The sequence below is a fragment of the Xenopus laevis genome, chromosome 1L (assembly GCF_017654675.1).
Source record: "Xenopus laevis strain J_2021 chromosome 1L, Xenopus_laevis_v10.1, whole genome shotgun sequence".
In the NCBI taxonomy this organism is placed as follows: domain Eukaryota; kingdom Metazoa; phylum Chordata; class Amphibia; order Anura; family Pipidae; genus Xenopus; species Xenopus laevis.
In genome coordinates, this window is record NC_054371.1 from 227,650,815 (window position 1) to 228,756,977 (window position 1,106,163).

A 1,106,163-nucleotide genomic window follows, 5' to 3' on the forward strand; every position below is an offset into this window, starting at 1 on the left:
TTGGGCCCTCTACATATGTTCTTTTTATTTGCCAATAACCAATTAGATTTGCCTTTGAGTGTCCTCAAACAGTTTAATCATAGATGACATTGTAATGAAATTATTGATGACTAATTCAAAATCAGCAGAAATGACAATTGCAAAATCTTCTCAAACGGGTCTTTGGTGAAACCACCAAAATCCTTGTCTAAGAACCTTAAAGGGATCCTGTCATTGGAAAACATGTTTTTTTCAAAACACATCAGTTAATAGTGCTACTCCAGCAGAATTCTGAACTGAAATCCATTTCTCAAAAGAGCAAACAGATTTTTTTATATTCAATTTTATAATCTGACATGGGGCTAGACATTTTGACAATTTCCCAGCTGCCCCCAGTCATGTGACTTGTGCCTGCACCTTAGGAGCGAAATGCTTTCTGGCAGGCTGCTGTTTTTCCTTCTCAATGTAACTGAATGTGTCTCAGTGGGACATGGATTTTTACTATTGAGTGCTGTTCTTAGATCTACCAGGCAGCTGTTATCTTGGGTTAGGGAGCTGCTATCTGGTTACCTTCCCATTGTTCTTTTGTTTGGCTGCTGGGGGGGGGAGGGAGGGGGGTGATATCACTCCAACTTGCAGTACAGCAGTAAAGAGTGATTGAAGTTTATCAGAGCACAAGTCACATGACTTGGGATAGCTGGGAAATTGACAATATGTCCAGCCCCATGTCAGATTTCAAAATTGAATATAAAAAAATCTGTTTGCTCTTTTGAGAAATGGATTTCAGTGCAGAATTCTACTGGAGCAGCAGTATTAACTCATACATTTTGAAAAAAAAAATTTTTCCCATGACAGTATACCTTTAAATTCCGCAACCAACACTCTACAATAAAATAAGAGAATATACACTCTAAGAAACCGCAGAAGGAATTATTGGTTATCTAATTTCTTTATCCCGTCTATAGGAAGAATGAACATATGGATACAATGTCCTTGGATTACCCCGTCTTGACAGTCCTGCCTCAAGTCACCGCCGCCTATTCTGCCACTTCCAATTGCCGCACATTAGCGAAGGTGCAGGAACATGACAAGTGCAGTGTAGTCTAATCGTAGTGAGACACCTTACAAAGTACCTTGTCACAATACACTGCTCTACTGGACAGGGGCCAGGAATTCTCTATAACACAAGGCTGTCATTGTGGTTTTAGTGGGTTTGTCTGTTTTGCATTTTGTATATTTAGATGCTGGAAGTATAATTACAAGATTGCAAAGAGTCAGGGATAGGGACTATATTGAATTATAGGGAAACACAAGATGAGTGTAGCTGGTGAAGATGATGTGACATAAATGGTATTAGTCTTTAAATGAAAATGAACGTCCAGCACAAAACGCTTCCAAAAGACTTCGGGTTGTATTTATGTTTTTATGAGGTTCATGATACTTTCTGCTTCATTGCTGTTGACCACCTAAACTGATATTTGCAAGCGACTAATTCAGCGTTAATTATTTGCCTTACCTGCATGTTGCACCACTAGATAGACATCATGGTTGAGGATTATGCACTCCCCTCAGTTGCTGATAGTTGATAATGTATTCCAAGTCAACATCCCCTTATTTATTTAATCCTCATGGGCACAGGCCCAGATTTGTGGAAAGGCCACCATGGCTCGAGCCTAGGGCGGCAGTATTTCGGATGCCCATAGACTTTAAGGCCAGCGTCAAAACTGATCAACTTTTGTGGACGTCAATTTTCGAGTATCCGAATATTTTGCAAATTGTTTGCAAATTTTTTGGCGAGTCGAAACGGGAAAATTCGCCGATCACAGTCCTGCAAACAAACTACTCACAGTCATACAACAGCTGGAGAATCGCAGCTCATCTTGGCTCTACACCCTAGACGTGAACAAGGTAAGTAATTATCTACTTCACACTAAGTCACTTTTACTTTTCTCCTACAATACCTTTAAACCAAGTGTTATAAAACAAAAACCTCTCTCTATGGGGCAAATTCACTAAGCGCCGAAGCGCCTAACGCTAGCGTCAATTCGCTAGCGTTGGTCATTTTCGTTACTTCGCAAATTCACTAACGAACGCTGGCGTACATTCGCTAGTGTTACTTCGCACCCTTACGAATTGGCGAATTTGCGCAACGGACGTAACTACGCAAATTCACTAACGCTCGCATTTTTCTGAACGCTACCTTTTACGCCAGACTTCCTTCACCACCTCAGACCAAGCGAAGCGCAATAGAGTAGATAGGGATTGCTTCAAAAAAAGTTCACATTTTTTCTAAGTCCCAAAAAACGCTGGCGATTTTTCTATATTATGGGTGATAGGCTGAAAAAGATTGAAATTTTTTTTGGGGCTCCCCTTCTTCCCCCCTACATTTCCTAACTCATGGCAACTTAACTATACAGTGGGCACATGTGTAGGGCAAAATAAAAATTGTATTTGATGTTTTGAAGGTTTCCCAGGCATTTGTAGTGATTCTACGTATTCCTCCATTGAAATTTGAATTTGGCGCCGTATGCAAATTAACCATCGCTAGCGTAACTTCGCTTCGCGAATCAACGCTAGCGCAACTTCACAACCTTACGCTACCCCTGAGCGCAACTTCGGATTTTAGTGAATTTGCGGAGCGCTAGCGAAACTACGCCTGGCGAAGTGCGGCGAAGTTACGCCTGGCACAACTACGAATCTTAGTGAATTTGCCCCTATAGATTTCAACCGACTGCTCTATTATCATTCTCTATGTTCATCAACGCCTGAGGAATTCGAGGTTCATCTAAGGGGTTAGGAATATTACAGTCAACTACTTGTATCTAATTGTATCTAATTTACTTCCTTCACAGCGCTACCTGAGGTTGTAGGTTTTTGCAGGTACTCTTCCAGGTAATGAGGCTTGAGAATAAGGCACTATGTTAATAATCCTTCCCCAATAATGAATCGTCTACCTGAGGGAGCACTAAGCTTAATTAAAGGATCAAGAAGAAGTGACAGCTGGTGCCCAGTGAGAGCTCTGGATGCCGGAGATTTCAGTTCAGATGCTTGATTTTTCTCAAATAAGGCATATTAGGAAGAATTGACAAAAGTTAGCTTCAAACAGGAATGGAGGACAAAGTGATCAGCGCAAGAAGGAATCTAGGACACACTTCAGCATAATGAGTTACACGGACATTTCCAACCTTTCATCTCTTTCTATTCAAGAGAAAATGGGATTTTTTTTTTTGGCTGTGACATACGGAGAGAAGGGGGACCTACATTTTCTTGTGTTCATTCACAGTATTGGGACTTGAAATATAGGGGACGTTTATTTATAAATAAATGTTTATAAGCAGGTTATTTATTAAAGTCCAAGTGCCAAAAACATGAACTAGTTCTTTTAGTATAAAAATCTGAATTTTTAGTCGAAAAAAACAGTTTTTTTCGAGATTTATTATACCTTGAGGATGGAAAAAGTTCAAATCTAAAATCCAGACACACATCAAACGCTATAGGAGGCGTCTAGAGGCTGTTATTTATTAAAGTCCAAGTGCCAAAAACAAGAACTAGTTCTTTTAGTATAAAAATCTGAATTTTTAGTCGAAAAAAAAATGTTTTTTCGAGATTTATTATACCTTGAGGATGGAAAAAGTTCAAATCTAAAATCCAGACACTCATCGAAGGCTATAGGAGGCGTCTAGAGGCTGTTGTATTTACAAAAGGAGGCTCAACTAAGTATTGATGTAATATCTCTGTTGGGGTGCCCAAATTTATGCACCGGTCTAATTTTGTTATGATGCATATTGCAAATTTTTGTTAATCTAATAAACTTGGTCACAGCTGAAATACTACTGTTTCCATGAGCGATGTTATATATTAAAAGGAAGTTGCTACTTTAATAGCTCAGTCATGTATAAAAAAAATACAATATATCTAATATTTGAAAGCTCAGTGAATGATAAAAAAAAAACTTCAAAGCATTCAGAGGGGTTCCCAAACTTTTTCTTATGACTGTATAATATAATTCCGTTTTGCCTTGAATAAGATTCAGTTCTGATCCTGGGACTGGTCTCTGTACAAAGATGCCAAGAAGACATGTTTATTATAAGGTGAAAGAAAGAAATAACTGCACGTACTGTTATTCATACTTACCCGCTAATACTCCTTTATTACAAATGAAAGGCAAGTAATTCGTAAAATAAGTAGATTTTTATGAAAATGCGCATTGTAAAAATAAAATCCATATTCATGCAAAACATCCCCTGCCTTTTATATTGCTCTCCATTTCTAGTCTGAGTTTTCCTGGCAAAATATCAAAATCTTCCTCGGTTTTACCAAAATCTGGCCAGTAACAAGTCTGACCAGAAAGCTTTCTGATTGGCCGACACAAAGGCCTGACCCCTACGTGCTTCCTCTCTCTCTCTTTCTCTCTGCAGAGCTGATTTATGAGCAGACACAGACAGATTAAACATGAGAAGGGGAACTGCAAATACGAAAATGAAGAACTCTGTGAATATGAATGAGCATTAAGGATAATTTTTAACTGAAGCAGCAACATCCTAGATCAATGGTTCTCAAATTGTAAGGCCGGTGCCCCTAAGGGAACCCAGAAAAAACACTAGGGGCCCAAGCCAAAAGATAAGTGATAGGGATGGGTGAATCTGTATCACTTTGTGAATTAACCCGAAATTTATGAAACTGAGAAAAATTTGCAAAACACATTGAAGTCAATGGGCGGCAAAATAATTTGATGTGCGTCAATTTTGACGCAATTGTCAATTTTTATACACGCGACTATTTTATCCAAATGCATTAAAATCAGTGGGCATCCAAAAATTTTTGATGTGCAACAATTTTTTTGTGCGTGAATTTTTTTTTTGAAGCTGGATTTTTTGCCAGTGAATAGTTGCTGCTGTTTCACAAATTAATTACCTTGCAGTGAAACGTGCAAATTTGTGTCTGGTGAATTTATTAGCCCATAACTAATCAGTGATTTACTAACATTTGGATTTTTTTTCACAAATCATGTTTTTTCCTCTAAATTTTTTTTTTTATTTCTCCAAAACTCTACCTCCACTTCAAGTTAACTTTTAGTATGTTATAGAATGCCCCATTCTAAGCAGTTTTTCAATTGGTCTTCATTATTTATTTCTTATAGTTTTTTTACTATTATTTGCCTTTTTCTTCCGAATCTTTCTGCCTTTTACATGGGGTCACTGACCTTATTTACAACAAATGCACTGTAAGGCTACAAATGTATTGTTATTGCTACTTTTTATTACTGGTCTTTCTATTCAGTCCTTTCCTGTTCATATTCCAGTCTCTTATTCAAATTAGTGCACAGTTGCTAGGGTAATTTGGACCATAGCAACAAAATTGAAAACCACAAATAATAAAAAATGAAAACCAATAGCTAATTGTATCATAATATCACTCTCTACATCATACCAAACATTACTATAAAGGTGAACATGGTAAAAACCATGAAAAAATCTAATACAAAACTCTGCCAAGAAAAAGCAGTTGAGGTCCTATAGAAGTCGATGATGGACTTTCTTTTAGCCTTTCAGACTTTAAGAGGGGTTTTGATTTTTTTTGCTAGTACTTGTCCAAAAAACTTGAATGTTTAGAGTGTTTTTGTATTTTTTTGCACATTGTTCAGCATTTTTCTTCATTTGTACTATTTCTGTCTTTTAATAACTCCAATGGCCCATGAAAATGGGTTTAATTGTGGTTCCAAAAAGCTCTAGTTAAACTAAAATGCAACCTTTAATAAATGGGACTCTTTGGGGCCCATTTAATAACGACTCTGTAAAAATTTGTGGTTTTCCTATTTTTTTAAAGCTCTAAAAATTGAGATGTATTAAGGGGGTTATTTATTAAAGTCTGAATGCCAAAAACACGTAAAATTTGTGTTTTGTTTTCTGTAAAAAACGAATTTTAATGGGAAAAAAACCCCTATTTTTTGGGATTTATTATACCCCGAGGATGGAAAAGGTCAGAATCTGAAAATCTGACATTTAAGACCTTGCAAGGTTGCATATAAGTCAATGGGAGAAGTCCTGAAGATATCTTGATCTGTGCTGGGTTTCGTGCAATAATCCAGAGATTTCGTGGAAAACCCGAAAAATTTAATTTTTTCGGGTTTTTTCCTGCACGGAAATTTTCCAGAAAATGTATTGATATATAAGGGGAAAACCGAGTGTGGATTTGGTCAGAGCATTTTTCAGAAAATAATGAGATAAATGGGCCTCCCCGAGTAAAACCCACAAAAACATCTAATTGCAAATATTCACCAGGTGAAAGCTGTTGAGGTCCTATAGAAGTTAATGGAAGCTGCACTGATCTTATTGGACCATTATTAATCGGAAAGCTGTGAATTGTGGGATGACATTCTCCATTTTATCCAAATAATCCACATTTTTTTTCAAATGATTTTACTTTTTCTGTGTAATAATAAAACAGAAGCTTGTACTTGATCCCAACTAATCCTTGTTGGAGGCAAAACAAGTCTATTGGTTTTATTAAATGTTTAAATGATTTCCTTGTAGATGTAAAGTATGAAGATCAAAATTATAGAAAGATCAGTTATCCAAAAAAAACCCGGAGCATTCTGGATAACAGGTCCCATACCTGTACTGTGTGAAAGTAACATCAAGTTCTTTGAAGTCTCTTCCAACTAGAATAATTTCAATGATGGGGAGTAGAGAAACACTTTGTTTTCCCAGCAGTGTGGCTCTTGACATGGTTAAACCAAGAGATCCCAATGACTTGGGCTTGGGACATGTTTGGTAGACGATACAATTGGGGCTGTGTCCAGCTTGCTGAGTTACAGTATCATCTGAAACAGCAGTTCAGGGGATGCTGACATGGAAATCTAAGGGAAAGATATCCAAGACTAGGTTAAACACTCAACCTCCTTGATGCTCATGCACCAGAGCAATGTAGACACAAACCAAACAGTAATTGTGACGAGAAATAACATTTTAAAGGGTAATCGTCCATTATGATCCATTAAAATAATCTAGAGAGAATCATTTATGCAAGTCTACATTATCTCAGCAGTTACCTGTAAGTGTATATTTTCATGTACCCTCCTAGGCATTATCTGAATATACGTTCAGTATATTCCCCTTCCAGGCATGAACATTTCCTTTTTGCCTAAACAACCCCCCATCTACTTTGTCTCAAGCTTTAAATAACACATAGGCACAATAATAACAGATTCCAATGTTTTTTTACAATCAGCAGAGCAGGTTTATTGTACATTCATTTTATACCTACTGACCAGACATTTACAAAATGAAGACATGAAATAAATAAATCAATTCAAATAAAACCTTTTTGTTTTAATTTGTTTATGGTCCCCACCCACGTCTGTTGTGTTTTGCTGTCTGGCTATCAAAGAATCAATAACTGAAGATACTTGGGCTTTACACCTTGAAGAAAACAATCAATAAAAACGTTGACTCTATGGAAGCCTCTTGAGTCAATTTGCCCATTCCAAAAGAACATCAAGAAAAAAACCTTTAAAAAGTCCTTGTGGAGTAATTCAGCTACTACTAAAATACATAAAAACATCTACAGTTTATGAGTACTTTGTACCACACTACTCTATAACACGTGATAACGTATAACACGTGTTTTTTTCTAAAATGTAATTTATAAAACTATGGCCTGCCTCAGTAGAAGACAACTGTACAAAGTATGATCCTAGTATTTACTGTATCTTGACCTCTCCACCCTTGATTATGTTGATAATAAGACTGAATAAACTCAAATCAGATGTATATTTCGTGGGGAACATTGACATGTCTTTTATGAAAGAACTGTGTTACTGGACTTATTTGAGAAAGCCGTACAGTAGAAGTCTACGGAAATATCACCCAACTTGAGGAAAATGCTCTTGGGCTCAAGAAAACGGATGCAAGAAATAAGAATGAGAAATTGCCAATCTAATCAAAACATTTGCCACCTCTTACCTATGTGTTTTGATAAATCTGACCTTTAGCATTTTCCTTCAGCTTTGCAGCCTCCAGATTTTATTCATCTACAGCATCTTGACATTTGAAGACTGCTGTTTTTTTTTAAATGCTAAATATTGTAATTTAAGGTTGGTTTTGGATCACCCTTTACACAATATTCAGCAGTGACTTTTTCCAGAGTCTTCCAGTCTGCTACTGTACCAAATTACTGTTTTGCTCCTAAAATAGCTATCCCATAAGAAATGCAAGTGCTTCATGCAGCCACCTCATGGGACATCCCTTCTGGTGATGTCCTATCTCCACCCACTATTCCTCAAATAAAATCCAAAGATCTTTAATTTTTTTAACTGCTCTGAATTGACCCAGTTCAGCCACATTTGATTTTGTACATATATAGAATAATATATAATAAATTATGACTTGTATTGTGAAGACAGTAACAAAAACTAGTAGTGGAATGCCCCCAAACTGTCAGTTTAATTCCCGTATACCCTATTTATATGCAGTATTGCTCACAACAATGAGCTGCTCATGGGAGCATTTCTGCTCTTTGACAGACTTCTGGTTTACATCATTAGTTATTTAATAAACTAAATTTTTTTTCTGGTTGAGGTTTTTTGGGCACAAATTTTTCATGGGAAAAAAACCTTGAATTTTTTCGAGATTTATTATACCCTGATGCTGCAAAAGCACTAATCCAAAAATCCTCTATCTCAGACCTGTCGAGGTCATGTATATGTCAATGGGAGATGCCCCTATTAGGGATGGGGCGAATTTGACCCATTTAGTTTCGCCAAAAATTTGCCGCAAGCAAAAATTCTTTTTTTTTGTCGCACGCCTCAATCCAATCCTATGGGCGTGATTTTTTTGGCGAAACGAGGCAAAAAAATTCGCCCATCCCTAGCCCCTATCCCAATTTGAAGATTTTGTGGTTTGCACTGGGTTTAGCCCAATAATCTGAAAAATTTGCGATTTTAAATCAAGCAATTCGGGAGAAAAGCCTGAAAAAATTGTACTATTTGGGTTTTTACTAGATTTTATCAAGTTTAAATAAGGAAAAATCAGGGATGTGAGTTTGGTTGAGCTTTTTTTTATTAAAATAATGAGATACAATTGGAGTAGTATAAAATAACCCCCTATGTAACGTCAGTGATCACTGTAAGTACTTTGGAATAACCTAATGTATGTGTGTTAAAGGAGACATAGACCATAACTAAAAACCCCTTTTATCTTGTAGGTAATAATGAATAATATATGGTGCAGGTTTTACTGTGAGCTAATAATTTAATATTATCTTCATAGACCCATTTATTATAGCTCTTCTATGGTCCATGTCTGTAATTCAAATGAGCGGTGGGTGTGTTCTAAAGGGAACCTTCCAGAAGTACAGTAGGAGAGGGACAGCCAATCACAGCCCTGCAGTCACACAGATGCAAAAACAGGCCTCAGTTCCCTATCAGGTTAGCCTAGCCCCTGATTGGTTCCTTTTCTAAAGTGCAGTGCGCTGGCTCCACTGCACAGCCTGGTACAAGGAGGAGACAGGAAGTGGAACAGATGGGAGGGGCTAGTAAGAGTTTTGCTGAATTTTTCAATAAATTAGTCCGAAACACAATTTTTCTAGGCACAATCTCTCTATATTTTAGAGCGTATAATGCACAGGTACATTCTTGTTTTTCACACATTATGCCTCCTTTAATAAATGTACAGTAATATAAAATCCAAGTCACCCTAATCCAAAAGAAAAAAGTTTTTTTGCAAAAATGTCCAAAGTTTCTGGAACTTCCCCTTTAATCTGACACTAATCCAAATTCATTGTTGATTTATATTATAATGCAAGAGTCCGGGGTAGATACAGCAGTTATTGCGGTTGAGTCAAATAACTAACCTAGCTAGTGATGGCTGAATGACCTGTTATGCCAAATGCACTGGTCCAAAAAATGTTTTTTTGGACATTTTTTTTATTTACTATAAAAAATTTTTTTTACTATATATCTATCCCTACCTACATTCACTCATGCCTACCACAATTTGAACACTTTCCTCAAAACATTCACAATTTATTTTCCAGCAGATATAAAGGAAAAGAAAAAAAACCTTTGTTCAAACACTGCAAAAACAACTTCCCGGCATGATCCTTTATAATCCTGAGGAATAAAATTCCTTTCTTCTACTCACATGTGATGCTATTGTGTCCTCCCAGAAAATGTTTTGGAGAATAAAATGGTATAACAGTATATTTTATATCACCCTTATATGTTAATAGAACGTTATTGCATCACTGCCTGGGCCACCTCTTCTATGTAATGAATATTATTTTATCCAGGGTGTCTCCATCACTGATAACTTCCACTCCCCTAATCTATGTAGTGCATTACAGGTATGTGATCCATTATCCAGAAAGCCATTATCCATTATCTCCAATTTACAGGAAGGTCATCTTCCACAGACTTCGTTTTATTAAAATAACTGAAAAATTTGAATTTTCCTTTGTCTCTCTAAAAATAAAAAAATAGCTTGTCCTTGTCCCCAACTAAGATATAATTAATCCTTATTGGAAGCAAAACCAGCCTATTGGGTTTATTTAGGAGCAAAATCTGAATTTTTAATTTAAAAAAGTCCAACCCAACTAGAATCCATGATTGAACCTTATTTATTATTTAAAAATCCCAATTTAATCGGATTGGGTACAAACACGAACATTTTAGCCCAATTTATCTGATTTTCAACCCGAAAAGTCTGAAATTTTTCGGGCTTTTTGGGATTTTGAGGCTAATTCCAGGGCAGCCCACAGAAACTTCCAAATAGCATTGGGACCTCTCCCATTGACTCATATAAAACCTCGGTAGGTCTGAGATGCCAGATTTTCGGATTCAGACTTTTTCCATCCTTGGGGTATAATAAATCTCGAAAAATTCTACTTTTTATTTCCACTAAAAAATCTGATCTTATAGTAATTTCTTTAATTTTTGCCATTTGAATTTTAATAAATAACCCCCTTCATATTTAAATGATTTTTTAGCAGACAAGTTATGATAATCCAAATTACAGTTCTATGGAAAAACCCAGGTCTTAGGCATTCTGGATAACAGATCCCATACCTGTACTACATTCCCTGGCACCAATAGTTTTAGTAGTATCTGTTATGCCTTCCCTGGTTACCCAAGGAGAACGATCCACCAACATAGGAATGCAAATAAATCAAATACAATCCCAGTCAAGACAAATATTTATATTTCTAACTCATATTATCTCACGTTTATAAAAAGATCAGTTTTGCATGAATCCCTTTGTTATTCTCATTCACAGCTGTTTTACTTAGACAGAACTATATATATATGGGATGTGTCAGGTGGGCCTCCTCAGAACTTACAATCTAATGACGGATGCCTGAGGCTCTGTGAGATTATGTTGCTTGGTCAGGGCAAAAAAGCAGCTGATGCAGGAATTGAACCTAATCCTCCTTTAATCAGTCTGCCGTGTTACTGCTCAGTAGGGTTGACACCTTTTCTGTTATCTTTCTTTCCTATTAAAAACATTGGCATCAAGCATTTGGCCAGGTGGCAGCCCTAGAGCTTAGTGACATATCCAAAGCTCTACATCTCACAGAAAATGCTTAGTAAATATAACAGCAGCAATAGCAGTTGAATCGTGTCCTCGCTTAGTGGCAATGTAAATTGTTGGTTTTGCATGTGGCAAAGTCTGCTATGGTATTAGCTTCTTGTTGCTTAGATCTCAGTTTCAGGAGGAGCTGAAGATGACATAGTTAGTGAGGTTAGAATAGAGTAAAGAACCAAAGGAATGCGTTGCCTCCCAAGACTCTTTTTATCTTGCATCTATCACTAAGGGGGAGAACATTTAGCCAAGATGCCCAACACAATTCATACGTCCCTGTATTAACATTTAAAGTTGGTAGAGGCCTCAGTGGCGCTGATTAATTATGCTTGCTTTATTATGTATTCAGTGCTCTTGAAAGCACCGCATTAAATAACCTTAAATATATGTGGTGAGTATGGAGAATACAAATTATTATTGCAATAACATCTGCTTGCATATTTTGGAGAAAATGACTGTAAATCTTTGACCAGTGGTTGGTCCATACAGAGAATGAATCTATCTATCTATCTATCTATCTATCTATCTATCATCTATCTATTATCTATCTATCTATCTATCTATCTATTATCTCTCATCCATCTATCCATTCATCTATCCATTCATCCTCTATCTATTATATATATATATATATATATATATATATATATATATATATATATATATATATATATATATATATATTATATCATTCTACCATTATCTAATCTCTATCTATCCATTTATCATCCATCCATCCTCTATCTATTTATTTTATTTATATATAATACACAAAAGCCATGAATATCTTTTTAATTATATCCTTATAAATGGTCAGTTCTGATGTCATCAGTTATAAATGGTGAGTTCTGATGTCATCAGTTATAAACGGTGAGTTCTGATGTCATTTCTGTCACATGACTCACTGAAATTTGTGTATTATAATAAATAAAGTACCCCCAGTTGTAAAACATGAGGATATTAGAAGTTACCTCGGAGTTCCATGACCTGTATAAAAACACTCGGCCTTCGGCTTCGTACTTTTATATGGTCATGGTTATATTTTACAAGAGGGGGTACTTTATTCACTATATTATTTATCTATCTATTATCAATCATCTCTCTCTCTCTCTCTCTCTCTCTCTCTCTCTCTCTCTCTCTCTCTCTCTCTCTCTCTCTCTCCCTCTCTATGTCTCTTTCTCTCTATCATCTATCTATCTATCTATTTACCTATATATATCTCTCTATAAATCATCTATCTATTTATCTATCTATATCTATATATCTATCTATCTATATATATATCATCATCTTCCTAATCAATTAGACCATGAGATAAGAAAACAGATCTTGGCAGAACTTTTTTTTTCTTTCCTGAACTCAGTTTGTGCAAATTATTGTCAAGACAATAACATAAATGATACAAGAAATGTTACACAAACACAGGACTGTTGTTTTGATGTATCTTGCAATTAACAGGACATTTATTACATCATTACTAGAGAAAGTCTCAGGCAATCCCTATGCCAACGGTGGAAATACAAGAAAATATATAATGAAGTGAGGCCCTTTTGGTGGATATTAGTATTCATTCTGATGCTTTGTATTGAATACTATCTGAAGCTAATAAATCTGCCCGAATGCAACTCACTTTAAGGCAGATATGCAACAAGGAAGGATTATGAATGATAAATATTCCCTGTTGACTCAGGCATGGAATGTTCAAGGTCCTCAGCTTGTCAGGCTACCAGGAGTTCTGACATGGAGGGGGAGCATTAAAACCATATTTATCTATTATTTAATATTCTAATGAACCAGTAGATCTCATTATTGCAGGACCCCCTGACTGGAGGAATATGGATTCCAGAGTTTTTTTTTACAGTCCTGTAAATTGTTTGTTGGAAGTATATGAATCTTATTAATAACCATGAAAAACAAAGAACACCGTGGACAAATCAACAGTGACTTTATTAGGAGTCAACTTCTCCTTTAGTTTATATAATCAGTAACCATGATCAGCAAGAACTCACATGCAGATAAGTAACCCATTGCTTGCCATAACAGATAACAATTTTGTCACGTCATATTCAGTTGCCTTACTCCCCTCATCATAAATTCCTCCTCCCTTAATTTCTTCTTCCATTCTTTCCCTCCATTCTTTCCTTCCATGCATTCACTCCATTCTTTGCCTCCATTCTTTCCCTCCATTCTTTCCTTGCATTCTTTCCTTCCATTCTTTCCCTCCATTCTTTCCTTCCATTCTTTCCCTCCATTCTTTCCCTCCATTCTTTCCTTCCATTCTTTCCCTCCATTCTTTCCCTCCATTCTTTCCTTCCATTCTTACCCTCTATTATTTGCTTCCATTCTTTCCCCCCATTCTTTCCTTCCATTCTTTCCCTCCATTCTTTCCCTCCATTCTTTCCTTCCATTCTTTCCCTCCATTCTTTCCTTCCATTCTTTCCCTCCATTCTTTCCCTCCATTCTTTCCTTCCATTCTTTCCCTCCATTCTTTCCCTCCATTCTTTCCTTCCATTCTTTCCCTCCATTCTTTCCCTCCATTCTTTCCTTCCATTCTTACCCTCTATTCTTTCCTTCCATTCTTTCCCCCCATTCTTTCCTTCCATTCTTTCCCTCCATTCTTTCCCTCCATTCTTTCCTTCCATTCTTTCCCCCCATTCTTTCCCTCCATTCTTTCCTTCCATTCTTACCCTCCATTCCTTCCTTCCATTCTTATCCTCCATTCTTTCCCTCAATTCTTTCCCTCCATTCTTTCCTTCCATTCTTTCCTTCCATTCTTTCCCTCCATTCTTTCCCTCCATTCTTTCCTTCCATTCTTTCCCTCCATTCTTTCCTTCCATTCTTTCCTTCCATTCTTTCCCTCCATTCTTTCCTTCCATTATTTCCCTCCATTCTTTCCCTCCATTCTTTCCTTCCATTCTTTCCCTCCATTTTCTCCCTCCATTCTTTCCTTCCATTCTTTCCTTCCATTCTTCCTTAATATTTGCTACCTTCTTTCTCTCTCTTTCAACTTTAGTTTCTGATTATATTTATCTGAACTCTTTTCTCATTCCTTCTGCCCTTTCCCCTTCCTTCCAATTTTTTTTTCAGTTTGCTTTCATTTTCACCTTTTCTTGGCCTTTCTAGCACCCCCTCTTTAATCCTACTAGGCTTATTTGTTTGGACCAATCCTTTGTTCTGCCCTCCTTTCTTTCCATAATTCTCTGCCCTTTCTTTCTTATTTGTTACTGTATCATGATTACTTCCTTTAGTCATTTCCTTTATCTTTTTTCTTCCCTTTTTCACCCCTTCATTCCTTCCTCTTCCTTTGTATTTACTTTCTTGACCTCTTTTTACTATCCTTTCCCTCTTATTATTCTCTAATGCCCCCCCCTTCTCTCTCTCTACCAAATTAAGTAAACAATCCTATTGGGTTTACATAATGTTTAAAATATTTTGTAGTAGACTTACACTATGTAGATCCAAATTACAGAAAGACCCTTGATCTGGAAAACCCAAAGTCCGGAGCATTTTGGATATTAGATCCCATACCTGTAAATGATTTTCTATTTGTACATTTTGCAAGGAACAGATCCCAAACATAACAAAGACTCATAAAGAATCATTTAACAACAGCAGCACAAATCTATAACAAAGAATACTATAAGTATTTATTATATTTTAGGTGAAATTAACAATATTAAAAATCTTTACAACAAATTCAAGATGTTCCCATCCAGGAAACACGTCAGCAACTCTATTAATTAAAAACGTAATGGTAATTAGGGACAGGATTTATGTCTTTTTAACTAAAAAGTTTAATTCACAAGTTCTATTCAATGGGAGGTGGTCTCAACGCCTGTAATATATGTGAACTTTCACAGCAGACATTCAAATCCATCATAAGGGAGAATAATACAGTTTTCATTGATCCACCCATGTTTCTGAATCACCTTCTATCCTTCCTTGCTTATATCTTATAGTCTCTCCTTCCTTTATTTTCTTCTTCCCCCACCTTATTTTATTTCCTTTTCTTTTTTTCTCCTTCTTTTCTTTTTCTTTTTCACCTTCCCTTTAACCTTCTTTTTTTTCCTTTTCTCTTCTCCTTCCCTTGACCTTTTTTTTCTTTCCTTTTCCTTTTCTTTTCTCCTTCCCTTCTCCCTTATTTTATTTCCTTTTCGTCTTCCCTTCTTCCTTATTTTATTTCCTTTTCTCCTTCCCTTCTCCCTTATTTAATTTCCTTTTCCATTTCTTTTCTCCTTCCCTTCTCCTTTCTTTTCTTTCCTTTTCTCCTTCCCTTCTCCATTCTTTTCTTTCCTTTTTTTTCTACTTCATTCTCCCTTCTTTTCTTTTCTCCTTCCCTTCTCTTTTCTTTTCTTTTTTCCTTCCATTCTCTTTTCTTTTCTTTTCTTTCCATTACAGTTTTTTCTCCTTCCTTCTCCCTTCTTTTCTTTTCTTTCCTTTTCCATTTCTTTTCTCCTTACCTTTTCTCTTTTCTTATTTTCCTTTCCATTTCTTTTCTCCTTTTGTTCTCCCTTCTTTTATTTTCTTTTCTCTTTCCTTTTCACCCTTCTTTTATTTCTTTTTCCATTTCTTTTCTCCTTCCCTTCTCCCTTCTTTTCTTCCCCTTTCCTCTTTTATTTTCCAAATTCTCTAAATCTAACTATTTCAACTTTTCGATATTCACCATGTGCATTGAGTATCTTAAATACCCGAGTGGAACTGGAACGCTTAATTACAGGGGGCAAGTTGGAATTGATAGGAAACAATGTTACCCTATTTAAAAGGCCAGCACTGCAGCTTTTATGCAAAACATCATAACGCGGGTCTGCACTTTTTAGCACATTGTCCTAATACACAAAAAAAATAATAACTGCAGTTCATTTGCTATAAAAAAAACTATAAATTACAACGATACAGGTGTACAGATTTGTTCATCATATGAACAGTTAGAGATTCCAAGAAACAGCACATACAGGATATATGAAAGACCCATATTTTAAACAGCATTAAAATATACTGATAATAGTAATAATAATAATAATAATAATTATACCACTAATAATGAAGATTATTAATATCAGTAATAGTAGTGGCAGCAAAATAAAAAGCAGCTCCATCCCCTGTGGAAATGAACAGTTCCTGTTCATTTTGTTTTAATTCTATTGTCATGTTGCCCCATGAGACATTTCTAAACCTTATGTAAGAACAAGTCTTTTGTCATATATCATCTTTATATTCTTCAAGCAAAATGTCTCTCAGGGGTTACGGGGTTAAGCACATGTGATTCTTAACATTAAGTAGGTTGGAAAGAAAGAGAAAGACAACGGCCTGCTATATATCACTTCCAAATTCACTTTTCTCTGAGACAACATCTAAACCCACTGCCATTGCTTCCCATTCTGGGAGAGAAATATATAAATGAGACAAAAAAAGACAACATGAAAATTTTTTATTTTGGGCAAAATCTTCAGTGAGTTGGCCAGACAAAATATTATTACTTCCGAAATTCCTTAATATACAGTCACCACTTCCTTAAAACAAATACACTGTGTGTAAATATCAGGGGCGGCTTTGAGGGAGAAAAAGAACAAAAACAAATCCGAGGAATTCGGAATCACAAGAATTTGGATTTTATTAATATTTTGGGGCAGTTTAAATACTTTGCATTTGAAATGTTGCTAAAGCTTTATTTGATTTTACAGCAGGGGAAAGGTGGAAACCAAAAGACATGGTGGGGTTGGTACATAATAGATTTCAATGGATAAAGAAAACAAAACAAAAAAAGCCAAAATATTAACCCGTTAGGCACCAATAAGGGCGACATCGTCCCGCACTGAAATAAACTGGCGACTAGTCAAGGTAAACTCGCCCTATAATCCGAAACATAATAATAGCTCTCCCTTTCTTTTCCCAAGCTGACCAGCCTAAATTCCAGCACCAAGTCATGAATCACAAAGATATTTGGGGAAGGTGGGGAAGGAGGGGTGCGGGGAGCGGTCTATTGTTCTGCAGTAATTTGGATACTAAAAAAAGCTTTTGAAGTTCCCGAGCACATTCATCATTAAACTTACATTTGCCCGATGACATTACCCCCCTCCACCCGGTCGACGAGACCCTCTTGATACTTTGGCCCAAATTAGATTCGAATATTTCAGATGAATAATTAACATGAAACTGGGGTGTGGTTGGTGCGACAGAGTGATAATGACCCCCACCTCCTTCTCTTATTGGTTTCCATTGAATGTTTTAACCCATTTGTTGACACAGTATAAAGCAATGCCATGAGGAAAGTTGGGAGGGGGGGGCTGGGCAGCCTATAAATCCACTATATGGATCGTATACACGTGTGTTCTTTGAACATGGCAGCAGTGATACATTGTATTCCACTTGTTCTGCTCAGTTACCCAAGCTCAATTAGGAACACAAAATACATTTTTTCCCCCAATAACCCATTTCCCTACCACACCCAGAGATTTTTTTTTTCTAAAACTGTATTGTGCTATGAATCATTGTTTCGCCCTTTAATTTTTTTTTTTTAAAATCCCCCTTTTTTAAATTATGATGTGAAATCTCAAGTGCAGTTTGTTTAAACACAATTACACCTACACCTAGAGGGCATTCTAGGCATTTAATCTCGACTTCCACCCAACAATCCACAACAGACATCTGTGATGTTGACCTACCTTCCTATCTCTCATCATTAAACTGAATCATGGCACAGGCAGCATGTACAATTAGCATCATGATAAACACAGCTCCAGTCTCAACGTCTATTGTACGGCAATAAAAAGGCAGAGACAGAGCCCGGTGCATGAAACTGGCAGTTGCATATTGTGCCCACAGCCCCCGGTTCAAGCTCAGAGCTCTTTCAGATTGTTACATGAAACTGGCAGTTGCATGTTGTGCCCACAGCCCACCGGTTCAAGCTCAGATCTCATTCAGATTGTTACATGAAACTGGCAGTTGCATGTTGTGCCCACAGTCCCCCGGTTCAAGCTCAGAGCTCATTCAGATTGTTACATGAAACTGGCAGTTGCATGTTGTGCCCACAGTCCCCCGGTTCAAGCTCAGAGCTCATTCAGATTGTTGCATGAAACTGGCAGTTGCATGTTGTGCCCACAGCCCCCCGGTTCAAGCTCAGAGCTCATTCAGATTGTTGCATGAAACTGGCAGTTGCATGTTGTGCCTACAGCCCCCCGGTTCAGGCTCAGACCTCATTCAGATTGTTACATGAAACTGGCAGTTGCATGTTGTGCCCACAGCCCCCAGGTTCAAGCTCAGAGCTCATTCAGATTGTTGCATGAAACTGTCAGCTTTGCATTTTATAGGGTAGGGGCATCCAACAAGCCGCTCTCCACCTGCCGTAAATCTCCAAGTCCGACAGGGGATGGTGGGAGATGTAGTTTAACTTCAGCCATGGGGGTATAGAGAAATCTTTTTTTTATAGAAGACAAAACATTGATAAAGTCTATATTTTTCATTTTTCGTTTTAGTTTATTTACTCCCCCTCCCCCAAATCTCCAATAGAATACAATTAATAAACTGCACCCGTGTGTCATTTAAATCGATATATCTGCTTTTCCACACAAAAGGGACGGCTGGATGTAGTCAGACAGACAGACAGACAGACAGCCTCCGGCTGGGGAATATATTTTATATAAATGTCATAAGCCTCTATACAAATCTAGATAATAACAATAGTCTTTGTGTCTGATATGGGAGATTTTTTTTGTGTATTTATAATTATATATATATGTGTGTGTGTATAAATATATATATATATAAATGGGTAAATAAAGGGAAGCAGCAGTGTCTGTAATACACACAGACACACATAGAGACAGACAGACAGAAAACACAGGTTTTTGTGCACATGGGAAGGAAACAATGGACAGAGTGAGAGCACAAGACAAACACAGAGATACCCCAGTCTAGTCTAGAGAGAGAGGCCAGAGTCTCAGCGATACCGTCCCCAGCCCTTCATTCCTGGTGTTCGGGAGAAGCAGGGGGGAGCCGACCGATTGTGACTCCTCTTTATTATGTGACATCATAAAGGGATGGAATAAAACAAAATCAACCAAAATATCCTGTTTTGAAAAAAAAAATAAAAAAAATAAAAATAAAGGTGGAAATAAATGTCAAGAGAGAAAAAGAAGAAGAAGAAGCTGAGGGCAAGGGCTGAGTCCCCGGCTGTGAGTGAGGGCACAATGGAGGAGCAGCAGCCTGAGCTTGGGCTTGTGAGTAAAGGGCTGGCTGGAAGGAACCACTGATCTCAGCCTGGTACATTCACTACTGAGCTGTGTGGCTGGAGCTCAGATAAACCAACCCCCCCCCCCCAACCCACCCATCAGCTCCCCCCTCAGTCTGCTCGGGATATGAGCCGGCCCAGCCTGTTAAACGGAAAGGACCCAGCTCGTGTGTAATGTATAAAGAGAGGGAGAGAGAGGGGAGAGAGTGTGAGGGGGAGAGAGTGGTGAATCGAGAGAGAGCGGCCGAGGGGACACACACAGCGCTACAGAGAGACCAGGCAGCTTCCTCTATGTATATAAAGATGGCCACGTTAGCGAATGGGCAGCCAGACAATAGCAGCCTCACTGTCAGCAACCCGAGCAGCAACGGCCACATGAACGGATTAAACCACCACAGTCCCGGGGGCGCCGCCAGCACCATCCCCATGAAGGACCACGATGCCATCAAGCTGTTCATTGGGCAGATCCCCCGCAATCTGGACGAGAAGGACCTGAAACCTCTCTTCGAGGAGTTCGGAAAGATCTACGAGCTGACGGTGCTGAAGGACAGGTTCACCGGGATGCACAAAGGTCAGAGCCCGACTCCTTTCACTCTGCGCGGGTGACAGTTAGGGGAGCGCCGGGTGACAGTCAGCGGGGACAGGAGCTCAAGTGGCAGTCGCTCGGCTCTTTAACTTTAGCACAAAGATGGGGGAGAGTCAGGGAGAGAGGGGCAGGGGGAGCTGGAATTAGGGACGGAGCTGGGCTCTTGTTCAACTGGAACACTCACTGCTCTGGGACTTTATCTGGGGACACACAGGGCTCTGGGCAGGGGGTTCACTGGGAAAAGCCAGTCTGGGACAATAACATGGATTTGCTGTGGAATCAGGGAGAATGGACTGAAGTTGGGGAACTGCTCAGATTGTGGCTTGGAATGTGGGCACAAAGAACAGGGTCAATGTCTTGGAATTTCAGCAAGTGAGGAGAATGAATGGCCAAGTGTTGGGGTTACACACGGCTTGGCTGATGGAACTGCTGATCTCGGGGACTTCAGCTGCCGCATCCAGCCAGGGTGGCAGTTGTAGCCATAAAAGGGTGGCAGTTGTAGTCAAATACGGTGGCAGTTGTAGCCGGGCAGGTGGCAGTTGTAGCCAAATACGGTGGCAGTTGTATCTGGGCAGGTGGCAGTTGTAGCCAAATACGGTGGCAGTTGTAGCCGGGCAGGTGGCAGTTGTAGCCAAATACGGTGGCAGTTGTAGCCGGGCAGGTGGCAGTTGTAGCCGCGCAGGTGGCAGTTGTAGCCGGGCAGGTGGCAGTTGTAGCCGCGCAGGTGGCAGTTGTAGCCGGCACAGAGCCTCGGAAGAGGAATAAGGGAGGGAAGGAGCTGTCCCACAGTCGGTGCTGAACTGCACACGGTCACATGTCAGTGAGTTTATTGAGCAGAGAGACAGGGATGAGATTGACTCCACTCACTGACTCCATCTCGGTAACTTTATCAGGTGGAGGCAGAGATAATGTGTGCGGAGCTGGGGAGGCAGAGACAGGGGGTCACAGCGGGGAGAGTCGCCTCTCTGGCTGGGGCTGCTGAATTGACTCTATCGCGGAGTTTATGAGAGATAAGAAGTGGGGAAGTGGGTGAGTGGGACCCCGGGGAGAGGAGCTCAGTCTCTGCCTCAATCTCAGTCACTGGATCAGACACATCTGCCTGTGAGGCGGGAATAAAGGGGAGACGTCGGCTCAGATTCAGGAGCTGTCCCTGGAACTGGTGCTGAACTGACTCTTTTATATCGGAACAACTTTACATTAGGCACAGCTGGGGAGTAGGAGAGCAGGGCATGGAGCTAGGGCTTATCTTACACTGCATGGAGCTAGGGGTTACATTGCACTGCGTGGAGCTAGGGGTTAAATTGCACTGCATGGAGCTAGGCTTTATGTTGCACTGCATGGAGCTAGGGGTTAAATTGCACTGCATGGAGCTAGGGGTTAAATTGCACTGCATGGAGCTAGGGTTTATGTTGCACTGCATGGAGTTAGGGGTTAAATTGCACTGCATGGAGCTAGGGGGTATCTTACACTGCATGGAGATAGGGTTTATTTTGCACTGCATGGAGCTAAGGTACATGTGATAGGGGTTGGAGCTAGGGTTTATCTTGCACTACATGGAGCTAGGGGTTAAATTGCATTGCATGGAGATAGGGCTTATATTCCACTGCATGGAGCTAGGGGTTATCTTGCACTGCATGGAGCTAGGGTTTTTTCTAGCACTGCATGGAGCTAGGGTTTTTCTTGCACTGCATGGAGCTAGGGGTTAAATTGCATTGCATGGGGATAGGGCTTATATTCCACTGCACGGAGCTAGGGTTTTTCTTGCACTGCATGGAGCTCGGGTTTTTCTTACACTGCATGGAGCTAGGGTTTTTCTTACATTGCATGGAGCTAGGGTTTATGTTGCACTGCATGGAGCTAAGGTACATGTGATAGGGGTTGGAGCTAGGGTTTATCTAGTAGGGAAGGGAGCTTGGGTACATCCAGCAGTGGGAAAGGCTGAGGCTACTAGAGGAGCTGCTCCATATAGATTCTTATCACATTGCTTTAAACTGACTTATGAGTACATTACTGGAGGAAGACTTGTACATGAGGCTGAGAAGGCTTGGGATGTGCAGGGACATTGGCTTATGGTGGGCAGAGAAGCTGCTCCGGTGCTGAACGAGCTACTACACTGTATGTCCATTAAGCAGAGCACAGTTTTGGAAATAATATTGGATGGAGGCAGAAAAGGCTCATTTCTAATTGAAAGACACAATAAGTGATCAGACACATTGTGGGGGTGTTTTGTGGGAATGGGGGCAGGGTGGCAGAAATGGGACAAAAATGACAAAAGCTTAAAACTGGGGTTCAGAGGACACTGGGGAACACGTGTAACTGAGAAGACTGTGAGAGGTAATGAGGTACTGGCCATAGTGTAAAAGGATTGGGTGTTGGTTACAGAGAATTGTGGCAAAGCCTTTAAATGGGGGGTGCAGATAGAGACATGATCAGAGGTACAGGGTTTAATGGCTTTTTCACTTTTATTTGACTCAACATGTGCCCCAAAAAATAAACTAGGGATTGCCCCATTGTGATTCTCTCCATGAAACCCCGACCACCTTATAGATGCCGGGGTCATTCTCAACTGACTTCGAAAATGCGTCACTTTCTACATTTGATACAGTTCAACCCCAGCTGTAGGGCCACGTATCCATTATCCCTGTAACAATATGGAGAAAAAGATGTGTGAATTGATCATTTGTGCCGGCGACTATTCGCTAAAACTGCTTTCTTTAACTTTGTGCTGGAATATGTGGGGGTGAAGAGAATGGCAAGGAAACGAGTAGTGATACCAGAACATGGGGTGATAGTGGGGAATAAGCTGCTTTGTGTTGCGAAGGAATAGATTTGCAGAAAAATAAATGCACCATAAATGCCAATAACAAATATCTAGGTAGGATGAGTGTGGGGAAAAATATCAATTGTTCCTGCTGTTGCATTTGGTGATTTGGGTTAAAAAAAATGTATTCAATAATAAGAGGCTTTGGCAGCATTTGTGAGTGTTTCCTAATTCCAGGGAGACAAACTTCGGGGAGTGTTGCATTGGCTCCAGCTATATGTGAATTGAAGAAAAACGTCACCTTCAGTACATAGAACAGACGGAAAAGCTGCCAGATGAGTTGTCGGTTAACTTTGTATGACACACGCGTGTACCATGTAGAATGTCATTGGCCCTGGTAGGATTGTATCATTAGACTAAAACAATTTACTGTTTGTGTCAAGCAGGGAACGTCCACCCGATGCCCATTTCATAGACATTTCCGACGGACGCAACAAGGGGCGAAATCTATAGACAAATAAGTGTGAAATGGGCAAATTAAGAGGATTACACTGAATCCTGTTGTATTGAGGCACCTCACATGTTACTGGGGGGGGGGGAGAAGTGGGACAAATCGACACAACGTTGAAACATTTTTGTTCCATGGAAACGGTTCAAACTTATACCAAGGCCGATGATTTTTTTAAATATTTAAAAAAAAATCTGCCTGTGGCCAAGAAAATCTTAAAAAATAAAGTGATTTTTATGCTCCTATTGATTCATTAGGGTAAAGTCTATGAAGCAGTTGCCCAGATCCCAATTCTTCTACCTGCAGCTGGAGAAAAAAAATATAGATCAACTCCTCTTTGTCATGACGGGGTTAAATGAATCCTCTCCCCCCTTCATTCCTAGTCAATGCCGTATTAACCCCTTCACTGCCGGAGCAATTTTGGGATTCTTTTTTTGAAGACCCTGCAACAATTTCCCCTGTATTTCAGCGCAAGATTAACAGCCCGCACTAATTAGCAGCTAATAAATATTTAAGGAGCCGCCTCGGACGCAGCACCCGTTCCGAAAACCTGCCGATTTTACACCTTTGCAGAGGGCATTAAAAAAAAAAAAGTTGAAGAGCTGGAGAATTCATTTATTGCCCACGACGGCAGAGGGACCTTTAACTGGGAATTCGCTCGCAATAAAATATAAAAGAGCTGACAGGGTTGGGAGTGGAGGTTTATTCTTTCTGTAATTCTCCTCTTTTATGCTTGATCTGATTATATACAATGGGAAAGGCTAAACTATGTAAAATCCGGTGCAGGTATGGGATCTGTTATCTGGAAACCCGTTATCCAGAAAGCTCCGGATTACGGGAAGGCCGTCTCCCTTAGACTCCATTATAAGTAAATAAATCAGATTTTTTTTTTTTTAAATGATTTCCTCTGTAATAATAAAACAATACCTTGTAGTTGATCCCAGCTGAGAAATAATTAATCCTCATTGGAGCCAGTACAATCCCATTGGTTTTATTTAATGTTTCATTGAATTTATATTTTTTAAAGTATGAGGATCCAAATTACAGAAAGACCCCGTATCCGGAAAACCCCAGGTCCCGAGCATTCTGGATAACAGATCCCATATCTGTACTTCCAAGCTGTTTTTGCCTTAAATCACCCCAAAATTTGTAAGCAAAACAAACCCCCATAAATATTCAATATCACAGCCTCCTATTTATATATATTTTCAAAATATAATGTCAACCAGCTGCTCAATCCATGATCAATAAACCATAGTAATTATTATAGGCGTCCTTCGTCTCGTCAGTAATTAATAATAATTCGGGGGAAGTACCGGCCAATTCATTCATAAACTTTTGTGATTTTGCTGCTTCGCCTCGTGCCGTTGGAAAGTGACTATGGAGAGATATAAGTGTTAGTGCTCTCTGGGCAGCCATCTCCCAATGCATTATCTTTAAATGTATTCAAAAGGCAATTTAAAAGTGGTATTTAGTATAATAATTTTCAATTATAGTAATCTATATGTAGGACCTTTCCAATAGGCTGAGACAGATTTTATGGCTGAGGCATGCGTCTAAGCAAAGGCCTGCGATTCTATTCCAATCAAAATAATCCACCAGGCATCTGCCACGATATTACCCGAATCACTGGGGATAGGAATTGGCAAAGAGCAGCACAATAAGTTGGAGAAATCCAGATCTCCGAATCTGGAGTGACAATGATCTGTATACCCAACAAGAGGATAGCAAGTAGCACAGCCCTGGAATAAAGTAGGAACATATTCCTTATGGATGGATACTTTAATCCATACGGAAATGAAACAGCAGTAGGTCAAGCAATAGAATATCCAGCAAACACTATGTTCTGGGATGAGCAAGAGACGCAGAAAGACGTAGGGCAGTCAATTCCCTCCATTAAATATCTTTGATGTGGCCGAGAATGGTTAAACCGAAACCACTTTTCGTGTGGGTGTTCTATGGTGATCTGGAACTTTGGTGCTTAATGTGCAATAAACAACTGATTGTATTTCGAGAGGAAAAAAGTGTAGGGAATAAGTACAGTGTGACCTGTTTTATTATTATTATGTTATTTTATCCAAACACAGAGCAATTTAGAGAAACACCGATAAAAAAACAACAGTGACTTCAATTTTTCCTTTGTTAAATCGGCACCCAAAAAGCTGTGATTTTAGGGTGTCACAGTCGTTGTTCCAAATCACAAGCAAAAAAAAAAAAATAATAATAACCCCCAAGATTCCCCCCCCCCATCTCTTTATGGAAAGGCACAGAAAGCAGATACTGAAGAGCATTAACAGGGAACTTGCTCTATTGGCAAAGACTGCAAATAATTGATAATGGACTGAAATTCTACAAGGGATTAATTGACAGTGACTTTGGGCCATTGACTGGTGGAGAGTAAAAAGTGTCCACGGTGTTATTTTATTGCTGTTCACTCGCTTTTAATTAATCCTTGAACGTTGGATTCATGGTGTGGGCTCAGTAGTTTTCAGTTAAACAGGAGGGAGTTGGTACACAGGGTACAGGTGGGCCCTTATATATGTGATGCCAGGACCCACTGGTGAAAACGTGTGGAGCTTTAGGGCAGTGTATTCCTCTCTTTAATCACATTCCACTGCACAGATACAATTATTTGGATTGACATTTTGTGCCGGCATTTTTGGTTATACACAATGGGAGTAATATTTTTTAACCTACATCCTACTCTATGCAGGTATGAGATCCAGAATGCTCGGGGCATGGGCTTTTCTGGATAATGAGCTCTTTGCGTAATTTGGATATGTGTCTATTTGTTAAAGGTCGAGTTTTGTTTTCTCTAAAAACTAGAATTTTTAAAGGAAACAACTCGAATTCTTAAAGAAGAAAGCTTGAATTTGTAAAGAAAAAAACTTGAATTTTTAAAGAAAAAAGCTTGAATTTTCTTAAAAAAAAACCTAGAATTTTTAAAGAAAAGAAAAACTTGAATTTTTGGAGATTTATTATGCCCCAAAGCAGCAAAACAATCATAATCCAAAAAGCTAAAACTTGATGTAAAGCTTAAAATTCATGTAAAAATCAATGGCTGAGGTCTCTTTAACCATTTGAATGTGTTTTTTGCCTTAACAATTTCCGGATGTTTTGGGTGTGTCTGACACTGGTTTTTGTTTGAAAACTCAATTTTTAAGCCTATAACCTCAAAGAATTTTGAGGTACGAGTATGGGTTCCGTTATTTGGAAACCTGTTATCCAGAAAACTCCTAATTAAGGAAAGACTGTCTCCCATAGATCCCATTTTATCCAAATAATCCAAATTTTCCTTTTTCTGTGTAATAATAAAACAGTAACTTGTATTTGACCCCAACTAAGATATAATTAATCCTTATTGGAAGCAAAACCAGCCTATTGGGTTTATTTAATGTTTATATGATTTTCTAGTAGACTTAAGGCATGAAGATTCAAATTAGGGTAAGATTCATTATACAGAAAACCTCAGATCCTGAGAATCCTGGATAACAAGTCCCATACTTGTATTCATAAAAATTAAATTTTTGGAGTTTTTTCAATGTGATTTTTTCGAGTTTAATTATATGTAAATTTGCCAAATTCGTGGATGGGAATTAAGTTGAGTTTGTTTCTAGTAAAATATGAGAAAGAAAACGAGCTTTAAAAAAATCATTAAAACATAAAATAAACCCAACTGGATTGTTTTTGCTTTCAATTTAAGGATTAATTATATCAAGCTCCTGTTTTATTATTACAGAGAAAAAAAATTAAATCAGTTTTGAAATTTAAAATGTTTTGATTTAAACTGAGTCTATGGGAGATGGCCTTCCTGTAATTCGGAGCTTTCTGGATAACAGGTTTCCGAATAATAGACCTGCACAGCATGGCGAGTGCTCTTTTTTTTACTGTCACTTAGTTTAGTGACTCTCCAGGCAATTGGCTGTAAATAAATTCAGTCGTTGTTCGAACTATTGATATCTACCGGCTTCCCACCAATAGCCACTGAGGAGAATGGCCCAACTCTGCTTTTATTGTTCCCATAGATTTGAGTCAACCCTTCAGCCACTGCTTGAGTCCTAATGTTCAAGACAGGGTCGGACTGGGCCAGGGGTCACCGGTTAAAAGCTCAGTGGGCTCCGGCCCAGACCCGCACCCACCAAAAACCTGCTCTGCCCCTGATTGTGTCCCCCCTAGCCTCGATGATGGCCGCAACTCCCGCACAGGTAAGAGTGGGGTCTGGAGGGGGGTTGTGGCTGGAACGGGGGGCATCTAGGGGGGTGGAGACAGAGGTAGGGGAGCACGGAGGGGGGCTGGGACCCCTGTGTCGTAAGCCCCAGTGGGCCTCCAAGCCTCCAGTCCAGGGCTGGTTCAAGACATCTATGTTTAGAAGTCTACATGTGTTTCATGCTAGGATATGATGGGTTTATACTTAGCTTCTCCCTGTTGAATTAAAGTAAATAAGTAAAGTCCCTAAATGTAAATCTACATTCTCCCTGGTGAGACTTTAGATTGATTACTAGTTCATTTTTTTAATAAATACTTTCTGGCCCTCAATTGATACCACTCCAGTTAGCACTTGGCTTAGTAAATTGGTGTAGAAAATCTTTAGCAAACCGAGCAGTGGCATTTTTGTTTGTAACAACTTGTCTTTCCATTGAACTTCTTGTGACAGGAAAATACAAGATGGGAAGACCATTATTGACATCTTATGACGGATGAAATTGCCTTAACGCTTTACCGCGGCGGACGCTAATTGGTTCTTTTCAGTAGCAAACATTGCATTTGTAGATCAAATCGCCATAAATTGTTGATGACTGTAATGAAATAATTTATTTGGGTAGGAGCAGCTATAATTGACGTGGCGATAAAAAAAGAATACAGCTTTGAAAAGCAATCTGGCGTGAATACATTATAACTGTTAATAATATATTTTTTTTTTATGGAGGACCAAGAATCTACTCACAGGAGAAGATCAGATAAGACCATTGCTTGTAATGAAGGTCATAGGGTCTGGTCAACTGGAGCTCACTCATAAGTCTGTCTGAATGTGAGGGTACCAGCTAAAGGGACAGCATAGCCAGTCCTATATACAGGTATGGGACCTGTTATCCAGAATGTTCAGGACCTGGGGTTTTCCAGATAAGGGGTCTTTCCATAATTTGGGTTTTCACACCTTAAGTCTACTAGAAAACCATTTAAGCATTAATGAAACCCAATAGAAATCATTTTGATTCCAATAAGGATTAATTATATCTTAGTTGGGATCAATTACAAGCTCCTGTTTTATTATTACACAGAAAAAGGAAATTATTTTTAAAAATGTGGATAATTTGAGTAAAAGGGAGTCTATAGGAGATGACTGTGCTGTAATTTTGAGCTGTCTGGATAACGGGTTTCCCTTAAACACCTGGGCTTTCCACCAATAAAAAAATAACCATTTGCTGTGATTTTAGTCAAGAAGTGCAATGGAATCTAATTTAACAATTTAAATCAAAAGCTCACTTAATATAGACCTTTCCTGCAGCTGATGGTCATTCTTTAAGTACAGACACTTATAAAATTCAATCTATGACATGTTATAAAAAGAGGGATAGATATATATTTGTATATTTATATTTTCATTGTTTGTTTTCACTTTTATATTGTTTTTATTTGTTTATCTTTTATATATCATATATATTTATTTTATATACATATTTCTTATACAGGCAGGGGATCTGTTATCCAGAATGCTCTGGACCTGGAGGTTTCCAGATAAGGGATCTTTCCATAATTTTGATCTACTAGAAAATCATGTAAACATTAAGTAAATAGGCTGGTGTTGCTTCCAATAAGGATTAATTATATCTTAGTTGGGATCAAGTACAAGCGACTGTTTTATTATTACACAGAAAAAGGAAATCATTTTCATAAATTTGGATTATTTGGATAAAATTGAGTCTATGGGAGACGGCCTTTTCATAATTTGGAGCTTTCTGGATAATGGGTTTCCCGAAAATGGATCAAATTTATATATACAAATATTTTTCACTTTTATATATATGTTTATCTTTTTTATATGTTATATATATATTTATTTTATATCCATATATATTATACAGGCAGGGGATCTGTTATCCAGCATGCTCTGGACCTGGGTTTTTTCCAGATAAGGGATCTTTCCGTAATTTGGATCTTCATACCTTAAATCTACTAGATAATCATATAAATATTAAATAAACCCAATAGGCTGGTTTTGCTTCCAATAAGGATTAATTCTATCTAAGTTGGGATCAAGTACAAGCTACTGTTTTATTATTACACAGAAAAAGGAAATCATTTTCAAAAATTTTGATTATTTGGATAACATTGAGTCTAGGGGAGACAGCCTTTCCGTAAGTCGGAGCTTTCTGGATAATGGGTTTCCGGATAATGGATCCAATTTATACAAATATTTTTCACTTTTATATATCTTTTATCGTTTAAATATCATATATATTTATTTTATCTACCCATTTGTTATTATATAATTTATATATCCACACTTTTATATATTTTTATATTTATAGATTTTTCCACTCTTTTAAATATGTTTTATTTTGTATATATCATGTACTATATATTTTTTTGTAAATAAACATGTTTTTATTTATATATGTATTTATACACTTATATCTATTTATATAATATTTTTTCACTTTTACATTTTATTTTTTTGTTTATCATATATATATATATATTTTTTTTTTAAATATATATATATATTCAATAAATATATATATCTATATTTATGGTCACTTTTATATATTTTTACATATGTATTTTACATATCGTTTTCATTTTTATTATAGTGAGTGTAAAGGAAAGATAGAAAGCTTTTCCGAAAGACCCGTTCTTTGCTTTTTTGGGACAATAAATCTATAAAAAATATATATATATTTTCTGTGACATGCAGTAAATATCATTAGTTTTTGCTGTTCATATTCAGAAACCAAGAGTTGCCATGATTGACCCAACACTGTAACTCAGCATAAAGTCCCCCCCCAAAAAAAAACTCTTATAGGCGCATGAATCATAAAGATGCAGAGCGCAACATCTGTGTGTGTTGTAGCAGCCCATACACTTCTGTTTTACCTTTCACCTGCTAAATGGAGCCTGTCACAAGATATATTGCCGTGTATTTCTTTGAGTCCCCATTGCGTTTTTCCATTCAGGAGGCTTCACTGGCAACGTGACGGGTTCTTAAAGGGTCACGGCTTTATGTTAACAATAACGAAGACGAAGGTTACGAAACGAGGAAGCTTCAAGGTTAAGGAATATCAGACACCTAAAATCATTTGAAGAACTGCAGTAATGAGCATATCAATACCTCTATGAGAATCCTGACAGCCATAGAGACTAAAGATTCAGTCCGGTGCGCTAAGGTCAAACTATACATATCCATTATTAATCTCATCAATATTGTGGTTGACCAGTACAAGCAGGAACAACCTTACAAAGTGGCTGAATTTCCAGCCGCCTGGAATCGGGAAAACTTCAAACCTTCTGCACCTAAATGAGTCAATAGATAATAGTGGTGCCATCCTATCAAACGGCAGCTCTACAATTATCTCAGTACAATATATATATTTTTTGTAAATATTAAATTCATAGACAGATATGTATGGGTCCAACTTGGCTGAATCAATGAAATATTAATAACACGTCTTGCCATTCAGACAGGAAGGGTCCAGAGATGTTTCATAGCAGCAAAGGAGAGAGATAACCCATCACTCAGCCGAAACATTTTTGCTGCATCATACCGCATGTTATTACACACTTGAAGATTGTCTCATCAAAAAAAAAAAAAAAAAGACCATTTGTTTGCAAAGCGTTTGCTGTATTAAGCATGCCTCCCTTTATGCCTGCTCTCATCCATGCGCATCGTACAGTCGCTATCTATGTACAGTATTTAAATAATTCCACTAACAAGGTAATGGGGAGAGAATACACAAGGGCCGAGCCATGTCCAACAAGCTGAGCTCTGTTTACTCAAGTACAAAAGACTTACGTTATAGAGCAAGAGAAATTAGAGCTCTCCATCAAAAGGGACAGTAATTGTTAAAAAGTACAAGGGAAAACCGATTTATATCTTATTAAATCCTTATGTTTCACAATTTTTTTTTTCTTCCTTCTTTATGGAAAAATAGTGTATACAGGTATGGGACCCGTTATCCAGAAAGCTCAGAATTACGAAAAAAGCCGTCTCCCATAGACTCCATTTTATCCAAATAATCTAAATTGTTAAAAATGATTTCCTTTTTCTGTGTAATAATAAAACAGTCGCTTGTACTTGATCCCAACTAAGATATAATTAATCCTTATTGGAGGCAAAACCAGCCTATTGGGTTTATTTAATGTTTATATGGTTTTCTAGTAGACTTAAGGTATAGAGATCCATAGTACAGAAAGATCCCTTATCAGTCCTGAGCATTCTGGATAACAGGTCCCATACCTGCATTTTAGCTGTTTGATCTCTATCTCTTGATGGATAAAGACCATGTTGGGTGCAACCAAGGCTTTAGTTGACATATTACCAGGAGTTTTAATTGCTGTTTTTGACTGGGCTCCAACTAATTTATGTGTACAAAAAGCATTTTTAGCATTTGAATGCATTCATTCTGTGCTTAGAGGTATTTAAAGCATCTACATACTGCTTGTGCATTGCATTTAAGAATAACACACATTCCAGTGGCCATAACACATGGTCAACACACAAAGACACAATTATATATTTTCTATGCATTTTTAAACATTTCATGAGGATATTCTGCAGTCGCTGGCTTCTTCTATTTAATATGGGCATGCCAAGTTCCATGGTTGGAAGCAAGTCTGAAAGCAGACCCCTTGGTTTAGCTGGCACTAAACTGACAGTTTGGATACCTACCTTCATAAAATATTAGGGATGCACAGAATTTAGTAATTTGGATTCGGCAGAACCCCCGAATCCTTCGCAAAAGATTTGGCCGAATACCGAACCGAATCCGAATCCTAATTTTCATATGCAAATTAGGGGTGGGAATGGGAAAACATTTTTTACTTCCTTGCTTTGTGACATAGAGTCACTCGATTTCCCTCACCGTCCCTAATTTTCATATGCAAATTAGGATTACGATTCGGTTCGGCCAGGGAAAAGGAATCGGAATCCTGCTGAAAAAGGCAGAATCCTGGTCGAAACCCAAACCGAAACCTGGATTCAGTGCATCCCTATAAAATATTTGTCTACCTGATGCTACTACCCTATGCTCTACCATGTTTTGACTCACTGTAATAGATATTTATGTTTAGTGTGTCAACCCCAAAATTTTGCATTCTGTCCAAGGGATCTGTCCCTGGCCAAATGAGGCCTGAAACGTTGCGGTAATGCCCGTCACTTGAGCAATAAAGGCATTTTAACTTCAATAAGAATTGTGGTGCTGTTCATATCGTACTTTGACTAGTTTGCTTCTGGGCAACGTGCATTTATAAGGCTATAATGTAACACTCAACTGCCCAAAATTTCTGTGAATTCAAGTTGCAACAGCAAATATGTATATATATATATAGAGAGAGAGAGAGAGAGAGAGAGAGAGAGAGAGAGAGAGAGAGAGAGAGAGAGAGAGAGATGATAGATAGATAGATAGATGATAGATAGATAGATAGATAGATAGATAGATAGATAGATATCCAGAGTTGTAAATCAGGTAGAGTATCAATTGAAAATGATTCAGCATTTTGCTTTTATGACCACTGGTTATTGGAGACTATATAGAACATATTATATGACTGTCTATATACTGTATATAGTTAGAAATAGAGATGCAAAGACCTTTGCTGATGTATGGTTAATATTTATCACCAACTATGTTGTCTTTATTATCTTTATTCTGTTAGTTCATACATTGGCAGTCATCAAATGCTTCAGATAAAATGTTTTTTTTTCAATGCATTAAACCCCATTTCAATAGACATTTAAATAAACATTATGAGCACAATCCAGTGGCACACAATGTGTCTCCCAAACTGTTCGAGGACATTGGCTATAAATGGCTACATAAATGAAAAGGAATTATTGAGGACTAGTGATTAAGTCCCTGGGCTGAGCTTACTGGGAAGGAGAGATAAAACACATTGGTTGGGCTAAACTACTAAATGTGACAACGGACAGACAATGGCGCCTGATGATGGACAGGAAGGGAATGGGCCAATGCAGTGAATTACAGGTGTCGGAGAGGTTAAACGGCTCAGCAATAGAAAGTAGTGCGTCTGAGGAGCTGGAAGAGGGGAAGTCACGAGATATTCGCTCTTTGCTTCAAGCTATAGAACAAACTTATGTCAAGTGAACTGTTTCACCGAGCCTTCGCCTATAACTAATGCATGATGTGTAAGTTGGACAGCAAAAGATAGACCTATAGCTTAGCAAATGCCTTTCCTTCTACTAAACATTAGCAATGCCAAGTGGTATAGGGCCTTTCTGAGCAGTTCACATGAAAAAAAAATATTAAAGGGGAAGTTAAAAAGACCACTTTACCCTCAACTCTTGATGCTTATGGCTTTATGGTACAGGCTGTGAGTCTAAGGGTGTTCCTGGAGAACAGTGCTAAGTACAAGGGGAAAATGATGGTTTTATGGTATTTCTGTGTATGGACTATTAGAAAACTGCTAAAGCTGTTCCTGCTGAATTGTACTTAGGACAAGGGAGTACCTATGATGCCCTAGTTTTGTATTACTGTATGTCTGTGTAATGTCTATGATCTAACCTTAGAGTTATGTCCTTATTTAATTATGTTTAGTACAGGCATGGGACCTGTTATCCAGAATTCGTGGGGGTCTGGGGTTTTCCGGATAACAGATCTTTCTATAATTTTGATCTTAAGTCTACTAAGTCATGTAACATAGTAACATAGTAAGTTAGGTTGAAAAAAGACACACGTCCATCAAGTTCAACCTTTTAGAGTTTTTTTTTGCCAGTTGTACAAATTAAATAAAGCCAATAGGCTGGTTTTGCTTCCAATAAGGATTAATTATATCTTAGTTGGGATCAAGCACAAGACACTACTTTATTATAGCAGAGAAAATAATATAATTTGGATTATTTGGATAAAATGGAGTCCATGGGAAATAGCCTTACCGTAATTCTGAGTTTTTTGCATAACATCCCATACCTGTACTAGAGAATCTGAGGTTGGGGCACTGAAGTTGACAGCTTAGGGACATGGACCAGTTAAGGTGTCTTCTGAAAGCATTATAGTATTTTGGCTAATATTCTCATAGGGATCCAGTCCCAGAAGAAAATGTACTGAGTTCAATGACTGTGAAAGAAACAATAAGGGAATAAACTACTGGAAGACCCTACTGGAATTGTACAAAGCAACCAAATTCCCCCATAGTGGAGTCTATGCAAGTCTTTATTAATATTGGTAATTCTTTGTGGTGTGTGTGGGGGGGGGATGAATGTAGCGATGGGCGGATTAATTTGGCAGGCGTGAATTTGCGGCACATTTCTACATTTTGGCATCAGCAAATACATCCGTGAAACTCCCGCAAAAATTCACTGCCATCAAAAAAGTAGCTTGTGTCAAAACCATTGTGTGTCAACACTATTCGGACATTCATTGACTTTAACACTGGCCTAAAAATTGCCGCAAAATGACGCTGGTGTCAAAATTCTCGTTTCGTGAAATTCAAGGGGAAATCCAACCCATCACTAACTGAATGACAACAATTCAGAAGGACATTTTTTGTTTTTTTGTGTTTTTTATGGTTTGCTTTGATCAGTTTATTCTGCCTTTCTTTTCTGTATCCTCCAGACAGTGAGTCTTCCCCAGTAGTAAAGAGATACTGTAATTAAAACACAATATCAAATCTAAAGGATAGTATTGTGCAGTTTCTCGCTGACCTGTAGCTCCACGCATTCCCCCAGCAGCAGTTGACTTTGGGAATATTCTGGGAGTTCCATTTCCTTCTACGACCGAGGATTCGATTGCTTTGTTCTCAGATGTGCATCACCTTTCGTTTTAGCCTCACTGTTTCTGGGCAAAGTAGAGGGTGACGTTTTGAAGGAGAAACACAAATAAGTAGGAGAGAATGTTCATTCTTGGCTGCACGGTGTAGAGCATGGTTTATAGTTATGCACAGCAGGGACGTGCAATTTTTGATTCTGATGTGTTCAAGGCAGAATGCATTTTTACAAGCAGCGAAGGCAATCTCTCAGCGTTCTCATGGAAATGACTTGACTGAATATGACATATATGTGGGAGTGTAATCATCCCGATCTTTACAAACAACAAGAGCACAAAGAGAATGCAAGAACAAACCCCCGGCTTCCTCAATTTAAAGTGCTGGTTATGTTTCTCTGACCCCGTCTTTCCCTTTGAGCAAAACATCAATCTGGAATTAGAGGAGCTAGATCCATCCACGGGCTGGAGATTGAACCTCGAGTGCTGGGGCCCCTCTAGAAGATTTATTATTGTGTGGTTGTTTTTATAAAACAAGAGTTCCATCTATATCAGCCCCTCTATTTTACATGGTACGTCCTGGTCAGGAGGTCACAAAATTATGCAGCAGTCCAAAATATTCTGAATGGCATTTTTTCTTTTACTGTTCAAGAGTTATTCTTTTCTACTGGAATTTATGTTTTATTATACATTATTAGGGGAGGATCCTTTAGCAAATTCTCTCTCATTGTTTTTAACTCTTTATATATATATTTATATATATATATATATATATATATATATATATATATATATATATATATATATATATATATATATATATATATATATATATATATATATATATATATATATATATATATATATATATAAGGATTAGATTTGGATACAAGAATATATATATATATATATATATATATATATATATATATATATATATATAATATATATATATATATATATATATATATATATATATATATATATATATATATATATATATATATTCTTGTATCCAAATCTAATCCTTAGGGATCCATATATCAGGATTGGTTGTTGGTTGTTTCATCTACATGGGTTCTAAATAGGGATAACAATTGAATATATTGTAACATAAAAGCAGATTACATCTGTTTTCGTTCAGCATATAAAACTCCATGGGGATCGGCGGAGATAATCTTGTGTTATTACTAAAACCTGGCAGTTGAGGATTCCAATATCCCAAATCTCTATATTTTGCAATAGCTTGAGATCAAGACCAACACTCATGACCTCCATGTACAAAAAAAAAAGTATGGGACCTGTTATCCAGAATACTGGGGACCAGGGGGGTGTTCCGGATAAAGGATCTTTCTGTAATTTGAATCATCATAATTGGAAACTAGTCTACTAGAAAATCAATTAACTATTCAATAAACCCAATAGACTGGTTTTGCTTCCAATAAGAATTAATTATATCTTACAAGGTGCTGTTTTATTATTACAGAGAAAAGGGAATCATTTCGTAAACATTTGGATTGAGATGGCAGAGTCTTGGGGAGATGGTCTTACTGTAATTTGGAGCTTTCCGGATAATGGGTTTCCGGATAACCTGTACCTAGAATCAGTTAGTAGGGATAGATCAGTATATCCAAGATAATTTGTTGGTTGTCTTAGCTGATTAAACAATGTAAATATGGATAACAGTTTAATACAGTATATTATAGGTATGGGACCTGTTATCCAGATTAATCGGGACCTGGGGTTTTCTGGCTAAGGGGGCTTTCCATAATCTGGATCTTCATGCCTTAAGTCTACTAGAGAACAATGTAAACATTAAATAAATGTTTTGCTTCCAATAAGGATTAATTCTATCTAAGTTGGGATCAAGTACAAGCTACTGTTTTATTATTACACAGAAAAAGGAAATATTTTTTTTTTTAATTTGAATTATTGGGATAAAATGGAGTCTATGGGAGACGGCCTTCCTGTAATTCAGAGCTTTCTGGATAATGGGTTTCCAAAGAACTAATTCCATACCTGTATTAGGCTGCAACTGTAGCACATTGAACTGCATGGAGATTGGCAAAGATGACTGTCGGTTATTACTAGGAACTGGCAGTTAAGTGTTCTCATATGAAAGCTGTTTTTTTAAAAAAATGTTTTATTTAATCCCCCAAGAACCAGTAGTTCTCAATAATTAAAAAAAAAATCTTTATTTATATAAATGCACATGGCAGTGTTATTGGTGCAAAGCAGCAGAATGGAAAAACCTCTAATTTTGGTCTTCCGTTTAAGAAGAATGCAGGAATAGTTGGACTGTACCACCCCATCTGCTGCGGAATTCCAGTTCTGTGAAATGTCAGGCTGCTTCTCCTTCAGAGTTCTTTCGTTTTCTCCTTTCCCTTTCATGCATTTCTGCTCCAACGCGCTACAGATGTATAATTTAATGCAGGCCACAACTGTGCATCTGTATCTCGATCACTGAGCTTCAGTGTTCCCGCTTCACCAAACTTTTCATTTGTTGGCAACTTTGGAGTCATTTTATTTTTCTTGTAATATTGCTGGTGTGGTCTCCTGCGATGAAACACATAATGGTGCACCTGCCGTTTCATCTCCAATATAATCATTACCGTTTTATAGGAAGTTACAAATAAAATCTAAAAAATAAATTAATATTGGATGTTTGTAAATGTGCATTAAATATTTTTAAATAATTAACACATCTGTAAAAATGAATCAATGGCGGAAGGACTGGAATTGCAGCCTTGTGACATTGGGGGTCTTGGGTTCGATCCTAACCAGGGCACAATCGGCATGGCCTTTTACCTCCGAAAGGCTTCAGTTTCACCTCAACATACGTGCGGATTTATTAATAATAAAGGGTCTTTTGGGCAAAAGAGGAATGACTTATTTATCTTTTTTATTTCCCTTGGTTGTTTTTTTTTTCCTGCTTGTATTTTTTTTTTGTAATTCTTGTTTTTTCTAAAAAAAAAAACCCAAAATGCTGGGCAGGTTTTAGTTGAACAGCTTTTTATTTTTTATTTAAATAAAAATAAAAGGATTGCCACCTAAAACCCAGCAAAAATTTATTTATTAAACAAAAACAAATGCAATCAGAAAAAAATAATGGGTAAAATAAAATCTGCTTAGGAAAAAAATAATTGTAAAGAATTTACTCCAATTTATTTTTTTTACCTAATTTTCTTTATCTCATTTTACCCAATCCCGACCCTTGATTAACAATAAATCAGCCCCAGTGCATTGGGCTAATCAGTTTGTGTGTCCCAGAAGTAGGGCAATAAGATTCTTAGCTCCTGATGATATGAGTGACTCAGTTTTTTTATATAGTTGAAGCATAAATAAATTACAAGGTCTGTTATCAAGAAATCCAGAAAGCTCCATAGATTTCATTATTAGCCAAATAATCCAACTTTTTAAAAACGATTTCCTTTTTCTGTGTAATAATAAAACAGTAGCTTGTACATGATCCCAACTAAGATATAATTAATCCTTATTTTCTAGTAGATTTAGGGGATTATTTATTAAAGTCCAATGCCAAAAACTCGAGAAATTAGAATTTTTTCGGAATTTATTATACCAAGAGGATGGAAAATGTCAGAATCCAAAAATTTGGCATCTAAGGTTTTACAGTATATAAGTCAATGGGAGAAGTCCCGAAGATATCCAGATCAGCGCTGGGTTTTGTGCAATAATCCAAAGATTTTGTGGTTTTTGGGCAAAAATAAAAAATGCATTGATAAATAAAGGGAAATAACCCGTGCAGATTTGGTCGGAGTATATTTCATAAAATAATGAGATAATTCGGGTTTTGAGAGACAACCCCCTAAAGGTATGAAGATTTGATTTATGGAAAGATCTGTTATCTAGAAAACCCCAGGTTCCAAGCATACTGGATAACAGGTCCCATACCTGTATAATAAATATCATGTACAATAATCTATAATAATAATACTCCCATCATTCCCTGTTGGATGCTGCCATTGGTACAAGCTATTAGACAACTTAGTCCGCCTCTCATTACCTACAGTATGTGTAGTACTTGGAATTCAAAGCAATGCCATTGATGCTTTGCCAAAAAAAGTAACTTTTTTAGTCTTGATCTCTCCGCTGTTTGGCATTAACATCTCTGTCGAGCTCAGGAGACGCATATCTGAACGTGTTACATTTCACAAATATTAATATAGATTTACATATAAAGCGGTTCATTGGAGTAGACACTTTCAGGGGCCAGTCAATACAGTCATTAACTTCATCACTAAAAATGTCTTAAAATGTTCCCTTCAAAAATAATGCGATTCAGCTGATTAGATGTGGGAGACAGTCTACATATATATTTATCCTTTTATTCCTCCTTTAGACTACTTATACAAATGTGTATTTTATTTCATTTTAAAGTAGAAGTTCACCTTTGCATTCACATTTTGGGGGTTATTTAATAAACCTCGATTTTTTTTGGCAAAAACTAGAAATTTTTCAAGGAAAGAAAACATCAAATTTGTCACAATTTATTATACCCCGAAACTGCTAAAAGTCCAAATCCGAAAATCTGCCATCTCAAACCTACCGAGGTCATGTAGAAGTCATTGGTAGATTTCAAGATATCATGATCTGCACTGGGCTCCATTAGTGATGGGTGAATAAATTGGCCAGGTGTGAATTCACGGCTAATTCATGTTTTGCCACCGGCAAATAAATTTGCGGCAGCAAAATTGCTAAATTTTTCAGCGAAACGAAGTTGGACAAATTCACCCATCACTAGGCTCCATTCAATAATCTGAAAAATTTGGGGTTTTTGCGCTAAACCCCCAAAAAATCTTGCAATTCATCCATCTTGCATCAAATCCAAAAAATTTATACGATTCCAGTTTTTGCTTGATTTTATCGACTCTTTTCCAGACCCAAATTTTTCTAGTTATTTTATTGATAAATAAGATAAAATCGTGGATGGGAATTAGGTCGAGCTTGGTTTAATAAAAAGATGAGATAAATTTGAGTTTTAATAAATAAGCCCCTTAGTATGTTATAGATGGACCAGTTAAATTATTTTTATTCTACATTAGGGCCGCAGCTTAGCATTGCTGACTTTCAGAGCGGTATCAGCCAAGGTACTATCTGCAAGGAGTTTGAATATTCTGTAATATTTTTGTATGGGGGTTTTCCCCAGTACCCCTGTTTCCTCCCACTATCCATAGTGAGTGTGAATGTGATAGGGACCTTAGATTGAAAGCTCCACGGGGCAGCAAGTTATGTAATGAAATAATGTATATTAATAATTCAAAAATAGTCCCTTTCCAATCTGTAACTAAAAAGCTGAGTCCAGTGACAAAATTGTGTGTATGGCTTGTAGGATCATTTTAGGTGTAAGCCCTCTACTGTTCATCTTCTATTTTGATTTCAAAACTGCTCCGCGATTGCTCAGGTAATTAACCCCTAGCACAGATTGATGAAATTATCAGTATCTAAATCATACAAAAAACAAAAAAGAAAACAAAATAAAAAATACCATTTAAATTAGTCTTAGAAATGTTTTAAGATGAATTACCCATTTTATAGAATGTGCTGCTAATTCTATTGCAAAAACTACTAGCTGAGTAACATAAGAAAATATTGATAAATATAAAATTTTTGTAACAGTGGCCTCATGTTTAAAGTTAAGTACCTAATCTAGAATTTCCATTTCATTCATAATAGATTTTTAGGGGCTTATTAATTAACATTTGGATTTCTATTTTTTTCACGAATCATATTATTTCTCTAAAAATGTGTTTTTTTAAAAAAATTCTATAAAACACAAAAAATTTGAGTGCAAAAAACACCAAAAAATCTAATATAAAAATTTGGCAAGAAAAAGCATTTTCTTGTAATTGTCTGAAGGTTTTAGAGATATTCATATTTTTTAGTGCATTGTGCAGTATTTTTTCTGTTCATACTTTTATATTTGTTTTTTTTTAATAAATTTCATGGTATGCATGGTTTTAGAGAAAATTTGTTTAATCATGTTTTCAAAAAGCTCTAATTCCACCTTTAATTTATGAGCCTCTTAGGGGCCCATTATGCTTAAAAATTCAGGTTTTTTTAAAATTTCACAAAAAGGTGAGACTTATTAAATTTAAAATCCATGAATCGAGGTCCTTTACAAGCTAATGGGAGTTTCGCTGATGCTATTGGACATTTTTTTTAGCCATTCAGTAGTGAAGGGAGATTTTATTCGCCAGGCGCAAATTCGCTGTGAATTCCTGCATGAATTCGCAAAAATGCCATTTTTGGACGCCGGCGCATTTTTGACAGCGAATTTGCGCCAGCGTCGGAAAAATGGAAATTCACAGGAAATTCTCAATTTTTTTGGCGAAACGCCCCAAATTCGCCCATCAGTACCATTCAGACCTATATGGGTTTTTGGATTTTTTTTAGATAGTACTTCTCCGAAAAACTCAGATTTTTAGAGATATTGATATTTTTTAATGTTTTTTCTGTTCACTCTTTTTGTATTCAGATCTTTTAATAAACTTCATGGCATTCGTGATTTTAGAGAAAGTTAGTTTAACAGTGGTTTCAAAAAGCTTTAATACACTAAGGGGGTTATTTATTAAACTCCATAATTATCTCAGGCATTTTGGTGCAAAACTCAAATTTTTCTGTTTTTTTTTTTTTTTAAAAACTCAAATTTTTTGAGATTTATTAAAGCCTGTTGATGCAAAATGCCTGAATCTGAAAATCCGCCTTCTCTGACCTGCTGAGGTTGTGTAGAAGTCAATGGCAGAAGTCCCTTTCCTAATTAGAAGTTATTGTGGTCTGTACTGGGTTTAGCCTAAAAATCCTATCATTTCAGGCTTTTCATGCAAAAACCTGAAAAAAACAAACGATTTGGGGAAAAACCCAGAAAAAAAATGTACTATACAATTTTTCATAAGATTTTTTTTCCCCGAATTGAGCTTTTTACAAAATTGACATTTCAAAATCTGTCCAAAATGCAAATTATGTTGCCAAAAAAAAAAGATATTTCTTCAAGGAGAGGCCAACATTTGAATAAATTCGAGATGTAATGTTACCATTTTCTGTATTAAATATCCCAATGATTTTATTTTCTCTGAGAGGTATTAGAATTATTTCGTAAAAGTCATTTTTTATTTACAGTAGCAGGAGAGTTACTACTAAAATCTGGCAACTGTATATATATATTTGTCAGGGACGTGGCCAGATCCAATAAATTTATTTGTAAATGTTATTTCATCAAAGCGATGGGGTTTAACCTCCGCTCTCAGATAATAATATCCCATAATAACATTTGCTTATTACACTGTCGTTTTTCAGAGGCCACAGAAAACAACAGAGGAAAGATTTTTTACTGTCATCCAGAAATAAAAAAAATAGAAAAGCTGGGAGCAACTCTTTTATTTCTGTATGAATAATATTTTTCAGGTTGTGACGGGCGTATCTCACACACGAGAGCGAGAGAGAAATAGTTTTTCTATAATCAGATTATGGCACTTTTTATGCTGAAACGGGATATTAAAACGTCTAAACGTTCTCGCTCCCCGTTTCTTATTGAATCCAAATCTTTGTCATTTTGCCTGCTGAAAAAAATTCTAAACTATGAGCGACGACTGTTTTTAACTAGATTTAAAAATGAACAGGCTTTGAAGGAATTGTTCACCTTTAAATTTACTTTTAGGGGCAGATTTATCAAAGGTCGAGGTGAATTTTCGAATGAAAAAAATCTGAATTTCGAGCTATTTTTTGTGTACTTCGACTAGGGAATAGTCGATTCAAGTTTGAAAAAAATTTGAAAATTCGAATATCAAAATTTCTCCTGTTAGTATGATGTAATATTCAGAGACAATTTGCAACTGGTCGTCATTTTTTGTGGTTTTTATTATTTCATTTTCCAGACTCTCCAGTTTGGTGTGTCAGCAGCTGTCTGGTTGCTGGAGTTCAGTTTACCCTAGCAACCAGGCAGTGGTTTAAATGAGAGACTGGAAGGTGAATAGGAGTAGGACTGAACAGGAAGTTAAAGGGGTGGTTCACTTTTAGCATGTTACAGTGGCGTAACTAGATATTACTGGGCCCCACAGCAAAATATTTTTCAGGCCCCCAAAATGTTTAGAGGTTGACTTGTTTCTCCAATATTTATTGAAATTGTATATGAATTAGGGCCTCATGGGGCCCCTATACCTCATGGGGCCCCTATACCTCCTGGCCCCCCCTGCAGCCGCAGGGTCTGCTTCCTCTATAGTTACGCCCCTGGTATGTTATTATAGAATGGCCAATTCTAAGCAACGTTTCAATTGGTCTTAATTTTCTGTTATAGTTTTTTAATTATTTGCCTTCTTCTTTTGACTCTTTATAGATTTCAAATGGGGGGGGGGGTAAGGCTACAAATTTATTGTTATTGCTACTTATTAATAATCATCATGAATCTCCTATTCATATTCCAGTCTCTTGTTTAAATCAATATCAATGCATGGTTGCTCGGTTAGTTTGGACCGTAGCAACCAGAGGGCTGAAATTGCAAATAATTGCTTTATTCTCTGTACTATACAAATAGTTATAGATGCCAAGCCATTAATATGTGTTCGGAAACTGCAATGTGATGCTGTAACTCTGTGGAAGGTGGCCCTGATATCAGCAGAGGAGAATAATAAAAATATTTACATTATGTATAATGCAGGCAAACATAGAATGCCAAAGTAGAATGACTTCTGTACTGCTTATGCAAGTCATCAGTAGTGATGGGTGGATTTGTCCGGTTTTCGGAAAATTTGTATACTTCCAGCAAAATCCGTGAAATGGCAAAAAAATAGCAAAACGCGAATTTTGACGCACACGTCAATTTTTTCTCTGGCGTTAAAGTCAGTGGGCGTCTGAATAATGTTGAAGCACAACGGTTTTGACGCAAGCGACTTTTCAGATGCTAATCCAAAGTTTTTTAATGCTGGCGAATTTTCGCGGCAGCTTGAATGCAAAAATCTTTTTGCATTCTTTTTTTTATAAAATCAGACTTTTAAAAAATCACGTAATATTTTAAACCCAGAGGATGGAAAAGTCTGAATCTGAAAATCCGGCATCTCAGACCTGTCGAGGTTGCATAGAAGTCAAAGGGAGAAGTCCCAATGATTTTTTGATGTGTGCTGGGTTTCGTGCAATACCCCAACGTTTTCTGAGCTTTTGGGTGAAAATTACAAAAAAAATGAAAATCGTATTTTTTACTGCAAAGCAAATTTTTGGGAAAATGTAATAAATAAGCGTAAAAAAAACCTAGAGCGGATTTAATCAGAGTTTGTAGCAGGAAATATTGACATAAATCCGGACTTTGATAAATAACCCCTTAAAGTATGGAGATCCAAATTATGGAAAGACCTATTATCTGGAAAACCCCAGGTCCTGAGCATTCTGGATAACAGGTCTCATAACTGTACTAACTCCAAGGGGGTTATTTATTAAGCTCTGAATATACGAAATCCAAAAAATTCTGATTTTCTGATACGAATTTTTCTGGATTTATTAAAGTACGATGGTATGAAAAATCCGAATTCAAAAATGTGTCATCTCAAAGCTCTTGTGGGCCTGTATTAGTCAATGGGGAAGGTCCTAGTGTCTGCGCTGCGGTCAGTACCGATATGCGATGATTTTGGGGATTTTGTGTAAAAAAAAGTCTGAAAACTCCGAACAATTCTTAGTTTTGCAGACTTTTCAGGCAAAGGTCCGAAGTTTATTTTTTTGAATGATAAATAAGGTCCATTTGAGAATTCAGAGTTGCCTGGATTTTTACCGTAGAAATACTGAGATAAATTCAGAGCTTGATAAAGAACCCCCCAAATGTCCATAAAGATCAGCATTAGTGATGGGTGAATTTATTCTCAGGTGCTAATTCGCTGCGAATTTTCCCATTTCGCCGCGGGTGTCAAAGTTTTTCAGACGCCGGCGATGGTTCGAATTGTCGCAGGCGGGATAAATTCACCCATCACTAATCAGCATGATTGCAACTACAAAAAAAAGCCTTGAAAGGTGATGCACCACTGGGCAGGTACAATAAAAACCTGACATTGAGAAGACAACCCTTCCACAATTACATCTCCTCATTGTTTGTTCTCACACGGACCCTTGTCCCATGCAAGGACATCCCTGGGTTTCCTAAGGATAAGAGAATTATTCTGGACAGATCTTGTTCGTCTGTTGACACTCAGATCGGCTTATTGAGGCTAAAGTAATGACCAAAGGCTGATCTCTAGTTTTCCCACAGCTTTTAGTATTCATTCCTCAAGACTTTTCTTTAATCTCTCCCTGGTTTCTCCCACTGCAGCTAAACAGAGTAAGTAAATTTTTATTGCATCATCAATATAATCTTTAGGTAATCAGCATCCGTGCCTGCCGCCCAACACTCACACAGACTGCAGCTACCAGATCCATCTCAAGTCACAATCAGAACTAAGAATGATGCAAAACATTTCAATGTTTTGAAAGTTAAACTCTAACAGGCAGATTTATCAAGGGTCGAATTGAACATTTTTGAGTTTATTTTGTGTAATTCCACTAGGGAATTGTCCAAATTAGATTAGAGTTTTTTAAAAAAAAAAAATCCAAATTTCAATTTAAAAATTTATCATGTACTGTCCCTTTAAGAATTCAAATGTGACTATTCGCCATCTAAAACCTGCCGAATAGGTGTTTTGGCCTATGGGGAACATCCTACAATCAATTTGGGGTCGTTTAGTGGACTTTTGAAAATCAAATTTGTTTTGGAGAAAAAACTTGGATTGAATTTGATCAAATTTGATTCTAATTCGATTCGAGTGATGAATTGAATTTTGACGAAACTGGTCAAATTCACCCAAGCTTAATCTCTAATTTACTTGTCTAGCTTCCGCGTTTCGCCGCAAACTAATAAATTCATGAAACTGCAGTGAGAATTCACGGCAATAAATCAACTGTGTCAAAATTGCCATGAGCATAAAAATTGGCGTGTGTCAAAATTATTTGGATGTCCACTGATTTTAATGCATTTGGACCATGTATAAAAACTGACGCTTGCGTCAAAAATTATTTTGACTCCCATTGACTTCAATGCGTTTCGCACATTTTTCGCTGTTTCAAGGATTTCATGGTAAACTCACAAATTTTTCCTCTAACTGAAACTGCACATATTCGCCCATTACAAGTGGGTCATACATGGGTACATAGCTACATGCAATGCATCAGGCTGGGTTAGTATTGGGAAAGTTTAGGGTCAGTGTAGTTCAATAATTTGCACTAGGCTAGCTCAAGGCCAGTGTTGAATTGTGTTACCCATGGTCCACCGGGTATCCAAGAGAAGAACCCACTCTACCCCTTCCTAACCCCAACCCATCCCACTGCTCCACTGCACCACTACTTACTCCCCCACGTCAATCAGGCTGCACCCCCTGCAAAAAAATATTTTTTATGACATTAAATGAGTCATTTTCAGCATCACAACCAGAGTACGAAGCAGCCGTGCTGTACAAATTGTGTTGCAGGTCTAAATAGCGAGGAGACATATATGGCTTTAGGGTGGCATTGTAATATTTCAGAGACACGGACTGTTTTCTATATTACCCAAAGGTTGAATTAATTTTCTTAGTTAGCATTATTCCGCACCCCTCTCGCCTTTTCTTCGTCTCCCTCCATCGCTCATCCAAATGTACATTACTTAAACATGTGACGTACGTTTCTCCTAAACCCCACATAAGATGTAAATACTGAGAATAATTATAAATGTACCTTTTATTTTATGTGTAATAGTTTATGTATTGTCTGCTACGGGGACCTGCTTTGAATTGATGTATTATATATAGATGTTAAATATGCATCAGCTTCATGCCAGTTAGTAACTTTTTAAGGCAGCTCAGGCAAAGAGCAAACATTTCAGCTTCTTCCTCGGGACCATAGGGAATAGCCATAAAACTGTATGCAAATATGCATTTAAATTTCCCAAGCAGATTGCTCTATGTATGAGTGAATCCAGCGAGAGGGCTAGATGTGGCACAGTTTGCAAATGAGCTGCTTGCCAAAGCTAAAAGAATTTTTTTTTTACAATGAACGACTTACCTACGAATCCCTGACTTGATGAGCTGCAACCACAAAGTTGACTCTCTTGTGATGCAGTGAGGGATTGTTCCTCAAAAGCCAGAGGTCTACAAGGTGGGCAGTTGCTTTAGTTGCAAAGAACTAAGTTGCAAACAGAATCCGATATACTGCATGAAGATATCACTCATCATTCCGCAACTTTGCCACATCTATTGCATCTCAAGCAGAAGCCATCCTGGCATAATGAATTGGTTAATCAATTTTCCGTGAAACAAGTCAGATTCACTAGCTTAACTGCAGATGGAGTATCATCATGCCCATATGTGAATTTAGGTATGGCAGTGAAGTAAGAAAACAATCCCTCACGCATATCATTGGTGCTCAATGCACAGGAACAGTTTCAAGCAGAAGAAAAAATTGCAAGTGTTTTTAAAGGAATTATGAATCCCCTATTCTTAAATATAAGGAGTTTAGAAGTCAGAATTCCTTGACCATATGAAGGCATGAGGCCACACTAGCTACAGTTCACAAGCTCAACTGCAGATTTTGTTTTGTGGTTTAGAAGGTAATCACTATGACTTCACTATGACATCATGATGCCACAAAAGTGTCCAGAAAGGTCCACACCCCTCTTTTGATGTGGTTGAGTATGACTGGGTCCTTATCTAAACTTGGATCTAGAAGTAGAATTAGACAACAGTTCTTCATGCACATCACTTTATGCCCAATGTCCAGGTAGAATTTAAAGTTGAAGAAATAATGAGGACTCGTGTATCCCCTATTGTTAATTATAAGCAGATTTTCTTGACCACATGAAGGTGCCATTGATGTTATGAATGATGTTTATTGAAAAATATGTAGTTGCACAGCAGAACGTCCACAAGCAAGTCTAATATTGATAGAAGGGTGAGGAAGGAGGGGGGTCTATGTAGGGTATGGGGTAGGGTTTTTTTTAACTTTAGGGCTTAGTTCTCCTTTAAAGCAGAATAATCTTTTCTCATACTCACCTATGGATGTTACAACAGTCCTGCCTTCTTTTATAAATGTAATTCATCTGTTACCTTTAATTTGGATTAGTAATGGAGGTCACTTTAACATCAATACGTTTGAATGGGTTTTTAGCCAAAAACTACACATATAGGGGCTGATTCACTAAATTCGAGTGAAGGATTTCGAAGGTTTTTTTGGGCTACTTCGACCTTCGACTACGACTACGACTTCGAATCGAAGGATTCAAACTAAAAATCGTTCGACTATTCGACCATTCGATAGTCGAAGTACTGTCTCTTTAAAAAAAACTTGGACCCCCTAGTTCGGCAGATAAAAGCTACCGAAGTCAATGTTAGCCTATGGGGAAGGTCCCCATAGGCTTGCCTAAGTTTTTTTGATCGAAGGATATTCCTTCGATCGTTGGATTAAAATCCTTCGAATCGTTCGATTCGAAGGATTTAATCGTTCGATCGAATTTTCTGCGCTAAATCCTTCGACTTCGATATTCAAAGTCGAAGGATTTCAATTCCTAGTCGAATAGCGAAGGTTAATTAACCCTCGATATTCGACCCATAGTGAATCAGCCCCATAATGTTATACATTTATGGTGTTACTGTGAAGGCTTTGAGCAACAGGGGCTGTTCCTGAAGTATTGGATTTAGGACAGTAAATCAACTTCACATTAATTTACACAGGCTATAAGTAGGGATGTAGCGAACGTCGGAAAAAATGTTCGCGAACATGTTCGCGAACGTCCGGACAAAAATGCGAACGGTTCGCGAACGTTGCGAACCCCATAGACTTCAATGGGAAGGCGAATTTTAAAAGCTAGAAAAGACATTTCTGGCCAGAAAAATGATTTTAAAGTTGTTTAAAGGGTGCAACGACCTGGACAGTGGCATGCCAGAGGGGGATCAAGGGCAAATATGTTTCTAAAAAATCCATTGTTGACACAGCGCTGCGTTTTGTGCTGTAAAGGGCAGAAATCACACTACGTCACTCAGGTGGTGTTTCTGGAGATGGTATTATTATTGATATTTAGACAGAATGTGAAAAAGCTCACACAGCTAGGTGGCAGTGGTTTGAAGAACAGATGCAGATGAGAGATCAGCAGCAGGACAGACAGCTGCCCACAGCAGCTACATACAGAGCACTGCAGTAGAAGGTAGATTACTAGCCAGCAAAGCTACCCTAAAATGTCCCTCAAATCCCTGCAGAGTTCTGTCCCTACAATACAGAGCAGTATCAAGTAGATTACTAGCCAGCAAAGTTACTATCAACTGTCCCTCAAATCACTAACAGCTCTCTCCCTACACTAGCTCTTCCAAGCACACACAGGCAGAATGAAAAAACGCTGCAGGGCTTCAGTTTATATATGGAAGGGGAGTGGTCCAGGGGGTGTGGGGGTGGTCCAGGAGGGACAGCTTCCTGATTGGCTGCCATGTATCTGCTGGTCTGGGGGAGAAATGGCAAAAAAAAGCGCCAGCTAAGGCGAACTCAAATTGGCGAACGTTGCGTTACGTTCGCGAACATTCGGCGGACACGAACGGTCGATGTTCGCACGAACAAGTTCGCCGGCGAACAGTCCGCGACATCCCTAGCTATAAGGGTACCTAAAGGGTTGTATAGACTTTTTCATGGTTTTTCATGGGTGCTTTTGGCTGGGAACACCCATAGTTATTTCAAGCCCTTGACTTGGACCCTCTTATCTTCTTGTTTGTCATGCTGCAGCAGATGGATGGCTTTGGCAATATCAAGAAAACAATACAGCCAGAAAGAATTGCACTACAACAGTGATATGATTGCACATAATGGAATTATTCAATGTATTATCAAAGGGTGACACAAATAATGATATTAATATTGAGCTGAACATTACAAGTACGCAAACCTGTGGAACATACAATGGGAAATGTAGGCGGATGCCTCCTCATGATATCCCATTCAGCCCAAATCAGTGTGTGGGTGAGCTGCAACCTGCCCATACACTGACAGATTAATAGACAGTCAAACGTCTGAAGCAGATGTAGTGCAACCGGGAAACTCTGCACATCACACTGGTAATGGGGTTTGTGTGACCTGCTTTAAGCCTATCTGATAAATGAGTGGTAAACAAACCCTGTACATATATAGATACGTGATATACTGATATTTTCTTGCCAACTGAAGTCATATTCCTCATCCTGGCTCCTGTTCCTAAATGTCACATGCTCAATATCGGGCGAGCAACCTGGCAGTAAAGGTCCAAAGTTTCTTTAAATTGCATTTTTTTTTAAATGATGCAAAAATAAAAAGTGAGAAGTTTTCCTTTAAAAGAATTTCTCTTTGATGTTAGTAATGGGGTTTTCCCATGGGGCATTGTATTGTTGGCTGCTCATTGCTTGGCGCACATGAACTTTTTCATTATTTATTTGCTCAACTAAACCAGAGCCAGGAAATGTGATGTTCATCATTTAGGGTAGAAACAATAATGCATCCTACAAGAGGTTTTATAATAGGAATTTTCTCAGTGATTGCAGCTTGGTAGCATGTTTCCTTATTTTTTATCAATATATTGCATTTCTTCTCTGCTTCTGGTCTTAAATTGTCCAACGAATTGGCATCTTATTGATAGCAGTCCCCTACCCCAGGCTTCCTCCATGCACCTTCCTCTGGGATCCAACTCGCCCCATTTTTGGTGACGTGGACAATTGGGGATGAGATTAATGTTGTAAATGGTGGGGCGGTTATTGCTTACACCCATCTCCTTCTCTAATATTCTATAAAGTATTGAAGATTATGCATCTGATCATGTTCTGGGATGGAAATAAGAGAATTCTATTGAGGCCCACAGGGAGTTTCCCAGGCCAGTCTTACCTTAGATGTGCCATCTTGTTTCAATGTCTCAAACAATACGTTTGCAGCTTTAAATATAAAAAATTAACTATGTGAGAGTCTTCCACACTTTCCCTATAGTTAATCACCCGCTGGGCAGGTAAGACACAACGTTAACCCTTGCGTTGGTTGAAACGCTTGTGATTTTTATTTAAATGAACGTATTTAACTAAAATCCATGAAGATAATTAAATACCTTTTTTTTTTATTTTTTGTAGAAAGCCAGGGATTTAACCGGTAATAGAAAAATCAATGTTAGTTTACCCAAGTGACAAAAACACACCTTTTATTGAAAGTTTCTCTCCGATGTAAGCAAATCCTGTGCAGAGTAATTCTGAGAAACAAAAAGAGGTAAACGTATTTAAGTGCAGGAATATTGCAGGTCTTATAGAGGCCATGAATGTAGAGTGATCCTTAAAGGAGGGACAGAAACCCAAGTGCAACTAAATGGAGAGGTCAGTTGTGTAGGGGGCCCTAAAAGTATTCAACACATGTCCTTCAATTCCCTGTTCCTGAAACCTATCTCACAATTGTGGGCTGGTGGCCTATGAGTGAAAGTAGCCTCCACAGAGGGACCAGTGATACAATGTTACAGTGTTTTAAATCATCTGGGTGCCACCTGCCTCCCCCATCACTATAGAGGCCTCTTTGCTTTGCAACATTTGCTCAGGAACCCCAATAGATATTGACAGGGTGAGGATAATATTGTATAAGTAATAGTTCCAGTAAAATTCAGTAATATGAAGAATCCCCAAAATATTATGCTAATTGGCATTTACCCTGAGCTTCCATGGGTAATTAGAAATGGAGACTGACACTTTACCTCAAATGTCATCTAAGGCACGTGCTCTACCTTCCACTGCTTTGGGTTGACTGGTGATGGGTTGGACATGTGCACCGTTTGGTAATCACTGGGGCAAAACCCCAAAAACTCAGAACACATACTTACATGTATTACAGGTATGGGAATGGTTATGCTGAAAGCTCAGAATTATCTCCCATAGACTCCATTTTAATTTTTGAAAAATTCCTTTCTTTCTGTAATAAAACAGTATCTTGTACTTGATCCCAACTAAGATATAATTAATCCTTATTGGAGGCAAAACCAGCCTATTGGCTTTATTTAATGTTTGCATCATTTTCTGGTAGACTTAAGATAGGAAGATCCAAATTATAGAAAGATCCATTATCCGGAAACCCCCAGGTCCCGAGCTTTCTGAATAACAGGTTCCTTACCTGTATTGCCAAGGAGCATTTAGGGACAGATTTATCAAGTGAATTAGAGGGAATTTTCAAAGTAAAAAAATTCAAAATTCAAAGTAATTTTTTGGATACTTTGACCATCGAATAGGATACTACGACTTCGAATTTACTTTGAATTAGATTCAAAGTAAAATCGTTTGAATATTCAAATATTCAAATATTCGATAATACTGTCTCTTTAAAAAAACTTTGACTTCAATAGTTCGCCAAATTAAACCTAAAGTTTTTTGTAGTCAAAGTAAAATCGTTCAATCGATCGCTGAAATCGTTCGAATCGTTCGATATTACTTCGACCGCAAACCAGTCAAATTCTGTAAAAATAATTCGAATTCGAATTCAAAGTAATTAAATTCGATGGTCGAATTTCAAAGTATTTTCTACTTTGAAATTCGACCCTTGATAAATCTGCCCCTTAATATATTCAAATTTTACAATCACATTGAGTTATGTCAACACTTCAAGCCCTAATAATCGCATCATAAATCTAATACTGAATTATTCCGGATCCACGCTTCTCTTTTTAAATGGAAAGTGACTCTTCTTTTGTAACGCGTATAATGTTTCGAGATGCTTCCATTAATGACTTGAATGTGGGTGGAACAAAATAACTGGGTGATTATAGATTCCTGAAAAGTGAAAGGCGTTTATTAGCAATGCTAGCGTTGTCGTGACTGACTGATGCTCAGCAAATTCTCTAACATTTCCATGCCTCATTCTGGGTGAAATACGATTTTGCTTTGGAAGAGAAAGAAGCATGGCCATTTTAATTAAAAAAACTATCAAAATATGCACATATATATATATATATTTTTAAATAAATACTTATACATGAATGTACGCATGCAAATATACATAGGGGCACATTTATCAAGGGTCGAAGGGAATTCGAGGGAATTTTCAAGGTAAAAAAATTTGAAATTCTAAGTAATTTTTTGGATACTTCAACCATTGAATAGGATACTACAACTTCGAATTCGATTCGAAGTAAAATAGTTCAAATATTCCATATTCGATAATCAAAGTACTCGACCGCAGGATACCCAAATTCGATAAAAAAAACTTCGACTTCGATATTCAAAGTCGAAGTATTGCAATTTGATGATCGAATTTCAAAGTATTTTTAACTTCGAAATTCGACCCTTGATAAATATGCCCCATACTGTATTTCAGGGACTCAAGAATGCACAGTGTTTGCCTTGGTGTATTTAAAAAGGCCAATTTACTAACTTTCAGATATCTATTTTTTTTCCACAAATTATATATATATTTTTTTTTTTTTAAATTTCTCTAGAACTTTGAGATTTACCTAGGGGCAGATTCACTAAGGGTCGAATTTCGAAGTAAAAAATACTTCGAAATTCGACCCTCGAATTGAAATCCTTCGACTTCGAATATCGAAGTCGAAGGATTTAGCGCTAAACGTTCGTTCGATCGATCGAAGGATTTTTCATTCGATCGAACGATTAAATCCTTCGAATCGAACGATTCAAAGGATTTTAATCCAACGATCGAAGGAAAATCCTTCGATCAAAAAAAGTTTAGCAAGCCTATGGGGACCTTCCCCATAGGCTAACATTGACTTCGGTAGGTTTTATCTGCCGAAGTAGGGGGTCGAAGTTTTTTTTAAAGGGAAAGTACTTCGACTATCGAATGGTCGAATAGTCGAACGATTTTTACTTCGAATCGTTCGAATCGTTCGAATTCGATCGAATTCGAACGAATTTAACCAATTCGATGGTCGAAGTACCCATTCGAATCCTTCACTCGAGCTTAGTGAATCGGCCCCCAAGTGTCAAAAAACACATAAACCCCTAATACAAAACTGTGTCAAGTAAAAGCTGTCGAAGTCCTATAGCAGTCAATGGGGCTCATTTATCAACATTGGGCAAATTTGCCCATGGGCAGTTACCCGTGTAGTTTTTAGAGCATTGTTCAAGGTTTTTTTCCATTTATATTTTTTATATTTAGATCTTTTAACAACTTTCATGGCATTCGTGATTTTAGAGAAATTAAGTTTGATCATGGTTTCTAAAAAGCTCTGATACCACTAAAATTCGACCTTTAATAAATGGGCCTTGACATAATCAATGAATAACTGAAAATTTGAATATGTTTTTATCTTCTATCTTAAAGGGGATTTGTGTAAAAACAAAGATTTATTTTAAGTTTAAATTTTTAGGAATATTTCGAATTTATCAAAGATTGATCAAACTCGACCTGCCAAAATAGTTGATTGGATAGGCCAGTTCACTTTTTTAGATCAAAATTCATGTTTATCATTGTCTGGAGCTTCCGGGGATTCATTATCTCAAAATGACTGGGCCTGAGATGTCGAATTCTATAGAAAGCAACAGAGATTTTTTTTCCCAGTGCATTCGATCAATGGCGATATTGATCGAACGCACTTTCCTACCTGATCAATCAGAATGAGATCGATTTGGTACAAGTCATTCTTACTCCTCTTGACTCAAATTCAACTCAATCAGGTTCAAACTAAGGTTCCATAACTCCCAGAATCCTTATGGATCAAGTGGAAAGCCGCGTGCACAGAAGAGCGTAATGGTGGGATTTATCAAACAATAAAGTACAAAAGAAAGATCATTTTTTCTACATCTTGTATTTGCTTTTCTTCTCTCTTAATTACAATATCAGGCCTCATAACCAGGGTCAAACTGGGGGGATCTCCTAGGCTGCCGCTTCAGGGGCCCTCTCCCCTCACCGCTAGTGATGGGAGATTTTGTCCCGTTTCGATTTCCCACCAAATTTGCTAAACGGGAAAAAATTTGCGAAACAAATTTTGACGCCCGCATCACTTCTGCCAATCACGTAGATTTTGACGGTAGCATTAAAGTAAATTGGCGTCCAAATAATGTTGATGCACACTGGTTTGGACGCAAGCAACCTTTCCTACACGCATCCAAAAATTTTTTGCTGCAGTTTCGCAAATTAATTAGCCGGCGGGAAAATGTGGCAAAACACGGAAAAACACCCCGAATTCATGCCTTTATCCTTCTCTCGACTAGAGAGGGAGGTTGGGGGCAGCGGCAATAGCAGGTCTGGGCCAGTGGGGCCCACCAGGTTTTTTCTCAGTGTCCCGTCGGCCGAGTCCGAACCTGCTCCTAACCCTGGAATCACCTACTAGACAACAAGTCCCCATTATTGACCTTATCAATGAGTCCCAAGGAAGGAATATATAAGTAGAGAACTGGAATTCCTTCTGCTTCTCAAAGTTACAATAAATTGGATTTTTTTTGTACAGCCTGACAAAATAATCAATTTATTCTTTCATTTAATTTTATTTTGTTCTAGGTGTGTCTGCTAATATTCTTTTAAACCGCATGATTTATTTAGTTTTATTTAAATGCCAATTATGTCAGATTTAAATCTCTTGCACAGCAGGAAGGAGATGGGAGTGGAGTTATGGAGCCAATACAGGGAGCGCCGTTGCTTATAGTCTACTGTGGATAAATTTAAAATGGTATTTTTTGTGCACAGAGCTGTTTAAGATGACTTTATTATAAAGATGATTTTCGAGGGGAATCTGGATAAAAGCGATATAGTCAATTCATTCAAGGAACTTCAATTAGTTGATTTATCACTTAGGTGCTGAGGAGGATTATTTGTGTCTTGATTCAATTAAAATCCAAAATGCAAAATCTATTAAAAATAAATAAATGATCAAATTCTAACTAATTATATTCTGGAAAACACAATATAGAAAGTTTTTTACTGTATTTAAAGGTAGGCTGTAAAGGTATGAGGGTCTTTCTGTAATTTGGATCTCCATACTTTGGGGCAGATTTATCAAGGGTTGCATTTTGAGGGTTAAAAAACCATCAAAGTAAAATCCTTCAAATTCGAAGGATTTGAGTGCAAAAAAATCTGATCAAATAAAAAACGTTCGAATCGAATGATTCGAAGATTTTAAGCGATCGATTGAACGATTTTTATTTGATAATAAAAAGTGCCCAAAACCTATCTACAATGTCCCCATATGCTAACATTCAATTCGGTAGCTTTTATTTGGTGAAGTATTGAGTCGAAGGATTTTTTTAAAGAGACAGTACTTCAATTATCGAATGGTCAAATGGTCAAACGACTTTTACTTCAAATCGTTTGAATCATTCGATTCAATCGAAGCCGATCGAATTTGACCAATTTGATGGTCGAAGTACCTTAAAAAATTACTTTGAAATTCGAATATTTTTGGATTCAAACTATTCACTCGAGCTTAGTAAATCTGCCCCTTTAAGTTTGTTAAAAAAATGGAGTCTGTGGGGGATGGTCTTTTCATACTGTAATTCAGAGTTTTCAGGATAACGGATCCTATACTGGAATAAAAAATAACATTTTTTTTTACTGGCAAATGCCCTTCTTCAGGTTTGGGAATCCAGAGCTGAAGTCTACTATCCTTATATTTTAAAAAGGGGTTCATTTTCACTCATATCAAGTCATGTCATGCATCACTGATTACTGATTATCAGTGATGAGCGAATCTGTGAAAAATTCTCGAAAAATCTGTGAAAAGCATTGAAGTCGATGGGCGTCAAAATAATTTTTATGCGAGCGACAATTTTAACCAAATACATTAAAGTCAATGAGCATCCAAAAAATGTAGATTTTTTTTTGTTGCGGCTGATTTTTCGCCACAAATTTTGCCACTGTTTAGTCACTGGTGGCGAAACGCAGACATGAATCCATGCCTGGCAAATTTATTTGCCCATCACTACTGATTATAACATATGACATCACTAGTGTCTACCATGGAGGTTTTCATGGCTTTTTTGAAGTATTTACACCAGTGTTATAACTAATAAGGGCTGGGCCCCACGTATATAAATCTTTGAAGGGGCCCGGAACACAGTTACACCTACCCTGCCTGTCCACTGCCCGCCTCCTGGCTGCCCACTCCCCGCCTCCTGCCTGCCCACTCCCCACCTCCTGCCTGACCACTACCCACCTCCTGCCTGCCCACTACCCACCTCCTGCTTGCCCACTCCCCACCTCCTGCCTGCCCACTGCCCACCTCCTGCCTGCCCATTCCCCCCCCTCCTGCCTGTCCACTACCCACCTCCTGCCTGCCCACTCCCCACCTCCTGCCTGCCCACTGCCCACCTCCTGCCTGCCCACTCCCCACTTCCTACCTGCCCACTCCCCGCCTCATGCCTGCCCACTCCCCCCCTCCTGCCTGCCCACTCCCCACCTCCTGCCTGCCCACTCCCACCTCCTGCCTGCCCACTACCCACCTCCTGCCTGCCCACTCCCCACCTCCTGTCTGCCCACTCCCCCCTCCTGCCTGCCCACTCCCCCCCTCCTGCCTGCCCACTCCCCCCCTCCTGCCTGCCCACTCCCCACCTCCTGCCTGCCCACTCCCCACCTCCTGCCAACATGTACAGGCCACAAACATCCTCCCTCCCAGCTTGCAGGTAGAGTGGCTGGGGAGGGGGGAATAATTTCCAGCAATAGAGGAAGCAGCTGTCCAGGCTCCCTTGTTCCTCTGGGGTCTACTTCCTTTATAGCTACACCCCTGATTTACACCACAGGGGGTTCCAGGTCATGGTATCTGAAACCAATTGCACCAGTACAGAGACTTATTAATTAGGTTTAACACTTTTAATTAGCATGTTGATTAAAATAAGAAAGAGCAAAGACAGTTTTAAAAAATGCACGGTTAGTATATGAGAAGTCAATATATATTAACAGAAAAAGAAAAAGTGCATTAAATCAATACTTTTTTAAAATAGATATTTTATTTTAAGGATATTTTCATTGGATTTATTTAAATTCTATTTTAGCAGTGGAGATCCAAATTACAGAAAGACCCCTTATCCGGAAATCCCCAGGTCCTGAGCATTGTGGAAAACAGGTCACATATCTGTATTCAAATATATTTCTGTTATCTGTTATTATCTCCCATATCCTGGTCATTCTTGTTCAGACTATATATATATATATATATATATATATATATATAATGTTAAGTGAAGGATAATTGATTCCTATCTGGAGTTGAATCCTGAGCACAGGGTGATGAGGAGCCTTTAGTCACAAGGATATTTCTTCATCACGACGAGCTTTGTACACGAGACATGAATAACGCTGTCCTATCTACAAGGAGATTTTATAATAAATTATTTTTTTTCCCATTCCCCGCACTGACGCTATAAATCTTTGCCGGATTCCGCATATCGTATTATTTTAAAAAAAAGCGAAGATAAAATCAGTATTGGGAGTCGCAATGAATCGCATTAAATAAATGAAGGCTCATTTGCAAGAAGGTTAGCGATGTGATTGGGCAGAGGGAAAGAAGAAATGAGCCAGTGGAAAGAAGCAAATACTGAGCATCACATGGGAAATATTACAATTCCTTCATAATAGGAAAATATCATTTGAAAATGCTGAATCTTGGAAAATACTGTATCCCTTGCTGTACACACTGAAAACAGTAGCAGAGCCCAGACTAAATAAAGGAACCGGAGATGTGATTCACAGCACAGAACATTTCTTTTATTATAGAAACTGCCATGTTTAAAGGGAAAGTCCACCTGACTAATCATGCTTCATGCAATGTTAGTATTTCGATTACATTCCTGTCCATTCACTCTCAAACCTATTTGTTATTGACAGTGGTTTGGAGTGGAAGATGCTCCCTATCTTGTACAACTAAAGCTCCCAGAACAAAGATTAAAGCTCAGTAAATCTGTACAAACTTCAACCTGCCCCATCATGGGGCTCAGGCCCAACATTCCCATCCTCAGGATTCATAATAAAGATGGGGGCTGCTAATTATGGGTTAAAGAGGCAGGAAGACAGATAGATGAGAGAGAGAGAGAGAGAGAGAGAGAGAAAGAGAGAGAGAGAGAGGGGCAAATTCACTAAGCGCCGAAGCGCCGAACGCTAGCGTTACTTCGCTAGCATTTGGCATTTTCGTTACTGCGCACATTCACTAAAGAACGCTGGCGTAGATTTGCTAGTGTTACTTCGCACCCTTACGCCTGGCGAATTATCGCTACGGACGTAACTACGCAAATTCACTAACGCGCGCAGTGTACTGAACGCTACCTTTTACTCTAGACTTCCTTCGCCACCTCAGACCTGGCGAAGCGCAATAGAGTAGAGAGGGATTGCTTCAAAAAAAGTCAAAATTTTTTCTAAGTCCCAAAAAACGCTGGCGTGTTTTCTACATTATGGGTGATAGGCTGAAAAAGATCGCAAATTTTTTTGGGGCTCCCCTCCTTCCCCCCCACATTTCCTGACTCATGGCAACTTACCTAGACAGTGGTCACATGTGTAGGGCAAAATAAATGTTTTGAAGGTTTTCTAGGCATTTGTAGTGCAGATACGTGTTCCTCCATTGAAATTTGAATCTTAGTGAATTTGCCCCAGAGAGAGAGAGAGAGAGAGAGAGAGAGAGAGAGAGAGAGAGAGAGAGAGAGAGAGAGAGAGAGAGAGAGAGAGACAGACAGACAGACAGACAGACAGACAGACAGATAATAGATAGATAGATAGATAGATAGATAGATAGATAGATAGAGAAATATATAGATAAATAGAAGAAAGAGAGAGAGAGAGAGAGAGAGAGAGAGAGAGAGAGAGAGAGAGAGAGAGAGAGAGAGATGATGATGATGATGATGATGATAGATAGATAGATAGATAGACACCAAGCGCAGCAAAGTCAATGAATAAAACTAAGACTATTATTTCCCTATTGGAAATGTAGATGTTCATTACTTTGGTTGCTCTGTCCTATGTCTGTTTAGGCTTCTCACTCATTTCCTACCTACAACATGTGGTCCCTGAGGTCCCAGCTCTGTGCGCCCCCCGCCCCCCAATTAACCCTGGGAATAATATTATATACACAGAGATCAGTGCCGTCCGCATTTCTTAATCTTTTTATTACACTGTAAGGTAAGGTATTATAAGTCACACTCTATAATGTATCACATTGATTATTCTGGGTGAGATACTTTTGGCAGCAGGACAGTAACTGGACCTTCTTTATATGGAACTGCAGCCAAGTCGTCTCACTGGGGAGCACATGTCTGAAACACTTCCCAAATCCCTTCCTTATTTATAGGCTTCTTCCTTTAGAGACATTCATACACTGTCACATTGCTGGAGCCTTCCAGTTGCTTTCTCATTTTGGCACAAGGTGAACCCGTCACACAACAGAGACACTGCATCTCTCTCTCTCGCTCATCTCTCGCTCATCTCTCTCTCTCTCTCTCTCTCTCTCTCTCTCTCTCTCTCTCTCTCTCTCTCTCTCTCTCTCTCTCTATCTCTCTATCGGTCTATCATCTCTCTCACTCTCTCTCTCTCTCTCTCTATCGGTCTATCATCTCTCTCTCTCTCTCTCTCTCTCTCTCTCTCTCTCTCTCTCTCTCTCTCTCTCTCTCTCTCTCTATCGGTCTATCATCTCTCTGTAGGTCTGTCTGTGCCGTCCCAGTTCTATCTCCAAGTTGTGGGCACTCAGTCTGTACATACTCAGGATCTGTCTGTCTTTGGGGTTCTGTAGCCTTTCCAGATATGGGGCCAGTCTGTACTCTCTCCCCAGTGATTGGTAGATAGAAAGTTTCTGGGAATTTGATATTTCGTTCCTCCAGTCACAGACGTATTGCTCTTTGACTTTGTTTATTTTTTGTGTTATTTTGCCTTTTGTCAGTTGGTGGGAGTGTTGGGTGGGCAGGGTGCTGATGAGTTTTTATTTCAGGGTGCTGATCAGTTGTTTCAGGGCGCATGGTTGTTTATGTCATGTCATTTCAATCCTGGTGCTGAGGAGGAATCAAATGCTGCTTCCAGTTCATTAATGTAGATGTTAAATAGAGTTGGACTCAGGCTGCAGCCCTGTCTGACTCCACGGTCTTGCCGGAATCACTCGCTTCTCTTCCCGTTAATCTTCACGCTGCATTGGTTCTCAGTATATGAGCTCTTTATGACATCATATGTCTTCCCTCCTATCCCACTCTCCAGAAGTCTCAGGAATAGTCTTGGGATCTCTCTCTCATCTCTCTCGTATCTCTCTCTCTCTCTCTCGTCTCTCTCTCTCTCCTTCTCTCTCTCGTCTTTCTCTTATCTCTCTCACATCTCTCTCATCTCACATCTTTCTCTCTCGTCTCTCACTCTCTCTCATCTCTCTCTCTCTCTCTCTCTCTCTCTCTCTCTCTCTCTCTCAACTCTCTCTCATCACTCTCTCTCATCTCTCTCTCTTTCTCGTCTATCTCTTGTCTCTCTCTTGTCTTTCTCTTATCTCTCTCTCATCTATCTCTCTCTCATCTCTCTCTCATCTCTCTCTCATCTCTCTTTCGTCTCTCTATCTCGTCCCTTTCTCTATAATCAGCCCCCTTGGGAAATAGAGAACATGGAATGGATGTTAATAATCAATATCCTGGCAGACCTCATCTTCCCTCTTCTTTTACAAAAAAAATCATGTAAGTGGACAGTAATGAAATGTAATTAATGTCCAAGTAATTATATATAGTATTTGGGTTAAGAAGTGACTGTCTAACATTTCTGCTGCTTGAGCAATGCCAGACCCTGTGGCAGCTGGAGGGGAACATAACTGTTCTGCAGAAAAGGGATCTTGGTATCTCTGCTCCCAGATATTTCCATTTGTAATGTACGGAATAATACCCTGTTGTATGATATAAAGATATTAGAATCCATTGAGGAGGCAAAAAACTCAGTTGTGTATTATAAGGGATAATGTACCCCCTACTGTAAATGATAAGGATATTAGAAGTCACTGAGGGGTTGTTCTGTGACCATATAAAGGCACAAGGCTACAGGCTGAGTTATACAGGGAACTCTGAGTATCACTCATGTATTATAAGGGATAATGTACCCCCTACTGTAAATGATAAGGATATTAGAAGTCACTGAGGGGTTGTTCTGTGACCATATAAAGGCACAAGGCTGCAGGCTGAGTTATACAGGGAACTCTGAGTATCACTCATGTATTATAAGGGATAATGTACCCCCTACTGTAAATGATAAGGATATTAGAAGTCACTGAGGGGTTGTTCTGTGACCATATAAAGGTACAAGGCTGCAGGCTGAGTTATACAGGGAACTCTGAGTATCACTCATGTATTATAAGGGATAATGTACCCCCTACTGTAATTGATAAGGATATTAGAAGTCACGGAGGGGTTGTTCTGTGACCATATAAAGGCACAAGGCTGCAGGCTGAGTTATACAGGGAACTCTGAGTATCACTCATGTATTATAAGGGATAATGTACCCCCTACTGTAAATGATAAGGATATTAGAAGTCACTGAGGGGTTGTTCTGTGACCATATAAAGGCTGTAAAAGTATAACTTTTAGTTGATAACATTGAGTATCAGACAGTTTTGCTTGATCGCTTTTTCACCAGGCCCATAAACCACTAGCTTGCCCTTTGTTTCCCAATAAAACAGCGCCTTTTAGGTGACAGTGGGGAAGGGTGACATTTTTGTTGGGGTGTCATACAATGTGCTGCACAAACCTTTCACAATGACTTATATTTAGTTGTCAGATTGACACAATTTGCCCCTTGTGTGTTATGATCACATCTCTAGAACGCAGCCTTCATGTATGTGATTCCAACAACGACAAAAGTTTCTTTAATACCAACAGAATTGCAATACCCGGCTGACTGTCCGTATAAGGGAAAATAAATGCAGGTTAACCCCCCTGTTTTTTTTAACACCAACACAATGTATTTCTGTATGAGTGATCACAATAATTAGAAATGGCAACACTGTTTGTGGGAATAGCAGAAATATGACAATGCTTCACTGTACATTCTTATTACATTTACACAATCAACAAATTTTGCAGTTCTGTGATTCTGGAGATGGATCATATAAGGCATTTATGGGGGAACGTGCCTCCGTCTTTTCCTTATTAAGCTAAAATAAAAAAAATAAATAAACAAGTCCACAGGAGAGATGCAATTATTTAAATGGCATGCATGTCCCTATTGTTTACTAATGCAACTCCCCCTCCTAGCACAATTAATTACATATTATACATATTTACAGCACTGCCATGGGGATCTACATACTGTGTAACAGTGTCTCCTGAGTGATGCGTGAGATGAATTGTATTTGTCTAAACAGATGTATAGGACATGTGGGCCCTGGCAGAACAGCAAAGACATCATTTTTGGGCAAGGATCAAATTCAGGTTCCTCGGGGGCGGGACTATGGATTTAAACTGGCTCGTTGATGAAGCTGAGGGTGGAGGTCAGGGCTTTGGCCAGTTAAAAGGGTGGTTCATCTTTAAGTTAACTTTTATATGGACAATTCTAAGCAACTTTTACACAGGATTTTATTTGCTTAACTCTTCTGACCCCCCGCAATGGGGGTCGCTGACCCCATCTAAAAAGCAAATGCTCTGCAAGGCTGTATTGCTATTTTTTAGTACTCATCTTTTTATTCAAGCCTCTCCTATTCATATTCCAGTCTTTTATTCAAATCAGTGCATGGTTGCTAGGGGAATTTGGTTACTAGGGTAAATTAGAGTGCTGAAACTGCAATATGGAGAGCTACTGAATAAAAAGCTAAATAACTCTAAAAGCACAAATAATAAAACATGAAAACCAATTGCAAATTGTCTCAGAATATCACCCTCTACATCATACTAAAGTTTAATGCAAAAGTGAACCACCCCTTTAAATCAGAGAAGCAACATGTGACCTTTTTGTCAGCACATGCTTAAACATGTAGGCACCTTAGTAGAGCTACCCTGCTTCCATGCACAACCAAAAATAATGTTTTTATTTCTCGATTGAGTCACATGATCGATGAGTTACTTTGTAGCAAAATTCTGACTAGTGACAAGGATACTACATTCAGGAACAGGAAGTCAAGTGACCAGACATGGCAACTGCCATCCCTGCTGTGCAGCTCTGCATTTTCAGGACAGATTCAGGGGAGGAGGGCTGTTTTGGGGAGTCTCCTTGGCATGGTTGGGTTGATTAGATGACCTGTTTAAAGGCCCTATGAATAATGAATGGATTCCATTATCCTTTAAGAGAAATAGAAAATCAGTGAAAAGTGAAGAATGGTTACACTATAGGAAATGGCATGGTCGTATTTCAAAGCTTTCTGTATAGAGGGTTTATGGAAAATGGATCCCCATACTTTTCATATACAGAGAACAATAAAACAATTTGGCACTGAATGGTTTAAAAGAAAACCAAGGAACAACAATTCACCTTGCCATTTTCAGATGGTGCTTGAAAGCCTGTTCCATTCTCTGGGCAAATATAAGAAATGTCATCAATCTTCATATGTTTGACCTGACATTCTCTATCCATCTACGGTGTGTTTGCTCCGGCTAAGCCGCTCCACTTATTGGCTCGCTATACAAATCAGACATTCCCAACATTTAGTAGAACTTCAGACTGAGCTTGTATGCGAGCTCCACTGCAAAAAGGCCTTGTCCCCACTTAATCGCTACAGGACTCGGGACAAAGGCATTTTGGACTTTGGAGACAGATCTGAAGCCAATCATTTGTAGCACTTGGCAGGAGGAACTGGCTGGTTAAATAAAAAGTGAGAGTTTTGCAGAAGGAGCAGATGTTGCACAAGGGTCCTTAGAACCCTAGGTGCCTATCCAATTTAGGTCAGATGTGAAAAAACACCTACATTCATAGGTGGAGGGTTATGCAGCAGAAGTTTCACTTCGATTGTTATTTTGAATTTTGAGAAATGTTTCCAAGTGATGACTGCCTGACCCTGGTCTAAATGCTTAGGATTAAAGTCACTGGAGGAGCCACTGCTGCCCACTGACCTGGAAATGGTCTTCAGGAATCTGCCTTCGTCCTGAACCATTTGATCCAATAAGCACCTTAGGGTCAACTAAAGTCTAAGGTTTTTAGATACTGCATTGTCTGCCCCTAGAAATATTCCCTAATAACTAGTTAGAACAGAGGTTACCCATAAGCCACATTCAATGAAAAACCTAAGAATGAAAAAGGTTCCCGGGAGTGTCAAATAAGGGCTGCGATTGGCTATTTGGTAGCCCCTATGTGGACTAGCAGCCTACAGGAGGCTCTGTTTGGCAGGACATATGGTTATGGGTTAATGTGACCAAAACTAGTCTCCAAGACAGGAATTCAAAAATAAAGCACCGAGTTTGAGACCACAACATTTAAGGGGTTGGTGGAAAATGTTGCTCGGGAGACACTGGTTGGGGATATCTAATTTATAACTAAGATATAAGATATAAGTTATAAGATGGCATAACCGTGGCCACATTTGAGGAGTAATTTACAACATAAAAGTGCAGAGTGCAGTACTGGTGGGTACAAGAAAGGACTCCTTTAGATCAACAAAAGCAGCAGCACTCTGGTGTTATTTGTAAAAAGTGAAAATATTTACTCAAAGTGCCTTCAGGCAAAGTTTCGGGCACTATGGCCCTTTGTCAAACCTTTAATTAACAATACCAACAAGGTAGGACTCCTTAGCACCATGTACCCACCAACACTCCTTAGGGGGTGACAGATTGATACACCTTTGCACCTCCCCTGTCTGCCCCAGTACTGTATTGATGAGGGGTGGTTGAATTTTGGAATCCAAAGACCTGCAAAGGGCAGTGTTGCACCCTGTCCTACATACATGACTCCTTTGATACAATATATAGATAAAAGCTTGAAATATATAGTGTAAAATATTAGAATATTGTAAGTTACAGAGGCCTTTGGCCTCATGTTTTTTTTACAGGTCATGGAACTCCGAGGTGACTTCTAATATCCTCATATTTTGTCATGTGACTCACTAAGCTCCGATTGTAACTGATGACATAGTAACATAGTAACATAGTAAGTAAGGCTGAAAAAAGACACGTCAATCAAGTTCAACCTTTTATTTATTTTTTTAATCTGCCTAACTGCCAGTTGATCCAGAGGAAGGCAAAAAAAAAACCATCTGAAGCCTCTCCAATTTGTGTCAGAGGGGGAAAAAATTCCTTCCTGACTCCAAAATGGCAATGGGACCAGTCCCTGGATCAACTTGTACTATGAGCTATCTCCCATATCCCTGTATTCCCTCACTTGCTAAACACCATCCAACCCCTTCTTATACCTATCTAATGTATCAGCCTGTACCCCTGATTCACTTCCCAGCTCTCCCTGTAACACCCCTTTCCCTCCTCTAATCTCATTAGCTCCCTCCTGTCTGCTGGGAGGAGCTACTGGTGAATAAAGCATCCGACCCTTCCTTGTACCTATCTAATGTATCAGCCTGTACCCCTGATTCACTTCCCAGCTCTCCCTGTAACACCCCTTTCCCTCCTCTAATCTCATTGGCTCCCTCCTGTCTGCTGGGAGGAGCTACTGGTGAATAAAGCATCCAACCCTTCCTTATACCTATCTAATGTATCAGTCTGTACCCCTGATTCACTTCCCAGCTCTCCCTGTAACACCCCTTTCCCTCCTCTAATCTCATTGGCTCCCTCCTGTCTGCTGGGAGGAGCTACTGGTGAATAAAGCATCCGACCCTTCCTTGTACCTATCTAATGTATCAGTCTGTACCACTGATTCACTTCCCAGCTCTCCCTGTAACACCCCTTTCCCTCCTCTAATCTCATTGGCTCCCTCCTTTCTGCTGGGAGGAGCTACTGGTGAATAAAGCATCCAACCCTTCCTTATACCTATCTAATGTATCAGCCTGTACCACTGATTCACTTCCCAGCTCTCCCTGTAACACCCCTTTCCCTCCTCTAATCTCATTGGCTCCCTCCTGTCTGCTGGGAGGAGCTACTGGTGAATAAAGCATCCGACCCTTCCTTGTACCTATCTAATGTATCAGCCTGTACCACTGATTCACTTCCCAGCTCTCCCTGTAACACCCCTTTCCCTCCTCTAATCTCATTGGCTCCCTCCTGTCTGCTGGGAGGAGCTACTGGTGAATAAAGCATCCGACCCTTCCTTGTACCTATCTAATGTATCAGCCTGTACCACTGATTCAGGGAGACAATTCCACAGCTTCACAGCTCTCACTGTAACAAACCCCTTCCCAATATTTAGGCAGAACCTCTTTTCTTCTTATCGGAATGGGTGACCTTGTGTCAGCTGGAAAGACCTACTGGTAAATAAATCATTAGAGAGATTATTATATGATCCCCTTATATATTTATACATAGTTATCATATCACCCCTTAAGCGCCTCTTCTCCAGCGTGAACATCCCCAATGTGGCCAGTCTTTCCTCATAGCTAAGATTTTCCATCACTAAGCACTGTTTATATAGTTAATAAAGTACCTCCTATTGTAAAATATAAGGATATTATAAGTCACCAAGGAGTTCCATGACCATATAAAAGCACAAGGCCGTAGGGTACTTTATTTATTATAATACACACGTTTTAGGAGTCATGTGACAAAAATTACATCACTACTGACCGTTTATAGCTGATGACATCACTAGACTAACTAGTGACGTCACTAGTCACCGTTTATAAGGATATCATTTACAAGATATTCATGTCTTTTGTGTAGTATAAGGATATAATTTCCAGGATATTCATGGCTCTTGAGTATTATATAGGAGATATAAAAGTAGATGCCAGAATTCATTTCTATTCACTGGATATTGTTTTCTGAATCCATTGGCCCATTGGTGGATCTCTAATAGAGAATCTTATGACCCGGTTCTGCTGGATGACGAATCCTATTTTTGAGTTAGTAGCAAAGTTTTTTTAGAGAAGCAAAACTTTCTGGATTCCCAATTCTTTCCCCGTTGACTCTTAATGGCCTGTGCTAACAATTTCCAGCCAACGCTCACGTCTTTTTGTCAAGCAGATTTTTCCTCTTTAGTATCTTGAGCACAGCACAGAATTTCTTTTGAATATAACCAATTTTCCCAGAAATAATACCCTGGTACTTTCTTTTTTTTATGTATCTAAGTACTTCGCTTCCTTCTGCAAATTCATTTCATTTTTTTTGGAAGTGCCGTTAAATCTTTTTTTCAGACATAAAAGGAAGCGCAGTTTTAGGCGCATTAATCTGCAGCTGCCTCTCGTTTCCCCTTGATCCTCTGTTCCTTCTTTTTCTCTTTCTCTCTCTCTTGTGTTTGCACAGCAGGACGTAGGGGAAAAAAAAAAACAGGTTTTGCACAAAGCCAATTCATCCTTTGTCCGTGTAATGCGCCGGCTCGCTCGCCTGTTTTTGTTGTTACTTGGGGCGATGTAAGATGAAAAGGTCAGCGGCACAAAACCTTTTGTCTGCGGCAAGGGCTTTCATTCAAATGTGATGTACTAAAACCAATAACGCACATGTATTTGCCTTTGAGATGAGGATGTTTTACACGATGAAATGTATTCCATTGCTGCATCTATAAGGAGAAGGGCCCTTTTATGTGTGGCTAGAACATTGTTGCACATTCGCTTAAAAGCAAGATGGCCTCTTCTGTAAGAATTTAAACAGTACACCATCCAGATAATAATAAAAAATAGAACATTGCTGAAAGGGAATATAATACTAAGCTACTGTCCAATGCGTTAGTTAAGAAGCCTCATTGACCCTAACAACCAGGCATTTTTTTGGACGGCAGAAAATAACAAAGTTGATCCAGGGAGAGGTCCAATTGCCCACTTGAGAGTCAGGAAGGTATAGAGGGTGCCAGCGCTCCTGTAAAAAAACGCCCTCCTGCAGGCTCACTCCCAGCCTTGTGTCCGCCCACTTCCCACCAAGCATCCGCCTACTCCCTTCACCCAAATCCCTGGCCGCAGCTAAGAGAGTGGCTGAGGAGGGGGACTCTGCTGTTCCACGCCCCCTGTACCCCAGGTACCTGAGGAGCCGTGCTCTGCTTCCTCTATAGTTACTCCACTGCCTCTGAGGCAAATTGCGAGGCCTCAAATATGTTTTTTTTTTTTTTTGCCTTCCTCTGGATCGTCTAGCACTTAGGGAGGTTTCAATTGTGAACTCAATCTATGTTACCATGTTATTTATCAATAAGGAGAAATAGAGCTCATTTACTGATGCTACAGTAGTTCAGTCTGCAAACTGCAATTTCAAATTTTAAAACTCAAAATGCTTTTTTTTCCCATAATTGGACCATGAGCAGGAGTTGCACTAAAACGGGTGCACCTGCACTTATTCCCAGTACACAGTATCATGTATGCCCAATTCTAAAGGGCAATTTTACTGCACATTGTCACCCTGGCCACTGTAGGAACCCTAAAACTACTGCTATTTTTTAGGTGGAGGTAGCTCCAGGGTTTATATTAAAATTAAAAAAAATATTGAATAGGACATAGATAGCCTTATGCGTTTTGTGTCTGATGCTACTCGTAATGCTATTTATGTCCTAAATCAGGCATAAAACGCATAAGGCTATCTCTGTCCTAATAAATATTTCTTTAATTTTATAATTATTAATTCTACTGTTTTCACTTTTTTGGTCTTCACATCCTAGCAGTTTTCTGATTACCATTGGTAACCCATAGACTGGGGTATATGTAGCGGGACCACATGCTATTGACTTTTTTTCCACATTTTAATTTACCTTTGCAAGTGATGATTTTGTAGTGAATCACAGCAAAATTGCTACTATTAAATTAATACATCTAACCCTTTCTGTATGTAAATCTATGACTTGCTAAAATTTTACGGTCAACCATGAGATCAGATATCAGCAGTGGATGGACCATTGGGTATTCAAAATAACTTAACACCAAAGTACTAAAGATTGGCAGCGATAAATATGATTGATGCTGACGTTAACATGATGCTCAGCCTGATCTCCTAATCTTTTAATGACCTCCTAATCCCTGGATGATACCGATGATACACAGGATGGAGGGGAATAGTAGTTAAAATGCATCTAGAAGGTTGGGTTTCCCTCCACCTTGTAGTAGAAGAAAATCAAAGTAAATACATTGATTAGTTCATTGTATCCAGCACTTCAACAACCAACACTCTACTCCACTTCTAGAATGTCAGGATGGATGGTCAATAGCTTTCCCTTAATGGATTGTCTACTTAATAGTATCATGTTCTCTTGCTTTGAAGATAGAGGACCCATATTTCTAAGATGTTACTGAAATGTTTTCCTTTTTTTTGTTATATGACCAGCCAATCCTGGACCCACACGTATCTGTCTTCACAGAATACATCCTCAACACTCTACTCCTCTTCTAGAATGTTATGATTAATGGTAAATAACTTTCCTCTTGCTTTGAAGATAGAGGGACCCACATTTCTAAGATGTTACTGAAATATTTTTCCTATTTTTTTACATGACCAGTCATGGACCCACATTTACCTGTCTTCATAGAATGCATCACAACAATCTACTCCTCTTGTAGAATGTCATGATTGATGGTCAATAACTTTCCTCAATGGATTGTCTTTTTAGTAGCATAAAGGTATCTTGCTTTGAAGATCGAGGGACCCATATTTCTAAGATGTTACTGAAATGTTTTCCTTTTTTTTTTGTTATATGACCAGCCAATCCTGGACCCACACTTATCTGTCTTCACAGAATACATCCCCAACACTCTACTCCTCTTGTAGAATTTCATGATTGATGGTCAATAACTTTCCTTAATGCATTTCTTTTTAGTACCATCAAGTCTCTTGCTTTGAAGATAGAGGGACCCATATTTCTAAGATGTTACTGAAATATTTTTCCATTTTTTTACATGACCAGCCAGTCATGGACCCACACTTATCTGTCTTCACAGAATACATCCCCAACACTCTACTCCTCTTGTAGAACGTCATGATTGATGGTCAATAACTTTGCTCAAGGGATTGTTTTTTTAGTACCATCAAGTTCTCTTACTTTGAAGATAGAGGGACCCATAATTCTAAGATGTTACTGAAATATTTTATTATTTTTTTCTATATGACCAGCCAGTCATCTGTCTTCATAAAATGCATCCCAACACTCTACTCCTCTTCTGTAATGTTAGAATGAATGGTCAACAGCTTTCCACCAATGGATTGTCTTCTTAATAGCATCAAGTTTTCTTGCTTTGAAGACAAAGGGACCCATATTTCTAAGATGTTCTAATTTTTTTTTTTTTTCTATGATCAGCCAGTCATGGGACCACATTTCTCTGTCTTCATTCGTATCCAACTCTTCAACAGAATGCATCCTTGACACTCTATTCCTTTTCTAGAATGTCATGATTGATGGTCAATAGCTTTCCCCAATGATTGCCCTTCTTAATATCATTAAGTTCTTGCTTTAAAGGTGGAGGATTCCATATTTCCAATATACTATTACAACTTTATATAACCAACTAGTCATGGACCTGCAATGAACTATAAAGCTGGTGGGTTCCAGATTTCTAGGATAATATTGGAATAGTTTTCTTGTATCTTTATTTTAATCACCAATCTCCCATAGACCAGAAGCAAAAAAAATAAAAATAAATAAATATGACACATTTCCAACTTCCAAAGGCGAATACACATTGTAAATATGAAGGCTTCAAGTGAGCTGTCACAGGACAGTAGTAATTTATTGTGTAGTCCTGGGAAAAAGATAATTACAAGATGAAGGATTGAGAGTACTACCTTTCATTACAAATTATATGCCATAACAGTGGCTAGGGTCATAGAAATAAATTGAGGATATCATTTATGATGTAATGATAAAGCAAAATTGAACTGAGTTATGGGCCTTAATTACGATACGAAGGAGCTGTTAATTATAATTTGTGACTTCCACATTCTAAACTCTCCCGCTTTTCCCTGGGAATAGATCACATTTTTTTGTCTCTTTCACAACAGGCAAAATGAAGGCTGAGCCCAGCAAGTCACACACAGTCTTAACTGTTCATTTTAAAATGTTGAAGTCTAAGCCTAAGAGTCATAAAGTCTAATGACATAGTACAAAGTATTGATTGCCGAAGTCCTACAGCAAAGCAAGTTGGCTGGAGAAATAGAGCCAGACTAATCGTTCTTCAAATGAAAAAAGGCCGTTTCCTTCTATCGGTTTAAAGTGGAGCGGGTCTCTTTATCCAGAGTATTTTGAAAAATAATAATGTTATTATTATTAACTCCATCAAAGAATATGTTTCTCTAAAATTAAATTAATGAAATTTATTTAGAAAAATACAATGTCAGTTGTAATACATGAGTGATAACTCAGCCTGCAGCCTCGTGCCTTTATATGGTAACAGAACCCCTCAGTGACTTCTAATATCCTTATCATTTACAGTAGGGGGTACATTATCCCTTATAATACATGAGTGATACTCAGAGTTCCCTGTATAACTCAGCCTGCAGCCTTGTGCCTTTATATGGTCACAGAACAACCCCTCAGTGACTTCTAATATCCTTATCATTTACAGTAGGGGGTACATTATCCCTTATAATACATGAGTGATACTCAGAGTTCCCTGTATAACTCAGCCTGCAGCCTTGTGCCTTTATATGGTCACAGAACAACTCCTTAGTGACTTCTAATATCCTTATCATTTACAGTAGGAGGTACATTATCCCTTATAATACATGAGTGATACTCAGAGTTCCCTGTATAACTCAGCCTGCAGCCTTGTGCCTTTATATGGTCACAGAACAACCCCTCAGTGACTTCTAATATCCTTATCATTTACAGTAGGGGGTACATTATCCCTTATAATACATGAGTGATACTCAGAGTTCCCTGTATAACTCAGCCTGCAGCCTTGTGTCTTTATATGGTCACAGAACAACTCCTTAGTGACTTCTAATATCCTTATCATTTACAGTAGGAGGTACATTATCCCTTATAATACATGAGTGATACTCAGAGTTCCCTGTATAACTCAGCCTGCAGCCTTGTGCCTTTATATGGTCACAGAACAACCCCTCAGTGACTTCTAATATCCTTATCATTTACAGTAGGGGGTACATTATCCCTTATAATACATGAGTGATACTCAGAGTTCCCTGTATAACTCAGCCTGCAGCCTTGTGCCTTTATATGGTCACAGAACAACTCCTTAGTGACTTCTAATATCCTTATCATTTACAGTAGGAGGTACATTATCCCTTATAATACATGAGTGATACTCAGAGTTCCCTGTATAACTCAGCCTGCAGACTTGTGTCTTTATATGGTCACAGAACAACCTCTCAGTGACTTTTAATATCCTTATCATTTACAGTAGGGGGTACATTATCCCTTAGAATACATGAGTGATACTCAGAGTTCCCTGTATAACTCAGCCTGCAGTCCTGTGCCTTTATATGGTCACCAAAACTCTCAGAAACTTTTAATATCCTTATAATTTACAGTAGGGGGTACATTATCCCTTATAATACATGAGTGATACTCAGAGTTCCCTGTATAACTCAGCCTGCAGCCTTGTGTCTTTATATGGTCACAGAACAACCCCTCAGTGACTTCTAATATCCTTATCATTTACAGTAGGGGGTACATTATCCCTTATAATACATGAGTGATACTCAGAGTTCCCTGTATAACTCAGCCTGCAGCCTTGTGTCTTTATATGGTCACAGAACAACCCCTCAGTGACTTCTAATATCCTTATCATTTACAGTAGGGGGTACATTATCCCTTATAATACATGAGTGATACTCAGAGTTCCCTGTATAACTCAGCCTGTAGCCGTGTGCCTTTATATGGTCACAGAACAACCCCTCAGTGACTTCTAATATCCTTATCATTTACAGTAGGGGGTACATCATCCTTTATAATACATGAGTGATACTAATAGACGGTACTGTTGAACTGATTTATTCGTTTCCTGAATCTGAATATCCAGATGTGGGATGGAGACTTTTACATTTTACTATGAAGTATCCCTCAAAGATGATTTAATTTTGCCATTTCAATAAAAAAGAAAATCCCAAATTAAACATCCGGCTATTACTGATCACGATCAAATTCTCATTTAAATTAATATCGTTAGAAGCAGCAGGCTCTCTTGAGTAATGACCATTGTGTTCACTGACCAGTAAACCTAATTACACTTTAGCATGAAAAATATGAAAATCTGAAAAATATACCTATTAAACAGATGATTGAATTTTAAACATACAGAGCAAGTTATTCATCTGCAGAATCACTATAAAAATAGAAAGGCAGAGGAACTCACCAGCAGAATATTCTCAGCAACTTTTCAATTGGTTTTCATTTTTTTCTTTTTTTATGGTTTTTGAACTATTTGCCTTTTTCTCTTTCCAGTTTTTAAACGGGGGTCACTGACCCCATCTAAAAACAAATGCTCTGTAAGGCTACAAATGTATTGTTATTGCTACTTTTTTATTACTCATCTTCCTATTCCTATTCAAATCAGCTGATATTGCAAACTGGAGAGCTGCTGAATAAAAAGCGAAATAACTCAAAAGCCGCAAATAATAGAAAATGAAAACCAATTGCAAATTGACTGTAGAGAATATCACTCCCTACAACATACTAACAGTTAATTTAAAGGGGAACAACCCCTTTATGAACTTACAGACGTCAGAATCAGAACTCTAACAACCCAATACAATTAATATTAATTAATAAACAAAAGAATACCTGTATATGATTTGAAAACAATCTGAATGTTCAGACTCCAGTATATCTACCCCATTCACCACACAACCCTCTTTAATTCATATTTTCACTCATCTTAGTAAAAAAGAACCTTTTTTTGTGCCAAAGGCAAATTCACTTTCTTATCTTTCCACATGTCATAAGGCCCAGGCATAAAACTTTCCCCAGAGATCTCTCCGTACTGACAGTAGATAGATTGTGCCATATTATATCTCTTTACCTTTTCTTCTTCTTCTGCTTTTTTTTTAATCAACATGAACAGAAAGTCTTTCCTGACAACTTAAACCTTCCGTCTCTTTAACACTTTCAGTATTGGCACGAAGCTTGTCTGCATATTCACATCACAGGGTTTTAGATTCTAGCTATCTGTATAACAGAGCATTCTGTCCCAGTGGCTGCACAGATCCTATCTGATCCCCATTGTAAGCAGCAGTCCTGTCCTGCTTTATGGCAGCTGAGATTCTAGCTATCTGTATAACAGAGCATTCTGTCCCAGTGGCTGCACAGATCTTATCTGATCCCCATTGTAAGCAGCAGTCCTGTCCTGCTTTATGGCAGCTGAGATTCTAGCTATCTGTATAACAGAGATGTGTTCTAACCAAGGCACTGCTCTCAGGTTGAAGGCCTCAAGCTGCTCAGCCCCATGCTACTAATGGAAGTTGGCTGATGCTGGGGTTTCTTTTGCATTAGGAAAGTGACCTTCCAGCCCACGCATTTAGAAGAGCAGTGAGTGTTTTACATATTTAATGCAAAATGTAAATGAATGGGACTGCTCATAAAAATTGCATATTTTAGTGCATCATTGGAATTAATACACCCATTAACTCATGTCGTGCATATAAAATAGGACTTTTAAACAACAATATATATGTCCTGTATAAAATTATTTAGCATAGCTTACTGTGAACAGGACTTTTGCTTCTCTGTTTATAATTATTTCTACATGTAGGAGCTGCCATATTACTTCCCTTTCAGAATGAAGGTTTTACTGTGATGACTGGAAATCCATTCACTGTATACAGCATTTGTTTTCATTCTTTTGGGTGGGGAGTTCTACAATACTTTTCTTTTTACTTCTCCTTTAATTTAAAGAAGAACAACCCAAATGTCTGAGACTAAGAAATCAGGACCCAAATGATAAAAGCAGGCAATTTGTCCTCCACTGAATATTCCATCAAAGGGTCTTCTTTACGCCCATGAATATTCATACATAATTGATGACCTTACGGGACCTGCATCATTTCCCATCACATTAACCTTCTCGCTACCCACAAACTGAATGTTAGGGGGTATGAATATTGCAAAACATTGTTTTCATCAAGGAGCAGGAAAGAGAGGGAAGATCCATTATTGTTGGGCAGTGGGGGTTGGAGAAACCAAATGGTGTTTGGTACCTTTCTTACTATGTTCTACATATTTACATCAATTACATGAAAATTATAGTCAAAACACAGGACATTGTCCTAGGACATGGCCACCAATGGAGCCCTAGGTCCCCAGAGAGCTAATGGGCAAAACTAACTAAATATTTATTACCCAAGGTAAATGTGCCTCTCTATGTCAAATAGGCACAGTTATTACAGCCTCACTAGGGCTCTTCAAGTAAGAACCATTTACTTCTATTAATATAGTGTGTGTGGGGGGGGCATATTACCAACATAACAATTTATAGGCATGATCTGTAGAGCTAGACCTTGTTTTTTAGAGACTGACACAACTTGGCTTGTGGTGGCCGGTGCCTTCACTCCTGATGGAGTCCAATGGCAGCTCTAGGATTTTCACTCCCAGCGCCCCATAATAAACCAAGAATTGGGAGCTGTAGAACCCAGTCCAGGGTTGAGGATTTCTCTTACAGAACCTTTGCAAGGAGCTTGAAGTCTGGCCACAACAGAAGCAGAAAGTGATTGATACCTAGGCATATGTGATATTTGGAAGCTGCTTCCCTGAATACAGTATGGCCGTTATGGGACAGCCTAGACCAGAGATATACTGTACTGAATAAAAAGAAGAATAAAAAAGAGTAAGAAAGATCACTCACAATAAAGCACATGCCATAATCCCATTCTGTAATGCAGTTTAAAGAATTGCTCATTTCCCATACACGGCTAGATAGGAATAGAGAGATCATTATCTGTGTAATCATCTTTCTGGGGTCCCTGGTGTTTTCTAGAGCTGGTAGAACCTCTCTTTCTGTAATTCACACAATAGGGTGTAATGTAATAACAGGTCTAGTATCCCAGAGCAACCAATAGACAGGTAGCATTTTCTGGTCAACTGTTTGAAACAAAACATATAATTAAGTTGCTGTGGGTTACTAGTTACTGACAAATGTTGTGATTGGTTTACTATACTATCCCAATACTCTAAGAATCAAATAAGGAACTCTCGTTATATCTATGGCCTCCTCTTTTTTGTCCCCTTCCAGTTCCTCCTTCTTCCAATTTTCCCTTGTCTCACCCTCTCTCTTCCTCTCTTCAACGTACATGTTTATCTCTTTCTCTGTCTCGCTATTTCCCTGTTTCTTTCTCTCCCACCCAAGCTCTCTGCCTTCCACAGATCCCATTCTGTCACTGTTACTCTGGATATCAGCTGTCCCCATTTTTATCTCCTGAAAAATGTAGTGTTGACATCTGCTTTCCCCCCTACCACATACATTGCCACTCCCACACACAATAACCCAGAAATTACACCATATTTAGGGATAAAAACAGGTTTTTTATTAACGAAAATCCTTAACGTATTGAAAGAACCATTTGTACAATTAACTTTAACAGCAAGTAATGCCAACATGCCCTCGAAAAGGACCAGCCCTAAGTCATATGCTAAAGGTTGTAGCCTGGGTCCTACCTCCTTTGCCAAGTCCCCATTTGAGGCAAATCAGACCCATGCCTACTCAGTTACTTACTCACCTTGCCAACCACCCATTTATGTTACCGCTGATGCTCATAGTATACACCATCCTCACCCCCTAAAGAGGGATGGGCAATGGTTCTGTTGCTGTCTCTCCCACCCATTTTATACCTAAAATGTATATTTATACATGTGCCTATATGTTTCTCCATCTGTGTGCATCTGAGGGGTGTATCTGTGGCTATAGATGTTTGTATTTTTTTGTTTCCATCCCCTTTAAGCCATGAAAGAATCCTTCATGAGCAAAAAAATAAAGCCTTGACTACTTGAGTTGTTGTTGTGGGTAATTTGGGATGAATCTTATTGGCTGGAGGGTGACAATCTGACCTGGTCCAATCTCATTTCATAATAATAAACTGCACATTGCTCTTCTGACTTTCTGACTCTTCTTTTCACCAATCAGTAGTCCCAACATAAGCAAACTGGCACCCAATTCTGCTTAAGTAAATTTACAACTTTATATAAATCACTGGGGTTAAGTGCACTTAAAACATATTCCATGTCATCCATAAATGTGCTCTAATCCCGTTCCCATGCAACAAGTTTACATTAAGGCATGGAAAGCAATTGAGTCCTTCCTAGTCTTTTCCAAGACCTGACTTCAGAGACTCTTAACTATCACCTATGGTAATGACACTCTTTTCCCCTCACCTTCACCCAACTCATTTTCAATTATTTCAGGGGCTAAATAACTGGGGATGGTATGTATCATGCATACACCTCGGCATAATGACAATGTTGTATGCAATAAAAAAAAGCCCCTTGATGATTGCCTTAAGGACAGCTTGGAGCATCTTGCTGTGCCTCGTATTGCTGTCATCATAATTATCATTTCCTTGAGAAGAGAGCAGGAAAGCCGACTCTGCTTTCTTAATTACTTTGTTGTACTTCCTGAAGGGGTTGCACGCTCCCTTATGCCTTAGTCAGACAGCAGAGTAGATATACCCCGTGGAGTCAATTGCTGACAATAAATTGTGAACATGCTCATCCGTCCCAGGATGGCGAAGTCATAATTGGTCAGCTTTATTTCTAATGGGTTGGGTAAAAGTCTAAACAAAGAGCAAGCCAGACCATAGAAGGTCCCTATGGAACCTCTAGGATACCTTTGTAAATATTTAAACACATTTTAATGACTTGTATGCACTTAAACAATTTAATTGTGTAATAAACAACCACGCACAATGGATAGCGGTACATCTACTTGTTGCTTCAAACTTACATTTAGATATCTTTAATGGTGAGATTCCCTGTTAAAAAAAAGAATGACAGATTCCAGCCTCCACTGAGAGCCAACCGTGGTCAAAGGTGAAAGTAGTTGCATGTATGTAGCCAGATTGATATATCAGCTAACCTACAGTTCCAATAGCCTAAATTAATTTCTTTTAAGTTTTCAAATGTTTTTTTTTATGTTTATATTATTATCATTACTCAACTGACTGGTGGTCTGAGGGATATTCGAAAGAGCTCCAGGCCAGGAACCTGTAGAGCTAAAGCTCCAATCACATCCAATACTCCCACCCCAGATGACAAATCTATAATTTTATCATAAACTCATATTTGGTTTCTGTTATAGATGTCTTTTAGTCCAAAAAGGGTTTATACAAAGTCATATGATGACCAGGAAATATCTTTCTCAATTCCAAGTAGAGAAAAATAGTGGTGCAAAGGTAACAGAGCTAAATCTTCCCCCTATTGTTAGATGATGAAGCATGATGAGGAAAACAGGCGATTTATTATCCCTACACAAGAAACATATGAAACATATTCTACATTTTTTTTTAAAAAAGGGGTGCTACCTATATAATAAAATACAATACATATATATAAACTTTATACAGGTATAAGATCCGATCTCCAGATACCCGTTATTCAGAAAGCACTGAATTACAGGAAGGCTTTGTCCTATAGACTCCATTTTAATCAAATAATTAAATTTTTTTTTTTTTTAAATGTAAAAATAATTCCCTAAGTAATGAGCAAAATTTTTCAACACGTTTCACTGCAAAAATTATGCCCATAGACTCTAATTTGTTCAGTGTCAAAACTTTGTCACACAATTGGTCAGCGTTTAAAAAAAAATTATGGCCCATAGACTTCAATGCATTTTAGTTGAATTTTTGCAGGTGAAATGGGTCAGATTAGCCCATCACTATTTCCTATACATGGTACTTGGTCTCAACTAAGATATAATTAATGCTTATTGGAGGTAAAACAATTCTAAAGTTTAAATTATTGTTAGTAGGGTTAAGATATGGAGATCCAACTTATGGAAAGACCCCTTATGACGAAAACCCAAACATTCTGGATAACAGTCCTATACCTTTATTTCTAAAGAATTCTAATTCATGATGTATTTTAATTTTTGTATTGCAATGTCTATTTAAGGCCTTCTCCTTGGCTTAGTGGATTTATATATATATATATATATTGAACTTTCAGATTATCAGATATTAATTCTTCTGTTGATGAAGAAGGGAGCGTGAGGAGTTCTCTACTTTGATTTAAATGACACATTCTCTTTGCCAGAACTTTCCGCTGAGCTATATTCCTGCAAATTTATTCATTATTCAAAGTAATGTAGAGCGATAGAGAGAGAGAGAGAGAGAGAGGACATGAAGCCATGTTTGAATATTTGCATTTTATTCCTCTAGTTTTTAGCACACATAATTTTATACAAGGGGATATGTGGATGACTTTTCAACATTTGTTTATTAATCATATTAAATAGATTTTTTTCCCTTACTTGTGCAAAATACTATTGGCTGCTACTTATAAAACATCGTATTTTACTACTGTTGTCAATCTCAGTCAGGTTTAAGTTTTCCTATGGGCAGTTCATTAAACCTTAAGCTCTTTTTATTCTGGAGTAAGGAAATCTTGTTTCTAAAATCTTTTGAATTAAAAACAAGAATTAAGATAAAGAATTTTCCCACTGTTTTATTCCCCTCTCTCACTGAATAATTATGAATATTCTCAGAATATCTGTATTAATACTTTTTATAAAGAATCTCAAACATTCCTTGTAAAGAGAAGAAAACCATGAACTCAGGAATCAGAGCATAAACATCAAAAGAGATTATTTACATTAATCCATTTCTAATTATTTGCCCTGGAGGCCTTAATCTCATGTGACTTTATAATAAAAAAAATAAAAAAATAAAAATGTGTTATGTATTATATTTAAAAACAATATTTAAATAAAGAATGTTTATCAAAGAATATTTAAATGAAAATATGGCTTGAAGAATAGTTGTTAAATATTTCAGTGGAGAATATTTATTAAAGAATATTCAAATAAAAATATATTTTTCAAAGGATATTTAAATGAAAACATGTACTGAACCATATTTAAATAAAGAATATTTATTAAATTGTATTTAAATGAAGAATATTTAATCAAGAAAATGTATTGAAGAACATTTAAATAAAGAATACTTGCTAAATATTTCAACGGAGAACATTTATTAAAGAATATTAAAATAAATAAATATTTTTAAAGCATATGTAAATGAAAACATGAATATTTAAAATAAAATAAATAAATAATATTTATTCAATTATATTTTTTAAGAAATATTAAAATACAAATATATTTATAAAATATTATTTTAAGAACATATGTATTAAATATTACAATTGTGACTAGTTATCAAATATTACATTTCTTAAATAGTATTAAATTCCAATATATGTTCAGTAAAAATTTGCAGTGGTTTTCAAGATATTTGCAAATTTAATTGCTACTGTATATGTATATTCTTGGCACTGGTTCTGTCTCTTAAAACATTAAAGCAGAAGACAGCCTTGCATTCTACCTTAAAGAACTTTTAGACAATTATGTCTAATATTGTTATAAAGGAATAGAATCCGTTATCCGGAAACCCGTTGTCCAGAAAACTACGAATTATGGAAAGGTCATCTCCCATAGACTCCATTTTATCCAAATATTCAAAAATATTAAAAATGATTTCCTTTTTCTCTGTAATAATAAAACAGTAACTTGTACTTGATCCCAACTAAGATATAATTAATCCTTATTGGAAGCAAAACCAGCCTATTGGCTTTATTTAATGTTTATATGATTTTCTAGTAGACTTAAGGTGTGCAGATTCAAATTACGGAAAAATTCATTATCCAGAAAATCCCAGGTCCTGAGCATTCTGCAAAACAGGTCCCATACTTATATATTAAATACGATATTTTAAATATTAATAAGAGGGAATACCTAAAGCCTAATCTTGTTTCCCCAATGAGAATAATTTCTTTGGGTCAGATTTAGTGATGGGCGAATTTATTGGCAGGCGCGAATTTGCAGCGAATTCCTATGATTCGCCACCGGCGAATACATGTATGAAGCTGTTGCGAAAATTCGCCGGCATCAAAAATAAATGGACGCCGGCATCAAAAACGAGATGCTAGCGACATTTTGTGAATTTTTCGCCGTTTCGCGAATTTCATGGGAAATTCGCAAATTTTTCGGTGAAGCAAAACGCCCCAAATTCGCCCATCACTAGTCAGATTCCCAAAATGAACTGACAAAGAAAGCCACTGTGCAAATCATAACTCCTTCTTTGTAGGAACAGCATATGGAATTCATGGGGGAGTATGTTACATGTCTATGCATGTTAACGTTTCTGCCAAAATGATTTGACACTTTCTCAAATAAAGTAAACATACTTTACTATACATGGTTGGGACTTGTTATCCAGAATGCTCGGGACCTGGGGTTTTTAGGATAATGGATCTTTCTATAATTTGGATTTTCATACCTTAATTCTACTAGAAAATCATATAAACATTAAATAAAGCCAATAGGCTGGTTTTGCTTCCAATAAGGATTAATTATATCTTAGTTGGGATCAAGTACAAGCTACTGTTTTATAATTACACAGAAAAAGGAAATTCTTTTTAAATATTTGGATAATTTGGATAAAATGGAGACTATGGGAGACTTCTGAGCTTTCTGTATAACTGGTTTCCGGATAGTGGATGCCATATCTGTATTAATATTGTTTCAGTCATCTATTTAACAAACACTAGCAAAATATATAATCTTTATATCAGTCCTGTAATCTTATTATCCCCCCATAAACACCTGAATAAAATTCAAGTTGAAAAAAAAGTCAATAAGAAAGTGACGTCTATGTATCAACACAGAAAAAAAAATTCTTGAAAAACAAAAACGCTCGTTATTGAAGTTCCTTTGATTTATGTCGTTAATCCTGGAGATTTATGGCCCCTCGCTGTGTTTTTTGAGCGGCAGAATAGGATATGGTGCATTTTCTATTATGCGCTCCTTTGCCTCATTCTCTGAATTCCCTTATTTTATTCCGTTGTTCGGCTGCCAATGCCGGTGATGTATAAATCAATGTATATATAAAAACAAAGATATGCCATAGTTTGTCATAGTAATGTAACGGAGCAAGGGGCCCCTCTTTGGCATCAATATCTGTTAGCACAAGTAATTGTCTGCTGTGTTTCTGGCACCTCCAGAATTTGTCTACGTAACGGTTTCTTGGGAAATTGTCTCCAGAACCGGCGCCTATATTTAGTCCTTTTTTTATGTGGATTTGCAGGTAAACAGAGATAAGGGAAAATTCCGCAAGCGTGCACAGTTCGGGGTTCCTTGAAAATGAGTCACAGTTAATTAAAATCAATATAGACATGATATAAAGGCAAGGTTGGAGTGGCTATATCTGTTTGCTTCATCAGAATAGCTCCAATATGACAGCTGAGATGAGGCTGTTTCTGGAAAGAAATTTATTAAATCTTTCTTTCCCCAGACCTCAGTATGGCCCAAGCTCAGTAATGATGTACCTCATAACGCTTATCTGGCCAACGCAGTTCACCATGGGAATACTCTGAATTATTTACTAATGAGGCTTTTCTTGAAAGGGCAAGATCTAAAGATCTTTGTTCAAAGTTATTGCTCGGGAAAGCAAAGCAAGGATTTTTCCATTTTCATCATAATTTTGTCACTGGTGGGACTTTTTCATTTTGGTCTAGAACAGTGATCTCCAACTGGTGTTTCAGGAGCAACATGTTACTCACCAACCCCTTGGATGGTGCTTCCAGTGGCCTCAAAGCTGGTGCTTATTTTTAAATTCCAGGCATGGAGGCAAGTTTTTGTTGTATAGAAGCCATATGTACTGCCAACCAGAGTCTCCTGTAGGCTGCCAGACAAAATAAAGGCTACCAAATAGCCAATCACAGGACGTATTTGGCATTGTCATGCTTGGGTTGCTCCCCATCTCTGTTACTATTTGAATTTTGCATATGGGTAAAATGAAGGTCGGGGACCCCTGGTCTAGAAGTATATATCTTATACTTCCATTGGGATGAAGTAGAAGCATCCTAGATTCCTCTAATATTAAACTAAATAAATATTTGGATATATGTAAGTGACAGTGAAAGGTGGCCTTAAACTGGCCTCCATGGTGATAGGGGCCAGTCTTTTTCAGTTCAAGCCCCCCAGTGATTGGTGGAACATTTGTTCAGGGTTCCCTTAGCCAGGGTTCTCCAACCTTTTTTTTACCTGTGAGCAACATTCAGGTGTACAAGGAGTTGGGGAGCAACACTAGCATGAAAAACATCCTGGGGTGCCAAATAAGGGCTGTGATTGGCCGTTAGGTAGTGCCTATGTAGCATGGCAGCCTACAGTGTTTGGCAGAACACCTGATTATTATGCCAGCACAGCTTGCCATCAAGTCTGGAATTCAAAAATAAGCACCTGCTTTGGGGCCACTGGAAGCAACATCCAATTGGCTAGTGAGTAACATGTTGCTCACGAGATACTGGTTGGGGATCACTGCCCTTAGCTCATAACAAAAGTTACATATTAACCAGTCATAATTCCAACAATTCATACCCTCATTTAACCCTCTATTTAACCTTCATGCTTAATTTTCAGGAGTATCTAAAAGAACACATAGACATTTTACCTTAATCTCACCATAGTTGGATCCCTGCCACTGCTCCAGGCTCCCCTGGTGGGGGGCAGCTCCGTAGGTTGGAAAACACTAGGCTGTGGGCCAATGTAGACAATTCTGCTGTACCTAATCAAAACAATAAATTCATTCTAACCTCCATAGAATTAATTTGGGTATTACAGACATTCCAACAATACAGAATTTTTCATAACTCCATGGCATAGTGCAAAATTAGACGACGGCCACCTACAGAACAACATGGTAACAAATATTATTGATTGAGTAGAACATCCATTAGTCTTTGTTGCTCTTATATTTGTTTGCCAGAACCCTTGGCAGACCAATTTAATGCTATTGACTGCTAAGATGGCTCATGAGCTGAGCACTGGGCAATAGGGATGTCGCGGACTGTTCGCCGGCGAACTTGTTCGCGCGAACATCGGCTGTTCGCGTCCGCCGCAAGTTCGCGAACGTCGCGCGACGTTCGCCAATAGGCGTTCGCGTCAAAATCGTTCGACCATTCGACCATTCGAGCGCTAAAATCGAAGGATTTTCGTTCGAATCGAACGATCGAAGCATTGGATCGAATGAAATCATTCGATCCAATGGCTTCGATCGTTCGACTCGAACGAAAATCGTTCGATCGAACGATTACAATCCTTCGATTGTTCGAATCGAACGATTTTCAGATGATCGAAGTTCGCGAACAGTTCGCGAACTGTTCGCAAATTTTGCCGGTGTTCGCGAACGGCGTTCGCGAACACATCGGCGGCGGTTCGCTACATCCCTACTGGGCAACACATGAAGGATATGGCAGTCTGGGAGTCTAGAGTAACATTGGTTCTTCCCTAATGGACTATACATCCACCAGCTCCAATATCCTTGGGGATACAAGCTAAATATTTTCTTTACTACATGTTGGGCTCTATGATTAATGAGTTGATGGGTGATATCTCCATTCTCAGTGCATCTCCTCTTGTTTGCTCCTATGAAATCATGTTCTACCTTAATTGTATTTGTACTGTATATGTTGATAACATAGACTGTAATAGGTGTGTCTGTATACATGTGTTTATCTGCTTGTGTCAGTTCATATCCAAACTCCCCTCTTGTTATATAAGGAAACCATCACAGACATTCCACATAATGGATTTCCATGAGCAATAAAATCCATAGCTATTTTGATCACCCCCCCCCCCAACCATTTGCGCCCTCTATCAACTAATGAAAACAATATTTCTCTGCCATACATAAACCATACGACAAGTATTCAACCGGATTTTCACTTTCTATTTAAGAAATGAGCTTTTGGTTTTGTTCATTCAGTCTTACACACTGGGGTGGGGGAAGAATCTCATTAAACAAACAGAAAAACATCGTGGAATTTTGATCAGTTTGGGATATGTTAAAAAATGTAATTCTTTTTCATATTATTTTAACAACTATAAAAAAAATCTATTTCCCACCTTTCATGACCCAGTCTATTTATGCACATAACAAGTTTGGGAAACGCAGTCAGAGATGTTGATTAAGGTAAATTTGTGTGGCTCGGTGGGAGGGAGAGAAATCTATTTTCAGAGGAAATATGCAAAACTACCTGATTTAAATTCAGAAACAGCCAGTCGGATACATGGGGTACAGGAATATGCTCATACAATACATAACTAGCAGGGAGATATTGGCCATGCGGCTATGTAATAATTTCAGCAGTGAACTTTTTGGGAAAAGACACAGCGTAGAGAAAAACATTTAATGTGGAGGAAAATATTCAGACTTTTCAGATGTTAGAGTCACATGCAGTCGTGCTCTGTTTTGCATCACTTCTGCATGAGTTTCTCCTGGTTTGATCACATTGATGTTCCATGCAAAACATAAAGGGGGGATTTTTACTAAATAATAGTCAGTATTGGTCAACAACCCAAAGGTGTATCTTATTGCAGTGGCCTCTGGACAAAGTGTCAGGCTGAGCACTGAAGCTGCAGATGTAATTCAATGTAGATAAATGTTAGCATGGACATTTGAAGTTGTAAAAGACAAAGTTACTAATACTCTTAATGGAGCTACAGTTGGTGAATCATTGATGGAAAAGGACCAAGGAGTTCTTGTGGACAAAACAGGTAGCACCCACTATCTAGGGTTACCACCTATCCGGTTTTGAAATGGGCAGCTGGGTTTCATAAGGTCTGTCCTGGTCAAAACCAGATTAGGAAAATTAATCCAAGATTGATTTAATGGTTGTCCAATCTCCAAATGCAAAGTCATAATCCCACCTCTGTGACCCAACCTCCCCCCATGACATCACTGTCCCACCCAGTGACATTAGCACCCATTCCTCTGCCTGGATTTAGAAATAGGGAAAGGTGGTAACCTTAACACTTCCCCCTGACTGAGTGCTCCAACACCTACCTCCTCTCTCCTTCTAGCTCATGGCTCTCAGACAACAGGGGGGTCAGCCCATAGACCTGGCTACAGATTTTAGCCAGCAGAGGTGCCAACAGCAGGGGTTTGGGGGCCCACAGACCCTGCCCATCAGGGAGAGAGGAAGACATCAGTCCTGGGTTTTTGGAACCCAGAGGGTGAGCACCCACCGTATTTTCTCCTGGTGCCCCACCGGCCCAGTCTGACCCTAAAAAAACAGGGAGGACCAGCATGGCATTGGGCTGTATTAAAATAGATATAGTTACTACTAAGGAAAGGGTATTTCTCCCCATTTACAAAGCACAAGTAAGACTCCATCAGAGCATGCGGTAGAGGCAACTATGAAGCTTAACTCATCTATCTATATATCATCTCTCTCTCTCTCTCTCTCTCTCTCTCTCTCTCTCTATCTCTCTACGATATCTCTATCTATCAATCATCTAGCTATCTATTTATCTTCTATCTATCATCTATCTATCTATCTATTATCTATCTATCTATCTATCTATCTATCTATCTATCATGAAATTATGGAACTTTCTCCTGGAAAAAGCTGCACTGGCAGATATAAGTTAGGGGTCACATAAAACAGGTTACAAATGTTAAAATATTGTAAAGATTTGATCCAGGAAGAAGTCCAGTTGTTATTTAGAGTCAGGAAGGAATATCAGAGGCTTCAGTGCTTTTAATCTTCATCAGAAGTTCTCAACCTTGGTTAATATGTAACAGTATAACTTCATAGGCGAAATAGAACCTGGGAAATGAGTACATTATTTCATATGAATCTCAATCCCTACATTTCACCTTGATTTATATTCCACTATGATTTTTTGATGCTGATTCACGACTGGTCTGCATTCATTCATTGCTTAGCTAATAATCTAACAAAACTTACCATAAACAGACTGAGTTTAAATTTAATTCAAGAAATGACCACTGTGGCATCTATTCCATAACACCCTCCTTCATAAATTCATTCACAATGCTTGGGGGTGTTATTGTGTGTTATGGAAGTTTGTTGAGAGAGGCTTCCAGAGTTTTGTTCCTCCACTGCCACATCCTCAAGCAGAACATCCATCAATACCATCTATTACCAGCAGGAGATGGGGCAGCTGCAATTTAGCAAATGTTTGAATAGAAAACTGTATAAGGCAACAGAAGCTATGACTTTGGGATAACACTAGCTACATAATATAGAAAAGTTATATGTCAATCTGGGGTTGATGAGTGTGATGGGTTAGCAACAGTTAGAAGAAACCAGCTCTTTACCCACCAGAAACCACCAGGAAAGTTTCTCCCACACATCCATACTCTTGTATTTGTGTTGAAATGTGTCCTATTCTTTATTCTAGTGGTATCTGTCAGCTCATATTAGAATACTGTGCTTAGTAGTGTGCAGTGTCCCATGCCTTCCCAAAGAGCAGTGTTCTTGCCTTGTACATCAAGGTCACACAAAGCCAGATGCCTAGGGCTAGCACTGAGAATTTCATCCAAAGTAAGCAGGCTGGGGAAAACAAGGATGCACTTAAATGTGAAATGTTTGCGCTCAATGCTTTTTTTAGGTCTACTTGGGATTAACCTCCCCTGTGCTATAAGGACCGCAACTCTAAAACATGGAGACTCATCATGTGTAAAGAATCCGTGTAGATGTACTGTATTTCATCAGGTGTAACTCATTTAGTTCCCTTTCTCGATCCCCAAGCTAACAATAAGAAATATAATAGTAAAATCAACAAAAATCTTATCTATAAGCAACGAGGGGCCCAGTTGTGCATTTCTACGACCTTCAACTTAGAGGGGATGACCAGTGTCCAGGAGAATGGAGAATAAATCATAGGGACCCACCACCAAGCATTAGAAAAGAAAAGTAAACTTTATTTTAGGCATTCTGTAATTCATATGTTCCTCTATTTTACAAGACTTGGTCTTGATAACAATGATTAGAATATTTGATAATGCCCCCTAGAACTGTTCTCATTATTCTGTAATATTGGCCCTTCTTTGCCCACCATAGAAGGAAAGGTACCTCCATCGAAGAAGGTAAAAGTTACAGTGGCTAAAAGTTTAAGACAGATGCAATGAAAAGGCAAAGAATCCCAAATAATCAGATCACAGTTGCAGTCTTTCCGCTATATCAAGTATGGTGACCCTGACTGTGTGAAATAACGCAAGGCAAATACAAACATATTTATTCATGATCAATGCGGTGGATTGAACATGGGCGCTGGAGCCATCTGGTTGCTCTTAAAACAATTCTCTGGCACTCAAGGCTCACTGAATGGAAGAATCTGGAGTCCCATGCAAGTCTTTCTCAGTGGGTTCTCCCCATCGCCACTGGCAGAATAGAGTGTCATCCTCTTCAGAAGAAAGGTTACGTATGCAACAGGAAATTAAAGAGAGACAAAAGCAGATGGCAGATATAACAAACACAATTACGTGCACAGTCTCCAAGGCGCTGAAAAGTAGCCTACCACTGGGTCTACGCATACGCTTATGTGCTGAATGGAACATTTCTTAACTGTGGCCAACTCATTCTTTAAAGAGAAAATAGACTTTTAATTTAAGGGAAAGTTATCATTACAAAAATATTTTGGAACACAATAAGATTCAGAGACAGTCTGACATCCTCAATGCCTAATATCCATTTTTATCAAAGATCAGCACCTTCTGGGCTACAACATCTCCAAAACCATAGGCCACCATCAGACCATAATTCCTAAGGCAGTCGAAAAGTAACCAGGGAAGAATAAAAGACTGCTTTTCTCCTCTGTATAATTATTTTTATTTATCTTGTGGCCCATAGGATAACATATTTTTGACTACTCAAAGCCAGAGAATAATTTCTGGAGAAAAAAAATCAATGACAAAAGTGGAGACATGTTTTGGCCAAAGCCACATAGGATGGTAGAATTCCAACTGAACCAATAACAAGTTAAGCAATTTATGTTTGCCTTTATTCTCATCATGCTTTCATCATCACCCAATAAATAAGCCCAATGGCAACCACTAGAATTTTTTCTTGACATTCAAGCCTCACGCGTCATAAGCCCACAGTTGAAAGCCATCTTTTTGCGGTCCAATTCTTCTCCATTATTTCCATTTTGACCTTGTGCTTGTGTATTCTTCCTCTATCCCTACCATGAAGCATAAAAAGCAATTTCATCTTTGCATACATGAATCATTAACCTTAACTCAGAGGACAATTGGGGAGTGGAGCCACCACTGATCTTTGGGAAGGATATGTAGGTAGCCTTATGGTGGCTAATGCTGTATGGCTATGTTTAAGGAAGGCAATTAGTTCCATTTAAGGAAAATGGGTTGTAATTCCTACTGGTTGCTAAGTACATGCCCTATGCGAATGCTGTCTAGTAAAGAGCTTGATCAAAATGTTGTAGGTTGAGGGCTGACTGTAAATTTTTCCCACAAGCCTTAGAGCAATGATCACCAACTAGTGGCTCATAAGCAACAGGTTGCTCACCAACCCCTTGAATGTTGCTCTAAGTAGCCTCAAAGCAGGTGCTTATTTTTAAAATTCCTGGATTGGAGGCTTGTTTTGGTTGCATAAAATCTAGATGTACTGCCAAATAGAGCCTCCTGTAGGCTGGCAGTTTCCAAATAGAGGCTACCAAATAGCCAATCACAGCCCTTATTTGGTATCCCCAGGGACTGTAACAGTACCTGGTGGTCTAGTGGCACTGTGGGGGCACGCCGCTCCTCTTCTGCTGCCATTCCGGCTTCCTAAGGCGCGCGCGCCTGCGCCTTGCTCTAGTTATAGGCGCTGGCGCGCTGGCGTGATGACGCCAGCGTGCAACTTGACGCGCAGTTGCGCGAAAATTTAGGTTTAAAAGGCCAGTTCAGTCTATGCAATTGGCCCGTGATAGAACTTAGTTTCTAGTGGTTTCTGAGCCTAGTGCTTCTGTTCCTGTTACACTGTTACCTTGATTATCCGTGTTTGACCCTGCCTGTATCCTGACTACTCTGAACTCTGTATCCCGACCCTTGCCTGCTTAACCCCTTGATTGACAACCCGGTTTGACCCTTGCCTGCCTGACGATTCTGATATCCGCCTGCCTTGACCCAGCCTGTCTGACCATCCTTCTGCCTAATCCTTTTGTACCGTGACCTTCGGCCCAAAAAGACTTTGCTAACAGCCGTGCCCATTTGCCAGCCAGAACATCTCGCCTTGCACCCGTCGTTAAGTCCAGTGGCACCCAAGTAAGCTGAGGGCTCCTCCCGAAGCCCAACGGTGGTCACACTACTGGTGAAGCCGAGTCGAGACCAGGGTGCTTGGCATTTGTTCTGGTATCGGGTTGCCGGCCGTGACAGGGACTTTTTAATGCTTTTGTTGCTCCCCAACTCTTTTAACATATGAATGTGGCTCACAGGTAAAAAAAAGTTGGGGACCCCTGCCATAGGGTTTGTAGTTGAGCAAGCTGAGAGTTAAGCAGCATCTTAAGTTAAAAAAATGTGTCCCTAGTCACAAGCATTTAACCTACCCTACCATCGACACTGACAGCATAGTGTATCTGAGAATTAAAGGACCATAAATTTTATTATTGGGACATCTGGGCAGATTGCTACAATTGGCAACAAATGCACTGCCGAGCTATGATGTGCTACAGGCTTTGCTGGCTGGGCATGGATCATATAGTTGTTGAATCTTTTGCTCAGAACTGCCATTTTGAATTTATGCTGATTTAACTTGGCATCAGTGCTTTTTAATAGGCCGTGAGGCTGCGTATTAAGGGTTAGAGAGAGAGAAAGAAAAGAACTACAGTACGCTGCCATATAAACTAAGATAATGCCGGTTATTTTGATATTGAAAGGGTCTGTGTTTGATGCAGAATTTATTGGAAACAGGGACATCCCAAGCCATTAACTGTTCTTTTGATAGACACAGTCAAGGGCCAATTGGAAGGAATTTGACTGGCAAATGATGCTTACGATGTATCTTTGGTTAGTACAGTCCCTTTATGCCCAGGGGCAAGGTTGTAAATTCTACAAGTCGGTTCTTAGCTGCCGTTGTGCCTTTTATTCCCTCACTATTGACTTTTCTTCAAATCAAGGTTTACAGAATACAGAGCTTAGGTGGGCAGAGAGAGAGAGAGAGAGAGAGAGAGAGAGAGCAAACTTTAGGGGAAAATGAATTGTCCAGGAGAGCCCCAACCAATATCCAAGAACTGAGTGTGATTCAGTTATATATTCTCATATGACCATTTCTTCCATTCTCTTATTTTTGATTGGATGATTATATGGTCATGTCTGAAGAACAGCCAAGTCCTTGACACACCTACAAAATCATATTGTCACCCTTAATGCAAATCCCTTTAACAACAATAAAAGAAAATCTCAAATTTTCTTTTTCTATACTCTATTTGCAAAACGAATGGAGATGTCGGCCATGAATCCTCCCTACATTGAGCAGTTTTCCAGCCATAATTAAAATATAGAATATGATTAAAACTTGCAAGAAACCCACCTTTCCACCCCCAAATGTATTTCATTATGTGTCATCCTTGGAATATTGTATTCTGTGCATTAGGTTTAGGGATTTGTCGTATTGGCAAAAGGCTGATCTGGCAATTTTATCCTGTTAACTCCAGTTATTTTCAATGTCACCGGGGGGGGGGTAAAATCCGCCCAATCGGCTTTTCTTCTTGCTCCTGAAGTTGAATAAGATTCCAATGCCATAAGTGGCATGAAATTGTTTACTTCTGTTGTAGGTTGGGAAACTAGTCGTTAGCTGGTAGTTTTACAGAAAACCTATTTTCTTAATTAGAAAATTTGTTAATTGTACTTTGTTGTTTTAATTGTAACCCATTGTGACATCATAATTTTTCATTTGCTTGGATCCTTGTTCAAACACAGACCATAAAACTAAAACAACAAGCACAATGAAAGAGGAACAACCCCTACATTTGCTCATAGCCTCTACCGGGAGATACCATATGACTATGCCGGCATAGCTATTCCCTAAGCACAGTTCAGCAGGAAAACTTTAAGGCATCACATCATTTTAATGGCTCATATGTGGTCCATTTTTCACAAGAGCACATCAATAAAACACCATGACGTTTTCAGCCTGTCTACTCCAACAGTCTCTTTGTTTTGTTTTTAATTAACCAAGACAACAATGTAAGCAATTCCCCAGACACCACCCCCTGGAAATGACTTTCCTTATGTCACACTTGTTTTCATGACTGTGCCAGACAATTAGAGCTCACATGAATGGTCCCATGACCTTGGCTTTTATCATTATGTAAATGTATTATTTACAATTAGTTCACTTTGAGTTTGTAATGATCACACTCAAGTCTTATTAATAAATAAGAATAATATGAGTTTGGTGTGGTTGGGGATTCGTGAAGTTAAACTGATAAATGAGGTCTAGGCATCAGGAGAAAAGGCTTTTGCATAGCCCTTTATTCCATCATATGGGAAAGTCGATATCAAGTTGTAGCACATTGCTTCCATTTCAGGAAATTATTGTTTATAATATTTTATACTGTGGCACATCAGGCCCTCCCCAGTGGAGATTACAATCGTATGTGTCTACCACTGCCAATTAGAAGCCAATTAACAGATCAAGCCAAAAATGTAAAGTCCATGGTGATAGAACTCTTACAGCTACAAACCAAACCCCTTGCTACATGGCAGTTTCACTACCCATTGTACCACTCAGTAACAAGTAACAAATGGTAGGTTGTTTCTATATAAAGACTTTGCCAGGTGAACAAACGGTAACTGGTAAGTTTGTCATGGTACCTGCTGTGTTGCCCTTTTTTCCACTGCCAAACTCCAAGGCAAAAGAGTAAATATGGGTTTTCATGGGTGTGCTTTGTGATTGGCTGCAGAATCAAAAAGTAACATGTATGGTGGTCCACCAAGATTTTGAGGTCTCTAGAAAATAGGGATGCACCGAATCCAGGATTCGGTTGGTAATTCGGCCAATATTTGGCCTTTTTCATCCGGATTTTGATTTTGATTCTGGAAAATCCAAGTAAATCCAAACTGAATCGAAATCGAAAATATTGCATCAAGTAGGTTTATAGCTGCACACTGCGCACATGGTTCTCTTTTCCCATCTTTTACTTAATTTGCATATGCAAATTAGGCCCCCGATTTTGGTTCGGTATTCCATCAAATCCTTTACAATGGATTCGGAATCCCAAAAATAGTGGATTTGGTGCATCCCTACTAAAAAAGTAGAAATGCAAACAAATAACTTTACAGACAAATTGATATGAGAACAGTGAATACCAATCCAGTAACTAACAATAACTAATAAGATGCATGTTTTCTCAATTCTAACCACACCAGTGAGAGATAGGTGCTAATTGGTTGATACAATGACTGGAACAGGTTAAGCTTTATGCAAGTATAGTCTAATGCTTTTCAAAATGGGAGTTGTGAGGAGCTTATATACCTAACCTTATCATTGGTATGAGCTAAAGAGAAACCTGACACATGGTTGGACCTTTAAAGAGGTCTACAGGCAGAGAAGTACAGCAACTATAGACCTCTTTAAAGGTCCAACAAAAGGATTAGGCAGAAGGATGGTCAGACAGGCTGGGTCAAGGCAGGCGGATATCAGAATCGTCAGGCAGGCAAGGGTCAAACCGGGTTGTCAATCAAGGGGTTAAGCAGGCAAGGGTCGGGATACAGAGTTCAGAGTAGTCAGGATACAGGCAGGGTCAAACACGGATAATCAAGGTAACAGTGTAACAGGAACAGAAGCAGTAGGCTCAGAAACCACTAGAAACTAAGTTCTATCACGGGCCAATTGCATAGACTGAACTGACCTTTTAAACCTAAATTTTCGCGCCACTGCGCATCAAGTTGCGCGCTGGCGTCATCACGCCAGCGCGCCAGCGCCTATAACTAGAGCGAGGCGTAGGCGCGCACCTTAGGAAGCTGGAATGGCAGCAGAAGAGGAGCGGCGTGGCGGGCGTCCCCGCCGATAGCGCGGAGGTCGCCCCCGCCGTGCCACTAGACCACCAGGTACTGTTACAGTCCCTGGGGATACCAAATAAGGGCTGTGATTGGCTATTTGGTAGCCTCTATTTGGAAACTGCCAGCCTACAGGAGGCTCTATTTGGCAGTACATCTAGATTTTATGCAACCAAAACAAGCCTCCAATCCAGGAATTTTAAAAATAAGCACCTGCTTTGAGGCTACTTAGAGCAACATTCAAGGGGTTGGTGAGCAACATGTTGCTTATGAGCCAGTAGTTGGTGATCATTGCTCTAAGGCTTGTGGGAAAAATTTACAGTCAGCCCTCAACCTACAACATTTTGATCAAGCTCTTTACTAGACAGCATTCGCATAGGGCATGTACTTAGCAACCAGTAGGAATTACAACCCATTTTCCTTAAATGGAACTAATTGCCTTCCTTAAACATAGCCATACAGCATTAGCCACCATAAGGCTACCTACATATCCTTCCCAAAGATCATTGGTGGCTCCACTCCCCAATTGTCCTCTGAGATAAGGTTAATGATTCACGTATGCAAAGATGAAATTGCTTTTTATGCATCATGGTAGGGATAGAGGAAGAATACACAAGCACAAGGTCAAAATGGAAATAGTGGAGAAGAATTGGACCGCAAAAAGATGGCTTTCAACCGTGGGCTTTTGACGAGTGAGGCTTGAATGTCAAGAAAAAATTCTAGTGGTTGCCATTGGGCTCAATACTATAATATAAGGAGGACAACACTGAATCTTAGGAGGGATAAACCAGTTTGCTCAAAGAACCCAACATGTTAACTCTGCTATAGTATTAACTTTTATGGGTTTTGGGGGCAATGGTAGAAGACTTATAGAGGGCGTTCCAGTCATTTTCAGGAAGCAAGAGACATTAAGCAGCAACACGTTCACCTTAGATAATATGAAAAGTTTTTTCCACCAAAAATGCCTTATCAGCCAGATGTGCATGCATTAAGTTCAGCATTATGGCTTCCACCTTTAGAATGTGGCTTTAAATGATGATTATTTGTGCAGCCTGTGGGATTGTTACTTCTGCATAACATAATTCCATCTGTTCCTCGTGGTAGGCATTTCTCTAGCAGCGAAAAAAAAAACTGACAGCTTGTGAATCTTTTCATAATCTTTCTGTGCCCAGTGGATTTTCCTTTTCAATTACTATGTGAAAGGGAGGATTATTTCGGCACCAAAACATCCCAGGAAAAGGCTGTTTGTTGTTTTTTTGTTATGATTTTTTTTTTCTGAACGCAGAAACGCACACAAAAATGTCAAATTCCTTGGATAGATCAGAGCCAACGAGGAGAAAACAGTTGTAGGACAGGGAACTCAGTGAACAATCTAATCATTCAGAACCTTCTCTGCATTCAGGAGCAGGTTTAATTTTCCTCGGCAGCAACAACATCACCCAACTACAGCCAGAACAGATATATTCTACATGAATTATTGCAGGGAGGAGAAAGCCTCAGTGATACCAGATTACATATGGAGTCGTAACATGGTTTGTTTCCTGTATACACTTCTCATTCTGGAAATGTTCAGTAGGAATTTGTTAATTTATATAGGGACTTATGTTAAACAGGAGATTAGATCTGGTGATTTATGAATGAAGGACAGCAGGTGTCACAGGTTCTTCAACCTACAGTGGCCGTTGAAGATTCAGTTAAAGGAATATGCATCTGCCCTGCTGGAAGACTAGATCTGTGGCTGTCTCTTCCCATGAGTGACGCAACAATGTCACCCAACATCACCCAACAATCAGCCAACAATAGTTAGAAAGACATGGTGCCCATCATACTACTGCTTTCCAGATAGTGATCATTATTCTGCTCTGCTTGGCTGCAGGTTGGAATATCCCAGAAAATGCTGTCATTGGCTACATATTTGTTTAGCTCTATGAATATTATAAGTCTCTACCTGGCTACAGGATGGTCGAACCCTGTACATGTTTTCATGCTTTCATTGGCTTCAGGTTGTCGACCACTCTGATTTCTCTGTTTGTCTAAACAAGGGATCTCTAACCAGTGGCTCTCAAACAATATGTTGCTCACCAACCCACTGGATGTTGCACTCAGTGGCCTCAAAGCAGGTGCTTATTTTTAAATTTCTGGCTTGGAGGCAAGTTTAGTTGCATAAGAATCATGTGTGCTGCCAAACAGAGCCTCATGTAGGCTGCCAGTCCACATAGAGGCTACCAATAATGAACCACAGCTCATATTTGGTACCCCCAGGAACTTTTTGCATTCTTATGTTGCTCTCCAATATTTTTTATATTTGATTGAGGCTTGTGGGTAAAAAAGGTTGGGGACCCCTCGTCTAAAAGATGAGTTGAGCCCACCTGTCCTGACTGTAAGCAAGCAAAAAGTGCTTGGCAGGCAGCATTCTGTTGTGCCACAGGTCACTCAAAACCTCTTTGTGGTCCCCTGTATAGAGGCTGTGGGGTCTGTGTCCTCTATAGTGAAGTAAAAAAAAAAAAACTGGAAATGTATCTTTTTTTTCTTTAAGGATGTTTCACTAGTCATTCCACTGGCTTTCTTAATTCTGAATGTCAGATGGCTAGCGAAACGTCTTCGAGAGCAAAAAATAATAAAGTAAGTCCAGTTGATTTGACTTATTACTATAGATACACCATGACCTGGATTAATGAGATAGAGAGAGAGAATGAGAGAGAGAAAGATAGATAGATGATAGATAGATAGATGATAGATAGATAGATAGATAGATAGATGATAGATAGATAGAGGGGAGCAAAGTGCATACAAAATGGCATTTAGATCAGGGTTGGACTGAGCACCAGGAAAAAACCCAGTTGGCCCTGGCCCTTGTTGGCTCCGCCAATCTAGACCCACTCCCACTGAAGCTCCGGGTGCTGCTTTTGCATGACCTTCCCCAGCCCTGGTCACAGCCGCAAAAACAGGTACGTGCTTGGGGAGGGTGATTGGATGGGGGTCACAGTGCCAGGTGGACCTCCCGGTTGGGGCCCAGGGGTGTATGTGTGGGGCACCTAAGGCAGCAGCCCCGGTGGGCCCAGAACCACCCATTTCTATGCTGATTTAGATTGTTCTCTGCCAAGGACAGTCAAAATGCCCAGCATGCCTTAGGGTTATAGATAGATAGATGGCTGGATGGATATATGGATAGATTTTGCGACAAAACATAATCAATGGCACCACTGTTGCACATACAACTTATATAAGCTTTGTCAGGTGTTCTAACATTTCATAAAGTACGTATGTGAGTTGAGCGCAAGCTTCTGAACACACGCTGGCCTTGCAGAACATTGATCCGTTGGCAGCCGAAGCCCAAACTGTGAGGGGTGATGTTCTACTGATGTATGATGCATCATGTTGTGATCGGAGGTTGATATATCATGTATTGATTGTGACTGTCAAGTTTTGCTAATCCCTATCTGTCTCATCCATCTTCATCCATGTATCTGAGCAGCAGAATTAACCCCTTTCTGGCCAGGGTGTCCGCATCCCATTGTTTGGAGATGCGACACGGTAGTTCTGCAAGCTGACAATGATATTGCTAAATTACAGTGGTTATTGATTTTTTCAGATGCGCAGGGCTGATCGCTGTGTGTTTCACTAATCTTTGGGTGAGGCGTAAACTGCAATATTAACATCCCCAAAAGTGATCTGAATTCTGAGGCTAGAAGCCGACGTGATATTGATCTTCCAGTATAAATTGTCAATCTACTGGTTAGGGGGCTTTATCTATTTCTCGTTTTATTTTATATGAATGACAACATTTTCATAAAGTGTTTTGGGTTGAAAAGCAAAATCAGGATGTATATGTCGGAAAAAATTGAACTCTAGGAGTAGATAATTATATTCTGGATGTGCCTCATTCCCTCGGCTATGACATTTTACTTTGTAATTTAATTTATAGGGGTGGCCAGTTTGTATTTAAGGTGTGCCCAACCCTAAGTGTCTGCAAATATGTAGAATTTCCACAGCTCCAAAGAAAAATGGATCTGGAATTAAATTTGCTTAGCTTTCTTTTCTTAGACTTCTGTTGAGATAAACTTAGTGGGCCTTGACTCAGACCCACTTGCCATGGCCTCACCCCACTTAAATCACGAAGAGCAGAAAAAAGAAGGTACACACTGGTGGGGACGGAGGGGTGTTGCAGCAGGGGTGGAGCCCCAATGCCGTAGCCCATTGAGCCCAAAACTCCCCCAGTCAAGCACTGCTTATACATATGATCCCCTATGAGTGCCAGTGTTATCATGTACTACTGAAAATTGGCAGTGTCAGATGGGGCCATTAGGGGGCCCAATTGAGAAGCTCGACATCAGGGCCCCCCACCAAATACATAAAGTAAAAAATCCAGATGCTCAAGTTTGAGGCACCTAGTGGTAGTTTGGCTGATCCATTATGTGCTTCTCTCACCATGTAAAGGTGTCAAGATGCAGCACTGTCAGTGAAGTGATAGTTAGTGATGTGGCACAGCTGAACTGCCTGGAACACGCGTTGAGCCATGCACTCCCCTGCCTTGTACATCTCGATTTTGTGATTTTAATCAAGTTTGATCAATAAAGGAATACATTTTATACAGTTCTTTTCATATAGTGACTCCATCCAAAGAAGAATCTGACGTATGCGCCTTCATTAAAGTGTTTGCCTGGAACATGCACCCTGGCATACAAGTGCACCAGAATTCTCTGATGGTGATAGGAGATCCCTGTCTCTGCCTGAATGAAATCAAATGGGGAGAAGGCATACTGAAGGCCATTTATTCCAGGGACATTAACTAGTTGTTCATTTTGGGAAAAATAGGGGCCATCAGACCAACTTGAGACTCACTAGGACTGGGCCCACCAAGATTATAGCTGGTAACCTTTCATGCCAGTCCATTGTGATCATTGCCAGAAATCAATAGCCATATCTATGGGAAAAATTAATGCAAGCATTTCCCTATAAAGTTTTCATTTGCCATGGTAGGCTTGAAGATAAATGGCTAACATGGAAGAGCATAGTTGAATCATTGAGCATATATTAATATGAGAAAATGGTGTCTGGGCATATCAACTGGCAGCAAGTTACATAATCAAATGCTCCAGTAACTGGGGGAATCTGGGAGATTTCTTAACCCTGTGCTTGACAAGACCATGCTTCAGAGATGTGCCAGAGATGAACATGACAGGGAGTAGAGAAACACCTGATTCAAGGAGACAAGATTAGAGGAATGCTGACCCCCTAGATAATGAGCTTGGGTTATTGATACAAGTGTCATGCCATTGACACGGAAGGACAGTTGCTACATCAGGAGAACAGCTGAGGAGCCAAGATAAAATGAGGTTGATTCCAGATACATTGATGACATATTGCTGAGGGGCAAGTAGGAAATAATAGAAGGGTAGGACTACAAAACTACAGCTTTAATAGTTATAAGGTATGACATAATTCGATTGCATTTTATATATTAAATAATTAATAACAATAAAAAAGATCAGCACTTGCTTCTCTATAACATTTAAGACCTGGGAATCAGCAATGAGAAGCCATTAGTCATTTTTAAGATGATTGTTACTCATTGACTGACGTGACTTTGCATTTCTTGGATGTTCAGGGACAATAGTTCCTTCATTCTCATATAATAGCTTCCCACAGTCCTTTGCAGCCAGACAATAAACTGAATGTGGGACGCATGAGCAGAAGAAATTGGGGTTCTAAGAGGAGGCTTTACATTATATGTTATTTTATTCTGATAATTTCCACTAAGTTCTGGGAATCTTCGGCCCATCCAGCTCGCTCAATTACTGACTTCAGTTAACGCATTTATGGCTTGTTCTAATTGATTCTTAGAAAGGTTTATCATGTCTGAAGAAGCCTCTCTTGGATCCTTAGTGCACGGTAATGAATATACCCTTGTAGCCCTTTGCAGCTTTCAATCCAATCATTGCTAATAATGTAATAGATCATATTGCTCAGCAAATCCCAGCAGCATAGAGGTTTCATCTGCAGCCTTCTGAGCAATCCAGAAACGTCTTTTACGAATGTAGCCGCAAGTGCAGTTGCACTAAAAGGAATGAAGATGTTGCACGTGTTGACACCCTTTACGTTACTTATGTTCAAACACCCTCTGTGCACTTGTGCATAGCAGTGATCAGCTTTATTGTGTCCATCCTGCTAATTCAACTCAACAGTGCTCAAGTCCACCTATTGACAATGGAGAAGCCTGGAGCTACTACCACCATGAATGGGGAAGTATTTCCAGGGTTTCTGGTGTATGTCATGGACTGGGGTGAGCAAGCGGTGACATCAGGGGGCAGCTGGAGCAAGAGAGCAAGCAAGCTAGCCTTGGATGCAATTACTACTTGACCCAGCTCTTGTGGGTTCATCTTCACACTTGGGTGCAATGAAGCTAAAATTAGGGGGGGGGTTGAAAACATAATAATATAATAATTTTTTTAAATATAATTAACCCCTAATCCTTTAAAAGAATTTAAAAAAAAGATTACCATGGCGCGAAGACAAGCAATATGCCAATAGTCTGTATTTTATACCAGAGCATTTGCCATCAATTCATAACCCATATATAAATCAGAGTTCTGTAGTAAAGCTGTTTTCATCGGCTGGTTTATGTTCCTCACAGGTCCTTTTTGCTAAACCCGAGATTAATTTTATTGATTGCTTGTGTATTTTTTTTTTTGGTCATTTTGCAAAATATAGCAGTGTGCATTGATAACAACTGCAAGGCAAAGTCTTTCCAAATACAGTTCTGAATGATAAGGCTCAATAAAGATACATAACCTTTTTAGCATGAATATGTTCATTTCAGTATTTCATGTGATGTAATATATTTCATTTGAGATTCAACAAAAGTGCAATTTGGACACAGTTGGTTGTTTGAATACATACTGTAGCTACAGTATGTGCTGGTGAAAGCACTTTCAGACTGGGAACACTCTAAAGCAGCGATCCCCAACCTTTTTTACCCATGAGACACATTCAAATGTTAAGAAAAAGCTAGTGTGTAACACAAGGATGAAAAAAGTTCCTGGGGTGCCACATAAGAGCTGTGATTGGATATTGGTAGCCCATATATGGACTACCAGAGGCTTTATTTGGCAGTACACCTGGCTTTTATGCAACTAAAACTTGCCCCCAAATCAGAAATTCAAAAATAATCACCTACTTTGAAGCCACTGGGAGAAACATCTAAGGTTTTGGTGAGCAACATTTTGCTTATAAGCCATTGGTTCTGGACCACTGCTCTACAAACTATAAGACATCTGAGATATTCCATGGTCCAAATATTCTCAAAATGCATAGCCTCAATTTTTCATTGTCCCAACCGCAAGTGCTACAGAAAATTGTGCTCCATAAAGCCCATGCATGGGGCAAGGGTCCGTGCTCGATGTCTGGAGCAAGGTAGCCGAATGCTTACTGCCTGCCTATGCCAATGGGGGTTACTTCACCTGAAGAAGGCAGGGGAGTCTTCTTCTGTGCAGCTTGCAAGAGGGGATTCAAGAACCCTTTACTGCATGGAATGAGGTATGGTGCAAGGTGTCTGGAGCAAAGGTGCCGAATACTTACTGTCTGCCTATGGGGTCTACACACCTTCAGAAGGCAGTTGAGTTTTCTTCTGGGGGACTCAGGCACCCTTTACTGCCTGTTGCAGTGTTGTTGCTCATCAACCCCTTGGATATTGCTCCCAGTGGTCTCAAAAGCAGGTGCTTATTTTTTTTTTATTTCTGGCTTGGAGACAATTTTTGGTTGCATAAAAACCTGGTGTACTGCCAAACAGAGTCTCCTGTATGCAACCAGTCTACATAGTGGCCTACAGAAATCCAATCAAGGCCTTTACTTGGCACCCAAGAACTTTTTTCATGTTTGTGTTGTTCTCCAACTCTTTCTATACTTGAATGTGGCTCACGGGTAAATAAAGGTTGGAGAACCCTGCTCTACTGCAAGGAATGATTCATAAAACTCAGAACCTGGGTAATTGGTAGAACTTTTTAGTTTTTGTTTAACTCTTTATTTCCATACCCATCTCCCACAGTTAAATACATCATCAACAGTGCGGCTCAATGATTCCCAGTTCTTTTCAGGTAAAACAGTAGAGCTCATTTAATGAACTATAATGACTCCTTTTGTTGACAAGCTACAGCTAGGTTTTGGTCAAATCTATAGAAAAACAAAAAAAAATCCCCTGCTGTGGAATTTAATAACTAATTAAAGGTCTGCATGATGAATGCTCTTTAATTACTATTCATTAAATGCATCACACGATCGCATTATATTTTATTGTAATGCCCTACTTTATTTGACTAACTGCGCCATTTAAATATATGCATTCATTAGGTATGTCAGTCTTAAAGCCCTCTTTTGTTTTTAAACAAAACAGTGGTAGATGTGCCTAGTAATTAACAGCAATTCATTAAATGCTGCATGAAAAATAGGTTTGTGAATTTGTTAGTGCCTACAGAAATATTCAAGGTATAAAAGATGATCACACCATATAGACATATATCAGTTCCCCCGATAGACTTCATTAGCATCTGCCGCTTAAAAAGTCAGAATTAATGTCTTCTACGTGGAATATTGGTTTTCCCCATAGGCTTCATTAAGTATCATGCACTTTATATCCTGAAATCTTCCTCATAACTAAATGAATAGATTTGGAGATGAGATATTTAGAGTTGTTTTAGACCAGGTCAGCATTAGAACAGTGGTGGGGGCCAGCTTTAGAAGTGTAAGGATAAATATCTACTCTGCAGCTCTCTGTTGTTGAACCTCAAGAACCCCCCCCCCACACCCCATTGGCTGCATGTTGGATACCCTCTTTGTAAATACTAAAAGTTGGAAAAATTAAGGGCCACATCTAAAGTCCAGAGTATATACCTATCTTTCTAGTGACTAGTGATGGGCAAATTTATTCGCCAGGTGCGAATTCGCGGCGAATTTGCACGTTTCGCCACCAGCGAATAAATTCACGAAATGCCCACGAAAATTCGCAGCAAAAATTCGCAAAAACGGGCGCCGGCGTCAAAAACGGGCACCGGCGTCGCAAATTCGCCCATCACTACTAGTGACCCAACATTCTCACTTCTCAATTAAGATCCCACAAAGGAGGTGAGGCCACAAATCTCCAACTACTTTTTCATCTACTGTATGGGTAAAGGAAAGCTTTATTTTTCCTTTATCAGTTTAACCCAGGAGAACAAGGATGATACATCATCTACATGCAAATAAAAATCACATTTGTTAAAGATGACCCTCTAAGAAGATGGGTTGGTGATTAGTATCAACTGGGGTTTTTGAGGGTTTCAACAATATACAACAATAGGTGGAGGGAGTAAATCATGTTCCACATAGGTTCCTTCATAGTATCCCAGGGCCAGTTCCATGTATAATAAACCAGAACAAATACCAGGGTAAATGAAGTGGCAGTTTCATTTAAAATACTACGCAGAACATCTTGAAGGGTAAATGTAGTGCCACCTTCATATATAATACTTTAACACATGTCGAGATAAATACAGTTCCAATTTCATACACCACAACAGAATAAATACATCACCAGTTCCAATTTTAATTCACCCAGAACAAATGCTCAGCATGAAACGCGTTAGGTGATTTGTAAAAATGTAGAGTTTGTTTTGTTGCACAATTCAGCAGTGGTTGCTGTTTGGTGCTGGAAAAAACTTTTACCCTAACTTAAAAATATTTTATCTACAATGTAGGACTTGTACTTGAATGGAAGAACCAAAATACATGGGGAACTAAAGTTATTATAGGCAATGAAGCCAAATTTGTGCTATATTCTGGGACTTAATGGAGGTCTTAAACCAGCAAAGCCAACATAGACTGTAACATTCATATGTATATGAAATGATCAGGCTTTTCTAAATGCTTCTCTACGTTCTTCCTGGGTAAATTAGATGTTACTTGTTCCTGAAGGCTAATGGAGCTTTTGGGGCCATCACAGACAATTAGGGTCAGCTATCTCTGGGATTCATTCATTTTCCTTTTCAAGCATTGTATCTAGTTGTAAATGTCACACGCTGTAAGGTGGAAATCAATGGTATTTCAGGAATCAGCCGGCAAGTGGATGACACACCAGCGCCAGATTTGCATATTTATTATACTGTAGATAAGCTGTCAGATTGCGTGTTGGCAATTTCACCCAATATTCATACTTTAATGATAGACATAAAGGAAGGGAAATCATTAATATTAATATTTATATGATTTTTGATGATAAGACCTCAATATGAATATCAATCAACGCTAAAGATACTTCATCTGAGTTATCCTTTCAGAAAATGTGTGTAGCCCAGTCTGCTTAATCTTTCAAAACGGGATCAGAAATGTTGCTTTTAGTATTCTCAGTAATTGGAACCAAGAGGAAAAAAAATAAAATAAAGTTTAAATTAAATTAGTATTGTTTTTTCCTGCAACTGAGACTGATTATTCAAGTAAAGTCACAGAGAGATTTAACTCTTAGGTGGTGCAGAAATTATGCAGATGTTTTAGAGGCACATTGGGGCTTATTTACAATTACAAGCACATTTATAGCATGATATGTGTCCTTTTAAATTTGGAATGATTGGGGTCAACATTGAAAAGCCTTATTTTTTGGGGGTATGACTGCTCCTGTATGCTTTTAAGGGCTTATAACAAAACAGGTGAGCTAAGGCTGATGGACAGTCATCATGAAAGACAATGGCATCTTAGGCAAGTCGGAAACGGCTAATTCAGCTTACAGTATGCTGAAAAAAAAGAAGAAAAACCAAAAAAATCAAACAGTGACAAATTCAGCATTTAATATAACATTTAAAAATTCCTTTAACGAAAAAGCAGAGAAATCAAAGCTTAAAGTTATAGCATCCTTCTAAATTATAGATTTAGGAGAAAGTTTAATGTCTACCATGAAATTTGTTTCTTTAAAAATAAAACACACATAGTAGATAAGGTTTGAAAACATGTCCATCAAATTAAACCTTTTGTTCAAGAAGCAATGGAAAGGTCATACCCTTCAATAATAAGACCTTTCCCTTCCAACATGTCTGTAACCATTTGTTTTCATGATATATCAGTTGGGCATCCCTAATGGATCTCCTGCCGGGCATCCCTAATGTACTGTATCTCCTGCCAAACCAGCCCAACAATTTCCCGTTAATACACTCATTGAGGTCTCTTCCACTAGTTATGGCAGTCATAATATTGAGTTACTGAACATATTTTAAAAAATGTCATAATTATTTTAGTACCCACAACTCGATGAACATCGGTCTAGAAGATTTTGGAACAGTTATAACCCCCATCAGATTGACAGACAGAGATAACAGAACGACCACATACTTATTCTTGTTGTAATTATTGGAAAACCAAATAATTATGTAAAAATAAACAATACAAAATATGTGCCTGTTCCATGATAGCGCCTCCTTGTTCTCCAGCAGGAAGCTCACCTAAGCCAAACATTACCAACTGCTCACATTTTATATTCCTATAAAAACGAAACAAATTGTATAAAAGGAAATGTTTCCAGAATAATGTATTATTTATCCAGAATAATAAATGAATACATTGAATTATTAATCACCTCTATTTAGTATGGCATCGGGATTTCAGATGCCAGGAGGGACAATTATATGGTACAAAACATATCTGTTCCTTTCTTCCGCCCATAAATCAGCTCTGACTTATTTTAATTGACAAAGGTGTTGGAAAATGCTAAGGAAACAAAATACTTTGTTTGTGTCTCAGTAGAACGGTGATAGAAAATGAGAGCTGTTACTAGAGTGGTGGGAAAATAAGACATTTCTTTCATATAGTTAAGGGATAAGTGGGTATATTTATTATTATTATGGTTTTGTTAGCCTTCTCCAAGGCATTGCACAATTATAGTGATACATATGGATGTCCTTGTGATATCTCATTTTTATGATGACCATATTGTGTCACAATCTGTAATCTTACTTTGAACTGTTAGTGAAATCATGGGTTGTGAGATCTTTCCTGGATAAAAACATGGGATCCTAATGTTAAAAGCTCCTCTTGCTTTCTAATTCCAAGATAAATAGATTGAGCTCTTCAAATTGGTCATTTTTCTTTTTAAGAGCAGGTACCATTTTAGTACCTTTTCCGTAAAAACCTTTTAAGGAGTATTCCCTTTTTCAGCCGATGAAGAAGTACTTAATCTTGGCTTCACAGCCTTTTTATTTACTTCAATGGCATTCTACAGAAACTAATGGAAGGTGGGTTCCATTGACAGGCTGATTGGACGCAATCTGGTGCCCCCTACCGTTCACCATAAACTGCAGATTAATAAAGTGCTCAGCTAATGTCAGGAATGTTCTTTGAATTATTAATTACTTATTAATTAAATTACTGTGTTCAAGCCTGTATTTGAAACCTTTGGCATATTCATGATTGAGATGTGGCCCTAAAAGCTATTTTGTACAACTTAAGAGCCACCTTACTATATAGGCCAGTCTTTATTAATTCAATGGTGTTGGTCTTGCTTCAGACTTCTGCACAGTCTTGCCTCATTATTCAAATTAAGACTTTGGACTTAAATTTTATCTTGGGTCAGACCTTAATCTCTACATCACAACATTGCCTCAGACTAGATGATTTGATTTCCAGTTTTGTCTGAAACACCATGTAACATGTAGGAAAGTTTAGGACAAAGATTTTTTTATAAAGATTTTCTCATTTGAGGTGGTAGTAGGCTGAAATATTGTACCCGTTGACCATGTTATATGATTAAAAACTTGTTTGGCAATGTATTTAAGTATGTTCAAATGAGCACAGGGGTTGTCCAATTACCTATAGATCACATGGTTCAGGTGGAAGGTCAAACAACTACATCTCAATACATTAAAGGGATACTGTCATGGGAAAAAAACATGTTTTCAAAATGAATCAGTTAATAGTGCTGCTCCAGCAGAATTCTGCACTGAAATCCATTTCTCAAAAGAGCAAACAGATTTTTTTATATTCAATTTTGAAATCTGACATGGGGCTAGACATTTTTTCAATTTCCCAGCTGCCCCTGGTCATGTGACTTGTGCTCTGATAAACTTCAATCACTCTTTACTGCTGTACTGCAAGTTGGAGTGATATCACCCCCTCCCTTTTCCCACTCAGCAGCCAAACAAAAGAACAATGGGAAGGTTCTTATCACAGCCTTTGCAGATAGGTAATGGTACACGACAGGGCTGTCCCTTATCCCCACTTCTGTTTGCTTTATGTATTGAGCCACTGGCAGCAGCCATACGGCAATCCCCTGATATATTTGGAGTTGTAGTGGGTACACAGACATTTAAGATAGGATTGTATGCAGACGATATTTTGCTAACACTTACCTCTCCGCAAACTTCTTTACCAAACCTTCACCAGTTATTGGAGAACTATGGACACTTATCAGGGTATAAAGTTAACCATGATAAGTCTGAGGCACTCCCTCTTCACATCACGGGCTCAAACCTAAAACTTTTGCAGATTAATTTCCCATACCGCTGGCCTTTAGATTCTGTCAAGTACTTGGGTATCAAGCTTACAGCTGACTATACTTCCTTATATAAACAGAATTATGTGCCCCTCCTGACAGCTTTGAAACGTGATCTCCAAACGTGGCATACTTATAATTTATCCTGGGTGGGTAGAATAGCCGCAACTAAGATGAATCTACTTCCGAGACTCTTGTATTTTTTTGACACCCTGCCTTTGATGGTACCGAAATCAGCGATAGACAATTTACAAAGGGCGATCATGAACTTTGTATGGGCGGGTAAAAGACATCGTGTAGCACGTCACACACTGTTTGCCCATCACACGCAAGGTGGATTGGCAATCCCTAACTTGTCAAATTATTATAAGGCTGCGCAACTTAAACAGGCAATGGACTGGGTTGATTATGTTCCACGCACTAAATGGGCATCTTTGGAACTTTCTTACTGTCATATCCCACATTTGGCTTATTACTTATGGACTACACATAAACCTCCTTGCTACCCTACTCTGTTGAGGCCGACTTTTCATACACTAACCTTATGGCAACGAACAATAGCTAAACATAAACTTTTACCCACCCCACCTCCGCTGTTACCTCTTTGGGGTAATCCAGATTTGTCTGCATGCTTACAACACACTCATATTTCTCCTAACTTAACCATTCCTTTGTTCCAACTTTCTAAGGTGTTTCACCTACTCACCAGGAAGTTAAAAAGCTACCAGGATTGTAATTCAGATACGGGGGAAGTTTACCTTTCGAGATTTCGGTATCTTCAATTGAGGCATTTTGTTTTAGCTATTGTTCCTAAGGGCATACTACCTCCTATTGACCCGCTGTCAGCACTGTGCCGCCTAGGTTATATTCAAAGGGGGCTAACATCACGGTGGTATTACTTATTGAACTCTATCAATTTGGAAACACATCCTCATGCTTACATGCAAAAGTGGGAGGCTGATCTGCAATGTACTATAGATTTGCCTAGATGGCAGAGAATGTGGGAGAATGCTTCAAAAAGTTCTATATGCACTATTATCAAGGAAAATATATACAAATTGCAAATGAGGTGGTATCATACTCCAGCACTACTGCATCAATTGTTCCCTCAAACTTCTTGGAGATGCAATACTGGGGTGGGTACTATTTTACACATTTTCTGGTCATGCCCGGTGATTTTAGGCTTCTGGGACTCTGTGTGTAAATGGTTAGGAAAAGTGCTTCCCTCACCTGTTCCTAAAGATCCGATTATATTTGTCTTAGGGGATACTATTCCTCACGTTGCAACCCCACTGCAGAGACTGGCAAATTCTATTCTGTCAGCGGCTAGGTGCTGCATAGCCAGTAAATGGAAGGGGACGTCCCCACCTTCTGAACAAGAGTTGTTAAATCGGATTCGCTATGTCAGAAGGATGGACTTTTTAACAGCTTTACGTAGTGACACAGTTGACCGCTTTAATAGCATTTGGGGCAATTGGGATATAGCCCAGGAAGTACTTCCTGGTTAACATAGTTTGCCACCCATGCTACCTTCCTTATTTGCCCAACCCTGTCGTGCTGGGATGTTCATACCACTTTGTTCTGTCTGCTCGGGGTGCCCTATATATGAGATGTTGCTGCTGCTATGCTGAAACTCATTTGTGTGTGTAGCTATGTTGAGTTTTCTGTTTTTCTTTATTTTTCATCATTCCCGGCTTATTATGTACACTGTGCCATTTGATTTCCAGATGTGGGATTACACTTTCTGAGTGATTGTTAATAGGAGATGACTTTCATATGTGTCCTATACAATACTGTTTTCCTCTGTATATTGTGATATTTTATGCTAAATGTTAAAATACTGTCCACTTTTAAGGTGATGTTTTCCTTTTTGTTTAATAAAAATATTTTGAAAAAAAAAAAAGAACAATGGGAAGGTAACCAGATAACAGCTCCATAACACAAGATAACAGCTGCCTGGTAGATCTAAGAACAGCACTCAATAGTAAAAACCCATGTCTCACTGAGACACATTCAGTTACATTGAGAAGGAAAAACAGCAGCCTGCCAGAAAGCATTTCTCTCCTAAAGTGCAGGCACAAGTCACATTACCAGGGGCAGCTGGGAAATTGACAATATGTCTAGCCCCATGTCAGATTTCAAAACTGAATATAAAAAAATCTGTTTGCTCTTTTGAGAAATGGATTTCAGTACAGAATTCTGCTGGAGCAGCACTATAAACTGACTCATTTTGAAAAAAAAAGTTTTTTCCTATGACAGTATCCCTTTAAGCTTGCTATGCATGTCCCCAATATCTGCCCTTGATTTTCAGTCCAAACAAACCTATTTCTGCTTATATGTTGATAAATAGTGATGAGGAAATCTGAAAACATTTGCGAAACGCATTGAAGTCAACGGACGTTTTTACACGCAACTATTCTTACATGAGCGAACATTTTTCTCACTCTAAATCCATTAATCCAAATCCAAGTCAATGGGCATTTTTTCTTATGGTGGCTTTTTTGCCCATATGCATTTAAGTCAATTGGCATTTTTTCTTATGGGCACTTTTTCTCTGTCAATTTTTCCGCTGTGAATTTTCGCCACAGTTTCGTGAAAAAATTTGAACATGGCAAAATGCAGAATTTTTCCATGAATCCATGGCTGTCGAATAAAGTTACTCATCACTATTGATAAATCCATCTCTAATGCATCAGATATTTGTATCCTTTATCATTGAGTATGATGAAGGGGTTTTAAGACTGTATGGGCTCACCACACAATCCAATGATTTGGGAACCTTCCAGGTGAATGTACCAGTGCCCAATATTTCCTTTGACATTGAATGGAACTACCTTACTGTAAAGATTTAACTTAAGCACACAATAAACTTACAAGATGCCACAGAAATGGAAAAAAAAAAGCAAACAGTGTATATTGTAATGGAATAAGTTCTATGATACACCAACACAATAAATCTTGATCTCAGTTGCTGTAGTAGCATTTATCTATTAGATTGAATCATTTAAAAACCATATTAGATGAATTTGATGGATTACAGCACCGATAGTTCCTGACATTGTTTTTTTTTTCTTTGGCCAGGAGCATCTTTTCTCCTCGATCCGCTAATACCATTTGTACGACTGCTTCCTAATTCAGTAATAATTACGGCATATAGCAAGAAGAACTCTATGTACCCCTTATTGCTCCAGGGAATGTTAATTGGTATTTATAAAGTTCAATAAACTCTAATCCAATAAGATGTAATCTCTTATTTATCTTACTAGTAATATCCGGCTCGCCGTTGACATTAAAAGAATCTGAAAGGTACTTGGCCAGAACACAAGGATTTATACATGAATTAAAAGCACTTTTTTTTGTACTTGGCAGCAGCGGACCTAACTAGAGCAGCGGATTGAACGGCTAATCATGTAAGTCTTAATACATCTGACCTGTTAGTATCATGTTACCAGCATTGAAGGAAACTGTATGGAGTTGTGTTAACAAATAGGCACAGAAGACAAATTGCTATACTGTGTGTATTTATAGGCGACAGCTTTGTCTGGGTTGCAATGAAAGCCTGTCAGAATGTATGTTTGCATAGTTCTCGGAATGATACAAAGCAATTAACCACGGCACCTTTTGTTATTCAATACAGTGCTCTCTTTGCTTACTAATGTATCATATTCACATACAGAGGTGCCGCTCTTGAGAAAACATTCATGGCTATAGTAACCTTTCCATATCAAATTAATGTTACATAGTCCCTGGAGGTTTGGAGCAGGGAAAATCTGCTGAATTCATCACCATAAGGCAACATTTACACCAAAACTCTCTGCTTAATGTACAGATTTGTCTGGGTGCGTTTTGCACTACAGATTAGTTATCTGGTAATGAACATGTCAAGATATTACAGAGGAACGTACTGAGGTGCACTACATTATATCTGTCATTGGATCTTATGGGGGTGTTGTATCTTCTTGCATGATTGTGCTATTTTGTGCTTCATATATGAATAAAGTGGCCTGCTATGTCACAAATACAAACAGAGTTCGTTTTACACACGATAGATCAGTGGTTGTCACACTTTTTTCATTTATGTCCACCTTTGGTCAGGGCTCTCTTTAAATCATAACAAGGTCTAATCTGTGGTCAGGGCTCTTTTTTTTCAATACGAGGTCCAACCTTTGGTCAGGGCTCTCTTAAGTTCATAACCAGGTCTAACCTTTGGTCAGGGCTCTCTTAAGTTCATAACCAGGTCTAACCTTTGGTCAGGGCTCTCTTACATAACCAGGTCTAACCTTTGGTCAGGACTCTCTTTAGTTCATAACCAGGTCTAACCTTTGGTCAGGGCTCTCTTAAGTTCATAACCAGGTCTAACCTTTGGTCAGGGCTCTCTTTAGCTCATAACCAGGTCTAACCTTTGGTCAGGGCTCTCTTTAGTTCATAACCAGGTCTAACCTTTGGTCAGGGCTCTCTTAAGTTTATAACCAGGTCTAACCTTTGGTCAGGGCTCTCTTTAGCTCATAACCAGGTCTAACCTTTGGTCAGGGCTCTCTTTAGTTCATAACCAGGTCTAACCTTTGGTCAGGACTCTCTTAAGTTCATAACCAGGTCTAACCTTTGGTCAGGGCTCTCTTTAGCTCATAACCAGGTCTAACCTTTGGTCAGGGCTCTCTTTAGTTCATAACCAGGTCTAACCTTTGGCCAGGGCTCTCTTTAGTTCACAACAAGGTCCAACCTTTTCAGGATAGTCCAAAACAAGGTCTAACTTTTGGTCAGGGCCAGGGTTGGACTGTAAGGTCTGGGGCCCACCAGGACTGCTGTCCAGGGCCCCCCTCTGGACCCCCCTACTGCATTGTCACACGCTGCCCACCAGGTTACAAACCCCGGGCCCTTCGCACATGCAAATTGTTTTATTTTGTAGTGCCAGAAGAGAGGGGGGTCTGGGCTGGTGTCCCAGTCATACACTGGCCAGGGCTCTTTTTAGTCCAAAAGACGGTCCAGCCTTTAGTCAGGGCTCTCTTTAGTTCATAACAAGGTTACAGATATAGGAGAACATTTAAGCCATTAGCTATTTGTTCAAATATCTAGAGCAGTAAATAAATCTTCACCCTAAATATCATCCTAACTGACCTTCAGCCTTTATCTAGGGTACAAAGTAGATTTTCTCCCTAAATTTCATCTTTGGGCTGAGGCCCTCCTGCCACTGATCTAGCTACATAATCTGGGAATCACTAGAACAGATCCAATAAATACAAATACAGAGATAGTTGAAATAGATTGATGGACAGTTAGATAGGTAGACTAGACATGATTAGAATGGCTGCTGGTTTTAGTGTTCCCACAGTGGCACATACTAGTGTCAATAAACTGGATGAGTATTTGCTTGCATTAGCAACACTTTCCTCTAAAGGGTGATCTTTCTATTGAGGTGAGCCTGGGAGGATCCAGGGGTGGCTGCTGCACTGAAGATCAGGAGAAAGTGTGATGCTTTAGGAATAACTAGCCAACAAAAACAATGGAGGTCTATCAGATACTCATTTCATTCCCCCAGTAAAGGGATGTTCAACTTAGCTAGAATGGCTCACAAACAATAGTTATATTTGCATTACATCTGCAATGATGTAAGATCTGAGATCTTCTGCAGTCGTTCCTTCTGAATTGGGACAGTGCCTCTCTGCAATTGATCTGATTGGTAGGGATGTCGCGGACTGTTCTGCGGCGAACTTGTTCGCGCGAACATCGGCTGTTCGCGTCCGCCGCAAGTTCGCGAACGTCGCGCGACGTTCGCCAATAGGCGTTCGCGTCAAAATCGTTCGACCATTCTACCATTCGGTCGCTAAAATCGAACGATTTTCGTTCGATTCGAACGAAAATCGTTCGATCGAACGATTAAAATCCTTCGATCGTTCGAATCGAACGATTTTCGGATGTTCGAAGTTCGCGAACTGTTCGCGAACTGTTCGCATTTTTTGCCGGTGTTCGCGAACGGCGTTCGCGAACACATTATCGGCGGTTCGCTACATCCCTACTGATTGGCTGTTAACAATGCAGTCAATCAGATCAATCACATTCATATGTAAAGGTAAGAAACAGGCAAATACCATAGAGCTTCATGGCTGCAACGTACAGATGAAGCCACTTGGATTTGTGTGTTAAATGCGTCGTGACTCAGGATTAATTGAAGAAACGGTGTTATCTAAAGTGATCTTAACTCATTTAATGCATTTAACCTTTTCATTAGCATACCAAAGCACCATTGCTCACAATGGTGAACACTTTAATTAGATGGGATGCTGTGACGCAATTTTCTGTGTTAAATGGGATAAATGGAATATCTGGGTTTAGTTATTCTGTGTCAGACACAAATTGGCTTCATCTGAATGTCACGTAATGCCACACACAGAAGGAAGAGCTGCAGATCTGAGAACTTGGAAAAGCTCTTGTTCCTCCACATCACGCATAGTATGTGAATGATTGTGGTTAAAATCCACTTATGTCAAGGTGAACATCCCCTTTAATAAATTGCTTTGATTTCTATGGATCCATCACAATGACAGGGTTAAACAGAAAAGAGATCTTTTTCCATGAAATGAAATTCTTTTGGAGATTTCTAGCATTATTTCCTAGCATTCCCCTGACCAGTAACTTATGTAAAATGTAATTTATGGGATTTTTATTGTCTTATTTCTCTACCGTGGAAGGAAAAAAAAAAATGTGTTTTTTATCCTAGCAACAAGAAGGCTGCATGCTCCGTAGAATTATCTGGTTGCTGAGATACAGTGAGACAGGGTAAAGGAACAGGCACCATTGTAAGTGATGCTTTTTTTGGCCTCCTCGTGCTCCTACTCACTCTCTCAAAGAAAGTGCAATTCATCTGCACCGCAGCTCCCATCTTTTCTCTGTAATTGTGGCAACATATTTAGTCCAGCAGAGCATAGTACATCAGTAATTAGGGAAGGTTTAAATGTGCAATAATCCTTAGCAACATATATTGGAGATGCCATAAATCAGAAGCATTAATCTACCGCCATTCTTGCAAATCCAAACTTGGATCGTGATTTCATATTTAGATTTTCCAGCTAAAGGGTTAGGCACTGAGGATAAATGAGAAAATTGGGAGAGAAAAGTCTGTTCCGTCTTTGTAAATGATGTTAGTTTCAAGGTCCACCGTACCTTCATTTTTTTCTCTGTGAATTTGTCTGATGGAGATATTAAGGGGCACATTTACTATTGGTCGAATATCGAGGGTTAAAGTCGAGTTTTTGGAGCATCAATTGGATTTGACGCAAAAACTGTTTGCAATGTTTTTCCACTCCAAATTTTTTGAGAAGAATTATTGATAAATGTGTTAAATTCATGGATGGGAGTAAGGTCGACATTTTAATTAAAAATCTAGATAAACTTAAGTTTTAGTAAATAAACCCCATAGAGTTTGTGAGTTTAGTTGTAGTTTAAACGACCTCTTAAACCAATAAAGTCCATCCTTTCATAAATAGGCCTCCATGTGTACATTTGACTATATGAGATGATAAAGGGAAGATTGTTCCATACTTACTGTGATCTTCCTTTCCCTGGCCCTCTCCATGTCTATACTCTCCAGATAGCCCCTCCCCTCTCTCCAATAAAGAACCCAACCCCCTAACTTAATAAATTAGGAGGTAGCCCCCCCCTCAGTGTCTGGTACCAAGTTCTATACCATCTTATTAACATGGGAGGGAAAACCTGACATGAAGAGAGCCGGGGAAAGGAAGATCACGGTAAGTATGGAACAATCTTCCCTTTGCCCTGGCCCTCTCCATGTCTATACTCTCCAGGAATTAGCAATGCTGAAAATTTTATTTGGCTGAATAGGCCGATTTCAGAATGCTAGAACCAAATTGTGCATATTCTGAGTATCTGACGTCCAACTTGTTGTGCGAAATGAAAGTGCTCGGAGAAGACCAAGATGCTGCTTTGCATATGACTTCCAGGTAAACCCCCGCTTCTGCTGCCAATGAAGCTACAGATGAAGCCACTTGGATTTGTGAGATAAATGCGTCATGACTCATGGTTAATTGAAGAAACTGCGTTATCTAAAGTCATCTTAACTCATTTAATGCATTTAACCTTCCCATTAGCATACCAAAGCACCATTGTGAACAATGGTGAATGCCTTAATTAGATGGGATGTTGTGACGCAGTTTTCTGTGTTAAATGAGATAAATGGGATATCTGTGTTTAGTTATTCTGTGTCAAACAGACAAACCAAAGTGGCTGCATCTGTACCTGGCCCCTGGTTGAATGTGCTTTGATTCTATTCGGTTCTGTAAGGTTTGCCTGAGAATGTAGGGACTACAATCTCATCCTTTAAGTGAAAGGGAGAAACCACTTTTGGCTTGAATGTAGGACAAAATCTCAAGATTAGTCTGTCCTGGAAAATAGCCGGACTGTCTTCCTCGTACCTTAAGGCTTGTAACTCACCCACTCTCTTGGCTGAGGTTATAGCCACTAAGAACACCACTTATAGAGTTAAGAAACAGAGGGACATAGGATTCCTGATTGAAAATGGGCCTGAAGAAAGCATGCGTAAAACCAGTGGTAAGTCCCAGCTTGGGCATGTTGAAAGTTTTACTGGTAAATATACTGCTAAATTTTGCCTCTCAGTCTCCATGCTATGAGGGCTAGAGATTCCGGATCCTGGTGTATGAATGGTCCCTGGATCAATAAGTCTCCTGCTGTCGGAAGCCTCCATGGATGGTCTATTGACAGCTGGATCACAATAAGTTTTTGCTGTCCGGGGGGAACAAAAAGAAGAAGTTTTAAAACTGATGCAGCAGTGAAATACCATGAAAATGGAAATTTCACAGAAAAAGAAAATCTACACTCATTTTCATAGCAAGCAAAATACTATATTCTATTTCACAGTTATATTTAATGGGCATATTCTTTTTCACAATACAGTTTTTGAATACCCAAACACAAAATGCAATACCTTTTACAATTTGAATAGAATTTACTGTTGGTCAATATCAGGTCCAATTTCACTTTAACTCCTGAAACCATTCACAGTAATAATCCCAGTGGGAATTGGCGGCTTTGTTTTTTTTTTTTTTTACTCCCAGCAAAAAATATGTATATCTTGTTTCGTGTTTACTGCCCTGTGCCATTTATCTATCCATTCTAATGAAGGAAGTAATTGTCCATATATTTATATATATATTAACAGATATTTAAGAAAAAAAACGAAATTAATACAATAAATGAGTATTGTAAATAATAATATCTAATTAAATAATTCATAAAATAATAATGATATGTACATGATTATATAATTAATATTTATGATTTAATTTATAATTTAATTTAAGGTTTATATATTGTATAACTTTGGTAACAGTAACACTGCATTCTCCTGTTTTCTGAATCTCCAAAAACTCAAACTTTCAGGTACCAGAATTTTGCCTTTCTCTCTCTCTCTCTTGTTGCTAACTTTTTTAAAAAACAAAATTAAACTTTGTAATATGTTTGATTGGTCTTCATAGAAAATAAATATTTCAGGGGGATTCCACCATTTTATTTGAATCTGATGTACATTGTGTCATTGGTGCGATTCCATTCTGCCGTCGTTTCTGCAATGGTTATCTGGATATCATGATGCCAGTAAGAACATTCTTCCAGATTCACAGTGTAACTGATCAGCTTTTAAGGACTTTCTTAAAACCCCTGCTTGCTTATAAATTCATCATACGTCAATATAATGGTATCTAGTGGGAAAAAAGAAAACTATTTCAAGATGTATTTTTATGAATAGATAATGATTCCTGAAAATTAAATCAGTATTAATATTTCTGGGAGATGCTTCCTCATTATTATCATCATCATAACCATCATTTACAGTATTTATGTATTTAACCATGTCTCTCCAAACATCTCCTATCTCTCCAAATCCATTGAATTTAAACATCTACCTTATCGTATCTTGAAGTTAGAAAGTAACTACATTAGTTAAAAAAACAAAAAAAAAAACTTACATAAAGATGAGAAGAGGATTGTTCAGATGTAAATCAGAATGTTTTGGGCCAAATTCAGTTACTCCCAACCATATTCTTGAACGCTCCTAAACCCTGTCCATAATAAGCCCCAAGCTTTAAGGCTATGTGATTCTGGGCTCCACAAAGAAAAAAAGGGCAGATAGTAGGGATGGGCAATTTTTTTTGCCTTGTTTCGCCGTGGACATGATGCCCATAGACTTGTATCAAAAAAAAGACGCACGTCATAGACTTTAATTGGTGTTGGTGAATTTTTGGCAAAACAAAACAGGTCAAATTCGCCCATCCCTAGCAGCTAGCAGTTATATTGCTTCAAAGACAGTTTACAGTGGGCAACTATTGGATATCTCTTTGACTTTGGCATTCTATGAATGCAGGTGCAGTACAAACCTCCATTATACATATATAGTAAAAGTGTTAGTGCCATGGTTTTTCTAATGTTTTAACTACTACTACCCTATCCCAACCTACATCTGAATCCTTGGGCTATGAGTCAGGCCTGGAAATTTTTGCTTTGAATTATTGTTTGATTACCACCACCATTCTTCCCAACTGTCATCTTGCTGTGCTATTGTCATATTACCCTTCTATACCAATTATCTCCTTGAGTCTTCTTATCTACAGCAGCTGTTGTGCTGTAACTCATTGGGGCAGTTGCCCGTATATAGGTCCACTGAAAACAGAGGTGACCGGTGCTCTTTATTCTGAAGCAAAAGAATCACAGTTATACTTTAGCGGAAACAAAAGTAAAGTATAAACAGGGGAGGAAAAGAAAAATCTTTCATGTCTTTAAAATCGACATTGTGGAAGTTTGACTTTAACACAAATGTGGCCTGAGCACCATGAAGTATCTGTCTTGCTGTAGGGATACATTGGAAGTAGCTAACATTGCAAAAAGGCATGTCTCATGCAAATGCTTTCTCTCCTAAATGGCTTATATCTCCTGCATTGGGAGAAATCAGCCTGATGAAGGGTTCCTGGGCTGGTTTCCTTTCTCTTCCTATATAGCAGCCTGGTGATCACACAGGGGTTGATTTTGGTGGTGTTTAAGGAACAATACAATCTCAGAAGGTCACAAGACCTACAGACATAGGCTGCTACCTTATAAGAACAAAGACAATGGGGGAAATGTTGGAAGGGTCCTCATTTCTAAGTAGAAGTAGGAGGTGGTAGCAATAGACAAGTTGGATTCATCTCATCATTTGATTTTTATTTTAGGGCTTTTTTTGCAAACTTTAGAAGGTTCATGTGTTTTATGGGACCTGGGCAGCTATCGTTCACATTTCCTCCTATAAAGATCAGGAAAGTACAAGTGTGACTACCCTAAATTCCCAGTCATTTATGCCTTGGTCTCGTTAATTCCCCCTTTTATCTGTGACGTGCAAAGTATTTCATACTCTCCAATCCTTCTGCCTCTTTTTTCCGCATGGTTTAACAGCACAGATAACAATACAGTCTATTTGCGATTTCTTTTTTTTATCCCAGAGACCTGAAATGAACTATTCCACTTCACGGTTTTCACAGTCAGGGGCAGGTCATAGAATCGAGAGTAATTTACTATGTCTTGGCATTTCGGCTAACTGTAAATTGTAAAAATGTAATGCGGTTCAATGTGGCTCCAGGGGTGAAATTGAACAAAAGATACTCTTATTTTTTGTTGCATGCACCGTAAATATGTCATTGTCTGTGGGTACTTTGTCTGTGTGTTGGGCAGTGTATTCAAATTGTTGCTCCTGAAGTACTTAAATGTCCAGCTAAGTATACCTAGTGCTACGCAATATGTTGGCGCTATATAAATACATGTTAATAATAATAATAATAATAATGCACCTCTATGTCTTGGAATCTTACTTCTTATTACGTTTACTCCACCTACAGTTGCTGTAAAGAAGGAAGTTATGTTGGTCCCTCATTGTGGCCATTTCAATAGGAAAAGCAAAGGCTCAGTAATTTCTGCTGGACTCTGTATAGTTTGGGAAGGTCATGAGTATCTCTACCCCTTAAAATTAGGGATGAGCGAATTTTTTCGCCTTGTTTTGCTGAAAAAATGACGCCCATAGACTTGTATGGCTTTGTGCGTCAAAATAAAAAGACGCTTGTCAAAAAAAAATTTTTGACAACCATAGACTTTAATGGTCGTCGGCGACATTTCGCCGGGGGCGAATTTTTGGCGAAGCAAAATGGGTAAAATTCGCACATCCCTACTTAAAATTCCTTTGTATTTAAAAATCCAAATTGTCATGTGCAAGAAATTGGAATTGTTAAAGCAGTGGCACAGAGGGAGCCAGTTTTATGTCTGGAATACGGGAGATGGTTGAGTGAAGGGTTGGCAAGGACCCTGAAAGTAAATTTATTACAATATCCATCTTTTTGCTGGTGCCATGAGGTAGTAAATGCAAATGGCATAAGTGAGAGGAAGATGCATATAATAAGTCATCAGTATTCCGGTTGAATCCTTTGGTCTGGACATTTTTCTTTATTTTTTCTCTCTTGCCTTTCCCTTGTAGTAATGTATGGGTTGGACCTCAGTCCCCCTGTGTTTGCTTTCTTGTTATGGGATTATACAGAATATTTTGCTATATACTCAGCACAAATATTGTCACTTCAGCTGTTTCCCAGCATCCCACAAAGCATCCCAAGCCTAAGAGGATCTTTTCTTGATGGCGATTGTTCTTGTCTCCTTTTTTAATCCATTGTTATTCTTTATATTTTCAAATTAGGGGATCATTTCCAGAAAAGGAATGAGGGATATTTTTTGGTGTCCAAACGGCTAAAGATTTAATCACATTTCTTGTTTGCTAGGGGATAGTCAAGTTCCCTATTGATTTTATTGGGGGCAGTTTTCCATCTTAATGTATCCATTATACAATCTCCACTATCATTTTAAACTTTTAGTGTGTATTTAGAACCCTAGCAGTTGAGTTGAGGTGCTTAGTGGGGATCAGTGTTGGACTAAGCCAGCAGACACTGGGAAAAAAGCCTGGTGCTACCCCGGACTGAGCTGGTGGGACACTGGAAAAAAACTTGGTGGGACTCAGCCCCTGCTGTCCCCACTGACCCAGACCTGCTCCCCTCTGACACCTTTACCTGCAGCTTTTGGTATTCTTTGGAGGAACTCAAATTGACCTCCTAGCTGGGGCAGGGGGGTCCAAGGGAGTGTGGGGGCCCTTGGGGTGGCAGCCCCAGTGGGCCCCAGTGGGCCCGAGTGGGCCCCAGACCCCCCCTGGTCCAACACTTGTGGAGATCCCCCTTACACAATTATTGGCTTAAATTGCAGGTCTATCTGCTCTATGCATGAAAGGAAAACTGTCAAAGACATGCAACGTTGTGTCTCCAGCATAGTGCCACTGAGGCTAATTACAATGATAAATGTTCCATTTATCGAAAAAGTGAGAAGTTCATAGGGATCATTTACAAATGCAAATGCAATTTTAAGAGGGGATGCATCTGATGCATTGCCAACTATCAACACCAAAATGACATCTGAGCTTGATTCTTTAGACAACTGTGAATATTGGCACAGACAGCAGTGGGAACCCTGGAATTACCGCCATCTTAAATGTGGCAGAAACTCTGGGGTTCCCCTATGTCAGTAGGTACACATACTCATATGGATATGGACTATTTTGTGCCCAACTGCAGCAGTGGTTGTAGTTGCAAATGAGCCGTCCTGTTTGTATCACCTAATTTTGTACATAGGCAAAAAACTTCTTTCCTGATTGTCCGCAAGAGGCTTCATGAAATATCTATCCTTCATCTTTTGCTAAACTGTGTCAAGTCCTTTAGTACCACCTGTCACATGAAGAGTTGAAAAAATATCATTTCTGTCATTTATTGCCCAACGCCGAAGCCAGAGCACTGTAATTCATAGAGAGATTGCCGAGCCTTACTCTGGCACGGCACCAGATAGAATCATGCATCAGAGGCATCGCAAAGCACTTGCACACAGGTGGCAACGTTCACTTCGACTTTCAGGGAGATAAATCAGAGCAACGGTGGCGTCTGTGCAGCCGCGGGAGCGAAGGGAAGTTCTGAAAAGTGTCAGAGATTGTATCCGTTCCAACAGCAGCCCTTGTTATTACTGTTGTGTCAAATGGGCAATGAAGAATTTGTCGGGCTGAGGGTAAAAAGATGGGGTGAGGGTTGTGATATTGAGAACATTATATTCTTTTTCATATTAATATATGAGTGGACTCATGAAACTAGGGGAGAAAGAGCTGGAAGGATGTGCCCAGAGCATTCCAAGCTCCATGGGAATGAGGCTCATCACTGACAAAAATGCTAAATGTCAGTTAAGATCCCATTAGCAGTTACCTTAAATACGTCTTATGCAAGTTAGAAAATCTCAATGGTTGCTCTGAGTAACTGTGCTGGTCTAATCAGACTCCTGTTCTTAACCCAAGAATTCAAATTGATATCAGGAAAAAAGCAGGAGACATATTTCTGAACCTCCCTGCAGCTGGTTAAGTGTGTCATTGTGACGTCACAATCTAAGGTTTGCCAATCCCTACTGTCTAACTAGGGCTCACTAGTACTACCCAAACATTTCTCACATTGCTGTGCCACAGTTAAATGAATTGACAGGCCCCCCATGGCCCTTTGTGAAGGGGGTGCATATGGGGGTAGGGGCATCCCCTGCCATACCCAGGAATATATATATATATATATATATATATATATATATATATATATATATATATATATATATATATATATATATATATATATATATATATATATAGATATAGATATAATCATGTATGTAGCTGGAACACTCAAATCAATTAGGTAATTGCCCAGGTGCAGGTTATCATGAAAAATTCATAAAGCAACAAAAACCGCACACAAAGGACTTGTGAAGTGCAAAAAAATTTTTTTGCACTTCACAAGTCCTTTGTGTGCGGTTTTTGTTGCTTTATATATATATATATATATATATATATATATATAGATATAGATATATATATATATAGATATGTGTAAGAGGTCAGGTAGCTGATTTAATGTGATTTACATTAAAAAATATAGAAAAATATTATAGTTGGATTCTGTATTTAGGTATACTGTGCCTTCACTAGAGATGCACCGAATCTAAGAACCAGAAAATGAGTTAACAATCGACTTGTAACATGTCGTTTATATGGGTTTTACCTTTATTGATGCAGTTAGATCATGTGACACATACAGATAGAATGGTCAAGTTGGTTGGGTCTTTAAGAGATGTTCCTAATAATATATATATTATTAATAAGGGCCACACCTGAATAAGGCTTTTCTCTTCCAAGGCAAACCCAGCCTGTTGGAACATGAAGTCCACATCTATGGTGGCAACCGGAATGCATGGAGTGATGTATTTTTAGGGCAGTCATCTCAGGAGGTTTTAGATTTTTATTTTTTCCAATTTTCTATGGCAAAAAAAAGCAACTCCAGAAAACAATCAATATTGATTCCTTTTAATGAAAAATTCTAGATTTTAGATTCTAGAATTCTAATTTTTTCAGGAACTTTTTTTTTTTATATGTTTTAATATTGAAAATACACCCTGCAACTTTGGGGCAGGTCCATTAAAAAAAAACAACCAAAATTTTTTTTGCGAAACTGCTGCAAACATTTGTTGCAGAAAAAATTTGCTGTGATAAAAAAAAGTTGCGCGTGAAAAAAAACATTTTGACGCCCATTGATATTTCACAAATTTTTCGTAAATTTTTTGTCAAAACGGGACAGATTCGCTCATCACTATTCCTAAGACAATGGCAAGCTGTTGAGCCATTTATTAAACGGTTTCTTTGTTTGGTATTTTTTATTATAAAACTACAAAAAAAAAAGATAATTCCTTTTTTTTGTTGTTTTTTTTTAAATAATGCAGATAAATATGTTGTATTCCTTTAACTGTCCTTTCCAAGTGAAAATAATTTGCTTATGCACCGTTCAGTACATGGCACCCTTGTGTATTTACCAAGTTCCCAAAACAATAGGTGCTTGGAAGTTAGGTGCAGAATAACCTTGAAAATCATTAACAATGACTTATTAAGTAGAATTCCTGAGTACTATTTGCTCTGAAAATCCGAAGCCCCGGGTATCATTGTACTCACTGGGATACTCCGCTTCTCGGCTTCTTGCAGACACTAAGCTCCTGAATTTCTTTTTAAGAACTGCATTACTTGAGCCCATTTATAATGCCAGCCAATTAACTGTGCATTAATTATAGCAATATCATATGAGTTGAATTCTAATAGACAGCTTATGTTCATGTCAAAATATCCCAAGGGAGGAGGCTGCAGCGAGAGGTAAAGGGAGAGAGGGGGCTGAAAAAAAAAAAAAAAAGCTAAAACAGCGATCAGTTTCCTAGTGCAAATTGTTTCCGCGCCTATACTGCAACTTAATGGCGTGATAATAATAAATATACCCCACGGACCAGCGGAATAGTGTAACTTTGCATCCACGCAGTCCCCTATTTGCATTATACTGTTTAACCTTCTGCTTTATTGTTCAAGGGTAATATAATGATGTTTTTTATGTAGTGCTGACATATTACAATTTACAAGCATGATAAATCTGCAGCCGAGCAAACACGCGGACGCACACAGGCGCACACAGGCGAGCACATACATTTGTTTAATTGGCCCACGGCTGTCTGCTTTACGACTGCATTCCACATGGTTAAAAGGGGAAAAAAATGGGTCTGGAAGAGTTTTATAAAGAGCAGATGTATTTTCAGTGGAGCTATTTACTAAGGGACCATTTACAGGTGGAGTATTGATAGTGAAACCTCATTGAATTTTTATTTAAAGGGGCAATGCTATGTGTTTTTCTTTTTTGTAAAAAAGTCTGTGGGTTGTTTGGTGACTCTCCAGTTTGGAACTGATAGATAAACAGTAGAGGACCTGAATAGGAAGTTAAATAATAAAAACCTGAATAGGAAGTTAAATAATAAAAAAAATAGCAATAAAATTGTAGACTCATGGAGCAACTGTCAGAGACCCCATTTGAAAGCTGGTTAAAAAAGGTAAAGAATTCAAAAATACAAAAAATGAAGAAGTGATGGACGAATCTGACCCGTTTTGCTTTGGCAAAAAATGTGCAAAATGGCATAAAAGTCAATGGGCAGTTTTTTTGCACAACTTTTTTTCACACCGCACAACTCTCCATTATTGTCTAGGGGTGAAATATCCCTAATGAAGACCTCTTGGCAAGTTACCATGAATAAGACAGTCTTTAACATACTTTAGGGGAGACCGTGTGTGGATTGATCTGGGTCAACAGAAGCAGTAACAGGACCTTCGCAGAACACCTCAATGCCAGAGTTATGGGGTTTACTCTAGAGATGAGCAAAATATTTCGCAGAGAAACTATGCCCATAGACTATAATGTCTAATAAAAAAAAAGTTGTGCTGTTTGAAAGTGAAGTGTTGCAGCAAAAAAACTGTACTTCAATGTGTTTGGGGACTTTTTGGACATTTTTGAGAATTTTAGTCTGGTGTGATTTGCCCATCACAAGTTATAGTTATTCCACTGAATGTAAATCCGACTGTTGTCATGAGCATCAGTGCAAAATGTTATGAGGGGCACTGACCTTATCACCCACCCACAACTACCTTAGTTTCCAATGAGCACACGTTTCCTAATCCCCCATGCCCTACCACATATACCAGTGACTGTGATTGGGAGTGTGAAATGATCCCTTTACATTACAACTCTTTTATCACTTTGGGGGATAAGCCCTATTTATTTCTGCTTGTGGGCCATCTTTGGGTCCCAGGGACTGGTTGCTGTTGAAAAGATCACCCTAGAGACCTCCCGTCCAGGTATTACTGGAATACTGTGAATAAGATTTTATTAAACAGCCCCACCGGCACATGCCATGCTCCATACAGCTATGGGGAGAAAAACCGAGGGCCAAGTAGTACAATGGACCCCAACCAGTGGCTCTTGTACAACATGTTGCTCATCAATCTTTTGAAAGTTGCTCCCAGTGGCCTCAAAGCAGGTGCTTATTTTTGAATTCCAGGATTGGAGGCCATATTCCAAACAGTGTCTCCTGTAGGCTGATAGTCCACATAAACGGCTACCAAATGTCCAATCACAGTCCTTATTTGACATCCCAGGAACTTTATTCATGCTTGCGTTGCTGCCCAACTCTTTTTACATTTGAACGCGGTTCATTGGTAGAAAAAAGTCGGCGACCCCTGCTGTAACATATGAATTTAAAACCTTGAGGATAGATGATAACTTTGTGTCTTTTGTGACATAACTCCCATCTACTCTACTGTTTACTGACCTGGGATTCCACCAATCTGACAATTCCCCTCAGTCTATTAAACCTAACTCTGAGAACTACAACAAACTTTTCAAGGAAAGGCATGCTGCGGGGTTGATATTGAACCTTATCTTAGATATTATTAGAGTTGCAAAGACGGATTGAAGTCTTTGGAAGGAAAAGACATACAACAAACTTGATTAATGGACAACATACCCAATGTGAGTTCCATTCTCACCGGTGACTTTTATAATGTAGCCTTTAACTGGAACTGTTTTCTGATGGAACCAGTAACTTGCAATGCCGCAGTGCTACAAATCCATCTTATCTGCTCTTGACAAACGAGGTTCAGAGGTGCCTCGCAGCATTAAACTGATGCTGATTGGGAACAGCAGGGGAAAAAAAAGTTTCAGCTAAATAAACCGCAATTCATGCAGTGGATGAGTTTTCAAATTTTTTTGGAAATCGATTCTAGAAGTGCCAATGTCTGTTGGGACTGTGCGCCGCCAGAAAAGGCATTTTCTATTCATGTCATTCAACATGAGATAGGACTGAAATAATGGCAGGGAAAAAAATCTCTGGCTGCTCATGCTTAGGCAAGAAAGATTTTGACAGTCGGTGGGGGGAAAAAAGAGAGTTCTTCAAAGCAAAATAACTCTCTATAGGATTAGGGAATCAGAAGCTGTCAATTGCATTTGGAATGACTTTAGTGTTTATTTGGAAAGATGAAATGCTTGGCGAATGTTGCTCATCAGAATAACAATGTAGCAATTGTCTAAGTGAGGTCTAAGGGTCTTGTAACCCATAGCAACCAATCAGCAGGTACCATGTGAAAAACAACAAACAAACATTTTTGAGAGGTTTAATTATCAAAGTTTGGCCAAAACACCCATTTTGAACACTTTCCATAAACATTTCAGCACACTGAATCATTCGGGGAAATCAAACCTCAAGTCGTCTCCTCGTCTCTTCTCCGTAACCGCAGTAGAACATTGCATTTAATAAGCGAGAGCTTTATGAAACTGTCACAGCTCCACTGTTTTATTTTACGCGCACCTGACGGCAATCAGAATACGGGGGATTTTCTCTTAGGGCCGATGCTATATTAAACACAAAAGGGAAAATTTTAAACATGCTGCTTCACATTCGGAAGTCAGAGAGAAACAAAACAGACTGTGCGGGGCTGGTGACCCCTCTGGGAATTATCTTTAATGCTGAAATATTACTAACAACTTCCAGGAACTTCATATGTGAGCAGTGATTGCCTTTGGGTGCCCTTTTCAATCTGTTGGTAAGACATGTGTGACCAGCCTTTGCAAAGGTAATGGGGTGAAGACATTACAGCTGTTCCTTTGCAGACGTGTCGAGAGCAAAAAACAAGAAAATGCTGGGCTTGGCTAATGTCGCTGCAGTCGGCTCCATGGATAAGCCGCTGGGTTCGATACCCGTGTCACCTACTTGGACAAGTTGCCTGAGAAACCTGTTCCGGGTGCTACACATTTAAATTCCAAGATATGTTGACCAAAGAAAGATCATGATGCAACATACATGCAGTATTTCCTGTAATTATTAAAGCTAGAACATGGGATTAAAAAAAAATGTCATTAGCAGCAAGTAAATAATAATTTCCATTCAAGGATCCCATTGAAGTAGACCAAAAAGAGCAGTTTGAATACTATATTAGAATATAAGATAAACACCAACTCCACTCTGAGTATTAAGCTTGCTATATATGGTTTCATTTTGGCTACTGACTTGACCCAATTGCCAATTGCTCAGTTAGACATTAGTTTGGCTTGCTTAAAAAACCCATTCGGTGGGACCACAGATACAGCCTTCTGCCAACAGATCTTCACAAGCTGCTTGTGTTGGTCAAAGGCCAAACAATCAAATCAACTTATTTGACCTAAAACCCAGGTGGTTAAATCAGGTGAAGACGCACTTATTTGGCAACCTTAACACATGAGTTGATCTTACCATCTCTGTGCAGCTTTAGAATGTAAAAAGGCTTGATTATTACATTTTGCCTGTGAAAAATGTTATAGTAATTCTGGGATATAATATATATATATATAAAGTCCAAAAGCTGGTGCACACAAAACAAGCACTACTGCCTCGGTGCTGGTTATAGTAAATCATACATAGAGCAAAAAAAACGCACTCACAGGACTTTTCAAAGGTGCAAACTCAAAAAAGATGTTTATTTCAATGTTTCGGCTATTCACTTCCTGATGACGGCTTAAGTGAATAGCCAAAACGTTGAAATAAACATCTTTTTTGGGTTTGCACCTTTGAAAAGTCCTGTGAGTGCGTTTTTTTTGCTCTCTCTCTCTCTCTCTCTCTCTCTCTCTCTCTCTCTCTCTCTCTCTCTCTCTCTCTCTCTCTCTCTCTATATCTGTATATATATACAGTATATGAGTCCCCTGAACTTTCCTCAGAGTGTCAGAGAACTTTCTTCTCTCATTCTAGGGTTAAGTCTAGGGTTATGGTTAGGGTTATGGTTAAGGTTATGATTAGGGTTAGGGTTATGGTTAGGGTTAGGGTTAGAGTTATGGTTAAGGTTATGGTTAGGGTTAAGATTAGGGTTAGGGTTATGGTTAGGGTTATTGTTAGGGTTAGGTTGAGTCTGGTTGTAAAGCAAATTGAGAATTCATAAATAATGTGCCCATTGCTTTGAATGACATACCCATGTTTGAGTCACAGTTATTTTTAACAGAAAAAAGCCAATTAGAAGATGTAAGAAACATAAGCAGTAGAAATTACAACAGTCATCTCAACCGTAAATGAATTGTCCCCAATGGGAAGCACATGATTATCAAAAACCTTTGCAGCATCCCAGCTTTTCAGCTACGTAGCCAGGGTTAATCACCTTCAGTTTAGTGTGGTTACAAGTTGAACAGAGTTGTCGTTTTGGTCTATATATTGAGCACAAGGAAGGACAGATTTACCCAGTGATAGACCTTCAGTTAGAATCCCATTGCATTTCAGGTGATGATGGGGGGCATCAATTTGGGAACAGATGAAGGGCTGAGAGATGGACAATCTTTTCCATGACTGTTATACAGAACCTCAGACTCTCAAGTTGATGTTAACATGACTGATTGCTCCAACAATACACTTCTTCTCCAAAGATTTATCAAACTAATTTGTCTTTAACGTCTGTTCTGAAGGTAGAAATATCCCCCATAAATCTTCTTGGGGGGGGGAACAGATGTAGAGTCGCAGTGCCGAAAGGAAGCTGTCCAGGCAGTAGAGGTGAAAGGAACTGAAAGGTCATTAATTTTTGCCTCTGGTAGTGCCGTAACTCATTGCCTCTCAGTTCCATTCCATCATTAACTGGATATGGCGATATTTTATTTCCCATTTATCATTTTAACCGTCAACATTTTCATTACACTTACCCTTTTATTCAGAGGATCACCCCTCAACCAAACACCTCCTTACTTCGTCATTTGAAATTGGTTGAGTCTCGTATTGACCTATTGTATGTGCTTATGGTTCTTCCGAATTTGGTAAAACTGTTATATTCTTACTTTTGTGAATAACTTTCATTGTTTTGTAGGTATAAATATCAACCTATAAAAGACATTTAAATTACCATTGTTTTCCCTGGCTCCTTTGACCTACCTTAGGCCTAATATTGTGATGCTTGTTTCCTGCCAGTTGCTTTGTCTAGAGGCCCAATGGGTCTGATGTCAGAGAGGTTCAACAGTTGCATAAAAACCTCTGTAGCAGGAACAATCCACACTCAGTCAGTTTACATTCTGTACAGAACAATGTCATAAAAATATGTCAGCATAGGTATTCCCTGTACTAAGCACAATTCAGCAGGGACAGTCCCCTAAGTTTGCTCATAGTCTGTACAGAGAGATCCCATAAAACTATGGCAGCATAGGTATTCCTCTGTACTAAGCACAATTCAGCAGGGACAGTCCCCTAAGTTTGCTCATAGTCTGTACAGAGAGATCCCATAAAACTATGGCAGCATAGGTATTCCCCTGTACTAAGCACAATTCAGCAGGAACAGTCCCCTAAGTTTGCTCATAGTCTGTACAGAGAGATCCCATAAAACTATGGCAGCATAGTTATTCCTCTGTACTAAGCACAATTCAGCAGGAACAGTCCCTAAGTTTGCTCATAGTCTGTACAGAGAGATCCCATAAAACTATGGCAGCATAGGTATTCCCTGTACTAAGCACAATTCAGTAGGAACAGCCCCTAAGTTTGTTCATAGTCTGTACAGAGAGATCCCATAAAACTATGGCAGCATAGGTATTCCCTGTACTAAGCACAATTCAGCAGGAACAGTCCCCTAAGTTTGTTCATAGTCTGTACAGAGATATCCCATAAAACTATGGCAGCATAGTTATTCCTCTGTACTAAGCACAATTCAGCAGGAACAGTCCCTAAGTTTGCTCATAGTCTGTACAGAGAGATCCCATAAAACTATGGCAGCATAGGTATTCCCTGTACTAAGCACAATTCAGTAGGAACAGCCCCTAAGTTTGTTCATAGTCTGTACAGAGAGATCCCATAAAACTATGGCAGCATAGGTATTCCCTGTACTAAGCACAATTCAGCAGGAACAGTCCCCTAAGTTTGTTCATAGTCTGTACAGAGATATCCCATAAAACTATGGCAGCATAGTTATTCCTCTGTACTAAGCACAATTCAGCAGGAACAGTCCCCTAAGTTTGTTCATAGTCTGTACAGAGAGATCCCATAAAACTATGGCAGCATAGTTATTCCTCTGTACTAAGCACAATTCAGCAGGAACAGTCCCTAAGTTTGCTCATAGTCTGTACAGAGAGATCCCATAAAACTATGGCAGCATAGGAATTCCCTGTACTAAGCACAATTCAGCAGGAACAGTCCCCTAAGTTTGCTCATAGTCTGTATAGAGAGATCCCATAAAACTATGGCAGCATAGGTATTCCCTGTACTAAGCACAATTCAGCAGGAACAGTCCCTATGTTTGCTCATAGTCTGTACAGAGAGATCCCATAAAACTAATGGCAGCATAGGTATTCCCTGCACTAAGCACAATTCAGCAGGAACAGTCCCCTAAGTTTGCTCATAGTCTGTACAGAGATATCCCATAAAACTATGGCAGCATAGTTATTCCTCTGTACTAAGCACAATTCAGCAGGAACAGTCCCCTAAGTTTGTTCATAGTCTGTACAGAGAGATCCCATAAAACTATGGCAGCATAGTTATTCCTCTGTACTAAGCACAATTCAGCAGGAACAGTCCCTAAGTTTGCTCATAGTCTGTACAGAGAGATCCCATAAAACTATGGCAGCATAGGAATTCCCTGTACTAAGCACAATTCAGCAGGAACAGTCCCCTAAGTTTGCTCATAGTCTGTATAGAGAGATCCCATAAAACTATGGCAGCATAGGTATTCCCTGTACTAAGCACAATTCAGCAGGAACAGTCCCTATGTTTGCTCATAGTCTGTACAGAGAGATCCCATAAAACTAATGGCAGCATAGGTATTCCCTGCACTAAGCACAATTCAGCAGGAACAGTCCCATAAGTTTGCTCATAGTCTGTACAGAGAGATCCCATAAAACTATGGCAGCATAGGTATTCCCTGTACTAAGCACAATTCAGCAGGAACAGTCCCTAAGTTTGCTCATAGTCTGTACAGAGAGATCCCATAAAACTATGGCAGCATAGGTATTCCCCTGTACTAAGCACAATTCAGCAGGAACAGTCCCCTAAGTTTGCTCATAGTCTGTACAGAGAGTTCCCATAAAACTATGGCAGCATAGGTATTCCCTGTACTAAGCACAATTCAGCAGGAACAGTCCCCTAAGTTTGCTCATAGTCTGTACAGAGAGATCCCATAAAACTATGGCAGCATAGGTATTCCCCTGTACTAAGCACAATTCAGCAGGAACAGTCCCCTAAGTTTGCTCATAGTCTGTACAGAGAGATCCCATAAAACTATGGCAGCATAGTTATTCCTCTGTACTAAGCACAATTCAGCAGGAACAGTCCCTAAGTTTGCTCATAGTCTGTACAGAGAGATCCCATAAAACTATGGCAGCATAGGTATTCCCTGTACTAAGCACAATTCAGCAGGAACAGTCCCTATGTTTGCTCATAGTCTGTACAGAGAGATCCCATAAAACTAATGGCAGCATAGGTATTCCCTGCACTAAGCACAATTCAGCAGGAACAGTCCCATAAGTTTGCTCATAGTCTGTACAGAGAGATCCCATAAAACTATGGCAGCATAGGTATTCCCTGTACTAAGCACAATTCAGCAGGAACAGTCCCTAAGTTTGCTCATAGTCTGTACAGAGAGATCCCATAAAACTATGGCAGCATAGGTATTCCCCTGTACTAAGCACAATTCAGCAGGAACAGTCCCCTAAGTTTGCTCATAGTCTGTACAGAGAGTTCCCATAAAACTATGGCAGCATAGGTATTCCCTGTACTAAGCACAATTCAGCAGGAACAGTCCCCTAAGTTTGCTCATAGTCTGTACAGAGAGATCCCATAAAACTATGGCAGCATAGGTATTCCCCTGTACTAAGCACAATTCAGCAGGAACAGTCCCCTAAGTTTGCTCATAGTCTGTACAGAGAGATCCCATAAAACTATGGCAGCATAGTTATTCCTCTGTACTAAGCACAATTCAGCAGGAACAGTCCCTAAGTTTGCTCATAGTCTGTACAGAGAGATCCCATAAAACTATGGCAGCATAGGTATTCCCTGTACTAAGCACAATTCAGTAGGAACAGCCCCTAAGTTTGTTCATAGTCTGTACAGAGAGATCCCATAAAACTATGGCAGCATAGGTATTCCCTGTACTAAGCACAATTCAGCAGGAACAGTCCCCTAAGTTTGTTCATAGTCTGTACAGAGATATCCCATAAAACTATGGCAGCATAGTTATTCCTCTGTACTAAGCACAATTCAGCAGGAACAGTCCCTAAGTTTGCTCATAGTCTGTACAGAGAGATCCCATAAAACTATGGCAGCATAGGTATTCCCTGTACTAAGCACAATTCAGTAGGAACAGCCCCTAAGTTTGTTCATAGTCTGTACAGAGAGATCCCATAAAACTATGGCAGCATAGGTATTCCCTGTACTAAGCACAATTCAGCAGGAACAGTCCCCTAAGTTTGTTCATAGTCTGTACAGAGATATCCCATAAAACTATGGCAGCATAGTTATTCCTCTGTACTAAGCACAATTCAGCAGGAACAGTCCCCTAAGTTTGTTCATAGTCTGTACAGAGAGATCCCATAAAACTATGGCAGCATAGTTATTCCTCTGTACTAAGCACAATTCAGCAGGAACAGTCCCCTAAGTTTGCTCATAGTCTGTATAGAGAGATCCCATAAAACTATGGCAGCATAGGTATTCCCTGTACTAAGCACAATTCAGCAGGAACAGTCCCTATGTTTGCTCATAGTCTGTACAGAGAGATCCCATAAAACTAATGGCAGCATAGGTATTCCCTGCACTAAGCACAATTCAGCAGGAACAGTCCCCTAAGTTTGCTCATAGTCTGTACAGAGAGATCCCATAAAACAATGGCAGCATAGGTATTCCCCTGTACTAAGCACAATTCAGCAGGAACAGTCCCTAAGTTTGCTCATAGTCTGTACAGAGAGAGATCCCATAAAACTATGGCAGCATAGGTATTCCCTGTACTAAGCACAATTCAGCAGGAACAGTCCCTAAGTTTGCTCATAGTCTGTACAGAGAGATCCCATAAAACTATGGCAGCATAGGTATTCCCTGTACTAAGCACAATTCAGCAGGAACAGTCCCTAAGTTTGCTCATAGTCTGTACAGAGAGATCCCATAAAACTATGACAGCATAGGTATTCCCTGTACTAAGCACAATTCAGCAGGAACAGTCCCTAAGTTTGCTCATAGTCTGTACAGGGAGATATCAAATAACAAGACTGAAGGCTTAAGGCTGTTGGTGGGAGTTGTATCCAGTAACTGAAAGACCAAATCTTGCCATGGTTGGAGTAAAAGTATTAAAAAAACAATAAAAGGGGAAATTAACCATGTCCTGTGCAACATCTCCTGAATATCCTGAGCAGAGTTGCTAATGGTTAATGGCTCAGCAGTTATTGGCATTATCTGCATGTTCTGCACATATCCAGCTCCCAGACAGAACTGACGGACAGAACTGACAGACAACACTCTCGCCGTGAGCTTTAGAGTAGGAGGTGACTGAATGGCAGCAGAGCAAAGGTCGAGCGGGGAAATTAATCCGCTGTAAATGAAAGTAAATGGATGGCAGGGAGATATCAGTGACAGGAGTTTGTGGAGGGAACTTTCATCATGCAAAATACTCCACCTTATCTCATCCCACTCGCACAAGGTCAGCGGAAATATCTGCCTTCACTGAGACCCCAATCCTCCTGGTGAAATGAGAGGGATAAGGGGGAGAGGGAGTTGCTAACAAGTAAATCTGAGGCCATTGCTCATGAATAAATTAGTCCCGATGATAAAATCTCTCCTCGCCCTTTGACTTCTCCGTGCAGATTATTCCAAGCCGAAAATTCTGCCGATTTCCTCTTTTTTTTTCAATTTTTTTTTGGTTCGTTATCCACCTTAGCGTCTCCTCATCTGCTATTGGGATAAAAAGCCACAGCCTCCGGGGTTTCGGTCCCTTCTGTTTCTGGAAATGATTGTGCTAAAGCCCTAGCTTCGATTTAATAGTATGCTTGAAATATTAAAGGCCAACTTTACCTAACCATTAACTTTTGTACCTTGATTATTGCAGTCATTACAAACAACTTTGCCGTCTTAGACAAAGGCATATGCTCATTTGAGTAGTGATGGGCGAATCTGTACTGTTTCACTTCAGCTGAAAAATTCACTTATTTACCACGGAATTCGCGCAATGGCGAAAAATTCGCAAAACGCATCGAAGTCAATGGGCATAACAATAAATTTGATGCACGTCAATTTTGATGCAATTTTTATACGCATGACCATTTTGTCCAAGTGCATTAAAGTCAATGGGCATCCGAATAATTTTGACTCACAACAATTTTTGTGACGCGGCAAATTTTACCTACGGTACATACCCCTTAATTCTAAAATCGGAGGTGTGTTATAAACCACAGAAACGCTGTTGGAAATAAGGAGTTCTGTGTAAACAGACCCTTCCCTATTGAGGGCTGCTTTTATATTTGTTGAGATAAGATGCAGCTCATTATAGAGACCTAGTAATTTGTTTTACTACATTCATCTCCTCAAACAGTGACTTGGCAGATCCAGGAAAAGAGTCCACCCCATGAATTTATTCAGCAGTGCTGTTATGTGGGGGGAGGCACTTAAAGGACAACTTAACCCTACATTTTTGGAGATACAGATCTTTACTACTAAAGGGCTGTGGTTGACTTGGGCGGATACTATTGTTGCCACCTTTTCTTTAAAAAAAAAATACTGGCCTTCCTATATATTTATCTTTATTCCCTATTAATAACATTGGGATCACTGACCTTCCTATATATTTATCTTTATTCCCTATTAATAACATTGGGATCACTGACCTTCCTATATATTTATCTTTATTCCCTATTAATAACATTGGGATCACTGACCTTCCTATATATTTATCTTTATTCCCTATTAATAACATTGGGATCACTGACCTTCCTATATATTTATCTTTATCCTCTATTAATAACATTGGGATCACTGACCTTCCTATATATTTATCTTTATCCCTATTAATAACATTGGGATCACTGACCTTCCTATCCTATATATTTATCTTTATTCCCTATTAATAACATTGGGATCACTGACCTTCCTATATATTTATCTTTATTCCCTATTAATAACATTGGGATCACTGACCTTCCTATATATTTATCTTTATCCTCTATTAATAACATTGGGATCACTGACCTTCCTATATATTTATCTTTATTCCCTATTAATAACATTGGGATCACTGACCTTCCTATATATTTATCTTTATTCCCTATTAATAACATTGGGATCACTGACCTTCCTATATATTTATCTTTATTCCCTATTAATAACATTGGGATCACTGACCTTCCTATATATTTATCTTTATTCCCTATTAATAACATTGGGATCACTGACCTTCCTATATATTTATCTTTATTCCCTATTAATAACATTGGGATCAACCATCATTTTTACCGGCCAGGCGGGTAAAATACCAACCAGGTGGCAAACCTTTTGGATACTGAAGTTACCTGAAGTTTCCTCGTGAGGCAATTTTAGGCGACTTCGGAAAACAAAGTGCTTCGAGTGCCATCCCGCCGGCGATTTACATTCTAGCTGGAACGAAGGCAGTTTGGGGATGTTATTTAACCATTAAATAACATACTAAAAGTTAATTTAAAGGGGAATCACCCCTTAAATAGCTGCACTGGGCACATTGGCACAAGGATACATCGATTTTAATGTATAACATGTTTTCGCATGCATTTCTGTGAATAATTAGTAACAGAGCCCCCTTTTACATTCGTGCCATTATAGCAAAGCGTAGCCATAACGGAATCGAGTAACGGATCGCTAGAAAGTATAATTAATGGGCTCAGGTTCGACTGAGAAAATATCCTGTAATTGTGGCAATTGCTTCTCCCATTTACTGTCCCTTGCTGGGCAAGCAGGAAAAGTGCAAGGAAGAACTAAAATGGTAACAAATACACTAATGCATCGTCAGGTTTTCTCTTCAGACTTGTATTGACTGTGAGAGAGAAAGGGAATGGGAGAGGGTGAGGCAAAGATTTCATCTGCTGATATCCCAGCTCAGGACACACAAAGACATTTGTTATGCAAAGGAGACACAGTTACTTGTCTATGCAGCTTTGTGTATCTGCAGCATCAGCACAGTGTATGTACAGTATTAGCACCGGCTATCTAGTGTATCGGCTGCATCCGTTCATCATATTTAGTGTATCAGCAATATCAGTACAGTATAAACAAGCATCAGTACAACATGTCTAATGTATCAGCAGCAGGAGTACAGTATATCAGGCATGCCATCAATATCAATACAGTATGGGAAGCCTGTCTGCAATACCAGCACAGTAGGTTTTCTGCATCTACACAGTCAGTTGAGTATCAGTAGTATTAGTACTGCACGCACTGTGCTACTGTAACATCAGTGCTGTATACCTACATCATTACAGTATATCTAGTGTGTTGTATCTACACTATCATGAGAACATTGTTGTGTTGGAGTCAGGAAGGAATTTTTCCCCCTCTGAGGCAAATTGGAGATTAGATGGGGTTTCTTGCCTTCCTCTGGATCAACTGGCAGTTAGCAGGTTAAAATAGAGTTTAAAGGTTGAACTTGATGGACGTGTGTATTTTCAAACTTGCCTACTATATAACATACACATGCCCATGAGAGAGCATAGAGATATCTCTTTACTGCACAGAAAACAAAAAACTGCTCTTAGAGCCAAGAAGGTGGGTCTGCCTCAAGGCCAGGGTACTAGTGACCAAGGCTAGCTTGAGAACAAAATCCACCCAAGAGTATCTAAATTATCATTACAGGTATGGGACTTGTTATCAGGTCCGGACTGAGAATTAAAATAGGCCCTGGCATTTCAGGTACACAGAGGAACAAACAGCCCCCACCAGCCCACTAAATACTGACTTTCTATGGGACCTTATAGCGGCCCCTCTGGCATTTGCCAGAACCCACAGATTGCCAGTCCGGGCCTGCTTGTTATCCAGAATGCTCAGGACTGGGGGTTTTCCAGATAATGGATTGTTCTGTAATTTGGATCTTCATACCTTAAGTCTGCTAGAAAATCATGTAAACATCAAATAAAGCCAATAGGCTGGTTTTGCCTCTATTAAGGATTAATTATATCTTAGTTGGGATCAAGTACAAGCTACTGTTTTATTATTACACAGAAAAAGGATTTGCATTATTTGAATAAAATGGAGTCTATGGGAGCTGGTCTTTATGTAATATAGAGCTTTCTGAATGAAGGGTTTCTGGATTTCAGATCTAATACCTGTACAATGGATGGCTAGTGTGTTTGCAGAATGAGTGCAGTATGCAGAGTAAAAAAGTATATCTAAGGTAGTCTATATATAAGTGCAGTATTAGCTTAGTAAATCTGGAGTATCTGCAGAAGGAGTATAATACAGTATATTAGAGGAATCTGTAGTATCCGTGCAGAATGCTAATTTATCTATAGTAGCCAGTGATGGGCGAATTTCTCCTGTATCGCTTCGCCGAAAAATTCGCTAAACGGCAAAAAATTCGCAAACAAATTGTAAAAACCGGAAATTGATGCCCCAAAAAGTTGCTTGCGTCTATTTTGACGCTGGTGTTAAAGTCCATTGGAGTCCGAATAGTTTTGACGTGAGCAACTTTTCGGACGCACGTCCAAATTTTGTTTGACACCGACGAATTTTCGCCGGCAAAACTTTGCTGGAAATTCGCTGAGAATGAGTGACAGGCGAATTTTTTCACCCATCACTAGCAGTAGCAGTACAGTATCTGTGGTATTAGTTACTATGACTATGCATCAGGGCTCACATTCAGCTTCATTAAAGATACTTTATTTTAGCATATATAGTATGGTGTTAGTTAGTTAGCCCCAGAGTCAAGAGTATCACTAAAATATACAGAATGAGTACTGTGTGTGAATAGTAGAAGAATATATTTAGGGTGGTCATTTCAAACTGCCCAATGCCTGAGCTCCCCAAGTGCACCCCAAGTCTACTATGTCAATGGTATATGTTGTACAGGTACTTGGATTTGTATTCCTGGCATTTCTGCTCAACTTTACAGTGTTTAGAGTCTCAGCAGTGTATAGAAGGTATCTCTGCAGGTTGTCACTCTCTGCCTCATTATTAGACCTTCTGTGCAACCAGAAAAACAAAGTATTATCTTAATGGCAAACCGCGACGAGGTACAGACCTTCTCTCCAATTACTGACTAAACATGGGGGAATGTTCTTGATGTCTAATGACACCCCACAGGCCCGGTATTGGGTTTTCTTGTTTACGATCATATTCCGTGGCATTAATGGCGTCTAAATTTCTTTTGTTTTCCTTTGCTTGTGGTTTTTTTCTGTTCGAAACATATATTAAATTACCTAATTACAGCGCTCTGTCTTGAGACTCATATAGAGTCATTTGAAAAGCCAAGGCAGTTTAAAACGTTTTCTGATATTTAAATGTACAGACAGATGGATTTTTAGATGTTATCTCTCGTTAAATACAGAGTCATTTTCATTTTTAGGCTGGTGGGAGGGAGGCTTAATAAGTATTTTATTACTAGCATTTTCAGCAGGGGTAAAATTGGCTGTAAATCAAGGATCTGCAAGAGGCACATCTGAAATACACAAACACGTTGATGTTCGTAACGAAAAAACGCAGCACGGGGCTGGAGTTTATAAAGTTGGGGCTTGTGTCAGTATAAGAGGCCTGAGACATTGGGGTTTCTTATAAACACTGTCAATATTGACCAATTGTTACACAAGTATTACATTTGAATCTCACAATGCTCCCAGTTGAAAAAGTTGAACCATTTAAGCTGCACCCCATGGCCCCAGTTACACCCTGCTTCCCTCAAAACCCTTCCTACTCTTGGTAAGCAACACACAGTTTCCAAAAAGGTTATTTTGGAGGAATGTAAATTAGAGACTTCAGACTTTTTGTTCTTAATCTTCAAGAAGAAGTCAATCAGATTTCAGTTGTAGAGAAATCACACGCTACTTCCCGTGGACCATATGGGATAATGTCCTGCCCCCTTATATTCCATAGAAGCTCTTGCAGTTCATAGTAGTAGGTGTAGTTCCTTGACATGGTGTTGTCTACAAAGGTGGACACCAGAGGTTCCTGGAACAATCTGCTTAATTATCACAAAATAACTTTCTCAGCCCAGTACTGTTCCCTCAACACTACTGTAAGATGCAATTTATTATCTGCATAGATAGAAGGGGTTGACCACTCTTCCATTGAGGAGTTCTAACTTGAGTTGATCAAGAACTTCATCCATCTACCACATGACAGGGGCAGTGTCAATCTGACTGGCCCCTCCCAACAACATCAAGCTTCTCCCTCGTTTCCTTAAATAACCACATGTGATATCATTAGGTGAAAAGGACGCAGCTTATTTATAAAATTCCATAAATAATGACCAACATAAACCAAAACTGTTGAGTGTAGGGAAATGTACAATAAAAGTAAAATATTTAACTATTAACTTTCTTAACATCTGAAGGCTGCAAATAATTGTACCCAAGAGCGAGGGGACCATATGCTGTCTTTCCTATGTGCGGCTTTCCTCTGTAACTCACTCCCCTTCAATCACTTTGGCCCCAGGCTTAACCCCAGTTATGCCCTACACTTGTTACCACTATTACCTGTACCCCCCAGGGGAGTCCCTCCCACTGCGACATTATAGAAACACTTCCACCTTACCCATCTACCTGCTTTTTTGGGGGAGGGTGAGCAGGAGCTGTTAAAAGTAAAAGAGAATTCTCCCTTCACTTCCTTCTTTTTTTAACCACTCATGACTCCACCCATCCCAATAGTAACCCAAGAACTACATCCCCAATAATCCCTAACCTCCTCTTCCAGTTCCCTCATTCCTAGACCTTTCATGGTCCTTTTGTTCCCAGTTCCTGGCTTACTCCCACGGGCATTCTAGAGTGAGGTATTCCCACCACCATAGTTGGGCAAATATGGTTCGTATATTTCTCCCAGGTTATATGTTGATTATCATACTTTCAAATTGCTTCCAATGCAAAGAATGATATGGTTTGATCAATGTCTAATTGTGGTGTGATCCCACTAACTGAGCCATTAGTCTATCAGGAAACTACTCTGGCCAAACCTCACCTCGTTCTGATAAGTTCATCAATAACACCAGAGACACACAACAAATTATGCTCCTATCTAAATCATAGCATAGTGACAAGCCTTCTCTGTGATCTTCTATTTAAAGAACAGGCTTCCAAACTGCCTCCATGGGAATAAAATGCACCTGGTGGACCTAGTATGATCCAGCTTTGATGACTTTGCTTTGAAAGTTACATAGTTACATAGTTACATAGTTACATAGTTAAATTGGGTTGAAAAAAGACAAAGTCCATCAAGTTCAACCCCTCCAAATGAAAACCCATCATCCATACACACACCCCTCCCTACTTTTAATTAAAATTCTATATACCCATACCTATACTAACTATAGAGTTTAGTATCACAATAGCCTTGGATATTATGTCTGTCCAAAAAATCATCCAAGCCATTCTTAAAGGCATTAACTGAATCAGCCATCACAACATCACCCGGCAGTGCATTCCACAACCTCACTGTCCTGACTGTGAAGAACCCTCTACGTTGCTTCAAATGAAAGTTCTTTTCTTCTAGTCTAAAGGGGTGGCCTCTGGTACGGTGATCCACTTTATGGGTAAAAAGGTCCCCTGCCATTTGTCTATAATGTCCTCTAATGTACTTGTAAAGTGTAATCATGTCCCCTCGCAAGCGCCTTTTTTCCAGAGAAAACAACCCCAACCTTGACAGTCTACCCTCATAATTTAAGTCTTCCGTCCCTCTAACCAATTTAGTTGCACGTCTCTGCACTCTCTCCAGCTCATTTATATCCCTCTTAAGGACTGGAGTCCAAAACTGAACTGCATACTCCAGATGAGGCCTCACCAAGGACCTATAAAGAGGCATAATTATGTTTTCATCCCTTGAGTTAATGCCCTTTTTTATGCAAGACAGAACTTTATTTGCTTTAGTAGTCACAGAATGACACTGCCCAGAATTAGACAACGTGTTATCTACAAAGACCCCTAGATCCTTTTCATTTAAGGAAACTCCCAACACACTGCCATTTAGTGTATAACTTGCATTTATATTATTTTTGCCAAAGTGCATAACCTGCATTTATCAACGTTGAACCTCATTTTCCAGTTTGCTGCCCAGTTTTCCAGTTTAGACAGATCACTTTGCAAAGTGGCAGCATCCTGCATGGAACCTATAGTTCTGCACAATTTAGTATCATCTGCAAAAATAGAAACAGTACTTTCAATGCCCACCTCCAGGTCATTAATAAACAAGTTGAAAAGCAAGGGACCTAGTACAGAGCCCTGCGGTACTCCACTAACAACACTGGTCCAATTAGAAAATGTTCCATTTACCACCACTCTTTGTAGTCTATCTTTTAGCCAGTTCTCTATCCAGGTACAAATACTATGTTCCAGGCCAACATTCCTTAATTTAACCAGTAACCTTTTGTGTGGCACTGTATCAAATGCTTTAGCAAAGTCTAAGTAAATCACATCCACTGTCATCCCAGAATCGAGGTCTCTACTTACATTCTCGTAAAAAGAAATTAAGTTAGTCTGGCAAGATCTATTACGCATAAAACCATGCTGGCACAAACTCATAGTATTATGATTTGCTATGAAGTCCAGTATCTTATCCTTTATTAACCCTTCGAAAAGCTTTCCTAATACTGACGTCAGACTAACTGGCCTATAGTTTTGAGGCTGAGAACGGGATCCTTTTTTGAATAGAGGCACCACATTAGCAATTCGCCAGTCTCTCGGCACAATGCCAGATCTCAATGAATCCTGAAAAATTAAGTAAAGAGGTTTGGCAATCACAGAGCTAAGCTCGCTAATTACCCTGGGATGAATACCATCTGGCCCTGGACCTTTGTTAATCTTAACATGTTCAAGTCTCTTTTGAATTTCTTCATGTGTGAACCATGCATCATTAGTTGTATTACTAGAATTGGGAGTGTTAAGAAGGAAACCTTCACTTACTGGTTCTTCATTTGTGTACACAGATGAAAAATACGAGTTCAGAATCTGCGCTTTTATTTTGTTTTCATCAACCAGCTGACCCCCCTCTGATAGTAAGGGTCCCACCCCTTCCTGCTTCATTTTTTTACTATTGACATATTTAAAAAATAATTTTGGATTTTTTTTACTGCTTGCTGCAATATCCTTTTCTATAGCAATTTTAGCTTGCCTTATAGCTTCTTTGCATGATTTATTGGCCTCCTTGTACCTTATAAATGTTTCGGCTGTACCAGCTAACTTGAAAGCCTTAAAAGCACGTCTTTTCTTACCCACCTCAACACCAACGCTTCTATTGAACCAAAAAGGTTTTGCTTTGCAACGACGTTCCTTGCTTACAAGTGGAATATACTGACAAGTATATTTATTAAGCAGCATTTTAAAGACTTCCCATTTTTGTTCTGTGTTTAACCCTGTGAAAAGCATTTCCCACTTAATATGTTGCAGAGATGCCCTTATACTGTCAAAGTTTGCACGTCTGAAATTTAGTGTTTTAGTTACTCCCTTATAGAATTGCTTCTGCAACAGAATCTCAAAGGAGACCATGTTATGATCACTATTCCCTAAATGCTCACCCACACAAATGTTAGAGATGAGTTCAGTATTGTTAGTTATTACAAGGTCCAAAAGAGAGTTATTCCTAGTAGGTTCTTGAACGAGCTGGAATAAAAAGTTGTCATTCAGCATATTTACAAACCTACTAGCTTTTTCTGTCTTAGCAACCCCATAACCCCAGTCAATGTCTGGATAATTGAAGTCACCCATAGCAACAACTTGACCCAGCTGTGAAGCCGCTTGTATCTGCAAGAGTAGCTGGGCTTCATACTCGACACTTATACCAGGTGGTTTATAGCATACACCAATGATAATTCTTTTTGATACCTTTTGCCCAGTCGAAATCTCTACCCAGAGTGATTCTACACCCTCACCAGTGCCAGCTATTTTTATTTCTTTAGCGCATGGCTTTAATTCAGGCTTTACATACAAACACATGGCTCTCTCTACTTAATGAGGTTTTTATATAATATCCAGCTTCCTAATAAAGTGATTTACTATCGTTTAAACTCCAGGACCTATTACAGGTGGAGTGTTGAGATTGTATTTTGATATATCTTTTAAATATAAATTTGAAGAGGGGTCCAAGGAAGGGGAACTTGACCCCAAGAAAGTTATGTAAGAGATGCTAACCTTAATCTATAAAGGTTTCCTAAAATGTAGAAACTAAGCTAATGAGGTGGGTGTATTTAATGAGACATTGGGGTTTCCAACAAATACTAAGACCAAGAAAACGCATCCCATGGTTTGAAAAAGAAGATCACTGTGGAAGCTTATTAAGGGTTAAAGCCGTTGTGTGAAAAATGTATACAATGTATGCTTACAGTGTATCTATTGCCAGATCTCGTTGGAATAAATGATTCAGCAGCAGTGAGCTTCCCCGTGTCGCTCTGTTTTTAGAAGGCTTTGTGGTTACCTGGAGGATCATCTGATGAATCCTTTAAGTAACAGTGTCATTATTTGAGGCCTGTCCACTTTTCACACAAATGGGAAATCGATAGTGATTACTGTACACTTTAATTCATGTTCTCATTGTTTGACAGTGAATTTATCATTTCTTTCTTTTGACTCTGACAGAGGCCTTTCTAGATCGGGCCACAACGTATTTAGAAATGATTGCGACCCCCCCAACACAATGGCCCTTTAATGATGCCCTGCAACCCTTTGTAGAGACTGATAAGGACTATTTGACAAAGAGACTAATTCTAATTGACTGTCTTATCTTTTGGTTAAGCCAAGCCTGTGGTAGCCAGAATTTTATTTGGATCATTGTCAAGTAAATCTCAATTTGTGGTGATAACAATGTAAAGGTTTTGGCTCATGTGACAATTGCATTAGGAAATTTCATGTGATTGTGATACTTTTTGATATCATGACACATGTTGGGAAAAAACATGGCTGATAAAATGCCTGAAATCACCATATGTCACATGGGCCAATGGCAAGTCTATGAGGAATGGGATGAAGACTAAAGTGCATTACATTTTTCTTTTGCTGTTGAATCAAATCCACCATCAAAAAGACACTTTTTCCTTCGGGACCCAACTATACTAAACTATACAAAATATTTGTTTCTTCACTCAACACTATAGGGTTCCGCCATATTGATGTCCCCCAGTACCCTCTCCTAGTAACTTACCTACTAGTGAAGCTTAGCCATTACAGGGCAATTAATACTCACCAGATACTATATTTTTAAAACTGTATTTAAGGGGAACCATGAGGGTTGAATGACCTAATATGGATATTGAAAAGGTTGTTTATTTTGTTCAGCTTTTCTTCCCAAATGACAAAAGTATAAATCAATGTCCAAAAGATAATTCATGCTTGAATATAACTGGGATTATGGTGTAATTAGCAATTATAGGAACATAGTAACATAGTAACATAGTAAGTAAGGTTAAAAAAAGACACACGTCCATCAAGTTCAACCTTTTTTTTTATTATTAAATCTGCCTAACTGCCAGTTGATCCAGAGGAAGGCAAAAAAAACCATTATGCTTTACTTCTTTGGGATGCTTTATGGCAGCTTCCAAGAAATATGAATGGATGCAATATAAAATAATTTATAGATTAACTGGAAATGGTGGCCCATTCACGAAATGATGTCACAATTAGTTTTCCAAACATGAATTTGCACCGAATTTATGCGTTTTGCCGCAAGCGAATTAATTCACGAAACTGCAGCAACAATTCATCCGTGAAAAATCTGATGCGTCAAAAATAATTGGGGCACGCATAAAAATTACCGGGCATCCAAATTATTCGGACGCCCATTGACTTTAATACATTTGAACCATATAGTGTCGAGTAAAAAAATTGACGCTTGCATCAGAATTGACATGCACCAACATTATTTTGACGCCCATTGACTTCAATGTGTTTCGCGAACAACACAGATTAGACCATCACTAATCACTGTGGGGCTCATTTATAAACACTGGGCACATTTGCACCTGGGCAGCAACCAATCAGATTATTGCTTTCAGTGTTCACCCTGCAGCTGACTGAAAAAAGCTAATCACTGATTGGTTGCTATGGGTTACTGCCCATGCGCAAATTTGTCCAGTGTTTATAAATGAGCTCCAATGTCTTCACTGCCATTGTTGTAGATTGTAAATTGGTGTAACATTATAGTTGATAAACAAAAAGATGGTTATTGAGATGGAGAGAAGAGATGTAATGGAGTTGGGTATATATCTTTAAGAAGGGGCTGGCTGTAATTCAGGGGCAATTGATAAGATAAGGTAGGCTACAGACAGAGAGTTTTTGCGGGGGGCAGTAAGTTCTAAAGTAATAAAAAGGTCAGTGTATAGTTTAACATGTAGGCTTTGAGGGATGCGGGTGGACAGAGATGTAGGATTAGGAGAGTTGTGATGTTATCTGCTCTGGGATATTCATTTTTGATACTCTTAAGAGCAGCGATTGTTGGTAGGACAAATGGGGCAAGTGTAACTGGGATAGAGATTGAAGGACACTACAATAGGAAAAGATGAAGTAGGACAATAAAGAAACAGTAGGACACAACAGTAGGATGTGATGTTTGGACAGTTTGTCAACTGAGCAAGATAACAACAGGATGGCAACATTGTATTGACCAATCTGAAGACTTTTACTGGTTGTTGAAGAACAACTTGCAGCAGAGTTCTTGGAACTGGATTTAGGTTGGAGAGCCCTAATTTAAATAATGTATGTGAACAAGCCCTACTATAAGATTTGTCTGTTGGTTGAGTGTATAATGGCTCTCTCTACTTAATGAGGTTTTTATATAATATCCAGCTTCCTAATAATAACATTTATGGAAGTTAATATGGAATTCCAAGAAATAGAATATAGGATTTGGGTGGGTAGGGGGTTCCTTTCCATGTGTGTATACTAAAGATGAGAAAACCATTTCAAAGCATTTAAATCTTTATTACATTTGACTCCTGAATGCCCTTTTCAGTAATTATTGGAAGCAATAACACAACAGGGATGGGAATAAAAAATGACTCACCAGAGCAGGTTGTGAGTTTTGTTTAGCTGACATAGCCCCAACCACATTAATGTCGCTGATTTCCATCTACTTCTCAGTTACAGCCATTGGATGTGTGAAGAATTATAGCAAAGCCACTAAATTGGCCAAACAAAATGCCTACGACAGATAAAATGTGTGGCTTAACTTCAGTATATCATTTTTCAACCTATCTGCATCCTATGAACAGGTTTAGGGCAAGAATTAATGTTCTTTGTGGACTTAAGCTTTCAAGACACCGTCGTAGTGATGGGCGAATTTATTCGCCAGGCGGGAATTTGCAGTGAATTTAAAAAAAAATGGATTTTCATCAGCGAATGTGCGCCGGCATCCAAAAAAACGGACGCCGGCATCAGAAACGAGATGCCGGCGACATTTAACAAATTTTTCGGCAAAGCGAAACGGCCCAAATTCACCCATAATACATGTCCGGATGTGATCATTTTATTGGTCAATACACTTGGGGAACTCACCATCAAAGTCAAGGCCAACCCAAGGCAAAATGAAATGATAATTTACTGTAATCACTTGTCTTGCTCTCCATTCACCCTGAGAGTTTTCTCAGGAATATTGCGTGGGAGCACATGAAGGATGAGCAGCTGTTGCTATCATTTCTGAATCCACATACATGCATCCGTCTGATTACTTAAAGTACAAGAAACAACCGAATTGTGATGGGCTACACAATCAGCTTCTGAAAGCATCTAATGGATCTTTCATTCTTCTCTTACACTATTTATGTGTTTGAGCAAAACACTCACCATCACTGAAGGACCTATATGTAGCTAGCTTCAGTCCACAATATGTATCATGCACCCTAAAAAACTGCACCTCTTCATGGCACCCCTATTTTTTTATATAATTTAAAACAAAGGTGTCCTCTCTCGCTCCACTAAGAAGCACGTTTTACACTGAAATACATCAAGTATCACTTACAGGGGCTAAAACAAGTTCAGCAGAAATTAAGTGTCCTCAAGTAGACCACAAACACATGTATCACCAAGGTCCTTGGGTAGAACAGCTGTTATTTATATAAGTAAATAGAAGCCCGAGGATCATTTTTATGTTCTGACCTGATGTTAACCTCCCATCCCTCTCTTTTTTCCTATTCTAGATCCATGCAAATGGTCCTCCAGGGCCATCCTGGACTGACAAGGGAATGATTAAACTGTGTTGAGATGGAAGAGGAAGAGATTAATATAAAGTGATAGTTATTAAAAGGGAAATAATGGGTCAGTCAACCGAGAAGTGCAATATCTACTTGGGGGCTGATTCTTTATTAAAGCTATGCAATAATCTTGACTTAAACACACACATGATCATTTTTTAGGTTTGCTCTAGTTCTGATCAATTAGGATAAATTTAAGGTGCAAATGAATTAGGTATAAGCAAAACGACTATTTTTTATTTTGTGTAATATAGGAGAAGCCTTACTATCCTCTACAAGGAAGCCATTACTAGTAGCAATCATTTTCACAAAATTACCCAATAAATGACCCAATAAGAATAAATAGGTGGCAATAATTAGATATAAGCAGAACTATTATTAGAGGGAATATGTGGGTCTGTAGCTTTGCTGTACACGTTTCTACGCATAATCCATAAACCAAATGCCTCTAGTCTACTATGACTCTCAAATAGTGATGGGCGATTTTGGGGCGTTTTCGCTTTGCCGAAAAATTCGCATAATGGTAAAAGATTTGCGAAACAGCAATGGCGTCCAAAAAAAACGGCACCGGCATCAAAAACAAGACGCCGGCGCCATTTCACTAATTTTTCGCTAGCGAAAATGCACCGGCGTCCAAAAAAAACGGACACCGGCGTCTATTTTTCTTGACACGGGCAAATTTTCAATGGTGAATTTTCACGGCGGTTTCGTGAATTTATTCACCAGCGGCGAATCACGGGAATGCGGCATGAATTTGCGCCTGGCAAATAAATTGCCCATCACTACTCTCAAACCAAATATCGGGGGTCATTGTTGAACTTGAATGTTGTATCAACCCATCTTTGTTTTCCTTATTCATCATCATCACTTGAGTAGGGAAATCTCAGTTCTCTAATGATTGGTGGGTAGAAGCTACTGGACTTGGGTAAATATTGTCCATGCTTCTGAAAGGCAGCCATTACTGGTGGTACCGTATCCAGGATTTGGTTCTATATTCTGTCTTTTTCAGCAGGATTCGGATTTGGCTTAATCCTTGTGCCTGTCCAAACCAAATCCAAATCTGCATATGCAAATTAGGGGCGGGAAGGAAAATCATGTAAATTTTTAAGTCGCAAAACAAGGAAGTGAAAACATTTCTTCCACTTTTTTCATTCCCATCGCTAAATTGCATATGCAAATTAGGATTTGGTTTGGTAATCAGCTGAATATTTCATGAAGGATTCGGCTGAATCCCAAATAGTGGATTTGGTGCATCCCTAATTTCTGGTAGCACGAATTTTCGACAAAATGGCCGAATAAATGACCCAATAAGAATAAATAAAGGGTTTGAATATGATTAAACCCAATAGCATCTGGTCCAGGACAAATTTTATACCCATAAAAGGCAATATTATCATTAAGAAGAACAGTGTACGTATTGCTGCTGCTTCATAATGTGTTTGAGCTACAATATTTGCTGTTACATTTCTGCCCACACTCTGTGAACACTGTAATTAGAAAATATCACTGATAATATCTATTGACATAACGGCAGCCATTTTTTTTTTCTTTTTTCGTTTCCTTACGACCTCAATAGTTTGGAAATGAACATCCAATTCCGCAACGGGAGCACTAAAAGAAAGCCGAGCGCTGTGGCTAAAAGGATTAGCATAATGGCAGGCTTTATTATGCTCAGTAGTATAATTATTTGTCCACTGATATATTTATTTTTTTTCTAACTGCTATTATAAGTTGCTACGTCTGCTAAGAGAATTGCGAATTCATGCTCGGCTGTATTCTTAATGACATCAGCTTGATCCCATTTGTTATGTATTAAAAGGTATGGTGTTGTGTATATATATGGAGGGACCATGTTTAACCCCATAGATTTTCTTCAAAATTATAGAGGCAATTTTACCGGTAATTTATTCAGTGCCTTTAAACCTTTAAGTGTTTTCCTGATTTTTATTTTTATCATCATGTGTAACTGCTAGAGAAGGTACAAAGGACATTTCTCACTTGTGTGGGAGCCCTCAGCAGCCAGACAGATTATTGCTTTCATTAGTCTCTTTGCAGCAGACGGATCAGAGCTCATTTCGTATGTGACGTTATTGGTTTCTAACTTGGGCCTCTTATTTTTATTTCTCACCTAAAATCACCAACCTCACTTATAATTTTCTAACTGCTTATAATAAACTGATTATATACAAGGACAAAGTAACATAGTAGTTAGGTTGAAAAAAGACACACGTCCATCAAGTTCAATCTTAAATCTATATATAACCTGCCTAACTGCCAGTTGATCCAGAGGAAGGCAAAAAAAAACATTTGAAGCCTTTTCAATTGGCCTCAGAGGGGAAAAAAATTCCTGACTCCAAAATGGACCAGTCCCTGGATCAACTTGTACTATGAGCTATCTCCCATATCCCTGTATTCCCTCACTTGCTAAACACCATCCAACCCCTTCTTATACCTATCTAATGTATCAGCCTGTACCACTGATTCACTTCCCAGCTCTCCCTGTAACACCCCTTTCCCTCCTCTAATCTCATTGGCTCCCTCCTGTCTGCTGGGAGGAGCTACTGGTGGATAAAGCATCCGACCCTTCCTTATACCTATCTAATGTATCAGCCTGTACCACTGATTCACTTCCCAGCTCTCCCTGTAACACCCCTTTCCCTCCTCTAATCTCATTGGCTCCCTCCTGTCTGCTGGGAGGAGCTACTGGTGAATAAAGCATCCAACCCTTCCTTGTACCTATCTAATGTATCAGCCTGTACCACTGATTCAGGGAGACAATTCCACATCTTCACAGCTCTCACTGTAACAACCCCCTTCCCAATATTTAGCTGGAACCTCTTTTCTTCTAATCGGAATGGGTGACCTTGTGTCAGCTGGAAAGACCTACTGGTAAATAAATCATTAGAGAGATTATTATATGATCCCCTTATATATTTATACATAGTAGTGATGAATTTGTCCCGTCCCATTCACGAAACTCGAATTTTGACGCCTGCGTTAAAGTCAATGGGCGCCTGAATAATGTTGACACATGGTAGTTTTGATGTGAACGACTTTCCCAAATTTTTTTGACACTGGTAAATTTTTGTGACAGTTTCGCAAATTTATTCACCCGTCGCAAAACTTGGAGATTCTCCCTGAATTTGCGCCAGGCGAATTTATTTTCCCATCACTAATACAAAGTTATCAAATCCCCCCATAAGCACCTCTTCTCCAGCTTGAACAACCCCAACTTGACTTGACCATACAAATAATTCCCTAGAATTTGTCTAAAAGTTAATAAGTTTATTGACCCAGCTCTACTTGGTGGTACCACCAATCATTTCATAGAGATTCAGAGCTGTGTTTGTTTTGTTTCCATCTGGCACCAATTTGTAGATATAAAAACTAAGGGGTATGAACCTTGTCCAATAGATACCCCAAGTTTGTGATGTTTCTTCCTGGAACTCCCTTGCCAACATCAGTGTATACTTGTCATACCAGTATTTGTTGGAGGCCGATTTACACATTTTCATATTTTATAGTTAAAATTTGAATATGGGGGGAAAAAAATCACAAACTCACTAGAATTGTGATTTTATATATTTTCAACCCCTACCATATTTATGAAAAAACTGAAAATGGAAAAACTTAATTGCAAAAATGTATGAAAAAAAACATGATCACCATTGTTCCATTGATTTTTAAGAACTTGACTTTTTCAAGAAAGCTTTAACTATAAAATAGCTTGAATATTGAAAGTACACTTCACTTTGAATTATATAGAAGTTTGTCTAATTTTTGATTTTGATTTTTTTTTATGTCAAAAATGTAAGTTTTGAAACCTTGAATTTGAAAATATTTTAACTCGCTTTTTTCTGGGGGGGTTTCCTGCCAATAACAAAAATTTGAATTTTAAAAAAATGTGCCCCTTAGACAATACAAGGCACATTAGGCAAGAGGGAGCCGAAGGTTGGACTCTATGCCAGGCTATAGATTATGGCAACTAACTAGGAATCTTTAAAACCCTTTTCAAGAAGTTTCATCCAACTAATTCAAATGATCCTGAACAAATCTACCTGGGAGAATGTACCTGGGAAAACAGAAGTTGAGAGCCTCTAAATAATCTACTCATACACCCTACTTATTTCTGCACATTATTCTGTCTCATTTTGAAAAACTTTTTTTTAGCATACTCATCATTTTTTCCAGTTTCCTGTTAGGTTTAAAATATTAATTTATCCACCTCAAATCTTAAATATCCACATAAATTCACTATTTCCTTTTTATAGAATTTATATATAGCGCAAGCCAGTTCCCACTATATTATATTACTATATGCAGGGTCATGGAATTGTAAATTAGCTCCAGATCTGTCATAGGACTTCTTCTTGCATATCGGTACAAAGGGCTGGTGTCATGGGAGAAATTCATGGGTCAGGTAGTGGGTAAACACACCAGCGAGACTGGCAGAGATGATGCGATCGAGAAACTGACAAGGAGAGATATGATTGACGGGTTGATATGATAGGTGGGTGCATAAATCTCAAGTAATTATGTGGGCTTGTAGAGTAAGATGGACAGTCTGACAAAAACCATCAGCCGGATGGATCCCGAAATTATCTCTATCTCGCTAATGTTTCTGACTGGTGGGAGGGAATGAGTTAAAAGAGAGAACATAGACTGGAAACCACTGCCATACTGACATCTTGTCAATGTATATGTACGTATGTATGATTTGTAAATTATTTAAAATATATATAAAATATATATATTATGTAATGAATATCATCTTGAACTACTGTAAGTCTATAAATCTGAGTCCCCACTCATGGAGTGACATGTCTCATATAATTCACTGTGGTGTGGAGATAACACAAAGTGCTTAGTGGACTGAGCATTGTACAACAAGGGGCCACCGGAGGGTGCCAGCACTTATGTTCCAGGTTGCACTGTATTTTCTGTTATTTTTGGACAATAAAGAAGACCAGAAATTTGAGGAAGTATGTCATGCCCTACACCAATGACAATGATTTGAGGCATGAAGATGTTGCTACTTGGTTGTCAGTTGGACTAGTATGTCGAAGGTGCCTACTGGGATGCACTACCCTGGTCTTATAGTAGAAATGGCACTCAGGTTTCCTTTGGAGCAATGGATGTGCAAGCCAGATGGTCTCATGGAAAGTCAGTTCTCTGACAGTCTCCTCTAAAGTCAACTGTCTTGGGACATGCCAATTGGCCAAACTGTTCTGTGTGAATTGAGTACATTGATTAGGCTAAAACTTTCAGTACGAAAAAACATTAAGGGCCAAGATAAGATAATAAGAGTAAAATCCATGTTACATGTAACTCATCGGGCATCCTGTATTACTGTGCCTTACATGTATGTGTGACAAGTCAACAGAAAGGTTTTAAAAACATCCTGAATATTTATCTGGTAGAGACAAAACATGTTAAACCGAGGTTAAGCCTTCCAGTCTGTAGCCAAAGAGAGCAATGTGTCCCCAGAAGTCGTCTGTGAGAGAACAGGCTGCATTTTTATACTTCTCGGTAATCAATTTCAAACTATCCTGCGGGTGCAGAGCATGGTCTGTAGCATTAACTTTCATTCAGGTCAATGGTCTGTTAAGCCACGTAAAGCTGGAGACAGGCAAGCCAGGGTTTCATTTATGTGCATATATGTAATATTGTAAATATATATGTTCATGTAAATAGGTACAAGACATCTAAGTGCAATCAGGGGATCTACACCCCAAATAAGCTTGTTTACTAATTAATGAGCTAACCATAGTGTCCAAGTCTTCTGAATGTGCTACTTTCTGTTTAGAGTCAATTAGTACTTAGCAACAATTCAGTCACATATGTTGAATTACATTCATACAGTATGTACTGCAACTCTCTCCCACCCTCTTTCTTCTCTCTCTCTTATTTCTTCTCTACATCTGTCAACTTCTCTCCCACTTTTCCCTCTTTCTTTTTCCATTCTTCCTTTTCTTTCTCTCCACATCTCTACTTTATTTCCCCCTATCTCTCTCTATTTCCTTCCTTCCTTCCTTCCTTCCTTCCTTCCTTCCTTCCTTCCTTCCTTCCTTCCTTCCTTCCTTCCTTCCTTCCTTCCTTCCTTCCTTCCTTCCTTCCTTCCTCCTCCCTCCCTCCCTCCCTTCCTTCCTTCCTTCCTTCCTTCCTCCCTCCCTCCCTCCCTCCCTTCCTTCCTTCCTTCCTTCCTCTCCAATGTCTCTACCCCTGTCCTTCCTTCCTTCCAACTAGTAAATAACCTTCCTTCCTTACTTCCCACTCTCTTTGTATATCTCCACTGTCCCTACCTTTGTCCTTCCTTCCAACCAGTACATAGCCTTCCTTCCTTCCATCCTTCCTTTCTTCTTTCCACTCTCTCGTCCCTTGTTCCTTGCTTCCCCCTTGTGCTGCTCTTCCCCCCCCTCTACTTTATAAAGAGTAACATGTATCACACTGCTTTAGAAATGATGTCATATCCCAAAAACCTGGATCACAGTGCAAGCCTAAGGAGAACGTGATATATTGCATAATCTTGTCACTAGAGTAGTCACACTAGGTGATAATATATAGCTGCCATTTTGGGAGTATTACCCTGATCAGTTAATCATTGTAACAGCACTGCATTATGTGGCTAATTATGATTGCAGGACATAGGCCCATTTCTGCTTCCAAGCACTTTCTCTTGTTCCTGGGAAAGTTCTCATTGCCCTGATTTAGCACTGAAATTAAATGCAACTCTACCTCTCTGTTTGATTTGTCAGCTGGAAGCTTGGCTAAAAGTGACTCCAACAGTCGGCTCATCACCTTGCCCCACAAAGAAAAGTATATTCCTTGCCTTTGCAGTAGTAGGATTTTTTTTTTTGCTGGCAAAAGATTGTTTGGATTGCTGTAAAAATATTTTAAAAATGTGGCATAATTATTTTTTTTGCCCTATGACTGGCTAACAAGGTACAACAACAACAACAAGAACCAAAAAATACAAAATTTTTAGAGGAAATAAATGTTTATACTTTATTTTGACCTTTTAGCTCAGTCTTGTTGATTTTCTGTATTTCACCCTCTTTATTTTCTAAAATGTACCTATCTTCTCATTTTTACTTGCGTCCCTCGTTGCTCAACGGGTTAAGAAAGCCCCAGTGGTGGGGTAATACCATCTAAAACCTGAATGTTAAATGCAGCTTATAAAGCCTTCTGTGCTTATGGGAAAAGGAAATGTACAGTAACTGCAAAACAATCATGCTTAAAAAAAAAAATAATAATAATAAAATAAAATATCTCTTCTAGTTGTTCACTGTTGGCCTTTTGCTTTAATTACTGCTCTGATGTATTTTCTTGTAAACATCATTAAACAACAAATATTTATACCTCTGAAATATAATTAAAAAATCTCCATGAGGGTTCCACACGCAACTGTGTGTGAAGTCGCTAAGTATTCTGGATATACGGCCAGAGCTCGGTATTTACAGGGAAATCGCTTAACGGAATATTTTACTGCGCAGGAAGAGGAGACAGTAATTTTGCTCCATTTGGAGTTATTTTTTTCCGTATTAACTCCCGTTGCGTTATTAATGCGGTTGCATTCTCCAGGCTTCACAAATGAGAGAGATGGAAAATGAACAGTGAGAAGCAAAATAAATGGCAATGGGGTTTGGATGACCCATTAAGGCTTGTTCCACTGTTCTAAATGAGGACCGGTGGTGGAAGACCCAATGGTTCATTAGAGGTGTCTAGAGTCATTATTGGATAGCCACTTTTCTCTCTTTCTTTTTCTAAACCCTCTCCCCCATTAATTATAATTATTTTCATCCAAAGCCCTCCTGTCAGTCTGATATCATTATAAAATGACACATGCAACCTCTATATTGAAGGTAGAGTATACAGAGAACATACGAGGCTAGGGTACCTTCACCTTCAAATCGAAAGTGGAAAACAATTTTCAAAGTCCTATTTCAGAAACAAAGGTGTCAGCACTATCACCAAGACCCCTTCCGTACACACACAACAAGCTGGGAACTCCATCTAATGTAATTGAACAGATGTATTTAAATAAACCCATACTGTGCTGTTTTAATGAGTCCAGCTACCTGTATCTGCAGAACACACTGGGTAAACGATCCTTCTCCCCTTTATTTTACAGGCTGCGCCTTCCTTACATACTGTGAAAGAGAATCTGCACTAAAGGCCCAGAGTGCTCTGCATGAGCAGAAGACACTGCCAGGGGTAAGTCCACCTTGACTTTGGTATTGTGTCTCAGTGATCTTCATGGCAAAGTTTTTCTCTGACATATGACAATGCTGGATAGTTATCAGTTTGTTGGTCTAAGAATGGAGTCTATCACCATTTAGGGTTTTTTGTAAGTAATATGTACTGTAAGTAATATATAGGTAATATGGGTTTCCACAATGTACACCTTATTGTAACATCCAAGTGCCTATGATGTTGGGCAGATATTGCCATTTATCAAGGGGGTATACTTATTATTCAGGGGTGTGAATGATGGCAGAATTACCGAAAAGTTGGAATCATCTGCTTGATTACATTGGAGAGTTGGAGAGTGGACAATATTGGGAATTAGACTAGATCAGTTCTTGCTTGTGTATTGTGTAACAATCCTGGGCTAATCATAATTTGTGCACACGTTGACGTCCTTCATGAAATACAACTTATGTATTATCATCCTTATCCCTGAAGAACATCATATTGTCCAAATGTGAAAAGACTGTTATGCTGTGGACCATGGCCCCAAAGACTGGACAATGGCCTGGAGACAAGGAATTGCGTTTGTGTGATATATATTCTATATGTCAGGGATGTCCAACCTGAAGATCTCAAACTGTTATTGAGCTTTAACACCTGAAGGTGTTGGGGTTTGAAGATCAGCAGCAAATAGTAATGAAGGGATGGGTAAATATTATAGAAAAAAATGGAGGAAACCTCTTGACCAAAAAATGAACATCTTCTGACTGAGTTCCAACCCCGAGTTCTTAAGAGAGTCTATGGTTATAGCATCTGAATTTAGATACATCTAGTATGTTGTCTCTAGTTTTGACAGTTACATTCACATAGGCTCTTCTTTTATACTATACAATCCCCAGGTCTATGTTGCAGGCTCTTGGCATATGAGTTTATTTCTGAAAAGACAAACCATGGTTGAATTCTTTGAACACATACAAAAACCTTGGATACAGAGCTATGTATAGTAAATGTCAATTTGTGGCATTCTTTGAAGACAGGTTCTTTTCAACCTTCATTATTTTAATCAACAACATTTTAGTGCATAATTGTATTTTTCATAATGATTTCATGTTGAGCATGTGTGTAAGATGCCCAGGCTCTTGCGCACTCCTGTGTGTAAATGGAATTGGCTGTGTTATGGCTGGTGAACATGGAACATTCTGCTCATTCTTTAAATTCTTATCATTTGGTGGATGTTTGGTGGGATGGAGTGAGGAAAGCAGTTTTTCTGTAAGATGACGATTTTATAAATTTTGGAATATGGATGAGGAGGTGTAAATTTTTGTGTGATTTAAAAATAACTTCTAGTATCCAGATTTGCTAAGGGGCACCAAATGGCACCCCTGCTTGGTTACAGGTTACACCAAATGCATGTGCTGACCAATTTCATAGATGATAGATCAATTCCATTCATTAGGGTTAATATAAAATGAACTACAGAAGATAATTAAATACATTATTATTAACCTCCAACCACTCCTGTATTGTTTTTTTTTAATATAGCCGTATTTAATAACAATATTTTACCCACAATCCCATGACCTGCAGCCATGCTTACATTTTTTATGGGGCTAATTAATCATTTCATGTATAAATGTGAAACCTTTTAAATTAATTCAATATGGCCTTTACATGATCGCCAAATTTCTCTTAACATTAAATTAATTCAATATGGCCTTTACGTGATCGCCACATTTCTCTTAACATTTTGGCCACAGGAACCGACAGTATGGGTTCAAGGTAATGATTTAGCTTTTTTATCAAATGTCATTATTCTATTATTCTTTGGAGAACTAAGTCATTATTCTATTATTCTTTGTGTACTAAGTAGGGCTGCATATTGGGCCTTCTGTTTATGATCTATGCACAGTGCAGGGTCCGAGGTCCATCGTAAATAATACCTCCATATGACATATGGAACAGTACTGCCTATTGCCTATACATGGCTTAAATTTGATTTTAATATATGCATACCATCTTCTTGACCAATAATTTAAATGATATCTAAAAACAAGCACTGTTTCTTTAAATAAAGATATGAACCATTGTTGACCTGGTTGTGTAAATTCAATTCCTTGAAGTAGAGAGAAGCATGTTAGCGGCTGCTTTATATGTAGAGATCAATAATGCTGCTGACTGCCACATAACTGCATCACAGTGGTGGCCAATTCTGAATGATCAGACACTTACATTCACCTATGGTTAGAGGGTATTCCTATAAATTTAGGCAGAGATAGTTTAAGACAAAATGGGGACCTAGGACATGACAGTGATTTGTGAAAACCATATTGTTCCTCTGCGACTGGGGAATTTTTCCCAGAGACACAACCAAAGCTATATTAGGTGTCTGCAGAAAGTCAAATGTATTGGACCCTGGTGACATTCAAGCTAAGATTGAGACTTAAGTGGGAGACTCTAGGGCAGCATGACTAGAGTTGGACAGGATGGGGCAGTAGGACAATATATTGACAGCTGGGTAAGATAGAAACAGTTGGGAAAGATAAAAAAAGAAGGAAATTATGCTGGCAATAGGGTAAGATTGTGACAGTGGGACAAGATGTAGACAGGTTGGCATGATGAAGTAGGGTAAGAAAGTAATATTAGAGCAAAATAGAGATGGTAGGGCAAGATGTTGACAGGAGGACAAGTTGGGGACAGTAGGTAAGGATGCAGACAGTAGGACAAGATGTAGAAAGTAGGGCAAGATGGAGACAATAGAGCAAGAAGGAGACAGTAGGGCAAGATGGAGACAGTAGGGCAAGATGGAGACAGTAGGGCAAGATGGAGACAGTTGGACAGGATGTTGACAGGAGGGCAAGATGCAGACAGTAGGACAAGATGGAGAAAGTAGGGCAAGATGGAGACAGTAGGGCAAGATGGAAACAGTAGGCCAAGATGGAGACAGTAGGACAAGATGTTGACAGGAGGGCAAGATGGAGACAGTAGGACAAGATGGAGACAGTAGAGCAAGATGGACACAGTTGGACAAGATGGAGACAGTAGGACAAGATGGAGACAGTAGGGCAAGATGGACACAGTTGGACAAGATGTTGACAGGAGAGCAAGATGCAGACAGTAGGACAAGATGGAAACAGTAGGAAAAGATAGAGACAGTAGGACAAGATACAGAAAGTAGGACAAGATGTTGATAGAAGGACAAGTTGAGGACAGTAGGTAAGGATGCAGACACCAGGACAAAATGCAGACAGTAGGACAAGATGGAGACAGTAGGACAATATAGAGACAGTAGGAGAAGATGTTGACAGGAAGGCAAGATGGAGACAGTAAGCACAGATGCAGACAGTAGGACAATATGGAGATAGTTGAGCAAGATGGTAACATGAAAATTAGATGGATATTGTAGGACAAGGTGTCGACAGGAGGGCAAGATTAAGTTAATAGGTTAAGATGGAGATAGTAGGGCACGATGTTGACAGTTGGGAAATATGATGAATAGGACAAGATAGCTGAAGTCCCAATATGAAGAGCATAGCCTGTCACTCGATGCAACTTTTCTTACTGGACACTATTGTAAATGACCACAATATACTAATAACACCCTCTTTTAGGAGAATGCCAGAAATTCTAAAAACTAGAATAGACTATACAGACTACATAGACCACATCTGGCTCTATGCAATGAGCTACACTGTCTCTGTTAATAATATAATGATAATAATCCTAATGCAGAATGAATATTAATGAGATCAATATTTTCCTGTTCTTACATGTAGTTACATAAATAAACAGAAATTAATTGAGCTTGAAAGAGACAGGACTCTGTTGTGTGATATTCAAACTTTGGCTGCTAATCTTACAGTGGAGGGTTTGTGGTTTTAAATGGAAAATATACATTATCTTGCATTTAATCCACATTGAATCATCACTATAGTATATAACATTCCTTCTCTGTATATTTGTACTTATACATATGGGAGGAGGAGGTGCCATATTGATTCCCTTAGACAGTACAGTATGAGGGTATAGCTTATTGTGTGCCCAGAACATTCCTTCTTTGTATACAGTATATGTGTACAAGAGAAATGGCTCATGGAAGCCCTGTTCCGCCACCCAATTTCTTTTTATCTTGCAGTGTAGAATAAAGAGCACAAAGGGAAAATTAGGATAGGACAGTGATCACACCCAATGTGACTTTAGGAAGGGCCTCACGTCACAAGCACTTTCTATAAATAAATCCATTAGTGAGAAAAGGAAAAGTTTTACCCAAGCTGCCTTGCAAGGAACGGATACTGGATGTGAAGATATTATTCCTTCTGAATCTTCTGATAGGATTAACAAAAGCACATGGTTAAATATTTAAATACCAGTGTGGGTTAAAGCTGTTTTCATATTGCATGACCCCAGCTATTTGCCTTCTTACAATGATGAGCGTTCAATAGCTCGCAAACGCGCCAGCCACTTAGTAAAATGCGTACGGGGCCAGATGGGGCCCCTCCAGTGGGAGATCTTATCGGTTTGAATTAATAAAAAGCAGTTAGCCTGCATTTACTCTTTTTTATGTATCATATATATTTAAGGTTTGGGAAGAGCATTAGTTTAATGTATAGCGTGGAGGGCACCAACACGATAGTCCTGTGCCTTTAAAGGAATTTTATTGGAGACGTTACTAAAATCAGACTGGTTTTTTTTTAATCTTGTGTAAGCAGATTTAGGGGCTGTTCCTGCTGAATTGTGCTTAGTACAGGGGAATACCTATGCTGCCATAGTTTTATGGGATCTCTCTGTACAGACTATGAGCAAACTTAGGGACTGTTCCTGCTGAATTGTGCTTAGTACAGGGAATACCTATGCTGCCATAGGTTTATGGGATCTCTCTGTACAGACTATGAGCAAACTTAGGGACTGTTCCTGCTGAATTGTGCTTAGTACAGGGAATACCTATGCTGCCATAGTTTTATGGAATCTCTCTGTACAGACTATGATAAAACTTAGGGGCTGTTCCTGCTTAATTGGACTTAGTACTATGGGAGTAAGGAGCATATTCCTGCTGTAGCTATACTTGTATAATGCTATTAGTCTCCATGGGCCAACTCATCATTTTCCAAAGGGATTCTGTATGAAATAAGGCAACATTGTATGTGACCAACTCATAACAAATACCCCACATTTCTTCACTGATGGGGAAAAACATTGACTATATTGAATATCATAATGCTGCTGTTGCTCCATTCATTCAGCTTTTGGACAGCGTCCAACCAATCACATTACTGAGAAGACATTCATCCCATCAGTTAATAAATACCGTATACAATGGAGCTGGTTCTGCCTAATGGAACATTAAATAAACCAAATGGAGGGATGGGGACCATTCAATAATTCACTCTTTTTTATTGCACTTGGCCCCATTGAATGCAGATTGCTGTATGGTATAACACAGGCAAAGCTGAATGATTCAGCACATTCATGGCTGTCGTCGCAGGCACCTGGGGCACAGATACCTTATTTGGAACCCCAGATCTTTAATAATACTCTTAAAGTATAAAGAAAACAACATCTATACAGACTTGAACATAACTAGAATATAAATGAATGAATTAGGCACAATGGTCAATAGAGAAAAGGCTGATCCAATGAAGCACGTAGAACCATGTGAGATGGTGTACTTTTCTAATGCACACTGGGTTGTCTACAGATTGAAGGGATCCTGGGCAGGCTTTATGGGACCCCACCCAACCAAGGGCAATTTTGTTGTTTTTTGAAATTCAACTTGTAGGATCCCCAACAGATTTAAAGAAGAAATCTTGCCCTACTATCTCCATCTTGCCCTACTACTGCCAGTGTCATCATGCCCTACAACTCTACATTTTGCCATGCTGTCACCATCTTATCTACTGTTGCATTTCTTATCTATAGTTGGCATCTTGCCTGACTGTGATCTTGTGGCCCTACTGTTGCCATCTACTGCTGCCATTTGTCCCAATGTCTCAATCTTGCTCTTCTGTCCCATCTTGTCCTACTGTTTCCATTGTAACCTGCTGTCTCCACCTTGCCCCACCATGTCCCACTAAACATTGTTCACCAATCTACAGTGGCTGCTCTAAAAAATCCAACATATTTGAAGAACATTCCTATTTAAATCCCAATAAAAAAATGTTAATTACTCAAGATTTTCAGAAAGAAAGAAACTAATATAGTAGTTACAGCCATTTTATTTAACTCCCATTTGAAGGTCCAAATAAGAAAGTTGTATCAGCCATTAAGCTATAGTTTCAAGAATATCTAGGATATCAAACATATATTCACCCCAAATCACATCCTAATTGACCTTCAAAATGGGCCTCCGGGTATATCCAGGAGAGGAAATGGCCATTCTCCCCAGCTCTCACCCTAACTGGCTTTCAAGCTGAGCCCCCTACAATAGATGTCCCATCCCAAGGGAAGAAACCACACCTTTTGGATACTGCTGCTCCAAATTATGGAAAGACCCCTTGTCAAAGAATCCCCAGGTCCCAAGCATACCAGATAATAGATCATATACCCATAATGACATCAGTAATGAGAGACAACATGGCCTTTTTGTTCATCCTTTTTTGGCCCAGTTCCCTGTTGCTGATGGATTTTGATGGATTCTGCAGACAGTCTGGGTGACATCACCATATTTTCGAGTTGATTCTTATCACTTGTATTGAATTATAATATGTCCCAAGTGTCTTGAGGCAGAAAGGAACGGAATAGGATAAGACAGATTTGTCATTTATTGGTTAAAGGGCAACTTATTCCATTAAACGAGAATGTGCTGCATTTACATGTAATGACCCCTCAGCCTGCATGTTCCCAAATTCTTCCTCATTTCTACAAAACACAATTATCATACTTTTATGACACTTATACTCAGAGCCAGAATTAGAGGAAAGCAAATCTATCTTTAACAGGATTGGATAGAGTGGGGTCATGAGAATGGTCTAGGTGTAACAGGGTGTGGCCGGTATATGATAGGTACATGGGGTTTTGGCACAATTGGCTTGGTTGGAAGGATGGGGGTATGATATTGTATAAGCAATCCCATTTCTTTTTCAATGGGGCCCCATTCTACTTGCTGGGAGGGCCCAGCTAACTCATTGTTACAAAAACATGTTACCTCCGACCCCCCCCCCCCTTAAACTGAAAGGGTTACCCTCCAGCTCTAAAGCTAAAATGTCTGATGACGGATGAAGTCTAAAGCCCGACTTCACATAACACTAATGGTAAAAATTTGCAACTGTCTCTCTGAACTCATAATAATGTCATGGTGGCTTATTTAAGGAAACCAGTGCTTGTCTTCATATAAATGATGGCACCGGGATACTGTTTTATGGCTCCTGTGTGAGTAGAGACGTTTTATTTATGACAGCCCTATCTCTGCCTGGTAACACTCTCCTGCATTATCAGATGCACTTCATCACCATAAAACAGAAAAAGATGGAAGTAAAAGTGAAAGGAGGGAGGGAGATGAAAGGTTCTTCGGGTCAAAGGTCTACGTCCTCCTTTACATGAGTTTACAAAGGAACCATATAAAACCTTTTCTCCGCCTGTCACTACTTAGAACAATGCTCGAGGCAGCCTGGAGTATATATAATTACCTGGAGAACTAGGGGAACACAAATGTCACCGGCTTGTAGAAAGTTCTTAGCTCTTACTTGGCATTTAATGCCAAGGTTTCTAGTTTATCCAAATGAAGGTCAGATGGTTCTTGGTAGGACCATAGTGAGAGAAGATAATGCATGAAATCTCAACACTCAAGACCTTTAGCCAAATAGTTGTACAAAAGTGGCTGGTGCTTGATACAATTCAGTTGGCCGAGAGGCCGTTGAACCTCGGAATTAAACTTAGGGCCCCAAGGTAGAGCATAGCCACTTGAACCATCGTGCTAATCAGAGGAAATGTAATCCTTGGAAACTTTCCATTACACATGAATTAAACATTTTCTGTGGTTTTAAAGTTATTTGTAAATGTAGCTGATACTGGAAGTAGCGTCACTGTTCCCCACACTGACTACATGTGCCGTTGAAACATGGTAGAAATAGTTGGCTCCTCCTTCTTCCTCTCTTGCCAAGTCCCACAATGCATTGTGCCCATCAGACAAAAGAGAAAAGGGTTTTACCTTCTTGTAAGTGTGCCAATGAGATATGGTTAACGTTAGCATAAATCCAACAATAAGTGGGTTATTTACTAAACTCTGGTCGGGGTTTTGGGGGCAAAGCTCAAATGTTTTGGGTCTTTTTAAAAATTCGATTTTTTGGAGATTAATTAAAGCCCAATTCAGCAAAAAGCCAAAACATCCGCCATCTCAGACCTGCTGAGTAGGGATGGGCGAATTTTTTCGCCTTGTTTCGCCATGGAAATGACGCCCATAGACTTGTATGGCGGTGTGCATCAAAAAAAAGACGCGCATCAACATAAATTTTGCCGCGCGACAACATTTTTTTGACGCCCATAGACTTTAATGGGCGTTGGCCTGTGGCGAATTTTTGGCGAAACGAAATGGCTCAGATTCGCCCATCCCTACTGCTGAGTTTGTGTATAAGTTAATGGCAGAGGTCCCTATCTTATTTTATATAGTTTCTGTGGTCTGAGCTGGAATTAGCCTTAAAATCTGACCATTTCTGGGTTTTCGGGTAAAAAATATGAAAAATGAATGCTTTGCAGGGCAAAGTCTAGCAATTCAGGAAAAAAACAAAAAAAATTTATTATTCGGTTTTTCACTTGATTTGATCGAGTTTTTACCCAAACCCATTAAATTGAGCTTTTTTAATAATAAATAAGGAAAAATTGGGTATGGAAGTTTGGTCGTGGTTTTTTAATTTAAAAAAAATGTGAATGTAACAACAGTTGGAGCTTTTGCTGGGCTTCACAGTAAAATAATGGGAATTGGAGAGCCACATCAGTGGATTCTGGGAGTTGTAGTTCAACAGCAACCTAGCCAGAGAAGATTGGGATTCCAACAGCTCCCAGAATTCTCAGCCGGCCATGCCTGGATTTTGATGGCTGGTAGGGAGTTGTAGCACAGACACAGCGGGTTGTATTGAGGCGTTATCATTATCTCACAGATAAGTGCAATTTTCAGAAGTTGCCGTGCACCACTTTATAGGCTCAGATTGCCTGCCGTTAAGTACAGAGCAAATTGCTTGCGTTTACTCGGCTACAGGGGGGTGGGGGCCCCATGTGATGGCGGCTATTTGTGTCTGATTGCTGAATTTGGTGTTTTAGAGCGCAGTATCCCCTGCTTATCACTGTGTCGTATTGATCCTTCCCTGTTTATAGATTCCTCCTGCCGCATCCTTCCATATACAAAACTCTCTTCCCATATGCGATTTGCAGGGGGGGTGGTCCTGCCATTAACTTGCCCGTTGTTTATTTTCATACTCCCAAACAGCTAAACGATGAACTATATTAGTCCTTTAATAATTTATAGAAAATCTTTGATGTTGTAGTAATTATATTAAAGGTCACATATCAAAGGTAATTTAGGTGAGCGGCTGTGATGGTTTCTCAGAAGCAATCAATATCCCTGTCCGTGGCGCCGATCTCACAAACGGGGCTCCCAGATTAAAAAAAAAAGGCTTATTACCAGGCAGACGGGCACTGGGGAAATCAAGAACAGATTGGAGAAGAACTATTCTTTGCCTACATATAATTAACACTATTCACCATAATCTGCGCTAATCCTTCGGATGGGAGGGGTTACGGCCGGAGTGGAGGGGAATAGGGACATGTTTCCATCAGTATTTCTGATGTCTCTGGTCTGTTCTGCTTTGATGTGTCTGGGGAGGGCATGAATAATCCATTTACTACAGAAGAAATTGATTAAATTCCTATATATGGGAGGATCATTCATAATGGGCAGCAGGGTGGCTCAGTGGTTAGTTTTGCAGAACTGGGGTCCTAGGTTCGATTCCAGCCAGGGGATTATCTGCAAAGAGATTGTATATTCTTCCCAGGGGTGTAACTATAGAGAAAGCAGACCCAGTGGCTGCAGGGGGGACAGGGAACAAGGGACCAGCAAGGAAAACTGTCACTCAACAGGCAATTCAAACAGGGGACTTCCCCAATAAAGAATCTCTAAGGAATCCTCTGAACCACTTGCCTACCTTTGAGTGAGGACACAGGGGGCCGGCAGGGGGGGGAGTGGGTCAGTGAGGGACAGGGAGTAGGTGTGGTAGTAGATTTTTTTCGGCGAAAAATTCTCGAAAAAAATTTTTCGGGTGTTTTGCGAATCGCGCAAATTCACCGTGAATTCGCGCCTTGCAAATAAATTCGCCCATCACTAACCACTGGTCATTCCCATGTCTACCTGAGTTTCCTCCAAAATGTACAGGCTGGTGATAAAACTAACCCAAGTCTGTGTGAATGTGAAAGAGAACTTTTCACTTAGATTGCAAGCTCTGCTGGAGCAGGGAATGATATATAACCTCTGTAAAGTGCTGGGCAATATGTCGGCACTATATAAATAAAGGTTCTCAAATGGTATGACTAGCAAATGCAAAGTAGTACATTAGGGAGTGGTTGGGGAAACCTGGATGTTTTATTGTCTGTCTTGGATATTCTTGAGACACTATAGCTTGGTGATGGTATAACATTCTGTATAATAATCCTATAGTCTTCATTTTTTTTTTTTATAATTTTTCAGTTACTTAGCTTTTTGTTCAGCAGCTTTCCTTGGCTTGGAATTTCAGCAGCTATCTGGTTGCTAGGGGAGGAGGTGGTTTATACAGAGCTCATTAACTCTAGTTAAACTAGCTCAGCTCAAGACCCTAACACTTTTCTATATATATATATATATATATATATATATATATATATATATATATATATATATATATATATATATATATATACTGTATATATCAAAATAGGATTTTTTTATTAAAAGCACAGGTAGAATGGATAATAATAATAAAAACTTAGCAGTATTAGTAGTAGTTTTTTGATCACTAGAGATGCCTCACTATGGAAAGGATTTGTATTACTTATGTTTTTTTGTAGAGATAAAAACAAGAAAGAAAAAGAAGGAATGAGGGAGTTAAGGACAAAAGTCTCTTCTTGTTCTCTAGACTCATATTCGACATTGTCTCCATGTAATTCAGAATAAATGTAATTTATAAAATACAATTACAAAATGTTTCAGCAAAGGCAGTGGAATTAAAAAAATATATATTCCAGCAATAAAGCAGAAAAGCTTAGTGGCTGCTCGTTTGTCTCAGGGAAAGTTCAGGCTGAAGGCTAATGCTAAAAAATACGACTCGTCTGTCAAGATCAATGTTTTTATTTCATTATTGTGCAAATAAGGACTGCGTGTTTAGGATGGAGGCAATAACATCATTCATCTTTTTTGACTTATTGGCTGTGTTATGGGGTATATTGGGCAAAATAATTTCAAGATCAAATCACATTTACAGTAGCAATGCCCTATCTGTAAACCTGTATTTACCACTGAACTGTCCCAACATCCTTGGTCGTAGCTCAGTGGTTTTCATGTATTTAGAGTAGTATTTCCGTTGATGGAGGTCAGCTGTGTTATACAGTTTCCAACATCCTTAAATGTGAACTGGTTAACCTCAGTCTCATCATATGTTTCATGATATGAATATGTTTTTGGCTACTAGGGTACATCTCACTTTTATTCCATAAGGTTAACGTGGTTGTATTCTGCTCAAGCCCAGTTGGAGGTTCAACCATTGGTCAGGATCACCTGTAGGTCATAACAAGGTTACAGACATGGGAAAACATTGAAGCAACAGTTGTTAAGACATAGTTCCAAAAGAATGTGGATCATCAGATAAGTTGTTGCCCCATATATCACCATAATCGCCCTTCAGACTGAGGTTCCAGGAGTATCTATTAGACCAAATAGTCATTCCACCCTAACACTTTTATTCCCTAAGGTATTCTGTTTAAGCCCCATTAGAGGTCCAACATCAATTGCAATTCAGACATAGTTCAACATCTAAAACATCAGATACACCTTCACTCCAGATGTCGCCCTAATTTACTTTCAGACTACAATTCCAGGAGTATCTAGTGAACCAAAGACAAGTAGCCATTCCACCCTAATACTTTTATTCCCTAAGGCAGTGGCTGTATTCTGTTCAAGCCCCATTAGAGATCCAACCATTGGTCAGGGTCATCTGTTGATCATAACAAGGTTAAAGATATGAGACAACATTAATGTAACAGCCATTTAAACTATAACAAACAAGGGAAAGTTGTGCTCACCACTATTTTTTAAAACCATTAGGCGGGGGTGCAATGAGGCTGTGACCACAAAATACATATAGTCAAATACAAGAGTCCTCTGCACTCAACCCATTATCAATATATTTAAGACAGCGACATTTTGTGCATACTGCTACTAAAAAATGCCTTACCCTTTAAACAAAACAGGGATTGTTTGTCCATATATTGCAATATATTTAAGCTGGCCAACTACGTCAAAGTCATCCCATATCTGGCCAGTCCTATGCTCAATTTTATCTGATTCATTAAGAATTCTATTGCTTCATTATACATTTTACAAAGGGACTTGGTTTTACCTGCAACTTAACTTGCTGCTTTCAAAGTAAACCTCCATACTTGGCTGCCCTTTTATTAGACACCAGTGGGATCACCTGACTATAGCTGGGAAGGGTGGGAGCTACAACATGGAGCTGGTCACTGCTCCTGTATAAACTATAACAAACAAGGCCAAACAGCCATTTAAACAACATCTAGAACATCAGAAATCAGGTTTTCACCCCAGATATCTCCCTAATCAACTTTCAGTAGTATCCAGTGGACCAAAGGCCCTAAAGCTGTCTCCACTGCTCTAAAGCCACCATGCCCAGGGAAGCCAGCCCATCATTTTCAGGAGCTAGTGCCCTAAAGGATAACGTTTAGCAAATAGCTATAGTGATAACTTCCTATGATAGCCTGAAATATCAATTTTGGTTTACCTTGGGCTATATTCAAACCTATGCCAACACTAGGATTACAGGCAACCTTCCATGTTTCCATACAATTATTGATACTCTATTTTGGTGAACTAACTGCCCAGAAACACTCTTCTTATTTGTGAGCAACATAAATTAAAATCCATACCAATCTATGTGTTGCAGAGATTTGGTTGTAAATCAAAGTTCATTAAACCCTGATAGACAAGAACGGTTCCACTGATTAAAAGAGTCTTTTGAGCACACAGGCTGCTCTTGTGCCCTTTAAGTTTTGAAAGGGAACACATGTTTAATTGTCCCCTAGGGAAGCGCTGCCTTTATATCTTGTTATAAATAAAGTGCACGTAGCTGTACAACACACCTGGGGTGGGGAAAATGTATTGATGTTGCATATTCACAAATTCTGAAGGGCACATCTTCTGGGAGGCTTTTCACATCATACAAAGGATGACTTGCTGCAGCTGACCATAAGGTCAAAGGTTTGACTTTTCTATTCCTCTTGAAGATAACAGCTCTCCATTTCCCCCCTCGCCCCATGTAGTTTGAAATTACAGTTCTGCTCAGCAAATGAGATAAAACACCTGGTTACCATCTGCTTTGTAAACATTAGAGTTGCATTTCTGTAAAGACTGTCTATGGCAACCCACTGTGCCAACCTCTGGAATCCAAGGTCCACGTGTCTTGTGCCAGGTTAAAAAAACGGTAGCACTGCAGGTCTATCCAAGCCACCCGCTACAAAGGTGAATTATAATACACGAATAACATGTGAAGTTCTTTTTTCTTTAAACTTCTAGACGAGGATTTATTGTGCGTGTTCCATGTGATATACTTGGAACACACTTGATACTTGATAACAAGGAAATCATATCATGCATTAATGTCATAAAGTAGGGTTGTCCGGCCAACATGCCTCCAACAGTCAGTGAGGCTCATTTATTAACACTGGGCAAATTTGCCCATGGGCAGTTACCTATAGCAACCAATCAGTGATTAGGTTTTTAAAGCCAGCTGTAAGTAGAACAATGAATGCAGCAATCTGATTGGTTGCCATGAGTAACTGCCCGGGGGCAAATTTGCCCAGTGTTGATAAATGACCCCCAGTGATGTGTTGATAATTTTGTTGCAGAAGATGTTGTATATTAAGAGCAGGTTTGAAGACTCTTTGGAAGGTTTTATCATGACACACAACAGACTAGAGATATTAAACACAACACAGGGCATTTCAATTGGATGAGACAAAACATATCTACTAAATTATTTCAGACTATTGACTGACTATTCCTTTTATGTTTTTAAGAGGCAAATAACTAATATTGGAGAGATTAAAAGAGTTTGCATCAATATTTTTATTGATATTGCGCTCAGTAAGAGTCTGGTGTGGGTGCAGGTCCCGGTAGTTACACCCCTTGATAGTGCTACTTGTGTAGGCAGTAGAACATTATTAATTACTTAGTAGATTAGTCAGTAGTAGATAGTAGTTTTTAATTCCTAATAATTACGGCCATAATAATAGGCACTTTTAGCTCTTTATTTATTTTATGGGGGGTGACAAAAATAATTAAATGTTTTGATATAGCTAGAATGCTGGTACTTGATGTTTGTCCTCCTCCAGTTGACTTGACAATCTCCAAGATCTCAGAAGAAAGTCCATATCTGTCTACTCTCCTTAGATATCTACAGTATGAGTTATGTCCGCAAGAAATGGCAGCAAGAAGCATTTATTACAGGAAACTTCTTTACGTTTTTTGCCACTGAAGTTATAGGTCAATGTTGGTCTTACTGTTCATTAAATATCTCCTTGAAATCTCTGATTTACTGTGCGTTTGACACCTCCTACTGTGTGGGTCCCACTGGACTCAATTTCAATGTTCAACAAAAAGCTCTCGTTGTAAATTCAATTTAAGGGTTTTTTTCCCCCTTTCTTTCTTCCTTCAATGACAATTCTCCCCTCTCTGACGTGACAGCTGCAGGAAGATCAATTTAATTTAAAGAACAACTGTAAAGATGAGTAAGTGGAAAACACCCAGGCAGGAACAAGACAAATAAATTATAAAGGGCAAACGATGACAAGCCTAGGGGTCCCCCGAGACAATGATGTGATAACAGAGACTAAAAATGGATGTGTGATGGATGTGCTTATTTCAAGGTGTTGTGGAATGTGAGTCTTCAACATACTTGCACATCTCTATCACAGTTGTAATGGAAATGAAAGCTGTCATTAAGATATGGATAGCGTTAGACTTTCAAATTTTGTCTTTGATTTTACTATGGAATAATATAAGGAATATTGTACTAGAGATTGTCTGGGAAATGTATTGATAATAGAATTCTGACAGCATTTTTATCTTTGTAAAATCACAAGCTATATGTCATGTAATACAAGTTGAATCATGATGTGTAATGTACCCCCTACTGTAAATGATAAGGATAGAAGTCACTGAGGGGTTGTTCTGTGACCATATAAAGACACAAGGCTGCAGGCTGAGTTATACAGGGAACTCTGAGTATCACTCATGTATTATAAGGGATAATGTGCCCCCTACTGTAAATGATAAGGATATTAGAAGTCACTGAGGGGTTGTTCTGTGACCATATAAAGGCACAAGGCTGCAGGCTGAGTTATACAGGGAACTCTGAGTATCACTCATGTATTATAAGGGATAATGAACCCCCTACTGTAAATGATAAGGATATTAGAAGTCACTGAGGGGTTGTTCTGTGACCATATAAAGACACAAGGCTGCAGGCTGAGTTATACTGGGAACTCCGAGTATCACTTATGTATTATAAGGGGTAATGTACCCCCTACTGTAAATGATAAGGATATTAGAAGTCACTGAGGGGTTGTTCTGTGACCATATAAAGGCACAAGGCTGCAGGCTGAGTTATACAGGGAACTCTGAGTATCACTCATGTATTATAAGGGATAATGTACCCCCTACTGTAAATGATAAGGATATTAGAAGTCACTGAGGGGTTGTTCTGTGACCATATAAAGGCACAAGGCTGCAGGCTGAGTTATACAGGGAACTCTGAGTATCACTCATGTATTATAAGGGATAATGTACCCCCTACTGTAAATGATAAGGATATTAGAAGTCACTGAGGGGTTGTTCTGTGACCATATAAAGACACAAGGCTGCAGGCTGAGTTATACTGGGAACTCCGAGTATCACTTATGTATTATAAGGGGTAATGTACCCCCTACTGTAAATGATAAGGATATTAGAAGTCACTGAGGGGTTGTTCTGTAACCATATAAAGACACAAGGCTGCAGGCTGAGTTATACAGGGAACTCCGAGTATCACTTATGTATTATAAGGGGTAATGAGCATTGATGGTACATTGCATTTCACTCACTCTGACATCAGCAGTTCTTTTTAGTTTAACTGCAACGTAACTATTTAACCAGTTAGAATGCGGTTGTGTTTTGAGCATATATATCATATATATCAGTCATTCTATGACATTACCACCAAGAATTTCTGTGACCTGTAAATTGGTAAAAGACAAAGGGCAACCTTCATATTGATTAGACGAGAAATTGTTCTTCTCTTCTGTGTTGGCTTCGATATTTCTTGGTCAAACTGAATTAAAGAAAACACAGTAAGAATCTAATTTTATAAATATTATAGAAATGAAATAGGACTATGTTTGGCGATGCCTGATACATATGATGGATAAAAGTATTTTTTCCCTGTTGTTTATATAGAGCTGGTACATTTCCATAGCTCTTTACAGTTTACAATTTAAAGGGGAACTATCACAAAAATGATCATTTAATATAAGCTTCATGCAGGAGTTGGGTGTCAGATATTCACTTTTGACAGTTAGATCCAATATATCTTATAGAGGGCTCCTTTTTTCTAGAAGATGTATTAGAGCTCACTCTATTAAACTCACCAGACATCATGTCTCTCTACATGCAGAATTTGTGCAAAAGGCAGTTATTTTGTTAGATTTTGTTTGTGCTAGAATCAGTTATTTGAGTGAGCTCTAATACATCTGCTAGGAAAGGAGCCCCCCTATAAGATATATTGGATCTAACTGTCAGTGAATATCTGACACCCAACTGCTGCATGAAGCGAGAATGAAGAGAAACAGATGCTCAGAGAGGAATAGTGAACATAAACTTGATCATTTCCGAAACTTGATCATTTCAGTATATTTTATTGATTGTGTTTAGAAAGTTTCTTATTTCAGTATGATGAAGCTTGTATTACATTTTCATTTTTGCGACAGTTCCCCTTTAAGGTCCCTATCTCATACACTTGGGTCAGTTTAGTCTAATTACCTTGCCTGTAGGTTTTGAAGTATGGAAGCGAACTTGAGTATCCAGAAGAAACCAGAGAACATATAGGGGCAGATTTACTAAGCTCGAGTGACTAATTTGAACAAAAAAAATATTCTAATTTTTGAAGTATTTTTTTGGGTACTTCGACCATCGTATTTGATCGAATTCGATCGAATCTAAGGATTCGAACGATTTGAAGTAAAAATCGTTCAACCATTCGATAATCGAAGTACTGTCTCTTTAAAAAAAACTTCGACTTCATACTTCCCACTTTAAACCTACCGAAGTCCAATGTTAGCCTTTGGGGACCTCCCCCAGCACTTTTCTAAAAAATTTTGGGTTGAATAAAAATCCTTCGATCGATCGTTTAAAATTGTTTAATCGTTCGATTCAAAGGATTTTATTGTTCGATCGGACGATTTTTATTCGAATTTTATTCAATTAGGAAAGATTTTGCTTTGAGGGTTTTTTAACCCTCAAAATTCGACCCTTGATAAATCTGCCCCATAAACTTCTTAAAGATGGTGCCCTGACTGGGATTGAACTCAGGACCCCAGCACTTCAAGGCTAGTGGATAGTGCAAGTAATTCACAAAATCTAAATCTAATATAATAATTTCCAAAGATAACTGGTTTACTTATGTCTACAACATACTAAAAGTCTACTTTCAGAAGAACTCTTTCACTCTGTTGGGTAGGGTGGAGGCAACAATGTATCTGATGATCTTTGACATAAGGAACATGACTTTCTCTCTGTTAACCGTCTTGTCTTTATTCTTGGTATTAAAAATGTTAAGAGAAAAGTCATAAATTCACAGCAGGCAACAAAGGATTATAGTCAAAGATATGTCAGAGGTCAATGCAAAGAGCAAACAACAAAGATAGGGAAGAGGTGGGTGGCCAGGAGATCAGGCCAGAAGATACTGAACAAGACTGTGTGAAGAGGATTAGTAGGGAGCAAGGTAACCAGATGCAGAATAGACTTTTAAGATCCATTTTCAATATCACAATTGTCCAGTGAAGAGTGAAGCAATAGGCTGGGTTGAATCAGGTTGTTCATTCAGCAGAATGAAGGGAAACTATACAGGCATTTTGGAATTTTGAATACTGACTGGAGGAGAGCTGATTTCAAAAATATTATTTCTGTAGTCAGGCAAACTGAGAAGACTACAGCAAATACTTTTCATGATGCAAACATTATTTGGGCAGGCATCCCCTTTAATCTAGAAATTAAATTTCAAATGAAAATATTCCGCAGCTAAAATCTGGCGTGCTTCAAGAATTTTATCGTTTCCGATTTTTTTAAAAAGTCAAATTTTAAAAAATGAACGGAATCAGATTTTCCTGCAACTCAAGTTTTTCATGACTATGCTAGCAATCGAGTAAAGAAACCCTTATTGTGAAAAGAGTCAATTTAATCATAATTTTACTTCACAATCCAATCCAGTTTGATTTAGAAAATTAATAATTCTGCCTCCCCGATTTTAAAGAGGGAGCCAACTCTCTGCTATAACTGATAAACCTGACTCCTAATGTATTACTAAATGCATTAGAATTAACTAGAACCAGTATCCTATGCCTCACCTGTTTCTTTCCTTGATCCATTCCAGTTCCACCACCTTCTGCATATGAAATACAGAGATAATGCTCTTAGATGCTGACAACTTCGTCTTGGCACATATATTTCCTAATTTCAAGCCCAGAAACCAGGCAGCAGAAAATCCTAGTCATTGTCCCTTACCATGAAATCATTCCTGATCCTGCCCTTTTTTTATCCTAAAATATAAGACTTTTCCTGGTCATTTGTTCTCATGGATTCTTTAGCTAGTGGGCCGGATCCATTGGCTCTTCTCAGTTCAGTGAACCCGTACTGTTTCTTGGCATGCATGGATGTGCTTCTTCTTTGGAGTGGAAGGATGGGGCTATAAATCCTACATTTTTTTACACTTGAGTGCAGAAGTCTTTGGATACACCTAAAAGTATCTTTTAGCAGAGCATACATGCCTTTGGCACAGACAGGTAGAATTTTAATTTATTATTAGATCCAACTCAAAATTGCAGAATCTGAACAATGTACAGGTGAAGCACTGGATGTATTACTACCATGATCCTCAATATTTCTTGACTTTCCAGCTAGTTTTACCTGTGTAGATACTACTCACACTAGTGAAGTGTGTCTGGTACTACAAATAACAATGCAGCCTCCACACTAAACATAATTGACTGCACTTCAAATGGGAACTTCTTGACCTCTCTGTCCTACCAAAATCCAGTCTCCTATCTACTATATGAATAGCAGTAATAAATAGTAGTAGAATAGTAGTAGTATGAAATGCCACATCTCTGAGCCCATCTCAGGGTATCTATTAATCTATAATTTTGGAGACAATTTTCATTGAACCATGGCCTCCAAAATTCTTTCCATCATTCCTTATTATTTCTTTTATCTTGTTTCCCAAAAATGCTCCCTTTTGAGCTTGACAGTGATGCAAACTTCGAATTTTGGAGGACCTGTTGTGTTTTGCTGTATTGGGGCTGGCACTGATTTGGGACTTAAAGCAGTTTTTTAAGGAGATTTACAGTATCAGTTTGGTAGCATAGAAATTACAGTTATGTTTCTAATTAATGGAATCACATACAAGCCTTTAAGTTGCATGGACAACTAGGTGATCTTATGTGATATAGTTCCCTTTGGTGAGTTCTGCAGTGTATGAGCAGGGGCAATCCGATGTCCTATTAATAACCTGCATTGAACTGTTGCAATGCATCCCTTAACCTGTCCAAATGTAAATGCCGGATTATAGACGGCAATTAAGATTGGCAACTTTGCATTCCCCCAGAAGCAAGTGTCACCGGGTGCCTTCCTCCTGTAGCCTTTACACATGATTGACTCAAGCGACATTCATCCATCTGCTTACAGATTGGCAACACTCATATGGGTCACTGTCTGACCTTTGAAGGTAAACTGAAGCCTTAAATAAACTCATATGTCCTTCCAGGCTTGCTTTATGGAATATGACAGCTGTATGAGTCTAGAGGTAGTGTAGCTCACATCAGAAATTATGTCCTTGACCAAACCCTCCTGTGCCTCTATTTTCCAACATCTACCTTTTGTAGTGGATTGGTGGCACTTTATAATGTCCCTCATACTATAGCTCCGAATGCAAATGAGACCACCATGTAATATGTGGGAATATTCACACACCATCAGAGGGGAAACAACATTGGAGTTCATAGATGCTCAAGAGGACTCCGGAGGCAATATCCTCTGGTCATGTTACTGCTCTACAGCAACATTATATTTTGATAACTTTGATAAGCATCATGGTTCTCTTTTTGTTTTTTTAAACCTTAAAAGGTATTTAAGGTCCTTTGGTTCGATACGGATTTTATTTAACATGGCAAATGAGCTTCTGACAGACAAAGTGTTCAGCAACTATGGGAAATTGCCGGGCTGATCCATTAAAAGATATTGCAAGTAATTAAGAATCGTGCATCCTCTGACATGAGCCTCACTACAATACATCACCTTTGTCTTGCCAACTACTTACACAAAAATCCATCCATATGTAGCGTCAATCTGCAATGCAGACCCCGTGTTATCTACCTGGAGGAAAAAAAAATATATAAATATATATATGTGTGTGTGTGCTTATTTAAACTTATAGGATAATTATAGGATAATCTTCTCCAGATCATGATAATGTAATTGCTAAATAAAAGGTTGATTCAAGTTGAACATGGAAAGACCAAATGTCTAGGAAAGGCCCAACAAACGGTGGTTACAAGGGGCAGGAGTTTTTTTTTTTTAAGTTCTACATTTTATATTTTATATTCTCCTCTGGATATAGAGAATGCAATCTGACCTGCACAAAATCATTTTTTCCATTTAAAAACATCATTACCCCAATTTCCTGACATTCCAAATGTGTTTCCTGAGCTTCTGTGGTCCTCTGGACAATTGTAACCCAATTTGTGTGGCTTTGCTTGTATCAGGCTCTGACAGAAATAACGAAGTTTAACTCAATTATTCAGAGCTATTTATCGTATAACAGCCTTTCCCTGTTCTAAATTCTAAATCTAGCCCTTCCCAGTCAATGAATAACCGAAGAGCTGCCCACCTTTCCGATTAATATTTATTCCTTCTCTTTGGCGTGGAGTAGACAGACCGTGACTCCTTCGCTAAGCTAACTGCTCATGCTTGACATTGTCACAGAGACCCTTGTCCATTTGCATGGAATGTTGTTGGACAATGATTCTTGATTTAGGAATGAAGAGACAGTTATTGGAGAATGATAGAAAGCAGCCTGGGCAAGTCTGAGAATGGAGAAGAACTTGATGCATCAGTGATATCGATGACTATGGTAGAGGTCACACACTACTGAAAACTGTCATATACACAACATATTGTAATTTAAATAGGATAGAGACCTGCTAGTATCAGTAATACATTGTAGCACTCACTGTTTAGGAAGCAATAGGGTTCATTATGAGCACGGTGGGGGTTCAAAGTGAACAAAACAGGGGCAATAAAGTATTTGCCACATCATAGAGCAGAGACACGTGTGTCCTCCTGATGAATACCATGCTGACTGGGAAGAAAAATATACATTTTAAAAAGCACTAGAGAGTTTAATAAAAATATGAAAATTCTTCATGATATTTCGTGGCACATCTTGGGTATAGACTAGGTAAGTTATCATTTATAGTTGAAATTTTTCCTACTAGACTAGAATCTCATAGACTTGTATGTTTTACCCAATCAAGTTTTTTTTTTTTCTTCTTAAATAAATATCTCATAGGGTTGCCAACATGTGACTTTCAGGAGTCTGGGCAGGGGGAGGGGCTGATGACGTCGGGGGAGGTGGAGGACATTAGAGAGCAGATCGGGTGACATTCCGGGGTGAGTTCATTGTATCAGAGGGAGGGGTTATGTCTTGGCAATACCCTGTCCAGACTTCTGAATTTGGAAATCTGGACAGGCAGTTTTCTCCCGAACGGCCTTTTCGAATACTGGGCTGTCCATGTGGCAAACCTAATATCTCGCCACCTTAAACCTGCAAAGACTTTTATATTTAAAAAATATCTAAAAATATTTATAAAGGGAATAACAAACACAATCTCAGAAAATATTGCAATTAAAAAAACATGATCACAAAAAAAAACATGATCAAGTTTTTCCTGTGATTGACATGGGGCATATTCATTGGTTTTCGAGGTTTTGCCAGAATTCTAGAGATTTAGATTTTTCTTACCACAATCATCTTGCCACCTAAAAAAAACTTTTTTTTCCTAGTTTTTTTATTAAAAACACAATTGAAAAAAAAGACCATCAATAAAATAAAATACATGAGCGTTAATAAAAAAAAGCTGAGTAGAGATTTTGCCATGAATTACACAATCACTTTTTTTTCTACAAAAATATTAAAACTAGAAATATTCTAATGTTTTTTCATTAAAAAAAGCCTGCAGGGGTGATATATATATATATATATATATATATATATATATATATATATATATATATATATATATATATATATATATATATATATATATATATATATATATATATATATATATATATATAGTCCCACAGTACCAGCACTCCGATCTTTAAACAGGTTCGTGGTGCACGATCAAATACAGGATATATAGAACAAGAAGGATCAGCACTCACTGTATTGATGTGAAGAAAAGTTTTGCGTTTATTGATTTACAACATAATCCGACGTTTCGGTCCCACCTGGGGACCTTTCTCAAGGATATATATATATATATATATATATATATATATATATATACCAATGTTTCATAGACCAGCACTCCCTTTGATATGAGATAAATAATTTTTTATTGTATCTTTCTCCAATGTTTCGGTCCCTGTTGGGACCTTTTTCAAGGAGCATTCCGTTATGCAGAATGCTCCGAATTGCAGGAAGACCATCTCCCATAGACTCAATGTTTTTTTCTGTTATAATGAATATCATCCATATAAAATATAATTCATCCTTATTGGCAAAACAAGCCTATTGGGTTTAAATAATATTTAAATGACTTTTAAGTAAACTAAAGGTATAGAGATCCAAATTCTGGAAAGATCCCTTATCCAGAAAACCCCAGTATTCTGGATATTTCCTATACCTGGGCACCTAAACATAATTTCAATATAAATATATATTTTTTTTATTATTATATCTATAATATTAGCTATAGAGTCTGTGCTGCCCCCAGTATGATTTAACCGAGGCCCCGTTAATAGCAGCCGCATGCCTTGTATATTCTGAGATGCTGTCAAGGAAGACATTAGTAAGGCTATTAAACAAGACCCACAAAGGAGATAGTGTAACATGATGGATTTTCCTCCGGCTCATTATGAATCGGGTACACGTTGCTACGATGGCCACTGTTTAAATTCTTTTTACTATGGGCCTTCAAATATATACATGTATATCTACTCACATATATATGCACACGCATTCACTAATTGGCAGGTAACACATTGCATCGTCTGTCCTCTGGAGTATCTACTGTTCCTCAGCTGTGATCACAATGGAAAGTGAAGAAAAAAAAAACATAGTGTCTTACGGTGGAAGCGGCTAAAAAAAGATTACCAGGGTAACGCACTTCAATATAGTGCAATTGACATGTGTAATAAAACTCAAGGTAGGCATACCTTTCAATAAGAAAGTCATCCTGCAAACATGCCTTCATTAGTTTCTAGGTCATAGCAGAAAGAATTGTAGGCTCCGTGTCAACTTATCCATCCTCGTATGTCATAGTCTGCTGCCTGGAGTTGTCTAGGTAGAAGTACAGTAAGAAGTTATTTACAGACCAGGAACAAAGAAGGAAGAGAGAACATCAGCCACCATGTGTCATGCTTAGTCAGCCGCCCTCGGATCACATGACCAATTAACCATATACAAAGCTTCTTATATATATTTATATATTTAATATTTATTTAAACATTTTTTGGGAATTAATTATGAGACAAAAATCATAGTTCTGGATTTTAAAAAAAAAAATCTTTAGAATTTAGATTAAATTTAGATTAAAAAAAAATAGCTCTTTTTTAATATGTAATATTCTTCATTAGACAGTAATGGCATTGTGCATATGGCAGATCTTTAAGACCTGCTTAAAGTTGGTGTGGTTTTTGTTTGGGGGCGGTTGAAAATATTACAACTTTTGGAAGCCTTTAAATGCTTTTTGACAAAGGGAAATATGGAAAACATGTTCACATAACACATTATTTATATATAAATAATTGTTCATTGACAGCTTTGACTATGTCCTCCTATAATAATCTCAGATATGTAGCCATACTCTATATTGATTCATCTGCTTGTAGTGCACACACTGTAGGCATGAAACCATAGATCAGTGATCCCCAACTAGTGACTCATGAGCATGTGCTCTCCACCCCCATTCATGTTCCCAGTGAGTAAGTGCCCATTTTTAAATTTCAATCTTAAATTCAAGTTTTGGAGGCATTAAGGAACAGGGACACTCCAACGTTGCCATAACAAACCCAACAAAGAACACACAATGCACATATATTAATCCTGTGCAGGTTTCTTCATTATCAAATGTAGCACCTGTAAGAGCTGGGACGATATTACCTGTAATCTATAACTATAAAGAATAATTCACCAATCAACTGAAGTATGGGCCTTAAGCCACTAAAGAGTTAGATGTTTCTCCAAAGTTGGAACATCTTCTTTTGATCGTCTTTAAAAGATGCATATACTGAATAATTCATTTTCAATGAGCTATGGCTAGACTCACAATTAAATGAAACAACCTTATACACCCTAAAGTTTAGAAGATAACACCTCTACAGGAATATCCTGAAAGCTAAGTGTCTCCTGGTGAAACTCACTTTGGTTGAACTCATAAAGGCCACATCTTTACAGTACTAAAATTGGGAGATCGATAGTTGCAGCCAGACTGTGGTTTGGCGACACGCCTAGGTGACAGTAATATTTACCTGTTTTACAGTAAAACTAAATTTAGAGCAATGGCAGGTTGTGGTAGTGAAGCTGAGGAGATGGTGGTTTCTCTTATTGATCATGTAAAGCGCCTGTTGGTTGCATGGGACAAATATACCAGCTCCGGATATCATCCCATCTCTGCCTAATTTCTTAAAATAAATCTATATTAGGGGAAGCCAGTATCTATAATTACAGTCTCAGCATCCTTGGGAAGCTAAGGGCTTTCTCTACCCAACACTGATCCATCAACTTCTTATGATTACATGATGTGTCTGGTTGACTGTTTGTAGGGGTAGCTTAATTTTTCTACACACACCCGATAATGATCATCTGGGATAAGATAGAAACGTAAAAGTGGAATGGAAATTGATGATATTGACTTAAGAACAGCCTAAAATGATCCCTGCATACAATATTATGTAGATTTGTCAAATGGTGTTGAAGAACTAGCAAGAACTGTGGAGGTTCCTGCACTGCAAATCCCTGAATTCTCTCTCAAGGTAGCTGGAAGCTTTAGTTTAATCTCAACAGCAGAAGACTTAGGGGCACATTTACAAAGCTCGAGTGAAGGATTCGAATTAAAAAAACTTCGAATTTCGTAGTGTTTTTTTTGGCTACTTCGACCATCGAATGGGCTACTTCGACCTTCGACTACGACTTCGACTACGAATCGAACGATTCGAACTAAAAATCGTTCGACTATTCGACCATTCGATAGTCGAAGTACTGTCTCTTTAAGAAAAACTTCGACCCCCTACTTCGGCAGCTAAAAGCTACCGAAGTCAATGTTAGCCTATGGGGAAGGTCCCCATAGGCTTGCCTGTGATTTTTTGATCGAAGGATATTCCTTCGATCGTTGTATTAAAATCCTTCGAATCGTTCGATTCGAAGGATTTAATCGTTCGATCGAACGAATAATCCTTCGATTGTTCGATCGCAGGATTTGCGCTAAATCGTTCGAACGATTTTAGTTCCTAGTCGAATATCGAGGGTTAATTAACCCTCGATATTCGACCCATAGTAAATGTGCCCCTTAATGTCCACACTAAATATATATTTATTTACGCATGGAAGTCATGTTGACTTCTTCTTGTTAGGATTCGCATCTAGGAAGAGTTAAATAGCCTCATTGAAAAAATGCAGAGCAGCATACTTGTAGCTCAAACATTCCTCTTTCTTCTTTCATTATGTATTCCTCTCTTAATTTAGGTTGGCATTTTGGCCTTTGATTCTGATGGCAGATATAAAATGAGCCAGCAGAAATGTTTCTTCAATCCAGTACAGGTTGAAGGTGACTGCTGTAAGTAGGGAGGCAGTAGGGGCCACAGACTTATCTTTAATTGCGTTACTGGAGGAACACAGTTCCATAAACCACTATATCATTGTGTGTAGTTAATGCAAGCCTCGGATGAAATTCATTTTTTTGAGGGTACAAGTAAGATGTCTTTGCAGGAAGAAAAACCCGGACGGTTCCTGCAGAAATATTCTGTTTTTATTGAACAGAACACGGTGGCTGAGACATTTCCGCAGCCGAGCCATGCTTGTAATGTTTAGAAGTGAAAGCTATTCTAAATGACACAGAGCCTCGTAGCAAGCGTAGATATATAATGAGTAAATGGGGCAGTGCCAGTGTTCCTCTGCCTTTTCTTTCCAGACCTGCAGAACACATAGAGAGTGAGAGAAATAACAAGAAAAAAAAGCAGCCCTAATAACAGTTCTATTCATTTATAACAAAGGATACAGGAGGAGGGGAACGTGGAAAATGCACGAGGGCTCTTATATCCAGAGAAACAAAATGGGCCACTATTCACCGTACCACGACTGGATATATGATGCAGAAGGAGGCAATTCAGAGTACGACTTTTGGGCTTTGCTGGTTATTATGAGTCGCAAATAAATCTCATAAATGATACAAAGTCCAACCAACATGCATCAAGGGCTCGATGCTCGAGAACAAGGTCTGAAAGTTTTTTAGCCACATGAGCTGTGAGCACCCATTGTAGCTGGTTTGTTTTAACTCTGTATCTGTCTAACCAGCTTTCAACCAATGTTGGTTTAGAAACAAAGGGTTCCTGTTGCTAATCATCAGCAATGGAATATTCAAAGATCTAAACCTCAGCCAAGCTATATGCACTAATAGGGCTAGATCCACAAGGAGAACAATAGAATGACACCAAGGCTATATAAGTATGTCAATGAGTCTCTTAAAGGGTTGCTTCACCTTAAAGAATTAAATTTTAGTATGTTATAGAATATTAATTCTATGCAGCTTTTTAATTGGTTGTCCTTATTTATTTTTTCCAGTTTTTCAAATGGGGGTCACTGACCCTATCTGAAGAATAAATGCTCTGTAAGGCTACACTTTTTTTTACTCCTCTTTCCATTCAGGCCCTCTCCTATTCATATTCCAATCTCTCTGGTTGCTAGGGTAATTTGGACCCTAGTAGCCAGATTGCTGAACTTGCAAACTGGAGAGCTGCTGAATAAAACGCAAAATAATTCAAAAACCACAAATAATAAAAAATGAAAACCAATTGCAAATTGTCTCGGAATATCACTCTCTACATCATACTAAAAGGTAACTCAAAGGTGCACAACCCCTTTAAATAAAAAAGTAAACCATTTTTGTTGGGGATATTGTGTCTGGGCTTTCATCTGACAAAGGGTGGGCGCCATTGAAATGGGTGGTGTGCGTGTGGTTTTCCAATTATGAGTGACTATAATAATAGACTATTTCACTCTATAACTTATATTAAAGCTGCTATTGGGTTCATCAAGTACCCAGTAATTATTTCCCCCCTCACTCCTATAGATGGTCATAAAAGTTCAACAGCCGCTAAAAAACCAGAGGGCCAGATAGTCCTACTTTATATAAATAACTGGGCCTGTTTTGCCCTGTCCCCAATCCATGCAACCAGTCGGTAACTCCCCAATAAAATAACATCAAATGAAAGTACTTACAGCGCTGACCTTACCCAGCATTTCATCTACTCATAAAGCCTTTAAGATATTAATGGTTTCATAAAACGGTCATTTTTTCAGCACATGTAACAACTGGGACTGGAAACTGAGCTAATGGTTTATACGCAGTTAGATATCATTATTATTGCCCCATAAAATGGATTCCAAAGGATGGCTTCATAGTGAGTCCAAGATCGGACTTTTGGAATTATTTTGTCAGAATGCTATCATTTCAGGTGAGAAATGTAGTTTTTAGTGCAAAGCGCAATTCTTGGGTATTTATACTTGAAGTTAGTGTTGTTCCTTTCATGGGTTATATGTGTTTATTACATTTCCTTTAGAAATTGTTAATGGTGAACTTATAGATTGTGTATTACATGACTTTTATAGACACACTCTATAAGCACAAAAAACACACATAGACTATAAAGGATAGTAAATAAAAAGTAGTTGCCCGAAAAAACGCTCATTGATTTCAATGTGTTTGGTGACAGTTTTGCAAATTTGTGGTGAAGCAAAACAGGTCAGATTCGCCCATTCAATAAATGGAACAAAACAAATTTGTCATGCTCTGCTGTCACCACCTTTGTTACTATCACCATCTTTCTCTACCATCAAAATCTTGCCAGACATTCTCCATCTTGCTCTCTGTTGTACCATACTGTTTCTGTTGTACCCTACTTTTGCCATCTTACCCAAGAGTCTCAATCTTACGCTGTTGTTTTCATTTTGCCCTACTGTCGCCATCTTTCCTACTTTTAACATCTCAAGTAATACTGTCATCTTGTCCTACTGTCACCATCTTGTTCTACTTTCTCTGTCTTGCCCTACAGTCCTAATTTTGGCCTACTGTCTCCATCTTGTCCTACTGTCTCCATCTTGTCCTACTATCACGATTTTGTCCAATTGTCTCCATCTTGTCTTACTTTTACCATCTTGTCCTATTGTCACCATCATTCCTACTTTTACTATCTTAGTCTAATACTGTTATCTTGTCCTACTGTCATCATCTTGTCCTACTGTCACCATCTTGTCCTACTGTCTCCATCTTGCCCTACTGTCTCCATCTTGCCCTACTGTCTAGTCCTATTCTTTCCATCTTGTCCTACTGTCCCCATCTTGTCCTACTGTCTCCATCTTGTCCTATTGTCACCCTCTTGTCCTACTGGCTTCAATTTGTCCTACTGTCACGATCTTGTCTTAATGTCAACATTTTAGCCTACTGTCATCATTTTAACTTACTATCCCCATCTTGTTCAACTGTCTCCATATTGCCCTGTTGTTCTCATCTTCACCTTCATGTACGGCAACCTTTGGTTCCAGTTCTACCATGAGAAAAAATGGAAGAGTGTGGGGCAGAGGGAGCTGTCTGTGGTTGTATCTTTCTAGAGAAGCTCTGTTGGATGATGGAAAGTACAGCACATTACAGGTAGAGAAGGGTTGATAATGTGTTCCAACATAAACACAGAGGAGTTTTGGAATTAATTTAGTACATCAGACTACTAGCTTCTCTAATTTAGATAGGGGTTACTATTATGGTATCCATGTGCATGGTTAATAAAATAATACGAACTTAAAGGGCCACTATACCATCCTTTGTCAAATGTTTCCTTTTATCTAGTGGAAATACAAAAAGAGAAATATACCAGTATTTTCCACATGTACAACTGTACTTGCAGTTTCAAAGGCGCATTTACAAACACAAATGCAAAGTGCAAGACTAAAAACTGGAATTGCACCGTTATTGCTGGTAAATATCATGCCCGCTTACTTGTGTAGCGCAGACAAAAATTTGTGATTCTGTTCATTTTTCAAGGAGTGAGTAGCATGAATGAGTTATTAATTCATGGTTGAAGCAAAGTGTAAGACATGAGGACCTCTACATTTAAGCAGAAGTGATTTTTGCATACATTTTATTGCACTTACTCTTGTGTTTGTAATAAGATTTTTTTTGTTTTACCTAAACCACCTCTGACTCAGACTGGTTGACCATATTCTTCCATTGTACTCTCATTATGTTACATTAATCTTACAAGTAACTAGAAGCAATCATGGCATAAAGCTAATGGTATTCCTTTTTCTGGGGAAAACCCTAGTGTATAGTGGTCCTTTAAAGTAGGGAGGTCAAATAAGTGTTCCCCCACCTCTGGCTGAAAGACAGATCCTATGGTCTTAAGCCATGGCTGGAAGGCACATGGGTTTGACATCTCTGGAGCATGTGTTACTTACTAAGTCACTTTCTGCAAGACTGTCTAAAGGCACACAAGCATGAGAATACAACTGCATGATAAATCTGCTTGACCTTGCATGCCTACAAAAGAAGTTATGCAGAATGAACATGCATGATAGATTGCAAGTTCTTATACCTGCAGATGGATCATGGGGTACTGGAAGGTTATGGAATGAGGGGAGATCAAAAGCACTGAAAGTCTGTATACACCAGAAGGCTTTGGGGCCATCTTCGATATGCTTATCTACTGTGCCATTTGCATCAAAATTGTACCTTATGTTCCATCTGCCCTTTTACAGAAAACAGCTCTGTTCAGTTGGAATTGTAGAACTAAAACTCCAAAAATTCTCCAGACAGCCTTGTTGGGTTATAGTTCAATAACAACAACTGGGGCATGCCAGATTGAACTTTAGATATCCTTGACTTGCATGAAGACCTCTTCTCTAACCCAGGCCTTGAAAAGAAAATGTACTAATTATTGATTGCATCTTGTGGCATCTCATATTGCCAATGAAAACAAAAATACAAAATTGCACCAATTTTTTTTTAAAAAATTCCCCATTTTCAGCCAAAAGGGTTGTGGTGAATGAGGCCATCTTAGAGTTCTTACTGCATGAGTCTCAAGAAGTGAATGTGGGATAACTTGCATGCAAGGATTTATGTGCATGAACAGTGCCGTGCATGGAAACGCATCAGACTACAGGCAACGTTGCTTGGGAGTGATGCAGATAAGGGATAAATACAGTTTGTGCCCATGGTGCAAGTGTGCAGGAATGCTAAGCAACCAAAACAGACCCTACAAGGAATCTTGTTATTCTAGGATAAAATAAGATAAAGATTGCTGTTGGACTTTATCTTATATGTCACCTCTAAAGGTAGATCTAAACGTTCTAGGTTGGTCAATGATGTTCTTAAAATTCCCACCACAGATATAATGGGGTACTCTGCAGAAGAGCAACTAAGAGTTTGGGACTATAAATTTAGTTTTATTAAAAAAGCAATGTTCTATGACACCTGCTCACAGAATGGACCCACCCATAGGGTAAAGCTGTGTGAATCTTGGTGAGCCCAATTTAGTAGAAGGGGGTGGATGGCCTAAAAGGCAGGATATGATTCAACATAAAAGCTACGTCAATAATGTCTCATTCACTTGTTACAGCTATGGGCACATGCTGCTATGTGAACTTTGGAATTACCAGTAGGTCAAGGTTTGGGAAAATTCAAGAATTTTCTTGCATGCATTTTTGTAACTGAGCCTAAGTCAGGTTGAGCATATGCATTGGTGCTTCTCAGAAGTTCCTAAGAACCACATGATTTATTTATGAATGGCAGTTACACTAAAATTGCGGCAAATATTGCACTTATTGACCTCATTCAGTAACAGTACTTGTGCCCAATCACGTGTGCTTCCATAGGGTAGGGAGTAGGGACCATGTGTCCTTCTGGGTTGATCACAGTGGGTTGTATAACAAGTAGCTTTACGAGTTGCACAATTTTAGTTCCCCTTTAAGTTAAGTATAATTGAATGGATGCATTTGGGGAATTCAATTCTCTGGATTCAGGCAGATCAAAATTTGATTGCAAGCTCTACAGTACAGACAGTAGCTACGCCCATACATTGCTCTATAAAGCCATCACTGATATCAATTGCTCCAGATGTGCTTGGCTGAGTTAGCCTAGTGCAGCGTGTCAGGTTATTAACTGAGCTCGGTGATTTATAAGTAAAATTCTCCGTATTTCAGGAAACGTGCATAGAAGCACAGAAAGGCGAGATTAATAAAAAGAGAAAATTTCCTTGGGAAAGTCTTTTTTTTTTTTTTTAAATAAGCTTAGTGAAAATGCAGAATTAAATGGCACAGAAAAATAGAGGAGAAAAACCCATCATTTGTACTTTGCTGTCTGCCGCTTCTGTTGAACACCTGGTGTTAATGGGCAGATGTGACTATCTTGCCCTTCACGTTCTCAGCTGGGGGCGACCCATGGAAGCAAATCAAACAGCTGGGGCAATCATTTAAGGGGAGTTTCAAGGGCTACATTACTCTTTAAAGCATTCGTCCTTTGCTCAATACTTGACCCTTCCTTTCCCTCCTTATCCTTCTTTTTCCATTAGAAATAAAATAAATACAAAAACAACATTAACACCAGCCTAGACAAGGGTATGGCCATCTTTTAGTGATGTTTTGCTTGGTATGGCATCATTTAGATGATTGGTAAATTCAAGTACAGGCAGTGTCAGACTGGGGGGGGTTTAGGCCCACCTGGGTTGCCACATCAGGGGCCTGCACACACAGATAAGGGTCCCCAACCCCACCTCCACCAATTCCATGAGCCCCATCCCAACCAGAACCCCCCCTCCACCCATCTTCCCTTTCTCCTAATGATCGAAGGCTAACTTGTCTGGGCCAGTAGGCCAGGGAGCCACCATTTTTTCCAGGTGCCCCGCCAACCCAGTTGAACCTTGAGATGTTATCATTTCTATTACATTGACCACTTCGGGCACTATTACATTGGAATCCTTAGATGACATGTGTAAAGCAGACCACACAACTACAGGGGGTCACAGAAGGTATAGGGTGCTTAGTAGGACACTGACCGAGAAGCAGTTTCAATATGTGTGTAGGTGATGTAAGGGTTTGCCCTTGTCTACTGTGTGAAGTGTAACCTATGTCCTCTTGGAGGGATATATTCTTGTTGGGCCAGGTGGAGTTATGGGTTGTCCAAAGTCAATAAAAGGAAAATACTCCTTTTCCCTTACTCATTTCCCATGTAAGTGTGGTGGAGGGCCTCAGTAAGGAGAAGCCTGAAGCCTAAGGGACAACAAAGATATTAGTGTAATTCTGGGCAGGGACTTTATATTGTGTGTCCTGCCATAGGATTGCTTATATCAGAGGTAGTTCCCCTTTAAACCAACAAAATCTTCTCTCCTGAAACGTTTTCCATTCCTTTTTTGCACCGTATCTCAAGTGAGAAAACCTCAACAAAACAGCCCCTCGAGCTTCCACAGCAGAAGAAGCAATTTCTTTTCTTTTCTTTCCCCCCTGACCATCTTGGAGATTAGGCCACCGGAGGCTTTAGAAGTTAAACATAATTCATTTTTCCCTGATAGCACAAAACTGTCATGTAGTAAAGCAGCAAACAGGATTTTTTTTTCTCTCCCCCCTTCCTCGATACAAGTTGGCTCCGTGACCCAGGACATTTAGCTCGTCCCCCTGGACTTCGGCCCATCTTATCGCAATGCTGATGTCTACTTTTTGTTAAGGAAGCGGCTTGCAGATTGCTGAGAGAGGATTCTTTCCTCTTGTCCAAGTTCTGCAGAATTTTCTAACCCGTCACAAGCATTCAGCTGTCAATTGAAAAACAAAATGAGCAGTGCACATAGGGCCCGCACCCAGAAATGATTGGGGATGTGTGGCAAATGTAAACGGGATATAATGCACTGTTCTTGTTCTATAGAATATAAACATTTGATGTAAGACCCTCAAATTAAGCAATTAAATAAGCTGTGCTGCTTTATACCAATCCAGGGAGATTTCTGTTGGCCTTTCAAGGTTTTCAGGGTGCTAAGAGTTGTAATCAACAACTTCTGGTTGCAATTTTCGTTACTGTGCCCCAAAGCACCCATTATTCTGGTTAATGCCATGGACATCCTTTTGATGTGAGTTCTGGTTCCAGCAACTTTTATTGGTTCAGGGGGCTCAGCTTGAAGGTCAGTTAGTCTGAGTGATTTGATCTGATTGATCTGATTGATTGATTGATTGATTGATTGATTTGAGATCTAGATACTTCAGAAAGCTTAACATGGAAGCCAAGGTCTCTGTTGGAATAGCAGAAACAGTCAATAAAACCTTGTTATTATGAACTAACTGGGGCCTACCATGATGTCATAAAATGTTATGGAATCTCTGAAATTGAAACTTACCAAATTCCCATATCACTGGTTTACAATTCCTACCATCCTCAACACTTGTCTCACTGCAGGCTGGCCTCAAGGTCCCTTTTACCAATCACAGCTCTCCTGCTGTGATTAAAATGCATTATAAGAGGCCAGGAGGGCTATCCAATAGTTCTCAGTCTGCCCATGGACTCCATAGGTTTCACATCAACATTTTAGTAGAACGCGGCACTCCATTCAATGCCATAAATATTTTATAGCACAGGTTTTCCCTTTAATAACAGTACCATTTAATAATATTTTATAAATCAGGACGACAGTAGCATACAATCAAATCTGTCATGTCATGGTCTGGATGACAGTGGAGGCCAATCACGAACTGTCATATTATAGTCCGAATGACAGCAGCATCCAATCAGATCTTGTCATGTTCCAGAGTGAATGACAGTTGAATCCAATCATATCGGCCAGAAAGAAAGTAAAAATCTACAATTTCACAGTCCATGTTAATTCTATAACATTGTTTCCAGCTCCATGTCTGGGAATCCTCTCCCCATATTCTCAATATCAGATCTGCTTGACATCAACTCCACTCACTGACAATCTGTGTCAGCTTTAATTCAGGCAGAAAATGAATAGCCTGAACATTACTCTGGATGCACTTTTTTGGCCTTTCATACAAAGACCTGACTGTGCGTAATAAATGCATTCTATATTTATCTTGTGCCGTGAGTTTCCTGAAGCCATATAGAGCGAGGCATTGCGTTTCAGTGGATTCTAGGGGTTTTTTTTTTGGCAAACGTAGTAATGATGGATAAAAAGAATTCAGAAGCCATCACATTTGTTATTGAAAGCCCAACAAATATTTTTAAAGGGATACAATCATCCTGTTATATGCAAGCAAAAGATGACTGCTCTATTTCCATTAAAAGAAGAGGAGGCAATTAGCTGTGGGTTACAAGTACAGCCCTGTTTAATGAACAGTGTTTTCCTTGGGGACACAAAAGTATTCCTAATGCTCCCAGATTGCAGATAATTGACTGGCTTCTGCACTCCATCTAACCCTTGTACACTGTCTGGTTGAGACCCTCAGAATTCACTGGATAAAACAGGTGGTCCTTGTATGACTTGTATGAGTGGGTGGACAGTCAAGAAGCACAGCCAACATAATCTGGGTTGTCTGACTTTTTCCTTCTGTGTGTTTGTAAATGACCTCTAGTTCTCATATACAGTATCCCTGGTCTCCAAAGGAAGTTGAGGTTATTTTCCATCCCTTCTCCAAGTATCATTTTGATCAACTACGCCTATCATCCTTTTGCAAATCTCAAGTCTATTAACTAAATTGCAGATCCAGGGCCACTATTGTGGGTTGCATACCCTGTGCTTTGATGTATTGCCTTCGTAAAAAATGGCCCACCAAGTAAATAAAGCTTCTTAATCATTTGGGAGGGTAAAATATAGACAGAGAAGGGTTATCTAACATTAACATTCATGCACTGGTTGACGATAAAGGCAGATGTCACTCTACATTGGTTGAGGATAATAGCAGTTGGCACTCCAATTTTGAGGCCTTAGATAAAACAATTGTGGGATAAAACTCAGTAGTAAGAAGGTTAAAACTCATAATTCATGTTCATATTTTTTTCAGCCATGTTTATGTACATTCAGTTTCAAGATGTGCCTTCTGGTTCAAACGCCTCCCACTTCAACCTTCACTTCAGCTCACTATTAAGAAAATTTGACAGAGCTTCCCAAATTGTTTTATTTACCTCTATAGGAAATTCTTAGCATTAACAACTCTCCGACTTGCGTTCTTCTTCTATATTCTCTCTGGTACATCAAATGTTTCTCGGTACAGTGGTCACCGCACAGACATTTACGTCAGTACATGACCATTCTGAACCAAGAGGTGATATTCCAGTAAAAGGCATCACATGGGAGAAGATTAACAACATGTTTCCTAAAGATCCTAAAATCTCAAGGGCACCTGTTTATCACCAGCAGACATTTAAATTAAAAAAATAAATAAAATGGCCAAATTCACCTCCAAGCATCCTCTACCATAAGATGAGCAGACATCATCAAAGTCTGACTTTTATTATCTTTCAAGCGAAATGAATCATAAATAAAAATATGATCTGCCAAAATGGCACAAAAATCTCTTTGAAGGGAGAAGATGTCTTAGGCAGAATGTTCAAGATCAGTCTTTGGCCGTCCATTAAACAAAGCTGAAGCCCTATTAAGTTCTTAGTAGGAATATTGGTAATGCTTTAACTGGGAGATATTTGAAGAGAGGTTGTGAAACAAGATCTCTAGATAACCAACATCAAATCATTCACTATGAAAGAATAGGAATGAGCCAAGCATCACAAGTATGGGGCCAGCACAATAGGATATGTGCGTGGGAAACCCTACTGGGATCATATGGATTTTTATCTGTCAGGTGAGAAAATCACTTTGATTTATAATAACATGCCTACGTATGCAGTCAGTATTGATCTGGCTTTCAGAGCCCCCAGTAACACTATTCATACAGCAAATCTGTGCATTATTCAGTTAGTCGCTGCCCCCCAAAAATAATTAATTGTAGCCCTCACCCTGTTTTCTGCAAATTGGGCCTTAAATCCAAATGCAATGTCTTGAGACCCATCCAATATACATTCATTAAAATATTGTAGTCCACCAAGTTGTTACAGGTACACTTCACTACTCATATATCCATAACCAGTGCCAAAATATCCATATAGGGTAATGGTGTACTTATGGGTCATAGAGATATAATAAAAAGTAATTATTACATCAACAGTTTTATTTTTTAATTACTAACTGCCAACTGTTTAACAAAGAATGGTCCAGGAATCTGAGGAAACTGAAAGCAAGAAGGTTTCAGAGATCAAGCATAAAAATAAATCAAAAGTCCACATTTTTTTCCCCATTAACCATAAGACTTTGAGTTGACACTTTGACGCAAGAGTTCTTCTCTTTGTTAGTGGCAGATAACAGATTAAGTTCATACCACTAGCAGAACTAGGCAATGACTGTGCACCTAGGATGCTAGAATTTCCAAGGCGAGTGCAGATAAATGACACGGTATCTCTAGACCTTCCCGCAGGACACTTAAACAGCTTGGGTGAAATATACGCCACATTTCTAAAGTCTTTTTGCTCGCCTCTCTAAAATTACCACGGGTTCCCAAGAGGGATTGGACTGATATTTGAAAGAATCGAAGGAAGGTGTTATACAAGGGTGATAAAATATATGAATTCCTATATATAGAGAGAGAACATAGTGTAGTACTTGCTGGGTGGTACAAAGATATCGATTAAGGAAAAAAGGAGCACTGGACAGTCCATAAATCCTTCATAAAGTGACAATTTCATTGAATGTTTTGCATATCAAAAATGTAACAGTTATTCGTATTCATGTTATTAAGGATCTGTAGTAATTTAAGTTGAAAACAACACAGTGTGTTGTTACACCCCCCCAATATGTGTAAATTATTTCTGTTTAGTATTATTGCCCCTTGTGGGACAAGGCAGCTCCTGACCCTCAGATAAGCTTGTAAAAGGCTCTTTTTACATCCTCTGGGATTACAAGGTAAAAAATTCATATCCCTTTAAATAAATGAGAATTTTTGAAATGCCAAAAGATAAGAATTTTTTTTAATATTGATTTTATAACTGCAAAAATGAACAAAGCTTTATGTCATCGAGACTGAAAACATTCATGAGTCTAGCATGACTATATCTGGGGGGGCACAAAACTGCAGAAAAATTTGAACGAATATTTCTAGTTTTCAAAAAAAATGCTCTCTTGCGTGGCATGAGACCTTTCTTTAGTAAGGATGTCCCTTCGTCCTCCCCCTCCCATTATGTTCATGAAGGACTAAGAATAAATACAGAAGAAGTTTCATTTTAATTTAATTTTCCTTCTCTCTCTCTCTCTCTCGGCAGCGCATCCTGCATCTTTTGCATTTTCTCCTATTGGATTATATTGAACATTTCAATTCTCTTTTATTTTATTTGCATTTGGTTTATTTTTTTTCCCCTCTGTTCGACAGCTCTGAAACTTTAGCAAATAAAATTCTTAATTTAGTCTATTCCAAAGCAATTTGCGGTTGTTAAGAATCAGGAGCTATGACATCTGTAAAAATTGCAAGATTTTACGAGATAGTAAAGAATTTCCTGAAATATCGCCATGCCTTCTAACTACCTGTCATGACTATTTACAATGGAGCTTATTTTAGCTACAGTATTTAGCTTAGTGTAGATAGAAGAGATTGTGTAGCCTGAATCCAATCAAGGATGGTTTGAGAGAGAGCAGAGCAGCCCAGGCTTACAAATGACAGAAAGGGAAGAAATGTCAATTATTCACTGAGCAGCATTGAAAACAGGAAGTTGGTAGAGATCTACGTTAAACTTCCTGTCCAGTCCATGGTTGGAGATGCCATGCTGAAACATGCTTTTTTAAGGGTAAGAAGAAATATCATTGCAGCAATAGTTCCCTGTTCTGGATTCACATCTGACATGCATATGCCAGAACATTACCTCATCAGTCAGGTTGAAGTAACTCTAAGGATTTTGGCATCTATGGTAAAGATGTACTCTAGGTAGTATGAAATTGACTTGGGCTGGTGGTATTGAATACACTATTTGTATTTTTCCACACATAAAGCTTTTAAATATTGGATAGTTGCATGATTGTTGCCCAAAAATGCAGGCAGCCATGTTTTTAGGCAATGGTTTTGTAAATATGGTAAGGTAAATACTCAAGGTGATTTCAATTTCCCAAAACAATCTCTAGTCAATCTAATAAATAATGTTTTCTATCATATGCAATACTGAGGGTACCATGTAGGACTGTAATGGGATAGGCTAGGATTTTGTTGATGTTATTAAACTGAGGATGATTCTATTGAGCTGGAATTTCTAAAGGCCTGTTCCCCAGGAGATCCAACTGACTACATGCTTAATGCGAGTTTCCAATTTAGTTTTGCCGCTTATTAATCTGCGCTCCCAATTGTCTTGTACAGACACAGCTCTGCATGAGCGAAATAATAATAAAAATAAAAAATATATACGTAACAAATATTCTAATTGAAGAAATAAAATGTTGTGCCTACGTGCTGGGGATAAACGTCTGCTTAATGAATATTATTGCAATAAGGAAGAAATAAGAAAATACATAGAATTCTTGAAATAGAGCTGAGCGGCTTTAAATGTTACCATTACTCCCGAAAGAGAGAGGAGAATTACTGTATGATTTTCTATTTTATTGCACTAAACAAGAGATAAAATGGGAATCCATGGGAGTCTAATTAGTGGTCCATAATGCTGCTGTACCAAGTAAAATAATCTTTATTCTCAAATGTCAAATACAGCCAAGAACCTTATAATTAGCTATAAAGTTTAAGTGTCAATTTAGCCAGTCAATACAAACGAGCATCTGACAAACATATCTACCAAGTGAGAATAAATGAGGGTGTCCAGATTTTTAAAGAGAAAATGGAATATATATGTAAATGGGATTTAAACATTTTTTTTTTGTGGCTGTGGTTTAGAGTTGAAGTAAGTTTATATGTAAAGCTTTCTTGAGTCCTGTAACCTGTAGCAAACAACCAGTAGTTGGCTTTTACTGCTCTAGTGCAATTAAAATAAGAACAACAAGAAAGTGATTGACTTCTATGGCTGCATAATTTAATTAGCTAAATAAGTAAAATAAGTTATTCATGTGAAGGCAGTGACAGAACTAGGGCTAGGTAGGATATAGAAAATAGAGAAACTATGTACTTACCCTAAACAGGCCAACACATCCTCAAGAGAACTCGTTCAGACTAACCTACTATAGACTTGATTCAGTGAAGGATTTCCCTAAAACAATAAGTGACTGATGGGTGACAGTGGAAAGTTGAGGGTGTGAGCAGTCACTGGGTAGTGTGACAAAGTTCAGGGCCAAATTGGGCCTTGGGTAACAATACTACTTGTCTGGGCTCTCTATGAAGCTACAAATACTTCAAGGTCTGTGGATCCAGAATAACTTATTGTAACCAATCTCTCAGGGTTTCAAAAAAGATCTGTACACTTAACTTCCTAAAAATACTCAAATTCTTCTCAAGTGGACATCATCAATGTTATTTTGTAGTAGATATTGAAGATCATATATGTTTAACATATAAGAATACAAGGTTTGGGATCAGATTATCTAGTACCTGCTGAAAAAAAACACAGTGAGAAAACGGGGATATTTTGCAAGCCCATTATAATGGCCAAACTCCTAATAAATAAATAACTCCTTATATGATGGTCCCCAGAGACCCTTATCATTGTGGTTGATATGTTGTTGTAAGGATTATACAATCTACAATTTGCAGACTGAAATTCATTGCATCGGAAAAGTAATTAATCTCGTATGTGAAAAAAGAGACCTCGCCAATCCTCACACGGATCTCAAGAGGTTTGTATGAAACAATAGCGTGCTGGGACTTTTTTTCTAATGCTCTACACGCAGCAGTAATTTTAATATAACCTTATTGTTACATGACATATCCTGTCTGCTGAATGTGCTATATAGAGTAGACACATGAGGATAAATTATATGTGGCTCGCAGTCTGCTCCTTCCTTGCGTGGCTGTTGGAATGAGCAAAAAACCCACCCATCCTGAACGCCTTGGGAGGTGCTGTGTATTCTCTCTATCTATAAATATGCCAAGAGTGACTCCTAAGCTCTATATATTCACAACATAAAGATGTTTTTCAAATGTATAGAAACTTATTTTGATTTCAGGGGAACAGTTAGAGAAGACGGGGTCCATTATCAGTGAAGGAAGTTGAAGGTGCCTGTAGAATTAGTGTGCCATCACCTTTCCCCCTTTGGTTGTTCGTTGCAGGAAAGCCATAGGTTTGCCATATATAAGATTATCATTAAAATAAAAATATATAATGTGTCCTTTTACTCATGATATTTGATATTCCTGTAAGATTTGGGCCCAAGGCAATGAGTAGGCTGCAATCACTCAACAATGTTTTCCTTCTCCATGAAGGAATCTCCTCAAATTGCTTTTCTTGTGGATCAATTACCCTGGCTCTACATATGCTGATCACACAACCCCTGCCCTGCTCTGATGAGCCCCAGTAAGGGTGAAAGGAGTCTGTGGTTGAGAACCTGATCATCTTACTGCCCAGGCTGTAATTTAAAACTCAATCTTTGGGGTATTTCATCTAAATGGGAATTTTAGGAGAAATCCTGGGCCTTTTTCCTGGAATTCCTTCTGCTTTAAAGACAGGTAAAACATCAAATTTGAATGAGGCATCAGATTATTCTGCAAGAATAAGGGCAATGGGTCTTATTTGAATTGAATGGGGTGGAGAAAGAAGCAGAAGCAATTCGGATTAAACACAAGGATTGGATACAGCAGTACACAAAGTCATTTAAATCATTAAAGATCGAAAGGGATAAAGAATGAGGTAGACATGGGTTGAAGTAGTTCTGGTCAATATGGATTTGGTTTATACCATAATCAAAAGAATAAATGTTTAATGAGAAAGATGGTAGCTTAACAATGAATGGTAGCATGTCCTTGACAAGTAGCAGGGAGGCCAACCATCAAAGGGAATAAGTTATAGACTTTTGGAGGTGGCAATGAGAGTCACATAAGATGAAACAGTATATTAACATTTCATAAGATGTGTCTGAGCTGAAGGCAAAAGAGGTCTATGTACACAATTAGAACATTCCAAATTGTCCTTGTTACAGTATTTATTTTTTGAACCTACCATCCCTAATGTGCAGCAGGTTTGCCTTAGAGATAGAACGTTATAGCAGATCCTGCATGTTCTTTCTTATCGGTTGGATCCAATCATTATGTTTACTGAGCTGAGGACTTCACAGGACAACGGATTACTCCCGGAGCAGCTCTGACCTTTCATGATAATAAGCAGACTAACAGAAATGATGTTAGGCAGCGTAAGCTGGTCTCATTTCTGAGAGGATCAGACCTGCTTTAGAGGTTAAAACACATTGTCTCTGGGAAAAGAAGGAATAAAAAGGTCCATTCTTTGATTCAAGTGCCTTTTGTAGAGGTGGAAAAAAGATAAAAGATGTTTTTCAATGCAGAGGAAAAGGCTTTGCAAAACATATAAGGGAGAGAGAAAAAAAGAATGGCATATATAGATAATTGTAGCATCTTTCTGATGCTCGTCTAGGCCTCTGAGCTTTGATGGAAGGAAGACGCTTTAACTGTGAAGATAGACACCATCACCCTATCTCATGTTGCAGAGCAGGATTATACTTGAGCCATAAGGCGCAGTCAGAAATGCGTTCTTATGGCGGATTATAGCTTGCCGCAGGTGAAAGTGTGAGGCACATGGGCAGCTTTCAATTACCCAAGCCGCACAATAATACCCACTGATGCAATGACATTTTTCTTTTTCTATTAAGACAGTTCCTCCCGGTCTTCACGTGGGTGTGAGTTTGCTTAAGCTTTTTAAACAGCCATAAACATTCTACTGGAAATGGTTGTATTACATAATCCATACAGCCCAAGCCTTGTTGAACAGAAGGTGGTCTCATACCGCCACATTACATATATGTATAGTCATATAGTGCCCCTCTTAGAAACTAGAAAAAATCCTGGTGGGCCCTGATTTTAGTGGGCTCATAAACACCTGACCATTAACCTCTACTACTTCCATGGTGGCAAAGGGGTGAATTATGTCATTGCTAAGCCGAAGACATAAGGTTCTTTGGTTGGCTCTAGGTACCCTAATCCAACCTCAATCTATTCTTGCAAATCTGGTTCAGTGAGGCAATGCTGTGGTTGATCCTGAATTGATAATGGGATCTACGCTCTTGGTTATGTATTCTTAGATAGCTGAAAGCTTGCCAAAGGTGTTGCCACTCTTTGCCTATAATTCTGTAGACCTTGGAGACTGTACAATTGGTAGAACTGATGGAGAAGGAGAAGAATAAACAGAATAGCACGCCAGCCCCAATGTAACCCTTCTCTATAAATACATAGGTGTTAACTCAAAGTGCTATGGCTGTTGGGTCTACAGTGGATAACTATGATGGTAAATAGACCCTTCAGAGTTATTCACTATGGTCGATGAACATGGAGACCTCAATGGAGTTGTATTGCATGGAGACCTAGATGTCACTACTATTTGTATGTGTCAAAGAGACTGCTCTCTCAGCAGAGGCATGATATAAAAGCTCTTTTCTCTCTCTCTAGCCTTGATCACTGTGAAAAGCTGGAGGAAAGTTGGTGAAGCATCAGCAATGTCTATTTGTGAGGCACAATTATGACTCTTTTTAGTAACTACTGAACTGATGTAATGGCAAATGCATTATTATGGCTGACACAAAGCCTTGTCGGAGTTAATTATACATCATCACACTTCGCTTCAATGTTACACAATAAGATCTCTGAGTCAGGAAAGGCCAGAAAAAAAGCAATTATTAATAAGCTTCATTTTTCAGCCCTGAGCCCCCCAAAAAATTCAGATTTTCTGTTGAATAAATAGTAAGGCACATTAGTTTAATTTTATAATTCAGCAGTTTTCATGCTACAGTTCACAGCAAATACATTACAATGAGGGAAACTGACAGGGAATGCTGGGAACGGTTCTGCTGTCTGGTTGCTAGGATGTTATCACCATAGCAATTACACAGACATTCGGAGGTCAGTATGGACAATCAATAGGGGAGTACCAGCAACAAAAGATGAGCAATTAAATTTAGAAATAATGAGAAAACTGAAGCCTTGCGGTCAATCCGTTTATTGGTTGTTGGGGTCAGTGACCCTGACAATCAGATATCATTGTCATTTGTAGGCTAAATATAGGCAGAAATGCTTATAATTCAAAAGTAATGAAGGCCAATGGGAAGTTGCTTAATATAGGTCCATCAATAACTTGATGTAAAGGTGGACCTCCCAATCTGTCATGTTTTTGGCATCCCCCAGATCAAGAAATTGCTGTAGAGACCCCCATGGATATAGTGTTGACTGGATCAAAGCTGGGAGGGGGCTGCTAAAGGTTTCTTCTTTCGCAGCCTTATTTCATTTTTATTGGAGACTCAATAGAACATCAAATAAATATGTTGGAGCTCCATGTAGAGATTGATATTTGTGTTTAAAGGATAAGTATTTTAAAATAAAATAAAAACCACCAAGTAGTCACCAAGTGCACTTTTGCAATGTACATCAATTTTTTTTTTTTAATCCAAGTATACATGTAGTGTTAATATGAATACATTTTATTACAACAGCACCACCTGTTGGTCAGTTTCCCACCAGTCTGACCAGCAAGTAGTCAAGGAATTTGTCAGGAGAAAGAAAGAGGCTGATGTTCTTCTGCTTAGGAAAGATGTGAGAAAGGTTTCTAATTGTATTCCTAAGCAGAAGAACATCAGCCTCTTTCTTTCTCCTGACAACTTCCTTGACTACTTGCTGGTCAGACTGGTGGGAAAATGACCAGCAGGTGGCGATGTTGTAACAAAGTTCATTAATATTAACAGTACACGTATCCTTTAATATCTTGGAATTAAAATAAATAAATAATGAATGCACTTTGCAAAAGTGCTTAGAATAGCACCCTTGTCAATTTTACATCCACTTATTTTAAAGGTTTACTTATCCTTTAACATGAAAAGGAAGCAGGCTTTAATGCACCTTAGACAAATTAAACACCTTCAGGTCTAAAGACAAAGAGACAATGCCATGCTCCTCAGATATGGAGCTCGCCCCATCAGATAAGTCTCATCGTTAGAGGAAAAGGCTGAGCGTTTAGTGTTTCCGTCATGTTGCCAGCTTCTCCTTTCTCTTCAAAAACCTCTAAATACGTTAAATCCATAAAAACTAAATTAAAGCAGCTGGTGTTGGTTTTGAAAGAAATAAAAAGCTCCCATATGAAAAAGCGCAAAGTTTTGGGGGAAAAAATGATATAAATATATATATATAATGTTTAAGCAGCCGGCAAGGGAGGCTTTTGAGATGGTATTAATACAATCCATATTTTCTCGGCTTTAGAAGTTAAGATGCAAACAAATGACAGTTCTCAAATATAAGTAATCCTCTTTGTAAAGCTCTTTTTAATAAATGAATTTGGGTTCTGCCGTGGCAGATTTGCATCTGCCAGGAAAGGAGATGGAGATGGGAAGAGTGAAATGATATTTGAAACTGCATGATGGCACCGGGCACCAGTTGGGCATTGGACTGATCCACTGGAGCTCTGTTGTGAAGCCCCCCATTGAGTTCTGGAAATAAATGTCCATGAAAACACTATCTATCTATTTATATTTTATCTATCTATCTATCTATCTATCTATCTATCTGTCTATCTATTATCTATCAATCTATCCATACATCCATCATCCATCCATCCATCATCTATCCATCCATCTATCTATCTATCTATCTATCTATCTATCTATCTATCTATCTATCTATCTATCTATCTATTATCTATCTATCTATCTATCTATCTATCTATCTATCTATCATCTATCTATCTATCTATCTATCTATCTATCTATCTATCTATCTATCATCTATCTATTATCCATCCATCCGTCCATCATATATCTATCTATCTATTATCTATCTATCTATCTATCTATCTATCTATCTATCTATCTATCTATCTATTATCTATCTATCTATCTATCTATCTATCTATCTATCTATCTATCTATCTGTCTGTCTGTCTGTCTATCTATTATCTATCTATCTATCTATCTTTCTATCTATCTATCCATCCATCCATCCATCATCTATCCATCCATTATCTATCTATCTATCTACACAGTAGAATAAAGGCAGTGCACTCCTGGGTTTCAAAAATTAGTCGCTTGTCTCCAAGTTAGTTATCTATCTATCCTCTGCACCTTAAAGTATAAGTAAACCTTTAAAATAAAATTTGACGAGGGTGCTATTCTTTTTGCAATCTACATTCATTATTTATTGTTTTTTAATTCCAAAATAATAAAGTATACATGTGCTGTTAATATGAATGAATTTTTTTACAACAGCGCCACCTGCTGGTCAGTTTCCCACCAGTCTGACCACCAAGTAGTCAAGGAAGTTGTCAGGAGAAAGAAAGAGGCTGATGTTCTTCTGCTTAGGAAAGGTTTTTAATTTTTTTTCCTAAGCAAAAGATCAGCCTTTTTCTTTCTACTGACAACTTCCCTGACTACTTGGTGATCAGAATGGTGGGGATACTGTTGAAAATGCAGGTGGTGCCTTTCTAACAAAATTCATTCATTTTACCCGTACATGTATCCTTTAATTTCTTGGAATTAAAAAATAAATAGTCAATGTACATTGCAAAAGTGCTTAGAAAAGCCCCATCATCAGTTTTACATTCACTTATTTTAAAGGTTTACTTATCCTTTACACAATGATTGGGCTTGTCTTTTTCAATAAGGAGCAAGGTTTAATTGACTCATTGACACAATGGAGGCTTAAAATTAATGTCTACCTATTGAATCTGTCCACACAAATGACATGGCCATGGGAGCTTGACTCTACCATGAATTACCCAACCATAGTGAAAACCCATAGGAAGTCCTGTGGGATTGAGGTGTTCCTTGGTAGACCAAGGGTAGCTTACCAGTGAACACTGTAGTTTTCTAGAGTATAGAAGGTAGGAGAACGTGTGCTCAGTCTCTTTCTAGTCTCCAAAGACCTTAGGTGGAGGTTGGCTTCAGAACTGGAGTCCATGACCAATCACTACTAGTGCATGGACCCCATGGACAAGGCCTTGTAAGTGACAGAGTAGCTCCCAACAGTCCTGTGTTCCACCAAGGAGAAATAGTCTAAAACTATTCCCACATCCCAAGATGAAACCTCCTCTGCTCTAATTATAAAGGATTCCCTTGTGTCCTCTCAATAAATATGCCGATTATACCTTAAAATTCATAATGCCCGTTTAGATATTTAATAACTGGAAATCAAGGGGGAAAAGTAAAAATATATAACTGCTGCACTTTGAAAGTATTCTCTGTGGATAAAATACAGGGGATTTTTGTTTTAAAGCTTTAGACATACTTTTTCATCCAGTGCCTTGGCAATAAATAAGTAGGAGTTGCAGTTAATTTCAGTGTTGGAGACAACAGATCAATTTAGCGGCACTTCTAAATCATACAGGGAAAGTTGTTTTATAACTCACAGAGCTGCAAGTTTTATCCAACCAAGATATTTAGGTCCTTAACAAAAAACAGACCCACTTTTACTCATGGTGGCCCCTTCAGCAAAACAATTTTCAGGAGGGGGGATAACTGATTTATATGAAGTAGAACTGTTCATCCTATGGTCCTTTTACTGTTACTGAACTACAACACAAGCCTTTTTACTTAAGGTTGGTCAACTTCAAAATATTGTAGATTGCTTCCTCAACCTACTATACCTGCTATCCCACAGTCACACTCCCTTCCCAGAGACTATTATCCACTGTTACTATAGGCACCATCTCTCCCTACTATACCTGCTATCCCACAGTCACACTCCCTTCCCAGAGACTATTATCCACTGTTACTATAGGCACCATCTCTCCCTACTATACCTGCTATCCCACAGTCACACTCCCTTCCCAGAGACTATTATCCACTGTTACTATAGACAACATCTCTCCCTACTATACCTGCTATCCCACAGTCACACTCCCTTCCCAGAGACTATTATCCACTGTTACTATAGACACCATCTCTCCCTACTATACCTGCTATCCCACAGTCACACTCCCTTCCCAGAGACTATTATCCACTGTTATTATAGGCACCATCTCTCCCTACTATACCTGCTATCCCACAGTCACACTCCCTTCCCAGAGACTATTATCTACTGTTACTATAGGCACCATCTCTCCCTACTATACCTGTTATCCCACAGTCACACTCCCTTCCCAGAGACTATTATCCACTGTTACTATAGGCACCATCTCTCCCTACTATACCTGCTATCCCACAGTCACACTCCCTTCCCAGAGACTATTATCCACTGTTACTATAGGCACTATCTCTCCCTACTACACCTGCTATCCCACAGTCACACTCCCTTCCCAGAGACTATTATCCACTGTTACTATAGACACATCTCTCCCTACTATACCTGCTATCCCACAGTCACACTCCCTTCCCAGAGACTATTATCCACTGTTACTATAGGCACCATCTCTCCCTACTATACCTGCTATCCCACAGTCACACTCCCTTCCCAGAGACTATTATCCACTGTTACTATAGACACCATCTCCCCCTACTATACCTACTATCCCACAGTCACACTCCCTTCCCAAAGACTATTATCCCACTGTTACTATAGGCACCATCTCTCCCTACTATACCTGCTATCCCACAGTCACACTCCCTTCCCAGAGACTATTATCCACTGTTACTATAGACACCATCTCTCCCTACTATACCTGCTATCCCACAGTCACACTCCCTTCCCAGAGACTATTATCCACTGTTACTATAGACACCATCTCTCCCTACTATACCTGCTATCCCACAGTCACACTCCCTTCCCAGAGACTATTATCCTACTGTTACTATAGACACCATCTCTCCCTACTATACCTGCTATCCCACAGTCACACTCCCTTCCCAGAGACTATTATCCACTGTTACTATAGACACCATCTCTCCCTACTATACCTGCTATCCCACAGTCACACTCCCTTCCCAGAGACTATTATCCACTGTTACTATAGGCACCATCTCTCCCTACTATACCTGCTATCCCACAGTCACACTCCCTTCCCAGAGACTATTATCCACTGTTACTATAGACACAATCTCTCCCTACTATACCTGCTATCCCACAGTCACACTCCCTTCCCAGAGACTATTATCCACTGTTACTATAGACACCATCTCTCCCTACTATACCTGCTATCCCACAGTCACACTCCCTTCCCAGAGACTATTATCCACTGTTACTAAAGGCACCATCCCGCTAACCCTCAGGCCCCTTTGCAGAGTTTGTTATCCCATGTGATAATTTACTATTTACATTAGCCAAAGTTGAATACGTTTTGCACTGTTAAACTGATGCAGTTATTAACAGACTGTAGGATATGAGCAGCCACTGCCTCATGCAAATCTATTTTATTTGCAGTTTGCCATCAAGGACATTGCTGTAACAAATAAGCAAGGCTGGTGCATTGTAGATGAGAATGCAATGAGCTTTCTCTGCCCCTGTTCTTCAATTAGAATGATCCCATATCTCACCAGATCCAGTCACTGCCAAGGCTGCAGCATCTTATTTAAATATCCCATCCATCAAAGATCATGCTCAGCCTTCTATTTGCAGTGGCTTTTGATGTCGACTGATTGATTATTCAGGTTGCAATGACCAGAGGTAAAATAATTTCCTGACAGTTAGTGACCAGCTGGAAGCATTAAAGGATTAGGCTGCAGTCAGTCAGAGTTGACTTTAAAGTATGGAAGTTGGTATGGAAGTAATTGATGCTATTGGGTTGCCACCTTGTTGGTGGGTCAGTGACTTATGAAAGTTTACAGAGCTGCAAATCAGTATGAATACATATATATCGGATCAATGTCATTTGTCACCCTTCTGTTGGAATGTCTTCTCATTATCTCCGAATCGCTGGGGGCTTGGCTTAATTTAATGGCAATGATGCGGTTTAGTTTTAATGCCATTCCTTCTGTAGTGAACCAAAAATTCTGTAGGTTCAGCTTCTATGTAGTTCAAATGAGGGAGCACGAGCGCTGCAAAAGGGCAGATTTGATGATTTTATTCTCTACTAAAAGTTGGCAGACAAATATAGCCCACGGCGTTGACTCTATGCCGAATGCTTCCTACAACGAAAGATATTACATCTTGGATGGCTTTGCTGGCATTTAGATCAAGTCCAAAGGTACAGCTTAGATCTCATTACTGCTCACAACCGGCACGCCAAAGAAAAATGGAGAAAAATGAGTGACTGAGTAATCCTGATTGGCTGTAGAAAATGCAGCTCTACTGCAAGTCAGAGAAACCCAATGACTGTTATTGGGATCAGCAACTAGAGGGCCGCAGGGTTCAGGCCACTTTGTCTGTTTAATGTGTAGGTCATTTCTTTTATAAAGTCTTGTCACTGGATGGCTCTGTTTTCTGTCTCATTTACATTCCAAGGAGTCTCCGCTGGGAGCCTGAGCCACAGACTCCCGTCCTCTATCCTTGTACTGAGAAAGTGGAACTGCTGACTTATTCTCCAGAGACGAGAAATGTGATAAAAATCGTATTGTCATGAAGAGCATTAATTAGTGAAGAAAGCAATGGGTTCTTAACAATGAGCTAAAATAAAATTTCCAATATAATATTATTTAGATTACTAATAGAAGCATCTGCAATGTAGTGATCCCCGAACGCCCCCTCCAGCTCCTCTTTACCTATAGACACCTTACAGTCTTCATGGAGCTTCTCTTATCAATGGCCGGTGGTGCAGTAGGACACAGTGTAGTGCTTTACTAAGACACAAACTGAGGGGCAGTGGTTCTTAAAGATAAGTGTATTAGTGGTTCTTAAGCAAGCAGGACAGAATTATTAAACTAGCAGGCAATTACATAAATATTCATGAAATTCATTGGCAGTACAGTTGCAGTAAAAGGGGTCCGTCATTGACAACGAGGATGCAAGTAGTAGAGAACTAGGGGCACAAAATGGACAAATCCTACAGTGGGTGGAAGGCAGCCTTATCCTTACCACTTCAGGGCTGTTGGTGGTCCCTAACGCGCACAAGTGAATGATGTGTAAGTCTACATGGCAAGTGAATTGTGCCCTTTTTTTACACTTTGCACTCTGCCCTGCTGTGAATGTTTGACTTCTGGTAGTACTCACAGCAATTATATACAGTAGTGCCATGTCCTTCACTTGGAACTCCTGCGTTTTCTTAGGTTTTCTTCTCTTGGCTTTCTAAACCTAATCATAGAAATAGGGGTTGCTGTTCCTCTGAATTTCCCTCTAGTAGACTTGATCTACTTCTTGGTGAAACCTGGTAATGCTCTAGAACCTTGTTATATCTATCTAGTTCAGTTACAGCACCTTGACGTCAGAACTATATGTCGGTCTCAATATTTACTGTTTAGTAGGTACCTACACAAGCTTGGACTTCCCTGGAGCATTCCTTTCAATGTCCTCCTTCCTCCAGAAGTGTTATCCAACAAAAAGAAGTTATCTTTTGCCCTACTTTATGGGGGGAGGGGGTCATCTCTTATTCCCTATTGGGTAGACCAGTGATCCCCAACCAGTGGCTCGTGAGCAACATGTTGCTCCCCAACCCCCTTGGATATTGCTACCAGTGGCCTAAAAACCATTGCTTATTTTTTGGCTGAAAGCCAAGCTTTATTTTCATAACAACTATGTGCACTGCCAAACAGAGTCTCATGTAGGCTGTTAGTCCACATAGGGGCTATCAATAGCCAATTACCGGCTGTTATTGCATTCTTATGTTGCTCTACACCTTTTTTTTACATTTGAATGTGGCTCATGGGTAAAAAAGGTTGGGGACTCCTGAGCTAGACCTTAAAGTTTCATTATATAGTGGGCTAGTCCCAAGCTCTATCTCTTACTCTACGGAACAGTTAAATGTCCACTTTATTAAGGAGCACTAGAAAGTTAAATAATCTTTAGTTGGGATACCTATAATATAATATTCCTACATTTATATATATATCAGATCATTTTGCTTCATTTGACATATAGATCTAATTTATCTTACACATAGGGGTATATCTATCAAAGAGTAAAGTTAATAGTGAAGTTCCGCCACTGGAGTGAAATTCCGCCACTCTCCATTCATTTCTATGGGATTTTTTTTTTTTCACTTTCACCCATTGATAAATACGCTTTTCAAAATCCCATGGAAATGAATTGAGAGCTGCGGAATTTCACTCTAGTGGCGGAACTTCACTCTTTGATAAATTTACCCCCTAGACTGTAACAGGACTTTGGGCCTAACAATAGTAGACACAATCGGGATATTGCAATCAATGTGGAATATATAACTTCAACATAATGAAATTGCAGGGCAGGTGGGAAAAAATGCTTCATGTACCAAAGAAAACACAACCACAAAACATTTAAAATGCAATTTCTTTTCTGTACAGCCCTGAAACAAAATTAGTAGACACAAACGAGATGTTGAAATGATTGGATTTCGGCAAATTGCGAGAGACCAGTCGTCCGTCTGACAGTCACAATTCAATGTGCACTTTAAATATTAATGTTATGACAGTGAGTGACGTGGACAGATTTATATTTATTTTTATTGAAGCCCATTACTATGACATAGATTGCCTTTTAACACAATTTTCAGAGCACAAACTCTGACCCGCGTTTAAATTGAATAATACAGCGGCCTGACCATTCCTTGCTAGAATTTTCTTGATATCCCTTTCCCTTGTTATCCGGCACCATTTGCCACAGATCTTTTTTCATAATCAAATTTCAACGTAACGAGTTTGTTTCCACATGATGCTCCATTTTAGAAAATAAAAGTTCTCATTTAAAGGCTTTCATCTCCCTTTGTTAATGATGAAGGATTAATGTTTGTTTATTTTACTTTGCCTTAATCTTTTGGTACCATCTGTATTCGCTCCCTCTCTCTTTCTGCAGAGACACACCTCATCTCTAACTGCAAAAATCCATCAAATATATCTATTTCTCTATTAGTTTATGTGTGTGTTCGGGGCACAAATAGATCATCTGAAAGATGCTACGGGGCTGCCCTTTCAAGCACTTCCAAATAGATGAGATGGGGAGAATGTGCCGTTTTTTTTCCATGCTTTAAAATACATTGCTGTGAAATTTAAGTGCTAAATGGTTACTTGATATAAAAGTGACTTTATGGTTACGGTAGAACATTATAAAATGGGGTTGTTCAACCCCCTTCCAGACTATGGGGCAGATTCACTAACGGGTGTATTTTCGCCAGCATCAGCTTCGCACCCCTCACACCACTTCGCCCGGCGCAAACGTGCTACGAATACGCAAATTCACTGAAATGCAAAGTTTTGTCCAGGGTGTCGAACGTTGGTGACTTTTCGCTAGCGTTTCTTCGGCAGTGCGAGCATTTCATGGTGAAGATGCGCTATCGTTCATTTGTGCCTACAGAAAATTCGCTAGTGATATGTCATCCGACGGGTAATTTAAAGTTGTATGGACGATTTTATTACAAGGGTTGGTGCAAATGCTTTTTACTTTTTATTACAAATGTCCAGAGAACCTTAATAAAGACAAGAGAGTTAATATAATGACCTACACATGCGCCCACTGTAAAATGAATGTTCCATACAGTATGTTATGAAATGTCTGCAGAAAACCGGTTACCCCAAAAAAAGTCTAATTTAGGACTTTTGCAGCCAATCCCGCTTAAAAAAAGGAAAAATCACCAGCGTTTTTTGAACTTTAATGCATATTCAGCACACAGGATATGATTAGAGATGGACGAATTTATTTGCCAGGTGCGATTCGTGTTTCGTCACCGGCAAATAAATACGCAAAACCGCAGTAAAAATTTGCCAGCATCCGGTTTGGCGAAATTGCGCCAGCGTCCAAAGAAACAGACGCCAGCGGTTTTGTGAATTTATTCGCCGGCGTCGAAATGCGGGAATTCGCCACGAATCGCGCTTGGTGAATAAATTTGCCCATCACTAATCATGTCCTGTGTGCTGAATATGCATTAAAGTTCAAAAGTCGCCAGCGTTTTTTGAACTTTAATGCATATTCAGCACACAGGATAAGATGGGAGAATTTATTCACCTGGTGGGATTCGTGGGAATTCCCATGATTCGTCACCGGCGAATAAATTCGAAAACTGCCACTGGTGAAAAAAATCCGCAAAACCGCCGTGAAAATTTGCCGGCATCCGGTTTGGCGAAATTGCGCCAGCGTCCAAAGAAACAGATGCCAGCGGTTTTGTGAATTTATTCGCCGACTTCGAAAGCGGGAATTCGCCACGAATCGTGCTTGGTGAATAAATTCACCCATCACTAATCATGTCCTGTGTGCTGAATATGCATTAAAGTTCAAAAAACGCTGGCGACTTTTCCTTTTTTTAAGCAGAATCTATTTTGTGGGAAATTCGCAAATTTTTCGGCCGAAACGCCCCAAATTCGCCCATCACTAGATATGATGTAAGTGACAGAAGATTGGGGAAGATCTAGCTTCTTCTTAGCACTTCACCTAGTCTGAGATGACAAAGTCAACTCTGGCGAAAGAGGTAACGTTCTGTAAAATCCGCACTTTAGTGAATTTGCGCAGTAACAATCATTCACTAGAGCGACAAGGTAACCTGGCGATAGAGTGCGGATGAACGCTAACGACGATACTCTTCACTAACAAATTGGTGTCTGCGCCTGTTAGTGAATTGGCGATGGCCCTGTGGATGGCAACACTGGCAAAAAGTCATTAGCGTTAGCCACTTTAGTGAATCTGCCCCTATAACTTCAGGGAAAATGGCTTTGGTCAAGTTTCGAAAATGTGTGCCGACTAATGTGCCAAGAATTTGGGCACCCCAGCAATTGCTGTAGAGTTTGTTATAACTTTTAGTTAAGTTACCGCAAGATTGAAAATCCCTTGGAAGACAAACACCATGTTGACTTCTTTTCCAAAACTGGCACATCCATTAATTACCTTTAAGAAATATGCTTTTTAGACTTTTAGGTTACTGGCATTTATAGTAAGAGGACAAGGCTGATCTATTGAATCAGAATTGATTAAAGTTTTTAAACTGACTAAATGGGCAGTATAATCCCTTTTCAACATGAGTTCAATGACTTGCACTGCACTGAGCATACATGTTTGCCTGTTATTTTAATTAAAATATATCTATGGTTTTAAGTCACATTCTACATCCTGCTAGTATGAGATTAGTCAGCAGTCCACTAAAAAATCCTTCATCTGGAGGTAGGAAGGAAAGAAGGAAGGAAGAAAGGATGGAAGGGGGTTGTTTATACAGAAGCTTCTCCCTTTTGATTGGGCTTCTAAGAACAGAATTTGGACTTTATTTTCAAACTCAGATTTTGCTGAACAATTAAAACAGTAGGCACAAAGTCCTATTGACTATGTGCCAAAGCTGATGCCACGTTACTATTTAGGACTCAGCAAGGCTTTGGAGGCAGTTACAATTTTCAAGCCTTGACCTGGATAAAGTAAAAGTTCTGTAGGAATTTTTGAGAAATATCCTGAAATGTATGGACATCTATGCAGTTACTATGGTTTAAAACATTTTAAACAGTCATAATTATTCTTGATAACAAGTTGAACTGGAAGAGATCCTTAAAGAGAAAGAGCCTGTAGCCATAGAAGGGATAGCATCATGGAGAGCTCTCTAACCTGGCATATAGTATGAGTCTGTATCCATAGAACAGAGAAGACCATGGAGAGCTCCCCAGTCTCATATACAGCAGAAGAATGTATCCATAGAAAAGAGAGCACCATGGAGAGCTTCCTAGCCTGGATTACAGTAGGAGCCTGCATCCATAGTACAGGGAGGACCATGGAGAGCTCCTTAGCCTCACACACAGCAGAAGAATGTGGCCATAGAACAGAGAGCACCATGGAGAGCTCCTTAGCCTCACATATAGCAGAAGAATGTAGCCATAGAAATAAGAGCACCATGGAGAGCTCCTTAGCCTCACATACAGCAGAAGAATGTAGCCATAGAAATAAGAGCACCATGGAGAGCTCCTTAGCCTCACATACAGCAGAATAATGTAGCCATAGAAAGGAGAGCACCATGGAGAGCTCCTTAGCCTCACATACAGCAGAAGAATGTAGCCATAGAAAGGAGAGCACCATGGAGAGCTCCTTAGCTTCACATACAGCAGAAGAATGTAGCCATAGAAAGGAGAGCACCATGGAGAGCTCCTTAGCTTCACATACAGCAGAAGAATGTAGCCATAGAAAGGAGAGCACCATGGAGAGCTCCCCAGCCTGACATACAGTAGAAACCTGTATCATGGAACAGGAAGGACCATGGAGAGCTCCTTATTCTGATATGCAGTGGAAGGCTGTATGTAAAGAACTGAGAGCTATCCATGGTGCTACTTACTAAACTCACAGGCAGAAAAGGAGAAAAAAACACTGAAAAAATACAAAATCAAGCCACCGGGCCTTAAACTGGTCAGTTCATTCCTCTTCTATTTTTTACCCAGTTAAAATCAGTTTCTATAAGGTAAAAGGCTTTCCGAGTGTGACTGTCATACTGATATCAATGTAGTGGTTAAACAAGGTTTCCACATCCAGAGCACACTCTTAGATTAAGAAGCACTACAGCAAATTAAACTTAATGCATAATAATTAATGGAATATTTATTAGACAAAATTGGCAAAAGGGGTTTTTAAGGACTTATGAATTAGTTCCCCTCAACGCATCCTGATGACTACTAATGAGAGCTGTAAAATCCACATTCACCTAAGGTCCTTCTTTAGAAAAAAAAATCAGTGTAACCCAGGTAAAAAAAATAAAAAATCGTTGAAATGCTGTGATGAGAGAACAATGAGAAACACAGCAGACTTTGCAAACTCCATCATCAACACAAAAAAGCAGAGTCATAGGATAAAGCAGGCATTGAGCTTTTGGAGGGTCCAACGGGATGGGAGCCCATTGGGATTTTTCAGCATATCCCAGAGGGCCATTCCAACCCTGAAAATAGGAAGCATAACTAAAAGTGAAGGTCATCTATTAAGGTAATTAATCTAATGCCTTAAGGAGAGGATGCAGTTCACAAACATCTGGTAAATGAGGAACACATAGTACCTTCCCCCTTCCCTTGCTTACACTGAAATTCCAAATGTTGATTTTATTAAACGCGTGTTACAGTTGAATGCCTTACAAACCAGTACAAATATACGGTGACACTCCCTCAACTTTACAGGCCAGGATCCCTTGACTGTGTTGGTAGAAATTTTTCTTACTCTTATGTACAGATCTGCTTCCTGATCACTGCAACTATCTTGTTTTTGGTTTAATCTCCTGCCATTAAAATCCTGTAACCTTTGGTGTCTAAGATGGAGGAGCCAGAAGAACAATTCTCAGTGGACTTTGCTAATAAGATCAGGGAGATGATGGTCTGAATAAACAATACCAATAAACTCTTAGTGGTTGAGATTGTAAATGGACTGCACTAATAAGCAATGGGACTTGGTTATTATTACTAATACCCTGGGTGGTCGGCGTTCTAAATGCAGTGTACTAATAACTTGCAGGAGGCCATAGACTAAACTGCTTCAGCTCTGGTTTACAGGCAAAGAGCCCAGTGCCTCCTAAAAGAAAATCATAGATATGGCCACTTGGCCAGACATTACTAATAGAGTTACACACATCCAAGACAGCAATGAAGTGTCTCACTCTAACTGACAGTGAGGCTTAACTTCCTGAAGTTGAACTTTACAATACCCTACTGGGGTGGTTCACCTTTAAGTCAAATTTTAATATGCTATAGAATAGATCATTCCTTACCACTTCAGTATTTATTTTTTATAGTTTTCACATTTTTGACCTTCTTCGTCTGACTCCAGCTTTCAAATGGGGGTCTCTGACCCCTTCTAAAAAACAAATGTTTTGTAAGGCTACACATTTATTTTTATTGCTACTTTTTATTACTCTTCTTGCATATTCCAGTCTCATATTCAAATCAGTGCATGGTTGCTAGGGTCATTTGGACTTTTCAGACAGCTGAAATTGCAAACTGGAGAGCTGCTGAATAAAACGCTAAATAACTCAAAAACCACAAATAATTGAAAAAAAAAATGAATATCGCTTTTTACATCATACTAACAGTTAATTTAAAGGTAAACTATCCCTTTAAGTGCCACAAGTCATGAAGAACTGATGCTACTGTTACCATCTTGCCCAACTGTTCCTGACTTACTCTATTGATAATTACCTGTTGCCATTTTAACCTACAATCAAAATCTTGTCCTACTGTCCCCATATTGGCCCAATATTACCTCTTTTGCCCTACTACAAGCATTTTGTCCGGCTATCATCATCTTAAACCATTATCTTGCCCTACTGTCACCCCCTACTGCTGCTCCTCAAGGCCCCATCATATACTCTTAAGCCAGTCACCCCTACATCCATATCATAAAGATTGTTCTGGAAGATGGCAAACTAATTTATTAAAACAATCTCACCAAACAGTCTATACCAACACCAGTACCTCCTGCTGCATTAGCTTTGTAGTAGAGTCCACATACTGTATAAAGAAGAGTCAGATTAAACTAGGCAACCAACGTAATTCAGCTTTTTTTTTTCCATAAAAGGGTAAGAGAACAGCTTTTTATCCTTTTACTTTAAAGTACAGTCTATTTAAAAGGAAAAAAAAAACCTGAAAGGAAAACTGCTCCCATCCTAGCAATGCTCAAATCATCAAAAGTTGCCATGGCAACAGCGGTGTAATTAAGGGCCGTTCAGCAACGAGCAGCTGTGTGCACTTTATCTGGCTGGTGAAGGAAAAAAAAAATAGCATCAATTTGCAGCCTCCTTCCTGTTCTAGGAAAGAAGGGAGAGATGCAGCGCTTCCTAATTATCTCCCCTAACTAGTCAAGTCATAATGAAGTGGAAAGGAAAATGGAGCGCAAGAGCATGGCTCTGCCAGGTTAAGGTTCCTCTGCGTTTTTTTGTCTACACTCTTGGTTACAGCATCATTCATTAAAGATGGGAATCAGGGAGTGCTCTGGTTACTTTGTAGGGTTTTATCCATCTCTCTTTCTCCCATTAATGCGTCACTTAACCCTCATTTAGTCTTTCTCATGCTTTGTGCTGAACTTTGCCTCTAGACCTAAGAAACAAACACAAAGATCAAATGTTGCCACACCTTAAAATAGTAACAGCATGTACCCATACACTATGGTATTACTTAGAAATGAAAGTATAACACACATAGAATGGTGGAGACCCAGGGGAAGAGAGTGGAATGTCTGCTTGGGGAGGCGACCAGTAGAAAACTTGCCATTGGAGAACTTATAATAATAAATTAATATAAAGATTATCTCTTTTTGGGGAGGATCACAAAATTTTCATTATTTTCTACATCAGGGGTCCCCAACCTTTTTTACCTGTGAGCCACAATCAATTCTAAAAAAACTGTTGGGGAGTCACACAAGCATTTAAAAAGTTCCTCTGTGATGGCAAATAAGGGTTGTGGTCTAATTGGTAGCCCCATGTGGACTGCTAGCCTAAATGAAGATTTGTTTGGAGTAACTCAGTAACCCAGTGCCTCCAAAACTTGTATTCAAGCCAGGAATTTCCAAATGGCCACTTACTTTGAAGCCACTGTGAGCAACATCATGGGGTGGTGAGCAACATGTTGAAAGTCCTCAAAAACATCTTGTTTCCTTTACCGTCTCCTCTTCTGCTGTGCTAAAATTGCTTCTAAAGAATATTTATTTTGCACTTTTAAGATAAAACATAGCATTGTGCTGGCCATACATTTAGTTGAATCTTCCCTGGACTGTTTGTCCGTTCAACAAAAACAATCAAGGCATGGCACAAATGTATTTTTATTGTTGTATTTAATAGAAATTTTAGAAGTGATGTTTCAAGTGAGGACTAGAGGAAAAAAAAAACTGAAACCCAATAGTGCGGACATTATTATTAGTAAATAATATTTCGAATAATTGAACTGCATTTTATTTAGACATAAGGCTGAGAAATTTGGGCCGTTGAACTTCTATTTAGACTGTTCATGTAGACGCCTGCACTGACCTTGCGAGCAGCAATGAACTATTGGAAATGTAACAAAACATTCCATTTCCACTCCAGTTAAGCCTAATGAAACATCTTCATCCGTTCAATAAACTGATCAACTTTATCGACTGTCATTTTTGCATCATTTAGCTTGTCATTAGCTCCCTGATATAAGGTTCCAAGGCTCTGGGCTTTTCAGTGGGGCAGGGGAGACTGGATATTACTGGTACAATGGCTATTGGGCGCCATCATGGCAATGACACATGGGTTTTACCAATTTGTAGACTTTATTTGTTCAGTCTATAAATGAAACAATAAGGCCCATCTATAGGGGGGTGGTTTCCAAAATGAATGCAATGGTGAGTTCTTCTACTTCTTCGGATGAAAAGTTTGCAACTGTGCCTGTTGACTCTGGAAAACCCTGGAGCTTCAACCATGCTGGGCCTGCCAGGAGCTCCAGGGTTCCCATGACAGGAACACAAGCTCCAGAAGGGACACAACCCCTACTCTGGAAATGCTAGATGCAACTTGCATTCAACTGACATTAAAACTCAAAGCAATTGCATTCAGGTTGATACATCTGGCGCAATTGTGGTAAATGCAACTTGGAATATGCCTGCAACTATATTGGAATTATAGGGGGGGGAATTGCATTCAGAATCTAAAAACGTCACTTTAATCACTGCATTTGCATTTTGAAAATGACCCTAATGAGTCACTGTAGAACACTAATACTGTTATATCCTGAATTATTCTGCATTTCATGGCTGCTGTGTCATTACTAGCGTACAGAAAAAGAAGATGATTACACATTTTGATGGGTCTTCCAGTGTCCTTTACCTTGACATTTGTGCTGATGACATATTTGATCTCACTGTGAAAAAAAATCAAACATTTATTAAAGTCCTCCTCCAGTGATATTGGAAAATGAAGGCAAATAATAAGGAAATAATTGCTGGCGGCAAGAATCTCGGTCCTTATCTTAACTGCTGTATCAATCCCGCAGAACAAACAGGAGAATGGATGATAATGGAATTAGTTTTAACGGTGATATTGTTGTTGACTTTAGGCCCCTGCTGGGTGTAATATTCAGTAAATTGACTTTATTTTTTAATTTTCTGTTTTTTTATTTATTCTAAGAAGATCTGACAATAACATTTCAGAGCTGCGAGAAAATATCCCAATATATTATTTGCCCATTTGCCCCAGGAAAATGAGCATCTCATCCACAGAGCATTATTGACCACAATATGATATACACTGAAAAGCGCACATAAGGGCCATTAAAGAGAAATGGGAAGATGTTTTTGTTGCTGTACAGATGAGATTTTGTTTTTAATTCAGATACAGGGATGCTTATTCACACTCGCAGACTATTTCTTTGATTCAGTAGATTTTATTTTACAGTTTATTTGGTTGACTTAAAATACACAAATGTCTGAGTAAGAAATAGTGCAACTTCCAATAATTGGCTTTTTCGTGAAATGTGGAAAATCCATAAGACTCAACATTACCCAAAGTCACAATGACTGTCACCACATGAGTTGGGCAAGAAGTGAGCAAGTAACTATCACCATGGGTGTAATTTAATAAAGGCTTGGTTAGAGTAGGCCTCTCCATTCCAATGGCAATGGATTTCCTACAACTAACAGGATGAAGGTATTATACTTTGGAACTTCATAACAAATACATACATACATACATACATACATACATACATACATACATACATGGAAATCTGTTCTGGGATAGACATGGAATTGGCATGACATACTATAAATAAATGTCTTTAATTAACCTTCCCATGCAAAAAAAAAATCACCCTCCACCTATGACCGTCACAAAAAGGGGAAATTACGTAAGTAAGAATAGAAAAAAAGTTAAAAATCCAGGAAGCAAGACAGAAATAGTGGAAAGAATCATAAAATGAGAGGAATGGTTGAAAAAATCAAGAAATCAAGGCAGAAGGTAGAGAGAATAAAGTTGGTAAACAAGGGAAGGGAAGGCTTGTTATATTTGGGGAAAACTGTGAAAGAATGTTTAAATTAAGTAGGTAGGGCATCGAAAATTTGGAGGAGATTTTGTTGAATGAAGTAAATAAAAAGGGATATTTATTTGGAAGCGAAAACATTGTAGAAAAGCAGGGAGAAGAAAGGAGAGAATATCAAGGAAGTAGTTAGAAAATAGGTGGAAGGAAGTGTTTGCGAAAAATTAGGGAATTGGTGACATAGATATGGAAAGAATCAAGAAAGGAGGGATAAGGTGAGAAGCTGGGTACTCAGGGATGGGGTGGAAAGAAGGCAGGTAGATGGTGGAAAGGGTAATTAAGGCTTCTCCCCTTAGATTGAAAGAATTGGGAGGAAGTTAGGATAATTAGATAACTATAAAAGGGATGGACAAAGGATATAGAGAGGGTAGAGAAGATAAAGTAATGAAGGAATAATGGGAAATTGGGTGTAAAGAGAATAAAAGTTAAGCTCCAGGATTTTTTTTCTAGTAGAGGTGTAAGTTAAAATGATTCTGATATTCCTATGTTGCTATGAAGTGTATTTACATCTAGAGAGGAAAGCCCATAAGCTTGCAATCTAGCAGAGGCTTTTTTTATGACTATTCACCAATAAATGCCCAGATGGTGCCTCGTGTCACTTCCCCATTGTCTCGCCTGTATATAAAACAAGAGAGAATTTGCAGTTGTTCCTCGCAAAGGTTAACGTTTTCCCACCTCGGAACAGCAGACAATATCACTCCATCTCGCCAATTAATTTGCAAATTTTTAAACTAACAAAAAAGTAATCATGGAACTTAATTAGGAGCCCGTTAGTGCTCTATGATTACCATTCTGTTTATTTATATATTTATTTCTAAAGTGCCTCTACTCCTGCTCAATTCCCTTAATTTTTCTAAATTGTTGCCAATGTTTTCGATGATCTACCTTACAGCAGAACAGGGAGCCATCGAGCCGACGCTGGGCTGCTCTGCACAAACAGCTTTGCATTTTGATGGAGTGATGTATGTGAATGGACGGCAGCAAAATAATTCACAATCTGCATATTGCTCCATGGAAAGATGCTGACTGGATCTCATTTGTGTGGAAACGAGCGCATGAGATCTTTTTAATGGCAGATAGCTCCAGTTAAAACCTACTTCAAAATCACTTATCGCTACACAGAGCGTCATCACGGAGCAAAATGGCGCTTAAATGGAGAAGCAGCTATTAAGCCCACTGCCTGAAAGGCATTATTATTCTGTATTCTGTTTTAAGGGGAAAATCAGCAAATGGACAAAAAAAGAGAGAATCTGGATAGCTGATTCTAAACACAGGCACAAAGGACTATTCATTTTATAATTCCACCCTCCAGAACTCAGGAAGGTGGGGCACAGGCCAGATCTTCTTCAACTACAACTCATCAGAACATTAGCCTTCGGTAGCATTAATGAAACCCCATTTTCCATAAGAAACGCCAAGTGAATGAGAAGAAGAAAATCAAATACTCCCGGAGTCACCTGTATTTATACCCCGACAGGGTGGGTCAAGGGACATAGTCTTTGTGCAGTGGGTCTAGGGTTTTCACCTGGCCAGTTAAACACCTGTCAAGGCCTGGTTTTAATATGTTACCAGGTAGAAATATAATGCCCTTTTATTGCGATCCTGACCTAACAATTTAAGACCTGATCCACCACAATGTCTTACCCCTGATCCCAGAATCTGCCCATAGCCCACCCATTAAATCACAACTCTGACCCCTTATGTCATCACCCACCAATTACACAACTCTAGCCCGCTGCCCTTCTGCCAAAGCCTGCCCAGTAAGAACATTTCTAAAAGTAAGAAATCATAAATGGGACAAGGTCTACCTAAAACAAACCCATATTTGGTTCCCCGAAGGTTGACATTTCAACAAAACAAAACAGCCAGGTGTACTACCTATGCCAGTGGACTTTTTTTAGTTCAGATTTCCCTTGTGGTCCAACCTATAACTAAAACTGCTATAGTTGCATTTGTAACTAAAAGTGCAATTCCATGGACCCCAAAATCAATGGAGTTCTTTGACTTCATTAAACCCAAAATAAAGACAAAGGGTGCACCCTGCCGTATGAAATATTGAGAGTCAACCCAACTTACTTTGATTCCTGAGCAATTGGGTCTCAAAGTATTGTAGGTGCTTATTTTTTGATTCCTGGCTTGGAGGCAAGTTTTGGTTGTATAAAAACCAGGTGACATGCCAAACAGACTCTCCTGTAGGCTGCCAGTCCACATAGGGGCTACCAAATAGCAAATCACAGCAATTATTTGATGTCCCAGGGACTTTTTCATGCTTGTGTTGCTCCCCAACTTTTTTTTAGGTTTTAATGTGGTTCCTTAGTTAAAAAGATTAAGGAGCCCTGGTCTAGACATTGCCATTAGCATTCAAGTCAATGGATGGGGTAATTCCCCATCCACCTTCTGAGCTGGAAACCATACTGGGGCAAAATTCTGGGAATAGCTTTGCTAGATTGAAGTGTACTTTTGAAAGCAAGACTGTTCCACCTCCTCTAAGCCAACATGAGTTTCTGACAACTGTACATACTGTATTTCATCGGCATTCCAGCCATTTTTCCCCCCAGGACTTAACTCACACATCTTGCATTTTAAATAGGGATCGGTGTGTCAGCCAATGTAAGAAACACAGCTATCGATCTATATGCATAAGAGTAAAGGAATTAATTGTGGCGATCTTAAACAACGCTGAGTGTAAACAATATGCCTATAAATTTCATTGTGCTGTAGATAAATGCCCAGGAGATAAAAAAACATATTTAGGAGCTAGATTAAGCACTGCCTTTAATGATGGAATGAGTTCATTAAATAGAAACCGTGAAGGAGAAGAACAATACAGTTTTGGAGGTAATACACAGTAGGTGTCTTGCTAACTAAATAGACACTTGCAGCCCTCCGATATCACCATTAGCGCTATTACAAGAAACAACGATGACTGGTCAACCTTAGGTCCCTTAGTTCCCTTAGTTCCTTGCTGCCATTGGTTACATTTCTTCCATTTGTTTTATAGTTTATCAATGATACTGTATGTTGCCTCTTGTGTGTAGATGTTATGATGGGGGCCCTCACAGAATGTTAGATCATGAGCACATTCTTCATATTATTTCTCCTCCTATTCACCCTAGAGCCTTATAAGAGGAACCACAATCACCTGGGCCCACCTTTAATTTACATGGTGCTTTACTTGGCCAGTGGAACACAACCAACATCTGGCACTGCCCCAATAGAAATGAATGACATTTCTTGGTTATTACATAGTGGAACAAGGTTGAACTTCAGGGAACATGTGCCTTGTTTCAAGTTTTCAATGATGGGAGGGGGTAAACCCCAAGTTATATGTAGAGTTAATACATCCAAGTATATATTTATGGTTCCGTTTGACTGCCGCTGTTTTTTTTAATATACAAGCTCCTTTCTTCTAAAATCCTACTGATTCTTCCCCCGAGACCAGTAATGTCTCCTTACTGGGTGTTCCGGCTCAGTATGTGTGCCAAGGAGTTTCCGTAAGCGTCTTCTCCAAGCTTCCGTCAGTCAAGTTTATGTCAATGGCTCCGGAGGGACTATGTACAGGGGCACATTGTGCTTAATGCTCTAACATTTAAGAGACAAATCTAATGAGGTTGCTGTATTGGTGCCTTATAAAAAAGATTCACAGTTATCAACCTTGACAAAAAAGTAGCACACGTTAGCTCAGATCTGGATAACCAACGTGGACTTGAGAGGTCGTAAAGGGAGAATGAAGTAGCTGCCTGCTGGCAGCCGTCCCATGTATATTTGTATATAGATATCATTTAGCGGCAGCTCGGTTCATTTTTTTTAAAAGCTTGTGTTTTAATGGTAGTCTCTCCGACTTCTATACGGAAGCCCATTCCTTTACAGGCATTGTGGCCACCACCCAAAGCATTGCACTTTTGCAAGGCGCTGAAATGATGGGGCTTAAAACAATTTGGTTTTAGATTAAGTTCCTTCCAATGTATAGAAAATCAGGACACACAAACCCCAATCTGGTTAAGCATCTAAACTCATTCAAGGCCCACCTACTCTATGACAAGCCAGTGAGAATCTGACCCACAATCAATTACTTTTTTGATACTCATTATTTAGGATTGTCCCATCTATGGCCACTCAGCTGCTGTTGAGCTACAATTCCCAACAGTCTTGCCTCACTTTACCCCTTATCTTTCACTTTTCCAAAATAACTTATTGCAGATACCATGTCCCCACCAGTGTCTCCATGGGCATGACTGTCATGGCACTAAGGACCATGCTCCTTTGCTCCAAATTTCAGCACAGTCCTACCAGCAAGGGAGGTCTGTGGAGGAGGCTTTTGATTGGATAAGCCTGCTGCATTGTGAATGAACCCCTTGCCTGAAGTGGAACTGTCTTGAAGTGGAACTGAGGGGCTGAGAAAAAAAGTTCATTATGGATTGGCCCATTTAATTCCTATTTTAGCATATGAGAAGTGTCTGCTTTGTACTGCCCCATACAACCTCTTGGGCTAAAGCTACCAATTAACCCTTTTACAAAAGAACAAAAGCAGTCCTCTTCTATACATCTTAATATGTCCCATCCAATCCCACAGGGTGCAATAACTTTGCTTCCACAGCATAAAATAACAATTAGAGCAATGCCGGCTGACCCGGCCACTAGACTGCTGCGCTGTGCGGCAAACAAATTGCTTCTTTGCTTCACTGCTTAACTATACCGTGTGTCCATGTATATTTATTTATATCTATATATACATATAATATAAAATGAGACAGGTAGCACCCCTTAAAGGGGATGTAGACTCAGAGCTAAAATGTTGACTAATGAAAGAAATATATAATTCTAAACAACTTCCCAATATACATTTATTACATATTTTCTCTGTTTTTAAAGTTGTTGGTAAATGTAATTGATATCTAAACCTGTAACTGTCTGCCATTTGCATTTCACCTGCTAGTTCTTGCTACAGGGACCATTGAAACTATGTTGCAGATTTGAACTCCAAGACTTCAGATCCCCCAGCACCTTCTTTACAGGCCTTTTAAGACCAGAACATGCAATTCGGAAACTAGAGTCTTTGCTGTAGGAGACTATCCATAATAATGCAAGCAGTCAGAACCAACAGTGCAGGACAGAGAAGTTGTCTGTTGTCAGAACTCACATTATAATAATCTGTGGTGCAGACTTTCTATTTTCTATCCTGCCTGTATTCACTATAAGATTTCATTACTATTCTCTGTAAGACGCCATTTTTTTCAGCTCCACCCACTTTTTTTTTGCTTAATTAACTCAGTAACCGTGGCAGTGTGGCAGCACCAGCTTTCAGCATAGTTTGATTTCATCACTCAAATATTTTGGCCGCTAGTCAAGGGAGCAACTTCACAATAAAATCCAGCCCAATGAATTCCAGAGCTGTAATGTAACAGGAGCGAGAGGGGCATTCGGCACACATAACATAACACAGGTATATTAAAAATATCATAAGGTACCAGAGGAAATCATTACAACAGCTCAGGAACACATTATACAATACATAGGAGAGTGTTGACTCCACATAAATAATATCTCCCCGACCTCTGCAAGTAACGCCGAGCACAGAAAATGAGCAGAAATAATGGACAGGGATGAGCCTTCCTGCTAATAAAAGCAACTATCGGGTAAAGGGCCATTTGGGTTTGATTTGAGACGCAATGTTTGTCTTAGGCATAAAAAGCTTATTGTGCACAAAGAACTTTCCCCTTTATATTTGTATTTATACATATGGGAGGAGGGAGGTGCCATATTGATTCCCTTAGACAGTACAGTATAAGGGGATTACTTATTGTGTGCCCAGAACATTCCTTCTCTGTATATTTGTATTTATACATATGGGAGGAGGAGGTGCCATATTGATTCCCTTAGACAGTACAGTATGAGGGTATAGCTTATTGTGCACAAAGAACTTTCCCCTTTATATTTGTATTTATACATATGGGAGGAGGGAGGTGCCATATTGATTCCCTTAGACAGTACAGTATGAGGGTATAGCTTATTGTGTGCCCAGAACATTCCTTCTCTGTATATTTGTATTTATACATATGGGAGGAGGGAGGTGCCATATTGATTCCCTTAGACAGTACAGTTTGAGGGTATAGCTTATTGTGTGCCCAGAACATTCCTTCTCTGTATATTTGTATTTATACATATGGGAGGAGGAGGTGCCATATTGATTCCCTTAGACAGTACAGTATGAGGGTATAGCTTATTGTGTGCCCAGAACATTCCTTCTCTGTATATTTGTATTTATACATATGGGAGGAGGAGGTGCCATATTGATTCCCTTAGACAGTACAGTATGAGGGTATAGCTTATTGTGTGCCCAGAACATTCCTTCTCTGTATATTTGTATTTATACATATGGGAGGAGGTGCCATATTGATTCCCTTAGACAGTACAGTATGAGGGTATAGCTTATTGTGTGCCCAGAACATTCCTTCTCTGTATATTTGTATTTATACATATGGGAGGAGGTGCCATATTGATTCCCTTAGACAGTACAGTATGAGGGTATAGCTTATTGTGTGCCCAGAACATTCCTTCTCTGCATATTTGTATTTATACATATGGGAGGAGGAGGTGCCATATTGATTCCCTTAGACAGTACAGTATGAGGGTATAGCTTATTGTGTGCCCAGAACATTCCTTCTCTGTATATTTGTATTTATACATATGGGAGGAGGAGGTGCCATATTGATTCCCTTAGACAGTACAGTATGAGGGTATAGCTTATTGTGTGCCCAGAACATTCCTTCTCTGTATATTTGTGTTTACATATATGGGAGGAGGAGGTGCCATATTGTTTCCCTTAGACAGTACAGTATGAGGGTATAGCTTACTGTGTGCCCAGAACATTCCTGTTTTTTTCTGTATATTTGTGAATTTGATGGGGAAGGTCCTTCCTGGGATCCATTTGTCAGATATCCCTCACTATCACACTGCAGAACTTGCCAATGATCAGTTAGGACTCATTTACTAAGTGCAAAGTTAAAGGACCACAGACCCATGCAAATCTACACAGGCCTCATTTACAAAATCATGGGGTAGGATAGATAAACTAATAAATAGATGAATAGCCAGACAGATCAATGACAGATGAGTGGGTGGATGATAGATAGATGATAGATAGATAGATGATAGATAGATAGATAGATAGATAGATAAAATAATCAGTCAGTTGATGGCTTGATGTTTATGAGCACACAATGTAAATACACTATGTAAATACCATTGCCATTATTGCTTTTACTCCCCATGATTTTCGGGGTTCCTGCCAACTCATTTGCTGCTTGTTTTACAATGCAGTGGAGCAATCAGCCAAGTCACTATACAGAGAGGAAAGCGACACATGCTCACAAGAGGCAAGAACTCACCATCGTTCCCTCACTAAATGACTGGCTGGTGTAACAACCCTCCGAGTCCATGAGCGAGTCGCCCGTGCAGAGAATGAATGCAATCGCCTAAATAGGAGACACATAAAGAGACACTTACAGAAATATTTCTAGTGAGAAGTGGCACAGTTTGTACTGAAGGGAAATCTCTGCATTGAGAGAGTGGGGAGCCATGACACTCAACTGATGGAACTTCCCTCGATTATTAGTAAATCATTTAATCACTTCTGAGACTCAAGCAGTGGGCTGGACTCAAAGGGTCTAGTCCCACCAATGGGTGGCAAGAAGATGGAGAAGAAAGCCAGAGCCTTGTCCTTCTAAAACCCCATCTTCACGCGGGCCCCGTCACACCAGGGCACAACGTTTGTGATCCAGAACCCAATCCTATAGTTCAGGAGAATTGGGTGGTCAAGCCTTGAAGTCTGTGCTCTACTGAACACTCCCGTCACTTTATACGTAAGGTTGATAACACAGAGATGAATCTGTTTTCTCCTAAGTGGCTTTGGGTCCATGAATATTCCCACAAGTCTTACTTGTGTGCGGAACTAACACACATTAAGGCCTTTCCAGATGCCATCAAACCTCTTCCCACGTCCAATGTGAAAAGCACTTAAAATGTTTCACAAACACACAACAAGGAACTTTACACTCAAGCCGGGGAAAATACATTTTGAGTAGATCTGACACCAATGACATGTGGTTGTGGTTGTGCCCAAGGTTGCATTGGTACAGGAACCCTCCCCCACAAACTTCATTATTGAGGAAGACATTGAAAATTCCAATGACTAAAACATTACTTTTTTTGTACTTTTTGTCTCTGTCCAGATGCATTTACAGATTTCAGGAAGCAGTGTTCAGTGTGTTGTAACATCCACACAAATCAGTGCACATTATAAACTGCCAGAGGTTTTATTATTAGGAGCATTAATTACAAACGAACAGGATGGTCCAAAAAGACAAAAGGGTGAAAAACAGATTACCCTTAAAGGGATCCAGATGTCTGTGTTCTGTTCTCCTGCCTTCTGATGACAGAGTTAATAGGAGAGATGCAATTAACGTTAACAGGTTTTTTATATCTGTCCAGCAAGTGTGTCACCTGTTACTCTCAGATTAATGAAGCTCCTCCATTTAGAGGACACTATGAATTCTGGATATAAATTGACTCGCTCTGTTCTGCAGAGTTAACAAAGGGGATGTTTTTAGGGGGACAAAAGGGGAAAATGCCCAGAGTTCAAAAAAGCAGTATAGTATAGTAGGTCAACATTTCAAAAATTAACAAGTTGGCGACAATAGAGTAAGAAGTAGATTAAGATGGAGAACATGGGCTAAGACAGTAGCAGTAGGACAAGATTGAGACAATAAGGCAAGATGGAGACAGTAGGGCAAGATGGAGACAATGAGGCAAGATGGAGACAAGGAGTCAAGATGGACACAATGAGACAAGATGGAGACAGTAGGGCAAAGAGGAGACAATATGGCAACACAGATAAAGTAGAGCAAGGTGGGGACAATAAGGCAAGATGGAGACAGTAGGGCAAGATGGAGACAATAAGGCAAGATGGAGACAGTAGGACAAGATGGAGACAATATGGAAACACAGATAAAGTAGGGCAAAGTGGGGACAGTAGACAGGATGGTAGCAGTAAGACATAATGGAAACAGTAGAACAGCAGGACACGTTAACAACAGTACAGTAGAATGGAAACAGTAGAGTAATATTGGGAAGTAGGACAAGATGGAGAAAGTAGAACATGATGGTGATAACAGGGCAATATCAAAACAGTAGGGCAAGATGGAGACAGAAGACCAGGATGGTAGCAGTAAGACATAATGGAAACAGTAGGGCCGGATGAAGACAGTAGGTCAAGATCAAGACAGTAGGACAAGATGGAAAAAATAAACAAGATAGCTATGGTAGAGCAAAACAGTAACTGTAGAACAAAATGCACACAGTGGGACAATATGGTGAGAAAAGAGCTAGATGGAGAGAGAGTGCAGGGCAAGATGTTGACAGTAGGGTAAAATACTCTGATTTCATTAAAAGAAAACACATTTCTTTTACCCAATTCTCCTTTAAAATAATGACACTCCCTACACACCTAATATTCTAACAGTGGAGTTTTACTATCATCACTTAGGGGAAATAATAAAAAAGACTCCAGTATGCCTTGTAGCTGCACATCGATGTTCTTTGATACAAGTTAAACTCCTCAACTGGTGGTAGAAATTTCAGTGAGACTACAAGTCCAACATCCATTGGGAGGGGGGACAGTACTCTGGGCCTTAAGAGAGCGAGAGACTTAAGGATTCTGTCTTTAACAGCAGTGTAGCGTAGTGAGGCCTTAACGGATGTCAGCAGAAGAGATAAAAGATAAGCCAAAGCTGATATATAGTCTAATGACTAATATAGAAACTCAAATTTCTCACTGGTTTAGGCCACTCTAGAAAATGTCTTTTGGCATTTGCAGTTGACTATGAAAATACATCTGTCAGGCCAGTTCTTCTGTTTGTTACCCCACGGGGCAATGTTTTATGTTGAAGAGCAGAGCCTAATGAAATGTCTTCTTCTTTCTGATCCCGTAAATCTCCAATATCCTCCTTTCCAGGCAGCCGACTTCCTAAACCTTCAGAGACATTGTTAACCTGTCTTCAGAAAAACAAGCTGCCTCTCTGCTGCGGTGCCCTGAACTCATGTACCTGACCTGGTTTTTGTAGAGAGAAGTTTCATTCCAGAACTGGTCAAACTATTGTTGCCATAGCAAAAAACTAATGTTAAAACACAGGAGGAAAAAAACCCTGAAGTCCGTAGCTGAGGAACATCTTGGTTATGGCGTATATTTATTATAGAGTGTCAGTTCTGGACATTAGAGATAATTTTGTAACCTTTCAGTAATTGGTTAGTCATTGTCTAATATTAATAGTATAATTTCCATAGTATTTAATCACACCTCTTACATATTTATTTGCATAAATCCTACAAACAACAGTCAGAAGTCATGTTCTTTTAATTAGCAACAGAGGTGTTTTTAAAGGGGAAGTAACACTAATGATTGGTTAATTTCAAATGAGTAGAATTCATTGTAATATAGAGAGAGGACTTTTTAGGGGGTAAAACTAGGAGCAACCTCTCTAGTGATAACAATAATAGTAATAGCCATGCAGAGAAGCATTCAAGGGTAAGAAAAGTGGGTAACGGCAAAAACAGTAGGGCAAGATGGGCAAGATCGTAGGTCAAGATGGAAATATAAGAATAGAAATATGAATATAGTTGGACAACATGGAAACGGAAGACCAATATAGAGATAGTAAAAATGGAAACAGAAAGTCAAGATGGAGACAGAAAAGCAAAATATAGATAGTAGGGCAAGATGGAAATGGAAGAGCTATATGGAGAGAGTAGGGCAAGATGGGAACAGAAGGGCAAGATGGGATATAACAGGGAAGGAGAAGAAAAGAGAAGAGCAAGGTAAAGATAGTAGGACAAGATGGAAACAGAAGGGCAAGATGGAGACAATAGAGCAAGATTGGCAAGATTGGATCTAACAGGGAAAGAGAAGTAAAGAGAAGGGTAAGATGAAGATAGTAGGTAAAAATAAAGATACAGTAGGGCAAGATGGAAAGAGAATATCAAGTTGAAGATAGTAGGGCCATGGAAATGGAAGACCAAGATGGAGATAGTAGAGCAAGATGGAAAGAGAACAGCAGGGCATAATGGATAAGGAAGAGCAAGACAAAGGCATTAGAAAAAAAATGGAGATAATAAGGGAAGGTGGAAACAGAAGAACAAGATTAAAACAGTAGGGGCAGATGGAGGAAATAGAGTAAAACAGAAGATCAAGATAGTGGCAGAGAAACACAGTTTTACCCACCCTGAATCCCTTCAACTGCTGTTGACGCACAACTCATAGAACCCCCAACAGCCAAAGCTACCAAATGTTGTTGGGACTAAATTACCCAGAACTCATACAAGCCAAATGCTTTCCTTTTATTGTGTTGCAATTAATAGCAACCCCCAACTGCTAAAGACATCTAGATGTCGATGACTATAAACTCCCAGTATCCCTATGGAGCCTGCAAATATTGTCCAACTATAGCTTTAACCTTCCTCCACCAGAAGAAGCACCTGTTGGCCTATGAGATGTTAGTATACTTTACCAAAGACCTTCCAGATGTTCCCATGGTGCCTTTGTCAGTTTAGGAATGCTGGGAGTTGCAGGCTTGAGCTACCTGTTGCCTTTCAGTTATAGTCATGATCTGGGTACTACAAAGGAATTATATGAGCAGGTTGTTGAACTTGAGGAAAGTGGGTCTTTTTTTTTAACTTTAATTGCTATGGAAAAGCAGCATTTGTCCCCGATGACACTCCCTGTTCATAGTGCACGTTAACGAGTAAACTCTCACCTCCCCAACATTTGGGGTCAGTGCACCTGCCGAGCCAGGTCCCCATAGCTGTGCCTTTGTATCCGTTCCCTTGGTTACCAATCGAGTGAGTGTTGCATGCAGCACAGGCCTCTCCCGTCTCATTTGTATGCTCTTTGACTGCGCGCACATTTTGGATTTTTCTGTCATGTGCATTGCTGTCTGTGCAAAATCTGTCAACCTGTCACCAACATTGGCCAATTATGTTACCGTTGTCAAAATACAACAGTGACTGCTTTTTACCCTCATCCAACATCAAAGCAATTATTACTCTCAATGTCAGACTCATAAATTAGCACCGGTGCTTGTTATTAATATTTACATACAGCATCTTCCTATTTAGAATCCTTCTCTCTGGTGCCAGGGTTAACCCCATCCAGTTAGCTGAAATTTCTTACTTGGCAAACAACTAACAACATCGGATGTGCCAGGGCGTTTATCAAAAGTGATACTTTGGTTCTTGCGATTTTCAGTAGCTTCTGGTAGCAAAGCACTCTGAAATGTGCCATGCAGTGCTACGTAATATGTTGGCGCTATATAAATACATGTTAATAATTGTCCCCAAAGCTTAATACAGAGATACTAGTGATGGGTGAATTTGTCCTGTTTGCTTCGCCACGGATTTTGTGAATTTCCCGTGAAAATTTCGTGAAACTGACAAAAATGTGTGAAACGGCAATTTTGACGCCTGCGTCAAAATGGGCACTTGTGTCAACTTTGATGCCGGCACCCATTAAAGTCAATGGGCTTCTATTTATCGTCAACATTTTTTCGACGCAAATTCGTGAATTTATTCGCTAGAATCTCAGCTGCCATACAGCAGGACAGGACTGCTGCTTACAATGGGGATCAGATAGGATCTGTGCAGCCACTGGGACAGAATGTTCTGTTATACAGATAGCTAGAATCTCAGCTGCCATAAAGCAGGACAGGACTGCTGCTTCCACTGGGGATCAGATAGGATCTGTGCAGCCACTGGGACAGAATGTTCTGTTATACAGATAGCTAGAATCTCAGCTGCCATAAAGCAGGACAGGACTGCTGCTTACAATGGGGATCAGATAGGATCTGTGCAGCCACTGGGACAGAATGTTCTGTTATACAGATAGCTAGAATCTCAGCTGCCATAAAGCAAGGCAGGACTGTTACTTACAATGGGGATCAGATAGGATCTGTGCAGCAACTGGGACAGAATGCTCTGTTATACAGATAGCTAGAATCTCAGCTGCCATAAAGCAGGACAGGACTGCTGCTTACAATGGGGATCAGATAGGATCTGTGCAGCCACTGGGACAGAATGCTCTGTTATACAGATAGCAGTGACAGTGATCAGTAAAGGGTGTTTTATGTGTGCCTAACTAATAACATTTTTTTTTATTTTGACTGTAGACATTAAAAAACACTCATATCATTGCTCTATTATTTGCATTTAAAGGAATTATGGTGCCGGCAGAGAGTACATTTTTTTTGCAAACCGTGTCTTATCACATCGTAAATTACTGTTTTTCCTTCACCGGCCCGAACCTCTTATTGACATTGAAATCAGAGAATTGGCCTAATATGCAATTTCTGGAAATGGATGGAACGTTAACTTTATACTCCCCAATGCGCTCTTTTTCTCTGGTCACGTTGCAGCAGAAACAGCCGTCTGGAAGCCAGTGATCTATGCCCGTGTGTGGAATGCATGTCAGGGTGGTCATTGGAATCGTCCATATTTAATGGCCGTCGAGTTGAAACATTAAGTTGTGAGCAATGTCTGTCCTGGCGAGACGTGCGCTAAGCCTTCCCCATGTACTGCATTAAATCAAAGAGTCGATCCAAGGGGAAGACGCCCTGGGCACGAGCTCGGGGTGACTCTACGCTAATTATGAAAATAATAATAATATTTTGGAATGAGAGTGGTTGTTAAGTGACTGCTGTTGAATGCAGATAGATAGAGGCATATGAATCAACAGGCAAGAGAGAGACGTCCCTATGACTCATCCTCCCAATGAATTGCAATAATTAGCATAAGGTCACCGAACGCTCGTCTGAGCAAACGACTTCACCTTCTCCTTCGCTTCAAACGACCTTCCCGGAGCTTTACAGTTACCAGAGGATCAAGTCTCTTTGCCTGGAGTGATTCTAAAGTTCTACTTCTTTGGCTGGGCCTTGCCCAATTAGATCCAATATCTTATCTTGTGATTTTTGGGGTTAATTGGCACCGATTGTTGTGCTGCGCTTCACTTCATTGGTCCCTTAGCAAAGATCCGGCATTTCTGAATGCTGAATGCAGCAGGGCCCGACTAGAAAGAGAAGTCATTAAAAATGAATAATAGCAATAAAAATCCTTCTGGTTGCCGAGGTCACTGACCCTAACAACCGGATCGCATTTTAAATCGCAGGCTGGACGGAGAGACGGAATAGAAGGAATAATAATTTAAACTCGTGGAACTAAACATATCAAGACCAGTAGTAAAGTTTATTATATTAGATACATCAACAAGAGACTCTAGGGGTAATTTACAACTACAATATGCAGTTTCACTACCTATAATTCAAGTGTAGTTTGCCTGCCAAAATCAGTAGCCAATCAGATGCAAGCAGTGGGATTGCATCGCTTCTGGCACTCAAAGTTGCAATGATATTTGCATTTGATTCTATTGCCGCAAGTCTATTTCTCTTGTTGACTATGGGAACCCTAGAAACACCCCTAAATTCATTTCCAGGACTCCCCATCATCAGTAGGCACCCTCGCCCACAATTCGGCAGAAGAGTCAGAGCAGACGCAACAGCACTTGGCATAACTATTCCAAGCAGTAGGTTTGATAAACAGTGGCAATAATTGCAATATTCGCATTCTTTTTGTGTCACCACAGTTGATTATAAAATTTTTGCCAGCAGCTAGTGGGCTAATATCTAGAATTGAGGGAAAAGAAATGGTGCCCCTTCTATTTGCATGGATTCATGACCTGATGGATAGAGAAAAGTTAACATTTAGGGGCAGATTTATTAAAGATTGAGATATGTTTTACAGAGTTCTTCAAGGGTAGTTTTCATTAAAAAAAACTTGAATTTTTTGGTTAAAAAAACTTGATTTTTTTTTGGATTTTGTAAAAAAAACTTGAATTATGGGGGTTTTTGTAGCTAAAACTAACATTTTTAGATTTTTTGTAAAAAAAACTCAAATTTTTCAAGATTTATTATACCTCGAAGCTGGAAATAGCTTGAATCTGAAAATACTCCAGTTTAAACCTGTCGAGGTCACATAGAAGTCAATGGTAGAGGTCCTTTGAACCATTTGAAGATGTTAATAGCCTTCATGATGTTAGTGTCTTTGGTGGGGTTGACTTGAGAAATTCTTATTTTCACTTGAAAAACTAATTCCAGTTTTGGGTTTGTTCACCCCAAGTTTTTACATTCTAGTTTCTTCTTAAATCGGAAAATATTCAAGTTGTGATTTCATCCAATGTATAAAAACCTCACAAACCTCTAAAACTTTAATAAATAGCCCCCTTAAACTACAGAATGAAACACAATTTGACTTGGTCTTAAAATAATAAATAAATACTACATGTACATTTTTAAAAGAAATAACTGACTTGGTCTAAAAAAAAATAGTAATTTAAAGAAAAAGATGGATAAATGGCAAGAAAATTAAAAATCGAACATTCTACATAACATATAAATAAATAAAAAAGAAAAAGTAAAATCTGACTTGGTCTAAAATAAATAAATAACCATTTTTCTTTTACTCTAACGGTCTACATAACAAAAAAAATCCAAAAAAAAAAAAAGTAAAACGTAAATCTGACTGAGAAGCCTTTTCTCGCCTACTTTGTGCTACAGGAAAGGTTGGATTAGAAATAAGAAAAATGTTTGTATTTTCCTTTCAAAAACATTGTCAATGTTCCTCTTAAACATAAATAAATACTACATTTACATTTTTAAAAGAAACAACTAATCTTGATCTAAAAAATTAAAAATGATTTAAAAAAGAAATCAAGCAAAAAGTTGATAAATTAATACATTACAAAGTCTGACAGTCTACATAAAAAGAAAAAGTAAAAAAAAATTATTAGTCTTGGCCTAAAAATAAAAATGAATAAATTACAATTTTTTTTTTTTTAAAAACTGTCTACAAAATAAAAATAAGTCAAAAGTAGATATGACGTAGCAGCTCCTTTTTTCCTACTTTGTGCTATAGGAATTATGGATTAGAAATAATACGTTTCTAACAGATAAATACATTTTAGACATTCTTCACATTTTTCATATTTGACTTTACTTCAAAAACATTGTCAATGTTCCTCCAGGTTTTTGTACTTTTTGATTGTGCCCAGAGGCAAGTTCTAAAATGTTTTTCTTTTTTTCCCTGCAAACTGGTGGGACATTTTGGAGGCTGAGGTTCTGTATGCTGTGGAGATTTGTCTAATTGGTGTGGTTTATTACTCCCTGTGGAGAAATATTCTGCTGTAGAAAATTTAATGAGGGAAAAAAAAACTCTGGCTCCTTATTATTTTATAAAGACACTTTCTCTTCTGATGGGAATGATTTTCACGTGAAATAAAAGATAAGGTCCATAAAAGCCTTGTGAAGGTATCTGTAATGTTTTACCCATGAATCTTACAGTATAGTCTGATGCCTACTAGAATGGGACTGTTTGATGGGATATTTTTAATGGATGTTTTATCTGTTTGTTCTGTGTTTAGTCACCTTTGAAGAGGATGGAGCTAGAACCAACTTGTAGCCATCAAAAACCAGAATCAGGTCCAGAATTAAGTTTCATGTGATAAAAATCAACCAATCCTCCATTTTTCCCTTAAGGGTACCCTTTAGTGGTTGAGTATCAGACCCTAATCTTAATTGGCAGCTGCTGGTCACAATTGCAGCATCTGCTTGAACATCTGGGACGGTGGTGTTACCTGCTTTAACATCTCAAGAACTTAGTCTTACTGTGCTTTATGGGACGGTGGTGTTACCTGCTTTAACATCTCAAGAACATAGTCTTACTGTGCTTTATGGGACAGTGATGTTACCTGCTATAACATCTCAAGAACTTAATCTTACTGTGCTTTATGGGATGGTGATGTTACCTGCTTTAACATCTCAAGAACTTAGTCTTACTGTGCTTTATGGGACGGTGGTGTTACCTGCTTTAACATCTCAAGAACTTAGTCTTACTGTGCTTTATGGGACGGTGGTGTTACCTGCTTTAACATCTCAAGAACTTAGTCTTACTGTGCTTTATGGGTTGGTGATGTTACCTGCTTTAACATCTCAAGAACTTAGTCTTACTGTGCTTTATGGGACGGTGATGTTACCTGATATAAGCAACACATCATCCCCTTCTCAATTAAGAAATGAGAGGCGGCAGCAGCATTGAATGAACAGGTTCCACCACCTTCAACCCCTGTGGACAAACATCTCCATCATTTTTCTTCTCCCAATGTTGCATTAGAAAGATCTCCCTAAGGGAAAATTCTTTATGTGGAGTGTACTGCCCTATTACATCACCTGGAGCAGAAAACAGTGGAAAAACTAATATTGTGCAAGGTATGTGTCCATGCTTGAGCGCACAGTCAGATATCTGGCATTAAAAGCCGGTGTTTGCAATTAGCCAGCCTTATTGCAGGAATAAACCAGTGCCTGGAATCTCGAGCAGTAAATTGCTATGCTGTACCAGAGTGAATTATCCCATAGGAGAGCTTCTGTGCTCAGGGCCATACTAACTTAATTCTTTGTTTTACAGCTGTTGTGCAGAAAATGATATTGGATTTTAACAGAAGCCTCATAGTTCTGCCTTTCTTATTTTACAACTTGGAAGACAATTGTCCTGTCCCAGACCATTAGGATACAGAAAATGAGCATAAAATTAGCCTGGGGGTTAATTAATGAGCCTTGACACCTTTAAAAGTAAAAATAATGCCCCTCAATGTCTCCTTCGTCTAAATCCAGTTATCGCTCACCTTAGGTATATAGACTCATAATCATGAACAGCTGAGTGTGATATCCAATAAACAACATGCAAATAAACCATTATAATTCACAAACCCATATCAGACTTCATGGACCTGAGCCCAACCCAGATGAGCCTTGGAAACTGCTACATAAAGTTGGCCAGGAGTTCTTTTTCTCATATCAGGTAAACGGTGGAAATGGCACAGAAATAGAACATTTATATACAAGGGTAAAACATTTCTGCAACAATAACCCATGTTATATTAATAGTTAGGGAATCATAGCTGCCAACACTTTAACGCTAGGTTTGAAAAATTAAAAACTTTGGTGAAAATCCTGCAGTGGAAACAACTCTGCAACCCCTAATTCCTTCTTCCAAGAGTGTTTCTAGGTGCTCTTCCATCTCATATTCCATCATTACAAAGACAATTTTGAATTTATCTATTGAATTAATAAAACCAAATCAAAAAATCAAGTAATTTTTCTTCTTTTCTAGGTCATTCCATAGCTCCCACGGCTTCTGATCTGCCTGGAGGGTTTTTTTCTGGTTCAGTTAAAAGATCATCGTTAATGTTAAGCAGTTGTTTAAAGTGTAGTTATTGACATTATCTAAACAAATTTGAAGTTTTTGAAATTTTTACAGTTTTTGAATTATTTTATTTGCTATTCTATCTTCAAAGTGAATTTCATGTTAAACAATACCAGGTTGTTGGTGGCAATGACTAGATAACAGAGGGAAGCCTATTTATTAAAATTTGAATTTGTATTGTTTTTTGAGGTTTGTTCAACCACGACTAAACTCACATTTTGTAAGAATGTTAATGCTATTACAAACTTATACTAAACCCCCCATAAAATTTGACCTAAAGTATAGGATGAACTATAGCTCACCGACAAATTGCTTAATTGGTAGTCCTGCTGGGTATCCTGTATTGATACCCTAATTCTATTGCTCGAAAAATTAGAGTGCATTTACTGCCGTGGATTTGTCCTGCACACCAACCTTCATTGAACTTTTACATGACCTCACCAGTTTGAGTTTTTTCATGGTTTTTACCTTTAATAAATATAAAAATTTTCATGGTTAGGAATAATTAATTAAATACACAAGTTTTAGTGCTAAAAAGTTTGATTGGGGGAAAATAAAAAAATGAACGTTACTATATTGGCCCCTTGACTTCCAAACTGGGCAGCCGCAATATAACATTAAATAATTAAAATTATAAATTGCATACATTTATTCAATATTTAACAATTAACAGTTTAACTTCTGAAAGGAACAGCAGCAAAGCAACATTAAGGGGGTTATTTATCGGTCGCATTTGTGAGGTTTGTGCAGTTTTTTTCTACCTCGAATAAACTCACAACTCGAATATTTTCTTATTTATGAAAAAAACCCAATGTCAAACTTGAATACCTTGAATTGATCCAGTTATAGGCCAAAAAACCTCAGTAAAACCGGAAAATCAGTAAGGCAAAAAACATCTACAAATTGTTCAATGGACCCATACCACTGACTTTTACATGACCTTAACAGATTTTAGCTGGAGTATTTAGCAAAACATCCTTGAAAAACTCGGATTTTTCGGGAAGACACAACTCGACCTTTAATAAATAATCCCCTTAATATTAATAAAAAATAAATAAATAAAATGAATCTACTATTTAATAATTAACAATTTAAATTACAAACTGGGCAGTTGTTGAACAGCATTAAACAACAACACTTGTTAATTACATGAATTGACGAAATATTAAGTTTAGCATACAAACTGGATAATTGGAGAACAAAATGAATGAAAATGATTAAATAGATAAATTAATTAAATATTTTTTTTATATATTATTATTAACAGTTTAACTCACAAACTGGACAGATAGAGGACAAAATAAACCATAATTAAAAACAAAAAAATAATTCACTATTTAATAATTAACAGTTTCACTTCTGAACCGAACAGCTGCAGAACAACATGAAATAATGAAAATGATCAATGACACAAATTCATTTAAAATTTAATAATCAACAGTTTCATTTCTGGAGTGGACAATTAAAAAATGTAACATACATTAATTTAATAAATTGTTGGACAATGTCACTGCCTTGCTTTAAATTTTCTTTCCAAAAAAAATTAATCAGCCTCAATCAGCCCCTTTTAATGCTTTTGTCAGAATTCTTTTTCCAGTACTGAACCTCCTGACGTCTGCCTTTTGTGAATCTTTGGCACTACCTACTTTATTGTTAAAAAAAAAAAAGAATCTGCTGAAGTCACCAAAATGTACTAATTTTGCAAAATAATTAACATATATTATCTGAAGCATTAGGAAGTACTTTAGTTGGAGATGGGGAAACTTGGAAGATTTCAGTGTTGCTATGAAGCTTTACAGTGTGATGGGCACATTTAAGGGAGGTCAGGCAAGCAATAACTATGTACTGGCTGAACATTCAGTGACACTATCTGAATCTCTGATGATGTCCTGACGTCCTTGTGTCTGGTACTAACATGTCTCAATGATTTTCAAAAAGGGCATTTAGCCAATGTGAACAAGGCAAAGCGATCAGATATCACGGTCTAGACAAGGAACCACCAAGCCTAAGGCTTATGGGATATTTTCCCAGTTGGTGCAAAATAAGTGCTGTGATTGGCTATTTGGTAGCCCCTATGTGGACCGGCAGACTACAGGAAACTCTGTTTGGCAGTACACCTGGCTTTATGCAACTGAATGTTGCCTCCCTGGAATTTAAAAACAAGCTCCTGCCGTGAGGCCACTGGGAGCAACATATGAGGAGTTGGTGAGCAACATGTTGCTCACGAGCCACTGGTTGGTGATCACTGCTCTATGGCATGTAGGGATGTAGCGAACCGCCGATAATGTGTTCGCGAACGCCGTTCGCGAACACCGGCAAAAAATGCGAACAGTTCGCGAACAGTTCGCGAACTTCGAACATCCGAAAATCGTTCGATTCGAACGATCGAAGGATTGTAATCGTTCGATCGAACGATTTTCGTTCGAATCGAACGAAAATCGTTCGATTTTAGCGATCGAATGGTCGAATGGTCGAACGATTTTGACGCGAACGCCTATTGGCGAACGTCGCGCGACGTTCGCGAACTTGCGGCGGACGCGAACAGCCGATGTTCGCGCGAACAAGTTCGCCGCCGAACAGTCCGCGACATCCCTAATGGCATGGACAGTTGGTCTACTGCATGTAAATATAGATGCAGGTGCTTCTGAACAGTTTATCATATAGGGTAGAGGGGGCTTTCAGCGAGTGATGGGTTGTAGTTCAACAAAATATTAAGGCTGCATCTTGGACAGTTCTTGTTGATGTGACTCTCACACTGATGGGCCTCTTCTATTCTCTTACTCTTGGTGCTTTGAACTTTTTCCTCTCTAGGCTTTAAATGAGGGCAAGTCAATCTCATACTTGCCCACAATTGATGTCTTACTGAGCTCTCGGTTTATTAGATTTGCAAAAGACTTATTTCTCTTCCCCCTCTTTTTCCCTGGTTTATTTATGTACTCATAATTAGTTCTTGTTCACAGTCCGAGCCATTGCTTGTGTTTCTGAACCATATCCAACTACCCATTTGCCTGACATTTCCTTTGTGTTTTGGAATGACTATGTGGCGTGCGTCACAGAATGCACGGGGCAGCCTTGCTTGCTGGCCTATAGAAAGTACATCTGCACTGACAGCTACAGATGATCGAAAGGACAAGCTGGGAATGAGCAAAGTTTTGAGCTGCGACTCTGTGTGTTGGGCTCCTCGGGAACAATGAGCAAATATACAGCTGATAACATTTTACTTTTTCCAAAAATGTTTCTAAAAATGACAAATTCAGAGGTTCATCACATGACAACAACCAATATGAATGCCTACACATAATTTCAGATATTTAGGCAAATACTATTTACATACCATCTAACCTTAAAGGGATCCTGTCATCGGAAATTTTTTTCAAAACACATCAGTTAATAGAGCTACTCCAGCAGAATTCTGCACTGAAATCCATTTCTCAAAAGAGCAAACAGATTTTTTTATATTCAATTTTGAAATCTGACATGGGGCCAGACTTGTGCCTGCACTTTAGGAGAGAAATGCTTTCTGGCAGGCTGCTGTTTCTCCTTCTCAATGTAACTGAATGTGTCTCAGTGGGACATGGGATTTTACTATTGAGTACTGTTCTTAGATCTACCAGGCAGCTGTTATCTTGTGTTAGGGAGCTGCTATCTGGTCACCTTCCCATTGTTCTTTTGTTTGGCTGCTGGGGAGGAAAAGGGAGGGGGTGACATCACTCCAACTTGCAGTACAGCAGTAAAGAGTGATTGAAGTTTATCAGAGCACAAGTCACATGACTTGGGGCAGCTGGGAAATTGACAATATGTCTAGCCCCATGTCAGATTTCAAAATTGAATATAAAAAAATCTGTTTGCTCTTTTGAGAAATGGATTCCAGTGCAGAATTCTGCTGGAGCAGCACTATTAACTGATTCATTTTGAAAAAAATATTTTTTCCCCACGACAGTATCCCTTTAACTTATGTTGGGAGCCCAAGGGAAAATCTCTGTCCAGCCTAAAACTGGACCTTATCTGTGTAAAATGTACATAAAATAAAATTGTATGATAATTGCAGCACTTATTGTTGCCAATATCTAGGAGTTTGACCAATCAAGGCCCTCCTGGTGGCAAAGCCTAAATATTCAGCCTTGTACAAATATCCTAGAATGGTTAACAGACAAAAATCCAGTTCTAGTTACTATGCTGTTTCATTTAGCCTGAAGGAAAACAGAAAATAGCAATTTAGTATTTGTCACATAGACCCATGCCATCTTGCTAGTCAATAAAGGGTTGAGTTCATAAACTCTCATTTACTTGTCCGCTCTTCACTGCTATAAATTCAGGTCGGGTGGAAGTTGGACTTGTGGTGCAATAGAGATTTTCCTTTAGAAAAAAAAGGGTGGGGTGAAGTGCCCTGCTCTTTGGCATAGCAGCGGTAATTGCGTTGTGTATATCATAGAACATTAGCTGATGTCAAGTATTCAATCACTGTTAGCCAGGATAATGGCTTGAGCTATGCCCACTAGGTTTGGAATTTTAATGATTTCACTGGGGAACAATGTAAATATCATTCTCGATCCATCTCTATTGTGAAGAGCAGGTCTGGCACTGGTCAAACAGACACTCAGCCATATCACTAAACAAAGAAGTTATTCTGAACATTTTACTCAAGTAAAAAAGCCTGAAATTAAGTAACCGCCGAGTCAAGGTGGCCTTTTCTTATGGGCTCTGTGGCATTGGTTATTTACAGGACTGTCTGGACTATAATTTGCTTGTGTTGGGAGTTGCACTTCAGCTGCTGAAGGGGTACAGGTTGGCTTACTAATGTGTTATTGCTATCATCTTGTACATTGGACCACCTTGTCCATCTTGTCCTATTGTTACCACCTTTCCCTAGTGCCATCTTACCACTTATGTCTTGTTCTAATGTATCCATCTTGCCCTACTGTCAGGACATTTCACTAATGTTGCCATGTTGTCTTGCAATAGCCATCTTGCCCTGCTTTAGCCATGTAGTCATCCTGCAGACCTATTGCCCTGCCACCACAGCCATCTTTCTTGCCTATAATTTCATTTAATTGAATTTGTCTGAAAAATAATTACATTTTTGAACTTTATTAAGTTTCAAGATTATGTTTCTTTCAAAATTCGAGCAAATCACATGAAAAGCCCCTCACCTTCCTGAATTTTTTCAAATTCAAGTGAAACTCAAATTTTTAAATATATCAGTGGAAAATCTGAATGAAAATAATTGGCCAATTAAACCCAGGAAACTTCTATAAAACTTAAAGGGGACCCGTCACCCAAAAAAAATTATTCAAAATCCTATTTTATCACATTAGTCAAGCAAAATGAACTTTAATTACACAATATAAATTATTTGAATCTTGTTTCCATCAGTCTGGGAATTCATAATTATAACAAGCAGGCAGGAGCCATTTTGTGGACACTGTTATTAAGACAAGTCTTGTATCATCTCAGAATCTTGTTTGTGAACCAGAATGGGGGACCTGATGTCCATCCCCATGCCCTGGCTACACAATTAAATGGTGAAGAGAACTGGGGGAATGTGGGGAGGGCAGTGACATCTAGGAAGTGCTGAATGGAAAGTGAAAGTAATTGTCTGCCCCGCCTCTATGCCCAGGGCATAGAGGAGGGGCAGACAATATTTGATTGGCAGCTGAGATTTTTAAATGAGCTTACAACAGCTATGAATGCTTTAATAAAAAATAGAAATTGGATTTCATGTTTAATTTAAAAAGGACTTTTATTATACAGATTTTTGTGTCTGGGTGACAGGTCCACTTTAAAGGATGGTTCATATATACAATCTCGCTCCTTCTCTCGAAAACTGATTTTTTTTTTCAATAAATAGTCAAACCCTAAGAAAAATAAAAGAATTTGATCATTTTATCCAATTAAACAATTTGGAAATAAGGCCTGTTTTGAACTTCTTTTTATATATTTTTTTTCATTTTGTTTAATTTTGAAACCTGATGCCTAAGTCTTTAATTTATTGTAAGGTTGGATTTTATTTTGGTGGCAGCAGACAAATAGAGTCACATAAAAGCAAATACGTGCTTGGTAATTATGCACATCTGAGAGTCCGGGGAAAATTTATTTTGTGTTTTCCACAAGAAACTCATCTGGCTGAATAAAATCTTTATTTCTAGGATGATTATGGCATATTTCTAGAAAGCTAATTATATTGATAGATTTGGTTTAGAAAACTGATATAAATCTTTAATTTCATTTCAATAAGCTTTCGGAGCAGTGGATTATCAGATGCAGCGCATTTCTATCTGTGAGGATGAAGCTACATTTCTCGATTTTGTTGGGAGTTGTACTTACTCAACACAACAATCAAAGGAAAAAGTTGCACTATTTCCATCTTGCCCTATAGTTTCCATTATGTCATACTGTTACCAACTTTTTCCACTGTCACCATCTTGCCCTACAGCTAGTGTCTCACTGTCCTGACCAACTGTCTTCTTCTTGACCTCCTGTCACTCTCGTACCCAACTATTAAAATATTGCCCTTCTGTCTTCACCTTAACCCACTGTAATCATGAAACACTGTCACCATCTTGCTCTTCTTTCACTATCTTGCCCTTCTGATGTTATGTTGCCTAGTTCTTACCATCTTCGTTCTTCAGTTCTTGTTGCACTTCAGTTTGAGACCCTCTATAGGTCAATGTTTGGTTGGAGCCCCCTTAGCTCCTAATAGGGTTCCAGATATAGGAATGCATTGGTGTTTCAGTGATTCAGCCATAGTTCCAGAATCTCATTAACCACAGTTAGGAAACCACTCATCAGTCATCATTCTTGCCCTACTGAAACCCAGTGGCGTAACTAGATATTACTGGGCCCCAAAGCAAATAATTTTTCAGGGCCCCAAAATGTTTAGAGGTTGACTTGTTTCTCCAATATTTATTGAAATTGTATATGAATTAGGGCCTCATGGGGCCCCTATACCTCCTGGGCCCCCCTGCAGCCGTAGGGTCTGCTTCCTCTATAGTTACACCCCTGCTGAAACCCCTTTTTTCCTCTAGCCTCTCTTGACTTATAATTGCCCTTTTGCCCTTCTATAATATGTGTCCCTTACTCTTCCAACCTACAACATAGTGATCCCACTATGTGCAGGGCAAGTTTCAGCCTTATTTGTACCCCCATCCCAGATTCACATTCCCTCACTAACTATTCCATAATTCCAGATCCCATCTATAACAATCTTTTGGTTTCTGACATATTTTTGTGTTTTTCCGTTGCCATGCAATAATGACAGAAATGTAGAATTTTCCTAAAATGCTTTGTAATTATGAGATGAAGCCTATGAATTGCACGGTAATTATACTGTGGGCGCTGTCACCTCAGCTGGAGTGTGATGGTGTCACGGTCGCAACGTGGCTTTGAATTCATGGGCACTTCTAGGTGCCTTTACGTATAATTTGGAAGCAATCACAGAGAACATAGAAATTGCAATGTGTGTATCTGCTTAACATATAATTTGAGGCGAGTTAGATGGGCTGTGTGTGGTTTCTAAAGAGAATGGGAGTCTCGCCTTATCTCTGTGTTAAATACACCACTAAGATGTGTTCTGCCTCCTGTAAATGTTTTCTTTCATTTTTGTTTAATTCGAAGGGAAAATGTAATTTAGAGGAGGCAATGTACCAGGTTCAGTGCAGCTAAACTGTAACTCCCAGGATTCCTAGAGGAACTGGAAGATGGACAATGAGTCCTGGGATCAGCACCAAGATGATCTGGGAAATACATAACACTCTAAAAAGAGAAAGTGGGCCACAATTACAATTTACGAATGGTGGTGCATTTTTTTCACATTTTATGGCCACACCCTGAAATTACCACACTCAGAGATAGCATGCTTCTTTTTATATGGTAGCATCAAGAGTAAAGAAGAAGTAGGTGTATCAGTGTTTTATGATATTAAATGGCACAATGTGCCTCCCCAGAATTTCATGACATATTCTGACCCTCAAATATTAAATGAAATCATGTGGCATCAGTCTTGCAAAAATGTGCTTTTGTTTTAGCGTACACAACCTGTAACAATCAATGTTTTCTTGTGTATCAGACATGACCCGACTTCCTTAGAAGCAAATATGACTTCTTGTGTGATAGGTATGACTTCCTGTGCACCAGATATAACTTCCTGATTGGCAGGACTTCCTTAGAAGCATATATGACTTCTTGTGTGATAGGTATGACTTCCTGTCTACCAGATATAACTTCCTGATTGGCAGGACTTCCTTAGAAGCAGATATGACTTCTTGTGTAATAGGTATGACTTCCTGTGTACCGTATATGTCTTCCTTCTCAATTGGGATGACTTCCTGAGAAGCAGAGATGACTTCCTGTGTGATAGGTATGACTTCCTGTGTTCTGGATATGATGCCCTGTATATTAGATGTAAATTTAATGAGCAACAGTTCCGCATGACCACATGGCATCACTGCATGTTCCAATTTGCATGGGGTTAGCATTGTACATGCATGAATGTGCATGCAGTTGGCATTAGCACTTTAATATCAAATCTATTTGTTGCTAACTACATATTTATACAAGTCCATAAAGGGCCCCTTTAACATTTTGGTTGTAGTTATAATTTCAGTTATTTACATTTCAGTAGCATCATTTTTTGTAGGGTCCTTAAAGCAGTTGTTAAACTATACCTGGAGGGTTGCAGGTTGGACACCTTAGATGCATTTTCTCCAACTTAGAAAGGGGCCCCAGACTTCTGCTCTAATGTTGGCAGCTGGCTTTCAGCTGTGGGTGGAATGCTGAGAATTGCAGTTACACAACAACTGGAAGACATCCTTGATGCATATTATTTGTTTTAATTGTTTTACAATATAACATATGCCTTGTTTTTTTCTTCTACCCAGGGAGTCCTTGTGAAGGGGCCCTGTGGATCATTCCAGATTAGAGCTGGTTCAGTTCAGACCATACACAGGTTACATCATTTATCTATAGAACCTCCAGGATTTCCGTGGCTGATACAATTGTGCCTCCCATCTGGCCAATCAGTAAAGCACTGACTTAGTACGTTCATTAAACCTTAGAATGCTGATGAACTGTAGTGCTGACTTGTTATTTCCACGCAGGCCCAGGTGGGTCCAATATCGGCAGATGGTTAAGTACCTGACTTTATGCGCTGCCTCTGGATTCATTTCCTCAAACTTTATTTTAGTCTTAAAACCAACATTCTTAGTGCTTTCTGTTGTTCCTCTGGCAGAATTCTGAATTAAAGTGGAGAAGAATGGTGCGTGCCACGGGTCTCTAGCGCCATGTTACTAGGAAAGGAAATTACAAAGGCCATAGAAATATTCTGGAACTGTTTTATTCACTATATATTATGTTCCAAACTGCCAGCATTTCAGCCAATGACTGAAGCAACCAAGAATAAAGATTTTATAGGGCCTCGATAGTCTAACACTAAAAAGTAAGGTTTTTGCATTAAGTATAGGAAAATTGTACTATTCCCTTTAAAAATCCAAAATAGCAGATGTCTCCTCCATTGTTGCCACCTTAAACTATCACCAACAATATTCCAGCACAGATATAAGATAGTAAAGTGAGAAATGCCATTAAACGCATGTGCTTGCATGTATCCCTTTGGAAGATGTACTATATCATGTATTGCGACTCATGACCAACTACACCAACAAATTATCTTTTTCTATCTGATCTGCTTGTTCACATTCTCAGTACTGTTAGCAGGACTTAAAGTTCTTTTTTTATGTGAAAGACATACAAAGTAGTTTGTAAGACATCAACCTTGCAGGACTAAAATTAAGGCGGCCCCCATCATGCCTTAACCACACCCACATAGGTGGAGGCTTTGTGGAGGCTAATTAAAGGCATTTTCTATATAGCGTTAATCATCACCACATTGTCCATTAAACTAATGATATGTATTTTTTGCAAGAGAAATAATAGTTTAGGTATAAGATAAATATGACATGTACTTATCTTGCACAGTCAGGCTTTGGGAGGAAACAAGGGGAAAAAAGAAAAATGCATCAGTTCATTTTCTGCCTGAATTAAAGCTGACACGGATTGTCAGTGAGTGAAGCTGATGTCAAGCAGATCTGATATTGAGAATATGGGGAAGGTAAGGAAACCACAGACTGAATGTGCTGTTCTTTGACTGGTATTATGGAATTAATATGTTTCTGGTTGGATGATTTTGGCAGTCATCTTGGTTTTATACTTACAGCTAGAGTACACCATGACATTCTTCTGAGCAGATCAATTGGGCTGAAGTTGATTACAGAACAGAGGGTCCCTCGAAGTAGCAGTCATAGGTTGGAAGAGTATGCAAAATGAAGACAGTAGGGCAGTATGGCTACAGTAGAGTAAGATGGAGACAGAAGGACAAGATGGAGAACATGAGACAAAAGGAAGATATCAGGGCAATATGTAGAGAGTAGCTGAAGACTGAGATAGCAGTGCAAACATGGAAACAGTAGGACAAGATGGAGAACGTGGGACAAAAAGAAGATATCAGGGCAAGATGTAGACAGTAGTTGAAGACTATGATAGCAGCGCAAACATGGAGATGGTAGACCAAGATGAACGCAGTAAGGCAAGATGGTGATCATGGAGACAGTTTGACAAGTAGGAGGCAGCAGCACATAAAATATACATTAGGACACAATGGAAAAAGTAGGGCAAGATGGCAGCAGTAACACTTTATCAGCATTGTCCAAGCTACACCCCTCCAGTCGAAGTTGTAGCTGAAAACCTGAAAGGTTATAGGTTGGACAGCTCTACTTTGTATAAAGTTTATATAAGTGGGACTTAAGGATAATAAGATTTTGTGACTTTAATTTGGTATAAAGGGGTATGTCTACTAATCATGCTTTAATGATAAATATTTAATGTTGGGAGGTAGAGATGAATAGTTCTTTGATGAACACTTTCTTCACTGAATATTGTTGCAAATATATGCAAATATATGCAGGAACATAGGTGAGTAGAAAATATGGACAATATTTGCCCTAAATAGAACTGGGATAATTGTTCTCATAGTGTCCAATTCATTTTCTCCAATCCCATCAGCTCTAAACAATGAGCACTTCTTGTTGGCTGCATGCACATAGGTTTGTTAAGACAAGGAGTCATTGCATGGGTAATTCTAATTGCACGAGCACCAGAAGTGGGGGCTACTTCCAGTCTAGGGTTGAGAATGAACAATAATTCCCTGTTTACTGAGATCTGAGCTTTGTCAATGAAGAAACCTTTCCTTCACACCAATGTCTAGTCCTTAGCACTGGAGTTTACTTCCTAGCACTGGATTTTTGCCCTGAAAAGCCCTAAATAGCCAGATTTTCTGAGATGCCGGATTTTCAGATTCTAACTTTTTTCCATCCTGGAGGTATAATAAATCTTGAAAAATGTGAGGGTTTTTTACCTAAAAATTTGGTCTTTAATAGATAATTTTTTTTAGTTTTTGGCATTCAGACTCTAATAAATAACCCCTTTTATGTTTGCTAGCATATTACAGATGACAATCAACATTAGAACAAATATTACAGACACAATTCTCACAATTTTGCCCTGACAAAGCTCAGTTCATCCAAGGGGAAAGCGCACGTCTGTATTGTGCAAAGGCATGATGGAATGATGCATGAGGTTTTGGTGGCTGATTTGGGGTGGTTGTGGTGACATTTCTGGGTGCCTTGTGTGGTTCTGGGTGTTGTAGTTCACATTCCCAGTGTATAGTTATAATTAAGTCAATAATGGGCCCTTGGAAAAACTCAGTAATAATGAGCCCCTTAACTTGACCCTAACCTGCTGGTAGGTCAGGGCTGCCTAATAAACAGATATTATTCTGGATGGGTGGTGGGCCCAATCAGGCTGATCATTTTGGTCATATAGCAGACAGGCTCCTGGCAGACTCATTACAGAAGGATTGCATCCAAGACCTTCTACATGGCCCAGCAAGCTGTTGGCTTGGTCAGGAGTGGTGAAGTTGGCTGCCAATGCCTACTTATTCATGATCAACGTAACCAAAATTTTAATCCCTATCTTTCCCTACTGTTTCCATCTTGTTCTACTGTTTTTATCTTGCCCAACTGTCTCCATCTTGTCCTATCATCCCTATCTTGTTCTACTGTCTCCATCTTTTCCTATTGTCCCCATTTTGTCCTACTGTCTCCATCTTGTTTTACTATCTCCATCTTGTCCTTCCATTTCCATCTTACAGTACCTTCTCCATCTTGTCCTGGTGTCTCATTCTTGCCCTACTGTCTCCATTTTGCCCTACTGTCTCCATCTTGTTCTACTGGCTCCATCTTGTCCCCTAGATTGACCAACATTGCCCATCTTGCTCTATTGTTGCCATTCCATCCTACAAGCTCTATTTTACCATACTCCAAATATTCTGAGACATCTGGGTGTTATGGTGCAATATGATAGTTGTACAGTAGGTCTTTCAATTGTGCAACCTAAACTCAGTTACCAGCTGTGGAAGTACTAAATGCCCAGATATCATTAGAAGTAACATAACCCTATTCTAGGAGTCAATTCAGGGCAACTGATTAAAGCTATCAATATTAATCCTCTCACACAACTCCCACATAGCCAGGATGATGTACATGAAGAATCGAATTCCTGGGAAAATGTAATATAGAAGTCTCACTAAATACCCAAAGCCGGTGCAGCGAGTCGCTTAATGCACATAGAAAAATGACTCAGTGCAAGTATAAAGTGCTGCATCCCACCCTCCCGAGCTCCGTCCACTCACCCAGCGTCTTTTATTCCTAGTGAGTTATTAAAAATGTACACATCAGTGTCTCCCAGGGTCAATATGTTGTTTTTAAATTTAAACATGAATTTCCATTTCATTGAGCCTTCCGGCCTAATGAGATCTGCTCTGACAGGAGCAGCTAGCCGGAAAAGCCATGAGAGAGGAAACAGCCAATAATATCTACACAGAGCAGCGTTGTCTGTACTTCTCTCCACCAGGCTGTGTGGGGAAAGAACGGAGCCTTCAAAACATGGGAGACTGACTTGGGTCCCTCACATATTGGGGCACTGCACAAAAGTAGTTCATTGCTGGTAATGAGAATAGATTATACATCCAGTGCAAAGGAATCTAGAATAGTCTCTGGGAAGGGAGTGTGACTGGGATAGCAGGTATAGTAGGGAGAGATGGTGCCTATAGTAACAGTGGATAATAGTCTCTGGGAAGGGAGTGTGACTGTGGGATAGCAGGTATAGTAGGGAGAGATGGTGTCTATAGTAACAGTGGATAATAGTCTCTGGGAAGGGAATGTGACTGTGGGATAGCAGGTATAGTAGGGAGAGATGGTGTCTATAGTAACAGTGGATAATAGTCTCTGGGAAGGGAGTGTGACTGTGGGATAGCAGGTATAGTAGGGAGAGATGGTGCCTATAGACACAGTGGGATAATAGTCTCTGGGAAGGGAGTGTGACTGTGGGATAGCAGGTATAGTAGGGAGAGATGGTGCCTATAGTAACAGTGGATAATAGTCTCTGGGAAGGGAGTGTGACTGTGGGATAGCAGGTATAGTAGGGAGAGATGGTGTCTATAGTAACAGTGGATAATAGTCTCTGGGAAGGGAGTGTGACTGTGGGATAGCAGGTATAGTAGGGAGAGATGGTGCCTATAGTAACAGTGGGATAATAGTCTCTGGGAAGGGAGTGTGACTGTGGGATAACAGGTGTAGTAGGGAGAGATGGTGTCTATAGTAACAGTGGATAATAGTCTCTGGGAAGGGAGTGTGACTGTGGGATAGCAGGTATAGTAGGGAGAGATGGTGCCTATAGACACAGTGGGATAATAGTCTCTGGGAAGGGAGTGTGACTGTGGGATAGCAGGTATAGTAGGGAGAGATGGTGCCTATAGTAACAGTGGATAATAGTCTCTGGGATGGGAGTGTGACTGTGGGATAGCAGGTATAGTAGGGAGAGATGGTGCCTATAGTAACAGTGGATAATAGTCTCTGGGAAGGGAGTGTGACTGTGGGATAGCAGGTATAGTAGGGAGAGATGGTGTCTATAGTAACAGTGGATAATAGTCTCTGGGAAGGGAGTGTGACTGTGGGATAGCAGGTATAGTAGGGAGAGATGTGTCTATAGTAACAGTGGGATAATAGTCTCTGGGAAGGGAGTGTGACTATGGGATAGCAGGTATAGTAGGGAGAGATGGTGTCTATAGTAACAGTGGATAATAGTCTCTGGGAAGGGATTGTGACTGTGGGATAGCAGGTATAGTAGGGAGAGATGGTGTCTATAGTAACAGTGGATAATAGTCTCTGGGAAGGGAATGTGACTGTGTGATAGCAGGTATAGTAGGGAGAGATGGTGCCTATAGACACAGTGGGATAATAGTCTCTGGGAAGGGAGTGTGACTGTGGGATAGCAGGTATAGTAGGGAGAGATGGTGTCTATAGTAACAGTGGATAATAGTCTCTGGGAAGGGAATGTGACTGTGGGATAGCAGGTATAGTAGGGAGAGATGGTGCCTATAGACACAGTGGGATAATAGTCTCTGGGAAGGGAGTGTGACTGTGGGATAGCAGGTATAGTAGGGAGAGATGGTGCCTATAGTAACAGTGGATAATAGTCTCTGGGAAGGGAGTGTGACTGTGGGATAGCAGGTATTGTAGGGAGAGATGGTGTCTATAGTAACAGTGGATAATAGTCTCTGGGAAGGGAGTGTGACTGTGGGATAGCAGGTATAGTAGGGAGAGATGGTGCCTATAGTAACAGTGGGATAATAGTCTCTGGGAAGGGAGTGTGACTGTGGGATAACAGGTGTAGTAGGGATAGATGGTGTCTATAGTAACAGTGGATAATAGTCTCTGGGAAGGGAGTGTGACTGTGGGATAGCAGGTATAGTAGGGAGAGATGTGTCTATAGTAACAGTGGATAATAGTCTCTGGGAAGGGAGTGTGACTGTGGGATAGCAGGTATAGTAGGGAGAGATGGTGCCTATAGTAACAGTGGATAATAGTCTCTGGGAAGGGAGTGTGACTGTGGGATAGCAGGTATAGTAGGGAAAGATGGTGCCTATAGTAACAGTGGATAATAGTCTCTGGGAAGGGAGTGTGACTGTGGGATAGCAGGTATAGTAGGGAGAGATGGTGCCTATAGTAACAGTGGGATAATAGTCTCTGGGAAGGGAGTGTGACTGTGGGATAGCAGGTATAGTAGGGAGAGATGGTGCCTATAGTAACAGTGGATAATAGTCTCTGGGAAGGGAGTGTGACTGTGGGATAGCAGGTATAGTAGGGAGAGATGGTGTCTATAGTAACAGTGGATAATAGTCTCTGGGAAGGGAGTGTGACTGTGGGATAGCAGGTATAGTAGGGAGAGATGGTGCCTATAGACACAGTGGGATAATAGTCTCTGGGAAGGGAGTGTGACTGTGGGATAGCAGGTATAGTAGGGAGAGATGGTGCCTATAGTAACAGTGGATAATAGTCTCTGGGAAGGGAGTGTGACTGTGGGATAGCAGGTATAGTAGGGAGAGATGGTGTCTATAGTAACAGTGGATAATAGTCTCTGGGAAGGGAGTGTGACTGTGGGATAGCAGGTATAGTAGGGAGAGATGGTGCCTATAGTAACAGTGGGATAATAGTCTCTGGGAAGGGAGTGTGACTGTGGGATAACAGGTGTAGTAGGGATAGATGGTGTCTATAGTAACAGTGGATAATAGTCTCTGGGAAGGGAGTGTGACTGTGGGATAGCAGGTATAGTAGGGAGAGATGTGTCTATAGTAACAGTGGATAATAGTCTCTGGGAAGGGAGTGTGACTGTGGGATAGCAGGTATAGTAGGGAGAGATGGTGCCTATAGTAACAGTGGGATAATAGTCTCTGGGAAGGGAGTGTGACTGTGGGATAGCAGGTATAGTAGGGAGAGATGGTGCCTATAGTAACAGTGGATAATAGTCTCTGGGAAGGGAGTGTGACTGTGGGATAGCAGGTATAGTAGGGAGAGATGGTGCCTATAGTAACAGTGGATAATAGTCTCTGGGAAGGGAGTGTGACTGTGGGATAGCAGGTATAGTAGGGGAGATGGTGCCTATAGTAACAATGGGATAATAGTCTCTGGGAAGGGAGTGTGACTGTGGGATAGCAGGTATAGTAGGGAGAGATGGTGCCTATAGTAACAGTGGATAATAGTCTCTGGGAAGAGTGTGTAGTTTTGAGAAAGCAAATATGGTAGAATAAGATAATATTTAGTTTGGACTGACTATTCCATGACTGACAGTTTTTCTTGAGTACACATGAGTATCGTGTAGCAGCTGATGAATGATAGATAGCCTAATACTTGTAAAGAAGCCTCAAGCCAATACCAAAACGCATATAAATAATGTGCTGCTCCGGGGCCCAAGATTAAAGCAGCAGGCAGCGGAGTGTTAAGGGGTTAAGCACACAGTCACGGGAGAAGTAAAAGAAAATATATACTTTCAGATGACAGTCGACATAAAAACAGTGAAATGAAGCCCAGGAAATCTGCACTATTCAAGGTCTTAAAAGAACCGCTCAGAATGGCAATTAGTGCGCGGCGGAATTAAAGGAACTGTCACAGAAATGCGCCACGTTATGATTAGGGGTCAGGGGTCGCTGCTAACAGTCGCTGATTTGACACATTATGTTCCCTGCTAGTTTTTCATCTCGCATTTTATGGGATGCGGCCGGTCAGTCGGTGCAGGGAAGGTGATTCTAATCACAGGTTGGCAGGCAGAGACAATTTTACTGGGTGCTATATCTCCCCTGCTGAAATACTCTGATCTGCTTTGGCCTTGGGATAGAAATAGTCTGCGCCAGGGCCCCTTAAAATACCTGGGATAGAGACTCATTACTGATAGGTGCTGCGTGTTGGGTCCTCTGGCTTCTAGGCATCTTATTTATGTACCTTTGTACAGGAAATTTTCTAAGGGCTCTTACTCACTGGCGTTCTGACCTGCGCTCCCCTGCATTCCGTTTTTTGGCGTTCAGCCGCAGGGGAGCGCAGGAATAGACGCACGTCATTATTTCAAATGGGGCTGTACTCACTCAGGCGCGTGTAGGCGCCGAACGCAGGTTGAGACGCAACATGCTGCATTTTTCCTGCGTTCGGCGCCTACACGCGCCTGAGTGAGTACAGCCCCATTTGAAATAATGACGTGCGTCTATTCCTGCGCTCCCCTGTGGCTGAACGCCAAATAACGGAACGCAGGGGAGCGCAGGTCAGAACGCCAGTGAGTAAGAGCCCTCATTGTGATTGGCCACTGTAAATATTCTAATGTTTTAATTGGCTACAGGCTGACCTAATTAATTGACCATTATAATACCGATTTAAAGGGGGTGTTCACATTTAAATAATCTTTTAGTATGATGTAGAGAGGGATATTCCGAGACAATTTGCAATTGGTTTTCATTTTTTATCATTTGTGGTTTTTGAGCTATTTAGCTTTTTATTCAGCAGCTCTCCAGTTTGCAATTTCAGCCATCTGGTTGCTAGGGTCCAAGTTACCCTAGCAACCATGCATTGATTTGAATAAGAGACTGGAATGTGAATAGGAGAGGCCTGAATAGAAAGATGAGCAATAAAAAGTATTAATAACAATACATTTGTAGCCTTACAGAGCATTTGGTTTTTTTAGATGGGGGTCAGTGACCCCCATTTGAAAGCTGGAAAGAGTCAGAAGAAGAAGGCAAATTATTTTTTAACTATAAAAAAATAAAATATGAAGGCCAGTTGAAAAGTTGATTAGAATTAGCCACACTATAACATACTAACAGATACCACCTCTTTAATATAAGTTGGTTTTCAAGTAATTGCCTACAGGTTGTGCTCGGCATTTTTTGCATTATGTCCCCAATTTTTTCCCCTACCTGATTTTAATTCTGGGGCCTTCTAGCCTCTGCTCTGTGCTGGTGCCTGCAACTCCCAGCATCCTTCAACCAATGAGTATCTCCCCCTGCTGTTTTCATTTAATGCACCACTGCTTCTCATGGGCTGTACCATGCACTGTGTGTTTGCTTTGGGGGTGCACTTGAGCCAGTCCCCGTACCCCGACTAAGGTTGGCTCCTCAACCCTTTAAAACTGAACACATATGGAACCCGCAGCCTGCATGGCTAATTAGAAATTCATTTAGATGCATGGCTGAACATAAAACTTTTTAAACAAGGGGCCAGTGGATGGTCCCTCAGACTGTTGAGGGGGGGGACTATAGTTTGCAAAAAAAAAAAACATGAACGAATTTCCATGCACACTGCAAACTGCACATATATTATTTGTTTTGCAAAAAAGGTTTTAGAAAAGATATTGTTCAGCACAGCTCAGCTCCTACTCTGGGGGAACACGGCTCCAACTTTGGTGCAACTCGGCTCCTACTTTGGTGCAACTTGGCTTCTACTCTGGAGCAACTCGGCTCCTACTTTGGAGCAACTCGGCTCCTGCTTTGGTACAACTCGGCTCCTACTTTGGAGCAACTCGGCTCCTACTTTGACACAACTCGTCTCCTACTATAGCTCAGCTCCTACTTTGGAGCAACTCGGCTCCTACTTTGACATAACTTGGCTCCTGCTTTGGTACAACTCGGCTTCTACTCTGGGGCAACTCGGCTCCTACTTTGGCACAACACGGCTACTACTTTGGTGCAACTTGGCTTCTACTCTGGAGCAACTCGGCTACTGCTTTGGTGCAACTCAGCTCCTGCTTTGGAGCAACTCGGCTCCTACTTTGACACAACTCGCCTCCTACTTTGGCTCAACTCAGCTCCTAATTTGGAGCAACTCGGCTCCTACTTTGGTACTACTCGGCTCCTACTCTGGGGCAACTCAGCTCCTATTTTGGCGCACCTCGGCTCCTACTTTGGCACAACTTGGCTACTACTTTGGCGCAACTTGGCTCCTGCTTTGGTGCAACTCGGCTCCTTTTTCGGCACATAAGTGCTACTACTTTGGTGCACCTCGGCTCCTTCTTTTGGCGCAACACGGCTCCTTGTTCGGAACAACTCTGCTCCTGCTTTGGTGCAACTCGGCTCCTTCTTTCGACGCAACTCGGCTCTTACTTTAGCGCAACTCGGCTCCTTGTTCGGCACAACTCGGCTAATACTTTGGCGCAACTAGGCTACTACTTTGATGCTACTTTGCTCCTTCATTCGACGCAACTCGGCTCCTATTTCGGCAGTTCAAGGGGGGTTGGCTAATCCAGGAAACACAGCACAGCTGGGCCACTTAACATATAGAAGCCATCGGGCCCGAGACAATTTTTCCCCCAGTACCCCACTCATGGGGCCCTGTGCACCTAACTGGCGGGGCCCAGGTAAATAACCTTGGAGGGCCGTATACAGCCCGCAGGACGTAGTTTGAGGACCCCTGATCTAAATGAATTACTAATTAGCCACGCAGGCTGTGGATTCCATATGTGCTTCCATAGGGGTGAGGAGGCAAGCCTAACCCTGATAGAGGACATTAGTGAATGGCTGCAACTCAGCTGGGAATGCTGGTATTTGTAGTACACAGTATATTGTTATTCTTATTATTATTATTATTATTATTATTACATCATATCATTGGAGTTCTAGTACAGGAGCCGAAGGGTTAAATCCAAAATCAGCCAAAAGACTGTGGAAATCAGGAGGTGAATATGCTAATGGGCTTAATTGGCATCTCTTTTCCTTTTATTGCGCAACACAATCGGAGAGACCCAAGATGACTCTTGTAGAGATACTGAATTAATCATACGACTCCGGCCTCTTCCCTTATAAGCTCCTCATTTCCCATTTCAAATAACGTCGTGTGACAGGCGGCGGTGGGATGAAAGAGCGCGAGCGAGACGCTGTTTTCTGGGATAAAGGGAAAGTGCTCCGTTCACGGTCTCTGCGGAGGGATTGAAATAGCTCGGCTCCATTAGGGTAACATGTAAATGACTCTTCCCTCGGCCGCGGGGAATTCGCCAACGCAGTCCTCGTGTGTGTGCGAGTTTTTATTCAAATAAAATGCACTGTCACTGCTGCTTAGTAAATAAATATCTGCAGGGAACTCTTTGCCTTGGAAGGGAAACAAACACCTAATGTGGGGGTCACTCCAACCCTGTTTCTCTACCATGTGTGGGAGCTGCCATACTACTTGCACTGTCCAAGGTTCCCCTTCTAGTATATCATAGTATGGCTAATTCCAGGCAACCTTTCAAATGATCTTCATTCATTTTTTAAATAGTTTTTTTTAAATAATTTGTCTTCTTCTTCTGACTCTTTACAGATTTCAAATGGGAGACACGGGAGGGTCATTTATCAACACTGGGCAAATTTGCTCCTGGGCAGTAACCCATGGCAACCAATCAGATGATTGCTTTCAGTGATCAACCCCCAGCTGACTGAAAAAAGCTGATTGGTTGCTTAGGGTTACTGCCCAAGTGCAAATTTGCCCAATGTTGATAAATGAGCCCCACTGACTTTTGGGGGCAGATTTATCAAGGGTCGAATTTCGAGGGTTACAAAACCCTCGAATTCGACCCTCGAAGTAAAATCGAATATTGAATTAGAAGGATTTTAGAGCAAAAGCTTTGATCGAATAACAATCGTTTGATCGGACAATTTTAAACAATCGATCAAATGATTTTTATTCAACCAAAAAAAATGAGAAAAGTGCTCTGGAAGGTCCCCATAGGCTAACATTGAACCTCGGTAGGTTTAAAGTGCGAAGTATGAAGTCAAAGTTAATTTTAAAGAGACCATTATCGAATGGTCGAATAGTCGAATAGTCGAACGATTTTTACTTCGAATCGTTCGAATCATTCGATTCGACCAAATTCGATAGAATTTGACCAGTTTGATGATTTAAGTACCCAAAAAAATACTTCGAAATTCAAATATTTTTGCATTCAAATTATTCACTTGAGCTTAGTAAATCTGCCCCTTAGTGTGAGGTGGAGAGTGATATTCTGAGACAATTTGAAATTGGTTTTTATTTTTTATTATTTGTGGTTTTTGAGTTATTTAGCCTTTTATTCAGCAACTCTCCAGTTTGTAATTTCAGCCATCTGGTTGCTAGGGTCCAAATTCCCCTAGCAACCATGCACTGATTTGAATAAGAGACTGGAATATGAATAGGAGAGGCCTGAATAGAAAGATGAGGAATAAAAAGCAGCAATAACAATAATTTGTAGCCTTACAGAGCATTTGTTTTTTTAGATGGGGTCAGTAATAAATCAAAAAGTATAAAAAAAAATAATGAAGACCAATTGAAAAGTTGCTTAGGTGAACTACCCCTTTAGTCAGGGTCATCAGATTTCCAGTTACACCCACCGCCCAGGGTCAGATTAGCCTAAAAGAGGACCTCCAAGTGGCCCCCGGCCTAGGGAAACCCCCATCAGCCCACCCTTATTTACACCATGGGCCTATATGAAAAGCAACTGCCATTTAGCGTCAGGTTCTCTCTGGTAGTGATGGACGAATTACCTCACCAGGCACAAACGTGCGGCGAATTTTCACATTACTTCGCCGGCAAATAAATTCGCAAAACTGCTGCGAAAATTCAAAAGTGTCAAAAAAATCTGGACGCGCGTCGGAATAGTCACTTGTGTCAAAACTGTTGTGCGGCAACATTATTTGGACCCCCATTGACTTTAATGCGGCCTTCGAAATTGACACGAGCGTCAAAATTGGCGTGAATTGTCGCGGGTGTCAAAATTTGCATTTCAGTAATTTTTTACTGTTTCACAAATTTCGTAGGAAATGTAGAGTGGCCGAGGTGGGACGTAGGTGGGGCGGGAAGTAGGCGGGAGGATGGGGATCGGAGTGCGCCAGGCCCCTCCGAAGGTTTTTTTTACGGGGGGCCCATTGCACTCTAGTTACGCCACTGACAACATTTAGCGGCTCTGGAAAAAAAATGGGGCGAAAAATCCTTATTTATGATTTATTAAATAAAGAATTTCATGCAGGTATGGGATCCGTTATCTGGAAACCCGTTGTTAGGGTTTCCACCTGTCCGGATTTGACCGGGGGTCAGGGGCGTAACTATAGAGGAAGCAGACCCTGCGGCTGCAGGGGGGCCCAGAAGGTATAGGGGCCCCACGAGGCTCTAATTCATATACAAATTCATTTGGTAAAACAGGTCAATCTCTAGACATTTTTGGGGCCTATAAAATTATTTGCTGTGGGGCCCAGTGATATTTAGTTACACCACTGCCGGGGGTTTTCAGAAGGATTACCTAACATTGACACGGCAATTGGCCAATCGGCAACTACCACCCCATAGCTCCGCCCACCGATCCACCCATGCGACTTCACTGCCCCACCCTCAATGTCATCGCCCTGCCCCTGTGACATTATTGGCAGTCCCCCCAGTCCGGAGCAGCCGGGAAAGTTGACAACACTACCCGTTACCCAGAAAGCTCTGAATTACAGAAAGGCCGTCCCCATAGACTCAAATTTATCCAAATAATCCAAATGTTTGAAACCGTTTTCCTTTTTCTGTGTAATAATAAAACAGTCGCTTGTACTTGATCCCAACTAAGATATAATTAATCCTTATTGGAGGCAAAATCAGCCTATTGGGTTAAGTTCATGTTTATATGATTTTCTAGGTATGAAGATCCAAATTACGGAAAGATCTGTTATCTGGAAAACTGCAGGTCGAAAGCATTCTGGATAACAGGTCCCATACCTGTATATAATTTGATTTCCACATGCAAATTAATAACGAGCTCTCCTCTTCGGAAACATTCTGCGTCCAACCGTTCCGAGTTCTACAAATAAAAAATAAAAAACTCCCTGAAATAAGCAAAATCCCAGCTAATAGGAGCCTCATTTATAATTTAGCGGGACTTGTTATCCGAATGTAGAAATATGGGAGGCGTTAAGGCAGCGGCCGGGTAGGGAAGTGGCAGGAGAGTAAAGGAAATCCGAGGCTTTCAATTTCACTTAATATATAAAAGCAAGAGGCGGCCGGGAGGCAGATTAATAACGGGCGCCAGCGGAAAATCCCAATATTTCTCTTTGCTGCATCTGATGCCGTTTGATTCATAAGCAGTTGTACCGCCGGCTTTATTAAATAAAAATAAATACTGGAGTGTTTCATTGGAAGTGCACACAAATAAAACAATGGAGCGCTCCAGCAGCCGGGGAAATAGATTGTCTCTCTCGTCAGGGATCCGTCTCCTCCGAGAAACAATGTGGGGCACAGATACTCCTTACTCATTTCTTACTATTCCGCGGAAATAATCCGGAATTCCACCTCGATGGAAAGTGGAGCATTAAAGTCTGTGGTTTCTGGGAATTACTGGGGGGGGTAGGGATAAAATTGGGGATGGCAAGACTGGGTGTGGCCCTCCTGCTGGGGGATCAGGGCTGCCATCTGGGGCCCTAATTAGTAATACGGGGCCCTGCGATTACTTATGGTGGCCCTTGATGGTTGAAGTTGGCACCAGTGCATTTGTACTGCCCCCTAGTGGACCCAGTAATGCTGGGGAATAGTGATGGGTGGATGAAATTGCAAGGCACAAATTTGCGGCAAATTTCCGCAGTGGCAGTGTCAAAAATTTTTTGGATGCGTGCCGGAAAAGTCACTTGCGTCAAAACTAATGCGCATCAACATTATTCAGATGCCCATCGACTTTAACGCTGGCTTCAAAATTGACGTGAGCGTCAAAGTTCGCGTTTCATCGTTTCGCGAATTTAGCATGAAATATGTGAATTTTTCGGCGAAGCGAAACGGGACAAATTTGTCCATCACTACTGGGGAACCCTGGAGCTACCAATCACTATTAAAGGGTTTGTTCACCTTTAAATTAACTGTTAGTATGATGCAGAGAGGGATATTCTGAGACAATTTGCAATTGGTTTTCCTTTTTTATTATTTGTGGTTTTTGAGTTATTTAGCATTTTATTCAGCAGCAATCTGCTAGCAATCTGGTTGCTAGAGTCCAAATTCCCCTAGCAACCATACACTGATTTGAATAAGTGACTGGAATATGAATAGGAGAGGCCTGAATAGAAAGAGGAGTAATAAAAAGTAACAATAACAATACATTTGTAGCCTTACAGAGTATTTGTTTTTTTTTTAAAGATGGGGTCAATGACCCCCCATTTAAAAGCTGGAAAATTATAATTATGGAAAACTATAAAAATGAATAATGAAGACCAATTGAAAAGTTGCTTGGAATTGGCCATTCTATAACATACTAAGGTTTTTTTTTATTAAAGGTCGAGTTGTAAAGACTCTTATCAATAAATAAGCTAAAATCAGACATGGGTGTTTGGTCATGGTTTTTTTTAAACAAAATATGAGCTAAATTCGGATTTTAGTGAATAACCTCCAAAAATGTAACTTAAGGGTGAACCACCCCTTTAATGTGACAGTTAGTGATTGGCGAATAAATTTGCCTAGCGAATTTTCACATTTTGTCACCGGCGAATAAATTTGGATGCCCATTGACTATAACGCCTGTGTCAAAATTTTCGTTTCCCAAATTTCGCGGGAAAGCAAAACAGGCTTCGGCGAATCAAAACGGGAGAAATTGGCCTTGACTAGTGACAGTAAATCCAATGTCATTTTAATGCCAAGCCCTGGAAAATGACTCATTTCACTCTGCACTTGCAGTCATAAATGAAACCTATAATATAGTATTTAAATATACATTCTGTATTTAAAGGGAATCTAAACCCAAAAAATTAATTGATGCAAACATACACAGGGTGCTTCTCTGAGCACTTTTGCAATTTACATTCACTTTTTATCTTTAGTCGTTTCAGAGATATTTGCATTTTTAGGTTCAGCAACCTATTTTTTTCAAAAGACTGCAGATTGATTGTAGGAGGTCCCCCATAGACTAAAACACCAATTGAGCAGGTTTCAGATGGTGAATAGTCAAGTTTGAATTCTTAAAGGGACAGTTCATGATACATTTCAAAATTCGAATTTTACATTTTTTTTTAAAATTCAAATTGAATTCGGACTATTCCTTAGTCAAGGTACACAAAAATAGCTTGAAATTCAAATTTTTTTAATTCTAAAATTCATCTTGACTCATCTGCCCCTTAGTGTATATTGTGAGTGGGTCCCTAAGCTCAGTAAGTGACAGCAGCACAGAGCATGTGCAGTGAATCAGCAGAAAAGAAGATGGGGAGCTACTGGGGCATCTTTGGAGACACAGATCTTTGCTGCTAAAGGAATGTGGGATGATTGGACTCATACGGAACCCCAAAACATAAGGTGTAGCATTTCTAACCTTTGTTGAGTTTTAGTTCTCCTGGGGTTTATGGGCTGCAGGAAATGCTGGGAGTTGTAGTTGTAAGACACAGCAATCTCCTCTGAGTGTCAATGAATGGGGAAGGTGATACCCAGCACCAGGGGGGGAGCTCGATCATTAGAAGGAATTCTAATCCTTGTAAAGTGTCGGCAGGGAGGTTTCCCCTTCACCAGAGAGACATAAATACAGCTACTTACAGGCAAATATTGCCTTTCCGCTTTATTAAAAATAGAAATGAGAGCATTACTCAAGGACACGGTGAAATCGATGCGTTTCTATTCCGCACACTCTCGGGAACGTCCTCATCCCCCGGCCCTTTAAACTGTCAGGGAAGGAAAGCCGTACTCACGTTGAACTACAACTCCCACAATCCTCTCAACAAGCAGAGCCGGACCTGTTAGTGGCTAAACCCACGGACACCTCCCCTGGAAGGGGTTAAACGACTTCTCCTGCCGCCGCCGGGACACCGTTTGGGCAAAAATCAAACACTGAGCCATGATCATTACATTCAACTGCTATAGAGCTTGACAAATCACCCAATTTTTCAGGACTTCAAATCAGCAGGGAAAGACGGATTGTGTGCGCACTAAAATTATAGTAATAATAAGGTAGAGAGTGGGGGGGGCAGGAGGGACACAAATAATTGTAAGGCTACATACATAGATCTGCCTGCAATATACCAACTGGCAGTTTGTAAAGTGTCATAGAGATCTCCAGTAAGCGCAGCCATCGATTATCCCTCCCTCCCCGGCATTTATTTCTTTTTTACTTTCTTCTTGGAAGGTGCAAAATGTTCATTTCCACTCAACTCGCCCTGATGTTTATTTATTTTATAAGGAAACCCATGAAAATATGTTATTTGTCCTTACAGGGAACCCAAATGCATTAGCCATTGTTATTCCAGCCAGGGATGTAGCGAACTGTTCGCCGGCGAACTTGTTCGCGCGAACTTCGACCGTTCGCGTCCGCCGAATGTTCACGAACGTCGCGCGACGTTCGCATTTTTCGTTCGCGTTCGATTCGAATACAAATCGTTCGACCATTCGACCATTCGAATTCCTTCGACCGCTAAAAATCGAACGATTTCCATTCGTTCGAACGATTGTAAGCATTCGATCGAATGAAAAGCATTTGATCGAATGCTTCGATCGTTCGATTCGAATGAAAATCGTTCGATCGAACGATTAAAATCCTTCGATCGTTCGAATCGAACGATTTTAGCGGGTGTTCGAAGTTCGCGAACTGTTCGCGAACGTTCGCATTTTTTGCCGGTGTTCGCGAACGGCGTTTGCGAACACCAAATCGGCAGTTCGCTACATCCCTAATTCCAGCCTGAAATTCCAGCATATTCCACATACTGTAGGTATTTCTACTATATTTACTACATATATTCCCTTCCCAGAGACTAGTATCCCACTGTTACTATAGACACCATCTCTCCCTACTATACCTGCTATCCCACAGTCACACTCCCTTCCCAGAGACTATTATCCACTGTTACTATAGACACATCTCTCCCTACTATACCTGCTATCCCACAGTCACACTCCCTTCCCAGAGACTATTATCCACTGTTACTATAGGCACCATCTCTCCCTACTATATCTGCTATCCCACAGTCACACTCCCTTCCCAGAGACTATTATCCACTGTTACTATAGACACATCTCTCCCTACTATACCTGCTATCCCACAGTCACACTCCCTTCCCAGAGACTATTATCCACTGTTACTATAGGCACCATCTCTCCCTACTTTACCTGCTATCCCACAGTCACACTCCCTTCCCAGAGACTATTATCCACTGTTACTATAGACACCATCTCTCCCTATTATACCTGCTATCCCACAGTCACACTCCCTTCCCAGAGACTATTATCCACTGTTACTATAGACACCATCTCTCCCTACTATGCCTGCTATCCCACAGTCACACTCCCTTCCCAGAGACTATTATCCCACTGTTACTATAGGCACCATCTCTCCCTACTATACCTGCTATCCCACAGTCACACTCCCTTCCCAGAGACTATTATCCACTGTTACTATAGACACCATCTCTCCCTACTATACCTGCTATCCCACAATCACACTCCCTTCCCAGAGACTATTATCCACTGTTACTATAGACACCATCTCTCCCTACTATACCTGCTATCCCACAGTCACACTCCCTTCCCAGAGACTATTATCCCACTGTTACTATAGACACCATCTCTCCCTACTATACCTGCTATCCCACAGTCACACTCCCTTCCCAGAGACTATTATCCACTGTTACTATAGACACCATCTCTCCCTACTATGCCTGCTATCCCACAGTCACACTCCCTTCCCAGAGACTATTATCCCACTGTTACTATAGACACCATCTCTCCCTACTATACCTGCTATCCCACAGTCACACTCCCTTCCCAGAGACTATTATCCCACTGTTACTATAGGCACCATCTCTCCCTACTATACCTGCTATCCCACAGTCACACTCCCTTCCTAGAGACTTTAAAAGGAATAAAAGGATTTATCCTCATCGCCACATTGTCCTATTTTTATCACATAGACTAATAATATCCTCACTGCCTTCAGTCTCTCTCATCTTCTCTCCTACCCTTCCCTTAGCTGTTTTTTTACACCTCTTCTATCTTTGTTTTGGTTTCTCTCCCCCATTGTGATCTCACTTCTCCTCCTTCCCAACCACAATCCCATGCCGCGTCTCAGTGACTCACGCTGTGTAATCTGATGTTGAGCTGAGCCATTTTTAGGCCTCTATTGATTAGGAATTAGGAATCAGTGTGGAGCTGCGCAGACATTTATTTATGGTCATTTTCATAAGGAAAACCTTCATTGTAAGCTACAAATGTACAATTACAAATAATTAGCTGCATTTTTGTTTTATTCAGCTTGAAAAAAACAATTTCGGGTGGAACGTTTTCAATTGTAGTGGGGGTGGGGGGGAGCAATTATTTAGATAAAGTAGGACCTGTGGTCTTTAGCTATTGTATATTATAATTCCCATCAACCTCATCAACCCTGGTGTCATATGCATTTTTAATGCATCTATAATTGGTCTGCAGTATTTATAGAAAGCATATGTATTTTCTAAAAAGAATCATTCTGCTTGTGAGCTGAACCCTGCCCACCGGTCACGCACCAGCAGTATGGGCCCATATCCTTTAAGTAGACAAAGAAATTGGTTGTATATCTATATTTAAAGTATATGGAAGAAAGCGGATTCTCCCGTATTGCATGTGTGCAGCAAACAGCATGACTTGGAATTGTTGCATTAAATATTGCATGGCCATAATGTATGCAGAGCTAATAGTGCATGGGTTTCTGAATATGTGCATACAAAATAAGCAGCTGAAATGTCCAAGAATGCAAGTTTGTGAGCGGGTAGGGTTGCCACCTGGCCGGTATTTTACCGGCCTGGCCAGTAAAAATGATGGTTGATCCTAATGTTATCAATAGGGAAAAAAGATAAATATATAGGAAGGCCTGTATTTTTTTCCAAAAAAGGTGGCAACACTATGAGCGGGGTCTTCTGTCCCCGGGGGACTACAACATATACAGTACACCCCCAGTGAATTCTATAAAAGGGATAATTAAAGGGCCAGCTGTCAGTATTTCCAAACCAATTGTTGGGTTGCACAATAGAACGTAAACCAATAACATTCCAACCAACCCCAAATCAGTCTTGGTATTGATCCCCGGCAAACTTCATCTACTGCTCACCATGGCCATTGACTCCGCCCTTTACGCCTTATAACAAAGGATAATTATAATTCTCGCCTCTCCATTTTCCACTCTTTGCTCATCTTTGTCCTCCACTATGTTACTGTTTCAATCAGATTCCTGCTCTGCGGCCGAGACAGAATGAGAAAAAAAGTAAAAATGGCAGATTAAATCTGAGTCCCGACGCATTTTTGTTCGCGGTATGTTTTATGCTAAAGGTGACAGGCGTTTGATGTACAATAAGTCAGTTCAGCGCCACTCGTTCATATCAATCAGGGAGCCTTTGTGCCTCCTCTGAACCAAGAAACGTGTTCCATATTCCGGCATAGTTACTTTGTATCGGATGACAAAGGTGATTGTGATCTCGGACTGGCTTTGATATTAGAACCCTGCAGCTTCTGCGGAGATCTAATGCAGAGATGTCATACTTGCAGCCATGGGGGAATACAGACAATAGATGTCAAAGATTGACATAGTCCTACTTCTACTGCTATTTGGGTGTAGAACTGAAACACGCCTGGCACAACGTGATATCGTTATAGGTATTTGGAAGACACGCAGGCGTTAATTTCTTTGCACGGCGGTTTTCTAAATGATTTTAGCTGAAGTTCTGCAAGCTGGCATTATTTTGACTGGCAGCGGAAAGATGAACATCAGGGATCTCAAAGAGAAAAACAAGTAATAAAAGATCATTTCAGAGCTTCACCATGAATCTACCAGTACAGAGAGAGGAAGAACTGAGAGGCAGAATATTCAGTAATCTGGGACTATACTTCATACTGATATATATATATATATATATATATATATATATATGGCCAAATGTATAGGGGCCCCCTGTCTGCCCCACATCGCATTCTCAAAGGGATTAATAAAGTTCCCCACCCCTCCCTGCTGTTTTAACTGCCCCTACTCTTCTTGGTAGGTTCCACTAGATGTTGAGATATTGTTGCTGGGAGTTGCTTACATCCAGCCACAAGAGCATGAGTGAGGTTGGGCACTGATGTTGGGGATCAGGCTCATAGTTGGGGATCTAATTCATCCCATATGGGTTCAGCTATGTTGCCCCTTCCTTTGCTGCTATAACTGTCCCTACTCTTCTGGGAAGGTTTGACTAGATGTTAAGACATTGTTGTTGGGAGTTGCTTACATTCAGCCAAAAGAGCATTAGTGAGGTTGGGCACTGATGTTGGGGATCAGGCTCACAATTGGGGTTCTACTTCATCCCACAGGGGTTCAGTTGAGTTGAGATCATGGCTCTGTGCAGTCAGCTTCTTACCATCTCAACAAACCCATTCTATACGGACCTAGCTCTGTGCATGTGCGCATTAATTTGTTGAACCAAGAAGGACCTTCCACGAACATGTAGGAAACATGAATTGTCAGGAATATCATTGTGTGAATCATTGGCAGCTCTTCCATCAACGTTGGGCGAGGCTTAAATTGGCAATTCTAATGATTTTTGCCATATACAATACTTTCACACACTTTTTGTTTCCTATCACAGTTACTGTGCTTTAAATAGTGACCACAAAGGGGAGGGAAAGTGGAAGCATTCCAGGCCACACAAAAAATGTATACGTTTAAATACAATGGAAGTGCAACTGATTTATCTTATTAATCAATCTTTAACCACATGAAAACCTTAAAACAAAACAGTTTGATGGAGATTTAGACTTACTTCTACCCACAAGGTACTAAATATTACCTGTAAGTTGAGTTTTCCCTTTATTACCTCCAACTTCCAATTTTATTTGAATAGGACTAAGCTACACTCCTTTCAAACAATGGAAGAATCCAACATACATTTCTTGTTTTCTTCATCTGCCCCTGTGATATGTGTCTCACATTCTCTTGTATTCTCCACTTACCATTTCAAAGACATGGTGGATCCCACTTATTCCTATTCATCCTTCTGTACCTGGAACAAACTCAGCCGAAATCCCCTTCATCTTTGTGTATCCCTGTCTTCCTCCTGTCCTTTTATCTCTTCCTCTTCTTTTAATCATGAGAAGGAAGCCTGTCCTCTCCTTCTCCCCATGGCCCCTTTAATTACCATCAGCCTCCTTCTTTCTTCTCCTTCTGAGCAAAATTCTAGGTCTTGTTGACTTGTTGACCAGTTTACCTTCACCCACCATCGCCTCAATATTTTAGGCCATCTGAGTACTGGGCGATCTAATGAGAACCTGATATTCCTGAAGACTAAGCCGCCAGCACTTTTAGTTTATCCAGAACACCAGGGGTTTACTTTCCCTTGTATTGTTAACTGATGAATTGGTGACTCTTGTCCCATTAATTGTAAAGTCATCAGCAAGCATTTAGATACAAACCTCACAAGTGCAATTGCTGTAAGCATTCCTATAGGTTTCTATCAGCTGTGCCAATGGATAGGCAGGCTGCACCCTGGGGACACCGGCTCTGCACATAACAGAGGACATAAATACAAGTGAAAGAACTTTATAAAATACTTTTCCACCCGTTTCGTCTCTCCACAGAGGAATTTGTCCCGGCGTATGGCTCTCCAGTGGCTGTCTTATAGAATTGTGCAGTGGTTTATGCTAATGCTTTATAAATAAGTAATTATGGTATACTCTGCCATGTGCAGCTCCTCGTCCTTAATTTTATTAAGCCCTTGTTTGTGTCATTGTTCCCAGAATCAGCTCAGTCACAGTTATTTTTTGCTCTCTCTTTCCAGTTATAGGAAGAACTTGAACACAAACTGTAATGTCTCAGCTTCAACCAGCACAAACATCCTCTCCCTTTGCCACTTCCCCACCATTTGGAGCCATTGGATTTGGTTCGGGCTATAGATTAATCCCCCACCCCATCAGCAACATGTCTATATTAAGGGGAGAATTAATTAGTATGTGCTTTATACAAGTCTATTTCATTAGCTCTACATCATAAATATATGTATAACGTGCAATATTCAGTGCAAAATATTAGTGCTACATGGGGTATTTACCTGCTGTCCTACTGCCACAAAGGTTAGTATTCCCATTCCTACTATAGACACCATGTCTCCCTACTATACCTGTTATCCCAACAGTCCCACTCCCTTCCCAGAGACTATTATCCCACTGTTACTATAGACACCATCTCTCCCTACTATACCTGCTATCCCACAGTCATACTCCCTTCCCAGAGACTATTATCCCACTGTTACTATAGGCACCATCTCTCCCTACTATACCTGCTATCCCACAGTCACACTCCCTTCCCAGAGACTATTATCCACTGTTACTATAGGCACCATCTCTCCCTACTATACCTGCTATCCCACAGTCACACTCCCTTCCCAGAGACTATTATCCCACTGTTACTATAGACACCATCTCTCCCTACTATACCTGTTATCCCACAGTCACACTCCCTTCCCAGAGACTATTATCCACTGTTACTATAGGCACCATCTCTCCCTACTATACCTGCTATCCCACAGTCACACTCCCTTCCCAGAGACTATTATCCCACTGTTACTATAGACACCATCTCTCCCTACTATACCTGCTATCCCACAGTCATACTCCCTTCCCAGAGACTATTATCCACTGTTACTATAAGCACCATCTCTCCCTACTATACCTGCTATCCCACAGTCACACTCCCTTCCCAGAGACTATTATCCCACTGTTACTATAGATACCATCTCTCCCTACTATACCTGTTATCCCAACAGTCCCACTCCCTTCCCAGAGACTATTATCCCACTGTTACTATAGACACCATCTCTCCCTACTATACCTGCTATCCCACAGTCACACTCCCTTCCCAGAGACTATTATCCACTGTTACTATAGGCACCATCTCTCCCTACTATACCTGCTATCCCACAGTCACACTCCCTTCCCAGAGACTATTATCCCACTGTTACTATAGACACCATCTCTCCCTACTATACCTGCTATCCCACAGTCACACTCCCTTTCTAGAGACTATTATCCACTGTTACTATAGGCACCATCTCTCCCTACTATGCCTGCTATCCCACAGTCACACTCCCTTCCCAGAGACTATTATCCTACTATTACTATAGACACCATCTCTCCCTACTATACCTGCTCTCCCATAGTCACACTCCCTTCCCAGAGACTATTATCCCACTGTTACTATAGACACCATCTCTCCCTACTATACCTGCTATCCCACAGTCACACTCCCTTCCCAGAGACTATTATCCACTGTTACTATAGGCACCATCTCTCCCTACTATACCTGCTATCCCACAGTCACACTCCCTTCCCAGAGACTATTATCCACTGTTACTATAGGCACCATCTCTCCCTACTGTACCTGCTATCCCACAGTCACACTCCCTTCCCAGAGACTATTATCCCACTGTTACTATAGACACATCTCTCCCTACTATACCTGCTATCCCACAGTAACACTCCCTTCCCAGAGACTATTATCCACTGTTACTATAGGCACCATCTCTCCCTACTGTACCTGCGATCCCACAGTCACACTCCCTTCCCAGAGACTATTATCCCACTGTTACTATAGACACCATCTCTCCCTACTATACCTGCTATCCTACAGTCACACTCCCTTCCCAGAGACTATTATCCACTGTTACTATAGGCACCATCTCTCCCTACTGTACCTGCTATCCCACAGTCACACTCCCTTCCCAGAGACTATTATCCCACTGTTACTATAGACACATCTCTCCCTACTATACCTGCTATCCCACAGCCACACTCCCTTCCCAGAGACTATTATCCACTGTTACTATAGACACAATTTCTCCCTTCTATACCTGCTATCCCACAGTCACATTCCCTTCTGCATGCTGTTAAATTTCCCATTCTGTTCCTACATATGACATTTGCTTTGCTGGTTTTCATTATGATTGAATCACAATGGCATTTATCCTTAAATGTATCACCTTCCAAGAAACCTCCATCTCCCACATATTTACCAAACATCCAAACAGGCAATGGAGGCCTCCGCCTGAGCCTCAGGACTCCCTCCCCTGACCCCGGTCACATAATTATAAGCGGTGAGGTTGTGTTTCATTATAAAGTAACAATGTAGCTCCTAGGGCGAGCCAGCGCCGCACTGTTTCATGTGCTGAAACATAATTTATACATAATATTTTGAAAACACAGCTCCTTGCTTATATCTACATTTCTTTTTTAGACTTGTGACCGCATCCCTGGGGGATTTTTCAATAACATCATGTATTTTTTATCCGAGCTGTTTTTCTTGTGTCCTGCTAAAAAATTATTCAGTGTGTCAGTCTAGAGAAAAGCTTTTATCAGCTGTGTGTAGTCTGCCTCGTGCCCAGCGCCCGGCCTGCTCCTCTTGCAACACAGACATGCATTTAATTCCATACATAATTTAAGGTGAGAAAGCAAGATACCCACTTCATAAGAGCTCAGCCCTTTCTGTTAGTGCTGTCAGGAAGATAGATGCCTACAATGCTGATGTTATTTAATTTTTGAAGTGTTGTACATAGGCGCACTGTCGTCTGTTTGGGATTTTATTTCTGTGTTGTTTACAAATAAAACAATAAGAAAAGGGGCTGAGACTTAGCAGGTGTATCAGGAAAATATGATTTAAAACCAGGAATTATGTATGTATTATATAAGGCATATGTCAATAGTAGTGATGGGCGAATTTGTCAGCTAAATTCGCAAAATTACAAAAAATTCGGGAAATGCAATGAAGTCAAAGGGCGTCAAAAGTAATTTTGATGCGCATCAATTTTGACACCCGCAAAATATTTATATACGCGTGTCTATTATGTCCAAATGCATTAAAGTCAACTGGCATCCAAATTATTTTGACGCCCGACAATTTTTATGTGCACGACTATTCTGATGCACAACAACTTTTTTTTGATGTGCCGAATTTTTCACCGGCAATTTTTTGTTGCAGTTTCGCAGATTTATTCGCTGGTGGTGAAATGCAGAAATTCACCATGAATTCACGACTGACAATTTTATTCACCCATCACTAGTCAATAGGACACATGGGGTCCAAAATATGGTGGAGCTTGGGGTCATTTTGATTTTGTCAGTAATAAATGTACATCGGAATATGAAGCTATGTACATTCATCAAAAAAAGTGAACCTTAAATTAAATCTATCAATATAAGAATGTATTCCTTCTTGTATAATTCTATCGCCCTAACCATAACCCTAGCCCTAACCATAACCCTAGCCCTAACCCTAACCATAACCCTAGCCCTAACCCTAGCCCTAGCCCTAACCCTAACCTTAACCCTAGCCTTAACCCTAACCTTCACGCTAAGACTAACCTTAACCCTAACCTTAAGCCTAGCCCTAAACATAACCCTAACCTTAACCCTAACCTTAACCTTAAGCTATGGATTGCACTACAATTTTATCATGAAGACTGAGTTTTGGCTATTGGAGTGCACACTTTAGGAGTCAATTACAAAGTCCAGGAAAAAACTTTAAAGGGTTTCTGTCATATTTTTAATGACACTGTTACACTGCAGATAATGACACTGTTACACTGCAGATAATTCACTCTACAATAAAAAAATTCATTTCTGAACCAGCAAGTGTATGTTTTCGTTGTAATATTGGTGTGTAGGTGCATCTCAGGTCATTTTGCCTGGTCATGTGCTTTCAGAAAGAGCCAGCACTTTAGTATGTAACTGCTTTCTTGCAGGCTGTTGTTTCTCCTACTCAATGTAACTGAATGTGTTGCAGTGAGACCTGGATTTTACTGTTGAGTGCTGTTCTTAGATCTACCAGGCAGCTGTTATCTTGTGTAAGGGAGCTGTTATCTGGTTACCTTCCTATTGTTCTGTTGTTAGGCTGCTGGGGGGGAAAGGGAGGGGGTGATATCACTTCAACTTGCAGTACAGTAGTAAAGAGTGATTGAAGTTTATTAGAGCACAAGTCACATGACTGGGGCAGCTGGGAAACTTGCAATATGTCTAGCCCCATGTCAGATTTCAAAATTTGGGGGGGTTTGTTGGTCCTGGTGGCCAAGGTGGCACCACAAGGCAAAGTACGGCACCAAGGGGGTTATTTATTATCTGATTTTTTAAAATAAAAAACTAGAATCCATAATTTGACCTTATTTATTAATAAAAAGGCACGATTTAATTGGATTGGGGAAAAACTACATAAAATCGAGCGGAAAAACCGAATTGTACGTTTTTTTCTGGCTTTTTCCTGAAAAGTCATAATTGTTCAGATTTTTGCCTGAAATAGTCGGATTATTGGGCTAATTCCAGCACAGACCACAGAAATTTCCGAATAGGATAGGGACCTCTCCCATTGACTTGAATTCAACCTCGGCAGGTCTAAGATGGTGGATTTTCGGACTTTGACTATTTGCAGCTGCGCCGTATAATAAATCTCAAAAAATTTGAGGTTTTTTTCACACTAAAAAAAAAAAGATTTTTTTTGTGTTTTTAGCATTCGGATTCTAATAAATAATCCCTAAGTCAACCGTAGGACATTTTATCACTGTTCACAGAAAATTATTATCGGCTTAGTCCCCAAATAAAGCCAAAAGTTAACTGCTCACCCAGCGCAGAGTAGGACCCAGGTGTAAAGACCCTGGGTCTATCATTGGAGGGTGTAGTTTCAATCAGTACACAGCATTCAAGTTTCAAACACGGCAATTTTGTATATATGAGAACTCACCGAATTTGCAGAGTGGCCCGGGTGCAGCGCCCCGAAACCGTAGCTGGGGGAGTAATTTCAACGTAGATAGCGAAGAAGCACGCACTCCATGGACCAACAAATATAATAAAAGATCTTTATTGAAACAGCTAAAACAATGATCCTTACGCGTTTCGTATCCAAAGATACTTAGTCATAGGCCTATGACTAAGTATCTTTGGATACGAAACGTGTAAGGATCATTGTTTTAGCTGTTTCAATAAAGATCTTTTATTATATTTGTTGGTCCATGGAGTGCGTGCTTCTTCGCTATCTACGTTGAAATTTTATCACTGTTCCCTAACCTGTGGGCCGTTGGTCATTTTAAAGGGAACCTCCAGCCCCCTTGTTTAAATATGCCCCATACAAAACTGGCCTTCTATTCTGCAATTTGCCATCACCCTTGTATATATTTCTCCCTTTAACTTGCCACTTCTCTTGTCCGTATCGATTTCCCCAACTTCTTTTCTACTCCGTTCCCTCTTCTACACCGTTCAGCCGCCGTGACCTCCCCCACCTTCCTTTTCCTTTTTATCTCTTCCTCCAATCTAAACTACCCTGCACGTCGGCGAGTCGACTGTTCAATAAACGAATACTTCCCTGCATTATTTTTTGCCGAAGTTGTACTTTTTTCCCTTTAAAGCAAATGCTGTCTCTGCAAAGCCAAGTGAGGGGAAGAAAAAAAGAGAGAGAAGGTTGTGGCCCGGTTGACAGATGCTTAAGAAATTACAGGTGAAATCTGCCGACTCAGGCCCCAAATTATTTGTAGTCCCGGGACTGTATTTAGTCCAATAATCACTGTGGTTTTGTGCGCTTCTTTTCTTGCTCTCCGGCTACTTCAAGGTTATTCCGTGAGCACTGGGAAGATTTGCAGAGGATATTGGCCGGAGATTCCAAGTCAGAGATGCAATCTTTGGATAAGATAGAGGTTTCTGCATCCATTAACTCTTATTTATTCCTTCAGCCACTAAAACGATGGGGTTTCTTGCTGAAGCAAGGCATCTGGCATGAAATAAAAAAAAAGCCCCCCCCCCCCAAACTATTATAGCGTCTTGCTGGAAACTGACCTTTGTGTTACATGGAATGATCACCGAAGTGAAACCAAAATTAAATGACAGCATAATGAAAAGCAGAGCGTCAGAAGAGGCGGCATGAGGATGCTCATTAGCACCACCTCCATTGCGTTTAGCGATATTAACCCAATCCACAGGAGAACATTAAACGCCAATGGAAATCAATTCCCATTCAGTTGTGAATAGTTGATGAACCGGCGGATTGACCCCCTTAAATTACTGGACGGAGGAAATCCCTGAATCATGGTTGAAGGATAATTTGGGTGACCATAGATTTTTCTAGAGAGCCAAGATAGTTAAGGAAGAGACATTAAGTTCACACTACTTTAGGTAGTCTCAGAACCATAGAGAATAGGGCTTAGGCCATACATTAAGCATTGGCACCGTACCTATAGGGAGGTGGGATATGTTCCTCAACCATGAAGGGGATTACCCTGGTGCAGAGCACAGACAGGCAAAGAAACCATGTACATATGTCAAATGTCATTAAGCACAGGGCATTGGCACACCTTGAGTGACATTCAGGAGGAGCAAGGGAGACACCACGAGACACAAAACACTCTGGATCCTTGTATTTAACACACACTCCAATGCCAAATAAAGCTCATTTCCTAACTCATAAACTAAGTAGGCCTAATCTTAGGGGGGAGATTTGGGGTGAGTATTTATTTGTACCCTGGGTACCCCTGGAACTATAGCAGGGTGACACCCCAATGTTTCTATATATCTGTAACCTTGTTATGAGCTAAGGAGGCCCAGCCTGAAGGCCAGTTAGGGGGAGATTTGGGGTGAGTGTTTATTTGTGCCCTGGGTACCCCTGGAACTATAGCAGGGTGACTGTTACCCCAATGTTTCTATATATCTGTAACCTTGTTATGAGCTAAGGGGGCCCAGTCTGAAGGTCAGTTAGGGGGAGATTTGGGGTGAGTGATTATTTGTGCCCTGGGTACCCCTGGAACTATAGCAGGATGATTGTTACCCCAATGTTTCTATATATCTGTAACCTTGTTATGAGCTAAGGGGGCCCAGTCTGAAGGTCAGTTAGGGGGAGATTTGGGGTGAGTGTTTATTTGTACCCTGGGTACCCCTGCAACTATAGCAGGGTGACACCCCAATGTTTCTATATATCTGTAACCTTGTTATGAGCTAAGGGGGCCCAGTCTGAAGGTCAGTTAGGGGGAGATTTGGGGGGATGTTCATATTTGATATCCCAGGAATAATAGTAAGGTGACAATAGCAAGAATATTTACTCACTATACAATTCTAGTTAATTTGTAGGAGAGATGACTAAACTAGATGGGTAAATACACCTTATCCAGAAGCGGCTGTACCAGCAGATACATTTGATTTCTCAATTTAATACATGAGAAAATACACAGCTACTGGCATTAATAGTCATTGAAACACCGCTTAGAATAGGTCAGCCTATAACATACTAAAAGGTTATTTAAATGTGAAATTCATCTTAATTACATCTATGTAAGGCTGCCCTTTCTCCTGTATCTCTTTCTGATGCTCATTATAGCCTCGGCTTGAAAATCCATACAGACGGACGGAGGTTTCACAAGAAATAAAAACAAAAAAACGGAGCAGGAGAAATCTGGGTTTTGGTAAAAGGAAAATGTTTCCAGTAAGTCACATAAACAATCAAATCGCCGGAATACATGCACATGCACAAAAACACGACTTGGTGTTAAAATTGTGATTTTTTTTTGTTGTTTTTTAAATAAATAGAAGCCTTCCAGGTCTTGATATTTACCAGACAGAATTCATGAGCCTATGATAAATAATTCAGCTTTCTCCATCTGTGAAAATGTTGGATTTGGCTTCATTTCTCACATTAACAGAAAGAATTGCCTCGCTCGCTAAGACAATCACGGGTGCTGATATACACCAGGCATATATTTATTGCCATTTTAATGAATGCTCATAAACCACATATTTATTAACAAACACGTACATAAAGTATATATTTACTATTAGCAGTGTGTGCGAATAACTCGTGTATTTATTATTAACATAATGCAATGAACATAACCCATAGAACATTTACATAAACCATATCCGTATCCATTATAAGATAATGCAAACACTGTCATAGAGTCCATATTTATTTATTCAAAGAGAAGACACATAAAGCCTGCATTAAATAACACACACTCACATGGACACACAAACACACACATATAAAATAGATTTTGCACAACGTCATGATTTATATTGTCAGCTGTCAAATTATATATTAGAAAACAAATAGAAAATAAAAGTTGGTGCTATAACTATAACTGAAGAGCTACAGGTTGGTCAAATCTGATAAAAAGTGTTACTGGAATCTTCTTGCTGTTCTATTACCATCCAGCTCCACCTTGCCATATTGTCTGCATCTTGTTGTACCATCTCCATCTTGTCCAACTGTCTCCATCTTGTCCTACTGTCTCCATCTTGCCCTACCATCTCCATTGTGTCCTACTGTCTTTATTTTGCCCTACTTTCTCCACCTTGCCCTACAGTCTCCATCTTGTCCTACTGTCTCCATCTTGTCCAACTGTCTCCATATTGCCCTACCATCTCCATTTTGTCCTACTGTCTTTATTTTGCCATACTTTCTCCACCTTGACCTACTGTCTCTATCTTGTCTTACTGTCTCCATCTTGCCCTACCAACTCCATTTTGTACTACTGTCTTTAATTTGCCCTACTTTCTCCATCTTGCCCTACTGTCTCCATCTTCTCCTACTGTCTCTATTTTGCCCTACCATCTCCATCTTGTGCTACTGTCTCCATCCATCTTGTCCTACTGTCTCCATCTTGCCCTATAGGCTCCATCTTGTGCTGTTTCCATCTTGCCCTACTGTCTCCATCTTGGCCTACTGTTTTCATCTTGCCCTACCATCTCCATCTTGACCTACTGTCTCTACTTTGCCCTACTATCTCCATCTTGCCCTACTGTCTCCATCTTCTCCTACTGTCTCTATTTTGCCCTACCATCTCCATCTTGTGCTACTGTCTCCATCCATCTTGTCCTACTGTCTCCATCATGCCCTACTGTCTTCATCTTATCCTACTGTCTCCATCTTGTCCTACTGTCTCTATTTTGCCCTACCATCTCCATCTTGTGCTACTGTCTCCATCTTGCCCTACTGTCTCCATCTTGTCCTACTGTCTCCATCTTGCCCTATTGTATCCATCTTGCCCTACTGTCTCCATCTTGTCCAACAGTCTCCATCTTGCCCTACTGTCTCCATCTTGCTCTATGGTCTCCATCTTTCCCTATTGTCTCCATCTTGCCCTACTGTCTCCATCTTGTCTTACTGTCTCCATCTTGTCCTACTGTCTCCATCTTGCTCTATGGTCTCCATCTTTCCCTATTGTCAGCATCTTGCCCTATTGTCTCCATCTTGCCCTACTGTCTCCATCTTGCCATACTGTCTCCATCGGTTCCTCTCATCTTTCCCTATGGTCTCTAAATATACAGTATGACAATTGTGTACCAATATAATATTAATCGATGTATAATGTGACTGATTTCTGTTGAAAAGGGTGATGGATTCTGGACAGAACAAAACACTGGACTATTAAAACACATAAATAAGTGAAATATAAAGCTTATGTATGACACTATCACATGACAATAACACCTGTGTATCACAATGACAAGGGGCAATTATGTGACAACGGAATCCCTTAAAGTTCATAACAACCTGGCTGCTACAGATTTGTTGGTACTAGTCCATTATTATGCCTTGGAGTAAATAAAAGAAAGTTTTTCTGAACTCCCCTGTGACACACATATACATCCATATATACACACACATATACACAGACACACAAACATACACCTTGTGCAGTGAAAGATTGGGGGAAAGACCCAAGAGGCTGCCTATTCCTCTCTGATCTTTTGCAACATGAAATGATTTTGTGCTTAATCAGAGAAGGGGCTAATTGAGCCCAGACTATTATTAGCTCAGGGCAGGGGGTGCCACGAAGGTCGTAAATTCATTTATTGTCTCCGAATGGCCCTCGCGTCCCAATCAGGTGCCGGAATGTCAGCCTTGCTTATTGTGCAGATTGTCGAAGTTGCAAATTGCACATTATCCAGCCAAAACACCTGGCATCTCCGATCATTAGAAAGTAGAGCCCCACTTTGCTCCGTCCCACGAGACTCCTGCAATTGGTCAGAGGCACAAACAAATGGTTTATGATGATGATGATGAGTCAAGGAGGGCGGGGCTAGTGAAGATTAAGAGGAGCAAGGCAGGCAGCTCTGTGTTGAACATCAATAGGAAGGAAACAAATTCCCGGTGTGAAACACAATGTGTAAGGTGAGAGCTGAATATGACTGTCCCCATGTAATTCAGATAAATGGGGCCCACTAGAGATTTAAGTGAGCAGGTTTAAGTGTATGACCCAGAGGGCATTATCCATAAGACCCTGTAGGGCTATGGAGTTCCGGGTTTTTCAAATCTCATCAACTCCGCTTAGCTAATAATGTACAAACGCAACTCCCAGCATCCTACTAACGGCCACAGCTCACAGAACTATATAGGGGCTCATTTACTAACAGTAAGGACGAACTAATGAATTTACCCATGCTAACCAATGCAATGTGCGCTTTAACTGGTTTTCCTGTCTAAACAAAAGCTAAATGCTGATTGGTTCCAATGGGATATTGCATCAAATATCCTTATCATTTACAGGAGGGGGTTTATCATCACTTATAATACATGAGTGATACTCAGAGGTCCCTGTATAACTCAGCCTGCAGCCTTGTGCCTTTATATGGTCACAGAACAACCCCTCAGTGACTTCTAATATCCTTATCATTTACAGTAGGGGGTACATTATCCCTTATAATACATGAGTGATACTCAGAGTTCCCTGTATAACTCAGCCTGAAGCCTTGTGCCTTTATATGGTCACAGAACAACCCCTCAGTGACTTCTAATATCCTTATCATTTACAGGAGGGGGTTTATCATCACTTATAATACATGAGTGATACTCAGAGTTCCCTGTATAACTCAACCTGCAGCCTTGTGCCTTTATATGGTCACAGAACAACCCCTCAGTGATTTCTAATATCCTTATCATTTACAGTAGGGGGTACATTATCCCTTATAATACATGAGTGATACTCAGAGTTCCCTGTATAACTCAGGCCAATTAAAAATGGATATCAGGACACATTTGACCCGCGGGCCATAGTTTGGACACCCTTGCTTTATATGGTCACAGATCCCCCATTAAAAAGCTATCATTATTGAACATAACCCTGAATATCTAGTACTGAGGTCTCAGTTATAGGGAAATAGAATAGTTAAATCTATATTTCTTTTATTATTATTGTCCTTATTATTATGCAGGTTTGCGAGGAACAAGCAAGTTAATCATTTGCTCTTGGCCTAAGGCATATTCTTTCCACAGGCAAATCTGATTTCTTTTTCCTCTTTTTTTCCCTCTCTTTCTGAAGAGAAGTCTGAATTTTGATACTCACAACCTCTGCACTAAATTGATTAAACGCTGTTACATTCAATTCCTTGCAGCAGCATTTTCTCAATAATCTCTCATTTTTTTACTTAAGAAAAGTGAGTGCTGAGGGGGCATTGTTCCTTGGCTTCCAAATTCGGTATGCTTGCTAGCGATCACTTATATGGCCGCGAGACATTTTAACTCATTCACTATTGAACATTGACGGATTGAAGTACATAGGGGTAACATGAGCAACCTGAAGAGTAGCATTCAAATAATACTAACTTACAACCTTCAAACAATACAACTTACAGCCTTTGCTGTTGTCAGTGGACATTGTGTTCTGTAATATATAAACAAAACAACCATTAATTGCCGATATTTTTACAGTTGCTGTCTGCTGTCTCCATCTTGTCCTACTGTCTCCAACATTCTCTACTGTCTCCATCTTGCCCTACTGTCTCCAACTTTCCCTATTGTCTCTATCTTGTCCTACTGTCTCCATCTTGTCCTACGGTCTCCATATTTTCCTACAGTCTCCATCTTGTCATACTGTTTCCATCTTGCCCTACTGTCTCCAACGTTCTCTACTGTCTCCATCTTGTCCCACTGTCTCCAACTTGCCCTACTGTCTCTATCCTGTCCTACTGTCTCCATCTTGTCCTACTGTCTCCATATTTTCCTACTGTCTCCATCTTGTCATACAGTTTCCATCTTGCCCTACTGTCTCCATCTTACTCTACTGTCTCCAACTTGTCCTATTGTCTCCATCTTGCCTTACTGTCTCTATCTTACTCTACTGTCTCTAACATGTCCTACTGTCTCCATCTTGCCCTAGTGATTCCTACTGTTACCCTCTTGTTCCACAATGCAACTGCAGCCCTGATAAAAGCAGAGTTAATTACCAATATTATACTCTTCAACTTGCTCTACTTTCTTTTCCTTGTCTTGATGTCTCCATCTAGGCCTACTGTCTCCATCTTGGCTTACAGTTTCCATCTTGTCCTCCTGCCTCCATCTTGCCCAGCTGTCTCATCATTTCCAGAGGGTCACCATGTTGCCATGTTTTTTTCATCTTACCCTATTGTTTTCATTATGTTTTACTGTCTCCATCTTCTTCTGCTGTCTCCATCTTGCCTTGTAGTTTTCATCTTGCTCTGCAGACCTAGCCCTGCTTGATAATTTGTTCTGATATACCTGCTCTTCTTTATTGTACCTACAGCTATTGTTTTATGGGGCCCCATTATGTTCAGCTTATTCTAGAAATTCAGCGGCAAACACAAAGCAAAGCCTGATGAGACATATATATATATAGAGAGAGAGAGAGAGAGAGAGAGAGAGAGAGAGAGAGAGAGAGAGAGAGAGAGAGAGAGAGAGAGAGGAATCTTCTCCTAAGTTCTAAGCTGTTCATTAAGCTCGGGGGGGGGTCATTTATTTCGGCTCTGGCTGGAGAACAGGGAAGTTTACCAATAATTAGTCCCGACCTCTGAACACTCACATTTTCAGCTGCAAACGCTGGCGGTTCGTTCAGCCTGTCAGGGGGCTGCGTTTGGCGTATAAAAGGGTAGCAAGGAGGAGCCTTGTGCCTCTGCTACGATGCACATTGCTATTAACGTGTCAGTTTTTTGGTTTACTGTTGCAATTTGTGTGAAGAGTTTATGGATCAGCAGATAACAGTAATTATCACACAGGCTGCTCTGCTAAGTCTCATCTAACCTTTTATCGTTTTGTACCACAAGGTCTTTTTAAGGCTAAATTGGTGACTATTTTACGAGCACTAAATCAACGGAGCCCGAGACAGGTGCTTACAATAGACCGTGTGCTCGTTAATTGAATGAGTGGGCCGGCAGTAAAAAACCTATTGATAATAGTGGTTGGTGGAGTCTATTGAGGTTGGCAGTAGGGATTTGTTTCCAGGTTAAATAACTCTTTGATTTAGGTATGCTTAGTGGGATTCTCAGCTGAGGAAATAGAATGAGGCAAGAAGAAGTCTTCCAAAGATTGAGCCAGAGAGGAGTTAGAGATCAGGGATCCCTGGGCAGCTGTAGATGGTGGGAGTTGATCACCAGCTGTAGAGCAATAGGTTGGGCATACAGATAATTATGGTGTAAATGCAGATATAAATTAAGAAACTGATATCATATCATTATATCATATGTATACTCTATATAGCAAAAAAAACGCACTCACAGGACTTTTTGAAGGTGCAAAATCAAAAATGATGTTTATTTCAATGTTTCGGCTATTCACTTAAGCCGTCATCCAGAAGCCGTCACTTCCTGATGACGGCTTAAGTGAATAGCCGAAACGTTGAAATAAACATCATTTTTGATTTTGCACCTTCAAAAAGTCCTGTGAGTGCGTTTTTTTTGCTCTATTATTGATTTATTATAACCAGCACCTAGGCAGCTGCGCTTGTTTTGTGTGCACCAGAATTTGGACTATATATATATATATATATATATATATATATATATATATATATATATATGTGTGTGTGTATATATATATATATATACTCTATACTCAGTACATCAGCACTCGCCACTCGTATTAACAGAGGCTCGCTAACACTTATGACTTTGCCTTATTGTTTTATAAACATTTGTGCTTTCTGGTAACAGAATATATATATATATATATATATATATATATATATATTTACCATTTCACTATATAAGCTTTCTCTGCAAAGGACCAATGGGTTGAACATGAAGACACTGCTGGATTACTCCCTAGATTATTTCAAACCAATTGATTCTGAGCCTAGACACCAATGCCAGTACCTTGCTCACTGTACATGCCAAAAGTGCCTTATCTATCCCACCTCTTTCTCAGCCAGGAAGGGCTTTTCTTCTTAGCTTGGTAGTTACTGTTTTGAGTAAACAGGCCTTCCTAAAAGCATCTCCTGCTAAACCTTCCCTAACAAATTGCCTACTCACAAGTCAATGACTCTTCCCCTAACCTGGGCCGTGTCAAATATTGGGCCCTCTTCAGCATATCTCCAACCAAACTTTCTCCAACAAATCTTCCTCTTGCAAAGTCATTGAGGCTCTTCCACTAACCTAAATAGTCAAGATACTGGGTAAATCTCACCATATCTCTTCCCAAACCTTCTTCGACAAATCTTCTTCTTTCAAAGTCATTGAGATTCTTCCACTTACTCAAGTAGTCAAGATATTGGTTAAATCTCACTGTATCTCCTTCCTATCCTGCGGCAGCAAATCCTCTTCTTTTACAGTAATTGAGGCTCTTCCACTAACCAAAGTAGTCAAGATATTGGGTAAATCTCACTGTATCTCCTTCACATTCTTCAGCAACAAATCCTCCTCTTTTACAGTCATTGAGGCTCTTCCACTAACCTAAGTATTAAGGATATTGGGTAACTGTGCCTTTTTCAGCATATATCTTGGTTGACCGTCCCCAACAAATCTCTCCAATCCTAACTAGACAACTGGGACTTTCTCTCTGTATCTCCTTCCAAACCTTCAGCAACAAATCTCCCTTTCTCGCAATTATTAAGGGCTCTTGCACTAACTTTGTAATTAAAAAAGTGTACCTACTCATAAACCTTTCCCAGCTCCTTCTCTCACAGTCATTGAGGACTCTTCTTTCTTTTAGTTTTGTAGGCACATTTCTAAGAAACTAGTCATTCCTGTTATTTGTTACCCATGCCCCTAAACCAGCGTTTCCAGCCACATTGTATGGGAACTTCTGCTATATAGACACAGTATAGATTCCATCATTCACACCACCATTCTGACTAAATGGGGTCTCATGCAGTCATTACCTGCAAACCTTTGAAAAACCCTTATTATTAAAAATATTCACAGTGGAAAAAAATTGGTGTTGCCTTTTTCTACCATATCCCTTAAAAAATTCTGCTGTAATGTACACAGTGTAAAACGGCCAGCAAAGAAAATACTAAATCAATAGAAATCCGAAGGTTAAGTACTCTAATCCTGTGGCAGCAAACATAGCTGCCAAGAGACACGTTTTCCATAGAGCTTTCAGTGACAGACAAGCAAATGCAATATATATGTATATGTGCCATAGGAAGAGTGATTGATTTCTCCGTAGTAAAGAAGAAACATTTATCAGACCTACAGAATGTATAAATTCAATGCATAAATACATTAGGTATGTCATCAATCACAACTACTTTAACCCGTTGCTGAGAGGGAGGATTTACCAAGCCATTGTATATTACAGTATGGATAAAGGCTGGAAAAATCTCAATAAGAGTTTGATTTCTATATGGCAGATTTCTGAACCCTGAAATAAGAGTCTTTTAGGTGGTTTGGTGGTCTTGTTGGTTAAACATCAGTAAAGATGGGTTGCCCAACAGTGAAGTAAATTAATGCAGTGCCAGTGGTTGCTCTACTTTCTGATTTTGTCTTACAGTTTCCATCCTTACCCTCTTGCTCTAATGTTTCCATCATCTTGCTCTACTGCCTCCATCATGTTCTACTGTCTTCATCTTGCCCTACTGTCTCCTTCTACTGTCTTCATCTTGCCCTACTCTCACAATCTTGTCCTACTGTCTCCATCTTACTCTACTGTCTCCATGTTGCCCTTTTGTCTAGTGAAGGGCGACTTTGTCCCGATTAGCTTTGGCGAAAAGTTACATTAAAGTCAATGGGCATCCAAATAATTTCAGACAGTTTTATGCGAGCATTAAATTGTTGCGGGTGTCAAAATTTTTTTGACGTGGCAAATTTTCACCACAGTTGCGCGAATGTAGTCACCGGTGGCAAAACGTGAATTTGCCGCAAATTCGTGCCGGGAGAATTTATTCGCCCATCACTACTTTTGTCTCCATCTTGTCCTACTGTATCCACTTTGCCCTACTGTCTCCATTTTCCCCTACTGTCTCCATCGTGTCCATCTCCTTCTTGCCCTACTGTCTTCATCTTGCCATACTGTCTCCATGTTACCTCATCTTCATTGATGGAAGATGGAACATCACAGTTGGTATAACATGTTATTAAAGTCAACTGCCTAGACAGACCAATGTTCACCACTGGCCTATGACCAGCAATGGAATTACTGTCACCATCTTTCTCTACTGTTGCCATTTCCTCCACCTTGCCCTACTGTCACCAACTTTTCTCTACTATCTCTTAGTCTCCTCTCACCCCCTCTTACCCTACTGGTACTAACTTTGCCTACTGTCAACATCTTGCCTTATCTGCTCATTGGCAGAGGATGGATAGATATAGCTGATATCTTTTGTAGCCTTCAAGTGATGAACATATTTTCACAGACTAGGGCCTAGACTGGGGAATGTCCACTGCTGGCCTACAGTGGCCTACAGATGCATTGACCAACAATTGTCTACAATGCCAGTCGTGTGATGAATCCCACTTTCTATACAAACATGTTGAAGAAATGACTTGAGGCACTCTGAGGGCAGTACAGAAAGAACAGCAGTATCACACAGACATTGCTATGTTGCTTTTTCTTTACTATCTTACATTGCAGTGTGTTTCTAACCAAACAAACAGCAGTAATTATATCATTTGCATATTCCTGCTGCTGCACCAGCGACATTTTTACTACAAAAAACATTAAAATTAGGCCATTATTTCCATGAATAGAGTGAAACAGACTGTTTTACTGGAGGTGGTTTGTTTGCCATTCTGAAGCAAAATCGCATTTTAACAACTTGGTCTCTTCCCTTTCGGAATCCAGCGATAGACTGTGAGCTCCGTGGGCCAAAAAAGTCATCTATGATATTGCCGTAAACCTACAATTTAACAAAAGAATCAAAATATTGTCATTTATACAGAAGCCCAACAAATGAGGAATGTTCATAAATCTATTTATTTGTCAGATGTTTTAGTCTTTCAATCATTTAATATATGAAAGTGCTCCCTTAACCTTTCTCCAACCATTTGATTAACAATGTCTTTGACGGGCTAACAGCATGATTCAGTTGGTTTTGCTGCAACACTGTGAACAAATTGGTTGCAGTTGGGGGAAGTGGGTTAGTTGGGTTCCTCTTCATTCATAGACATGCCAAGGCTACATTTGTAGATAATTAACATATTGATGCTGCCATCTTGGTTGGGGAAAGAGTTACACTATACTGAGCAAACAGCTTGGCTGCTTGCATAAGTATCTCATGAGTATTACTTATTGTCTGCCTACGCTGCTCTCCTTACTGATATGTAGAGCTGCCCATTTTAACCTTTTTTGGATTATGAGGGGCAGATTGATAGAAGAAGTAGGACAATGGACCTAGTGGTGGTATGATGGGAATGGATCCAGGCCAATAGGGGAAAACATGTGGTGAGTCAGGCAGGGAGATAGATGGGCTGGAGAAAAGAGTCTGACCTGGAAGTGTAATTGGTAGTGAAAGAGGCTGGGACTATGAGGTGCAGAGCAATGACTTAGAAAGGGTAGGACAATGGACACAGACATGGCGGAATGGTGGCATGGTAGGGGTGGATCCAGGCCAATATGTCAGGCACGGAGATAGAGGGGTAGTAGAGAAGAGCCTGCCCTGGAAGTGGAATTGGTAGTAGAGTAAGATAGGACTTTGAGGGACAGGGCAACATAGAAGAGGCAAGGCAATGGCATAGAAGGGGCGGAACAGTGATCACCAAGGAGATCTGCAGTGTCTAAAAATTATCTGGTTGCAACCTTGGATTCAGCAGGGCAAGTAGTATGGCAGCTCCCATTAATGATAAATCTATAAATCAATTAAGTTAGTGTTCTGCACGTGCTGCTCCCATCGTCCTTGTGTTGAGATCTTCGAATGGACGACTTGTGCCAGGGAGCGAAAGCCGCTGAGTAAGCCATTGTCGCTATTGTAACCAGGGCCCCCTGTTAGTCACAGCCACTTCTCTCAGCCTTGACAGTCATCCCACGTAAATCTGTGATTATGCCTGCGCGCCTGCATCCCTGTTCCCCGCTAAGCATTGGTTAGGAGCGTAGCCTCTAACGAAGGTGTTCTGGAGACATTTGTGTTTCTAATGAAAAGTTACTGTGCAGGAGAGAGACACAAAATCAATAGGAGCCAATTCAAGCCTGCCTGGGAAAAAAATAGGAAAAAATGCAACGTAATTCATAGCAGGCGGCTCTGGGTTTTACAGCTGAATTGGATGTTTGCTAATGAATAGAAAGGTTTGTGCAGCCGGAACGTGGCACAATATGTGGCTTGGCTTCAGATAAACCACAGCGCAACAAGGCCACAAAGGGTCCAAGAGCCAAAGTAAAAGTCCGCAAATGTCTCTAGAGATAATAAGGCCTAGATTTCTTAAAGCCTAATACTTTGGTGTCACCCAGTGGGCCCTATTGCCATTGATATGATGTAAATCCTGAGGGCCCAAGTGTGCTTGGGATGAATGGGAATGAAAATGTTACAATAATGGCTGCTACAATGAGATTGAAAGCACCCTAGTAGAGTTACAACTCCCAGTATCACCAGCAGCAGCCTGGGAGTTGTGGTTCCTCAAAGAGCAAAAGCATCTTGCCCAACAGTGAAAAAGGTGTCCCCCAAGCTAGACCTTCTCCGCCTCTAAAAAAAGTGTTTGTCCAGCGCCAGCGATTTAACATGGATTATCTGGAAAGCTGGATTACTAACGATAAATCACGGTAAGAAGGCTCTTTGCCAGTAATAAATTGATTAATCTGGTTAACATCACTTGCAATTAGAAACAGATCATTCAGAGGCAGTGGTAATTCTGCCAGGCGGCTCTCGGAAAAAGGTCCTTCCTGGAATAAGTCTTTTATTCTAATTGGGCATTCGTTAGCGGGCCCCTGTACAATTCTGTATCCATGTATCCCACCCTAAGGAAACTCCACTCTTGAGGAGCAAGGTCTCTGGCACAAATTGTCTGGCTGCTGCAAGTGCCCAGCTAAAAATATCATGGTGCTCAAAATGACCACGCATTGGGGAGGGTGGAATATAGAAATGATGATAAAAGAGTGAGGTTTCTTTATAGAGCAGTAAAGATCCATTGAGGAAACAGGCTCAAAAAGGATGGGTTAAATAGTCAGAAAGCTCTAAATCTATCCCTAACCCTTTAGTAGAGGGTTCCTTCATCTATGTGTAAGGCACCAACCATGGTGACGTTAGTCTCTGCGGTGAATGAGGGTTAATTAGCAGAGCGACACAGCTGGTACAGTCCAGCTCCTCTGCAGCCTCTTCTCTGCGTGTGCCGTGTTAATCTCATTTGTACAGCTCAGCGGCTAAGCAAATATCCACAAACACCGTGCTTAGTCATACATGTGGCACCGAGCAGGGCAGGACCCCTCGGAGATCTCCATATGTCTTGCCACAGGATGAGGAACAGCTCCAGTACTATGGGCAGAAGTGATTAATGCTTATTAAAGCTGTCTCTGGGGAGAAATTGCAAATCAGAACAGTTGAACAGGGCTCTTAATATAGTGGGGGCAGTTATAGGTAGAGTTGTGGAGAACAACTTGTATGGTCTAGTAGGGCAAGATGGTGACAGGAGGACAGTAGGAAGGTGGAGACACTAGGAATAGATGTGATAAATGGTAATAAATGGAAGAGAGTAGGGTGTAAGGAAAAATGGAGCAAGTAGAGCAAGATGCCACCAGTAGGGCAAGACAGAGAAAGTAGTAAGAGATGGAGACAGTATTAGGGTAAGATGGAGATGGTACGGAAAGATAAAGATAGTAGAGAAAGATGCAGACATAAGGGATGGATGGCTTCTACAGTAGAGTAAACTAGAAACAGAAGGACAAAATGTTTCATATCGCGTTGCCCTGCTGGAGATCCCTCCGTTGTCGTAGTTGTGGTAGATATCTCAACACCTATAATCTCTTTAGTTGTGGTGAGACATAGGGCAAAACACTCATTATTTATATAAAGTGTGACTATCTAGGGCCAGGCTATGCCTCTTCAGCTGTTGTTGTCCACTGGTGCTTTGAGTTCTACTATAACAACAAATGGGCTACATGTTGTGTACCGTAAAATATTAAATATTATTGATGCTACTGTAAGTTGTCCTACTTTCTTCATCTTACCTTAAAGTCTTAGTCTTCTTTTACTTTCTTGATCTTCTCCTACTGTATCCACCTTGTCCTATTATGTAAATCTCCTAATATCGCTATCTCCATCTTGCCCTAAAGTTTCCATCTTTTCTACTGTTTCCATCTTGCCCTAAAGTCCTCACCTTTTCCTACTGTCTCCATCTTGTCATAAAGTCTCCATCGTGTCCTAAAGTCCCCATCTTTTCCTACTGTCTCCATCTTTTCCTAATGTCTCCATCTTGCTCTTCTGTCTCCATCTTGTCCTAAAGTTTCCATCTTTTCTTGTGTTTCCATCTTGCCCTAAAGTCCTCACCTTTTCCTACTGTCTCCATCTTGTCATAAAGTTTCCATTGTGTCCTAAAGTCCCCATCTTTTCATACTGTCTCCATCTTTTCCTAACGTCTCCATCTTGCCTTACTGTCTCCATCTTGTCCTACTGTCTCCATCTTTTCCTAACATCTCCATCTTGCCTTACTGTCTCCATCTTGTCCTACTGCCTCCATCTTGCCCTAAAGTTTCCCTAATGCCCTACTGTCTCCATTTTGTCCCAAAGTCCCCATCTTCTCATACTGTCATAAAGCAAAAGTGTTTTCCAAATAAAAACCTTTTCCTTCAGGGATAACATTGAAAAGTTCTAATTGGACGATCCCTTTGTCTCTCCCCAAAGTTCTGCCATCTTGACTTGTGTATTGATCCCCTATTCCGTTCCCATCCATCGGTGGCCACAATAAACACGGTAATTGACTTTGAGTTGTATTCTATTTGTGCTGATCCCAGCTTGGTGACATTATGTTTGTCTTTTTTGGAGATTGATGTGGATGCCCCGGCTTTCTGCTTCCAGCTGTCTGATTTATTGCCGGAGATTTTATGAAGAAAAAAAACCAAACAATGTCATGTGCAACTCATTTGTGCTGGAAGTTTCGCCCTTTCCTTCTTTCTTCTGAACCACTTTGAGGAACTTTTCTGCTGATTTCTCCTTTTCTGTTTGTCTCTTATGGTTTAGTGTGTCTCAGGCTGAAATCTTTAGTTCCATATCTCTTAGCTTTCTCCTAAGGCTGGAATTACTGTTGCAACCCAAAAATTTGTATAAGACTTACGTGGCACCTCATTTTAATTCACATTTTTGTGAGAAGCAATTTCATTCCCACAATTTGGGTCCCAACTCATAGGTTAAGAATCTCTAATGCAGGATTATTGCTTTATAATCAGGTGAGAGCTGCAGTGGGAACCTAGAAAGGGGCAGTAGCTCCAGGGTTCCAGCAGCAGCCTGCGTCAGTAGGCGTGGCTTATTGGGCTGGTGATCATGTGACCAGCTCCTAATTTTTCCAAGCTTTGCAGGATATCAATGGGACATGCTTTGTGTGCATACTGAATATATGTAACAATTGCCATGCATCAGGTTGTATAAACTCTATTCCCCAAGGGGCCCATCGAATGTAGAGGGCCCTTTAACCCTTCCCTATTTGTTCTTGTTCATTTAATTTGCGTTGCAGAGGAGCAAGCAGGATTTTAAAGACCCCATCTTTTCCTTGGCCCTTTAAAGATCTGCTGTTAAATCCTGTAGGAGCCGCTCCATTCAGCCTTATTGAATCTTTAGGACCCATTGAGTAACCCCCGGGGCCTATTAACAGACCGGTCACTTGACCCACTGCCGTTTTATTATCACATCTAACCGAGCAGCTCTCTCCTTCCGCTTCTCTTTATACACCCAGGCTACTAAATAATGTACAGGAGAAACATAAAAGTGTAATACAATTAAATGTAATCAACAAATGCTATTAATAACTTTATGTAAATGCCGCCTCGGCCATTCTAGCGCTCGGCTAAAGCAACGCTGAGATTTCTTTTTTTTTTTTTTTTTACTCATTTAAATGCTTTGCCAGGTTTTATTTGGACGCTGCCCAAATGTGTTTCTTTATATAGCAGGTGAACACGTAGCTAGGGCTAAATAGTTAAAAGGATGCTATGATTTAAAATAATATGTATATTCTTTCTGGAAGTCCATGTTTAATGCTTAAGTAAGAAGAATGATGACAGCTTTTAAAATGTTATAATTGCCTTTATGTGCTTATAGGAAGTGTGATCAAAGGGTTAAGCCTTTTACCTATCATGCAAAGCAGCAGTCCTGCCCTGCTTTATGGCAGCTGAGATTCTAGCTATCTGTATAACAGAGCATTCTGTCCCAGTGGCTGCACAGATCCTATCTGATCCCCATTGTAAGCAGCAGTCCTGTCCTGCTTTATGGCAGCTGAGATTCTAGCTATCTGTATAACAGAACATTCTGTCCCAGTGGCTGCACAGATCCTATCTGATCCCCATTGTAAGCAGCAGTCCTGTCCTGCTTTATGGCAGCTGAGATTCTAGCTATCTGTATAACAGAACATTCTGTCCCAGTGGCTGCACAGATCCTATCTGATCCCCATTGTAAGCAACAGTCCTGTCCTGCTTTATGGCAGCTGAGATTCTAGCTATCTGTATAACAGAACATTCTGTCCCAGTGGCTGCACAGATCCTATCTGATCCCCATTGTAAGCAACAGTCCTGTCCTGCTTTATGGCAGCTGAGATTCTAGCTATCTGTATAACAGAACATTCTGTCCCAGTGGCTGCACAGATCCTATCTGATCCCCATTGTAAGCAGCAGTCCTGTCCTGCTTTATGGCAGCTGAGATTCTAGCTATCTGTATAACAGAGCATTATTAGTGATGGGCGAATTTGCGCCGTTTCGCTTCGCCGAAAAATTCGCGAATTTCGCGAAACGGCGAAAAATTCGTGAAACGGCGCTGGCGTCTCGTTTTTGACGAATTTTCGCAGCCGTTTCGCGAATTTATTCGCCTGCCACGAATCGCGCAAATTCGCAGCGAATTCGCGCCTGGCGAATAAATTCGCCCATCACTAAGCATTATCATTGATCCCCATTGTTGGCATCACCTAAGCACTTTAATTTCTAGACTTCTAATAATAAATGTGGTGTTGCCCCTATGTACAAACTTACTAGAAGTGAACAGATGGGAAATTGCAGTTGCTGTTTCTGAGAAGTGACATTTCCTATGCAGTTGTATAGCAATAAAAGCCTCTGCTCTGGCCCAGAGTGACTGATCCAAGCACTGTGTAATATGGAAGGGACTCAATTAGATCTACCTACTACCCCGTTCCTCTACAGTCAGATAAATCAGCTTTACAGCAAGTGACACAGGGTCAGAGCTCCCTTTCCATGTGCAATCGATGATGTGTCACAAAGTGTATTTTTATTTCTTGCATGGGGTGAGGCGTCCGACTAGCAGCTTCTCAATAAAGATAAAAGGGAGATTTGGGGTACCGGCACCCTTCTGTCAAATGGAGATGCTGTGGGTGAAAGTGATAATTGTTTTCTCCATGTCTCAAACTTTTTAACTGAGATCATGGCAGTCATTGTGGGACTCAGTGCACAGTAAGGAAATTTAATGTCATTGTGGGACCTGAGTTATAAAGGCAGCTCTGCTTAAAGGAGTTACTGGTTCTTTAAATTACTGAAAGCTGCATTATAATAGGAAATGCTGGGATATGTTTTGGGGCCCCACACTGAGCCATTTTTCCCTGGCCCTGCATTGCTGTGTAGCAAAGATATCGGGCAATAAAGACATGGCACTGATTCAGAGATTGATATTAATGTTTAGGAGCTGTTAACACTGGTGTCGGAAGACAAATGTATAAATATAGATTAATGATAAAGCAGAGAGGTAAATATGCTGATGATAAGATTGTTGATGGCAATATATGAGCTACACGGGATGATTTGATATGCTTCTGATAAATGAACCAGCCGAGAGCTAGAAGAGCTGCAGTAGGTTCAGCGAGGTGGGGGAAACGCGTCAGCTCTTCGCTAATTCTGTGCATCGTTAACCACTTGAGTGCCACCATTGCTCCCATGAGGCACTGAATATGAGCAATAGTTTCTGGTTCACACCGAGAATGCCGGGAAGATTTGCAATAGAAAGTCATTTTACTATTGGTCAACTGAAACAGAATTAAGTGAGGTTGCTGTTAACTGGTTATATGGGGAGAAAACACACATCCACAGGCTGTGCCCTATTTTAGAGAATGAAGGTGCAAACAGCCAGGGACTACAGTGAAAAGGCAAACGTGTTAGCCATGCAGCATGAGGGTTTTATATGTGTCCAGTTTAAAATGAATAAGGGAGTAAGATAGGCCAGATTTGAGAGGGGTAAGGTGAAAATTGAAATTACATCTTATCCGGAGACTCCAAAAGAAAGGTGTTAGAATTATGCAATATAATTAACTACTTATTAGCCATACAGCATGAGGGTTTTATATGTGTCCAGTTTAAAATGAGTAAGGTAGACACTCTATGTACCCAGTTTGAGGGGGATAAGATGGAAACTGAAATTAAATCGTATCCGGAGACTCCAAAAGAAAGGTGTTACAATTATGCAATATAAATGCACTAATTATTAGCCATGCAGCATGAGGGTTTTATATGTGTCCAGTAATTTAAAATGAGTAAGGTAGACACTCTATGTGCCCAGTTTGAGGAGGATAAGGTGGAAACTGATATTAAATTTTATCCAGAGACTCCAAAAGAAAGGTGTTGCAAATATGCAATTTAAATTAATTACTTATAAGTCATACATCATGAGGATTTTATAGGTGTACAGTTTAAAATGAGTAAGGTAGACACTCTATGTGCCCAGTTTGAGGGGGCTAAGGTGGAAATTGAAATTAAATGAAATCTTATCCGGAGACTACAATTGAAAGGTGTTACAATTATGCAATATAAATTAACTACTTATTAGCCATGCAGCATGCAGATTTGATATGTGTCCAGTTAAAAATGAGTAAGGTAGACAATCTATGTGCCCAGTTTGAGGGGGAGGGGGGTAAGGTGAAAACTAAAATTAAATCTTATCCGGAGACTCCAAAAGAAAGGTATTACAATTATGCAATATAATTAACTACTTATTAACCATGCAGCATGCAGGTTTTATATGTGTCCAGTTTAAAATGAGTAAGGAAGACACTTTAATAAAATCTTGCCCAGAAACTCCAATGTAAAGGTGTTAAAAATGTTCTACTCATTAGTCAGGCAGCACAAAGGTTTTATAAGTGTGCAGTTTTTAAAGGGTAAGGTAGCCACTACATGTCCAGTTTTAAGACCTGAAATCCCATCCAGTAACTCCAATGAAAGCTGCATGTGGGTTTTATGTGTTCAGTTTTAGAGGTTAAAGGTGGAACTTAATGCAATTTTCCATGGAAATGTGTCAATTTCTACAATTTTAGACGGGTAAGGTGGAAACACTCATTTCATGCGGAGATTCCAGAGGAAAAGTGTTAAAATCATGCCATGCAGCATGTGGTATTTATATTTACTGTTATGAAGGGTTAATGAATCTCAGTTCAATTTGTAATGAAAAGGTAGCAGAATTCTACAATTCAAGAGGGAAACAATTTCACTCAGAGATTCCAGCCGAAAAGTGTTAAAATGATATGACGTGTCCCTAACAAATATCTGTTGACTTGGTCAAGAGTTGCCATAATTGTAGATTACGGGCACCATAACTGAGCCACACTGGAGAATAGCAGAGTGTTCCTGGTTACTTGTGTCAGTAGTTTGTAGCCTCATGTCTGTACTTGGGGATGTAGTGATCATAGAAGATAATATTAGGATGCATTGTGTGTCCCTCCTCTAGTCTATAACATGGCACTCCTGTCTCTGGGGCAGAACTGCACTCTACCATAGCAACTACATTAAGACCAAGGCTACTGTGTTCTCCATCCTAGCCAGAAGCTACGCTTCCAGCAAATTACTCTTTCAGGATTATCAATGACATCATGTTTATTAATTGATTTGCTGGCAAAAAAAAAAAAAGTCTGGCAACCATCTTGCAAAAGGGCAAAAAGTCTCCCACAGATTGGATTACTCATTCCGTGCTCTTGGAAGTCTGTAAGGAGAATTTCGATCATCGCATATGAAGATCTTCAGGCTGAATAATAATTCATCTTTTTGTGTTAGTGTGCTCGCCTGCAGTTTAAGAAGGGGCTTGTGACACAGCAACAAGACTAGGGTCCCCAAGGAGAAAGAACCCCAACACAATATACATCTCTAGTGCTATATAAATTAATAAGAGAACACAAAAAGTCTTGAATGTTCAACATGAACTAAAATCACCATAACACCCACTACAGATTTTGGTTTGCATAGCATGCATGGAGTTTCAATTCTAAACCATTTTCAGGGCCAGAAGTTGGATATCTCTAATACATATATTAGGGAATGTATCAGTGTCAGGGAATGAATGAATGGCACCCAACTTGGACCATACAAATGAAGAGACTCAACAGAGTAGCAGCTGTAGGAAGTTAAGAGAACAGTAAACATGCAGTGCTAGAGTCTGTCAACAGAGCAAGGTGGAGACAGTTGGGCAAGATGAAGACAGTTGGGCAAAATACAGACAGTAGGACAAGATGGAGACAGTAGGTCAAGTTGGAGACAACAGGCCAAGTTAGAATCAGTAGGGAAATATAGAGACACTCGGGAAAGATGGAGACAGTAAGAAGAGATGGAGACAGTAGGGAAAGATGAAGACAGTAGGGCAAAATATGAAGACAGTAGAGAATGATGGAGACAGTAGAACAAGATCAAGACAGTAGGACAAGAAGGAGACAGTAGTAAAATATGGAGACAGTAGGGCATGATGGAGACAGTAGGGCATGATGGAGACAGTAGGGAATAATGGAGACAGGGCAAGAAGGACACAGTAGTACTAGATGAGACAGTAGGACAAGATGGAGAGACGGATGGACTAGATGAAGACAGTAGTACATTAGGGTTAGATGAACGCAGAATAGCAAGATGGAGACAATGGGGCAAGATGGACACAGTAGGAGAATATGGTGATAGTAGGGCAAGATGGACACAGTAGGAGAATATGGTGATAGTAGGGCAAGATGGGCATAGAAGGGCTATATTTACACAGTAGAACAAGATGACATTAGGAGAAGGTGATGACAGTAGCACAAGATAGAGACAGTATGGAGACTGGAGGAGAATGGGGTGACAGTTTGGCAACAGTAGGACAAGATGGAGACGGTAGGACAAGATGGTGACACTTTATATCAATGTTCCCCTTGATATAACCTTTTACCACCAGTCCTTGTCCTAAGAACTGTAGTTCACCAGCAGCCAGCAGGGCCATAGGATGGACAAATTTAATTTATTGGAAGGGGGCCCGGTCCCCAACACACTTCCCCGCTTCCATCACTACAGTATGAGAAAGATTTTCTTTTTGGCACAAACACAGAATCCCAAACACTTTTGTAAGTAAATGGTATATCAATAATGTATGGCTGTTCTGCTCGGGGTTCTTTAGGGACTGTACAACAATATCGCTGCTGCCCAACCTCACAGCACCGCAAATGGGAAAAAAAAGCCTTGATTTTAAAAAAAAGTCAAAGTTTCCTGTAATAAACCTAAACTGTATTATCTGTTCTCTGCAAGGCAAATGTTGGATTTCGGAATAGGCCCATTTATTCCAGCAGCCTTCATAGCTGAACAAAAAGCTGCCCGGCCCTTTCTTAAACATGTCTACTATATCTGCACTCACTGCTAGGAACGATGCATTGCTTATTTTCATTACCCACTAGATGATCTGCCTATGGACCAAAGTTTGATGAACAAAATTTACTCCAAATCTTGAGAATGTTCCATTTGAGGCTGCTGGAAGTGGGGGATTCACGAGATCTGGATGTGCTTAAATCCGTACAACACAATGTAAGGGGACAAAGGAGTTAAAGACATAGTGAGTTCGCTGACACAGCGGTGTTTATTCCCGAATATTCTGATGGAAATAAAATACTGAGGCCTCCCCTTTATTAGCATTAATATGATACGCCGGGTGGGCCAATCAGACGTCAATTTGCAGTGTCATTTGAAAGACAAAGTACATCAAGGGGACGATAATTATATTCAAAAGAAATCAAAGAATCCAAGGTAATTGAACGGGGAGCAGCCGGCCGCACGCTGCCTTTAATACGGGAATATTTAGCATTTCTTTAACCCCTCCCTGGATGGCTGGGAGGCTTTTTATTTTTACATCTGCCTCTCTGTGCTGGTGGTTGGCCCTGGGGCAGGGAGATCATTAAATGGGTCAGTGAGGGGTCCCAGAAATGCAAAAGATTAGGCATTAAACCTGCTGTCAAACAGATCCCGTCATCTTTAGCATCTCAGTAGCCTTTAAGCTAGTGATAAGTAACTTAACAAGCAATAGCATGAAAAACTCCTGTCCCACCAGAATATATAAAGATAGCACAGTTTATTAGACAGACGGTGTAAGTGTAAGGGGTGATTTCTAAAGGCATAACTTTAAAGCCAGTGGGCCCAATGACTTGCCCTACTCTGCCCTACTTTTTCCTGTCTTGCCCTATTGTCACCATGTTGCCAAATTCTGCTAATTTCTCCATCTTGCTCAGCTATCTTCATCATGTCCTACGGTCTCCATCTTGTCCTACTGTCTCTATCTTGCCCTACTGTCTCCATCATGTCCTACGGTCTCCATCTTGTCCTACTGTCTCTATCTTGCCCTACTGTCTCCATCTTGTTCTACTGTCTCCCTCTTGTCCTACTGTCTCCATCATGGCCTACTATCTCCATCTTGCCCTACTGTCTCCATCTTGTCCTATCGTCTCCAGATTTCCCTACTGTATCTATCTTGTCCTACTGTCTCCATCTTGCCCTACTGTTTCCATCTTGTCCTATCGTCTCCATTTTTCCCTACTGTCTCCATCTTGTATTACTATCTCCATCTTCTCCTACTGTCTTCATCTTGCCCTACTGTCTCCATCTCGTACTACTGTGTCCATCTTGTCCTACTGTCTCCATCTTGCCCTACTTTCTCCATCTTGTCCTATCTTCTCCATCTTTCCCTAATGTCTCCATCTTGCCCTACTGTCTCCATCTTGCCCTACTGTCTCCATCTTGTCCTATCATCTCCAGATTTCCCTACTGGATCTATCTTGTACTACTGTCTCCATCTTTTCCTACTGTCTCCATCTTGCCCTACTGTCTCCATCTTGTCCTACTGTTTCCATCTTGTCTTATCGTCTCCATTTTCCCTACTGTCTCCATCTTGTACTACTATCTCCATCTTTTCCTACTGTCTCCATCTTGCCCTACTGTCTCCATCTTGTCCTACTGTGTCCATCTTGTCCTACTGTCTCCATCTTCTCCAACTGTCTCCATCTTGCACTACTGTCTTCATCTTGTCCTAGTGTGTCCATCTTGTCCTACTGTCTCCATCTTGACCTACTTTCTCCATCTTGTCCTATCTTCTTCATCTTTCGCTAATGTCTTCATCTTGCCCTATTGTCTCCATCTTGCCCTACTGTCTCCATCTTGCCCTACTGTCTCCATCTTCTCCAACTGTCTCCATCTTGTACTACTGTCTCCATCTTTCCCTACTATTCCCTATGACTATTTTGTCCAAATGCTTTAAAGTCAATGGGTGTCGAATAATTGTGTAAATTTTTATGCAAGCACCAATTTTTATGCACAACAATTTGTAGGGGCGGATTTTTGATGCAGTTTCGCGAAAATATTTGTGGTCCGCGAATCCATGCCTGGTGAACTAGTTCAACTATGCCTGAAGGCCAGCAGCTTATCCACAGCTGACTTTTGTATAAATATATATATATATATATAACTCATACATCCTCTGGCAGAAAAAAAAACCTTAATAAATGAAATAAATTCACCTGCCAGAAAGTATTTAAAAAATGAGGCAACCTGCGGCGTGGTTTCACTTTGCGCGACTTTGTGAAGTTTAATAAATAGCCCTTATCAGCCACAAGCAGGGCAGGAGAGAACTTAGTGTGATTGAGAGGCTGACAAGCTGAGGCAGGAGGGTCACAGGGCGATATCAGAGGGATTAGAAGGGAGACATTTGGCGATAACTGTGCAACTGATGAACGGTTTGAACTTGACAGTGAAGAGATCCGGTCATTTATAGAGCGGCTGTTTAACCCACAGGCTCTGGTGCTCAAATCACCTTCTGTCTTTAGGGCCTTTTTTTATAGGACAAAATAACATTTTGGGGTCATGTGACTAGCCATACAGCCTTGGTTGTTAAATAATCTATAACCTTTATTATGTGGTCTTGGCTCCCCCTATATAAGAAGCTGAGAATTAAAAGGAAAACTAATATTCTATAGTCCCATAGCAGCCTGTATACGGATACCCACAGACACATATGGACATACCTACATACATAGAGCTACGGATACATACGGATACATATAGCCACATATAGATATATACAATACATATGGATACATTTTTTGGGGTTTGGGGGTCATTATTGTCCCAACTGTCACTGATTGAGCTGTTTGCAGCAGGAATTATTTTTGTAGCATTGGTGCACAAATTTGCAGCAGTATTAAGCTGTGTGCAGCAGGACTGGCCAGTTCACAGCAGAATTGAGCGGTCCCTCTGTAATATGAAGATGTTTGTACAGACAAGCTTTGTCTAGCAGGATTTTATTATTTGCAGCAGGATTGAGCAATCCGCAGCAGGATCATCGGAGAGTATTTATTAGGAACCAATGCTTTTCTACCAAAAAAGACAGCAGAGCAGACAGTAACCCCCTTAAACACCTTTCCTATGACTCTGACTATCCCTATTATGTCGGTCTGGCTATCTCTATTTCTGTAGGGAAAATGAGAGCAGAGCAGGCAGTAACCTTTACAACACTTTCCCCTTCTCTCTGTTCTTATAAATTAGCTACAAGACATTGCAAGTTTGGCCTTGTGAATTGGTGGTTTGGACTATTGCCTATGGACAGAGGGATGGACTCTGCGGGCAGGAGGGTGTATGGGTGGGTTTGTTGCTTTTTTGATTTTCTGATATGTTAACGTTTTGAATTAATGTAAGTGTATTTTTATAATAAAAATCTTATAAATTAGCCACATACAGTACCTAGTAGGGTTGCACCGCATCCAGGATTCAGTTCGAGATTCGGCCAGGATTCCACCTTTTTCAGCAGGATTCCTGCTGCCCGACCGAACCAAGTCCGAATCCTAATTTGCATATGCAAATTAGGGGCGGGAGGGAAATCGCTGGACTTTTTGGCACAAAACAAGGAAGTAAAGAAAAATTTCCCCGCCCCACCCTAAGTTGCATAAGAAAATTAGGATTCGGTTAGGTATTAGGCCGAATCTTTCACAAAGGATTCGGGGGTTCGGCTGAATCCAAAATAGGGGATTCGGTGCATCCGTAGTACCTAGTGCTGCCAATCCCTATTTCTGTATGGGTAAAGAATGCCTGAGTAGAAGACAGATAATACTATGTTTTGGCACCTCGCTGCATTCTACGTGCTGCTTTCCCACGGCCCGTTCCAGTATATGAGGAATAGATGGCTGCGCGCCTACAGACTGGTATCACTCATTGTACTTAGAAAACAATACGTAGAATATCTCCAGACCTCTCTATTATGCAAACCCTGCTAAGAAGATTAAACGTTACTTTAACAGGAGAAAGACTGGAGGAAACAGGAGAAAAGCCTTATATCTTGTACAGTTCAGCAGGAGTTTTCCCTGCCATAAACATAGTAACGTAGTTGTTCAGTTGAGTTGTTCAGAAACTCTCATTTTCTTGAATCCAAAATGGCAAAATGTCCAGTCCGCGTATCAGACTGGTACTAATTATTATGAATGTGATTCCCTATAAAGGCCCTTTCTTGAAGCTAGCTAATGTATCTGCCAGCACAACTGCATAGAGTACCCTCTGAATATGAAACCTTGGAACACCCAAATACTTAAATTTACAATGTAAATCTCTTCTTTACTATAAATGTAAAATCAGGTTATCTTACCCTCTAGAGCAGTGATCCCCAACCAGTAGCTCATGAGTAACATGTTCTCTAACCCCTTGGTGTTGCTAACAATGTCCTCATAGCAGGTGTTTATTTTTGAATTCCAGGCTTGGAAGCAAGTTTTTAATTGCATAAAAACGAAGTAAAGTGTCAAGTAGAGCCTCCCATAGGCTGCTAATCCGCATAGGGGCTACCAAACAGCCCTTATTTAGAACCCCAAAGGACTTTTTCATGCTTGTGTTGCTCCCCAAGTCTTTTTACATTTGAATGAAGCTCAGGGGTAAAAAAGGTTGGGGACCTCTGCTCTAGAGAATGGCTCAATCTTCACCTAAACCCTGGGTGAAATTAAAGTCATTTCCGTAGAAATACACACAAGGAAAGCCAATGTCTCCAGCATAGTAGGAATAATTCCTTTAATTTGGATTTGGTTCTGTCCCCCCTCCCCATCAGCCTATTTTATTCCAGACCAACTCGGTGCCATTATGAAGATGAAAGCTCTGGGAATCCTTGGCTTGTTCCACATCATTGTGCTCGCCGCATGGCTCTGTTCTGCTTGCATGTAAATGATATGAAACAGACAGGATTTATGCAGATTGGAAGAGACCCCCCTTCCTCCCCAGGTGCAGTATTTACCCATTCCGATGTCTCGGATAATCTTGAGGCTTTACAAGACCAGCAAGAGCCCAGAGCAAAATGATGGGGGTCTCGGAATACAAGTTAGCAGCAGTCCAATGAAGCCATGCAGGGAAATGAAACATATTCATATTCCGGATGAATGTATCAGGCTCCCCGAGGAGTAAAACTTGTCAGAGGGTGCATTAGTCCGTGAAGCCCAACATCACACAAGTGTCCCTATGTGCGTATATATATATATATATATATATATATATATATATATACTGTAACGCCAGGCTTATATCTCCAATACAGACAGCTATTTAGCATTTATAGTCACTGCTTATTTCTAGCTCAAGAGGGAAGGCCGACCTGGGCATAATACCCTATGCCAATACGTTCTACTAGAGATTTCTTCGAATAAGTAAATCAGCCTGCAGTACAGGATCCTAGTGATCTCATTTGGCTCGGTCACCAATAAAATCTTCTAACAAGTTTTCCATAAATGAAATTGATTTAGTTACTTTTGAGAGGGAAACGAGAGCCTTTGGTCTCCTGTCAGCAGAGCATTATGAGAATACCGACTTCATTAGGAGGCTTAATTAGTTTTTTTGCCGTAATTACTACTAAGCGTAAAAAAGTAACAGCAGGTCTAGTGTAGTGTATGGAAGCCTGAAACACTAGTTATTTAAGTACAGTATTGCAGTATTTGTGGGGCCCATTATTGTTGTTCAACTACAACTCCTTGAATCTACTCCTACAGCCATCCAGGCAGCACTCAACTCACTGGGTATCGGAGGGGCACTGTTTAGGCTACACTGATATGAAATACTACTGTTGTCTTAATGTCTTCTACTGCCATATTTTCAACCTGCCACTATCTTGCTCTGCCACAATCTTGTCCTGCTCTTGCCATCTTGCCTTAATGCAGCCATCTTGCCATACACGTTTGTCATGCAGTTGTTTTCTAGTTCATCTAATCCATGCAGACCCTCTTCCTCTATTGCTTTCACCATGCCCTACCATCTCCATCTTGCCCTTTTGTCTCCATCTTGCTCTACTGCCTTCATCTTGCCCTACTGTCTCCATCTTGCCCTTTGGTCTCCATCTTGTTTTACTGTTTCATCTTGCAAGAAGCAAGAGTGGGAGACAGAAACACTTTATATCAGTGTCATCATGCCCTTAGTCCTTCAGAAAGGCTGGATACCAGCTTGACCTACCAGTACCCCCTTGTCAACCTGTCACTATTTTGCCCTGTTGTTGCATCTCCTTCCACAGCCACCCTTGTCTTGTCTTGCTCTTTACATATTGCCTTGCTGCAGCCATCCTATCCTACTATATCTTTCCCTGGAGGTGCCATGTTCCTCTGTTGTCTCAACCATGTTCTTCTGTCTCCAACTTGACCTGCTGTCTGCATCTTGCCCTTCTGTACATGGTGGTGCTGCACAGTGTAGAAAGCAAGAGGGGCATACAAGATGGTGACAGAAGAACAAGATAAAAACAGAGCAACAAGTTGGAGAGGGATGGGCAAGATGTCGAGAGTACCACTTTATATCACTGGTATCATTACGAAGCAGTTGCCATCTTCTCCAATTGTCACCATGTTGCCCTACTTTACTTCAATGTCGAAATGTGACCAGTAGATGGCGCTTAATGGCTAAATTTTAGTTACAATTGTAACAATATGTAGGTAACTTGTTGCTATTACTAATATGTAACCAGTAGGTAGAAGATTTCCCCTATTTAAGGGGTCGTTTCAAAATGGTGATTATAGAGCTTGATAAAAGGCCTGGACGCAGTGAAACGTCGCAGACCAGGTTGTTTGCCATGTGAATTTCTTATAAAGGCATTTTATACTACTGGTGCTGTACAAATTAACTTTCTTCTGGATTTATGGTGGAGGATGGACCACTGATGGTACGTGCACCTATTATCTCATTAATGTTGGGGAACTTCAGACTCAAGCACACAAATTGTTGTCTACTTTACTCATTTTTTTTTTGTCATGCAGTTGCTTCCCTAATTGACTTATTCTTACCCTACTGTGACCATCTTGCCCTGCTATACCTATTTACCCCCAACTCTTTCTACATACAGCTGTAGTCCAGTTGGATCTGCTCTCTGCAGGGCCAAGCACAGTAACCCATATTTGCACCCTCTAAAGCCACTGGATAGTGGTGCTAGCTCTATCTAAACGGCTGCAAATTGTCCTTCCATGAACTAAAGGCAGATGCCATACTCCAAGTGATGAGAAGAGTAACTAAATAAAACTCAATGGCCCTTTCTAGAATCCTGCCAGCAACATCAGCAGTTGCCTAAAAATGATCCGATCTTTGGGTCCCAAGGTCTTCGAAACAGAATGCAGCTATTAAAACAGCCTGCAAGGTTAGGACACAGGCCGGCAGAGATTAATTGGAAAAGCTTCTCCGAGCTTGACATGATCTGTCGGCTTTGTATCACCCAGACATTTCCAACTGCTTTGGGGGTGCTGTTTGAATCTCAATGAACCTCGACTGTACCATTCCTGAGCACGTTCAGTAAAAGGTTACGGTCCCACTTGGTTTGTCTGGAAACTAAAACATTTATATCAGGATAATTGGACTCCCCAAGCAAATCTAATCATATTTAGAGAAGACATTTTTATTTATTTCATTTTGTTGTTTTAAAGGTTTGAAAGTATTTTACTTTTGATCTAAAGGGCAGGTACCAGGGGAGATGCTAAAGCCTCACTCTCTCCCCAGTTTGACTAATACAAATCCTCACTTCTTCCATCGGTAGGAGAAAGGGGATTAAAGGAAACATGGCATTAATTTCAATCAAATGAAATGCTTGGCTTTAGCATATCCGGGAAAATTCATCTGACTAATGCATTGCATGGGAGAGCCATGCTCCATGTAGCTATGCACTCTCATCCAAGTGACTCAACCTCTAATTAGAGAGGGTTTGTAGGGGTCCAGATTAGCAATTAGTAAAAATCATAAATATTCCAGCATATTGTTTTCCCACTTCAGACATGATGGGTACCATAAACAGATGGTCCGGCCAACGAACTTCCCTCTGAAGCTAATTAGGGGTAGAGGTGGGGGTGGACTTGTCCTGCTTTCCAAGCAATTAAATCTTAGAAAAAATCCAATGTACAGTGTTTCCCTTCACCAAAAATCCCCATAAATTAACCCTACATCTATCTTAGTTTTCTTCTCTTATCTCTCCTCTTCTGTCCCCTTCTTCAGTTTTGCATCCTCTCTGGTTCTCATCTTCTTTTCTACTCTCTCCTCTTGTGTTCTCTATGCTTCCTTTCTGTTCTCTAATCTTCTCTTTTGGTTCCTCCTCTTCTGTCTTCTTGCTTCTTTTCTGTCCTCTCATCTTCTCTTCTGCTCTCTCCTCTTTTGTCCTCTCATCTTCTCTTCTACTCTCTCCTCTTGTCTTCTCCTCATCCTTTCTGTCCTCAAATCTTCTCTGTTGGTCTCTCCTCTTCTGTCCTCTTGCTTCTTTTCTGTCCTCACATCTTCTCTTCTGCTCTCTCCTCTTGTCTTCTCCTCTTCTTTTCTGTCCTCTCATCTTCTTTTTTGGTCTCTCCTCTTTTGTCCTCTCATCTTCCCTTATACTCTTTCCTCTTGTATTCTCCTCTTCTTTTCTGTCCTCTCATCTTCTTTTTTGGTCTCTCCTCTTTTGTCCTCTCATCTTCCCTTATACTCTTTCCTCTTGTATTCTCCTCTTCTTTTCTGTCCTCTCATCTTCCATTATACTCTCTCCTCTTGTCTTCTCTTCTTATTTACTGTCCTCATCTTCTTTTTTGGTCTCTCCTCTTCTGCCATCTTGCTTCTTTTCTGCTCTTGCATTTTCTCTTCTCTCTCTCCTCTTCTGCACTCTCTTCTTCTCTTATACTCTTTCCCTCTTGTCTTCTCCTCTTGTCTTCTCTTCTTTTCTGTCCTCTCATCTTCTCTTCTGCTCTCTCCGCTTCTGTCTTCTCATCTTCCCTTCTACTCTCTCCTCTTGTCTTCCGCATTTCTTTTCTGTACTCATCTTTTTTTTGGTCTCTCCTCTTCTCTTCTCTCCTCTCATCTTCCCTTCTACTCTCTCCTCTTGTCTTCTTCTCTTCTTTTCCTTCCTCTCATCTTCTCTTCTGCTCTCTCCTCTTCTGCTCTCTCTGCTTATCTAATGTTCTCTCATCTTTTCTTCTGTCCTCTCTGCTTTTCTTACATCCTCTATTCTTCCCTTCTGTCCCTACTTCTTCTGTCCACTCATTTCAGCTTCTTTTTGTCCTGTCATCTTCTCTTCTTTCCTCTGCTCTTCCCTTCTATCCTCTCATCTCCTCTCCTCTTCCCATCTGTCTTTATCTTTATCTGTCTTTATCCTTTCTTTCTTCCTTTTTTTTCCAAATTCAAACTCTGTGCATGAAACAATTCTCCTAGAATTTACACCTGACAACTTTAAATGACCCATTATGAAAATGTTTACCCATGAACAAAATAGTTTGGTGTAAATTTGAGTGAAATTCTATTTTTGTAAACCAATCCAAGTGTTTTACTTTTTGTAATAATGTGTTTTAATAAAGGGTTAGTGGATAGTAGATCCCATACTTCATCATTAGTATTATATCTAAACGACAAATGAACAGGGGGGACACATGAGAGAATGGACACATTAAGGAGACCATTTTCTGCAATTAATAATCATGGAAGGAGCAGCTGTGTGAGGTCTAAATCGGCGACAGAGGAACAAGAATCCCCCTTGATCTGTCACATCCACTTCATGAAGCCACATTGTAATGGTAAATGCTGAGGGAAAGTTTCAAACAGGAGTCAGATCTCTAGGGACAGTTAGTTGATATATGTAGAGATAATTTTGTTTTCTTTGCTTGTGTTGATACTTATTAGACAGCCAAATATCAGTTCAGAGCACTCATAGGCATCACAGCCACTTGTGATCAGCAGGTGAGATGATGAGAATCAGCTTGTCCTCGCCCAACACAGAGAATAAGCCTAATATTTGTTCTTCTACATTCTTTCTATCTATACAGGATGCTGCTGACTGCCCTGATTTCTAACCAGCCATGCAGCAGTTATCTGAATACTAATCATACAAGCATAATGCAGAGTTCATAGATAGGGTGAGGCAGTATTTAATTTTTCTAAAGAAATGCTTTGTTTTCGTGTCTGAAGGCCCAATTCAAATGATTTGCCTGTAGCGCTGAATAAATATTTTTCCCATTACTGTTTTACAAATCGTATTTTATAACTTTTTACTTATTCATCATAAAATGTCTCCTACAGTCTTTCTCTCCCATGAACCCACCCCATCTCCTTTAATTTTTACAACAAAAGAGAAAAGAGGTTTAATTCTGAGCAATTCCAGGAACAGAGAGGATCACAAACACAGTTGTGCAAGTGGCAGATTTATTAGCCCTGCTCTGGGTAAGTGTGAACTCACCCTTATATGATTTCTCATTGACACAGATGAACCATAAAAATATATATATATATACAAAAAGGCCTCCTCGCTCCTCGTCAATTTACTCTGGAGGAGCTGGTGCAGGATGACTGTGTATATTTATTGGAAGGAACCTGATGGATTCTTGGAATCCTTTAATAACCAAAAGGTCAACAGGGACACCCTTATTGCTGAGTATCAATACAAGCTTTATGGAGTTTTTTTCTGTAGAATGTCAATGGTGTCAACACTAACAGGAAGGCTGATATATTGCAGCCCTTATAAAGAGTGCACCTTTAGGCTCCACGTGTCTGGAGTTGCATGGCAAATTCTTCTGCCAGATGCATAAAAATGGAGGTAGCACACACCACAGTTAATGGGGGTGGATGAGGAGCATTTCTGTCTTTAGGAGGTGTAGGCAGAGCTCGTCATAATGGGTCCCTCCAGGGCTTAAATTGCTGGATGGAGAGTGAGAGCAGGTATAGTGACACCTCTTCAGACTAGAATAAAAGAACTTTGATTTGATGTAGGGGGTTCATCACAGTGAGGACAGTGAGGTTGGGGAATGCACTGCCGGGTGATGATTCAGTTAATGACTATAAGAGGGACTTGGATGATTTCTTGGACAGACATAATATCAAAGGCTATTGTGATACTAAACTCTATAGTTAGTATAGATATGGGTATATATCATTTATGCGAAAGTATGGAGGGATGTGCGTATGGATGCTGGGTTTTCATTTGGAGGGGTTGGACATGATGGACTTAGTCTTTTTTCTTCCCAATTTAACTATGTAACTATGTAACTATGATAGATAGAATAGGGCAAGTGGGGAAAAGTAGGGCAAGATGTGGACAGTAAGGCAGGATGAAATGACCGGAGAAAAGATGGCTACAATAAGGCAACACAAGGAAAAGTAGGGAAAGATGGGTACAGTAGAGCAAGATATGGACAGTAGGGCAAGATGTAGACAGTAGCGCAAGATATGGAGAGTAGGACAAGATGGAGACAGTAGGGCAAGATGGAGACAGTAGAGCAGGATGGAGACAGTAGGACAAGATGGAGACAGTAGGGCAAGATGGAAACAGTAGGACAAGATGGAGACAACAGGGCAAGATAAGGAAAGTAGTGCAAAATGGAGACAATATTGAAATATGGGGATAGTAGAGAAAGATAAGGAAAGTGGGGCAAGATGGAGACAGCAGGAGAAGATGGAGATGAAAGGGAAGGAAGGTGACAGTGGGACAAGATTGTAACAGGAAAGCAAGATGGAAACAATAAGGTAAAAATGGTATAGTAGGAAATAGATGGAGACTGGAGAGCATGTGTGTAACTCCTCAAATGTGTGCACAGGTGACGCACTACCCTTAAATGTGCCCAAAGCAAAGCAAGAGGACCCAATCTGAAGGGCAATAATAGGCAGATTTGAGATCTATTCTTTGTTGTTTCCTAGACCAGTTAAGAGCTATTTTCTGTCAGAGTTGGTCCCAGGAACCAAATCTGGCACCAAATCTGAGCCTCCACACCAATAATGGTTAAGACATATAATGAGCTGGTCTAATGGTTAGCCACTCAGCATTAGGGATGTAGCGAACTGCCGATTTGGTGTTCGCGAACGCCGTTCGCGAACACCGGCAAAAAATGCGAACGTTCGCGAACAGTTCGCGAACTTCGAACACCCGCTAAAATCGTTCGATCGAACGATCGAAGGATTTTAATCGTTCGATCGAAGGATTTTCATTTGAATCGAACGATCGAAGCCATTCGATCGAATGCTTTTCATTGGATCGAATGCTTACAATCGTTTGAACGAATGGAAATCGTTCGATTTTTAGTGGTCGAAGCAATTCGAATGGTCGAATGGTCGAACGATCGAACGCGAACTCAAACTGCGAACGTTCCCAAACGTTCGCGAACATTCGGCGGACGCGAACGGTCGAAGTTCGCGCGAACTAGTTAGCGGGCGAACAGTTCGCTACATCCCTACTCAGCATGCTATTATGTACAACTCAATAAACATATTTTCTAAAACTTTGGACCCCCACCCATGTTTGCCACTATAGTCAGGAATGCTGTCTGATGTGTTTTTATTGTAAAGATTAAAAGGGTGTAACTAAATCCAGACCAAATGTTGAATGTTGTTTGGTAACCCATAAGGACTTATCTATCAAGTCACACCTCAAAGCCTGGGATCTGTGCTACCTTCACCAAGTGATGGTGTCAAGAGCAGGTGCCCTTGGGTGGATGAAAACCAATGATCATACATAGGTTGTGCAGAGATGGGGGGACATTAGAATGAATCCACTTATATTCAATAAGGGCACCAAGTGCACACCTTTAGTATGGAGGAATATCTCTTAAATACATATCTATCCATACTATGACCTAAAGCATTTCATCCTGACATTAAATATCTTTCTGCAATGCTGTAAATAACATTGTTTGACGAAGAGCTCCATAAAGTGTCTACGAGGCCATAAATCATCGGCAACAGATACCCAGTAGCGACGAATGTTGTGCTGAACTTGGAGAAGAGCATCGGTGACCCCTGTACATTCATCACAGAGCCGAGCCCAGGACTGAATATCAAGTCATAGAGCAGTCAAAGAAGAAGCTAACAAAATCCTGCATGAATTACCGGCTCCATCTCGTCAGCAAGGCTGTCTCCAGCGGTGGTGGGGCCAAGGGCAAAACAATCTGTGTGGGGCTACAGTATTCTACAGTATTTTTTAGCTTCCAGTTGATGATAGAGGTTGTAACCCATCCACAACTGGGGGCTGCATATTGGGCAACACTGAGGATAGGCATATCCTGGCATCATGGTGGACCTAAATTTGTCCACCCGGATACCTAATGGTGTCAAAATATTGTTGTATGTCATTACACAATAATTATTATATTATAACCAGATAATGAATGCTCCTTGATTGCACCCTAGTTGTATTTTATGTTGGGCTTTCTCCTAGACCAAGTAAGCATTGGCCATTGAATCTTGCCCTACCGTGTCTGCCCCCCACTCCTCCTTATTTACTCTGTAGAGTTACATTGTGTTAAAACCCTCCTGTAGACAGTTACATTGATACATTCTACAAGTTAACTGAGATTCATAGGGTGCAGGGTTTGAGGGTCCTCCATAAGCTTTGATTTCCTGAAGCCTCTCAATAGCGTTCCACAAGGACCTTAATAGACTGGTAACATTTAGAGAATTGTGTTGTTCTCTGTTGCTCTATGTTTCATCTATTATTGGCAAAATGGAGTTATCCGTTATTGCCGGTGTTCACTGTAAATAGAAATGACTCTTTGTCGCGAGACAGAAACATCATTTAGAAGATGCCATCTTCCAAGGCTGAAAAATGAAGGGTGTTCATCCGTAGGAAGATTTCAGCCTTTGGGACAATGAAGGAGTTTGCATTTACGCCTGCTCACGTCTTAGCGTAGCCTCGTGGCTTTCTGACAGCTGACAAAGTAGAAACGGACCAAGGCTGTCATTTACAAAGGATGGGACTCCTACGGTTGGCCAATGTCCCTCTGGTTTATTCAATTAGGATCGATCAAACAATGTCAAAGGTCCTCCCAAGTTCCAATGGTCACCAAAAAGCTTTCATGATGACTAATGATGTTCAGTCCTTTGGAAAGAGATGCAGAATTTCAAGGTGTATACACTGTATAGTACATCTAAATATCTACTATACTGTATATACACCTCTTGGACATGGGGCTATAGGATGATAAAGATGATGCCTTTGGGTCTTCAGATTTGAGAAACAGATGAATCTTTTTTATTAATCAAAATCATATTTTCCAAAAGAAAGAATGATTCCTAAAACCTAAGACATTCTTGCCATCCCACTCCAAAGTTTCAGCAAGGCTTTATCCATCCAAAGAATATTCTTTATTATTTCCTCCAAAGCCTTAATTGGATTGAAACAATTAGATGTTTTATGCATATACACATGGGCCAGTCTGCTTTCTTCCATCATGACTCTAACTTGTGGGTCTGTCTACTAAGGCTTACCCTAAAATGCCTTTCATTCTATCTCAACATGCTGGTAGGACATTTTTAGAAGCTAAATTATACCAGGGAACAAGTGTGTGCAAGATGCCTGTTGGGGGTGTTGTCCACCTGTACCCACTGTAAACTGCCTGGCTCTAACCCAAACCAACCCTAAACTGCCTGGCCCTTACCTGTACCAACCCTAAACTGCCTGACCCTTACTAGAACCAACCCTAAACTGCCTGGCCCTAACCCGTACCAACCCTAAACTGTCTGGTTCTTAACCTGTACCAACCATAAACTGCCTGGTCCTTAACCCGTACCAACCCTAAACTGCCAGGTCCTTAAACCGTACCTGATCCAACTCCCACTCATTGCTGACAACATCAGGGAAGGTTCCATAATTTCAGGAATTTGGACCATTTTTTTCCAAAAAAATGTTGTAAAACCTGCTAGACAAGGTCCACTAGGCCCATGCAAAGGCAAATTGCCCCGGTTAAAGATGTTTCAACAATAGTTTTACCACTAGTTATTAAAGGGTTTATTTTGATATTTATGATAGTACAATTAATGACAGGGGCATTATAATACCTACTTGTGCCTGGAATGATACTACGGCCCCAACTGCACTATTGGTAAGTGAGATTATGTGGCCCTGCTGCTCATCATATACGAGTTGCCTTTCTACAAACAAAATAAAACAGAATAAAATCCCATATCCATGAGATTGCAGCCCCCCTCTCTGCCCCAAACTGTCCATCATTAATATTTATTGCCATAAAAATAAATGACAAATGGGGTGAAATTTTGCAGCCGGGCCAAGGAGATAGAAGGCGGTGGGAATACTGTAAGGATGAAAAATGAAAGGCCAATACCCGGCGCCCAGTGGAGAGCGTGGCACTAAGAGCCGATAGTATTGATCAGCTGAATTTGGGATGCCGCAAAATTCCAGGTTAAAAATGAGCGTGTCGCTCTCCATTCTGCTCCCTCATTAATCGAAATAAAGTCTGCATCGCTCTCTCCTTGAATGAGACAGGCGCTAGGTCAACTCCGCCGCTCTAAATGTTAGGAGGGCAGAACAAGCGTGACTCTAGGGGACTCCCGGGGGAACTTTGTAGTCAGTAACCCTTTCTCTCCTCTCCAGACCCAAAGGCTCATAGGTTTTTTTTTTTTTGAATTATGTTTTACAGCACAACTACCTATCAATGACATTGGTAGTTAAAGGGGAACTGTATAATTCGAAAGAAACTTATCCAACAAATCATTTTCATCGTAAAGACTGACCAATCAAAGAATGGTATCAAACTTCTATTTAAAAAGCATTCGATATTGTCTTTCTGCTTGTTTTACCTCTGTCGCCATCTTGTAAATTCAATGTATCACTCACTGATCTCCTGACAGGAAGCTTGTAACTGTATCAGGAAGAAGTGTCTTAGTAGAAGACACACCTCTGTGTATAATGCAACCTAGCATGAATGTATGGCCTTGGTCTGTGTGTGAGTGGCCATTTCAAATCAGAGGGCGGGACCTTGGCATGTAATATGGCAGCGTTCCATTTTAGAATTTTTTTTTTAAGGACCAGTAACATCAAAAAAAACTTTTTAAAAAATCCATGAAAAAAAAAACACCAAGACTAATTAAACGTCAAAATCGCGCAGCCTTTATTAAGAAATAACTTACCAAAACTCCGCTTGCGCTCCTCTTCAGAAAAGGCGATGATCCATCATGCGGCACTTGATTTCTCCTCCCTGGCTCCTATAAGGAAGGCAGGGAGGAGAAATTGCACGATAGATCACCGGATCGCCTTTTCTGAAGAGGAGTGCAAGCGGAGTTTCGGTAAGTTATTTCGTAATAAAGGCTGCATGATTTTAAAGTTAAATTAGTCTTGGTGGGTTTTTTTTCATGGTATACTAATGATTTTTTTTTTAAAACACTGTTTGATGTTACTGGTCCTTTAAATATATTTTTCATAAAAAAAATTGAAACCTCTACAGTTTACCTCAGACAGAAAATAAATTCCTTTCTGATCCCAAGGTGGCAGTCAGACCAGTCCCTGGTCAGTAACCCTCTATTGTCTCCCTTGCTAAAAGGCTATCCAACCCTTTCTTGAAGCTGTCCAATATATCTGCTGCCTCAGGGAGAGAACTTCATAAGCTTCATATAAAAACTTGTTAAAGGACAAGGAAAGGCAAAAAAATAAAATCACATTTTTACTTTCTTTAATGAAAAACAAAACCTACCTCCAATATACTTTAATTAAAAAATGTGTCCTGTTTTTATAAGAAACCTGACTGTATGCAGTGACATTCTCCCTTCATTTACTGCTGTGGATAGGAATTGTCAGACGGTGCCTAACTGCTCTGCAGGGAAACAATCATACTTATGAACAGCAGGGGGAGCCCCCGTCTTACTTCCCAGCCATGCAGAACTCAAGCAGCTTTGTTTATGATGATCCCTAAGCAGCCCAGACCACACTGAGCATGTGCACAGTCTTAGTCTTGCAAAGACGTATAACAAAGTTTCAAGATGGTGACCCCCTGTGGCCAACTTTGAAAGCATAAATCATTTGTTTGATTAGGCTTGTGGTGCAGTAAGTTCATGTTTATATTTAGTATACAAAATACAGCATTTCTAGCCTTATTCTATTTTACACTTTACTTGTCCTTTAACGGCTTCTAATTTTCCAGATGCTGAATGTGAGTCTTGCACATGGAAGAGAGCAGGTAGTAACATATCCAACTCCCTCTCCTTTGTACACTCTAAGCTTTCTAGTTTGCTGTCCTCCCTTTACCTATTTGTAGGCCCCTAGGGGAACCTTCTAGCAGGGAAATGGCAGCCGTGTACCTGAGATTTCCGGCAAAACAATGAGCCTTCAGACCGGGGGATCACAATATAACTCTGATTTAGGGAGCGTATTAAACTGTACATGCGAACAAATTTGCAACACCCTGAAATAAAGTGCGAGATAGACGGAGGCCGCTATTCAGACGGAGTCTGCGCTACTCAATAGTTGTTTTTATGGCTGAGGCAGTGACATCCTTATTTAAGAACATATGATTTGCACCCACCCCAATAGCGGGGGAATAATTTGTGAAATGTAGAAATTGCCATTATTTCAAAGTGTTTTCCGCCATCAGGCCTAATAGCAGATAAGAGCAGGGAATTTGTTCTACCCCTGTTACTACCTGCCATTAAATTCTCAGCCTGTAGATGGACTGTCCCCTGGCAACTCCCAGCCATCTGCTGTCCCTCCTCTAGAGTTTCATTCCACGTCCTCAAAGAACGCACTGGAATTAACTGTAAATAAATGATCTCATGCAACGATATTAAATCTCCAATTATTCCTCGCTCCCCATCTTTCCATCACGTCAATCTTCTTGGTGAGAATCCTAGAAGGAAGAGCTGAGTGCTGGTCGGTAACTCTAGGGAAACTCTAGGATTCTAGGGAAAGAACAGCCTTTGGGGGGAATGGGGAAAATGGGGTGCAAAAAATGTGTTGGAAGGGGATATTATTTTAGTTAAGTACAAGGCCAGGGGGTGCAGGGGGTGCAGCAGCGGCAGAGAAGAGTGTGCTTGTAGAGGGGTGGCCATGGTTTGGACAGCTCATGGCTACTCTTACAACAGTTCTACTTTTGGCCAAAAGTGATGAGCGAATCTGTCCCGTTTTACCTGAAAACTCCGAAAAAGATTTCAAACGCATTAAAGTCAATGGGCGTCAAAATTATTTTTAACGAGAGCGACCATTTTTATACGCGCCATTATTATGTCCAAATGCATTAAAGTCAAGGGGCATCCGAATAATTTGGATGCGCAACAATTTCTATGCTCGCAACAATTTTTACATGCGCGACTCTTGTCTAAATGCGTTAAAGTCAATGGGCGTCCGAATAGTTTTGACGAGCGACAATTTTGAAGTGCAGCTAATTTTTCCATGGCGAATTTTCAAAGCAGTTTTGTCGCAAAGCCATGCCTGGTGAATAAATTTGCCCATCGCTAATGGCCATCATGGGGGGGGTACTTTAGTGCCTGTAGCATGTGGGGTCCCAAGAGACATGGTGGGATTTGCAGGTTGAGTGGGGCTTTTGGGGATTCGGTGGGGTTTGTGGAGAAGTTTTTCATAATGGAGCATATTAAGGGATATATTAGAATGAAGCCAGGCATTTTCAGGACCTTTTTGTTTTTGGGGCCCCATCCTACTTGGTGGCACTGTCCATCCCAAAGGGGGTTTAGGTGACCGATGGTCTAATAATTGAGGCCCACTACTAACTTAGTAGTACGGAGTCCCATGATTACTAATGGTGGCTCCGAGTGAGGGGCTGTAACAGTTACATTTGGTGTATAATAGATAGCAGGGTCCACTTACCACTTGTCTCATTAATGGAGGGAGACGACAGTCCGAGTGGGTGAGTGGGTCTGGGTTTTTTCCTGGTGTCCCACCAGCTCAGTGTGACCCTGTAAGATATTATCATTGAAAGGGTCTGTCACTGCAGGATAATGTGTATAATAAGGTAAGACTGGGGCTCATTTATCAACACTGGGCACATTTGCCCATGGGCAGTTACCTATAGCAACCAATCAGTGATTAGCTTTTTGAAGCCAGCTGCAAGTAGACCGATGAATGCAGCAATCTGATTTGATTTGAGTTGATAAATGACCCCCCAGTGTCTTGGTAGAAGCCTTTAACTGTGGGATAGAGTGAATAAACGTGATAAACGTGATAAACGTGAGTTATGGTACATGGGAAGCCAAGCTGGACTGTATCTGTGGGACATTGTTTGTTGTGAGTGTTGAGATGTGTCAGTATCATATTATATCAAACACCCGGGGTGGCTGAATAGATGCAACTGCCAGTCTCTTGCCTACAAAGGACACAATCTTTTTGTTCCCGTATCGCTAAAACGCCCGGTCCTTATGTTGCCCGGGACGAGCACCTGTTCCCTTTTATTAGTGTTTATTATCATAACGGCTTATTGTATTACCCATTATGTTAATGAATGAGAACAACAGCCCCGGAATGTTTGTTGTAGTGCAAAGCTCATTAGTGTGAGAGAGACGGAGCAATGTGAGGAAGATGACGGTGGCAGAATGTAAATTCCGAAATAGAACCAATTAAGCCCTATGTGAACACCCAATTAGGTGAGGAGGCTTGATTGACTTTGTTTTATTGCTACGCATGGCTGTATATAATGCATTATGGCACCGGCCCTCTGCGCCCATTCCCCCAGAAAAGCCTATGGGTCGGTACCTATGGGGATCTATAGGGATAAAAGGGAGGGTCTGCTTTGCAAAAGGTTGAACTTGATGGACGTTTGTCATTTTTCAACCTCAACTACTATGACGAAGAAGAAGAATATTTTTTGGGTCAGTCATTTGGCACATCCAATGCCCAGCGTCCAATGAGACAGCAAATAGCCTTGTACCTTTGCACCAGAATCTGCAATGCAGAGGCACCCAGTACCCCCCTCCAGCTCGGAGCCCAGGGAGCGGGGCTGTGACTCTGCCCAAAGGCAGCTGTACATTTCATTTGATTAGTGAATCTGGATGGTAATTGGATTTCCCCGAATATGGAGCTGCTGCGCGCGTGAGCGATGAGATTGTAACTTGATTTGGGAGGGTAACGCAATTAGCTCAGATATATAAAGTAATATGCTATTTGCTAAGGCAGCCCTGTAAGGAGAGCAGCAAGGAATGCAAAGGGTTAAACCTGTGTTATTGGGTGGGGGAGCAGATAGAGAGGAGGGGGCTGCAACTACACTCCAAAAGTAAAAGTCTGACTATATCATTGTTTAGTAGTTAAGGGTGGGGGGTGGCGCTGTTCCATTAAAGTCTATGCAATCAGCAACTGGTGGGAGGTGGGACTGCAAGTCACTCTCTGGTTATTAAACCATAAATTTTAATCTAGGCCTGTGAATATAAATGCGCAGGAAAGAAGCAGGAAAATCTCCATGTTTGTTACCAATAATGCAGAATTCTCCTGCCCTACCTATGAGCATATCGAGTAAACACTACTAAAGGTTATATTGGAGAAGGACAATAAGGTACAGTGGAGTGTTAGGAAAGACCGAAAGTGCAAGTTAAAGCAATTAAACAGTAATTGAAACTTGGGGGGGAAAGACAAAAAGATGTTGGAGGCTGCAGGTGGGGGGCCTGGGGCCCCACCTTTCTTACGTAGCTAAGGGCCCCGTCTTTTCTAACTGCCTAATTATAATAATTTGCTAATTTGCTATTTTGCTTTGTAGTGTAAAGTATATGTATCCAGTGGTAACGCTGATCAGAACAAGCATTTTATTGATCAGTTGCCTTGGAGATTTTAATTGCTATTGCCAATTACATTAAATTTGCCACAGGGTTTTTACTTTCTTCTTGAAATCTGAAGTGACGGTTAATGGTCTCTGTGTGTAAACCTGGCTCAGTCTCTCCTAGTGATCTGTATGGACTGGACTGGAATTCTTACTCACCCCATACTGTACTCTGAGCAGCCAAACACAGATACTATTATCCTGTGACATGTCCTGTGTCTGTGGGATAGCAGGTATAGTAGGGAGAGATGGTGTCTATAGTAACAGTGGATAATAGTCTCTGGGAAGGGAGTGTGACTGTGGGATAGCAGGTATAGTAGGGAGAGATGGTGCCTATAGTAACAGTGGATAATAGTCTCTGGGAAGGGAGTGTGACTGTGGGATAGCAGGTATAGTAGGGAGAGATGGTGCCTATAGTAACAGTGGATAATAGTCTCTGGGAAGGGAGTGTGACTGTGGGATAGCAGGTATAGTAGGGAGAGATGGTGCCTATAGTAACAGTGGATAATAGTCTCTGGGAAGGGAGTGTGACTGTGGGATAGCAGGTATAGTAGGGAGAGATGGTGCCTATAGTAACAGTGGATAATAGTCTCTGGGAAGGGAGTGTGACTGTGGGATAGCAGGTATAGTAGGGAGAGATGGTGCCTATAGTAACAGTGGATAATAGTCTCTGGGAAGGGAGTGTGACTGTGGGATAGCAGGTATAGTAGGGAGAGATGGTGCCTATAGTAACAGTGGGATAATAGTCTCTGGGAAGGGAGTGTGACTGTGGGATAGCAGGTATAGTAGGGAGAGATGGTGTCTATAGTAACAGTGGATAATAGTCTCTGGGAAGGGAGTGTGACTGTGGGATAGCAGGTATAGTAGGGAGAGATGGTGCCTATAGTAACAGTGGATAATAGTCTCTGGGAAGGGAGTGTGACTGTGGGATAGCAGGTATAGTAGGGAGAGATGGTGCCTATAGTAACAGTGGATAATAGTCTCTGGGAAGGGAGTGTGACTGTGGGATAGCAGGTATAGTAGGGAGAGATGGTGCCTATAGTAACAGTGGATAATAGTCTCTGGGAAGGGAGTGTGACTGTGGGATAGCAGGTATAGTAGGGAGAGATGGTGCCTATAGTAACAGTGGGATAATAGTCTCTGGGAAGGGAGTGTGACTGTGGGATAGCAGGTATAGTAGGGAGAGATGGTGCCTATAGTAACAGTGGATAATAGTCTCTGGGAAGGGAGTGTGACTGTGGGATAGCAGGTATAGTAGGGAGAGATGGTGTCTATAGTAACAGTGGATAATAGTCTCTGGGAAGGGAGTGTGACTGTGGGATAGCAGGTATAGTAGGGAGAGATGGTGTCTATAGTAACAGTGGGATAATAGTCTCTGGGAAGGGAGTGTGACTGTGGGATAGCAGGTATAGTAGGGAGAGATGGTGCCTATAGTAACAGTGGATAATAGTCTCTGGGAAGGGAGTGTGACTGTGGGATAGCAGGTATAGTAGGGAGAGATGTGTCTATAGTAACAGTGGATAATAGTCTCTGGGAAGGGAGTGTGACTGTGGGATAGCAGGTATAGTAGGGAGAGATGGTGCCTATAGTAACAGTGGGATAATAGTCTCTGGGAAGGGAGTGTGACTGTGGGATAGCAGGTATAGTAGGGAGAGATGGTGTCTATAGTAACAGTGGATAATTGTCTCTGGGAAGGGAGTGTGACTGTGGGATAGCAGGTATAGTAGGGAGAGATGGTGTCTATAGTAACAGTGGATAATAGTCTCTGGGAAGGGAGTGTGACTGTGGGATAGCAGGTATAGTAGGGAGAGATGGTGTCTATAGTAACAGTGGGATAATAGTCTCTGGGAAGGGAGTGTGACTGTGGGATAGCAGGTATAGTAGGGAGAGATGGTGCCTATAGTAACAGTGGGATAATAGTCTCTGGGAAGGGAGTGTGACTGTGGGATAGCAGGTATAGTAGGGAGAGATGGTGCCTATAGTAACAGTGGATAATAGTCTCTGGGAAGGGAGTGTGACTGTGGGATAGCAGGTATAGTAGGGAGAGATGGTGCCTATAGTAACAGTGGATAATAGTCTCTGGGAAGGGAGTGTGACTGTGGGATAGCAGGTATAGTAGGGAGAGATGGTGCCTATAGTAACAGTGGGATAATAGTCTCTGGGAAGGGAGTGTGACTGTGGGATAGCAGGTATAGTAGGGAGAGATGGTGTCTATAGTAACAGTGGATAATAGTCTCTGGGAAGGGAGTGTGACTGTGGGATAGCAGGTATAGTAGGGAGAGATGGTGTCTATAGTAACAGTGGATAATAGTCTCTGGGAAGGGAGTGTGACTGTGGGATAGCAGGTATAGTAGGGAGAGATGGTGCCTATAGTAACAGTGGATAATAGTCTCTGGGAAGGGAGTGTGACTGTGGGATAGCAGGTATAGTAGGGAGAGATGTGTCTATAGTAACAGTGGATAATAGTCTCTGGGAAGGGAGTGTGACTGTGGGATAGCAGGTATAGTAGGGAGAGATGGTGCCTATAGTAACAGTGGGATAATAGTCTCTGGGAAGGGAGTGTGACTGTGGGATAGCAGGTATAGTAGGGAGAGATGGTGTCTATAGTAACAGTGGATAATTGTCTCTGGGAAGGGAGTGTGACTGTGGGATAGCAGGTATAGTAGGGAGAGATGGTGTCTATAGTAACAGTGGATAATAGTCTCTGGGAAGGGAGTGTGACTGTGGGATAGCAGGTATAGTAGGGAGAGATGGTGTCTATAGTAACAGTGGGATAATAGTCTCTGGGAAGGGAGTGTGACTGTGGGATAGCAGGTATAGTAGGGAGAGATGGTGTCTATAGTAACAGTGGGATAATAGTCTCTGGGAAGGGAGTGTGACTGTGGGATAGCAGGTATAGTAGGGAGAGATGGTGCCTATAGTAACAATGGATAATAGTCTCTGGGAAGGGAGTGTGACTGTGGGATAGCAGGTATAGTAGGGAGAGATGGTGCCTATAGTAACAGTGGATAATAGTCTCTGGGAAGGGAGTGTGACTGTGGGATAGCAGGTATAGTAGGGAGAGATGGTGTCTATAGTAACAGTGGATAATAGTCTCTGGGAAGGGAGTGTGACTGTGGGATAGCAGGTATAGTAGGGAGAGATGGTGTCTATAGTAACAGTGGATAATAGTCTCTGGGAAGGGAGTGTGACTGTGGGATAGCAGGTATAGTAGGGTGAGTTGGTGCCTATAGTAACAGTGGATAATAGTCTGTGGGAATGGAGTGTGACTGTGGGATAGCAGGTATAGTAGGGAGAGATGTGTCTATAGTAACAGTGGATAATAGTCTCTGGGAAGGGAGTGTGACTGTGGGATAGCAGGTATAGTAGGGAGAGATGGTGCCTATAGTAGGTAATAAAAGCCCTGGTGCATGCTGGTTAATAAGTATATAATACTAATACAGCATGGGTCCTACTCCTCACATAAGCCACACTCATAAGACTCAATGCAGGCGTGTCCCCGTGTCTCTAAACAAATTGCTGAGGCACCAGAAGAATGATATTAATGTGCAAATTAGCACAATGTGACTGGCTCCAGATTGCCGTGGAAAATTTGCATATTAATAAATGTTTTTGTGACAGCATTTAGCAGATCAAGAAGGGCACATATTAAAAATGTCAACAAGATTTTACATTTCTGGCTGGTGTTCTACTTTTTTCCTCCCTACTCCCTCTTGTTGGCCCATATGCTCCGCGGATCTCGGCATTAACCCTTCCTCTGCCAAGGAGATGGGGCAGGGGGGAGTTTCACTAATGAAGTTTAATTAAATCTGGATAATGAACAGGAAAGGTTTTAGATTTAAGCTAATGAAATGCCTGGGTGCTGTGATGTCCCTAATAATGGCAGGAATGGAGGGTGATGGGGAGGGGACAGAAGGAAGTGAAATATTTGGGAGGGTGTGAGATGGGCATTCAGTAAATATGGCAGAATTCAGACAATCAGGAGGTGATTCCCACATGTCTGTGACCCCTAGAATTGATGGGGCCCTAGGCAGGAACTTCAGGTTCTTATGCTCTGTAAGCAGCTTAGTGGCAAAGTGCAAGTTGGGGTGTTTGTAAGGGCAAATAATACAAAAATAAAATGTTTTCTCTATCCTACATGGACATTTATCCTGCTGTGTGTTCTGGGTATTATACATGGAATTGGCCCTGTATTTATCTGCTGTGTGTTCTGGGGTATTATACATGGAATTGACACTGTATTTATCTGCTGTGTGTTCTGGGGTATTATACATGGAATTGGCACTGTATTTATCTGCTGTGTGTTCTGGGGTATTATACATGGAATTGGCCCTGTATTTATCCTGCTGTGTGTTCTGGGGTATTATACATGGAATTGGCACTGTATTTATCTGCAGTGTGTTCTGGGGTATTATATACATGGAATTGGCACTGTATTTATCCTGCTGTGTGTTCTGGGGTATTATACATGGAATTGGCACTGTATTTATCCTGCTGTGTGTTCTGGGGTATTATACATGGAATTGGCACTGTATTTATCTGCAGTGTGTTCTGGGGTATTATACATGGAATTGGCACTGTATTTATCTGCTGTGTGTTCTGGGTATTATACATGGAATTGGCACTGTATTTATCTGCTGTGTGTTCTGGGGTATTATACATGGAATTGGCACTGTATTTATCTGCTGTGTGTTCTGGGGTATTAAACATGGAATTGGCTCTGTATTTATCTGCTGTGTGTTCTGGGGTATTATACATGGAATTGGCACTGTATTTATCTTCTCTTCCACTCGCTGAATGATGTACTACTGTACCAGACACACAACCTCCAGGGACCAGTTTTGGTGCTGTATTGAGCTCACCTGCGAGTGCAGGGGTACTGTGTACATAGACCATTGGTTTGGATCTGTCATTTTTATTCTTTTTGCCCCATATTTCTGCATGTTTAGTACATATGGGAGCCTGGGGGAAGCCGCATGGTAGCAGAAGCCAAGCAGGCAGTATTAGTCAGCTCTGACTCTCCTCCACCCACCTTTTAGGGTTTCCACCTGCCCGCTATTTTACCAGCCTGGTTGGTAAAAATTAAGCTTGAGCCCAATGTTATTAATATGGAAAATGGTTAAAAATACAAGAAGGTCTGTATTTTTTTTTAAGAAAAGGTGGCAACCCTACTGCCTTCAGCAGAATGAAAGGGGACCAGCAAGTTTGCAAGGGGAATAGATAAGGAGATGCTGGCACTCAGCAATTTTATAGTTAAGTATAGGGTTAAGTATAGGCTGCTATCAGTCAGACTCATACACTTGCCCAGCAGTTCCTGTACATTCATGGGTCATGGAGGCAGACACACCTAATTAACATCCCCTCATGCTGATACCCCACTCTCCTCCCCCTCTGCTCTTCCTCCAACTCCCATGATCCTCTCTAATCCAAAATAAAACTTGCTTCTAGGCTGCAGCCCAGCTTAATATCCATGCGGCACCCTGGCACAAACTAGATCCATAAGCAGGTCACCTCGTACATAACGGCTGCATTAAAGATATATTCCCCTTCTTATTTAATTACCAGTCATATCAGTCTCCAGGAGAGGAGGTTGGCGGGGAGCCAGGGTATTTTATTCACAAATCTTTCATTCACTGACTCTTTTCAGCCAATTTTATGGAATCAGTGCAAATTCCTCCGTCTGTCCATGAACTACAGATCAACTCCCTCAGGCACATCTCTGTATACAGACGATATTTACATATATACAGTGTGACATCATTAGAAGTATGACATCATACAAATGGGTGGAGCTTTCTTGGCATGACCAAACAGTGTCATTTTAAAATGTATTTGCATATCTGTCTTCCAGATTTATTTGTTCACACTAAACATGTTTGTGCAAAAAACACAACTTCCCTGAGCTGCGACCAGACAAGCCCCTATGCTCAGTCCTATGATTGATATCAGACTACCTCTGCTTATTATATTAAACTGTATTATACATGGAATTGGCACTGTATTTATCCCGCTGTGTGTTCTGGGTATTATACATGGAATTGGCACTGTATTTATCTGCTGTGTGTTCTGGGTATTATACATGGAATTGACACTGTATTTATCTGCTGTGTGTTCTGGGTATTATACATGGAATTGGCACTGTATTTATCTGCTGTGTGTTCTGGGGTATTATATATGGAATTGGCACTGTATTTATCCCGCTGTGTGTTCTGGGGTATTATACATGGAATTGGCACTGTATTTATCCTACTGTGTGTTCTGGGGTATTATACATGGAATTGGCACTGTATTTATCTGCTGTGTGTTCTGGGGTATTATACATGGAATTGGCGCTGTATTTATCTGCTGTGTGTTCTGGGGTATTATATATGGAATTGGCACTGTATTTATCTGCTGTGTGTTCTGGGGTATTATACATGGAATTGGCACTGTATTTATCCCGCTGTGTGTTCTGGGGTATTATACATGGAATTGGCACTGTATTTATCTGCTGTGTGTTCTGGGGTATTATACATGGAATTGGCACTGTATTTATCTGCTGTGTGTTCTGGGGTATTATACATGGAATTGGCACTGTATTTATCTGCTGTGTGTTCTGGGGTATTATACATGGAATTGGCACTGTATTTATCCTGCTGTGTGTTCTGGGGTATTATACATGGAATTGGCATTGTATTTATCCTGCTGTGTGTTCTGGGGTATTATACATGGAATTGGCACTGTATTTATCCTGCTGTGTGTTCTGGGGTATTATACATGGAATTGGCACTGTATTTATCCCGCTATGTGTTCTGGGGTATTATATATGGAATTGGCACTGTATTTATCTGCTGTGTGTTCTGGGGTATTATATATGGAATTGGCACTGTATTTATCCTGCTGTGTGTTCTGGGGTATTATACATGGAATTGGCACTGTATTTATCCTGCTGTGTGTTCTGGGGTATTATATATGGAATTGGCACTGTATTTATCCCGCTGTGTGTTCTGGGGTATTATATATGGAATTGGCACTGTATTTATCTGCTGTGTGTTCTGGGGTATTATATATGGAATTGGCACTGTATTTATCCTGCTGTGTGTTCTGGGGTATTATACATGGAATTGGCACTGTATTTATCCTGCTGTGTGTTCTGGGGTATTATACATGGAATTGGCACTGTATTTATCTGCTGTGTGTTCTGGGGTATTATACATGGAATTGGCACTGTATTTATCTGCTGTGTGTTCTGGGGTATTATACATGGAATTGGCACTGTATTTATCTGCTGTGTGTTCTGGGGTATAATACATGGAATTGGCACTGTATTTATCTGCTGTGTGTTCTGGGTATTATACATGGAATTGGCCCTGTATTTATCTGCTGTGTGTTCTGGGGTATTATACATGGAATTGGCACTGTATTTATCTGTTGTGTGTTCTGGGGTATTATACATGGAATTGGCACTGTATTTATCTGCTGTGTGTTCTGGGGTATTATACATGGAATTGGCACTGTATTTATCTGCTGTGTGTTCTGGGGTATAATACATGGAATTGGCACTGTATTTATCTGCTGTGTGTTCTGGGGTATTATACATGGAATTGGCTCTGTATTCATCCTGCTGTGTGCTCTTGGGTATTATACATAAAAATGACTCCTGTTAAAATCTGTCACTAGTGTATGTCGCTGATAAATGGAAATTATATAACGCCCGGATCAGGAAAAAGATAAAAAAAACTCCCACTTTGGAATATACACTTATGGCCGAAGCCGGAGAACTGTGTATATTAAATATATTGATATGAAGAGCTTTGCAAATGTCGAGAGCCATGGCCGTGCGGCGGCGGCGAGTGAAGGAGTGCGATCGGAATGAGATCGGACGGGCGACTTTCCATTGTCATAAGTTTCTCTACCAGCGGACACCTTGAAACCTTCTCTGCGCGTGTGAATCATCTCCGCCAATGTTCCACTTGCTCTGGCCGATATAAAAAAAAAAAACAGAGCCGAGATCAAAGAGACGCATTTGGATTTAAAGGCGGAAAGAAAAAAAAAAAAAGGAGTTGCCTGACAAAATCTCTTTAGCTAAGCCAAGTCAATGGGAATTCGGAGAGGTACATTGTGCTTAATGAGGTCTGGAGTGACTTGTAGGATGAGGAGCTGATGTGAGGGACACTGTCAGTTCTGACGCCTCCGGCTCTGATTATTTCTGCAACCAAAACTTTTCTTGCCAAAGAGGCTTCAAAGAAAAAAAAAATTTAAGACGTCGGAAGAAAGGTTTAAATATCAGAGATTGTCTGTGCTCCCCAAAGCTCTGCAGTGCTGAGTAGTGATGGGCAAATAAATTCGGCAGTCGCACGTTTGCAGTGAATAGCGTTGATGCGCGATGGTTTTCACACAAGCAACTTTTCCGATTCAACACTATTCAGACGCACATTGACTTTAATGCCAACATCAAAATTGATGCGGGCGCCAAATTTCCAGTTTCGCTAATTTTTCACGTTTCACGAATTTCGCAGGAAATTCGCCAATTTTTCCGGCAAATCGAAACGTGAGATATTCGCCCATCACTAGTGTTGAGCAGACATGGTTAATTATTCAATTGATCGCCAGGAGGTTGTCGGGGGTTAACTGACCCTAATGTGTGATAGGGAAATTGATTGTAAGCTCCTATGAGACATGGGACTGAGTCGATGATCAAGCATGATAATGCAAAAAGCTGTGTAATATAAAGGATAATACAAGATGAAGTGCTCTAGATACACATATCACATCATTACCTGCAGCATTGGTACAAAGAACTGGCCAATCGAGTGCAGCTATATATATATATATATGTGTGTGTGTATATACAGTATACTGTTTATATATAATATATCAGCACTTACAACTCCAGCAACTAAATGTTCCTGGCTACTGTACATGCCATCAAAAAGGTCATACTCCTCTCCCAAACAAAGGAAACTTTTTTGGGGGGAGGTATATATATATATATATATATATATATATATAATTTATTATTATAATATTAGTATATTTTTATAATATAGTATTGGTGAATTTTAGTGGTACAAGATTAGCGATGGGCGAATTTGTCCCATTTCACGAAACGCAACTTTTGATGAACGCGGAAATTTTGCCACCGGCTTTAAAGTCAATGGGCGTCCGAATAATGTTGATGTGAGACGGTTTTGGCGCAAGCAACTTTGTGTATGGCGAATTTATTCGCCCATCACGATACAAGATGTGTTTCTGATTTCCATTTTTTTTTTTAATTATTACTGTAAATTTAAATGCTATTTCTAACTTCCAATTTTACTTGGTGCCACATATAAAGAACCGGCCTATCTTGTGTTTCTCTATCAATTAATAATAATAATAAAACGCACGGCATTGCTGAATTATTTTCAAACTATTTATCAATAATTAGATTTAAATTTTATTGAATTATTTCAAAACATTTATATTTAAATACTATTTCTGACTTCCATTCAGCCAATTTTACTTGCAAAGAACCGAGTGATCCTCTTTAAAAAAATAAAAATTAAACACATGGCATTGCTAAATTATTTTTCAGTAGTAGTGATGGGCGAATCTGTGCCCATGAATTTGCAAATTTACAGCGAAATTCGCAAAATGGCGAAAAATTCGAGAAACGCATTGAGGTCAATGGGTGTCAAAATAATTTTGATACACGTCAATTTTTATACGCGACACTATTTGTTTTATTATAATGAAGCGTCGGATTTTTCGCCAGTGAGTTGTCGCATTAGTTTCGCTAATTAATTCGGTTGCAGCAAAAAGCGGAAATTTGTCGCAAATACGTCAATAGTCAATAGTTTGCTGCAAAATTCTCAAAACAACGAAAAATTCGGAAATTGGCGAAAAATTCTAGAGACGCGAACAACAATTTTTATACGCGCGACTATTTGGTCCAAATGCATTAAAGTCAATAGGCGTCCGAATCATTTTGACACGCAAAATTTTTATGCATGCTGCAATTTTTCCGCACAACAATTTTTCTCCGTATTTTCCGCAGCGAATTGTTGCAGCAGTTTCGCAAATTAATTTAGTTGCAGCAAAACGTGGAAATTCGACGCAAATTTGTGTCTGGCGAATGTATTCACCCATCACTAGTCAATAGTTTGTCGTGAAATTCTCGAAACAGCGAAAAATTCTCGTAACAGGGAAAAATTTGCGAAAGCGAACAACAATTTTTATATGCACTATTTGGTCCAAATGCATTAAAGTAAATGGGAGTCTAAATCATTTTGACACGCAAAACGCATACTGCAATTTTGCTGCGCGCCAATTTTTTTTTGACGGGCGGATTTTTAACCAGCGAATTGACGCAGCAGTTTTGAATTCATTTGGTTGCGGCAAAACTCGGAAATTCCCCGCAAATTTGTGTTTGCCGAATTTATTTTCCTATCACTAGTCAATAGTTATATTTAAATTATATTTAATTATTTTCAAATATTTCTATTTACCTGCTATTTCTGACTTCCATTCAGCCACTTTTACTTAGTTTCATATATAAAGAACCTGCTTATCGACTGCTTTTCTATAAATAAATAATAATAAAGCGCACGGCATTGCTGAAGTTGTTTCAAATTATTTGTCAGTAATTACATTTAAATTATATTTAGTTATTTTAAAATATTTATTTCGAATTTATTTCTATTTCTATCGCTATCTGCCAATTTTTCTTGGTGCCACATATAATAAACTGGTCCGTCGAGTGTATCTACATAAATAAAATGACAATAAATAAAACAGTAACAGACGGTTTTGCTAAGTTATTTGCAAATCGGTGATTTCTACTTTTCAATAATTACATTTAAATTGCGAATATCCCTTCAGCCAGTTTTATTTAGTGCCACCTAGAAACGACTGGCCTATCGAGTGCAGCTATATAACTGAATAGATGATAATAAATAAAGCTCAATTATTTTAATTCTTTTTCAGTAATTAGTGATGGGCGAATAAATTCACCAGGCACAAATTCCTTTGTTTCGCCGCCGGTGATTAAATTTGCGAAACTCTTACTATTACTCTTACTATTACTATAATTGACGCTGGCGTAAATTTTCGAGTTTCGCAAATTTTTCGCCATTTCGCCAATTTCGTGGGAAATCTGCAAATTTTTCAGTGAAGCGAAAAGGGAAGAAATTCGCCCATCACTAGTAATTATTTTTCCATTCCGTTTCTAATTTCTGTTTAGCCTCCCCACCCCCGCCAAAAAAAAATAACTCAAAAACGCCAAAGAATTCGTGGCGATGTAAACATAGGAGGAACAGAACGAGCGTTTCTGAGGTTTTAGTCAAAGTGAAATATTTTACTTGGGGAAATTGATTCATTTTCTACACTACTTAACCCAAGCCAGACCTTTGCTGAGAGTTATTTTAGGAGAGCGCTGAAAACCCCGCCCGGGTCCTTTGTTTCCTGCTCATTTATTGAAATTCAATAGGTTATACTAACTTCTCTTTATTAACGTTTTTCTTACCGGAGGGAAATTAAAAATAAAAATGATATTTAAAGGGGAGGGGGAGCAAGTAGAAAAGTAGAGCAAGGTGTTAAAGATACAAATTGATGTCACAATGGGGCTTGTGCAACTGCCAGTTAAATGATGGCCCTGGTACATGTTTGACCTTTTCTGGGTACCGTAACCCCCTCCCCTCTCCTCGTGTCTCACCCACATACTCACTCGCTTCCACCTTGAAACTTTTCATGGAAACTTTAATATCTCCGAGGCTCAGGCAGGAAACAAGTAACTTCTTTAAAAAAAATCTTTACTTTTTATTAAGGGTTTGTTGTAAAGCCTGTCTGACAAACTGGGCAGACTCTCCCACTAAAGTAAATGTAAGTAGGACGTCGTGTAGAGTCTGATCCATATCAGTGTTGTAAAGCCAATCCATCAGCTGAGCAGGCTCAGTACACTAACCCCCTCACAGAAAATTACTTTGAATAAAAATATATTAAAACCTTTCCTTAGTCATATGAGTGTTGGGCAGACTCACTTAGATTTTACTCCAAAAAAGGTGCCTAAAAAGGCATATTCTTATTTAAAGGGGTGGTTTGCTTTTAAAATAAGTGTTAGTATGATGTAGAGACAGTTTGAAATTAGGGGTTTTTTTGTAGCTTTTTATTCAGCAGCGCTCCAGTTTGTAATTTCAGCCATCTGGTTGCTGGGGTTCAAATTCCCCTAGCAACCATGCATTGATTTGAATAATTGATCTTTCTTCTATTTATCTATCTATCTTTTTTCTATTCATCTTTTCTTCTATCTATCTATCTATTGATCTTTCTTTTTCCTTCTATCTAGATTTTTAAATCTATTTATTGTCTATCGATCTTTCCATCTATCTATTTATCACATATATATATATATATATCTATGTATCGTCTATCAATCTTTGATCTATCAACTATCTATCAATCTAATATATTAATTTATATCTATCTAACGTCTCTATCTATCTATCTATTGAATATATCAGCTATCTGTCTATCGATCTTTCTTTAATTTATCATATATTTATCTTCTATCTATCTATCTATCTATCTATCTATCTATCTATCTATCTATCTATCATCTCTCTCTCTCTCTCTCTCTCTCTCTCTCTCTCTCTCTCTCTCTCTCTATCTATCTATCTATCTATCTATCTATCTATCTATTATATCTATCTATCTATCTATCTATCTATCTATCTATCATCTATCTATCTATCTATCTATCTATCATCTCTCTCTCTCTCTCTCTCTCTCTCTCTCTCTCTCTCTCTCTCTCTCTCTCTCTCTCTCTCTATCTATCTATCTATCATCTATCTATCTATCTATCTATCTATCATCTATCTATCTATCTATCTATCTATCATCTATCTATCATCTATCTATCTATCTATCTATCTATCATCTATCTATCATCTATCTCTCTATCTATCTATCATCTATCTATCTATCTATCATCTATCTATCTATCTATCTATCTATCTATCATCTATCTATCTATCTATCTATCTATCTATCTATCTATCTATCTATCATCTATCTATCTATCTATCTATCTATCTATCTATCTATCTATTTATCTATCATCTATCTATCTATCTATCTATCATCTATCTTATCTATCTATATCTATCTATCTATCTATCTATCTATCTATCTATCTATCTATCTATCTATCTATCTATCTATCTATCTATCTATCTATCTATCTATCTATCTAATCTATCTATCTATCTATCTATCTATCTATCTATCTATATCTATCTATCTATCTATCTATCTATCTATCTATCTATCTATCTATCTATCTATCTATCTATCTATCTATCTATCTATCTATCTATCTATCTATCATCTAATCTATCTATCTATCTATCTCTATCTATCTATCTCTATCATGTCTCTCTATCTTTCTCTCTCTTCTCTATCTCTATCTGTCTCTCTCTCTCTCTCTGTCTCTCTCTCTTCTCTCTCTCTCTCTCTCTCTCTCTCTATCTGTCTATCATGTCTCTCTCTCTCTCTATCTGTCTATCATGTCTCTCTCTCTCTCTCTCTCTCTCTCTCTCTCTCTCTCTATCTGTCTATCATGTCTCTCTCTCTCTCTCTCTCTCTCTCTCTCTCTCTCTCTCTCTCTCTCTCTCTCTCTCTCTCTCTCTCTCTCTCTCTCTCTGTCTGTCTGTCTATCATGTCTCTCTCTCTCCTGTACTCAGCAGAGCAAGTGTTTCTGGCCCTTCGGGGCCGGACAGGTCATTATGTATCATCTGTGTCTATAGAATCCATAGGGGAAGGTTCCAATAAAAGTTGAGCTGAGACATTACCATAGAAATAGGTTGCCTGCAGCTGCTCCTCTCCTGATATATTAACTGGACTGGGATTCCAGGAAATCCATTGGCCGCACACGAGAGAAAAAAGTTCTGAGCTGCAGACCGATTGTTGCCGGCCTTTTATTAATAACCCTATCACTTACACGGGTCCACTTGCATCTCTGTTGCTGCGGGACTGAGCGTGTGCAGCTTGTGTCTACTCCGAGGAAGAGGATGGTGTTGTCTGATCTGTCTGATATTAACCATGTCACTGCTGCAGCCGAGTATCCCTCATAACATGCCAACGTGACTGTGGGATAGCAGGTATAGTAGGAGAGATGGTGTCTATAGTAACAGTGGATAATAGTCTCTGGGAAGGGAGTGTGACTGTGGGATAGCAGGTATAGTAGGGAGAGATGGTGTCTATAGTAACAGTGGATAATAGTCTCTGGGAAGGGAGTGTGACTGTGGGATAGCAGGTATAGTAGGGAGAGATGGTGTCTATAGTAACAGTGGATAATAGTCACTGGGAAGGGAGTGTGACTGTGGATAGCAGGTATAGTAGGGAGAGATGGTGCCTATAGTAACAGTGGATAATAGTCTCTGGGAAGGGAGTGTGACTGTGGGATAGCAGGTATAGTAGGGAGAGATGGTGTCTATAGTAACAGTGGATAATAGTCTCTGGGAAGGGAGTGTGACTGTGGGATAGCAGGTATAGTAGGGAGAGATGGTGTCTATAGTAACAGTGGATAATAGTCTCTGGGAAGGGAGTGTAACTGTGGGATAGCAGGTATAGTAGGGAGAGATGGTGACAGTAATATTGTGTATCAGTATTTCTCTACTTCCATTCCTCAGGACTCTGTTGGGGATGCTATCAGTTGTAAATAAGAGCCCTGCATATTTCCAGTTCATTTATGATAGGGACAGTTTCCCAAGGGTCGGAGTAAATCTTCTATTGAATTAGCACATGGAGCCTCTGGGGACAGACCCGGCACTGATGACTCAGGGAAGGGGTTGATAAATGTTAACTGAACACTTTCGCAGAATGCTGATTTGCTCTTTGTAAATCGCCTGCACACCTGCACTAGGAGAAAAGATGCCGAGCAGCCGGGATTTCTCTTCTATTCCTGTTCATGGTGACTTGCCAAAATTTTGCAATAGCGGACAAAGCATTCAGGGTAACCCCTTCACCACAAGGTGACCGAGCAGCCATGACAGTTAGAGCATGATAAAGAAAGCAACGCCCTTGTATTATGGAAAACAAACTCATCCACCTGTTGTAAACTACAACTCCCAGCATCCTCAGCTAGCGGCAGTTTTAACAGCGGACTACCTACTAGATTTGTTTGTCTTCTAAAACAACCAATACAAAGGCACAAGGCTGCAGGCTGAGCTCTGAGTATCACTCATGTATTATAAGGGATAATGTACCCCCTACTGTAAATGATAAGGATATTAGAAGTCACTGAGGGGTTGTTCTGTGACCATATAAAGGCACAAGGCTGCAGGCTGAGTTATACAGGGAACTCTGAGTATCACTCATGTATTATAAGGGATAATGTACCCCCTACTGTAAATGATAAGGATATTAGAAGTCACTGAGGGGTTGTTCTATGACCATATAAAGGCACAAGGCTGCAGGCTGAATTATACAGGGAACTCTGAGTATCACTCATGTATTATAAGGGATAATGTACCCCCTACTGTAAATGATAAGGATATTAGAAGTCACTGAGGGGTTGTTCTGTGACCATATAAAGGCACAAGGCTGCAGGCTGAGTTATACAGGGAACTCTGAGTATCACTCATGTATTATAAGGGATAATGTACCCCCTACTGTAAATGATAAGGATATTAGAAGTCACTGAGGGGTTGTTCTGTGACCATATAAAGACACAAGGCTGCAGGCTGAGTTATACAGGGAACTCTGAGTATCACTCATGTATTATAAGGGATAATGTACCCCCTACTGTAAATGATAAGGATATTAGAAGTCACTGAGGGGTTGTTCTGTGACCATATAAAGGCACAAGGCTGCAGGCTGAGTTATACAGGGAACTCTGAGTATCACTCATGTATTATAAGGGATAATGTACCCCCTACTGTAAATGATAAGGATATTAGAAGTCACTGAGGGGTTGTTCTGTGACCATATAAAGACACAAGGCTGCAGGCTGAGTTATACGGGGAACTCTGAGTATCACTCATGTATTATAAGGGATTATGTACCCCCTACTGTAAATGATAAGGATATTAGAAGTCACTGGGGGTTGCTCAGGGATAATATAAAGGCACAAGGCTAATAATACACAACTATTAGTCATATGAAATAAGTCATGTCACTAATCGCTGTCCCTGCTGTGTCACCTTTACCAATTGTATCAGTAGAAATAAGCAGATGTTGCTGAACTACAATTCTCTTGAATCCCAGCGGAGGTGACGCAGGAGGAGGAGCTGAGAGTGAGAGCAGGGAGTCAGGCTGGTGGGAGGGAGGTTTAATTAGGAGACTTAATCACATGACAGTGCCCCTCCCGCTGCTTCGCTTACATTAATGATGCGGAAAGTAGGGCACAAACTGCAGGGAGTTACTCTCACTCCCCTCCCGGGGGCCCGGCTATATTTGGCTGGAGACGCTCATAGGAAAGTGCAGCCTCATTCTCTCCAGTCCAGGAGCTTAATCACCAGCCCCTCGCTGTGTGCAACTGTAACTCTCTCACTGCTGTAGCGCCTGCACTGATACATATCAATTGTCTGACACGGGGTTAATACAGTCTGTTGTGAATGGGTATGTGAGTGTAACTCTTTCTGTTCCACTAAGGTTTCTGGGACTAAAAACTTCTATTTTAATTAATAAATCCATATTGGGGAACTACTACTCCCATAATCCTGGGAAAGACTGAAACATTACAAAACCATAAGAGACTGAATAGGTGTCACTGGCCAGGCACCCTTACTATTCCCACTGTACTACTGACACAGCACCCTTCCCTTGCCTTACTATTCCCACTGTACTACTGACACAGCACCCTTCCCTTGCCTTACTATTCCCACTGTACTACTGACACAGCACCCTTCCCTTGCCTTACTATTCCCACTGTAATACTGACACAGCACCCTCCCCTGCCTTACTATTACCACTGTAATACTGACACAGCACCCTTCCCTTGCCTTACTATTCCCACTGTACTACTGACACAGCACCCTTCCCTTGCCTTACTATTCCCACTGTAATACTGACAGCACCCTTCCCTTGCCTTACTATTCCCACTGTACTACTGACACAGCACCCTTCCCCTGCCTTACTATTCCCACTGTAATACTGACACAGCACCCTTCCCCTGCCTTACTATTCCCACTGCAATACTGACACAGCACCCTTCCCCTGCCTTACTATTCCCACTGTAATACTGACACAGCACCCTTCCCTGCCTTACTATTCCCACTGCAATACTGACACAGCACCCTTCCCTTGCCTTACTATTCCCACTGTAATACTGACACAGCACCCTTCCCTTGCCTTACTATTCTCACTGTAATACTGACACAGCACCCTTCCCTTGCCTTACTATTCCCACTGTAATACTGACACAGCACCCTTCCCTTGCCTTACTATTCCCACTGTAATACTGACACAGCACCCTTCCCTTGCCTTACTATTCCCACTGTACTACTGACACAGCACCCTTCCCTTGCCTTACTATTCCCACTGTAATACTGACAGCACCCTTCCCTTGCCTTACTATTCCCACTGTAATACTGACAGCACCCTTCCCCTGCCTTACTATTCCCACTGTAATACTGACACAGCACCCTTCCCCTGTCTTACTATTCCCACTGTAATACTGACACAGCACCCTTCCCCTGCCTTACTATTCCCACTGTAATACTGACACAGCACCCTTCCCTTGCCTTACTATTCCCACTGTAATACTGACACAGCACCCTTCCCTTGCCTTACTATTCCCACTGTACTACTGACACAGCACCCTTCCCTTGCCTTACTATTCCCACTGTACTACTGACACAGCACCCTTCCCTTGCCTTACTATTCCCACTGTAATACTGACACAGCACCCTTCCCTTGCCTTACTATTACCACTGCAATACTGACACAGCACCCTTCCCTTGCCTTACTATTCCCACTGTAATACTGACAGCACCCTTCCCTTGCCTTACTATTCCCACTGTAGAACTGACATAGCAGCAGATCCAGCAGATAGAGAGTCCAACAATTTTTGTCTGAATGAACGTTCGGAATCTTGTATCCAGGCAACAGATCTCCTGTGTATTACCTGCCCCTGTATCCCATGGAGCGAGCAGCAATATGTTGCACAAGGACACACCTCTGTCTTTCTATTTGCTTCCACCAATCCACAACCTGCAAGGCAATGGTCATGCTGCAGTCTCCACTGAATTCAAAGCAGCCATGCATACAACGTCACATCTGAAGTGCAAGGATATTGGCTTCATACAATACAGGGATAGAGTGGCCCCTATAGCTAATCACGAGGGTCAGTTTTAGTCACTGCTCAAGTCAGTGTAATTAAAGTTCATTTTTAACATCTCATTTATTAATGAGTGTTTTTTTTTATAGCTAGAAACTGCCATAGTTATTTCCTTCAACAGTATAAGCAGTTGTCTGAACTAGAACAACTCTCAGGGGTGCAAATGTCAAGCAGTGTGTGGGAGTCGGGATTTGAACCTTCAAATGGCAGCATACAGGGGGAGGGGCCAGGAGTCTGTAACTCAAACAGTGTGTTGAGCTAATACAGGGATGGCAGTTTATAGGGGGAGGGGCCAGTAGTCTGTTACTCAAGCAGTGGGTTGAGCCAATAAATTAATGGCAGCTTATAGGGGGAGGGGCCAGTAGTCCGTTACTCAAGCAGTGGGATGGGCTAATAAAGGGCGGCTTATAGAGGTGGGACAGGGAGTGTTATTCAAGCAGTGGGTTGGGTTTGTACATACTGATGGCAGCTTATAGGGGGAGAACTAAGGAGTCTGTAACTGAAGCAGTGGGTGGGTCTAGAACCATCTGATGTCAGTTTAGAGGGGGAGGGACTTGGAGCCTATTGCTCATGCAGTGGGTTGGGCTAGAATTATAATGGCAGCCTACAGGTAAGGGATAAAGCAGGAGGCCACTGATAATGTACATATACTAAAGCATGGGGGGAAAATATAAATCATTTTAAGTCTTTTTTCCATCAGGTTTTGAAAAGAAAATTGTAGCTTAAATGTGCCCTTTAATAAGCATTTTCACACCAAGGCATCGACGGTATCAGTAGCAATTGCCTCATTTCCCTCTAATTACCCCAGGGAAGCCTCGGCTTGGGGCAGATTTGGTTAAGTAAAGGGCTTTTATCTAGTAACCCCACGAGTGCTGGGCTGGCTGCCAGTTCCACATCTATGGCTGGAATACAATGGGTTACTCTGGAGCCGAGAGCAAGTGCCGCCCCACTGGGCAGAGACAGACAAAGGCAGCGACAGCATCACCCAGTGCCACCCTTATCATTCAGCCGCCCAGAATATTACTATTCCAGGGCAAGGAAAGGGTTACACTGATCGTCTGGAAGTCTGGATCCATTGCTTCCAAATTTTGTGTGTCCCCCCCATTGTCTGTGCCTAATTCATTGCATGCGCCTCCCCCGCCGCTCTATTTACAACAAGGGAAGATGCCAATGAATCAGGGAGGGGGGTGCCGAGGTGAAGCCGTAATTGAACTGTTCCTCTGATACAGAGTCTGAAGCCGCAATTGTTTACCAGCGGCAAATTAAGGTGCAAGTAATTGGTCAGCTGTTGGCGGAGATATCACGGCGCCCAATTGGATGATAAAGAGCCCCGAAACAAAAGCAATTCGTTGCTGCACTATCTACGGCTTAATTTTTGTGATTAATGTTACGGCTGCCGCTGCACGGCCCGAGCTTATTGGGTATAAATCCTCAGCCTCTTTTAAAAGGTCCCTGTGCACATTACAAGTGGAGCTGCCCACGAGCCGGCCACATTTCTGCATATCCCCCGTATTTATCATTAGCATGTGGGGCTGTCCCTCTGATAAATAACTTTTACTGCTGCATAGTCAGCTCAATGCTAAGATCATTTGCGATTGGTCTTCAGTTTTTATTCTTACGCGGCTTTTGCAGTATTGAAGTTTTTTTGTTTTGTTCTGCAGCTCTCTGGCTGTTAGGGGGTTAAGTATCCTAGCAACCGAGGAGCAGCTCCGAAATCCAATTGGAAGATGAGTGGAACAGGGTCTGAAAAAGAAAGCTGGCTAACCTCAGTTGCTCCCTGGAATTGCAGCCCATGCATTTTCAGGTTCAACAATGACATATACATGCACCAATAATATTGCTAAGTGCAGTTCAACTGGAACAGTCCCATATGTTTGCTCATAATCTGTACAAAGAGATCCCATAAAACTATGGAAGCATGGGCATTCCCCTTGGAAATAAAAATCGATGACAGCACAGATATGCTCCAAGGGACTGTTCCTGCTGAATTGTGCTTAGTACAGGGAATACCTATGCTGCCATAGTTTTATGGGATCTCTCTGTACAGACTATGAGCAAACTTAGGGGGCTGTTCCTGCTGAATTGTGCTTAGTACAGGGAATACCTATGCTGCCATAGTTTTATGGGATCTCTCTGTACAGACTATGAGCAAACTTAGGGGACTGTTCCTGCTGAATTGTGCTTAGTACAGGGGAATACCTATGCTGCCATAGTTTTATGGGATCTCTCTGTACAGACTATGAGCAAACTTAGGGACTGTTCCTGCTGAATTGTGCTTAGTACAGGGAATACCTATGCTGCCATAGTTTTATGGGATCTCTCTGTACAGACTATGAGCAAACTTAGGGGACTGTTCCTGCTGAATTGTGCTTAGTACAGGGAATACCTATGCTGCCATAGTTTTATGGGATCTCTCTGTACAGACTATGAGCAAAACTTAGGGGACTGTTCCTGCTGAATTGTGCTTAGTACAGGGGATACCTATGCTGCCATAGTTTTATGGGATCTCTCTGTACAGACTATGAGCAAACTTAGGGGACTGTTCCTGCTGAATTGTGCTTAGTACAGGGAATACCTATGCTGCCATAGTTTTATGGGATCTCTCTGTACAGACTATGAGCAAACTTAGGGGACTGTTCCTGCTGAATTGTGCTTAGTACAGGGGAATACCTATGCTGCCATAGTTTTATGGGATCTCTCTGTACAGACTATGAGCAAACTTAGGGGACTGTTCCTGCTGAATTGTGCTTAGTACAGGGAATACCTATGCTGCCATAGTTTTATGGGATCTCTCTGTACAGACTATGAGCAAACTTAGGGGACTGTTCCTGCTGAATTGTGCTTAGTACAGGGGATACCTATGCTGCCATAGTTTTTATGGGATCTCTCTGTACAGACTATGAGCAAACTTAGGGGACTGTTCCTGCTGAATTGTGCTTAGTACAGGGAATACCTATGCTGCCATAGTTTATGGGATCTCTCTGTACAGACTATGAGCAAACTTAGGGGACTGTTCCTGCTGAATTGTGCTTAGTACAGGGAATACCTATGCTGCCATAGTTTTATGGGATCTCTCTGTACAGACTATGAGCAAACTTAGGGGGCTGTTCCTGCTGAATTGTGCTTAGTACAGGGAATACCTATGCTGCCATAGTTTTATGGGATCTCTCTGTACAGACTATGAGCAAACTTAGGGGGCTGTTCCTGCTGAATTGTGCTTAGTACAGGGAATACCTATGCTGCCATAGTTTTATGGGATCTCTCTGTACAGACTATGAGCAAACTTAGGGGACTGTTCCTGCTGAATTGTGCTTAGTACAGGGGAATACCTATGCTGCCATAGTTTTATGGGATCTCTCTGTACAGACTATGAGCAAACTTAGGGGACTGTTCCTGCTGAATTGTGCTTAGTACAGGGGAATACCTATGCTGCCATAGTTTTATGGGATCTCTCTGTACAGACTATGAGCAAACTTAGGGGACTGTTCCTGCTGAATTGTGCTTAGTACAGGGGAATACCTATGCTGCCATAGTTTTATGGGATCTCTCTGTACAGACTATGAGCAAACTTAGGGGACTGTTCCTGCTGAATTGTGCTTAGTACAGGGGATACCTATGCTGCCATAGTTTTATGGGATCTCTCTGTACAGACTATGAGCAAACTTAGGGACTGTTCCTGCTGAATTGTGCTTAGTACAGGGAATACCTATGCTGCCATAGTTTTATGGGATCTCTCTGTACAGACTATGAGCAAACTTAGGGGACTGTTCCTGCTGAATTGTGCTTAGTACAGGGGAATACCTATGCTGCCATAGTTTTATGGGATCTCTCTGTACAGACTATGAGCAAACTTAGGGGACTGTTCCTGCTGAATTGTGCTTAGTACAGGGGATACCTATGCTGCCATAGTTTTATGGGATCTCTCTGTACAGACTATGAGCAAACTTAGGGACTGTTCCTGCTGAATTGTGCTTAGTACAGGGGAATACCTATGCTGACATAGTTTTATGGGATCTCTCTGTACAGACTATGAGCAAAGTTAGGGGACAGTTCCGGCTGAATTGTGCTTAGTACAGGGAATACCTATACTGCCATAGTTTTATGGGATCTCTCTGTACAGACTATGAGCAAACTTAGGGACTGTTCCTGCTGAATTGAATTTAGTATAGGGAGATATACTGTAAATCTTGTGTTTCAGAGTATTTTGCCATTTGCTGTCCTGAGAGTCAGAAGTCTTGGGTCAAACAACCCTCTGGGGCTGGTGCTGGAGCTAAGAAAGTCTTACAATAGATCAAGCTGAGGTCAGGCAGAGGTTCTGGAGTATTGGTATCGATCCGATCAGCTTTCTAGCTGTGAGTGTGAAAGGCTACAATGAATCCATTACATTTCCCCCAGGCGAGTGCTCGGGAACGTGGGCCAGGGCTCCGAAATTTTAGAAAAACTATTCACGCCAAGTCTTCTGGGAGCGTCATCGACCCGATCTTCATACCTCGTCTCTGACCTTCTAAGTGCTTTTTATTTCACTACATTCATAAGAAATCAACTGCTTAACTCCCGCATATCAATGTGTAGCCTATACCAAGAACTACAGCTCCCAGAATTCATAGTCAGTAGTCACCCAAACTACTGCTTTAAGCTCTGACTTACACACCCAAGTGCGTCTATTAGCCATTGGCTTTTTTTTATCGTGGCCCTATCATCTAATGTGGGCTCATAATTAGGGCCCCCTAAAGGGACAGGGACCCTGCTAATTAAAGGGGTGTTTCACCTTTAAGTTTACTTTTCGTATGTTATAGAATGGTTAATTCTATGCAACTTTTCAATTGGTCTTCATTTTTACTTTTTTATAGTTTTTGAATTGTTTTCCTTTTTCTTCTGACTCTTTCCAACTTCCAAGCGGGGGTCACCGACCCCATCTAAAAAAACAAATGCTCTGTAAGGCTACAAATGTATTGTTATTGCTACTTTTTATTACTCATCTTTCTATTCAGGCCTCTCCTATTCATATTCCAGTCTGTTATTCATATCAATGCATGGTTGCTAGGGGAATTTGGACCCTAGCAACCAGACGGCTGAACTTGCACACTGGAGAGCTGCTGAATAAAAAGCCAAATAACTCAAAAACCACAAATAATAAAAAATGAAAACCAATTGCAAATTGTCTCAGAATATCCCTCTCTACGTCATAGTAAAAGTTCATTTAAATGTGAACAACTCCTTTCAGTAGTATTGGGGCCCCGTGATTACTGATGGCTTAGGCCTAGGGGACCCCACAACTTGACTGATGAGATTCCTACCTTCTGTGCTGGCCTATGGGTAAGGCCCTCTGAGCACGAAATGCGTGAGGCTTGTCTTTAATTATCCTCGTATCAAGGTGCCAATGGAGCTTACACTCTAATTGCTGTTTGAGATACTCATACAATGCTCTGTACATGACATATACACATTTAACACCCACACATATAGATATTTGTTAATTACAGTTGTTGTTAATGAATCCCAGGCTCATATCACTGGCTGCTCGTCTTGCCTCGGAGCTGTAGACCTCTTCTCTGCGCGATGCCAAGTTTTTAATCCCGTGGGATATTTGTACAGTTGGAGTGTATTGTAATGCAAAAAGAAAAGGGAAAAAAAAGGAAGGGAAAAAAAAAAATCTCCCGTATGCTTCTTCTCAAGCGTGGCGCTGCCTCGTTCCCTCGCTGCACATGCCAATGTACCCGGCTCCCCATGGAAATTAAATTGTCCTATATTTTAAAATTAAAAGAGACTTTAATTCCTCCAAACTATAGCCGCCGTATCCAAGCCCAGTCTCGCCACTCATTGTCGGACTATAACTCCCAGCAGCCTCAGCACAGTTATTTATACTTACGGTCTGGGTTCTGTTTGGTTTGGGCGGTGACTTTGTTTCTGCCAATGTAGCCCAGATAAAATGGGGTGCTAAATATTCTAGTGATTCGGGGCCCAACCTCTTTTGACTGACACTGCAGTGTCTGCCCTTTATGATTGGCCTCCTTAATGAGTTGGGGCTCCTGGGATATAGATTTTTGTGTGCCCAGAACATTCCTTCTCTGTATATTTGTATTTATACATATGGGAGGAGGGAGGTGCCATATTGATTCCCTTAGACAGTACAGTATGAGGGTATAGCTTATTGTGTGCCCAGAACATTCCTTCTCTGTATATTTGTATTTATACATATGGGAGGAGGAGGTGCCATATTGATTCCCTTAGACAGTACAGTATGAGGGTATAGCTTATTGTGTGCCCAGAACATTCCTTCTCTGTATATTTGTATTTATACATATGGGAGGAGGAGGTGCCATATTGATTCCCTTAGACAGTACAGTATGAGGGTATAGCTTATTGTGTGCCCAGAACATTCCTTCTCTGTATATTTGTATTTATACATATGGGAGGAGGAGGTGCCATATTGATTCCCTTAGACAGTACAGTATGAGGGTATAGCTTATTGTGTGCCCAGAACATTCCTTCTCTGTATATTTGTATTATACATATGGGAGGAGGTGCCATATTGATTCCCTTAGACAGTACAGTATGAGGGTATAGCTTATTGTGTGCCCAGAACATTCCTTCTCTGTATATTTGTATCTATACATATGGGAGGAGGAGGTGCCATATTAATTCCCTTAGACAGTACAGTATGAGGGTATAGCTTATTGTGTGCCCAGAACATTCCTTCTCTGTATATTTGTATTTATACATATGGGAGGAGGAGGTGCCATATTGATTCCCTTAGACAGTACAGTATGAGGGTATAGCTTATTGTGTGCCCAGAACATTCCTTCTCTGTATATTTGTATTTATACATATGGGAAGGAGGTGCCATGTTGATTCCCTTAGTACATATATCTATGTTATATTTCTTTAGATCTTTGTGCTGTATGCGCTGCACATGGTTGGGACCCTATAGAGGAATCAATATGGCGACTGCGTTTCCTCGCAACCTCCCTTCCTTGGCAAGTGGTTGGGAGGTGAGACCCCGGGACGCTGCCGTTAGTAGAAAGGAGACATTTCCCCACTGTTAATGTTTATTAATCTCCCCGGGATCCCCTCGCTCGACGATGTCATTTCATCTTATCTGACGTGTAATCATGTTCGGATATTATCCCATTTGACATATCGTCCCCCCGTGCTGCGTTTCGCTTCTCAGCGTATTTATCAGATGCCTTAAATAAGCCACTAATTGACAAATCCGCCCCATAGAATAACAGCGGGCGCTGACACATTCAGCCAATCTCACCATCAGTTTCCTTTACGGATTGCTCAGCGTTTCCCCTTTATTCCGATCTTTTCCCCTCTCGGTGCAGAGCGTGAGGCCCCGTGAGTTATAGGGCTGTACCCCCAGTTTGGGATTTATATACCCCCCGGGGCACCATGGAGAGGGGCAGGTGGGAATTCAATCAGGGGACCTGTAGCAATAGGGGGGCTGGACAGAAGCAGCATCTGATTTGTTGGATGAAATGGGTGGAGCCTGATGAATCAGGGCGTGGTCAAAAGAAAAACAGTATAGACGGTAGCCCTACCTGGATCTATCCTAGTTATGCCCATGTGTTTTTTTTATGGGCAGCACCACCGTCACGGTGGTACAGGGGGGGATGTCAGTTTAAGGCTATATTGAGGGCAGGGTTGGACTGGACCATTGGGGGCCCACTGGGTTCAAAACTTCTGGAGCTCCCCGCATGCACCAACCCCGGCGCGCATATAGTTTTTTTAAGGGTTCAGCCAATCGGGAGCATGTCTGGGCCGACCCATTAGGACAGTGACCCATTAGGACAGTGGCCCACCGGGTTTTTTCCCGGTGTCCCACCAGCCCAGTCTGACCCTGAGTGAGGGTGGGGCTTGTGGGCTGGGTCTTATTTTATTGTAATTGGGGCATGCACTAGAATTCTTTTTTACATTGGGTCTCATTCTACTTGTTGGTAAGACCCAGGTGGTCCCAGCTGACTGGTGGGTTAATCATTGGGCCGCCGGGGGGGGGATTACTGCTCACTTAGTAGTTTGGGGCCCCATGATTACTGATGGCGGCTTTGCTTCTTGGGGTCAGAAGGTAAAAAAGGAGGAACTCTCTCTTTGCCCCCCTTTCTCATGCAGGGGGTCCATACCCCAATACTGTACGACAAGAGCAGTAAATTAGAGGCAGAAAACCTCCTGTCTCTGCTGCAGCCTGACTCTAAACTAGGGATGCACTGAATCCAGGAATCGGTTCGGGACTCAGCCTTTTTCAGCAGAATTTGGATTCGGCCGAATCTTTCTGCCCGGCCAAACCGAATCAGAATCCTAATTTATAAATGCAAATTAAGGGCGAAGAGGGAAATCGCATGGACAAGGAAGTAAAAAATGTTTTCCCCTTCCCACCCATAATTTGCATATGCAAATTAGGATTTGGATTTGGTTCGGTATTCTGAATCTTTTGCGAAGGATTCGGGGGTTCGGCCGAATCCGAAAAAGTGGATTCTGTGCATCCTTACTGTAAACTCCACCCACTTACCTCTCTGATAAGGTCTCACTCATTAAAGGAAATTGATTAATCTCCTCTGCCATTAACATCTTCTCCCGGGTCACATCATTGGGATCATTTGTCATAGGGAAGAGAGACACCAATAAACTCTCTCAGCGGCCCAATGAAATCAGTCTCCTCGGCTCTGGTTCTGGGGCAAATTGTTCTGTTCCGATTGTCTGTTTTTTTTTTTTGGCTGGGAGATAAAATAATCATCAAAGTGATTGCCCATGTCGGCAGGCAAGCGCCGTATTAGGGACGTTAAAAGTAATGAATGGTGTAACATCCGTGTTTTAGCATTAAAAAAGCTTTTTTTTGTGTTTTGAGGCCGAAATGTTTAAAGGGAAACTGACTCTCTAAACACTTTCCTCTTGTCTCTATATATTAGGTACCTATCTAGTGTTACCAATCCCTATTTCTGTAGGGAAATGAGAGAGAGCAGACAGTAACCCTTCCAACACTTTCCTCTTGTCTCTATATATTAGGTACCTATCTAGTGCTACCAATCCCTATTTCTGTAGGGAAATGAGAGAGAGCAGACAGTAACCATTCCAACACTTTCCTCTTGTCTCTATATATTAGGTACCTATCTAGTGCTACCAATCCCTATTTCTGTAGGGAAATGAGAGAGAGCAGACAGTAACCCTTCCAACACTTTCCTCTTGTCTCTATATATTAGGTACCTATCTAGTGTTACCAATCCCTATTTCTGTAGGGAAATGAGAGGGAGCAGACAGTAACCCTTCCAACACTTTCCTCTTGTCTCTGTTCTTCCTGGATACAAGGTGTCTAGGAAGGTCCACATTTAAAGGCATAGTGACCTGGGAAATGGAAAATACCATATGAGCAGGGATGGATCACTGTTCCCCCTGCCTGGCACTACACACTGAGCCCCACTGGACGGTTATTATCGCCTCTTTGCGTGTTATCACCCAGATGAAGATACTCTTCCCTCCCGCTCCATCCCATGTAAATCCTTTGATTTCTTTTTAATGATGCTTTCAGAGCGCGGCTTGGAACGGCGTCCCAACAACCCATTATCATAACAGCTAAACGGCTCGGCCACAAAAATCCGGGGATATTGGATTATTTGTATTGCCGTTTTTAGTGCCATTTTGAGGAAATTTGCCGCCGCCTTGTATAATATTTGTACACCTCGCCGTATATTGTTTTATTTGCACATTTAGCAGAGCAATTACTCGTCTTTCTCCAGCGCTTTCCTATTGGCCGGCAGTCATGCTAATGTCCCCCGACCGTAACCCCCTCTACAGTGGTTTTATTTTGCAGCAATAATGCAGTTAATCCCCCTGAAACGGCGAATATGGATTTGGTTATGAACCATACAGACACCTATCTGTGATGGGCTTTGTGGGAAATTAGTTTTCTGCTGCAAAAAGATCAATATTCAGATATACTGCATTGTGGGCCAGCGGAGAGCCGCGACAGGGGAGTCATTAACCTTTTCCATGCTGGAAGAGTTGGAAGTGCTCACGGGCATCTATAATATTATAAATAAGAAGAAACACCTTTTAAAGGGCCACCCCAGCCATACGAACCCTCCCTAAAACCCCAGTTCGAACTCCTAAAATAGGGACCGCTGATTTAAAAACAAAGCCTCCAGAGGGATATATCCCTACCCGGTACTGTGCTTTTTGTAACAAAAGTTGGAAACCCTCGGAAAAAAAAACTACTTTTGCTTATGCAGCTTCTGTTTTCATGGAATACCCTAAAGGCTAAAGCTCACCCACCAGGGCAGCTGCTGAACAGAACCCCAACTGCAGACCACCATAGGTAGTTTGGGGGAGTGAATGCACATGAATGGTTGGGGGCACCCAGGTTTAATGTTGAGTTGAGAACGTTCCTTAGATCCTTCACTCAAGGACTGGCTTCAATGTGCCTCAAAGGAATGCATGATATAAGGTTCCTTATTGAGCCAGATAGTGGGTGCCTACATAAATTAACAAAAAGTTTAATTCCAGACAACTTTTCATTGTGACGTTACACGAATTAATGGCCAAGTAAAGTTGCCTGGAATTAAACTTCTTCTCAATATCTCCAATGAATTTTACCATTCAAGATCAGTCAACTGGGTGCATGTGTGGCTGGTATGCCAAAACCAAAAACACTTTTATAATGTTTCTGGCAAATGACTATACCTATGTCTATGAAGGTTTTCATTCATCCAGGTCATGGCAAACCTAGTAGAAGTAAATCCAGAGCAAATGGACTTTCTGAGAAATCATTGAAGAGGTCTCACTACTGAATCATATGTGAAGTCCTCCGCACATAAACTCTTCCAATAATATGTTGATAATGTAGTGAGGGCATGTTGCAATTGCCATCTTGGTGCTACAGAGTAGAGATGTGCCGTGTCTGACTCTCCATTGGTTGGGTTTCCATTCCCAAAGAGAGATCCTTGTGTAGCCATTGTTTATTGTGTTGGTAGTGAAGGCATTGTTGTGTATTTTATGGATATATCAAAGTATCCGTATAGTATCCGTACAGTGTATGAGAAATGTAAAGTCCACAATTTACCACAGCCAGGTAAAGGATGCAACCAAGGTTCCCAGAGATAAAACGATTTATTCAGATTATCCAGCTCAGTTATACAGAGATCTTTCTGCCCACAGGTTATAGGTCCTTCCTTCTCTCTCCCTCTTCTCCTTTTCAATCCTTCTCTTCCTCTCTTCCCCTCTTCTACTTCTAATCCTTTTCTTTCTCTGCTTCCCTTTCTCTTACCAAAAACCAGCTCCATTGTTATACTGTTTCTAGGCCATTGACCAAAATGGGGAATGGTTCTGATTGGCTGATGACAAGTTAAACAGGAAAACTTGCTCATTTCTTTAGATGTCCCTTTTACCAATAACAATTGTACAAACAGCTCCTCTTTGATATGTAAAAAACCCTCTCCAAGATGGTTTCTCTGGGTGTGCCCCACCTAATCAAAGCATCCTATCTTATGTTTGCATTTTATTACAAGACAGGATGGGCTCCTTTGAAGGAGTCGTAAAAACTCAGGATATATTCTACCTAAGGATTAATTACAATCGGTCTATATTTATATTACTACAGGCATCACCACATTCTGGTTATGATCAAGCTTCATCTTCCAGGACCAGATATTCTGCATAATAGATTAGATTTTGATGAGTGCAGGTTTCACACCAAACTTTTGGTCACCATGACCTTCCTCATCATGAGGTTGAAGCTATGGAGTTGGTTCAAGATATAGGTCTGTTCCTCATTTGTATTCTGATATTGTTGCATTTGGCTGTTGACCATGCTAATTATGCATTGTAAAGCTGCAATGCTGCTTATATAGAAGCCTATTATCACTGGGGGTCAGGCAGACATGGGTTTTTAAGAGATTGAGGCTTCCAAGTTTAGTCAGTGGAGTTTGGGTAGAAGGAGCCCACAATGACCAGAACCTGCAGGTTCTCTGGTTTTCCCAGTGTCCCAGCATTGGCCAATCTGGCACTGGACCACGTCTACTTCATAGACGGCTTCATACATCTTGAGGATTGCAGGTTTAAAAGGTGTCAAAGGTTGGCCGTCATGTGCCAATGCACTTTAGAAGCCAGAAATACATTTATTGGGCACTGAGTAGAAAATCAGTGAGTTCCTGGAATATACTTTATATTGAAGGATTGGAGACAAGGCATATGTGCATATTTTCTTACCTTTGCCATCTATATAAGCAGGAGGCAATACCATGGATCAGTCATTACTCAGGTGTCCCAGTATCTCAGCCTGGAGACCACAATAACAGCAATCGTTAGCCACCTACACAGAAACACGGAATATCTTCTCCTTTCAAAGCATCTTCTGCATGTCTTGCAATTCTTAATTACATTATGCTGTGCCCAAGCCTCATTAATTAGCACCCACCATCAATATGGACAGTCAGGCGCGATGCATCTGTAGCACAAACATGGCCAAAGAAGGAATAATCTGCATGAAATTAGACATAGACCATAGCCCTGCGGAAAGACTCCTTCCCTGAGTCATGTAATGAGCTGGAAAGCAAGAGAGAGACTTCATGATGGCGAGTAACCCTTTGGCCGGCACGTCTCTATTGCTCTATGGACGAGGGGATTGCACGGCATGTTTAGGGCAAGGCTGGCTCTCTACACTGGCACATTTGATCAGGATTCCAATTAATTATAGATTCCGGGACAATCGGGTTGCGGTTAATCTGATGCTTCGTGTTGAAATACATTTAACACAAATTCCCACTGTCCTACAGTAGCAAACACTTAATTAGATTGACTTGGTTAACGAGCTTTCTGAAATGATTGTGAGATGGGAAGGTTCATCGGGGAATACCTCCCCCAAAAAAAGATAAATTAATTTTTAATTAAAAATGGCTTCTCCACCGAGCATTGTGCATTTAATCCACTTTAAAACTTTTAAGGCTGAGATGAAGAAGTAGCTGAAGGGATGGAGGGTCATGACAAGGAGATACTTGGCCCTGCCATAAAGCAAGGCAGGACAGTTGCATGAGTCTAAAAAATTTGGCACAATACTCATAATCAGGGCACCTATTAGGGGTCTACAAGTAGTAGAGCCTCATAGGGCCCAATCATTACAGGGGTCCTGAAAACAAATATTTAGTAACCCAAAATATCAAAATATGCTGCATATGGTGCTACAATTCTGTGCTGTGGTAAACGGGAAGCACCATTCCTTCTTGTGATTGAGACTGTGCAGTCCCATGGGATCTGCAGCTGTGAAGGTTACCTCCTTCCCCCGTCTTAGACTATAATTCCCCTTGTCATTGTTATAATACAGATTCATTTGTGCATTTGGACAGTGAAGGGGTCCATTAATCCCATCTTCAGAACCTTGATTCTGTCCAAGACATCCGCACAGATCCATTTGGCTTGATTTAAGGTGGAATGTGAACCAGAACAACATTAGGTGAGTTGACAAGCAGCAGCTGCCTTGGGATCTCAGATGGGGTGGGATATTGACCTAGTGCTTGACTAAGCATTAATCAGCAGCTTAGGCCCCCTGTGGCTCAGATACTCTTCCATCGACTCTTTGCTACCCGACGCCTTGTCTCTTTCACGTTCATAGTCTTGGCACAAACGTCTCTATAATAATTCTTATTAGACCAAGATGCTATGCAGCATCGCTGCTGACAGGAGGTACCTTCTCTGCACCTTCTGAGCCCAGGCCAATATAGGATAAATTAAACTGTGGCCAAGTCTTCAAAAAATAATTGAGGGACAACCACTTAGAACCAGGGTGGTGTTAATTCCAGGACTTGCATTCATGAGCGCAAATCAAGAGAGAAGGTTGAATGGCTGAATCATATTCAATCTATGGCCCAGCATTGACTGTGCCATTATGGGCAATGCAAGAGTGATTAGCACCTATATGTCTTTATTTTTGCCCCCACAATGCTGTGACCTCTCCTCCCTGTCTAATTTCAACCTGCCCAGGGCAGCAGTCTATTGTTCAGTCTCTCATCTCTGCAGACTTCATTGGATGGATGTCTCATGGTTTGGGCGGTCACTTAGCTACTGGTTGGAGACAATTTTGTTTATAAGGTACTGTCAAGTAGAAATATTTTGGCAACATTAAGATTGATATGATTAATAATGCTATTATTTCTACCTTGGCTCCAGTGCATTCATTATTTATAATTATAAATGGCAATATTAATGCCTGGAAGGCTCCATGACACACTGTAGCGTGAGCGCAGTCATTGATTCCGTTAGAGAGTGAAGGATCCTTCATCTTTTCCACCACGTTTACTTCCCCTCACCCTAGGGCGTTTATCCTTACAGTTCCACCAGCAATGTGTGCCTTGTTTAGTAAGGGCAAGCACAGGCTAAAAGACACATTTATGCCATTCCCTAAAAATAATTGCTCCTTTACACTGTCCCTTCTGGCCTCAAAGTTACTTTAGCTCCTATGAACTTGGACCTAGGCTCCCTAGCCTCAAAGTTACTTTAGCTCCTATGAACTTGGACCTAGCCTTCCTGGCCTCAAAGTAACTTTAGCTCTTATGAACTTTGACCTAGACTCCTTGTCCACAAAGTTACTTTAGCTCCTATGAACTTGGACCTAAACTTTGTGGCCTCAAATTTACTTTAGCTCCTATGAACTTGGACCTAGGCTTCCTGGCCTCAATGTCACTTAAGCTCCTATGAACTTGGACCTAAACTTTGTGTCCTCAAACTCACTTTAGCTCCTATGAACTTGGACCTAGGCTTCCTGGCCTCAATGCTACTTAAGCTCCTATGAACTTGGACCTAGACTCATTGGCCTCAAGGTTATTTTAGCTCCTATGAACTTGGACTTAGACTCCTTGGCCTCAAAGTTACTTTAGCTCCAATGAACTTGGACCTAGACTCATTGGCCTCAAGGTTATTTTAGCTCCTATGAACTTGGACTTAGACTCCTTGGCCTCAAAGTTACTTTAGCTCCAATGAACTTGGACCTATGCTCCTTGGCCTCAATGTTACTTTTGCTCCTATGAACTTGGATCTAGGCTAAGGGACAAGTAAACCCTTCCATCTGAATAATTTTCACATGGAGGGAATGCCCACCAATTGAATACAACTGGCACAAGAACTGCTCTTCTACTGGCACACCTCAATGGTTTCAATTTGTATTCTTTATAAATAGTCTCCCCTTAGTAAATGAGGCCCATTTTTATCTGCCTAATGGTGTCATTAGAACATCAGTTGGAAATTCAGGATTCTTGAAGTTGTGGTTGATACTGTTAATAAGCAATGAGGCCTCACACATGTTTTCTTGAGGTTCAATTGACCAATGTAACATCTGTGTTGTGGGGTTTTCTGGGGCATCAGTTACAGGCAGCCCATTTTAGTAGCAATTTAGTTGATGATTGGATGTACCCCATATTAAGTATGTAATATCTGAAATACAGTTGCATAGTTTGTTTAGGTTCAACCTTTGTCTATGATCCCCTTCATTGACATATATCAGTCAACCTCTTGAGAGGGTTAAACACATTTCCAGGAAGCTTATTTGTTTAAAATAAATGTATATTTAGCATGAGCTAAATAAATATAAAATTTAGCATGAGCTCCAACACCGTGTTTTCACGAAAGCATCCTTTGCTTTATTATATCATTTCTGCTCCGACAGCTGCACCTGATCAGAATTTTTCCCCAGTCTGAAATCTAAAGGTCAGAGTGAAAAGGCCTGGTCACTGCGGGAGACCCCTGTGTCAGAACATTGTGTTTAATTATACCCAAATTTACTGTAGCATGTCAGGAGAAGTGATACTATCCAAAGGTCAGCCTGCGGTATAGCTCGCCTAAATTACACGAGAGGAGAAGACGCACGGATCGTGACCTCGTTTAATCAGGGCCTGGATGGAAACGGCAGTGGAGGAGCGGCATGTGGCTTGCTTTTCACACTGTTGCTTGTATAACCTCATTCCACAACATTTAGTTCTCACCCTGGTACCTGTTATGGAAAGCTAGGTGGTTAAAAGAAAAAAAAATGGCGCTATGGGAGCCTCCAGCAGAGGATGTTATACAGTAAGAGCCAGAAGGCCTTAGACCACCCTGATGTAGGGTAGCTTCCTCATTAAGTACATCAATTGCATACACAAAGTCAGAGCTGTTTTTCAGGGAGTCCTAGTGGGACCCATGTAATGCAAACAATGCTTTTTGATACCCATCTTGCTTTAATACTTGCTCTTTGGAGCCATGGGTGCAGAAAACTCATCTGAACAAAGTCTGCATCAGGCTATGTAGAGATATCAGCCCTAGCTAGATCTTCATCCTTGGCCAAGTAAGACATTTGTATAGCAGTAGGTCAGCTGTGTCTTACAATTTTTAGACTATCCCTTGACTTATGTGATATTTAAGCTTCTTCTTGTCCTAATGAGGTGGATGGGGTAACTGCAGAAGTATCAATTGCTTTTGAAAGAGTGATGATAGACTACGACATCCCCAAAGACTCATTATCATGGGCTAGCTATTCATCAATCATAAACCTCCTGGTGTCATAATGACCTGTCCAATGAGTGAACACCTGTGTGACAGCAACATCTACTTAGGTTTGTTTGTCAGGCTCCATATTGTTATTTTTAACTGCCTCTCCCTGGGCATTTTATAAAACCTGGGAGATTGGGTGAAATGTGGTGGCTTACCTCTTTGGATTTCTAGATCTATAGAAGATGGATTGTGTTTTTTATATAATTTTTCACTTTCGTAGATGCAGAAGTGTCCATCCAAATAATGGACCATGACAGGAGGTACTTGAGATTTACATTTCTGAAAGCCACTGGTCTATACCCAAAATAGATGTTGCTTTGCTAAGATGCAGAAACAATTTATTTTACATCTCACTGACTTTTTAATATACAAGAAAATTTAAAGCTGCACAGTCTCGGAGAGGGTCATATGTGAATAAATGAAAAGAATTTCTTTGGATGAGAAAAGAAATCTTGCTCACCCAGCAACAAACGTGACCTGGGTGTAAAGACCCCAGGTCCAACACTTAAACAAATGGTCAAAGGAAAAGTCGCTGATGTGTAAATGGGAAAGCACTCACCCGTAGTCTTTAGTGGTCCGGGTGCGTCGCCACGAACCCGTAGCAGGGGGTGTGTGCACTGTCAAGTATAGGAGAATAGGCAAGCACTGCCGGACGTCACTTCGAAATGGGTAAAATACAACTTTTATTTCAAATCATTAAAACCAAACTGTCCTGACGCGTTTCGTATCCATGCGATACGTAGTCATGCGATATGTAGTCATTGTGCCTATGACTACGTATCGCATGGATACGAAACGCGTCAGGACAGTTTGGTTTTAATGATTTGAAATAAAAGTTGTATTTTACCCATTTCGAAGTGACGTCCGGCAGTGCTTCACTGACTTTTTGTCTTGATTTATTGGGAATTGCAGTCAAATTCTGAGTGTCCTCCAAGTGCATTGTGATATGAGTATTTATTTACACCCTTTTATTTCTTTCGTGCCAGAGAAGCACAAAGGCTTTTAGATTGTTCCTAGAGGTGCTTATTTATGGAAATGCCAGGAATGAGGCAGGTGATTGCAGACGTCAGGAAGCCCCCACTACCAGCGAAGAATTATAATTCAGCAAAGTCACATTGAGGGCTTCTTTAAGAGACAAAGTCCTTGACCTTAAAGGTGCTCGGTGATTGGCAAGCGTTCTCGGCCTTGACTCGATTAACATTTAAATGCCATTCTCCCTGAATATGAGTGGAGGAACAAACAAATTGCTAATGTCTCACTGTAGGAATGAGAGAGAGAGAGAGAGAGAGAGAGAGGGGAGATTTATTCCAATCTGACGCTCTCATTTAAAAGCGTCAGCTGTTATTTCTAGGATGTTAAATGTAAGGCCAAAGTCTGGATTGTATCTAAAACATCTCCAGTGATAATATCAAAGGGTGCTGCTGGGTCAGTAATAACTGCTCTGTTGTGCTGGCCCATCAAGATTCATGAAGACTTCTAGTCTACCAAACCAGTTGACCTAAATTCCCCTTCAACTCAATGATGGTCTCTCTTAACCTATTTTTGCTGCTGAAACAATCTATAGGGAAGAGTATTCAACTGCATTTACACACACGCACAGACCCACATTCCATATACAATCACACTGCTTTCACTATATTTGCATAAATGCAAACAGTTGACTTAATAATAGATAGAGTCCATTGCTGTGATTCCCTGATAATACAAGGTCTCTCACTGACCATCTGCCTTATTGTTAATCCAAACCTGTTGATGTTCCCTTAAGAATTAACCTGGCTCCTATTTCAAATGGAAGATTTAATTCAAATTAATAGGAGATAAATTCCATATCTGGCACGTGGGTTTATGGTGTAAGTCAAGCTGCTTTTAAGATTCTTTTTGAAGATGTCCAAACCATAATGTTCCCTGTTAACTCTTCTGGTTGTCTCTCAGACCGCAGAACCTTCATAAGATGATCGGTTCTGCATATAATTTTGTCACTATCCCATTTATATGAAATCTATATGTTATTTAGGATCTTTCCCTTTAACCTCTAACAAAGGGAACAACTGAATTATACGTTGCTGGTAGGAAAAAACATTTCAAAGTTATTTTCTGGGTTATTTTTAGCCCCGTGCTTGCAGGAGTAAATACACCTTTATGGTCACAACCTTTAATGTCAGTCAATGAGGCTCTGTGACAAATCGGATCAATACACTTGGATGTTGGTTGGAATAAAGCAACTTTCCTGTTAAGTCTTTTCCTTCCTGCTAGTGAACGTGGCATCCTATTATCTTATTGACTCGTGTTGAGACAGAACTGCGGAGTGGGCATGGGGCTCTGCCTATTGGAACCTACTGAAAGTTGTCAGGGTGGGGGATTTATTAACAAACCATGAATGAAATTTGTAAGGAACAGTGATTGGCAATAGTGTGTTACTATTGTACTATTATTTATCCATGTGTGATGGCACCTCATGGCTTGTTGAACAAAGATGCTTGATTAACACAAATTTGTAAAAACATGTATTGTGTGACCCTGTTTGATAATGAAGTTATGAAGTCTTTGACAGGAGGCATGGGCTGGGTACGGCTGTGGAAGATGTTGGCAGGATCTCAGCTTTTGCTAAGTCAAGTGCAGAGGGAGACCAGTGTTGATGCCACAATGAGCAGGGACAATATCTTCTGCACCTTCCTGTCCAACAAGTCTGACTAATAATTCATATTGAACCCCCCCCCCCTTGTTCCACACTATGACCAAATCTACGGGTTTGAATCCTATTAGTTAGTATTATGAGCTGACAATGCTTAATGGTCCTTATTAACCAAACCTTATTGACCATGGAAACAGTAGACATCACTCAAAACCCCATGTTTCATTAAATGGGAATCATCTCTCGGAGATCTTCCCTGATGTCTCATGACTTTCTACACTACAGCTTGACGGCAAACCCAAAAGCATAATTGGCAGGCTAATTGTGTGACATTTGACCGAGCTGTGCATGGTGCCATATGGTCATCTAATTTTGTCTCTTCCTTCCAAATTATCCAACCATTGCACCATATGTTTCCCTTCCCACCTGATGGTTTTTAGAGATAAAACTCCAATTAAGTTGGAGGACGTCTTTCAGAACAGATAATTATATTGGCTGATGTCTCTTCATCAGATATCATTGGCAGTGTCCCTCCAGCCTGTTGAACTGCATATTGTAACATTCCAACATCTACTGTATAGGGCACCAGGATGCATTATCTTCTAGAGACCTCAGCCAAAGCAAAACCTTATAGATAATGGCACTGAGGGACTCATCCCACTTGAGTTGTAAGTTGATTATCATCAACATTATTCTACCCCTTCTTCCTTCTTCATCCATTTTTGTAACCTATCAGATATAAGCCTCCATCATTCCTTCCCCAATCATGGCTGCTTGTCATCACTGTTCAGACAAGTTGCCTTTGGCCCAATATCATATTAAAGTATCATCTCAATAGAGACCTTTGGCTTTTTTTTTTCTTTCCAACTTCATGGCATGAAGAGAATTGATGAGCCTGGTTTTATGGCTTCAGTGAAACAAATAAAAAAAACAATATATTCACTTTCCATTATTAATTTGAGTGCCGTGGCATTATCTGATGGATCACCATTTTCATAGTGTATTGATTCAGATACAGTATATCAATTTGTATCGGTTTCATGTCATGTTTAAATAAGCAACCACGGATTTATTTGGTATGGAATTGATTCCGTTGGCTTCCTGTGGGATCATGGCGAAGATAAACATGTGGTGCCTGGTTGGGAATTTCCGTAGGGCAATGATAATTCTCAGCCTTATTTGTCTGCACATAATGAAACTTTTTAAGGGACATCAGCATTGTTTCTGACCCTAGTTCTTCTTGCTATAGCTACTCATGTTTGGTCATGAGACTTGTGGCCAAGGATTGTGGCCAAGTCATTCAGTTTGAAGCTGTGGTGTCAACGGATCTTGTACGCTATTCAGCCAATAGGCCTGTAGGCCTGATAGATGGATAATGTATGAGGGGTCACCTCCCCCAACATACGATTGGATAGGCAGATAACTTACCAGCCACACCCTCAGCCTGGGCAAAACACACCTCTCCCAGTTGATTGGTCAGTACACTCTAGCATTTCATTCAATGAAGCTACCAGATATGTAGTGTGTGATGTTATCTGCTCCTCCCTTTGATGATGGCTGGTGTATTATCTGCCTGGAAGGTAGAGCTGCTTGGAAGGCTACTTTAATTGCCTCTTATACTCCACTGTGTAAAAAGTAGGGGGTGTTAAGCTGTAAGAGGGATAAAACAGAGGATACAACTGGTACTTTAAATTTCAAGTAAACTCCAAACTTTAATTTGACAAGGAAATAAAGTCCAAGCCTGGCATTCCGCCCCCCCAAGGAGGATCTTGATGGAGCATATTAGCTATGTATTTTATTTGCTTGCGGCTAATTAATAAAGCTTTGCAAGCCAAGAATCAGAACAGAAAATCAATCTCATATGGATTCCCTCTTAGATCTCTCAGAAGCACGGTTCCACTTGCAAAAAGTGACAACATAGGGCACTGCCAATTGAAGAGCTTGCAATTTTATGGGTCTACGGTGACCCCATTCCACCGCTAATGATGGAATGTTTTCACCTTTCTACCATCCTCCCCCCCGCACTTCTATTTATTGTTGGGGATCAATGGAATGTCACTAAAGGCTCCATGAAACGCCTCATGTAAACATATTTTTAAAGGGGCAGTGTATGATCTGTCTTTTATATTACACTGGGAAGAATCACAGACATTACTCTTGTTGATCTCTTATTAAGGTCAGTAAACCCCTGGTACTTTATGGGCTTCTCAATTCTCATTATCCAAAAAGCTTTTATCTGGTGTGGCACCTCTATAACTGGTGACAAATTGACTGTCCATATGGTACAGTACAGTATGAGGGTGTAGCTTTTTAACATCCATTTTTTAATTGTTCCTGAACTCATTTGCTGCCCTTGCTGGAATGATTCCCCATTGTTTGGTGCACATCAGCCCTAGTTGTTTTTATCCCTTAGCTAAAGCACACAGTGATAGCCACTGTGACCTACATTCTGAGATTCAACCAACATTAAAACTGTAGCTCATCTGGCTGGCACGCCGTCCGGTGACACATTGCTCTCTTTCAGTGGCAGCTGTGGGGCTTATAAATGATCATCAATATTCATGTAAAACTCACGGACACAATGATAAACAACATGGGGACACGGGCGGCCAATGTTAGGGGGGAGGTATTGTTGGGGAAATATCTTCACTAATGGATGAGCAGCCTACATTTTAATAATAAAGATCCTCTCCAAAGTGTGTGTGTGTGAGCAAAGGGGAATATTGATGAGCTGTGCGGGGACGTAGCAAAGATGGAGATGAGCGATTGGAAGCGAGATCTAGAGGAGAGGAACAGATAAATCACACGGCCCTTTTTATTCTCACTAGTCAGTCAATGTTTTAAGAAAGACTTTGTCATATTTAATAGCCCTGTCAGCCCTTCAATTTCACTGTCTACTTAATAAGAAATTCTAAGTGAGGTAAGTGAATATTTACTGTATGGGAACACTTCGATAATACATTGATTCCGGCCTCACTGAGGGTGCCCAACTCTTTTTTTTTTTCCTGTTAGTGATCTTGAATATTCAGAAGAGTGTTGGACACAGGGCTGGTTTGGAGTGAGCTGAGGGGGACCCTCTTGTCCAGAAAATGGAACATGGTACTTGGTGAAACACCAATTAAATTGTGTAACACTGATATTCTTAAAATTCATATCAGGGTTGTTCAAGCGTTGGCTTCTTTCTGAAGACCCAGGTTCCCACTGGAGGCCAAAGATTACTTTTGGTGCAACTATAAAGAGAACCGAATAGTTGGGAGCTTCGAGGGAAGTAGGCATTACTGTAGATGTGGATGATTAAGTAGAATGAGATGGTGGCCAAGGTTTGGTGTATCAGCAGTGTCCATGTTTTAAGAACCAACAAAAGCCTCAGGGTAATCCAGTACAGTGACCTACAACATGTGCTCTAAATCAACAGAAAAGAAGATGGAAAGCTACTATGAGCATCTTTAGAGGTACATATCTTCAGGGCCCAAGGGCTGTGGTTGCCTTGGGCTGGTACAGACACCCAACACATTAAGTGCAAGCTTTATTCTTAAAGTTGAACAGACCTACTGTAGAGACATTGTAATGGTGTCCAAGTCAATGGTCAAGCATGTAGATGGTCACATTTTACTAATCTCTTTGGTCAGAAAGGAGGCCGCTGGAAATGGGGCAGTCATCAATCAATTTGATTTTCCATTATGGTCCAAAAAGTGCTAAACCAAAACACAGACCAATCACCATCCATCTGCCCAGACTGAATAACCTTTAACTGTGGTTTGAAAGCTGTGAGGGTGCACTATGACATTTCTACAGCTGAAAAGAGCTGAAAGACAAAATGAAATCTGAGTCTGGCTGAGCCGGGCCCAGTATCATTCTTTGATTCTCTTAACCTTTCACTAATGTTGCCCTCTTAGACCCAGTGGTGTCTGAGAGCAATTTAGAGAGTAATATAAACAGTTAGTCATGCAGCGAAAGTATCAAGATGACATGCAACAATTTATTGCTGTAAATTGCTTCTCTAAATCATTGCTGTTAAATGCAGTATTCCCCTAGTAAAAGGAAAGTGAAGCTAAGTCTCTCTAATGAGGCAACCCTAATGATTTTAGCCCTGAGTTCCCATTGGAGTCTCATATTTTGGTGCTTTCTGTAGAAATATACAGAAATGGTCATGTAATTTAATTTGTATAAATGGGTTGGTATATATTCAACTAGGTATGACACAAAGTGTCCCAAACTTCCATATTTCTTTACCTTACCGGGTGGCCCTAAATTTGTGGACCTGTAGTTGCTTCTGCAGCCAGAGCTCCTGTAACAGCAACTCAGCAGCCATTGCCTCTCATTAAGGTGTAGAAAGTTGTAGGTCAACAACAGATGTAGATACTGAATAGTTGTTATATAATATATGATGTTCTTTGCATTATGTTCTTTGATGACGTTTGCCCAAGTCAGTTCCTTCTCTTCAAACTCATCTTTGAAACCTACCTCTTCAGAAGATCCTACTCTATTAACTACTTTCAGAAACGTATTTACAACTATCAAGGACTGCAAGTTGTACAGGTTCCTTATAATCTTCTACATGGCTGCCACTAATTCTGGTACCATCATAAAAGCAAGTCCCAAAGAGTATGTTGAGATATTCCCCATTCTTAGCTTAATAGATATTCCTCTCCGAGTTGTGGTTTCTTGTAGGACATCAGATAATGAGTGTGTTCTTGTGAAGAGTTGTGTGCTGCTCTGTAGCAAGTGAATCTTTCTCATCTTGCCCACTGCAGCACGGATCAATAACAGGTCAGTAGTAACGATGTATTAATGAGAGTGGCAAAGTATATCTACAGGTTAAAAACCACCTGCTGTCAATCAGCTGAAGGTTTGTTGTCCAGGGAAGAGCTAGTTGTGTTTACCCTGACCCCAACATTGTACCTTGCAAGAAAATGCGAGACATGGTACTCCACAGATAATTCTATAGAGTATAGAGTAGACAGTAGAGTGTAAGCCCATCAGCAAAGGTGAATGAGGATGAGCCCCATCTTTAGATTTTATTCATGGGATAAATCTAATTATATGGGTGCTAGGATACTCAAGGTCAGGACAAGACTGAATGCTACACTACACAAAACTGAGACAACGTTTAGTGCAAATCAAGACCAACAGTTGAGTTCAACCCAACCACAAGACTGAGGCAACACTCAATGCCAATTTAGAAGACCAAGGCAAGAGTGACAGAGTGACCCAGACAAAGTGCACTCATTTATATGACAAAGACAAGTCTAAGTTAAACAGTTGACAAGACAAAGAGGCACATTTCACAAGTGGAATAAAAGGGCACAATTTTCCCTGCCTTAATGATCGGAGATGAAATCAAAGATGCAGGCTGTCCCTATTAGAGAAATGGTTTGATGAACGGCACCAGGCAGCCAGTGATAGATGTGCGGGCTTGCTAATGAATACACGGACACCTGCTTAGTGGGAGTGCTAATTCGTTGTGGCACCGCATGGAGAAAAACAAGCTTTGCATCTAGTGATGGCTCAGAATTGCTATTACTGGGCGGAAACCCACAGGCGCTTCACCCTTTTACTGCCAGCGAGGGCCCAGTCTGACATTCCCTAGGGCTCCGCTCACTGCTCACAATGGTACAGAACCAGAACATCAACCCCAAAGATTGAAAATAGTGAATTGATATTGTTCTTCTATATCTATAATTATACGTGGTTGTACATTCTTGTGAGTTTAAGCTGTAAGCTTTTGTATTCATCCTGGTTGTACCCAAGAGTTATTCAACATATTGTATTTTAAAATAGACCTGTTGAACCCACAAAAAGCAATATATGGGGTTTTATGTTTTCAACTTACGTTCCAGTAGACAAAAATTCAAATAGTCATGCGGAAGCATTCTTAGAATGATAAGGGTCATTTATGAAGCTGCATGCTCAACAGTGGACCCAATGGAGAGCACATATTGTGTCCTTTTATGCTCCAGGGTTCCCACTGCTGGTCGCATCAAGAGACCCATCAGACTTTAGCCAAGTAAACTGGATCAAATCCGGAACTGAAAATGCTAAATGCAATAGGCAGCAGGTTTGCATCAAAACTCAAATGTCCATTTTTGGCACCCTGGGTACAATTGCAACTGACGAAGCTGCACTTAACCTTCATAAATAAGTCCTATAGAATGGGTCTAAATACAAAAGCGATGCATTTAAAGTTAAAGAGATGCAGTTAAAGTTAAGATCTAAAAACACAAATGGGTGATGATATGGTGGGCACCAACCAATGAGTCCAATCCTAACCTTGTGGCCCAGTCTGCTGTGCATCTTCCATAAAATTGACACTGACCCAAGGAAGAGTTCTGCACCACCATGTTGGATCAGAATCTTCTGCACCCACTGGGCAGGTGTATGTGCAATATAGTAAACTCTGCAAAAGTATGGTAGTGGTCATGCACCTAACAGGTGAGCACAGGGGATACTTGGGTAACTGGATACAGCATGTTGTGTGGCCCTTCTGAAGAATATAATCTAGGCCAAAGTCATTTTTAGCAACTGATGGGTGCCTAATTTATTGGCTACCTGTTCTTCATGTTCTACTGTAATGTATATATACAGTATGTGTAGAATTATTGTGTGGTACTGTGTTCTGGGTGTTAGGGCATCGGCCAGGGCAAGAAACCTCATTTCTAACTGGGCCCCAGTTGATTTTAATATCAGTACCTGATTCAGCCAAGTCGTGTGCTAGTTGCGACTCAAATTCAAATTCACCACTGGCCGCACTGTCAGCAAAGGTACGGCATCTCCTTAAGGAAAATTTATACGGAATATATGTCATTACTTATGAACCTATTGGCTGAGTATAATTGCTTTATTTTACAATCCAATTTTTTAGTGTCAACAAGGCCCTATTGTTCCGGGCGCGATGCTCTTGTGAGGCCTGATTCACCGCTCAGCGGCTTGGGCTTGATCTTTTCTCAAGTCCTTATTAAGTCATCATTTATTTATAAGGGTGTTTAACTTGCCGATTAATTATTTATAACACCTTCTCGGTGACACCGCACAAGAAGTGGGTTTGTTGTCCCTGGTTAAAAATAGGAGCAAGGCACTAACAGGAAAATAGGGAAAAGAAAAGAAACGTGTTCCACTGCTAGACCAGTGAGTTGCGACTGCTGGGAGTCCTGATTCATGAGTCGGAACCACCAAGACAGAGGGACTCAGCTCTCATTTTCACTTATATTTACAAATAAATCAAAGCCCACTGAATTATTACATATTGGGATTCTTCCTAAATTCCTTTTGTTTTTTTTTATCTCCTTTACTAAAAAAACAAGTGCATGAGTACCACATGGGATGAGAGAATTCTCCAAGGAGAAGCCTCGTTGGCTATAGGTTGGTCTACCCCTATGAATGTTCTAATGCTCCAATTGACTACAGGTTGAGTCTATTATTATAGACATTTTAATAATGTGATTGGTTACAGGTTTGTCTGACTCTCCCAGGGTGGGATGGCTCATGCTTGTTCAACTGATATGATCGATTACAGGTTGACCTGTGAATATTTTAACGTTCTGGCTACAGGATGGGCTTGCTCATGGATGTCTATTGATCTGGTTACATGTTGGGTTGCCCTTTGCGTTTTCTCATGCTTGGATTGGCAACAGGTTGGGCTGGTCTGTGAGTTTTCTAATGATAATAATAATATTGATTTCTGATTGGCTATAGATTGAGATGACCTGTGAATATGAAGATGGTAGTGCTCTGATTGGCAACAGGTTCTGCTTGCCATTGATTCTTAATTCTATAATTGTCTAGAGGAAAAACTGATCCTGAGTTCTAGGATGCTGAGCCCTTTGGCATTTTGCCTCCAACCCCATCCCAATGCCCCACATTCCTACTTTTCTTGCATTTAAAATGGTGAGAATATTGCTATTATTAAGGTCACCAAACACGATAAGCTTTTCCTGATTTGGCTTGATTTTGACTTTCCTTTATGTAAGAAACTGCCCCTGTTCCTGAGTCATAATTAGGATCCAGCAAATAAATAGGCTATAGCAACTGCCGGTGAGAGTTGCAGTTCACCACAATGGCTGGAACAAAACCTCTGATTTATCCTATCACAAATACCAACCCGTGACCTGTCAAGGTTTATGAAGGGGTTAAGAACAGCAGCAGTGGCATTGGCATTTGGAATAAGGCGAGTTTATTAAGAGCTTTCTTTGTATCAATATAATTAGCACGGCTGTTTGATGTGCTTCCCAATATTTTATTGATACAAATAGTCGTACTAATGCCAGCATGGATCAATGGGAATTTCAGTTCTTCTGCGTTGGCTTTTATCCCATCTCACCAGCTCCGCTCGCCAACATCAGGATTCTTCAATTTTCTCTTTAAAGGCGCAGTGCACACAAGCCGGCAAAATTCCTTGTTTTTTTAAATTGACCAGGGCTCATTGGTGCAGAGATAAATGGCCAACAAGATATAGATCTGGTTTTAGAATGATCAATACCAAGAACAGAGTGGGATCCAGTTCTAGTAACCCATTGCACCCAATCAGCAAGCAGGATTTACTGGCTGACAGTTAGAAAGCAAACTATTTGGAGCAAACATTGTTCCTTGTATTTGACATGGAGCAAACTTTGTACCTGTGAGTGTGTTCCTACCCTTCTCTTCCCAGAACCCACTTAACTAGTGGGTAACATGCTAGTTATGGGAATTAGAACCCTATCCATTTAGTTGGTCCTGCCAGAGGCCTTCCCAACCGACATTTTACATCTCACAAGATGGTGATATGATGGTCTAAATAAACAGATATTGGTAGTGAATATTTAGGTGGTCCTTCCACTGGGTCCTCATTGTCTTAGGATTGACCATTTAATTAAAATCCAGATGCTGTTTTTTGTCCCTTTATCCATGGAATTTTCTGTCTGTCTCTTTAACTCGACAACTGAAAACACATTTCATGTATATACGTTCCACCCCTGGTTTCTCAGCTCATTCTTTGTGGAGAGCAAGATTGCAGAATATCACCTCCAATGCATCAATGTCTAACCTTAGTGTCCCAGGAATGCACTCAGAGCAGCAAAGATATTACATAGAACAAAATGCCACCGTATTTATCACTGGGGACATATTCATGTAGTCTCCATTCTGAAACAGGACGGTATAGCCGATGACTGCAGTCTTGTATCTGTCTGAGCCAATTAATAATGCTGATGATTAACACTTTCTAATATTTCCTTTGTTTGTGTCTGGGAAAGTAGAAGGTGCCTGAAGTTTTGCTGATACCAAAAATAAAAGAGAAGCAAGAATCAGGATAAAAACAATGTTATTTAGATGCCACAGGGCAGCACATGGCTATACTCCACCACCATTTTTAAAATTGATGGCCCTTCTACTGCTGTTAACCCTTTGACTGTAGGCTAGAAAATACTAGAACAGAAACATTACTGTCTTTATCTTGCCCAAATGTCACCATCTTTTCCTGTTTCTCAATCTTCTTATGTACTACTTTTTTCCTACTTTCTTAATTTTCTCTACAGTCTCCATCTTGCCCTGCTGTCTATATATTGTCCTACTGTCTACCTCTTGCCCTACTTTCACCATCTCTACCTATTGTCTCCATCTTATCCTACCGTTGACATCTTGAAATCTACTTCTTGTCCTACTGTCTCGTTCTTGCTCTACTGTCACCATCTTGCCCTACTGTCTCCGCCATGCCCTACTTTCTCCATCTTGTCCTACTGTCTTCATCTTGCCTTACTGTCTCCATCTGCCCTACTGTGTCCATCATGTCCTACTGCCTCCATGTTGTCCTACTGCCTCCATGTTGTCCTACTGTCTCCATCATGCCCTAATGTCCATACATTGACCTAAAGTCTCCACCTTGTGCTATGGTCACCTAACCTACTTTACATATGTTGCCCTACTGTTCTCTTTCTCTACTGTTTCCACCTTGTCCTACTGTCCCCATTTGACTCTATATCTTGCCTTACTTAGAACATCTTGAAACAGTTTAAAAAATATGCCAGTGCTCTGCAGGGCCCTGCTTAGACCAAAGTAGCTGCAGATACTCTATCTGCCATTTCTGCCATGGATTACTCCTATACTTTTTAATTGTTTTGCCTATAAATATAGAGGCAGAAGGAATACTTGGGAAGATGGCACAGGAATTTGCTGCTGATTGGTTCATTTCTGAAAAATAAGACCAGAACACCCACACAATTCTCCATAGAGTTAGGCATCTGCCTAGTCAAGGCAATGGAACTGATGCCAAGTTTTTGTTACCTTCTAGAAAGCAGCTGATGCATCTGACTTGAAGGGCTTAATTAAGCAAAGGAAAATCTTATGAATAGGAACACTTGTTCAAAATGCAGGGGAAGCCGGTTGCCAGGTCTCTGGTAGGTGAGATTAGCAAGTATACCACTTGGCTGAGCGCAGAGGACTCCCAAGACCGAGATAGACAAGTGCCAGGAACAATTCCTTTACCAAGTGTGCTCCCCAACGGAACATAGATCTTCTTGGAATGACATATCGCAGCTCTGCAGAACTGAGGTCCTCCAGTAAATAGTACATAGTACCTTCTGTCTCCATATCACATACTCTCCCTGTATCACTGCCTCCCTCGCCTTGATTATTTATCTTGAGTTATGAACATCAGAGATATAAGGGCTGCATTTAGTGCAATATCAAATCAATGCCAAGCTAAATGCCACCACTAATCGAATATAATATGTGCTTTGTACTTAAATATTTATATTTCTCTATCTCTGTTTTTCCTAAAAAATCACCACAATCAGACCATAATTTGGGGCATCCAATCTATAGAAAGGGAAATGGTACATATAACACAAGGAGGCAGATTTATTCATCTTTAAATTTCCATTTTTTTTCTAAATTAGATTATGATTAAAATCACGATGAAACTTGTTTTTCCCTCAAACACAAATATTTTGTCTGGATTTTCAGTATCTTTACCAAAAATTCTCACAACAAAATTGACACTGTTTTGTTTATTTTTAAAAAATAACATGAACACATTTAAAAAAAAAAATAAAATGACAAAACAAAGCAGCTTGAATGTTGAAAATACAGGAGACCAGGATATGTTCGAGTCTATTTTTAAATGATCATTCTTGAAGATTCAAATTTAAAAAACTCAATTTCAGTAATATTTTCGATCAATTTTTTTTGGATTTGCAGAAAAAAATATGATCTTGCATTTTAATAGTGTCCTTCCTTCTGATACTGATGGTTTCTTTCCTTAGACTAAAAGGGGGGTTCCCCTGTAAGACAGGGAAAATATTTAAGGAAGGGAATGAGATAAGGTCATTAATAAAGATATGTTTGTTATAGCACAGACACAGATGGTGATTGACAGACAGGATGATTATGGACGTTCTTCAGTGGCCCCCAAATGGTTATAGCCTGTGGCAGAGCCTTGCTGGGTAGGGAAGCTGCCAATCAGAATTGTAGGTGCTAGCTGAAGGAAGGGATGCTGTGAATGACAGTGGTACTGCTCTACAGGTTAAATGCCAGCCCTGCTGTCTAACAGTTCAATTCAGGAGACATTCTTTGAGCTTCAGGCTGTATTCTACTTATGGCTATTTCTGGAGTAAAAGCTTTATTTTTAGTCAATCTATAGAGTTTTATTAACTATTTATTTGAAGCTTATTGCCTGGTCATAAATCCCAGATTCATGGTCTGTTGTTTGTACTACAGCATATGGAGTAATACAAAATGCCAACATTTGTGTATTTTGTTGCTGAAAAAATTTTTTTTTTTTGACGACAACATACATTTCGTGGTCACAAAATAAATTTTGTCAGCACAGAAATGCACAAATTATTTTTGCCATCGAAAATAAATCTTTTAAACACGAGGATCAATTCATCCACAGGAAGTCAAATGTTGATTTGTAGGTGCAAAGCAAAGATGTTGATGATGACATTGATTTTGAATCACAACTTTTAGGGGGTTATTTATCAAGTGAGTTTTTTTATGCCTCGAATGTTTTCTTATTTATGAAAAAAACTTGAATCAGTGCATTCGGCTTGAATAATAATACTTGAATTTATCGAGTTTTCGGCAAAAAAAAACTTGATACGATTGAATATGATCGAAACCCACCTTAAAAAACCTGAACATCATTGAGGCTACAAACATTTTCAAATGGTATAAGGGACTTCTGCCTATTGATTTTTACATGACCTCGACAGTAGTGATAGGTGAATTTATTCGCCAGGCGTGAATTTGCGGTGAATTCCCACGATTCGTCACCAGCGAATAAAGTCACAAAACCGCCGCGAAAATCGGCCTCCGTTTTTTTGGACGCCGGTGCAATTTCTCCAAAAACGGACGACGGCGTCCAAAAAACGGATGCCGGCATCAAAAATGGACGCCGGCGCCATTTCACACATTTCTCGCTGTTTCGCAAATTTCCTGCGAAATTCGCAAAACAGCTAAATATTTGTGAAACAGTGCATGCGAAACGCCCCAAATTCGCCCATCACTACTCTACAGGTTTTAGCTGGAGTATTTTCAGATTCGAGCTACTGCATTTCCAGCTTCATGGCATAATAAATCTTAACAAACTCAAGTTTTTTTTTTAAACCTGAAAAATTCTAGTTTTTTTTTTCTTAACCCGAAATATCTAAGTTTTTAGTGAAAACTACCCACAAAAACTGTTTTATTTTTTTTTTAAGAAAAAACACAACTTGGCCTATTAATAAATAACCCCCTTAATGTTCACAGAATAAAGTTGAGATTGACAATTAGTTGCAACATTTTTTTGTGCTACAAAACAAAATTTGTTTTATGGGTAAAAAATACGATCACAAATGAGTATGTGTTGTGCAAATGAATCGCAAGAATACAAAATATGTTTTGTGTCAATGCAAAATGCATTCTGTGAATACAAGAATGAATAATTGGCGGAAAAAAATAATTTATTTAATAAAGCATTTTTACCTATATATTTTTTTTTTTGTTCAGCTTTATTGTATAAGTAAAAATTGACTTTTCTTGTTTACAAAATTCATTTTGCGATGACAATATTATTTATTTAATAGTGAAATGCATTTTGTGACCTCAAAAGTAACATTGTCAACAAAAAGCAATGTATGAATACAAAATTTGTTTTGTCGTGTTTTAAGATGTAAAAAGTAGAAATAGATCCCTAAACCAATTCCAGTTTTGGAAGATTTATGTGATATCTGTATGACTGCCCTCTAGTGCAATAACAGGGTTAGCTTTTTTGTCTTGCTAAACTTCAACCTCCAGCATGGCTCTTCAGGTACTTTGGGGCAAATTCACTAAGATTTGTAGTTGCGCCAGGTGTAACTTCGCCGCACTTCGCCACACTTCACCAGGCGTAGTTTCGCCAGCGCTTCGCAAATTCACTAAAATCCGAAGTTGCGCTCAGGGGTAGCGTAAGGTTGCGAAGTTGTGCTAGCGTTGCTTCGCTAAGTTGCATATGGCGCCAAATTCAAATTTCAGTGGAGGAATACGTATCAGCCCTACAAATGGCTAGAAAAGCTTCAAAACATCAAATAAAAATTTTATTTTGCCCTACACATGTGCCCACTGTCTAGGTAAGTTGCCATGAGTCAGGAAATGTAGGGGGGAAGGAGGGGAGCCCCAAAAATGTTTTCGATCTTTTTCAGCCTATCACCCATCATGTAGAAAACACGCCAGCGTTTTTTGGGACTTAGAAAAAATTTTGACTTTTTTTAAACAATCCCTATCTACTCTATTGCGCTTCGCCTGGTCTGAGGTGGCGAAGGAAGTCTAGCGTAAAAGGTAGCGTTCAGTACACTGCGCAAGTTAGTGAATTTGCGTAGTTACGTCGCTAGCGAAACTTCGCCAGGCGTAAGGGTGTGAAGTAACACTAGCGAAACTATGCCAGCGTTCGTTAGTGAATTTGCGCAGTAACGAAAATGCCAAATGCTAGCGAAGTAACGCTAGCGTTCGGCGCTTCGGAGCTTAGTGAATTTGCCCCTGACTATTCTGCTGTATCTGAAGTCCTATGGTCAAGTCCTATGGCCAACGGCAACATTTGTTGGTATTTTGGGTGCGTTCAACTGTATAATTTACTGGGTTTTTGAGGGAATATTTGTTGTTTATGGAAAATCTTTGGAACAGCCTAAAGTAAGTCTACATCTCCCACCTAAATCATGGAAACTGGTAAAATGTGCTTATGATAGAGTTTATTTCCCCTTGCAGTAAGGTTCAGACAATGTTATTTGCATCTTCGAGGTTGGAAACCCAGTGCAGCATCCAGTGTTCAACGACAATTTTATTTAGAAACATTTTTACCTTAAATCCTTATGATTAGAACGAAAAAAAAAGTTTCTTCAATTCAGTGGTTCTTGACCCAGTTTCTCTGATAAAATTTGCCACTGGGCGCTGGAGGAGAAGCCAGGCAGAACATGGGAAGCAGTGTGTGCCGCAGACTACAATGATTCAGAGCGAGACAGACAAATAAAGCCGCGTATGAGTAAAGTTAAATGACCTCTGTTTTATGCTCCCAGCAAGTTTTGCGCTTTGCCAAAGTTTACCCAATTATCTCCCTGTTTTACAATGACAATTGAATTATGGCTTTTCTGGGAAGAGGTTTTTTTTTTTTTACAGTTTTTTTTTCATTCTTTTCTTTATATTTTAAAACGAAGTGATTCCAGTCAGTTTTATTGTGCAATTTATTGAGGCTCCCTTGTTAAACGAGGAGGCTGGGGCTTTTGCTTATGGCTAATTGCAGTCGCTGTGTCAGGAAAGTTCCCAGTTAAATATATGAGATGGAGAGAGGAGTTATTTTCAAAAGGGTTACGGGAGCCTTATTCCCAACACAATCTTTGTTTTTCCCAACACGGGAAAAACAGGAATTAAACCTGTAGGTTTTGTTGTTTATTTCTAGGTATTTGCTGTTTATTTTGTATGGAGAAGTAAGGTTGGTGCAGAAACCTGACCAGAGATGTCCTTGTTGGGGACATATATTGAAATCAGAATCACCTACATAATAAGGGAGGAACTATTTCCATGGGTACGTGGAAGCACCACCCATCCAATGTTCTATCCCTCTTGGCTAGAGCAAAGCTTACCCTAGAAAGAGAAATACACTTGTTTGATGAGTTCACTGGATGAGTTGATCTTTGGTGATGTGTTCACCCAGGCAGTAGACCAAATAATACTTATCCCATAATTTGACTGAGCTAATGACTGGATCATAATAGAGGACTGTCGGGGGAAAAAAAGCATATCAATGGCCCAATGTGGTCCTCAATTCCCAATGGGACTTCAAGACTGCCTAATAAATACCTGGCCAGTCCTTGGCCAGATAAAAACAAATTACTGGAGGGCACTCCTTAAAACCAAATTAAATACAGGGTGCAGAAGTCAAGACTCTTACCCAAATCCTTGGACAGATATCAGACAGGCTTCTGTTTTGACTTTATACATAGAGTTGCAGCCAACCAAATGAACTGATCCCATTGTCTGGCCTCTGAACTAATGACTGGATCATGATAGAATCCTATCGGGAGATAAATACATCAGCAGCCCAATTCAGTACTCATCCACGTGGGCTTTCAACACTGTCTGGTAGATTTCTGGCCAGCTGTTAGTCAGACAGGCTCTAGTTTGGCCTCATTCATGAAGTGACAGCCAATGACAGCCCATGTATAATGTCTTAGAGACTGTACGGGTGATGGGGCAGGGTTTTTTTGGGGGGGTTACATAGAGAAAAATACCCAACTTGTTGATGTTTCACATAGAACCATAAGCAAAGGGCATGATGACATTGAAGCTTAAGCAAGAGAGAGGAACGTTAAGGCTTGAGGTGCAAGTCATTGACTTGCTGTTCTTTTTACATAGGGTAGGGCACAAACTATGAATCTGAGGTTCCTCTACAATAAAAACAAATGTTGACTAGCTGGCAACATTTGAATTGGAAATCTCACACTGTTCCCCATAACAGACTGGCTGCTGCCTCTATTTCCAATGAGATGGCAGAGGAGATCTAAGTTTGTTTTTTTCCCAAGCCGTTTCAGCTGAACATATTGATTTTTATATATTTTTAACAAAGTGCTTAGCACTATCTTGTAGCACGCATGCTATCCATATTTATTAGCCTGGGCCACTGAAAACAATTTCTAGCGAGGCTGCATACTGTCTAAAGAAAAAAAAAAGAGAAGAAAAAAACCTCAATGTTTTTATTTAAAGAAATTCATCCCATAAGTAAGGACTTTGGCACTTTACAGCCGGCATTCATTCTCATCCTATGGCGTATAAAAGGCACGGCACATTTATGGGCAATTCCCTTATAGTTATAGTGGTGTGTGGCTTTTTTCCATTGAACCCATGGGAGCATTTAAAAGACCAACATTTACTTACTGGTATAGGCTTCTATTTACTATTATTATAACAAATGGAATAGAAGGGAATCGATGAGCCAGGGTTTAATCTATACAGTTGTACATGGTACCAGACTGCTGTTGTCTGACCTGGGCCTCTGAGAGATGCCGTAAAGCTCTAACACTCATTTCGGACAACATTGGAGCCCAAGTTACAGACATTTTGCCCTCCCTCTTTAGATGAGATGGAAACTTCTTCTCAGTCTTTCCAAGGGGTAGAAAGAGAAGGAGAGAGATTAAACAAATTGGCTCATTAACACTTGGAGATTATAGGGTCTATTTTACCAATACTGTCTTCTGTTGTCTGATTTGGGTCCTTCAGAGATACTCCTCAGTGTTTCCTTGGGGTAGAAAGAGTAGGAGGGATGCATTGAAGGGAGAGTTGCAAACAGGCTTTGGATTCTAGCAAAATAAGATGACCATAACTTGCCCATGTAAGGTTGGTTTGAGGCCCTTCCTAAGGACCAATTAGATGAAGGAAGGGCCATGTTTATCAGAATTCCTCTTGAGGCTCCTCTATGAGTTCCCTGGAAGAATTCTAATGACCTTATTCTGCATTTATCTGTATTATTATGATTCTCCTGATTCTCATGTGTTGCGTAGTTTATTTCCAAAGCCCCGGCGCCCTGTGTTTCTCTGAAGTGTCCACTCTTCCATATTCATGAGCAATACACTTTGGGCCTTGATTTCCATGTTCGCTTAAGTTCTACTGAAGACGGCATCCCATGTGTTTGCTCAAGGAATAATGATTTCCATGTGTCTGTGTCTGTCTGAATTATCCCAAAATTGAAAGTAATGAATGTTGTAGTCCTCCGAATAATGAATTTCAAGACCATACACCCCGCTATACTTATCTCGCCTCTCAGAAACATTCAATGTCCATGTTTCTGTGTTTATCTGGATTACCTCCCATGCCCGTGTTTATCTGAATTATGCTTCTCCCATGATTCCCAACATTTCGTATGACTGTCTGCCTATACGCATCTTGTTTGTCATACCCATAATCCTCATGTTAATCTGGGTTTACCACTCTCTCACTTTAGATTTGTTGGGGATTTTCTCATTTATCCACCTTTGGAGGGTTTCTCTAGATCTCCAGTACATTTCTGGTTTTCATACTGTTGAATTAAACATGACCTTACCTACAAAAGTATTACTGTACAGTGTATACAAGGCATGGCATCAATACACAGTATGTTTTAAACATTATTCATCCATTAAAAGATGAATTAGCCATTCGCGCCTATCCAGAGTCTTTGAGCTTTCGAATATCCTGGGTTAAACTTCCACATTGTTCGCATCCCGTCATTGCTGTAATATTTCAATAAAAATCCCATTTTACTGAGCTGTTGTATTCATACCTCTGCTTTCCCATAGCCCTACTGACAATAATGGAAATGTTAGCGCTTTATGTTGTCTCCGATTCATTTGCATGCAGTAAAGAGCTCGAGACACAACATTCTTTTTATAAGGGGGCCACTGCTTGCCCCCAAAAGGGACTTTGCAACTTTAAAGAAAATAGAGAATGTATTTTTTTTTATCACACATGCTACCATAAATATATTAAAAAGCAATATTAAAGAAATACCGAGAGCAGAATAATTTAATCAAATTCATGAGATTGTTATACCCCCCAGGCAACGTAAGAAGAAGAAAATCATGAACCGACAGGAGATATTTTAGAAATTCAGCAGCAGTTCAGTGGGCCTAGAAACACAACAAACCCAAGGTTAACACAGTGCAGGAATTTTTCTATTTTCTTATATTATGCAGTAGAAAACCATTTTGCATCTTCTTTTGTCAGGGGATTTTATGTAAAGAAAGTGCTGTGACAGCAGGCTAATGACTGGACAGGTTGTTTACTGCCTACCTATGGAATTACAATAGATTTCAAGTACTAGGTTAACTACTCAGTCGCCTCTACCCAGGAGTAAGCCTCAAAGGCGTCTTTATTGGATGCGAAGAGGGGCAACTTTACATAATGCAGTTGTGCAGTTTTCGGTAGGAAATGGGGGGAGAAGGAAAGCCAGGGCTACAGAAGGACAACATGGCAGGGAAAGATGAACTCAAAAGGGCGCGATGACTACAGTAGGATAAGATGAGACGGTAGGACAAGTTAGAGACAGTAAAGCAAGACAGAGACACTAGGAGGCACATTTACTCAACGCGTTTTGATTTTTTTTTTCCCATACAAATTTTCACTAAAAAGAAAATTTGCTGCAACATCACCTATTACCTTGTCACTGGAGAACCATTTCACCATCTATTTCATCAGGTTCTAACTGGCGAATTAAAAAGATGAATTACCGTATATACTCGAGTATAAGCCGTCCCGAGTATAAGCCGAGGTACCTAATTTTACCTCCAAAAACTGGGAAAGCTTATTGACTCGAGTATAAGCCTAGGGTGAGAAATGCAGCAGCTTCTGCTAAGTTTCAATCAAAAAATTGAGGGTTTCTGCTCCCATTGGAGGTGCTGGTGTCTCGTTTTTGGATGCCGGCAACCATTCTTGGACGCCGGAGAATATTCTTGGAGCCTATTCTCGTGCTTGACCCGAGTATAAGCCGAGGTAGAGTTTTTCAGCATATTTTGGGGGCTGAAAAACTCAGCTTATACTCGAGTATATACGGTAATAAGATGAAACTACCTTTTCAGCATTATTATGTCAGTGACATCATATCCTATAGTCCAAAAAAGCAAAAAGTCAAAATGCTGTCATTTTTTTCATGTTTAAAGTGGGTTTACATTTACAAGTTACTGTTAAAAAGATCTTATTTACACTTTGTTTTGACATTTGAAGCTCATTCCATATTTATTTTAGGGTGGGCTCATGGCCTAGGACAATATAGGATCTCTGAGTTCATTTTGCTTCCTTTTAAAAAAAGTGCTCACTTTCAGCAATTTCATTAACATCATTAATAAATACATACATGTAAGCTTTATATACCCACTGAATTTAAAATGACATAAGTGTAAGTAAGTTAATTAAATTTCACTAGGAAAAATGTAACACTAGAGAAAATTTGTTATGACATTTTCGCACAATGATTCATCGCTGACGAAAGTATGCCAACGTTCTTTTGCCAAGGCGTAATTGCAATTTTGATGAATGTGGATATTCGTCACTAAATAAGTCTGATGTAGTTGTGCAAAGTCTGTCGGAGACCTCTGAAGCAAAAAATCTCACTTAAGTAAATGTGGCCCTAGGACAAAATGGAGACAGTAGAGCAAGACAGAGACACAAGGTCAAGATGGGGTCAGTAGGGCAAGATGGAGGCACTAGGACAAGTTGGAGACAGTAGGGCAAGATGGAGACAGTAGGGCAAGATGGAGACACTAGGACAAGATAGAGACAGTAGGGCAAGATGGAGACAGTAGGGCAAGATGGAGACAGTAGGCCAAGATGGCTACAGCAGGATAAGATGAAGACAGTAGGACAAGATGGATACTGTAGGGCAAGATATAAAGAGTAGAGCAAGATGGAGACACCAGGACATGATGGGGACATTAGGGCTTTATGGCTACAGCAGGATAAGATGGAGGCATTAGAACAAAACAATGTCAGTAAAGCAAGAGAGTGACACTAGGAAAAGATGGAGACAGTAGAGAAAAATAGAAACAGTAGGCCAAAATGTCTACAGCAATATAACATGGAGGCAGTAGGACAAGATGGTGACAGCAGAGCAAGATAGGGACAGTCACACATAATGGAGACAGTAGGGTGAGATGAAGCCCATAGGGCACAGCAGGACAATATGAAGACAGCAGAACAAGATGATAGAAACAGGGCAAGTCTTTTATTGTGGGGCAACAAACAACAGTAAAACTTTATATTGGTGTTGCCAATGTGTATCCATTGTTGCTAAGAATTTCAAAATATGATAGGGCTACATTTTACTTTAACTTCTACATGGCTGTCACTTCATATAAAACAAATCATTTTGCATGTATGTTGTTGTATGTTATAGTCCAATCTATAGATTCTGACATTGATCTTGGTTGGAAATAATCTTAAGTATCATCTGCCAAATCCTATGCTTCCCACCTACCTCAGTTTACTTGTAGGACAAGAGTAGAAGAGAAGAAGTTGGTCCCTTCTCAGTGCAAAATATAGTGTCCCCCCCAACTGTGCAAACATAAATGAGGGATGACCTCTGTAATGCTGAACAATAAAATACATCTTAAACCTTAATGGGACCCTTTGACTCTCCACCCACTGCCAAAACTTTTAGCAACTCGCTGTACATGGTCAACGCCAACTAGTGGTTTGGAGTTGGCATCAGAATAGGTGTATTAATTTAAAATACAGTATATATGCCTAGAAGGGCCAGTTCTCAGTTTCTATAGAGTAAGACCAAGAATGACTTTCCTTCATCCAGGTCATTATAAACATCATCCTACATTGAGTCTAAGTCTAAAGCAACCTCATTTGAAATGAAGAAGCGGCTAAAAGGTAAACATGTGAAATGCACCTCTACATGAAATGAAGTTAATTCATTCAATTAGTTCATAGGAGGGCAGTATCATAATACAACTGCTGGAGGTCCAGAGGAAGTTCTGAAAGACTAAACAGAAAGATGCCAAATGAATGGCATCATGAGAAAAAGTACAAACCCAAAGTGTTTTCAGTATTTATTTGTGGCTATCAGCTTGCATGTTGTGTCTTGTTTTTATATAAATATAGAAGTTGAACTTCTCCTGGGAGCTCTCCTTAGCCATGCCACATGTCGTTCGCAGGATAGCTAAAGGCACAGCCTCATACATATTAATGACGCCTTCAGGAATTCCAGACAGATGAGAAGGATGTCAAAGGGATGTCAGGGGCTGAATTCCCTCTCACATGCCAATAGGTTATTGAATAAAACAGCTGATATCAGTATATTTGGTGACACCCTGCCTTCTTGAATGGGATGCCAGAGTAATGAAATGAAATGAGGGCAGGAGACTGAGGGAAATAGCATTGGGCTGGTAGTCATGTTCTGATATACTCTTTAGCTAGTATGAAGCATTCACTCTCCCTGCCACGTCAGTATTTTATTAGTGCGGTATGCTACTGCCAGCCTCGTTATCTGCTTCACGCTCACAGACCCGCGGTTCCTTCTGGATAGCTACACAGAGACGTTGCAAAAACAACTCCGTTTGCAAAAGTCTGATCCAGTAGAAATATTCTAATTTTGTTGCACATAGACTTGAGAAACTCTTCCTAAGTTAATGCTTAAACCTCCATTCTTTAAGCCTTGCTGGATTCTTCTGTCCTGCTCCAAGGAGAAAAAAAAAGTCCATTAGGCATTTTGAGTTGAACAGTTACGTCCCTCAATTAATCTGACCAAGAGAAGTTTTAGGAAATCAGACTGAGTAAGTGTTTGGCTACAGCTCTAAACTGTTCTTGACTGGCTAATGACATCATAATTGTTAAGCTTGATTCTTCTTAACTTTAATTCATCAAATTGGTCAGGCGTAATTGCACATTTTGATGAATGTGGATATTCGTTACTAAATAAGTCTGATGTAGTTGTGCAAAGCCTGTCGGAGACCTCTGAAGCAAAAAATCTCACTTAAGTAAATGTGGCCCTAGGACAAAATGGAGACAGTAGAGCAAGACAGAGACACACGGACAAGATGGGGTCAGTAGGGCAAGATGGAGGCACTAGGACAAGTTGGAGACAGTAGGGCAAGATGGAGACACTAGGACAAGATTGAGACAGTAGGCCAAAATGGAGACAGTAGGCCAAGATGGCTACAGCAGGATAAGATGAAGACAGTAGGACAAGATGGATACTGTAGGGCAAGATATAAAGAGTAGAGCAAGATGGAGACACCAGGACAAGATGGGGACATTATGGCCATATGGCTACAGCAGGATAAGATGGAGGCATTATAACAAAACAATGTCAGTAAAGCAAGACAGTGACACTAGGAAAAGATGGAGACAGTAGGCCAAAATGTCTACAGCAATATAACATGGAGGCAGTAGGACAAGATGGTGTCAGTAGGGCAAGACAGTGACACTAGGACAAGATGGTGACAGCAGAGCAAGATAGGGACAGTCACACATAATGGAGACAGTAGGGTGAGATGAAGCCCATAGGGAACAGCAGGACAATATGAAGACAGCAGAACAAGATGATAGAAACAGGGCAAGTCTTTCATTGTGGGGCAACAAACAACATCAAATTGGTCAGAAAAGAGCCCCCCCCACAAACACACAGAAAATGGACATAACAATGTGTCAGAATGACCAAATGCCTAAGCTGATGCTGAAATGTGTTCTTCAAACCTCACTAGGTTTCTTCTACCTGTTCCAGCTGAAGTTCATTAAGCTCTTGCTTTTATGACTTTATATAATTTACAGTCATGTCCCTCGATAAATGTTTAGCTAGATATTGTACTAGAGTCACATTGATGGCTAAAGCCCTATAAAGTTCTAGACTGACGAATGACCACAACTTTGTCCAGTGTGTGTTTGAGTCCTCACATCACTTAAAACAGGGAACCCTTCTGTTGGTCAACACATAACTAGACAAGATAACCCCATTGCCCTTCTGAAAAATTTCCCAGGTTACTTGGGTCCTTTGTGTTGATGGTTGCCAAAAACCGTACCCTTTAATGATCGCTTAGAAAAGGGAACTCTTCTCTTGGTCCTTGATTACCCCATTGCCCTTCTGAAATATTTCCCAGCTTATCTGGGTCCTTTGTATTGATGGGTGCCCAACACCATTCCCTATACTTGAAAGAGCGAAACCATGATTAATAGACATTGAGCAATATATTTGCATTTCTTGAGCTTGTTGACCTTGGTTTTATTCCTTTGCTGAGCGGTGGTTGTACCAAGAGGTCAAAGACCAACAAAAGTGATAAAAAACCATTAGCTCTAATTATGTTTGTTCCTCACTTTGATTGGCTTTTAGCCACAGAGTAACTGAAGCCAGAAGTTGATGATGTAATTTCAAAAATGTTCCCAAAATAGATGTCTTTAAGTTTGTCGACTGATGTCATCTGAGAACAGGGTTTTTCCACAGAGATTTGTAATTGCGCTAATTTATGAGCTGTTTCTGAAGAGAACATTATGGGATATCTTAGATAGCTGTGCAAGGCAAAAAAGCAAGTGAGAATGACTCTGCTATCTAACACTCGCACAAAAAAAGAATACAATAATTAGAAAGTCATCTGTATTTTCCCAAGGAGCTGCAAATTGTGATTATCTCGGGGCACAGAACTTTTTGGGGCGCATGATGAAACAACTGCAAATGCCCAAATCAGGGGATGTGTAACTTGCTAACCTGCAATTGTTTTTCACCTGCAACTGACAGCTTCTCCTGACAGCTACTAAATTGTGATTGTAAATTAAGTTGTCTGGGTGATTGGACGTGGTCTCCGGTAAAGAAAACATTTTGGGTCAAAGGCTTATCCTTTTAAAAATGGTGACCTCACATATTTAGATTTGGTCATGCAGTTTGGTTGCCTTTGACAATCCTATCCAACCATCTGGGCATGTATGGCCAGGCCAGCCTTATACATATAATCCTGGTCCATCGAAAATTATTGGCCCTGATGGAATATTTCTCTTGGTCAGGGTCAAAAAAGGAAAGAGAAGCCACATCTCTGCGGCTCTTCCTCACTTCCTCCTGCTTCAGTCATTGAGGTGATTGGACCCAATGAACAATAAAAAGCTGGCCAGGCCCATAGGTCAATGGGATGGATAATGTGCGGATTGGACTATGTATCAACACCTTTATTTCTGGACAAGGAGCCAGTCCAAGAAAATGCAGAAATGAACTTCATTTCTGCTGTTCAAACCAAGTCATCAACTCATTGGCTCACATAAGGGGGCCCTCAGGAGGGCCTGCAAAACCAATATGTGGCAAATATTTCCCAGATATCTTTCAAGCAGCTTTGAAAATTCAATCAGGCAAAGATTCTCAGTGATGATGCCTTCCTTATCTGATGGTCTTTGTAGGTCCACAATATTTTCCAATTGTTGGCTTCCAGGCCAGGCTCAGTCTACTCAATATCCATTATGGAGACTGGCTTTGCATGCTGGGAGTTATATTTGACTGTGTGTAGCCTTATGTATAGCATATTCGACTGTATCTCGTGTTGCTTTCTTGCCTTTAAGTCCTAATTTAACTACCACATGCAGAGATGACAGTTACACAGCCAAGCATAGCCTAGAAGAGGTTTATGTCATTGATCAATCAATAAATTTCATAACAACAACAGTGCATGGTCTAGTAACCAATAGTAACCAGTAATCAGTCAGCTTTTAATTGTCTTGTTTAGTTTAATTGATGAAAGCTTATTGGTTGCTATGGGTTTCTAGACTTTACCTTTGATGCAACATAGCATGTCAAGAAATCTGTTGCCCAGTGCTAGACTGTCAGCTTGCAATCTTTCATTTTCTGTTTATAAGTCCCACCGGCAGCCATGTTTCTTCCCGTCTCTGTCTGTGTGGCCATTCGTTATTCTGTATAACACTCTTGACATTGCTGGGTGACAGCGGGGAGGCGGACAAGGATAACTTTTGAGTAAAGAACAAATTTACTTTAGAGGGTAACGTGTCTGCTCTGATTAATGGCATCTCTCGGCAGTGAGAATGGCATGCCGTGCAATGTACACAATGCTTAGTAAAATATCATGTCCAGCTGGTGAGCCTGACACAAATGCCTATTCGCAGGACATCAGAACTCACCGCTAGATGCAAGATCAGCATTTACGGATCCACGGTGGGTAATAGTTTCATTGAACTTTTATCCAGATGAAGAGGAATGATAATTAGGCTGCTGAGCTCAAGGAACTGGGATATCAGGGTAATTGCCATCACATTCAGTAAGTTCTCTCTATGAATAAGGAAGAGTTGGCAAGAAGTAAAAATTAGGGGGTTTTAGTCACCTCCACCGCCTTCATCTGACATGGACAATTATGGCTCTGCAAACTCATGATGCCATCAAGGCAATGAACAATGGCCATGTCTGGGGGTGATGGCTGTGGCCCCATTATATTTGTAACCTTGTGGTTATAGATGACCTGTCTAGGTTACAACTAGTCAGAGGTTAAGCAATATTTAGGTTAAGCTTCATGCTTTGATCAGTGGTCATCCAAGGTTACAGAAAACATTGTCCTACCATTGTCCTATCTATGGTCCCAGAGATGTAAAATAAAGTAAATGAGTAATGAGCACCTGTTTTCAGGATAAGCCTCCCATCCAATGCAACTGAGTCCCCCAGGAGATAGTCATGGAACATGTTGTTAGGGCCCAGAGCCGATAAACGGCAAAATTTTTTGAATATTGAAAGCATTTGGTGACCCCTGGCTGATGGTCCGGCCGTGTGCACCCATCCTCACCAGGATTGACAGCACAGAGGACATTGAATTCGTTATTGCCCACCCCTGTTACCAAAGGCAAATATGATTTTTTTTCTCAAATGTATGGAGAGAAGGGGAGGGGGGGTGGAATATTTAACAGCCAAGGGGTTTGGGTAGATTTAACACTAGAATACGTGGGTGGAATTGATGAGAGCATCATAGAGTTTGTGAAGTGTAATGACTCACTAAGTCTTGTCAGCAGGTGATGTTAGACTTTCTGTGTTAAGATGACATTGGAAAAGAATTTAAAAAAACATTAAAAAAAGGAGTTTCTGGGGAAAAAAAATAACATCTTCAAGCTATCGGAGGTAGAAGGGGCTGTTTAAATAGACCTGTCAGCTGTGCTCAATCAAAGTGACTACCTTGGGCTCGTATCGCAATCCTAGAAGAAAAATATACCAAACGTGTATAAATGTATATGATCATTAGAGCCCATTCAGCCGTCTGCTGCTGCCTCGCAAGATAAATGACATTAATCAACAGGATGCCTTCAGACCTTTTGGCTACTCATTTGTTATGCTAATTGGGCCACTTAAAGGGAACTGTCAGTGTGCAGAGATCCTAGCCAGTCCAAGCGAAGGAGGGACGATAATTAAGCACCATGTGTAATTCACTAATGTTCCACTAGATCACTAGTAATATCCACTTGAGAATCATGTACCAACCCCACAGATCTGTGCATAACAACAACAGGGAGTATGCTTAACTACACGCAACTCAGCAGCTGTGCGATAGCATGTATAGTAAGGAGAGATGGTGCCTATAGTAACAGTGGATAATTGTCTCTGGGAAGGGAGTGTGATTGTGGGATAGCAGGTATAGTAGGGAGAGATGGTGTCTATAGTAACAGTGGATAATAGTCTCTGGGAAGGGAGTGTGACTGTGGGATAGCAGGTATAGTAGGGAGAGATGGTGCCTATAGTAACAGTGGATAATAGTCTCTGGGAAGGGAGTGTGACTGTGGGATAGCAGGTATAGTAGGGAGAGATGGTGCCTATAGTAACAGTGGATAATAGTCTCTGGGAAGGGAGTGTGACTGTGGGATAGCAGGTATAGTAGGGAGAGATGGTGTCTATAGTAACAGTGGATAATAGTCTCTGGGAAGGGAGTGTGATTGTGGGATAGCAGGTATAGTAGGGAGAGATGGTGCCTATAGTAACAGTGGATAATAGTCTCTGGGAAGGGAGTGTGACTGTGGGATAGCAGGTATAGTAGGGAGAGATGGTGCCTATAGTAACAGTGGATAATAGTCTCTGGGAAGGGAGTGTGACTGTGGGATAGCAGGTATAGTAGGGAGAGATGGTGTCTATAGTAACAGTGGATAATAGTCTCTGGGAAGGGAGTGTGATTGTGGGATAGCAGGTATAGTAGGGAGAGATGGTGCCTATAGTAACAGTGGATAATAGTCTCTGGGAAGGGAGTGTGACTGTGGGATAGCAGGTATAGTAGGGAGAGATGGTGCCTATAGTAACAGTGGATAATAGTCTCTGGGAAGGGAGTGTGACTGTGGGATAGCAGGTATAGTAGGGAGAGATGGTGCCTATAGTAACAGTGGATAATAGTCTCTGGGAAGGGAGTGTGACTGTGGGATAGCAGGTATAGTAGGGAGAGATGATGTCTATGGTAACAGTGGATAATAGTCTCTGGGAAGGGAGTGTGACTGTGGGATAGCAGGTATAGTAGGGAGAGATGGTGTCTATAGTAACAGTGGATAATAGTCTCTGGGAAGGGAGTGTGACTGTGGGATAGCAGGTATAGTAGGGAGAGATGGTGCCTATAGTAACAGTGGATAATAGTCTCTGGGAAGGGAGTGTGACTGTGGGATAGCAGGTATAGTAGGGGGAGATGGTGCCTATAGTAACAGTGGATAATAGTCTCTGGGAAGGGAGTGTGACTGTGGGATAGCAGGTATAGTAGGGAGAGATGGTGCCTATAGTAACAGTGGATAATAGTTTCTGGGAAGGGATTGTGACTGTGGGATAGCAGGTATAGTAGGGAGAGATGGTGTCTATAGTAACAGTGGGATAATAGTCTCTGGGAAGGGAGTGTGACTGTGGGATAGCAGGTATAGTAGGGAGAGATGGTGTCTATAGTAACAGTGGATAATAGTCTCTGGGAAGGGAGTGTGACTGTGGGATAGCAGGTATAGTAGGGAGAGATGGTACCTATAGTAACAGTGGATAATAGTCTCTGGGAAGGGAGTGTGACTGTGGGATAGCAGGTATAGTAGGGAGAGATGGTGCCTATAGTAACAGTGGGAGCTTCAGGCCCCACCAGCATTAGCCCATAGCACCAGGCTGGGCAATAAGAGACCAATGTATTTTGTAAAGTAACTACAGGTATTTGTTTAGACAAAGAGAAGGAACGACAGACTCTAAACCCCTGAAGAAATGTATTAGCACACAGGAACCATGTCAAAATAAAAATACCTTTTTCTCAGTATTAACCAGATGCAGAGAGTTATAGTTTCAGCAGTACAGCAAGACAGATGAGTATATTTTAATTGAAGGATCAACTGTGACGGCATAAAATATAAACTGGATATTAAAAGTACTAGAAAGTATAATTTCTTTAATGAAAACATTTTAATCTTTTCTTTTTATTATTCTTCTTCACATTTGATGGTGGGACAGCGATTTTGGTAAGGGAAGTCAGCTGAGAATGGCGGGATTTGTAGCTCAGGAAAGTCTTGACGTGTCAGTGTTAATCATTAATACGACCTTCTCTGTGTGTTTCATGGAGCTGGGCTGGAGCCTTGTGTGAAGGGAACACAACATAAATGCACGGATTGCAAATCCTAATGAGCTGCTTAAATATTTAACAATACAAGAGTTATTGTCAGGAGGCTGCCGGCTCTACCCCGGCCCAGAGACGCGCTCCCCTCTCTTGCTTCATTAGTGCACATTTCCTTCTTTTTCACTTACATTGAATACATTACTTTAAGATGTTTCAGAATTCAGTTCCCTGCAATGGTAACATAATGTGCAGCTGTGTGTGGAGCTTTGGTAAGAGCTTTTGGTGAGTATATTGGGATATAACGTGGCTGGATATATGTAATTAGATAGATAGATAGATAGATAGATAGATATCAAGTTTTTAGGGCAAATTGGGCACAGTAGGTCAAGATCAAGAGTTTAGGGTTGGATTGGGACAGTAGGGCAAAATAGCAACAATATAGAGATGGAGACCAGTAGGCCAAGATCAAGACTTTGAAGCAGGATGGGGACAGTAGAACAAGATCAAGTCTTTAGGGCAAGATAGCAACAATAAAGAAGAGTGGTGACAGCAGAAGATCAAGACTTTAAGGCAATATGTAGGACAAGATGAAGACGGCAGGGCAACATGAAGACAGTAGGACAAGATGGAGACAGTAGGACTAGATGGAGACATTAGTACAAGATGGAGATAGTAGGACAAGATGAAGACAGTAGGACAAGGTGGAGACAGTAGGACAAGATGGAGACAGTAGGACAAGATGGAGACAGTAGGACAAGATGGAGACAGTAGGACAAGATGGAGAAAGTAGGAGAAGATGGAGATAGTAGGACAAGATGAAGACAGTAGGACAAGATGGAGACAGTAGGACAAGATGGAGACAGTAGGACAAGATGGAGATAGTAGGACAAGATGAAGACAGTAGGACAAGATGGAGACAGTAGGACAAGATGGAGACAGTAGGACAAGATGGGGACAATAAGATGAAAAAACTAAAGAAGGTTGGATACAGTCGAACAAGATATAGACAGTAGGGCATGATGGCAACGGTAAAATTATATTAGTGTTACCCAACCTATTGCTATTATAGGTATTGTTGATGTACCACTCCCTGCACCCACAGTGCAGGGAGTTGTTCTGCGATGTCAATGGTAGGTCCATACGTTTGTCAGTCCTTCTCTACACAAGTCATTTTATCCTGCAAATTCTGTACATTACGTTAAGCAGTAGCAAAAGGCTGAAGCCAAGGCCACGGGCATATTTTCTTGTATATTTACTGACATATTTACTGACATATTTACTGACATATTTACTGTAATATTTACTAGGGTCCTTGCCTATATTCCTCCTACAGAAATTCCCCAGTATCTCGAGCGGCTAATCATCAAATAAGTTAAGGAAATTACAGCTCTGAACCCATATCAAGAGGGAGCAACACCGTTTAAATGGGCTCCTAATGTATTCATCAATTCCTCAATTAATCACCCAATCAAACTGTCAATCAGCCTCTGCTTCCCATGAAATACTCACACGTACTACAGAGGCCCCCGCAAGGCCAGCGCTGGGCTTTACTTCTTAAAGGGATAGTCTTACCAGTTGTCGGTTCTAAATACAAATATTGTCCCCTCGGTAGGTTGAGATATTGAGATAATGCCGCCCCCAGGTAAAACCATCTGAAAATCAGCAGGTCCCGTGTACTGATCCAGGTCGGTCTGTATCTGACTGGTTGCTATGGGTTACTGGACCGTTGCACACTTTGCCCATATTTGATTCATGGTTTATTTGTAAAAAACTGAAACATTTTAAATGAAACAAACAAAATTGGTCTGTAAGTGCCACCGAAATCCTGAAGTGGGTCCAATTTCCTTATTTAATAAATATAAAAACAAACACTGGCATCGCTGCATTGCGCAGCCCCTAGGAAATAAGGTTTCATTTGATTGGCTATTGGAATTAGCGCATGTGCCCTGGACCCCTTATAACAACAAGATCCCCTTATAGCACCCAGAAGAAGAAGAGAGAGAAAGATTGCCAAGAAGAGTGAGCTGGAAGGTAATGGAAGTTAAACAGATTCTGAAGTCCCCTAAAGAGCAAGTAAACGAGCCAGCGCTGGCCAAAATCACATCATTAATCATCTATTAGTAGAGTTGTGCCCCTCTGTCAACTGTCACTTAGCAAAGTATGGAAATTCCTCCTCCGACAGCCGCAGCCGTTCCTATTAGAGAGTATCAGCCCAGATACACGCTGGCTTGGGCACTGAGATATCGGGGATTCTGGGACCCCCTTAATTGCTTCTCTTAAATTAATAATAATACTAATTAAATGATTTATTGATTCCAGTTACACTCATGTATTATAAGGGATAATGCACCCCCTACTGTAAATGATAAGGATATTAGAAGTCACTGAGGGGTTGTTCTGTGACCATATAAAGGCACAAGGCTGCAGGCTGAGTTATACAGGGAACTCTGAGTATCACTCATGTATTATAAGGGATAATGTACCCCCTACTGTAAATGATAAGGATATTAGAAGTCACTGAGGGGTTGTTCTGTGACCATATAAAGACACAAGGCTGCAGGCTGAGTTATACAGGGAACTCTGAGTATCACTCATGTATTATAAGGGATAATGTACCCCCTACTGTAAATGATAAGGATATTAGAAGTCACTGAGGGGTTGTTCTGTGACCATATAAAGGCACAAGGCTGCAGGCTGAGTTATACAGGGAACTCTGATTATCACTCATGTATTATAAGGGATAAAGTACCCCCTAATGTAAATGATAAGGATATTAGAAGTCACTGAGGAGTTGTTCTGTGACCATATAAAGGCACAAGGCTGCAGGCTGAGTTATACAGGGAACTCTGAGTATCACTCATGTATTATAAGGGATAATGTACCCCCTAATGTAAATGATAAGGATATTAGAAGTCACTGAGGGGTTGTTCTGTGACCATATAAAGACACATGGCTGCAGGCTGAGTTATACAGGGAACTCTGAGTATCACTCATGTATTATAAGGGATAATGTACCCCCTACTGTAAATTATAAGGATATTAAAAGTTTCTGAGAGTTTTGGTGACCATATAAAGGCACAGGACTGCAGGCTGAGTTATACAGGGAACTCTGAGTATCACTCATGTATTCTAAGGGATAATGTACCCCCTACTGTAAATTATAAGGATATTAAAAGTTTCTGAGGGTTTTGGTGACCATATAAAGGCACAAGGCTGCAGGCTGAAATACGACACATGCACTAGCACCCCATTGGTCAGTATGAATTCATTGGCATGTGCTGACTATACAAGATGCTGTTAGTGAGTTAGCAACAAACCTGATGATGTCATAGTGTCTGCAGAACCAGCTTTCATGACATTTTAATTCATTTTCTTAAACTATATAAAGTCTGGGTTTATTTCCAGTTTCTCTTGCCATAATTTCCAAGAACGTCCGTGTTTCTGGGCTCTCTCTGACATTGCAGACATGGAAGGACAAACTAAATTCAGGTGGAGCGCGTTGCCATTGGCCCGGCCGAATGATCTCATTCTCATCATTATTCATCCAAACAAGAGATAAAATGACTTTCAGGGTGAGGATCTTGCAGCTCGAGGAAATTACCAATGCAAAATTAAAGGGAAGATCTCACAGGCACATGGAGACAGACGGTTTCTTATTTTAGGCATTTGCCGAGGAAACTTGCGGCCACCAATGAGAGGCCTCGGGAGACTTGCCAATGGAATGGAAAAAACTCATGTCGTTGAGGGCATCGGCACAATGGCCATTATTGTAACCCCATTGATATTAAATCCCCCATAAACCCCCTGGCATTATACTGTGTTCTACCAGGACGCCCCCTTATGATTATGATGTCATGGAAACCCTGTATATTATAGGGTAAGATGCTGGGAGTTGTAGATGATTTGCTGTAGAGCCACAGACACATCTGATTTATGCAAAGTATTCCTACGCAAGGTGGGGGGGGGCACTTTTATCCTGCCTCACCAGGGGCCCCATCTTTGTTTTCTTGTGATCCACTTAAAGGACAAATATACCCCCAAAATGAATACTTAAGCAACAGATAGTTTATATCAAATTGAGTGGCATAAGAAAGAATCTTACCAAACTGGAATATATATTTAAGTAAATATTGCCCTTTTAGATCTTTTGTCTTGAGCCACCATTTTGTGATGGTCTGTGTGCTGCCTCAGAGATCACCTGACCAGAAATACTGCAGCTCTAACAGTAACAGGAAGAGATCACCTGACCAGAAATACTGCAGCTCTAACTGTAACAGGAAGGGATCACCTGACCAGAAATCCTGCAGCTCTAACTGTAACAGGAAGGGATCACCTGACCAGAAATACTGCAGCTCTAACTGTAACAGGAAGAGATCACCTGACCAGAAATACTGCAGCTCTAACTATAACAGGAAGAGATCACCTGACCAGAAATACTGCAGCTCTAACTGTAACAGGAAGAGATCACCTGACCAGAAATACTGCAGCTCTAACTGTAACAGGAAGAGATCAACCGACCAGAAATACTGCAGCTCTAACTGTAACAGAAAGAGATCACCTGACCAGAAATACTGCAGCTCTAACTGTAACAGGAAGAAGTGAGGAAGCAAAAGACACAACTCTGTCTGTTAATTGGCTCATGTGACCTAACAAATATGGTTTGTTCGGATTGTTTGTGTGCACCGTGAATGGTACGATCCCAGGGGGCGGCCCTTATTTTTTAAAATGGCAGTTTTCTATTTATGATTACCCAATGGCACATACTACTAAAAAAGTATATTATTATAAAAATGGTTTATTTACATGAAGCAGGATTTTACATATGAGCTGTTTTATGCAATATCTTTTTATAGAGACCTACATTGTTTGAGGGGTACAGTTTTGCTTTAAGGTCAAATGAAATGTATCCCATTAAAAAAAGAAGAAGAATGAGCTCGGTGTTTGCGTTCGGCACCCAAACCACCAGCAGAAATCTTTAATTAGTCTTTGCCTGAAGATCCTTCCGCCCCCACCCGCTTCTCTTGTGGGACGTTGTCCAAATGCGAGTGCCAGCAGATGGTGTATCATCAGGGCTCCGATGTAATGATAAATTGAAACATTTGGGGATTAGGAGAATGTCCTGAGCAAACCGGCCGGCAGGTCAGGTCGGATTTAGCTTCTACCTCTTCCCTGTGACCCTCGTTGGGTTTTGATACCCCCACAAATATATATATATTTTATAGGAACACAGATGTCACAGGTTTCTCAATGCTAAACTCTTAGGGGCCTAATTAGCAGAGTCAGAGAAATAAATAATGTGCAGTTTCCGACCTGAAATTTTGCTTTATTTTCCGTAACATTTGGCGACTATCTGGGAAACGTTGTCACTGGGCATCATGTGCTCCATGGACAATAAAGGGCAGGACTAGATCATTATATTGGGTTGTATTAAATTAAATCATATTTCTGATTTTCTGCATTTGGTTGTTTTTTTTGGATGGGGCCATTTCCAAGGGTCAATTTAATAAAATACATGTCCCCAAACTCATTTCCAAGGGTCACTGAGCCAACGTCAACAACATGACCCAGGAATTATTGGCAATATTTTAGGTGCCCCTGCCCAGTACAATGTAAGTGGCTTAGGGGGTGGTATTTTGAGAAACGAGCGATCATAATGACCACCCCCCCCCCCCATTATCTGTTGGTTTCACCTTTAGAAATATAACTAAATGGAAAGGTCCAATGACCAGTGGCATAACTAGACTTTACTGGGCACCACAGCAAATTATTTTTCAGGCCACCAAAATATCTAGAAGTCAACCTGTTTTACCAATTTTGATTGAAATTGTATATGAATTAGGGCCTCACAGGGCCCCTATATCTTCTGGGCCCCCCTACAGCCTCAGGGTCTGTTTCCTCTGTTGATTGGGACAAAGACGATTGGGACAAAGACGATTGGGACATTTTTCATCAAATGAGCCCCAGTACAGCTATCAGAACTAGTATCTGGAAACCTTTTATCCAGAAAGCTCAGAGAAGGCCTCCTCCTATAGAATCTTGTATTGGATCCCAAAAAAGATATAATGAATCCTTATTGGAGGCAGAACAATTCCAATAAATGATTTCTTTAGTAGACTTCAAGGGGTGGTTCACCTTTTAGTATATTATAGAAAGGACAGTTCTAAGCAACTTTTCAATTGGTCTTCATTATTTATTTTGTTATAGTTTTATTAATTATTTGCCTTCTTCTGCTTACTCTTTCCAGCTTGCAAATGGGGGTCACTGACCCCATCTAAAAAAACAAATGCTCTGTAAAGCTATAAATGCATTGCTATTGCTACTTTTTATTCCTCATCTTTCTATTCAGACCTCTCCAGTCTTTTATTCAAATCAATGCATGGTTGCTAGGGGAATTTGGACCCTAGCAACCAGATGACTGAAATTACAAACTGGAGAGCGGCTGAAGAAAGCCACCAATAATAAAAAAATGAAAATCAATTGCAAATTGTCTCAGAATATCACTCTCTACATCATACTAAAAGTTGATTCAAAGGTGAACACCCCCTTTAATGTATGGAGATCCAAATTACGGAAAGATCCCTTATCTGGGAAAACCCAGTCACGCACCCTACACTTCCTCTTTGCAGCCACAATCGGGGAACAGGGGGGGAGTGCTGGTACCCACATTTCTCCCCAGGGTGATCGGATCTGGGTCGACGGAGGGGCATGGGGTTCACCGCTTTGTTTCCAGGGGTCCCGATGACCCAGTCCGACCCTGATCTTTATGATCCGTTTTTATTCTAATTCCAGTAATGTCGCTACTGGAGACTGATATGTAAGAATGGGCACGTAATTATGCACCACCGGAGGCTTCTGTTTACACTTCTTACACCAATGTAACCCATTGAGCATAGAATCGCACACACATGCAAAGTACAGGGTGCGACGAGTGATGGGCAAATTGTTCCCAAAAAATTCGTGAATTTCCAGCGAAATTTGCGAAACGGCGAAAAAATTTGCCGAATGCGAGTTTTGACGCTGGAGTTAAAGTCAATGGACGTCAGAATAAAGTTGACCTGCGGCGGTTTTGACGCGAGAGACTTTTCCGACGAGCGTCCAAAATTCCTTCACCGCCGGCGTTTTTTCGCTGCAGTTTCACAAATGTATTCGCCACGCGTGAAACGCGGAAATTCGCCACGATTTTACCCTAGAATGAACCCCTACTTTGAGCATGAGCCTCACACTTGAGCACAATTCTCCAAAGTGGAAGTTAAATGATATAGTGGTGAATCACACACACAGAAGTTGGGGTGCAGGCTGTTTAGTAGGTGCTCACAAGGACTCTGGGATATTGGGGGGGGGAGGGACAAAACAGCATTGGGGGCCAAATTAATGTCAATTTGCACTTTGCATGGAGTGCTGTTTTGGTAAAACTGGGTAAAAGCCAATCATTTGGCATGAAACGCGTTAGGCTACACATGTCCTAATAATGTGTTGTTTTTTTTTTTTACTTTTATAATTATTTTCGCTACTGCATTACTACTATTGGGTCTCTTCTAATCTTTATTGTAAATTTTGAACTAAAGGCCATTTGGCACAAAGGGGAGCACTCTAATCTAAAAGCACCCCTTTTTACAGTGCCCATGGAAGAGCAGCAGTCTCCTCTCCAAACAAGCGGCCCAAGTGATTGCTCTTCCCAGACAATAAAATATGTGAGTGAGACGGCACCTCGTCGACATTAATTGTCAGCCTCTCCCTGCGGAGCCGTAAATGGAGAATCGGGAAAGATGAATCATCTCTTTTAATGGCAGCTGATGATTGTGCCCTACTGTAGTATTTCCATTAATCTCGGGGACTACGCGAACGCGTGTCCCACAACAGGGAGACCGAGGCGCTGGCGGGTGGAATTCATAAATCCGTTTGCCCCAGTTTTCTCCGAGCCGGCTGTCAGCTAAATCTCCAAATCGGTGTAGAAAAAAAAAAGTGGAACATAGAATCCCTAAAAATGGAATCCGCAACTGTCACTTCCCGGCAAGGTGAAAAGGACAAAGAAACCCCAAGTCTGGTTGTTACACATGTGGCATCATTAGTGACTGGAGCCTTCGGAACCCCCCCACCTCGCCATAGATATTTAAATCTGGAGGCAAATATATAAGAGAGGGGGGTGAGAGCTCATAGTCAGTGTAACTCTTTGGCAGCCTCTATTCTATTTATATAGGATATTTATATATAGGATATTTATATATAGGATATTTATTCAGGATATTGATATAAAGGATATTTATATAGGATTTTTATATAAAGGATATTTATACAGGATATTTATGTATAGGATATTGATATTGGATATTTATATAGGATTTTTATATAAAGGAAATTTATACAGGATTTATATATATCTATATATATATATCTATATAAATATATATATATATATATATATATATATATATATATATAATTTATATATAGATAATTTATATATAGGATATGTATACAGGATATTGATATATAGGATATTTATATATATATATATATAGGATATTTATACAGGATAGTTATATATATAGATAATTTATATATAGGATATGTATACAGGATAGTTATATATATATAGATAATTTATATATAGGATATTTTTACAGGATATTTATACAGGACATTGATATATAGGATATTTATACAGGATATTTATATATGGATAATTTATATATAGGATATTTATATAGGATATTGATATATAGGATATTTATATATAGGATATTTATACAGGGTATTTATATGTAGATAATTTATATATAGGATATTTATACAGGATATTGATATATAGGATATTTATATATAGGATATTTATATAGGATTTTTATAGGATCCTATAAGCACAGACAAGTGATGGAATTGGCCTGTCAATGGGGGGGGCGCAAGGGATCAGGGGGATTAAGCAAAGTTGGGAGGCATTGAAGTATGACGTGACATTGGAGGGGTATAAAGATAAAGGCCCATAGTATATAATATGACATTTGCCACCCTTGTCCTGTACACAGCTCATGATCTGGTCGTATCTGGAACATTGGCCGCCAGTTTAGTCTATGTACCTCCCAGGTGCTGCTGTGACATCATTACTGGCTCTGTTGTGTATGTACATGCAGGTCAGCCCGGCAAGTCTAACTACAGTACAATGTAGAGATCCCAGCAGGGTGTGTGTCTTCAGTTGTTCCATTGGGTGTCAGGGGGGATCCTGGGATCTGGTGTCAAGGTACTTACTTTTATATCATATTTTGATACTAGTGACTAGTGAGACCCCAGACTGCTCAGCTGTTACTAAATACAGGTAAAGGATCTATTAGCTGGAGTGTCTGCCATTTCTGCTTTGGGCCAGGGCCAGATGATGGAGGAGAGTTCAGACGATGCTAAACATCATCTCACTCCAGCCTTGCAGTATATTTTCTGTTAATGTTACTTTTAGTCTATAAAACATCAGTTTGCTAAGTCAAGGTTTTCAGGTTATCGGATAAGGGGCAACTTTACAAGTGAAACCCCCCCACCACCACCTCCAGCATCACCCAATGTCCCCCCGCTCAGTCCATTAGTATAACCTGCTGAAGATGCACCTGTCTGTCCAGGGCCACCAATTGGCTTTTGTGCAAATCTTGATGGAACCGGCAGACCCACAACTCTCCTCTCTCTCTCTAGGGGGCAAATTCACTAAGCGCTGAAGCTCCGAACGCTAGCGTTAATTCGCTAGCGTTTGGCATTTTCGTTACTGCGCAAATTCACTAACGAACGCTGGCGTAGTTTCGCTAGTGTTACTTCGCACCCTTACGCACAGGCGAATTTTCGCTAGCGGCGTAAGAACGCAAATTCACTAACTTGCGCAGTGTACTGAACGCTACCTTTTACGCCAGACTTCCTTCGCCACCTCAGACCTGGCGAAGCGCAATAGAGTAGATAGGGATTGCTTCAAAAAAAGTCAATTTTTTTTCTAAGTCCCAAAAAACGCTGGCGTGTTTTCTACATTATGGGTGATAGGCTGAAAAAGATCGAAAAATTTTTTGGGGCTCCCCTCCTTCCCCCCTACATTTCCTGACTCATGGCAACTTACCTATACAGTGGGCACATGTGTAGGGCAAAATAACATTTTTATTTGATGATTTGAAGGTTTCCCAGGCATTTGTAGTGCAGATACGTATTCCTCCATTGAAATTTGAATTTGGCGCCGTATGCAAATTAGCCTTCGCTAGCGTAACTTCGCTTTACATAGCGAATCAACGCTAGCACAACTTCGCAACCTTAATGCTACCCCTGAGCGCAACTTCGGATTTTAGTGAATTTGCGGAGTGCTGGCGAAACTACGCCTGGCGAAGTGCGGCGAAGTTGCGCCTGGCGCAACTTCGCATCTTAGTGAATTTGCCCCTAGGTCTCTCTCTCTCTTTCTCTCTCTCTCTCTGTCTCTCTCTCTCTCGTTCTCTCTCTGTCTCTCTGTCTCTCTCTCTCTCTCTCTGTCTCTGTCTCTCTCTGTCTCTTTCTCTCTCTGTCTCTCTCTGTCTCTCTCTCTCTCTCTCTCTCGTTCTCTCTCTGTCTCTGTCTCTCTCTCTCTCTCTCTCTCTCTCTCTGTCTCTGTCTCTCTCTGTCTCTTTCTCTCTCTGTCTCTCTCTGTCTCTCTCTCTCTCTCTCTCTCTGTCTCTGTCTCTCTCTGTCTCTTTCTCTCTCTGTCTCTCTCTGTCTCTCTCTCTCTCTCTCTCTCTCTCGTTCTCTCTCTGTCTCTCTGTCTCTGTCTCTCTCTCTCTCTCTCTCTCTCTGTCTCTGTCTCTCTCTGTCTCTTTCTCTCTCTGTCTCTCTCTGTCTCTCTCTCTCTCTGTCTCTGTCTCTCTCTGTCTCTCTCTGTCTCTCTCTCTCTCTCTCTCTCTCTCTCTCTCTGTCTCTGTCTCTCTCTGTCTCTTTCTCTCTCTCTGTCTCTCTCTGTCTCTCTCTCTCTCTCTCTCTCTCTTTCTGTCTCTGGCTCTCTGTGTCTCTATCTCTCTGGCTTGGAGGAATTGGGAGTGAGCAGGTGCTGGGAATCTGTATAGATTTACAAGCAGTCCCCATCCAATCAAGCTTCCCTGCCAGAGCTCCAGCGGCTGATTTTTATTCTATACAATACAACATGTGTCCTGCCTTAACTGTGCCAGCGCCGATTGAGAGGCTCAGTAGCTGTGAAATCCGCTTCCTACAGAAGCAAATGAGGGGGCTCCCAACACTCACACTGGATTCATCTCATCCCTCCTTCTCCCAAAAAGAGAACATTTCAGAAGCCCCCGCTATTCCCTGCAAAGCCTTTCCCTGTTCCTCCACAAACAAAGAATGTGTAATTTTAGGCAATTTAAGTTTTTCCTTATAGATTTGTCTAATGGAAATAATAACAGCAGAATGTATATTTATCCCCCCCCCCCCGCACAACTTGCATTTTTAGGTGAAAATAGAGCAGTTCTTGGTCTGTAAAAATATCAAAATGCTTGAAATGCCTCCCTATTCTTCCTCTGCTAAGACCCCAGTGGATTTTTGTGCAACATTTGTTTGAAATAGTGTATTTGGGGGGGATAAAGTGATTTTAACAATAACAAAAACTCAAAACAAAATATGAATAAGTCTGGCCTAAGTTGCCATAGTTGGCTGGACACTAGCCATAGGAACCCTACTGTGTCATAATCTCATTAAAGAGGTGTTTCACCCTTAAATTAACTTTTAGTATGTTATAGAATGGCTAATTCTAAGCAATCTTTCAATTGGTCTTCATTTTTAAATTATTTACCTTTTGCTTCTGACGCTTTCCAGCTTCCAAATGGGGGTCACTGACCCAATTTAAACAACAAATGCTCTGTAAGGGCAGAGACATGTGAAGATTCGGGGAGATTTAGTCAGCCGGCGACAAACCGCCTCTTCTTCGGGCGACTGCCTTCCCACTGGCTAGAATGTAAATCACTGGCAAGATGTCACATGAAGCACTTTGTTTTCGCCCGAAGTTGCCTCACAAGGAAACTTCGGGCGACTTTGGAAAACACAGCGCTCCGAGTGCCATCCCGCTGGTGATTTGCATTCTAACTGGCTGAAGGCTTATCGGGGAGATTAATCACCCGAAGAAGAGGTGATTTGTCACCAGGCGACTAAATCTCCCCAAATCTTAACATGTGTCTCTGCACTGAGGCTACAAATGTATTGTTATTGCTACTTTTTATTATTGAAGCACTTCGTTTTCCGAAATCGCCCGAAGTTGCCTCACAAGGAAACTTCGGGTAACTTCGAAAAACAGAGTGCTCCGAGTGCCATGCTGCCAGTGATTTACATTCTAGCCAGCTGAAGGCTTTTTGGGGAGAAAGAGGTGATTTGTCGCCGGGCGACTAAATCTCCCCAAATCTTCACGTGCGTCTTTGCCCTAAGGCTACAAATTTATTGTTATTGCTACTTTTTATTACTCATCTTTCTATTCAGGCCTCTCCTATTCATATTCCAGTCTCTTATTCCAATCAGTGCATGGTTGCTAGGGTAATTTGGACCCTAGCAACCAGATGGCTGAAAGTGGAGAGCTGCTGAATAAAAAGCTAAATAAGTCCAAAACCACAAATAATAAAAAATGAAAACCAATTGCAAATTGTCTCAGACTATCCCTCTCTACATCATACTAACAGTTAACTCAAAGCAGAATAACCCCTTTAAAAGAAGTCAGCAGGGGGCAGCATATCGGGGTTGAGGGGGCATGTGATCCGTATATCGTTCCCAGAATTCATTAATACAAAGCGGTTGGGAATGATAGTTTCTCTACTCCCATGCAGCCCTGATAGGGACGTATTCATTTATTCCGGGATCTGCATGGAACGGCAGCGGCATAACAGCCTCATTCTCACCATCTCCAGCCAATCCTCTGTTCATTTTATCATTCGATGAAGTGCGAAATGCGTCGCATTTCAAAAGAAAATTGCAGCCATTTGTGGGGTGTGAGGGGGGGAAGAAGGTGTTTTGAGGGACGTTGTGCCCATTCCGTCACTCCCCGTACCCTCCAGCGCGTCTCTTTTGATTGGATTTCGCACCTGGAGCAAGTGGATATGAGCGGGTCGTGCGGAGAAGCAGCCCCATTGCCTCTGCACTGTATCTGGCCTGCGTTTCAGCCAAGCGCCCGTGCCAGCCAAGCGAATGCTGCGTGCAATGCTCCGAGCGACTTTAACAGCTTGTTATTGCATTTGTAAAACAGAAAAAAAAAAGGAAACATAAAAAATTTGATTTAAATTAGATTTATTTTTCTGCAGTGGCACCGGAGCCTGGCAAAGGGAGCTGGGTGGTTGCGGCGGTGCGGCCAGGAGAGGCAGCTGGCTGCTGGGGTGATGGTGTATAGTTGCTGGCAGTCAGAAGTGACAGTTTTTGGATTCATGGAAGGAAAAGCTAAAATGCTAATTTGTCTGAACAAATATAGATGGGATTGTGTTTCGCCATAGTGGGGTCCAGCCATTAGCCCTTAGTTGTTCTTGAATCCTTAACAAAATCTGATGTTATTTATAAAACCTGTGCCAAGTGCAAAAAAATCCCATTATTTGTCACATTTTTACCCACAATGCTATGTTCTTACCCAGCTTTCTAGCATTATTTTCAGGCGCTGCAAAATTTGCTCTAACACTAGGTGGAGCTGATGTAACAATTCTGCTTAAAAAGTTGGGGGCATTAAAGCCAAAAACCCACTCAGCCAACATAGAAGACCCCCATGAACCACGCGAAAACATCCCTGCTCTTCAGTACTGCTCTTCCTAGGGTTTGGGGTCACCATGTTCAGCCTCTTCAATTGTGCTCCCTTGTTCCCTGGGACTGATCCCCAACCAGGAGCTCAACCTCAGCCTCCACTGCTACAGTTATGTGGATCTGCTCCAGGGATAGAAGTAAAGCAGCTCAACATGGAGATCACCAATCTCACTCGCTGAGTTTGCCCTCTGTCTGGTTTGCACTTAACATAGGTTCATAGTTATATAGTTAGATAGTTATATAGTTACACAGTTATATAGTTACATAGTTATATAGTTATATATTCACATAGTTATATACTTATATAATTATATAGTTATATAGTTATAATACACAAAAGCCATGAATATCTAGTAAATTATATCCTTATAAATGGTGAGTTCTGATGTCAACAGTTATAAACGGTGAGTTCTGATGTCATTTCTATCACATGACTCACTGAAACTTGTGTATTATAATAAATAAAGTACCCCCAGTTGCAAAATAGGAGGATATTATAAGTTACCTCGGAGTTCCATGACCTGTATAAAAACACTCGGCCTTCGGCCTCGTACTTTTATATAGTCATGAAACTCCTCGGTAACTTATAATATTCTTATATTTTACAAGAGGGGGGACTTTATTCACTATATATATAGTAACATAGTTACATAGTTATATAGTTATATAGTTATATAGTTATATAGTTATATAGTTATATAGTTATATAGTTATATAGTTACATAGTTATATAGTTACATAGTTATATAGTTACATAGTTATATAGTTATATAGTTATATAGTTACATAGTTATATAGTTACATAGTTACATAGTTACATAGTTACATAGTTATATAGTTATATAGTAACATAGTTATATAGTTATATAGTTATATAGTTATATAGTTATATAGTTATATAGTTATATAGTTATATAGTTACATAGTTATATAGTAACATAGTTATATAGTTATATAGTAACATAGTTATATAGTTATATAGTTATATAGTTATATAGTATATAGTTATATAGTTATATAGTTATATAGTTATATAGTTATATAGTTATATAGTTATATAGTTACATAGTTATATAGTAACATAGTTATATAGTTACTGTATATAGTTATATAGTTACATAGTTATATAGTAACATAGTTATATAGTTACATAGTTATATAGTTACATAGTTACATAGTTACATAGTTACATAGTTATATAGTTATATAGTAACATAGTTATATAGTTATATAGTTATATAGTTATATAGTTATATAGTTACATAGTTATATAGTAACATAGTTATATAGTAACATAGTTATATAGTTATATAGTTATATAGTTATATAGTTATATAGTTATATAGTTATATAGTTACATAGTTATATAGTTACATAGTTATATAGTTATATAGTAACATAGTTACATAGTTATATAGTAACATAGTTACATAGTTATATAGTTATATAGTTATATAGTTACATAGTTATATAGTTACATAGTTATATAGTAACATAGTTACATAGTTATATAGTTATATAGTTATATAGTAACATAGTTATATAGTAACATAGTTACATAGTTATATAGTTATATAGTAACATAGTTACATAGTTATATAGTTATATAGTTATATAGTTATATAGTAACATAGTTATATAGTAACATAGTTACATAGTTATATAGTTATATAGTAACATAGTTACATAGTTATATAGTTACATAGTTATATAGTTAAATAGTTACATAGTTATATAGTAACATAGTTATATAGTTATATAGTAACATAGTTACATAGTTATATAGTTACATAGTTATATAGTTAAATAGTTACATAGTTATATAGTAACATAGTTATATAGTTATATAGTAACATAGTTACATAGTTATATAGTTGCATAGTTATATAGTTAAATAGTTACATAGTTATATAGTTGCATAGTTATATAGTTACATAGTTATATAGTTACATAGTTATATAGTTATATAGTTATATTAGTTGGGTTGAAAAAAAGACCATCAAGTTCAACCCATCCAAATGAACCGGTGTCCCCTACTCTGTTCCTTTAAATGAAACTTCTTTTCCTCTAGTCTGAAGGGGAGGCCTCTGGTACGTGATTCTCTTTATGGGTAAAAAGGTCCCCTGCTATTTGTCTATAATGTCCTCTAATGTACTTGTAAAGTCTAATCATGTCCCCTCACAAGCGCCTTTTTTCCCCCAGAGAAAACAACCCCAACCTTGTCAGTCTCCCCTCATAATTTAACTCTTCCCTCCCTCTAACCAGTTTAGTTGCACTTAGTCTCTGCACTCTCTCCAGCTCATTTATATCCCTCTTAAGGACTGGAGTCCAAAACTGCCCCCATACTCCAGATGAGGCCTCACCAGGGACCTATAAAGAGACAGAATTATGTTTTCATCCTTTGAGTTAATGCCCTTTTTTATACTAGAACTTTATTTGCTTTAGTAGCCACAGAATGACACTGCCCAGAATTAGACAACGTGTTATCTACAAAGACCCCAAGATCCTTCTCATTTAAGGAAACTCCCAACACACTGCCATTTAGTGTATAACTTGCATTTATATTATTTTTGCCAAAGTGCATAACCTGCATTTATCAACATTGAACCTCATTTTCCAGTTTGCTGCCCAGTTTTCCAGTTTAGACAAATCACTGTGCAAAGTGGCAGCATCCTGCATGGAACCTATAGTTCTGCACAATTTAGTCTCATCTGCAAAAATAGAAACAGTACTTTCAATGGCCACCTCCAGGTCATTAATAAACAACATGACCTTTACAAAGCTAAAGGGATTATTCACCTTTAAATTAACTATAAGTGTGATGTAGAGCAGTGATCCCCAACCAGTGGCTCATGACCAACATGTTGTTCTCTGAACTCTTGGATGTTGCTCCCAGTGGCCTCAAAGCAGGTGATTATTTTTGAATTCCAGACTTGGAGGTAAGTTTTGGTTCTATAAAAACCAGGTGCACTGCCAAACAGAGCCTCAATGTAGGTTGACAATCCACATAGTGGCTACTAAATGGCCAATCACAGCCCTTATTTGGCACCCCAAGAACATTTTTCATGCTTGTGTTGCTCCCCAACTCATTTTACTTCTGAATGTTGCTCACAGGGATCCACGATGTAGAGAGGGATATTCAATTGCTAATTTGCAATTGGATTTCATTTTTTATTATTTGTGTTTTTGAGTTATTTAGCTTTTTATTCAGCAGCTCTCCAGTTTGCAATCTCAGCAAATCTGGTTGCCAGGGTCCAAATTACCATAGCAACCATGCATTCATTTGAATAAGAGACTGAAATATGACTAGGAAACGCTGAATAGAAAGATGAGTAACAAAAAGTAACAATAACAATATCATTTGTAGCCAAAGACAAATAATTCAAAAACTATAAGAAAAAATAAAATGAAGGCCAATAGAAAAGCTGCTTCGAATTAGCTATTCTCTAAGATACTAAAAGTTAACTTAAAGGTGATCTACCCCTAACTGTTTGTCTGGTTTTGAGAGTTCTGGATCCCAGCCAATGCTCTGCCAGAATGACCCAAAATGAAGTAAATCCCTGCAAACCTGCCAAAGCCCTTCCCTCCAGCATCATCAGCTCATCCACTAAAATGTCTTTGCTCCACCTCTTACACTATTGCCTCCCAACATCAGTTCCACCCCTTATGGCATCTGCCCTGCCCCCTCTGAGAAAAAAAAGGTGGCAACCTCATGCACAACTCTATGCCGCAGAAAGAATGGTTTGGTAATGTATTACCAGCAACTGGGAGTGCAACCAACAAAGGGTGACCTGGCATTCTGTACTAACTGTCAGCCGTTCCTATAGCTCCATCTGTAGACTGCCGGCCTGTGACCTCCTTTCCTAGGGAGGTATATGTAGTTTTCCCAGCTGAACTGCGAAACACTTATCACGGAGTTAGCAGTGACAGGGGTAGGAGGGATTATGGGATTAAAATACTCAGCGAGCACTCTCTATTGGAGCTTTTTGGCAGCGCTATCGCCATGCAGTTTCCTTCCAAGAATCCAAACTGTCGGAGTCTTTGTTGTTGTTGTTATTTTTTCTCTCTCTTTCTTTCTTTTATTGCATTTTTACTTTGTTTCTCTGTAATGCCCTGAAATACAATCTCGCCGCGCACTCGCCTCCCATTCTGAGCCAATTAGATTTATTGTTATTGCCGAGCGGAGATGTTGGTGGGGCAGTGCCACTTAGCCCGGCATCAAGCACACGAGCAAATATATAAATAACCGACCGGAGTAATTAGATTACTAAACAAATGCAATCAGCATAAATTGAGTTTCACCTCTTTTTTTGCCTATGTTTTCCTTGAAAATCTAGTTGTTCATTACATTGGGGAAGGAGTAATGTTGTTTGTTTGTAAATCAACTACTAGAGCTAATTATGTATGCGGCTGTTTAACCAATGTAATGCCCAGGTGCTCACAGAGGGCTCGGGACTAGATGGACAACACTGGGGACTGTTCCTGCTGAATTGTGCTTAGTACAGGGGAATATATATGAAGCCATAGTTTTATGGGATCTCTCTGTACAGACTATGAGCAAATTTAGGGACTGTTCCTGCTGAATTGTGCTTAGTACAGGGAATACCTATGCTGTCATAGTTTTATGGGATCTCTCTGTACAGACTATGAGCAAATTTAGGGGCTGTTCCTGCTGAATTGTGCTTAGTACAGGGAATACCTATGCTGCCATAGTTTTATGGGATCTCTCTGTACAGACTATGATCAAACTTAGGGGACTGTTCCTGCTGAATTGTGCTTAGTACAGGGAATACCTATGCTGTCATAGTTTTATGGGATCTCTCTGTACAGACTATGAGCAAACTTAGGGACTGTTCCTGCTGAATTGTGCTTAGTACAGGGACTACCTATGCTGCCATAGTTTTATGGGATCTCTCTGTACAGACTATGAGCAAACGTATGGGGCTGTTCCTGCTGAATTGTGCTTAGTACAGGGACTACCTATGCTGCCATAGTTTTATGGGATCTCTCTGTACAGACTATGAGCAAACGTATGGGGCTGTTCCTGCTGAATTGTGCTTAGTACAAGGGAATACCTATGCTGCCATAGTTTTATGGGATCTCTCTGTACAGACTATGAGCAAATTTAGGGGCTGTTCCTGCTGAATTGTGCTTAGTACAGGGAATACCTATGCTGCCATAGTTTTATGGGATCTCTCTGTACAGACTATGATCAAACTTAGGGGACTGTTCCTGCTGAATTGTGCTTAGTACAGGGAATACCTATGCTGCCATAGTTTTATGGGATCTCTCTGTACAGACTATGAGCAAACTTAGGGACTGTTCCTGCTGAATTGTGCTTAGTACAGGGACTACCTATGCTGCCATAGTTTTATGGGATCTCTCTGTACAGACTATGAGCAAACGTATGGGGCTGTTCCTGCTGAATTGTGCTTAGTACAGGGAATACCTATACTGCCATAGTTTTATGGGATCTCTCTGTACAGACTATGAGCAAACTTAGGGACTGTTTCTGCTGAATTGTGCTTAGTACAGAGGAATACCTATGCTGCCATAGTTTTATGGGATCTCTCTGTACAGACTATGAGCAAACTTAGGGACTGTTTCTGCTGAATTGTGCTTAGTACAGGGAATACCTATGCTGCCATAGTTTTATGGGATCTCTCTGTACAGACTATGAGCAAACTTAGGGACTGTTTCTGCTGAATTGTGCTTAGTACAGGGAATACCTATACTGCCATAGTTTTATGGGATCTCTCTGTACAGACTATGAGCAAACTTAGGGACTGTTTCTGCTGAATTGTGCTTAGTACAGGGAATACCTATGCTGCCATAGTTTTATGGGATCTCTCTGTACAGACTATGAGCAAACTTAGGGGACTGTTTCTGCTGAATTGTGCTTAGTACAGGGAATACCTATGTGCCATAGTTTTATGGGATCTCTCTGTACAGACTATGAGCAAACTTAGGGACTGTTTCTGCTGAATTGTGCTTAGTACAGGGAATACCTATACTGCCATAGTTTTATGGGATCTCTCTGTACAGACTATGAGCAAACTTAGGGACTGTTTCTGCTGAATTGTGCTTAGTACAGGGAATAACTATACTGCCATAGTTTTATGGGATCTCTCTGTACAGACTATGAGCAAACTTAGGGGACTGTTTCTGCTGAATTGTGCTTAGTACAGGGAATACCTATGTGCCATAGTTTTATGGGATCTCTCTGTACAGACTATGAGCAAACTTAGGGACTGTTTCTGCTGAATTGTGCTTAGTACAGGGAATACCTATACTGCCATAGTTTTATGGGATCTCTCTGTACAGACTATGAGCAAACTTAGGGGCTGTTCCTGCTGAATTGTGCTTAGTCTCCTGTTTTCTTGCAAAGCATAATGTACAAGCCAAGCAAATAACACCTTTACAGAATTTAGTGGACACAGTACAAGTGTAGCCTTAGTATTTGTATTAGATAAAAATATTATCAAGGGGAAATCAAGTCTTTCCGCCCAACTGCCCCTTTTATCATTGCTCCCTGGCCGCCGTGGCTCTGGGTTATTATAGGAATGTGCCACCACAGGATAATATAAACATGATTTTAACTCTGTGTCAGTGCTTGAATGCAGCCAGGGGCAGGTTGGGATAAGGCATTTGTATTTAGTCAGAGAGCAGCGTCGTGGCACTGCCAATGCCCTAGAGTTGCCCAGATGTCCTGGCAGAGTTAAATGGAGGCGGCTCCTGCCCAACATCCCTCCAGCTCTCACATAAGGAATCACTGCCATCACTTTGCTGGGAACTGAGCTTAACCAGAGCTGTGGAACTTTCTGCATATCAATCCCAGTCTTCATGCCCCGTGGAGGTGCCAGGAGTTACTAACAAACAACTCCCTGCCCCCTTTCGGTTACAGACCTCGACCATTCGGTGTCAGTTACTTTGTGCAAATGCTGGGCCCTAATTGCGCTCTGTCCGAACAGCAGATATATCTATATAAGGAAGGCACTTTGAACGGCATGCTGCAGACTGCACTGGCTTTAAAGTGGCCATGCAGTAACAGGGTAATTGTGCCCTGTCTGCTAAAAGGGTTAAGTACGAGAGAGGACCATAATTAGAAGCTGATACACAGCCTGCCCATGAAATACTCCTGTAAGTGTCTAATCCCTCGCAGACTGGTTTCAGTCAATGCTCCTCGTGTGTCTCTGACAGTTCAGACAGAAGCGAGCCATATGGCGACACCAACGCAAGCGAGTGGGGGAGATTTGTTTCCAGTTTGGGAGCTGTCTCTGGACTCTCTGGCTGCAGATCTCTTCCTTGTCATTTAGCCTTGGTCATTCACCCTCTCATATGGACAGACGGACAATGTTGTCCAGGCGCCCAACAGAATCCGGGATGATGTTGTATCTACTGATGTCATGTGACTTCCAGATTCAAATCCTCTCCCCCTGTAAATTTGTCCTAAAGCTCTTGTTCAACGTCAATATTCCATATTATTACTCTAATAACACTAAGGGGCGGATTTATTAAGGGTCGAATTTCGAAGTAAAAAATACTTCGAAATTCGACCATCGAATTAAAATACTTCGAAGTCGAAGGATTTTTCACCGAATTTGGCCATCGAACGATCAACGTAAAATCGTTCGATCGAACGATCAAACCGTTCCAATCAAATGACTCGAGTGATTTTAGCGTACGATTGAGCGATTTTACTTCGATGTGTAAAGACTTAGAAAAATGGTCTAGAAGGTCCCCATAGGCTAACATAGAACTTCGGCAGGTTTAATTCGGCAATCTATTGAAGTCAAAGTTTTTTTTAAAGAGACAGTACTTCGATTATCGAATATTCAAGTGATTTTTACTTCGAATCGAATTTGACGTAAATTCAAAGTCATAGTATCCTATTCGATGATCGAAGTGTCCAAAAAAATTACTTCAAATTTTTTGACTTCAAAAATTCCCTCAAATTCACTTCGACCCCTAATAAATCTTCCCCTAATTGTAAGGTATTATAAGTAATTAGAGGGTAACTCCACCCACTATTAACATTTTGCCCAATCAAAGAATACATCATTCTAAACAATTTCTCAATATACATCTATAACAAATTGTCTCTGGTTTTAAAGTTACATGCAAATTGAATAGATATGAAAAGCGGTGTGTGTCTGGCCATGTTTCTACTCGAGCCTCTCATTGTTTATACAATGTTACAATGTTGCAAAAATCATTCCTCCTCCAGCACAGACAGGATTTCTGTTACGTTGTTTCAAAAGTCAGAGGCACCAGGGCGGAGCATAATGGCCGAACAGACACTGCTTTCAATAGCAAATACATTTACACAGAACTTTAAAATCCCTGAAAATGATTAATGAATGTATATTGGGAAGTTGCTCAGAATGACATTATCTGACATTGTGCAACATTTTATTTTTCGGGTTGACATCCCCTTTAAAATCACGGAGGGAACAAACATTTATTTTTTTCAAAATCAGGTCAGAAGTAAAGATATCTATACCTAGTCACATTGTTCTTCTGGGCTTCTAATCATGTAGTGGTAGGGATTACACATTCTGCCTTACACACAACACCATTGTTCCTTGCTTCTTACTACAACTTTCTTTATTGTATCCCAAAGCCCTTGTGTCAGTGCTGCAATCTAATAACAAGTGGCCTGAATGATACATACACATTCATTTTGCTTAGGGGGGACTCCATTATACTAAGCATCATTTAACAAGAACCTTTTTTGGGGGGCTTAACCCTTTAGCAAACAAAGATGGAATGATTCTCTAATATCTTTTAATCTGGTCATTTCCCAGCAACCTTTTCTTTTGCTACATCTTTGATCATTTTTTGCATTTGGGATTCCTCATCTCCCAGAACTGAATTTAGATTGGAATCTCCCAAATTACCATATAATTTAACCTCTATCCTTGACCCCGAGAAAGGAAATGTTTTTTTTTTTCTGTTTCTTCTTAATTTGCATGTTTCACCCATTTAAATGGATCCACAATGGGCGATTTTTTTTTTATAGTATAAACCCAGACATGCAAAACATTTTGCCATTAGAGTGAAATCAAAGAGAAGATGAGGGGGTGGCAGGTTTGTGGGGGGGGTATTAAAGGGAGAGGATGTATCATGAATAGCGAGCAGAACGCACTCATTAAACTAGGTCACTTGGCAGCCGTGGGGTAGATGGGATGGGAACGTGACGAGGGAGCAAAGTGAGACAGGACTTAGTGGAGAGGAATTCTGTGTTTTTAACTCATTCTGTGCAGCCAATTCCTGAACTACCCTGAGAAAATCCCCTCGATCTGTAAATCAGAGACACCTGACGTGTGACCTTCAGGTAATCAAATTAAAAGTGGCAACATTCTGTGTCTGCAAGAAGGAAGTTTAGCCCAAAGTTCTGCTAAATGTTCCCTCTGCGTTGGGTCGGCAGATCCCATCTCTTCCGTCCTACAATCGACCAATCTCTGGAGATCTGTGCAGCGATTCCAATCCTGATTTAACCATGCGTTTCCCAATTCATTATTGTGAGATTTTTTTTTTTTTTAATTGTCCTTTGCATTACGAAACCTTCTAAAGAGATAATCAAAGCGACAGATTTTCCTTTTGGGAACAGGAAAGGGAAGCGTGGGTAATGTTGCAGAAATCAGAGCGTTGCTGGGAAAAAGTTTGTTTTAGCTTCAGTAACTTTTTTTATCTTCCATACAAGGAGACAGCCAATCAGATGGCTGCATTTTCTTATTTACAGTGAGAAATTCTAACGTTGGTCATGCTCTAGGACTGGACTACTAGATACTGGTGTTCCAGAGGTTGAGTCACAAAGGGCTGGATCAGTGACTCTCGGCAAGATCTGAAAGACTCTGTGTCTCTGTTATTTATACCACAGAAGAGGATGGGTGGGAAGAATGAGAAAGCAAACAGAAAATACACAAATTTTTAAAGGGCAACACCAGCATACTGTATATTTTCCTTAATAGATAGATATTAGACTGTTTTTTTTTTGTCCTACTGTTTCCATCGTGCCCTCCTGTCTCCATCTTCTCAGACTGTCTCCAACATGCTCTACTGTCTCCATCTTGCACTACTATCTCTATCTTGCCCTACTGTCTCCATCTTGTCCTACTGTCTTCATCTTGTCCTACTGTCTTCATCTTGTCCTACTGCCTCCATCTTCTCCTACTGTCTCCATCTTGTCCTGCTGTCTTCATGTTGCCCTACTGTCTTCATCTTGCCCTACTGTCTCCATCTTGTCCTACTGTCTCCATCTTGTCCTACAGTCTCCATCTTGCCCAACTGTCTCCATCTTGTCCTACTGTCTCCATCTTGTCCTGCCGTCTTCATCTTGCCCTACTGTCTTCATCTTTCCCTACTGTCTCCATCTTGTCCTACTGTCTCCATCTTGTCCTGTCTCCATCTTGTCCTGTCTCCATCTTGTCCTGTCTCCATCTTGTCCATCGTGCCCTCCTGTCTCCATCTTCTCAGACTGTCTCCAACATGCTCTACTGTCTCCATCTTGCACTACTATCTCTATCTTGCCCTACTGTCTCCATCTTGTCCTACTGTCTTCATCTTGTCCTACTGTCTTCATCTTGTCCTACTGCCTCCATCTTTTCCTACTGTCTCCATCTTGTCCTGCTGTCTTCATGTTGCCCTACTGTCTTCATCTTGCCCTACTGTCTCCATCTTGTCTGCTGTCTCCATCTTGTCCTACTGTCTTCATCTTGTCCTACTGCCTCCATCTTTTCCTACTGTCTCCATCTTGTCCTGCTGTCTTCATGTTGCCCTACTGTCTTCATCTTGCCCTACTGTCTCCATCTGTCCTACTGTCTCCATCTTGTCCTACTGTTTCCATCTTGTCCTACATTCTCCATCTTGCCCAACTGCCTCCATCTTGTCCTACTGTCTCCATCTTTTCCTACTGTCTCCGTCTTGTCCTACTGTCTCCATCTTGTCCTACTCTCTCCATCTTGCTTTACTCTGGCACGGGTTTGTGGAGAAAACACAAAGGCCCAGGCCTAGGGGTGGCATGCCGCCCAACCACAACCTACAGATCGCTAGGGATGCTTACTTCTGAAATCCCCAATGCATGTGCACGCGAGCAGAGAGAGTTGCACACTACCAGACGTCTCTAGGACCCAGCAGCTAAGGGGCACCTCAGCCTGGAATCCAAGCCTGGCTTTAGTATCTTTTCTTGCCTTACTGTCTCCATCTTGCCCTACTGTCTCCATCTTGTCCTACTGTCTCCATCTTATGCTACAGTTTCCATCTTGTCCTACTGTCTCCATCTTATGCTACTGTTTCCATCTTGCTTTTCTACTGTTGCCATGTTGTCTTAAATTCTTTATTTTGCCCTACTGGCTTTTTGTTCTTCTGCCTCTATTGAACCCCCTAAAGACAACACTGTCTCCTGGAATGATCCCACTTCTCTCCTGGCTCTTTGTGTCCTGCTTTCCTGTGCAAAGGAGCCTAATAAATCACCTTACATCGCTCACTGTGACTCCGAGTAGTGCAGATTGTTAAATAAAGAGACACAATTATGCAATTTAAGAAAAAAGCCGCTGAATGTCACATTCCGCTGAATTATCCCTACGCCCCTGGTGTATTTGCTCCTAAGGGTGGGTTTATACTTTCTCTTACTGGGCCATTAGTTACCATAACAACATAGTATATAATTCTCCCTCTTGTCACCATCTCACGATTCTCACACAGAGATCTTAGGGGAAAAAACTTTATAAACATGAAAGAACAATTAGAGAGAAAAGTGCAAAATAAAACACTGTGAAAGGGGAAGTATATATATATATATATATAATGAGTGTGTGTGCGGGTGGGTGGGGGTTATAAAATAAATATACATGCAAGGTGCCAATCTGACATACTGATAAATAACTTGGAATAATAAGACAGAATACTGCCACCAGGTATAACTTTTTGCCATTTTCACCCAGGATCTAGGTAACAGAAATATTTCCTCTAAAGTTGTATTTGCAGTTTCTGTACTGTTACTATAGACACCATCTCTCCCTACTATACCTGCTATCCCACAGTCACACTCCCTTCCCAGAGACTATTATCCACTGTTACTATAGGCACCATCTCTCCCTACTATACCTGCTATCCCACAGTCACACTCCCTTCCCAGAGACTATTATCCACTGTTACTATAGGCACCATCTCTCCCTACTATACCTGCTATCCACAGTCACACTCCCTTCCCAGAGACTATTATCCACTGTTACCATAGACATCATCTCTCCCTACTATACCTGCTATCCACAGTCACACTCCCTTCCCAGAGACTATTATCCACTGTTACTATAGACACCATCTCTCCCTACTATACCTGTTATCCCACAGTCACACTCCCTTCCCAGAGACTATTAACCACTGTTACTATAGACACCATCTCTCCCTACTATACCTGCTATCCCACAGTCACACTCCCTTCCCAGAGACTATTATCCCACTGTTACTATAGACACCATCTCTCCTACTATACCTGCTATCCCACAGTCACACTCCTTCCCAGAGACTATTATCTACTGTTACTATAGGCACCATCTCTCCCTACTATACCTGCTATCCCAGTCACACTCCCTTCCCAGAGACTATTATCTACTGTTACTATAGGCACCATCTCTCCCTACTATACCTGCTATCCCACAGTCACACTCCCTTCCCAGAGACTATTATCCACTGTTACTATAGGCACCATCTCTCCCTACTATACCTGTTATCCCACAGTCACACTCCCTTCCCAGAGACTATTATCCACTGTTACTATAGACACCATCTCTCCCTACTATACCTGCTATCCCACAGTCACACTCCCTTCCCAGAGACTATTATCCACTGTTACTATAGACACCATCTCTCCCTACTATACCTGCTATCCCACAGTCACACTCCCTTCCCAGAGACTATTATCCACTGTTACTATAGGCACCATCTCTCCCTACTATACCTGCTATCCCACAGTCACAGTCCCTTCCCAGAGACTATTATCCACTGTTACTATAGACACATCTCTCCCTACTATACCTGCTATCTCACAGTCACACTCCCTTCCCAGAGACTATTATCCCACTGTTACTATAGGCACCATCTCTCCCTACTATACCTGGTATCCCACAGTCACACTCCCTTCCCAGAGACTATTATCCACTGTTACTATAGACACCATCTCTCCCTACTATACCTGCTATCCCACAGTCACACTCCCTTCCCAGAGACTATTATCCACTGTTACTATAGGCACCATCTCTCCTACTATACCTGCTATCCCACAGTCACACTCCCTTCCCAAAGACTATTATCCACTGTTACTATAGACACCATCTCTCCCTACTATACCTGCTATTCCACAGTCATACTCCCTTCCCAGAGACTATTATCCACTGTTACTATAGACACCATCTCTCCCTACTACACCTGCTATCCCACAGTCACACTCCCTTCCCAGAGACTATTATCCACTGTTACTATAGACACCATCTCTCCCTACTATACCTGCTATCCCACAGTCACACTCCCTTCCCAGAGACTATTATCCACTGTTACTATAGACACCATCTCTCCCTACTATACCTGCTATCCCACAGTCACACTGCCTTCCCAGAGACTATTATCCACTGTTACTATAGGCACCATCTCTCCCTACTATACCTGCTATCCCACAGTCACACTCCCTTCCCAGAGACTATTATCCACTGTTACTATAGACACCATCTCTCCCTACTATACCTGCTATCCCACAGTCACACTGCCTTCCCAGAGACTATTATCCACTGTTACTATAGGCACCATCTCTCCCTACTATACCTGCTATCCACAGTCACACTCCCTTCCCAGAGACTATTATCCACTGTTACTATAGACACCATCTCTCCCTACTATACCTGCTATCCCACAGTCACACTCCCTTCCCAGAGACTATTATCCACTGTTACTATAGACACATCTCTCCCTACTATACCTGCTATCCCACAGTCACACTCCCTTCCCAGAGACTGTTATCCACTGTTACTATAGACACCATCTCTCCCTACTATACCTGCTATCCACAGTCACACTCCCTTCCCAGAGACTATTATCCACTGTTACTATAGGCACCATCTCTCCCTACTATACCTGTTATCCCACAGTCACACTCCCTTCCCAGAGACTATTATCCCACTGTTACTATAGACACCATCTCTCCCTACTATACCTGCTATCCCACAGTCACACTCCCTTCCCAGAGACTATTATCCACTGTTACTATAGGCACCATCTCTCCCTACTATACCTGCTATCCCACAGTCACACTCCCTTCCCAGAGACTATTATCCACTGTTACTATAGACACCATCTCTCCCTTATCCTTACTATACCTGCTATCCCACAGTCACACTCCCTTCCCAGAGACTATTATCCCACTGTTACTATAGGCACCATCTCTCCCTACTATACCTGCTATCTTTGCCAAGTATTACCCTAACAATTACTGGCCACAGCTAATCCACCAAATTTGGAATGTCTAATACATTAAGCAAATACAGAGGTTTCGGAACAGTTAATCCTCTCCATAAGATGATCTCTATGTATTTTTTTACTGATATTTTCATATCTGAAAGAGCAGATAATTTAAGAACAAATGATTTAAGCAAAACCCTAATAGACGGGGGATGTGGGTAAGACAAGTGCCGGGGAGGTTTGCTCAGCCCCCCCTGTCCTGCATAATGGGGAACACAATTTGGCTGCATCAGAGCTCAATTTTCTTTCTCTCTCCTGTGCAGTGGGATGTGAGAGGGAACCAGTCTTAAGTTACTCGTCAGTGCCATCTTGTGGCACAACTAAAGGAAAAATATATTCATCTTTTCTTTTTCTAACATTACACAGCAAATGGAGCAGATATTCTGGCAACAAAAAAAGAAGGAAAAAAATGAACAATAAAAAAGCAAAGGAATTGTGATATGAAAAGCAAAGGGAGCACTGGAAGGGGCACAGTGATAGTGAATAGAATATTCATTGCATCCAGTAATACACACGGAATAAGAGCAGTGTAATTATCCATAAAGCCATCTGCTGTGTTCCTGCTGCTGTTAAACTACAGCTCCCAGAAGCCCCTGCAGCTAATGTTTGTTTGAAGATATTTACAAAGTTGTATTTAGAGGTTGCAAATAGGTGACATTATCTAGGCTACTACACATAGAGGGACCCCGAAGAGCAGCAGTTTTGGGTAAGAAAAGCTGGAGTTGCGGATATAGTAGAAAAAGATGAGACAGTAGAACAAGATGGACACTGACAGGCAGGATGGAGACAGTAGGGCAAGATGGAGACAGTAGGACAAGATTAGACAGTAGGACAAAATGGAGACAGTAGGGCAAGATGGAGACAGTAGGACAAGATGGAAACTGTGGGGCAAGATGGTGGCAGTATAAAAGATGGAGACATTAGGACAAGATGAGACAGTAGGACAATATGGGCGAAGTAGAAAAGATGGAAACACTAGGGCAAGATGGAGACATTATAAGACAGTAGTACAAGATGGGGGAAGTCGGACAAGATGGGGGGCAGGAGAAAACATGGAGACAGTAGGGAAAGATGGTGATAGTAGGACAAGATGGAGAGAGAGAGTAGTGCAAGATGGAGACAGTAGGGAAATATGGTGACAGTAGGACAAGATGGAGAGCGTAGGTCAAGATCTATACAGTAAGACAGGTTGAAGACAGTCGGACAAGATGGAGCCAGTTGGACAATATTTAAATAGTAGAAAAAATACTTGTTATATGCCACAGCAAATTACCCTTCATTCAATTTGTATGTGCCACATGGTGTAACTAAATCAATGAAGACAAAATATGCATACAGACTACAAATTATCCTGTCTAACACACGAGTCTCTAGACAAAGGTGTAAACCTTGCCATCTTTACTAAGGATTCTGGGAGATGTTTCCCAAGAACACAAATGGAAGTAATTATAAGAGACTGAATGTATTTGGAGATTTAAGGTTAAAGTGGGGGTAGGCATAGATGCATATAAATTGTCCATCCTAATGTTTCCAGAAGACCTCATGACCTTCAGAAGAAGACCTACAAGGTCTGCTTTATTGGGCTTATGGGAAATGTAGCCAGGAGATCTTGCTAAATGACCTTCAAGAACTTCCTTTTTCTCCTCTTGTTGAGCTTGCCCTTCGCAAGAGTCAATTCAAGGACACAGTTCTGGCCCTTGCTGCTAGGAGCGTAGGCTTTGGTAATTATTCTGACTCTAATTTATTGCCCCATAATGAAAGTTAATAAACCGGCCCAACACAAAAATGAGAAGCAACAGCCTTTATTTTGCCACCAGACAGCATTGGGAGATTAAGGAAATGTGTTTTATTGGCAGTCCTTAAATTTGTCAAATTACCCCCGTAATAATGGCTCAAAAATATTGCAGCGACCGCCGGCCCGGGGCAGTGCATTTTTTATTGGCTGAGCACAAGGAATCTAATGCCAGTTTTATAAGGACTTTAAAATAATGTTTTTTTTGATTTTCTAATGAAAATGGTGACTGGACAGCGGCATAAAAATATTTTATTCTGCTCTTCGTGCGGCGGTGGGGTCTTTAAGTTGATCGAGCGCGGTGATAAAAGGCATAATACTTTTATGGGCCTCATGTATTCCTCCAAGGGAACAGTCCCATATAGAACCAAGGTGGATGTTCTGTACTTACTCTATCAACACAATGGCTGATTTTGTCTCTCTTTCTGCTGCCAAGCAATATAGCCATAAAAAACTCCAGGCCCATGTGGCCGGACCACTTGCTATTTATAAAGCAGAATGGACTTTTTTGTTTTTTTTGTCTGTAGTGAACCCTAATGATTAAAGTCTGATATGTGCAGAAGAAAAATAATTCCTCTCAGCAGATGATCCCTGGCAGTTGGCCATATTTCTGGGGGTTTGGGTTTGGGATAATTTGAATATATGTGTAACATGGTCTCCAATATCTTGTAGCAGTCACTGGATGAATTCACCCTTTAAGGTACACACCACCATCACAGATCCAAGGGGACTTGTAGTTGTATATTTAGAGGAGAATAAACTGGAAGTCCATATAGTCTAATAATTACAGGAATACTTTATTTACAGACACCAGTTTAGTTTCTCCAGTAATCAATTTTGCACAAATTCTAAAGCAAAGAACAAGGGTTCCCAGGCCGCTGCCTTTCCTTCTGTTCTTCTTCTTCTGGCCAAGGGCTCTGCGCTGTACTAGAGATGCAACAAATCCAGAATTCGGTTCATGATTCCACCAGGATTCAGCCTTTTTCAGCAGGATTCGGATTCAGCCAAATCCTTGTGTGTGGCCTAATCCGAATCCTAATTTGCATATGTAATTAGGTGTGGAAAGGGACTGTTCGTGTCAAAAGGAGGAAAAAGAGGAAGTAAAACATTCTATTCGGCTCGAATCTTTCGCGAAGGATTCGGGGATTCAGCCGAATCCCAAATAGTGGATTCAGTGAATCCCTACACTGTACAGACTACTGGCACATGGGTCAATCTTAAAGCCTAACTAGTCCAAGTTTACTTTTTCACTGCAACCCTATTTGGCGAGGTACAGCCATGGCCGAGGTCCCTCCTTACTCCTCATTGGGGCCTCAGCTGCTCAACTAACTGGCCTACCACTATCTTTTACCAACTACAGTGAGCTCCATGGGTCTAACCTACTAATAGCCAACCTGATCTAATTAACTTCTTTAGGTACCTCACTGCATCCCTATTTGGCAAGATACTGCCATGGCCGAGGTCCCTCCTTACTCCTCATTGAGGCCTCAGCTACTCAGCTAGCTGGCCTACCACTATCTTTAACCAACTACAGTGAGCTCCATGGGTCTAACCTACCACTAGCCAACCTGATCTAATTAACTTCTTTAGGTACCTCACTGCATCCCTATTTGGCAAGGTACTGCCATGGCCGAAGTCACTACTTACTCCTCATTGAGGCCTTAGCTGCTCAACTAGCTGGCCTTGGCCTACCACTATCTTTTACCAACTACAGTGAGCTCCATGGGTCTAACCTACCACTAGCCAACCTAAATGCCAGCCAGCCTCAGACTCACTGGCATCAGTTACTTTTCTTCTCGCATCAGCAAAGAGAAGGTGGCAAACTGCTCTCCTTACATAGTGTCTCTAGGGAAACTCCCTAGTGCCACAGAGTAAAACCTGCTCTAGAACCTCATCAGATCTACTATCCAACAGGAACCAAAATAACACTATATACATGACATAAAGTATTTCTACCCCTTACACACACCCCATAGCGCATAAGCCTGACACCCAGCAGATTACAGATAATAACTACAGTGCACAGGCTGGAAGTCCAGCAGACACCCACACTTCTGTCTATCGATGGTGCACAAGAGAGATATCCAGCAGGAACCCTATTTTTATGTAACCATTTTGGAGCTAATATTCCAATTGTGCATATGGCTTGAGGGGAACATGTATCATCATTACCCAAAGAACATCTCGGAGCCTTTGCTCTAGCCTGGGAAAAGAAAAGGAAATACCAGAGGTTAATTCAGTCAGTGCTGGGAGACAAGGGATGGGAAATGATTTATGATGGAAATCAATATTATCATTAGATTTGAGGCATGTAAGAAAAGAAGGCCCATTCTTATGGGGGCTACGGTACCACTGGGTTCTTTACAAATTCTCATCATTTCATGGGCCAATAATACCAGGGGTTTATTTATATATCATAAGGCTGGATACCTAATAGGAAAACACTTATTTTCTCTACCACTAATAAGGGGAAACTAGGTGCATTATGGTGGCGGAGGCAACCCCAGAAATGTACTGGATTAATGTGGTCCTGGCATTCGGAAATAATTCAGCCAGGGCAGATAATCATAGGTGAGCAGTCATTCGCTCCGAAAGCCGTAAATAGCTCTGCCCAATGAGGTTTCACACATGACGGGCGCAGAATGACTCATAAAGGGCACAGTCCGTGCCAGGGAGGTTTATGAGGTCATCACACTTTCATGGCGTGTGAGAAAAATCCCATAAACGCTCCTTCCTATTCATTAATTTCTATAATTAGTAGCGCCGGGGGCTGATCATCCTCACTCTGTCGTTACATGCAGGATTATAAAGAAAGACTTGCAGAATAAAGTTTATTTTGGCAGAGACTGCAGGACAGGACTGTTACTCACACTATGTACCACATCTGTGCAGCCACTGGGACAGAATGTTCTGTTATACAGATAGCTAGAATCTCAGCTGCCATAAAGCAGGACAGGACTGCTGCTTACAATGGGGATCAGATAGGATCTGTGCAGCCACTGGGACAGAATGTTCTGTTATACAGATAGCTAGAATCTCAGCTGCCATAAAGCAGGACAGGACTGCTGCTTACAATGGGGATCAGATAGGATCTGTGCAGCCACTGGGACAGAATGTTCTGTTATACAGATAGCTAGAATCTCAGCTGCCATAAAGCAGGACAGGACTGCTGCTTATAATGGGGATCAGATAGGATCTGTGCAGCCACTGGGACAGAATGTTCTGTTATACATACAGCTAGAATCTCAGCTGCCATAAAGCAGGACAGGACTGCTGCTTACAGTAGGATGTGTCACTGTAATGGATTCGAATACAATCGTTATATTGATGATAATATCTCTAATATTTCCCATTTTAATAAATGTAGTAGCAGAGGGGTTAATGGGTAGCCCACCTCATCCTACTGGTGTCATCTTGTATATAGAACTAGTGATGGGCGAATTTCTCCTGTTTCGATTTCCCAAAAAATTAGCGAATTTATCGCAAAATGCACGAAATGGCGAAAAATGAGTGCATCCAAAATTTTTGGACGTCAGCGAATTTTCTCAGGTGGCAAAACGCAGAAATTCGCTGCCTAATTTATTCGCTCGTCACTACATAGAACCCATTGACCAAGTTGGGTGTTGGTTGAGACCAGTAGCCTCTCATTATTAGACCCAGTTTTATTGAATCTTTCTGTGAAACCCAAAGAGAAAAGAGCAGACAGAGAGAGAGAGAGAAAGTGCTGAATCACTGTGCGGCTCTCGGGCAGGACGAGAGGAATGAAATAGATGGATTTATGAGATGTTTTCCCGGCACTCCCTGCACTAGCGACAGCTTTATAATTATATTTACACTGGTTCCCTGGACTGCCCATAGAATAATACTAATATTAGCCTTATTACTGTTTTCGGCACCCTGTGCCCACTTGTGTGTGCCTACAAGCCCCCTACCCAAACTCACATGAATACATCATTGACAAACACAGGCAGCTCTGTATTCTTGGGGTGCACTCAGGTCCCCAGGGTCGGATTATCACCTTTCCCTGCTGGGAATTCCAGGTGTGGGGGTGTGTGCACCAATGACATCATGGGGCGGGGAAGCAATATGGCGCAGGTGGGTCAATAGGTGGAGCCATGACATTGAGATTAGCCAATTGGTACATTAATCTTAGGGAATCCTGCCGGGTTTTCCAAACTAGGAAAATCAGACAGGCAGTTTTGACCCGGAGAGTCCTCCCGAAAACTGGAGTGTCTGGGTCAAAACTGGACAATTGGGAACCCAACCAGCAGGACACCTGGAAAAAACCTGGTGGGCCCTGGACCTCATGGGCCCCACTGACCCAACCCCACTCCCCCTGGACTCTAGAAGCCAGCTGACGCATTGTGTGTGTGTGTCTATACGGACATTGGGAGAGTGGTCCTTAATATATGACTAATATTTCCCCCAAAGTTCCAGCAGAATTGAGGTTGCCATTGTGCTAATGCCACATCCCTATATCCAGTATAAATATAAATATATATATGTGTGAGAGTTTGCACAGATCACTACTAGCACAGATTTAATGGTGCAGCACGGGACACAGCAGCGGAGTGAATCGTTAGGTATAATTTATTATTACCCCAGCGCTTTGCAGCTGCACCGGTGACGGGTTTCATTACTAAAGATGTCACAGCATCAGCGGCAGCAGCACATTAGCTCCGCTCCCATCTCCATGCTTGGCCTTCACAATAACCCACAGGCATTTATGCACCACTTCCCTTTAACTTAATTAAAACTTTGAAGGTGAGAGGCCAAGTATACTTTAATTATGCCGCCTCCCGAACCTTTCCGCTTGTGTTTTGTGATACTCGTTAAGAACCATCTGAAATAATAACGTATGGTTGCCTGCGATGGGGATTCACCCGCGTGAAGCTGAAGGATACGAGCGCAGTGATTCCCAGCAATGAGACCAGGAAGGGGACACAGTCTTCCAAACGTCTGATATTCTGGGTTTATTGGTGTTGCTTTACAAAAACACTGAGGAGCTGAATTCCAGCAATGACAGCTGAGGGTAGATGAGATTATTTTGTCCTAATGCCCTCGTGCCTGGGCACCATGCTGCCATGTTCTAGTGTAAACCAGAGCTCAAGGCCTGAGGAACATAAACCATACACTGAACCACTGATGTTTGCCCCAAAAAAGTCACAAATAACATGATGCAGTAACACGTCCAGATGATGAGGAGGTTGAACTGTATCAACATAAACTCTCTTTGAAGTTTGGAGTTTGGAGGTCCTCTAGTTACCCCCCTCCTTTCTTGTCTAGCTCAGATAAACAGTTGCACGGAGAGAGAGAGAGGGGCCTTCGATCCAAATCTCAGACCTTGGGGAGGGAGCGACCGTAACGAGCCTTTGGAAGCGCACAGGAGTTCGATAGGCTTTCTAGACATAATTAGTACTTAATGATCTGGAGAGGCATCGGTGTCCATCACCTTTCTTCTCCAGCCTCCTCTCCTTCACCGCTTCTTAATTAACCTTTAAGGAGATGATGTGCTGATGGGTTTCCAAGGATATATCATTGATCCCCTTCTGCTCGCCAAGTCCAACGATCCAGCTGCAGATGCGGACAAGACAAAAGGTGGTTCCTGTCCACCTTGCACCCCCGCCCCACGCACAGCCGGCCATTGGGCTCCTCCAGTCGATGATCATTAATAAAACAAGTCGTGCAGAGGCTGCAAATTCCTGTGGAAAGGTTATCAGTAATTCTGATCCCTTTGACATTGTTTACACTGGTGATTGGGAGAGACTTATTTAACGACAACAAAATACCCATGGAATTAATGCAGAATATTCTAGGCAGAAGCTCCGCAGGTCGGATCCACTGATGCCTTCGTTATGATAGTTGTCATATTATTATAACGTGACCTTGATCAAGCCCATGTCGGTAATGACAAATTTACTTACCAATATGTTTGGTTTTCATTTCCCAGCATGTTTAATTCTGTTAATACAGGTATATACAAAAGTCTTCTAGGGGCAGAGTCTTATGTGTGGTGCAACGACTGGGGCAATTGTTCTCCAACAACATCCATCCAAGCCCATTCAAATCTAAACGTTGGATGACACTGATATAAAGAGTTACTTTCTCCATCTTGTCCTACTGTCTCCATTTTGCCTTATTTCCATCTTGTCCTATTGTCTCCATCTTTAGTTACTGTCTTGATCTTGCCCTTCTGCCTCCATCTTGTCTTACTGTCTCCATCTTTCCATATTTATCCATCTTGCATTGTTGTTTCCATCTTTTTCAACTGTCTCCATCTTGCTTTATTGTCTCTACCTTGCCGTATTGTCTCCATCTTGCCCTACTGTTTCCATCTTGGCTTACTGTCTCCATCTTGTCCTACTGTCTCCATCTTACTTTAGTGTCTCTGTCTTGCCCTACTGCCTCCATCTTGTCCTACTGTCTCCATCTTGCACTGATGTTTCCATCTTTTCCTACTGTTTCCATCTTGTCCTACTGTCTCCATTTGTCCTACTGTCTCCTTCTTGTCCTACTGTCTCCATCTTGCCCTACTGTCTCCATCTTGTCCTACTGTCTACATCTTGTCCTACTGTCTTCATCTTGTCCTACTGTCTCCATCTTGCCCTACTGTCTCCGTCTTGTCCTACTATCGCCATCTTGTCCTACTGTCTCCATCTTGTCCTAATGTCTCCATCTTGTCCAATTACCATCAACACAATGGCTGCTCCCCCCACTCAGTTATACACATCACTGTGATCATTGGAACTTACTGATCCCTGTATTAACCCTCCCATCCCCATTTAACTCATTATCAAAGTAACATCCCAAACCTCTAGATTACCCATCCGAACAACTCTCTATTTGGATTGATTGTTGTACATTCCTATTCTGCTAATTTACTGCTGTATTACTCTTTGTCAGGTTAACCAATTGATTGCTGTAAATGCCCTTCCATTCCCACATTTTCACTCATTTGTTGTTGTAATGCCCACTCTCAGTTTAAATCATTGATAGCTGTGCATCTCTCCCCATACCAATAGTTTACCTCATTGACTGCTGTACATTCTCTACCACCCCGTCCCTAGTTTAACCCATTATCCCAGAGTCAGGTAGGAGATCAATCATAGGGCCCTGTAAGTTCAGGTTTGACTTATCCCTCCCTTTCCTTCCCAGTGATATTCTGTCTTCTGCTCTGAATGAAACTATTAGCAATAAAAGTTCCCTTAGATATTCCTATTATTATTACCTCTTATTGGCACTTCATCAGTAAAGGGCATTGGTTATGTTGTGTATTAATGGCAATTATTAACCCATTCAGCTTTCTTGTTTAAAACATTCTTCCGTTAGTGCAGGGATTACTGGCCTGTGAAAACGCATTTGCCAGTCTCACTGGATGCCTGCTGGAGGGGTTAATCATATTGCTGGTCACCAAGATCAGTTGCAATGGCCAATGGGCACATTCTGGTTATCAGTTTGGGAGACATCTACTTTCAGCAGTGGGAGAGACTGACACATTACTAGTTATTTGTAGAAGAGACAAAGAGACAGATCCACTAGTTATAGATCATACTAGTTACTATCTGCTATGGAAGAGCAAAAAATACTAGTCATCTGCTGTCAGCTGGGTGAAGAGTTATTTAGTTATTTGCAATGGCAGACTAAGAGATATTAGTTAGTTGCTTGATGTATCTTAAATAAAATAATCTAGGGGAATTCAGTATAAAACTGTAGAACCTGTTGTTCCTGGTAAGGTCAGGGTTCCTGGACAACTGCTGCTACTTTTATCTCTCCAGCTCATGGACTAGAAGTTCTAATGAACCTCCTGAACTTCTACACTATAGTTCTATATTGGTTATAGGGTCTCAGAAATCTACCTCCATCCCAGTGATCCCCAATCAGTGGCTCGCAAGCAACATGTTGTCCACCAACCCCTTGGATCTTGCTCCAGTGGCCTCAAAGCAGGTGTTTTATTTCTGAATTCCTGGAGGCAAGTTTTGGTTGTGTAAAAACCAGGTGTACTGCTAAATAGAGTCTCCTATAGGCTGCCAGTCCACATAGGGGCAACCAAATAGCCAATCACAGCCCTTGGACAACATTCTTAATAGCATCAAGCATTGGGTAGTGAACTTAGTTTAACACTGGGTCCAGTAGAGCCCAAAGACCAGAATCTAGACAGTTCCTCAAACCCTATGCAGATATAAAACAAGCTCTGTACCCAATTCCCTTGGATTTTACATTACCGGATGCTAAATGGGAAAAAAAAACAGCAAAATAATTGTTCCAACTGCACCAGCCTTGCGTGCTGAGCTTCTATGGTCACCCTGGGCAAGATACAGATGGATCCTCACCAATGTTGTGACAGTAATACATGCACAGAGCCACTAAAGTCTACAAGCAAAGCCCCCTTTATATTCCGGCTTTAATAACGCTGCTCAGTAACAGATGGGAATCACATTAGCTCTGTTATGCCTTTGTCCCTTTGTGTAAACATTAATTTTAGCTTTAACTGTCTGCCGAGTCGCAATGACTTTGGGGAAAAAAATAGAATTAGGGGGGGACAAAAAAATAAAAGAAAAAGAATGCTGCAGTCGTTCATGTTTAGGCTCTTGTCACTATCCCTTTTTTTTTGGGAACAGACACTGTCGGCTGCTTAGCAACACGGTGGCCTTGTATTTATCGAGGGAATGGCGTTCACCAGGCGCATTCCAATTTTAAGAGTAATTCTATTAATTAGGTCCGCCGTAAAACTTTTCTTATTTATTTTTTATTTTTTTAAGCTGGGAAGCTATTACTACTTTAATTAATTAACGCCGCCGAGTGAACTTTAACTACACAAACGCAAATAAGCTCCAGAGAGAGGGAGAGAAAGAGGTCAGTTCTCCCTACAGAGGCAATGGCCTCCTGATCACTGACCCCTTTTTGGCACCAAGGGGAGCTCGGGAGCATTAGACCCGTTGGGTCACAAAAACAGTTCATCAATGTCAGGTTGGGGGGCCCCCAATGATATTTGTTAGAGCAGCAATTAAGAGGAAAAGGAGCGAGACCTCCTCTATTATTGCGTCTTTAGGAACATATGCTCTAAGCATTTTAGGAATGTATTGCCCAAGGCTAGAGCACCTGGTGTGTTCCATGCACCCGTTAGCTGGTTCTCAGGCAAAGAACAAAGTTTGGAAGCATTAAACAGACTTTTATACAACATCACGTAAATTAATCCTATTCAGACATTAACTCATTGCAATAAATAGATATCTATACCCAAAATACTGCACTCTATAACAAAGTAAGGCATGGATAATTAAGCTCTCAGAAAACCAAACTACTATAAGGTCTAACTGTGCTAATATTTACATTGGATCCAGCTCTCAGAAAGTCTGAAAAACTTGGGCCTCCAAATTGTTGAGTTATTTCGACCCATATCAGTGAAGGGGCTCTGTGCCAGGCTTTGGATGTTAACAATCTAACCCCACCATGTCTAGGGCCAAAAGAAAACCTTAACTTGAGGAACCTCAACCTTTTTTACTCATGAGCCACCTTTAAATAAAAAAAAAGTTGGAGAGCAACACAAGCATGAAAAAAAGTTCCTTAAAGAGCCAAATAAGGGCTCTGATTGACTACTTGATACCCACTATGTGGACTGGCAGCCAACAGAAGGCTCTGTTTGGCAGTAGACCAGGTTTTATACAACCAAAACTTGCCTCCAACCCCGGAATTCAAAAATAAGCACCTGCTTTGAGGCCACTGGGATTAACATCCAAGGGGTCAATGAGGAACATGTTGGTGATCACTGCCTTATGAGCTTATGACTCATCTAGTTATATATAAGTTTAAACAGATACTCATTACTCATCATAAATGCTAAGAGATATGTGTTCCTTGCTCCTACCATATAATCACCCCAGTAAAGTGCAGAGCTAACAAAGCAACCTGTGTATAAATTAACATACAGGAGCCCAGTCTGGGTAATTTTTGACTAAACAATCCAGCTTCTGCCCATGTGTTTGCCTCAATTGAGTGTATGCCTTTTGAACATGTTAGTAAATCCATGCTATTGTTCCGCCATGTTGGCAGGTTTGTTTCTCAAAAATCCCTGATTACAGCTTTAATAAGGGTATATTTTCTTCTAGTGCCACTTATACATCATAAGGAGTCATATACAACTGCAAGCCAACATGTTTTTTCGCCCACAATGAGCATTTTTTCCCATAATTCCAGCCTAATTGAGGTGGAGATGTGCCTGATGCAGTTGTGTCCTATGCCTTAAAATGCACATAATTGTGCTTTGATGTTAATTGAAGACCATTGAGCTTCATCATTTTCTGAAGTTGGGATTTTGTCATTTTCAGGTGCAATGTCTTTATTAGGAGCTCTGAAAGCTCTTAGATCCCCAGATAAAAATAATCAAGATAAAATCAAATGCATTGAATGAGTCTCCCTCTTCCCCCCATCCCAGAATAGAAATTTGATTTTCAGACCCTCCGCTTTGCATCGTATGAACATTATTTGTCCTGTTTGCATTCTACACATCAGGATTTTCTTTATTAGATCTGTGCACGAGGGGAGCTGCTCGGCAATTCACATCTCTAATCTAGTTTTTCTTGTCCAGACACAGAAATTGCCCAAAATTGCTGCCTCTCCCTCTATACCCTGTTATCCTGCTTATTAGTCAAACTATTGTGTTGTTTTCAGGCTTGGAGAGCAGAGACACAAATGCTGTATTTTAGTTTTCTTGTGGTACACTGAGCACATAGCATCTAATCCAATGCAATTTATCTTTATTAAGGCTTAATTTATGGCTTGTATGCTGTAAAAAGAATGTTACTTTGAGGGCTGCTGGTGACAGGGCTGATTTAGAATGGAATATGGTTACACTAAATGAAGGCAAAACTAATGTATTTGTCTATTTAAGCGGATGTGACTTTTTCTGTGATTTTTTTTTCCCTTCCCCTTGAAAACAAAAAAAGGATGTGTCGCCGGGCAGAGTTTGCAGTTTTTAGACGTAAGGTTGCTCTCGGACAGTTGTATTTAGATGAAGATAAAGCCTTTGGTGTCTATGGAAGATTTAAAATACTGATGTTTAACAAGGAATCTTGCAAGAAAAAAGTTTTTTATTCTAATGTTTTCTGCTTACACAGAGAGAGAAAGCCATTTTAGAGGAAATGAAGATTTATTGCAAAAAGGGAAAAGAGAAGCATTTACAGCAGGTAACAAAGAAGGAGCAGAGAATAGAAAGTATGGACAAGATGGAAACCATAGGAAAAAATGGCAAGGTTAAGGTTAAAAATAGGCAGGACAGGAGGATGGAGTTGCCATAAACACAGTATGGCAACACAGAAATAGTACAGTAGAGAGACAGTAGAGTAAATGGAGATGATAGGGCAATATGGGGACAGTGGGACTCAATGGAAAGAATAGGACAAGTTGAAGACAGTAGGGCAAGATGGAGACAGTAGGACAAGATGAAGACAGTAGTATAAGATGAAGACAATAAGGAAAGATAAAGACAGTAGGACAAGATGAAAACAGTAGTATAAGATGAAGACAATAAGGCAAGATAAAGACAGTAGGACAAGATGGAGAGAGTAGGGCAAGATGAAAACAGTAGGATGAGATGGCTACAGTAGGGCAAGATGAAGACAGTAGGACAAGATGGATAAAGTAGGGCAAGATGTAGACAGTAGGACAAGATGGATAAAGACAGTAGGACAAGATGAAGACAATAAGGATAAGATGGACACAACAGGGCAAGATGAAAACAGTAGGGTAAGATGAAGTGAGTAGAGCATGATGTAGACAGTAGGGCAAGATAAAGACAACAGAGCAAAATATAGACCATAGGACAAGATGGAAACAATAACTTCTTGAATTACAACTCTTCAGCAGCACTTAAAGTCTAAGGCTATTGTAAGATTGTCTAGAAGTCAACCCCACATAGTCTGTTCTTTCCAGCTCCTACCATAATTAACTGAATATGAAATCTTACTGGGCGTGGGCTAACATGCTTTCCTGCCACAAATTGCAGTCATAAACTGGCAGTTTTTCTTTAAACACATACAAATGGGGCAGACTTTATTCTTGCATTCAGCTCAACATTATGAAATTCAACAATTGTGTGCTCAAGTCCATTGCTTTAGGTGCCACCACACTGCTCTATGCTGGAGTAATCCACAAAACAAGTTTGGAATGTTGACCTAACTAAGTAGTGGTGCTAGTTCCATCATAAACTACTAGTACCAGTTAACAATTCCCTTGAAAATGCACTTGTAGGAAGTCTAGACTCCATTGTAAACTTGGGCATTGAGCTTGATTAAGTTTATATAATTGACAATGCACCCACAAACCCAAAGCATTCAATAACAATGTTCCTCATAAACCTAGACACTGCTCACCAAGCTTGCCATTGGTCATTTTTTATTATTGGTGTAACATGGCAGATACCTATGTATGACTTAACAAACTGGACATAAAATCTGGCTGTTTTGATGGAAATGACTAATTACGCAATGAAATTAAAAAAGCTGTTTTCCACTTCATTAAGAGCAGCCATTGATGGGAAACAATGAATTTCGGGCATCTCTTAATCTTGCTTTTTTGTGTGCGAGTCTAGCTATAAAACAAAGCACAGCACATCATCTCAAATGGGGACCTTTGCTAATCAAAGGAGAGACATATACCTGACTAATAGGTATCATGTTCCATTCTGCAGGCTCGCAGTCAATAAACATTAGGTTACCTTCATAAAGTGAGAAAATGGATTTATTAAAAAATCTTATCTGGAGGGTTTGAATTTCAATAGGATGTGAATTTGCATATTTTAACAATAACCTCCCATCATTCTGTCTGATGTGTGCTTACTTGCCTATACAGACCACTTTATCTCGAATAGATTATCATCGGTTTAATAAACCCTTCATAATATGCAGGTATAACAATGGTGCTCTATGGCATAAAGAAGGCATTAAAGTTCTTTTCTGGGAAAAAAGGCTTTCCTAACTAGTGATTAAGTTCATATCTTCATACTTCCTTGTGCTGAATACATGATTAAAGAGGATGTATTCCAGTCCCTCAGTCTTGTATTACCTTGTTAAAGCTGCATTTGAGATGCACTATCCTTTCAAATGAGAATGAATTCTCTGCGATGGAGATTATCATTTGGGATGATGACACTGGTCCAGTGTTAAAGGATATTATTTCACAGCTAATATAATGAGACCCAAGATAAACAGCAAAAATGCCAAGAAAATTGCAAATATTACCTTCAAAATGCTAAACTTTTAAACAATTGTCTACTGAGAACCTGTATTTCCCCACATAAATATTTAACTATGGGATGGTGCCATAGATATGGCCATCATACTGGCCTAGTAGAACTTTGTTAAAATAATGAGAATGTTTCTTTATTCTCCTTAAAGCCTGTAAGGTTATATGCCCACTGCTTTCACAAGAAGTTCTTTCCATAGCTGGCCTTAGATTTGATTTCAAGACTTTGGCATTAGTTCTATTTTTTCTACCAAAAGGTTCTATGACTTACCATGGTCCATGGTCTATTTTAACAATATTTATTTTGGTAATCTTAGGGTTGGTTCTATGGTTTGTGTCAGTTCCATGATACTTCTTAGAGTTGGCCCAATGGCTATTTTTGTAGCTGGTTTCCATGGCTAATCGTGTAGCTGGTTCCATTGTTAATCTTGCAGCTGGTTCTATGGAGTTGCTACAATAGCTAAATTTAGAGCTTGTTAGATGTTTATTCTTGGTGGTGGTTCTATAACATCCCAAAACACATTCCATGGCTCATCTTAATGATGGTTATAGTGATGACTTTCAGGTTGGTTCCATGGTTAGTTCAGTTTACTTCTTCTAGGAGCTGGTCCAAAGGCTAATCTTGGATCTAGTTGCATGACTTATATAGGAGCTCTTTCCATTATTAATCTTGGAGCCAGTCCCTTCTTACGGTGCATTCCATGACTCATCAATGACTCTGTGGGTAATCTTAGGGTTGTTTCCATGGTTTATGTCAGTTTCCTTGACTCTCCTTGGAGTTGCCTTCATGGCTTATCCTGAAAATTAATCTTGGAGTTGGTTACATGGCTAATCTTGGAGGTTAATCTTGGAGCTGGTTCTATGGCTAATCTTGTAGGTTCATCTTGGAGTTGTTCCATAGCTAATCTTGAAGGTTAATCTTGGAGTTGGTTCTATGGCTAATCTTGAAGGTTAACCTTGGAGCTTGTTCCATGGCTAATCTTGATGGTTAATCTTGGAGTTGGTTTCATGGCTAATCCTGAAGGTTAATTTTAGAGCTGGTTCCATGGCTAATCTTGATGGTTAATCTTGGAGTTGGTTCCATGGCTAATCCTGGAGGTTAATCTTGGAGCTGTTTCCATGGCTAATCTTGATGGTTAATCTTGGAGTTGTTTCCATGGCTAATCCTAGAGGTTAATTTTGGAGCTGACTCCATGGTTAATCTTGGGGAGGAGTTTTGTATCTGAATTGTAAGATTGGTACCATGATTTATGTTTGAAAGAACAAAAAATGAAAATAAGGACACAATACACCATGTTGTAAAAAAGACAGAATAAACCAAGCAGTGATGATGTATTTGAATTTATCTTTAGGTACTAAAGTCACCCCATGTTGACTAAAGCGAAAAAAGAGAGAATACCTATACAACTACAAGACTTGCTGCTCATACATATATCTAGCATCCAAATTATTTCTGACTGTAGGATAGTGTATATATATGGTTCTGAATTTGTCATCTGACATTTTACTTCGATGTGTCATAAAAATATATATTTGTTCTTCAGTGTTACAATTTACAGTGCAAGTTTTATTGCCGAAAATACTGCAAACGTAAACATGGAACAGAAGAACGGACGACTGTTTTAACAGCTGCTGCCAAAATTGTTTCTTTTTTTTCCCCACGGGTTTGTTTGATTAATTGAGGTTCAAATCCATGACTTTTTTTAACAAATTTTGTGTGAAGAATTTTAAGCATTAATTATTGCCAATAAGTCTTACCTTCATTTATATAAATATATATGTATAACAGACACCGACAATGGATTTTTTCCCCTTGTTTTTAATTACATGTGCATATTGAATTAATGCAATTAAACCGCCAGTATAGCCTAATAAACTACAGTATCTGGAAGTGAAGCCTTCATGTAGGATATTGAAGTCATATTTCTTGGTGTGTTCGCCTCTCTAGCAAACATATCCCCCCCACCGCCCCTTTAAAAATGTTTCCTATCAGTTCAAATTCCCACAATATGCTTAATTCATTATACGCAGATCTGAGCAATTTCTGTGGCCAGAAGGAAATGTTGAAGATGAAATGAATGATTGAACAATATTGACCTCATATAACCTGGTTTTATTAACTATACATTATTAAGTTTTGTATTAACCTTTAAGGCCAAAAGGAGTGGCCAAAATCAGTTTTTTCCTGTTGTATATTGGGTCACCAGAAGCTAACGTTCCTGCTCAATGATGATATTGGTGGAAGGGCTGTCCATAAGTCCCACATAGAGGTGACTGACCACTACTGGTGGGCCATGTAGATGTAGGAAGCTGTGAGGGACAGCAGATCTAGTAAGGCTAGATGACAACAGTAGAACAGGAAAGAGGCAGATGGAGACAGTAGGGAAAGATGTGTCTCTATAGTATTTTTCTTGGATCATCTGTTCTTATGTTCAGTTAATGTGAAAAGGTCCATAGGAATAGGCTTTCCCTACTATTGAGGACAATATTTCAAGCTTTTCCAAACTAGAGTAGACATACTCATCATGAAATGCCATAAAGAGATTTCCAGAAGGTGATATTGATGGAGCACATTTGCAAACACTTTTCTTTATGCCAAATAAACCTTGCTATTAGCCCTTAAACACCACATCAAGACCCTCTACAGTCAAGTTGACTTTTCTTCCATGTTTAATTAAAATAGCTTTTATTTAAGCATCCTCTTTTTTATTGAATTATGAAATAATAAAGACATTAACTCCGTTCTGGGGGGGGGGATATAGAAGGTTAGAGATAACTACTTTATGTACACGGTTCACCTTCACAAGAAAAGAATGATAAATTATAACAGAACAAATGCTCTACAGCATAACGTAATAACTCAAGAAGGCAGACAATACCATGTTTTGAGACAAAGAAGGGATTCTGACATGACAAGGCTGCCTAATTATACTTACAACTAATGCTTAAAGAATGCATAACCAAAAAAAAAGCCCCATCAGTTTGTTAATAAGGTTTTAGGAGACAAGAGTTTACAAAACATGTGTAATTCAATGTATCTGAAATAGATTGCTTTGCATGGAACATATTTAATGTCATTAAAATGGACACTATTAGCTTAAATTAAGGTCTTCTGATCTGCTCAAAAGATGTATCATTTTCTGAGAATGTCTAATATTTGGCCAACAATGGAATTCCATTAATCTATGAGGGATAGGTAGGCAAGCAAGCCTTTGTACTCAAACTGTAAACAAAATATCTCCTTGTTTCTTTCTTCTTACCCTACTAGAATAAGAAATACAGTGAGCAGAATGTCTACAGTGGCAGTGTTTTAAAATGGTTCAGTATTTAGAAGGCAAAGGAAACCCATCCCTAGTGAGTAGTCAATACATGAAGTATGACATGAAGCTACAATAAAGTAAAAGCACTGGAGAGGAAGAGGAGCACTAATGTTGTACAAGAAACACCAATTAGTTGGGACAAGAACATATAAACTCATAACTCATTGAGGCCATACTAAACATGCATGTTGGCGTTGGACTTCTACATCTCATGCTCATTGAGATTATAATGAGCACACACATATTAGCATGACTTATCTATCCATCATACCTGCCAGCGTGTAGACAGGCCTTTTAATATGTATTATTATTATCACGGTGGCACAGACCGTGCAAAATCAGCTAATGCAAGAATTAGAATGGCTGCATGTTGACGTTTTCATGCTGGAGGGCTAATTCATACAATGACACCCAGAAAATGGATTTTTGACAATATGGTTTCTCAACTGATTTGTCACGTTTGAGGATTGGTCTGCATAATCGCTGTGCCCCATAGATAAAGAAGAGATTGCACAGCATAGACCATATGAACCACAAGCAGACATGGATCTCTACAACATATATGAAGTCCCACAGGGCCATTAGCAAATACACAAGACATGCACCAAGGGACTCTACCCAACAAGCACAATTTAGCCTTTGATGTGTTAATGTGCACTGGGACAATTACCAATGAGCAGATGTAGGCCTCCTATAAGCATCAAGCACACTAAGGCCAATTTAAATAACACACTGAGACTATTACCAACAGGCATTGCCCTTCCACACGCGTCAGGCATGCTAGGTTTATTGCTAGCAGAAAAATGCTGTCCTTCTACACAATAGCCTTAGGGACCATTAATAAATACACACATCATGCACACTTGAGCCCTCTTTGGTCCCTTACACTCATTATACATCATGGAACCATTTGTAACATGAGCGAATTGGCCCTCTACAGATGTCAGCTCCCCATGGACCTTTTCCTAACTGCACACAATTTGCACACAAGGCACCATTAGCAGAAAAGGGCAGCCTTTGTCCTTTTACAAGCCACGTCCCCTTAGGGCCAAAGCTAAATACCAATATAATGTTTGCAGCAGTCATTACCAACAACTCAGACAAACATTAGGCCTCTATACACTTCATGGGCACTGGGATGATTGCCAATGAGCTGATAGATTGTATTTAGACTCCTACATTCATCCCGGAGACCATTACCAATAAATAACTGTACATGCTGCTCTTAACCCCACTAATCCCCTTCACAGTGCCTATTACTATCTCCCTATCACCATCTGACCTCCAGCTCATATTCACTCCTAAATTAGTAGTTGGATCTTTACTTTCTTACTTTACTTTGTATACTGTATAAAAATCACTCTATTATCTGTTTAATGAGATATAAAAAGATGTTTCATCATCACCTTCAGCTAATGTTCTATCAGCAGGGAATTTCAATATATTTAAATTAGAGTTTCCTCATTAGCTTAGGAAAGAATGTGAGAATTAGATTCGGCACAACTATATATATAATGTGAAAAAAAAAAGTTCCGTGCCTCCAGAAGAAAGTGAAATGATGCACGGGTTGGAGTGTTCATAAAATATTTATAGTATTATATCCCATGGCTTTGGCAGAGGACATTGGTGCAATGATATTTGCTGAGTCTGTGTGGGTCTCAAATGTGATGGGAACCCTATCATTCTATTACTTCTATTACTTATCATCTACTATTTCTATTACTCTATTACTTCTATTACCTCTAGTACTTATTACTTTTATGACATATATTACCTATTATCTACTACTTCAATAACATCTATTACCTATCATCTAATACTTCTATTACTTTTCATTTACTACTTCTATTACTTATCATCTACTACTTTTACCTATCATCTACTATTTCGATTAGTCCTGTTACCTATCATCTACTACTTCTATTACTTCTATTACCTATCATCTACTACTTCTATTACTCTATTACTTCTATTATCTCTAGTACCTATTACTTTTATAACATATATTACCTATCATCTACTACATCAATAACATCTATTACCTATCATCTAATACTTCTATTACTTCTATTACCTATCATCTAATACTTCTATTACTTCTATTACCTATGATTTAGTACTTCTATTACTTATCATCTACTACTATTACCTATCACCTACTATTTCTATTAGTTCTGTTACCTATCATCTACTAATTCTGTATCTTCTATTACTTCTATTACATATCATCTATTACTTATTTTACTTCTGTTACTTGGATTACTTGTATTACTTGTATCGGCTACTACTGCTATTACATTATTACCAATCGTCCACTACTTATTACTACTGAACAGCCAACACATTGTGCATATGGCCAGTGAATTGAAGGGTTCCTTCTCCTACTTCTACCGTGATTACCGCTAGGACTTGTATAGATGAAGGCTTCTTCTGAATCTTCTGACTTACCAGTTGTGTAGGATTCTCCCACTCTATTTTTGGATGGTTGGGGTCGCCAGAAGGCAAAAGCTTCAGTCTGTCACCATATAGGTAATTGGACTCGGATGCAGTAAAAAAAAAACATGATGTTGGCCATATGGCACCCCAATTCATACGGCATGTTGTATGGGAGTATAGAGACCCTTGGATAAGGTTTACATTCTGCTTGTGTTTGGCAGAGAGATGCCTTCATTCAGTTGTTGGTGCCATTTTAATGGATACTGCTCATAAAAGTTAAGTATAATAATAATGATAACAGTAATGATTATGATGATGGATTTTATTACAATTATTGTTATTATTAGTTAATTTATTATTATGTATTTAGTTGTATCTAAACTTACATATATAATTCATATATTATTCATATCTATTACTTCTTGTGATAATAAGAATCATAACATCAAAAATAATGCATATATTATTATTATTAGTAGTAGTAATAGTAGTAATAGTAGGTATGGAACCTGTTATCCAGAATGCTTGGGACCTGGGGTCTTCTGGATAACAGATCTTTCTGTAATTTGTATCTTTATACCTTAAGTCTACTAGAAAATCATTAAACAAACCCAATAGGCTGGTTTTGCTTCCAATAAGAATTAATTATATCTTAGTTGGGATCAAGTACAAGCTACTGTTTTATTATTACACAGAAAAAGGAAATCATTTTTAAAAATTTTAATTATCTGAATAAAATGGAGTCTATGGGAGACTTCCATTCCGTAAGTCGGAGCTTTCTTGATAACGGGTTTCCGTTATTCAAAAACAATGTCATTATATATAAATATAATTATTGGAAAATTATGTGAAAATCATTCAGCAATTCAATTGTTATTTTTTTTTTAATATTACATTCAAAATATTGACAATGATTAATATTAGTATTTATTAATATATATATATATATATATATATATATATATATGTATATATATATATATATATATATATATATATATATATATATATATATAAATATATATATATATATAATACTATTATTATATTATTATTTATAACAATATTACTATAATCATCATCCTAACAGCAAAAATAATAAATATAAACAAATATTATTTGTGTACTATTACTGTTACTTTTTTATATGACTATATTATTTTAAAAGGAAAACTATACTATATCTCAATTTTTTTCCCATTAGTTTCCATTAAGTGAAAAAGAAGTTGACTCCATAGTTTCCTCGGTGCTACTCTGCATGGTTGGCCAAGGAACCGCTAATTTATCCTTCTCACCTTTATGATTACATGCATGCCTATCCCAATAAATCCCAATTTTCACTGGGAGAAGGAAAACAATGTTTGGAGATATTGTTCAAGGGAAGGAATGTTCTTTTCAGGCTGAGCGCTTTATCATCTAAATGCCTAGACCAATTCACCATGTGTCGCGCCAGCCCAGGCCGCTGGTTCCGCCGGACAGGTGATCGGGCTCAGGGAATCAATCATCGTATTTATTCTAATTGTATTGTAATAGTCCCTTAGGAGCTCAGTTCAAATGAGCCTGACATTATTAAAATTTTAATGCTCAGTTTTCATAGCTGAATGAATATTTAAAGAGTATGTCCTGGTCTTAAGTCATGATGATGAAGAAATTAATGGAATGTCTTGTTTAATGCATCGATACATGTTGATGCAAAAGAGGAATTAAAATAAAGGGGGGGGAGGTAAAAGAAGAGGGAGTGTTTTGGAATAATTAGAGGTTAAAGCTGCACTTGGCAACAGATTCATCTTAAAGTGTAAGGCATGGGAGCTGGCTCTCATTGGGATTAGCAGGTATAGTAGGGAGAGATGGTGTCTATAGTAACAGTGGATAATAGTCTCTGGGAAGGGAGTGTGACTGTGGGATAGCAGGTATAGTAGGGAGAGATGTGTCTATAGTAACAGTGGATAATAGTCTCTGGGAAGGGAGTGTGACTGTGGGATAGCAGGTATAGTAGGGAGAGATGGTGCCTATAGTAACAGTGGATAATAGTCTCTGGGAAGGGAGTGTGACTGTGGGATAGCAGGTATAGTAGGGAGAGATGGTGCCTATAGTAACAGTGGGATAATAGTCTCTGGGAAGGGAGTGTGACTGTGGGATAGCAGGTATAGTAGGGAGAGATGGTGCCTATAGTAACAGTGGATAATAGTCTCTGGGAAGGGAGTGTGACTGTGGGATAGCAGGTATAGTAGGGAGAGATGGTGCCTATAGTAACAGTGGATAATAGTCTCTGGGAAGGGAGTGTGACTGTGGGATAGCAGGTATAGTAGGGAGAGATGGTGCCTATAGTAACAGTGGGATAATAGTCTCTGGGAAGGCAGTGTGACTGTGGGATAACAGGTATAGTAGGGAGAGATGGTGGCTATAGTAACAGTGGGATAATAGTCTCTGGGAAGGGAGTGTGACTGTGGGATAGCAGGTATAGTAGGGAGAGATGGTGCCTATAGTAACAGTGGGATAATATTCTCTGGGAAGGGAGTGTGACTGTGGGATAGCAGGTATAGTAGGGAGAGATGGTGCCTATAGTAACAGTGGGATAATATTCTCTGGGAAAGGAGTGTGACTGTGGGATAGCAGGTATAGTAGGGAGAGATGGTGCCTATAGTAACAGTGGGTAATAGTCTCTGGGAAGGGAGTGTGACTGTGGGATAGCAGGTATAGTAGGGAGAGATGGTGTCTATAGTAACAGTGGATAATAGTCTCTGGGAAGGGAGTGTGACTGTGGGATAGCAGGTATAGTAGGGAGAGATGGTGCCTATAGTAACAGTGGGATAATATTCTCTGGGAAAGGAGTGTGACTGTGGGATAGCAGGTATAGTAGGGAGAGATGGTGTCTATAGTAACAGTGGATAATAGTCTCTGGGAAGGGAGTGTGACTGTGGGATAGCAGGTATAGTAGGGAGAGATGGTGCCTATAGTAACAGTGGATAATAGTCCTCTGGGAAGGGAGTGTGACTGTGGGATAGCAGGTATAGTAGGGAGAGATGGTGCCTATAGTAACAGTGGATAATAGTCTCTGGGAAGGGAGTGTGACTGTGGGATACCAGGTATAGTAGGGAGAGATGGTGCTATAGTAACAGTGGATAATAGTCTCTGGGAAGGCAGTGTGACTGTGGGATAACAGGTATAGTAGGGAGAGATGGTGTCTATAGTAACAGTGGATAATAGTCTCTGGGAAGGGAGTGTGACTGTGGGATAGCAGGTATAGTAGGGAGAGATGGTGCCTATAGTAACAGTGGATAATAGTCTCTGGGAAGGGAGTGTGACTGTGGGATAGCAGGTATAGTAGGGAGAGATGGTGCCTATAGTAACAGTGGATAATAGTCTCTGGGAAGGGAGTGTGACTGTGGGATAGCAGGTATAGTAGGGAGAGATGGTGTCTATAGTAACAGTGGATAATAGTCTCTGGGAAGGGAGTGTGACTGTGGGATACCAGGTATAGTAGGGAGAGATGGTGCCTATAGTAACAGTGGGTAATAGTCTCTGGGAAGGGAGTGTGACTGTGGGATAGCAGGTATAGTAGGGAGAGATGGTGTCTATAGTAACAGTGGATAATAGTCTCTGGGAAGGGAGTGTGACTGTGGGATAGCAGGTATAGTAGGGAGAGATGGTGCCTATAGTAACAGTGGGATAATATTCTCTGGGAAAGGAGTGTGACTGTGGGATAGCAGGTATAGTAGGGAGAGATGGTGTCTATAGTAACAGTGGATAATAGTCTCTGGGAAGGGAGTGTGACTGTGGGATAGCAGGTATAGTAGGGAGAGATGGTGTCTATAGTAACAGTGGATAATAGTCTCTGGGAAGGGAGTGTGACTGTGGGATAGCAGGTATAGTAGGGAGAGATGGTGTCTATAGTAACAGTGGATAATAGTCTCTGGGAAGGGAGTGTGACTGTGGGATAGCAGGTATAGTAGGGAGAGATGTGTCTATAGTAACAGTGGATAATAGTCTCTGGGAAGGGAGTGTGACTGTGGGATAGCAGGTATAGTAGGGAGAGATGGTGCCTATAGTAACAGTGGATAATAGTCTCTGGGAAGGGAGTGTGACTGTGGGATAGCAGGTATAGTAGGGAGAGATGGTGCCTATAGTAACAGTGGATAATAGTCTCTGGGAAGGGAGTGTGACTGTGGGATAGCAGGTATAGTAGGGAGAGATGGTGCCTATAGTAACAGTGGATAATAGTCTCTGGGAAGGGAGTGTGACTGTGGGATAGCAGGTATAGTAGGGAGAGATGGTGCCTATAGTAACAGTGGGATAATATTCTCTGGGAACAGTGGATAATAGTCCTCTGGGAAGGGAGTGTGACTGTGGGATAGCAGGTATAGTAGGGAGAGATGGTGTCTATAGTAACAGTGGATAATAGTCTCTGGGAAGGGAGTGTGACTGTGGGATAGCAGGTATAGTAGGGAGAGATGGTGTCTATAGTAACAGTGGATAATAGTCCTCTGGGAAGGGAGTGTGACTGTGGGATAGCAGGTATAGTAGGGAGAGATGGTGCCTATAGTAACAGTGGATAATAGTCTCTGGGAAGGGAGTGTGACTGTGGGATAGCAGGTATAGTAGGGAGAGATGGTGCCTATAGTAACAGTGGATAATAGTCTCTGGGAAGGCAGTGTGACTGTGGGATAACAGGTATAGTAGGGAGAGATGGTGTCTATAGTAACAGTGGATAATAGTCTCTGGGAAGGGAGTGTGACTGTGGGATAGCAGGTATAGTAGGGAGAGATGGTGCCTATAGTAACAGTGGATAATAGTCTCTGGGAAGGGAGTGTGACTGTGGGATAGCAGGTATAGTAGGGAGAGATGGTGCCTATAGTAACAGTGGATAATAGTCTCTGGGAAGGGAGTGTGACTGTGGGATAGCAGGTATAGTAGGGAGAGATGGTGTCTATAGTAACAGTGGATAATAGTCTCTGGGAAGGGAGTGTGACTGTGGGATAACAGGTATAGTAGGGAGAGATGGTGTCTATAGTAACAGTGGATAATAGTCTCTGGGAAGGGAGTGTGACTGTGGGATAGCAGGTATAGTAGGGAGAGATGGTGTCTATAGTAACAGTGGATAATAGTCTCTGGGAAGGGAGTGTGACTGTGGGATAGCAGGTATAGTAGGGAGAGATGGTGCCTATAGTAACAGTGGGATAATATTCTCTGGGAAAGGAGTGTGACTGTGGGATAGCAGGTATAGTAGGGAGAGATGGTGTCTATAGTAACAGTGGATAATAGTCTCTGGGAAGGGAGTGTGACTGTGGGATAGCAGGTATAGTAGGGAGAGATGGTGTCTATAGTAACAGTGGATAATAGTCTCTGGGAAGGGAGTGTGACTGTGGGATAGCAGGTATAGTAGGGAGAGATGGTGTCTATAGTAACAGTGGATAATAGTCTCTGGGAAGGGAGTGTGACTGTGGGATAGCAGGTATAGTAGGGAGAGATGTGTCTATAGTAACAGTGGATAATAGTCTCTGGGAAGGGAGTGTGACTGTGGGATAGCAGGTATAGTAGGGAGAGATGGTGCCTATAGTAACAGTGGATAATAGTCTCTGGGAAGGGAGTGTGACTGTGGGATAGCAGGTATAGTAGGGAGAGATGGTGCCTATAGTAACAGTGGATAATAGTCTCTGGGAAGGGAGTGTGACTGTGGGATAGCAGGTATAGTAGGGAGAGATGGTGCCTATAGTAACAGTGGATAATAGTCTCTGGGAAGGGAGTGTGACTGTGGGATAGCAGTATAGTAGGGAGAGATGGTGCCTATAGTAACAGTGGATAATAGTCTCTGGGAAGGGAGTGTGACTGTGGGATAGCAGGTATAGTAGGGAGAGATGGTGTCTATAGTAACAGTGGATAATAGTCTCTGGGAAGGGAGTGTGACTGTGGGATAGCAGGTATAGTAGGGAGAGATGGTGTCTATAGTAACAGTGGATAATAGTCTCTGGGAAGGGAGTGTGACTGTGGCATAGCAGGTATAGCAGTAACAGTCATGCTTTGTATTATTGCTGCCATACTCTTTAGTTGTAATTGATGTTAAACTACTATTCCCAGCACCATACAACAGCAAGAGTTAGAGGAATAGCTTAATGTCTGTAAGTTTATCAGTAGTTATAATGGGACACTACAAAGGCTGATATTCTCTCATAGTCTCATCTTACCTAAAGAAAGCCTTGTTTAACATTCATAGTATATAATAATAGGTTAAATGTTGGCAATCACGGTGTCTGTACTTAAACAAATTAGAGCCCACTCTCCCTCTGACACAGGCCAAGCATCACCTACTTCAGTGTCAAATCACCGTTAGATCAGAAAGCGCTAAGCAGGGGATACTAATTACTACCTGTTCGCCGCTCAACCAGATAATTAGTGTATTTTATGAGTAGATGATTTTGATTTTCATTAAGACTAGTGGACTGTATTAAAATACCATTTGTCAAGTAGATCAGTTAATAGGAGTATTAAATGATGGTATGTATTACATTAATTGTAACCTTAGCTGCCTCCCCCGGAAACCTTATACACTATTTAATTGTCTTCCAATACCACTAGTTCTATTCAGTATCTTACAGATATGTAACGTGGCTTTGTTCCAAAAAATTTTTTAATACAGTGATGATATTAAGACAGGAGATACTTGCCAGAGAACCACACTGGCTATAAATGGCTGCCTTGCCTGAGGCTCCCCTTGTAGTGACCAATCATTATGAGCCGTATAGAAATATAACAGTAATGAGTTTTCTTCTCAATTTTTGATACTCTCTTCTCATCAGAACCACCTGTAGTTTATAATATGACTTTGGGTGACAAAACTTGCTCATTTGAAGGCTAGAATCAACTTGAGGCCAATCAAACCTGAATGTCCACATCTTTAGACCATCCTGTACCAATCAGAACATTCACAAAATTAACTGTGTTAGCTAAACTTTAGTAGTAGTGTGGTACAGGCTGGACCAATCTGTAGTGTATTCTAATCCAATCTATAGCGTACAGTGTTGGTTAGACCAACCTGTATTATATTCTAGATAGCGATGAGCGAATTTCTCCCGTTTCGATTCACCGAAAAATTCACAAATTTCCCGCAAAATTCGGAAAATGGCAAAAAATCTTGAAATTGGAACGTTTTCATGACAAAATCTTGAAAGTCGGACATTTTCTCTAAAAAATTGTGCATTTTGAAGGTTTTCACAAAAAAAATGGGAAATTTGAAGGATTTCACAAAAAAATCTTGAAATTTGAAGGTTTTCACTAAAAAAATCGTGAAAATTTGACATTTTCACGGAAAAATTTTGAAAATTGGAAATTGACACCAGCAAATTTTCTCCTGTGAATTTCCACTGAAGATTCGCAAATGTATTTGCCTGCGGCGAAATGTGAAAATTCGCCGCAAATTCGTGCCAGGCGAATTTATTCGCCCATCACTAATTCTAGACCAAGTGAAGACTAGGCCAACTTGTACTGTAGACTAAACTAATCTATAGTGTAGTACAACAACGTGTAGTATAGAATAGGCCACCCTGTAGTGTAGTCTAGACCAACTTGTAGTGTAGACCTATCTGTAGTGTAGGCTAAACCAGCATGTAGTGTAGAATAGGTTACTCAGCCTATTCCAGCTAAACTTTAGCAGTAATGTATTGCAGGCTAGCCTAATCTGTAATGTATTCTAAAACAATGTACTGTATATTGTAGGCCACACAAATTGTAGGTAGTCTAGACCAATCTGTCATGTAGGTTAAACCAACTTGTACTGTAGACTAAACCATCTATAGTGTAGGTTAGACCAACATGTAGTGTTAAATAATCCACCCTGTAGTCCAGACCAGCCTGTAGTGTAGACTGGGCCACCCTGTTATGTAGTCTAGACCAACCTGTAGTCTAGTTTAGCCCAACCTGAAGTCTAGTTTAGACCAACCTGTAGCCTAGTTTAGACCAACCTGTAGTCTAGTTTAGACCAACCTGTAGTGTAGTATAGACCAACCTATAGTCTAATTTAGACCAACCTGTAGTGTAGTATAGACCAACCTATAGTCTAGTCTAGACCAACCTGTAGTGTAGTCTAGACCAACCTGTAGTTTAGGTTAGCCAACCTCTTCTGTAGGCTAAACTAACCTCTACAACAGCATTGCAATCATTTACTTGGAACAATCAGCTCATAAGGATGTTCAAAGGGTTTGGTCAACTTGTCAGCAATTACACTATAAAAATGTTTATAGGATTATACCTGTCTGTAGACAATCTGTGCCTCGGGAAGTTCACAGCTTCACAACTCTAGACCAACCTCTAGGCAATCAGAACACAGGGTGAGAACGATCTGCAGCCAATGAAAGCAACAGAATATGCCCCGGGTTAGACTAACCTACAGTCAGAGGATTAGAACATTGGCAGGGTGGAGCAACTTGCAGCCAGTGAGATCCTAATTGTAGTCATGAAGAGACGATAGTGCCATCATTTATCTTTCCGGCAAATCGCCCATGCTGTGTGGAGTGACTATGGGTTATTTAACTTACTTAATATTTACCAAATTGAAGTTGTAATAAAAATGATGAAATATTGGCTCGGAATATTTTAATGCTGGAAACCAAGCAGCGCATAAGTTTAAGGATATTAACTTCCATTTCAGATCATTATAGCAATTCGTTTTGCGGGGAAATGTAACTTTCGTTGACAAAAAAAAAAGATTCTTCATTATTTCCCAGGTAACAAAAAGATTTGCTTCTGAAATGTGAGAGAGATCAGCTCATGAGAGTAAGATCTGGAAGTAATATTGATATGCATTTGCAACTTTAAATTTAAATATGTTCATTCTAATTAGCTTTCAGTTTAATTGCACACTGCAGACTGTACTGGTTTCTGGGCTTGGAGTGACATAAAATGTTTCTGTTGTCATCTTGCTCTAATGCCTCCATCTTGCCCTAATGTCACAATCTTGTCCAGCAATCTCCACCTAGCCCTGCTTTCTCCAGATTGCCCTACTGCCCCAGTCTTGAACAGTTGGAATGTAGCCCATCTTGGCCTACTGTGTTAATCTTCTTCAACTATCTCCATCTTGTCCTACTGTCTCCATCTTGTCCTACTTTTCCAGTCTTGTCCAGCAGTCTCCATTTAGTCCTACTTTCTCCAGATTGCCCTATTGGACTTGTCTCGAACAGTATCCAACTATCCCATCTTGGCCTACTGTCTTAATCTTCTTTAACTGTCTCCATCTTGCCCTACTTTCTCCATCCTGCCCTACTTTCCCATTTTTGTCCATCAGTCTCAATCTAGCCCTGCTTTGTCTAGATTACCCTACTGGACTTGTATTGAATAGTCTTCATCTAGCCAATTTTGGCCACTGTCTTAATCTTCTTCAACTGTCTCCATGTAGCCCTTCTTTCTCCTGATTACTGCACTGCCCCAGTCTTGAAAAGTCTCCATCTAGCCCATCTTGGAATAGTATCTTAATATTCTTCAACTGTCTCCATCTTGTCCTATGTTATCCATCTTGTCCTACTGTCACCATCTTAATTCACAGTCACCCTCCTGCTCTACTGTGTCCATCTTTCCTAGTGTCACCTAGGACTTTGTGGGGTACATTATGTTTGTGATCCAAGGCAGTCCCCCCTATAGATCCAATTTGAGCATTTTTAAAGCAGTATTCTACAAAAATTTTAACATTTAATAGGGTCATCCATATCTATGAGAGTCACATCTGCTTGTACCAGTTGGATAAATATTGGTTCTGCTCTCTCCAAACTTGATAATACTTTGTTATTGCCCTGCGCAAAACTGTAGAAATGTGATTTTTGGTTGCCGACCCCCATTATTACAGTAAATGGATAGACTGGAAGAAAGTTAGGAACATTAACATAAACAAGTTTTTATGTTGGACCTTCTCTTTTTCTTATTTGAGTAAAGTTTTGAATCTTGTATTTTTCATGATTCAAGATTTATGGCCAGTTTTAATAAAAATGTAATGGACCGAAAATAGTTATTTATGAGTAGATAACACTGTGGCTTGTGAATACATTGGAAATCCACAAAAAGGCATTGTCCCAGTGTAGGTGGAGTAGCTAGACATCTCCTGATTGAAGACCTGGGGGGGGGGTTAAGGTGCCCATATACTGTACACAATCCAAGAACGGATGAAGTCATTTACTACGCCCGTAATTACCAGGACATTTTGCCTATACCCAAAGAATCTTAACAGGTTAATCACCATTGAGTTAATCTTATGGTTTTGAACATGTTCTGTCAGTTTATTTTTAATGAAGGATCAGATCTGTCAGATGCAGAATACAGACTGTGTGTGTGGGTAGATGTTTATACGGGCTAATTCTGCCAATATCTGTCTTTCTGTAGGTTTTATTTTTTTTTTATCTGCAGTTTGGGTTGGGTGTATGGTCAGTCTGTAGCCCAAGTGTTCATCATTATTCATCTTTATGGATACCATGCGTGGTTGCTACACTTTACTATTATCTGCCCCCTACATGGAAAGCCCTATGAAGAGCCCTAAGAGTGTATTGGATTGTATATGGCTATAACTCCACTCCATGAACTTAGATAGATAGAGGAGTAAAAATGTTCTTCTTCATGTAGAAAAGGTTCCTGTTTAATAGAAATAATGGGGCCCAGCAAAGTTGGTTTGCTCAGGGCCACACCAGTACTAAAGATGACCCTGCTAAAAACCGTCTTTGTTAGAATGATGGCCACTGGCTCCTTTAACTAGTGCCGGAACATATCGTGTTGGCCTGGAAACATCTAGTTCTGGTAATGGCTGCCAATTAGGAGAAAGAACTTCCACTAACTGCCTCAGTTTTTAAAGGAGCTCAATTAATTGCTCCAGCAGTTCGTCTCATTAGCACGTCCGAGTCAGGGATGTCCGTAGAATGTACATTATTAGCGCTACTTCAGGCCTAGCACCACACTCTCGTGCTCTAGATGTTCTGCGCAGAGGGAAAATTGATTTAATGAGATGTCGGCATTAATCCTGAGCCTTCTCATAGCAGAATATCATCAAAGCATTTCCATCCAGTGACTTGGTGCATGTCTGTGCTCCACATACAGTCAGGGTCTGTGCCAGGCAAAACCATGGTGCAGCACCCATACAGGACCATCCTGAATCAGGAGAGATGCACTAATAAAGTGAGATACTTTAGATGACTTTGAAGGGAGGGAAGGCAACCATTTACAGGTCAAAGCTGCCTTGTTTCACCTCTATTTACTAAACCAAAGTTACTGAAGCTCATTTACCAATTCAATAAGTATAAGAGTATAAGTTCTGGAGCCCAAAGAGTTGCACCACCGCTTGTTACTGTGGGATTGATGCACCTTGAAACTTGTGCAGAATTGTCAAGCTTAAAGGGATTCTATCATGATTTTTCTGGTGTAGTTTTTATTTCTAAATGTCACTGTTTACACTGCAATTACAATATTTCACTCTACAATATAAAAAGTCATTCCTGAACCAGCAAGTGTATTTAGTTGTAATATTGGTGTGTAGGTGCATCTCAGGTCATTTTGCCTGGTCATGTGCTTTCAGAAAGAGCCAGCACTTTAGGATGAAACTGCTTTCTGGCAGGCTGTTGTTTCTCCTACTCAGTGTAACTGAATGTGTCTCAGTAGGACCTGGATTTTACTATTGAGTGCTGTTCTTAGAACTACAAGGCAGCTGTTATCTTGTGTTAGGGAGCTGCTATCTGGTTACCTTCCCATTGATCTGTTGTTAGGCTGATGGGGGGAAGGGAGGGGGTGTTATCACTCCGACTTGCAGTATAGCAGTAAAGAGAGACTGAAGTTTATCAGAGCACAAGTCACATGACTGGGGGCAGCTGGGAAACGAATAACATGTCTAGCCCCATGTCAGATTTCAAAATTAAATATAAAAAAATCTGTTTGCTCTTTGGGGATTGCATTCTGCTGGAGCACTACTATTAACTTATGTGTTGTTGTTTTTTTTAAAAAAAAAAAAAACATGTTTTCCCATGACAGTATCCCCTTAAAGGTGACTTTATTTGTTGCCTATGAAGGCACAGCAGCTCGCCACCCTGGCACTCCCTAGCATACAAACTTAGTGAATGCCCATGTGCCACTCCCTAATTTGCACCTTATTCAAAGAGTGGCACCTCTTGGCAAAATAATTGCATAAAAAATCTTCCTTTATTATTCACACTAGTCTGCAGTGTACGTTAATTGTCTGCCCTTGAGACGAGTGCAATGAGGATCTTAACTAAACCTCCCCCAAAAAAAGACAGGTCTGTTGTGGTTTTACCCAGACCCCCCACATGGGATGGGAGCCTAAAGCAGTAGAGGAGCAGATCAAGCACATCGTTAGGTTCTTCATTAAACCTCCAGCGGGAGCTGCCAAACCCCTCTAACTGGTGTTTTTGTGTTTCTTCTTCTTTTCCAGATGAACAGACCAATCCAGGTGAAGCCGGCGGACAGCGAGAGCCGAGGAGGTAGTTTTATATCTTTTTCTATTGCTCCAAGCTCAGGCGCTAAGTACAATGATTGCTTTTTGGATCGTTCCATGCCGAGCGCTGATCAATTAGCAGAATAATCACTGGCAGCCGACTCCCCCCTCTGCAGCAAAGGCTTTTGTTCTCTTTAGTCTCTCCCTTTCTTTTTTCATTTCTTTCCTTCATCTCCCCCCCACCCTACATTCAATTATTATTAGATTTTAGAAGGCAGTAGGTACCTACGATTGCCTTGGAAACCAATAGCGGCTCGTTAACAAGTCGAGTGTCAAAAGCTGATTTTTGAGAAAGTTGAAAATGAATCCGAACTTCTTTTTTTTTTTCTCTCCCCCCCCCTCCTATTGGCAGATTTCTGCAGGGAGAATAGTGAATATTTCTCATTTAACCCTCTCACTGCCATGTACGCTTAAAGGGGCCATTGCTGCAGAGGTGCCAGTTAAGTCCATGTCATTAGGGAGATACAGATGAAGCCACTTGGATTTGTGAGTTAAATGCGTCATGACTCAGGGGTAATTGAAGAAACTGTGTTATCTTAAGTCATCTTAACTCATTTAATGCATTTAACCTTTTCATTAGCATACCAAAGCTCCATTGTTCACAATGGTGAATGCTTTAATTAGATGGGTTGTTGTGACACAGTTTTCTGTGTTAAATGAGATAAATGGGATATCTGTGTTTAGTTATTCTGTGTCAAACAGACAAACCAAAGTGGCTGCATCTGTAATTATCCATAATTAGTCATGGGCGAATTTGCGGTGAATTTCCGTGTTTCTGCGTAAGAAAAAAAATAGGATGCCAGTCGGAAAAGTTGCGGGCGTCAAAACTGTCACGTGTTAATATTATTCAGACGCCCATTGATTTTAACGCAGGCGTCGAAATTCGTATTACGCAAATGGCAACATTTTCCCCAAAGCAAAATAGGACAAATTCGCCCATCACTGTCCATAATAAACCAGCCCTGGATTTTTATTCCATGGAGGGTCTCAAATGTACCCGGACTGGATCAGCATCTCCCACTGACATGGGGTCAGTTGCCTTCCCCCGAAATTTAATTTACTACATTCCACCATGTAGATTTCTCCTTCTTATCCTATCGGCATTGGTATGTGCACGGGAGAGAACACGGGACAGAAGGTTGCCCCATTTAGCAGGCACATGGGTGGGTACATACCCTTAAACTAAATAAGGGGAGACCTGTGGTCCTATGGAACTATAGATACCTTCACTACAAGGGTTATAGCGCCACAGTCCTGGCATTTGATGAAGGACAGAAAGAGAAATGTACTTTTTAAGGGCAAATTTATCAAGGGTTGAATTGAAAATTCGAATTTCGAGCTAATTTTTGTGTACTTCGTCTAGGGAATAGTCCAAATTCGATTAAAATTTTTTTAAAAAAATTAAAATTCAAATATCGAAATTTATCATGTACTTTGACTTCGACTACTCGCCATCTATGCTGTTTTAGCCTATGCGGGACCTCCTAGAACCTATTTGGAGTCATTTGGTGAACTTTTTTGTTTTGTTTTTAAAATACGATCTGAATTTGATTCAAACGGTCAAATACAGCCTATTCCCTCAGAGTTAAAAAAAAAACAAGATTTTTTTCAATAAATTTCGGTTGGTATTTTTTTTATTCTAATTTCGAGTTGATGGGAGTTTAAAAAAAACTCCCCTCACCTCGAAATTCGTACCCTTGATAAATCTGCCCCATAAGGTTTACTCTGTGCTGTATTCATGGTCTAATTATAGGGCACACATGGCCGCCAATAATCTTTAAGTTAAAGTAGAATTGCTCCATGGAGCACTTTTGCAATTCACATTAATTACATTTTCTTTTACATTTCATGATAGTAGCAGTTGTCGACTGCGAAAGTCATGAATTTGTAACAGGAGCTCCCCCTGGTGATAGATCAGCAAAAGCTTAATGTACCGATGAGAAAAGCGTCTCCTAGTTGTATCACTCCTTTCACATTGTTGTATCACTCCTTTCCCATTGTTGTATAACTCCTTTCCCATTGTTGTATCACTCATTTCACATTGTTGTATCACTCCTTTCACATTGTTGTATTACTCCTTTCACATTGTTTTATCACTCCTTTCACATTGTTGTATCACTCCTTTCACATTGTTGTATCACTCCTTTCACATTGTTGTATCACTCCTTTCCCATTGTTGTATCACTCCTTTCACATTGTTGTTTCACTCCTTTCACATTGTTGTATCACTCCTTTCACATTGTTTTATCACTCCTTTCACATTGTTGTATCACTCCTTTCACATTGTTGTATCACTCCTTTCACATTGTTGTATCACTCCTTTCCCATTGTTGTATCACTCCTTTCACATTGTTGTATCACTCCTTTCACATTGTTGTAATACTCCTTTCACATTGGACCATCGAACTGAGCAGACGAAGATGGCTCCCGCCTCAGTAAATTAAGCTTCTGCCTATCTGTCTGCTGGTAAACGATTGAAATAGCTATTATGCCGATTCAAATTAATTATTGTCTTTAACAGATTGACATTTGGGGTATTTTACTGATAAGAAACCCCAAACTGGAGTGAAACATGATATATACCTGCTATGGGCTGGGTTGTTCCAATATTCACTGTATAGGGATTTTCTGATACTCTGCCTGTTACATGTTTTCCCCCATTTGACAGAAAGTATTTGCATGTTCTGTGCTGAGCAATGTGTCCATTTTTAAATAATTTTCAGTAATTTAAATAAATAATCTACAGGTATGGGACCTGTTATCCAGAATGGTCCGGACCTGGGTTATTCGGATAAGGGATCTTTCCATAATTTGGATCTTCATGCCTTAAGTCTACTAGAAAATCATGTAAACATTAAATAAGCCCAACAGATTTTCAATATATCTTAGTTGGGATCAAATACAATTTACTGTTTTATTATTACATAGGCAAAGGAAATCATTTTTTAAAATTTGAATTATTTGATTAAAATGGAGTCTATGGGAGACGGCCTTCCCATAATTTGGAGCTTTCTGGATAATGGGGGTTCTGGATAAAGGATCCCATACCTGTAGTAAATCTCTAAAGGCCAGAATAATCCATGCACTAGGCCAAGAGACTCAGGGACTGGTCCTTTAAATAAATACCTTGGTTTCCTATAGAAACTCTTACGTTCATTGGTCGAATGGATTAATATATAAGTATTGTAATATATTTGTTTTTTATTGTATTGTAATATATAAATTTGTGTCTCAATGTCCATTTATCTTCCACCCGGGACATTATTCCTCATTCCATGTCTTCCCCAGAGTAGAACATCAGAATTAGTGATGGGCAAATTTATTTGCAAAGCTCAAATTTGCGGCGAATTCCCGCGATTTGCTGCCGGTGAAAAAAGTTGCGAAACCGCCACGAAAACTCGTCCGTTTTTTTTGGATGCCAGCGCAATTTCGCCAAAAAAATGGATGATGCCGGGACCGTTTTGCAATTTTTATGCCATTTTTATGCCATTTAGCGAATTTCGCAGGAAATTCGCGAATTTTTCGGCGAAGCAAAACTCCCCAAATTTGCCCATCACTAATCAGAATAGCTGTTGCTTATGGACAAATGTATAATGAAAGGACTTAGTAATTAGTTGGTTACCGTGGATATAAAGTGGAGAGTTAAACAAACAGCTTAGTAGATTTGTTTGGGAACCTATAGAGATCAGTGAGCAATATATATATATATTAGGGATGCACCAAATCCAGGATACTGTTTGGGATTTTACCAGTATTCAGTAGTGATGGGCGAATAGATTTGCCTGGCACGAATTTGCGGCGAATTGCCAGGTTTTGCCGCCGGCGAATACATTCACGAATCTCCCGCTAAATTTTTTTAGATGCGCGTCTGAAAAGTCGCTCGGATTGGAAGCGGGCATCATTTTCAGATTTTCACAATTTTTCGTGAAAATGTCAGGTTTTGACGATTTTTGTCAGAATTTCATGATTTTTTGTGAAACTTTCCAATTTTAGGATCTTCCCACAAAATTTTCCCCATTTTGCGGATTTTGCGGGAAATTCAAGCATTTTTTGGGGGAAACTGGAGAAATTCACTCATCACTCAACTTTTTCAGCAGGATTTGGAATCCTTCCGCCTGGCTGAACAGAATTGGAATCCTAATTTGCATATGCAATAAGGAGTGGGAAGGAAAATCATGTAAAAAAATCATGTGAAAAAAAAAAGTTTTTCACTTTTTCCTTTTCTGCACCTAATTTGCATATGCAAATGAGGATTTGCATTTGGTTCGGTATTCGGTAATAGAATGCTCGGGACTCGTCTATGGGAGACGGTCTTTTCATAAGTCTGAGCTTTCTTGATAATGGGTTTCCGGATAATGGATTCCATACCTGTGTAAGTATTCAAAAATAATGTCATTATATATAAATATAATTCTTGAGAAATTATGTAAAAATCATTCAGCAATTCAATTATTATTATATTTTTAATATATATAAAATCAAGTCTATGGGAGATGGCCATTCCGTAATTCAGAGCTTTCTGAATAACGGGATTCCGGATAACGAATCCAATGCCCGTACATAGAAAAAATTCAAAATGTTTTATATTTCAATTATGTGCTGAAAATTGAGTCCATGGGAGACCGCGAATACACAATTCGGAGCTTCCTGGATAACAGATCCCTAATACAATTTAGTAAATAAGGTAATTGATATCAGTTGTAAATGTGAGTTAACGGCTCATTGTTTCATCTGTGGTGTTTGAACCCCCGTTAGTTAAAGTGCTGCCCAGTTCTGAGTACTGATGTTCCATGGGGTATTTGGATGGGAGGAGCAGGAAGTGAATATTTACTAATCCGAATATATCGAAACTCACCCAAATGATCGTTTCCATGTTCCATTAGTTAAATCTTACTCTACAGGATAAACAGCACTGAGCAGATTCAGTCCCCAATAAACCTACAATGGTTCTTAGTGATGGGTGAATAAATTCAGCTGGCACGAATTTGCAGCAAATTTCTGTGTTTCGCCGTCGCCAAATACATATGTGAATCTCGGTGAAATTCGCCGTGAAAATTCGCCATCATCAATTTCCGATCTTCACAATTTTTTCGCGAAAACGTTTGAATTGCTTGATTTTTTCATGAAAATTTTTGGATTTTTTTGTGAAAATGTTCGAATTTCAAATTTTTTTGTGAAAACGTTCAAATTGCTTGATTTTTTTGTGAAAATGTTCAAATTCGAACTTCATGATTTTTCATGAAAACTTTAGTTACTCGATTTTTTCTTGAAAATGTTCAAATTGCTCGATTTTTTTGTGAAAACGTTTGAATTGCATGATTTTTTCATGAAAAAGTTCAAATTGCTCGATTTTTTTGTGAAAACTTGGAATTTCAAAAAATTTTTGTGAATACCAGGTTGGACAAGGCCCCCCCCATTATCCCCTTCCCCAAACTCAGGTGGAATGTTATGGAGGAGGGTGGGTGCTCAGAGGGGGCTTTTAAAGTGCAACTAAACCCTAAAAATGTCCTATTTAAAATATAGAGAACTTATTGCACGAGGCTAAAGTTTGAGCTTGTCAATAGCAGCAATGATCCAGGACTTCAAACTTGTCACAGGGGGTCACCATCTTGGAAAGTGTCTGTGACACTCACATGCTCAGTGGGCTCTGATTGGCTGTTGAGAAGCTAAGCTTAGGGCTCGTCACTAATTATCCAGCAGAAAATGAGCTTCCCTGGCTGTAATATAAGCTGATGCTACAGGTTTGCTGATTATTCAATTCTGATGCTAATTGCACTGGTTTCTGTGCTGCCATGTAGTAATTATGTGTATTAATGACTAATCAGCCTTATATTGTGACATTTCTATTCTATGTGTACTGTATATTGTGAGTGGGTCCCTAAGCTCAGTAAGTGACAGCAGCACAGAGCATGTGAATCAGTGAATCAGCAGAAAAGAAGATGGGGAGCTACTGGGGCATCTTTGGAGACACAGATCTTTACTGCTAAAGGGCTGTGGTTGCCTTGGGCTGGTACAGAAGCACAAAACATCATGTACAGCATTTCTTTAGTTAGGCTTTAGTTCTCCTTTAGGTTCACAAGGAGGGCCCTTTAATCACAGCTAGGGATTTTAGCGTATTTAACCTGTTTTGCTTCACCAAAAATTCACGGCTGGCGAAAATTATCCAAAATGCGTTAAAGTCTGTGGGCAACAAATTTATTTTTGACGCGCGGCAACTATTTTTTTTTACTGGCAACATTTTTTTTTCTCTCATTGGAGTATATGGGCGTCATTTCTGCGGCGAAATTCAGCAAAAAAATACACTCGTCCCTCATCACAGGGGGTCTCAGACACTCCAGATACAAAAGTGTAAACGTTGGTAAACACTGGCAAACTCACCCATTGATCAGACCAGGAAAATAGTAGATTAAAAATTGAAGCTTTACTATATAGTCATCTCTCGCCTGACGCGTTTCGTATCACTAGGAAACTTGAGTGTAACCAGATATGGATCAGTATGTAAAGGGTTAACCACCAATGAAAAGGGTATGATTACAATGGAACAGACTCTGGGGGAGCCCAGGAATTATAGGGTAGTGATGGGTGAATTTATGCACCTGGAGCGAATTTGCGGCAAATTTGGTGAAAATTTACCGATTTTGACGCCAGCGGCGGTTCGACTCTGGCATCAAAGTTTTTTCGCCGCCGGTGATGGTTCTGATGACAAACAGGTCGCAGGAGTCAAAATCGGTAATTCGGTAATTTGTCGCCAGTTTCGCTAAATTTTTCGGGAAATTTGCGAAATTCGTGGTGAAACGGGACAAATTTGCCCATCACTAGTATAGGGGCCCCATGTGGCCATGATTAATGAGAAATTTTAGTAAAACAGGAATATTTTGGGGGCCCTAAAATTGATTTGCTGTGGGGCCCAGTAACATCTAGTTCTGTCACTGAGTGCAGCATTTTGAGAGTGGGGGTTCCTTCATTTCTAGAGCACACCCCAACATCGACTTGTCATGTATTTAAAGCTGTATTCCTCCTCACGTTAGTAAATGAGGCTGTGGGTGTAAATATGAAATGTCGGGCAGCTCAGTGCAGGAGAGGAGCCGGGGCTGAATGAGTAGAAAATGCCGTTGGTGGCACGACGGGGCGTTAATAATGGGCAGTGTGAAAACAAATGACTTGTGTTTGTGGTTGGAATGGAAAGTACCACGTCAGGAGCCGAACGGCCGGGCGAGATAATGTCGCTGCCTCAAATCCGCTTCCCTCAAACATTCCCAGGGGACAAAGTTGTTGTATTGAATCTAAAAGGGATGTACATTCAGCTATATTTCTTCACTTCAATTTCACTCATACATCACCCCGCGCTGACACCGTGCCCCCAAACCCGACTATTCAGCTCTTTCTGCTTCCTCCCAGCACCAGCCATGACCAAATCCCTTCCCATTAATTGCATATTCAATACTTAAACAGCAAAAAGGCTGCTGACTTGCAATATGTCTGTTCCATAAAGCAGAACGGCCCTTCCATTTACATAAAGAATAATAAGATACAGCGAGAGGGAGATCTGCTTGCCGGCCGGATGCACTGGGTTTAGGGATAGGACACCGAGGGTCATTCTATTCCCCCAATCTCAGCATAACAGGGACCTGGGGGGGTATAGATTCTGAGTAATAATGTTAGTTATTTTCTATACGTCTGTTGTTGAACTGCAACTTGTCTTATCCTACTGACAGTGGGAGGCTGTGCGTGGGTGGCTGCTCCTAATGAGCAATATGGCTGATCAATCCCACAGATGGGCACTGAAACGCTCAGAAAGATACACGCACAGATATATATATATATACACTTGTACCAATGAACATATCACAAAGTAACACTTTTTGTAAGTAAAAAAAAAGGAAAGAAGTGATATTTACTACAGTGGAGCAAGAGTTTGCTCTATTCACTCTTCAGCTGCCATTCAATGTCACGGGCAAATGTCTGCAACTCCAGAATAGGGAGCAAAAATCTGCACCTAATAGTAAATGGCAGATTCTGGGGAGTTCATGGTCACCCGCATACATGCCTTGTTCTTGAGGAAACAGGGATATCTTTAGGAAGTACAAATAGGAGCTGCTGTCTTGAGCTCTCCACACATTGGGGACCCATCCAAAAGAAATTTGTTGGTGGGGAGAGTGGGGGACATAGTAGGTATAGTTTGACAAGATGGAGACAGTAGGGCAAGATGGAGACAGTAGGACAAGATGGAGACAGTAGGGCAAGATGGAGACAGTAGGACAAAATGGAGACAGTTGAGCAAGATGGAGAAAGTAGAGAAAAATGGAGCCAGTAGGGCAAGACTTAGAGAGTATGGCAAGATGGAGACAGCAGTGCAGGATGGAGAGAATAGAGAAAGATGGAGAGAGTAGGACCTAGATCTAGGACCTAAGATCTTGACAGCAGTGTAAGATGGACATAGTAGGACAAGATGGAGACAGAAGGGCAAGATGGAGACAGTAGGACAAGATGGAGACAGAAGGGCAAGATGGAGACAACAGGACAAGACAGAGACAGTAAGACAAGATGGAGACAGCAGGGCAAGACGGAGAGAGTAGGACAAGATGGAGACAGCAGGGTAAGATGGAGACAGTAGGACAAGATGGAGACAGTAGGAAAAGATTGAGCCAGTAGGGCAAGACTTAGAGTGTATGGCAAGATGGAGACAGCAGTGCAGGATGGAGAGAGTAGGGAACGATGGAGAGAGTAGGACAAGATCTAGACAGCAGTGTAAGATGGACATAGTAGGACAAGATGGAGACAGTAGGACAAGATGGAGACAGCAGGGCAAGATAGAGAGAGTAGGACAAGATGGAGACACAAGGGCAACACGGAGATAGTAGGAAAAGATGGAGACAGCAGGGTAAGATGGAGACAGTAGGACAAGATGCAGACAGTAGGGCAAGATGGAGACAGTAGGACAAGATGGAGACCATAGGGCAAAATGCAGACAGGAGGACAAGATGTAGACAGTAGGGAAAGATAGAGACAGTAGGGCAAGATGGACACATTAAGACAAGATGGTGACAGTTGGGCAAGATGGAGAAAGTAGAGAAAGATGGAGACAGAAGGGCAAGATGGAAACAGTAGGACAAGATGGAGCCAATAGGGCAAGACTGAGAGAGTACGGCAAGATGGAGACAGCAGTGCAGGATGGAGAGAGTAGGGAAAGACGGAGAAAGCCAGGCAAGATGAAGCCAGTAGGGCAAGATGGAGAGAGTAGGACAAGATGTAGATAGCAGTGTAAGATGGACATAGTAGGACAAGATGGAAACAGTAGGGTAAGATGGTGACAGTAGGGCAAGATGGAGACAGTAGCGCAAGATGGAATCAATAGAAATACAGTAGATGCCATTATTAAATCCATAGAATGCAATGCAATGTTGAGGTTATAGGGCAGAGACAGCAGGGCAAAATGGAGACAGTAGAGAAAGATGGAGAGTATAAGACAAGATGGAGACAGTAGGGCAAGATGGAGAACGTAGAGAAAGATGGCAACAGCAGGGCAAGATGGAAACAGTAGGACAAGATGGAGACAGTAGGACAAGATTGAGACACTAGGGCAAGATGGAGACAGTAGAGCAAGTTGGAATCAATAGAGATATATTACATTATTAAATCCAGAGAAAGCCGGGCAAGGCTGAGGTTATAGGGCAAGACAGGGACAGCAGGGCAAAATGAAGACAGTAAAGCGTGATGGAGAGAATAGGACAGGATGGCAACAGTATAGGATTTGACCATTTTGTAGCCCCTGGTACTACCACCTACCAACAATAGGTGTGTAATTTATCCTTTAAATCAATAATGGGACCCCATTTTTTTTCTGGCCCCTAACCCCTGAACAGCTAAAGATACTCAGGAATAATAACGCTATTGGCTTTTTGAACAGAATCAAAGCAACCCATTAAGGAACGGTGCTGTCCGTACCCTGGTTACATTCACAGTAACGGTGGGAAAGACAGACAGCTCTGGGCTGCATTTAATGGGACCATCTGCACAGGTTTCAGCAAAGTAATTCTCTATAACTGCCTTTCCTTGGCCAAATCCCAGTGCCGAGGAGTCAAGCTCTGCAGAGAACACAAATAGAAATTGGCACTCAATTGCCCCCACCCTGTAACATGTTTCCAAATTGTAACAAAAGCTCAACTACGACTCCCATCATTCTCAGCCAGCTATTGTTAGAAAGACTCGAGCTGAGTGAATTAACATTATATATGTGCTTCTAGTCCAGCTGACCGAGGATGCTGGGAGTTGTATATGAGCAGTATCTTTAGAGCCAGGGTTGCTCCTGATCCTGGAATGGCACAAAGAGTTAACGTTGGAGCCTATAAACGCTCGGCATTGCATTCCTCCATGGCATTCATTATTTCCAATCACTGGTGTCTGCTCAGCATTAGTGCAAATGATAAAACCATCATTCCAAATAGCAGTTTATATACAAGGTGCTTGCTCTGGAAATGAACAAGATTCTGTTTGGAATGATTCTTGCGAGGAGACTGTCATACACATTAACCATGTCTGAGGCTGGAAGAGCAGCGATGTCCAAAAGCAGCACTGATTCTCACATGGCTGAGGACTGAGTGGGGGAAACAAAGACAACAAAGACCCAGATATGGGATTAGGGCCAATTTACCCCTCTGTCTTCATCTTGCCCTACTTACTTTCTATCATCTTCTACTGTTGCCTTCTTGACCTATTGTTTACTTATTTTTCTGCTTTCTATTTTCTCCATCTTGCCCTAATGTCACAACTTCTTCTTCTCTCTCTTTCACTCTCCATTACAACCTACTCTCTCTATTCTGCCCTGCTTTCTCCATCTTGCCCTAATGTCACCAACTTCTTCTTCACTCTCCATTACAACCTACATTCTCTATCCTGCCCTGTTGTCAAAATCTTGCCCTAATATCACCAACTTCTTCTTCTCTCTCTCCAATCAACCTACATTCTCTATCCTGCCCTGTTGTCTCCATCTCGTCCTACTGTCACCAACTTCTTCTTCTTCACTCTCCATTACAACCTACATTCTCTATCCTGCCCTGTTGTCACCATCTTGCCCTAATATCACCAACTTCTTCTTCTCTCTCTCCAATCAACCTACATTCTCTATCCTGCCCTGTTGTCTCCATCTCGTCCTACTGTCACCAACTTCTTCTTCTTCACTCTCCATTGCAACCTACACTCTCTATTCTGCCCTATTGTCTCCATCTTGCCCTACCATCATCATTTTTTTCTTCTCTCTCCATTACAACCTGCATTCTCTATCCTGGCCTGTTGTCTCCATCTTGCCCTAACCCTGTAGTGTACAGTATATCAATGCTGTTCAACCTACAGCCCTTGGCCCTTTTCTTTGCCCCTGGCCATGTCCTAGCTAAAGACAGCCATTATTAAGATGCTTTATTTCAATGCAGAACCAGAGTTGCAGTAACGTGTCCCTTTTAAGTGAATCCTCTGTTCATTAGAAAACACTGCCAGAGAAAAAAAAGGCAAAAGAAAAAACAAACTAATGCTGTTTCAAGATAATCCAATATCTCTCCAATAAACTCCGGCACAGAGAAAGTAATTTAAGATTTCCATTTAACAAATTACCTAACAATGACTTTTCTTTGCAGAGGGTGACATTTCAGAGGTGGGTTTAAAGTTAGCAAATCTATTTTCCAATCACTTGAGAATTAATATCTCTCTCTCTTTCTCTGAGCACCATGGAAATGACTCCTGCTCCCTCAACATCCCCTTCAAAGGCTTTCAAATCAGAATCAATTTTAAGGTGTAGTGGTTCCTCAAAAACAGACGGTAGACTTTGCATTTCAAAGGACAAAAGTGAAGGGTATCTGCTCCATGGGGCACGTGTGATCTGGGCACAGCCAGTTAGACTGGAATTTGCACTCATTGAAGTTAGAGAAGACATGATCCGGAGGAGGCTGGGAAGACATTTCTTTAAACTGAGAGACATCATGAATCTGACTTGATGTTGAACTCCTGGCACTTTTTAACCAATCAGAATGTGGGATATGACTGTGTAGTCAGGATTGTCAGGATAGTATAGAGTGATAAACATAAGGACATGATTATCACTTATTTATTATAGGCGGTAATGTACCCCCTACTGTAAATGATAAGGATATTAGAAGTCACTGAATGTTGTTCTGTGACCATATAAAGACACAAGGCTACAGGCTGAGTTATACAGGGAACTCTGAGTATCACTCATGTATTAGAAGGGATAATGTACCCCCTACTGTAAATGATAAGGATATTAGAAGTCACTGAGGGGTTGTTCTGTGACCATATAAAGACACAAGGCTGCAGGCTGAGTTATACAGGGAACTCTGAGTATCACTCATGTATTATAAGGGATAATGTACCCCCTACTGTAAATGATAAGGATATTAGAAGTCACTGAGGGGTTGTTCTGTGACCATATAAAGGCACAAGGCTGCAGGCTGAGTTATACAGGGAACTCTGAGTATCACTCATGTATTATAAGGGATAATGTACCCCCTACTGTAAATGATAAGGATATTAGAAGTCACTGAGGGGTTGTTCTGTGACCATATAAAGGCACAAGGCTGCAGGCTGAGTTATACAGGGAACTCTGAGTATCACTCATGTATTATAAGGGATAATGTACCCCCTACTGTAAATGATAAGGATATTAGAAGTCACTGAGGGGTTGTTCTGTGACCATATAAAGGCACAAGGCTGCAGGCTGAGTTATACAGGGAACTCTGAGTATCACTCATGTATTATAAGGGATAATGTACCCCCTACTGTAAATGATAAGGATATTAGAAGTCACTGAGGGGTTGTTCTGTGACCATATAAAGGCACAAGACTGCAGGCTGAGTTATACAGGGAACTCCGAGTATCACTCATGTATTATAAGGGATAATGTACCCCCTTCTGTAAATGATAAGGATATTAGAAGTCACTGAGGGGTTGTTCTGTGACCATATAAAGGCACAAGGCTGCAGGCTGAGTTATACAGGGAACTCTGAGTATCACTCATGTATTATAAGGGATAATGTACCCCCTACTGTAAATGATAAGGATATTAGAAGTCACTGAGGGGTTGTTCTGTGACCATATAAAGACACAAGGCTGCAGGCTCAGTTGTTTTTTTGCCCTATAATATTTAATGTAGAAATATGAACATATTTTTGTAATTTGGAATTTATGGTGCGTTTGTGCAGTTGGTAAGAGTAGATTATTCGTATCCATCTTTGCCACATTTTTGTGTGTGTGTTTCTATCCCTATACCTGAACCTGTTCTCAGTGTGATAGTGACCAGGCTCTCAGGAATTCACACAATAGCCTGTGCTGTATTTATGGCTTTCCATCCATCTGCAGGAGTGAATGCCACAAAGGATCGCATAACGGCACGGTGTCCATGAAACGGCATCAGCCATGGTAATTAATCTTAGGAATCTTTACTGCATACCTCCATGATTCAGTGGAAATGGACACATCCATTGATTATACACCACAAACCTGAAGCTTTCCAGTAGCCATTCAATTAGGCTGGAATTATGCTGTCACATCCAAAGACGCATTAGATCTGTTTGCAACCTTTCCAGGACTGATTCATAGTCATAGGGCACAGTAATGCCCCTCATTCTTAGCAAATTCACTGCCAGGGTCCTCTATACCATGCGATATTACATGGTCCATCACACGGTCAGTTATATTTGATAGGTAGCACCTAAATAATGAGGACCACAGCGTTGTCATGGATTGTCTATGCTGGTGGTGGAGTTTGTTCAGGTCCCTCTTGCTTCCATCATTAATAGAGGTAGCAAATGAATATGCATCCTCTAATTTTATACCCATTTCCTATTAAACACTCCTATCTACTGCCTCAAGTTGTGTCTTCCACACACTTTTGGAACCTATTGTCTAACTTGTTATAAAGTATATGGTCTGTATATAGTAATATTAAAATGGAACTGGAAGGTTGTTTACCCTAAGCTGAAAGCAACAGAGGAATCTTTTGAGGAGAAGCATAGACAACGGACATATTATACTGTAAAAAAAGTTTTTAATCTATCAGTATATGTTGGGTAGGTGCTCGTCTTCATAGTGTTTAAAGGCAGTTCCAGAACCCAGAGCTGATTTTAAGGTATAACGGGGAGGTTATTTACTCTAAGCTGAAGACATCAGAGGACCCTTTTTAGGAGAAGCATAGACACTGGACATACAGTATTATTCTGTAGAAGAAACTTTTAATATATCAGTATATGTTGGGTAGGTGCTTATCTTCATAGTGTTTAAAGGTAGCTCCAGTACCCAGGGCTGGTTTTAAGGTATAACTGGGAGGTTATTTACTCTAAGCTGAAGACATCAGAGGACCCAGGGCTGGTTTTAAGGTACAGGTATGGGACCTAGCGTCTTCCGGATAATGGATCTTTCCATAATTTGGACCTTAAGTCTAGTAGAAAATCCTTTAAACGTTAAACAAACCCAATAGGCTGGTTTTGCTTCCAATAAAGATTAAGTATTTCTTGGGATCAAGTACAAGATACTGTTTTATTAATATTTATTATTACAGAGAAAAAGGAAATCACTTTTGAAAATTTGGATTATTTGTTTAAAATGGAGTCTATGGGAGACATTCCGTAATTCGGAGCTATCTGGATAACGGGTTTCCGGATAATGGATCCCATACCTGCATAACTGGGAAGTTATTTACTCTAAGCTGAAGGCATCAGATGACCCTTTATAGCAGAAGCATAGACAAAGAACGTATTATACTGTATAAGAAGCTTTTAACATATCAGTATATGTTGGGTTGGTGCTTGTTTTAAGGTATAAGGTGCTGGTTTTAAGGTATAACTGGGTATTTGTTTACTCTAAGCTGAAGGCATCAGAGAACCCTTTTGAGGAGAAGCATAAACAAAGGACATATAGGGGCCGATTCACTAACTTCGAGTGAAGGATTTGAAGTAAAAAAAATTTGAATTTCAACGTTTTTTTTTTTGGGCTACTTCGACCTTCGACTACGACTTTGAATCGAAGGATTCATAGTAAAAATTGTTCGACTATTCGACCATTCGATAGTCGAAGTACTGTCTCTTTAAAAAAAACTTTGACCCCATAGTTCGCCATCTAAAAGCTACTGAAGTCAATGTTAGCCTATGGGGAAGGTCCCCATAGGCTTGCCTAACTTTTTTTGATCGAAGGATATTCCTTCAATCGTTGGATTAAAATCCTTCGAATCGTTCGATCGAACTATCTGCGCTAAATCTGTTTTGTGAATAAACTATTATTGAAAATTACCACTTTCGTTGGTGTCTGCTTGGAGGAGGTAAGTTCATTACTACCTCCTTTGAACTACCCATTGGGTTTTTAAGTGCTTTTAGCTATTTTTTATCCTTTTGGCGCCTCTGTTTTGTCTTACTACTATATCTGCGCTAAATCCTTCGACTTCGATATTCAAAGTTGAAGGATTTTAATTCCTAGTCGAATATCGAGGGTTAATTAACCCTCGATATTCAACCCTTAGTGAATCGGCCCCTATATAGTGTTATACTTTATACGAAGCTTTTAATATATCAGTATACACATTAGGATTTTCAACCTGAATTCTTCGCCCTTCCAGAGCAAACAGTTCAGGGCCATCATACTTGTCGCCAATGGCCCAACATAAGTACAAGAGACATAACAGAAGCAAAAGACAGGGGCATAAATTGTCACCACTCCTTTATGTGCCTAAAAAAGGGATATGGGAATATTTCAATAAAAGGGTTATGTTTTGGGGGAAGGGGATAATATCCCTTTCTCATCCGTATTCTCTGCATTTGAACGGAGCACTAGCAAAAGCCCAATTACTGTTCTTCATACGATGATTAATTTAGAATTTCTTTAAGAGAAACCCTTTGTATTGTCCCACTGAGATGCGAGATTGGAAGGAGAGGACGCAAGAGGAGAGATCAGACGCTCTCCTTGAACTGTTTCGCTGCCTATGAGCCGACGAGCCATTCCTAGACAGAACTGCTGAGTATTCCAAGTGTAAAGAGAAAGAGAGAGAATGATTCTTTCACTCCGGCCCTTTCGCTTTTTCTCCCCAGCGTGTATTTGACATAACTAAGCAAGACATACACGCATTAGTATTTTGGTGTTATAATGGATTACCACAATTGGTTTCATAAGCCGAGGGAGAGTTCTGTCTAAGTAGTGCACTTTAATGTATAGCTTATTAAAGATAGAATTCAATAATGCATTGATCTTGCCTTCTGTGGCATGCATGGGTGTTTTCTGCAGCTCTCTAAACTTAGGACACGAGATGCTTTGAATTTGAGTTGTGCTCTTGTTAGATTTGCAGAATCAAGAGACGATTGGAGACATATGCTTGCTGTCGTTGTTTTCTTACCTAAAGGGTTTCTCATCTTGTTAACAAGGGTTTGGGGCAACCTGGGGACCATAGAGTTCTCACTTTGATTAAACATTGGTTGGTCCCTCTTTTAGCCATAATAAGGCTACAAATACCTGCAAATATAAACATGTTCATAATAGGTCAGTGATTCCCAATTAGTGGCTTGTGAGCAACATTCTGCTCACCAACCCTTGGCTGTTTCTCCCAGTGACCTGAAAGCAGGTGCTTATTTTTGAATTCCAGCCAAGTTTTGGTTGGATAAAAACCAGGTGTACTGCCAAACAGAGCATCCCGTAGGCTGCCAGTCCACATAGGAGATACTAAATAGCCAATCACTGTCATTTTTGGAAGCTCCAGAAACGTTTGTCATGCTTGTATTGCTCCTCAGCTCTTTTTACAATTGAATGGGGCTCACAGGCAAAAAAGGTTAGGGACCCCTGATTTAAATAATATCCGAAACCATCACATTTTACCCTAACCTTCATGCAGAACCAACCTTTACACATGGTTGGACTTCTACACATAGGGAGAGCCCCACAGTTTTGTGGCCTTGCTTTAGAGGTTGCTGTTTTGTAACTCCCAACCCCATCCTACCCAATAGTCAAAGATAGAAGTTTTAGGTCAATGGCCTCTTGAGCCATGCTGATGCCTATGCCTGTTCTAGACCAATAGCATATTTTGCAGCAAATGTACAATGAATGCATTAATTAAATGATTCAATGGATCAATGTATTATCCCACCCTACTTAGATGCTTTGATAGATGCCATATTTCTTATCCCCTCCCCTTATCAACTGCAGCTAAAGAGTTAACAATTCCATTTTAGATTCTCTTTATTTTCTAGACACAGCCAATCTTTTCATATTCTATGCATACGGAGAAAAGTTATTCTTGGGCTGCAGAGGAATGGTGGGATAATGAGAGTATTTAGTAAAAGGCTGTAGGTATTCCTTCTCCACCAACCCCCCCAGGAATGGTCCGTTGGGACCGTTAAGCGTATCCAGTTGTAACGCAGCTCATAAAATTCAATAACATTGTGTATTTAGGAGCCCACATGATTCATGAAGGGAACCTTCAGGATTTCCTTTAGGATTATAATAGTGATTAACCACAAAAGATTCAGTCTTGAATTCATAGAAACCAGAGAATCATTTCTCAAATCAATGTCTTAAAGGTACCAAAGATACTCAGAGTATTACTTGGGGATTTAAAGATAAGAAAAGAGGTCAACACAGAACCACAGTAACCAAAGTTCAACTGGACCTAAAGGAAGGTTATAATCTGGAGCAACAATCTACCCTTCCAGTATCATTTTAAAAGTCCAATCTGGAGGTTTCCAACCTATGGGCTTGCTATTTCTATGGGGTACCCCATCCTAAAGATCATTTCTCTAAGCTTTGGCCTCAACACATAATTGGAATGATAAATATTCTTAGAATCAGCTGGATAATGACAAAATATTTCTTTTGGGAAAAGGCTAGAGAACTCTCCAAGATGTGTTATTTGTTGGGCTTTTCATGCCCCACATTGTAACCCCAACTTGTTTAGCCTTGTCTTGACAAGGGGTGCTGTTCTATTGCAGCATCTTTGAAGGTCCTGCCTCTTAACAAAGTTGTGGTGCTGCATGTGACCAGAACTACTAAATTGCGACTGTTAGCACTTAATCTATGGTTCTCAGACTTATCTACTGGAAAGGCTCCCTGTTTTGGAAATAATATAATGGTTTAAGATAAATCATTATGTGAAGACATAAGAAAATAACATTAAACATAGCCAAGCTGTCATTCCTCACTGGGGGGTAATAGTAAAAGCATAATCACAAGTCTCTGGAGAAGAAAATAAAAAGAAAAAAAGACCGGTTTTCTTGAACTGGTGGAAAAGAAACACAAGCTCATGTGACCTTGGGCTGGAGATTCTCTGCATTTAGTCCCAGCAGTAGAGACATGAATTGGTGGGCGGATAAGTCGGCATTTAATAACATGTCCTTGAAAAGTCTTGCGTTTCTCTGTTGTTTTATTTTATTTTCTATACATAAATGTGTATTTGTTATTATTATTTCCTGCTGGCTCTCCAAAGGATCAAAGGAAAGGATACTTCAATGTGACTGAGACGATCACACACATTTATAGAGATTATACAAAACTTGGCTGGATGATAGGTACCAACAGCTTTAGCAAAGCAGCTAAGGTGGCACTTAGTGGTTTCTGGCTGGTTGGTACTGATGATGCAGGAAGACATGGGCAGATTCTGGAGATACCTTAAGTCTTATCACAACAATTAGTAATGCTACTTTAAGTCCACCTATTACAGGACCTACATAAAATTAGTAGATCTACCCTTCTACACCTCAGACATTGCTGTATATTGGGTAAATAGGGTTTGCCTAGGCCACCACCAGCACTAAGTCAACCCAGAAGGGCACAACCTTCATATATCTCTTTGGCCAGTCCCCGTGAAAGATTATGGTTTATTTTATCAATGAGGAGCAACTGTAAAAACTAAAGCACAATGGGTGGGGTTTGCCTACAATACACATTGACTCCAAAGAGATGTGTCCAGAGCTCTATGGCACCTGATACAAAATTGCCAATGCCTATTGCCATTACTCAACTCTGTAGATGTGTCCTGTGTCTACGCATGAATAACTGTCAGTCTTGATGATGCTTCCATCAGCCAAGCCATGAATTCAGAAACCAACCAGAGTGATCCTACAAATCAAGAACTCCCAAGGGGGCTGTATATGGCATGACCTTCCAGACAGTCTAATGGATTTTAAGATATTCGAACTCAGAAAAGCCCAGACCAACAGTAACCATGGGGGTGACATGGTGGGACAACACACTTGTATTAAATATCGGTGCACAGGTTTAGGAGACCACAATCCCACAACCTGAACTCACCACAAATGTTAAGTTGCATCATACGATTACATAAAATACACTGACCATCAATGGTGTCAAGCTATAAAGTCAAAAGAATAAATGTGCCCGGTCACCGGTGTAGTGTAGGTGGAGGTTTTATTCATCTTCTGCTCAGTGAACTAATTAACTGCTGAGCTGAGGATGCTGGGAACTGTAGTTCTCCAGGCTGGAGAGACCTGGTTATGCAGCCTATGCATTGACAATCACAATGCTGTTGAGGAATTGCAACCCTCCCCCCCAATGTTCTTCATGCAAAATCATATATCAAGATCTATCAATGTATACAAGTTGTCCTTTACCATTAATGAGCCTTTAAATGCAGCCTTACATCAGAGCACTGATCAAGCTGAACTAAAATAGAGACTGTTATTGACTTGTCAAATCTACAGCCATGTTTACTCTCAGCAAAGGCTACATAAATTGAAAAATAATTGACGAAAGACGAGCGTATTCAGTAAACCAATAATCAGTGATGGAGCATGATTGGGTGAGATTTTAATACATTTACCAGGCCTGCCTTGCTCCGATATTACTGCTGGAAATGTATTTTCAAAGGTTTGTGTTTTAAAGGGAAAATGCTTTTTCTATAAGTAGCAACTGACAGACTGGAAGCAAGACTAAGCAGACACCCTCAGGTTATGTTTTTTATTTTAGCTCCCCTTTAATTTACAGTATGAAGGCATGGCCCAGAGTAATGATTTGGGTCCACTAAAAGCTCTTGGTGGTTTGCTCTATCTGACCTTGCTACATTCCATGTTCCTTACTCTTTAAGGTCAACCCTTGAAGATATTGGAGACTTGTGAACCTGGGTCAGTTATTCATCTGTAAATACAGAACAGATACATTGTAGAGAGCCACAGTAGAACTCAACTAAAAAGGTTAGAGACAGCTAACAATGGTGCTGCTAGGGGTCAGACAACTACTAGGGGTCAGTAAGGTTATATTTAAAGGCTCAACGGTAGTGTCCATAGGCCGGTGGGTATCATCTCACTCGAACTTCTAAGTGGAGCTAGAGGCTGCCCAGCACATCTAAAGCATTGTGCAGCACATCTAAAGCATTTCAGCACAGATCCAGCAATACCACTGGCTATACCTCAATTATATGGTCACCACCTCAACTTGAGCTTTACTAAGACATTGTGCATTGTGGGGAAGAAGCTCCAACTGACTGATTGCGTCTTGTGCCCTAGTCACTCATAGATTTCAATAGTTGGTTGTCATAGTTCTACCCAGGGAAACATGATGGGCAGATTAATTAAGGTTCGACTGGTAAATTCGAATTTGGGAATTTTCATAAATTTTTGTGCCAAAACTCACAAATTCAAATTTAAAAGCTCCAACTCGAATGGAAATTAAAATGTGAGATTTATCACACCTCGGCCGTGGAAACCGTTCTGATTTGAATATTCGCCACCTAAAACCTGCCAAATTAATTTACAAGTCAATGGCAGAGGTCCGTTGACTTATCTGGAGATGTTAACAGCCTTCCTGACATTCGATTCGAGTTTTGTTCGTATTTTTGGGGTTGTTCCTATTCGATCATATTTCAGACATTCTAATTTTTTCTTAAACAACCTCCCATTCAAGTTGTAAGATAAATTATGTGGACCAGCCCAACAGTTTGAGAAGCTGTGATCTCCGGGGAACTATCATTGCCTCATTTCTGTAATTCACGGTATCACTCAATCATGGGATGGAGTTACCATAAATTAAAAAATAAATAGCCAAAAAAAAAACATGTAAAGAGAACTTTCAACATATAAGGTCCATGAATCATGGGAATAGGAGAGGGAGGAAATAGCTCCATATGGTGATACTTATCTTATCTCCCCAGCTTTCAGGGTGGCCAAGCAATAACAAGTGATTTCTGATAAGGGCCACCAATCCTGCCTAACACACAACTTTGATCAGATAATGGTAAAGGGTAAACAATTGCAAAAATCACATATTTTACCCATAATCCACTATATTTTCCCAACGTTTCAAAATGCTCTCACCATCCTCAAAATAGTGCAAATCTTTGCATTGGTGTAGTAAATAGAACGTATGTTGCACATACACAACCAACCATTAAGTTCCCCTTTAAAGTTCAGTTGCTTCCTCTCTATTTTAGGGATGAATGAGCGATGTTGTTTTATGGGCTGCTGCTTATGACTATGTTTTAGATGCTGTTTAAAACACATGTAATAGCACAGCCTCCATAATGGGATTCTGGTGCAAGGAGGACTCCCAGACAACCTCCCAAATACTTTCATTACAGGACAAAGGGCACTCGACGTGTATTATACAGGCAACTAAAAGAACAATCCATTCTTCCATAATGACAAACATTTCACACCTGCGTGCTCAAAAGTAATAAATTCCATTGATTTCAAAAAAGCAATTTACAATTAAATGCAGATCTGAAAACAAGGAGAGCAAAATAAAGATAAAATCAGCCCCGGCCTTGTTTCAAAGACACAGGCATAGGGCCCCGGCTTTTCATTTCCAAAAGCAATTAACTTGTTTGAATTAATCCTACGCGACTCAGCTTTTCCTCCCCAAAAATACAAATAAACCAAATTTCAATTGTTTTAAGTTATCGGTATGTATAGCGCTGGCTGCTGAGTCTTCCTTTATTGTTTCTGACTGCTGGAGAAGGGCCCAGGAAGAGCTGACAGTTGCGGAACTGGCTATCCATACAATTATAAGATAGATTGTTTAACGGGAAATAATAGGCATAGAATATGGTTTCACCATTTTTTTTACCAATTGGTAACCCAAAGCATAGGCTACACCCAGAACACTTACACCAGGCCTTTGCGATGCAAAGGTAGCAGCAAAGCCAAGCAAGTGGTTCCTTAACTAACTAGCCTGATCACATGCTAAGTCAAACTGGGTTGGTCTGATCATTTGGACAATGGAATCAAATTGCAGACCCATGGGTTGATGTGGTTCTCCTCATCTGTCAGGATTTTCTAACCTGCCAGATACCTGGATGGTTTTTGGCCAAATATAACTCAGGCAAGTCAGAGTGAAGGCCATAAATTGGCCAATAAATTGCAGGCATGGGCATGGGACCCCCTCTTAGCTCACAAGACTTTGTCACCAGGATCCTAAGCAACCCAACTGTCTTGTACTCCTAGAGCTTTGAAATTTAAGATTATTTCTCATTCCCTCACCTATCCTGGGTTTTAGACACATGGTCTAATACTTCATAAGGTGATCTAAAAGAATGATGCACGCACTAAGCTCTTACCCTACTCTATACCAAGAGACACTCAACATAGCAGCTAGGTTCTTCATCTCTGTTACTCTTTTTTTTACAAAACTGTCCCAGTGTAATACAGTCCCTATAACGGTGTGATTTAAGCAAGGGATCTGCATCCTATTGTTCCTAAATTCACTTGCTCCAGATTCTGGAAGTTAAACATTGCCCATCCCTGTTCTGAATCAACTCTATTCTCCACAACTTCTATACCGGCTTCTCTTTGTTGGCCTTTATTTTCATTACTTCATGGAGACGAATAAATATCCCAGACAGGCTCAGTAGACTAAGAAATTGAACTTTGATTTAGAGAAGGCTTATTCGGTTACAGTATTGGCTCACTGTGATCTTGGGTAATGCCCTTTATCTCACTATGCCTTGGGCACAAACGAGATTGTATGGTCTATGGTTCAGGATCTCAGAATGGCTGAATAATTCTTTGTACCTCTGTGTAGGGATGAGACTTTCAGTGGCTTCTGCTTCTTCCTTTGTTCTTAGTTTCTTATTCACTGCAGGTTTTATTTGACTTACACTACCCCTGATGATGAGATTCGTTAACATTATTTTATAGTTATTAAGGCAACTGTCCCACTAGGTGACATTCCTTTCCTGATTAGGGTCCCTATTTAAAAATCAATGACAATACTTCCCATCAAAGTTGGTGGGGTGTAAAAATATCTATGAAGTCTTCCTCCCTATGAAATAAAATGACTTTCCCATGTCTGAGCCAGCAACCCAAGGCCCATAACTTCCAATAAAGGTCTCCTAAATATGACGGCCCATTTAGAATTTCAGTGTTCCTCATAAAAGTTGTGGTATTGACTTAATCACATGATAGTGCCAATTTCAGTTCTTTGTATGAATGCTCCTTTTGCGTAGAGAACAATGTCTAAATGAGTTTGAACTCTTGCTTTATGTATATCAGATAACCCAATAGTCATGCAGACCATAAACTTAAACTTCCAAGTCTATTGATCTATCTATGTCTTGCATTTTTTTTTAGATGATTAGATGACCACAGGATCCTTCAATTCCTTGCTTCAAAGTGAAACTACATGCACATGGCATAAAGGGTTATCTTCTAACGTAAAACGCTTTGTCACCTCATTCATCTAATGCCTGTTTCTCCTTCCCTTACCCTGCGGGGAGAGGATTGTTGGATAAAATCGAACTGCAGCTGAACGCATAAAGAGGATTTAGATCCCCATAGGGGAAAGAATATCATAAAGCACAAGAAAAAAAAGCCTTTACTAATACTGAAGGGAGATGACCCTGAGGGGAGGAATGTATAGCTCAGATTGTGTTCATTTGTATCACATAGACACCAGAGCAGGGAGAGGACAGAGCAATGGGATGTTACCGGGCTGCTGGCCCCCATGAAAGCAGATGTGTTTGGGAAGTTAATCCCCGCGATCCCTGCAATGAATGTTTTCATTTGCTGAAAAGCAATTTCAGGAGATGTAGCGCGTTCTGTATTCCGAGCAAAGAGACTGAAACAGTGTGATGGCTTATCCCTGCACACTGTAATGATAAACACAATATTATGTTTATTGGACAGCTGTGTCACAGTGAATTATAAGAGAGGTTCGCATGGGTCCCTGCTGAGAATACAAGAAACACAATACTTTGGGAGCAGATGGGGAGATCTTTTAAAGATAATCTCACATCAACAATGAGGTTTTTCCTTATCTTGATATATATATTGTGAAATATATACTTAGCGTCCATGCTAGATGCACAGGCATGCTTGTACTTATGGCATCATTGACTTCTTTAGATGTTCTTTAGATGTTCCAAAAGTGCATCATGATCTGCTGCTCAGCTTTCTACTCTAATTATGTCTTAAACCAAGTCTGATGGGGGTAGCCCCTTTAATGTAGACCTTACTGTATTTCCTAAACATGGAAGGAGAGAGGTTTGTACCCCATTGTGAACATATCAACTTAACGATCTTGTCCTACTGTCACCATCATGTGCTACCATCACACCGTACACTACTAAATAGCCTGTCCATATCTATGTTCATACACTCTAGGCTTAGAATGTGACTTTGCCACCCCCTGCAGATTATGAAAAAGATTAGTTCTGGTGCCACCTTTAATTAAGGACTATAATAAATGTGCAAACCTTAGCACTTATTCAGATACGCATGGGGACTTCCAAGTGACAGGTGACCACATTCCCCCTCTTAGGAACATTTCTGTCTCTCTCATGTGGAAAATGCAAAGTAGAAAACAAATGATTTATGTCAGGTATAAGAGAGGAAAATTCTTATGGTAGAACATTAGGAGGGGATTAAACACATTACTGTCTAGCAACTGCTCTTCTCAACCACTCTCATCTGCTCTTCCCTGGTTTTCTTGCATTTATTTCTCTGTTAATTAATCCTCATAAGGGCTCAAAGTATCTAAATAATAGGTTTCTGATAGGATCCCAAAAGACTTTGGTCCAAATATTCTGTTACCTGCTTATTAAGTAGGGTGATGCCCAAGCACTGCCTCCGTTTTTTCGTTACTACCATATGTTTGAGTATTGCACTTTGTAGTAGCAACTTTGCAGTGGCCTAGGAGTCTCTGATTGTCTGTAAGACCAAATAAGATTCCATGATGGAAGCAGAGAGTTAATTTGTTCCCCTTACAACAAAGCTTTGTGGGAAAGGCCAGGTTAATCCAAGGATTCGGCTAGCCGCTGCGCCCCTGATCTTAAAACCAATTTTCTTTCTTGGTTTTGTAAAAGTAAAGGTCAGCTGCTAGAATGTGATATCTCACAAGCCTTTCACGCTACACTGTGTCCTTCTCAAGGAAATTAGGATTCATTAAATTGCAGGCCCTGATCATATTGCCGGGTCTCCCAGTGGCTGCTGGCCAACCCAGGAATCCACTGGGACGAGGGCACACGTCAGTAGAAGAACAAAAGCGATACCTCAGGTTTCATCATAGTTTGAGTCGTTTCCCATGTTAGAAAGATCATATCCTTTTTTTTATTGTCCTTGAACAGTCTTCAATACTCCGAAGTCTTTTGTTTTTGCTTGTGTTATGTTTGTCCAACTCATTCACAAGACTATCATGCTGCCAGGAATCTCAGAAGGGTGGACATAATCTAAAATTATTGCATTTCATCGGGGGATATTTCTATTTTAATCTTATGGTTTAAATGGACAGACCATCATTAAGTAAAGTTTAACTGAAAGAAGTAGTTGACTATGACTATTGTTCAGGGTTTATTGGGCATGCCTTACACAAACCTTCATATCTTTGTTGCCCCTGTTTTTTCTTAATCAAGTTAGTCCATTAATGGCATCTGTAACTCATTATATGCTCCAGATTCTGCTTTTAGTCTCTATGGGCAAATTTACTTACCTCCTAAATTGCGCCAGCGATGGCTTTGCTGACATCGCAACACTTCGCCAGGCATAGATTCGCTAATTCAAGAAAATCCGAAGCTGCGTCCAGGGTTCCAAACGCTTGTAAGTTGCGCTAGTGATAATATAATCAGTTCGAAATTATGCTAGCGATGCCTAATTAGCATATGGCGTGAAGTTAAAGTTTGGACGTATATGTTGCAGCAAATACATTACATTACACAAGGCAAGGGAAACTTAATAAAATAAAGTTTTTATATTGTCCTACACATGTGCCCAGTGTATAGTTTAGTGTCATATGTTAGGAAATGTAGGGGAGAAGGAGGGAACCCAAAAAAACAATTACGAACTTTTTCAGCCTATCACTCTGTAAAAGGTAAAAGACTCCAGCGTTTTTTTTAAACTTTTTTTTGAGGAACTCTTATCTATTCTATTGCACTTCGCCTGGTCTGAGGTGGCGAAGGCAAATATAGCGCAAGAGATAACGTTCAGTAATATCCGCATCTTAGTGAATTTGCGTAGTTACATCCATTCCCAAGAGCAAAAATTCACCTGGTGTTAGAGTGCAAAGTAGTGCTACAGTCTTCGCTAGGGAAGTTACGCTAGCATCCGTTCGAAATCAGCGAAGTCACTTCACCCTTAAATTTGGCCCTATGTGTAAGCTGAGCTTACCTTTACTTATAAACGTCCCATGTACAGAATTGGGCTGGCTCTGTTCAGAGTTGGGAGAGGGGAGCTCTTTCTTATTCTTTGTTCCTAGTCCTTAAAAGGAGAGTCACCGTGAAGTTCTGTCTTTTTGGTCTCAATTTGCTAGAGTTGGTGGATGATGTTAAAGAGAATGAGAGAGGAGGCTTAAGTAGAAGTAGATGAAAAGAGCTAGACAGAGGTTAGATCTTGTTTTATCTTACTCTCTTGAGTAAGAGTCGGGCTAAGGGTAGTTAACAGAGCAGCAGCTTTCAAAGAGAAGAGGGTTATTTAGGACTCTGGGTGTCGACCACCAGCGTAGGGATTAAAGTTGATAGGCTAGAGATAGAGAGGTCCCAATCGAAACACAACTGTACTTGTACTCTAGGGATTGGCCACTTGCTAGTGAGTAGCTTAGTGGTTGTTGTAGAGTACAATACCCTGACAATGTCTGTACATGAACAAAATGGAATAATCCATGACTTGAATTAATTAACTGACCCTTACAAAAAGCATTTTGGTTAAGAAGATACCTTCCTCATTCATGAGCAAAGCAGAGGGAAAATACCTAATGATATTCCTAAGATTTCATTGGCATCGAATGTCCTCAAGTCTGAAGCTCATGCACATATGGCCTAAGATTACCATTTACATAAAATACCCTCAGAGATGAAGCTAAAAGGGCCAAGGATCTCTTCTAAGAATTCCGTTTGCATGGAATACCCTCAAGCCTGAAGCAAACCAATCATGGAGGAGAGTATTCCATGTTAATGGAAATTTTAGAGGTTTTTCCCAGAATTCCTTCTGCTTAATTGACCCAAATGAAGACAGCTTTTTGGTTTGCCAGTTCTTGATGCTCGTTCCTTTCCCAGATATCTACAGATCATCTTTATTCCTGTCGAATGCCTCTATTTTTAAAAATGGATTTACGCTATGTTCATTCTTTATGCAAATCTCTTTTCATTATGCTATTTTTAAGCGCGGGAGGTTTGTAATTATACATTCACACATCTGTTGAGTGCTTATATCTAGAAGGACAGCCGGAAGTAAAAAAAAAAAAAAGCTCCTGGTTTGGAAAAAGCAGAAGTCAAGCAAGGTGCGGAGAATTGGATTCTCTTAGGGGAACTCATTAACAAACTAATGAGAGGACAGAACAATAAAAGGAAATATGTTGATGCGCTATAATTCACTTGCATCATATTTAGATCCCAAAGCCACGGCAAATAGCTCGGAGGTTTCCTTTTTCTTCCTAGCAAGAGGCGCATCAGCTAGAATTTTATAGAAAATGAAAGGCATTCTACATGCTTGGGAGGTTTTAAGACCTTTTGCCTAGAGAAGAAACTATATAAAAGACCAGATTCAATTAATTCGATGCCTTTGCTTTTAAAAGGGTTCCATCCTGTTTCAATAGGACCGTGCAGGTAGATGTATGTTTATGAATCTCCCGGGTTATTTATGAGCGGAGATGTTCATTTTGCCTTTGAGGAGCATACTGATCAGGCTCACTTTTTTTTTGAGGGGGGTGATCTTGTTACATCCCATAGGCAAAGTTAAATAAATATGTTTCCCCTTTACAACAGGTAAATTACAAGCTACTAAAACTTGTTTGAGATCCAAGAGAACAACGGCATGTACGTCTCCAAGAAGCAATTTAGGGACAATTTACAAGCAGATTCAACATGGCACAAACAAATTAGACCTAAACAGAAAATGAGTGTGTTGCCTATTCCTTTGATTTACTTTGACTTTAAACTGCCAATATCCTGCATAACTGCATGAATACCTCAGCTAGTGTAGGGTTGGGATATACCTCTATACAAGATACTATATGAGGCCCTTGTCATGGTCTATCTGTACAGTCTAAGAGCAAATGAAAGGCAATGTTCCTGCTGAACTAAGCTTAGCCTAGTCTGCTTAGCATAAGAGGGGTTTGGGGGGATTGCTACGTTAATGCTATAACAGTTTCATTTTATCTTTGTTATTTTCTGTCTGGCCATGCCTCCAATGATGTTGTAGCAGACACCAGGCTATCTTGGCTTTTTGTAAGGGCTTGAAAGTGGGATAAGTAACGGTGTAAGTAATGTTGTGGTCAGTCAACATGAGACATTGGCATCTAAGGCAAGACTTACACCACAAGCCATGTAAGTTACATCTTGATGAGGCTCAGGAAAACAATGCAAAAGGAATATTCCCTTTCATAGAAACCTTTAATAGAGTAAAGTTGGCCATGGCATTGCTCTTGAGGGGCCAAGTTGGCAGTTTATTGGCCTGTGTTTGAGATCTATCCAACAGTCTGCCTGACCAATAGCTATCAGGTTGACTTAAGAATCCTGTTGGACAGGATCATTCCAGAAAGTTACATAGTTACATAGTTACATAGTTAAATTGGGTTGAAAAAAGACAAAGTCCATCAAGTTCAACCCCTCCAAATGAAAACCCAGCCCCATACACACACCCCTCCCTACTGCTGTCACATAAATTCTATATCCCCATATCTATACTAACTATAGAGTTTAGTATCACAATAGCCTTTGTATTATGTCTGTCCAAGAAATCATCCAAGTCCCTCTTATAGTCATTAACTGAATCATCACCCGGCAGTGCATTCCCCAACCTCACTGTCCTGACTGTGATGAACCCCCTACTCTGTTCCTTTAAATGAAACTTCTTTTCCTCTAGTCTGAAGGGGAGGCCTCTGGTACGTGATTCTCTTTATGGGTAAAAAGGTCCCCTGCTATTTGTCTATAATGTCCTCTAATGTACTTGTAAAGTCTAATCATGTCCCCTCACAAGCGCCTTTTTTCCTGAGAAAACAACCCCAACCTTGTCAGTCTCCCCTCATAATTTAACTCTTCCCTCCCTCTAACCAGTTTAGTTGCACTTAGTCTCTGCACTCTCTCCAGCTCATTTACTGTATATCCCTCTTAAGGACTGGAGTCCAAAACTGAACTGCATACTCCAAGTGGGCAACAGAAACTAAAATAAAGTGTTTCTATTAAATGTTAAGACTCCAATTCTGAATGGTAAGTCAATAATTAACCAGGAAACCCATGTAATGATGGAAAATTTTCATCAGCATTGCTGATGTGCCACAGCGACTTCTCAATTAATGGGCGAGGACCCGGAGTGCCTTAGTGCTTCATGGTTACCCTCCCGCACGCTGCAGCTTTTTTTTTTTTTTTTTACCTTCTCTCCTTCCATGGTTAAATTATCTTGCTTTTATTGATTATGCTAGAAAAACACATCCCTGAAAAATAAGAGTAAAATTAAATTGCGTATGAGTTTTATCTATATATATATATATATATAAAACACATCTCGCCTCATGCCATGGAAATATCGACAAGCCCTGTCATTAAAATCTCCCTGCCTGTCTTTAAATAAACACTTCTAGCGCTGGCATTTGAAATGAGAGGCAGGAATGGGCTTGGTATTGACTCAGAAATGCCCTGTCGATATTGCAAGGAAGGAAATGAAAGATAATAAATAAGTACAAACTGGGAAAGTGGACAGAAGTTCTTATAGCCATTAAGGGAGTCCCACTGGTAGGAATCACAGAACAGGCAGGTGACCCCGTAAATATCATTGGCAGGAGGTGACTAATTGTCCAGTGTTTTAGTAAGGTTAGTGATTCTTTGTTTCTTCTAGTGCTTGGCAACAGTTTTAATGGGCCTCTCTTAGGGACGTTAAATTGACTACAGTGTATTTTGTCTGGTGGCCTCTAGGTGGTCCTAACTGAAGAAGGACACAAAACTTGACTGTATAAAACAGATTCTTGGGAACAGATAAAGGAATAGATTGGACATGTTGCCATAGAGCAAGATCAAATAGATGGAGAGCAAGCACTCAAAGAGCTAAGCCTAAGGCCAATGCAACCTCCATGTCTACCTAAATAAACTTTTTGAATTTTACACATGTCTTGAGAAGACTGCTCTTTGAGTGCCTGCTCTACACTAATACGGTTTGATTGGCTCCCCTAGCTGAAGTCTCAGAGCGGTGCACCTTGGCCTCTTCCAGACTTTGGTGAGTTATGTGAATATAACTTGGGACCTTTTTCAATGTTCTATACAAGCAGATGGAGAAATCTTGAGGGTGGACAGAATTAGTCTTGGAGGGAGCAAAGTTGACATTGACTCCAAAGCTTGGTAGATGTTGAGTAGAAAATAAAGGTGCTTTTTTTACAACTAGGAGAGAAGGTACTCATTGAAACCACCAGTCCAAAGAACTATGTGCTTAAACGTTGCCATTCATAGTAAGATTCACTCGTTTGGCGAGGTCACCAAATAAGCAAATCTTCCCCTAATATGCCTTGGACCCTAGGGCAAAACAATCAAATTACAATGAAGGGGATACAAAAAGTTGGCGTGAGGACTGCTTCAATAAGACAATGCGGTCTTTTATTCAACTGAAAAATCAACATCTGGCCCTTCAACAGATATCGGTGGCCTGTTGAAGGGCCAGAGGACCAAATCTTTACTCCCAAATTGTGTCTTGCAAAGGTTCAACTTGTTGCTGCCTGAATTTGTATGTAGTGCCACATGTAAGGCATGGGCATGTGGCATGTGAAGTGCTGTAGAAACTTATATTTGAAACCCTCTTAGGGCTTTCTTGGGGAGCACCAAGCACCATGATCCAGATGAAGGCACAATAAGCACAAGAGTGCAGAGAGAAGCTGCTCTTCACTATCATCAGTCTTAATTGCTACAGTAGGTGTATTGTGCCGCAATCTCAATTTTTGCGTCTCAAATGACCCCTAAAATATCTGCTCTGTTTTATTAGGGGTTTTGGTTGGTTTGCCCTTATCCCTTCTATAAGGGTGTATATGTATAACCGTGGATGTCTGGCTGCTCTATGCCACAGTGAAGCAAGATTCTTCCCGCATTAAGCCAAAGATTTATACCTCTCTCTCCTTTCATGCATCCAAACATCTCATCTGCATAGCGCAATAAAACATATTTAATTCTCACGTCTTCACCTTTTATTTCGAGGCTAATAGGTAGCCAAATATATAGGTAAGTGCTTCTTAGCCTGCTGTTAATGGCAATCTCATTTTCCCGCAGTGTTTAAGTACCTATCATTAAAAGAGAGAATGTGTATTTGTTTATGACAGCGATTGCATTATGAATGGGATCATATTCCTGCCCTCAGGCAATGAAATCATCTTCTGCATTCTTAGCTCGGGAGTTTGGTTTTTGTTATGTCAAATATTCTTCATATAAAGGACAGTTTTTTTCTTATCAACCCCAAACAATAAATCATGACATGGTACATGTACTTACTTTGATATGTTACAAGGATATGGGAGGGCCTGCCTGTTTATTTTAATGGACTTGCGTAACTCATGGAATGTTGCGTGTGTTCCAACATTAAAGGTTGAAGTCTACTAACAAGCTTTTTATGGATACCCTATTGGCATTGCCGTGGCTAAATAAAGTAAAGACCCATTATGACTAAATGGTGACCTAGACATGCTCATGGTTTGGGTGCCATGATTTTACTCAAAGTAGAGCAGTAGGGCAAGAAGGAGACAGTAAGACATAGCTGGTGGAAAGGGTTGGGCAAGATTGAGCTAAATGTCTTTTTATGAGGCTCCATATACCCTAATAAAAGGTAATAGATTATATCCCGTCAAAACCCATACCAATACACCTCCAATCTGTCTTTGTTTAGGCAAGCAATCCTGGTTCACAGACCCAAAAAGTTGCAGGGCTTGCCAAGAAAGGTCTGAGATACATACACACACACAAGCTCAGGGTATGGAGATGTCAAAGTGAACCAGGGGATCAAAAAGGTTAATAGATCGGTAATGACAACTGACTGACAACATGACTGGACTACTGGAAGCAAAGATCTAATTTTCTATTATGAGTACTTCAGTTATGGTTGTGGATATTCCATTAAAATTATTATTATTACAGGTATGGGGCCTGTTATCCAGAATGCTCCATACCTGTGGTCTTCCGGATAATGGATCTTTTTGTAATTTGGATCTTCATACCTTAAACCTGTTAGAAAATCATGTAGATATTAAATAAACCCAATAGGCTGGTTTTGCTTCCAAAAAGGATTAATTATATCTTAGTTGGGATCAAGTACAAGTTACTGTTTTATTATTACACAGAAAAAGGAAATCATTTTTCAAAATTTGGGTTATTTGGATAAAAGGAAGTCTATGGGAGACGGCCATTCGCTAATTCAGAGCTTTCTGGATAACATGTGGTCTTCCGGATAATGGATCTTTTTGTAATTTGGATCTTCATACCTTAAGCCTGTTAGAAAATCATATAAACATTAAATAAACCCAATAGTCTGGGTTTGCTTCCAATAAGGATTAATTATATCTTAGTTGGGATCAAGTACAAGCGACTGTTTTATTATTACACAGAAAAAGGAAATTTTAAAACTTTGGGTTATTTGGATAAAAGGAAGTCTATGGGAGACGGCTAATTCAGAGCTTTCTGGATAACGGGTTTCTGGATAACAGATCCCATACCTGTATTATCTTATTCTGGTTATTGCCAAGCAGCATTGGTCATAGATGTAGGACCCAACCTCTCAGAGAGCCTGAACCTCAGCTGAAGAAACAAAGTTAGACTGATATATCTTCAGTAAAAATCTTAGTATTAGGCTCACCAGTCATTTCTCCATATTATACATCACCCTGGTTGATGGTACCATATTGTCTCAGTCCTTGGTTGGTTGCAGATCTATGTACTGGATTTAAGGTGATTGGAATATATTTATTAGGCCAGTTGGACAAGAGAACCACAAATTTTTTACTTGTATCTATGACTATAAATGTGGAACTTTAGCTTGACCACCAGCTTGTTCTCCAAAAATAAAGAACCAAACCACCAGCAGAAAAGAGGTTAATACAAGAGGTTCCAAATCTAGAAATAAATCATATGGGGTGTGTGAAGCCCTCTGAGTGAAATCTAGACAAAATAACCCCTTTGTATTTAAAGAATAAATCCAAATCCTTCTGGCTTAAAGCCTCTTCAATGTAAATAGCTTTGGAAGAAAGATTTCTGCTGCCCCGGAGTGAAAATTACAGGCCGCGGTGTTTCCAGGCACTTAAGGACTCACTGAAAGCAACTGCATGGTTCCAATCTTAAGCAGCTCAGCTTCTGAAACCCAGGGACAGGGATGCGTGAATTGCCTAGCATTTCAACTCGCTTGTCATATTGGGTTTGGGAAAATGAAACGGTGACCTCAAAATGATGTTGTTTTAGTCAAAAAGGTTTTTTTCGCCTTACTTTAAAACTATATTTGCTGTATGGGAGAATGGAATTAAAATTAAGCAAAAGGAAGGAAAGAAGGAGGGAGACAGAGAAGAAAAGGGTGAAGAAAAAGAACAGAAATAAAAAGGGAAACAAGAGAAAATGGATGTAGGGAAGTCAATGTAGGCCTAGAAACAAAGGGTAGGAGAAGAAAAGAAGGCACAACGAAAAGGAAACAAATGGGGAATATGAAGAGAATATTAAGAGAATTAGAGAATAAGATAATTAGAGGTAAAACAGGAGAAAACAATGGAACAACTGAAAAGAAACAAGAAGGGAATATAGTAAAGGAAAAAAGGGAAAGAGAGAGGAAGGAAAAGAAAAGATGGTCCTCATGCCTAAATGAAGCTTGATGGCCCAACCTGATGTGTTTCGTACCTAGATGGAGTACTTAGACTAACCTATGACTAAGTGCCCCTTGTAGGCTCAAAACACATCAGGCTTTTTGTTCATACAATGCTAAACGGTGTTGGAACTTTTTAAAAAGAAATGTACAGCATATAATGACCAAGCTCCTGATTGTGCTGGTTTGTTTTATGCAAGATTCAATTGGTGTTCTCCTTAATCTGCGGCATGTGCACTTGGACCCTCCGTGAGATGTTCAGAATAACCAAATTCACCCTTACACGTTTACATGATGGTACTACCTACTCACTCTATAGGTTGGTTTTGCCTGAACCTCATATTAATAAAACTGGTCATTAGTTTGTGATGTCTTTCCCTCCGGCTTCGGTGCTAACAATCCATTAACCATGTTCTTCTTGATCAGAAAACTTGGGCTTCTTATTTACCGTATCTCCTGCCAATTGTCCTCCAGCCATTTCCCCTTGAAGCACTAAAGTCTCTTGGAGCAAATGGGCATACCCCACATTCACATACCCAAACCATGATGGATTGCTTGGTACCAGAATAATAACCCTCCACTGATGTCTTAGCACCTGCTTTATGTCCTACCATAACATCTATAGACATAGGTGTAGATGAATGAACATTTATGTTTTACTCATGTACTAACTGTATAGTATTTATAGTATCCCAAGAATTTAATGAATTTTAACTAAAATGGAAAGCTTCCAAACACTTCCATTGACCATTATCAAACTGTGTCTATCTATGTCATCTCACTCTCTAACAAATAGGTAGTCCTCATTATTGTGCTACTAAAAGGGCCTTGTATGAACGCCTCTGCTTTTTAGTCAGGTGGAGGGTGTATTTTTGGAATATCACATCAGCAAAATACTTTGGACAGTTTTGCTTTGAGCGTGAACCCTTCCTTCTGTTTGCAAGTTAACCAGATTCAAATTATGGATTCCAGTGACAGATGTTGGTTGAGACACTTAGCTGCTAGATGTTCTTCCGTTTGTTTTTCCAGTTCATTGAAAGGATCTGTAGACGATTATTTTTTCCCCCCTTTCCGCCGTGTTTCTCTAACTGCAGAATTCTGGCTCCCACTGGGCGGCCTAATGATTTTGGACACAATATGTGTGACGATGTCTTTTGAGGCTTCATCCCCGAGGCTACATGGCAGCCTATAAAATTGATGTTTATTTAGTCCTAAGGCTAGGAAACCATCTGCAGTTCTCTGAGCCCCTGTTGTTTTTAAAGTCCTATTAAGTTTTTCTACTTCTCCTATGAGCATTATTTTATTTTTAAATAGCCATGGAAACTGCCCATCAGTGAGTTTCCTGGAAAGCAAATGAGCTTTGACACTTTATTCCTTTTTGTTTGGCAGGCTCCTATGCAACGGCACATGTGCAGGGAGGTCTTGTAATTTTCTTACTATATTGGTATGTCATGTGCCTTATACAGAACCCAACTGTGTAAATATTAAAAATAATTTTACTAAGCATCAGTGGGAATTGAAAGATATCCCCAATAAATCAGTTGACTGGTAGATTGATCATCTTCCCTGAAAAGATGATAAGCACAGATTTTAGGCTTTGAAGAACAAAGCTGAAAATCTAGATGAATTTCCTTGTAGGAAGAGATGCCTAGAGTAGCAGTGGGATAATAGTCTCTGGGAAGGGAGTGTGACTGTGGGATAGCAGGTATAGTAGGGAGAGATGGTGCCTATAGTAACAGCGGATAATAGTCTCTGGGAAGGGAGTGTGACTGTGGGATAGCAGGTATAGTAGGGAGAGATGGTGTCTATAGTAACAGTGGATAATAGTCTCTGGGAAGGGAGTGTGACTGTGAGATAGCAGGTATAGTAGTAGAGATGGTGTCTATAGTAACAGTGGATAATAGTCTCTGGGAAGGGCGTGTGACTGTGGGATAGCAGGTATAGTAGGGAGAGATGGTGCCTATAGTAACAGTGGATAATAGTCTCTGGGAAGGGAGTGTGACTGTGGGATAGCAGGTATAGTAGGGAGAGATGGTGCCTATAGTAACAGTGGATAATAGTCTCTGGGAAGGGAGTGTGACTGTGGGATAGCAGGTATAGTAGGGAGAGATGGTGCCTATAGTAACAGTGGATAATAGTCTCTTGGAAGGGAGTGTGACTGTGGGATAGCAGGTATAGTAGGGAGAGATGGTGTCTATAGTAACAGTGGGATAATAGTCTCTGGGAAGGGAGTGTGACTGTGGGATAGCAGGTATAGTAGGGAGAGATGGTGTCTATAGTAACAGTGGGATAATAGTCTCTGGGAAGGGAGTGTTACTGTGGGATAGCAGGTATAGTAGGGAGAGATGGTGCCTATAGTAACAGTGGATAATAGTCTCTGGGAAGGGAGTGTTACTGTGGGATAGCAGGTATAGTAGGGAGAGATGGTGCCTATAGTAACAGTGGGATAATAGTCTCTGGGAAGGGAGTGTGACTGTGGGATAGCAGGTATAGTAGGGAGAGATGGTGCCTATAGTAACAGTGGATAATAGTCTCTGGGAAGGGAGTGTGACTGTGGGATAGCAGGTATAGTAGGGAGAGATGGTGTCTATAGTAACAGTGGGATAATAGTCTCTGGGAAGGGAGTGTGACTGTGGGATAGCAGGTATAGTAGGGAGAGATGGTGCCTATAGTAACAGTGGATAATAGTCTCTGGGAAGGGAGTGTTACTGTGGGATAGCAGGTATAGTAGGGAGAGATGGTGCCTATAGTAACAGTGGATAATAGTCTCTGGGAAGGGAGTGTTACTGTGGGATAGCAGGTATAGTAGGGAGAGATGGTGCCTATAGTAACAGTGGATAATAGTCTCTGGGAAGGGAGTGTGACTGTGGGATAGCAGGTATAGTAGGGAGAGATGGTGCCTATAGTAACAGTGGATAATAGTCTCTGGGAAGGGAGTGTGACTGTGGGATAGCGGGTATAGTAGGGAGAGATGGTGTCTATAGTAACAGTGGATAATAGTCTCTGGGAAGGGAGTGTGACTGTGGGATAGCAGGTATAGTAGGGAGAGATGGTGTCTATAGTAACAGTGGGATAGGGAAGGGACTGGGGCTGTAATATAGCAGGTATTGTAAAATGGGATAGAGTAGTAATTCCCAAGTCCATCCTCGCTCTGGTGTATAGGAAGCAGCATTGGCCAACACACAGTAAGAAATGAACTGCTCCATCATAACCTAAAAAACTGCTGAGATTTAGGAGCGATTGGCTTAAAGTGCACCCACATTGCTAACGTTACTATGAACGAAGTCGCAACTTGTGGAGATATCTGCAAACTTTCCGCCGCTGCTGCACTCGTGCCATTTGTATTCTCCATGCAGCCGCTGTTAATAATTTAATTCCCATTAGAAGAGCCTGTGTTGCAGCGGAATGAGAAAGATTTATAGACAGAATTCACTCCTGGTTCTTTTTTTTTTTTTTGTCTTTCTCTGTTTTCTTGGCATTCATCATGCATTTTTTAATTTGGATCGGCGACTTGCTACCATCTGGTCATTGTTGCACAGAAATATTCATTTTCTCCGAGTGACGTGGGCTTCATTTATCACGCAGCTCAAAGGTGGCACGACAAATTTACTTTTTATTTCAGATGTTATTAATGAGATCTAAGGCTGAAAGTGCTGGAGAGAGAGAACCTCCTGGCAGCTCTTAGAGAGAGGAAAGGGAATGCTACACAACACTGGGGGTAGAGAGGTAGAACTACAATTACCAACATGCCCAGATGGACATTGGGGATCCTGGGTTAGGAGAGTAGGTTCCCAATGTTTTGTTTTCCCATAAATTCTTAGACAAGGGTCCATGTGGCTTGGTGGCATGACCATAGTAGACTTTCAATGGTAGACTATATTGTACTGACGTCATTCAACTTGATTGTATTGACTTTCTATTAGAATTTAATAGAAATTTTCCTTTGAAGATGACCAGGTTCTGTCTGTTCCCTGGGATCACTTGTTAAGCACATCCGGGGATAATCATGCAGAGGGAAGCAGTTGTCTGGGTTGAGCTTCAATACCTAATCAATAGGTTCATTCTGATTTGAGATCAAACAAAGGTATTACATGTCACACACCTATGGGTATTCCTTTGGAACTCTTTAAGGCTGGTAGGTAAATGCTTTTGAATATTTATCCCCATTGACAGTAAATTCAGGCACTCTCGTGTAACATACACCCCAACTACCCAATTTTGCCCTTGTGTCTATCGGGTCTTAGCGGAGAATTCCAGACCAAGTAAGGAAGCTTCGAGATAAAGTCCAAGTTTGCGGTAACCAAAAGGCATCAGAAGTAATCATAGTCAATTTCCAGGCAATAGTTCAAATGCATTTTATAATCAGGAGTCCAGTAGCCTAAGTCAAAGGGACATGCCCCGGTTCAAAAGGCCATCAACCCACAAAATTTTTATATCAAAAGATATATGTCCCAAGACTCATCTTCAGTAAAAACAAATATTTATAATTGACATTTTTTAAAAAGTATTATGATACATACTGACCCCACATGGCCCACCTTGCGCGTTTCGCACCCTCCGGCGCTTAGTCATAGACGCTGGAGGGTGCGAAATGCAATCAGGAACAATTTAGGAACACCCAGGAATCAAGGCTTTGAACCCTGCGTCTTTTTATTTTTTATCTTGAGTTTTCGCTCCAGACACGTGACGCCATTGTGCCGGTGACTACCCACGTGGCGGCTATGGGCCCCGCCGTCTTGGAAGCAGTGCAGACGGAGATGGGAGTGCCATTGGGTGCTCTTGACACCTTGGTCAAACCCAGTTACACCAAAGGGACTCCCTCCGCTTATTCTAAGTCCACTATGATAGGCCCCAATCCTCTCTAAATCCAACCTCTGCCATTACCCCACATTTTATAGTGATAAGCGAATTTTTTCGCCGACTATCGCCACAAAAATGGCACCCATAGACTCTAATGGGTGAAAAAAAATGATTGCACATAAAAAAATTGTCGCACAATTTGTTGCGCTTCAAGAAAAATTTTGATGCTCATAGACTTTAATGGATTTCGCCAGATTTTCTTCGAAAGAGGTCAGATTCACTCATCACTACACCCATGTACATATATGACAGGGGTCATTTATATTGACCCCCAGATAGAAGTGCAGCACAAAATCATGTCCATTAAAAGTGTCCTCAATGCCTGACATAGGGTATGGAGGAAGAACAGAGCCATGTTGCACCTGGGTAGCAGGTGGTACCACTCCTAATAAATATAAATATGGCCAGCACTGTATTCATGGGGCGAATGCAGGTCTACACATACTAAGGGGTTAATTTACTAAACTCTGAATGCAAAAATCACGAAAAATTCATGTTTTTTTTTATAAAGTCAGAATTTATTGAACCTCGAGGATGGAAAAGTCCGAATCAGAAAATCCGGCATCTCACACCTGTCGAGGTTGCATATAAGTCAATGGCAGAAGTGCCCATGATTTTTTTCAGGTGCGCTGGGTTTCATGCAATACCCCGAAGTTTTCTGAGTTTTCAGGCAAGAAACATAACAAATCTGAATTTCTGGGTGAAAAATCCGAAAAAAATCTGAGTTTTTGGGTGAAAAATCCGGAAAAATTGTGAAAATCTGATTTTTTCCCGCAAACCAAATTTAACCAAAACGTAATAATAAATAAGCGCAAAAAACTTGAGCGGATTTGATCAGAGTTTGCAGCAAAAAATGTTGAGATAACATCAGACTTTGCTAAATAACCCCCTAAATGACCCCTAGTATCTTTATTTGCAGGCTATAAGCAACGAGGGCAAGGGGCGGTTCCTACTGAATTATACTAAGGACAGGGCAATACCTATAGAAGCTTAGTTTTATTTCTGCTGTCTATTGGCTGGTTGGCCCTGGGCCTAGTGTACTCCATTACCATTGCTCTTTAATTCCGCACAGAATCCTCGCATGCTCCCTGGGTTACATGATCACTCTCCCATGCTGACTGAGGCCTTTGTATGGATGTGCCTATGCAAATCAATGGAGCACAATGGAACTATGGGTAAAGCTGAAACTGCAATTCAGCATCAGCTGAAAAACAAAGAAAGAGGAAATATGAATTTTCCTTTTAACATTCTTATTACAAAAAATATGCAAGGGCAACATATCTTTTTTTCCTATACATATATGATTTACATTTGTATTTCTTCTTGCGAATCAGAGCAAGCGGGAAAGTTGCAGAGCCTCCGTTTTTCATGCTCTGACCTCTCACTTTATCACGTTTCCTATGATTAAGTGAGGCTCTTCTGGCTTCGGGTTGCGGTGGAATCTTTGTATAATGCACTGGAGATAATTGCAAAGTCCCACTCGGCAACATCTTGGGGTGAGTCCATTTATGGGGTGGGAAGTCAATCACTTGGCATTGCGGAGACAAACCAAGATGAGGCCTTAACGACAGCTCCTTATAATGCACCCGAATGCGGTTTTCAATAAACACAACATCTGTTCGCCAGCTCCAAACCGGAGCTCTCTGAATAAATTATAATAATCTGGCAGCGTCCCATTAATAATGGCTGGAAGTTGGAGAAGACTCATTTAATATTATCAAGGATACTTGGCGTTCCTCCCAGATAAATCTTTCTTTCTCTCTTTTCAGTATTAATCATTTTGCTTTCGTTTGTTTTCTTAGTCTGTATGTTTCCATGCAAATCCCATCCGTGCTCGATCCATTCCCCTCACTCCGAAATCTTCTCTCACTTTAAAGCCGGAGCCTAGGAGGAACATTGAGTTGTTGGTTGATTAGTAGAACTGAGGCTGCCGTTAAATGTTTAACAAACATTCATTCTGAAATAGAAGTTTCTTCCACCAAAATATGACTTTTGGTATATTCACACAAATTTGCATATACAGTATATGTGTAACAGCAGTTGACATTAAGGGTTATATATGTAGACCCCCAGCCCGAGTACTAATGGGTGTAGGAATGTGCCCCTAAGTGTTCATGCACACAATGTCGGACCTGGGGGCCTGGGCTCCCCGGGCTTCAATATCAAGAGCCAACCACACCCACCCAGGATCCCCGTCCAAACCAAAACCTAGATCCAGCAACCCTGCATTTCCCCCATCCTCCATGTTGGATTCCTTCTCTCCTTGGGCCACATTGGGGCTGGGGGAGGTCAGTAGACAGGCAGGTCTCAGGCAGGTAGCGGGTCTGGGTTGGCTGGGCCCACCAGATTTTTTCTTAGTGTCCCGCTGGCCCAGACCATTCCACAGAACACTTCTGCCCAGGCTCTGGCTGTGTTCTTCCTTCATATTACCAGGGCACAGAAGATGGGCAGTATACCACCCCAGACTGAAGAGAACTGGTGGAACCCTGCCCATCCAGGCATTTAGAAGGAACTCATAAGAAGAGCCTGGTGGGGTATAAGTGGGGTGGGTCACCTTATATGGCCCAGAGTTCCTTAGAAGCTTAAGATGCCAGTTTGCCCTTAAAAATGTCTGTCCTCTTTTTTTGAGCAGTGATTGGGGCAGTAAATCTGATGTGTTTAGGACATCAGCCTTAAGAAAACATGGTTTAGAAGAAGTGCTATCCAGCTGAACAAATAGAGTACATCTATCCATGTGGGCTAGTGGTCTGTCCTCTCTTCACTTTTTACTGCTTCTCTCACTTCTGCAACAAAGAACATCTCCACAAAAGTATTTTAGTATTTACAGAGAAAGTAGTATGATCCAAAAGTATCACTGGGCAGCAGTCAAAATTGACTCCCTCAGACTCTGTATAAGACCAGATACAATGTAAATTGCACACACCACTAAATCCATGCATTTACAGCTCTAGTGTATATAGTTAAATTTAATCTACAGGCAGAAGACCCAAGAGTAACACTCTCCCTCACTCGAATAACATGTCTCTTTGAAGTCATCTTTACTAAATAACTGCCGCTGAATCTTGTAGTAAATACTAGTAAACAAAGCCTTATCCAGTGCAGAAGTTCCCCAGCTCCCTAGGAAACCCGAACGATACAAATGTGCTGATAGTAAAGATTGTACATCAAAAACGAAGAGTGGCAGGGGACGCTTAACACTTTTAAAAGTTGATTAAGCCTTAGGGTATACTTTGCCTTCAAAGAGAGGAAAATATCCTTTTTAATCTTTCTTTGGTTTGTTTAGTCCAACTCTTCCACCAATGAAAAAAATCCTCTTTAGTTTGGAATCACTGAAACAGTGGGATACATCTCCTGCAGGGAGGTCCTCGCCAAGATAAAACTCTTCAAGCTGGATATGGACTGCTCAGGTGTTTCACTGCCACCAGGGAGAGAGAAGACTGAATTTGAAAAATGATCAAAGGAGTCTATCATAGTACGAAAACCAACCTAATAGTATGCCAATTTGTAAAGTTCTGGGTGTAGACTGTTCCAAACTGTACCTGGATGTCTGTCCTCCTACATGTGGTACCAATGCACGGACCTCATGGTTTCCTCATATATTTTTACTTGGTGGTAATACCTCAAGCCAACAGAAGCAAATTGGTCATCGTTCTCCAATGCTCCACATTTTCTCAGGAATCTTCTTTTAGCCTTGGGACCTAAAATATTATCCAGCTAGACCTTACTTGCTCTTATTTCAAACCTGTCTCAATTGTCCCCTCTTTCATAGTCACTGAAGGCTCTTCCTCTAACCAATTGTCTTCTGTGCACAGCGAGAACCAACTGGAAGAATGGGACTTCTAGATGCCATGTACACTTGCTCAAAATTGACTGCTGCACTGAGAAGACATTGTGGCCAATGACCACATCAATTTCTTCAGCATTGCCTACTAGAATCTCTAGAATCATACTAGAATACACCCAAGCAAGTTAACCTGTGAAATAGGAGAATGGTGCTAGTGTTTTTTTAATGGCATTTACACAATTCTTTACGCATTCTTGTAGCTAGTGCTGTACCTTGTGTTCATCCTTGAACCCTTAAGTCTCTTATAACACTGATGCAAAACACATAACCGGGTAAAAATAACAGAATCAACCCAATATTGTGAATAGAAGCCAACACATTGGTAAATCTATCTTATCTCTTGATATTGTAGATTTAGGAACATCATTTAGGAACTTGGTGAATAGGAATCCATGTAGGCCAATGACCAATATGTGTCCATGTGTCCAGTTTTACCCAGTTTAGGTGCCCAAATGGAGTCAAGGCAAAAGTTTTGGTCTCAACCATGGGCCAATAAAGTGTTGGCAGAGTCTAGAGTTGCCAATTGTCAAATCAATCAATTCTGGACACTCCTACTGAGACTCAAATCTGAAATGATCAATCCTCACCCAATGTTTTTAGATGTATTCAGGAGAGAGGGTTTTCCTACCTCTATCATTCATAGTTTTTCAAATGCCATTAATTATGTTTTTTGAGGCTCCTTGACATTTTTTCCTACACAGTATTAACAACACCGTGCATGAAAAACCCAAGTAACACAAAAGGTCATCAGCAGTTATGGCTTGTCTTTTATAATTTATGGTCAATATAATATGCAAAAGAGAATTTAATTGATGGCACATTCATTATAAGAAGGATGTTCGTTGTCATTACCTAATGAGATTTATTAAATGTGGAATGGAAGCCATCCTGTGCTTTTAGATGTAATAAAATTGATTTTATTTTTAAAGCTCTTGAGTTTTTCATCTTTCAGGAAAGAGGTTGCTCAGCAGCAAAGTAGTCAACGGCTACAATTAAAGAGACTTTCATTGTTCTACCACCATAGGGTCTAATTTATTTTTCTCAGCACTAGTGTTAGAACATTGAGGGTGTACCCCCTAAGGACCCATGCACCCAAAGGCAAAGAGAGCCCTATGCTTAACCAGCACATAGGACGCAGCCCCCTTTATTCAGAAACACAGAAATTGCCATACAGTATAAGATATAATGTGCTTATTCTTTGAAGGAAATGTGATTGTATCTGTTAGTGCTCCTAATGTTCTGCTCTGTAGGGCCATGCTGTATCTGTAGCTATGATTTCATGTTAAGTGCCACGCCACCATGTTCATGTTCATCATGTACGGCTGAAACATTGTAGGATGGCCTTGTAACTGTGAATAATATAATCAATTTAGGTATACATAAATTTGGCACACTCCACAGGCACCACACTAACAACTGCTCAATAGAATGCTCAGGGCTCTCTTGTAATGGTACCAGCAACCTTACCTGGGTAATAGCAGTAAATTAAGTGGTTGGAGTGGTTGGTTTGACTGTCAGTGGGTGCTGGGTTTTGTTCTTCAACAACAGTTAAAGGGCTGCAAGCTGTGCAACTCTGATACAAAGTACTACCCAACTGTAGCAGTCTTGTTCTCCACCTGTCTACTGTTTCCTCCTTGCCTTACCATCTCCATCTTGTTTTACAGTCTCATTCTTCTCCTACTGTCTCCATCTTGACCTACTGTCTCCATCTTCCCAAAGTGTCTCTATCTTGCCCTTGTCTCCATCTTCTCCAGATGTCTCCATTTCACCCTACTGTCTACATATTTTCGTCTATCGTCTACTGCCTCTATCATTTCCTAGTGTATCTATCATTTACTATATTCTCAATCTCACTCCTATGGTATATATTTTGTGCTCCATCTTCCTGTGCTGTCATCATCTTACACTACACTCATCATTTTGCCCTACTGTCTGCACATTTTATTACTGTCGGCATTTTCTTTTATCTTGACATCCTGCTCTACATTTTTTGCTACTGTCTCCACCTTACCATACAGTCACCATTTCACCCTACTATTGCCATCTTGCCCTACTGTCTCCATCTTATCCTTCTGTCTCCATTATTTCCTACTGTGTCCATCTTGCTTACTGTCTCCATCTTGTCCTACTGTCTCCATCTTGCACTACTGTCTCTATCTTGTCCTTATGTCTTCATCTTGTGATACTGTCTCCATCTTGTCCTACTGTCTTCATCTTGTCCTACTGTCTCCATCTTGTCCTTCTGTCTTCATCTTGCCCTACTGTCTCCATCTTGCCCTACTGTCTTCATCTTGTTCTACTGTCTCCATCTTGCCCTACTGTCTCTGTCATGCTCTACTCCATATTGACCTACTGTCCTCATCTTGCTCTGCTATTTCCATGTCGCCATGCACCACCATCTTGCTCTAATGTCTTAAGATTACGTTAATATTGCCATCTTCATATTACCCTACTACAGTATATCTATTATACTCAAGGTAGCCCCACTATTTACTCCTTCCCTCCCAAAGGAAAATCTCTTCAAGTTTGTTGAAGATGAGACTCTGCATTTTGGAGCCAGTCAGAATTGTAGAACTTTCTTGAGGTTAACTGCCATAGGCTGGGATGTCTTAATTATATTAACCCTCTGGCTACATTCAGGGTAAGCAGGGATGTGATATTTGTGGCAATGAAGAACTTGGGTAAGGTAAAAATACTTTCTCTGTGCTCAGTCTTCTCCCTCTCTGCAATGTTTCATCCATCCCTTTGCTCCATGGGAAAGAGAGACAGAAATATAAAATAACCTCTTCTCAAGATACTCGGCACACAGCGTGGCTGTCGCTTCCTTTTGTAACCACCCAGGGCGCACAAAGTTTAGGAAGATACAAAAAGAAATAGTCCGACAATGCCCTTTTTTTTTCAGAAGGGTCAGTACACATTTAGCCACGACTTTCAGTTTCCATGGCGATTCAGTCTCTTCCACTCTCTGCTGAGGTTTCTAACAAAGATGGACCCCCTTTTTCTGACACTTTCTGCAGTGATTTTAATGAAGTGTTCAGCGGAATCTCAAGCAAGGCATCCGGCTTATTTCCCATGCCATGGGTCAATTAACATGAAAGAAAGCGCAGCAGCAAGGTGATAGCCCCAGCGAGGCTCCCAGCGTCTGACCCTATACTCCCCCTTGCTATATTGTCATTCTGTGATTTCAGATAATCACCCAACATACACTAGTTATGCTTCACATCTATGCACAGCTCTAATTTAACTCTTGCAAGGACAATTATGAATTCAAGTCTTTTGGGAAACCCTATGGCATCTCCCCATTGTTAGCAGGCTATACTTACTTATACACACCATGGGTCGGATCTACATGAGTTCCCTGTATAACTCAGCCTGCAGCCTTGTGCCTTTATATGGTCACAGAACAACCCCTCAGTGACTTCTAATATCCTTATCATTTACAGTAGGGGGTACATTATCCCTTATAATACATGAGTGATACTCAGAGTTCCCTGTATAACTCAGCCTGCAGCCTTGTGCCTTTATATGGTCACAGAACAACCCCTCAGTGACTTCTAATATCCTTATCATTTACAGTAGGGGGTACATTATCCCTTATAATACATGAGTGATACTCAGAGTTCCCTGTATAACTCAGCCTGCAGCCTTGTGCCTTTATATGGTCACAGAACAACCCCTCAGTGACTTCTAATATCCTTATCATTTACAGTAGGGGGTACATTATCCCTTATAATACATGAGTGATACTCAGAGTTCCCTGTATAACTCAGCCTGCAGCCTTATGCCTTTATATGGTCACAGAACAACCCCTCAGTGACTTCTAATATCCTTATCATTTACAGTAGGGGGTACATTATCCCTTATAATACATGAGTGATACTCAGAGTTCCCTGTATAACTCAGCCTGCAGCCTTGTGCCTTTATATGGTCACAGAAAACCTCTCAGTGATTTCTAATATCCTTATCATTTACAGTAGGGGGTACATTATCAGTGCTGCTAAATATGTTGGCGCTATATGAATACATATTAATAATAATAATTATCCCTTATAATACATGAGTGATACTCATAGTTTCCTGTATATATATGTGTATATATATATATATATATATATATATATATATATATATATATATATATATATATATATATCCATTATTTGCTGTATAACTTGGCTGCTGACAGTTGCAATTCTCTCCATTGCAAGTGGCGACTTGGGATGAGAAATGGTTTTGGGCAGCTATTGTTTTCGCAGACATTATACTGTGGCCCCTGTAACCCAAACAGACTGTCCCATTTGCGAGATGGAAGCATTTCATCATAATTAGTGAGTGGCTGAACTGGAAGACTTAAAAGCCTGTTACTAAAGCCTTAGGCGTCACACACATATGGGGCAGTGAGTGGCAGCACCGTGCCAAGCAGATGGGAATCCTTATTATAATTCTATGATTGATTGTGACCACGATGGTCTGTGTAACCTCTGCTCCTCGCTGATTTTAGTTTTAATATAATGAGTTTGTGTTTGTCAAATGCAGCAAAGTGGCACCTGGAATCCAGCAGAGAAATAAATTCATCTTCTACCCGGTGTGTTTGGTTCTACAGTCGTCACCCCTATTGTAATTAAAGGGACCTTACTGGGACAGTCAGCAGTGCCCCTCTGTATTATTGCTCATTGCTATATGTATATGGTGGCCAATAAGGCTTCTTACTGCCAGGAGGTGGGACTAATGGAGTTGCCAGGAGGTGGGACTAATGGAGTTGCCAGGAGGTGGGACTAATGGAGTTGCCAGGAGGTGGAACTAATGGAGTTGCCAGGAGGTGGAACTAATGGACACGTGACTAGTTTGGCTGAATTGGGGAGCTCCGGACTCGTAGCGAGAAATTTAGAAGGAAGTAATAATAAATAGTTACATCTAATTAAACACCAAGAGGTTAGAGAGTAGTGATGGGCGAATTTCTTCTTTTTCGCTTCGCCTAATAATTTGCGAATTTCCCGAAAAAAACGTGAAATTGGAAAGTTCACCAAAAAAACGTGAATTTCGAACATTTTCACAAAAAATGGTGAAATTTGAAGGTTTTCACAAAAAAATCATGAAAATCTGACATTTTCACGAAAAAGCTTGAAAAACAGAAACTGACGGCGAGAATCATGGGAGATTCACAAATTTATTCGCCGGCGGTGAAAAGCGGGAGATTCGCAAATTTATTCGCCTCTTTTCTGGTTTCTGATCCAGTTGGTTTGGTTTGGGAAGGTTCTAAAACATCCTAATAAACTTGCTTCATCAGTCCCCCCCCCCCTCTATTATGGCTGCAGAGGACTATTCCTACTGCCATAAGAACCAAAATTAGGACTGTACTAATCAGGAGTAGGGGGGAGACGGGCCAAGATCCGGTTCTTGTCTCCACTATTCATGTACAATCACTCTATGGAGCTCAAGCTCAACAGCCATAGCTCGGTATATAACAATCCGGCTCTTTCCAGGAAAGAAGGCGCAAATTTATGGGAAGGCCACAAAGGCCCAGGCCTAGGACAGCAGGATTTTAGGGGCGGAATACCACCTCGCTGCATCCACATTGGTTCTGAAGCAGGGCCAGGCCAAGACTGCTGGTCAGCCAACCCACTCGCACTCCCCCCTCCAATATGCGTGTGCCCATATGCCCGACCATGACTTCGTGCACAGCAGGCAGGATGGGGACAGAGGTGGAAGAGCAACTGAGGGGAGGTGGAATTGATGGAAGGGAGGTGGGAGCAACTGAAGGGAGGTGGGAGTGATGGAAGTGAGGTGGGAGAAAGACGGAAGTGATGTGCGAGAGCCACGGAAGGGAGGGGAGAAAGAGTGGTGGAGGCTAGTGATGGGCATTTTGTCCAAATGCACTAAAGTCAATGGGCATCCAAATAATTTTGACGCAGCGACGCACGCCAGGTTTTTTTTATACAGCAGAGTTTTCGCTGTCGATTTTTTTTTATGTATTTTCGGCCGGCGAAGTGAGAAAATTTGCCGTAAATCCATGCCTGTCAAATTTATACACCCATCACTAGCGGAGGGGAAAACAGAAAAGGGGTAGGCAGAAGACAATTTAAGAGGTTCTTGCTTACCTCCCCCCTATCTTTGTGCCCTAGGCAGGTACCTCTTCTGCCATGTAATACAGTGTTATTGTAATGTTATTTAAATAATGTTAATTTTTTGTTGTAAAGTTTTCAATAAAAAACATAAAAACCCTAGTTCCAGAGCTGTTCTGAAGCACCAATCAAAGAAGAATGTTTGCGCATGGGCACGTGTCAAGGGGAGGGTGGTGAGGAGAATGAGCAGTGTCGGGCCTAGGGGCACCCAGTGAGTAAATCTGAGAGATTTGGTCCTACATTCTGCAGTCATCATACAGTGTCAGGTCTTGCGGGGGGCAGTCTCCCCCAGTTTTTCGCTTTTACTGGAGCCTGTAGATATGAACTGCAAGGGCGAGCGGGGGGGGGGTGAATACTAAATCATCTGTTTTAGGATTTTAAAATGAAATCACTTTTCTTCTGCTTTGAGTTGCTCATGAGTTGGAACATTAACCTCCTCTTCTTGGCGCTTCTGTATTTATCACTGCCCCTGAATGTGCCAAGAACTTTTTTGCTTTGCCATTACCCCCCCCACAGCCGCCCTCACCCTCCATCCATTCACCTTCCTCCCCCCCCCAAAAAACCCCGTCAACTTTATTTAGAATAGGGAAGCGCCATTAGTCTTTGCTGTTTGCAGCTATGACAGACAGTAATTTACCATTTTATTGTGATTCAGTAGCTTGGACAGCGGCACATATTGCCTGTCAGACTGTGTTCATCACCCGCCCGAGAGAGACAAGGATTGCTTGTCAAATCATACTGCCTCTCTAATGAGCACCCATAAGTGTGGCACAGCTGATTCACAGGGATAATGGGTTTAACCCCTTCACGGCCTTAACTGCACGGCGTTCTGCAAAAGTCTCCTCTATCCAAAACAATATATATGCTTACATAAAGAAATTGCTATTTTTGGGCAGATCTTTATATAATATATAATTTTTTTGAATTTTCGCAAAATGGTCATCCCTTTCACACTTCATATGGGATAATTGTCATCTGAAGAAAAAAAAAAGATTATTGCTTCCAGGGGATTATTTTGCTCCCTTTTTCATTTTGATATTTTTTCTTGGCAGGGAGATTCTTTGTAGGATAAAAACACATCATAAAAGTCATAAATAAATGTATTATTATTAGTACTGTCACTACTATTAATGCAACTAACATAATAATAATAATAATAATAATACATTTAGTGTCTGAGGTGCTGGGAGTTGAATAAGGGGCTGCCAGGGATTGAACCTGTTAATCAGAGACTGAAAGCCACGCCTTTTGCAAAGAAGTGGCCATTTAGACAAAAGCAATCGGCTGTACTTGCCATCTGCTGGTTGATATTGGTATTGCAGAAAATGCAGTCACTCTTTTAATGGCACTTACTAATACAAAAACACTACCCGCATATTCTCCCTGTGCTGCTAATTATTCCAGTGACCCTCTGTAACATGTATTTTTAGCTTTATTTTTATTAGATAATGTGTAAAATTAAGTAACTTTAAATTTTCTCCTTATAAACTTAATTGCGGGATTCTATAAACTATGTTAGATTAAGCTTTCTCTCTGTACTTCCTGTACTAAGTACAATTTAGCAGGAACAGTCCCCTAAGTTTGCTCATAGTCTGTACAGAGAGATCCCATAAAACTATGGCAGCATAGATATTCCTCTGTACTAAGCACAATTCAGCAGGAACAGTCCCCTAAGTTTGCTCATAGTCTGTACAGAGAGATCCCATAAAACTATGGCAGCATAGGTATTCCCTGTACTAAGCACAATTCAGCAGGAACAGTCCCCTAAGTTTGCTCATAGTCTGTACAGAGAGATCCCATAAAACTATGGCAGCATAGGTATTCCCCTGTACTAAACACAATTCAGCAGGAACAGTCCCTAAGTTTGCTCATAGTCTGTACAGAGAGATCCCATAAAAATATGGCAGCATAGGTATTCCCCTGTACTAAGCACAATTCAGCAGGAACAGCCCCTTAAGTTTGCTCATAGTCTGTACAGAGAGATCCCATAAAACTATGGCAGCATAGGTATTCCCTGTACTAAGCACAATTCAGCAGGAACAGTCCCTAAGTTTGCTCATAGTCTGTACAGAGAGATCCCATAAAAATATGGCAGCATAGGTATTCCCCTGTACTAAGCACAATTCAGCAGGAACAGCCCCTTAAGTTTGCTCATAGTCTGTACAGAGAGATCCCATAAAACTATGGCAGCATAGGTATTCCCCTGTACTAAGCACAATTCAGCAGGAACAGTCCCTAAGTTTGTTCATAGTCTGTACAGAGAGATCCCATAAAACTATGGCAGCATAGGTATTCCCTGTACTAAGCACAATTCAGCAGGAACAGTCCCTAAGTTTGCTCATAGTCTGTACAGAGAGATCCCATAAAACTATGGCAGCATAGGTATTCCTCTGTACTAAGCACAATTCAGCAGGAACAGTCCCTAAGTTTGTTCATAGTCTGTGCAGAGAGATCCCATAAAACTATGGCAGCATAGGTATTCCTCTGTACTAAGCACAATTCAGCAGGAACAGTCCCTAAGTTTGTTCATAGTCTGTACAGAGAGATCCCATAAAACTATGGCAGCATAGGTATTCCTCTGTACTAAGCACAATTCAGCAGGAACAGTCCCTAAGTTTGTTCATAGTCTGTGCAGAGAGATCCCATAAAACTATGGCAGCATAGGTATTCCTCTGTACTAAGCACAATTCAGCAGGAACAGCCCCCTAAGTTTGCTCATAGTCTGTACAGAGAGATCCCATAAAACTATGGCAGCATAGGTATTCCCTGTACTAAGCACAATTCAGCAGGAACAGCCCCCTAAGTTTGCTCATAGTCTGTACAGAGAGATCCCATAAAACTATAGCAGCATAGGTATTCCCCTGTACTAAGCACAATTCAGCAGGAACAGCCCAATAAACATACCAGTGACTGACCAGACTTACATATAACCTGCTTGGGTGACAGGTGTGAATCTTACCATCCCCTGTTTCCTGACAGCTTCACACGGCAGTTTTGGAAGTCTCCATTGTTCATTTAGGGAATACGACCTGCTTTCCAATTAGCGATTAAAAAGTTGCATTTAGACAGAAAGGTCAGGGGATCACTTTACCCACGGAGCAATTATCATTTGGCTCAATAGCAGCGTTCTGCCAAATTATCCCTCTGTCAGATGTAACATAAAATAGAGAATTAATTGTTTCAATTTGCAGTAAACCTCTCTCCTCACACTACTCACTGCCTTGTGTACCGCGCCGGGAAGGAGCAGCCAGGCTGTGTGGCCTTTTACTCGGATTTTAAATTAATCCCACTGCTTCCAACATCGTGAATCTCCAAGTTTCAGCTGTTCAGACCCAGAACTCCCTGCACCCTCAGTCAGGCCCATACACACAAGGGGGCACATCTTTCACTTACTGTACCTGTGATAGGCCAAACATTGTCTGCACAAGATCCAGAGAGCCATAGGCATGAAGTGCAGGGGCCGCTCGTCCCTAGGGGGCAAATTTACTAAAGGGCGAAGTGACTAACTTGGGCAAAAATTCATTTCGTAACTTTGCTAGCGAAGGAGATAATCTCTAGCAGTAAAGGGCGAAGTGACTTCGCTGATTTACTAACGGGCGCTAGCATAAATTCCCTAGCGAAGGAGATAGACTGTAGCGCTACTTCGCCCCCTTACGCCTGTCAAATTTGTTCTCTGGCGAATAGACGTAAATGCGCAAATTCATTAAGATGAGGATTTTACTGAGCGTTACCTCTTACGCCAGACTTGCCTTGGCCACCGCAGACCTGGGGACGTGCAATAGAGAAGATAGGAGTTCCTCAAAAAATAGTTGAACATTTTTATACTTTAAGTCCCAAAAAAAAAACGACTTTTCAGTTTTTCAGGGTGATAGGCTGAAAAAGAAGGTACATTTTTTGGGGGTAACCGGCTTCCCCCTACATTTCCTTAAATATGGCACATAAACTATACAGTGGGCTCATGTGTAGGGCAATTCTATTTTCTTTATTAAGGTTCCCAGGCTTGTGTAATGTAATGTATTTACTGCTACATATACGTCCATTGTACTTTAGCAAATTAGCCAACACTAGCGCAACTTCGCCAGCGTTCGGCCCCCTGGACACAACTTCGGATTTTAGTGGATTAGCGTTGTCCTGGCAAATCTACGCCTGGTGCTGTGAGCGAAGCTATCACTGGCGAATTTTTGGAGGTTAGTAAATTTGCCCCAAGGGGTCTTGTCCACCCCATTTCTGAAAGTTATATCTATCAGTTGAGTTTTGACTCCCTGTTCCCAGAGTTTTTGTTGTGATTTCCAAGGACAGCACCTTCACTGAGTGAGTAACTCCAATAGAGACACCCCCCGAGTTGCACCAACAAATTTTACATTCATTTGAATGGAATTATTAAAAATGCAGAAGGGTTGCACCGAATCCAGGATTCGGTTCGGGATTTAGCCAGGATTCGGCCTTTTTCAACAGGATTCGACCGAATCCTTCTGCCAGGCCAAACTGAACCCGAATTCTTATTTGCATATGCAAATTAGGATTCGGATTCGGTTCGGTATTCGTCCGAATCTTTCGTGAAGGATTCGGGGTTCGGCCAAATCCAAAAAAGTGTTTTCGGTGCATCCCTAAAATGCAGCTTAGGTCTCTGTGCCAAAAATACACTGACTAACATGAGCCGCTGGCTGTGCCGCACTCCAGGCAAATAATTAGGGAGCTGAACAATCCATGGACTTTGGGACCCATTCTCTGGGAAACAGAGACTTCAAATAAATATTCATGATCATTTCCCTATAATGAGTCCTTTCGTTTTAAAAGTCAGACCCAGTAAATAATTAAAGGCAACATAAAGCCAGAATTCTCTTCTCAACGCAAGCGAGTTGCCAACTCTCCATAGACAAAAACAGCATCAGTGCCACCAGCGTTCATAAAAGATTGAGGGTGCCATATTGCTCTATGGAGGAAAGTGCAAGAAACATGGCGGCTCACACGCAGTGCAAAGAAACAGAGGAACAATGCTCTGTGCACAAAGCACTCAAAGTAACCCTCCATAGAGTTGAATGTAAATATCTTGACATAGCAGTGCCCTAAGGAAAACTACATATAAGCTCCTACTCATATATAATGACTGGGGATTATCAAGGCAACAGTATCCCCAAAATGAATAGTGCCACCCACTCCTCCAATGAACAAACTGGGATTCGGCTCATTTGAATAGGTTACCATATGAGTGGATGTTTGCCTTATTTAGTCACCCAAGCGCTGGGCCAAAGTGATCTTGACCCACAGGCAAGTAATATGGAGGCCTATACATACAGGCAAGTGAGAAGAAGACCACCTTGATGTGACCCTTTGGTTCATGTCCAACAGGATTTGCCAAGATGCTCAATATCTGAACTAATCTTAATCAGGTATCAGTTAGGTTGGGGAGAACGTTCTCTTGTAAACTCTTGAAAACCCACCTTGAAGTTCAGTTAGAGCAAGATATATAAGCTTTTTGTTGCCTTAGATATTCTTGGCCTTATGGCTGGTTCAGCATTCAAATGCCTGTAACCATGTCATGAGCAAAGGGTGTCCTGGGCCAAATGATGACATCTGGCCTACTTTGCCACTTTGCAGATTAATTTAACCAGATCAGAAAACTGGGCAGCAAACTGGAAAATGAGGTTCAATGTTGATAAATGCAGGTTATGCACTTTGGCAAAAATAATATAAATGCAAGTTATACACTAAATGGCAGTGTGTTGGGAGTTTCCTTAAATGAGAAGGATCTTGGGGTCTTTGTAGATAACACGTTGTCTAATTCTGGGCAGTGTCATTCTGTGGCTACTAAAGCAAATAAAGTTCTTGTATAAAAAAGGGCATTAACTCAAGGGATGAAACATAATTGTGTCTCTTTATAGGTCCCTGGTGAGGCCTCATCTGGAGTATGGGGGCAGTTTTGGACTCCAGTCCTTAAGAGGGATATAAATGAGCTGGAGAGAGTGCAGAGACTAAGTGCAACTAAACTGGTTAGAGGGAGGGAAGAGTTAAATTATGAGGGGAGACTGACAAGGTTGGGGTTGTTTTCTCTGGAAAAAAGGCGCTTGTGAGGGGACATGATTAGACTTTACAAGTACATTAGAGGACATTATAGACAAATAGTAGGGGACCTTTTTACCCATAAAGAGAATCACGTACCAGAGGCCTCCCCTTCAGACTAGAGGAAAAGAAGTTTCATTTAAAGGAACAGAGTAGGGGGTTCATCACAGTGAGGACAGTGAGGTTGGGGAATGCACTGCCGGGTGATGATTCAGTTAATGACTATAAGAGGGACTTGGATGATTTCTTGGACAGACATAATACAAAGGCTATTGTGATACTTAAAATTACAATTAGATATTGGATACTGTATATCTAGTTTCAGTGGGAGTGTATAGGTATGTGCTTAGAGATTAATCCGGAGGGGTTGAACTTGATGGACTTTGATTTTTCTTCAACCCAACTAAACTACTGTTTGTACCTATGTAATTATTATCTTCCACCAAAATATAGACCTTAATAGGTCTATAGAATTTCCTATAAACCCAACATATAATCTTCTCATCAGGCTTCTCACCAACTGACGAAATCAGCCCCAGCCCGGCTTTCATCACATTCGGAATGCTGGGAAAGATCCGGCATTGAGTGAAAATGAAAGGGAATGACAGTAAGCCGTAGTGAGTTCTGTTTCTGTTGAATCCCCATTGCTGGGAACATGCGCCGACTGGGCCACGGACTGCAACTCCACGCGGAGGCCGCGACGTCTCCCCAAAGATCCGCTGATATAAATCGAGTCGCTCTTCTTTTCTTATGGAAAAGAAATAAAGAAAACAGAGGATGAAAGGGACCGGCGACCCCTGACTTTCCTCCCAAAAGAACGGGGATGTAGAAGAAAGATTTCCGGCACTTGAAAGGGAGAGCTTTACCCCATCACAAATGTCTTTTTCTGCAGAAGACGAAGTCTGTGTGTGTGCGTCGCTTCAATGAGACTTCTGTCATCTTTTCTGCTCTTTGGTCTCTCGCCGTCATGGATTTTTTTTTTCCTTAAAGGGAAACTACTTCATTTTCTGCCTATCCTTAATATTTGTCTTATGGAAGTGTAGAGGGATAAATGCGGATAACTATTTCCCACTGTTCGGTCTCTCTTAGTTTCTATGAAGGTGACACTTAACCAGCTGGCAGTTTTGGTTGGTGGCAAAGCAAGTTCTGTAGGGCTGAATCTGCCCTTGACTCATCCCACCTGCATCCCCCCTTTAGATGCTGCTGTCTTTAATTTAAATACTCCTGCCCCCCAAAGGTATTAGCAACAGGCAGGTATATAAATGATGGAGGCAAAGTGGGTTGGGTTTGGTCCAGGTTGGAATAAAGGACAGGTTAAGGTCAGGCATCAGTTATCCTACTTATCACTATTGGCCATCACTTTCTTTATCCATTCCCATAATCTTCCTGTTGGGTTATTATTACAAAAAGGTTTCAGGGAGTGTGGTGGTCTAGTGATTTAGGGGGTGATGGTTTGTTATCACAACAGGGCTCAGCCTGTACAAAGCCATACTCTACCATAAAATGCTACTAGCATAGGATTTTCCCCGTATATCAATCACGTTTTGGTTCTGTCAGTCCAATGTACCACTGAGCCCCTATAAACCAGTCCAGTTCAGAAAGTTTTGTAACTACAAAGGCTCAGTCTTTGCTCTTAGTAACCAATTCTATTTTAAGGGAGAGAGCGAGGCCGGAGTTAGGACACTTTCAAGGGCATTTAAAATCCTAGGAGCAGGATGACTCAACGCAGCTTTGGGCTTTTAAAAATCTGATTCCATGTGTACATACAATACAATAGGCCTCTTCTAAGTTGGACAAGAGGTTTAAGGAGGGAAGAAATAAAAAAAAAATGAGCCGAGACTTGGAGTCATCGCTCTGTGGAGCACAAAGGTTTAGAAAGGCTTTTTGAATGATCAATTCCCCCGTGTTGTGTTATTGATTCTTTTTCACCTGCTCCCCATCCTTATCTTTCCTTCCTACGCATATCTTTCTAATTGATCCTGATTACAGGCAAAACACAAGGTACAAAATGTTATTTGTCAGACTGAGAGGAGATATTCCTGCCTGAGGAAACTTCTTATACATTCAAAAGGTGCTAACCCATACAACAAGAAACCCCCGAAAAAGATCATATGGAGAGAGGAAGGTGTCCTTACGCCGAAATATGGTGAACATGGCTCAAAGCTGCTGTTCTCATCCATGGCCAGGGATTGATGGACTTTTTGTGCAGTAATTCCAGGCCTTGGTTCAGGTTTCAGCCAAAGACCAGCCATTTCATTTTTCAAGTTTCACCCAAATCCTTCTCCATTAATGTCAAACCAATTTTAATGCTGTAGACCAGTGGTTCTAAAAATGTTGAGCTGGCTCCCCAGGTTCAGGTGGTGTCTTAGAGTAATGGAAGTTGGGGGCTCAGCCTGAACACCGGGATTCTAATGAGTTTTGGGAAGAATCCCTATATGAGCTTCTAGATCCTATTCTAGTTGTATGTTGGACTTTTCAGTTGAAGCCTCCAATCTAGGGATGCCACATGGTTAGAGTGTTAAGATTTAACTACAAGAGACAAATCTTTCAGTAGTGACCGCAATTAAATGTGAAGGGATGCAATTTATGCCATTTAAAGTCTTTTTTAAGACATTTTTTGCCCATGGTAGCAGAGATCAAATGCCATGGCCCTCAGAGATCCAGACTTTTTATCTTATCTTATAATAAAGTTATAGATATAATATGGTACCAATCATTCAGCAATAGTTCCAATAATACCTATGACTGCAAATAACTCTTCACCCAAAATCTCACTTTCTAACAAATTCATATCTAACTTTCGGTGTATCTAGAAGAGCTTGGGACATGTGGGCCTAAATACTGTATGAACCTCTTTGAACTTCAGATACTAGACACCTAATCCAAACATCAACCTGCAAGTCAACTTAGAGATTTGGGTTGAAGCTTTATTTGCTGGAATCGATATTGGAACTATGGTCGAATGATTGATACAGTGATATCTTTATATTTCTGCAGCCTTGTTAGAGGTTTGCTGAGGGTTTGCCTGTCCAAACACTGGACTTCAATAAGGGGCCTTCAAACAATGAAGGTCTGAAAGCACCTCTCAGTATGACCTGATATACATTTACTTTATATGGTAGTGTGTACAGTGATTTCGTCCTGCAAACCTCCTTCCTAAATGTCATAGACATAATAAGAGCCTCACGTTGCACCAATGGCTCCGAGCACCATTTTTGAAGCCAGTGCCATTTTTTGTATAGATTGTAAAAACTAAAAATGTCTTGACTGCACAAGGTATGCTATAACAGTCACACACTGCAACATTCCCTGACAGCTCAGGGGGGAACAGATCTGGCACTCGATCCTCTAATTGGCTGGAAAATAACACATTCCATTCCCTGCAACTCTGCCTTATTCCTCTTTAAGACAAAAAAAAGGAAACTTTTTTGCACAAATCCAATCAAGCTTTTGAAACTTTGTTTGCTACCACAATAAAGCCAAATAAATATTTATATATATACGTATCCACTCACTGACGCCCCCTGAAATGAGTCAGGGGGCCCTTTATTCCATGTGAGTGTGGAACAGCGAGGATTTGTGAAATAAAACTTTGCTATTTCTGATTTGAAACATGTTCCGTGACAGAGAGGAACTTTCCTTCCCATCCTGTCACTCACACGGAACTTTATCAAGAGAAGCCGGGAAATAAGCCTTCACTTATGTGCCGAGTGAATGAAATGAGTCCCCTTTTTTGTTCCGTTCATACTCATCGTCGATACTGGGTCAGGCCGACATAAATAGCGCAAATTATAACTTTGGTGTTGGAAGGAAGCTTTTCATTGGTCCAAAATGAATGTTATTTTAAAAAATGTGTTTTCAGTTCATTAACTATTTTATACATTATGGCTCAGAATCTGTCCCAGTGGCTGCACAGATCCTATCTGATCCCCACTGTAAGCAGCAGTCCTGTCCTGCTTTATGGCAGCTGAGATTCTAGCTATCTGTATAACAGAACATTCTGTCCCAGTGACTGCACAGATCCTATCTGATCCCCATTGTAAGCAGCAGTCCTGTCCTGCTTTATGGCAGCTGAGATTCTAGCTATCTGTATAACAGAACATTCTGTCCCAGTGGCTGCACAGATCCTATCTGATCTCCATTGTAAGCAGCAGTCCTGTCCTGCTTTATGGCAGCTGAGATTCTAGCTATCTGTATAACAGAACATTCTGTCCCAGTGGCTGCACAGATCCTATCTGATCCCCATTGTAAGCAGCAGTCCTGTCCTGCTTTATGGCAGCTGAGATTCTAGCTATCTGTATAACAGAACATTCTGTCCCAGTGGCTGCACAGATCCTATCTGATCCCCACTGTAAGCAGCAGTCCTGTCCTGCTTTATGGCAGCTGAGATTCTAGCTATCTGTATAACAGAACATTCTGTCCCAGTGACTGCACAGATCCTATCTGATCCCCATTGTAAGCAGCAGTCCTGTCCTGCTTTATGGCAGCTGAGATTCTAGCTATCTGTATAACAGAACATTCTGTCCCAGTGACTGCACAGATCCTATCTGATCCCCATTGTAAGCAGCAGTCCTGTCCTGCTTTATGGCAGCTGAGATTCTAGCTATCTGTATAACAGAACATTCTGTCCCAGTGGCTGCACAGATCCTATCTGATCTCCATTGTAAGCAGCAGTCCTGTCCTGCTTTATGGCAGCTGAGATTCTAGCTATCTGTATAACAGAACATTCTGTCCCAGTGGCTGCACAGATCCTATCTGATCCCCATTGTAAGCAGCAGTCCTGTCCTGCTTTATGGCAGCTGAGATTCTAGCTATCTGTATAACAGAACATTCTGTCCCAGTGGCTGCACAGATCCTATCTGATCCCCACTGTAAGCAGCAGTCCTGTCCTGCTTTATGGCAGCTGAGATTCTAGCTATCTGTATAACAGAACATTCTGTCCCAGTGACTGCACAGATCCTATCTGATCCCCATTGTAAGCAGCAGTCCTGTCCTGCTTTATGGCAGCTGAGATTCTAGCTATCTGTATAACAGAACATTCTGTCCCAGTGGCTGCACAGATCCTATCTGATCTCCATTGTAAGCAGCAGTCCTGTCCTGCTTTATGGCAGCTGAGATTCTAGCTATCTGTATAACAGAACATTCTGTCCCAGTGGCTGCACAGATCCTATCTGATCCCCATTGTAAGCAGCAGTCCTGTCCTGCTTTATGGCAGCTGAGATTCTAGCTATCTGTATAACAGAACATTCTGTCCCAGTGGCTGCACAGATCCTATCTGATCCCCACTGTAAGCAGCAGTCCTGTCCTGCTTTATGGCAGCTGAGATTCTAGCTATCTGTATAACAGAACATTCTGTCCCAGTGACTGCACAGATCCTATCTGATCCCCATTGTAAGCAGCAGTCCTGTCCTGCTTTATGGCAGCTGAGATTCTAGCTATCTGTATAACAGAACATTCTGTCCCAGTGGCTGCACAGATCCTATCTGATCCCCATTGTAAGCAGCAGTCCTGTCCTGCTTTATGGCAGCTGAGATTCTAGCTATCTGTATAACAGAACATTCTGTCCCAGTGGCTGCACAGATCTTATCTGATCCCGACTGTAAGCAGCAGTCCTGTCCTGCTTTATGGCAGCTGAGATTCTAGCTATCTGTATAACAGAACATTCTGTCCCAGTGGCTGCACAGATCTTATCTGATCCCCACTGTAAGCAGCAGTCCTGTCCTGCTTTATGGCAGCTGAGATTCTAGCTATCTGTATAACAGAACATTCTGTCCCAGTGGCTGCACAGATCCTATCTGATCCCCATTGTAAGCAGCAGTCCTGTCCTGCTTTATGGCAGCTGAGATTCTAGCTATCTGTATAACAGAACATTCTGTCCCAGTGGCTGCACAGATCCTATCTGATCCCCATTGTAAGCAGCAGTCCTGTCCTGCTTTATGGCAGCTGAGATTCTAGCTATCTGTATAACAGAACATTCTCTAGCAGTGCATTTGGATTTGGGGCACAAAGACCAGCGGGTTGTAGAAAAGCTGCTGTTTAGCTCAATGTGCAACTGAGTCGAAAATGTTCTTTGTAAAATCATTAGCAACACCAGCCCTGTTTGCAGTACTTGACACATTAATTATTTAAATTAAACTAACTGCATCAATAATTCACATTTTTATTTCCAGCAGACACCACAGAAGGTATAAGAATAGCCGTGTCGCAACCTCATTGCAATGACATAATGGGCAGGGGGGAAACCTGAACTCGGGCTAATGAACCAAACTTCTGTGACCTCACGGGCAGGCGGCTGCGAATATCAGTCAAAAAGGAGAGAGGGGTGAAAAAAAGAAAAAAAATTGGTTAAATTGACAAAAAAAAAATCCAACGTTTTTCAAAAATAAAAAATATTGTTGAATTTAATGGGAAAGTTTTCCCACCGTGTAAATTTGATTTATTTGCCATTTATTTGAGTATGGGAAAAACAGATGCACCAAGTGGGGCCAATATTCCCTCTGTATACCTTCCAAGATTTCCAGCTGATGACTTTCCAGCTTCAAAATACCCCCCCCCAATCTACCTGCTCATTGTTTCCCCTCCCACATTTAATCTACTAAATCCCAACCAACAATAAGAATGATGTGAACACATTTTCCAAGACCCAAAAAGTCTTGGAAAAAAGATTGTTCATTATGGATAGAGAACCAGAATAACTTGTTCCACCCTTTCCATCTCTTGTGAATCGGATATGCCCATTGTCATCAATGTAGGGTAATAGCTTTAGAGTCTGCCAGTTGGGAACAAAGATGCTCCCCATGCCACTCCCCCGCAGAGCTTCCAAAATAGGAACATCTGTGTCTTACCTCTGCCTCAAATTATTTAAAACCCAACCAGTGGGACCTCCTACACTCCATAAATAAAGGATACGTTCCAAGAGACTGGCTATTCTACTTGATTATCTCGCACATCACAGAAAGGTTCTCCCTGCGTCATAACAACCTTATCAATTCTACACTTGTGACTAGACCAGTGGCAAGTCGGTATATTTAAGCCACCACAGGAGGCCGCATCAATCAGACCTTCTTGACTTTGATTTACTGTATCTTGCCTTCACTGAACTTGATTGAGGTCTTCTGTTAGGATGATGGGAAAAGATGTACCGATTGCAATGTTCTACCGTCCAATTTGACATCCACCACTTGACACTTTCCCATCTGTAAGTCGACCAGCCAAGGGAATTCTACCTTTCTTCATACTTTTAAATAGTCTTCTGACGACTGATGATGTTCTCATGGTCCCTGCCTGAGTTCCTCCAATTACATATGGGTGGGATACTTCATACTGTTTGACTTTGTCTTACACTGTTCAACTTTTACTTTGGCTTCAGTGGAGAAGACATCAAACAGAAATGCATCTTGGATTCAATGCACACTGTTTATATTATATTTTATAACAATTCTTGCCTACAACCATAGGCCTTCTCCTCCTACCTGAGAAGGGGTCCCAAATCTCTTGCACTGGCTAAGCCCCCATTCCTCTCCAGGTCCTGGTCCTGCCCTGTTTGGTTAACAGGAGGACTTTCAGCACAGTACGGTCTTCACCGCATTTAATGAGTTGATGGCATTGCTGTGAGCTGCCTCCTCCTCTGGCCTTCATCCATCCCAATAAAGCAGCCTCAGCACAGATGGAGGGGCAGTTCTGAACTTGAGAATTTTACTCTCACTGACCTTTTTTAATAGGATCATGGAACACCTCTGTGTCCGATTTTTATTGCAAGATCTAAGATCCCATTATCTTTGGATGGTGTCATTATTTATATTATTATATTTTATACAATTGTTATTTTCCAGGTGAAAACCAAGATAATACATAGAGCAGTTTTGTTCCGGGGTTTCTTTGTGCCGTCATTTTTCCCCCATCTTTCTGCATAGTTTTCTTTGTTTGTTTTCCATATAAGCATGTCCATTCATGTACCACAGAAAATCACTGGCTGTCATTCTACACCTAACTGGCGTGCAGCAGAAAATTCCTGCTGTGACTGTGCCCCTCTAAATATATTCCAACTGGCAGAATGGAATGTATAGTGTGACTGTGCCCCTATAAATAGTGATGGGCGAATTTGCGCCATCGCGAAAAAAAATTTTCTGAAAAAAACACCCGTTTTTGACGCCGGCGTCAAAAACGGGTGTTTTTTTCCGAAAAAAATTTTGCAGCGAATTTATTCGTTAGCGGCGAATTCGCGTCTGGCGAATAAATTCACCCATCACTACCTATAAATAGCAGAAGATTTCGGTAGAGACTTAGTAAGCGAGTCCCTGCTATAAATGTTATTTGGATATTTGTTTTCCTTTTAAGTTTCTGTAAGTTCCTCTTTGCTGGGTGACTCGTCCTTCGCATCCCTGGATAATTCTGTCATCTCTAACACGCCGAACCCTTTTGCTTTCTTTCTTTTTTTTCCCTTCTCTTTGATTTCACCGAGATGCTCCGGCATTGATTAACCAAACAGCTCTGTACCCGGCAGTGTTATCTTCTGCGCTCAGGCCTCTTGTTGCTCAGACACGGACGAGGGGAATCAATGCGAGTAAATGAAAGACTAAAAAAAAAAAATCAGATCTTTGTGTATCGGGAGGGAAAAAAAAATAATGTAAATTCTGGCTGGCGCCGTTCTGCTTCAGCGTCCGTGTTCTCCCCCTTATCAGGGAGAGTTACCTGTGAATGGGAATGAAATGTCAGCTCTTTAATCACATAGGTCATCTGATCCTTTCAGCGATGCCTCCCAGCCTCTGGCCTCATCAAAACTTCCCAATGTTCCTTTTATTCACTCTCCGCTAGCTCTTGCTACTCCCAGAGGCCCCTCGCCATTGAAACTCCACTTTCCTACAATAAAGGTGCTGCAAAATACAATGACATTGTGAGCTCATTGAAATAGTATCACTGTGTTGGTTCCCTTTAACTCCATAGCCTATGATAGGCATTCATTGGAGGAGATGGCACACAGAAGGACATTCGTGCAGCCGGGGGCACATATTTTAATATTTCAAGCCTTGATGAGAGCGATGGTTCAACGTTACAAACAAACACTGTGAAACTTAGACTCAGTGCTGGGTATGGCAACTATAGACATTAGTAAATAGATTTTCTTGAATGCTGGTTGGCTTGGACTAACCATTATAAGAACTAGTCTGTGTAGCCCCCATTCATCCTATTCTCACAAACAACATGGGGTTGCCAGTATGTTTTATTCAGGGCTGACTTTAGTCGGGGAGTGCTGCCCTTGTTAATAGAAAGTAGCATTGCCCACTGTAAATTTCAGTTTTTCTGTTTTCAGTTTTTCAATACAGTTATACAAAAATGCTTTCAAGCAGGTACTGCCTTACTGTCATCTGCCCTACATTTATCATCTTGCTGTAGTGTCTTTTCTATCTTGACTTGCTGCAACTAGCTTGTCCTACTGTCTCCATCTTGCCCTACTGTCTCCATCTTGCCCTACTGTCTCCATCTTGCCCTTCTGCCTCCATCTTGTCCTACTGTCTCCATCTTGCCCTACTGACAGAATCTTGCCCTACTGTCTCCATCTTGCCCTACTGTCTCCATCTTGCCCTACTGTCTCCATCTTGCCGTACTGTCTCCATCTTGCCCTTCAGCCTCCATCTTGTCCTACTGTCTCCACCTTGACCTATTGTCTCCACCTTGACCTGTTGTCTCCATCTTGTCCTACTATCTCTATGTTGCTGTACTGTCTCCATCTTGTCCTACTGTCTCCATCTTGTTCTACTGTTTCCATCTTGACATTTGTCTCCATCTTGTCCTACTGTCTCTATGTTGCTCTACTGTGTCCATCTTGTCCTACTGTCACTGTTACATAGTTAGTTACATAGTTAAATTGGGTTGAAAAAAGACAAAGTCCATCAAGTTCAACCCCTCCAAATGAAAATCCAGCATCCATACACACACCCCTCCCTACTTTCCTACTTTCACATACATTCTATATACCCATATCTATACTAACTACTGTATATAGTTTAGTATCACAATAGCCTTTGATATTATGTCTGTCCAAGAAATCATCCAAGTCCCTCTTATAGTCATTAACTGAATCAGCATCACAACATCACCCGGCAGTGCATTCCCCAACCTCACTGTCCTGATTGTGAAGAACCCCCTACGTTGCTTTAAATGAAAGTTCCTTCTTCTAGTCTGAAGGGGAGGCCTCTGGTACGTGATTCTCTTTATGGGTAAAAAGGTCCCCTGCTATTTGTCTATAATGTCCTCTAATGTACTTGTGTTGCTCTACTGTGTCTTTCTTTCCTTACTGTCTCCATCTTGTCCTTTTGTCTCTACCTTTTGCTCTACTGTGTCCATCTTGTGTCACCTACTTTCTCCATCTTGACCTACTGTCTCCACCCTACTATCACCCCCTGCTCTAATTTTGCCATCAAGCCCTTCCATCACCATTTCCCTTAGTTTTGAGAGTACTATATCTGTTGTCCCTCAGTCTTCTGACCCATGTGGATCATCAGTTCTTAAAGAAATTTCTTTATATGCCTCATGACATTGGAATAGTTGACTAAAATACCTGAACCCAAAATTGCTTTTGTGACTAGGGCACCATTTAGTCTAAAGCCAACCTCTCTAGACCCAGTGCAGTATATAAATAGACCCTACAGTATAATTTTACCCACTCATCTCTGATGTATGATGTCAAAGGGCAGAGTTTTCTTTAGGAGAACAGTCTGGAATAAGCAAAAGTGCAAGGGAGTTCACAGAATCTAAAAATGGGAAAACCCCAAAAGAAGCTCCTGTTCGGCAAATGCTTATTGCTGATCCCATTAGTATAAACAGGAGCAATGCTGCATTTGCCCCCAGCCCCGTTGCCCATGTATTCTTATTGCAAATAGCCCAAAGAGTCGAGGCAGGGCACTAAGAGAATACTGCTAATTGCTTGGAATTTAATTCACCGTAAATCGAGCAGGCGGTAAAATGTTAATTTCAGCTTCTTTTTTTGCTCTTGGGACTATTTCCCCCGAAGCCGAAGGATTCCTCCAAAGAGTTAAAAGAACATAATGCAGTTAATTTATCTCTATAAATGATGGTGTATTCTGCAATGCACGGGCCAAATAACTAATTTATCATCTAAAAGAGCAGCAATATATAAGAGAAGAGATCTTTGTAATCTCAGTAATTAATTTTTTTCCAAGCAGACATGATAGTTCTTTAGATGGCGTGAAATGAAGTAAAAATGTCTAAAGGGGATTGCCTCCACAAGAGGGAGACAAACAAGGGAGGGTCAAGCTGAGACTCTCTAGCTGTTTCAGTTGGTTGGCTTTCCAGTTCATTTCAGCTACCTATATTTAGTTCTGTGGGTATCCTACGTCATTAGAGGTTCTGATATGAGTTCCTAGGTTTTGAATTGTTTTAAATGGCTGAAGATGGTATAATTGGAAAATTATCCAAACATCAACATATTCTGAGCTACTTAATCAAATGAACCCTTGGGAATCTAAATGATAAGATCTAACTATATGAGATAATAAAATATTTAGGAATGTCTCTTCTCCATCTGAATGTGGCCCGAAACAGTGATTGACCTGGCCCAGCCAACTAGGGTGATTTTTTGAGGAGAAAGCTTTTTTGCAATCCAAGAAATGTATAAAAGCCAAGTTTGAAGGTCAAGGGAGATTTGGGGTGAATACTTGCACCCAAATATATTCTTGAAACTATAGCTTGTTACCAGATTTTGAATCAATGGGGGCCTTGACAACTTGTTTGACCTCAAAGGGGGCTTTAAACAAAAAAAGTCTAAAGACCACTGCTTTAAGGTGAATCCATGTCACAATCATCAATATAAATAATGCATCAGTTCTTTTGCTGGCACTATCCTGATGGGGGACAGATCTGGCACGCTGAAGATTTTTTGGTAAGATTCGGGGAGAGCACCTATTTGCCCTTGTAGACACTCCAAGAAGGCCATATGTGGTGAACCCTTCTAGATAATTTTTAACTATGGTTCAATGGTTCAATCAGCAGTGAATCGTAATCTGTAACCCTGTTTTAAACTGAGGGGGTACCTGACAATGTTTTGGATCTCAAAGGGAGTGTGTGGATCAAAACAAACTCCAAAACTGCTGCCGTAAAGAGACCACTGACCACCACCTCCACCACTGCTGTGTTACATGTTCTGCTTGAATCCACCTGGTCACAGTGAGGAAGGGATATATATATATTTTGTATGTTTAATGCAGCTTAGTTAATGTTACCCAGGAGCAGATCAATTAGCCGGTAGAAGTGTGACAGGGTGTTAACACACTAAGAGAGAAGATGCAGTGAACCAACATGCTCCAACTTGTTAGTTGCTCTAATTTGCATGGGTCAACTAGAAACCAAGTCACCCTATACCCCCGGGCTGCAGTGATTACGCCTTGTGTATCTCATGGGGGGGGGGTTAGTGACAGTTGCTGGGCGGAAGAGCATCGCTTTGCAAAAACAGCCATTTGCACCTCCGCAAACAAGATTGTTTAGTGCAAAGCTGTCAGGCTAAATTTACATTCCGAGGGTGTCAAATCATATCCGCGGTGTGATGTGATAAATGTGATGCCGTTTATTTGGCTCATGTTAGATGGCATTAAGCTTCCAAGGAAGCCGAAGCCTTGACCTGCTTTTGTCATCTACATAACTGCTTCCAAGAAGCAACCGGGAGGGTGGCAAGTAAATATAAAGCCTGTTGGATATTAGAGGGGTCCCTGGGAAATTGTTTATTAACACCAAGAGGCTGCTCCTTGCAAATCACTAATATGAAGAGATGATAAAAAAAAACACTCAGTAACTGCAAACTACTACTAATTAAATATTCATTTTTGGTGTTAATGTAAGTCAGGGTCCGAGTATTAGAGGAGCTCCAAGTGAGCTCAGGCCCCAGTTTGAGGAAAGTTCCCATTTTTACCATAAACCCATGTAACAACATCTATACTGTTTGGCAATTGTTGTGAGGGTAGATCCTGAATCTCTGGTTCATCTGTGGGCCCTTGGTGGCCCAGTCCAACACTTGATGTTTAGAATTTACATTAACAATGAAAATGAAGAGATTTTTTTGTAGGTTCCTGACACACCTTTTTGAAGGTGTTGATGGTTGTTTTTGAACACCTAAGGGCTGCTATTTGCAAATCACTAAGATGCAGAGATGAAAACAAACACTCAGCAACTGCCATATACTAATTAAATCTTCATTTTTGGCGTTAATGTAAGTCAGGGTCAGAGTACTAGAGGTGCTCCAGGTGGGCTCAGGCTCAAGGGGGCTCCAGTTTGAGAAAATATCCCATTTTCATGATAAGCCCATGTAAAAAATGTCTTTACCGATTGTTGTAATTTGAGGTTGTGGCCCTTGGAGACCCAGTCCAACACTGTTCAATGTTTAGAGCTGTCCATGGTGTGGAGAGGGTGAAGAATTAGTCTAAAACTTACATTTATAATGAAGATGAAGATAGAGAGATATTTTAGTTTCTTGGTACATCTTTAGACTTGGGATGTCCCCAGTCTTTGGAAGGTGCTGATCCTTATTCTTGAACAAATTAAGTTCCACCAGTGGGGCAAGAGGAATCTTAAGGTTTATATGGCTCTCCAGCCATCTTGATCTACTGTACCTCTTATCACTTACCCCTCCGGTCTACGATTGCTACCCTGGTGGGTCCCGTTTGGTTTAGCGACCAAAGCAACAGTTCCTTTTTGTGCCCCTTAAATACAACTCTCAGTGAGAGGTCTCAGTCCATCTTGGTCCACATAAGAGGCAAACAGGAGCCTGAGCAGCTATTATTTATCTCCTGCCGGGCAGGATTCCAGAACTGAACCTTTGCAAGTTTGGACCAATCCATGCGATTCTGACTCCCACTTCTTATTGAAATACGGCCGCTGATTCCTGTTGCTATCGTATCTGCCCTTGACTGTGATTTGCTGCCGCTCCCCGAGCTGCTCATGACATAAAGCAACATGGAGAGGCTCAGATTGATGGCACCGGGCCCAATTCTTCAATCTAACACCTTGTTCTGTCAGAAGCAGAGTGTCAAGGATTTAGCAGTCAATGCTCTGGCAGGATCCATTGAGAAGTTATAATATTGCTGCTCATAAATTCATCCCCTTACCTGAGATGTTTTTACCCTTTCCCTGCTGCAAAACTCCACATCTGGGTAACTCTGAGCATTAGATGTCTCATTTTGGAGTGGGTGAACCTAAAGAGTCAGGTGGTCTTTTACCAACACTGGAGCCAGAGCCTCATGCTGAATGATTATTGTTACTCTGGGCAAGAATATATCTTTAAATACCTGTCATCCACTTTTAATGAGTTAAAGGTCCCACTAAACCCAGTAAGCAACGTCCTTATACTGAGGGAAACAACATGGCAGCTCCTGTTTAAAATGGGGATCTGTATCACTGGGACAGAATGTTCTGTTATACATATAGCGAGAATCTCCGCTGCCATAAAGCAGGACAGGACTGCTGCTTACAATGGGGATCAGATAGGATCTGTGCAGCCACTGGGACAGAATGTTCTGTTATACAGATAGCTAGAATCTCAGCTGCCATAAAGCAGGACAGGACTGCTGCTTACAATGGGGATCAGATAGGATCTGTGCAGCCACTGGGACAGAATGTTCTGTTATACAGATAGCTAGAATCTCAGCTGCCATAAAGCAGGACAGGACTGCTGCTTACAATGGGGATCAGATCGGATCTGTGCAGCCACTGGGACAGAATGTTCTGTTATACAGATAGCTAGAATCTCAGCTGCCATAAAGCAGGGCAGGACTGCTGCTTACAATGGGGATCAGATAGGATCTGTGCAGCCACTGGGACAGAATGTTCTGTTATACAGATAGCTTGAATCTCAGCTGCCATAAAGCAGGACAGGACTGCTGCTTACAATGGGGATCAGATAGGATCTGTGCAGCCACTGGGACAGAATGTTCTGTTATACAGATAGCTAGAATCTCAGCTGCCATAAAGCAGGGCAGGACTGCTGCTTGCTTAGAAACCACTTACCTATGAAAACACAATATTTCAGGCACAATACAAGTTTTAATGTATAGTAGATGCCAGTGCCCCTTTAAGTTTCCCAGCGGCTTACAGAGAAATGAGAATAAAGGCAGGAGGGCTGGGGTGAGGGCTGCCAGGTAGAACAGATGGCTCTGAAACAGACACCCCTGTCACTTCTCCACTATCTCTGCTCACCTTGCGCTCGCGGATTCTCTGGCTTCTCTTTAAACCCTCTGTGAAAAAATGTGTCTGTGCCAAAACTGCAGCAGCCGCACGGCCTGTCGCTCTGTCTTTGTGCCTGAAGCACTAGAGGTGCAGAACCGTATGGAACCCACAAGAACACAAAGGAGAGGGGGTTATAGATACAGATGAGCGGTGTAATTACTGTACGTTTTAATGCAAGAGGTTGTTAGAGGCAGGTCTGATCTGTCACAGCCATTAACCCTTTAAGTGCCATCTCCTGTACGATCGAATGTATCTGCCTATGTCAATGACTATGATCAGTGATGGGTGCATTTCGTTTTGCCGAAAAATGTGCGAAAATTCACTAAACAACTTCGCGACAACTTTGAGGATTGTGTCAACTTTGATGCCCGTATAAAAGTCAATGGGCGTCCGAATAGTGTTGATAGTTTGACGTAAGCGACTATTCCGACGCGCGTCCAGATTTTTCACTGGCAAATTTTTGCGCCAGTTTCACTAATTTATTCACCGGCGGCGGAATGCAGAAATGTGTCACGAATTTGTGCCGGGCGAATTTATTGGCCAATCACTAACTATGATTTCAGTTTGTTTTTTGACCTATTCCATGCAGGTACTGGCTACATGAAAAAAAGATTTAAAAAGTACCAACTGGAAAAGGGATAGCCCCCCCCAATGTGGCTCCTCCCACTTTCTCATTCCCAGCATCCTCTGGAGTTTGGGTTAAAATGTTGCTGGTATCCAGGTGGGATAAATAAATGCCAATATGGAATATCAGTAACAGAAATAGGTCTCATTTTCAGGATGAGCTATGATTGGTTTATAGGAATTTCAGCGACCAATCACAGTATTGGGTTTTTCAGATCTGCTTCTATAACCTGGGGGAGGATTAAAACTGGAGTACCCAATAGCAACCAATCAACAATTAGCACTAAACAATCAGTTGCAGTAAGGGTAATAAAGCAAATTTCTGATTGGTTGCTATGGTAGAGGGTACTTGGACCCACAGCAAAGCCGTTCCTGGGTCCTTTATCAAACCTATTCTGTAATTGGGAATCAATTGGATCTCACCTGAGCTTTTGAAAGAGGAAAATCTTATCATACTTACCGTGATTTTCTTTTCCTGGACTGTAACATGGCAGTGGGCACTAACGGGTTAACCCCCCTCGTCATGTGACGGACAGGAAATACCTCATCAATAAAAGCCTCCCTAGCCCCTGATACGTCCTCCAATTTTTTCTCTGTACCGATGATCTCCCCTTAAGGGCTGGGAAGTGTTGCCCACTGCCATGTTACAGTCCAGGAAAAGAAAATCACGGTAAGTATGATAAGATTTTCCTCTTTCCTGTCCTTCACATGGCAGTGGGCACTAACGGGACCTTACTAAGCAGTAAAGGATAACACTTGGGCGGGCTAATGCAAATATATTTATTCATTTAAGGTAGCTGCTTGAAGAATGGATCTTCCAAATTTTGAACGATTTTCTGCCCAGACGTCTAATTTGTAGAACTTTATAAAAGTGTTGACACTGGACCAAACTGCCGCTCTGCATAAATCCTCTGTCGAAACTTGGGCATGGAAAGCCCAGGATGTCGCAACCGCTCTGGTGGAATGAGCCTTAATGTTTAATGGGACTTGCACTGCACTAGCTTTGTAAGCCTCTGAGATACAAGACTTTATCCATCTGGCTATTGTAGGCTTTGAAGCTTTGCAGCCGGCCTTCGAGCCTGAAGGGATGAGAAGGATATTATCGTCCTTTCGGATGTCTTTTAATCTGTTAAGGTAAATCTTTAGGCATCTCACTATGTCAAGGTTATGCCATCGAGCTTCTTCCTCTGTTTGGGGTGAAGGAAAGAAAGTAGGTAGTACAATGTCCTGATTCATGTGGAACTCTGATACTACTTTTGAGATGAAATTTTGTGGAGTTTTCATGATAACACAATCATCCATGAATCTGAGGTGACTGTCCAAGGCTATGAGAGCCTGAATTTCACCTACTCTTCTAGCTGATGTTATTGCTAGAAGAAAAGCCATCTTCCAAGTTGTGAATTTTAGCTGAACTGTGTCAAAAGGTTCAAAAGGTTCTTGTGTTAGAGCTTGTAGCACCAGAGACAAATCCCAAGGCGGAACTCTTTCTTTAATTTTGGGCTTTATTCTTCTTAAAGCTTGAAAGAAACGGGATACTAGAGGTTTTGATGCCCAAGACTCTCCATGTAAGGCTGATAAAGCTGAAATTTGCCCTTTTAATGAGGAAACACTCAGATCTTTGTCTAAACCGGATTGCAAGAATTCCACAACCTGCTCCTGAGATGCTGCTTCACTGGATTTATTGTTGCTGACACACCAGTTTATGTAAACTTCCCATATTTTGTAATATTTTTGGGAAGTAGATGGCTTTCTGGCTGCTAGGAGTGTGTTTATAGTCCTATGAGATAGACCTAGGTTTTCCATGTTTAACCTTTCAGTCGCCATGCCGTCAATTTCCAACTCTCGGGTTTGGATGCAGAAGAGGCCCCTGTCTCAATAAATTCTGATGTACTGGGATTTTGAGTGGGGGAGCTTGTGCCATATTGAATAATTGGGGGAACCAGATCCTTCTGGGCCACCAAGGTAAAATTGCTATTACCTCTGCTTTGTCCTCCTTGATTTTCCTGAGAAGCTTGGGAATCAAGGGGATTGGTGGGAACACATAAGCAAGTTTGAAGTTCCATGGAATTCTGAAGCAGTCTTGGTACCGGGCTTGATTGTCTTTGAACCTGGAATAAAACAGGGGAACCTTCCTGTTCATTGATGTGGCCATCAGATCGATTTCTGGTAGACCCAAAATCTCCGTTATCTGGATAAAAATATTTTGATCTAGTTCCCATTCTCCTGGGTGAGGGTTCCGACTGAGCCAATCTGCCCATACATTCATTTTCCCTGGTATGTGGAGGGCAGCAAGATCTGATATATGAGCTTCCGCCCACTGGAAGATAAGTTGAGCAATTTGAAGTAAGGATCGGCTCCTTGTGCCTCCTTGTTTCATCAGGTATCTCACTGTGGTCATGTTGTCGGAGTTCACCATAATCGCCTTTCCTTTGATGTCTTTTTTGAACTTCAGGAGAGCTAGTCGGACTGCCATAAGCTCTTTCCAGTTCGATGAATACTTTATTTGATAAGATTTCCATCTTCCCCAAACCGACTTGTGTTCTATGTGAGCTCCCCATCCGTGTTTGCTCGCATCTGTGGTCAGGTGTAGCCACTGAGGAGATAAGAGAGATTTCCCCTTTAACAAATTCTGCTGAATTTTCCACCAGGTTAGGCTGATTCTGACTGCCCGGCTGATTTGAATGACTTGAGAATCTTGAGTTTTGTTCCATTGCTTCAAGAATTCTGATTGAAGGGGTCTGATATGGGATAGAGCCCATTTTACAGCATCTCTTGTAGCCACTAACTTTCCTAGGAGTTGTTGGCATATTAAGGCTGTAGAGACTGGGAACTTTGTGAATTTGGTTATGAGATGATGAATCTCTTCTGCTTTCTCTGTCGGAAGAAAAATCTTGAAGTTCACTGTGTCTAGGTAAAACCCTAGATATTTTAAGTTTTGAGTTGGTATTAGACAAGATTTTTCGGTATTTAGTATCCATCCATGATCTTGAAGGATCTTTGTTACGGTTCGAGTGTGATGATTTAGAATCAAAGGACAAGAGGCCTTGATCATAATGTCGTCTAAATAGGCAAATATCTCTATTCCCAAAGTTCTGATGTGTGCTAGTAGTGGAGCAAGAACCTTCGTAAAAGTCCTTGGCGCGGTGGCTAGGCCGAACGGGAGAGCCGCATATTGGAAATGTTTTCCTCGAATGCAAAACCTTAGAAATTTCTGATGAGCTGGAAACACAGGTATGTGTAAATAAGCATCCTTTAGATCTATTCTCACCATCCAATCTCCTGGTTTCAGCATTTGAGATATTGAGGAAGTTGTCTCCATACGAAATTTCTTTATTGTCAGATATTTGTTCAATTCTTTTAAGTTCAGAATGATTCTGAAGTCTCCTGATGTCTTTCTTCTTAGGAAGATTGATGAATAATTGCCTTTTCCCCTTTCTTGTATTGGAACTGGAAGAATAACTTTTTCTTCTAGTAGTCGTAAAATGCCCATCTTTAGGGCTGTATTCGCTTCTTCGGTTTTTGGTTCTCTTGAACTTTTGAATTTTGGAGGAGGGAAATTTTTGAATTCTAGGCAATAACCATTGGAAACGATTTGTGTTACCCATTCGTCCGAAATTGTGTGAGCCCAAACAGAATGAAAGTCGAGAAGTCTTCCGCCAACCTGATGCTGTAGGGCTCGCAAACCATCATAAGTTTTTTGGATTTCCCTGCTTCTTGTCTTCTTTACGTTGAAAAAACTGGCTTTTGCCTTTCCAGTAATTTTGCCCGGAGAAATTTCTGCCCGGTCTATAAGATCTAGCTTGTCTGAAAGCTCCCCTTAATGGTCTTGGAGGTTGCCTTTTGTCTCCCTGTCCTCTTCTATCCTGGGGCAGGAAAGAGGATTTCCCTGCCGAAGCTTTTGAAATTATGCTATCCAGCTTTTGACCGAATAAGAGATTTCCTTCAAAAGGGAGGGAGCAAAGGTTGTGTTTTGATGGTGTATCCGCCATCCAATGTCTTAACCACAATGATCTTCTAGCTGCAACTGCAAGGCTCATGCCTTTTGCAGCCAGCATAACTCCATCTAAGGAAGCCTCGGAAACAAAGTCGTTTACTGCTTTTACTTTTTCCAACATTTTTGAGATTTCATCCCTGCTGATTTTTTCATTTAAAGCTTCTTCAATCTCTCGGATCCAAATGTTGTTTGCTCTTGCCAAGGATGTAATGGCTATAGCCGGTTTACAGGAGGCGCCTGCCACCAGGTAAGCTTTTTTTAACGTGTAATCCTGCCTTCTTTCCATAGCATCACGTAGAGATACACCTTCATCTACTGGTAAAGTGGTTTTCCTAGCGACCCTAGTAATAGCAGCATCGACCTTGGGAGCTGTGTTCCACTCTTTAATCTCCTCATCTTTGAAAGGGTACATTTTCTTTATTCTTTTGTTAGTGTAAAATTTTTTATCTGGAGTGTTCCATTCTTTATTTATCATATCATTAATTACCTTATGAACTGGAAAAACAGCTGATTTTTTTGAGGCTGTATGAAACATTAGGTCTTTGTCTTCCGTTGTTTTAGCGGATGTATCTAGTTTTAATGTTTCCCTCATGGCTGTGATTAGAGGTTCCACAAGCTCAATGTTGAAAGAAAATTCTTCCCGGTCTTCGGCTTCATTCTGAGATAACTCTGTGTCACTTGAAATGGGGGAATCCGATAAGGACACATTCTGTCTGCCATCCAAACTTGTTATGGTCAAAGATCTTCTTTCCAAAGCGTGAGAGGAAACTTTTGATAAAACGTTTTCGGTAACTTTGTTAACCATATCGTTCATGGTTTGATCTACTTTCCCTTTCATCCAATCCATGAATGATGAGACCTCTTGTGAGGTAGATGGGCTTGCTAATTGATTCAGGCATTCTTGACACAGCTTTTTGTTTAAAAGTGCTGGATTTTCACAAGAGAGACATTCTTTCCTTGAGGATTTACTTCTCCCTTCGCTTCTTTCTCTGCCCTGATCATATCTTCTTCTGTCAGGGGAATGCCTGTGAAAAACAGTGCCCATAATATTAATAACATATAAAATAATGCTTTCTTCGGCTCAATCACTGTCCACTCACCCCCTTGAACTTGAGTGCGATCGCCTCCCAGAGCTCATAGCTGTATTAGGGAAAAGGTAACAATTATCCATAAGCAAGTAGGTAGAAAAAAGAAAACCTTACTGCCAATGTTCCCTGTGGATGCACTTACTGCAGTGTCTTAATCCCAGTTGGAGGCTTAGAAAGTTGTCCTTGGTTGATGATCCAAATCTCACCTTCCTTGAGGTTGTTATATAATTTATGCGGGGAGACCCGCGGAGCACGCCAGTTTTTATCCGTGCTTGAATTCCGCCGGAAATGACGTCATCCGTCTGGCTGCGCTCCAGATGATCCGGCGTCTTACTGCGCATGCGCCCCAAGCGGAGCATTGCGGCTTATGGCGCCGGCTGGCAACAACGGCCACGGCCCCGGAGGAAGAGGCCCTGCAGGGACTCACTAAAGGCATGATGCATTGTCCCGCAGCATCAGTGGATGGAGCCAGGATCCACCGGATTCGAGGGTGAGCCACAAATGACGAGGGACAGGAAAAAATTAAGAGGACGTATCAGGGGCTAGGGAGGCTTTTATTGATGAGGTATTTCCTGTCCGTCACATGACGAGGGGGGTTAACCCGTTAGTGCCCACTGCCATGTGAAGGACAGGAAATTCTTCGCCCCCCAGTCCTAAGCCAGAGTCCATCCAACCAACTAACTCATGCTTTCATTCTAGGAGAAACAGAAATGCTCCTTGGGGCACCATAAAAAAACTCTAAATGTCATTACTGAACGACAGCTTTAAAGGGAAAGTTGAGATTTGTAGCTCAGCAAGATGGGTCTTAGAGGGAGCCCTGCCACCAGCATCAAGAGGGTTAAATTCAGAGGAATGAGTTAAAAATAACGTCTGCGTCTCTACCGTACAGTTTAATTATAGCCCTTATGTAATCGATGGAGCTTGTTCAACTTAAACGGCGTGTCTATTCTCTCAGTTATACATTTATTTATGAGCAGGTGTGCACTAAATTGATTTAGGCTTTTTTTCCCCTCCCGTCCTCATATGCTTCCCTGTGGCTCCTGGAGATGTTTGTGGAATGTGTAAAAGGCAGCGCTCATTTAAAGGGATAGCAGTAAATATTTAATGTACGGGAAGGAATAGTCTTTATTCAAAGTGGATGAAGCTTAAATATGGGAAATTGTGACTGGGCAACAAATCACTCTTCTGAATTTATCCAATCAGATCCAGAAATCTCATCACGTATGCATTATGCTTACCAGATACATGCCCTGATCCAGCCTCTATGGTCACAGCATGGAGTCACATACTGTAGCAGCTGTTTCCACCTAGTCCTGCTATCTTCCCACACTGTTAGCACTTTTAATTTCGGTCATCTTGCTCTACTATCTCCATCTTGCTCTACTATCTCCATTGTGTCCTACTGTCTCCACCTTGACTTACTAACTCCATATTGTCCTACTTTCTCCATCTTGACCTACTGTCTCCATGTTGTCCTACTGTCTCCATCTTGACCTACTGTCTCCATATTGTCCTACTTTCTCCATCTTGACCTACTGTCTCCATATTGTCCTTCTGTTTCCATCTTGCCAAACTATCGCCATCTTGACCTACTGTGTCTATCAAGTACCACTATGCCCTACTATCCTACTATCACAATCTTGCATTATTATTTCCATCTTGCCCTCATTTCTCCATCTTGTCCTACTGTCTCCATCTTGTCCTACTGTCTCCAGCTTGCCAAACTATTGCCATCTTGACTTAATGTCTCCATCAAGTACTATTATCTCCATATAATTAAATTGTCACCATTTTGCTTTGTATTCCCCATCTTGTTCTACTGTCTTCATCTAGTCACTATGGCCTCAATCTCCTCCAAATGTTTTCATCTTCCCTTACTGTCTCCATCTACTGTCTTAATTTTGTCCAATCATCTCCATCTTTCATTACTATCTCCACCTTGCCCTACTGCCACCATCTTCTCCTAAACTTATCTTGTTTTGCTGTCTTCATCTTGCCCTATTGTCTCTATAAAGTCCTAGTTTCTATATCTTGTACTACTATCTCTATATAGTCCAATTGTCACCATTTTGCCTAGATTTGTCCGTTTGGTTGTACTGTTTCAATCTAGTTCTATGCTATTCATTGTGTTTAAAGGGGACCTGTCACCCTAAGAAATAATTTCAAATTCTTTTCTATCATGTTAGTTGAGCAAAATAAACTTTACTTACACTGTATTTATTATTTAAATTTTGTTTCCTTCTGTCTTGGAATTATACAATCACAGCAAGCAGGCAGCAGCCATTTTGTGGACACGGTTATTAAGGGAAATTGTGTATCACCCCAAAATCTTGTGTATGCACCAGAATGGGGGACCTAATGTCCATGAGCAGTGCCCTACACAATTATAGAGCCTGAGGAGGGAAGGGGAATGTGAGGAGAGCAGTGACATGTAGGAAGTGCTGAATGGAAAGTGAAAGTACTGTAATTGACTGCCCCTCCTCTATGCCACTGGCATAGAGGCGGGACAGGTAATATTTGATTGACAGCTTAGATATTTAAACACCTTTATAACAGGTATGGATGTTTTAATGAAACATTTTTTAGGGGTTTCATATTTAATTTGCAAATTACTTTCATTATGCAGCTTTTTATGTGTAGGTGACAGGTCCACTTTAAATATTTCCATCTTTCCTACTCTTAATTTAGTCCAACTATATCAACCTCTCCCTCTTCTATACTTGTATATACATCTGCCTTCCTGCAATCTTCCTCTTCTAAACTTGCCTGTAGTACATGTCCTGCACTCTTCATACCTATATCTGCTGCTCTTTGGGGCCCTGGGAAGACCTCCCCTATTTGAATGCCCTGAATTCAGCTCTGATCCCCAGTATCCCCCAGGCTACTCTGTTACGCATGTTAGAAGTTGGCTTACCCTTCTTTCATATATGTCTTTGTTAAAGCAAATGAGGCAAAAACTGTGGCAAAAACACTTGAGGTTAATTAAATACAACAGAAAATCTGCCACATCGCCAGCCCTTGAAAAATCCCTGGGAGATGTTTCCAATGGGGTCACAATGAAAAACTAGACATTGTCATAGACGGCTTTGTTGGCCATTGCTTTTTAATTAGTTCTTAGTTAGCAATAATTTGACAAGACTCGCTCTTGCGCAAATGAGCGAGCTGAGAATTGTGTTCTAATCAGCGGGGCTTGGTATTAAAGGAAAAGTCCCAGCAGGCTGTAAAAAAATTAAATACACAAGCAACTTATCAGAGTAATTGTATTTCATAGAAAGATTGACGTACTGTATGTTGGAAGCAGAGCTGTTTTTAGCATAGTGCAAACAGGGGTCATTGCCCTGCACCCCTTTACTTGTGGGGGCCCAGTATAGCAGAATACATGGGCTAGGTATAGTAGGCTCAATACAAGAATGAATATATACTTTCAGCAGAAGGGTAAGATGGGGGAAGCAGATTGTTGCAGTAGGACAAGATTCTGAATATGGAGACTGTAGAGCAATATTGAGATGGTAGGACAAGATGGAAATTGTAGCCCAAAAAGGTCAATAATTGGGCAAGATGGAGATGGTAGGACTGGATGAAGATGACAAAATGGATACAAGAATCCAAGATAGAAACAGTAGAACACGATCCAGACAGTAGGACAAGATGGAGACATTAAAGTAAGATGGCACTAATGGGGCAAGATGGAGACAGTGGGATAAGATGGAGACAATAGGGCAAGATGGAGATTGTAGGACAGGATGGAGACAGTAGGACAAAATGGAGATTGTAAAACAAGATGGAGTCAGTAGGGCAAGATGGAGTCAGTAGGGCAAGATTGAGATGGTAAAACAAGATGGAGACAGTAGGGCAAGATTGAGACAGTAGGACAAGATGGAGACAGTAGGACAAGATGGAGACAGTACGACAAGATGGAGATGGTAAAACAAGATGGAGTCATTAGGGCAAGATGGAGACAGTAGGGCAAGATGGAGTCAGTAGGGCAAGATGGAGACAATAGGACAAGATGGAGAGTGTAGGACAAGATGGAGATAATAGGATAAGGAGGGTGACAATAACATTTTACATTTCAACAACAATTTTACAAATACTAGGAACTCTCAGATCTGTGGTACCCAGTGCCCTAGAAGCAGCAGCAGCACAATATCAGAGTAAATACTTTGTATGCTGTTCACAAAGCAGAGCAGGGCTGCAGCTCAGGCTGGGGGACAAAAACTTGTTCTGTAATTGGCCACAGATAAGCACTGGTTCCAAAGCCATACTGATTCTGATTATGATGCAAGTCCCATTATTTGGGGACTGAGAGGGTTAATGTGCCCAGCTGGAGCCATCAAGCTGACAATCCCCCCGGGGGAATGGCACAGTCTGACTCCCAGAAGACAACTCTCTCTTCTAATTGTCTGATGTTGCTTTTATGCCTCACTTCCCATTTAGCCCCAGTGGGAAAATCAACATGAGGTTTAAATGCTAATGAACCCAAGCGTCCATCAAATCATTGTCTCATGCCCTGCCAACTGCCTCCTGGCACCCACCCAGCACCCTCCCCACACCAGGTGATCCTACAGGTGTTAAAGAGTCTTTAAAGAGACTTTATGGTGTCACAACAACGTCTGAGATTTCTTAGTAAAGAGAAAATGTAATATTTATTCTAGGCAGTGCCCCCAGCACCCAGGGACATCATATTCTTCTGTCAGATGGGAGTCCATCTCTGCTGCTGCTGCGACTCTTTTAACCTACACTATACACCAACCACAAACCAAACTTCACACACACTTGAGTAGCAAAATAAAGAAGAGTTACCAGCGGGGCCTTTGCTGCTCATCATGGGGGGGGGGGGGGGGCGCCAGTATTTATGGTTATGGGTCTGGGCTTTTGTAGCTGCCATTGATGAAGTGCTAAAAGGGAACGATAAAAGCAACGTTAATGCTTTTCCTATAGGGTGTAATTACAGCTTCAGAGCCATTTGCTGTACTGATGTTAACCCCTACAGATTATGGGGGCTGTAAATCTTTAACAATATATTCCGGTTTGGGCTGATGGCCTGACACAAGGTAGTCACATGGGTACCTCAGTGGGGGTAGCAGTCCCAGTGGCCCCAGGACCCCCACTCCGACACTGGGCACCTGGAATCCCTCCTGGTGTTACAGAACTACAACTCCCAGAACCTAGTTTGGGGCACTTAGAGTTGGCAGGGGAGGTATCATTGAATTTTTCACCGGGTTTTGCCACAAAAATGACAACTATAGACTCAAATGGGTGAAAAAAATTGTGGCGTGCCAAAAAAAATTGTCGCACCACCTTGCATTCCCAATGAATTTTGCAGATTTTCACTTTTTCGCTATTTTTTTGGCGAAGCCAAAAAGCTCAGATTTGCCCAGTTTGTTGTTTCTCCCTCCCTGTTAACTTTGCTTTGACTATATACTATATAGAGGGTATGCTCTGACATCCTGGTCCCACTCGGCTTCACGCCCCCATCTTGGATAGTCAATGGAACAGCCAAACTTGGGCTGATGTTGAATCCAGAGAAATTGCATAACACTGGAACATTCACAAGGCTGGGGTTGCATTAGAGCCAATCAGAGAATGGCTAGATGAATCCTATAGCCAATCAGAGAGCAATGACATAGATGAACCAGACTAATCAGGGATTCGGAATCTTCTCAAGGGTAAAGAGACCTGCAGCCAATCAATTCTGCTGAACATCGCTTGTAGCCAATCAGAGGGTTAGAACTTTCACAGCAGTAGAACCAACTTGTGCCCATTCAGTGTATAGGAATTAAGAGGGTGAACGAACCTGCAACCAATCAGAGAAGTACAGATCAAACTCATGCTTTGTAGCTAAACCCAATTGTATTGGAATGCACCCATGCAGCCTCTCTCCCAGGGATCACATTGGGTGATAGTAGGGCAACATCTGGACTGTCTACCTTGGAAATGACTGAAAGATGTTTCTCCTGGCGGTGGCTCCACCTAGTTAACAAACACAAATGTGAGATGAGCCTCTGTGGTCACTTTAATCCCAGTACATCCCTCAAATCCTACAGCCTCTGCAATCTATATATTAACAACTCCCTGTGTATTAATGTCCAGGGGATTCTGTAAAGGCCAAGTGCCAAGTGAGGATCTGGCACCAGATAATGGGTCTAGAAGGGGATACTTTGCCTTGGGTCACATATCCCTACCAGAAATTGCTTTATTCACATCCAATATACTCCCTGCCAAGCAATCGCGTGAAATGGTAGGGCCTTTATGGGGCCCATAAGGAAAAAATATATATAAAAAGAAAAACCTGTGGCCCTCCAGCTGCAACTCCGAGCATACTACGGGTTACTATGGACAAAAGTAGTGCTGCGGTTTATGCCTAATAGTTTCTGAAGGAGGATATCCAAATTGCACCTCCTGTTAAACTACAACTCCCAGCATCCTAGGTCAATGACATTTTGAGAGGTGTCAGCTGATAATCAGGCTTGTTCACCCCAAATATCTATATTTTGGTCCCTTTAACAGCAGAATTGATAGAAAGGGCTGGGTTTTTTTTGGGGGGGGGCAGGCATGTACATCATTGCCAGCTCTTGGAAAATTTGCAATTAGAGGAGGTCGGGGCATCAGGGATCTGTGAGAGGTTTCAAGTGATTCCTCCCCCTGCCTCTCTCCCCTTCTCCTATTCTACGGTGGGAAATAAACACTATGAATATTAAGTTGTGCGAATAGGATTCAGGTGAATATAAGGTCAGATCCGCGCTGGGCTGGATCAGGGATTTAGAGGCCTACTTAGAAATTCTAAATTCTAGAAAAGTGGAGCATGATGCATATAGAGAGAGAGAGAGAGAGAGAGAGAGACAGAGAGAGTATGAACTGAATAGGCCTGTTGGAGATATGCTGGGGAACTTCTGATTTTGTCTCCAGGCTCGAGTGAGGGCCTCAATAATGAGGAGACACACAATACACTAATAGGTTTACACTCATTTATACAGTATATAGCCTGAGTTATCCCTATGTGAAACATGTGGGCATGTGCCCAGGACGGAATCAAACTCATGATCACATTGCTGCAAGGCAAGAGGTAAATACTGAGTCACTATGTTGCCCTGGTGCATACTGACCACAAAATCAATTAAAGCAACATTTTCTTATAGGTCACCATGTCAGAAGAAGGATAGGCAGTCCATGCCATCTAGACAACCCAAAATAATAGCTCCCAGAGTCCAACTGAAAAATTAGCTAATGTCACAGCCCCACCCCCCCCAACCCCCCCTAATGTCACAGCCCCATCCCCCCCAACATTACATAATAAGGTATACTTACAGTATGTACAAGTGATTCTAATGTTCCTGATTAGTAGTTAATAGAACTAGTAGACAAATAGTAGATAATAGGGCTCACAGTATGGTACCACATATACTATATGCCTGTTGGAGAGTTGAAGGGATATAGAGGCTATACTTGTTGGATTGTTGATGGAATATGAAGGCTATTCTGTTGGAGAGTTGATGAAACATAGAGGCTATCTTTGTTGGATGGTTGATGGAATATGGAGACTATTCCTTGTTGGAGAATTAAAGGGATATAGAGGCTTTCCCTGTTGGACAGTTGATAGAATATAAGGGCTGGTCTTATTAAATAGTTGAGGGGATATGGAGGCTATCTTTGTTGGAGAGTTGACAGAATATGGAGACTATCCCTTTTGGGGAGCTGATGAGATATAGAGGCTAACCTTGTTAAAGAGTTCATTGGATATAGTGGGATTTTGAAGATAGACCTGTTGGAGAGTTGATAGGATATAGAGTCTATCCCTGATGAAGAGATGTTGATACTGTATTTAAAGAATAACCCTGTTCGTTTACTGATAGGTATACTCTATTATTATTCTATTTGGGATTTATCAGATTTAGCAGATGTTTTGGCAGAATGAAATGGAAAGTCCTATAGGTGCCCATACAATTGCATACGTTGGTTACTGACTTTGTGCAAATTGGCCCATGATCAAGGTAGATGAAGGTAGCAGAAACACCTATCACCTAATTTTTTATCAGAATCATATAGATATTGATTAGAACGGTTGGATTATACATCACCTTGGGCTATAGATGTGGTCCTTGCCCAATTGGTTCCCACATGATGTGACTATTGGTGGTTAAATTTTTCAGTATGAATTTCAGTTTGTCTTTCTTCATCTTTAAATAAAGAAGTTCCAGTGAATAGTCCCTATGCCTCGTATGCCCAATGATATTGGTAAGTTAAAAATGGTGGGATCTGAGACGAAGACAAGGGAGAGGAGGAACTATTTTGATATTGGAGTTGTTAACTTGTGTAGATTATGGATCATTCATTCAATCTGTGTGCCCTATAGTCTGTCCAAAATACAGTAACAAAATATTGTGGCCATGATGATTGTGTTTATTATCCAGAATGTGCAGCCGCTGAGCACTGACCCTCACCACAGCAATCTGGGTCCCATTTTAAAAGGAAAGCAGTTGGCCAAATTTGTTCAGCTCCAGTAATTTGGGCAGCTTCAAGATTTGATAAGTATTCATGGATCAACTAATATTTTCCTATATATGGAACATTATTATGGGCAAATGTTAGAGCTGTAATTGATGGGGGGGCTTTACTTTTCCTCTACATTCAGTTACGGCATCAACATAATCACCCCAGCCTTGAGCCTTCCTCCCCAAAGACAACTCAGCTTGCAGGTAGTCATCTTATAGACTTTATAAAAAATAAAGGGGTGCGCTCTGGTGCCTCAGTCCTGCAAGCAACGTATCTAAATGGATTCTCAAACAATAACTCCTCCCTCCCCGGCTCCTCAACGGACTTGATACAGGAGACAGACACATGCTTATTTCCCCCAAATAGGAATTTGAAGTGAACCAACAAGAGAAAACAGTTTTTCAGCAGTGTTCCAAGGATCAGTCAGGCATGTTATGATATTTAGGAGAAAGACCTTCCTATCAGGGGACTGCACTGGCTCCGACTTTGGCATCTGTGTGCCAGACCGCGAGAGATAAATCCATCTTCTCCTTGTCAGTGTCAATCTCCCATTCGGCTGACAGAAGATGGGCCGGTAACCAGCTGCTACACCCACATAGTTTCCAGCAAGCAGACTGGTTTTCTTAATTAACTCTCTAGTAGGTCTGACACTGGGAAGGGAAACACTTCATTGTTGCTTAGAGGAACCCAAGGAACCAGTAGTACCATTCAGAACCAAGCAAGTTCCCTAACAATACACAGCTCTGACTTTACAAAGCCACATGTAGGGCAGTCCAACCTATGGATGAAATTCATCCTTCAGTCACATTGGGTGCAGATTCTGTCTGAAGCACATTGGACTCACCTAAAGAAAGTAAAACCTGTACACCATTTAGAAATGGAATGTGCCTTTCATCTTGTGCCAACACCACCGTCGCACAGGCACAGGCTTGGCCCATCACAGATTCCTCATCTCCTCCCCAAAAATGAAAACTCTTGATTTAAAAGGGAATATTCAATGGCTGTCAGAGGCTGGAAAGTGGAGGCTCTGAGAAAGGTTTAATTAGCAGCTGGTGAGCACACAAATGTTTTATTAAGATCTTGCTTTAATGTGCTAGAAAATTAGAAAAATCCATCCCATAAATCATGTGACAAGTTTTCTATTGTTGTGTATTTTACACTCTAAATCTCTAAATCTAAACTTGCCTAAGGCAGATTGATTTTTTTTTTTCCAAGATATTTCTATAGTGTGCATTTAATCCCAATAATAATTATTGTAATATTAATGATGATAAGAGTACTATTTTAGTCCCTAGTCCATTAATAGCATGGATGCTCCCAGTACTGCTGTTGGTACTCAGAGATTATTCTAGGTCATCCAGATCTCTGGGATTTAACTACTGCCACCCTCATGTACTCAGGGTGAATGGGGAGATCAGTTCTGCTCTGCCAAACAGTAGGGTTTCAGATAGCCTGAGACTTGAAGCTATAGGTCACTGGCAGCCTCATACAATGCAGAGGCTTCAATCTGTAGTTGACCAGCTAGCCTGAATGTTTAGGCTTTAAGCTGTAGGTGATTGAGTAGCCTGACAAAATGTTGAAACTTAAAGATACAGGCAGTTGGGTAGCTGAGGCTTAAAGCTAATTAGCTAGCCGGATACAATATTGAGGCTTGAAGTGGTTGATGACTGGGTAGTCTGATAATTTTGAGGTTTCATGCCAAGCTGTAGTTGGTTGGGTAACCTGAAACAATGTTGATGCTTCAAGCCAGACTGTAGGTGGTTGGGTAGCATGACAAAATTTGGAGGCTTCAATCCAAGCTGTATGTGGTAGGGCGGCCTTACACAATACTGAGGCTTAAAGCTGTTGGTAACTGGTTAGCTTGATATAATGTTGAGGCTTCAAGCCAAGCTTTAGGTGGTTGAATAGCCTCATAGAATGCAGAGGTTTCAAGCTGTTGGTGACTGGGTAGCTTTAAATAAACTTAAGGCTTCAAGCCAAGCTGTAGGTGGTTGGGTAGTCTGATACAATACTGAGGCTTCAAGTAATTTGTGACTGGGTAGCCTGATATAATGTTAAGACTTCCAGCCAAGCTGTAGATGGTTAAGTAGCATCATACAATACTGAGGCTTCAAGTTGTTGTTAATGGGATAGCCTTATATACTCTTAAGGCTTTAAGCCAAACTGTAGGTGGTTGGGTAGCATGATACAATGTTGAGGTTTCAGGCTCTAAATGATTGGCTAGCTTGATATAATGTTGATGCTTCAAGCCAAGCAGTAGGTGGTTGGGTAGCTTCATACAATTCCGAGGCTTCAAGTTGGCATAGCCTTATATACTCTTGAGGCTTTAAGCCAAGCTGTAGGTGGTTTGGTAGCCTGATACAATACTGACGCTTAAGGTTGTTGTTAATGGGATAGCCTTCAGGTTAATGGGCTAGCCTTATATTTTTGAGGCTTCAACCAAGCTGTACAATGTTGAGGTTTCAGGCTCTGAATGATTGGTTAGCTTGATATAATGTTGAGGCTTCAAGCCAAGCTTTAGGTGGTTGAATAACCTCATACAATGCAGAGGTTTCAAGCTGTTGGTGACTGGGTAGCCTTAAATAAACTTAAGGCTTCAGGCTCTAAATGATTGGCTAGCTTGATATAATGTTGAGGCTTCAAGCCAAGCAGTAGGTGGTTGGGTAGCTTTATACAATTCCGAGGCTTCAAGTTGGCATAGCCTTATATACTCTTGAGACTTCGAGCCAAGCTGTAGGTGGTTGAGTAGCCTCATACAAGGTAGGTGTCTAAACTGATGTCTAAATCTGCTAGTGCTGCATTACGACAAACAGTATTGTTGGAGAGCAATGTGTATCCTGTGTGGTTTTTTTTTCTAAAAAGGAGACTACAGAAGGGAGAACAGACAGTTTCCAGAATAAAGTGGTGAGGGTGCTGCACATTTTTTTGGACAGTAGAAAAGGGCTGCACTGAGTGCATTTGTGGCACAGCCTTGAATCTTTAACATTATGTTCAGCATTAGAGTTAATTGAAGGAAAATTAAGAATCTATTGTCTGATATCTTTTCCTAACGCCACCGCCCTGCTACATTCTTCCATCCATGTGGCATCCAAGGGGTTATTAGCCAATAAATAAGCAGCGTCCTCTACTCTCGGCTGTGTACAAATCAACGCCACCGGGTATGACACACGCCGGGTCCCCTGCAGCTCCGAGAACACTGGGATGTTGTAATTCTGCCAGAATCCCTGCTAGTCCTACCGCCCCCACTCCCACACACTCCCCAAATCCTCCGAATTTACAGGGGAATAAGCTGAATCCGAGTGCCATTAGTAGGATATACAGGCGTTTGATGTCATTCATCAGCCCTGCGTATAATATAATAGGAATATAATTCATAAACACCTCGGGCTCCTGTGAGGAAGAGAACCTTGGGATTACACCTGGGAAGGATAAGTAACTCCTGTGTAGAAATAAATATATATTAATATATATATGAAGCGGATGCAGATTCAGGCACGGGCAGTGGGCTCAGTGTGGGGGGGGCTGAGCTCTCAAACCCAATTGTGGATTCAAGCTTTTCATTGGATGACAAGGGTTTGGCTCTGTGCGATTGGGCCTATGAGAATTGATGTGTCTGGATGGAGTTTCTACAGCCCAAAATCTGCCCTCAAACAAACCAACAATCAGTAGCTGCTGCACTTGCACCTTCACTGTTGGGCTGAACTCATTAGAATGGAACTTTTATATTAGAATACGTTTTCTAATCAGAGGGTCTTTATAGGGACGACTACCCAGGGCTTTTAGTGTACGTTTCACTGAATCAGTGTTGCCCTCTAAAACGGGAACCTCCCTGTGTGCCAGATGCACCTAACTACCTAATGTATATTCTGCCTGTGCACCCTAATAGGTCAATTAGCTGCTCATACACAGATAAAGCTACTCCTGGGCATGCTGTGGGTATAATCGCATAGGATCCACACTGGACTCGACTTTCTGTTTCTATGAGAATCAGTGGTTTAACCCACTGAGCGCCAGGACAGCATTGGGTTAGAGTGATTTGGAAGCTGTTAGTCATTCCCTTTGTGCCACGTTCCTGGGCACGGCTCGTCCTGCCAGATGCAATCATGCAAGTGATATTAGGAATGTTTTCTTCAGGCAGATGGTGAGCCGGGTCCTTTGATCCTCTCGCTATACTCATTAGAAAAGATGGCCCGAGATCAAATCTTAAAAGAGGCTATTATTCTGCGGTGAGGGCATGGGGGCCATTCTGACTTTATATCCAGGACTCCAAGTCGCTCCCTCTGCCTCGGTGGCTCATTTAAACACTGAAGTGCTGAGTAGATCTTGGCTTCCAAACAGGGGTCATGATGGGCAATAAAAGGCAGTTATGAAAGACAATCCCATTATGAAGAAAAGCTGGGAAGTATTTTGTGAACGGAGTCGCGTTGATTGGTTTAATGGCAGCGCTGGGCTGGGTTGTGTTATTGTCTATTTCTCTGCAAGGAGCCAGCACAAGTGCCACTGGATGGGATAATAATAAAGGAACAATACAGTCTACCTGTTTGAAAATTGGGAGTTGGATGGTACCTGTGGCCCAATGGAATGAGTATAAATTTAGGAAAATAATAGGGAGGGTTTAGTTTGCCTTTAAATCGTATTTTAAAGGGGTCTTACGTCTTTAAATTAACTGTTAGTATGACGCAGAGCGTGAAATAGTGCATTTGCCATTGGGTTTAATTTTTTTATTATCTGTGGTTTATTTAGCTTTTTATTCAGCGGCTCTCCAGTTTGCAAGTTCAGCCAACTGAGGCCTGAATAGAAAGGCGAGTGATAAAACATTTAAATAACAAGACATTTGTAGCTTTACAGAGCATTTGTTTTTTTTAAATGGGGGAGAGTGAACGCTGGAAAGAGTCAAAAGTAGGCAAATAATTCAAAAACTGTAAAAAAAAAAAAAAAAGACCAATTGAAAAATTGCTTTGAATTTTCCAGTCTATAAAATACTAAAACTGAACTTAAAGGTGAACCACCACTTTAACAGCTGTACTGCAAAATGAGTTGTAGATGAAATACCTCATATTAGCCTTGATTTATATATTTTGACCCCCTCAAATGGGGGTCCTGAGACTTAAGTATTGTCAGGGGTCCTCTCTTGGGAGGTGCAGGCGACAAGACCATCCTTTGAGACAGGAGGAAATGAGATTTCATCATCAGCATAGGAACAGTTTCTTTACTGCAAGGGCAGTCAGGTTATGGGTTTCCCTAATAAGAGGGGGGGGGGTGATTCATTGTTAGAGGAGGGAGGACTGCTGGGGCCCCACAACATTAGGGATATCAATTAATGTTAATATTAGGATAATAAATGGTTGCCGAGAATCACTCTCCCTAGCAACCACATAAAATTCAAATCTTTAGGATACGTTGATAAAGGAAAGTAAATGTGATTCCTCAGACGACTGTCCCCTTTAAGTGTGAGACTATCTGCCTGTGTATCTGTTTGGAAGTCGCCTTCCACCCTTCTGGCAGTTTAGCTGAATCCATATGTTGGATTTATATGTGTAAAATAAATTGATACACATAGTGGGTTTGATTAATGTTTCATTACGAGGAATTAATCACCATAGCTTTGCTATAATTGTGCTCCGTGTTTGGACTGTTAAAATTAATCAGCCTCCTTTATAGGAAATCTATCATGAAAATGTTCTTTGTGTTACCTGCTGATGCATGATAGGTAGGGCGGCTTCTACTGGTATACAGCTTGGGACTTACAGCATTGGGCTGAGAAAACAGGACTGTCTGTAGCACAGATTCTACTTGATCCCCATTGTAAGCAGCAGTCCTGTCCTGCTTTATGGCAGCTGAGATTCTAGCTATCTGTATAACAGAGCATTCTGTCCCAGTGGCTGCACAGATCCTATCTGATCCCCATTGTAAGCAGCAGTCCTGTCCTGCTTTATGGCAGCTGAGATTCTAGCTATCTGTATAACAGAGCATTCTGTCCCAGTGGCTGCACAGATCCTATCTGATCCCCATTGTAAGCAGCAGTCCTGTCCTGCTTTATGGCAGCTGAGATTCTAGCTATCTGTATAACAGAGCATTCTGTCCCAGTGGCTGCGCAGATCCTATCTGATCCCCATTGTAAGCAGCAGTCCTGTCCTGCTTTATGGCAGCTGAGATTCTAGCTATCTGTATAACAGAACATTCTGTCCCAGTGGCTGCACAGATCCTATCTGATCCCCATTGTAAGCAGCAGTCCTGTCCTGCTTTATGGCAGCTGAGATTCTAGCTATCTGTATAACAGAACATTCTGTCCCAGTGGCTGCACAGATCCTATCTGATCCCCATTGTAAGCAGCAGTCCTGTCCTGCTTTATGGCAGCTGAGATTCTAGCTATCTGTATAACAGAACATTCTGTCCCAGTGGCTGCACAGATCCTATCTGATCCCCATTGTAAGCAGCAGTCCTGTCCTGCTTTATGGCAGCTGAGATTCTAGCTATCTGTATAACAGAGCATTCTGTCCCAGGGGCTGCACAGATCCTATCTGATCCCCATTGGAAGCAGCAGTCCTGTCCTGCTTTATGGCTGAGATTGTGGCATAAGATGATGTTAAACAACAGCACCCAGAATCCCCCGTAAGCCTTGAGTCCAGCAAGCACAGCCCATGGATAGTTTGAAGTCAAGAAGTTTGTTATTATTGATGTGCCGATATCAGTAAGTTGGTGAGACAGCGCATCTATCTGACCTGATTAACACTAACGCGGCGCCTCTAACAGCAGTGACTTATGATTAATGTCAGGGAGCCGGGGACCCACTCGCTGGAAATGATTAGAAGTCGGAAGGAACATTTTTCTCTTCCCCCAGAATGTCTTCCTTATCGTCTCCTTGTCATAAACAGGACAGTGACACAATAACCAGACAGGCCAGTATGAAGCTCTGGGAATATTTTATGGGGGTGCTGATTAGAAAAAGGATTGGAGTAGACATTATAGGGTGCAACAGTGTAACACTGATTGAGCTCATGAGTCGGTTGCGCCAGTGCCTGCTACTTGAGTGCTCATCTATCAGGGAAGGGGGTCCTACTAGCGGCTGGCGGTGGGTTTGGATCCTCACACAGTGTTGGACACGCTCCAAATCATGTACGACATGCCACCTGGAAAGCACGCAGACATCTGGAAAAAGCGTTGCGCAGTCTCCGAGGAAATTACGCGAGGAATACGGGATGATTAAAAGAACGGCGGGTCCATGGGGCCCTTTCTCCATTAGCCACTGGCAGCATATGTCTCCCTCCTACATTCAATCAGCACAACAGTGTTACTTACCCTTCGTTATCTCCGGTGCATGAATCAGTGGCGTAACTAGATGTTACTGGGCCCCATAGCACATTCAGTTTAGGGCCCAAAAAGATTGGTCAATTGATCTAATCTCTTAAAATATAATGGGATTGCTCATTAAAGGGGAGGTTCACCTTTAAGGTAACTTTTAGTCTGATATACAATGGCCAAGAGGAGCTGCTGAATAAAAAGCTCGAAAATTCTTAAATAATAAGAAATGAAAACCAATTGCAAATTGTCTTGGAATATCCCTCTCTACATTATACTAAACATTCATTTCAAAGGTGAACAACCTCTTTAATGGGGTCCTGTCACCCTAAGAAATAATTCCAAATTCTTTGTTATTGTTTTAGAAAAAAAACGTTAACTTTACTAACACTCTATGTGTGGCTCTATGCAGGAGACATTGATGTGGACACTGTTATTAAAGGGATTCTGTCATGAATTTTATGATGTAGTTTTTATTTCTAAATGACACTGTTTATATCGCAAATAATTCACTGTACAATATAAAATGTAATTCCTGAACCAGCAAGTGTATTTAGTTGTAATATTGGTGTCATTTTGCCTGGTCATGTGATTTCAGAAAGAGCCAGCACTTTAGGATGGAACTGCTTTCTGGCAGGCTGTTGTTTCTCCTACTCAATGTAACTGAATGTGTCTCAGTGGGACCTGGATTTTTACTATTGAGTGTTGTTCTTAGATCTACCAGGCAGCTGTTATCTTGTGTTAGGGAGCTGCTATCTGGTTACCTCCCCATTGTTCTGTTGTTTGGCTGCTGGGGGGGGGGTGATATCACTCCAACTTGCAGTAAAGAGTGACTGCAGTTTATTAGAGCACAAGTCACATGACTGGGGGCAACTGGGAAACTGACAATATGTCTAGCCCCATGTCAGATTTCAAAATTAAATATAAAAAGTCTGTTTGCTCTTTTGAGAGACGGATTTCAGTGCAGAATTCTGCTGGAGCAGCACTATTAACTGATGTGTTTTGAAAAAAACATGTTTTCCCATTTCAAATTTTGTATCGCCTCAAAATCTTGTGAAAGGGGAACGTTATGCCCATGCACAGTGCCCTACTTAATTATAGGGCCTGAGGGGAGAAGGGGCAATGTGAGAAGTGAAGTAATGTATGTAGGAAGAGCTGAATTGAAAGTGAAAGTAATTGATTGCCCCACCTCTTTGTCTCAGGCATAAAGGTGGAGCATATGATAGTTCATTGACAGCTCAAATGTTTAAATACCTTTATAATAGGTATGGATGTTTCAATGAAAAAAAAAATAATTTGTGTTTCATGTTTAAAGGAAACCTAAACTCTAACAATTAATAGGCTAAAAATGCCCTATTTTCTATAGTGAACTTATTGCACGAGGCTAAAGTTTGAGCTTGTCAATAGCAGCAATGATCCAGGACTTCAAACTTGTCACAGGGGGTCACCATCTTGGAAAGTGTCTGTGACACTCACATGCTCAGTGGGCTCTGATTGGCTGTTGAGAAGCTAAGCTTAGGGCTCGTCACTAATTATCCAGCAGAAAATGAGCTTCCCTGGCTGTAATATAAGCTGATGCTACAGGTTTGCTGATTATTCAATTCTGATGCTAATTGCACTGGTTTCTGTGCTGCCATGTAGTAATTATCTGTATTAATTACTAATCAGCCTTATATTGTGACATTTCTATTCTATGTGTACTGTATATTGTGAGTGGCTCCCTAAGCTCAGTAAGTGACAGCAGCACAGAGCATGTGCAGTGAATCAGCAGAAAAGAAGATGGGGAGCTACTGGGGCATCTTTGGAGACACAGGTCTTTACTGCTAAAGGGCTGTGGTTGCCTTGGGCCGGTACAGAAGCACAAAACATCATGTACAACATTTCTAGCTACTTCTTTAGTTAGGCTTTAGTTCTCCTTTAATTTGGAAAGGACTTACATTATGCAGCTTTTCATGTGTAGGTGACACATTATTTTTACTTAAAAACGACTTTACTTAAAAATACCGGCCTTCCTATATATTTATCTTTATTCCCTATTAATAACATTGGGATCACTGACCTTCCTATATATTTATCTTTATTCCCTATCAATAACATTGGGATCACTGACCTTCCTATATATTTATCTTTATTCCCTATTAATAACATTGGGATCACTGACCTTCCTATATATTTATCTTTATTCCCTATTAATAACATTGGGATCACTGACCTTCCTATATATTTATCTTTATTCCCTATTAATAACATTGGGATCACTGGCCTTCCTATATATTTATCTTTATTCCCTATTAATAACATTGGGGTCACTGGCCTTCCTATATATTTATCTTTATTCCCTATTAATAACATTGGGATCACTGGCCTTCCTATATATTTATCTTTTGTCCTTATTAATAAAATTGGGATCAACCATAATTTTTACCGGCTAGGTGGCAACCCTACCTACACTCCTAGGCCCCCCTCTGCTTCCTCTGTAGTGACACCCCTGTCATGAATCCCCATATCCCCAGCACCCGGATACCTTTAATCCTATTGGACCCCCGTTTGTACAGGGGCTTTAATTCTCTCTGGCTCCTGACTGACAGGCAGAGAGGGTTGAGCAGCTGAAGACGTTCCTGACCCCTGTGTGATATCAAAATGGAATTGTCAGAGAAGTTAATTTACATGTCTGTCATTTTTATGGTCCCCACTCAAGTGTGACACTCGCTCAACCACCAGTGTATGGCCAGATCTCACAGACAGAAGGAGATTGCGGCTCTCTGTCTCTTCTTCATAAACTAGACCCAAGGCAGGTATAGAAAATAATGCCCAGTGACCATCCTGTAACCTGCCATCAGAGTGTTCTACACTCAACATCTGCTCAGCTTCATTGAAAGGGTAGTTCCCCTTTAAATAAACTTGTATTAAGATGCAGAGAGGGATATTCTGAGATGATTTGCAAATGGTTTTGATTTTTTGCTATTTAGCTTTTTATTCAGCAGCTCTCCAGTTTGCAATTTCAGCCATCTGGTTGCTAGAGTCCAAATTCCCCTAGCAACCATGCATTGATTTGAATAAGAGACTGGAATATGAATAGGAGAGGCCTGAATAGAAAGATGAGTAATAAAAAGTAAAAATAACAATATTAAGGATGCACCGAATCCAGGATTCAGTCGGGATTCAGCCAGTATTCAGGCTTTTTCAGCAGGATTCGGCCGAACTGAAATTCGGATATGCAAATTAGGGGCGGGAAGGGAAATCATGTGACTTTTTGTCACAAAACAAGGAAGTAAAAGATGTTTTCTCCTTCCCACCCCTAATTTGCATATGCAAATTAGGATTTGGCTCAGTATTCGGCGGAATCTTTCCAAAATCTTTCCAAAATAGTGGATTCGGTGCATCCCTAAACAATTTGTTTGTAGCCTTACAGAGCATTTGATTTTTAGATGGGGTCAGTGACCCCCGTTTGAAAGCTGGAAAGAGTCAGAAGAAAAAGGGAGATAATTAAAAAAAAAAAACTATAAAAAATAAAAAATCAAGGCTTAGAACGGGCCATTCTATAACATACTAAAAGTTAACTTAAAGGTGAACCACCCTTCTAAATTGTCCCGCCCCCGAGGAACCATCAGAGAGTGATATTCTCTAATGCCATAGGACGGAGGCAAAGCAGAAGCAGAGGCTGTTACCCCAAGTGCTGTGGTGCTGCCTGTATCCCCTAGTACGGGCCCTAGTCCAGACCTGTGATTTATTCTCTAATTAACCATGTAGTGACTAATGATAGCCCAAGGTGAACCTGTTCTGTTGTTCTGCAGCCAAAGGAGGGAAAGGCAAGTGTTTCTGTGCTGCTTGTGCACTCAGGGGGGAATAGGTGGTTCAGCCTCGATCTGTTGCTCTACAGTAGGTCCCACCCCCCCTCTGATGCCCCTATAGAGACTGTGAGTTAAAGGATTCCATTCACTTGCAGTTTGCTCAGTTGCCCAAGAGGAGCCTCCCGTGTCCAACACAACAGGCAGGCGAGTGGTTAATATTTTCTTTCTCGCAGCTCCAAATCCCCGGAAAGGTTTCCCTATCAGTATTCATGGAGGTATGTGACCCCGCCGGTCCACAGTGCGGATCTTTCCAAACATCTTGCATCTATTTTCCCTTCCCGGGCTCTTTCATAAACATTCATAGAGTCCTCCTTCCATTATTACTTGTGAAGCATGAAGAGACTCGATGACAAGCAGCAATGTCATTAAACTGAGACGAGATGTCACCCCCATGCACCCGTCTCACTGACACTCCACTCTCAATTCATTTCAAGGAAAATGCTCCAATAATTTCAGGTTGGGTAAGTCTGTCACATCTGATGTGGACTTCTCCTGTGTGTCCTCTCAACTCCCAGCACCCTGCATCTGCCTCTATACACACATAACTCCAAGTCATACCCTACCATATAAGTTATACATAAGTTATACAACTCTGAGTATCACTCATGTATTATAAGGGATAATGTACCCCCTACTGTAAATGATAAGGATATTAGAAGTCACTGAGGGGTTGTTCTGTGATCATATAAAGGCACAAGGCTGCAGGCTGAGTTATACAGGGAACTCTGAGTATCACTCATGTATTATAAGGGATAATGTACCCCCTACTGTAAATGATAAGGATATTAGAAGTCACTGAGGGGTTGTTCTGTGACCATATAAAGGCACAAGGCTGCAGGCTGAGTTATACAGGGAACTCTGAGTATCACTCATGTATTATAAGGGATAATGTACCCCCTACTGTAAATGATAAGGATATTAGAAGTCACTGAGGGGTTGTTCTGTGACCATATAAAGACACAAGGCTGCAGGCTGAGTTATACAGGGAACTCTGAGTATCACTCGTATATTATAAGGGATAATGTACCCCCTACTGTAAATGATAAGGATATTAGAAGTCACTGAGGGGTTGTTCTGTGACCATATAAAGACACAAGGCTGCAGGCTGAGTTATACAAGGGAACTCTGAGTATCACTCATGTATTATAAGGGATAATGTACCCCCTACTGTAAATGATAAGGATATTAGAAGTCACTGAGGGGTTGTTCTGTGACCATATAAAGACACAAGGCTGCAGGCTGAGTTATACAGGGAACTCTGAGTATCACTCGTATATTATAAGGGATAATGTACCCCCTACTGTAAATGATAAGGATATTAGAAGTCACTGAGGGGTTGTTCTGTGACCATATAAAGACACAAGGCTGCAGGCTGAGTTATACAAGGGAACTCTGAGTATCACTCATGTATTATAAGGGATAATGTACCCCCTACTGTAAATGATAAGGATATTAGAAGTCACTGAGGGGTTGTTCTGTGACCATATAAAGACACAAGGCTGCAGGCTGAGTTATACAAGGGAACTCTGAGTATCACTCATGTATTTCATCAGTGTTTGATTGAATTTTATATTCAACCCCAGAGAGCAAGACGCACTTGTAACACAAAATTCAATGAAAATGATAAAAACCTGGGCACAAAAAAGGGAGACAATATCAGCAACATTTCTCATGGGCAAAATAACGTGAATCTTCACTTTTTTTTAATAAATCTCACAATTAAGGCTTTATTTTACTGATTTCAATAAATGGCAATTTTATTGGATTTAATAGAAAGTTATGGAGGTGGCAGTGGGGTGCGGGCCGAGCAGACATGATACAATCACATGTGTTGGGTAATGAGAATTAAGCGCTGCTGAAATGCAGGTCATTCAGTTCCAACTACAGTTTTGCATTTAATCCCTCATTTCTTATTCAGACAGATCTTAAATATTTATATTTTGAGAATTTTCCACTGGTTTTATTTATATTGGTGTTTCCTTGGCCACGTGGATGAGACCCAGGCGTCCCCCTTGCCACGTGCCATAGTAAATGACCTCTGACTTACAGGGACCCTGTGTGGGGGTTAAAATAAGTGCAGTATTATTTGTGTTCAGAAGAGATTCAGTTTTAAATTAGATTTTCAATTTATATTCAAATTACAATTTTTATGGAGTATTTAGTATTTAGCCATATATCCATATTTAAAAATGATGGCTATGGCTACACAACAAATGTTACCCATTTTTTATTTTTTTTTAAAACATCTCACTTTATCTACAGCGTGAAATCCAAGAAATTGCCATAATTTGACAAAATTTGACAAAAAGTCTCAATACCGGTTTAAAAAGCTTTTCTCCCTGGCAGCGCAAAATAAAACAAGTGATAATTTTATATGATTTTTAGTAAGTGTAATAAAATAGGGATGGTGTGGTTGCAAGTATCTGATCAGAACCTACCAGTTGTGCAAAAAGCAGTGATTGTAAATAATGTTTTTTTAATCTTTTTTGTGGATAGTCATGTATTGATGGTTGTCTGAATAGCACATTTATTTACTATATGGACAGTTATAGTGTTTGGAGACAGTAGGGCAAAATGGAGAAAGTAGTTCAAGATAGAGACAGTAGGACAAGTTGGAGACAGAAGGACAAAATGGAGACAGTAGGGCAATATGGAGATAGTAGAACAAGATGGAGACAGTAGGATTATGTGAAGAAAGTAGGACAAGATAGAGACAGAAGGACAGGATGGAGACAGTAGGACAAGATGGAGACAGTAAAACAATATAGACACAGTAGGACAAGATGGAGAAAGTAGTTCAAGATGGAGACAATAGGACAATATGGAGAAAGTAAAACAGGGTGGAAACAGCAGGATAATATAGAGATAGTAGAGCAAGATGGAGACAGTAGGACAATATGGAGACAGCAGGACAATATGGAGAAAATAAGACAGGAGGGAAATAGCAGGACAAGATGGAGACAGAAGGACAAGATGGAGACAGTAGGACAAGATGGAGACAGTAGGGCAAGATGGAGACAGTAAAATAAGATGGAGACAGTAGGGCAAGATGGAGACAGCAGAAAAAATTGGACACAGTAGGGCAAGATGGAGACAAAAGGACAAGATGGAGACAGTAGGGCAAGATGGAGACAGTAGAACAAGATAGACACAGTAGGACAAGATGGAGAAAGTAGTTCAAGATAGAGACAGTAGGACATAGTAGGACAAGATGGAGACAGTAGTTTAAGGTGGAGACAGTAGGGCAAGATGGAGACAGTAGGGCAAGATTTCAACAGTGATACAAGATGTAGATAGTAGAGGAAGATGGTGACAGTACGGTAAGGTAGAGAGAATAGGGGAGGATTTAACAGTAGGGCAAGATAGAGACAGTAGTAGGTCAAGATAAACATAGTAGGACAAGCTGGAGAGAGCAGGGCACTCTCCAACACTCAAAGGTTGTGGAGGGGGTATGTTAGGGGCCCAGACACATACTGTATAATAGTGTACATAATAACACATAGGTCTTTAAGTCCTAGACCCCGGGATCCTACAGACAAGCCTGCTAACAGTCAGCTAAGGATATAAGGCATGCCGGAGACAATATCCCCTAATGGGTAACTGGCGTTTCATTTGCAAGATGAAAGTAAATTGGACAATCTCGAGTCGGACCTTCTTGCCCTGATTAAATTGAAACCCCCCACCACCACCTTCCTCTGTGTTTTTTTTGCAGCACATTGAAAAGAGTTGATTGCAGGGTGGCAAATCTGTTGGGTGAAACATAAAGACAAGCGCCTTTCCCTTGATTAGCCTCTTACTGTGAGGTGCAGGGGGCAGCTCTCTGAATGGAGATGGAGATTACAATGATCTCAAATTAGTTTTAGATGCAGAGGAAATAAACAGTTCCTCGCTCATTCGGGTGCTTTATTTCTCAGGACAATCAGGAATTTGTCTACTTATTTGGGCAGAAAGTGCAAATCTGACATTTTCTCTATTGGTTTAACGCCTGTGATTTGCATAAAACAAAGTTTTCTGTTACTTTGTGACTGGGAGCAAGATTTTGGTGTCAGTAAATGTGTAATGTAATACAGGAATATATTTTATTTGGTGATACAAGTAACTAACAGCTGTTGGTTGGCTAAGAATGCTGGGAAATGGAATTCTGCAGAGCCAGAAAGAAGCAGATCTGAATACCAGCTTTATGTTATAGATGGAGGCTTCTCAATAGACATATTTATACAGTACTGAAACAGGAAGACACGTTGGAGACAGGGCAAGATGGAGACAGTAGTTCAAGGTAGAGACAGTACGACAAGATGGAAACAGTATTTCAAGTTGGATATTGTAGGGCAAAATGGAGACAGAAGGACAAGATTGAGACAGTAGGGCAAGATGTAGACAGTAGGACAAGATGGAGACAGTAGGGCAAAATGGAGACATTAGGGCAAGATGGAGACAGTAGGCCAGTGATCCCCAACCAGTAGCTCGCGAGCAACATGTTGCTCTCCAACCTCTTGGATGTTGCTCCCAGTGGCCTCAAAGCAGGTGCTTATTTTTGAATTCCAGGCTTGGAGGCAAGTTTTACTGCATTAAAACCAGGTGTACTGCCAAACAGAGCCTCAATGTAGGTTGACAATGCACATAGGGGCTACTAAATGACCAATCACAGCCCTTATTTGGTACTCCAGGAATATTTTTCATGTTAGTGTTGCTCCCCAACTCCTTTTACTTATGAATGTTGCTCACGGGTTGTAAAGGTTGGGGATCCCTGCAGTAGGCCAAGATTGAGACAGTAGGGAAATATGTAGACAGTAGGATAAGAAGAAGATAATAGGGCTTGATGGAGATAGCAGAACAAGATGGAGGAGGTATTGCCCAATAGATATCAATACACTCGGCATACCACGTACTTTCCTTTTGGGTGCATTCAACTCCTCATGCTACATTCAGGCCAATCTTCATACTCGATTTCCCATAGGGAGGAAGCACACCAGAAACTTTGGCATTGCCTTTAAATCATTTATTACAGCAGAAAATGGCACAAGCTTTCTGGGTCAATCCCTTCCTCAGGTGCAATCAAAGGTTGTGCCATTTACTGCTGTAATAAATGATTTAAAGGCAATGCCAAAGTTTCTGTTGTGCTTCCTCCCTATGGGAAATCGAGTAGGGCTCAATAAAGACAGTAGGATGAGATGGAGACATAAGACAGATAATGACACTAGAACAAGACGGAGACAGTAGGACAAGATGAAGACAGTAGGAAAAGATGAAGACAGTAGGGCAAGATGGAGACAGTAGGACAAAATGAAGACAGTTGGAAAAGATGAAAACAGTAGGACAAGATGAAGACAGTAGGGCAAGATGGAGACAGTAGGGCAAGATAGAGAGAGTAGGACAAGATGAAGACAGTAGGAAAAGATGAAGACAGTAGGGCAAGATGGAGACAGTAGGGCAAGATGAAGACAGTAGGGCAAGATGGAGACAGTAGGGCAAGATGAAGACAGTAGGACAACGGTAAACACAGTAGTGAAAGATGGAGACAGTAGGGCAAGGTAAACATAGTAGGGCAAGATGGAGACAGTAGGGCAAGGTAAACACAGAACAGCAAGATAGAAACAGTAGGACAAGATGAAGACAGCAGGAAAAGATGAAGACAGTAGGGCAAGGGTAAACACAGTAGGCAAGGTAAACACAGTAGGGCAAGATAGAGACAGTAGGACAAGATGAAGACAGCAGGGCAAGATGGAGACAGTAGGGCAAGGTAAACACAGTAGGGCAAGATAGAGACAGTAGGCAAGCTGGTGTTAGCTGTTGGTTGGCTGCTGGCAAATTGCATGCTGTACAGATAGAATATATCTTATCTAAATCACTGCTTTGTTATAGATGGATGCTTCTCAATAGACAAAATGGGCAAGTCATCTGGATTTGTGTTTGTAAGTTCCGTTTTTCATAATACTATAAGCAGGGCCCAAACTATGGCTAGCAGAAGAGACACATGCCTAGGGTGCAACAGTGGGGGGGCAGGCACCTCTTCAGCAGAGAACAGGATTGTAGAAGACACCATAAATATCAGCTAATTAGCAATTAATTTATAGGCATGCATCAGCCATCCCTATCATGTAGAACATTGGGGGTTCTGTTGGCTGAAGTTAGTTGGACAGTAGGTTCTTCAAGGGTAGCCAAAAAAAGTGTATTTAAAGCAAAGACACTCCAAGTCTTTTTGTACTACAATTGCCACCATTTTGTCCTGCAGCTGCTCCTGAGGAGCTTACAATGTGGCCAGTTCATCCCATTGGCCTAGGTGTGTTTAGTCACAACAAACAAGACCCAGCAGCATCCAGCATAAAGGGACTCCCAATCCTGTTACTATGCAGAGTACACATAACCGCACGATTTAATATGTTTATAGGAAGCCCATTTGATAGGGTTCTAGAGGGTTCAATGACATCAAAGAGAAGTCGGATAATCAGAGCAGAGAAATAAAAGATCAAAGGGAATATCGTTAGAACAGATCTGAGCAGCTTAATTCTCTCCCTCCCCCCTTACTGCTGCTCATTCTCCTCGTCACTGGGCTTTTTACCCTTCCTTTATATCCCCATTTACAAGACGTCCTTTGATCTGCTCCCGTCTCTATTTTATCCATTTCCTTAAAATACTCGTTCAGAGCTCGATGCAGCGGTCAGTGACATTAAAGTTAGCCAGGGCTTTCCTCACCGCAAATCAGCTCTCAGCACATTTTCCTATAGTGAATGCAGGACTTAATATTGAATTAATATTGAATCCAGGGTTTGTCCTATTTGTGTAAACTATTACTCCTAGCATTCTCAGTTCAGTCTGATGGAGATAAGTCAGACCATCAGATAATTACTGATACCGAAAGTTGCAAGAAATTACAGAAAAAACTTATTTTTGATGGGAACTGTCTGGTTCACAACTTGCATATGGAGAGGGATATTAGGGGGAAGAGATAAAGGTGTGGTGCCCATAGTTTTTTTTGGAAGACTGCTGGTTAAAATCAATAGTAGAGCAAGATGGAGACAGTAGGACTAAATGGAGACATTATGTGAGATGCAGTAGGACAATAGGTAGACACAATGCAGATATTTGGGCAAGATGAAAAGAATAGGACAAGAATGGAGACATTTGGACAAGATGGAGGCGGTAGGGCAAGATGGAGACAGAAAGACAAAATGGAGACATTATGGTGAGGTGAAAGACATGTAGGGCAAGATGAAGACAGCAGGACAAGATGGAGACAATTGGATAATATGTATAAAGAAGGGTAAGATGGAGACAGTAGGCATGATGAAGACAGCAGGACAAGATGGAGACAGTAGGACTTTATTAAGACAGTAGGGCAAGATGGGGACAGTAGGACTTTATTAAGACAGTAGGGCTTGATATAGACAGTAGGACAAGTCTGAGACAGTAGGATAAGATGGAGACAGTAGGACAAGATGAAGACAGTAGGACAAGATGGAGGCAGTAGCACAAGATGAAGACCGTAGGGTTTGATGGAGACAGTAGGGGAAGATGGAGATAGTATGATAAGATGGAGTCAGTAAAGTAAGAATGAGACAGTAAGAAGATGGCAGGGATAGTAGGGCAAGGTGGGGGAAGAGTAGAGCAGAATGGTAAGAGCAGGTAACTAAAATGATATATGAGAGTTGATCCACCTGTAAGTTCAGTTGTGATATGTAAATACTAGCACCGACCAAGGCCAAAGGATGACATTATATACATATATTATATAAATTATGGATACCATAGAGTTGCTGCGTGTTTTCCTTTTGACCCTTATAAAAAAACACAATATCAACGGACCAGTACAGTCCTTGCTAGACTCCCAATTAACCCATCGATTTGGGGGCATTGCATTCTTATTCCTGGTTACATCAAGTCCTTCTTTTTCCACTGATCATGGTGTAAGCAGGGTCCCACTCACAGTATTCATTCTCCTGGGATGCCCCTGGGACAATCCATAGTTCCATTACAGGGGTTTCTAGGGAGGTCCTACTTGTGCCGTATAGTGTGAGATTCAGGGAGCCGGGAGCACGTGGTGCAAAGTGAAGACTCATTCTTTCCAACTGACTCTGTTAATTGCCAGAATTAATTATTAATCACTTTCCCATATTTCTGCCATATTTGCAGCACAAAGAGAGACTTTTAAAGCATATCTTCATGTTGAGAGCCAAAGAGGAAAGTGTCAGACTAATTCATCAAGATCGCTATGTCAGCCCCGTAACCGACGGGAGATTTATTAGGAGCACGAGTCTCACCTGTCGGACTCCCTGAAACCTATTCCGGCTAATGAGACTGGGGAAGGCCTTTTATTTTGCATTGTCATATATGGGGCCATCTTGGGAAATATTGGGGGGGGTAATATTTTCCTAAATCCTCATGGGCCGGTCAGAAGACATTGCCAGTCTCAGACTCTCTCTTCTATTTTTAATATACACTGAGCTTTATGATTGCAAAACAATACAAGGGGGTAACTGTTGTTCATTTATTATTATTATTATTATTATTATTATTATTATTATTATTAGAGTGCTTTTTCACTCTCCCCCTCTCCCAATGACAGAGAGTGTGCCTCCCCAGTGCAATATTAGGCACCCCCCACCCCTGTTACAATAAAGAGCGGCGTCTCCCTCTCGGTTTCTCGCTGCATTTCAGGCTGCGGTGTCATCGGGAGGAACACAAAATCGATGAGATTGAAGCAGTGCTGAATTTATGGGATGTTTGTGGTTTATTCTTTTGAAGAGAACTAATGTCAGCCGGGACCTGACTGGGAACAGCTAATTCATCTGATTCAGAAGTCTGGTTAAAACCGGCGGATTTAGCTGCACCTATAAATCCCCTTAGCCAGACAGGCCCATAATACATGGGAGAGAGGCGAGGGAATACTGGCGCTCAGGCACAAAGTCCAACCTCACAGCAACGTTCTTTTCTTTAACTTGTAACTCTGTGATGAAGCTGATCCACAAAGTGCTGACGGCAGCACTCTTCAACTACAAGTCCCACAATCCCACAAAATCCAACAGCACTAAGCACATTTTTGGTTCTGCAACCTTCCAGTCACCTTTCCACTTAATGCCCCAATCATGTGGCCATAGACCCAACTGTCATTGGCTACTGGAAGATTTAATTTAACAAATAGAGCCACAGATTGGACCACCCTGATAAATATAGTGTTTCTGCCTCTATCTTGCCCTTCTTTCTAAATCTTCCTTACGCTTCCTTACTTAAGGACTCTTTCCATTATCTTGATCTACTGGTTTCATCATGCCATACTGTTGCAGTCTTGTCTTATGATCACCATATTACCCTGCTGTCTCCATCTTGTCCTCCTGTCACCATTGCTCTATTTTGCTCTATGGTCTCCATCTTTCCCTACTATCACCATCTACCCCAACTGTCTCTATCTTGTCATGCTGTCTCCATCTTGTCCTACTGTCTCCATCTTGTCCTACTGTCTCCATCTTGCCCTACTATCTTCATCTTGCCCTACTGTCTTCATCTTGCCCTACTGTCTCCATCTTGTCCTGCTGTCTCCATCTTGCTCTACTGTCTCCATCTTTCCCTACTGTCACCATCTTGCCCTACTGTCTCCATCTTGTCCTACTGTCTCCATCTTGTTCTACAGTCTCCATCTTGTCCTACTGTCACCATCTTGCCCTACTGTCTCCATCTTGTCCTACTGTCTCCATCTTGTCCTACTTTCTCCATCTTGCCTATTACTTCTTAATTTCCTTCAATCTTCTCACTTAAAGCTGCTGCTCGGCATTGCCCATTCTCACTTCTTCGGACCCATAAAGTCACTGCCGCCTCCCCTCCCCAGTCTTGGAACAGAGGGAAAAACTTTTAACTGCTAAAGAAACACATTGAATTTAGCTGTTTATTTTATTCCTAGTAATTTCCCAAAAGCCCCTGCTCCACGTATGTGAGAGCAGCTGGGATCAGAGGAGAGATCAGGCAGGGGGCCTCAAATCTAATCGCCCTGCTTCCCAAATCTAATAGCAAGGCGCAAGTCTTTATCAATAATTCAAGCTTTATTACCGATAGGACGGCGCAAACCATCAGCCAACTTGAATAATTGATCCATTGAGGGGTAATGTGTCCTTTTGTGAGACGGGAGCTGACTGTCCAGTTCCCTGGGACTCTGTCGGAGCCTCTGTAGAACAGAGGGAATTTGCAGTAAATTTTTCTGGTTGGGACTGAAGAAAGCAATTTCCACTCACTTCTCCCAATAAGATTAGCGCCTGCAAGTGTATTTGTAACCTACTGCCATCAGCAGAATCTGTAAGGATTGTGTACTGAGTTCTGTGATCCCATTCTTGCAAAACTGCAACTCCCATCACATGTCACAGCCTGTGGTGACATAGATTTTATATTTGCAGCAGTTAATCGGGTAACTGGCAATTAGTAATGATTAGTAATATCTCGTATACATGACTTATTTTAGGCTCCGCCCATTTATCAATCATTTTATTTGCTATTTGCACAGGTCACATGGTACATTGGTAGTGATAAAGGCAACGCATCAGAAAACCATTTCTCTTTGGATGAACGATCTCTGATTGGCTGCGGCTTAGTTCATCCATGAGAAGGTTGGAATACTCTGAATACAGACTGTTCTAATCACGTTAAGGTTATAATGTTCTGATTGGCTAAAGGTTAGCTTATCCATAAAACAGCTGTAATGCTCTAATTGGCTGCTGGTTGTCTAACGCTGTGATTGTTCTCATTCTGTGATTGGCTGCAGGTTGGCCATATCATCGCCCACTGAGGTTGGTTACACCAAGTAACATCAAGTCCCTTAAAACCAATCCAAGGAGAAGTTGCACCCATGGGTTTTGGTTGTAGGATCATGTGATATATCCAGTGCAATGTGCAAGAGAATATTGTGGGTGCAAGGCACCCCTGCATTTAGCAAAGGATCTTCATGCACCTTTCACCCACTGGCATTCCTAGTTAGTGCACCTAAATGAAGACCAAGCTAGGGAGGATCCAATGGGATGCCCTTATGAATACAGTTCTGCCAAACACAAGAGTTTTGTTTTTTTATATAATATAATATAATACATATATATATAAAATCCCTGCAAAGTGGCATAAGGTCCCTCTCCGGCCTCAGAGCTGCCACTGATCAGCCTTTCATTTCCCGAGCTCTTGGAATGATTTACCAGTGGCTTAAATAAATCAATGGGTCGGATACTGGCAACATTCCCTGCGCTTTTATTTACGACAGCCAATCACTTGCCTTGTCAGGTCTTTCTTCCATCCCTTATACCAATTACATGTAGGACATTAGAGAGCCACCAATGTGAAGCGCCCGTCTGGCCTTTGTGCAAAATATTCAGTATAATTGAGGCTATTTTTATATGGAGATATTTTTATGCAAAGCAAATGCTCGTGCAGCTGGGAATGATCAATAGGACCCGGGCAGGGGATGACTTAAGAAAATGTTTATATTTGGGTTTTTTTTCCCAGTTGCAATCTGCTCCGGCTGCCTATTTGTTAATTAATTTCCCTTTCCTCTGTTGTACATTTCCTTACTATACAAACAAGCCTACAATTACCCCTTGATCCCATGACACCATCTTCCTTACCATGTACATAGTTCTACACTTACAGGCCAGCATGACTTTATAATAGGGACGCCCAACCTGTAGCCCTACAGTAGCCCCATATACATGACTTTATAATAGAGACGCCCAACCTGTAGCCCTACAGTAGCCCCATATACATGAATTTATAATAGGGACGCCCAACCTGTAGCCCTACAGTAGCCCCATATACATGAATTTATAATAGGGATGTCCAACCTGTAGCCCTAAAGTAGCCCCATATACATGACTTTATAATAGGGACACCCAACCTGTAGCCATAAAGTAGCCCCATATACATGACTTTATAATAGAGACGCCCAACCTGTAGCCCTACAGTAGCCCCATATTCATGACTTTATAATAGGGACGTCCAACCTGTAGCCCTACAGTAGCCCCATATACATGACTTTATAATAGGGACGCCCAACCTGTAGCCCTAAAGTAGCCCCATATACATGACTTTATAATAGAGACGCCCAACCTGTAGCCCTACAGTAGCCCCATATACATGACTTTATAATAGAGAGGCCGAACTTGTAGCCCTACAGTAGTACCATATACATGAATTTATAATAGGGACGCCCAAACTGTAGCCCTAATGTAGCCCCATATACATGACTTTTTTAATAGAGAGGCCGAACTTGTAGCCCTACAGTAGTACCATATACATGACTTTATAATAGGGACGCCCAACCTGTAGCCCTACAATAGCCCCATATACATGACTTTATAATAGAGACGCCCAACCTGTAGCCCTACAGTAGCCCCATATACATGACTTTATAATAGGGACACCCAACCTGTAGCCCTACAGTAGCCCCATATACATGACTTTATAATAGGGACGTCCAACCTGTAGCCCTACAGTAGCCCCATATACATGACTTTATAATAGAGACACCCAACATGTAGCCCTACAGTAGTACCATATACATGACTTTATTATAGGGATGCCCAACCTGTAGCCCTACAGAGGTACCACATGTGAATAAAATAGAGATTGTACAGAGGAGGAAAATAAGGCTACATGCTTAGTGCTCAGAGTATGGTCAAGACTTCATGTACAGCTCAGAAGAGAGACAGAGGGGATGTACTAGACACATTTAAGATAATAAATGAAATGATGAAGTTCAGGCATTACCTGGGAGATGGGAGATGAAACAGAACGTAGAGGGAAGACAATCAAAGGGAACAGAAGGTGGAATGGTCTTTCTGTAGATGTGGTAGGGACTATTCAGTAGAAGAATTTAGTTACTCATGGGAATCCAGACACAATATGGCAGTTGCCAGTTGAATAACAGCAGACCTGCTACATGTTTTCATGAGTCAGAACCAGAGTAGAGATAAGAGAAAGTGATACAAAAACAAACCAGTGAAAACGTGCAATGAATGTGTACTCAAAAGTGGAAAAACATTTTCTTACATTGCAAAAGATTATTTCCTCTGATTTGCAACGAGCCGTGATTGGAAAGAGAAAGGAAAGGAGTAGCCTGAGTTCTGACTCCCAGTTCCCTTGCACTTTGCCTGTGTTTGTGCCCAGAAGGGAAGCGGCTGTTTATTTATCAGGATGGTAAGAGCTTCTATCAGCCGGGGCAGAACTCCGCAGAATAGATTGTTTCCCTTTACAGCTTATTTATGAGCAAATGGCTGGGAATTCATCTTAATCAAAGGCCAAGTCTGTGAGCGGCTTCTCTCCAATCTCCTGAATTCTCCAACAAAACCCATCCTGGAGCTGATGCCTTTTCATCTGGAATCTTCCTCTCTGTGTTTGACATCCTTATTATTTTGTGGGGTCTGTGATGTCAGGGCAATACGGTGCCAAGTAAATTCTGTTCATTGCTTATAAATAGAGTGACATTTCCCCCCGTTAAAGAAGGATAAACAAAGCAGAGCAAACAAAACCACAGTAGAATTAAACTACGTCTGCCCTTTAATTAATAGAGACAAAAACTGTCATGATTTAGACACCAGCCCATTTTCTTTCATTAAGCCAAATGGATTGAAGTTCCCCTTTAAAAGGAAAAAAAAATCTGCATCCTTAGATAGCCTCCAGGTTACTCCATAAATACGGCACCTCGGTAATAGCTCAGTATTTGTGTTTTTTACCCACAATGTTTTCCCTTTGTTCAATTTAACTGAATTTGCTGCTGAACATGATTCACGGTGTCGGCGCGTCTGGCGAGAGCCAAGTAACTCTTTAAAAGGAAAAAGTAGCCTTCATGAATACATTGGGGAAGATTTATACAGCTGTTTGGATGTTTGGCCAATATCTTTACTGTGGCCTTTGGAATGTTAATCCTCCGGTCATTTACAGCTACAGCAACAGAGAACAGAAAGGAGAAATAAAGCATTTTAACAAGTCTCAAAAGCAAGAAAATCCAATCCCTTCCCAGAGACTATTATCCACTGTTACTATAGGCACCATCTCTCCCTACTATACCTGCTATCTCACAGTCACACTCCCTTCCCAGAGACTATTATCCCACTGTTACTATAGACACCATCTCTCCCTACTATACCTGCTATCCCACAGTCACACTCCCTTCCCAGAGACTATTATCCACTGTTACTATAGGCACCATCTCTCCCTACTATACCTGCTATCCCACAGTCACACTCCCTTCCCAGAGACTATTATCCACTGTTACTATAGACACATCTCTCCCTACTATACCTGTTATCCCACAGTCACACTCCCTTCCCAGAGACTATTATCCACTGTTACTATAGACACCATCTCTCCCTACTATACCTGCTATCCCACAGTCACGCTCCCTTCCCAGAGACTATTATCCACTGTTACTATAGACACATCTCTCCCTACTATACCTGTTATCCCACAGTCACACTCCCTTCCCAGAGACTATTATCCACTGTTACTATAGACACCATCTCTCCCTACTATACCTGCTATCCCACAGTCACGCTCCCTTCCCAGAGACTATTATCCACTGTTACTATAGACACCATCTCTCCCTACTATACCTGCTATCCTACAGTCACACTCCCTTCCCAGAGACTATTATCCACTGTTACTATAGACACCATCTCTCCCTACTATACCTGCTATCCCACAGTCACACTCCCTTCCCAGAGACTATTATCCCACTGTTACTATAGGCACCATCTCTCCTACTATACCTGCTATCCCACAGTCACACTCCCTTCCCAGAGACTATTATCCACTGTTACTATAGACACCATCTCTCCCTACTATACCTGCTATCCTACAGTCACACTCTCTTCCCAGAGACTATTATCCACTGTTACTATAGGCACCATCTCTCCCTACTATACCTGCTATCCCACAGTCACTCTCCCTTCCCAGAGACTATTATCCACTGTTACTATAGGCATCATCTCTCCCTACTATACCTGCTATCCCACAGTCACTCTCCCTTCCCAGAGACTATTATCCACTGTTACTATAGGCACCATCTCTCCCTACTATACCTGCTATCCCACAGTCACACTCCCTTCCCAGAGACTATTATCCACTGTTACTATAGGCACCATCTCTCCCTACTATACCTGCTATCCCACAGTCACACTCCCTTCCCAGAGACTATTATCCACTGTTACTATAGGCACCATCTCTCCCTACTATACCTGCTATCCCACAGTCACACTCCCTTCCCAGAGACTATTATCCACTGTTACTATAGGCACCATCTCTCCCTACTATACCTGCTATCCCACAGTCACACTCCCTTCCCAGAGACTATTATCCACTGTTACTATAGGCACCATCTCTCCCTACTATACCTGCTATCCCACAGTCACACTCCCTTCCCAGAGACTATTATCCACTGTTACTATAGACACCATCTCTCCCTACTATACCTGCTATCCCACAGTCACGCTCCCTTCCCAGAGACTATTATCCACTGTTACTATAGACACCATCTCTCCCTACTATACCTGCTATCCTACAGTCACACTCCCTTCCCAGAGACTATTATCCACTGTTACTATAGACACCATCTCTCCCTACTATACCTGCTATCCCACAGTCACACTCCCTTCCCAGAGACTATTATCCCACTGTTACTATAGGCACCATCTCTCCTACTATACCTGCTATCCCACAGTCACACTCCCTTCCCAGAGACTATTATCCACTGTTACTATAGACACCATCTCTCCCTACTATACCTGCTATCCTACAGTCACACTCTCTTCCCAGAGACTATTATCCACTGTTACTATAGGCACCATCTCTCCCTACTATACCTGCTATCCCACAGTCACTCTCCCTTCCCAGAGACTATTATCCACTGTTACTATAGGCATCATCTCTCCCTACTATACCTGCTATCCCACAGTCACTCTCCCTTCCCAGAGACTATTATCCACTGTTACTATAGGCACCATCTCTCCCTACTATACCTGCTATCCCACAGTCACACTCCCTTCCCAGAGACTATTATCCACTGTTACTATAGGCACCATCTCTCCCTACTATACCTGCTATCCCACAGTCACACTCCCTTCCCAGAGACTATTATCCACTGTTACTATAGGCACCATCTCTCCCTACTATACCTGCTATCCCACAGTCACACTCCCTTCCCAGAGACTATTATCCACTGTTACTATAGACACCATCTCTCCCTACTATACCTGCTATCCCACAGTCACACTCCCTTCCCAGAGACTATTATCCACTGTTACTACTTAAACTACTTAAACAACTGTTCTGACTCTGATTTCTTGGCGACCCAGAGTCATATGGAAATAGAGTGTCAGCGAGTAAAAACAGCACTTGGGTTATTGAGAAATGGTAATGGAACTTTTTTGTATAAAGTCGGATTTGGCTTTTGGGATTGTTGTTTCTCCAGGTGCAGAAATATCCCAAAATCAAATGAGAATTATTATATCGGGGAGGTTCCTGCTGGGTTAGGGGTCTGTGCCATGTCTGAACTTGGTGAGATTTCTACCTGTATAGGGTTAAACTGACCAGGTGGCATTTCGGAAGAAAACTTTTGTCTTTGGTTGAGAGAAGAGGCGTCAGTGGAATGAGCCTGTGCCGGGTGCAGAGAGTAATGTGCAGTATCATTACCGGTGCAATTAGTCTCACACTTTCAGACTTAGTGGTGCTTGACATGATTATAGTTAACGTAGTTACTTAGTTACTCACAGACAAAAGGGACCCTCGCTCCATTGACTCCGTCCCTCCCTCCCCTCTCTCATTTCTATTCTGCCTCCTTCTCTGCACTGCAGCGACTGCTGGAAAACAGGTGGGCTGAATCCCTAATATCAAGAAGGGGCCTCCATTAGGCAAGTCCAAACTGCGTTGAACTACAATTCCCAGAATCATGGGATATAAGTTATATAACCAGCGCTGCCTGATTCTATGCTCTAGGGCATGTAAAGGGTTAATTGACATGACCAAGGTGTATCTGCACCCGCCCCCTGCTGCATTAATTCAGCACCCCCTGAACCCCCAAACCTGCACACTCACCCACTTTATTTGCTGACGCTTAACCCTAACCGAACCCTATAAAAAACACACAGAGGGATAACAAAATAAGACAAAAATAAATCTTTTTGCTCGAAAAAAAAAAAACCCAGCCTTTGAATAATAATAGAAATTCCAATCTTCCCGGCTTCCTATTACTTACTCGCCCTGAAATCATTTAAATGGTAATGTAAAATAAGCAGAAAATCGCTGTGTGTATTTCCATGTAAGATGCCCACTCAGCTGATTCAGCGAGAGGCTCGGGGCCCATTCCCAGGCTCTGTCCTATCACAAGAATCCCACAGACAACAATGAACGTGGGTGTTTTTAAGGCAAATCTGGGTTGTTTGTGACTAATGAGTCGACTTCTTCGCTTGGTAGTCAAAGCCATCCCTTTACATGTGTGATATTTAACCCTCTAGATAGTGTAGGACTACAACTCCCAGCAGCTGTAGTTCCACAATATCTCCCATTTCCCCTGTTATCGTGACAATAAAATGGAAGATTACATTTGCTTTTGATTTTTTTAAATGTTTATATATGGGGGAGGTGGAAGAGTTTGTAGGGGACTGGTAAATTAGCCCCATTATTATTTAAAGGAAAACTATACCCCTCAAACAATGTAGGTCTCTATAAAAAGATATTGCATAAAACAGCTCATATGTAAAACCCTGCTTCATGTAAATAAACCATTTTCATAATAATATACTTTTTTAGTAGTATTGGGTAATCATAAATGGAAAATTGCCATTTTAAAAAATAAGGGCCACCCCCTGAGATCATACGATTCACTGTGCACACAAACACACCAAAGAAACTATACTTGTTAGGTCACATGAGCTCATTAACAGACAGAGTTCTGTCTTTTGCTTCTACACTTCTTCCTGTTAAAGTAAGAGCTGCAGTATTTCTGGTCAGGTGATCTCTTCCTGTTACAGTTAGAGCTGCAGTATTTCTGGTCAGGTGATCTCTTCCTGTTACAGTTAGAGCTGCAGTATTTCTGGTCAGGTGATCTCTGAAGCAGCACACAGACCATTTCAAAATGGTGGTTCAAGGCAAGAGATGTAAAAAGACAATATTTACTTAAGTATATAGACCAGTTTGGTAAGATTCTTTAATATGCCACGTAATATGATATAATCTGTTGCTTAATTATTCATTTTGGGGGTATAGTTTTCCTTTAACAGGCAGTTCCCTGGTGGTATAGACTCTTAGATTTGCTCCTAAAATTCAGTTAGGAGCGGTAATGTAACTAGGGGGTGCGGGCCTGGGTTCAGGCCATGAATCCGGCCCCCACCTCCCTCCAGAAGAGATTCTTTTTTTAGCAGATTCGGTTTTGCACAAACCACCAGCAAGCCTGAGGGTGGGCCCTGGTGCACCACCAGTTAGGAGGAGGAATGTTTTCCTGATCCTGCCTTGAGTTATGCCCCCTGTAGTTCCATAAGTGTCCAGTAGATGTGCTAGAGTATATAAGCTGAGAGAACATGTGCTTATGGCCCATTTTGTTAAGCCTTTACCTGAGCAAGTAGGAAGGGTGAAGTGGAACCTAGACAAAGTAAGGTCTAGGGATTAGGCTACTCACTTTCATAGGTCACTCTAGGAGTGACAGATAGTTAGGCTATTTATCTGAGCAGCTGAAGCTCCACGAAGAGTGTAAGTGGGATTAAGATCCTGGGTACTAATTGCCCAGAAGTAGGGACTAAGTGTACAGACTTAGGGATGTAGTAATTCCCCTACGTCCACTTCTACTGACCATTGATCCGTGTGAGTATATGCCTATCCACTGTTGTTCCATGTTCTTACTCATCTTTATGTGAACACTTAAGTGGATTACTCTCTTTTATAAATACCTTCTCTGGTTACATTGCAAGAACCACTGTTGCCCAATTATTGTGCACAGCGCTCAATTACAGTTGTGCTACACCCTGCCTCCACACCATTGTGATGGCTTAAACCCTGGGAATTAAGTTCTCATCTGGAGCAAATTATTGGGGCAAAGCTCATTGGCCATGAGGGAGGGATGTGTTCCTGTTAACTCAGGGGAATTATGGGTAATCTTTGGTATAGAAAGGGAAGAAGAGCTTCTTCCTGTTCGGATTCCATTCTATGGAGGGGTGGGTGTGCTGGAGAACCTGAGGCAGCCGGAGAGGAGACCTTTAGGTAGGCAGGACACATTAATGAGGACAGGGGACCCTGGGAATAATGGCTCTGTTTCTAATGAGGAGATTGTAGTGTAGATGTAGGAACAGTGGGAGAATTTCATGAAGCAGGGACCCCCCCCCCCCACCCCAGCAATGGTCATTTTGGGGCCCCTGGAAGTTTCTGTGACAAGACTGACAGGGAACGTTAAAATGCTTCGCCTTGGCCGCACTATTTCAGGCTTTATTTTACCTTCCAGTCTGGTGTGGAAAGTTGCAACACCGAGTGGGGGACTTGCACCCAGTATTGAGGCTTAACAGTAAAGTACTGAAGTTTATGACCATTATGGAACCCGCACACTACAGAGGTCATTCCAGGGCATGTGCTGTAAACTGACAGTCAAGAAAACAATGGAAATATTCTTATGTGCCCTGCCATGAACCGGCCTACTGAGTGTAGCCTGCAACTGTTTGCTTCTCTGTTTTAGGGGCCTTGCGCTGATACCAGCCTGGGTGCAATTTTAGGGGATATTTACATTTTCCATCACCCCAGGCAATAAACCTAAGTGCCCCCCCCCAGCTGCACTGACGGATTTAAACATAGGGGCTTCAGCGGCAACTGGGGAGGTGTTTTATTTTAGAAAATAAATGTAATCTATTATTAATATATAGGCACCCATGGGTGCACTTGGGTGCCTATATATAAATATATCCCTGGTGCAATACCAATGTCGGGGTATAACTAGTGGGCCATGGACCCAGGGGTGAATTTAAACCTATCACACGACGTGGGTGTCCACAGAAATGTTCAGGGGAGGGGCAAGTAATGTAATATCACATAGGGAAGCATCTTACTGATGATGAACCTATTCATGACAATGCAGAAGATAACCTAATTAAGGCGTGGGGTGAGAAGTATAAAAAACAGTTTGGGGCAGATGTATCAAGCATCGAACAGTTAATTCGAATTTTCCAGTGTCCAAATTCACATCATTCGATTTTTAATCCCCCTATTCGAGTGTAAATTCGAATGTGAGATTTATCACACCTGGACCATGGAAACAAATTCAAATATTCGCCACCTAAAACATGCCGAGTTCATGTACAAGGTCCATTTAGTAGTGATGGGCGAATCTGTCCCTTTACGCTTCGCCGGAAAAATTCGTGAAAAAGTTTTCAAAAAGCAGTGAAGTCATCGGGCATCAAAATAATTTTGACATGCGTCAATTTTGACGCAATCGACACTTTTTATATGCGTGACTATTTTGTCCAAATGCATTAAAGTCAATGGGTGTCCGAATAATTTTGACGTGCGGCAAACTTTATGCGCGCGTCAATTTTTTTCTGTTGCTGCAAATTTTACACCAGAGTATTTTCGCAGCAGTTTCACGGGTGCTGCAAATTGTGGAAATTCGTCGCGAACCCATGCCTGCCAAATCTATTCGCCCATCATTACCGTTGAGCCATTTGGAGATGTCAATAACCTTCCTGACATTCAAGGGTTTTTTTCGGAGAAAACCACAATTCGTCCGAATCGAATACGATCTGAATTTTCGGGTTGGAACCATTCGATTGAACATTAGCCGTTCAATTTTTTTCTTAAATAACCTCTCAGTCGAATTGTGAGTATATTCACATAAAATCACATAAATTACCCTGGACCCCTTATTGTTACCCCTACACTCGTAGGGAGCAGAAACGAAGCCAACGATGATTCCCAGGGCCCTTTGTGCGACGCCAGTGCCGGTTTGAGATCACAGCACAACTATATCCCCAAACAAAGCCAATTACAAGACGGCGCTAAATAATTCAGGAGTTGGAAATAAGCGCGAGAGAGACGCACCCGCTCTCCTCTCCAGCCACCGACACAAACCCTGCTCTTATTTCCCTCTTATTATTATTATATTTTATCCCCCCTCCTATGTTTTCCTGCATTACACTTAAGAAAATTTACGATGACAACATGTAATTCTCCAAAACTGCCCTGTGCGGTCATTTTTAGCCGGTGCGCCGTGAATTATGCAATAAGCAATCTCCTTAATTAAAACAAATTGCGTTTACGGTACCAGTCCTGGCCGGGAATGGCTCCCTCGGGCCCCTCTTTAAGGTTTCTACATGTCCTGCTCTTGAGCAATGTTGACAGCAGACGGCTATTACCAAAAAACAGTTTGGGTATCTTCTTCCTTTTTTTCCCCCTTTTTTTTTTTTAATTTAAATTCAGCTCAGAGTTGCAATAATGGCGTGAATATCATTCTGCGCATTTATGTTGATGGAGTATCAGTATAATGATGTGGAGAAATGATGGATTCTCCGGCTCTTTTTTTTTTCCCCTCTGCCGCTTTCGGCATTGGATATGGAAACAGTTTGCATAGGTATTAAGCGGTGTCTTCTCTATAAAAGATTTGGTTCTCTCCCCATGGAAATGCAGCAGCTGCACTCAGTAATGATGCAAAGTATTAGCCATTAAATTGACATCCTTTATTTCATGTATATGTCCTGGAAGGTAATTTTGTGGTGTAGGACGCCGCGAGAATCAAGAATTCACCTTCTGGAGAAGGGTCGTTAAATTCCTGTTCCTAGATGTGGATTCCACTGTGTTCTTTGTGTCTGCTCGGCCCAAGCTCCCGTCTTTCTCTGAACATTCATACCATACCAAGTTTTCCAAAAATGGCCCAAATACAGTGATTTCTCATTAGAGACCTTACCTTGTTGTAGCCTTCTAGGGGCACTTGCAGCTCATCAGGAATAACAGCCAAAAGGAACCACTGTGAGCCTGATACACATTAGTAGTAGTGACTTAGGCTCCATCTACCAGTACAAACTCGATCCCTGTACAGCATAGTCCTCCTAAACAGAGTGAGTACACGTAGAGAAGGTTATCTTAACTGATAGAGTCTAGATGCAGAAAGCTACCTTAACTTATAGAGTGCAGATGGAGAAGGCTACCTAAACTGAGAGTGCAGATGGAGAAGGATACCTGAACTGAAAGCGTGCAGATGGAGAATGCTACCATAAGTGACAGAGTGCAGATGGAGAAGGCAACCTTAACTAATTGATAGAGTGCAGATGGAGAAGGCTAATTTAACTGACTAATAGAGTGCAGATAGAGATGTCTACCTTAACTGATAGAGTGCAGATGGAGAAAGCTACCTGAACTGACAGAGAGTAGAAGGGGAAGGCTAACTTAAATGATAGAGTGCAGATGGAGAAAGCTACCTTAACTGATAGAGTGCAGATGGAGAAGGAAACCTAAACTGAAAGAGTGCAGATGGGGAAGGCAACCTTAACTAATTAACAGAGTGCAGATGGAGAAGGCTACTTTAACTGACTGATAGAGTGCAGATGGAGAAAGCGTCCTTAAATGATAGAGTGCAGATGGAGAAAGCTTCCTTAAATGATGGAGAAGGCTATCTTAACAGATTAAAGTCAATGGAGCAGTGTTCCTCAAGAGATCGATTAGAGAGGGTCAGGGTTTCTCAGTAGAGGTAATAAATGTGGAGAAAGTGTCCTCAACACATCAAGTGTAGATGGAGGAACATTAGTTCCAGGCTTCGTTTGTGAGTTGACCCCAGACAAATCAATTAGAAAAATCAAGTGAGCATAGTATTTAGGTTTGCTCCATCTGTAGGACTCTGTTGGGTCTAGGCTAGCGTCTCTATCTGACTAAACTATGTATAAAAGGCATTCCTTATGTGCAGCTCATTTTCAAAGGACAGATGGAGTAGGCTTTCTTAAAGGAAAATTGATAATGCTAGAAATGATGTATTTTATCTGCTGAACAGCCCAGATGTTCAGCATCCCTATAACAGTAACAATCCAGTGCTTTAAAGCTGTACACAAGGGACAGCCATCTTGGATTGTGGTAGGAGTGTCAGTGACGCTGCACATGCTCAGTGTATTCTGGGCAGCTGTTGAAAAGTTTAGGGGTCAAGCAGAAAGTCAGGTCACGTCTGTAACAGAAGCTGATGCTACAGGGCTGAATATTAAATTCTGATGCTAATTGCACTGGTTTCTGTGCTGCCGTGTAGTAATTATGTGTATTAATTACTAATCAGCCTTATATTGTGACATTTCTATTCTATGTGTACTGTATATTGTGAGTGGCTCCCTAAGCTCAGTAAGTGACAGCAGCACAGAGCATGTGAATCAGTGAATCAACAGAAAAGAAGATGGGGAGCTACTGGGGCATCTTTGGAGAATATTTTTGAATTTGAGTTTCCAAACTCAAAAATGTTTGTGATTGATCAAAAACCTATTTGAATGAACAAAAATTGACAGCTACAATTTATCAGTGGTGTATTCACTGGCATAAGGTGCAGTTTATTCATGGGGGGAAATTCACAAAAGAAAGTGCACACAAATGCGCCTGTATTTGCACTGATGTGCCGTGTACCCCCTTCTATTGTACAGAACTGCGGAATATGAGCTGCAACTTGACCAGATCCCAAAACATTCTGGGTTCCTCCAATCCCCACTAATATCAGAGGGTAGAAATTACTTCAAGTTTTATTTTCTTTAATTTCTGGACCTTTAAAACAAAGATATTTATTGTGAAAGCAACAATATTAGAGAGTGAGTAATATAGACGCTAAGGCTGAAAAACCCTGTTATCCATCAAGTTCAGGCCCCCTGTTCTACAGAGAAAAAATTGCAACCTGTATCCAATATGCCTCAAATGGGAAAAAACACACTTTGATATTGATTACATTTTTTTTGCTGTAAAATGAGGCATTTTCTCGTGGATTTCAGGCGAGTGGAAGAAATGACCTCGGAATCAATAGCAATCAGCCATTATGGAAGGCTAAATCATGGGGCTAAGCTCTATACTACACTTAGAATTAAGGGGAAAAAAAAGACATAAAGAAATATGGGGAATCTGCGCACGGATAGCCGCGCGGCTGAACGCCAGGGGTGCAGAACGAAGGCCAAATGTATCATTTATCGGGTCATTTTAGTTCAAAAAAGGTAAAACTCTGCCCTAATGAAGGGAAATGTATTTAAATAAAATCCTCGTTAGATGTAATTGCTGGAAGCAGTGGGTTTATGCCTTTCTATACTCTTTCACTGCTGGTTCTGACTTCTGAAGCAATGTAGCAAAAGCCACAGCCAACAGGGGTTAAGAATGTATCCCTGCTCTTCAACTGTGCAACCATTACGTTGCCTCCGTTTTCCATAACAAAGACGTTAATTACTTTTTTAGAGCCGCGAAACAAACGTTCCCTCCGGTCACCCTGCCGCAGTGCACTTAATGTAATGGCATCTCATTTGGCCGTTTACTCGGAGCTCATAGGCTGTTCGAAGCCCCGATTGCCGGCCATTTGTAGGCAAACGTTATTCCAGATATTGATAATTTGATATTATGAATACATAAGCGTCCGATAGATCAAAATAATGGGGCTGTGGAGCGGAGAGAATATACTGACACTGCCCCCCCCTCAAGTCATTATGCCGCGTGAGCTTGTAAAAACGATCAAGCCTTAGCCGGGATGGTTTCTGTACACAATGTTATGTCCTGCAGCCAAATTTATAGGTGGAAAAGTGCAAGCAAAGTGATAAAAACAAGTTAAGGTGATTGTCTGTCAAGGGTGAGGTTAGGGGGTGCTGTGGAGGCAGATGAGGGAAGGGTGAGTCCTTGAGGCGGGAGCTGTACAGGGCAAAGAGTCAGAACTGGACAGGACGAAGAAGGCGATGAGTCATGACAGGACAAACAGGGTGTCGAATAAGACAGAACTGGAGCAGGAACAAGAACAAGAACTGGAGCAGGAACAAGATCTAGAGCAGGACCAAGGACTGGAGCAGGAACAAGGACTGGAGAAGGAACAAGGACTGGAGCAGGAACAAGGACTGGAACAGGAACAAGGACTGGAGCAGGAACAAGGACTGGAACAGGAACAAGGACTGGAACAGGAACAAGGACTGGAACAGGAACAAGGACTGGAGCAGGATCAAGGACTGGAACAGGAACAAAGACCGGAGCATGAACAAGGGCTGGAGCAGGAACAAGGACCGGAGCAGGAACAAAGACCGAAGCAGGAACAAGGGCTGGAGCAGAAACAAGGGCTGGAGCAGGAACAAGGACTAGAGCAAGAACAAAGACCAGAACAGGAACAAGGGCTTGAGCAGGAACAAGGACTGGAGCAGGAACAAGGACTGGAACAGTAACAACGACCGGAGCATGAACAAGGGCTGGAGCAGGACCAAGGACCGGAGCGGGAACAAAGACCGAAGCAGGAACAAAGACCGAAGCAGGAACAAGGGCTGGAGCAGGAACAAGGACTAGAGCAAGAACAAAGACCGGAACAGGAACAAGGGCTTGAGCAGGAACAAGGATTGGAGCAGGAACAAGGACCAGAGCAGGAACAAGGACTGGAGCACAAACAAAGACCAGAGCAGGAACAAGGACTAGAACAGGAACAAGGACTGGAGCAGGAACAAGGGCTTGAGCAGGAACAAGGACTGGAGCAGGAACAAGGACTGGAGCAGGAATAAGGACTGGAGCAGGAACAAGGGCTGGAGCAGGAACAAGGGCTGGAGCAGGAACAAGGACTGGAAGCTAAGGGAGGCCAATGCTCAGGCAAGAAGTATGAGAACCAGAAGTAGAATCCAGGAGCCTGTAGTTTAAATAATACAACATTTTTTATTTTACATTATGTTTAGAAAAACAATGGCTTTACGCATTTCGTGTCACCAAGAGACACTTATGCCTATGATTAAGCATCTCTTGGTGACACGAAATGCGTAAGGCTATTGTTTTTAAACAATAGCCTTTGTTTAAAACACCTCTGCTGTTCTAGATCGTGCCTGGCTGTATATATTAGATAAAGCCTAAAACACACCCGGCAAAATAGAATCCAGTTTGTGCCTTTTGCTCTCTGCACCATGAATGTCACCACAGACCCATATAATGCCCACCGAGTTCTTAGGATATTCTCCTGCCTATTAACATATCTCTTGTGCGTCTATAGCCGCGGCACCAGCAGACACAGATCCGAGCAACAAGGCGGAAAGCCGAGATTGGTAGAAAGGGCCCTTCTAATTGGTATGATTCTTGGGAACATAATCGGATTGACACATTAATGAAGTGCTATAGAGAGAAGCCAATGATGCTACTCCCCTTGTTACTTGTGCAAGAGTCGCACTTAATAGTCCCTTTGTCTGCCAATTAAGAGTCATTAGTGTCTGAAGGGTCCCGTTACTGGCCTATAGCTCCATGCAAAACTCCTTACTCCTAGGAGTACTGCCCACTATAGGATTTGATATATAATACATGAGTCTAACCTTTGTTTTGTAATGACCTCGGCACCTTGTTAAAGAAGGGTTCACGGAGATGCACCAAATCTCCTTTAAGACATCTGAATGCCATCTGCTTACTCTAATCCTTTGATCTAAGGATAGACCCTACTGTATCTCATGGGCTGGTTTAGACGCCATTTACATGGTGAATCCACCATCTCCAATGTGACATCATGGAAACCCCACCAGAATCACCCTTCCATTATCCAAGAGAATAAGCTAGAATAAAACTGACAGTCGGGTCCCATGATGTCCATAATGAATCAAATCAAAAGTCACTTTGTTTTTTGGCAGTTGGTACCAGCCCAGCGCTCACATGAAAGGCTTCGAGAGAGACCCAACTAGAGCTGACTGCTTAATAATTCAGTCTGATGTTGGTGCTAATGCCCTGGGACATGACATCTCCTTATTCTCGGGAACAGCCATGGGGGGCTGAGGTTTGGGACCTACAACCAGTAAGAAACAGAAGATCCCAACCCGAGATCCCAACAGGAGACAATTTGGAGGGACCACAATTACAAAGCTCCAACCACTTGCACCCAATGAGCAGCTCAACTGCAGGATCACTGTGTATTCCCTCTCTGCCCAGAACATTTCTCCATAGGATTTGTAGCAGCCTGCAGGGAACAGTTATTCCTTTATTAAAGGACCTTGTTCCATGCACCTTTGTTAATAGCCATGAAATCATCTGCCTCTGATTTGCACCATTTGAGCCCTGATACATCACCCTATGTTACACGTCACTGGGCATAAAAAAATGGAAGCAAATGTGGTTGTGACCCAGTCGGTTCTCTGGAGTGGGCACTGGGCACGTTGTGGAGATGCCATACAGGATCGCAGCTTTCACCCCTTTTCTAATGCCTTCGATCTAAAAGAAACCTAAAACACTAACGTAGATTACTGAAAACAAGTGTTTTTTTTTTTTCAAGCAAAGAAACTTGTATTTTACTTTGACTGTGTCTTTAATTGCAATACAATTTAAGTTCATCGTTTGGCATGGGATTCGTGGGAAGTTGAGATGGTTGCATAGCAATGAATAGGGAACAGAAGGGTTTCTTGCATAATTAAAGGCGTTCATTTCCATCCCACTCTCCCTGCCTTGCAGCCTGCGCAGCGTCCCACCACCAGTCCCAATTTGCTGCAGAACCCCAGCGGCGCTGACTGTATTTATCATGGACGTCCATGTGTTCCTCCTTATTGATAGCAGAATCTATGCAGGGAAACTCATTAATGCTTCTGAAGCAGCACAAGTTTAACAGCACCGGTTTATTATGGGCTAGGGGTTACACTATCATAGCCAATTTGCACTTGCCGCTTGCCCAGTGTGATCTGCTCTGTGTGCCATGTGCCGGGCTAAGTACAGGGCTCATAAACAATGATGTGTGGCTTTATGTGAGAAAGGTTTCTAATTTTATTCCTAAGCAGAAGAACATCAGCCTCTTTCTTTCTCCTGACAACTTCCTTGACTACTTGCTGGTCAGACTGGTGGGAAATTGACCAGCAGGTGGCGCTGTTGGAACACAATTCATTCATATTAACAGTTAGGGATGTAGCGAACCGCCGAGTATGTGTTCGCGAACGCCGTTCGCGAACACCGGCAAAAAATGCGAACAGTTCGCGAACTGTTCGCGAACTTCGAACATCCGAAAATCGTTCGATTCGAACGATCGTAGGATTTTTAATCGTTCGATCGTTCGATTTTAGCGATCGAATGATCGAATGGTCGAACGATTTTGACGCGAACGCCTATTGGCGAACGTCGCGCGACGTTCGCGAACTTGCGGCGGACGCGAACAGCCGATGTTCGCGCGAACAAGTTCGCCGCAGAACAGTTCGCTACATCCCTATTAACAGTACATGTATCCCTTAATATCTTGGAATTAAAAACAAAATAAATAATAAATCTACATTACAAAAGTGCTTAGAATAGCTCCCTCATCAATTTTACATTCACTTACTTTAAAGGTTTACTCCTATCAGGTGCAGTCGTGGGGGGAAGGGGCTGGCTGCGGGTGAGCAGGCGGGTGGCTGGGGCCACAGAGGGGGTGTGAGGACCCCTTAGGCCATCGCACATCCCAGTCGGACCCTGCACTCAGGGATTAATCATCTGAATCCTCATCCCAGGTCTGTGTCGCTCCCCTTCTGTCTTTACCCCTGCTCCAGGGCCACAACTAGGAGGCAACTGAGGCAACTGATTATGGCACAGGGGGCATAATTCTCCCCCAAAAATGACTGCATAATAAACTCTGCTCCTTCTAACTTGGTTTGCTCTAAATTCCTGGAAGGGTCTACAGTATGCAAGTGGGGGTGCAGGGGGACAAGTATTAGGGTGGGGGAAGCAGACTGTTGAGGTGTCAGTGAAGGGTGGGCCAGGGGATGGCAAATGGGAATGGGGTCCTGCTTCTCCATTGTTGTTGTTGTACCCATTCTGTCCCTGCTTCACAGCCCCCTGGAAACTCTGGGCTCAAGGAGACCCCCTTCATGGGCCAAATGGTATTTCCATCACTAGTATCACCCATTCCACAGACTTTATTGATCCAACAGTAGCGTCCAATCAGCACTGGATTAGATAGGGCCCCTTGCTCTATAGCAGATATATAGGGCCACCACCCCACTGTATCATTCAATAAATAGGATTAATTCCACCCCTCCCACGTGTTGCTGCTTAAATAAAAGCTCTCAGAAAACTTCAGACATAACAAAAGAGAGTTCACACACACACACATATATATATATAATTTTTTTTTTATTTTTTTTTAAAAAGGAAGGAATTTAGAAACCCATTAACCAAAACATAATACATTGGCGGTAACATTTCACTGCGGAGCTTTTTCATATCCGCAGTCAGAATGAGATAAGTGAAGTTTTCTTAAGCTCAGATCTAAAATTACCCCCAGGCGAAGGAGCCATAATGTCATATTTCAATAGACGGGATTTGAAACACACTTTTTTGCAATTACACTTGTATAGATATAATAAAGGCAGACGTCATCTCTCTCCCTCTCGCGCTTTCCCCTCTGTACAGTATGAGCCCCAGTGCGAATAACACACGGAGAGAATAAACTGAATTTTGATGGGCTTGCTACTGATATTGGCAGCGAGGAATAATGGCTGTTTAATTGCGGGGCTTTATTGTAGGCTGTGTCAGAGCGTAGGCAAGTAATTGCAATCATCAAACCTTTCTCAGACTCTCTGTATATTCCTGACCCCTGATCACCTGCCATCAAACCTATCTCATCCGGCGCACACAAGCATTTCACTGGCGATGATTAAAAATAAGAGGCATTCACACTCTGTCTCAGCTCTGAGAGCTAATTTAGCCTCCGAATATCAGAATTATAGCAGAAAACTAACTAGCAGCCTGGTGGGGAGAGAACTGAATAATAATTGATTTCCCTTTACTTGGTCTAAATGTCACTCCATAGTCAACACTGTCTTTTGAGTGTCCCACTGTTACTATAGGAGCCATCTCTCCCTACTATACCTGCTATCCCACAGTCACACTCCCTTCCCAGAGACTATTATCCACTGTTACTATAGACACCATCTCTCCCTACTATACCTGCTATCCCACAGTCACACTCCCTTCCCAGAGACTATTATCCACTGTTACTATAGACACCATCTCTCCCTACTATACCTGCTATCCCACAGTCACACTCCCTTCCCAGAGACTATTATCCACTGTTACTATAGGCACCATCTCTCCCTACTATACCTGCTATCCCACAGTCACACTCCCTTCCCAGAGACTATTATCCACTGTTACTATAGACACCATCTCTCCCTACTATACCTGCTATCCCACAGTCACACTCCCTTCCCAGAGACTATTATCCACTGTTACTATAGGCACCATCTCTCCCTACTATACCTGTTATCCCACAGTCACACTCCCTTCCTAGAGACTATTATCCACTGTTACTATAGACAACATCTCTCCCTACTATACCTGCTATCCCACAGTCACACTCCCTTCCCAGAGACTATTATCCACTGTTACTATAGACACCATCTCTCCCTACTATACCTGCTATCCCACAGTCACACTCCCTTCCCAGAGACTATTATCCACTGTTACTATAGACACCATCTCTCCCTACTATACCTGCTATCCCACAGTCACACTCCCTTCCCAGAGACTATTATCCACTGTTACTATAGGCACCATATCTCCCTACTATACCTGCTATCCCACAGTCACACTCCCTTCCCAGAGACTATTATCCACTGTTACAATAGGCACCATCTCTCCCTACTATACCTGCTATCCCACAGTCACACTCCCTTCCCAGAGACTATTATCCCACTGTTACTATAGACACCATCTCTCCCTACTATACCTGCTATCCCACAGTCACACTCCCTTCCCAGAGACTATTATCCACTGTTACTTTAGGCACCATCTCTCCCTACTATACCTGCTATCCCACAGTCACACTCCCTTCCCAGAGACTATTATCCACTGTTACTATAGGCACCATCTCTCCCTACTATACCTGCTATCCCACAGTCACACTCCCTTCCCAGAGACTATTATCCACTGTTACTATAGGCACCATCTCTCCCTACTATACCTGCTATCCCACAGTCACACTCCCTTCCCAGAGACTATTATCCACTGTTACTATAGACACATCTCTCCCTACTATACCTGCTATCCCACAGTCACACTCCCTTCCCAGAGACTATTATCCCACTGTTACTATAGGCACCATCTCTCCCTACTATACCTGCTATCCCACAGTCACACTCCCTTCCCAGAGACTATTATCCACTGTTATTATAGGCACCATCTCTCCCTACTATACCTGCTATCCCACAGTCACACTCCCTTCCCAGAGACTATTATCTACTGTTACTATAGGCACCATCTCTCCCTACTATACCTGTTATCCCACAGTCACACTCCCTTCCCAGAGACTATTATCCACTGTTACTATAGACACCATCTCTCCCTACTATACCTGGTATCCCACAGTCACACTCCCTTCCCAGAGACTATTATCCCACTGTTACTATAGGCACCATCTCTCCCTACTATACCTGTTATCCCACAGTCACACTCCCTTCCCAGAGACTATTATCCACTGTTACTATAGACACCATCTCTCCCTACTATACCTGCTATCCCACAGTCACACTCCCTTCCCAGAGACTATTATCCACTGTTACTATAGACACCATCTCTCCCTACTATACCTGCTATCCCACAGTCACACTCCCTTCCCAGAGACTATTATCCACTGTTACTATAGGCACCATCTCTCCCTACTATACCTGCTATCCCACAGTCACACTCCCTTCCCAGAGACTATTATCCACTGTTACTATAGACACCATCTCTCCCTACTATACCTGCTATCCCACAGTCACACTCCCTTCCCAGAGACTATTATCCCACTGTTACTATAGACACCATCTCTCCCTACTATACCTGCTATCCCACAGTCACACTCCCTTCCCAGAGACTATTATCCACTGTTACTATAGACACCATCTCTCCCTACTATACCTGCTATCCCACAGTCACACTCCCTTCCCAGAGACTATTATCCACTGTTACTATAGACACCATCTCTCCCTACTATACCAACTATAGGGTAAGTGTGAGTTAGAATGTGGTAGTTAGTGGTAGCCTGGGGTGGTAATATGAGTGAGACTGGAGAAAGTAGGCAGTACTTGGGACACACACAAAGCATTGCACTATGAAGTGGTATTTCAGTGTTTAGCAACATAAGTAATCTTATATTTTGCCTCAGAGCTGGTCCCTGTCTCAGCCCTTGTCGGACTGATTTCATTTGCTGTTCCGGTACCAGGCGTCGCACTCGTATTATTTCTTGGCTCTCCCATTATTTCTGCTCTTCTGCTAGTTTAGCATTTTGAATCGTGTGAATAACATTGTCTATAGTCATAGTGAAACATTTCGCTTAAACAGACGCATAATGACAGCTTCATCTTCACGCTTGTTAAATGCTGCCATAGTTACAGGTGACAGATGGAAATGAAAAAGTGGAGACTCAGCAAAAGCTGACTTACCCGAGCCTACGGGCAGTGAGTCTCTGGTAGTGAGGACAGTGTTGTATATTATCATGTGGCTTATGACAGCATAGGTCTACCTCTATCAATTGTACTGAAGTGTCCAAACTGGGCAGCCTGGGACCAATGTCCTGTGCTTAGTGTAATTTGAAAAAGTTACCAAACCATTAAAACATGTTTGTTGCATGTGTGTAAGAAAAACGCACCAGAAAACCAGTTGTATGTTCCCTATGATTGGTGAATATGCACTCCGGATATGTGTGGGATGGGACATGATGGTCCACTTGTTGCTATTCTGAAGGCTCAACAGTGAGCATCAACAGGTGCAGGTCAAAATGGAGCCCAATATTACAGCTCTGTCCTTTGTTCTATATGTACAGAACTGGGGCAATCTGCACACTGCTGACCCATGCTTCTATAGCTGTGCTCAAATAGCTGCAAGTGTCAATGGACCAAACTCCTATTATTACAAGTGGTGTTGCACCTACAAATCATAAATGAGCATCAAAGTCTCAGGAGGCTTGGTTAACCCATGAGCAGTAGGAACTAAGTCAAAGAAACATGGAACCCTTGATTTGAAGGGTTTCACCAAAAAGCCAAAATACCATTTATAGGCTCTTGGTTTCTAGTCACCAAGAGCTTTAATGACCCTCTAGGTTAGCAAAGAGCCTACTGTCTCTACTCAGTACTGGTTGTCCTTTGCTGGTCACCAAGACCTCAGTAAGGTTTCACTTGGTGGTCCTTAATTTCACGTCGCTGTATAACTAACCTACCCTATGTTAGAGGTCTTAGTAACTCTACTGTTATAATTTCTCAATTGGAGCTCAACAAATTTTAGTAGCACTCAATATGAAAACAGAAAAGAACCTTGTGACCTAATTATTATTTTATTAACATGTATTTATATAGCGCCAACATATTGCGTAGCACTGTGCCTAATACTTATACACCCTCAATTGCTGGGCATCAAAGAACCTACAGACCCTCCATTTAGATCACATCAGTCCTTGGTCACCAGAATCTTCCTCCCCACTATTTTCATTGTCATCAAACAACAAGCCTCTGTCTTGGTGATTGAGAAATGGAGTATTAAATTCAATACACAGAGAGATTATTGAAAGGGTTTTCAATACCAATATTGAAGACAGGAGGAATTAAGAACCTTCTCAAATGGCATGGGATCATGTCACCAACACCCACACCAAACAAGGGGCAAATAGGGAAGAGTCCTAAATTAAGTTATGGGAATGAACACAACACAAAGACCTAGGAGGAGAGTCACATATGTTCTTGGGGTACATTTCTTGGGTTGGAGTAGAATGGCTTCTTCTGAGCTCACCTTTAGTGAAGGACGCAAATTTCCGTGTTTCCGTGGCAGTGAATAAATTCGCAAAACTCTGGCGTCCAAAAAATTTCAACATTATTGGGACGCCCATTAACTTTAACATTGGTGTAAAAACTGACGCATGAGTCAAAATTTATGCAGGTGTCAAAATTCGAGTTTTGTGGGAGAAATTCGCCCATCACTACTCACCTTGTATGTTTCCCACCACAATGTCCAAGCACATTAGGTGAAGGTACGGCATTTTTACTTTGTTTAGCACGTGTCTACCCCCCATAAAAAGCCAAATTATCACCCGTATGCACTTCCATAAGTACAAGGTGGTTTGAGATCATCATTCCATAGTCACCATCGTCTTGAGCTGAATTCAGGTTTAATGTAAACTATTTCGATTTTTGACAACACACAGCAAACCGAAAAACATATATATGCGTAATTCTGTGTCATTTATATTTCATTTTCTTTTTATTTTATTAATGAATAGCTCTTTGCTGTGCTCCTTGATGCACCATGTTCGGTTTCAATTGGAAAAAGCACAAAACATACTTTGCCGCTCGATAGTTTATTCATGAAGTGTTTCATTGTAAGAACAGGGAGAATATTGAAGGGAACAGGCTAATATTACAGAGTGAAGCTGTCAGGGTTGGTTATCTGCCCCCTCGGCCAAAGGCTTTTTTTTACTTTAAATGGCATTTAGCAAAATGTTACAAGCGTTCCTACTGTGTCTCCAGCCTACCCCCCGCACAGCTACACCCACCATGGAGTCTATACTTGTTGTATCTGTGCTGACAGATGCCAGCGCACATCTCATCCCTAGTCATCAACTGTGTCACCCTCCATGATCATGAGCAGCAAGATCAGTCCTGGGCTACATTACATCTGCTGCTGGCCCCAGGCTAAGGCTATGCTAAATCTTCTGTGACCCTCCCCTTGAGATGAAGCTTTGAGAGCAGGACCTGAGAGTGTTAGAAGAGAAGAAAAGAGGGCAGATCTCTTGGGAAAGAAGAAAGTTCATGGGGTGAACCTGGTGGGAACGGCAGACCTTTTTATAAGGCCGCCAGTCAGTCGTGATCTTGAGTGAAAGAGACAACGTTTGTCTGCCTTGGTTCCAATTGTCTCCAATCTCCATCGAAAGAGCAAATGGCGAGTTGGGGTCAGAACGCCGATGTGGATTAACTCTTTATTTATGATGTATGATACAATCAGAGTAATGATAAAGGTACAACTATTGCCCGTGGATTAGTAAAAAAAGAAAAGGAATGACCCGCAAATAATACAGGGCTTATTATGAACCAAAGCAAAAATGTGCACCTTTTCCCACTATTTGCAATAGTACTTGCACTTCTACACATCCATTAACATCCCGACAATTTACCTATTGTGTCTAGTGATGCTGCTTCAGTCATTCCCACTATAAGTAATATGTGCTCACTTCAGTGTCGGAATGGGGTACTAGAGAACTTCACACCATGGGCCCACCAAATAGAGTCCTGCAGCGGGTCAGGTACACGTGGGTATGGTGTGGGTATAGACGTGGGTTGGCAGTTCTGTGGGTTTGCGGGTCATGGGTCGGGCCACGGGTCTTCTCAGTAGCGATTATTACTCATTTTTTTCTGATCACATCTACTTCCGATGATGTCACTTCCGGTTTAGAATGAGAGCACTTCCTGATTATTGATGGTCAGCGGGTCGTGGGTCCGGGTTACGGATAAGGTACTTGCGGGTCGGGTAGCGGGTCCAAGCAGATAAGAATGTGGTTTTCGGGTCCGGGTTGCGGATTGCAGGCTGCAGGTATGGGTCGGGTAAGGGCTCCAAAAAATGGACCCGCGCAGGACTCCACCAAACACATCTACACACTCCTGCTGCTGGGGCATCTACCCCCACCCCCCTCCTAACTTTCATCACCCCCACCCAACCCCCTATATACAGATGAACAGGGATCTCTCAACAACATATGGGGCTTAAGGCAAAAGTAAAGCTTTGGGCCCCCAAAAAAAATCGCATTAATTAATAATTGCTGCAGGTAACAATATTTGATTTTAAAGGGTGGTGGTCGCTTGCCAATATGTTGCCATCCACTCCATCTTCCATGATTTAGGCATTTTGCTGTTCCGTTTAGCCATAGCTACCTCCATAGTCCAACTACATTGCCACAGAAAATGGATAACGAGCATGTTAACCCCAGAGATGTCAATAATATTACTGCAAAAGTGGATGAGCACTGCAAATTCTCCAGACATACCAGAGATCACTGTAGAAAATGGATTATTAGAACATTAACCCCAAAGATGCATCAAAATGATTGGACAATGGGCATATTAACCTCACATGACAATCATTGTCCCCTTTTCAGTACAAAATAACCCAGACTTTTTTTAAGATCTCCTACTTGATTTGCCCAAAATAAGGATAAGGGGCAGCGAGGCTGATTTAATCACGGAACATTGGGTGCCGGATGAATAGTATTGTTTTTCTGGTGCTTTCGATGCCCCTTTGATGCATGGCTCTTGTAATTCCGTCCCAGACCCCAGCAGCGATAGCTCTTTTTATGATTCATTGTTTCTGAAAAACAGTTTTCTACTGGCCCTGACATCCTAAGGCTTTCCTTTAATTGAATTATAGGGTCTCTGCCGGCTCTCCGTGTTTCATACTAAGGAAATAGAAAATGTATCGCCATAGCCTCCCCTTTCCTTTAAGTACTCGCAGAAAGCCTATAAATTCAATTACAAAGACCCTCTGGGCACAGTGTCCTTTTGTTAAAGTTAAGGTGGACATTTCAAATATTTCAGCCGATCTCTCTCCGCTGTGTGATTATCACATCTAACCAAAGGGCAAATAGGCTTATGGAGATTCTAATGTTTTTCCTTCAAATAACATTATCTACTTGCCCTTGCCTTCCAAAGAATGGTTTTAGTGTGTTCATATATATTTTATTCATATATATTATGTACTGTATATACAGGGGGGAGAGGAGAATGAAGTAGAGGGAGAGCTGGAGAGAGATAAGAGGCTTGTTGCTTTTCAGTTCCGTCCGAGAGACTTCTGATAAATATCTATATATATATATACAATGCAATGGAAAGATGGGGATCCCTAACTGAACAGACTGTATAAATAGAACCCCTGGGACTCCAGTGAGTCTGTTTGAATCAGGCTGCTGACAGGTTTAAAGCAACTTAAAGCAAACAAATCATCTGAAAAGGATAAGTATTTCTTAACTGCTTTTTTATATTAAGGTTTATATTTAACTACTGTGGTTTAATTTTTTTTTAAAAGGTTTTTTTTTTTTTTTTTCTGTCTTGGGTGCTAAACAGCAAAGTTTGGTGTGCTAGTGAGCTTACAGCAAGTTTGTCACAACCTGCTTTACTTTGCAGTTTTCCCTCCGTTTGAGGGGGTGGGGTTTGATTAGTTGCACCTGAACAGACTGTATAAATAGAACCCCTGGGACTCCAGTGGAGCTTGCTCTAGTGTTAGCTTCTCTTAAGTGTTTGCTCGTTAAGTGGGGGATCTGTAAGTGGAGTTACAAACACCGGAGTTAAGTGGGGGATCTGTAAGTGGAGTTACAAACACCGGAGTTGAAAACTAAAGGAGGTTCAAACTACTGTAGGTCAAAAGTTTGTTCTAAACCCTCATTTTTTTTCTATATATTTATTTATATTTTTTCCTGTTTTGATCTGTAACTGGGATAATGAGTGCTAGCAAGATGGAAGGTCTGACTCAGTGCACAGTCTGTCATATGTATGCAGATTTGGAACAAGAGATCCAAAATGCTTACCTCTGTGGTGGATGTGAGCAAATTGCCACTTTGGAGGCTCAAGTTAGAGCACTAGAGCAACAAATTGCAACACTGCGGTCGATTGACAATCTTGAAAGGAGTCTTTTGCTCACTGAGCAGGACCTAGCGGGGTCAGATAGTTTGGGGGGAACAGAACAGCAGCAGGATATTGAGGCAGCTAGCTGGGTGACAGTTAGAAAATCTAAGGTGGGCAAAAGGAAAATGGAGGCTGATCCGGAGATTATACATCGCAACAAATTTGCCAGATTGTGTGAAGATGATGGGAGTATGAACTCTGGATTGGCAATTCTAGATGGGGCTGATCTCTCTAACAGCCGGGAGACCAGTTTCTCTAGTAGTGGTGGGGGGGAGAGTAGAGTCAGGCCTAAGCAGATTGTGGTTGTAGGGGACTCAATTATTAGGAAAGTGGATAGGGTAATTTGTCGTCCGGATCGCTACAACCGAACAGTTTGCTGTCTACCTGGTGCCAGGGTTCGGCATGTGGTTGATCGGATAGACAAATTATTGGGTGGGGCTGGGCACGACCCAGCTGTCTTAGTGCATATCGGTACTAATGACAAAATAAATGGTAGATGGAAGACCTTAAAGAATGATTTCAGGGATCTAGGCTCTAAGATCAAGGAAAGGTCTTCCAATGTAATCTTTTCTGAAATTTTGCCTGTGCCACGTGCAAGTTTAGGAAAACAGCGGGAGATTAGGGAGCTTAATGCGTGGCTCAAGTCTTGGTGCAGGAAGGAAGGGTTTGGGTTCCTAGAGCACTGGGCTGACTTTTCGTTGGGGTACAACCTATATAGCCGTGACGGTTTGCACCTCAATGGAAGGGGGTCCGCGGTGCTAGGGGAAAGAATGGCTAAGAGGTTGGAGGAGTGTTTAAACTAGGCAAGAGGGGGGTGGGTGAGATAAAGGATTATGGGGAAGCTAGTGTAGACGGGGTAGTGGGGTTAGTAAGGGGTCATGGGGGAGGAGTGAGGGGGGCATACAGTTTACCAGCTAAGGAGGTCCCTCTGTTACAAGGAAAACAGAATAATACTAACTTAACGTATAATTCTTCACTAAGTAATGCACATTTCAAAAGTAAAAGTAGTAACCTCCGCTGTATGCGGCAAATGCACGGAGTTTGTCAGGTAAAATGGGAGACCTAGAATTAATTGCATGCTCTAAAAATTATGATATAATTGGTATCACTGAGACCTGGTGGGATGAAACATGTGACTGGATTGTGAATTTAAATGGTTACACCCTTTTTAGGAGGGACAGAGGGATTAAAAAGGGTGGAGGAGTGGGTTTGTATGTAAAGCCTGAATTAAAGCCATGCGCTAAAGAAATAAAAATAGCTGGCACTGGTGAGGGTGTAGAATCACTCTGGGTAGAGATTTCGACTGGGCAAAAGGTATCAAAAAGAATTATCATTGGTGTATGCTATAAACCACCTCGTATAAGTGTCGAGTATGAAGCCCAGCTACTCTTGCAGATACAAGCGGCTTCACAGCTGGGTCAAGTTGTTGCTATGGGTGACTTCAATTATCCAGACATTGACTGGGGTAATGGGGTTGCTAAGACAGAAAAAGCTAGTAGGTTTGTAAATATGCTGAATGACAACTTTTTATTCCAGCTCGTTCAAGAACCTACTAGGAATAACTCTCTTTTGGACCTTGTAATAACTAACAATACTGAACTCATCTCTAACATTTGTGTGGGTGAGCATTTAGGGAATAGTGATCATAACATGGTCTCCTTTGAGATTCTGTTGCAGAAGCAATTCTATAAGGGAGTAACTAAAACACTAAATTTCAGACGTGCAAACTTTGACAGTATAAGGGCATCTCTGCAACATATTAAGTGGGAAATGCTTTTCACAGGGTTAAACACAGAACAAAAATGGGAAGTCTTTAAAATACTGCTTAATAAATATACTTGTCAGTATATTCCACTTGTAAGCAAGGAACGTCGTTGCAAAGCAAAACCTTTTTGGTTCAATAGAAGCGTTGGTGTTGAGGTGGGTAAGAAAAGACGTGCTTTTAAGGCTTTCAAGTTAGCTGGTACAGCCGAAACATTTATAAGGTACAAGGAGGCCAATAAATCATGCAAAGAAGCTATAAGGCAAGCTAAAATTGCTATAGAAAAGGATATTGCAGCGAGCAGTAAAAAAATCCCAAATTATTTTTTAAATATGTCAATAGTAAAAAAATGAAGCAGGAAGGGGTGGGACCCTTACTATCAGAGGGGGATCAGCTGGTTGATGAAAACAAAATAAAAGCGCAGATTCTGAACTCGTATTTTTCATCTGTTTACACAAATGAAGAACCAGTAAGTGAAGGTTTCCTTCTTAACACTCCCAATTCTAGTAATACAACTAATGATGCATGGTTCACACAAGAAGAAATTCAAAAGAGACTTGAACAGGTTAAGATTAACAAAGGTCCAGGGCCAGATGGTATTCATCCCAGGGTAATTAGCGAGCTTAGCTCTGTGATTGCCAAACCTCTTTACTTAATTTTTCAGGATTCATTGAGATCTGGTATTGTGCCAAGAGACTGGCGAATTGCTAATGTGGTGCCTCTATTCAAAAAAGGATCCCGTTCTCAGCCTCAAAACTATAGGCCAGTTAGTCTGACGTCAGTATTAGGAAAGCTTTTCGAAGGGTTAATAAAGGATAAGATACTGGACTTCATAGCAAATCATAATACTATGAGTTTGTGCCAGCATGGTTTTATACGTAATAGATCTTGCCAGACTAACTTAATTTCTTTTTACGAGAATGTAAGTAGAGACCTCGATTCTGGGATGGCAGTGGATGTGATTTACTTAGACTTTGCTAAAGCATTTGATACAGTGCCACACAAAAGGTTACTGGTTAAATTAAGGAATGTTGGCCTGGAACATAGTATTTGTACCTGGATAGCGAACTGGCTAAAAGATAGACTACAAAGAGTGGTGGTAAATGGAACATTTTCTAATTGGACCAGTGTTGTTAGTGGAGTACCGCAGGGCTCTGTACTAGGTCCCTTGCTTTTCAACTTGTTTATTAATGACCTGGAGGTGGGCATTGAAAGTACTGTTTCTATTTTTGCAGATGATACTAAATTGTGCAGAACTATAGGTTCCATGCAGGATGCTGCCACTTTGCAAAGTGATCTGTCTAAACTGGAAAACTGGGCAGCAAACTGGAAAATGAGGTTCAATGTTGATAAATGCAAGGTTATGCACTTTGGCAAAAATAATATAAATACAAGTTATACACTAAATGGCAATGTGCTGGGAGTTTCCTTAAATGAAAAGGATCTAGGGGTCTTTGTAGATAACACGTTGTCTAATTCTGGGCAGTGTCATTCTGTGGCTACTAAAGCAAATAAAGTTCTGTCTTGCATAAAAAAGGGCATTAACTCAAGGGATGAAAACATAATTATGCCTCTTTATAGGTCCCTGGTAAGGCCTCATCTGGAGTATGCAGTTCAGTTTTGGACTCCAGTCCTTAAGAGGGATATAAATGAGCTGGAGAGAGTGCAGAGACGTGCAACTAAATTGGTTAGAGGGACGGAAGACTTAAATTATGAGGGTAGACTGTCAAGGTTGGGGTTGTTTTCTCTGGAAAAAAGGCGCTTGCGAGGGGACATGATTACACTTTACAAGTACATTAGAGGACATTATAGACAAATGGCAGGGGACCTTTTTACCCATAAAGTGGATCACCGTACCAGAGGCCACCCCTTTAGACTAGAAGAAAAGAACTTTCATTTGAAGCAACGTAGAGGGTTCTTCACAGTCAGGACAGTGAGGTTGTGGAATGCACTGCCGGGTGATGTTGTGATGGCTGATTCAGTTAATGCCTTTAAGAATGGCTTGGATGATTTTTTGGACAGACATAATATTAAAGGCTATTGTGATACTAAACTCTATAGTTAATATAGGTATGGGTATATAGAATTTTAATTAAAAGTAGGGAGGGGTGTGTGTATGGATGCTGGGTTTTCATTTGGAGGGGTTGAACTTGATGGACTTTGTCTTTTTTCAACCCAATTTAACTATGTAACTATGTAACTGGCAACCTTCAAGTGGTAGTTAAAAGTTAGCCAGTGGATAGCCAGATAGCCAGAGATATCCTGAAAAGATAGTTCTAGACTTGGGGTACCTAACCCTTTTTTTTTATTTGTGAGCCAAGTTGAAATGTAAATAGAGTTGAGGAGCAACACAAGCATGAAAATAGTTCCAGGGTGGTGCCAAATGAGGACTTGGGTTGGCTATTTGGTAGCCCCTATGTCAACTGGCAGCCTACAGGAGACTCTGTTTGGCAGTACACCTGGTTTTTATGCACCAACACTTGCCTCCAAGTGTGGGATTTAAAAATAAGCACCTGCTTTGAGGCCTCTGGGAGCAACATCCAAAGGTTTATGGAGCAACATGTTGTTCATGAGCTACTGGTTGGGGATCACTGGTCTAGACCTGCATATGTAGTGGCGTAGGCAGAATTATTGTAACATATGGTATCCCAAAACCCAGAGCAAACCACAAGGTTGGGTTTCGGCTTACACTTCTGCCTATAGCAGCCGCCTTTGGCTTCAGGAGGAGCCCTCCGCTACTCAGATGCCGCCAGGTCTTAAAGGACCAGTAACATCAAAAAATGAAATTCTTTTAAAGTAATAAAAATATAATGTAATGTTGCCCTGCACTAGTAAAACTGCTGTTTTTGCTTCAGAACCACTACTATTGTTTATATAAATAAGCTGCTGTGTAGCAATGGGGGCAGCTATTCAAAGGAGAAAATGCTCAAGTTACACAGCAGATAGCAGATAAGCTCTGTAGAACATAATGCTATCTGTTATCCATTATTTATCCTGTGCCATATAGCCGTTTTTCAATTTCCGCCATTGCTACTCAGCAGCTTGTTGATATGAACTATAGTAGTGTTTCTGAAGCAAACACATCAGTTTTACCAGCGCAGGGCAACACTACATGATATTTTCAGTAACACTTTCAGTTTTTGGTGTTACTGGTCCTTTAAGGACTCCATCGACGGGCCAATAAAAGCTGCGGACAGACCGAGTCAGCAGCTCATTGGCCCGTGTTGGGCCATCCAACGGGCGTCCCTGCTCGATATCTGGTGGAAAGTCAGCCAGATGCCAATCGGGGAGGTTAAAAAATCCCATCAGATTGCGGTCCCGCGATGACCGTCCGCTTGGCCTCCATTGTGATTCCATCGATGGGCCAAAGGGCCCATGTTCGGATTAGCCCGATATCGCCCACTTCAATGTGGGCATATCGGGGAGAGATCCGCTCGTTTGATCTCCCTGTGTATGGCCACCGTAACCTTAACAGTGAGAGAACCAAGGTGGAAGCTCTGGGCAGGCAAGGGAACCATAATGTATACAGGAAAAAAGGGGAACAAGGAGCATGTTCAAGGGACAGGCCGGGTCAATACCAAACAGCCAATATGGTACCAACTCTTTGTACTCTCTGAATGTGGCTCGGGGGTACAAAAGTTTTGGGGCCCCGTTCTAGGGTTTCATATGTATTGGCATAGCCAGTGTAATCCTTAAGTGGTGTCTTTAGTGCTTCAAATGTATTGGTGTAGCTAGAGATTTCCTAAAGTTAGTAGGTCTAGGGTTTCATGTTGATTTGTGTAGCCAGTTTTATCCCAAAGATTGGTCTCTTTGCAGCCACCTGCTAAGCTTCATTCCTACATGTTATTAGACAGAGTATGTGAATTTCATCAAACTGTGAAATGTATAATAATAATATTCCACACAGGGGCAGCGTCTATTGTATTTATATTTCCCCTTTAAAGACGTGAAATGATTCAAATAAAGGGAGCAGTAAATGAACTGACCACATTTCTGGTTTGATTTCTGAATGCCCTGGTGGTGCTGTATCTCCTTTTACAGACTGGTAACAAGAATTTCACATAATCCCCTATACAATTAAACATAGCAGAGCAATCTCATTACGCAAGACGTGCTTTGCCAGGATCCTGTTTAGCTTCTATCAGATGCCTGATTCCCAGCCAGTTATGAGCTTGGCACTCCTGTTGCGCGACACTCGTTCTCTGCCTCGGGGCTTTCGTAATGGGCCATTCACCAAGGGGGATTATTCAGGTGCTGCTCAATAGAGCATATACTAACACATCGAATGACCCATTGCTCGGGATTAAATATGCCACACTCCACTAACACGAGGCATTTTATGTACTCTATTGCTTTGCGAGGCAATCACACCAGCAGGAGAGTGGAACAAGGGATGGCAGTGGCAATGATACAGATCTGGAAATATTGGGCATATATATAGTCAACTGTCTTATTTCCCACCCAGACGCAGATCGCTGCGCAGCAATGGTTTCATAGCACTAGCGTGAGCTTGACTGGGGCTTCCAGACAAATTTTATTCTACTTAGAAATGTACAAAATCACTGAGGAGATGTTTTCTGACCCAAGTTCCCAGATATTTATCATTGTATAACACTCCTGATATTCAAGGGTATCCCAGATATTTATCATTCCTCTTGATATCCGAGGGTATACCACATAGTTATCATTATTCCTCTTGATATCTGAGGGTATCTCAGATAGTTATTGTTCCTCTTGATATCTGAGGGTATCCCAGATAGTTTTCATTGTTTCTCCTGATATCCAAGGGTATCCCAGATAGTTGTCATTGTTCCTCTTGATATCTGAGGGTATCCCAGATAGTTGTCATTGTTCCTCTTGATATCTGAGGGTATCCCAGATAGTTGTCTTTGTTCCTCTTGATATCTGAGGGTATCACACATAGTTGTCATTGTTCCTCTTGATATCTGAGGGTATCCCAGATAGTTGTCATTGTTCCTCTTGATATCTGAGGGTATCCCAGATAGTTATCATTGTTCCTCCTGATATCCAAGGGTATCCAAGATAGTTGTCATTGTTCCTCTTGATATCTGAGGGTATCCCAGATAGTTGTCATTGTTTCTCTTGATATCTCTGGGGTATCCCAGATAGTTATCATTTCTCCTCCTGATATCCAAGGGTATCCAAGATAGTTGTCATTGTTCCTCTTGATTTCTGATGGTATCCCACATAGTTATTGTTCCTCTTGATATCTGAGGGTATCTCAGATAGTTGTTGTTCTTCTTGATATCTGAGGGTATCCCAGATAGTTATCATTTCTCCTCCTGATATCCAAGGGTATCCAAGATAGTTGTCATTGTTCCTCTTGATTTCTGATGGTATCCCACATAGTTATTGTTCCTCTTGATATCTGAGGGTATCTCAGATAGTTGTTGTTCTTCTTGATATCTGAGGGTATCCCATATAGTTGTCATTGTTCTTCTTGATATCTGAGGGTATGTATCAGATAGTTATTGTTCCTCTTGATATATAAGGGTATCTCTCAGATAGTTATTGTTCCTCTTGATATCTGAGGGTATCCCAGATAATTTTCACTGTTCCTCCTAATATCCAAGGGTATCAAAGATAGTTGTCATTGTTCCTCTTGATTTCTGGGGGTATCCCAGATAGTTATCATTGTTCCTCCTGATATTCAAGGGTATCCCAGATAGTTGTCATTGTTTCTCTTGATTTCTGGGGGTATCCCAGATAGTTATCATTGTTCCTCCTGATATTCAAGGGTATCCCAGATAGTTGTCATTGTTTCTCTTGATTTCTCGGGGTATCCCAGATAGTTATCATTGTTCCTCCTGATATCCAAGGGTATCCCAGATAGTTGTCATTGCTTCTCTTGATTTCTCGGGGTATCCCACATAGTTATCGTTGCTTCTCCTGATATCTGAGGTTATCCCACATAGTTTTTGTTCCTCTTGATTTCTGAGGGTATTCTAGATAGTTTTTCATTGTTCCTCCTGATATCCAAGAGTATTCCACATAGTAATCATTGGCTAGACTGATATCCAATATCCAAGGGTAGCCCAAATAGTTATCATTGTTTTTGCTGATAGCCGAAAGTATCTCAAAATTATGAAGAAGCAAAGCAATTTTTTATGCATTTCTATTTCTATTTACATTTAAGTAGAAAAAAAACATTTATAGAGCTTTGAATCATTCACCCTCCCATTCCATTTGGATCCGTGTAAGTAAAATTTGGGAAATTCTCCAAGCGGAAAGAATAATTAATTCCCCTTTTTATTATTTTTTTCCCTGCCGTTTATGTTGTGTCCCCAATACACCAAACAATAACAAAGGGACAGGGAAACAGTTCTCATTTCTTATTATAATGCCGATCTTCTTGTTCTCTGCCCAGAAACGAAATGGCCCCGGTCATCTGGCAGCAAACTGGCTGGCGACTGGATCGTCATAAAAAAAAACGCCAGCGCAGAGAAAATGTAAATATTTAATGAAGTGCCGCACCAGGAGATGGGCAGTTGTTCATTAAGGCCTGATTGGCGGTGCCGCTAGTGCCCAACAGGAATCATCAGTTCCTAATGAACAAGTCATTTAATATGTTTCTATTTTCACTGTAATCTGACCAATCAGCCGCCTGCACTTGTCACATCCCACCTTTCCTCATGTTTGTTGTTTTAATATAACCTGAACTTTCTTATCTACAAGTTGCCCACCCGCTTGCCCATTTTCTGATCTGGGGGGCCGTGAGCTATGCCAATGCCTGTGCCATGAAACATGTGTATTATCCTGAAGCACCCATGGGAGTCAATTCATAAATTCTTTCTTCAGACCCAGCCCAAAGTTCCGTTAGGGTGACATTTCTGTCCTGGGTACCCCTGGATATCGGTAACCTTGTTATGAGCTAAGGGGGCCGAGTCTGAAGGTCAGTTAGGGGGAGATTTGGGGTGAGTGCTTATTTGTACCCTGGGTACCCCTGGAACTATAGCAGGGTGACTGTTACCCCAATGTTTCTATTTATCTGTAACCTTGTTATGAGCTAAGGGGACCCAGTCTGAAGGCCAGTTAGGGGGAGATTTGGGGTGAGTACTTATTTGTACCCTGGGTACCCCTGGAACTATAGCAGGGTGACACCCCAATGTTTCTATATATCTGTAACCTTGTTATGAGCTAAGGGGGCCCAGTCTGAAGGTCAGTTAGGGGGGGATTTGGGGTGAGTGTTTATTTGTGCCCTGGGTACCCCTGGAACTATAGCAGGGTGACTGTTACCCCAATGTTTCTATATATCTGTAACCTTGTTATGAGCTAAGGGGGCCCAGTCTGAAGGTCAGTTAGGGGGAGATTTGGGGTGAGTGCTTATTTGTGCCCTGGGTACCCCTGGAACTATAGCAGGGTGACACCCCAATGTTTCTATATATCTGTAACCTTGTTATGAGCTAAGGGGGCCCAGTCTGAAGGTCAGTTAGGGGGAGATTTGGGATGAGTGTTTATTTGTACCCTGGGTACCCCTGGAACTATAGCAGGGTGACACCCCAATGTTTCTATATATCTGTAACCTTGTTATGAGCTAAGGGGACCCAGTCTGAAGGCCAGTTAGGGGGAGATTTGGGATGAGTGTTTATTTGTACCCTGGGTACCCCTGGAACTATAGCAGGGTGACACCCCAATGTCTCTATATATCTGTAACCTTGTTATGAGCTAAGGGGGTCCAGCCTGAGATCAGTTAGGGGGAGATTTGGGGTGAGTGCTTATTTGTACTCTGGGTACCCCTGGAACTATAGCAGGGTGACTGTTACCCCAATGTTTCTATATATCTGTAACCTTGTTATGAGCTAAGGGGACCCAGTCTGAAGGCCAGTTAGGGGGAGATTTGGGGTGAGTGTTTATTTGTACCCTGGGTACCCCTGGAACTATAGCAGGGTGACACCCCAATGTTTCTATATATCTGTAACCTTGTTATGAGCTAAGGAGCTCTAAGCACAGGTTGATCCTCCAAGGTAGACTTAATATTCAGTGCATTACTAACCTTCCACCCCCTTCCTACACACAATTTCATCTCTGCAAGTGGCCCCTCTATACACAGGGCCCAGAGCAGCCAACTGTGCTTGGACCCCCTGATTATACGTGTGGCTGTGCACAAGTGCTGCTGTACCATTAGATTACAGTAAGTACAAAGAAAACACATGATCCAGCGCCGCACTGTAAGCCCTTAAACCTGGTGCCACGGCGCTGAGAGACAAAGGGAAAAAAATATAGATTTGACTGCCTATTAATTTAAATCAAAGCCCCAGAAGAAGCCAATGAACTGTAATTTATGAGCTGTCAAATCCTGAAAAATTCCTTTTGACACTTTGTACTTTCGGTTATTACAGGCTTTCCTGCGGGGAGATGGCGAAATCCTACACGGAGCCTCATAATACAGAAAGCCGGGGGTGGAGCCATAATTATGTTTTCAGTTTGGAACCTTCCATTTCCCCCATTTAATCATTTCACCTGCGCACCTAACTCCCTATCAATTTGAGGGTCAGGGGGTGACCCGTTCGGCACAATTCATTCTTGCGACGCCGGAACAATAGAGACAGAAAATGTATAGCGATATAAATAGGCTCTGATCGCTGCCGGAACCTTGTTCCGAAAAATACAATATAAACTCCAATTCTGTTAACTCCTTCTCTGCCGCAGACACGTCATGGGAGTAAATAAAGGCAGACTCATAGGAAAGGAATGTATTTAAAGGGAAACTACACCCAAACGCAGTTTTTTTGCACAATCAACATGTCCCCGATATTAAAAATATTCAGGGAAATGTATTTGTAAATGTAATTGCTATTGAAAGCCGTGCCTGTCTGGCTGATTCGATGCTCAATGATCGCCAACCAGTTGCTCGTGAGTAACATGTTGCTCTCCAACCCCTTGAATGTTGCTCTCAGAGTCCTCAAAGCAGGGGCTTAATTTTGAATCCCAAGCTTGAAAGAAAGTTTTAATTGAATAAAAACTAAGTATAGTGCCAATAAGAGCCTCCTGTCAGCTGCCAGTCCACATAGGGGCTATCAAATAGCCCATGGGACTTATTTCATTCTTGTGTTTCTCCTCAACTCTTTTTACATTTGAATGTGGCTCACAGGTAAAAAAAAAAAAAAGGTTGGGGGCGCCTGCTCCAACTGCTGCAAAAAATGTTGCAAGTCAAGTGAATAAAAGACCTGGAAGAGAACAGGGCCCTAGGGCCTAACAATTGGTTCAGCCTGATTTTGTCTATATTAGAGATGCTTAGATTTCAATAGGCAAAAATGTTTTTTTTTGGGGTGGGGGATCCCTTTGATTCCATGAGGTGCACTTCTGATTGGTGCTGAGCAGATTATTGTTACTAAATATGGTAAATTTTTATAAAATAATGGATTTTGGTCATGGAATTGTTTCCTGTGCCTTGCTGAGCTTTCTTACCAAAATGCCTGGACCCGGGCAAGCACAGTTCCAGCTGCAACCCAATGGGGCCATTTCTTTGACCCTAAAAGCAAGTATAAAGCACTGCGTATCTTGACAGCGCTATATAAATAAATGATGATGATGATGATGGTATAACAACACTAAGGGGTGCAAATGTGCCAGGGGCATAAGGTAGCCCTATACTTGCCACCTGGATACATGCTTCCCCTTCCCCACCCCTAATAAATGCAACTGGATCCCTGGGAGGAACATACAGTAGGTTTCTGCCAATTCTTCAATGTGCAGACTGTACCCCTGTTTGTGCACTTTCCGCCTTGCACTTGTTATATGACCCCCAAGACTCAGTCTAGACAAGCAATGCAACAGCCGATAGTCAGTAAAGTGATATGGCAACACCAACTTCCCTAGGCAAGACATATGGCAACATTGAAAAAAATTGGTGGAATTACACTTATAGCTTTTGTCTAAAAACTATGGAGGCTGCTAATTAAATTGATGGCTGTTCTGTGTCTAAAAAGGCTATTTTATCATGCAAAGGAATATGCGTATTAACAGCTGATCTTGGTGATGCTGCTGGAGGATGCTGGGAAATGTAGTTCAGTCGCAGATGAGGCTCCACAGGTTGCAGATGTCACAGTATCTCTGACTAGGAGAACAGCACCAGGCATTACAGATGAAAAAAAACAGGAAAAAAAAGATTAGAGCAGCCATCAGGAGAGAGATCCATTCAAAAGCCATAAGAGGCGACGGGGAAGGGCGCGCATGGTTCATTTAGATCAGCCTCCGGGGTGTCATAAGGCTCCAAGAGCTTCACAAAGTGCTGCTGAGCGACTTAAGAAACTCCGGAAGTGTTTTAATGAACCATTTCTCCCCAAGCCCTGGAGTGCCTGATCATTGCTATTATACTATGAAAAATAACCGCACACCAAGGAGCATAGCGATTTAGAGGCTTCCATTGGCTTGGGGTGAGGCCAAATTTCCCGTCGTTGCTTGATTTTGCTCGTGATGGATTCTTGTATTTACATCTTTGCTTGCATATCCAAGCCAGCCCTGATTACAGGAATCACGGGCAAACCTAGAGGCTGGAACCCTTCTGAGTGCCATAAAAGACTCTGCGTTATGGTGGCCCCAATGTTTCTGACCTCCGATAATGAAACCAAAGGAAGGAGAAGTTTGAGGCTCAGTCCAAACCTCTTGCTCAAAATAGTTTAAAATGAGGTCACATAGCCGGCTTTTACCCAAAGCTCTTTAGCCTTAAGCATCTGGCATAGGGCAGGTAGTAGGTACAAAGCTGTATTTCCAGAGCCTCAAAAGAGCAACTAGAAGCTGCTAGAGCTCTATAATCATAATATAAATAGCCCTTTAGATGATGTTGAATGGCAAAAGAAGGGTCCCAGTTTGGACAATACTGATATACAGTATAGTGTTACTGTCTCCGCCCTTCTCCATCCAGTTGTCTCCATTTTGCCCTCACCCACCTGTTGCTATCTGTATACTTTCTCCATCTTGCCCTATTGTTGAGATCTTACCCAACTGTCTTCACCTTGCTCTAGAGTTGACATCTCACCCTGCAGTTGTTATCTTGTCCTACTGTCTTTCTCTTGACCTACAGTGACTTCTATCCCCCAGGTACCAGGGCAGTTTGTTTTTTTAATTCCATAAAGGCAGTTCTTTCTATGTCTCTGACTCACTAAATTGGTAGTGAAACAGTAGGAACTCCCATCAATGCCATGCCATATGCCATATTTTGGTGTTGTTACAGAACAGCAGTTTTAAATATGGAGAGTATAGGACTGCTAGGAAGTGTAATATAAATACAGCTTAGAGTAGGATAAGATAAAGATAGTAGGACAAGATGAAGATAGTAGCACAAGATGAAGATAGTAGGACAAGATGGAGACAGTAGGACAAGATAGAAACAGTAGGACAAGATGAAGATAGTAGGATAAGATGGAGACAGTAGGAGAAGATGGAGACAGTAGGACAAGATAAAGACAACAGAACAGGATGGGAAGATGGAGACAGTAGGGCAAGATGGAGACATTAGCACAAGATGGAGACAGTAGGACACATTGGAGACAGTAGGGCGAGATGAAGACAACTTCGGAGACAGTATGGCAAGATGAAGACAGTAGGACACAGAGACAGTAGGGAAAGATAAAGACAGTAGGACAGTATGGAGACAGTAAGGCAAGATGGAGACAGTAGGGTAAAATGGAGACAGTAGAATAAGATGGAGAAAATAGTACATGGTAGGAACAGCAATGGAGATAGTAGAGCAAGATAGTGAGAGTAAGAGCAGATAAGAACATAGGGAAAGATGAGACAAGCAGAGTGAGATGGAGACAGTAGGGCAAGATGGAATCACTGAAGTGATTGACTATTACGGATATTTGTATTCCTATGATGGAGGATGTAGTTCCATGACTGTTGTTTTTGAGTTGGAGTAATGTGCCCTTTCCATAAAAAGCAACATGGCAGCTCTCAATGAGTACATATACATATACAGTGGCAGAGAAGGAAGGTGCTTCATTAATATACAGTAAGTGACACTTTCCTTTGTAAAATGAGGAAACAGATAAAAGATGCACACTGTTTATAATTCTGGTATTTTGTCCCCTTAAACAACGGGGAAAACTGGAAGTGGATGAGCCTCACGCTTGAGAAAGTCACGGATCCATGTTAAATTCTCCCATCTTTATTCCCCTCTCAAAAGAAATTGAATTTTTAAGCACCCCGAACAAGGGATTAGCGATTGGCAGCTCCTCCGCTCTTTGTCTCCTTTTTTTTTTCCTTTCCCCCCCCCCACCCTTTTTTTGCGAATCCTATTTAATCACAGAGTTTAATATTAAGCGAGGTCTGGCTGCGCCGTCTGTCTGGGCGCCGAGCGGGAATGATAGAGACGAGGGAAGGGAGATAGCACTTAAGTTGGAGCAATTGTGAAGAAGCGTTTCAATTACCCTTTGTGAAGTCTTGAAAGAGCCATCGTTAATTTGATGTGAAAAGTCATTAGGGCAGAAGCGAGGGGGAAAATATGGCCCTTTTTTCTTTTTTTTTAACAAGTCGCATCAGCGCGCTCGTATTTTGCACTGAAATATAATGAAATATCTGCATAAAGATGATTGTTTCCCATAGTCTTCTATATAGAAATAAACCTATGGGATGTATATATATATATATATATATATATATATATATATATATATATATATATATATATATCCCTCCCATCATGCCCCTGTCTATAGGTTTATATACACAGGCCCCCCAGATTTAGGTGGGCCCCCCAGGGACAGATCAGGCCGTTTAGTCTGGATGCTGATTACATTGTATATACAGAGGCCCAAGGAATCCATCACCTGAGCAACGTGTTTTATCATCCTGTCATACACACTCCTGCTCTACATGACGGCAGCCTGTTCTAAGAGGAAGCAATTAATGATTTGTTTTAGCTTATTGCAAATTACTTAATTATCTCCCCTACCACCAGAAAATTGCCTGCGCTGTTCGGGAGGATGTTTTCCCCAATTCACGTGGAGGGATTAAGAAGTAACTGTGATCCTAATTGGTTGCACGAAGTTGGCAGGGTTAATGGCAAAGGGTTAACCCCTTCAGGGTCTGCAGCTCCGACGCGGGAAGTGGCCGGGATCCAAAGGGGAATAAGATTGCAGCAAAGCCCCAAATTCACAGGGGTATCAAATAGGGATGCACCGAATCCCCTATTTGGGATTCGGCTGAACACCCGAATCCTTGGTGAAAGATTCAGATGAATACTGAACCGAATCCGAATTTACATATGCAAATTAGGGCCAGGAAAGGAAAAAGTGGAAAAACATTCTTCTTTTGTGATGAAAAGTCATGTGATTTCCCTACCTGCCCCTAATTTACATATGAATATTAGGATTTGGATTTGGTTCAGACAGGCACAAGGATTCAGGCGAATCCAAATCCTGCTGAAAAAGGGCAAATCCCGAACCGAATCCTGGATTTGTGTTATCCCTAGTATAAAACTAGAGCATGTTCTATTTAATGAAGCTGACTGGAAGGGTTATTTACTATAGAGGGGGGATAAAGGGCAGAGGGTTAGGATTAGGGTTAGGGTTAGGATTAGGGTTAGGGTTATAGTTACCTCTACCCAAGTCTGCCTGTGCTCTGCACCTTGCACCAGAAATCCCAAATTGAGGTGTAGACATCAGCATCTGGGGGCGCAGGCCAACTCTGTCCCTATGGCAGCTGCTACAGATGGAGCCAATGTTCCCTGCTGCTCCATTTCTTGTACATATGAAGGAATCAAGAATAAGTCAGTGCTACTATATGTTCATCGGGGGGCAGTCGCTGGTCTCTATGCTCTGAAATGGAGTGCAGAGGTCTGTGGAAATTCATTTAGGCTTTAGTCATATAATACCCCCTGTATGTTTAATGTATAAAACACACAAAGGCACTAGCCCACCCTATTATCACTAGAAGGGGGTCTATATATAGTGAATAAAGTAATATATAACATATAGTGAATAAAGAAATTCATATATAATATATATTGAATAAAGTACCCCCTCTTGTAAATTCTAAGAATATTATAAGTTGCCAAGGAGTTTTTATACAGGTCATGGAACTCCGAGGTGACTTATATTATTATAATACACAAGTTTCTGTGAGTCATGTGACAGAAATGACATCAGAACTCACTGTTTAGACTGATGACATCAGAACTCACCGTTTATAAGGATTTAATTTACAAGATATTCATGGCTTTTGTGTATTATAAGTATATCATTTTTAAATAATTCCACTATTGGAGATTCGGCCAAATCCCTGAATCCTTGGTGTACAGATTTGTCCGAATACTGAACCGAATCCTAATTTGCATATGCAAATGAGGGTCAGGAAAGGAAAAAGTGGAAAAATCAATTCTTTTGTTACAAAAAGTCACGTCATTTCCCTACCCTCCCCTATTTTACATATTCAAATTAGGATTCAGATTCAGTTTGGCCAGGCACAAGGATCCTGCTGAAAAAAAGCCAAATCCTGGCCTAATCCCAAACCGAATCCTGGATTCAGTGCAACCCTATATAATTTACAAGATATTCATGGCTTTTGTGTATTATAAGGATATTGTAAGTTACTGAGGAGTTCCATGATCATATAAAAACAAGGTCATGGAACTCCGAGGTGACGTGTAATAACCTCATATTTTGCAACAGGGGGTACTTTATTTATTATAATACACAGGTTTCATTGAGTCATGTGACAGAAATGACATCACTAAGCTCCGATTATAACCGATGTCATCACTGAGCACCGTTTATATACCACTTACAGGATACTCATGTGTATTATAACCCCATTATATCTTGGCTTTAATAAAGGTATGGTTCTCCTTTAACTTTTAGCATGTGATAGAATGGCATCCTAGCAACTTTTCAATTGGCCTTCATATTTAATTTTAATAGTTTTTTTAATGACGTGCCTTCTTCTTCTAATTCTTTCCAGTTTTCAGATGGGGGTCATTGACCACATATAAAAAAACAAATGCTCTGTAAGGCTACAAATGTATTGTTATTGCTACTTTTTATTACTCATTTTTCTATTCAGTCCTCTCCTGTTCATATCCCAGTCTGTTATTCAAATCAGTGCATGGTTGCTAGGGCAATGTGGACCCTAGCAACCAGATGGCTGAAATAGCAAACTGGAGAGCTGCTGAATAAAAAGCTGAATAACTCAAAAACCACAAATAGTAAAAAATTAAATCCAATTGTAAATTGTCTCAGAATATCCCTCTCTACGTCATACTAACAGTTAATTCAAAGTTCCTTTAAGCAGGGACATGTAGAACCACAGTTACAGGCACTAGAGTGAAGTAGTTGTGATGGCAGATACAGTAGACAGTTTCAAGTAAGGGCTGGCAGTTAGACTGGTAAAACAATCCACCCTCATTCACTTTCATGTACAAAATATTATATGACGTGTAAATGAGCGTTCCCCATAAAAAATAAGCTTCAGTTAATTTCAACATCTGGGTGTCCCCAAAATATGGTAAGCATCTCTTAATTTTGTTCCAGAAGACAGAAAACTCTTCGTGGGCATGCTCAATAAACAGCAGTCTGAGGACGACGTGCGCCGGCTATTCGAAGCTTTCGGGAACATTGAAGAGTGCACCATCCTGCGAGGCCCCGATGGGAACAGCAAAGGTAAAGTCATTGGCCCATTATATCTCTGGCTCTGACCCATCCTGGGAATGACTGCAGCGGGGGTCAAGCAGGAATGACTGCAGCGGGGGTCAAGCAGGAATGAGTGCAGCAGGGGTCAAGCAGGAATGACTGCAGCGGGGGTCAAGCAGGAATGAGTGCAGCAGGGGTCAAGCAGGAATGAGTGCAGCAGGGGTCAAGCAGGAATGACTGCAGCAGGGGTCAAGCAGGAATGACTGCAGCAGGGGTCAAGCAGGAATGAGTGCAGCAGGGGTCAAGCAGGAATGAGTGCAGCAGGGGTCAAACAGGAATGAGTGCAGCAGGGGTCAAGCAGGAATAACTGCAGCGGGGGTCAAGCAGGAATGAGTGCAGCAGGGGTCAAGCAGGAATGAGTGCAGCAGGGGTCAAGCAGGAATGACTGCAGCAGGGGTCAAGCAGGAATGACTGCAGCAGGGGTCAAGCAGGAATGAGTGCAGCAGGGGTCAAGCAGGAATGAGTGCAGCAGGGGTCAAACAGGAATGAGTGCAGCAGGGGTCAAACAGGAATGAGTGCAGCAGGGGTCAAGCAGGAATGAGTGCAGCAGGGGTCAAGCAGGAATGAGTGCAGGAGTTCAGGGGGTGGGAGCAGTGCTGCGGGCAGGGGGCCACTGCAGGATGGGAAGAAAAATTTAGGGTTAGTGCATTAGGGTTTGGGTTAGATATGCACAGATACATACCCCTAATCTGCCACAAACCCCACCCACTTCCCGAAAATTCCACCACACTCCCACCTTAAAGGGTTTGTTCACCTTTAAATTAACTATTAGTATCATGTAGAGACTGACATTCTGAGACAATTTTCAATTGGTTTTCATTTTTTTTTATTTGTGGCTCTCGGTTATTTAGCTTTTTATACAGCAGCTCTCCAGTTTGAAATCTGGTAACTGGGGCCAAAATTCCCCTAGCAACCATGCACTGATATGAATAAGAGACTGGAATATGAATAGGAGAGGATTGAATAGAAAGATGAGTAATAAAAAGTAGCAATAACAATACATTTGTAGCCTTACAGAGCATTTGTTTTTTAGATGGGGTCAGCGACCCTCTTTTGAAAGCTGGAAAGAGTCAGAAGAAGAAGGCAAATCATTCATAAACTATAAAAAATAAATAATGGAGACCAACGGAAAAGTTGCTTAGAATTGGTTCTTCTATAACATTAAAATTTCATTCAAAGCGACGCCCCTTTAAAACCAGTATTTGTTAAAGGGATAATTGATACATGTTTCAGACTATGATTCTGCAACTCCCAGCACCCCCCATAATCCTTCAGGTGTCCCTGTGTGTAGTTCAGCTGTATCCCGACAGACTCCCGTTGATTGCTTTGGGGTTGGAGAAGAAGAGAAGTCAATAAAATGCACATGACAGGGGATTCTGGATGATTTCCACCTCCTCCTTACTGAGCTGTAGCTTTCTAGGAATTCTGAGTCACAGTCTAATGATGTGAGCGGCATCGATCTGTACATTGTGCAGTACATCACCGGGGAGAGAGGTCTGGCTGCTGCTTGTCACCGCATATATATGACAAGCCTATTGCTTTATTGCTTTATTGCTTTATTGCTTTATACAGCACTACTGGATGAAACTCCTGGAAAGCTCCACAGGACTGGGAAACAAGAGGCAAGTCAGCAGCAGCCCCTGTGTCATTTGTGTCTATAAATGTAGATGTATTCTGCTTCCCCTGAACATCGCTGCTGCTGCTGTATCACGATTTAGGGTCTGATTCTCTTGGACAAATATTCCTGCTGTACAGATAACTATTCCTATTGGTCAGTTTTACCCATAATGGAGCCGCAAAAATGGTTGAACTTATGGACGTGTGTATTTTTGCAAAGTCATCTATGTTACTAGAGCAGCTCTAACAGAGAATGAATTATTAATTAATGAATGAATAGATTAATTAAATGATGGTAAATGATAAAGGTTTAGTACTTGGGCAGCCTTGATACACAATCATTCTATTAGGGTGGCCCTAATAAAGAGTTCATACTTGGCGTGCCCCGATAAAGGGTTAACACTGATATTGAGATTATGCTTGGGTAGAAATGATAAAGGGTTAATATTTAGTTTGCCCCAATAAAAGGTTTATACTTGGGCATCCCTGATAAAGGGTAAATACTTGGGCATCCCTGATAAAGGGTTAATACTTGGGCATCCCTGATAAAGGGTTAATACTTGGGCATCACTGATAAAGGATTAATACTTGGGAATCCAAGATAAAGGGTTAATACTTGGGCATCCCTGATAAAGGGCTATTACTTGGGCATCCCTGATAAAGGGTTAATACTTGGGAATCCAAAATAAAGGGTTAATATTTGGGAATCCAAAATAAAGTGTTAATACTTGGGAATCCAAAATAAAGGGTTAATACTTGGGAATCATAAATAAAGGGTTAATACTTGGGAATCCAAAATAAAGGGTTAATACTTGGGCATCCCTGATAAAGGGTTAATACTTGGGAATCCAAGATATAGGGTTAATACTTGGGAAACCAAGATAAAGGGTTAATACTTGGGCATCCCTGATAAAGGGTTAATACTTGGGAATCCAAGATAAAGGGTTAATACTTGGGCATCACCGATATAGGGTTAATACTTGGGCATCCTTGATAAAGGGTTAATACTTGGGAATCCAGGATAAAGGGTTAATACTTGGGCATCCCTGATAAAGGCTTAATACGTGGGAATCCAAAATAAAGGGTTAATATTTGTGAATACAAAATAAAGGGTTAATACTTGGGAATACAAAATAAATGGTTAATACTTGGGAATACAAAATAAATGGTTAATACTTGGGAATACAAAATAAAGGGTTAATACTTGGGCATCCCTGATAAAGGGTTAATACTTGGGAAACCAAGATAAAGGGTTAATACTTGGGCATCCCTGATAAAGGGTTAATACTTGGGAATCCAAAATAAAGGGTTAATACTTGGGAATCTAAAATAAAGGGTTAATACTTGGGCATCCCTGATAAAGGGTTAATACTTGGGAATCCAAAAGAAAGGGTTAATACTTGGGCATCCCTGATAAAGGGTTAATACTTGGGAAACCAAGATAAAGGGTTAATAATTGGGCATCCCTGATAAAGGGTTAATACTTGGGAATCCAAGATAAAGGGTTAATACTTGGGCATCCATGATAAAGGGTTAATACTTGGGAATCCAAAATAAAGGGTTAATACTTGGGAATCTAAAATAAAGGGTTAATACTTGGGCATCCCTGATAAAGGGTTAATACTTGGGAATCCAAAAGAAAGGGTTAATACTTGGGCATTATTTAGCTTTTTATTCAGCAGCTCTCCAGTTTGCAATTACAGCAGACTGGTTGCTAGGGTCCAAATTACCATAGCAACCATGCACTGATTAGAAAGATGAGGAATAAAAAGTAGCAATAACAATACATTTGTAGCCTTACAGAGCATGTGTTTTTTAGATGGGGTCAGTGACCCCCATTTGAAAGCTGAAAAGAGTCAAAAGACGAAGGCAAATAACCCAAAAGCTATTAAAAAGAAAGAAAAAATGAGGGCCAATTGAAAGGTTGCTTAAAATGAGTCATTCTATAACATAATAAAAATGAACTTTAAGGTTTACATTTGGATTTGAAGACTGTAAGCTCTGTTGCCATGGATTGGGGCAAGACTGTGAGTATATTGGTGGCACCCATAGGTTCATTAGAATGTGTTGTGTCTGCAATAAGCGCAGCTCTGCACCTTGGATTTCTTATCTGTGACCTGCAATTTTTCACCTGATCCCGTAACCGTACTGCTAACACTTTCCCAAACCCAGGGGTCTGACCCTTGTTATTTTCTCCCTGCAGGGTGTGCGTTTGTGAAATATTCATCCCACGCGGAGGCACAGGCAGCCATCAACGCTTTGCACGGGAGCCAGACAATGCCGGTGAGTAGATGCGATTAACCCCCACCGTTGTAGCCTGCAGCATTGCTCTCATTTACACAATCACCCCGGGGATACGGGTACATACGGTCCTGCAGACTGGTGTAACTAAGACTCACACGCACTTACAGGACTCAAAAGTATTCACTCTGTTTTCTATAAGACTTGTGGTCACAGAACCCCTCAGTGACTTCTAATATCCTTATCGTTTACAGTAGGGGGTACATTATCCCTTATAATACATGAGTGATACTCAGAGTTCCCTGTATAACTCAGCCTGCAGCCTTGTACCTTTATACGGTCACTGAACAAGCCCTCAGTGACTTCTAATATCCTTATCATTTACAGTAGGGGGTACATTATCCCTTATAATACATGAGTGATACTCAGAGTTCCCAGTATAACTCAGCCTGCAGCCTTGTGCCTTTATATGGTCACAGAACAACCCCTCAGTGACTTCTAATATCCTTATCATTTACAGTAGGGGGTACATTATCCCTTATAATACATGAGTGATACTCAGAGTTCCCTGTATAACTCAGCCTGCAGCCTTATGCCTTTATATGGTCACAGAACAACCCCTCAGTGACTTCTAATATCCTTATCATTTACAGTAGGGGGTACATTATCCCTTATAATACATGAGTGATACTCAGAGTTCCCAGTATAACTCAGCCTGCAGCCTTGTGCCTTTATATGGTCACAGAACAACCCCTCAGTGACTTCTAATATCCTTATCATTTACAGTAGGGGGTACATTATCCCTTATAATACATGAGTGATACTCAGAGTTCCCTGTATAACTCAGCCTGCAGCCTTGTGCCCTTATATGGTCACAGAACAACCCCTCAGTGACTTCTAATATCCTTATCATTTACAGTAGGGGGTACATTATCCCTTATAATACATGAGTGATACTCAGAGTTCCCTGTATAACTCAGCCTGCAGCCTTGTGCCCTTATATGGTCACAGAACAACCCCTCAGTGACTTCTAATATCCTTATCATTTACAGTAGGGGGTACATTATCCCTTATAATACATGAGTGATACTCAGAGTTCCCTGTATAACTCAGCCTGCAGCCTTGTGCCTTTATAAGGTCACAGAACAACCCCTCAGTGACTTCTAATATCCTTATCATTTACAGTAGGGGGTACATTAGGTACCTAACGTGTTCCATGCATGACGTCTGATCACCACGTGTGATGTTCTAATCTTGTAGCAAGTGCAACTCACAGGAATATGAGAGGAGAAGAGAGAGGAAAGGCTGCACTACAAGTCTGATCAGGCTGAATACTAATGAAGAGCAGAGCATGTGAAATTCTTTTAAATTATGTACAAAATCTTTGAATATTTTAGTGTTTACAGAAGTGCTTGGCATTCTGCTGCTTGCTCCATATAGATACACATGATGTCTCTCTCCTGGTAAATCACTCACATTACAGAGGTCCCAAAAGGCATAAATAGTAATGTTTTCCACACTGACAATTTCCAAAAAAAATAATATATATATATTTATACACAGCAGCCTTGTACTTGTAGCACTGATGGATTTGGGATCTGCACGTGGTGGTGCTCTACACAAAGGACAGCAGGTATAGTAGGACTGTGTAGAGACAGTAGAGCAAGATGGAGACAGTAATGCAAGATAGAGAAAGTAGGACAAGATGGAGACAGTAGGACCTGATAGAGACAGTAGGACCAGATGGAGACAGTAGGACAAGATGGAGACAGTAGGGCAAGATGGAGACAGTAGGACCAGATGGAGACAGTAGGGCAAAATGGAGACAGTAGGACAAGATGGAGACAGTGGGACCAGATGGAGACAGTAGGTCAAGATGGAGACAGTAGGACAAGATGGAGACAGTAGGGCAAGATGGAGACAGTAGGGCAAGATGGAGACAGTAGGGCAAAATGGAAACAGTAGGACAAGATGGAGACAGTGGGACCAGATGGAGACAGTAGGTCAAGATGGAGACAGTAGGACAAGATGGAGACAGTAGGGCAAGATGGAGACAGTAGGACAAGATGGAGACAGTAGGGCAAGATGGAGACAGTAGGGCAAAATGGAAACAGTAGGACAAGATAGAGACAGTACACAAGATGGAGATAGTAAGGTAAGATGGAGACAGTAGGGCAAGATGGAGACAGTGGTACCAGATGGAGACAGTAAGACCAGATGGAGACAGTAGGACCAGATGGAGACAGTAGGGCAAAATGGAGACAGTAGGACAAGATGGAGACAGTAGGACCAGATGGAGACAGTAGGGCAAAATGGAGACAGTAGGACAAGATGGAGACAGTGGGACCAGATGGAGACAGTAGGTCAAGATGGAGACAGTAGGGCAAGTAGAAGACAGTAAGGCAAGTAGGAGACAGTAGGACAAGATAGAGACAGTAGGCCAAGATGGAGACAGTAAGACCAGATGGAGACAGTAAGACTAGATGGAGACAGTACGACCAGATGGAGACAGTAAGGCAAGATAGAGACAGTAAGACGAGATGGAGACAACAGGACAATATGGAGGCAATGGGGGAAGATAGCGACAGCAGAGTAAGAAAAGTGACAGTAGAGAAAGATAGTGACAGCATGCAGTACCCCGACAGATTACCAGAGGTGGCAAAAAACTGCTTAATAACTCTATGGAATTCTTTTTCAAGTAGAAATATGTGTATGAGGTGGCAGTGAGTATGGCGCCTCCGGGTGGCAGTGAGGGCAGAATCGTCCCTTGGGCAAGATGGGAGCAGAGGGAATAGAGACAAATGGTTAAAGTAGGATTAGATTCAGATTTGGGGTATGACAGTGACATGGGGGTGAGAGGGCAACCGTTGGGCAAAATGGCGGCAGTAGGATAGTATGAAGTCAGTAGGACATAGTGCTGACAGTAGGGTTAAATGGCAAATATCGGGTACCAATAGTATAGAAGGACAGAAGGACAAGACAGAGACAGGAGGACAATATGACGAGTATCACTTCATATCAGTCCTGTTTAACCTGCAGGCCTTTCACTGTTGTTGAAATACAATTCCCGCACCCTCTGGAGGAGTCGCATTGTATCATAACAACATGTAGGGGCCCATTGGACTGACCACGTCTAATTCCTATAGAAAGTGACTGCAGAGAGTCTGCTCGGCGCTGGGTCCTCATTATTCCTGTCAGGTCTCCATTTCCCCTATATCTCGGCAGCTGTCAGGATTATTACTGCTCTGTGGATTTCTCTTCGCACAGCATATGTTGCCTCCTAGTTTTGGAAAAAGGCAACTTTCTTTAATGAGAGTTATTTCCTCCCAGCTCCCCAGATACAAGCCACATTCTCAATTTAACGCTACGGATAGTTCTCACTTTCTATTGGCTCCCAAAGTTTCCGTTGAGGGGCCGAGGTTCTTGTTAAAGAGAAGAACTTGCTGTACAAGGCAGGGGGGCGAGCATAGACCTGTATATGTTAAAGGATGAAGCTTTGGCTTTGTTGCAGTGGGTTTTCTACACTATATGACCAAAAATATTATCTACAGTGATGCATTGTTGTAGTTTGATGGACAAGTGTGGGTTTGGCAGATGCCTGAAGAATCCTATCTACCTACCTACTTGTGTAAAGTTTGGTGAAAGAATATTAATGGTCTTGGGTTGATGGAGGAGTCTTAATAGTCTTTGGCGTTTTCCGGAGTTTGGGTTCAGGTTGAAGTGAAAGCCAACTTCAGTGCACAATGGAATTCGTGATAATTCCATGACTCCAACATGGTGTCTTTGGTTTGGGGGAAGACATTTTTCCCTTGATTCAGCATAATAATGCCCCATCTACAGAGCCAGGTCCCTACAGGATAGGTTTGCTGAGATGTGAAGAACCTGACCGAGCCCTGATCTCAAACCCAACTGAACCTCTTTAGGATGAACTGGAACCCCGACTGTGAGCCTGATCCCCAACATCAGTGCCCAACCTCATTAATGCTCTTGTGGCTGAATGGAAGCAACTCCCAGCAACAATGTCCCAACATCTAGTGGCACCTTCCCAGAAGTCAGGGCTTTAGGTACTGGTGCCCTCAGACATCTTTAATCTGTTGTTTAACCAACCTTCCACCTGGACTGTTGACTCAATGATTCAAGTAATACAAAACCATGACATGGGATCAGTTATATATCCCTGACTTGATTGGTTACTTACCCCCCCAGGAGCACTTTCATAGAAAGTGTTTACTGAGCCTTGATGTCTTCATCTGGCATCATTGTGGTCACTCCAAAAATGTTAAACACAATCGCATCCAATTCATAAAGTACAAGTACATGTTAAATACATTAGATGCACTCAGCACAAATCCAGTTGTGGTTGCATTTAAATGGCCATTATTATAATATTATAATATCCGATCTGTGTGCTTCCATTTTTATCCATGGGTGGGCTTTATAACTGGGTGTGGCCCATCTCTGATAGGATAGCAGAGCATTTAGCCTGCCAAGACAGAGCCTCTCCCTTTAGCTCCATGCACATGGCCCCAACCCTACTGTGCCAGCTTGTCATGAGGTTGGTGTTTCTAAAAGAGCCTTTGAAATGGAACATTCCATTATAATAATTATTTCAGGCACAATCTGATATCTTTGGGACACAACTGGGCTTTTGGAGCATTTATCCTGGGTTTCCATTGCTTCGAGTTACAACCTGGGAGGTGAATGGGGCCTCTCATATAAAAGCCTGTGCTGCAATGCTCATTTGTATGTTATTAACAGCTCTTGTACAACATTCCCCGCACCTGAACACTTTCAATAAAAACAGAAAGTAATCAGGAGCAACAAAAAGTCTCCTTGAATATAGAGGCACCTTTGAGTCACACACGGCTGCTCCCAATAAAAGAAGAACATATTTTGCGAAAACAAGATATTATCATCCCCTCAACGCGTGTGACTGAGCCAGCTGCCTGGCAGATGCTGGGAAGACGCTTCCCCTCTCCCTTTTTGAACTTAAAGACAAAGACGCTCCTGGCTTGCCATCAGCTCGGAGAAGGGAGCAGAGCGGAATGTTAATCAACCTCCCCAAACCCTGAGGTTCCTTGCTGAGGGGGGAAACTCTGTCGGCTCTACAGAGACCTCCTGGATTCCTCCAAATGAAACTGTCTGCAGCTTGTCAACTGCTCCCTGGACGTTGGGTTCTAGGCCTGTATGTGTGAAACTGCCTGTCGTGCATTCATCAACTGTCAGCTTACAGGTGCTCTGCCAGTCTGCACGCCAACAGCCAACTCTACATGATCATGTATCTGTATTATTGTGATTATTATAACAGCAACAACAACAACAACATATTCAGCAGGTCTATACCTAAGGGTGCATGGAAAGGAACATACCATACATAACAATACATACCATACATAACAAGTCTTCAAAGGCTTCCAGTCGAATAGGGAACAGGAGTGAGACAATAGCTAGGTGGCTATTACGTTCAGAGCTGCTAATAAGGAGACTTTTTGATTGAGCAATGCCATGCGACAAGGCAGATCCCTTAGAATTCTTTAAGGAAGCTGGAAGGTAGAGAAGAGTTTTAAGGAAAAAAAGTGGTTAGAACATATTTGGTTTGCAATGTAAGGAAGGCGATTGTTATAGAGAGAGTTCTACAGGTGAGGGCCAAGAGTTCACATTTTATATGAGATTTTTAAGATAATAAGAGGTAGCCAAGAATTTGAAGAGAGTTGCAGCATAGAGGGTTTAACCTGAGGTCGATCTTGTAGTCTCATTCAGGATGGACTTGCCAGGTCACTATCAAGCAGGTTGTATTAGTAATAGACAGGGTAGGGATAATGTGCGTTGGGAATTACATCAGTTCTGCTGGAGCTTTAGGAAGTGAGAGGACATCCGAGAGGATACTGTAGAGGTAATACTTACTGTATGGGAGAAGCAAAAAGTGTCATCAGCAAAAGTATAGTAGTATAAGCCAGAAGAGAGAAGAGGTTGGCCTATTTTTTAGTGTATAGGGAGAAGATAATGGTCCAAGGAGAGAACTCTGAGAGACTCCAACAGAGGCATCAAGTGATCCTGGAAAGAGACAAAGAGTGGTATAGGACTAGAGGCAGGAGGTTTGTACCTTGTATGATAAGAGAGATCAGGATGTAGAGAATTGATTATGATGACGAGGATGACAATGATGATGATGATGATGCAATGGGCCAAAAGCAGCAGAGGGGGATAGAGGAGAAAGGGTCAGTCGGGGTGGTAAGAGAAGGGGATTAAAGATGTGGAAAAGGTTTTCTGAATGTAAAGCTAATAATGCGGTAAAATATACATTCTGTCTAACCTGCAGACCTCTAAGAGGATCTGTTTGAGTTACATTTAATAAAGATAAATATTTATGGAGACTCTCCCTCTGTAGGGGAGGTACACTGTGTTGATGAAAACAAAAGATCATTTTCAATATTTCCACTAGGCACCCCTAAAAAAGGAAAAAAAAGAGGAGAGGGGAAAAAACTTTCCATTAAAGGTGGTGCCAAATGTATTGACACCCCTAATGAAATTGCCATTCCTTGTTCTGTAAAGCTTAGAATTGATCAGTGGCTGTGGGTGCAGATAGGCAGCCATGTTGCTGGGCCTGACATTGGCTCTGGCTGAGTTATATGTGGCAGCATTAACAAGTCTAATGAAGATGTTTGTTTCAACTCTACTTAGAAAGAAGAAAAAAACCTTGAGCCGCCGCTCACCCGCCTCCATTTTGCACATTTACAGTCTTTCACTGGTTTAAGTGCACTCGGGACGTGTATAAAGCCTCTTGCTGAGGGGATAACTGGCTTCCCTGTTGTGCTATTGGTCATCCGAACGCCAGGAATTCAAAGTCGTTTTGTTTCGAGCAGAACTGGAACTGCTCTACGCTCGTCCGTTGAGGAACAAGCTGATGGAAGATCACGATTTGCTTGAGATCAATGGCCCAGTGATAGATCCTAAACCTCTCTCCTGTGATGAATTAAAGGAAGGATGAGCTCTTTAGCAGTAATGAGCGCCGGGCTTTATGGCCGAGCAATATCTGCTTTGATTTTGTGCTATTGTCTATTCTGCATAGGGAGATTGTCTTGTTATTGGGTTTATGGGATTATTTCCGCTTGATCAAACTATGAACCGTGGAAAGTACGTGCAATTAACAGCAAGCAGAGTAAATGATAGAAGGGACTATAGAGCACTCATAAACCAAATTCTCCCGCACTGATTCAAAGCATTACACCAGGCGCTTTTTTACTTACTGGGAACTTCACTGATGTTAATCATCATCTCTAGCTCTAGTGCTATAAAGAACTTGCTTACCTAAATCAAAAGTTTCATCGGAACATAAAAGTATGGATAACTCAATCCCCTATTCCTCTCCAATAAATGTACCTTAAAAACAGCAGTAGTAGATGAAAGGTGTAGGAAAGCTCAACAACATACTTCACATTTACTGTATATATAGTCTCTACAAGCAATGCTGTATCAGTACTGTATGGTAGCTCAAGGATGTGAGATAGTAGGTAAAGTAGGGAGAGATGGTGCCTATAGTAACAGTGGATAATAGTCTCTGGGAAGGGAGTGTGACTGTGGGATAGCAGGTATAGTAGGGAGAGATGGTGTCTATAGTAACAGTGGATAATAGTCTCTGGGAAGGGAGTGTGACTGTGGGATAGCAGGTATAGTAGGGAGAGATGGTGCCTATAGTAACAGTGGATAATAGTCTCTGGGAAGGGAGTGTGACTGTGGGATAGCAGGCATAGTAGGGAGAGATGGTGTCTATAGTAACAGTGGATAATAGTCTCTGGGAAGGGAGTGTGACTGTGGGATAGCAGGTATAGTAGGGAGAGATGTGTCTATAGTAACTGTGGATAATAGTCTCTGGGAAGGGAGTGTGACTGTGGGATAGCAGGTATAGTAGGGAGAGATGGTGTCTATAGTAACAGTGGATAATAGTCTCTGGGAAGGGAGTGTGACTGTGGGATAGCAGGTATAGTAGGGAGAGATGGTGCCTATAGTATCAGTGGGATAATAATCTCTGGGAAGGGAGTGTGACTGTGGGATAGCAGGTATAGTAGGGAGAGATGGTGTCTATAGTAACAGAGGATAATAGTCTCTGGGAAGGGAGTGTGACTGTGGGATAGCAGGTATAGTAGGGAGAGATGTGTCTATAGTAACTGTGGATAATAGTCTCTGGGAAGGGAGTGTGACTGTGGGATAGCAGGTATAGTAGGGAGAGATGGTGCCTATAGTATCAGTGGGATAATAGTCTCTGGGAAGGGAGTGTGGCTGTGGGATAGCAGGTATAGTAGGGAGAGATGGTGTCTATAGTAACAGTGGGATAATAGTCTCTGGGAAGGGAGTGTGACTGTGGGATAGCAGGTATAGTAGGGAGAGATGGTGTCTATAGTAACAGTGGATAATAGTCTCTGGGAAGGGAGTGTGACTGTGGGATAGCAGGTATAGTAGGGAGAGATGTGTCTATAGTAACAGTGGATAATAGTCTCTGGGAAGGGAGTGTGACTGTGGGATAGCAGGTATAGTAGGGAGAGATGGTGTCTATAGTAACAGTGGATAATAGTCTCTGGGAAGGGAGTGTGACTGTGGGATAGCAGGTATAGTAGGGAGAGATGGTGCCTATAGTAACAGTGGGATAATAGTCTCTGGGAAGGGAGTGTGACTGTGGGATAGCAGGTATAGTAGGGAGAGATGGTGTCTATAGTAACAGTGGGATAATAGTCTCTGGGAAGGGAGTGTGACTGTGGGATAGCAGGTATAGTAGGGAGAGATGGTGCCTATAGTAACAGTGGATAATAGTCTCTGGGAAGGGAGTGTGACTGTGGGATAGCAGGTATAGTAGGGAGAGATGGTGCCTATAGTAACAGTGGGATAATAGTCTCTGGGAAGGGAGTGTGACTGTGGGATAGCAGGTATAGTAGGGAGAGATGGTGTCTATAGTAACAGTGGATAATAGTCTCTGGGAAGGGAGTGTGACTGTGGGATAGCAGGTATAGTAGGGAGAGATGGTGTCTATAGTAACGGTGGATAATAGTCTCTGGGAAGGGAGTGTGACTGTGGGATAGCAGCTATAGTAGGGAGAGATGGTGCCTATAGTAACAGTGGATAATAGTCTCTGGGAAGGGAGTGTGACTGTGGGATAACAGGTATAGTAGGGAGAGATGGTGTCTATAGTAACAGTGGGATAATAGTCTCTGGGAAGGGAGTGTGACTGTGGGATAGCAGGTATAGTAGGGAGAGATGGTGCCTATAGTAACAGTGGATAATAGTCTCTGGGAAGGGAGTGTGACTGTGGGATAGCAGGTATAGTAGGGAGAGATGGTGTCTATAGTAACAGTGGATAATAGTCTCTGGGAAGGGAGTGTGACTGTGGGATAGCAGGTATAGTAGGGAGAGATGGTGTCTATAGTAACAGTGGGATAATAGTCTCTGGGAAGGGAGTGTGACTGTGGGATAGCAGGTATAGTAGGGAGAGATGGTGCCTATAGTAACAGTGGGATAATAGTCTCTGGGAAGGGAGTGTGACTGTGGGATAGCAGGTATAGTAGGGAGAGATGGTGCCTATAGTAACAGTGGGATAATAGTCTCTGGGAAGGGAGTGTGACTGTGGGATAGCAGGTATAGTAGGAAGAGATGGTGTCTATAGTAACAGTGGATAATAGTCTCTGGGAAGGGAGTGTGACTGTGGGATAGCAGGTATAGTAGGAAGAGATGGTGTCTATAGTAACAGTGGATAATAGTCTCTGGGAAGGGAGTGTGACTGTGGGATAGCAGGTATAGTAGGGAGAGATGGTGCCTATAGTAACAGTGGGATAATAGTCTCTGGGAAGGGAGTGTGACTGTGGGATAGCAGGTATAGTAGGGAGAGATGGTGTCTATAGTAACAGTGGATAATAGTCTCTGGGAAGGGAGTGTGACTGTGGGATAGCAGGTATAGTAGGGAGAGATGGTGCCTATAGTAACAGTGGGATAATAGTCTCTGGGAAGGGAGTGTGACTGTGGGATAGCAGGTATAGTAGGGAGAGATGGTGTCTATAGTAACAGTGGATAATAGTCTCTGGGAAGGAGTGTGACTGTGGGATAGCAGGTATAGTAGGGAGAGATGGTGCCTATAGTAACAGTGGGATAATAGTCTCTGGGAAGGGAGTGTGACTGTGGGATAGCAGGTATAGTAGGGAGAGATGGTGTCTATAGTAACAGTGGATAATAGTCTCTGGGAAGGGAGTGTGACTGTGGGATAGCAGGTATAGTAGGGAGAGATGGTGTCTATAGTAACAGTTGGATAATAGTCTCTGGGAAGGGAGTGTGACTGTGGGATAGCAGGTATAGTAGGGAGAGATGGTGCCTATAGTAACAGTGGATAATAGTCTCTGGGAAGGGAGTGTGACTGTGGGATAACAGGTATAGTAGGGAGAGATGGTGTCTATAGTAACAGTGGATAATAGTCTCTGGGAAGGGAGTGTGACTGTGGGATAGCAGGTATAGTAGGGAGAGATGGTGTCTATAGTAACAGTGGATAATAGTCTCTGGGAAGGGAGTGTGACTGTGGGATAGCAGGTATAGTAGGGAGAGATGGTGCCTATAGTAACAGTGGATAATAGTCTCTGGGAAGGGAGTGTGACTGTGGGATAGCAGGTATAGTAGGAAGAGATGGTGCCTATAGTAACAGTGGATAATAGTCTCTGGGAAGGGAGTGTAACTGCCACAGCCCTGTTTCCAATATCTGTGACTCTTTTCTACTGTAATATATCAGCATGACAATCTTCACTTTTTATAACAAAATTCATTGTGCTGTGAAAGTTCCTTATAGAAAACGGTAATTCATTTAACACCCCAAAAATATAATTTTCTCTCAGTTGCTTCTGAGATGAAGACATTGACCTTTTCGGATATTTTTAATTACACTTGCTGAATACTAATGTAATGTTCCAAGACACGAATTCCATAAATTGCACCTCAGGCTGAGCACTTACTTTGCTTATTGTAGTGACTACTCATATATAATAAATAAATGACCCCCTCTTGTAAAATTTAAGGATATAATAAGTTAACGAGGAGTTGAACGACCATATAAAAGTACGAGGTTGAAAACCGAGTGACGTCTAATATTCCCATATTTTGCAAAAGGGGGAACTTTATTTATTATAATACACAAGTTTCAGTGAGTCATGTGACAGAAATGACATCACTAAGCTCTGATTATAATCGATGACATCGCTAAGTGCCATTTGTAAGGATATAATTTACAGGATATTCATAGCTCTTGTGTATTATAAATATATTATCGATATAGAGAGATTAACACAGCATATTAGATTATATAGATAGATATCCAAAAAGGATATTATGGTCAATGTCTTTATCGGATACCCAGAGCTGTTACTTTGCTCCCCTGGGTACCCCTGGAACTATAGCAGGGTGACTGTTACCCCAATGTTTCTATATATCTGTAACCTTGTTATGAGCTAAGGGGGCCCAGTCTGAAGGCCAGTTAGGGGGAGATTTGGGGTGAGTGTTTATTTGTACCCTGGGTACCCCTGGAACTATAGCAGGGTGACACCCCAATGTTTCTATATATCTGTAACCTTGTTATGAGCTAAGGGGGCCCAGTCTGAAGGCCAGTTAGGGGGAGATTTGGGGTGAGTGTTTATTTGTACCCTGGGTACCCCTGGAACTATAGCAGGGTGACACCCCAATGTTTCTATATATCTGTAACCTTGTTATGAGCTAAGGGGGCCCAGTCTGAAGGCCAGTTAGGGGAAGATTTGGGGTGAGTGCTTATTTGTACCCTGGGTACCCCTGGAACTATAGCAGGGTGACTGTTACCCCAATGTTTCTATATATCTGTAACCTTGTTATGAGTTAAGGGGGCCCAGGCTGAAGGTCAGTTAGGGGGAGATTTGGGGTGATGCTCATTTGTGCCTTGGGTACCCCTGGAACTATAGCAGGGTGACTGTTACCCCAATGTTTCTATATATCTTTAATTTTTTCATGAGGAGCCATGGATACCCTTAGTACCTGTGCTTTTCTATTAAATATTGGTAAATATCAGTAGGAAATAAGAATGTTTTACCCCTTGGGAGAGAAAATGTTGGGTTGCATTGCATAACCATTCCCTGGGTTCAAGGTCACGTCTTTCCTATATTAGGGTACAGATCTGTTGAAGAGCGGAACATGTGAAAAAGGGAAGAGAGACAGAAAAGGGCAACTTTTGGAGTAGAGTCTTTTCACTCTTTTAAATGTAAATGGGGGAATTGATTAGAAGAAGAGCTGTTTTAGAATGAGGATGAGTCTCCCTTCCAAACCTTCTCCCCTTCTCCCTACTGAAGGTCGCAGCAGGAGGGAATGTATGGCTGTTTGGTATGCGCCCAGCAGCCCATGGAATGGCAGCTCCTCAGTCAATCATGTTTGATTGATGCATGCTTAAGTGCCTTAAATTAATAAGCATATGCCGGTGGCTGAAAGGCTCCTATGTTGGTCTTATAAATTCACAGTAGAAATAATTATCTTTGTGAAACACTTTCAGCGCCTTCTGCTGCCGCCAAGTATTGGGCAAAAGAAATGTGTAATGAAAGGGGCCAGTTGGGAGGCCGACTATTTGATAAGTTTTAGCATTCGCCTACCCTCTACCTCTAGACTTTGATTTTTGCCAAGTTCTACTGGTCACGGATTCACAGCATTCCCTATAAATGTGTTATGCCCTCACTCATTAGAAGAACAAGACAAGAGCTGCCCAAAGTCATTAGCATCACCGCAAGCTCCGGCCGGCACTCGATTCCCTGCTTCACGTTCTAAAGGCTACATTTTCATATTTAGGGGGGCAGGTTGGTAATATATAAAAAAGCTTTAGTACTTTTTTTTGAAATTCAATCCAATGAGATAAAGGTCACACTCTGTACTCTGTTCCCAATTGAAGCTTATGCATTATAAAGACAGTGGGATCATTCCTTGTTGGGCCACTCCAAACTAATGGAAAATAATCTGTTTCTCATTCATGAACAAACAGGGCTACCTCTGGGTCTGCCACCTTCATGGTTATGTCCTCAGAATAAGGCTAGAATCATTCTGTTCTAAAGTTCAAATGAATCCCAGTAAAAGCAGGCACCCAGGGAGCAGGAGCAGGTAGGGAGCAGGTAGGTTGGGTCCACAAGTCTGAACTGTGGACTGGGCCTTGAATTCTCTGATGGCGGATCCAAGAAGATGGAAGATCCAAGAGTCTACAACTCAAGCAGTAGGAGGTACAAGGACACTTAAGGCAGTTTACATGAATGGAAGGTCCCAGAGTCTATAATTTTATGAACAGACACGTATGGACCTCCTGGCACTCTAGAAAATCCACAGGGCCACAGATATAAAAGTACAACTAACTTTTGGACTATTGTAAAAAAACAAATATAGACATCTCTAAAGGCCCCATGCATTTCATGCTCAGTAGGAACTTAGTCATGGGCTCCAGGAGGCTATAACCCAAGCAATGGTAGAAACTAAAACATTCTGATGGCAGCTTACAGGGAGGTACAGGGAGTCTCCAACGCAAGCAGCTGGCCGGACTAGAACCTACTGATGATGCTTTTCATGGGGAGAGCTAGGGCATCTGTAATTCAAGCAGTTGGCTGAACTAGAGCACTATGAGGAACAAAGGAGGATATATAGTGAATAAAGTACCCCCTCTTGTAAAATATAAGGATATTATAAGTTACCAAGGAGTTTCATGACCATATAAAAGTACGAGGCCAAAGGCCGAGTATTTTTATACAGGTCATGGAACTCCGAGGTAACTAGTAATATCCTCATATTTTGCAACTGGGGGTACTTTATTTATTATAATACACACGTTTCAGTGAGTCATGTGACAGAAATGACATCAGAACTCACCATTTATAACTGATGACATCAGAACTCACCGTTTATAAGGATATAATTGACAAGATATTCCTGGCTTTTGTGTATTATAAGTATTATTATATCTGCCCTATACACTATTCTAAGCACAGAAACTGCCCACTAGAGCGTATATATACAGAAGGCACCTCTATATCATACCCCGCTCAATGGAGTGTGTCTCCAGAGAGCCTCTCACTCCTTGTAAGGGCTCATGATTTGCTCCACGGAGTGGGGGATCAGATGCTGTAGAATCGACAAGATATTTTTGAACAATTATTTTGATATAAACAACCCTGAACTTGAGTAGTTTCATGTAAATGGGAAGCAGTGGGGCTTGTAATTAGATTTGTGTACACTTTCATAAATTCCAGGGGAACATCAAAGCCCTGATAGGAATGTGCCGAGCTCTTTTTCCCTTCTCCTGTTAATTGAAGGGCTGATGTGTGGAAGGCTAGTACCGGCTACGGAGATGGACTATTTACAGACCCGCTGACAGTTGCACTGTGAACATTAACAGGAACAGAGCTGCCGGTGTCACCGTTCTTGGCTGGAAGGGAGATACTTCAAATTAGATGCTCATATTTTATTTTCCCTTAGGTTGTTTTATTTAATCTGAAAATTCTTCCTTCCTTAAGGATTCAAATGGCAGTCAGGACTGACATTCTGCTTTTTCTTTTTTTTGCTTAACATAATATATGTACAACACACAGTCGCCCGCACCTGCCTCCCTCAGTTCCTCTCTTGCCCTGGGGTCTTGTAATTTATATGGAGTTTGCAAAGTTCCCTGTCTGAGAAAATTTTCCAGAAATAAACATTTCAGGGCATTTTTTACCTTTGGAAAATGGCAACATACAGAAGAGATACTGAATCACTCAGCAGAGCAATGTGGGTGGGGCCAGAGTAGTCTTTAAAGAGACACAAATACAGATACAGTAGGTATTGTGGGGCCCAAAAAAACAGTCGTTTTAGATAGTAAGAGTGGTGGATAGCAAACATTGTAAGGGAAGGAGGCAGCAGTAGAGCAAGATGTGGCAGTAGGACAAGATGGCAGCAATAGCATAAGACTGTATCATAGTGGAGCCCTACAGATTGGTCATGATGGTAATAGTAGGACAATATCACAGTCATAGAGGAAGATTGTGAGAGCAGGTTAAGATGGTATTAGTAGAACAAAATGGCAACAGTAGGGCAAGATGAAAACAGTTTCACAACATGAAAACAGTAGAGCAAGATGGCACCAGTCAACAGTGGACCAAGATGGTGACTGAATTAGGGCAAATAGTGGAAACAGGGAAATATGTTGGCAGTAGGGCAAGATAGAAGCAGTAGAGTAAGGTGGTGGTAGTAGAACAAGATGGCACTAATAGAAAAATACTGCATCAAAGTGAAGTCATACAGAGCAGTAGCTGCAAGTGTGAAGAGTGGTGGATAGCAAATATGGTAAGACAAGATGGTAACAGTAGGGCAGGTTAAAAAAGTATTAGTAGAACAAAATGCCAACAGTAGAGGACGATAGCAACAGTAGGGCAAGATGGTGTTAATAGAACAATATATAAACAATTTAACAACTTGAAAACAGTAGAGCAAGATGGCACCAGTAGGAAAAAAATGAAACAGTGCGCCAAGATGGTGGCAGAAGTAGGGTAAGATAATGGAAATAAGGAAAGATGTTGGCAGTGGTCAAAGTGAAGACAGATAGCAGTAGAACAAGATGACAGCAATAGCATAAGACTACATCATAACAAGAGTAGGGCATGATTGCCTTAATAGAGCAAACGTTCAAAAACAAAACAGTAGAGTGGCATCAGTAGGGAAAAAAAGGCAGTGGTAGGCCAAGATGGTGGTGGCAGTAGGGCAAGATGGCAATGGCAAAGCAAGATGACAGTTGAAGGGCAAGATAATGGAAATAGGGAAATATTTTAGCAGTAGGGCAAGGTGTAGACAGTAGGGTAAGATATAAGCAATTGAGCAAGATGGTGGCAGTAGAGCAATATAGCATGAGTAACAATTATTTTGCCCATTTGGCAGTATCACTTAAAGCTGCTCTATCCATTTACTTTTCCTAATTATTTCATTAGCATATAATTTAGGTACACATATGTATATATTTATATATATAAGATAAATCAGCTGTATTGATAATGATAATTGAACTCCCATCTTATGTAAATATATATTCTATTGTTAAGCAAACATTTTCAATATATATATATACTGTATATATTAAGGGTGTCAACTTGAGGACTTCTGAAGGCTGCTGAGGGCCCCAGCCTTGTTGCATTGGCAGGGGCCCCTCTTTTCTAAACCCCGTACCATTTTTAGCATCAATCATTCCAGTCCTAAAAATTTGGCTCCTGGTACAAGATAATTCATATAGAGGATTTATATAGTCTGCTACAGCTCCACTTGTCTAATTTTAGTAGGGATAATTGGTTGTTCACTAGGTTCCACCCCCCCCCCCCTTTATTCCCATGTGACTTTTCGGTGACATCAATCCTTGCACATGAGGGATTCTTGGCCTTTCAAGAGAACCTCAGGCACAAGAAACATAGGCATCTCATTAGAAGATGCTTTCGTTCTGATTTATAATGAATTAAGCTGCTACCCTTTCCAACGAGTTTGGCATCTTCAACATTTCCCGAGTAAAAGAAGCAGCCAGACTGGCTGTCGTGATACGATTGCGGGGATTAATTTCTGGAGAGTCTCATTTTAGGGAGATGTCTGTGTGTGTGTGTGCGGATTCATTCTTCCGTAATTTCATCTAAGCTCTTTCTTGCAAGATAGACTCCATCCGTTTTGAAATGTGCCAACTAGGAACCAGTAACATTTTCTGTCCGGTGGATGTCCTAATTGAAAGGCGCTTGTGAAGCCTCCTAAATCTGCTCAAGTGTAACCAGGTTGTCAACCAGCGGATGGTCAGCACCTCGAAAGACATGAAACTTTAATTCCCTCACTGTAAAAGCCTGTCTTCTTTCACTTATCAAGCCCCCTGATTCCAGTGTAGGCAGCCCACCACTAGAATGAATACATAGATACCTAAGGGTACCTTTTCTAAGGGTAGAGAACTGCTATATGTGACTCTTCTCCTCAGCTGGGCCCTTGCAGAAGTAGTGAGGAAGAGTCTCTAGGCTGAACCATAACAAACTCGATCTCACACAGGGACTTGCGCACCGGTGGTTCTTAACCAGGAACAGTAGATTTATTAAACAGAGGTACTTTCTTTGTGCACTAAATTTGGTGTGAGGCATGATCACACACGATACACCAAGTTTGCAATGGTTATTACTCACACCTCATGGGGCAAATTCACTAAGATGCGAAGTTGCGCCAGGCCGCACTTCGCCGCACTTCGCCAGGCGTAGTTTCGCCAGGGCTCCGCAAATTCACTAAAATCCGAAGTTGCGCACAGGGGTAGCGTAAGGTTGCGAAGTTGCGCTAGCGTTGATTCGCTATATAAAGCGAAGTTGCGCTAGCGAAGGCTAATTTGCATACGGCGCGAAATTCAAATTTCAATGGAGGAACACGTATCTGCACTACAAATGCCTAGAAAACCTTCAAATCAGCAAATAAAAATTTTATTTTGCCCTACACATGTGCCCACTGTCTAGGTAAGTTGCCATGAGTCAGGAAATGTAGGGGGGAGGAAGGGGAGCCCCAAAAAATTTTCGATCTTTTTCAGCCTATCAGCCATCATGTAGAAAACACGCCAGCGTTTTTTGGGACTTAGAAAAAAAATTGACTTTTTTTGAAACAATCCCTATCTACTCGTTCGCTACACTGGCGTAAGGTTGCGAAGTAACACTAGCGAAACTACACCAGCGTTCCTTAGTGAATTTGCGCAGTAGCGAAAATGCCAAACGGTAGCGAATTAACGCTAGCGTTCGGCGCTTCGCGCCTTAGTGAATTTGCCCCCATGTGTCACAAACTTGTAGTGTACTCCAAATATTTCATTATTTATTGCTATCCCTAAACACTACTGTCATCACTCGAGGAACTACCCCACACTACAATCCCTTCTATGGAACACAAAGATCCCTTTCTTTAAAAGCCTTTCTTGAAGGCACCTTTTTAAGTATTGGCCTTTCTATTCATCTTCTCTTCAATAAAGAATGGAAATTGTCACCTGGTTGGTCAGGGGCTCTTGCACAACAGACAGGTTGATTCTGGGTGTTCTATTAAATCATTTATTCTGAATATTTCTGTTCAGACCATCTCCTTGTCATCTTCCAGTCCTTTATTCAACCCCCCAGTGTTTACATTTACACCAGTGCACCCCAGAGACAATTTATCAAGTTGAGTGGAGAAGATGTACCATCAACGGATTTGCTTTTCTTTCCATGTTAGTGACCCTCCTTTATTATAAATGTGCACAGGATTCACCAATAAGGATATTTTCCACCTCTTTTCCTTTTGGGCACTGCCCCTGTATACATGAAGTTGCAACTGCTACATTAAAGTGACACTGTATTTGTACTAACACTTGTTCCAGGGCATTATAATGAGAACTGCCTCTGTATTTATCATACCATGTGCTATGAGATGAATAAAAATGACACTGTATTTATCTTGTCATGTGTTTAGGGGTATAATTCATGGAATTGGCACTGTATTTATCCTGCTGTGTGTTCTGGGGTATTATACATGGAATTGGCACTGTATTTATCTGCTGTGTGTTCTGGGGTATTATACATGGAATTGGCACTGTATTTATCTGCTGTGTGTTCTGGGGTATTATACATGGAATTGGCTCTGTATTTATCTGCTGTGTGTTCTGGGTATTATACATGGAATTGGCACTGTATTTATCTGCTGTGTGTTCTGAGGTATTATACATGGAATTGGCTCTGTATTTATCTGCTGTGTGTTCTGGGTATTATACATGGAATTGGCACTGTATTTACCCTGCTGTGTGTTCTGGGGTATTATACATGGAATTGGCACTGTATTTATCTGCTGTGTGTTCTGGGGTATTATACATGGAATTGGCCCTGTATTTATCCTGCTGGGTGTTCAGGGGTATTATACATGGAATTGGCACTGTATTTATCTGCTGTGTGTTCTGGGGTATTATACATGGAATTGGCACTGTATTTATCTGCTGTGTGTTCTGGGGTATTATACATGGAATTGACACTGTATTTATCTGCTGTGTGTTCTGGGGTATTATACATGGAATTGGCACTGTATTTATCTGCTGTGTGTTCTGGGGTATTATACATGGAATTGGCACTGTATTTATCTGCTGTGTGTTCTGGGTATTATACATGGAATTGGCACTGTATTTATCTGCTGTGTGTTCTGGGGTATTATACATGGAATTGGCACTGTATTTATCTGCTGTGTGTTCTGGGGTATTATACATGGAATTGACCCTGTATTTATCTGCTGTGTGTTCTGGGTATTATACATGGAATTGGCTCTGTATTTATCTGCTGTGTGTTCTGGGGTATTATACATGGAATTGGCTCTGTATTTATCTGCTGTGTGTTCTGGGGTATTATACATGGAATTGGCTCTGTATTTATCTGCAGTGTGTTCTGGGGTATTATACATGGAATTGGCTCTGTATTTATCTGCTGTGTGTTCTGGGGTATTATACATGGAATTGGCCCTGTATTTATCTGCTGTGTGTTCTGGGGTATTATACATGGAATTGGCTCTGTATTTATCTGCAGTGTGTTCTGGGGTATTATACATGGAATTGGCACTGTATTTATCTGCTGTGTGTTCTGGGGTATTATACATGGAATTGGCACTGTATTTACCCTGCTGTGTGTTCTGGGGTATTATACATGGAATTGGCTCTGTATTTATCTGCTGTGTGTTCTGGGGTATTATACATGGAATTGGCACTGTATTTATCTGTTGTGTGTTCTGGGGTATTATACATGGAATTGGCACTGTATTTATCCTGCTGTGTGTTCTGGGGTATTATACATGGAATTGGCCCTGTATTTATCTGCTGTGTGTTCTGGGGTATTATACATGGAACTGGCACTGTATTTATCTGCTGTGTGTTCTGGGGTATTATACATGGAATTGGCACTGTATTTATCTGCTGTGTGTTCTGGGGTATTATACATGGAATTGGCACTGTATTTATTCTGCTGTGTGTTCTGGGGTATTATGCATAGAATTGGCACTGTATTTATCTGCTGTGTGTTCTGGGGTATTATACATGGAATTGGCACTGTATTTATCTGCTGTGTGTTCTGGGTATTATACATGGAATTGGCACTGTATTTATCCTGCTGTGTGTTCTGGGGTATTATACATGGAATTGGCCCTGTATTTATCTGCTGTGTGTTCTGGGGTATTATACATGGAACTACCACTGTATTTATCCTGCTGTGTGTTCTGGGGTATTACTGTATATATGAAGCTGCCATTAGATTTATCCTGCAAGGTGTTCTGAGGTATTTTACATGGAATGGACATTGTTTTTATCTTGTCATGTGTTCTGGGGCATTATATATAGAACTGGCACTGTGTTTATCCTGCTTTGTTTTCTGGGAATTTTGTATGAAGCTGGGACTACATTTATCCTGCAAGGTTTTTGGGGGTATTATACATGGAATTGACACTGTATTTCTCCTGACGTGTTCTGGGGTATTATACATGGAATTGACATCATATTTATCTTGTTATGTGTTCTGGGGTATTATACATGGAATTGGCTCTGTATTTATCTGCTGTGTGTTCTGGGTATTATACATGGAATTGACATCATATTTATCTTGTTATGTGTTCTGGGGCATCATATATAAAACTGGCACTGTATTTATCCGGCCATGTGTTTTGGGGTATTATACATGGATTCAGCTCTATATTTATCCTGCTGTGTTTTCTATGATATTATACATGGAATCGGCTCTGTATTTATCCTGCTGTGTGTTCAGGGGTATTATACATGGAATTGGCACTGTATTTATCTGCTGTGTGTTCTGGGGTATTATACATGGAATTGGCACTGTATTTATCTGCTGTGTGTTCTGGGGTATTATATATATATATATGGAGCTAACACTACATTTATCCTGCAAGCTGTTTTAGGGTATAATCCTCGTCTACGTTCCTAGACAGTTCAATTGCCTACCGCCAGCGTGAAAGCAGAGTGCAGAACATTGTGACAATCCCCCAAACACCCTCGTGCCCCCCCCCACCCTTTTGCTGCGGGCTGGAAAGCAGGTCACCGGGCTGCGCTTGTGTATATATGTGACATGAAGCCGAGAGAGGGATGGCACAAATAAAACGATTCACTCCCGGCGTCTGCGGCTTCACAGTTAATCTGCATCACTGCCAACTTGCGCGTTGGTGGCGACAGAACCATTATTGCAATCTTATTTCAGCCGAGTTTCCCTTAATTCTGTCTGCACGAGGCGCAGGACACACTTTCTCCCTGCCATGCCCATTGTCGTTTAAATGAGCTAATAAATCAGTGGTGGCCAGGCCCGGAAATAAAGTGCCACGCAACCCGGCTCCCTGACAGGGGGTATGAATCATGCCGGCACAAAAGATGGCCTTTTGGGGATGAAGTGCTCATCTGCACTGCTTTTTCTCTCTAGTCACATCTTTGTAACTGGCCAGGCAGCTGGCAGGACAGCTAAGGGCCCCTGAGGGACACGGACGGGCTCTGCTCTCTGTCTCTTTTCTCTCTCCAACTGTTTTGTGCCTTGGAATTCATTAGCTCGGAATGGGATAAGAGGGATAAAGCGACAGTCAGCTTCACATCCCGGCTTCACACACAGCGACTAATTGGTTGTGTAATGTCTTTTTATGGGTCTGAAGGGAAAGGGGCCCAAATCAACAAACAGCACAAAAAAATAAAAAGAGATAAAAAGTCAGGGAGGCCTCGGCAACATCACAAGGAGCCCTGTGGGGAGCCCCTCTCGGATCCGGTCGCAGCTTTCGCTTGAAATCCTCCAAAAAGCTTTTAACATTTTTATTATTCAAATGGCGTAAAAATGTAAACGTTCCAGAGAGGGAGGGTGGGCAGGAGAAAAAAAAAGTGACTTTGCTCTGAAGTGGCGATTATTTATTTATACGTTTATTTCCAATGTACAATGAAAGCCAAGTCCAGTGCCGCTAAAGGAGTTTAAACTGGCGGATAAACTCATTCACGGCTACAGGGGATTGGCGGCAGTTTGGGTGCAGTGTGGGGTTCCTCTAACGTTGGGAAGCAAAGGATTGTGGGACATAGACGTCAAGCGTTAAAATGCCCTTTGACATTGCAGTGTGCCGCTATAAGGTTTCCATTTTATCATAATAATCCATATTAGTATCTGTCTTTTAATTAGGGATGCACCGAATCCAGGATTCGGTTCGGCCAGGAAGAAGGATTTGGCCAAATCCTGGCCGAACCGAATCCGAATCCTAATTTGCATATGTAAATTAGGGGCGTGGAGGGAAATTGCTTGACTTTTTGTCACAAAACAAGGAAGTAAAAAATATTTCCCCTTCCCAACCCTAATTTGCATATGCAAATTAGGATTCAGATTCGGTTCGGTATTCCGAATCTTTCGTGACGGATTCAAGGGTTCGGCAGAATCCAAAATAGTGGATTCGGTGCATCCCTACTTTTAATTCAGACTCCCTGGTTGCTAAGGTACTTAAATCCTTGCAACAGGCAGACCTATCAGGAGTAGCACTATTTTCCTAGCCTGATGCATCTTTCCTCAAGATCGTTTTGGTCCCATACATGAGGCTAATAGGTTGCAAGTCCGTATTGTTTCTTACGTGGCCATCTTTACTCTAGCAGCCGGGCAGCCGTGTGTATATAAAAGACTGGAAGATTAATAGCAAAGAGAAGTCATAAAACAATAATGGCAATAAAAATAACCTGAGCGTGTTCTGCTTTCTGGTTACCAGGTTAACTGGCCTGACTTTTCTCATTCCGCAATCCAGTCCCCGCGCCGCTCACAGAGAGCTTTCTTTTGTTTTGGTTTTTTTTTTTTCCCTTTTAAAAGCCATTTGATAGTAAATTAGGTGTCACAATAGGACAAGTGCACAGGGAGCCCTTAAGATGTTTTCCTTGTTTTCCATGGCATTGTGATTTTCTATGACTTTTCCACATTCCTTAGCTGAGCTCTTTCAATTACTGTCGCGCTATTACCCTGCACTGTCAGTAGAGACCAGCTGCGCTTCCACAACTGAATAGGTGCCCGCTGGTCCGCTTGACAAATGCCGGCCAACTAGCCATCCTCAACAAATGGGCAGGCAGGGTTTTAGTTCCAAGGCGGAAAATACTTTTGTTTTCCCTCAGCTTGAAAATAATGAGTTCTCGGGTAAGTCTCTGGCTTTTATACTATGGAAGGGTGAGGAAATTGGATATGATTTACTCTATACAGTATATAACTTCTAGTGCCAGTGGCTTCCATTTCAATATCTGCTTTAGCTGCTGATCTCCTTCTACATCTTCAAATCCCAGCAGCAGACCCCTAGTCCCAGTGGATTCCCTATATCTCAGTTGTGTACCCCCATGTCAATAATTCTCTAAGACTAAACAGCTATTTTGTACTGCTGTTACCTGTTTCAGCCGCCCTTAAGCTCAATAACCAGAACCAGAACTTAAGGGTTGTGCATTCAAGCACCAAAGCATTGGAAAGAGCCAGAAGGTTATTTAATACAAAAGAAGGTTTTGACAGCAAGGAAATGAAGGTTGCTTAATAGTGCTCATCTTGGTAATTGTATTCTAAGACTCATGATTATTAGGTCCATGCCTAAAGTGGGAACAGAACCACCTACTTGCTTTAATCTATACTTAAAGCTCCCCATACAATAATGTAAGTAATGCAGCATCTCAACCTTTGCAGCAAAACTAATGTTTTTATTATTTGGAAACCCGTTATTTGGAAACCCATTCCGATGGAGGAGTGTAGAGTTCTACAACATCGGGAACAAAGAGCATGACATGGCTTCTAAAAAAGTAGACATAGGGGTTTAAAATTGCCGTAAATGACTGGATCTGAATTGGATTCTATGACTCATGATTATTAGGTCCGTGCCTAAAGTGGGAACAGAACCACCTACTTGCTTTAATCTACACTTAAGGCTCCCCATACAATAATGTAAGTAATGCAGCATTTCAACCTGTTGGTCTTGCCATCTTACCTTCTGGGAATCATATCCAGAAGAAAAAAAAGAGGGTACTTCACCATTAAGTACCAACAAACATTGTTATGAAATCAAAAAGTTGACTAAACTAAATCTAACAGTACTCATTATAATTAATGTTATTAGTATTTGGAAACCCATTCCGATGGAGGAGTCTAAATCAAAAAGTTGACGAAACTAAATCCAACAGTACTCAATATAACAAATGCTTTTAGTGTTTGGAAACCCATTCCGATGGAGGAGTGTAGAGTTCTACAACATCAGTAACTAAGAGCATGACATGACTTCTAAAATAAAGTCTGGGAATCATATCCTTAAGAAAAAAATGAGGTCCCTTCACCATTAAGGACTAAGAAATCAAAAAGTTGACCAAAACAACCTTAATCCAACAACCTAAATCCAACAGTACTCAATATAACCAATGTTTTTAGTATTTGGAAACCTATTCCAATGGAGGAGTCTAGATTTCTACAACATCGGGTACAAAGAGCATGACATGACTTCTAAAAAAGTAGACATAGGGGTTTAAAATTGCCGTAAATGACTGGATCTGAATTGGATTCTATGACTCATGAATATTAGGACCAAGAAGGACCAAGAAGGACCAAGAAATCAAAAAGTTGACCAAAGTAACCTAAATCCAACAGTACTCAATATAACAAATGCTTTTAGTATTTGGAAATCCATTCCGATGGAGGAGCGTAGAGTTCTACAAAATCGGGAAAAAAGAGCATGACATGACTTCTAAAAAAGTAGACATAGGGGTTTAAAATAGCAGTAAATGACTGGAATTGGATTCTAAGACTCGTGATTATTAGGTCCATGCCTAAAGTGGGAATAGAACCACATACTTGCTGTAATCTATACTTAAGGCTCCCCATACAATAATGTAAGCAATGCAGCTTTAAACCTATTGATCTTGGCATATTACCTTCTGGGAATCATATCCAGAAGAAAAAAAAATGAGGTCCCTTCACCATTAAGGACCAAGAAATCAAAAAGTTGACCAAAACAACTTAAATCCAACAGTACTCAATATAACCAATGTTTTTAGTATTTGGAAACCTATTCCAATGGAGGAGTCTAGATTTCTACAACATCGGGAACAAAGAGCATGACATGACTTCTTAAAAAGTAGACATAGAGGTTTAAAATAGCAGTAAATGACTCTTACACTGCCCATAGTCTTGAAGATTTTATCATTTAAAAGACAAATGACTAGTAGAAAGAATAATTCTATCATAAAAAAACAACATCTTCGAGGTGGGAGGTTTCATGCCAGTTGGAAAACCATTTTTAAATGTCCATTTTGTATTAGGCAGCAGCTATTGTTCATTTCGCTGCCCAACAACAGCATGGTAACCCAAGGGTTGGGCACTGCAGCCTTTTGGAAAAGTTTTCTCCTCTGTTTTGTCCTTATTTTTCTCTACGGGGGCAAGTTGGTTATGATGCCATTCAGGCTAACTGGAAGGAATATGAGATAATAAAAACATAAAGATGCTTCCAATGTAATAACATCATTGCTTTAATGTGTTCATATCTGTTCCAGACTGATCATTTGGAGCAATTTGTGGTTTAGCATGAGGAAAAATTTCCATTAATGACTTTGTTGGCTTCTATGGCTGCTGTTTTTCCTGTTTATATCTGTATGACTGTGCCATCCCCAGCTGAATACATGTTTTGCTGGAAATTTTCAGACCTTTTTTTTTTAGATATTTGGCCATGGGTTAAAGCATGGAGGCAACATAATCAATTACTCTATGGGCAAATGTGCACATGTGTTTTATTACCTGCATGCTGCACAGCTAAACATTTCAATATGAAATTCTGCATGCACCTCATTGGACCTGACTGTTGAAACTATATTTACTTGATGCAAAAGGCCAAAGGTCAAGATTATTTTTCATCTCAGCAGTTATATATTGTTTTCAAGCCTTCATATTCTACTTTTCTTCTTGTAAAAATAAATATAAAAGGCTCATCTAGTTCTGTGTCAAACAGAAGACCAAGCTATTGGTTCTGGTCTGCATTGTACATGTACATTGGTTTTTGTGTCAGACATGCCCGAGGCATTGTTGTAGAAGACCAACGTACTCCCATGAAGTTTCACTCTTCTAACCCAGAAGATAGTAGAAGACCAAAATGTTCCCTTGCTGTTTCACTTCTCTGACCAACATCTTCCCTTGACGTCTCACTTCTCTAGGTCAAGAGACGTTTCACTCTTCTGGGTTAGGTGATAGTGAAAGACCAATGTCTTCCCTTGAAGTCTCACTTCTCTGGGTCAAGAACAATGTCTTCCCTTGAAGTCTTACTCTTCTGGTTTAGGAGATTATGGAAAACCAGCATCTCTTTTTGAAGTTTAAATCATCCACTAGTTAGAAGATAGTGGAAGAGCAACGTCTTCCCTTGAAGTTTCACTCTTCTGGGTTAGGTAATAGTGAAAGACCAACGTCTTCCCTTGAAGTTGTACTCTTTTGGTTTAGGGGATAGTGGAAAACCAGCATCATTCTTGAAGTTTCAATCTTCTTAGTTAGAAGATAGTGAAAGACCAATGTCTTCCCTCGAAGTCTCACTTATCTGGGTCAAGAGAAATCTTCCTTTGAAGTCTTACTCTTCTGGTTCAGGGGATAGTTGAAAACTAGTATCTTTCTTTGAAGTTTCAATTGTCAGAAGATAGTAGAAGAGCAATGTCTTCCCTTGAAGTTTCAGTTTTCTGAGTCAGGAGATAGTGGAAGAGCAACATCTTCCATTGAAGTTTCACACTTCTGGGTCAGGCAATAGTGAAAGACCAATGTCTTCCCTTGATGTCTCACTTATCTAGGTCAGGAGATACCAATTTAATCCCTTGAAGTCTCACTCATCTGTGTCATGAGATAGTGGAAAAGCAATGGCATCATTCCTCAGGGTATTAAGCAGGACACCCAGCTGGAAATCTTTTTATGACTTTATGAAAAAGGTTAAGATAGGCCATGGGCTATAGAAGTGTGAAATAGAAAGAGGCAAATGCTACAGAGGAGGGGTGGAAAGGTAAAATTTGACCAAGAGTGGTAGTGAAGTGATGCAGGAGGGAAGAGAGTTGGGAATACCTTAGAGAAGACATGGTGTGGAAGACATGGTGAGTGTGGAAGAGCTAAAGGAGAGAAGACAGATGAGGAAGTTGTGATCAATTAGAATACAGGGGCCAGTAGAGTGTACAAAGGAGACAGGATAGATATAGAGAAAACTGGGCCCTAGAGGAGAATGTATAGCAGAATGGATGAATGTTATATCTATTAATATAATGTTTGTTTGTGCCAGTTATGGATTAGTGGGCAGAGTAATCATTGGCTAGAGATCAGTGTTTTATGATTGGGAGAGGAATATAGAAACCACTTTCAGTGATCTAATCCCAGCACTCTCTGCTCTGCTAATAAGCCGAGATATGTGTGCGGGGGGGGGGGAGGTTGAGCCGTTTTCTCTGCAGCACCAATTTCACTATCAGCCTCGGTGTATTTGCAATTTCTTTTCCTTTTTGCAAAGTCAGTGAGGGAGCGAGGCGTAATCCATAGCTTTATTCCACTGTGCTCGGAACGCTGCAGAGAACCCATGCTGTGTAATTGAATATCAATAGGTGAGTATAAAACTGCAAAAACAACCTGTCAGATGTTGGTGTACACAACAACTTGATTATCTGCTGCTGACAACGTAGGAAATTGGCTTTTTAGCTGCTCGAGAGAATAATCAGAAGGTAAATTAACCCATTAGAGAGAATACCGATAATGTTTGCCAGGGGGCAACTCCCCCGTCCATGGCCGTTGTTAGTGCTGGGGGATGGGAAACACTTAGTGTAACTTGGAATTACTGGGTCACACATCATTTTAGGTCTAAACTTTTCATATCCATCCATGCCAAGGGAGGGAGACTTTACTCTTCTGGTGTTGAAGCCAGAGAGATTACTGATCGACCGTGCCTGGCCTGTGCCAATATGCCAATCTTGGACAACTGATTTACCATCAGAAGGAGGAAACTATATTAGGGAATGGTGCTTTTTCCATGTACATAAAGATGCTGTTTAACTTGATCAGCCTAAAATGTGTAAAAGGTGTTTGTCCACAATGTAATGCTCGGTGTCAACTTTAAGAATTTTGAGGTTTGGTGTTTTTGGGTTCCTGTAGATGTTACAGATAATCATTAGTTGTTCTTAGATGTCTGACACCCAAAATATAAACACCCTGTGCAAAGCATCTTTTGGACACCCCTTGGCAAACTTTGCATCCATAATATCATATCAATATTCCAGCGTAATTGCAGCCACCGGGGGTTTAACTACTGACAAAGCAGCCCCTGCGGTTGCAGGAGGTCCCAGGAGTGCAGGGGAGCATGTGAGGCCCTAATTAATGAGCAATTTTAATATATTTTGGTAGAATAGGCCAACCTATCAATATATTGGGGCCCTAACATGTAGTTATTTAACTGGCGGCTGCAAGGGGAAGATGCGTCTGATGCAATTGCCCCTAATGTGTCGAAACATGCATGGTTGCCAAACAGTGAACCAACCACAATTGCATTGAGAATTCTTTGGGATGGCTTCAAGAGCTTGCCATCAAAATGATATCTGCATATAATTCTTCAGGCAGAAGCACAGGCAGAAAAACCTAATGCGAACGTGAACCATCCTAAACGCTCATGCACCAATTTTTTTAAAGTTATCCAGGGTTTGCCTTTGGTTCAGGCAGGATCTTGGATTCAGCTGGATCTCAATCATGCTAAAACGAGCTCGGATTGGGCCAAATCCTGAACCAAATCCAGGAGTCGGTGCATCCCTAGTTTGGACTAAAGTCAATTTAATGAATGGGCCCTAATTTGAAGCATTTCCAAATCTACTTCTTTTTTAAGCTGTAGGGCTCCTTTAACATTTTAGGAAGCCATGAATACTGAGCTGGAGCAACCTGGATCCAAGGATCATTAGAACCTTCACAGGACTAGCCCAACCCGTTACTAATCATGACATTAAGGGGGTTAGTTATTAAAATACAAATGTTAAAATCTTTAGAAAATTCTAGTTTTCTTTCAGTAGAAAACTCGAGATTCATTATACCCCGATGCTGCAAAAAGCCTGAATCTGAAAAAACTGTCGAGGTCCTGTATAAGTCAATTGGGGAGGCACCAATATCAATTTCAATTTCACGTTTGGTCTGCACTGGGTTTAGCCAAAAAATTCAAACTTTTTCAGGGGTTTTCGGGCAAAAAATTTGAGCAAACCATGAAAAAAGCCTGAAATTTTGAGCAGTTCAGGAAAAAAACTGAAAATTCAAGCAATTCGGGTTTTTGCTCGATTTTATCAAGTTTTTTTTTCAGCAATCCAATTAAATTGAGTTTCTTTTATTATTAAATCGGACATGGCAGTTTGGTCGTGGTTTTCTTTAATAAAATATGGGATAAATTTGGATTTTAGGAAATAACTCCCCAGACGTCAACAAACACAACTTTCAATTTAGTAACAAAATATGTGTATAGGAACGGGACCTGGGGTTATACAGTTAACAGATCTTTCCGTAATTTGGATCTTCATAAGTAAAGTCTACTAGAAAATCATGTAAACATTAAATAAACCCAATAGGCTGGTTTTGCAATAAGGATGAATTATATCTTAGCCTGGACAAGCTACTGTGTTATTATTACAAATATTTTAAAAATGTGGATTATTTGGATGAAATGGATACGGATCCCAAACCTGCATAAAAAGTCTGCATGAAAGAAAGTTCATCCACTGTTTTCTTTTCCACTTGCAGTACCAATATTGCCCTCTAGTTGCACGCAGTATTTGAATGGAATTTGAAAAGAAACTAAATAGCACAAGGCAGTTTTTTTTCCATTTGCATTTCCTGCATCACAAATGAATCAATAGTGAGAAAAATCCGGCTCACAGATTGATGCAATCAAAATCCTTTTAATCGCATTCTTCTGAACTGCTGCTCTCTCTGTGTATTTCTCAAGCAAGGCCCTGAAGAGACTGCAATCATTAGACCCTGCTTAGTAAATAGCACGGTGGATCGGGGTTAATTAAATAAGTGTTGCAGTCTAATTAAGCCTGGGCTGGGTGAAACTTAGCAGGAAATGTATGCATTAAAAAATTCCTTTGTCGATGAGCCGCAATTAAGAGCACGATCAATATCAACATTATGCCATTAAAAAATGGAACTTACGTACCCTGGTGGCTTCACGCGCGTCTCATTAATCTGATATTGGGAATTCTCACCAATTTATAAACTCCCTTGTCTTCATGCAGAACTCAAGCCATGACTTCTGTAGTGAAGAAAGAACATTTATTTGTCGTACTTAGTTATTTGCATCCCAGGGAAAAAAGTATGTAAATATGTAAATGATAAGGATATTAGAAGTCACTGAGGGGTTGTTCTGTGACCATATAAAGGCACAAGGCTGCAGGCTGAGTTATACAGGGAACTCTGAGTATCACTCATGTATTATAAGGGATAATGTACCCCCTACTGTAAATGATAAGGATATTAGAAGTCACTGAGGGGTTGTTCTGTGACCATATAAAGGCACAAGGCTGCAGGCTGAGTTATACAGGGAACTCTGAGTATCACTCATGTATTATAAGGGATAATGTACCCCCTACTGTAAATGATAAGGATATTAGAAGTCACTGAGGGGGTGTTCTGTGACCATATAAAGACACAAGGCTGCAGGCTGAGTTATACAGGGAACTCTGAGTATCACTCATGTATTATAAGGGATAATGTACCCCCTACTGTAAATGATAAGGATATTAGAAGTCACTGAGGGGTTGTTCTGTGACCATATAAAGGCACAAGGCTGCAGGCTGAGTTATACAGGGAACTCTGAGTATCACTCATGTATTATAAGGGATAATGTACCCCCTACTGTAAATGATAAGGATATTAGAAGTAAACACTGGGATCACATGGCTGTAGCTGGGAATGATGAAGCTTCAACATGGAGAAGTCACTGAGGGGTTTTGTGCAGATGTTATTGGATACACTTGTGTAACGTCTGTTTTTCTTCTGATTTCCCATAATGATGTTTCTTGAGAATCAACAGATGATTTCTTATTTATTAACAGGGGGCCTCCTCGAGCCTAGTGGTGAAGTTTGCAGACACAGACAAGGAGCGCACAATGAGACGGATGCAGCAAATGGCTGGCCAGATGGGCATGTTCAATCCCATGGCTATTCAGTTCGGAGCTTATGGTGCCTACGCTCAAGCAGTAAGTGATTTTTCTCCTGTCAGTTGGGACATGGTTGGGGGCTTTGTACAGGTGTAGTTTGTCCTTTAACATCTTGAAACTAGGACCTTCTTTGGGTTGACTGAAAAAGACAGCAAATCTGTACTGATACTTAACTCCTGCAAGGACATTTTATTTGTGCACCTTAAATATAGGGTTCCTTTAATCCAAAAACACTTGAGGCTTCCTGGACTGATCTCTAATGATCTAGACTCTGAACATTTGTGATGGCCCTGTAGCAGCAGCAGGGGGCTTTAGCCATGAGGACTAGTGAGCACCTTGCCCCAAACCTCCCATGACAACTCCACTTTCTACATTAGAAATCTTGCCCTCCTCCCGTTGCAATAGAGGTATGCCTTGGTGGAAGAGGACATCAGGTCTGCCATCTTGGAGATCAGGAAACCTAGAAATTTCAATGTATATGAGTGCAGTTTTTTTTCAGGCAATGTTCCATGGTAGGACAATACAGATAACATAAATGTCCCTAATTTGATTATTTTGGCTTTTACTCATCTGTACACTTGGAATAATCCTAGTTGGATAGTTATAGTTGGGCATAATGCTTAAATATTTTAATGTATTTCACATCTGGCCTCCCAAGGAGATCCTGATGTTGCAAGTTGAGGCCCCACGTGAAGTTTTTTGAGAACTTGGGTGATTATTATAATCAGTTCATAATGTTTGCTCTCATCTGGGATGATTTATGCTCAGAGAGAGACTTGTGAACGATGACCAAAGGTGCAGTCTGTAGGACTTCATTTGGAGCTTCCACTCAAGAACATTATACAAGGAGGCATCAAACCGCATTAGGGGACTTTTAGTCGGACTCTTCTCGCCTGCAAATAAAATGTGAATGAAATTAAATGAAATAAACTCAAAATGCAGCCAACATCCTGAAGAAGGGTCTCAGAATCCTTAACTAGTCTTGCTAGAACTTGGCCTTTAGACATGCAATTTCTTCAGGCTCATGTCTCATGTTTCCCCTTTTCATAGGTCGGCGGTTATATTGTTAATCAGATTTCAAAAACCATAAGTTATATCCTCGTTGGGTTCCAGGTTGGACTCCTGCTTGCAATTGTTGAAGGTGGTCCCTACTGTTTGAAGGGAATGAATCACCTGAATAGTGAAGATACACTGGAGAGCAATGTCAGCCAACTTGTTATAATTATAGCTTGCTGGAAGGTCTAGGGGATAGTTCATTCCAGTTTTTTTCTATTTAGCAGTGCTGTTTTATTGCTGCCTATGGAGAAAAATGGCCATTTACTTTAAGTGGTGAGATGCGGTACTGCAACTAGTAGTCAGTCAATCAATTTCTGCCCAACCACAGGAAAGGAATATTAAACTATTCAAAGCTGTAGGGAACAGTGAATGTTATGAAATCTTATTAGGAAGCTAATAGCTCCGGTGTATGATCAGTCTCACACCCCAATGCTTTCTCATGGCTATAACTCAATATTTTCACACTTTTCTCACCGGGTTATCATTTTTAAAGATTTGCCAGGGTATCATGGTTCATGTATATTCATATATCTTAAGGTTCTCATTTAATTTTAAATCAGACAGGCTCTTTTCATTTAATAAGAATGGATTTCCTACCGTAATACCATAAGAATAGAAAAAGGAAACTGACATTTGTCACGCACGTATCACCGGGGTAGTCGTTGGTTGTGCCGCGACCCAGGGGAAAAATGACCAGGGTCCCATTTATATAAAGTATGAGCGTTCTGTGACTTCTGTTAGTCTTATTAATTGCAGTAGAGGGTAGGATGGATATGGAGATTATTAGATGGTTAGGTTCATTAGCAAAACTTTCTATAGGAGACCCTATATCTATATCCTATCAAGGCTCTCCAGTCTACCTGTAGACCTGATGTGTCCCTCCATGAGATTTTATAGCCCCCCACCCCAGCATGCCCACAATCTAAATAGACCTCTTTGTATGATACAACTGACCCCCAGACTTTTGGAATGTTATGTTAGACACCCACTAGGAAATATCCTGCCTCCCTAATGTACCTGTTCTGATCCATGACTCAAGAAAGGCTTGCTGAATGTGGATGGGTCCTAGGGTGGAGAATGGGTTTGACTTGGCATAACTGGGGGTGGAATAAAAGAAGAAGAAGAAGTTGCCTAACTGCAGTTGCCAGTTCATCAAGTATTCACTAAATGAGTGGATTTCCAACCTTTAGTCAACACAAGTAGAACATCCAATGCCCAAGCAGAGCCATCAGCATCATTTAGATGGGTGGAGAATACCATCACCCAAGGATCATGGCCTCTGGTTAATGGGTTTGCATGAGAAGAAGGGTTGGAGTCTTTACAATAGGCAATAAGTAGCAGAAAGTAAAGTAAAATTGTGATTGGTTGCTGTAGGTGTTCTATGATGAGGCTTGTGAATTATCCCTCATGTTCTAAGCCTTCAACAACTCATTTGTACTGAGAAGGTTTTACCTGACTCCAAACGTGTATTCTTTGAAGACCCTCAGGTCTTTCTGATAAACCCAACTTTTATGTGCAATGTTCTTTGGAGAGGTTAAATAATTGAGAGCAGCTTCTTCTCTGTATCGTCAGTGGGGCTGAAGCATTCTGCTCTCTGTAGTCAAACCTGCTTAAAAAAAAAAAACCCAGATTAAAAAGAAGCATTTCTAGATTCATGTAATGAAATGTGACACATGGGTCAGAGTCGAAATTAAACTGAGCAACTTGATAGACACCTTGATCTTCTGACTGCTCAGAACGTGTTCTCCTTCCATAATCCCTCAAAGAACGGCCATATGCCAACAAGACAGGTTACAGGCTGACCTCTTGTATAGTTCAGTAAATGTGTTTATGTAACCCCGGCGCTACCCTTAAAGGCAACATTACACTGCAATTTACACCAGGGCACTTACCTGCTGAAGATCAGGTATTGGTGAGAAAGGCTGAGAAAATGGGTAATTATATAGCAAGTGCCTAACAGAAAATGTCTATACCTCAAGGAGTTTTTTGCCCTGGTGTTTTGAGGGACAAAACATTCCATATCGCCCCTCTTGGGGGGAAATATACACCCAGTGCTGTGATTTCTGATGGGAACTATGACACCCGGTGTTTTCAGTTCATGGTAGGATTTGCACTGGTTTCATGCATGGCCAGTTATGGGTGCTCAGCGTTTTGGGTGACACAGTGGTGCCAGCAAGAACTGGAACGTATAGCTGCCACAGCTGCTGGTAAACCTCTGGTTTTTCAGCAAAACTCGATAGCGACACAGTAGCTTGGTTGGAATCATCTGGGTTTTAGGAAGGTTCAGAGAGCCTTGGCATGAGGAGATGAACTGGCATGCAGATATTTTTAAATAAACATGAAAATCTGGTGCATCTGGCGGGGATACTGCTGCTTCAAAGACTCAGCCAGACCCCGAAATGCAATGAGCTGTGTGTTCCAGGGAAGAACAGCATGTTGGTGCCCCCAGATCTTGGACTCCTAGTATTCTACTGGCAAGCACAGCATGAACCAATGGTTCCCTCTTATATAAACACTCACACAACAAGAACCTCTGTAATAACATTACTGTTTCATTAGCAAGGAGATCATCAACATATCCTAGGAATTAATGATATTTGTGGGGGGATTTACAAATATATAGATACTTTTGGTGCAGTTGCATTGCCTAGTACACAGATATATTTCCTGTTTGATACTCATGTGACTGTCTCTACTTCCTTCCTGACAAAGGACACGAGTGACTGTCTCAACTTCCTTCCTGACAAAGGACACAAGTGACTGTCTCTCCTTCCTTCCTGACAAAGGACACGAGTGACTGTCTCTACTTCCTTCCTGACAAAGGACACAAGTGACTGTCTCTCCTTCCTTCCTGACAAAGGACACAAGTGACTGTCTCTACTTCCTTCCTGACAAAGGACACAAGTGACTGTCTCTACTTCCTTCCTGACAAAGAACACAAGTGACTGTCTCTCCTTCCTTCCTGACAAAGGACACGAGTGACTGTCTCTACTTCCTTCCTGACAAAGGACACAAGTGACTGTCTCTCCTTCCTTCCTGACAAAGGACACAAGTGACTGTCTCTACTTCCTTCCTGACAAAGGACACAAGTGACTGTCTCTCCTTCCTTCCTGACAAAGGACACAAGTGACTGTCTCTACTTCCTTCCTGACAAAGGACACGAGTGACTGTCTCTACTTCCTTCCTGACAAAGGACACGAGTGACTGTCTCTACTTCCTTCCTGACAAAGGACACAATTGACTGTCTCTCCTTCCTTCCTGACAAAGGACACAAGTGACTGTCTCTACTTCCTTCCTGACAAAGGACACAAGTGACTGTCTCTACTTCCTTCCTGACAAAGGACACAAGTGACTGTCTCTACTTCCTTTCTGACAAAGGACACAAGTGACTGTCTCTACTTCCTTTCTGACAAAGGACACGTATTGATTGTCTCTACTTCCTTCCTGACAAAGGACACAAGTGACTGTCTCTACTTCCTTTCTGACAAAGGACACGTATTGATTGTCTCTACTTCCTTCCTGATAAAGGACACAAGTGACTGTCTCTACTTCCTTCCTGACAAAGGACACAAGTGACTGTCTCTCCTTCCTTCCTGACAAAGGACACGTATGATTGTCTCTACTTCCTTCCTGACAAAGGACACAACTGACTGTCTCTACTTCCTTCCTGACAAAGGACACAAGTGACTGTCTCTGCTTCCTTCCAGGCAAATGACACAAGTGAATGTCTCTCTTGATTTAGGAAACATCCAGATTTAGGGTGGGAATTTCAGTTATATCCGAGCCAGAAGGGCAATGGTTTATTATTTGAAGCTTAGTTGCCTGGTCGACCCAATCATTGATGGTAATTTTTGCCACTTTAAATGCTGTTCCTTTTCGATGCCCTAAAAAGCAGTGATGCAGAGGTGGTGGGAGTCCAGATGATGTGGAAGTACAACCTCCAGCATCCCCTGGAAGTTAAAGTTCAGCTACACAGGGCAGATATAAAAATGTGTATATAAAGAGCAGATATAGTCAAGCTGCAGCTGTAGTGTTGGACTGCAACGCCCAGCATCTTCTGGCAGCTGGCAGTTGCAGTTAAGTGACAGCTGGAGGCCCGTAGGCTGGACACGCCTGAGCATCTGCTTTTGCTCCATGCAGGTTGCGCTGTGACAGTGGAACGAGACTCTCCCTATGAACATCCTGCGTCTGACCCTAATCATTATCAGTCGGTGATTATTGTAGTACTGTGGCCTCATGATCTTGGTGTGACCTTTGCCCGTATGTCTGTGGGTACTTGTGCTTGTTCCCAGTCCTTCATTTCAGTGACTGATGTTACATGGTGCGGCCCCCGAGCTGCTTGACTGATATTCTCCTTTGGCTTCCGTTGATAGAATGGGCCGGGGGGGTCCTGGTCGGTAACACGTGATATTTTTTCTCTGTTCTCTTTGTTCCAGCTGATGCAGCAGCAAGCCGCCATCATGGCATCCGTAGCACAAGGAGGTTACTTGAACCCCATGGCGGCCTTCGCAGCGGCCCAGATGCAGCAGATGGCGGCCCTCAACATGAACGGTCTCGCAGCGGCCCCCATGACACCAACATCAGGTGAGACAAAAGTATCCGTCATTCCAACATGTTATAGCAGAATAATGAAGATTAAAGGATGAGTAAACCTGTAAAATAAATGAATGTCAAATTGATGAGGGGGCTATTCTAAGCACTTTTGTAATGTACATTCATTATTTATTTTGTTTTAATTCCAAGATATTAAGGGATACATGTACTGTTAATATGAATGAATTTTGTTACAACAGCGCCACCTGCTGGTCAGTTTCCCACCAGTCTGACCAGCAAGTAGTCAAGGAAGTTGTCAGGAGAAAGAAAGAGGCTGATGTTCTTCTGCTAAGAATAAAATTAGAAACCTTTCTCACATCTTTCCTAAGCAGAAGAACATCAGCCTCTTTCTTTCTCCTGACAACTTCCTTGACTACTTGCTGGTCAGACTGGTGGGAAACTGACCAGCAGGTGGCGCTGTTGTAACACAATTCATTCATATTAACAGTACATGTATCCCTTAATATCTTGGAATAAAAACCAAATAAATAATGAATGTACATTGCAAAAGTGCTTAGAATAGCCCCCTCATCAATTTTACATTCACTTATTTTAAAGGATTACTTATCCTTTAAAGGGGGTCTGTCACCCTAAGAAATTAATTCCAGATCCCATTTTATGATGTTAGTCAAGCAAACGAAACTTCCCTTACACTTTATAAATTCTTTAAATCTCGTTTGTTTTACTCTTGGAATTCAAAATCACATGAAGCAGGGAGGCGCCATTTTGAGGACACTGTAATTAAGGCAAGCTTTTCATTATGCCAAAATCTTGTTTATGCTCCACAATAGGGCACCTGATGTCCATGTCCTCGTACTGGCTAGCCAATTAGATGGAGAGGAACGTGAGGAGAGCAGTGACATTAAGGAAGGGCAGAAGGGAAAGTGAAAGTAATTGCCTCTGGCATAGAGGAGGGGCAGGAAATATTGATTGACAGCTGAGATTTTTTTTTTAAAATGAGTTTATAACGGGTGTGTATTTTTGAATAAAAAAAAATTTTTGATTTCATGCTAGATTTGAAGTACTTTTATTATACAGCTTTTTATGCTTGGGTGACAGATCCCCTTTAACTGCCCAACTTCCATATTTATGACTATAGTTATAAGCACTGCCATGACTATTGCTGGCCTCCCCATATTCAAATTGCACCCCCTGTGATTGTCCCAAGAAAACTCCAAGCTTTCCAGGACACATTACCAGGCCTTTATATGGGAGGCTCAAGGGAGATCCAAAGCCAAATATATAGCTCTATGTATATTAACCAGTGGTTTGGAAGGAAATTAGGGATGCACCGAATCCAGGATTCGGTTCGGGATTCGGCCAGGATTCGGCCTTTTTCAGCAGGATTCGGATTCAACCGAATCCTTCTGCCCAGCCAAACCGAATCCGAATCCTAATTTGCATATGTAAATTAGGGACGGGGAGGGAAATTGTGTTACTTTTTGTTACAAAACAATGTTTTCCCCTTCCTATCCCAAATTTGCATATGCTGATTAGAGTTCGGATTCGGTTCGGTATTCGGCCGAATCCAAAATAGTGGATTTGGTGCATCCCTAAAGGAAACTGGAGCAGGGTCGGACTGGGCTGGTGGGACACCGGGAAAAAAACCAGTGGGCCCTGGCCCAGATCTCCTCCCCCAGCAGAACCTACAGGCCCAGGAATTGTAGGTAGAGAGGGAGCCCCCGGGGACTGCCAGGAGGTCCTTCGTTTGCAGCCCCGGTGGGCCCCCATGGCTCCAATACGACCCTGAACTGGAGTACCTGGAGTAAACGCACGCACACACAGGCAGATAGCGCCCTGGCTGAAATCAAACTGACAACCAGTGGTGTATCTGGTTGGCTCTGGGCCCCCTGCCTACCTGTCTCCCGCCCACCTACTCCCCGCCTACTTTCCGCTCCCTGCCTGCCCACTGACGGCCCTCTACAGCCCCGCCCCTACAGCTGGAGTGGGACGGATTTTATAGAAATATAGAGGAAGCGGACCCTCTGTTCTGCATCCCCAGTTCCCCGGTCTCCCCAAGGGCCACTAAGTCTGCTTCCTCTATAGTTGCGTTACTGGTGCTACAAGGATATCACGCCAGTGGTAATTGTATGATTTTAGAAACCCTAGCAACGGGGCAGGGGTGAGAATAACAGACTGGGAATGGGAATAGGGCAGAATAAAAAGATCAGAAATAAATAAAACAATTCCATCCTCAGATCCTTTCTAGTTGATTGCCATGGACTCATCCTATAGGAACACAGGCTATCACTCCATTGTGGCATCAACATTAAAGGGACAGTTAACCTCAAAATTACATTTTTACACCATAACTGTTTGCAATTTGTCTTTATTTTGTATTGTTGTGGGTTTCCTGGCAACCAGGCAGGTTTTAAAGTCTGCTGTATAATAAAGACAGCCATACACCAGCCTGCTGGGTACAGAACACTATGGCCGCCTTCCTAATGTTCCGATTGTTTGCACAAAGGGCATGTACCGATAATCATACGTTCTGTTTTCGGACAATTTGATTGGTACGTGTATGTTCATTTCCAGGGGAACTAAGGAATCAATGAATATTCCTTTCATTAATGATAATGTTGGGTTTACCTTCCCTTTAAGGCAGTTGTGACTGCGGTTTCTTTGCTACAAAGGAGAAGAGAAAGTGCTGAGACAGCGGCATTGGGAGAAGGAAAGTGAAGGGGAGAGGGTTTAGGGGCTTAGTAAGCGAAATGAAGGCGATGAGACACTTCAAAATATTTCCTCCTTTAATCCCGAGTGAGACGTCCCCCCACGCACCCTCGCAACTGTCACACGGAGCCTCTGATAATGCGCCTGTCACCGGGGGAATAGGGAAGCTGCTGTCTCTTAGGGGGTTTCTCTCTCTCTTTCTTTTTTGCCAATAAAGAAGGAATAAAATGTACATTTGCTTTTGTGTTAATTTCATACTGTCATTAAAATTCTGAGAGAAGTGTCATTGTCATCCCATCGCTGTCGGGCAGGAGACCCTGATTTTTATTTCATTTTTTAATATTTGTGGGTTTTTTGAGTTATTTAGCTTTTTATTCAGCAGCAATTTCAGCCATCTGGTTGCTAGGCTCCACTTTACCCTAGCAACCATGCACTGATGGGAATAAGAGACAGGAATATGAATAGGAGAGGCCTGAATAGAAAGAGGAGTAATAAAAAAGTAGCAATAACAATATATTTGTAGCCTTACAGAGCATTTGTTTTTTTAGATGGGGTCAGTGACCCCCCAGTGAATACTGGAAAGAGTCAGATGAAGAAGGCAAATTATTCAAAAACTATATAAAAAAAATAATGAAGGCCAATTGAAAAGGTGCTTAGAATTAGCCATTCTAAAACATATTAAAAGTTAATTTAAAGGTGAAGCACCCGTTGTACAGACACTGGGGGTCATTTATAAACGTCGCGCAGGGCAGATTAGTTCGGAAAGTGAATATATATTTGCCCTGCGCTTGGTTATATTTGTAAAGCTAAAAAAGAGGGTTCAAACAGAATTGTGAATTTTTTTCCACAACGCAAATGTCTATAGGAGCTTTTTAAATATGTCACAATTCGCAAATTGCGAATATTTATGCGCACACCCTGCGGCTCAATTACGCCACAACTTTGGTGACGGATAAAATATTCGCAAAACAATTTTGCAAACTGCGTATTTAAGTTACTGGCAACGCTATTTTTGTGCACAACAACCTCGCACATTGGGTGCGCTCTCGCATACTCCCGTCTCATTTGGGCGCCATTTCGTGAAAATCTATTCACAATGCGATTTCGCAAAAACAGAAAGACGAGCAGAGCAGTGCAATATATTTGCGTTCAGAAAAAAACATGCGCAATACAACCATTTGCGAAAAATATGCGCTGCGCGAACTTTATGAAAGACCCCCACTGTTACAGACAAAGGATATGGAGCTACAGTGAAAGTGAAGCCCACTGACAGAATGTATGAAGTAAAGCAATCAGTATGGCAGCCCACCCTGTTACATTTGTGTTCCTTTCTTTATTCCAGGTGGAAGCACCCCCCCGGGTATCACTGCACCAGCTGTGCCTAGCATTCCATCTCCAATCGGGGTCAATGGTTTTACTGGGATCCCAGCACAGGCCAATGGTCAGCCAGCAGCAGAAGCTGTATTTGCTAATGGGATCCACCCATACCCAGGTAAGTGCTGCCTTCTATTCTCACTCTATTCTCACTCCATACTGACTATTCTCACTCTATCCTGACTCTATTCTGACTCTATCCTGACTCTATTCTGACTCTATCCTGACTCTATTCTGACTCTATCCTGACTCTATTCTGACTCTATCCTGACTCTATCCTGACTCTATCCTGACTCTATTCTGACTCTATCCTGACTCTATTCTGACTCTATCCTGACTCTATTCTGACTCTATCCTGACTCTATTCTGACTCTATCCTGACTCTATTCTGACTCTATCCTGACTCTATTCTGACTCTATTCTGACTCTATCCTGACTCTATCCTGACTCTATTCTGACTCTATTCTGACTCTATCCTGACTCTATTCTGACTCTATCCTGACTCTATCCTGACTCTATTCTGACTCTATCCTGACTCTATTCTGACTCTATCCTGACTCTATTCTGACTCTATCCTGACTCTATTCTGACTCTATCCTGACTCTATTCTGACTCTATCCTGACTCTATTCTGACTCTATCCTGACTCTATTCTGACTCTATCCTGACTCTATCCTGACTCTATTCTGACTCTATCCTGACTCCATCCTGACTCTATTCTGACTGAGGCATTAAGTCACACAACCCAGCAAATATGTCCCCTGTAATCCTACGATTAGTGAATTTTACAATGTCCAACATAACACAGAGGCTGCTGCAATATTCTACTACGGGTATAGGATCCTTTATCCGGAAACCCATTATCCAGAAAGCTCAGAATTATGGAAAGGCCGTCTCTCATAGACTCCATTTTATCCAAATAATCCACATTTTTAAAACGGATTTCCTTTTTCTGTGTAATAATAAAACAGTAGCTTGTACTTGATCCCAACTAAGATATAATTAATCCTTATTGGAAGCAAAACCAGCCTATTGGCTTTATTTAATGTGAACATGATTTTCTAGTAGATTTAAAGTGTGAAGATCCAAATTACGGAAAGATTCATTATCCAGAAAACTCCAGGTGCCAAGCATTCTGGATATGAATAAATGCTAGTAGTTTTTGGTTTTGCCTGATTGCTATTTGGCACTCCTTTACCTCCACTATGGGCACAGACAATTAAGAGTTAATTCATCAGCTGGCACTGGGGCCGGAAAAAAAATGATGATTTATGACTTTTAATCTCATAATTCTTACTTTAAAAAGTCAAAATTAGGATTTATAAATTTAAAAGTCATAATTATGAGATTAACAGTTATAATTTTTACTTTTTAAAATCAGAATTATAAATCATTTGAGCAACTCGCTGGGGAGGCGAAAAGCCTTCAAGAGACACATTTTTGGTCTTTAAAGGGATACTGTCATGGGAAAAAAAAAATTCAAACCACATCAGTTAATAGTGTTGCACTGAAATCCATTTCTCAATAGAGCAAACAGATTTATATTAAATTTTGAAATCTGACATGGGGCTAGACATATTGTCAGTTTCCCAGCTGCCCCCAGTCATGTGACTTGTGCTCTGATAAACTTCCGTCACTCTTTACTGCTGTACTGCAAGTTGGACTGATATCACCCCCTCCCTTCCCCCCAGCAGCCTAACAACAGAACAATGGGAAGGTAACCAGATAGCAGCTCCCTAACACAAGATAACAGCTGCCTGGTAGATCTAAGAACAACACTCACTTGTAAAATCCAGGTCCCACTGAGACACATTCAGTTACATTGAGAAGGAAAAACTACAGCCGTATTGTTAATAAATAACGAGTGGAAGAGAACTAGGCTTAGGCTCCCACTATGCTTCAGAATTTAGGACAAGGCAGTGACTGGCAAAGGCAAAAGGAATAAGGCGTTTGGATTCTCATGCTCCCCAAAATGAGACGAGAACTCTGGGCCTCTTCTCTTCTGAAATCATCAAACGTGGCCCCTATCACTATTTCCCCTTGATCACCATATTATTTCTGTTATTGCCGTTATTGTTGTGTGAGAATGGCTAATTAATTATAAACAGTCAACTCCCTTAATCATGCCATCAACTGTCCTAATCAATCTTAATAACGCCGAATGCCGCGGCCAGGAATTCTAATCTACATCCGTTTCTCTGAGCTGCTCGTATGGAATGATCCCGGAGGCGGGGATTTAGATCAATTCCACCAGGAAATCCTTGAATTGACTTAAACTATAACTAGTTATCGTCTCTGAACTGCTGGTTCTCACTCACTAAACAATATAGCAGAACGCGATAAACAAACCTGGAGGAGAACTGATTTCTGCTCCATTGTATCAAGGGTCGGAATCAGAGTGAAAATGACAATTACAGTAATTGGAATTACAGTTTGCAACAAAAAAAGTCGCCCGAAGTTGCCTCACGAGGAAACTTCGGGCGACTTCAGAAAACGAAGAGTTCCAAGTGTCCCCCGCTCCAAGTGCCATCCCATTAGTGATTTCTTTTCTAGCCGGCAGGAAGGATTTTCGGGGAGATTAGTCGCCCGAAGAAGAGGAGATTTGTCGCCGGGCAACTAATCTCGCCGGAATTTTAGCGTGTGTCACCACCCTTAAAGGAAATGCCAAAACCTCACAACAAATAAATGTACATTTCTCAACACTTGTGCAATTCATATCTTTTTATCTTACTTTTTGTTATGGTTTTCAAGATATTAGCAGTTTTTACACTGCCAATACCGGTATCCGTTATCCAGAAACTCGCTATCCAGAACGCTCCAAATACAGGATGGCCATCTCACACTGACTACATTTTTATCAGATAATTGTAATTTTTAAAATGATTTCCTTTTTCTCTGTAATAATGTGATGGGCGAATTTATTTGCCAGGCGCGAATTCGCTGCGAATTTGCACGTTTCGCTGCAAAAATTCGCCGGCGTCAAAAAAATTTTTCCGAAAAAATGGACGCGGGCGCCAAAAACGGGCGCCGGCATCAAAAAAATGAGATGCCGGTGCAGTTTCGCAAATTTCTCGCCGTTTCGTGAATTTCGCGTGAAATTCGCAAATTTTTCGGCATAGCGAAACGGCGCAAATTCGCCCATCACTAACGCTACTTTATATTTGATTGTAACCAATATATAATTATTCCTTATTGGAGGTAAAACAGTCCTATTGGGTTTACTTAATGTTTAAATTAAATTTTTAGTAGACATAAGTTATGGAGTTCCAAGTTACAGAAAGATCCTTTATCCAGGTCCTGAGCATTCTGGATAACAGGTCATATACCCGTACAATGGCTTTGACGCAATAGCGCCACCCACTGTACACTTTGGGCATCCAGCCACAGCTGGCAGAAAATTAAGCTTGTGAGCAAAGGAATGGTGAGTTCTAAGCAGAGCAACACCATAAGGCTCACTAACTTAATTTTCTGCAAAATCTGAAAAATGTCCCTGTTGTGTTTTCTATTCCGTTCTGAATTGATTGTGACTGTCTGTTGTGTTTGTGTCCACAGCACAGAGTCCCACTGCAGCGGACCCCTTGCAGCAAGCCTATGCCGGAGTACAGCAATATGCAGGTCGTTAGTATTAACACTTACTCCTAATAAATATTTACTCTTACCCTTTCTTTTCTACTCTTACAAAACTGCTACTAAGGACTCAAAATTAAAAATATTTAAAATTTTGCTCAGCTGAGCAAGTAAACTTTCATTTTCTGTTTGACTTTTAGCCCTTTTTAAGGTAAACATCAAAACTAGGTGTATTTTTTGCCTTTAAAGAGTTGTTTTTAAATTCTCAGTTGCCTGGCCATAAAAAAAAGAAATGAGCAGAAACTGACAGTTAGGAGATGACCTTTACAGACAAGAGTGGGAGATGGTTCTTCAGTTGTGTAGAGACCCCTGACAGTATTTCAATTTTAAATCAGCCGGAATATTTCAATCAGAGATTATTCCCACCTTGCTGGTTTGTGAGTCATATCTGTAAGACGTCAATACCCAGCACAATAGGAGGGATGACAGTTAGTAGACAGGCAGTTTGCAGCTTTTCTCTCCCTGTTACCAGGAAATTCTGTCTTCTTTGTATTTTAAAGTCCTATTTCTTTAACTTACGTCCCCTTTCTGTGTTAAAGGAGATCACGGATACCCTCTATAAACAGAGTAGGGGACCCTTTTTTGAGTCTCGACCAATAGTTGAAGAATTCCCGTCCTTAAAATCTAAAAAAAAAAACAGAGATGCAGCGAAGGCTGCCGATGGCCAGAGAATAGAATGTTTCCTTCTACGGACAGCAGAGGGCAGCAAAGATAATGCGTTTATAGAGCTGGTTCCTATAACTACAACATAGAAATCCTGTATTGATAATGAACATTTCAACAATTTTCTGATTTGCCCCAATTTTAAAAATATGGTGGTTCTGCGGTGGCCACTTTGTAGAATTAAAAGGTGGCAAGTACAATGTGGGTCTTCTGGGTTGGGCTAAACGTCAACAACCAGCATGTTCTGTAATAAAGGATATCATAATAATGGTCTAGTAACCCATAGCAACCAATCAGGTAACAGCTTCTTGCTTTCAGGTTATTACATAAGCAGCAAACACAGCAGGTTTTTTTTTTTATATAGATATATATATATATCTTTATTTATGATTTGTTTTTCATTTTTTCAATAACAGAGACACAAAACTATAATAAAAAATAAAATAAAAAAAGTAAAGGACAGAAGTTAGGTAGCAATCCTAGGACATAGTGTAGCACATATACTTTTTTTCATAAAAAATGTTAATTCACATAAATTGTAGGTTACCAATATTATATTTAACTGATTTAAGTAAGATATGGATAATTTCCCTTGGCACCAGTTCAATTTATTGGCTCTTCTGTAGTAGACTTCTAGGTGTCCCATATTTCTGAGTGTGTATCCAGAGTGTCCTCTAAACGAGCTGTGAGATTATAGTAAACACTGCAGTTTTCATTACATTGCCCCCTTAGTCTCTGAATGCTAGGAAACGGCACTTAAATAAATATACTGTATGTATTATACCAGGGATGTGACGTCTCTGGAGCTATAGCTAAGGAGTGACTTCTGGGGTCAAAGTAGGCTTCAGGGGCCATCCCAGCAGCCTTTGGTTGTCAGTGGGAGTAGATCTTTAACCACAATTGAAGAAATGCAAGTTGGAAAACACTGATGCACGGTTGTCCTATTGTCTCCATCTTGTCCTATTTTCTCCATTTTCTCCTACTGTCTCCATCTTGCCCTACTGTCTCCATCTTGTCCTACTGTCTCCATCTTGACCTTCTGTCTCCATCTTCCCCTATTGTCTCCACCTTGCCCTATGGTCTCCGTCTTGCCCTACTGTCTCCATCTTGTCCTACTGTCTCCATCTTGACCTTCTGTCTCCATATTCCCCTATTGTCTCCACCTTGCCCTACTGTCTCCATCTTGCCCTATTGTCTCCATCTTGCCCTACTGTCTCCATCTTGTCCTACTGTCTCCATCTTGTTCTACTGTCTCCATCTTGTTCTACTGTCTCCGTCTTGTCCTACTGTTTCCCTCTTGTGCTATTGTCTCCATCTTGTCCTACTGTCTCGATCTTTTTCTACTGTCTCCATCTTGTCCTACTGTCTCCAATGTGTCCTGCTGTCTCCATCATGTCCTAACGCTGCATTGCTTTCCTACTGTCTTCATCTTTTCTACTGTGTCTTTCTTGTCCTACTGTCTCTTTTTATCCTATTGTGTCCATCTTGTGATTTTGTGTTAATGGTTTTCATCTTCTATTACTGTTACTATCTTATCGTACTGTAACTGCCCCTACTGCCTCCATCCTACTTTGCTGTCTACATCTTTCCTGACATCATTTTGCCCTACAGTCCCCTCATGTTAAACAACTACACCTTTCTTTTCCTGCAGTCTCCATCTTGTTTTACTGTTGTATTTTTCCATTATTTAGAGATCCCACTCTTTCCACCAACAGTTTCTCATCTGTGGGGTTCACTACAGTTAACATTATTTTCCATCTAACACTACACCCGCCCCCCAACACTGTGGTTGGACTAAAACTCCCTGCATCCAACTGACAGCTAATGACAGAAAGGCTACTCTGCATGACAGTAACTACACAGAATCAACACCTCTGTGAAGTTCTTTAGATGTCACCTCTTTGAAGAGTTACAATGGGCCATTGTGATTGGATTAGTGGAAGAGTTTATATGCTGAGAACTTCCCACACCAGTCAGTTGAACTGAAGAACCTGCTCGGATGAGTAGTGAAACGTCTTCATTGATTACTCAGCAAGTCCAGTTGTTTTTAGATTTACCTATACTAGATATACTATGACCTGGATGAATGAAAATCTTCATAGTCATACTCTGTATGACTGAAATTATCCATACCCAGTAAAGTCCTATAAATGTTTGGACTAACAAGTGTAACAAACCCAACAGTACCATCCACAGGTCAATGGCTCCTCTCTATATAATAAGTCTGGGTTATTTCTATCAGCAAGTTCCAAATTCCATACACCTTTAATCCTATTCTTTCCCATAAATCTGCCATTGGAAAACATTTTTGAACTTGTGCAACTAAGATCCATTAAAAGTAAACTCCATGAAGTTGCGAGCAGATTACCGAGTCCCCCGACAGGAGCCATCTCATTATAATCTATAATCCATTTATCTCCACTCAAACCAAACAGATTTAAGCAGTACGAGAACAATGTTAGATTTAACGCTGAAGCAAAGACCGAAGCCTAAAATTAGGCAATTTGCAGTCATTATGTTTTTAGCACTGAGAACTCAAGATGCTTAATTATATCCTAACGCTTTGCCAGCTCCTGGGGTAAAATCGTGTTTCTTTGGGTTTTTTCTTCTTCTTCTTCTTCTTGTTTTTTTTTTCTCAATCACCCGCTGACAAAATAATTGCACTCTTCTTTGAAAGACGATAACTAATGGACAAATAAGGAGCCCTGGCTACAAAATTGCATTTGAATCATCAGAAAGTACATAAAAAGGACCAGAAACGCCACAAATTGAACCTATTTGGCCCTTGTATAACTTTTCTGGTTCTACTATGTGTACTACTAGCTATGGTATCAGCAGAATTATTTTCTCTGAGGCCTGACTGCTTTTTATTTAGGACTCTAAATAATATATTTTTTATTAAAGGGAAGAGAAAGCCCTGACAACTGAAGATAAAAGTAGGTTTAAATACAACATTGTTATTGCAAATAGACATTATAATTGAACAACTAGGCCCTGGCTAGAGAGGGTGTGTGTGTCTTGAGAAGAAACCTGAGAAAGTAAAATGAAGGGTCACCAAAGTGAAGAATAGATCACCAAAGGAAGAATGGGTCACAATAAGGAAGAATGGGTCACCAACCAGAAGATGGGTCACCAATGAGAGTTGTACCAGCAGAGTAGGGCGGGAATTGATTTGGACAAATCAAATTAATTTTCTTTTTCCATAGGAAACAGTAAACACATTATGATATATCTCTGGTGTAACTCAAGTCAATGGGAAATGGTGTTGGAAAGCCCTATTATTGTTGTATTGTGAAAAACAGCCTAACAGCAAACTCACACCTGCTTTTTGTGTCTTTCCAATAGCTGCCTACCCTGCTGCTTATGGTCAGATCAGTCAAGCCTTTCCACAGCCGCCTCCCATGATTCCACAGCAACAGAGAGAAGGTGAGTAGGAACATTTTGACCATCACTTAGACAATATGACTCCAGGGTCTAGAGAATTAGATACCTCCAAGGCCTAGAAATTAGAAAATATTCATGGGTTTGAATCCTAATTTGAGGGTAGACCAAAGAGGGTCCCAAGAATGGTAGGAGCCCCTTGAGTAGAAGATGGTAAAAGTACAGGGGAATTGTCCCACCATCACTTACACACACAACATGGTTCCAGGGTCTAGAGAATTAGATGCATAAAGTCCTAGAGAACAGTCTAGAAAACATTTCAGGGCTTTGGCTACTTATTTGAGGGTAGACCAAAGAAGCCCCAAGAAAGGTAGGAGCACCTTGAGTAGAAGATAGTAAAAGTACAGGGCAAGTCTTACCATCATTCACATGCTCAGATTACTTGGCTCCAGGGTCTATAGAATTAGATGCCTCCAAGACAGGAAACATTCTGGGCTCTGACTACTAAATTGAGGGTAGACCAAAGAGGAACTTAAATTATTATCTTAATCCTTAATATATATCAAGGATGTCCATTCTGCAGCCCTCTAACTCTTGTTGATCTGCATTTTCCAGCTTCTCATTGACATTTAAAGGCTGTGGATCCAAAGAGATGGAGGGCCTCTGGTTGGACATTGGTGGTTCTCCAGGTCCCAGCTTTCTTCTTTTACTAGGGACCCTACATCATCTTCCAGTTTCTGACAGTTAAAGGGTGTGGTTACAAACAAGAGGGCCTCTGGTGGGACACTGGTGGTTTCCCAGCTTTCCTGCCTTACCAGGGACCCTATATCACTTACTCTAGCTATGGTAGAGAGAGAGAGGTTAAAACTGTTGCAGGCTTACTAGCACTTTCTTTTTGGACAAAGTTGACATTGGTAACTGTATATCTGGTGCCCGTGTGTACAAGAGGTTCTGAAGCAGCCGCAGTTTATGTCTTTGATTTTGGAAGATACCCAGTACCCTTCGGTGTTGCCAAGAAAAATGATAAAAATGGAATCAAATCAGTCTTTATTAGTAACAAAACTAATTACTTAGCTGTACCCAGACAGATGGGCAGACCTAGACTGACTTGAGACCCCAAGCATTAGAAAGTTTAGACCAAGCTGTGGCCAATCATAACATTGGAACAGCAGAATCCTGGTTAACAAAACCAACTGCAATGGGAACAACAAGAATTTACATGTGACATGTTCCCTGTGGCCCCCAATCATCTCATGGGCTGAATAGACTCATTTATGCAACGTAATTATTTGGATATACCCCATGATATGTCAGATATAGGTACAAGGTTGGATAATGCTCTACAGAAAATAGTGCAGTTTATAAGCACTCGCTCCTGTTGGGTTTTATTTGCCACCACTTCTTGCATTGTGTCTTCTCTCTAATTATTAACTATTTATAAAGCTCCGTGTCTTTACGACCAGCTGACCTTTTCTAATCAGATTCGTTGCCAATGCTCTTTATTATCCGCATGTTGTCAGCCCTGTGAATACACTTTGTGCTGGAGAGAGAAATCATAATACCCAATGCTTCTGAACTCCTTCATATTTCCTGGCTGCTGTATAAAAGCCCAGCAGAGTACAGAGGACCTCTTGTATTTGTCTAATAGCCCAGCATTACATGCATTGTGCTTCTTTGTGTATTGTATGTGAGCAGAAGCTCTAAGCTGCCACATCCATCTATTATATATGTATTGATATATATGTATGTATTGTAATTAGACACACACACCGTGTTATGGAAACAGCTCCTCTCAATGCTCCTCTACTGATCTGCTTATTATGTGTCATTTGTCTGTAGAAGGCTTTAGGCAACCAAACCAAAGCAGACGTATCAGCATGAAACCAACGACCAATCACTATACCAAGTTTTCAGTACATACAACGATAAACCAATAACACAAAGACTAGTACAGGTATGGGATCTGTTATCAGGAAACCTGTTATCCAGAAAGTCCTGAATTACAGAAAAGCCGTCTCCCATAGACTCCATTTTATCCAAATAATCCAAATTTTTATAATGATTTCCTTTTTCTGTGTAATAATAAAACAGTACCTTGTACTTGGTCCAAATTTAGATATATTTAATCCTTCTTGGAGGCAAACCCAACTTATTGGGTGATTTAATGTTTACATGTTTTCTCGTAGACTTAAGGTGTGATGATCCAAATTACAGAAAGATCTGTTATCCAGAAACTCCCAGGACTGGAGCATCCTGGATAATAGGTCCCATATCTGTACTATTTCCAAATTATGGCTGTTTACAGGAAAGAATGTCCATGCTTGCATGTAGAACCCAATCCAGCAAACAACTGATATCTATGGCACCAGGAACTTTCCTTGGGAACACACCCCCCGAAATTAGTACATAGCCTCATACCTAACATTGCATGTGTTTGGACAGCTTCCATCAGGCTTTCCAAGTTCCCATTCCTAGGCCTGTTATGTTTAATCATGGGCCATTGTCACAGGCCCCAGGTATCTGGTGCAGTTTTAAGATTGAAGCTTGGAAATAGAGGTTGCACTGATTAGTTCTTCTTTACATAATTAAAGAAAGCCACCCTGCAGCTCCCTAGAATTCCCAGCCAACCACTGGGATCTTGTAGCAGAACATTACGATTAGGTTCCTTATGTATAACTGATGTTTCCTTCAATGAGGGATCCAAAAGATATCTACATTATCCTCTGTTTTAGCAGAACCAGAGGACCCTGCAGTTTATTTTCCTATCAGAGATACACTTAATAAGATGTTTTATAGGAGGAAACCTCATAAGGACCATTATCTCATACCCCTAAAGTGGCATAAATCCCATGCATATCACATTATTTTGCCAGGGATGGAGTTGGCTCAGAGTAGTTAAGCAGTAGGCCTTGTCTCACAACTTCCACTGACCCATTCTAGAAGCCTATGAGATAAGCATTCACTTGGTTAGGTTGGTTAGGTTTCTTTAAGTGTTAAAAGTACATAAAGTGGTCATCTTGCCTTGTCATTGTTCACACCAAAGAACAATTGTGCACAACCCCTTAAGTGGCATAAATCCCATGCTCATTCCCCACTATTTTGCCAGGGATGGATTTGGCTCAGAGAAGTTAAGCAGTAGGCCTTGTCTCAGAACTTCCACTGGCTCATTTTATAAGCCAATGAGATGAGAAGTTCCTTGGTTAGATGGTTTCTTCTAGTTTAGAAAATGATTATGCTTAGGGCACCCAAGTATTTCTGCTTTAGGTCCCATTAGAACTAGGATGCCCCAGCAGGAGATGGAGAACCAAGGATAGCAGCATAAGAACAATCTGACCTATAGCATTTCAGCTATTGTTGAACAGTCATTCCCAGTACTCCCAGTTAGGAGTTGTAGTTAAAAACCAACTAACTGGTTAAGAAACTTAATATACAGAGTTACTGTAGCCCTCATGTTCTCGTACTGAATCAGTTGTCCCCAACTACATAGAACATTGGCACAGTGGGGCCCCAGTGCATCAGTCCTATGACCCTATTTTGATTGGTGCTGTGACATCTTAGTAGTTGTAGTTTAACATAAGACAAGGGCCACAGGCTGCAATATATAGATTTATAAAAGTGTTGGTTGCAATCAGACACACTATTGTAGGATCTCAAATACACATTATTGTATGTTTATGCCCCTATTAAACATGTTACCCACTCGCCTTATGGAAGGAATGAGCAGCACTAAAAGGGTAAAGTGCCATCGGGAATTATTGTGGCACAGGAACCTTCAAGTCTCCATTAGAATTGTGTGTCACCTCTGAACCCGTGTGGTTTTTATGAAATGCAGAGATCAGCTGTTCCCTCGTAAAAAAAAAAGCCCTCTTAGCAAATTAGTGGGGAAAATTGTGCTTAGCAAATATTCATTAGAACTTCATTTTCTATTAATACAGGAGAGTGCTCAGAGCCCCTAATTGTAATCACGCTGAGGCAGAAGAATTTTAATGTGGTTTAAATGGGCATCTGTCAGTAGATGGATCCGTCTCCCTTCTGTCTGCCAGTAAGGTGAATGAATTATGGGCCGGGGAGGAGGTAGCACTTCTCTTGTGTCCCCAATTGTTCATTGTGCCAAATGCAGTCTGATGCCTGACATAATATCTTTTCTCTCCTACACTGCACTCTGTTCTGTATAGCCAAGTGTGTATAGGGGTCCTACTGTATATACAAGACGTCTATGGTCTTCCTAAAAATGCCAATGCTGCTTCTATTCTTACAACGTCTATGGAAACTCGGAGCTCCTTAGTGTGCACCATTATAAAAAAAATTAGGCACAAATATGTGGCCTTCAAGGGATGATACAGTCTTGGAGGATCCCCTGTCTTCAACATGGGTGTCTGCGAATGATAAAATGTGTCTGTTTTTTTTCTGAGGGTGCACAATGAAGAGTTTTCATAGAATGTGAAGAGTTTTTTCTTACTATAGGTAAGACCTTTCTACCAAGAAAGGTGGCATTTGTTGGTGAGGATCAAAGTGAGTTGGAAGATTTTTTAGCAATAAAAGGCCATAAATAATTATGACGTTTTTACGATTGAGCGATTCTTGATTTTGGAATAATCTGGTTTCTATCTGGAAGGAATTCCATCTTCCCCCCCCAAGTTGGCACCTTATGTCCATATATACTACAAGAGTATTGTGATGGTACACCGGAAATGTTTAAACATAGGTGGGCACTCACTGTAGGGGCTACCTAAAAGCCTCTATTGTAACTGCATAAGGATCAGAGAACAGGGAACTCCAGGCCTACATGTTTTCTTGCATGACCCCTGAAGAAGACCCTTGTTTGTGGGGGTCATAACAGGTTGGGTTGGAGTGCCCTGTTCAGGCAGATTAAAGCTTCTGATATCAGTCCTTTAGTCCGATTCAGCAGATTATCTGACCGTGTGGGGGAGTTCCGATGGGTCCCCTCAATCGATAGGCCAAAAATCGTCCAGATAGGGAATCGTCCAGATATCAATCGGGCAGGTTTGATTTTTTCCATCAATCGAGAACCGCCTCGGCTAGTTGATGTGGTCCTACCACCAGTCGGAGCCTATAGGGTCGACCGTTTGGATTAACTCGATATCGCCCTGCTGATAGTGGGAATATCGCGTTATGATCCGCTTGTTTGGCGACCTCCCCAAACGAGCGGATCTAATAGTGTATGGCCACCTTTAGGCATCTTGACTCCAGGCAGTTTGTCTTCAAAGAGGTTCTAGAACTAGATCGTTTCGGGCTAACGATACAATTGTTCAGTGTTTTCTGCCCAAAATATAAAGAAATACCACTGAGCTAACCTTCATCCATGCTGGTGTATAAATTATTTAGGCAAGGTAGGGTTTCTTCATTTCTCTCAGGAATTCTCTCAGGAATTCTGTGACTCAACCTCATCACCCCAACATTGGTTAACAAACCCGTTTTAAAAATAAAATCGAAATACATGTTTCATATGGATAAACATAACAAGTGATGACATCCTAAGCAAAGTCTCAAAGAAGGAGTCCTTACATGTAGAAAAGTCCTCAAACGCAAAGAAAGAAAATATTGGACAAAAACAAAGCAACTGCCATCAAAAACAGAACTTGCTGATTCAGAACCTCTTTGCATGACAAGCTGTTTAGTGTTTTGTTAGGAACAGAATAAAAGAAGAATAAACTAAGCGCAGGAAAGGAACCTTCACAATCCTGTGCCCTCGTACTTTACTGTCTATTTAGAGGTTCAGGGTCTCGTTTGACTTGATGTAAAATGTTGTTCTATGTTCTCATTGCAGGACCCGAGGGCTGCAACCTGTTTATCTACCATCTGCCCCAGGAATTTGGGGATGCTGAGCTGATGCAGATGTTCCTGCCTTTCGGTAATGTCATCTCCTCGAAAGTGTTTGTGGATCGGGCGACAAACCAAAGTAAATGCTTTGGTGGGTAAAGATAACAAAACAATTAGATTCATCCAGGAAAAGGGCTTTTTTCTCGACACACCTTTCCGACTGCTTTTTTTTAATCTATTATTTAATCCTTTGAATATTTTTTTCTCCCTCTCCTTTATGTCTCATTGCTAAGGTTCTGCTCTTTGTTTTAGATTTTAGATGGACTGTTTTGGGTTCCAGAGAGATCAACGCAGTAGACCTCTCTGGTGGCCAATTGAAAGGTTCACGGGAGGCAAGCAAGATCCTCATACACAGTAGGGGGTGTATAGAAGCCGTACGACCCGTATAAGCCAATAATCAATTGGTCAGAAATGAGTCTGCTATATCAATTGTTCCAATATCTTAGGACTTACAATAAAGCTCAGGAAGAGATGTTATTCTAATCAGTCTGATCAAGCGTAATGCAGGCATTTTCTGTCACCTTCCTAAATGCCATTTGCTCGTCTAAAGAGAAACCTATAGCTCATGTTCATGGTTCAGCAGAAGACCCCAGGTCAAAGGGCAGCAGATAAGATGAAGCTACATGCTATTGGCTGCTTGATCAACTGCCCATGCCTCATGCACCGCTCCGACGTATGTCTGGCAAGGCATGGTAAATGACTTGCTCTTTAATTGAACTGGAAGCTATTATTAATTTGTCCTGTCTCAAGATTTTAATATTTAGACAAGGAATGCTTAACCTCTATGCCTCCTGTTGATGTTTAGAAGACTAGTCCAACAATAGTTGCAGGATAGACAATCCTACTGTAGACAATGTTTTTTTTGATCAGGAGATGAAGGTATCCTACAGCTTTTAATGTGATTAATGTAACTCTTCTAGTATCCTTCCCAATGGCATTTACAATTTTTGTTTTGGTGCCCAAGGCAAAGGGAATTAATATTCCTTAATATGCAATTTTATATAGTTACTTGATCCCAGGGCAATCAATTGACTTTCAGTACTCAAGAAGGGGTTCAACGTTTTCTGGGACATCAAGAGTCTTGTTTAGGACCCCCTGGAGATGCTGCTGGGATTTTGAATTAGGGTCTCTGATGGACCACCACTTAATTCATAAGTCAATGCCTCCTCCTGTCTCCTCCTACTGAGCCACCTCTTCTCTCCTCAGCCTTTATTCTGTATCAGAGGGAAATGGATTTCCAAAAATATCTCCAATTTCTGCAAACAATGATGCAGATGATGTAAAACCAGACCAAAGCATTTTCTTTCTCTCTAAGCCTTAAATTACAACACAGTGTGTGGTGCCCCTTCCCCCAGCCATGTTGTGTTTTCATTCCAATTGGCAACAACCGGTGCTCTTATTGGATGCAAAAAGTACTGCTCACTTCACCTTTGTAGGGTATTGGGTATAATTCTCATAAACCTCAGGGACTGCAAGTGGAGGCCATTCCAGCAGTTGGTTGGAGTATGATGTTCATCATCCATTATTTTGCTATGGTTATAGAACAACTGCCCTAGTTTATATATTCTTCCTATGTGGAATGACACTATAGAGCAGGATATTTTCCTCATTGGCAGATTGTCTCCATTAGTTGTGGTGAGTGTTGATGTGCCTAATAAGGTTTTGTCTTTGTAATGTTCATTTAAGTCATAATTTGTTAAAATGAAGACTTTGTAGGGATATAAGAACTTAGTTGGGATTTTATCATTGCTCCAGTTTCGATAAAATGCTCCGGTTTCTAAAATTCTGCTGCCAGGCTATACAGTTTAGGGGATTTGGTTGGTGGGGTTGTATTTTTTTTTTTTTTAATGTTGACATTGTGACATCATCCCTATTGTGATATCTACACAGCTGTACCTTTAACTTAATGTAGTTAAAGACTGAAAGGGACTTAATACTGAGACTTTACCCTAGATACCTTCCTCTTCTTATTTTTACATAAAAGACGAGCTAACAACAAAACCCAACTACAAAGAGAACAACTGAAACCTCTAAAACCATATAACAAATACAGTAGGTCTACTAAGGACATCCCAAATTGGAACTAATGATCTCTGTTTGCCGTGATATTGTTCTCAAACAGAAGGGAACCGTTTAGCACTGAATGCAGAGAAAAGCTGCTTTTCAAGTCCTCAAAACTTTTATGGAGTTCTAATGAAGGAGCTTGTTAAAAATTTTTCTCTTTAAGCATCCTGCAGGCCATTACAGGGAAATGTTTTGTAATACCTAAAGTCTTGCAGAGTTTTGATTGTCGAACATTTTATGAAGTGGAATTGACAAAATGTGTGGAATATTTTAACAAGTGGTTTATACACATTTCATTAATGCAAATGGGTCAATATAGAGTCCCTGGGTCATGCAATTTTTTTAACAGAGATAGAAGAGCAAGTATAGTTATATGAAAACCATAGGGCAAGATGGAGATACTGTAGCAATATAAACATGGTGGTCAAAGGTAAAGTCAGCACAGCAAGATGGTAGCAGTAGGGCAAGAAGAATGCAATAGAACAAGATGGAAATAGTAGGACAAGGTGGAGACAGCAAAGTAAAATTAAAGCAGTAGGGCAAGATAGAGAAACTATAGCAATACAGAGAAGGAGTAATGCACTGTTTTCACAACAAAAGGTAGCATTAGGGCAAAATAGTTATGGTAGGACAAGTTGAAGAAAGAAAGGCAAAATGAAGAAAATAGGGCAAGATGAAGGCAGCAAGGAAAGATGGAGACAGTAGGGCATGTGGTGGTAGAATACAAAGATGGAGATAGTAGACCATGATGGAGGCAGTAGGTCAGGATGGGGACAGTACAGCAAGATGGTGGTAAAATACGAAGGTGGAGGCAGTAGCACACGATGGTGGTAGACTACAAAGATGGAGGCAGTAGGACCAGACATTAGTGTGGAGTGAGCAGTAGGGCAGTAGCGCAATGTACTGTTTGCACAGCAAGAAGGTAGCAGTAGGGAAAGCGAGGGTGGACAAGTTGGATAAAGAGGCAAAATGAAGACAATAGTGCAAGGTGAAGATATAAAGGAAGGATGGAGCCAGTAGGCAGGATGGTGGTAGAATACCAAGATGAAGGAAGTAGGACCAGACATCAGAGTGAATAGATGAGAGCAGTAGGGCAAGATATTGTTTGGAAAGGTGTGAGCAGTAGGGCATTGTACTGTCTGCACAGCAAGAAGGTAGCAGTAGGGAAAGATAGCAAGGGTGGGACAAGTTGAAGAAAAGAAGACAAAATGAAGACAATGAAGATAGCAAGGAAGGGTGGAGACAGTAGGCAGGATGGTGGTAGAATACCAACATAGAGACAGTTGGGCAAGATGGAGACAGTAGTGCAAGATGATGGTATAAAACCAAGATGGAAGCAAAAGGACCAGATATGAGTGCAAATAGATGAAAGCAGAAGGCAAGATGGAGACAATAGAGCAAGATATTGTTGGGAATGGTGTGAACAATAGAGCAAGATGGAGAAAGCAAGATGGAAATAATAGGGCAAGATTGTACAGCAAGCTGGGAGCAGATGGACAAGATGGAGACAGTAGAGCAAGATGTAACATACATAATATTTACCTCCCAGCACCTCCAAATAGTCAATGGCTCCTGACTGTGGGTGCTTGAAGCACTTCAGTCATAGGTGCAGGGCCATCACTTGGAGATTATAAAACACCATTTTCAGCATCATATAATATATTTTAATACCATGATCCTAATAGATCTCTAACTCAAAGTGTAATGGAAATCTTCTCTACCCTCTAATAAAGCAGCTTCCACAACTTTACTACCCGAACGAAAAAAGAAAAAAAAACAAAACCTTCTCTGTAGATAAAGATGAAAGTCCTTTCTTCTAACCTCTTGTGTCCTCTAGAAAGAACTTTGGGCAAAGAGATTGCCTGAGAAGCCCATTCATATTTAATATATTGATATAAATGTATCATAACCCCATTTTCTCTGTAAACAAGGGATTGCAACCCAATCTTGTTTGGTTCATCTTTATAACTTATTAGCCCCCCCCCCATTAACTCTTCTTAGGCCAAGAAAATGCAGGTTTTTCTAATTGCTTATGCCTCTATTGAGTTGCAGAATTGGCCTCTTCAAACTGATAGACCTAACTGACATATTCCATGAACTTTATAGCTCCAAGTAGTCTTGTGTCAGCTGAAAGCATATTTACAGTTAGAAAATGGACTGCTGAGGACTAGTATTTGTCAGCAGGGGCCTATCTTCTCTGTGGGCATCTGAGGGTCATTGCCTAGGACTCACTCAATGTCACAGAACTGATAGAGCTGAGCAGATAAGCACCAGGAGGCGCCTCAGGCTCAGGTTTTGCCATTCTATCCAGCCACTTCAGGAAAAGAACACTAGGGAAACGTGTGTTTCACAATCAGGATACCAGCTTTGTTAATGCACTGATATCATGAAAAGTTACAGTAACTCTGCTCCATGGATCCAAGAGTATATTTGGACTATAGAAGTTTCACTGTAGTGTCCAAGCTGAGGCAAAAGTTGAGCTTGAGGAGCCTTGATACTTTGCTTGCATTCAGCGATCTGAAAGTTTTTGGTTAATGCCTTGAACGTTCAATGAGTGACTGTGGCAAACCTTCTGTACTACTCCTACGTAAGTTCACATACAGGTGCTCTATTGCATTTTACGTTTCATTGGTCTTTCCTAGCACTTTACTACCTGCTTTAACCTTCATATTTTCATCATTTATGGACAGAAAACACAGCAAAGGTGTAATGATATGGGGATCTACCTCTACCACCTCCTTATACCTCTATTTCTTATTTAGTTCTTCAGCCCTCCAGTTTAGAATTCAAAGTGTTATTGAATTGCTGGGATTGCTATGGGTTACGATACCCATAAATATAACTATACCGTAACTAGATATTATTGGGCCCCACAGCAAATTACTTTTCAGGCCCCCAAAATGTCTAGAGGTTAAACTGTTTTACCAATATTCATTGAAATTGTATATGAATTGGGGCCAGTGCCATAACTAGAGGGGGACGGGCTCTGGTGCGTGACGCGCAGCCGGGCCCGCCCCCCCCTCCGCACACACCGGATTTCAGTGGTGAGCAGTGGTGAGCAGGCTGCCGGGGGGCCCTGAAGGGGTGCGGGCCCTGGTCCGCTCGCACCCCCTGCTCCCCCGGTAGTTCCGCCACTGCATGGGGCCCCTATACCTCATGGGCCCCCTGCAGCCTCAGGGTCTGCTTCCTCTGTAGTTACACCCCTGCATACTAGATTGCTACCTAAGGGCAGAGACACACTCAGATTTGGGGAGATTTCGTCGACTGACGATAAATCGCCTCTTCTTTGGGGTGACTAATCTCCCCAAACTGCCTCCCGCCGGCTAGAATCTAAATCACTGGCGGGACGGCACTCGGAGCATTTCATTTTCCAAAGTCACCCGGAGTTGCCTTACGAGGAAACGTCGGACGTCTTCGGAAAATGAAGTGCTCTGAGTGCCATCCTGCCGGCGATATAGATTCTAGCTGGCGGAATGGCACTCGGAGCACTTTGTTTTCTGAAGTCGCCCGAAGTTTCTTTGTGAGGCAACTTCAGACGACTTCGGAAAACGAAGCGCACTGATTGCCATCCTGTGATTTAGATTCTAGCCGGCGGGAGGCAGTTCGGGGAGATGAGTCGCCCCCAAAATAGACCCGATTTATCGCCGGCGACTAAATCTCCCTGAATCTGAGTGTGTCTCTGCCCTAAGGTTTATTTACCAATATTAAGAGAAGGAATGGAACTATAAGTAGATAATAAGCAGATAGAAGAGATGGAATGCCACGGAGGAAAGTTCTTTCGGTGCAGGATCTGTCCAACAGCGGTGGGGGGCAATATGTATTATTGTGTAGCTGAAATAAATATAAGAAGCCAGGCTGGTTCCTGGGAGACCCATTAAGGTGGAAAGAACTGTCTGCGTCACTCGCTCTCACCCAAGCTGTGGTTAGAAAGCCGTAGGAGGAGCAGCAGCCGTATCCCCGGGGCCCTTCATTTAGACTCAATTTGACAACCCGGGAAAGACGTTCTGCCTCGGCAGCCTTTGCCTATAATCCTAAAGTGCATAATCCCTTGTGCTGTAATATCATCTTCTGTATCTATGTTGTTTCCAGCTGATACTTTCACTGGGTTTACTCTATTTTTATTGTCTGTAATGTTTATTGTGCTCCATCAACCCAACAATGTTTTTCAAATTAATTACTATGACGTAGAGAGGGATATTCTGAGACAATTTCTAATTGGTTTTCATTTTTTATTATTTGTGGTTTTGGAATTATTTCACTTTTTATTCAGCAGCTCTCCAGTTTGCAGTTTTAGCCATCTGGTTGCTAGGGTCCAAATTCCCCTAGCAACCATGAATAGGAGAGGCCTGAATAGAAAGATGAGTCATAAAAAGTAGCAACAATTAGGAATGCACCCAATCCACTATTTTGGATTTAGCTGAACCCCCGAATCCTTCGTGAAAGATGCGGCCGAATGCTGAACCCGGATCCTAATTTGCATATGCAAATTAGGGGTGAGAAGGGGAAAAAAATTACTTCCTTGTTTTGTGACAGAAAGTCACGCGATTTCCCTCCCTGCCCTAATTGGCATATGCAATTAGGATTCGGATTTGGTTTGGCTGGGCAGAAAGATTCCGCCAAATCCAAATCCTGCTAAAAAAAAGGCAGAATCCTGGCCGAATCCCAAACCGAATCCTGGATTCAGTGCATCCCTAATAACAATACATTTGTAGCCTTACCGAGAGTTTGTTTCTTAGACGGGGTCAGTGACCCCCATTTGAAAGCTGCAAAGAGTCAGTAGAATAATTTTTAAAAAAATGAAGACCAAGCGAAAGGTTGCTTGGACTTTCTATAACATACTAAAAGGTCCACGGTGTAATTAAAGGGAAATGGCTCAACTTTAAAGGGTTGGTTCACCTTTAAGTTAACTTTTATTTTTGTAATACTATAATGGCTAATTCTAAGCAACTTTTCTGTTGGAGCTCATTTTTTTCTTAAAGTAATAGCCAATGAGCATTTGGGAACATAAATGACCATTTCCTATTGGCCAGCCAATTAAAATAAAATAAATAAACAAGCTCTTTCATCAAACACGAGGCTGCGGCTGCAGATGAAGGAACAAGAGTGTAACCTGCCTATTTATTATTGAGCGGCTATTGATCCCCAGATCTCTGGACGGCAATATTTACCGCGGGAGAGCGAAACATTTAATATCGTTGCTGTCACGCCGCAGACTAAAAATGACACTGAATAATGTCACCTCTGTGTCAATTTGCAGGATAATTAAAGGAAATACAGTATAGATGTTCCATCGACCGCCGTTTATGGGGCTATTTCTCGCCTCTCCAGGGACGGCGCGTCTTTCGCTGACAAAATCATATGGGCTTTTTCCAGGATTTAGTCGCCTTTGCAACAGGCGTAAGATTTATTAAAGGGGGGGGTGAGACTCAGAAATCAATAGAAAATTGTATTAAATGTCCAGGTAACAGGCAGTTGGGTTAGTGGCTGCCGGCATTTCTTGTCACCTTTTATGGACAAATAAGCGAAGCGCGGCCGACCAACGCGTTCTTCTTCTTCTCACCGTGAAAATGTCACGTTTGATCCTGATATCAGAAAAACTCAGCTGTTCTCATTAGCCGCCGCCATGGGGGGGAATGTTATGTCATGTGATCGCCTCTTTTAACCTTAATTCTGCCATTTATCCGGCGGCACATCTGCTGGGTAGCGAGTACCGAGATAATACCTGGGAACCTGCAGGGAGCAAAGCTCAGCCGGGCCCAACCTTGAAAAGGGATTTAATTGGATTTGCGGGGAAAGGAATTCATTAATTTAAGACACGAGACAAAGTTTGAAATAGAAGCAATAAGCCTTGGATGGAGTCGGCGAGCTGTGCCGCTGGAGTAGCGAGGGCGGGGACGCTGGGGAAAGGCAAATTAAAAACATGCAGTGACACGGCGTTCTCTGGGGGAATTAGCTCAATTCTGCTGTAATTCTGTGGGTTTTCTTTAAAGGAAAAAATATAAAGAGACATAAGGGCTTATTAGAGGGGGGATGGGACACTTATCACTTGCCCGCGTCTCACCCTCGTGCCACCCTTCCATAGTGGGTGCAAGTAGCAGCCGTCAGCAGCGATGGGCGAATTTATTCGCCAGGCTTGGATTTGTGGCAACTCCCTCATTCTGCCACCTGCGAAAACTGCTTGCGAAAATTCATCGGCGAAAAGATTCACTGCGACAAAAAATCGCCTCGTGTAAAGATGGTCGCGCATCGAAATAATTTTGACGCCCGTTGACTTTAAGGCGTTCGGACAAAAAAGTAAAAATTGTCGCACATCAAAATTGAGCTGCTGAATAAAAAGCGAAATAAAAAATGAAAACCAATTACAAATCGTCTCAGACTATCACTTCCGAGATTTAGTAAAAAGTGAGCAACCCCTTTAAGGAACTTTTAGTATTTTATAGAATCACGAATTCGGAGTCATTTTTCAATTGGTCTTCATTTTTTATAGTTTTTTAATAATTTGCCTTTTTCCTCGGACACTTTCCAGCTTTCAAACGAGGGTCACTGATCCAATCTTAAAAAAACAAATGCTCTGTAAGGTAATTATAATTTATTCCTTTCTATTCAGGCCTCTCCTATTCATATTCCTGTCTCTTATTCAAATCAGTGCATGGTTGCTAGGGGAATTTGGACCCTAGCAACAAGATGCTGAAATTACAAACTGGAGAGCTGCTGAATAAAAAGCTAAATAAGTCAAAAACCACAAATAATAAAAAATGAAAACCAATTGCAAATTGTCTCAGAATATCCCTCTCTACGTCACACTAACAGTTAATTTAAAGGTGAACCACCCCTTTAATACAATGGAGATATGTTGTGAGTTGTAGTCTAGGAAAGCCTTGTGGAAGGTTTTTGTCGCCTTTAAATGTTGTTCAGTAAAAGGAAAACAAAGGGTGCAATTGTTTTACCCACAATCCATAGAAATGACAGAATTGCTGCAAGTCCTATGGAACAATGTCATTTGGCCTCAGGCCGTATGAGAAATGATCAGAAGATTATGTGTCCGGGTTGATTATCCTGCCGGTATTTTAGAGGCTTAAATAATTTAGCCCCCAAAATTGCCAAACATTGGGGTCACATGGGGCTCGAGCACAGCCAACGACCTTTCTCCTCTGCACGAAAATGAAACGGTTTCATAAGTAAAGAAATCAGCACCTTCCACCCCTGTGCGATTATTTCTTCCCTCGTGATCATGTCGCTCCACTGGGTGAATGGGGTCACGGGAGCAGAAAGCTGAATCCATGTTCCCTGGTCTGTGAGTTACATGTGTGTAATGTGTAATGTGTAGTGTGCAGGGGGGTCATAGGGTTTATTCAAGAACACAAACATGAACAAATATAAGTGTTTTGGCAAAAGCTTTCTAAATAGCAAATGTCGTTTTATTGAAAATAAAGAAAATTCTGATTTCTGATGGTCACAGAAAAACCCCTCAGTGACTTCTAATATCCTTATCATTTACAGTAGGGGGTACATTATCCCTTATAATACATGAGTGATACTCAGAGTTCCCTGTATAACTCAGCCTGCAGCCTTGTGCCTTTATATGGTCACAGAAAAACCCCTCAGTGACTTCTAATATCCTTATCATTTACAGTAGGGGGTACATTATCCCTTATAATACATGAGTGATACTCAGAGTTCCCTGTATAACTCAGCCTGCAGCCTTGTGCCTTTATATGGTCACAGAACAACCCCTCAGTGACTTCTAATATCCTTATCATTTACAGTAGGGGGTACATTATCCCTTATAATACATGAGTGATACTCAGAGTTCCCTGTATATCTCAGCCTGCAGCCTTGTGTCTTTATATGGTCACAGAACAACCCCTCAGTGACTTCTAATATCCTTATCATTTACAGTAGGGGGTACATTATCCCAATACATGAGTGATACTCAGAGTTCCCTGTATAACTCAGCCTGCAGCCTTGTGCCTTTATATGGTCACAGAACAACCCCTCAGTGACTTCTAATATCCTTATCATTTACAGTAGGGGGTACATTATCCCTTATAATACATGAGTGATACTCAGAGTTCCCTGTATAACTCAGCCTGCAGCCTTGTGCCTATATATGGTCACAGACCTCCATTGTAACTTGTCTGCTAACCAGAAAGCCCAATTACAGAATCACATATAGTGTTTAAGCAAATAATTCTTTATTTTGGGCTGATTCTCTTTCTCTCAATGAGAATAAGACACTGTTTTGTACTTGTGCAGCATAAATCCATGTTGATAGCAAAACAATTCTATTGGGTGTTTAATATTCTCCAGTAGCCTTAAGGCAAACTCCTCGATATTATTTCTACACTGCAGGTTCCGAGCATTAAGGATAATAGATACCTGTGTGTATATATATTTATATATCAGTTCTGCCATTTAGGAGATTTGCAGTAAAAATAAGGAATAAAACAAAGGATTACAAGCCAGGCTTTTTTTTCCCCCAAATAAAATATCTGCAATTAAATGGAATTGTAAATGTGGGGTTGAGGGCTTTTTATCATTGTTTCTTTTGGGGGTTTGCGGATTTGGCAGACTCATAAATTGCATTTTATATGTCAGCAGATAAACGCTGGGGGAAACTTGGGAAATAAGATGTACGTCCTTATAAAACTAGTAGAGATGTAATAAAACCATCTTAGAGCCATTTAACTGTGAAGAACAAAATACTGAGTTTGATTAAAGTACAGTAAACCATTCCTTATACAGTACAGGAAACTATAGTATATACAGTACAGTACAGGAAACTATAGTGTATACAGTACAGTACAGGAAACTATAGTATATACAGTACAGTACAGGAAACTATAGTGTATACAGTACAGTACAGGAAACTATAGTGTATACAGTACAGTCCAGGAAACTATAGTGTATACAGTAAAGTACAGGAAACTATAGTGTATGCAGTACAGTACGGGAAACTATAGTATATACAGTACAGTACAGGCAACTATAGTGTATACAGTACAGTCCAGGAAACTATAGTGTATACAGTAAAGTACAGGAAACTATAGTGTATACAGTACAGTACAGGAAACTATAGTGTATACAGTAAAGTACAGGAAACTATAGTGTATACAGTACAGTACAGGAAACTATAGTGTATACAGTACAGTCCAGGAAACTATAGTGTATACAGTAAAGTACAGGAAACTATAGTGTATGCAGTACAGTACGGGAAACTATAGTATATACAGTACAGTACAGGAAACTATAGTGTATACAGTACAGTACAGGAAACTATAGTATATACAGTACAGTACAGGAAACTATAGTGTATACAGTACAGTACAGGAAACTATAGTGTATACAGTACAGTACAGGAAACTATAGTGTATACAGTACAGTACAGGAAACTATAGTGTATACAGTAAAGTACAGGAAACTATAGTGTATACAGTACAGTACAGGAAACTATAGTGTATACAGTACAGTCCAGGAAACTATAGTGTATACAGTAAAGTACAGGAAACTATAGTGTATGCAGTACAGTACGGGAAACTATAGTATATGCAGTACAGTACAGGAAACTATAGTGTATACAGTACAGTACAGGAAACTATAGTGTATACAGTACAGTACAGGAAACTATAGTGTATACAGTACAGTACAGGAAACTATAGTGTATACAGTACAGTACAGGAAACTATAGTGTATACAGTACAGTACAGGAAACTATAGTATATACAGTACAGGAAACTATAGTGTATACAGTACAGTCCAGGAAACTATAGTGTATACAGTAAAGTACAGGAAACTATAGTGTATGCAGTACAGTACGGGAAACTATAGTATATACAGTACAGTACAGGAAACTATAGTGTATACAGTACAGTACAGGAAACTATAGTATATACAGTACAGTACAGGAAACTATAGTGTATACAGTACAGTACAGGAAACTATAGTGTATACAGTACAGTACAGGAAACTATAGTGTATACAGTACAGTACAGGAAACTATAGTGTATACAGTAAAGTACAGGAAACTATAGTGTATACAGTACAGTACAGGAAACTATAGTGTATACAGTACAGTCCAGGAAACTATAGTGTATACAGTAAAGTACAGGAAACTATAGTGTATGCAGTACAGTACGGGAAACTATAGTATATGCAGTACAGTACAGGAAACTATAGTGTATACAGTACAGTACAGGAAACTATAGTGTATACAGTACAGTACAGGAAACTATAGTGTATACAGTACAGTACAGGAAACTATAGTGTATACAGTACAGTACAGGAAACTATAGTGTATACAGTAAAGTACAGGAAACTATAGTATATGCAGTACAGTACAGGAAACTATAGTATATGCAGTACAGTACAGGAAACTATAGTGTATACAGTACAGTACCGGAAACTATAGTGTATACAGTACAGTACAGGAAACGATAGTGTATACAGTACAGTACAGGAAACGATAGTGTATACAGTACAGTACAGGCAACTATAGTATATACAGTACAGTACAGGAAACTATAGTGTATACAGTACAGTACAGGAAACTATAGTGTATACAGTACAGTACAGGAAACTATAGTATATACAGTACAGTACAGGAAACTATAGTATATACAGTACAGTACAGGCAACTATAGTATATACAGTACAGTACAGGAAACTATAGTGTATACAGTACAGTACAGGAAACTATAGTGTATACAGTACAGTACAGGAAACTATAGTGTATACAGTACAGTACAGGAAACTATAGTGTATACAGTACAGTACAGGAAACTATAGTGTATACAGTACAGTACAGGAAACTATAGTATATACAGTACAGTACAGGAAACTATAGTGTATACAGTACAGTACAGGAAACTACAGTGTATACAGTACAGTACAGGAAACTATAGTGTATACAGTACAGTACAGGAAACGATAGTGTATACAGTACAGTACAGGCAACTATAGTATATACAGTACAGGAAACTATAGTGTATACAGTACAGTACAGGAAACTATAGTATATACAGTACAGTACAGGAAACTATAGTGTATACAGTACAGTACAGGAAACTATAGTATATACAGTACAGTACAGGAAACTATAGTGTATACAGTACAGTACAGGAAACTATAGTATATACAGTACAGTACAGGAAACTATAGTATATGCAGTACAGTACAGGAAACTATAGTATATGCAGTACAGTACAGGAAACTATAGTGTATACAGTAAAGTACAGGAAACTATAGTATATGCAGTACAGTACAGGAAACTATAGTGTATACAGTACAGTACAGGAAACTATAGTGTATACAGTAAAGTACAGGAAACTATAGTATATGCAGTACAGTACAGGAAACTATAGTGTATACAGTAAAGTACAGGAAACTATAGTATATGCAGTACAGTACAGGAAACTATAGTATATACAGTACAGTACAGGAAACTATAGTGTATACAGTAAAGTACAGGAAACTATAGTATATGCAGTACAGTACGGGAAACTATAGTATATGCAGTACAGTACAGGAAACTATAGTGTATACAGTACAGTACAGGAAACTATAGTGTATACAGTACAGTACAGGAAACTATAGTGTATACAGTAAAGTACAGGAAACTATAGTATATGCAGTACAGTACAGGAAACTATAGTATATGCAGTACAGTACAGGAAACTATAGTGTATACAGTACAGTACAGGAAACTATAGTGTATACAGTACAGTCCAGGAAACTATAGTGTATACAGTAAAGTACAGGAAACTATAGTGTATACAGTACAGTACAGGAAACTATAGTGTATACAGTAAAGTACAGGAAACTATAGTGTATACAGTACAGTACAGGAAACTATAGTGTATACAGTACAGTCCAGGAAACTATAGTGTATACAGTAAAGTACAGGAAACTATAGTGTATGCAGTACAGTACGGGAAACTATAGTATATGCAGTACAGTACAGGAAACTATAGTGTATACAGTACAGTACAGGAAACTATAGTGTATACAGTACAGTACAGGAAACTATAGTGTATACAGTACAGTACAGGAAACTATAGTGTATACAGTACAGTACAGGAAACTATAGTGTATACAGTAAAGTACAGGAAACTATAGTATATGCAGTACAGTACAGGAAACTATAGTATATGCAGTACAGTACAGGAAACTATAGTGTATACAGTACAGTACCGGAAACTATAGTGTATACAGTACAGTACAGGAAACGATAGTGTATACAGTACAGTACAGGAAACGATAGTGTATACAGTACAGTACAGGCAACTATAGTATATACAGTACAGTACAGGAAACTATAGTGTATACAGTACAGTACAGGAAACTATAGTGTATACAGTACAGTACAGGAAACTATAGTATATACAGTACAGTACAGGAAACTATAGTATATACAGTACAGTACAGGCAACTATAGTATATACAGTACAGTACAGGAAACTATAGTGTATACAGTACAGTACAGGAAACTATAGTGTATACAGTACAGTACAGGAAACTATAGTATATACAGTACAGTACAGGAAACTATAGTGTATACAGTACAGTACAGGAAACTATAGTGTATACAGTACAGTACAGGAAACTATAGTATATACAGTACAGTACAGGAAACTATAGTGTATACAGTACAGTACAGGAAACTACAGTGTATACAGTACAGTACAGGAAACTATAGTGTATACAGTACAGTACAGGAAACGATAGTGTATACAGTACAGTACAGGCAACTATAGTATATACAGTACAGGAAACTATAGTGTATACAGTACAGTACAGGAAACTATAGTATATACAGTACAGTACAGGAAACTATAGTGTATACAGTACAGTACAGGAAACTATAGTATATACAGTACAGTACAGGAAACTATAGTGTATACAGTACAGTACAGGAAACTATAGTATATACAGTACAGTACAGGAAACTATAGTATATGCAGTACAGTACAGGAAACTATAGTATATGCAGTACAGTACAGGAAACTATAGTGTATACAGTAAAGTACAGGAAACTATAGTATATGCAGTACAGTACAGGAAACTATAGTGTATACAGTACAGTACAGGAAACTATAGTATATGCAGTACAGTACGGGAAACTATAGTATATGCAGTACAGTACAGGAAACTATAGTGTATACAGTAAAGTACAGGAAACTATAGTATTTGCAGTACAGTACAGGAAACTATAGTATATACAGTACAGTACAGGAAACTATAGTGTATACAGTACAGTACAGGAAACTATAGTATATACAGTACAGTACAGGAAACTATAGTATATACAGTACAGTACAGGAAACTATAGTGTATACAGTACAGTACAGGAAACTATAGTATATACAGTACAGTACAGTAAACTATAGTGTATACAGTACAGTACAGGAAACTATAGTGTATACAGTACAGTACAGGAAACTATAGTATATACAGTACAGTACAGGAAACTATAGTGTATACAGTACAGTACAGGAAACTATAGTATATACAGTACAGTACAGTAAACTATAGTATATACAGTACAGTACAGGAAACTATAGTATATACAGTACAGTACAGGAAACTATAGTGTATACAGTACAGTACAGGAAACTATAGTATATACAGTACAGTACAGTAAACTATAGTGTATACAGTACAGTACAGGAAACTATAGTGTATACAGTACAGTACAGGAAACTATAGTATATACAGTACAGTACAGGAAACTATAGTGTATACAGTACAGTACAGGAAACTATAGTATATACAGTACAGTACAGGAAACTATAGTATATACAGTACAGTACAGTAAACTATACTGTACTGTTCTGTATATGCTATAGTTTCTTGTACTGTACTTTATACGCTAGCCCTACTATGCAAGTAAAGGCCCCCATACACAGGCAGATATAAACTGCTGACAGATTAAACCCAATATCACCCATCTCAGGATTGACATATTGGGGAGAGATACGTTCGTTTGATGAGGTCCCCAAATGGCTGGATCACTACATGTACTTTAGGGAGTATTACACAGGGTTTTGTGGTGTGAAGTGTAGAGCACAGCCAGACCCCAGACCAAATTGCCCCCTGATGGAGCTCTGAATTTTAGGTGCTCTTGCATTTCTGGCATAGTAAATGGCTTCTGATATTATTTAACCTAAATCGAGTTTTAAATACCTTATCTATATCTCTTTTAAAGACCTTTTTACAAAGGCCCCCATTTACTAAGCACTTGCACCTAATGCTTTGAGCCTTCACTGCAGCTTCTGATTTTTTGTTACGAGGTACAGAATGTAGCATTACGAACCATCAATGGAACTTTGCATCTGACGAATAAAATGGGGAGTGCAATTGTTCAGCTGTGCAATGGTTTCCTGCGGTGGGATGATTAATAGGAGACTCCAATCCCACCCAAAATTCCAGGTACAAGCCAATGCAATTAGCCACAAGGGAAGGCTCCTAGGAAACATGTTAGGCTTACAAGCAATTTCTCATTTGCAAACCATAATTAATTTGATGTTTAGATTAATATCTTATGTTCTCCCAAAGGTGCAATGAAGGCATTTTTCCGTTACAATGAAGTTGATGGTTTATTGGGAAGATAAATCTAAATGACAGTTATGCTACTGACTTGGCACAAACTTTAACACCGGCCAAACACACGTACAGGAACTTTTTCCCAACGTTAGATTTGTGCTGTGTGTCCTAGAACCCCAGGAAAGAAGTGCAGCCACATGGTATCTACAGTATGATAGAACTATATAGAAAGAATGGGTACAGTATAGATACAGTAAGATAGAACTGTATAGATATAATAGGTACACTATAGATACAGTAAGATAGAACTGTATAGATATTATAGGTACAGTATAGATACAGTAAGATAGGACTGTATAGATTTTATAGGTACTGTATAGATACAGTAAGATAGAACTGTATAGATATTATAGGTACAGTATAGATACAGTAAGATAGAACTGTATAGATATAATAGGTACAGTATAGATACAGTAAGATAGAACTGTATAGATATTATAGGTACAGTATAGATACAGTAAGATAGGACTGTATAGATATTATAGGTACAGTATAGATACAGTAAGATAGAACTGTATAGATATTATAGGTACAGTATAGATACAGTAAGTTAGAACTGTATAGATATAATAGGTAAAGAAAAGATACAGTAAGATAGAACTGTATAGATATTATAGGTACAGTATAGATACAGTAAGATGGAACTGTATATAAAGAATTGGTACAGTATTGATACAGTAAGATGGAACCGTATAGAAAGAATGGGTACAGTATAAATAAAGTAAGACAGAACCGTATAGATATAATAGGTACATTATTGATACAGTATGATAGAACCATATAGATATAATAGGTACAGTATAGATACAGTAAGATGAACTGTATATAAAGAATTGGTACAGTATAGATACAGTAAGATGGAACCGTATAGAAAGAATGGGTACAGTATAAATAAAGTAAGACAGAACCGTATAGATATAATAGGTAAAGTATAGATACAGTATGATAAACCGTATAGATATAATGAGTACAGTATAGATATTGTAAGATGGAACCGTATAGAAAGAATGGGTACAGTATAGATACAGTAAGATGGAACCGTATAGAAAGAATGGGTACAGTATAAATAAAGTAAGACAGAACCGTATAGATATAATAGGTACAGTATAGATACAGTATGATAAACCGTATAGATATAATGGGTACAGTATAGATATAGTAAGATGGAACCGTATAGAAAGAATGGGTACAGTATAGATACAGTAAGATGGAACCGTATAGAAAGAATGGGTACAGTATAGATACAGTAAGATGGAACCGTATAGAAAGAATGGGTACAGTATAGATACAGTAAGCCAGAACCGTATAGAAAGAATGGGTACAGTATAAAGTAAGACAGAACCGTATAGATATAATAGGTAAAGTATAGATACAGTATGATAGAACCGTATAGATATAGTAGGTACAGTATAGATACAGTAAGATAAAACTGTATAGATATAGGTACGATGGAGCTGTATAAAAAAATGGGTACAGTATGGATACAGTATGATGGAGCTGTTTAAAAAGCATGAGTACAGTATGGATACAGTATGACGGAGCTGTACAAAAATAATGGGTACCGTATAGATACAATATGATGGAAAAAACATAACAATCATGTTAACAAAGTTGATGTTGTGAGATGTAACTACCATTCAAATTTCATTTTCACAATAGTTCCCCTTTAAGTAGGGAATATGGGAGAACATTTGGGGTAGTGGTGCAAATACCATGGACCACGTTTGCCCAATGAACATATTGCTGCTTTTCACTACAGATTTATACACAAAGGTCACACCCCCAGGGACGCACAGACTTTGTTCCAGTTCATGTTCCAGTGTTGGAGTAGAAATGGTGGTCTATAGAGTAGGCCGCGTCTCTGAGCATCATTTTGGGGATCATATTGGAACTGATTTTGGAAAACAGGTTGTCCATCTGCGGCCAATGGTACAAGTCCAGCAACGTATAGAGGTAATTGTGTTGTGCGGCAGAGTTAAAGAGACAGCATGCTAGATTTTATCAGAGCTGGATGGGGTTTGGCTGATAAAAAAGATGTTCAGGAGATAAATAGTGTTATTCCGGCATTGTATCCGTGTCTGGAACATCAGAGGATCTGGGCATTGCGGTGCCTGTTAGGCTGAGATCTATGGAAGAGCAGCTACTGAATGATGTAGATGTGTAATTCTGTACACCGGGCTACAGACGCCTGTCTGATGGAAAACTTCTGTAAAGCAAAGTTTGATGTCTCCTTTGATTTCTAAAAGCTGTCTTTTCTCGGCAGCCTCAGAATGAGCGCTCCCTCTTCCCTTTCCTTCAATCCTAATTTAATGACTTGTTTTCTTCTCTAGTTCCTGCTCCAGTGGAAATGTCCTCTTTGTGGCTCTGTTGTTTTGTCTTGTTATAGACCAGGTAATATAAAGTAATAACATGGATCGATGCACAGAAGTTAGAGAAGAGGGGCCCTGTTCACAGGGGGCCCCAACTTTAGAAATAATAAAATGATGTCAATCAGGAATGGCTTATGACTTTCCAGCTGTTTTCTATATCCTCAATGTGAGCCAAAGACTCTGGCAACCTCCCTTCCTTGTTGTATGAAGTATAGTAGCCTGTGTAGGAATCTCCTGAGCTGATTGATAGTCAATAAAGACAATTGCAGCTGTTACTCATTTTTAAAGAAAGAGAAGAACACCATGAGATATTGTCGTGTTTCCTTACATAGTGTGTATGTCCCCAGGCCTCTATGGAATGAACACAAAAGTCTGGGGATATCTGCCCCCAAAAAGCTTATTCCCAAGCCAAGAGGGTTGATATGAAGTTGCCCCTGACTTTGCTGCTATAACTGCCCTTACTTTACTGGGAAGGTTCCCACTAGATGTTGGAACATTGCTGCTGGCAGTTGCTTCCATTCAGCCACAAGACCATTAGTAATGATGAGCACTGATGTTGGGGATCAGGCTCACAGTTGGGGCTCCAGTTCATCACACAGGGGTTCAGTTGGATTGAGGTCATGGCTCAGTGCAGTCAGGTTGTTCCCATCTCAGCAAACCATTTCTGTACAGACCTAGCTCTGTGCATGTGGGCATTATTGTGGTGAAATAGGAAAGGGCCTTCCCCAAAAAGTCTGAAGCACAGAAATGTCATTGTACCCTGTAGCCCTAAGGTTTCACTGGAACCAGGGGACCAAACCATGGAAACTGCCCCAGCCCATTATTCTTCCTCCACCAAACTTTACTGTTGGAATTATGCATTCAGGTAGGTAGTGTTCTCCCGGGCATCTGCCAAACTTAGAAATTTCCATCAGATGGTGAAATTCCATCCCAGAGGATTTGCCTCCCAAGCTCCAAAGTCCAATTGTGGTGCCTTTACACCCCTCTAGCTGATGCATGACATTGCACATAGTGATGTTGTTTATTTGCTTCTGATCCTCCATTAAAAACCTCCCCTTCTGATAGTTCCTCTGCTGACATTGCTTCCAGAAATCAGTGGTGAATGTTCTGCTTGAGGACGTGGAATTTTAGATGGAGTGTCTTTTTCCCTGGAGATACAAGTCTCGTGTGCCGGTGTGTTCTTTTGTTCCAGTTACCGGGAGGTTACCGTATCCTCCATCCATTGAACACCGAGCTAATCTATATCGCTGCATCACGGGTGTGCGAGGGTCTACTCCAAGTGTCTTTTGGCAAAACATACAGTATGTCTGGAGACTCTTGTCATTGTAGTGTACTGGGTGCTATGGTTCCCTGCCCTTTATGGCACAGGGTCACCAGTAACAACAATAGGGAGATTATGGTTAAGGCAGGATCTATTCCAAATCTACCATCCCTCAACAGCCAGGTCCAAGTCTTCACATGAACTAGGTTGAAGTATATCAAGCACTGTTATCAGTAATGAGCCTGCTGCTGAACTCCAGTTGTTGGACAGAAGAGTCGCCCCACTTGGGCTGTACAGCAGCGGCCACACAATTGCAAGCAATGTCTCTGCGGCTCATTTGTACATGAACAAAAATTACATTTTATACTGTTGTGTCATTTTCCATAAACCTCCAGCTTGTCCATCTTTATTATTATGTCCCAATTAGCAGCGCCCTCATTTTAGCTGCGCTGACCATAGACAAGCTGATCCTTTGACCCACGGACCATTTCTGATCAAAGTTGTTTCCTACCGTTTCTTGGCGCCGATTCAATACAAACAGGTTGTGCCATTTGTCAGGAAAATGAAAGGAGGCAATGGCAGGGTTCAGGGGGCTGAATAACAATGTCGATGCAGGAGCCTCCGTTATTGGAGCTGCTCGAGTGGAAAATATTCCAAAAAACTTGGCTCTGAACAGGGAAACTTGGTCAGAAATCACAAATCACTTCCTTTGTCTTTTTCAGTCGTGATGGGTTTAAAAAGGCAATTTCAGGTAAAACATCTCCAATATAACATTTCCTCTTAAATGAAACGTGAAGCTGGGAAAAAATTTTTGCAAGAATTTATATTTGATATGACCTAAAGAAACATCTGGATCAGACTTTATTGGTGCATTTGCCTCTCATAGTTAAATGGTACATAAGGGTGTGCAACTGTGTGCAATTCGTGGTGCAATTGCTTGATGGAAATATTAATAGGAGTAGGTATAAATATTTGCCTTATTTAGACAACTGTTGTTAACAACTTATACAACTCATTTTCTGTGCTGCTGCTGCCAAATGGGACACTGTAATGTCTGTAGGTGCATGGACTTATCCTGACATAACAACGTGCTACCTGATGCAAAGTTCTGCCCCAATTGTAGGATGCTAAACAGCAAATAAGCCAATATAAACAGAATATAGTTTTGCCTATATGTCTCAATCTTACCTTGTTGTCTCCCTTTTTCCCAGCTGTTCAAATTTTGCCTTACTGTCTTCATCTTGCCCTACAATCTCTATCTTTCTCTACTTACTCCATCTTCTCCTATTGCTTCCATCTTGTTCTTCTGTTGCAATCTTGTTCTACTGCATCCATGTTCTTCTACTGTTACCTTCTTCCCCTGCTGTCTCCATCTTCCCCTACTGTTGTCATCTTGTTCTACTGCATCCATGTTCTTCTACTGTTACTATCTCCCCCTGCTGTCTCCATCTTCCCCTACTGTTATCATCTTGTTCTACCGCATCCATGTTCTTCTACTGTTACCTTCTTCCCCTGCTGTCTCCATCTTCCCCTACTGTTATCATCTTGTTCTACTGCATCCATGTTCTTCTACTGTTACCTTCTTCCCCTGCTGTATCCATCTTCCCCTTCTGTTGCCATCTTGTTCTACTGCATCCATGTTCTTCTACTGTTACCTTCTTCCCCTGCTGTCTCCATCTTCCCCTTCTGTTGCCATCTTGTTCTACTGCATCCATGTTCTTCTACTGTTACCATCTTCCTCTGCTGTCTCCATCTTCCCATACTGTTGCCATCTTGTTCTACTGCATCCATCTTCTTCTAATGTCTCCATCTTCCCCTACTGTTACCATCTTGTTCTCCTGTATCCATGTTCTTCTGTTGTTACCATCTTCTCCTGCTGCCTCCATCTTCCACTAATCTTGCCATTGTGTCCTACTGTATCCAGCTTGCCCTACTATATCCACCTTCTTCTGCTTTTACCACCTCACCCTACTGTTTCCATATTCCCATACTTTTACCATCTTGTCCTACTGTCTCCATCTTCGCATACACCCCTAAACAGTTCTGCATATTTAACTGTAAGTAAGTCACTTATTACACTAGATAGCAGACAATACACATTGTCATTAAGTAACCGGATGTGACCCAATAACAACTGTATCTTCCAAGTTACATAGAGCACTACAAAGACGCAATGTTTTGGGTCCTTATAAACTTTTGGTCACACAAGTCACTGTACATTCTGGATTATTCATTGATGACAATGCAAAGTCAGTCTAGCTTGTTTCATCCAATTATTTACAACTCTGTCCAGTGCCCGAGGCCATTACTGATAAGTCTGTATGTATCAGATTTGACTCATTCCTGGCGGTGGGTTTAGCTAATAAGAGGAGAAAGATGAGAAGTGATTCGCCTTTCTGCGAGCGTTCCGTGTTCAGTCTAGTATTTAATGTAGCATAAGGTGTATATAACGTACGTTGCACAGTGCATAAATATTAGCCACGAGGGAGCAGACTTCGTTTAGAAACCAGTAACGGGGGGAAGGAAAAAGACTGTACAAGGTCACATGCCCTCATTAATTTTCAGGATACCGTAAAATTAAACTGAATCCAGTCCAAAAATTCTACAAGAATGGGTATGAATTTTATAAACTATAGTGAGAGTGAAATGTGTCAAACAATAGAGACAAAAAACGGATACTGTTATATAGAAAGCACGTTTTAAAAGAACAAAAATGTTGATGTTTTTTATGGTATTTAAAGGGCCAGTGTGTCAATAATTATTTCTGCTTATTACAGTGGAATAGCTAATAGCATATGTCCTTGTTAGTCTCAATGGCACATTGCCATTTCATGAACTGCGATTAATCTATTAACTATATTGTGCATTCAGTGAGTTGGGCTTTCATCCAATAACCAAACTGACTGACACTGATGTCAGGAGCCTATCATGTTCAACCATTTGGCTTGATTATTCAAGATGGAGTTGACCCAGACTAGCACTTTAAGAATGGAGCATGAGGTTACATCGGGCTTCAGCCTCTAAAATATGGCAATGGCTTGCAGGAAGATCACTCTCTCATAGACAAGTTTGGGGTCATAGATTCTTGTAGTCTTGTTATAGTGAGTCAACAGAATAGTATATAGTATATGTTAATGGCAGGTAGAGAAACTTCTGTCCCCTTCTCTATTGGAACATGTAAACACCATTAAGTGAATTTAGCCCCTGATTGGTGCAACAGATATATTATTGTATGGGGCTATCTCATCTGCCTCTTTGGTGGAGCTTAAGGCTGCTTCGCTCTATGTCCTACATGGCTTCTCCATAACAGATCTTGCCAAACTATTTTAATTGCTTTTTATGAAAAGGTGAGCAGAAACCTTGACTCAGGGATGGCAGTGGATGTGAATAATATGTAAAAACGACTGTTATTAGGGCACCCATTCAATATAGTGTGCAGAGAACAAAAACTAGCTTTATGCATACTAACAATCCTGTACATTGACAAAGTAGAAGGGAGATACAACTAAGCATTGCCATTGATCTCTAACACCTCATAGAGCACAACGTTTTTTGACTGCTCATATGCAACAACAGAAGTTGTCTGGGCACCCTGTTGAAATTGCTGCTTAAATGGCCAGCCAAACAGATGGACCAACTTCCCACAGTCCTCCTTGGTAGACTAAGCAACTAAGTAATACTTAATAACTTAGTAAGTTATTCGTATTCTTCTCTTGTATACCTTGTGTGAGGGACAAGTTCTGGAGCTCTGTCTCTAGGAGAATAATCGCTTATAAACTCTCTGATTGCAGATGTCCTTGATTTCCGTTATTGGTTCAGTCCAGTTATTCCTATTCAGCGCTTGTATAAATGCCTTTTTTCCTGGAGCCTTTTTACTTGGCGTATGTTTGCCTGTATGTTCTCTGATTGGAGATGTCTTTGATTTATTCAATTGTTATATTCACCACTTTAAAAACACTTTCTTGGGGTGGGGCAAAACCTGGATTTGTACTTTTTGTTTATAGACTCACAATTACATTATTATTTTTTACACTTTTTTGCAATGATAACAAATAGGGAAAGCCATACCGTCATAAATATAAATTGTGTTGGGTGGTGAAATAGTCTGGTAGTGCCATAGGCCAATGAGATTTCTACCTACAGCACTTTGGCTCGTGCCTCCACTCTCTCGCAGCCACGCGGGCTATTTGTGTCCCTTTATAAAAATGTGGTTATTGTGATTGATGTTTAGACTGCATATGGGTGCTACCTCTTAGGATACCGCAACCTACAATTTAGCCATGAGCATCCATATCCTCTCACTTCCCGCATGCCCCTCCCTCTCCAAATCTCATCCCTAACGGCCTCGCTAAATGTTTCTCACGCACTAATAACCTTCGGCTTGTTAAGCCCCCGCATTGCTTCATGTTTTGACAGGTTTTGTGAGTTTTGACAATCCTGCCAGTGCTCAAGCTGCCATCCAGGCCATGAACGGCTTCCAGATTGGCATGAAGAGGCTCAAGGTGCAACTGAAACGACCGAAGGATGCCAACCGCCCTTACTGAGACTTTGCGAGGGCCTCTGAAACAAGGACTAGCACAGGTAAGTGACCCAAAAGCATGATATGTTATAAGGGCACCAAAGAGAGAGAGAGAGAGCTTGAGCCAAATAAATTCTATAGAAATATATGAGACCTTACAGGTACACTGGTCAAACTGTTAGTGTGCAGTAAGGTTATTAGTAATGGTATGGCAAAGGGGATGGACAATGTGAAATTAATTCCATTACTATGGCATGAAGATCTCTCAGGCTGAGGAACGATGGTTCGCTGAGAGCACAAACTGTACCCATCACATGACATCCTTCACAATGATTGTCCAATGATGATCCAATGGAAGTACTTCTACCCAGTAAGGAAACAGCCAAAAAACAAGGGCACCTCACAGGACTTCTAGAGTACAAGGACCAACGTTTTAGCTGGTGGACCATCCAAGACATTGGTCCTTGCCATGAAGAGTTTTTCTATGTCTATAAGATCTGTGACATGCAAATCTCTCTTGTTTTTGCGCATTTCTTGACTGATCCAGGTACATTGGCTTGTAAAAGTGAGGTTCTTACTCCTGCAGATGTGATTTAGAAGCTACTTTCCAAGTTGACTTCTTCTGCTTTATACATTTATTTTTTGTTTCAAATTTGAAAAAATATTTTTGATGTGCCTCACAAGGAGCAGACACTTTGGAGTTTTATACTTTTGGTTTTGGTGCCGGTTTCAGTGTTGTTGCTAGTTGACTTTGTCGATATATTGTGACCTTGGCTTATTGGTATGATACAATAGGCAACCAAGTAGCTGAACTTAGAATAAAACTGGACTATATGTATAGTGTAGCCTTTATTCCTGAGCCAAGTATTCTTTAGAAGAGATGTTGTCTTCTGGTCCATTGGAGATGTTTGTGCACAAGGTTGAGTATAAGTATGTTGGACCTGGAGCTTTGGGTGGAATTGTTGGACTTGTGATGAGGCTGAATTGATTCACTCACTAAGATTCAGTCAACTGATTTGTTTATCTGTATTTAAAGATATAGTGGAGAAGAGGGGTGGAGGTCTCTTGGTTCTACCATGGAGGTTGTGTAATCAGAAGTCACCGACTAAAAACTACCAACTCGCTGTTGCACATTGAGACATGCAGTAAAACACTGCCCCAGAGGCCACAATGGCATAAAGAACACTGAAATGCTTGTTTGACTCTAATGAACAATAATGTATGACAGTTCCTTTGTATATCCTACAATAATAGGAAAAATATCGCTTTCAAACTAATATATAATAAGTGTCACACAAAGGACAGAGCCATACATGATGCCAGAGGCAGACAAAGGTGGCCAGAAGGAGCGGGTCCATGTGAGAAGTCAATAACAATGATATACAGATTCTGATAGAAAGCAAGATGAATGAGAGGCAGTTGGCAGTGGAAGGAGCCAGAACACCTTTATCTTCCAGGGAGCTAATTATTCATCATTTCTGCTCAATTAAAGCATTCACTGTACATGAAGGTCCAGACTTGATTGAACTTGATTGGAAGGGAAATTGTGTGTTTTTCATCCACTTACAATAAGAAGTTTTACCAGGCGACAGTTCTGTATATTCAGTGTGTTGCTGCCATTCTGCAGTACATTGTACATTCTGTTTGAAATTTCTATTTGAGCTCTGGCTTACGGGAACTATGTTGTGGCCTCTTCCACCTCGTCCTTGAGACAGTGATATCACAATTACACATATTAATGCCAGGCTGCAAAGAGATTTGTCTCCCCTTTAAAACAGGGACATCACAATTAGACATACATGTCAGGCTGCAGAGAGGCTTTCTCCTTCTTGAGACAGGGATGTCACATAAACAGGTATAAATTGCATGCTTCATACATGCTTTCTCCACAGTAACATCACAATCAAACATATGAAAGTGAGGCTTTAAAGTGGCCGCCTCCTTCTTGATACAGGAACATCACAATTAGACATATGAATGCAATGCTGCAGAGTGACTGTCTCCTACTTGAGGCAAGGATGTCACAATTGGACATATAAATTCCAGACTGAGAAGAAGACATCTTCTTCTTTAGCCAGGGATATCACAATTAGAGATAAAAATGCCAGACTGGGGAGAAGACATTTTCTTCTTTAGCCAGGGATGCCACAATTAGACATATAAATGCCAGACTGTATAGAAGACATCTTCTTCTTTAGCCAGGGATGTCACAATTAGACAAATAAATGCAATGCTGCAGAGAGACTGTCTCCTCCTTGAGCCAGGGATGTCACAATTAGACATATAAAAGCCAGGCTGCAGAGAGACTGTCTCCTCCTTTAGCCAGAGATGTCACAATAAGCCATATGAATGCAAAGGCTGAAGAGAGACTGTCTCCTCCTTTAGCCAGGGATGTCAAAATTAGACATATATTAGACATATAAATGCCAGACTTTGTAGAAGACATCTTCTTCTTTAGCCAGGGATGTCATAATTAGACATATAAATGCAATGCTGCAGAGAGACTGTCTCCTCCTTGAGCCAGGGATGTCACAATTGAACATATAAATTCCAGACTGAGGAGAAGACATCTTCTTCTTTAGCCAGGGATGTCACAATTGGACATATAAATTCCAGACTGAGGCGAAGACATCTTCTTCTTTAGCCAGGGATGTCACAATTGGACATATAAATTCCAGACTGAGGAGAAGACATCTTCTTCTTTAGCCAGGGATGTCACAATTGGACATATAAATTCCAGACTGAGGAGAAGACATCTTCTTCTTTAGCCAGGGATGTCACAATTGGACATATAAATTCCAGACTGAGGAGAAGACATCTTCTTCTTTAGCCAGGGATGTCACAATTAGACATATAAATGCCAGACTGTGTAGTAGACATCTTCTTCTTTAGCCGGGGATGTCACAATTAGACATATAATTGATATAAATGGCATGTTGCTTCTTGAGACAGGGACGTCACAATTCATTTTTCTGGCATTCTGGCAGGCTTTTGGGGGCAGGTCATGAAAATATAAATATCCATGACAACCATAAGGAAGGCGGGACTTTGGCTGGATAAACCATGGAAAAACACAGCAGTTTTACATGTGACAGTAAAATCCAGGGCTTCTGCTGCATAGATACTATATTGACATATAGAGGATAAAATAAGTGCTGCATAATGTATCTGCCTTTCTATTGTGTCTCATCAGCTTGAAATTTAACATTCTCTCTGTGGTTGTTAGGGTCAGCGATACCCAGCAACCAGACAGCAGATCCATTCTGGAGTTAAACTTATAAAGCTGCAATTGTATTTGTTGCCTTTCTCCTCATATCCTTTACTATTTCTCTTCCAGTCTGTGAGACCCTAGGAACCAGGTAACAGTAAGAGGTTTGATAACCTAAAAAGACCTAATCCTATTGGAAGCAGGATCTGTATCTGCCTGATGATATTCCCTGCTCTGCTGCTTCTGACTCCTGAAACAATTAACTGACCTGTAGGAGAACTGACTTCTGCTGTGTTGTTTCACGAGTCAGAACCCAGAGAAATGGAAGGGATGAACAGACAATCACAAAGTTGCACAAAAAAAGCAGATTTTGGGTAGAGTTACCCTTTAATCGCTTCTGATCTATGAAAGGCATTTCCATGGGACATAACCTGTCTCACCTGAGCCACTTGGGATGGGCAGACAGGCTCGTTGCCCTTGCAAAATATTTGAGAATAAACAAGGGTTGGGTTGTGTTTCTGGCTCTGGTGGGGGGGCAGGGGGGTACAGTGACCACTAATAACGGCGCAGAACAAATGGCGGATTGTTCTGTGTGTGTGCAGGGCCCCCCATTACTTAAAGGGGTTGTTCATCTTTAAATTAAAGGAAAACTATACCCCAAAAATGAATACTTAAGCAACAGATATACAGTTTATATCAAATTGAATGACATATTAAAGAATCTTACCAAACTGGAATATATATTTACATAAATATTGCCCTTTTACATCTCTTGCCTTGAACCACCATTTCGTGACTCTATCTGTGCTGCCTCAGAGATCACCTGACCAGAAATACTACAACTCTAACTGTAACAGGAAGAGATCACCTGACCAGAAATACTGCAGCTCTAACTGTAACAGGAAGAGATCACCTGACCAGAAATACTACAACACTAACTGTAACAGGAAGAAGTGAGGAAGCAAAAGGCAGAACTCTGTCTGTTAATTGGCTCATGTGACCTTACATGTGGTTTGTATGTGTGCACAGTGAATCTTATGATCTCAGGGGGCGGCCCTTATTTTTTAAAATGGCAATTTTCTATTTATGATTACCCAATGGCACATACTACTTAAAAAGTATATTATTATGATAATGGTACATTTACATGCAGCAGGTTTTACATATGAGTTGTTTTACTCAGTATCTTTTAATAGAGACCTACATTGTTTGGGGGGTATAGTTTTCCTTTAACTTTTACTATGAGACCTAACGCGTTTCGTGCACTGACTCATAGGTCAACTTATGAATAAGTGCCCCAATAGGCACGAAACTCGTTAGGTCTTTGCCCAATATGTCATAATAAATATTTTGTATTTTTTTACTTTTTTTGGAGGAACTCCCACCTGCAGCTATAGCAATGTAGACAGGCGGGTTCTTGGGAAGTGTAGTACGTTGGGCCCTCAGAAGAATTTGTTGCAAACTGAAGTTACGCCACTGGCCATTATCCTGACTGGAGCCATGTTGTGCTGAGTGATGGGGGAACCAAGAGGATCATGGGAGGAGCTGAGGAAAGGCTTGACTGGTCTAATGAGTAGAGACAGGAGAGTCAGGAGTTGTGGTTAGGAGGGGGTGCAGGGATTAGGAGGGTTCAGATTATGTGCAGTCGTATCAGTGATGGAATGAGGGGGGATATATCATTATTGATCAGATCAAACTGGAAATATTTACTGTATTCACTGAACCCTCTGCTCCTTTTATTATTGTTTTACCCCTAGCGGGTGAATATGATTTGTGATCATTACTCGTTGCCCGACTGATGCTTCCAAAAAAGCCCCTGAGCCGTAGTGACCAGTAACCCCATTTATTAACCAGAAACAGATGATATTGTGACCAAGTTTTCTGAAATTGCGACACCCTACCTGAACTGAAGGGGGCGCCATCCTTGCAACTGTACCCCAAGATATGGGGCCACTAAATGCATCTTCCCCAATGAAAATGTTCATCAACTAAAATGTGGTGATTCTATAACAGTCAATGGGGGGAGTATATTCAACATTTGAGATATTTTATTAAATATTTTTTTTATATATTTTTCCGGTTTTCTTTATTTTTTTAAACAGTCCGATTTGTAAATCTGAATGGAACAATGTGATTTTATATTGCGATTGGGTTTTCTAGAGAGACCAAAGACTATTTGCATATATAGTAGCAATGCATCGTCACATGGGGCCACAAACCTGCACCCCTCCTGCTCCTCACTAAAACCCAGTATTAGTCTCCTCTCTTACTCTCTATTGTAGCTTCATTTAGTGTTTGGGAAATAAATGCTGATTTGAGCTTGCCTTGTCATAATGGAGGTGCCATGTTTAATATGTATCCATAAACACACAAACTACACACAATCAGTGTCTAATCAAGTATAATCCTGTAATAAAATATCCCCATAAGGTGCAAACATGAAGTGGCATTTAAAATATCTCAGTATCAGGTCATTCAGAAAGAGCCCATTTATTTGCACTGTACCCTGGCACTGAAGGTTGTACTATAGGTGCAACCACTACACAAACCTATCTGCAAGGTGTGTTCAAACACAGTCACACTCCCTTCCCATAGATGATCCCACTGTTACTATAGGCACCATATCTCCCTACTATACCTGCTATCCCACAGTCACACTCCCTTCCCAGAGACTATTATCCACTGTTACTATAGGCACCATCTCTCCCTACTATACCTGCTATCCCACAGTCACACTCCCTTCCCAGAGACTATTATCCACTGTTACTATAGGCACCATCTCTCCCTACTATACCTGCTATCCCACAGTCACACTCCCTTCCCAGAGACTATTATCCACTGTTACTATAGACACCATCTCTCCCTACTATACCTGCTATCCCACAGTCACACTCCCTTCCCAGAGACTATTATCCACTGTTACTATAGGCACCATCTCTCCCTACTATACCTGCTATCCCAGTCACACTCCCTTCCCAGAGACTATTATCCACTGTTACTATAGGCCCCATCTCTCCCTACTATACCTGCTATCCCACAGTCACACTCCCTTCCCAGAGACTATTATCCACTGTAACTATAGGCACCATCTCTCCCTACTATACCTGCTATCCCACAGCCACACTCCCTTCCCAGAGACTATTATCCCACTGTTACTACAGGCACTATCTCTCCCTACTATACCTGCTATCCCACAGTCACACTCCCTTCCCAGAGACTATTATCCACTGTTACTATAGACACCATCTCTCCCTACTATACCTGCTATCCCACAGTCACACTCCCTTCCCAGAGACTATTATCCCACTGTTACTATAGACACCATCTCTTCCTACTATACCTGCTATCCCACAGTCACACTCCCTTCCCAGAGACTATTATCCACTGTTACTATAGACACCATCTCTCCCTACTATACCTGCTATCCCACAGTCACACTCCCTTCCCAGAGACTATTATCCACTGTTACTATAGACACCATCTCTCCCTACTATACCTGCTATCCCACAGTCACACTCCCTTCCCAGAGACTATTATCCACTGTTACTATAGACACCATCTCTCCCTACTATACCTGCTATCCCACAGTCACACTCCCTTCCCAGAGACTATTATCCCACTGTTACTATAGGCACCATCTCTCCCTACTATACCTGCTATCCTACAGTCACACTCCCTTCCCAGAGACTATTATCCACTGTTACTATAGACCCCATCTCTCCCTACTAGACCTGCTATCCCACAGTCACACTCCCTTCCCAGAGACTATTATCCCACTGCTACTTACCAGGAATGTATAAAGAGGCAAAACTATGTTTTCATCCCTCGAGTTAATGGCTTTACATTACGTTATTTGGTTAAATAGCCATTGACTGACACTGCCTAGAGTTGTACAGCCTGTTATCCACAGAAATCCCCACATTTTTCTCAGGAGGCCCCTAACATGCAGAGCTACAGAGCATTAAAAGTCTGTAAATCAAAAGACGTACTAAACATATTGTTGTTTTGATATTATTCTGTTAACTGAAATGTGATCATGTGATACAGATTAGTGTGGCCCAGGCAGTTACAGGTGTTTTGTAAATAAAGGCACTTTTGCAGCAGAACCTCTGTGCTGTTTTGTATCCACACCTAAACTTTGGAACCACGAAGTTATAGGGCTGACATGATGGTGTTGCATTTCTTGCAATGTTTATTCCTAAATATTTGAATCTGCATTGGAGGAATGGAGGATTTTACTACTTGGGTGGGTTGTTTTTTTACTAATGTAGTATGGTACCTACTGAGTTCTATGTTTTATTTATTGGGTACGAAGCTGCCCAGCATTGGCTTGTGTAAGTTATAAGACTGCAGGCGGGTGCTGTGTATCTTGCACGGCTATTTTGCAATGTCACTCATGTGCCTGTTGAGTGTGAGTTGGGTCCGGTTGGCTCCCTGACCCTCTGGCTCTCAAACAGAACCTGGATATTTGCCACTGTAAAATGTTTTAATCCTTGTTCACTGTTCTACATGCTCCCATCAGTCTGTGTGTCCTTCTGCCGCTCTCTCATTCTTTTCTATTAGATTTCATTTCTGCTTTTTTGTTTCATTTGGCTACGGTTTTTTTTCCATCTCCCGCAGTCATTGTTCAACTGATCTGTGTGTGTTGCCTTAATGACTCTTCCCCTCATTCTTTCTCCTTCCCACCCTTTGCCAAAGAAAGATTATTCAACCAAACCAAACACAGACCAAAAGAAAATCTTTTTCTTTTTTTGTCATTCAACCCAATCCAAACCAAACCAGACCCAACACGGTCTCGCGCCGAAAAAGTTCACGTAATGACGTGAGAACGGAGAAAAGAGCCCCCAGTCCGTAAGTTCAACCAACTAGAAGTTCCAGGTGTGAAATGGCGTCATGTAACAAGCTAATGACATGGTTGCATGACACGCCGTTGAGTATCGTGGAGGTGCTGTGATTAAAGCATTATTCTTGGATGTTGTATCAGTTGATGATTGGCCAGTCATGATCACATGTGCCTTTTTTGTTGTTCTGAATATTATTTGTCCTTTTTTTGTGCTGCCACAAATATTTTTCTGTGCCCATTCTGTTTTCTTGGTGCTTGCAGTGATATTATGTTCTTTTATTTCCTTGTCCAAGCGTGCTTATTTATGCTTCTTTGGTGTAATGTACTGTAGTTGAAACAAAAATATTTACTTGTGACAGATTACTGTGTGTCAAATCGTTACAAATAATCAGAGTAACACAAATATTGTCATGGTTGGTTATTATTACACTTGAATATATTGTGGTTTTGGGTATATTTCTATATAACAAGATTTTTTTGGGGGGCCTTTTTCAATTGGCACTTGCTTGGAAACCATGATCATTAAAAAGCAACAATGACTGGTTGTTTTGGTTCAGTTTAGGATCTACAATATTATGTATTATATATACAATCCTTTGGTTAAAGGTACAGTCCCATCAATGCCTAAATTTTCTTATACGAACAGAGCTAAAGCACAAAATTATTCATAAATTTTATTTTATTTGCATTCATTTATCTGTCGGGATCTACCAATAGATCTTGAGCCAGTGAGCACTATATCACAAATAGTCTCCTTTATGTATAACAATTGTAATAGTAAACTTATTGGATCCTTTATCTGTAAACCCATATCCAGAAAACTCAAAATTACAGGAAGGCCATCTCCTATAGATTAAGGCAATTATTCAAATTTTTAAAAAAAAAAAAAATATATATATATATATATATATATATATATATATATTCTTTTACTCTTTAATAATAAAACAGCACTGATGTACTAAATCCTAACTAAGCTAGCATTAATTTATATTGGGTTTATTTATTAAAGTCTGATTAAAAAAAAGTGAAAAATTCACTAGAAAACTCAAATTTGTCGTGGAAAAAAAATCAAATTTTTCACAATTTATTATTCCCCGATGCTGCAAAAAGCCAGAATCTGAAAATCCACCATCTCAGACCTGCCAAGGTCCTGTATAAGTCAATGGAAGAGGCACCAATCTCAATGTTATCCTGGTCTTCAGACAGTCTCATCCGATTTTTTGGAGGGGGTTTTGGGACAAAAATCGAACGATTTAGGAAAAAAGCCAAAAGAAATCTGCTTGATTTTATCGAGTTTTTTCACAATCCGATTAAATCTTGTTCATTTATTAATAAATTATGCAAGGAGTTTTAGAAAATAACCCCCTTAATGTCTTAAATGTTTTTTAGTAGACCTAAGGTATGGTGAATGGAATAGCACCACTAAAGTAGACCACACATTGTTAAATTATTTTCTTTTAGAATATATTGTACTTCACCTGTATCATGAAAATTACTCACATGGTTATTAAATATTGAGAGATTATTTACTAATAAATTATACATTTTCAATATGTTTTCTTCTTACAAAATGAAACATTTCAGTGGCAGAATTTTAAAATAAATGGGAGAATTGTAGTAAGTTCTGGCACAGAGACTTATAATTCTGTACAAAAACCCAGAGGCAGATTTATCAAGGGTCGAATTTTGAGGTGATGTGAGTTTTTTTAAACTCCCATCACCCTAACCTTCGAATAAAAAAAGTTTTAAAAATGTATTTAAAATTTTTTTTTAACTTCGGATGAATAGGCTGTATTCGATCGTTTTGAATTCGGATCGTATTTGGTCGAATTTGAATCGAAGTATTTTACAAAGTTCACCAAATTACCAAATTACTCTTGGAGGTCCCCTATAGGCTTAAACTGTAATTTAGCAGGTTTTACTGTAGATGGTGAATAGTAGAAGTCGAGACAGTACATGATAAATTTCGATTTTTGAATTTTTGTCAAATTCGATTAGAACCTTGATAAATCTGCCCCTAAGGGGCTGATTTGATTTTAATGATTTGAGAAGGAAAATCTTTTCAAAATCAAAAAAAGAATATGAATGGATGCCTGGAAGTCCAAATATTTGCTTCCAGTTTGCTTCCCCCTATTTGATGTCGAATCATAATAAATCAGCGCTCCTGTCTGCAGGGGAATAGGAACCATTTGGATCTCTCTATAAAAGTGTGTGGGACTGGAACTTTAAACAAAATGTAGCAAGAAAAAAAAAACCAAGTGAATAAAAAAAAAGAGGAAAATATAAATAATCTGTATTTGCAACTGAAAAAGGGTCCTTGACAAGTGTTATTTTTGTTCTTTTTATTTTTTCGGTGTTGTAATTGTTTCACTGCTGTGTACGGTTTGCCGTCTGTTGAAGCAACAGTGTTGAAAACCTGTCAGCATGGATTGATATTCCGCATGACAAACACACTAAAGTGGCTCCACTCTGAGCTCCAGCTTCTTGATGTTATAAATCAAAGGGTGTTGAGAAGGAACCTGCTTGCTAGCGAGAGATAAGGTTTTTCATGAGCTAATCCTTAATGATGAGGCATCCAACGCAAATGCCAAGCTCACCCTCATCGTCATTACACCACTGGGGGAAAATGGCTTTTTTTCCCTATAATAATTAATTCTAAGCAGTCCTAATAAATACCTGGTTTTGTTTTTAATCATATTTTTCTACATACGGGTGGGAGGAATTATTCTCACATACAGGTCAGGGCACATAATCCGCACATTTTTTGCTTCAACAATGATTGTGTTTTCATTAAAGAATTCATGAAATATTCCTCTACAGACTCAAACGTATTTAAATCAAAGACCTGATATGGGGCATATTTATCAAGGGTCGAATTTCGAGTTTATGGGAGTTTCTGAAATCTCCCATCAACTCCCATAAACTCAAAATTCGAAAAAATAAAAATGACCAATCATTGAAATGTATTTAAAAAAACGTTTTTTTTTACTTGAGTGAATAGGATGAACCTGCAAACTCAGATCAAATTTGAATCGAGTTTTTTTTAAAAAAAAATGTGGTTGTAAATTGGTTGTAGGAGGCTCCGCATAAGCTAAAACACCAATTCAGCAGTTTTAGATGGAATAGTTGAATTAGATTTCTTTAAGATACAGTACATGATAAATTTCAAAATTCGAATTTCGATTTTATTTTTTTTTAAACTTGAATCAAATTTGGACTATTCCCTAGTCGAATTACACTAAGGGCCAGATTTATCAAGGGTCGAAGTAAAATTTTTAATTTAAAAAATTTCAATTTCGAGCTATTGTTTGTGTACTTCGACTATACAATAGAACAAATTCAATTCGAATTTGAAAAAAATGTGAATATCGAAATTCATCATGTACTATCTCTTTAATTCAACTTCGACCATTCGCCATCTAAAACCTGCCGAATTGCAGTTTTAGCCTATGGGGGACCTCCTAGGAGTCAATTGGTGGACTTTGAAAAGTCTACGTTTTTTTTAGGAAATACTTTGAATTGAACTAGATCGAACGATGTTACTTAAATTCGTACGATTCGAATATGAACGAAACGGCCTATTCACACAAAAAAAAACATAGATTTTTTTAATAAATTTTGGTTGGTCTTTTTTATTCGAATTTCAAAGTTTTTTTTATTCAAAATTCGACCCTTGATAAATCTGCCCCTAAAATAAACTCAAAATTCGAATTTCAAAATTTGAATTTTCAATTCAACCCTAGATAAATCGGCCCCTATAACACATCGACGTGTAACATGCTCAATGGCCATAGGCACTTTCTTCTCGTACCTTGTGACTTCCCTTATTTACTCTTATCTGAATTTCATAGAAGGAAAATCTAGGTCTAATCAAGAGAGAACAAATTACAACATTTCATTAAGGATTTTCCCCTTGAAAATTACCCATAAAATATAATTCATAATTACTCATTGGTTGACCTGTTAGATCCAGAACACAGATGGGAAATTTTGCTGGACTGCAGAGCACCCTTTTACATTTCATACCAGGCAGACCAAGCAAAATTTGGATTAAAAAAGTTTTGCATGAATTCAAATGGGAATTTCTAAAACTCAAATATTCAAGCACAAAAAAACACAAAAATGTACATCTAAAAGCAAGTAAGTCAGTGGGAGTTCTATAGTCTATATTATAAACTTCAAGCTATTTTTCAATTAGAATTTTCTACTAATTCGAATTTTTCACTAATTCAAAATAGACTAAAACAAGGGGAGAAGACAATTTCATTGGGTTCAAGTTGGGTTTTTTTACCACATTTAAAAGTGATCAAGTTCACAAATAACCACACATTCAAGATTTTCAAGCAGTTGAGTTTTTTTAATTAAAAAATTGTATTTTGATAAATCTGCTTTCCCGTTTTCAGCAAATCATAGTAGTTTAGAACGTGGCTATAAGGTTTCTTTATCAAAAATCTAATTTGTGAGGTTATAGTGTTTTTTTCTACTTTGAATAAACAATTTTTTTCAATAACAATTTAGTATTAAAAAATCCAAATATAAAAAACGCAATTGAATACAATTGTGGAAAAAAAACTCAAATTCCTTTGCGAGTTTAGAAGCTCAAAAAAACCCAAAAGTCTTAACGAAAAAAAATGGCTTGAATTTTTGACAGCTCCCATTGAGTTCTACAAAAACTCCCAGGCTTTTTGATGCCAAAGTTTTACATAAAGGTTTTTCAAGTTTCCTGTGCTTAATAAATACAAAACATTTGAGGATTTTTAAATGTTATTCGAATTTGTACAAAAATTTTGAATCGTGGCAAAAATTTTAAATTGCAAATAAATCACCCACCAATAAATTCATCCATAAAAAAATTAAGGGTATTATTTGGTATGTGGAAGTTGGGGGGGTGCTTTGGTGTTGAACCTCACCCTTTGTGCAGCCCAAGATCAGGAAGATTAGGAACAAAATCAAACCTCTTGAATACATTTGGTTTCCTGAATAACAGGTTAATCAAGATGTTATAGTTCAAGGTTTCTTAACTTGTTTTTTTTAAAGGATAAGTAAATTGTTAAAATAAGTGAATGTAAAATTGATGAGGGGGCTACTCTAAGCACTTTTGTCTTTTACATTCATTATTTATTTATTTTTAATTCCAAGATATTAAGGGATACATGTAGGGGGTTATTTATCAAAGTTCGATTTTATCTCAACAGTTTCTGAGATGCCAGGTTTTCTAATCCAGGCTTTTTCATCCGCTGGGTTTAATAAATTCCAAAAAATTTGTGTTTTTTTTAAAAGTCCGATTTTATAAAAAATAAATCACGAATTTTTCAGGATTTTTGCATTCGAATTTATTAAGGGATACATGTAGGGGGTTATTTATCAAAGTTCAATTTTATCTCAACATTTTCTGCTACAAACTCCGATCAAATCCACTCGGGTTTTTTATGCTTATTTATTATTACATTATCAAGAAAATTTGCTTTGGAGGAACAAATCAGATTTCAAAATTTTTTCAGATTTTTCACCATAAAAATCAGATTTCTTATGCTTTTTTGCCGAAAATTCCTGGATATCGAAACCCAGCGCACATCAAAAAATCATTGGGACGTCTCCCATTGACTTATATGCAACCTCGACGGGTCTGAGATGCCGGATTTTCTGATTTGGACTTTTCCATCCTCTGGGTTTAATGAATTCCAAAAAATTTATGATTTTTTTAAATGTCTGATTTTATATAAATAAAAATCAGTAATTTCTCGGGATTTTTGCATTCAGAGTTTAGTAACCCCCGTACAGTTAATAGGAATGAATTTTGTTACAACAGCACCACCTGCTGGTCAGTTTCCCACCAGTCTGACCAGCAAGTAGTCAAGGAAGTTGTCAGGAGAAAGAAAGAGGCTGATGTTCTTCTGCTTAGGAAAGATGTGAGAAAGGTTTCTAATTTTATTCCTAAGCAGAAGAACATCAGCCTCTTTCTTTCTCCTGACAACTTCCTTGACTACTTGCTGGTCAGACTGGTGGGAAAATGACCAGCAGGTGGCGCTGTTGTAACACAATTCATTCATATTAACAGCGTATGTATCCCTTAATATCTTGGAATAAATAAAAAATAAATAAATAATGAATGTACATTGCAAAAGTGTTTAGAATAGCCCCCTCATCAATATTACATTCACTTATTTTAAAGGTTTACTTGTCCTTTAATGGGACCCAAATCCCCAAGTTCCTTCATGGGGTCCACAATCTTGTATAAGACAATGTATCTCCCCTACTATTGTCTATTATAGAAGGAAATGTCACTGTATTTAAAGGGAGGTTGGGAACCCATTTCCAGTCCCGATTTTTATGCTGAGAATTCCTATTTTAGTTATTTATCCTTAAAATATTTGTGAAACTGATGATGTAGGAACACATATTGGATAGGCAGGACGTGTTCCATTCTAAAGCCAATCCTGTTGCCTTGAGCTCAGACTAGATCTTATTATTATACCTTTTGCCTTTTAGCTCCTAAACTTACTAAACCTTCTTCTTCTTCTTCTTTTATTTCCTTCCAGGGCAGGAACTAAATGGGCCGTATTTTAACAATACAACATACATATATAAATATATATGATCGAAATGCACCTGGAACACAACTTTGACATATCAGCAAAGTACCAATCACGCTGAAGACATTAGACTTTTCGCTCTTTGATTGTTAAGACTGTAACGTTTCTTCAATGAGAAAGTATCACGTCTACTTCCGTGGAAGGAAATTCAAGTCGGAAACCATCAGACGGGATCAAGATCGATCGGAAATTTTCCGAACAGACACTGATAAAATCATACAAAAAAAGGCTTTTTTCTTCAAACAGGAAATCTGACAAGGAGTGCCTGGTTGCCACCATGAATTCTGTTGCTATGGTGTGACACCATAGCGACTGTTGCTAGAAGCATTGTATCTGTCATTCCTTAGCTATTTAGGGACCAAAGGACCAAACTTTTTAAGCAGACTTGTAGCTGTATGTAAAATATGGAATATACTTCCTACATCTCTACTGTTCCTAAAACAGTCTGGGGGCAATTATATGAAATATGTAAAAATTTAAATGCTTAAAATGCTTTTAAAAAAAAAGGCAAGATAATAGTTATTTGATACTATGGAAGGTTATTTGGTTACATTAATTCAATTATGAAAATTTCCTATGGTTTTCTGTATATTACGTAAGGAATAAGTGATTAGGGGGTTACCGAAAGGAAGCTTAAAAAAAAATGCAAATGAAAAAAAAAAGTGGAAAAAAATGAAAAAAATTTCAAAAACCAAAAAAAATAATAAAAAAAAGGTTAAAAATACATTAGAATGATGGTTGTAGTGAAAAGGTTTGTAAATGCTTATCCCCATTTAAAAAGAAAAATCCTAATAGTTGTACAGAATTTAACAGAATAAAAAAAAAAAAAAGTTTAACATACTATATCATAGAAAAAAAAATTAGAGAGCAAAAAAATGTATAAAAAATGCAAAAAAAAAATTAAATAGACGTTAGCGTTATTGCTAAGAGAAAGATGTTGTAGAACTGTAATTTTTGTAGAATTTAGACTTTAAGCATAAATTCCTACTCTTTGCCAATTGCAGAACGTATCGAGGAGGAGAGGCCGCGACGGCAGCTTTAAACTGCGAGCATTCCACCCAATCATAATGAAAAACACAAAAAAAAAAAAAAAATTAAAAACTTGATGCAACGAGCTCTTAAAGTAACACCGTCTCTTTATCAGTCACTTCTAACCCGGAGAATGACCCGCCTACCGCTTCATATCTACCTGCTGTTTGCTGACCCTCCCATCATCCTCTCTGCTTTAGTAGTCTCCATCATTGTTCTAGACCTTCAGGGCAAAAGTTAGCCTAGAACCTTAACATTGAACAAAAAAAAAAAGAAAATCGTAAAAAAAAAAAAAAAAAAAAAACGAAAAAAAAAAAATATATACAATCTTTGAAGAATTTCTGAAACTGTTTACAAGGAATTTTGAAAAACAGGGGATATGTTTAAAAATAAAATATGATGCTGGCTCTGTTTTTCTGTAAATAAATTTGCATATTTTGTAGGACTTTTAATTGTAATGATAGAGAAAAAAAAAACAAGGAAAATACTATTTAAATGAAAGCACGATATTTATCTTTGGTAATTGACTTTAGAGCAGTTTAAAAAAATGAAGAAAAAAAAAAAACGACTGACGTCGCTTTAGGAATAAAAAAAAAAAAAACTCAGATTCAGAAATGAAAAAAATCCAGGAACTATTTAAGAACACATATATTTTAAAAGATATCATATTTATTCTAAGTTATTTCCACAGTATGGATCATTGATGGTTTTGTTGGCGGGGTGGGCGTTTGTTTTTGGTTTGTTTTTTTGCATTTATTTCTCGCTCGTTTTAGTTGAACTAAACGGGGGGCGATGATCATGTTTGAATTGTTTTTTTTATAAATCTGCTAAATAGACCAATATACCCAGGATTCCTATAGAATTCCATTTTCCTTTCCCCTCGCCCCAGGAATTCTTTTCGGCCTTCCAGGAGTCCAGGAGATATTACTGGCCCCTCGTGTATCAGTTTCATATTTTCTAATAAAGGATTTTTTTTTTTTTTGCCGCTCCTGATATTTCTTCCTGAACGCTTTGCCCTGATCATTTCCATTCTGAAATTCTTTTGTGTCATTTTTGTTTTTCCTTCCCTCCGGGGAGTCTCATTCTTTCTCTTCTCTTGTTTCTCTTCATTTTTTTCCTTCTTCTTCCTGCTGTTAGTAAATACAGGTGTGTACAGCAGCGCATTCTGTCCAACTGCTCTTTTCACTCTCAATTACCTTAAAAAAAATCTCCTTGTAATCTTCTGTAATTACTGAATGACGCTTTTCAGCTTAGCCCTAAATAAAGCACAGTTTAAAAAAATACAAAAAGACTTTTGTTTTTGTTTTATTGGTATTTGGGAAGAATTCCACATGGGAATTTTTGTAGTTTTGGATTTTGGTTGTAGGCAAAGACCCAGGCGACTCACACAAAAAAGTCAAGCCTCTTCCCCACCATCATCAGTCCTCTGTTACCATGGACCCTCATGCAGTCATTGGGTCTGCCCCCTTTATAATGACACCATTGACTGTAGGAATCCAGGTGAAAACCAAGTTGTGTTTTTGTTTTATGGTATTTGTGAAGCATTCGATATGGGAATTTTTGTAGTTTTGCATTTTGGTTCTAGGCAAAGACCCAGACCCCCTCCCAGACACACAAAAAAAGATTGGAGCCCCTTCCCCACCCTCATACCGCTGTTACCATGGATAATGGATCTTTGGGTCTGCCCCTTTATAATTATACCATTATTGGGAATTTTTGTAGTTTTGAAATTTGGATCTAGGCAGAGATCCAGACCTACCCCCAGACACACAAAAAAATTTAAGCCCCTTCCCCACCCTCATAGGTCCCTGGTTACCATGGACCCTCCTGCGGTCTTGGGGTCTGCCCCCTTTATAATTATATCATTAACTGTTTCTTTGTTTAATTAGTATTTAGGAAGAATTCCACATGGGAATTTTTGTAGTTTTGGATTTTGGTTCTAGGCAGAGACCCACACAAAAAGATTCAAGCCTCTTTTCCTCATCGGCCCCCTGTTACCATGGACCCTCCTGCAGTCATGGGGTCTGCCCCCTTTATAATGACACCATTGACTGTAGGGTCTCCAGGTGAAAAATAAGTTGGCTTTTTGCTTTATTGGTATTTTTGAAGCATTCCATATGGGAATTTTTGTAGTTTTGCATTTTGGTTCTAGGCAAAGACCCAGACCCCCTCCCCGACACACAAAAAAAGATTGGAACCCATTCCCCACCCTCATAGGTCTTTGTTACCATGGATCATGGATCTTGGAGTCTGCCCCATTATAATTATGCCATTAAATTTTTTGTTTTATTGGTATTTATTTGGTTCTAAGCAGAAACCCAGGTCCCCCTCCAAAAAAAACTTTCACCACCATCATAGCACCCTGTTATTATGAACCCTCCTGCTGTCATGGAGTCTGCCATTGATTGTAGGGTCTCCAGGTGAGAAATTTGTTGTTTTTTTTTGGTTTTATTGGTATTTGGGAAGAATTCCATATGGGAATTATTGTAGTTTTGGATTTTAGTAATTAAACCATTGACTGTAGGGTCTCAAGCTTTAGTTGGCGTTTTGTTTTATTGGAATTTGGGAAGAATTATACATGGGAATTTTTGTAGTTTTGGATTTTGGTTCTAGACCCAAAAATGTTGAGTTCCTTCCACACCCTCATAGGCCCCCTGTTACCATGGACCCTCCTGTGGTGATGGGGTCTGCCCACTTTTTAATTGCACAATTGATTTTAGAGTCTACAGGTGATAGAAGAAACCCCACATGAAGTTGATGAGTAATAAGTGATCTGTACAGTGGAACATCTAACTAAATATGTCAATTCAAACAACTCTCCTCCTGGCCTCGCACATTATAAAGTTGGGGGGCTTTACATGGTAGAATGAATATAAGTAGGGAGTTTCTGGTAAAATTATGATGGAAGGAGACCATGAAATGCCCTACAGTATGGAATTCATCCTGTAGGCCCCAGCAGGCCAGAGCTGCTTTATAGGGTTACAGCTACAGGAGCCTCACTTGGCCAAACTGTTGGGTGAGATGTTCAGTATGACATGTATCTGTGGGGTGAGGCTCAGCACAATCTCTTTTCTTTACATCTGCAAAATCTTCATCTTCGTACATAAAGGGCACAAAACCAATTCTCCACCCAGTGAAACCCATAATTGCTGAAATGCAATATTTAGCATTATGCAAATTTGCCCACGGTGCCTCACAATTAGTATAAATGGCCAGTAGCAAATGGAAACCAGCTACAGACTGCCATGTTTAATAAAGTCTGATTCCTCATATCCTTGTATGCAAGTAACACAAAAACTGCCAAACTGTGGTTCTGCCCCTGACAAAGTAAAGAAAAGATTAAAAGGTCCACCTTAGAAGGCAGTTAGGGTGAAATTTGGGGTGAGTGTTTATTTTTCATCCTGGGTACCGCTGGAACTATAGCAGGGTGACTGTTACCCCAATGTGTCTATATATCTGTAACCTTGTTATGAGCTAAGAGGGCCCAGCCTGAAGACCAGTTAGGGGGAGATTTGGGGTGAGTGTTTGTGTATCCTAGGTACCCCTGGAACTATAGCAGGGTGACTGTTACCCCAATGTTTCTATATATCTGTAACCTTGTTATGAGCTAAGGGGGCCCAGTCTGAAGGTCAGTTAGGGGGAGATTTGGGGTGAGTGCTTATTTGTGCCCTGGGTACCCCTGGAACTATAGCAGGGTGACTGTTACCCCAATGTTTCTATATATCCGTAACCTTGTTATGAGCAAAGGGGGTCCAGCCTGAAGGCCAGTTAGGGGGAGATTTGGGGCGTGTGCTTCATCCCTACAACCTTGAAAATGTTCTATATGACAGTTTCAGAATACAATATGTTTCCATTGGTTTCTGCTGCTGATTGGACACTATATGGAACATAATAGCAGCTGGTGTTGCCCCAGTGAAATGTTATTTAGGGGGTCTTTGTTACTTTACAGCACAAGTTGCTTTCAGGACAACGTGTAATTTAGTAAAACTTTTGTTTGCCCAACAAACCAAACACAAATATTCTTCTCTAGAAGTTAAATGAATGGAGGCAGAAAGTGTCTGAACATGTCGTCCCGTATTTATCTTTATTTCAAGTTCCCAAACTCCAAAGGCGCAGCAGTCGCACACCGCGAGGCGTCCGCAGAAATATATAACTGATGAGGGATCATGGGAAACCCATAAACTATACAACGGGAACTCAAATGGTTTGAAATGCGGCCGGTCCCCCAAGCCACAGACAATGTGAAGTTTTACTGCGGCTGAAATGTGGTTTTGTAGGAGAATCTGCTCTCAGCCATCTTCCCTCGGGCCCCTGGGACGCGACTCGCAGATGTGAAGGAAGGGCCCTGTCCAAATTACAGGCAGCGGCACTTTATTCTTTTATTTTTCTATTTGTATTTTTAGGCCGATGTTCCGTCCTCCTGCAAAGGTTTGTCTGGCCCTTTGGCAAGTCACTGCCGCTGAGGCCATGAGAGATGAGTGTTTTGGAGCCTCGTTGCCAAGCGCAATTCCTTTTATGTCTCCTCATTGCTATTTTATGTTGTGAGGAAGAGTTGACTATCTCCTGTAATGCCCTCGTAGTAATTTATGAACCAACGCTCACAAATTGCACAGGCCGCTGCCTCTCCTGCCTCGTGTCACCCCCAGGATGGGAGAAAAAGCAGCTGCTCCATCTTCTCTCCTTTATATAAGGAACAGCCAACCAAGGGGGGGGGAGCAGCATTTGCTCCAAATAACCAGACAGCGAGCAACGAGGAGAGACGTTTGGTACCCATTGATATAAAAGGGAATCTATTGTGCTTAATGAACCTTTATTTGACTTCCAATAAGACATGGGGTTTGTCTTTTATTAAATATACGCTGTTATAATTAGAAAAAAACATTTATAAATTAATGCTCTGTTATAAAGCTTCAATCTCAGCCATAAAGCAGGACAGGATTGTTGCTTACAATGGGGATCAGATAGGATCTGTGCAGCCACTGGGACAGAATGTTCTGTTATACAGAGCTAGAATCTCAACTGCCATAAAGCAGGACAGGACTGCTGCTTACAATGTGGATCAGATAGGATCTGTGCAGCCACTGGGACAGAATGTTCTGTTATACAGATAGCTAGAATCTCAGCTGCCATAAAGCAGGACAGGACTGCTGCTTACAATGGGGATCAGATAGGATCTGTGCAGCCACTGGGACAGAATGCTCTGTTATACAGATAGCTAGAATCTCAGCTGCCATAAAGCAGGACAGGACTGCTGCTTACAATGGGGATTGGATAGGATCTGTGCAGCCACTGGGACAGAATGCTCTGTTATACAGATAGCTAGAATCTCAGATGCCATAAAGCAGGACAGGACTGCTGCTTACAATGGGGATCAGATAGGATCTGTGCAGCCACTGGGACAGAATGTTCTGTTATACAGATAGCTAGAATCTCAACTGCCATAAAGCAGGACAGGACTGCTGCTTACAATGGGGATCAGATAGGATCTGTGCAGCCACTGGGACAGAATGCTCTGTTATACAGATAGCTAGAATCTCAACTGCCATAAAGCAGGACAGGACTGCTGCTTACAATGGGGATCAGATAGGATCTGTGCAGCCACTGGGACAGAATGTGTTATGTTTTGGAAGCTGAGAATGAGTAGAGTATAACAGTGCTTTATTAGCAGGCTCATGCAGCCATTACACAACAGTAAGCAACTAACACCACAAGCTGTATAGAAAGTATGCGCAGTATAAGTCTTGAGCACAGTGACATCAACAGGCCATTTGTATGAACACCACATATTCCACCTATAGTACGAAAGCATTTGGACAACTATGATAAACAGCAACAATTAACCAGTATGCATTTTAAAACAATATTATACATTCTTTACATCAAAATCCTTGTTCCATGCAGGTAGTTTTCTGATTCTCTCAGTACGCCTTATAGGTTCACTTTCTTCAGGCCTATTGCAGTTGACATCAGGAGTAGGAAAATGTTCTTCATTAAATGGAGCTTCTCCAAAGTCATATCTAACAGGAGCAAGGTGACATGCATTCCATATGCGTCCATCAGACAGTTCTTATGTGTATGGTCCTCGCTGGCGTCTCACTTTAAGTGGTGTAGTAAATTTAGATTGTCCTTGTTTCAGTATTCCTGGTTTCTTAATTCTGACTTAAGATCCAGGCTGAAAGTGTACTTCTCTGGCACCACGTTTTCTGTCAGTATAAGCATTGCAATTGGCTTGTTGATGTTTCACAATGTCAGCAGTAGATGATTTTTCAGAACTACGGCAGATCTTTGCAGAATGTCCTACTTTTTAGCATTTGTGGCACCGTACAGCTTTTGCAGGACATCTAGCATAATTTGCAGTGTGTTGTGTTGAACCACAGCGAAAGCAGTATTTTTTATTTGTATTGGCTGCACGGTTTTGCGGTGAATGTATTTTGTATGTGACTGTGCATTATTAGGCCACAGTGTTGAATTCACAGTCTGTACATTCCCAGCAGTTCAATGCATTCAGTAGTTGTGGAACAAATCCAGGGCAGCAACTTGTCTGCAAAGTTCTTTATTGGGATAATGAGTTACACAACATGTTTCGGGCCCACGCCCTTTATCAAGTGTAAAAAGGAACAACCAAAAACAATCATTTATAATCTCATGTGACTACCAGCAGTGCAGTATGGGTAAAAGTTTTCCATTAACTATTTAGTGTTATACATCTTAAAGTGCATTGTGCAACTATAACTCCCATATGGCTGCACACAGTTCATCATGGATAAAACTTTTTCATTAACTATTTAGTGATATACATCTTAAAGTGCATTGTGCAACTATAACTCCCATATGGCTGCACACAGTTCATCATAGAAAAAACTTTTTCATTAACTATTTAGTGATATATATCTTAAAATGCATTGTGCAATTATAACTCCCATATGGCTACACACAGTTCATCATAGATAAAACTTTTTTCATTAACTATCAGTGATATACATCTTAAAGTGCATAATAGAGATTTTACAAATTTATAAAAGCCTCTCACAAAGTGTAAAATTACAAAATATGATCTCTAATAAATATTGTAAAAACTTATTGTGACCCAATTCATCTAGCTATTAAAAGTGACACACATTATTTCATATAATACATGTTGAAATCCCACTGAAACATAATGTTAAAACCAGGTTACTGCTCAATCCGCCTAACCTGTAAAAGACCTGTAAAAACAAGGAAATTGCCATTAGCCTATCCAATTCACTTGAAATCTTTATGTTGTATCAATTTAGCACTTCTATTATATCAATTTAACAGTACCTTCTAATCTCGCAACATATGTTGCTATTCTAAGACATTCTGTAATTATTTCCTATCACTGGCTTCTATGTATATATTATCTTTCTTAGCAACAAGGTTGCAATATTATAGTTACCAATTCAAAAATAAACGATATATATATATAAAGACTCCTGATTGAATGGACTCACCCATATGTAAATGCAGCAGGAGTTCCATGTCATTACAACTTGGAATCTAGTTATAATTCCTGGGAACAAAGGACGACAAGCCATTACTATTAAAGAAAACATGATAAATTGCACTGCTCATTTAACCCTTTCGGATAAGCACTATCCAAGCGCTTTATCCATCTGGCCTCCCTCTGAGAGTTTTAGCCTCTGCCACTGCTGTTTCAATTTGGCTAGCAACTGTAATAGCCTTTGCAAGGGTTAAATCCTGCTCTAGGAGCAGTCTCTCTCTAAGGAGTGGTGAGTTTGTTTTTTTCACTATTTGGTCTCTTAGCATTTCATCTGTTAGATTCCCAAACTCACAGGTAACAACCAGCTCTCTCAAAGCTGCTACAAATTGTTCTGTGGATTCACCATTACGTTGTCCACGTTGGAGGAATTTATATCTTTCAGCAACCACATTTACTCTTGGCATGAAAAAGTTCTTTATAGCAGTAAGAGCAGTTTCATAAGTCTCATCAGTTAATGGTAATGTATAGAATATATGCTGTCCCTCTGCTCCCAGGCAGTGAATAAGTAAAGCTTTCTAGCAGCAGAAATCTCCCCTTGTGTAATTTTCAAACATACGGATCCAAGCAGTAAAAGGTATGGTAGGCTCACCAGGGTTTGGAAGAAAAGGTGCAGGCTGCAGAGGTAGAAGAGACATCTTGTCACCAATTTGTTATTTTTTGGGTAGCCGAGGATGAGTAGAGTATAACATGGCTTTATTAGCAGGTTCATGCAGCCATTACACAACAGTAAGCAACTAACACCACAAGCTGTATAGAGCTCTGTTATACAGATAGCTAGAATCTCAGCTGCCATAAAGCTGGACAGGACTGCTGCTTACAATGGGGATCAGATAGGATCTGTGCAGCCACTGGGACAGAATGTTCTGTTATACAGATAGCTAGAATCTCTGCTGCCATAAAGCAGGACAGGACTGCTGCTTACAATGGGGATCAGATAGGATCTGTGCAGCCACTGGGACAGAATGTTCTGTTATACAGATAGCTAGAATATCAGCTGCCATAAAGCAGGGCAGTACTGCTGCTTACAATGGGGATCAGATAGGATCTGTGCAGCCACTGGGACAGAATGTTCTGTTATACAGATAGCTAGAATCTCAGCTCCATAAAGCAGGGCAGTACTGACAGACACAGACATATATAGAGATACAGACAGTTCATGTAATAAGTAGAAGACAACAGAAGCCTGTGAGAGCTGTAACCTTGATGAATAAATACATGTGTATAAGAAGATGTGCGTCGCTCCCGGCATGTTAATGAAAGGCATGGGGGGGGGGAGAAAAGCAGAATTATGTGAGGAAATCTTTTATTCAACATTGACTGCAAAATAATCTTCTCTTTTTGACCTTCGCAACATTCTCACACCATAGAGATCTGTAAAGTGTTGGGGATCTCACAGAGGAACATACGAAGGAGAAGGAGGAATGAGCAACATCCCCCCAGGACAATGGGCACAAGGAATGGGGGGTCAGTAGCAGCTCATATATAAATACAGAGTATCTTATTTTACACTTCTGGGCCCCTAAGTAAACTGAGCAGAGGATGAGTCACCCCAAGACAAAGAGGTGTAACAGTTCCTTGTCCAGAACATCAACAAACAAGGGGGGTCATTGGAAAGAAAACATTACTTATAAGCAGGTCCTAGGGGTTTAATGTGGTTAATTGATTTTAATCAATTAATTGATTAATGTGGTTATTGATTTTAATCCACCCCATTGAGGATTCCAGAGCACTGGCTCTCAGATAACAGTGAGGAGATTGAGGGAATGAGAGCAGGAACTTGGGTGCTGTTGAGGTTCTAGTTTGGGCTGAAGTCAATGCAGCCCAATGGCAAAGAAGCAACATATTCTTGTACATGGGAAAGTATTACAGCAACTGACTTTGTTCCACATAATAATGAAATCTGGTGCCCCCCCCTTCACCTGTCTTTGGGGTTCATTCCTTTGCTTCAGCCAGTTCTCATGGTCACCACTAGAATCCCACCTGAGACAACTGATGTTGGGGACCTCATGTGATAATAAGGGCAACAGGAGTTGGTAACTTTATCCTTAGGGTTATTTTCTAACCTCAACATTGATCTTTTGATACAAAACCATGTCCCCTTTCTTCATACTCTCCCCCCCCCCCAGGGGCACATCAGATATTGGGGTCCCAGGACACAAGATATTGGGGTCCCAGGACACACCCCTTTCTAGAATTTAGTTATTAAAGCATTGGAGACTGTCACACTGGTCTAATGTCGGATTGGGGAGGTTCAGAGCCCCCTCCACCAACTTCCAGGCCCCACCAGCCATTACCCTCCTCCATCTGCAACGCCCCCCCCGCCCGCCACCCCCACACAACCTGTACCTGATTTTCTTCTTCATGTGGGGGGAGCGGATGACTGAGGCTGGAAGTACAAGGACAAAGGAGAGACATTTCAGACACTACAGGATTTTTACATATTTTGAAATTCATTAAGATTTTTGCAGTAGGGAAATTATTAGTTTGACATGAGAAAGAGTAAGAAATATAATTTGGGTTCCAACATAAAACAGGAAATAAATAGTGATGGGCGAATTTATTCGCCAGGCGCGAATTCGCAGCGAATTTGCGCGATTCGCCGCCAGCGAATAAATTCGCTAAACGCCCTCGAAAATTCGCGGGAAAAATTCGCAGGCGTCAAAAAAAATTTGCCCGAAAAAACGGGCCGTTTCGCGAATTTTTCGCCGTTTCGGCGAAACGCCGCAAATTCGCCCATCACTAGAAATAAATCTTGACAATCCCCCGTGAGACTGAACCCCGGGGCAGCAACAGTGTCGGACTGGGACACCAGGGGCCCACCTGGGAGTTCTCGGTATTCCTGTGGGTAGGTCCAACACAGGGCAGCAATGAGAAACTTTTGGGGCACAAGGGACCCACCAATCACTGCACCAAAAAGTCGGGGTATCCCCATAGAGGAAGCAGACCCTGCAGCTGCTGGGGGGGGCAGGAACTATAGGGGGGGGCCCTTTGGGACTGATAAGCATCTGCAATTTATGTTCCTCTTGTTCCCAAAGTGTAGTAAACATAATTAAGGTGCTAATAAGTCAATTTATTGGGTGGCAGTGGAATTTACCATAAGTTCTTTAATTCTCACCTCCCAGCCCGTCTCACCGCTCTGCCCTCTCACTATGTTTTCAGTATGTTTTCCAATATGGTACGTAAGTTTTTTTGCATAAGTTACATAATTGTGTGAGTGTAGGGGGGCCCAGGGATCTTACTGCGGGGCCCAATGACTAGTCCTTCCACCGCAGAGAAATTCATACAGGAGACGCTCATATAATTCAGTAAAAAGATCCCAATACAAAACAGCTGATGTGACTGTGTATAATTAGCAGCGCATATAAATAGCTAATAAATTAATTAAGTCTCTCAGTTCATTCAGCGGCATTGGAATTTGCTTTTTTACTAATTTATTGGGGGTCAGTGTGCGCAGAAGCACAAATAGACCGTTACAGTAGAACAAATTCGGGGAGAGAGGGAACCAGACATGGGGTAGGTGGCAGAAAAGGTAAGTGCCTGGCACCCCTAAGCTTTGTGCCCTAGGCAAGTGCCTACCCCTAGTTCCCACCCTGAGGCACATAGAAAGAACATAGGCAAGTGCAACGCTAATTTGGGCTATCCAGACCCAAAAGAGTTTATGTCCAGCTAGTTGTTTAGAGCATGGGTTACATGTGACTCAAACACTGCAAGCTAGGGCCTTCACTAGATTTCAGGAATGGTGTAGTGCAACTACAGCTCTCAGGCTACTGTGAACAAAACAGGACAAAATGGGTGCCAGGAGGTTTTTGCAAAATAACTTATTTGTCCAAGGCAAATGATCCACAGGTTACTTACAGTGATACAGCGGCATTGGCAGTATATAGGCATTCCCCGCTCACACAGAGCTGACAGACGCAGAATATACAGGCACAGATGTCACACAGAGCTTCCAATGTAGATGCCGGGGACTTTCCTCCAGAGACAACACCGTGACCTGGATCCTCACACAGGGGATCAGGGAAATCACTAGACCTAATCCCTATAAGTCTGTGTCCCTATACTACAGTCTTGCCTGAGAGGAGACCTACCTCCTTGTATCCCTGGAGTTGGAGCCAAGCTGCTCTTACTATCTGTCCTCTCTATCTCACTCTCCTACAGAGTCTATTACAGATATATCCCTGCCACTCACTAGCCTCATTCACGGGGTCCCTGACTACAGGTGCGGGTCCCTCCAGAGCACATGGCTTTCTGGGCCTTGCTGTAGCCAAGCTCCCCTGGGCACACCCAGCCGGATCAGCATCCAGCAGCCAAAGAGGAAGCTCCACCCCTTCTCTCTCACTATACCAGAGTGTGACAGGAAGTGGTCACAGCGCCTCCTGGCCAATAATATGCAGATTACCTCTAGCTACATGGAAATCCGCCCAGCAACTAGGGAAATGAGGAAGTGAAAGGAATTAAAGCCGTAGCAGCACATTTAACTGTACGGTCCCTACACAAGTAACAGTACAACTTTGGCTGCCACCTGTCTGGTTTTGACCCTGACAGCCCAGTTTTTTGACCTTCCGCTACATCACATCCCGCCTCTTCTACATCATGGTCCCGCCTCCCTGCCCAGAGTTAGTCAGGAGGAAAGGTGGCAACAATAAGTACAACCCAAGTTTAATGTCAGAGCCCCAGGCAGCTCCCAGCACAATGTCCCTGTACTTGTCTCTCTATATATAAAGTTCTTTATAACCTGCAGCTTCCAGACAGTCCAGCAAACATGGGGGTCCCCAACCTTTTTTACCCGTGACGTGAGCCACATTGAAATGTAAGACTAAGTTGAAGAGCAACATAAACAGTACAACGGTTTTTATGCACCAAAACTTGTCTCCAAACCTGGAATTAAAAAATAATCACCTGCTTTGAGGCCACTGGGAGCAACATCCAAGGGGTCGCAGAGGAACGTGTTACTCATGAGCTACTGGTTAGGGATCACGGAACAAGCGGAGGAGAAGTACAGAGGGAGCAGACCCAGCGGCTGCAGGGGGGCCTGGGAGATATAGGGGTCCCATGAGACCCTCATTCATATACAATTGTATAAATAGAAACTCCACTCAGGACCACAAGGTTTTGTTTGTCAGGAGAAGTTAAAAAGCTGCAGATGGCAGTTGCGTCTCTGACTGGCGCCTTTTATTATTCACCTGGTGTCTCGTAAAATACAGTTCCGGCCGTTTCTAGCCGACCAAATTCCTTAATTTATCATAAAGAGTTTCTCGCCGTACACCGTGACCCCGGGGGTGAACCTCAATTCCTGCCAATGGAGCCTGTCTGCATAAAAGTCCAGGATAATGGGCCGTGCCGATATTAACGGCACTTTCTCGTTTCACACGAGGACAGAGAACGTCACACAAGGCCGGCGGTTGCTTAACGCAGAGACGCTGGAAGGAGCGGCCGGCCTGCAAATGATGTTGTATGTATTAATGGCTGACTGGTCACGCTTTGTGGGAATAAACAGCCCAGTTATGTGCCGCTGTCCTTCCCTTTATGGATTCGCCAATTATGGAAATAGATTCCGAAGTTCAAAGCGGCTTCTTAGCAAACGTACTTGCCCTTTAATACGGGAACGTGAGCCCTCCTGTTAGCATTCAGCCGAATTTCTCTTGGGGATCTGGGAAGTGTGTTTAACACTAAAGTCAAACTATTAAACTCCGTGTCCAAAGGCCGATCCATATAGAGAACGTAATTGTAACGCTGCAGCCGACTCCAGTGTGTCATTTAAAGGGGAGATTCAGGTGCAAATGGCATTATGGTAAAATTTAATGATGTGCAGACCCCAAGTTTTAACATAAAACAGGGTAATTTAATACATGTCCTGTATTAAACGATGTAAAGTTCCTGAGAATGTTGCGTTGTAAATTGATCTATTTAGTCTGAGCAGAATGAATTTCATTTAATGGATTGTTCACCTTTAAATTGACTTTAAGTATGTTATAGAGAGTGATATTCTGAGATAATCCGGTTGCTAGGGCCCAAATGACCCTAGCAACCATGCATTGATTTGAATTAGAGACTGGAATATGAATAGGAAAGGCCTGAATAGAAGGAGGAGTCATAAAAAGTAATAACAATGTGTAGCCTTACAGAGTATTTGTTTTTTAGATGGGGTCAGTGACCTGCATTTGGAAGCTGAAAGGGGTCAGAAGAAGAAGGCAAATAATTCAACAACTATTAAAAAAAAAAAAAAAAAAAAAGAAATCATGAAGCCCAGTTGAAAAGTTGCTTAGATTTGCCCATTTTATAACATACTAAAATTAAAAAGTGAACCACCCGTTTAAAGGGGGCTGTTAGAATTGATACAGTAGTTGCTGATATTCCACATTGACCCTACTGAGAAACTGATCAACTCATGGAGCAAATTGTAAAAACTCACACCTGGAAAACACCAGAGACAGGAACATTCATCTTCAATTTTGTACAAATGGAAAAAATAAAAGATAAAAAGCCACTGATTTCTGGGGAACAATCTGAAAAGAACTTAACTGAAAACAAGTGTTTGGAAGGCGAACAACCCCAGAAACTGCTAAATCCTCTCCATGATCCGCGAGATACGTGGCCCTTGTGGCCCTTCTATTAATATTCCCTATTGGAAGGGCTCACAGAGCATCAGCCATACAGGGGCCGTTACATATCATCACATTTATTTATTTACACACGGGATACAGAAAACTTGGAAGAAATGGGGAATTTGTTATTTTGCAAATGATGTAAAATTAATATTCACTGACACGTTCCACGGAAACGCTCTCCTTGGTGATGAGTCTCTGGGGGGATATTCCCCGTACCCCTCGGCCTCCCTCCTCATACTGATCATTTCCATTTAAATAAACAAACAAGGTCTCGGGATCATCATGTGACTTATTTATCTGACCCCAGAGACTCCGCTCACATAATGCAACTCCCTGCGCCCCTTAAGTTCCACCTCTGCTCTGGTGATTTATCATTTAATCACAACACCATTAAATTGGCTATTATGTTTATTCCTGGGAAATGGAGCTGCGCTGCCTTCTGTAATGTTTAACCCTTTCCCTGATTAACTGCTCATTCTGTGCATCAAACATCCAGGGGTACCCAGGGCAAAAATAAGCACTCACCCCAAATCTCCCCCTAACTGACCTTCAGACTGGGTCCCCTTAGCTCATAACAAGGTTACAGATATATAGAAACATTGGGGTGTCACCCTGCTATAGTTCCAGGGGTACCCAGGGTACAAATAAGCACTCACCACAAATCTCCCCCTAACTGACCTTCAGACTGGGCCCCCTTAGCTCATAACAAGGTTACAGATATATAGAAACATTGGGGTGTCACCCTGCTATAGTTCCAGGGGTACCCAGGGTACAAATAAGCACTCACCACAAATCTCCCCCTAACTGACCTTCAGACTGGGCCCCCTTAGCTCATAACAAGGTTACAGATATATAGAAACATTGGGGTGTCACCCTGCTATAGTTCCAGGGGTACCCAGGGTACAAATAAGCACTCACCCCAAATCTCACCCTAACTGACCTTCAGACTGGGCCCCCTTAGCTCATAACAAGGTTACAGATATATAGAAACATTGGGGTAACAGTCACCCTGCTGTAGTTCCAGGGGTACCCAGGGTACAAATAATCACTCACCCCAAATCTCCCCCTAACTGACCTTCAGACTGGGCCCCCTTAGCTCATAACAAGGTTACAGATATATAGAAACAATGGGGTGTCACCCTGCTATAGTTCCAAGGGTACCCAGGGTACAAATAAGCACTCACCCCAAATCTCCCCCTAACTGACCTTCAGACTGGGCCCCCTTAGCTCATAACAAGGTTACAGATATATAGAAACATTGGGGTGTCACCCTGCTATAGTTCCAGGGGTACCCAGGGTACAAATAAGCACTCACCCCAAATCTCCCCCTAACTGACCTTCAGACTGGGCCCCCTTAGCTCATAACAAGGTTACAGATATATAGAAACATTGGGGTGTCACCCTGCTATAGTTCCAGGGGTACCCAGGGTACAAATAAGCACTCACCCCAAATCTCCCCCTAACTGACCTTCAGACTGGGCCCCCTTAGCTCATAACAAGGTTACAGATATATAGAAACATTGGGGTGTCACCCTGCTATAGTTCCAGGGGTACAGTACAGTAGAAGAGAATAGGTTTTTTAGGTTGCTGGTCTTTTGATTGACACACCAAATATAAGTTTTTTTTCCTAATTCCAAAGACATTTGGGGGATTCTTCTTTATTAATTCTTTTTATGAATTCCTTTTAATTTAACAAAGCTGGACCCAAGTTCATCTTTAAGTAAACATTTAGTATGTTATAAAAATGGCCATTTCTAGGCAACTTTTCAATTGGTCTTCATTATTTATTTTTTATAGTTTTTGGATTATTTGACTTTTGCTTCTGATTTTTTCCAGCTTTCAAATGGGGGTCACCGACCCCATCTAAGAACAAATGTTCTGTAAGGCTAAATGTTTTTTGTTATTGCTACTTGTTACGACTCCCCTTTCTTCTCAGGCCTCTCCTATTCATATTCCAGTCTCTTATTCAAATCAGTGCATGGTTGCTAGGGTTGTTTGGACCCTAGCAACCAGATGCTGAAATTGCAACTGGAGAGCTGCCAAATAAAAAGCGAAATAATTCAAAAACGACAAGTAATAAAAAATGAAAAACCAACTGGAAATTGTCTCAGAATATCAGTCTCTATGTCTCTTAACTCAAAGGTGAACAAGGTGGTTAGAACTGATGCGGTGGCTTCTCTGTCCCCATATAAAGTTATGGTCCTCGTTTTTTTAATCGTTTTTGAATAGTTTATCTTCTTTGACTTTTTCCAGCTTTTTTCAGAGGGGGGTCGCTGACCCTGGCATTCAAAAAAAATTAATTAATTATCATCCAGCCTCTCCTTGAAACCACTGCCTGGCTGCTGAACACAAAGCGAAATAATTCAACCCTGCAACAATAATAATTGCAATTTGTATCAGAATATGAAATACTATTTTAAAGGGGAAGTTGTCCTTGTTCTGCCCTATTATTTGCTGTTATACAAATATTCCCGCATGTGCACAGTCAGAGAGCCGGCACACACACAAGCTGAGATCTCATTCTCCTTTAGGCTAAATAGAGATGTTTGCCTTTAATCTGTCCACTACACATTCTGTTAGAGATAATACAGAATATTTGCTTCTCATGTGCTGTATGATATCTCTGTAGCTAGCGGCACTATTCACTATTTTCTTTGGGTATTGATCCACTAACGTTTCTCTCTTCTTTCATTCATATCAATACGTCCAGCAAATGATCCCACAAAAGATAAAGGGCACATCCAATATCATATATATATATATATATATATATATATATATATATATATATATATATATATATATATATATATATATATATATATATATATATATATATATATATGTATATATATATATATATAGAATGCTGATGCACACCAGGATTTTTCTTTCAAAATGTACTTCTTTATTTAATCGACGTTTCGGTCCACGTCTGGGACCTTTATCAAGACACATTTCAATACAAGTGAACATATTATATAGTTATATAGAGACTCACCCATCTGTGACCCATCACCAGACCACACCCATTTTCCAATTACATGGGTGTGGTCTGGTGATGGGTCACAGATGGGTGAGTCTCTATATAACTATATAATATGTTCACTTGTATTGAAATGTGTCTTGATAAAGGTCCCAGACGTGGACCGAAACGTCGATTAAATAAAGAAGTACATTTTGAAAGAAAAATCCTGGTGTGCATCAGCATTCTATTATTATATAAGCCGTTCTGTCTTGCACCCAGGTGAAAGCTTTTTTTGAAGTGTGTGCTCAAGCCTTTATATATACATATATATATATATATATAGAGGATATCCTATGTCCTATATAATTCCATGGCAATGGGGGTTACATGTCAGACTGTTCAACCCTTCATGTGTCCCCCAACATCACTAACCCACATAAAACATTCCTCTAACCAGTTTAGTTGCACTGAGTCTCTCCAGCTCATTTATATCCCTCTTAAAGGAGTCGCTCACCTTCAAACACTTTTTTCAGTTCAGTTGGTTTCAGATTGTTCACCTGAAATAAAGACATTTTCCAATGACTTTCTATTTTCTATTTGTGGAAGTTTTTCTAATATTCAAGTGTAAAGTGTCATTTTTCACCTTCTAAAGCAGCTCTGGGAAGGGGGGGTCGCCGACCCTGTAAACTGTTCTAAATTGATACATTTAGTTGATCCATTTCTTATCTTTGTCCCTGCTGAACAGAATCCCTGAGTTTCATTACAGGCAGCTGTTAGAATTGATACAGTAGTTGCTGATTAGTGATGTGCGGGTGGAGAATTTCTCGACCCGCACCCGCACCCGACCCTAACCGGCCCGCTCCCTACCCGCATCCGACCCGGGCACGCTGCTCCCCTTTATTTATAGACCCGCACCCGCCCCGCAGTGACATCACAAAAGGGATGGGGCAGGCAGCATTTTGTCCAAGGGTCGGCCCGAACCCGCCATTGCTGATACTCTGCTGCTGAGAAATGTATCAACTAATTGTATCAACTAATTATAGCAAATTGTAACAGTTCAGATGCTCCTGGTAGAGTCCTGCGCGGAACCAATTTCTAAGACCCGGAGCCGACCCAAACCACAAACCGCATATTTACACACTATGATCCGCAGGTCGACTTGGACCCGCAACTGCCTTATCCGCAACCCGCTGACCACCATCAAGCCCGAAGTGACATCATCAAAAGTGGGCGGGACAGAAACAGTTTTAAAAAGGCTAAAATATAGACAATATTACATAAGATAAGAAATTTAGATGAAACCCGCAACCCGCAGACCCGCATCTATACCCACACCTGAAAATCCTCCCCTCATTCCGCAGGGTACCCGTTTTTTTTGCGGGTAACCTGCGAGTACCCGACCCGCTCCTGGATCACTGAGCTGCCAGACTAGAGACTGGAACATGAAGCTTTAAACTTAGATTTTGGCAAAAACGGTAAAGAATAAAAGATGGAAAACAATTGAAAAAAGTCTTTGTTTATGGTGAATAATCTGAAAACAACCGAACTGAAAAAAGTTTTTGGAAGGTGAACAATCCCTTTAAGGACTGGAACCTAAAACTGCCCCCCTTACAAGGTGAGGCCTTACCAGGGACCTGTAAAGAGACAAAATTACATTTTCATCCCTCACAGTCTCTATTATACAATACAACACATTATTAGCTTTAATAGCCACTGAGTCATGCTACCTGGAGTTGCACAGTCTGTTATCCACAACCCAACCCCCTAAAAGATTTTTATCAATGCAAACGACTCCCAAAACACTTCCATTTAGAGTATAACTGAAATAGTCTATGTTGTCTTCTTAAAAGAAGTGTTTTAGAACCTCTGCTTTCTCTCTGTTTCCATTGAACAATTCACCTGCATCTGCATTATCTGCTTTGGGACTTCAGCTTTGGGTCTTTTCGATGCTTCAGCTCGGTTCGAGGCTTAGGGTCTTCGACGCTTAGGGGTTTTGGGTCTTTGGCGCTTCAGGATTTAAGCACTTCACTTTAGAACTTTGGGTTCAGCTTGTACGCTGTCACGGGTGGCTGCTCTGCACTAAACAAATTTTTGAAACTTGGACCCAGTTTAGCAAAATGATTAAAAAAGTAAATTCTAGATAATATAAAAAAATATAGATAAGACCAGCAACCTGATCCGCAGACCCTTATCTATACCAGCACCTGAAAATCCACAGCAGGGTATCCACTAGGGTTGCCACCTTTCCAGTTTGGGGAAAAAGGACGGGGGAGGGGCTGATGATGTTGGCGGCGGGTCAGTGATGTCAGGGCAGGGCGGATGATGGCAGAGGAAGAGCTGATGACATTGGGGGCGGGACTGATGATGTGGTGATCATCGATTGGATGTCATTAAAGGGATACTGTCATGGGAAAAAAATTGTTCAAAATGAATCAGTTAATAGTGCTGCTCCAGCAGAATTCTGCACTGAAATCCATTTCTCAAAAGAGCAAACAGATTTTTTTATATTCAAATTTGAAATCTGACATGGGGCTAGACATATTGTCAATTTCCCAGCTGCCCCAAGTCATGTGACTTGTACTCTGATAAACTTCAATCACTCTTTACTGCTGTACTGCAAGTTGGAGTAATATCACCCCCTCCCTTTTCCCTCCAGCAGCCAAACAAAAGAACAATGGGAAGGTAACCAGATAGCAGCTCCCTAACACAAGATAACAGCTGCCTGGAAGATCTAAGAACAGCACTCAATAGTAAAATCCAGGTCCCACTGAGACACATTCAGTTACATTGAGAAGGAAAAACAGCAGTCTGTCAGAAAGCATTTCTCTCCTAAAGTGCAGGCAGAGGTCACATGACTGGGGGCAGCTGGGAAATTGACAAAATGTCAAGCCCCATGTCAGATTTCAAAATTGAATATAAAAAAATCTGTTTGCTCTTTTGAGCAGTATCCCTTTAACTTCAATGTTCTGTCCGGAGTTCACCTGGACAGTCCTTTCAAAAACCGGGCTGCCGGGCGGAATCCGGACAGGTGGCAACCATAGTACCCGCTATAGAGCCCTAATTTAGCAGCTCATTAGTATAAACCTTGGAAGCCTAGTTCTTTTCATTTGTTATTTTCATAGTTATTTGGGTGTCACAAGGCTTTCTCCTATCAAGCACCCAACTGCCCCTCAGCCTAATTCTCCTCTATGAAACGCAAGCTGAAACCAGTGACTATGAATGTCATTTCCATTGTCGCAGGGCTCTAAGGCGCATGTAGGCTGCGTATTTGTAAAAAGCTCCCTGCCGAGAACTAAATGAGGGTTTGTTAAAGTCTGGGGCTAGGAGAAGTGTCAGGCTCCTTCCCACAGAGCAATCACCAGTTGAAACACGAAAAGAGAACGTTTTTTTGGCAAAAGGTGAGTTTATATGAAGTCAGGAACTATAACTGGTAAAACGTGCTGACTGAGGATTCTGGGAAATCTCTGAGGGCTGGGAGATATTCCTTACAATATATTAGGTTTGGCTGTTGGGGGTTGTTTTCATTTACAGCTGAAGGAAACTAGGCTGAAATCCCTTCATTTTGAGGAACTGTCTCCCCGTACAACTTTCTCAGCTATAATAGATCATCAGAACCATGGCTGCAACATTGTGTACAAATGTGATACCACAATTGTCTATATACAAAATGTGATGTCACAATGAATTGTAAGAGGTAGAATTGGAGAAAAGAAGTGAAGAGTGGGCAGGGGCAGAGGTGGGAATAGGAGAAGTTTGGAGAACCTAAGAAGAAAGCTAAGCCTGAGGAGAATAGAATGACGAATGAAGAAGGGCAGAAAGATGGAGTAAATATTTTGGTAGGTCTAGCATGCTGTGCTATGATTTATAATTCTATGGCAGCTGGAGGGTTGCAGGACATCCCCAATTTATATTTTTTCTACTGCAATGCAATGCCTGGGTGCCCCTTAATACCTTACTCAAGCCCTGGGACGTCTCTTCTTCCAAACCTTTACTTCAGATTGTCCATTAGTGCAGTGATGGAGCTTCAGAGCTCTGAGACTCATGTCAACTTGTCAACAATGGAAAAGCACTATTAACATTTAGGCTCACTGGCCCTTTAACAAGAAGCAGCTGTGGTTCCATGTAACTGGTTGCTCAAGGGAGGAGGTCTGACTTGTATCATACACAGTTATATCTATGTAATTACATTGTCACTGCTAATAGTTGCATCTCTGGCTCTTGTCTTCCCTTGGCCTTTTGTCTCTACAATGTCATTTCTTGAGACTGCAGAGCAAAGTCAGCAGGGGGTGCAATTTAAGCACCAAAGCAGAAGACTTCATCATGTGCTTAGACCCTCCGTGCTGGGTCAACATCAGCATAACTGCCTCTGGCTTTAGCACCGCAGCTCTTTTTCTCTGGGTCTCCTTTACCCAGGTTCTCAGCAGTCCCAGTTGGGCTGAAAGAAGCTTCTGATCCACACTCATATCCAAGAACCATACTTTTGCCTTTAATCAGAGAGTCATCTCAGCATAACCTCTGTGTACAGTACATCTGGCTTGCTGAGATGAATAAAGGCAGTCACAGATGCACAGATTTGGACAGGCAGTTTGGTAAACTGTGGCTTCAGTGACCAACCAGCACTTCATCGGAACACTTCAGCCGGCAGTTTGGACAAATCATGTTCCTTTAGATTGCAGCTGATCTGTTCAGACAGGGAATGTAGGCTGACAATAACTATTTTTTGTGTGTCTGTGTCACAATATAAGGAGATTTGAAATATGCCCCTCTCTTGAAACCATCTTGCCCCACTATCGCCATTTTGGCCAAATGTCATCTACATTCTCCAACATTTCCCTATTGTCTCCATATTTTTATGGCTCCATCTTGTTATAGTGTCTCCATCTTGTGCTACTGTCTCATCTTACCTACTGTCTCCAACTTTTCCCTATTGTCTCCATCTTGCTCTTGAGTCACCATTTGTCAAACTGTTCCCATCTTGTCCTACTGTCTACATCTTGTTCTAGTGTCTTACTGTCTCCATCTTGACCTACTGTCTCCATCTTGTCCTACTGTCTCCATCTTGACATACTGTTTCCATCTTGCCCTACTGTCTCCATCTTGTCCAGCTGTCTCCATTTTGCCCTACTGTCTCCATCTTATCCTGTCTCCATATTGTCCTACTGTCTCCATCTTGTTCTACTGTCTCCATCTTGTCCTGTTGTCTCCATCTTGTCCTACTTCCCTATTGTCTCAATATTTTCCTACTGTCTCCATCTGTTTCCAGCCTTTCCTATTGTGCTGACCCACTGGTGTATGTTGAATTGCTTGTCTTGGACACATATGAAATGTGTTATGGTGGCATCTCATATGGTCATCCCAATAGTGCCCTGGTCACATCTGTTAAACCCAACCATGATGTCCCCACATGCTGTGCATATAAATATCCTCTGCCTCCATCTACCTTTATTGGGAGATAACAAGTGTCTTAGTGAGCTCATCTAATTCACAGGAGCTGTGTCAGCTCCATCTGTAGGAGGCATAGTGGACTTTGTGGAAGAAAAACCACTCATGCTACAACTGAAGGCAGAATACCTACTGTATCACCTATTTCTCACTCTTTTTACCTAAAACGTTAATGTAGCTATAGGTTGGGCCACTGCAGTTCTTCTTAATTACCCCTCAAATGAGCACATCCAACCTATATGACTGTCTCTTGCCAATTTACAGTATATTTGACTGTTCAGGTCATGGACTAGTAGGGTACAGGTCCCTAAAGTTGACTGTATGGCTGCCAAGAGATTGAAACCCCTACGGTTACTCATGTGCACTTATTACTATCAGTAGAAGACTGACACTACTAACTGAATCAGTGGAGTAACTACAGGTTGGACATGGCTATGTCCATCTGATTTGGGGGACCTGTTGGCTGGAACTGTTTCCATACTGACACCTTGAAACTGCACAAACGTGGAGCTCTATTTGCTATTCTGAGCCCAAATTATCACAAGGTTGAATGTTTCCCTTTGTTGATTCATTGAGAAGTGAAGGGAAAAAATTTGTTTCAGAAAAGTCTTTGAGCTTTCTTCAAAGCTGTCGGCTTGTCTTTGAGTAGCGTGAAAGTGCCGGCCGGGATTAGAGAGAATGGGAAAGAGCTCGACTTGTAAGTCATGTGAACTGTGTCTGTGCCGGCGGAACAACCGCTGATTCATATTTAATTTAATGCCCGTTATGTCTGAGCAACTTACTGCAGGCCGGACCCACAACTTAACAGGGCAACAAGTGCTTAGAACTGGCTAGCAACTGGCATAGGAGATAAGTAAACACTACACTTTAATAAACAGATACATGGAGAGACAATAGCGGGATAGATAGATAGATAGACTCTTTCCAGCTTTCCAATGGGGGTCACTGACCCCATCTAAAAAACAAATGCTCTGTAAGGCTACAAATGTATTGTTATTGTTACTTTTTATTACTCATCTTTCTATTCAGGCCTCTCCTATTCATATTTCAGTCTCTTATTCAAATCAGTACATGGTTGCTGGAGTAATTTGGACCCTAGCAACCAGATGGCTGAAATTGCAAACTGGAGAGCTGCTGAATAAAAAGTTAAATAACTCTAAAACCACAAATAATAAAAAAATTAAAACAATTGCAAATTGTCTCAGAATATCACCCTCTACATCATACTAAAAGCAAATTTAAAGGTGAACATTCTCTTTAAAGGGAAAACATATTCGACTGTAGATTCTGCCCACAGACACATCCTTATCCTACAGACATTCCCTTCTCTCAGCTTCTCCCTTTATCCAATGCCTCCCCCCGACCCACCGTCCCAGTGCCAATTTTAAGCCACTTTCCCCAGTCTTTATACTGGAACAGTGGTGTCAGAGTTATTGAGTTGAAGTTCCCCTTTGAGGTCTATCATCTGTAACATCATAACATGGGCAGAGAGATATGGCATATTGATTATTCTTCAATAGTCTCAAATATGTCAAGGTAGACTGGCAAATAGGCAGTCACCCCAGTTTTAGTTTAACCATCTTCTCTGGGTACCCACAAGGGCAACCAACCCCAGTGTCTTGGAAACATGAGTCATGTCTTCCCCATGGCTGTTCTTACAAAAGGCAACATTATATCCATTCAGTCTCCCATAAAACCATCCAATCTCCGCTCTCCCACTCTTGGAACATCTTCTCTTCTTCTGGCATCACTAACTTCCTTCAGAACCTTAATGTGAGGGGCTGAAAGTAATACGGCATGGGCTCCAACACTCTACTTGGACAACATTCTGCAAAGTTGGATTGTTTACAGCAGTGATCCCCAGCTGTGACTCACCAGCAACATTTTACTCACCAAACCATTGGATGTTGCTCCCAGTGGCCTCAAGGCAAATTCTATTTTTTTAATTCCTACCTTGAAGGCAAGTTTAGTTGCATAAGAACCATGTGTACTGCCAATCAGAGCCTCCTGTAGGCTGCCAGTCCACAAAGAGGCAAATAGTAAACCGCGGCCCATATTTGGCACCCCAGGAACGTTTTGCATGGTCATGTTGCTCTCCAGCCGTTGGGGACTCCTGGACTACAGGTTGTCCCGCCTACCTATAACCTGACTGGTTCCTTCTTACTTTCGTTTAGTGCAACATGACTATGTGCTCCTCCCACAGGCTGGACCTTTCCATTCTGCTCTCCTTGTAGCCAAGGGCGAGAAGGAATTCTGTTTTTACCTCAAAGCAATAACCTTGAATCACAAATTACTTCTCCAATAAATACTGAAACCTTATCTGATGGTCCTGCTCCATTGTTATTGAGGAATTTGCTGGAAACTTTATGTATCATTATTTAGGTTTTCTTATTCCAAAGTACTGAAACCCTCAAACCTGCCCTTCTTCTTACTCCTCATCTCCCTCCTTGAGATATTGATACTCAGCCTCTTCTGTACTAAAATTTTAGTTTTTAGTTGTGCCACTTAACTTAATGTAGAGTCAATACCTCCTTATATGTGTCTGTAACTTACACCCCTCCCAGACTGTAAGCTCTTTAGGGAAGAGGTCCAATCTGAGGGGGAACAAAATTTCTGCAACCCATCCCAATAGACTTCAACCATCTTTCTTTATAGCTGCCTTCTTCTTGCCTGGCAATACCAGATACCCCACAGTTTTCTGATCTAGTAAGTCGTCCTTGCACAACCCAGCAAGGGTGTAATTGTAGAGGAAGTCCAAGAGTCCAGGAGTGTAGAATCAATATATCGATATGTATATATTTAAGACGGGAAAGTCCCAAAATTAATTTTAGGTGCCCATTAACACCCAGTACAGTGACTCCTATGTAGACTGCCTCCTTCCTGGAGTAAGTTCCAACCATTGATGGGCAACTTTAGATAAGGATATAAAGGGCACCCAGTAGAAAAGAATGACCCCTATGAAAAATAACAAGCCATATTAATGCATTGTTTTTTACTAACCGCAACTCCCAGCATTCCCAGGAGCATTGGGCTGTTGGAGGACGTTGGGAATCATTGTCCAACCACCACTGGAGAGACATTTTCACAAGCCTAATTGGAGCCTCCTCTATTTATTGGAAATAATGACTGCATATTGTATTGGACCATTTATATCTACACTTATTAAAGAATGAGCGAAGCCCTCGGCGCCGTCCTCCTGCAGCTCGTTCCACCCATCCCCTGTGGATTCGCCGGCAGCCTGGAAGCAATAAATGAGGCAGGAATAAATCTCTCCCACAATTATTATCCAAACAAAACATCTTCCAATCGGTCTCTGGCGATGAAGAAACGCAAGGTCAACGGCCCCATGAATTGTAAATCTGCACTATGGGCTCCAGTACAGCGCCCCCTCTAGAGAGCCATTAAATATTCTATTAGCAGCTCAGTATCAAATATTAAATGTCCCCCTAGGCTTTCCCTAATTACTCCAGTCAACTGATCTTTTTTATCATTGGAAAACACTGATTAAGGGCCCTGGGTAGTGCCGTATAGTGGGAGCAGAGTTTTCCCTGGGTAGAAGTAGTAGTAGAGAGCTGCTAATAATGTAAAATAATGGATATTAAAGGGAATTTAAACTCAAACAAATGAATTGTTGGAAACTTACTCAGGGTCTGAGCACTTCTACAATTCACATACATTTTTAGTGGTTTTGGTTTTAGACTGCTTTCGACTCAACGGCTCTTCCTGAGAGTCACCGACCCTTATATATATATATACACACTTATATATACACTTGGAGGCACATTTACTATATCGAGGGTTAATTAACCCTCGTTATTCGACCATCGAAGTTCAATCCTTCGACTTCGAATATCAAAGTCGAAGGATTTACCGCATTTAGTTCGATCAAAGGAAAAATCGTTTTTAATCCATCGATCGAACGATTTTCCTTCGATCAAAAAAAGCAAGGAAAGCCTATAGGGACCTTCCCCATAGGCTAACATTGGTGCTCGGTAGGTTTTAGGTGGCAAAGTAGGTGGTCGAAGTTTTTTTTTAAAGAGACAGTACTTCGACTATCGAATGGTCAAATAGTCGAACGATTTTTAGTTTGAATCGTTGGATTCGAAGTCGTAGTCGAAGGTCGAAGTAGCCAATTCGATGGTCGAAGTAGCCAAAAAAAACCCTTTGAAATTCGAAGTATTTTTCATTCTAATCCTTCACTCGAGCTAAGTAAATGTGCCCCCTAGTGTATTCAGAGAAAGAGGATAAGCCAATAGTCTGGTATTAGCAGTCTAAAACTGTAACCACTAAAAGTAGAAAATGAATGTAAATTGCAGAAGTACCAGAGGATCACTCAAAGTACGGGCAGCCAAGCTGTGATCATTTTAGGGTCACAAGAAATATGAGGTGAACCGGGTTTAAAGGCCAACTTAAGCACAGAGTTGTCTTAAAACCCAAAAAAAACAGGGTCTGCCTGATACCGGGAAAAAACGGTGGTCCCTGGTCCTGGTAGGCCCCAACCTGCTCTTGCCTCTGCCCCAGACCTCCCTACCTGTCCCCCATCACTGCCAATAGAAGAGAAAGGTACACGTGGGGGGCACAAAGGGGTTGTGGCTTGGGCAGGGGTGTTGGAGGGGGCTTTCTGGCTGGGACAGGGGGCCCGGGGGTGGTGTGGGAGCCTCAGTGGTCCCGGTGCCCCAATCCAACACTGAACTTTGAGCTTTCCAGCCCTGGGAATGGGGGTGCTTATCTTGCTGATTCCAGAAAAACTCCATTGTCCTCTGACTTGCCAAAGACTCCCCCATTCTCCTCCCACAGACTAATAACAAAAAGATAGAAGGGTGTGGCCAATGTGACTAGGGGCGTGGCCATCCCCTGCAATAAGCATAATCCAGCAAGTATATTTAGGGTTTAGTTTACCTTTAAAATGTCCATACAGAATCCTCCGCCTGTAATTGGCACTAAATCACTATTTTATCTCTGCTCGCGCCCCCCTAGTGTCTCCCCAGGCAGTGGGGTATTTAAGAAGGGATTTTCGGGCTCCGATTTAATGTTATTTTGAATGAAACGCACAAGGCGCCATTGCAAGACAGCGACGTCCGTCCATTCATGTTGGAGGCAAATTTATGGCTGTTCCCACCAGAGTGAATATCATGAATTTGTTACAATGATTTAAGGCACCCGCGGCACGGCACAAATAAGCCCCATTGATAAATGACCCCTTTCTTCAAAACAAAGCCAATTAATGTCGTTTACCATTTCCCACACCGTATAAATCTATCACATTCAAATCTCCCTGCATTGATTAAAGGGGAAGATTTCCCAAGCTGCGAGAATCACAATGAGCCGGACGTAATGGGCACGAGCCTCTGATAAGGGACAAAAATGTCACCCAGATCCTCCGCTCCAAAATCATCATTTCTGCCCTAGAAATATTATACTGGCACTGCCCAACCCCCCCTTCATTCAGCCTAAACCCACCAGTAATATTCTCCCTTCCACAACTTCACCCTGTACCCCAGTTACACTACCCCAATACTGATAAACTCATAGCTGTATATAACTATAGCAGGGTGACACCCCAATGTTTCTATATATCTGTAACCTTGTTATGAGCTAAGGGGGCCCAGTCTGAAGGTCAGTTAGGGGGAGATTTGGGGTGAGTGCTTATTTGTACCCTGGGTACCCCTGGAACTATAGCAGGGTGACTGTTACCCCAATGTTTCTATATATCTGTAACCTTGTTATGAGCTAAGGGGGCCCAGTCTGAAGGTCAGTGAGGGAGAGATTTGGGGTGAGTGCTTATTTGTACCCTGGGTACCCCTGGAACTATAGCAGGGTGACACCCCAATGTTTCTATATATCTGTAACCTTGTTATGAGCTAAGGGGGCCCAGTCTGAAGGTCAGTTAGGGGGAGATTTGGGGTGAGTGCTTATTTGTGCCCTGGGTACCCCTGGAACTATAGCAGGGTGACACCCCAATGTTTCTATATATCTGTAACCTTGTTATGAGCTAAGGGGGCCCAGTCTAAAGTTCAGTAAGGGGGAGATTTGGGGTGAGTGTTTATTTGTGCCCTGGGTACCCCTGGAACTGCCTTCAAGTGTTACACCCCTATGTATTATAACAGAGGCAAATACTCATGGATATCTTGTATTTTTCTCCACAACTCAGAGGCTCATTAACATGAGAAGGAACATTTATCAATATTTGAATTTCGAATTCATGTGAGTTTTTTTAGCTAACGTTTGCTCGATTTTACTCGAAATTCGGAAGTTCAATTATTTATTATAAAAATATAATATCTTAAACTCAGACGAATTTTACAGAGACGAAAACTCGAATCAAATTTGAATCGAATTCAATCAAACTCGATTCAAGGTTTTTTTTAAAAAAACAAAACATCTCCAAATTGCTCACTGGACCTCTCTCCTTGACTTATACAGCAATTCGGCAGGTTTTGGGTGACTAATAGTTGAATTCTTAAAGAGAATGATAAATCTTGAAAATCAAATTTGAATTCTTTTAAAAAAGTTTCAATAATTCCCTTGTCGAATTTGACAGTTTTGACTATAGAAAAAAAATCTAAAATTCTAAATCTAATTTTCAATTCGACCCTTAATAAATCTGCCCCTTAATGGGAAAGTAGTGGGACAGAGAATCGGCAGTAAATAGAAATACATTCAGCTTAGTGGGGGAGGGGGTGGCTGCTCTTTGCCGTCCGTCCCGGCCATGAAAGGGTTACGCGGAGCTGCTCTAATGCAAAATTCTAGGAAAGAGACGGATGTTGGTTTCTGATGATTTCCAACTGTGAAACAGCCCAAAATAGATTGCTTTCCACACAGTTTAATTTTCCCATTTCTGTCGGCACATAATTTCCTATTTTTCCAGATGGATTAAATTTTCCCGAAGCCGCGGAAAGCTGAAATGTTGACAGAAGAGAACGCATTTGTTTTTGATGTGGATGGACAGGCTCAATCGCCGGCGCTTGTCACTAAAATCATAATCAGGAGAAAATGAGCGCGACTGCGCCGACAAGATTATTGCTTTATTAAAGCCGCAGCCCCACCATTCCAGCTCCAAATGTTTCTTTATAAATAAATAAAAACCCCTAAAATCTTATTTGTTCTAAAGGTAATTATTGCTGCTTTATTATGTCAATTAGGATTTAAATCAGCATTAATTCTAGCGCCTGTTTGTTCATCTAGTGTAAGTTGGATCTGGGTCACTAGGGGCAACACATGGAGGAGGCGAGGGGGTTCTCTTACATGGGTCCACATGGACCTCCTAAATAACTCCAAGTGGTACCATGTCTTCTTTTTATTTAGCACCTTCAGAAGAATTTCATCTTCTGAAAGGTGTTGGAGCCTATTTTTTTCTCATAGAGGAAGAGGATGATCCAGGGTTCAGACAGGAGGGTCCACCCATGTGTTTTCAGGAGGACCTTCCTATGAGTATCCAGGAGGGTCCACCCATGAGTTTTCTAGAGGGTCCACCCATGAGTTTTCAGGAGGACCTACCCATGAGTTTCCTGGAGTGTCCACCCATGAGTTTTCAGGAGGATCTACCCATGAGTTTCCTGGAGGGTCCAACCATGAGTTGCCTTTGAGGGTCCATCTATGAGTTTCCAGAAGGGTCCACAAGTCCAATCCTGGATAGGACTGCATATGTGTAAATCAATCCAGAGGTTAGTGGCACCACTGTGTGTTTCCTTTGCCTGTTCTACCTAAAACTTTATGCAAAGGTGACACAGAAGTAAACCTTTAAAAAAAGTGAATGTAAAATTGATGAGGGGGCTATTTAAGCACTTTAGCAATGTACATTCTTTTATTTTTATTCCAAGATATTAAGGATACATGTACTGTTAATATGAATGAATTCATTTACAACAGTGCCACCTGCTGGTCATTTTCCCACCAGTCTGACCAGCAAGTAGTCAAGGAAGTTGTCCAGAGAAGGAAAGATGTTCTTCTGTTTAGGAATAAAATTAGAAACCTTTCCTAAGCAGAAGAAGGATTTCTCAACTGGGAAATCCTTCCCAAACTTGAACGTTTATTTACTAAAAGATTAGATTGAATAAAACCCTGAAATAAAAGCTTGAATGCATGAAATCGTATTCTAATCATGATTTTCAGTGTGTCTATAATCTCTGAAAAATAAATGAGAGTAATAAAAAAAAAAAATCGAATGTAGCAAAAACCCCTAACTTTTGACTGGACAGCTCCCACTGACTTCTTCATGACTTCGCAAACCTTTAGATGACCAGGTTATACATAAAAAAAATGTGTGCTTTATAAATATTGAACATTTGAGTTTTTGAAACCATAATTCGACAAAATTTAAATTGTGGCAAAAATTCGAACTCTAGAGTTGACCAATCACTCCATATGACTACTCACTCACCCAAGGCATTAACCCACTCATGCTCCTTGATGGATCCAAAGATGATCAGTACCTGAATGTAGTACCAAACCCATCTCTAGCTGGTCCTCGATTACGGGGTCCTCCCACCCAGTCCTTGTCACTGAGTCCTCCTATCCCAGACTCTCTGAAGAATTCGCACAAAATAAACGGTGATTAGATCTCTACTAGGGGTCACCTGGCACCACTGGGCTCTCATGGCACTGCCTTTCTCTAACCCAGAGGATTCCAACCTTTTTCCACCCGTGAGCAACATTCAGATGTAAAGAGATTTGGGAAGCAACACAAGCATGAAAAATGTTCCTGGGTGGTGCCAAATAATTGACTATTGTAATTGACTATTGGTAGCCTCTATGTGAACTGGCAGCTTACATGGAACCAAAACTTGCCTCCAAGCCTGGAATTCAAAAATAAGCACCGGCTCTGAGGCCACTGTGAGCAACATCCAAGGGGTTGGTAACATGCTGCTCATGAACTACTGGTTGGGGATCACTGCTCTAACCCAAGCCCACCATGCTTCTAGTTCCATCTCATAACTAACATAAGAGGCAAACATCTCATAGGGATGGTGACCGTCTACATGACTATACTATATAAATAGTATAGATAAATAGGACTTCCCAAATGAAGCTCTGCTCTGCTTATGGCTTTCAATGAAATATCTTCATATGTACCATAATTTGCCCATGTATTGGTGCCCTGGGTTCACAGTAAAGCCATAGTTCCCACAGTGATACTTTATTCTTTGAAACTTATCCCGAGTGCACTTCTGAAGAGTAACTCAATATTCTATTTCAGATTGCTATGCCAGCAACCCAAAGATTAAATATGGAGGACTGAATATGGAGGTGTTTCCAATGAAATGCTACTCTGTACATTGTTCCATCCCTAGGAGTTGTAGGAGGATTTTCTGTAGACCACCTATTTAAGCAAGTTTAATGTTATTGTCCCCACCCCTTCTTCTGGCTTCTTGTAAGGGGATAATAAAACAATAGAAGGGCTTTACAAATACAATGGCACCGTGCCAAACTGAGACTCCAAGATGATCCAGTAACACCTTCACACGGGCCAGGGGCTCCAAGAATTGAAAAATTAATCAAATATCGATTTTATAATTAGACCGAAAGAAAATGTGGTTCCTCTATATTTGAAGGTGACAACGTGCCTAAATTCTCTCTAAAGGGCAAAACTTCTAATTCAGTTGAGTGGGAAGGAACGGTGAGAATGGTCAGAGATGGACATATTGCCTGTGTGGGACAAGTTTGTCTGGCGTGAGCAGATCCATACATCCACTCTGGGAAACCTGTGGTTCTAACAGATTCTGATGTGACATGAAGAGTATACACTGAAGAGCGATGAGCGGTGTATGGGTTTGAGCGCAGCATCTCCTAATATTCAATGTTACTGAGGGATAACAATGGAAAATGTTGGTGAACCCGAATCCTGGTGGGAATTCACTGGCTGGGGCATTGAAGCATTTTCAGGTGGGGTGGCACTACCAGCTGAATGTCATCCATGCCCAACTCTCCCATCCCGTCTCAATACAGGAAGAGCTTTTAGAGCTGCAGAATAGAGCAGAACTATGTATTCTGCTGAGCAGAACAGTGTGGTCCTTTAGGTCATGTTCTCTGGTGGGTCCCAGGTACGTTCAACACTGTTCTCAAGTCCCACCTCATTATCTGAAAATCTTAGCTCTTTCTCTCTATGGGGCAAATTCACTAAAGGACAAAGCGCCTAACGCTAGCGTTAATTCGCCAGCGTAGCACATCTTCGTTAATTCGAGGATTCACTAACGGACGCTGGAGTAAATTCGCTAGTGTTACTTCACACCCTTACGCCTGGCAAATTTGCGCAACTGACGTAACTGCGCAAATTCACTGACGTGCGAATTTTTCTGAACGCTACCTTTTACGCCAGACTTCCTTCGCCACCTCAGACCAGGCGAAGCGCAATAGAGTAGATAGGGATTGCTTCAAAAAAAGTTAAAAAATTTTCTAAGTCCCAAAAAACGTTGGCGTTTTTTCTTTTTTTATGGGTGATAGGCTGAAAAAGATCGTAAATTTTTTTGGGGCTACCCTCCTTCCCCCCTACATTTCCTAACTCATGGCAACTTAACTATACAGTGGGCACATGTGTAGGGCAAAATAAAAATTTTATTTGCTGTTTTGAAGGTTTCCCAGGCTTGTGTAGTGATGCTACATATTCCTCCATTGTAACTTCAATTTTGCGCCGTATGCAAATTAATCATCGCTAGCGTAACTTCGCTTTGCTTGGTGAATTAACGCTAGCGCAACTTCCCACCTTACACTTCCCCTGAGCGCAACTTCGCATTTTAGTGAATTTGCGTAGCGCTGGCGAAAATACACCTGGCGAAGTGCGGCGAAGTGGACGCTGGCACAACTACGAATCAGTGAATTTGCCCCTATATGTCTGTGTGTTATACTGATTTCTGCCACTAGATGGAGCATGAATTAAACACCCAGAGCAGGAAAAGTCCTCTACTTAAATCCTTGGATAATGACATTGCTGCAAAAAGTCCAGCAAAAGAGGCTGTACTGATCAAGGAATGAGATTCTCAGAACCGGGTTACTAAATAGTAGGTGGCCAAATTAGGTTAAGATCTCTAATCGAGATCTTTTGAGTGTGGACAGCTATAACTGTAGGAAGCAATGCTCTTCAACTTTGGAACGGGTTTTGTCCTACATCAAATGAGTGCATACTTCTGCCACTTTATAAAGGAATGTTAAGGCATATCTTCAAAATGCACCACAGACCAAGGGTGGAGTTCATACACTTCAGTTGGATCCTGGGAGTTTTAGTGAAATAGAACAGCAGTTTCAATGATAAAGGGCACTTTGCCCTAGCCCCCACCACCATTAAAAACAACCACAGTAATGGCAGTGCTGGTTTAGCACTCTCCTCACTGGATCTGCAGTTAATTAAGCCGTGCCATAGACCAAACCAATGGCCATCATGATTGAAATGTCATCAAAGCTGGCTTAGATATCACTTGAGCCAGGACTGTATTGGGTCATAGATGGGTTCCTCTCGTGAGGAATTTGCACTGGGCTTAACTATTTAAACAGTCTGAGATGGTCATGTACCTGGGGTGTCAAGTCATGGAAATATTGTCTGCTTGTTTGATGACCATATGCCCAGCAGTGAGACAGCAGTTGGCTAGTTTGTTGGGTGGTTGGATGGTGGACAATGGATGGTGGCCCCAACAGAGTAGTATTTGGGTTGAGAGTCTATTTATTATGTTAAATATCATGAAATACCATCTCTTTGGTCAATTATATTATATGAATTATTTGGTCAGGATAATGGACAGGACAATATACTCATTCTGTATATTGGTAGCCTTTTTAGATGGTGGGCCACAAAAAAAGCCTACACCAGAAAATCTGAAGCGATCAGATCACTGTGTAAATCGAAATGTGCAGAAAGCACGTGCATGGAATGAGCTGGCAAGTATCGCTGGTTCCAAGCCAAACATCAGATCAACGTGTTCATTTTGAAGGAGTTTCATACTGAAAGTCCAGGCATAAAAGATAATTACAGCATAATTGCAACGGGGGAGAAAGTTAAGAGAGAAAAAAATGAGAGCGTCCTGGTGCTGGCACTTTGTGTTGGCTGAAAGAGGCATCTGAGCAGATGTTGGGAGCTGGAATCCTTTCAGTGTCTCTCTGAAGGCACCAAAATCAATTGTTGCTCTTCTCAAGTGCTCGGCGCTGAGCGAGTCGAACAGAGGAGCCTTCATTGTGGCTACGGCTGGAAAGTAGGGAAAGAACTAATCACTTGCGCTATTATTGTAGTCACGCAGAAGTCACACCTGTGCTAAATGAGCCTCTCTTATTTCTTTGTAATAGGCTCGCCGTCAACCGGGCTTTGTGATACAAAAGAGAAATGGAAATGAAAGCCCTTTAATTTGCCTGAATAGACAACGAGCCGACGAACAGCCAATGGGGAAATGAGCTGATGCACTAAACAGACGGTCGGCGGATGGCAATTAGGGCCAACGTGTGCCGTCTTTCTTTAAAGTGCTGCAAAACCCACAAAGAAATCTCTCTAATTATATAACGGCAGAGAAATCTCACAGAGGGCATGCAAATGAGGCATCTAAACGCCGGTGCTAATTATGTGCAAACAAAAAAATATTTTCCCTTTATCAGAATGTGCCATGGGTAAGGAGAAAAGGTCACACAAAGAAGCAACAGAGGAAAAACACACTGTTTGTATCTGACTGGCGCTCTTGCATTGAGCCTTTTTGGTCGCACTAGAGCCACACCCTTTCATACGGCCGACCATTTATTCCTTGACTTGCCTTGTCCCACCAGAATCCAATTTAGAGCATAAATATCCTGATGGAAGATTTTCGGTACTAGAGAGCTGGACAGACAACATATTCCATGGATATTGATCGGTTCATCGCTTGGTCAGGATAGAAAACTTCATGTATGGGTGCTTCATGTTGGCCAGGGCAGAATTACAGCTGCTCTTCACTTCATTTTCCACAGTTCTGATTGGTCAGGCTGTTGCCTACTCATAAAGCAGTGACCCCCAACCAGTGAATGTTGCACCCAGAGGCCTCAAAGCAGGTGCTTATTTTTGAATTCCAGGCTTGACGGCATAAAACCAGGTGTACTGCCAAACAGAACCTCCTGTCCACATTTGGGGCTACCAAATAGCCAATCACACCCCACAAACTTTTTTTCATGCTTGTGTTGCTCCCCAACAAGTGGCTCATGGGTAAAAAAGGGTTGGGGACCTCTGTCATAGAGTATCTCTCCATATGACCTTAAGACCTATGTACAGCATGGACCTTCCTCATGGCAGCAAAATGCCTTGAATGGAAGAGCCAGGGTTGCTCTATACAGATTTCCTCCTGGAAGGCCACAATACCTATTTTTTTGCAAAACCCCCCAAGATAAATTGCCACTTTTTGACAAGCTCTGGCCCTTGCTATTGTGCCGTCATCGGTCATTAGTTTGTGACCAATCAGAGGTGCAGTAAAGTGAAAAAGGGAATGCTGCAACAAGCCTGGACTCTTCTTTCCTCAGACATGAAATTCATTGGCCATGGATGGACTCTTCCTGCACCTTTCCAGCTGCTGAAGTCCACCCTGGACTTTCCAAAATCCATAGCAAACACTCTTCTGTTTAGCACTGCTAATGCTATGTTCCCCATTCTATGATGATGTATCATACAAACTAGGGAATCCCAGCTTTTCCTGAAAAAAGACACACATCATCAAGTTCAACCTTTTAACTCTATTTTAACCTGTATAATTGCTAGTTGATCCAGAGGAAGGAGAAAAACCCCATTGGAAGCAATGCTTACTAGATGTCCCCTTTGACCCTGACAGTTCCTACGTCTTCTCACTTACTTCCATGTCCCAGATACACACAGAGTTGTCTAAAGAGGGTCAAGCAGGGCCTCCATCCGGGGGGGACAAGTGTCCCAGGCCTGAAGGGGGGCCCGGCAGTGCTGCAGTTTTGAAAGAGCCGGGCCCCCTTGAGCGTGCCAAAGCCGTGCGGCCATTTTTGAAGTCCCGAACAGCCGAAGGACCCGAGAAGCCACGAAAACAGCCGAAGTCGAACTCCCAAAGCGACGAAAAGACCCAAAATCACGAAAACAGTCAAAATTGAAGTCCTAAAGCGGCTGTTGAAGTCCTGAGTTCATTTCTGCTGAACACCAATTTGTGTTTTTTTTTAATCCCCTGGCCACCAATGTATTATTTTAATATTCTATAGGCCCCTGCCACCAACGGTTTTCTAAAAATATTTTTGGGGCCCCAATTTTTTTTACTTGTAAGGGCACCAATGCTTTTTTAAAAAAAACTTTTATGGGGGGCCCTGGAGCCAATGTTTTTTTTTTTAACTTATAAGGGGGCCCTGACCATCAATAGCTTTTTATAATTTGTGTGTGTGTGTGGGGGGGGGTTTACTTTTTTAGCGCCAATGTCTGTGTGGTCTTTTAACTGTGATGTGGAGTGGGCGGGATCTGGGTGGGGCTTGGGCGACAGTGTGGGTGGGGCCCAGGGGGCCTATAAAATTTTGTTCTACGGGGCCCCGTGATTTCTAATGGTCGCCCTGGGGTCAAGAGATCCCCAACCCGGCCCAAAGCAGGTGCTTATTTTTAAATTCCAGGCAAGTTTTGGTTATATAAAAACCAGGTGTACTTGCAGAGTCTCCTATAGGCTGTCAGTCCACATAGGGGCTATTAATAGCCAATCACAACCCTTATTTGGCATTGCCAGGAACTCTTTCCATGCTTGTGTGGCTTCACAACTTTTTTTTACAATTGTTTGTGGCTGACGGGTAAAAAAGGTTGGGAACCCTGGCTCCAGAAATAATTGCCCTGGGCCTTTTGAGGGCACTGGATATACATGGAGGCAATATGACAATTGTAATGTCTTCCATTAATGATCACTCTTCATCTTCTGCTGAAGGACCACAGGCCACAAGTAGTTTCTTCTCACTAAAGGAAGCTTTGATACATGCTGATGTGATGGGCAATCTTTCTTTAATAACATTAATAGTGGTTCCAGGTGGAGCACGTTAAAGGGATCCTGTCATCGGAAAACATGTTTTTTTTTCAAAACGCATCAGTTAATAGTGCTACTCCAGCAGAATTCTGCACTGAAATCCATTTCTCAAAAGAGCAAACAGATTTTTTTATATTTAATTTTGAAATCTGACATGGGGCCAGACATTTTGTCAATTTCCCAGCTGCCCCCAGTCATGTGACTTGTGCCTGCACTTTAGGAGAGAAATGCTTTCTGGCAGGCTGTTTCTCCTTCTCAATGTAACTGAATGTGTCTCAGTGGGACCTGGATTTTACTATTGAGTGTTGTTCTTAGATCTACCAGGCAGCTGTTATCTTGTGTTAAGGAGCTGCTATCTGGTTACCTTCCCATTGTTCTGTTGTTAGGCTGCTGGGGGTGATATCAGTCCAACTTGCAGTACAGCAGTAAAGAGTGACTGAAGTTTATCAGAGCACAAGTCACATGACTGGGGGCAGCTGGGAAATTGACAATGTCTAGCCCCATGTCAGATTTCAAAATTTAATATAAAAAAAATCTGTTTGCTCTTTTGAGAAACGGATTTCAGTGCAGAATTCTGCTGGAGCAGCACTATTAACTGATTCATTTTGAAAAAAACATGTTTTCCAATGACAGTATCCCTTTCAATAAGGAAGGGCAATAATATTCTTACTTCTATTCATTTCATGCAGAAAGCAGCAGTCCTGCCCTGCTTTATGGCAGCTGAGATTCTAGCTATCTGTATAACAGAACATTCTGTCCCAGTGGCTGCACAGATCCTATCTGATCCCCATTGTAAGCAGCAGTCCTGTCCTGCTTTATGGCAGCTGAGATTCTAGCTATCTGTATAACAGAACATTCTGTCCCAGTGGCTGCACAGATCCTATCTGATCCCCATTGTAAGCAGCAGTCCTGTCCTGCTTTATGGCAGCTGAGATTCTAGCTATCTGTATAACAGAACATTCTGTCCCAGTGGCTGCACAGATCCTATCTGATCCCCATTGTAAGCAGCAGTCCTGTCCTGCTTTATGGCAGCTGAGATTCTAGCTATCTGTATAACAGAACATTCTGTCCCAGTGGCTGCACAGATCCTATCTGATCCCCATTGTAAGCAGCAGTCCTGCCCTGCTTTATGGCAGCTGAGATTCTAGCTATCTGTAGAACAGAGAATTTAGAGATTGTATCTATTGTATAAAACCCCTTAATGAGATTAATTAACCCAGTGATTGATATAAAAGAGATAAGGGAAAGGTTCCAATCAATACAATTTGTTTGGATTTATTTATTAACATTCGTGTCCCTTTAAAGTGAAAGAGCAGCTTTGGCTGTACTAGAGAAAGTAGTAAATTAATATGGAGGGAAGGGAGTTAATCAGGCTGCGGAATGTCAAACTGAGTCCCCAGAGCCCCTGCTGTGTGCGAGTGTAGCCACGACCCCCAGGAACAATGTGCTGAAATGAGCGGCTGCTGATTGCATTGCTGGGGACGTATGGAAATAATGAGAAACGCTCAATACTCGGCGAGGGTAACGGCATTGAAAGGGCACCGAGCTGGGACTTAACCCCTGCTGGCTTGGATTGGGGGCAGAGGTATTAGTGTTCAGGATTTGCAAAGTATTATCCGCAAGCAGAGTCAGGAACATATGAATAGTATAGGATGAAAGCCCTGCGACAGGAATACAGACAATGTCCTTAATATGAGTATTTGGGTTTGCTTCCCCTTTAATACTACATTCTAGCATGATGTCATCAATTTGATACAAGTCTTAATCTGCAATGAATGTCTCAAGGCGGGGCTTACTTGGCCACACCCAAGAGCAACACAAAATGAAAATCTCCCAATCACTTTGCTGAAGCAGGTTAGAGACAAACAGAAATGATTCTGCATAGCAACAGCCAAACATTGGCTCATGAGGTTCCAATACTGTAAATAAGGATCAGTTAGAGCGCTGCCCCCTGCTGGATTCTGTTGGGCAGTATTTCCACCCATACAGGAGAAGCCCCACCCATTCAGAACAATTTAAAGACATACAAACCATCTCCTCTCGGCACACTAAAATGGCCCCTGCAATTTCACATTTCTAAGATAAAACCTCGCATCTCACTTGTCCTTGGACTGGTCTCGTTCCCATGGGGCAATATAAACAGGGTGTAATGGAATGTGTGCAGGTTCCTTTAAGTGCAGCTTCCATTTCTGTAGTGATGTTTTAAATGTCTGAGGCTTTAGTGGCATTAAACATTTTTGCTGTGCCATGTTGTTCACTCCCACTAAGAGATAATACTTTGGTAATAACCCCTCATATTAGAATGTTCCCAGGGGACGGAGCTGCCATCTGTGTATAAAGAGCTTCTCCATCCTTTAACCCATGATTCAGTACAGTATGAGGGTATAGCTTATTGTGTGCCCAGAACATTCCTTCTCTGTATATTTGTATTTATACATATGGGAGGAGGAGGTGCCATATTGATTCCCTTAGACAGTACAGTATGAGGGTATAGCTTATTGTGTGCCCAGAACATTCCTTCTCTGTATATTTGTATTTATACATATGGGAGGAGGAGGTGCCATATTGATTCCCTTAGACAGTACAGTATGAGAGTATAGCTTATTGTGTGCCCAGAACATTCCTTCTCTGTATATTTGTATTTATACATATGGGAGGAGGGAGGTGCCATATTGATTCCCTTAGACAGTACGAGGGTATAGCTTATTGTGTGCCCAGAACATTCCTTCTCTGTATATTTGTATTTATACATATGGGAGGAGGAGGTGCCATATTGATTCCCTTAGACAGTACAGTATGAGAGTATAGCTTATTGTGTGCCCAGAACATTCCTTCTCTGTATATTTGTATTTATACATATGGGAGGAGGGAGGTGCCATATTGATTCCCTTAGACAGTACAGTATGAAGGTATAGATTATTGTGTGCCCAGAACATTCCTTCTCTGTATATTTGTATTTATACATATGGGAGGAGGTGCCATATTGATTCCCTTAGACAGTACAGTATGAGGGTATAGCTTTATTGTGTGCCCAGAACATTCCTTCTCTGTATATTTGTATTTATACATATGGGAGGAGGGAGGTGCCATATTGATTCCCTTAGACAGTACAGTATGAGGGTATAGCTTATTGTATGCCAGAACATTCCTTCTCTGTATATTTGTATTATACATATGGGAGGAGGAGGTGCCATATTGATTCCCTTAGGACAGTACAGTATGAGGGTATAGCTTATTGTATGCCCAGAACATTCCTTCTCTGTATATTTGTATTTATACATATGGGAGGAGGAGGTGCCATATTAATTCCCTTAGACAGTACAGTATGAGGGTATAGCTTATTGTGTGCCCAGAACATTCCTTCTCTGTATATTTGTATCTATACATATGGGAGAAGGAGGTGCCATATTGATTCCCTTAGACAGTACAGTATGAGGGTATAGCTTATTGTGTGCCCAGAACATTCCTTCTCTGTATATTTGTATTTATACATATGGGAGGAGGAGGGGGGTGCCATATTGATTCCCTTAGACAGTACAGTATGAGGGTATAGCTTATTGTGTGCCCAGAACATTCCTTCTCTGTATATTTGTATTTATACATATGGGAGGAGGTGCCATATTGATTCCCTTAGACAGTACAGTATGAGGGAATAGTTATTGTGTGCCCAGAACATTCCTTCTCTGTAAATATGTAGGGGAGAGAGGTAGGTGGGGGTTTGTGTACACAGTTATGGGATCCATTATCCAGAATTTTCTCTTTAATGATAAAACAGCACCTTGTATTTGATCTCAGTTAAGATATGTATAAATAGGTTTTTAATAGACTAATGGTATGGGGATCCAAAATCTGGAAAGATTCCTTATCCAGAAATCCCCTAGGTTCCCAACATTCTGGATAACAGAGTGAGTGAGTAAGTGTGAGTGTACAATCAATACTGCAAATATGGCACAAAGTAGGAACATTCTGTAAATAAACCAATAACTTAGTGTTCATTATACATGGAAATAAAACATGGGGGTCTTAAGCTGTGCCAAAAAAAAAAAAAAGCGATTATTTGGGTGGGGGAGAGAGTGCAATTGTGCAAAGGTTCTTATATACAGAATTAAAAACATGGGCCTGAACATACCCAACATTTACTTTCTCTGCTCACTAATATATAATAATTATATAGGGTATAATAATAATATGCCTCTATATAAGGATGTTACAAGTCACCGAGGATCTCATGATCAGGACACACCCGATTATACAGGCCAGGTGGCTCATAATACCTTTATTATACACAAAAGCCATGAATATCTTTTAAATTATATCCTTATAAACGGTGACTAGTGATGTCATCAGTTATAAACGGTGAGTAGTGATGTCATTTTTGTCACATGACTAAAACGTGTGTATTATAATAAAGTACCGCTTGTTGGAAAATATGAGGATATTAGAAGTTACCTCGGAGTTCCATGACCTGTATAAAAACACTCGCCTTGGGCCTCGTACTTTTATATGGTCATGAAACTCCTCTGTGACTTATAATATCCTTATATTTTACAATAGGGGCTACTTTATTCACTATATATATATATACACACACACACACAACACAAGCCTTAATGAGTCATGTGACTCAGTTACTGACTATTCAGGGGGCTTGGCTATTAGATATAAAAGGCACAGTATGTAATAAGCCAATCACGGACCTCAAAAGTGGAGAGGATTTTGGGAGGTTGTCAGGAGTCATTGTCAGGGATAAACAGACACCACATACAATAATGTATAAGGTCAGTATATAAAATTATATTGTTTATAATATAGTGAATAAAGTACCCCCTCTTGTAAAATATTAGGATATTATAAGTTACCGAGGAGTTTCATGACCATATAAAAGTACGAGGCCGAAGGCCGAGTGTTTTTATACAAGTCACGGAACTCCGAGGTAACTTCTAATATCCTCATATTTTACAACTGGGGGTACTTTATTTATTATAATACACAAATTTTAGTGAGTCATGTGACAGAAATGACATCACTACTCACCGTTTATAACTGATGACATCACTACTCACCGTTTATAAGGATATAATTTACAAGATATTCATGGCTTTTGTGTATTATATAGTGAATAAAGTACCCCCTCTTGTAAAATATAAGGATATTATAAGTTACCGAGGAGTTTCATGACCAAATAAAAGTACAAGGCCAAAGGCCGAGTGTTTTTATACAGGTCATGGAACTCCGAGGTGACTTCTGATATCCTTATAATTTACAAGAGGGGGTACTTTATTATAATACACAAATTTCATTGAGTCATGTGACAGAAATGACATCAGAACTCACCGTTTATAACTGATGACATTAGAATTCACCGTTTATAAGGATATTATTTACACGATATTCATGGCTCGTGTACTATAAGGATATTTTAAGTTACAGAGGAATTTCACGACCATATAAAACAGGAGGATGAAGGCCGAGTGTTTTTATACAGGTCATGGAACTCCGAGGTAACTTCTAATATCCTCATATTTTACAACTGGGGGTACTTTATTTATTATAATACACAAGTTTCAGTGAGTCATGTGACAAATGACATCACTACTCACCGTTTATAACTGATGACATCACTAGTCACCGTTTATAACTGATGACATCACTAGTCACCGTTTATAAGGACCTCATTTACAAGATATTCATGGCTTTTGTGTATTATGACTATATCCCTATAGATTCTTGGGATCCATTTATTTAAAAACAAAGTAGAATATAAAATCCAGCAGAGATTCTGCCATTCTCAAGAAGTATTCATTTCACTCCAGTAGTGAGTAAGTAGTATGGCAGCTCCCCTCCATAGGAATTATGCAAATAAACAGGGCTCTCTGCGCAGAAGACTACCGAGGAATTAAAGGGAAAACTAAAACGTCCTCTTTAGAAATCTGCCCCAAACTAAATGGCAAGGAAACGCTAACACTGCACACTTAAAGGGAAACACATTATCTCTAGGATCCGATTTCCACGGGAAAACTCACTTTTATCAAAACACTGATTTTTAAACAGAACAACCCCAAACTCCCTAAGGAGCACTGGAAATCTCAGGGTTACTGGATTGTGGACACAGGGCAACCTGGGGTTTAATCGCCAAGTATAAAAAGAGTCGCTATCCCTTTAACACACACCAAGTAGAAATGTAGCACTTTAAAAACAACATGAAACCAATTTCACAGAGAAAACGATCAAAATCAAACGACGCTTTGATCTGCTCTGTCAACTCAGTGTCCCCCGTATGTCTCAGCCAAGGGCCCCCGAGTTAAAGCGCCGGCGTCTGTTTGAAATGAAAGTTCCTTAAAGGGGAACTATCGCGAAAATGAAAGTTTAATATCCGCTTCCCCATACTGAAATAATGAACTTTGTAAATACAATCAATTAAATATTCTGTACTATTTCTGAAATAATCAAGTTTATCTTCACTATTCCTCTCTCAGCATCTGTTTCTCTTCATTCTGTCTTCATGCAGCAGTTGGGTGTCAGATATTCACTGACAGTTAGATCCAATATATCTTATAGGGGGGCTCCTTTCCTAGCAGATGTATTAGAGCTCACACAAATAACTGATTCCAGTACAAACAAAATCTAACAAAATAACTGCCTTTTGCACAAATTCTGCATGTAGAGAGACATGATGTCTGGTGAGTTTAATAGAGTGAGCTCTAATACATCTTCTAGGCAAAAGGAGCCCCCCCTATAAGATATATTGGATCTAACTGTCAGTGAATATCTGACACCCAACTGCTGCATGAAGACAGAATGAAGAGAAACAGACGCTGAGAGAGGAATAGTGAAGATAAACTTGATTATTTCAGAATTTTTAATTGATTATATTTAGAAAGTTTCTTATTACAGCATGCTGAAGCTTCTATTACATTTTTGCTGTGGTTCCCCTTTAAGTCTGTCCTGTGATTGGACAAAGGGAGCAATGAGGAGTAGTTCAGCTACAACTCTCATCATTTACCAACAGACGCCTGGCAGGAATGATGGGGGTTGCAGTTCAATGCAGGGTGGAAACTATGAATAAAATACACTTTCCTCAAAATACACAGCGCATTAACCCTTCCAATGCCAAACGAGGAAAAGTGAAAACCTGAACACATGTCCCAGGGCTGAAGAGATAAAAGCACTGCGGGTTTGTTTGTGACTCTCCATTGCACTTGCCCACCAGTTCTGCATGAGGAATGTGTGTGTGTGGGATTGGGGGGTTTAATCAACAAATGAAGAAGATCTCCTCTAACATCTTGCTCTCCTCTGGATCCTCTGTGGGTGGCTGTCCCCTGGGAGACTGGGAGAGAGTTAGTCTGGAAGACCTGGAATGGATCCTGGGGGCTGGGCTGAAGTTATCGGTCTCTCTGCAACGGGGGCGCTGTCTCTCAGCAGAGATGGGGCTTATTGCATCCAGCATGTCGATCAGAGACGTTTCATACCTACAATACAAGAAGGCGGTGTTAATTCCCAAATACGCTGCACCCTCAAACTGTAGCATATAAGGCATGCTAAAAAACCTTCTCTATCTGCCAAAACCTTTATATTGCCTTTAAAGGGGTTGTTTCCCTTTAAATCATCTTTTATTATGATGTAGAGCAGTGATCCCCAACCAGTGGCTCGGGAGCAACATGTTACTCTCCGATGTTGCTCTTGGTGACCTCAAATCATGTGATTATTTTAGAATTCCTGGCTTAAAGGCAAATTTTATTTGCATAAAAGCCATGTGTACTGCCAAACAGAACCTCCTGTAGGCTACCAGTCCACATAGGGGCTACAAATAGCCAATCACAGCCCTTAATTAACACCCCCAGGAACTCTCTGCATGCTTATGTTGCCCTCCAACATTTATTTACATTTGATTGTGGCTCATGGGTAAACAAGGTTGGGGACCCCTGATGTAGAGGGTAATTTGCAGTTGGTTTTCATTTTTTTATTATTTGTGGTTTTTGAGTTATTTAGCTTTTTATTCAGCAGCTCTCCAGTTTGTAATTTCAGCCATCTGGTTGCTAGGGTCCAAATTACCCTAGCAACCACACACTGAATTGAATGAGACTGGGATATGAATAGCAGAGAAAAAGGAGTAATAAAAAGTAGCAAATAAATGCGTAGCCTTATGAAGCATATGTTCTGTACAGATGGGGGAAGTAACCCCCATTTGAAAGCTGGAAAGAGTCAGAAGAAGGAGACAAATAATTCAAAAACTATAGAAGATTCAGGGTTGGACTGAGCCGGCGGGGCACCGGGAAAAAACCCAGTGGGCACCGCCGGGCCCAGGTCCGCACCCACATGTGGCTCTTAATGCCGTGACCCCCTTTATTGGAAGAAAACTTTTTTGCGTGCACATGCGCACAACCACAGCGCGATGACGCACGCAGACGCGCCACACACTACAGGTGGGTCCGGAGGGGGCAGAAGCAAGACCCGCACCCAACCCACTTCCCCCCTCCATTTATAGACCTTCCCCGCCCCACCGATGATGTCACAAAAAGGGGCGGGGCAGGCACGCACCTTTATCCATAAATTCTGCCGGGCACGGGACAACTATCCCCCGATGTCGGGTATTGGAGCAGCCGGCACATCACTAGAAGGAATGTAGAACCTTTACTTGGGGAGGCTATGGGCCCCTTACCTTTTCTCCAGGAGGCAGAGAAATAACAAGGGAGGTGGTATAACTAGATATTACTGGGCCCCACAGAAAATAATTTTTCAGGCCCCCAAAATGTCTAGAGGTCGACCTGTTGCACCAATATTTATTGATATTGTATATGAATTCGTCTTTATACCTCCCGGGACCCCCTGCAGCTGTAAGAAGCCCACGAGGCACAGTAACAATGAATGTGATGCCCATTTCCAAGTCCAAGATCACAAATTCTGCTTCATATGAAATGTGCCGGCCCCAGGGGCAACGCCGGAGTCTGGGGAGTCATTTCCTTGTATAAACGGCTGATAATGTTTCCTTTACACGGCTACACGGCTTTGCTCGGTGGCATTTCAGCAACGCACGCAGCTCGGCGACCCCGGGCACAGGTTAAGCAATCTGACAGTTGGCTGAGTTTTATGAGTGAGCAGCCAATTAGAGGGAGGCTTGGATCCCAAGTAAACAAGCGAGTGCAGTTGGCAGATAGAGACGCCTCTGTGACAGGGCTCCACACAATTTCATTGTCGCCCCGGAATTTGGGAAGAAGCCTCCGCTCAGTCACAGGGGGGCAGCGGGTCACGTTATTCTGTTTATTATTTCTGTGCTGTAGGATCACTGGGTGCTCGGCTCCAACTCAAAGCAGTCTGACAAGCGCCTCTCCCGATACTGAACCTTATTATTCTGAATATCTCTCTCTCTCTATAAATATATATATATATATATATATATATATATATATATATATATATATAAATATATATTTATTTATATCTCACTTTCTGCCCAAATGTCGCTCGCTGATAATAAGAGAAAATGCCAAAGAGGTGGAAGAGAGCTGTGTGCTGTCCCGGTCTCTCAGCATCATGGAGAGAAGCTTGGCACGCTGAGGATTCTGGGAGATGGCTCTGAATATTTACTTTCTTAATATTGTTCCCACACATGGACCATAGCACATAAAAGGGGATGTTTACATATACATTAACTGTTAGTATGATGTAGAGAGGGATATTCTCAGACAATTTGCAATTGGTTTTCATTTTTTATTATTTGTCGCTTTTGAGTTATTTAGCTTTTTATTAAGCAGCTCTCCGGTTTGTAATTTCAGCAATCGGGTTGCTAGGGTCTAAGTTCCCCTAGCAACCATGCACTGATTTGAACAAGAGACTGGAATATGAATAGGAGAGGGCTGAAAAGAAAGCAGAGCAAAGAAAAGTAGCAATAATAGTAATTTTGTAGCTTTTACGGAGCATTTGTTGTTTTATATGGGGTCAGCGACCCCCATTTGGAAGCTGAAAAGATTCAGAAGGCGGCGGCAAATATTCAATATTCAGGTGGCTCTGGTGGTGTTGTTGCTATTTCCTCGGCTTATCTACACTACCAAGTCGCACATCCCTAACACTGTTCTATTCAATAGGTCAAACAGCATCTGGTGCAGGAACTACCGGCGGTGCATCTGGTGCATGAACTACCGGCGGCGCATCTGGTGCATGAACTACCGGCGGCGCATCTGGTGCAGGAACTACCGGCGGCGCATCTAGTGCAGGAACTACCGGCGGCGCATCTGGTGCAGGAACTACCGGCGGCGCATCTGGTGCAGGAACTACCGGCGGCGCATCTGGTGCATGAACTACCGGCGGCGCATCTGGTGCATGAACTACCGGCGGCGCATCTGGTGCAGGAACTACCGGCGGCGCATCTGGTGCAGGAACTACCGGCAGCGCATCTGGTGCAGGAACTACCGGCGGCGCATCTGGTGCAGGAACTACCGGCGGCGCATCTGGGGCAGGAACTACCGGCGGCGCATATGGTCCAGGAACTACCGGCGGTGCATATGGTCCAGGAACTACCGGCGGTGCATATGGTCCAGGAACTACCGGCGGTGCATCTGGTGCAGGAACAACAAGCAGTGTATCTTGAGCAGGAAGTACTGGTGGTACATCTGGTGCAGGAACTACCGCGGTGCATCTGGTGCAGGAACTACCAGCTGTGCATCTGGTGCAGGAATTACCGGCGGTGCATCTGGTCCAGGAACTACCGGCGGCGCATCTGGTCCAGGAACTACCGGCGGTGCATCTGGTCCAGGAACTACTGGCGGTGCATCTGGTCCAGGAACTACCGGCGGTGCATATGGTCCAGGAACTACCGGCGGTGCATCTGGTGCAGGAACAACAAGCAGTGCATCTGGAGCAGGAAGTACCGGTGGTACATCTGGTGCAGGAACAACAATAAGGTGCATCTGGTGCAGGAACTACCACGGTGCATCTGGTGCAGGAACTACCGGCTGTGCATCTGGTGCAGGAACTACCGGCGGTGCATCTGGTGCAGGAACTACTGGCGGTGCATCTGGTGCAGGAACTACCGGCGGTGCATCTGGTGCAGGAACAACAATAAGGTGCATCTGGTGCAGGAACTACCGTGGTGCATCTGGTGCAGGAACTACCGCGGTGCATCTGGTGCAGGAACTACCGGCTGTGCATCTGGTGCAGGAACTACCGTGGTGCATCTGGTGCAGGAACTACTGGTGGTGCATCTGGTCCAGGAACTACCGGCAGCACATCTAGTGCAGGTGGTAGCAGTTTTCCAAAACGTACCTCACTCATCAGGAGATTCTACTCCCAAGATCAGCAGTAGGAATTCCAACATAACTCCAACATTTGCGCAAAATAAAGCCGAAACATTGATATTAACTTACCAGACTCCAAGAATGCTTTGATCAGCGCTCTGCAGCGGTAACAGAGGTTTGATGTAGTAGCCGGCCAGAAGGAGCCGATACATCGCGAGAGCTGCGGCTTAGCAGGAACTGGCGTGCATGGGAAGAGCTCCGCCATTGCCACATCGTCTTTTTGTTTGTATAACTCCTCCATTTCCATGGTAACCAATAGGATTCCACACTAAACTCTGCTCCCAAAGACAGCGCAGGAAGATTCAAGGAGTCAAAGGTTCAAGATTCTCTTTTAACCTTAATGTACATTTGTTTTTCTAACCCTTTTATATTTAAACCTCTCATAGCTGCCAGTCTGTGTGGGCGGCCATGATGTTGCACTTGGGTGTGGCTTAAACACCCGATTGGCTGTAGCACTAATGCAATCTGTATAATCTGCGTCTTCAGTCTGCTGGGTCTTTGTGCCGCCCCTGTGCCAATGTCATGGTCTAATGCCCCAATATTACACAGACTTACCCATGTTAACCCTTTACTATAACAACAAAGACTAACATGTGTGGCGGGGCCCAGGGTCCTTCAGGCACACACTAATACTATACACAAGTGCCTTCTCCCAGGCTACAAGCAACTGCCAGCTTGGCAACGGCACAAAGAGTTAATTGTTGTGCTGAAGCGCTGATTATCAATGATATAACGAGCTAATTAAAAGCTCTTTGCTCTGCCTAGCTGCCACCTCTTACTAATTGTGACTTGAATGAGAAATTACACGGCGTCGCTATCAACATCTTCAAACGCAGGAATGAAAGAGAGAGAGAAGGGCCGGTCGGTGAATGACTGGACTCACGGCACTTGTAACCGGATTTTCTCACCCTCAACACCCAGTGCCCTTAATCGCACAGAGGGGGCCTTTGATCTTCTATAAATAATGACTTTCTATTTTCGTCATATTTATTATAAAGGGCAAGAAGCATCCAGAGCGTTGTATAATATAAGTGAGGAAGAGCTTACAATCTAAACACAATGCAGAAGAAGATACTGCACCAAATAAGCTTATTCATTTCTGCTGTGGAAACCTTACCCTTTAAAGGTGTTGTTCCCCTTTAAATTAACTTTTAGTATGATGTGGAGAGGGATATTCATTTTTTATTATTTGTGTTTTTTTTTTACTTATGGTTCACCTTCAGTATGTTAGTATGTTATAGAATGGCCAATTCTAAGCAACTTTTCAATTGGTCTTCATTATTTGTTTTTTCAAAGTTCATGAAATATTTGCCTTCTTCTCCTGGCTCTTTCCAGATTTAAAAAGTGGGTCACTGACCCCATCTAAAAACAAACGCTCCGTAAAACTACAAATATATTGTTATTGCTACTTTTTCTTCCTCATCTTTCTGTTCTGACCCTCCCATATTAATATTCCTTATTCAGAATCAAATCAATGTATGGTTGCTAGGGTAATTTTCTACCTAGTAACCAGATGGCTGACACTGCAAACGGGAGAGCTGCAGAATGAAAAGCTAAATAAGTCAAAAACCACAAATGATAAAAAATGAAAACCAATTGCAAATTGTCTCAGAATATCCCTCTCTACATCATACTGACAGTTCATTCAAAGGTAAACAACCCCTTTAAAAAGGCGACTCTCCTCCTCTGCTGTAAACTGGAATCACTTTACGGCACAAGCTACAGAGCCGCGTTATTTTGCAGAAGTGTCCCAAATAAACGCGGGGCAAGTGATATAAGTGTCCTGTGGTCAGTATTATTGAACGTGGAAGCCATTAAGTTCCCGAGTGGATAAATATTACATCGGGCAGCGGGTAGTTGAGATTCTGCCTCCGTCCCCGGAGCTTATTACACATTGTTAGCGGCGAGTCCACAATACATTATTCATATTCGGGGTGTCACCGGCGTGATGGATTGCCTTGAGAGGCTGTCCTTTAAATAAATCAACAAATAAAAATGCAAATGTTAACATTTTCGGATACAACCTTCCCCTGTCTGGAATGGGAAATGAACATTTTCGCATTATATCGACAGCGAGCAGAGAGGACAATTAACGACCTGCTCGGCGACTAAGTGGGAGATTAATTTACAGACGGCGATTTTTTTTCTTTTTTTTATCACCTGCATATGGAACCCAATTGCCCGTTTCTGGCCGTTTGCACTTATCAAAGAGGAGATGGAAGTTCCGTGTGACATTCCCCTTTCAGGCGCAGTTACTGATGGAAATGTCACCCCTTTCACAGATCCTTAAAGAGACGGAAAGTTTGCCGGGAAAGTGCAGGAGTCGCATTTGCTTGCAGTTCTGCACCGCCGGAAGGCTGCTGGTTCCTGTCATTTAGCGAGACGGAGGCCATTTTTGGGGAGTTAAAGGGGAACTATCGGGACAATTGAAAATGTAATATAAGCTTCAGCACACTGAAATTGATGGTATTTCTAAATACAATCAATTAAAAATTCTGCATTGTTTTTGAAATAATCAAGTTTATCTTCACTATTCCTCTCTCAGCATCTGTTTCTCTTCATTCTGTCTTCATTCAGCAGTTAGATCCAATATATCCTATAGGGGGGCTCCTTTAATAGAAGATGTATTAGAGCTCATTCAAATAACTGATTCCAGTACAAACAAAATCTAACAAAATAACTGCCTTTTGCACAAATTCTGCATGTAGAGAGACATGATGTCTGGTGAGTTTAATAGAGTGAGCTCTAATACATCTTCTAGGCAAAAGGAGCCCCCCTATAAGATATATTGGATCTAACTGTCAGTGAATATCTGACACCCAACTGCTGCATGAAGACAGAATGAAGAGAAACAGATGCTGAGAGAGGGATAGTGAAGATAAACTTGATCATTTCAGAAACAATGCAGAATTTTTAATTGATTGTATTTAGAAATTTCTTATTTCAGTATAATGAAGCTTATATTATATTCTCATTTTCGCAATAGTTCCCCTTCAATGATGGCAGATGAGCGAGGGAAGAGGTCAGAATACGCAGCTCACGGATATGTTTGACCCCCCCCCATTACTGATTTATTATATGACCCACCTCCTGCAGAGCGATTCAGCCAGTGGCACAATACAAAGGTATATACCTCCCAAATGTCTCACAACTATTTGTTTTTACCTATTTGAGTCTATGGGTGTTATTTTCGCAGCAAAACTTGGCATAAATATCGCTCAACGCTAAAGGGCAGATCAAGAGTTAAAATGAAAACTCATATTTTAGTTTTTTTATGGCCAAAACGGTCAATTCGACTACGGAATTGTTAATATTTGATTCGAGCGTTTATAAAAATTCCATATTTCGAGATTTAAAATACGCTAGCCCTTTAAGAACTCAAATTCGACCATTCGCCACCTAAAACCTGCCGAATTTGCGTTTTAGTCAATGAGAGACATCTTGGGATCAATTCGGAGTTGCTTGCAGCCTTCCTGACATTTTAAAACTCGAATCTAATTCAATTCGAGTTTTAGGGTCGATCCTATTCCTCAGAGTTTTGAAAATTCGATTTTTTAAATAAGTTTCGAATTTCGAGTTCATAGAAGGTTTTAAAAACTCACATGAACTCGGAATTCGACCTTTGATAAATGTGCCTTTAATGGTGAGTTTTTGGCAGGATTCATGTCCGTCAGACCGCCAGAAAGGTCCCAATAAGCTGCCCGAGGACAAGCCTGTGATTGGCTATTTACTTATTTACTGTGCCATAGGGAAGGAGCCGTTCTCTCCTATAAATTAGCCGTTATTCTGCATCACCTTGTCCAACAGCCGGACTCAGGGAGAATAACCTCTGCGGATGGCACAATGGGGACCGGGAAGCATCAGTGCAATTAATTAGTTAAACCCATCTGACAGGCAATAATACTAATAATGAAGCAGCACCTGCTGCACGGGGATGGGCAGAAAATCGGAGCGGAGAGGGAATGGCAAGGACTTTAGAGGGGAGCTGTTTGGGCAAGTGATAATATCAGTAAGCTAGCCAAGTTGTGACCTCACACTGGACTTTACACATAACCAGCATCACGTGAGTGTGTTTGTGTGGCTCCTTTATACCGTTATAGTACAGAATTGCTCCACCCATGGAGGCACCCATATGTAATAAACACATAAAACACCCAACACCCCCGACCAAACTTTAAAGGAGAAGGAAAGCTACTGAAGCAGTTAATTGCCAACAGATTAGCCACAATAGTGCATAGCTAACACTATATTTATTCTGCAGAATGCTTTACCATACCTGAGTAAACAGCTCTAGAATTTCTCTGTTTGTTTAGGATAGCAGCCGCCATATTAGCTTGGCGTGACATCACTTCCTGCCTGAGTCTCTCCCTGCTCACTTATAGCTCTGGGCTCAGATTACAGCAGGGAGGAGGGAGGGGGAGAGGAGCAAACTGAGCATGCTCAAGCCCTAGCCCTGGAGGTTTAAGCTGAAAACAGGAAGTCTGATACAGAAGCCCATGAGTACACAATAGAAGGAAAGAAATGTGCTGTTTCTTTTGACAGAGGACTCAGAGCAGCATTTTGAGGGTTTACTGGTGTATTTATATAGACCTTTCTGATAAAGCTCACTTAGTTTTAACCTTTCCTTCTCCTTTAAAGGGTTTTTTCACCCTTGAGTTATTTCGCTTTTTATTCAGCAGCTCTCCAGTTTACAGTTCCAGCAATCTGGTCGCTAAGGTCCAAATGACCCTAGCAACCATGCATTGAATTGAAAAAAGATACTGGAATATGAATAGGAGAGGCCTGAATTGAAAGAGGAGTAATAAAAAGTAGCAATAACAATACATTTGTAGCCTCACAGAGTATTTGTACTTTAGATGGGGTCAGTGACCCTCATTTGAAAGCTGAAAAGAGTCAGGAGAAGAAGGCAAATAATTAAAAAACTATAAAAAATAAAAAAAATGAAGGCCAATTGAAACATTGCTTAGTATTGACCATTCTATAATATAAAGGTGAATCAACCCTATAAGTGCCAGTAAGCATTCAAGGGAGGTGTTTATGTGGGGTTAAGTCAGTTCTGCTGAAGGCAGGTTGTTATCAGTGACAGTTAAGGGTAAGGCCACACGAGGAGATTCGGGAAAATTTTGTCGCCTGGCGACTAAATCGCCTCATCTTTTGCCCGAACTGCCTCTGTGTTTTTCCCCATAGGCTAGAAAGAAAAGTCGCCTGCGCTAATGCACATGCGGCGATGCGTTTTCTATAGTCGCCTGAAGTTGCCTCACTGAGGCAACTTTGGGCGACTATTGAAAACACACCGCCGCGTGTGCATTAGCGCAGGCGACTTTGCATTCTAGCCTATGGGGAAAAATGCAGAGGCAGTTCAGGGAGATAGTCGCGCAAAAGACGAGGCGATTAGTCGCCAGGCGACAAAATCTCCCCGAATCTCCTCGTGTGGCCTTACCCTAACTCTGGAAAGGGCTTTAGAACAGCTCCGGTATCTTCAGGTGCCAAGGGGGTTCCCATTAGGACTGGTACAAATATAGAAATATTAGTAAATAGGGGGCAAGTAGACACAATGGGGTTATGTAATAAAAGGCACTAAGTTTGTCCAGGGGCAGTAACCCATAGCGAACCAATCAGCAGATAGCATTTACTTGTCACCTGTTTAAATGCAAAAATCTTATTGGTTGTCATGGATTACTGCCCCTGGGCAAACTTAGTGCCAAACTTAGTGACTATGTATTTGCATTAAAGGGGTAGTTCACCTTTGACAAATTTTAGTATGATGTAGAGAGGGATATTCTAAGCAGCGCCGATCGGCGCCTTTATGCCGCCTGAGGCGGCCTTCCGTTGCCGCCCCGACCCCTCCTCACGGCGCTCACATTTTCTGCGCAGGAGGGGGTCGGGGCGCTGCACGACGCTAGTGCAGAGAGCTTCTCTGCACTAGAAGAGCCGAATTTCCGGGTTGAAAACCGGAAATTCGGCTCTTAGTTACCAGGAGCGGCATTTTTGCCGCCCCTGGTAACCAGGGGGGCGCTGCCGCCTGAGGCGAGTGTCTCAACTCGCCTCATTGGTGGAGCGCCCCTGATTCTAAGATAATCCCCAATTGGTTTTAATTTTATATTTATATTTGTGGTTTTTGACTTATTTAGCTTTTTATTCAGCAGCTCTCCAGTTTGTAATTTCAGCCACCTGGTTGCTAGGGTCCAAATTCTCCTAGCAACCAGGCAGTGATTTGAATAAGTGAATGAAATATGAATAGGAGAGGCCTGAATAGAAAGATGAGGAATAAAAAATAACAATACATTTGTAGCCTTACAGAGCATTTGTTTTTTTAAGAATGGAGTCAGCAACGCCCATTTGAAAGCTGGAAAGCGTCAGAAGAAAAATGCAAATAACTATTAAATTATTAGGGATGCACCGAATTCAGGATTCGGTTAGGCATTTTTCAGCAGGCCTGGCTGAACCGAATCCTAATTTGCATATGCAAATTAGGGGTGGGAGGGAAAATTGTGTGACTTTTTGTCTGAAAACAAGGACGTAAAAATTATTTCCCATTCCCACCCCTAATGTGCATATGCAAATTGGGGTTCGGTTCGGTATTCGGCCAAATCTTTCGTGGAAGATTCAGGGGTTCGGCCGAATCCAAAATAGTGAATTCAGTGCATCCCTAAAAATTATACAAAATAAATAATGAAAACCAATTGAAAAGTTGCTCAGAATTGGCCGTTGTATAACATAATAAAAGATACCGTAAAGGTGAACCACTCCTTTAAGTTTCATTGAAATGAGCTGAACATTTGTACACCCCATGGGCAGTGACTGAACCAGGTCTGACGTGGGAATGGGATTACAGTTGATCCGACAGGGGCCCATTCCCTCATGTCACGCTGCTTGTTCAGTGATTGCTTCTGTATTAGGGTCGCAGAGTTTTTATTATTGCCTTTTTAACAATAGCCTGAAAATCCCAATCCTGGTCCAATCTCCGGCATTTTGGCTTCCCCCTCCGTCTTCCCAAGCTCCTCGCTCTCTCTCCCCATTCCGTCATAAAACATTGATGGAAAAGGGCGAAGGGGCTGTCACGGGCAAGAAGGAAAGATATTCCCGAATATAATTACCCTCCCTGCGAAAAAGTAATGCATTTAAATTTATATCAAATGCCTGAAATAGTAGGAAATGCCAATCCCAATAAAGTCGGATTATGGGATGGAGGTAACTATTGCTGTCAATTACCAACGGCTTGATTTTCAATTTATATTCAAAATGAATTGTGTTCCACGGACGTGAAGGAAGTCTCAATTCCAGGTATGTTTCAATTATATAGGATTTCCAGTGGCAGGCAATAAACAAATAGATTTATGGGCAGGAGCGAGAAGCACGAGGAGAGGGGGGGAAAATTACAGAGAAGTTCATCTGCTCGTGGAAAGCAAAACCCCCAGATACCCAGAGCTTGGCTCAAGGGCTGACACTTACTACAAAGAGCAATCGTTACGGCAACACTGTCCTGAACAGGCCTACAATTCAGCAATAAGAATGGGTTAATAGGCATTATCACGGAACGGGGCCCAACAGTAGATGCTCTTGTATTCTTAAAGGCTCCATTTTAGCTCTCTGCCCTGGTGTAATAAACAAAGCTCTCAAACTTCTGCAGAGGAGAGAATGTGGGAATCAGCACTGCACACAAGAAATAACATGGGTAATAAAGGCTCTCAACTTACCGGAAGATTCCACGCTGCACCGCGGGGGGTGGAAGTGTGCCGACTGGCTCCGGCTTCTGTGTTTCTGCATAGGGAGACGTGGCTGCATCCTTGGTGGAACCTATAAAGAGATGGTAGGGGTAGAAATGCACTTAGAGCAGCTGACAGTCAGTGACACTAAAGTATAATTTCCCAAAACTTTTTTTTAAACCAAATTAATTCTCCCGATTCTACAGTTTCATGTAATTTAGGTCATGTTAATCACATTGGCACTGTATTTATCCTACCATGTGTTCTGGGGTATTATACATGGAACTGGCCCTGTATTTATCATGATGTGTGTTCTGCTGGACCCCCTACAATCTGGTTTTAAGCCACAACACTCCACGGAAACTGCCCTGACTCGACTAACTAATGACCTTTTAACCGCTAAAGCCAACAATCATTTCTCACTACTAATACTGCTTGACCTCTCAGCCGCATTTGACACTGTAGATCACCCTCTCCTCCTCCAGTCCCTCCAGTCGCTTGGCCTTCGTGACACAGCCCTGTCCTGGTTCTCTTCTTACATCACCAATCGTTCCTTCAGTGTCTCCTACAATGGAGTATCATCTTCTCCCCTACCTCTTTCTGTTAGAGTTCCTCAAGGTTCTGTCCTGGGACCATTACTATTCTCCCGCTATACTTCCTCCCTCGGCAAATTAATCAACTCGTATGGTTTCCACCACCACCTCTATGCTGACGATACTCAGATCTATCTCTCATCTCCTGATCTCAACCCAGAACTCCTAACTCGCGTCTCCTCCTGCCTGTCCGCTATCTCTACCTGGATGTCGCAACGCTACCTTAAATTAAACCTCTCTAAAACTGAAATGGTTCTCTTTCCTCCAACTAACACCAGTAACATCCCAGAAGTATCCATCATAGTTAACAATTCCACTATCACCCCCTCTCCCCAGGCCCGGTGCCTTGGGGTTATCCTAGATTCTGCCCTGTCATTCACTCCTCATATCCAGTCACTTATTAAATCATGTCACTTCCACCTAAGGAACATATCCAAAATACCATCATTTATCACCCAAGAAGCTGCTAAAATTCTTATTCACTCTCTCATCATATCGCGTCTAGACTACTGTAACTCTCTTTTAATTGGCCTCCCCCTCAAGAGACTGTCAGCTCTCCAGTCCATAATGAACACTGCTGTGAGGCTCATACACCTCAGCAACCGCTCCTCCTCTGCCTCGCCATTCTGTCAATCCCTGCACTGGCTTCCATTACCTTTCAGAATCAAATTCAAATTAATGACACTGACTTTCAAAGCACTTCATAACTCTGCCCCACCCTACATCTCTGAACTCATCTCTATATACTCACCCACTCGCTTACTACGCTCCTCTACTGACCTGCTACTCAACTCTTCTCTCATTAACTCCTCACATGCTCACATTCAAGACTTTGCAAGGGCTGCACCCCTCCTCTGGAACTCTCTCCCACGGTCCGTCCAACTTTCTCCCAACCTTTCTGCTTTGAAGAAATCTCTTAAAACGCACTTCTTTGGAGAAGCCTACCCTCACTCTGCTTAAAGGGATACTGTCATGGGAAATAAAAACATTTTCAAAATGAATCAGTTAATAGTGCTGCTCCAGCAGAATTCTGCACTGAAATCCATTTCTCAAAAGAGCAAACAGATTTTTTTATATTCAATTTTGAAATCTGACATGGGTCTAGACATATTGTCAATTTCCCAGCTGCTCAAAGTAATGTGCTCTGTAACTTGTAACTTGTGCTCTGATAAACTTCAATCACTCTTTACTGCTGTACTGCAAGTTGGAGTGATATCACCCCCTTCCCTCCCCCCCGCAGCAGACAAACAAAAGAACAATGGGAAGGTAACCAGATAACAGCTCCCTAACACAAGATAACAGCTGCCTGGTAGATCTAAGAACAACACTATCAATAGTAAAAACCCATGTCCCACTGAGACACATTCAGTTACATTGAGAAGGAAAAACAGCAGCCTGCCAGAAAGCATTTCTCTCCTAAAGTGCAGGCACAAGTCACATGACCAGGGGCAGCTGGGAAATTGACAAAATGTCTAGGCCCATGTCAGATTTTAAAATTGAATATAAAAAAATCTGTTTGTTCTTTTGAGAAATGTATTTCAGTGCAGAATTCTGCTGGAGTAGCACTATTAACTGATGTGTTTTGAAAAAAACATGTTTTCCGATGACAGGATCCCTTTAACTACCAAACGCAACATCACATACAATACCACATTTCTCACCCACTTAATTCGATCTTGCCCACTCCCACACCTTGTGTATTACTCCCTTCCCTTTAGACTGTATGCCTATGCATAGGGCCTTCCTCACCTTTTTGTACCAGTATTGATTGCGATGTATGTAACTCCATATATTCTATGTATGTAATTCATGTGATTTAGTTCTATAATCACATTTACTTTTCAGTGCTACGCAATATGTTGGCGCTATATAAATACATGTTATTAATAATAATAATTTATCCTGCTGTGTGTTCTGGGGTATTATACATGGAATTGACACTGTATTTATCTGCTGTGTGTTCTGGGGTATTATACATGGAATTGGCACTGTATTTATCCTGCTGTGTGTTCTGGGGTATTATACATGGAATTGGCACTGTATTTATCTGCTGTGTGTTCTGGGGTTTTATACATGGAATTGGCACTGTATTTATCCTGCTGTGTGTTCTGGGGTATTATACATGGAATTGGCTCTGTATTTATCTGCTGTGTGTTCTGGGGTATTATACATGGAATTGGCACTGTATTTATCTGCTGTGGGTTCTGGGGTATTATACATGGAATTGACACTGTATTTATCTGCTGTGTGTTCTGGGGTATTATACATGGAATTGGCCCTGTATTTATCTGCTGTGTGTTCTGGGGTATTATACATGGAATTAACACTGTATTTATCTGCTGTGTGTTCTGGGGTATTATACATGGAATTGGCCCTGTATTTATCTGCTGTGTGTTCTGGGGTATTATACATGGAATTGGCCCTGTATTTATCTGCTGTGTGTTCTGGGGTATTATACATGGAATTGGCACTGTATTTATCTGCTGTGTGTTCTGGGGTATTATACATGGAATTGGCCCTGTATTTATCTGCTGTGTGTTCTGGGGTATTATACATGGAACTGGCACTGTATTTATCTGCTGTGTGTTCTGGGGTATTATACATGGAATTGGCCCTGTATTTATCTGCTGTGTGTTCTGGGGTATTATACATGGAATTGACACTGTATTTATCTGCTGTGTGTTCTGGGGTATTATACATGGAACTGGCACTGTATTTATCTGCTGTGTGTTCTGGGGTATTATACATGGAATTGGCCCTGTATTTATCTGCTGTGTGTTCTGGGGTATTATACATGGAATTGGCCCTGTATTTATCTGCTGTGTGTTCTGGGGTATTATACATGGAATTGGCACTGTATTTATCCCGCTGTGTGTTCTGGGGTATTATATATGGAATTGGCACTGTATTTATCCTGCTGTGTGTTCTGGGGTATTATTCATGGAATTGGCACTGTATTTATCCTACTGTGTGTTCTGGGGTATTATACATGGAATTGGCACTGTATTTATCTGCTGTGTGTTCTGGGGTATTATACATGGAATTGGCCCTGTATTTATCCTGCTGTGTGTTCTGGGGTATTATACATGGAACTGGCACTGTATTTATCCTGCTGTGTTTTCTGGGGTATTATACATGGAATTGGCACTGTATTTATCTGCTGTGTGTTCTGGGGTATTATACATGGAATTGGCACTGTATTTATCTGCTGTGTGTTCTGGGGTATTATATATGGAATTGGCACTGTATTTATCCTGCTGTGTGTTCTGGGGTATTATTCATGGAATTGGCACTGTATTTATCCTACTGTGTGTTCTGGGGTATTATACATGGAATTGGCACTGTATTTATCTGCTGTGTGTTCTGGGGTATTATACATGGAACTGGCACTGTATTTATCCTGCTGTGTTTTCTGGGGTATTATACATGGAATTGGCACTGTATTTATCTGCTGTGTGTTCTGGGGTATTATACATGGAACTGGCACTGTATTTATCTGCTGTGTGTTCTGGGGTATTATACATGGAATTGGCCCTGTATTTATCTGCTGTGTGTTCTGGGGTATTATACATGGAATTGACACTGTATTTATCCTGCCATGTGTTCTGGGGTATTATACATGGAATTGGCCCTGTATTTATCCTGCTGTGTGTTCTGGGGTATTATACATGGAATTGGCACTGTATTTATCTGCTGGGTGTTCTGGGGTATTATACATGGAATTGGCACTGTATTTATCTGCTGTGTGTTCTGGGGTATTATACATGGAATTGGCACTGTATTTATCTGCTGTGTGTTCTGGGGTATTATACATGGAATTGGCTCTGTATTTATCCTGCTGTGTGTTCTGGGTATTATACATGGAATTGGCACTGTATTTATCCTGCTGTGTGTTCTGGGGTATTATACATGGAATTGGTACTGTATTTATCTGCTGTGTGTTCTGGGGTATTATACATGGAATTGGCCCTGTATTTATCTGCTGTGTGTTCTGGGGTATTATGCATGGAATTGGCACTGTATTTATCCTGCTGTGTGTTCTGGGGTATTATGCATGGAATTTGCACTGTATTTATCTGCTGTGTGTTCTGGGGTATTATGCATGGAATTTGCACTGTATTTATCTGCTGTGTGTTCTGGGGTATTATACATGGAATTGACACTGTATTTATCTGCTGTGTGTTCTGGGGTATTATGCATGGAATTGGCACTGTATTTATCCTGCTGTGTGTTCTGGGGTATTATACATGGAATTGGCACTGTATTTATCCTTCTGTGTGTTCTGGGTATTATACATGGAATTGGCACTGTATTTATCTGCTGTGTGTTCTGGGGTATTATACATGGAATTTGCACTGTATTTATCTGCTGTGTGTTCTGGGGTATTATACATGGAACTGGCACTGTGTTTATCCTGCTCTAGAATACTTTGAAGTAATGTCTTTTAATAGCCTTCTTAAAGATAAGAATCACCCTCCACCAGTGCTAAATAATACTCGGTACATCCCTAAGAAGGTTACAGCTCTAAAAGGACCGGAGTAAAACCTAAAAATAACTGAAATATCACTTTAGGGATGAGTAATGTAAAGTAAAGAGTCGGTAGTACTAGGGAAATGTCTCATTCTAAAGACAGTGTTCCTTTAAGAGAAGGGACACACACAACAAAGCTGAAAGGAACCCTCGGAGCTGGTGGAGCAGAGAGGAACTTCATTCTTTCGGGTGAATTGATCGGTGGGGCTGAAATCAAGATGGAGGCTGGCGCATAACTATTAGGATTCCTCCAGCGCCACACACAATGCACGAATGTCACGAGCCTGTACAGCTAAGGTAATAGGGGCTGAACCCCTGTTAGTCAAAAATGATTTGGCTTCAAAATTAGAAATTGATTTTTTTGTTGGATTTTTACGGTGCATTTGTGGCTCTTTTGTTGCTGTGCAATGCGAGGGGACTGACCTCAGCTAAGGGTGGGGCGCAATCTCCACGCACCAATTGGAGCGAGACAGAGAGAAAGCTGTTCCATTGCTGGAGACAAAAACCATGGGACAAAGGAAAGGAGGCAAAGTGTTAAAAAATCCGAAAAGGCGAATGGCTGCAAATACAGTTTGGGGATTTAAGGGACACCTGGGGGCTCATTTCTGCTGAACCTGAGGAAAATGCTCTTAGGGCTTAAAGGTCTTTGATACTTGGCTTCTTACCTGGACAGATTCTCTGCAGATTTGATTCTGCTTTACCATCAATATTTTAGTACCATAACCCTGACAGTCTCTCTATGTGCAGGATTAACCTTTTAAAGGGAAACTAACCCATCTTAGCAAACATAAGGATTCCCACCTAACCCCTCCAAAAAGACTCACTTGCCAAAATGCCCCTGCTCCCCCATACAGGTTTTCTAAGGAAGAGTTGAGCAGCAGGGTTGTCATGTTTAGCTGCTTTGTCTACACTCCTTTGCTCTCTGTCACCTATTTAGTTCAGCAGAGGACAAATAAAGTGGGGCAATTACCCTGTACCTTAAATCAGCCCACAAAAACTGCTCATAGCCTGTACAGGGGGTTAGGATACAACTAAGCACAATTCAGCAGGAACAGCCCCCTAAATTTGCTCCTAGTCTGTACAGAGAGATCCCATAAAACTATGGCAGCATAGGTATTCCCTGTACTAAGCACAATTCAGCAGGAACAGTCCCCTAAGTTTGCTCATAGTCTGTACAGAGAGATCCCATAAAACTATGGCAGCATAGGTATTCCCCTGTACTAAGCACAATTCAGCAGGAACAGTCCCCTAAGTTTTCTCATAGTCTGTACAGAGAGATAAAACTATGGCAGCATAGGTATTCCCTGTACTAAGCACAATTCAGCAAGAACAGCCCCCCTAAGTTTGCTCATAGTCTGTACAGAGAGATCCCATAAAACTATGGCAGCATAGGTATTCCCTGTACTAAGCACAATTCAGCAGGAACAGTCCCCTAAGTTTGCTCATAGTCTGTACAGAGAGATCCGATAAAACTATGGCAGCATAGATATTCCTCTGTACTAAGCACAATTCAGCAGGAACAGCCCCTAAGTTTGCTCATAGTCTGTACAGAGAGATCCCATAAAACTATGGCAGCATAGGTATTCCCTGTACTAAGCACAATTCAGCAGGAACAGTCCCTAAGTTTGCTCATAGTCTGTACAGAGAGATCCCATAAAACTATGGCAGCATAGGTATTCCCTGTACTAAGCACAATTCAGCAGGAACAGTCCCCTAAGTTTGCTCATAGTCTGTACAGAGAGATAAAACTATGGCAGCATAGGTATTCCCTGTACTAAGCACAATTCAGCAGGAACAGTCCCCTAAGTTTGCTCATAGTCTGTACAGAGAGATCCCATAAAACTATGGCAGCATAGATATTCCTCTGTACTAAGCACAATTCAGCAGGAACAGCCCCTAAGTTTGCTCATAGTCTGTACAGAGAGATCCCATAAAACTATGGCAGCATAGGTATCCCATGTACTAAGCACAATTCAGGTTTAGTTGAGCTAATTAGTTACCTAGTAAACAACCTCCCTATGCCTAACTACAGTGCCAAACATGGCTGCTTTCAGATGAGATTTACCCTGTCACACATTGCAGTTTGAGAATCAAATACAAACAGGGTATAAACAAACAGGGGGCACAGACAGACTTACCTCTGGTGAAACCATTCCCTGCCTCTGCACATGTAGGGTCTCTATCTTGAGTCTCACACAGAGAAACTGTTGTTTTTTGGAATTTTTTACCCCCACTGTGGTGTTTTTTGGAACTTTTGATGGATGGTGGAGTTGTAACACCCTCAGACGAAGGCCTCGCGGGACTGTAAATAACAAAGCACTTACTTAGACATCACTTTGTACTTTTATCTACATTTTACCCTCAAGGGATTTATCTGTATATGAAAAGCACAGACTGTACAACAACTGTTATTTTCCATATAATGCAATGGAATACACCCATACCCTGTGAAATAAATATTTGTTAAAAGAGACACACATGTCATTTATCACATTCACTGGCTGGTGTCTTTATATGGTCACAGAACAACCCCTCAGTGACTTCTAATATCCTTATCATTTACAGTAGGGGGTACATTATCCCTTATAATACATGAGTAATACTCAGAGTTCCCTGTATAACTCAGCCTGCAGCCTTGTGTCTTTATATGGTCACAGAACAACCCCTCAGTGACTTCTAATATCCTTATCATTTACAGTAGGGGGTACATTATCCCTTATAATACATGAGTAATACTCAGAGTTCCCTGTATAACTCAGCCTGCAGCCTTGTGCCTTTATATGGTCACAGAACAACCCCTCAGTGACTTCTAATATCCTTATCATTTACAGTAGGGGGTATATTATCCCTTATAATACATGAGTGATACTCAGAGTTCCCTGTATAACTCAGCCTGCAGCCTTGTGTCTTTATATGGTCACAGAACAACCCCTCAGTGACTTCTAATATCCTTATCATTTACAGTAGGGGGTACATTATCCCTTATAATACATGAGTGATACTCAGAGTTCCCTGTATAACTCAGCCTGCAGCCTTGTGTCTTTATATGGTCACAGAACAACCCCTCAGTGACTTCTAATATCCTTATCATTTACAGTAGGGGGTACATTATCCCTTATAATACATGAGTGATACTCAGAGTTCCCTGTATAACTCAGCCTGTAGCCTTGTGCCTTTATATGGTTACAGAACAACCCCTCAGTGACTTCTAATATCCTTATCATTTACAGTAGGGGGTACATTATCCCTTATAATACATGAGTGATACTCAGAGTTCCCTGTATAACTCAGCCTGCAGCCTTGTGTCTTTATATGGTCACAGAACAACCCCTCAGTGACTTCTAATATCCTTATCATTTACAGTAGGGGGTACATTATCCCTTATAATACATGAGTGATACTCAGAGTTCCCTGTATAACTCAGCCTGTAGCCTTGTGCCTTTATATGGTTACAGAACAACCCCTCAGTGACTTCTAATATCCTTATCATTTACAGTAGGGGGTACATTATCCCTTATAATACATGAGTGATACTCAGAGTTCCCTGTATAACTCAGCCTGAAGCCTTGTGCCTTTATATGGTCACAGAACCTCATTATTATCCTTAGAAACACTGGAAACTCTCCTGCCCCCGGGTGTTATACACAAATATAATAAATCTCCGCGCACATAAATGAATTTATTTAACAGTGTTTTGCTGGATTGAAGTTAACAAACATTCAGAGGGGAAAATCCTCGCCTGATTTCAAGAGACGCCTTCTCGGCAGATATAATCTTATTTGGTAAAAAGGATCGTAATTTCTGTTCAAACAAAGAAAAAGCCAGAGCTGAATATTTACCTGGGATTTTGCGGATCAAACAGACCCGGCACAAAGGAGATTAACATTAGGTTACCATGGCAACTTTAAACATTTCAAAAACTGGAAGAGAAGTTTTAAAGGGTAACTTATCCAGATAATGAAATACAATTTGTACCAAGAAAGAAATGGAATTCCTGACAACCTTCCAATGAACATTAATAACACATTCAAAACGATTTTGCTGTGGGAAGCAGTATCTGCCTGCCCCTTCTTTTCACTGAACTGCTTCTCCCGACTCCTGATACATTGTAGCTGTCCTCCAGCCAAGACTCCACCTCCCGCAATGCCTTACCTCTAGGTCTGTTGATCACCAATATGACTGGATGCATTAATCTGGGATCCGCCATCCCTTTAAAGCTTTTATCATAAAGTACCAATGGCACTTGAAGTTCTCACGTCCGTGGCACAAGAGCTTACAGATCCAGTAGGGCAGATCCTTTATACTATGGAGGCTATTGATCGTTAAGCAAAGGCCTCAGTTAACTGCTATCTCCCGGCCTGTCATGAAGACAAAGCTTTGGTCTGACAGCATTTGTTCTGCAGAACTGAGTCGCATTGTTAGACGGTTCTGGGCTCAAACCAGCGTTCTGCCCAACTTTTCATCAAACGTCTGCCCAAAATCCCGGGCTTCGATTTTTTTCAATTAGTGAGAGGCTTAACTGGAAACTATTATGCAAAGTTTTCAGCCTGAATGTTGTGCCAGTGAGGTTCACAGGAGGGCACAGTGCTGAGACTAAAAGGTAAAATAAACCCAAAACATAAGCACAGGGTCTTTCCACCACCCCTCCTCACCAACGGCACCCACCAGACTCCCCACAATGACTCTGCACCCACCAGACTCCCCAGAAGACTCTGCATCCACCAGGCTCCCCAGGATGACTCTGCACCCACCAGACTCCCCAGGATGACTCTGCACCCACCAGACTCCCAGAATGACTCTGCACCCACCAGACTCCCCAGAATGACTCTGCACCCACCAGACTCCCCAGAATGACTCTGCACCCACCAGACTCCCCAGAATGACTCTGCACCCACCAGACTCCCCAGAATGACTCTGCACCCACCAGACTCCCCAGAATGACTCTGCACCCACCAGACTCCCCAGAATGACTCTGCACCCACCAGACTCCCCAGAATGACTCTGCACCCACCAGACTCCCCAGAATGACTCTGCACCCACCAGACTCCCCAGAATGACTCTGCACCCACCAGACTCCCCAGAATGACTCTGCACCCACCAGACTCCCCAGAATGACTCTGCACCCACCAGACTCCCCAGAATGACTCTGCACCCACCAGACTCCCCAGAATGACTCTGCACCCACCAGACTCCCCAGAAGACTCTGCACCCACCAGACTCCCCAGAATGACTCTGCACCCACCAGACTCCCCAGAAGACTCTGCACCCACCAGACTCCCCAGGTTTACTCTGCACCCACCAGACTCCCCAGAATGGCTCGGCACCCACCAGACTCCCCAGGATTACTCTGCACCCACCAGACTCCCCAGAATGACTATGCACCCACCAGACTCCCAGAATGACTCTGCACCCACCAGACTACCCAGGATGACTCTGCACCCACCAGACTCCCCAGAATGACTCTGCACCCACCAGACTCCCCAGAATGACTCTGAACCCACCAGTCTCCCCAGGATGACTCTGCACCCACCAGACTACCCAGTTTGGGGTAGTCTGGTGGGTTTGGCTTTTGTCTAAAGGAAAATTTGGAATTTCTCTTTTAAAGGAGTGGTTCACTTTTATGTTAAGTTTTAGTATGTTATAAAACGGCTAATTCTAAGTAACTTTTCAATTGGCCTTTTTTTATTTTTTCTAGTTTTTCAATCATTTGCCTTCTACTTCTGACTCTTTCCAGCTTTCAAATAGGGGTCACTGACCCCATCTAAAAACAAATGTTCTGTAAGGCTACAAATGTATTGTTATTGTTACTTTTTATTCCTCATCTTTCTATTCCGTCCTCTCTTATTCATATTCCTGTCTCTTATTCATATCAGTGCATGGTTGCTAGGATGAAGGTGCATTTAAAGGAGAACAGTCACCCTAAGAAATCATTTCAAATTCTTTTTGTCTCAAGGAAAATAAACTTTGCTTATGCAATATGAATTATTTAAATCATGTTTCCTTTGGGGTTTTATGTTTACTTTGAAAAGGGCTTTTAATACACAGCTTTAAATGTCTGGGTAACAGGTCCCCTTTAAATGGGCCCTTGCGCCTCTCATTCCCTTGCATGGAAGTGCCCAATATTGCCCATACAGAAACACTCACTAGAGCATCTTCAGATTGAAAGGAGACATATTAAGGTATGGGACCGGTTATCCAGAAAGCAGAGAACCTGGGGTTTTCTGGATAGGGGATCTTTTCATAATTTGGATCTCCATACCTTAAAGGAGACATATTATGTAAAAAGCAAGAATGTGCCAGTGCATTAAACTCTATTAGATATAGTAGGAATGTGCTTTAAAAACTTGTGTTTCTGGTTACTTTATTGAAAATCCCTACTAGTCCCACCCATCTGTTCCCTGAATTCCAAGGCTGTGCAGGGGAGTGGGCGGCACTCAGCTCACTGCACTGTAGGACAGGAACCAATCAGCAGCTAGCAGGACCTGATAGGGAACTCAAGTCTGTCTGTGCTTGTGTGACTGCAGGGCTGCGATTGGCTGTCCCCATCCTTCTGTGCTTCTGGCAGTTAGGACACGCCCACCCCTCATTTGAAACACAGACGGGGACCAGAGAACATCTATAGGGAGCTCTAATAAAGGGGCTGATTTTGAAGACAATATTAATTTACAATCAAAAGTAAAACCAGCGCCATATAGTATATATTATTACCTACAAAATTAGGGTTTATTTATCCTATATGTCTCCTTTAAGTCTACTAGAAAATCATGTAAACATTAAATAAACCCAATAGGCTGGTTTTGCTTCCAATAAGGATTAATTATATCTTAGTTGGGATCAAGTACAAGCGACTGTGTTATTATTACACAGAAAAAGGAGATCATTTGTTTTTAAAAAACGTCGTTATTTGATTATAATGGAGTCTATAGGAGACAGCCTTCCTATACGTTGAAGCTTTCTAGATAACAGGTTTCTGGATAATAGATTCTATACCTGTATTTCCATTTCAAGTCACTCAGGAACTTTATCTGTGGATGGGCCCTACTTGACCAATAAGTGTCAGGTTAGACAATCCCATAGTAACCACATCATTAATAGGCCAATTACCTCATATGCCCAATCAAAAGGGGGTTGTTTGTCTTTATATTAACTGTTAGTAAGATGTAGAGAGGGATATTCTGAGACAATTTGCAATTGGTTTTCATTTTTTATTATTTGTGGTTTTTGACTTATTTAGCTTTTTATTCAGAAGCTCTCCAATTTCAGCCATCTGGTTGCTAGGGGTCAAATTACTGTAGCAACCATGCACTGATTTGAATAAGAGACTGGAATATGACTCCATCTAAAAAAACAAATCCTCTGTAAGGCTACAAATGTATTGTTATTGCTACTTTTTATTACTCATCTTTCTATTCAGGCCTCTCTTATTCATATCAATGCATGGTTGCTAGGGTAATTTGTGCCCTAGCAACCAGATGAGTCCTTAACAGGGGGGAATATGCATGCAGATGGAGATTATCTGCATAATGCATCATTTCAGATAAAGTGAATAGATTGTGTTGCTCTCTAGCACTAAATGTGCGTAAAAAATATTTGAAAATGGGAACTGGGGGGCGACAATATGCCAGTTAGACTCCGCCCACTGCGCACCATCTTCCCATACACCAGACAAACGCCATGTTACGATATTCACACAAAATCTAAAAGTGAACCGGGGCTGCAAAGACCTTCAAGCCTTGAATAATTTAGAGCCGAGTTTGGTGCAATTTGAATTTTCCTTCAGGGAGGCAAAGTTAAATACCTTTAATTTGTTCTAATTATTTCAAATTTGCAAGTTAATTATGGCTGATCGTTAAATAACAAAAAGGACTATCGTCTCCGCGGAGCTTTACCTTCCACCCTGCGCATTACTTAAGCTACGGTTTAGTATGCATGAATTCACTCTCTAAATAATCGCACCGTTTGACTAAATGGTTGGGGGGAAAACGAGCTCCGGATCCTGTGGAAGAGCATTAATGGACATTAGGAAAGCTTCGGGGATCGGCGGTACTTACATCCATTGCTAATGGGGTCTTATTTACTGATCTTTACAAGGTACACAGGGGCCGGCGTTAAGAAAGGAAGGGGAACGCGTTTCATGCCGGAGACAAAGAACAAATGTCCATTTGGAGACGGATGAAATCCGTTTTTAAGTAAAAGCAGTGAAACTTGCCCAAAATGAAAGTTTTTTGCTGGAATCAATCTCCCAAAATGAAAGCCTGGCTAGATGGAAAGCTGTCTCAACTAGGGATGCACCAAATCCAGGATTCGGTTTGGGATTTGGCCAGGATTTAGCCTTTTTAAGAAGGATTCGGACGAATCCTTCTGCCTGGCCAAACCGAATCCGAATTTGCATATGTAAATTAGGGGCAGGATGGGGAATCACGTGACTTTTTGTCAAAAAACAAGGAAGTAAAAAATGTTTTCCCCTTACAACCCCTAATTTGCATATGCAAATTAGGGTTCGGATTCGGGATTCTGATGAATCTTTCGCAAAGGATTCGGGGGGTTCGGCCGAATCCAAAAAGTGGATTCGGTGCATCCCTAGTCTCAACTGCTCACGCTTCAATCTGGATCCAGGCTCCAAGATTAGTCACAAAGTTCTACACGAGTTCTAGTGGAGCAATAAAGGGATGCACCGAATACACTATTTCTGATTCAGTCAAATCCCTGAATCCTTCGTGAAAGATCCGGCTATATATCGAAAGGGAAAGGTGGAATTTTTTTTTTTTTTTTACTTTTACATATGCAAATTAGGATTCGGATTCAGTTCAGCCAGGTACAAGAATTCGGCCGAATCAGAATCCTGCTGAAAAAGACCAAATCCTGGCTGAATTTTTTGCATCCCTAGAGGATTCATCTTTTGCCTCTTCTCAAAAATATCATCAGGACCGGGGTATTTTTCAGCACTAGGTTGCCTAGGGTGAGTGTATACTCCGTTGTTCACCTTTAAATTAACTTTTAGTGTCATACAGAGAGCGATATTCAGAGGCAATTGGTTTTCATTTTCCTTCTTCTGCTGTAAAGAGTTGGCAAAAAAATAAATAAATGAAGGCCAAAGGAAAAGTTGCTTAGAATTATCCATTCTGTACCGTATTAAAAGTCAACTTAAACGTTGAAACACCCCTTTAAAGGAGAACTAAACCTTAAAAATGAACGTGGCTAAAAATGCCATATTTTATATAGTGAACTTATTGCACGAGGCTACAGTTTCAGTGAAGTGCAGTGAATCAGCAGAAAAGAAGATGGGGAGCTACTGGGGCATCTTTGGAGACACAGATCTTTACTGCTAAAGGGCTGCGGTTGCCTTGGGCTGGTACAGAAGCACAAAACATCATGTACAACATTTCTACCTACTTCTTTAGTTAGACTTTAGTTCTCCTTTAAAACGACCTGCCTAACGGTGGCCATACACGGGCAGATAAAGCTGCCGATATTGGTCGTTTGGACCGATTTGACATCTTATCTGCCCGTGTATGGGGGCTTCCGACGGGTCTTCCCGATCGATATCTGGCCACGATATCGATCGGGAAGGTTGGATTTTTACCCGACCGACCCGTCGGAGCCCCTTGGCGTATCGTAATTCGATCGTTCGCCCATACGGCCGAATATTTGAATTACCCCCGATATAGCCACGCAGTTAGTGGCATATCGGGGAAAGATCCGCTCGTTTGGCGATGTCGCCAAACGAGCGGATCTTTGAGTCTATGGCCACCGTTAGTCCAACGGATGTAACTAAACAGTGGTGAAATCTTGAGATAATAACCCGTTCAAATGAAACAAGTGCATTTAACTCATTATTTGTGATAAATTCAGAGCCATGTGACCTCATGTGCAAACTGTCAGTTACATATTTATGTATCATTTTTTCTTACACGGACATAGAGGATTACTCTTAACTGGGAGGGAACCATGTTAGTCTGTATATGAATTGCATATTAGATTGTGAATTGTTGAACTTGCACCCTCTGCCTCCTGACTAATGTGGGACTAGATACTTCATATAAAGAACTGGCATTATATTATTTGCTCCCAATGGAGCCCTCCAGCAGAAAAATCTTTGGGGTGTCAGTCTCTTTTTAACCGTCTCCCCTTCTCGAGTGCTTGGGCAGTAGCTGCTCTGCAAGGCACGGGCAGGGAATGGGCAGTCATGAACTTTGTCTGACTGTCAGTTGTTGTTGCCTTTTTCCAGCAGGTGCATTTGCCGCATTATTAACCCTGACTTGTCCTAAAGCAACACGCTGCATTTCCATCAGACTACCTGCTATTTACAACCATTTCGGAATGATGCCAAGTCGTCTGTGATCAAAGTGCAGAGGTATAATTACCCCAAACCCATGTGACCCTGCACCTGACATTTTATATGGAGAGCCTCCCCGTGTGGGTGCTGTGCCAGACTTTCGGAGGATGATTGCTGAGCACAGGTAATGCACAAGGTAAATGTCCCCAGATATCACCCCCCACCTCATCCGCTGGCACATTCCACCCCATCCCAAATCCCTTCTTCATGTTTCTACTTGGTTTTCCGTCTCTTTCCACGGCTGCTCCCTCCCACCCTACCCTGCCTTCCCACGCATAATAGAAAATAAATTGCCATTATCTTTCTTAATTGCGTATAATTACTTCAAAAATGAGGTTTTAATTATCAAAAAAGCAAAGGATGAGTTCCACTGCTTCGGTGTCTATTGTGCGAGTTAGACATTTTTCCGTCACGCCCAAGCGACTTTCATTTTCTGAATATTTTGAAGGGATTTCGATGATATGAGATGTAAGCTCATGAGTCCCAGGTAAGCACCAGCGCACCGTTCTCACAGAGTCACATGCAGCAAACAGTTGCCCAAGGCACCTTATTAGGAGCCCATACTGTGCCCAGTGTTTTACGGCAGGTAATATTTTTGTGTTGATTTTACGGTGTCGATGAACATTACTGTAAATCACACTTTATTTTCCTGTAAGCAATAAAGTCCCTGACTATGAGAGACTTATATGTTAAAGGAAAACTATACCCCCCAAACAATGTAGATCTCTATAAAAAGATATCGCATAAAACAGCTCATATGTAAAACCCTGCTTCATGTAAATAAACCATTTTCATAATAATATACATTTTAGTAGTATGTGCCATTGGGTAATCCTAAATAGAAAACTGCCATTTTAAAAAATAAGGGCCGTCCACTGGGATCAATTGATTCACTGTACTCACAAACATACCAAACAAACTATACTTGTTAGGTCACATGAGCCAATTAACAGACAGAGTTGTGTCTTTTGCTTCCACACTTCTTCCTGTTACAGTTAGAGCTGCAGTATTTCTGGTCAGGTGATCTCTTCCTGTTACAGTTAGAGCTGCAGTATTTCTGGTCAGGTGATCTCTTCCTGTTACAGTTAGAGCTGCAGTATTTCTGGTCAGGTGATCTCATCCTGTTACAGTTAGAGCTTCAGTATTTCTGGTCAGGTGATCTCTTCCTGTTACAGTTAGAGCTGCAGTATTTCTGGTCAGGTGATCTCTTCCTGGTAAAGTTAGAGCTGCAGTATTTCTGGTCAGGTGATCTCTTCCTCTTACAGTTAGAGCTGCAGTATTTCTGGTCAGGGGATCTCTTCCTGTTACAGTTAGAGCTGCAGTATTTCTGGTCAGGTGATCTCTTCCTGTTACAGTTAGAGCTGCAGTATTTCTGGTCAGGTGATCTCTTCCTGTTACAGTTAGAGCTGCAGTATTTCTGGTCAGGTGTTCTCTTCCTGTTACAGTTAGAGCTGCAGTATTTCTGGTCAGGTGATCTCTTCCTGTTACAGTTAGAGCTGCAGTATTTCTGGTCAGGTGATCTCTTCCTGTTACAGTTAGAGCTGCAGTATTTCTGGTCAGGTGATCTCATCCTGTTACAGTTAGAGCTGCAGTATTTCTGGTCAGGTGATCTCATCCTGTTACAGTTAGAGCTTCAGTATTTCTGGTCAGGTGATCTCTTCCTGTTACAGTTAGAGCTGCAGTATTTCTGGTCAGGTGATCTCTTCCTGGTAAAGTTAGAGCTGCAGTATTTCTGGTCAGGTGATCTCTTCCTGTTACAGTTAGAGCTGCAGTATTTCTGGTCAGGGGATCTCTTCCTGTTACAGTTAGAGCTGCAGTATTTCTGGTCAGGTGATCTCTTCCTGTTACAGTTAGAGCTGCAGTATTTCTGGTCAGGTGATCTCTTCCTGTTACAGTTAGAGCTGCAGTATTTCTGGTCAGGTGATCTCATCCTGTTACAGTTAGAGCTTCAGTATTTCTGGTCAGGTGATCTCTTCCTGTTACAGTTAGAGCTGCAGTATTTCTGGTCAGGTGATCTCTTCCTGGTAAAGTTAGAGCTGCAGTATTTCTGGTCAGGTGATCTCTTCCTCTTACAGTTAGAGCTGCAGTATTTCTGGTCAGGGGATCTCTTCCTGTTACAGTTAGAGCTGCAGTATTTCTGGTCAGGTGATCTCTTCCTGTTACAGTTAGAGCTGCAGTATTTCTGGTCAGGTGATCTCTTCCTGTTACAGTTAGAGCTGCAGTATTTCTGGTCAGGTGTTCTCTTCCTGTTACAGTTAGAGCTGCAGTATTTCTGGTCAGGGTGATCTCTTCCTGTTACAGTTAGAGCTGCAGTATTTCTGGTCAGGTGATCTCTTCCTGTTACAGTTAGAGCTGCAGTATTTCTGGTCAGGTGATCTCATCCTGTTACAGTTAGAGCTGCAGTATTTCTGGTCAGGTGATCTCATCCTGTTACAGTTAGAGCTTCAGTATTTCTGGTCAGGTGATCTCTTCCTGTTACAGTTAGAGCTGCAGTATTTCTGGTCAGGTGATCTCTTCCTGGTAAGTTAGAGCTGCAGTATTTCTGGTCAGGTGATCTCTTCCTGTTACAGTTAGAGCTGCAGTATTTCTGGTCAGGGGATCTCTTCCTGTTACAGTTAGAGCTGCAGTATTTCTGGTCAGGTGATCTCTTCCTGTTACAGTTAGAGCTGCAGTATTTCTGGTCAGGTGATCTCTTCCTGTTACAGTTAGAGCTGCAGTATTTCTGGCCAGGTGATCTCTTCCTGTTACAGTTAGAGCTGCAGTATTTCTGGTCAGGTGATCTCTTCCTGTTACAGTTAGAGCTGCAGTATTTCTGGTCAGGTGATCTCTTCCTGTTACAGTTAGAGCTGCAGTATTTCTGGTCAGGTGTTCTCTTCCTGTTACAGTTAGAGCTGCAGTATTTCTGGTCAGGTGATCTCTTCCTGTTACAGTTAGAGCTGCAGTATTTCTGGTCAGGGGATCTCTTCCTGTTACAGTTAGAGCTGCAGTATTTCTGGTCAGGTGATCTCTTCCTGTTACAGTTAGAGCTGCAGTATTTCTGGCCAGGTGATCTCTTCCTGTTACAGTTAGAGCTGCAGTATTTCTGGTCAGGTGATCTCTTCCTGTTACAGTTAGAGCTGCAGTATTTCTGGTCAGGTGATCTCTTCCTGTTACAGTTAGAGCTGCAGTATTTCTGGTCAGGTGTTCTCTTCCTGTTACAGTTAGAGCTGCAGTATTTCTGGTCAGGTGATCTCTTCCTGTTACAGTTAGAGCTGCAGTATTTCTGGTCAGGTGATCTCTTCCTGTTACAGTTAGAGCTTCAGTATTTCTGGTCAGGTTATTTCTTCCTGTTACAGTTAGAGCTGCAGTATTTCTGGTCAGGTGATCTCTTCCTGGTAAAGTTACAGCTGCAGTATTTCTGGTCAGGTGATCTCTTCCTGTTACAGTTAGAGATGCAGTATTTCTGGTCAGGTGATCTCTTCCTGTTACAGTTAGAGATGCAGTATTTCTGGTCAGGTGATCTCTTCCTGTTACAGTTAGAGCTGCAGTATTTCTGGCCAGGTGATCTCTTCCTGTTACAGTTAGAGATGCAGTATTTCTGGTCAGGTGATCTCTTTCTGTTACAGTTAGAGCTGCAGTATTTCTGGTCAGGTGATCTCTGAGGCAGCACACAGACCATCACGAAAAGGGGGCTCATGGCAAGAGATATAAAAGGGCAATATTTATTTAAGTATATAGATCAGTTTTATAAGATTCTTTAATATGTCACTTAATATGATATAAAATGTTGTTTAAATTTTCATTTTGGGGGTAAAGTTTTCCTTTAACATTACAGCCGGACCTTGTGCTGGTCCCAGAAATAGACACTGGACCAGAGCTTTAATAAAAGGATTATTTACATACAGATTATTGTGAATTCTGTGTATAACGCTTATACTTCGGCCACTGCATAATGAGGATGTGCCAATATCTGCTATAATATAGCTTCGGGCAGATAACGGGTTAATACTTTTATTGCAATTCTGGGGCTGCTCTCCTTCCACTGGATAACAGGAGCTGACAGCATGTGAAATGTGGAATTATTTGCAGCTAATTCACAGCAAGTGTCTGTTTCTGCTTCACTGCTGCCCTGTCATGACTTTGCTGCTGCTGCCTCTGTCCTGCAGTGAAAGTTCTGCTGCTGGGGGTTAAGCAGTTTATTTTACTCTTTCCCGCGGAACTGGTTTTCTTGCTCACCAACACCACAATGGTTAATAGGGGAAAGATGTGGATTTCTTAGCTCTTGTAAATTTACAGGACTTTCACTGCCATGGAGGAAAAACTCGGCTGATTTTTTTATCCAAAAACTTTTCAAGGCACTGCACTGGTGAACTCAGAGTTAACACTATCCACTCTTGACATATCCATAAATGATGATAATATGATATTGTATTGACATTATGAGTCACCGAGTTATACAGGGAACTCTGGGTATCACTCATGTATTATAAGAGATAATGTACCCCCTACTGTAAATGATAAGGATATTAGAAGTCACTGAGGGGCTGTTCTGTGACCATATAAAGACACAAGGCTGCAGGCTGAGTTATACAGGGAACTCTGAGTATCACTCATGTATTATAAGGGATAATGTACCCCCTACTGTAAATGATAAGGATATTAGAAGTCACTGAAGGGTTGTTCTGTGACCATATAAAGGCACAAGGCTGCAGGCTGAGTTATACAGGGAACTCTGAGTATCACTCATGTATTATAAGGGATAATGTACCCCCTACTGTAAATGATAAGGATAATAGAAGTCACTGAAGAGCAGTATGTTATAATACACAAGAATTATTCATAACCTGTACATGATATCCTTATAAATGGCGCTTAGCGATGCTATTGGTTATAATTGGAGCTTAGTGATGTCATTTCTGTCACATAACTCACTGAATAATAAATGTATTATAATAAAGTACAGGTATGGGATCCGTTATCCGGAAAGCTCCGAATTACAGAATGGCCGTCTCCCATAGACTCCACTATATTTAAATAATCCATATATTTAAAAATGATTTCCTTTTTCTGTGTAATAATAAAACAGTAGCTTGTACTTGATCCAAACGAAGATATAATTAATCCTTATTGGAAGAAAAAACAGCTTTTTAGGTTTATTTAATGTTTACATGATTTTCTAGTAGACTTAAGGTATGAAGATCTAAATTACGGAAAGATCCATTATCTGGAAAACGCCAGGTCCCGAGCATTCTGGATAATAGGTCCCATACCTGTACCCCCAGTTACAAAACATAAGGATATTAGAAGTCACCTCGGAGTTCCATGGCCCTCTGCCTTGTGTTTTTATATCATGGAACTCCTCGGTTACTTATAATATCCTTATATTTTACATTATATATATTTTACATTAAGGTGTAGTTGATTCACAATACAGTGCACAAAAGTACTAATAGTTTTACATGTTCCAGGAGAGAGAACTACTACAGGTCCCAGTGTACTTTGTATCAGGGATGTTCAGCGAGTAACTGAAATATGACAACAGCCCATAACCTTTGTGACTTCTGAGACACTACAGGGGTGAATTGACTTACTCGGAGGAGTAGAAGAGACACATACCTATATCTGAAGCTGTTGGCCATAGGAATAGGGTCAGAAGATGGTCGAGTCTCATTAATTAACATTGGACTCCTACAGGCGAGAAAATAACTCGTTTAGAATCTCCATACAATAAAGTACAATTACAATTGGTATAAAGGCAGTTTCTATAGGAGCAAATTAAACGTCACAGTTGTAGAGTACAGGCATGGGATCTGTTTTCCAGAAAGCTTGGGATCGGACAATAGATCCTTCTGTAATTTGGATCTTCATACCTCTTCATACCTCCCCCCTCCCCTGTGTTGCTTCCCCTCCCTCCCCCTGGCCTACCTGTCCCGCTGGGCAAATGCCCCTAACTTGTTACTTACCCTTCTGCGCAGGTCCAGTCTACGGAGTTCACAGACGCCATCTTCTTCCACGCAATCTTCTTCCTGCTTTGACCGGCGCATGCGCAGTAGGAGTATTTCGCCGGTACGGATCTACTGCGCATGCGCCAAAAGTCACGAAGTGAAATCGGAAAACTACGTAACTTTTGGCGCATGCGTAGTAGATCCGTACCGGCGAAATGCTCCTACTGCGCATGCGCCAAAACGGTCAAAGCAGGAAGAAGATGTCGTCTGTGAACTCCGTAGACTGGACCTGCGCAGAAGGGTAAGTAAAAAGTTAGGGGAATTTGCCCAGCGGGACGGGTAGGCCAGGGGGGAGGAGGGAGGGGAAGCAACACAGGGGAGGGGGGAGGGTTTTTGCACCCAGGGGGTTTCCTTCTCCTTTAAGTCTACTAGAAAATCATATAAACAGTAAATAAACCCAATAGGCTGGTTTTTCCTCCAATAAGGATTAATTATATCTTAGTTGGGATCAAGTACAAGCGACTGTTTTATTATTACACAGAAATAGGGAATCAGTTTTTTTTTTAAATCTTGATTACTTGGATAAAATAGAGTCTATACCTTTCTGTAATTTGGAGTTTTCTGGATAATGAGTTTCCGGATAAAAAGATCTTATACCTGTATTTAAAGGGATACTGTCACGGGGAAACATTTTTTTTTAAACACATCAGTTAATAGTGCTGCTCCAGCAGAATTCTACACTGAAATACATTTCTCAAAAGAGAAAACAGATTTTTTTATATTTAATTTTGAAATCTGACATGGGGCTAGACATATTGTCAGTTTCCCAGCTGCCCCCAGCCATGTGACTTGTGCTCTGATAAACTTCAGTCACTCTTTACTGCTGTACTGCAAGTTGGAGTGATATCACCCCCTCCCTCTCCCCCCAGCAGCCTAACAACAGAACAATGGGAAGGTAACCAGATAGCAGCTCCCTAACACAAGATAACAGCTGCCTGGTAGATCTAAGAACAGCACTCAATAGTAAAATCCAGGTCCCACTGAGACACATTCAGTTACATTGAATAGGAGAAACAACAGCCTGCCAGAAAGCCTAAAGTGCTGGCTCTTTCTGAAATCACATGACCAGGCAAAATGAACTGAGATGCACCTACACACCAATATTACAACTAAATACACCTGCTGGTTCAGGAATGACATTTTATATCGTAGAGCAGTGATCCCTAAACCAGTAGCTCATGAGCAACATGTTGCTCTCCATCCCCTTGGATGTTGCTCCCAGTGGCCTCAACGCAGGTGCTTATTTTTGAATTCCAGGCTTGGAGGCAAGTTATGGTTTCATAAAAACCAGGTGAACTGCCAAACAGAACCTCAATTTAGGTTGACAATCCACATAGGGGCTACCAAATGGCCAATCACAACACTTATTTGGCACCCAAGAACATTTTTCATGCTAGTGTTGCTCCCCAACTACTTTTACTTCTGAATGTTGCTCATGGGTTCAAAAGGTTGGGGATCCCTGGAATAGAGTGAATTATTTGTAGTGTTAACAGTGTCATTTAGAAATAAAAACGACACCATAAAAATCATGACATAATCCCTTTCAACTAACTCGAATGTTTGCTTATTTATGAAAAAATCAGAATGTAAAAAACCCAATTAAATGAAATCGGGGGGGGTGACTGGAATACCTTGAATTTATTGAGTATTCGAGCACAAACCAGCCTGTCAGAAAGCAGTTCCACCGTAAAGTGCAGGCACAAGTCGCATGACTGGGGGCAGCTGGGAAACTGACAATATGTCTAGCCCCATGTCAAATTTCAAAATTGCATGTAAAAAAATCTGTTTGCTCTTTTGAGAAATGGATTTCAGTGCAGAATTCTGCTGGAGCAGCACTATCAACTGATGTGTTTTGAAAAAAACATGTTTTCCCATGACAGTATCCCTTTAACTTTGGAGACGGCCTTTCTGTAATTCGTTGCTTTCTGGATTTCTGCATTACAGATCCTATACCTGTATTTAATTTTGGATAAAATAGAGTCTATGAGAGACTGATTTTCCGTTATTCGGAGCATTCTGGATACTGGATCCCATACCTGTATACACAGTCATCAGAGAGTAAAGCCTGGCACTAGAGTGATAATCCAGCAGCTTTGTTTAGCCAGTCAGGGAGCTCATCCGTGTATTGAGCACAGGGAGGGGTACAGTAAAGTTTGAGGTATGTGTTGCAGTATATGCGTCGGTTGCACTGGTAGTAAACTTATGGCCCAATCTACTCTATACATCAGATTTGCATTTATTTTACATGCGACCATGCAGGGTGGCAATTCTTGTCCATTCCTTTTTAGCCTACATGAATAAAAATCAATGCAAATACAGTCCCGACTCACCGACTGTTGCGTTGCAGCCTGGACTGCTGCAGCTGCTGCTGTTTGACTAGTAATTTTGTCTCCTGCTGGACCAACAGCTGCTGCAGCCGCTCTTTCTCCACCTCCAGTTCCAGTTTCTGCAGCAGGAGCTGGTGCTTTCTCTCCTCAGAGACACTGGATTTCTTGGGTGGCGTCTGGATTCCATTCCCGTGGGTGCAAGGACTGCTTCGCTCAGGTGGGTGCCTCGCTGGGGTGCTGTGCGCATTTCCTGATGCAGAATGTAGGCAGCACTGAGCCAATGAACGGTCAGGAAGTTTTGCACAACAGCGACCAACCGCATTGGGAACATGGAAGCCGATTGGGCAGGCAGGATCATTTCTGCACCGCCGATTGGTTCCGTAAGATCTGGAACTGCTGGTGTCACTCCCGGGCCTGAGATGCGACTGGCCGAGGTACGATCCGTTTAGTTCTCCGGCAGTTGGATGCTGATTAACCTCACACACCTCGAACAGGAAGAAAAAAAGAAGAAAAACAGAATTGGAAAAATTTCACCTCTCTGTATATAATGACGAAAAAATATCAATTCCTGCCAATAACACACGACTATCCGAGTTTTATCATCTAAAAAAGGTCATTGCATGAGAACAAGACACATACAACTAGACTTTCCATGTAGCTGGGTGATTATAGATAATAAATGTGATATGAAGAACAAAGCAGCAGTCCTGCCCTGCTTTATGGCAGCTGAGATTCTAGCTATCTGTATAACAGAACATTCTGTCCCAGTGGCTGCACAGATCCTATCTGATCCCCATTGTAAGCAGCAGTCCTGCCCTGCTTTATGGCAGCTGAGATTCTAGCTATCTGTATAACAGAACATTCTGTCCCAGTGGCTGCACAGATCCTATCTGATCCCCATTGTAAGCAGCAGTCCTGTCCTGCTTTATGGCAGCTGAGATTCTAGCTATCTGTATAACAGAACATTCTGTCCCAGTGGCTGCACAGATCCTATCTGATCCCCATTGTAAGCAGCAGTCCTGTCCTGCTTTATGGCAGCTGAGATTCTAGCTATCTGTATAACAGAACATTCTGTCCCAGTGGCTGCACAGATCCTATCTGATCCCCATTGTAAGCAGCAGTCCTGTCCTGCTTTATGGCAGCTGAGATTCTAGCTATCTGTATAACAGAGCATTCTGTCCCAGTGGCTGCACAGATCCTATCTGATCCCCATTGTAAGCAGCAGTCCTGTCCTGCTTTATGGCAGCTGAGATTCTAGCTATCTGTATAACAGAACATTCTGTCCCAGTGGCTGCACAGTATGGCTGAGATTCCAGGTATGTTGCAGTAGGTAGAGACCCTGTCTGACACCTATTAATTAAACATGTACCACCCCTTAAAACTTTAAGGGTCTGGCCACACGGGCAGATTGGGGGAGATTAGTTGCCCGGTGACAAATTAATTTTATAATTAATTTTTAATTAATTAATTTTAAATTAATTTTATAATAATAATTGCCTGGGGACAGGCACTCAGAGTGCACTTCGGGACACTTCGGAAAACAAAGCGGTTTTTCACTCTTTATTTAAAACCCATCATGGTAAGGAGTGAGATGGTAATGCAGGACAGGGAGGCACTGATTGAAGCTCTTGTCTAGGGAGCCAAACTACCTTGGCCCGGCACCAGCAGGGATGTCACTCATATGTGAAAAAAGTTAAGTTATATTAAGACATACCCTTAAATCAATGCCTCCTCCTCCCCCGTGTATAATACAGTTCCCCCAGCATATGATTAAACACCTTAGGGGCCCTAACAATAGATGCTAATAAACCCCCAGAACAAATGCCAGGCTTATGTTCCATTGGGATCATAGGTCAGGCAGCGTATGGCACACACAGGGAACATAGGGGAGGCAGAGTATGACACACACAGGGAGCATAGGGGAGGCAGAGTATGACACACACAGGGAGTATAGGACAGGCAGAGTGTGACACATATAGGGAACATAGGGCAGGCAGAGTATGACACACACAGGGAACATAGGACAGAGAGTATGACACACACAGGGAGCATAGGACAGACAGAGTATGACACACACAGGGAACATAGGGCAGACAGAGTATGACACACACAGGGAACATAGGGCAGGCAGAGTATGACACACACAGGGAACATAGGGCAGGCAGAGTATGACACACACAGGGAACATAGGGCAGGCAGAGTATGACACACACAGGGAACATAGGGCAGGCAGAGTATGACACACACAGGGAACATAGGGAAAACAGAACAGAGCAGAGCAGGAGAAAATCAGGACCAGTCTAATATGTACTACATACAGTGACACAGTGCTAGTTAACCATTAGCATTTTGAATAAGGTGTGAGCAAGTGAACAATATGGGCAGTTTCAGTCTGGGTCTCAGGTGGAACAGTACAGGTACAGCTTTAGGGTGTGAACAATAGAGGTGTCACAAGTGTGAACAATACAGGGGATTACATGTGTGAATTTGAGGTTTAAACTATGCAGGGCCAGTTAATCTCTGTACTGATACCTTTGAAATTTTACATATGGTAATCAGACAGAGCAGGCAGACTTTGATGTGAAGGGCCACATAAGGGGGGTCACGGGCCGCGCCGTTTGGACAGCCATGAAAATAGACAATAGTGATAATTGTTTTAACCAAGACACTGTGTTTTAGCAGAGGCAATTATCAGTATTGTCTATGGCAGGGTATTTACAGGGGAATTAAATGAGTACAGGTATGGGATCCGTTATTCTGAAACCCATTATCCAGAAAGTCATGGAAAGGCCGTTTCCCATAGACTCCATTATAATCAAATAATCCAAATTTTTACAAATGATTTCCTTTTTCTGTGTAATAATAAAACAGTAGCTTGAACATGATCCCAACTAATATATATTTAATCCTTATTGGAAGCAAAACCAGCCTATTGGGTTTATTTCATGTTTATATGATTTTATAGTAGACTTAAAGGAGAAGGAAAGCTACCAAGGCAGTTTACTGCCAATAGATTAGCCACAATAGTACAAGCTATACCACTATATTTATCTTGTAAAATGCTTTATCATCCTTGAGAAAAATAGCTCTAGAAGTTGTCTGTTCGCTTAGGATAGCAGCCGCCATATTAGCTTGGTGTGATATAACTTCCTGCAAACTGAGCATGCTCAAGCCCTAGCCCTGGAGGTTTAAGCTGAAAACAGGAAGTCTGATACAGAAGCCCATGAGTACACAATAGAAGGAAAGAAATGTGCTGTTTCTTTGACAGAGGACTCAGAGCAGCATTACTTTGAGGATTTACTGGTGTATTTATATAGATCTTTCTGATAAAGCTTACTTAGTTGTAACTAGGGATGCACTGAATCCACTATTTTGGATTCGGCCAAACTCCCGAATCCTTCGTGAAAGATTCAGCCGAATACCAAACCGAACCCTAATTTGCATATGCAAATTAGGGGTGGGAAGGGGAAAACCTTTTTTACTTCCTTATTTTCTTACAAAAAGTCACACGATTTCCCTCTTCGCTCCTAATTTGCATATGCAAATTGGGATTCGGCCGGGCAGAAGGATTCGGCCGAATCCTGCCGAAAAAGGCCGAATCCCAAACCGAATCCTGGATTCGGTGCATCCCTAGTTGTAACCTTTCCTTCTCCTTTAAGGTATGAAGATCCAAATTACGGAAAGACCGGATATCCAGTAACCCCTAGGTCCTGAGCATTCTGGATAATAGGTCCCATACCTGTACTAGCAATGCTTATATGAAGGTTCCCAGTATTCAGGCTGCACAGTAAGGAAGGATGTTTATTTCAGATACATTTCTGTTCCTTAAATGTTGTGGGTCTCGTAGTGTAACATCTTCTCTCCCAATTAAAGGTCAGCTGCACTGGTAACTGCGCAATCCCTGCACCTCTGGGACTCGGGCGCTGCTCACAAATGGCATCAATGAAGTGTCTGATGTGTGACTGACACATGAAAAAGCGCAGGCTGCAAAGGCGGTCACAATGCCATGAATGTTTCCTCTTGATTCGCTGTCACTGGCAATTCTTCCTCGGCAACAAAGACCCTGCGCTGCCTCCACTTGTTATCTCACTTTATAATAAATAAATTATATATACACCTCCCACTGAGATGTAGGGAAAGAAGGCAGGCTATGGGTGCATGTTAAACATTAAAGGGGAACTATCGCGAAAATGAAAATGTAATATAAGCTTCATCATACTGGAATAAGAAACATTCTAAATATAATCAATTAAATATTCTGTACTGTTTCTGAAATAATCAAGTTTATCTTCACTATTCCTCTCTCAGCGTCTGTTTCTCTTCATTCTCTCTTCATGCAGCAGTAGGGTGTCAGATATTCACTGACAGTTAGATCCAATATATCTTATAGGGGGGGATTCCTTTCCTAGCAGATGAATTAGAGCTCACTCAAATAACTGATTCCAGTACAAACAAATTCTAACAAAATAACTGCCTTTTGCACAAATTCTGCATGTAGAGAGACATGATGTCTGGTGAGTTTAATAGAGTGACCTCTAATACATCTTCTAGGCAAAAGGAGCCCGGTGAGTAGTGATGTCATCAGTGATAAACCGTGAGTAGTGGTCATCAGTTATAAACGGTGAGTAGTGATATCATCAGTTATAAACGACGAGTAGTGATGTCATCAGTGATAAACGGTGAGTAGTGATGTCATTAGTTATAAACAGTGAGTAGTGATGTCATCAGTGATAAACGGTGAGTAGTGATGTCATCAGTGATAAACGGTGAGTAGTGATGTTATTAATTATAAACGGTGAGTAGTGATGTCACCAGTGATAAACGGTGAGTAGTGATGTCATCAGTGATAAACCGTGAGTAGTGATGCCATCAGTGATAAACGGTGAGTAGGGATGTCATCAGTTATAAACGATGAGTAGCAATGTTATTAGTTATAAACGGTGAGTAGTGATGTCATCAGTTATAAACGGTGAGTAGTGATGTCATCAGTGCAATTGATTTTCTTTATTTTTTTTAATTATTTGTGGTTTTTCAGTTATTTCGCTTTTTATTCAGCAGCTCTCCAGTTTGTAAATTCAGCCATCTGGTTGCTACTGTCCAAATTATCCTAGCAACCACACATTTGTATAAGACAGGAATATAAATAGGAGAGGCCTGAATAGAAAGAGGAGGAATAAAAAGTAACAATAACAATACATTTGTAGCCTTACAGAGCATTTGTTTTTTAGATGGGGTCACTAACTCATTTGAAAGATGGAAAGAGTCAGAAGAAGGCAAATCATTCAAAAAATATTAAAAGAAAAAATGACGTCCAATTGACATGTTTCTCAGAATTGGCCATTCTATAACAAACTGAAAGTTAACGTAAAGGTGAAAATCTCGAAGAATTTTTCGGAATTTATCAAACCCTGAGGATGGAAAAGTCTGAATCAGAAAATCCGGCATCTCAGACCTGTAGAGGTTGCATATACTGTAAGTCAATAGGAGAAGTCCCAATGATTTTTTTTGATGTGCAATACCATAAAGTTTTCGGGTCAAAAATCTGAAAAAATCATTACAAACGGATGAAAAATCCAGAGGATGGAGGTTTTTACATTACTTCGTGCTGCACCCAACTTTTCGGTCCCGTGTGGCATGTGGCAATGAGAGGGGCGGGGAGTGAGAGGGGCTGGCAGTGAGAGGGGCGGGGAGTGAGAGGGGAGGGGCGGGGAGTAAGAGGGGCTGGCAGTGAGAGGGGAGGGCAGTGAGAGGGGCGGGGAGTGAGAGGGACAGGCAGCAGCACTTTCATTAGCCAGTCCCTGCTAATCTCCAATTGAATACAATGGCCTTGGAAAATAGCAACTAAAGGGGTTATTAAAGGGATGGTTCACCTTTAAGGTAACTTTTCTAAGCAAATTTTCAGATGGTCTTCATTATTTATTTGTTATAGTTTTTTTTTTTAATTATTTTGCATCGTCTTCAGACTCTTTCCACCTTTCAAATATGGGGTCTGACCCCATCTAAAAAACAAATGCTCTGTAAGGCTACAAATGTATTGTTATTGCTACTTTTTATTTCTCATCTTTCTATTCAGGCCTCTCCTATTCATATTCCAGTCTCTTATTCAAATCATGCATGGTTGCTAGGGGAATTTGGACCCTAGCAACCAGATTGTCAACATTGCAAACTGGAGAGCTGCTGAATAAAAACCTAAATAACCAGGGCCGGATTCCATAGTGTGCCGCCCAGAGGCCGGTAGTCCTGGCACCGGCCGTTCGATTGCGTGTGCTCCACCCCCCGCGCATGGTCCTAGTGCCGGATGATTACAGCGCACAACCCCATCTCTGCGCGCTCTGAAGCACAGGGAAACTGAGTCCTCAGTGCTCCTTACAATGCGTCTGGGCGGCCCCTAAAAGGCCTCGCCACTTATCCGGGCCTATAAATAACAATTAAAAATTGTCTGAGATTATAACTCTCTACATCACACGAACAGTTAACTCAGGTGAAAACCCCTTTTAAGGAATTAAAGATGGACAATTTCCCGCCTCTGAGGCAGGTTATATAACGACATAAAAGTTAAACTTGATGGACACAACTCTAACCTAACTTAGTATGTTACTATATTACTATGTTACCATGTTACTATGTTACTAAGCATTCTCCAAAGTCTGTTTATTTTCTGGTTCTGCATCGTGACAGTTGCAGCTGATTAGCAGGACCTGGAGGAGAACAGATTCTGTTACATTCCATCAAGATTCTCAACCACAGAAAGGAAAGGGATAAATTGCTTTATAAAGAAACTGCTGACAATCCTGACGAGAAGTCGCAAATATCATCCCCGGACACTGACCAATGGCACCACGAGTATCTGCTCAACTTGACATGTCACCAGTCTATGCCTGGTCTATATAATGTCACATAAAACTATGGCAGCATAGGTATTCCCTGTACTAAGCACAATTCAGCAGGAACAGCCCCTAAGTTTGCTCATAGTCTGTACAGAGAGATCCCATAAAACTATGGCAGCATAGGTATTCCCTGTACTAAGCACAATTCAGCAGGAACAGCCCCTAAGTTTGCTCATAGTCTGTACAGAGAGATCCCATAAAACTATGGCAGCATAGGTATTCCCTGTACTAAGCACAATTCAGCAGGAACAGTCCCCTAAGTTTGCTCATAGTCTGTACAGAGAGATCCCATAAAACTATGGCAGCATAGGTATTCCCTGTACTAAGCACAATTCAGCAGGAACAGTCCCTAAGTTTGCTCATAGTCTGTACAGAGAGATCCCATAAAACTATGGCAGCATAGGTATTCCCTGTACTAAGCACAATTCAGCAGGAACAGTCCCTAAGTTTGCTCATAGTCTGTACAGAGAGATCCCATAAAACTATGGCAGCATAGGTATTCCCTGTACTAAGCACAATTCAGCAGGAACAGTCCCCTAAGTTTGCGCATAGTCTGCACAGAGAGATCCCATAAAACTATGGCAGCATAGGTATCCCCTGTACTAAGCACAATTCAGCAGGAACAGCCCCTAAGTTTGCTCATAGTCTGTACAGAGAGATCCCATAAATCTATGGCAGCATAGGTATTCCCCTGTACTAAGCACAATTCAGCAGGAACAGTCCCCTAAGTTTGCTCATAGTCTGTACAGAGAGATCCCATAAAACTATGGCAGCATAGGTATTCCCTGTACTAAGCACAATTCAGCAGGAACAGTCCCTAAGTTTGCTCATAGTCTGTACAGAGATCCCATAAAACTATGGCAGCATAGGTATTCCCTGTACTAAGCACAATTCAGCAGGAACAGTCCCCTAAGTTTTTTAACTGACCCTTTAAAATTATTATGGCTTTTTGATTTAATAGCCTTAAACAGTTTTGTTTTTTGTCTTCTGTCCATTTTCAGGCTCCCTTTTCCTTTTGGATTTCAAAACTGCTCCTGGGTTGCTATGGCAACCAGCCTTAAATTGAATCCAGCTCCTTATAAATGACCTGTTTCACCTAGTCCTGACCAAAACCATTGTACAGAATTGCTACGTTGGTGTGTGTTGAGTTGTGGGCGCATCTTTCCTTGGTGGTTTTGTTGGGTCTACTTTAGGCAAGTCTTCTTATCTCTACTAACTATTACTATGATTAATTACTGTGTCGCAGGCATAGTGCTGAATCTCAGGATACTGCAGATTGAGGCAAGGGGAGTTTCTAAACCCTTTACACATTTAAATCAATGTAGCAGAAGCCAACTGATTAACAAGAGCTGCAATGCTGACACCTGCTACATTGTTTCATGACACAGAAGCAGCAGTGCAGAAAGGGACACTTTCAGGGCAATGATTAAATGGGCTGATCTCAGAGTTGTAGTTAAACAACACCCCCTTTCCCAGGGTAGATGTTCAGGATAATACATAATAGTGGTGGGTTTGAAGCCCTGGTAAGCGACGAGTTCAAGTGCAAATCAATTATTCGCATTTTACCTTTAATCAGAGATCACGGCCCTTTGCTGTTAAACAGACTGGAGGGTCTGCGGGGCCACAGCGTAACCAATGGGCCATTAGTAGAAGTGATGACTAAGCCCCGGCTCTAAATAAAGTTCAGGAGGGGAAGAAACGGCTCTCAAATATTCGCCTGTGGTTTGTGGAATTACAGGTCAACTCTATTACCCCCGATGCTCGGCTCACACAATATATATATATATCCTTAATTTATGTCACTGCTATCCTATTTCCCTGCATATTCAGCCAATATCAGGGTCCGTGTGGCGGCGGCTATTTGCGCTCGGGGAAGTTTAGTCGCCGCACTAACAACAAATGGCCGGAATATTTCACATTTACGCACCATAAGCAAATAGAATCCGGGCAGGGGGAGGGAGGGCGGCCGAGGAGCAGGAATCCATCTCCTTCACCCCGTCACCCATTTATTCTCAGGGCTCACAGGCAAATGGGCTGCAATTTAACCACTTGAAGGCACTTACATGAGGAGATACGGTATACATTGCCAAAGGAGAAGGAAAGCTACTAAGGCAGTTTATTGCCAATGGATTAGCTGCAATAGTGCAAGCTAGAAAACCATTTTAATTCTTTAGAATACTTTTCCATACCTGAGTAAACAGCTCTAGAAGTTCTCTGTTTGTTTAGGATAACAGCTGCCATATTAGCTTGGTGTGACATCACTTCCTGCCTGAGTCTCTCCCTGCTCACTCATAGCTCTGGGCTCAGATTACAGCAGGGAGGGGTAGAGGGAGGGGGAGAGTAGCAAACTGAGCATGCTCAAGCCCTAGCCCTGGAGGGTTAAGCTGAAAACAGCAAATCTGATACAGGGAACTTTTATTTCCTATGGTGGTGAAATGATTCCTCATTATTTAGTATGCACCCCCAGCTTCAAGGGGAAATGCATGCAAACATTGAATGTAATTCTGAGTAATGATCCACCATCTTTACACTGTTCCAACAATGCTAATAATAATGATGGCTCTCCTGGGGGCAACGTAGCATGGTTTGTATATATATATATATATATATATATATACATATACACACACACACACACATACGTACATACATAAACACACACACTGTATATATAAAGCACAAGGCTGCTGGCTGTGGAAAGAAGAACATGCACTCTATGACATTGATGCTCAGAATATCCTCAGTCCTGTCCTGCTTTATGGCAGCTGAGATTCTAGCTATCTGTATAACAGAACATTCTGTCCCAGTGGTTGCACAGATCCTATCTGATCCCCATTGTAAGCAGCAGTCCTGTCCTGCTTTATGGCAGCTGAGATTCTAGCTATCTGTATAACAGAACATTCTGTCCCAGTGGCTGCACAGATCCTATCTGATCCCCATTGTAAGCAGCAGTCCTGTCCTGCTTTATGGCCTAATCTGAGATTGTGCAAAGAGATCACATAACAGGGCATTTTAAAGCACTTATAATGGAGACAAGACGTAAGGAGGAGCATCACACACACCGTTCATGGGTGCCAATGGCAGGATAGTAGCACTTGGCTTTACCTTGATATTTGTTAAACACAAGTGGAATGAGCCACAAACACATGATGGATAATTAGAGGACCGGCTCTGCAGTTTTGGTTCCATCACAGTAATGAAGGCAAGAGGCCCGGGCCAGCTGGACAAAGTAGCCTAGCTCATTACTATGTTTCCTGGAGAAGAATCCGGGGAGGATTTCAGTGAAGACTTGTCGGATCAGTTGAAGATTAGGGAGATTACAAACACTGACTGTATCCTGGCAAAGTTATACGGCTGAAAATTCCCTTTATATTACAGACGTGGTGCAACTCATTTCCTATTACCTCTATCCTACTGGACCTGCATCTGAACGGAGTAAGAACCCCTCTGTATGGAGTCATTTTTATTTGCAATTACATCCAGCACTTGCTAATAATAATCTCATAAACTCTGTATATATTAGTACAACACTGCGCTGTGCTTGGAACCATAAGATTTTTATGTTTAGTAAGTTAAAACAATGGCATTTTGCTTTAATCTCGCCTGGCACTGCCAACAGCTCTGCTTTATAATGAGAAGAAATACAATGTGTCACAAGGGATGTGGACTCCTAACAAAGGCAAACTATTCTCAAGGTTACAGATATATAGAAAAATTGGGGTAACAGTCACCCTGCTATAGTTCCAGGGGTACCCAGGGCACAAATAAACACTCACCCCAAATCTCCCCCTAACTGGCCTTCAGACTGGGCCCCCTTAGCTCATAACACGGTTACAGATATATAGAAACATTGGGGTGTCACCCTGCTATAGTTCCAGGGGTACCCAGGGTACAAATAAACACTCACCCCAAATCTCCCTCTAACTGACCTTCAGACTGGGCCCCCTTAGCTCATAACAAGGTTACAGATATATAGAAACATTGGGGTGTCACCCTGCTATAGTTCCAGGGGTACCCAGGGCACAAATAAGCACTCACCCCAAATCTCCCTCTAACTGACCTTCAGACTGGGCCCCCTTAGCTCATAACAAGGTTACAGATATATAGAAACATTGGGGTGTCACCCTGCTATAGTTCCAGGGGTACCCAGGGCACAAATAAGCACTCACCCCAAATCTCCCTCTAACTGACCTTCAGACTGGGCCCCCTTAGCTCATAACAAGGTTACAGATAAATAGAAACATTGGGGTGTCACCCTGCTATAGTTCTAGGGGTACCCAGGGTACAAATAAACACTCACCCCAAATCTCCCCCTAACTGACCTTCAGACTGGGCCCCCTTAGCTCATAACAAGGTTACAGATATATAGAAACATTGGGGTGTCACCCTGCTATAGTTCCAGGGGTACCCAGGGTACAAATAAGCACTCACCCCAATTCTGCATGTAACTGTGGCTTGTTCCTGTGTAGCTGGTGATGGAGTAGTAATTAAATTAAAGTCGCTACTATAGAGAGGGTGTCAGAGCAGAACGAATACACGGTGTAAGTGCCCAAAGTGAGGACAGGAGGGGGGGACCTTGTTCTGTAACTGAAGAGACAAATCATTTGTCCCAATACTGAGCTCGGGGGAATGGAACGCTGCCGTTCTCCAAATGTTCAGGTATCGTTACTTTTATACACCCGGTATTTAAAGTCCACAGAATTCCCCCGGGAGCTGGTGCTGAAGCCTGGCAGTTGGAAGGCTGGCAGTTGTAGGGCACAGCGGCACTTTGTGTTTATAGGTCACCGGGGCAGTAAATTATTAAATGGAGAGCAGTTATGTTTGGATTGTCTATAGGAACAGTTTTACATTACGGCGACAAAGACCAAGGGAGAGAGACAAGGGGAAATGTCTCCTTTACGGCTCCTCTCAATCTGTATTCCGTGGGACAGAGATGTCACATTTTTAAACCATTTAAAATTCAAATTGTCTGGAGAGCGGATCCATCTAAAATTTATTTTCGGAGGCTGATATTTAGCCGGCTGCTATCGGGGTTGATGGCTCTTGTGAGCGGGATTTGCTCAACTTTCTAAAGGTTTGAGAACACAAAAGCTGACATTTCGGGGCCTGGGCTCGAGTGTGCCATTAAAATAAAATTGAAGTAGGAACATTTTTCCTTTTTTTCCCCTATAAGATACTTGGTTTTGTTGTATATAGGGGGGGGGGGTGATGATGAGAGGACAGGCCGCGCCAGAGATAGAGAGAGTTTGAGAGATAAAGAGAGACACAGAGAGTGAGAGAGAGAGTGTGAGAGATAGAGAGAGTGTGAGAGATAGAGAGAGTGTGAGAGATAGAGAGAGTGTGTGTGAGAGGGAGAGAGTGTGAGAGAGATAGAGAGACAGAGAGAGTGTGTGAGAGAGAGTGTGAGAGAGAAAGAAAGAGTGTGAGAGGAAGACAGAGAGAAAGAGAGTGTGAGAGATAGAGAGACAGAGAGAGTGCATGAGAGATAGAGTGTGAGAAAGTGTGTGTGAGTGGGAGAGAGAGAGAGAGAGAGAGAGAGAGAGAGAGAGAGAGAGAGAGAGAGAGAGAGAGAGAGAGAGAGAGAGAGAGAGAGATTAAGAGAAGGCTCAGGAGTGGGAATGAGGCAGTGCTGCTTTTGTCTGTGTTTATATTTCATGAGATTATAAACGTTGATGTGTTTTATTCTCACTATAACATAAGTACTAATGAGCCATTTTTATGGGTGTGCAATGAGACCCAGTGGCCCCTACAACTAGAGTGCATTATAATCAGCAGAGAGCGCGGCACAGACAGGGAGAGGACGGAGGAACGACACTACTTAAAGCAAAACTATACTCCTCAAACAATGTAGGTCTCTATAAAAAGATATTGCATAAAACAGCTCATATGTAAAACACTGCTTCATGTAAATAAACCATTTTCATAATAATATACTTTTTTAGTAGTATGTGCCATTGGGTAATCATAAATAGAAAACTGCCATATTAAAAAATAAGGGCTTTCCTCCCAGGGATCATACGATTCACTGTACTCACAAACAAACCATACATGTTAGGTCACATGAGCCAATTAACAGAGTTGTGTCTTTTGCTTCAACACTTCTTCCTGTAACAGTTAGAGCTGCAGTATTTCTGGTCAGGTGATCTCTTCCTGTTACAGTTAGAGCTGCAGTATTTCTGGTCAGGTGATCTCTTCCTGTTACAGTTACAGCTGCAGTATTTCTGGTCAGGTGATCTCCTCCTGTTACAGTTAAGAGCTGCAGTATTTCTGGTCAGGTGATCTCTTCCTGTTACAGTTAGAGCTGCAGTATTTCTGGTCAGGTGATCTCTTCCTGTTACAGTTAGAGCTGCAGTATTTCTGGTCAGGTGATCTCTTCCTGTTACAGTTAGAGCTGCAGTATTTCTGGTCAGGTGATCTCTTCCTGTTACAGTTAGAGCTGCAGTATTTCTGGTCAGGTGATCTCTTCCTGTTACAGTTAGAGCTGCAGTATTTCTGGTCAGGTGATCTCCTCCTGTTACAGTTAAGAGCTGCAGTATTTCTGGTCAGGTGATCTCTTCCTGTTACAGTTAGAGCTGCAGTATTTCTGGTCAAGTGATCTCTGAGGCAGCACACAGACCCTCACTAAATGGTGGTTCAAGGCAAGAAATGTAAAAGGGCAAGATTTACTTAAATATATATTCCAGTTTGGTAAGAGCCTTTAATATGCCACTTAATTTGATATAAACTGTTACTCAAGTATTCATTTTTGGGGGGTACAGGTTTATGCCCAATAAATGCTTGAGACAAAAAAATCAACACCGCTTGCAATTGTATCAGGGACAGGAGGACTAATGGGCAAAGACTCCTATGTCAAGGAAACAATTAGTGGATGAAGAGCTTGGGAACTACATACATCATTTGCTAGTGCAAGTTCCTCTCCTGACTACTCCCCTGCAGAGACCAAGGCAACGTCCTCTCCTTACTGCTCCACTGCAGGGACCAATGCCAAGCCCTCTCTTTACTTCTCTACTGCAGTGACCAAGGCCACGCCCTCTCCTTCTCTACTGCAGGGACCAAGGCCACGTCCTCAACTTACTTCTCTACTGCAGGAACCAAGGCCACGTCCTCTCCTTACTTCTCTACTGCAGGGACCAAGGCCACGTCCTCTCCTTACTTCTCCACTGCAGGGACCAAGGCCACGTCCTCTCTTTACTTCTCTACTGCAGGGTCCAAGGCCACGTCCTCTCCTTACTGCTCCACTGCAGGGACCAAGGCCACGCCCTCTCCTTACTGCTCCACTGCAGGGACCAATGCCAAGCCCTCTCCTTACTTCTCTACTGCAGGGACCAAGGCCACGTCCTCTCCTTACTTCTCTACTGCAGGGACCAAGGCCACGTCCTCTCCTTCTCTACTGCAGGGTCCAAGGCCACACCCTCTCTTTACTTCTCTACTGCAGGGACCAAGGCCACGCCCTCTCCTTACTTCTCCACTGCAGGGACCAAGGCCACGTCCTCTACTTACTGCTCCACTGCAGGGACCAATGCCAAGCCCTCTCCTTACTTCTCTACTGCAGGGACCGAGGCCACACCCTCTCCTTACTTCTCCACTGCAGGGACCAAGGCCACGCCCTCTCCTTACTTCTCCACTGCAGGGAGCAAGGCCACGTCCTCTCCTTACTGCTCCACTGCAGGGACCAATGCCAAGCCCTCTCCTTACTTCTCTACTGCAGGGACCAAAGGTCACGCCCTCTCCTTACTTCTCCACTGCAGGGACCAAGGCCACGCCCTCTCCTTACTGCTCCACTGCAGGGACCAATGCCAAGCCCTCTCCTTACTTCTCTACTGCAGGGACCGAGGCCACGCCCTCTCCTTACTGCTCCACTGCAGGGACCAATGCCAAGCCCTCTCCTTACTTCTCTACTGCAGGGACCAAGGCCACGCCCTCTCCTTACTTCTCCACTGCAGGGACCAAGGCCACGCCCTCTCCTTACTGCTCCACTGCAGGGACCAATGCCAAGCCCTCTCCTTACTTCTCTACTGCAGGGACCGAGGCCACGCCCTCTCCTTACTGCTCCACTGCAGAGACCAATGCCAAGCCCTCTCCTTACTTCTCTACTGCAGGGACCAAGGCCACGCCCTCTCCTTACTTCTCCACTGCAGGGACCAAGGCCACGCCCTCTCCTTACTGCTCCACTGCAGGGACCAATGCCAAGCCCTCTCCTTACTTCTCTACTGCAGGGACCGAGGCCACGCACTCTCCTTACTTCTCCACTGCATGGATCAAGGCCACGGCTTAAAGTAATCCAAAACTTTTTAAAATATGAATGTACATTTAAAGTTACCTATAGGTAATGTTGATAATTTTTTTGCTGAGAAGTTTGTTTTGTAAGTAATTATTCATTGAAGTTCCTAAACCTGACAGAGTCAGCCTGTCTGTTAGAGCAGCGGTCCCCAACCTGTTTTGGACCAGGGACTGCTTTTTTTTGCAAGGACTGGGGGCGGGGTCGGGTCAGCAGCAAGTTTGGACACACTGCGTCCAATTTGGGTGCGCCATCGTCCAATCGGCGAGCCTCGTTTTTGTGGGCTGGCCCCGGCGGCACAGTGAAGTAGTGTCCACGGCCGGTTCTGGGCTGCGGCCCAGCGGTTGAGGACCCCTGAGTTACAGTTTCTAATGCTAACGGACTCCTACTGCACAAATATGGCAGCCCCCTCATACAGGAACATGGGGCACCAGACAGGTCATGTAAAAGCATCGGGCAAATACTTTAAGGCAAATTTATGAGAAGCAAACAAAGGCAATTGTATGGTAGATGTAAAAAAAAAAAAAAAAAGGTTCGATTTCTGGTGTCAGTAGCTTTTTAAGGACGTCTCCACCATTTGCCTTCATCAAACCTAAAATTTAAAAGGCTGGTGGTTATCTTTGAGTTAACTTTTAGAATGTGATAGAATGAAATTCTAAGCAACTTTTTGATTGGACTTCATTATATATTTCTTTTTTATAGTTTTTGAATTCATGAATTCATGGCCTTATTCTGATATCTTTCCAGCTTTCAAATGGGGTCACTGAACAACTCCTTTAACTAATTTGCAATTGGTTTTCATTTTTTTTTTATAATTTGTGGTTTTTGAGTAATTTAGCTTGAGACTAGGGATGCACCGAATCCACTATTTTGGATTCGGCCAAACCCCCAAATCCTTCGAGAAAGATCCGGCCGAATACTGAACCCTAATTTGCATATGCAAATTAAGGGTAGGAAGGAGAAAACATTTTTACTTCCTTGTTTTGACAAAAAGTCACACAATTTCCCTCCCCGTCCCAAATTTGCGTATGCAAATTAGGATTCGGATTTGGTTCGGCTGGGCAGGAGGATTCAGCCAAATCCGAATCCTGCTGAAAAAGGCCGAATCCCCAACCGAATCCTGGATTCGGTGCATCCCTACTTGAGACAGCATTTCCTTAAATCTGAGCTTTGTGGTTAGTGAGTTTCCGGATAACGGATCCCATACCTGTACATACAATATACAGACGCCCTCCTATTTGCTATAATCCACATGGCCAATTGGTGCAATTATTGGTCATTGGGTAGAGGCAAAAGGAGAAAATATCAGTTTTTATAGGAAGCAATTCCCGGAACTTTTAGAGGGAAATTTAATTTGATTAGTGAACTTCAGGGAAGAGCAGCAAATGTAATTAACAGGCAGGAGGACTGGAGTTAGAAGAAATGTTTGACAAATTAGGTTTGTTTTCATTAGAGGAAAAAACTGAATAAGAGGTGATGTGATTAATCAGTATAAATACACCCAAGGTCAGTGCTAGGAATTCTCAACGGGATTATATCTCTTTACTGTTTCTGTTCTGTGACCATATAAAGACACAGGCTGCTTTATACAGGGAACTCTGAGTATTACTCATGTATTATAAGAGATAATGTACCCCCTACTGTAAATGATAAGGATATTAGAAGTCACTGAGGGGTTGTTCTGTGACCATATAAAGGCACAAGGCTGCAGGCTGAGTTATACAGGGAACCGAGTATTACTCATGTATTATAAGGGATAATGTACCCCCTACTGTAAATGATAAGGATATTAGAAGTCACTGAGGGGTTGTTCTGTGACCATATAAAGACACAAGGCTGCAGGCTGAGTTATACAGGGAACTCTGAGTATCACTCATGTATTATAAGGGATAATCTACCCCCTACTGTAAGTGATAAGGATATTAGAAGTCACTGAGGGGTTGTTCTGTGACCATATAAAGACACAAGGCTGCAGGCTGAGTTATACAGGGAACTCTGAGTATCACTCATGTATTATAAGGGATAATGTACCCCCTACTGTAAATGATAAGGATATTAGAAGTCACTGAGGGGTTGTTCTGTGACCATATAAAGGCACAAGGCTGCAGGCTGAGTTATACAGGGAACTCTGAGTATCACTCATGTATTATAAGGGATAATGTACCCCCTACTGTAAATGATAAGGATATTAGAAGTCACTGAGGGGTTGTTCTGTGACCATATAAAGGCACAAGGCTGCAGGCTGAGTTATACAAGGAACTCTGAGTATCACTCATGTATTATAAGGGATAATGTACCCCCTACTGTAAATGATAAGGATATTAGAAGTCACTGAGTGGTTGTTCTGTGACCATATAAAGGCACAAGGCTGCAGGCTGAGTTATACAGGGAACTCTGAGTATCACTCATGTATTATAAGGGATAATGTACCCCCTACTGTAAATGATAAGGATATTAGAAGTCACTGAGGGGTTGTTCTGTGACCATATAAAGGCACAAGGCTGCAGGCTGAGTTATACAGGGAACTCTGAGTATCATTCATGTATTATAAGGGGTAATGTACCCCCTACTGTAAATGATAAGGATATTAGAAGTCACTGAGGGGTTGCATGAACTGCATAGAAAGACAAAAGAGAGATGTTAATATTCACAAGGACATATTTACTAACAAACAGACTTATTCTTGTTATTACTCAGTGTATGGGGCAGTTACAGATCAGGCCCCTCACACACAGTTGTCACTAATTCTGGGTTTGTGCGAGTCTCCGTTTTAACTCAAATCCATGAATAATTGTAGCAATAAATTCAGAAGAAGCAGGTTATCCCAGCCTGGGAATCATTCTGTTTCAGTTAATGTTCATGAAATATTCAGATGCAAAGTGTGACTTCTATGTAAAATTGGGCAAATTGCTGAAATCTGCCGTATTTAGCATCGCTGGCTGATCATTTATGCAAAAAAGGTAGAGCAGAGAGAAGGGGGACGTTAGAAAATGATCGGGTATTTTATGGAATATACAGCTCCTGCGACTGGCTGACAGTTGCCTGTGAAGCTAAAGAAAAACTCACAAAATGTCACTTTCCCCCACGTAAACACAAAACTTTTAATAATAAATATTTAGAGGGTTATTTATTAAAGGTCAAATTGTGTTTCCCCCGAAAAATTTGAGTTTTACTAAAAACAAAACATATTTCCTTGATACAATAACATTTTAATTTATTCATGTAGACGTCAATGGCAGAACCATTGAAGATGTTTTTTCATGATTTTCTGTTTTTTTGTTTTTTTTTACAGTTGGTTTGCACTCGAAAACTCAATTTGAGGTATTACAGTTTTTCCCCCCCCCATCACATTCAAACGAGTTTTTTACATTTGGGTTTTTGTTTTTTAAATAAGCAAACAGAGTTGTGGGTTTATTGGAGGTAGAAAAAAACTCACAAACTCAACCTTTGATAAATAACCCCCCATAATGCCACATTAAAGCTTTGGACAAGTGAAAATGTTTTGCCTAACATGGTTTAAGGGGTTTGTTCACCTTTAAATTAACGGTTAGTGTGATGTAGAGAGGGATATTCTGAGATAATTTGCAATTGGTTTTCATTTTTTATTAGTGTGGATTTTGAGTTATTTAGCTTTTTATTCAGCAGCTCTCCATTTTGCAATTTTAGCTATCTGGTTGCAAGGTCCAAATTCCCCTAGCAACCATGCACTGATTTGAATAAGAGACTGGAATAGGAATAGGAGTAATTAAAAACAAATGCACTGTAAGGTTACAAACTTATAGTTGTTGCTACTTTTTGATGGGGTCCATGACCCCCATTTGAAAGCTGGAAAGAGTCAGAAGAAGAAGGCAAATGATTTAAAAACTACAACAAGGAAAAAATGAAGGCCAAATGCAAAGTTACTTAGAATTAGCCATTCTATAACATACTAAAAGTTAACTTTAAAGTCAACAACTTATGCAGTCCAGCTGGAGGGTAGAGTCCTACACGGAACCAATTTGTTAAACCCGAACGCAACCCGAATTCTTACCCATTCGGACCGCTACCTGGTCCGACCCGCAAGCACCTTATCCGCAACCCAATCTGCCACCCGCTGACCATCAAGCAACAGTAAGTGCTGTCATTGTAAACCGGAAGTGACATCATTAGTAGGTGTGGTCAGAAAAAAAGGAGTAAAACAGAAAGTGCAGTCGTTGTAACCCGGAAGTGACATCATTAGAAGTAGGCACAATCAGAAAAAAAGGAGTAGAACCGGAAGTGTTGTCGTTATAAACCCGGGAGTGACATCATTAGAAGTAGGTGTGATCAGAAAAACAGAAAATAAGGTCATTGTAAACCGGAAGTGACATCATTAGTAGGTGTGGTCAGAAAAAAAGGAGTAAAACAGTAGTACTGTCGTTGTAAACCGGAAGTGACATCATTAGAAGTAGGCACAATCAGAAAAAAAGGAGTAAAACTGGAAGTGCTGTCGTTATAAACCGGAAGTGACATCATTGGAAGTAGGCACAAGCAGAAAAAAGGAGTAAAACTGGAAGTGCTGTCATTGTTAACTAGAAGTGACATCCTTAGACATAGGCGTGATCAGAAAAACAGGAAGTGCTGTCGTTGTAAACTGGAAGTGACATCATTAGAAGAAGGCGCAATCAGAAAAAAGGAGTAAACCAGAAAGTGCTGTCGTTGTAAACTGGAAGTGAAATCATTGGAAGTAGGCGTGATCAGAAAAAAAGAAGTAAAACTCACTACAGTTAAGACGACCCGCAAACCTGGAGAACCGCCGACCCGCGTCAATACCCGCTCCCGAAACTTCTACCTGCAACGCGCAGGTACCCGACCCGCTGCAGGACTCTACTGGAGGGTATACTGCTGTAAGTACATGTGATGGCATATGTTATCCCCATGTATTTCTGCATCAGGGTAGATACCAGCAGAAGAGCTGCAAACTGGGTTTCGATTGCAAAATCCCTGATTACATGACTGCGCGGGCAGCCTATATGTACAGGTATGGGATCCGTTATCCAGAAACATGTTATCCAGAAAGCTCAGAATTATAGAAAGGCCGTCTCCCATAGACTCCATTTTATCCAAACAATGGAATTTTTTTTAAATGATCTCCTTTTTCTGTGTAATAATAAAACAGTAACTTGTACTTGATCCCAACTAAGATATGATTAATCCTTATTGGAAACAAAACTATTGGCTTTATTGGGAGGCACATTTATCAAGGGTCAAAATTCGAATTCATGTTCATTTTTTTTTTTAAACTCGAAAATTCAACATAACAAAATTAAAAACTTGAATCGAATTTGATTCGAATTAGAAAAACTCTAATCGAAATTAAAAAAAACTCGAACGTCGAAGGCTGCAAACATAACAAATAGATCCCTGATCCTCTCCCATTGACTTATACAGCAATTCGGCAGGTTTAAGGTTGAATTTGAGTTCTTAAAGGGCCAGAGTATGATAAATCTTGAAATTCGAATTAAAACTCGAATGGAGTTTGGATAATTCACATTTCAAATTTGAGAGTTTTGACCAAACACATTTTTGAAAATTTGAATTCGAATTTTTGCTTTGACCCTTAATAAGTCCCTTAATGTTTACATGATTTCCTAGTATAATCAGGGTAGGACTACATGGACGTTTTCGGAGTGATCCGACGCACTGTGACAAAACGCCTGCGACAAATACAAGGTAAGAGATAGAATTGTAGCGTTTATCCGTCACAACACATGCAGACGCAGCGTCTTCATCCGACAGTCGTGTTGCATCGGCTCAACCATGCGACAATTCTATCTCTTACCTTATTTTTGTCTCATGCGGCTTTTCGCGGGTGTTTTTTTCGCAGAGCTTCAGATCGTGCCGAAAACGTCCATGTAATCCTAACCCTAAAGTATGAAGATCCAATTTACAGAAAGATCCATTATCTGGAAAACCCAGGTCCAGAGCATTCTGGATAACAGGTCCCATACCTGTACCCTTTCTTGGATTATTGGCGACACCGCTTCTGGTCCAAAGTGACGTCACAATCGTTTTACTTGGTTCCTGGGTTGGAAAAATGTTAATCCGTGAGGGGTCAGGGAAGAGGCGTTGAGGGTAGTCAGGTCCGGGTCAGGTTGCAGGTCAGCGATTACCCGACTGGACCCGTGCAGGAGTCTATGAACCCTATAAGCTTCGTGCCACAGTGTTTGCCCTTCATCTGCTCCTGAATCAGACATGACAATGTGACATCTCACGCGTTTCTACTCCAAGTTTGCTCTTAGATTAAAGTTGCAAATTACCTATAATAGATGTATTTTTTTTCCACATCAATGAGCAATTTTCTCTCTGCTGGAAATAAAAACTTTGCATAATTAGGCTATTCTTCTGAGGATTCCATGATTTAGTCTCTTGTTTAATAAAACTTTTTTTTTTTCTTCCCCGTGTTTCCCGCATGATAGCAATAAACAGACGCAGCTCGACGCCTCAATCGGATTAACCTCTTCCCGGCACCCGGCTCGGCCCCATGAAATATTGAAGGGACTGTCTGGGGTGAAATCTGCTTTCAGTGTGATGTAGACAATGGGATTCTGAGGCTTTCGCTTTCTTCTCTGCACTTGATAAATGATGTTGTGCCTTTTACTTTGGAATTGAAACGTTGTAACTAATTTGCATTATCTGGGAACTAAAATAACTGTCGTTTCTTAGGGTGATGGAACACTGGGGTCTCTCCCATGGAGAAAAGGAACTTTAAAGGAGAACTAAACCCTAAAAATTAATGTGGCTAAAAGTGTCCTATTTTATATAGTGAACTTATTGCACGAGGCTAAAGTTTGAGCTTGTCAATAGCAGCAATGATCCAGGACTTCAAACTTGTCACAGGGGGTCACCATCTTGGAAAGTGTCTGTGACACTCACATGCTCAGTGGGCTCTGATTGGCTGTTGAGAAGCTAAGCTTAGGGCTCGTCACTAATTATCCAGCAGAAATGAGCTTCCCTGGCTGTAATATAAGCTGATGCTACAGGTTTGCTGATTATTCAATTCTGATGCTAATTGCACTGGTTTCTGTGCTGCCATGTAGTAATTATGTGTATTAATTACTAATCAGCCTTATATTGTGACATTTCTATTCTATGTGTACTGTATATTGTGAGTGGCTCCCTAAGCTCAGTAAGTGACAGCAGCACAGAGCATGTGCAGTGAATCAGCAGAAAAGAAGATGGGGAGCTACTGGGGCATCTTTGGAGACACAGATCTTTACTGCTAAAGGGCTGTGGTTGCCTTGGGCTGGTACAGAAGCACAAAACATCATGTACAACATTTCTACCGACTTCTTTAGTTAGGTTTTAGTTCTCCTTTTAAAAGCTTTGTGTAAATCACTGTGGGTAAAACATGTGGATCACTTGAAATATACTTTACCCATTGTGATTCCCGCAGGCCCAAATAACATATCAGCTACTTTATGGTCTGTTGGGCACCCCTTGCACCATCACCCTTTAACTACTAGTGACAAAAGTTTCATGCCCAAGTATTGGGCCTCCCAGATCAACTGCCCGATCATCTGCCATGTTAGAAAATTCCATCAGGATCAGAAACAGTGTTGCGGTTGTTGGGTCTGTAAAGGCCTCCAATATAAACTCATCATCGGCCCAGTCTGATTTGGAAAAGTTCACAGGTTGTCACACCAAGCCATAGATTCCAACATTTACTGTTCTTTACACCAAGAAGGGGCTTACAAACTATTCCAGCTCTTCACTACATTTTAGTGGGCTTAAGGTGTTCCAACTAATCAATATGTGATCAGGTCAGGTAGAAACTTCTGAGTGCAACTGAGCCAGCAATGTGCCAAACTGGAGGCCCATAAATCTATCCCTGTAGGCTGTCCAGTTTAGCATATGAACTTTATCCCAATGCTTTGGGGTCTCTGTGGTGTAAGGACTACATCTGGGGTGACAGGAGAAGCTGTGTGGATCACAGAAATCTTAGTGACACTTCTCCAGGGGATGTGCCAAAGTGGAGGCCCACAATATTCTATGGCACAATTGGACAAGTGTACTAATCACGACAGTTCCAGTAGGTCTGGATCTAATTCACTGCCTGATAAAGACCTCAATCACCCCAGATAACGACCTTACTAAACAGAGACCTCAAAGTATTTGGATAAAGTTCATATGCCATATGGACAGCCTAGAGGCACAGGGGTACACCTGTGGGCCTCCAGTTTGGTGCATCGCCTGGAGCAGTGGCAGTTTCTACTTGTCTTGATCAGATATATGGATAAGATTAGATCTTCGATATCTGATCAAATCAGGTAGAAACTTCTTAGTGCCAATGCTCCCGACCGATGTGCAAACTGGAGGCCCATAAGTGTGCCCCTGTAGGCTGTCCGGTTTAGCATGTGAACGTTTTCCCAATGCTTTAGGGCCTCTGTGTTATAAGATCTTCATCTGGGATGACTGAGGGCTTTATCAGGCAGCGAATAAGATCCAGAGCAACTTGGTCCCTCATGTGATGTGTACACTGGTCCAATGGTGCCGTAGACTCTTGCTCCCATCCAGCCTATCCCAAAGCTCTTGGTTATCTGGTAAATCTTGCAAGAACTAGTTTGGAGTGACCAAACTATCCAAGGGTCCAAGCCTTTATCATTACCAGCAATAGGCAATCATAACCATCATTACTCATGCTTTAGTTGTCTAATTTGTGCTTCAGCTTCACTTTGGAGTGGTTCATGTTGTAAAATAATGAGGGTCTCTGACTCTTCCCACATGCCCAATAGTGATTCTATCAGTCACGGGATATTGTCAAACCACGGCACTGACTTCCAGATGCCCTGACACATATACACACACATCCTAGGGTGGGGGAAATACCCTCTCTGAGCTGTCCAAAAAAAAGTCAGCCCTATTCTGTGTATCCATTGCTTTGAGCTGCATTATATTTGTATTATTAATCATCCTGTGCCCTTTATTTTATGGTTACTGCTTATGCCCAATACAATTTACGTTTCTGTGATCCACACAGCAGCTCCTCCTATCACCCCAGATAAAGACCTTACAATACAGAGACCCCCAAAGCATTGGGATAGCCAAACAGGGCAGGTCAGCCTACAGGGGTACAATTGAGGGGCTTCCGTATAATGATAAACCCACGGTAAAGAAGTCCGGATCTTCATGACAGTTTGGCATCTGAAGGACATCAAGTGACAGTGATTGAATAAGGTGGCATTCACTGCTGACTTGCACGGGAGGCTCATTTCTTGACAGCTCAACAGAAACAGTCTGTCTGGATTCAATAAACTTATCGCAGTGTCAGCCAGTCTTGCCTTAATTTAACCTTACTTGAGCACATTGCACCTAAAAGTCATTTGCTCTTAAGTGACCCAGTCTAGGTCACCAACAGACACTTCCATGCAACCATAACTTCAGGCAAGTCTACGTTCACAAACCTTATATGAGCTAAATGGAGCAAAAACTGATGAAGAGCCACATCCTCTGATCATCCACTGATGAAGAGCCACATTATGGAGGAAACATCTCAAAGTTACTTCAATATGAGAAGTTTCCTAGAGACAAAATCCCTAGACCAGTGGTCCCCAACCAGTGGCTCATGAGTAACATGTTCCTCACCAACCTCTTGGATGTTATTCCCACTGGCCTCAAAGCAGGTGTTTATTTTTGAATTCCTGGCTTGGAAGCAGGTTTTTGTTGCAAAAAAAAAAAACGTCTCCTGCCAAACAGAGTCTCCTGTAGACTGCCAGTCCACATAGGGGCTACCAATAGCCAATCACAGCCCTTAACTGGCACCCCCAGGGATTTTTTTCATGCTTATGTTGCTCTCCAACGCACACATTTGAATGTGGCTCATGGGTATAAAAGGTTGGGGACCCTGTCCTAGATCAATCTACCAAAAAGCCTGATGAAGCCCTGATTGATCTAGATGTGGGCTTAATGTTCAGAACTTCTTTTTGACGTTTGCTTATTGCACAATTGTACCGGAGTATCAGCAGTCAAAATCGCCCCGGAACTCAGACCCAGGGTCATACCCTTTGTTTCCAAACGGACTGATCTGGATAGACTGGTGTCAATAGAGGTTAGCTATAGTACTGAACGACACACCATGGTGTAGAAGACGACGGAGGTCTCTTCTTGTGCAAGTTGTTAGTTTTAACTAAAATTTAAAAGCAAAAAAAAAAATTACCTGCGAAATCTTGCTTTATCTGCAGTCAAAAGGGAAGAAATATATATTCTGCGCTATGGATAATAACCAGTCCTCAGGGGATGTGCATCCTATCAGTTGACCATTAAAGGGATTGACTAAAGTCATTTCCGAGCTTATTTTTCATTATAAAAAGGATTTGCCTTTATCTTTCCCATACGCTATGCCCTGTTCTTGCTCTATTGTTGAAGCCAGTAGCTTATTAAAAACGGAATAAACTATGAATTAATTCCTATTTTTGTATTATAAACCAACCAGTGATTAACTCTGTGGCCTTTACTTGTTCTGCCAACTCCTGCCCTAGGTCATTGCTTTATGGTAAACCTGCGCTGAGTCCACCCTGCCTGTGTCTTGTGGACTTGCTCGGTAGGGCTTACAATCTAAATGGAGCTTGGAGGATAGATATATAGATATATATATATATATTATATATATATATATATATATTATATATATATATATATATAAATATATAAAGAATATATATAAATATATAAAGAAATATCGATTGGCAACCCTACAGAAGTTTAGAAAATTGAAAGTGGGATATGGTTTAAACACTCGGCCAGTGTCAACCCTTTCTCAGGGAAGATGCCCGAAAAGCGCCAGGCAACAGCGGTACTGTTTGAATCCATAGATGCTGACATATTATCCAGAATGCTCAAACCTGGGATTTTCCAGATAAAGGATCTTTCTGTTAGTGATATGTGGGTCGAGAAAACCTGGACCCGCCTTCCCCCCTCCATTTATAGACCCGCGCCACTTCGCCAATGACATCACAGAAAGGAGGGATGCAGCCTAAGGTCATGGGCGGGGAGAGAAGGCAGAAGAGCACAACCTGAACCCTTCCACGACCCGGAAGAAGATCAGTGTGGTCGGCCTAAACTACTTTCGGTAATTTGGAACTAGGGATGCACCGAATCCAGGATTCAGTTGGGAATTCAGGTTGGTTTTCGGCCAGGGTTCGCTTCGGTATTCGGCCAGGGTTCGCTTCGGTATTCGGCCAGGGTTCGCTTCGGTATTCGGCCAGGGTTCGCTTCGGTATTCGGCCAGGGTTCGCTTTGGTATTCGGCCAGGGTTCGCTTCGGTATTCGGCCAGGGTTCGCTTCGGTATTCGGCCAGGGTTCGCTTCGGTATTCGGCCAGGGTTCGCTTCGGTATTCGGCCAGGGTTCGCTTCGGTATTCGGCCAGGGTTCGCTTCGGTATTCGGCCAGGGTTCGCTTCGGTATTCGGCCAGGGTTCGCTTCGGTATTCGGCCAGGGTTCGCTTCGGTATTCGGCCAGGGTTCGCTTCGGTATTCGGCCAGGGTTCGCTTCCGTATTCGGCCAGGGTTCGCTTCCGTATTCGGCCAGGGTTCGCTTCCGTATTCGGCCAGGGTTCGCTTACGTATTCGGCCAGGGTTCGCTTACGTATTCGGCCAGGGTTCGCTTCCGTATTCGGCCAGGGTTCGCTTCGGTATTTGAATTCATGTGACTTTTCGTCACAAAACAAGGAAGTAAATAAAGACTTTGATGCTCGCTCAGCGCCGGCTCTCTTTTTCCCTCCCCCTCACTGATTTACATATGCAAATTATGGGTTGGATTCAGTTCGGTATTCAACCGAATCTTTAACAAAGGATTCGGGGGTCGCCGAAAGCATAAATAGTGGATTCAGTGCATCGCTATTTGGAACTTCATAAAGTCTACTAGAAAATCATGTAAACATGAAATAAACCCAATAGGCTGGTTTTGCTTCCAATAAGGATTAATTATATCTTAGTTGGGATCAAGTACAAGCTGCTGTTTTATTATTACACAGAAAAAGGAAATCATTTAAAAACATTTGGATTATTTGAATATAATGGAACTTTCTGGATAACGGGTTTCCAGATCCCATACCCGTACCTTGTTTTTCACCTGTACCCCTGCAGTGCCAAGCGATACACGGTTACACACCGCACAATGTTCCCAATACACATACAGAAAGCCTTGAGCATTCCTGGTACTTTCCTATTGAAACGATCATTATCCTGCACTTGTGCCAACGTAATTATCTAATCAATTGTGTGAATTAGAAACTTTTGTGTTCCTGTAAATGTAAATAAGGCAGCGGCGTGTCGGCTCAACAAAAGAGACCACAAAGGCCGGCATATAGAAGCGCCGGGAATCAAAAGGTCCGATCTTTATGTACGTACAGCATTTTCTACCGAGTCCTTTGTCTGTCCAACAAAATGATCTGAGCCTCTGCAGGAACGAGGCCATTTGCATAATTGATTTAAACATTAAAATGCCCTTTCTACTGTATTAGCAGGTATCCCGTGTGCTAATCACTCTTCATTAGGCTGCAAAGTAGTGGAGCTCCAGTCCTGCTGTGAGCTGCTCAATAGTCCCAAACTAGCTGCCCACGGCTTTCATCCCCCCAACACTTGATTGTAACAATTATCTATTTAATGTTGGCATCATATGCATATTTTAGCTTAAAGTGAACGTAAACACAAGGTCAGCTCCATGAGCATTGATTCCCTCCCACAGAGCTTGCAATCTAACCTTGGTGCAGTGAGACCGAGAGCCCCATGTACAAACTGGAAATTGCTTGGATTTCAAAAATGTGCGAACTCCACAGACTCCATGTTTGGTCTTTGAAAGGCAGAGGATCTCTTGTATTTGACTAGATCCCCAGTGCACAGAAATCCCCCTGCATAATGGACTCCTGCTAACAAAACAGGCACAACAAAGGCGGAAGGGAGAAAGCTGTACACTGGTGATCTTATTAACCGACTTGCAAGGATCAAACATAGAGTAGCTTCAGTTTCCCTGTTTGTCTTGAAATATTAAAAAAACGTGGAGTTTTCATGATTAAAGGGATGGTTCAGCCTTACGTTAACGTTTGTATGTTATAGAATGGCCAAAGCTAAGCAAGTTTTCAGTTTTTTTTTTTTTTATAGTTTTTGAATTAATTGCCTTCTTCTTCTGACTTTTTCCAGCTAGCAAACTGGTGAGCTTCTGCCAGCCAAATTGGACATTAGAAACAAGGAGAATATCCTGCTGAACCAACTATAGGCAGTGTTGGTCTCTATTTTTTAAAGTTTTTTTTTTTTAAATTATTGAATTCTTCTTCTGACTCTTTTCAGCTTTTCCAATTCAGGCCTCACCAATTTATATTCCAGTCTCTTATTCAAACTAATACATAGTTGCTAGGGTAATTTGGACCCTAGCAACCAGATGCTGAAATTGCAAACTGGAGAGCTGCTGAATAAAAAGCTAAATAACTCAAAAACCACAAATAATAAAAAATGAAAACCAATTGTAAATTGTCTCAGAATATCCCTCTCAACGTCATACTAACAGTTAATTTAAAGGTGAACAACCCCTTCAAAACAGTAGGCAAAAGGTATTTCCAGCTCAAGCCCAATAGATTGCACTTGTCCCTTTTATAGGGATTACCCTATGGTAATGTACACTATACAGATTTATTTTTAATATATTTCTATAATACACAAAAGCCATGAATATCCTGTAAATTATATCCTTATAAACGGTGACTAGTGATGTCATCAGTTATAAACGGTGAGTAGTGATGTCATTTGTGTCACATGACTCACTAAAATTTGTGTATTATAATAAATAAAGTACCCCCAGTTGTAAAATATGAGGATATTAGAAGTAACCTCGGAGTTCCATGACCTGTATAAAAACACTCGGCCTTCAGCCTCGTACTTTTATATGGTCATGAAACTCCTCGGTAACTTATAATATCCTTATATTTTACAAGAGGGGCTACTTTATTCACTAAATAATGGTCATTACATTTAAAATATGAACAGAACATATCCTGGACAACAGACCAAGTCACATACATCATAGGGCAACACTTCAGAATGGAGGAGGAAAAAGGGATATGTCAGTACCTGTCGTGTCCTTCTGGGAGATTCATGCAGCTTGTTCTGTTGCTCCGAGAGATACGTCTGATAGAGGCTCAGCAACTCCTGGCACTCCCGGTACTGCTGCTGCAGGGGTAACATCTGACGTTAAGGGAAATGGCAAGAAACACAATGGCGGCCTATACGGGGAAAAGCCGAGAGCATAGGGAAACCTCCGATGTAGCCGAATTAAAAAAAATCACCTATTTTGGGAACTGCCATTGATTATTAACATTTCTAGATACGTGGCATATAATCCATGAAAACAACATTTGATTTTGAAAACTCATATCCCTGGAGCCTGCAAATGCCACACACTAGCAACCCACAAGTCTTTGTACATGCCACTGCCATGGGATTTCCTAAAGGAGAACTAAACCCGAAAAATGACTGTGGCTAAAAATGTCCTATTTTATATAGGATACTAAAAACAAGAGAAAGCAGTAAAACCCCACACTACCTTACTAAAATTAATTGAGATCTAATTATATAAGTGCTTAGTGCTATTATAAACATATGCTTAGTTCTCAATCAATTTAGCACCAACATACAATTAATGGTATTTCAATTGATTGTGAACATTTTTTACTTCCTTGCTTTGTGACAAAATATCACGACTTCCCTCCCCACCCCTAATTTGCATATGCAAATTAGGATTCGGATTCAATTCGGCTCAGCAGAAGGATTCAGTCTAATCTGAATCCTGCTGAAAAAGGCCGAATCCCGAACCGAATCCTGCATCCGGTGCATCCCTAATATACACACACACACACATATATATATACCCGAGTATAAGTCGAGTTTTTCAGCATCTAAAATGTGCTGAAAAAGTCTACCTTGGCTTACACTCGGATCAGCGGTACCCGACCCGAGTAGCTGAGATTGCAGTCACTTTTAATCATTCCTATACCAACAGTTCACTTGGGGAGAGACTGCAATATCCCACAATGCCCTCTGTTGGTTATATGAAAGAATAACAGTGACTGCAATATCACACAGCGCCATCTGTTGGTTGTATCAAAGAATAACAGTGACTGCAATATCACACAGCGCCATCTGTTGGTTGTATGAAAGAATAACAGTGCGCCCTCTGTTGGTTATATGAAAGAATAACAGTGACTGCAATATCACACAGCGCCCTCTGTTGGTTATATGAAGGATTAACAGTGACTGCAATATCACACAGCGCCATCTGTTGGTTATATGAAAGAATAACAGTGACTCCAATATCACACCACCCCCTCTGTTGGTTATATGGAAGAATAACAGTGACTCCAATATCACACAGTGCCCTCTGTTGGTTATATGAAAGAATAACAGTGACTGCAATATCACACAGTGCCCTCTGTTGGTTATATGAAAGAATAACAGTGATGGCAGTATCACACAGCACCCTCTGTTGGTTATACGAAAGATTAACAGTGATGGCAATATCACACAGCACCCTCTGCACATGGTAGTGGGACAGTGGGACAATGCACACAGTAATCCGTTTGGCAATTCTCTGTCACCATCAACTTTGCAAAGAAGTCCGGTTGATCGCTGGGGGGGTCGCTTTGGCAGAATGTGCGCTGCTGGGAGACAGGGCTGTAGTTGTGTCTAGGCTTATACTAGAGTCAATAAGTTTTCCCAGTTTTCGTAGGTAAAATTAGGTACCTCGGCTTATACTCGGGTCGGCTTATACTCGAGTATATATATATATATATATATATATATATATATATATATATATATATATATATATATATATATATATATATATATATATATATATATATATATACACACACATACATACATACATACATACACACATCACCCAAGTGACATCACTTTGTTGCTGTAAACAACACAGATACTCCCCTTAAATAAAATTGCCACTCATATAGCAATCATAGTTGGCCACAACAGGTCATCCATTGGGCTCTCAGTGATGTCATGTTGTGGCCAATGAGCAGCGGCTTAGGACATAGGTGAAGATCATGCCAGCCGCATTGTGACGTCACCTGGGCACACACTGCACGTTTAATGGTGCCGAGTTTGCGTTGGTAACACATAGTGCTGGAAAGTGATCACTACAGAGCCATCAAAAAAGGAACCAATCAGATTGGTTCCCAGGCTGATCAGGGCAAAACAGACAGGTTTTATGAATGGGGAACCGACAGTGCAGCATCATATATGGAGGCACATGCACTTCTATCAAGCACATGTTACACAGAAGGGCCCAAAGCTTCAGATTATTATCAAGTGCTAATGATTGTGTGGCTCTGATACAGAGATATGGAACCTGCATCCCTCCAGCTGTTCTGAAACTACAATCCGCAGAATTCTATGAACAGCCTGATGGGAGATGTAGTTCAAAACCAGCCGCAGACCAGAAACCAAAATACAAACATGAGATGTTTAGTATTAAGGTTTTCCGGTGCAACAGAAGAGAGAGACTTGCCTGGGCTACACTGGGAATAGGTAGAGGCGGGGGGGGGGTGCACATGTTAATTTTACACAAATTTAGAATGCAAAAGTAAAACAAATCGAATGAGCGCTGCATAATTCAGCTGTCGTTTTCTCCAATTGCTCATAATTGTAACTATAAAAAGATAATATTCTGCCATATGTGCATCCGTGTGCAAGCGTGTACTGGTCAATTCCCACCGACGGCAAAGACGATTCAATGGCCCCCTCTAGTGGCAGCTCTGGGAATGACGGCCAAACAATAGAGCTCCCCAGGATAAACACATACAACACAATCCAGGGTAGAATATGCCGAATTTAAAGGAAAAAGTTCTACCAGTGGCTGATTGAGACAAACCCATGCTACTGGCCAATGGAAGCCGATAAGTCAATGATGGAAAATTGGGCCACAGGCAAAAAAATGGAGTCACAGACAAGCCCATGGTTAAACATAGTGTTTTGAATAAGAATGGAAATGTGAAATGTCATATATGCATGTGGGGTCTTGAAGGTTTAAAATTATAATTTTTTGGGAAATTGCACTGTAGGGGTTTGGCCTCAAGAGTGATCCTGTTAATTTAGTGTAATTTCTACCTGGGCCACTAGAGGGAGCAAAGTATTAAAAAAAAAGGAGAGCTGTCCCAATTATTCCCTGTTGTCTACAGGTGCTCGGTCTACACACTCCTTGCCCCACTCCGGATACTGCAAAATGCAATTCCTGGCACAAGGATAATGGTGATGGAAGCAGATGAATGGATGGGAGGCTCCTGTCCTAATAAAACACAGGCACAAGCGGTGCGTTTCATACAACCCAACGGCTCATCACAAGGAAATAACATTTCAAATAGAATACGCAGGCCCAGTGACTGGTAATCAAAGCAGTGGCAGATCCCAGCAGCTGATAGGTTGGTGCACTGCACGGCATCTCCATGAAAAATGCATGATGTAGTAATTAGCTGCTCAATTATTTATGTAAAGTTATCCTGTGTTAGCATGCAGAAGATTGGCCCCATTATTTAAAGATACAATCACAGCTGAGAGAGCAGTCACACACACCATTGATGGAGCAGGTTTTGCAGCCATTGTTTTACATGGAGACCCTTGGTCAAGGGCTCACTGTTCTTCTGCCCAAGGGCTCACTGTTCTTCTGCCCAAGGGCTCAATGTTCTTCTGCACAAGGGCTCAATGTTCTTCTGCCCAATGGCTCAATGGTCTTCTGCCCAATGGCTCAATGTTCTTCTGCCCAATGGCTCACTGTTCTTCTGCCCAAGGGCTCAATGTTCTTCTGCCCAAAGGCTAAATGTTCTACTTCAACACATACAACACAATCCAGGGTAGAATATGCCGAATTTAAAGGAAAAAGTTCTACCAGTGGCTGATTGAGACAAACACATGCTACTGGCCAATGGAAGCCGATAAGTCAATGATGGAAAATTGGGCCCCAGGCAAAAAAAAAACAAGGAGAGCTGTCCCAATTATTCCCTGTTGTCTACAGGTGCTCTTTCTACACACTCCTTGCCCCACTCCGGATACTACAAAATGCAATTCCTGGCACAAGGATAATGCCCAAGGGCTCAATGTTCTTCTGCCCAATGGCTCAATGTTCTTCTGCCCAAGGGCTCACTGTTCTTCTGCCCAAGGGTTCAATGTTCTTCTGCCCAAGGGCTAAATGTTCTTCTGCCCAAGGGCTCAATGTTCTTCTGCCCAAAGGCTCAATGTTCTACTTCAAGCCCACCTAGCTGGACTAATCTGTGGTCAGGACTACCCCTAAGCCCCCCCCCCCCCAAGTTATGGCAGTAAAGATGTCTTCATTACCAATCTTACCCTAATTAACCTTCTAGCTGGGCTTTTTAGGGGTATGTTGGATTTAACAGGAATTTTGGTGGAACATCCACTGCAGCTTCCAAGCCCTTATCACTTTAGGTTTTGAAGATATTTTTTTAGTTCAAGCCCACAATTGCGGTCAAACACTCAGTCAAACCCCCCCCCCCTCACCCCTTACATGGTTACAGATGTATGAATAAGAGACTGGAATATGAATAGGAGAGGCCTGAATAGAAAGATAAGTAATAAAAAGTAGCAATAACAATACCTTTGTAGCCTTACAGAGCATTTGTTTTTTTAGATGGGGGTCAGTGACCCCCATTTGAAAATTGGGAAGAATCAAAAGAAGAGGGCAAATAATTCAAAAACTAGAAGAAAGAAAAAATGAAGGCCAATTCAAAAGTTGCTTAGAATTAGCCATTCTATAACATACTAAAAGTTATGTGAACCTTCCCTTTAAGATTCCAGCACAAAGGGAGCAATGGTACATACCTGTTCCACTTAAACCGACCATTCCCTTACATTTCCACTAACTTGTTAGAACTGAATCCCGAGGACTAACGAACCAATCGCTACAGAATTGCTGAAAATTCCCCCAACCAATCGGGGGTAGAGCTGAACTCCCTTGAAGACTCTCTGACCAATCACTACATCGTTACTGTACTCCCCTGAATGTTCACTGTCCAATCACCAAACACTTTCACTGCAGTAGAATTTACTTTTATACATTCAGCTCTGAATTGGGAATGGAAACAATAAAAAGGGAGACCGACTCTTTAACCAGTAGGCCAATGCAATAAAAACCAATTATTACTAGGGACAGGCAATCATTGGCACATCTAATGATGTTGAACTACAATTTCTAGCATTACTCTCAGTAGCCTTCTGAAGTAGGAGTCTTGCAGAGTCTTATATATTGAATAAAGCACCCCCTATTGTAAAATATAAGGATATTATAAGTTACCGAGGAGTTTCATGACCATATAAAAGTACAAGGCCGGGGAGCTACTGGGGCATCTTTGGAGACACAGATCTTTACTGCTAAAGGGCTGTGGTTGCCTTGGGCTGGTACAGAACATCATGTACAACATTTCTAGCTACTTCTTTAGTTTAACTTTGCTTGTCCATTAAGGCAGGTCTTTGAAGTCCTTCCAGGAGAGGACTGCACCAATTCCAATACCTCACCCATTGGAGGGTTCTAACATGCCAAATAAATATGTGGCCAGATATTATTCCCTTATTGGCCCCAGGCAGGAGCCAATAAGCTGCCAAGCCAGTCTGGGGGGGCGGAATTGCAGCTTTTATCAGCCAATGGACTACTGGGCAATACCATTGGCCATATACAAACAGTGTTTGGTAGACTTGGAAGTATAACGGCCATTCAAGCACACGTGAATGGATGAGTATTACCCTTACTGATCAGCACTACTGCACAAAGTGTTGCTATGAATCTATGGTTACACAATGATGGATGTGCTGAAGCTACGGCAACAATTACTCACTAAACTCTGATGGCATTCTGCTATTTTGTATTAAGGAGAGGCATTAAAGGTAAGTCCATTTCACAATAAAGTGTAACCCCATCAGTCTATCTCCCGAAATACTGTAGCGCAGGGAAGAAGTGCTAGCTCTTTGGTGCTACCCATACCCAGAGTGCCTGGCTTGGTATTGGATCTCTGCTCCAGGAACACTAGGCATTTACTATCAGAATGAGCGTGTGCTTCAGTATTAATGGCACTGCCGGAGAAAACCCATAGGATCAGCATATTTCTGCTTGAACGCGGTTCTGTAACAGGGAATGTGACGCTAATCAGGAATGACAAACTTAAAGGAGAAGGAAAGCTAATAGATTATAGATGCAAATAGATTAGCCACAATAGTACAAGCTATAACACTTTATTTATTCTGCAGAATGCTTTACCATACCTGAGTAAACAGCTCTAGAGGTTCTCTGTCTGTTTAGGATAGCAGCTGCCATATTAGCTTGGTGTGACATCCCTTCCTGCCTGAGTGTCTTTCTGCTCATTCATAGCTCTGGGCTCAGATTACATCAGGAAGGGGAGGGGGAGAGGAGCAAACTGAGCATGCTCAAGCCCAAGCACTGGAGGTTTAAGCTGAAAACAGTTAGTCTGATACAGAAGCCCATGAGTACACAATAGAAGGAAAGAAATGTGATGTTTCTTTTGACAGAGGACTAAGAGCAGCATTACTTTGAGGGATTACTGGTGTATTTATATAGACCTTTCTGATAAGGCTTACTTAATTGTAGTTTTTCCTTCTCCTTTTAATGGATAACATTCCTGCAGCACAAGGGTTAAACACCACTCACACAGTAGAACTCTTCATCTGGAAGCCCTGGGCTATCTGGAGGCCCAGTATCATGTGATACAACAATAATAGACGTCACAATAAGGGATAACTGGCCAAACTTGGGGAGCATTAGAATTCCAATATTAAGTCTATAGGTCATAGGAAAAGGTGCAGATGCCATTAGGGAATCCCACTAGCCACATCCCAGCAAGAGACTGGTACAACTGGTTTCAGCTCCTGAACTACAAACTGGCAGTTTTCAATAAGCTCCGCTCTTCTAGATGAGTCTCTGAATCCCAATCCCTTTGTTCCACGTGCTGGCCCAAATCCGACTGACCTGAGCCTTCAGATCAATGACTGGATAAAGCAATGGGCTGCAGAATGGGCACATTAATTATGGATGCACCCTGCTTTTTAGGGTTCAGCCGGATCCCCGAATCCAGGGGTACAGAACCGAATCCAAACCCTTTTTCTGCTATGGTAAAGCTGGTGCCCGGGGTGGAAATACTGATTTTTTTATTTATATAGGGTTCCAATTCGGTTCGGCCCGGCTGTTGGATTCGTTATTAGTGTTAGTTATTAGTACGGGGGTCACCGTGGGTAAATGGCACAGAATATTTTACATGACATCAAAACCGAAGGATTAAACATGAAAAAGAAGCTTGAACGTGAAGTCATGGGGTCTGTACAGGAGTCGCATGAAACGAGTCGGCTCAGAAGCTGGCGCTTTGAGGGGAGAGCTTATACAGGCTGCGGTGTAGCTTCAGATGATTCTCTGGCAGACATGAAAGCTTTCAGCAGCTTCTCTACGACTCCTGCCCCACTCGCCCGCTCCTTCCTCGGATACGAAAGAGGCTTCAAAAACGAGACAACTTCATAGGCACAAAAGTCTGCACCCTCACATGAATATGCCCCATACTGATCTTTTATATTGCGCTTTCCCTTTAACCTCTTCTACAACATCATGGGTGCACCCCAAAAACACTTGGGCTCCCCGATTCCCTGAACAGGTTCCTAACAAGGTGCCGATGGCTCTCCTGTAACGCAGGTCTTACTTCTATGATGGGATGATCTCTCCCGATAAGGACCATAAATAAGGAAATGCTGCCCCCTGCTGGACACGTGCCAGTAACACAGGCTTCATTTCAATATGGATAAAGGGGATATAAAATATACAAAAATCCTAAAGAAAGAAAATGTCGTTCTAAAGCAGCTTCTCAATAAACATTCATTACTCAATTCAAAGTTATAAGCCAATATTAGCAAATAATAATATAAGCATTATTGGCCCTAGTGTTTCTAATCTTGGGAACAATGTCGCAGATGCCTATTGGTTAAAAGCAGGATCATTTTTGCTACATTTTTTCAATGTTTTCCAGCAGTGCAGAAAACAGAAATAAAAAAAATACAGTCTTTCCAATAACATATCTGTTGTGTGTATACAGATATGGCACAGATTAACCAGAATGCTCTGGTTCGGACGTTTTCCGGATAATGGATCTTTCCGTAATTTGCAACTTCAGATCTTAACATTGCTAAAAAAAATATTATTAAACATTAATTAAAGGGGTTGTTCACCGTTAAATTAACTGTTAGTATGACGTAGAGAGGGATATTCTGCGACAATTTGCAATTGGTTTTCATTTTTTATTATTTGTGGTTTTTAAATTATTTAGCTTTTTATTCAGCAGCTCTCCAGTTTGCAATTTCAGCCATCTGGTTGCTAGGGTCCAGATTCCCCTAGCAACCATGCATTGATTTGAATAAGAGACTGGAATATGAACAGGAGAGGCCTGAATAGAAAGATGAGGAATAAAAAAATAATACATTTGTAGCCTGTTTTTAGATGGGGTCAGTGACCCCCATTTGAAAGCTGGAAAGAGAAGAAGAAAGCAATTATCGCTACGGTTTTATTATTACACAGAAAAAGGAAATTGTTTTTTTTTTAAAATTTTTAATAAAATGCAATGTATTCTATGGGCGGCGACTTTCCTATTATTCGGAGTAGGGATGCACCGAATCCGGGATTCGCCCAGGATTCAGCCGAATCCTTCTGCCTGGCCATACTGAATCCTAATTTGCATATGCAAATTAAGATTTGGATTCGATTCGGTATTCGGCCAAATCTTTCGCAAAGTATCCGGAGGTTCGGTCGAATCAAAAATAGTGGATTCGGTGCATCCCTAATTGAGCTTTCTGTATAACAGGTTTCTGGATAAAGGATCGTATACGAGTACATGTATGGGACCTACCTATGCTCGAGACCTAGGGTTTTCCAGATAACGGGTCTTTCCATAATTTAGATCTTCATACTTTAAATCTACTAGAAAATCATGTTCACATTAAATAAACCCAATAGGCTGGTTTTGCTCCCAATAAGGATTAATTATATCTTAGTTGGGATCAAGTACAAGCGACTGTTTTATTATTACACAGAAAAAGGAAATCCGTTTTAAAAATTTGGATTATTTGATTATAATGAAGTCTATGGGAGACGGCCTTTCTGTAATTTGGAACTTTCTGGATAATGGGTTTCCAGATAACGGAATCCCATACCTGTATTAGAAATTGGTTTAAACTGACATTTTCTTTCCCTAGATAAAATCCTATGTTTGGGTTTACATCCCCTTTATGTTCTGCAGAGACTTGAGGCTTGAAAAGTCCAACTAAGTTTAAAGTGGATTTTCCCTGCAGTTTTCAACCACTGATACCCGAACTGGGGCCCCTATTATATTACAGCCGGACGCCAGAGTAGATCTAAAGCCCTTACTAGTTTTGCCATTATCTGGTGATTCCTGCTGAGTTGTGCTGACATAGTTAAATGCCATTCCTCTGGTATAGGCTATGAAAAGCAACGTTTAGTGTATTAAAAAGTAGAAAAAAACTTTATTGAAACAATCATCTCGAGCCTTACGCGTTTCGTGTCCCTAAGACAAATAATCATAGGCTATGTGGAAAAAAAAAAGCTATTTGTATCAAAGCAATGATTGGTGTATTCCAACACAAAACGTTGGTTTAAAAAGTAGAAAAGAAATCTTTAAACAATCATCTCGAGCCTTACGCGTTTCGTGTCCCTAAGACACCTGGGGGTAAATGTATCAAAGAGTGAAGTTCCGCCACTAGAGTGAAATTCCGCAGCTCACAATTCATTTCTATGGGATTTTGAAAGGCGTATTTATCAATAGGTGAAAGTGAAAGTTCACCCTTTGATAAATACGCCTTTAAAAATCCCATAGAAATGAATGGGGAGCGGCAGAATTTCACTCTAGTGGCGGAACTTCACTATTAACTTCACTCTTTGATAAATATACCCCTTAATCATTGGCTATGGAAAAAAAAAAGCTATTTGTGCCAAAGCAATGTTTGGTGTATTCCAACACAAAACGTTGGTTTAAAAAGTAGAAAAAAAATCTTTATTGAAACAATCGAGCCTTACGCGTTTCGTGTTACCAAGACACAATCATAGGCTATGGGGGAAAAAAAAGCTATTTGTGCCAAAGCAATGTTTGCTGTATTCCAACACAAAATGGTTTAAAAAGTAGAAAAAAACCTTTATTGAAACAATCATCTCGAGCCTTATGCGTTTTGTGTCCCTAAGACACAATCAAAGGCTATGGAAAGAAGAAAAAAAAAAGCTATTTGTGCCAAAGCAATGATTGGTGTATTCCAACACAAAACGTTGGTTTAAAAAGTAGAAAAAACAATCTTTAAACAATCATTATCGAGCCATGACTATGATTGGCTATGATTAAGTGTCTTAGGGACACAAAACGCGTAAGGCTCGAGATAATTGTTTAAATAAAGTTTTTTTTCTACTTTTAAAACCAACGTTTTTTGGTCTGGTCTACAAGTGACTTCCTAGAGTGCCCTAAAGCTTTCCTTCATTCTATACAGATTGTCAGCTCCTCTGAGCCGAGCAACTGGGCCACTATTCTACTTTGGAGAGTTATTTTACTATAAGTGGATGTTCTTATGCTTATATATATTAGGGATGCACCGAATCCAGGATTCGGTTCGGGATTCGGCCAGGATTCTGGCTTTTTCAGCAGGATTCGAATTCGGCCGAATCCTTCTGCCCAGCCGAACTGAATCCTAATTTGCATATGCAAATTAGGAATGGGGAGGGAAATCAGGAGACTTTTTGTCACAAAACAAGGAAGTAAAAAATGTTTTCCCCTTCCCACCCCTAGTTTGCATATGCAAATTAGGGTTGGGATTCAGTTTGGTATTCGGCCGAATCCTTTGTGAAGGATTCGGGGGTTCGGTCGAATCCAAAATAGTGGATTCGGTGCATCCCTAATATATATATATATATATATATATATATATATATATATATATATATATATATATATATATATATATATATATATATATATATATATAAAATCAAATATACCAGACCCCTCCCTTGGCCCACTAGCCTCCTGTGGCTTTTATAAGGCAACTATAAATTGGTAATAATGCTGTGGGGACGAATATTTTTTGGCCGGCTATGCTGAGTGCCAATGTATTGTTATTGCTACTTTTTATTACTCCTCTTTCTATCCATATTCCAAGTCTCTTATTTAAATCAATGCATGGTTGCTAGGGGAATTTGGACCCTAGCAACCAGATGGCTGAAATTGCAAACTGTAGAGCTGCTAAATAAGTCCAAAACCACAAATAATAAAAAATGAAAACCAAGTCCAAATCGTCACAGAATATCCCTCTCGACATCTTACTAACAGTTAATTTCAAGGTGAACAACCCCTTTAAAGGAACAGTTCCGTGTAAAAATAAAAACTGGGTAAATAAAATAAAAAATGTTTCTAATATAGTTAGTTAGGCAAAAATGTAATGTATAAAGGCTGGAGTGACTGGATGTGTAACATAATAGCCAGAACACTACTTCCTGCTTTTCAGCTCTCTAACTCTGAGTTAGTCAGTGACTATAAGGGGGGCCACATGGGACATAACTGGTCAGTGAGTTTGTAATTGATCCTCAGCATTCAGCTCAGATTCAGAAGCAACAGATATGACCCATGTGCCCCCCCCCTCAAGTCTCTGATTGGTTACTGCCTGGTAACCAATCAGTGGAAAGCAAGAGAGCTGAAAAGCAGGAAGTAGTGTTCTGGCTATTATGTTACACATCCAGTCACTCCAGCCTTTATACATTACATTTTTGCCTAACTGACTATATTAGATACAAGTTTTATTTTACACAGACAATCTATTTACCAGTTTTATTTGTTCACTGAGCTGTTCCTTTCATTTCTAGGGCTAAATCCTGCTGTATCTGTGGCACAGGGACTGTGTATCACAAGCAGAGAGACCAAACCGGGCAGAATTCGGGGCTGATCCAAGTTGTTGTTTGCGCGGGGGGCACCAGAGCTCGGGCAGAGTAAGAAGGAATTCCCGTGACATTCGCAGTGTGTGCCGTCTCTCCAAGGAAAGAAAGTCATGACACAATTAAAAGTGTGTACAATGTGGAGACAATATGTCTGTGCGCTTCTCTCGACGCTCCCAATCTTCATGTGACAAATGAGCAGTTATGGAGGATCATGAGCATGTTGAGCCCATAGATACAATGTATTAGCAGCTGCTGCGCTGTTCCGAGGAGGATGGAATATCCCATGGGCCAAATTGTATGGCATCTAGTGAAACTCTCCAAACATATTGCTTTCCTTCCCATCTCACTGTCTCATCTAAATGACAGGCAGCAACATCTGGAAGTGCAACAACATGTCAGCCCCAGCAGATAGGCAGTCTCATAGAGCGCTACCACTCTCACTTATCTCTCCCCACAAGCACTCACATACAGGCTGTCTCACCCAGAACAGTAAGAAGCTGAATCCAACATATTCTCCAAGGATCCAGAGAGTGAGGGGTCACTTCCCCTTTAAATGGGTGCAATAATGTTCTAGTAGGCAGCAGTCCTGCCCTGCTTTATGGCAGCTGAGATTCTAGCTATCTGTATAACAGAACATTCTGTCCCAGTGGCTGCACAGATCCTATCTGATCCCCATTGTAAGCAGCAGTCCTGTCCTGCTTTATGGCAGCTGAGATTCTAGCTATCTGTATAACAGAGCATTCTGTCCCAGTGGCTGCACAGATCCTATCTGATCCCCATTGTAAGCAGCAGTCCTGTCCTGCTTTATGGCAGCTGAGATTCTAGCTATCTGTATAACAGAACATTCTGTCCCAGTGGCTGCACAGATCTACTAGAAAATCACATAAATATTAAATAAACCCAATAGGCTGGTTTTGCCTCCAATAAGGATTAATTATATCTTAGTTGGGATCAAGTACAAGCGACTGTTTTATTATTACACAGAAAAAGGAAATCCGTTTTAAACATTTGGATTATTTGGATAAAATGGAGTCTATGGGCGACGGCCTTCACGTAATTCAGAGCTTTCTTGAGAACGTATACCATACCTATACAGGATTTCAAAACTTTAAGTGAATTAATAAACTGATGGGTTAATAAATATTTCTTATCAAAACAGTATATATATATATATATATATATATATATATATATATATATATATATATATATATATATATATATATATATTACATTTAGGAGTAGAGAACATTAAGATTGAGAGAGGGAAGTGGAAATCACAGTTATCAGTTACATGTATTGTGGCTAAACCAGGGGTCCCCAAACTAAGGCCTGCGGCCGGATACGGCCCTCCAAGGTTATTTGCCGGCCCCCGTTGTGGCCGTGTCCAGTGTCATTAGCGTCAGCTGGGGGGACGCGGTGACATGATGCACTGGTTTCAGAGTGGGACCAGCACAAATCTTTAAAATTGCATTCTGAGCTGCGATCTTCAAAAAAGCCCAATCCTCACTCTGAGCCACTTGCAATGGGAGGTTGTGTGTCCGAGCCCGCGTGTCTGTCCGCGCCCGCGTGTCTGTCCGCGCCCCCGTGTCTGTCCGCGCCCCCGTGTCTGTCCGCGCCCGCGTGTCTGTCCGCGCCCCCGTGTCTGTCCGCGCCCGCGTGTCTGTCCGCGCCCGCGTGTCTGTCCGCGCCCGCGTGTCTGTCCGCGCCCGCGTGTCTGTCCGAGCCCGCGTGTCTGTCCGAGCCCGCGTGTCTGTCCGAGCCCGCGTGTCTGTCCGAGCCCGCGTGTCTGTCCGAGCCCGCGTGTCTGTCCGAGCCCGCGTGTCTGTCCGAGCCCGCCTGCCTGATAAATAATGCCCTAATTCCCCAGTGACTCCAGTGAAGCAGTGTGTGTCCAGGGCTGAGTTGCGTCAGCTCAGAGGGTTAGAGGCTGCAACATGAGGAGCAACGGGGCTTTAAATCTCACATTTTTCATCTCTTTTTTTCTATAGTTCTGGCTCTCCAGTTGATTTTAATTACAATTACCCCCAGCATCTCAACAACAGTCAAAGTCTGCTGAGGTTGCTGGGAGTTGCACTGCAATATTAGTCAACTCTTGAAAAATCCATGAGGCCCGAAAAGTCTGAAAATATCAAGAGGAGACGAGGCTGTGGCCCCACCAGCAATAAAGTAACATTCCCGGCCCAGTCTCATTACTGGAGAAGGCGCAATTTGGCGCACAGGGTTAAATCTGTGCCAAGTAAAGGAATAAAGGTCCCCATAAATTCAAAGATTTTTCTTTGGTGAACGACCGATTTCAGTGCAATCCGACCAATCTGTCAAATTATCGTCAAGTTAGTGGGAATAGAACGATCGTACATCTTACGATTTTTCGTCCTACATGTCAGAAAATTGATCGGCCAGGTTAAAAAAAAATGTTATCGGTCCCAGTGCAATTTATCTATATCTGCGGGGCCAAGAGGCAGCTCCCCTCAGTATTCCTGGCAATATCGCCTGAAATGGTCTATTTAGTTGATGGACAAATCGTACATTTAAACAATCGTTTCAAGATAATCTTGGTCTCACGATAAAGAAAAGATCTTTTAAATATCTTTACATCTATGGCCAGCTTAAGAAGCCATAGAATCCACAGAATAGTTACATAGTTATTTACATAGTTACATAGTTATTTACATAGTTACATAGTTAAATCGGGTTGAAAAAGACAAAGTCCATCAAGTCCAACCCCTCCAAATGAAAACCCAGCCCCATACACACACCCCTCCCTACTGTCACATAAATTCTATATACCCATATCTATACTAACTATAGAGTTTAGTATCACAATAGCCTTTGTATTATGTCTGTCCAAGAAATCATCCAAGTCCCTCTTATAGTCATTAACTGAATCATCACCCGGCAGTGCATTCCCCAACCTCACTGTCCTCACTGTGATGAACCCCCTACTCTGTTCCTTTAAATGAAACTTCTTTTCCTCTAGTCTGAAGGGGAGGCCTCTGGTACGTGATTCTCTTTATGGGTAAAAAGGTCCCCTGCTATTTGTCTATAATGTCCTCTAATCTACTTGTAAAGTCTAATCATGTCCCCTCACAAGCGCCTTTTTTCCAGAGAAAACAACCCCAACCTTGTCAGTCTCCCCTCATAATTTAAGTCTTCCCTCCCTCTAACCAGTTTAGTTGCACTTAGTCTCTGCACTCTCTCCAGCTCATTTATATCCCTCTTAAGGACTGGAGTCCAAAACTGCCCCCATACTCCAGATGAGGCCTCACCAGGGACCTATAAAGAGACACAATTAGGTTTCATCCCTTGAGTTAATGCCCTTTTTTATACAAGAACTTTATTTGCTTTAGTAGCCACAGAATGACACTGCCCAGAATTAGACAACTTGTTATCTACAAAGACCCCAAGATCCTTCTCATTTAAGGAAACTCCCAACACACCGCCATTTAGTGTATAACTTGCATTTATATTATTTTTGCCAAAGTGCATAACCTGCATTTATCAACATTGAACCTCATTTTCCAGTTTGCTGCCCAGTTTTCCAGTTTAGACAAATCACTGTGCAAAGTGGCAGCATCCTGCATGGAACCTATAGTTCTGCACAATTTAGTCTCATCTGCACAAATAGAAACAGTACTTTCAATGGCCACCTCCAGGTCATTAATAAACAAGTTGAAAAGCAAGGGACCTAGTACAGAGCCCTGCGCTACTCCACTAACAACACTGGTCCAATTAGAAAATGTTCCATTTACCACCACTCTTTGTAGTCTATCTTTTAGCCAGTTCTCTATCCAGGTACAAATACTATGTTCCAGGCCAACATTCCTTCATTTAACCAGTAACCTTTTGTGTGGCACTGTATCAAATGCTTTAGCAAAGTCTAAGTAAATCACATCCACTGCCATCCCAGAATCAAGGTCTCTACTTACCTTCTCATAAAAAGAAATTAAGTTAGTCTGGCAAGATCTATTACGCATAAAACCATGCTGGCACAAACTCATAGTATTATGAGTATCTTTTCCTTTATTAACCCTTCGAAAAGCTTTCCTACCACCGACGTCAGACTAACCGGCCTATAGTTTTGAGCCGGAGAACGGGATCCCTTTTTGAATAGCAGCACCACATTAGCAATTCACCATCTCTCAGAACCATGCCAAACCTCAATGAATCCAGCAAATACACTATGTGCCTTACATGTGATTATGTTCCATGGCACTGGAAGCTTGGCCTATTTTACCGCTCTTCGCAGCAACATCCTAAACGGGAGTGTTTGAAATGCAGTGCAGCCAGCAGCCTACAGGAGAGGGCAGTGCAAATGCCGCTGACACACTGGGGGTTAATGTTTTAAAACAGTCCAATTACCATACCGCTTGTATTTATATATTACTTATTAGGGATGCACCAAATCCACTATATGGGATTTAGCCAAGTTCCGGATCTTTCATGAAGCATTCAGATGAATCCAAAACCAAATGCAAATAGATAGATATATCTGTGCATGTATTGCCGATCGTACGATTTTCAGTGGGAGACTGTCACAAGCTTTGGTCGGACATAACTTTCATACGATTGCCGTCAGGGGCAGAACATCAACTGATCGGTTCTTTTACTACTTGCCAGACCATTGGACCAGTGTTGTTAGTGGAGTACCGCAGGGCTCTGTACTAGGTCCCTTGCTTTTCAACTTGTTTATTAATGACCTGGAGGTGGCCATTGAAAGTACTGTTTCTATTTTTGCAGATGAGACTAAATTGTGCAGAACTATAGGTTCCATGCAGGATGCTGCCACTTTGCACAGTGATTTGTCTAAGTTGGGAAACTGGGCAGCAAACTGGAAAATGAGGTTCAATGTTGATAAATGCAGGTTATGCACTTTGGCAAAAATAATATAAATGCAAGTTATACACTAAATGGCAGTGTGTTGGGAGTTTCCTTAAATGAGAAGGATCTAGGGGTCTTTGTAGATAACAAGTTGTCTAATTCTGGGCAGTGTCATTCTGTGGCTACTAAAGCAAATAAAGTTCTGTCTTGTATAAAAAAGGGCATTAACTCAAGGGATGAAACATAATTCTGTCTCTTTATAGGTCCCTGGTGAGGCCTCATCTGGAGTATGGGGGCAGTTTTGGACTCCAGTCCTTAAGAGGGATATAAATGAGCTGGAGAGAGTGCAGAGACTAAGTGCAACTAAACTGGTTAGAGGGAGGGAAGACTTAAATTATGAGGGGAGACTGACAAGGTTGGGGTTGTTTTCTCTGGAAAAAAGGCGCTTGTGAGGGGACATGATTAGACTTTACAAGTACATTAGAGGACATTATAGACAAATAGTAGGGGACCTTTTTACCCATAAAGAGAATCACGTACCAGAGGCCTCCCCTTCAGACTAGAGGAAAAGAACTTTCATTTAAAGGAACAGAGTAGAGGGTTCATCACAGTCAGGACAGTGAGGTTGGGGAATGCACTGCCGGGTGATGTTGTGATGCTGATTCAGTTAATGACTATAAGAGGGACTTGGATGATTTCTTGGACAGACATAATACAAAGGCTATTGTGATACTAAACTCTATAGTTAGTATAGATATGGGTATATAGAATTTATGTGACAGTAGGGAGGGGTGTGTGTATGGGGCTGGGTTTTCATTTGGAGGGGTTGAACTTGATGGACTTTGTCTTTTTTCAACCCTGTATAACTGTGTAACTATGTACTTTATTTGATCTGAATGGTAAGACTTTGATCTGAATGGTTAGTGGCAGGTCGGGAGATGGGGAAGTCTGATGGTACGATGATTCATACGATCGGCTCTTTGCATCTATGGCCAGCTTAAAGGCACCACACAAACAGATTTAAGCTGCAGATTTGAGTCCTTTAGACCAAGAAAGCAGCTTATCTGTCCCTGTATGGGGCCCTCCAGCTGGGCAACCCGACCAATATTTGCCAAAAAAATCAGATGTTTTTGTTTACTAGTTCACAATTCAGCAGGAACAGCGCCCAAGTTTGCTCAGTCTGTACAGAGAGATCCCATAAAACTATGGCAGCATAGGTATTCCCTGTACTAAGCACAATTCAGCAGGAACAGTCCCTAAGTTTGTTCATAGTCTGTACAGAGAGATCCCATAAAACTATGGCAGCATAGGTATTCCCTGTACTAAGCACAATTCAGCAGGAACAGTCCCCTAAGTTAGTTCACATTTAAACATGCAAAATAGAGTGTGAATACAGAAACATCTTTAGTGTACCATCCAGAATGTGTAAATCCAAAAATGATCAAGTGTCCCTGATATTTAATTTTGCCATACGGATCAGTATGGCACCTCCCGCTCCTCTTGACACACAAATGCAGATAAAAATGGCTGACAGTGCTATAATATATTAACAGAGAGGACCCCCACTGCCAGACCTGTATGAGACGCAGGAGATGTGCTTGAAGCTGGGACTCCTTTATTGTAACGTGGGGGGAGTTGGGTTTATTGAGGCGCCGGCATCTGTCCTGCTGATGAGATTCAGACGATGAGATTCAGATGATGAGATTCAGATTAGCATAAAACTTAATGATGTCAAATAAGTGCAAGTGAAATAGGGAGTGTGCCGGGCACTCGATCCCCGAGTCTGACAGCCGCTCCAGCGCTCAGCAATGCAAACCAACCCATTATGTCCAATAATTATATGAAAATATGACGAGTTCAGCATGTTTCCCGGCCCCGATGGCGGCTAATGGGATGCGCGCTTATGTAAATAACGACTATTAAGGCTAATGCAGAGAAAAAACACAGAGGAAAAAAAAACCCTGTTAGTAAATTTATAGTAAACCGGCTGATTTACGAGGCTTTTAACGGCAGCGGTGCGTGCTTATTAGAAAGGCGTGTGTTTCCTGCGTTTAAACCTCATTACGAGTCACAAAAACGCCATCAGTTATCATAAAAATGCGGCAAACTTAGAGGGAAGATGAAGAAATACACACATTTATGTAAGGGGAATAATATTAAATATTAGAGTGCAGCAGGTCTGTTAGGAACAAACCTGCAAGTCTGACATTGCCTCTGGCACACACTTGCACGACTTCGGCTTCTACGTGAAACCACTGAGGCATAAAAGCATAACCCCCCCCCCCAAATTATGTCTCTGCTCAAACAGGAGAGAAATTCTGCTTTTACAATGGAAACAACGAGGGGAATGAGAAAAGCACCCAGTGGAAAGCACAGAAATGGCGTATCTCCGCTAACAGCGGGAAGAAATATTTGAGGAGTGCGAGATTCTGTAGAGTAAAAAAAAAAAAAAACAGATGAATTCCTATACACTGCTACATGGAAACGCCTGCACTTACCCTTTAGCTTGCTAGGAAAGAGAATCCGAGAAGTGAATCTAAACTATCCCAGAATATCCATTATTTTATATACACCAGTTATACAGATAGCTAGAATCTCAGCTGCCATAAAGCAGGACAGGACTGCTGCTTACAATGGGGATCAGATAGGATCTGTGCAGCCACTGGGACAGAATGTTCTGTTATACAGATACCTAGAATCTCAGCTGCCATAAAGCAGGACAGGACTGCTGCTTACAATGGGGATCAGATAGGATCTGTGCAGCCACTGGGACAGAATACTCTGTTATACAGATAGCTAGAATCTCAGCTGCCATAAAGCAGGACAGGACTGCTGCTTACAATGGGGATCAGATAGGATCTGTGCAGCCACTGGGACAGAATGGTCTGTTATACAGATAGCTAGAATCTCAGCTGCCATAAAGCAGGACAGGACTGCTGCTTACAATGGGGATCAGATAGGATCTGTGCAGCCACTGGGACAGAATGTTCTGTTATACAGATAGCTAGAATCTCAGCTGCCATAAAGCAGGACAGGACTGCTGCTTACAATGGGGATCAGATAGGATCTGTGCAGCCACTGGGACAGAATGTTCTGTTATACAGATAGCTAGAATCTCAGCTGCCATAAAGCAGGACAGGACTGCTGCTTACAATAGGGATCAGATAGGATCTGTGCAGCCACTGGGACAGAATGTTCTGTTATACAGATAGCTAGAATCTCAGCTGCCATAAAGCAGGACAGGACTGCTGCTTACAATGGGGATCAGATAGGATCTGTGCAGCCACTGGGACAGAATGGTCTGTTATACAGATAGCTAGAATCTCAGCTGCCATAAAGCAGGACAGGACTGCTGCTTACAATGGGGATCAGAAAGGATCTGTGCAGCCACTGGGACAGAATGTTCTGTTATACAGATAGCTAGAATCTCAGCTGCCATAAAGCAGGACAGGACTGCTGCTTACAATGGGGATCAGATAGGATCTGTGCAGCCACTGGGACAGAATGGTCTGTTATACAGATAGCTAGAATCTCAGCTGCCATAAAGCAGGACAGGACTGCTGCTTACAATGGGGATCAGATAAGATCTGTGCAGCCACTGGGACAGAATGTTCTGTTATACAGATAGCTAGAATCTCAGCTGCCATAAAGCAGGGCAGGACTGCTGCTTACAATGGGGATCAGATAGGATCTGTGCAGTCACTGGGATGTGACTCTGTGCATGTGTCTAGCCAATCAGAGACTCCATTCTGAGTAGCCATTTCCTATTAACACTGTCAATACATCACATTTCTATTCCCAGTCATTGGTTAATGTGCTCACTCACGCAAGGAAAATCCCATTTTATTCGCCGTCTACAAACCCAGTTCTAATGATATATAGAGAACGCCTTCCACAATTCCATAATTATCTCCAGAACTCGGAAGGGAAACAGACATATATAATAAGGATTATATTGTGGCATAAACGTTGCCCTTCTGTCCTGGCAGTGAATGAGCAGTATCCTTTCACTCTTTTCTGCACTGTTGGTTCTGTGTCTTGAAATAATGTAGCATAAATCAGCCGTGCCTGCTTCTTCATCTTCAGCTGGCTTCTGCTACATTGTTTCAAGAGTCGGAACACATTTTCAACCACAACAGTCACTAAATGAACAGGTCCTGTAGAAAACAAGAGTGCCTCAATAGGACACCAGGAGCACTGCTCAGAGCTAGAAGAAGAGGGATCAAGATGACAACAGATTTTTGATTTGAATTTACAGAGAGCTGGCAGGAGAATCTGATTAAAAGATGGCTCTATCAAGCCCCTTATGGAACCAGTTACTGTTTAAGAGGCAAAAATGGGAAATTCAAATTGACAAATGTTGATTTCATAGGAGAAAGCGTCCCGGGAACAGCTGGATGGCAGTTTCAAGCTGAAAGCAGCCAGCAGCCCATGCTGATAAGTCATCGCTCTGATTGCCTCCGAATGGAAACACATGCAGATTTATTCTCCCACATAAATTAGTACAATTATTTCTCTCTGCTTCGCCGTGCAACATAACTCTCTAAACAGAAAGAGCACAAATATGGGCTGGGTTCAAATAAAAGGATATCTTCCCTTTCAGTCCCGATGAGATTGTTCTGGTCTTCTAGTTGCCGGATCTTCTTCTCAAATGACTCCTGCTCCGTTTTTAGCCGCTCCTCTGTCACCTCTTTCTCCTCACTGACTCTGTAACCAGAAGGGCAGAATTATCAAATGGGCCGACAGACACACATTATTATTTGCCTAGGACCTGCTAACCCACTTGCCCCCTTTCTGGTTCAAGCCCCCTTGGAAGAATAAACGTTATTCTAGGATCCTCTTAGCTCATAACAAGGTTACAGATATATAGAAACATTGGGGTGTCACCCTGCTATAGTTCCAGGGGTACCCAGGGTACAAATAAACACTCACCCCAAATCTCCCCCTAACTGGCCTTCAGACTGGGCCCCCTTAGCTCATAACAAGGTTACAGATATATAGAAACATTGGGGTGTCACCCTGCTATAGTTCCAGGGGTACCCAGGGTACAAATAAGCACTCACCCCAAATCTCCCCCTAACTGACCTTCAGACTGGGCCCCCTTAGCTCATAACAAGGTTACAGATATATAGAAACATTGGGGTGTCACCCTGCTATAGTTCCAGGGGTACCAGGGTACAAATAAGCACTCACCCCAAATCTCCCCCTAACTGACCTTCAGACTGGGCCCCCTTAGCTCATAACAAGGTTACAGATATATAGAAACATTGGGGTGTCACCCTGCTATAGTTCCAGGGGTACCCAGGGTACAAATAAGCACTCACCCCAAATCTCACCCTAACTGACCTTCAGACTGGCTCCCTTAGCTCATAACAAGGTTACAGATATATAGAAACATTGGGGTGTCACCCTGCTATAGTTACAGGGGTACCCAGGACACAAAAACACTTGCCCCAAATCTCCCCCTAACTGACCTTCAGACTGGGCCCCCTTAGCTCATAACAAGGTTACAGATATATAGAAACATTGGGGTGTCACCCTGCTATAGTTCCAGGGGTACTCAGGGTACAAATAAGCACTCACCCCAAATCTCCCGCTAACTGACCTTTAGACTGGGCCCCTTAGCTCATAACAAGGTTACAGATATATAGAAACATTGGGGTGTCACCCTGCTATAGTTCCAGGGGTACCCAGGGTACAAATAAGCACTCACCCCAAATCTCCCTCTAACTGACCTTCAGACTGGGCCCCCTTAGCTCATAACAAGGTTACAGATATATAGAAATATTGGGGTAACAGTAGCACAGGTATGCAGGTGTTCTATCCTTGGGCTGGAGGGCATTTCAGATCATCAGCCAAAATATTTCCCAATTGCCAGCAGACATGTTGCTAATTTCAGTTTATTGACTGTCAGTTTGTGCTCAAGCCCTTCTCTAAAGGACAAGAGGCCATTCCAATTAGGAAGAGGTGCACTTTACTGCCTTTTAACCCTTTCCAGTCTGAGGGGCCGGGCAGCAGAGATACAGCATTGCTCGGGTTAATGTCTGGGTCTGGTTTCAGCGGAGCTCGTGGAATAGCTTCTAACACCTGGCAGAGCGCAGAAGGGCATCTGAATGCTAAATGCTTTAACAAAGCAATGATTTTTTTTATGGCGTTAGCACGTCACTTAATGGGGCATTTTATTGCTAACTAAATATTAAGCGCAGAGGTAATAGCAGAAGAGATGGGCCAGTCACACTATCTATGGGGCTTTAGATGCTCAGCCGAATAACCTCGACTAAATGGGATCATTTCAGCCTATGTATCCAACAGGAACGCACAATAACTCACAACTGTATTACCCACACAGATCCATCAAGCTCCTACCTCTCTCCACCTGTTCTGGCAATTGCACAGAGATCAATAGCCTGTTATACATATGGCATTAAAGGAGAACTAAACGCAAAAAATTAATATGGCTAAAAATATCATTTTATATAGTGAACTTATTGCACGAGGCTAAAGTTTGAGCTTGTCAATAGCAGCAATGATCCAGGACTTCAAACTTGTCACAGGGGGTCACCATCTTGGAAAGTGTCTGTGACACTCACATGCTCAGTGGGCTCTGATTGGCTGTTGAGAAGCTAAGCTTAGGGCTCGTCACTAATTATCCAGCAGAAAATGAGCTTCCCTGGCTGTAATATAAGCTGATGCTACAGGTTTGCTGATTATTCAATTCTGATGCTAATTGCACTGGTTTCTGTGCTGCCATGTAGTAATTATGTGTATTAATTACTAATCAGCCTTATATTGTGACATTTCTATTCTATGTGTACTGTATATTGTGAGTGGCTCCCTAAGCTCAGTAAGTGACAGCAGCACATAGCATGTGAATCAGTGAATCAGCAGAAAAGAAGATGGGGAGCTACTGGGGCATCTTTGGAGACACAGATCTTTACTGCTAAAGGGCTGTGGTTGCCTTGGGCTGGTACAGAAGCACAAAACACAATGTACAACATTTCTACCTACTTCTTTGGTTAGGCTTTAGTTCTCCTTTAAAAGTTTAGCCAGCCCAATATTGGGGTTTTTGAAAACTGAAATCTAGATCATCCTTTAATTTCCTGTGTATAATTCCTGTGTATAGAAAACATTTATTTTGGCTGCTGCCCAGCACTAGAGGAGAAAGATTAAGGGTAAGTCTGCAGCCTTATGCTGCCATTGGATCAATATGATTTAAATAGATACCTACAGACCTGAACCCAAAACCAGTTAAGTCGAAGAGAGAGGAAGAAATCCAGCAAGTGGCAAAAATTGCCCCAGTAGCAGCAACCTACAACATCTTTAGTTGGAACGCCAACCTGTGCTAGCTGCCCATACCCACTAAGATCCACTTACCGAACGAGCAGATCTTTACTTGACTTGGCCCGAAAAGTGGTGGAAATGAGGCTATTTCCGATCATTTGGCCCTAGGGCCAACAAACAGATGTCAGGAGACAACTTGATCAGCCTCAATACCATAGGCTTAATCTTACAATAGTGGTAGGAAAGCTTATCAAAGGGGTATTAAGGGATAAAATACTTGACTTATATAATGACACATATAATAAACTATGAGTTTGTGCCAGAATCGTTAAATTGCCTTTTAGGAGAAGGTGAGCAGAAACCTTGACTTGGGATGGCAGTGGGTGTGATCTACTTGGACTTTGATACAGTGTCACACAGAAGGTTAGTGGTTAAATTAAGGAATGATGGCCTGGAACAGAGTACTTGTACCTGGATAGAGAACTGGTTGAAGAATAGAGTGGTGGTAAATGGAACATTTTCTAATTGGACCAGTGTTGATAGTGGAGTACCGCAGGGCTCTGTACTTGCTCCTTTGCTTTTTAACTTGTTTATTAATGGAGAAGGACTTTGAAAGTTTCTATTTTTGCGGATGATCCTAAATTATGCAGCAGGATGCTGCTTCCACTACACGCTAGAAAATGAGGTTCAATGTTGATAAATGCAGGTTATGCACTTTGGCAGAAATAATATAAATGCAAGTTATACACTAAATGGCAGTGTGTTGAGAGCTTCCTTAAAGGCATACTGTCATAGAAAAAAAAATTCAAAACGCATCAGTTAATCGTGCTGCTCCAACAGAATTCTGCACTGAAATCCAGTTTCCCAGTTGCCCCCAGTCACGTGACTTGTGCTCTGATAAACTTCAGTCACACTTTACTGCAAGTTGTAGTGATATCACCCTCCTCCCCCAGCAGGCTAACAACAGAACAATGGGAAGGTAACCAGATAGCAAACTCCCCTAATAACTCAATAGTAAAATCCAGGTCCCACTGAGACACAGTTACATTGAGTAGGAGAAACAACAGCCTGCCAGAAAGCAGTTCCATCCTAAAGTGCTGGCTCTTTCTGAAAGCACATGACCAGGCAAAATGACCTGAGATGCACCTACACACCAATATTACAACTAAATACACTTGGTAGAGTGAATTATTTAGACAAATAGCAGGGGACCTTTTTACCCATAAAGAGAATCACGTACCAGAGGCCTCCCCTTCAGACTAGAGGAAAAGAAGTTTCATTTAAAGGAACAGAGTAGGGGGTTCATCACAGTGAGGACAGTGAGGTTGGGGAATGCACTGCCGGGTGATGATGTGATGCTGATTCAGTTAATGACTAAGAGTGGTTTGGCAGATTTCTTGGACAGACATAACTAGGGCTGGATTTACATAGCAGGCGCTCCTAGACCCGCTGCTGTTCATCGCCCCCCATCTCCTCCCTTCCTTTGTGCACATGGGAATTTTATTGCAATTAAAACAATATACAAAATCAATCATTACATAAAAATATCAAACAAAACTTATAGCATCAATTAATAAAGCATCAAATTATGACATTAGCCCTTAACATGTGATTTCTCAACTTCCCATGTTTTGCTACCAACTATATCACAAACATGTGCAACACCCACTCAAAAACTATAAGATTTGCTGCAAACATTTATTTATGGACTGAAGCTTTGTTATTATATTTTTTCTTGAAAGTATTCAGCCCCTAAGATCTGGCTCTTAAACTGAGCCCTTGCCCCTAAACCCACTTCTTCACTGACTTCCATTAGTTCCCCTTCATCAAGTGACTCCCATTCTAAGTCCTGAGACTGCTGCCCCTGATCTTTCTTTCTACTCTACACATGGGATTGGTGCACAAAACATTTTAAAAACTATTGTATCTCCTGCAAACCCCCAGTACAGGTATAGGACCTGTTATCGAGAATGCTCGGGACCTGGGATTTTCCAGATAACGGATTTTTTTGTTATTTGTATCTTCTTGCCTTAAGTCTACTAGAAAATCATATAAACAATACATAAACCCAATAGGCTGGTTTTGCCTCCAATAAGGATTAATTATATCTTAGTTGGGATCAAGTACAAGCTACTGTTTTATTATTACACAGAAAAAGGAAATCATTTTTAAACATTTGGATTATTTGGATAAATAAAATTGAGTCTATGGTGGTTTCTGGATAACAGCTTTCTGGATAACAGATTCCATAACAGTACTTACTAACCAATGTGGGTGTGGTTGGGTGGCATGCCGCCCCCATGCGCGTTGAGCTCTTCTCCTGCTCTCCACACCCGTCACCGTCAAATGCCAGCTGCCGACTTCCAGGTTTGTCTTTTATAGACATTGCACCTGCTCGCCCCGCCCCTTTTGTGACGTCATCGGTGGGGCAGTGCGGGTCTATAAAAGCAGCCCGGAAGTCGGATGCGGGGAGGCGCGGGCTAAGTGAGGGCGTGTTAGGGTCGGGTGTGGGTCAAGTAAATCCCAACCCGCACATCACTAGTGGGCATGTATTTAGCCACTGCGGAACAAACCTAGTCTGCAGCTTCCATTAGCCCTGGATGATCTGCTAGGGACACACTTCATTGCAATCAGCTAATTTGCTTTTAATGAGAAGCTCAGATGGGGGGGGGTGTTCATGAAATTGCAGGGGGGAAGCAATATTCGCCGCAAGCTTTATATTTCCTTTCCTCCCATTTTTGGAGAGAGCTGTGGATTTCATCAGTCGCTTCACAGGACATTGCAGAAGCTGCTGCAGCAGCAGAAAGAAGCTGCCAAACCACCGCTCTGTGACAAATGGCTCAATCCTTTCCCAAACAGTCGTCTGTCATGTTAATCATCCATCAATTGGAGAGCGGCCAGCGAATCAAAGGGAAGCCGTCGCCAAAAAATCATTTCTTATAGGTATGGGATGCGTTATCCGGAAACCAGTTATCCAGAAAGCTCCTCGCAAAGGGCCCCGTACACGTAAATACCCAAATTTCATGAAAATATGGGTGGATGGCGAATAGAATGTGATGAGATTTGTCATGTAGACAAAGACAAGAGGTCCTTTGACATGTTAAAGGCGAAAGGATAAATTAACCAAATAGGAGACACGGCCCCAAACTCACTCAGGCAAGGATTAGTATTGACAAAAATGTAAAATCAAAATTTCACTTTTAATTATATTCTTAAAAGAAATGGTTATGTATTGAGCTCAAGGTTAAAATGATTTCACTTCCAAGACCATATGTAAATAATATGGGTATATTGACCTCTTGAGTTCCCATTGCACAAACAGGTAGCAGTCAAGATGCAGTCACTGACCCTGCCCAACACTCTCATAGCGATGTGGGGGTCAACCCACACCCAACCCAAACCCGCCCGCACCCAACCCAAACCCGCCCGCACCCGACCCAAACCCGCCCGCACCCGACCCAAACGCTCCCGCAACCCTAAACCGCCGCATCCGACCCTAACCCTCCCCTAACCTTCCAGCAGCCGACCCTAACCCTCCCCACCCAAACCCTTCCGCACCCGACCCAAACCCTCCCGCACAGCTTCCATTGATTTTAGGGTGCAAAGGGATATTGTCATGATTTTATGGTGTAGATTTTATTTCTAAATGACATTGTTTACACTAAAAATAATTCACTGCCATATCAAATTTAATTCCTGAACCAGCAAGTGTATTTTTTAGTTATAACATTGATGTGTAGGTGCATCTCAGATCATTTTGCCCTGGTCATGTGCTTTCTACACTACTTTCAGAAAGAGCCAGCACTTTAGGATGGAACTGCTTTCTGGCAGGCTGTTGTTTCTCCTACTCAATGTAACTGAATGTGTCTCAGTGGGACCTGGATTTTACTATTGAGTGCTGTTCTTAGATCTACCCGGCAGCTGTTATCTTGTGTTAGGGAGCTGCTATCTGGTTACCTTCCCATTGTTCTGTTGTTTGGCTGCTGGGAGGGGGTGATATCACTCCAACTTGCAGTACAGCAGTAAAGAGTGACTGAAGTTTATCAGAGCACAAGTCCCTTGACTGGGGGCAGCTGGGAAACTGACAATATGTCTAGCCTGATTTTAAAATTAAATATAAAAAAAATGTGCTTGCTGTTTTGAATAATGGATTTTACTGCAGATTTCTGCTGTAGTAGCACGATTAACTGATGCGTTTTGAAACAAAATATGTTTTCCTGTGTCAGAATCCCTATAAGAACTGCCCCCCCAACTCTTCTCCAAATTCCTTGCATTTTTCTTATCTTCCATTGTCATTTTATCCTTTCCCCTGGATTCTTTTTCCTATTTGCTTCTCTTCTCACTGCACTGTATCCCATCTGATGCCCCACATGATCTCCCCACCTTCCCTTAGTGCAGTTCCCCCTATAAACAACCTTTGGAGGAAAGAGGAAAATCCAGAAGTTATTTACACTGTAAGACCCCTCGTTTGGCAAGGTCGCCAAACGAGCGGATCTTAAACCGATATGCCCACTAACGGCTGGTTAATATCGGGGCCGAACAATCGGGCCGAACGATCAGATTACAATACTACAAATGGGCTCTGACGGGTCGCAGGACTGCATCAACTAGCAGATGAGGTCCTGGATCTCACGAAAAATCAAACTTGACCGATCGATTGGGAGAACCAGTCGGGAGCCCCCCACTTATGGGCAGATAAGATGCCGATAAGGTCTAAAGGATCAATATGTATGGCCACCTTAAGAGTGACAGAGCGGCTATGGAGAAGGAATGTAAAAGGTTTAGCATTCTGAAATCCAGAGAAACAAAATCCTGAGTGAAATCTGTTAGTTTGCAACATATTACCCTGGATTTTCCCTGCTTAAAGGGCAACTAAAGTCTAAAATAGAATAATGTTAGAAATGCTGTATTTTGTCTACTTAATATAAACATGGACTTACTGCACCAGCAGCCTCATAAGACAAATGATTTATCCTTCCAAAGTTGACGCAGGAGGCTGTCATCTTGTAATTTTGTTAGACATTTCTGCAATATCAAGACTCACACATGCTCAGTGTGGTCTGGGCTTCAGTGGGGAGGTTAAGCTTAGGGATCGTCATAAATTATCAAAACAGCACAAGTCAAATAATATCTTGCCATAGAAAGCCAAGTTAGGGACCGCCATATGGGGTTTACCTTGACGTGGTATGGTGGCTTTTCAACTTTATGATCATAACTTTGTAACTAAAAACCCCTGTTTTGTAAACATATTCATTTGCATTTCTATTGAATTACTTATGAGACAGGGGCCCAGGGAAGTGCATTGTAAGTGGCACTTCCATTATACTTAAATTGGCCTTAAGAGTGCTTCCACCGTCCCCCCTAGATTATAGAAAGCCAATACAGCAAGACTGATTAATAATCAGAATATAAAGACTGCACTGAGTCTCTGGATACAAATCTCTACAGGGAATCCAACAAAGCTGCTCAAGTTCTAGGAAGTAAGGTGGGGGGGCTCCCCCTGCCATTTGCAAGTATGATTGTTTACCTGCACGGCAGTTGGGGACCGTCTGACAATTCCTATCCACAGCAGTAAAAGAAGGTGGAATTTCACTGCATACAGTCAGGTTTATTATAAAAACATTATTATAAAAAAAATTTTTAATTAAAGTATATTTGAGATAGATTTATTTTTTCATTGAAGAAAGTAAAAATGGGATTTTATAATTTTGCCTTTACATGCCCTTTAAATCAGGCCCAAGAGTGTAATCTCTTTATCAAGATGATTTATTCAGTCTGGTTAATCCCTGCACAATCTCCCTGAGCTGCAGAACATAAGAGTCAGTAGTCGACAGCATGTCGGTGAGTGTTTATGTGCAGAATGCGCTCACCTTGCAAGTTCTTTGATTAGATTTGCAATCCGCCTCTTGTCTTCCGGGCACAAATCCTTCAAAGAGGCGCTCTTTATCCCCCCTTCATCAGGAGACACCTGCAGAGAAATCATTACTAGGACTGACTGGTGAACACTGGAGCAACGCTGCCTTTATAGCGAGTCGCCTCCTATACTTGGGACGGGTGATGTGCACCATTACACTCAATTCAGAAGAGAGACGTATTAGACCAGGGCTCCTGAAACTATGGCCCTCCAAAGTGATTTAACCGCCGCTAGTTAATTGCACAGGGCCACCATCAGGGAGGACAGTTGTCCTGGGCCCGATGACTTCTATATGTTAGAGAACTAAACCCTAAAATTTATTTGGGTAAAAATGTCCTATTTTATATAGTGAACTTATTGCACGAGGCTAAAGTTTGAGCTTGTCAATAGCAGCAATGATCCAGGACTTCAAACTTGTCACAGGGGGTCACCATCTTGGAAAGTGTCTGTGACACTCACATGCTCAGTGGGCTCTGATTGGCTGTTGAGAAGCTAAGCTTAGGGCTCGTCACTAATTATCCAGCAGAAAATGAGCTTCCCTGGCTGTAATATAAGCTGATGCTACAGGTTTGCTGATTATTCAATTCTGATGCTAATTGCACTGGTTTCTGTGCTGCCATGTAGTAATTATCTGTATTAATTACTAATCAGCCTTATATTGTGACATTTCTATTCTATGTGTACTGTATATTGTGAGTGGGTCCCTAAGTTCAGTAAGTGACAGCAGCACAGAGCATGTGAATCAGTGAATCAGCAGAAAAGAAGATGGGGAGCTACTGGGGCATCTTTGGAGACACAGATCTTTACTGCTAAAGGGCTGTGGTTGCCTTGGGCTGGTACAGAAGCACAAATCATCATGTACAACATTTCTACCTACTTCTTTAGTTAGGCATTAGTTCTCCTTTAAGCTGGCTGATGTGCAGTTACCTGTAGTCCTGTACTATTAGGAATATTTGAAGATTGGTTTTTGGTGCATGGAAATTAATGATAAGCAATATGGCACATCCCACCCATATGTATGTATGAAAAAGCTAATCTTTCCCTCTGCACACAATTATTTAGAAACATACTATTTGATTCAAGTGTTATACTACTCTACCTAGAGTTTAACTGGGCGAATTACACATTTGGGGGTGACAAATGAATGACATCTGCACTGTATTATGTGTAATGTCGTGTGACTGTCAAACTTCACCAGCAGGACGGACTGCAATACACTAAAATGTGGTATTTGATTAACTTTTAGTATGATGTGCATGAGAACAGTCTGAAGCAATGTGATCAAATAGATTGTATAATAAATCCCCAGTTGGAAAGAGGCAGAAAAGAAAGGCTAATGGCAAACTGCTTGGACTTGCACCTACAGCAAGCTAGGAGTTAATTTCAAGGGCAACCTCCTTTATACCCGTCAAAATAACAGAAATCTTACCTGTTGCTCTTGCTGCCTCTGTAAATCCATTTTAGAGGAAAGAAGAGGCTTCTGGGAATTCGATTTTCTGCCTTCAGATATAGACGTCTTAGATTTAGGGGCAGATCTCAAGTTGCCTTCTGTCTGCAGTCCTACAAGTTGTGTGCAACAACATGAGTGTAAATATCAGTGCATTCAAAGAAATATAGATATATGGCTTGATCTGTGCTGTAAAACCAGAGCTTCTGGATGCATACTAGTCGGCCATAGGGACATCAAAGGGATTGTTCCCCTTTAAATTAACTGTTAGTATGATGTAGAGAGAGATATTCTGAGACAATTTGCGATTGGTTTTCATTTTTTATTATTTATGGCTTTTGAGTTATTTAGCTTTTTATTCAGCAGCTCTCCAGTTTGCCATTTCAGCCATCTGGTTGCTAGGGTCCAAATGACCCTAACAACCACAAATTGATTTGAACAAGAGACTGAAATATGAAATATAGAAAGATGAGTAATAAAAAGTAGCAATAACAATAGCAATACATGTGTAGCCTTACAGGGCATTTGTTTTCAGAAGAAGATGGCAAATAATTCAAAAACTATATAAAAAAATAAAAAAACCAATGGCAAAGTTGCTTAGAATTAGCCATTCTATAATATACCAAAAGTAAACTCTTTCTTTAAGGAGTGTTTTGCATGTCTTTGCCAATAATTCCTTATTTGAGGTAAATTGTTTGGTTTTAAAGAGATACAGACACCAGACACGAAACCTTTTCATACACCTATCATAATATTGGCTTTGATTGCTACTTATAATTTTGCCATAAAGTATTTGCCCAATGCTTTTACATTACCTATTTGACTCCCCGTGTTCCTCTATGAGGGGGCTGCCATATCTGTGCAGAAGGAGTCTGTAAGCATTAGAAACTCTAAGGGCAAGGCCAGACGTGGCGTTTTTATATTGCGTTTTTTAAAAAAGCTCAGTCGGCGTAAATGCGCAGAAACTGCGCTTCCACTGAAACTAATGGAAAAAGCACTATGGCAATTCTCACAGGGTGCTTGCAAGCTGAAATCCGCCACGGGATGCCAGTATTGGCTTTTTTTTAGCAGAAACGCCAATACGTCAAGAAACTACCAACTCATTAGACTCTATGGGATCTGCAAGTTTGAAACCACACGTTATGTAAATACGCAGCGTATTTTAAACATCGGTCCAAATTCTCGTGAGATAAATGAAGCATATACACGTTTTATGGGCCGGTGATGTAATTATGATCATTCCTTCTCCATTTTGCATGTAAATAGTTTTTCAATTTTCTATTTCCAGCCAGCGGAATTATGGGGAACGAGAACAATGAGAAGTGCATGTTGGGAAAAGAAACGTATGTGCTGAAAAACGCATGTTGACGGTAGCGTGTGGTTTCAGTGGCGTATTTACGCCTGACAGAGCTTTTTTAAAAACACATCGTAAAAACGCCATGTTGGCCTTGCCCTAACTGACAGGCTGAGATAGGACAGTCAGGTTGGTGAAACAGTCAGGTACAAAAACTTCAAGTAACAATTACTTAGAAAAACAAAACTCTCAGCAAAAAATGACCTATAGGTAACTTTTAGGGCAGATTTATCAAGGGTCGAATTTCGAAGTGCAAAAAACTTCGAAATTCGACCATCGAATAGGCTAGTTCGACATTCAAAGTCGAATTCGTACGATTTTACTTCCACTTCTCAAAACTAAGCCAAATGTTGGCTATAGGTTCTAGGAGGTCCCCAAAGGCTAACATAGCAATTCGGCAGGTTTAAGGTGGCGAAGTGTCAAAGTTGAAGTTTTTTAAAGAGACAGTACTTTGATTATTGAACGGTCGAATAGTCAAAGCATTTTCACTTCGTATCAAAGTCGAATTTAGCCTATTCAATGGTCGAAGTACCCAAAAATTACTTCGAAATTCGAAGTTTTTGAATTCGAATATTCACTTCGACCATTAGTATATCTGCCCCTTATATATATTCACATTTTAAAAAGTAGTTTTTAAGTATCAGTTTAACTTTAAGGCAGTACAATGTGCATAGCATGAGGCTTGTGAGTGAGTACATTTTGTTGCGAAAGTGAAAAAAAATGGATTTATTAGGTCAGACAACATGTCGGGCTTAAGCTGGCCATAGATGTTAAGATTTTTAAAAGATCTTTTCGTTATCGTTAGACCAAGCTTATCTTGAAACGATCATTTAAATGTACAATTTGTCCATCAAATTAAAAAGAGCATTTCAAGCGATGTTGTCTAGTTGAAGGCAGGAAAACTGAGGGGAGCTGCCGCTTGGCCCTGCAAACGATTGGACAATGGATACATTTCACTGTGACCGATGAAAAATTTCTAACCTGGCTGATCAATTTTCTGACCGATGTTGGACGAAAAATCGTTAGATGCGCAATCGTTCCATTCCCACTAATCTCGCGATAATTTGACAGATTGGTTGGATTGCACTGAAATCGATCGTTCATGAAAGAAAAATCTTAGCGTCTATGGGGGGCTTTACACTCTTTTTTTTGTACAATATATCACCAGACAGGCCTGACAAAGGGTGAAAGCCAGATAAAGAGCGCATACGTGAGCACTTGAGCCAGATAAAAAAACTCAAAAACAGTGGAAAAAAATAACATAACGAGACATTTTGCACAATGCAATGGTAGTGATGTGGGATGTTTTTCTGTACAGGGCATTGAAAAAGTGAGGCTAGGAAAAAGGGGAGGAGATTTGACAGGCCTTTTAATGAAGAGGGAATTATTTTGGATTTTTTTATTTACATACTTGGTTGCCACTTGGTTTAAATTATGAGTTTGATGTAACTTGCTTCACCTAATATATGATCTGGAGGATACAGGGTTAGAAATATTGAAAATCTGCATTGTATTACTAGGATCTTTTCCATTGTAAATGATTGATATCCGACATGTGTAATATACTATGTGGTTCTTAATGGCACTGACCTGTTATTTATGTGACATGAATGTTTTCTATAGATTTGCAAGGAATTGTTTGATAAATATGATTAAAGTTTGGGCATACGGAAAAGAAATGAGACCCAGTTGATCTTATACGTAATGTTGCTTTAACATCAGAATGTGATGTGGCAGCATTTCATTGGTTTTAAGCTTTGAGGGAGGGATCTCCATGGGTTTAAATTTTGGAGCCAAATGTAGCATTACTAGTGCCTATGACTAAGTATCAGTGGGTAAGAAACGCGTAAGGCGGAGCATCAGTGGGTCAGTATGCTTACTTTTTTACATTTTGTATTGAATAAATATTGATTTTTAATACCGTATATACTCGAGTATAAGCTGTCCTGAGTATAAGCCGAGGTACCTAATTTTACCTCCAAAAACTGGAAAAGCTTATTGACTCGAGTATAAGCCGAGGGTGAGAAATGCAGCAGCTTCTGGTAATTTTCAATCAAAAAATTGAGGGTTTTTGCTCCCATTGGAGGTGCCGGCGTCTCGTTTTTGGACGCCGACGACCATTCTTAGATGCCAGTGACTATTCTTGGAGACTATTCTTGGATGCCATCGACTATTCTTAGATGCCGGTGACCGTTTTTGCGCTTGACCCGAGTATAAGCCGAGGTAGAGTTTTTCATCATATTTTGGGGGCTGAAAAACTCGGCTTATACTCGAGTATATACGGTACTGAACAAAACATTTTTGGAGTATAATTTTTGTAACGGACATTTGGACCCTTTAGGAATGGGGGCTGTATTCCAAAAAAACCTTGACCCTTAGGACTGACCTTATATTCACAGCAGCTGGGCGTTATTAGTACTGAAAGGGTGAAAGTAAGCCCGAAATGTTGCCTGGTTTTCGGATATATCAAATCCAATTTTTTTTTTCACTTTTGCAGCAGTATTTTTTTTCTTGTATGTCTATATAACCCCTGGCAAGAGTTTACAGACCCCAATTCACAAGATTATACAAGGTGGTGGAAGCACACACAACTTTTACTACACTGTGGGAAAGTGCACCCTGTATATACACTTGTAGTGCCCTAGAAACATGGCAGCAATACAATACAACCCTAATCCCATTCAGTAGCAAGTCTGGACTCTTACCTGGGACGTACACGAGCTGCTGCTCTTCATCTGAAGCTGTGAGTGTTATTAAGGAGAATGAATGCCGAATAACTAGCAGGTGCCAAGGAGATAAAATGCCCAGGTAATGGCCACATGAAAGGGAAAATCTATAGTTGCTCATAACACAACATAAACATCATTATAATGGTATTGAACAAGATCAGACACACATGAAATCTACATCAGGTGAATAAAACATTGGCACAAACAAGCTGCAGAGTTTAAGCCTCAGAATTCACTGGAAAGGGCGACAACATTTTTGGATGCGAGGGGTCGGCCACATCCCCCCGGCAGCCAAAAAGCAGTTTAAACATGAAGGTGGACTGAAGCAGAATGGAAAGACAAATAACTCAAAAACAAGAATAAAATAAAACAACAGCATGAATGAGGTCAACTTGGTCTGAGGGCGAGGCCTATAGGAAGGTGGGTGTGGCTTGTGTCAGAACATTTGCTTAAAGGGGTTGTTCAGTGTAAAAATAAAAACTGGGTAAATGGGCTGTGCAAAACTAAAAAATGTTTTTAATATAGTTAATTAGACAAAAATGTAATGTATAAAGGCTGGAGTGAGTGGATGTGTAACAAAATAGCCAGAACTCTACTTCCTGCTTTTCAGCTCTCTTGCTTTCCACTGATTGGTTACCAGGCAGTAACCAATAAGAGACTTGGGGGGGGGGCGCATGGTTCATAACTGTTGCTTTTGAATCTGAGCTGAATGCGGAGGATCAATTACAAACTCACTGAACAGAAATGTCCCAAGTGGCCCCCCTTATAGTCACTGACTAACTCAGAGTTAGAGAGCTGAAAAGCAGGAAGTAGTGTTCTGGCTATTATGTTACACATCCACTCACTCCAGCCTTTATACATTACATTTTTGCCTAACTTTATTTTGCACAGACAATCTATTTACACAGTTTTTATTTTTACAATGAACTGTCCTTTTAAAGGGATTGTTTGCCTTTAAATTAACTGTTAGTATGATGTAGAGAGATATACCGAATCAATTTGCAATTTGTTTACATTTCTTTATTATTTATGGTTTTTGAGTTATTTAACTTTTTATTCAGCAGCTCTCCAGTTTGCTGTTTCAGCAATCTGGTTGCTAGGGTCCAAATTCCCCTAGCAACCATGCACTGATTTGAATAAGAGACTGGAATATGAATAGGAGAGACCTGAATAGAAAGATGAGGAATAAAAAGTAGCAATAACAATATATTTGTAGCCTTACAGAGCATTTGTTTATTAGATGGGGTCAGTGACCCCTCATTTGAAAGCTGGAAAGAGTCAGAACAAGAAGGTAAATAATTAATAAAAAAACTATACAAAATAACCAAGTTAGACCAATAAAGAGGTTGTTTAGAATCAGCCATTCTATATAACAGTAAAAGTTCACTGTATAACTGAAGTTCCCCTTTAACATCCTTCCTTTCTGCTCTCACACTCCTCCCCCACCACCCGCTCTCTCTGGATATGAAGCCGGCTCAAGTGTCACCGTTCTCGCGCAAAGGATACCGTCTTCACTCCAATAACCGGCGGCTCCGAACCCAGCAACACCCGCCATCTTCAAACAACCGCCGCAGCAAGCAGCCACAGCAACCACACTTCATTCCCGCCCTCTTCGCTCTGATTGGCTCCAAGTATCCCCTCTCTCTTGTCCTATTGGTCCGCAGTGGCTTCTCTGAGGGAAAAGGAGGTCTTGAAGTTGTTGCAGGATGTTAATAGTTGCAAAGCACTTCGGGTTATGTAGTTCTTTATTCGCGTTTGCGCATTCAGAAAGAATTGAGAGCGAAACTACGTTCCCCGACATGCAAAGGGGAGGGTGTGGGCCTTTTCTGTGATTGGTGCAGCTGCTGTCTAGTGAGGAAGATCATTTCCCGGCATGCAGAGCGGGGGTTGTGTATCCTGGTTACGGAGGAGGATGAGGTAAGGGCTGTCAGTGTGTGAGGGGAGGTTATTGGGGCACTGGGAAGGCTGACTGTGTGAAGAGCCTGTATCCCCCATTGCACCTCGTTTCTTTCCAGTCATTACGGGCAGTTTTAGGGATACATTCGATTTGCTCAGGCCTGGGCTGGGACCACTGCTCCTCTAAGGCTCCTGCGGGGGAGGGGGAGGCTAATTAAAGGAAAATTATACCCCCAAAAATGAACACTTAAGCAACAGATAGTTTACATCATATTAAGTAGCATATTAAGGTATCTTGCCAAACTGGAATATATATTTAAGTAAATATTGCCCCTTTACATCTCTTGCCTTGAGCCACCATTTAGTGATGGTCTGTGTGCTGCCTCAGAGATCACCTGACCAGAAATACTGCAGCTCTAACTGTAACAGGAAGAGATCACCTGACCAGAAATACTGCAGCTCTAACTGTAACAGGAAGAGATCACCTGACCAGAAATACTGCAGCTCTAACTGTAATAGGAAGAGATCACCTGACCAGAAATACTGCAGCTCTAACTGTAACAGGAAGAGATCACCTGACCAGAAATACTGCAGCTCTAATTGTAACAGGAAAAGATCACCTGACCAGAAATACTGCAGCTCTAACTGTAACAGGAAGAGATCAACTGACCAGAAATACTTCAGCTCTAAATGTAACAGGAAGAGATCACCTGACCAGAAATACTGCAGCTCTAACTGTAACAGGAAGAGATCACCTGACCAGAAATACTGCAGCTCTAACTGTAACAGGAAGCGATCACCTGACCAGAAATACTGCAGCTCTAACTGTAACAGGAAGAGATCACCTGACCAGAAATACTGCAGCTCTAACTGTAACAGGAAAAGATCACCTGACCAGAAATACTGCAGCTCTAACTGTAACAGGAAGAGATCACCTGACCAGAAATACTGCAGCTCTAAATGTAACAGGAAGAGATCACCTGACCAGAAATACTGCAGCTCTAACTGTAACAGGAAGAGATCACCTGACCAGAAATACTGCAGCTCTAACTGTAACAGGAAGAGATCACCTGACCAGAAATACTGCAGCTCTAACTGTAACAGGAAGAGATCACCTGACCAGAAATACTGCAGCTCTAACTGTAACAGGAAGAGATCACCTGACCAGAAATACTGCAGCTCTAACTGTAACAGGAAGAGATCACCTGACCAGAAATACTGCAGCTCTAACTGTAACAGGAAGAGATCACCTGACCAGAAATACTGCAGCTCTAACTGTAACAGGAAGAGATCACCTGACCAGAAATACTGCAGCTCTAACTGTAACAGGAAGAGATCACCTGACCAGAAATACTGCAGCTCTAACTGTAACAGGAAGAGATCACCTGACCAGAAATACTGCAGCTCTAATTGTAACAGGAAAAGATCACCTGACCAGAAATACTGCAGCTCTAACTAACAGGAAGAGATCACCTGACCAGAAATACTGCAGCTCTAAATGTAACAGGAAGAGATCACCTGACCAGAAATACTGCAGCTCTAACTGTAACAGGAAGAGATCACCTGACCAGAAATACTGCAGCTCTAACTGTAACAGGAAGAGATCACCTGACCAGAAATACTGCAGCTCTAACTGTAACAGGAAGAGATCACCTGACCAGAAATACTGCAGCTCTAACTGTAACAGGAAGAGATCACCTGACCAGAAATACTGCAGCTCTAACTGTAACAGGAAGAGATCACCTGACCAGAAATACTGCAGCTCTAACTGTAACAGGAAGAGATCACCTGACCAGAAATACTGCAGCTCTAACTGTAACAGGAAGAGATCACCTGACCAGAAATACTGCAGCTCTAACTGTAACAGGAAGAGATCACCTGACCAGAAATACTGCAGCTCTAACTGTAACAGGAAAAGATCACCTGACCAGAAATACTGCAGCTCTAACTGTAACAGGAAGCGATCACCTGACCAGAAATACTGCAGCTCTAACTGTAACAGGAAGAGATCACCTGACCAGAAATACTGCAGCTCTAACTGTAACAGGAAAAGATCACCTGACCAGAAATACTGCAGCTCTAACTGTAACAGGAAGAGATCACCTGACCAGAAATACTGCAGCTCTAAATGTAACAGGAAGAGATCACCTGACCAGAAATACTGCAGCTCTAACTGTAACAGGAAGAGATCACCTGACCAGAAATACTGCAGCTCTAACTGTAACAGGAAGAGATCACCTGACCAGAAATACTGCAGCTCTAACTGTAACAGGAAGAGATCACCTGACCAGAAATACTGCAGCTCTAACTGTAACAGGAAGAGATCACCTGACCAGAAATACTGCAGCTCTAACTGTAACAGGAAGAGATCACCTGACCAGAAATACTGCAGCTCTAACTGTAACAGGAAGAGATCACCTGACCAGAAATACTGCAGCTCTAACTGTAACAGGAAGAGATCACCTGACCAGAAATACTGCAGCTCTAACTGTAACAGGAAAAGATCACCTGACCAGAAATACTGCAGCTCTAACTGTAACAGGAAAAGATCACCTGACCAGAAATACTGCAGCTCTAACTGTAACAGGAAGAGATCACCTGACCAGAAATACTGCAGCTTTAACTGTAACAGGAAGAGATCACCTGACCAGAAATACTGCAGCTCTAAATGTAACAGGAAGTGATCACCTGACCAGAAATACTGCAGCTCTAACTGTAACAGGAAGAAATCACCTGACCAGAAATACTGCAGCTCTAACTGTAACAGGAAGAAATCACCTGACCAGAAATACTGCAGCTCTAAATGTATTTGTCTATGTGAATTTTGTATTCACAGCCTCATTGTACCCTGCTTAATGTTTTTAAAAATGAATCGTGATCACAACTTTCCCTTATTTGAACTTGACTTTGGCCTAGCCTCCATAAATGACCTAACGCAGTGATCTTAGGCTGAGTGTATTACTGAGCCTGACAATATCAGAGTAGGCTGGGCCTATGTAACTGAAGCATTATTTGTCAAATAATAATAATGTCTATGTTACAGAGCCTTATGTTATTACTTTGAGATGGGTGAAGTTAATTTGATACTTTTGCTATGGATATATTTATCCTTTTTTGCTTTATTTTAGTGCTGATGGCTTTTGCTTGAAGAAATCTGTGGCCTTGTAGAATATGCAAGAGACATTTCATTAACATGGCATCTTACACCGAGAAACTGACTCTGGGCATCAGCAAAATCCTAGGTAAGTAATTGTTGAGTCTCCAGGTACTCTCCTATATTACTAATTGATAAAATAAACAGCCTCTCTCCCACACTACTAATAGACTAAAAGCTCCAGTATCCAGTCTACTATTAGACTATTTGCTACAGTACACAGCCACTCTCCCACACTATTAATACACTATTTGCTATAGTAACCAGCCACTCTCTCACACTACTAATAGACTAAAAGCTCCAGTATCAAGTCTGTCTCCCACACTAATAGACTATTTGATTTAGTACCCAACCACTCTCCCACACTACTATTAGACTATTTGCTATAGTACACAGCCACTCTCCCACACTACTGATGGCATATTTTTCTATAGTACACATTCTCTCTCACACACTACCGATAAACTATTTGATATAGTACCCAGCCACTCCCCCACACTGCTATTAGACTGTTTGTTATAGTAACCAGCCACTCTCCCATACTACTGATTGACCAAAAGCTCCAGTATCCAGTCTCTCTCCCACACTACTAATAGACTATTTGATACAGTACCCAGCCACTCTCCCTCACTACTATTAGACTATTTGCCATAGTACACAGCCACTCTTCCACACTACTGATAAACTATTTAATATAGTACCCAGCCACTCTCCCACACTACTAATAGACCAAAAGCTCCAGTATCCAGTCTCTCTCCCACACTACTAATAGACTGTTTGATAAAGTACCCAGCCACTCTTCCACACTACTATTAGACTATTTGCTATAGTACACAGCCACTCTCCCACACCACTAATAAACTATTTGATATAATACCCAGCCACTCTCCCACACTACTATTAGACTATTTGTTATAGTAACCAGCTACTCTCCCACACTACTATTAGACTATTTGTTATAATAACCAGCTACTCTCCCACACTACTGATAGACAATAAGCATTAGTACCCAGGTACTATCCCACATTACTAATTAATTATAAGCTCCAGTACCAGTAGCCACTCTCACACATTACTAAAAGACTGCAAGCTCTAGTACCCATCCACTCTTCCACAATAATAATAGATTGTAAGATCCAGTAACAGCACCCAGGCACTCTTCCATGTTATTAATAAACTATAGGCTCCGATACCCAGACACCTTCCCACATTGCTAATAGACTACACTACACTCCAGTAATGATACACAGTCACTCTCTACAATGCTAATAGACTATACGCTCCAGTAATGATACACAGTCACTCTCTACAATGCTAATAGACTATACGCTCCAGTAATGATTCACAGTCACTCTCTACAATGCTAATAGACTATACGCTCCAGTAATGATACACAGTCACTCTCTACAATGCTAATAGACTATACGCTCCAGTAATGATACACAGTCACTCTCTACAATGCTAATAGACTATACGTTCCAGGATGATACACAGTCACTCTCTACAATGCTAATAGACTATACGCTCCAATAATGATACAAGTCACTCTCTACAATGCTAATAGACTATACGTTCCAGTAATGGTACACAGGCATTATTGTATTAGTAATAGACTGGGTTTGGTACCCATTTGGCAGCGCAATGCGGTGCTTAGTTTAGCAGAGACCAGTAAGCAGGGAAGTGAGCAGCATTACGAAAATATTTGCTTTTGAAGACTGCAGTGGGAGTTTTCTCCATCCTGATAAAGCCTTAATAAATGTCATATCTCTGCCTCCCACTCCTCCAGCAATAAATGTCAGCTCACAGGCAGCAGGGAATGGGCAGGGCTAAACTGGCATTATGCACTAAAGGTCAGTTATGTATTGCTGCCAAAATGTATGTGTAGCACATAAAGGCACCATCCGCTTTTATTGTAATGTATTTCTCTGCATCGAGGGAGATTTGATACCTACGACTAAAGCATTGTACAAAAGAGCACTTCACAAAATTCCCATAGTTTGGCTACAAAACCCAGTAACCCAGTCTGTAGAGAAGTGACTTTGTGCATGGGGGCATCCATGTGCTGAGACAGGAAAGAGCCTTCCCCAAATGCTTTCACAAAATAGAAAGCACCGAATTGTAAGAAATGTTGATGGATTCTTGTAACCTTAAGGTTTCACTGAAACCAGAGGCCTGAGCACAAACCATCGAAACAGCCACCAAACTTTACTGTTGGCATTATGCAATTAAGTAGATCGTTTCCTATCCTATATATAATTAGGATTATTAAACAAATGCCAACTGGTTAACCAATCACCATTCTGGGATCAGATGCTGCTGACCAGGTTTTGACTTTTATTAGAATTAAGCAACAGACTGAACTTGATGGGCTTGCAGTTTAATATTTCTCTGTGCCTTTTTAGCCTGATAATAAACAGCATGAGCCCAATTTCTTACCTTGTTCTTAATCCTTACAGAATCTTCCCCTGGCATCTCTGAGGTGAAGTTTGATGAGAGGGCCCCTGCCGAACGCCACTTGATTGTTTCCTGGGAACAGGTATACTTGATTCATATTAAAGTGGAACTATTGCGAAAAATAAACATTTAATATAAGCTTCCTCATACTGAAGTAATAAACTTTCTAAATACAATGAGTTAACAATTCTGCATTGTTTCTGAAATAATCAAGTTTATCTTCACTATTCCTCTCTCAGCAGCTGTTTCTCTTCATTCTGTCTTCATACAGCAGTTGGGTGTCAGATATTCATTGACAGTTAGATCCAATATATCTTATAGGGGGGCTCCTTTCCTAGCAGATGTATTAGAGCTCACTCAAATAACTGATTCCAGTACACACAAAATTTAACAAAATAACTGCCTTTTGCACAAATCCTGCATGTAGAGAGACATGATGTCTGGTGAGTTTAATAGAGTGAGCTCTAATTCATTTTCTGTGCAAAAGGAGCCCCCTATAAGATATATTGGATCATTCATCTGACAACCAACTCCTGAATGAAGACAGAGTGAGGAGAAACAGATGCTGAGAGAGGAATGGTGAAGATAAACTTGATTATTTCAGAAACAGTAACGAATTTTAATTGATTGTATTTAAAAAGTTTCTTATGACAGTATGCGGAAGCTAATATTAAATTTTCATTTTCACGATACTTCCCCTTTAATATTATTTGCTGATCCTACCTGCCACTAACATGGCCACCATTAGCAAAGTGGGGCCCAGCAATGCATGTGTTCTGAGTTCTTATTGGATTGCTAGGGTGTGCTTACAGCTGAGCCAATTGTCAGATCAGAAGAGCAAATTTATTTAGGTAGGTACTGAGGTTTACCACTAGATGGCACACTCCATTATCAAATTACAGTAGTATCACTTGCTGTATAACAGAGCTCTCCAACTGGTGGCCTATTGGCCACAATTGGCCTGTGACCCACACCTCTACATCCCTGTACTGTTCACCCTCAGACCCAGACTGAAACTGCCCACACTGTTCACCTGTTCACACTCATACAAACTGCTAAAGGGGCACCAGTATTGTGTCACTGTATGTAGTACAGTATGAACTGTTCATGTTAGAGTCATGAAAGGTTTCCCTGTCTCTGCCTCCCCTATGCTCCTTGTATGTGCCATACTTTGCCTGCCCTATGCTCCCTGTATGTGCCATACTCTGCCTGTCCTATGCTCCCTGTTTGTGTCATACTCTGCCTTCCGTATGTTCCCTGTGTGTGTCATACTCTGTCTGTCCTATGTTCCCTTTGTCATACTCTGCCTGCCCTATGTTCCCTGTGGGGCGTGAGCCTGGTAGGCTTGACAGAATACTCGGACAGTTAGCGAGTGTTCTACAGATTTTAATATTTTGTGGTATTTGAAGTATTTTATTTTTCGTTTAGCATTTTTATTAGGGATGCACTGAATCCAGTATAAGGTTCGCGATTTGCCCAGGATTTGGCCTTTCTCAGCAGGAATTAATCTGAATCCTAATTTTCATATGCAAATTAGGGCCAGGAAGGGGAATCGCGTAACTTTTTGTCAAAAAACGAGGAAGTAAAATAATTTGCATATGCTAATTAAGATTTGGATTTGGTTTGTTATTCGGCTGAAACTTTCAAGGATTCACCCCGAATCCCAAACTGTTATCTGGTTGGTAAATCTGTTATACCCCTAGAAACCAGGCAGAGCATGTGAGATACAAAAAAGAGAGCATGACTAGAATAATCTGCAGAGAAAAATAAAAATGTCAATCTTTTGTTTCCCTTAAGTTTATTGTTGTGACACCCAGAACCCAGATGACATTTTAAACCGTAGGCTGAAGAGGAACAGAATAGGAAGCCCCCAAACAATATAAAAAATAAGATCAATTGAAGTTACCTAGAATAGGTACATCTATAATATTGTAAAAATACTTCCCCTTTAAATCACAACCAGTGCCGCCCAGGTGAGTCGTGTTTACATTTATGACGTCATGAAAATATTAGGATTTAAATATAGTTTTAGCAATGTCCCCTTACCTTCCCTAGTTGGCCATAAAGCAATGCCTATCTTGTGTTCTCCAGTCCCTCAAGCTGATAATGCCTAATAATTGGTGTCACTAATTAAAGTCAAACAATGATAAATATGGTAAACCTCCACGAAGCAATGAGCACTTTCTCCCGCTGGAACAAACCGTTTCCATGCCACTAACCGGGCCCATAAACCAATAGGAAGTCCTTTTATCTCACAGAAGCCTTTCTTTTATTTATTATTAACAAGGGCAATGGATTATGGGTTGGTTTTTACAGGGGCAAAATGTGCTGCCTGTATCTTAAAGGAAAACTAAACCCTAAATGAATGTGGCTAAAAATGTCCTATTTTATATAGTGAACTTATTGCACAAGGCTAAAGTTTGAGCTTGTCAATAGCAGCAATGATCCAGGACTTCAAACTTGTCACAGGGGGTCACCATCTTGGAAAGTGTCTGTGACACTCACATGCTCAGTGGGCTCTGATTGGCTGTTGAGAAGCTAAGCTTAGGGCTCGTCACTAATTATCCAGCAGAAAATGAGCTTCCCTGGCTGTAATATAAGCTGATGCTACAGGTTTGCTGATTATTCAATTCTGATGCTAATTGCACTGGTTTCTGTGCTGCCATGTAGTAATTATCTGTATTAATTACTAATCAGCCTTATATTGTGACATTTCTATTCTATATGTACTGTATATTGTGAGTGGCTCCCTAAGCTCAGTAAGTGACAGCAGCACAGAGCATGTGCAGTGAATCAGCAGAAAAGAAGATGGGGAGCTACTGGGGCATCTTTGGAGACACAGATCTTTACTGCTAAAGGGCTGTGGTTGCCTTGGGCTGGCACAGAAGCACAAAACATCATGTACAACATTTCTAGCTACTTCTTTAGTTAGGTTTTAGTTCTCCTTTAAGATTGGGAGGAGTTTGTTATTCAGGGGTTCAAATGAGTGGGAGCCTATTTCTCTGACCTACAGATTAGGAGGAGTTTGTTATACAGGGGGTTTAACTGAGAGGGAGCCTGACTTGAATGATTTGCAGGTTATTAGGCGTTTGTTATACAAGGACCAGGTGTTTATTACCCACTTTTAAAGCTCTAATATATGTTTGTAGAGGAACTCCTGCTTTCTGCCTGATGATCTGAAGAATTTTTATCTGATGACCGATGGATTCCTCATGTCTTGGAGCGTCAAGCTGGATGGTGAGTTTAAGTAAATAAAAGAAACATTGATGGTGACACAGGGTCACTGTTTCAGTTTTGCACCTTAGCAGGGAGTTCACACTATACTTTTTCAGCTTGCATTTTCATAGATCCCATAAAACTATGGCAGCATAGGTATTCCCCTGTACTAAGCACAATTCAGCAGGAACAGTCCCTAAGTTTGCTCATAGTCTGTACAGAGAGATCCCATAAAACTATGGCAGCATAGGTATTCCTCTGTACTAAGCACAATTCAGCAGGAACAGTCCCCTATGTTTGCTCATAGTCTGTACAGAGAGATCCCATAAAACTATGGCAGCATAGGTATTCCCTGTACTAAGCACAATTCAGCAGGAACAGTCCCTAAGTTTGCTCATAGTCTGTATAGGGAGATCCAATAAAACTATGGCCGTATAGGTATTCCTCTGTACTAAGCACAATTCAGCAGGAACAGTCCCTAAGTTTGCTCATAGTCTGTATAGGGAGATCCAATAAAACTATGGCCGTATAGGTATTCCCTGTACTAAGCACAATTCAGCAGGATAATGTTATGGTACATTGGAGTAGAAATCTACTCTGCGTAAACAAAGTTTGCCTTTAATACCATTATTGCTTTACTTCTACCTGAATGTTTTTCCATTCTGTTATGTTATAGAATAATCTGTAAATACATCACTTACAGGGTTATTATGCTTGTACTTACAGCAAGGTCTGCGAGCAATAAAAGTCCTGGATTAGTCTATTCGCTGCTTATCACTTATGATTGTGCTGAAAGCCTGTCATTCTCTGTGTTAATATGTCACTAAGTTGTTCATATACACACACACACACACACACACACACACACACACACACACACATGACTTATTAACCCTTTAGGCCAACACTCTGGGGACCTCTACTAAACTGTGATGAGGTCGTTTTGGTGGAAATTGCTTAGAAAGGACAGTCCGTTGCTGAATAACCTCCTGTGGAACTGCTTGTATTTATTTATCCCTGTTCTTCAGCGTTATTGTGCTTCTAGTATGGGCCGTTCTAACTCCTGAGTACTGGGTCTCCTATGCTCTATTACTTGCCCTATGTCACAACAGCTCTCCCTATGTTTGCAGACAGCACCGTCCAAGTGGGATCTATGGTAATTAACAGCATTTCGGATCTGCTCCGCCTGGGAGGTTCCTCTGTATACGCCCTGCCCAATGCACCAACACTTGCTGACCTGGAGGATGAGCCTGAGGAAGAAGGTATAAAGCAAGCGCCAGCCTTTATATATGAATGAAAACTCTGTAATCTGTAAAGTATTTATTACAGACCCCTTACCCCTCATTCTATTTGTATGTGTCACATGGTATAACTGAATCAGTGAAGGCGAAACACCTCAATTGCTGTTTTTATTTACAGTTCTGCTGCTTCAGCACATATTTCCCATTACTCTCCGCAGGTTGCCTGGAGCAGCCACACTTTGACTCTCGTAATGTGATCTTTGAACTGGATCCGTGCAGCAGCAATGGGAAAGTGTGTCTGGTTTATAAAACCTCAGAGTCAGGTGAGTGCAGAGAGTAGGTTGTTGTTACAGTGCTAGATGGTAGCTAGTCACATGCTTTGTGGTTATTGTTTTCATACAGTTCTCTTAAGTTGGCCATACATTGGGCGATAAAAGACAGAGCAAGTTGGCAGCCTATTGGCCCGTGTGTAGGACCCTCCAACGGGCTTCCCCAATCGATATCTTGCTGAAAGTCGGGCAGATGTTGATCGGGCAGGGGTAAAAATCCAGTTGGATCTGTTTATTGATGTGATCAGACCACCCGTATGATCCGATTGTTGGGCCCTAGCGCCCATGATCGGATCATCCCGATATCGGGCATATCGGGGAGAGATCCACTCGTTTGGTGAAATTGCCAAACAAGCGGATCTCTATATGTATGGCCACCTTTAGGGCAGTGACAGACGGGGAGATTAGCCACCCAGCGGGATGGCATACGTATCGCTTAATTTTCTGAAATTGCCTCACTAGGAAACTTCGAGCAACTTCGGAAATTCAGAAGCAATACGTTTGCCATCCTGCCAGCTATTCGCATTCTTGCCAGCGGGAAGGCATTTCAGGGAGATGAGTCGCCCGCAGTAGAGAAGATTTGCCACAGGGCGACTAATCTCCCCATCGGCCACCACCCTTACAGTATATTACACCTGTAATCCTGCAGTGCTGCCATATATATATATATTGCCTTAATATGAATGTTGCTATTGGATCACTTTCTCTGTGTTTGCTGAGTTTGTCTGTCTTTGCAATATCCTAGGAGGGGCAGCATCTGACCCAGAAATCTGGTTCCTGGACAGGGCTCTCTATTGGCATTTCCTGACCCATAACTTTACTTCCTACTACCGGCTACTGCTGTCCCACCTGGGGCTACCTCAATGGCAGTATGCTTTCACCAGTTACGGACTGAGCCCTCAGGCCAAGGTAAGAACCTTTGTGATACCTGTAAGAGGAGCTACAGTAAGTGGAAAAGATGTACCCAGCATGCCATACATAAAGCAGGAGTGCCTGTTATTGTGAGTGAGGGCAGCAGGCAGAGCAGGACTGGCAATCTGTAGATTCTGGCAAATGCCAGAGGGGCTGCTGTAAGTTGCCTTAGACACTCACTATTTATTGGGCTGGTGGGGGTTGTTTGGGCCTCTCTGTACCTGAAATGCCAGGGCCTATTTTTATTCTCAGTCCAGACCTGAAGCACATGGGAGATCTGTACTTTATACCAGCCTCAGGACTCACTACACTGCTTGCTAGAATAGATGACAGTTGAAGGCAAATCCAGCTCCAGGTTCATGGGAAATCCACCTGATAACTAGACACGCCATGAAAGTGACCTTGGCTTTTGCTTTCCAGCAATGGTTCAACACGTACAGACCCATCACCTTTGAAGCCACAGCGGTGCCTGAAGAACCTGACACTTTCATGAACAAACTGGACCCCAACAGGATTTTCAAGAGCAAAAACAAAACTCCCCAAACAAAGAGAAAACTGCCCCCTGCACCTGCTCCTCCCCAAAAAGGAAACCCAGGCAGAAACCCCTTGGGATCTGGAAATCCTACACGAAAATGAAAGCAGCATATAGCTGTGTGCATGTCTGCCCTTCCCCAGCCAGGTTCCTGTACAGACTTTCATTATCTTTTCTATTTATTTTATTTATTTTGCAAATGGGACAAACACAGAGACAGACTTGGGATCTCTGATATCTGCACCAGTGACTGTGTTGACCTGCCCTGTGCATGTGTTTACAGAACTTACAGCAAAGCCTTTCTGCACTCAATACATACACCTTACTCTTCCCTACATTTTTTATGTAGGGGAGCCTTTAGTTCGGATTTCCTAGCTCTTTTGTTAATACAATTAAAATACTCTTGTTATTTCCTTTGCCTTGATAAGCTTTCTTATTTCAGTCACTGTGCTAGAATGTCAGCCATAAAGCAGGGCAGGACTGCTGCTTCCAATGGGGATCTGATGAGATCTGTGCAGCCACTGGGACAGAATGCTCTGTTATACAGATAGCTAGAATCTCAGCTGCCATAAAGCAGGACAGGAATGCAGCATCCAATCGGGATCAGATAGGATCTGTGCAGCCACTGGGACAGAATGGTCTGTTATACAGATAGCTAGAATCTCAGCTGCCATAAAGCAGGACAGGACTGTTGCTTACAATGGGGATCAGATAGGATCTGTGCAGCCACTGGGACAGAATGTTCTGTTATACAGATAGCTAGAATCTCAGCTGCCATAAAGCAGGACAGGACTGCTGCTTACAATGGGGATCAGATAGGATCTGTGCAGCCACTGGGACAGAATACTCTGTTATACAGATAGCTAGAATCTCAGCTGCCATAAAGCAGGACAGGAATGCAGCATCCAATCGGGATCAGATAGGATCTGTGCAGCCACTGGGACAGAATGGTCTGTTATACAGATAGCTAGAATCTCAGCTGCCATAAAGCAGGACAGGACTGCTGCTTACAATGGGGATCAGATAGGATCTGTGCAGCCACTGGGACAGAATGGTCTGTTATACAGATAGCTAGAATCTCAGCTGCCATAAAGCAGGACAGGACTGCTGCTTACAATGGGGATCAGATAGGATCTGTGCAGCCACTGGGACAGAATGTTCTGTTATACAGATAGCTAGAATCTCAGCTGCCATAAAGCAGGACAGGACTGCTGCTTACAATGGGGATCAGATAGGGATTTTTATTAAAAAATATGAACAATAACAATAAACAAAATCAAAATGTCATAACAAACAAATCAAAACATACAACAGATACATATTCAAAAATCCATAGTTTTTTCCCATGAAAAATCTATCCCCCTCCACAATTTATTGTTTTCTTTATTAATATTTATTTCTTTCAATTGCCAGTCCCTTTTTGCATTAAAAATCTCTATCTTATTTGTTAGTCTTGTTTCTTGCAAAAAATAAATGTCATTTTCTTCTTTCTCCAAGTTACTAAACACTTCCCGTCTTTTTTTAACATTTTTAATACTACACACATTTATAGTACTAAATTTAATTATTTGTTCAGGCATCTTGGAGATTTAGTTGTTCGCACAGGATTGTGTTCGGCATGTCTTTTATACTGGGGTTTCCCCATGCCACCCAACGACTCCACCAGGAGATCCTCCTCATCAATGGACTCCCACTCTTCCTCACTATCTATCCTTCCTTTCCTTTTCTTCCCTTGCTCCTCCACAATTCCTTTTTCCACATTTGATGGACCCTCAGATTCTAATACAGAATCTTTCTTTCTTTTGCCCAAACCACTGCTGGGGGGTACCACATTCTTTTTAATTGACCTTTCCTTGACTCTCTTTTTTACCTCCTTTTTGTTCCCTTCATCCCTTTTTTTCTCTTCACCAATCCTTCTCAATTCCTCTTCCTCCTCTGCCAAATCCCCCCATGACTTTCCTGAGGGCAATTCAAATCTGTTTGAAGTTTTGATTTCACTTTCTAAGATCATTTTTCCTGCTTTTTTTCCTGCCACCTTCCAGTCATCCCCCCTTCCCTGCACTGATGTAACAGTACTTTCTGCCTTTTGGTTTTCTTTACTTTGACAGGGGGCAACCTCATTGTTCCCTTCCTCCTCCCGCCTTTCTTCTGTTACATCTTCCTGAAATATTTCCTCCTCTATTCTTGGGCAAAGTTTAACAATATTGTGCCAGGCATTAGGACAATCACGGTGTGTATGACCCAGTTCCGCACACAGGTTACACCTCACATTCTCGCAGTCTTTGTTGACATGCCCCTGGGCCCCACACAATGTGCACATCTTTATTGTACAGTCTCCCCGCCAAATGCCTCCTTGATCCACACTTATAACATTGACGGGGCTGCCCTGGATAAAAGCAAACACCCCTTTCTCTGCCTATAAAAAATGAATTTGGGAGATGCTGTGTCATGTTGTTTTGCACATTCAGCCTCACTTGAGCCTTCCAACCCACCACCCAAAATCCTTCCTCATTATATACAGGTTTTAAAGGCATCAAAACATTGCATTGTCTCTTTAACCAGACTAACACATCAGCAGGAGGGACAGACTCATTCTTAAAAAAGATTGTTACTGTTTTTACTTCTGGTTTTGAGACTGGACTCGCCCTGAAGCCTTCCCATGCTGAGGATGTCTTTTTATCTTGATATAAATTCCAAAATCTGTCTAAACCTTGGGACAACTTGAAACTTATTTCAAAATCAATATCTGACACATTTACAAAAGCAAAAACATCTGCAGGAGTAAATCCCATTGATTGTTTGATTAAGTTTTTACACACATAGTGGCTACCTGGTGATTTCTCCTTTTCTCCCTCCCATTTGATTTTAACCACATTTCTCCTTTTGAAAGTGAGCCCATCATGAAATGATTCCTCCTGCCTTGCAAAAAATTTCCTTTTCTCCCAGAAAGACCTACTATCCTGTTTACCTTGTTCAGGATCAACTCCATTTTGAGCAAATTGTTGTGTTGTTTCCTCAGGTAAAGCACTAGTTGCTTCATTCTCAGCAGCTTGTGTCTCCCCCTCCCCCTCCACCTCATTTACATTCCCTTCAGAGACTGCACATTCCTTGTTGTTAAACAAAACATTTTCATTCCTTTCTTTTCCATTTGTTTCAGACAAATTATTTGCACCATTATCATCTGATTCCCCCCCACCTTCATTCAGCACAAAATCCAAATAAGAGGATTCAAAGGTCTTTTTCCCTCCACTGGACATTTGTTTAAACCGTTCCTTGTTTTTATACACCTCCTCCCATGGTTTAATCACTAATAACAAAGCCTCCATATTTTCCACCACCTCCTCCAGTTCTTTATTCATTTCTGCCAGTTTCCTGATGCCTTGAGCTCTGAAATGTCCCTTAGCAGATTTAACATTTGAAAGTTCCCTCTCAATGTTTTTTTCCAAAGTATTTCTCCTGTTACTTAACAGTTCCATAGCTCTGAGTGATTCAATGATGTGTGAGGTATTAACAGTGTGTCCACTACTAGTCCCATTAGAAGAGTCATTAGCCAGTGCTCCACTCACCCGTGCCCCAGTCCTGGTCTCCTCTGTGCCATCCAGCGCCCCCTCTGCCACTGCCACAGCAAGCTGGCCACACAGCGCCTCAAGCCCTGCCATATGTTTAGCAGGACTATCCTTCACGCTTGCCTCCCTGCTAGTCACTTCCTCCACAGTGTTTGTCTCAATGTTGTTGGTGTAACAATGTGCTGGAGCTGCAGTTCTCAGAGTCTCACCTGAAGCCTCACTGCTGCTGCTTGCGGACGCCATCTTGTCCTTTTCCTCAGCACTAGCACCGGAGCTCCCTCCTTCTGCCTGGGCCTCAGATACTTCACTGTCGCCCACCTCTGCGTTACTGAGGGAACACTCCAAAAGGGTACTTGCACCACATCTGCTCACTTCTGAAACACTTTGGGGGCTGCTGGAATCCACTGCTTTCTCCATGGGCATTTCACAGGGGGAGCTTGCACCAGGCAAATCCTCCATATTGGCTTTTTGATCAGACACTTCTGCTGACTGTGTTACTTCCATCATTTCTTCACTCTTTGCTTTATTACACACCACTTCACATGAAGTTTTCTTGCTTTTGCAAAAGACTTTCTTTATGGTTTCTTTTGGGACTTTTTTCCCAACACCTAAAGTCTTTGTTCCACTTTTAACACGAGCTGACATCCTTCTCTCCATTTCCAAGTTGTAGGCAAATAAGAAAGTCCAAAAGAAAGTGTAAACTGCACCCCCAGACCCTTGCTGGGCCTGGGGTAAGCTCTGTAACTCAGGAGCTCCTCACACGCACGTCCTTCCTGATTGGGGATCAGATAGGATCTGTGCAGCCACTGGGACAGAATGTTCTGTTATACAGATAGCTAGAATCTCAGCTGCCATAAAGCAGGACAGGACTGCTGCTTACAATGGGGATCAGATAGGATCTGTGCAGCCACTGGGACAGAATGTTCTGTTATACAGATAGCTAGAATCTCAGCTGCCATAAAGCAGGACAGGACTGCTGCTTACAATGGGGATCAGACAGGATCTGTGCAGCCACTGGGACAGAATGCTCTGTTATACAGATAGCTAGAATCTCAGCTGCCATAAAGCAGGGCAGGACTGCTGCTTACAATGGGGATCAGATAGGATCTGTGCAGTCACTGGGACAGAATGTTCTGTTATACAGATAGCTAGAATCTCAGCTGCCATAAAGCAGGACAGGACTGCTGCTTCCAATGGGGATCTGATGAGATCTGTGCAGCCACTGGGACAGAATGCTCTGTTATACAGATAGCTAGAATCTCAGCTGCCATAAAGCAGGACAGGAATGCAGCATCCAATCGGGATCAGATAGGATCTGTGCAGCCACTGGGACAGAATGGTCTGTTATACAGATAGCTAGAATCTCAGCTGCCATAAAGCAGGACAGGAATGCAGCATCCAATCGGGATCAGATAGGATCTGTGCAGCCACTGGGACAGAATGGTCTGTTATACAGATAGCTAGAATCTCAGCTGCCATTAAGCAGTACAGGACTGCAGCATCCAATCGGGATCAGATAGGATCTGTGCAGCCACTGGGACAGAATGGTCTGTTATACAGATAGCTAGAATCTCAGCTGCCATAAAGCAGGACAGGACTGCTGCTTACAATGGGGATCAGATAGGATCTGTGCAGCCACTGGGACAGAATGTTCTGTTATACAGATAGCTAGAATCTCAGCTGCCATTAAGCAGTACAGGACTGCTGCTTCCAATGGGGATCAGATAGGATCTGTGCAGTCACTGGGACAGAATGTTCTGTTATACAGATAGCTAGAATCTCAGCTGCCATAAAGCAGGACAGGACTGCTGCTTCCAATGGGGATCTGATGAGATCTGTGCAGCCACTGGGACAGAATGCTCTGTTATACAGATAGCTAGAATCTCAGCTGCCATAAAGCAGGACAGGAATGCAGCATCCAATCGGGATCAGATAGGATCTGTGCAGCCACTGGGACAGAATGGTCTGTTATACAGATAGCTAGAATCTCAGCTGCCATAAAGCAGGACAGGAATGCAGCATCCAATCGTGATCAGATAGGATCTGTGCAGCCACTGGGACAGAATGGTCTGTTATACAAATAGCTAGAATCTCAGCTGCCATTAAGCAGGACAGGACTGCTGCTTACAATGGGGATCAGACAGGATCTGTGCAGCCACTGGGACAGAATGGTCTGTTATACAGATAGCTAGAATCTCAGCTGCCATTAAGCAGGACAGGACTGCTGCTTACAATGGGGATCAGATAGGATCTGTGCAGCCACTGGGACAGAATGTTCTGTTATACAGATAGCTAGAATCTCAGCTGCCATAAAGCAGGACAGGACTGCTGCTTACAATGGGGATCAGATAGGATCTGTGCAGCCACTGGGACAGAATGCTCTGTTATACAGATAGCTAGAATCTCAGCTGCCATAAAGCAGGGCAGGACTGCTGCTTACAATGGGGATCAGATAGGATCTGTGCAGTCACTGGGACAGAATGTTCTGTTATACAGATAGCTAGAATCTCAGCTGCCATAAAGCAGGACAGGACTGCTGCTTCCAATGGGGATCTGATGAGATCTGTGCAGCCACTGGGACAGAATGCTCTGTTATACAGATAGCTAGAATCTCAGCTGCCATAAAGCAGGACAGGACTGCTGCTTACAATGGGGATCAGATAGGAACTGTGCAGCCAGTGGGACAGAATGTTCTGTTATACAGATAGCTAGAATCTCAGCTGCCATAAAGCAGGACTGCTGCTACATTTCAGACTGGATCACAAATGAAAACATTTATAGGACATAAAAAATGGTGTCAGTTCAGTCTATGATGCATACCTATAAATAGCAAAGAGTGCTATGGCAAAGAGAAAGTATGGGTAATGAAACATGCACAGATGATATAATAATGGGATTACTTATTTCTTGGACATAACTCTGCTGTATCATAAGCAAATACATGATTAGGGCTGGCTTACTAGTAGAACAGAGGGCAAGTGATAATTTCATGCATGACTTGTGCTATTCTGGTCCCTTTGTACCCAAATTGCCTTGTCAACCCTTTGTTCCACTTATGTTACCTGTGATCTTGTGTATCAGCCAATTGTACTCCGGCTTTTAACACCGCTGTGATGACTGGAATTGCCCCCCTTGTCTCCTGCTACCCCCCCCCCCCCCAAAACCCTAAAACCCAAACCTTTTTTAATCTATTGCCCATGTAAAATAGGAACCCATATCTTTTGTATGAAGGTATTCAATTAAGTAAGTAAGTAAGTAAGATTCAATTAAGTAAGTAAGTAAGTAAGATCACTTCCATGGAACTGATTTTTAAATGGATCTTATTGTGGAAGCCAATCATTATTGAGCTTTATAAGAAAAGCAGACACATCATCACATGTTGCTTCTGCTGGACTCTGAGCAGCCACATACACAAGCAGATATTCTACCACTTATCCCATGATCCCTATGGGCAAAGCCAGCCTTGTGCCAAAATGTGCCATAAAATATTTTACTGTCAGGCATTATCTAATTGTGCAAGCTCATAAATTACCCTATTATATACATATCATACACAAGAGCCATGAATATATTGTTAATGATATCCTTATAAATGGTGCTTAGTGATGTCATCCATTCTAATTGGAGCTTAGTGATGTCATTTCTGTCACGTGACTCACTGAAACTTGTGTATCATAATAAATAAAGTACCTCCTGTTGCAAAGTATAAGGATATTAGAAGTCACCTCGGAGTTCCATGACCTTCGGCCTCGTGTTTTTATATGTTCACGGAACTCCTCGGTTACTTATAATATCCTTATATTTTACAAGAGTGGGTACTTTATTCACTATATAAACTCCCTATTAAGAGATGTGATTATGAGTGTTTTACAGTAAATGCACAAAATGTTATGTTTTACTCAATGGAGGCACACTTATCAAATGGTGAGTTCTTAATTTCATCCATTGATTCATACTTCACTAAGGATCCCATAGAAATGAAAAAGAAATAGCAGAATTACACTCTACTCTCTACACTCTACTCTGTGGTAAATATAGCCCCATAGTGTTTCTTTTATACAAAGTGTCAGGTTTGTTCACAAACCCCCCTTTTTTTTTTTTTTTTTTTTTTAAAGCAAAGTCAAGTGAAAATAGATGATGTTCCTTTAACTATAAGCATCTAAAGAAATTTATATATTATACACACTGAGGGGTTCTGTGACCATATAAAGGCACAAGGCTGCAGGCTGAGTTATACAGGGAACTCTGAGTATCACTCATGTATTATAAGGGATAATGTACCCCCTACTGTCAATGATAAGGATATTAGAAGTCACTGAGGGGTTGTTCTGTGACCATATAAAGACACAAGGCTGCAGGCTGAGTTATACAGGGAACTCTGAGTATCACTCATGTATTATAAGGGATAATGTACCCCCTACTGTCAATGATAAGGATATTAGAAGTCACTGAGGGGTTGTTCTGTGACCATATAAAGGCACAAGGCTGCAGGCTGAGTTATACAGGGAACTCTGAGTATCACTCATGTAGTTTAAGGGATAATGTACCCCCTACTGTAAATGATAAGGATATTAGAAGTCACTGAGGGGTTGTTCTGTGACCATATAAAGGCACAAGGCTGCAGGCTGAGTTATACAGGGAACTCTGAGTATCACTCATGTATTATAAGGGATAATGTACCCCCTACTGTCAATGATAAGGATATTAGAAGTCACGGAGGGGTTGTTCTGTGACCATATAAAGGCACAAGGCTGCAGGCTGAGTTATACAGGGAACTCTGAGTATCACTCATGTATTATAAGGGATAATGTACCCCCTACTGTAAATGATAAGGATATTAGAAGTCACTGAGGGGTTGTTCTGTGACCATATAAAGGCACAAGGCTGCAGGCTGAGTTATACAGGGAACTCTGAGTATCACTCATGTAGTTTAAGGGATAATGTACCCCCTACTGTAAATGATAAGGATATTAGAAGTCACTGAGGGGATGTTCTGTGACCATATAAAGGCACAAGGCTGCAGGCTGAGTTATACAGGGAACTCTGAGTATCACTCGTGTATTATAAGGGATAATGTACCCCCTACTGTAAATGATAAGGATATTAGAAGTCACTGAGGGGTTGTTCTGTGACCATATAAAGGCACAAGGCTGCAGGCTGAGTTATACAGGGAACTCTGAGTATCACTCATGTAGTTTAAGGGATAATGTACCCCCTACTGTAAATGATAAGGATATTAGAAATCACTGAGGGGTTGTTCTGTGACCATATAAAGGCACAAGGCTGCAGGCTGAGTTATACAGGGAACTCTGAGTATCACTCATGTATTATAAGGGATAATGTCCCATAAAACTATATAGAAATCCACTAAATTATACTGTGAATAAAGTACCCCCTATTGCGAAATATACGGATATTATAATTCACAGAGGATTTCAGTGATACAGTGATGACATCACTAAGAGTCATTTAAAAGAATATAATTTACAGAATACTCGTGGCTTTTGTGTATTATAAGGATATTTGTGGTATATGTAATATGCCTGCTTATTCTGTTTACATGGCACTAACTGTACCTGTACAGTTGGCATATAAAATATTGTTAATGTTTAAATCATTTTTATCAATGGCCATTAAATGCTATCACACCCCAGTTGTGACTCATGTGGTTATCGTGCAATCCGCTGAGAGATACTCTACACTGTGTAGCTGTACAGACCAGGTTTTACTTTTCCTCATTTCAAGTTTGGCTATTGCCCCCTTCTTCTTTTTTTCCCAAGTACCTGCTCCAGGAAAGTGGGAGAGATGGTGCCTATAGTAACAGTGGGATAATAGTCTCTGGGAAGGGAGTGTGACTGTGGGATAGCAGGTATAGTAGGGAGAGATGGTGTCTATAGTAACAGTGGATAATAGTCTCTGGGAAGGGAGTGTGACTGTGGGATAGCAGGTATAGTAGGGAGAGATGGTGTCTATAGTAACAGTGGGATAATAGTCTCTGGGAAGGGAGTGTGACTGTGGGATAGCAGGTATAGTAGGGAGAGATGGTGTCTATAGTAACAGTGGATAATAGTCTCTGGGAAGGGAGTGTGACTGTGGGATAGCAGGTATAGTAGGGAGAGATGGTGTCTATAGTAACAGTGGATAATAGTCTCTGGGAAGGGAATGTGACTGTGGGATAGCAGGTATAGTAGGGAGAGATGGTGCCTATAGTAACAGTGGGATAATAGTCTCTGGGAAGGGAGTGTGACTGTGGGATAGCAGGTATAGTAGGGAGAGATGTGTCTATAGTAACAGTGGATAATAGTCTCTGGGAAGGGAGTGTGACTGTGGGATAGCAGGTATAGTAGGGAGAGATGGTGCCTATAGTAACAGTGGATAATAGTCTCTGGGAAGGGAGTGTGACTGTGGGATAGCAGGTATAGTAGGGAGAGATGGTGTCTATAGTAACAGTGGATAATAGTCTCTGGGAAGGGAGTGTGACTGTGGGATAGCAGGTATAGTAGGGAGAGATGGTGTCTATAGTAACAGTGGATAATAGTCTCTGGGAAGGGAATGTGACTGTGGGATAGCAGGTATAGTAGGGAGAGATGGTGCCTATAGTAACAGTGGGATAATAGTCTCTGGGAAGGGAGTGTGACTGTGGGATAGCAGGTATAGTAGGGAGAGATGTGTCTATAGTAACAGTGGATAATAGTCTCTGGGAAGGGAGTGTGACTGTGGGATAGCAGGTATAGTAGGGAGAGATGGTGTCTATAGTAACAGTGGATAATAGTCTCTGGGAAGGGAGTGTGACTGTGGGATAGCAGGTATAGTAGGGAGAGATGGTGCCTATAGTAACAGTGGATAATAGTCTCTGGGAAGGGAGTGTGACTGTGGGATAGCAGGTATAGTAGGGAGAGATGGTGTCTATAGTAACAGTGGATAATAGTCTCTGGGAAGGGAGTGTGACTGTGGGATAGCAGGTATAGTAGGGAGAGATGGTGTCTATAGTAACAGTGGATAATAGTCTCTGGGAAGGGAGTGTGGCTGTGGTATAGTAGGTATAGTAGGGAGAGATGGTGTCTATAGTAACAGTGGATAATAGTCTCTGGGAAGGGAGTGTGACTGTGGGATAGCAGGTATAGTAGGGAGAGATGGTGTCTATAGTAACAGTGGATAATAGTCTCTGGGAAGGGAGTGTGACTGTGGGATAGCAGGTATAGTAGGGAGAGATGGTGCCTATAGTAACAGTGGATAATAGTCTCTGGGAAGGGAGTGTGACTGTGGGATAGCAGGTATAGTAGGGAGAGATGGTGTCTATAGTAACAGTGGATAATAGTCTCTGGGAAGGGAGTGTGACTGTGGGATAGCAGGTATAGTAGGGAGAGATGGTGCCTATAGTAACAGTGGATAATAGTCTCTGGGAAGGGAGTGTAACTGTGGGATAGCAGGTATAGTAGGGAGAGATGGTGTCTATAGTAACAGCGGATAATAGTCTCTGGGAAGGGAGTGTGACTGTGGGATAGCAGGTATAGTAGGGAGAGATGGTGCCTATAGTAACAGTGGATAATAGTCTCTGGGAAGGGAGTGTGACTGTGGGATAGCAGGTATAGTAGGGAGAGATGGTGTCTATAGTAACAGCGGATAATAGTCTCTGGGAAGGGAGTGTGACTGTGGGATAGCAGGTATAGTAGGGAGAGATGGTGTCTATAGTAACAGTGGATAATAGTCTCTGGGAAGGGAGTGTAACTGTGGGATAGCAGGTATAGTAGGGAGAGATGGTGCCTATAGTAACAGTGGATAATAGTCTCTGGGAAGGGAGTGTAACTGTGGGATAGCAGGTATAGTAGGGAGAGATGGTGTCTATAGTAACAGCGGATAATAGTCTCTGGGAAGGGAGTGTGACTGTGGGATAGCAGGTATAGTAGGGAGAGATGGTGCCTATAGTAACAGTGGATAATAGTCTCTGGGAAGGGAGTGTAACTGTGGGATAGCAGGTATAGTAGGGAGAGATGGTGTCTATAGTAACAGCGGATAATAGTCTCTGGGAAGGGAGTGTGACTGTGGGATAGCAGGTATAGTAGGGAGAGATGGTGCCTATAGTAACAGTGGATAATAGTCTCTGGGAAGGGAGTGTGACTGTGGGATAGCAGGTATAGTAGGGAGAGATGGTGTCTATAGTAACAGTGGGATAATAGTCTCTGGGAAGGGAGTGTGACTGTGGGATAGCAGGTATAGTAGGGAGAGATGGTGTCTATAGTAACAGTGGATAATAGTCTCTGGGAAGGGAGTGTGACTGTGGGATAGCAGGTATAGTAGGGAGAGATGGTGTCTATAGTAACAGTGGATAATAGTCTCTGGGAAGGGAATGTGACTGTGGGATAGCAGGTATAGTAGGGAGAGATGGTGCCTATAGTAACAGTGGGATAATAGTCTCTGGGAAGGGAGTGTGACTGTGGGATAGCAGGTATAGTAGGGAGAGATGTGTCTATAGTAACAGTGGATAATAGTCTCTGGGAAGGGAGTGTGACTGTGGGATAGCAGGTATAGTAGGGAGAGATGGTGCCTATAGTAACAGTGGATAATAGTCTCTGGGAAGGGAGTGTGACTGTGGGATAGCAGGTATAGTAGGGAGAGATGGTGTCTATAGTAACAGTGGATAATAGTCTCTGGGAAGGGAGTGTGACTGTGGGATAGCAGGTATAGTAGGGAGAGATGGTGTCTATAGTAACAGTGGATAATAGTCTCTGGGAAGGGAATGTGACTGTGGGATAGCAGGTATAGTAGGGAGAGATGGTGCCTATAGTAACAGTGGGATAATAGTCTCTGGGAAGGGAGTGTGACTGTGGGATAGCAGGTATAGTAGGGAGAGATGTGTCTATAGTAACAGTGGATAATAGTCTCTGGGAAGGGAGTGTGACTGTGGGATAGCAGGTATAGTAGGGAGAGATGGTGTCTATAGTAACAGTGGATAATAGTCTCTGGGAAGGGAGTGTGACTGTGGGATAGCAGGTATAGTAGGGAGAGATGGTGCCTATAGTAACAGTGGATAATAGTCTCTGGGAAGGGAGTGTGACTGTGGGATAGCAGGTATAGTAGGGAGAGATGGTGTCTATAGTAACAGTGGATAATAGTCTCTGGGAAGGGAGTGTGACTGTGGGATAGCAGGTATAGTAGGGAGAGATGGTGTCTATAGTAACAGTGGATAATAGTCTCTGGAAGGGAGTGTGGCTGTGGTATAGTAGGTATAGTAGGGAGAGATGGTGTCTATAGTAACAGTGGATAATAGTCTCTGGGAAGGGAGTGTGACTGTGGGATAGCAGGTATAGTAGGGAGAGATGGTGTCTATAGTAACAGTGGATAATAGTCTCTGGGAAGGGAGTGTGACTGTGGGATAGCAGGTATAGTAGGGAGAGATGGTGCCTATAGTAACAGTGGATAATAGTCTCTGGGAAGGGAGTGTGACTGTGGGATAGCAGGTATAGTAGGGAGAGATGGTGTCTATAGTAACAGTGGATAATAGTCTCTGGGAAGGGAGTGTGACTGTGGGATAGCAGGTATAGTAGGGAGAGATGGTGCCTATAGTAACAGTGGATAATAGTCTCTGGGAAGGGAGTGTAACTGTGGGATAGCAGGTATAGTAGGGAGAGATGGTGTCTATAGTAACAGCGGATAATAGTCTCTGGGAAGGGAGTGTGACTGTGGGATAGCAGGTATAGTAGGGAGAGATGGTGCCTATAGTAACAGTGGATAATAGTCTCTGGGAAGGGAGTGTGACTGTGGGATAGCAGGTATAGTAGGGAGAGATGGTGTCTATAGTAACAGCGGATAATAGTCTCTGGGAAGGGAGTGTGACTGTGGGATAGCAGGTATAGTAGGGAGAGATGGTGTCTATAGTAACAGTGGATAATAGTCTCTGGGAAGGGAGTGTAACTGTGGGATAGCAGGTATAGTAGGGAGAGATGGTGCCTATAGTAACAGTGGATAATAGTCTCTGGGAAGGGAGTGTAACTGTGGGATAGCAGGTATAGTAGGGAGAGATGGTGTCTATAGTAACAGCGGATAATAGTCTCTGGGAAGGGAGTGTGACTGTGGGATAGCAGGTATAGTAGGGAGAGATGGTGCCTATAGTAACAGTGGATAATAGTCTCTGGGAAGGGAGTGTAACTGTGGGATAGCAGGTATAGTAGGGAGAGATGGTGTCTATAGTAACAGCGGATAATAGTCTCTGGGAAGGGAGTGTGACTGTGGGATAGCAGGTATAGTAGGGAGAGATGGTGCCTATAGTAACAGTGGATAATAGTCTCTGGGAAGGGAGTGTGACTGTGGGATAGCAGGTATAGTAGGGAGAGATGGTGTCTATAGTAACAGTGGATAATAGTCTCTGGGAAGGGAGTGTGACTGTGGGATAGCAGGTATAGTAGGGAGAGATGGTGCCTATAGTAACAGTGGATAATAGTCTCTGGGAAGGGAGTGTGACTGTGGGATAGTAGGGAGAAATGAAGCCTATAAGGATTATAAAAGTTGCTTGTTATCTACAAATATACAATAGATAAACCAGTTATATGTCAGTGAAAGATTTTGTTGCAGAATTTATCTCTGATTTATGTACATGCAGAAGACACAAGACACTGGATCTGGAATTGTATCTCTATTTTCCATATAATTGAGAATAGCTGCTGATAACAAACAACAATAATCAGGCGCAGAACACTCAGTGGCCCCATATAATTAATTTCTATGTTATGTTAATACTCTCCAGCTGTAAATAACAAAATAATAAATAACACTGTAGGTTGTGTCGCACTTATGGCTGATTGATGCTGAGAGTCCAAAATGCTGTAAATGGGACCTTTGGGTGATTCCGTTACGAGGCAAGAAACTGATGAAAGAATTGTTTTTCTCAAGTGATTAAAGGGGAAACTCATTGATATCAATATTCCCCCAAACGGTAGAGGATTCAGTTTCTCTCTTTTAGTTTTTGAGATATAAATGCTTTATCAATGTGTGCCTTTCCAACCTAACTTGTGTTTTCCTGCTGCAAACAACTCAGCCATGCTGTCTGTCAGCACATTACAAATAGGTGACTAGTGCTGTGGGTTGGTTACATCTGGAAAGGTTAGGTTGAGGAACACACAGACATAACTAAATATATAAATAACCGTAGGAAAGAGCCATTTACTATGAGCAGGCAAAGTGCAAAGATCTGCACACGGCAGCATGTTTGTTTGTTTTACAACACAATGCTGTATTTATCCCAAAATTCCAGGGTATTGAAAGGTTGTTCACTCATGGAGGGGTACAGGGTTCCCTTGCGTCACAGCTTTGAGCGCTGCTCTTTGGGCTCCTATTAAATATTAAAGTGACATTTTTATGGCATCAATACAGGGGCAAATTTCCACCTGTTGTTGCCTCCAAAGATGCCCCAGAACTCATTTAATGACACTCAAAATGGTCTAGCTATCGTTGGGCTATATACAACTTATGTATTTACTGTATAAACTCTATATTGCAACCTGAAATAAGGGCTACTACATACAAGCTGTACTCGTTTCATTCACTGAAGGGAGCCACTCTCTCCCTAATTCCCCCAAGTTCACTGCTGTCGCCCCCCAGGAAATCATTCCCCCAAGTGCACTGCTGCCGTCCCCCTAGAATTAATTCCCCCAAGTTCACTATGCCGTCCCCCTAGAATTAATTCCTCCAAGTTTACTGCTGCCGTCCCCCTAGAATTAATTCCTCCAAGTTCACTACTGCCGTCCCCCTAGAATTAATTCCCCCAAGTTCACTACTGCCGTCCCCCTAGAATTAATTCCCACAAGTTCACTACTGCCGTCCCCCTAGAATTAATTCCTCCAAGTTTACTACTACCGTCCCCCTAGAATTAATTCCCCCAAGTTCACTGCTGCCGTCCCCCTAGAATTAATTCCTCCAAGTTCACTGCTTCTTCCCCCCTAGAATTAATTCCCCCAAGTTCACTGCTGCCGTCCCCCTAGAATTAATTCCTCCAAGTTCACTGCTTCTTCCCCCCCTAGAATTAATTCCTCCAAGTTCACTGCTGCCGTCCCCCTAGAATTAATTCCCCCAAGTTCACTGCTGCCGTCCCCCTAGAATTAATTCCTCCAAGTTCACTGCTTCTTCCCCCCCTAGAATTAATTCCTCCAAGTTCACTGCTGCCGTCCCCCTAGAATTAATTCCCCCAAGTTCACTGCTGCCGTCCCCCTAGAATTAATTCCTCCAAGTTCACTGCTTCTTCCCCCCTAGAATTAATTCCTCCAAGTTCACTGCTGCCGTCCCCCTAGAATTAATTCCCCAAAGTGCACTGCTGCCCTCCCCCCCCAGGTATCTCTGAGCCAAGAGGGAAAGGGTGCCTGGCCGGGTTTCACTAGCTGCTCACACTGCATATGTACAGTACATGGCCGTGTATGTGATAGACTGTAGCAGCGAGTGCTGTGTATACGGAGAGCCACTACAAGGGCTTTACACATGTCCTGCCGATGGCCACAAGGTTACGGTCCAGCCGGTTCCATTGATGCCATCTCCATTGCTGCTCCTGGCGTTCACATGAACTCACTGAAAGTCTCTTGGTTCCCTTTCTCCATCTCCTCCACTTTGGTCTCTTCTTCCTCCGGCTGATGGTGAAGCCCAACAAGAAGCTTGTACAGAAAGGCACCGGTCAGGCCACCAACACATGGAGCCACGATGGGGACCCAGCTCCAGTAATGTCCGGCTCTGCAAATAGGAAATCACATCAATGTGGTGCACGTGAACTGCTTCATGTAATGATATTTTAGTAGCCATTAAGGTTTAAAGACTTGGTGCAGTGTCTGTCAGCAGGCATTTGGGAGAAGGACCTAGTTAGTTCAAACCTCACTCCACCATCTGCATGACCATCCCATGATCCAACTGATCACTGCAGACTCAAGAATTTATCTGCCAATAAACCTTCTTGGTATGTGAATGGGGAATCGACAGTTAGAGGAACCGCAGCATTCTTCACTCCTGCCCCATCCACTCACTTGGTCTATTGGCCTGTACAAATGGGTCAGCACTGTTACTGAGAACCTTAAGTTAGTGTCCCAAATCATTCATTATTCAGCAGGTACTTCCACGTGCCGCTTGGTTCTGTACAAGACATAACTCCCCTGCAGTGTTACTACTATTCACTGTATGGTTCTTTACTCTGTCATGACTTTTTTGGTTCTATACAAGACATTAATACCACGTGCCGCTTGGTTCTGTACAAGACATAACTCCCCTGCAGTGTTACTACTATTCACTGTATGGTTCTTTACTCTGTCATGACTTTTTTGGTTCTATACAAGACATTACTACCACGTGCTGCTTGGTTCTATACAAGACATTACTCCCATGGGCCGTTTGGGTTCTATACAAGCCATTACTCCCATGTGCTTTTGGGTTCTATACAAGATATTACTCCTATGGGCCATTTGGGTTTTATATAAGACTTTACTCCCATGTGCTTTTGGGTTCTATTCAAGACATTACTCCCATGGGCCGTCTGGGTTCTATACAAGCCATTACTCCCATGTGCTTTTGGGTTCTATTCAAGACATTGCTCCCATGGGCTTTTGGGTTCTATACAAGACATTACTCCTATGGGCCGTTTGGGTTCTATACAAGACATTACTCCCATGGGCCGTTTTGGTTCTATACAAGACAGTACTCCTATGGGCCGTCTGGGTTCTATACAAGACATTACTCCCATAGGCTTTTGGGTTCTATACAAGACATTACTCCTATGGGCCGTTTGGGTTATATACAAGATATTACTCCTATGGGCCATTTGGGTTCTATACAAGACATTACTCCCATGGGCTTTTGGGTTCTATACAAGACATTACTCCCATGGACCGTTTGGGTTCTATACAAGATATTACTCCCATGGGCCATTTGGGTTCTATACAAGACATTACTCATATGGGCTGTTTAGGTTCTATACAAGACATTACCCCCATGGGCCATTTGGGTTCTATACAAGACATAACTCCCATGGGCTTTTGGGTTCTATACAAGACATAACTCCCATGGGCTTTTGGGTTCTATACAAGACATTACTCCCATGGGCCATTTGTGTTCTATACAAGACATTACTCCCATGGGGTTTTGAGTTCTATACAAGACATTACTCCCATAGGCTTTTGAGTTCTATAGAAGACATTACTCCTGTGGCCCGTTTGAGTTCTGTACAAGACATTACTCCCATGGGCTTTTGTGTTCTATACACAGTGCTACACAATATGTTGGCGCTATATAAATACATGTTAATAAAAATTATAATATTCAAGACATTACTCCCATGGGCCGTTTGGGTTCTATGCAAGACATTACTCCAATGTGCTTTTAGATTCTATACAAGACAAATACTATAGCTGCAATTACAGCAGGTAAGTCTTATATGTATAAAAAACAGTTATTATCACAGTCTTTTCTCAGCAATATTTAGTCTTGATAAGCTCCTGATAAAACCAGTTTTACCTTGGTGTTAGTCTATCATTGCTTCAAGCATACAGTAGCTGCCATAGAAATACCTGGTAGTTATTCAGTTACAGTAGTAGCTTAGTTGCTGGTTTTCTTACAGTTCACCCTCAATGGGAAGGTGACGCCAAGCTGGCTCAACGGTGGCTCCTACACGTTTCACATCAAGATCTCATTATCTTCTAACATAAAGAATCAACTACTCGCCAGTCATAAAGTAAATCTTACTCAAAGCCTTTTTTTTTCAGCAGAGGGGCTAAAAAAATATCGTCATTTTTGGCAAAGCACAACTGCCTCTAATCTCATATTTGCAATAATAAAGGAGTGGCCAAGGTTCCATATCATGTAAATGGAACACGCAGCAGCCATGGGTACCTGGTTATCACCGGCGTGCGGTATCTGCGGTGGAGCGTAATCAGATCTAACGTATGATATCCGTGTTATGCTACGTCATATTCCAGATTACTTTCTGGGAAGGTCAGACTTTTTGTGATAATTATCCCTAAATTTAGTGGTGGCCAAGCCATGTCACTTCTCTGGTTGCTAGGAGACATCTGTACATTATTTTCTATGCAGATTATAAATATAAATAAATTTACCGGAATACTTCTATTCCCCATCCAGCAATAGCAGTAAAGACCCGGGGTCCAAGATCCCTTGCTGGGTTGATGGCGTATCCAGAATTCATTCCCATGGACATCCCAATGACAGTGACCAACAGTCCTACTATAAGAGCTTCAGTCCCCCTAAGGGCCGGGCTATTCTTAATGTCACCAATTGCAAGGAGGCAAAGTAACAAGGCTGCTGTGCCAATGACCTGTAGAAACATAGGATACATGTTAGTGTAAATGCCATTACACAGTTACACAGACCTATGACAAATGGTGATATAATCTTCTTATTTTGGACAATGGGAGCACATTGGATTTATATATAAGCAGCTTTTTTGGATGTTTGATTAGGTTGGTCTGTTAAGCTCATGTTAGGCTCATGTTGGACTCAACTGTTGGGTGGACGCCATTTTGCTGAGGTCATTTGTAGATTCATGCCTTTGTTGTCTTGATGGATATTCTTAGCTTTTATCCCTATGTTTGCAGTATTAGCCATTGTCTGATACACATTAAAGGTTCTACGGAATACAACTATATTCCTTGGTCTGTTGTATGCAGTAACACATCATCCACTCACCTGGTCCAAGAACCCTCCTCCAATGGACAAGTAGGGCTGCGGGTATGTGGCAAATATACTGGCTGTCTCATTTGGACCTGTCACTGTGAAGTTTCCACCGCAGTAGTTGTACATTGCCTCTGTTGCACAGAAAGAAGTTGTGTTTAATGAAATCTGATGTTGGATATATGGGAATAGTAGAAGCAGCTGGAAATGTAAGAAGGAGAAATGAAACAGAAAAGATCTGTAGGAGTGAGAGAGAGGAAAGGAGATGGTTAAATGGGTTCAGGAAGTAGAGGAAAACAGAGAAGAGAAAGCTACGAAAGTAAAGGGACAAGGGAAAATAAAGGCATAGAACAGAGAAAAGGAGAATATAGAAGTGAGAATGAGAAGAGAAAAGAGAAAGAGGAGAATAAAGAAGTAGAGAAGGGGGAAGAAGAATTGAGAAGCAAAGAAGAATAGAGAAGAGGATAATGAGAATATAGACATGGAGAAAGAATAGAGTAGAGGAACATAGAGAAGAGGAGAAGGAAATACAGAAGGGAAAAGTAAAATAGAGAAGAGGATAAAGAGAAAAGAGAAGGTCTAATGAGAATAAAGAAAAGATAAGCAGAACAGAGAAAAAGAGAAGAGAGAATAGAAAAGTGGAAGAAGAGAGATAAATAGAGAAGAAGAGAATGAGAATAGAAAAGTGGAAAATGAGACTAAAGAAGGGAAGAAAGACATAAGAAGAATATGGAAAGGGAAAAGGAGAATGTGGAAAGGGGAAATATTGAAGAGGAGAAGCAAATTAGAAAAGAGGGGGAAAAAAAGAATAGATAATAAGGAGAATAGAGAAAGTAGAATAGAGAAGGCGGAAGGAGAACAAAAAAGGGGGAAGAAGAATAGGGAATGGAGAAGACAAATTGAGAAGCGAAGAAGAAGCATAAAGAAGGAAGAAGGCGAAATAGAGGAGAACAACAACACAAAGAGAACAGTAAAGTGAGAAAAACACCATTGATTGAGAGATAATAAACAGAATAGAGGCAGTACAATTACAGAATAGAGGCAGTACAATTACAGAATAGAGGCAATACAGTACCAGAATAGAGACAATACACCACTACAGCTGCCAGGAAGGATCCGAGCATTTGGGCCAGTACATAAACTGGCAGTTTTTTCCAAGGCAGATTTCCCAGAACGGCGTTTGTTAGTGACACGGCAGAGTTCATATGAGCACCTAAAACAAGCAGAAAAGGTGACTACCATCGCTTTCAGAACTTAAAGGGCAAGTCAACCCAAAATCAGTTTTTGCCTAATGAAAACATTTCTAATCTATGTAAACTTTCAAAATACGTTGTTTTTATTTTATTTAAAGCCATTAAACATCTGTCCCTTTCTGTTCTTGAGTTCTAGCTGAAGCTCTGCTAATCATCCAGATTCCGCTACATTGTTTTAGAAACCGCCTTCAATCACAATTACATTCACTAAAAATGCTGTAATAAATGTATTCTGGAAAAGTGCCTTTTTCTTTTATTATGCATATTTTGGGTGTAGTTCCCCTTTCAGTAGACCAGTTTTCCCTACAGTATTCTGTTTTCATCCACAAACACCCCATGTATAGACATATAAATGTTTATGTTTATGGCCAGTTTATCTCTTTCATTTGACAACAACATTCCTTAGCCAATAAGAATGGTTCTACTGATAAAGGGCTCGTTCTATTGATGTGCTAAGGAATGGAAGTATATATATACAGTATATACAGTATATCTATTGTAGGAGGAAACTGTAGCATCTATATTCAGTTTATTACCCTAATTAAAGAGTATAGCTTTCTGTGTGCAAAGAGTATTGTGTCTATATAGGCTTGCATTTAAAGGGGTAGAGTAGTCAAATTATACCAACAAATAATGACCCAACATGTTCCATATCCGCAGGTGGGCCACCATACACGTACCATTAATTGTACCAAAAACATAATTTCTTGTGATTATTTCGTACATTATGGTCAACCCTAGGCTACTCACCAGAAACTCCTCCGGCCACATGGATTCCCATGGTGACTCCAAGCCCAAACGAGAGATTAATGCTGAGATATTGGCCAAACTGATGTCTTCCTAACACCACCTGAGCAACAGATCCCAGTCCGAAGAGCTAGAACCACAGAGGGGATTGTGCTTTAGTTACCAACCCAATGACAATGAAAATGACATGAGGAGCTTGTAGAGTTTGGAATCTACTACAAGGAGTAAAGTGCCATGGGGCTTTGCCATGATTTCACAGCATCAGTGGGCAACTTGTGATATTTCCTGCAGTATAGTTGCACTTTAATTAAAGGCACATAATTCACACTTATCACTTCCATATAGTTGCATCCGGCACCAGTCAGTCCTTCCTGCTTTCCATGTTGAATCTACTGTGCCTAATGATGCAGGGAAGCTAGCACCCCCTCTAGACCAGGGTGCACCCGTCACTCATACTTGAACACCAGAAATGACCGCAGCCAGACATTGAAAATGCAACTTTGTCTGATTTGTGACAAAGCGACAGCGTACATGCAATTGTGTTGATTTTGGCAAATCTGGCGCAGTGCAATTGCCCCTTTGCACCCGCAATGACAGTGGAATTCTGGGGGAAACGCTGCATTGTGGAACGAAAACATGTATTTTGCACTCAATATTTCATTTTGATGACTGTACTTGTGGACGTAAATACGTAAAATCCCTTTTGCCTTTGTAAATATGGTTTTAAATGCTCATATGGACAATACTACCTGAACCTTGAAGCCATATTCTCTGGCTGGCTACAGGTTGGTCTAGGCAGGGTCAGAACTACTGTAGGCAGGTGCTTAGGGTGTAACATTAGGAGGTGCAATTCTGGGGGCTGGAAGCGAGACAGGAGAGTTGCAGAAAGTGCGGTAGGAGTGGTCTCCTAGGTGGAGCTTGACTTGGGTGGCCTTGGTCTCCCTTATCTCTTGGTTTGGCTCTGTGTCTAGGCATTTGTAACTTCTCAATCTCTACAGGTTGCTTTATTCCTGTGTTTAGCCCAAAAAACAATGTTGGACTGTGTTCACGGTCCCACCAGATAACCTTTAATTACAATCTGTCTCGAGAAAATATTATTTCTCCTCTTTTTCACTCACCTTTATTCTCCTAGTTTTTTTTTTCATTAGATCCTGTCATCCATTTCTGCCCTTTGTTCTTATACAGAATGGGGACAGACCAAGGTAGAAAACCCCATGAAGTAGAGTTACACAGATTAGCCTTTGTTTTAGTATATGATAGTTTTAGTGGTAGTTCGGGCTCAACTGTGGGCCCGAAACATGTAGTGTGGATGCACAATTAAAGCTTAATTGCAGTTATCCTGCTGTTGGGAGTGCTCCAAATCTACACTATAAGGTACAAGAATACAATGCCAAATAATTGGGTGAGTAGAAGGGTCCACTGAAACACGAAACTACCAACAGATTTCCCGGTACCTCAGTTGGCAACAGGTTTGTCTACAGGTTGGTATAGCCCTGTGAAAGTTCTGAATCACTGATTGGCTACAGGTTTGTCTAGCCCTGTGATAGACTTCCAGTGCTCAAGTGGTCTTCAAACATTGCACCAAATCTCAATGTGGTTGATCAGAAAGATGGCCCACGTTTTCTTATCTACTTCTTTTTGTACCAAGAATTAACACTTGTCACCCGAGAAACGTAACTTCGGCCTATCCTGTTTCTCTCATATTCAGACCTGCTATCTTGCCATTATCTTCGGCTCCTCTTTTTATTATACAGGTTCCTAACAAATTCTTTCAGTTCATCCCCTGCAGTTTCCCATGAATTAAATCTTTCAACCACTATCTCATCATCCCCCAGTTTCATTACAGCAATTAATTCCTTATCACTAGTTCCTCTGCTCAGTTATCCACATGAATCATATTGATTGCCACAACACAACTTACCATGATCAAGTCCCATTTATATGAACTTGGCTTTTATTGTCCATTAGGACATTGCCTGGCTCATAAGCCAAGTACAAGCTCACTCTTCTGCACTTTCCACTCATGTGTCACTACATCCTTAGAGCATTCCGTAGCCAAGTTGTGGGACTGGACTCCGTGTGGGGGCTTTGAGCAATGGCAGACTGGGCTTAGCCTGAAGACCAGTTAGGGTGAGAATTGGGTGGAATGGCCATTTGCTCTCCACGATACATCTGAAAGGCCAGCTTCAGTGTCCATTAATGTGAGATTTGGGCGATTAATATGTGATTGATGTCGAAAATATTCTTAAAACAATAGCTCAATGTTTGATTACAAATATATTCTGCACTCAATTCATGAACCATGGTGGCAGGGGTAGCAGGTATTAACTCATTAGGAGGGAAGCAAGGAATTTTTGGCTGGGTAGCAGGCCAGTTGGACTATTGACTTGGTTGAAGGCTAGTGGGCCTATTGACTGGGTAGCAGGTTAATGGGACTATTGTCTGGTTAGGAGGGAAGCAAGCAATTTTGGCTGGGTAGCAGGCTAGTTTGACAATTGACTGGATTGAAGGCTAGTGGGCCTATTGCCCGGGTAGCAGGTTAGTGGGACTATTGATTGGGTAGCTGGTTAGTGGGGTTGAAGGCTAGTTGGAATATTGACCAGATTGAAGGCTAGTGGGTGGATTGGGTAGCTGGTTAATGGGGCTATTGACTTGGTTGAAGACTTGTTTGACTACTGACTGGGTAGAAGGCTGGTGGGACTACTGACTGGGTTGAAGGCCTAGTAGGAATATTATGGGTAGCAGTTTAGTGGAACTACTGACTGGGTTGAAGGCTAGTCTGACTATTGACTGGGTTGAAGGCTAGTGGGACTATTGACTATTTAAGGCCTAGTAGGAATATTGACTAGGTAGCAGGTTAGTGGAACTACTGACTGGCTTGAAGGCTAGTGGGGCTTTTGATTGGGTAGCAAGTTAGTGGGATGATTGACTGGGTTAAAGGCTAGTTGGACTATTGACTGGGGGTGGTCTAGTGTAACTATTGACTCAGTTGAAGGTTAGTGGGACTATTGACTGGTTAGCAGGGAAGCAGGTATTTTTGGCTGGGTATTAAGTTAGTGGGACTTCTGGCTGGGTATCAGGGTGGCTAGATTTGTTTTGCTCCCTATTGCCCTAAAGCAGGGACAGTCTAATGGCAAATAGAATCATGTGCAAAGAAGTATATTGTCCCCCCCTTGATAAATGGAAAAGCAGGGAACAACAATATTTATAAAGTTTCATATCTTCCTTTTCAGTGGGCAGAATGTTTTAGAACATGAAAAATGTTTTATTAAGAGGAATATTGATCAGGATTTATTCTTACAAGTGATCCAGCCCACCCAAACTATCCCAGCCCTGCCCCAACCCCAGGCCTCAGCGCAAGGCAGAGAAAAGCACAGCTGCTAAATAACAACATTTCAATGTTTTTACCAGTGACGTGGGTGTAGCTAAACTACAACTCCCAGATCCTTGCGTGCGATCAAAGTCTGCGTGTAACATCCACAATCTGTACAAATTTATCCCACGTGGGAAGATGGAGCAGATAAAAGGGCAAATACAGGGAGCACAATATTGACATTTCATGAAGAAAAATGTCAGGAAATTGCAGACAACATGGAAAGGTCAGTGGGAACGAAGCACGAGAGATAATGTACAACCCCCCGCATTGTGTGCGCATCTGTGTGACATTAGCCGTGCATCAGGAGGCCACTTATTAACTCTGACAGCGAAAATGTTTTTCCAGAGCAGCCAATGATACCAGAGCATGCCCTTGAGTTACAAGGCTATAGCTATAGTATAACACAATAGGGGGGCTATGGGAGGGATGACCAGAATAGTGCTTCATGGAAACAAGGGAGAGACATTTACCGCATCATGTTTCCATTAGATAGAAAAATAAATGCAAAGTGGCCCTTTAAGTCCTTTAATAAATCCCTATACTGAAGATATTACAGTATGTAAGTGACAGAAATGGGGGGACATTGGATTAACGGCATAGGACCCGGCACTTAAACTGTCATATTTTACAAGATCACTGGGAAAACAATCATCTGTCTGTGTATAATGATTAACCGCTCACCTAAGGTAAACACTGAGCCCTATAACTGCCCTGTAATGAGGCATCATGTGACTGCATCAGCGTATTACACACAACAGTGCACCCCTGCCCCCCCACCAACTCTATTAAAGGGATACCAACCTATGGAGGCTGTAGATAAGAGCTGTACATCATCCCCATCAATGTACAGTGCCTATAACAGAAGCACATACTAGGGTCTGGGTTTTACAGCAACTGTGCCTGTGGCCTTCCATTTCCTGATTACATTCCTTACAGTTGGAACTGACAGTTTAAACCTCTGAGATGCTTTTTGTAGCCTTCCCCTAAACCCTGATACTGAACAATCTTTGTTTTCAGATCTTTTGAGAGTTGCTTTGAGGATCCCATGCTGTCACTCTTCAGAGGAGAGTCAAACAGAAGCACAACTTGCAATTGGTCACCTTAAATACCTTTTCTCATGATTGGACACACCTGCCTATGAAGTTCAAGGCTTAACGAGCTAATCCAACCAATTTAGTGTTACCAGAAATCAGTATTGAGCAGTTACATGCATTCAAATTAGCAAAATTACAAGGGTACCCACATTTTTGCACAGCCAGTTTTTTACATTTGATTTAATTCCATACAACTGAATACTGCTTCACTAAAAATCTTTGTTCAGAAAACACCCCAGTACTCAGATGTTCCTGAGAAATGAAAGATATACCACTGACTGTTATCTTTTTTTTGTTGAAGGTGGAGTCAATTATTATACAGGCTGAGAAGGGTTCCCAAACTTTTTCATATGACTGTATATGGAGTGTAGTAGGGACCCGGATAAACCCAGCATAGAAATGTCACTAGTTTAATAATGGGGTGAGATTGCAATAAACAGGCCCAGTAAAGCATGAACACATTCCGTATACGCCATACGTATAATGTAGAAAAGTAGGGCCCTGGCCAATAGAGCTTACAATCTAAAACAGGTACAGTTATTAGCGCTCATTTATATATAAGTGCAGTGGGCAAAGTGCAGTTTTATTCCTGCATCATCAGGGGCGATCCTGTGGCAGAAACCCCAATGTCACCCCCCTCTCCAGTTCCACACTTAAAACTTCAGCATCAGAGCAGGTCAAAGGGGAGGGTCACATCACTAGTGCATTGAGCACTATAGCGTTCTCTGCACTCGATGCACTGAATTTCCGGATTAAAAACCAGATATTCAGCTCTTAAAAAGACAAGAGGCGGCATTTTGCCATTTCTTGTAACTGGCCCCTCACTGACGCTCAAAGTTCTCACTTTACCTCATGGGAGGAGGGTCCTGCACATCATTTCCAATTTTTGGCATGAGAGTCCTGCTTGTGCCCAGTGTTGGACCAATGGCTGCAGCACTCACCCCCAGCTTCCCTCCACCACCCTCATGGTGGCTCCATTTTTTGAAACCTGTACCTGACCCCTTCCTGCAACCCAAACTCACAAACCACAATTTGACTCGCATGTTCCCGCTACCCAACCGACCCGCAACTAACCTTCCGACCCAGGGAACACGTGCAACTGGAAGTAAGTAAGAAGGGTGGGTGGAGGGATCAAGCCAGCACCTTTGTTGAGTAACCAGTTGGGTTACCCACGAACTTCCCACATGGCCAAGGAATGGGGGACTTTTTGCCCAAAGCTGCTGAGCGCGTGCATTGGAACTTGTGCGCACATACGCGAGATGATGCTGCCATGCATACGTGGAATGCCTGCGTGAGTCGACGCAGGCGGGCCCGCATGTGCAAGATGCAAAAAGACAAGGATATAGAGCACACAGTCAGGGAGAGAGGGGACCGGACATGGAGTAGGCGACGGAGCAGGTACGTGCCTGGAGCCCCCCAGCTTTGCGCCTTAGGCACGTGCCTACCCCTAGTTCCGGCCCTGCAAAACCCGACCACTTTGTGGGTATTTTGCAGGTACCTGACCCGATGCAGGACTCTACCTCATGGCCCCCAGCCACAACAGCCCCTCAACCCCACTAACATGTGCCTTTCTTTCAGTGCCGGGCCAAGTCGGCTGGGCGCCCTAGGCTGGCTATGTTGCCCCCCTCCTCATGTGTGTGCACGAAAAAGCATGTGCAGACCAGCGCACGCACCTAAGTTGTGTATATGCGTATGTGTGGAGTGCAGGTGGGCACAATACAGGAATTGCTGCCACAGGTGGGGGCACAAAGGTCCAACCTATGGGAATGTGGCAGAAGAGGTACCGTGCCAGCACCCCTCCAACTTTGTGCCCTAGGCAAGTGCCTCTTCTGTCTGCCCCTAGTTCCGGCCCTACTTTCTGTTCTTCATGATCAGGGCAGGGGGAACAGCGATTGGGGGCAGGGAGCTCACAATCTAATGCGCCCATGGGGAGTGGGTCTGGGCAAGTGGGGCCCATAGGGTTTTTTCCAGGTGTTCGGCATTCCAACCCTACTTATTCCTAATTTTTCTGGCACGTCTGCACTGCACCTACTGATGCGGGCGACTGCGCGAACCTTGAAACGAGCATCTTATCTCATTATTCCCACAATGACCTACAACAATAGGCACAAAAACCCTTGATTTGGAACTGGAGGAAGGCAATGGTGCTAAGTACAACTATACTTTTGTGCAACCGCACAGACTGCTGGGAAAATATAAAGTGCTGTTTCATAAGTAAATGACTATTAGTTTTTTCTGGGGGATATGGAGGCTGAAGACCATTTTGAGCTCAGGTATGGGCCACACTATCAACATAAATATATATACTGTATATACCATATTACTATAAAGCCTATGGCACATAGCGGATTTTTCCCACCACCTTTGTACCTGATATTCCTACTATTCATAGTATTTTATACCAGTCGGTGGCTGATTTGTACCCCCACTAAAGTCTTGGAATTCTGGGTACAAGCTCTGCATGGTGAAAAAAAGCATTAAAGGGATGGCGGGTGAATATATTGCTATAAGTGCTATATGTTCCAATAATGATCCTGGAGATCCCTCCTGCCGGGCACATACATTAGGCGCTATCCAATGGGACGCCTCATTAGGCCTTAGCCGCGCTCTAAAAGCGCAAATATTTGCACAGCACAGGAGCTAATCTGCAGATATATATCGAGTGACAATTTATGTCTGGAATATTACAGATCTTCTCATTACTCAAGGGCTTTAAATAAATGTCCAGCGATAACAGCCGGCAGCCTCTCTGATTAATGCCTCTAGTATTATTAATGGCTTTGGTATTGGCCCAGGAACCGCAGGGAGCGACTGCAGAGCAGCACATCTGTACTCTTTATATACCAGACAGTGGCAAATACAATTCCCCCATTCCATTATAGGCATACTGGTTTCTAATGGTGCTGCTGGGAGATTAGGGGGGGGATCAAGACCATTACAATCTATGTCATAGACCAGTGGTTCCTATTACCATTCAGATTAAGACTTGGGGCTTATTTTTGCGTCCTAGGTATTCTTGGAGTTTGAGATTTAGTAACAAGGTCCATGCCCAAATGTTGCACATCAGTGGGGTCAGTCTGAAAACCACAAATTTAGACTAAGGGCAATTATGAATTGTTTTTTTCTAGATCAGTCTCTGTCAGTGTTGTGGCTTGTACCTTTGGCTATGGCATTGGGCCCATACTCTCAGTTTCTCATGATAAGTTCTGGTGCAGTAAAATCATAATCCAGTTTGACCTTTGGTCCAATTCCTTAGCCGTGGCACATTCAGGGCTTTCATGCAGGGAGTGGTGGCTGCAGGGAATACCTCTTGCTACTGGAGTGGGGCCCACATATCTAGCAATGAATAAAGTCCAGTAAGTCCAGCTACCATTAACGATCTGTTTATACCGGGGTCCCCCACTTTATTTTCACCAGTGAGCCACATTCAAATGTAAAAAGATTTGGGGAGCAACACAAGCATGAAAAAGGTTCCTGGGTCCAAATAAGGGCTGTGATTGGCTATTTGGTAGCCCCTATATGAACTGCCAGCCTACAGGACCAATAGGGAGGCAGTGTATAGGTATGAGAGCTGCCAGTCAAGCTAAGGGGATTCCTTGAATACACATGGACCACAAGGGAGGTCTTGAATCCAGGAGTGAATAGCAGCATTTGTGCAGATGCATTGGGGACCTGTGGGCTGTGTGTGTGTGGGGGGGGGGGTCTGTCTTGTCCACTGACAAATGAACCCCAGCAGTCTGAAGAGTTTTTGAGTTTGCCAGTTATGACCAAGGAACATTGTTTGTATTTAATGTAAACAGGAATTACCATGGTTTTCTATCCCTTGACTGCGTTGGGAAGCACCAAGTGTAGCTACTGGCGATTGACATCCCAAAATACTGATGGGATTGACTGTACTGCATTCCTCTACTCAATACTACTACTAAATTGCCCAGTGTGGAATAACCTGGTCATCCAATCCAGCCCCTTATCTGCCTAATTAAAGGGTCACTACACCTAAAATGTACAGTAAGTGGACCTCACAGCCACCTCCGTGCCGTGGGGCATATTATACCGTAGGGAAGATGTATCAACATTGCACTGATACATTTGTTTATGCTGTTGGGACAAACAGTCCAATAAAATGTTTCTTTCACTCAGGCTGGAGGAACATTGACCTGTTAGAACTGATCCTTTCAATCAGACTGGTGGTGCCAACCAAGGGGTCCAGGTAGCTCCTCTCACTACTGCATCTCCTGATGCCCCATCCACCAACAGATTACATTTTGTACAGACTGACTATAATCCAATGGCACCCAAGGGTGGTCTGTCAATTCTAACCCCCGAGGTAGTCGCAAATGTCCTGGTTGTCCAACGCTCAACTCCTTTTTATCAGTGTTTGACATAATGTAGGGTCTACCCAATAACATTCTGAATATGGAACATAAGAACAACACAAATCCAAAGACTGGGCACCAGCATCAAAGGAGCAATAACAATAGGTGCCAGGTATCTAAACCCTATACAATTAGCCATCGTTATTTTACATTAAATCTGAACCTGGCATCATACATTGGGCAATGGAACTGAATCCGTCGTCCATAGCAAAATAATATCAGTTAACTGATGAGCCCCCCTCCACACACACACACACACACACACACAGATACCTCTCACACACAACATTCAGCAGCTTAGTTATAAACTGTTTCAGTAGTCAGAACCAGCAGTGCATATAATATAAACAGACAGACAGATACAGTTTTCCTCTAAATGTGTAGATATATAAATACAATAGGGGGGCCTTACCATCATGATGAAGGTGGATATGAGCTCTGCCAGGGCTTCCCGTGCCCACCTGTTGCGGATGGAAATGGCTCTGCAGATTTTGCTGAAGATTTTGCCGTAGGTCTTCATGTTGGACAGTGGAGAGCGGTGACTGGATCAGGGACTGGGTTACTCTTTGCCTCCTGAACGCTGGTTAAACACTAACACATGCCATGTGGGGAAGAGCCAGGATTGCTGAAAAAAGTTACTGGGAGGAAATTATTAGTGCAATCAATACTGAGATCTGCTTGTAAACCTCCACCCTCTGCTCCTGATAGCTCCAAGGTTCAGTGCTCATTCTCCTTGAGCACCTCGGAAAGACACACGGATATTACACCTCATATCAACAGCAAATCCAATGTTAATGCAAATGTAGCCACATTCTGCTTTCTGTAAGCACACGGTGCCCTATGCTGTTCTACCTAATGAGACAGTTACATAACAGCTGAGACTGAAGCAAAGGAACCATTTGATCAAGTTCAACATTGATGAAGCTTATTTCTAAAGGAGAACATTGATATTTGTTGGTTATAGGGAAATTCATCTTAAAATTAACATTTTACATAATGTACCCCAGCAATTCCAAGACCGTGGCCATCCAGATATTGTTAAAACTCCCACCAACCAACCAATACAAGGGATGGTTCTTTAAGATCACCATTTAGGTGGTATAGTCCCAAATCCTAAATTATGCACTTGGCGGAAAGCCGGCAGGTTACTAGTGGCCCATTGGCCTATTTAGATTTATCTCATCATGTTCAGAGTGTAGCTAGAGGACGTGGCCCAAAATATCCCAATATTTTATTTTCAGATGATTGGAGGAATGGGGGACACACCCTACTGGGGTAAGTGATGGAATACCATGCCCTTCAGGTAGACCAAGACAATAGTCTCATCTTAGAAGAGGAGTCACTTTTTGGCCATGAGGTCCACCATACTGTGTACAAGAGATGTTCACCCAACCAATCCACCCTGAGAAGTTCACTGCATTCACAGTGATACACATGGTGGTAACTCTGCCCCTCTGATTGGCATGGAGGCTAGAAAATATTCTTCTTGCACCCCTTTGGGGAGCTCCAAATACAGGCGTCTGTTTGGAACATACATCTCCTAAGTGAAGTCCACTTCCATTAAAAGGGTGCCCAGATGTCATGCCATCAAGATCTACCACCAGAAGAGGAAACTTGATCTTAATTACTGGCATCTATGAGAACATATATTGCTATATTTTATTATTTTTAAGGAATTGTATAAGAATCAGCATACTGGGGTGCCACACGCGGGAGATCTAATGGAGCCGATTGTGGACAGTACTCAAGCCTTTGAGATCTACAGGTCACTTACTGAAGTTCTACTGGTAGATCACAATCCACCCTTTGCGATTCCACTATAAGTTGGTGTCAGGCACAGGGATATTGAATAGTTACATGAAATTCAGCTTCTCCAGACACTCTACATGATGATCTATAGGAGTGGAACTCGGAAGGGCAGTTTCCAGTTCAATTTAAATAAATACATTCCATCCAGATGTCGCCCCCCCCATACAGCTGTCTTGGTTTAATTAACCACAAATGCTCCTATTTAGTATAACTACTATCAGTATAACTACAAGTGATCTTTATTGCTAAAGGCATCAGTGGACCCCCAAGGAGCATCCCTCATGTTAGGGAAGTCTAAAACCTCAGTATCCTGCTGCTGCTGCTGATGATGATGATGAAACCTCCACGATGATCATTGCCTCTTCCGATTGGCCATGCTTTTCTAATTCAGTGCAGTCATGCGTTGCCTTTTCCATTTCTTTTTAAATGGGGTCCCAAACCTGTACCCCAAACTTGAAAAACAATTTGTTGCTCTTCATACCCAGTAGAAGGTTGCTTGATACAAGTTTCAGTCATTGTATCTCCAACTCACGTTGGCCACTACCTAGAGTACTGCAAAAAGGTGTAGCATATCTATGTACAACAGATTTATATCCAGTCCAACTCACACTTCTCCCATACTTATAGTTATACTCAATGTATCTGCAACCCAACATTCTGCTCAAGCAGTACAATCTGTAGGTAAGTACAAAGAGTTGGGCAATTCCATTGTGTTATAGCCACCTTCCTACACCCTGTGCCCTCTAGTGGTGTTGCAGGAGTTACTACAGGTATGGAACCTGATATCCAGAATGTTATTCATGTTATCCTGAATGCTTGGAACCTGGTGGTTTTTGCATAAGGGATCTTTCTGTAATTTGGATCTTCATATACTGCAGGGCATTCAGTGAAATTTAGTGGAACACCTACAGACCAATGCAGTTCCGATGGTGACACCCCCAATGCTACCTATGCCTGAATTCTGCTGTTTTTATACTTTGAAGTCACAAACAGATAATATTTGTGACCTCGCTGTGACATCAGCGGCTGAAAGAGGGGCCACACTTTCATATGCCTTGGTGAATAGAAGCCAGTGATTTAATCTGCAAATTTTTCAATGCTCCAAGGTGGAGGCTGGAGATATTATCCATGGAGATACAAAGAAAACAAATACAGATAGAGAAGGTGTTATTGTAGCTTTTGGAGCGGCACAAAACCCCATTTGGCATGGCATGCTCCCTCCCTATCTGCTCTGGTTTCCAGCCAACCAGGATCAAACTCATGCCAGCAGGTACCATCGTTGGAGATCAAATAGCTGGAATATTTATAGGTTTCTGTATTTTACGTGCTGCCCCACACAAAGCCATGCAATATTTATTAGGGCTATCACAGCAGGGAACTCCTGAGAGGTCCTGGGCCATGGAAGACCACCCTGGCTTGGCCTACAGAACAGAAATTAAAGGGGTCTTGGTCTGATCCTATGGGTTTCCTATGGATGCTCAGTATCAGCCAACCTCTAGATCTAGATCTCTCCAAGAAAGAAAGAGGCTGATGTTCTTCTGCTTAGGAATAAAATTATAAACCTTTCTCACATGTTTCCTAAGCAGAAGAACATCAGCCTCTTTCTTTCTCCTGACAACTTCCTTGACTACTTGCTGGTCAGACTGGTGGGAAACTGACCAGCAGGTGGGAGATTCCCTGCTCCAGGAATCCCACTCACTGTCTCCCTGAAACTCAATCATTGAATGCCAACACCTGGGATCCCCAACCTTTTGAACCCGTGAGCAACATTCAGAAGTGAAAGGATTTGGGGAGAAACACAAGCATGGAAATTTTTCTTGGGGTGCCAAAAAAGGGCTGTGATTGGCCTTTTAGTAGCCCCTATGTGGATTGTCAATCTACATTGAGTATCTATTTGGCAGTGCACCTGGTTTTTAAACTTTCCTCCAAGCCTGGAATTCAAAAATAATCACCTGCTTTGAGGCCACTGGGAGCAACATCCAAGAGGTTGGGGAGCAACATGTTGCTCACGAGCTACTGGTTGGGGATCACTGGCTTACACAATACCTCCCAACATTTTGGAAATAAAAAGAGGGTTAAAAAGTTTTGCCGCGGGCAGGACTGCGAAAAATGACAGCCACACCCCCTAATTACCATGTTCATTTTACAAAATTTGGCAGGTTATGAAAGTTTGAACACAACTTTGTGGTTTTTATGTGTAATTACAGTTTTGCTAATGAAGGTGAATTGCCCTTTAAGCAGCGAGTCTCAGTTTCCCCAAGAGATCTGCTTATCTTAAATTGTTGCAAGGGTTTCTTTGCTTATCTTAAATTGTTACAAATGTATCCAAGTGCAGCTGCCACGTATTCTGGGCTCTCTGCCAAAAGCCAATTAAATTTTAGAAACTTTAAATTTTTTTCTGGCTGTTCAGTTGCAGGAGATCAAAGAGAAACTCAGGACATTTCAGTAACAATCCGGGAATTAGGGTTGAGCCGTCAAAATCGGGACTCTCCTGCGAAAAAACGAGACAGTTGGGAGGTGTGAACTACACTGGTGGTCTGACCATCACAGGGGACTATCCCCACTCTCATCTTTGTTGGAGCATTGAGCTGCTCGGCTAGCTAAATCCAAATCTCACTATTTGATTGACAATAACAGAGCTAACTATCACTCAACTTTTCCTAACCTGGCCTGACACCTGCCCAGACCCAATCCTGTACCCACCTCCCCACTATGTGGAATCCAGAAATATGTTTTATTTGGCACAGCCTTTATATTTACCCCCTTTTCTTGTTGCAATGAATTGTTCCTTTAAATCCAGTCCCGGGAGTAAATGGAGGAGGGCCCTGGATGAGTAAAATATCCTGCCAAATGCTTTTGAAGTGCCGGATAGGACATGCATCAAGTGTAACAATAGCAGAACATGTATGTGCATTTAATAAATACATCATAGCAACATCCCCCGCCCCCCACATAGTGAACATTGAGTAGATATAGGAACTGCCAATCACTTAGCAGAATGGGAGACTGGGGTACAAGCACTTCCCTTTATTAGTCCTTTAGATTAAAGTGCACGTGTGTTTCTTTATTTGCACCAGTATTGTACATAGCATCTGCCATAACACGGTAATATAAGATAAGGCTCCACGTTTGCACCAGGTCTAGTAACCCATAGCAACAATCAGATCTCAAATATCAAATGCTCCCTGGTGTTTGGTTGCAATGGGTTACTAGACCTGGGAAAAGGTTTATCCCATGTGTTAACAGTCAGTGGCACCAGTATTCTGTTCCTTAAACCATCTTATCCCAATGCAATCTCTGGCAGAACCGGATCTGGGTCACCTGTGTGGGATTCACCGCAGATCCTTGTTAGGGCTCTTACTCATGAGCGTTTTTACCTGCGCTCCCCTGCGTTCCGTTTTTCGCCGTTCAGCCGCAGGGGAGCACAGGAATAGACGCATTTCATTATTTAGTTGTCTTACAGCCAAACCAACTGGCTCTTTATCTATATTATATATATATATATATATATATATATATATATATATATATATATATATATATATATATGTATTATATATGTCATTCTGCTTATCTGAAGTGACATATATGGGGGTGGTGCGTATAACATGTCCCAGAGCTGACAATTGATATTTATAAACACAAGGAATAATAAGCAGAGAAGTGTCACGTTATACCTTCCATTACCACTAAGGGGCGCTGGTAGTACAGACAGAATAGCATCTTTATGATGATTAAATAGAGCTGATCCCGCCTGTACCTGGATCTAAACACCAACTCCCTGCACTATAATTGTCTGATCAGCCAGTGAATTACAGGCACAGCCGATAGATTCAACCTCTGTATCAGTGCCCTCTCAGTCATTGACATATTATTCTCTATCTCTAAATCCTGGATGCTGGGAGTTGTAGTGCAACAGCAGCAAAATAGCAGCAGGGTAGACATTTCTGACTACAGGCAGTGCCCATCTCTCCTTTTCCTTCCATTGTCCAACTTCCATTAGGGATAACAGAGCACAAACTAACTTGTGACTTTGCTCTGCTCATTAATTTCATTTTCTGCTGACTGTGTCCAATAAACAGCAGGTGGCGCTGTTGCCTCATATTCTTTTATTTTCAGTGTCAGTGCTCATAATAAGGATTGGTTCCATGCAACGTTCCTCCTGTACCCTCCCTTATATCCAATATCTGCCCAGTGGATCTATAGCCGTTGACTCATTAAAGGGAAAGCTGCAAAACATATCTCATTGATCCAATCAGTGCACCTATAAAAGCCATTGGAACATTCCAACACCTGCACTTCATAGGGAGGTTCCTTGGGTTTCTGAGGCTCAGACGAGGCTCCATATCTGATTAGAGGGCCTATCAGCCTGTAGAACTGGGGCCCCAGTCTGAGGAAAGATTTTTATAGGGGCAGTTGACCTTTATGTTAACTTTTAGTATGTTATAGAATGGCTAATTCTCAGCAACTTTTTAATTGGTCTTACATTTTTAATAGTTTTTTTAATTATTTGCCTCTTGTTTGACTCTTTCCAGCTTTCAAATGGGAGGGTCACTGACCCCCATCTAAAAAAGCAAATGATCTGTAAGGCTACACATTTATTGTTATTGCGACGTATTACTCAGCAGGAGGGCAGGCACAGGCAGTGCAGGGCTGGCAGGACTGCAAGGGAGGCTTTTAAAGAGAAACTCTGCCCAGAAGATTTAAAGGTGCAACGTGCAGTGTCCTAACCTCAGTTTCATGGTCACAGAAGAAGGAAGATCAGATCACAAAAATATCTCCAAATGCTCTGAATCTGGTGCTGTTCCTGCTGTTTATTTCTGTATATGAGTCAGTTGAGGCTCCTGAGCCCGGGCAGAGTTTCCCTTCTCTGTATATGTCAGTAGCTGTTTCATATCCCCCGGCACTGCCACAACTGGTAGCTCTGTGGCTCAGAGGAACATAAGGGTGGCCAGTTGCACGTAGGAGTCTCCAGCTCATTTAGAGAAGTAACGGTCAGACGGTTAGAGAAAAACTCCACTGTTTCAGAACATAACCATCAACTTTTGCACGTGGGTCCCTATTTTTTATAGGAGTCTCCGACCCAGGGCCCCTCAGCTGCCATTGCATCATTTCATTGTTGGTGGATGAAACAGCTGAGGAGACACAGGGAGGGAAGGAGAGAGGGATTGTGGGTGGTGCTCCCTTTTAAGTATAAATAGTAACAGATTAAAGGGAAACTGGTGAACTTTGGAAAGGGCACATTGCTGGGGGTGTTATTATTCACCCTGTCTCTATTCCCTATATGAGGGATATTTACTTATGTGTGACACCCACACAGCACCCACCAGTCTCTCGCACTCACCAGTCTCTCGCACTCACCAGTCTCTCGCACTCACCAGTCTCTCGCACTCACCAGTCTCTCGCACTCACCAGTCTCTCGCACTCACCAGTCTCTCGCACTCACCAGTCTCTCGCACTCACCAGTCTCTCGCACCCACCAGTCTCTCGCACTCACCAGTCTCTCGCACTCACCAGTCTCTCGCACTCACCAGTCTCTCGCACTCACCAGTCTCTCGCACTCACCAGTCTCTCGCACTCACCAGTCTCTCGCACTCACCAGTCTCTCGCACTCACCAGTCTCTCGCACTCACCAGTCTCTCGCACTCACCAGTCTCTCGCACTCACCAGTCTCTCGCACCCACCAGTCTCTCCCACCCACCATTCTCTCGCACTCACCAGTCTCTCGCACTCACCAGTCTCTCGCACTCACCAGTCTCTCGCACTCACCAGTCTCTCGCACTCACCAGTCTCTCGCACTCACCAGTCTCTCGCACCCACCAGTCTCTCCCACCCACCAGTCTCTCGCACTCACCAGTCTCTCCCACCCACCAGTCTCCCCCACCCACCAGTCTCTCGCACCCACCAGTCTCTCCCACCCACCAGTCTCTCGCACTCACCAGTCTCTCGCACTCACCAGTCTCTCGCACTCACCAGTCTCTCGCACTCACCAGTCTCTCGCACCCACCAGTCTCTCGCACTCACCAGTCTCCCCCACCCACCAGTCTCTCGCACCCACCAGTCTCTCCCACCCACCAGTCTCTCGCACTCACCAGTCTCTCGCACTCACCAGTCTCTCGCACTCACCAGTCTCTCGCACTCACCAGTCTCTCGCACCCACCAGTCTCTCGCACTCACCAGTCTCTCCCACCCACCAGTCTCCCCCACCCACCAGTCTCTCGCACCCACCAGTCTCTCGCACTCACCAGTCTCTCGCACCCACCAGTCTCTCGCACTCACCAGTCTCTCGCACCCACCAGTCTCTCGCACTCACCAGTCTCTCGCACTCACCAGTCTCTCGCACTCACCAGTCTCTCGCACTCACCAGTCTCTCCCACCCACCAGTCTCCCCCACCCACCAGTCTCTCGCACTCACCAGTCTCTCGCACTCACCAGTCTCTCGCACTCACCAGTCTCTCCCACCCACCAGTCTCTCGCACTCACCAGTCTCTCGCACTCACCAGTCTCTCCCACCCACCAGTTTCCCCCACCCACCAGTCTCTCGCACCCACCAGTCTCTCCCACCCACCAGTCTCTCGCACTCACCAGTCTCTCGCACTCACCAGTCTCTCGCACTCACGAGTCTCTCACACTCACCAGTCTCTCGCACTCACCAGTCTCGCGCACTCACCAGTCTCTCGCACTCACCAGTCTCTCGCACTCACCAGTCTCTCCCACCCACCAGTCTCCCCCACCCACCAGTCTCTTGCACTCACCAGTCTCTCGCACTCACCAGTCTCGCGCACTCACCAGTCTCTCGCACTCACCAGTCTCTCGCACTCACCAGTCTCTCGCACTCACCAGTCTCTCGCACTCACCAGTCTCTCGCACTCACCAGTCTCTCCCACCCACCAGTCTCTCGCACTCACCAGTCTCTCGCACTCACCAGTCTCTCGCACTCACCAGTCTCTCGCACTCACCAGTCTCTCGCACTCACCAGTCTCTCGCACTCACCAGTCTCTCGCACTCACCAGTCTCTCGCACTCACCAGTCTCTCGCACTCACCAGTCTCTCGCACTCACCAGTCTCTCGCACTCACCAGTCTCTCGCACTCACCAGTCTCTCGCACTCACCAGTCTCTCGCACTCACCAGTCTCTTGCACTCATAGACCCCAAAAGAGCAGGTGCCGGCAGGACAGATAAAAACACGTCGGCTGCACCCAGTGACATCACTGACACCTTGTTATTGTCTCTCACTGAAACACAGAGGTTTTTGCAGCAGCGATAACGTCCAGACACCTCCATTCTCACAAAAAGATTCCCCCCCGAGGAGAGGACAATTACTAGAGGCACCGGGGGGGGGGGATTATATTTCTTAGGGAAAAACAAAATGATGTGGGAAGGAACCATCACCTGTAATTCTGGCACTCACATGAGTTCAGGTGAAAAGTTCCTTCTCTTGGTAGGGAATCCTATAAACTGACTGCCCTTACAGTAAAGAACCCCTTCCTATGCTGATAGTGAGATCTCCTTTCCTCCCCACCAATGAATCACTCATTCCCCCTCTCTTGGTAGGGAATCCCATAACCTGACTGCCCTTAGAACCCCTTCCTATGCTGATGGTGAGATCTCCTTTTTCTCCCCACCAATGAATCACTCATTCCCCTCTCTTGGTAGGTAATCCCATAACCTGACTGCCCTTACAGTAAAGAACCCCTTCCTATGCTGATGGTGAGATCTCCTTTCCTCCCCACCAATGAATCACTCATTCCCCTCTCTTGGTAGGTAATCCCATAACCTGACTGCCCTTACAGTAAAGAACCCCTTCCTATGCTGATGGTGAGATCTCCTTTCCTCCCCACCAATGAATCACTCATTCCCCTCTCTTGGTAGGGAATCCCATAACCTGACTGCCCTTACAGTAAAGAACCCCTTCCTATGCTGATGGTGAGATCTCCTTTCCTCCCCACTAATGAATCACTCATTCTCCCTCTCGTGGCAGAAAACTCAATGTGGCAGTGACCTAGAATGAGAAGTTTGTCAGTTACTGCCCAGTTCATGCTGCTGTTATTTTTCTTGCATTAATATATTCAGTATTATTAATAACTAATACATCAGTGTATATGTATTCCTGCCCATAGACAGAAGATATTGTATTAATTTCCCATGTCAGACCTTCTGTCTATCCTTAAAGCACCAGACTCACTGTTATGTATGAGAACTGGTTATTCTGCACAGAGAGCACATATTTTTTGAGCTGCCATGTAGTAATTATGTGTATTAATTACTAATCAGCCTTATATTGTGACATTTCTATTCTATGTGTACTGTATATTGTGAGTGGCTCCCTAAGCTCAGTAAGTGACAGCAGCACAGAGCATGTGAATCAGTGAATCAGCAGAAAAGAAGATGGGGAGCTACTGGGGCATCTTTGGAGACACAGATCTTTACTGCTAAAGGGCTGTGGTTGCCTTGGGCTGGTACAGAAGCACAAAACATCATGTACAACATTTCTACCGACTTCTTTAGTTAGGCTTTAGTTCTCCTTTAATACAAGACACAGCAAAAGAACAAATCCTACATAGAAGCAGCAAGACAAGGCAGGAGTCCCCTGAAGAAAACAAATACTTCAGAGCCCCCAACACCCACGTTTGGTGCAGGACAGAGTCAGTCAAAACCGGCTTATATTGATCAGACACTGGAATTAACAGGGTCACAGTTTCACCCATGGGAAGTTCACAATTATGTTTCATGTCTTTTCTTCTCTGGTCATGTGGAATGTTACTCAATGCCGGGGTCTGTGAAACTAAAGCAAATACCACTACATTGTATCCCTCTGTTACTATAGACACCATCTCTCCCTACTATACCTGCTATCCCACAGTCACACTCCCTTCCCAGAGACTATTATCCACTGTTACTATAGACACCATCTCTCCCTACTATACCTGCTATCCCACAGTCACACTCCCTTCCCAGAGACTATTATCCACTGTTACTATAGACACCATCTCTCCCTACTATACCTGCTATCCCACAGTCACACTCCCTTCCCAGAGACTATTATCCACTGTTACTATAGGCACCATCTCTCCCTACTATACCTGCTATCCCACAGTCACACTCCCTTCCCAGAGACTATTATCCACTGTTACTATAGACACCATCTCTCCCTACTATACCTGCTATCCCACAGTCACACTCCCTTCCCAGAGACTATTATCCACTGTTACTATAGACACCATCTCTCCCTACTATACCTGTTATCCCACAGTCACACTCCCTTCCCAGAGACTATTATCCACTGTTACTATAGGCACCATCTCTCCCTACTATACCTGCTATCCCACAGTCACACTCCCTTCCCAGAGACTATTATCCACTGTTAATATAGACACCATCTCTCCCTACTATACCTGCTATCCCACAGTCACACTCCCTTCCCAGAGACTATTATCCCACTGTTACTATAGACACCATCTCTCCCTACTATACCTGCTATCCCACAGTCACACTCCCTTCCCAGAGACTATTATCCCACTGTTACTATAGGCACCATCTCTCCCTACTATACCTGCTATCCCACAGTCACACTCCCTTCCCAGAGACTATTATCCCACTGTTACTATAGACACCATCTCTCCCTACTATACCTGCTATCCCACAGTCACACTCCCTTCCCAGAGACTATTATCCCACTGTTACTATAGGCACCATCTCTCCCTACTATACCTGCTATCCCACAGTCACACTCCCTTCCCAGAGACTATTATCCCACTGTTACTATAGGCACCATCTCTCCCTACTATACCTGCTATCCCACAGTCACACTCCCTTCCCAGAGACTATTATCCCACTGTTACTATAGGCACCATCTCTCCCTACTATACCTGCTATCTCACAGTCACACTCCCTTCCCAGAGACTATTATCCACTGTTACTATAGACACCATCTCTCCCTACTATACCTGCTATCCCACAGTCACACTCCCTTCCCAGAGACTATTATCCACTGTTACTATAGGCACCATCTCTCCCTACTATACCTGCTATCCCACAGTCACACTCCCTTCCCAGAGACTATTATCCACTGTTACTATAGACACATCTCTCACTACTATACCTGCTATCCCACAGTCACACTCCCTTCCCAGAGACTATTATCCACTGTTACTATAGACACATCTCTCACTACTATACCTGCTATCCCACAGTCACACTCCCTTCCCAGAGACTATTATCCACTGTTACTATAGACACCATCTCTCCCTACTATACCTGCTATCCCACAGTCACACTCCCTTCCCAGAGACTATTATCCCACTGTTACTATAGACACCATCTCTCCCTACTATACCTGCTATCCCACAGCCACACTCCCTTCCCAGAGACTATTATCCCACTGTTACTATAGACACCATCTCTCCCTACTATACCTGCTATCCCACAGTCACACTCCCTTCCCATAGACTATTATCCACTGTTACTATAGACACCATCTCTCCCTACTATACCTGCTATCCCACAGTCACACTCCCTTCCCAGAGACTATTATCCACTGTTACTATAGACACCATCTCTCCCTACTATACCTGCTATCCCACAGTCACACTCCCTTCCCAGAGACTATTATCCACTGTTACTATAGGCACCATCTCTCCCTACTATACCTGTGTAGGGATGTGAAAATTTAGACACCCTTACACTTTATTGACAGGCACATCCCTATTGATATGGACGCCTAAGTGGGTCCTTATGGGGACCTTGTGCTTATGTAACCCCTGTAGTTCTCACAGTGTACACCAGATGGCACTGTGCAGTAGTATAAAGGTCTTGGAAACCATGAGGTCTGGGTCCATTGCTTTAGCCCAACCAAGCGGCTGAAAGGGAATGGGTATTGTGACCCTAGGCGCATTCGCCCTAGTAATTAGATACTCATTTATAGATCACTCTAGGAGTAATAGAGAGGTTATATAGTTGAGCAGCTCAAGGCTCCGCCGAGGATATTAGAGGGATTAAGATCCCAGGGTATTACTGACCCAGAGTAGGGACTAAAGTGTTGAGACTAGGGATGGTAGGAATTCCCCTAGACTGCCACTAAAAGAGATCCTGAAAACTGGGCAATACTCCTCACAAGCTGCAACTCTATCTGCTGTATATTCCCTGGCCTGCAGGGATTCAGCCTATACTGGTACTGTGAGTATATTCTACCTTTATGCTGCCTGTTTATTGGTTAACATTAAAGAACTACCGGCGCCCATCATGTGTGCTATTGCACCTGGTTACAGTTGCACTACACCCTGTCTCCACCCCGCTGAAAGGGCTTACCCCTGAGAGAGAGGGCCTCATTTGTGGTAGTATTCCCACACAGATAGTAGCTTATATATGCTGCCTGCTAACATACTGTAGTTTTATGGGATCTCTCTGTACAGACTATGAGCAAACTTAGGGGCTGTTCCTGCTGAATTGTGCTTAGTACAGGGGAATACCTATGCTGCCATAGTTTTATGGGATCTCTCTGTACAGACTATGAGCAAACTTAGGGACTGTTCCTGCTGAATTGTGCTTAGTACAGGGGATACCTATACTGCCATAGTTTTATGAGATCTCTCTGTACAGACTATGAGCAAACTCAGGGGACTGTTCCTGCTGAATTGTGCTTAGTACAGGGGAATACCTATACTGCCATAGTTTTATGGTATCTCTCTGTACAGACTATGAGCAAACTTAGGGGCTGTTCCTGCTGAATTGTGCTTAGTACAGGGAATACCTATGCTGCCATAGTTTTATGGGATCTCTCTGTACAGACTATGAGCAAACTTAGGGACTGTTCCTGCTGAATTGTGCTTAGTACATGGGATACCTATGCTTCCATAGTTTTATGGGATCTCTCTGTACAGACTATGAGCAAACTTAGGAGACTGTTCCTGCTGAATTGTGCTTAGTACAGGGAATACCTATGCTGCCATAGTTTTATGGGATCTCTCTGTACAGACTATGAGCAAACTTAGGGGCTGTTCCTGCTGAATTGTGCTTAGTACAGAGGAATACCTATGCTGCCATAGTTTTATGGGATCTCTCTGTACAGACTATGAGCAAATTTAGAGACTGTTCCTGCTGAATTGTGCTTAGTACAGGGAATACCTATGCAAAACATAAGCTGCTGGTGTATTACATTTTTGGCAGGGAATATACTGAGTGAAGTAGCTTTGTTATTTTCTGTTTTTTTATGGATTTAGGAGAGGGACTAATAAGCTCTCTGAGGTCTTATTATCCAAGAAGGAAGCGTTAGGGGGGACAGAAAATGGGAGTGTCAGAGACAGTATTCAGTATGAGAATGTGGGACCAGTAGCTTCAGTGATGACGCTGAAAGATGATAATAGAAAAGATGTAAAGGTGAGGCAACACCTAATACTCTTTTGTTCCCATATGATTCAGCCCTTCTGGAGCCTGAAGACTCCTAAAATAGGTTTGTATAAATAGGGGATGTGTTTCAGCCCATCACAGATGCTGTTCTTGGCATTTCCAAAGGGTGGGAATTTATTTTGGCTGCTGAGCTTTTACAAGGCCGGCATGTTGAAGCAAGATCTGAGGAAGGATCAACACTAGCCCAAACCAAACAATCCAGATTTATCTTTGCTTTATAGAAAACTACAGGTTGAGACTGAAAAGCCAGTCCCTGAAGAACTGGAAGGATGAGGTGATACAATAGGGACTCTGACACAAGAGAAGTTTTATAAGAACTTTATTTCTCAGTAGCCCACGCATGTTCCCATGTCTGAGATTTGGCCCATCCAAGCAAGAAGGTCACCATCATGGCAAAGGGGAGAACTGGTTTATTGGGGTCTATGAATGACTATTTTACATTGGTCAATGCAGAATCAGTTTAATGAATGTTTCCTCTTTTATAGACCCAGTTCTATTAATATAACTATTGATGGACGGGTGACTCAGGAGGAAATTCAAAAGAGACCAGAATATGTAGCAGTAAATAAAGAACCAGATGGTATTCACCCCAAGGTACTCAAAGAGCTAAGCTGCTAAACCTCTTTACTTAATTTCTCAGAATTCTTGGAGAAATCTGGCATTGTGCCAAGACATAGGCAAACTGTTAGGCAATAGTGGTGCCATTTGTGGATCCCGGTCTCAGCCTGAAAATGCATGGCCTGTTAGTCTAACATCAGTGGTAGAAAAGCTTATGGAGTGGGAAATGAGAAATTAGACTCTTCAATACGTTGCATATTATGCATTGGCCTTGGGCCAGCATGGTTTTATGTGTAATAGATTTAATATAATTGCCTTCTACGAGGAGGTGCGCAGAAGCCTCGACTCTGGGATGGCAGTGGATGTGATCTACATAGACTTTGCTAAAGCATTTGATACAGTATCACATAGAAGGTTACTGATAAAATGAAGGAATATTGGCCTGGAACTTAATATTTGTGCTTGGATGGAGAATTGGCTGAAGGATAGATTGCAGACAAACTGGTGACAAGTTGGACTATTTCTGATTGGTCCTTGGCCCTTTGATTTTTTATTTGTTTTTTAATGACTTTAAGGTGGGCCCTGTAAGCATTGTCTCTAATTTTGCTGATTATACCAAACTGGGCAGAGCTATAGGTTCTATGCAGGATGCTGCCACTTTGTAATATGATTTGACTCAATTGGAAAACGGTGCAGCAAACTGGAAAATGAGGTTCAATGTTGATAAATGCAGATTATACACTTTGGCAGAACTAACTTTAACGCAAGTTATACACTAAATGGTAGTATGTTAGATCTGCTTATCTGAGAAAGATTAGGGGCTGTTTGTGGATAACAGACTAGTGCAACTCTAGGCAGTGTCATTCTGTGGCTACTAAAGCAAATACAGTTCTCTCAAGGGATGAAACATAATTTTGCCTATTTATAGGTCTCTGGTGAGGCCTCATCTGGAGTATGGGGGCAGTTTTGGGCTCCAGTCCTTAACAAGGATATAAATGAGCCGGAGAGACATGTAACTAAACTGGTTAAAGTGATGGAACAATTAAACTATGAGGAAAGACTGTCAAGGTTGGGGTTGTTTCTCTGGAAAAAAACGGTTATGAGGGGACATGATTTCTCTTTATAAGTGAAATAGAGGACATTATAGTCAGATAATGTGGGATCTTTTTTTCACATAGAAAAGAACAAAGAACCAGAGACCCCCCTGTATTTAATGTGCCCAGATTATTAAAAAAAGAATGGCATCATGTTCTGGGCAATACAATTTACTGTGTCATCTCTACAACAATGAAGAGAGCAAATCTGAGATATTGAATAATTTCATTGTATATTTATATAGCACAACACAATCTGGGCCACAGGCTAAGGAACATTATACCAATCCATCATTGTAGTTACACACAGGGTGAGACTGGGTAAGTCATTGCAAATTATGATGCTCCATAATGCATTAAGGTTTGAAGCAGAATCTGGTGCTGCTCCATGAGCAAAATTGTTCAACTCTGGCAGAGACCTTAAAACTCATACATAATGCTAAGCGTACTTATTGGGCAGCAGTTTGTGCTTATATAATGAGCAGAGAAGACCAACATCATGTCATAACAGAAACACATAAAAAAAACATAAATGAATTTGCAATATAAATATTTATTTGCTAAGAATTCCTACTTTTAATAAACATGTTTCAATGTGAAATCTCATAACATTGTATTATAGGGGCAATACAAAGAGAACTATGATTGGAACAGGGGCAAATGATTGGAGCATTGGAACAAGGGCAATTTGAAGAAGAAGTCAGAAGAATTTAAGGAAAAAGTACTGCCTGGTTAGAAGGGGAAGTCTGAAGACAAGGGTGTACCTCCCGGGTAGCAGGGACAAGAAGTCAAAAAATTCAAGAGGGTAGAAGGGGAAGATCAGGGAGTACCTCCCAGGGGGAAAGAGCAATTAGGAGAAGATATGAAGAGTGGAGAGCAGGGTGTACCTCCCAGGAAGCAGGGGACACTCAAAAAAGACGAAAGAGAAAGAGGTACTGCCTATGGGAGGAAGGACAATAAGAAAACAAGGGTATACATTACAGTGAGCAGGGCAAATTAACTGAAGATGACAAAGGGCTTATTTGAACTAGATGAGAGTGTACTGTCTGTGGACATGAACATTTTGAAGCAGAGGATACACCTCATGAAAAGCTGGGACAATTAGACGAGGACCATAATCTTTAGGGGAAGAGATACTCTCTATAGGAGAAAATGAATTTGGAGATGAGGATGCATCTACTGGGGATAAGGGCAAAATAGCAATGAGTAGAGATATGCAACTGGAGATCCAGAAGTCAATGACTCAAGGAGCAAAGGTAGTTCCAAGACTAAAACAATTTGTCAAAGGCTAGTGGTTCTACATACATTTGAATGGAATGAGTAATTGGAGGGGTGTGCTCTTTAAGAAGGATAACTGAACTGATGGTTTCAGGAGTTGATGTTGAGCTGATGGAGTTGAAGTGGTCTGATGAGGACATGCTGTTGGTGGAGTTGCAGTAGATTGAATAGAGAAGGCCAGGCTATTTAGGAGAGAATTCTGCACTGATGGAATTGCAGGAGATGGTGGAGTTGAAGTCTTCTTTATGAGCAGGATTCATTGCTGATGGAGTTGCGGTAGATGATATGAGGAATTCTGATTAGGATACACTTGTGATGGAGTTACACTATGTTGAATAGAAGGTACCTCTATAGAAATAAGTCAAATCAACTGGACTTGCTGTGGTTTTTTTTTCATTGAAGACTTTTTACCAGTCATCCAACTAGTTTTCTCAATTCAGAATAACTTGTAAATCTTCTGTGGAGAATAAATATCCTCTGGAATGTTTCTCCAATCAGCATAATTTGTTTATCATAATCCACAATGATGTCATTAAATTAGGTGTTGATTTTATTAGCAAGATTGGAGCTTTGGTGTGTTATTTAACCTTCCAGGGAGAGGTACCAAAACAGCATTGTATGTTGCCGACAATAGATGTCGCACCCCCTGCCTCTATTTAGACTTGGTTTTTCAGTTTTTTACTTATATGGCTTCTTTAATGCCTCTTTTAAACCAGTCGCTCTCCTGGTCTAGAATCTGGACTTGGCAGTCTTCAAATGCGTGTCCTTTTTATTTTGGATGCAAGTTTTATGCGTAATAGATCTTGCCAGACTAACTTAATTCCTTTTTATGAGAAGGTGAGCAGGAACCTTGATTCTGGGATGGCAGTGGATGTGATTTACTTAGACTTTGCTAAAGCATTTAATACAGTGCCACACAAAAGGTTACTGGTTAAATTAATGTTGGCCTGGAACAAAGTATTTGTACCTGGATAGAGAACTGGCTAAAGATAAACTACAAAGAGTGGTGGTAAATGGAACATTTTCTAATTGGACCAGTGTTGTTAGTGGAGTCCCGCAGGGCTCTGTACTAGGTCCCTTGCTTTTCAACTTGTTTATTAATGACCTGGAGGTGGCCATTGAAAGTACTGTTTCTATTTTTGCAGATGAGACTAAATTGTGCAGAACTATAGGTTCCATGCAGGATGCTGCCACTTTGCACAGTGATTTGTCTAAACTGGAAAACTGGGCAGCAAACTGGAAAATGAGGTTCAATGTTGATAAATGCAGGTTATGCACTTTGGCAAAAATAATATAAATGCAAGTTATACACTAAATGGCAGTGTGTTGGGAGTTTCCTTAAATGAGAAGGATCTTGGGGTCTTTGTAGATAACAAGTTGTCTAATTCCAGGCAGTGTCATTCTGTGGCTACTAAAGCAAATAAAGTTCTTGTATAAAAAAGGGCATTAACTCAAGGGATGAAACATAATTGTGTCTCTTTATAGGTCCCTGGTGAGGCCTCATCTGGAGTATGGGGGCAGTTTTGGACTCCAGTCCTTAAGAGGGATATAAATGAGCTGGAGAGAGTGCAGAGACTAAGTGCAACTAAACTGGTTAGAGGGAGGGAAGACTTAAATTATGAGGGGAGACTGTCAAGGTTGGGGTTGTTTTCTCTGGAAAAAAGGCGCTTGTGAGGGGACATGATTAGACTTTACAAGTACATTAGAGGACATTATAGACAAATAGCAGGGGACCTTTTTACCCATAAAGAGAATCACGTACCAGAGGCCTCCCCTTCAGACTAGAGGAAAAGAAGTTTCATTTAAAGGAACAGAGTAGGGGGTTCATCACAGTGAGGACAGTGAGGTTGGGGAATGCACTGCCGGGTGATGATTCAGTTAATGACTATAAGAGGGACTTGGATGATTTCTTGGACAGACATAATACAAAGGCTATTGTGATACTAAACTCTATAGTTAGTATAGATATGGGTATATAGAATTTAATTAAAAGTAGGGAGGGGTGTGTGTATGGGGCTGGGTTTTCATTTGGAGGGGTTGAACTTGATGGACTTTGTCTTTTTTCAACCCGATTTAACTATGTAACTATGTAACATGGCTGAGTCCTGACCAGAGGAGCTGACACTTTTATGTTGTACCATACGCTGGTGTAACTGTTGTTTGGTTTCTCCCACATACAAATCAGAGCCCTCATCACTACACTCTATACACAATGTTACTCTTCTTGTGCTTTCGGGTAGGGTCTTTTGGGTGAACTAGTTGCTGCCTCAGTGTGTTGCTGGGTGTAAAGCAGATAGGGATGTGGTGTTCATTAAAAATCCTTCTAAGATATATATTCGCGAAGGAAGATTTACAAGTTATTCTGAATTGAGAAAGCCAATTGGATGACTGGTGAAACGTCTTCAAAAAAAAAAAAACACAGCAAGTCCAGTTGATTTGACTTATTATTATAGATACATTGCAGGAGGGTTCGCTGGTGGAGCTGCAGTTCAGCTATCCAAAAATATGGTTCCACTAGAGATTGAGTCTGAGACTGACGCAAGTCATGGAAATCTGTAATGCTTCCAGCCAATCAGAGCTAGTCTGGGAGTGTTGTCATAGAGACATGACCTTTACATGACAGTTGAGAATTGGTACAGGTATGGGATCCATTAGCTGGAAGCCCATTATCCATAAATATCTGAATTATGGAAAGGCTGTCTCCCTTAGACTCCATTTTATCCAAATAATCCAAATTTATAAAAATTATTTCCTTTTTCTGTGTAATAATAAAACAGTCGCTTGTACTTGATCCCAACTAAGATATAATTAATCCTTATTGGAGGAAAAACCAGCCTATTGACTTTATTTAATGTTTACATGATTTTCTAGTAGACAAAGTATGAAGATCCAAATTACAGAGAGATCCCTTTTCCAGAAAATTCCAGGTCATGAGCATTCTTGATACACAATGTATCTGCATCAGGGATGCTCTCCTAGGGCCCGTCAATGTTTGAAGCACTATACATTAATTGTTGGAGGAGATGCTGAGAGTTGTAGTTCTTCTGCACTTTGAGACCCACATGTTGAAGATCACTAAGTCAGAAAGAACATCACAGTTATCCAGCCTTCTGGTCGGCAGCGTCACCGACCCCCTTAACCAATTATTGTTATTATTGTTATTCCACCAATCACAATCAGTTGTTCCTCATATGTAAATGTTTGGCTGGCTAGATGAAAGGAAGGTTTGTTTGGGGCAAATGATGGGATATTTGGGAAATCTCCTGATATTAATCATTTGTAATGTGTGATTTTAATTAGAATTGTTCAGAAGGAAAGTGGCAGAAGAATTGTGGGTGAGTGACAAAGTCTCCCTATGTAGGGCTCCCCCTGAATATTGGGGATATATATAGAAGGTTATTGGGGGAGTGGATAGATGTGGAGGGAAGCTCAGTGCTGAGGCTACAGACAGAGTGCTGGGGGTCACTCAGTGAGTGTGACTCAGGGAAGGTCTGAGATTAGAGCCCCTTGCTGCTCTCACAGGGCATCACTTGGATGAAGTGAGTGGGTACTCAGAAAGCTTGGCTCTGATTGGCCAGTGAGTGCAAAAGATGCAGTGAGTGCTCCTGGGTTGAGCTCCTGTAGATGCAAAGGCATCAGGCTTGGCACTGCCCACAGCTGGCACATTCAAGCTCAATGGCTGAGAGGGAACTGCCCCAACCCAATTCAGACTACTCTCCCTCCACATTTAATTTATTCCATGCTTATCCACAAATAAGGGCATGAGGTGCACTGGAATTTTACATATTACACACAGCTAACACACCGCTGTCCCAGATCGCTGTTTGAATGCCCGATGTTGTCCTTCTCAGCTCCCAAGATGGCCGTGCTTTCCACTGTGGAACACACAAACATTTTGGATGTTTACAGAAGCCAGGTAGAGGGAGGTGGAGAGGAGTCAAGAAATGTGGGAGCAGCAGGAAAGAAGAACATTAGCACTGGTTTTCTGCCTGTGCAAGTGTAAGTGAGGGAATGCTTTCCATGTATCCATCTCTGTATTCATCAGGGGTTAAAAGAATGATTATTGGCCAATCTATAATGAGTAAACTTGCAAGTCTGTGGTTGATATGCAGATGATCCATTATCTGTAGTAATTATACCGGCCAGGGTCGGACTGGGAGGCGTGGGGCCCACCGGGGCTACTGCCCCAGGGCCCCCCTCCGGCCGCCGCCGCCGCTGCTCCGGAGTGCTGCAAGTGAGCTAGTGCGCAAGTGCGCGGTGCCGCGTTTGTGCGCATGCGCAGATATTTTATTCTTCCGCGACCCCGAACAAAGTGGGGTCGCGCCGCCACACTAAGTAGCGGATCTAGGCCGGCAGGGCCCACAAGAGCTCGGGCCCACCGGGGTTTTTCCCGGTGTCCCGCCGGCCCAGTCCGACACTGATACCGGCACATCTTTGGTTAATATTAGGGATGCACCGAATCCACTATTTTCAATTCGGCCGAACCCCTGAATCCTTTGCAAAAGATTTGGCCGAATACCGAACCGAATCCTAATTTCCATATGCAAATTACGAGTGGGAAGGGGAAAATATTTTTAACTTCCTTGTTTTGTGACAAAAAGTCATGTGATTTCTCTCCCCGCCTCTAATTTGCATATGCAAATTAGGATTCGGATTCTGTTCGGCCGGGCAGAAGGATTTGGCCGAATCCGAATCCTGGATACGGTGCATCCCTAGTTAATATTCATTGTGCATTTACCATGGTAATTATAATGGCACGTCTGGGGTTAAAATGCCCGTTATTACGATTTTATTTAATGATTATTTTGGCTCCTCTGTGGTTAAAATGCTTTTATAATAATTAAACAGGCACGTCTGGGGCAGAGCTGAAGAGGCACATGCACAGGGCGCAACAGTGCCAGGGCGCAGGGTAGAGAAAGGGGACCGGACTAGGGGTCGGAGGCAGAGAAGGTATGTGCCCAGCTTTGTGCCCTAGGCACGTGACTACACTTCTTAGGGTTGCCACATCACCCCTTTAATACCGACACATATGGAATCCACAGCCTGCATGGCTAATTAGCAATTCATTTAGATGCATGCTGCATGGCTGCACATAAATCAGTTCAGTCTGCAGCATGCATGTAAATGAATTACTAATTAGCCATGCAGGCTGTGGATTCCATATGTGTTTGGTTTTAAAGGGGTGAGGTGGTAACCCTAACTTCCCCTAGTGTCGGCCCTGTCCCTGCCCTTAGTGGAGAATGAATGGATAATTAAAGAAAATCTCATTCTAAGACAGGGGGGTCCAACTTTTTGGCTTTCCTGGGCCACACTGGAAAAAGAGAAATTGTCTGGGGGCCACACATGAAATACACAAACACTTCTGATTCGTAAAAGTAAAGAAAATACACAGAAAAGAACTACAATACCAGTTGGATAACCAGATGCAGCTATACACTGGATAGTAAATAGACTTATTATTTGATTATTATGACGTTTCCTCTGGAACTGAGCGTTTCAAGCTGGGCCGTATTCATATCCATCCTGGGCCGTAGGTTGGACACCCCTATTGTAAGGACTCACACGCGGGCGGTTTTTCCTGCGCTCCCCTGCGTTGCGCCTTCTTCCATTCAGTCGCAGGGGAGCGCAGGAGTAGACGCACTCAATTATTGTCAATGGGGCTGTACTCACACAGACGCATGTAAGCGCCGAACTCAGGTGGGACGCAGCATGTTGTATTTTACCTGTGTTTGGCGCTTACATGCGTCTGTGTGAGTACAGCCCCATTGACAATAATTGAGTGCGTCTACTCCTGCGCTCCCCTGCGACTGAATGGAAGAAGGCGCAACGCAGGGGAGCGCAGGAAAAACCGCCCGCGTGTAAGACCCCTTTGCCACATCTACTAAATGATTTAAACAGAACTGATAAGTGAAAAGGAAGAGAATAAGGGAAGGGTTTCGGGAATTGGCACGTTGGCTGGAGGGCTGCCGGCCCTGGGTACATTCTTTCTGCAGTCAGACAAACTGTGAAAGGAACATCCAGCTCAGACAGACCCCAATAACAATCACATTATAATCTCTGGAAAGGTTTAATGAAAGTGACTTTAAACACCCCTGTCATTATGTGGAGTCATTTGCGTGAGGTTATTCCTATTAGACACACAGGCTGGATTATGAGACATCGTTTTACGAGGGTTAATAACACTCACCACTCCGAACAAGAACGCGCTCATGTCATGAACCATTTCATTGCCACGCCAGGGGAAGGGCAGTAATGATTCACTGTGATCCTCGTTAACAGGTTTGCATTGCGGGATTAATGATTCAAGAGGGTGTTAAAGCTCAACACTGCTCTCAGCACTAACGTCCTAAAGAGCCCAATGGTGTGTAACTGCTCCAAGCAGCGCAATCTGCCCCCTCTCTGCACTGAGAAATGTTAAAACACAGAAAGTGTTAAAGGGGTGGTTGACCTTTAAGTTAACTTTGAGTATTTTATAGAATGACCAGTTCTAGGCAACTTTTCAATTGATCTTCATTATTTATTTTTCATATTTTATTTAAATATTTGCCTTCTTCTTCTTCTGACTCTTTCCAGCTTTCAAATGGGGGTCACTGACCCCAACTAAAAAACAAATACTCTGTAAGGCTACAAATGTATTGTTATTGCTACTTTTTATTCCTCATCTTTCTATTCAGGCCTCTCCTATTCATATTCCAGTCTCCTATTGAAATCAGTGCATGGTTGCTAGGGTCATTAGGAACCTAGCAACCAAATTTGGGCCCTAACAAACAGATGGCTGACCCTGCAAACTGGAGAGCTGCTGAATAAAAAGCTAAATAACTCAAAAACCACAAATAATAAAAAATGAAAACCAATTGCAAATTATATCAGAATATCCCTCTCTACGTCATATTTAACTGTTAATTTAAAGGTGAACAACTACTTTAATAAATGAGGAAAAGGTGGCACCCGCTGGGTGGTTCACCTTCAAGTTAACTTTTTGTATGTTATAGAATGACTAATTCTAAGCAACTTTTCAATTGGTCTTCTTTCTTTATTTTTTATATTTTTTTTAGTATATTTTTCTGACTCTTTCCAACTTTGAAACGGGGGTCACTAAGAAAAACAAATACTCTGTAAGGCTACAAATGTATTGTTATTGTTACTTTTTATTACTCCTCTTTCTATTCAGTCCTCTCCTATTCATATTCCAGTCTCTTATTCATATCAATGCATGGTTGCTAGGGGAATTTGTAGGGATGCCCTGAATCCAGGATTCGGCCTTTTTCAGCAGGATTTGGATTTGTCTGAACCCATCTGCCTGGCCGACCCAATCCTTATTTGCATATGCAAATTAGAGGCGGGGAGGAAAACCACCTGACTTTTTGTCACAAAACAAGGAAGTAAAAAACATTGTGCCCTTCCCACCCCTAATTTGCATATGCAAATTAGCATTCGAATTGGTATTCGGCTGAATCTTTTGCAAAGGATCCGGAGGTTCGGCTAAATCCAAAATAGTGGATTCAGTGCATCCCTAGTAATCTGGACCCTAGCAACCAGATGCTGAAATTACAAACTGGAGAGCTGCTGAATAAAAAACTAAATAACTCAAACACCACAAATAATAAATAATGAAAACCAATTACAAATTGTCTCAGAATATCAGTCTCTACGTCATACTAACAGTTAACTCAATGGTGAACAACCCCTTTAACAATACCAAGAACGGCAAAGCGCTTGTGACATTACGGAACACGTTGAGCTGTTTATATACAAAAGGTTCATTTACATATTGACTCCCATAATGCCTTGCTGGAGATTGTATTCCTCTCTCATTGGGTTTATGTATGGGAACCCCTGGGTCAGTCAGTAGCATCAACTGCAGCTCCATCTTTCTCATATCATCTGCCTTTGACTCACCCTTTTGCTTTATTGGACCTGAATGAATGAGCCACATGTTATAATAACTAACATTATACTGTATGTTACTTTTAACAGGCTTAATAAAGGCTATTGGGAGTTGCTGGACATCCCGTATGTATGTAGAGATGCAGAAAATATTGCTTTATATTCCCAGGGGCAGGGCCTTTATTTTCTTAAAGGAGCACCGTGTAAGGGGAAAGAATTCCATTGAATCAGGGTTTCCTTGTCCACCAAAGGGTTTGTATCGCCCCTGGTTCTACATGAGGGAAATGAATAAGGATTGTACTGAAAACTTACCTCCCAACATTTTTGGACAAAAAGATTTGCTGCAACTAACGCCCATTTTGTGGCCACACGCCCTAATTACCACGTCCATTTTACAAAATGTATAAAAGTCTGAACACATTTCTGTGTTTTTTATGTAATTACAGTTTTGCTAATGAAGGTGAATGGCCCTTTAAGCTGCAAGCCACAGTTTCCCCAAGAGACCTGCTTATCTCAAATTGTTACGATTGTTTTTTTTGCTTATCTTAAATTGTTACAAAAGTATCTAAGTGCAGCTGCCATGTATTCTGGGCTCTCTGCCAAAAGCCAATTAAAGGGAAACTAAAGTCTAAAATTTGGATACTAAACATGAACTTACTGCACCACAAGCCTAATTAAACAAATAATTTATGTTTTCAAAGTTGGCCGCATAGATTATTATCTAGACTTCAATTTCTCAATACTCCATTTCTTTTCTTTGTTGTCAAATAGAAATGGGGGACGGTCATGGTGTATGCAGGGTTGACTGGAACTACGACTGTGGGCCCCCTTCCTAATGGGCCCCACCGGATCCAATCCCTGTCTCAAGATTTGTGCTGATTGCAAGATTAGTAAGGTACAGAGCGGAGGGGGGTACGTGGTCGAGTTCGGGGCAGAGTGGCCAGAAGGGCCACAACATTAGGAGGCTATGCCCACAGGGGGTGTTTAGGGCTGGAGCCTGGAGGAGTTACGGCTGGGGGGCCTGGGGGTGTTAGGGTCCCTGAAGTAGCAGCCCCAGCCTGACACTGGGTATAGGCAAATGGTTGGGTGAGTAAGAGAGCCCCCAGACACCTCCAAGCCATGCCGCTGACAAAACAGTCACAACAAAGGAAAAAGGAGGAGGGTTGTACACTGTTAATCTAATTATCTACCTCGCAAGGACCAAACATGGAGTAGCTTCTATTTCCCTGTTTCCCCTTTTAAGCTTTTTTTTGTGATTAAAACATTGGGCTAAAATATATCTCAGCACAATCTCTGTTCATTGAAGTAAAGCGTCTGTTTGTGAGAGCACCAGCCAGTATTACTATACAAATATACTGTATATATACATTTAAATTTTTCCTAAAATGCTGCAGGGGAACATGCTCTGGACTTGTCTATGGAACTCTGTTCTTTACTATTCACCCCAAGGCGATAAAGAGAAACATTTGAAGGAGCTGAAGGACCCGCATGAGACAGAATTGTATAACAATTATGTATTTAATATCACATAAAACACATTCAGTAATTAAAACAAGCGACATCAATCAAATGTTATGTACAAAGCTTTACATGTGTCTGAAGTACAAAAAGGACCTTCCGGCAGGCGAGATCCTCCCTCCCCAGTTCTACGGCCACTTACTTTACCAGACTTTATATTGAGATCACATTAGAGCTGTTGACCTGGATTATGAAGAACACCACAGTGATATTCATTGGCTACAAACAACAGTCATAATAAGCCCCCTTTAAACGTGAGAGGCCGGTACCCTGACTTCATGACACTGGAAGGTGATGCACAAAATATGCCTTAGATGTTGCAGGCAGTGTGGAAAGCATATCATTTTTGTTTGTTGAAATGCCCACTGATACTATTTAAGTCCACATTATATTTGCTATCAACTTGACGTGAATCGGAGGTAACAAACACCTTGGGGAGGTGCAACTAGAAGTCTATATTTTCTTCTAACTGGTGTTTCTTGGTTATGGTTCAACTTGTGAGCTCACCAGCAAATTGTATCTTTCTCTACCAGGACTGGAGCCGATTTGGATAGAACTAGAGACCAGCAGAACGTCAGATGCAGGGCATGGATAAAGCAGTTGCTTGGAATTCCTTTGTTCCATATCCATTTGCCACCAAAGCAAGCTATGTACAATGCAAGGCAATAGAAGATGTCAATATAAGACGTTATGACTAAAAAGAAAGACTTGGAAGGCATATCTTTATGGAAGAGGCATCTCCATGTTCTTGTAAGACATATCTCTAAGACACAGGAGAATGTATGTGGACATGGATAAGTATGTCTCAACTGGAAGACGCATCTCCATGACATTGAAGGGTATATCTCCACAACACTGCAAAATACATCTCCATGACAAGAGAAGATATACCACCGTGACATTGGAATATGCATAACCCCATGACACTGGAAGACGTTATTACTGCATGTTAGAGGAAGGCATCTCTATACAAAAAGGAATTGTATATTTGCACATGCTAAGAGCTGATAACATAGACAGAGAAGCTAAGTGATGACTCATGGAGTGCAGTAAGGCTTGAGAATTCCTTCTTATTTGCTTGCCGTATCTTTGAAATATAGCCAGTCCCTTTGTTTCAGCTGAATCAGATTCTGTCTTTGGGTTTGACATCTGCCAGTTTGATGTTTTCTTGTTCGGTGGATTGAGGTACAGGCTCGATGTGGCATCCGATCATCAGCTGATAGACTAAGACTCCGGCAAACGCTCCTAGTAAGGGTGAGACAATAGGCACCCACCACCACTGGTTTCCAGCCCTGGAATGAAATTAAAAGAAACTTTATTTATTAAATCAGTGTTTTTTCATCTTTATCTCCTGCTTTAAGGCTGGGTGTAAATGCAGGTCTCCTTAGCACCCTATGTCTGCTGCTACTCCCTAATATCTGAATGATATACAAGTTAGGGGGCAGGAGAGAGATATCTAAATGCCTCCCACTGCCCCTCATAAATACAGGGCTGATAAATGGAGGCATTAAAAAATGTGGGGGGATAAGATCACCCCCTTGCTCACTCACCATCGGTGTAAGATATATTTTTCTCCAAAGGACTATTAGATGATAGAGTAGAAAAGAGGAGAACTCAAGCCCTTTAAAGTTTATAACCAATCTTAGGTATGAAGGTAAATCTATGAAATCATGGAGAGGCTTACAGTAACTGCAAGGACACTATGACCCTTTTACAAGGGCTGCCGAGTCACTCAGATGGTAAATGTACCTTTATCCAGGTATAAAACCATCCAGAATATGTATTGGACCCTCCAGCCCACGTGCCCTTCATTTCTATGTTTCCTCCTTATTAAACCACCAGTGTTTGTTAATTTCACCATCAAACCTAGAAATGAAGCGTTACACAAAGCAATACAGCCTTTCAGGTTTTTTATCAATGACATCAGAAAAGAGAAACGCCCGCCCACGTGCCATAGCCAAATGCAGTTGCCGCCCGTAGACAACGAGTGTCGACACCGTCTCTCTCTCTAATTTAGGTCAATGAGTAATTAGAGCCTTTGCAACAATGTAAAGGAACTTCATGTGTCAACAACCTGCGCAAGGAAAACAAGTGATCCAAAGACGTTATGGTCGACAGATAATGGGAAACTGGGGACCATCATGATGTTGCTGAACTACAACTCCCACAACACCCGGGCAGCCTCAGGAAGCGCATGACTGTGGTTGCTACATTCCTCTTTGCCATGTCATGTCTTGGAATTTACTACTGTTCATTGACTTGCCTTCAGACTAAAATACTAGCTAATAAATTCCAGCCACTTATGCAATACCTCGGGGAAACATACTCTCTTTAAGGACAGCTAATTTTATGTTACAGAAAACACCATGGAAGAGATCATAAATTGTATTTAATACTTATGGAAGTGAGGTGCCATATTGTTTCCTTTAAACCAGTGTTCCCCAACCAGCAGCTCGTGAGCAACATGTTGCTCCCCAACCCATTAGATGTTGCTCCCTTTGACCTCAAATCGGGTGCTCATTTTAAAATTCCTGACTTGACAGCAAGCTTAAGGTTCATAAAAACCATGTGTGCCACCAAACGGAGCCTCCTGTTGGCTTCTAGTCCACATAGGGGCTACCAGTATTCAATCACAGCCCATATTTGGCACCCCCAGGAATTTGAATGTGGCTCACTGGTAAAAAAGGTTGGGGACTCCTGTTTTAGACAGTACAACGTTGAATGAAATATTGGACAGCAAACAAGGATTGACCGAAAAAGTCTGGAAACCTCAACAAGTGCAAGTGATGTTAGAAGAAAATTACTACTTACCAGAAGACTTCAGTGCCCCATCCAGCCAGAGATGTGAAGAGTCGAGGGCCAAAGTCCCTGGCAGGGTTGACAGCATAGCCGGAGTTGAAGCCCATGGAAGTTCCAATGACAAGGACGACAAATCCTACAGTGAAGGCTTCCAGCCCACGAGGGATGGGGTTATTGTTTGGGTCAACAATGGCCAGAACACAGACAACCAGAGCTGCAGTTCCGATGAACTGTAAGATAAAGACACATTCACTGGAAATAAATCCACAAACTATAGCAAACTGGAGTTTGGCCATGGACCCTCTCAATTTACCCCAACCCACAATAAAACCATTCTTTTCTTTAAAATCAGGCAGAGGAGAGACTAAGATTTGCTGGATTTTGGGGATACCTAATCTTCCTGGGACTCAAACTTATATATTTGGACCACGGTAAAACCAGAAGCAGAAGACAGAACTCAAGGTGAGGGCAAAAGAGAGAAGAAGTCCTGTAGTTTGGTCTGGCCATGGACCCAGTCCACTTCAAAAGTAATGTATACACAGTACCTCAACCCAAATTTAATCCAAAAAGATAAAACAAAACATGAGATGATAGCAAAAGGATGAGTTCAAAAGTGAGAGGGAGAAGAGGAGAATTGAAAGGGAAGACCTATAAAATGGAAATGTTCTAAGGAAAGAGCAAAGAAATATTAAAAAGGAGATTGGATGAGGAAACAGGATTTGGGATTACAGCAATGGATATTCATTTGGGTCATTTAGAGCTGTCATTAATGGGATGCAAACAGAGGGTGGCAATATATAAGAAAAGCAAGTAAAATAAGATGAAAACAGAAGGGCAAGATGGCATCGGTCACCCAACCTGTTTGCTATGATTCTTGTTGGAGTACAACAACAAAGCTGAGCTGAAGGCTGTTCTTTTTAACAAGAAATTGAAGGGCCACAGGTTAAAAAGTCCTTCTTAATAGGGGCCACGCAAAGCCTCTATAGCCTAGGGCCCAGCCACAAGTCAACGTAACCCTGGGTCCATTTATGCCCTAGTTTTAGGACTGTGAGCTTCTTTGTTAAATTGTGATCATGACATAAGAAAATTCAATGTTTGATTTGTTTTCCAGAAACAATGAAAGTATTGAAATATGAAATGGAGAGATGTTTCTGCTAGTCGCACAAGGTCACATATTAAAGGCAGCCGATGGGGGGATTGGGTTACAGGGAACGGCCTCAAGGTGAGTGAGAGCCTTAGAATGATGGACTTATTTGTCAGTGTTGTGGTGGTTCTGTTCTGGCTGGAGCACTAAGTTCCCTTGCTAATGAGTTATTCAACATTATCTCTCATCTTGAAAATCAAACGAGGAAAAACGAGGCTGAACTGCTTAAAGTGGACACACAGATTCAGCAATAATCCTATGATTTTGTGGGTGGTAGTTTTTTAATTGCTTATTTTCTGCCGTAATCCCTAATTGCTATCGAGGAGGCTTCTTGTGTATGTGCCATTGGCTGCCTTGCTGGCTGATGGAGGTATCAATCAACTTATTGGATTGTAAATATAACCTACAGCTGCCCCCAATGCAGTGCTCATGTATCAACCCCACAGGGGATTTGGGCAAAAAACTTCTGATGTTGCAAGTGAATATCTGTGGGTCCACTGGTGCTGAGGACTTACCTGATCAAAAAACCCATTCATAAGCGTGAGATGGTCTGATGGAAATGTGGTGAAGATGCCCGCTGTGCCGTTTTCACCCGTTACATAGAGCTGGTCATTTGCAAAGTACCAAATAGCATCTATAAGGGAAGAGATGAGAGAATTTCCATAAAACAAGGCAGACATGGAAGGGGTTGTGTTATAAACAAGAGCAGAACTAGCATTTGAGAAGCAGGTTGGGTCATTGAAGGTGCACCCAAGGGATTGTAGGAACTAGGGGGTTTCTGGGACAATTCAGTCCAGCACTTATATATATAATACACAAAAGCCATGAATATCTTGTAAATTATATCCTTATAAACGGTGAGTTCTGATGTCATCAGTTATAAACGGTGAGTAGTGATGTAATTTCTGTCACATGACTCACTAAAACTTGTGTATTATAATAAATAAAGTACCCCCAGTTGTAAAATATGAGGATATTATAAGTTACCTCGGAGTTCCATGACCTGTATAAAAACACTCGGCCTTCGGCCTCGTGTTTTTATATGGTCATGAAACTCCTCGGTAACTTATAATATCCTTATATTTTACAAGAGGGGGTACTTTATTCACTATATAATACACAAAAGCCATGAATATCTTGTAAATTATATCCTTATAAACGGTGAGTTCTGATGTCATCAGTTATAAACGGTGAGTTCTGATGTCATTTCTGTCACGACTCACTGAAATTTGTGTATTATAATAAACAAAGTACCCCCAGTTGTAAAATATGAGGATATTAGAAGTTACCTCGGAGTTCCATGACCTGTGGCCTCGTACTTTTATATGGTCATGAAACTCCTCGGTAACTTATAATATCCTTATATTTTACAAGAGGGGCTACTTTATTCACTATATAAATAGGTGTGTTCTGTCTGTTTATTTCTGCCATCAGTGCGTTGGATTTGAGAGCCTATAATAAATGTGCTGCAATGTATGTAGGGTCCAGAAGGAGGCGCTACTCCAAGGAGGTGACAATTAGCAAATGAAATGTGTATTTAATGCTACTTCAGGTGCACATTGTATAATATGTGTCACTTGGTATAACTGAATCAGACAAATTAGAATAAAGGAACACGTCTGCTTTATTTTGCTTTCAGCTGCATAGGGAAGATGTTCATTGGTTCCTGCTATTAGAAATCATTACAATTCTATTAAATACACTTTTGTTTGCTAAGGCTTCTGGGGGCAGGTCATGACAACGGATCCCCTCAAGTCCCGTAGACAAAGGCTTTGAAACTGATTATGGAGCATAAATGAAATAGGAAACCAGGACTTGTGCTTTCCGGGTCCAGGAGTAAAATAAATTGAGAGCGATTCCACAAAGTCCACTTTTCACTGAGGAACCGCTGACTTTGAGATATTTCCATAAGTGTTTGAATAAAAGGTTCTCGAGGGAGCTGCTCCCTGTGAGTGGGAAGTACAGGAAAAGGAGATTATTGGGAAATGGAATGAGGAAGATGGACAATGAAGAGAATAAGAATGAAGGGAAATTCTGATACTGTGATGCTTATCTCTCTCCTCCTTTGCTCCCGTACACCCTTTCCTCCCAGGTCTCCTAATCTGTGCAATTCCCACACACCCAGGATGTAGCAGGCCCCCTATAGCAGCCCCCTATAGCAGCCCCCTATAGCAGCACCCAATTACTGCTTATCCACTAGACATGAACCAGAAGTGACTTCAGCCCATTGGACCAGGACTTGGGCAACTGCACATTTGAAATACAGTATTTTTATTATAGTTTCCATCAGGTTCATCTCGCAGGGTTCATTATTCATAATAGTGACATCATACAAGACTGAATTGCTGGGGGTAAATAGGTGAATGGCTTATGTCCAATTGCTAGGGGGCTCATAGCTGTGGGTCTATTACTGCTGACTTGGCCATGGATTTACCATGTGTCTGAGCCAAGAGCCTACGTTGGTACAGGTTCTTCAGAAGTGGAGCGAGCTACATCACAAAGAGACACACCCCTTTGGCCCTATCATTAAAGGTGGTCCATCATGTGACATAGGATGGCAGACTGTATGAGTCAGCTGGCACCTGGGTCGGACTGGGGTCCACCAGGGCTGCTGGCTCAGGCCCCCCTGTAACAATGCTAGTTGTTTGTTTTTGCCGCAACCTGCCTAAAAAAGGGAGGTTGCGGCAGGATGATTATTGCAGGGATCAGATCTTGGCCGTCGGGGGCCCACAAGAGCTGGGGGCCCACCGGATTTTTTCACGGTGCCCCACCAGCCCATTCTGACCCTGGCTGGCACTGATAGCTGGTAGTGATGTGTGGATCGAGAATAACTTGACCCACACCCGGACCCACACTTGCTGAACTCACACTTGCCTGCACCTGCCGAACCCCCTCCATTTATAGACCCACCCCACCAATGATGTCACAAAAGGGGCGGGGCAGGCGTGAGCCTATAAAACAAGAAGCCGGCTGCCGAAAGCCGGTAGTCTAAGGTCGCAGACGGGGTTGTCCCTGACCCACAAGAGGAGCAGCGAGGTCAGTCCAAATCAGCCTGACCCTCAGGTATTGGGCCAGCCTGCACATCACTACTGGCCTTCAAGTGCCAATCTCTAGGAGTAACCCACATAACTACACCCCTGCCCTTACTAGCAAGTGACGGGTTAAATCATGTGTCCTGCCAAAGGTGCACAGCAATTAGTCTGGGGTAACTCATTCATTCTGCCAGGTCCGTTTTGGTGTTTCTGGTGCTTACCCAGTACAGAAAGCATACCCAAAATCTACAATAACTGTCATGGAGGAAACCAGATAGCATTTTAAATTTAATTTTGGACAAAAAGCAGAAGAAAAAATATTATAGAAAATTAAAAAAAAAGACCATCACCAATTACCAGTTGTTTAGTGGGTTATTTTTGGAATAATGGAAGGAGTACAGCTGTTGAGTTGAAGATGTAGTACAGGTATAGGATCCCTTATCCGGAAACCCGATATCCAGAAAGCTCCGAATTACGGAATGGCTGTCTCCCATAGACTCAATTTTATCCAAATAATCCACATTATTACAAATGATTTCCTTTTTCTGTGTAATAATAAAACAGTCGCTTGTACTTGATCCCAACTAAGATATAATTAATCCTTATTGGAAGCAAAACCAGCCTATTGGGTTTATGTAATGTTTATATGATTTTCTAGTAGACTTAAGGCATGAAGAACGAAATTACTGAAAGATCTGTTATCCGGAAAACCCCAAGTCCCGAGCATTCTGGATAACAGGTCCCATACCTGTACAGTATATTTTCCTAATGTAAAGACTATATATATATATTGATGCTATCTGCTTGAAATCTCCTTACCATAATACAAGCCATAGATGATGCCGGCGCCGAGGAAGGCTCCCAAGGTCTGGGCAATGCTGTAGACAGGGAACTTGACCCAAGGTTCTCTTGCCAAGATGCACAGAGCAAAGGTCACTGCCGGATTCAAGTGGCCACCTGCAATATTTGAGACATGGGAGAATCATTATTTCATGATAAATATCGGCGCTGTCCCAAACCAACATTTTTACAGGACACGGGTTCCTACCTGACACTTGGCCGGATATTAGAATCCCTAGCATCACGGCAAATCCGAAGGCCAGATTGACGGTCAAAAATTGCCCATGGGACCCCTTGCTGAGCACCACCTGAGCCACAGAACCACAGCCGAACATCTGCAACGGCAAAGAAGAATAATCCATGTCAGTACAGGGTTCAATTCCTGTATGAGCCATGTTTGACCTTGCTCTATCCATATATACGGGTTATACATGTATTGTTTTACAGGACAAAGTGACACGTACACACTGAACATGTATGTAAATTGTACAGCCCAAGTGGCTACATGCAGAATAAATCAGCCCTGGAATGTGTCTGATGTTATATATTATAATTCTCTTTTATTCTCCTGCCACATCTCTTGGTAAGTCCGTATCTAAAGAACAACTGGAGCTGAGATGGACATGACGCAGGCTGTAAACTTTATATATTTAACCACAGTGTAAAAATATATTTATCCAACACTTCTTCTGAGGATGAAAGGAATTACCCAGCAATAAAAAACAACATCTGGCTGCACCTTTTATATGTCGCCCATATGTTTTTTGCTGTACGACTTTTAGAATTTCGGACGCAAATTACTCATATTAAAAATGATAGTTGACATATACCCTCTGATATTTGAACTTTAGCTTCTGGGTCTAAAAGAAGTTGTTTGGCTCACATCTACTGGATCTGAAAGAAGATGTCCGGCATCTAATCCTCGGTGTAAACATGGTAATAACGATGACTGGCACATACCTCCAGTATTTACAAGAAGACGGTTGCCATGAAATATTGAATTTGGCTTGGGTACAGTATGGTTTCTCCAAACAAGACTTGATTAATTCAAGTATATCGATCAAAGACTTGGAGATTCCCAGCGTTTTGCAAACACAGACGCCAAAAATAAGTGGCGAGACTTCTGGGTGATACACCTCTGTATAAGGAAATTCATTATGAATGTCTGAGCAGTGTCTACTTATTTATACACTACACTAAATGTAGCAAGACTTGGCATGGTTATGTAAGTTATTTTTGAGACCTTTTCTGAAACAAGAAGTTTTGGGTGATGCATTTTAACCGCCACCGTGGGATTGTGTTGTTCGGGAACCAGGGGTTCCCTCGTGAGCCACATTTATATCGAAAAAGAGTTGGGGGGCAATGCAAAGCATAAAAAAAATGTTCCCAGGTGGTGCAAACTAATAACTGTTGGCTATTTGTTAGTCCCTATGAGGACTGGGAGCCTATAGGAGACTCTGTTTGGCAGGACACCTGGTTTTTATGCAACCAAAACTTGCCTCCAAGCCTGGAATACAAAAATAAGCACCTGCTTTGAGGCCTCTGGGAGCAACATCCAAGGGGTTGGTGAGTAACATGTTGGAAATCACTAACACAGACAAACTAGAAGCCTGTAGGAATCACATAGGCCATCTCTGACCATTGCTAAACCTTTAAAGGCTCAGACTTAACAATTTTAATAAATATATCCTCAGAGTCAATGAGGAAAGGGGCTGAGCGTTCCATGCAATGCCATGACCATGCCTTCCCGTACCTCCCAACATTTTGGAAGTAAAAAGAGGGACAAAAATGTTTTTTCCGCATGTAGCGCAGCAATTTTTGACCACACCCCTTTCTGTGGCCACACCCCCTAATTACCATGTTTGTTTTACAAAATTTGGCAGGTTATGAAAGTTTGAAAATATTTCTCCTTATCTAAACTGTGTTTTTGTGTCTCAAAATTGTTACAAAGTATCTTATTTGCACCTGTTAGCTGTTCTGGGCTCTCTGCTAAAAGCCAATTAAGTGAGAAACTTAGTTTTTTTTCTTGCTGTTCAGTGCAGAGAAAAGAGGGACTTTCCAGTACAAATGAGGGACTGCGGGTTGAGCTGTCAAAAGAGGGACTGTCCCTCCGAAAAAGGGACAGTTGGGAGGTATGCCTTCCCACCCTATCCAACCACTGCATCCCTCAATTGTTTCATAATAAGACATTGTGTGGCCCCAGACAGACTGATTACATGGGGCAGACCCACAAACCGCAAGCAATTGTGATGTTCATTATTTACCGGAAGCTACTGATCAGTGTCTGTTCTGTGTTAAAAAAAACATGGAAGCCCAAGCGATACGCTCGCATAAACCTATTAATAAGCTTGTCTGTTAAATCTCAGCAGGAAAACATTGAGGCGAAATCTACAGAAGCTCAGGTCACTGCTTTGAATTCCAAACACCCAGGTTCATTTCTCTTCATTCAGTACAGCATTGCCTCTAATTGGATCTCTAACTGCCAGTTTAAGGCCTGGATAATTAATTCGGTATTGAAATAAATACAAGGTGGCTTTATTTTCATTGTTGGATTTCCGTTAAGCAAGTCTCTTGGTGCCAACAATGCAAATATTAGCGGCTATGCTCTACTGGCAGCCACTCATGAACGGCGAGTTCTGTACCCGCTCTGGCCGGGTATCGATTGCTCATTATCCACCAGCACAAGGATGGTTTCAGGCGCCGCAATGCAGCTTAAAATTTATTATAAAATAATATGTAAATAAATATCTCAAGTGCTATAAGGATGTCACACTGGGACTCTGAGACTGTAGATCATTCTCATGGTGGGATTCAGTGATCCAACACTCAACTTGCAACTTACTTCCATATTCACAGATGCGCTACTTCAGCAGATACAAAACTGTGTCACATAGACTGCTCCTATTGGGCACTTAGTATATGGGGAGCCCTTGTTATCCGCTCCCATAGTCCTGTTGTGGTATAATTCCGTAACAAGAAGCACCAATGGCGTTTTAAAATTCAGGGTTGGACTCAAAGGTTACTTAACATGGTAACATAGTAAGTTAGGATGAAAAAAGACACAAGTCCATCAAGTTCAACCTTAAGTCTATATATAACCTGCCTAAATTGGAGAGGCTTCAGAGGGGTTTTGCCTTCCTCTGGATCAACATCCAGAGGAAGGCAAAACCCCTCTGAAGCCTCTCCAATTTGCCTCAGAGGTGGAAAATTCCTTCCTGACTGCAAGATGCAATGGGTGAATAAAGCATCCATCCCTTCCTTGTACCTATCTAATGTATCAGCCTGTACCACTGATTCACTTCCCAGCTCTCCCTGTAACACCCCTTTCCCTCCTCTAATCTCATTGGCTCCCTCCTGTCTGCTGGGAGGAGCTACTGGTGAATAAAGCATCCGACCCTTCCTTGTACCTATCTAATGTATCAGCCTGTACCCCTGATTCACTTCCCAGCTCTCCCTGTAACACCCCTTTCCCTCCTCTAATCTCATTGGCTCCCTCCTGTCTGCTGGGAGGAGCTACTGGTGAATAAAGCATCCGACCCTTCCTTGTACCTATCTAATGTATCAGCCTGTACCACTGATTCAGGGAGACAATTCCACATCTTCACAGCTCTCACTGTAACAAACCCCTTCCCAATATTTAGCTGGAACCTCTTTTCTTCTAATCGGAATGGGTGACCTCGTGTCAGCTGGAAAGACCTACTGGTAAATAAATCATGAGAGAGATTATTATATGATCCCCTTATATATTTATACATAGTTATCATATCTCCCCTTAAGCGCCTCTTCTCCAGCGTGAACATCCCCAATTTGGCCAGTCTTTCCTCATAGCTAAGATTTTCCCTTTACCAGCTTAGTTGCCCTTCTCTGTCCCCTCTCTAATACAATAATGTCCTGTTTGAGTGATGGAGACCAAAACTGTACGGCATATTCTAGATGGGGCCGTACCAGTGCTCTATACTTGTGGAAATTTTTGATGACTATATTGCCCTGGAGTTCCTTGTGGAGGACAAGTTGAGGCCTGTTAACCACTACTATTATTGTCTGTTCAGACAAGGCCCAATATTATTATATAATAAAGTATACCCTTTGGTCATATCCAGTTCTAGCATAATATCAAATAATAAAGTAGAGTTCTATTAATCAAACTATAACCAGTGCAAGGGCTGAGAGCACCAGATCAAGACCAAAGTTAGAGCTACGAAGATCTAAGACCGAGTCAACTTTGAGACTGACAATGGTCAAGGCCAAGGGAAGACTAAGGCTTGACACAATATTAAGTCAACCTTGAGACAAGACTACTAGTCCTCGACAAAGACCAAGCAAAGTCCAAGCACAAGAATACATAGGACCAAGACTATGGCAATAATGTCAAGCACTACATGTACAACAGTCTGGAATATCTGGGAAATCTGGAACCTGTCACCTTTCTTCTCATTTTCGACTTCATGGGAACCTGATAAGCTGAAGACACCCAACATGTAGTAATGTAATGACCTAGTGATGGAAAGTGTAAATTATGTGCAAACAGGCTTTGTGATTCTACAGACAATGTATTCAATGTAGGGATGCACCGAATCCACTATTTTGGATTTGGCCGAACCCCAGAATCCTTTGACAAAGATTCGGCCGAATACCGAATCCGAATCCTAATTTGCATATGCAAATTAGGGGTGGGAAAGGGAAAACATTTTTGACTTCCTTGTTTTGTGACAAAAAGTCACGCAATTTCACGCATATGCAAATTAGGATTTGGTTCAACCGGGCGGAAGGATTCAGCTAAATCTGAATCCTGCTGAGAAAAAAGGCAGAATCCTGTCTGAATCCCAAACAGAATCCTGGATTCGGTGCATCCCTAATTCAATGATTTATAATCAAAGAGAAAGTTTAAAATTGAAGAAAAAGGAGACAAACTCTTGTTGGAAAAGGTAATTCCATGGAGACACCATAGACTCCAGGTTAGATACATCACAGATCTTTACACCAAAGCTCTCTGGTTGTTGCTGTACTACAGTTTCAGCAGATCAGCTACAATCAGTTGTAGTTCAGCAATATGTAAGATAAACATCACCACTGTTGGTATTGGCACAAGCTTTGCTCTTTTTCAGAGATAGAAACAATCACCTGACATAATGTATCTTTTTAAACACTTAGTGTTTAGGTCCTAAGGGCAACTGGCACGGCCTCCTGCAGATCCTGTTTTCCTTCACACAGACGGTGCCAGGATCCGGTTGGGCTGAGATCCACTTGGCTCCACAGACACAGACAGGATCTGCCCAACAGCAAGAGAATTGTGTTACTCTGAACTGGGACTGGCTTTCCATGTGGCGTGTTTCTGTGCACTAGTCCTAATGGTAAAGGATAAAATAGACATGTGGCTCTCAGAACAAATAGCAGCAGTGTCCATATGATTTAAATCAAATGAGGTCCCAGTCATGGTCGTGATTTGGCTTTATACATATTGTTGCCCCAATAAATGAACAGCTTTGGGACAGAAAAGGGAGGGACTTATTGGCAAGATGCAAATAGTATGAGAAGTTGGAGAGGACAAGATAGAGACAGTAAGGCAAGATGGAGACAGTAGGATAAGATGGAGACAGTAGGGCAAGATGGAGACAGTAGGGCAAGATGGAGACAGTAGGGCAAGATGGAGACAGTAGGACAAGATGGAGACAGTAGGGCAAGATGGAGACAGTAGTACAAGATGGAGACAGTAGGACAAGATGGAGACAGTAGGGCAAGATGGAGACAGTAGTACAAGATGGAGACAGTAGGACAAGATGGAGACAGTAGGGCAAGATGGAGACAGTAGGGCAAGATGGAGACAGTAGTACAAGATGGACACAGTAGGACAAGATGGAGACAGTAAGGAAAGATGGGGATAGTAGGGCAAGATGGAGACGGTAGGGCAAGATGGAGACGGTAGGGCAAGTTTGGGACGGTAGGGCAAGATGGGGACAGTAGGGCAAGATGGAGACAGTAGGGCAAGATGGAGACAGCAGGACAAGGTGGAGACAGTAGGACAAGATGGAGACAGTAAGGAAAGATGGGGATAGTAGGGCAAGATGGAGACGGTAGGGCAAGATGGAGACGGTAGGGTAAGTTTGGGACGGTAGGGCAAGATGGGGACAGTAGGACAAGACGAGGACCATAGGACAAGATGGAGACAGTAGGACAAGATTGAGACAGTTGGACACGATGGAGTCAGTAGTACAAGATGCAGACAGTAGGGCAAGATGGATTTAGTTGGACAAGATGGAGACAGCAGGACATATGATAGCAAGCTATGGCCTTTCAGATGTTGAAGTCCAGTTTCTGGAGGGGAATTCTCTGTGCCGCTCATCCCAACTCCATACACAGTAGTAGTAAGACTTCACAAGATCACAAGCAACTCTTTATGTAATTGTGAATTTGTTGCTTACTGGCATTGTCTTCTTATACTGAGAGCTTAGACTATTCCACATCTCTGGGCCTCTGCACTGATGGAATCTCCCACTCAGTCAATGCAATTCTCAAGATCATTATGCTTCTAGCAGTGTGCCAACTTCCCCTTTAATCCTACAGAGCAGATGCCATGCCACCCTGAATAAAGAGTGTGTATTCTCCTTCCTGGAATGCCATTCACGTAAGATTTCCAAATGGGAACTGAGGAAGTCACACCCTTACCCACCACCCACAAAACCAACATGGAGTGCACTTTAGATATGTAATATCTTGGTATCGGCTGCTCCAGAGATGGGTGCTGTGCCCAGTGTGGGCTGAGACTCCTGCCTGTGTATAACCAGTGACTAAACACACATTTGTCATCTACCTACAAACCATTATTTGCAACTTTTGTGATTGTTCCGTCCATAGTTACGTGATACAATGAAACACACACCAGTAACAGATTTGTAATATTTGCAATATAAAAGGGCTTGTTCACCTTTAAATTAATAGGGCAGATTTATCAAAGGTTGAAGTGAAAATCCATTATAAAAAAAATACGAATTTCAAGCTAATTTTTGTGTACTTCGACTAGGGAATAGTCCGAATTCGATTCGAATTTGAAAAAAAAATGTAAAATTCGAATATCATGTACTGTCTCTTTAAAAATTCGACTTCATCCATTCGCCATCTAAAACCTGCCGAAATGGCTGTTTTAGCCTCTGGGGGACTTCCTAGAACCCATTTGGAGTCAATTGGTGGACTTTGAAAAGTGTACGTTTTTTTTTTTTGGAAAATCTTTTAATCAAATTCGATCAAATGTGCTGTTACTTCGAATTTTTATTCGGCCATCATCGGCCACTGTCAGTATGATGTAGAGAGGGATATTCTGAGACAATTCGCAATTGGTTTTCATTTTTTATTTGTGGTGTTTGACTTATTTAGCTTTTTATTCAGCAGCTCTCCAGCTTGTGATTTCAGCCTTCTGGTTGCTAGGGTCCAAATTCCCCTAGCAACCATGCATTGATATGAATAAGAGACTGGAATATGAATAGGGCAGGCCTGAATAGAATGTAATAAAAAGTAGCAATAAGAAAGAACATTTGGAATCTTTGCAGAGCATTTGTTTTTTTAGATGGGGTCAGTGACCCCTATTTGAAAACTAAAAAGACTCAAGAACAAGGCAAGGCAAATAAATAAGAAAATATGAAGACCAATTGAAAAGTTGCTTAGAATTAGGCATTCTATAACATACTAATATTCATTTAAAGGCAGACCACCCGTTTATAGGGGGACCATGGCAAGGATTTCCCACACTGTTCAGAAAGTGAGACCTGCCCCTCCCCCTATAAACAAGCAGTAGTTTAGGGCGGGGCAGAGGCATTTCTGGGAGTAGTTGAGGCGTGAGCGATGCTTCTGTTCTGCTGTACCAGTGGTTTTGGGAAGCGGCACTGCCCTTTTATTAATTGGGATTAACGAGCCTGAGACTCCAGCTCCACCCGTATCCCAATCATCTCACGAGTCAGGGAGTGACTACTAGTAGCCAACGTGCTGTGCCACTGCCCTATTTAATGCATATTCTGTGCCCTCCTCCGGGCCCCAGTGCACCGTCATTACTACTATTATTATTATTGTTATTATTAATATTATGCTATGCACCAGCACTGTGCAACAATCATCTTATTACTTAAAGGAGAACTAAACCCTAAAAATGAATGTGGCTAAAAATGTCCTATTTTATATAGTGAACTTATTGCACAAGGCTAAAGTTTGAGCTTGTCAATAGCAGCAATGATCCAGGACTTCAAACTTGTCACAGGGGGTCACCATCTTGGAAAGTGTCTGTGACACTCACATGCTCAGTGGGCTCTGATTGGCTGTTGAGAAGCTAAGCTTAGGGCTCGTCACTAATTATCCAGCAGAAAATCACCTTCCCTGGCTGTAATATAAGCTGATGCTACAGGTTTGCTGATTATTCAATTCTGATGCTAATTGCACTGGTTTCTGTGCTGCCATGTAGTAATTATGTGTATTAATTACTAATCAGCCTTATATTGTGACATTTCTATTCTATGTGTACTGTATATTGTGAGTGGGTCCCTAAGCTCAGTAAGTGACAGCAGCACAGAGCATGTGCAGTGAATCAGCAGAAAAGAAGATGGGGAGCTACTGGGGCATCTTTGGAGACACAGATCTTTACTGCTAAAGGGCTGTGGTTGCCTTGGGCTGGTACAGAAGCACAAAACATCATGTACAACATTTCTAGCTACTTCTTTAGTTAGGCCTTAGTTCTCCTTTAACAACACCTGTACCTATTGCTCTTGTAGGGGCCACAATCCTCTGCCAGGGCAGGTTGGCAACAGATTTCTCAGCAGGAGAAGATTGATGAGTCTATGAGAACTGAGCCATTAGCTGGGCACACACAGCCCAATCGCACAGTCCCGCGGGCACCCTCACAGCTGGGCATGGGGCTAGTAAAGTGTCTGGTCTCACCCGTCTCTGGGTTGGTCTAATCCACATGCCACTCAAACTCTCTCTCTCTGCCTCATTAACCCTCGCACCCACACTTGCCCATGTCTTTGCAGCTGGCAAGTCATCAAATGTCTCGGCATGAAATGTTATTTTTAATAAGCCACAAGCACCCGCTCTCCTGTGCAGAGAATCGATACAATAGCCACAGTGGGAGTTGTAGTTCAGTTGAAGCCACAGAAATAACAAGATTCCTGTCTAACAAACAGTCCCTGGGAATTGCTGAACTAAAGGATTGATTCAGATGAAAGGAAACAACTGTTTAGAAATAGTCGGGAACTTTGGCTCCTGATGAAACTCCCGGCACCTTCCCATCGTAATAAACTCTTTCTTCCTTAATGAACTCGTTCCACCGACGCAGAGAGGCCCCGCCCATTTCTCAACCCCAGAACAAGCGCATTATTCATAATGTCACACAGTCTGTTTATCAGCCACTCACTCCCCTTATTCCTTCTACACAGGGGCTCATTGCTAAACTGACCAGGCTCTGGCGCCAATCACAAACATAGGACCAACCCAGGGGCAAATAGAATCATAGGACCAACCCAGGGGCAAATAAAATCACAGGACCAACCCAGGGGCAAATATAATTGTAGGACCAACCCAGGGGCAAATAGAATCATAGGACCAACCCAGGGGCAAATAAAATCACAGGACCAACCCAGGGGCAAATATAATTGTAGGACCAACCCAGGGGCAAATAGAATCAAAGGACCAACCCAGGGGCAAATAGAATCACAGGACCAACCCAGGGGCAAATAAAATCATAGGACCAACCCAGGGGCAAATAGAATCATAGGACCAACCCAGGGGCAAATAAAATCACAGGACCAACCCAGGGACAAATATAATTGTAGGACCAACCCAGGGGCAAATATAATTGTAGGACCAACCCAGGGGCAAATATAATTGTAGGACCAACCCAGGGGCAAATAGAATCAAAGGACCAACCCAGGGGCAAATAGAATCACAGGACCAACCCAGGGGCAAATAAAATCACAGGACCAACCCAGGGGCAAATATAATTGTAGGACCAACCCAGGGGCAAATATAATCATAGGACCAACCCAGGGGCAAATATAATTGTAGGACCAACCCAGGGGCAAATATAATTGTAGGACCAACCCAGGGGCAAATATAATCATAGGAGCAACCATGGGGCAAATAAAATTATAGGACCAACCCAGGGGCAAATATAATCATAGGACCGACCCAGGGGCAAATAAAATCATAGGACCAACCCAGGGGCAAATATAATCATAGGACCGACCCAGGGGCAAATAAAATCATAGGACCAACCCAGGGGCAAATATAATCATAGGACCAACCCAGGGGCAAATATAATTGTAGGACCAACCCAGAGTCAAATATAATCATAGGACCAACCCAGAGTCAAATATAATTATAGGACCAACCCAGGGGCAAATATAATCATAGGACCAACCCAGAGTCAAATATAATTATAGGACCGACCCAGGGGCAAATAAAATCATAGGACCAACCCAGGGGCAAATATAATTGTAGGACCAACCCAGGGGCAAATATAATTGTAGGACCAACCCAGGGGCAAATATAATCATAGGACCAACCCAGGGGCAAATATAATTGTAGGACCAACCCAGGGGCAAATATAATTGTAGGACCAACCCAGGGGCAAATATAATCATAGGAGCAACCATGGGGCAAATAAAATTATAGGACCAACCCAGGGGCAAATATAATCATAGGACCGACCCAGGGGCAAATAAAATCATAGGACCAACCCAGGGGCAAATATAATCATAGGACCGACCCAGGGGCAAATAAAATCATAGGACCAACCCAGGGGCAAATATAATCATAGGACCAACCCAGGGGCAAATATAATTGTAGGACCAACCCAGAGTCAAATATAATTATAGGACCAACCAAGGGGCAAATATAATCATAGGACCAACCCAGAGTCAAATATAATCATAGGACCAACCCAGGGGCAAATATAATTATAGGACCAACCCAGGGGCAAATATAATCATAGGACCGACCCAGGGGCAAATAAAATCATAGGACCAACCCAGGGGCAAATATAATCATAGGACCAACCCAGGGGCAAATATAATCATAGGACCAACCCAGGGGCAGGTAGATTTACAGAACAAACCCCAGGGGAATATATATATATACTCTCAGAAGACAAGGGAATGGAGTAGAAATAAAAGCAGATTATGGTGCAGAATTGGTTGTTGAAATTCAGAAGCCCCCACAGCCAGTCCGACCCCTTCTCTCCCTCACTCACTGGGGGCACCTAGAACCTGACGCAGCTTCACTTTACAGCCTTTATTTATAAGAACCGTAAACTTATATTAACTGAATTGTGTCTCGTAGGGTGCAGGGAGTTACTAGTATCGCTGCTACATCTTTTCTATATCACTTTCGTACAGACTGTGAGCCACTTACATGTCAGTTGATAATCACATCAGAGGAAGGTTATTACGCAGTGGAGCTGATCTAAAGTTCATTATCAGTCTCTCCAGTGAGGAAAATTCTGTCCAACCCGTGTTTATCAGCAAAAATGAATGTAGATAAGAAAATGTGCGTAACTGCAGTGTCTTTGGGGCTCCCCTGTATGAGCCACTTGTTTCTCAACCCTGGAGAGAGTCAATAAAAGTTACTGGCACAGGATGGAAGTTGTAGGGAACGTTACCCTTTCACACTGTCATGTGATATTCACCCCATCTTTATATTACTGTAATATTCATTCTGTTCCAGTGGAACAGATCCAAATTGGTCTGCTTTATGGCTGAGATCAGGGCCGCTTCTGCCATCAGGCGGCAGCGAGCGGCCAGTTACAAGGGGCGGCAAAAAGCCGCCTCTTGTAACTTTAAGAGCCGAACGTCCGGGTTTTAACCCGGAAATTCGGCTCCGCTAGTGCAAAGAGCGCTATTGTGTTCAATGCACTAGCGATACTGCCCCCTGAAACCCGCTCCGACGCTAATTTTTAAGCGCGGAGCGTGAGAGGAGGGGGGCGGCATCTGGGCTGCTGCCTCAGGCGGCAGCAGCCCCAGAATCGGCGCTGGCTGAGATTCTAGCTATCTGTATAACAGAACATTCTGTCCCAGTGGCTGCACAGATCCTATATGATCCCCATTGTAAGCAGCAGTCCTGTCCTGCTTTATGGCAGCTGAGATTCTACTATCTGTATAACAGAACATTCTGTCCCAGTGGCTGCACAGATCCTATATGATCCCCATTGTAAGCAGCAGTCCTGTCCTGCTTTATGGCAGCTGAGATTCTAGTTATCTGTATAACAGAACATTCTGTCCCAGTGGCTGCACAGATCCTATCTGATCCCCATTGTAAGCAGCAGTCCTGTCCTGCTTTATGGCAGCTGAGATTCTAGCTATCTGTATAACAGAACATTCTGTCCCAGTGACTGCACAGATCCTATCTGATCCTCATTGTAAGCAGCAGTCCTGTCCTGCTTTATGGCAGCTGAGATTCTAGCTATCTGTATAACAGAACATTCTGTCCCAGTGGCTGCACAGATCCTATATGATCCCCATTGTAAGCAGCAGTCCTGTCCTGCTTTATGGCAGCTGAGATTCTAGCTATCTGTATAACAGAACATTCTGTCCCAGTGGCTGCACAGATCCTATCTGATCTCCATTGTAAGCAGCAGTCCTGTCCTGCTTTATGGCAGCTGAGATTCTAGCTATCTGTATAACAGAACATTCTGTCCCAGTGGCTGCACAGATCCTATCTGATCTCCATTGTAAGCAGCAGTCCTGTCCTGCTTTATGGCAGCTGAGATTCTAGCTGTATAACTTATAATATCATTGCAGGATTTAGAGCCCAGGATTAAATTAGCTAAGTGCATGATATAAGGAAGCTTAGCAATGCAAAGGAAACAACACCAAGTTTTAAATGCACTTTTAAGAAACTGGATATATTCATTAAGGGAAACTAATACATGTACAAATTAATTTTAAAATCACAATGGACAATTTCCCGCTAATTACACTGTACTGAGTTTACCTCCCCACATTGGATATGTCTATAAAACCACAAGGCACAAACTGAATTTCTCTAAAGTTTTATCCTTATCAGAGTCTGCCAATCACAGCAGACCGGGCAGAGGCTGGAAAGAGACTAGTAATTCTGCTTCTTGGAGACATCAGGTTCAGGCACCGATATTAGATTGTAAGCTTCTGAGACTCTATAGTAATATACATACAGACAGAGATATGGGGCACATACATTACAGATCATGGGCAGCTGGGCAGGTCAGAGCAACCAATCATGAAGCTCAGGGGCAAAGAGAAGGTTCATTGATGATTGTGTCGCTTTACTCACCACCAGGATGAGAGTCCCCAGACACTCAGAAAGCGCCTGTCTCAGCAGCTTGTTCCTCAGTCTCAGCATCTGGTTACATTTGTTGACAAAATCCTTCTGGCGTCCCATGTTGGTTCCTGGGGAGAGAGTTTGGATGAGTTCTCAGCTGCTCTGTACAAACGACTGACACTCACTCGCTGATTGTGCTTATAATTGTGCCACTGACTCCTCCCATATCTGCCCTGGGACACACCCCTCCCAGCACCCTATAATACTCCTCTATACCTTACTGACAGGCCAGGGGGGTTGCACATATTTCTAGGGATTCTCTGTTTATTTCAAATTCCTTTGCACCATAAAGGGAAAGTATTCTGACCAATATGAAAACATGTAACTATTTTCTATTGCCCCATTCTCTCTGCTGTCTGATGGTACAGTCTGGAGAGTAACAATATACATATACAGGATTCAGCCACTGCTGGAGGTCCCATGGGGGTCCAGTGGGGCCCTAAAATAATTTTGCTGTGAGCCCCTGTACCTTCTAGTTACACCATTGGTTGCAATTCTATTATTTTTGGCTGCAAAGTGACAAAACCCAGAAACCATAATTGGTTGGTTATTAGTGAGTAGATTTGGGTTATTCCCCACTGCAAATTCCAGAGACACAATGGTGGCCAGTTGACCAGTTAGGCGCTGACTCATGTATCTATTGCCTGTTAGTGATTGGCTGTAGAAAGCTGAGCACCTGTGATGTCAGCAGGAATGCCCATAATAATTGGCTGCTGTTGTAGCCACAAATGGTTTGAAATCAAATGGGACCCTACATACTCACAATCCCTCAATTGTGGGGGGGGCAGACATTCCATGCCCATAAGCAGCAGTGGTGTACCAACAGCAGCCAGCCAGTAGGACAAGATGTAGACAATAAGGCAAGATGGAGACAGTAGGTAAAGATGGAGACAGTAGGGCAAGATGGAGACAATAAGGCAAGATGGAGACAGTAGGTAAAGATGGAGACAATAAGGCAAGATGGAGACAGTAGGTAAAGATGGAGACAATAGGGCAAGATGGAGACAATAGGGCAAGATGGAGACAGTAGGTCAAGGTGGAGACAGCAGGGCAAGATGGAGAGTAGGACAAGATGTAGACAATAAGGCAAGATGGAGACAGTAGGGAAAGATGGAGACAGCAGGGCAAGATGGAGACAGTAAGGCAAGATGGAGACAGTAGGGCAACATGGAGACAGTAGAGCAACATGGAGACAGTAGGACAAGATGGAGACAATAAGGCAAGATGGAGACAGTAGGACAAGATGGAGACAGTAGGGCAAGATGGAGACAATAAGGCAAGATGGAGACAGTAGGACAAGATGGAAACAGTAGGGCAAGATGGAGACAGTAGGGCAAGATGGAGACAGTAGGACAAGATGGAGACAATAAGGCAAGATGGAGACAGTAGGAGAAGATAAAGACAGTAGAGCAAGATGGAGACAGTAGGACAAGATGGAGACAATAAGGCAGGATGGAGACAGTAGGACAATATGGAGACAATAAGGCAAGATGGAGACAGTAGTGCAAGATGGAGAGGTAGGACAAGATGGAGACAATAAGGCAAGATGGAGACAGTAGGACAAGATGGAGACAGTAGGGCAAGATAGAGACAGTAGGACAAGATGGAGACAATAAGGCAAGATGGAGACAGTAGGGAAAGATGGAGACAGTAGGACAAGGAGGAGACAGTAGGACAAGATGGCAACAGTAGGGAAAGATGGAGACAGTAGGACAAGGAGGAGATAGTAGGGCAAGATTGATACAGTAGGGCAATATGGTGACAGTAGGGCAAGATGGAGACAGTAGGGCAAGATGGCGACAGTAGGGCAAGATGGAGACAGTAGGACAAGGTGGAGACAGTAGGGCAAGATGGATACAGTAGGGCAATATGGTGACAGTAGGGCAAGATGGAGACAGTAGGGCAAGATGGCGACAGTAGGGCAAGATGGAGACAGTAGGACAAGGTGGAGACAGTAGGGCAAGATGGCGACAGTAGGGCAAGATGGAGACAGTAGGACAAGATGGAGACAGTAGGACAAGATGGAGACAGTAGGACAAGGTGTAGATGGAGGCAGTATGGAAAGATAGCAACAGAAGAGCAAGATGGTTATGAATAAGGCAAGGTGCAAACAGTAAGACAAGAAGCAGACTAAAGGTAAACTCCTCATTTGGAGATGTCACCTTCTCTTTGGTGCTTTCTTTGCCCAAACACTGATACAGGGAAATGGTCAGTCTGGCTCAGAGTTATCAAATTTGAGGGGGTGGAGTATTTTGGGGCAGCTGGGAGAATGTGGTTGGTAAGGGTTTGGGACAGATTGGAGACTGGCTAATATACATACAGACCTACATTCCAGATCAGGGTCCCTCACTCTCCAACTCAAACGCAGGGACCTGAGCAGAATATACAGACTAGTTCAGTAATATTAACCATAGGAGCAAACATTCTATTTCCCCTAATTTAGACCCGGGGCACCGTGACAAATAATCTCAGACCTCACCCATTCCATTACACAGTTTTCTGCCAATACCTAATATTCAGCTCTGCACAAACCTTAGCCCCGGGGCCTTCCAGCTGTGCCGACAGTCTCCCATTCACTAACTGCCTGAAACTGGCAGCCAGGGAGGTCTGACTGTGCCTCTAACAACTACAACTTTCCCCAGGGCTGGTGGGTGCAGGGCCTGTCAGTAGTGCTGCTGGGGGCAATAGATTTTATATATAATGTATGGATTCCTTTTGCTTTTTTAGCATATATTCTTTAGTATAGAAACATAGTAGTTAAGGTTGAAAAAACACACATTCATCAAGTTTCATCTTTTTGTCTAAATAAAACTACCAGTTGTTATTGGCGAAAGTGAAGGTTCTACTGGTGAATAAAGTATCAGAGAGTTAATTGTATGGCCCCCTTATATATTTATGTTGCTACAGCCGACCAGACACCGCTATTATCCTTAGCCCTGGCTGACCCCCAGCTTTGCTACTGGACTCTGATATAAGGGGGTGCAAAATAGCAATAATAGGGAATAGGGGAGTGAAGTGCACAGCAGCAGCAGCAGGTGGAAAGGGGGGGGGTTCCATTTTGGGTCATATTGTTGCAGTGACCCTAATCATGTACAGCAGCCTCCCCATTAATAAACACATTTTACCAACAGGCTTCACTCCTCCTATTTATTATGCACCAATAAACTAAACTGATTTATTTGATAACAGAGACAGATATAAATCTATCAGCAGTAGGAAGTAAGGGCTGAGAATGATCTGATAATTTACACTGACTCACTTGTGCCCCTGCCCTACACTATAACACCAGACTCACAATGAGAATGCTAAACTGATTGTGTAACACACCAGCCATACATCAGTGACACTTAAAAAAGTTACTGGAGACCCCCCGAAACACATGTCATGGGTCTGGTTACCCCAATTTTTTGCCACCTGGTAACCCAGTAGGGTAACACCCTACTGTAACTCAGTGGTGTAATTATAGAAGGGGCAGACCCCCATGGTCATGTAGAGCCCCAAGGGCATAACTATTGGTCCCCTGGGTTAAAAAAAAAAACAATATATACAGTGAATAAAGTACCCCCTCTTGTAAAATATAAGGATATTAAAAATTACTGAGGAGTTTCATGACCATATAAAAACATGAAGCGGAAGGACGAGTGTTTTTATACAGGTCATGGAACTCCGAGGTAACTTCTAATATCCTCATATTTTGCAACTGGGGGTACTTTATTTATTATAATACACAAATTTTAGTGAGTCATGTGATAGAAATGACATCAGAACTCACTGTTTATAACTGATGACATCAGAACTCACCGTTTATAAGGATATAATTTACAAGATATTTATGGCCTTTGTGTTATTATATACATACAATTTAAAAAACATAATCTGCCCACGTTTGCTTCAAACCCCCCCTTTACATGAATATTTTCTCTTTAACCCAATAGGATGTAGATGATATCTGGTTGCATGCAAACTGGTTTACCCTTCTCATATGCAAGAGCAAGAACGGACGTGTCATATATATATATATAGTGAATAAAGTACCCCCTCTAAATTATAAGGATATTATAAATTTCCGAGGAGTTTCATGACCATATACAGGTCATGGAACTCCGAGGTACATTCTAATATCCTCATATTTTACAACTGGGGGTACTTTATTTATTATAATACACAAGTTTCAGTGAGTCATGTGACAGAAATGACATCAGAACTCACCGTTTATAACTGATGACATCAGAACTCACCGTTTATAAGGATATAATTTACAGGATATTCATGGCTTTTGTGTATTATATCCTTTTAAATGGTGCTTAGTGATGTCATTGGTTATAATCGGAGCCTAGTGATGTCATTTCTGTCACATGACTCACAGAAACTTGTGTATTATAATAAATAAAGTACCTTCTGTTGCAAAATATGAGGATATTAGACGTCACCTCAGAGTTCCATGACCCTTTGGCCTCGTACTTTTACTGTATATGGTCATGGAACTCCTTGGTAACAGATAATTTCCTTATATTTTATAAGAGGAGGTGCTTTATTCACTATATATATATATATATAAATATACAGTGTCGGACTGGCCCGACGGGACACCGGGAAAAAACCCGGTGGGCCCCGACCCTCGTGGGCCCCCGCCGGGCCAGGCCCCTCCCCCGATGCTTGTTTTTTGAAAAAAAAGGATCTTCGTGGATGCGCAGTGTGCGCATGCGTGCAGACGGAGCGCGGTGCGCACACAGAGGGAGCCATCGTGTGCGCATGCATACTGAAGGACGACGCGTTGCAGCAGGGGGACGGGGGTCTGTAGGGGGGCCCCCCAGTCCGACCCTGTATATATATATATATATATATATATATATATATATATATATATATATATATATATATATATATATATATATATATATATATATGACAAGTCTGTTTTGGCTCTTGCATATGAGAGGGGGTGTTTGTGACCACCCTGTTACTGTGAGCCAGTTTGTATGTAACCAGATATTATCTACTTCCTATTGGGTTGAACAGAGTTTGTATCCTGCGCTTCTGCTCCTGGCAGTCAAATATTCATGTAAATAGGGGGCTTGAAGAATAATGTTTTTTAAATTAGATATATATTTATTTTTACTTATGGCCCTGGGTACTACACGACTATGGGGTCTGCCCCTTCTATAGTTACTCCGCTGGGTTAAACTAAAGGGGTTGCCGAGTGGCTAAGCATTGGGGTAACCAGCCCCATGACGGTGATTTGAGGGGGTTTCCAGTAAGCTCAGGATCACTGATGTATGATTGGTGTATGAATTACACAACCACTTTAGCATTCCCATTGTCAATCTGGGTGGTGTATAATATAGTGTATAATAATATAGTGTATAATAATATAGTGTATAATAATATAGTGTATAATAATATAGTGTATAATAATATAGTGTATAATAATATAGTGTATAATATAATGTATAATATAGTGTATTATATAGTGTATAATAATATAGTGTATAATATAATGTATAATATAGTGTATTATATAGTGTATATTAATATAGTGTATAAAATAGTATATAAAATAGTGTATTATATAGTGTATAATATAGTGTTGTATATATTGTATAATAATATAGTGTATAATAATATAGTGTATAAATAGTATATAAAATAGTGTATTATATAGTGTATAATAATATAGTGTATAATAATATAGTGTATAAAATAGTATATAAAAGTGTATTATATAGTGTATAATATAGTGTTGTATATATTGTATAATAATATAGTGTATAATATAGTGTTGTATATATTGTATAATAATATAGTGTATAATAGTGTATAATATAGTGTATATTACACCCACATACATGTAGGGCAGGGGCAGAAATGAGTCAATGTAAATAAATATAAAGGCTGAAACCCAAATCTTTTACCCCTCTGATTTATTTGATGATAGAGAGAGATATAAATCAGCAGTAGGAAGTACAGGCTGACACACACCTATTTATCAGCTCATTCTCAGCCTGTACTTCCTACTGCTGATCATCAAATAAATCTGTTTAGCATTTCTATTTGCGCATAATAAATAGGAGGAATTAAAGCCAAAGGAAAGCCTGGAGGTAAAATGTGTCTCCTAATGGGAGAACTATGACCCAATTGAACCCCCCCCCCACACACACACACTTGCTGCTGTGCACTTCACTCCCCTCACTTGGGAGAATAGCCCTATGATTGCTTTTTTGCACCCCCTTATATCATGAGTGTGTTCAGTACAAAGCCTGGGGGGGAGCCAAGGAAAGGGGCAAAGATGCAGCATAGAGTAAGGATAAAAGCGGTGTGTCAGGTCAGCTGTAGCAACTGGCAGTTGCAAGAGTCTAGTAAGATGTAAGCGGCTGGGTCCCCCTGACATCATCGCTGATGTCATAGAATGCCTCTCTCTGATAGGCTGGCCTAACTTCCTGCCTATAATACTGACCATTTCAATTACAGCGGCTCTCATAAGTATGGCTTCTCCCAAATTTAGGGGTTAGATCCCCATTTGTTTAGGGCCCCTTAAATTGGCTAATGATACTACGAATATTATCTGTGTTCCAAAATTAGGTCCTAAATTTGTATCCAGAATGGCCAAGCCTGGCACTTTTGGGGTATAAAACAGAGTGTAATTGCTGAGCCCCAGCATCAGAGTAGGAATTTGCTCCCACTCCTTAAATTCTGGCCCTGGGGCCAGCCCACGCATTGCTTTGAACAGTTCAAGGGAGAACAGACTCTGATAGGCCGATAGCACAAAGGCTGGTTTTGGGGGCCTTGATATTCAGGATTTCTAGTAGCTCAAGTGCACAAACTTGTTGGCCAACTTTAGGCTTTTCCAAGTGCACAACCACATTTCATACCAGCTTATGGGGGGGATTTATGGGCAAGACAATGTCAACCCCCCCCCCCTTAACTATTAAAAAGCAAAGAGACAGCCTCTGCTGTGCAGTGATAAAGAGTAGCTGAGGATGCTGGGAGCTGTAGTTCAGGCAGAACTGTAAAGGAGTCTGGCATTAATGGGAGTATTGTATAATGATTATGGATCCCTAGAGGATTCCCTGGTGGGCCAGTAGCCCAGTGTGTGTCGGCTAATTAAGCACAGGGGGAGTAAATAGGGAAACTCCCTTCTCCACCGCCCGCTGCTCTGAATAAACTCTTTCATGTGCTCTATATTATATATATATATATATATATATATATATATATATATATATATACTGTATCCATCCCTAGCAGCTGCTCCGTAGGCAGACTTGTTCCCAACAGCAGGAGGGCTCCAGCTACATTGCCCGAGCCCCGGGCCATTCTCATTGCTGAAACTGGGCTCATGCTGTGGCTTCTTCCAGGGATTATGTAAACTGAGCATTTAAATTACAGGGGTTAGAGAAGAGGGGCCCCTAACAGGGCTGAAGGGCCACAGACTAAACCTCACTACTGTATATACTGAAAATATGTTATAATTGTTCCACAATAAAAACATTTAATAACTGTTTTTATATTTATCTCCCGAGTGGCCCTTATGATACTGAGGGCCCAATACATTCACAGCCCTGCCCAGCATTCGGTTTGGTGCCTAGAGAATGAGCATGGCCTCACCTGGTCTATTGAGTCCAGCGCAACATAAGAAATATTCCTGCCTTTAGTCCTACAGTAACTCCGTGCCCATATCATTAATGGGATATAATACACAAAAGCCATGAATATCCTGTAAATTATATCCTTATAAACGGTGAGTAGTGATGTCATCAGTTATAAACGGTGAGTAGTGATGTCATTTCTGTCACATGACTCACTAAAATGTGTGTATTATAATAAATAAAGTACCCCCAGTTGTAAAATATGAGGATATTAGAAGTTACCTCGGAGTTCCATGACCTGTATAAAAACACTCGGCCTTCGGCCTCGTGTTTTTATATGGTCATGAAACTCCTCGGTAACTTATAATATCCTTATATTTTACAAGAGGGGGTACTTTATTCACTATATATTCCCCTAACCCCTCCCTTTATTATTTCTTTTTCTGCTTTCTGATTTGTGCTGCTGTTTTCTCTTACTGCAACTGCCGGTGCTTCAACTTCACGGAGTCTTTATTCGACCTCACCTACTATGACCCCATCTTAGATCCACATAATATTCCCATCAATCATACACTGATATATTTGAAAGCTGCTGTCTTGGTGTTAAATATTGATTTGGGTAATTTATTTCATACTGTATTCAAATCAATATATTTATGTGTAAAATTTCCAGATTATGGGATAGAACTGAACAATGGAAATCGGGGTCGGACTGGGCCAGCGGGACAAGCTGCAACCACTTGAACTGATTGTGGCTACCAGAAGAGAAAAGAAGGTACACGGGGGCAGAGGGGGTTTGCAGCTCGGGCTGGGAGCCAAAGGGATGTGGCCCTGGACCCCCCAAATCTGAAAGAACTCCACCTATCAACCTACCCAGGTTTGAACCGGACAGACAGTTTTTCAAGGGGCGTCTGGTTCAAAACCTCCTGTCTGGGCTTTTAGCGTTGTGAAACCCTTACAAAAATCCACCCAATCATGGAGTGTGATGTCATAGCCCCACCCACAGTGCTGCCCATCAATGTAACTAGGCCGCCCTTTGACATCACAGTTCTGCCCCTGATGTCACCGCCCTGCTAACTTTGTCTGGGTTTTGCCACTGGTAAAGGTGGAAACCGAAAGTCATAGGGGCACATTTACTTAGCTCGAGTGAAGGAATAGAATAAAAAAACTTTGAATTTCGAATTATTTTTTCGGCTACTTCGACCATCGAATTGGCTACTTCGACCTTCGACTACGACTTTGAATCGAACGATTCGAAGTAAAAATCGTTCGACCATTCGAGAGTCGAAGTACTGTCTCTTTAAAAAAAACTTTAACCCCCTACTTCGCCACCTAAAACCTACCGAGGTGCAATGTTAGCCTATGGGGAAGGTCCCCATAGACTTCCTAACAATTTTCTGATCGAAGGAAAATCGTTCTATCGATGGATTAAAATCCTTCGAATCGTTGGATAGTAGGAAATGCGGTAAATCCTTCGACTTCGATATTCGAAGTTGAAGGATTTTACTTAGACGGTCGAATATCGAGGGTTAATTAACCCTTGATATTCGACCCTAAGTAAATGTGCCCCTAAAAGTGTGTTTATTTTGGCTTTATTATTTATTGTTGTTATTTGTATTATTCTCAGATGTATTTTACAACTTATTTTCAAGTGAATAAGTCCTTATTACTGTTTAATACTAAGGGGCAGATTTACATAGGGTCGAATATCGAGGGTTAATTAACCCTCGATATTCGACTGCCGAATGTAAATCCTTCGAATATCGAAGTCGAAGGATTTACCGCAAATAGTTCGATCAAAAAAACTTTGACCCCCTACTCCACCACCTAAAACCTACCGAAGTGCAATGTTAGCCTATGGGGAAGGTCCCCATAGGCTTTCTAATGTTTTTTAGGTCGAAGAAAAATCGTTCAATCGAACGATTAAATCCATCGAATCGTTTGATTCGAAGGATTATAATCCATCCATCGAACAATTTTTCTTCGACCTAAAAAACATTAGAAAGCCTATGGGGACCTTCCCCATAGGCTAACATTGCACTTCGGTAGGTTTTAGGTGGTGGAGTAGGGGGTCAAAGTTTTTCTTAAAGAGACAGTACTTCGACTATCGAATAGTCAAACTATTTTTAGTGCGAATCGTTCGATTCAAAGTCGTAGTTGAAGGTCGAAGTAGCCAATTCGATAGTCGAAGTAGTCAAAAAAATCATTCGAAATTCCAAGTTTTTTTCATTCTATTCCTTCACTTGAGCTTAGTAAATGTGCCCCTAAGTCTTCAAATGTATGACGAAAATCAAATAAAAAGAGTAGTAAAAAATAAATAAAAAAAACAATTCCATGAATAATTCCAATAATAACAGAATATAATATTATACAGACAGGCCAATGATCTTACGTGACCCTGATGTGGAAGGGTTCTGAGGCCTCGATGTTCCTCTCCCTTCGTCTTCCCGTTTCCAGGAGTCCAATTTAAGGTCAGTTTATACCCCTTCACCACTGGAGCCCACCCATGTGGGTGTAGGAACTGTAGGAGCTGCCTGCTGTCAGCACAACCTTCCAAGTCACGGGTGCAGCAGAAACAAGTTTCATAGCCGGCCCACACTGTTAGGGCCTATTTTAAATCTCACTCCAGACCTGCTCATTGAAAGATTGTGGCGCAGTAAAGTCAGACTGTGACGTAGTAAAGTCTAACAATAGTCTGATATCCCTCCTGTCTATTTCTGTTCCAGGCAAATTCCAAGGAAAGGTAAATGTCTTGATCTGTGATCTGTTTATCTATCAATTCTATTTTATTTTTTAATAAATAACAGAAACACTTAATAATATAATGTAGAATTATACTTCTCACACATAATACTAACACTGGAAATACATAGACGGGTTCTTATATAAATGTACAAAACTCTGGCTGGGAAAGGGCACAAATATCATCCGTCTTCCTCAAATGTCCCCCTGTCACTCCACATTCACTCAGGGTTATATTTAAACCTTTTAACCTTAACTGTTAGTAGCCTTAAAGGTTAAACTGACAAACAAGGTGATTTGTTCTGTAACATTAAATAGAGACGTAAGATTTCTTACAGGTTCCTTTAGACTGGTGGCACGCGGAGCAACTGGGAGAGATTAGTCGCCCATCGACAAATCGCCTCTTCTTCGGGCGACTAATCTCCCCTAAATGCCTTCCCGCTGGCTACAGTGTAAATCACCTCCGGGATGGAACTCGGATCACTTTCAGAAGTCGCCCGATGTTTCCTCATAAAAGCAACTTCGGAAGACTTTGGAAAAATGAAGCGATCCGAGTGCCATCCCACTGGCGATTAACATTCTAGCCAGCGGGAAGGCATTTAGGGGAGATTAGTCGCCCGAAGAAGAGGCGACTAATCTCCCCAAGTAGCCCTGTGTGCCACCAGCCTTAGTTTGCTAAACTTTCTTTTCTCGTTTCCGATAGGGTTTTTTTTTTCCCATAGAAAATTGGGGTTCTATGTTTCTCATCCATAAAGCAGGGCAGGACTGTTGCTTACAATGGGGATCAGATAGGATCTGTGCAGCCACTGGGACAGAATGTTCTGTTATACAGATAGCTAGAATCTCAGCTGCCATAAAGCAGGGCAGGACTGCTGCTTACAATGGGGATCAGATAAGATCTGTGCAGCCACTGGGACAGAATGTTCTGTTATACAGATAGCTAGAATCTCAGCTGCCATAAAGCAGGACAGGACTGCTGCTTACAATGGGGATCAGATAGGATCTGTGCAGCCACTGGGACAGAATGTTCTGTTATACAGATAGCTAGAATCTCAGCTGCCATAAAGCAGGACAGGACTGCTGCTTACAATGGGGATCAGATAGGATCTGTGCAGCCACTGGGACAGAATGTTCTGTTATACAGATAGCTAGAATCTCAGCTGCCATAAAGCAGGACAGGACTGCTGCTTACAATGGGGATCAGATAGGATCTGTGCAGCCACTGGGACAGAATGTTCTGTTATACAGATAGCTAGAATCTCAGCTGCCATAAAGCAGGACAGGACTGCTGCTTACAATGGGGATCAGATAGGATCTGTGCAGCCACTGGGACAGAATGCTCTGTTATACAGATAGCTAGAATCTCAGCTGCCATAAAGCAGGACAGGACTGTTGCTTACAATGGGGATCAGATAGGATCTGTGCAGCCACTGGGACAAAATGCTCTGTTATACAGATAGCTAGAATCTCAGCTGCCATAAAGCAGGACAGGACTGCTGCTTACAATGGGGATCAGATAGGATCTGTGCAGCCACTGGGACAGAATGTTCTGTTATACAGATAGCTAGAATCTCAGCTGCCATAAAGCAGGACAGGACTGCTGCTTACAATGGGGATCAGATAGGATCTGTGCAGCCACTGGGACAGAATGTTCTGTTATACAGATAGCTAGAATCTCAGCTGCCATAAAGCAGGACAGGACTGCTGCTTACAATGGGGATCAGATAGGATCTGTGCAGCCACTGGGACAGAATGTTCTGTTATACAGATAGCTAGAATCTCAGCTGCCATAAAGCAGGACAGGACTGCTGCTTACAATGGGGATCAGATAGGATCTGTGCAGCCACTGGGACAGAATGTTCTGTTATACAGATAGCTAGAATCTGGGGTCCCCCCCACCTGACTGGAAAAACAAAACATTAACTCTGTTGTGTAGGGGCTGCTGAATTTAGAGGGATATTATACTGACCCCTAATGGCGGGGTTCTTAATTTTTCTTTTTCATTTGGACATAGATTAAAGGGGAAGTTTATAGAAGTTGCAGAACAAGATGTTGAAGAAAGCTCAGTAATAAGGACCAGTAACAAACAGAGCCGGGACCTACAGAGTCAGTTGCAGCAACCTTACCCAGAATGCCTTGCATTCCGCCTCGACCACTTTCAGTGCAAAAACCACATGAAGAGAAATAGAGACCTAAAACTGAAAATGCGACACATCCCTATACATAGACTAGACTTGCAGATAAGCAGCTGTTCCCTGTGAGCTTTATCTGGTCACTAATAAGTGCAAACGTATTATATCCAGACTCACTGTGGGGCATTTGTTCAGACAGATTAACCTCCTGTTACTTAGGGAAGGTGAAAGCAAAATGACATTCATAATCCCAAACAGAGATCCCCTGTACTAAGCACAATTCAGCAGGAACAGCCCCTAAGTTTGCTCATAGTCTGTACAGAGAGATCCCATAAAACTATGGCAGCATAGGTATTCCCTGTACTAAGCACAATTCAGCAGGAACAGTCCCCTAAGTTTGCTCATAGTCTGTACAGAGAGATCCCATAAAACTATGGCAGCATAGGTATTCCTCTGTACTAAGCACAATTCAGCAGGAACAGTCCCCTAAATTTGCTCATAGTCTGTACAGAGAGATCCCATAAAACTATGGCAGCATAGGTATCCCCTGTACTAAGCACAATTCAGCAGGAACAGTCCCCTAAGTTTGCTCATAGTCTGTACAGAGAGATCCCATAAAACTATGGCAGCATAGGTATCCCCTGTACTAAGCACAATTCAGCAGGAACAGTCCCTAAGTTTGCTCATAGTCTGTACAGAGAGATCCCATAAAACTATGGCAGCATAGGTATCCCCTGTACTAAGCACAATTCAGCAGGAACAGTCCCCTAAGTTTGCTCATAGTCTGTACAGAGAGATCCCATAAAACTATGGCAGCATAGGTATCCCCTGTACTAAGCACAATTCAGCAGGAACAGTCCCTAAGTTTGCTCATAGTCTGTACAGAGAGATTCCATAAAACTATGGCAGCATAGGTATTCCCTGTACTAAGCACAATTCAGCAGGAACAGCCCCTAAGTTTGCTCATAGTCTGTACAGAGAGATCCCATAAAACTATGGCAGCATAGGTATCCCCTGTACTAAGCACAATTCAGCAGGAACAGTCCCCTAAGTTTGCTCATAGTCTGTACAGAGAGATCCCATAAAACTATGGCAGCATAGGTATTCCCTGTACTAAGCACAATTCAGCAGGAACAGCCCCTAAGTTTGCTCATAGTCTGTACAGAGAGATCCCATAAAACTATGGCAGCATAGGTATTCCCTGTACTAAGCACAATTCAGCAGGAACAGCCCCTAAGTTTGCTCATAGTCTGTACAGAGAGATCCCATAAAACTATGGCAGCATAGGTATTCCCTGTCCTAAGCACAATTCAGCAGGAACAGTCCCCTAAGTTTGCTCATAGTCTGTACAGAGAGACACCATAAAACTATGGCAGCATAGGTATTCCCTGTACTAAGCACAATTCAGCAGGAACAGCCCCTAAGTTTGCTCATAGTCTGTACAGAGAGATCCCATAAAACTATGGCAGCATAGGTATTCCCTGTCCTAAGCACAATTCAGCAGGAACAGTCCCCTAAGTTTGCTCATAGTCTGTACAGAGAGACACCATAAAACTATGGCAGCATAGGTATTCCCTGTACTAAGCACAATTCAGCAGGAACAGCCCCTAAGTTTGTTCATAGTCTGTACAGAGAGATCCCATAAAACTATGGCAGCATAGGTATTCCCTGTACTAAGCACAATTCAGCAGGAACAGCCCCTAAGTTTGCTCATAGTCTGTACAGAGAGATCCTATAAAACTATGGCAGCATAGGTATTCCCTGTCCTAAGCACAATTCAGCAGGAACAGTCCCCTAAGTTTGCTCATAGTCTGTACAGAGAGACACCATAAAACTATGGCAGCATAGGTATTCCCTGTACTAAGCACAATTCAGCAGGAACAGTCCCCTAAGTTTGCTCATAGTCTGTACAGAGAGACACCATAAAACTATGGCAGCATAGGTATTCCCTGTACTAAGCACAATTCAGCAGGAACAGCCCCTAAGTTTGCTCATAGTCTGTACAGAGAGATCCCATAAAACTATGGCAGCATAGGTATTCCCTGTCCTAAGCACAATTCAGCAGGAACAGTCCCCTAAGTTTGCTCATAGTCTGTACAGAGAGACACCATAAAACTATGGCAGCATAGGTATTCCCTGTACTAAGCACAATTCAGCAGGAACAGCCCCTAAGTTTGTTCATAGTCTGTACAGAGAGATCCCATAAAACTATGGCAGCATAGGTATTCCCTGTACTAAGCACAATTCAGCAGGAACAGTCCCTAAGTTTGCTCATAGTCTGTACAGAGAGATCCCATAAAACTATGGTACATAGGTATTCCCTGTACTAAGCACAATTCAGCAGGAACAGTCCCCTAAGTTTGCTCATAGTCTGTACAGAGAGATCCCATAAAACTATGGTACATAGGTATTCCCTGTACTAAGCACAATTCAGCAGGAACAGTCCCTAAGTTTGCTCATAGTCTGTACAGAGAGATCACATCCTACTTTAGAACCACTCCTTCTTCACTACCTTTTAATAATAAAAAAAATAACAGAAAATAAGAAATAGCCATCACAATAGTCCAAACTTTTTTCACCAAGGGCCATATGCCGTTTAATAACAAAAACAGCCGGGCCACTCACTCGAGGTGACGTTGAGCCAACTCATAACTGGCTATTGTGGCTGTTTGCAGCCGGCCAGGCCAGAGCTGATTGTTAGGAAAGTACAGGAGACACCGCGGCTGCATAAAGGTTTGTTTCACTGCTCCTCTCAGTACAAAGGGCAGGGGAAGGGGGTTTTTCTTGGGCATCTCAGTCTCAGAGAAGTGTAAATTACCAGTCTTTGCTTTTAATCTTAATGACAGCTCACGGGACGCTTCATGGGGGCCAATTTACCACGGGCAGGAGCTCTTGAAACTGAGCCTGTCACTGTGGGGCCATATTCTGCTATATTTTTGGGATTTGCTGAGGGCCAATTGAAAATGGATTGTGGGCCGCAGTTGGCCCGTGGGCCGTAGTTTGGACACCCCTGGTCTATTACACTGGACTGTATAGAGAAATGTGACAGTAGAGAAATCTATAACTGTTTTGTAATGTTATATCATATAAATCTTGTGTTATTTGTATCCTCACTCACATGACAGCCATTATGTACTTTAAAAATGCAAATAACAAATTATTGAAATATTGAAATGTGAAAAAAAAGAAAATATAAAATAAATAAATATGAGTTCAAGGTAAGGACACTGACCCTATATCAATGTTGGCCAACCCAGACTTCCAGTAGCCATTGATAACTGAAGCCATTAGGCCATGGCAAGAAAGAATAATTCTACCTGGGCTGAAAGGCAAATATCCAGCAATTAGGGAAGCAGTGAAACAATATTCCAAAGAAAAAGCCTGAATGTCGATAAATGGTTCCTTCATACCTCCCATCATTTTGGAAATATAAAGAGGGACAAAAGAGTTGGCCTGGGTAGCGCATCAAATTTTTTTGACCAGGCCCGTTTTTTTGGCCACACCCCTAATTACCATGTTAATTTTACACAATTTGGCAGGTTATAGAAGTTTGAACATATTTCTGTGGGTTTTTTTCAGTTATTACAGTTTTGCTAATGAAGGTGAATTGCCCTTTAAGCCGTGAGTCTGACTTCTCCCAATAGACCTGTTATCTTATATTGTTACAATGACTTATTTGCTTATTTGGGCTCTCTGGCAAAAGCCAATTAAGTTAGAAAAATTGTTTCTTTTTCTGGCTGTTCAGTGCTGAGTAAACCGGGACTTTCCAGTACAAACGAGGGACTGCGGTTTGGGGGGACTGTCCCTCTAAAACCATACCAAGGTACCAAGGTTTTATTTTAAAAAATAGCTGTCGCCATAAAAAATGGTTAAATAATATTCCTCTGAGCCAGTTTAACAGAGCAAAAAGGAACGGCAGTAAAAAAAGAAGATTATAAGAAGGAATGTCAAATTCTAAGGAAACAATTTAGAGAAAAAGGATATAGCGGAAAAATAGTGGAAGAAGCAAAAATCAAGTGCCGCCGAGAAATGTTAAAAAACACCGTGAAACAAAAACGTAACAATGAAGATTCCATCCCTTTCATTACAACCTGCAACTGCTCTAAAAATAAGTTTGAAAAGATTTTACAAACACATGGGCACATTCTAAAGAAAGATAAAGATCTGTCCAACAAAAAATCCAAGAATATTATATAAAAAGCCACAAACTCTAAAACAAATATCTAGTACCCAGTTTATACCGGTGCAAAATAAAACAATTAAAACATTCCTCGCCCAAGACAATAAAGGTTTCTATCCTTGCAAGAAATGCAAAGCCTGTAAAACCAACGAGCAAAAATGTTTCCAATTTAAATGAAATGTAACTAATGAAACTTTTGACATTAAAAGTTTAATAACTTGCAATAGCACCAACGTTATATATTTATTGCAATGTCCATGTAACTTACAATATATAGGAAGGACAGGCAGGTACCTTAAAGGGATAATGTCATGGGAAAAAAAAAAATTTTTCAAAATGAATCAGTTAATAGTGCTGCTCCAGCAGAATTCTGCACTGAATCCATTTCTCAAAAGAGCAAACAGATTTTTTTATATTCAATTTTAAAATCTGACATGGGGCTAGACATTTTGTCAATTTCCCAGCTGCCTCCAGTCATGTGACTTGTGCCTGCACTTTAGGAGAGAAATGCTTTCTGGCAGGCTGTTGTTTCTCCTACTCAATGTAACTGAATGTGTCTCAGTGGGACATGGGTTTTTCCTATTGAGTGCTGTTCTTAGATCTACCAGGCAGCTGTTATCTTGTGTTAGGGAGCTGCTATCTGGTTACCTTCCCATTGTTCTTTTGTTTGGCTGCTGGGGGGGGGGAAAGGGAGGGGGTGATATCACTCCAACTTGCAGTACAGCAGTAAAGAGTGATTGAAGTTTATCAGAGCACAAGTCACATGACTGGGGGCAGCTGGGAAATTGACAATATGTCTAGCCCCATGTCAGTTTTCAAAATTGAATATAAAAAAATCTGTTTGCTCTTTTGAGAAATGGATTTCAGTGCAGAATTCTGCTGGAGCAACACCATTAAACTGATTCATTTTGAAAAAATTTTTTTTTCCCATGACAGTATCCCTTTAAGACAAGGATAGGAGAACATATGAACAACATTAAAAAAGGTGTATTAACACACAGCGTGTCAGCCCACTTTAAGAGTCACCATAACTCAGACCCATCTTTATTAACCTTTGCAGGAATTATTCATCAAAAAAACTCATTGGAGAGGGAGCGATATAATTAAATCAATTTCCCAGGAAGAAACAGTCTGGATTCACAAACTAAAGACACTCGCACCTAGAGGGTTAAATATTGACATTGATCTGAAATGTTTTCTAATTGATTATATATATTTATATATAGAAATTGAAATTTGTTGAAAACGATATTTTAGACTTTTAGGGGCCAATTCACTAACTTCGAGTGAAGGATTCGAAGTTAAAAAACTTTGAATTTCGAAGGTTTTTTTGGGCTACTTCGACCATCGAATGGGCTACTTCGACCTTCGACTACGACTTCGAATAGAAGGATTCGAAGTAAAAATCGTACGACTATTCGACCATTCGATAGTCGAAGTACTGTCTCTTTAAAAAAAACATTCGACCCCCTAGTTCGGCAGCTAAAAGCTACCGAAGTCAATGTTAGCCTATAGGGAAGGTCCCCATAGGCTTTCCTAAGTTTTTTTGATCTAAGGATATTCCTTCGATTGGTGGATTAAAATCCTTCGAATCGAACGATTCTAAGGATTTAATCGTTCGATCGAAGGAATAATTGTACGATCGTACTATCTGTGCTAAATCCTTCGACTTCAATATTCGAAGTCGAAGGATTTTAATTCCCAGTCGAATATCGGTCTGCATTCACAAACTAAAGACACTCGCACCTAGAGGGTTAAATATTGACATTGATCTTAAATGTTTTTTAATTGATTAATTGATTCTATACTTATGTTGAATATGTATAGTTTTATATATAGAAATTGAAATTTGTTGAAAACGATATTTTAGACTTTTAGGGGCCGATTCACTAACTTCGAGTGAAGGATTCGAAGTTAAAAAACTTCGAATTTCGAAGTTTTTTTTGGGCTACTTCGACCATCGAATGGGCTACTTCGACCTTCGACTACGACTTCGAATTGAAGGATTCGAAGTAAAAATCGTAAGACTATTCGACCATTCGATAGTCGAAGTACTGTCTCTTTAAAAAAAACTTTGACCCCCTAGTTTGCCATCTAAAAGCTACCGAAGTCAATGTTAGCCTATGGGGAAGGTCCCCATAGGCTTGGCTAACTTTTTTTGATCGAAGGATATTCCTTCGATCGTTGGATTTAAATCCTTCGAATCGTTCGATCGAACTATCTGCGCTAAATCCTTCGACTTCGATATTCGACGCCGTAAGATCGGAAGAGCCGCTTCGAGCTCCAGTGCGTTCGAGAAGACACGGCGCTGAAGAGAATACCACTCTGAGGCATCTGATTCGCATTCATTGCACTACTGAGGGGTAAGCGCGGAAGGTAATTTACCATCCACATACTAATCTACTCTATTGTACTATTGTAGTTTCTTCCCTTTAGGTAAAAACCAGACGCAGGCCTTGACAAAGTTATAAACATCTACAGGCACGATAACACCAAGGGGCAAACTCGCTAGCGTTGGGCATTTTCGTTACTTCGCAAATTCACTAACGAACGCTGGCGTAAATTCGCTAGTGTTACTTCGCACCCTTACGAAGTAAGTCATTTTTCTAAGTCCCAAAAAACGCTGGCATGTTACCACGCAAATTCACACGCGCAGTGTGTACTGAACGCTCCCTTTTACGCCAGACTTCCTTTGCCACCTCAGACCAGGCGAAGCGCAATAGAGTAGATAGGGATTGCTTCCAAAAAAGGTCACATTTTTTCTAAGTCCCAAAAAACGCTGGCATTTTTATACATTATGGGTGATAGGCTGAAAAAGATCGAAAAAATTTTTGGGGCTCCCCTCCTTCCCCCCTACATTTCCTGACTCATGGCAACTTAACTATACAGTGGGCACATGTGTAGGGCAAAATAACAATTTTATTTGATGTTTTGAAGGTTTCCCAGGCATTTGTAGTGATTCTACGTATTCCTCCATTGAAATTTGAATTTGGCGCAAATTAACCATCGCTAGCGTAACTTCGCTTCGCTTAGCGAATCAACACTAGCGCAACTTCGCAACCTTACGCTTACGATTTTAGTGAATTTGCAGAGCGCTGGCGAAACTACGCCTGGCGAAGTGTGGCGAAGCGCGGTGAAGTTGCACCTGGCGCAACTACGAATCTTAGTGAATTTGCCCCCAAGGCTTTGGTGAGTAGTTTCACTTACAAACAAAGTGGGGCTTATTTATCAACACTGGGCACATTTGCCCATGGGCTGTTACCTATAGCAACCAATCAGTGATTAGCTTTTTAAAGCCAGCTGCAAGAAGAACAATGACTGCAGCAATCTGATTGGTTGCTATAGGTAACAGCCCACGGGCAAATTTGCCCAGCATTGATAAATGTACCCCAATATGTCCTGGTACAAGCTTACTATACTATTGGGATTGCTTTTTCTTTATAGGTTTGGAGATCATAACACTGCTGTCCAGCGCACCTAGCTCTATTTTTATCAATTTTACCCTATACGTGGATCAGTGGACCCACACATCATAGGTGCTGCTCAAATATATTTTTTACCAGTAAGGCGCTGTTTCTTCGACCTCTCTACATAGTGGTTTTCATTATTTATTATTTGTGGTTTTTGTATTATTAAGCTTTTTATTCAGCAGCTCTCCAGTTTGTAATTTCAGCAGTCTAGCAACCAGATGGCTGAACTTATAAACTGGAGAGATGCTGAATAAAAAGCTAAATAACTCAAAAACCACAAATAATAAAAAATAAAAACCAATTGCAAATTGTCTCAGACTGTCACTCTCCACATCATACTAAGGGGCAAATTCACTAAGATTCGTAGTTGCGCCAGGCGCAACTTCGCCGCACTTCGCCAGGCGTAGTTTCGCCAGTGCTCCGCAAATTCACTAAAATCCGAAGTTGCGCACGGGGTAGCATAAGGTTGCAAAGTTGCGCTAGCGTTGATTCGCTAAGCGAAGCGAAGTTACAATAGCGAAGGTTAATTTGCGTATGGCGCTAAATTCAAATTTCAATGGAGGAATACGTAGAATCACTACAAATGCCTAGAAAACCTTCAAAACATCAAATAAAATGTTATTTTGCCCTACACATGTGCCCACTGTATAGGTAAGTTGCCATGAGTCAGGAAATGTAGGGGGGAAGGAGGGGAGCCCTAAAAAAATTTCGATCTTTTTCAGCCTATCAGCCATCATGTAGAAAACACGCCAGCGTTTTTTGGGACTTTTTTTTTAAGCAATCCCTATCTACTCTATTGCGCTTCGCCTGGTCTGAGGTGGCGAAGGAAGTCTGGTGTAAAAGGTAGCGTTCAGAACAATGCGCGCGTTAGTGAATTTGCGTAGTTATGTCCGTAGCGAAAATTCGCCAGGCGTAAGGGTGCGAAGTAACACTAGCGAATTTACGCCAGCGTTCGTTAGTGAATTTGCGAAGTAACGAAAATGCCCAACGCTAGCGAATTGACGCTAGCGTTCGGCGTTTCGGCGCTTAGTGAATTTGCCCCTAAAACTGCATTTAAAGGTGAACAACCCCTTTAACCCTTTAGCAACCTGAAATTCCAATAGAGTAGAACAGACCCTAAGAACATACAGTAGAAGCTGCCTGGCCATGGGAATATGAGTTTATATAATAGATTTCAGGCCATTGGGTTGGACTGTACGTTTCTTTGCTGTAGGAAAAGCAACAACTCTGCCATACACTTATTATTATTATTATTACCCATAGTTTCTAGGTCACCTTTTTATTAGCCATTCACTGAGCAGTATAGAAAGTGTGTTTTTCTTCCCGGGCAAATTCTGTGAATCTGGCTTTATACAATATCTCACTATTAAACGTGTTGCGTTTATCCGGAAATCTGAGGTTTTAATTGCTTGAATTTCCTGGCAAATACTGCACCCAGGCCCATCGGATTTCAGATTCATTGCATTCAGAACAATAAGTGGACAAGCCCGTCCCAAATCCTGCATTACTCTAGAGGAACTTTAGAGGAAAATGTATTTTAATGCCTAAAAATCCTTTTTATGTGGAAACTATGTAGCTTTGCCTTTATGTGGGACCTGGCCGGTATTTTACCGGACTAGCCGGTAAAAATGATGGTTGTTCCCAATGTCATTAATAAGGAAAAAAGATAAATATATAGGAAGGCCGGTATTTTTTTCCAGAAAAGGTGGCAACCCTACCTGCCACCTGATCCACTATTTTTCTGCTGTTGTCTGTTCTATTAATTACGGATTGGTTGGTTGTTTACCTTTAAATTAACTGTTAGTGTGATGTAGAGCAGTGATCCCCAACCAGTGGCTTGTGAGCAACATGTTGGGTGTTGGATGTTGCTCCCAGTTGCCTCAAAGCAGGTGATTATTTTTGAATTCCAGGCTTAGAGGCAAGTTTTGGTGCATAAAAACCATGTGTCCTGCCAAATAGAGTCTCTTGTAGGCTACAATTCCTCATAGGGGCAACCAATAGCCAATCACAGCCCATATTTGTCATTCCCAGGCACTTTTTGCATGTTTGTGTTGCTCTCCAACTTATTTCTACATTTGAATGTGGCTCACGGGTTAAAAAAGGTTGGAGACCGCTGATGTAGAGAGAGATATTCTGAGACAATTTGCAATTGTCATTTTTTATTATTTCTGGTTTTTGAGTTATGCAGCTTTTTTTCAGCAGCTCTCCAGTTTGCAATTAGCAATCTGGTTGCTAGGGTCCACATTACCCTAGCAGCCATGCATTGATTTGAGACTGGAATATGAATAGGAGAGGCCTGAATAAAAAGATGAGGAATAAAAAGTAACACTATCAATACATTTTTAGCCTTACAGAGCATTTGTTTTTTTAGATGGGGTCAGGGACCCCCATTTGAAAGCTGGAAAGATTCAAAAGAAGGCAGATATTTAAAAAAAACTATAAAAAGAAAAAATGATGGTTGAAAAGTTGCTTGGATTTAGCCATTATATAACATACTAAGGGGCCGATTTACTAAGGGTCGAATATCGAGGGTTAATTAACCCTCGATATTCGACTAGGAATTAAAATCCTTCGGCTTCGAATATCGAAGTCAAAGGATTTAGCGCAGATAGTTCGATCGAACGATTATTCCTTCGATTATTCCTTCGATCGAACGATAAAATCCTTCGAATCGAACGATTCGAAGGATTTTAATCCAACGATCGAAGGAATATCCTTCGATCAAAAAAAAGTTAGCCAAGCCTATGGGGACCTTCCCCATAGGCTAACATTGACTTCGGTAGCTTTTAGATGGCGAACTAGGGGGTCAAAGTTTTTTTTAAAGAGACAGTACTTCGACTATCGAATGGTCGAATAGTCGAACGATGTTTACTTCGAATCCTTCGATTCTAAGTCATAGTCGAAGGTCGAAGTAGCCCATTCGATGGTCGAAGAAGCCCAAAAAAAACTTCGAAATTCGAAGTTTTTTACCTTCGAATCCTTCACTCGAAGTTAGTGAATCGGCCCCTAAAAGTTAATTTAAAGGTGAGCCACCCCTTTAAACAGGACTCTATGATACATTCTCCCAGCTGTAACTGTTCCAATAGAGGCAAATGTGCCCACGATGATCAATGGAATTGTTTCCGTAATCTTTCTAACCGATCTATAACACTGGGAGGACTGGACATAGTTGCACCATATTAGTTTCCTGGCATCCAAGGGGAGCCCCCATATGACTCTGCAGCCAATGAGATGGAAAAGAATGCTGAATGTACACAACTGGGTCTTAACCAATTTGTTCTGCATTGAGAATACACAGCCAAATGGCTGAATAATGACACATGGGGCCCTTTTTACTGGGTCCTCCTTTATCCTGGGGTTGTTTGTCACTCGTGCAGGTCAGATGCTGTTTATTTAGAGTTAGTGACTATCCATTGGGGAATGTGTTGGTGAAAGATTAGGGATACAATGAATGCCAATGAGGCAAAGGCTTATACGTTACTGAGGGGCATGTGGCCTCATTAATTTGCACTGTGAGTGGCGCTGCCTCATGTATCATGTGAGAGGGGTGTGAGCAAGTCAATATGAAGTATGTGTCAGGCGGATGCAATATGGTCCTTTCCCAATTACATTTACAAACCTCCAAAGTAGCTATGGGTCGGCCAGGCTATCAAGAAGGCACTTTAATCTATGCGAAGTGACCATATCAAAGCTTCCCCAGCAGCCAAGGGTCTGATAAGTCTGGCACAGGACACCCTTGTTCCTTGACTGCAATATCCAAGATAAGAACAATTCTCAAAACCATGCGCTTGACCACTTGCACACAGACAGCCCAGTACATACAACACGCAGTGCTGATTGGCCCCAACCACAAAGCCAATTAGATCTAAACTTTCCAAGATCCCAGGAACTAGAATGATGGAGCCCAACACAGTGCTGCTCAGAAACATGGCCATCCCCTTGCCTAAAAACCCAAGAAACGGTAAAAACAAATACACCACTCATGTCAACCTATGGAGGAAAGAGAAGGGATGCATAGTTTTTGCCCTTACATATTATCATTATGGAGACTAGACATTCCAATCTATAGACCTTCTTACACCAGATTTTAGGGATTATCCTCTTTGAACAAAAGGGAGTTTATCCCTAACTCTATTACTTCTGTCAAAACAGGGAGAGTCTACAAATCCAGCCTGTGTGTGTGGGGCCACCTGCTTGTTTGTGCCCCCATTTGTAAAGTCTCAGCCTCAAACATTTCAGCCACACTTGTTGTATTAGGACAAGGTCAAGAAGCTATAAAGAGATTACACTAGTCAGAAGCTACACTGTTCTGATATAATTCATGGATTTGGGGACCCCTGACTAGCAAATTGCTGTTTAGCTATTGCAGATAAGCCTCTTATAGAGAGAGAATAGATGGAGGGCAGAGGTCTTCACACTCCTGGTGTTCACAAGGTCTTGCAATGACATCAGCAGTTATGTGTAATCCCCCAGCAAGACCCCTAAGTAACCAGCTACACACATTTATTCAGAGACAATATATAGCATGAAAGAAAGACGGGGCTGGATGTTTGGGGGACCCAGTTCTCTAAGATTTGTTGTAGGAGATCTTCAGCCTGCCATGTTGTGTGGGACTCCAATCCTTTGTGTAGAGCATCGTGCAGAGCATTGTGTTGGCATTGTCCAACCGTTTCCATCTAATTTAAGACGATTGTTTGAAAAATCAAAGATGCACCTAGAAAATCCAGCTAGACTAATGCAAATGTATTTCATTTAAGCGAAAAGCCGTCAACATAGTCACCCTGGATGTATTTTCTAGAGGTGTCTTCAATGTTTGCTGGCCAGCAACATGCATTTATCAGAAGCATCCCCTGTTTTGTTTTTTTTGTTTAATGATTCCGTATCTTTAATGTAGTGGAACCACATGTTCTTGGAGAAGATCACATGAAGTTTGGAGTCTCAAGGCATGCAGAAGCCCACTGACCTCCACTTCCAGCCATGGTAAAGAGAAACTGCCATGTTCACCTTCAACTTTAGCAATTGTTTTTTGCTGTCCACTGATCTTTCTTTTTGATAATTAACCTTATTATTTGTCTGACCATTACACTTCTCTAATTAGCTCCATAATGGTGTTTAACGTATATTTACCACGTTTATGCATTTATGTATATTTCAGCCCTTTTAGTCTCTTTCAGGTCACTAAAACTCTAAAGCAGAAGTTCTCAAACTGCAGGTCCACCCTCCTAGAGGACCTAGATTAGTGGTAGTATGGAAATATGGCACATATAATAATGTTTTCCTCTATTGTTATGAGGCAATGCGACCTTGGACAAATGTTAGAACTCAAAAGGGGGTAGAGGGGTTATCAAAAGATATAGGAAACAACTACTCTAGACTTTTAATTATTGGATTTGGGTATTTTTTTCCATAGGGAAAGGGAAGAACTAAAAAGGACCAGAATGAAGAGGAAGAAAGAGAGAGGGGAGCTGCCCAACTAAGTTCATGCAGAATGAAGTTGTCTACTGTCTTGACTTACTAACTATTGGCCTTTTTAAGACTGTTCTCCTACCTGCCTGTCACAATCGGCACCCACAATCCAGAACCAATGCTAAGCTCCCTGGTCTCGGCTCTTGCTTCTTTAACAGCCGCCTTTCACCTCGGGAGGAGCCCTGGGCTAATCGGATGCCGCCAGGTCTTATTAAGAGAGAAACCAAGCTAAGGGTTTTGGACGAGCAGAGGGGTACGATCGTAGCAAAGTCTCTTGAGCAGAAGGTCACAGTTCTAGGAGCAGACAGAAAGCGAAGTCAAACCAGGCCAGGTCAGTGCAGGCAGAATACAAATGGAGTCAGAAAGGCAGGGGTCAAAAGCCAGGAAATAAATCAAGAATGGTCCAAACAGGCACAGGTCGGGTCACAGAAGTCAGAATAGTCGGTTACCAGGCAGGGGTCAGAATTACAGAACTTAGAGTAGTCAGGCAGGCAGGGGTCAAAACAGGAATCAGATAATCGGGTTTGTACAGAACTAGCACCAGGAACTCACAGGGATGAACCTATAACTGGCAATGAGAAAATACAAAAGGTCCCTTTAAATATCTTTGAATTTCGCGCCATTCGCGCTGGCATCCTTATGCCAGTGCGAATGCGCCTATAAACCAAGAGGATGCGCGTCACGGCACCCTAAGGAACCGGCACAAAGGAAGAAGAGGAGCGGCATGGAGGGCGTCCCCACCGGACCACTAGACCACCAGGGTGAGTTGTTACACTGCCTACTTATCCGTTGTCAGTATTTTTATTGTTGCTTGTCCACTACCATTCTCTTTCCAGCCAGTTCCACATCGGTGGTTTCTCATGAATGGAGATGGAGTAAGAGAAGATCACAGAAGGACAAGATGGGAATGGTATGACAACATGTTGACGTTTGTGCATGAAGAAAATAAAAGGACAAGATTGAGACAGTAGAATAAGAAGGATGAAGTAATACAAGATGGTAACAGTAGGAAAAGATGGAGAAAAAAGGACAATATGGGAACAGAATAACAAAATGTTGACCACTGTACATGAAGAAAACAACAGGAGAATATGGAGACAGTTACATGAGAGGGAGTAAAATAAGAGGGAGGAAGTAATTCAAGTTGGTGACAGTAGGACAAGATGGGAACAGTAGGATAAAATGTTGACCGCTGTACATGAAGAAAACAATAGGAAAAGATGGAGACAGTAGGACAATATGGAGACAGTAGGACAAGATGGAGAAAGTAGGACAAGATGGAGATAGGACAATAAAGAAACAATAGGACAAAATGTTGATCAGTGGGCACAAAGAAGACAGTAGGACAAGATGGAGATAGTATAAAAGAGGGAGGCAGTAATATAAGATGACATTAGCAGAAGATGGAGACATTAGGACAAGATAACAAACAATAAACTAGGAATGAGACAGTGAGAGTGAAAGTTCAATAAGGTTTATATCAGTGTTGCTCAACCTGGCAGCAGGTTTTATTATATCATTTAATAAATGTATCCTGTAAAGTTTACTGGTACCATCTCTAGTATTCCAGCTCTGTGTGTAGCAATCCTTCAACAGCCTTGAACAACGTCAGTGCCAAAATCACGTTGGCGTTGAGACATTTCTTGTGTAAGTGTGTGAAGTTGTGTAAATTGTGAAACACAGTAGCTCAGCTGTGACTATCATTTAATAATACTATTTTCGTTTGTGGTTGAAAGCCATGAACAGTCATTTTGGAGGTTTTGTTACAAAACATAAATAATAACTTTATGTGCAGCACCATTTGTTCTGTGTAGCTTTCTTCTTGCTCCAACCATATTTATTAATGATGAGGAGAACCATAGGAATGTACCACTAATTCTGTTTGCAACTTTGCTCCCAACTGTCCAGAATTCATTCATCCACCACAAGAAGAGCAAAATGGCGCACCCATTGGTAGGGGGTAAGTGATACATAAATCTTGCCCATGTGCATTGCATGAAGGAACCGCTATGCACTCTATTCTTCTTGCTTGAGGGGTGGGAATGCCCAAACACAGCAACACGTCCTCAATTATTTACATGCTCCTGCCAGACCCCCTCAGGTAAGATTCAGACCATGACCAGCAGGGCCGGCCTTAGGCCTATTGGACCAATTGGGCCCAATAGGGCCCCGCACCTCTGGGGGCCCCGCACCACAGGGCAGCACAGATAATATTTCCCCCAGCACATGATGCTGCCTGGCCTGCCCCTAACTTTGAGAGTCCAGCCCATCCCCAAATACTAGGTCCAGCCCACCCCCAAATAAGTCAGCCTATCCCCCAACTCCATAGGTCTAGCCTGCCCCCAACTCTCATAGGCCCAGCTTTCCTCCAACCTTGATAGGCCCTGCCTGCCCCCAATCCAACCAAGCCTGCTCCCAAGCTGAATCGGCCCAACCTGCCCCAAACTAATTGGCCCAGTCCACTCTCCTATTTCCTCTCTCTCTCTCTTACCCTGTGTGCCCCTATTATGTGCCCCTATTTCATCCCTCTCACTCTCTTACCTTGTCTGCCCCTTTCCTTTCTATTTTGTGCCTGTATGCCCTTATTTTCCTAAATACTTGGTGTGTCAGTAGCCAGCAACACTTTGTCTAGGGGCCCCGCCAACATGGTCCCAATTGGGCCCCACATTTGATAGGATCAGCCCTGATGACCAGCCTATATAAAAGTATCTACCCACTAGAGGGGTGAGAACAACTTTATATGGCTGAACACCAAGGGGATTAATACGAAGTTCCCCCTCTCTTTGCTGCTATAAAAATGCCAAGGCTTCTGGGAAGATTCCACTATATGTTGGGACATTGTCCGGCCACAAGAGCATTATTGAGGTTGGGCAATGATGTTGGGGATCAGGCTCACAATTGGGGTTGCAATTCATCCCACAGGGGTTCATTAGGGTTGGTCAGAGCTCTGTGCAGTCAGCTTCTTCCCTTCTCAAGCCAAAAAATTCTGTAGGGACTTGGCCGTGTGCATGGGGCATTATTGTGGTGAAATAGGAAATCTCCCCCCCCCCTCCCAGAACTGTTCCACAAAGTAGGAAGCACAGAATTGTCAGGAAAGGCATCATACTCTGTAACCTAAAAGTGATACTGACACTAAACATTTTCTTTTGGAAATATGAATCTGCATTAAAAGTTGCCTATGGGTCACGTTGATCATTTTTCGCTGATAGTTCTGATAGTCAGAGTTTCTAATGCGAACGGACTCCTGCTGCACAAATATGGCCGCCCCCTCATACAGGAACATGGGGCACCAGACAGGTAATGTAAAAGCATCGGGCAAATACTTTATGGCAAAATTATAAATAGCATTCAAAGACAATGTTATGATAGATAATAAAAAAGTTTATTTTCTGATGTCAGTATCTCTTTAAGGTTGCCTTTCACTGGAACCAGGAGCCCAAACAATGGAAACAGGCCCAGACCATTATTCCTTCTCAACCAAACTTTGGTTTATTACACCCAGGCAGCTCTGGACTTAGAATTAAAATAGGCCCTGGCATTTCAGGTACACAGAGGCCCAATCAGCCTACACAGAGGCCCAAACAGCTCCCACCAGCCCACTAAATACTGACTTTCTATGGGACCTTATAGCAGCCCCACAGATTGCCAGTCCGGGCCTGCACCCAGGCAGGTAGTATTCTCCTGGCATCTGCCAAGCCCAGACTTTTCTATCCAACTGCCAGTTTGTATTTATCATGGTGGAGATGCATTTCTACTGCTCAAGAGTCCAATGGCAATACTTGTTACACCATTTCAACTAACTCTTGGCATTGCACATGATGCCTCTGATCCCCCATAAAAACTCTCAACCTCCCTATCAATAGTACTGACATTATTTCTGGAGTTTATGACTCAGCAGTGAGTGTCCCTACCGATGACATGGCCATAGAATGTCGGAATGCTAAGTAGGGCTGTTTTCTGGAAAATTGGAGCAAAATCTTTGTAGGGGGCTGGTGCAAACTCCCTGTCAGCTTTCAGTTAGGAGATGGCTGCGGAGTTTCTATACAACTTTGGAAGACGCAAACCCCACGGTCCTGGCCCCATTGTTCCCTGCTCCCCTGCATGGTCTGCTGACTCTGCTCCCTCTACAGCCATCAGTCTGGAGTAGCAATAAGTGAAATCTTTCACCAAGTTTTGTCGTGAAAATGACGCCCGTAGACTTTAATGGGTGAAAAAAATTGTTGCTCGTCAAAAATTCGTCACACATTTTTTCGTCCATAGATTTCAATGCATTTCTGCGAATTTTCACAGTTTTGCGAATTTTTGGGTCAGAATTGCCCATCACAAGTCTGAGTCTGGAGTCTTTGTGGCAATGTCATTTTTCTTCCTAATGGATCCAAGGATTTTAGAAGAGAGTTCTCTCTAAATCAATTTAATTCCTGTTGTTTAACAGCATTAAAACTCAGCAAAATGTTTATCCTCACCGGACACACTTTATAAACATCGCAATGATTTGGTTAATGCTGTTTTACTTACATTAATACATTGTTTTCATTGCATTTTTAAAAACAGTTGTACAATGTTTGCTGCACTGCTGCTCAACCCCCGGGAGTTCGGCACAGGCTTTGCCTTCTTCCCCCTATTTATTTCGCTGTACAGAAGTTCCTTGGAAAGATTCTTATGCAAGAAGCTCTGCCACTCTTATTTGCCAACATTTCTTAGAAAAACGTGGAAACTCCAACTATGAACTCATTTCTGCATAATGAAAGGGGGAAATGTAATTCTAAGCCATTTTCCAGTGTACAATCATAATATATTCTCACTGCTATTGAGAGAAGTATCTGTCTGGCTGTTTATATTCAGCACTGCTGCTTCTGACTCCTGAAATCATGTAGCAGAAGCCAGCTGATTAGAAGAACAGTAAACCATGAAAATGTGTAATTAATGTAAATTGGAAAGTTGCTTAGAATATTCTTTCATTAGGCAACATGTTACTTTTGGGTTTCCACCCTATTAAAAGTAGAGATAATAGTTATTCTTATCATAAACAAAATTTGTTCTATACCCTGTAACCATTCTAATGCTCTAATTGCCTACAGGTTGGTCTAACTCTGTTTGAATTCTAATTCTGTGATTGGCTACAAGTGGGTCTAAATACCCCTATTATTGACTTAAATCGGTTTCCCTGGCATCAATACAACTCCAGGCACAGGTCCTGCTGACACAGACGTCCCATTTCATATAAAAGCTCGGAGAGAAAAGAACCGCCATGTGCAGCAGTTTTGAGTCCACTGGGCTCACTCACAAGAGCAGGGGGAACCCCACCAGATAAATGGAACAGGTTAAAGGTAAATACATGAACAAACACAGTGATACTTCATGGTTGAATGAGATCCAGGATAAACAGACAAGGCACAAATGAGGGGCCATGCCGCGCGTCTGCCAGGAATGTGCTGATGTCTAGTGGAAGGTTAATCCAGAATGGATTTTGTCTCTAATCCTGAATTATATTCCCTATTATGTCCCTAAGCAACATGGGCAAAATGCCTTTTTCTATATGAAATAATAGAGAGTGTTGAACAGAACAGTACAATTCCTTTAGTAGTAGTAGTAGTAGTAGTAGTAGTAGTAGTAGTAGTAGTAGTAGTATTAGTAGTAGATTTAACATCCCATTTTTATTCCTAGAAATGTTCAGTTCAACATACTGTGATCAGTTAGAGATGCCACTTTTAAGCATTTGTTCCCATTCTAGGGAAGTGAGGAGGATGGAGACAGTAGGACAAGATGGGGACAGTAGGACAAGATGGAGACAGAAGGGCAAGATGGAGACAGTAGGACAAGATGGAGACAGTAGGATAAGATGGAGACAGTAGGACAAGATGGACAAGATGGAGACAGTAGGACAAGATGGACAAGATGGAGACAGTAGGACAAGATGGACAAGATGGAGACAGTAGGACAAGACGGAGACAGTAGGACAAGATGGAGACAGTAGGACAAGATGGAGACAGTAGGACAAGATGGCAACAATTTGGCAATTTAGTGACAGGTGGAAAGTTAAAATAGAGCCAGACAGACAGTAGGACAAGATGTAGACATTAGGGCAAGATGGAGATAGTAGGACAAGATGGAGACAGTAGGACAAGATGGCAACAATTTGGCAATTTAGTGACAGGTGGAAAGTTAAAATAGAGCCAGACACAGACAGTAGGACAAGATGGCAACAGAAGAGCAAGATGAAGACAATAGGGAATATAAACACAATAGAGTCAGATAGAGACAGTAGAGAAAAATGGAGACAGTACGACAAGATGGATATAGAAGGCAAATCTATTGAGAGTAATGATGTATATCCACATTGCCCAACCTTGGGAGCCTTTCATTTTGGTCGACTGCAACTCCCAGCATGCACTATACTTTGTTTTGCCCTATTGTTGGTGTTTTTATGTTGCTGTGACTGGATCTCCCAACCCTGGTGTAACCTAATAGAACAATTGGATCCTCAGCAGGTGCTGAGAGTCTTATGAACATTCCCTGTGGATCATTGTCTTTATACGGCAGTGATGAAGCTTCGTATTAAACTGCTGATTTCTCAAATTTCTGTCAACTGCCACAAAGCATAGCCAGATCCCCCTAAAATAAGGGGGTTGCCGAAAGTGGGGCTCCATGTGTATAATGTGCATGAATCTTGGTGAGGCTCTTACTGTATATGTGACTTGAGCTGAAATCCAGGTGGGAGATGTTGAATAAGTGGCTTGTTTTCTCATTGAGAACAATGCACTGAGCGAACAGTGAGATATGAAATGAATCTCCATCTGGACTGGTGCCTGGGATATTATTACACACAATCCGATACGCACACTTAGTTTAGAAGTAGGTGCATTGGGGTATCGCTTGGATGGAAATTGTACCTGTATATTAGTTGCCTTGGTCAGCGCTGCTTTAAACATGACAGTTTCCCTATGACTTCTAATTCAGCAGAGAAATAAAGGACTTTCACCCGCTCTACTCGTCCCTATGTTCAATCACAGTTTCTGTTTTAATGACGTATATTAAGCCAACACGCAATTTTTTTAACATTTGATTAAAGAGTCTCCATTTTGTCATTAGGTGGCAGCAAAATCTCTGAGCTGATTTAAAATGCTTGGAATGTGACATTGCTGCAAACAGTCCAGACATTACTGAAACCAACTACTTCTGCTCCTTTTATTAACTCCCCTCTACATAAATGCTGGGGTAAATGCAGAGTCTGACTTGACTTGTATTAAATGGGGGGGTCACGGGAGGAGGGGGTCCCACTGTATAGAGCACTGGTAAGGCCCCATCTAGAATATGCCGTACAGTTTTGGTCTCCATCACTCAAACAGGACATTATTGTATTAGAGAGGGGACAGAGAAGGGCAACTAAGCTGGTAAAGGGAAAATCTTAGCTATGAGGAAAGACTGGCCAAATTGGGGATGTTCACTCTGGAGAAGAGGCGCTTAAGGGGAGATATGATAACTATGTATAAATATATAAGGGGATCATATAATAATCTCTCTAATGATTTATTTACCAGTAGGTCTTTCCAGCTGACACAAGGTCACCCATTCCGATTAGAAGAAAAGAGGTTCCGCCTAAATATTCGGAAGGGGTTTTTTACAGTGAGAGTTGTGAAGATGTGGAATTGTCTCCCTGAATCAGTGGTACAGGCTGATACATTAGATAGGTACAAGGAAGGGTCGGATGCTGTATTCACCAGTAGCTCCTCCCAGCAGACAGGAGGGAGCCAATGAGATTAGAGGAGGGAAAGGGGTGTTACAGGGAGAGCTGGGAAGTGAATCAGGGGTACAGGCTGATACATTAGATAGGTACAAGGAAGGGTCAGATGCTTTATTCACCAGTAGCTCCTCCCAGCAGACAGGAGGGAGCCAATGAGATTAGAGGAGGGAAAGGGGTGTTACAGGGAGAGCTGGGAAGTGAATCAGGGGTACAGGCTGATACATTAGATAGATACAAGGAAGGGTCGGATGCTGTATTCACCAGTAGCTCCTCCCAGCAGACAGGAGGGAGCCAATGAGATTAGAGGAGGGAAAAGGGTGTTACAGGGAGAGCTGGGAAGTGAATCAGTGGTACAGGCTGATACATTAGATAGGTACAAGGAAGGGTCGGATGCTTTATTCACCAGTAGCTCCTCCCAGCAGACAGGAGGGAGCCAATGAGATTAGAGGAGGGAAAGGGGTGTTATAGGGAGAGCTGGGAAGTGAATCAGGGGTACAGGCTGATACATTAGATAGCTTTAAGAAGGGGTTGGATGGTGTTTAGCAAGTGAGGGAATACAGGGTTATGGAAGATAGCTCATAGTACAAGTTGATCCAGGGACTGGTCCCATTACATTTTCTCTTTGGCTTCTGGATGCTGATCCAGCTGGGAACAGTAAGGCCCAGAAAAGTCATGTGCTCTAGAGGGACCTGAACCTCTGGAGATATAAGTCAGGGAGCAGGGACCCCGTGAATGAGACTAGTGAGTGGCAGGAATGTAATTGTTATAGACTCTATAGGAGAGTAAGACAGTGAGGGAAGAGAGAAAGAGCAGCTTTGTGCTCCATCAAGGAGGTGTAACAGGGAGTAATTTCCCAGGCTGTAAGATTTGCCTACAGTGAAGGGACACAGTGAATAGGGTGTCAGGCTTTAGGTTCTCCTCCCTGACCCTCCACTGGATAAGGCCTCGTGTTAGCTATTTGCCTGGAAATGCTGTACTGCCTTGACTTCATCCTCAGGAAAATGTACCTGCATCTTATATACTGTCTGACACATGTGCCTATATATTCTTCAAATGCCTCTGTACTGGTTTAAGTACCCTGTGGATCATTTCTCTCTGACAAATAAAAGTTTATTCTGTTTGACTACAAGAACCTCCTGGCACCCGTTCTTTTCCTGTTTTATTGCACAGTAGCCTGGGGGAGTTGTAGTTGCACTACGCCACACCTTTATTTCTTCCACCTTAAGTGATAAAGTCCAGTGTAACCCATGCTCTAGAATACCAGCTGGTGATAAACTCCGTGGTGTAAATAGCCCAAGTTAGCGTTAGATCCCTTTCAGTTAGGGTTACCACCTTTTCTGGAAAAAAATACCGGCCTTCCAATATTTTTGCCGTTTTTTCCTATTAATAACATTGGCATGAAGCATCATTTTTACTGGCCAGGCTGGTAAAATACTGGCCAGGTGGCAACCCTACTTTCAGCTGTAGGATCATGGCTGCCACACATTTCCCAGCAGCCCTTCTGTGCTTAGTATTGTGTGGCTGCTACAGAACAATGACAAGGGTCTGACTGTAAAGACTGGGGGAAAGGTAAAGGCGAGGGCACTGGCCATGCCAAGAAATCACACAAACCAACAAATATAACAATTGGCTTCCAGGAAGGGGAAAGGGAACGTTTATGTGAGACGTGGGCAGAACGAATGGCAGTAAATACCAGTGACCTCCCGGCTCATAAGCAATAACCTAAATAAGCCCAGTCACAAGTTGGTGAGGTTTAAATTCCCAGCATCCTCAGTCAGCAATTCCCAGTATGTTTAAAGAATCATTGGAGTAAATTATATACAGACCTCTTAGAGATCTAAGTGCGACACAACTATGTCCATTTTATCCACTATTTACTTTAGTCATAATAATAGAAGTGCAGAAGAATATTTCCTGTGGCCGAGCCATGCCAGACACTAGCCACAAATGGACACAGAGGGAAATGGAACATTTATATTCCACTCCTATTGTATTTCTGATTTCCTCCATCACTTGCATTTTTCTGCACTCGCCTGAGTCCGGAACTGTCCCCTTAAATAACTTCCCCTGCCTGAGTCCTTTATAAACAGACCCCAGACAGCTGCAAGTAAGTGTAAACCAACCATGTTTATGTCTGGGGCTAGTCCCTCGCTCCTGTTTCTCATGCTGAACTAGAGAATAGAGTAAAGGATAGAGAGGTTAACCCCTGAAATACAGAAGGCAAAAATACAGCATTTAATTTGGAAAACAAATGTACATGCAGAATTGCTTTTAGGGGGTCTGAGCAGAGGCTACTGGCCTGGGACCTAAAAAAAAGTGAGGTTGAATGTGGTCCCTATATAGTAGCAGTTGAGATGGTGTCTATAGTAACAGTGGATAATAGTCTCTGGGAAGGGAGTGTGACTGTGGGATAGCAAGTATAGTAGGGAGAGATGGTGCCTATAGTAACAGTGGGATAATAGTCTCTGGGAAGGGAGTGTGACTGTGGGATAGCAGGTATAGTAGGGAGAGATGGTGTCTATAGTAACAGTGGATAATAGTCTCTGGGAAGGGAGTGTGACTGTGGGATAGCAAGTATAGTAGGGAGAGATGGTGCCTATAGTAACAGTGGGATAATAGTCTCTGGAAGGGAGTGTGACTGTGGGATAGCAGGTATAGTAGGGAGAGATGGTGTCTATAGTAACAGTGGATAATAGTCTCTGGGAAGGGAGTGTGACTGTGGGATAGCAGGTATAGTAGGGAGAGATGGTGCCTATAGTAACAGTGGATAATAGTCTCTGGGAAGGGAGTGTGACTGTGGGATAGCAGGTATAGTAGGGAGAGATGGTGTCTATAGTAACAGTGGATAATAGTCTCTGGGAAGGGAGTGTGACTGTGGGATAGCAGGTATAGTAGGGAGAGATGGTGCCTATAGTAACAGTGGATAATAGTCTCTGGGAAGGGAGTGTGACTGTGGATAGCAGGTATAGTAGGGAGAGATGGTGTCTATAGTAACAGTGGATAATAGTCTCTGGGAAGGGAGTGTGACTGTGGGATACCAGGTATAGTAGGGAGAGATGGTGCCTATAGTAACAGTGGATAATAGTCTCTGGGAAGGGAGTGTGACTGTGGGATAGCAGGTATAGTAGGGAGAGATGGTGCCTATAGTAACAGTGGATAATAGTCTCTGGGAAGGGAGTGTGACTGTGGGATAGCAGGTATAGTAGGGAGAGATGGTGTCTATAGTAACAGTGGGGATAATAGTCTCTGGGAAGGGAGTGTGACTGTGGCATAGCAGGTATAGTAGGGAGAGATGGTGCCTATAGTAACAGTGGATAATAGTCTCTGGGAAGGGAGTGTGACTGTGGGATAGCAGGTATAGTAGGGAGAGATGGTGTCTATAGTAACAGTGGGATAATAGTCTCTGGGGAAGGGAGTGGTGACTGTGGGATAGCAGGTATTAGGGAGAGATGGTGCCTATAGTAACAGTGGATAATAGTCTCTGGGAAGGGAGTGTGACTGTGAGATAGCAGGTATAGTAGGGAGAGATGGTGTCTATAGTAACAGTGGGATAATAGTCTCTGGGAAGGGAGTGTGGCTGTGGGATAGCAGGTATAGTAGGGAGAGATGGTGCCTATTGTAACAGTGGATAATAGTCTCTGGGAAGGGAGTGTGACTGTGGGATAGCAGGTATAGTAGGGAGAGATGGTGTCTATAGTAACAGTGGGATAATAGTCTCTGGGATGGGAGTGTGACTGTGGGATAGCAGGTATAGTAGGGAGAGCTGGTGCCTATAGTAACAGTGGATAATAGTCTCTGGGAAGGGAGTGTGACTGTGGGATAGCAGGTATAGTAGGGAGAGATGGTGCCTATAGTAACAGTGGATAATAGTCTCTGGGAAGGGAGTGTGACTGTGGGATAGCAGGTATAGTAGGGAGAGATGGTGTCTATAGTAACAATGGGATAATAGTCTCAGGGAAGGGAGTGTAACTGTGGGATAGCAGGTATAGTAGGGAGAGATGGTGTCTATAGTAACAGTGGATAATAGTCTCTGGGAAGGGAGTGTGACTGTGGGATAGCAGGTATAGTAGGGAGAGATGGTGCCTATAGTAACAGTGGATAATAGTCTCTGGGAAGGCAGCGTGACTGTGGGATAGCAGGTATAGTAGGGAGAGATGGTGCCTATAGTAACAGTGGATAATAGTCTCTGGGAAGGGAGTGTGACTGTGGGACAGCAGGTATAGTAGGGAGAGATGGTGTCTATAGTAACAGTGGATAATAGTCTCTGGGAAGGGAGTGTGACTGTGGGATAGCAGGTATAGTAGGGAGAGATGGTGCCTATAGTAACAGTGGATAATAGTCTCTGGGAAGGGAGTGTGACTGTGGGATAGCAGGTATAGTAGGGAGAGATGGTGTCTATAGTAACAGTAGATAATAGTCTCTGGGAAGGGAGTGTGACTGTGGGATAGCAGGTATAGTAGGGAGAGATGGTGTCTATAGTAACAGTGGGATAATAGTCCCTGGGAAGGGAGTGTGACTGTGGGATATCAGGTATAGTAGGGAGAGATGGTGCCTATAGTAGCAGTGGGATAGTGGTGTCTGGGAGGAGCAATGCAGTACTAGGCATGTGCACAATGGAGTAGTAACCCAGACCGAGTATAATATAAATGTACAGAGAGGGGAGTGAATGGCTAGAGTGTAAGCTTCTGTAGCTGGGGAGTTATACAGCAGTTCCAGGTAATGGCCAGTGTATACAGATATGGGTTTACATGAAGATTTTACTATATGTGGTTAATGTCTCTGTGCAGCTCGGCATCTTTATTATTGTTTCAATTGCTGAGTTGACAAGTAAGTAAGTGATAGAAATGCTCCACTCAGACAAATAAGTGACTACTAAAGGCAATGTATGTGTAAGGCAGGTGCCAAGTAATGAGAGTCTTCTATCCCTGCCAGTGATTAGTAGAAATACTATCGATATTGGCACAGTCTTTGTTGTCTCACTCTGTTTGCAAAGGACTTAATGGCTAAACAAATTTCTCCCATAATCCAGACTGGATTTTCTTTTCATTCAATCAACTCAATGAGTCCCCAGATGAGCCAATGTAAGTACAACGGGTGCTGTAACAGATCCCTACAGGGTTACGGGCATGTCTCCGTCTCATTATACAACATCTGAAGTTTGTTAATGGACTGTGTATAGCTTGTATGTGCTTCTCTCTATTTGTATCTATCTATATATATATATATAAACATATACAAGGAGCTGCCATATGGTTTCCCCTAGACATAACATGAGTAGAGCTAACTCTATACACAGGACATTGTCTCTGTTTCTCTGTATATTACACACAGAGCAGGACAAGCAGCAGTGAGGAGGGTGCACCCCAGTCACTATGGGTTCAGCGTGTCAGATTGCAGGTTTAATCTCTTTATCAGATCAAGCCAATTGCTTTAGCTGAGATTAGAGATTTATTAAATCAGTCTTGTGAAACCATAAGATTGGCGAAGCTGCGAGTTGAAACCAGGGCCATCACTGGATTTGGCAAGACCTGGGGCAAACTAAGTTGACTCTTTATTTCTATAAAGTATGACTGTACAACCCATGTCACTTCTGGGAGCTGAGTTAAGTACCACCAATTAAACAAATCTGCTATAAAGGGTTACTGTCTCCATCATGTCCTACTGTCTCCATCATGTCCTACTGTCTCCATCATGTCCTACTGTCTCCATCTTGTCCTACTGTCTCCATCTTGTCCTACTGTCTCCATCTTGTCCTACTGTCTCCATCTTGTCCTACTGTCTCCATCTTGTCCTACTGTCTCCATCTTGCCCTACTGTCTCCATATTGCCCTACTGTCTCCATATTGCCCTACTGTCTCCATATTGCCCTACTGTCTCCACCTTGCTCTACTTTCTCCATATTGACCTATTTTCTCCATCTTGCCATACTGTCTCTAACTTCACTTATTTTTTTCCATCGTGTCCTACTATCTCCATCTTGTCTTTCTGTCTCCATCTTGCCCTACTGTCACCATACTGTATCCACCTTGCTCTACTATTGTCTCCACCATGCCCTACTGTCTCCATCTTGACCATTTTTTTGCATCTTGTCCTACTGTCTCCATCTTTTGCCATTGTCTCCATCTTGTCCCATTGTCTCCATCTTGCCCTACTGTCTCCATCTTGCCCTATTGTCTCCATCTTGTCCTACTGTCTCCCTCTTGCCTGCAGTCTCCCTCTTGCTCTAGTGTCACCATTTGTCAAACTGTAGTCATCTTGTCCTACTGTCTCCATCTTGTTCTAGTGTCTCCATCATGTTCTACTGTCTCCATCTTGTCCTACTGTCTCTATCTTGTTCTAGTGTCTCCATCTTGTTCTAGTGTCTCCATCTTGCAGGACACTGATTAATACCACTGATGTTGTATTCCCTTAGGTTCATGAGATTCATATATAACTATGAGTAAGCAGTGGTGGGCAGTGGTGGGCGCAGGGTATTTACGTACTTACGACAGCTCAGTGAGTATTTAGGCAACATTATTCTATTTATAGACATGAATCTTTCCCAGCTTCCACATTCCCTCACCTCAAATGAACCTGATTTGGGGAAGTCTTGTTGCAGTATTCGTGTGGTCATCCACCAGATTTAAGCACAAAACTAAGGGCAGGACTAGACAAAGCGATTGGAGCCGGCAGTGCTGAGTTTTTATCCGACAGTCAGATAAATGTAGTTGTTACCTGTGATTTCTCCTTCACATCCATGTTGCATTCGTTTAGTCACATTGCGCCGTGTCAGCTCCAAGCGCTTTGTCTAGTCCTGCCCAGATCTACAACGTTACAAAAGGGTTTGTAAATCTTTTAATGTGCAAAACCAGTTGGTCACTCTCTGCTCCTGTAACCAGATAACCACATTATATGGAGCTCAGTAACTCATGGGAGAAACAGCAGATCCCTGACAAGTGCTAATTGCTCACAGCGAGTGTCAGGAGTTGGGTTCCAAACCAGGATTTACAACCAGCCCTTACTCTTTGTAAATCCCGATCCGCAGAGTCCAGTGTGCTGTTACTATCAGCATTTCAATTGTGTCAATTGGGTTCTGTTGCCGACCCAGTCTGACCGCACACTAATTACTATTCTGTCCTGGTCTCAGTCCACTTACCTGCAAAGTAGAGGGAGTTTTGGCTGGATCTCAGTTTGTCCTTAATGATCTAGTTGAACTAGAACTGACCAGTGTTGGACACATTACTCAGGTAAGCTGCTGTTATTACCGCTTGATACTAAAGGATCCTTCTGAGCAACTAACCATGGATCCTCCCAAATTAGACCCTGAACAGATTCCAAGTCTAAATCAGACTATTCAAGGCCAAGTGCAGCCTCTGGAAACCTTAGAAGAACAAGTGCCAAATCAGCTGCAGCAAATACAGACTGTACAGGGGCAAGTGCAGACCCAGTGGCAGCAGATACAAACCTTACAAGGGCAAGTGCAGGAGCTGCAAAGCCAAATGGTCACTGTACAAACCCAACTGGCTCAGGGTAGTGACCCAACACCACTATTGCCCTTCCCTGAGCGATTTTCTGGCAATAGAAAGAAATGTAGGGGTTTTTTAACCCAATGTCAGCTGCATTTTGAAATTACCCCCCACCATTTCCCCAACGACCGTGCCAAGGTGGGACTAATCATTATGCTGTTGACTGAAGAGGCTCTGGCTTGGGTGTCTCCCTACATAGAGAAAAACGACCCCATCCTGGGAAACCTTTCTAACTTCATGGAGGCAATGAGTCTCGTTTTCGATGACCCTAATCGAGAAGCCACAGCCGAAGCTGCTTTGTTGCACCTGCGCCAAGGGAACCAATCTGTGGCTGAATATGCGGCGGAATTCCGCAGGTGGGCGTTTGATACAAGGTGGAATGAGGCCGCCCAGATAGTTTACTTCCACAGGGGTCTCTCGGAGACAATGAAGGATGAGCTGGTGCAGGTGGAGACCCCGGATTCCCTGGTGGGGCTCATCCAGCTGAGTGAACGGATTGACAGAAGAATTCAGGAGAGAAGAGGGAGAAAACATTATGGACATTTGGGCTCTTAAACCCCATTGGGTAATTCGCCCCCTGCAGTAGCCACGCCGGGGATGTGGTACCAGGACACTGGAAGAAAAATAAGGAACGATGGATTTTGTCTTTGTTTAGAAGGATTTGGCTAATTTTGTTTCACAAAAGAAAGAAAGCCATAAATAAATATTATTTTGTTCCAGCATCCCCCACGTGTCGCTTAACATTCACTTTTAATATGATGAAAACAGTGGTATTCTAAAGCCGTTTGCAGTTGGTCTTTGTCTTGTTTTTTTTGCCATTTATTTTTTTTATCTGCCAGACTTGGAGTTTTTTACAGCTATCTGGTTGCTATCTGGTTGCTATCTGGTTGCTATCTGGTTGCTAGGGCCTAACAGACAAATACAAGAGGTCACTGAACTCAAACCATCATCTTTGTATTAAAGGGGTGGTTTACCTTCAAGATAACTTTTAGTAGGTTATTGAATGGCTAATTCTAAACAACTTTTCACTTCGCCTCCTTTTTTGTTTTTGAATTATTTGCCTTCTTCTTTTGACTCATTCCAGCTTTCAATTAGGGGTCAGTGACCCCATCTAAAAAACAAATGCTCTGTAAGGCTACAAATGTATTGCTATTGCTACTTTTTATTACTCATCTTTCTTTTCAGGTCTCTCCTATTCATATTCCAGTCTCTTATTCGAATCAATGCATGGTTGCTAGGGGAATTTGGACCCTAGCAACCAGACTGTTGAAATTACAAACTGGAGAGCTGCTGAATAAAAAGCTAAATAAGTCAAAAACCACAAAGAATGAAAACCAATTGTAAATTGTCTCAGAATATCCCTCTCTACATCACACTAAATGTTCATTTTTTTTTAATTGTTTTTATTTGAAGTCCAGCACACAAACAAGTGATTTCACATCTGTGAAGGTACAGTGATGTTATTAGAATTTGTATATGAATACATAACTAATAAAGTATTGATTTATATAAAGGTATTAAAGGAGAAATAAACCCTTAATAAAAAAACCCTACCCTACATAGATCCCCCGGGCAAATGCCCCTAACTCTTTACTTACCCCTCGGTGCAGATTCTGTCCAGCGGAGTTTACGGCGCCATCTTCAGCTGCTTCGGTAATCTTCAGAATGAGTCAGGCCCTTTCTAATTTTCATGGACTTCGGCGCATGCTCAGTTGTCTCAGAACCACAGGATATTGCTCCAGCTGCGCATGCGTCACTTCGCTATTCTCATTACGAAGATTTCCGAAGAGAAGAAGATGGCTGACGTGAACTCCGCTGGACAGAATCTGCACCGAGGGGTAAGTAAAAAGTTAGGGGCATTTGCCCAGGGGCCAGCTAGGCTTGTGGGAGATGGAAGGGGGGTCTATGTAGGTTAGGGGAGTAGAGTTTTTTTTATTAATGGTTTGTTTCTCCTTTAAGTATTTGTTTTTCGACATGATATCACATGAACAAATGCAAAGGGAGAGTAAATAAAATGAGGTGAAATCTGAGATCTGCTGGGTTGGGTTGGCAGTGTTCTCTCACACCTAAATCAAGTAAGTGCTGGGTATTCATTTTCTTTTTTCTTTTAAATAATGACAAAACAAACAGAATAGTTAAACTAGAATCACACGTGCCTGTTGTTTATCCTGGATATGAGAGGTGCAGGGCATCCGCTATCTACCCTTATGTTGGTGGACTCTGGGGGGCAGCTGTTGTCTTTGTCAGGTTGTGCTAGAGATTAATGGATTAGCACCTCGCAGGCTTTCTAAGGGCCCTTACTCACGGGCGTTTGAAGCTGCGCTCCCCTGCGTTCCGGTTTTATGCGTTCAGCCGCAGGTAAGCGCAGGAGTAGACGCAATGAATTCTTTTCAATGCAGCTGTACTCGCACAGACGCATGTAAGCGCCGAACGCAGGTTGGGACGCAGCATGTTGCATTTTTCCTGTGTTCGGTGCTTACATGCGTCTGTGTGAGTACAGCTGCATTGAAAAGAATTCATTGCGTCTACTCCTGCGCTCACCTGCGGCTGAACGCATAAAACCGGAACGCAGGGGAGCGCAGCTTCAAACGCCCGTGAGTAAGGGCCCTTAGTCAAACCAAGGGGTGTAGCGGAAGGTGGATACTGTGAGTTGTCTAATGTCAGATGGGAAGCTTTAAATACATGTGGTCCATGTTTGGACAGTTTTATTTAAGGATGCTTCCAGCCTGTCCTTATGGAAGAAAAAATGCAATTTATTTTTAACTAAGTTCATAGATGGGGGAGAAAGTCATTGCTGCAATATGGCTTTTCTAGTTGCTGCAGCTCGACTTTCTGCTAATGCTTTGTTACCTTCCGGCCCTTACACACGGGTGTTTTCAGCTGTGGCTCCCCTGCCATATTTGATATAGTGAACTTATTGCACGAGGCTAAAGTTTGAGCTTGTCAATAGCAGCAATGATCCAGGACTTCAAACTTGTCACAGGGGGTCACCATCTTGGAAAGTGTCTGTGACACTCACATGCTCAGTGGGCTCTGATTGGCTGTTGAGAAGCTAAGCTTAGGGCTCGTCACTAATTATCCAGCAGAAAATGAGCTTCCCTGGCTGTAATATAAGCTGATGCTACAGGTTTGCTGATTATTAAATTCTGATGCTAATTGCACTGGTTTCTGTGCTGCCATGTAGTAATTATGTGTATTAATTACTAATCAGCCTTATATTGTGACATTTCTATTCTATGTGTACTGTATATTGTGAGTGGGTCCCTAAGCTCAGTAAGTGACAGCAGCACAGAGCATGTGCAGTGAATCAGCAGAAAAGAAGATGGGGAGCTACTGGGGCATCTTTGGAGACACAGATCTTTACTGCTAAAGGGCTGTGGTTGCCTTGGGCTGGTACAGAAGCACAAAACATCATGTACAACATTTCTAGCTACTTCTTTAGTTACGCTTTAATTCTCCTTTAAGGGGTCACCCTATGCACTGACATAACAGCTGCCCCCCAACTTACAGAAGTGACGTCACCCACACGGATGTGCTTAACATCACTTCTGGTGCCCACACAGGCCCTGTACCCCTCAGCCCCCCCCTGAATTTATTCGGAAAGTCTCCCCGACAGCTAGGGGGGAATTTTTTTATTATTCCTTACACACTTCCTACACTCACTTTCCTCTGATTTAGTAAGAATTTTTACACAGGGACTAATAACTGTAGCAACCAGGCAGCCATTCAGAGTAACAGAAGAGTAGTAGAGGGTGTGAGCAGAAATATAAGCCGTGAAGAAGATTGAGAATAATGCAGAAATTAGAGCATCACAATGAATCTATTTTTGGTTGCCGGGGTCTTTAAATGGATACTGTCATCGGAAAACATGTTTTTTTTCCAAAACACATCAGTTAATAGTGCTACTCCAGCAGAATTCTGCACTGAAATTCATTTCTCAAAAGAGCAAACAGATTTTTTTATATTCAATTTTGAAATCTGACATGGGGCTAGACATATTGTCAATTTCCCAGCTGCCCCTGGTCATGTGACTTGTGCCTGCACTTTAGGAGAGAAATGCTTTCTGGCAGGCTGCTGTTTTTCCTTCTCAATGTAACTGAATGTGTCGGACATGGATTTTACTATTGAGTGTTGTTCTTAGATCTACCAGGCAGCTGTTATCTTGTGTTAGGGAGCTGTTATCTGGTTACCTTCCCATTGTTCTGTTGTTTGGCTGCTGGGGGGGGGGAAGGGAGGGGGGTGATATCACTCCAACTTGCAGTACAGCAGTAAAGAGTGATTGAAGTTTATCAGAGCACAAGTCACATGACTGGAGGCAGCTGGGAAATTGACAATATGTCTAGCCCCATGTCAGATTTCAAAATTGAATATAAAAAATCTGTTTGCTCTTTTGAGAAATGGATTTCAGTGCAGAATTCTGCTGGAGCAGCACTATTAACTGATTCATTTTGAATTTTTTTTTCCCATGACAGTATCAGTTTAACCTTTGTAACCATTCTGTTGTTCCAAACAAGGAGATGCAGCCAAAATATGTGTATTTATGCAAAAAGCAATAATAGAATAGGATTCCAGCAATGAGACACAAGGGAGGCGCATTGTTTTGTATAAAGGTGATTGGGAAGAACGTTTGATATGAAGCATAACAAGTTGGTGTAAAGGTGATACTTATATTGACTAACATAAATGGTAATCACAGAAAGTTTCAGAACATTGTACTTTGAAGAAAGAACTGCAATGTTCTGAAAGCTTGTTGTGATTATCATCTTAGTTAGCCAATAAAAGTATCACCTTTACACCACTTTTGCTTCATATCAAACGTTTTTCCCTATAACTTTCTCAACGGGCCAACACGGGGCAAAAAAACGTTACCTGGAACCTATAAAGGTGAAGACACAATAACGCAAAACTTGTCTGAACATTTTAAGTTTTTATTGTTGCTGCTCCTTCAGCCGTACCCCTGTGTGTTCCCTTCCTTTTCCTGCAGCTTCTTTCATAGGCACCAAATAACTTGGCCTTTAACTTCAGAATTCCCAAACTTCATGTTTATCCATATAAAAGCCCCACCCAGAGGCCGGGGTACCAGTTGAGTCTCACGGGATAGAGAAACAGTAAACTAATTACTGGGATCCTAATATCCTACCTGGACAATTACTCACTCATTAAGGTCATTTTCTAGATACTGCTATTACTAAATACTTCATTATAGGGGAGTAGTAGTTGGACTTATTCGGTTCAAGCCCCCTTTGGAGAACCCACCTTTAAAGGGGTAGTTGACCTTTAAGTTAACTTTTAGTATGTTATATGATGGCTAATTCTAAGCAACTTTTCAATTGGTCTTCACCTTCCTACTCTTCTTTTAAACTGGGAGTCACTGACCCCATCCAAAAAACAAATGCTCTGTAAGGCTACAAATGTATTGTTATTGCTACTTTTTTTTTACTCATCTTTCTATTCAGGCCTCCCCTATTCATAGTCCAGTCTCTTATTCATGTTAATGCATGGTTACTAGGGTAGCTAGGGTAGTTTGCAAACTGGAGAGCTGCTGAATAAAAAGCTAAATAACTCAAAAACCACAAATAATAAAATATGAAAACCAATTGTAAATTGTCTCAGAATATCCCTCTCTACATCATACTAACAGTTAATTTAAAGGTGAACAACCCATTGTAGAGACCCCCCTAGCTCATATCAATGTTATAAAAACACATTGGAATCATTCACCCATAGTTCCAGTTTCTCCAAAAATCTCACACTAACCTTCTAGTTGGACTGTCATGTGTCTACAAAATCAGACAGACCATCTCTTTAATCTCACCCTAAATGGACTTTCTACTGAGCCCCCTGCCACTGCTCCAAGACCCAGAAGAAAGGGGCGGGTGCATAATTAATAAGCACTGCTATAGGGCATTCCCATTGAGAGGTTACGTTTCCACTGGTTTAGCTCCCAGTCTCAGGATTGTCTACTACAGGTAACTATTACAATATCACAGATGGAGCAATAGACATGCAGAGAGACCCGCAGATGGAGTCAGTGTCGGACTGGGATGCCAGGGGCCTAGGGTTGCCACCATTCCAGTTTTGACCTGGAAAGCCCCGGTTTTTTGAAGGGCTTTTCAGGTCAAAACTGGCTGCTGATTTTCCAAATTAGGAAAACCAGGCAGAATTTCCTGAGATTGAAGCGGCAATGGGCCAATCTCTGATCACTACATCACTATCCCACCCCACACAGTCCCGTCCCCACTATGTCACGCCCCGCCTCCCCTCTGGAGTTCGTCGAGGAAAAGTCAATGCATACTATACTCTATTATTCCATTATTAAACCTCTTTATTCTCCTAGTCTCTTTTCTCTACATACTATACTCTATTCTTCCATTATTAAGCCTCTTTATTCTCCCAGTCTCTCTTCTCTACATACTATACTCTATTCTTCCATTATTAAATCTCTTTATTCTCCTAGTCTCTCTTCTCTACATACTATACTCTATTCTTCCATTATTAAATCTCTTTATTCTCCTAGTCTCTCTTCTCTACATACTATACTCTATTCTTCCATTATTAAGCCTCTTTATTCTCCTAGTCTCTCTTCTCTACATACTATACTCTATTCTTCCATTATTAAGACTCTTTATTCTCCCAGTCTCTCTTCTCTACATACTATACTCTATTCTTCCATTATTAAATCTCTTTATTCTCCTAGTCTCTCTTCTCTACATACTATACTCTATTCTTCCATTATTAAATCTCTTTATTCTCCTAGTCTCTCTTCTCTACATACTATACTCTATTCTTCCATTATTAAACCTCTTTATTCTCCCAGTCTCTCTTCTCTACATACTATACTCTATTCTTCCATTATTAAGCCTCTTTATTCTCCCAGTCTCTCTTCTCTACATACTATACTCTATTCTTCCATTATTAAACCTCTATTCTCCTAGTCTCTCTTCTCTACATACTATATACTCTATTCTTCCATTATTAAACCTCTTTATTCTCCTGGTCTCTTTTCTCTACATACTATACTCTATTCTTCCATTATTAAACCTCTTTATTCTCCTAGTCTCTCTTCTCTACATACTATACTCCTATACCCAAAAACCCAGTTAATCTTTCATGTGCTCTCTGGAATGCCAGATCTGTTTGCAACAAACTCACCGCTATACACGACCATTTCATTGCAAATTCCTTTAACCTACTTGCGCTTACTGAAACCTGGCTCTCTCCTACTGACACTGCCTCACCTGCTGCCCTGTCCTATGGGTGCTACACCTTACTCATACTTACTCATACTTACTCATACTCCTAGACCTGGTAACAGACCTGGAGGTGGGGGTACGTTTGCTTCTCTCTCCCCGCTGTACTTTTAAAGTTCTTCCACCTGTTCCCTCTTTATCATTCTCCTCATTTCAGGCTCACTGCATTAGGCTCTTTTCTCCTGTTTCACTCTGCATTGCTGTTATATATCCACCACCAGGACCAACTGCACAATTTCTGGACAACTTTGCAGCCTGGCTTCCTTACTTTCTCTCATCTAACATCCCATCCATCATATTAGGTGACTTTAATATACCCGTTAACAACATCAACAACTCTTCTGTCTCTAAACTTCTTTCACTAACCTCCTCCCTAGGCTTATCTTTGTGCTCAGACTCCCCCTCTCACTCCAATGGTAATGCTCTGGATCTCATATTTACCAGACTCTGTTCAACCTCCAATTTTACTAACTCCCCATTTCCCCTCTCTGATCACAATATGGTCACATTTCAACTCTCACTAACTCCCTCCTCACCCCCTGCTATTCCCCAAACACGTACTTACCGTGACTTGCAAGCTGTAGTCTCATCTCTCTTCTTCCTTTGACTCTCTTCACTCTAATATCTCAGCCATCTCATGTCCTAATGTGGCTACCTCTGTCTACTATAGTACTCTCACCACTGCCCTAAATGAGCTTGCTCCTATAAAAACTAAACGTTCTAGACCCAAACCACTTCAACCTTCGCATACTGCTCATACAAAAGCGCTCCAAAGACATTCACGTGCACTTGAGCGTCGCTGGCGCAAATCCCGTTCAGAATCAGACTTTTGGAGCTACAAATCCACCCTGCGCTCCTTTAACACCAGCCTCTTCCAAGCCAAACAAACTTACTTTACTTCACTCATTAACTCCCTTTCTAAAAAACCAGCACAACTTTTCTCCACCTTTAACCCTCTCCTTTCCCCTTCTCCACCCCCTCCATGCACATCTGTCTCTGCTCAAGATATTGCTGAACACTTCAAAAACAAAATTGACACTATCAGAAGGGACATTACACTACTCAACCCCCCTAGACTTCCACCACCCTCCCTCCACACTCCCCAGTCTCTCCTGTGCTCCTTCACCCCTGTCACTGATGAGGAATCTCAAAGCTTCTGGCCTCTTCTCACCTTACCACCTGCCCGCTTGATCCAATTCCCTCAAAACTTCTCCGCAATACCAATCCTTGTCTAATCAAAGCCTTAACTCACCTATTTAATCTTTCGCTCTCAACTGGACTGTTTCCTTCTCAACTAAAACATGCTCTTGTCACCCCCATTCTGAAAAAACCCTCTCTTGATCCCTCCAATCTTGACAACCTCCGACCTATCTCTCTGCTACCTTTCATCTCTAAACTACTTGAGCGCCTAGTCTACAACCGACTTACCTCATTCTTCTCTGACAATAACCTGCTGGACCCCCTACAATCTGGTTTTAAGCCACAACACTCCACGGAAACTGCCCTGACTCGACTAACTAATGACCTTTTAACCGCTAAAGCCAACAATCACTTCTCACTACTAATACTGCTTGATCTCTCAGCCGCATTTGACACTGTAGATCACCCTCTCCTCCTCCAGTCCCTCCAGTCGCTTGGCCTTCGTGACACAGCCCTGTCCTGGTTCTCTTCTTACATCACCAATCGTTCCTTCAGTGTCTCCTACAATGGAGTATCATCTTCTCCCCTACCTCTTTCTGTTGGGGTTCCTCAAGGCTCTGTCCTGGGACCATTACTATTCTCCCTCTATACTTCCTCCCTTGGCAAATTAATAAATTCTTATGGTTTCCACTACCACCTCTATGCTGACGATACTCAGATCTATCTCTCATCTCCTGATCTCAACCCAGAACTCCTAACTCGCGTCTCCTCCTGCCTGTCCGCTATCTCTACCTGGATGTCACAACGCTACCTTAAATGAAACCTCTCTAAAACTGAAATGGTTCTCTTTCCTCCAAGAAACACCAGTAGCATCCCCGAAGTATCCATCATAGTTAACAATTCCACTATCAACCCCTCTCCCCAGGCCCGGTGCCTTGGGGTTATCCTAGATTCTGCCCTGTCATTCACTCCTCATATCCAGTCACTTATTAAATCATGTCACTTCCACCTAAGGAACATATCCAAAATACCATCATTTATCACCCAAGACGCTGCCAAAATTCTTATTCACTCTCTCATCATATCGCGTCTAGACTACTGTAACTCTCTTTTAATTGGCCTCCCCCTCCAGAGACTGTCACCTCTCGAGTCCATAATGAACACTGCTGCGAGGCTCATACACCTCAGCAACCGCTCCTCCTATGCCTCGCCATTCTGTCAATCCCTGCACTGGCTTCCGTTACCTTTCAGAATCAAATTCAAATTAATGACTTGACTTTCAAAGCACTTCATAACTCTGCCCCACCCTACATCTCTGAACTCATCTCTATATACTCACCCAACCGCTTACTACTCTCCTCTACTGACCTGCTACTCAACTCTTCTCTCATTACCTCCTCACATGCTCGCATTCAAGACTTTGCAAGGGCTGCACCCCTCCTCTGGAACTCTCTCCCACCGTCTGTCCGACTTTCTCCCAACCTTTCTGCTTTCAAGAAATCTCTGAAAATGCACTTCTTTCGAGAAGCCTCCCCTCACTCTGCTTAACTACCAAACACAACACCACATACAATACCACATTTCTCACCCACTTACTTCGATCTTGCCCACTCCCACACCTTGTGTATTACTCCCTCCCCTTTAGACTGTATGCCTATGCATAGGGCCTTCCTCACCTCTTTGTACCTGTATTGATTATGATGTTTGTTACTCCATATATTCTATATATGTAATTCATGTGATGTAGTTGTATAATCACATTTACTTTACAGTGCTACGCAATATGTTGGCGCTATATAAATACATGTTAATAATAATAATAATAATAATACTATACTCTATTCTTCCATTATTAAATCTCTTTATTCTCATAGTCTCTTCTCTCCACATACTATACTCTATTCTTCCATTATTAAACCTCTTTATTCTCCTAGTCTCTTCTCTCTACATACTATACTCTATTCTTCCATTATTAAACCTCTTTATTCTCCTAGTCTCTTCTCTCTACATACTATACTCTATTCTTCCATTATTAAGACTCTTTGTTCCCATGAAGGACTAGGGAATGACCATAAGTGGTCCAATGGTTAGAATCAAGAGGCCCACTGAGCCCGTTGGGCCAGACCTACACTGGATGGAGCCAATTTTAATGGTTCAGGTGAATGTGACCTACCTACTAATGTAGCCCATGATGCCCCAATGAACCATAACACTATTAAAACCTAAACCATCGGCACATAGAAAACAAGAGTCTGCACCCAATGTGCTTTCCTGTATTGCGTCACCTTGTCAGCACCAATAATTGTAACCAAGGCCCATGATTCTAGTAAATTCAATCAGCATTTAAGAGAAATTCACTTAGTGCCCTGGTTGGTTCTCAGTTTAATTGCTCTGGTATCGGATAAGTGGAGAATTGCGGTGCCTGAGCTTCAATTTCCATATTATTCCCCGGAGCCTTCTTTAATCTTCTCTAACTAAAAAACAAAAGTTCAGTATCATTAATGTTTCTCTCCATTAGGCGCCGGAGCACATGAAGTCACTCATGTTAAAATTCAAGTGAAACTCCTTATTTATTTATGTTTCTGTCTGCGGCTGATCAGCGAGAGATATTCCCAGGCACAATAATATGACTGGTCAGGTCAGGGTATCTTGAAGAAAGACAAAATTACCTCTCCTCTAATCCCAGTAGTCTAACCTTGCACTGACTGGTGAATAACCTGCTCCCATCCGGTTATTATGGCCCTTATATATATTCAATTGGGGCAAGACTGGATATGACCCAGTATCCGTCAATATCTCGGGGGAGATAGAGAGAACAAGGGAAAATACTGAGCATTGTATCAAATGGCCCAGGCTAAAGATCAAGCTGAGAATGAAACTAGACATTAATTATAGTCATTTGAATATTAGACATATTCTGTATTTATTCTGTATCTATTATGACCCTTCAGTCTCTTTCCGTGAAGTCTAATCCTATTATTTCCAAACACTTTTCTAAAGATTGGGCTGTTGTGCTCAGTGCGCTGGAACTAATCTGCCACAAAAGAACCTTGATTTACGCTGCTTCTCTATCCTTGATGCAGCGATTGTGTTCCCATCAGGGGGGCTCTTAGCCTCAAACTTCTATTACCCTTGTGTTTTGGGTTGGGAGCTCAGTGCCCCTTAGGGTGGTGTCTCCACATGTGCCAGCACCCTTATAGGCCAATTAGCAGACACCTGTGGGTGGTTACAGGGTCCATCACTGTATGGCCAAAAATATCTGGACCCCGTCTAAACTTGCATCTTCAGAGAATGGGTTTCCAGGGGCAGGTGGCCACAGTCATGTCTTGCATCATTACAGGCCGTGCCAAGCCATTGTCAGGACTATTGTATGATGCCATTCTCCTCAACCTAACAATGAAATTATTTCCTATAAGCAGGGATGTGCAGAATCCAGGATTCAGCCAGGATACGGCCTTTTTCAGTAGGATTCAGATTTGTCCAAATTGCGTGACTTTTTGTCACAAAAGAAGGAAGTAAAAAATGTTATTCCCTTTTCCACCCCATTATTTGCATATGCAAATTAGGATTCAGATTGGAAGGATTTTGGGTTCGGCCAAATCCAAAATAGTGGATTCGATGCATCCCTATAAATAAGCCATCACTTAACTTGTCAGACTTACTGGCCTATAATTGCCAAGTTGAGCTCGGAATGCCTTCGAGTTACTTTGGTTTTCCTCCAGTTCATTTGTTCCCTACCAGATAAAAGGGAGTCTGAGTAAAGTAATGGTGACGGGCTGAAATGGAACTAATCTCCCTGTGTCAGTGATACCCAGATGGCCTCAAAGCAGGTGATTATTTTTGAATTCCTGACTTGGAGATGAGTTTTTGTTATTCAGCATTTTATTTAGCAGCTCTCCAGTTTGTAATTTCAGCCATCTGGTTGCTAGGGTCCAAATTACCCTAGCAACCATGTATTGATTTGAATAAGAGACTGAAATATGAATAGGGGAGGCCTGAATAGAAAGATGAGCAATAAAAATTAGCAATAACAATACATTTGTAGCCTTACAGAGTATTTGTTTTTTAGACGGGGTCAGTGACCCTGTAATTTAAGAAAATGCACCATACCGCCATATTGTTCGGCTGTCTCAGATATCCCCTGCACCCACTGAAACTGGCACAGAAGATCTGTAGTGTGTTTGTGCTCAGCGAGGGGGCAGGGGAGGTCTGGGACATGGAACAACTTGGCAGTGGGGCCCTTATAGGAGAAGGACCCCATAGTGGTGCCTTTTGTGAGGAAGAGGAGCAGTGTGAGGTTGGAGGTGAGCAATTAGAATGGCTGGAGGGACCCAATAACTAGGCACCCCTAGTAATTCTACATTAAGAATAAGATGAGTGGTATGGACTTGGCACAGCTGGGGAATATATACCCCACATTAGGATTTAAAGGGTAACTAATTCAATCTGAGTATTTGTGAAGAGTATGAAAGTACCTGAAGCTTGTGGTATGGGCTGCACTTGGGGCTTAGGTAGATACCAAACTGAATCAGACAGCAACATATCTGCTCCCTCCTTATACAGGATTATTGGGGTTCATTAGGCCGATTATCCAGTGCAACATTATTTTGCTTATGTCCAGGGCAGAAACAACAGGGCTATGGGCCCAACTGCAGGCCCAGATTAAGGAAAGTGAGTTAACTTCAGGAATCCTTACACAGAATAAAATCATGTGTGTCCTGCCCTGTTCCTTCGTGATCCTGCCCCAACATGGCCGTATAGATTATACAGTTAGATCGTTGAAGGATACCAGCCTGACAACTAGTGGTGTTGCAATGACACAAAATGGAATAATATAGTCAATTTCGGGATAATTTAGCACCTGTCAAAGCGTTTCAGATTTCCTCAACGACTAATCAAGTCAGAAACTCCCTCTTCCTTCATCTTTTGGCCCCAGATTTTGCTGAACCACCACTCCATAATAAATCAGTAGTTTGTACTTGATCCCAACTAAGATATAATTAATCCTTATTGGAGGCAAAACCAGCCTATTGGCTTTATTGAGAATTTTCTAGTAGACTTAAGGCATGAAGATTCAAGATCCCTTATCCTGAAAATTCAAGGACACAAGCATTCTGGATAACAGGTCCCATTCCTGCACTTGATACTTGAATTAAGATATAATTAATCCTTATTGGGTTTAAGGTTTGAATGTTATTAACTTTTAGTAGGATGTAGAGAGAGATATTCTGAGACGATTTGCAATTGGTTATCGTTTATTATTTGTGACTTATTTAGCTTTTTATTCAGCGGCTCTTCCAGTTTGCTATTTCAGCATTCTGGTTGCTAGCGTCCAAATTCCCCTAGCAACCATGCATTGATTTGAATAAGAGACTGGAATATGAATAGTAGAGACCCGAAAAGAAAAAAGGGTAATAAAAATTAGCAAAAAAAAAAATACATGTGTAGCTTTACAGAGCATTGTTTTTTTTAGAAGGGGTCAGTGACCCCCATTAGAAATCTGAAAAGAGTGAGAAGAAGGCGGCAAATAATTAAAAAACGATACAATAGAAATGATGAAGGCCAATTGAAAAGTTGCTCTTGTTCTAAAACACACTAAAGTGAACCACCCCTTTAAGTTATGGAGATCTAAATTACGGAAATAAAATTCCCCAGGTCCCGAGAATTCTGGATAACTGATCCCATTCCTGTATATAAAACAAAGGTTTAACCCTTTCCCTGACATGGCGTACAGTACTTTAACCCTTCACATGACGATATCTGCTGTAGAATCTGTGGCACCAATAGGAAGGTGCCGTTGCACTGGGACCAGACTCATTGCTGGACTTGTCTGTGCTCCATGTTTAACTGCAACTCACAGTGCGGCAGGATCAAGAGCCCCCCATTACACAAAGCTATAGGGTGTCAGTATGTGGGTGCTTCTCTATGGGAGACAGATGGAAGTTACTATTTGCTTAGTCTTGTATTAAACACAGACCTCCATGAATGAGATGCAACACAAACAGGAGCAAGAATGGTGGAACGTCTACACATTTATTTCAGAGTAAATGGAGCAGAAATATCTTTGGGGAGAGAGAATTTTCTTTAAGTGTAACAAAGAGGAGAAACGTTGTACAGTAACTATTGTCCTTAGATTGGGAATGTCCATCAAATGTTCCACCTCTCTGTCTGTGCCTCCACTCCTGACACCAGACCCTCTCCCAAAATCTCCAAGTCTTCTACAAAGGCCTCGGCATTGGGCACCAGCAGGGCTTTGTCACTCTTGCCGTCCATCTGTCTGCCTTTCACATTGGTCGTCTGCAAGATACGAGAGAAACGGTGAAACCAACTGGCTTTAAAGGATAAGTAAACCTATAAAATAAGTGAATGTACAATGTATGAGGGGGGCTATTCTAAGCACTTTTGTAATGTACATTCATAATTTATTTATTTTTTTAATTGCAAGATATTAAGGGATACATGTACTGTTAATATGAATGAATTGTGTTACAACAGCGCCACCTGCTGGTCAGTTTCCCACCAGTCTGACCAGCAAGTAGTCAAGGAAGTTGTCAGGAGAAAGAAAGAGGCTGATGTTCTTCTGCTTAGGAAAGATGTGAGAAAGGTTTCTAATTTTATTCCTAAGCAGAAGAACATCAGCCTCTTTCTTTCTCCTGACAACTTCCTTGACTACTTGCTGGTCAGACTGGTGGGAAACTGACCAGCAGGTGGCGCTGTTGTAACACAATTCATTCATATTAACAGTACATGTATCCCTTAATATCTTGGAATCAAAAGAAAATAAATAATGAATGTACATTGCAAAAGTGCTTAGAATAGCCCCCTCATCAATTTTACATTCACTTATTTTAAAGGTTTACTTATCCTTTTATCGATCAGCAGCCCCCCCCCTGGACCTAAGGAAGTACAGTTCATCAGCTGTTCATAAACAACAATTCCCAGCATTCACTGGCAGCCAGTGTTCAATGTTACACATTATTCACAATAGATTGGAGTATAATTCTGCTGTGTGCGCATGTTCTGATTGGCTGCAGGCCCAGCCCTGTGTACATTCTAATGCTCTCATTGGATATAAATCGGCATGTCACGTGGAATGGTAAAGGTGGCAGCCAATCAGCTGTAGCTAAATCCACTTACTTTAAATGGCTGAGGCTCAAAGCTTGAAGGTTTCCAGAGCACCCCGATCACGTCACCTCCGTGCAGGTCATGGAAGAACAGAGCGAACTCTCCATACGCTTCCTGAGACACAACAGAGATCACAGAGTTTTAGAGAAGTCCAGAGTGCGGCCCTCCAGCTGCCCTACAGCTCCCGACATGCGCTACAGCTCCCGACATGCGCTACAGCTCCCGACACCCCTCTATGTACTTACTCTGAGCTCCTGGAGGAACAGCTGAATAGGATCATAACCCACAACAGGAAACATCAGGTCTTTCACCTGCGCCCCCTCCTTTAACATCCCACGGAAAAACGACTTTGCTGGTTGATCCACGGCCTCTCGGTGGCGCGAGATTTGCTTGGGGTTCAGGCGGATCAGAACATCGTACAAATCCAGGGGGGGTCGGAAGATCATCTGGGACAGAGCATCACACAATGGGGTTAATAAACACTGCTCAGCTACTAGTAGTATTAATACTCACACCAAATTGTATCCACCAGCGAGAAATAGGTGTTGGCGCTATATAAATACAATAATAATAATAATAATAACTAATAATAATAATAATAATAGACTGCCTCCTCTTCTGCATCTCTCCGTGTATCATTATCCAGCAGCTGAAATAGGGGGTTGTGGGAGCAGTCCCAGGTTAAGTTAATTCCCAGCAGCTCGAGGTTCAGGCAGGTGATTTAGTTTAGAGGTAGAAATTCCCCCAAGGGGCAACAGTAAAGTGACTGGAACCAGTTCGTCCAGTTGATTTATTGGCAAAGAGACTGAATGAGGTGAATCTCTCCCCCAGCATCAGAATTCCCATGAGAACTGGGACTGGCGGATAAATCCCAGACTGGGAAGGAGTCAGGCAAGTTCTTCTGCAGCAGTCGGTTATGAGCCCCACGGGGGGGGGGGGGTCTTACCCCTTTATATCCAAACTGGGTCATTACAACTGGACTACAGGCACCTGATCAAGATTGTGCAAGTTATTCTGCTAGTAACTGAAAGCACAGGCAGCAACATCGCCCTCTGCTGGGCACTGAGTGAAATGCACTGATTTATACTGAGAGCAAATATCAGGGGGCACCAGCCTGGGAATAAGAACTGCCCCTGGTTATAAGAAGTTTGGGCATTTCAGCTGCTCTGCACAACGGGGGCAATTCAACAGGGAAATTAATAATTGGCCATACTGATTAAAGAGTCTGTCTGTGGGTGTGGCCTATAAACCATGTGACATGTACAAATAGGAAAATATTCCCTGTCCCTGATTCTTTATAAAAACAGATTTAGTCAATTTCTCCAAAGACGGAACATACAAGTTTATTGTGTATCTCACACACTCCCAGAAGCTTACACACAGGGGGCGTGTGCTGTGGAACTTGCCAGCAAATGATACAAGTGCTTTACCCAAGTGCACAATGATTGACAGCTATTGGCCCCTCCCAGTCTAGTCCCGTCACTCATAACGACAATTTGTCGGCACCAAACAGCCCCGAGGGAGATTACACAACCTGGCGCTCTAGAGAGTGACATCATGCCATTACCTTTCCTTAAAAGCTCCAAATAGATTGCAAGCTCTGCAGGGAAGGATTTCTAATAAGGTACAGAAATGTCAATTATATGTGGCTCAGGGCACTTCTTTATATTCATGAGCTGCTACTCACACAATTCTAGAAGGTTGTGAATCTTGTAGTGCAGCAGCAATTGCTGAAAAGGATGCTGGGAATTGTAGTCCTGCTGCTGTTTTACACATAAAGGGGCAACACAAGAATAGAGGAATCCCATTGGCTCGCTTACCTTATAGTCGTGATTTCCTCTGGGATCCATGAGCTGCTGCTCCAGAGCACGTAATGACTCCAGACACAGCACAATGAGGCGCTGCAGCATCTGCACAACAAACACACAATTAACCCTCATTAACCCTCGCACTCACTGGGACGTGCCAAGGATCAGCATAAGGCACTCTTAAAGGGAAAGTGAATCCCTCATTAAGCCTCACACACGCAGGATGTGCCACGGCCCAGGGCTTAGCATTAGGCACTCTTAAAGGGACAGTAATAGTAGCAAATAAGAGGCACTGACATACATGTAACTGTAAGGCCTGTGGCACAAGGGAAGATTCCTTCATTAACATTTTTCAGAAAAATTTGGTTTTAAAACAAAAAAAAGAAGTTTAAGATTTCTGCTGCCAAACCAAGGCAAATGCTTTTTTTGTTAAATGGGCCCCAACCATACAACGGGGCACTTCTGCTCTCCCCACCCTGAAAACAAATATAAAAGGCAAAACTGAAAGAAACCGGATGTATCAGGTACATAAAAACTGTTCTCTATAAATCTGATATTCCCACTTGTTGGCCCTCCTGCTGCTCTATAACAAGAACTCACACAGTGCCCCCCCCCCCCCAGCAATTAATGAGTCAGCCCATTTCATTGCACAGAATCCCTTTTGTTCTATAAATGAAACCAGTTATTTGCCTAAATGATACAAATAACATCCCCCCCCCCCCCCCCCGTTGAAGAAAAGGAAAACAGAAAGGAGACGTGTCACTACCTGCCCCAATTTTAGTTTCAATGTTTTTAAAGCTGTCAGTCATTGTATTACTCAGGCCCAGGGCCCTTAAAGGAACAGTAACTCCAAAAAGGTTCTGTTTAGTCTAGAGGCTGCGAGTGCATCTGCTCTGCCAAGGGGTCGGACATTAAAGCTGAATTTGGGCAAAAGGGCACAAGTTTATACAGACAGCAGATACATTGGGTTTAGTGCTCTATAGAATCATAGAATGAAACCCTCTGCATCTAATGAGACATTTTTTGCCAAGAATGTGTGGATCACCCACAATATAAATATGATTTTTGACTGGTTTTGTGCACAGGGGTTTGCAGGAGAGTGTGCAATGTGCTGCAGGGGTATCAGGGTAATGTGTAATGAGCTGCAGGGATATCAGGGTAATGTGTAATGAGCTGCAGGGGTATCAGGGTAATGTGCAATGAGCTGCAGGGGTATCAGGGTAATGTGCAATGAGCTGCAGGGGTATCAGGGTAATGTGCAATGAGCTGCAGGGGTATCAGGGTAATGTGCAATGAGCTGCAGGGATATCAGGGTAATGTGTAATGAGCTGCAGGGATATCAGGGTAATGTGCAATGAGCTGCAGGGGTATCAGGGTAATGTGCAATGAGCTGCAGGGATATCAGGGTAATGTGTAATGAGCTGCAGGGATATCAGGGTAATGTGCAATGAGCTGCAGGGGTATCAGGGTAATGTGCAATGAGCTGCAGGGGTATCAGGGTAATGTGCAATGAGCTGCAGGAATATCAGGGTAATGTGCAAGACATAAGTCTCCCCAGGCAAGATATTTAGCACAAAGATGGAAGTCAGACAGGACAGGTTAATTTGCCTTTCAGCAGGTTATGCCCAGACTATTTAGCAGAGAGATTACAATATGGGTCACACCTTCGGACTTGACAGCTTTTTGCCTTTGGCTCCCATTTTCACAGCCCTATGGTCTGACGCTCTGATTCTTCTGGATTCCACAGTGTTGGCACAAGTACCAGTTCCTGGTAGTGACTTCCCTGCTGATCTCTCACCGATAGGGGTAGGTAATGGTGGAAGAATAAACCAGCACCACCTGCTTAACTCGGGCTCCTAACAGTCGGCTTTGGGCCATGAATAAACTTATAGGCCGTTTCCTGCAGTCGGTGCAGTGATATTGATGGGGCTGCCATAACCCAAAAATTAATGGAGATGAATATAAAGTATTAGGACTGTGGGAAACAGCACAAAGCAGCAACTTCAATGTTTGGTGGAGCCTCAGTCTTGAACCTGATGAAGGTTGGTCTGTCCTGGGACAGTGGAGCAGAACATGGTCACTAATAACAGCGGCACTAACCTGAGCAGTTGGTTGGTTCTTGGTCCAGACAGAATCTTTCTTGTCCTTTGGGGTTGCTATGAACATGACGGGGAGCTGAGCGCGGGCCGATATAAAGTCATTCTGGATCTCTGTGTATTCCGATCCTGAGGAGATAAAGGTCTGGATGTACAGCAGAGCTAGCAATTAGTCCTGCGGCTGCAATTGAACACCTGCAGGTGCCCAGTTGACATAATGGCCATGTGTTGCCCGTGGCTATTAGTTAATGCATTGGGATCACTGGGTTCAATCCAGTTTATATTCCATAGCCAAGGATCAGAGTGGCCCATTAGGCAGTGAGGAAGACTGGGCTATCCAATATTAAACGGGAGGTTCACCTTCAAGTTAACTTTTAGTATTTTACAGAATGACCAATTCTAAGCAACTTTTCAGTTGGTCTTCATTATTTATTTTTCATCATTTTTGAATTAATTGCCTTCTTCATTTAAACACAAATACTCTGTAAGGCTACAAATGTACTGTTACTGCTACTTTTTATTACTCCTCTTTCTATACAAATCAATGCATGGTTGCTAGGATTACTTGGGTCCTAGCAACCAGATGGCTGAAATTGCAAACTGGAGAGCTGCTGAATAAAAAGCTAAATAATTAAAAAAAGTCATAAAAAATAAAAACCAATTGCAAATTGACTCAGAATATCCCTCTCTACATCATACTAACAGTTAATTTAAAGGTGAACAACCCCTTTAACCCTCTTGCTGCTCCCATACTGCAATCAGCTGGATAGCGGTTACAAATGCAAAGCCCCAGGCAACTTCATAACTGGTCGGGCAACTTCCTTCATTCATAAATCATTTCCCAGTCACATGACTAATGACTGTCACTCACCCTTCAGCTCTCCGTTCAGATTTACGATCAGGGGGCTGTTCTTCCAGTCGAAGGTGGCCACAAGGTGCAGGAACCTCAGGAAGCCCACCAGGGCAGAGCTGCAGGTAAAAAACAGGCCCAGACAGTGGTCAGCAGTATGGAGAGAACAGCAGTTGGTTTAAAACATAAACCCCCATATGTAGTAAAAGGCACTAAGTTTGCCCAGGAGCAGTAACCAATAAAATGTTCACTTTTAAACAGATGACCAGTAAATTCTACCTGCTGATTGGTTGCTATGGGTTACTGCTCCTGGGCAAACAGTGTCTTTTGTTACATAACCCCCAAAAGGCAATAAGGATGGGCTCCTATAATAAAGGAAAGAACAGATAAATATAATATATAAATATTCCATCCACAGGATCACACACACTGTACCTGGGGGGAGAGTAGGGTGCTGGGTGTAGGAACAGATGTGCCACCAGGAGGTCCAAACACTCCTCTGAGAAACTGTCCCCCAGAAGTTGGCTTTGGATCCAGCGTTTGGCCAACCGAGACGTCCCCCCGAAAGCAGGGTGCTGTTGGTGGAGTCTGGGGAAAACATTCATTTCACTAAGGGAACTAAATGAGCTGATCCATTGTTTATCCATTGTTGGGGGGGATCTGAAGTGTATTTTGTCAGTGGTAGAAGATCTAGAGCCTCATAAAGCAAAGTATGTTCAACCTTTATAACCCTCAATAGCTGGATGTTGCTGACCTACAACTCCCAACATTGAGAAAGTTATAGCTCAACAACATCTGGTTGCCTTTAGCTGCCCTATAGTCCCCAAATCTCTATCCCATTGATACTTTTAGAATATTAATTAACTACTTCTCCTTCTTAAGTTTATTACAATACACGGACATTGCTTAATCAGCCAGGGGAATCTTATTGATCTGGATATTTGGAGCTGCCATAATGTTCCAGGTCAGAAGTTTGGTCTCCAGGGAAGCTGCTGCCTCCAGGGGCCACTGTTATTATTTCATTCTCAGTGATACAATACAAGCACATGACAAAACCCTCAGCCTCGCTGGCCAGTTTCAATACAGACAGGTGCAATACACTTGTTCCGACACTAGGGGGTGTCACATACCCATGCAAGGTGCTGCTCAAATGCGGCAGGTGATTGGTCTCCATTTCCAACTGCATCGACTCCTCAGTGTCCTGATATTTCAGCATTCCCTCCGGGGTGACAAACTCCTTCATGTACTGCGGCTCCCGGTGATAGGCCACTTGCACACGGAACACGTAGCCATCCTGTCCAAAAGCAAAGACACAGGACAATTAAATGGGTTGTTCACCTTGGAATTAACGGATAGTATGATGTAGAGCAGGGGTCCCCCAACCTTTTTTTACCTGTGAGCCACATTCATTATTTGGCAGCCCCTATGTGGACTGGCAGCCTATAGGAGGCTCTGTTCAGCAAGATGTATTCATATATACATATGTCTGCATATATTACTACACTATAAAATACACAACACAAGACACCGGGTTTTTATGTAACCAAAACTTGCCTCTAAGCCTGGAATTCAAAAATAATCACCTGCTTTGAAACCACTGAGAGCAACATCCAAGGAGTCTGAGAACAACATGTTGGTCACGAGCCACTGGTTGGGGATCACAGATGTAGAGAGGGATATTCTGAGACAATTTGCCATTTGTATTAATTTTTTATTATTTGTGGTTTATTTTTACTTATTTAGCTTTTTATTCAGCAGCTCTCCAGTTTGCAGTTTCAGCCATCTGGTTGCTAGGGTCCAAATTCCCCTAGCAACCATGCATTGATTTGAATAAGAGACTAGAATATGAATAGGAGAGGCCTGAATAGAAAGAGGAGTAATAAAAAGTAGCTATAACAATACATTTGTAGCCTTACAGAGCATTTGTTTTTTAAATGAGGGCAGTGACCCCCATTTGAAGGCTGGAAAGAGTCAGAAGAAGAAGGCAAATCAATCAGAAAATAAATAATGACGACCAATGGAAAAGTTGCTTAGAATTGACCATTCTATAACATACTAAAAGTTAACTTAAAGGTGAACCCCCCCTTTAAGGCTGCAAAGGCAGGTTTTATCAGACATGATTGTGTATAAAGTTGCCTGCACCCCTGAAACACAGAACCAATGGCCTGGATATCTCTGCTGCCTTACACTGGTTATATAGAACCATCCACTAGTTGGGGACGTGCAGAAACAGATCTTTAAAGTATGTTCTAGAATGGTCAATTGTAAGGAACTTTTCAATTGCTTTCTATTCAGGCCTCTCCTATTCATATTCCAGTCTCTTATTCAAATCAATGCCTGGTTGCTAGGGGAATTTGGACCCTAGCAACAAGGTGGCTGAAACAGGAGAGCTGCTAAATAAAGCTGAATAACTCAAAAACCACAAATAATAAAAAATGAAGACCAATTGCAAATTGTCTCAGAATGTCCCTCTCTACATCATACTAACAGTTAACTCCTTGCTTTTGGTTTTATTCTGTAGTCCTACATCTTAGATTGAGCCGTCTATATGGTTACCATGGTTGCTGACCCTAGTAACCCATCAGATTGTGATAGATCAGCTTATAGTGTTTCACCTTATAGACGTCTGTGTGGGTGGCACTTGGGTTGCACAGTAACTGGTGCTGAGAGCTCAGGAGTTCTGACAGTCGGATCTGGAAAGCAGCTTTTAGTCTCTTAATGGCGTCTTTATCCTGGGGCCACTTCCCACTCCCTTCCATGTGACAAATAACTGCAAACAGAAAGGTACAAAAAAACAGTCAAAATTTACAGCACCAAGTCGACCCACTGGCCAATACGGGTTAAGATGCCTTCTCCATATAGCAGCAAGTCATGTATAAGCACATCAATACATCTGAGAGTTCTAGAATCCATGCACGGGTCAAGGACTAAATTATACAGATAGATAGATAGATAGAGAGATTATATATATATATATATATATGGTACTACTATAGTTTATATAAACAAGCTGCTGTGTAGCCATGGGGGCAGCCATTCAAGCACAGGATACACAGTAGATAACAGATAAGTACTACTATAGTTTATATAAACAAGCTGCTGTGTAGCCATGGGGGCAGCCATTCAAGCACAGGATACACAGTAGATAGCAGATAAGTACTACTATAGTTTATATAAACAAGCTGCTGTGTAGCCATGGGGGCTGCCATTCAAAGGAGAAAAGGCTTAGATTGCACAGCAGATAGTTGATAAGCTCTGTAGAACATAATGCTGTTATCTGTTATCCACTATTTAACCTGTGCCATAGAGCCTTTTTTCAATTTCCGCCATTGCTACATTAGTACTTATCTGTTATCTACTGTGTATCCTGTGCTTGAATGGCTGTCCCCATGGATACACAGCAGCTTGTTTATATAAACTATAGTAGTGCTTATCTGTTATCTACTGTGTATCCTGTGCTTGAATGGCTGTCCCCATGGCTACACAGCAGCTTGTTTATATAAACTATAGTAGTACTTATCTGTTATCTACTGTGTATCCTGTGCTTGAATGGCTGCCCCCATGGCTACACAGCAGCTTGTTTATATAAACTATAGTAGTACTTATCTGTTATCTACTGTGTATCCTGTGCTTGAATGGCTGCCCCCATGGCTACACAGCAGCTTGTTTATATAAACTATAGTAGTACTTATCTGTTATCTACTGTGTATCCTGTTCTTGAATGGCTGCCTCCATGGCTACACAGCAACTTGTTTATATAAACTATAGTAGTACTTATCTGTGATCTACTGTGTATCCTGTGCTTGAATGGCTGCCCCCATGGCTACACAGCAACTTGTTTATATAAACTATAGTAGTGTTTCTGAAGCAAACAGATCAGTTGTACCAGTGCAGGGCAACAGTACATGATATTTTCATTGCTTTAAAACACTCATTTTTTTGGTGTTACTGTTCCTTTAATAGATGGAATATAATAGTGATTTGAGGGCCAGCCTGAAACCCACGGGACCTGCACAAAATCTTCGGGTGGCACCGCCGGCTTCTGGCACCTAAATCTATAGACTTGCCCCTTTTGTGACATCACTGTGGGCAGCATGGGTCTATAAATAGAGGGGCAGCACGGGTCTATAAATAGAGGGGGAGCGGTGGGCCGGATACGGGTTAGGATCGGGTGCAGGTCAAGAATTTAAGTAGCAAACTGCTTGATAGAGGGCTTTGCCCAAAACATGTAATGTGCTTGCACTGCTAATAAAGACACTTTTAGTTTACTAATTACTGCTTGGGGAACTACTTGATTCTTCTCTCTCTTTGCAGGTTCAAAGGCCAATGAACTCTCCACTTTTGTAGCTGAACTGTTTTACCTTTCACTGGAGACACATAGGCCGGGCAGGGCTTCTCTGGGTTGGGGATGAGGCACTTCTTTTCCCTTAGTAAGTGGTAGGACGACCAATCAGGTTTCACTGGCAGAGGAGGGAACACCTGGTAGAGGAGCAAAAAAATAAAGACATTGTCATGTCAGAACCTATAAGGAACAATAACACCAAAAAATGTAAGTGTTTTGAAATAATGAAAATATCATGTATTGTTGCCCTGCACTGGTAAAACTGATGTGTTTGCATCAGAAACACTACTATAGTTTATATAAACAAGCTGCTGTGTAGCCATGGGGGCAGCCATTCAAGCACAGGATACACAGTAGATAACAGATAAGTACTACTATAGTTTATATAAACAAGCTGCTGTGTAGCCATGGGGGCAGCCATTCAAGCACAGGATACACAGTAGATAACAGATAATTACTACTATAGTTTATATAAACAAGCTGCTGTGTAGCCATGGGGGGCAGCCATTCAAGCACAGGATACACAGTAGATAACAGATAAGTACTACTATAGTTTATATAAACAAGCTGCTGTGTAGCCATGGGGGCAGCCATTCAAGCACAGGATACACAGTATATAACAGATAAGTACTACTATAGTTTATATAAACAAGCTGCTGTGTAGCAATGGGGGCAGCATTCAAGCACAGGATACACAGTAGATAACAGATAAGTACTACTATAGTTTATATAAACAAGCTGCTGGGCAGCCATTCAAGCACAGGATACACAGTAGATAACAGATAAGTACTACTATAGTTTATATAAACAAGCTGCTGAGTAGCAATGGCGGAAATTGAAAAAAAGACTATATGGCCCAGGTTAAATACAGGATAACAGATAACACCATTATGTACTACAGAGCTTATCTGCTGTGTAAATGGAGCCTTTTCTCCTTTGAATGGCTGCCCCCATGGCTACACAGCAGCTTATTTATATAAACTAAAGTAGTACTTATCTGTTATCTACTGTGTATCCTGTGCTTGAATGGCTGCCCCATGGCTACACAGCAGCTTGTTTATATAAACTATAGTAGTACTTATCTGTTATCTACTGTGTATCCTGTGCTTGAATGGCTGCCCCCATGGCTACACAGCAGCTTGTTTATATAAACTATAGTAGTACTTATCTGTTATCTACTGTGTATCCTGTGCTTGAATGGCTGCCTCCATGGCTACACAGCAGCTTATTTATATAAACTATAGTAGTGTTTCTAAATCAAACAGCAGTTTTCCCAGTGCAGGGCAACACTTTTTTTTTTTTTTTTAAAAACCCTTCAGTTTTTGATGTTACTGTTCCTTTAAGTAGAAAAGAAGAATCCTTGCCCAGCAAGCAGGCACCACTCAGATCAGACGGCTATTAATATGAAGACTCACATCTGTGTAGCGCAGACACGGGTGGGTCCCTTGGACTGAGGTGATGGTCAGGGGGAGATCGTTCAGATTCCAAAGCTTCCTGCTCAGGTCATCGTAGGACTGGATAATACTGACCATCTTCTCCTCCTCTGTACTAGTCTGAGCCAATGAGAGACAGGCAGAAACATTGAATACACAGTTACACTCACTGAGACCCCCAGATATTGGCTCCATTTAGAGGCCTTACCTCCCTCCCTCTGGAGAGGACACAATCCAGCGCATTCCCCGTGTAGTTGATACAGGATTCGGGAATGTTGGCATGTCTGCGGGAAACAAACATACAGTTCAACAACCCTCTGGGGGGGGGGGGGGGGGTGTGTGTGTGTTTGTGCAGGAGACAACCTTGTAAGATCCTTGCCTATTTCCCACTGGGATCCAAGTAACAACTAAACCTATTTGCACAAATGTGCCCGACTTCGGGAACTTGGTTCTGCATTTAAAGGGGTTGTTTACCTTCCAACACTTTTTTCAGTTCAGACAGTTCACAAGAAATAAAGACTTTTTCCAATTACTCTCTATTTTCTACGTGTCACCATTTTTCTAATATTGAAGTGTAAAGTGTAATTTTTCACCTTCTAAAGCAGCTCTGGGGGGGGTCGCCGACCCTGTAAACTGTTCTAAACTGATACATTTAGTTGATCCATTTCCATGTCGCTGCTGAGCAGAATCTCTGGGTTTCATTACAGGCAGCTGTTAGACTTGATACAATAGTTACTGATACTCCAGAGATGCTGCTGAGAAATGGATCAACTAAATGTTGCAAAATTGTAACAGTTCAGAATCTGCACCTGAATTAATGAGCTGTCAGATTGAAATATCAGAGACAATAAACATTAGTCTACAAATCTACAAAAGTCTATTTCTTGTGAACAATCTGAAAACAATTGAACTGGAAAAAGTATTAGGATGGTGAACATCAGTTAATAAAGCGGCTCCAGCAGAATTCTGCACTGAAATCCATTTCTCAAAAGAGCAAACAGATTTTTTTATATTTCATTTTGAAATCTGACATGGGGCTAGACATATTGTCAATTTCCCAGCTGCCCCCAGTCATGTGACTTGTGCTCTGATAAACTTCAGTCACTCTTTACTGCAAGTTGGAGTGATATCACCCCCTCCCTTCCCCCCCCCCCCAGCAGCCTAACAGAACAATGGGAAGATAACCAGATAGCAGCTGCCTAATACAAGATAACAGCTGCCTGGTAGATCTAAGAACAACACTCAATAGTAAAAACCCATGTCTCACTGAGACACATTCAGTTACATTGAGAAGAAAAAAACAGCAGCCTGCCAGAAAGCATTTCTCTCCTAAAGTGCAGGCACAGGTCACATGACCAGGGGCAGCTGGGAAATTGACAATATGTCTAGCCCCATGTCAGCTTTCAAAATTGAATATAAAAAGATCTGTTTGCTCTTTTGAGAAATGGATTTCAGTGCAGAATTCTGCTGGAGCAGCACTATTAACTGATGTGTTTTGAAAGAAACATGTTTTCCCATGACAGGATCCCTTTAATGTTCCTAGTTGGATGGGGGTTACATTTTACTCACAGTTCCAACAGGTACTTGACAATGAGCTCTGGGACCTTCCGTTTGTCATAGAGAGAGCCGCCCGTCCAAACCACCGCCTCACAGATAGAGCCATCCTGGAACCGACGCAGTTCGGATTTCTCTCCCCAAAAAGCCCGGAAGTCCAAGGCCTGCAGAAACAGCCATAGGTAAAGGTAAGATTCATTAACACTGCACCAAGCAGGACAAGCTCATTTTACATATTCTCAGGATAATACCAACTATTAGATATAAACCACATGTCACTTGGAGCAAATAAGGGGAATTTCCTTGATGTGGGTACAGTGATTAATGTACCTCCTAAGCCCCATAGTATTATGGGAGTAAAATCTTAGACCCAGCAGATCTCCTCCATTCGGAATGATTATCAGCCAATAGGAACAGAGTAACTTACCTCGGAGCTGTCAGCAGCCGGGCCCTTATCCAACACATTGGTATAAAGCTCAGGGTCCAGCAGGAGTCCCACAGTCACAAGGCCACTGTCTTTGTGCTTTGCTGGTTCTTCCCCAACATTCCACTAGGAAAAGAGTAAAGAATTCCAGATATCATCCAGAGACAACTCCAGTGCAGCACTAAAGTATATTTGCCTGACTGAATATGTAAATCCAATATGGAGTAACAGGCAAGTAATACACAGATGTAAAGGAAAGTTACCTCTGGCTTGTGGGTGAGTGTGTGAGACAGGAGAGAGACTCTGGGCCCCAGGCCTTTGGAGAGCACAGACAAGAGATATGGCAGCGCCGTGGCCAAGTAATCTCCACCCCGATCTATCAGCTGATTCAGAAGTTTCATTTTCTTGCACGTTCCCTGGAGCTTGGCCACATTTGTGAGGCTGCAGGACAAACAACATCAGTGAGTCACGGAGCACAGTGTGTGTGTGTGTGTGTGTGTGTGTCTGTGTGTCTGTGTGTCTGTGTGTCTGTGTGTCTGTGTGTCTGTGTGTCTGTGTGTCTGTGTGTCTGTGTGTCTGTGTGTCTGTGTGTCTGTGTGTCTGTGTGTCTGTGTGTCTGTGTGTCTGTGTGTCTGTGTGTCTGTGTGTCTGTGTGTCTGTGTGTCTGTGTGTCTGTGTGTCTGTGTGTCTGTGTGTCTGTGTGTCTGTGTGTCTGTGTGTCTGTGTGTCTGTGTGTCTGTGTGTCTGTGTGTCTGTGTGTCTGTGTCTGTGTCTGTGTCTGTGTCTGTGTGTGTATATATTCCTCCATGAAGCCAGCACTCTCGATACATAGTTTCAAACGCCTGGGTGCAGTATCGACAGTTTCAATCTCCACATGCACAAATAGGATCCGCACTCACAGGACTTATGAAAATTATAGAAAATTTATTGCAAGAGTCGAACGTTTCGGCCTCCTCCTAGGCCTTTTTCAAAGTTACAAATACAACAATACAAATGCTTTAAATACCTAGATTGGCGGGAAAAAAAAATTTTTTTTAGCCAATTAAAGATGACGTGTCCACCTCATCATCAAAGCACGACAAATATACATATCCCAAACAACATAATATTTATCCCCAAAATCCCTACACTAACATAAATTACAATGTAACAGAACCCCCTCTCTAATACAATGTTAAAAACAAATTAAAACCAAATATTCAGTAACGTTTCCAATTTGTTGCCATATTTGTTAACTAAGTAGTAAGCTGTTACGAAAAATATCAAAGTTTGAATAAGGGTGGAAGGTCTATCCAGGGACCCCCTCTGTGTGTATATATATATATATATATATATATATATATATATATATATATATATATATATATATATATATATATATATATATATATATATATATATATATATATATATATATATATATATATATATATATTCGATGTTACTATTCAAATAACTGAAACTGAATAACATTCTAATCATATGAACCCTCACTCTGCCACTAGATCTCATTATAACTCAACATTCCGCCCACCATCTTTAATATATGGTCAGAACATGGTAAAAGTGTTTATCATAATTGTATTCTCTATTACTATATTCATTAATATTCACTATAGGGTCGGCACCGCACCTAGCCAGGGGACCTGCATTTATTCTATCCCAATGACCCGTATCCATAAAACCTAATGTTTAGGCATGTACAGACTTGTATATCCAGCTACATCCATGTATTACACTCACGATCCTCCGTGTAAAACCGTACTAAGGTTGAAAAAATATCCATGTGGAATTAAGAAATTTTTTGTATATATACACATATGAGTGCCCAAAATATTAATCACCAATACTCCTCAATATATAATAGAAGTATCTAAAGAAACACGTGCACATAAAATAAAGGAATAAAAATGAATATAAATATAAATAAAAAATACGTCTAATGTGCCATAAGTGTCCAAAGTTCATGATCCCGATCGCGAAGTATCCATAAATTTTCTTATCATCACGGCAGAACCACACAGTGTCGTTCCTCAACACTGTGTGGTTCTGCCGTGATGGTAAGAAAATACCAATGGGTGAAAGTGGAACATCCACCGTTTCCTGACACATCGACGGGGGGACTGTGAACATTTGTTTTCGTATCAGTACTCATTACAGCATGAGTTTATTTATTCAACCTTTGACACTTTGGGGCTAATGGGGATTGATGGATACTTCGCGATCAGGGCTGGTACATATATCTGTGTCACAGTAGGTATTGATACTGGTTCCTCCTTACATGTGACCACATTTGTGCTGCTTTTATTTCCTAATAGAGGAACCTGAGGGGTGCACTTGGCTTGGGTGTTTGCTGGGCTAGATTTCTTATATGTTCAGAACTGAAGGGATCACATTCTTTCCCATTAGCTCCAAATACAAAACTTTGGTATCTCATTCCTTTAGCTGCCGGACTTCCTTTCTGCTTTGTGTCTTATTAATGTGATATGTTCCGGATATAGGAAATTAGTCAACACAGTAGGAGCCCGTGTCCAGTTCACAAAGCAGAAATGATGACAGTTGGAGAAGGATGACAGTTGGAGAAGGATGACAGTTGGAGAAGGATGACAGTTGGAGAAGGATGACAGTTGGAGAAGGATGACAGTTGGAGAAGGATGACAGTTGGAGAAGGATGACAGTTGGAGAAGGATGACAGTTGGAGAAGGATGACAGTTGGAGAATGCTTTCTGCATATGAAATGAAGGGGAAGTGGCAGAGAGAAGCAGAGGGACATATGATGTTGCAGTGGAAATATCCTACCATAGATGAAGTTTTAAAGAGAAAAGTGCTAACCCTAGGCAAGGGAGACACCAGCATAAACTACACTGGGACACCCAGCCCCCCAGGTCTGCTTATGGAAGGAAAGGTTTTATTACCTTTACTAAAATGATTTTATTTTCCCTTCTCTTAGAAACATTCAAAGGCGTAACTTGGCAGCCCCCAGGTAACCCTCTCCAGCACCTGTCCTCCATGTCCTGCAATGTCCTCGCACCTATACAAGTTGTGGGTGTGATTGTGGGTCCTTGTCACGTCCCCTCTCCCTCTGGGACCCACACAGGGCAATATCCTAACCCTTCCCAACTGTTAGACCACGAGTAACAAGGAAGAATCTGAGGTGAATACATGCAAAGAAATCTTTATATATTAGACACATCTTACTGGAAGACATGGTCGAATGTCCGAACGAAGGGCTTTGGGACCATGAGGAGAAGATGGAATCCATTTACATTTGTGTCATCTAGAACCTTCAGAGACTCGCTGGCTTCAAACTGAATCTGAAATGAACAGAGAATAGAGAGTAAATGATCTAACAAAGCCAATGAGAACTGAACACATGTACAGAAACCCTTTGCTTTCCAATCTTAAAGGGATACTGTCATGGGGAAAAAAAAATATTTTCAAATGAATCAGTTAATAGTGCTGCTCCAGCAGAATTCTGCACTGAAATCCATTTCTCAAAAGAGCAAACAGATTTTTTTATATTCAATTTTGAAATCTGACATGGGGCTAGACATATTGTCAATTTCCCAGCTGCCCCCAGTCATGTGACTTGTGCTCTGATAAACTTCAATCACTCTTTACTGCAAGTTGGAGTGATATCACCCCCTCCCCCCAACCTAACAACAGAACAATGGGAAGGTAACCAGATAGCAGCTCCCTAACACAAGATAACAGCTGCCTGGTAGATCTAAGAACAACACTCAATAGAAAAAACCCATGTCCCACTGAGACACATTCAGTTACATTGAGAAGGAAAAACAGCAGCCTGCCAGAAAGCAGTTCTCTCCTGAAGTGCAGGCACAAGTCACATGAACAGGGGCAGCTGGGAAATTGACAAAATGTCTAGCCCCATGTCAGATTTCAAAATTGAATATAAAAAAATCTGTTTGCTCTTTTAAAAAAAAACATGTTTTCCGATGACAAAAACTCCATTGAGCAATATGGCTGCAAAACAGAACAATGAAGACTATTCCGAATTAGCTTCTAAATGATCCAGAGTTACTGAATAGCAGGTGTTGTTTGGGTAAAGATGATTTGGGAAATGAAGGCCCAACAACACAACTGAATAAGAAGTGTATCCAGGGCTGGCAGGTTCTACTTAGATTTGGCTGGACTAATTACCTGTCGGTACTTGCTGGCGGTCATATCGGCACAGAGATTCACCACTCCCATTGGATCAACAAACACGACCTGGAAGGCCTCATGGAAATCAGGGAGAGAAGGCTGAAAGGTATTGAGAAAATTATTATCAGTGAGGTGCATTGGATTTGGTGCCTAGAGGCGGCATCTAGTCTCAGCTGGGAGAAGTCATCCTGCATGTTCCATTGTTTTAATAAAATTCAGTGGGGCAGATTCACTAAAGGGAGAGGACGTCGCTGCCGAAAATTCACCAGAAATCCAATCTGCAGGGACATCAGCAATTTACTACAATTCGCTAGCGAAAGAGACCATCGTTAGGGCAGTTTCACACCCTATCCCCAGGACAGTTTTTGCTCAGGCGAATGATTGTTACTCTGCAAATTCACTAAAGTGCGAAGTTTACGGAACGTTTCCTCTTTCGCCAAAGTTTCCTTCGCCAGCTTCGACTAGGCGAACGGATAAGATGAAGCTACATCCTCCTTAATCTTATATCATATCCTGTATGCCTAAAAGTCAGAAAAGTTCTAAAATACGCCGGCGTTTGTTCATATTTTAAAGTGGGATTGTCTTCAAAAGTCCTGACAATTAAAGATTTGTGTTTACATATTTTTTTCACCAATTTGAAGCTCATGCGACATTTGTTTTAGGTTGGGCTCATGTCTAGGGCATTAGAGGATCTCTTTTGTCTTTATTTTGCTTGGACATGTGCGATAATTATTGGCTACATCAAGTATTTGCACCAACATCTCTAATAAAGAGCATTAGTGAAGTTTCACCTGGCAGAATTGAACGTTAGCTAAAGTTCGCTATGAAATGTTCACGATGATAGCGAAACTTCCCCAGCGTTCGGCTGCAGAGACGTAACTTCGCATTTTTCTCGAATTTTCGCCCTTTAGTGAATTCACCCCATGGACTTTATGCACCCCCAGCACTACACTACTTACTCAGGGCTTTGTCAAGTTTCAATCTAGTCCCAAAACAGACAGGAGAATACACAGGGCACTCACCAGGGAAGAGTCTGAGCATGTTGCCATTGTTATCCCATTAACAGTCAGGTCTGTGGTTGCTACAAAAGAACACAAGAACATTTTGAGGCTATTAAAGGTGTGTTCACCTTTAAATCAACTTTTAGTATGATGTAGAGAGGGATAATCTGAGACAATTTGCAATTTTGAGTTAGCTTTTTATTCAACAGTTTGTATTTTCAGCCATTTTGTTGCTAGGGTGCAAATTACCCTAGCAACCATGCATTTGTTTCAAAAAACAAATTAGAACCTAAAGAAAAAATAATGAAGAAAAAGCCAAATAAACTAAAAAAAAATTAATCTACCAATCGTGCATTGATCTGAATAAGGGATTGGAATATGAATAGGAGAGGCCTGAATAGAAAGATGAGTAATAAAAAGTGGTGATACCAATACAGAGTGTAGCCTTAGAGCATTTTTTAGATGGGGTCAGTGACCCCCAGCTGAAAGCTGGAAAGAGTCAGAAGAAGGCAAATAAACCACCCCTTTAATCATATATATCAACCCGTCTCACTTATGATCTATACAACATAAAGGAGAACTAAAGCCCCAATAAGTGAACTTGAAACTTGCCCCCCTCTCTTTTGACCATTATGTGCAAAGAGCAGGTAATGGCTACAGTCACATACCAACAAAATTAAATAAAAATACAGAGCCCCAAGACTTACCCAAAAACTGGAGTGTGTTCCGCAGCACCTGGTAGCCGCTCATCACCTTATTAATCTTGTTTTTTGACAGAAGATATGAAATCAACATGGAGGCCAGAAATCCGTTAAAACACCCAAATCCCTGCAAAGAGAATGCCTATGTTATATCATACAGCTTAACTATTAGTCTGAAGGATAAGAATTCTCCCCTCTGACCTTATCTCTTAAAGGGATATGTCATGGGAAAAAAACATTTTTCAAAACACACCAGTTAATAGTGCTGCTCAGCAGAATTCTGCACTGAAATCCATTTCTCAAAAGAGCAGACAGATTTTTTTTTTTTATATTTGATTTTGAAATCTGACATGGGGCTAGACATATTGTCAGTTTCCCAGCTGCCCCCAGTCATGTGACTTGTGCTCTGATAAACTTCAGTCACTCTTTACTGCTGTACTGAAATTTGCACTGAGAGTGATATCACCCCCTCCCATTCCCCCCAGCAGCCCAACAACAGACCAATGGGAATGTAACCAGATAGCAGCTCCGTAACACAAGATAACAGCTGCCTGGTAGATCTAAGAACAACACTCAATAGTAAAATCCAGGTCCCACTGAGACACATTCAGTTACATTGAGTAGGAGAAACAACAGCCTGTCAGAAAGCAGTTCCATCCTAAAGTGCTGGCTGTTTCTGAAATCACATGACCAGGCAAAATGACCTGAGATGCACCTATACACCAATATTACAACTAAATACACTTGCTGGTTCAGGAATGACATTTTATATCATAGAGTGAATTATTTGCAGTGTAAACAGTGTCATTTAGAAAAAAAAAAAATACATCATAAAAATCATAACAGAATCCTTTTAAGCAACAGGCCCAAAAACCGAAGGAAAAGACACACACAAAAGCCCATAGGCTTCACCATAATTACCTTGTCAAGCTGGCGCTGATGTAGCCAAACTTTAAGGAGAGCAATAGCATCCTTCATGCCAGGGAAGTCAGTGGCACAATTGGTCAGATGATGGAGATGGTGCTCCAGGGTCAGGTCAGACAAGATAGTGTTGTTATAGTAAGGTGTTGGGGGATCACAAACGCCTGCAAATTAAAAAAAAACCCTACTATTGCTGGATCATGGATTTAGCGGTTTGTGTGTACCATGAAGCTGGAAGGTACATAAAAACATGTGGCAGAACAGTTAAATTGAATGTATTTGATGAAGATGTTTGTCATTCAAAGGAGAACTAAAGAAGTAGGTAGAAATGTTGTACATGATGTTTTGTGCTTCTGTACCAGCCCAAGGCAACCACAGCCCTTTAGCAGTAAAGATCTGTGTCTCCAAAGATGCCCCAGTAGCTCCCAGTCTTCTTTTCTGCCGATTCACTGCACATGCTCTGTGCTGCTGTCACTTACTGAGCTTAGGGAGCCACTCACAATATACAGTACACATAGAATAGAAATGTCACAATATAAGGCTGATTAGTAATTAATACAGATAATTACTACATGGCAGCACAGAAACCAGTGCAATTAGCATCAGAATTTAATAATCAGCAAACCTGTAGCATCAGCTTATATTACAGCCAGGGAAGCTCATTTTCTGCTGGATAATTAGTGACGAGCCCTAAGCTTAGCTTCTCAACAGCCAATCAGAGCCCACTGAGCATGTGAGTGTCACAGACACTTTCCAAGATGGTGACCCCCTGTGACAAGTTTGAAGTCCTGGATCATTGCTGCTATTGACAAGCTCAAACTTTAGCCTCGTGCAATAAGTTCACTATTTAAAATGTGACATTTTTAGCCACATTCATTTTTAGAGTAGAAAGTCTACTATTGCCGGATCATGGATTTTAATATTGGGAACCACAAAAGCTGTTTGTGATAAAGACTCTGTATGTTAAATGCAAAAACAAATCCACAAAATCTTTGTTGTTCTTTTGTAAAATTAAATACCCCAAACCCCCTGCAAGACATTGGACATTCCCACAAAAACACCCACATGACAATATCTGAACTGGACGTATCCCCCTACCTTCTGTTTCTGTTTGTTGCTCCGTGTACCATGAGGTCCGGACATTATTCTTATTGGGGTACAGACGGCTAAGCTTGAAGAACCCCGGAGGGGGACAGACATGGATCCGAACGGTCACAAGCTTTTCATCTTTCCCTGCAGGGCAAAAGAGTTCAGATTGATTAGCTCCTCAGTCACGTTGCTATTCCAGTCTTAGCCCCATGTTCCAATACTGTGAGGCAATGCCATGCTTTCACCCAAATCTCTTACTTCGTGCTCTAGTTCCCACCATGGCTGATTTACCCTCCGCTTTTATGAAATTATATATATAACAAACAAGGGAAAGTTGTGCTCACCACTAGTTTTTAAAACCATTAGGCGGGGGTGCAATGAGGGTGTGACCACAAAAAACATATAGACAAATACAAGATTCCTCTGCACTCAACCCATTATCAATATATTTAAGACAGCGACATTTTGTGCTACTGCTACTGAAATATGCCTTACCCTTTAACCAAAACAGGGATTGTTTGTCCATATATTGCAATATATTTAAGCTGGCCAACTACGTCAAAGTCATCCCATATCTGGCCAGACCTACGCTTAATTTTCATCTGATTCATTAAGAATTCTATGGTTTAATTATACATTTTATAAAAGGGACGAATACGTTTTACCTGCAACTTACTAGCTGCTTTCAAAGTAAAACTCCCAAACTTGGCTGCCCTTTGATTAGCTCCTCAGTCACGTTGCTATTCCAGTCTTAGCACCATGTTCCAATACGGTGAGGCTATGCCATGCTTTCACCAAAATCTCTTACTTTGTGCTCTAGTTCCCACCATGGCTGATTTACCCTCCGCTTTTATGAAATTTTATATATATATATATATATATATATATATATATATATATATATATATATATATATATATATATATATATATATGAAAAAACAGCGTTCAACGGACATTGATTACAGGTAATGCTAAAATGCACATAAAATATAAAACAAGTTAGGGACCGCCATTCGGGGTTTACCTTGACGTGGTATGGTGGCTTATCAATTTTATGATCATAACTTTGTAACAAAATAACCCCTGTTTTGGGTACATATGCAATAGCATTTATTATACTTATATATACTTTAAAGCCTTTAGAGTGCTCCCACAACCCCCCTGTTTTGATATTATATATATATATATATATATATATATATATATATATATATATATATATATATATATATATATATATATATATATATATATATATATATATATATATATATATATATATATATATTTATTTATTTAATAATCACAACAGCAGCAACTTCATTCTCTAGCACTAGGGGGTGCTGCCACCTTCCTTCAACTCAACTGTCTCCTGACAGCACTCCATTGATAGGGACTGAAGCCTCATTCCTTACAGGGAGGGCGATTGTGTCTCAGGAAGAAACGGCATTGAATTACAGTTTTAACAAACCACTATTGAGTCCTCTTTATCGATTGCCCAGAGTGCAGCAGCACAGTCAGCCAATGTACCCACTGTATCTCTCATTGACAACTGCCGGGAAAACCGTGAGACGGGCGGCATACTGCAGGGGGGTGCTAGGACGTGCCAAGCACACTACAAATGTGCCCTAAAACATACAGGTGGGTTAACTGGCTCCTAATTCTGGTGTGTATGTAAATGCCTGGGGCCATTTAGAGTGTATGCTCCACTGAGACAGGGACTGATACAGATAACAGCCCATCTCAGCAAAGACCTGTGTATAAGAATAATAATAACAGGTTGCTTTTTATAGGGGAACTATCCCAAAATGAAAAATATAAGCTTCATCATACTGAAATAAGAAACTTTCTAAATACAATTAAATATTCTGCATAGTTTCTGAAATAATCAAGTTTATCTTCACTATTCCTCTCTCAGCATCTGTTTCTCTTCATTCTGTCTTCATGCAGCAGTTGGGTGTCAGATATTCACTGACAGTTAGATCCAATATATCTTATAGGGGGGATTCCTTTCCTAGCAGATGTATTAGAGCTCACTCAAATAACTGATTCCAGTACAAACAAAATCTAACATAACTGCCCTTTTCACAAATCCTGCATGTAGAGAGACATGATGTCTGGTGAGTTTAATAGAGTGAACTCTTAATACATCTTCTAGGCAAAAGGAGCCCCCCTATAAGATATATTGGATCTAATCATCAATGACTATCTGACAATATGCTGCATGAAGACAGAATGAAGAGAAACAGATGCTGAGAGAGGAATAGTGAAAATAAACTTGATTATTTCAGAAACAGTACCAAATTTTAATTGATTGTATTTAGAAAGTTTCTTTTTTCAGTATGATGAAGTTTATATTAAATTTTCATTTTTGCGTTAGTTCCCCTTTAAGGAGAATAAGCTGTAATTGGGGCAACTATGCTGAACACGAGGGCACACCCTTAGCATTAACATACCCTGGGGCCGCAGCAGGAGGATCGGCTTGAGATGGTTACTGTTCATGTAGGTGAACTTGACGCTGCTGAAAAGCTTGTTATCAGTGAGGTGACTGGCGATGTGGGCGAGGTACAGAGCCCTTTTCCTTGAGTAGCGCTGGTTCAGATTGTCCTTGACCTGGAGTATTTCCTAAGGTGCACAGAAACACCAGAAAAACAGCAGAGCAGGGTCACAATTTTTTGGATTCTTGATTTATAAATCAGTTAATGAACTACTGGGGTTTTAGCAGCTCCAACTACATGTTGGCAGTGAGAATGCATTTATTCGAGGGTTCTAATCTTTATCCCCCAAATACAGAGGTGGTTAATTACCTGAGGCATAGTGACTGCAAGATCCACGTTGATCTCTGGTTTGATGCAGGTTCCTAGCAGATAACTGCCCACCACCTTGATAGAGGAAGGAGGCAGGAAGCTGAATTTGCCCTTCACTTGGTACGGGACTTGCAGAAAAGGAACCTTGATGGAGCTGGAAAGCCACGACTGATCTGTCAGCTGTAGAGAGATCATGAATGCAATGGAAGCCAATAGTCCTTGCATATAATAAAGATATATCTGTCTCTAAGCACTAGTCAGCATTTTTTTTTTTTTTTATTATTAAATTTTTATTGCTTTTACAAATTTTACAATTTACCATTAGAACACTTTACAAATAATCAACAAAAAAAAAAAAAAAACATTCAAAGAAGACACAATGCACAGCAATTGAGAGAATGTAGATTAACTTATGCCAGTGTTGCTATTATAAAGGACGGGTCCCCGTCCACTGGGTGTCAATGTTTCTACTAGTGTTAAAAAAAAAAAAAAACTACGTGTCCATGTTGGCATATAGCTAATACCAATATTCCAAAGTGATACCCTTCCAGTGTTAAAAAATAAATAAATAAGTAAGTAAGTAAGTAAATAGAAAAAAACCCTGGTGCTTATACAAGAAAGAATTTTCATATCATTGTAAGGGACTGATGTCCATGTAATATTAGAAAACAACTTCCTGTGTTGTTTATATAGTGTAAGTGCCATTAGTAGTATAAAAAAAAGTGCTATTGTCTTTGTGTGGGACATTGCCAGTGTTATCGTTACCCATGCTGATAAGGGGGACAGGTGTGATATTGTTTTGTTTTGTTAACAATGAGTTATAGTGAATAAGTGTACGTTATTTCCCCAGTGGGCTTCCCCCTACCTTACACTTAGCAGTACCACAATCTCACAATGTGAAGTTATTACTAGCTGTGCTTCTTGAGGAAAAAGGGGAAGGAAAGGGAAAAAAAAAACAACAAAAAAAACAATAATAATAGCACTAGTCAGCATTATATCTTGTATATCACACAATGAGTAAAGTGGCTCCTAACTGGAGGGAAACTGATCTTTATAACAGATTAGAACAGATATAACTAAGTAACCCATAGACAACATTGTGCAAGAAGCACATACAGCAGTGTCAGTAGTAAACAGTGGCTAACTTGTCACCACTACATGTGTTTCAGCCAGAGAGTCCTACAAGCTTACTATAAGGAGTAGTGACTGATGGAGAGGGCAGTTTCAGCCGCCAGTCAGGTAAGGAATTATTGGACACGTGGCTGACAGTTACAATAATAAAGCCGGAGGATGCTGGGAGTTGTCTTTTCATTTGTCCTGACTGTTGGACAGTTAAATTAACACTGGAAATATTTCTACATTGTGCTGTGCACTTACATCTGTCTTGGGCGTCTCAGGGATCGTTCCAAGCAGAGCATTGATTTCATGCAGGAATCCATCAATTGTCTTTCTTCTCTTCTCTTTCAGCTTGACTTCTTGCAAGAGCTCCTCTATCTGTGAATACAAGAAAGCCAAACCCTGTGTCACCTACTGAGCTGTTAAAACTGCAGTTAAAGGGGTGGTTCATCTTCCAAACACTTTTTTCAGTTCAGTTGTTTTTAGATTGTTCCCCGGAAATAAAGACTTTTTTCAATCACTTTCCATTATTTATTTTTCATTGTTTTTCCAAAATCTAAGTTTAAAGTTGAATGTTGGTGTCTCTGGTGTTTGAGTCTGGCAGCTCAGTAATTCAGGTGCAGACTCTGAACTGTTACAATTTTACAACATATAATTGATCCATTTCTCAGAAGCATCTCTGGAGTATTAGCAACTATTGTATCAATTCTAACAGCTGCCTGTAATGAAACCCAGAGATTCTGCTCAGCAGCGACAAAGATAAATGTATCAACTAAATGGATCAATTTAGAACAGTTTACAGGGTCATAGACCCACCCCCCTTCCCAGAGCTGCTTTAGAAGGTGAAAAATGACACTTAAAGTGGACCCATCACCCAGACATAAAAATCTGTATAATAAAAGTCCTTTTTAAATTAAATATGAAATCCAATTTATTTTTTTTATTAAAGCATTCATAGCTGTTGGAAACTCATTTAAAAATATCAGCTGTCAATCAAATATTGCCTACCCCGCCTCTATGCCTAGGCATAGAGGAGGGGCAAACAATTACTTTCACTTTCCATTCAGCACTTCCTAGATATCACCGCTCTCCCTACATTCCCTGAGCTCTCCTAATGATTTCATTGTGTAACCTGGACATGGGGATGGACATCAGGTTCCCCATTCTGGTGCACAAACAAGATTCTGAGATGATACAAGACTTGTCTTAATAACAGTGTCCACAAAATGGCTCCTGACTGCTTGTTATAATTATGAGTTCCCAGACTGATGGAAACAAGATTCAAATAATTTATACAGTGTAATTAAAGTTCATTTTGCTTGACTAACATGATGAAATAGGATTTGGAATAATTTTGTTTGGGTGACGGTCCCCTTTAACACTTCAATATTAGAAAAACAGTGACACATAGAAAATAGTTGGAAAAAGTCGTTATTTCTGGTGATCTGTCTGAAAACAACTAGTTGTCTGAAGGTGAACAACCCCATCACCTTCAAGTTAACTGTTAGTATGATGCAGAGAGGGATATTGAGACAATTTGCTATTTGTTTTCATTTTTTATTATTTGTGGTTTTTGAATTATTTAGCCTTTTATTCAGCAGCTCTCCAGTTTGCTATTTCAGCCATCTGGTTGCTAGGGCCCAAATTGTCCTAGCAACCATGCACTGATTTGAATAAGGAACTGAAGTTTGAATAGGAGAGGTCTGAATAGAAAGAGGACTTTGAGCAGGTTCTGAAATCTCCAAGCATTTCACACACCATATTCATAATGCAGGCTCCATAACACACACGTGGCTTTGTAAGTACATACAGTTACATATATGTGAGACAGAACAGAGGTACAGAAGGGGGAGGAGAGAGGAGGGGAGGGTACCTGCATGCGCAACAGGTTGGTATGGAAGAGATTCTCCGTTTCTTTCAGTCGGTTTAGCTCGTCGTTGGTCGGAGGTTTGTACAAGTCTGATTTGCTCAGTTTTACAGGTCTCAGCACATCGTCGGCTTCAGGGGCCCTCTTGATACCAGATTTGCCTTTGTTTTGGGACACCTCCATCTTGTCAGAGCTGTCAGACATCTCTCCATCATCACTTGCAGCCTCCTGTGAGAGAGACGCAATCAAGTAAAAGAAATGCAAGTGGAAGTCAGACTCTAGCCATGTTATAGCGCCAGTGTTTCCCTGTGCCAGTCTCTGCCTACACTATACTGCCAGTCTCTTAGTGTGCCAGTCTCTAGCCATGTTATAGTGCCAGTGTCTCTCCCTATAACACATTGTACATCCAATTTCTTAATGAGACAGTCCCACCAGTGCCAGTCTGTCCAGCCTGTGCCCCCCCCCCCCCCGAGCCTGCCCCTAACATTGTGCCTCTCCTTATTTATATCTTCCCCCTACAGCTCTGAGATGTGATCCCTGCATTAATGAGCTGCTCTCCTCCCGCCCCAGTGGCTGTTACCTGCTCAGCTGCCCCGGCCCGGCTCCGTTTCTTCTGCATCTTTCAGAACCTCACACGTGGTATCCCCTGCTTCATACAGTCCTTCCCAGACTAATACTTGGCGCACGTGTGACGCAACTTGTCGCATATCGAGCTGTCACGCCGAGACGTAACGGAAGCGCATGCAGAGAGGAAACGATGGGAGGTAGAAGACCGTGGCAGCCATATTTATCAAGGGCAAATCTGCCCACAACCTTACAACTGTTGCGTTTTATTTTAATTGCACGTAGCAAACATTATGTTTTCCTGAGAATATTAAACGGTTAAACGATGCTTTAAGTGTTACTCTCCTGTTAAAGCGATTGTTCTATGTTTTAATGGTAATATTGACACTGGAGGGCTCAGGGCAAAGTTCTATAACAAATAACCAAGTTGCTCTTCAGAGGAAACGGTGTGGCAGCTCCTGAGTCCTGTTATAACTACACAAACATCTGTACAAAAGTAACAGTAACATAAAACTATAGAGGCTACAGCATAGGCAACATAGAGCTGCCCCATAAGGACTGGACTGGGCCTCTGACTGAGCCATGTTGTCTGATTGTGCTGCACTTGGGTTTAACTCCTGGCAAACAATGTTATTTGCTGCACTTGACTCAGAAAGCAACAAAGCTGTCTGTTAATATTTATTATAAAACAAAATGGATGCCAGTTACTTCAGCAGGAACAGCCCTCAGTGCTCAGCGCCAGACACAGGGAAAAAAACAAATTAAAAAACTCGAATTTAATTTGAACCATTCCCTAGTTAGGGTCGGCCTGGCCGGTAAACATAATGGTTGATCCCAATGTTATTAATAGGGATTAAAGATAAATATATAGGAAGGTCAGTGATCCCAATGTTATTAATAGGGAATAAAGATAAATATATAGGAAGGTCAGTGATCCCAATGTTATTAATAGGGAATAAAGATAAATATATAGGAAGGTCCAGTGATCCCAATGTTATTAATAGGGAATAAAGATAAATATATAGGAAGGTCAGTGATCCCAATGTTATTAATAGGGAATAAAGATAAATATATAGGAAGGTCAGTGATCCCAATGTTATTAATAGAGAATAAAGATAAATATATAGGAAGGTCAGTGATCCCAATGTTATTAATAGGGAATAAAGATAAATATATAGGAAGGTCAGTGATCCCAATGTTATTAATAGAGAATAAAGATAAATATATAGGAAGGTCAGTGATCCCAATGTTATTAATAGGGAATAAAGATAAATATATAGGAAGGTCAGTGATCCCAATGTTATTAATAGGGAATAAAGATAAATATATAGGAAGGTCAGTGATCCCAATGTTATTAATAGGGAATAAAGATAAATATATAGGAAGGTCAGTGATCCCAATGTTATTAATAGAGAATAAAGATAAATATATAGGAAGGTCAGTGATCCCAATGTTATTAATAGGGAATAAAGATAAATATATAGGAAGGTCAGTGATCCCAATGTTATTAATAGGGAATAAAGATAAATATATAGGAAGGTCAGTGATCCCAATGTTATTAATAGGGAATAAAGATAAATATATAGGAAGGTCAGTGATCCCAATGTTATTAATAGGGAATAAAGATAAATATATAGGAAGGTCAGTGATCCCAATGTTATTAATAGGGAATAAAGATAAATATATAGGAAGGTCCACGGATGCAAAAATATTTGCTAAAATCCTGGCCACAAGACTAGCAAAAGTAATCACCTCGGTGATCCATCCGGATCAAACTGGCTTCATCCCCAGTAAATCAATAACTACTAACCTGAGGAGAATCCACAACCACCTACAAATCCTGCACGACAACCCAGGATCGAGAGTGGTTGTCTCACTTGATGCAACCAAAGCGTTTGACTCAGTGGAGTGGCCCTACCTATGGGAGATCATGAAACACTTTGGGATAGGCCCTAACTTCACGAACTGGGTCAAACTGCTATACAAAAAACCGACAGCTAAAATCAAAGTCAATGGCGCACTCTCCTCCCCCTTCTCACTGGCATGAGGCACAAGACAGGGGTGCAACATGTCTCCCCTACTCTTCGCTCTGGCTATTGAGCCAGTAGCCATTCTCATCAGACAGCTCCACCCAAGTAGCCGGCCTCTGCAAGGGACTATTAGAAGACAAGCTGGCTCTATATGCAGACGATCTTCTTTTATTTCTCGCAGACCCATATGACTCTCTCAGGAGCACGTTTACAATACTTGAACAAATTTCAGCACATACTTGGGCCTCACAATTAACAAATCAAATCAGTCCTATTACCAATTGACCCGATACCAGCCCCATCCCGGAATCATGTGAAATGAAATGGGTCACAAAATTCAAATATCTAGGCATAGAAATTACGCTCCAAAATTCACATTACATTGCAAACAATCTGGAACCTCTTAAACAACAGCTTAAATCGGCACTATTATTAATATGGACCCCATTACCGATCACACTTTGGGGAAGAGTAAACCTCTACAAAATGATTTATTTACCCAAGTTACTCTACAGACTCCACAACTCCCCAGTATGGGTCCCTCTAAAACTCTTTTCCCAGATCACATCTATTCTCACACCATTCCTCTGGGCCAACAAGAACCCCCGTTTGTCCTGGAAAAGCCTGACAGCCCCAGTAGACCAGGGAGGTCATCTTCATCTATACTTCCTAGAAAGCCAGCTATTCCACATCCACACTTGGGGACTATGACCCTGGACTAGTCTTACAAGCAAGCCTGGTGGGCTTGTGGGCGGGCATCAGAAACCTTCCTTATAGGAGACTTACAGACTATGACAAAGTACCCTCAACAATCACGACTCCTTATAAAGCATGGAGAGCAGCATGCAAGGTGATGAACTGTCCTCTCACCCTTCCTCCCCCTCTGGCTGAACAGCAACCTTCTTCACCTCCGTGACCTGCAAGACTTCAGCTACTGGCCAGCACGGAACATTAAAGTCTTGGGAGACCTCCTAATGGGAAACCAGTTCCCCACTCAACCAACTTAAAGAAAGCTCAGGGCATCAGGACATACAATTATACAGATACCTTCAGCTAAGACATGCATTTCGATCACAATTCTCAACTTTAACTATACAACATGCAACAATTCCATTCGAACATGTCCTTAGGAACCCCAAATGCAGTAAACTGACTTCCAGACTCTACAAATCACTGCTCAATGTATCTCCTTCCCCCTTTGACAAAGCTATTCCAAAATGGCAATCTTTCTCCCGATAATAACAAGCGAGCTCTGGGAAGATGCAACAGATTCTATCTACTCAGAACTAATTTCCTTGAAAGATAGACTGATTCAATTTAAAGCCAAAATCAAACACATATTAACAATCTGACCAGTACAAGCTAAACACGTTTAATCAAACTACATATATAGTTTTTTGAAAAAACTGCAGGTTTTAAAAAAATCCCTTGCCAAAAAACTCCTGATAACCAAATGGATGGCACCCCAACCCCCTACAATACCGGCCTGGATAGCACTCATCAACAAAATCCTACCTTTGATTAAGCTCACATATGAGGGGCGTGGCTGCCACAAGAAGTTTGAGAAGGTTTGGACACCCTGGCTCGAAACTAACCCTGAAGCACAGAAAGATTACTAGCCAGACACTTGTAAGACCTAGTAGTGGTCACATTAACGAGGCTCCAACACACTACCCCCTTAAATAACTCCGCTGGACTATACTTGATAAGGGTCACTTTGTATTGTCAAACGCAAATATTCTCTGCTCTAATGTACAGTATATGATGCAAGGTTTCTTTCTTTTGTTTCTGTCAATCTTATAATGTTAAAGCATAAATAAAACATTTAAAAAAAAAAAAGGGGCATAGAGTCACGGGAGGAGGGGGTCATTCTTCCACTGTATAGAGCACTGGTAAGGCCCCATCTAGAATATGCCGTACAGTTTTGGTCTCCATCACTCAAACAGGACATTATTGTATTAGAGAGGGGACAGAGAAGGGCAACTAAGCTGGTAAAGGGAAAATCTTAGCTATGAGGAAAGACTGGCCAAATTCGGGATGTTCACGCTGGAGAAGAGGCGCTTAAGGGGTGATATGATAACTATGTATAAATATATAAGGGGATCATATAATAATCTCTCTAATGATTCATTTACCAGTAGGTCTTTCCAGCTGACACAAGGTCACCCATTCCGATTAGAAGAAAAGAGGTTCCAGCTAAATATTGGGAAGGGGTTTGTTACAGTGAGAGCTGTGAAGATGTGGAATTGTCTCCCTGAATCAGTGGTACAGGCTGATACATTAGATAGGTACAAGGAAGGGTCGGATGCTTTATTCACCAGTAGCTCCTCCCAGCAGACAGGAGGGAGCCAATGAGATTAGAGGAGGGAAAGGGGTGTTACAGGGAGAGCTGGGAAGTGAATCAGGGGTACAGGCTGATACATTAGATAGGTACAAGGAAGGGTCGGATGCTTTATTCACCAGTGGCTCCTGCCAGCAGACAGGAGGGAGCCAATGAGATTAGAGGAGGGAAAGGGGTGTTACAGGGAGAGCTGGGAAGTGAATCAGGGGTACAGGCTGATACATTAGATAGGTATAAGAAGGGGTTGGATGGTGTTTAGCAAGTGAGGGAATACAGGGATATGGGAGATAGCTCATAGTACAAGTTGATTCAGGGACTAGTCCGATTGCTACTTTGGAGTCAGGAAGGAATTTTCCCCCCTCTGAGGCAAATTGGAGAGGCTTCAGATGGGTTTTTTTTTTTTGCCTTCCTCTGGATCAACTGGCAGTTAGGCAGATATAAAAAAAAAAAAAAAGGTTGAACTTCATGGACGTGTGTCTTTTTCAACCTTACTTACTATGTTACTATGTTACAAATCCGGGACTGCAGTTGAGCTGTCAAAGGCTCCAAAAAGACCCGAAACTGCTCCAAAAAGACCCGAAGCCTCACGGAAAAGACCCAAAGCCACTCCAAAAAGACCTGAAGCTGCGCCAAAAAACACCCGAACCCGCGCTTAAAAAACCCAAAGCCGCGCCAAAAAGACCAGAAGCCACTCCAAAAAGACCTTAAGCCTCGCCGAAAATACCCAAGTCCCGAAAACACCCGAAGTTGAAGTCATGAAGCTGCGAAAAGACCCGAAGCAATGAAAGGAGCTGAAGAAGCTAAAGAAGAACCTAAGATAAGTTCCACTGAACACCAATGTTTTTTTAAAGTCTCATATGGGGCCCCTGACAACCAATGTTTTTGAAAACTTTTATGGGGGGTCTTAGTTGGCACAAGTTTTTTTTATTTAAAGGGGGGCTGGACACCAATGTTTTTGTAAAAACCTTTATTCGGGACCCTGGCTGCCAATTTTTTTTTTAATTATAAGGGGGCCCTGACCACCGATGGCTTTTTACAACTTGTGAGTGAGAGGGTTACCGTTTTTAGCGCTGGTGTCTGTGTGGACTTTTTACTGTGGGGTGGGCAGGATCTGGGGTGGGGCTTGGGGGCAGGTTCTGTGGTGGGCGGGGACCAGGGGGTCCAGAAAATTTTGCTGTACAGGACCCCGTGATTTCTAATGGCGGCCCCTGGGCATGACATTCCATCATAGTTTAGGGACTGGTAACTTTCTTTTGTTTAATCTCTACTTCAGATTCCTTTTTTGTTCATAAAGGGGAACTATTGCAAACATGAAAATGTCATAACAGCTTCCTGAAATGAGAAACTTTCTAAATATAATCAATTAAAAATTCTGTACTGTTCCTGAAATGATCACGTTTATCTTCACTCTTAGCATCTGTTTTTCTTCATTCTTTCTTCTTGCAGGAGTTGGCTGTCAGATTTTGATTGACAGTTAGATCCAATATATATTTTATGGGGGGACCTCTTTCTAGCAGATGTGGTAGAACTTGATCAAATAACTCCAACACAAACAAAATAAAAAATAACTGACTTCAGCACAAATCCTGCATGTAGAGGGTTTCTGGTGATTTTAAAACAGTGAACTCTAATACATCTTCTAGGCCAGTGATCCCCAACCAGTAGCTCGTGAGCAACATGTTACTCCCCAACCCCTTGGATGTTGCTCTCAGTGGCCTCAAAGCAGCTGCTTATTTTTGAATTCCAGGCTTGGAGGCAAGTTTTGGTGCATAAAAAACAGTGGCACTGCCAACCAGAGCCTCAATGCAGAGTGACAATCCACATAGGGGCTACCAAATGGCCAATCACAGCCCTTATTTGGCACCCCAAGAACATTTTTCATGCTAGTGTTGCTCCCCAACTCCTTTTAGTTCTGAATGTTGCTTACAGGTTCAAAAAGGTTGGGGATCCCTGGTCTAGGCAAACAGAGCCCCTCAAAGGCTGAATTGGACCTAACTGTCATTCAAAATCAGACTCCCAACTCCTGTATGAAGAGAGAATGAGTAGAGACAGATGCTGAAATGTGGAGAGTGAAGATTAACCTGATTATTTCAGAAACGGGTCTGAATTGGTAATTGATATTTTTTTAAAACAATTTTAGTATGATGAAGCTTATTTTAAATTTTTATTTTTATAGGTCCCCTTTATAATAAAAATATACCCCCTTTATTTTGCCATGAGCTCATTCAGCTGGGCTCATGTAAAAATGGTGAGTAAATACTAACGCTCATAAATAAATGTAAATGTATGTTTTTTTTATGTATGCACCAAATCAAGGATTCAGTTCGGGATTTGGCCTTTTTCAGCAGGATTTGGCCAAGTCCTCGTTTTTGGTCGAACTGAATCCTAATTTGTATATGCAAATTAGAGTCTGGAAGGGAAATCACGTAACTTTTTTGTCAGAAAACAAGGAAATAAACAATGGTTTTTCCACTTTTTTCCTGCCCATCGGTATTAGGCCGAATCTTTCAATATCCCTAGTACCCAAACATCCCTGGTTGTACAGATTGGAAGGAAACCATTTCCCAAAGGCTCACAGAATTTATGTAATGCAACCCCTCCCTCGCCTATTGTAAAGTGATGGATTCTGGGACTTGAAGTCCTTCTGCTTTCCATAGTAGGTGGTGCACTGATTCTCTGGAAAGTATAGAGACATCAAATCCCAGAATCCATCACATAAGTTGAGGGAGGGGTTACATCACACGTTAAGCCTAAGGAGGGTGGGAAACTGGTCCCTGCGATCACAAGTGGACTATCGTGGTTTTCTCTCATTCTGTGTAAAGCACAAATACAGTTATACATTGGGGCTCATTTATGAACACTGGGCAAATTTGCCCATGGGCAGTAACCCATGGCAACCAATCAGATTGCTGCATTCATTGTTCTACTTGTAGCTGGTTTCAAAAAGCTAATCACTGATTGGTTGCTATAGGTAACTGCCCATGGGCAAATTTGCCCAGTGTTTTTAGTTCAGATAGTATTTATGCACCTTTTCTACATAAGTTCAACTGAATGAGCTCATATCAAAATGGAGGGGTATATTTGGTCTCTAACTCTTTAAAATACTAATCCTACTTATAGGGAACTTAGATTGTAAGCTCCACTGGTGCAGGTACTGATGTGGGAATGGTGTATAATTTCTTTAAAGCAGTGTGTAAATGTATCATTGCTATACAAACAAAAGGTAATAATAATGGAAACAATAGGACAAGATGGTGCCAGCAGAGCAAGTCTCGGTGAAGATAATAGAACAAGATGGTAAAAGTAGAGCAACATGGCAACAGGTGGGCAATTTAGAGACAGTAAGGAAAGATGGTGGCAGTTGGGCAAGATGGAGAAAGGAGAAGCAAGAATTTAACAGTAGAGCAAGGTTGTTGGCAGTTGGGCAAGATGGAGATAGCATGGCAATATGGCATCACTAGGGCAAGATGGCAGCAGTGTTAAAGGGATTTTATATCTTGATGAAAATAAATTCTGTACATTGGTACCATATGATCAGCTGCAGATTTACAAACCTTCTCTACTCATAAACTGATATCACAGAGCCAAATCCAACATTTATACGAGGGTCAGGAACTCATTACACCTTCAACCTTCCAGAGTGTGAAGGAATTTCCTGCGTGGGATTTCTATTGAAACATTAACCAGCCTGTATGTTTTATTAGTGTGGAAGTAAACTGGAGTAACTGAAGGAGCCCACCTTACTTACTGTCCCCATCTTGCCCTTCTTTATTTGCTCTACTGTCGCTTATTTTGCTTTCTCTGTCTTGCCCTTCTCTATTATCCCCAATTATTTCTTTTAACAGCTGCTGCTCACTTACAGTATATATATATATATATATATATATATATATATATATATATATATATATATATAGATATATATATATAGATATATATATATATATATATACACCTCCATTTGCTTAACAAATTGCCCATTTACACATAGGAGTGATATGAACTTTTAGCTTTTCCACTAATGGTCCATTCATGTTCATACTTGAGGTTCAGCCTTTCTGCACTGGGTGGAGATGCATTTCACTTGTTCAGCTCTTGGTGTGAGGGAACCTGAGAGGCCCTGGTCATACAATACTGTCCCTGCAGCAGCAGATAATGAGCAGAAAGTAATGAGCAGAAAGGGAGGCACAGGAAGGATATATTATATACATTTGTTCCTGAATTGATTTTTTTCCAAGCAACCAGCACATTATGCAGCTCACAAGCAGTTCCTCAGCAAAGCTGAAGAGATCCAGATGACTGTATTTGAAAATAGGGTTCCTCAGCTATTGCTGGACTACAACTCCCAGAATTCATCAAAAGCCTGATTCCTATCTTGGTCATGCAAAGATACGTTATCAGTGTGACACTCTGACCAATGCACTCACCACATTGCAGCGATCAACTAATCTCTACATGCCAGAAGCACAATAATAAAGGTTATTCGGTCCATGTTCATACAGGTAAAGCGTCTCAGGCTCACCAGCATTAGGTTTTTGGATAATATGAGCTGTACCACTAGGCTGTAGATTACAGAGATGGAGGGACTCTTTTATCAACACTGCAAATTTTCACCAGGGCAGTAATCCATGGCAACCACTCATATATTTGCTTCCAGTGTTTTACATACAGCTAGCTGAAACAAACCTAATCAATGATTGGTTGCTATGGGTTACTGCCTAGAAGAAAATTTGCTGTGCTGATAAATGAGCTTATATGTCTTTGTCTTGCTTTAGGAGGCACCATCTTGTCCTTGTGTCTCTATCTTGTCCCATTCTCTCCATCTTCTCCTACTGTCTCCATGTTGCCCAACTGTCCCCATATTTCCCTACTGTCTCCATTTTGCCCAACTATCCCCATATTTCCCTACTGTCACTATCTTGTCTTACTGTCTTCATCTTGTCCTACTGTCACCATCTTGTCCTTGTGTCTCCATCGTGTCCCATTCTCTCCATCTTCTCCTATTGTCTCCATCTTGCCTAACTGTCCCCATATTTCCCTACTGTCACCATCTTGTCTTACTGTCTCCATCTTGTCTTATTGTCTCCATCTTATCCTACTGTCACCATTGTGTCCTACTGTCTCCATCTTGCCATATTGTCCCCATATTTCCCTACAGTCTCCATCTTGTCCTACTGTCCCCATATTTCCCTACTGTCACATCTTGTCTTACTGTCTCCATCTTGACCTACTGTCTCCATCTTGTCCTACTGTCTCAATTTTGCCCAACTGTCCCTATATTTTTCTACTGTCACAATCTTGTCTTGCTGTCACCATCTTGCCCTATTGTCCCTGTCTTGTCCTACTATCTCCATCTTGTCCTACTGTCTCCATCTTGCCCTATTGTCCCCGTCTTGTCCTACTGTCTCCATCTTGCTCTGCTGTCAGCATCTTGTCCTACTTTCTCCATCTTGCCCTACTGTCTCCATCTTGCCCTATTGTCCCTGTCTTGTCCTACTATCTCCATCTTGTCCTACTGTCTCCATCTTGCCCTATTGTCCCCGTCTTGTCCTACTGTCTCCGTCTTGTCCTACTGCCACCATCTCGCCCTTCTCTTTACAACATGTCCTATGTTCCCCCATCTTGCTCTCTTTCTTCTGTTGCTCTTTTTGACCAGTCACCATGCTTTTCGGATGTTTTCATTTTGTCCTCATATACCAGCTGCCCCTGGACATTTCTTACCTAGAGCTGGTATAAGCAATAAAACACAATATAAATCTAACATCAGTTGTAGGAAAGGCTTATGTTCCATTTAAGGATCGTAATCATATAGGTGAGATGTTTCCCAGTCAGAAGGTGCAAAGGTTTATTACATCTAATTAAGCATCTTGCCTCACCGCTTTCAAGCTCTGGGAGCTAAATATTTAATATGAGAACTTCCCCTCTATATGAAGAGAAACAGAATCCCCAGAGAAGACTGAATTATACATGACACATTTCTTTCTATGCTGGAGGCACATGTAGAGCTCAGTTAGTTCTGTAGCCCAACCGCTGGAAGCTTTCATGTAAATAAATGCCACTGTTTATTCTGCTTCTAAAATAAGCCAGAAATGCTAAACAGAGTGACATTTGGGGACGGCATTGAGAACAGTGTCAGAGTGTGACATTTATTGCTGAATTACTATATTGCTTATTGAATTCAGATCTGTAAACAATGTGCAATAGAGGATGGCAGTGAAAAACTAAGGTTGACTTCAGAGGGTTTTTTTGAGGGACCCAAATACTGTAGGTAAAGTCTGTGGAATCAACAGCAGCAGTAGTAGTAGCAGCAATGGTAACAGGAGGGAGTAGTTTATTGAGTAAAATCCAGGTCAAGATGTGAAGTGGAGGGTAAAATGCGTGTGGTAGGGAGATATAGTGACCTGTTTCTAGATGTGACACTTGATTGGAACTTGAGGGTATAATAGTATTGTAGGGCAAGATGGTCACAGGTGCTACAGACTGACAGACACATGGACAAGATGATGATGATGATGGTAATGGAAATGAGACTATAGGCTAAGACACCACACAGTAAATACATGTAAATAAACAAAAAGCATAAAGAAACACTAAAAGATAAAAAAAATAAACTGTCACAATTCACAGTTACAGGCAATACCAAGCAGTTCTGTGCCAATTGAAGGCATTTATATGGTGCCATGTTCTGTGTTATGGGCAGCGGGGGGGTAACTACAGAGGAAGCAGACCCTGCGGCTGCAGAGGGGCCCCAGGAAGTGAAGGGGCCCAGTGAGGCCCTAAATCACATACAATTTCAATAAATATTGATAAAACAGGTCAATCTTTAGACATTTTGGTGGCCTGAAAAATAATTTGCTGTGGGGCCCAGTAATTTCTAGTTATGCCACTGACTGACAGGCAGTTCTTGAAGGGGGTAAATGCTACAATATTCTATGTTACTGGCACTGCCAAGCAGTTCTGTAAGAGATTGTAGGGGGTTATATGTATATCATGTGTAACTGTAATTGCAGGTGAAATCTCTATTTGTTCCTTAATCTCTGGTCTCTGGGTCTGACTCTTGTAATAGGAGTCGCTTCTGCTCTAAGTCTCTTATTCAGCTTTCAGCTCAGTAGCAGATACATTATCACATAAACTGATTAAATTACAATGATATTTTCTCGCCCTGAAAAAATTTTTTTTTTCTTTTTCAATTTGTTTTTATTGAAGTTTTAACATAGGCATTCAGATAGATCACAAAATATCAATATTACTGACACTGAATTATTATTACTGGAACAATGCTTAGAACACTATTTGATTTTTTCAATTATGTCAAATTAGATTTTTTTTTTATGTTTTGGGTTTTTTTTCCCTACCGAGCACATTACTTGGTGGTAGTGTCATAAAAGAGCAGAGGGGTACCAGACCTCCCAACAATTTGGAAATAGAAGAGGGACAAAACGATTTGCCGCTAAAGTTTTTGACCTTGCCTGTTTTTGTGGCCACACCCCCTAATTACCATGTTCATTTAAAAAAATTGAAAGTATGAACACATTTCTGTGGTTTTTATGTGTTATTACAGTTTTGCTAATGAAGGTGGATTGCCCTTTAAGCTGCAAGTTGCAGTTTCCCCCGAGACCTGCTTATCTTAAATAGTTGCTTTGCTTATCTTAAATTGTTACAGTTATTTCTTTGCTTATCTTAAATTGTTACAACAGTATCTAAGAATCTATTCTGGGCTCTCTGCCAAAAGCCAATTAAGTTAGAAACTTTGTATCTTTTAATGGCTGTTCAATGCAGGAGATCAAAGGGAAAGTCGGGACATTTTAGTAACTACACTATGAGCTATCAAAATCGAGACTGTCCCACAAAAAATGGGACATTTGGGAGGTATGGACTATGTGATGGCACAGAAATACATTGAACACACTAAAAAACAAAACAAATGCAAAACTGCTTTTCATTGGGTCCCCCTATACCTCTGGAGGCCCAGTGGGCTCAGCTTACACCTCTGGCTGGAACTCACAGGGTAGGAATATTTGCCAGGGAAAGGAACAAAACAGAATCCACAGGCAGATTTATCAAGGGTCGAATTTCGAAGTAGAAAAAGCTTCGAAATTCGACCATCGAATTGGAATACTTCGACTTCGAATATTGAAGTCGAAGTTTTTTCACATCAAAATTTGGCCATTTGCGGTCAAAGTAAAATCGTTCCATTGAACGATGAAATCCTTCAAATCGAACGATTCAAAGGATTTTATCCATCGATCGCCATTTTCTTCGACTTCAAAAAATGCTCTAGAAGCTCTAGAAGGTCCCCATAGGCTAACATAGCACTTCGGCAGGTTTAATTTGGCGAAGTATTGAAGTCGAAGTTTTTTAAAGAGACAGTACTTCGATTATCGAATAGTAGAAGTATTTTTACTTCGATGCAAATTCAAAGTCGAAGTCGTAGTAGCCTCATCGATGGTCGAAGTATCCAAAAATTACTTAGAATTTTTTTACTTCGAAAATTCCCTCGAATTCACTTCGACCCTTGATAAATCTGCCCCTTGGCTAAGAAATGACTGTACATGATATAAACATAAGAATACAGGGATTTGATGAACTGCACGTCTCTCTGTATGGGGGAACAGTAAGGGATATGGCCTCATTATCTTTCTTACTGAAACAGCCCACCCAAAGGCCAACTTGCCCAAGAAACACGACTGTTACCGTGGTAACTCAGCATGAGCATTAATACTCCTGGGATGCACATGTCCAACCTTTTGCTATAATCTTTTGTTTATGACAATAAAACATCCTACTTGCTTCCTGTATTTCTATGTAGCGTTACTTTATGATTAATGGACACCGACTGACTGTAGAGCTTTATTAAAGGGGTTGTTCTCCTTTAAATGAACTGTGAGTATGATGTAGAGAGGGATATTCTGGGACAATTTGCAATTGGTTTTCATTTTTTATTATTTGTGGAGGCTCTCCAGTTTGTAATTTCAACAATCTGGTTGCTAGGCTCCAAATTCCCCTGGCAACCATGCATTGATATGTATAAGAGACTGGAATATAAATAGGAGAGGCCTGAATAGAAAGAGGAGGAATAAAAAGCAGCAATAACAATACATTTGTAGCCTTACAGAGCATTTTTTAGATGGGGGCAGTGACCCCCATTTCAGAAGAAAAAAACAAATAAAAAAATATTAAAAATAAATAATGAAGACCAATTGGAAAGTGGTTTAGAATTGGCCATTCTATTGCATACTAAAAGTTAACTTAAAACGGTGTTTCGCCATCAAGTGAACTTTTAGTATGTTATAAAGTGACCAATTTTAAGCAACTTTTCAATTGGTCTTCATTATTTATTTTTAATAGTTTTTGAATGATTTGCCTTCTTCTTCTTCTCCTCAGTCTTTCCAGTTTTCAAACGGGGGTCCCTGACCCAATCTAAAAACAAATTCACTGTACGGCTACAAATGTAATAGGTGTAAATTTCGAATTTCGAGCTATTTTAGCGTACTTCGACTAGGGAATAGTCCAAATTAGAATCAATTTTTTAAAAAATGAGAAAATTCGAACATCGAAATTTATCATGTATTGTCTCTTTAAAAATTCGACTTCGATCATTTTCCATCTAAAACCTGCCTATGGGGGACCTCCTAGAAGCCATTTGGAGTCAATTGGTGGACTTTGAAAAATTTAATTTTTTTTTTGGAAAAACGTAGACTTGAATTTGATTGCATGCGCTATTCCTTCGATTCGTACGATTTGAATACGGAGCTATTCAATCTAAAACTGACAAAAAAAAAAACTTTGACTTAATTTAATTTGGTCTTTTTGAATTGGAATTATGAAGTATATTCAATTCAAATTCGACCCTTGATAAATCTGCCCCTTAGCCTATGGGGGACCTCCTAGAACCTATTTGGCGTCAATTGGTGGACTTCGATTCCAATTCGATTCGAATTCGATCAAATGCGTTATTCCTTCGATTCATGCGATTCGACCTATGCAATTGTAAACTGACCTATTTGACCAAACAAAAAACTTTGACTTCCTTTCAGTTGGTCTTTTTAAATTCAAATTTCGAATTTTTTTCAATTTGAGATTTGACCCTCGTTAAATATGCCCCTAAGTCTTTACACAAGTTTTACACAACCTTGATGAATCCAAAACTGCATGGGGGGAAACAGGAAGGTTGGGTGTAAATTTCAAATAACAAGATCCAGGCTATGGATGTGATTCCCATAATTAGGAACAGACGACCATTGGCCTCCGCCCAGGATTAACCTCTTCACAGCCGTTTATTTATGCAGCACTTGACCTACATGACTCATGCTACAAATATACTCACTTGGGGACAACACTTTCCACCCACTCATGTCAGTTTCTATTTTATTTTTGCACCCAACAGAACTTTTTTTTAAAGGGGATCTAAACCCTCAATAATGTAACGGATGTAAACTTACTCTGAGCACTTTTGCAATTTACATTCATTTTCTAGTTTTGGTGGTTTCTGAGATATTAGCAGTTTTAGACTGCTACTACTATTCTGTCTGGGCAGGGTCCATCTGTGGTTCCTCATTCTGTATTTACCCCTCACCTTCTATTCTGTCAGGGCAGGGTCCATCTGTGGTTCCTTATTCTGTATGTCCCCCTCACCTTCCCTCTGTCTGGGCAGGGTCCATCTGTGGTTCCTCATTCTGTATGTGCCCCTCACCTTCCCCTCTGTCTGGGCAGGGTCCATCTGTGGTTTCTCATTCTGTATGTGCCCCTCATCTTCTCCTCTGTCTGGGCAGGGTCCATCTGTGGTTCCTTATTCTGTATGTGCCCCTCACCTTCCCCTCAGTCTGGGCAGGGTCCATCTGTGGTTCCTTATTCTGTATGTGCCCCTCACCTTCCCCTCTGTCTGGGCAGTGTCCATCTGTGGTTCCTCATTCTGTATTTACCCCTCACCTTCTACTCTGTCTGTGCAGGATCCACCTGTGGTTCCTCCTTTTGTATGTGCCCCTCACATTCCCCTCTGTCTGGGCAGGGTCCATCTGTGCTTCCTCATTCTGTATGTACCCCTCACCTTCCCCTCTGTCTGGGCAGGGTCCATCAGTGGTTTCTCATTCTGTATGTGCCCCTCACCTTCCCCTCTGTCTGGGCAGGGTCCATCTGTGGTTTCTCATTCTGTATGTGCCCCTCACCTTCCCCTCTGTCTGGGCAGGGTCCATCTGTGGTTCCTCATTCTGTATGTGCCCCTCACCTTCCCCTCTGTCTGGGCAGGGTCCATCTGTGGTTTCTCATTCTGTATGTACCACTCACCTTCCCCTCTGTCTGGGCAGGGTCCATCTGTGGTTCCTCATTCTGTATTTACCCTTCATCTTCCCCTCTGTCTGGGCCGGGTCAATCTGTGGTCGAATCCCGAACCGTATCCTGGATTCAGCGCATTCCTAATATTGTTTAACATAAAAATGTGCACAACTCTAAAAGCTGCAAAACCTGCCTATGTATTAGACAAATCCTATAATAATGTGAAGTGGATAAATGCAAGGGATGAGTAACAGGGCACTGGTATTCATTGGATTCTTATGCAAATATCTGCTTATTAGACAGGCATTACACTTGGATGAGATTTAAATGCTTTAACTTACTATACCAGCTCTCTCCCACCCCCACCTGCATCAAGGAGCCTCTATGTAAGGGACCCAGGACAGTGATAACTATTTACACCTTACTAAAGACATCTCTGGTAACTCAATCACATGTTATACCTTTTTAGGAGAAGGAAATGTTTGGTTCACTTGAGGGTGCAAAATTTTAGGCACCCCGAAGTGATTGTATTGACTTACCCAAAACCCCAGGCTGGTGCTCCTATCAGCAGAAAACTGCACCGGCCCGGGGTTATACCAGTGAGCACCACGGAGCGATCCTTTTCCGGCTTCCTCTTTCCTTCGAGGCGCTGCGCATGTGCAGTAGAGTGAAAAGCTGAACTTTAACTAAAAATTCGCTATTTCGTTCAAATGCGCTTTCGTCTGCCACGAGAAATTTGAAGACAGAAGAAGCCGGAAGAGGATCACTCCGTGGTGCTCACTGGTATAACCCCGGGCAGGTGCAGTTTTCTGCTGATAGGAGCACCAGCCCGCGGGTTTCAGGTAAATCAATACAATCACTTACATTTGGTACCCCCAAGTGCAGGATGACTTAGATACACAGGCAGACATATATGAGATATAGAACCTGTGGATCCAGGACGCATGTACAGAGGAACACCAAGGTACAGGGGCCCTCAGAGGCCCATGCAGATTATTATTTATGGGGTCTATAGGTTATTTCTATGGAATCGCTCCAGGGTGTGTATACAATGTTTATTTTCATTAAGAGACTGGGGGTTCCAATCCGCCCACTTTGCACCCCATTAAATTACCTGCCAGCTCCAGTGACATCACCTCCAATTGCAGGTAAAGGTGGCTGTCAGTTTATATATACATATAAAGCAGTAGTGGGTCCAAGTGAGTAAAAATGCAGGTTGGGCCTGGGTTTCAGAAATTGGACCCACTCAGGGCTCTAGAAGTCAATAAAAAAGCCCTCTTGTAAAATATAAGGATATTATAAGTTACCAAGGAGTTCCATGACCATATAAAAACACAAGGCCTAAGGCCATGGAAACTCCGAGTTGTCTTCTCCTTTATTTATTCTAATACACAAGTTTCAGTGGGTCATGTGACAGAAATTACATCACAAAGCTCCAATTATAACTGATGACATCACTAAGCACCATTCATATAGTGAATAAAGTACCCCCTCTTGTACAGAGGAGTTTCATGACCATATAATTTACAAGATATTCATGGCTTTTGTGTATTATAAGGGTATCATTTACAGGATATTCATGGCTCTTGTGTGTGTGTGTGTATATATATATATATATATATATATATATATATATATATATATATATATATATATATATATATATATAATATATATATATATATATATATATATACACACACACAACTAGCATATATATAATGAGTGACAGCACTCCCAGGAATGTAACAACAAAAACAAAACAAGGTTCTATATTGGAACCTTCATTGTTACATTCCTCAGAGTAGTGTCACTCGTTGAGATATATATATATATATATATATATATATATATATATATATATATATATATATATATATATACACACACATAAGAGCCATGCATATCTTGTAAATTATATCCTTATAAATGGTGTTTAGTGATGTCATCAGTTATAATTGGAGATTGTGGTATCATTTCTGTCACATGACTCACTGAAACTTGTGTATTAGAATAAATAAAGGAGTAGACTCTGAGTCTCAGCGCCAGGAAGGTTTCTGGGAAGGTTACAGGATGGGTGGAAGAGATACTAATGAGTGTAATTATAAAACAGGAAAACTGAGTGGTGATTCATCTCACCTGTAACCGCGAGTATATTGTTGGCAGCAGCTCTCAACCAAACAAGCTTCACATGCTTATAGTCAGTACCACTCCCCACCCAAGGGGCCCAGGTGAGCAATGAGATAATATTTGGGGTCCTCTGAGGGAGATGACTCTGCTAAATTATAGGGCCCCATGTTTACTGATGATGGCCCTTCAGAATATTCCATGGATGGCCCTGCCCTACGTTCTTCCCTGGGTTCTCCTTGGCATCTCTGTGTCACTAATTTACCTACATACGGCTTTGTTCTGATCCCTAAACTTCTGGGTCAAGTAAACTCCAATGAACCAGACCCATTGGTCCAAAGTGGCATACGCGCAGATTGTGACCCAATGACTTGCAGTCTCGCAGCCTCAGAGAAACTTTGTTGTAACGCAGCTGCCAGACTCATGATCATTGCAATGTGCTTGGGTAGTTTATAGTTTGACTCACCCGATGCCCCACTCAAGGTGTTGCTCACTAGTCAGACCCTGACTTCTAATCTCCTTATCATTTACAGTAGGGGGTACATTATCCCTTATAATACATGAGTGATACTCAGAGTTCCCTGTATAACTCAGCCTGCAGCCTTGTGCCTTTATATGGTCACAGAACAACCCCTCAGTGACTTCTAATATCCTTATCATTTACAGTAGGGGGTACATTTTCCCTTATAATACATGAGTATTACTCAGAGTTCCCCGTATAACTCAGCCTGCAGCCTAGTGTCTTTATATGGCCACAGAACCCCTCAGTGACTTCTAATATCCTTATCATTTACAGTAGGGGGTACATTATCCCTTATAATACATGAGTGATACTCAGAGTTCCCTGTATAACTCAGCCTGCAGCCTTGTGCCTTTATATGGTCACAGAACAACCCCTCAGAGACTTCTAATATCCTTATCATTTATCCCTTATAATACATGAGTGATACTCAGAGTTCCCTGTATAACTCAGCCTGCAGCGTCTTATTGGATCTTCTCTTCATGCACAGTATCGGGCTGGACTCATAATTGGATCTTCTCTACAACACATGATAGAACGGGACACGTATTATTGGATCTTCTCTTCTCTACAAGAATGGGATAGGGTTGGACAAATACCACTGGATATTCTCTTCTCTATGAGCACAGAATGGAACCGGACACCTATTATTGGATCTTCTCTTTTCTACAAGCAGAGGATAGAACTGGACACATTTTATTGGATCTTCTCTTCATGCACAGGATCAGGCTGGACTCATAATTGGATCTTCTCTTTTCTACAACACATGATAGAACGGGACACATATTATTGGATCTTCTCTTCAAGCATGGGATAGAACTGGGCACGTATTATTGGATCTTTTCTTCTTTACAAGCACAGGATAGGGTTGGACAAATATCCCTGGATATTCTCTTCTCTATGAGCACAGGATGGAACTGGACACATATTATTGGATCTTCTCTTCTCTACAAGCATAGGGTAGTACTGTATATATATTACTTAGCCTTTTCTATCAGCAGATGACTAATGGAATATTGACCCTGATCCATATCAATACAAAATCAATATCCATGGACAAAGGATAAACACTGACCATCACGGCATTCCTTGTTCCTTACAAACACTTTCCAAACGACTCCCAATTCTGATAAAACAGTTCTTCAGTCACCTGAATATCCTTATCGTATGTCATTGCACATATGTTTTAATGGCATATTGTCATTTTGTAGCAAAGAGACAATGAGTTTTATAGTTTAGCTCAGAGCTGTCCAACTGAAGGCCCAAGACTGGAGGTAGCACTCCATGGGATTTTTATGGCCTCCCAAAGGCTCCATAGACTTCACTTTATTTTCATCCAGAAATAAAAACAAGAAAATTAACCGGTGCACTAAATGTAATAGGTTGGACAGCACTGATTTAGTTGTTTCTTCTTCATAATCTGAAGGCTCTGATAACTGGAAAGCTTGGGGTTGTATTTATACACTCACTTACAGAACAACACGTTAAAACAGTCCTTGAATTTTCTCCAGCAAATAAAACAGGATATTGCATAACATGCCACGTTGCAGAACATTTCTTTCTACACAAAAAGTAATATACCAAAGTTCGGAACCAAACGTTATCCTTGAGCGATTTCAGTATTTTATAATTAACATCAATGAGGGCACAGCAAGCAGAGTCTTGTTCTATTAGTGCTCTGTGCTTCTTGCAATGACAGTACAATACAATTATACAGTAACATTCAAATACTCCAACTAACAACTGTAATCTCATTAAAGGGCAAGTCACATCAAATTCACTGGGGATGCCAATGTGTTACTGCCCAGTGTAATAATGTACCCCTACTGTAAATGATAAGGATATTAGAAGTCACTGAGGGGTTGTTCTGTGACCATATAAAGGCACAAGGCTGCAGGCTGAGTTATACAGGGAACTCTGAGTATCACTCATGTATTATAAGGGATAATGTACCCCCTACTGTAAATGATAAGGATATTAGAAGTCACTGAGGGGTTGTTCTGTGACCATATAAAGGCACAAGGCTGCAGGCTGAGTTATACAGGGAACTCTGAGTATCACTCATGTATTATAAGGGATAATGTACCCCCTACTGTAAATGATAAGGATATTAGAAGTCACTGAGGGGTTGTTCTGGGATAATATAAAGGCACAGGGTCACAGGTATATGTCAGGGAACAGTACATACGATATAGTAGTAAATGAATTAAGGAACTGTGCCCAGCAGTCAGAGAATAGTAAAATACATTGATACGTCACTAGAGTGACAGCGGTAATTAGTGACACCCAGGAGACAGGACAGCGAGTACAGACAACACAGCGGCCTCTGACACATGCGGTGACGTCACGCAGTACCTCCAGAGCCCGCCCCCCTCACACAGTGACAGCCCAGTACCTACTGACACACACGTGTATGACACGGTGAGCCTCCCCGGGGCGTGTCTATGCGGCGCCGTGCGTGTGACGTCACAAAAGGAGTCAGAGGCGGAGCCCTGTAGGGTCCGGCTGAGGTAGAGATCGTTTGAGAGAAGCGAACAGTTTGGCCCTCGCCCTGGGGATTAGAAGAAGCAGAGACTCCGCATCGACCCGCAGCCCGTCCGGCCTCAAATCTCTCCCGCCCGCTGTGCTACTGTTACACTGACACTCGAGCGGGAAGGGGGCCACAAGGAAAGGCCCGACGGGTACCCGTGTGAGCTGCTCTGACAGGGACAGGCCCGGGCTCTCTCTCTTTCACACACAGGGGCCCGGGGAGCCCAGGCAGGGGTTAATTAGAGAGAGAGCTGAGGCGCCTCAGTGTGACTTCCGGAGAGCCCAGTGGGGCCCTGACAGGACTGTACCAACTTACTCACTTCCTGTGCCCTTTCCTTGGTTCATTCTCTGGCCCAGCCCTGTGTCCCCTGAGGGAAGTCTTTCCTGTGTGACTCTAGGGGCCCCTGAGCCTCCACCTTCTTCTCTCTGACTTCCATTGTTTGGACCTGGGCCCTCCCCCAAGGGAATTGTGTGCCTCCCCCACCCATTTATAGCTCTATTCACTGATCCCAAGAGAAGCCTTTGTGTGGCCCCTGTATCCAACTACAGTCCCTGCACAAGAGAAGCCTTTGTGTGGCCCCTGTATTTCTTTGTGTGGCCCCTGTATCCAACTACAGTCACTCCTCCCAGGAGAAGCCTTTGTGTGGCCCCTGTATCCAACGACAGTCCCTGCTCCCAGGAGAAGCCTTTGTGTGGCCCCTGAAAGACTGGTCCATATCTTGGGCCCTTAAGTGGAACTCCCGCTTCTCCTTTCAGGAGGAGACCCCCCTATCCCTGAGAGAGACTGACTGAAGTTCAAGAAGGGCCCCTAAGAGAGAGAATTGCTGGTGTGACTGTAGTAGAGAATCTCATTGTCCCCATACCCTGCTGGAAGAAGTGTCCCCAGCAGTTTCCTCCTATTTCTGTGCCCACCATGGCGCATCAGCAGATGACCAGTTCCCAGAAGGCCCTGATGCTGGAGCTGAAGTCCCTGCAGGAGGAGCCAGTGGAGGGATTTAGGATTACTCTGGTTGATGAAAGTGACCTGTATAATTGGGAAGTGGCAATATTTGGGCCTCCTAATACTCTTTACGAGGGGGGCTATTTTAAGGTGAGTGCCTGACCGAAACAGTTGAAGGGCGGATTCCAAACCGTCTCCAGGTTTATTTCTTTCTATCCAAAATAAATGTGTGTGTGTGTGTACAGAACTTTTGTCCTTTTTCTGTTCTACACACAGGTACGAAAGGTAATTTACCTAACCACCTAAACCTTGAGCCCGCCTACTGGCTCGTAGGCCTCCTTTCTATCCACATTTAATGACAAGAAGGTGCTCATGGGGTTTCGAAGGCCCTGAGTTCTCGTTACCTGTGAGAGAGATATATATATATATATATATTGTTCTTCTAAGTAGTAATGCCAAGGAACAAAGTATCTGGTCTGCTGTGTGAGGTCTATGGGAAGCCCATGACAATGCATTTCCTCTCTAGCTTTACACTAATTCATTACAGGATAATTGTTCCCTGAAAATGATGTCCCCCCCAATATGATCTGCAATAGTGCAAGGCTGGCCCACCTATGGGGCCCAAAACAAGAGACAAGTAAATGTTATAAATGCAAATTAGCTCACCTAGCCCAACTTCAAGATCATTTATAATTAGGGATGCACCGAATCCACTATTTTGGATTCGGCCGAATCCTTTTCGAAAGAAATCCCGAATCTGAATCCTAATTTGCGCATAGATGGGAAGGAGAAAACATTTTTTACTCCCTTGTTTTGTGTCAAAAAAATTAAGCAATTTCCCTCCCTGTCCCTAATTTGCATATGCAAATTCAGATTCTGTTCAGCTTAGCAGAAGTATTCAGCCGAATCCTGCTGAAAAAGGCTGAATTCTGGGTTCTGTGCAACTCTAATTATTATAAGCGATTTGGGGTGAACACCTGTTTGCTCAGTGATCCACATCTGTGTATGTATGTGGCCATCTGCCACTTAAAAACAATTTGATTGGATCAGTGCAAACTAGATTCCCATTGGTGCTCACACTCTACAATTATGAGTCCGCCCCGTGCCAACTGGTGCCATTAAATGTATTCTACATCTACAAATGAGTGCCTAATCACTTAATTATCTCATATATATATATATATATATATATATATATATATATATATATATATATATATATATATATATATATATATATATATATATATATATATATATATATATATATATATATAGTGGGCATGCTCCTATGATCCTTTAGTAGTCATAGTTATGTCAGGAGTATCATTGTGGCCAGGATCTGGATAAAATTATCCGCAATGTTATCTAAGTAAATGTCGGTTTATCTGTGTATAACTACTTATCTTATTTTGTGTTTTCAATGCAAAGTTATTGTGTTTAATACCAGCAGATTGTGTCTATTAACATTTATGAATACGGAATGTTTGGGACCTGGGGTTTTCCAGATAACTGATCTTCTTTCCGTAATATGGATCTTCATAGCCTCTACAAGAAAATCGTGCATATGTTAAATAAACCCAATGGGCTGGTTTTGCTTCTGATAAGGATTCATTATATTTTAGTTGGGATCAATACATGTATGGGATCCATTATCCAGAAACCCTTTTTCTAGAAAGATCAGAATTACGGAAAGGCCTTCTACCATAGTCTGCATTTTATCCATTAAAGGGGTTGTTCACCTTTGAGATACCTTTTAGTATGATGTAGAGAGAGATATTCTGAGACAATTTGCAATTGGTTTTCATTTTTTATTATTTGTGGTTTTTGTTATTTAGCTTTTTATTTAGCAGCTCTCCATTTTGCAGTTTCAGCCATTTGGTTGCTAGGGTTCAAAATACCCTAGCAACCATGCAATGAGTTGAAAGAGAATATGGAATATTAATAGGGGAGGGTCAGAACAGAAAGACGTGTAATAAAAAGTAGCGATAACAATAAATTTGTAGATTTACCAAGCATTTGTCTTCAGACGGGGTCAGTGACCCCCATTTGAAAGCTAGTAAGAGCCAGGAGAAGAAGGCAAATAATTCATAAAGTAAAAAAATAAATAATGAAGACCAATTGAAAAGTTGCTTAGAATTGGCCATTCTATAACATACTAAAAGTTAACCTGAAGGTGAACCACCACTTTGATCCAAATTTTTAAAAAAGAATTTCCTTTTTCTGTTTAATAATAAAACGGTAACTTGTACTTGATGCCAATTTAGAGATGATTAATCCTCTTTTATTCAAAGAAGATCCCAATTACAGAAAGATCCATTATCCGGAAACCCCCATTTCCCCGAGAATTCTGGATAACCGTTCCTATACCTGTACAAGCTACTATTTTATTATTGCAGAGAAAAAGCAGTTTTTATAAATTTGGATAAAATTAATTCAACGGGGGACATCATTTCGTAATTTAGAGCTTTTTGGTTAACGGATAATGGATCCCATACTTTTTATTGTTCTGGTGAATTGAACAAAGAGCAGGTAGCCATGTGCATGTGGTGTACCCATTTGCTCCAAAGATACAGCATTGCAATCCAGCTTGTAGGAACGCACATTCGGACTCTTAACTAAATGTCTGAGCAATGTTTGTTGTGTGATTGAGTCCATCAGACAGAGGTGCTAAATATTTCGGATTCCGTGGAGGTGGCCATAGAGATTCAGATTTTATTTGTCATTCGGCAAGCATTGAATGTCGATCATATGTTTTAATGCAACGATCACACATTCGGATTTAAACTGTAGGATTCAAGTAGGAAAAATAAATCGGAAGATGTTCTGGCCATGGACTGACCAGCAACAATCGTGCAAAAGTTATGTCCTGGAAATAGCAGTACCCATAGGTGCATCTCAGCTCATTTTGCCTGGTCATGTGCTTTCAGAAAGAGCCAGCACTTTAGGATGAAACTGCTTTCTGGCAGGCTGTTGTTTCTCCTACTCAATGTAACTGAATGTGTCTCAGTGGGACCTGGATTTTATTATTGAGTGTTGTTCTTAGATCTACCAGGCAGCTGTTCTCTTGTGTTAGGAGGGAGATATCGCCATCAAAGGAACAGTAACACCAAAAAATGAAAGTGGTTTAAAGTAATAAAAATATAATGCAGTGTTGACCTGCACTGGTAAGGCTAGTGGTACACAGTAAGATTTGGGGGAGATTAGTTGCTCAGCGACAAATCTCCTCTTCTTTGGGGCGATTAATCTCCCCAAATGTCTTTCCGCCGGCAAGAATTCAAATCGACGGCGGGATGGCATGCATAGTGCTTTGGTTTCTGAAGTTGCCTCATGAGGAAGCTTTAGGAGACTTTGGAAAACCGAAGAGCTAAGTATGCTATCCTGCTGGCGATTCTTGCCAGCGGGAAGGCATTTCGGGGAGATTAGTCGCCTTAAGAAGAGTAGATTTGTTGTTGGGCGACTAATCTCCCCCGAATCTTACCGTGTACCACCAGCCTTACCTGAATCTTACCGTTTGCCACCAGCCTAAAACTGATCTGTTTGCTTCAGAAACACTACTATTGTTTATATAAACAAGCTGCTGTGTAGCAATGGCGGAAATTGAAAAAAGGCAATATGGCACAGGTTAAATAGTGGATAATGGATAACACCATTATGTTCTACAGAGCTTATCTGCTGTGTAACCTGAGCCTATTCTCCATTGAATGGCTGCCCCCATTGCTACACAACAGCTTATTTATATAAACTAGGGATGCACCGACTCCAGGATTCGGTTCGGGATTCGGCCAGGATTCAGCCTTTTTCAGCAGGATTCAGATTTGGCCAAATCCTTCTGCCGAACCGCATCAGAATCCTAATTTGCATATGCAAATTAAGGGCGGGAGGGAAATCGAGTTACCTTTTTTGTCACAAAACAAGGAAGTAAAAAATGCTTTACCCTATCCACCCCTAATTTGCATATGCAAATTCGGTTCGGTATTCGCCCAAATCTTTTTTGGGGGATCGACAGAATCCAAAATAGTGGATTTGGTGCATCCCTAATATGAACTATAGTAGTGTTTCTGAAACAAACACACCAGTTTTACCAGTACAGGGCAACACTGCATTATATTTTATTATTATTTAAAATTTTGTTTTTTGATGTTACTGTTCCTTTAATAAATGAGCCCTCGGACTTGTTGAGCGCGTTTATAAAAGGCCTCGCACGGCTTGTGCACAATGCACCAATATGGATGCAAATGTTTGTAACTGTGTGTGCAAATGCTATAAGTTGCAGCTACGTATGCAGCATCCACTAAGCGAGCCCTGGAACTGAAGCCGGGTTCAGGCAGTCCGTAATTCCAGAATTCCCGTGTCCGTTCATGCGGTTCTGAGTCGGCTGACGGTTGCACTGGCATTTGCTGTATATTACAAAGGTGCCTGTATGGGAGCAAGTACCCTTATGAATAGTATAAACAAACACTCTGTTTTATATCAACGTTTGCTTGTTAATTTGTACACTGGGCATCCCGAATTCTTTGTCACTAGCTGTCTGTATTGGCCCCTTAAAATATCTCCACGCTGCATGCTCTGTTTTTACCCCTGGAAATAGTATGTGGAATGATGACACATCTAAAGTCACGAGTACAGTTCTGCTAAATGTTTTCTTTTGGCTGTGGGATTAGCACATCTATGAATTGTAAATAAGTGTTGCAACTTTCTTACTTCACTCTTAGTCACCGTGATAATCTCACCCTATTTATTTCTGTGGTTCTGTCTCAGTGGAACCCCCACATTTTTTTTTATAATTTTGTCAGGATATGCAGTGCCAGTGCAGTATACCCAATATAGGATGAACATGTTATCGGAATGGTACATAACCTATTTAAAGCTGAATTTGTACATGTACGGTGGCCTATTGATCTCATCTGATATCCATGAATCTTCAGGATCTGGTAGTCTTGAAAACTTCATGTCCCTATGGTGTCCAGTGCATGGTGTATTGATGGGTGAGGAACTAAAGAGAAGTCCTAGCTAGTAATGTGCAGGCTGGCCCGATACCCGTGGGACCTATGGGTTCGGGCCAACCTCGCACCTCTAGTTGTGGGTGGTTGAGCTCTTCTTCCTGCTCTCCCGCCCGGCACCTTGCACTGCCGACTTCTGGCTTCCTTTTTTTATAGACACCTTATTGCTCCACCCCTTTTTGTGATGTCATCGACGGGGCAGGTAGGCGGGCCTATAAAAGGAACCCAGAAATCACGGGTGGAGGGAGAGAGGGCGGGTTAGGGTCGGGTAAAAGGGACAAATGGGTTCTACTCCCCGAAACGTTGCATCGCACTCCGCAATGAAATACATTTTTGAAGATTTCTCACAGTCCTGTGTGCCGTTGGAATTCCTTTGCTGTACTCAGGTAAAACCCGACCCGCACATCACTAGTTAGAGTATTGTTCTATTGTTTTCAGATATTTTATTGGATGTTTCACAATAAACAGCAAGAAGATAACTTCGAAGTCATATAACAAGTAACACATAAGTGTGCTTGTTCAAAAAGAACTAGAATATGAAATAAAAAATGTTTGAACAAACACGTTTCAAATCCGTTATCAAGCAGAATAGCAACAATGTGAATGTATGAAAAAATAAAATAGAAAATAAATGACAAATAATCCAGTGGATGATAAAGAAAAAGAAACCATTATTTTCAGGAAAAATTAGATTCCCAAATTTGCATCTGTACTACATACACAGAAACCTGAATATTTGATCTCTGTTTCTAGAATCAGAAAGCTCAAAATAAAGAGAGCTTGCATGACTCTCTCAATGTGCTTTCCTCTGATTTATCTTTCAGAGCTTATGGCCAACTGAGTTGGTTAAGGTATGACGTGATGATATCTGTTAGCATTGTTCTATTGAAATAATTGATTGGCAGCCTAACGTGTGTGGACCGTACTATACTCTTGTCTTGGGGGACACCCGCGTTCTTCTGTTTAGTCGCAGTCGTGTTTTGGCTCGCGCTTCTGTATGCACGCATCCTTTTATTTTGTCTGACGTTATCACGATTGGTGTGAAATTCAAATATTTTAAAGACACCATGTCAGTTTTTTCATTACCCAACGTAGGTCTATTGTTGTTGTCTTGACCCATGCCTGTCCCAGACATCTTGCCTGTACCAACCTTTACCTTTTACTGCCGATTATTCCGGATCCCGACTTTGTACTGTGTTTACTCATTGGTTTGACCCCGGCATGTGTCCTTTACTATGCTTCTGGTTCCTATACTGCCCCATCTGATTGGTATTAAACTCTGCCTGTTCCACAACTACGCTTACGCTTTTCCCCGTCTTATCCTGACACAAGTTCTGTTCCATTGCCTGCCCAGAACCCTCACCTTCATTCTCTCACTATAAGACCTGGCAGCATCCAAGTAGACCAGAACCTTGGGATACTTAACATGACACTTAAAGTGGACCTGTCACCCAGACATAAAAATCTGTATAATAAAAGTCCTTTTCAAATTAAGCATGAAATCCAAATTCTTTTTTGTTTAAGCTTGCACAGATAGTAAAATCATTTAAAAAAATCTCAGCTGTCAATCAAATATTGCCTGCCCCTCCTCTATGCCTTAGGCATAGAGGCGAGGAAAGCAATTACTTTCACTTTCCATTCAGTACTTCCTAGATGTCATTGCTCTCCCAATAGTCCCCCAGTTCTCTTTAACATTTAATTGTGTAACCAGTGCATGGGGATGGGCATCAGGCCCCCCATTTTGATGCACAAACAAGATTTTGAGATGATGCAAGGCTTGTCTTAATAAGTGTCCATAAAAAAGTCTGGAGAAGGAGTGGAACAGCTCATGATCCAAAGCATAGCACATGATGTATAAAACATTTGGGAGGCTTGGGCGTGCATGACTGCCAGTGGCACTGGGACACTAGTGTTTATCCATCATGTGACACAGGACAGAAGCACAAGAATGAATTGTGAGCTCTTCAGAGACACTGTCTGCTCAAATCCAGCTAAATGCACTCACATTGATTGGGAGACGTTTCATAATGAGCCAAAACATACAGCCAAAGCAACCCAGGAGTTTATTAAGCAAAGAAGTGGACTATTGTTGAATGGCCAAGTTGCTTGAATTGGGTTCAAGCAACCTGTTCTGAACCCAATTGAGCTGCATTTCACTTGTTGGAGACTAAACTTGGGACAGAAAGGCCACAAACAAACAGCAAGTGAAAGCCGCTGCAGTAAAGGCCTGGCAGAGCATTAAACAGGAGCAAACCCAGAATCTGGTGATGTCCATGAGTTCAAGGCTGCCGTCATTGCCAGCAAAGGCTTTTCAACCAACTATTAGAAATGAACATTTCATTTTCAGTTTTTTAATTTGTACAATTAATTTGAGCCCCCGAAATGAAGTGATTGTGTTAAAAAAGGCTTTAGTTCCTCACTTTGTTTTGCAATCTTTTTGTTCAACCCACTGAATTAAAGCTGGAAGTCTGCAGTTCAACTGCATCTGCGTTTTTATTTGAAAATTCATTGTGGTCATGTACAGAACCAAAATTAGAAAAAAAAAGTTGTCTGTCCAAATATTTATGGGCCTAACTGTATGCACTGATTTTAGGAGAGAAGCTTTGCATGCATATAATAAATGAGTGAATCAGTCAGGAACTTAACTGGGCCCCTCTTCTATCCTTATTTGTCTCTCTGTTGTGACAAAGGTGCTGCCTTGGGTGCAGTTGTGTACGGGGTGCTACCAGGGAGGGTGGCTTTGTGAGTAACATGGCTGGTGTCTAAATCAGACAGACTATATAATAAAATAAATTGCAGTGTGTTACCCCAATTCATGCATTCTCCACTATGTAGGCTGGATATTTTGCAGTGGTAAGGGTAGGACTTGCAGGTATATTTGCAGATTTTACTTCTACTCTAGTGATGTGGGGCCTGCCCGAAACAAGTGGGACCTGCAGGTTTACACGTGGGTTTAGCGGGTTCAGACTGAATTCCGCAAAATGTTTGCGGGTTATGAGTTGAGCTCTTCTTTCCACTTTCTCCACCTGTGACCTTACTGTGCGGCTTTTGCTTCAGGCAGCCACTATTTATAGGTGCACACTTGCTCCACCCCCTTTTGTGACATCAGAGGTGGGAGGGTAGGGCGTAGGTCTATAAATACAAGTGCCGTTAAGGTTCAGGTGCGGGTTGGGAGCGGGTGTGTGTGGGTCAACAGAGTCAACTTGTTTTCTTCCTGTTCCCACTTCCTTCTGATGACATCACTTCTGGTTTCATGGTGGTTGGGTTTTTGGATAGGGTAGCTGTCGATTGGATGGTGGGTAAAAATGCCAGTCCAGGTTGGGACTAGGTTTTGTATATATTGGACCCTCGCAGGACTCTTATTGGGCCCCTGTAACTTTTTTTTTTTAACCGGGTGATTCCTCAGTGACACCACTTGTGGGTTTTGTAGCATTTAAGGGATATTTGAAATAGGGAGCAATAGGGATTGAGTAGCCTCTGAGCTGCTGGCTGTAGCAAGTTGTACTGGACTTTTTATGGCCAGTCATTCTGTGCTTACAGTACTTTAGCTATCAGAGAAAATATACTTGAAATGAACTCCATGAGAAGTCTTATTATGAGCAAAGCAAGATGATGTTGCAAGATTTAAGGGCACAGGAGCCCCAGCTTGCGGCATGTTGAATCTGTTGAGCTTTTCAGTAGGAAGTGCGTGACTTGTTTGTATGTACAGTATGTATGTATGGTTCATAAGTGTGTGGTTTCACACTGGGGCCCCTTTCTCCTTCAAACTAACATAATTGTGGCTGTGTATAACTGACTCTGTAGCCATCAACATCGGCACAAAACTCTTTTTGTGAACTTGCACCCTGCCCCCTTGGAATGAAAGTAAATAAGAGGCCTATATTACATGGAGAACATGAATTCAAATTATACTTTTATTTTAGACTCCTTATGCAGCCGTGTACTATGCGTGTGGGTAGTAAATGTGCCATGGAAAGGCCCATAAGCAAAGGTAATGCTTTGCCGGCTGCCGAGAATATGTTGCCCGGAATAGGCTGTGAGTTATAACCGTGCCAGTAAATTGCACAACGTGGGGGTTTTATCAGAATCCTGTTTCGAGTGCTGTCGTTTCCTTTTAGTGGGAAGCCTCGCAGAAAGCAGATCTATACATCCCAAGCCTTAATAAAGAATGAGACTTTCTGGCACCAGACGCAGTAAAAGAAAGTAAAGCAAATTCCTGGTAATGAATGGAGAATGTGCGTCATTTAACACCTACAACCTCTTCAGTGACCCAAAATTCATACTTTGAATTGCAGCTTCCCACCTTTTTTATACAAGCCTCTGTTTTTAATGGTTGTTATTTTGGAGATTGGTGTGGTGCAATCATGGCTGTACTTGCCCTTAATTTCTTGCCCAATCTTTCTGTGTTCTGCCTCTTTAAAGGACAACGTACATTTTGTTTCAATAGGGGAGGGGGTGCCATAATGTTCGGCACCTCCCACTGAAATAGATTGCTAGGTTTTCCCTTGGGCTGCTGCTCAAAATGTTGAAAAAAAGCGCTGCAGTGGTGTCTCCTTACCTTAAAGGGATACTGTTGCAAAATACACCAGTTAATCGTGCTGCTCCAGGAGAATTCTGCACAGAAATTTTTAAAAAAGCAAAACGATTTATTCAGTTTAATTTTGAAATTTTGCATGGGGTTCGACATATTGTCAGTTTCCTGGGAGCCCTCGAGTCATGTGACTCTGATAAACTTCAGTCACTCTTTACTACTACACTGCAAGTTAGAGTGATATCACCCCCCCTCCCTTCTCTCTCCCCAGCAGCCCATCAGCAGAACAATTGGCAGCTAAACCGATAACTGCTCTCTGACACCTTCAGAAGTATTTGTTTACATTGCTAAAGGTGGCCATAGACGCACCAATAATATTGCACAAAACAAATTTTCGTAAGATTTGGTGCGTGTATGGTGGAAGAAAAGCAGACCGATATCGGCAGAAGACTTGGATATCGGTTGGCTCGTCGATTAGGCTGGCCAGAAAATTTTGATTGGGCGCCCAAACATCGGCCACTGTTAATGCTGAATCGTCGGATACAGGTAGAATTCTATTGTTTCTCCCTGTATATCAGCTTTACACGTGTGTATAGAAATGAATGATCTTTCCTGGAAAGATCATAATTAGAATATCTATGGCCACCTTAAAAGTGCTCCCCTGCTTTTTTCCTGCTTGGGTGCTATTCTCATGTCTAGCACTAGGTGTAGCGATGGAGCACGACCCATGTCATGGTAAAATACAATGAGAAGGGGAAAGCAGTTCCATCTTGAAGCTCAAGATCAGGCACAATGCACTGAGATGGCTCCTCCACACCAATATTACAGCTAAAAAGAAATGCATTTCTTCATTGCTTTGATGTTTGCCCTGCACAGTAGAGTAAATCGGGGGGTGGGGGGGTCCTTAACATTTTATTACCCCCAGCGAAATAGACTTTACATGTCCTTTAAGCTGCAGACTTGTTTCTAGGATCAGCTAAATGATATGGGGCAGGAAGCCTGACTGGTATCACCTGTTGAGGGCAAGTGTGTGGAAATGGGCATACTAGTGGTGTGTGGGAGAAAAAATATTTGACCCACGCAGATTCTAATGATTTATATAACCATATCTAACGTGCCTGTGTCTGATGTCGCTGGAGAGGGGACATGTGTAGTGATGTTCGGGCCGGGCCAAGACACACTGGACGCCGAGGCTTTGGCACAAGTTTGTTGGGTCATCGGTGGGTTCAGGTTGAGCTCTTCCTTCCATTCTCCCAACATCCACCCCCAGTTGGTGCTTTTTATAGACTTGCGTCTGCGTGCCCTGCCCCTTCTTACATGTCAGAGCAGGACGGGCTGGGAGCAGGTTTATAAATAGGGTCACATGGTTAGGTTCAGGTTCCGATGATGAAGGGTTGGGTGCAGGTCGGCCTGCACATCACTAATGTGTATATAATACAAGAGCCATGAATATCCTGTAAATTAGATCCTGATAAACGGTGCTTAGTGATGTCATCCTTTATAATCGGAGCTTAGTGAGGTCATTTCTGTCACATGACTCACTGAAACTTGTGTATTATAATAAATAAAGTACCCCCTGTTGCAAAATATAAGTATATTAGAAGTAACCTCGGAGTTCCATGACCTGTATAAAAACACTCTGCCTTCAGCCTCCTGTTTTATATGGTCATGGAACTCCTCGGTTACTTATAATATCCTTATATTTTACAAGAGGGAGTATTCACTAAATAAAGCACAGCGGCATTCTGTTTCCAAGTCAGAAGTAGGGTCGGGAAGAGATCGACTGGGGGAGAATACAGCCTGTGACCCATAGCAAGGGGCAAGTGGTCAACCCAGACTACAGGCTGATGGTTCTCCCTTGTACAGCAATGAATAATAAACTAGAAATCCCTCCCAGAGATCTTATCCCTAATAGGAATGCCGACCCATTGCCCTCTGTTTACTGTTTTTATTCACATGTTTATGTATTTTAAAGGGGTGGTTAAGGGTAAGGACACACAGGGAGATTAGTCACCTCGGCTACAAATCACCTCTTCTTCGGGGCAACAATCTCCCCAAACTGATTTCCCGCCGGCTATAATAGAAAATTGCCAGCGGGATGGCACTCCCGGATCTTCATTTTCTGAAGTTTCCTAGGTGACTTCGGAAAACGAAGAGCCGCGAGTGCCATCCCACTGGCGATTTTTCATTCTAGCCGGCAGGAAGGTAGGGGAAGGCAGTTTGCGGAGATCGTTGCCCCGAAGAAGAAGAAGAATCGATTTGATGCTGGGGCGACTAATCTCCCCGAATCTGCCAGTGTGTCCTTACCCTTAAGGTAACTTTTTTTAGTATGTTATACAGTGGGCAATGCTAAGCAACTTTTCAGTTGGTCTTAATTTTTTTAAATAGGTTTTTTTTTGCCTCCTTCTTCTGACTCTTTCCAGCTTTCAAATGAGGGTCACTGACCACAGTAAGGCTATAAATGTATTGTCCGTACTAGTTTTTATTACTCGTATTCAAGTTTCTTATTCAAATTAATGCATGGTTGTTAAGGTAATTTGGACCCTAGCAACCCCATGGCTGAAATAGCAAACTGGAGAGCTGCTAAATAAAAAAAGCTAAATAACTCAAAAACCACAAATAATAAAAAATAAAAACCAATTGCAAATTGTCTCAGAATATCTCTCTCTACGTCATGCTAACAGTTAACTAGTGATTGAATGGTGTAGGGTCACCTTTAGGGTGATACTGAGCCAACCACATATAGATTGTTTGAAACTTGTAGTTATTTATGCAGCAAGGAATGTGAGTGTGGGGTAAATCCTTACTCCTCTCCCTTGTTTCCATGAAAGCGAGAGGTCGTTATATAAATTTATTTTTTCACGTTACTGCTTTGTCTATTTGGGAGATAGCATCTATGTCCCTGCTGCCTTGTTTAATGCTGCGCTCTGCTGATTTTATCCAGACTGCATTGTCTAGCTTGTTTTTTTTTCTTTAAAGGGAATATAAACCCAAATAAATTACGCTTTGCCGAATAAAAGAGCCTGTGATTTTGTAAATGAAATGGTATGTCCCTTGCTATTCACTGCACTGCTGGTACTGACTAATACGACAATGTAGCAGGAATTGATTAAAGAGGTTGTTCACCTTTAAATTAACTGTTAGAATGATGTAGAGATTGATATTCTGAGACAATTTGCTATTGGTTTTTATTATTTGTGGTTTTCACTTACTCAGCTTTTTATTCAGCAGCTCTCCAGTTTGCAATTTCAGCAATGTGGTTGCTAAGGCCCAAATTACCCTAGCAACCATGCATTGATTTGAATAAGAGACTGGAATATGAATAGGAGAGGCCTGAATAGAAAGATGAGTAATAAAAAGTAGCAATAACAATACATTTGTAGCCTTACAGAGCATTTGTTTTTTAGATGGGGTCAGTGACCCCCATTTGGAGGCTGAAAAGAGTCATAAGAAGGCTAATAATACAAAAACTTAAAAAAAATAATTATGAAGGCCAACTTAAAAGTTACTTAGAATCAGCCATTCTACTACATACTAAAAGTTAATTTAAAGGTGAACCACCGCTTTAACAGAGCTTTGCAGAATGAGGAATGGCGTCTTCATCAGGAGTGATGGCTTCTGTCATTTAGTTTCAAGAGTTATGGGAAAGTGTTACGGTGGCCATAGATACACTGATAATATTGTACGAAACTCATTTTCAGGAGACCAGCCGACCAATGTCGACAGAAGACTTGGCCGGAAAATTTTGATCGGGCACCTTTAAAGGCACCCGAACATCGGCCATTGTTAGTGCTCGTAGGATACAGGTAGAATTCTATTGTTTCTATGTGTAAACTAGGGATGCACCGAATCCAGGATTCAGTTCGGGATTCGGCCAGGATTCGGCCTTTTTCAGCAGGATTCGGATTCGGCAGAATCCTTCTGCCCAGCCGAACTGAATCCTAATTTGCATATGTAAATTATGGGCGGGGAGGGAAATCGCGTGACTTTTTGTCAGAAAACAAGGTAAAACATGTTTTCCCCTTCCCACCCCTAATTTGCATATGCAAATTGGGGTTCGGATTCTGTTCGGTATTCGCCCGAATCTTTCACGAAGAAATCGGGGGTTCGGCCGAATCCAAATTAGTGGATTCGGTGCATCCCTAGTATATACGATTCAGTTCTACACGTGTGTATTGAAACGAACAATCTTTCCTGGAAATATTGTAATTGTAATGTCTATGGCCTCCTTTAGTGACACAATCACATGCAGCCGCACAAACTTTAGTCTGACATGTCTGGGGCGTAGGAGCAGTGTGTATAAAATAAACCTGGTGCAGAATACGCCATTGGGTATTTGATATGAACGAAGGGCTGAGTGTAATACATCTGTTCATCGCTCCATATAATCCGGGTTGGGAGGCAGAATGTGTGGAGTCACTCTGCCGAAAGTGCTTACAAGGCTTTTATGCTTGGTAATGGGAGTATAGATTATTAGCAGTCTGACGGCTCATGATAAGGGGCATCTACAGTGGCCTGATTGGCGGCACCCATTAATGTTTTGTACATTATTTTGGCCGTATTTTCACCAGGATATCCCTATACTTTGATATGTGTGGAAGCGGCTGTTATGGTCCAACAACATCCAAAGACCATGAAAAATGGTGGTGTGTGTTTCAGGTATTGTTTTTTTCTTGTGGGCTGCTGTCCGGTCTTAGGATAGCATTAAAAGGGTTGTTCCCCTTTAAATTAACTGTTAGTATGATATAGAGAGTGATATTCTGAGACAATTTGCAATTGGTTTTAATTTTTTATTATTTGTGGTTTTTGACTTATTAAGCTTTTTATTCAGCAGCTCTCCAGTTTCAGCCATCTTGTTGCTAGGGTACAAATTAACCCTAGTAACCATGCACTGATTTATAACAGACTGGAATATGAATAGGAGAGGCCTAAATACAAAGATGAGTAATAAAAAGTAACAATAAATGTGTGGCCTTACAGAGCATTTGTTTTTTTAAATGGGGTCAGAGACCCCCATTTGGAATCTGGAAAGTGTCAGAAGAAGCCGGCAAATAATTAAAATACTATAAAAAAATTTTTTTAAAAAATTTAGACGAATTAAAGAGTTCATTAGAATTAGCCAATTTATAACATACTAAAAGTTAACAGAAAGGTGAACCACCCCTTTAATGAAACTCTGGGATTCTGCTCGGCAGGGACAAAGATCAGAAATGGATCAACTAAATGTATCAATTTAGAACAATTTACAGGGTCGGTGACTCACCCCCGTCCCAGTGCTGCTTTAGAAGGTGAAAAATTACAGAAAATAGAAAGTAATTCAAAAAAAGTCTTTATTTCTGGCGATCTGAAACCAACTGAGATAGAAAATGTGTGGGAAGGTGAACCATCCCTTTAAGTCTACTAGAAAATCATATAAACATGAAATAAAGCCAATAGGCTGGTTTTGCCTCCAATAAGGATTAATTATATCTTCGTTGGGATCAAGTACAAGCGACTGTTTTATTATTACACAGAAAAAGGAAATAATTTTTAAAAATCTGGATAATTTGTATAAAATGGTGTCTTTCTGGATAACGGGTTTCCGGATAACTGATCCCAATTATCTCAATTAATATGTGTTACTTGTTATTGTTTGTATATAAAGGCAATATGTGCTGCACATGATGGGTGTGTAAGTATGGTGCCCACGCTGTGTAGGAACAGCAGAGGATTGATTTGGGACATTGCTGCGCTTGTGAGTTGAAGCAGTAGAGAGAGATGGGAGTGTAGTGAGTGGGGTTCATAGTCTGTCTCTGTAGCCTGTTCTTATCACTGTGTATGATGAAACCTTTGTGTGTCCTCCCCGACCCCTGGCAGCTGCTTTATAAGTGACTCACGTGAGTGTGGCTCATGTCTGGCAACACATGGCACCTGACTGGCACATAGCAACATAGTCTTCTCCAAAATTAGCAGCCGCCCCTCAAGCTTTGGGTTGTCCTGTCATGGATTCCAGCAGCCTTTTTATCTCTCGCTTGTCCACCTCTTCTGGTAAATAACGGGGTTCACCTTTAATTTAACTTTAAGTATGTTATAGACTGGCCAATTCTAAGCAACTTTTCTATTAGTCTTGATTATTTTTTAATGTTTTTTAATGATTTCACTTCTTCTGACTCTTACCACCTTTCATCTAAAAAACAAATGCTCTGTAAGGCTACAAATGTATTGTTATTGCTACTTTTTATGACTCCTCTTTCTATTCCGGCCTCTCCTATTCATATTCCAGTCTCCTATTCAAATCAGTGCATGGTTGCTAGGGGAATTTGGACCCTAGTAACCAGATGGCTGAAATTACAAACTGGAGAGCTGCTGAATAAAAAGCTAAATAAGTCAAACACCACAAATAATAAAAAATGAAACCCAATTGCAAATTGTCTCAGAATATCCCTCTCTATATCATACTAACAGTTAAATTAAAGGTGAACAACCCCTTTATTTAGTCATGAATGTGTGGCGTCTTCGTTTGCTTCGTATCGTCGGACCAGTGCCGGTCAGTTGGGTCCCGGTGGCACAGAACTGGCAATCGAGTGTTTGGCTGCTTGTGACCGTATTCAGCAGCAGCCAATCCCAGTTCCAGGGGCGTGTTGAGTTTCAGCCAATCCCGTTCACTGTATGGTTGTGCCAGAGGAATGCCCTTCTCCCCAGAGCTCGGCTACTCTTAACTTAATGGTGCTGGATAGTGTTTGTCTCCTGGCTCTGTGCTGTGTGTAGCCTTGGACTGAAAGTCTGGAGTCAGTAGCCAAGTGCTGATCCCCCTTACTGACAAGAACTCGGCAATAAATAGCCTGGCTGAGAGCCCCACATTAGCATTGTAACTGCACCAGCTCAGTATTCTGCCCTCTCATCCCTGCCCCCTGGATTAACTCCTTCACTGCCCCCCGGATTAACTCCTTCACTGCCCCCCGGATTAACTCCTTCACTGCCCCCCGGATTAACTCCTTCACTGCCCCCCGGATTAACTCCTTCACTGCCCCCCGGATTAACTCCTTCACTGCCCCCCGGATTAACTCCTTCACTGCCCCCCGGATTAACTCCTTCACTGCCCCCCGGATTAACTCCTTCACTGCCCCCCGGATTAACTCCTTCACTGCCATGCAATTCTCTGTCCATATCCACACTCCGGACCTGGGCACCAGTATTCTCTACACACTCATAATGTAGTGCAATTTGAAACAGAATTTTATTTTATTGGGGTTAATACGGCTGCTCCCCCGATTTTACAGGGAAACTACAATCTCAGCACAAATTCAAGTAAATACATAAAAAGTGACCCTCGTCACCTCCTACAGTGATTAAAGATTGGGGCATGGAGTGGGTCCTGGGTTTTATTCTGATTAGAGATTCTTTCTCAATAGGGGAAATAACCCCTGGATTGTGAGGATTGCCATAGCTTGTTGTAAACATTCATTACATAAATCCATTGGTTTTATTTGTAGGATTGCACCAAATCAGCTATTTTGGATACGGCGGAATTCTTTGTTAAAGATTCGACCGAATACCAAACCGAATCCTAATTTGCATATGCAGGAGTACTGAACCATAACCGAGAATGCGGCTTTATTTCTGTCTTATGGACTAGACATTCTGTCCATTATACTTTGGTGTTCTCTAGTAGCTCAGGGCTAAACCCTAAAAACGAATATGGTTAAAAATGTCCTATTTTATATAGTGAACTTATTGCACGAGGCTAAAGTTTGAGCTTGTCAATAGCAGCAATGATCCAGGACTTCAAACTTGTCACAGGGGGTCACCATCTTGGAAAGTGTCTGTGACACTCACATGCTCAGTGGGCTCTGATTGGCTGTTGAGAAGCTAAGCTTAGGGCTCGTCACTAATTATCCAGCAGAAAATGAGCTTCCCTGGCTGTAATATAAGCTGATGCTACAGGTTTGCTGATTATTCAATTCTGATGCTAATTGCACTGGTTTCTGTGCTGCCATGTAGTAATTATGTGTATTAATTACTAATCAGCCTTATATTGTGACATTTCTATTCTATGTGTACTGTATATTGTGAGTGGCTCCCTAAGCTCAGTAAGTGACAGCAGCACAGAGCATGTGAATCAGTGAATCAGCAGAAAAGAAGATGGGGAGCTACTGGGGCATCTTTGGAGACACAGATCTTTACTGCTAAAGGGCTGTGGTTGCCTTGGGCTGGTACAGAAGCACAAAACATCATGTACAAGATTTCTAGCTACTTTTTTAGTTCTCCTTTAAGCAGGAGAGATCTGTGTCTCCATAAGCTGATTTGTAATAAATACAGATTCCCTAAATGGCAGAATAGAAGCCAGTGCATTCTGCAGCAGAGTATATCAGCCCTGTAGTATCTGCTTCAATGAAAAATCCAACCTCACTGCTATGGTTTATGATTTCCCTCGACTCCTACGGTTTCGACAGCAGCCCAGAGCCCACTGAGCATGTGCAGTGCCACTGACACACAACAGATGCCTAACAGGATCACAAGATGGGAGGGGTCCAGCTAGGGATGCACCAAATACACTATTTTGGATTCGGCCGAACCCCCAAATCCTTTGCGAAGGATTCGGCGGAATACTGAACTGAATCCTAACTTGCATATTTAAAATTTTTTACTTCCTTGTTTTGTGACAAAAAGTCACGCAATTTTCCTTCCTGCCCCTAATTTCCATATGCAAATTAGGATTTGGTTCGGCTGGGCAGAAAGATTCGGCCGAATCCAAATCCTGCTGAAAAAGGCAGAATCCTGAACGGAATCCTGGATTCTATGCATCCCTAGTTCTAGCCACATTCTTTTCTAGACTATAGTTCTCTTTCAAGTAGGGATGCATAGAATCCAGGATTGGGTTCGGGATTCGGCCTTTTTTAGTAGGATTTGGATTCGGCTGAATCCTTCTGCATATGCAAATTAGGGGCGGGGAGGGAAATGACATGACTTTTTGTCACAAAACAAGGAAGTAAAACGTTTTTTCTCCCTTCCCACCCCTAATTTGCATATGCAAATTAGGATTTGGTTCGGTATTTGGCCGAATCTTTCGTGAAGGATTCGGGGGTTTGGCCGAATCCAAAATAGTATGCAAACATACTAACAGGCCACTCTCAGAACCATACTGCATTGCTGTACTACAGTGCTTGTCATTTTAATTAGTAGTAATGACTCTGTGCCTTCTTATTAAATCTATAATGTGCTGTGATCTCATTGTTCCTATAATATCTTTCTTTCTTTTAATTACAGGCTCACATAAAATTCCCCATTGACTACCCGTATTCTCCTCCCACCTTCCGCTTCCTGACCAAGATGTGGCATCCCAATATTTACGAGGTGAGCGAATTGCAGAAAAACACCACCCAAAAGCTTTTTATGTACAATGAGAGATAACTGGAAGCAACCAAAGCAGCATTGGTTTATCCTTTTGCTCTTCTCTGGTTCTGACTCTTGAAACAATGTAGCAGAAGTCCTTTCTCTTCCAGGTCGGTTAATCGGCTAGTTCCTGCTACATTTCTTGAAGAGTCAGAACCAGCAGTGTCGTAAGGTATTTTTTTAAATTTTTTATTTTTTATGGGGGTACTAAATAAAGGCTTTTCTACACAGATATCCCAATGAATGTATATTGGAGAATTGCTTATAATTTCATTTTTTATCATTGGGGAAACCCTCCAGCTTTCAAATGGGGGGGGGGGGGGCTTGACCTTGGAAGTCACAGCTTATTGCTCTGTGAGGCTACAATTGTATTACAGTACAATCCCTGTTTTATGTTTTTTAGGGGATCAGAAGAAAATGGTGAAAAATCCAGCAAATAAGAGAGAACTTGAAATCAGGGGATATAAAATTGAGATTTTGCTGTATTATTGTTCCTTTATATTCTTTATTTTTCTCATATTCATCATCTTGTTTCTCATTCAAATCACTGCCTGGTTACTAGGGTAAATTGGACCCTAGCAACTAACTGCTGGAATTTCTACATGGACAGTTTAAGCTAAATCTCTTAAAAAAACTAAATAAAATAAAGGTTCTTTTTATGATAATTATAATAATGTAAGTGTGTAAAGTGTTGGAGGAGTGTGGGCCAGGAGCTCAATTCAGTCCTCCCCGGAATATGTCTGCCAACATTAATCTGGCCCACTAGTTAAACTGGACAGATAAACACACACAGCATTCGGGTAATATTCGGGTAACAGTGGGGTAATATTCGGGTAACAGTGGGGTAATATTCGGGTAACGGTGGGGTAATATTCGGGTAATGGTGGGGTAACATTCAGGTAACGGTGGGGTAACATTCAGGTAACGGTGGGGTAACATTCAGGTAACGGTGGGGTAACATTCAGGTAACGGTGGGGTAACATTCAGGTAACGGTGGGGTAACATTCAGGTAACGGTGGGGTAACATTCAGGTAACGGTGGGGTAACATTCAGGTAACGGTGGGGTAACATTCAGGTAACGGTGGGGTAACATTCAGGTAACGGTGGGGTAACATTCAGGTAACAGTGGGGTAACATTCAGGTTACGGTGGGGTAAGATGCAGAACTGTACTTTTGCTTACTGGATTTTCTTTTCCCTCCCTCTGTTCTTCCAGAATGGAGATGTGTGTATTTCAATCCTTCACCCCCCAGTAGATGATCCACAGAGTGGAGAGTTACCGTCAGAGAGGTGGAATCCCACGCAGAATGTCAGGTACTGTCTGTCTGTCGGAGTGTCTGTCTGAGTGTCAGTCTGTCTGAGTGTAACAGTCCCGCTTGCTAATTGACCTGTTACATTAGATATTTAAAGGGATACTGTCATTTTATGGTTTACCTTTTATTTCTAAATTACACTGTTCACATTGCAAATAATTCACTCTACTATTTAAAATGTTTTTCTTGAACCAACAAATGTATTTTTTTAGCTGTGATATTGGTGTGGAGGCGCCACTTTAATGCATTGTGTCTGATTCTGAGCTTTGAGAAGGAGCCGGACTTCAGGATGGAACTGCTTTCAAAATTAAATATAAAAAAATCTGTTTGCTCTTTTGAGAAATGGATTTCAGTGCAGAATTCTGCTGGAGCAGCACTATTAACTGATATGTTTTTAAAAACAAACGTTTTCCAGTGATCGTATCCCTTTAACTGCCGATTTCACACTTGAGAACAGAACCCACATTAACCCAATGGCCCCAGTGCAAATTCCCACTCCCCAAGGAGTCATCACAGAATGACCCTGCAACCCCTGGAGCAAAGCCTCATAGCTGCAGTTTGCCTTGAATTCCTCACCATGCTCTCTGGCTGCCATTGCATTGAGTGTGTGCTCTTGAGGCAAGGAATGCAATGGCTTCTGTATAGTTAATCAGACATGGTGGGTCCCTCAGAATACAGTCACAGGGGACATTTCTGGGGGTGGAGGTTTGGTTGGGAAAGGGCAGGGGGACATGTGCAGGGCAGAGATAATTTGTATCGTTCCATTTGACAAACTCATTTAACCCTGTAAGGTTTGCATTTCATCCACAAACGATTGTAATAGTAACTTGTGCCCCAAAGTCAAAAAGGCACCGACTTGTCCCTTTATCCTCACATATGATGTCATAAATGATGTCAGAGAAAGGGGCGGGCCCAGGAAACCGTATCCCACCAACACAATGGCTGCTATGTGCAGCGCAGAGTAGTGTGTGTTTCTGTCCCATCACTAGTGTGTCGGCATTTGGAATGAATATTTATATCCAGCCAGTTGTATTTATATAATAACACATTCTCTGTTTGGCATCAGAGTTTATTTATAGTATACGTGTTTATTTACATCACCCTACGGCTACAATACCTGCACAATCCCAAAGCCGGTCCGGCTGATTGAGTCCTGTTTTACTGTTGCCATTTGCCCGTCAGCAGGTAATAGAGATGAGCCCAATCCAGGATTCCGTTTTGGTATTCGGCCAAATCCTTGTGCCTGGTGGAATCGAATCCTTAAAATCATGTGACTTTTTATCATAAAACGAGGAAGTAAAATAAAATAATTTTTCTCCCTCCCCCTCACTGATTTGCATATGCAAATTAGGGTTCAGATTCTTTCGGTATTTGGTTGAATCTTTCACAAAGGATTAAGGGGTTTGGCCAAATCCAAAATAGTGGATTCAGAGCATCTCTAGCAGGTACCAACAGCCCCACGGTGCTCTCTCTGCTGCTAGGCCAGTCAACAAAGGGTTAATTCACAAATCCAGTGAGACCCCATTCTGCATGTGACCCTCACTGGCTTTAAAGCTGCGTCACATTTACAGTGAGTGAGTGAGTGAGCGAGAGCTTTGGCTGCTGGGATCACTAACAGGACCCAACAGCTGAGTTGGGGGGAAGGATCTCCTGCCCCCACTGTCAGCAGAGCCCCCCTCCCACTGTCAGCAGAGCCCCCTCCCACTGTCAGCAGAGCCCCCTCCCACTGTCAGCAGAGCCCCCCTCCCACTGTCAGCAGAGCCCCCCTCCCACTGTCAGCAGAGCCCCCCTCCCACCCCCTCCCACTGTCAGCAGAGCCCCCCTCCCACTGTCAGCAGAGCCCCCCTCCCACCCCCCTCCCACTGTCAGCAGAGCCCCCCTCCCACTGTCAGCAGAGCCCCCCTCCCACTGTCAGCAGAGCCCCCCTCCCACTGTCAGCAGAGCCCCCCCTCCCACTGTCAGCAGAGCCCCCCTCCCACTGTCAGCAGAGCCCCCCTCCCACTGTCAGCAGAGCCCCCCTCCCACTGTCAGCAGAGCCCCCCCCCACTGTCAGCAGAGCCCCCCCCACTGTCAGCAGAGCCCCCCCCCACTGTCAGCAGAGCCCCCCCCCACTGTCAGCAGAGCCCCCCCCCCACTGTCAGCAGAGCCCCCCCCCACTGTCAGCAGAGCCCCCCCCCCACTGTCAGCAGAGCCCCCCCCCACTGTCAGCAGAGCCCCCCCCCCCACTGTCAGCAGAGCCCCCCCCCACTGTCAGCAGAGCCCCTCCCACTCATCAGATCCCCCCCCCCAATTTACTGGAGGCATTAGGAGTTAACCCTGGATGCCCTGGCCCAGTACAGATGTGAGAGCTGCTGACCAGTCGGACCACATTTACAGTATAAAACTGCAGATATCATTTAAAGGGCTGACAATATAAAATCTACACAGACTGTAAGGATGCTGAGCTGAACAGCTATTTCTGCGTCCCTTTTACACCTGTAAGTGCCGAGCGTCTGTAGTAAATCCTCTCTGCTGTGACCCCCGCAGGCTGATTTCCACTTACAGGGAAACATTTTGGATTTTTTATATAAGCTCATAAATACTATCTGAGCTCTCCGAAATAAATACAATAAATGTCGTTTTTTTATAATGCAGATTCTACAGCTTGAAGGGAAACCATGATTTTCCAACATCCCTTAGGCTCACAGTGTAATGTGACCTTTCCCTCCCCTTTTTCCCCCATAGTGAAGTGATAGATTCTGTTGTCTGTAGCGAGTGATGCGCAGCTTCTCTGGAGACTTCACATTCCATCACTGCACAGTGGGACAAGGTGAGGGAGGACTTGCAGGACTCTGTGAGCCTAAGGGGGGTTGGGCAACAGCTCCTGCAGACAATTTGCTGTCAGTCTGTGGTTCAGATAAAGCTCTATATAACCCAACTGAATGAGCTCATGCCTAATAAAAGGGGTTTGTTTTCCCTTTAATCAGTGACTCTGTTGAAGTGAGTCTGAGCTGACTCATCATGACCTGTCTGGTGTTTCTTCTGCTCATTCCTATAAATCCCTAAACAGGAAGCTTGTCTGTAAAATTCCACTCATGGGGCCCCCACATGCAGGAAACCACCTTTAATTTAACTATTACTGTGTTATAGAATGGCTATTTCTAAGCAACTTTTCAATTTACCTTCATTTGTTCTTTTTTATAGTTTTATATTTATTTGCTGCCTTCTTCTGACTCTTTCCAGCTTTTAAATGGGGGTCGCTGCCCCCATCAAAAAAAATCAAATGTTCTGTAAGGCATAATAATATATTTTTGTTGCTACTTTTTATTACTCCTTTTTCTATTCAGGCCTCTCCTATTCATATTCCAGTCTCTTATTCCAATCAGTGCATGGTTGCTAGGGGAATTTGGACCCTAGCAACCAGATTACTGAAATTAAAAACTGGAGAGCTGCAGAATAAAAAGCTAAGCTAAGTCAAAAACCACAAATAATAAAAAATGAAAACCAATTGCAAATTATCTCAGAATTTCCCTCTCTACATCATACGAATAGTTAATTTTAAGGTGAACAACCCCTTTAATATAAATACAGATGGAACTGATATTTTTTTAAAATATTTCTGTATATGATCAATGGGATAAAACACTTCTATTTGCTGTGAGGCGGAGCATGTGCACAGTACAGACATTGGTCAGGAGGTTTGGTACTGAACATGCAGCCCCCCCCCAGGAGGGTGCAGGGGGTGCCTTATATTTTTAAATGGGAGGAGCTCCAGCCAGAAGTAAAAAAATCAGTAACTAGAATTACTGGGGGGTGTAAAGATCTCAGCACCCCCATTGATTTATGTAGGTACTGGAGAATATCTGTAGATCTATGGGATCGTTTCATGGGATCTCTCCGTAAATGGGGAACTGTAGTAGAGACGTACAAAATAGGCTTCTCTCCCTGTGCTGCACTGAGGGTTATAGACGACTAAGTGTGATCCATTATCTCAAAACCTGTTACCCAGAATTACAGCTCTGAATTACAGAAAGGCCGTCCCCCATAGACTCCATTTTATCCAAATAATCCAAATTTGTAAAAATAATTTCCTTTTTCTGTGTGTAATAATAAAACAGTCGCTTGTACTTGATCCCAACTAAGATGTAATTAATCCTTATTGGAGGCAAAACCAGCCTATTGGCTTTATTTAATATTTACATGATTTTCTAGTAGATTTAAGGTATGAAGATACAAATTATGGAAAGATCCATTATCCGGAAACCCGTTATCCTGAAATCTCTGAATTACAGAAAGGGCGCCTCCCATAGACTCCATTTTAATCAAATAATCCAAATGTTTAAAACTGATTTCCATTTTTCTGTGTAATAATAAAACAGTAGCTTGTACTTGATCCCAACTAAGATGTAATTAATCCTTATTGGAGGCAAAACCAGCCTATTGGGTTTATTTATTGTTTATATGATTTTCTAGTAGAAATCTACTCCCTACTATACCTGCTATCCCACAGCCCCTCCCTAGAGAAAAAATGTATATGATTTTCTAGTAGACTTAAAGTATGAAGATCCAAATTACAGAAAGATCCGTTATCTGGGAAAAAAACCCTGGTCCCGAGTATTCTGGATAACAGGTCCGATAACTGTACAATATACAGAAACACTACTGTGGGAGGCTGATTTATCAAAGGTTGAATTTGTGAGTTTTTAATAGGGATGCACCAATTTCAGGATTCGTTTCGGGATTTGGCCTTTTTCTGCAAGATTCTGCCAAATCCTTCTGCCGGGCCAAACTGAATCCTAATTTGCATATGCTAATTAGAGGAGGGGAAGGAAATCACGTGACTGTCACAAAACAAGGAAGTATAACATTTTCCCCTTCCCACCCCTAACTTGCATATGCAAATAAGGGTTTGGTATTCGGCCAAATCTTTCACGAAAGAGTCGGGGGTTCGGCCGAATCCAAAATAGTGGATTCGTTTCATCTCTAGTTTTTAAAAACAAAATCTAATTTTTCCATGTCGGATGAATCTAGTTTGAATCAAATTCGATTCCAGTTTTAAAAACTCGATTTGAGTTTTTTTCTCCAAAAAAACATTAAATGTCAGGAAGGCTGCAAACAACTCCAAATTGATCCCAGGACGTCTCCCTTAGACTTAAACAGCAATTCGGCAGGTTTTAGGTGGCGAATAGTCGAATTCGAGTTCTTAAAGGGCCAGAGTATGTAAATCTCGAAAATCAAATTAGAATTTTTTAAAACCTTTAAATCGAATTTGAATAACTCCCTAATCAAATTTGCCAGTTTGATTTTCAAATTTTCAAATGAACCCTTGATAAATCTGTCGCCAGCTTTGCTCACCCACTGTCACTTATTTGCACCTCCAGCAGTGACCAATGTGTTTGCTTCTCTCGCAGGACTATATTACTAAGTGTCATCTCTCTGCTCAACGAACCAAACACATTCTCCCCGGCTAATGTCGATGCCTCAGTCATGTTTAGAAAATGGAGGGACAGCAAAGGAAAGGACAAAGAATATGCAGAAATTATCCGGTGAGTGCTATCAACTAATCCGTAGCAACGTCTCGTTTATATCAGAGGTACCATTGGGTTCCTCAACCTCAAGTTTTTTTGTTTTTTAGGGGAAACTATTGTGAAAATAAAAATGTAATATATGCTTCATCATACTGAAGAAACTTTGTAAATACAAACAATTAAATATTCTGTACTGTTTCTGAAATAATCAAGTTTATCTTCACTATTCCTCTCTCAGCATCTGTTTCTCTTCATTCTCTCTTCATGCAGCAGTTGGGTGTCAGATATTCACTGACAGTTACATCCAATATATCTTATAGGGGGGCTCCTTTCCTAGCAGATGTATTAGAGCTCACTCAAATAACTGATAACGGTACAAACAAAATGTAACAAAATAACTTCCTTTTGCACAAATTCTGCATGTAGAGAGACATGATGTCTGGTGAGTTTAATAGAGTGACCTCTAATACATCTTCTAGGCAAAAGGAGCCCCCCCCTATAAGATATATTGGATCTAACTGTCAGTGAATATCTGACACCCAACTGCTGCATGAAGAGAGAATGAAGAGAAACAGATGCTGAGAGAGGAATAGTGAAGATGAACTTGATTATTGATTGTATTTAGAAAGTTTCTTATTGCAGTATGATGAAGCTATTTTTGCGATAGTTCCCCTTTAATTACACAGACCCGGGCACTTTGCCTGCAGATTTTGCTTCCGGTTTCTCCAAAGTGTCAGGGCATGAGAATGGCTTTTTGTATAAAACGTTTTTTCGCTAAAGCTCTAATGTGCGACAGCTTTGTACAATTGGTATCAGTAATGTTTGTATAAATCCTCTCTGTTCTAAGGGTGTTGGCACACGGAGTCGCCTGAGATAAATCTTTGCTGCTGCAGGCGACTAATCTCCCCAAAATGCCTTCCTATGAATCACCGACAGGAGGCGACTTCAGGGGGAAACCGAAGCAACGTACAGTATATGCCATCCCACCGGTGACTCACACTTGCCTGTGGGAAGGCATTTGGGGGAGATTATTAGCCCACAGTAGCAAAGATTTATCACAGGTGACTAAATCTCCCCATGTGCCACCACACTAAGGGCCAGATTTATCAAGGGTCAAATTCTAAATTCGATTTAGATTTTCGATTTATCATACCCTTTAAGAACTCGAATTTGACTATTCACCACCTAAAACCTGCAGAATTGCTGCTTTAGTCTTGTATTGGGATCAATTTGGAGTTGTTTGCAGCCTTCCTGACATTCAAGCTATTTTTGGAGAAAAAACTCAAATCTAGTTTTTAAAACTCAAATTGAATGCCTTTCGAGTTTTCAGGTCGATCCTATTCACCCAAGTTTAAAAAATTAGATTTTTTTTAATAAATTTCGATTGGTCAAATTTTGAGTTCATGGTAGTTTTAAAAAAAAACTCCAGTGAATTCGAAAATCGACCCTTGATAAATCTGCCCCTAAAAGGCACATTTATCAAGGGTTGAATTTCGAATTCATGCGAGTTTTTTTTTTTTTTTTTTTTTTTTTTTTAAACTCACTCAAATTCGATTGAATTCCAAATTCGACTTAGGGAAATTTATTAATAAAATCGATTTATAAAAACTCGGACGAATTCAAACGAGCCGAAAACACGAATCGAATTAGATTTGAATTCAATCAAACTCGATTCGAGTCTCCCATTGACTTGTACAGTAATTTGGGCTGGTAAATTGAATGAGTATTAATTGAATGTGCTTTAGAGATACTAAATACCGTCACACATCAAATCTGTATTAAATCTCCGCTATTTCTAGGAAACAAGTGTCGGCCACGAAAGCGGAGGCGGAAAAGGACGGCGTGAAAGTCCCCACGACGCTGGCGGAGTACTGCATCAAAACCAAAGTGCCTTCTAGTGACAACAGCTCTGACTTACTCTACGACGACTTGTATGACGATGACATAGACGATGAAGATGAAGAGGAGGAGGACGCCGATTGTTATGACGACGACGACTCTGGTAACGAAGAGTCCTGACCTGCTCCTCTCGTCTTTTCCTTTTCTCCACAGCCTGATCCTTCCGACCTCCCCGCTCTCTCCCTCCGCTCCTCCCGCTGCTCTTTTACCCTTGCTGGGAACGGAGCAGATCTCAAGTGGGAGGAGTCTCTTTTTCTGGCGGTAAAGACCAACTTGCCTTCTGCATAAGGAGAGACGCACGGACGCGGCTCCAGTTTACGGGCAGTGACGCGGGATGGGAAACGTGGCGGAATCTCTGCAATTCCTCAATGCTGCACCGATCTCCTAGTGCCGTGCACTTCTTTTACTTTTCCTACAAACCCTCCATCCTTTTTGTCTTTATATCTTTATACACTGTGTCCATCTTGATTTTGATTCTCGCCGTGGAGGAGACTGTAGCCTCTCCGGTGCCCCCTCGTTCCTCGCCGTTTTCTTTATCCGCTGAGGGAAGGCGACTTTTCTTTGGGAATTGATGCAGAGAAGCAACTGAGCGAACTCTACGACGTAACCATGCAATATTGCCAAGTTCCAGCAATCACACTTGTACCTTTTTACTTTTACCTCAGGATCCAACATGGCACCCCCCATCCCCAGGTCTGATACCGTGGCCCTTGTGGGGGCCCCGCTGAATGCCCTTATTATTATTACTACTACTGCTGCTGTTGGAATGAATGGCTTTCTGTCCGTCTGGGTGAAACATAGAAAGCTACAAATAAGCTGGACACACAACAGGGGTATTGTTCTGCAACACAACTTATTGCTACAACTTCACAACTGAAAAACAAATGTTTGAGTGCAAGAGGTCACGGCTTAGCTAATGTGTTTCCTTTCTCTTCCTTGTTTTTAATTTGCCCTAGATTTCTTCCTTTTTTTTCTTTTGTGTTTCTTTTGTTTTTTGCATTCTCGCACCCATGGCTGCAAAAAAAAAAAAAAAAAAAGGGTATTACTGCAGTTGCAGGGCTCTTGTGGTATGTTTGTTTGTGGGTGTCTTTCACTGTTGTAAAGCAGAAAAGGACAAATAAAGCAAGATGTGAAATCCAAAATGGCTGAGCAGGTTTGATGGACAGGACATTCCAAGCCAAAGGGCGGGCCGTTGTGTTTAGCTCCTCCTACCTTGTACAACTACCACCCTGACCCCATCAAACAGGTGCACAAGCTTTGTCTGCAAACTGTGTATTCACATATTTCATTTTACACTAATAGTGTAGAGATTGTATCAAAATGGTTACCATAGTGACATTTAGGAACACCCAAACTGGATGCACCACCGCACATCCACGGCAAACCATTTTTTCCCATTTAAAAGCTACAAGCACATCAATTTATTCATAAAGGTGAGATTTGGGGTCTTGGTACCCCTGGAACTATAGCAGGGTGACACCCCAATGTTTCTATATATCTGTAACCTTGTTATGAGCTAAGGGAGCCCAGTCTGAAGGTCAGTTAGGGGGAGATTTGGGGTGAGTGTTTATTTGTACCCTGGGTACCCCTGGAACTATAGCAGGGTGACACCCCAATGTTTCTATATATCTGTTACCTTGTTATGAGCTAAGGGGGCCCAGTCTGAAGGTCAGTTAGGTGGAGATTTGGGGTGAGTGCTTATTTGTGCTCTGGGTACCCCTGGAACTATAGCAGGGTGACACCCCAATGTTTCTATATATCTGTAACCTTGTTATGAGCTAAGGGGGCCCAGTCTGAAGGTCAGTTAGAGGGAGATTTGGGGTGAGTGCTTATTTGTACCCTGGGTACCCCTGGAACTATAGCAGGGTGACACCCCAATGTTTCTATATATCTGTAACCTTGTTATGAGCTAAGGGGGCCCAGTCTGAAGGTCAGTTAGGTGGAGATTTGGGGTGAGTGCTTATTTGTACCCTGGGTACCCCTGGAACTATAGCAGGGTGACTGTTACCCCAATGTTTCAATATATCTGTAGGGGGCACAATCAAATGATAGACTGCAGAGTCAGGGTTTCAACCTAAAATATCTCAGTAAGTTGTACCTGAAGAATAAGTGTTACTGAGTTATCACATACAGTATGTTATAGAATTCCAATAAGTGGAACAGAAAGGACCCAATACTAAGAGAAGCCAACATGTCTATTAAATTGATACAGGTATGGGATCCGTTATCCAGAAAGCTCCGAATTACACAATTGCCATAGGCTCAATTTTATCCAAATAATCCAAATTTTAAAAAAAATGATTTCCTTTTTCTGTGTAATAATAAAACAGTCGCTTGTACTTGATCCCAACTAAGATGTAATTAATCCTTATTGGAGGAAAAACCAGCCTATTGGGTTTATTTAATGTTTATATGATTTTCTAGTAGACTTAAGGGATGAAGATCCAAATTACAGAAAGATCTGTTATCAAGAAAACTGCAGGTCCCGAGCATTCTGGATAACAGATCCCATACATGTACTTCAAAAAAATGTCTGTACATATAGAGTTTCCAGTACCATGAAGTTCGGGGCACATTAAGCCGGTGGGTGTATCGGGGGTCACTGTCTTTTATTCCCTTAGTCAGCTGTGTGTATTTTGGGGATACTCTGATGCTTTTATATTACTTTATACCTTCAGCTGGATGTTCTGGGAGCTAAATAGCAATAAATACCCTTGTGGTGCAGGTCCAGTAAATCTCAAATCTTTGGGGGAGACCTTTTGTGGGGCTTGGGGGTAAAGCAGAATTTTTTCGGGGGCAAGTTATTTATATAACATATATGTGGCCGAGCTGTGGCTAGTGATTGCCCATTTCATTGCTACTATTTCATCGTTGCTGCTCTGGGTATTTGCTTGTGTGTCACAGTTTGTAGCAGACGTATCTACTTGCAGTTCTACTTGTGCGTGGGGTGGGGGGTTGTGTCCCAGGTATAAGTGCTGCCCCCAGAGGACGGGGCTGATATCACAGGGGTGATCTTGGGGGTCTCATTACTGATAGATAGATAGATAGATAGATAGATAGATAGATATGATAATGCTGCTCAGGTGCTGTGGGTAATGCAGGTAAGTAGCCCCAGCAGACTCCTAACATGCGTGTGAATCTCATATACATATATATGAATGAGAGATCGGTGATTTGTTTATACACATTACAGGGCAGGACTTATAAATTCAATTCATGTGCTTCCAAAGCGGAACGGGCTCTTTGCTGCCCCAGGTGCTGTACCCCCTGCCGGGGGAAAATTGCACAAATCAATGAAGACAGCAGCACCCCGGAAATATTGAGAAAGTGAAAAACTTTACTTTAAGTTGCTTTAGGCAACGTTTTGGGCTACTCAGGCCCCTTGTCAAGCCTTTAATTAATGTGAGCATGAGTTTAAATACCCACAAGACTGGGAGGAGTCACAGTTCCCACCTCCTTATTACCCATAATTCACAGTGAAACATTTCAGTGCACTAAAAGCTCCATCATAGAGCACTTTTATAGCTTATAATTGTGTATGTGCTATATAGAATATAATATTCTGTGACTTGTGTTTATATATAACAGTGAAAATCTCCATTTATACAACGTTACCCAAGAGATACAATGTAACAAGCTCTTTAGAAAAGTGAAATCATTGAAACAATGTCCTTAGAACGTAGAAGCAACACTGTAACATATTGGACTGTAATATTACTTTACTTTGTCTCTATTCACCTCTTGAAAGTATTTATTTCTGGCTCCAATGTTGAATTGAGGGGTCAAGTACCCCAGAATGACTCTGGATCTGGAGCTCCCACAGCTTTACATCTTACTGTCCTAAAATATAATCAACAAAAGGAAAGTAAAGGTTGTGCTCATAAGTTTACACACCCTGGCAGAATTTATGATTTCTGAACCATTTTTCAGAGAATATGAACGATAAAACAAAAACTTTTCTTTCACTCATGGTTAGTGGTTGGCTGAAGCCATTTATTGCCAAACCACTGTGTTTACTCTTTTGAAATCATAATCACTACCCAAATGACCCTGATCAAAAGTTTCCACACCCTGGTGATTTGGCCTGATAACCTGCTCACAACTTGACACAAAGGGTTAGAATCAGTGGCGTAACTAGTTGTTACTGGGCCCCATAGCAAATTCAATTTAGGGCCCCAAAATATTTATAAGTTGGCCTATTTTACCAAGATATATTAAAATTGCTAATTAATTAGGGTCTCACTGGGCCCCCTACACTCCTGGGCCCCCCTGCAACCGCAGGGTCTGCTTCCTCTATAGTTACGCCCCTGGTTAGAATGACTATTAAAGGGAACCATCTTCACCTGTCATCTGTTTGCTTGTAATGAGTGTCTGTGTATAAAAGCTCAATGACTTTCCGGACTCCAGACAGACCCTTGTATCTCTCATCCACTGCTGCACTGATGTTCTTTGGATTCTAAAGGTGCCCATACACGGAGAGATACGCTCGTTTGGTGATGTCGCCAAACAAGTGGATCTCTCTCCGATGTGCCCACGTTGAGGTGGGCAATATCAGGCTGATCCCTAGGGCCCAACGATCGGATCCTAACGAATGTGAACGGGCGGTCGGATTGCGGGACAGTATCAACGAACAGATGCGGCCGCGATCCGACGGGATTTTTTGTCCCATCCGATCGAGATCTGCCCGACTTTCGGCCAGATCTCGATTGGAGAAGCCCGTCGGGGGGGCCCCATACACAGGCCAATAAGATGCCGACTCGGTCTGTCTGCAGCTTTAATCGGCCCGTGTATGGCCACTTTTAGTCATGGGGAAAGCAAAAGAATTGTCAAAGGATCTGCGGGAAAAGGTAGTTGAACTCTCTAAAACAGGAAAGGGATATAAGAAAATATCAAAGGAATAGAGAATGCCAATCAGCAGTGTTCAAACTCTAATTAAGAAGTGGAAAATTAGGGGTTTCTGTTGAAACCAAACCACAGTCAGGGAGACCAACTAAAATTTCAGCTACAACTGCCAGAAAAATAGTATGGGGTGCAAGGAAAAAGCCACATATAACTTCAAGTGAAATACAAGAAATACTGGAAGAACATTTGCTCTCATCAGCCCAGAAGTTGCGTATGGGACTTGGACTTTCCAACATGACAATGATCCAAAACACAAGGCCAAGTCAACCTGTCAATGGCTACAGCAAAATAAAGTGAAGGTTCTGGAGTGGCCATGTCAGTCTCCTGACCTCAATATCATTGAGCCACTCTGGGGAGACCTCAAACCCTGTGCAGTTCATGCAAAACAGCCCAAAAATTTACTGGAACTGGAGGCTTTTTGCCAGGAAGAATGGGCAACGTTACCGTCTGAGAAGATAAAGAGCCTCATCCACAACTGCCACAAAAGACTTCAAGCTGTCATTGATGTTAAAGGGGGAGATACAGGGTTTTGATCAGGGTCAGAGTAAACACAGTTGTTTGACAATAAATGGCTTCAGCCAACCACTAACCATGAGTGAAAGGAATGTTTTTGTGTTATCATTCATATTCTCTGGAAAATGGTTCAGAAATCATAAATGCTGCCAGGGTGTGGAAACTTATGAGCACAACTGTAGATAAACAGACACATGTTAAAAACAAACCCTATAGTAAAGTTACTCATATAAACCACATGGGAGTATATTCTCTATTCACCGGCCAATGTGTTAATCCAGCGCATCTCTAGTTTTTTGAGGATTTATGTCACCACCTCACCGAAGTGTCTCTACATTGTCACTGACCTGGTAACACAATTGTGACATGGATAAATGTAATGGTTTGTAATGTATGTTGCATTTATGTTGCTTGATCCTTTCTTTTACCTTCCAGGTTGTTTCACCCACATAAGCTCAGCCACACGGGCACTTAATCAGATAAACCACAAACCTAGATTCGCAAGTATAATATTTTTAAATCTGAATATTTTTACCTGTGTGGGGATGTGTAAAAAAGTTTCCTTTTGTAATATTATTACAATGTACACAGGATAAACAAGGGAATGTACCCAGAAGGTCTCTTAGATTAACGGTATAAACACGATAAAAATCTAAGGGACCTTCTGGGGACCCCTCAAAAGGGGACATTCCCTTTTTTCAATTGGTTTTCATAGTTTATTTATTTATTTATTTTTTTATAATTTTTGAATTATTTGCCTTCTTCCTCTGACTCTTTCCAGCTTTCCTTTCAAAGGAATACATGGTTGCTAGAGTCATTTGTACCCTAGCAACCTGAAAAAAAGCTAAGTCAAAAACCACAAATAATAAAAAATGAAAACCAATTGCAAATTCTTAGAATATCCCTCTCTACATCATACTTACAGTTAATTTAAAGGTGAACAACCCCTTTAAAGTATTGAGATTCAAATTACGGCAAGACCCCTTATCTGGAAAACCCCAGGTCCCATACGTGTAATAATGAGGTGCTCCAGTTTCCCTGGAAAGGTTGTTAAACAGTGACACCTAATGGACATACAGATGTACTACCTCAATGTGCTTATTTGTCTTTTGGTACCAGTTTAATGGCAGATACTGAGAATATGAAGATTTGTAACTTACTAGATGGCCGAACTGTCAGTGCAGACCACTATGGGGTTAAGTATCCACCTCTGAAGGCAGAAGAAACAAAGCATCTTGGCTGCACCCTCCTCATAAGGGTAAGGCCACACTGGGCGTTTTGGGGAGATCTGGTAGCATAGCGACTAATCGCCTCGTCGACCAATCTCCCCAAACGCCTTCCCTCACTTTCGGGTGACTTCGGAAAATGAACCACCGCGTGTGATTAGCGCTGGCGATTTTTCATTTTAGCCGGCGCAGAGTGAGGGAAGGCGTTTGGGGAGATTGGTCGCTGCAAAGACGAGGCGATTAGTCACCAGGCGACCAGATCTCCCCTAAAACGCCCAGTGTGGCCTTACCCTAAAAGCCCTTGCCCCTCAGCACTTTTGTCATTTACATTCATTATTTATTTATTTTTAATTCTAAGAAATTAAGGGATACGTGTACTGTTAATATGAATGAATTGTGTTACAACAGCGCCACCTGCTGGTCAGTTTCCCACCAGTCTGACCAGCAAGTAGTCAAGGAAGTTGTCAGGAGAAAGAAAGAGGCTGATGTTCTTCTGCTTAGGAATAAAATTAGAAACCTTTCTCACATCTTTCCTAAGCAGAAGAACATCAGCCTCTTTCTTTCTCCTGACAACTTCCTTGACTACTTGCTGGTCAGACTGGTGGGAAAATGACCAGCAGGTGGCGCTGTTGTAACACAATTCATTCATATTAACAGAACATGTATCCCTTAATATCTTGGAATTAAAAATAAATAATGAATGTAAATGACAAAAGAGCTTGGAATAGTCCCCTCATTCATTTCACATTCACTTATTTTAAAGGTTTACTTATCTTTTAATGCTCTAGTGGACTGTGCTCTAACCTTGAATGGTCTGTGTTTCTTACTAAGATCCTAAGCACAATTTATTGTCTCTACAAGGCATCTGGTTATTGTACTTTTTGATACAAAAGACCCCTTATTAATACCATAAGTGACTAAAAGGGCATCTGCCTTCCTGTAAGTCTTGGATCTGTCTGTATCTAATTGCCCTGATCACATCCAGTGTGTGTAGGGCTTTCTCCTTATCATTAGATGGATTTGGACACAGTGAAGGAAGATCAATTTCCTTATTTATGTGAAAAGCAGAAACCACTTTGGGTTGTGAATGACGGTTTTGTTCTGAAAACTGCTCTGTCCTGGTGTCATATCTGCCAGGGTTCCTTGTATGATAAAACTGCCATGTCAGAGACGCGTTTTCCTGATGTAATCGCTAACAAGAAAGTCATTTTGTAGGTGAGAAACGTAAGTGCACAGGACACTAATGGCTCAAAGGGAGGCCCTTGTAGCACCGTTAATACTGTAGTGAGGTCCCGGGGGGTGTTGGATCCCTATATGGTGGTCTAACCTTTCCTACTCCTTCCAAAAATTGTATCCAATCTGGTTCTGTCGCCCCCTGATGCTCAAGTAGTAAAGAAAGAGCTGAAATCTGTCCTTTCAGAGAGGCTAAGGATAGTTCCAAATCGAAGCCTGGTGTGAGGAACTCAACTACTGTTTGTATTGAAGTTTGCCACCAGGGTAGGTTCATGGAATCTCACCATTTTTAAAAGCTCTTTGTGTCCTATGGTAGACTTTGTGGATGGTTTATTCGCTTCCTTCATCAGAATCTCTGTTGCCTCTTTTGAGAACCCCTTGGCTCGCCACAGTTCAGCTTCAAGAGCCACGTCCTCAAACGTGGCAAATAGTCGTGGCTGATTGGTCCTTGCCGGAGCAAGTCTGGATGTAGAGGGAGTCGCCATGGAGGAGCTGCCGACATATTCGGGATTGGGTCACTTACCAGCAATTTTTCAAAATATATTCCGACCGAAATACATTAGTTCCCTACCTTCCTTCATTAAAGATACGACGGCCACTAGAAATATGATGAACAGATATGGAGTTACTTGTGACGTTACATCACTATACACCTGTATCAATCACAAACACGGTTTGGAGGCCATTAAATTTTTTCTAGACAGCGACAGTTCTGTTTTACCTTTACAAAATAAATGTATTTTGGAAGGTATTAAGTTTATACTGTATAATAATAATTTCTGGTACGAGGGACATCATTACCTCCAAGTTAATTAGCCATTAATGTTACAAGTTGGGGTCAATTGAATCACCTGGCGGTTACATAGACGATTGTGTGATGGGTTGGAAGGGAACGGAGAAATGTTAAAGGAATTCATACAGAATTGAAACAATAATAATGATAATCTTACATTTATCCATGAACATAGTAGAGAATCAGTAAATGTTTTAGATCTCAATATTTACGTCACAAAAGATGGTTTGAAGACTCGTCTATACACAGTCATATGAAAAAGTTTGGGAACCCCTCTTAATTATTTGGAGTTTTATCATTGGCTGAGCTTTCAAAGTAGCAACTTCCTTTTAATATATAACTTGCCTTATTGGAACAGTAGGATTTCAGCAATGACATAAAGTTTATTGGATTAACAGACAATATACAATATGCGTCATAACAAAATTAGACAGGTGCATAAATTTGGGCACCCCAGCAGAGATATTACATCAATAATCAGCCTCTAGACGCCTCCTATAGCCTTTGATGAGTGTCTGGATGTGGCTATTTTTGACCATTCGTCCAACCAAAATCTCTCCAGTTCAGTTAAATGTGATGGCTGCCGAGCATGGACAGTCTGCTTCACATCATCCCATAGATTTTCCATGATATTCAAGTCGGGGGACTCCAGAATATTGTACTTGTCCCTCTGCATAAATGTCTATAGATTTCCAAGTGTGTTTAGGGTCATTGTCTTGTTGGAATATCCGACCCCTGCAGCGGAACTTCAACTTTGTGACTGATGCTTGAACATTATCCTGAACAATTTGTTGATATTGGGTTGAATTCATCTGAACCTCAACTTTAACACGGGCCCCAGTAGTCCCTGAACTAGCCACACAGCCCCTGAACTAGCCACACAGCCCCACAGCATGATGGGACCTCCACCAAATGTGACAGTCGGTAGCGGGTGTTTTTCTTGGAATGCCGTGTTCTTCTTCCGCCATGCAAAGCACTTTTTGTTATGAGCAAATAACTCACTTTGTTCCAAAATGACCTTGTCTAAATGAGCTTTTCCATACAACAAGCGAGTGTGTTTGTGTGAGTACAGAAAGGGCTTCTTTCTCAACCCCCTGCCATACACATGTTCTTTGTGCAAATTGCGCTGAATTGTAGCAAGATCTTCTTGCAGGTCTTTGGAGATGATCTTTGGCTTGTCTGTAACATTCTCACAATCCTCCGCATATGCCGCTCCTGTATATTTCTTGGCCTGTCAGACCTGGGTTTTACAGCAACTGTGCCTGTGGCCTTCCATTTCCTCATTCCATTCCTTACAGTTGTAACTGACAGTTTAAACCTCTGAGATGCTTTTTGTAGCCTTCCCCTAAACCCTGATACTGAACAATCTTTGTTTTCAGATCTTTTGAGAGTTGCTTTGAGGATCCCATGCTGTCACTCTTCAGAGGAGAGTCAAACAGAAGCACAACTTGCAATTGGTCACCTTAAATACCTTTTCTTATGATTGGACACACCTGCCTATGAAGTGCAAGGCTTAACCAGCTAATCTAACCAATTAGGTGTTGCTAGTAATCAGTGTTGAGCAGTTACGTACATTCAAATTAGCAAAATGACAAGGGTACCCACATTTTTGCACATCCAGTTTCTCACATTTGATTTAATTCCATACAACTGAATACTGCTTCACCAAAAATCTTTGTTGAGAAAACACCCCAGTACTCAGATGTTCCTGGTAAATGAAAAATAAAAGATATGGGGAGCACTACTTATTCTCATCAGGTATTGTTGTATATGGTGTTGCTGTTCCTTAGACGTACGGCCACGTCAATATTCAGCAACATTTCACAGGAAAGGCAACCACTTCACCACTTCTTGCTGAGCAAATAATCCTTTATTTTAGCCAGTTGTACCACTCCAAGTACAGAACAATGTTTCGGGGGTTTGCACCTCCCTTCGTCAGGGCGGGATGGCACTCGGATCGTTCAGCTTTCTGAAGTTGCCCGGTTTCCTCGTGGGGCAACTTCGGAATTACGAAATGTTCCAAGTGCCATCGTGCCGGTGATTTACATTCTAGCCAGCGGGAAGGCAGCTCTCCTGAAATAGCAGCGAGTGTCTCTGCCTTTACTGTTTCCAACTCCAGCTGTAGGACAAAGATCAAGGAGCTAGATTTAAACAGATAAACTGGGATTCTATTTGGAGGATTATTTTGCTGCAGCCACTGGTTCTGCAGAGTTGGAGAAAGTTTGTATTAAACAATACAAAAACTATAAAATCCACATTAGATTACATGACAACACAGGACCCAGTGCAGTCTGTATATTCTGATTATTAATCAGTCTTGCTGTATCGGCTTCTGGCAGATATTATTGGACTTGTGCTGTTTTCATACCTCCCAACATTTTGGAAGTAAAAAGAGGGACAAAAAATGTGTCTGCATGTAGCACAGCGAAAATTTTGACCACGCCCCTTTCTGTGGCCACACCCCCTAATTACCATGCTCATTTTACAAAATTTGGCAGCTTATGAAAGTTTGAAAATATTTCAAAATATATCTAAACTTTTTTTTGTGTCTCAAAATTGTTACAAAGTATCTTATTTGCACCTGTTAGCTGTTCTGGGCTCTCTGCTAAAAGCCAATTAAGTGAGAAACTTTGTTTCTTTTTCTGGCTGTTCAGTGCAGAGAAAAGAGGGACTTTCCAGTAGAAATCAGGGACTGCGGGTTGAGCTGTCAAAAGAGGGACTGTCCCTCCAAAAAAGAGACAGTTGGGAGGTATGTGTTTTGATCATTTATGATGATCCCTAAGCAGCCCAGATCACACTGAGCATGTGCACAGTCTTGGTCTTGCAAAGATGTATAACAAAGTTACAAGATGGTGGCCAACTTTGAAAGCATAAATTATTTGTTTGATTAGGCTTGTGGTGCAGTAAGTTCATGTTTATGTTTAGTATACAAAATACGGCATTTCTAGCCTTATTCTATTATACACTTTACTTTAAATAAAGCCAATAGGCTGGTTTTGCCTCCAATAAGGATTAATTATATCTTAGTTGGGATCAAGTACAAGCGACTGTTTTATTATTACACAGAAAAAGGACATCAGTTTTAAAAATGTGGATTATTTGGATAAAATGGAGTCTATGAGAGACGACCTTTCCGTAATTTGGTCCTTTCTGGATACCGGGTTTTTGGCAAATGGACCCTATACCTGTACAAGGTACTGTATTAATATTATAGATGGAGTCTACGGAAGACGACATTTCTGTAATTCGGAGCTTTCTGTTGTGGATAGTGGGTCCCACAGCTGAATCTGAATGAGGGAAGTGTGAGGCAGATAGTGTGTGTGAGTAAATGACAGAGGGAAGTGTGAGGCAGCTATAGAGGCAGTTCCTGGTGTCTGTGAGGAAATGACAGAGGGAAGGAGCTATGACGTAGAAAGCGTTGGGTTGTACCATTGTACTACGGATAGGGAGGCAGTAGGAAGTCACATGACAAAATCAGGAGAAACTCCTCCCCCTGTTCCCTGATAGACTCACACATTAGATAAGGAGAGAGAAGGACGTGAGTATGAGCCCAGCAGCGGGACACAAACAACGGAGCCTTTGTCACTGAGCTACCGATGAACTTTACTGCTCCGGAATAACTGTCCCGGCGCCATGAGAGCGGCTGTGTCTCCTCCCACCCCCTGCAGTTGGTTCGGCCCGTGACTCCGCCCCTCAGCTGTCACATTACGCTAATGAAACGTGGGCGGGTCTTTGGGAGGAGAAAACAAACCCTTTTCGTTACATACGTCATTGTGGCGCGCGAAGGGTGAGAGGTCAGCTGATCGCTGTGCTGGTTCCGTTTCGGTTCAGATCCACCGCTCGTTTTATGTTGTGTTCGACGGGCCGGAGCTTCTCCATGCGGGCGCAGTGCTGCGGGTTAGAGCATGACCCGGAGATCAGTTAGCAGGAAGCGGAGGGCCAATCCTGGATCAGGCCCCGGGGAGCAGGTACCGGAAGCACCGGAAATTACCACTGGCTCAGACCCTGTGTCACATCCGGGAATGGGCCCCTGTCTTATGGGACTGACTGTGACTGACTGACTGTAAGACTGTTCCTGGGTCTGTGTATCTGTGAATGAGTCTGTGTGACTTTCAGGCTGTGCCTGTGAGACTGTGTCTGTCTGTCTGTGAGACTGTGTGACTGTTACTGTCTGTCTGTGAGACTGTGACACTGTGACTGTGAGACTGTGACCGGTGTAGGAAACTGTCCAAGGTTTTGGGAGTTGTAGTTCGACTGCAGCCAGAGAATTGAATCATTAAACCACATCTCCTGCACTGACAGGGGCCCCCCAATAGTAACTGGGAATCCTGTGTGAGTTTTATGCTGTGGCCCCTGGGTGAGTTCGGAGCTGGAACACGAGACAGTAGGAAGGGGCGGGGAATGTAGAGCAGGTAAGTGGCTCCAGCTGTGGCCAATGAATGTGTCAGACTGTCACTCTCCAGATAGTAATAGTTAATTTAAAGGTGCACAACCCCTTCAAGAAGTTGCTCCTTTTAGTAGACATCACCCAGGTGTGTAACGGACTCTTTCCCTCCCTATAGTAATGTCTGTCTTCCCCTTTTATTTTGGTTCATATATATATTTATAATTGATAGTGAATGGAACCCATTGTTGGCTGAATCTCCCGTAGACCTTCCAGCCCATCAGCACCTCTGGGTGTTACACTCCAGCCCATCACCTGCTCCCAATATCTTTCTCCCCCCCATTAAACCTCGGCTTTTCTCCCATTAGTCTGACTGGGATCACTCGGCCCATAAGCGCAAGAGGCTCCCCCCTGAGAAGAAATCACTTGTGTTCTACCTGAAGTCCAGAGAGCTGAAGCCTCACAATGACTCCACTTACCTTCATCTGTTACGCGGCCACGCAGCTTGCACTCTACCCAGCATTCTCTCCGAGAGGGAGTTCCACCTGGGCAACCTCAACAAAGTCTTTGCCTCTCAGTGGTTAAACCACCGGCAAGTTGTGTGCGGCACCAAATGCAACACCGTGAGTTTGATTCTTGTCACTTATACAAACATTGGGGTAACAGTCACCCTGCTATAGTTCCAGGGGTACCCAGGGTACAAATAAACACTCACCCCAAATCTCCCTCTAACTGACCTTCAGACTGGGCCCCCTTAGCTCATAACAAGGTTACAGATATATAGAAACATTGGGGTGTCATCCTGCTATAGTTCCAGGGGTACCCAGGGTACAAATAAGCACTCACCCCAAATCTCCCCTAACTGACCTTCAGACTGGGCCCCCTTAGCTCATAACAAGGTTACAGATATATAGAAACATTGGGGTAACAGTCATCCTGCTATAGTTCCAGGGGTACCCGGGGTACAAATAAGCACTCACCCCAAATCTCCCCCTAACTGACCTTCAGACTGGGCCCCCTTAGCTCATAACAAGGTTACAGATATATAGAAACATTGGGGTGTCACCCTGCTATAGTTCCAGGGGTACCCAGGGTACAAATAAGCACTCACCCCAAATCTCCCCCTAACTGACCTTCAGACTGGGCCCCCTTAGCTCATAACAAGGTTACAGATATATAGAAACATTGGGGTAACAGTCACCCTGTTATAGTTCCAGGGGTACCCAGGGTACAAATAAACACTCACCCCAAATCTCCCCCTAAATGACCTTCAGACTGGGCCCCCTTAGCTCATAACAAGGTTACAGATATATAGAAACATTGGGGTAACAGTCACCCTGCTATAGTTCCAGGGGTACCCAGGGTACAAATAAGCACTCACCCCAAATCTCCCCCTAACTGACCTTCAGATTGGGCCCCCTTAGCTCATAACAAGGTTACAGATATATAGAAACATTGGGGTCACCCTGTTATAGTTTGGGGGGTTCCAGGACAGTCTGATGTCATGTGATTAAGGCAAATTGTGGGTTCTCGTTGCAGTTGTTCGTGGTGGATGTACAGACGGGACAAATAACAAGAATCCCCATCTTGAAAGACCGGGAGCCAATCAACGGGAGCCATCAGAGCTGTGGAATCCACGCCATTGAGATTAACCCTTCGAGGACATTGTTGGCCACAGGAGGGGACAATCCTAACAGCATTGCTGTGTATAGACTCCCGACACTGGACCCTGTGTGTGTGGGGGACGTAAGTGGTGCCGGGTGTCTGTGCCCAATCTCATGGGATCACTGTATAAAGGCTGTGCCAATGTTTAGCTGCGGGGAGGGGGGGTGTTCAGCTGCTGCACGCCCCCCCTTTTACAAATGGAAAGGGACACACAGCAGGGCATGGGAATGTGGGGAACCCCCTGCAAGTTCATTACAATGTTAGTGCAATGTTTCAGGGGGAGCTGGGGCAAATGATCTCTGTATAAACAAGCCCTGCTGTGCCACTTATATAAGAGTAATAAAGCCCCGGAGCAGCTAATGAGCCGTGTTTATGTTCTCCCCAGGGGGGCCACAATGACTGGATCTTCTCTATCGCCTGGATCAGTGACACTATGGCTGTGTCGGGTAAGTTCCCTCCAACGGGGGATTGGGTTGAGGTGGGAAACATTTAATGTGGCACAGGGGGTAATATAACTGCTGCTGCAGCACTTCTTTTTACTGGGATCAGGGGCACCAATAGCACCATGTCCCTCCCCCGTGCCATTAAGCAGCATGGGGGTATTTGCAGCAGCACTTGGTGTTGTGAAACTGAGAGCTCCTCCCACTGGCACAGGCTTGTGTCACGGGCAGGTGTCACTTCTCTAACTGTCACTTGTCTGTGACTGTCAGGTTCTCGGGACGGCTCCATGGGTCTGTGGGAAATGACAGATGAAGTTGTGAATAAGAGTGACTTTCAGCATGGCCTCTCCCGCGTCCCTGTGTACTCGCACATCTCTCACAAAGCGCTGAAGGACATCCCCAAAGAAAGCAGCAACCCGGTGAACTGCAAGGTGCGAGCTCTGGCCTTCAACAGCAACAACAAGGTCAGTGATTGGCTGGGATCTCTCTCGTCATTGGTACAATGGGGGGGGGTTTATACAGGGGCCGGGCCTTTAACTGACACTTTGTTTCCTCCAGGAACTGGGGGCTGTTTCTCTGGACGGTTTCTTCCACCTCTGGAAAGCAGAACAGACTCTCTCTAAGGTACAGTCCCTCCTCTTCCTCATTAGATCACAGGCAACTCCCTGTATTTCCTGGGTTCTGCTTGTAGTTCAGCCCCCGCACCTTCCCAGCAGCGCTAGCATTAAAGGGGAAGTAAAGTGTATAATAGAATAAGGCTAGAAATGCTGTATTTTGTATACTAAACATAAACATGAACCTACTGCACCACAAGCCTAATCAAACAAATAATTTATGCTTTCAACGTTGGCTACAGGGGGTCACCATCTTGTAACTTTGTTATACATCTTTGCAAGACTAAGACTGTGCACATGCTCAGTGTGGTCTGGGCTGCTTAGGGATCGTCATAAACAAAGCTGCTTGAGTTCTGCATGGCTGGGAAGTAAGGCGGAGCTCCCCCTGCTGTTCATAAGTATGATTGTTTCCCTGCAGAGCAGTTAGGGACCGTCTGACAATTCCTATCCACAGCAGTAAATGAAGGGGGAATTTCACTGCATACAGTCAGGTTTCTTATAAAAACGGCACACATTTTTTAATTAAAGTATATTGGAGGTAGGTTTCTTTTTCATTAAAGAAAGTAAAAATGGGATTCTATTTTTTTGCCTTTCCTTGTCCTTTAAGTAGCAGGTTGCGAGCTTCCCCTAGTGGGACCCAGCATGGCGGGATTATCAGGGTGGGATCATCCCTTAGCGGGACCCAGCAGGGCGGGATCATCCCCTAGTGGGGCGGGGCATGTTACAGCACAGGGAGTGATTGCACATTCTGATTGATTTCACTCAGCTGCTCTCCACGAAGCTGCCATACTGCAGAGAGAACGTGTGTCTGGCCTATGGGCTGGAGTGGTCTCTTTACGCTGTCGGGTCACAAGCTCACGTCTCCTTCTTGGATCCCCGGCAGCCTCCTCATTGTGCCAAGTCTGTGTATTGCAGGGAGCAGGGCAGCGGTGAGTGTTTCATCTGCCTGCGACTCCTACACACACGGGCGCCACTCAGACACGGGGGCCACTCAGACACGGGGGCCACTCAGACACGGGGGCCACTCAGACACGGGCGCCACTCAGACACGGGGGCCACTCAGACTGGGGCCAGTGTAGTTCAGCCTCCCGTGTGAATCATTTGTTCCCCATGTTTTTGTCTTTCAGGAATTCGGTCGGTCAGTTTCTATGAACACATCGTCACCGTGGGGACCGGCCAGGGGGCTCTTCTCTTTTATGACATTCGAGCGCAAAGATTTCTGGAAGATTCAACGGGAAACTGCCGGAATGCCAAGAAGAAAGGGGACACGCTGAAGCTCAGCACCGGGAAAGGCTGGCTGGTAAGGCTGACACATAGCGGCAAATGGGACCCATTATTTACTGGATCTTCAGTTTAGTTTCCCTTTATTTTTCACCTCAATTCTTTGTTATTTTTTACATTCCCAAATCTATTTTTCTCTTGCCTTCTGTTTCCATTTTTCTCTAGCTCTGTTTATTTCTCTTACTCTTTCTTCGTCTCTGTCTAATTCATTCTCTTACTCTGTCTTCTCTTTTCTCTCTGTTTCCTTCTCTATATCTTTCTTCCTTCTCTCTCTTTCTATTCCTCTCTCCTTCCTGGTCTCATATCTGGTGCTGGAGTTTAATGTGCGGGTGGAGAGACGGCTGCGGTGTTTGTGAAGTGGCAGTTTGCTGTATACAGAGGGCAGTTATTTTCCTGTATTTCTCTGTAATACCCTGAGATACAGAAGAGCTTTCAGCCTGAAGGGGGCGGAGTTATTGCAAAGTATTGATCTGTAACTTTCTTTGCCAGAATCACAATGAAATGTGGCTGAATTACTTCTCCGACATCGACTGCTGCCCGAATGCCGTTTACACCCACTGTTACGACTCCTCCGGAACCAAACTCTTTGTGGCGGGCGGGCCTCTACCCACAGGTCTCCATGGCAACTACGCCGGCCTATGGAGTTAAATGAACCCAGTTCATCCCGCCTCCTTTTCTCTCGCTGAATCAGAAGTTTCTCGTTTATTCCCCAATTATCAGGAAGTTGTTTGTTGGCCGAGTCTTAAGTCTGAGCTTTTACTCTGCTGCTTCTTGAAAGAAGTTTTTACTGTTCTCGCCAACAATCCCCCGTTTTTTATTTAATGATTTTGAGAGAAAAACTTGCCATTTGTTTTATGTTGCCAATTTCTCTTACCTGGGAAACAATAGCCCGGCATCAGCCGTATGGACTAACAGCCATTCCACAATCACCGCTGCAGCCCTTTCCTATCAAACTAAAAACCTCCTGGTTTCTCTTTTTTTTAACTTCCCCTTGGATCCTTGTTCTTGTGTCGCACATCCGATGACTTGGAAAACTTACAGGCTGAAGCCAATCCAAGCAGCACGGAGGTTGCTCATTGGTGTCACTACACAGACTGCCCAGTGAAATCCCTTATTTCCCACCAATCGGACACTACCAGATTTTCCGTGAAAGTCTGGGGGGAACAGTGCGTGTGATGAGTACGTGTTTGTGTGAAGTAACTTTGGTTTCTATTATTTGCAGTGGATAATTGTCGTTAATGTTATTCGCAAAGGTGAAGAAAAGCTCTTTATTCTTTGGGTCCCGCGTCTGGGACTGGTTTTAGCATTTTTTTTAAATGTAAAGGATTCTAATGGCTCTGTATATTAAATCTGCAATAAACCCGAAAAACACAGGTTCTGTGTGACGTGTCCTTCCAGCCGAACTCTCCTCATAATTCTGGGTGTAGGGACACGAGACGCCCAGGGCAGTGTCATTCTGTGGCTACTAAAGCAAATAAAGTTCTTGTATAAAAAAGGGCATTAACTCAAGGGATGAAACCTAATTGTGTCTCTTTATAGGTCCCTGGTGAGGCCTCATCTGGAGTATGGGGGCAGTTTTGGACTCCAGTCCTTAAGAGGGATATAAATGAGCTGGAGAGAGTGCAGAGACTAAGTGCAACTAAACTGGTTAGAGGGAGGGAAGAGTTAAATTATGAGGGGAGACTGACAAGGTTGGGGTTGTTTTCTCTGGAAAAAAGGCGCTTGTGAGGGGACATGATTAGACTTTACAAGTACATTAGAGGACATTATAGACAAATAGCAGGGGACCTTTTTACCCATAAAGAGAATCACGTACCAGAGGCCTCCCCTTCAGACTAGAGGAAAAGAAGTTTCATTTAAAGGAACAGAGTAGGGGGTTCATCACAGTGAGGACAGTGAGGTTGGGGAATGCACTGCCGGGTGATGATTCAGTTAATGACTATAAGAGGGACTTGGATGATTTCTTGGACAGACATAATACAAAGGCTATTGTGATACTAAACTCTATAGTTAGTATAGATATGGGTATATATCATTTATGTGACAGTAGGGAGGGGTGTGTGTATGGGGCTGGGGTTTCATTTGGAGGGGTTGAACTTGATGGACTTTCTCTTTTTTCAACCCAATTTAACTATGTAACTATGTAACTATGTAACCCTGTCAAATTGAGCCTCCCTGAATTGGGTTGGGCTCTGGGGGCCTTGAGAGAGATCTGGAAGGATCGGTAGGGTCTAAAGTCTCTGTTCAGGGTAATCGGCTCACTGAGGCCAGAGGGGGCTAGTGTCCCACCTTCCCCGGGGTGAGTCAGTAGAGAAGAAGGAAGAGCTGAGGGAGTTAACAGCAGGTATGGAGGTGCTGGTGACATTCATAGACCTGGACACACTGATCCTGGTTGTCTCTGGGTAGGGATTGTGCACTGGACGTTCATATTGGAATGAAGTATAATGGTGCTGTATGTCTGGCTCGTAGGGACACTTTCTGACCCCAGCGCAGTGCAACGTGGGGAAGTCTGAATGGGAAATAGTTCTGAGTGGAGAACTGGACAACCCCTGGTGCCAAAAACTGTACAGAGGGACACTAGAAAAGCTGACATTTTCTGATGGTTCTCTGGCAAGATAGGGAGGAGTCGGGTTCTTATTTGCTAGTGTCCTGCCTCCTGGTCGTAGGTGCAATACCGCTGGTCCTATACCGCTGGTTCCCGAGTCTCCACAGACAAGAGACATTAGCAGTTTTATACTGCTCGACAGTTCTTTGAAGGCTCAGAGCATCAGTGACCCAGTGCATTTTGTGTTTTTATTGAACAATAGGTTTGCTGATTCTCTGTTGAGCCAAAAGCCTGGTATAAGCAGTGTAAACATGCAAATAACTCAGAAACTACTAAAAACAGAATTAATGTAAATTGCAAAAGTGTTCAGAGACACTAAGTTATTATCAAAGTATTTCTTGGGTTTTGATTCCCTTTAACTGAACCTTCTTGTCACAAATTCAGCGATTTGTATGTTTGTTCCTTTCCAATGACAATATGTCGATTCACCTCCAGAAAGGAAGGTTCTCCAGACTCTATAGTAGGGGGCTGATTCATTAAGGGTCGAATATCGAGGGTTAATTAACCCTCGATATTCGACTAGGATTTGAAATCCTTCGACTTCGAATATCGAAGTCGAAGGATTTAGCGCAAATACTGCAATCGTACAATCGAAGGATATTCCTTCGATCGAACGATTAAATCCTTTGAATCGAACATTTCAAAGGATTTTAATCCAACGATCGAAGGAATATCCTTCGATCAAAAAAACTTAGGAAAGCCTATGGGGACCTTCCCTATAGACTAACATTGACTTCGGTGGCTTTTAGCTGCCGAACTAGGAGTCGAAGTTTTTTTTTAAAGAGACAGTACTTCGACTATCGAATGGTCGAATAGTCGAACGATTTTTAGTTCGAATCCTTCGATTCAAAGACGTAGTCGAAGGTTGAAGTAGCCCAAAAAATACTTCGAAATTCGAAGCTTTTTTACTTCGAATCCTTCACTCGAATTTAGTGAATCGGCCCCTAAGTGTCTGTTGAAAGTCCTCTGGAAAACCTTCTCCTGTATCCCCAGTCTTCAGGCCGCTAGTGGTGCCATATACAGCCCTGGGCACAGAGGACTAGAAGAGTCATCCTCCACTTGCTGCTTTTGCTTGTTGATCTAGAGCAGATGTCCCATCAACATTTTTTACTCACAATCCACATTCAAGTGTAAAAAGTGTTGGGGAGCAACACAGCAATGAAAAAGTTCCTGGGGGTAAGAAATAAGGGCTGTGATTGGCTATTTGGAAGCCCCTATGTGGATTGGCAGGTTACAGGAGACTCTGTTTGGCAGGACACCTGGTTTTAAAAAACCAAACTTGCCTCAAAACCTGGAATCCAAAAATAAGCTTCTACTTTGAGGCCACTGGGAGCAACATCCAAAGGTTTGGTGAGTAACATGTTGTTCATGAGCCACTGGTTGGGGATCACTGCTCTTGGGTAGAAGCACTTATGGTTGGTTACCCCTTAGATTGGAGTTGATGTTTGTCATATGGGTTCCTGGATGTCCTGTATCTGAGATGGGAAGGAAGACAGAACCCTGGAATTCTACACTGGTATAAAGACCATCTAGTAGGTATATGTGTGGGGTTAGAAACCAAAGTCTAATTTGCTGTCACAAGCAGGGAGGGCACCTGTAAACGGCTGGTTGAAGTCAGAGGTCTGTCCAAACCCTGGGTCTTTGCACTGCTCCGTGCTTCATTACTGCCTATACAAATGATGCCTTCATCTCCTCCTACTCAAGCTCAACCCAGTAACGGAGCCCGACCCTGTAGGAAGGTTTTGACCGATACAACAAGAGCAAGTCTGTGTTGAAACAGGAGCGATATGAGGAATTTTATTTTACTGTAAAATCCTTTTCTAGACAGTGCAAACTCTCAGTGCAGACCATTATGGGATTAAGTATCCATCCCTGAAGGAAGGACAGAAGAAACAAAGAATCTTGGCTCCACCCTCCTTGTGTTTGGATCCCAACATGTCTATTTCTGGCCCTCCCCATTTGGCCGCAAGCTCCTCGAACACCTTGTGGTGAAGTCTCCCTGGTCTGTCCTTTGCTTCCCAGTTTAGCTCTCCTGCTATGAAGACTGCGGATATGACTGGGACGTGTGACTCTGAGTATCTGAGATACTTCTCACATTACACGGTTACTGCATGTGCCCTGATTGTTTAGATAGTCAACCGCTGTGGCATTGTCAGATTGAATTCTGAGGGGTTGATTTGTGCATTATGGCATTCCAAATTGCCCTGATATCTAAACATTTATGAGAAAGCTTGACTCAGCCCGTGACCAAGTCCCTGGAAGGTACGGGGTGGCCACGTTGTCCCCCATTCTGTGAGGCTGGAATCTGTGGTCACTACTGTCCATGCCTTTCCCTGGGCTAAATTGTGAGGTATGATCCATCATTGTAGTGACCTCTTGACCTGTATGGTGACCAGGATGGGTTGTGTTAGACTGGAATGGTTCTTGTTCCAATAGTTGATGAAGTGGTTCTGTAGATCTCTCATCTGCAGGGTCTCTAGTAGGGTTACCACCTTAATTAAAAAAAATTACCGGCCAGTGGGGGGCGGGTACCAAAAGGGGGCGGCCTCGCGACACTAAAAGGGGCAGAGCTACGCGACGTGACACAAAAGGGGCGGAGCAACATCGCACAGCGCTGGAAAAAAGGTAAGTTCTTTGCGATCTTTGCGAATTGGCGGCAGGCCAGGGGCTTTTTTAAAGGGTATTACAAATTACCGGCAATTGCATTGCTGGTAAATTTGTAATACCGGCCCCGGCCTTGGCAGGTGTTTTACCGGCTAGGCCGGTAAAATACCGCCCGGGTGGCAACTCTAGTCTCTAGTGCTGCCACCATGTAACCCAGCAGTCTGAGGCGCAGCTCCGCTGATATTATGGTCTGGTAGTGGTTGTGCTGTGTGTGAGATTCTCTGAATTTTCTCTGTTGTAAGATAAAGGGATTTTATACGTTCTGGAAAATCTGAACTGTCAGTGCCAACGTGTGGGTTAATGTCAATCTCATCTCTGGAGGCGGGACAGAAGAATAAGACTCTTGACCCCTCCCCTGGTATATAAGTTGTGGCTCCACCTCCCATTGCCAGTTCGTTAGTAAAGCTTAATGAGTATAAGTGTATTGGGAAAGTAGGAAGTAAAGTCACGAGACAGTTAGTAACAAATAGAAAATTGTGTGTCCACAGACCCATTACTAAAATCAGCCTGGGCGGGACTTATTGAACTGACAGTTGGGACCTACTAGAAACGTGGTTTATAAAACATTATAAAAGTATTGGGGAAAAAACCAAGTGGCTGCCCTGCATTTCTGTCCCGGTGTAGCCAAGTTGTGTAAGGCCCATGAAGTACTTGGTGCTCTAGTAGAGGGAACCTGGACTTGAAAGGGGTTTGTTTTTGTTTTACTTTCATAATCAAAATTGATTGTCTCCTCTAACCACCCATCAATGGTTCTGTTTGAAACTCCTCGCCCTTTGTGATTAGTGGAATAAGATATCAACAGAGAATCTGATTTCCTTAAGACTTCAGCCCGTTTTAATAGATGTGAATTGTTCGTATTACATCTAGTTTGTGGAACTGTTTTTCTTTATCATTCGCTGGATTTGGGCGCAGGAATGGTAATGGCAACTCCTGATTAAAGGAAAACTGGTGACGACCTTTGGTAGAAAACCTGGTACTGTTCAGAGGACGACTTTATCCTGATGTTTAACCAATCGTGGTTCTTTATCAGAGAGAACCGTCATTTCTGATCCCCTCGTAGCTGATGTTATGAGGAACACAACGTGGAGTGACAAACATCTAATCTCACAAGAGATGAACAATGGTCTGGAATGGTGGTCTTTACAGCGTGGCGACTGGCCTGTGCGACTCTTGTAAAAAGGTTTATAGTGGTGTCAGGGCCGCCATCAGGGGGGAGAGGGGGTACAAGTGTCCCGGGGCTGAAGGGGGGCCCGGCAGTGCTGCACTTTTCGAAGAGCCAGGCCCCCCTTGACCGCTCTGCAGCCGTGTCTCTGCTTGTGAAGTCCCGAACAGCCGAATGTGGAAGTGCCGAACATACGAAGTCCTAAGCGGCGAAAAGACCCAAAGTCACGAAAACAGCTATAATTGAAGTCCTGGCCCTGGCGCCAATGTTTTCTTTAAAAAATAATTTTTGGGGCCCCAATTTTTTTTAACTTGTAAGGGGGGCCCTAGCGCAAAGGTTTTTTAAAAAAATAATTTTTGGGGCCCCAATTTTTTTTATCTTGTAAGGGGGGTCCTGGCGCAAAGGTTTTTTTAAAAAATAATTTTTGGGGCCCCAATTTTTTTTATCTTGTAAGGGGGGTCCTGGCACAAAGGTTTTTTTAAAAAATTATTTTTGGGGGCCCAATTTTTTTTATCTTGTAAGGGGGGTCCTGGAGCAAAGGTTTTTTAAAAAAAATAATTTTTGGGGCCCCAATTTTTTTTAACTTGTAAGGGGGCCCTGGCGCCAATGTTCTTTTTAAAAATTATTTTTGGGGCCCCAAACTTGTAAGGGGGGCCCTAGCGCAAAGGTTTTTTTTTAGAAATAATTTTTGGGGCCCCAATTTTTTTTAACTTTTAACCCACAAGCTATAATTGAAGTCCTGGCCCTGGCGCCAATGTTTTCTTTAAAAAATAATTTTTGGGGCCCCAATTTTTTTTAACTTGTAAGGGGGGCCCTAGCGCAAAGGTTTTTTTAAAAAATAATTTTTGGGGCCCCAATTTTTTTTATCTTGTAAGGGGGGTCCTGGCGCAAAGGTTTTTTTAAAAAATAATTTTTGGGGCCCCAATTTTTTTTATCTTGTAAGGGGGGTCCTGGCACAAAGGTTTTTTTAAAAAATTATTTTTGGGGGCCCAATTTTTTTTATCTTGTAAGGGGGGTCCTGGAGCAAAGGTTTTTTAAAAAAAATAATTTTTGGGGCCCCAATTTTTTTTAACTTGTAAGGGGGCCCTGGCGCCAATGTTCTTTTTAAAAATTATTTTTGGGGCCCCAAACTTGTAAGGGGGGCCCTAGCGCAAAGGTTTTTTTTTAGAAATAATTTTTGGGGCCCCAATTTTTTTTAACTTTTAAGGGGGGCCCTGGCACCAATGCTTTTTTTAAAAAAAAAAACTTTTATGGGGGGCCCTGGCGCCAATGTTTTTTTTTTTACCTTATAAGGGGGCCCTGACCATCAATATGTGTGGGGGGGTTACTTTTTTAGCGCTCATGTCTGTGTTTTAATTGTGATGTGGAGTGGGTGGGATCAGGCGTGGGGCTTGGGCGCCAGGGTGGGCGGGGCCCAGGGGTCCCCGAAAATTTTGTTGAATGGGGCTGTGATTTCTAATGGCAGCCCTGAGTGGTGTCTTGTGCCCACTGAATAGTTGAGAGAACTGACAGCTGAAAACTGAGAACTTATAGACCATCTGTATGGAATTCTGTGAGTACCTGTGGTGTAATGTCCGTGTACAGTAAGTGTTTGGCTGAACATCAGGGGAGAATTGTTTACCTTGTGGTTGTGCGTTTGTCGAGAAAACAACCTTTGCACTGCAACGGCACGAAACCCTTCAGCTACAGCAGCACTTTTTTTTTTCATGATACAATTGGGTCTCCTGAACCAGTCCATCTATTTGAGCATGGCCAGGTAGTGAGAAGTTCCCTTGGTAGATGTAGTCGCCATGTTCTGGACTGTGACATGTAGACCAAGTCAGTGTAATGAAGTCTGGTCGACCCCTATGTGATCTTGGCAATTATCTCCAGTAGAGGGAATGCAGCCATTTTATTGAAAGTCTATGGAATAACCAGTGTATCTGTATAACTAGACCTCTGTTTGTTGATATAAGTCACCGCTGTGTGAACTTGTAGTGGGCGGCTCTGGAGTTTGTCGGACGAGCCCTGGAGAGCTAGTTAAGGTTATTGCTCGTAGTTCCAGGATGTTTATAAGGAGCAGCGATTTTCGGGTTTCCCGACACCCTTGTATTGTGAAGGTGTGGTAACCTACTCCCATCTGAACTTGCAGGCGTTGTACCCGTCACTGTGGTTGATCGAAGCTTCTGCCCTGGGACAAACGAGGACACACTGTCCACCAGGATAATCTCGCTCTGGTTGTAGGAAGTATAGAAATGACCTGCTGAAGATCTTGGTGATCTTTGTACCCACATTGAGGGAAGTTGAGTTGTACAGTCGCATGTGGGTCCTTGTATAAGGTCTGACTTCTAGTGCTGTCACTATTTAACTTAGTAGTTGTACTAATCTGCCGCTGATTCTCTGTGTTGTAGAGAAAAGACTGAATACTAGTGATTAGTCTGTACTTCTTTGTCTGTGAATTGAACTATTTGTTGACTGGAGTTGAACATCAGTCTTAGAAACTGAATAGTTAGAGACGGCACAAGGGAGCTCTTGCGTTGGTTTCTCATCCAGCAGTTCTGTGTTATGTCTGGTAGGCCCCGCGTTTGTACTAAACGAGCGAATACCTCGCAGTGTAATGCTCATTCTCTTTGGTCTATTTATGTCTGCTGCCGAAGTCCGCTTCCCAGTTTGACTCTGGAAATGAATACGCCGTTGTAGGACCTGTATACAAGTCTCGGTCATGACTGACACCTGTGTTACAGACTAAGCTCTCAGGAGTAAATTGTCCAGTTATGGAAGAATGTGAATTTCTGAGCATCGTAGGTGCCCTAACCGGTGCCAAGACCTTTGTGATACCCTTGGAGCCGTGCAGAGGCTAAAAAAGTAGCGCTGTAAATTGGACGTGCTGGTCTTAGACATTGAATCGCAGGCAGGGCTGTGACCTTGTATGAATAGTGATGTGCAGTACGCGTCCCGCAGTCGTATGAAGTCATGAAAGTGTCAGCTTCCCTGAAGGTTATGGTGGAGAGTACGGACTCCATGTTGTACTTGTGTTTGGAAACACTCCGTTTAACCTGTTGACGTTGAGGACTGGTTTGAAGAGCCTACCTTCTATCTCACAAGAAGGAGGGTAGAATAGAACCCACAAGTTCTGGAACTGGAGCAATGTCTTCTGCTCGTAGCAGAGACTGCTCGATGTAACGCGTCTCTTCGTAGTGGAGAGAGCAAAACCAAAACAAATTGTGCTGGAGGGGGGTTGGGAAGGGATTTTATATCCAAGTTGGATGATGTGCAGCACCCCTTGCTATGACATGTGTTTACCAGTAGAGGGGGTAACTGTATTAGGCAACCTTCCTGAGAATATGGCTTCTGAGACGACCGGTTTCCTGGCTCGCCTTCTGGTTTCTGCCATAGGGGTCTATTTTTCCGCAATCCCTGTGGAGACAACCGTGGGTTTTTTTTCTCGTTTTTTTTTTTTTAAAACTCTGCGTTGCAAAGCATTGGTACAAGTCACTACACAATAGTAGCGCTTGATGTTGCTCTAGTCGTTGCTTCTTTCCCATTGGAAGACATGTGCTATAACCTCCTGTCACCTTTGTAAGGATCTGTTTGAAATCTGGTTTAAACAGGGGGTTTCTTAAAATTTTGAGTTCTAGTTTAAAAACTGGAATTGATGTTTGGTATGGTGAGAAGCTGTGTTGCCTGACCAGTGCAGGAGGCATAGAGCCCTTTTGGCAACCACTGTCCTGGCTGTGGATATTGCCATTAGTGGAGCTATGTGTAAAGCTGAATCTGCTAATAGAGTGAGTGGAGCATGGAGATTCCTCATCTCTGCAGCTAAAACTTGTGCTGATTGAGGTGGTTGACACATTAGTTCCTGGGCCAAGTTTGGCCGTACTTGCTGGTCCTGCGTCTGCGGTTACTGGTCGGAGAATTGCTACTGATTGTGAATAGGCTCTTTTGAGAGCTGATTCCACCCTTATGACCACGGGGTCTGTAAAAGCTGCTGTCCTCTGTTGGGGGAGCAGTTGGTTTTGATAGGGGTGCGACTGCAGGATCAACCCGAGGGTCTGTCTCCTGTTTTGCCCTGTTCGTCTGGAATAGGGAATGTGTTTTAAAAATCAGAAATATTACCTACTCCCACATCCTCTCATGGGAAAAAGGTTTTGGTTCAAAGGAATCTGACACGGTGTCTTTGGCCCTCCTCTTCCCAGCACTTGTGTATAATGAGGTGGAGGTTGGAAGGTTTTTTTTTTATCTCTTCCAGAAAGTCCACCTCATGCAGGAGCATTTGGGATGTGGATAGTTGTTCCCACAGATTTAGACTGGGGAGTTAAGTTAACCCCAGAGCCGGGTCAACCCGGCCAGGCGCCCTAGAAAGCCTGGCAGGCCACAGCGCCGGCTTAGTGCGTCCTCGACATGCGCGAAATGTGTGCACGCATTTACACAGAAGACACCAGTGGCAGTCGGGGAGAGACGGGACCGGACATGGGGTAGGCGACAGAGCAGGTACGTGCCTGGCGCCCCCTCAGCTTTGCCCCCTAGACACGTGCCTATTCTGCCTACCCCTAGTTCCGGCCCTGGTTAACCCTGTAGGGGAGCTGGTAGTACCTTGCTGTTGCCCCTTATCATTGTAGGTATTAAACAGAGAGTTATTCTCTGGAGTAGTAGTGATCTGTGATAAGATCGGTGCCTTGGGTGGAATAATGTCAGAACAATAATTGTGTTCGGATTTTCCCAAGGTGTTTATGCAACTTTTTGCAGTTCAGCCCTTTTTTCTGCCTTTCTGTGGATTTGGCCCTCTAAATATCCACCATAAGTTCCCTTAGGAAATCAATGGTAACCCACTTAGCACTGTAGAGCCGTGTTATAAGGCTTCTGGGCTTTTGTGTTTTGGCCCCTAGTAACTCACAGGGCTGATATCTTTAGGTGAATCCATTTGCTGCACAACACACTGCAAGGAGAATGGACTGTCATTGTCCTGAGGCTCAGTAGCTCTGCGTACCCTAAAGGTTGTGCCATCTGACAGCTCTGCGTTCCATGTATTGTCTCTGTAATGGCAGTTGTGGAATACAGCGAGTAGCTCTGTGTACCCTAATCTGTGCCCTTCCTGAGCAGATTCTGCTGTTTCCCTGCTGTGCACCCCTGATGTACAGCTCTGTGTGTCCTCTACGTGTTGTTCCTTTGTTCTGTAAAATGAAGTGATAAGAAAAAGAATGTAATACACTAATAAAACCTGTCCTTCACCTCCGAGGCAGGACAAAGAACTGGCAATGGGAGGTGGAGCCACAACTTATATACCAGGGGAGGGGTCAAGAGTCTTATTCTTCTGACTTGCCTCCAGAGATGAGATTGACATTAACCCACACGTTTGACAGGAGGACCGACTAGAGAAATATTCTCTGGAGAGAAGAGTCGAACCACATTCCTAAGAATTGGATGCACTGTGTTGGTGTGAGTTGGCTTTTCTTGAGGTTTATGATCCACCTGTGAGTATCTTTGTAAAGTCTGGGTGCCATACATAGGCCGAATGGAAGGGCTCTAAAATGATAATGTTCATTGAGAACTGTGAACCTTAGAGACTCTTTTCTGATGGGCACATGCACGTAAGCGTCCTGATGATCCACCTTTGTCATATAACATGTCATGGACATTAACACTAAACAAATTAATTCCATGCAGAATTTTAATTTTGACACAAATGGGTTTAGGGGCTTCAAACGGAGTACTGGTCTGAATGTACCTTCTCTCTTTGCTACCAGGAAAAGGTTTGAGTAGAAGCCCTTGTAGTGTTCCTGTAAGGCAGGTCCCCAACCTTTTATACCCGTGAGCCACATTCAAATGGAAAAAGAGTTGGGGAGGAACACAAGCATGAAAAATTTTCTGTAGATGACAAACATCACTGGCAGGCTACAGGAGACTCTGTTTGGCAGTAGACTTGGTTTTTATACAACAAAACTTGCCTCCAAACCAGGAATTCAAAAATAAGCCCCTGCTTTGAGGCCACTAAGAGCAACATCCAAGGGGTTGGTGAGTAACATGTTGTCTGTGAGCTACTGGTTGGGGATCACTGCAGTAAGGAAACTGGTGTGATGATGTTGTTGTCAAGCTGTCTATGATGGCTGGGAGGGCTCTTATTTTGGCTATATTTTTTGAAGAGGACGAGTGTCTGAATGTTTGAGGGGGTAGGCTGTCAAATGGGATTCTGTACCCCTCTTTGATTATGGAAAAGACCCAATTGTCCTGTATGTGACTTTGCCAAATTGGGTAAAACGGTTGCAGACGACCTCCTACCCCTCCTGAACTCGGCCTGTGTGAGTCAGGCCAAAGTGGTCTTTGAGGGGCCCAGTTTTCTGGTTTGTCTAAATTGATTTGATGAGGCCGTTCTGCCCTTCTTGCTTTGCTGGATTGCGCTGTGCGAAATGAAGTGTTTCGAAAGGGGCACCCTTGGGAGCTCCATGGCCTATGGTATGGTTTACTTGGTGTCTGACTAGGTCTTTTGCCTGATGGTTAGAAGGTACTCTCGCCTCCTGTAACCTCAGTTATGATTTTCTTTAAAGTGATACTGGCACAAAAAAACTTATTTTCAAAATAGTAATCTCCTTTAAAAGTTACCTATAGGTCATGTTGATCATTTGTCGTTGATAGTTCTGCTTTTATAAGTAACTGTTACTTGAAGTTCCTAAACCTGACTGTCCCTTCTTAAACTGTCAGCATTTCTAATGCTAACAGACTACTGCTGTTCAAGAGGAACAGGGTAGTAAGAAAGGTAACGTAAAAGCATCAGGCAAATACTATATGGCAAAATTATAAATAGCATTCAAAGACAATGTTATGATAGATAATAAAAAAGGTTATTTTCAGATGTCAGTACCTCTTTAAATCAGGTCCAAAAAGCATATTGTCTGTAAATCTGAGGTTAAGCAGTTTGATATTGGATGCAGTATCTCCCGACCAATGACGTAGCCATAGAGCCTGTCTGGCTGCTATTGTGTCAACACTGGTTTTGGCTGCCAGCCTTAGTGTGTCCATGGCCGAGTCTGACAGGAAGGCTAGTGCCAATCTAAGACGTTGTAGCTCCTCTTGTAACTCTTTTGGTGATGTAGGATTTTTTAGTAACTCCTGGCACCAAAACCTCACTGTACATGCTAGACCTGTGGATGCTACTACCGGTCTCAGAATTGCTGAGGCATGTGTGTACCCCCATCTAAGGGAGACCTCCATCTTTTTGTCCATTGGCTCTTTAAAAGCTCTACTACCTCTGTTGGTAGTGTTGTGTTCTTAGAAAGTCTAGCTACAGCTAGCCACCTTAGGAGCTTTGTACCAAATCTTTTGTTGTTCCTCTGGAGCTGGGTAAGTGCTTAGGAAACGTTGGGTTAACGTGAGGCGGTGGTCTGGTCATTCTCTATTAGCTGGGACACAGACTTAAATATAGAGAAGGCTCTAGACTTTTTGGGCTGAACTCCTAAGACCCTGTCGGCATTTGATGTGGCTGCTGTCTCATCTTTGATCTCTAGTGTAGCTAACATCTCAAGCAATAGACTGTTAGCTGTATACTGACCTGCAATCGAACGGTAATGATGTTCCCTGACTGAATCATCAGAGGAGACCTCGCTGATTGAGAGTTCTCCTGGTTCTAGATCACTATCCTGATCAGGGGTTCCATTTTCCTGGCACCTGGACAAGTAGGCCTCCCAAATCCTGTGGTTGGTTTTGGAAGAGACCAGTTTTCTAGCTTGTAGTAAGGGGTCCTCCTCCCCTTGCATCTCCAGATGGACTTTTCAATAGCCATGCCATCAAATTGAACAGCCCCAGGTTGAGTAAATCGCCCTGTGAGAAAGGAGTATTGTTAAACGAGCGATAGTTCTTGAAGATCGTGGAACCAGGTTCTGTGAGGTCAGAAGGGTGCTAAAACAATCACTAGTCCATTGGAGTGCCGGATTTCCTTGAGAACTCTTGGGAGTTCCCAGGTCCAGTTCCCACTCCCCTAGGTCCATCTGTATGTTGTATATCCCTGGGCTGTGAATGGCTGACAATTGGGTATTGTTCCATTCCATCTAACTTATAATTTCTATCTTAAAACTTCCCGGGCCTCCCGGAGGGCAGCTTCGGCTTCCTCCTTGATGATTGATGTATGCCACAGCTGTTCCATTGTTGATTTGTACAATGACCAGTGTAGTAGCACACAGTGTATTGCTCTCAACTACAATATATTGATTAGGAGTTGGGACTCTTCCGGAAGCCCAGGTTCCTTGTTTTTTCCTTCCCACGGTTGCTCCCCAGCTGCCTAGCATCTGTTAAGAGCACTGACCAGTTTGGAGTTCACCAGGACCCCTGTTTCTATCAATGAAGAATGTCAGCTTGCAGTGGACTAAGGCGAATCTGGGAAATGGGGGCTGCCTCTATGGCTGATACCATGGAGCCCAGAACCCGCGTGGCATAGAAGGTGGCTCTTTGACAGGATCTGAATCTGTCTGTGCAGCTTTGGTTGTTTTCTGGGTACTGTGTAGGCTCTTTGGATGGTTTGCCTTGGAGGCTTGTGTCCCCCCGCTGTGGACCGGAAGGTAAGATGAACGAGGAGTCTGTCTTCCGCAACTCGTGAACTCTTTTCAGGTAAAACTTGAGAGCCCTGACCGGATCAAGGGTGTGAAGTGCTGCCTCCTTTGGATTGGATGGAGACGGCAGAAGGTGGGGATGGTAATTTCCTGGTTTAGGTGAACGGATGAGACCACCTTCAGAAGGAATGAGGGCACCGTACGAAGAACCGCCCTATCCTGGTGAAAAAACTAGAAAGGGGTCTCTGCATGATAGTGCACTGAGCTCTGATATTCTCCTTGCAGAAGCAATTGCCATTAAGAAGGTAGTCTTCCAGGTTAGCCACTGTAAAGGAATTGATGCCAATGGTTCAAATGGTGGCACTTGTAAAGCCCGTAGAACCAAGGAGAGATCCCATGTGGGCGAGGGTGCTCGGATTGGTGGAGCCAGATGAGCTACTCCTTGTAGAAAAATCTTAACATCCCGCAGGAGAGCTAATCGTGTCTGGAATAAAACTGAAAGCTGCGAGATTTGAGAGAGCCCAGGGATAGCCCCACAGAGAGTAGGAATGGAGAGATGATCAGCACCTAGCTTTCTCTGAGCACACCATTGTCTGTAAGTCTTCCAGACTCTGTGGTAGGTTCTGGTGGATACCGGTTTTCGAGCTGCTCTCAGAGTTCTCACTACAGCGTCAGAAAACCCCTTTCGCTTTAAAATCATGGTTTCAAAAGCCACGCCGTCAAAGAGAGGCTCGATGGATTTGGATGCAGGATTCGCCCTTGTGAGAGGAGATCTGGAAGTGGAGGCAGGGCACAAGGTTCATCTATTGACAAGTTTAGTAGATCCGAGAACCACGTTCTTCGTGGCCATCTTGCGCGATAAGTATGAGGGTTGTCTTTTCCCCTTACAGTCTTCTTATCATTCTTGGAATTAGAGGAAGTGGGGGAAAGACGTAGGCCAGTCGGAAGTTCCATTCTGAAGTTAGGGCGTCGACTCCCTTTGCTAGAGGGTCTCGGTACCTGGCGAGGAAGTTGGGGACTTTCCGATTCTGCCGAGTTGCCATGAGGTCCACCTCTGGCACTACCCATGTCTCTGTTATGTCGTTGAAGATCTTGTCTTTCAGCGATCATTCGCCTGGATGTAGCGACCTGCTTAGAAAATCTGCTTCCCAGTTTTGAATTCCTGGAATGTAGATGGCTGATAGCAGAGTCTGATTGTTTTCCGCCCAATGAAGATCAGCTTCACTTCGTTTAGAGCCCCTCTGCTTCTTGTGCCGCCCTGGTGATCTATGTAAGCTACTGCCGTTGAGTTGTCCGATTGGATCTTCACAGCTTGTCGTGTCAACTCCCGTTGCCAGTGGATTAGGGCCAATCGAATTGCTCGTATCTCCAGCAGGTTGATGGACAGCCTGCTCTCCTCCCTGGACCAAAGGCCTTGAGCAGTTCTGCCCTCCAGGACCACTCCCCAGCCAGACAGACTTGTGTCCGTTGAGAGGACGCGCCACCTTGGACTTCCGAGTGGCCTTGCATTGGTGAGATTGTCGAGCTTCAACCACCAAGCTAGGGATAACAGAGTCCTTTTGGAAATGCAAATCATCTGAAGGAGAGATTTCTTTTTCCAAGATGATAGGATGTTCCATTGTAGCTCTCTGAGGTGGAACTGTGCGAGAGGCACTGCTTCCATTGTTGACACCCAGGACCCTCATGCAGAATCTGGCAGTATGAGCTGGTTTCACAAGCAGAGCTCTGACTAATGCTTGTAGGTTCATGATCTTCTCTTGAGGGAGAGAAACCTTCTGAGCCAGTGTGTTGAATTTCAAACCGAGAAAGACTGCTGACTGGCTGGGAATTAGGGAAGACTTGTTCTTGTTGAGACACCAACCCAAGTCTTGTAGTGTTGTCATTGTTAACTACCACCTCTGTCTGAAGAAGGTTGCCGACAACTGATTGGAAGGCACTTTGTTCCTGGGAGAGCCAGGAATGTGAGAAATGGCGCAATCTCACTCCTATGGCCCCGGGCTGGAGGAGAACGTTCATGCTGAAGTGTTCTTGTCTGTGGTTTTGGTAAAGGGCTTTCGGTTTTGCCACGCGGTCTTGGACTTGCCACTCCAGTCTGACCAAGATTGGATAGCCCTGCTGACCCAAGCAGTGGCAAGAGCCGGTCAAAGAGCCGTGCCTGCAGCTGAAAAGGCTGAACGCAGTAGACCTTCCATCTTCTTATCCATGGCGTCCTTGAAGGACGATGCATCCGGAACTGGTAATGCAGTGGTTTTGGAGAGTCGGGAAACCAGAGCATCAACTGAAGGAGTTGACGTCCACTTATCCACAGAATTGGCATGAAAAGGATAGTTCTTTAATAATCTCTTGTTGGATAATTTGATCTACTTGTAAGTGAGAACACTGGCGACACCTTCCTGTGTCTTTTAAGAAGGGATGTAGACTGTCCTGAAGCAGTCTCCGGCTCCTGAAGATTGATCACTCTCATCCTCTGAGGGGGAGAGAGGTGCCCTCCGATTATGAGTTCTAGGTTTAGGGCTCTCTAGACAAGAGAGGAGTTTGTCCAAAGATTGGGCCAATCTGGGGATTCCTGTAGTTAACTGCGATGCCCACTGGGGCATTATAGAAAAAAAATGTCTCTTTCCCCAACAGCTGTTGAGCAATCCGCTTGCAGGGGGAGGTACAGGAGGCAGTGAGCGGCAGGAGTAGGATAATGCCTGCCTGGGCAGTGGAGCCTGCTGTCCCGCTGTTGCAGTGTAGAATGGCGCCTATACTGGTTATCACAACTCTTTGGCGCCAATCTGCTGTGAAGAAGCGCGTGCCGGAAGAGCAGGGACCCGGAAGTAAGGGATTGGGTAAGCACGCACAACCGGATAGCAAAAAATAATTAATTGCCGGTTTTGCCTCCTGTGCTGACGGAGGGATAAGACTGAGTGTGCTCACTGCCCCTGCGGAGAAAAAGACTCTGACGGTGTGCCCTTCCTGTGAGTCCCAAAGAACCCCAAGGCTCGATAGAGAAGTTTCCTTGCTCTGTGAGGCATGAAGGGATCAGAGGATTGAGCCTGCTGTATCTGCTTACCTGTGGTACATCTACAGTCCTCCATCCCTGTCATCCGGCCAGTCTGATTCACCATCTGTAGGGGGAATGCATATTAAAACTGGATGGTTGGAGGCAATAAGCACACTCCATTAACCCTGGAGACTATCCCGCATTGGGAACTGACCCCCATAATACCATCTACTCAGTGTAGAGGTGCTGGATCACTCCTGGTAATAATAGTGGAAAATAATAAAGTGAAAAATTTTCTGTCCTACCCCTTGAGGACACAACAAAAAACTGAACAGCAACTCCTCCTAATGGGGGGTATAGCTGGCAGGGGAGGAGCCAATTTACATTTTTTGTTGTTGTGTCCTGCCCCAGTGGTATGAGCTATACCCCCACTGTCCCCCAAGCCGACACTGGAGAAATGTTGGTTGGAGAAGGCGAACCTGAGGTAATGGTAATGTGCTGCCCAGGTCGGGACATGTAGCTACGTCCATCATGAGTTGCTCTGGCTCCACCCCCCAAATGAGCGAATGCATGATCTCCATTTTGAACATTGGGACATCTCATTGCGTCCTGTAGGGACTGGACACAGCTTCGAAATGTCTGAGCTTTGAGAACCTCCTCGGTTGGGTTGTTTTGATAGGATAAGTGAACTTTTAAAATGTGAATGTAAAATGGATGAAGGGGCTATTTTATTCACTTTTGCAATGTACATTTATTTTTAATCCTAAAATACTAAGGGATACATGTACTGTTAATATGAATGAATTTTGTTACAACAGCGCCACCTGCTGGTCAGTTTCCCACCAGTCTGACCAGCAAGTAGTCAAGGAAGTTGTCAGGAGAAAGAAAGAGGCTGATGTTCTTCTGCTTAGGAATAAAATTATAAGCCTTTCTCACATCTTTCCTAAGCAGAAGAACATCAGTCTCTTTCTTTCTCCTGACAACTTCCTTGACTACTTGCTGGTCAGACTGGTGGGAAAATAACCAGTAGTCAAGGAAGTTGTCAGGAGAAAGAAAGAGGCTGATGTTTTTCTACTTAGGAAAGATGTGAGAAAGGTTTCTAATTTTATTCCTAAGCAGAAGAACATCAGCCTCTTTCTTTCTTCTCTCAACTTCCTGTATCTTCAGAACATCCAACACATCGCATTGTGGAGTTCCTCCCTAAAGTATTCTGCTCCCACTGAATTTGCAGCTGCCATATTGCCTTCAATTATGTATCATGTATGTGCCGCTGTTTCTGCACATGCACAAAATACCAAACTGAATACTTCTTACCGTATTAAAATGCACATGAAGCAGCTATTCGTGGATTTAAACAGGATTGGGATTCCGGAGGCTCTTCTGTGCATGCTCCACTGTGCTGGTTGCATGTAATGTGCATGGTCTTGGTCTTTCTCAGAGACCACTGGATTATGGGAGATTCGCTAGGAGAAGTCAGCAGGGTTTTTTTTCAGGTTGCTGCTACAGAAAAAAGTCTGATGCCTTTAGTAGCGATGTCTAACTCTGAATTTAGTGTCATAAGACTATATGGTCCCTTGTCCTTTAAACAGACTTTCCATGTGTGAATGTGGATCTGGTGAAGGATCTAGGTTTCATACCTCAACAACTGACCAAATGATACCCTCAATATAGTGGTGGGTATCCCTATCAATGGTATCTTCCCCCTAATCCTAATTTCCCCTTCAGAACCAGAGGGGTCAGATGCCACAGTAGAGAGAACACTTGTTTTTCTACAAAAACCTCACTCATTTTTTTTGAAAAGGCTTTCCCCATGGATTCTGCAATAGTGTCGGCAATCCAGTCTGCTAGAGAGGTAATCATCTGTAGAGAGGCAATAGAATGAGACAACTTGATGGCCCACGGGGGTAACCCCCCCAAATAGCAGAGAACCAATAGAAAAACGGGTGAGGGAAAGCAAAACTAAATCCAGATTTTTTATTTTTTTTGTGTTGTATTGCATTTGAACCTATCATTAAATGTCACATGGACGCAAAACGAGTAAGGCTTGAGATGATTGTTAAATAAAGTATTTTCCTTTTTTTAACTATTTGGTCTCAGCTGGTGTGGTTTCCAGTGTGCCCTACACCCTTCATTGTTTTGTTACTACACGGTTTCTATCCACGTGGGGCTGGAGCAGCTGGGCCATCCCTCTACTTGCCCAGTCTTTATTAGTAGGAGTATTAATGCTAACCATTTATCTTTTGAGGTAACACCCACCCATCCCCCACCCCCAGGGAAGGTCCTTTTGTGTGAAGATCCAATATCAATAGGGTTACTTGTTGACACTATCTCCTCCCCAAGTGAGCAGCACTGGCCATTTAGATTGGCACTTGGAGAAAGCAAGGTAAGCCAACTGTGCTGCTGGATGGGCTTGTGGTCCTCCCTTCTGCCACGTGGCTGGGGTGCCAAGGAGCAATAAGTTACACAGGGTGCCCCTGAAATGCTGGTTGAGTGGTGCAGTGTCCCACTGGTCTCTGCTGAGTTCATGGAGAGATGAGCCCCGTGTGGTAATGGTCTGCAGAGGTGAACAGGTCTTTTAGGAGTGTGTGGGAAAATGAAGGGGCCTACATGAGCTGTGAAACCCGGCCAGATACCCAAGATTAGGGATGTGTGGGCTGGAGCCCATGGGTTGGGCGGGCTTCTCCACGTCTTCGGCCCGCAGATGGGTTCGGGCTGAACTTTAGCTTCCATTCGCCGCTCCTCCACAGGGTGAGGGTGGGAGGAGCAGCGGGTTAGGGTCGGGTGCCGGTCCAACATCAATACCCTGGATTCCCCCCAGGGAACAGGTGCCAATCTGAGTGGTCTGTCTCCTAGGAGAGGGCAATGACCCCGTGGGGAAACAAATTCTGGATTGGGGCTAATCTATAAGCAACAGGGAGTCCTGTCCCAAGTACCAAGAAGCACCAAGAACCCCTGGTGTTAGCACTAAATGCTGACCAAAGTGTTCCTCTGATTGTGCTTCTGTAATTGGGTCTCGTTGGAGACCCTCGAAAAACTGAGCACAGGAAGGAAGTGCTGGGTATAATGTTAGAATACGAGGCACGCCCCCTTTTTTCTTCAATCATCAGGTGACCCCCGCCTCCAGGAGAAGCTTCACCCCACCAGTCTACTGTGTTCCCTGGAGACGCCAGAGGAATAGTAATATGGATGTTAGACCCGAGTGTAACACAATGACCAGTGAGTACTGTTAAAAAAAAACAGTAGGAAAACCACACTTTGGAGAGGAACCTGATAAATCAGCAGAGCTTTAACACCCCTGAACAATTCAAACACTCAACATAAAATCTGCAGAACAAGAAATAAAGGACATTTTATAAATGGGCCCCTTAAAAAGGCTTAGCATCAGTGGAACAGCTGAAGGGCCACGCTACTCTGGATCGAATGAGAAGGCAGCGAATGGGGGCAGCCTCTTGCTCTAGGGGCAGTGGAAGAGCAAACGGGAACAAATTGAGATGACTGAGCGTGAACGCGTTAACTGCAGAAGTTACTTTGTTTTTATTTAAAATAAAAAAAAGAAATGTGATGGATATGAGAGTGAGGCTGACAGAATGGCAAAGGGGACCACCATATTTCTTTCTTAGGTCTCATACACGGCCGTTCCGACCTGCGCTCCGTTTTTTGGCGTTCAGCCGCAGGGGAGCGCAGGAATAGACGCAAGTCATTATTTGAAATGGGCCTGTACTCACGAAGGCGCGTGTAGGCGCCGAACGCAGGTTCAGACGCAACATGTTGCATTTTTCCTGCGTTCGGCGCCTACACGCGCCTTCGTGAGTACAGGCCCATTTCAAATAATGACTTGCGTCTATTCCTGCGCTCCCCTGCGGCTGAACGTCAAAAAACGGAACACAGGGGAGCGCAGGTCGGAACGGCCATGTGTAAGAGCCCTTAAACATTCGGTTCCAAATTAATCTCTTCTCGATGGCTGATGGGAGGGGAAAAACAAAACAAAAGGAAAAGCAAAACAAAGGCCAAACGTGATTGATCCTTTGAGTGTGAATGGGAACATTTATCTTAAATAAGTGGGGCTTTAGCTTGTTTTTTTTATTTATTTTTTTTTTAAAATGGCACTTTCCTTATAAACCAAGGAGCTTAAAACAAAAATATTATATATATATATTTGCACGGATGCGGATGTTACTTCAAATGCCCCCTACAAAGAAAAAAAAAAGGCTGCAAAATGCAGAGAAACCACATTTAGGCTCTATTACATTTACAAATACATACATAAATATATTACATACAACAGCAAACCAAAAAGAAAGCGGGCCATTTCCTCACTAGCCGAGTTGCTCGCAGGCTTCTCCCCCCCGCACAGATGTTTTTGGCTCATCACAGTTGTGTTTTCTTTCAAACGAATGGTGGTGTCCAGGAATGGGCTCTAGCGGACTCTTCCTTTAGCGGTTCACATGAAGGGGTTAATTTGTCCAGTAAGGGGAACTGGCGTAGGCCGTCTTGTTAGCCTGAGGCTTCTGCTGCATGGAGTTCGGCTGGTTGCGCTGCGCAGAGCCCCCCTGTGAGAGATTGGACAGGTACTGAGCCCCGGAAACCAACCCAAAAAAAAAAAAAAATGAAAAAAAAAAAAAAAAAAAAAAAAAATCACACTGGGGGGGACAAAGCTACATTTTATAATTGAAGTGTAGAGAACAGTGACATTGAAAGCACTTTCACTCTATATTGTTCTCAGTCGCCCCGAAATGATAAAAGGAACAGGTAGAACACCTTACAACAAGTTATATATAAAGTAAGTTAGTCCCTAGAAGACACGCCCATAATTGGTGTTAGGTAATCATGGTAGTGTCTTGTAAGGACTCCCCCCACCCCCATGCTATTTACTAACCCTCTCCTTTACCTGCCCGTCCTGCTGAAGGTGGTGATGCATCAGCTGAGAGTGAGGCTGCTGATGAGCCGGCAGAATATGAAGGAAAGGGGCTGGAGCGTATCCGGCAGCTGCACCTGGATTTAGGGGCCCGGTAGATCCAAGTGCGGAAGGCAAGCTGAAGGGGGGAGGCGTAGCTGCATGGAATCCCTGTTTGTCAAAAGTCTAAGAAGAGAGCAAACTGTGTTTAAAGGACCAGTAGCATTAAAAATGTTCATTTAAAAAAAATCGGTTCTATAAGCTACAAATAATTGTCATGCCCCAATACATTTATATAACATAGCTTACATTTTTTTTTATACAAAAATTGGCAAAAAAAAACTTCTCTCCATTAACCTTGGAGAATGGCGATAGAGCGACCAGCTCGCCAGTGTGTGCGCGCCCCCAATGCTGTTCCTCCACACAGCACTTCCGGCTGTAAGGAACCCGAAAGATGGAACTAATTCAGAGCAGCCGGTTGTGCTGGCTGGGGAGAGGCAGAAGGACTAAACAGGCTGTGGTGAGGGAACGGCTTGGCAAGGGGGCTGTGGGGAGGGAGAGGCTGCACTGTGGGGAAAAGACAAATGCGGAGGGGATGGAACGGACTGGAACTGCTGGGCAAGGGAAGCTGTGGGAAGTGAAAAGCTGCGGAATAGGGAAAGGCTGCGCTATGGGGAGAGAGAGAAATGCCGGGGAAGAGTGGGGAGAGAGAACCGTGGGAGGAGAGGGAAACGGATGGGCAAAACAGGCTGCAGGAAGAGAGAGAACAGTGAGGGGAGAGGAACAGCTGGGGAAGAGTGACTGCAGGGAGAAAGGGAACTGAAACCGCATTCCCGGCGACTTGGTTGCTAAGTGACAGTGATATCATGAAACAGTAAACCAGGTCAAGATCCGGAATAGGCTCACAGTAGCGCACACAACGGGAGAAGAAGGAAGAAGAAGCAATAAGATGGCGGGGAACCCTTGAACGCTGTGGGACAGTGCCGGTTTGAGTTTTTTCCAATGTCTTACTCAAACAGCAGCATAATGGAGGTAAGTAATGTATTTCCATTATTTTTTATTATGAATTAAAAATTGTGTTACTGGTCCTTTAAGTCATATGACCACGTGCAAAGGGAAAACAAACATCACATATAATATTGATAATGAAGTACAGGGTCAACACAGCCTTTGTCTACATTCACTTCCAGCAGATTCAACTGCCCCACCCCCTCCCTTGTAAGAAGTACCCGACTATATTCAGGGACCTAGTGACAGCCCCCACTTGTGAGCTTCTCAGTCCCCTTACAGTGGCTTGTGCCATTGTACTGATCTATAGTAAATGTTTCAGCAGCTCCCTCTGCTGGCTGCACACACAAACGACAGGAGCAAATACTCCGATTCACTGGGGCTCGTTTATCAGCACTGGCCAATGAGCCCCACTGATCCCCAGAGGATTTGCAGTGTAACTTGTGACGCGGCTACTTCCTTCCTGATATTTGGCCTAAACTCGCCAACCACATGACAGGCAATCTTACCTGAGTTTTATTGTAGACAGAGCCACTGATATCAGGCACTCCTGTGTTACTGGAACTCACAGACACCCCTGAACAAAGAAAAAAATAATAAATGGAAAAAAGTGGACAGCACTGGGCTAATGAATAAAGACCCTGCATGCTGTATGCACTTGCACAGGCTACCAGCCCACCCATGATTTTGACAGCTGTGGTAGGAGACCCCATTATCAGTGTGGGAGGATATTTCTATAATATTGGGCACTGATGACAGAGTCATTACCTTTCCCAGGTCCAGCTCCGGCTGACTTGCTTTGTGCTTGAGATGAGCCGCCGTAGCCTCCTTTACTGTAATCTGCAGCCGCTGTTGCTTGTGTCAGATCATCATAACCTACAAAACAGACCATTAGCATGCACTCTAATGATACTACACATACGATAACTAGGGAGAATAGCCAATTAAAAACATACAATAACGAGGAGAAAGCAGCCAATTACACATACTATAACTTGGGAGAGCGGCCAATTAAAAAAATACTATAGCCAGGGAGAGCAGCCAATTACACACATACTATAACCAGGGAGAGCGGCCAATTACACACATACTATAACGAGGGAGAGAGCGGGCAA

The 1,106,163-nt window shown here is 41.4% G+C and overlaps 8 protein-coding genes and 1 long non-coding RNA gene across 24 annotated transcripts; 4 read left to right on the forward strand and 5 right to left on the reverse strand.

The window, feature by feature from the left end:
• The first annotated feature begins 19,918 nt into the window (after window positions 1-19,918).
• Window positions 19,919-695,175, forward strand: celf4.L (CUGBP, Elav-like family member 4 L homeolog). Of its 13 annotated transcripts, none has more exons than XM_041582720.1 (13): window positions 19,924-20,356; window positions 157,406-157,488; window positions 445,596-445,644; window positions 596,337-596,465; window positions 600,316-600,395; window positions 631,444-631,587; window positions 637,041-637,188; window positions 641,210-641,359; window positions 644,793-644,858; window positions 648,876-648,956; window positions 654,700-654,843; window positions 679,464-679,628; window positions 694,160-695,175. In XM_041582720.1, exons 1-12 carry the CDS (start codon window positions 19,960-19,962, stop codon window positions 679,589-679,591), a joined length of 1,599 nt encoding a protein of 532 aa, XP_041438654.1. In that variant the 5' UTR covers window positions 19,924-19,959; the 3' UTR covers window positions 679,592-679,628; window positions 694,160-695,175.
• Window positions 695,176-702,303: 7,128 nt separating this feature from the next.
• On the reverse strand, window positions 702,304-702,962 carry LOC121401471. Its single transcript, XR_005966270.1, has 2 exons — window positions 702,715-702,962; window positions 702,304-702,447 (listed from the first exon to the last, which is right to left on the reverse strand). It is a non-coding gene; the product is annotated as an uncharacterized LOC121401471 (long non-coding RNA).
• A 36,999-nt stretch (window positions 702,963-739,961) lies between these two features.
• Window positions 739,962-841,894, reverse strand: kiaa1328.L (KIAA1328 L homeolog). Of its 2 annotated transcripts, XM_041570305.1 has the most exons (11): window positions 841,719-841,894; window positions 840,189-840,224; window positions 836,112-836,242; window positions 834,639-834,736; window positions 826,079-826,194; window positions 804,738-804,844; window positions 775,498-775,979; window positions 772,779-772,850; window positions 758,986-759,149; window positions 751,716-751,815; window positions 739,962-740,196 (listed from the first exon to the last, which is right to left on the reverse strand). In XM_041570305.1, the coding sequence occupies exons 1-11, from the start codon at window positions 841,765-841,767 to the stop codon at window positions 739,980-739,982; spliced, it is 1,572 nt and encodes a 523-aa protein (XP_041426239.1). In that variant the 5' UTR covers window positions 841,768-841,894; the 3' UTR covers window positions 739,962-739,979. The 2 variants fall into 2 exon arrangements, with proteins under 2 accessions (XP_041426239.1, XP_041426243.1); XM_041570309.1 differs by lacking the exon at window positions 772,779-772,850.
• A 13-nt stretch (window positions 841,895-841,907) lies between these two features.
• Window positions 841,908-854,356, forward strand: tpgs2.L (tubulin polyglutamylase complex subunit 2 L homeolog). Of its 2 annotated transcripts, none has more exons than XM_041581168.1 (8): window positions 841,908-842,129; window positions 845,237-845,350; window positions 847,719-847,798; window positions 850,866-850,953; window positions 852,063-852,194; window positions 852,392-852,496; window positions 853,248-853,411; window positions 853,667-853,818. In XM_041581168.1, the coding sequence occupies exons 2-8, from the start codon at window positions 845,302-845,304 to the stop codon at window positions 853,733-853,735; spliced, it is 687 nt and encodes a 228-aa protein (XP_041437102.1). In that variant the 5' UTR covers window positions 841,908-842,129; window positions 845,237-845,301; the 3' UTR covers window positions 853,736-853,818.
• A 13,952-nt stretch (window positions 854,357-868,308) lies between these two features.
• aqp7.L (aquaporin 7 L homeolog) lies at window positions 868,309-884,658 on the reverse strand. Its single transcript, XM_018226930.2, has 6 exons — window positions 884,422-884,658; window positions 875,167-875,293; window positions 874,239-874,376; window positions 873,179-873,297; window positions 872,590-872,807; window positions 868,309-870,223 (listed from the first exon to the last, which is right to left on the reverse strand). The coding sequence occupies exons 1-6, from the start codon at window positions 884,527-884,529 to the stop codon at window positions 870,052-870,054; spliced, it is 882 nt and encodes a 293-aa protein (XP_018082419.1). The 5' UTR covers window positions 884,530-884,658; the 3' UTR covers window positions 868,309-870,051.
• A 25,881-nt stretch (window positions 884,659-910,539) lies between these two features.
• aqp3.L (aquaporin 3 (Gill blood group) L homeolog) lies at window positions 910,540-972,270 on the reverse strand. 2 transcript variants are annotated; one of them, NM_001094477.1, is given in 7 exon segments: window positions 910,540-911,850; window positions 913,370-913,587; window positions 915,017-915,135; window positions 918,353-918,490; window positions 918,582-918,708; window positions 931,658-931,773; window positions 972,158-972,270. In NM_001094477.1, coding segments are annotated over 6 exon segments (879 nt in total). In that variant the 5' UTR covers window positions 931,766-931,773; window positions 972,158-972,270; the 3' UTR covers window positions 910,540-911,681.
• A 14,659-nt stretch (window positions 972,271-986,929) lies between these two features.
• Window positions 986,930-1,014,851, reverse strand: nol6.L (nucleolar protein 6 L homeolog). Its single transcript, NM_001091374.1, is given in 26 exon segments — window positions 986,930-987,214; window positions 988,055-988,156; window positions 988,288-988,488; window positions 989,863-989,952; window positions 991,951-992,075; window positions 992,818-992,915; window positions 993,232-993,384; window positions 993,927-994,090; window positions 995,412-995,566; window positions 997,158-997,275; window positions 998,554-998,691; window positions 998,780-998,855; window positions 1,000,141-1,000,289; window positions 1,000,553-1,000,675; window positions 1,000,813-1,000,990; window positions 1,003,748-1,003,863; window positions 1,004,711-1,004,812; window positions 1,005,736-1,005,794; window positions 1,006,422-1,006,542; window positions 1,007,337-1,007,500; window positions 1,008,435-1,008,569; window positions 1,010,884-1,011,052; window positions 1,011,235-1,011,414; window positions 1,012,612-1,012,728; window positions 1,014,224-1,014,445; window positions 1,014,798-1,014,851. Coding segments are annotated over 25 exon segments (3,381 nt in total). The 5' UTR covers window positions 1,014,422-1,014,445; window positions 1,014,798-1,014,851; the 3' UTR covers window positions 986,930-987,064.
• Window positions 1,014,852-1,035,493: 20,642 nt separating this feature from the next.
• Window positions 1,035,494-1,065,304, forward strand: ube2r2.L (ubiquitin conjugating enzyme E2 R2 L homeolog). The gene is made up of 5 exons (XM_018242337.2): window positions 1,035,494-1,036,689; window positions 1,055,320-1,055,406; window positions 1,056,660-1,056,757; window positions 1,062,147-1,062,281; window positions 1,064,063-1,065,304. Exons 1-5 carry the CDS (start codon window positions 1,036,513-1,036,515, stop codon window positions 1,064,280-1,064,282), a joined length of 717 nt encoding a protein of 238 aa, XP_018097826.1. The 5' UTR covers window positions 1,035,494-1,036,512; the 3' UTR covers window positions 1,064,283-1,065,304.
• Window positions 1,065,305-1,076,678: 11,374 nt separating this feature from the next.
• On the forward strand, window positions 1,076,679-1,082,593 carry dcaf12.L (DDB1 and CUL4 associated factor 12 L homeolog; the record flags this gene model as incomplete). Its single annotated transcript, NM_001094597.1, is given in 9 exon segments — window positions 1,076,679-1,076,797; window positions 1,077,582-1,077,836; window positions 1,078,753-1,078,959; window positions 1,079,264-1,079,324; window positions 1,079,589-1,079,782; window positions 1,079,877-1,079,942; window positions 1,080,699-1,080,861; window positions 1,081,060-1,081,232; window positions 1,081,703-1,082,593. Coding segments are annotated over 9 exon segments (1,341 nt in total). The 3' UTR covers window positions 1,081,862-1,082,593.
• Window positions 1,082,594-1,106,163: the final 23,570 nt, after the last annotated feature.

What these genes read in the sequence shown, in the direction of transcription:
- celf4.L (XM_041582720.1), top strand. Translation starts at nt 19,960, where the DNA reads ATGTATAAAGAGAGGGAGAGAGAGGGGAGAGAGTGTGAGGGGGAGAGA. An exon ending in GTTCACCGGGATGCACAAAG is followed by an intron (nt 20,357 to 157,405) that starts GTCAGAGCCCGA and finishes TTTATTTTACAG; the next exon opens with GCTGCGCCTTCCTTACATAC. An exon ending in TCCACAGCAACAGAGAGAAG is followed by an intron (nt 648,957 to 654,699) that starts GTGAGTAGGAAC and finishes TTCTCATTGCAG; the next exon opens with GACCCGAGGGCTGCAACCTG.
- aqp3.L (XM_041581724.1), bottom strand. Translation starts at nt 931,765, where the DNA reads ATGGGACGCCAGAAGGATTTTGTCAACAAATGTAACCAGATGCTGAGA. An exon ending in TGGGGACTCTCATCCTGGTG is followed by an intron (nt 918,709 to 931,657) that starts GTGAGTAAAGCG and finishes TTGCCGTTGCAG; the next exon opens with ATGTTCGGCTGTGGTTCTGT. An exon ending in AATATCCGGCCAAGTGTCAG is followed by an intron (nt 918,491 to 918,581) that starts GTAGGAACCCGT and finishes CAAATATTGCAG; the next exon opens with GTGGCCACTTGAATCCGGCA.
- aqp7.L (XM_018226930.2), bottom strand. Translation starts at nt 884,529, where the DNA reads ATGAAGACCTACGGCAAAATCTTCAGCAAAATCTGCAGAGCCATTTCC. An exon ending in TGTGGCCGGAGGAGTTTCTG is followed by an intron (nt 874,377 to 875,166) that starts GTGAGTAGCCTA and finishes TGCTTGTTTTAG; the next exon opens with GTGCTCATATGAACTCTGCC. An exon ending in TGGGGAATAGAAGTATTCCG is followed by an intron (nt 870,224 to 872,589) that starts GTAAATTTATTT and finishes TCCTATTTGCAG; the next exon opens with AGCCGGACATTACTGGAGCT.
- ube2r2.L (XM_018242337.2), top strand. Translation starts at nt 1,036,513, where the DNA reads ATGGCGCATCAGCAGATGACCAGTTCCCAGAAGGCCCTGATGCTGGAG. An exon ending in ACGAGGGGGGCTATTTTAAG is followed by an intron (nt 1,036,690 to 1,055,319) that starts GTGAGTGCCTGA and finishes TTTTAATTACAG; the next exon opens with GCTCACATAAAATTCCCCAT. An exon ending in GAATATGCAGAAATTATCCG is followed by an intron (nt 1,062,282 to 1,064,062) that starts GTGAGTGCTATC and finishes CGCTATTTCTAG; the next exon opens with GAAACAAGTGTCGGCCACGA.
- tpgs2.L (XM_041581168.1), top strand. Translation starts at nt 845,302, where the DNA reads ATGGCATCTTACACCGAGAAACTGACTCTGGGCATCAGCAAAATCCTA. An exon ending in GGGCATCAGCAAAATCCTAG is followed by an intron (nt 845,351 to 847,718) that starts GTAAGTAATTGT and finishes TAATCCTTACAG; the next exon opens with AATCTTCCCCTGGCATCTCT. An exon ending in GACTGAGCCCTCAGGCCAAG is followed by an intron (nt 853,412 to 853,666) that starts GTAAGAACCTTT and finishes TTTTATTCTCAG; the next exon opens with TCCAGACCTGAAGCACATGG.
- kiaa1328.L (XM_041570305.1), bottom strand. Translation starts at nt 841,767, where the DNA reads ATGGCGGGTGTTGCTGGGTTCGGAGCCGCCGGTTATTGGAGTGAAGAC. An exon ending in GCCAACAGCTTCAGATATAG is followed by an intron (nt 759,150 to 772,778) that starts GTATGTGTCTCT and finishes TGTTATTTACAG; the next exon opens with TCCCGCGAGGCCTTCGTCTG. An exon ending in GTGCAGCGTGGAATCTTCCG is followed by an intron (nt 740,197 to 751,715) that starts GTAAGTTGAGAG and finishes CTTGTATTGTAG; the next exon opens with GTATGAAACGTCTCTGATCG.